We start from the raw sequence: 1,153,433 nt of genomic DNA, 5'->3' as shown, positions 1-1,153,433 counted from the left end.
ACATCCCGAGACCTTAATAATGAGGTCTTTTCACCCAGAACTGCCTCTTTTTGTTTTACAATTTGGGGGTTTTCACCCCTGAGTGCCCCGTTGCGACAAGCCGCCCACCCCCCATTTTCCTGTGCTATTTCCTCGACCCCCGCACCCATGCTCCTACTGCCCCCGTGGCCGATCCCTCCCCACCTAAGACTTCCCTAATCAAAACACATACATACACAGAACACACACACCAAAACACACTTACCCGTTCTCCTTGTCCTGCGCTTCTGGGTCCCATCTGACCCTGTCAGCTCCTGTGCGTACTTCTGTGCGGCAGGGGCATGACAGTTCAATTTAGAAAGACAGCTCCGTGCAGTCTTTCTAAATCAATTTATTTTGGAAGTGATCTTTAGAAAAAGATCTTTTCACCTAGGACCTGTTTTTCTCCTCTTGATGGTCTTAATCTTCCCCTTCCTTCTCCCAAACAAGCTTTTCTGCTCTCCACCAGGTCACCACCTACTTTCCTCTCCTCTAGCAACTTCCCAAAGAATGTCCTTCTGCCTTCAGCAAGCTCCTTCGCCTTACCTTCTGTCTCTGGAAACTTCCACAGACCTTTTGTCTCACAGGGGTCTTGTCCAACCCTTCTTTGGCATAAAGTAACTCAAGTGTATCTGTCTCTACAGCTTCCCCTGGGGAAGGCCTACAGTTTTGATGTGAGACTTGGGTTGCCTATCCTCTCCCCTCTCTCGTCTCTCAACACCCTTGGCATGGATTCCCTCACCCTAACCAGACGTACGTGTAGGGTGTGAGGTGACTGGTTGACTGTTTGAGTTTTCCACCCTAGTTCAGGTCCTACTCTTTCCCCCTTTAGTTAGTTTTATATAGGATTTCTTCAATCACAAAAGGGGTGGGAACGCGCAAGCACTAGTGGGGGCTACACCGTCTCTTTGGTTACATCCACAGGATCTTGCAAAAGAGGACCTCAGAACATTGAAGAAATCTTCATACAACGACCCAGCAGAAGAGTAAGTGCCACTTGTGCTGCTCTTCTCAAGCGCGGTACCCTAACCCCACGTTTCGCCCTCCCGTCCACACACCCATGTCCACAGCCAGATGCGTATCCCTGAGGTGTTTGAGCTATCAGACTCGGAAGCGGGGCCTGTGCCACTATACCGTAGGCATAAAACGCACCCAAGAGCTCTCCTGGAATTATCGGGGACATGCATGTCAGAGATTTTAGCCCTTGAAAGGGTTTATTATGGTGTTTTTTTCAGGTCCCGGACTACTGTCTGTACGGCCTGAGAGACCTATATCGAGCTGGAAATAGCCCTTCCCTAAGGCACCACATCCCCGAGAACTGGAGCATTCCCCAGGTACACAGGCCTGTGCGAGGGACTATTCTTGAGGGTATGTTGCGGGTATTGAGGTCTCAGGCACTGAAAGCACAGGGAGTGCTTTCACCCAGACAGCCTTTACACTGGATAAAGTAAGAGTTTCTGGAGGGTTACACTAGGAAAACCCAAGCATGATGGCCTTCATGGCATTTCTCGCTTATGGCTTGCATGGAATTAGCTTTTGATTTGAATCTAGTTATTGATGATCTGACTCTTAATGTAAGAAAGAGAAAGGTGCAACAAATATATGATGTTTATATGATGGTATTTAACCCCGCCAACTCCTGATCTATTACAGAAAATTGCCTCATTGCTGCTCTGGTCAGCAGTGGCCTGGTGGTGCTGTGCTGGATATTGTTGCTCCTTGTGCTATATAACATGAAGAAAAGGAGAAATCATCTAGGTGGTAAGGATCTTTCTATATTTTGAGATTGTTTGATATATTCTACCTGACTTTACTCCTGAATGTGGGTGGAAGGAAATACACATCCACCCCAACAATCATTGATAATTGATCCATTCATCCTTCCACCATCCACCCATTCACCCATCGGTCTGTCCATGCATTGGCCTGTCCTTCCATCCATCGATCCGTCCATCTGACCGTCTGCCCACCTCTGTACCCATCCGCCCATTCGTCCATCCATCCATCCATCCATCCATCCGACCGTCTACCCAACATCTGCCCATCCGCCCATTCGTTCATCAGTCCATCCAACCATCCACCCATCCATCCATCCTTCTACCCACCCGTCTGCCCATCCGCCCATGCATCCATCTGTTTGTTCGTCAACCCACCCACAAATCTGTCTACCCGCCTAGCCATCCATGTATCCTTCAGTCGCCCTATAATAGGGGGTAGGCAACCTCTCGAGCTCTTTTACGGTACATGGCTGGTAAGATAGCTCAGTGGGTTGAGCACTCTCTGCTGGAATCTGTGTGTTATCTGCAGGTCACAGATTCGAATCTCGGCAAGACTGACTCAGTCTTTCATCCTTCTGAAATCGATAAATGCGTGCCAACTTTGGTTGGGTGATATTGTATGGAAATATGTTCTATGTAAAACGCTTTGACAAAAGCGCTATATAAATAACACATGATTGTCATAACAACGCCCTAGAGGCCAGCTGTTTTGCACTACAGTACATAACAGCCCTAAACACTCTAGCCAATGGTGAGGGATTGAAGGGATTCTTGGACCAAAGCATCTGGAAAGCCGCCGGCAGCCTACCAATGGACTATCACCTCATCAACCTGTCGGTTAGTCTGCCACTATTTCTGCCTGTCACGCCCTGATGTACAACTAGACAGTTTAGCATTTCCCCCCGACAGAGTAAAACCGATAATTCATGAAGAAAATAAGGGAAATTAAATGTAAGCATACATGCCAACCCTCCCGATTTAGGCGGGAGACTCACGATTTTCGAGTGAAAAATACTGCTATTTTTCACGTTCTCCTGCCTAAAATAATTATTTCCATAATGCATTCATATGGCGAAATTGTTGTCTCCCGATTTCGTTGTAGAAATCTCCCCCTCAGCTGCTTCGGAATGTTGGCATGTATGTGTAAGCTTCATTCTATGTGTTACGCTCATGCCCATTTGTGAGATTTCCAAAATGACGAGGCTTGTGTGTTTTCTGTTTCCGTCTAGAGTTCCTGTTTTCTGCTTCTGTTTCCGGGGCATGTGTATTTTTCATTTGTTAGGTGCGAGCCAAACCATGTTTCCCTGCCAAGTGTGAGATGTTTGTAAGGGCATGGCGTGTAAGGGTCCCACTTGTGTTTCAGTGCACTTCCTTTTGAAAATTGAATAAATGAAAAATATCGCATACGAATTTCCAAACGTTTGTTGCATGCAAAATTTCCCTCTAAGGCAGTGGTCTTCAATCTTTTTTTGGCCTGGGACCACCCTGAGCAAAATGTGGGCAGGCTAGGCCCCCCCAAAAATGTCAATTAGACCGTAAGTCCAAATGGCTATGAAGAATCACGTGCCATCACTGCACCCTAGTTCCAGTAAAGTGCCTGGGCTCCCACACCTGTTTCCATCACAGTCTTTCGGCTCCCGCATCCCACTACTAACCCAATCCCTGGGCTCTCCCCAACCCACCACAGACCCTGGGCTCTCCACCCTTCTCCCACCAATGCCCCTGTGCTCTCCCCATTCTGCTCCCACCACTATGCCATGGCTCTCCCCACCCGCTATCAGTACAGTCCCAGGGCCAGTGGCGGCTGGTGAATTTCTTTAATGGAGGGGCATTCATATTTCTCCCAGTTATGGCATAGCAACCAAGCGTAGCGAGGGAGCCCGAGCCAATCAAGTGATGGGTTAAAATGTTTAATTTTGGAGCATTTTAGAGCATACTTAAAAAAAAATTGGGTACAAATACAAACAGTTAGCAATTGGCGCTGGGGTGCCTAGGGGGCAGGCATTGTATTTTTACCTGGACATCTTTATAGATGTCCAGTAAAAAGATATCATCCCTGTACCATGGGTCTCACAGCACCTATCACACACACACAATCAAAGTGATTATGGGCCTCATCACCACTTTGGCGGTAACCCTTAAATCCGGCGGTAGCGCTATTACCGCCGGATTTAAGGGTCCGCCAAATCAGGACTTCGGCGGATTTCGCCCCAGCTCTGAGCTGGGAGGAAATCCGCTGAAAATTCGCGCTATTACCGCCGGCGGGAAATCCACCGGCGGTAAGAGCGCGAATTTTCCCCATTGAGCCCAATGGGGAATGGGGCATTCCCGAATGAGCTCAATGGGGAATGGGGATTTACTTTACCACCAAACTCGTGATCCGGCGCTATTAGTGCCGGGAAGTTCGGCGGTAGGGCTAATACCGCCGGCGGTAATACCGCCGGCGTTACCGCCCAAGTCGTGATGAGGCCCTATGTGTGTGTGGGCAAGGTGCTGAGGGGCCCTTGGGTAAAGCATGGTATTTTCTACTGGACATCTATGATAGATTTCCAGTAAAAAAATACCATCCCTGTCCCCTGGGCTCCACAGCACCTCAGAAGGAGAGCTGATTTTGGCAGGTAGGTAGCCATCATCATACACTCCCTCATAACACAAGCATACACTCATCCATACACATAAATAAATACAAAATAAATGTAAAGAAAAAGTAAATGAACATAACCTTACCTTCTGCACCGGTCCTGAAGTTTTCTTCCAGCGCTCCAGTTCCTGCATCATGAACAGGAATCGAATCGGGAAGCAAAAGCTGGTTCCTGCACGAGTGTGCGTGCAGTAGCTCCCCCTCCCACATACAGACATGTAGTTCCCCAGCCAGCATTTACAATGAGCTATGCAAGGCTGCCGAAGCAAAGTGCCCTGAGCCTTGCATGGCTCATTGAGCGTGTGCAGCTGGGGAGCTGAACTGTCAAGGCGAAACAGTGTTTCCCTTGACAGTTCAGCCAGCCCAGGAGCGCTCCCTCATATGGAAAAAGCAGCTGAGGGAGCGCTCAGTGTTTCACTGGGCTGGTTCCTCGACTCCTCCATAGTGGGTGAGTGGGCCACTGGGTCAATGCCCCCTCGCCCATTATGCACTAGCCGCACCTGTGCTGGGCTCTCCCAGCCCCGCTTTTCTTTCTTTTGTAAACAAAACAATTGAGTTTGAATACATCTGATCTAAGGTGTAGTTGTTTGCAGATAATCTCGAAAACCGAGATTTCAAAATACTTTTCATGTAAAATTGTTTTTGGCTCTATGGAAAACCCAATACAAAAAATGCATTTTTAAACGCATCCTTTTCCTCATGAAAATGTCTATCAAGTGTGTGTGTTCAGGTGAAACAAAGCTGCTTTTTCCTCAAGTTTGATGACATTTTATGGACAAGTTCAAAGGTCACCATTGTGGTAAATCATCATGATTATGAGTTGCAGAATGCCGGTGCTAATCCCCATTCTTAGAGGCCATGGGACTCAATTGGGGACGTGGGGCATTTATCACAGTGGTAATTTGCAGTAAATAATCAATTTTACTTCCAAACCTGAAATTTGATGTTTAAGTTATGAATATGCATTTGGAAGGATTCTGATTGATTTCCAACTAGAAGTGCTCATTAGAAATGTATCTGCCAAGTGCAAGATACACTCCACCAAAATCTAGCACACTCTAACCAGGGATGGTAGGAAAAAAGCAGAGAGGAACCTTATCTCTGTCGCATCTGCTGACCCTGACCCTTATCTCCACTCCCTCGCTTCTGCTGACCTTCTGACCTGACTCTTGTCAAAGCCACCCTCTGGAACTGTTTGACAGTGCCTACTCTCCTGATTGTCCTCCACCCCTCCTGAACTGCCTGCTTCAGCATAAGACTTCTTGTTGGGCATCCTCCCGCTTCAGCATAAGACTTCTTGTTGGGCATCCTCCCGCTTCAGCATAAGACTTCTTGTTGGGCATCCTCCCGCTTCAGCATAAGACTTCTTGTTGGGCATCCTCCCGCTTCAGCATAAGACTTCTTGTTGGGCATCCTCCCGCTTCAGCATAAGACTTCTTGTTGGGCATCCTCCCGCTTCAGCATAAGACTTCTTGTTGGTCATCTACCTACCTTGTTCAGCTGCTAGGCTGCCCGGTGAGTCGTGTTGTGCCTGTGCAGTTCTCTCTTCTATCCCTTTACTCCCCTCTCTTCAATCCTCATGGCACTCTCCATTCCTCCCATCTACTCTAACTGCTATTCTATCACCTCTCCTCCCTCTCTCAGGAAGTCTGGAAAAATACATTTAAAAAAAGATCTCCTGTCTACTAAACCTGGTTTACCTATCACAGACACCTATGTCAGCACTACTTCCAGACAGATTGTCACTGATATCCTCTTTTCTGTCCCCTCTCCAGAACTATGGACCCCTCACCTGATCTTCACCCTCTCCCCTTTCTCTTCCTCATCCATTAATGTTAACACTAGATGGGAAGTGTACTTGGCTGGCTTCTCATCTGCAGGTCCATCATTAATGTATATCGCAATGGCACTATCATGGCTCAGGGTCCTCAACCCAATCTCCTCCTCTTTGACCGGTGCCTGCCGGCTCTCATCGACTTCCTTTCTACTCCTGCTATCCCTCCCTCCTCTCTCTCCCCTACACCACCTTCTCCTTCTCCAATGGGCATACCACCACCCTGTACCCCACCTTGGAAAACCTTCAAAGGGGTGACCAGCTTCACTTAACCATGCCTAATGCTTACACTGCTATCAAACATTCTTCCGATATCTGTCTACTCCTTGAACACTTTGATCTCAAAGTCCTCGCTCTCCCTAAGACGTGATTCAATGCCAGCTCAGTCACTGCTTTTGACTCCCTCCTCTCGGATGGCTACAAGATCATCTCTAAGCCTCATCCCAACCGTTCTGGTGGTTGAATAGTCTTGATCTTCCCTGAGTGGGTCCCTTCTACCCTCATACCAACCCAGCACTACTCCTCTTTTGAAAGCCTTGTGTCATGGTGATTTCCCGGGGGCCGGCAGAGCCGTCCGCGGACCTCTGGGGCTAGGGAGGCCCCAACTCCTCCCGCATCCCAAAAGGAGTATGAGGCACACACAAGAGCAAAGTAATTACTACTGTTTATTATAGCAACGGCAGGGATTGTTCTCGGCCCGTATGCAACTGGGAAGATGCTCTCGCTGTTAGAGGGGCTCGCACACCCTTTTTACCGTAGTATGACGCGCTACTCGCGTCACTTGGGAAAATCGTCACAAAACCTAACGCCACTTCGGGTTGGCTCCCCGAGTGGTAGGTTTAGTCTAGCTACCTACAGGAGGGAATATTAGTGGATGAGGATGGGTCAGGTGGTACACTTGGGCTGTCCCTAACACTTGCTACAACAAATTAGTTACAAGGGAACACTTGGTGATTGGCTAACTATAATGGCGTCAGTGAGGAGCCCCTCGTACTCTGATTGGTTCCCTCGCGAGCCCCCAAGCCTGGGACCTTCGCCGTTCCCAGCTCGCGATGTACCTGGTGCTGGCAACAATGTGCAGCTATGTGTTAGTGGTGGACAATGGACAGGTCTTGCTAGTGGCTGATGATCATGCCTTTCCCATCGGTGTAACCTTGGCACTGGGAGCGCGGCATGTGGGTTTCTGCGGTGCTGTAGAAGGCCTATGTGAAAAAAAACAACGATGTATGTCCGTGGGTGTGCCAGTCCGCTACGTCATAGCACTGAGTATGTTCTACGTGTAGGTTGATGTGTGAGTGACCAGTGTGCATGGTGGCACGTGTGTTCTTGTCGGTTGGCTATGTCGTCATGGCATCTCTAACGATGTTGATGTTTCGTGGTTGCTGTCTAATCGAGCTGGTCCATGAGGCAGGCGTCGGCTTGACCAGGACGTGCTAGTGGGCAGGCTCCTCGGGCGTGTGGGCCGTGGACACAGGGGACCTGGGCGTCCGGTGTGGGGATGAATTGGTCGAACTCCTCTCGCGGGGGGTGCTTGGCCCGTGATCCCCTAGGCCATGGTTTGGATGAGAATGGGGGGAGGGTGTTCTTCCATTTTCCCACTTCAATCCCCCCTCTAGTCGACTTGTCGACCACAAAATTATCCGCTCTCTTCTCTCCGTGTACTCTCCATACCTTTGTTATTCCAGCTAGATGTCCATACTGGTTCACATGGTCTTCAAATGACCAGTACATGCACACGCATCCACCACCGGGTTTGCAGTAGACCCACTTTCCAACATAATTCTTTGGGTTCCTTGGGTTCTCTACCTTCACTGGTGGCGGGTGTAGGTCTGCTTCTAATATTTGCTTGCGCAACCTCTCTCGTTCTTTTATTATTATATCTGTGTTTGTCGTCTTCGGCTGGCATCAGGGCGTGCATGTCGATCATTTCCAACATTTCATCAGTTGTGCGTGCTGTTCTTGCTTTCCATAATCTCAGCCCTAACAGGGCGGCCATCCCCAATTTTATGCACCCAGCTATTATTTTAAGACCATCTGACAGCCACGATGGCATCCATGACCATAGATAAGAAAACCAGCTGCCATCTCTCTTCACTCCCTTTGCTTCTTCTTCCATCTTGGCGTGCATCTTGGCAAGTTGTGATACTGCCTCAGAAAGCGTGCCATTGTCAGCGTCGTTGGCAGGGCTAAACGTGCAACATGAACTTCCAATTTTTGCACAAACTCCTCCTTCCATTGCTGTTAGGAGATCCAACGCGTATCTATTCTGGAGTGCAACCATTCGTACTGCCCTCAGTTCTTCTTTTATCGCGTTGAATCCATTAACGGTGGAGTTTATTGTCATCATCAATTCCCATCTTGTGATCTGGAGCCATTTCACATTTGCATACGCCTGCATTCCTGGATGTATTATGGAGGAAAAGAACATTGCCGCTCTACTGAACAGTCTTTGTTCTGGTGGGATGTCACTAAGAGCTGTTTCCGATCTTCCCCACAGGTAGTTCCCCGTCGGTGGTTCTCCTTGTCTTTTCACTTTTGACAATATTGTCGTGCCGATTTTTTCCTGCCCTCCTCCAATCGTCACTGATCTTTTCTTCCTTTTATTCCCTTTGTTCATCTTAGGGAAGTTCCCCAAGTTGACATGTTTCTGTGGCACTACTAGGGATGGTACGTTGATGTGTACCATAGTGCATATTCCGTTCCAAGATGGCGGTAAACTGTGGTATGCCTTTCCTCCGCAGGCCCAATAGTGGTCCATTATAACTGCTGTACCGGCACCCTCCTCATTTATCATTACTGTTCTTTTGCAGTTGCTGTTTCTTCCAACATCAACGTCTCCGTCGTGTTGATAACAAAGTGTAGGTGCAGTTAGTGGGAGTATTGTTATTGGATCCTCGTCCTTCTCCAGCCATGTTACCAGTGCTGCGCTCCTTATCCATCCGTTGTAACACTTATTGTTCTCTTCATCCATTTTTGCCACTGTTGCTCTTGTCAATATTACCATTTTGCTCCCCACAACCCCTTCTGTCCATCCTTCTTTGGTGTACACCATTCCATATATTACTATCAGCGGTCTTTCCCAGCACCCTAGTATTCCAGGAACTTCTCTTGCACGCCATTCACATGGTAGGTAGTTCAATGTTACTTCCTTTGTTTCCCCGTTATCTGGTCCATCCGTCACATATTGGAGCCCTTGTGTGTGTTGCCAGTAGTTATTGTACATGGGAAGTGTTTTGATGAAGTTATTTTCATATGGGTATGTGTCCCTTGTCTTCCACTGCAGTATTGCTAGTCTCCCTTGGAATCGTCCTCTTGTTTGGAACAGAGCCAGGTATATCAGGCACTCTACTGATGCTACAGGTACCTCAGTAGCCACAAATGTTCTGGATGCGCTCATGGCGTACGGGATCAATGAGCACACATAGCAATTGTTCGTAGTTGTCCCCTTACCAATTTTGGACATGTGTTGGTACCACATGCTGTTTGAGATGTGTGCGGATTCTGTAAGGTATGTGTCTACCCCGTTGTTATCAATAGATGTACTACGTTTAATCCTCTTCCTGTTTAGTCTTGGGTTACTTGTACCACCTGACACTGTACCTGTTGCAGCCGTGGTAGGGGGTACATTAGTAGGTGGTGCAGCCACGACATAGGAAGCATAGTGTGCCTGCCAGACAGTGGCAGCAAGTAGACCAGTGATAAACAACAGGCCTATAATTTTTATTATAAAATTTTACTAGCAAGTGCCGACAAGTGCCTGTTTGCCTGCACGACATGCTGCTGGACTGGATCATGAACTTTTCTTCCTTTTTCCTTTAAGGGCTTATCCCGCCCCCAGCTCCCAGAATCCTCTAAAAGGGCCGGGCTGCGCGCACAGCGCGCGCGCACTAGCAAGTGCCGACAAGTGCCTGTTTGCCTGCACGACATGCTGCCGGACTGGATCATGAACTTTTCTTCCTTTTTCCTTTAAGGGCTAATCCCGCCCCCAGCTCCCAGAATCCTCTAAAAGGGCTGGGCCGCGCGCACAGTGCGCGCGCACTAGCAAGTGCCGACAAATGCCTGTTTGCCTGCACGGACTGGATCATGAACTTTTCTTCCTTTTTCCTTTAAGGATGAGCACACGATGCACATGATGCAACTGGACCCAATCTGCTTTCGAACCATTTTCTGGACATTATATAAGCTTTTATAAGCTTTTAAATGCATATTTTTCTGTCTTCTTTACCCTTTTAGGCTAATCCCGCCCCCAGCTCCCAGAATCCTCTAAAAGGGCCGGGCCGCGCGCACAGCGCGCGCCAACAAGTGCCTGTTTGCCTGTTCGCCAGGCGCTGGGGGCTGGAGGTGGGATGCTGCAAATTGAGCAGTTGGATTCTTTTCAAGTAGGAGGTTGCGTTTTCAATCTCCGATATATTTACTACCTGTCTCTGTTCTGGGGATCTGTATTGTTTAACAAAAGAAAGGATTACGCATGCGAGAGGTATGAAAACATTACTTGAAAATATACCTTCTTTTCTCTTGAAATGAAATGGCCCCGCAAGCTTAGATTCCCATAAATGTGCTAGAGTTTTCTCGCACTGTTTAATGGATGTTCTGTGATAAATCTGCAGGGACATTGTTGGTCATTGTCTCTTTTACCAAAATGATGTTAAGCTGATAAACACTCGATTACTTGATTACCAGCAGCTGTTTAACCTTTTTTTCCTGTGTTTGCTGGTAACCGCCTATACTAGAATTAGCTGAATTAGCAAGTAAATTGGAAAACGTTTTTTTTGTGAATCATTACATCCCGGCTGCTATTGGATGCATGTGTTCAATAAATTATGTTTGCTCGATTTATAGACACATGTATAAACACATGAATAAAGTATTCTTTGCTAAATAACAGGGATTTCGCTTATTCATAGCCAGTGAAAGAGGGCTCTTAATTAATTAATAGATATTGGGCCTCATTACGACCCAGGCGGTAAGTTACCGCCTGGGCCGTGACTTTACCACCATGGCGTAAACTACGTTTACGCCATGGTGGTAGGCGGACTTACCGCCCCATTCCGAGGTCGGCGGGGCGGTAAGTCCCCAATCCCCATTTACCCTTCCCCATTCCCATTTTTGCCCCATAGGGCATAATGGGAGTGGGGAAGGCGTTAATTACGCCACCGTAAATTACGGTGGCGTAATTAACTCCATGGTCCCTTAGCGCCATGGATTTTAACACCTGCTAAAAGCAGGTGTTAAATCCGCCATGGCGCTAAGGGACCTCGAACTCAGGCGGTAAGGGTCGGCGCTGTTTACGCCGCCGTAAACCCCTTACCGCCTGAGTCGTAATGAGGCCCATTGTGCCTACTTATTGATTCAGGTGATTCATGTACACTCTATAATTATTTATTAGCTCCAAACACGTACATAATTTAAAACTATTCAAACAGCATATTTACATAAGAATAAAGAAGACATGAAGAAAAAGACTATATGCTCCAAAAAGGACTTAGCTTTAGGTCCAATAGTATTTAACACACAGAGAAGTACCTTTTTAAAGGCAATGGCGTTGCCCCTGCCACCTTCCCCCAACCCAAGCACAAATCTTCATGATTATGGTGAAGATAGCGAACCCCCACAAAGTACTGATGTGGGATTCGCAAAAATTGCAGACGAAATGGAGGGGGTAGTGTCTCCCCAATCACAGCTCCTCTTTGATGATGAAGTAGAGGGGGGTTGTCAGCCGAAAGACTCTTCTCAAGATCGGCGTCTAAGCTCGGAAAGTTTAGATACTCAAAGTAGTCCCATGGCAGACACCCCTCTTATATTCACTACGGGTAGAATAACACAACTAGCTATGATGGGCGAACAAACAGATATCCAACAAGATGAAAGATTGGGGAAGGGCCTTTCCAAAGATTGTAATTTTAACAACGCTAGTAGGGAAAGGACCTTTATAATAGTTGCACTTTGTGAACTAAAAGAGTGGCTTCAGAAAGAAATCTCCAAACAAACATCGTACTTGGAAAACATGAATGAGAGAATAAAACTGATGGAATCTCGAAGTGGTAATGTGGGCATATTGGAAGCCAATATAGCAGATCTGGGAAATGAAGTGATAATTACAAAAGGAGTTGAAAACTGCAAAGAAGTAAATAGACCTCTCAAACAGAATGATAGACCCACTTCCGAATTAGGATTAACTACACAATACATTGAAGAATTGGGTGAAATGGGGAAAAATAAAGAGGCAGAATACAGTGATCTAAAACTAGTGGTATCTAAAAATGCGAAAAAAAGGGAGAAAAAAAACCAGAGAGTGTTAAAAGCAGCTGAATTAAAATCTGGAAAGGCATCGTCATTGAAATTCCTACGGAATATAGGAAAGGGGTTAACTGGTGAACAAGTAATTGGTGATATTACTGAAGAGACAAATAAAGAAGTTGGTAAGGAAGGGGTCCCTTCCCAAAATGGCCCTCAATACGAAAATTCAGAAATAAGATTACACGATGCACTAAAAGGGAAAAAATTTGACAAAAATGAAGGAAGATATGGGCCTAAAAACCTTGAAATAACAGCCAAAGATTCGAACAAGGGAAATAAAATCGGGAAAAGCACGAATATGGCTAAAGAAGGAAAACATATAATCGACCTATCTAAATCTCCACTAAAAATTAAGGAAGTAGGAGCAGTGTATGACATCTACAAACCACCCATACCCGCGCCCGTGTTACACCAATATACTACTCCTCATAGTAACGGGGGTGATAGTATATGGGAAATAAGCGGTGACATGGAAAAAGAAGAAGAGTACAGATTCCCTAAAGGTAGACTAAGACAAACGTTTGAAAGTAGTAATGAAAAACAAAACAATGGAAATGTAGAAACTTCAAAAGAAGTGGAAAAAACAAGTGTAGAAGAAAGTGTCAGGAATATAGTAAGGGAGATACTGAAAGAAAAAAATTGGAGTGATCCGCCACACACTATAGGAACTACAAGTGAGGAACCTAGGAATAAGAGAACAGAAGGAGGTAGACAGCATGAAGGGTCAAGAGACAGGTTGGAAGAGACTGAATTATATCCTAACAATGACAACTATTGTAATGTAAATGAACAAATGAATGGTGGTGGTGAAGATAATTACGGAGTGAGAGCTTGGAAACTCCGTAAACCCAAATATCCTAATGCACCCGCCTTGGTTTTACAATATCTATTTGAGGAAGGAGGTCCAGTTTCACTCAATAGGAGGAAAATCATGGACCCTTTTGATGAAATACCTGAACTCAGATTAATTACATCTGAAGATATACAATTAGTTGATTTTATTCATGGCAGGAGATATGACTATGTTAGGCTGGTGATCCCTCCATTAGTTAGGAACATCATAATGAAGGAGTCAGATAGCCTCCACAAATATGGTTATGATGTTGGAATATGGGAAGTGGAAAAGGAAGTGAGGGAAGTTAAAAATGATTCTCGTTGGAACAGAGATAAATCTGAAAGACAGGAGGTCAATCATATAGACAAAAGTGAAAATCTGAAATTAAGGAGAATGGCAGAAGTTCTTGAAGACTCAATTGCGCAATTGAGAGCCCTAACCCAACCTCTTTAGGCCTGATAGCAGTATAAAAATGTTGAGCTGGAATTCCAGGGGAAATAAACATTTGACAGGTAACAGTGAATTGTGTGCGTCCCTTAAGTTGTCAGATCTTCTCTTCCTACAAGAAACTTGGCTTACTGAGAACCTTTTGTGGGATGGTTTTATAACCGTTTCAATCCCGGCTGAAAAGGGTCTTTTCGGTAGACCTAAACGTGGAGTAAGTATTTTGGTAAAGAAAGCACTTGGCTTGTTAAAATTAAAGGAAGAGTGTGACATATAGGGTGAAATTCTCGGTACATTATGGACTAGTACAGGGGGTACAAATAAAGAAATCCTCTTCCTGTTGAATGTTTACAGAACCAGGAATTCCAATCTCTCAGTAATTTTAGCCAAACTTGATATATATATACATGAATGGTTTGGCAAATATGGTGATGTAAATATAATACTTGCTGGTGACTTCAATGCAAGTTGTAACTTATATGATATGGAACTTTTGGATTGTTTTTTGACTGACCTCCAACATGTTGAAAAAGCTAAAAGGAAAAAAGTGGAAGGTGGTATGTGGCTGAGTTGGGCTTCAGGTTGGGGGCTGCAAAGGTTAGAAAATGATAAATCTACCTGGAATGCGAGGGGGTTGAGTTCAGAGATTGACTTTATCTTTCTTTCCGTGAACATCTTTGATAAAGTAAAAAACTTTCAGGTGAAAGAAATCAGTTTGAGTGACCATTCGATGTTAATGTTAGAATTGAAATGGCAACTGTATAATCCTAATTGGAGTGATAAAAATCTATGCAATCTAACGGCTACTCATAGAGGAACCCGTGTGCGTTGGTCTGAGAAAAAAATGAAGGATTTTAATATGTGTATGTTGACTGAATTTAACACATGTAAACTAGAGGCCAAGATGGAAAGATACTCAGTAAAGGGGTTTCCGGTATATCGGAAAACTGTTATAGATGCAAACTCCTCACCCATGTCTAATCCTAATAGAAAGCATAAACATGCATATTCTCTAGAAATTAGAATGAAAAAAAAATGAACTCCGAAGAGACATAAGAAAAATCACTAAGAGCTCTACCTTTTGTATGAATGATGTTGAAAAAATTAAGAAGCTAAAGCAGAGGTATACTAACTGGTTAAAACTAGAGCATATCCGTATTACCCAAATAGATGGAGAAGAGATGCTAGAAACTCTTCGGGCTAAAAATTCCAGGGCCTTTTGGGAACTCATAAATTATAAAGAAGAACTGAATTTGTAAAAGATGGAAAATCCTATATCTGAAAAGGTTTGGATTCAATATATTGAGCACATGTAGACAACAGAAAGTGCCGTAGAGTTCTTGCAACAAACTGAGAAATGGGATTTGGTTATCACCATAGATACTATTGAGGAAAAAATAAAGAATTCTAATCCCTTTAGAGCTCCTGGACCGAATAAGCTAACTAATAACATACTGCGTCACTCCCCACATATTTGGGCAAAGATTCTTTACATCCAATTCCAGGACATAATTAAGTCACAAACCATTCCTAAGTCCTGGAAGCTATCTTATATGGTGCCAATCTTTAAAAGGGGCAATAGGGTAGAACCTCAGAATCATCGGACACTTAGTATTATGGATGCTGATTCCAAAATATTTTGTGCTGTTATTCTTGAAAAACTTAATGATTGGATTCTTGAGAAGAACATACTTGACTACAGAATAATAGGATTCCGTAAAAATATGGGTACGGATTGTGGAGGACTCTTGATAAAATGTCTGCAAACACTCGCTTGGAAATCTATGGATGCACCTATTTATGTTGCATCCATGGATTTAAGCAAAGCCTTTGATTGTGCAAATAGAAATCTCCTGTGGCAAAGGCTTGATAGTTACGGAATTCCGAAGGGGTTATTAAGCATTATTATATCAGTGCATAATGAATCCAAAACACAGATTATGTTGGATTCTGAGGGCCTACTGTCTAGAGAGTGCTCTGTCGAGAAGGGCATTAGACAAGGATGTATTCTTGGACCCACTTTATATAATCTGTATATTGCAGGAGTAGGAATGGCATTGGATGCTTCAGGTTTGGTAGCACCTAAGATTGGGAAACTCAAAATTAGCTGGATGAGCTATGCAGATGATTTTCTGCTTATAGACTCGACTCCGGCTGGTCTTCAAAAACTGATCACAACTTTTGGTAATTACATGTTGGGAATGGAATTAAATATCAACTCATGTAAACCTGTGGTTATTAAGCTTACAAAACGATCTGTAAAAAGTGGCAAGACAAAGTTTGTATGGAACTGGGATAGCGAGAAACTTATGGTAAAAGACAACTTTCAATTCCTGGGTTATCCCGTCATAGCTAAGTATAGCAAAATGTTCTTGACTAATTATCTGAATTCAAAAACCAACAGTATGCTAATTCAAATGAAGAGAGTGGACAATAAGTTCGGGAAATTCTCCCTTGAACCATGCAGAGAATTCTACAGAAGTAAGCTACTGCCCTCCATTATGTATGGTACTGAATTTTGGCCAAACACGATGGAGTCAGTATATAAAGCGATAGAAAGCAAAATTTGGAGATCTATACTATTTTTTCTGCCTAAATGTATCCCTATAAAGGCTATCAGATATGAACTGGGCATACAATCACTTGTTAGCTTGATTCATTGGAAGAAACTTTGTCTCTTGAACAAATGCGAACATTCTAAAGATAGATCTCTTTACTATCTGCTCAGAGTGAATGATACCGATGGATTTATATCTCAGCTTAGATCAGAATGTGAAGTTATACTCCAAGAAATAGGTGCTTCTATGGAACTACTGGGGAAAAATCCTAATTTGGTAAAGAAAAGACTTAAGCTGTTTAATTGGGAAAATACTCGTTTGAAAATTAGTTGCTCAAGGCTTTATACCCAAATTTTATCAGCAGGTAAAGGAGTAAGTGAAATGGAGCAATATCTAAAGAAATTTCCAAATAAAAAAATCAAAGTTGGTTTTATTAGATTTCGTATGAATGTGCTGTTAACTAATGAGATAATAAGTGTAAGAGCTAGACAACTACCCATTGATGGATCTTGTAGATACTGCAAAGACAAGGGTGAAATTGAAACATTATGCCATCTTATGACCGAATGTCATGAACTAGCAGAAAAAAGGGAAATGTATTTTAAAGATTATGTGTACAATGTATAGTTATTAAGGGATCTCTTATGGAAAAAAATGTTACACAGAGATTCAATGTCTTTGATAATAAGAGTTTTAGCATTTATAAAACAAGTGTGTGAAATAGAAATATAAAATACTGTAAAATTATTATGTATTGTATAATAACTGATTGTTAATTCTGACAGGATTTATATGATTTTATAAATTATGAATTGCTTCTTTTAAAGAAAATGTTTTTTGTAAAAGTTTGTAAAAACTAAAACAAATAAAAAAAAATAATTTTTATTACAATAGCTAATATCACTGGCATTGTTCTCTTACCTTTGCTGTGGTCCTGCAGCCTTTTATTTTTGATGATATAGATGCCCGCCTGAACATTTCTAAAAATAAGCATTAATTTTGTTAGTTTTGTTTATTCAAGCCTTCCCTATCATGTAGTCGTTTAATGCCCAGGCGAAAAGCTGCTCCCACACTTTCCTTAGCGTCCTATCTCTTAGGGCTGGTAAGTGCTTGTGGAGGTGTGGGAAGGTTTGTTCTATTATCAGAATGAACGTGTTGTAATACACACATATTTTTCTTTTCTTTAAGTATCTTGGTCGTTTTATAGCGTACACAAATTGGTGTGACAATGCTTCTGGGATATTGTCATCCGTGGGCAGCATTTACCCCTGGGCAAAATGTATGTGTTAGTACCTTTATTCAACTTCTTCTATGTAAAACAGTACTGTGCGGTTCCTGCATGTGCACAACAAAAGAGAAAGAGAACATGCATGTGTCAACACAGTGTTGTGTAAAATTGCAGATATTTTGACATGTTCTTTATTTTGGCTGGGACGAGGCTTGTCTGGTCGGGGCTTGTTGGGGCTGTGGTTTTCTTACTTTGGGATCTTGTTACCATGGGGTGGGCTATGGGCAATTGTTCACTTGAGTCCTTGGGGAAGCTTTCAGTTTGGGAGGGGTCAGGGGCTGTGTTGCCGTTGGTTGCTGTTGCTGCTGCGTTGGCCCTGTCGTCGACGCAAGGGCGGGTCTGATCTTTGTAGGGCTTGATGTCGTGCAAATGCATCCACACGTTCTTGTCTCGGAGCTTCACGGCTCTAGCAGCCGTTTTTTCCACCAGGTGGGGCCCGGTGAAACAAGGGCTGTTCCACCGGCGGTTAAAGTTGCGCAGGAGGACGTGGTCCCCCTCACTTACTGTCCACTGTGCTGCTTGTTCCTGCTCTTCGTTTGGTCGCTCTTCTTGTTGGGTGTTCTTCGACCCGCCCCGCGTTCACTCGATCTGTTGAGAGATAAAGGCGACACTAGTAACCAAGGAAGAGACATATTCGTACATTACTTCACCAAATATAGTACGAGATGCATGACAATCTGTTATAGCCCTTGATGGTGGTGTCAGTGGGAGGTGCATTTGGCGTCTGGTCACCACCTCGTGGGGTGTGAGGTGGTGATCCGACCCTGGCCTGTTTCTTAACTCAAATAGTGCTAAGGGGAGGCAGTAGAGCCAGCATTTCTTAGTTGATTGCTGTATTTTTGCTATCTCTTCTTTTAGGAGGCCGTTGAGGCGTTCACAAACGCCATTCGCCTGTGGGTGGTACGCACCTGCAAACTTGTGCTTGACACCAAGGAGAGCAGTGATGTGTTGGAACATTTAATTGGCAAAGTGTGGGCCATTGTCAGACCGCAACACTTCGCACACCCACCACCTCGGGAACACCTCCCTCACCAGGAACTTTGCTGCTCTGAAGGCATCAGCATGGGAGCACAGACCGGCCTCGATCCACCTTGAAAATGGGCACGCTACCACAATCATGTATCTGTACCCTTGACATACATTGATCATGTCAACGTAGTCAATATGAAGGTGCAAGAAGGGTCCTTCCGACCGGGGTATAATACCTTTGATCACTTGCAGCGTGTGACCGGCCGTGAATTGTTGACAAGTGAGACAATTGCTAATGAAGTTTGCAACATGTGAATTTAGCTCGGGACAGAACCACCCCTCTTTTATTTGTGCTGCAGTCATCTCTTTCCCTGTGTGTGCGGGATGGTGTAGTTGGGCCAGGGCTGTTTTCAATAGTGCCAGGGGCATCACTATTTTGCCTGTATTGTTCTGTCGCCATAATGCATCTCTGGGGGACATCATGCATCCTCTTTTGACCCATAGCTCCTTCTCTGCCATGGTTGCTGCTGCCTGTAATTCCATTATTTGATTTTCAGGGATGCGGGTGTACCCATCCTTCATTATAATTTGTCTTGCCCCCACCCTCCCCTTATCTTTTTCTTTTTCTGTGGGGGTCCATATGTCACCGAAATATGCAGCATGTTTGGCATGTGTGTCTGCTGTTTCGTTACCTTTGGAAATGGGATCATCCCCATTTGTATGGGCCTGCCACTTCACCAAGGCTATTTCTTTGGGGTCTTCAATTGCTTCAATTAGTTCAGCAAGTAGTAGGGCATTTTGCACTGGGGTGTCGTCTGCTCTTCTGAATCCTCTTCGCTGCCACTTCATTAATCCAGAATGTACAGTTGATGTGACATATGCACTATCAGAATATATTGTTACTCTTTTTCCATTGCTTTCTTTCAGTGCTAAAATTAGGGCCACTAATTCTGCTGCTTGGGCAGAGTAGTGCTGTGGTAACCGGATGCATTTCAATGGGACATAGGACCAATCCTCTGTCAGTCTCACCACTGCTGCTCCTGTTCTGCGTACCCCATCACTCTGGTCAATTGTTGAGGACCCATCAATGTGCATTATTTCTCCCCCCTCTAGGGTGTTTTCCTCAAACTTTCTTGTGCTAGAGTAGGTGAAATGGCCTGTGTGCAGTCATGAGTGTAGTTGTCATCTTCTACTACCTCTGCTATAAACCTCGCTGGGTTCACGTTGCTGCACCTTACAATTGTTAACTCTGGCCTGGACAAAATTACTTTGTACCCTTATGCCCTTTGAGTTTTCAAAGTTGATTTTGGTTTGTTCAGTATTGCAAAAAGGCATGTTCCACGTACAGTGTTGTTGGGCAGCCCATTCTTATAGAGGATGATCTTTCTACCGCAAAAGCTGCGCTGGCCAAGTTCTGTTCGCACGGGAAGTGGCCTAACATTACAGGGTCCAGGTGTCCACTGTAGAATGCTACTGGTTTGTGTCCAATGCTAGTTTTTTGTGTCAGCACTGCCCTCATTACTGCTGAGCTACAATGTGAAAAGATGAGAAATTGTGCTTCATAATTTGGGGTGGCCAGTACTGGTGCTGTGGATATGGCATGGTTTAGTTCCTGAAATGCCTCTGTCATTTCTGTGGTCCACCTCTACTTCTTCTCCCCCCTCTGTGCTTCTCTGAAGGCCTCAAGCAGTGGTCCCATATATGAGCTGTAATCAAAAACCCAGTCCCTGCAGTAGTTGCATAGGCCCAAGAACTGCTGCAGTTCTCTCACTGTCTGTGGCTGTGGTGTGTTGGTTATGGCCGGTGCCCTTTGTGGTGCAATGTGCCTTCCATTTTGTGAAATGAGCTGACCTATGTAGAGCACCTGTTCTTGGCAATACTGCAACTTTCCCTTGTCTACCTTGTACCCTTTTTCTGCTAATACTGTGAGCATTTTGATGGAGTCTCTCCTGCACTTCTCTTCTGTGGTGCTACAGATGATGATGTCATCTACATATTGCAGCACCGTGCCTTCCATCTCAATGTTACCCAAATCCATTTGTATCACCCTGTTAAAGATGGATGGTGACTCGCAGTACCCTTGGGGCAGCCTGGTGTGTTTTCATTTTGTGTTGCGATTTGTGAAACTTGTCAAGTCTTGTGAGTCTGGGTGCAAAGGTATTAAAAAAAATGCGTTTTGAGGTCAATCACGGTAAATCATGACGCCTCTGCTGGTATTCCACATAGTATGGTGGCTGGATTAGCCGCTATAGGGTATTCTGCTTCTACAATGTGGTTGAGGGGTCTTAAAACCTGGATGAAACGCCAAGACCTTCCCTTAGCCTTGCGCACAGGGTACACAGCAGTGTTGCATGGAGACTCTGATGGTACTAGTATACCTCTCTCTATTAGTGCTGTTATTGTTTCATATATCCCCTCATCTGCCTGTTTTGATAGTGGGTATTGCTTCACTCTTGGCAGTATTGCTCCTTTTTTCAACTTTATTTTCACTCCTCCAATGCTTTTGAGGCAGCCCACGTCATATGGACTGGTGGTCCATAGAGATGCAGGTACTGCTGCCAGATCCTCCTCGTAAAATGGTACAGCTGTAGTGGTTGGTGCCTCTAGCGCCAGTGCCATCTTCTGTGCTACGTCTCTGTATGTCACTGTCACCCAAATGTGAACACTCATCTCAAACACCATCTCCCCCTCTTTCTTTCTTTCTTTTAATATTTGTATTGCGCCGGTAGCTCGCGAGCCTCGGTGCGCAGAAACAAGAGCACGAAGACAGAACAGACAAGAGGTAGGACAGATAGGATGGGACAAACACAAAAATTACTCTGACTGGGGGTTGAAAAGGTGGCGGTTTATTCGAAGATGTGGGTTTTTACCATTTTGCGAAAGCGGGTATAGTTGGGTTCCAGTCTTAGGTGATCCGGAAGGTTGTTCCAGAGACTAGCTGCAAGAGTCGGGAAGGCTCTGCCCAGGCCGCTTTTGAGTTTGTGTGGGGCCATTGCAATTTTGCCGAGTTGGGACGATCTCAGTGTTCTATTGGGGACGTATGATTTCATCCTCGTTTTTAGGTACGTTGGTGCCTTTCCGTGAATGCATCTATGAACAATGGATAAGGACTTAAAGTGCACCCTATCTTCAATTTTCAGCCAGGGAAGCTCGCTTCTGGAGTAGCTGATATGCTCAGTTCTAGATTTAAGCTTGACAATTCTTACAGCATTGTTCTGTACAACTTGGTAACTTTGTAGGCACTGCTTGGAGGCACCGAGGACTAGGGCGTTGCCATAGTCGAGCCGCGACAAGATGGTGGCTCTTGCTATGGTCGCGCAGTTGTCCTCTGATATAAAGGGTCTGATGGCTTTTATTAATCGGAGGTGGTAGGCACAGTTTTTCTTAATGTATTGTGCTTGGGCATCCGCCCCCAAGGATGCTTCCAGCAGCATACCGAGGGTTTTAACCTTGCCTAAGACCGGTATGGATGTATCTTTGATCTGAAAGGATGTGTAGGATGGGGATAGCTTAGCTCGAGCGCAGGATGAGCCAAAGATCATGAGCTCCGGTTTTTTTCCCATTAAGGCACATCCAATTGGAGTCCATCCATTGCTCCACATAGTTAAAAATAGCGTGGTGAGTTTCTCGCTGTCTTTCTGATAATTTCCACTTAGTTCAAATACAAGCTTCGTATCATCAGCGTAGTTAGTGAAATAGGTGTTGATATGGTCGAGAAGAAGGCATAGGTACCTCAAGTAGAGGTTAAACAGCAGGGGTGACATGCTAGCCCCTTGGGGGACTCCACAAAGGATTTCTTTTTCCAATAAGAACTTGTCCCCCAGTGCACCCTGGATATTCTGTTTTTTTTAAAAAGCACATTATCACGGCTATACGTCGAAGTTTTATAAAGTCTTCAAACCCCAACTCCTGCCACCTCTGGTACAGTTATTTAATTCATTCAGGAACACAGGCACTATAACTCCGTCGATGCAAGAATCCATCACAGTTTTGCTGCCCAAACCTGGCGGTGACCCGAAGAATCCTGCGTCCTACAGACCGATTGCTTTGCTCAATATAGATGCCAACATTTACTCCAAAATTTTAGCAACCCGCCTGTCCCGGATTTTGCCAGAGATAATCGACGTCGACCAGAGTGGCTTCATCACACACCGCTCTACCGCTGATAACATTCGTAGAGCTCTGAACTTGGTGGAGCTTGCCTCCCGAGACTCTCAGGAGCTGGTGCTTCTGGCCCTGGATGCAGTTAAGGCCTTTGACAAGGTGGACTGGAACTTCATGAGGCTTGCCCTCGAGGCCTTTGGCTTTGGTCCGGAGTTCTGCGCCATGACGTTGGCTAACTATACAGCGCCCAAGACCCTTCTCAGAGTCAATGGCATCCTCTCCCCCCCTATTGACCTAACCTGTGGAACCAGACAGGGCTGTCCGTTATCGCCACTGCTTTTCGCACTAATTATGGAACCATTCGCCCAACGGATCAGGCGAAACCCGGCGATTAAGGGCTTCCAATCGAATGCAACACACCACAAACTGGCCCTCTACGCAGATGACGTCCTACTAACCATCACGGAGCCTCGTACTTCCCTCCCTCAGGCCCTAGCTGAGATAGAGAGCTATGGAAAGGTCACAGGCTTTGCCATCAACTTCCGGAAGTCATCTGCCATGGGAGTGGGCCTGTCCCGAGAGATCCGGGAGGATCTGGCCCCACTATGTCCGATACAATGGACGACTAAGAGCATTAGTTATTTGGGTGTCCAGATCCCAGCGGACCCTGGGGAAGTCTATCGAGCAAACTTTCCCCCACTGTTCACGGACCTCGAGGCAGATTTAAAGCGGTGGGCGGTACAAGAGATTTCACTGATGGGCCGCATCACGGCCTGTAAAATGAACTTGCTACTAAGGCTCCTATATGCCTGCGCTTCGCTTCCAGCACCTATTCCGGCACCTGCTCTTCAGAAGCTACAAAAGGAAATGACACGGTTTATCTGGAAAGGGAGGAAGCCCAGAATCCCCAGGTCCACGATGCTGGGCAACGCTAAACTGGGTGGCCTCAGAGTTCCAGATTTACAAAAATATCAAATGGCGGCCCAACTCGCCTGCATCCGATCATGGCAGATACTTACCAACCGCCCGAGATGGGTGGACCTCGAACAGGCGCAACTACCGCTCCCGCTACGTTTTCTTCCGCACATCAATCCCTCCGAGCGCCGACTGTGGCAGAACCTCCTGAGGACCACCAAACACACTATTGCTGTCTGGGATAAAGCGCTGAAACAAAAGAAAACCCCAGTGGGACTCAGCCCTTTCTCCCCGGTGTTCCTGAACCCAGCCTTCTCCCCTGGCTGGTCCACCCGGAACTTTGGAGCCTGGATTGCGGGAGGCCTGGAGACCTTGGGGCAACTATTCGAAGGGGGACAACCCTGCACATTTGGGCGTTGTAAAGAACTCTTCCAGCTTCAGGAACAGGATAGATTTACGTACATTCAGCTGCGTCACTGGTGCTCCCATCCACAGACCCGCCAAGCCGCCACCTGCTCTCCCACGGCTATTGAACTGACCCTAAATGACCTCCCAACCAGGGGGAGAATTTCCACTCTCTACAAACGCCTCCAAAATGACTTCCTAACCTCTAAAACTCGATACATGGCCCAATGGGAGGCGGACCTAGGCCACCCAATCGAGGACCAGCTATGGGTTGACATTTGGTCGCGGGCACACACTTCTTCATCCTGCATTACGAACAGAGAGGGCGCATACAAGATCCTTCTTCGCTGGTATTATCCTCCCCTGAGGCTACACCATATGAACCCTACACTTAACCCGAACTGTTGGAGGCAATGCGGCCAAGTAGGGTCTTTCTTTCATATGTGGTGGTCCTGCCCGAGGGCCCAGACCTTTTGGAAACAATGCCTAGCAACAATCGCAGACATCACTCAGATACGACTTCCCCTGGAGCCCGAGCCCATCCTTCTGGGAGCCCCGGTCCCCGGGATCTACCCTAGATCGGGCCCTACGGCCAAACTACTGTCCCAATGTCTACTGGCAGGCAGAAATGTAATAGCCCGCACTTGGAAAACCACAGAAGGACCACTAATGCCTTTTTGGTGGATTAAACTTTGGGACATCTTAATCGCGGAGAAGGTGACGGCTGCTGGGGCAGGCCGCCTACATCGCTTCGAGAACATCTGGGGCCCGATCCTGGACTTTGATCAGAATTATCCAGCTCTGACATACAAGCCCCAATTAGCCAGGAGAACCTTACGGAACGATAATTCGCAGCTGGGCCAGGTAGAGGAACATTAAGATCATGGGGAGGGGAGGGAAGAGCAACCAACTGTATTGCTTCTGTACCATATGTCGTGATTGATTAAGCTTTGTATCATTTTATCCTGTTTGTTTAAAATAAATATTTTGAAAAAAAAAAAAGCACATTATCCCGCTGATGGCTTCGTCAGAGTAGTTGGTAGACTTTTTTAAAGCATTCTGGAGTAAGTTGTGGTCGAGGAGGTCGAATGCGGCACTGAGGTCAAGTAGGATGATAAGACCGGTCTTACCCTTGTCAATAATACTGAGCATTTTGGTCTGAAGATCTAACATGGCTGTCTCGGTACTGTGGGCAGGGCGGAAACCGGACTGTTGTGGATGGAGGGAGTTTGATTCCTCTACATGTGTCTGGAGTTGCATAGTGGCAATCTTATCCATGATTTTGAGGATGAAGTTGCAGTTTGTTATGGGTCTAAGGTTGTTCGGTTCCCGTTGGTCAAGATTGTTTTTTTTTTTACCAGGGGGGTTACTGTAACCTTTTTGATTGCATCGGGAACTTTCTGATCTCTAAAAGAGGCATTAATGATCTTTGTCAAGGTGGGGGCGAATATGTCTGTGTTGTCCAATTGATGCCAGTACCTTGATCATTTCACTGCTGTTGATCTCTGAACTTAAAAGTTTCAATACCTGGTGTTATGGTCTCAACTGGCAAGGTGACTGTCCTTTGTTTGTTGGTCAATGAGTTTAAGATAGTGTCCCTGGCTTTAGCAATTTTGTTGAAGAAGGCGATCTGAGTAATATCGCATTCTTCTTGTGAGGGTAGGAAAGGAGGGGTGATGGCTTTAGGTTTTTCTATAGATTTAAGAATATTGAACAGTTTGCTGGTGGAGTTAGCGGCTGTAGAAATCTGTTCATTATAAACGTTTTTCTTGGCCTCTGTTATCATGTGTTTATATTTTATTTCGCTTTCCTTCCAGAGGGCTTTATTGGCTGATGAGGGATCTTTTAGCCAAGCATTTTCTCTGTTTTGTTTGTCCCTTTTTTGTTCTGCTAGTTCTTTGGAGAACCATTGTTGTTTTTTTTGGATGGATCTAGATGACTTGGTTTGGAGGGGAGCTACTTGGTCCGTAAGTTTTTCGAGATGACTGAGTAAATTTGCTAGCATAGTTTCACAGGTAGCTTGGGTTTTATCCACCTCAGCCAGGCATTGTATGAGATGTTTCCTGTCGATGTTTTTGTAGTTACGATATGTCGAGAAGGTGGGGCGGTTGGGGGTTTTAGGTTTGGAAAGGGGCAGAGTGATGTAAAAGGATATGCTCTGATGGTCTGACCATATGCACGCTTCCGTCTTAAACTCTCGAGTTTCAAGATTGTTAGAGATGACCCAGTCAAGAAGATGGCCATTGTCCATTGTGGGCTCTTGGTTATTGATCTCAAAATCAATGTTGTTTAGGGATCTTTGTAGTTTACCAGCTTCTTTGTCTTTAGAATCGCCATACCAGTGATTGAAATCTCCTGTGACTAATGTGGCTATGTTGGGTCCTTTGAGCATGTTAAGTTGGTGAGTTATTTCGTCATTGAAGTCTGGAGTGGACGTGGGAGGCCTGTAGAGTACGATCAAGTTTAGGCTACTGTTAGCCGTGGGGGTATGTTTGAGGTGCAGTATTTCACAGCCTGTGCATGCTATGCTGTTGGGGAACATGTGGATGGAGTCTCTTGAAATTACTGCAACACCACCCCCCTGTCCTTCTTCTCTATTTGAGTAGAAGATGGAGTAGCCTTCCAGTACTGCGATGTCGCAGGTGGGGCCGATAGGGTCCTTAAGCCAAGTTTCAGTTCTGCAGAAGATGTCTATTTGTTCATCGACAATCCTGTCACGAACACATTGTGCATGTTTATTAAGAAAGCGTGTGTTTAGCAGGCACATTTTTAGGTCTAGCTTAGTTGAGGGGTGAGGCTCGGGGCTGTTCCGGGGGGAGCGATCAGTTTTTCCTTCTTAGCAGGCCTTTTGATGGCAAGTTGTTCCCTAGTGTCCTGACTGGTACGGTCAAGGACGGAGTCCACCGCTTTTTTAACCAATTTAATGCGCGCATACTTACACAGGTCTGATGTGAGCTAGTCAATGGGGAGCATCCCCATGATTGCCTGTGAAGATGTAACTACGGTTTATGAGAGGAAAAGGGCAGCGGTTTCTGCCCTGGACGCCGCGGACGGCGAGGACCGGCGCAGACCGGATTGCCCCTGAAAGCGCCTGACGTATCTGGAAGTAGGTCGGCAAGGGCACCTGGGAACTGTAGTTCCTAATAGTAATGCAGCAAAGTAAACAAAATATGAGTGCTTGCTCGTTGCGCAAATTTGAAAAGAAAAACTTTTCACCATTATCATCCCAGAAGAGCTCCTCATCAGATACCTGTGTTATTCGGCACACCTCTGCTAGTGCTATTACTGCTCTCTATGCTCTCCCCTCCCTGTCTTAGGCATGCACTGCAATGTAATCTGGTGTTGTTACAATGCTCTCAATGTTCATAGATATCCTTGTCCCTTCTTTCTCGCTTGCTGGTGTTTCGGGTCTGAAAAGGTAAGCCGCTGGCCTCCTCCAAAGTTTCCCTTCAATTCCTGGTAGCCATGCTATTGCCATGTCTGTCCCATATTGGAAGAGGTCTCCATCTACTGGTTCTGCTCTGGCTACTGTTTTGCCGCAATAAGCCTGTAGTATTTGACGTGCTGTGAGCATGTTGATGCCTGGTGTGGAGCATATTATTCCCTTTTCAGTAAAGTTGATGGTCATATTCAATCTACTCATGATGTCTCTACCTAGTATGTTTACTGGTGATTGTTTTGAGTATAGCAGTGGAAGAGACATATCGTGATCCCCTACAGATAAGGAGACGTCATCAGTGAAGGGAACCAACCCTCGAGCCTGTCGGGAAAGGAAGAAGGCGATGGATATGGCAGGGGAAATGTGCACAAAATACACAGTAAACAACCTTGAATCTAACAACGTGCATTCAATACCCAAGACTCGTGTATACCACTATATGAAAAAGGAATGTAGGGTAAGCACTTAGAACCTCCTTATGACTGAAAGGAAAGTCGGCAAACTCCTTACCCACTATGCTATTACAGATACTGACAGCGCTAAGCCCACGTAGAGGGCAAGCAGGGACAGAATCTGTGAGCTGACACTCTAGGCGGTACTGAATAAAGAATTTGGAAACAATACTCACAAGGACCGGAATGACCACATGAATGCCAGTACTCACGAAGACCGGAAAGACCAATTGGATGTCCGTATTCACGAGGACCGGAAAGACCACTCAAAAGTCAGTACTAACCCAGAACCCTGTAAATCAAACAAGAACCCAGAAGGCAGTAAAGGCAAAGAGTGAGGATAACTAAATACCTAAACCCAAGTCAAGAGGCAAGAAGGAATAGTACAGTGTGGAAAACAAAAGATAATCACACAGGAGCTAGTTACAACAGCTTCCCACACCTAATAATAAAATAGGAAATAAATGCAAAAGTGTAAAGGAAAACATGGCATGGATCCCAATAGAAGGTAAGGATCAGGAGCAGTGAAAACGATATCAAAAGGGAACCCTTCCCACCCATCCAAGGTGAAAAGGCAGGAAACTAAACCTGTAAAGGGAAGATTAATGCAACAAGTCTTCAGTAGCAAAGGACAATTTCTAGGAAACAGTGAACACAGGCAATTGGGCTACAGCAAAAGGAAAGCTCAGAGAAAGGCTGCCTGCAGATAGAGAAGGGGAGAAAGGGATTTCCAAAAGGCAGAAATCAATTAGGCATACAAATACGAATTCCAGGACAAGGAACAAGAAACACTATCTAGAAACTGGGCACAAAAACTAGGAACCAGGAACAAGGGACCAGTCACGACAGGAACGCTGCAACAATGACCAGCGCTGGACTGAAGCAAACTGAGGCTTTTAAAGCTGCTTAACGAGCACACCCCTCTGGGAAGCATAGTCATTTGATTAAAGTAGCAGTAGCATGCTGGCTGCCAAAAACCTGGAATGGATCCGGAAGGGAAGTAATTTGGGAAATAAGGTTTTAGCGCTCCCAATTCATCAGGACACTGTAGCATAAGGTTCGGAGGAAATGTCCAGTAGGGAATAAACCCCAAAACATGCCCCCAAGTGGCGGGAACGGGAGCGAAGGGAGCGAGCCGTGACAGAGCCCAAGAGAATCCTTGAGTGTTCATAGCTTCGCCTGACAGTTCAAACTTTCCCTCCCTTATGCATGGCCTAGTGGCCCCTGTGTCAACTAGGAAGGAGAATTTTTTGTCACCTATCGTCACCTGTATGCGTGGTTCCTCCGCAGGGTTAGGAGTTACTGATAGGATGGGACACATCAAAGACATCTGTGGGCTGTCCTAGTGTGGGTATAGTGACTGTCCATTTCCCGGGTAGGAGTTATGGCCCAAAATTGTTACCTTCCCCAGCTACGTCTGTTGTATAGGTGATTCAGATGTTGACACTTCCTTGCCCTGTATTTGTGTGAGCTGTTGCATTGTTTGTGCTTGATGTTGTTGTGTTGCTGTTCCCTGTTGCTGTGGTGAGTGTGGTGTCTGTTGTTGAGGGGTGTATGTTTGTGTCTGTAGTTGTTGTTGTAGTGTTGCCGGTTGTGTGTACACTTGTGTTTGTAGCTGGGGTTGTTGTTGGGTTGCTTGTTGCTGTGTTCCTTGCTGTTGGTAAACTTGCTGTCCCCCCATAGGCCCTTGCTGTCCTTGCTCCCCCCAAGCTGCCTGTGCTGGTCTCATTCTGCATGTGCGTGACATGTATCCCACCATCCCACATATCCAACATGTCGGTGGTTCCCGTGCTTGCCATTGAAGTCCCCCCATGTTGTCTTGATACCCCTGCTGTCCTTTTGATTGTAACCTCGGAACCCTCCCCTTGTTGTTGTGTGGGTGGGCCATATCCTCTCACTCTCATTTGTCCGCCCCTCCCTCTGTAGTTATTCCAGTACCCATTTCCCACTTGCATATAACCCCCTCCCGCGTGTGCTGTATACGGTGGGGGTGGAGGCATTTGTTGTGTTATTACCTGTGCTTGCTGCATTGGCAATACCTGTTGTTGTGTTGGGTCTTGTGTCACTGTGGCCTGTGTGGGTGTGGGTGCTGTTATTAGTGCTCCCTCCATGGCATATTTTGATAACTTCTTTTGGACCAATTTCGCTTCCTCTGTCTTTCTATCTTCCTCCTTCTGTTTCATCTTTTCCTGCCACATCCTGCAGTAGTGCACTATTGTCAGTTGTATTTCTAGTCATGCTTTTGCTTCCATCCCCACCAACTTCTTCAACTGTCTTTGTACTTGCTCTGGGAGCCCCTGTATTAGTATGTGATAGAAAATTGCTAGTGTTTTGTCCCACGGTTCCTGCGTTTCCAAGCGCCACTTCTCCTGAATCTCCTGGATGTAATCAACAGGATCTTCATTCTCACGCATCTTGCGTGAGGTTATTGCTACTATGTCTGATGTGTCGGGGTATTGGACCCTCAATGCCTGCCACAGCGCATGTCTGCAGTTGGCGAATGGTGCTCCTTCATGTGACGTGTTGTTTATTGTTACCCCTGGGAATCCCGCACTTTTCCAGATGTCATCAGCGGCATCCCCCAGTATGGAAATTAGGAGCCCCTTCACGTCACCCACCGCTAATGTTTGCCCGGCAGTTTGTTTCTCCATCTCATATATCCACTTCCCAGCCCCTCCACTTAGGGATGGAAGTCTGCATTTTATATTTTCCTTATCGGCATGTTTCCAGGGGATATATTGTGGTCTGGCTCCTCCCCTCTCTAATAGGGGCATTACATTGTATTCCCTCTCCTCCCCCTTAGTCTGCCTGTGTGTGGCTATGGGAGTATATTCATCATCTTCCTCCATATCTGGTAACTCTTCAATGCTGTCAATGTTACAGGAGTTTATCCTTTCACCTCCTACATCCTTCCTCCCCCTCTTGTTACCTTCTTGTCCTACCGTTGGTGTATTTGCTCGTTTTTCCTGCCTGCGTCCTGGGAGGTCTCTAAGTCTGCCAACATATGGGGTGTGCACGGGGGTTGGTGTCAGTGAGCGTGGTGTTGGTGCAGGCGTGGGTGTGGGCGTTAGGGGGCGTGGCGTTTTCCTGGTTGCTTCCCTTACCCTTGTTTCTCCTGTGTTTTGCTCTCCCCATCGCTCGCATGCTCATGCTGACTCGCAGTTAGTATGCGTTATGTATAGTTTGTCTAAACTCTCCCTATTGCCATCTCTTCCACTGGTGCTCGAATGTTCCTCTTCCTCACTGCATAATCCATCTGGAAATGTCAATCCCCACTCTGTGCGTTCCCCCCCACTGTCACTATCCTTAAATCTATTAACTCCACATCTGTGTACTCACCTCCTTTAACCGCAGCCCCCTGTGTTGGTGTTGATGCCACCTCCTTGTCCTGACGTGTGTACTTTTTTGCTCCATGTTCCACCCTCCTATCTCCTCTTTCCTCATGCTTCTCCTCCAGTAGTTCGCCACCTATTTCCGCTCGTTTCCTGTACAGTTCTTCCAATACCTCTGCACTCACTTTTGCTAATATCCTCTCCTCATCTTCCTTTCTTCCCCATATTCCCCCTTCCCTCTTTAGTATGCTTTCTATAACCTTCCCTTCTTCATACTTCCAGCCGCTTTCAGATATGATCTTCTTTTTCCACAGTCCCATTTCCCTATCATTCTCTTCCCTCTCTTCCTCCTTCCTTCTCATCTCTGTTTTCTGCGCGTGCCATTCTTTCTGCTATTGCCCTTATGCGCTCTTCTTCCTTCTTCCTTTCTTCCGCCTGTTCCTTCATTCTCGCCATCTCTTTTTTATGTGCCTTCTTTTCCTCCTGTCTCTTCCGTGTTTCCTTCTCGAACTGCCTAATCAGCGCGTTTCGTACGTTCTTCAATTCCGCCAACCTTTCCTCCAATATCTCTTCCTCTTCTTGTGAAAGTCGCCCTTTTCTCCTTTTACCTACCTCATGCCCTGTTTGTGTGCTATCCATCTCTTCCTTATTTACCTTTCTCACTACGTCCTCCTCTTCCTCTGTTAGTGTTACCCAGAGCTTCAGAAGCACCTGTGCTGCTACCCACTCATCTGGCCCTATGTTTGCAAAATTCCCCAGGGCCCACCTGTCACCCCCCTTCCCTGTCGATGTTGTGGTTGAATCTACCGTACCTGCCGCCCCCTCCTTTTTTGACAATCGTCTGGGGGTGCGTATGGTGGGGGGCTGTATGTGGGGTTGGAGTATCCTTCAGCAGCCGTTAGTTCTGTTCTGTTAGTAAGTTCCGTTACTGGATACAACCCCCCTTGCTCCTCTTTCACTACCTTGGCTATCAGCATGTCCTCTGCCCCTTCTTTTTTAACCTTTGCCTCTTCTACCGCAAATGATCCTTCTGCCTCCTCCTCACTTCCTTCAGCGCTGGACGAGTTCTTGGTTGTCTTACCCCCATCCCCTCCTTCTTTTCTTTTACCTGTTTTACCTCGCTTATCCCCTTCTCCTCCTTTACCCTCTGTACTGTGAACATACCTGGGTCTCCTGGTTTAGTTCCCAGGAACATCTTCCAAAGATCAAAAACTTCTAAGTGACTTGCTAGCTTCTTCCCTTTGTATGTATTGTGAAGATATGTTAGCAGATAGTGTTGAGTAAATGTATCGAAGCTGCCGTTGGGAGGCCACGGTACCCTTATTTTATTATCCGTTCCTTGTGTCCATTCAATATTGTACTTTATTATTTTCTCCTTGTGTGGTGACAATGTCGTGCAGATGTGCTGGAGTGGTGTAGTTAAACCGATTCCCATGTATCTCCACCCTGCTCCTGCCCCTGATCCATAGTACGTGGCCATGTTACAATTTTAATTTCTTCAACATCAACCTTTTACCTGGCCCCGTAAACTGGGGACTTTCGACTGTCGGCTGAAAGGGAAAGCAATTTTTATTTTACACTATTACTTAGTTTTGTTATTCCTTTCTTCCTGATGCTACAACTATGGCCTCCTTCGGCCGTGGCGCACAAAGCCCCCTGCGGCTGTGTGTCCTGTGCGGCGTGCCCCTGGGCTGCCTCACCTTCCTGTGCCGCCTGTACTTGGCACACCTTCAACTTAGTTCCTCCTCCTCCCTGCCCCTGCTGTCTGCTCATTCCGCTTCCTCTTTTTGTGCAACCCCCTTGTCGAGCGCGGCCGGCGCTCTCCGTGCGCGGCTGCCTCTCTCCCCTTGGCTCCTCCCCCTTCGAGCGGGGCTGGCGTTCTCCGTGCACGGCCGCCTTTTCCCCTTTTGCCCCTACCCTTTCGTACCCCCTGTCCCTGACCACCCCTGGATGGACGCGAGATGGTAGCAGTGTCCTATACAAGCCCTATGGGTGACGTCACCAACCTCTACAAGATACTGTAAGTACATACAATTTTTGAACCTTATGAACGCGTGCTATTTTTTACACTTTTAACCCCACAGCTGTCTTCCCACTTCGTCTGGAGTGTAGAAATCAACAATCGGACTGCGCACGCTGCGTCGCCTCGCGTGTGACACGCCCCCTCTCAAGAGGAGCTTATCCAGCCAATTATCTTCCACACTCGGTAAACAATCTAGCTACCCCCTGCGGGAAAATGTCATCTACTTATCGAGCTTCAACACTCAGTTAGTAGGGATCCTCATCTACAACGTCAACTCATAGGAAAGCCACACCCTCCTCTTATACAGGTGTCCGCGATCTTGAACCAATCCATACCCTCTAACAGTCATACGTGGGTGCTCGGGGCCCCACCCAACTCACTTTGTGACATTGTAGGGGACAGCCCTCATGCCTGTCCCGCTACACCTCACACCTCTATTGCCGCTGATCAGTCAAAATCAATTTCCACACACCGCTACAACTGCCCACCTCCCTCTTTACAATTCCTCCCCCCTCCCATACAACGTTACGTTGCTGGTTGGGTGTGCCATACTCACCAAGTCCTCGTGAGCCGGGGCCGCTCGACCGCGGGCACCCCTCCAAAGCGGCTCGCCACCTCCCCTCGTCTAGACCACGTCTGGACACTCGCCAACCACGGGCGGGATACTTCTCAAGTCGGCTCCCGATGGCCAATGTCTGGATTGCGCTGTCCGGTCTTCTCGCAGTTTCGCGATGGTCCTGTAGTCCTCAAAAGGGGGCAACGGCAGAGGGGGCCGCGCTGCCGGGTTGCCTCGTTGCAAGAGGCCTGGTAGTGATGCCCTTAGGTTAGGTAGACCTCAAACAGATCTCAGCATTGCCTCCAACTTGTCGGGGTGATTTCCCGGGGGCCGGCAGAGCCATCCGCAGACCTCCGGGGCTAAGGAGGCCCCAACTCCTCCCGCGTCCCAAAAGGAGTATGAGGCACACACAAGAGCAAAGTAATTACTGCTGTTTATTATAGCAACGGCAGGGATTGTTCTCAGCCCGTATGCATCCGGGGAGATGCTCTCACTGTTAGAGGGGCCCGCATGCCCTTTTTACCGTAGTATGATGCGCTACTCGCGTCACCTGGGAAAATCGTCACAATACCTAACACCACTTTGGGTTGGCTCCCCGAGTGGTAGGGTTAGTATAGCTACCTGTAGGAGGGAATATTAGTGGATGAAGACGGGTCAGGTGGTACACTTGAGCTGTCCCTAACACTTGTACAACAAATTAGTTACAAGGGGACACTTGGTGATTGGCTAACTATAATGGCGTCAGTGAGGAGCCCCTCGTACTCTGATTGGTTCCCTCGTGAGCCCCCAAGCCTGGGACCATCACCGTTCCCAGCTCGCGATGTACCTGGTGCTGGCAACAATGTGCAACTATGTGTTAGTGGTGGACAATGGACAGGTCTTGCTAGGGGCTGATGATCATGGCTTTCCCATCGGTGTAGGTGTCCAACTTGTCGCTTCGCTGTTGCAACCTGTGTCCCAGACGTGGGACCCGGCGACTTTCTGTCTCATGAGCTTGGCATTTTGTCATTTCGGCTTGGTCACGTGTGGAGAGACCGTAGCTGGAGCAGAATTATGAGCATTTGATTTGTATTTCGGCTCTGAGGGGCGCTTGGTGGTGCCAGGTGTAACCTTGGCACTGGGAGCGCGGCATCTGGGTTGCAACATCGCGGCCTTGGCTTTGGGTTCTCGCTAGGGCTCGTTCTGCGTTGTCAGCACTTTGCTTTTTCTTCTTGGGAGTATTTTCGTGTGAGAGGCTCCTGCTTGGGGACTCTTGCTTGCGGCCTACTTGGGCCTAGTTTCTGGGTGGCGGTACATAATCCATAATATAGGTGTCGTGGGATGACAGAGTGTCACAAGCAGCAGTATATATATATATGATGACATCTCTATAGGGATAGGGTAGCGAGAAAGCATCTGCAAGCGTATACACGCGCTCTTCAGGCATCTTGCGTTTCTGCGGTGCTGTAGAAGGCCTATGTGAAAAATAACAACAATGTATGTCCGTGGGTGTGCCAGTCCGCTACGTCATAGCACTGAGTATGTTCTTCGTGTAGGTTGATGTGTGAGTGATCAGTGTGCATGGTGGCACGTGTGTTCTTGTCGGTTGGCTATGTCGTCATGGCATCTCTAACGATGTTGATGTTTCGTGGTTGCTGTCTAATCGAGCTGGTCCATGAGGCAGGCGTCGGCTTGACCAGGACGTGCTAGTGGGCAGGCTCCTCGGGCGTGTGGGCAATGGACACAGGGGACCTGGGCATCCGGTGAGGGGATGAATTGTTCGAACTCCTCTCACGGGGGGTGCTTGGGCCGTGATCCCCTGGGCCATGGTTTGGATGAGAATGGGGGGAGGGTGTTCTCCCATTTTCCCACTTTACTTGTCTGCAAGCTTGGCATCTCTCCTACTTCCTCTCTGACCATTGCCACTTTCTACAGGTCCGTGGCCCTATCTCCCCTTTCCTATCAGAATAGGCCGATTTCTCCTACTCTCTGCTGACTTGCAGCTCTAAACTCATCCTCCTGGGTGACTTCAATATCCACATCGACTCTTCAGTCACAGCCTCCACCCTTTTCTGTGACCTCTGCACCTCTCTCTTATCGCTATTTTCCCCTCTGGTCCTACTCACTCAGTTGGTCACACTCTCGATGTCTTCATCCATCCTGATCTTCTGCTCTCTTACCCTCTCGCCACCCCACTTTCCTGGTCTGACCGCTCCGCCCACCTGGGACCTCTCGGCCCTCTGCAATAACCTCTGCCCGCTCTGCCAGCCTTGTTTGCGGACATCCGTCCAATGAAACAAGTGTCAGCTGCTCCATTTGCGTCCACCTTCATCTCCCCTCCCCCTCTGCACCCACTGACTCTGCTTTCAACAATCCCCATCTCACTATCTCTAACACTCTTGACATTCTTTCCCCTGTCATGAGGATCCACCTGAAACCTGTCATCAAGCATAACAATTGGTACGATTCTGATCTAGCAGCCCTGAAACGCAAGTGCAGAGCTGCAGAACGGAAGTGACAGACCTCAAGCTCATCCTCTGATAAACTGGCCTGCTACCTACTTCAAAGGCAATACCGTCTCTCCATTCACTCCAATTTGAGGGCTCACATTCAGGCACAAGTTTCTGGAGCTTTTAACAACACGGCTAAACTCTTCAAAATCTGCAAGGAACTGGCCAAACCATCTGCAGTCTCTACCTCGCCTCTTCCTTACCAGGCCCTCTTTACTGCACTGGCCACCCAATTCAATGCTAAAACTCAGGATATCCTGACTTCTTTCTTCCTCCCCTCGCCCCACTCCTCCTCCCATCCCCCTGCCACCGTTGGCCTCTCCTCCTCAGCCATTGACTCTCTCCTCCTTCTTTTCTATTACATCAGACAAGGTCACTAGAGTTGTCCGCTCTATGAAGTTCTCTTCCAAACAGGTCTCCCCCTGTTCTTCCAGAACTTTTAAGGAAAACATCTGTTCCCTTGCCCCAGCACTTGTGGATTTCTGCAACCACTCTCTTGCATCTCGGTATTTCCCCTCTTCTCTCGAGCACTCCCTTGTGTACACCCTCTTGAAAAAGCCTTCTGCCGACCCCTCATGTCCGACTATCTACCACCCCATCTCTATCACTCTCTTCCTTGGGAAACTCCTGGAGAAGTTGGTCTTCCACCAGCTGACACAGCATACTGAGCTCGTTGCTTGTTTGCACGAGCATCAATCTGGATTCTGAGTATCCAGAGGCATGGAAGCTGCTCTCCTGAACAGCTGTGAAGGATTGCTCTAACTCGGCCGATGTTCTCATTCTACTCTATCTCTCCTCTGCCTTTGACACGGTCAAACACTCCATCCTCATTAAGTGGCTCAATGACACCCTTGGCATCTCTGGCCGAGAACTGGACTGGTTGACCTCCTTCCTCACTGACCGTCCCTCCCAGGTGATCCTGCGTTGCTTCTCCTGCCCCACCTCTGTCTCCACTGGTGGCATTCCCCAGGGCTCTATCCTCTCACCGTGGCCCTTTAACATCTATCTCGCCCCACTCACTCATCTGATCTCCACCTTCTCCCCGCACTTCCAATTTTATGCAGATAACACGCAACTATTCTTCATACTCCCTACTGCCTCTCTTTCTACTCCCCTGTCATTCCAGATTGCCTTTCCGCTATCCAGTCTTGGTGCATCTCTAATGATCTCTGTCTCAATGCCAGCAAGACTAAGATTCGTCCTATAGAGACTCTGGTCCCCTCTTTCACCCTCTCACTGTGGCCACCCTCTATAGGCTCTCCCCCCTCTCCTTCCTCTGAAGCCAGAAACCTTGAAGTCATCTTCGAATCCTCTCTCTCTCTTTCATTCCTCACATCTTGGAACTTGCCAAGAAAGCCAGTTTTCAACTTCAACTCCTCAGAGGCATCCTCCCTTTCCTCACCTTTCCCCAGAAGTTCAATATCTGCAGAGCTCTGGTACTCTGCAGGCTGTACTATTGCAACAGCCTCTTTCTCAATCTACCTTCCTATACTCTCTGTCCCCTCCAACTAATCCAGAATAAGGCTGCAAGACGTATCCTTGGCCTCAAGCAGAGGGACCATATCTCTACAGCCCTAAAATCTCTCCCCTGGCTCCTGATTGCTACAAGGATAACATTTAAATCCCTCTGCATCATTCATAAGGCTGTCTGCTGCTGGGGACCATGCTATCTGCAACTCACTCTCACCAAATACCCTTCTTCCAGATGCCTCCGATCCTCTGGCTCCAACTCTCTGCTTGCTTGTCAAGTGCTTCTCCAAGCAGAGAATGGGCGGACGTTCTTTTTCCTCAGCTGGCTCCCTCCTCTGGAACTCCCTCCTCTGGAACAGCCTCCCTCTTTCTGTACGTCTGGAGCTGGATCTCTTCAAGTTCTGCAAGCATCTCAAAACTTTCTGTTTCTCCTCCTCCTTCCCTCTTTACCTACCGTGTTAACCCCACAGTCGCTGATATTGGCGGCCTGGGCCCTTAAGAGTCCCATTGGGTCTGGCCTTCTGTCCAATCGCCTACAGCATCCACCCTCCTCCTACACTTGTCTTTGGGCCCACACTGGCCTGTGGTGTTTCTCAGGTCTGCACTTATTGCATTGGCGGGTGGTAAATGCCAAGTGGTCCCTGCCTCACACTTACCTGTTGCCTTGTAACTGGCTTTCTGGCACTTCCCCCTCTCTCTCTCTGCACTTGCACACTCGGAATGGCACGAGGCCTAGTAGAACAGCTGTTGTCATTTTCTATTCCATTGCCTTGTATTGTGCCCTTGTTCCCTTCACTTTTGCCTTTGAAACACAATTCTTGCTGTATAAGCACCTTACAAATGCTCAATAAATAAATAAACGCGTCCATTTCCACCTGATGGTCAATGGGACGGTCGGACAGAAATATCTCTGCCAAGCAAAGAGCTCTGTGGCCGAAATCTCGTGGGGTGGCTGTGTCACCGGAGACCCCTGCTCTTTCCCTCTCCCACTCTTCCCCGACAACAAATAGTCGCATATTAACTTGCTTGATCCCTGGCATTGTCCCTGCATCTCCAAGGGATTTCCCACTGTCCTCCTTGTGCGTTTTCTACTTCAACACTGTACTGAAACTCACCCCTCCTTCCTCCTTTCAACTTTCCCACTTTCCCATGTTGTGGCCACCTTCCATTTTTCCCCAACTCCTCCTCCACCACCAGCTCTCTCTCCAAATCCAACTCCTCCTGCATCACCTCCCCCTGCACTCCCACCTTCTCCTACACCACCACCCCCAGCACCATCCGCTGACAATTCCTTGAGGACCTCCACCTGCTCTTGCATCACTTCCTCCTCCTAAACCGTCAACTCCTCCTGCACCACCAACTCAGGATATCCTGACTTCTCTCTCTTCCTCCCCTTCCCTCACCCCTCCTCCCATTCCCCTGCAACCCCTCCTCCCCCATCCACTCTCTACTCCTTCTTTTCTATCACATCAGACAAGGTCATTAGAGTTGTCTGCTCTATGAAGGCCTCTTTAAAACAGGTCTCCCCCTGTTCTTCCAGAACTATTTAGGACAACATCTGTTCCCTTGCCCCAGCACTCTCAAGCACTCCCTTGTGTACCCCCTTTTGAAAAAGCCTTATGCCGACCCCTTGTGTCTGGCTAAATACCACCCCATCTCTATCAGTCTCTTCCTTGGGAAACTCCTGGAGAAGTTGGTCTTCCCCCCAGCTGACCCAGTGTCATGACCCTCAGCCCTGATCCCCACTGGCACGCCCATTGACCAGGTAGAATCAGACTTCGGATCGCAAATAAGGCCTGGCATCCGCTTCACAGGCCCTCTTGGAGCCAGTCCTGGCGCCTTTGGCGCCAGGCTCATAAATAGGGAAAGACATCAGTTAAGGGAACTACTTTATTCGGGCTTTCAGCCAACATGGAGGCATCCACATAGCTTGATTCCTAGAACCAAGCTATGCGGTCTAGTGTTTTGGGTGTGGTGGCCTAGGGACTACCTGGACTACTTTGCAGAGGCTATTTAAACCACACCCGAACAAGACAACACGCTTCGCGTTACTTTGCTACTAGCAACGTGACGCTCACTGTGTCCAGCTTCACACGAGCCTGGCAAGATCCGGACCTGCAGAAAACAACAAAGAACATCGTTAGCAGCAGAATCTTACCTGCAATCTCCATCCTTCACTGTTCACAGCTCCGGGGCAGCTTCGTGTGGATGGTACGCCACCCGGATCGAAGGACCTGCAAAGGGAAGAAAGACATCATTAAAGAAGGTAGTAGAGACATTCCAACCACAAATTGCTTAGAGACTTACCTGGCTGGTGGTTGTTCGACCGGTATAGCTCCGGAACTCCATCCGCGCTGGGAGCACACCGCAACCTACGAAAAAGAGAAAACACAGGTCAGTGAAGACAAGACTTTGCCGCGCTGTGCAAAGTGCCTACCTACCGCATCACAGCGCTATTGTGCGCCATCCTTTACCGGCGAGAACCAGCCTACCCAGTTCGCCAAGTGAACGCCCCGCGCACCTAAGGGAGATAAAAAGAGACATTATCAAACAGAGAAAAGGCATGCAGAATAACAACTCCATAAACCGCAATAAGACCTACCTGAAAGACATTACTTGGGCCGCTGTCAGTGAAGTAACTGGACCGCACGCGCCCATGAAAGACAACGCGCCCCTGCCCAGAAAGCAGGACGGAGAGCCCACCAACTTCAATAACAAGGTGAGAAGAGAACCCGGAGGGGCTGAGATTACAGGGAGGTGGGAAGGCTTACCTTGGCTGTCCAGCTCTAAACATAGTCTTCATTTCCAGGCGGAATTCCACCGGGAACTGCACCAGAGAATCATTGAAAAGGGCACCAACGACCAACTGGCTGGGTGGCGTCCCCGTGGATACCGGGTGAGCGTAACAGAAGGTGAAGCCTCACATAAATAATCCACCTGGGCGCCATGGAAACATCGGAAATCGACCAATTGGCCCAATTGTTGGGGGACCTTCGTGCCGAGGTTCTTTCAGCCCGGAAAAGACACTAAAGCGCTCCGAAGAGACCTAATATTGACCAAGGATCGCTCCGAGGAAATCGGCAGACAGTTCTTGCAATCGCAGGCGGGTCAGACTCCTCTGCCTGGGGGAAATCCACCGATGCAAAATCCTATCTCACCATTTTATACCCCCACACCAGTACAGATCACGCTGCCTGGAACAGTTCCCCTGGCACCACCAGAAAGGTTTTTGTGCGACCCACTGAAGTATGCAGCATTCATAAATCAGTGTTGCCTTCATTTCCTTTGTCGCCCTGGGGCATTTCCAAATGACCAAGCTCGTTTAGCTTTTGTCCTATCATACTTGAGTGGAAGCGCAGCGGATTGGTCGGTGCCGTTGGTGACCCATAATGATCCATTGTTACAAGGCTATAGGGGGTTCCAGAGAGAAATGGAAAAACGGTTTGCTCGCCATACCCAAGAACAAGCAGTGGATAACAAACTCTTATCCCTCCGGCAGGGGAACCAGGACTTGTTAACATACATTGCTACTTTCAATAGACTGGTTGCTGAAGCCAGGTGGCCAGAAAACAAAAGAACCACGTTATTACATCGAGGCTTACAAGGCGAATTAAAGGACGTCTTGGCCCAGGTAGTCGATCCCCCCAGAGACTGTACCAAATTCATAAATCTGGTAGTGCTGCTGGACCATCGGTTGCAGGACCGAAAAGCAGACCGGTCCAAAGCAGACTCTCGAGTAGTTTTTGTTCGGTCTAGAGACACTGCACCGCAGGAGCCAGACAACGCCGTAGAACCTATGCAGATCGGAGGGATACGACCTCCACTAACAAAACAAGAGCGGGATAAAAGAAGACAACAGCAACTTTGTTTGTATTGTGGAAAACCAGGACATTTTCTGAAAGACTGCCTGGCTAAAACCCCCAAGGAGGACAGTCAGGGCCACAGAAAAGGATGAAGTTAAGGAATCGGAAAACTACTAAGCTCGGCAACCGTAGAGGTCAGTTTGTCGAGCGATAAGAAAGAGCCACTGACCTCACACTTTGCAATACCTGTGATCTTAATAAACCACCAACAATCGTCAAAGATGCATGCCGTAGAAGCGTACATCGACAGCGGAGCAGTTGGGAATTATATAGATCTAGAGTTAGCAGCAGAGATGGGGCTCCCTTTGTGTTCTAAGTCTATCAGGGACAAGGTGACTACCGTAGATGGGACAGAAATTGCCTCCGGACCAGTAACCCAGTGCACAGCTGCAGTAACCTTGCTGTGCCAGGACGGACATCGGGAGTGTATTTCGTTCGATCTCATTAAGGCACCTCATTTCTTGTTAATACTAGGGATGCCATGGTTGGTTGCTCACAATCCTTTGATAGACTGGCGGGCACAGAAATTAACCTTCTCCGGCAACTGCTCCTTGACCTGCTACTCTCCAGAACTGGAACCCGACTCCTGTATCTCCAAGACTCCCAATACTGTAGCATCTACACTAGGAGTAACTGATACCTTGCCAGATGAATATCATGACTTTCAGGATGTGTTCCAAAAAGACCAGGCTAACACATTGCCGCCGCATAGGCCTTATGATTGTCAAATTGACCTTATTCCTGGGGCACAAATCCCTTGCGGCAGGATCTACGCTCGCACCGAACCAGAAAACCTTCACCTGAAATCCTATTTGGACTAGTACCTTGCAAACGGATTTATCCACCCATCTAAGTCCCCGGCAGCCAGTCCTTTGTTCTTTGTAACGCAAAATGAAGGGGACCTGAGGACCTAAATTGATTACAGCGCAATAAACCAGATCACCATGAAGAACCGCTACCCCTTGCCCCTTATCCCGGAAATGCTAGACCATGTCAAAGATGCCCAGATTTATACCAAAATAGACCTTCGGGGAGCATACCACCTGGTCCGGGTCAGAAGCGGAGATGAGTGGAAAACCGCTTTCCGTACCAAATATGGCTTGTTTGAATATCAGGTCATGCCTTTTGGCTTGTGCAACGCTCCTGCAGCGTTTCAATATTTCATGAATGACGTCTTGAGAGAACTGATTGACGTTTGCGCCTTAGTGTACATAGATGACATCTTGGTGTACTCGGCCTCAAAACAAGACCATATCAGGCACGTTCGTTCAGTCCTCACCAAGCTCCGCCAACATCGTTTGTATGCAAAGCTGGAGAAATGTTTTTTTCACGTCACCGAAGTAGAATTTCTTGGTTTCATCCTCTCACCAAAAGGCATCAGAATGGACGTACATAAGGTTGACGCTATTCTAAAATGGCCATCACCAACATCTCTGAAAGGGATACAGAGCATGCTAGGCTTTGCGAACTTTTACTGCCGATTTATCCCATACTTCTCCCAGGTTGTGCACCCGATCACAGTACTGCTACGAAAAATCAATAAAAAGTTTGCTTGGACCGAGGAAGGAGAAAGAGCCTTTCAGGAACTGAAACGAAGATTCACCTCCGCTCCAATCCTGCAGCACCCTCGTCCAGACCTCCCTTATGTCGTAGAAACTGATGCTTCCAGTATGGCAATGGGAGCTGTCCTTTCACAGAGAGACCCAGAAACTGGCCAGCTGCATCCTGTGGCCTTCTGGTCAAAAAAGTTCTCATCCCCGGAAATTAATTACGCTATCACGGACAAAGAACTCCTGGCCATCAAGTCCGCTTTCAAGGTGTGGCGACACTATCTTCTGGGAGCTAGACACACCATTACAGTGATCACAGACCACCAGAACCTTCAATATCTCAAAACAGCCAAAGCCCAGTCCTCACGCCAGTTACAGTGGGCCCTCTTCTTCGCCGAATATGACTATGTGATTACATTTCGACCAGTGGTCAGAAATGGAAAGGCTGATGCCTTATCTCGAATGGGCATCGATGAAACAGTGTATACAACCCCAGACCCGGTATCCATCATACCAGAAGACAAACTCTTGGGTATCACAACAACCTTATCACAAGCAGAATTTTGAAATGAAATTCGACAGTCAATGAACCCAGATGCTTTCCTCGCATGGCAAACTCAAGGAGAACAATATTGCATCAAGGATCAGTTACCTTTTTCTAGGGACTGGCTATATGATCCAAGAAGGAGGTACAACAGCATATCATTTCAGATTATCATGACTCTCTAATCGAAGGACAACCTGGAATCGCTAAAACCTTAGCTAAGGTGAAAAAGAACTTTTGGTGGCCAACCTGGCGTAAGGACATTGTCCAGTATGTTCAGTCCTGCGGTGTCTGTGCACAAAATAAATCACAGAAACCATCGGGTCTCCTACAACCACTGGACATCCCACCCGCTCCATGGCACACTCTCTCCCTTGACTTCATCACTGATCTGCCACCTAGTCAAGGCTTTAACACCATTCTTGTAATCGTGGATTTGTTCACTAAACTGGCACATTTTATTCCTCTCAAGGGCCTCCCGGACGCATCCACCTTAGCAGAAGTATTTCTGGAAAACATTGTCAAGCTACATGGTTTCCCATCAGTTCCGGTCTCTGATCGAGGCAGCCAGTTTGTATCCAATTTTTGGAGAAAATGTTGCGCAATGGCACAGATTGACATCTGGCTATCTACCAGTCACCACCCCCAAACGGACGGCCAAACCGAGAGGACCAACCAGACGCTCGAGCAGTATTTACGGTGCATGCTGCATCATGAATTGAGAGATTGGAAGGACTTACTTTGGATAGCCGAGTACCCATATAACAATTCCGTACAGGACAAACACCTTTTTACACCCTGTATGGCAGACATCCACGTACCTCAGAACTCGACCTTCTTGCCAGCTTGGAAATGCCTGCAGTAAAGACTCTTCACACAACCATCACTCAGGCGTTCAAAAAGGTGAAGGAACATCTTATTCATGCTAAAGAAAAACAAAAGCACTTCGCCGATCAGCATCCGAAAAAAGGCCCCAGACTATCAAGTGGGAGACAAGGTTTGGTTAGCCGCCAAATATGTACCCATCAAAGGGACCCGAACCTTCCATCCTCGATATTTAGGACCCTATACCATCAAGGCAATTATCAACCCAGCAGCCGTCAAATTGGATTAACCACCTAACCTACAAATCCATGCGGTATTCCATGTATCCCTCTTAAAACCAATGCAACCTGGTACACGAGTCAAGACACCGCCTAAACCCATACTTATTGATGGAGAACCAGAATTTGAAGTCAAAGGCATCCTTGACTCTAAATATTCTAGAGCCAAGTTATATTATCTCGTTGACTGGAAGGGATTTGGACCCAAAGATAGATCCTGGGAGCCCAGTGAGAATATCCATGCACCACGTCTGATCAGGAAGTTTCATCAGAACTTTCCAACTAAACCTGGACCAGACAGGAGGCACACCTTGGGAGGGGCCTTGGGGGGGAGTGCTGTCACGACCCTCAGCCCTGATCCCCCTGGCACGCCCATTGGCCAGGTGGAATCAGACTTTGGATCGCAAATAAGGCCTGGAATCCGCTTCACAGGCCCTCTTGGGGCCAGTCCTGGCGCCTTTGGCGCCAGGCTCATAAATAGGGAAAGACATCAGTTAAGGGAACTACTTTATTCAAGCTTTCAGCCAACATGGAGGCATCCACATAGCTTGATTCCTAGAACCAAGCTATGCGGTATAGTGTTTTGGGTGTGGTGGCCTAGGGACTACTTTACCTGGACTTCTTTGCAGAGGCTATTTAAACCACGCCCGAACAAGACAACACGCTTCGCGTTACTTTGCTACTAGCAACGTGACGCTCACCGTGTCCAGCTTCTCACGAGCCTGGCAAGATCCGGACCTGCAGAAAACAACAAAGAACATCGTTAGCAGCAGAATCTTACCTGCAATCTCCATCCTTCACTGTTCACAGCTCCGGAGCAGCTTCGTGTGGATGGTTCGCCACCCGAATCGAAGGACCTGAGAAAGGAAGAAAGACATCATTAAAGAAGGTAGTAGAGACATTCCAACCACGAATTGCTTAGAGACTTACCTGGCTGGTGGTTGTTCGACCGGTATAGCTCCGGAACTCCATCCGCGCTGGGAGCACACCGCAACCTATGAAAAAGAGAAAACACAGGTCAGTGAAGACAAGACTTCGCCGCGCTGCGCAAAGCGCCTACTTACCGCATCACAGCGCTATTGTGCGCCATCATTTACCGGGGAGAACCAGCCTAACCAGTTCGCCAAGCGAACGCCCCGCGCACCTAAGGGAGATAAAAAGAGTCATTATCAAACAGAGAAAAGGCATGCAAGAATAACAACTCCATAAACCGCAATAAGACCTACCTGAAAGACATTACTTGGGCCGCTGTCAGTGAAGTAACTGGACCGCACGCGCCCACGAAAGACAACGCGCCCCTGCCCAGAAAGCAGGATGGAGAGCACACCAACTTCAATAACAAGGTGAGAAGAGAACCCAGAGGGGCTGAGATTACAGGGAGGTGGGAAGGCTTACCTTGGCTGTCCAGTTCTAAACATAGTCTTCATTTCCAGGCGGAATTCCAGCACCACTTCTTCCTACACCACAACCTCCTGCACCATCCACTGACAATTCCTCGAGGATCTCCACCTCCTCTTACATCACTTACTCCTCCTACACCATCAACTCCTCCTGTACCTCTCACTCTTCCTACATCACCTCCCCCTGCACCTCCGCTATTTCTCACAAAACCACCACCTCCAGCACCATCTGCTGACAATTCCTCGAGGACCTCCACCTGCTCTTGCACCACTTCCTCCTCCTACACTTTCAGCTCCTTCTATACCACCTCCATCTGCAACTCCACCTTCTCCTGCACCACCACAATCTTCAGCACCATGCACTGACAATTCCTTGAGGACTACCACCAGCTCTTGCACCACTTCCTCCTCCTACATGTCAACTCCTTCTGTACCTCTCACTCCTCCTGCAGCACCCCCACCTGCACCTTCACTTTCTCCTACATCACCACTGCCTCCAACACCACCTGCTGACATTTCCTCAATGATCACCATGTGCTCTTGCACCACTTCCTCCTCCAACACCATCAACTCCTCCTGCACAACCTCCACCTATTCCTACACCACCTTCAGCACCATCCTCAGACAATTCCTTGCGGACCACTACCTGCTCTTTGCACCGCTTCCTCCTACAACACTGTCAGCTCCTTCTATAACACCTCCATCTGCACCTCCACCTTCTCCTACACCACCACCATCTCCAGCACCATGCGCTGATGATTCCTCAAGGACCACCACCAGCTCTTGCACCACTTCCTCTTCCTACACTGTCAACTCCTTCTGTACCTCTCACTCCTCCTGCACCACCTCTGCTTGCACCTCCACTGTCTCCTACATCATCACCACCACCTCCAGTACCATGCGCTGACAATTCCTTGAGGACCACCACCAGCTCTTGCACCACTTCCTCCTCCTACCCTGTCAACTCATTCTGTACCTCTCAATCCTCCTGCACCACCTCCCCCTGGACCTTCACTGTCTCCGACCCCACCACTGCCTCCGGCACCACCTGATGAGAATTCCTCAATGACCACCACCTACTCTTGCACCACTTCCACCTCTGTCAACTCCTTCTGTACCTCTGACTCCTCCTACATCACCTCCCCCTGCACCTCCACCATCGCCTACACCACCACCACCTCCAGCACTATCCGCTGACAATTCCTCGAGGACCTCCACCTGCTCTTGCACCACTTCCTCCTCCTACACTGTCAGCTCCTTCTATACCACCTCCATCTGCACCTCCGCCTTCTCTTACACCACCACCATCTCCAGCACCATGCACTGACAATTCCTTGAGGACCATAACCAGCTCATGCACCACTTCCTCCTCCTCCTACGCTGTTAACTCCTTCTGTACCTCTCACTCCTCCCGCACCACCTCCACCTGCACCTTCACTGCCTCAAACACCACCTGCAGACAATTCCTCAATGACCACCACCTGCATGGTGCACTTGCACTGCTTCCCCCTCCAACACTGTCAGCTCCTTCTATACTACCTCCATCTGCACCTCCACCTTCTCCTGCACCACCACCATCTCCAGCACCATGCGCTGATGATTCCTCAAGGACCACCACCAGCTCTTGCACCACTTCCTCTTCCTACACCGTCAACTCCTTCTGTACCTCTCACTCCTCCTGCACCACCTGTCCTTGCACCTCCACTGTCTCCTACACCACCACAACCTCCAGCACCATGCGCTGCCAATTCCTCGAGGACCACCACCAGCTCTTGCACCACTTCCTCCTCCTACCCTGTCAACTCCTTCTGTACCTCTCACTCCTCCTGCACCACCTCCCCCTGGACCTTCACTGTCTCCGACCCCACCACCTGCTGCACCACTTCCTCCTCCAACACCGTCAAGTCCTTCTGTACCTCTGACTCCTCCTACATCACCTCCCCCTGCACCATCGCCTACACCACCACCACCTCCAGCACTATCCACTGACAATTCCTCGAGGACCTCCACCTGCTCTCGCACCACTTCCTCCTCCTACACTGCCAGCTCCTTCTATACCACCTCCATCTGCACCTCCGCCTTCTCCTACACCACCACCATCTCCAGCACCATGCACTGACAATTCCTCAAGGACCACCACCAGCTCTTGCACCACTTCCTCCTCCTACCCTGTTAACTCCTTCTGTACCTCTCACTCCTACTGCACCACCTCTACCTGCACCTTCACTGTCTCCTACACCACCACTGCCTCCAGCATCACCTGCTGACAATTCCTCAATGACCACCACCTGTTCTTGCACCACTTCCTCCTCCAACAGTGTCAACTCCTCCTGCACAACCTCCACCTTTTCCTACACCACCTCCAGCACCATCCGCAGACAATGCCTTGAGGACCACCAACTGCTCTTGCACCACTTCAACCTCCTGCACCGTCAACTTCTTCTGTACCTCTCACTCCTCTTGCACCATGAACTCCCCCTGAAGCACCAACTCCTGCTGCATAATGAAGTATTTTTCTCCTCCTCTCGTTTTACCGCTACTCTATGCTCCCACACAGAACTGCTCCTTGAACTGGCTTGTATTGGTTTTTTTTCCTCCCCAGGGCTTGGCTTAGGGCAAGGAGATCATCTGCCTGCTAGCGAACATGTTTCCCTCGCCTCTAACCTGTCTCTGTCCCTCAATTCCTCTGCCTTCACTCTAGCACTTCAACCATCATGGTCACATCCCGAGCACAGCTGCCGTACCAACTGCCTGCACTTAAAAAAGTACAAGGCTCGTTGTCTTTAATCTAAGTATGTCAACTTAAGTATTGTCTCCGGTGACTGTTCCATTTACTCCCCTCCACAAACTGGTCAGAATGTCCCTCAAATTCCCCCCATTGTAAGAAGCTCACCACTTCACATCGAATCTGATTTCTTATCTATTTGACGTTCTTTTGTGATCAAAAGAGCATTGTTCTGCCTGAATTTAAATAAAAAAATAAACCAGTGGTCATTTTCCCTGCCTCCTTTCCCCTGCAGACCAAGCCTTTAAAAGGCTGCCATCTTGGATTTCTCTGGCTCATGCATGCGTACATTCATCTTGTACAGCAAGACCCACGTTTCTTTGTAGTCTGTGATTCATGTTGTACCAGGGTGGCACACTTGCTCTGAAGATATTGGGCCGGACTCGTATTACCATTCCGCCTCCGTGATTCCCAGAATTACCGGGGCATTATAACCCCGGTGACCCGGGAATTCCGGAGGCGGAATGGTGTAAATCCCCATTCCCATTGAGTCCAATAGGACTCAATGGGAATGGGGATCATGTAGACACCGGCCCCATCTCGTGACGGTGCCGGTGTTTCCTCGTCCGCCTGCAGGCGGGCGATGTTAAACCTGCCAGGTCAGACATGGCGGGATTGACGCCTCCGCTTGCAGGAGTCGTGATCACCCGGTATTGAAACAAAGGTGGCGGCGGCTTTACTGCCACCATTGTTTCCATACCGGGTGAGTTGTAATGAGGCCCATTGTGCCCAGGCAAGATGCAGTGGAATGTCCACATGGCCCAAGTACCACAGGTTCCACTGTAGTCTGAATCTTTAAATGACCAACAGCGATGACATAAACCATGAACATAAACCATGAGGCAGCCATCTAACCCAGGGCCTCAGTGTTACAGGGGAAAGCAGTGGACACTCTCCACACAGCCCCCTGGGCCACATCACATAGCAGGTGGGGGCTGGGAGAGCAGGTGGGATTATAGGGTAATGTAACAAGGGGGGTCATGGGAGTCCCTCTGCCAGACATTAGTCCTGGTTACGAGAGACTTACCCAGAGTCTTTAGCTCACTATCTTTCACAGAGAAGAAATATCCCAAACATATCAGTCTTTGTCCTGCCCTGGGGCAGTCCAGCACCGAAATGCTAGGCAATTCTCCTCTGAACAAGAGTACCAACAGAAACCCCAGACACGTGTTTCGGTCTGGTTGGACCTCATCAGTAGGGTGGATCTGTGCCTCTCTAAGAATAGTGAGCAAGGGGTCCACGTCTGGATTACCCTAGTAACTTAGGGTGAGACCCAAAGTTACTTAAATATGCAATGTAACAAGGGGGGGTCATGGGAGTCCCTCTGCCAGGCATTAGTCCTGGTTACGAGAGACTTACCCAGAGTCTTTAGCTCACTATCTTTCACAGAGAAGAAATATCCCAAACATATCAGTCTTTGTCCTGCCCTGGAGCAGTCCAGCACTGAAATGCTAGGCAATTCTCCTCTGAACAAGAGTACCAACAGAAACCCCAGACACGTGTTTCGGTCTGGTTGGACCTCATCAGCAGGGTGGATCTGTGCCTGTCTAAGAAAAGTGAGCAAGGGGTCCACGTCTGGATTCCCCTAGTAACTTAGGGTGAGACCCAAAGTTACTTAAATATGCAATGTAACAAGAGGGGTCATGGGAGTCCCTCTGCCAGACATTAGTCCTGGTTACGAGAGACTTATCCAGAGTCTTTAGCTCACTATCTTTCACAGAGAAGAAATATCCCAAACATATCAGTCTTTGTCCTGCCCTGGACCAGACCAGCACCGAAATGCTAGGCAATTCTCCCCTGAACAAGAGTACCAACAGAAACCCCAGACACATGTTTGGGTCTGGTTGGACCTCATCAGTAGGGTGGATCTGTGCCTCTCTAAGAAAAGTGAGCAAGGGGTCCACGTCTGGATTCCCCTAGTAATTTAGGGTGAGACCCAAAGTTACTTAAATATGCAATGTAACGAGGGGGGGTCATGGGAGTCCCTCTGCCAGACATTAGTCCTGGTTACGAGAGACTTACCCAGAGTCTTTAGCTCACTAGCTTTCACAGAGAAGAAATATCCCAAACATATCAGTCTTTGTCCTGCCCTGGGACAGTCCAGCAACGAAATGCTAGGCAATTCTCCTCTGAACAAGAGTACCAACAGAAACCCCAGACACGTGTTTCGGTCTGGTTGGACCTCATCAGTAGGGTGGATCTGTGCCTCTCTAAGAATAGTGAGCAAGGGGTCCACGCCTGGATTCCCCTAGTAACTTAGGGTGAGACCCAAAGTTACTTAAATATGCAATGTAACAAGGGGGGTCATGGGAGTCACTCTGCCAGACATTAGTCCTGGTTACAAGAGACTTACCCAGAGTCTTTAGCTCACTATCTTTCACAGAGAAGAAATATCCCAAACATATCAGTCTTTGTCCTGTCCTGGGGCAGTCCAGCAACGAAATGCTTGGCAATTCTCCTCTGAACAAGAGTACCAACAGAAACCCCAGACACGTGTTTCGGTCTGGTTGGACCTCATCAGTAGTGTGGATCTGTGCCTCTCTAAGAATAGTGAGCAAGGGGTCCACATCTGGATTCCCCTAGTAACTTAGGGTGAGACCCAAAGTTACTTAAATATGCAATGTAACAAGGGGGGTCATTGGAGTCCCTCTGCCAGACATTAGTCCTGGTTACGAGAGACTTACCCAGAGTCTTTAGCTCACTATCTTTCACAGAGAAGAAATATCCCAAACATATCAGTCTTTGTCCTGCCCTTGGGCAGTCCATCACCGAAATGCTAGGCAATTCTCCTCTGAACAAGAGTACCAACAGAAACCCCAGACACGTGTTTCGGTCTGGTTGGACCTCATCAGTAGGGTGGATCTGTGCCTCTCTAAGAATAGTGAGCAAGGGGTCCACGTCTGGATTCCCCTAGTAACTTGGGTGAGACCCAAAGTTACATAAATATGCAATGTAGCAAGGGGGGCCATGGGAGTCCCTCTGCCAGACATTAGTCCTGGTTTTGAGAGACTTATCCAGAGTCTTTAGCTCACTATCTTTCACAGAGAAGAAATATCCCAAACATATCAGTCTTTGTCCTGCCCTGGGGCAGTCCAGCACCGAAATGCTAGGCAATTCTCCTCTGAACAAGAGTACCAACAGAAACCCCAGACACGTTTCGATCTGGTTGGACCTCATCAGTAGGGTGGATCTGTGCCTCTCTAAGAATAGTGAGCAAGGGGTCCACGTCTGGATTCCCCTAGTAACTTAGGATGAGACCCAAAGTTACTTAAATATGCAATGTAACAAGGGGGGTCATGGGAGTCCCTCTGCCAGACATTAGTCCTGGTTACGAGAGACTTACCCAGAGTCTTTAGCTCACTATCTTTCACAGAGAAGAAATATCCCAAACATATCAGTCTTTGTCCTGCCCTGGGGCAGTCCAGCACCGAAATGCTAGGCAATTCTCCTCTGAACAAGAGCACCAACAGAAACCCCAGACACGTGTTTCGGTCTGGTTGGACCTCATCAGTAGGGTGGATCTCTGCCTCTCTAAGAATAGTGAGCAAGGGGTCCACGTCTGGATTCCCCTAGTAACTTAGGGTGAGACCCAAAGTTACTTAAATATGCAATGTAACAAGGGGGGTCATGGGAGTCCCTCTGCCAGACATTAGTCCTGGTTACGAGAGACTTACCCAGAGTCTTTAGCTCACTATCTTTCACAGAGAAGAAATATCCCAAACATATCAGTCTTTGTCCTGCCCTGGGGCAGTCCAGCACCGAAATGCTAAGCAATTCTCCTCTGAACAAGAGTACCAACTGAAACCCCAGACACGTGTTTCGGTCTGGTTGGACCTCATCGGTAGGGTGGATCTGTGCCTCTCTAAGAATAGTGAGCAAGGGGTCCATGTCTGGTGTCATGATCTCTGCTTCCAAAAGGTCAGGGTTTTCCCAACTCCCTTGGAAGCAGATCCATAACCCAGGTTCCGAGTGCCAACCAGTCCCAATTGGGACCTTTTGGACCCAATCCTGGCGCCAGTGGCACCAGGCTCATAAATATGCCCAGTCCCAGCGCTGGAAGCGCCGGGCTCATAATGCTTGGGTGGACTTACCTGCAGCAGACCATGCTGCTTACTTGCCTGCCAGTTGAGCCTCTGATCCTCTTCTGTTTGGAACTACTTTTCCTGTTGGGTGGGGCAGGAGCCACTCCCTAGATTCAGAACACTGGAACTCTTCTGGAAAGCAGGAACTCTTTTCTTACCTAGGCGTGGCTGTGGAAGGAGACACCTAAGCACTACAGGAGGCTATTTAAACCACACCCGATGGATGAATCTTGCTTTGCGTTATTCTGCATCCTCTGCAGCAGAAGGCTCATCGTGTCTTCTGCATCTGATCCTGGGCCTAAGGAAAAAGGCTTACCATCCTGAATCCAGTCTTCAGCAACACCTATAAAGACAAGAAAGAACAGGTTAGCATTACGGTCTTCAGTGACAGCTCTTCACTTACCTGGTCCATCGGCTGTCACCAACGCCTCGCGCTGCATTCCGGCATCTGAAAGACAAAGGCTTACCTACTCTTCGTGCGCTCCGGAGGTCTTCACACTGCATTCCGGCATCTGAAAGACAAAAGCTTACCAACTCTTCGCACGCTCCGGAGGCCTTCGGCGCTGCATCCCGCATCTGAAAGACAAAACAAGGTGCGTTTAAAGACATTGGGGAACTTTAATACTCACGTGCCATTACTCCTTTCCACATCTGACCCAGTGGGTATTCTGGCACCCTGCAGCCGCTCCGAACTTGTACCTGCAAAATAAAAAGACAGTTAGAGCGCATCGTGAAGCAGGCAACAAGCGCTTACTTACATGCTTCCAGGCGCTTCTATTCATCACACGGGATCCATCTTCAACTCACTTCAGCCCGTCATCCGCCATCGCCGAAACCCTGCAAAACAAGAAACATCATTACTAAAGACTTTAAAGACATTAGAATTACTCGAAACTTACCGTTCGTGCAGTAAACGACGGACAGCAGTCCTCTGAAGTCAAGAGGCCTGCTCCCCTTATCCAGTGAAGAAACTGGTTACAGCACCCTGCCCCGAGGCAGATGGAGAGCACGGCGTTCACTTACCTAAGGTGAGAGCGTTAACCTTTGGGGTTCTACAGGAGAAGAGAAAGGGAAGAAGAGAGAGACATTCAATAACCCAATTCCTTAATCCCATATTTTCTATCTGCAGACATCTTACCCTTTGAGTCAGACATACAGTGCACAGAGGTCCAGCCCAAAGAGCCAGCCGTATGTTGCACATCACCTTTGAAGATACGGTATACGCCCAGTCTAGACCGGCGCCTCTACGGGTATCAGGTGAGCGTTACATCTGGATTCCCCTAGTAACTTAGGGTGAGACCCAAAGTTACTTAAATATGCAATGTAACAAGGGGGGTCATGGGAGTCCCTCTGCCAGACATTAGTCCTGGTTACGAGAGACTTACCCAGAGTCTTTAGCTCACTATCTTTCACAGAGAAGAAATATCCCAAACATATCAGTCTTTGTCGTGCCCTGGGGCAGTCCAGCACCGAAATGCTAGGCAATTCTCCTCTGAACAAGAGTACCAACAGAAACCCCAGACACGTGTTTCGGTCTGGTTGGACCTCATCAGTAGGGTGGATCTGTGCCTCTCTAAGAATAGTGAGCAAGGGGTCCACGTCTGGATTCCCCTAGTAACTTAGGGTGAGACCCAAAGTTACTTAAATATGCATTGTAACAAGGGGGGTCATGGGAGTCCCTCTGCCAGACATTAGTCCTGGTTACGAGAGACTTACCCAGAATCTTTAGCTCAGTATCTTTCACAGAGAAGAAATATCCCAAACATATCAGTCTTTGTCCTGCCCTGGGGCATTCCAGCACCGAAATGCTAGGCAATTCTCCTCTGAACAAGAGTACCAACAGAAACCCCAGACACGTGTTTCGGTCTGGTTGGACCTCATAAGTAGGGTGGATCTGTGCCTCTCTAAGAATAGTGAGCAAGGGGTCCACGTCTGGATTCCCCTAGTAATTTAGGGTGAGACCCAAAGTTACTTGAATATGCAATGTAACAAGGGGGGTCATGGGAGTCCCTCTGCCAGACATTAGTCCTGGTTACAAGAGACTTACCCAGAGTCTTTAGCTCACTATCTTTCACAGAGAAGAAATATCCCAAACATATCAGTCTTTGTCCTGTCCTGGGGCAGTCCAGCAATGAAATGCTAGGCAATTCTCCTCTGAACAAGAGTACCAACAGAAACCCCAGACAAGTGTTTCGGTCTGGTTGGACCTCATCAGTAGGGTGGATCTGTGCCTCTCTAACAATAGTGAGCAAGGGGTCCACATCTGGATTCCCCTAGTAACTTATGGTGAGACCCAAAGTTACTTAAATATGCAATGTAACAAGGGGGGCATGGGAGTCCCTCTGCCAGACATTAGTCCTGGTTATGAGAGACTTACCCAGAGTCTTTAGCCCACTATCTTTCACAGAGAAGAAATATCCCAAACATATCAGTCTTTGTCCTGCCCTTGGGCAGTCCATCACCGAAATGCTAGGCAATTCTCCTCTGAACAAGAGTACCAACAGAATCCACAGACACATGTTTCGGTCTGGTTGGACCTCATCAGTAGGGTGGATCTGTGCCTCTCTAAGAATAGTGATCAAGGGGTCCACGTCTGGATTCCCCTAGTAACTTAGGGTGAGACCCAAAGTTACTTAAATATGCAATGTAACAAGGGGGGTCATGGGAGTCCCTCTGCCAGACATTAGTCCTGGTTACGAGAGACTTACCCAGAGTCTTTAGCTCACTATCTTTCACAGAGAAGAAATATCCCAAACATATCAGTCTTTGTCCTGCCCTGGGGCAGTCCAGCACCGAAATGCTAAGCAATTCTCCTCTGAACAAGAGTACCAACTGAAACCCCAGACACGTGTTTCGGTCTGGTTGGACCTCATCGGTAGGGTGGATCTGTGCCTCTCTAAGAATAGTGAGCAAGGGGTCCATGTCTGGTGTCATGATCTCTGCTTCCAAAAGGTCAGGGTTTTCCCAACTCCCTTGGAAGCAGATCCATAACCCAGGTTCCGAGTGCCAACCAGTCCCAATTGGGACCTTTTGGACCCAATCCTGGCGCCAGTGGCACCAGGCTCATAAATATGCCCAGTCCCAGCGCTGGAAGCGCCGGGCTCATAATGCTTGGGTGGACTTACCTGCAGCAGACCATGCTGCTTACTTGCCTGCCAGTTGAGCCTCTGATCCTCTTCTGTTTGGAACTACTTTTCCTGTTGGGTGGGGCAGGAGCCACTCCCTAGATTCAGAACACTGGAACTCTTCTGGAAAGCAGGAACTCTTTTCTTACCTAGGCGTGGCTGTGGAAGGAGACACCTAAGCACTACAGGAGGCTATTTAAACCACACCCGATGGATGAATCTTGCTTTGCGTTATTCTGCATCCTCTGCAGCAGAACGCTCATCGTGTCTTCTGCATCTGATCCTGGGCCTAAGGAAAAAGGCTTACCATCCTGAATCCAGTCTTCAGCAACACCTATAAAGACAAGAAAGAACAGGTTAGCATTACGGTCTTCAGTGACAGCTCTTCACTTACCTGGTCCATCGGCTGTCACCAACGCCTCGCGCTGCATTCCGGCATCTGAAAGACAAAGGCTTACCTACTCTTCGTGCGCTCCGGAGGTCTTCACACTGCATTCCGGCATCTGAAAGACAAAAGCTTACCAACTCTTCGCACGCTCCGGAGGCCTTCGGCGCTGCATCCCGCATCTGAAAGACAAAACAAGGTGCGTTTAAAGACATTGGGGAACTTTAATACTCACGTGCCATTACTCCTTTCCACATCTGACCCAGTGGGTATTCTGGCACCCTGCAGCCGCTCCGAACTTGTACCTGCAAAATAAAAAGACAGTTAGAGCGCATCGTGAAGCAGGCAACAAGCGCTTACTTACATGCTTCCAGGCGCTTCTATTCATCACACGGGATCCATCTTCAACTCACTTCAGCCCGTCATCCGCCATCGCCGGAACCCTGCAAAACAAGAAACATCATTACTAAAGACTTTAAAGACATTAGAATTACTCGAAACTTACCGTTCGTGCAGTAAACGACGGACAGCAGTCCTCTGAAGTCAAGAGGCCTGCTCCCCTTATCCAGTGAAGAAACTGGTTACAGCACCCTGCCCCGAGGCAGATGGAGAGCACGGCGTTCACTTACCTAAGGTGAGAGCGTTAACCTTTGGGGTTCTACAGGAGAAGAGAAAGGGAAGAAGAGAGAGACATTCAATAACCCAGTTCCTTAATCCCATATTTTCTATCTGCAGACATCTTACCCTTTGAGTCAGACATACAGTGCACAGAGGTCCAGCCCAAAGAGCCAGCCGTATGTTGCACATCACCTTTGAAGATACGGTATACGCCCAGTCTAGACCGGCGCCTCTACGGGTATCAGGTGAGCGTTACATCTGGATTCCCCTAGTAACTTAGGGTGAGACCCAAAGTTACTTAAATATGCAATGTAACAAGGGGGGTCATGGGAGTCCCTCTGCCAGACATTAGTCCTGGTTACGAGAGACTTACCCAGAGTCTTTAGCTCACTATCTTTCACAGAGAAGAAATATCCCAAACATATCAGTCTTTGTCGTGCCCTGGGGCAGTCCAGCACCGAAATGCTAGGCAATTCTCCTCTGAACAAGAGTACCAACAGAAACCCCAGACACGTGTTTCGGTCTGGTTGGACCTCATCAGTAGGGTGGATCTGTGCCTCTCTAACAATAGTGAGCAAGGGGTCCACATCTGGATTCCCCTAGTAACTTAGGGTGAGACCCAAAGTTACTTAAATATGCAATGTAACAAGGGGGGCATGGGAGTCCCTCTGCCAGACATTAGTCCTGGTTACAAGAGACTTACCCAGAGTCTTTAGCCCACTATCTTTCACAGAGAAGAAATATCCCAAACATATCAGTCTTTGTCCTGCCCTTGGGCAGTCCATCACCGAAATGCTAGGCAATTCTCCTCTGAACAAGAGTACCAACAGAATCCACAGACACATGTTTCGGTCTGGTTGGACCTCATCAGTAGGGTGGATCTGTGCCTCTCTAAGAATAGTGATCAAGGGGTCCACGTCTGGATTCCCCTAGTAACTTAGGGTGAGACCCAAAGTTACTTAAATATGCAATGTAACAAGGGGGGTCATGGGAGTCCCTCTGCCAGACATTAGTCCTGGTTACGAGAGACTTACCCAGAGTCTTTAGCTCACTATCTTTCACAGAGAAGAAATATCCCAAACATATCAGTCTTTGTCCTGCCCTGGGGCAGTCCAGCACCGAAATGCTAGGCAATTCTCCTCTGAACAAGAGCACCAACAGAAACCCCAGACACGTGTTTCGGTCTGGTTGGACCTCATCAGTAGGGTGGATCTGTGCCTCTCTAAGAATAGTGAGCAAGGGGTCCACGTCTGGATTCCCCTAGTAACTTAGGGTGAGACCCAAAGTTACTTAAATATGCAATGTAACAAGGGGGGTCATGGGAGTCCCTCTGCCAGACATTAGTCCTGGTTACGAGAGACTTACCCAGAGTCTTTAGCTCACTATCTTTCACAGAGAAGAAATATCCCAAACATATCAGTCTTTGTCCTGCGATGGGGCAGTCCAGCACCGAAATGCTAGGCAATTCTCCTCTGAACAAGAGTACCAACAGAAACCCCAGACACGTTTCGGTCTGGTTGGACCTCATCAGTAGGGTGGATCTGTGCCTCTCTAAGAATAGTGAGCAAGGGGTCCATGTCTGGATTCCCCTAGTAACTTAGGATGAGACCCAAAGTTACTTAAATATGCAATGTAACAAGGGGGGTCATGGGAGTCCCTCTGCCAGACATTAGTCCTGGTTACGAGAGACTTACCCAGAGTCTTTAGCTCACTATCTTTCACAGAGAAGAAATATCCCAAACATATCAGTCTTTGTCCTGCCCTGGGGCAGTCCAGCACCGAAATGCTAGGCAATTCTCCTCTGAACAAGAGTACCAACAGAAACCCCAGACACGTTTCGATCTGGTTGGACCTCATCAGTAGGGTGGATCTGTGCCTCTCTAAGAATAGTGAGCAAGGGGTCCACGTCTGGATTCCCCTAGTAACTTAGGATGAGACCCAAAGTTACTTAAATATGCAATGTAACAAGGGGGGTCATGGGAGTCCCTCTCCCAGACATTAGTCCTGGTTACAAGAGACTTACCCAGAGTCTTTAGCTCACTATCTTTCACAGAGAAGAAATATCCCAAACATATCAGTCTTTGTCCTGTCCTGGGGCAGTCCAGCAACGAAATGCTAGGCAATTCTCCTCTGAACAAGAGTACCAACAGAAACCCCAGACACGTGTTTCGGTCTGGTTGGACCTCATCAGTAGGGTGGATCTGTGCCTCTCTAAGAATAGTGAGCAAGGGGTCCATGTCTGGATTCCCCTAGTAACTTAGGATGAGACCCAAAGTTACTTAAATATGCAATGTAACAAGGGGGGTCATGGGAGTCCCTCTGCCAGACATTAGTCCTGGTTACAAGAGACTTACCCAGAGTCTTTAGCTCACTATCTTTCACAGAGAAGAAATATTCCAAACATATCAGTCTTTGTCCTGCCCTGGGGCAGTCCAGCACCGAAATGTTAGGCAATTCTCCTCTGAACAAGAGTACCAACAGAAACCCCAGACACGTGTTTCGGTCTGGTTGGACCTCATAAGTAGGGTGGATCTGTGCCTCTCTAAGAATAGTGAGCAAGGGGTCCACGTCTGGATTCCCCTAGTAATTTAGGGTGAGACCCAAAGTTACTTAAATATGCAATGTAACAAGGGGGGTCATGGGAGTCCCTCTGCCAGACATTAGTCCTGGTTACAAGAGACTTACCCAGAGTCTTTAGCTCACTATCTTTCACAGAGAAGAAATATCCCAAACATATCAGTCTTTGTCCTGTCCTGGGGCAGTCCAGCAATGAAATGCTAGGCAATTCTCCTCTGAACAAGAGTACCAACAGAAACCCCAGACAAGTGTTTCGGTCTGGTTGGACCTCATCAGTAGGGTGGATCTGTGCCTCTCTAACAATAGTGAGCAAGGGGTCCACATCTGGATTCCCCTAGTAACTTAGGGTGAGACCCAAAGTTACTTAAATATGCAATGTAACAAGGGGGGCATGGGAGTCCCTCTGCCAGACATTAGTCCTGGTTACAAGAGACTTACCCAGAGTCTTTAGCCCACTATCTTTCACAGAGAAGAAATATCCCAAACATATCAGTCTTTGTCCTGCCCTTGGGCAGTCCATCACCGAAATGCTAGGCAATTCTCCTCTGAACAAGAGTACCAACAGAATCCACAGACACATGTTTCGGTCTGGTTGGACCTCATCAGTAGGGTGGATCTGTGCCTCTCTAAGAATAGTGATCAAGGGGTCCACGTCTGGATTCCCCTAGTAACTTAGGGTGAGACCCAAAGTTACTTAAATATGCAATGTAACAAGGGGGGTCATGGGAGTCCCTCTGCCAGACATTAGTCCTGGTTACGAGAGACTTACCCAGAGTCTTTAGCTCACTATCTTTCACAGAGAAGAAATATCCCAAACATATCAGTCTTTGTCCTGCCCTGGGGCAGTCCAGCACCGAAATGCTAGGCAATTCTCCTCTGAACAAGAGCACCAACAGAAACCCCAGACACGTGTTTCGGTCTGGTTGGACCTCATCAGTAGGGTGGATCTGTGCCTCTCTAAGAATAGTGAGCAAGGGGTCCACGTCTGGATTCCCCTAGTAACTTAGGGTGAGACCCAAAGTTACTTAAATATGCAATGTAACAAGGGGGGTCATGGGAGTCCCTCTGCCAGACATTAGTCCTGGTTACGAGAGACTTACCCAGAGTCTTTAGCTCACTATCTTTCACAGAGAAGAAATATCCCAAACATATCAGTCTTTGTCCTGCGATGGGGCAGTCCAGCACCGAAATGCTAGGCAATTCTCCTCTGAACAAGAGTACCAACAGAAACCCCAGACACGTTTCGGTCTGGTTGGACCTCATCAGTAGGGTGGATCTGTGCCTCTCTAAGAATAGTGAGCAAGGGGTCCATGTCTGGATTCCCCTAGTAACTTAGGATGAGACCCAAAGTTACTTAAATATGCAATGTAACAAGGGGGGTCATGGGAGTCCCTCTGCCAGACATTAGTCCTGGTTACGAGAGACTTACCCAGAGTCTTTAGCTCACTATCTTTCACAGAGAAGAAATATCCCAAACATATCAGTCTTTGTCCTGCCCTGGGGCAGTCCAGCACCGAAATGCTAGGCAATTCTCCTCTGAACAAGAGTACCAACAGAAACCCCAGACACGTTTCGATCTGGTTGGACCTCATCAGTAGGGTGGATCTGTGCCTCTCTAAGAATAGTGAGCAAGGGGTCCACGTCTGGATTCCCCTAGTAACTTAGGATGAGACCCAAAGTTACTTAAATATGCAATGTAACAAGGGGGGTCATGGGAGTCCCTCTCCCAGACATTAGTCCTGGTTACAAGAGACTTACCCAGAGTCTTTAGCTCACTATCTTTCACAGAGAAGAAATATCCCAAACATATCAGTCTTTGTCCTGTCCTGGGGCAGTCCAGCAACGAAATGCTAGGCAATTCTCCTCTGAACAAGAGTACCAACAGAAACCCCAGACACGTGTTTCGGTCTGGTTGGACCTCATCAGTAGGGTGGATCTGTGCCTCTCTAAGAATAGTGAGCAAGGGGTCCATGTCTGGATTCCCCTAGTAACTTAGGATGAGACCCAAAGTTACTTAAATATGCAATGTAACAAGGGGGGTCATGGGAGTCCCTCTGCCAGACATTAGTCCTGGTTACAAGAGACTTACCCAGAGTCTTTAGCTCACTATCTTTCACAGAGAAGAAATATTCCAAACATATCAGTCTTTGTCCTGCCCTGGGGCAGTCCAGCACCGAAATGTTAGGCAATTCTCCTCTGAACAAGAGTACCAACAGAAACCCCAGACACGTTTCGGTCTGGTTGGACCTCATCAGTAGGGTGGATCTGTGCCTCTCTGAGAATAGTGAGCAAGGGGTCCACGTCTGGATTCCCCTAGTAACTTAGGATGAGACCCAAAGTTACTTAAATATGCAATGTAACAAGGGGGGTCATGGGAGTCCCTCTGCCAGACATTAGTCCTGGTTGCGAGAGACTTACCCAGAGTCTTTAGCTCACTATCTTTCACAGAGAAGAAATATCCCAAACATATCAGTCTTTGTCCTGCCCTGGGGCAGTCCAGCACCGAAATGCTAGGCAATTCTCCTCTGAACAAGAGTACCAACAGAAACCCCAGACACGTTTCGATCTGGTTGGACCTCATCAGTAGGGTGGATCTGTGCCTCTCTAACAATAGCGAGCAAGGGGTCCACGTCTGGATTCCCCTAGTAACTTAGGATGAGACCCAAAGTTACTTAAATATGCAATGTAACAAGGGGGGTCATGGGAGTCCCTCTGCCAGACATTAGTCCTGGTTACAAGAGACTTACCCAGAGTCTTTAGCTCACTATCTTTCACAGAGAAGAAATATCCCAAACATATCAGTCTTTGTCCTGTCCTGGGGCAGTCCAGCAACGAAATGCTAGGCAATTCTCCTCTGAACAAGAGTACCAACAGAAACCCCAGACACGTTTCGGTCTGGTTGGACCTCATCAGTAGGGTGGATCTGTGCCTCTCTAAGAATAGTGAGCAAGGGGTCCACGTCTGGATTCCCCTAGTAACTTAGGATGAGACCCAAAGTTACTTAAATATGCAACGTAACAAGGGGGGTCATGGGAGTCCCTCTGCCAGACATTAGTCCTGGTTACAAGAGACTTACCCAGAGTCTTTAGCTCACTATCTTTCACAGAGAAGAAATATCCCAAACATATCAGTCTTTGTCCTGTCCTGGGGCAGTCCAGCAACGAAATGCTAGGCAATTCTCCTCTGAACAAGAGTACCAACAGAAACCCCAGACACGTTTTTCGGTCTGGTTGGACCTCATCAGTAGGGTGGATCTGTGCCTCTCTAAGAATAGTGAGCAAGGGGTCCATGTCTGGATTCCCCTAGTAACTTAGGATGAGACCCAAAGTTACTTAAATATGCAATGTAACAAGGGGGGTCATGGGAGTCCCTCTGCCAGACATTAGTCCTGGTTACAAGAGACTTACCCAGAGTCTTTAGCTCACTATCTTTCACAGAGAAGAAATATCCCAAACATATCAGTCTTTGTCCTGCCCTGGGGCAGTCCAGCACCGAAATGCTAGGTAATTCTCCTCTGAACAAGAGTACCAACAGAAACCCCAGACACGTGTTTCGGTCTGGTTGGACCTCATCAGTAGGGTGAATCTGTGCCTCTCTAAGAATAGTGAGCAAGGGGTCCACGTCTGGATTCCCCTAGTAACTTAGGGTGAGACCCAAAGTTACTTAAATATGCAATGTAACAAGGGGGGGTCATGGGAGTCCCTCTGCCAGACATTAGTCCTGGTTACGAGAGACTTACCCAGAGTCTTTAGCTCACTATCTTTCACAGAGAAGAAATATCCCAAACATATCAGTCTTTGTCCTGCCCTGGGGCAGTCCAGCACCGAAATGCTAGGCAATTCTCCTCTGAACAAGAGTACCAACAGAAACCCCAGACACGTTTCGGTCTGGTTGGACCTCATCAGTAGGGTGGATCTGTGCCTCTCTAAGAATAGTGAGCAAGGGGTCCACGTCTGGATTCCCCTAGTAACTTAGGATGAGACCCAAAGTTACTTAAATATGCAATGTAACAAGGGGGGTCATGGGAGTCCCTCTGCCAGACATTATTCCTGGTTACAAGAGACTTACCCAGAGTCTTTAGCTCACTATCTTTCACAGAGAAGAAATATCCCAAACATTTCAGTCTTTGTCCTGTCCTGGGGCAGTCCAGCAACGAAATGCTAGGCAATTCTCCTCTGAACAAGAGTACCAACAGAAACCCCAGACACGTGTTTCGGTCTGGTTGGACCTCATCAGTAGGGTGGATCTGTGCCTCTCTAAGAATAGTGAGCAAGGGGTCCATGTCTGGATTCCCCTAGTAATTTAGGATGAGACCCAAAGTTACTTAAATATGCAATGTAACAAGGGGGGTCATGGGAGTCCCTCTGCCAGACATTAGTCCTGGTTACGAGAGACTTACCCAGAGTCTTTAGCTCACTATCTTTCACAGAGAAGAAATATCCCAAACATATCAGTCTTTGTCCTGCCCTGGGGCAGTCCAGCACCGAAATGCTAGGCAATTCTCCTCTGAACAAGAGTACCAACAGAAACCCCAGACACGTTTCGGTCTGGTTGGACCTCATCAGTAGGGTGGATCTGTGCCTCTCTAAGAATAGTGAGCAAGGGGTCCACGTCTGGATTCCCCTAGTAACTCAGGATGAGACCCAAAGTTACTTAAATATGCAATGTGACAAGGGGGGTCATGGGAGTCCCTCTGCCAGACATTAGTCCTGGTTACAAGAGACTTACCCAGAGTCTTTAGCTCACTATCTTTCACAGAGAAGAAATATCCCAAACATATCAGTCTTTGTCCTGTCCTGGGGCAGTCCAGCAACGAAATGCTAGGCAATTCTCCTTTGAACAAGAGTACCAACAGAAACCCCAGACACGTGTTTCGGTCTGGTTGGACCTCATCAGTAGGGTGGATCTGTGCCTCTCTAAGAATAGTGAGCAAGGGGTCCACGTCTGGATTCCCCTAGTAACTTAGGGTGAGACCCAAAGTTACTTAAATATGCAATGTAACAAGGCGGGTCATGGGAGTCCCTCTGCCAGACATTAATCCTGGTTACGAGAGACTTACTGAGTCTTTAGCTCACTATCTTTCACAGAGAAGAAATATCCCAAACATATCTGTCTTTGTCCTGCCCTGGGGCAGTCCAGCACCGAAATGCTAGGCAATTCTCCTCTGAACAAGAGTACCAACAGAAACCCCAGACACGTGTTTCGGTCTGGTTGGTCCTCATCAGTAGGGTGGATCTGTGCCTCTCTAAGAATAGTGAGCAAGGGGTCCATGTCTGGATTCCCCTAGTAATTTAGGATGAGACCCAAAGTTACTTAAATATGCAATGTAACAAGGGGGGTCATGGGAGTCCCTCTGCCAGACATTAGTCCTGGTTACGAGAGACTTACCCAGAGTCTTTAGCTCACTATCTTTCACAGAGAAGAAATATCCCAAACATATCAGTCTTTGTCCTGCCCTGGGGCAGTCCAGCACCGAAATGCTAGGCAATTCTCCTCTGAACAAGAGTACCAACAGAAACCCCAGACACGTTTCGGTCTGGTTGGACCTCATCAGTAGGGTGGATCTGTGCCTCTCTAAGAGTAGTGATCAAGGGGTCCACGTCTGGATTCCCCTAGTAACTTAGGATGAGACCCAAAGTTACTTAAATATGCAATGTAACAAGGGGGGGTCATGGGAGTCCCTCTGCCAGACATTAGTCCTGGTTACAAGAGACTTACCCAGAGTCTTTAGCTCACTATCTTTCACAGAGAAGAAATATCCCAAACATATCAGTCTTTGTCCTGTCCTGGGGCAGTCCAGCAAAGAAATGCTAGGCAATTCTCCTCTGAACAAGAGTACCAACAGAAACCCCAGACACGTGTTTCGGTCTGGTTGGACCTCATCAGTAGGGTGGATCTGTGCCTCTCTAAGAATAGTGAGCAAGGGGTCCACGTCTGGATTCCCCTAGTAACTTAGGGTGAGACCCAAAGTTACTTAAATATGCAATGTAACAAGGGGGGTCATGGGAGTCCCTCTGCCAGACATTAGTCCTGGTTACGAGAGACTTACCCAGAGTCTTTAGCTCGCTATCTTGCACAGAGGAGAAATATCCCAAACATATCAGTCTTTGTCCTGCCCTGGGGCAGTCCAGCACCGAAATGCTAGGCAATTCTCCTCTGAACAAGAGTACCAACAGAAACCCCAGACATATGTTTCGGTCTGGTTGGACCGCATCAGTAGGGTGGATCTGTGCCTCTCTAAGAATAGTGAGCAAGGGGTCCACGTCTGGATTCCCCTAGTAACTTAGGGTGAGACCCAAAGTTACTTAAATATGCAATGTAACAAGGCGGGTCATGGGAGTCCCTCTGCCAGACATTAATCCTGGTTACGAGAGACTTACTGAGTCTTTATCTCACTATCTTTCACAGAGAAGAAATATCCCAACCATATCAGTCTTTGTCCTGCCCTGGGGCAGTCCAGCACCGAAATGCTAGGCAATTCTCCTCTGAACAAGAGTACCAACAGAAACCCCAGACACGTGTTTCGGTCTGGTTGGACCTCATCAGTAGGGTGGATCTGTGCCTCTCTAAGAATAGTGAGCAAGGGGTCCACGTCTGGATTCCCCTAGTAACTTAGGGTGAGACCCAAAGTTACTTAAATATACAATGTAACAAGGGGGGTCATGGGAGTCCCTCTGCCAGACATTAGTCCTGGTTACGAGAGACTTACCCAGAGTCTTTAGCTCACTATCTTTCACAGAGAAGAAATATCCCAAACATATCAGTCTTTGTCCTGCCCTGGGCCAGTCCAGCACCGAAATGCTAGGCAATTCTCCTCTGAACAAGAGTACCAACAGAAACCCCAGACACGTGTTTCGGTCTGGTTGGACCTCATCAGTAGGGTGGATTTGTGCCTCTCTAAGAATAGTGAGCAAGGGGTCCACGTCTGGATTCCCCTAGTAACTTAGGGTGAGACCCAAAGTTACTTAAATATGCAATGTAACAAGGGGGGTCATGGGAGTCCCTCTGCCAGACATTAGTCCTGGTTACGAGAGACTTACCCAGAGTCTTTAGCTCACTATCTTTCACAGAGAAGAAATATCCCAAACATATCAGTCTTTGTCCTGCCCTGGGGCTGTCCAGCACCGAAATGCTAGGCAATTCTCCTCTGAACAAGAGTACCAACAGAAACCCCAGACACGTGTTTCGGTCTGGTTGGACCTCATCAGTAGGGTGGATCTGTGCATCTCTAAGAATAGTGAGCAAGGGGTCCATGTCTGGATTCCCCTAGTAACTTATGGTGAGACCCAAAGTTACTTAAATATGCAATGTAACAAGGGGGGTCATGGGAGTCCCTCTGCCAGACATTAGTCCTGGTTATGAGAGACTTACCCAGAGTCTTTAGCTCACTATCTTTCACAGAGAAGAAAGGTTATAGGGTAAGCCTCTAGCATTAGTTTTAGTACAAAGTTATCTTCATTTTTTGTTCATCTGTGCTACAAAGTATTTACTGGCAGGGCTTTGCTGCAGTTGAATTGCCCTAAAGCAGAGATGGCAACATGTGGCTTTCCAAATGTTTGGACTACGACTCCTATGATCTCTCATCATTGACTTTTATGCGAGGGCTGATGGAAGTTCAAGTCCAAAACATCTAGAGAGCCTGACCCCTCCTGAACCATGCATGTTGAACAGTTCCTGATTAATCTGGAGGGTGGACCTTTTGGTTCCAGGTTTAAAGAACGGTAAAAGTTTTGGAAAAGCCATTAGAGTTTGGCTTTGATAAGCCAAGCGCAGCCTCAAATGCCGCAATATTGCCTCATCTTCCTGGTGTCACCATAGCCTCACGCATACACTTACAGGTGCTGCCATCATATGTGCCCAGTGCAGTCTCAAATGCCCTAATAAGGCACTGTAAGCCTTGTATAGTCACATATGTATGTATGTATGTATAGTCCCATGCTCTGCCAAGAGAAACAGTTTGGAGCCTCTTTCACTTTGCCCCCTTCTTTAGAGTATTTCTTTTTGGAGTTCTCGTTTACCTGTTGCTTTCATTCCTTTGTATACACAGGCGGGTCAGGCCGAATTTGATGACTAAAAGCAATACACGCTTGTATTTAGAAACTACATCGCGATTGTTCCGTGAAATCGCCCCTTTACACGTTTCATTGGAGCTTTTTGCTTTTGCAGGAAGAGAAAAGAAAGACGATGGAGATGAAATGCAAGCAATTGATCACTCACGGATGGTATGTCTTGATATGATTACCCGGAAATGGCGTGGTGGTGGGCGATGGGGGGCACCTGACGACCGGTTTGAATTGCTTTGAGAAATATGCATGCAGATGTTTTATTTCAGTGCCAAGGGGCAATTCACTGCACTCTGCATGTGCTTTCCAAATGATCATATTGGGACGTTCACTCACTTTCTCGCTCAGTCTAACACTTTTGAACTCTCTCACGCTTTAATGACTCTCACACTCCCTCCTTACCTGCCACTGTTTCTCCCTCCATCCTTCCTATTCACTAGGTCACTCACTGAATCGCTCACTCACACTTGCTCTCACACTCATATTCTCATATTCTTGTCTAAGAAGTGGGGCCTGAAGCTAATGTAGTGGGGCCCACCGCTGTGACATTAACATCTGTAAATGCCCACACACTGCTGCTGAGTCGCAATTTACCGATAATGGGTGGGCGTTGCCCGCTCAGGCCCTACCCTCTCTATGCCTCTATGAGGACTTCTTGCAAAAGTTCCCTTCCATCGAGGACAGAGCTCCTTGTGGCCTATTGAATGAGTTTCACATGTGGAACAGGAGCCACATTCATGGATGAACTGCATTACCATATAGCTTACTTCCTGATTCATCACTAATGCCGCTCGCCAGCATGCCCGTGGCTCTATGAACAGCTTCCAGGTGATTCAATGGGCCCAAAATGCCCTTTAACAAGTACACAACACGGTGCCCTAAGAGCAGCCGGCTTCCTAGGACCTTTAGGCACTGGCACAATATCATCTTGCGTCATGACCTAGACCTCCTTTATATAGAACATGATACAGATATCTGTGCGGTTTAGGTCTATTTGGTCAAAAAATATTTGACCGTTTCACATTTGGCCAAATGTATTTTGGTCGTTTTTTGTCAAAAAAGCAGGGGGAGACCCCACACAACCCCCCCACCCTATTCCCTTACCCCACACCTATATATATTTAATGAAATATGACTGAATTTCAACCAAGCAAACAATCAAGCAAATTCGGTCAAAAGTAAAAGGTCAAATGTTTTTTGAAGAAGTGGCCTAGTACCATCTGTGCAAGCTCTACCCCCCACCCGTGACGCGCATACTTTATCAGGAACCCACACAGCCCTGGATGCAGCTCCGTGGTGGTCTCAGTCTCTGCAGCCTCACAGGGAAAGGAATAGGAATGCAGCATGGTAGTGGAGGGAACGCAGCAGAGCGATGTTGTGGGAGGAGCACCAAGGGCAGCTGGAACGAATGATGGAGCGTAGCCTCACTGGCCTTCCAGGAGAGAACATACATAGAAGCAGGAGAGGGAAAGCAGAGTGGAGCAGTGAGGTTTGGTATCGGGCAGCTGTACTGGGTGAGTGGACTAGCCTTAGAGGTACTGGGGCTAGATTGGCGTTTCAAATTCCCTGGGACTTGTAAAGGTGTCGAAGGAGGAGAGTTGCACACAGGTGTCATGGTTGTTGCTGTAGACTTTTATTATAAACAAAATAAAGCGAAAACCTATTTATCTCTATCTCTAAAAGGGGGTTGCCTGCCTCAACTAAAATACTAAGGGTCATGTCAGAATGTCCGTAAAGTAACAGTCCACCGTCCTGTGTCAAAACCTACTTATATCCCTTACACTTACAACTAAACTAAAGATAAATTCGTCCTTGTAGGTCAAGAAGAATGACCCCTTCTGGACTGGGGATCGAGGTTCACCTCCTGGTCACGAAAAGAGTTCTCTATGAAAACAAAACAAAAGTTCCAATGACTTCCTTGGGTTGGTTCTTCCAACAATAGACAAGAAAGTCTCTAAGATTAGCTTTCCAGTTCACAGTCCCAGGGAGAATGACTCCCTTCCCTGGTTTGCCACACACTGGGTTTCTGTTAAATTATAAGGAATACACTCACATACGTTGCTTAATCTTGAAGGGTTTATTCATGAAGTGGGTTTGAGTTCATCCAGGAGAAACGGCCCCCAGCACTGGACCACAATGTCCTCCTCTCTCCTTCTACCTTCAACCCCTTTTCCTGGAATCTGGAAGCCCTGCTGAAGGATAGCAGCGAGGGTTCCCTTGTAACTAGGATACATAATACAGGCATGATGCTATACAATACATGAGGAATGAAGTCCAGATTTGACACCAAACACCTGCTAACAGTTTCACACTTCACTTGGTCAGGGGGATGTCTCCCTCCTTCTCGTTCACAGTGTCAGGGGGATATCTCCCTCCCCCTAAACTTCATTAGATTTCTCAGCGCCAGGGGGAATGCCTCCCTTCCCCTGGTCTTTCTCAAGCATTCTGATGGGGGTCCCAGACCCAGATTTGATTCTCTCTAGGCTTTGGCAGACTTGGTTCACTATCCTGCTAGGTACGCCGAAGAAGATTTTCCTGGATGCTCTTCTTTATTGGGTGGGGACCCAAGACCTGTGTTTCATCTCAGAATTTTGGCAGACCTAGTTCACTACCCTGCCAGGTACCGCCACTAAGAAGATGGCTTAAGAGGCAGCTCAATATTTGGTGCAGGTCCCAGACCTGTCTCTCTTTAATCTTCCACCCTCCAGGGGCCCCACCAATTGTCCCGGCCAACCAGAGCTCTGCAGAGTGCATACCGACATCCTCTAGTAGTTTTTTGGTCTTCTCCGCCTTCTCGTTCGAGCCTCTCTCAGTTTCTCCAGGGGCTGTGATGACTCTGCAGGCAGCATTACCCTTTTCCCGGGATGTGCATCTCCAGCTGACAGCACACACCAGCTCCCTCAGTGAGCTAATTACCCATGGATTCTCCTCCTTCGATGGTCTCTCCATGGCAGACCCCTCAGGGACACCTCTACCTGTGGGTAAGTGTCCCTGCCCCGCTCTCCTAGCTTCTCTGATCCATCCGGCTTCAAATCTGCCGGGTCTGACTCTTTGAAAAGTCCTTCTTATGCTCCATTTGCTTGCAGATTGACCAATAGGAATCCAGGAAACACTAGACTGCCCAATAGTGTTTTTAGGAGTGCTCTTCATGCCTTTGCACTTCGTCCTTGTCCACAAACCTTTTTTTAGTGTTCGCCATAGGGTACACCTGACTCTTCATAGTCTCATTATTTCTACTATGGATTTCCCTTGGGTCGTCTATGTTCCTCATCGTCCCGGTACTGTTGATACTATGCACATGACACATGACACATGTACATGGGATGACAGGGTAAAGGAGGGTTAAGCGAGGGGAACTGGCTGTTATACAATGTTCTTCCCGGATAGTTGTCCCTACTCCACATCCCCATGAGATCCACCCACGGAGTACCAACCACAGGGGGACTATCGGGTAGCAGCCTCACCTCCCTGGCCTCATGAGAAGGGGCTCCTCCTATGGAAGAAGGGACGATTTACACTGTCTGTCATATAATCCCATGGCTTACGGAACTGCTTAGACCCTCAAACTCCTGCTTCATTTCAGGGAAACACAGGGAAGAGGCATTGGAAAAGGCCAGCCAAACCAAAATTGGCAACATAAGCAGAGAAGAGTTTCAAACAACCTGCAAGAAGTATTATTTTCAAATCGTCTGAGATGGTGGAAGGCTGTCATAGTGTCTTTATGTCTAGTGTGGCGAGAACTCTTGTGCTTTGTATGGGGTATAGACAAACCAGAAGGCACAAAACAACCTGTGCTTGTTGGGTCCCTTAGAAAGATATGCTAATTTTCCCATTGCCTTTTAGAGTAAATCAGTGAAGGTATGTTCTCCAATATTCATACTGCTCATCACTAAATAATGCTATTTCAAGCCTTAAATATCAACCCAGCCACGTTTTTCAATTGGAAAGCTGAAATAATAGAAGAGGCCTCCATATTTTTCGGAATATCTGTGAACAATATTTAATTGTTGGTGTATATCACCTTAGACTTTTACAGCACTCGCATGGCATGTTCTTAATAAAATAACAACGAAGACAGGTTTGCAGAGAAAATGAACACATGACAATCTAATTGATACTTTGAGTGCTCAAATGATTGTGAATCTTTTCTATTTCACAGACTGTAGAGAACACAATTTATTCGAATACTCGCAACTTCAATGCAGTAGAAGACACATATCGCAACAAGCCAGGTGCGTCGTTGACGGAAGACCAAATCATCTACACCACAGTCATTAGCAAGGGTGTCAAAAGGCCACAACAGTCTGAAGAGACCACGTACGCATGTGTCAAACCCAGTGTCCAAGAGTCAAGTGGTGTATCCGACATCTATGCGCAAATCAGAAAACCCTAAAGTAAATCAATAGAATTGATTTAACATTGACTATAATATTGCTTCGTACTCCACAATATTTCATGTTGTTCTCCTTTAAAAGACTATAAGACATTATACATTTGTGAGCTGCATATTCTTTCATGGATGTTTCCTGATTAAACACATGTTCGATCCCCTCACCTATATTGCCCGTGATAGTTCGGTTGTGGGCCATCACCATCAAAAGGTTTAAAAAAAATCTGTTTTGGAAAATCGTGTCCGACCATCTTGTCTTTTGAATATTATGTTTGATGTTTTTCCTCTAAAAGATTATTTTCAAGACCTGGACATTTACAGTGGGTGCCACCAACCTACATACATTCACTCAGATTACTTATGTGGCAACATAATGGAAGTAACAGAAATGCCTTACTCATGGCTGTGCCTCTGGTTTAGCAATTTAAAACTATAGAACATGCAGATCTTGTGCCCAGTGTTTTTCTGAATTGTATTCAAATGATGGGGAGTATCTGCTTTATTTGTTTCCGCACCACAATGTATACTCAAAGGAATATATTCTAATTAACAAAACCGTAAACCACACATTTGGTAATGCTTTTGGATAAATCATCAGGCAAATGTTATAACTGATCATGGATACTTCCTTTTGCCAACTTGGGAAGAATTGTTGGCAGGCACATCGTCAACATATACTAGAGGCATACATTTGATATCTAGTTTATGAGTCCATATATATATATATATATTGGTGCTGCAAGTAACCTATGTACATCTGAGGTTCAATCATCAGACCTTAAAAAAAAATAAGGTGATGATTATCTGATAGACTGTGACCAACATAAGCACATGTATTTAATATTTATATTAGAAAAATATATAAGAATAGAAAAAGTGGGTGAAACGGAAGGAATGGATGCACAGTTAGTGCGGATGGAATGATTGGTGCGGATGGAACGATTGATGCAGATGGAATGACTGGAGCAGATGGATGACTGGAGCAGATGGAACGACTGGAGCGGATGGAACTGCTGGTGTGGATGGAACGGTTGGGGTGGATGGAAGAGCGAGTGGAGTTAATAGAACGGATGGAGTGGATGGACCGGATGGAGTGGATGGACCGGATGGAGTGGATGGACGGAAGGGGTGTATGAACGGATGGAGTGGATGAACGGATGGAGTGGATGGAACAGATAGGATGGAATGGTTGGAGTAGGATGGAATGGGTGGAACGGATGAAGTGGAAAGAACGGATGGAGTTGTCAGGAATCAGGGGTGGAAGTTATGGAATCGCTGGAGGCACTAAGAAGTGGTGCTCACGCTCTAATCCTCATCCAACATGGCGGAGTCTTCTATAAAAGCTGACTCCGCCCCCTGAGTCAGTGCGTTGTATCTGTCTTTTCGGCACGCAAACGCTCAGTTTCTCTATGTGTTTTTCCTTCTTGGGATTTTCATAGCCGCCTTTGATTGCCTTCATAGTACTATTTGGACTACCTTTTTCTCTCTCCGTGGGTTTGTTTTTTCCCTTTTTGATCACTTGCATCGGCCGCTCGGCCGCTCCTTTGTCTGCCTACAGTTCAATCTGCTCGCGGCTTGTAGTCTGCCTCACACATGCTACGGCGCCTAGCCGTCTCTGCTTTCCGCATACCACCCTTCTGTCAGTAAGTGGCCTTTCCCTTCCCTTTCTGCTAGGCATTTCTGCTCTTCCTTTCATTCCGCCTGCAGCCCTCGTCTGTGCGCGGTATCGTTTCTTCGCTTCTTCTGCCTGCCGCACTTCTCAGTTATGTTTGGTTCCGCCGGCAGTCGGAACGTGTCATTTCCTTCTTGGCTCTGGTCTATCTTCTGCACCGCGGTATCCTGCATTCCTTCTCTCCCACTGGGTACAGCTTTCCATTTAGTTCTTTGGTTCCTTTACCTTCTTGATCTTTTCTCTTGCGGTACTTTCTTTTCTTACATCTTTTGCTTGGATTCCTCTTTACTATCTTGTTTTGCTCTTACTATTACTAGATTACTGGAGTACCAGACCACCCTTCTGCCGCAGCAATCATCTTCATTGCCAGCTTCCGACTTTTCAGTGATCAAGGTTAATTCTGCACGCTGCCTTGGTTCCAATGGACTGACCACCTCGTCTCCTACAATCAATACCCACAGGGTTTTTTCTGCCTTTGGCTTTTTCCCTGGCCTCCAGGGCAGGTTTCCACAGCTGTCAGGGTGGCCTCCGGAGGAGAAAGACCTTATCTGCATGAGAAGAAGGTCCAGATCCTCAAGGACAAGACATCCAGCAAGAAAAAGAAGAAGCTTCCAAAGACCAAGATTCCTCTCAAAGAGCAAACCTCAGAAGAATCAGGTGAGGAGCAAGGGGAGATGGAACCGGAGTCTAACAGAATACAACGCCCAACTTTTCCCATGGCGTCCTTGGAGCAGTACCAAGAGTTGGTTGCAGCCATGCAGAACCTCACTGCAGAAGTTCAATCTTTGAGGACCGAAAACATCGCCCTTCGACTGCAAGTCGTACTGCACCGAGATGATCATGGGGATCTACCTACTATGCCGCTCTCCTTTGGCAAGTATGATGGCCATCCAGGGGGGCTTAAGGATTTTTTGGACTCCTGCAAGGTATACTTCACCTTCAGACCCCATGCCTATGGAACAGACCGATCCAGAGTAGGATTCATCATTGCCAATCTCATCGGAAATGCCCTGTCATGGGCTACACCGTTGGTCTCAAACGAAGACCCTTCCTTGAATAACTTTGACCAATTTGTAGCAGCATTTAAGGACAGGTTTGACCGACCTGAAGTACTGTACTCTTCCTTGGAAGCTATCCTGGATGTTCACCAGGGAAACACGGACGTCCAGACATACATTTCCCAATTCCTGAAGCTTGCCGCCAAGGCGGACTGGCCGGACTCAGCACAGCAGACGATATTCAGACGAGGGCTTCAAGATGAAATAAAGGACGAGCTGGCTCGAGTTGCTCGTCCATCTTCCTTTCGAGACTTGATGACCCTAGTCCTCCAGATAGAATTCCAGTTGCACGAACGTCGTCAGGATAGAAGACGGTTTCGTGGAAACCCGCATGTTACTGGTTTACCCACCCAGACTCTGGCTCAGAGAACGCCCCCCCTTAACAGATGAACCCATGCAGATTGGGGCTACTCGTGGTCCTCTTACTCCGGAAGAAAAAAGACGCCGTAAGAAAGCAGGTCTATGCATGTACTGCGGGTCTTTGAAACATCTTTTACTGATTTGTCCTGAGGTTCCACCCAGACGCAAGGAAAACTACAACCCCCGAACTGCAGCAAGGGAAGTGTCGGGGAATTTACCAAACACCCTTGCTACAACGCAGGAACAATAGAGGACACAGAATCTAATAGTTTGATGGTTTTCAAGGTCTTCCTATGGTTATCAGATTCCAATCCTATTGAAGTATTGGCTATGTTGGACTGCGGAGCTGCTGGGAACTTCATGGACCTCAATTGGGCCAAAGAAAATCTGGTTCCCACAAGAACCAAGTCAAGGCCCATTCCAGTAGAAGGAGTGGATGGGACACCTTTATCCTCGGGACCCATAGTAAGAGAGACAATTCCTCTGCGAATGGCACTGGGCCATCATCACGAGATTCTGGTGTTTGACCAGATCAGAGCAGCTCATTTTCCTTTGGTATTAGGTATTCCGTGGTTAAGAAAGCATAACCCGCATATAGATTGGACTGCTAACAGGGTAAGCTTTAACTCACTGTTCTGTAAAACAAATTGCATGGACCCCATTGCGATTAAGGAAGCAGCCAAAGAAGAGTCAAGGGTCATCGGCCCTTTAATTGTGTCATCAGTTCCAACTCAGTATCAGGAATATTCCGAGGTGTTCCTGGATACCATACCTAAACAGCTACCTCCACACAGAGCGGAAGACTGTTGCATCGACTTGTTACCAGACTCCACAGTACCCTTTGGTCGAATTACCCTGTCTCTTCCTGAAAGAGGTGCCCTCAGTAATTACTTACATTCCTGTTACGGAAAATAAGAAAGCAGATGAGTTATCAAGGAGTCTTGGGGAAGGATCGGAGTTCTGTCAAGGACAAGACTTGATGTTTCCTGGACTTAAGATTCTGGCATCGACTACCTCCTTTCTTGAGGAGTTGATACCTCAGTATCGAACCTGCACTGAGTTCCTTTCGACAATTGTCCAAGGAGACGATGGATTGTTCTATCATGAGAAGGCATTATTCATCCCTACGAAAGAACTCCAAAGCAAGATTCTTTCCTGGTGCCATGACACACCCTTGACTGGCCATCCAGGCATTGGAAAGATGTGTGAACTACTAAGGAGGAGCTTCTGGTGGCCAACGCTCAGAGATGATGTACACCAGTATGTGTCGACTTGTGTGGTTTGTGCCTCCAACAAATCTCAGACAGGCAAACCGTTCGAATTATTGCAACAACCTTCTCTTCCAGAACATCCCTGGGAACACATATCCATGGATTTTATCGTGGAACTTCCCCAGTCCTATGGTATGACAGTAATCATGGTGACGGTTGATTCTTACAGCAAACTGGCACATTTCACAGCCTTCAAACAAGTTCCATCAGCTTCAGATACGGCAGTTGCCTTTCTTAGAGACATTGTCCGTTTGCATGGATTACCCAGGACTATTGTGTCGGATCGAGGATCCCAATTCACCTCCAGACTCTGGGCTACCCTCTGCCGCACTAAGAAGCGGTGTTCACGCTCTAGTCCTCATCCAACATGGCGGAGTCTTCTATAAAGGCTGACTCCGCCCCCTGAGTCAGTGCGTTGTATCTGTGTTTTCGGCACACAAACGCTCAGTTTCTCTATGTGTTTTTCCTTCTTGGGCTTTTCATAGCTGCCTTTTATTGCCTTCATAGTTCTATTTGGACTACCTTTTTCTCTCTCCGTGGGTTTGTTTTTTTCCTTTTGATCACTTGCATCGGCCGCTCGGCCGCTCCTTCGTCCACCTACTGCTCACTCTGCTCGCGGCTTGTAGTCTGCCTCTCACCTGCTTCAGCGCCTAGCCGTCTCTGCTTTCCGCGTACCACCCTTCTGTCGGTAAGTGGCCTTTCCCTTCTCTTTCTGCTAGGCATTTCTGCTCTTCCTTTCATTCCGCCTGCAGCCCTCGTCTGTGCGCGGTATCGTTTCTTCGCTTCTTCTGCCTGCCGCACTTCCCAGTTGTGTTTGGCTCCACCGGCAGTCGGAACGTGTAATTTCCTTCTTGGGTCTGGTCTATCTTCTGCACCGTGGTATCCTGCATTCCTTCTCTCCCACTGGGTACAGCTTTCCATTTAGTTCTTTGGTTCCTTTACCTTCTAGATCTTTTCTCTTGCGGTACTTTCTTTTCTTACATCTTTTGCTTGGATTCCTCTTTACTATCTTGTTTTGCTCTTGCTATTACTGGATTACTGGAGTACCAGACCACCCTTCTGCCGCAGCAATCATCTTCATTGCCAGATTCCAACTTTTCAGTGATCAAGGTTAATTCTGCACGCTGCCTTGGTTCCAACGGACTGACCACCTCGTCTCCTACAATGAATACCCACAGGGTTTTTTCTGCCTTTGGCTTTTTCCCTGGATGTGAGGCTGGTCCCCCTGGAGGCCTCCAGGGCAGGTTTCCACCGCTGTCAGGGTGGCCTCCGGAGGGGAGAGACCTTATCTGCACGAGAAGAAGGTCCGGATCCCCAAGGACAAGACATCCAGCAAGAAAAGAAGAAGCTTCCAAAGACCAAGATTCCTCTCAAAGAGCAAACCTCAGAAGAATCAGGTGAGGAGCAAGGGGAGGTGGAATCCGAGTCTGACAGGAGTGGATTTAGCAGATGGAGTGGAAAGAACAATTAGATTGGATGGAACGGAAAGAATGGAAGGAAAAGAATGAGTGGATAGAACTGAAGGAGTGGATGGCACGGAAGGAATGGATAGAACGGCTGGCACGGATGGAACTGTCGGTGCGGATGGAACGGTTGATACGTATGGAATGGTTGCTGCGGATGGAAGGGTTGGTGCGGATGGAACGGTTGATGCGGATGGAACGGTTGCTGTGGATGGAACGGTTGCTACGGATGGAACGGTTTATGCGAATGGAACGATTGGTGCGGATGGAACGACTGTCGCTAAATATGCATGTCGCTATATACGTTCCCACTGTCCTGCCACGTGCCCGGTCTCAGGCAATGGTACTGATATCCCAACTTATCACACCACTATGCTTACTCTCTTCTATACACCATCATTCAACTAGAACAAAGCTACACCCTGATAATTCGGCTTAGCTGTTCTCATACGAACGCGACCGCACGAACACCTCATCACCCTAATAAAACACAGCTAGCTGAGCACATTCCGGCTAGCTTAGGCGTTCCTCAGGCCTAACGCACCCAGAACCCAGTCTAGGTGTCCACCCACCAGTCTGGACACGTCCAACTGATTTCATCAGCACTACACCTATCGCTATAAAGCAGCTATCATCCAACAAACTCACCAACTGCACACATATCCGGTGCACCCACGCACCATACGACACACTTTCTCTCTACTGACATGAACTACGGTTCCTGAGGGCGTTCAACCTACCAGCGCTGTGAAGTCATACCAATGATACATAAGGTGCTATATAAATGCCAAGTAACATAACATAACATAACAGATGCAGGAACTAACCTTCATAATAATCGCCCCAACCAGACGTATAATGCCGATACAGTACACTCTTAGATCTACTATAGGCTTCAATATAGATCTACTGTTGGTTGAGCTGTCATTGGGTGTCTGCAAATGGCTGATCACTGTATGTGTCGCAGTTCAGTTGTATGTAATTGAGATAACGATTGGTTTGGCAGTCTGTGACAGACCCCATGATTCCTGTTTCAATCTGTGGCTCCAGCCTCCCAGTTCGTGCCGGGTTAGGTGTGGTTCACAAACATTTATAAATAATTTAGGTGTGCAGAACTTGAAGATTGTCGACCAGTGGGAGCTAATCAGGCAGGCCTTGTCTCAACTCCCAAAGCCACCTTGTTGTAGCTCCCATTCTAAGGTCGGAGACAATGGCAGAATCTCATGCAAGCGCAATAGTTGTGTTATGGTTTGATGCAATATTTGATGTTGGATGCTGGAGTTTGACTCTCTGACTTTGAGAGGATCTCCAGCATCTGACTCAATGAGCTCAACCTTTTACTTGCTTTCCCATCATGCTCTTGTTGCTTATGTCTGTTTCCTCTGTGTATCTGTGGTGTCCCGTTGAGCACAATAATTCGATACTCGTTCTCTCACTCGCTGTCTGCTATTCGTGAACTTCAAGGACTCCACATGCTAAGAACAAAATCTGTCCATCAGCAACGGACACCTTTAATTTTTTGTACCTGTGTTTGGGGTCTAATCTCTATGTTCCATCTTGTATACCTCAATGTTGATAAGTATTTATTGTATTGCTGCTTTTCAAAAGAAATAAAACCGCACTTTCTTTGTTGTTGTTTATTAAGTGATTATAATGAACAAATACAGAATATAGTATTCAGCAACTAACAACAATCATAGAAATTGCCAGTCAAATAATTAAAGATGAATATGTACATTGAGTTAACAATTAGAATGGAACAAAGTATTGTATCAAGGTTAAAATAAGTGCAAGAAAGAAAACATCTAATTGATGAAGTCATTCAAATGTATTTGCAAAGCTGTAACATCAGAATTAATAGAAGCAATAGATGAGATTTTTTTTTTTATTTGTACTCGGTTTATTGAAACCTTTACAAAAAATATTTAACAGATAAAAAGCATTTAAAACATATTTTCAAAAAATATTTACATAGAACTACACAAAATAAACAGAAAAAAAAACACAACATCAGAAATGTATCAACAGTTATCAAAATTAATCGGAGTTAAAATTATCTTAGAGACATCATCAAGAAAATACTTCATTGTCAGTCAATACAACAAAACTTAATATCACCTAGCTGAAAGAAACCAAATTATCGATAACACCTGAGGCAAACAGAAGAAAGAAGACAAAATGGGTAAACAGCTTAGTGTACATTCCCCATAGGTATCTCAATCAGGGTAGCTTAAGTCACTTAAGAAAACCTGTGAGAGCCAAGCCCTCTTGTGTATTTTGGATATTTAGACAACGATGCCAGCATATGTCCATGAAGTAGCATGAATAATGTTCCTTCAAAGTACTCAAACAAGAGTTCCTCAGGTCTTTTAGCTGTACACAATACAAGACAAGGTGTTTAACCGATTCAATTTAAGTATAACAGAACCGACATCTACCTGCCTCCAAGGGAATTTGGTTTGTTTTAATTAAGATATCCTTAGTTGGAATAATATTCCATCGTAACCTTAAAAGCAACCCCCGATGATGTCGATTTGGAAAAAGAGTAACAATTTTGGAGAGGGTGCCTCGTTTCTTATGCTCATGCGCTAAATGATTCATCGAAGTATATGAATGATAAGTTTCCAATATAGAAATCCAAGCATTGTCCAACAACCTTTTTTTAGTTAACATCAGGTTGCTAATTAAGGTTTCTAAATTTGAATCTATATTTTGCAGAATATTATCACAGTAGCTAGGGAATTTCAATAGGAATCCAGAAGAGTTTATATTATTCCCAACCAGTTCGTATATGGTTTTTGGAGTCGGGACCTTAATTTTTGCGTATAAGGAGAGCATCGTCTACTGTACGGGAGCCCATAAAGAGATGTAACCCAACTCATAGCGAATAGCAGTGAGAGGGACCATGTTAGGGAGTCCGAGGATACGTCTCCAAATTCGACCTTCTATTTGGTTCAACTTAGGTAGCACCACATTGAAACACAATCCAAGACCATAAACCAGTTGGGGAACAATCTTTCCTTTTGAAAAACATAAGAGCCAGTTTTATTGAAAATCTGCCATATTTACGGTTGATTTTCAATATTTGATGTTCCGACAGTTTAGCTTTATGAGACAGGATCTCCAGCTGAGTTATCGCTCCCAAATGTGCACCAACATGGTAACCCAAGTAAGTGACATGCCAGGAAATGCCCACCCTGCTCCCCTTCAGCTTCCAAGTAGGGAGTACGTTCTTCTGTGGTGTCTTCGTAAATGCCAAAACCTTCGTTTTACTTGGGTTCATAACCAAGCTGTTACCTTTGGTGTATTGCGAAAAGGTATCCAAGAGACATTGCAAACCCACCCTGGTGGAATCAAACAGCAGGAAGTCGTCCGCATAGGCCAACCATACAATTTTACTATGGCCTCATCTTGGTGCCAAAAACCCCTCCTTAATCAAACACTCTGCCACATCAGCCAAGTATTGATTAAAGATCCAAGGTGCTAGAATGCAACCTTGGCGCACCCCACAATGCATTTGGATTGTAGCTGACAAGTCACCTTTCGGACTAAGCCAAACCCGTAAGCCGGAATTCTTACAAACACCCTCAACTAGTCTCAGTAGTCCCCTTGGTAGGCCCCAAAGAGCTAATGTTCCCCACAGTTTGCCGCGGTTCACACAATCAAATGTTGCTGATAGGTCGACCAAGGCCATAAAAGTACAGCCCTTCTCCCTACTCCATGCTGCATCCTGGACACATTTTACAGCAATACCATTGATATTAGTGGAGTGCCCCTTGCGGAAACCGGTCTGGAACCTACTAAGTGGATGGCAGCGCTTTTCCCATTCCTCCAAGTGCGATAGCAATAGCAATAGATGAGATTTATAAACTTAAAAGGACTACAGGAAATCAAAATATAATCAAAAGTGGAATCCATTGATCGAATATCTTAATGCCTCCTCAGCTGACTCTTTTTAATTTGTTACTTCAGTTTTAGTTTTGTTTGTTTTTCCCTCTCCTCTTGTGTCTTGTATTGTCCTGTCTGTTTATTCCTCTTTTGTGTTCCTGTAGCCCTTTTAAGTTTATAAAACCACACTTTTAATTCAAAAACACCTGCCAATTTTTCATCTAGTTTGTTGGTGTGCCCTCCTGAAAACCCTTTTTAATATCTACAGTATGCTGGAGCTCACATTTCTCTAGTGATTTGTCTCCTTCCGACAGAGGAACTGCTGAAGAACTCATAACATTTCCAATATATTGTATGTATAACCAGAAGCTATGCTAGTGTACAGGAGGGCGCAGAGTCCTCTTACAGGCCCATAGATCAGAGCACACCGTTTAGTACCTGTAAAACAAGATAGCTGCACCCTGAGGAGGTTGGGGTGCAGGATTCACATACTCCAACATATTTCAATAAGGACAACTCAAAGGATCAGCACAGAGACGGTTAAGTTCATAGAGGTTAATTTCATGCTACTGCTGACACAGAGCAGCCCCTATGCCGTGGTTGAGCTCCCAGACTCAACACCCCCCAGCATCACACAGAGCTAATTTATATAGCCAAATGTGAGGGAACAATCTGCCCCCACCGTTCCTGCACAGTCTTAGACAACTTCATCGTTAGCATTAGCTCACTGGGGAATTAATTTTAATTGAACTAAACCTTCAAAATAAAATATGCTCTAGCATGCATTCCTGACTCTTCTTCGGTGCTCTGTTCAATTATAATTGGTGCAGTTGGATTCTTCAGATAAGGTTTTCGACCAGGCCCAATTTAATGGGATTGTTATTTAAAACAAACGTGTGTGTCATCTCCTTTTATGTAAGCCCTACTTCCTGTAATAGTGTGCCTCTAATCTAACTGTATGCCTTGGACAATTCACAGCCATTGTGAGACTCGAGAGGTTTGGTTAAGCTTTGAGGTAACCCATTAGCCCATTGTCTCTTCGTATATCACACCTTGTCTGCAACTCCCACCCCAACAAAGTACAGTCTCTCCTTGATCACCTTCTCCTGCCCATGCATATTATTTTCACTTTGTCCTTCCCTCTTTTCCACACTCTTTCCTTTTCCGTATCTTCCGTTGTAGATGTCATGAGTTTGGCGTTAGTGGACCGTCTGCGTCCTGTCGCCTTTTCCTTTCCATTGTGCTGTTTTCACAGTCGGTCTCCCAGGTTCTTTTGATGCTTAGACCAGAAGTCTATTGTTTTTTCCTTTTCACAAGAAGTTCACTTTTTTCCAGAGTGTTTCTCTTTCAAAAGGGTTAATTGTTCAATGGGTCCAGAAGAGGGGACGGTTCAGCATGGGGATGCAGGGTTGGGGGAGTCTTTTTTGCAGACGCAATTCAGCGTCGCGTTTCACTGGGTTTCTCTACGACCTCCCTCTCTCCTCACGTGGTTCAACGTTAATTTCCCAAGGAATACAGGTCCCTTGACGTATACCTGTAATATAAAACGGAATGAGTTTCTTTTGTAAAATAAACAGGTCCCTACTATTTAATACATTTCCTACCAACCCATTTCCTTAAAACCTCTTTTCGCATTGGCTCTTATACCTTATTCCCTAGAAATTGAGACATTCCCTCTTATTTGACACCCCTGCCTCCTAGACAAGCTACAAAACATTTTCTTTTAAACATTTCCCTTTTGTGGGTCATTTTCACACCATAACTAAAATTCTTAGCTCTGTGTCAGCTGGCTTAGAAAATGATTTTTGTTTTCAATAACACAAAATACATCAAGTCCTTCATGGGACACATTTTCCCTTTCCGGGTGCCACATGCAACCCTAAGGAGACAAACCGATTAAAGAAAGATGTCTTCTTCTTTCCTGGTCTTCTAGGCACGTCCGAAGTAGATGACAGAAACTTCCTTGGGGATCCCCGTTGTCTGTAAAAAATCAAAATAAAGGCAAAAGTCATTCGGGCATTTGCAAGGGGTCAGGTTTTCTTCCCGACTTTAACCCCCTTCCTCCTTTTCTACTAGCAAAAAATACTCTCTGGGTCATTCTCCCCTATTTATTGGTGCACATAAACAACTATTTTCCAACCACCCCACGGGGATACTTAATTTCGGCTTGGTTCTTTGCTCAGCTTAGCTGCATTCTTCCAGGTTAGCAGTAAATTCTTGCTGCTTAGCTGCACATACTTCTTCAGTTTAGCAGTAAATTCTTGCTGGTTAGCTGCACATACCTCCTCGGCTCAGCTGCCATTCTTCCTATTCTTTTATTGCCATTAGTTGGACCATGGTCTATGCTTGTGCTTTGTGTTCATCCAAGGGAGATAAAACAGAGGCGTTTCGCTGCACACCGTCCCTGTCTAACTTGATCTAGCCTACCCCTGTCTTCTAAGACTATGGCACCAATTCTTACTACGTGCCTCCACCTTTATTGTTCCGATTAATGTTTGCCTATTCTAATGTTTGCATCCCTCTATCATAACAATCTTTTTGGCATTATGTACATGAAAATGATTACTCACCTTCAATTTTACTTCTATCTTCTGTGGTTGTCTGAAATGGCCATGCTGTTATCTATTTCCTACTCTTTCCACACCTGTTGTAACTGTCTTAGGAAAAACAGCTAACTTTTGAAGACGTTGGCCCTCATTACGACCCTGGCGGAAAGGGGTTTACGCCGGCGTAAAGCATGGCGTACCTTTCCGCCTGACTACGAGTTCCCGTAGCGCCATGGTGCTTTTTTCGCCTGCTTTTTCCAGGCGGAAAAATCCATGGCGCTACGGGACTTGTTGTTAATTACGCCACCGTAATTTACGGTGGCGTAATTAACGCCTTCCCCACTCCCATTATACCCTATGGGGCAAAAATGGGAATGGGGAAGGGTAAATGGGGATTGGGGACTTACCACCCCGCCAAGGTCGGAATGGGGCGGTAAGTCCGCCAACCACCATGGCGGAGTTGGCAGCTTAGCGCCATGGACCATGGTGCAAATTGCACCATGGTTCTCCGCCAGGGTCGTAATGAGGGCCATTGTGTCTCTTTCTCCCTTTTTCCTGTTACTCACCTGGATCCTCTTACCTTTAGTGTTGATCGATTGTGTGTTCACAGCCTTTTGGCGTGAACTAGTACTTACCGTTTTCTCTTTTCTCCCTAATTTAAGGCCATGCAGACAATTTCTTGTGCTTCCACGCAAGAAGTTCATAGCTTGTCTGTAAAATAAATCAAAATGGTTACTGACATTCACAAGTTGTTTTGCTTACTTCACCATTTTTACTTAAAAGGGCTTGTCCGGGTTTCCTTCATTTAATTGACCCAATTTTATCAGCCATACTCCTTTTCTTGGTCTTCATGGTCTCTTGATGTTTTTTATTGCCCAACGCTCCTTTTTTCTGTTGGTCAGGAAACCTCATAAGTGCTATTTGTTTTCCACTTTCTTTTTTTTCGCTTTATGCTTTTGAGTGTATCCCTTCTATCAATTTGCCCAATTGTTCCTATTTCTCAATTTTCCTTTTATTCATTTCTTATTCAAGATAACCACTAAATTTCAGTATTTCCTTATTTATTTATTTGTTTATTATTTCTGTGATCAATCCTTTTGCGCTTCGTCGCCTCTTCTCTGACCCTACCTTCTTCCTTTTCCCTTTATTTCTCTGTTCATCTTTCCTTTGAACTTCCTCATCCCTTCTTTCACGTACCTTTTGCTTTTCGTCTAACCTCTGCTGTTTCTGTCTATCTCGTTCATAGGCTGTTCTCTGGTTTGCGATCGAGCTGCTTTTCTTGCTCTTCGCGATAAAGCTGTTCTCGCCTTAGCCTAACTTTCCTTCTTATCCTTCCGTCCCTTAACTACTTCTCTTTCTTCTTCCTCTGTGCCTCATCTAACTTCTCTTTAGGCCTCCCATCATCACTTCCTTTCCCATCAAGTTTCAATGAGATTTGTCCTTTCATCCATTCGTCCTTTGTAAATGCTATCTCATCAGTTCTGTCTTCACTTTCTTTCCTCTTCTTTCCTTCTCTTCCCTTATTGAGAGATGCACTTGTCTGTGTCTGATCCCCTCCTTCATTAACGCATCATTGCGTCTCCCCTTGACCATTGGCTAGGGATGTGAGATTCTTGTCCTTATCCTCCCCTTGATTTTTGTTACTACTGTATGTGGGCGACTCATAAGCGGGGTTGCTATACCCTGTGGCTGCTTTTAGCTTTCTGTAATGGGTAGAGTCCCTCTGGCTTACTTCCCTCGGTTCCTGTTTCATGCGGGGCAGGCGTTGCTGCAGGTGTCTCACCCCCCTCAGTGCATGTATATATATATTTTTTCCCAACCAAGCTGCGGGAGGTTCTTCCTCCTTTCCTTGTTCTTATATTTTTACAATTTGAGAACAGCATAGCATTTTCTAACTTTTGCTTGTATATGCGGCAAGCAAGTAAGTTGCCATGCGTTGTAAGATGGCTTTAGATAGAAGACTCAATTTGTGGCCGCGGCATAACCATCTTGTGGGCGGTACCTTTAACCCACTCCTCCAATTGGAGTAATGTTTTCCGGGCTTAACTCTGTTTCTAACGATATATTTATGCGAGTCCAACACTCCCATTACTATGAGCGAGCACCAAATACTGCAAGCTCCAATCCAGTCTCTTCCCGTCAAATTATTTATACCACCAATTTACTCAAAGAACATCAATCTGTGTGCGATTCCCTCTCAACTATAGAATCGCATAGAACCCTTACTTGATTTCAACCAACAAGGAGACAAAATTCCTTACATGTGACATACAACAGGACATGTATAACAGACACTTGACAGACTAGACGAACACCAGCTGGACACACGTATACCTGCCTTCTAATCAATACCCCGACATGGGGTGTAAACGAACCCCTTTGATGCCGTCTTTAATCGTCACCGTAGCCTATCGTCCCCTATTATGTGGGCTCTGGGTTCACGTTTCTTCTGACTGCTCTATTAAAGCACAGGAACAAGGCAAATCCTCTTACGTTTTTCGCTCGGGTGCCCCCCCTTCGGTAACCTTATGTTTTCTCTCGGGTGCCTCTACGGAATCCTTACGTTTTTCTCTCGGGTGCCCCCCCAGAATCCTTACATTTTTGTCTCAGGTGCCCCCCCGGTAACCTTACGTTTTCTCTCGTGTGCCCCCCCCAGAATCCTTATGTTTTTCTCTTGTGTACCCCCCCGGAATCCTTACGTTTTTCTCTCGGTTGCCCCTCCGGAATCCTTACGTTTTTCTCTCGGGTGCCCCCCCTGGAATCCTTACGTTTTTCTCTCGGGTGCCCCCCCGGAAACCTTAATTGAACCACTACTGTCCTTCATGATTCTTATTTCATTCTGCTTGTTCTTTATTTATTTGTCATATTTCCCTATTTTATGGCTGCCTTTATTTTCCTGGAGGCCATCTGTTTCTACCTCGTGTCTGCAAATGTTCATAATTTGCAGCCTGCGCCTGAATTTCTAAATTCCTTCATCTCTTTTTTTTCGTTATTTCTTCACCATGTTATACAGCTGGCTATATTCATCACGCTGCACACATACTAAAATCTTTTACTTCTCACTCACCCAATCTCATTTGCCTTCTGCCGCTTTCATGCCTTCAAAATTGCTTGTGTTTAATTAAGGCATGCCCTAAATAATCATGTTTTCCTTGGTAACCTCAACACTGTCAACATGCTTTCACGCTTTTTCATTCAAGCCTTTCTTCATTCATCTAATTCCTACGAGACCAGAATCTCAACCGCTCGTCTCAAACCAAAAGTTTTTCCCTATTTAATAAAAATGTTCTTCACTCCGGCTGACAAGGCCTCAAAATTGTAAACTACCACCCCTGGTATAACTCCATGCAAACTGTCCTACCACTCACAGTGGATCTCCTAGAAAAAGCCTTTAGGAGCATCCCAAAAACCCCCTTCACTACATGTGTGCTATCCCCAAAATTCCCCAAAAGCAGGTCACAGATGATCCAGTAACCTCCTTCAATTTCAGGGGGGCATTCTAAGTCAAAAATGATAGAACGCATGAATGGCAATGGACCATTCAGCTACAGGGCAGTGCCTGCTCCTGCCTGCACGTTGATTTAAAACCCCATGTAAAATCACTTGCTTCTCATCTCATGGAGTTTATCACTACCTCTTTTAATTCTAACACTACTTCTTTAGCTGTAAAATAACCCTTGCTCATGCCATGCCAGGTTACATGCTACACTCTGTTTGTTGCACTTTATCGTTAGAGTGCCATTGCAGGGATGTCATTTGGGCGTCGCCAGGGGTCGCAGCTGCAGCCCCTGAGGTATCCCTTGTTGCCCCGCGGTCTCCTTTGCTACCCTAAAAAAAAAAGTTTAAAACTTTTCCTACAGTGATATCATCAGAGGTCAAGGGTCATGAGATGTCACTTCCGCTACCTCTATCATTTTGGCAGAGTGCCGTCCCTGCGTCATTACTTCCCTTTCACTATCACATTTGCTAATGCCTCCGGCCCTTTCCTTTCCCCGCCATACTTAAAAAAAAACCCTGCTCATTAATTTCTCGTGTCCTTATCATTGTTAAATTGTATTACTTCACTGCCATCCTTGCAGGCATCTCACAAAAATCCTCACAGGCTCTAAAAGTGCAGAGTGCTGCAGTATGCAACTCTCAGTATTCTTTGAAAGAATACACATGACTTTGCGCCAGATGAGCTGCTCACTGGCTATCCATGGAGGGAAGGCTACTTTTTGAAATCACAAATGTAAGTCTTACACAGCGCTGGTATATTTAACTGATGCTGCTGTTAGAGTCGGTTCAGCCCTGTGGCGGCTGGTGACTTTGGAAGTTGATGAGCCGTACACATCTTGGTGGGAATTTGGGAGCGAGCTAAGCCACCTTACACCAACCAGTGTGCCGGTGGCTTCTCCCTCTGCAAGGCATTTTGGAAAAACGGCTTCCAAGATGTGCGATTTACTGTCCAAGCCCACAGAAACATGACATCACAAATCCTGGCCTAATTATGAGTCTAAACAGCCTGGAATCCACTGAAATGTCGGCAACGTTTTTTTTTCCCAGCTCACGAACATCTGGACTGGACTAATGCGAAGGCATTAACAAATAATGCATACAAATACAATTTTCTAAAATGAAGCACCTATCAACACCCCCAAAGGCAGTTCACAAAAAATGGGAACACTGTGCCTCTGCCATACAGCGCACATACACAATAGACTTAACTAAAAGTCCACATATCAGGAATACAAAGCAATATCTGAGCTAAGGTGTCTGCAAACAAGGGTATGAAAGCCACGTGTCCAAACAGCACACCATTGAGTGACATGTATGAGGCTGGGGACATTCACAGATCTGCAAAGACACAGATTCTGCCCTTTGAAGGATCTCTGCTAGCCCAGAAAGGGGTTGAGAGCGAGGAGACAGCTAAGTTAGACTATGACCTCCATCCTCTAGCCCCTTCAGAGCCACACATGCTATAGAAAGCAACATTCATGCACTGACTGCCATATTCCATTTGCCTAAGTTGCTGGCAGTCCTGCATGTATGTGCCACTGGGACTGTTGGCGCAATGACCAAGCCAATATCTTCTGTGATGCTCAGCCAGGGCCATGTTGTCTACCTGCACCAGGCTGCTTGCCACCCCACAATATAAAGAAATAGAAATGGAGCTAAGACCTGTTTCATTGTCATCACTGGTTCCCCATTGGGTGCGCAGGATGGACATACACAGCCTTGAATTCCCCCTCCCCATGCAAGGATTAAAATCCCAATTTAACAAGCCAATTAGGCGCGCTCACCCTGCAAACTCAGTGTTAAAATTCACCACTACTTCTAGCATTCTGTTTCCATATAGCACTTAACAATACATAAACACATACACATGCGTCGCTGCAGGGCCTACCAAGGTGAGAAGCTTTTCCGACATGCAATGCGAGAGGCAAGCATTTCTTAAATCCTGCGCTACCCCCCAGTGCTCTTGCTCATGGACTCCTTGTTACCCACTGCTGTCCCCATTAACCAAAGGGGCTAATGCCACAGGGCTAAGCTCCCCCGTCTTGTCCCCAAATCATGGAATGCTTTTTCTAGTGAACTTGGCACAGAACCATCCCTCCTCATTTCTCGCAAAATTCTCAACCCTGCTTTGGTTATCTGCCTCTATCAGTTCCCCCAGCAGTGTCTGTACTTATCCCCCTTTTGCTAAATTAACCACTACGCTGTGTTTTACTTAATATACTCTATCCAGTGTGAGCTTAACATGCAGCTCATTCATAGTAACTACAATATATATCTATTTGTCCTATAACCACAGGCAATGCTTCATCACGCAGCCCCTAGTGTATGCCTTTTTACTGTAATCTGCAAGCCCCTTCCTTGTAATAGCACCACAATGCCTACGGGCTTCTGCATGCTCCATGCTACTAGGAAGCGCTCATTCCTTGCCAGACGACAGTAGACCCCAGAGACGTTTTTATTGGAGGGCTCATGGGGTGGCTGCCCAGGGCCCCCCACAATGCTGCCTGGTCAAAAGCAAGATTCCAGTTTACATTAGGCTTGAATAGCACATGCCAGGAAAATTTGATTGCATGCTGCGGAGGCTCCAAATCCATGGCCTGTCTGTTTTGACAAGTACATTCTGCCTTGATCAATTAAAACATGCAATGCCTTTCGTTTTCATTGTGGAATACATAGTTTGGGTAACGCGGCCTTTGTAGTGTTACTTTCCCCCCTGTGGGAATGTTGCTGATCGTGTGCAATAGCCAAAGTTAAAATCCATATTCATCCACGGAGGTTCAGAAGTTGTCTCAGTGTGTTAAGCACTTATTGCAGGGATATGTGTTCATGTGAAAGATCAGAAGGGCACATCCCAGCAGGACTGGCTGAACCGTCTTTAAATCTGAAGTTCACAAACATACCTGCACATTTACTTGTGGTTGCAGCACAAGCGGCGCGATTAACAGCACTGTTCCTGCACCAGATAGGGGTTGAAATTAGTTTACTCAGATGGGCATTCTTAAAACCTGAGCAATCCCTTAAAAGATGTGCATAGAATATCCGTCCAAGCGGCAAACAAGCATGCAATTTCGAGACTGTGCTTGTATCCTGGCTATGCTTGCAGACGGCACAGTGATCCTGATCAAATCATATAGGATCCCTTGCATTACTGTGCTGTCTTCTGCAAGGTTTTACCTACTTGCATGCTGGAACTCCCCTTGATAATGGAGAAACTGACGCTAAAATCATTCCCATGTTGTGTAGCCCCCGTCTGTAATATTTTGGGTTTTAAAATTGTCAGGTTTGGAAAGACGGGTTGCGCATTCTTGCAAGTCAGTTTTATAACATTAGATTGTTTTAGTTCATGTTAAGAGCTGAAAGGGAAAGTGCTCAACTGCTTGGAATTGCAATATTGGCACAAATCCCAGCTTCACCTCTTAAACGCTGTGTGATCCTGGGCATCTCATTTAATCTTTTATTGCCTAACATTTCTTAATTGCCAGTCTCTAAACCTTTCAAAATCATCAGCCCTTCAGGGTGATTTTCTTCTCAGGGTATGTTGTTCATTGTGATAGTGAGCATTGACATATTGTATACTACAGGCACTTGTCCCCTCGATCTCTAATGGCAACGCAATTCGAAAACTATGTCCCACTCCTACTCTCAGTCTGCCTGGATAAAGACACCTTCTTGGCAGCTTCTAATCTGCTTATTCTGGGTTGCATGTATCTTTTCACATACAGTCCTAGATTAATACTGCAGGCTGCATACTTTTCCCAGACGCTATTTGATAAAAGTATCTTGTTTCTATACTAGAATAGAAGTTACCCCTTCGTATATTGCTAATGTGGGCCTTCAAATGTTTACTTGTTTATCATTCTGCTTGAAGCAGGAATGGAGAGGGTAAGGGGATTTAGAGGGCGTAAACATGCTTGTCTTAAATACTACAGGACCGCATAAGTATGCCATCACAGAAAATAAGGCTTCTAGGCAATACTGAGTGTTCCCACACAGATGCCTCTCATAAGCCGGATGAGACGCGCACAGGCTATCAGAAAACGAATGCATTTCTTTGCCAAAACTCATTGGCAGCACGCAAAGATGTCTTTTTGCCCATGCCTGTTCATACTTATCAGAATGCATCACTCTTGTTGGCCCTTCAGACCCTTCTTGTCAGTCCCATATATATATCTGCCTTTAACATTCACAACTGGGCTGTTCTACCATGGAACTCACTCATTTTGTATGTAAAGCACCTTATTTTCAACAAAAAAAAATACATGCAATCTATAAGACGCATTCACTCGAGAATTTTCTGGATCACTGAAATAGCCTAACAATTACATCGGCTGTTAGCCTGTCTCTTTTTCCATACAGCTTTGCAAGGCAGGGTCATTTGCCGGGCAGTGTTTATCTCAAAACTGTCTTTGCACATTCCTTTCTTGACAAATCACTGCTCACTTTCGTGGGCCATAAAGCAAGCATGTTTCATTTGTCTTGTACTGGCTGCTTCTGATGCTAAAAATAAAACCCCACGATCTTTTAACTCACTACCTGCAACTTCATACACACATTTTAACAAAACCAGCTTATAATATATATTTTATTCTTTTGAATTTAGGCGCACATGCGCCCTCAATTACATCTCACTAAGCTCTGTCTTTACTTAAAAAATCTTTCAATCATTTCTTATATTTTACACACTTTCAAGCTCACAGTTCCTGGTTCTAGCCGGACCTCCCCTGCACCTCATAGTTAAAACATTGCCACATGTTGCATTCCTTTTCGCTCAGCGCGCTTAACGCACGAGAACATTACTTCTATATAAATCACTATAACTCAGCCATTTTAATGCGAAAATCTATTGTTCTTAGTACGATTTATCAGTTATCTTGCCTGCTATGAGGAAATTACAAATTTAACTCCATAGTTGCAGGTTCGAATTTTTTGTGTTGGTTAAAATGCACCAGCTTTATGCACTTTTCACAGGCTGTTAAACTCTTTTTGGGGTAAAATCACCACATATTTGTGTGCCTTAAACCATAATATCTGTCCGCCTATCATAATGTAATTTTTCGCAATTTCAAAACCTTGGCTTGACGCCAATTTTTAATTTAGCTTAAAATATCATTTTTTGTACTAGTTCAATGTTTTTACAGCGCACACAGACAGTATGCCATAAAATAAATCACATGAACAGCCTCAACATATAACACTTAGACACACAACATAACATAACGTGACAAAGTTCAGACACGATCTGGTCGGCTGCATGTGAGCCCCTCATGAAAATTTTACTCTTGTTATTGATTTTTAAATGCAGTTAATGTTTTTGGTTTGTTCCCAAATCTTGACTGCCATTATTCTTTTTCCCCGTGTCCCTGTCTCTATCGGTTAGGGCAGTTTTCACTCACCTTTGTTCTCCCGACCCTCTCGATCACTGCCTTCTTCAGGTTTTCATCTGGTTAGCTGCCCGTAGGAATGGAAATGGAGATGTTCATAAACACGGGCTCCTTCAGGTCCCGACTGCAGTCTCAATTACACTACCATTGTCTATGGGGAGCTTCACAGTCTACTCAGCCCGAAATGGCAAAGGACTCGTAATTTTGCCGAAGACCTAGAGTTACTTTGTGTCAATGGTCATTAGGTGTCTTATTTTAATCAATAGTTGATGGTCAACAACCATCCTCCTCGCTACCAAATGTACAGGAGGGCGCAGAGTCCTCTGATGGGCCCATAGATCAGAGCACACCCCCTGTAAAACAAGATAGCTGCACCTTGAGGAGGTTGGGGTGCAGGATTCACATACTCCAACACAATTCAATAAGGACAACTCAAAGGATCAGCACAGAGACTGTTAAGTTCAAAGAGGTTTATTTCATGCCACTGCTGACACAGAGCAGCCCCTGTGCCGTGGTTGAGCTCCCAGCCTCAACCCCCCCCAGCATCACACAGAGCTCATTTATATAGCCAAATGGGAGGGAGCAATCTGCCCCCACCGTTCCTGCACAGTCTTAGACAACTTCATCATTAGCATTAGCTCACTGGGCAATTCATTTTAATTGAACTAAACCTTCAAAATAAAATACGCTCTAGCATGCATTCCTGACTCTTCTTCGGTGCTCTGTTCAATTATAATTGGTGAAGCTGGATTCTTCAGATAAGGTTTTCGGCCAGGCCCAATTTAATGTCTGGTTACTGCCTATTCGTCAACATTCTGACAGCTTACTACCCTTGAATGTTTCAACTTTAAAATGATCTCATCCTACACTCTCTGCTCATTTTAGCCACATTTTCAGTACATGCATTTTCATTAAAGGCATTTAGCCAAGGCGTTTTTCTGTCTATGTACAGAAAATGTTATTGTCCATTCTGTGCCTTGCCACCTTACTACATCATGATAATGACATTTTTCTACCTTATAAATACAATGCTTTTTTGAAAACTTGTATATACTAACATTATGAATACCAATTTCGCATAATTACAACACCATATTAATCCATACGAATTTCTCTGCTTAGGTTTAAGTTGGCGGGGGTGCCTTCCATTTCATTCAGCTGTTGATTCAATATATCTTTATTTGGGTCCTCCAGTACACTAGTCAGGCAATGGAAACCCTGCGAAATCCATAATTTCTACAAAATATCCTCCCTTAGTAGAATTTTTTTTATAGTCAAAAACTTTATTTCAGATTAAATCGATACAAGTTCATTGCATGAAAACAATAACAAACAGTGTAAAATATAATAGACAGGCTAACATAACATTTCTAATATTGTAGATTAATAGCACCCAAATAAACAAATAAACTTTATCAGAAGTTTTATATATTTCCTAGGTCCCACAAAAACATGCGATAAAAACGTTCTCAAAACATGCACAGATCTGTGTTGCACAAAGCCCGTATCTTTAAAAAACAGCTTAATGAAACGACGCCTAAGCTTCTCATAAATGGGACAGAACATAATCACATATACTGCTGTCTCTAAGTCTGTTTTGCACAATAACATCTCATCTCACTAAAATCCTTCCTTTTCCACTTTCCAGTTATAGTTAAAAGCTGAAACTTGCCAAAGTGAAAACATGCAAGAAACGATATCTCGGGTCTAGTCAAGGAATTTGGCAGGTAGTCCATGGGACCTTCTACAGGAGCAATCGATAAACAAAATCAAACTGAGAATTCACTCAATGCAGTCGCTTCTCTCAAATCCTCCTTATATCTTATATTGCAAGCACCTGCGTGGCAGCCACCATTATCGATTACTGATTTTGGAATTTAATCCCAATTCAAGAACAAAGCATCAATGTTTCTAGCTTGAACAGCTTATGAGATACTCTCATCAACTTAACAGATTTTAAGCAACTTAATACAATATTTGCAATTGTACGGTGATCTTAATGACTGATGCAATTAAAGAACCTGCAGAATGAAAGAGGTAAAACTGCGACTTTCAAAATTCATCAGCTTGAAACTGACAGCCAGAGAATAAAAAAAGTAGATTTGGTCATGTTAAGTTTATGCCATCTGGTTATTTTCAGGAAAAGTGTAGGTACTGCAGACAGAAATCTAATTTGCCTGATCAGTGTGAACATCACTGCAGATGCACAATGCCCTTTTAGTTCACATGAATAAATGTGCTTAAGGCGGGAGGGGACCTCTAGGCAATATCCTGCAGAAGTATGCATGTACCACACTACCATTATGACCCTTGCCTACCATGGAATTTCAAAGGCCTGGTATATAACCTTCTGCACAATTCAAGACAGGAAGCGTGGAGTTGTTCTATAACTGGTGGATCCCCAATGAGGAAGGGAGTTAGTGAGGGAGATGATATAAATAGGTGGTACTGTGTGGCAGGGCTGGTCATCGTGGAACAGACCTAGCTGCACCGGGCTAGACACATTTCAGGAGAGAAATAGTTTGAGGTGGGTCCTGAAACTAAGATGTTTGGGTCCAGTCTGAAGAGGCTTGGGGGGCCTGTGAAATTGTTTGGGCCAAATGCATACGTTTCTCCCGCCCCAGTAGCCTAAAAGTGGGTAACAAATAAGAGTGAGGCCTTGTGGATCTAAGGTGCCTATTTTGCTAGAACCAGCACATCTTCTCAGAGAGATAAATTGGGTAGAATCATGAAGGCATTTATGGACCAGACTTACCAGTGTGGTGGTAATTTGGTGGTTATTCTACTGAATTACTGACAAACTCGAGTACCGTTACCATCACTTAGTCTTGTGGGGTAACCATGGGATTAAAAGTGGTGGTAATTGCCTACTTTTGGAGTTCCATAGGACTGCATGGGGATTTTTGGCAGATTTACTGCCAATGGAAATACCATGCAGTTAATCCGACGATTTTTTCAAGCAACAAACTGGAGGTGAATCCACCACTTTTCCTAAACAAATCAGAGGATTTACAGCGCGGTAATACCGCCAGTGGTAAGCCCGCCAAAAATTATAATTTGGCGGTGTGGGAAAATCAGTGGTAATTCATTACCCCCAAAGGAAGTGGATGGTAACGGAATTACCCCCACTTTTTTCCTGCACGGTGAAACTTGCAATGAGGCCCAAAGAGTTTTGAAGATCATCCCTTTCTTTAAGGAAGCCGGCATTGCGAGTCCCGGGAATTCGGAATATGGCTTATTATGGTGAGGGCCTCTAGAAGCCGTTGACGAACTGAGTAACGAGCACAATATTGAAAGAGGTGGCTGGAAAAGTTGAGATGAGAGAGTTACCGTAATTAACACTTGACTTCTCAGGCAACACCGCTTAGTATAACCTTAAATTTGAGTGTGGCTAAAGAAACTTGCTTTTGCTAATGTTACTGATGTGGAGAAATGAGCGACAAAGCAGGAAAGAAAAATGGATACACTTCTGTAATTGAATGTCATTTATAAATGCCTTTTGAGTGTCTGCATGTTACAGAAATACATAATCTTGACCTGCACCCAAGAAAGTCACATGACCAACCTTGACAGAACTGACTGAAAAAAGAAAGAAAATACAAGATGTGCCCATTGCATATGAAATGTACATATGGTGGTGTGGCGTGATCATACTCCTCATCCAATCATCAAGGTCTCTAGAAAATCACATGTAAGATAATGAAATAAGATTTGTTTTGGCAGTTGAGGGCCTCCTCCTTCATATATCCCACGTGCTTTGAACCCTTTCATTTGGGCAGTTTTTCAGCGCACTGAAATGATGCTCCCATTTTGAAATAACTCTTGTTTTTCAATCTAAAAAAATAATCAGAAATTAACAATAAGGAAATACAGAAAAACATCTTTAGTATTCGTCTTTTCAGTTTTAGCACCCTCAGCCTAAGAGGATTCCTGCCTCACACACCACTAGACCCTTTCCATGTAGTTCCTAGCAAGCCTTAACATATTCCCAGAAACCTGGTGCACAGTTTTGCTCAAAGAGGAGAGAATGTTGAAAGCCCACCCCTAGTTTTGGTGGCTTTCCTCTCTATAGAATCTGGCTCTTATACAAAGCGTTTCACGGGCGCTGCGTACCTGACCTTCTTGGTGATTGTTGTGAAGATGAAGTCAGTCTGTCTTCAAGCATCGAAAAGGTGGACTTGTAGCGCTGGGTACCAATCCAACACCTTACTGATAGAACCAGGCAGGTACTGGACCAGCTCCCAACATCACAGGATGGCACTTCAATGATTTACGTGGCACCAGAACAGTGCAAGCACTGGGCGGGAAGATCACGTTGAATGTCAAGTAGTTGTAGCAGAAACTCAGAGTGCTGGGATCCAACCGTTGTTAAGGCAAAGAGATGTTCCAGGATTCAAGGTACCAAACGGAGGAACGAGGCAGGGGCAATGAAAAGAAAAAAAAAAGCCAGACAGGGCAATGCCAGTGCTAGCAGAGGAAGGAAGGACCAGGGAAGTAGGTATCCCAGGCGAATAAAGAAGAGAACAGATAGGGCTGGCAGATAAAATCAGGAAAGGAAGGACCAGGCAAGGACAGCAGCTGCAAGGAGGAGGGTGAAAAGGTACTAGCTGGGAACTAGGTATCAGGTACCGGAAACTAGTACCAAGCATACACAATTAGGGGCTAGATTGCATTGAGACGCGGTGCATTGGTAACCAAGGATCCCAGATATACCTCTGGGATGGAAACGAGGCCTGGAGCGCAAGCGTACGCTGCCTCAGGACACTGATGTTCGCGCATGCACAGACCATTAAATATAGCAACGCCCAGGGCGCCGGAGGCCGGGAGACAAGGAGCCAGAGAGAAAAGCCACCGGGAATATACGCTCCATGTCGGCATCTGCCGGACCCGGTGGTGCCAACTGCATGCTCCGGTTAGTGGTGTGACACTATGACCCCTTACAGGAAAACCTGGAGCCCCCGGTTTCCAAGGATGCTGGAGAACTCACAAACCAAACGAGGGGCACGAACGTAACTGTGGGGCTCCCAGGTGCGGTCGCACGCAGGGTAGCCTTTATCAGTGCACTTGAAGTTGGAGTAACCCCCCACTGGATCTGTGAATCACAGATCTCCTGCTCCTCGAATTCTGGAACGCCATGCAATGTGACAGGAGAATGATGGGAGCAAGAACGCCCAGGCACATCTGGTACATAGGGCCTCAGGAGGGAAACATGGAATACAGGATGAATGTGCCAAGCAGGAGGCAACTGCAGGTGAACGGCCACAGGGGATACATGTTTAGTGATCCTAAAGGCCCCAAAGAAACGGGGAGCCAGCTTGGTAGGAAGGTTGCTTACAGGTACGTTCTTTGAAGACAGCCAAGCTAGATCCCCAAGCTGAAACGAGTTCAGGAGAGCGTTTCTTGTCAGCCTGGGATTTCATGCACTCACGTGCCTCTGCAATGGTACCAGCCGCCAGTTCATGTTGATTCTCGGGTCTCAGACACCAAGGGCCTCATTACAAGTATGGTGTTAAGTGGTTAAATTGGTGGTAAAACTGTTGCCGCCAACTTTAGTACAATGCCAAATCATGAGGTTGGGCCTGGAGTGGAGGATTTACCTTCCGCATCATACTGGAGGTAAACCCTTCCACTCACTGCTGAAAAATCGGCAGAATTGCCGCAGCAGAAGTTCTGCAGCAGTAATTCTGCCAAAAAAGCCCCATTTAGTCCAATGGACCCAGAAAACATGGGGACATACACCGCCACTTGTAATCCTGTGGTAATTCCACCAGACCTAGTGGCGGTAATGGTAATTTAGTTGGGCAGTATTCCGGCATATTTACCACTGGGATACGACCCAATTCATAATGAGGCCTCAGGTGATCCACAGATGTAACAGCACTGGTTAGCACCAGCCGAAAGGGGATCAATTTAAGATGTAGTCCAGAGTAACACTAAAAGGGACTGTGACCAGTGACTGTATGCACCAAATTGTTGTATGCTACATCAGCAGTATCCAGATGGTCCAATCAATTGTCCTGAGAAGAATTGGCACAGCAGCGTAGTTACTGTTCTAGCGTTTGGTTGGTCCGCTCCGTTTGCCCTTTGGTTTGGGGGAGATAGCCAGAGCTCAGTGCTCGCTGGATACTGAGGTGTTTACACAACTGACTCCAGAAAGAAGGGATGTACTGAGAGCCGCGATCAGACAGTATCTTTTCCGGTAAACCATGGAGATGGTATACTTCATGCAAAAAACTGCGTGCCCCTGGATGGTTGTAGGTATCTTGGGGAACGGAATAAAGTGTGCCATCCTGGTGAAACAGTACACAACCACCATTATAAGGTGTGTCGATTGGAAGGTGGTAATTCCACTATGAAGCTGTGGCGATGGTGTGCCAGGGGTAAGGTGGAACTTCGGTAGGTTGAAGGAGCCTCATGGTCTTTTGCGCAAGGTCTTGGTTTGTGCCCAGGCAGGAGAGGAAGCCACCCTGGCCACCAAAACTGACGTGCAACCAGTTCCTGGGTGGTCTTCACTTCCCAATGTCATCCGTTGTTTGACTTGTGAAAGCCATGCAAAATCGCATTCCTGAGAGAGATAGTCGGAACGTACAAACGACCCCGAAAGAATAGGAGCCCATCACATTCACTTATGTTGGGGAGGTGCAAAAAACTCGGTCTAGCTGGATCCGATAAAATATCCTGAGGTAGAATGCACAAATGTTGCTACAGGGTAAGCAAAAAAGAATTCGGAGGGATTAGGGGAGCACTCGTGTCTTTTCTTGTGGTATCATGTTCCAAGGACCGAGACAAGGCATCGGCTTTCAAATTCAAATTCTGAGCACAAGGGATATAGGTCACAACAAAATCAAAATGTGAAAAAAATAATGCCCAATGAGCCTGTCGGTCAGTCCTGCATTGTAAGGAATAAAGGTACTGAAGATTTCTGTGATCATTTCACAACTCCACATGAAATCTACCTCCCAATAGGTGATGCCGCCATTCCTCGAAGGCAGCTTTTATGGCCAGGAGTTCCTTTCAATCACTGTGCAATTTTGTTCCGTTCCAGCCAGCTTGCGGGAATAGTAGGCAATGGGATGTTCAGTCCTTGTTTTCGGGTCTTGTTGCAGAAAAACCACCCCAATGGCGAAGTCAGATGCATCTGCCTACACAGTAAATGGTACCATTCTTTGGAATATCGAACTATAGGGGCAGACATAAAGGCATCCTTTAATTCTCTGAAAGCTCAGTTTGCAAGTGTATCCAATAGAAAGGGTATTTTGTTGCTGGTCAAATGAGACAAGTCCAATGCCAAACGAGAAAAATTAGGTATAAAGCACCTGTAAAAATGCGCAAATCTTAAAAATTGTTGGAGGGACTTCTGATCGTGTGGCTGTTTCCAAACTTGAATAGCTTGTACCGTAGCCGGATCCATGTGTACACCATAGCTGATGCCCGTGTATCCAAGAAATTCCATCTTTTCCTGAGGGCAAAAGCATTATCTGCTTTTGGCAAACAGATGGTTCTCTGACAGCCTGTGCAGTACTTCCTTAACGTGTCGGATGCGTTCCGCCAACGTGGCAGAAAAAACAAGAATGCCATTGAAATACACCCAAACCATTAGACTGATCAGATTGGAGAAGATGTTATCCATAAAGAGTTGGAAGATGGCTCGGGCATTAAACGGGCGAACGGCATGACCCAATATTCGTAATGCCCAGATTGTGTCTTGAAAGCCATCTTCCATTCATCTCCTTCTTTGATCTGTACTAGATGGTAGGCCCCTCAGAGATCTGGCTTTGTGTAAATCGTGCAGCATGAAGAGATTCCACTATATCGCGAATCAAGGGTAAAGGGTATCTGTCTTTGCGAGTTGTATCATTCAACAGATAATAATCTATACATGGACAAAGTGTCTCTTTCTTCTTTTGTACGAAAAACAATGGAAAGCCTTGGAAGGTACGATGTATCCCTTGCTGAGGCATTCTTTGAAATATTGTTGAAGGGCCTCTTTTTCAATTGATGATAAGGAATAGACTTTCCTGTGGGGTATTACAGCATCAGGTAACAGGTTAATGGAACAGTCAAAATGTCTGTGCAGCGGCAGAGGAATATCCACAGGTTCTGCGAATACATGCACAAAGTCCATGTAGTCAGGTTGTACCGACTATACGAAGCAGAGACGATAAGGCATCTCACCACTGGGAGATGAAAGGGCAGTATAGGAATCCCAAGGACCCCCAGAGGAACAGCAGTCTTGAATACATTGAGTGGAAGCAACCACCATATTCCGGGTTTCCCAGTTAATGTGTGGTGTGTGGTGTAACAACCTAGGTAAGCCCAGTACAATGGGATACAAGGGTGATTTGATGACATCAAAGCAAATGCTCTCTTGGTGTTCGTTAATCCGTAACTGCAGACCCCCATTTTGATGACGAATGAGACCAGAAGACAGCAGTGTTCCCTATATGACTTCCAGTACAGTTGCAATGTCCTTATGGTTCGAGGGATACCAGCACTAGCCACATAAGATGCATCAATATAGTTGCCAGAGGCTCACAGGCAAGAAGGGCCAGGGCGTTTTCACACCTGTTTTGCCAGACAATCTGGATCTTCAAAACCATTAGGGCTACAGGTTGCATTGGTTGAATAGTGTGGTCAATATTCTCAAGGACTGGAACAAAAGACGGGCCTGTCGTCGCCTTCCCATCAAACGACAGGCCTGCTAGTTTTCCGACTTCTTTGGAGGACGTAGAGGACAAGTTGCCAAATAATGACCAGCATCTCCACAGTATAAGCAGAGCCGAAGATTATGCCTTTGCTTCCTTTCTGTTTCTGACAATGGACCCCTTATGGCTCCCAGGTGCATAGGTTCCGGAAAACAATTCCTTAGGTCCAGGCAACACCACAGGTGCCACACTCGACCTAGGAAACATTTGTACCGACCTGCACCTTTCTGCTATTCTTTCTGTTAGCATGTGGTCGATGTGAAGCACTTGATCCAAAAGGACCTGTAAGGTATCTGGTTTTGGCATATGGAGTAATCCATCCATAAATTTGTCATGAAGACCGCGACGGAACAGTGTTTTCTGTGTGACTTTTGGCTGTTGTGAGCATGATGCTAACAGTCAAAATCGACTTATGTAAGATATGATGTCACTGGAACCTTGGCGTATGTCAATCAATTGGTTCTGAGCTGCTGAGGCCAGATTAGGGGACTTGAAAACGTCTAGGAACACCTTCTCAAAACACGTAACATCATCAAGGATAGGACTGTTGGATGAAACCTTAGGGGCAGCTGAGGCGAGTGCAATGCCTGTTAAACTACCCAGGATGTAGCCGATCTTGGCCTTATCTTGAGTGATGAGTTGTCGGGTGAAAAAGGAAATGTATCTTACAATGATTACCGACTTCAGCCAACCGTCTCGGATGACCATCAAACTTTAAAGGTTAAGTATGAGCCATAACGTGTTCCACGTGAGGTGCAGCTCCAGCTCCTTCGACCACCATCTGCAGTTATGTGAGATTTTCCTGTTGTAAGGTAGTCATCTCTAAGCAAAGAACCTGTATTTCATCCCTGAATTCCTGGACTTCATCAATTTCGGGACTGGAAGGTAGGCGTCTCAATATGTTATAGAAAGTATCTTGGGGGTGCTGCGTACCTGACCTTCTTGGTAATTGTTGTGAAGATGAAGCCAGTCTGTCTTCAAGTGTTGAAAAGGTGAACTTGTATTGCAGGGTACCAACACAAAACCTTCCTAATAGAAACGGGCAGATTCTCGACCAGCTCCCAACACCACGGGATGGCAATTCCCTGATTTACGTGGCACCAGAACAGTGCAAGCACTGGGCTGGACTGCATTTTCAATGTGGTGCGTTGGTACCCAATGATCCCAGATATACCTCCGGGAAGGAAACGAGGCCTGGAGCGCAAGTAGATGCTGCCGCAGGGCCAGGAGCACTGCGCATGTGCATGGTGTTCAACACGGACATCCGTGCAGACCATGAAATATGGCAGCGCCCAGGGAGCCGGAGGCCGGGAGACAAGGAGCCCGAGAGAAACACCACCGTGAATATACCCTCCACGTCGGCGTCCGCCAGGCCCAGCGGCGCTTACTGCATGCACCTGTAAGTGGCGTGACAGTGACCGTTTAAGTCCCAGTGGAGTAAGTAGAAGGGCTTTGCCCTCAGTAGATTATTTGCCATGGTACAACATACCCAGGTTCACAATCACACCCTGGCACTGTGGAAGGCTGAAAAGTCTATCCACTGCTGATCCAAAGACACTGCCCATGTCCTTAAAGATTTTGCACAAAACTTCACTTTGCAAAACGACTACTTGCCTGCCTTAATTTTTTTACAAGATGAGATGAACTAGCCCTGTGCTTGTATATACACCATCACCAGCATACCAAAGTATGACCTCAAATGTAGTCATGCTAGACTCGTTGTAAGAGCACAACTGTAGGCTAGGTCTGTCCATACTACAAAAACCTATCAGGTCTAAACCTTCTGCTCATGTATATTCACCAGAATCTTCAATTTACCCTTGTGTAAATAGTTATTATCAGCCATTTTCTATCATTGAGGTTCAACCTGAAGCAAGCATTGGAGTTAATCTTCCATATTCAGTTAACGAGACAGGAATACGGTTTACTCCCCTTTAGCCCGCTCATTCCTATTAGATACCCCTACCCATAAAACACAGCCCTAATACAGAACCATAAAGTCTGATGTGTGAGAAAAAACCCTATGCTGGGTGTGCGCAAAACCTCTCTGCGGTTAATATACAACAAGAGTACAGATGCAGTGAGCTGCAGTGGTGAGGAAAGGTAGGTGTCTTCTCACTGGCACCTAGGTCAAATTGCAATAACTGGAGGGGTGTCCTCACGGGCCGCGCTCAATTCCCAAAACAATGTATAGTAAACCAGTTTGTTGTTAATGCACTTAAAAATGCTGGGTTTATTAAACAGGTAAGTGTAACTACTACAATTGGATCAGTTTGAACAAAGCTCCTTTTGTACCCGTCAAAATGGTAATTAGTACATATGATGTATGTTTAAATTTCTGTCACATGCGCAGTTTCCAATAGACTCTCAATAGTCCTGACCAAATAACATGATGTAGCATAACATTGTAAAACAGCAATTAGCATTAGCTCTAATGCTAGGAAAATCTGACAGCTTGACCTGTCATTTTTTCCTACCTGTCAGAAAATCCTACCGACAGCAAGCATTGGGCAACCCACCCAGGGGTAGGAAAAAGTGACGGGGTAGGAAAATCTGACAGCATGTTCTGTCAATTTTTACTTCCCATCATAAAATCCTACCAATAGCACATTTTGACTGTGTAGAAGGAAAGTGGGGGTACATTTCAATGGGTAGGCACATTTGACCGGCTGTGCAGGGGTAGGAAAATGTGACAGGGTAGGAAAATATGACTGGATGTAATGTCATTTTTTTCCACCCGTCAGAAAATCCTACCGATAACACATTTTGACATCACATAGGTTAGAAATCCTTGTAGCTGGTTGGTGCGGCCCTATACGTAGACGGCCTGGTCCACTGGGGATGCCAGGCCATTGGTCCCAGCTTCACCTGTTCCTCTTCTTCCACATTGGATTCTTCTTCATACGCCATCAAGCGCAAAGCTCATAATTGGTAATTACTATAAGAATTCACTAGATCTCCTATTTGTGGCCTAATGTGCACCCGGTACTGCAGACATGAGAGCAGAGGCTACCTTTGAGGTCACGATAACTCCAAACCTGTGCTTGATCCCAGACCGTCAGCGCTGTTCCAGTTCTTCCCACCCTGAGCTTAAATTTGTTACTTTCTTTGCAGCACAACTCACAGGGACAGGGATCCTTGTGATGGATTAGCACATAAGGCCGTTGGTCTGGGGTTGACCGGTACACTGGGGTCTTGGGATAGGGCATCTGGGTACTATAACTTAGGGTTTGGACTGGTGAAGGTCGGAGGCTTGTACCCTCTTTCAGGTGGGATAACGTCTCACAGGGAGCTCTCAGCCCCCATTTGGAATTTCAGGGTGCATTTGTTCTGGCATGCAAGTGCTAATAATATGAAACACTGAGAGGTTTATGAATCTCCCCAGGTTTGGTCTTTCTCACTGCTGCCTAAGCTACTGTCACGCTCACCTGATTCCCACAGAGGCGCAGGTCTGGCTTTGAGTGCTGATGCTTCTTCAGTGGTGAAGCGCAGGACTCTGAAGATGGACTGGAAGGGCCCCTCTACTCTGGTCTTTTCTGGCTCGCAGGAATATTCCCCTGTGCGTGAAAAGGGAGTATTACCTACTGACGGAATAATGCTCAAGCCTCCCACTCCCTTCCAGCCCTCCACGATACCCTTCCACGATTCCCCGTGAAGTCTCACCTTAGGGTCTGGAAGGATGAGTTCTCCATCCTGCTTCTGATGCAGGGGCGCGTTGAAACCCAGTTACTTCACTGGATTGAGGTTTGATGGGAATTCAAAATAAGCTTGACTATTCAGGTGAGGCGCTGTAAGAGTTCTGTTGCAAGTTCAAAAGTTCAAGCTTAATAATAATGTTCATTGTCTTATTGCAGCAAGCGCTAATGCTTATGTCTTTTTCCCCTTAGGGGCCGGGATTCGGAATGCCGGAGGTATGTCGCCGACCTGAAGTGAAACGTGCAGTTCCAGTAAATGACAGGTAAGTTCTGGATGAGCGTTCAGGTAATGTCTTTGCATTCGCTCATTCAATGTCCTTGTCTTTTTTCCCCATAGGGGCCGGGGTCCGGAATGCCAGGAAGCGGCAGGACCCGAAATGAAATGGGAATGACTCAACAGGTAAGTCTTAGAAGGAAACTGAGCCTTTCCTATTCCCTTCCTTCTCTCACCTTGTTTTCTTGTCTTTTTCTCTCTAGGCTCTGAGAAGTGGGTGCGGATCCGGATGATCGCTGCTGAAGATGGAGGCGCCCAGGAAAGGTGAGTGAAATGCAGCGCTGCAGCGATCGAAGCGAAATGCTTTTAAAATGATGTCTTCCCTTTCAGGATCGTCGGTGTGATGTCTCCGTGATGCAGCTTTAGCTGGTAAGGTCTTCTTTCTCACCAATTCTCTCTTATCTCCCTTTGCAGGCGACCCAGGATGCTGACAGGCGTGGCTGAAGTCCAGATGCAGGAGCTGACACGGTGAGCGTCCAGCTGCGAGGAGCAGAACAACGCGAAGCGTGAGTTGCTGATCGGGCGTGGTTTAAATAGCTTTGGAAGAAGTTCCAGGTATGTATCCTTCCACCGATCAGGTATGTATCCTTCCCCGACCACACCCAGGTGGAAAGTAGTCCCACAGGTAAAGTAGTTCCATTCAGGCCTCAAGAGGGCCTGGATGTAGCAGCATGGTCTGCATCAGGTAAGTGCACATTAAAACACTTGAACACATGTCTAGCTTTATGAGCCTGGCGCCTAAGGCGCCAGGACAGGGCTCCAACATGAGCCTGGCGCCTAAGGCGCCAGGAGTGTGTCCAAAGGGCCCCAGCTTGGGCCCGCTGGCACTTCCCTGGGGGGAATGATGCCTGCCTCTGGGGTTGCTGGGTCGGACCTGGCTCCTTGGAGGTAGGCATCATGACAGCTACACCCAAATGCAATGAAAAGTTGTCTTGTAGCCCTGAAGGCTTTTGTACGGTCGAAGTAATACTTTAAGGCCCTCTTGATGTCTAAAGAATGTAATGCTGATTATTCACAGTATGTAAATCTATGAAAGATCCAATGCTGGAGAAAATCTAAAAAGGCACAGGTGAGACAATTTGATAGGGTAGTAAAATATGACAGCAAAGGTCATCATTTTTTCCTACCCATCAGAGACCACTATTTACAGGAAAATGGGGGGACAAGTGAGGAGGGGAAAGGACAACTGCGACAAGTGACAGCTTTGCCTGTGGGATTAAGCTTGCAGTCAACAGGTAAGTATGTGCTCTGAAATGGGCGAGTGCTAAATAAAGAAAAGGGGAAAGAGGGGCAGGGGTGGCAAGGGAGGGAGGGGAGTTTCGAGTTAGAGATGTAAGCAAGGGACGGGGTTGGTCAGCGGTTTTGTCTCTGTGCAGCATTATGCTTGCAGACTTCTATGGATTAGCTGCTGTGAATAAGTCATGGGAGAGGAGAAACAGGCTGCCGTTAACACTATCACTGTGCACGGACTACAGAGCGAAGATGCCGGCGACTGGAACCTCATACTGGGGTTCTGACAGCGACCTCCCCGCTCTGATGCCCGTGCTCACAGCTATGCGCTGTCAGGAAACTGGATGAGGAGGTAAAGAATGTCTTCACCGGCACAGCTAGGACGCTAGTGCAGGGCAGTATCCGGTCACTGGGATGTCATGTAGACGGAGCACCTGTAATTAACTCTTGCTATATAATGCACGATGCAGGTGTTTGTCTCCATCACACCCCTTGTGTTGAGTGCTTTTGACTGGGTATAGTGTTGGGGGTTTGGGGAGGGCTTGTCGGGTGTGATTTTTCAGGTTCAGGCGACGGTGAGGGAGAGGGGTACCTGAAGCAGGGTACGGGTTACATATTTCCTAAAGCTTTTTGTGGAGGGCCAGTTGTGGTTTCTCTGCACCTCTGCTGAAACACTGCCTGGGGACTGGATGGGACCCCAGCGCCAAGTGCTGCTAACTATGAAACAGCTGGGTAGAAGTGCTGCTTTCCTCCCATGCATGCGTCATACCCTTGATGTAAAGTCCTGCCCCGTCTACCCCACTGAAAGAATGGCACTAATGCTGAAACCAACGTTACAACTGACAGCACGCTACACATCCCATCTCGCAAAATCAAAGTTATCTGGACAATTTTAAAGACATCCACTATGGAAGACCTCACTGCCATCCTTGCATCCCTCAAGGCCACATTGTACGCATCTGCCTCCCTCCTCAAGAGAGGGTCCCAAGAATGCCCCTCCTCACCCCCAGAAACATGACAGGACGACGCGCCAGGAACGCTTGCAGCCACCCATCTTATTATGGACGAAATCCAAGTGCACCATTTGCTGACACGTACATGGAAAAATATCCCCTAAATCAACCATACAGACCCAATCCAGTGCACATTCTTACAGGTATAGGGAGACAACGGAGAGCGAGGATGGAAATACCCTAATAGACAGTCTCGATTAAGCACCAAGAAGCCATGATATTGATGTCATTAGTGACACCACGACATAGCAGCATTAGTCATGAAGCACACTCACACTCCTGCACTGCATCACAAAAACATACATTTGCATACACGAAGAACAAGCATACAGAGCTCTATAGCTAGAGGACGGATACATATACATACTGTCAAAGCTTTTATTATTTTTCTCTTTAGACAAATGCAGGAACGCAGAAACGCAAAGCAAGAAGAGATCCTGAGCAAGCTTGCAGATGCTTAAAGCAATTAACCCTATGGGACTACAGGAGTATATATGGAGCCTGGTAGAACCATGTGTGACTAACCTATAGGTTACCTAGCATAACACGGGCATGTAGAAATCATATTATAAGTCTACGTAAAATTACAGCAGGCCTCAAGTTACAGAGCAAGAGACGAGAAGAGCTGATTCAGACTGCACGGAGCGCAAAGCAGGCTCACAGCCAAGGTCAGAGATACACGACTGCATTCCAAACTTTAGCCAACAAGGGACCAGCTACAGAGAATCGGAATAAATCCTCACAAATGCAAGCACAAGAGCTTGGCTTTGTTTCCAAGCACGTCGTGCAGCCGAGCCAGACAATGGACTCTCACCCGTGGTGGGAAAGCAGACCCGATCCCAGAAAACCCAGACAAGGAAAGCAACGTAGGAGCGCATTCTCACAGGCAAAGGTGGTACACCATAAGTTACAATACAGACACATAATCGTTCACATTACCTTGAAGAGGTGCACAGAGAACTGATCGAGTCCCAGGCGTGGGGAGATCAGCTCTAACCAATCACAGAATAGAAAATCAGGGGTGGATGGCAAGGGGCAAGAACCAATGGTAAACCCATTACTCTGCAGCAATTTAAAAGATAGTTTCTTGGGGACGGGACAGGCCAACCACCTGACATGCAAGGACCAGTAGAATTACCTCAATAGGGTGCACCCATAGATATTACCACTCTCAATACCCAATCATTTGTGGTGATAGGTTTTTCAGGGAAGGGTCCAGGGATGACGTAAGATCGCTACAAACTGTAACGCACACCGTGGAATACTGAAAAGTACTGGAGACACTTGATTGTTTTGTATGATCCCTGTTGCTTTTTGTAATAAACTGCAGGTTGAACCTGCTGTTGGCTGAGTCCTCCATTTATTCTGGGGAAGGGAGTTGGGCCCTTGAGAGTCAGGCGGACCCGCAGACAACCTCTGGCATACCTGGGAAAACTACCCCAACACTCTGTACTCAAGACCCTTTCCGGCTGAAGCACTCCTCCCTTACCTGACAATAATTAACAGCTCCCAGCAGGACACAACTGTTCCTCAGGCAAGTGGTCTTTATAGAATCATAGTTGGATAGCTCAACCCTGATTAGGTTTATAGCTCTTTGGTGACTTGTAGCCAATTACGAGAGCCGTTCCATTTGGCTACGAGTGGAATAGGGGCCCAAGAGTGTTAGGCTATTTGCCTACAAATGCACCATGCACCCCAGTCAAAATTGTTGAGTGTAATACCAAGCATTCAAAATATATTTACTGTATACCGGTGTCCAGTCAAAGGATCGAAAACAAAAGGATCGAATACAATAGTTTCGAGTCAAAAGGACCGAAAAAAGGGTTGAATGCCTTTTTGAAAATGTTTTTTTTTTTTGGTTTTCGTATAGCAAAGAAAAGTGTTTTTTACACCAAAAACGGGGATTTGGGGTGGGGACCCCCCCAAAAAATAAAAAAAATAAAGATTTCACCTTTTATTTTTCGGTCCTTTTGACTCGAAACTATTGTATTCGATCCTTTTGTTTTAGATCCTTTCACCTACAACCTACAATCGGCGCATTTCTTTCCATTTTGTTTTACGCATGGGTAGTAATGTCCCTTAGTGCCATACTGAACAGAGATGTCCCCTTAACAAGGTCCGGCAAAGTCAGGCACTTGAAGTTGATCATGCCTACCTGCAGCTGGTTACTACTCCACAGGAGTATAAAAGGAGTGATCAGCGAAAGCAAGTTGTACGAGTAGAAGGGCGAGTCGGAGTCACAGACAAGCCGGAGCAGCCAAGAAGGTGGAGAATGGGACGCTGAGACGCTTACCGACTGCAGAGTGAGGCTGTAAGAGGAAATGTGGCGAGGGAACCGTGTCTCCAAGGAGCCAGAGTCCAGAGAAGGGAGCCCAAAGGCGCTGTGGTCCCTTTTGTGAGCATAAAAAGTTGCTTGTTCCCCCGGGCAGAGAGGTAACAGCTCAGGAGTATCTGAGGGGCAGGAGGTGAGACACTGACCTCAGCCGTAAGAAGCAGAAGCTAACCGAAGCAACAGCATGACCAGTGAGATTCAATCCGAAGAATCAACCCGGTATGCAAGTGAAAGTTGCTGAATTTCATTGTGTCAATGCCAACGCGTGCAGGCAGCATGTTAATAGAAAGTTCTGAGTGAAAGCAAAGAGAAGCAATGAGATGCAGACAATAAGATAGTAAAACCTTGTATAAAAGTTGTTGCGCTGAAGAAAAAGCATTCTCAAATTGAAAAGTATCCATATTACTCGTTGAGATGAATGAAAGGAATTGAGAATGGCTATTAGGTCATTGAGAATTGAGAATCACATCTTAGGCTGCGTGCTCTCCCTCGTATCTTATGTCCCAACTTTCCCCACGCACCGCCTCCCCTTCTTAGCTCCCGCCCTGATCATGTGTGTAGTGTCCTTGACGTTTTGTTTTTCTCCCCGATTGTTGGCTCATATTGCATTGCCTGCATTCCTGCTGTGTTTATTCCTTTACTTCTAGGTACCTTTTGTGATTGACTTTGTGTATTGTGTTTCGGGTTTTGTCTCCCCAAGGTTTTTGGCCCACATTGCATTGCCTGCATTCCTGCTGTGTTCATTACTTTACTTCTAGGTTCCTTTGGTTGACGACTTGGTTCGCCCCCCTCTGATTGGTTTTTTGTGCTCTGTTGCTGTGGTCCATGTTTTGCACCTGATTTTCTGGCCGTTGTTTGCTGTCCACTGTTTACCCCTCCTTCTGTGTCCCTCCCTTCTTTTTGTCCTCAGCCCCTACCTGACTGTCTCACCTATCTTCTCAAACTGTTTTTCTATCAACTATCCCATCTCTCTCAGTAAGTCTGGCAATAAGAAGTTCAAAGGGACATCCAGGTCTCCAACCCAGGCCTCCCTATCGCTGATACCCACACAAGTGCTTCCTCCAGACAGACCCTTAGAGGCATCCTCTTGGTTGTTCCCTCTGCAGGCCTATGGACCCCCCCATATGGTCTTGGTTCTGTCTCTTTTTTCCTCTTCTCCCATTAATGGTGGGACCCGGTGGGAGGCCCTCCTGGCCCCCTTCCACTCCTCCAAGACCATCATAAATGTCTACATTAATGGCACCATCTAGGTCCATGGCTCTCAGGACAACCTCTTCCTTTTTGATAGATGCTTCCTGCACCTTATAAACTTCCTTTCCTCTTCTGCTATCCCTTCTCTGGCTCCTCTGCCGCCTCTTTCCTCTGCCACCTCTACTGCTCCCTCTGCTTCTTCTCTCACCACCCTGTTGCCACCTTTAACCGCTACCCCTCTGGCACCCTGTTCCTCCGGCTACCTTGCCGTCTCCACCTTCCTACTCTGCCCTCCTTCGGGCACCTCCAATACTTCCAAAGGACGTACCTCTGACCTGTACACCTCCATGGAAGTCATTCAAAGGGGGCAACCTCTCCAAATTGCTACTATTAACTCTTGCTCTGCTGTCAAACACTCCTCTGCCGTCTCCTGGAAGAACTTGATCTGGATGTTCTCGGTCTCACCGAGACGTGGTTCACGGCCAGCTCTGTCACAAGCTTTGACACTCTCCTTCCTGATGGCTACAAGATCCTTTCGGAAACCAGAACCAACCGACCCAGTCATGGTGTAGCCTTGATCTTCCTGTGTATCCCTGCTTCTTTCATCCCTTTGCAGCACTACTCCGCCTTTGAATGCCTGGTCTGTACCTCAATCTCTCCTGGCCTCTCCCTCACTGTGGCCACTATCTACAGGTCAACTGGCCAGGTCACCCTCTTTGTCTCCGAGTGGCCTGACCTCTCCTCCTCCCTCCTTCCTCCTTTCCTCTACCTCTCAATCTCTCCTCCTCAGAGACCCTAGCATCCACCTGGATACAACCTGCCCATCTCTCCCTCTCACCACTCCTCTCTCCTGGAGTGATCACCTTCTCCTTTCCTCCCACCTCTCTCTCTACCCCTCAGGCCAAGCCGAACCCTGCACTGCCACTTACCTTCTCGGTCATCTGCCAACAAGCGTGTGTCAGCTGAGGCTTTCGCCGCTACTTTCTCACTTTCTTCTGCAACTTTGGCTGACTCACATCCTGACACAGCCCTTTCTAACCTTCCTCCCTCTATCACTAACACTATTTATATCCTTGCCCCCGTCATGAGGACCCGCTTGAAGCCCAAATCCAAGTGCAACTCTTGGTACGACTCTGACGCCGTCACCCATAAAAGCAAGTGCATGGAGGCGGAGAGGAAGTGGATGGCATCAGGCGCATCCTCTGACAAACTGGCCTGTTGCCTGCTCCAAAGGCAATACAGACTCTCTGTCCTCGCCAAGAAGAGAGCTCACATCCAAGCCTGCGTCTCAGCGGCATCTAACATCTCGGCCGAACTCTTCAAAATCTGCAAGGAGCTGGCCAATCCTGCTGCAGTCTCTACCTCCCCTGTTCCCTCCCAGGCCCTATGCATGGTCTCGGCTTCTCACTTCATCACTAAAACTCAGGCCATCCTGTCCTCTCTCTCTTCTTCTACCTCCTCCTCCACTCCTGGCCCGTATGTGGCTGTCTCTCCTCCTCCTTTCTCCAACCTTTCCAATTTTCACCCCTGACGATGTTTCTAGACAAGTCCCATCTAAGAAAGTCTCGCCAAAGCAGGCTCTACCCTGCTCATCCAGAACCATCAAAGACCACATTGGCACCCTCGCTGTAGCCTTTGGCCATTTCTGCAAACACTCCTTTGCCACTGGAACTTTTGCCTCCCCCTTAAGCACCACCTTGTGCACCCCCTTCTAAAGAAGCCCTCTGCCAATCCTTCCTCCCCGGCTAACTATCAGCTGATCTGGATCACTCCTTTTCTGGGTGAACTCTTGAAAAAGCTGCCCATCTCTCAGCTTAATCATCACACTGAATCTGTTGGCTGTCTCCACGACCACCAGTCTGACTTTAGAGCTGCCAGAATCACGGAAGCTGCTCTCCTAAACACCCGTGAAGACCTCCTCTCTAACCTTCCTTCTGTCCTCATTCTCCTCAATCTTTCTTCTGCCTTTGAAATGGTCAACCATGCCATCCTGCATTGCCTCCGTGATAACCTGGGTATCACTGATCAGGCCCTGGTAAGGCTTACCTACTTTCTCACTGACCAACCCTCTCAGGTCCAACTAGGATCCTTCCTCTCTTCTATCTGTGTCTCACTACTTGTGGTATTCCCGAGCTGGCTAACCTTTCTTCCTGGCTGTTTACTCCCTGGCACCGCTTGCCGACCGCATCGCTACCTTCTGGTCCAACTTTCAGTGTTATGAGGACAAACATTGATCTGTTGAGAGCGGTTTTAGAAGCTCACCATTTGCTCTCAAGAGTTATGACTTTTGAAAGTCTTCAGGTGGGGCGTGAACCATTTGGGGTACGGTCCTTTGCGTGAGGTTGCAGGGTGTCAGGGGGTGAGAGGAATTAGTGATTCTTTAATCCAGGAGTCAAAGGATTCGATGGTTAAAAGTCTACCACAGGTCGGCGTAGTTGGGGGACAGAGTAGCAGGGTTTCGGCTAGGTCGGGGAGTACCCTGACTTTGTTCCAGCATTTGTGATCAAAGGTGAGGGTAGGGGGAGCCGTGGTAGGATGGGCTGGTGTGTGGATAGAGAAAGGGATGGCAGAGTGGTCGGTCCAGATAAGTGGTTTGGGACTGGATGTAGAGACGAGGTCCTAACTGCTGAAGATCGCATCAAGGGTGTGACCACCTGAGTGAGTTGGACATGTGCCATGACGGGAGAGGTTGAGTGCCTCAAGACTGTCGACCAGGGGTTGGGTTATAGGGTTGTTCGGCACGTCAAACCATATATTGAAGTCTCCCAGTAGTGTGAATGTTGGGTGATTTACCTGAATGGTAGCTATTGAGTCACAGAGATTGTTGGCAAAATGTCTGTCATATCCAGGGGGTCTGTATACGAAGCTGTGAGTGAGTGTTGATGCTAGCAAGAGTTTTACTAGAAGGGATTCACAGTTAGCATTGCATGTCTGGGTTTCAGTGAGAGGGATGGAGAAATGCAGTTTGTAGAGAATTGCCACTCCGCCACCTCTGGAAGGACTGTTGTGGGAGATAAGCGAGTAGTCATGGGGGAAGGCCTTGTGCGCGACTGCGGCAAAATCCTCAGAGAGCCATGTTTCAGTGATAAAGGTGAGGTCAGGGCTGTCAGAGGATAGGAGGTCAAAGATGCTGTGTCTGTTTTTCGCTACGAGCGGGCATTGAAAAGGAGGCATGCGATTTCATGAGGTGAAGTGATTTTCTTGATGCTCGTGGCATGGAGTGTTCGGTCTACATAGGTGCCCTTTGCAATGTTGGGAGTAGTCAGATTAGTCTGGCAAGTTGAGACTGACAGAGGGGTGGTAGTGGGTGGTTGGGATGTAGGTACTCTTTGGGGGAGGGGTGAGTGGGTCAGGTCGATGGGGTGCGGGAAGCATAAGCGGGCAGTGGTAGGTATGTTAGAGGGGTTGGGGGGCAGGGGAATAGAGAGTGGTGCATGTGAGGTGTGTGGGGTCATGCAAGTTGTTTGGGGTTTGAGTCTGGCAGGTGCTAGGGGTTTAGGAGTACTGGGTGAGAGGTCGAGTTCAAGAGGGTGAAGATGGGGCGAGGGAAGGGCCTGATGGCAGGGGAGGGGAAGGATGGGAGGTTGGACCGATGAAGAAGTGGTGAGGTATGGCGAGTCGAGGGAGAGGGCTAATCACCTTTTCTGCATTTTTTGGGTCTGACTGCCAGGGGGGTGTGAGAGAGGGTAGGCGGGTCAGAGGGGAAGGAGGATGAGGTGATGGTTATAGAAAGGACATGACGTGTGTTGTGATGTGCTTGGTTAGTCTGATGTGGTTTGTCATGTGATTTATACGTGCTACTTTGAGAGACGGGAAAGGGTTTGAAGGGGGAGGTTGGTGGGTGGAGGTCGAGAGGAAGCTGAGGGTGGGGGAGACGGTGGTGTGGGCGATTGAGTGAGAGGGTTTCGCAGGTGAAGAGGTGGGGGTTCAGAGTTGTGTGGAGTTTGTGGGGTGCGGTTTGTAAAGGAGGTCCCAGACATGGCCTGCACCCCTTCCCCTAATTTGAGGTACCAGGAACGCGCTCGCCATGGTATGTGACGTATGAAGAGCAAATGAACCTACCGAGAGCTGCAGTGGGACTCTCAGTATACATCAGAAGATCCATACCGGCTGAAGCACCCATAACCAGACAACCCTGGGCTGCACGGTACCCTATCAGACAGCCATAACAGCCGCTGATACGAAATGAGGAGTACCTACACACGGTCCACGAACAGACCCCAAAAGCCTTAACGGAAGGCCAGTGGAAATGACACAAGGGCCTGAACAGATTCGAGAATGAACAAGAGCAGCTATCGAAGATAACACGCCAGTGCGAGTAACTACGGAGATTGAATGGAATAGGCACAGAGAGGAGACAATGTTACAACGCCAGGAAACAGTGTTACAAGACCAGATGGAAGCAGCCGTCCTGTTAAATGTGTGTAAATAGGCTTGAAACGCAAGATGCTAAGAAATCGATATTGCTTGCAATGCTTAGTAGAAGATAGAGCGGCTAGCGAAACCGTATATCTACCTCAATAAGGCACATTATACAAGTGCGACTCCATTTTGTAAAAGCAGAAAAGGTACCCAGGCGGCCAGAGGCCTTCCAGGCCAAGTTTCGAAACCCAGCCAAAGGCAAGAGAAGGAGCGGAATCGAAACTCAACAAAGAGCGGCTCATGCCTAGGAAATCGAGGTCAACCGGAGAAGGGGAGGAGAGCGTCAGCTCACAAGACTCCAACTTCTGTCATGATTCCTGCCCCTCATGTCCCCAGCCCACCAAGATGTCAGGCTGGCGCCAGGCCACGATCACCTACATGGCCCTCAAGGGCCTCTCCATCCCTCCAAAGACCTACTTGGATTCAGACTTGGCGCTTGTGGCAACAGACTCACTCACTCCCATAGGATAACATTGGGGATTGGACTTGTAGTGCATTGATGGGGACAAGATGGATGCCCCCACATATTTCGGTTCCCAGAACTGCATGTGCAGTCTAGTCTTTTGGGTGTGGTTCGGCCCAGAGACACCTGGGATACCCACAGACTATTTAAGCCACGCCCAGGCTGAGAAACATGCTTTGTGTTTTCTGCACCTGCAGCGTGACACTCCTCGTGTTCGGATCGGTCTCCAGTAGGCCTGCATCTTTCTTCTGTGCTCAGCTCCTGCAAGAACAAGAACACTGTTAGGAACAGCCTTACCTTGCAGCGCTTCTGGCCATCATTCATCGCTCCTTCTGTTCTGCGGGCATCTTCGGCGGTGTCATTCCCATCCCGGCATGCCGCTTCCTAAGGAAAAGGGAAAAGAACAGAAAAAAGGCATTAGTAAGCATTCAGCAAATCTTTGCTTATTTTTAAAGACCGTACGAGCCTCAAACGCTTACCTGAATCCCAGCCGCTCTGGGGGAACTCTGTCTCCGGAACTTCTCATCCATCTGCAAGAGGGAAAAGATACTCCAGGTTAGCGTGGAAACATCTAGAGGCGCCGCATACCGCGCTTACTCACCGCATTTCTTCTTCATAACCGGCATCCACGCTGAAAACGTCGCGGCACCTAAAAGACACAGAAAAAGAACTCAGTTCAATACAAATACGAAAGGGTCGCCATCCCCGGACGCCGCCCATCATCTAAGGAAGGAAAGGAACGAAGTTAGAGAACTGTTAAAAAAACTCATTATACTTACCTGTCGGACTCTTGCCAGTGAAGTAACTAGGCAGCAACGAGCCCGCATCAATCAACGTGCCCCTGTGCTGAAAGCAGGACGGAGAGCACACTTTCCAAGAAAACAAGGTGAGCTGTGGATCAAAGGGAAGGGTTGGACCCCGGGGAAGAAGGGGTTCAAGCACACAGAGACAATAGGGAGTTAAACTCTACCAATCCTGTGTTTCAGGCCCAGTCTCCAGTCGAGTAGAATCCAGGGAAGGGTTTGAGGCCGTAAATGGTCAGAACAGGCTGAGTGACGTCCCCGTGGATACCAGGTGAGCGTTACAACTTCAGAGCATACCAGCCTGCCTCACGAATGTCAAGATAAGGGGGGCCCATGCAGGTGGCTAGGCCGACACAGAATTAAATGCACTAAAAGCTGGAAACTGAAGCAGATTCATGGTGAACTAACATGTGACCAGCCAGGCGCGAAGAAGTACCATCGCCTGATGTCATCCAGGACCCGAGCATGCCATAACTTTTCCCGATAAGAGACTACAGTTTCGAGGCCATCCCTAGCCAACTAATTGACACGTCACCCTAAAACACTGCTTGATGGAAGGAAGGCAGGGTGAAACCTGGGACATCAGGCTCAGTGGTGTCTATTCTGCATGCTGCTAATTAAAGTGGAGATTTATGTTTAGGGGTGTAACTTGCCCAATCACAATGGACCAGGTAATCTAGGGTCCTATAGACACTGTAGCCAATGAGACGTCGTACTTGTAGTGACGCCAATCACGTGTGATATAGAGGGATGGGCGTAGATGCCCACTCGATAAGAGTTATCCAATCCACATGCTCCATTATCATATACAGATATAACACCTATATTTAAGTTACCTTTCCTAACCAATTATATTGCATGATGATTTTTTTATAGAAATTAGACGTCAACGATGACGATTTGTGCCTATAAAAATTGTTGTTCAACTGAAGTTCGTGGAAGTCAGAGCGAGACCGGTGATCGCACTGCAGCTGATTCCCATTTGTTTCCCTGTTTGATGTATGTATCATTAAACGGACTTCCCTTTGCCAAACTACTTAGTCCTCGTTATTGAGTCATTTCGGAGTAAGTGAATCCTGCACCCCCTGTCCTCACATGGTGCAGCTATCTTGTTTTACAAGTTCTAGAGGGTGAGTGCTGACCAATGGGCCCGTCAGCAAATTCCTCTCCTCCTGAACAGGTTGTCTTTGTGAGACCTCTGTCAAGGCGACACTGCATTTGAGGAAGAGGAATAGGTGGTGAGGAGGATTGGGGCTGATGTGGGGGGCGTGGATGGAGTGCGTGTTGGTGGAGGGTTGACCCTGATGGTGTGATGTGAAGCACTAGATATGAGTGTGGGTGCTAGTGCAGGTGTCAAGAGGGCTTTGGCAGGGGCCGGGTGTGCTGGGGTGGGTGGGGTTGCTCTGGGGGTGAGTTCCTGAGTGAGCGCACAGATGCTGTGTTATTTGCATAGAACACGTGGTGTTTGGAGAGCCAGAGAGCTCCTCTGGCTTGTGAGGTGGAAATTGCATGGGGTGTAAGGGAGGGGAGAAGGGGATTGTTCTCTGTAGATGCCTGGGGGAAGAAGGCCGGCGAGTGGGCTGGTTGGGCTGAAGTGTGTGGGATGAGGTGCGCAGTGTTTGGCGTACCAGAGTGCTCCTCTGATTTCAGAGTTGGTTGTGGGCTGGTGATTAGGGGGTCAGAGGGGGGGACAGAGTATCGGCGATCGAGTACAATGGTCTGAGTGGCAAGTCGATGTGGGATGAAGGGGGGGTTCCTAAAAGCTTGTGCTAGTACGGGGCGCAGGTGCTGGGGGTGGTGCATTATGGCGGGTGGGTGTGGTGCAGAAGGGGCAGGGTTGGGGGGTGCAGCGGCGGTCTTTGTTGTCTAGACACCTAGGTTTCTCCATCAGGGAGGGGAGGTCGGACATGATTGTGGGATGGAGCACATCAGCAGCTGAGTGATGTGTGGGTCAGAGAGTAGATGCACGTCCAGAGGGCTAGGACTGAAGGAGTCGAGTCTGGGTCGAGGCACCTATTAATAAGATGGCAGGAAGTGTACTGAGCTATAGTGCAATAGCAGCACTTAGGTTTGGGACATCTGGATAGAGGGAGAAAGGGCCTAACATGAGGGAACAACAGTATATGCAATAGCAGCACTTAGGTTTGGAATGCCTGGCTAGAAGAAGAAAGGGCCTAACACGGGGGAACAACAGTAAATGCAATAGTGGTAGTAACGGTAACTCAAGAGGCAGGCAGCAATCTGAAACACTAGGAGCTGTTTGGCTGTGGGCTGAATCTAAGTGTGATAGGACACAACAGGTGGGGTTAAATTGAATTTCGATGGGTTTGGACATTTTACTGGGGAGCAGCAGGTGCTGGTCTCCTACCTTGTCGGTCGCTGCTGGTGGACGGCTGCAGGCACCACAGGCTAACACGGGCCAACATGGTCTGGAGCTGCTTCTTCAGGGGCTGCTGTCCTTTCAGTTGTGGTCCTGCCACCAATGCGAGCAGTCTTACCCAAACTGCTAGACCACACAGCATGCCTATGATTGCTTGTGTTCCCATAAAGGATGCTCTGTGACACTTCTGGTAAGTTGCTCTTATGTTCCATCAAGTTGTATCAAGTAGTTGCATAGGAACGTGGCAGAAACCCACTGGCTCCCACCACCCAGGCCTACCTCTCTCCAACTGCCTGGGCTGGAGCCTCACTCACACCCAAACATTCTAATCCCTCTCACAGCATTCTTATTGACCACAGACGTTCCATACCTTCTTGCAAGCACTATATAACACACCTCCCCTCTTTTGTACACACGCACACCAGAGAACACACTCGGACCATATACATTCTTCCAGACTCTACATAACACACCTCTCCTTTTTCAACACACTCACCAGGGCACATCTCGGATGGTAACTCACTCATACAAACATTCCGGTGAGACAAAGCACACCACAAGCAGGGTCGGACTGGGACAAGAAATAGGCAGGACACCCCGCCCAAAGAGTGCACCAAATCCCGGAATCGCAGACTTAGGGATGTTGAAGAGGGGCTGGTAGTCCCATAGAGGATTCTGATTGATGGCTGTTTGTACCACCCACTGGGAGACAGGCAGCCATTGAGGCAGTGCCTACCGATCTAGGGTTGCAACTCCTTAGTTATTGTGACAAATCAAAGGTATTCGTCCCTTCTCTCCAGGTTGGACCCACCCCCTTTGAGGCTAGGGAGGTGAGTCCACTCCGCAAGACTCTCCCTAGGGGTCATTGGCAAGTTGAACCAAACTGGGAGTGACTTCCTCTTAGGGAACAATTACTCTCATATCCACGAGGAACTCTCTAGACCACCCACCTTATATGCATATATGTGACTGCCTTCCATAAAGAATATCTCTTTAAGAAGAGATCTGTATATAATTGGGATGAGTGGATCACAAGAGGAGAGAGATTATGGTGCACAGGGGAACCCCCTAGCATAATCACGCCTTGGAGAGGCAGACTAGGAGGAAACCGTGGAACCTGCGACTGTTTGACAAACTGAAGAACGCCAGCTCAAGACACCGGAGGCCCGGCGAAGTAGACAACGGGGAAGCCGTTGTGAAGATGGGGAGAGAAAACCTGTCCGATGTGGTGGTGTGACCAGGACCATCCTGCGGTGTGCCAGACACCCGCCTAACAATGCCGAAACCCCTATAACAGGGAGTGCCGACACCTCCCACTGGCCAGCATCCCTCGACTACAGTAGCCGACAGAGACGCAAGGAAAAGAATGTTGGAGAAACCCGAGACCGAAAACACGAGGCAGGTTACCCCAGCAAGTGCCGAGCCACGCAATGTCACCCGGGACAAACAATGGTACAGGGGAAAAGAGGAGAAGCGGGAGGCCGCCGGGGCAACCTATTGTAAGGAGTGGAACGAGTGAAAGGCCTGAGGGCTACATTTGAATAGTAAACCTGAATAAGTCAATATATGAGGAACAAATGAAGAGCTTGACAAACAAGGGTGAGTGGGAAATGAAGGAAAGGTGGAAACAAATACCCTAGAAAGAGGGGAATAGCAACTCAGTGTTGAAGGGGGGGGAAGACCCTCCATATCCAAGGGTCAAAGGAATTGTGATTTGAAACTGCCAAGTGAATTAAATAACAAGAGAAAGAAACCAATAGAGAAACCCAGGAGGGGGGATTCCTAAGACAAATAAAACCTTAAGAAAGGTTGGATCTCAGGGTGTGAGAAACCTGAAAGTAAAGTAAAGAATGTGAGACAGTATGTTCAGGAGAATCATTATAAGCATAACACTAAAGAGAGTAAAAGACCAATGAACAGCTTGTATTAGCTACAAGAACTCATGAAGGAAACTCCAAGAGAGTGTCAAAGAAAATCAGCATAAGCAACATATTTCAGAAACAGAGAGATTTTGTTTATTGACGATATAAGGAGCTAAAATAAAAACCCTGAGAGAAAGCCACTGCTAAGAAGGCAAAAAGGGAAACGACCAGGAGATAAGAGACATTCTTTTGGCCGACTTTAGTTGTTTGTGCTAGTGGAAGGGTCAGATAGAGTTGCGTTTAGGACTGAGGACATTTACTTGACACTTTGTGACGACAGACAAGCACCTTCAGTTACTTTAGTAAGGCAGGGAACCCCCTCTAGCATTAGGGGGAGATAGGCCTTTTCTTTATAATTTCATCAAGAGAAAGGCAACCTGTCCAGAGTATGTCTGACTCCTTCTTCCGACTCGCCACATTATCCTGAATGCGTGTAGGTGTTCCGGCAGCAGGGACCAATCCAGTTATATAGGTGTCTGGAGTGACTCTCATCGGCTCAAGGAGGTCCCCCTTGGAGAGATGGGGAAACACAGCAGGCTCCAAACACATTTGCACAGAGATACTGTTCACCCAGCAAGCCCACGCAGCGCTACCCATCCACAAATAGGTTAGGAGAGGGTGGCAATGACACGTAAAACCTCTTCTTGTCTGAAATGCAGAGCTCTCCTCATAACTGCCAAACCAAAGTATCAAACCTTACGAAACCAGACATAAAAAACTAGCCTTACTGTACGGGTAATTGGAAACGCTTGACCTTACAAGCTTGGGTGCCAACTTATGATTTTCGCTACGGATGCAGAAATTCCGACACTGAGCAAAGAGAGGGAGCCCTGCCCATGTCCAGGTTGAAAAAAACCATGTTAAAGCATGTTTTGCAGCAAGAAATGGGAAAAAAGCCACAGGATTAACTGGCGATTCTAGACCTATAACATTTCTGCAACAGTCGATTTTCCTCCGGAGTTGTCTTTCCTTGGCATTCTGCTTTTGGATCTCCACCTTGCCCCTACTTCTTCTGCACCTGCCAGACAGCTTTGCCTGTCCACCCCTCTCCTTCCCCCTCCACCCTGCAATTGAGGCTCAAGTGGTCCAATCATGTGGAGTCCTTTCTACTTTGAAGTGATCAGCACATGCTAATTTTACAAGACGGATGCTAACACTTCACCTAGTCTCAGCCTAGCAGGACAGGACCCAGAAGCCATCTCACTCCAAGTGATTTAAAGGCCTGCGGCTTAAAAGCACACAGGACTCAATCCTTTTTTGTCCGTTTTTGGTCACCCTCATAAAATACATGCAGTATACCCACTGGGCAAATGACACTCCTGCCCTAGTGGATCTGGGATTACGGGGTCAATGTCTCCCATGTACTCCGTGGCTGTGTGGTACCTAAGCTTACAAGTGCACAACACACTGTTTGCTCATATAATATAGAAGGAGCTCAGCCTGCCTGCACAGTAAGGATCTACAGGCGGTAGATGGGGTCGAGGGCAGAGAGTTACAAATAAAGTGACATATGCATACTTAACCACGGTCTGCTGGGAACATTGAATTAAACAACACTCAAATGTAATGAGGAAACCTGTTAAGGGATGAGCAGTTTCTGATGTTATTGATCCTGAGTTGGCTTTCTACAGCACTCTTTAGCTTTGATGCTGTATTCCTTCATTGTTTACACACACAAAATGTGCTTCTTGTCACCTCCTTTCCTCCTTCACTGTTCCCATTCCTCTGATTATCCAGGGTATATATCTCAGCATGTGGTGCCTCCCTTTCAAGTCTTTGTTTTCCTTATTAGACAGGCCTTCATCCCGAGCCTGGTCAATGGCCTGAAGTATGATGGTGTATTAATAGCCGAGATACTCCTGACTTAAGATAACCACATAATAAGGTATGGTTCAATAACTAGGCCGATGATACACAAGTACTCTTAAGGCTTGATTTTCTAGAAAGTGATCCCCCATCCCGATTGAGGAATTGTCTTACAGCAGTGTGGGACTGGATGGCCAATAAATGGTTGAAGTTGAACATTGCAAAGACCGCGATTATGGTAACAGGTGCCGCTGAATCGCAGGCAGCCTGTGCCACTGACGTTTAGCCAGATTCTTTTGGCCCATGTCCAGCCCCTGTCAATTCTATCAAAAGTCTTGGTGTTAAAGTTCATTCCTCAGGCTCCAAGGAGCTGCAGATTGCATCCGTATGCAATTCTGGGTTTTTAAAGCTTTACATTTTGAGAAAGACTCTGACATTTTTACCCTCCGAGCCTCGAGCAAAGGTTGCTGCAGCTTCAATTCTTGGGTCTATTGATTACTGAATGTTGGCCAGCCAGCTTTCTTAGTTCAAAGAGCTCCTTCAGAATGCTGCAGCACAGCTGGCTCGGTATCAGGGAATAATGTCCCCATACATAATGTCGCCAGGATAAGCCATTGGCGACATTATATATGGTAACATTATTTATGGGCACAGGTTGCGGGGATGTCCACTGCTCCCCTTGTTTAAAAAGAAAAAAAGAAATTGCGGGTTGCAGGAGTGTCCCCGCATGTGCAATGTAATAATGTCTCTGCAAAAAACAGCGACTTTTTTGTCAGGAAGCATTTTTGCAGGGACATTACTACATGGAACCGCTGGCTCTTGGAGTTGTTGGAATGTCCCTCTCCCAAGATCTTCATCAATTGCATTGGCTTCCTGTGCATAGTGGCATCGAGTTTAAGACTCTCTGCATTTCTCATCAGGCCGTCTATCAGTTCGGCGCTGAGTATCTGCAGATTAGACTCATTCCATACACTCCCTCAAGGCAGCTCCGTTCGGAGTCTCAAAAACTTCTGATGGTCCCTTGCTTCTAAAGATCCGGGTCAGTGGTTGTGCTTTCTCCACAAATCATTTAAGAAGCATTCATGATCATTTAGCATTTTGGAAAGCTCTTGAGACTTAACTTTTGTAGTTTCTTGCTATTAGGATTTCTGGAGTGGACCCTCCTACAGGCTGTTTCTTAGCACCTAGATGCCTTCTGAGTGTAGTACTGGGCTTTATAAATGCTATTAGATACATTACATTACTGTCACTTCATCAACATGCTCTCATTCAACTATTCCATCATTCATAAAGACTGTTATAATGACAGCCACTCCATGCCCACACCTGTTGCACAATGATAAAACCCGCACCCCATCCAACTGCCTCCAAACGCAGTCATGAAGGTTTACTTCATCAATCTGAGTGTGGGGGCTTTTGTGAACGCCAGACCCCGGACCGGTTACCTAAAACCAGAATTGAAGGTCCGAGATGTGACCCATCTCAGTGTGGTGAGTGCAGTGGGCCTTTTCTGCAATTTATGTGAGCGCCAAGCGGCCGCTCACCCTTTGGGGCACCTAGCCTCCCACTGAGTGTGGTTGTGTGTCAAGTGATAATCCATGAGCCTTTGTTTTTTTTGTTTTATTAATTTTTCATTTTTTTCTTCAAATCCTAACATTCCATACTTCACAACGGTTTGTGTTCACAAGTTCATCAGCTGTAATTCCATATTAACCATTTCTCAGCCCATCGCCCACAGATGCTTAAAACTACCACTATCACTTGGCCACATCCAGCCTTCCACTCTATCGAACTCTCACCAAATACCCGTCTCCTTCCCTCTTTCCTCCTTCCATGCCGAGCCATTGGTATGCTCCTCTTCGATTCATGGCTCCCCAACCTTTCGTCCCTACTTGGCCAATTCCTGGCTGCATTACGGGGGCTTTCAAATCCTGGGATGAGGTTAATTTGTTTAATATATGACCCCTATCTAGTTCCACCCCTTCCTCCTCTTCCAGATTAATATTCTTCCGCAAGATTTCCTTTCCACCAACCCCATTGTTGTTTGTCCTTTATCCATTGCTGTACCTGCAGGCTTTTTGAGCATTTCCAGGATATGGCTACCTGTCTTTCAGCCAATATCAGCATAAATTGCACTGTCCTTTTCTGAGTTTTGTTTCTCTTCCCTCCCGCGAGCATTACCCACAAGCAGATAGCCGGTGTGCAAGTAGAATTACTCCATAGTAACTCATTAATTCCGGCCATTACCCCATCCCAGTATATGATTATAGTCGAACATTAACACAACGTATACCAAAACTCTGCCTGGCCCTCACCACAACGCAGACATTCATGAGATAGAGAATGATTAACTGTGTGTAGTTCTGCTGGAGTCATGCATACCCTGTGCAGATTACAGAAGTGAGTTACCTGAAACCTCCCCTTGACTGTTTGCTGACCTGGTTTGGACGTCCTCATTGGAGGGTGGAGCATTTGTAATAATAAATAAATGTTACATTTATTTTAAAGCAGCAAAGATTCACTTGACTAATATCATATCATACAGTCAGCTGCTTGGCAGCCAGTTACCACCTAGAGACAGGCATTAAAGTTTAACGGGGCAACATCACTTGTTCAGCGTCCTTTGAATGCCACATGTCCCTTCGGGCTGTACAGGGACGAGGGTCCTTTCGGAAAGCTAGCAGCCTGTCAGCGGTACACCCCCTTTTGGTGCGGCCGTTTCGCTGCGGCCGGGTTCGGCGTGGCCAGTTCGGCGCACCCATTTTGGCACGGGAGCCTTTCTGGCGCTGCCAATTTGGCACGAGGGACGTTTGGACGTGGCTGACATTGCAACCACGTCTAAATTCTCTCACTCCAAATTCCAAAGTATAATTCTTTACAAATGCAGCACGTTGGCAGGAAATGTTATCGTGTTGCATTTGAAAAGAGTTGTGGCTTTGGGTTGATGTAAACAGCGACGCCAAAAGAGGGTGTACCATTTCTGCTTATATTTCTCTCATATATTTTTTTTTATCAGACTGTTGCATCATGATGGTTAAATATGTAATTTTGCTGCCCCATGCACAAGGGCACTTAGGTCTTGTGGTTAAGTTCCAAGCCTCACAATCTTGCAGGCCATGGTTTGTGGCTGAGCTAAAGCTTTTTATTTTATTGTAGTTTTAAAATATCCCATTATTTTTGTTTTGCAGAGAAAATAAAGAAAGGTTTAGCTCAGCCATGAACCATGGCCTACAAGATTGTGAGGCTTGGAACTTAACCACAAGACCAAACTGCCCTTGTTCCTGCGGCAGCAAAATTACATATTTAAATGTCATGATGGAACAGTCTGATAAAAAAATAAATAAGAGAAAATGGGTGCACCGAAAAAAATAAATAAGAAAAAATGGGCGCACCGAACTGGCCACCGCGCCAAAGTGGTCGAAGCTCTCCCTAGCTACCACTTCTCTGCTCCACCTCTTCTCCCACCCCTCCCAACTACCACCTTTCTCCTCCACCCCCTGCCCACTACCACCTCTCTCCTGCCACCATACCACCTCTCTCCTCCCACCATCTGCCCACTTTCACCTCTAATCCCCCTGCCAGCTACCACCTCTCTCCTCCACCCCCTGCAAGATGCCACCTCTCTCCTCCACCCCCTGCCCACTACCACCTCTCTCCTCCCACCACCTGCCCACTACCACCTCTAACCCCCTGCCCACTACCACCTCTCTCCTCCCACCATCTGCCCACTACCATCACTCTCCTCCCACCACCTGCTCACTACCACCTCTAACCCTCTGCCCACTACCACTTCTCTCCTCCCACCACCTGCCCACTACCACCTCTAACCCTCTGCCCACTACCACCTCTCTCCTCCCACCACCTGCCCACTACCACCTCTAACCCTCTGCCCACTACCACCTCTCTCCTCCCATCACCTGCACACTACCACCTCTAACCCTCTGCCCACTACCACCTCTCTCCTCCCACCACCTGCCCACTACCACCTCTAACCCTCTACCCACTACCACCTCTCTCCTCCCACCACCTGCCCACTACCACCTCTAACCCCCTGCCAGCTATCACCTCTTTCCTCCACCCCGTGCAAGATGACACCTCTAACAGCTCCCTTTGTCCCACTGTCACTCAATCTCTGCCACTGTCCATGTCACGTTTGAGCAAACATAGAACATCTTTGCTGCATAAATATCGAGCACTTCTTTAAGGTCCCATGATGAATGCATCTTTTGTTGTAAATGAAAATACTGTGTGTGGCGCGTTCTATTTCTTGTGTCCCTTTCTATTGCCACACACCCCTGCAATGGCTCTCTCAAGAAGCATGACCCAATATTGTTGTGAACATATTGAAGTGGATTATTTGATGACTTCACCTATGTGGACTTCAGGCAGTGGACGAGTCGCTCTTTCTATATGCAGATGGCTGACTCCAATTACTCGAGACGGGGTGTGATCACATCTAAAGCCCTCCTCGCGTGTCTTTACCCGCCTGAGCCCCCTCCCTCTATCCCGTGTCAGCTCTCTCTAAACTAAAGATCCCAGTCCTCTCCCACCAGCGTGCACATTAGCCAGTGCAGCAGGAGGCAGACCAAGGCAATGTGTGCTGTGAACGTGCAACCTTGAAAACATTCAGTGTGGGGGAGGAGGGTTACAATGGCACCGCATTTAGTGAATATTGCAATTCTGGGAGTTTATAGAATAAAAACGCATAGGCCTTCATTACGACCCAGGCGGTAAGTTACCGCCTGGGTCGTACCCTTACCACCATGGCGTAAACTATTTTTACGCCATGGTGGTTGGCGGATTTACCGCCCCATTCCAAGGTGAGTGGGGCGGTAAATCCCCATTTCCCATTTTACCCTTCCCCATTCCCATTTTTGCCCCATAGGGCATAATGGGAATGGGGAAAGGCGCTAATTACGGCACCGTAAATTACGGTGCCGTAATTAGCACCAAGGTCCCTTTGCGGCATGGGTTTTAACGCCTGCAAAAAGCAGGCGTTAAAATCACCATCCTGCAAAGGGACCTTGGAATCAGGCGTTAAGGGTCGGCGCCGTTTACGGCGCCGTAAACCCCTTAACGCCTGGGTCCTAATGAGGGCCATATAGTGTCCGCTGGGTGCTTGTTCTTTCCGTCCGTCCGCTAGGTTCGTGCTCTTTCCGTCCCTTTTGAAGTCACTCGTGAAACAACTTCTCTTTGTTCTTTTATTTCAGTCAGCCTAGCTCACATAAAGTTAAATGAACTGCACCTCTGGGTCCCCAAAAAGACAGGCACACCACATTCATGGTGTCAAAAAATCCTATCTGTTAAGTAATGACTGAGCATGCGTGCGCATGCTCAGTCAGCAGGATAGGATTTTCTGACACATAGCAAAAAGTGACGTTACACCGGTAAGCTACCGGCTTCGTGACTACAGGACAAGCAAACCACGAGTTGTGCTTGTGGTGCCTTTCTGGCTGCTAGGTCTGACCGGCGGGCAGAGCGGCACCCGCGAACACAACTCGTCGGATGCACCTGCACCATTCATGAATGGTGCCGGTGCATCCGACCTCCCCATTCCCATTGAGCCCTATGGGGCTCAATGGGAATGGGGAGTAATGAATACCGGCACTTGGCAATGTTGGAATGCCCCTGTACGTCCCCATTGCCGGGTGCCGGTAATTTCCCGAGTTTGGCGACAATGAGGCCTAGTGTGTGTCTTTGAGGCATTAAGATGTAAGCAATGTGAGTGCATCCAATTCTGAACTGCAAGAACACAGTTTGAAATAGTAGCGTGAAGAGCATCAGAGATGGAGGAAAACAAAATAAAGAGCTGAGCGTCGTCGGTATAGAAATGTGAAGAAATCCCAAAGGAAGAAATAATGGCAGACAGAGGAGATGTGTACAATGAAAAGAGAAGAGGACCGAGCCATGTGCAAGTGGGAATAAAGGGGACTTTCAGTCACCCCAAGTGGACGAGAAGAGGGGAGTGGTCAACCGTATCAAAGGCGGCTAAAAGATCAAGTCAAATGAGAATAGAACAGTTCTTCACATTAGATACTTCCGACTGTTAAGAAATGGCAGTAATGTGGCAGGTAAAGATACAAGTAGTGGAGTCGAAGTGGAGCCGGCTTGGTATTCATCAATAGCAATGCTCTTATGCATGCACTATAACAGATATTTAGTGGAACAGAAGAATCACAAGGTTAATGAGTGATCGGAGGAATTTCCAAGATATATACCCAAACATTAACCATGTGTACTGGTGTTTCTAAGGGCTAGCACGTAACACACACAATAAACTCACCAGATGCCTTCGGGCATGATCATGTAAGCTGATGGCCACCAATGACATCACCAAGAAAGCCAGAAGCACCCAGCGTAAAATAATCCACGATTCTGTTATTCTAAACCTGAATATGGGGAAGGAAAAAAGTTTTACTATCACTTTTGATATACATACGATTGCACAGTGCATATCACCAGAACGTTTGCTATTTGGGTGAGGCTAAGGGAACGTTTCATAAAGAAGTTACTATAGTAAGGCTGACCTACTCTTGAATAACTCCTGGAGGGTGCCATTGGATTCACAAAATAAGTTATGATGAGTAACTCTGACTTACTCCGACTTAAATCTGGAGAGGGCTGGAAAGTTTCTGCGAGTAATTCTGACTTGCTCCTGACTTGCCCATTATATGTGAGGAGCAAGTCAGAGTCACTCATGGTTACCTCTTTGTGAATCAGCTCCTAAATATTTAGAAGGCCATATATTTTATGTTTAAGTCATAAGGCTACAATGTTTAATATTTTTGGAGAACATCTCCCCAAGAGGGACAATGGAAGTCAATAGGTAGCCTTCTGGCATAGTTCTTCTGATTCGATGTGTCAAGTCAGAGAAAAGTATTGCATAGAAAGTGAAGGGAGGGTCTCACAGAAAATGTCATGAGGAAATTGTGGTCCGCCAGTCAGCTAGTTTGAAGGAGACATGAAGGGGGGAGTAACGTAAAATTAATGCGTCAAGCAATTAATTTTTACGCACACGTTTTGCATTGTTCCGCATTTTAGTGCATTCATATGATGGAGAGCGGGCACAGAATGGAATATCAGTTTCCACCATCCCTATCATCTTCAACATACAAATGTGACGGCATTCACACCAGTATTCTATTTTCATGCTGGCGTAAGCCTAAATGCTTTCGATGTGTATGGAATCCGCCAGCTTTTTACACCAGCAAAAGGCAGGCAGATTCCAGAGGAATCCATTGTAAGCACAGTCTACTATGCCTAAATGGCAGGCTGCGTTTACTCAATTTGCACTGCTAAGTGGAAAAGGGAAGCGTAAAGGCAATTCTGCCAGCATTTGACATGCTCCTTTTGGAATCCGCAGTGCAAATTACGAAAACTACCCCTGATCCACTCTCAACGGCAAGCACCCTATGTCTGATTGTAGCAACTACAGAAATAAATCATTAAATAGCTAGAGATACATTATCTGGAAGATATTTGAGTGTCTCTGTTGGGAATCTGATGGAAAGTCAAGCCTTGAGTTACAAATCCTGTAGCCATCGCTACCGCCGTGGGGTGCATGTAGAAGCCCGAATCTAGCAAGGACATAACAAGACTAGAATGTTGGGGTACAGCAGGGAAGATACTGGAACATCTGACTGCCTGGTGCCCCCCAAGAGTGGGCAAAATATTGGGCCGAATTTACCAAGATATCCTAGTCTGTATTTGTGTTGACGCCCAGATAGTCACAGCTTGGCACCATTTAAAAGTATCTCCATGTAATATGTCTATAGTAAACTCAGATAATCCCATGATTGCAGTGTTGTGAAGCAGTTGTCGTCATCTCCAGAGTCGCCCCAGTGTGAGTCTTAGCACAGAAGCAAAATTGGGACAGTACACATTTGAGACAGCCTGGGTGCATCACTTCTGTAAGGCTCTATTCGATGGGACAAACTACTTGGCCGCTTTTCAAAGAATCTCACGTATGGTGTGAATTACGGCAAGTGTAAATTACTCCTGACTCCAAATTCATTATACAACATATGCAGGATTTCTCAAAGAAATGTTGTGTAACTTACTACTGTCAGCACTTCCATGTAAGGTGTTCAACTGTTCATGTGTAAGACCCACTAACATCGACTGATATACAATAAACAACCCGCTCCGAAGAAATATACTCATTAGGCAGGTGAGAATATATATTTAACAAAATAAATGTATTAACCATTTTCCTCTCACTCTAAAATACTTTTTAACCCTCTGTCCTCTTTTACCCCACACATCCCATATATGTCCATACATTTTCCTTCACTTTCCTACCTCATAACCAAACTTACACCTGGAATGTTTTCATGTAATTTAAGAGTGTTCACAAAATCTTTTTGAAAAAGTTAAGCTTTCTTGAATGTAAGTTAAGTTACACTTTTGTGGGCGGGTACCAGTTGAACATTAACAACTCACTGACAAGGCCATGGGAACACTCCCTTTAGGTCGTCGCCAATTAAACCTGCATTGAAAACCCTGTTGTGAATTATTCAAATTCTTTTATAAATTTGTAGAAACGTACTCATGAGCAAATTACATTTCTTTTCAAGTAGTAAACTAACTTTACTCCTGGAAAAGATTTGTGGGTAAGTCATTTTGTGGATTTGTAGTAACTTATTCATGAGTAAGATGCTACCTTTTCTAGTAGTAAGCTAGACGAAAGAGCATCACATTTTCTTTAAATTTCAGTCAACGAGCAGTCAAGTGTAGCCTGCCAGGGGATGCAATGATGTGGCAAACGGCATGCACTAAGTCACAAGTGAGGAATGATGATACAACACACTTGTATTATGGAGATATACTACATTAATGTATCAAGTGATTGCAGTCTCTCATGTGTTATATGCATATCATTTCACAGAATTTCTTCTCCAGACCAAAACAGCACATGAAATTAAATGATTGTGTTACGACTAGTGATTGCACACAAGGAGCAAATGGGAGTAATGCAAAAGGGACATGCATGGATTTACAGTTTGTGTTGTGATGTTGTTACTGCTTAGTCTGTCCTCTGGCTTCACAATGTGGCTCAGAGAGTCCTAAAAAGTCGTCAATTGATCAGGCCCAGCTGAAACCAAAAATAAGAGGATAAAGCAAGGCTCATTCACATTCCCCGCCACCACAACCAGAGTCAGCTCAGTGTAGGGCCAATCAGAAACGGCCAATCAACGCTGCAAAGCAGCCCCATCGCAGAATGTAAATGTGTTACAAAACAATGAAACATTCAAAAACAGATACTTTTCAATTTTCCCCGATCCACAACCATGCATTAGAAAGGAAAATGCTGTATGTAATAGAAACTGCTTAATTGCATTACCCAAAGCATCACATGCCTTTTTTGTAGGAGAGGTGGCTATTCATACTACCGTGCACAGTTCGTTGACAGCTCTAAATTCTGTTGCTGAATTTATTTTCAGTATCTTACATTTTAATTACGTAAGCATTAGTCGCATGCAATCCTGCATATTTATCAGAATGGAAAGAAAATAGTATTACCAGCTAGACAGACACAAGATGGCCAAGCAGGTGGTGTTTGTTGCTGGTGAACTACTTGTTGAATTGACGTAGCTTCTTACATACGGGATTGGGAACACCTGCTTTGTAGGTTCTGGAGCAGTTAGAATTGTTGCTGGTGATGTTGAGATTAATGGAGTTGTAAGAACACATGAATATCTTTCGATCCCTGAAACCAAACAATTTCAAGATTAGGGCATATTTCATAAAATCTGGGAAACTTAATGTAACATAAATTACGCCTAATCTAGAGACCAACAAAGGGTGGATACAAATCAACTGGCCCAGTCTTAAGAAGGATAAAATCGAGATCCTATTGTCAGTAAAATTCAAGATTATCTAGTCACAAACCCTTGATTGGCCACCCTGGACAAACACCAAGGCCAAAGACCACATCATTTTGGACCACATTTCATGCACAAAGTGAGTGGTAATGTTGAAACATTTCACTGGTGCAAATGAAAATAGCACTAGGGCAAAAACTGCTTGAGTGTAAAAAAAAACATAATTTCAGTGCATGTTTGCTCCCGGGTAATGTTTGCCCTAGACCTAGATAAGTGTGAAGTGAAAAAATGAACTACCTGAAAATGGACCTCATTACAAGTTTGATAATAATGTTGATGTATTTCTGGGAAATTCCGTTCAAAATTGTTGTGACTGAATTTCCACCATAATATGTGTTGTGGTAAGGCGGGGTAAACCCCAGTGGGATGTTTTCAGATTTTCCTGTGTGGGGTAAGTCTGTCATGACAAATCTGCCATGTTTTGGCCTTAAAGTGAAGGCTTTACCTCCAGTATTTTCTTGGAGGTAAATCCTTCACCTCAAGGTCAAAACACGGCATCTGGCAGTGCAGTAAAAGTGGCTATAATTGCTCACCGATAAAAATAAAAAAGACGTCAACAGAATTTCCTTCGCTTTTTAACCCCAACGCAGAAATGTAATGAGTCCCTATGTATTGTATTGTATTGTTTATTTATTTATAGAGCACACCAGGCCGTTAGGCAATTGTGCGCTTGTGAAGTCTTTAGGTTACAGTTCCATAAATATCTTACATTTCTTATGTTACAGTTACATGAATATCTTACATTTACAGTCAAAGTATCGGTTACACGTGAAGGTTATATTAGTATTTACAAAAACAACTTGAGGCAGTACTAAGCAGGAGTATACAGAGTGTAGAGGTGTATATGTGCATCACAGGTGAGGTTCCTGATACTAAAAAGACATATATGAGGTTTACATTTACAGTTGTCGGTCACAGAAGGGATTCAAAGAGGTGTCAAGAGAGGAGAGTTAGCGTAGGTGTGTTGATTTCAACACAGGTGTCTCGGTAGGTGGAAACCGGTCAGTCACAGGTAATACGTCAGCAGTCGTTGGTGTGTAGTCAGAGTTTAACATTGGATTTGAAGGAGTGGAAGGAAGGTGTAGCTCTTAGGGAATCCGGGATTGAGTTCCATAGATGAGCTGCCAGTACAGGGAAGCTTGAGCCTCCAGTTCTTTTCAGATTGAAGGTAGGGATTCTAATACTTTTGGCTTGAGCCTTTCAGATGGGTTCTTCAGATGTAGGCTTGGTGAATTTCTCTGCGAGGTATGCAGGTGCTTTGTTATTGAGACAGTTATGTGTAATGTTCAGCGTTTTTAGTTTGATTCTCTCATTGATGGCCAACCAATTGGCGGCTCTTCTTTGGTCAGATATGTGTTGTCCTTTGGGAATGCCTAATGCTGTTCTAAGTGCGTTGTTTTGCAGGGTTAGGAGTTTATTGGTGTTGTGTTTACTAGTGCCTAGAGAAAGTGCGTTAAAGTAGTCTAGTTTCGATAGGATAAGGGCTTGTGCAATAGCGATGTAACTGTCAGTGGACATAAATGGTTTACATACATGAATTAGTTTGCAGGTGTAACTTGTTGCTGACGTTGTGGCATTTACTTGCTTGTCGAGAGCTGAGTCTAAATAGAATCCTAAGGTTTTTACTTCTTTGGCTACATTGATTTTAATACCATCAATAGTGATGGATTTGTACATGTGGGATAGTTTGTTTAGATTGCTGGTGGATCCAATGATTAAGAGCTCGGTTTTATCGTTGTTAAGACATAGACCGTGTGTCGCCATCCAGGTTTGAATGATTTGATAGATTTTGCTTATGAGGTTAGTGTCTTTGGCATAGTCTTCTTGGATTGGGATCAGGATCTGGGTGTCGTCAGCATAATTAGTATATGAGACACCCAGTTTGTCCAAGATATCGAAGAGTGGCTTTGTAAAAATATTATACAAAGTAGGGGAGACACATGACCCCTGAGGTACGCCACAGGTGATGGGAACTGGGTCAGCAGCAGAAGTGGGTGAGAAGACTCTTATAGTTCTGTTCTCCAGGAAAGAGTTTATCCACGTAGTGGCCTTGGTGGAGAAGTTGGCAGCCGATCTGAGATGGTTACATAGTACTTTATGATCTACCAAATCAAAGGAGGCTGACAGGTCTAGAAGTAGAAGAATGGAGGTGTCAACTCTTTACGCTCATCTAGTTGGTTTTTTGAGATCAAGGAGTGCCGTCTCGGTTCCGTGTCTTGGTCTGAGTCCAGATTGTCTGGTGCCCAGTAGTATATTAATCTCCAAGTAGGATTGAATCTGTAGATAGGCACCTTTATCTAAGATTTTAAGTAGGAACGGAACTGTTGTTATGGGCCTGTAGTTCATTGGAACATTAGGATCTAGGTTACCTTTTTTTAAGACAGGTAATATCCAGGCATCTTCAAGGTTGGTAGGCACAGAGCATGATTTAAAGGATGAGTTGGTAAAGGAGGTGACGAAAGGAGCTAGTTCTTGTGCAGCTTCTTTGATAATAGGTGCTGGGCAGGGGTCGCCAAGACAACGAGAGAGTTTAAGAGATGTGATGATATTCTTGGCTTCTACAATGGAGATGGATCTAAAGTTGAATTGGTTGTGTGATTTAGTTTGGTTGACGGCAAGTTCCTGTAGGATGGCTTCTTGAGTGGAGAGTGCAATGTTATGGAGAGAGGTTCTTTTGGCTGATATTTTTTCTTGTAGCATGGTGGTTTTATTGCATAGGACATTTTTAATGTCAGTGCACCAAGCTTTATCTTTGGTACACAAGTCTCCAGGTGTGATATTCTAATTCTCTGAGAATAGAAAAGATCTCCCTAGTGTTAGAGTTTGCTTTTTTGATTCTGTCATTAAAAGTTTCTTTTTTTGCCTGTATGATTTCTTTCTTGGATCTATTAATGAGGGCGATGAGGAGATTTTTATTATGAGGAGAAGGATTTTTTTTCCAGCAGGCTTCTGCTTGTCTATTTTCTTTATGCAGGGCTTTTAGGCTTTGAGTGAACCAGGTGTTGAGATGGGCAAGAGGTTTAGATTTGCTTAGTTTCAACGGCACAATGGCATCTATAGATGAGTTGATGGTGTTGTTTTACAGGTCAACCAGATCATTAGGGTTAGTGATCAGATTAGAATGATTGGTGATGGGCTGAATCAGAGGGAGGAGATTTGTGACTGTTATGTTTTTTTTACAGTGGGTGAGGGCTGGTGGTGCCGGTAGTTGGGTTGTCTTGGATTGAGGTGAGTCTGAGATGGTAACGATTCAATGGCCGTTATGAGGGAGGTGCAGTTGATATCTGACACCCAATCCAAGGTGCAGCCTTTGGAGTGAGTGGGGCCGTTGTTCCTTATGGGGAGGCCTGCTTCCAAAATTGTGTTGGCTTGGATAGAGGCATTGGTGTCTTTAGGGTCATTGAGGCCTAAGTTGAAATCGCCAAGTAAGATGATTTGTGTCCCCGGTTTGGCATTAGTGTTCAGAAGGGTGATTATGTCTTCTTCAAAGGTACCTAGTGGGCCCTGAGGTCTATAGATAAGGTGCACAGTAATGGTATGTGAAGTGGATATTCCTAGTTTTAGCAAGAGTAGTCCTGGTGAAGGCATAGTCATATGATCCATTTCTTTGATAGTGAGATTGACTCTGCAGATGAAAGCTATGCCGCCTCCTTTGGAGGTTTCTCTGTCTTTTCTAAAGATGGTGAAGTTCGTGGGTATGGCTAGCATTGGGGCTGGGCCAGCCGCTTTATGCAGCCATGTTTCAGTCACTGCTAGGAAGTCGAGTTGGTTGCAAGTGATGATGTCGGCAATTTCAGATGCATGGGCTATCAAGGATCTAATGTTGATGAGGCCTCCTTTAAGGTTATGTGTTCCTTTCATGGTATCACCAGTGTGGTCATTGTTGATCAGGGTTTCGAAGGATTTAGTACAGGGTTTCTGAATATGGATAGGTTACGTTTTTGAAGTGTTACAATGGGCATGTGTAGGCTCCTTCATGGGGAGGCAGTGTGAATGGTGGGCTTGTGGTGGCTTAGGCAGTCTAGATCCTAGTGTATAATGTCTTAGTATGGTAGGGCAGACCTGTCTCTGGTAGATCTGGGTAATGGGATCTAAAGACGGTTTGGTTGACGGCTGGGTATGCCTCTTGTTAGTCAGTTCCCTTGCTGCCGGGAGTCTATGGTGGGGGGCTGCCATCGTAGATAGGGCAGTAAGTGTGGTAAGGATGCAGGATAGGGAGCAGGTGGATAGATTGGACATAGGAGATGTCATATCGTATTGTTAGTGGGGGTGTTTGCCTATTATTGGCAATAGGTGTTTGCCTATTATCGGCAGGTTTGGGGCGTAGGACTAGGCTAGTTCTGGATGGCAGTGGTAGTCTTAGGGCCAGTCTAGTACAGAATAGCAGCAGTCAACATGGGGCCAGGCTAGTACAGAATAGCAACAGTAGGCATGAGGCCAGGCTAGTACAGAATAGCAGCAGTCAACATAGGGCCAGCCTAGTACAGAATAGCAGCAGTCAACATGGGGCCAGGCTAGTACAGAATGGCAACAGTAGGCATGGGGCTAGCCTAGTACAGAATAGCAGCAGTCAACATAGGGCCAGGCTAGTACAGAATAGCAGCAGTCAACATAGGGCCAGGCTAGTACAGAATAGCAACAGTAGGCATGGGGACAGGCTAGTACAGAATAGCAGCGGTCAACAAAGGGCCGGGGTAGTACAGAATAGCATCAGTAGGCATAAGGCCAAGCTAGTACAGAATAGCAGCAGTCAACATAGGGCCAGGCTAGTACGGAATAGCAATAGTAGGCATGGGGCCAGGCTAGTACAGAATAGCAGCAGTCAACATGGGGCCAGGCTAGTACAGAATAGCAACAGTAGGCATGGGGCCGGGCTAGTACATAATAGCAGCAGTCAACATAGGGCCAGGCTAGTACAGAATAGCATCATTAGCCATAGGGCCAAGCTAGTACAGAATAGCAGCAGTCAACATAGGGCCAGGCTAGTACAGAATAGCAACAGTGGGTCTGTGTTTAGTTGAATAACTCTGGAGTTTTGCTGAGTGGCCAGACCAATGGAGGGCAGTGCAGTCGGAGCATAAGCAAATGGAGCAATTTGCAAACCATGTAGATATGGGGAGGAGATAATTAGCAAGGCCTGTAGAGAATTATTTGGTACTTGGGAATTTTTGCTCTAAGGTTCAAGCTCGGAAGGATAGCTTAGAGGCAATTTGCTCGCCTTGGAAGCAAGACGACAGAAAGCAGCACAGGTTTGATCCCGCTCTTAGAAACCCCTGGGTATTAAGCGTGTTATAAATAACCTATCATATCATATCAATGCACTTCCTGCGAGGACACATTTCTATGATATGGCCCAATGGCTTTGTGAACTCAGGTTTTCCTAGATCACGAAAGTCTGTCACCATCAACTGAGGCTAGCCTGAACACTCTGTTTTATTTACAGGTATTAAAAACGGACTCAATTGTGAAACTGTCCTCTTGGGACCACATTTGTGAACCTACAAAGTGAACATCAAAGCCAGACCATGGGACCAACGCAATGCCTTGAACACAAGAACCAGCATTGGCTGCCATTGAGACTTCTCCAATGCAGAGCCAATTAGGGTCAATCACCTGTTTTATACCACTCTTGATCCCTGTTATGGGGACCCGGGGGCATCACTCTATCTAAGGTGTCTGCAGGCTGTAGCTCTGCAGATGTTTCAGACCATAACTCCCATGATCCCTCACCATTGACTATGCTGGCTTGGACTGTGGGAGTTGTGGTCCAAAACATCTGGCAAGCCGAAGGTTTGAGACCCCTAGGTACTGTGGAAAGTAAGAAGAAAGACTCGGACCAGAGGACATTTTCTTAAAGGGTTGTATTTAATTTAAAAGAAAATGCCTTTCTAACCATATTGCTAAGAGTGGAGCTCCCTTCCTAACAAAGTATACTAAAAGTGTTTTTCAAAAGTCCAAATAACAAAAATGATCCGCTGTCCAAACCTAACCTCTAAACTGGCCATACCACATAGAAAACACAAAAGAAATCTAGGCAGTCTATCCTTTCTTCATGGTTCTTCATCCTGATCTCCCTCAGGGTCTCCAGAAATTCGTCCTGATTTGAGATCCAAGGTTTATTGGTAGAAAACCGTTCTCCCTCGTTTCACCACTCCTTGCCTATCTTGGCCAAAGTACCAATAGTTTCCCAAGATCATAAAAGAAAGCCTCAAGTTCCTGAAAGGATTTAAATGTCCAAGCTGTTGTAGTTCGAGGGATGCCCCCTTAACCTCTCTCCGCCACTGACGTGTGTTTCTCCCCTCTAGTTTCACTTCAGGGTTTATCGCTGTGTTTCCTGTGACTTTGTTCATCCCTCGTCTTAATGGGTCTCTCTGGTTCTCTTGGGTTTCTCTTTACCAATGTCTTACTTATGTCCACAGGGTGTTGGTGACCCTCTTTACATATGCTTCTCTTGGTTTTCGGGAGCTTGTGCAAGTCATTTGCCCGAATATACTATTCGGTTTTCCTGGGTTCCCGTAACCCTTTTTGTCCCTCATTTCTCTCTATCTGGGCTTTCCGGTCCCTGATAGGGGTTCAGAGTAATCCTTTCTTCTCCCCCTTTCACTCTTTGGTATGTCTTCCCCCTCTGCTAAGGCCAACCATGTACCTTCTCTGCCATCAGGCTTGCTCCATTGAGGTTGCGTCTGCTTCGTAGCGGTGGCATGCTCCACTGCTTTCTGGCGTTCCTTCCTCGTGACGTGCAGGTTTGCTGTTCTGCTCGTCTATGTGCTTCTTGGATCCTCGTTTCATTTCGGATGAGCAGAGTACTCGTTCATCCCTCTGGCTTTGGGTTCGGTGTTGTTTCCCGGACCCTGGACCCACCACATCTTCCTCCACATAAGGCCGGCTCCTCATGGCCTCAGCCTCACTGACTCTGTATGGACCCCTTGCCTGGACCGCAGTATCTCTACCACTCCGGTCCCTCTCGGAGCCATAGCTAGCTCTGCTTTGCAGTGCGGCTCTGCCTCCTCATAACGTGCTGACTTTGGAGGCTTCCCTCTCTGTATTGCTTCTTCTTCTCCATTCAAGGGTGATAGTGCCTCTTTTCTCGCTCTGTGACAAGAAAGGAACGTGTTGCTCATGCTCAGCTGTCAATCCCATGAAGGAACCAGCATTGCCTTGAGCCAAACAACCAAATGTGTTTTCAAACTTGTTTCGAATCCCATAGTTAAATGTTAGATCAGTTTCTTGAGTTCTCATCTATACACACAATGGGGGTCATGACAGGGTTGCCAGTATCCTGCCAGTAATTCCAGCGGGATACCAGCAACCCTGCCTTACCGTCCCTGTTGCCCGATATCCTGGTATTATAGTGCTGCTAGGAGATCCGTGGCCCCCACCGGCAAACTTGAAGTGTGCCAGTCCGGTAAAAATGCCAGAGCCAGAATTACCAGCATTTGTACTGCCATTTTTACCGGACCGGCACACTTGCAATGAGGCCCAATGTCTTAGCTATAGCGAGTTCCTAATGGGAATGGGAGTCCTAGTCCCCTCGAGGGGAGCCATTCTCAGTGAGGTCCTGCTTTCCCAACCCCTAGTGAGGGTTTTGCTTAGCGGACTCAGTTACCTAGCTTCAAGGGGGTGGCTCGCCTAACAGAAGGAGGGACGAAACCTCCAGCTTCGTCACAGTGCACAGTTGTTGTGGCTTTCGCCCTGTCCCTTTAGCTCTCACTTCATGCCGTTTGTGGCACTGCAATGAATCCCACATATTTATGTATTTATTATATTTATTACATTTGTTACTCGCCCAGACCCAAAGGTATCACGGTGATGTTGCACACAGCTTATAAATATTTCTTATACATTGTTATATATCGATGAATAACAGTGATAGCGATTCAGATTAGAAGCTATTAATACAGACATTGTAGGATGCTAAGACATACATGTAGGTGATAAGAATATCCTTTAAAGTTGGAGTTAAGTCTGTCGAGTGTACTCTGGTGCCCAGGCGTCAGTATTTATTGAACAACCAGGTTTTCAGCGCTTTTTTAAACCTAATAATGTATCCTCTTATTTGATGCTGAGTGGTAGTGCATTCCAAAGAATTGGGGCTAGGACTCTGAAGCTGCTTCCTCCTGCTCTATTATTTTTGTATTTCGGTATTTCCAAGAGCGCCAGATTATTGGATCGGAGGGTTCTGTATGCGTTTTTTTCTTGATGATATTATTTAGGTAGCTGGAGCTTTGTTCGTAATGCATTTATGTACAACACATAATGTTTGGAAATGATTCTGGCTTCAATAGGCAGCCAGTGTTTTTCTCGCCTAATGTTGGAAATGTGTTCGGATTTCTTTATGCCTAGAGCCGCTATAAGGGCTTTGTTCTGCATAAGTTGCAACTTGCTGATATTTGTTTTGGAAGTTCCTAGTAAAAGGGCGTTACAGTAATCAAGTTTTGTTACAATCAATGCTCTAGCCACAGTGATGCAGTTTGTAGGGATGAAGAACTGGCGAATGAGTTTAGCTGCGTAAACTGTGGAGGAGGAGAGGGCTGATATATGTTTATTCATAGTGAGATTGGCGTCTATATATAATCCAAGAGCTTTGACTTGCTTGAGTACTGGGATCCAGGTCCCATCTATGTTGATATGTGAGTAGTCTGGGTGGAGGGTACTTATTCTGTTTTGTGAGCCTACGATGAGAACCTCAGTTTTCTCATCATTGAGAGAGAGAGACGGTTCAAAGCCATCCAGTTCTGAATGATGCATAGACTTTATTAATGGTCTGGGTGTCTTGGGTGTAGTCCCCATGATGGAGATGAGGATGTGGGTGCCATCTGCAAAATTTGTGTAGATGACACCCATGTCGTCTAGTGCTGAAAATAGGAGTTTAGTATAGGCATTGTAGAGAGTGGGGGAGAGGCAGGATCCCTGGGGGACTCCTATGGCGACCGGTATGGGATCAGCAGCATTGTTTCCAATGGAAACTCTGGATGTGCGTTCAGCTAGAAAGGATTTGATCCAGAGCGTGGCGTTGTTTGAGAAATTAAAGTATTTTTTTAGAGTTTCGCAAAGTTTGTCATGGTCTACAAGTTCGAATGCTGCAGATAAATCCAGCAGCAGTAATGTAGCCATTTTTCCTGAGTATCTAATAGTGTCTATTTGGCTTTTCAAATCCATGAGAGCCGTTTCTGTACTATGGTTGGGCCTAAACCCGGATTGTCTAGCCCCTAGTAGGTTATTTTGTTAGAGGTGGGTTTGTATTTGGTTATATGCTAGTTTGTCGATGATTTTAAGAAGGAAAGGGACGGTAGTTATGGGCGGGTTGTTGGTGGGGGCTAGTGGATCTAGAGTAGGTTTTTTTTAATAGTGGTGTGACCCAAGCTTCTTTGATGCTGGCTGGGAGGGAATTGGAGTCGAAGGAAGAATTCACGAAGTTGGTGATGATGGGGGTGAGGGTGGGGGCACAAAGTTTGACAAGATGTGCTGGGAAGTTGTCTCCTTTGCAGTTAGAAACTTTTAGTTTGGATATTGTATTTAGTACTACTTCTTGGGAAACTGGGGCGAAATTGAACATAGGAGTGTGGTCTCCTATGGGCTTAGTGATTGGGTTCGAGGTAATATGTTTATCCGCTAGTAGATTTCTTTATGAGATGATTTTATTTTGTAGAAGATTGATTTTGGTGGCAAGGGCATCTTGAATAGTGGTGCACCATTCTTTACTCGGTTGAACCGGATTAATGACTGGGATAGGGTTTTACTGATCCTGGTATTAAGTGCATCTGCTTTGTGTGCAATGATGGCAGCTTTGTAAATTTTATTTGCTGAGTTGAATGCTTCAGCTGCTTCTATATGTTTAAGGTTGAGTGCGGCTGTGATTTGGCGAGTGGGGTTATTATTGGCTAATAAACTCACTTGTTTGATATCCCATTTGTAATAAATACTGAGCAGCTGTGCCCAGGATCATGGTAATCAACATGCAAATTGGACTTCAAAAGTACAGAGCGCTTCAGGGATCTCCAGGTACATTTTGTTTTTGTTTCTCTTTCTTTTGAAAAGAGCTATTGGCTACTGTATGTTTTCTTCCTGGGTGCTAATGGTGATTTAGTCGTGGGGAGGCCGGGCTGACCCTCTCAGCAATTGCCCCAGCGACCTTGCTGAGCTCCTTCGCTTTGCTAGGACGGTATCTGGGTGGCGGATGATTACAGTCACGGTGAGACAGCCCACAGGGGTCACATCACCGCATTGAAATATATCACGCTACTTGCTCCCAAAATCTAAGTCATCTCTCCTCTTCTTATGTTTTGATACTCAGAGCTAATTTCAAAATGCATCCATCAATTATCCCTGTGTTGTTCATTCCCCATACACTCTTCCTCTTCTCCCAGGAACATTTCCTCTTCTCCTATGCACTCATTCTCTTCTCCCATGAACGCTTCCTCTTCTCGCATGAACATTTCCTCTTCTACTGTGCACTCAGCCTCTTTTCCCCTTGTACGCATTCTCTTCTACTATGAATATGCCCTCTTCTCCTATGCATCCATCCTCTTCTCCCATGAACATTTCATCTTCCCCTGTGCACTCAGACCCTTCACCCTTGCACTCTTTCTCTTCTCCCATGAATATTTCCTCTTCTCCTTTGCACTCATCCTCTTGTCCCATGCACTCATCCTCTTCTCCAATGAACATTTCCCCGTCTATGCACTCATCCTCTTCTACCATACACTCTTCCTCGCCTTCCATGAACATTTTCTCTTCCTCGATAACTACGCGAAAGTGTCAGGGATCCACTTCAGCAAAACCAAATCCTGTATATTCCCGTTGGCGGGGTTGAGCAGTAAAGCTGTTGATAAACTACCTGCGGTGGGACTCAATTGGGAGGTGGACACATTTAAGTACCTGGGGGTGAACATTAGAGATACACTGGAGCAAATGCACGAACACAACACAGCAATGGTGGTGCAGGGTTTGAGGAAGTCCATGAAGTTCTGGTTGAAGCTGCCACTATCACTGTTAAGTAATAACAACATGATTATTCTCCCAAGGTTCCTGTACTTCTTCAATAAAGTGCACTGCTATGTAGGGGCATCCTTTTTCTGCTCTTTGGAAGGGCTGCTCCGAGACTTCTTGTGGGTCACCAATCGCCACAGACTTCCATTAGCAATTTTGTATTTTCCATACGACAAGGGTGGGGTGAAACTGCCAGATCTTGAAAGGTACTACCTGGCATTGCAGCTCAGCCACGTAATTAAATGACTAGCAGACGAGTCTACCTCGGAAACAGACCTACTACAACACCTAGTGGCTCCCATCAAACTGAAAGAAATACTGTGGGTAAAACAGGAGAGCCCGAAACACACTCCACTAATGATAACACTGGGCAGGAAGGTCTGGAGGAGAGCGCACAACCTACTGAAACTGGCAAACCCCTACTCACCGGAGGTGCCGATGGGGGCTGACACATGCAAAGACAGCACAGACATGGCAGTAGTAAGAAAATGGGAAGAGATGGAGATATACCCTTGGGGTGATGTATACGAAGATGGGGTATTTTGGGAATTTGATTCATTGCAAGAAAGAGAGGTACTGCCGAGCAGGCAATTCCTCTGGTACCGCAGAGTCTGGGAAACAGCCAAAGAAGGATGGGAGGGCTGGACAGAGGATCCACAGGCGAGCCCATTACTGACCTTGATGTATAATTTGAATGACGGCTGGAGGCCGACTTCTAGGCTGCACTGTATGCTGATAGACATACCCAACACCAAGGGCACAGTGCTGAAAGAACAAGGTGCAAACATAACGGAGAAAGAATGGGAGAGAATACTGGGCTTCCCTAAGGCTGTATGAAGGAACCAACGCCTCAAATTAATACAATTAAATGTGCTGTATCGCACATACATGACCCCACACAGAATAGCTATGTTTAAAAAGGAAGCAAGTTCCCAATGCTCGTGGTGCTGGGGCGAGGATGCTGACATGCTACACATGTTCTGGGTGTGTGTATGTGTGCGAAGTTTCTGGGCACGCATAGAGCGAGCATGCAAGGAGGCTGGAATATGGAGGTATGAGTGGTCACTGAAAGAATGTCTGCTTGGTGCCTATCCCCGGATCAGGAAATACAAACATGTGGTTAGGTTCATGGACCTGGCATGCATACTAGCCAAATGAACCATCGCCATGTCCTGGAAAGCAGCTGCCGGGCCGCAATACGAAAAGTTGCGCAAGGAATTTGAAAGGTGGGCAGAGGCGGAGACCAAGGCGTGGGTGGAGGGAGCAAACAGGTCAGAAGCAGATGGTGCGGACAAATGTGTGGCATGGGAAGCGCTACCCTGGGACATGTTCCACCCGTTCGACGATAAGCCCCCATGAATGCACCAATTAGGACAAGGAAACACCCGAGATGTGCCCAATTAATCACTCCCCGACAACAAGTGACATTACCCAATTGGGATACGAATAACGGAAGCCACAGCCACGAACATCGAAGAGCTTGCCCCAACGGAGGTTATACGTAACACAAGCATGTGTAGGAAGTTGTTTGTTAATGGTTGTTTGTTGTTGTTGATGAAATGTAGGCATGTGATATGGAAACTGAAATGCATGATTGTAACTACGCAAATGCCAATAAAAACATTTAAAATTAAAATGAACATTTTCTCTTCTCCTATGCACTTATCCTCTTATCCTCTTCTTACATGCACCATTCCTCTACTCCATGTGCTCTTCCTGTTCTCCCATGAATATGTCCCCTTCTCCTATCGACTCATCCTCCTCTCCCTTTAATTCTTCCTCTTTTTTCATGTGGACCCTTCGTCTTCTCCCATACACTCTTCCTCATCTCCCATGAACATTTCCTCTTCTACTATGCACTCATACTCTTCTCCCATGCACTCGTCCTCTTCTCCCATGAATATTTAATCTTCTCCTATGCTATCATCCTCTTCTTCCATGAACTCTTCCTTTTCTCGAATGTACCCTTCCTCTTCTTCATTCACTCTTCCTCTTCTCGAATGCACCCTTCCTCTTCTCGCATGCACCCTTCCTCTTCTTCTATGAACATTTCCTCTTCTACTAAGCACTCATTCTCTTCTCCCATGAACAGTCCCTCTTCTACTATGCCCACATCCTCTTCTTCCATGCAATCTTCTTTTCTCCCATGAACATTTCCTCTTCTACTAAGCACTACTCCTCTTTTCCCATGCACTATTCCTTTTCTACTATGCCCCATCCTCTTCTTCCATCCACTCTCCCTCTTCTCCCATGAACATTTCCTCTTCTACTAAGCACTCATCCTCTTCTTCTATGCATTCTTCCTCGTCTCCTATGAACATTTCCTCTTCTACTAGGCACTCATTCTCTTCTCCCATGCACTCTACCTCTTTTCCCATGAAGATTTTGTTTTCTACTATTCACTCCTCCTGTTCCCCCATGCACTCTTCCTCTTCTCCCATGAGAATGTCCTCTTCTTCTATGCACTCATCCTCTTCTCCCATGCACTCTTTCTCCTCTCCCCTGAAAATGTTCTCTTCTCCTATGCACTCATCACCTTATCACATGCACTCATCCTCTTCTCCCAGCCCCATGCACTCTTTCTCTTCTCTCATGAACATTTTCTCTTCTCCTATGCAATCATCCTCTTATCCTATGCACTCATCCTCTTCTCACATGCACTTATCCCCTTCTCACATACACTCATCCTCTTTTCACATGAACTCATCCTCTTCTCACATGAACTCATCCTATTCTCACATGAACTCATCCTCTTCTCCATGAGCTCTTTCACTCTACTTCCTCGGGCCCTAAACCTTGCAACTCATAATCATGTCAATTTCTTTGTCCTCCATTCATATAGGGTTCTGCCCCAAACCTAGGCCCAAGTGTCCATACATCACCTTTTCTGTTCTCATGAAATAACCATTTGTTATGTTAGCCATGCACACACAGCAGCCATCATAGCCTCTGAGAGGCTATAGTGTACAGGGGGTGCCAACCCCTCACCCCTGAACTGATATATAGATATAATGGTAGTTAGGTCAAATAGTTCACTCTCCTTTTCATCATTGTAGAAAACAGGATTAGATTGCCTTTATTAAAAGTAAAGTGTACATTAGACACTGCACACACTTGGTTTGAGGAGGCACAGGAAATGAAGGGTGTGTTTATATTACACACACTCCATAGGTGCTATAGGGATATATTATGAATAATGTGTCTACAAAATGAATATGCTTAAACAAATGTAGAATAAAGCTCCCTCAAGAAAAGCACAGTGTCAGATAAATATGTATTTTAAAATGGATACTCAGATGCAAATGGGTTCCAGGCCTATAAAAGCCAGGTGATGGGAACTATAAACCATGCCAAGGGTTTTGAGATAAGCAAGAAGAACTGACGCACAGATTTCGGCAGCATCTTGTAACAAGATAGGAGGCTTGTTAGGTTAAAAATGGAATTGGCATATACATCAGACAAGAATGAGATAAGGTTAGGCAATTAATAGAAACTTCTGACACATTTATCTATGATCTTGAGTTCTTGAGGAGAACTTGTACAAAATGTGTCATCTAAATTAGTTTCAAAGCTCATCTGTAATATTTGCACCATAAATGAGGACATATCCCAAAGGTGTTGTGCACCAGAAAACCTGGCATAACCTCAGGAACTTGATAAGGTGCAGACATTGACTCATGAAGAATGTCCCTGGCAGGAGTTGAGCACTTTCATAATTGTGTCCAGCCAAGTCTAAAATAGGCATATTCATTTTGTGCATCAGAGAAAAGAAGTGGATGCCATTTATGCTAATGTGGAATGATTGTGCATGTGTGATAAGTTATCCAATGGTAATGAAGGGATGTTTGCCCTTTAATTAAAATGGCCTATCAAAACCTACAATTTTACAAGGTGCTAATTTGCATACAAGTGTTGCGTAATCTTGGAAAATCTATAAAGATGTGTTGGATGCAGACATGTAGGGAGAGAGTGTGTTCTTTTTTCTTGATAAATAAAGACACGTTTTGACTCCCAGGTGTCTGTTTTTTCCTGTCTCTGCCTAATGCACGGGGAGCATGAGAATCCATGGATGTCTGATGAGGCGTGGGGTGTGTGGGGGCAAGGACCCCTTGTACAATAGTACTGCCACTTTTACCAACCACCTCATTACAGCAATGGTGACACATGTATATAACTCTCCGACGGTATTCAATGGGCCAACAGTCAGCAGTAAATAGCTTCTGAATACAAGGCAGATTTTCACTCTAAAAATCCACCAATTTTTACCTCGACCATAGTTGCGGAAGTACAAAATTGCAAAATGGTGTCAAATGGTTTTTTAATGTTCTTTAATCTGTCCAGAAGCGAAGCACATGTGCTTCCCTACAATATAGAGTAAACCCTTTTTTCATGGGTGTATTGGAAAGGGGTAAAAAAGTGTTAATGTGTGATGCCCACCACTCATTGTTTTTTTAAGTGCATCAAAGTGCCAGGATAGACTAATTTCACTTAAAAGATATACTGCATTGATATGAACCACTAGTGTGCAATATCCATTTCTACTATAAACATGGGGGTAGGCATAAATAAACAAATATAACAAGTGGCACCTCTGAAACCCACTGGTGTACTCCAGCAGTACCCCTACCTCCAAGTTAACTATACCTCCAAATTATAGCATTACCAGTAGTAGATACTGTAATTCAGCAGATTTTTTGATATACCACTAATGGAGGCAATTAATGTCAGCAGCATTTCTGCCAATAATCCACTGAGACTTGATTGGCCCCCAGAGATTATTTGAATCAATGAGATGTGAACAGCCTCTTGTCATTGTTTTTGAAAACAGAGGTAATTACACCACTAAATAAAGATATCAACCATTGTTAACCCATAACTGTAACTAAATTGTTGCCTTCTGTGGTAATCTTTTCTAGTTCTATGAATAGGGATCTGAGGGCACGCCCTGACAGCTGCCCCCGTGTTCCCATGAAAAGACCCTTTGCACCCTAGCATTGGATATAAATGGCATAGGCCTCCACATCACCTATTTCCACAGTTGACGACAATAGAGTTCCTCCACTTTTGAAACTACTCCCCCAACCAATGGCTCTCTTTTCAACCATTTCATACATAAAGGAACAGGTCAAAGCAAGTTATTATCCCAGGATTTCCATCTATTGTTGTATTTGCCGCTCTTTCTGCTGCATTGCACATTTTATTAGGAGTCTCAAGTGCCAATGTAAAAAGGTACGCACCCCACCTGGTTCCAGGTGAACAGACTGATTGATTCTGGTCATAAAACACTTTATTTATTTATTTATTTATTGCATTTGTTGATAGCGCCCAGACCCAGAGGTATCTCGCCCCCTGATTGGAAACAAAGAATATGACATCAGTACCGTATTCACATGCCGCTATCATACTGTACCATTTAGAAGCAGCTGGTAAACGCAGCTCTGCTTGGAAGAAGACAGAACCACAGCTTTGACCGTGTAGCTGGATCGCGTGCTCTCGCGATTCGATGCTTCGCAGTAATACTCATGGGTCTCCTGGAGGACTTCGCAGTTAAAGGGCATTGTTCCGGATGATGAGGCCACAATAGTAGTAGTCTCGTTCTTCTTGTACCACACATACTGAGCATGGAACCCCTGGGCAGATTTGCACTGGGCAGTCACCGGCTTTCCTGAACATGTTTCTTCGGGCTCATTGAGAAATGTGATAACTGGGGACGATACAGGCTCTGCAACGTAAACATAAGAATTGGGATCTCGTCAATGAGGGTGTAGTTTCTTCGGAAGAGCAAAACAAGGGTTAATCATTGTAGAAACTTTTCTCCTGTGGTGGCTCCTTAAGATCTGAACAGAACATACTATTCAAATTATGTCAAAGAAAACTTGGGAAGAGAGGCCCCAGAGCGGTGCATATAAAACCATAATTGTATGAACAAGTGGATCCTTAGAAATATGTGCATGTTTTTCACAGGAAGCTTGATATTTGCTCTAACCCAGAGGCCTGCAACCTATGGTCCTCCAGATGTTTTGAACTGCAGCTTCCATCAGCCCTAGTCAGTACAGTCAATGTTGAGGGATCATGGGAGATGATGTCGCCGCAGACCGCTGCTCTAACCATAACAACAGGAAGCTTATTGGAATGGCTGAACCAGGTTCCCTACGAGCCTGGCAGCTGCATGTAATGCCCAATGGGGTTTATCCAACTGGTGGTTTGGTGATCGGACGTCTGGGAAGCGGAAATAATGAAATATCAGGGCTCTGATTATCCAGGAATTGAGGATTGTAGGACAAATGTGGAAGAGTGTCCTTTGGTGATTGTCAATACCTATGAGTGGGATTTTGTGTGAATGAGGTGTTGAGTGAGAAAGCGAGTGAGTGATTTGGTGAGTGAAGATGTTGCATGCTTGTTCGCCATTTAAAAAAAAACACCTAATGCCCAGAACGGAGGTAAAATTAGGTGCAACAGGTAGCTCGCGAGCTGTGGGACGCCAGTGAGTACGATGCCAGCTGCCTTAGACCGTGCTGCACTTTCTGCCTGCCCAATAGTGCCAGAACCCGTTATAGGTGAACAAAAAAATGCACTCAAACAAATTCAGCAACGACAAAAACAAGCAGCTGAAAATATCGACCTAAAAAAATGTCAGTCACAGTTTGTGAGGATAATGGTTGACTGTCAATTGGGGAGTATGCGTATCAGTTCAGCCATTGCAAGAGAGTTGGTGTCGGAACGTGGTAGGCTGGAATCCTCCGCGAAAGAAACGGGTGTCTAAATTCACGCCCACTCCTTATAGGGGTTAGAGCTAAATGTGTATGGCGTAGTTAGGTACTATTAATTTAGATAGATGTTTTTAATTTTAAATTACAAAACACGCTATTGCTATTGGTGTACTCTCCATGTCTGTTGACTACATTTTTGTAGTGACTATTTTTGTGGCTTGTATCACATAGAACTACCTTTATTAGGCTAACACCTCTTTTTGTTTGTATGTTTTTGTCATGATGTAAGACCACTCTTCCATCAATTGTGGGAAGAGAGATCTATGTTGTCCTGAAAACTTGGAAACTAAAATAGTTTGTACCCCAATAAATTGATCAGCATTTGAAGATTTTTACAAACACAAAACAAAATGCCTTTCATTATCACTGCACTTACATATTATATAAGGGCGGTGAACATACCATTGTTGTGCAACTTTGGCTTTAAAATAAGAAACCGTATATTTTTAAAATGGTCTCAGAGTCTTACCTTCTTTCACGTAAAGTTTCATTGACAACATGATATCCGCATAAGGTCTGTCGATGCCACACCAGTACGTTCCGGAATCTTCAAGTGAAAGTTGTTCTAAAGTGATGAAGAAAGCACCTTTCCTGTTATCTCTGATTGTGAGTCTTCCCACGTAGTCACCCTTTACAAAACCATTTGTATTGGCTAAAACATCACAATTTAATCCATATTCACCAGCGCACCAGTATTTCTTAGTGTAGGCAAATCGTGCTTTATCATAAGAACATGTTATTGTTAGTGCTTTTGTTTCTGGTCCTAGCATGACTGTTTTAACTCGGTCACTCCAGAGATGCAGGTCCATTGTCCCTTTGAGAAAGAAAAATACAAAAAAGTGTCATCCTTTTGTTACTTTAGGACTTTTTCATTGTTTTAATTTCACAAAATCAGATAAATCATATGAACCATTTAAAAATACTAGTACTACTAATAATAATTATTATTATTAAAACAGGAATAATGAAGGGAATAATAAGGATATTAACAATCATGATAATAACAATCATACAAATTGTCATTTTTACAACAAAATAAAAAATGCATTACTTCTAGTAATAATAATAATAATAATAATATATATATAATAATTATAATAATTCCAGTAACAGTAAACATTCATGTATAACACTACTTCTGTTACTACAACTTATAATACAGCTTTAAAGTGCTGTGTGCTGATTCTGAACCAACTGAGAGGGATGGATGGGAGAGTAGGATAAAAGATTTTAGACTTCGAGCACCAGTGAGTCCTGATGCCCATACCCAGGACAATGTGCTCGCGCAGGTAGACCCAATGCCAAAGAAGTGGGCTACTGGGGGTTGTGTTACATATGAAGATTCCTGGAGGCAGCGGGTGGGTTCTTCAGAGGTTCCTTTATTCACCTACAAGTCACATGAGGGTTGGAAGAGCAAAGGTGTATGTAAGGGTGAGAGGGGTGGGATTAATTCCTGAGTAAAAAAAAAAATACTTCCTTCCTCGTGTATGGCAAGGATTGGAACATTCATTTCAACAACACATGTAGTTCTGGGGCCGTATACATTGTGCAATGCTCATGCATGAAGATATACATGGGTAAAACGACCAGGCAGGTGACAACACCTATGGTGGAACACAGGTCTAAAATCAAAACTAAGACCATTACAGCCCCATTACTTTTGTTGAAATGGGGCACAACCAGGCATTTGTCCTGGTGGGTTATTGAAAAAGTTCAATCGGGGGAACCCGTGTGAGAGATGTTTTGTTATCTGACAAGGAACAACATTGGATTTATACTCTGAAAGGTTTCCTGCACGGGCTCAAAGATGTGGATGAATGGCACTCTTTAGGCTGTATTTAGTTAGGCAATGCACCTATAGGCTATTTGTGTTCCCTCTGGATAAGTCGCTATGTCCTCTGTTGACTTGTTTTGATATGCTTTACTAACTTAATTAATGTCTCTTTATTTCCATAAGCTATGCCATCAGCTTATTGGTAATGCACATCTTATGCAGAGCTTGGTGTATTAACTCTTCTTTAATTCCTCTGTTATTTGGATTTTTCTAGTGATGGTATTTTTTTTTTAAAATCAAACTTTATTCACATTTTGGATAAAACAACACAGGTCAGCAATAAAGCATTCACCTTGAACCACAACAATTGAAACACACCCCTCCCTCCTTCCCTCTCCCAATGTATTGACGTTCAGTTGTCTTCACAAGATTGAAACAAAAGGTGGCACCTCCGATTTAACTAGGGTCTCACGGGTACGCTTGTACGCGAACCGGGAGGGACCCCCTATCCCTCCAAAGTCTACATTGTTCCCCTTCTTAGTGAGAGTGTGGTCCCCCCTTCAGTCTCCCCCCAGTCTCCTCCTTTCCCTTTACCCCACATCCTCTTCTTTTCCCCCATTGGTCTCACTGCTCGTATTTCTCAAAGAAAGGGAGCCACAGGCCCTCGATATCTGACCTAGACTTGTCTAGGAGGTGGGTGAGATACTCCATGTCATATATAGCCCGAATCTTGAAAACCCATTCCATTTCCTTCGGCATCCTTGGGTTCCTCCACAGTTGGGCTAGGCAGCATCTCACTGCAACCATCATGATCTGAAACATGTGCCCTTGTTCCCAATGCGGCTCCCCCCTGAATCCACCCCAAAGAGAAGGAGCCATGGCGAGGGCTCCCTCTGAATCCTGTCAACCCGTTTTATCCAGGACATGACCTCCCTCCAGTATGCCTGTTCCACTGAACAACCCCACCACACGTGAATATAATCCCCCTTTTCTTGGTGGCATTTCCAGCAGTGCGTGTCATATGCTTCACTCATTCGACAATCATTGTTGGGGGGTAATGCCATCTATGTAGTAGCTTCAGAGCCTGAGGCCTATACTGAATCGAGGCTGTGGAGCGCTGGGCCTTCCTGCACATCTGAACCCACAGAGTGTCATCAATCTCCCTACCCAGATCTCGTCCCCATTTGACTCTCACTGGGAGTGGGGGATTGCCAGGAGGATTCTTCTATACTGTCCCGCTATCTGCCCTCTGGATCCCCCTCTGATTGATCAGGAGCAGCTCAAAGCTCATCAGTTCCCTCCTTAGTTTTCCCCCATCGGCCCTCAGACAGTACCCCCTTCAGTTGCAAGAAAAGGAAGGGCGACAGCTTACATAGTCCAAAAGCTTCCTCCAGTCTGTTCAAAGAAATATAGGTGCCACATTTCTCCCGCCCTTCTTAACCCAGCTTCATACCATGTCTGGAATGCCAATGGCTCTGCGATCCCATCCCTGAGTGGGGGGGGGCAGATGCAACTGAAAGGAGACGGCCAAGTAGTAAGCCACCTGTTATCCTCTCCCTCCATATGGACCATAGGACCTCCAAGATTGGGTGGTGTAGCACTCTCCTTGGAATACGAACTCTAGGGACACACAGCCATTCATCCAGTGTAACCAGGGCTAATACAACATTATCCATTGCCACCCATTGTTTCCCTGAGAGTGGGTCGAAGTGATCTACTAGGACTCAAAGCTGGCTGCTTTATAATATGTCACTAGGTCAGGGAATCTCATTCCTCCCTCCTCCTTTGGCAAAATCAATGTTTTATAGGCAACCCTGTGTTTAGCTCCCACCCATAGAAACCGCACCATCGACACCTTAACTTCAGAGAGAAACGAATCAGGTATTATTACAGGCAACATCTGAAATAAGAACAAACATTTGCGGAGAACAACCATCTTTAAGCAGTTTAGGCGCGCCATCCAAGACATCCCTAAGCCCGCCCACCTCTCCATGTCACGTTTTATAGCAGACCAGACACTTGCCTCTACCCCTAGATAGGGTATTGTTGAGCGGGCTCACTTCCTTAGCCTCACAAGGTGGGAGGCCTGGGGTGGGAGGCTCCCTCTGGGGAAAAAGGACGAATTCCTGTGATTCGTCTCAGTATGTATTCCTCTTTCTATAATCCACTTATACACGTTATGGAGTACTCTCTGCTCCAGAGCCAGTACTTCCTCCAGGTTCAGATATACCTTTACCCACAATTATATTTTGTTATTGTTATTTAGCTGACTTGCAGCTTTTATCAAAGACAAAAATGCTTTCAGAGAAATAAAACTATACAAAACAAAATCAATCTTAGATACATATACAATAAAAATGTAACATAGTTAATAAAATGTTCAAATCTAAAAAATGAGCATAGAGTGTTTCTTAAAAGAAAATTTGATTTAAAACAACTGCTATTCCAAACTTAACCTAGGTTAGTAGCCCAAAGAAAACCCACCAACGATATTATATCAGAAGTTACATGACCACTGAAATATCTATTCCACCACTCTGTTTCATCCGAGATAGCATCGTTAGCACATAATCTGTTAAGATACTTAAATCGGACATTAATAAATGTCTTGATGTTTCTATCGGAGCGCCCACGCAAAACTTGCATTTGGCGTCTCCTCTTTTAATCATTGTGTATCTCAGCAGAATCTCCCTGTATGCAAGAGATTCCACCAAAATCTGCAAAATTCATTCCTTGCTGACGTTGCTGGGTAAACTAATAAAAAAGGTGCCACAAGACCAGGTTTCTTGTGATCTGTAATTAAATTGGCGAGAGATGGCAAGGAGTGTAGTTGGTCGATCGTTTGAGCCCAGTACCAAAGTGTCAACCAATGTTTGGTGTGTTGGGGTCACGCGATGAACCCATCAGCAGAAGAAAATCCTTGCATTCTTTCTGGAACCTAAACGGGCCAATTCTGGATTGACAAGACAGTGATACCCTAACATCTTCATAAAGTGTGGAAACATCTGCAGTAAGGATCTTCTGATGCAGATTGAGGAATTTCCATATTCTCATCGATCTAAGTGACTGGAATCCTAATTCATATCTTAGTAAGAACCCTGCAAGAGAATTGGAGGTATGAAACTGTTTCCTCCAAAGGGAAGCCTCCAACTTATTAAGAACGTTCAGCAATGCTATGTCCTGTATTTCAATTCCATACATTATTTTTGGCACTATTTTCCAAGATTGAACTTGAGTGACGGGAGCACAGAAAACCTTCCGTACATCCCATCAATTCTTTTTCAATTGAGAGCCGAGGTCCAAGGTCTTATTTACGAGAGTTTCGACAAGCAGTTGCTTTGAGAGTTCTGATTCCAACTGGAGCCCCAAATAAATCAAGGAATCCTCTACTTCCAGTTTATGCCCTTCCATCCACCATTGATGGACGCATGGCTTTCTTTTTTTTGAAAATGTCAGGTCCTTGGTCTTAGTGCAATTGATTGATAAATCACTGTCCTTGGTATAATTAACAAAAGCATCAATCAATTTCTGCAGACCACGGTGGGAGAGATCGAACAAAAGAAAATCATCTGCGAAAGACAGCCAGTTCATCCGTTGATTATTTAGACTGGGAGATGCGAAAGCGGCCTTCTCTAGAGCGTTGCCCACGTCAGAAGTGTATAAATTGAAAAGACATGGCACCAACATGGACCCTTGCCTGACATCAAAGGTGGTGTTAATTGAAAAAACACCCCCCCTCGGTTAAGACTGACCCTAATTTTCTAATTTTCATGAAGAGCAATAATCAATCTCAGAAGACCCATAGTGATGTTCCAACTTGCCAACTTCTTCCATAAGAGATTCCTGTTGACGAACTGAGATCAAATCTGACAACATATGAAGCCATGGTGGAGCCTTTCAAAGCCAGACCTTTGACATATTTCAGTAGTCGACCATTAAGGTTTGCACTGTGCTTTTTATGGAATTTGGTCTGCCATTTTTATTAATGGACCTATTCAACAGACCCAGCTTCAAGGTGATTAAGTAGCAAGGAGGCAAAGATTTTGCTATCTGCATCCAGCACTGATATAGGGTGATAATTACTGGGGTTATTTCGACCTCCTTGCTTGTAAATTGGAATTAAGGAGGCTGTTTGCCAACTTAGAGGCAATCTTTGGTCTTTTATAATCTGTCTGAAATAAAGGATCAGAATAGTGGCCCGCATAGCTGGATCATTCTTGAAGAGCAAATTGAAGAGTTTGTTGGGCCCGGGAGCTCTAGAATTACTGCTGGCTTTTATGATTTCAGATATTTCGTCAAATTCAACAGGAATTTTCCACTTGTCCACACTCGACCCCTGGGGGACGAGGTGGTGGGAATTAATAGTCTTATTAGACCCGGGTTTAGATTGATAATAGGAGACCCAGTGCTGTTCGCCGATGGGGTTTAGCTGTAAATCTCTCTGGGTACGACCCAAGTGATTTATTAGCCGCCAAAACGAGGCAGAAGATGTTTCACACAAAGCATTCATCATGCATTCAGCATCTTCTGGTAGAGGATACGTTTGTGTTGCCTACACCAATGTGGAAAAAGTTCTCTTTCCTTTTTAATTGCCCGTAGCTGGTGATGTAAATCAGCATGATGATTACTCTTAATTTCCCTTATATTTTTCCTCATCTCCCACTTACGTGTGGACAGACCCTGGTCAAAGAGATGGAGATGTTTACCAGAGCGAAGCTTACTTCTCTCCTGTACGTTCCACAAAAGGAGGACAAATACGAATCAAAGTGGTATACATTGAAGGTAAGGATTTTCCAGTCCAATGTACTGATCACCAGTTGATTCTCTTTTTAGAGAAATGTTGCTCTTGCTTTTTGCTTCCAACGTGACCGTGCTTTGTGGTTTACTGGACGTAGCATTGTGAGCCAAGCCCATGACCTTAGGATCTGCGCCCTGGCAATTGGTTTGTTTGAGGGAAGTATATTAATCTTTAGTGTCAGGCTGGACCTCCTCCTCCCCTGACTCCTCCTCACCTGTCTCTTCAGGAATCTCCTCCACGCTGACTCTACTCTTCTTCTTCGTCTTGATCTTTGCCCCTTTACCAGGTTTCTTCTCTTTTTTTTGTCATAGGTAGGGCCGCGCTCCCTCGGCAGCCTCCATGGTCTGAATATACTACAGATCCGGAGGTGACCCGGGGAGCACGCCCTAAAATGGGCAAAAAGCCGATTGGCAAAAAACCCTGGTTGGAATCCGGTCCGTAATCAAGGATGATAGCAATAACTAACAAGAAGTCTGGCTGCTTGTAGAGGATCTGGTCTGTCGATCCCATGGATACAGAACTCCGATGATGTAGTGGGAAACAGGTAACTGATTCCACTCGTTCCTCCTCCAGATTGAGATAGACAGGTGGGTAGTGAGACCGTAGAGAAAGTGCGGTCGCACAGTTTTCCGGGAAGAACACCTAACAGACGGAACGTATAAGAGGCGTTCTGAACAGGATACAAAAGCTGCACAGAAAAAGAAACAGAGATGACAGAACCAGACAGGTAAATAGTGATAAGAGAAATTAACAACCCGCAAGAGTGGATACCTATCGCTGAGGCTAAGAGAAGTCGCCGAGAGAGACACACACACACACGGAATACGCCAAGTGGTTGAAAGTACACGTTGTGACTGCAAGCACAGTTAGATAGATCCCGGTCACCTTACCTGCAAGCTTAGAGACACCACGAGTGGCAGTATAAAGAAAGGTCTTGAAAGGCTTGAGCAAAGGGAAAAGAGAAGTAAGGCTAGTTGCTATGAGAGACTGGCAGCGCATGTAACAAGGAATGATACAACGCGCAGTGCGCTGGTCTGATTTGCCAGTTATAGGTTCAGTCGGCCATCTTGAAATAAGCTAGACGGTTGAGGTTGGGGAACCGGAAGCCATGATAGTAGTACTTCCAATGGTGAACCAATTTCCAGGGCTGGTGCATGACAGTATGCCCCCTTCGATACTTGCACCCTCCTTGTTTCCCTGGATACAGTCTATGGAAACGCTGTACAAGTCTGGGGGCATGCACGTGGGATCTTGGTTCCCATGTTCTTTCAGCAATAGGATAGCCCTTCCAATGAATCAGATATTGTAGGGTTCCTTTCCTGTAACGGGAATCCACGATTCTGTCCACCTCATATTCCTTTGGTTCCTCAAGAGGAGTGATTACAGTTCTTCTCCGAGGTCTCTTGTATGGGTCTTCTTGATGTGTCTTGAGTAGAGAGGAATGAAAGACTGGGTGTATCCGTCGCAAGGCGTGGGGCAGTTTTAATCTGAATGCTACTGGATTGATCTGTGACAGAATTTGGCATGGACCTATATATTTTGCTGCAAATTTCCCCATATGAGTCCACCGGGGTAGGTATCTTGTGGAGAGCCAGACCAAATCACCCGGCTTCCAGAGGGGAACGGCACAGCATTTGGCATCTGCATAGGTCTTATATGTCTTGCGACTGTCTTCCAGTGCTTGTAAGGCTTCCTCGTGAGTACGTTGGAGATCGGTGAGCATCCTTTCTAAAGCGGGAGTGGTAGTCTGACCTCAAAAGTTGGAAGCTCCTGGTAAGTGGTGAGGGTGGTATCCATATGTGCACTTGAAAGGACTCATCTTGATAGCCATGTGGTAGGTATTGTTATAGGCAAACTCAGCCATCGGCAGCAGGGCTGCCCAATCATCTTGCTCCTTGTTGCAAAAACAGCGAAGGTACTGTTCCAAATTGGCATTTAGCCTTTCTGTCTGTCCGTTAGATTGAGGGTGGTACCCCGAAGACAGGGCTTTTTGGATGCCCAATTGGTTACATAAAGAGTCCCAAAACTTTGAGGTGAATTGCGTTACCCTGTCAGAAATGATAGACCGTGGTAAGCCATGTAATCTGAAAACTTCACGGAGGAAGACTGTAGCGGTCTCTGAGGCAGAGGGAACTCCTGATAGGGATACACAATGAGCCAACTTAGTGAATGAATCAATTGTCACTAAGATCACAGTTCTCTCCTTAGAGACTGGGAGTTCTACTATGAAGTCTAATGAGAGGTCTTCCCAGGGGCGTGTAGGTACTTTAGCTTGATGCAGAAGTCCGAGTGGTCTGTGACGAGGGGTCTTGTTGATGGCACAGGTGGGACACGTGGACACGTATGAAGTTATGTCTCTTCGCATCGAGGGCCACCAAAAACTCCTGGAAACCAGTTCGAACGTTGCCTTTTCTCCCTTATGTCCTGCTAGGGGAAGATCGTGACAATAACTAATGACTTGTCTTCGAAGAGTAGGTGTGGGTAGAAACAAGGCCGAGTGATAAAACCACAATCCCTCAAGTTCCTGTAACTGGCAGGACCTCTTCTCCTCCTGAGAGCAATGGACCCTTTGAAGGGAAAGGTTAGCAATCAGGTGGAAGTGGTGCCTCGGTAGGATCTTCTCCGTCTTAATCTCTGATAGATCTTCCTCTGCCCAGCTCCGGGATAAGGCGTCTGCTACACTGTTTTGAGATCCTGGTATGTGAGTGATCTGGAAGTCGAAGTTGGAAAAATAGTAGGCCCAACGAGCATGCCTTGAGTTTCTGCACTCCATCTGTTGGAGGACCTTCAGATTCTGATGGTCAGTGCGGATGATGAACTGATGTGAGGCTCCCTGTAGAAGATGTCTCCATTCTTGACAAACACTTTGTATAGCTAATAGTTCTCTCTCAAGTACTGAGTAGTTTCTTTCACTTCCAGTCAAGGTACGAGAGTAATAAGCGATAGGGTGTTCTAACCCATCACTTCCTTCTTGTAGCAAAATCGCTCCCAAGGCGCCCCCTGAGGCATCTGTTTCCAGAACAAAGGGTTTGTTCTGATCCGGCTGGACCAGAACAGGAGCAGTGGTGAAGAATCCGTTTAAGGCCTTGAATGCCTCCTGAGTGGCAGATCCCCAATGGAAAGCTACACCCTTCTTAAGGAGTGTGGTGATGGGTAATACGAGGTCAGAGAATCGAGGTATGAACCGGCGATAAAAGTTCGCCAAACCTAGGAAACGTTGAATCGCCTGAATCTTGTTTGGGTCCATGCGAATCCCCTTGGCTGACAAAATGTACCCCAGGTAGGGTACCTCAGAGGCCTCGAACTGGCACTTCTCCGGTTTGGCAAATAGATTGTTCTCTAACAATCTACGGAGAACCTTGCTCACATGGACACGATGTTCTTCCAAGGAAGGGGAGAAGACCAGTATATCATCGAGATATACAATTACCGATATGTATAACATATCAGCGAAGATCCTGTCCACAAATCGCTGGAACACAGCTGGGGCATTCACCAGTCCGAACGGCATAACGCAATATTCGAACAAACCCAGCGGTGTCCTAAATGCAGTTTTCCATTCGTCCCCGTTCTTGATCCTTAACAAATGATAAGCACCACGGAGATCGAGTTTGGTAAATACCTTGGAGTCTCTGACTGCTTCGAGAATGTCTCTGATAAGTGACATTGGATATCTGTCTCGGATGGTTATGCTGTTCAAACCCCTGTAATCTATACAAGGGCGTAGTTCTTTAGAGTTCTTCTTCGAAATGAAAAACAAGGATGCTCCTCCTGATGATCTTGATGGTCTTATAAGTCCATTTTCCAAGTTAGCTGCTAGGTACTCCTTCAATGCCTCCTTTTCGGTCAAGGATAACGGATACATACGTCCGAATGGAAGAGAAGTCTCTTCCTTGAGGTCTATGCTGTAGTCCTCGTTGCGGTGAGGTGGGAGGAGTCTAGGGTTCATCTCTTCAAATACTCGTGCAAATGGCTGGTACTGCCTAGGTATGGAGGATAAAGAGAGGTTACATTGAGCTCTGGCCAGACTGGATCGAACCTCTCTCAGGGGTTCCATTGAGTTCTTGCAGTGTTCTTAACAAAATTCAGAGTCGAAATTAATCTTGTTCCTTGTCCAGTCAATTCTGGGATTATGTCTTCTTAGCCATGAAATTCCCAATATTAATGGAGAATGGGCTGCTCTGATAACATCAAAGCGGAGGGTCTCGACATGATGCTCCATCTTTACCGTTATGGGAATGGTTTCCATAGTAATGGGTCCGGATGAGAGCAGACGACCGTCCACACCCTCTACAGGTATGGGTCTGTCCTTCTCCCTAAGTGGGATTTGGTTCTCCTGGGCCCAGGTCACATCGATGAAGTTCCCTGCTGCTCCGCAGTCCAGCATGGCCAATACCGAGAGGTTCTGCTTCGGTTTACAGGAAAAGGATACCCGAAACACCATCAAACGGTTATCCTCTACTCCTTCAAGAGTGGGTCTGGTAAGGTTGCAAGGGTTTGGGCGGTCTTCCCCATGGTCTCCCTTGCAAACACCTGGGGTCTGGCATTTCCCTGTCTCTAAGAGGGTATGTCAGGACACTCCTTGAGGGTATGTTTAGCGGACCCACAGTACATACAGAGATTTAAATCCTGTCTTTGTCTTCTTTCGGTCTTGGTAAGAGGTCCCCTGGTAGATCCTATCTGCATGAGTTCTTGTAAAGTGGGACGTTCCCTTCTTCCTGCAGGAGGGCTATACTGAAATGACGATCCCCTTCCTCTTCTACTTTCCGCTCGCCTTTCCTGTAGACGGTAATCAATCTGTAGTACTAGGGTAACTAGTTCTTGGAAGCTGTTAGGGCGAATCACTCTGGCCAGTTCATCCTTAAGATCTTCGTTTAACCCTCGTCGGAAGATGGCTTGTTGTGCAATATCTGGCCATTCTGTTGAAACAGCCAGAGCCTGGAACTGCGCAATATAACCTTGCAGGTCCTGATTCCCTTGTTTGACCTTGAGGAAGGCGTCCTACTTCAAATACTGTATGTCGGAACGCTCAAATCGGTTCTTAAATCCCTGTACAAACAGGGCTAAATCATTCACCAAGGGGTCTTGGTTGGTAACCAGAGGGGTTGCCCATGCCAGTGCACTTCCGGTCAAGTTGCCTATGAGAAATCCAACTCGAGCCCTTCCGGACTCAAATGCTCGAGGACTAAAGGAGAAGTAAACTGAGCAGGCATCGAGGAATTCCTTAATAAACTTAGGGTTTCCGTCATATTTACCATATGTAAAGGGCATTGGTGGTAGATCATCCCTACCAGTATCCCTGGTTGCGGCTTGCTGTTGAAGAAGAAGGTTCTCTGCGTGAAGAGACTGCATGTCTGCTCTAAGGCTCTGTATGGCGTTACACATCTCTTGGATCTGTTCCGGAGACGCCATTTCCCTCCTTTGGCGTTTTATACTGTCAGGCTGGACCTCCTCCTCCCTTGACTCCTCCTCACCTGTCTCTTCAGGAATCTCCTCCACGCTGACTGTACTCTTTTTCTTCGTTCGTTGATCCTTGACCCTTTACCAGATTTCTTCTCTTTTTTTTGTCGTAGGTAAGGCCGCGCTCCGTCGGCAGCCTCCGTCGTCTGAATATACTACAGACCTGGAGGTGACCCGAGGAGCACGCCCTAAAACGGGGAAAAAGCCGATTGGCAAAAAACCCCAGTTGGAATCCGGTCCGTAATCAAGGATGATAGCAATAACTAACAAGAAGTCTTGCTGCTTGTAGAGGATCTGGTCTGCCGATCCCACGGATACAGAACTCCGATGATGTAGGGGGAAACAGGTAACTGATTCCACTCGTTCCTCCTCCAGATTGAGAAAGACAGGTGGGTAGTGAGACCGTAGAGAAAGTGCGGTCGCACAGTTTTCCGGGAAGAACACCAAGAGGTGCTCGTTCCGAACAGGATACAAAAGCTGCACAGAAAAAGAAACGGAGATGACAGAACCAGACAGGTAAATAGTGATAAGAGAAATAAACAACCCGCAAGAGTGGATACCTATCGCTGAGGCTAAGAGAAGTCGCTGAGAGAGACACACACACGGAATACGCGTAGTGGTTGAAAGTACGCGTTGTGACTGCAAGCACAGCTAGATAGATCCCGGTCACCTTACCTGCAAGCTTAGAGACACCGCGAGTGGCAGTATAAAGAAAGGTCAGGAAAGCCTTGAACAAAGGGAAATATGGAAAAGAGAAGTAAGGCTAGTCGCTATGAGAGACTGGCAGCACACGTAACAAGGAATGATACAACGCGCAGTGCGCTGGTCTGATTTGCCAGTTATAGGTTCCGTCGGCCATCTTGAAATAAGCTAGACCGCTGAAGTTGTGGAACCGGAAGCCATGTTAGTAGTACTTCCAATGGTGAACCAATTTCCAGGGCTGGTGCATGACATTTAGTTGGAGCTCCTTGTTTTAACCCGACCTCGGATTTGTCGGGACAGGAGTCAAAATTACCCGGGCATTGGCGGATCGTGAAGATGTTGCACTTTCCCCCATATTAGGTCCACTTCATGGGCCTGTGCATTTGTGTCCCTTTGTAGATTTTCAAAAAGGGAAAGTAGAGCACTCAAAACGCGATTTAACTCAGTTATCATAGAGTCAGAGACCCCTACTGCAGGGGGATCTAAAGTTTGTATGACGTGTGACAACCTCCTTTGCTGTGCAGGCGCAACCGTGGACTCATAGGAGGTAATGGAAGAGTCTGAATCGGAATTGAAGTCAGTGACTGGAGCTTGTGAAAAGATTTTATTTTATTTTTATTTATTGGTCATTTATATAGTGCCTATACACTTAACAAGCGTTTCAAAGCGCTCCAATGCAGGGAGGATGAGTAATTAAAAAGAAAAACAAGAACATTGAAAATTCACATTCTTAATAGGCATTGGAGCATTCCGAATGGGCAAGTGCTATGCCTTTAGTGGTACAACATAAGACATAAGGAATACAAACTGTTAAAACATATTACATAAATGATTGTACTTGCCTGACGGTCGTTTCAATAATGCAAGAGCTATACATGAAGGAGGGGGAGAGGGGAAGGGGTGGTAGGGCAAGTCAAACAAAGCAAACTAAGTGCCAGAGACACATAGTGGGAGAGGAGGGGGGGGTGGCAGTGAGAGGCACACTAAACACATCAAAACGAAAAAAAGTGGCTGCAGATGTAAAGTCACCTAAATAAGATTTTAAAGCAATGGCACAATGTAAAGAAGCAGGTCCCAGGCTCATTAAGCTTACTTCTGATAGTTTTAATACCAGTTCTTTAGTTACAGTTACAAATAGGACATAAGAAGCTAAGTACATAACAACACCGGCTCCCATCACCCAGGCAGGCCAGATCTAACTGCCTCCACAGAGAACCTTCACCATAAACATTCCTACATTCCCACAACAATATTACACATGGCATCAACAGCTACAGACAGGCACTACACAACTCACCTCCCTCCTTTACCAATACACACATACACATCACAGACAGGTACTACACTTCCCATTTGGGTAAACAACACCAAGGCAAACCATCACATCCTCAGCAGATTCCCTACCATCATGACAACAAAAATCTAACCTACACACTTCTGAATACCCCTCACAAAATAAACAAAACTCCCTCTGTCTGTTCCTGCCACAAACAAACTCTGGGCTCTCACCCCAGAACCCAACCTGCCCAGATCCAAGGCACTCTAACCTACACCCGTACACCACCCCAAAACTACAGAACCACCTTCTGCCCGCCCCCGTCACCGACAGGCCTCCAGGCTGCCACCCTGGAGCACTACCGACCTCGAAGAGGACAAATAGGTCATCACTTTGGCAAAGCAAGCCTAAAATGGAAATACAAGTCCACCACTCCCTTACAACTATTGCACAATGACTTGGCTAATTGGGCACACACACTACCAGACCGAGGTGTACAGATCCCCCAAACAGTTCAAGAACGCTGGCCAGTCATTCTCAAATCCACCAGAAATGTCTGGTTGACCACATACAATTCACCGATGACAACCACTCTGAAGTCCATGCGTCGGACCCTGCACCAACATGCTAAAGACAGGATCCTGATACACGAAAACAACACAAAAAACATAACTCATCACTCTAGAACTCCATGCCACACAGGTTCCATGGCGGGCATTCCCAGCCATTCACTCCCAAAATAATTAGTGACGAGCGAATATCTATTACACAAAACGGAGGCACTACCTCCCAAAATACACCCTACAGCCCGTGGAGATTCCAACTCCCCTTACTAATAAATTGGAGACGCTACCTCATTTAACACACCTTGTGGCTATTAGACCTCACATATACTCCATGAAAACTCTAAAGGCAATACCACCCTAAACACTTAACACCACCGCTGGAGGCACTACCTCATTCAACTCACACACTGGAGGCGCTACCTCCCAACAACCATGCGTCTTTGGCACGTCATTCCAGCATGATACTCCCACATACCCAAAGCCAGAAAACTTAGCACCAAATCCGGAGGGGCTACCTCCCTAATAACCATTGTGAACCTCACATATATACTGTACACATTCTGGGCGTTACCCGTCTTACCAGAACTCTGACTCTTATCATACTCCATGCTAACCTTAAACTCTACCATTAACCCAGTCAGCCGAAACCATACGCATGGTAACATCTTAAATGCATACATATAACTTTTGATGTCAACAGAAACAAAACATCAAAGCAAGTAGAAAACTTGCTAAAACTTCCTAAAAGGCCACAGCCTATTAGAGGCACTACTGTCAACTTGCAGTTACCATACCTAGAAGTCCCTGTTGCTTTCTAGCAACCCAAATTGCTGCAAATCCTCAAAAAGGTTAATACTACGCCACACATGCACATTCAACCCCCTGTGTCCTCATAGCAAGCATAACCACTGCAGCTAAAAGTCCATGTTACCATTTAGGCAACGTAATACTATCTACCACAATCTCATCCTACCAGTCCATAACCAGTTGTATGCTCTACACTGCAATTCCTCAAATTAGTTAGGTTTAACTCAACCGTATCCAAACCACCTTCACGCACTCACTCAGACACATCACTTAAATGTCCATGGCCCATTATAGGTGCTGCGTTGCAATTCCTCAAAAATCGTTGCCTCTACCTTACCTCTTAATACATTTCCCATACTCTCATACCTAACTTACTCACTGCAGCAACGTCTACCCTCAAGATACTAATGTATCCCCACATTATACCCTATGCCGACTATTTTTAAATCAACTTGTGGGGACATCACATGATCGCGGGAGCGTGTTCTCGCGAGATCTCGCGAGACGGGATCTCGTGAGCCCACGCTCCGCGGGAAAACGTTCACGCTTCAGAGTTGGCGCTCGGCCAGCTGAAGCGGTCACAGAGGAGCGCTACTCCTGATGATTACATGATAAGAAGCAGTGAGTGACAGAACTCACACCACAGCTTCTAGGGCATAACACCACAGCCACTGGAGGCTTCATGGGGGCCCTAGAAGTTTACAGCGTGCCACCGGTGAGCACAACCTTTCCACAGTGAATCAACTGGGAAAGCACAGGACTTGATCGAGGTGAACTGTGAGTAAGCGCCCGGCGCCACCAGGCCACCTTAGAGCCTTTCTCCCTGTTGTCAGTCAATAAAGACTGTTAGAAACCCTACAGCGTCCTGTCATCTATTTAGGCCACAACATAACTGGCGACGAGGATACCAGAAGTCCCAAGGACCCACCATGCAAGGCGCCACACCACCCCCTGCGTTTCTCCCCTTGCCAGGGACACCGGCAATTCCTTGGATGCAATGGGTACCACTTTTTTCCACCTACTTGGAAGCAGTGGGCGGCACGCGATATGCCCCCATCAGGAAGAGGGCGATGCTGTTAAATGCGTTAGGGGTTGAAGGTCAGCGCATCTTTGCCAGCCTTAAAGAACTACCTGCAGCCGACGAAGACGTCGAAGACGACGATGTTTACAAAGAAGCGACTCGTCGCATCATGAAGAGATTCACCAATAAGGAGAACATTGTACTGCACAGGCTGAGATTCTGCACTCGCAAACAGGAAGGGAGCGAACCCGTGGATGACTACATCACCAGGTTGAGGGAACTCGCTTCTCTTTGCGCCTTTGGAGAAAATGCAGAACAGATTATCTGCGACATGCTCGTTGTCCACACCAACTCTAGGAAAGTACAGGACAAACTCATCCAAGAAAAGGAGGTCACCCTCGATAAAGCCATCCAGATTGCCAGGGCGGAGGAGGAAACCTCCAGCAGCCGCAAGGAGGCGGGAAGTCACCTGCCTGTGCCCGAAATGGCGGCGCTACAATGGAGAGGTCGCAGAGACAAGCATTCCCACGACGGCCCCAAAGACAAAAGTCCCAGGAAAAAGGAGGCACCAAAATGTTACAGATGCGCCAGCCCCTAGCACATGGTGAACGACCGCGACTGCCCCGCCAGGAATAAGGAGTGCTCCAAGTGCGGACGCATTGGCCACGTCGCTCCGGCATGCATGTGGCGGGAGAAAACTGTTTCCCGTGTTGACGGTGACTGCACCGCAACTGATGATGATGAACTACAGGACAGACCCATGGTTGTCATGGCCAATGCCCCCCATGCCAGAAGAGAAAAGCCCCACTGCACCATTAAAGTGGACGGAATCGAAACACGCGTCATGGCTGATTCGGGATCCGACCTCATTATTCTGCCCATCAACACGTACAAGGAGATGATGGGACAAGAAAAAGTAGAGATTAGATCAACCAGGCAAAAACCGACTGTGTTTGGAGGGGCAACGGTCGACCTGTTGGGCTACATCAAGGCCCGGATCGATTTTAAAGGGAGGTCTACCACCACCAAAGTGTATTTTTCACCCAAAGGTCCAGCCGTGCTGGGGTGGGATGACCAACACAAACTCAGCATGAAACTAGATCCCAGCACTCCGGAACAGGTGCTCATGATCTCGTCAGGAGCAGCGCAAAACTACAAGGAGATCTTTCCAAACCTGTTTTCCGAGAAACCGGGAAAAGTGAAAAACTTCGTCCACAAAATTCGGCTGAAACTCAACGCCACCCCAGTCAAGCACAAAGTAAGGGCAGTACCTGCCACCGCAAGACCAGCTTTGTACGCCCACCTGAGGAAGATGGTCGAAGAAGGAACCATTGAAACCGTAGAATCCTCAGAGTGGCTGAGTCCGGTAGTACTAGTAAAGAAAAAGTCCAGCAACGACCTCAGGATCTGCATCGACCTGAGAAGCCTGAACTTGGAGGTGATCACGGATAGCTTCCCACTCCCCAGCATCAATGAGATTGTCCTCATGATGAAGGAGGCGGCCATTTTCTCGAAGCTGGACATGCGTGATGCCTATCACCAGATTCCTCTACACAAGTCCTCCCGCCCCCTGACGGCATTCATCACTCCTTTTGGCACCTTCCAATACACCCGCATGCCTTTCGGGCTATCGTCCGCAGCATCCGCATTCCAGAGGATGATGAACTCCCTGCTTAAAGGCCTCACCAATGTCTCATTCTTCCAAGATGACATTCTGGTATACGCCAAAGACAACGAGACCCATGACAAGGCACTCAAGTCAGTCCTGAGCAGACTTCAGGAGGAAGGCATTCACCTACGCCATGAAAAGTGTGTCTTCGGGGTGAATAAGGTAGAATATCTTGGGTACTGCATCTCGAGTGATGGGGTAAGCCCCAAGAAGAACCTCATGGAGGCCATTACAGAAGCACCGGCGCCAATGTCCAAAGAGGAACTACGCTCATTCTTGGGCCTAGCCGAGTACTATGCCAAATTCGTCCCCAGGTTCTCTGAGACCACGTCTCCCATGAGGGAGCTCCTGAAGAAGGGGGCAGCGTACTCTTGGGGCCCAGAACAGGATGAGGCTTTCGGCGAAATCAAGAAAAGGATTCTACACGCGCCGTGTCTTAAACCATGCAACCCTGAATGGGACACCTACATCACCACTGACGCCAGCGCATACGGCCTAGGGGCCACCTTGACCCAGAAGAAGGGCGACACTGAGAACATTGTGGCATTTGCATCCAAGGCATTGTCCTCATCCGAGAAGAATTACTCTACTGTAGAGAAAGAGATGTTGGCATGCGCCTGGGCCGTCGACTATTTCAGATCATACGTTTGGGGGACACGATTCAAGTTGATCACCGATCACAAACTCCTAATTCACATGTTGAGCCCGGGCGGCACCAAGACGGCCACCCCCAGACTGGCCAGGATCGCCGCAAAGCTCCAAGAGTATACCTATGAGATACAACACATTGCGGGCTGGAAAAACGCACAAGCCGACTGCATGTCCAGGCTCCTTAACCAAAGCGCCCCCGGCACCACATTCCTGCAAGACGAATGTGTCGTTGTGTCCATCGGCGACTTGAGGAACGTCGAGTACATGGAAATGAGCGAGAGCCACTGGCAGGAAGAGTTCGAGCAGGACTACGCCCTAAGGCACGTAAGCACCTGGGTTCGAAATGGATGGCGTAACGAGAGAGCGATCCCCGAAGGCCTTCGTCCCTTCTGGAAGGTGAACGAGGAAATCACCGCCATGAACGGTCTCATTCTCAGAGGTGATCAGATCATCCCACCCAGCGGAATCCGCAAAGTCATACTGTGCAGAGCACACTCGGGCCATTTAGGGTGCAACATGTCCAGACGAAGGATACGCGACGCATACTGGTGGCCAGGCATGGACCAGGACGTACGGCAGATGGTCGATAGGTGCCACGAATGCTCAAACAGCGACAAGCGCCTAGCCGTGAGGCAAGCCCCCATGCTGCCCACCAAAGTCCCCAAAGGGGTGTGGCGAAAACTGGGGCTGGATTTCAAGGGGCCGCTGGACAACATGCCCCTAGATCACAGGTACGGGATAGTCATGGTCAACTATTTTTCCAAATGGGTGAAAGCTGACTTCACCCCAGACATCACCACAGGAACAGTCATTGAAACACTCACCGCCATATTCCAGTGGGAGGGCCTGCCCGAAGAACTCGTCACGGACAACGGAGTCCAGCTAGTCTCCAGAGAAATGGAAAAATTTCTCAAGCTCAACAACATCAAACAGCGAAAAGCAAGTCTATATCACCCACAGGCAAATGGCCTAGTCGAGCGGGCAAACCGCTTCATCAAGGGGGCGCTACAACTGGCTCACGCCTCGGGCCTAGACCCATACAAGACAGTCAAAGAAGCCGTAGTGGCCCACCATCTCACCCCCAACGCCGTCACAGGTGTTTCACCTTTCCATCTGCTGAGGGGGAGAAGGGCAGCATCCTCACTGGTACCACCATGGATCCAGCAAGTGAGGGCCGACGAAGACGTTGACATGGATGACGTAACGTGCCGCATGCAGCGCAACAAAGAAGCAATGAAAGCACAGGGGGATTTGCGCCGAGCCGCTCGACACACACAAGTCAACAAAGGGGATCTGGTGAAGATACGACTTCCCCACAAGGACACCTCCACTGGTTCCAGATACAGCAGTCCACAGAAGTCATGGAGAGAGGGACAAACCACATCTGCACCAGCGATGGCAGGAGATGGAATCTAGAAAGGGTAGCCATGTACCGCAGGAAAGAAGACACTGTACACTCGCAAGGAGACACTGGAGGAGATCAAGTCTGCCAAGAGTCATACGAGAACCATCACCTCCCAAGTGGAGACACCATGGAGCCGCACCATCACAATGACTTCGCAAGCTCCATCCCCCAACAACACCCAGGGAATCACAGCAAAGAGCTGGACAAAGAGAACCTGAATCACCAGTACCCTCCCAAGGACATTTCATTGATCCCGCTCCATACCCCGATCCTGGCAGGCCCCAGAGAGAGAGAAGGAAACCCAGGAAATATGCGGACTTCATCATGGAGTGATCACCCATCCTTTTTCCCAGCAAAGGAGGTGTGTGGGGACATCACATGATCGCGGGAGCGTGTTCTCGCGAGATCTCGCGAGACGGGATCTCGCGAGCCCACGCTCCGCGGGAAAACGTTCCCGCTTCAGAGTTGGCGCTCGGCCAGCTGAAGCAGTCACAGAGGAGCGCTGCTCCTGATGATTACATGATAAGAAGCAGTGAGTGACAGAACTCACACCACAGCTTCTAGGGCATAACACCACAGTCACTGGAGGCTTCATGGGGGCCCTAGAGGTTTACAGCGTGCCACCAGTGAGCACAACCTTTCCACAGTGAATCAACTGGGAAAGCACAGGACTTGATCGCAGTGAACTGTGAGTAAGCGCCCCGCACCACCAGGCCACCTGAGAGCCTTTCTCCCTGTTGTCAGTCAATAAAGACTGTTAGAAACCCTACAGCGTCCTGTCATCTATTTAGGCCACAACACAACTATCATACAAAAAGGATATATTCCTCCAATATCACTTATCCATGTTTCACTTCTTCTCGAGCGTAATATCGTAGCCACGTTAGCGTTAAGCGTTAGCCACATTGCAGAATCCTCTACCACGGCTCGCACATTCCGCATTCCACGGCCCTCTTCCTATGATCGGGCCCGCACGCTGAGCTCTCTGGCAAATATTCATAGCTCCACTGCTATTTAAATTGGTACTGCGTTGCCTCCCTGCGCAGCACTCAACTAGCACGACGAAAGCTTCACTTGCTTTCATGCACCCCAACGTGACAACTTCCAGACACAAATCCCAGGGTGAGCCATATCGCTAACACCGGACATGGCTCTGAACGCACATCTGACGTTGGCCGCTGCAGAGCGCCTCGCGATATGGGGCGGAGTGGCAACTTCCTCCTCCGCACTATTCTGATTACGATGCCTTCCGGATACCACCACGTGACGCCGTCACGTTGCACCTGAACAGGACAGGTCCCTTGCACGGACACTGCAATGCTTCCCACCTCATTGGAAGCCGCAGCGTAACATCCAGCAAAGCACCAAGAGTTCTTACGACGCCGCCACTATGCCGCACCTAGCCCTTCCACACAGGCATCGCCAACTCCCCCCCCCCCATGTCTCGTGTGACGTAATCAGTCACAACACCACGGCAGAGCAGCACTGAGCTCCGCTGACCAACGGTCATCCTTAACATGTCGTCTTCCTTTCTCCCCATGGTCCATCTCCACTCCACAACGTGTATCTCATATCTTCTCCTCTCATTTGTGGGAATTAGGGTTTTCTTCCCCTCTCTGGCCCGTCCTCTCTCTTATTCAGCCCCTGGGATTCAGCTCTTCTTCCAGTTTATGTAGCTGGTCCCACTTGCTACACGGTCCCTTTTCCTGTTCCTTCCCCTGCACCCTGGGTGATGGGACTTACTAGCTTTGAGGGCAGTGTCGTCCTTCATCGCAGCTTGTCATTGTCCTTCCTGCACCCCCCGCAGCAGGTTCCGTTAAGGTTTCTTTCCTCCTTGGTAGACATGGGTTCACTCTTGAAGACCGACTCGTCGCCAATGTAAAGAAGGAGGTCCCAGGCTCATTAAGCTTACTTCTGATAGGTTTAATACCAGTTCTTTAGTTACAGTTACAAATAGGACATAAGAAGGTAAGTACATAACAACACTGGCTGCCATCAACCGGACAGCCCAGATCTAACTGCCTCCACAGAGAACCTTCACCATAAACATTCCAACATTCTCACAATAACATTCCACATGACATCACCAGCTACACCACATACAGACAGGCACTACACAACACACACTAAGCACATCAAACTGAAAAGTGGAAGCAGATTTAAAGTCGCCTAAGTGGCTGCAGATTTAAATTCGACTAAATAAGATTTTAAAGCAAAGGCATAGCAAGCACAACAAAACGAATGAGAACCTCATCACCCGGCTCCAGAGGCTGTGGGCGAAGCCCCCTCCAAAGGTTCTCCTGTTCAATCCTTATTCGCCGGTCCGCCTTGACCTGTTGATTGTCAATCACCCCCGATTCTTTCTCTCCGAGCTCAGGTAACAGCCCCCGAGGACACCGCTTGAAGAACGCCTCTGCCGGGGCCACTACAGTGGATGCATGCGGCGTGGTACGATACACCCTCAAAAACTGGTAGAGGGCTCTTTGGAGGGACAGTCCTTGGCCCTGGGTGATCCGAAATGTCTTATTTAAGGTTCTCATCATCCGTTCGGTTTCACCATTTGCCCTTGGGCAGAGAGGCGTGATCTTCCTGTGCACTACCCCATAGCTCTCCATCAGTTCTGAGAACCGTTCACTCTGGAACAGCACCCCATTGTCTGAGCACACCGTATGTGGGAAGCCATGGGCCGCAAACACCTTTTCCACGGCCACCACGACATGCTCAAACGCCACTGACTCTACAAACTCCACCTCGGGGTACCTCGAGTATTCGTCAACCAGCACAAGGAAGTGGGTGCCCATCGTGGTGGAGCCAAAGTCTGCATGAACAACTTCCCACGGATGCGTCCCGCGAGGCATCGCCTCTATGACAGGTTCACGCTGCAGGGGTGAGGCCGCCTGACACCAAACACAGGCTGCCATGAAATCGTCCACCTTCCGCTCCAGTTCTGGGAACCACACTTTCAGCCTTAAGCGTGCTTTGGTCTTGGCAGCGCCCTGATGACCACGGTGTGCAAGTGCAAACACGTCCCCCACCTTCGACTGGGGCACCACAATTCGGTCTCCCCGGAGTAGAAGGCCAGATGGTGAGAACGCTAGCTCCTCCCGGACCTTCCATAACTGCTCCAGTCCAGTTCTGGCCTCCTGGGTGCACCCCGCTAGGGCCTCCAGCACCGTCTTCCAGGATCCCTGCTGCATGGATTGCCTTAGTATCCTGAAACACTCGTCATCTGCTGCAGCTGTCTCAAGTTCCTTTAAGGGCATGGCATTCGGGGTGGCTGCCGCCACCACCACTCGGACATGCTCTTCGGCCTCCTCCGCACAGGTGTCATAGTCCTCCGCCCCATGCGCCACCGGGTGTCTAGAGAGATAGTCTGCCGCATTGTTCGCCCCCGGCAGATACACCAGGGTGACTCCATATTCCAAGAGGGCGAGCATCCATCTCTCAATTCGTGCTGGCGGCTTGGAGGATGACCCCGCCAGGATGGGAATCAATGGTTTGTGGTCCGTCACCACCGTCACCGAGCGTCCGAGAACTTAGAGCCGGAAGTGCCTGCAGCCCCAGAATACGGCCAGCGCCTCGCACTCAATCTGCGAGTATCGTTGCTCTGCCTCCGATAGCGCCTTGATGGCGTAGGCCACCGGGCGGACACCCCCATCATGGTCGATCTGTGTCAGCACGGTGCCCAAACCAAATGGACTGGCGTCAACAATGATCTCCGATGGTAACACAGGATCAAAGAAGGCCATGGTGTCCTCTGCTGCCAGGGCGCCCCTGATGTCGTCAAAGGCCGCTTGTTCAAGCGGGCCCCAGTTCCAGATGGTGTCTTTTCTTGTCAGCGCCCTGAGCGGTTCCGACCTGGAGGCAAGATTCTGGATGAATCGTCCACAGTAAGTAACCATGCCCAGAAAACTCTGCACATCCGATACGGATTCTGGAGGCTGCGCCTTTCTGATGTCCTGGACCTTCTTAGGATCAGGTGACACCCCACCCTCCTTAAACACGAAGCCAAAGAATTCTATTGATGGTCGCAGAAATTCACATTTCTCCTTGTGGAGGGTGAGGCCCAGGGACTGCAGTCTCTCAAATGTCTTTGCCAGGCGTCTCAGGTGGTCTACCTCCGTTCTGGCAAACACCAGGATGTCATCGCTGATATTCAGGACGCCCTCCAGTTCTCCTAGGGCGCCCCTGATGATGTTTTGAAACACCTCTGCCGCCGAGGACACCCCGACACTCAGTCTCTTGTAATGGTACAGACCTCGGTGGGTGGTAAAGGTAGTAATATTCCTCGACTCAGGGTGGAGGACGACCTGGTGATAACCCGCTCGGAGGTCCAGCTTCGAGAAGAAGCGAGCGCATTGTACCTCAGCAATGATGTCGTCTATCGTCATGGTGAGGTGTCTTTCTCTTTTGATTGCTTTGTTCGGCAACCTCATGTCTACACAGATCCGGACAGCATCAGGCTGTTTGGGTTTTCGTGCCACCACAATTGGGGATACCCAGGGAGTCGGACCTTCCACCTTCTCTATGATGTCGAGATCGACCAAGTTGTCCAGCTCCTTGTCGACATGTTCATGAAGGTTAAAAGGTACCCTGCGATGTTTCAGGGAGATGGGCTGCACGGATTTGTCAATGTGCAACCTCACTGGGTCACCAGCCATCTGTCCAATCCCTTTGAATAGTGCGGCATATTTCTCCAGCAAATCATTGATCTAGATAGACGGAGTACGCAAAGCTGACAATGCCAAGGGCCTCCGCCGCTGCACAGCTCAGCAAGGTATTGTTGCTCACTGGTGTCACATAGAACCGTGCAGTGATTTGGGATCCATCATGCTCCACCTTCGCCACGAAGACGCCGCCTAATGGGATAGGGTCTATGCGACCAAAAGTGAAGATGTGAGCCTTGGGTGCGACCAATTTGGGAGGCCGGTTCATGGCGTCATAGTGTCCACAGGCCATCACATTGACAGACGCCCCCGTGTCTACCAGGACCGGGACTGGAGAATGGTTTGCCTCCACCACACATCTTGGCTGTCTCCTGGTCTTTCCTTTCAGGACCTCCACACTTGAGACAAAGAAAATGTTCTCTTCCTCTTGTTCATCAGCCTCCTCTGCCTGGACCTTCTCTTCGCCCTGGTCCACTTGATCGACGTTGGGCGGTCGACCCTGGCGAATGAAGATGGGCCGGGCGGGGCCTCGCGGCACCAGCACAGGCATCGCCGCCTTGCACACTCTTGAGAAATGGTCTGGTAGCCCACACCGTCCACAAATCTTTCCGGCCACAGGGCATTCCGTTGGGTGGGGCAGGTCATAGCCACACTTCTGGAAAGACTCTCCTGCCCTCCCAGCTTTGTCTCGGGGGCCACCGCCAGGTCTTCTGGTTCCCCTGCCACCGCGCCACATCGCACACACCTCCTCGGTTTTGATGGAGTGCGACCCAGCTTCCATTCTCGCTGCCCTCGCCTCGGACACCTCATGGCACCTCCCCAGTTCAAGGATGCGTGGGAGTGTGATTCCGGGCTCCCTTAGCACTTGTTGCCTGAGCTTATCTGAAGAACATGCCTGTATGAGCATGGTCCTGATCATATCTTCTGCATCACCCCATGCGCAAGCTAACGACAAGCGCCTCAGGCGTCCATAGAAAGTGTCCAGAGTCTCGTCCTCTTTCTGTTTGGCGGACAGCATCACGAAGCGATCATAGTCCGCGTTGGCTAGAGGCAGAAAGTGAGCTTGAAGGGCAGCCTTCGCCTGACCGTAGGACCCATCCCCCGGCAGAATCGATTCAAAAATTTCCTGAACTGAGGGCCCTGACGAATATAACATGGTTGACAGTCTGGAGTCATCATCAGCCACTTGAGCGGCTCGAAAGTACATGTCCAGGCGGTCGACCGACCTCATCCATCTGGGCCCCAAGCTGGAAGATGGGCCCGAAAAAACAAACTCCAGGATTGGCTGCAGGGTCGCGTGTGCACGAGGCTGGGCCATAGCTGGAGGAATCTGTTGGACAACGGGTACCACCGTCAGCTGCACAGGAGGTAGCGGACCTGGAGGACCTGCCTGCCCCACTAGAGGCTGCTGCACCTGCTGTAGTGCTGCTGCTGCTGCTGCTGCTTCTGCTGCTGGTGCACCGTCTTGATCCTCAGTGTCACTCATGAGCTCGAGCGCACAGGCACCCCCAGGGTGGAAGATGGGGGCCGCAACTCAGATCCAAACCACCTCCAGGGAGGAAAACAGTCACTGCAACACACCTCTCTGATGATGAAGAGGATGAAAAACAGTAGGGCCACCAGCAGTCACACTGAAAAAGTCACTGTAACACACCTCTGTGATGATGAAGAGGATGAAGACGGTTTCAGCCTGATGAAGAAATAGTAAAGTCACTTCAGCACACCTCTGTGATGATGAAGAGGATGGAGAAGGCTCCAGCCCTCGACTGTTCCAAAAATTGAGACAGGAAAGAATAATGGGCTATGCAGGCCCAGCCATGTTAGCCCTCCTCCTTGCTTGCACTCGACGTATGAGACCCAAGAAAATGAAAAAAATCACAAATTGGGCACATGTGTATGCAGGTATAGCTGCCTGCTGACAGAAGTTCCAAAAATTAGGTCTGGATTCACTTCAGAGCTCAAACCGGAGCTTTGTGAAGTTCCACCACCTGATAAACAAAATGGCCGCCAGCTGCTTGGGTGACGCACTACCCGCGGCTTGAAACGAAGTCTTAATCCGACCTCGTTTCGGTGAAAAAAATGTATATCAATAACCACCGCCGGGCCCAGGCATCGTATCCCACCTTCGTCGCCACTGTTGGGGGTTACTGGCGCCCCCCCAGCGCTGCCTGCAAGCCCCGGATCCCCAAGGACTCAGCCTCACACGTCCTTGCGGTTCGGGCTTCCCGGTCGCTCTGCACGGCCAGGAAACACCCCGTTTATTTTTGCTACATGCGGCGGCGTGCAACATCACGCCGCCGCGTGCGCACCCCGTCATCGGGCAGCGCCACACCCTCTGTTTTTGATTTGCATGCAGAGTCTTTTAGAAGACTGAAAGAAGTAAAAACATATTGCAAAGACCTGCACCCCAAAATGCTGCAGAAAGAAACCCTAAAGCTATGGCAACCACTATGATGTCATTTAGTTAGATCAACTCTTGGAGTTCAACAGTAGCGGTTCCTCTCCCAAAGTCCATGCCAGAGATCGTCATTTGAAACGCTGCCTGTGGATGGGAAATCTCGGCGAACCAGTGGCTCAAGGCGGTCAGGAAAGCTGTTCCACTAACCATAGATGTGGGAAGCGATTGCCCACAGTACAGGCAGCGCACACAGCCCAGTCCGTGGAAAAGGAAACAGGGACAGCAAGTGCCAGTTTCATTATAAAGTATTGATGGTTTTGCTTGTATTGTTCCTAGTGGTACTGACAGGTGTCCGGTTAAAGTTTCGAATCCTTTTGGTAGAATGCCAAAAGGATCGAATCAATAGGCCCGAAAACAAAAGAGTTGACATTTATTTTTACAAGTATATATTTTTTTTGGGCTTTCGTATACTTAAAAAAGGTTGCTTTTAATAAGAAAAATGGGGGGTTGGTCGGGGTACCCCCCCCAAAAAAAACAAAAAAAAAATAATAATTCAACCCTTTTTTTCAGTCCTATTGACTCGATACTTTTGGCATTCAAACAAAAGGATTCGAAACTATGACCTATAACCGTACTGACACACTACATTAATTGAAGACGGTCCTGAGGAAGATGGTCGTAACTGGTGAGAGCCATGGAAACCGCTCAACGTTTTAGTCTAAAAATAGCTGTAATACAGCCTGATTGGTCTCATAGAGCGGGGGCCTGTAGATCATACTACGTCTTCATAGTAATAGTGCTTTCCACTATGTTTACACTATGTTTCTGGTCTTTGATGTTGCGTGCTTAGATTGGCTGATGTTCTGTTCCCCTCCAATAGAATTCTAGTAGGTCCGCTTCTTGTTCTGTTTCTTAATAGACAGACGGCCCGCCTCCTATTCCTAGGCTCAGGGGATGGTGTAATAAGGGACAGGACAGCTGGAGGTATGCTGTCTTTTCTTTGGTCTGGTCTCTACACCCGACTGTAGTGTCTGAGTGCAGCTAGAAATAGATGAGTAGCTGTGTCTGTGTGCTAACTGTGTGTAGGGAGCTCTGTCCTTTGGGTGATACAAAAGATTGTAATTAACGTAACCTGTGACTGAGTGTTTGCCTATTAGTCCACCCTGCGTTTGCTTATGAGCTACCACACCCTTAATTTTGTTCATTGAGGGATGAACCTCAAGCAGCTGGAACCCTTGTCAAATTCCTCTGCTCCGCATGCTCTACCCCTGCAGTCTCCAGCATTTGCTCCTTGTTCTGTGCCCCTGCAGTCACCAGCCTCTGCTCCTTCTGCTGTGCTCCAGAAGTCTTCAGCCTCCACACCTTGTGCTGTGCCAATGCAATCTCCAACCTCTGCTCCTTGTGGTGTGTCCCTGCAGTCTCCAGACTCTGCTCGCTGTGCTGTGCCCCCTGCAGTCTCCAGCCTTCACTCCTTGTGCTGTGTGCCGCTGCAGCCACCAGCCTCTGTCCCTTGTGTTGTCCCCCTGCAGTCCCAATCCTCAGCTCCCTGTGCTGTACCCCTACCATCTCAAAACCCTGCTCCTTGTGCTGTGCTCCTGCAGTCTCCAGCCCCTATGCCTTTTGCTGTGCCCCTGCAGTCTCTCGCCTCTGCTCCTTGTGATGTGCCCCTGCAGTCTCCAACCTCTGCTCCCATGCCGTGCCCCCACAGTCTCCAGCCTTTACACGTTGTCTCTGCACCTTCAGTTCTCAGTCTCTGGACCTTATGGTGTGCCCTTTGCAGTCTCCAATCTGCTCCCCGTGCTGTGCCCCTGCAGTCTCCAGCCTCCACTCTTTGTGATGTGTCTCTGCAGTCTCCAACCTCTGCTCCTTGTGGAGTGCCCTTGTTGTCTCCAGCCTCTGCTCCTTGCGGTGTGCCCTTGTAGTCACCAGTCTCTGCTCCTTGTGGTGTGCCCTTGTTGTCTCCAGCTTCTGCTCCTTGTTGAGTGCCCTTGTAGTCTCTAGCCTCTGCCCGCTGTGCTGTGCCCCTGCAGTCTCCAGCCTCTGCCCCTTGTGGTGTGCCCTTGTAGTCTCTAGCCTCTGCTGACTTTGCTGTGTCCCTGCAGTCTCCTGCCTCTGCTCCTAGTGGTGTGCCCTTGTAGTTTCCAGTCTCTGCTCCTTGTGGTGTGCACTTGTAGTCTCTAGCCTCTGCTCACCATGCTGTCCCCCTGCAGTCACCAGCCTCTACTCCTTGTGGTATGCCCTTGTAGTCTCTAGCCTCTGCTCACCATGCTGTGCCCCTGCAGTCTCCAGCCTCTAAGCCTTTTGCTGTGCCCCTGGAGTCTCCAGCCTCTGCTCGCCATGCTGTGCCCTTGTAGTCTCCAGCCTCTGCTCCTTATGCTGTGCCCCTGCAGTCTCCAACCTCTGCTCCCTGTGCTGTGCCCCTGCAGTATCCAGCTTCTACACTTTGCGCTGTGCCCCTGCAGTCTCCTGCCTCTACTCCTTATGGTCTCCAACCTCTGCTCCCCGTGTTGTGCCCCTGCAGTCTCCAGCCTCTACTCTTTGTGCTGTGTCTCTGCAGTCTCCAGCCTCTTCTCCTGGTGGTGTGCCCTTGTAGTTTCCAGCCTCTGCTCATTGTGGTGTGCCCTTGTAGTCTCCAGTCTCTGCTCCTTATGGTGTGCCCTTGTAGTCTCTAGCATCTGCTCGCTGTGCTGTGCCCCTGCAGTCTCCTGCCTCTGCCCCTTGTGGTGTGCCCTTGTAGTCTCCAGCCTCTGCTCTTTGTGGTGTGCTCTTGTAGTCTCTAGCCTTTGCTCACAGTGCTGTGCCCCTGCAGTCTCCAGCTACTGCCCCTTGTGGTGTGCCCTTGTAGTCTCCAGCCTCTGCTTCTTGTGATATGCCCCTGCAATCTCCAGCCTCTGCTCCCCTGGCTGTGCCCCTGCAGTCTCCAGCCTCTGCGCCCCATGCTGTGTTCCTGTATTATACAGTTCCTGTTTCTTTTGCTTTGTTTTTGTTGTCTGCACCCATGCTCCCTCTTCTGCTCTTTTTTCTTCCTTTCAAGCTCTATATAGTCTCAAGATTTATCCTGTATATTTTGCCTCTTTCCTTTTATTCTGTTTGCCCTTTTCCCCCCTAGTTCTGACCCTTTGCTGGTGACTACTATTTGGTCTACAGCTTGTTTACTTCCACTCCAGTCCTACAGCTTGCTTCAGTTGCCTAGTTCCCAGTCCCTTGCTACAGTTACCTAGTTCCCAGTCCCTTGCTACAGTTGCCTAGATCAAGTACCTTGTTGCATAGATATGTTCCTGTTCTGTATCCTAGTTATGGGAGGAGATGGGAGGAGTGTTGAGAAAGAAATCATTGTCTTGTCCAGAGTTCGGGGCTTCCAATTCGTCCAAGGACGTCAAGTCAATGCCCATTGAAGGCACCAAATGTTGTGCATGGTTCGTGTCGTGAAAGGGCCCAAAAATTATTTTATGAACCCCGAGGTAGAGGGGTCATAGGAATCAAGCGAGTTCTTTTTCACGTGTTTTGAAAAAACAAGTTTATCACATCAGTAGCCTTCAGCTCAGTTGCTTTGAGATTAACTTTCTTTTTTCCGCTAGTCCCACCCTCTAAATGGTTGTTAATAGTAGCCATGATGGTGTCAGCACCACGAGAAGGAACTTCTTGAACGGGAGAGGGAGGGAGGGAGGTGAAGATTTATTGCAAATTGCAGCGCAGCCGAGGCATCCAACTCCTCTGAATGTGGAGTTGATAAGGTTTTCACACCACTCCTAAGATCCATTGAATTCGGTTTGCAAAAATAGACAGGATCTCTCTTAGAGAAAGAAAGGAGGAAGGGAGACAAAAGGAGGGGCTCAAATGCACCAGGCCCACAGACGCCCAACTTGAAGCGCGGTGGTAAAAAGCAGCGAGTTTTCCACTTTTTGGGTATTCACAAGAAAACAGTCCTCAACCTCTGTTCCACTCCCTTCCCCTGGCTCCTACGCCTGTATGCGAGGTGCAGTCTGCACTCACCACGGTAGGACCTGGTTAGCTTTCACTGCCTTCGATCACCTTCACTCGGTTAGAACGTTAGAGGAAAGGATCTAACGACGTGACACACCACACTGCTAGGCAGTCTCTTGTCTCACAGACTCGGGTTAGCAACTCCTACCCACAATTTGTTTGGGGTTGCCTTAAAGTTGCAGGAGAAAGCTAGAGCTCTTAGCACTGTAATAAACTTTTAAACTATCTCTCCTTGTTGTGCTCTGGTGCTGAAGCCCAGTAGTTTCCAAACCTTTGTATGCTAAGCCCTCCTTGAGGAAAATAAATGTTGGTCTGGAATCACAAAATGTTAGAACCGCTTATATTTTTTAATTAAAGACAGCCACCTAGCCCTCCCCCTAAAACCAGGACCTTGCACCCCCACTGAACACCCCCTGGGCCTTCTTCAGAGGGACAGCCCCACTCTTTGAAAACCACTTCTCTAGGACTAGGCTTAGTTTGGGATGCAATGTTGCTCCAGTTTTTCTACGTACACTTCAAATTCTCTCAGGCCTCGTGTTTACTCTACTGGAAAATCTACTTCCGGCCGCCTAGGGCTTCCATTTCCTGTTCAGTGTCCCCGTTGCTATGTACAATGGGGGCCAGGGTGTTTGCTGTGTTTTAGCAGTGGTAGCGTCTACTATTTGCTTCCCTCCCTGAAGATGGAAAACTGAGCTGAACCCCCCTTGCTACCTGTGCAATGGTGTATCACAGTTCCAATGTTGCATGGGTGATTTGACTACTTGGCCCATTCTCCATCCCTGTGTGGGTTCATGTGTGCTGATGTATGTTTCGGTTTATTTTATTTTTTGTACTATTTAGGTTTGTGTAAATCTGTATTTTTAGTCAACAGTGGACTTGAGCCGGAGTAGAGGGACGCCAGAACTTGAAGTACTTTGCAATCTCTGGGCCTCATTACAAGTCCGGCGGTAACCGTGCCAGTAAAACCGGCAGATTGCCGCCGGGCTCGCAAATTTTTCCGGCCCCTGACTTGCCAGTAACACTGGGGCATTACAGCTCCAGCGTTCTGGGAAGTCCGGCGCTGGGAATTGTTAATCCCCATTGCCATTTGATGGGAATGGGGACCCCGGTAGCACTGGCACCATTAATAACGGTGCCGGTGCTTCTGTGAAACTCTGCGGGTGGGTGCCGTTCCGCCCGCCAGGTCTGATCCTGGCCGGCGGGAAGGCCTCCGCCCGCTGAGTCGTTCTATGCCATTCCGGAAACACCGGTGCCGGTAGGCTTACCGGCACTGGTGTTTCCGGACCGGCATAGTTAGAATGAGGCCGTCTGAATCAGACTTGCATCTGTACACGCCTGTGCCGTGGTCCATTGACGTACTATAGGACCAGACGCCAACTATAGGACCAGACGCCAACGTCATTGAGCTAATCTGGCTTCAAACCCCTCCCCCCTCGAAATGTGAGCTGATGGGAGGGGCTGAAGCCGGATCCGCTCAATTGTGTTGCACAAAATAGTTTTTTGTTAGTCGGAGATGGGTAAGAAGCCTTTTCTGAAACCCGCGGCTTTAAAGTGTTACTTTGGTCGTGCAGATAAACGTCTGTACAAACGCAGAAAAACTTTGAGGCTACGAGTTTCAAGAAAGGCTTCCCTCGACCTCTCGCCTAACAAAAATCAAATGGACGCATCGGCCCCCTCCCCACGGATGTGGTCGAACATATGTTCTTTCACATCTGAGGGGGAGGGGCTGAAGTGCCCACTTGCTTTTTGTTAGGCAGAGACGTAAGGAAAGCCTTTCCTGAAACCAGCAGTGCATATTAGCTCATTGTGTATGCATGCATGTGTACAAGGAGTGTGTGCATGTAATGTATGTGTGAATGAGTGTATGATGTATGGGCGATGGGTGAGCATGCAAATAAATGAGTGAGTGTATGGTGAATGGGATGTTTAAGTGAATGAACGTGTAATTGCTGAGCTGCTACCACCTGATACTTAACTTGTGCCAGACAGCCCTTGGGGATGAACAGAGGGGGTGGAGTCTCCAAGTTTGACACGCCCAGTTTAGAAAGTGACCCCTCCCATCACCAGTTAGCCCACCCCCCACCCCCCAAAAGTAGGTTTCGTTGCACCCCTGAATGGGACGTTTCCCATGTAGCGCCATTTTACAACGGCCGGCTGCTTGTTACTCAGCAATGAAGGCCCGAATGAAGGCAGTCACTCCCTGGGCACCATTTGTACGGCAAGCTATATGCCACGTTAAGGGCGACATCTGTACACTCTGGGCAAGCCAATAAGGTGGCCAACAGTCCCGTGTTTTGCGTGACTGTCCCGTTTAAATGGCTTTATACCACATCAAGCAGAGAGCCTGCCCGGGATGCTAAGAGTCCTGCATTGTCCATCTGTTGCAGTATTAGCTGTCAAATGCCTTCCCAGCTTAGCAGGAAACACTCTGGACACGAAAGTGAAGCGGCTGTCTCTACGTGACACAAAAACAAGGCTGGGGGGGTTAAGGGGCCAGCACAGGGGTTCCTGGGGAAGGACTATTGTCCCTTAAGAGGTGCAAATGGTGGGCGATAAATGGGAGGAGAGCACCACTCTGCGTGTTACGACCGAAGCAGGTTCCCTCAAACTGCTCTGCAGTTTTTTCACTGCAAACAGTTTTAAACCCAAATAAGAATTAACACATTTTCAAACTCAGTTTTGAAAACCTTTGGAGGCTGCTACTGTTCTCTTGCATTCAGGATGGGAAAAATAAAGCGGCACCCGTCGTTTTACTAGACATGTTTCTGGAGCACTATATATAGTCAGGTTAGTTTCTTATGAGATTTATTTTTACTTTTCAAGGCATTCCTAAAATATTATTATTTCCTCTCCATCCCAAACCCGAACTTATAAAAACTATAGCTCTGAAGCTATGTGGTCAAGTACTTAAATCACCGACTGGTACTATTCCTGGTTTCACCTCATAAGCAACGTGTGTGATCCTGGGCAAATCATGTAATCCTACATTGCCTGATCTGCCAACATTGGGAGTCCCTCTAACTGATTTATGTATGGGTTTTTATATTGAAACGTCCACTTGTGTACAGGCGCATTATAAATGCCATTTCATATCAGATCACTCTCGTGGTTTACTAAACTTTAGAGTTGCTACATGTTATCAATAGTGAGAATTCACATATTTCGGATCACAAAGTTATGTGTCTCTTGGCTTATACATGGACACATCTATTAATGTCACAACCAATGAAGCTCTAGAGCAGGGTTGTCCAACTCCAGGCCTCGAGCGCCGAATCCGGATTTCCCTCATTAATATTCAAGAGATGAATTTGCATACAATGATTCTAAATATATGCCCATTTCTTCTCATGAATATTAATAAGGGATATCCAGAAAACCTGTCAGGTCTCCGACACTCGAGGTTTGGAGTTGGACAACCCTGTTCTAGAGTATCAAACACTGACAATCCTGGTAATGCTATTTTCCACAATCTCACTTCAGATGACATCTTTACATGTCATCTGGTGAGATAGCAGAAAGAGCTAAGCACTCGCCCCTGATATCTGTCTGCAGTCTGCTTTGGCAGGTTTGAATCCTGGCAGGGTCAACTCAGTCTTTCATCCTTCCGAGGTCGATAAAATGAGTACCACTATGTGGGATAATAATGTCTCCTGTTATTTGAGCGCTCTAAGACCTATGGGTGTGTAGTGCTATATAAGAAATACATTATTATTTTTATATTGATCAAAATTAGTGGGTCTGCATGTCTTCGTTGGATTGTCTTTTGTCGGAAATCGCAAGATAGGCCTTGAGGAGAAATCTAACCGGTCAGACCTTTTTCTGCATAACAGTTGTGCTTTTGCAAACTCAAGTTACCGTAAACGTAGATGGGGCGTAGGAAAGAGAGGGCGAAAGATGTTGTCTTGAGCTACGCACAGCACAAACTGCTTCTGATGCACAACCACAGCTAAAGATTCCTGTGAAACCATTTTGTAAATTTGCCCACCCTACAAGCCACATGCACCTGGGCCGTGTCATTTACAGGAGGCACATGCAGACCTGTGGTTCACCTGCCCTCACTTGACCCCACTCCACTTCTCTCACTTTGCAGTTACAGTGGAACTGCTCCGGTGTGCGGATGCCAGGCCGGCACCCACTGTTGAACCACCAAGCCCATCTCTTTCTGGCCACTCTGCTTTTTCAACAGACAGAAGGCTGCCACAATAATCAATCTTTGCTCCAACAATGACACACGACAGACAAGCACAATTCTCTTTGGACAATAAGGATTGAATACGGCACAACAGTTTATACAAATATAAGGTGGTAGAGACAACATTGTTCATGCATGCTTTCATCATAAGGGATACATCAAAATAAATTCCCACAGTTTTAACCTTTGTTGCCATTGGAATGACAGAACCAGCAATGGTAATAATATTAGCAAACTTGCTAAAGTCAGCAGAGAGATTTGCGAGTCTTTGTTGGGTGCCAGCGTCAAGCAGCTCCGTTTTCGAGTCATTCAACGATAGTCCATTAAAGTCCATCCAAGTTTGGACGGTATTAAAAATCTTGCTAATATTGTCTGAATCCTGTTTATAGCCCTCCATGAAATGCATTAGAATCTGGGTGTTGTGGGCATAGTTCATGTATAATTAAAAAAGGTTGTATTCCTTTGCTCAGCACTTTTCACTTCTTCCCCTCCCCCCTGCACTTTCCCCCTTCCTTCTCCACTGCACTTGCACGTTCTCAATGTCACTGGGCCTAGTAAGATCCTTGTTTTTGTTCTCCCTTTTCCCCCTCCCTTGCCTCGTCACGCTCTGAAACACTTGTGTACGAGCGCGATATAAATAAAATATCAATCAATGTAACCAACAAGCTCATCAAGAATATAGGGTTTTGTGAATACATAAAAAAAGGCAATAGCCCTGCAGGACACAACAGACCAAATTCACAGGGGTGGTGGCTGCTCTAGATTTGCTCAAATTGTTGCAGTGCCTTCAGACAGAAAATAGAGAACCCAAGACGTGGCCTCGGTGGTAAAAGTTGCAGAAGAGTGCGAATCTATCTACCAATATGTTACAGTCTACCAGATTGAATGCAGCAGAAAGGACCAAAAGCATAAGCAGAGCAACCCCATCCTTATCCATAAGCTGGATTATGTTACACGTAAGGGTGGTCTCCGTCCCATGCGTGGCCGTAAAGCCTGGCTGCTTAAGACCAAGTACATTGTATTCCTCCAAGTAAGACTGTATTTGTAGGTATGCTACTCGATCGATAATCTTTAGTCGGAAAGATACATTAGTTATCAGTCAGTAATTAGTAGCCACACTTGGGTGCGGGGAGGGCTTCTTTAGCAAAGGCGTTATCCACGCCCGCTTGATGGCAGAAGGTAAAGTAGCTGAGTTAATGGACATGTTGATAAACTTGGTGATCACAGAAATCAGAGAGGATACACACTCCTTCACAATGACAGCTGGGCTGGGGTATCTTTGCTCACTGTGGGTTTAAGGGAATGGATAATAGCTGTGACCGCCTGTTCCGTAACATTAGAGAATTTAAATGGTGGAAGGGCAGGCAGAATATTATTCCGGCGACTGGGCAGTGGCGAGATAGTTGCTTGTTTTTGAGCAATAGTTTGCTTCAGAGTTTGAACCTTATTCCTTATGGCATCCTGTATAGCAGTACACCACGCGTCATCCGTACTGATACCGTCTTGTGGTTTCACATCAGGGGACTCAAGTTCTCATGAACTTTAAACAGTTCTTCAGAATCAGATTAAGCTGCACTGATGCGTGAATCAAAATGTTACTTTTTGGCATTGAGTAAGGCTCCCTTACATCTTTTTGCTACAGAGAGATGAACTTCCTTGCCTTCAGGGGAAAGAGCTCCAAGCCAGTTTTTGTGACATTTATTTTTCACAGATCTTAATTTTTGCAAAGCAGGCGTAAACCAGGATTCTTTTTTTGATTGTGACACAGATCTTACAATCTCTTAAAGGAGCCATTTCATTTAAGGCTGAGGTCAGTGAGTGCTGATAATAGTCAACAATGTCTTGAGCAGAAGTGAAAGACGCGAGCACCTCTGACGGTGTATGCAGCAACGCAGAAGGATACTCTTTTGTAGCTTTGCGCAAATGACGCTTTCTGACAGTGAGATTAACAGGAGGCACACGCGGCTTGAGGTTAAGGGCAGGCAAACGGAGCTTAACAAAATAATACTCGGACTACGGGCAGGGTGAAATCGTGAGATTATTAATCGTAATTTCATAAGTACAGATCCAATATATGACCATCCCTATGCGTGGAGGCCAAGACATGCCGCTGAAAGCCAAGATCAATAAGAGCTTGACTAAGTGAGATCTGTACCATCTTTAAACCAATAATTAAAATCACTCAGCAATAAAATATTGGGCGATGGTTTAATCATTGGAAGGAGACTAGAGATAAAATGAGTCTTAAAATGCACCATGTCGTTTGGGGCTCTATGCAGTATAGAAAAGCTGTATGCAGCACAGTGGTATTTGTATTTGTATTTATTTTATTTGTATACCGCAAACCACGCCCGGAGGCTACCGGGCACATATCTTAAAAACAATGGTTACATAAGTGACATACAGTGATTATATATCAATCATTAGATATAGCATAGAAATAGGAGGCATAGGTAACTAGTACAACGATACATGGGTTGTCAAATAGTACATCCATAAATGGGTTGTCGCATCACGTTTTCAAAGTGTAGCTTGGGCATTGGAGGTGACTAGCCAACATTTGGCTCTGTGTTTGAATAGGTTGAGGGAGGGGAGGTTTCTGATAGTCAGGGGGACAGCGTTCCACAATTTAGCTGCCAGGACTGGGAAGCTGGATCCACAGCTGTTTGGAGCTTGTATCTAGGTATCAGTAGGCTCTGGTTCAGGGTAGATCTAAGTGAGCGAACTGGGGTGTACAGCGTGAATCGTGAGGAGAAATAAGTGGAGGCCAGGTTATTCATGCATTTGTAGGTTAGGGCAAGCGATTTTAGTGAGATCCTTTGGGTGACTGACAACCAATGAAGGTTCTTCCTGGTATCCGAAATGTGTGCCGATCTGGGGATGTTGAGGGCTGCCCTGATGGCGTTATTTTGTATGATCTGGAGCTTGTCTAGGTTACCCTGATTAGTGCCCTGGTACAATGCATTGCAGTAGTCCAGCTTGGACATGACCAGGGTCCTAGCAAGGGTAGTACAGTTGTGAGTGGAAAGAAAAGGGCGACATGCTGTGATCAGCTTGCAGGTATAGGCGGCGGCGGCCGCAACTGCATTTGTTTGTCTGTGAAGGGAGAGGGTGGAATCGAGGTAGATTCCAAGCGTTTTGGTATCTTTGGAGACTTTTATTAGATTTCCATCGATGTTAAAGGAGCTGAACATAGGGTTCAACTTGTTTAGTCTTTGCTGTGTACCTAGGATGAGGAGCTCTGTCTTGTCGTCATTGAGACAGAGCTCATGTCGGGCCATCCATGTTTGAATGACATGGTAAACGTCATTTAAGGCTTTCGAATCTGCTGTGTAATCACCCGAGATGGGGATGAGTATCTGGGTGTCATCTGCATAATTCGTGTAGGTGACACCCAGATAGTCAAGCACATCAAATAAGGGTTTAGTAAATACATTGTAAAGGGTAGGGGATACACACGATCCTAGGGGGACCCCGTAAGAGACTGGTGCAGGGTCAGCGGAGGAGGTGGGCGAGAATACCCTCATCTGTCTGTTATCCAGGAAGGATTGAATCCAGTTTGTGGCCATGTCGGAGAAATGAGCTGCCGTTTTCAGGTGGTGACAGAGGATTTGGTGATTAACCAGATCAAAGGCAGCAGATAAGTCTAATAGTAGTAACAGGGCTAGTTTACCTTTGTCTTTGCGATCCTCAATGTGGGTTTTGAGATCGAGGAGGGCTGTCTCAGTACCGTGCTTAGGTCTGAAGCCGGATTGTCTCGTGCCTAATAGGTTGTTTGATTCCAGATAGTTCTGTATCTGAAGATAGGCTGCTCTATCTAGGATTTTTAGCAGAAATGGGACCGTTGTGATGGGCCTGTAGTTGGTTGGAACCTCCGGGTCTAAGGTGTTTTTTTTTAGGAGAGGGATAACCCATGCATCCTTCAGGTTATTGGGGACCACTCCCGATTGAAAGGAGGCGTTGATAAAAATGGTGATAAAAGGAGCGAGGTCATGAGCCGAGTCCTTAATGATCGGGGCTGGACAAGCGTCCCCTTGGCAGTTCGATGGTTTTAAGTTACAGATGATTTTTTAAACCTCCAGAACGGTGAGCGGTGTGAAGCTGAACGGCACCGGGGAGTCGGGGGTAGTTATTTTAGGTGGCCTGGTATTGCTAAATATAGGGGTGTGGAGGGTATTTTGTTTGGCGTTGATTTTGGATTGCAAGGTGGATATTTTGTTAAGAAGGGCATTTTGTATGTTGCACCAGGTGCTGTACTTGGTGCACGTGTCCGGGGCAGGTGAGGGAGATTCTAACTCTTTGAGGATTTTGAATTATTCTCTAGTGTTTGATTCTGCCTTGGATATGCGTGAATTGTATGTCTCCTTTTTGGCTTGAAGTATGGCCTCCTTATAATTAAGAGAGGTGATCAGAAGAGAGGCTTTATTGGCTGCGCTGGGGTGACTTTTCCAAAGGGCTTCGGCCTTGCGCTTTTCTTTGCGCAGAGCGTTGAGCTGCGGGGTGAACCAAGAGTTCAGGTGAGACTGTTGTTTGGCTCTGCAGATCTTTAGTGGAGCTATGCTCTCAATGGCATTGGTCATTAGGCTGTTAAAAGCGTCTACTAAGACAGTGGGGTCCTTGTCCTTGTGCTGTGAAGCAAGAGTGTTCAAGCAAGGGAGGATAAGAGGAAGCAGTTTCTCCCTGGTGATATCTTTTTTATTTCTGGTAGGTATAGCGGGGGCTATGGTAGGTGTGGACTGGGGGTTGGTGGCTGGCAGGAGGAAGGTAATAACATGATGGTCGGACCAGGCATCGTTAGAGATGACATTGGTGTTACAGTTAAGGTCAGCTAGCCAGTCGAGCGTTCTACCTTTGTTGTGTGTAGGATCACAAATGCGCTGCTGGAAGCCTAGGTTGGATAGGGTGGTGTCTACTTCAGCAGCCATGTGGTCCTTGGGATCTGAGAGGCCTAGGTTGAGGTCGCCTAGTAGCAGTATCTGAGAGTTGGACTTGGTGTTAGTGGACAGGGTGGAGGCAACATCATCAATGAATGAGCCCAGTGGGCCTGGCGGTCTGTATATAAGGTGGAGTGTTGCTGTGTTGGTAGGAGAGAGCGATAGTTTCACTGAAAGAGATTCTGCAGAACTAAGTTGTGTGTGGGGAGCAGCTCTCATAACGATTTTGTCGCTATGTATAAAAGCGACTCCTCCTCCTTTCGACAAGTTGGATTGGCGGTCGTTTCTAATAATGGTATAACCCTTGGGTAGGGATAAAGTGAGGAGAGGGCCAGAGGCATCATGTAACCAGGTTTCGGTGATAGCTAGGAAGTCAAGGTTCTGGACAGTGATGAGGTCTGCGATGTCAAGGGCATGAGCCGTGAGGGATCTTGCATTGATAAGGGCTCCCTTTAGTGCTGAGATGGGTGAGGTGGAGAGTGGAGGACTAGGCGTTGCAGTTGAGTTGGGCAGTGGAAGGGCAGAGTGGTTGCGCAGAGTACAAGGTGGTCTGGGCAGTCTAGTTCTAAGTCTGCTATTCCTTTGTTGTAGAGTACATGGAATGTTTGGAGTAGGTTTAGTAGCAAAGTGCTTGAGCCAAAGGGCTGGGTCATTGAGGTAGTGGTTCGAAGGAGGGTTGGGATGGTGGAGCATGGTTGAAGGGAGAATGGGTTGGCTGTTATGGAAGGTCTTAGTGGTGCTTGCACGGTAACTGGCAGCAGTGAAGGCTAACAGTCCTAAAAAGACTGTGGTCAATGCTGGCAAAGGTTCTTAGCTGCATGTCGCAGCTTGTATTTCTCAAGGGACTGAGGATGTAATTATACGGGCTCAAGACAAAGGGTATAAGGAGTTGAGGTGGCGCGATTAGGCAACCAACAGCAGTGCAAATCAGGTCAATAGGCACAGTACAGGGACATCTAGATTCGAAATGGCACAATAAGGCAGCCAATATCAGTGCAAATCGGGACAATAGGCACAGTACAAGGGCAACTAGGTTTGAAATGGCACAATTAGGCAGCCAATAACAGTGCAAATCGGGACACTAGGCACAATACAAGGCATCTAGATTCGAAATGGCACAAATTAGGCAACTAGCAGCACTGCAGAACTGTTCACTGGGCACAATACAAGGCATCTAGATTCGAAATGGCGCAAATTAGGCAACTAGCAGCAGTGCAGAACAGTTCACTAGGCACAGTACAAGGCATCTAGATTCGAAATGGCGCAAATTAGACAACTAGCAGCAGTGCAAAACAGTTCACTAGGCACAATACAAGGCATCTAGATTCGAAATGGCATTGGACAGGATTACAGAATATACTGGTAACTCATGGGGGATGTAATGAGAAGCCTGAAGGAGAAGGGCAGGTAAGAGATGCACAGCGTGCAGCAGTAGGTATAGAACATGTGGTCCATAATAGTTATAGCTGCGAGTGAGTGGCAAGGACGTCCAGCGAGGGTGAGTCAGGTGGCGAGATACAAGGTATCCGAGTGACACGGCACATTAGGGGCATGGACAGCACACGTGTGTACAGCTGTGCGGGATGGTGGCGTTAATTAGGCAGGAGCGAATGAGATGCGATATGAGTTAGGTGGTTCTAGTCAGCAAATGGGGATATGCTTGTGGAAACACCAGCTTACCTGAAGCAGAGCGGGCAGAGTTCCTGGCCCCTGGCTCCTGACAGGCTCAAGACAGGTGTAGCCTTTGTGCTACAGCCTTCGTGTGAGGCCGGCTCTCGCCTGCCGGCTCTCATTGGCAATAAGACTGGGGCTGGGGCCAATCAGTGGCCGGGATGGTGCAGCAAGGAAAATCAGGAAGCTGCTGGTCCAACGTAGTTAGGGACGGCCATCTTAGATGGGGGTTCGCCTCGTGGGGATGAGTGGCGGTTGGCTGGCTGTTGCCTGGAAGGATGCAGCATGTGGGCTGTTGGGGTGATGCAGCATCAGGCAATGCGGTGCGCGTTAGAAGCGCGGCTGATCCGCAAATAAAACGACGAAAAATGCAATTACCCAGAAGCGGCAAAGAGCGGCGTGCATAGGTGCCATCAGGCTTACCTAGCTGCTGGTGGGTGCATGGGCTCTTTGCAGCACTGCTCCTGCAGTACTATCGTGTGAGCTCCTGCTCCAACACGGGTGATCAAGACGTTCAACCAGCAATAGTTCCGAGCCCTCAGGGGCCACAATGGTGACTTCATGAATACTGAGACTTTTTGGAAAAATGATGCCGACTTCAGCTTCCTTGCCAGAGAGTCTACCTTTGGAAATTGCCAACTAAGCATCTGATGTAGAGTGTGCAAGGTCTCGTCCAGAGGTACCAGAAAGCCAGGTTTCATTGTTGATAATTATGCGTATGTTGTTTCCAGAAATATAAGGAGCCATTACGCAAGAATGTTTAACCAATGACCACGTGCTTATAAGGAAACAATTTAGATCGCCATTTTGTACTATGTTCGGCGACGTTGACAAAGGAACATCGGCCAGAACTACTCTACTGCTATTAGATGTAAATCCACAGCCTGTGTCTGGTTCCTCAAAAACGGCAATACTACAAGAAGATTAGAAATCGAGCATAGGAGCCTCCAGATTATCAGTTGCTACTAAAACATCTGACATCAAAATATTGTCATTGTCACAGGTAGGGAGATACACGAGTTAAAACCTAGAGACTCATCTTCCTGCACTCTATAAAAGTTGGGAGCTGTAGGCTCTTCCGCAGGAGCACCTTTAAAGGCTGTGCTAGCAAGTGGTCTACTCAAAGCGTCAACTAAGGGAACACAGTGACATTCAATAAGCATATGGGCGCGATTAGTATCGCCAATTCCTAACTGCGCGGAATTCATTACCAGACCGAGCGACTCAGCCGAATCAGCCGAGTCTGTGACCCTAGCTTGAGTAGAGTCCAGATGCACAATGCGAGGCTCCAAAAGCAACTTCAAATATTGTTGCGCAATAGCGCCACAGCGCTGCCTCCAGAGAGCAGCCAGATGTGCAAGATCACTCTGAAGACCCATAATGACTACGAGCCGGTAGCCTAACACGTACCGGCAGATAGCAAAAGCCAATACAGCAGCACAAACATCTTAAAGGAAGCGAGCAGACGATTGCAACACGACCATGGTCCTGCCATCTATTACCGCTCTTATTAATTGCAGTGGTAACAACAACCTACATAGATAGGAGAAAAGGACAGCAAAATAGAGTGAGGTATTGGGAATGGAGATAGTGACTCTTTTTAGACAGGTTGCATACATGTGGCTGAAATATGGAGCAGCGGTTCATTTCTGGACATTGCATTCTTGGCAACCTCGGCTCTAATCTGGACTCCAGCAATAGACCACAATTCATGTGACCCTAGTCACATTTCTTTCCCTCTCTCTGTACCTCAAATTAAAAATATGTTTAATGCAAGGTAAAAACCCATTGTACAACGTGTCATCTAGTACTCGTCCAATTACACAACCTCACTTCCGGACACATAAAAATATTGTCTTTTGTAATTGGTTTTCTAGCACACACCATAGAGATGCAGACATATATCTAAGGTAATAAAACACGTTCTGCTGAAATCGGTGTCATGCGCAGGACACGCGTTTGTATTCCCGCTGGGCTGACTCAGCCTTTCATCCTTATGAATCAAAATATGAGGCAATAACAGCACCTGTCAGAAAGCTGGCCCACGCACTATGTGCCCACCTCTGACATGGGGCCCGTCTGAGGCAATAACAGCACCTGTCAGAAAGCTGGCCCACGCACTATGGGCCCACCTCTGACATGGGGCCCGTCTGAGGCAATAACAGCACCTGTCAGAAAGCTGGCCCACGCACTATGGGCCCACCTCTGACATGGGGCCCGTCTGAGGCAATAACAGCACCTGTCAGAAAGCTGGCCCACGCACTATGGGCCCACCTCTGACATGGGGCCCGTCTGAGGCAATAACAGCACCTGTCAGAAAGCTGGCCCACGCACTATGGGCCCACCTCTGACATGGGGCCCGTCTGAGGCAATAACAGCACCTGTCAGAAAGCTGGCCCACGCACTATGGGCCCACCTCTGACATGGGGCCCGTCTGAGGCAATAACAGCACCTGTCAGAAAGCTGGCCCACGCACTATGGGCCCACCTCTGACATGGGGCCCGTCTGAGGCAATAACAGCACCTGTCAGAAAGCTGGCCCACGCACTATGGGCCCACCTCTGACATGGGGCCCGTCTGAGGCAATAACAGCACCTGTCAGAAAGCTGGCCCACGCACTATGGGCCCACCTCTGACATGGGGCCCGTCTGAGGCAATAACAGCACCTGTCAGAAAGCTGGCCCACGCACTATGGGCCCACCTCTGACATGGGGCCCGTCTGAGGCAATAACAGCACCTGTCAGAAAGCTGGCCCACGCACTATGGGCCCACCTCTGACATGGGGCCCGTCTGAGGCAATAACAGCACCTGTCAGAAAGCTGGCCCACGCACTATGTGCCCACCTCTGACATGGGGCCCGTCTGAGGCAATAACAGCACCTGTCAGAAAGCTGGCCCACGCACTATGTGCCCACCTCTGACATGGGGCCCGTCTGTATGCCACAAGTTTGCAGTGCCGCAGAGTCGACTCAGCCTTTCATCCTTCCGATGTCGGGCACATTTGGAAACAATCACAGCAATTGGTGCACTGCTTACTAATGTGAGGACGTCGGAATGTTTGCACTGTAAACACCTGATATTATTTCGATTATTTAGAAAACTTCAAAGTCTCTTCTTTCTCTTTTTTTTATAAGGATTGTGAGTGTTAGTATGGAATTTAATTTTGTATGTTATTATATGTATTTTTAATGCTGTTGTAAAACATTCTTTCTTACTTTTTTTTGTGAAGCTGCGTAAGCACCAAATACAAAAATAAAAAAATAAAAATAAAAAAAGTTGCTTCAGTTAAAACATGTTGTTTTACTTTAATCCTTTTGCTTTCAAAGCATAAACATGAATACAAAAAGGTCTAGTAGCCCGAGCTGTAAATAGTGATAAAGCGATTCAATCATTCCTTTTTACCATCAAATGAATGGGGCAGAATTCTTTTAGCTAAATTAAATTAAGTAATGTGAGAGCCACTGATGATGGAAATATTCATGACATTGATGTATATTGTAGCTGATCCAAGCTTTTTAAAAAATGTATGTCCTTTGTTAAGTCAAATGAATGCAAGTGTGTGCATCTCATACAAGAAGCTTTGCACTGTCAACCCGGGAAAACAAAATAAGGCACATCATTATATACGTTTCATACCTGATGATCAAATCAACAAATCACATATCTAAGAGATGATATCCCCTGCTAAGATATCATCATCAGAATAAGATGCTGATATTCCAGATATCCATATTCCAGATATCCACAGTAGATATGCATGCAATCAATTTCCACTGAGGTTATTTGCATATGTTTTGGTTATCCTGAGAGCCCGGCCAGATTTCTGTGAGCCCGGCAAGATTTAGGTGAGGCCGGCCAGAGTTCGGTGAGCACCCAAAGGATTCTTCTGATTTTTTCGGAAGACATTTCTTAAGGCAAGTGGGTGAAGATTTTGCAATCTTTATCTTACCTGCAGGGAGGGTGGTGAGGAGTATCAGCAGGCCGATCATGATGAGGTTCGGCAACGCTGGCTTTGCGACCGGACCAGGAAATGACCTACTTTAAGGTATGTGGCTGTCACATGCTCATAGTTTCCTCTTGGTGTGAGAAACCACAACTTGAAAGTTACCGTCTCGCGATGCAGTAGTAGAGCCCCCACTTTTCTATTAGTCTGCGGGGGCCAACATCCCCTTTTCTCATTTACTCCAGGTCATTTACGGGCCTCACACTGTGGAATTCACTCATAGGGCCTCATTACGACCCAGGCGGTAAGGGGTTTACGGCGGCGTAAACAGCGCCGACCCTTACCGCCTGATTCCGAGGTCCCTTAGCGCCATGGAGGATTTAACACCTGCTTTTAGCAGGTGTTAAAATCCATGGCGCTAAGGGACCTTGTTGTTAATTACGCCACCGTAATTTACGGTGGCGTAATTAACGCCTTCCCCACTCCCATTATGCCCTATGGGGCAAAAATGGGAATGGGGAAGGGTAAATGGGTTAATGGGGACTTACCGCCCCGCCAACCTCGGAATGGGGCGGTAGTCCGCCAACCACCATGGCGTAAACATAGTTTACGCCATGGTGGTAAAGGTACGACCCAGGCGGTAACTTACCGCCTGGGTCGTAATGAGGCCCATAGTCACCAAGTGGATGATTGGAGCCAATCATACATTAGTGTCTGTATGCAAGGGGGTTGCCCAGCGCATTCTTGTACTGCCACAAAGCCCCCAAGAATGGTGTTGGTCAATTTTGAGAATAAGGTGACCTGTGCCTTTCTAAAAGTAACTCAAATTAAATGGATGTATCCTCTGCACTGCTTTGATTTGTGGTACTGTCTGAGTATGTGCCCCATATGTTCTTAATGCTTAACGATTTTGGGGCCAATTCACTTAGAAGTTATATTGATTTCCTCTGAGCTATCCTTGACTTAAAGCTGTAGTGGGCTCTTTGATTCTCACAAAGGAGTGACTATGAGTAACTCTGAGTTACTCCTGACTTACTAACGACTCATCCATACTACAACAGGACTAAGGCATAGTTACTAATAGCAACCTCTTTTTGAATCAGCCCTTATAAATGTAGTGTGATGAATCGTGCAAAGTCCACACAAAGACCCTACCCAAAGTCTCCCCCCAGATGGCCCGGGCGGGAAAGGTAGATGCTTCCTGATCCTGACCCTGCGGGTGGTATTAGCCGGGAGGATCACCTGGGAGGAGACGGGCACCAGGAGAGCAGGAGGTCTCCATTGGGTGAGACGCAGTATTTATCTTCCTCAGAGAAGGGAATGTCAGTGATTCTGGAATATGTAATTGCTTGCTGTCAGAGAGAGCTGTTCACATCCCAAGTTAAATGTCTCAATGTAGGTGAAGGAGAAAAGCCCTTTTGAGATCACAAACATTAATCGGAGTGAAAGGCTCCCTAACTCCCAGAGGAATAATAAATCTGAATCTATAAATATTACCAATTTAAACTCTGAAAATAATTCCTTGGTAAAACCAGTTCCTTTATGTGATTCTTACAATACTCCTTTCAGGAAAATACATATGGAGAAAAATGAACTAGATATTGATGTTTTCATCAGAAAAGTTGATCTTTACAGTATGGACTCCAAGTCCCACAATTCTCAAAGTACTGGGACGAAGAAGAGGGCTGCAGAGGAAACACACTGCGAAGTGCAGCATATTAAGGTAAATGACCCACACCTGAGGAAGACTGGGAGGCATAAAAGGCCCCTTAGTATCAGGCCATAGAGAAGGAAAGTAGCAGCAGGAGGTGGAGTGGTTGTGGAATCTCCATGTGGCAGCAGAAGCAGAAGTTTGACCTAGGACCACCGTTGTGAGCCAAACAGATGTAGGTCCTGAGCGGGTCTCTTCTTGTTAAGACCTTGATTGCAGAGGTTGCGCAGCGGGAAGCAGTGGGACTGACAGCTTTCCCCTTGAGAATCGCAGCTGCAGCAGTTGCACAGCTGAAAGTGCACAATTTGAAAGCTTTACCTGTTGTCAGTCGAGCTACGGTCCCGGGCGTGCACCGGACGGCTGTGGGAGCCAAGAGAGCTCATGTTTCGGCTTGCGCGGGATGCAAGGAGCCAAGAAGCAGAGGTTGCATGCCGCATAGGAATGAAGAAGCACAGGACCTGGAGGCAGAAAGGTGAACGGACGCGCACAACAGACCCAGTGAGTTCACTAAGTGATTGAGACCTCAGAGCGCTCTGTAAACGCCTGCTTGCCAGTTCTGGGTGCCTTAAGCAGAGAGACACTATAAACAGAGTGAAATGGAACGAAAAGTGTATGTTTGAATACCGAACAGAAAGAAAGCAGGCTACTCATTCTTTATTAAACCCAGCTGACTCTAAAAGAAGGAAGTGGCAGATTGTTTAGTTTACTATCAGACCAGCTGGGTGTGGGTAGAGGTGTGGGACAGATTAAAAGCCAGCAGAATAAGAGGGCAAACAACTATTACCCAAGCCAGAAGAGAAGTGTACCAAAGCTAATTGAAGAGAACAACCATTGCCAAAGCCAAGAGAGGGCACCTAAGACTCCCAATGTTTGTAAATTATATTGCGCATATACAACAAAGCAAATAAGAGGAACAAACTGGCTTAAACATACATTGTACATTGCAAAAGCCAAAGAGTTGTAAGAGTGGGAGAGAACCATTGTCATCAGTTGGTTGGTGCAGAAGTTGGGAAACAAGAGTGGCAGGAAGGCTGTCCTTCTGATTGGAAGTACTCAGAAGGAGTGGAGCATAACCTGCATTTCATGGGGCAATCACCAGTGTCATAAACAGCAGTGGTGTTTTTCTTGTTTTCGCAGAAGAATACTAAGTTGATGTTGTGAAGCAAGAGACATTTGTTGAAGAAGCTAACTTTTACAACAGAAGTACTTGCAGTTAGTAGTTTTATTCTGTCCTGGCAGAAGAGCACAACAGGGCCCGAGAACTTTGTAGTAGTAGGCCTGGCAGGTGAGTGGGCCAGGAGGAAGTCGCTGAAGTAATGCGGTGTTGTTAAATGTTTTTAAGAAGACGTGACAAAACCACAAAGATGTATTGTTAAACTGTTAAATCATCCTGACAAATTAATATTACGGAAGCAAGTGTGGTGTGAACCGCTGCAGAATTGTCTACAATTGTCAAAACAAGTGTTTGTGAACTGTTCAAGAATTATCCTGACAAAAAGCAGTTGTTTGTTGATCCTGGTATTCTTGAGTTAGGAGAAGAAGTTTCCTGGAACTCTTTAGTCACAATTGGAAAGAGGAAAAACCTTGTGGAATACTTTTGAACTGTGGGTAGGATTCACGTTTAAAAAAACAGAACTGTGTTGGAACTTTTGTTGTCAAGTGGAACCAAAAGAACTGAGTTGGAACTTTATTACAAGACAGGATTTCTTCATCATTTTGGAACTGTTGACTGAATCCTGCTTAAACCTAGCGAAGAGGAATTCACCCAGAATGAAAGGAGAGACAGTTATCTGATAGTGAATCTAACTGTCACATTCATTATATTGGATCTGACATATCTAACCTTATTGAGTTGTTGTATGTGTGTTTGTGAGGGACAGATTCCTTTCATTAGAGTGGTTCCTTTAGTTTATTTTATGCAGCGAAATACTCATCAGGCTAGGGATAGTGAGACGTTCATCCAACCTTTTTAGTTAATCAAATGGCATCTTATGAAAAATATTCATAAAGTTATCCGTCTCACATTTCTGACCGCTAACAGTAGGCATGCAAGAATGATGTGGTTCCAACACAGATCTTCATCTTTCAGAAGTCGATACATTGAAATCAATTTAATTGGGTAACATTTACAGTTATTATTTCAGCACTTGGAAAGAGGAAGCATCTGACACGGAGCACAATACAATTCAATTATGACGAGTGCTGTAAGATTGCTGTAAGAAAAAAGACGCAATTGTGGTAAAAAGTTAACTTGTATAACTGTGTAAGCAGCATGGATTCCCCACCTCTGCTGGTTCCAAAGTGCAGCAACTCCCTAATTGTAGCCACAGGAACATTGCAAATCTGGCATGTCTGACAAATCACTTTTCGGGTCCGCACTCATCAATTAATAACTGATTGGTTTAGATCACTTATTCTAAAGGCAATGTCGTCAGAAAGATGAAAAGCTGAGTTATTCTACCAGGATTCAAAGCTGAGTCCTGCAGGTTGTGCACTAGCATCAGCAATGAAGCCCTAACTCACTGAGTCTGTGGCTCAGTGGCCTAATGCATCCACTACAGGGCCTGTGTTTGACCCGGCAGGTCCACTCAGCCCTTCATCCACCCGAGATCGATAAAATGAGTACCATTAAGTTGGGTAACAATAAACATCTGTTATTAGCGCCAAGATGCCCCTTCAGGGGTGAACGTGCGCTTCACAAATACGCCTGCTATGTTATGTTACGTTATGAGCTACCGTAGTGGCCTACCTTGCCTACCCCGGATCAGAGTCTCTAGCTGTAGAGACAAGGTTCTTGAATAATGTAGGTGGTCTGACAACTCTCAGTCGAGCGACCAAGCATCTAAACCACGCCTATTCAATCGAGCACCAATGTTTAACCAAGCTTCATGTCATGGTAGTAAAAGTCAAGGACGGGGAAGTAGAAGACGCATGGCTGTGGACTGAGTCACAGTCATGTACATGGAGCAAGAAGCAGACGTTCTCCAATTGCACACTGATACAATGGAACAGTAGCCCTCCGAGGATCTGTGCACCTCCACCCCCTCTATGAGCCTTTAGGAAAGGTTGGAAGAGCCTGCTGTATGAGGGCCTCTTCTCGCTGTGCCGGGGACCTTGCGAAACGTGATATGCGCCTGCCTTCTTTAAGGGTGCAGAAGTAGGATGCTTACACAGTGGTGAAATTTTGGTTGGTAAATACTTTTATTTATAAAAAAGTAAAGAAAATCCCTACTTGTCCATATGACTAAGAGGGTTTAACCTATGTCAGACTCCTGCGTACCCTCCCAATCCTCCTCACCTGATTTTTCTGAAGTTAGGTCCTTGATAACAGTTCATGAAGGTTTGCGTCCTTTCTTCTTGTCGGGAGACGACTTTTCCTTAGGCTTGTGGTCCCTCCGTTCGTGCAAATAGGGTCTGGCTCCCCCAGAGGCCACCTTGACAGAGATGGGAATCTGCCCTCGGGGGACCCCGGGGAGCCAGCCCCAGTTACAGGGAAAAAGCCAAGTGGCAGAAAAAAACCCTAATGACCAAGAGTTCTGGTAGGATCTTAAAGTTCCGGGGTGCTGAGCAGAATATTGAGTACGGTGGACTGGATTCTGCAGCCCGAAGAGTCAAGCTGCTGATCACAAGGATCGGTAGTCAGAAATTCCGAAAATAGGAAGGATTTCCACGGAAAGAGGTAAACAGAAAAGAAAAGAGGATAACAGATAACTGAAAGAGGAAAAGGTAAATAAGGTAAATAAGACCCAACGAGAGTTGATCCAAGAGTGAAAAGCACGGATAGCCACTAAAAGAAAGGTGGCGATATGTGACTAGAAGGAGTAGCGCAGATGCCAGAACCGAAAGGAGGAGTATAGATATGAACGGCAAGTAGAAGCCACAATGAGAGGAGTGGTAGAAATGAACCACGAAGGGCAGCGGAAGAAACCCGATTAAAATAAGGAAGCGGGTAAGCCGGAACACTGGCAAGCACGCCGAAGGAAAGGAAACGTAGGAAAAGACAAAAGGCGATAGAAATGCTAACGTTAGTTAGAAGGTTAGGACAGATAAACAAAACACAGAAACTACAAAGGATTAGTCAGGGCGAAACTGACATGTTTCAAAAGTGGGCAAAAAACTCGAGGAGAGTAGCATAGAGCGTTGACCAAGAACACAGATACAATGCAATGAACGGGGGGTCGGAGTCTGGTTAAATACTAGACGCCGCCATATTGGATGAGGACTAAAGCGGTGGAGTGGCATAAGCTAAAGTCTCCAGCGCTCCCACAGCTTCCAACCACATCCTGACAGTATACCTCCGTCTCCTCGGAATCCCCACCAGCTTTCCGGGATGTAATTGGTGGAATCTTCTTAGCAATCGGGGGACATGAATGTGGGAGCTCGGTTCCCAGGATCTCTCTTCTACTGAGTATCCCTTCCAATTGTGTGGGAGCGAGGGGCCAATGGGCCCCTCTCTGCCATCACTTCTCAGTACAAAACTCGGACCAAGTGCCTCCGGTGGTGGGTACGCCCCTCGCCCCTATGCAATGTTAACTTTGGGTTAAATTCGCGTAGATGGGACCACTGAGCAGGACACGGGGGCATCCATTTTTTGTACACCTTTCGATTCCATCTTGGTGACCAGGCCTCACTGTGATAGTACAAAATGCCTTTCTCCCTTTTCCCGCTGCAGCAGCTCGGAGCACATGGCCCCCACCCTCGTTCCCACTCTGACTGGAAAACTCTGCAGCTCCATTCTCATGCTGAAGCCGGAGATGCTTGCAACAAATAATAAATGTAACACATCTCTTTTCCTCTGAGATCACTGTCCTGCATATGAACCAACATGAGCCAAGCACATAGCTCGTCCATCTCCACAAAAATGTCCTTGCCTTCTTACCCTCGCCAGTTGAAACTTATTGCCATTCTTACCCTGTGTCCCTGCAAGATATTCCTTTAATGTGCCAGACCTCTGACCATGCTATGAAGCCCACCCAACAGACCCCCAACTAACATTAGACCCCTGCTGCAGTATATCGTGCCCAATACTAACAAATGCCACATACCTGAGATTCTTGTGAGACTAACCCCACAGTTCAATGAGAGTATTATAGTAGTCAAGACCCGTAAACCTGTGACCTGTATAACCCAAATGTTATTACATGGACGCGGTAGCGTCCATGTAGTTACGGTTAAATTGGTGTTTCCATAGGAAGAGCACTTTTTGGGTGGTTTATAACTTCGCTCCCTCTGGACGAATCCTCACCAAACTTTGCAAAAAAAGTATATGGCCCACTCTGAATAAAGTTTGGAGAGGTTTGGTCCAGGGGGGCAAAGTTATAGGGGGGTCCCAAAACTTTTGTTTTTTCCTATAGACATAAGGGAAAAAACTTTGCGCACGGCTACAGCCTGAACCGCTGGACGGATTTACACCAAATTTGCGGCAGGAGCGGCGGCTTGGTCCAGAAAGCGTGCTTTTGTAAATTTGGTGTAAATCCAGTAGTTTTTTTAAAAATGACCAAAATGTAAGGCAAAAAAATTTGTGATATCTATGTTCGCTTCGCGGACGGACTTCCCTGTTCGCTCTGCGGACAGCACCCCAATTGGCCCATGGGCTTGCGTCATTTCCACGGACATGCGACATGTTCGCTGATTGGGCGGCATGGGGCGTGATGCGCGTCAGATTTTCTGTCGTGCCTGCCATCTTGTATTCGCCGTCGACCGCGTACAGCACAGTGAAACTTGGATTAAAAATTGTATTTAGTGGAGTGTGTTGGTGTGTAGGAGTGTTTGGGGAGGGTGGAGAAGTATGAGATAGGTTCAATGTTTTTTTTTATGTGCTATACGCTTTTGTTGTGTTCGATTTGTCCGCGGAGAACACGGCTGTTCTGACATTTTGTAAATAAACTAAATGGTGGGGTGTTCAGAGGACGGAGTATGTGTCCTTTTTGTTCGCAAGGAAGGTAAAATTGAGCTAAAAACACTCGCGGTGTATTTAAATGTTCGTAAATACACAAACTGGGGGTGTCCTGAGGACACTGTCCATATTGTAATCTGTCAAGTTGAATGTGTTCTAAGAACACTCGTGGTGACCCGAAATGGTTGCAATTACACAAAATGGGGGTGTTCTGAGAACGTTGTTTGTATTGTTCGTTGTCAGGTTGAAAGTGTTCTACGAAGCCTCCTTTTGTCTGCTGATAGTACAATTTCCTATGGGCCTCACCCGACTTTTTGTCCACTAAAGAAACGATAAATCAGGCTGGTGTGCGCCGACGTTATGTGATAATCCTATGACTGGCGCTATTGACCTGGCTGACTTGCTTTTGCGACACTAAATCATATCTCCCGCCCCTAAGCCTGACATTATGAAAGCATTCATATTCCCCGTCTCTTTCTGTGAAGTTACAGGGTGCGTCATCAAACGCGCCCAGTCGTCTCCAGTCCTACGCGACTTTACACAGAACCCGGAAGACAACGCACATTATGTCACAACACAGCGCGTCACAATTCGGAATATGAAACTGTGATTTAAAAGCAAACAGCAAGATTGTAAATTTTGTAAAGTACATTTATTTGACATCAAATGTTTAGAGAATATTCAGCGATTTGCATTTGTCTTTGTTGTCGATCCGCAAAAGTTCATGTTGAGCCACGCAATGTTCCTTTGCGGTACAGAGGGTGTTAGATCAGCTTAGAACACAGTGAGCCACAATTCAGAATATGAAACTGTGGTTTAAAAGTAAACAGCAGGATTGTACATTTGGTAAAGTACATTTATTTCACATAAAATGTTTAGTGAATATTCAGCAATTTGCAATTGTCTTTGCTGTTGATCAGCAAACGTTTATTTTGAGCCACGCGCTGTTCCTTTGCGGTAGATAGGCTGTTGGTTTATGATAAAAGCAGTAAATGGTTGCACTGATAATCGGAAGGTTGCTCCAACAACGAGGCGTTAGACCACCATAATGGTTGGTATGTTGCTTCTAGCCGCTAGTACTGTGTAAGGGCATATTGGTCCTTGGCGATTGTCCCATAAAATGGTGAGGGTCATGAAGTTGCTTACATGGAGCTGCACCTGGCAGTTGAAAAATCCATCCGCTGGAGTCTGAAAATCGTGACATTGGCAAAAGGGGGCAACAAACCTGTTTTAAAAAACATAAATTAGTCTCACCAGCCGATCTTTATTAAAAATATTCATTTTATTTATTAGGGCATGAAACTATTTGCTAGCGAAGATAGTGCAATGGAGTATGTTAATAATAAAATAACAATATTTTCGCATTTATATAGCGCTAAGAACCGTCAGGTATCTCAGCGCTGCTTATTATTACCCACAGTGTGTGGTGCTCATTTATCGACCACGGAAGGATGAAAGGCTGAGTTTGGCCGTGTTGGATTCGAACCTGCGTTAGCAAGCTGTGCACGGATGTCAAAGCGAGCGCTCTACTCGCTGTGCCACTTGACCGGCTACAGTGAAGTGGCATAGCAAGTAGAGCACTTGACCGGCTACAGACCGGTTAAATTATTTCTATTAACCCACCCTGTGTCGTCTGCCTTTTTCAGAGCCCTCTAAACGACAGGGGATCAATTCGGCGGTGATAGTGCGCGGTAGAAAACAATATGCCACATTGAACGAACAAGTACAACTTGACCGGGCTTTAATGCCATGCTATTTTTATTATATTCCGGTATAAAATAATCTAAAGGGTTACTTACATTATAATTGCATTTTCCATTGTCCAAGTGTAGTGCAGTCCCAAAATACGACTCTGCGTGTGCCAACAATCTTTCTCAAAGTGATATAATATACAAAAATGGTTTTGTTTCAGAAATTTCATCTTTCTCGTGTCTTACGTTTTTGCTACACTTCTTCAAAAGAAGTCTTTCAGCACAATCTCTGTCTGTCAAGGTAAAAAAAAATAGAACCTTATACTGGGAGTCGTGGGCCTCTCCGGGCCGTGAGAAAAAAATGGAAGCAGCTGACCTTCACTGTGAACGAGCATAAATGCTTACTTTGCAACATTCTGTGTAAAGCCATCTGTGAGAACTTGCTGTTTACACTACATCTTTGTATATTGTTTGCGTGCTAATAAAAAAAGTTTGTTTAAGGGACGTTATGGTTAAGTTGCGCTACTAAAAACCTATGAAATTCAGTGAAAAAACTTTGTTAAAGGGACGCTATGGTTAAGTTGCACTACGAAACACCTATGAAATTCAGTAAAAAACGTTAATGGAACGTTATGCTTCAAAGTAAAACCAAAAAACCCCTGAAATTCGGCAGTTATGGTAAGATAAGCAACCATAACTCGCGCCACCGTGCACTGCTAACACTAACACCCAGGACATCAAAGATGACATCACAAATGTCATTAATGACATCACTGATGACATCACATGTCTGGCTCTCCCTTTTTTTCCTTTACTGACATATCTAGGCCACATAGTTTTCTTCAGTAACAGTCAGGAAGTAAAAATTGAAAAGGTACTATATTTGTAGACTTAGGGTCAAGTCACATCATATGAAACATATACATAGCGGAAGACACAGGCTTGAAAGAGAGCAATTCTTTCTGTGCATGAAGATAATCATTAGGGTTATCAGCACTTTCTCACAGTTTTATTTTTATTACTCTACCTTCCCTGTGTATGCTCATATTTGTACACATTGTACTCACTCTCCTTTCCTTTGGGTGCAGTCACATCATGTGATACACATACATATGGTAAGTAGCAGCTTTGAAACAGAGCAATAGTTTCTCTGCATAAAGACAATCAGTTAGGTTATGAACTCTTTCTGCTACTACTTCTGCTTTTTTGTTGACTTCACTGTCCCTGTATATACTCATATTTGTATGTGTTGTTGTCTCTTTGGGCCTCATTACAACTCAGGCGGTAAGGGGTTTACGGCAGCGTTAACAGCGCCGACCCTTACCGCCTGAGTACGAGGTCCCCTAGCGCCATGGTGCTTTTAACACCTGCTTTTAGCAGGTGTTAAAATCCATGGCGCTAAGGGACCATGGAGTTAATTACGCCACCGTAATTTACGGTGGCGTAATTAACGCCTTCCCCACTCTCATTATGCCCTATGGGGCAAAAATGGGAATGGGGAAGGGTAAATGGGGATTGGGGACTTACCGCCCCGCCTAGGTCGGAATGGGGCGGTAAGTCCGCCAACCACCATGGCGTAAACGTAGTTTACGCCATGGTGGTAAAGTCACGGCCCAGGCGGTAACTTACCGCCTGGGTCGTAATGAGGCCCTTTGTGTTTTGTCTGTAATAATTATGTATTAAGTGGGTTTTATTATCTACTTATTACATGTTTCACAGTACGCAAAACTCTAATAAGAAAGCAGTTATCATTTCACTATTCAACATGATAAGATTATGAATATTGCACATTCATCATGTATGCTGCACACACTGCCTATGTTTCTGCATGAGTAGCTTAGTATACTGTATAGAACTTCATAACAGAATGCTATTTATATCAATGCATTGCTTAATGCACTAATTAGCTCATGAGATTTATCCCAATGAAACTTGACAGTTTTTGGTCAGCATTATAAGAATCCCTTGTACAGAGTTTTCATGAAAAGTAAATGCACATGTGATGTCATCAGTGATGTCGTCAATGACATTTGTGATGTCATCTTTGATGTCCTGGGTGTTAGTGTTAACAGAGCACGGTGGCGCGAGTTATGGTTGCTTATCTTACCATAACTGCCGAATTTCAGGGGTTTTTCGGTTTTACTTTGAACCATAATGTCCCTTTAACAACGTTTTTTTACTGAATTTCATAGGTTTTTCGTAGTGCAACTTAACCATAATGTCCCTTTAACAAAGTTCTTTCACTGAATACATGATATAGATACCTGTGTGATTTGTACAATGACATGATAAACTACTGAGGGTATTTTGATCAACCATTATTTAGTGCACGCATTCTTTAGAATGTATTTTCTTAGCTTAGATAGTGACCACTGTGCTTCACAGCAACCTGACCTTCACCCATCCAGAGCACAGATGTCTGACGTCAATCCTCCCGCCAACCAAGCAACCAACCCGGAGGAAGAGATGATGCCCACACCTAAGACACCACCCTGGCTGACCAATCCGGGTCCAGCGTAGCATCATATGTTAGATATGCCAATGTGCTTATATACATTTGTTGTAACCTTGATGTGGTCAGAGCGTTCTCAGAGATATAGATAAACTTTTCCTTGAACTCTCGCAGCCTGCTCTTTTGTGCCTTATTCCCTGTCCAGGGAGTGTCAGTTTTATTCATTTTTACACGTGTAAGTCAGGGAGGGCACAAACTTTTGGTGACCCCCTGCGACGTGATCGGAGAGGTGCCTCGAGGCCGGCGCCGTGAGGCGAGATCCGGGACACCCCCCAGCAAAACCATCGCCTCCGCGGCCGACCAGCCTGTGCGCACTACGAAGAAGGGTCAAGGGTTCCCGGTTGACGAATACCCGACTGAAAAGCTGCTCGCCGAGGCGGGCCAAGGCTTGGTTGGGGTGCGAGCCTGACTGGGGTCGGACTGCGAGCGGTGACCCTCAAGTCATCTGACTGAACACGTGAGTGCCGGTTGCGAAGGTTACTAAGGAAAGTTAAGGGGGAAATAGGGGGGACAGGTGGTAATGGGTTATAGGGAAGAGTAGGGCCTGTGTGAGTGATAATGAGGCTTTTCTGATCTATCCTTTGTATGGCCATTAGGTTTTTGTGAGAAGTGAAGAGTGAAGAGAAAAAGAGAAGTGGTATCCTAGCCCGAACGGGGTAGAATGCGGCGATACAGAGAAAATAGTAGGCGTCTCGTATATTGAGTAGACTCGGAGTAGTTATTTAGAACATTCTTTTTCTGGGTATGAAAGAATTCTTGGAAAAGAGTGAGAGGGTGTAAGAGGTGGGGAGTGAATGAGAAGAGTAGGCGAAACGGGGAAGGGGTGGTAAAAAGAACAGACGGGAAGGAAAAGCGTGCAGGTAGTGCATGTGCATGATATGTGTTATATGTCTTTTGTGCTCTGTCCATTTTTGTCAAGGATATCCAAATACTGTGATTGATTTGTGGGTAAAGTGGCAAAATATGCAAAAATGAACTGTTGAATTTGAACATGCAACATTTATAAGGGTAACATTGAAAAATGATTTATATATATATTGATACATATATGTGCATACAAACTACAAGTAATTGAGAAGATTTGTGGTAAATTGTCCAGCTAGAAGGAAAGAAAGGCAAGTGGAGAAGTGATTAAAGGGAAAGAGAGACTGAAGGGCAAGTACAGACAAAGGGAAAGAAGGAAACAAATATATATATATCGTCATGGGGCGAATAACACCACTAGCCCATATTTGTCAGCACCTTCCGTTATACAGTGAGAAGATACAAAAATACCACGATCAGTGGTTGACAGAGATAAAAGGAGACAGTGTGATGCCAATTTAGTCAGAAGGTGGGTCATTTGATAAAAGGGTGTTAGATTTAGTGTCCACACACTTGTTGGCAAGGTATAAGGGGAAACATCTGCAGAATAGAAGAGAAGTACTAGACCTGTGGCGAATGTTTGAAGAAGTTACGATAGAACGAAAATATATCCTTTAATGTCAAAGCCAGCAGTAGGATACAGCGAGCCCCTGTACATACCAGCATGTCCCACCCCACACCCTCAAACGGAGCAGTCGCCACGGCACCACCGCCCTATGATAAAGGAAGTTTGTATGGTCTGACAAGTGTACCCCCCGTGAATTTGGCACACTTAACTGGAGAATTAGACCGCCAGCTAGCGCATGCCCAGATGGAAATAACGTGGCTAAGGGCATTGTGCGATAGAGGCCAAATGCTGCCAGGGGGAGGAGAGATGCCACCATTATCCATGGCAGATCTAACGCCAACATTAAGCACAGCAGGGGAAGTGGCGCAAGCAATCTCAGAGCCAGCGCGATCAATATCATCACAAGGAACAAGCATACCACAAGGGCGAGAGAAAGAGTGGCAGTCAGGGGAGTTCCTGTTTCATCTAAATGACAAACCTGTGAGGATTATACGCCCACCCACCGCAGAAAGTGAGAAAGGAGAAGGATGTGAAGAAAACAATGAGCAAGAATCAGAAGCAAGAATCAGAAATAGAAGAGGTATGGAGTAACTTAAACGAATATGAAGAGGCAGCTGCCGAGGCCGGGTCCCCACTGCCAAACTGCCGTTACCCAGATACACCATCGCCACCACTATGGCAGGGTAGATTAAGACAGCAAGGGGGAAATATGATGGTAAGTAAAATAAAGAAAGGTGCGGTAAATAAGATAGGAAAGAAACACAAGTTACAAATGCCATTGATACATAAAGGAGCAGGTAGGCCACACTATATTCCATGGGCTCAAATGGATAAAAACAACTTGCTGAAGGTCCTCCCCCTACTATCGGGAGGGGCTGGGAAATGGATACACGCCTTTGAGAAAAACACGGCAGGAGTGGCATTGACAATAGGGGATGTGAAAAGTTTATTAGTGTCAGCAATTGGTGACCAAGCAGACGCAGTGCGGGAAAAGGCCGGATTCCCTGGGGTAACGATGAGTTGTGACCGCCACGATGGGTCGGCGTTCAACAACATTCGAGCACAAGTATGGGATGCATTGCGGCGCACTTTTCCAGATATTCCAGATTTACATTTAGTGTTGCAGTGTACAATGGAGGAGAACGAGGATCCTACGCAATTCATACTGCGGATGCAGGATTTATGGAGAAGCAAAACTGGTACGGCGTGGAACCAGTCCACCACCTTGTTCTATTTTATCATCAAAAAGGGGCTCCCGAAGGAGTTACAGAAGGCCTTGGACAAAATAGTTGGGATAGAAGCCAAGGGTTGGCCTGAAATACAGAACATAACTGTGCACCACTGCAGGAGGATCAAAGAGAGAGAAAAAGAGATAGCACAAAAAAGGCTGGCAGACGAGGCGAAGCTGGTACAGAACAAATTAGTGAAGGTCGCCGCCATCAACGCCAGCGTAGCCACAGATAGAGAAAACGAGGGGGATGAAGGAGCGGGAAACAGACCAGTAACAATAGCGGCACTGCGGGCAACAGGAGGACAAGGACCGTGGAACGGAGAAGAGCAATACGGCTGACAACAGTGGCAAGAAAGACCAGCAAGAGGAAGAGGTGGGTACCGTGGCCAGAGAGGGGGGTTTGGAGGTATGGGGAATAGAGGATTTGGTGGTCAAGGCATGAGAGGCGGACCACAAGGGTCATGCTGGAATTGTGGGAGATGGGGACACTATTCCAGAGATTGTAGAATGCGCCCTTCAGGGTATTTCCAGGGGCAACAGCCCATGGAGAACGAACAAGGCTGGGGGTGCCCACACCCATGTAGCCCCTATGGAATACCAATGGGAGGAGGGAGACAGTAGGACCAGTATTATAACGAACCTCAGATGCAGCAAGGACAGCAACCACTGCCACAACCTATGGCAAGACAAAATGCGGTAGGAAACTCAAACAATAATTGTTTTGCAACAGCCGCAAACGGTGCGCCCGGACCATACCATGGCGTGACCGTGGTTGGAGACAATGTCGTTTCAGTGCCAGGGCAAGAAAGACATTCAGATTAGGACAGCCCACAGGCAACACTTGCGTGTCCAGTCCTATCCACCACCCTACGTGCAGAAGAGGAACCACTAGTGGGGGCAGAGATAGGAAATAAGCAGTTTATCTTTATGGTAGACTCAGGAGCAGAGAAGTCATGTCTTATGGAAGGGCGGTTTCCGCTTTCATGCAGGAATTTGGAGACGCAGGGGTTCTCTGCGACTATTTTGAAAGTTCCTTACACTAAAGATCTTGATATAACGGTGGGGGGAAAAACCATGCGCGCACCCTTACTGTACCACGAAGACGCGCCAATCAATTTGCTGGGGAGAGATTTGTTAAGTAAATTAAATATGACCATTTCGTTTACAGAACAAGGAATAGTATGTTCAACCCCAGGATTGTGCCCAGTACGAGCCATGTTGATGATCAGCACAGTGATGAATGAAGTTGTGGGGCGAGGAATACCCATTGATATAAGCATGTTTATTTATGGCATCAAGGTATTAGCACGAGTGGTGCCAGAGATAACGAGAAAAGAATGGAGAACACCATCAGATTTCATATTCCTCCCAATTGCAAACATAGATGTCGTGCCAGGCACGATAATGTCCATAGACATCGAGGCAGTTCAGGTATCCAGCAAACGTATTGTGGTCATAGGACTGGACGCGCATGGGTGCGAGTGGAGAACTGTGTTATGCATAGACCCAAACATAATGCTACGAGACATAACAGACGAGGAAATATTCACTGATAGTGAAGATGACAGAGAAATAATAATGGAAAAAAGTATACCATGTGATATTATGATTCAGTACAGAGAGGTACACAACCCACTCATGGCTAGCGTTAATGCCCTACTGACTATATTTGAGGAAGACATTGCAAAGGTAGCACCTGAAATTTGGACCACAGGGCCCCACGATGTAGGGTTACTGTATGAGGTGACACCAATAAAAATGAAACTCAAGCCAGGTGCAATACCGCCGAGGGTAAAACAATATCCCATATCGAGAGAAACAGAGGAGGGAATTAGGCAAACCATAAATGCACTCCTAAAACAAGGCATCATAGTGCCATCAAACTCCCCATGTAATACGGCAATTTTCCCGATCAAAAAAGCAAAAGGAGGGGCGTGGAGTATGATCCAGGATCTGCACCCACTCAATGACGTCATTCAAAAAGAGTTCCCATTAGTGCCTAACCCGGCATCAATATTATGCAGCGTACCGAAAGAATCAACATGTTTTACTGTAATTGATTTGAAAAATGCTTTCTTCTCCATACCACTCGACCCAGGATCCAAATACCTGACAGCGTTCACATTAGGGAACAACAGGTATGAACATCGCAGACTCCCACAAGGGTATTGCAAAAGCCCCAGCATTTATAACAGGGTGCTACGTGAAGACATTGGAAACATAGATGTAGAGAGCACCATCATTCAATACGTAGACAATTTACTCGTCTGCAGCCATACAGAAGAAAAGTGCAGAGAAGACTCGATAGCACTACTGAATGTCCTAGCTACCAAGGGGTACAAGGTGGACAAAGGAGAATTGCAATACTGCCTCGCCGAGGTTGTATACCTCGGACAGCTAATATCAAAAGATGGGAAGCAAATACTCCCAGACGGAGCAGCTGCTATACGCAACATAATAATCCCCAAAACTGTGAAAGACATGCAAAAGTTTCTTGGCATTTGTAACTATTGCCGAGCCTGGATCCTTGATTACGCGGCATACACACGTCCCTTACTACAAGCGTTAAAAGAAGCACAGAAAAATAGAGCCGCAATAAAATGGACGCATGAAATGATGGCACAGTATTTTAAATTAAAAGACCTCATTGCTGATGCCCCAGTCCTCGCGAACCCAGATTATGAGAGGGAATTTTTCTTGTTTTCACACTGTAGTGGAACACTGATGACGGCAGTGCTGACACAAAAAACATCTTTAGGTCACAAACCATTGGCTTATTACACTGGGACACTAGACAGTGTAATGCAAGGCCAGTTCGCGTGCGAACAGGCTCTCGCAGCTGCGGCCTTCGCGATTGAAAAGAGCGCCATCATTGTCATGGGATGTTCAGTAACGCTATATGCGGAGCATTCCCTATTCGCTATTCTTGAGCGATCAAAATCAACACTAACGACACAGAGAGCAACAGCATATGAAATAATAATTTCGAGCCCCAACGTACACGTTGTAAGGTGCAAAACAGTAAACCCAGCAACATTCATCACAGAGCCATGTACGACAGAGGACATACAGGAACACGATTGCGCCACATATGAGGGGGAAGGTGATGACATCCCAAAAGCAAGTGAAAATGCCCTGAAGGAGGGAGAAATATATTTCATAGATGGGTCAGCATCAATAAACCCCAAAACAAGGGAAAAACACGTAGGGATGGCGGTAGTGCGCATGGAGGAAGATGACTATGAGACGATTGTGCAAAAGCGCCTCCCATCCCATTACTCTGCACAGGCAGCCGAACTAACTGCGCTGATCGAAGCACTGCAAACAACTAAGGGATGTGCAGTGACAATATACTCAGACTCAGCATATGCAACTACCACAATCCACTCAGGGTTGTCACGGTGGCGTAGACGGGGATTCAGGAGGGCAGACGGTTCTCCAATGCAGCATGCAACATTGTTGAATGAGTTAATAGATGCATTAGCAGTACCATCGGTAGTGGCAATGGTGAAATGCCAAGCCCATACCAACAACATAGATGCAATCTCATTGGGAAATCGGCAGCCGACGCAGCGGCGAACGAGGCCTCGTATTTCAATGTAACACCAACACTCAAATGCATTGTAAAAGCAACCAGTACAGACCCACTAGAAGAAGCCTACAGTATTACACCAATAGCGCAGATAATAGAGTTACAAAGAAGAACACCACAGGATGAGTTCCTTGGTTTCTTCACAGGACTCACAAAGTTCTTGTTTAACCAAACAAGTTTGATTCAAGCAAAATGCTCTGTAACAATCTTTATGTAAAAGTTCTTGCATCTTTGCTGATTACCTGGTGTGCTTTCCTGCCAGGAATCTTTATACAATGTTTCACTGCCTGGTATATTCGCCAGCCAGGACTTCTCTTTAGGATTCTCAGATCACCTGGTGTGTTGTCCCACCAGGAATCTTTGTACAATCTCAACTGCCTAGTATACTCACCTGCTAGATCTTCCTTTGTATTTCACAGTTCTTAGTTTCAACTTCAGCTGTCTGGGGTATTCACCTGTCATAGCTCTTATGCATTTCCCAGTTTATATACCACAATAGCATATACCATGTGCTGCTGGTTCTACCTCTTTGTGGTAATATCTTGCTCAAATGTGCTTGCTCAAACTTCTCCCCCACGTTGGCATCTCATGATTCTATATTTCATTGGGAATTGCCTTTAAACTTTGTCTTGTCTGTATTCAAATATGCTTCTCATTGAATATTTCCTTTGTACTTTGCCTTGGCTGCATTAAACAACCTTTGCCTCTGTACTTTGCATTGATTGCATTCAAACAAACTTTGTCTTTGTATATTTTCTGTTTTAACATTCTTCCTATTGAGTCTTGAATTTGTACATTGCCTTGACTGCATTCAAACAAACTTTTCCTTTGTTAATTTTTGTGAATTTGAAATCTGTTACCTTTAAATCACTTGCTGGTGCGGTTGTCGGAGTGCCCCAGGGTACCAGATGCTTTGGGCAGACTCACTGGTCTCCTCCAGCGTTCCGGACATGCTCACGCCCCTTTGTTATGGCTTCTTCCTATGTTTGCCAGGTGGGAGTGTGCCAATGCGTCATATGCCAGCTCTCCTTCTCAGCCCAGGCTGAAGTCTGCTGCCTCGCAGAGTGACCGAACCTCCAGGAGCTTCTGCACTGCTCCTGGTGTCACCACTGTCCTTCCTGCTCACATGCAGCAATACTCTTCTTTCCCAATGGCCTCCTCTGTTCTGTCGGGTCCGTTGGTGTGCTTCGATTCAGGAGCCCCGGCGTGGATGGAAACGTCTGCTTCTGCATCTCCTGCTGCACCTAATTTAAAAGCTCTCCTTGAAGAAAGAAAGTGCTAAGCAGCAATTAAGGGGTCTGCAGCTTCTGATGGACCTCTAGGTGCGGGTGTTCTGGAGAATCATAGGCAGTTGGGAGGTGACTGTGACACTGTGCTCTCATGCGAGCTTCAAACATGGAAGCATCACACAGCTTTCCTTTTAAAGCCAACAGGCAGCTGCCACTTTTCAGCTCTCCTCCACAGACAGGGACACTGTAAAATCCATGTTAAACCATTTTTTCTAAATACAAATATTTGTCAGTGGTCAAGGGCCAATTTAAGGAATTTCAGGGAATTTTAAGATGTGAATCAGCAACCACACGAATACAAGTATTTTTTTATAAAAAGTAATCGATGTAGCATTGAATGTGCAGTGTTTTTGAATAAGGTCATAAAACAGGAGGGGAAGCAATGGGAGAAAGCAAACAAGCATACATGGGGGAGTAAGACCCTTTTCCTGTTGTCTGCCAAGCCCCCACTCCAGCCACCTCTTCAACCCCAAACTTCCTCTCATCCCTGTTCACACTAAGGCACCACTGGTATAGGGGAAACAATTGTTTTTCAGTTTAAACCTAGGAGGCACATTTTCTTCCGGGGGTGTTTTTCTGGGGTTTATCAGATTTCACTGAAAACAGGAAAGCCTAACTATTATGTAACATCCCAGCTAAAGCCAAATATTTTACAATTATAGATTTAAAGAAGGCCTTCTTTTCAATTCCCCTTCATTAAGACTCACAGGATTTTACTTCCTTTTCATATAGAAATCAGCAAATAAAACAGACTGCCTCAGGGATACTGTGAGTAACCATCAAATTCTGATAGGATCCTTCAGTTGGACTTGGCAATGTACAACACGAGAGCATGATAATTCAGTACGCGGATGACATCTTAGTGTGCAGTAAGACAGGGAAAGATACAGGGAAGAATCAATTCAACTAATGACAATGTTAGCAGAGAAAGGATGCAAAGTAGACAAAGAAAAGCTACAATATTGTCAGGAAGAGGTCTTGTACATAGGATACTTTACCTCTCAAGAGGAGAGGAAAGTAACACCTGAAAAAGTATATGCAATCATGAAAACTCCAAAACCTGCGACAGTAAGGGAAACAAAGCAGTTGCTATGCGTATGTCGTTATTGTAGGACCTGGGTTTTTGGCTACACTACACATATTCAACCACTTTTGAAAGGACTCAAGCTAGCACAGATAAGAAAATGTAAGATATCATGAGCAAATGAGATGACTGAAGGATTAGAATGATTAAAAGGGGCGAGTTGCTCAGTCCCAGTGTTAGGAATACCAGACTATAATGAAGAGTTTTATTTATTCTCACATTCAAATGGTGAAGTGATAACAGCAGTACTTACACAGAAGACGACATTAGGACTTGGACACCAACCATTGGCCTATTATAGTGGGATTTTAGATCCAGTAATGAAAAGACATTATCCTTGCGAACAAGAGCTAGCGGCTGTGGCTTTCACAATTGAGAAAGTCACCAGTATTACAATGGGATGCTCAATAACATTATTTGTCGAACACTCCCTATTTGCCATTCTGGAGAAACCTAAAAGTACATTGACTACACAAAGAGCATCTGGATACAAAGTGATTATTTTGAATCCAGCAGTCAAAACAGTTAGATGTAAAATAGTGAATCCAGCAACATTTATAGCTGAACCAGAAGGAAAGGATGACTATGTACATGACTGCACAGCATATTCTGAATTGTATGATGATATTCCCCATGTTTGAGACAATGCTCTTGGAGGAGGGACGTTCTCTTCATTGATGGTTCTTCAGAATTGGACCAAATGACTGGTGAAAGGCTTACTGGGACGGCAGTAGTGATATTTAAAAGGAATTGTGAATTTGAAATAGTGACAAGTGTGAGATTGCCTTCACATTGTTCAGTGCAGGCTGCAGAATTAGTGGCGCGCATCGCTGCGCTTCAGAGATTTGAAGATGAGGAAGCATTGCTGCATTCAGACTCCGCCTACGTGATGACAACCATACATGGAGGGTTGTCACATTGGAAAAGGAGGGTTTTCCTCAGTGCAGACGGCACTCTAGTGCAACATGAGTCTCTATTGGGCAAGCTCCTTAAAGTACTAACGCTCCCATTCACTATCCCCGTAGTGAAATGTGCAGCCCATTCTAAAGGGGCGGACCTAATTTCTTGTGGAATCAAAGCCGCAGATGTAGAGGCAAAAAGAGCAGCATATTTTCCAAACATTTCTGATCTTGAATTAGAGGATGTTAAGCAAGGATCAGAGTGATGTATGCTGATGCAGGAAGGATTGACTGTGTTATCAATTGTACAATTAATTGATCTGCAAGGTTGAGCTTCATAGGAAGAACAGGATCTATGGAAGAGATAGAGGCATTCTTCATCCCCCACTGAGGCTTTATGGAGACAGGATAGTATGGGAAAGCCAGTTATGCATCTAGCATTATTGAATGTGGTGCTGGAGCAGCTTCACTACCCTGCGCACACCGCCAGAGAGAGTCTTGCTGCAACAATCGTAGAAGACTGGTACACACCACATTTATTAGAACATGTGGCACAGTTTATTGTAAACTACATTGTGTGCCAGAAATTTACAGCAGGACACACCTTGCAAACAGTGAGAGGAGCAATCCCTAGGCCGAGTGGTCTATTGCAGCATCTACATATAGATTATGTGGATATGCTACAAGTATGTATTGGATACTGGTACATGCTGGTAGTAGTATGTCCCTTTTCCAGATGGATTGAAGCAGGTCCATGCACACACCCCAATGCCACATGCACTGCTATGTTTCTCATGCATTAGGTGTTTTCTAGCTGGGGTGTGTGTGAAGTCCTGCAGTCTGATAATGGCCTGCATTTTGTAAATAATTTGAACAGATAGTTATTTTATTACGTATAAAACATACATTTTCCTCTGCCTATCATCCGCAGGTGAATGGTGTCTGTGAGAGATTAAACGTGCTTCTCAAAGAGAAAATAACCAAAATTAAACGACTCTGAAGAAGGGATGGCTACATTGCCTACCTTTTGCTCTATTTGCCCACAGAAACCATTCTGTGACAGTGACACAGTGAAGCAAGAGAAGAGGCTACGCACATCATGACCAGATTGACTAGCAAGGGCAAGGATAAATAATCAATGGAGTAATCACGCTCTGGAACAAATTGACATGTCCTAAGTCTAATAGGGAATGAATGGACTTGCTGCAGTTCCAGAACTTTCTCAGTTGAAATAAAAGTAAATTGAACATTGAAAAACATGTTACAGAATTTGCACGACACATTCTATGTTGCCTGATACATTACATGCAATTTTGCATGCTGTTTTTGTTTACATGCTTCGAATATATCCAGCTCTAGTGCGACGAAATGTACATGTTGTATTTTTGGGAAATCCTAAAAACAGTCCTATCATTCACACAGTTATTATAGCTATAACAATCCAGTTCCTGTTATAAAAAGTACACATTTGAAAAATCACTAAATGTGAACACAGTAAAAAAAAATGAATTTTCCATTTGTAAGAGGATTCAATTCAGCACTACAGCCAAGTTAACGCCTAGTCTAGAATACTGAATGAAAACCCTTATTGATATATCTTTAGGTCCAGTTCATGCGTTCTGGATGACTACCCTTGTATAACACCCCTCTCTTGGAATCCCCCTGACCCCACTGAGCCAAGAAGTAGTTCTGTTTTGCAAGTTTAAAAGGTTTATTTGATAAATTAAAATATATATATCACACTTTATAATAAATTAATAATTGAATAGCACACTTAATCTAATATGATAAAGATGAACAACAGAGCATTTGGCACTAACACACTTCTTATATTCACTAATGAGTTGACATCAAATGGATAAGTAGCACACTGGTAAATAGGTACAGAAGTATAATGTGGTAGAAAATGCTTTAAGTAAGCTCAGGTGGATGCAATATTCAATGAATGCAGTACAGAAAATACTCAATATGATCTCAACCAAACAATGTAATCACTTTTCTCTGGCAATCCCCTCCTCCCCTTGATGCAAGGCAAGGAAATGGAAGGCACACAATTCTCAGAAATGCAATCAACTGTAATTCAGTTCAATCCCAGCAAGCTTACAGAAAACAGATAGGAGTTTTGAAAACACAGGCAATGCTTGGATATGTGCTGGCAATGAATGAGAAATATGCTAAATTTGCTTTTAATTCCCTTATAGAGGTTCAGGGTGAGTGGTATCTAGTTAATATTAGTCCAGGCTCACACTAGCAATGATGCAGGGATAGTTAGCAGGTTAAACGAATTTCTGGCCAATGGAAAGCAAACAGCAGCAGTTTTTACATGTGACGAAATTGCAAATCGCGGTAAAATTCGCGGATGCGCCGAGCGCTATTACAAAGGAACCGCAAGGACTATCTCTACCGTTTTGGGGTCCTAGAAAAGCCTGGGATCTCAGCTTCCAAATGAAAGTTATTGCAAGTCTCTAGCCCAAACGGTTGCGGAGATATGAGTAATTTAGTAAAGGTCGTTTTTGGTTTTGTAAATTTTAAACGCACACTTTTTCAAAATGACAAGTGACAAATTTTTGCAGCTAGAATGACAGGTGACAGCTAGGAGGCAGTTCTACTTAGGTTAAATAGATTGAATTAGATGAATTTAAACTAAGAGATGTGTTCTGAGTTTTGCTAAGTACTCACAAGAGATTTTGAACAGGAAAGCGACTTGGTCACGGACTTCAGTCTGGTCAGGTCTTTCCGGGTTCTGCTCACAGCGCCTGGCCTCTGGAACTGCTCACAGGGGTCTGGTCTCTGCTAGGCACCGGTTCTTTGGGTCTCTCTGCTCTGGATAGATTGAAGTCTCTAGTTTGGCTTTCTGGAGTTTGATGGAGGTAAGTATGGATTTTTCCGGCAGAGCTTTCAGCGGCAGATGAAAAATGAATCTCTCTATGTGTCCTGACTCTCTGCTTTTATCTGTTTCTTGAGAGTGGGTGTGTGTGTTACATCACTAGACTCGCCCCTCTCAATCGTCATTGGTCCAGCTTTCATCCCTTACTTGATTGGGGGAATGAAATGAAGTGTCATCATGATGAGGTCTGTTTATGATACAGAGAACCCACCCCTGTCAACTTTACACACAATCTATATCTGACCTAAAAACATATTTGCACAGGTACACATTTGTTTAAAATTACATATACATGGTGTGGCTGAATTTAGCCATGTCTATGTCCAAATCTGCTCATTCTCGGAGCTTGCATTCAAAGAGTGTACATAATTGACTTTTTAACTGCTTTTCCAATTTCCGACATGGACCCAACTTTACATACATGTGTGCAGGGGGTAGGGACATTAACTGATGAAGTTTCAGATTTTTAACATGCACACATTTAGAGTAATATCCACTTTTCCGCTAAAACCCCCCTGAACATACCACCGGTTCCTACCACGTCTTAAACTGTGGGCAGAAAAATCACAAGAATTATGGTATCATTTATAAAATTTTCACATGTCCGCTCTATGAATTATCCCCCTTTTTATAAAACCATATCCTTGCTGCAGGGGTGTGTCTTTTCAGGTCACATGGTACAGAAACCAGTCTTTCCAGTTTCTGCCAAGCCAGCTTGCTTCTCACAGGCAGTGCTCCTCCCAGCTTCTCCAGGAGGAAGCCACTTTTTACGACGTCTGTAATAAAAAACCTTTGCCTGAGTGGAGAGGGCTTTGTTCACTCTCTGGCAGAGCACAGGAAATTCAATTATCAGATAGATGGCATATCCTTAGCCTGGGCAGCAAAAGGAAGGTTGGCCTGGGAACACAGTGGTGACTCAAGTTTCACTCCTGATGGGTAGTTGCTAGGCAAAATCAAGTTCCTTAAGCCAGACCTTCAGCTAACTTTTTGTTGCTTTTAAAATAACTTGTAATTTTACACATGCAGCTAGAATGCTGATTCTAAGCGCAAAACTATGACATTTCAACAGTTACAAAGGCATGTGACACCAAACATAGGTCACTCATTTAATTTAACATTTTCGATTTTGGTGGTTTTAAATCCAGTTGTAGTTAGGCTTAAGCTGCTGACTCCATAGCATTTTTGTTATAAGCATTGTTTTTGGGCTCTTCATTTCCCAGATTTTGTAGGCACACAAAACTCCATTCTGCCAAATGTCTGCTGGTGTTCAGTGAATATTTTGCACATGTTGCAAGGTTTGAAATAGGCATTTTGCTTGCCTTCAGAAAAACACACAGAGTGGTTTTAAAACGCCGGCTTTTGGATAGTGGTGAGTACTGGTACTGCACTCATTTTTGGGATTTAAGAAATGAATTCCCCACACTTCTAGGTTGCATTTGGCAATCAGCATTGCCATTCCCAATGGTTTCAGACTACTGTGCGGGTAGTCCAATGGTGGTTTTAAAGCGCTTTGAAGCTAACCGGCGCTACTGTTTTTCCTTTGGCAACCCATTTCCCTCATGGCAACCCGGCCTTTCATTCTCGCACTGGTGGGTGGCAAGTGAGGCAACCATTTTGGTGGGCGCACAAACTGCGCAGCTTTCCTGGATTTCGGCGCACATGTGGGTTTTCCGCCATCTTGAATTTTCTAAGCCCACAGCACCAAATGTTGTAGCAGGGTAGCTTAAACGTGGGTCAGGACACCCAACAAGTCCCCCCCACGCGACTGCACTTTGAATTTGAGTCGATGGGGAGTCGCGTGCACAAGGGTTTTGACCCATACACCGGTCTGTCCGCATAATCTTCTTCCTCTTCTGTAGATGACACAGTTCAGCGTTTTCTTCTCCATCCGGTACTGATCGATCGGTTCTCCTCGCCGGTCCTGATGGGAAGATTGGGCGGTACCCCGGGCCCGTTGCGTCTCTGCTCCCGGTCTCCGGATCGTCCTTCTTGGTCATCCTTCATGGTTTCATCTCTCCTAGGATGATAAAGCAAAAGCGGCAATATCTACTCATAGGCGATTTTTCCCACCACTGTTGAGATAGTGGGGCAGCATATGCATTTTATCATAACGAAACATTACATTCTTATTTTAATAAAAACAGTATGACTAAGAGACAGTTTCATACAATCACAGTATGTTAGAGACTAGATGTGGTATGTTTTATGATTGGAACTGAATTAGTCTGATACAGTACCCGCTAGGATTCCAGAGGATTCCTCCAGTTGTTGCAGAGTGTGCCTGGGATGGCAACATTTCAACTGGTTTATGTGGACCCACTTGTCTTCCCCCTCTGCCAAAGGACCTTTGGGGATGTGGATTTTGTAGGCCACAGGGGAGATCTTATCGACGATCTCAAAGGGTCCCTTCCATGTAGGCAAAAATTTTCGCTGCTTGGCCTGGTTCCTTTGGAAGTTGTATAGATAGACCCGGTCTCCCACCTGATATTCCTTCCTGGAAGTTTTCAGGTCATAATGGGTCTTCATGCTATCAGCCGATCTTTCTAGATTCCGCTGAGCATAAGCAAAAGCATGTTGGAGGTGTTTCCTTAAATTCTCTACATACTCATGAGTAGTGGAGGCATTTATCAGTGTCTGCTCTTGGGTCCTGTAGAGCAAATGCTGCGGAAGCACCATCTTGCGCCCAGTCATCAACTCAAATGGTGACATTTTGGTTGCAGATGAAGGGGTAGATCTGATGGCCATTAGGACCAGAGGTAATCGGATATCCCAACTTGGCCCAGAATCTGCCACAAACTTCTTTAATATGCTCACAATTGTCCGGTTATATCTCTCTACTGCCCCAGAAGAAGCTGGTCTATAAGCAATATGCAGCTTTCTCTTGACCCCCAGTATCTCCCACATCTTTGTCATTACTTCACTGGTGAAGTGGCTACCTCTGTCTGACTCAATCCTTTGAGGTAGACCAAAACGGGAAAAGATGTGGTTAATCATCAAGGCAGCTGCAGTTTCTGCCTTGCAATTTGGGGCTGGGAGACATTCCACCCACTTGGTAAACAAGCATGTCACAGTCAACATGTACTTATTCCCCCTAGCCGAGCGAATCACAGGGCCTACAAAGTCGATTTGTAAATCTGACCATGGGAGTGTCATTCCCCTCTTTTGTAAAGGCGCCCGGTGTGTGAGGGATGTCGGCTGAAATTGTGCACACACAAGACAACCCTTCAAATATTGGTTGAGGTCCTGGCCCATGTGTGGCCAGTATGCAACCTCTCTTAAGATTTCCAATGTTGTGTGAAACCCCCTATGACCGGCGGTGGCCGCATCATGGGCGTGACTTAACATCAGGCTTCGGAATGAGGTAGGAACCACCCACTGATCGTGGCCAGCTTTGGATTTCCTTACCAGCAAACCGTCTTGGATCCGGAACATTTTTGGACATTTCATCAACACTCTTAGGTCCTCTTTCCCAATGTAATCGGTATCCGTCAGGGGAAAGTTCTCAGGGTCCTCAAGGTGCTGGTAAAATTTACCAATTATTGGATCCCCCTTCTGAGCGGTAATCAAATCAGCATCAGGGGTCTCCTTACTCCATTGTGCAATTGAGAGGTCGTTGTGAGCATTTGTCTGGGACCTAGTGATGGCAGTGACCTGGATTTCCCCCAACAGGGACTCAATCTCAATTAGATCCCCTTGGATGGCCCCGGTTTTGGCCAGCTGATCAGCTAAGTCATTTCCAGTTTTGTCTGGTCCCTCTACTTTGGAATGACCCTTGATCTTCTTCCAATAGATGGTCATCCCATTCGAGGTGACCAGATCATCAATGTTTTGGATCAACTTCCCATGTTTCAAGGGTTTGTTGTTAGCACATACCATGCCTCTGGTCTTCCAATTAACCAGGTGCTCCACGAACCCGTTCCGTACATAATCCGAATCTGTGATTATGACCAGTTCGTGGAGTTGATGCTGGACAGCAGTGAGGATGGCCTGATGCACAGCCATCAATTCTGCCACCTGACTACTTCGGGGACCAATTTTGTATCCAGCGGAGGGTTCTGGGGACTCATTCACCCATGCATTCCCTACGCCGGCCACCAGTTCTTTCTCCCCGTTGTTGTCGACATGGTAAGAGCATCCATCCACATACACAGTGGGCATTCCCTCACACTTGTCTTCTTCAAAGACTTTGTGGGGGGAATTAAGGTATGCCTCCATGTTGTCCTTTATTTTTAGACTTTCGTCGTCGAGACAGTTTTCTCTGGCACAATCATGCAAGTCAGCCAGACCTTGCGCGAGGGGACTCTTCTTGTTTTGGCCATATCTGACCTCCACAGGAAAGCCTTGCATTGACAGAATCCAGGAAGTAATTCGGGAATTACTCACATTTCCGGCCCGGATTCTGTCACTTTGGAGATATTGCAGAGGCTGGTGTGGAGTCTCCACTATGATGTGTTCCCCCTGGATAAACGGGCGGTAATTCTTCAATGCCCACACCGTTGCCAGGAGTGCCTTCTCGCAATCGTTGAATTTTTCCTCCACAGAGGATAAAGTTTTGCTCGCATAGGAGATTACTTTATTGACCTTGTCATGCTTTTGGTATAATACGGCCGTCAAGCACGTATTAGAGAACCCTGTCTCCAGGAAGAACTCCTTGTTTCTGACCGGGTAAGCTAGGCAAGGCGCTTGTGAGAGGCTTCTCTTGAGTTGTTTTACCGCCTCGGCTTGTTCTGGACCCCATTCCCACTTGACCCCCCCCTTCAGGAGATGAATCAGGGGTCTGGTGATCTCTGCGTAGCCCTCAATGAACTTTCTGCTGTAATTAGTCAGTCCAAGGAGGCTCCTTAGTTCCCGCAGAGTTGTGGGGTCTTTCAGTTTCTGAAGTGCTTCCACTTTCTTTTCCTGGGGACAGAGACCCTGAGGAGTAATCTCATGCCCCAAGAAATTAACACGGGTTCTACACCACTGTGCTTTCTGAAAGGAAAGTTTTGCTCCGGCGGCCCTCAACTGTGTCAGAACATACGGATCTCCGCTATGTGTTCCTCCACAGATGAACTTTTGATGAGGACATCATCTACATAAGCCAGGTTACCCCTTGCACCCAGGTCGGGCATGGCCTTATGTAGGAAAATATTGAACTCATTGCCGGAGTTGAGGTATCCGAAGGGAGTCCGGGTCCATGTGTACTGCTGGCCCCCAAAGGTAAAAGCCAGCTTGTATTGGTCCTCCCTACTGACAGGCACGGTCCAGTATCCATTGGTCAGGTCTATTGCAGTGAATACCTGTGACCCCTGAATCTGGGCCAGCCCTTGGTCAATGTAGGGAAGAGGCCATCGGGAAGTGTGGACCCGTTTGTTGAGCTCCCTGAGGTCAGCGCAGAGTCTCCACTGGCCGTTTGGCTTCAATATTCCCAGCACCGGATTATTGAAGGTGCTGTGGACTGGACGGATTATTCCCCGGGACTCAAGGTTCTTAATTATTTCAGTAAGGGACTCCATTGATGCGAGAGGCAAGCGATATTGCTTCACAAACACTGGAGTCATGCCAGGGTCCGTGGGGATTGTTGTGGTGTGGATGTCGGTGCGACCACAGTCATATGAGTCTACCGCAAAGAGATCTTGGAAATCCAAGAAAACTTGTTTCAACTTTTGCTTTTGTTCCAGAGTCACACAGGCATCAGCTAGGTTGACTCTCTCTTCCACCATCTGCCTGAAGCCTGGAAAGACTTCTGGTTTGGCTATTTCAGCGGCCTCCTCCAGCTGGGTGGAGAAGTCCCTGGTCAGAGTGCTGATTTGGACTGGAGGCTTCAGGTGGGAAAGGCAGCCCTCATGGACCTGGAAAATCACCTCATCCCTCCTGAAGTCACAAGTCACATCTTCCTTACCATAGGGGCAGGAAGTGTACACCAGGAAGTTCCCCCCATGCCGGGTAAAGATCCTGTCTGGTGTTGTATGGTCCTCACTGTCACTGTCAAAACAGTCCTTGGGGATTGGTCCTAACAGTTCATTACCTAAATCAATGGAAAAATGTCGGTCATCAACCGCCATTCCAACAATGGTGCCTGCGGCTAGAGTAATACTCTTTAAGTCGCTGTTATCCACCTCTATTGGAATGGTGTCATGTTCTATGTTGACTAATGGAGTTGGGTTTACCCCCAACCCTTGCTGTTGGAGAGAAGCATTTAGATGTATGTAAGCATCAGGGTTTTTCAACTCTTGTCCCCTTTTAACTTTCACTTCCAGGGAGAATTGTCGGGTCCTTTCTGGGATGGTGACTTCCTCTTTAACCTGAATTTCAACTGCATAAGGTAGCAATTGAGCTGACCTAAATGCTTTTTCTGGATCATCAAAGCCCATGGGATTATCCGCTAATCGGGACCAAGCTTTGAAGTTTATTAGGTCCAAACTAATGGCAAAGCGATTGAGAATGTCACTGCCTAAGTAAAAGGCGGCAGTGACGTCTCGCACGACCCAACAATTATGGACTATGCTCTTGTTGCCAATGGAGATTTTGAGCATACACCTGCTTGGCAGGAGATGTTTGGAGTCAGGTGCTTCCAGGTCCATTTCCCATTTGTCTATCCGTTTGAAGGTGGGAATGGCTGGATCTTTTGGGAGTTGGCGGAACATGGCTTCGCTGATGAAGCTCTTACCGTTGTTCACACACACTCGAGCGAGAACAGAGTCCTTCCCATCATTTAACTGAACAGGGATGAACAACTGCTCTCCTATTTGCTGAATATCAGCCAGACTTTGAGCTGATTTCACATCTTTCTGGACTATAGGAGTGGGAGTTTCAGATTGTGGATTAGTATAGAATTTCAGAGTGTTTCCTTCCAGCGTGGAATACCACTTTAGACTGGAAGGAAGGTTGATTTTCAGAAATAGAGAGGACCCCCCATCACCAGTCTGTTGTCCTACTGCTATTACTGTCACGTCTGGAATTTGGTTGTTCTGGAAGTGAAATTCTACTTGGTCAGATTTTTGTTCAACCATGTGGCAGGTGCCGTTTAAACTAACATGGTTGACACTCTGTTTTAATTTTATTGGTCGGCTAGTCTGGGTCCAGAGGACCTTGTTTACGCAATCTATTAGGGGTGACAACCTTCTCAGGAGGTCATTCCCTAGTAAACAAGGGGTGCCCTCTGGGGTCACAACTATGACCGGGTGTTTCAACTTATGTCGCCCGATCTTAATGTCCAAGTCTGCAGTCCCCTCAACGGGAATTTCCTTCCCGTCAAAGTTCTGCAGTTGTCCCGGAAGAGAGGTGAGAGGAATTTGGTAATTCTCTCCCCTTCCTGCATTCAGTTCGTCAAAGGCCCTTCTGGACAGAAGGGTAGCTTGAGATCCAGTGTCCACCAGTGCCGAGATTGTACCCTGCCCCTGTACTTGTACCGGTGCATAATATCTTCCCTCCTTCTCCTCAAGGGGGCACAGATAATGTACATTTTTGGACAACTGGTGGGCTAACTTTCTGGTTTTGGACATCGCTAGCGAAGAGATTTGGGCAGAATTCTGTGGAGAGTCTTGGGAATCTGAAAGAAAAAGTTGGCAACTGGAGATCAGAGCCATTGTGGGTTCCCCTGGTTCCGGTTCTGGGCTGCCCCCCCCTTTTTGGAGGCAGTCCCCAGGATGGGTTTGAACCAGGGGATTTTCTTGCGGTTGGTTCTGGGATGAGATGGTGGGCGGCGGTAGCTCAGTCTCCACATCTCCCCAGTCAGGATTTGCATCCCTAGGGACCCATTTTTCTTTGGGAGGAGTTCCCCCCTCTCTGAAGGAGAAGATCCTTTTCCCAGGATCCCCTGAGGATCCCTCTCCCTCAAATTGGAAGATCTGTACCTCCTCCTCAAACTGAGTCTGTTTGGGTCTTTTGTTCCTCCTACCCCCCCTCTGCTCCTTAGGAGGCAGACTTTCAGGGGCAAGAGATTTTGTTTCCGGTTCCTGGGTTTCCAGGGGCTGTTTACAAGTGAGGAAGGAAGCTTCCTCCAAGGCTTTACACCCCCCTTCCCCTTGTGCCTCCCCCCTGGGAACCGGTGAGTTATCGGGGTGCTGCCCCCGTCATTGTTCTGGAGCACCAGGCCCAGAGTTGGGTGCGTTCTGCGCCGGCATGCTGATCTGAGGGTTCTGCTGCGCCCTCAGTAGATGACCCATATCCCGCGCCATGTTTTGAACCTGGCGCTCTAACTGGGAAACCCGCTCAGGCTGATACGGGGCCCTGTTTTCTCCCCTGGGCTGATCCCGGGAAGGGTAGCTGTCCCTCCTCTGGTAGTACCCCTGGTTGGGAAGATTTTGGTACCCCTCCACCCTTGGCCTCCCCTCTCCCGGATTCAGTGGTCTGGGCTCAGGGAATTGAGGAAAGAAGGATGGATGATTTTGGGGTTGGAAGTCGGGTGGATATCTGGGGAAAAAGTTCTGCCCAGGGTTTGGTAAATTTCTGCCCTCCTGTGGGAAGTTTGGAGGGAAGTTCCCTGGGTTAGGTGCTTGGCTGGATCCCCCCCCTTGGGCTGGAGGAGTCCACACATAACCCAGGATGGGTCTGTTACCTTTGTAGCGAGGACTTACATAGTCAGGAGAGCGAGGGACCCCATTTGTGGGGCTGCCTCCCTGGCTCCCTGTCTGCGACTGGCCCGAGGACCTTCTGGGCCTAGCATTATTAGGTGCAGGTAGGTTTTTAGGCCCCCCCATCTCCAAATCCAAAACGGGGGTGACCTTTACCTCTGCCACCTTGGAAGCAGCAGGGGTGCTGTTGGCTTTGGGGTTTTTCTGGGCATTGCTTTTATTTTCTATGGGCTTCTGCACCTCATAGATGCGGGTAGCCTGTTCAATGACCCAGTCTAAAGATCTTTTCTCATGAAAATCTCTCACGAGCTGGGTCATTATATACTTGGGCAAGGCATGGAAAAATGTATTGACAAACTCTCTACTATCTGTGCGCACCCTTCTGGTGGTTTGCGCAAAAGCACGCTTTAACTCCTGCACAAATTCTCGTGGGGCCTGATCCTCCCCACATTGCAAATTGTAGGCTGCCTTGCGAGCCTCTTGAGGATTTCTGTGAACAGAAAAATGTTTCAGGATGGCCGCCTTATAGGTGGACCATCTTAAATGATTTTGGTCCTCCAGCCCCGCAAAGAAACTGGAGTATTCCGGGGAGAATGTCCACTTTACATATTGAATACAGCTTTGGCTGTCCTTCAAATGGAAAGTCTCCATCATTTGTTCAAACAACTCTAAGTGCTCCCAAACAGAATACTTAGCGTTCTTATGGTAAGGCGTGATGACGCTCCTGATCGCCTTAATCTGCTTTAAGGGGTCCTTGAGCAAGGCCCTTTTTGCCTTATTGGCCTTTTTAGTTCGGGTAACCCTTGTCCATTCTTCCTCGGACTCAGAGGCACTGCTCCCAGAGGTTCCCGTCTGTTCTTCCAGGTTTTCCCGGATTCTGCGAGCCTGGGAATGGCTGGCAGAATGTGGGGACCTGGTCTCCTGTGTCCTGCGCAGTTCAGAGGAGTCTTCAGATTCCTCTTTGCTGCCAGGATTTGCTGGGTACCCCCTCCACTGACCTAACTGGGCAGAGGTTTTCAGGATGCCCTTAATGGGCCTACTCTCCCGGGGTTCCCCATTGAACTGTACTGTACTTGGGTGCCCATACCCGGATGCCCACCCCTCCATTCCTGAGTGGTACTGGCCTATGAGCCCCATACTCTTAGCTGGATAGTAATCTGCCATCCCTGTGGCCCTGTGCTCATGTGCGCCAGGGGACATGGGGGTGGCAGAGTCCAGGGACTGAGAGGTATGAGGGCCTCTGGTACTAGGGCTCCTGAGGTTATGCTCCGGAGTTTCCCTTTCCCAGCGAACCTCATCTCTATCCGCCCCTGCTCCCTGTTGCAATGCAAGAGCCTGCATTTGTGCCTTCAGTTCCTCAGTTAAGGCCTTACTGGACTCTATCAGTCTCTCCTGCATCGCTACCTGTTGTTGGAGCCTATCATTGTGTTCACAGAGGGCCTCGTTTTCCCTCTGTGCTTCCTGGTTGGTCCTGGAGAACTGGGCCAGTCTTTGCTGCAGGAGGGTTACCTCCTGAGCTGTGTCCCTATTGGCCTGCTCCTTTCTTGCTAGAGCATCCTCCACCCTCCTGGTGTGCTCTAGCAAGTTCTGGTGTTCTTTTTGGAGGTCACCCAGCCCCTGGTGGGCCAGGTGATTTTCTTCCATTTTTCTTTTTAAATGGCAGACTTCCTGGCCTATGGCGTCTCTTTCCTGACTAAGAGCCTGCATTTGTGCCGCCAGGTCGTCCCTTTGCCTTTGGAAGGCACCAGCTTTCTGGCGCTCCTGATCAAACTCTGCCTGGGTATCCAGGTCTTTCAGGATCAGTTTATTGCTCTCCTCTTTCACTCTATCTAGATGACTTTGCAGGGTGGCTACCTGCTCCGTGCATGCCCTGTTAAAGTCTAATTGTTGCTCCAGCTTTTTCTGGCTCTGCAGTAAGGAGTCCAAACTGTCTTGGTGCTCCTTCTGCAGGGCCAGAAATCTGGTATCCTGTTCTGACTTTTCCTTTTGCAGCACATCCATATCCTCCTTTATTTTAGTGATGTACCGTCTGCTGTCATTTTCTGACTCCTGGCTCCTCTGCAGCCTCTGCTCAGAAGAGTCCAGATCAGATTGGGCCTTCTGTAATGCCATCTGTTGCCTATTTGCCAGATTTTGGCTTTCCGCACATCTATCCTGCATGTCTCCAACGTATAGGTACAGGTATGCTGCTATCCTGGCAATCTTATTGTGTTCCTCTTTGGCTTTAGGAGCCATATATAGTTCACTCAGGGCCACATGTAAGGGACCCTGATCTCTATATATATCTGACCCTGTTTCAGTGACCTGTTGTGTGATGGCCTGCAACCACACATCCTGGCCCTGTTCGGTCCATTCACCTCTCACAAATAGCTTATGCAAGAGGTGCTCTCTGGCTATTTTCATGTCTACTAAGGTCGTCATTCTAGAGATTGGTCTCTGTCCTGACTTACAGAAGTTTGTATTTTATTTTTGCAGAACAGAACTTTTCTTGGAGTGTCCCTTTTGAGGAATGCTTCACAGCGTAATGCAGCGTGGTGATCCGACTGGATGTATGTATCCCGTCAGTTAGCACACTGTATTAATCTGCACAAATGGTAAATCTAACCCAACGTCTCGGCTCGAGCCCCCACTTTGTAAGAGGATTCAATTCAGCACTACAGCCAAGTTAACGCCTAGTCTAGAATACTGAATGAAAACCCTTATTGATATATCTTTAGGTCCAGTTCATGCGTTCTGGATGACTACCCTTGTATAACACCCCTCTCTTGGAATCCCCCTGACCCCACTGAGCCAAGAAGTAGTTCTGTTTTGCAAGTTTAAAAGGTTTATTTGATAAATTAAAATATATATATCACACTTTATAATAAATTAATAATTGAATAGCACACTTAATCTAATATGATAAAGATGAACAACAGAGCATTTGGCACTAACACACTTCTTATATTCACTAATGAGTTGACATCAAATGGATAAGTAGCACACTGGTAAATAGGTACAGAAGTATAATGTGGTAGAAAATGCTTTAAGTAAGCTCAGGTGGATGCAATATTCAATGAATGCAGTACAGAAAATACTCAATATGATCTCAACCAAACAATGTAATCACTTTTCTCTGGCAATCCCCTCCTCCCCTTGATGCAAGGCAAGGAAATGGAAGGCACACAATTCTCAGAAATGCAATCAACTGTAATTCAGTTCAATCCCAGCAAGCTTACAGAAAACAGATAGGAGTTTTGAAAACACAGGCAATGCTTGGATATGTGCTGGCAATGAATGAGAAATATGCTAAATTTGCTTTTAATTCCCTTATAGAGGTTCAGGGTGAGTGGTATCTAGTTAATATTAGTCCAGGCTCACACTAGCAATGATGCAGGGATAGTTAGCAGGTTAAACGAATTTCTGGCCAATGGAAAGCAAACAGCAGCAGTTTTTACATGTGACGAAATTGCAAATCGCGGTAAAATTCGCGGATGCGCCGAGCGCTATTACAAAGGAACCGCAAGGACTATCTCTACCGTTTTGGGGTCCTAGAAAAGCCTGGGATCTCAGCTTCCAAATGAAAGTTATTGCAAGTCTCTAGCCCAAACGGTTGCGGAGATATGAGTAATTTAGTAAAGGTCGTTTTTGGTTTTGTAAATTTTAAACGCACACTTTTTCAAAATGACAAGTGACAAATTTTTGCAGCTAGAATGACAGGTGACAGCTAGGAGGCAGTTCTACTTAGGTTAAATAGATTGAATTAGATGAATTTAAACTAAGAGATGTGTTCTGAGTTTTGCTAAGTACTCACAAGAGATTTTGAACAGGAAAGCGACTTGGTCACGGACTTCAGTCTGGTCAGGTCTTTCCGGGTTCTGCTCACAGCGCCTGGCCTCTGGAACTGCTCACAGGGGTCTGGTCTCTGCTAGGCACCGGTTCTTTGGGTCTCTCTGCTCTGGATAGATTGAAGTCTCTAGTTTGGCTTTCTGGAGTTTGATGGAGGTAAGTATGGATTTTTCCGGCAGAGCTTTCAGCGGCAGATGAAAAATGAATCTCTCTATGTGTCCTGACTCTCTGCTTTTATCTGTTTCTTGAGAGTGGGTGTGTGTGTTACATCACTAGACTCGCCCCTCTCAATCGTCATTGGTCCAGCTTTCATCCCTTACTTGATTGGGGGAATGAAATGAAGTGTCATCATGATGAGGTCTGTTTATGATACAGAGAACCCACCCCTGTCAACTTTACACACAATCTATATCTGACCTAAAAACATATTTGCACAGGTACACATTTGTTTAAAATTACATATACATGGTGTGGCTGAATTTAGCCATGTCTATGTCCAAATCTGCTCATTCTCGGAGCTTGCATTCAAAGAGTGTACATAATTGACTTTTTAACTGCTTTTCCAATTTCCGACATGGACCCAACTTTACATACATGTGTGCAGGGGGTAGGGACATTAACTGATGAAGTTTCAGATTTTTAACATGCACACATTTAGAGTAATATCCACTTTTCCGCTAAAACCCCCCTGAACATACCACCGGTTCCTACCACGTCTTAAACTGTGGGCAGAAAAATCACAAGAATTATGGTATCATTTATAAAATTTTCACATGTCCGCTCTATGAATTATCCCCCTTTTTATAAAACCATATCCTTGCTGCAGGGGTGTGTCTTTTCAGGTCACATGGTACAGAAACCAGTCTTTCCAGTTTCTGCCAAGCCAGCTTGCTTCTCACAGGCAGTGCTCCTCCCAGCTTCTCCAGGAGGAAGCCACTTTTTACGACGTCTGTAATAAAAAACCTTTGCCTGAGTGGAGAGGGCTTTGTTCACTCTCTGGCAGAGCACAGGAAATTCAATTATCAGATAGATGGCATATCCTTAGCCTGGGCAGCAAAAGGAAGGTTGGCCTGGGAACACAGTGGTGACTCAAGTTTCACTCCTGATGGGTAGTTGCTAGGCAAAATCAAGTTCCTTAAGCCAGACCTTCAGCTAACTTTTTGTTGCTTTTAAAATAACTTGTAATTTTACACATGCAGCTAGAATGCTGATTCTAAGCGCAAAACTATGACATTTCAACAGTTACAAAGGCATGTGACACCAAACATAGGTCACTCATTTAATTTAACATTTTCGATTTTGGTGGTTTTAAATCCAGTTGTAGTTAGGCTTAAGCTGCTGACTCCATAGCATTTTTGTTATAAGCATTGTTTTTGGGCTCTTCATTTCCCAGATTTTGTAGGCACACAAAACTCCATTCTGCCAAATGTCTGCTGGTGTTCAGTGAATATTTTGCACATGTTGCAAGGTTTGAAATAGGCATTTTGCTTGCCTTCAGAAAAACACACAGAGTGGTTTTAAAACGCCGGCTTTTGGATAGTGGTGAGTACTGGTACTGCACTCATTTTTGGGATTTAAGAAATGAATTCCCCACACTTCTAGGTTGCATTTGGCAATCAGCATTGCCATTCCCAATGGTTTCAGACTACTGTGCGGGTAGTCCAATGGTGGTTTTAAAGCGCTTTGAAGCTAACCGGCGCTACTGTTTTTCCTTTGGCAACCCATTTCCCTCATGGCAACCCGGCCTTTCATTCTCGCACTGGTGGGTGGCAAGTGAGGCAACCATTTTGGTGGGCGCACAAACTGCGCAGCTTTCCTGGATTTCGGCGCACATGTGGGTTTTCCGCCATCTTGAATTTTCTAAGCCCACAGCACCAAATGTTGTAGCAGGGTAGCTTAAACGTGGGTCAGGACACCCAACACATTATATAAAACACACACTAGCAAGGAGACCAGCTACTCCAAAACAGATAATGTGGTATTTGAATGCTATGGCAATACTTCTTACAACTGCATTTTGCCTTATGTGTTATCTTTATTTTCTTGTGCTCTTTACATTTCGTGAGATATTGTTTTATAATTCAAGTTAAATAACTGAGAATGAGACATCTGGTTTGATCCCTGATAAAGGTACAAGTGAAATTATTCTTGATATTTCTGAACAAATTGCTCGATCTAAAATGGATGTTGGGGAAGATAATGAAGGTAGGAATTCATATCTTGACAATTTGGCTAATTTAATGTTAAAGTTAAAGGATATTTGTACCACGTGCTATAACCACCGGAAGGTCCCCTGGCGCTGCTCTGGTGGCTCTGTAAAGGGAAAGGAGGTGGACTGAGTTAGTTGGATTGAGTGGGAAAAGTGCAAGAGAGCAGTGAAGTGATGTTGGCAGCTTCAGTTCGGTTAGCACCGTTCACTGAGCTTGGGTGTGCTTTTTGGTTGGCAGCCGTCAAGTTCTGTTGTGCGAAGGGTTTTGTTGTTGTAGTGGTAAAGTTTGTGTGGTTTGCTGTGCTTTAGGGTTGTGGTTATGTTTGGTTTAGAGTTTGAGATGTGTATGCAGAAGGGAGAGATTGTTAGTGGGTTGGTTATTGGTCTCGCTATCTAGATATGTTGCATGCTAATTTCAATTTCTTTTTAGATGTGGCGAGTGAATATCTCCACATTTCTAACTGGGTGCAGCATTGGGTAATATTCACAATCTTGTCCAGATGTGATGCAAGCCAACGTTCCATCTAAATGCAACACTGGGTGACATTCACAATCCTGTCTAGTTGTGACGCAGGTTGATATTCACGATGATATCTAAATGTGGGGCTGGCTAACATTCACAATCCTGTCTAGAGGCGACTCGAGCCAACACTCACAATCTAGTCTAGATGTAACGTTGGCCAACATTCACAATTCATATTTAGATATGGCCCTGGCTAACATTCACAGTCCCGTCTAGGCGTGACGCAAGCTAACACTCACAATTCTATCAAGTGAGAAAAAACTATATATACAAAGAACCTAAGTAACCAGATGAGTAGGTAATGTATATACCCAGAAATGCAAGGTAGATGAGTCTTATAGAAGCTTGCTTCAGTAGAAAATATAACACAGGTAATGCAGCCATATTGAAAAGATGGATGTCAGCTTCTATTAAAAGTAAGCGAAAGCTCGAAGGAGAGAGACCAGGGCTGCAGAGCTGACAGAGGCTGGAAATACAAATTTGTGCATGAACAAATAATAGCTGTTGGCTAGAGATCAAGGACGCCACAGCGAGACGCTACTGAAGAGTACCAGGGGAGTCAACTTGGATAAGCAATGTACGTAGGACATATATCTCTTAGATTAAGTAAATGAACAAACATTTGCGAATGCCGAGTATTGACGATTAAAGATGCAGAAAAGCAAATGTGAGATAGAACAACCAAGTCTCTGGAGGCCTCTGCATAATTGAATCAAATAGCCCTAAATAAAAGGCAAAATGGACCAAACCATGGCCTCTTCACATGTGGTGTAATACCAGAAAACAAGGCCTATTGATGGGCTTCAGGCGAATATAACGATCTACCCTACCTCTCCTTAAACTTCCAGAGAAGAGAACATCCAGCAAGGTCAAGTACAAAGGAGAAGCCTTGGCTAAAAGCTTGGCTGATGAGAGATGGTCAATTTATTGGGCAAGAGGGTAGTAGTCTGAGGTTGTTCTCTGCACATGGGTTTTGATTTGCTTACCTGCTGCTAACAAGCCGAGTGTCTAGGGTTGGGAGAGAATGCCAACCATTCTAAGGGCCATTGCAATCGTGAGCATAATTTGTTGCAGAAGCCAATCCACTGCTGTAATGCTGCTGTAATCTGCATCATACGTAAGTAGAGGGAGGTTCAAGGCATGCCTGCCAGAGAAGTGGCAGCCAATACTGTTACTAACACCTAAAGAAGCTATAATTATATAAGTTCCCTAACCAATCTCTCTGTCCGATAGGTTTTATTATTTGCCACGTCATATGACGTCATAGCTGACACATCGAGGCATAAAGCCTTTGTACCCCGAGAAATGTAACCGAGAGTGAGTGGACTACAATCTGTTGCTCGTCAGATCTCCCTACTTTATTGATATGATAATAAAGTAGTACTTTGCTATGTTCTTTGAGTCTCTCCTATTATTTGGGTCCAAGATTATTTGTTATGGTAATTCCATTCTGCACATAAACACGCCAAAAAAGTGCTACTGCACAATCTCATCAGACATCTTGTGCATTCACATGTTCAAATAGTGGCAGGGTTGGCACTGCCTCCCATTAATCTGTGATTCAGAAACATACTATCCGTGAGCGGACAAGGGTGCAGTGTTGGGCGACTTAACGGATGCCAGGAGCAGGAGCTCTATAACATTGTATCCCATTCTGCTTGGGGCCATGCCCGCTAGCTCCCAAAACAGCCTGCACTGCCCTGGAGCGGCAAAGCCTGTGAGCGGACAAGGATGCGGTGCTGGGCGCTGCAGGTGTTTGGCGCAGAAGTTGTGTCAGCAGAGGAGCTGTGCTAGAATGGGCACATAGCGATTATGTAAAACCAGTTTCTTCTGCTTCCTGTGTGAGTATTTCTGCAGAACTGTCATGTTCAACCAGCTATCATCATGCATAGTTTTTGCACACTTGTCAGGGGCAGTGGGAGCTCACTGGAACCTTTGGGTCTTTGGGTTTAAGTGAAGATCCTAACCACAGTTAACATTATTGACAGAAGGGCTGACTGTAGACATCAGTTGTGAGGAGGGTAGCGTGTGCAAGGGTCGACCAAGGCAGGCCTACGTGGGATTTGGACTATGGGTGCCCCTCAAGCGTCAAGCGTTCCTGGCCCTGATGCCTGGTATTGGACTTTGAACAAGCTGCTCTCTCCCAAGGGAACTCTTCGGAGCAAACCGGAGTGCAGAGACTGTTGAATCTGGAACTTGTGTGTTATAATCCCACGCTCGCGTGCACGTGCCTACTCCTGGCAAAAAGCACAGAGGGTCTGACCGGATCTGGTTTGGATAATTGGGGTGGCTTTCTTTTAACAGTGTTAACAGTTTAAAGCACTCCAGGGCCCTCTCTGCTGATTGGTTTATTGGTCTTGGCTGGCAAAGGGGAGCTGGTTCAAGTGATGATGGAATGTTATTTTTAACATTTTAAGTATTTTAGTCATTGATGATTTTATTAACTGGTATCATCTGATGTTAATTGATTGTTTTAGTTCACATCTTCAGCTTTTAAGTAGAGTTATTCTGTTTTAATTGCATTTGACTTATGTATTTTATGGTTATTTAACTATTTATTATCTCCTGCTTGGAGCATATTGTATGATAAGTTGCACTTTATTATCGCACTGGCCTATTGCTAGAATGTGTCAAAAACGAAGGGCCCTGAAATCGCCTCCAAATGGCAAGGCCTGCAAAAGTGTGGCCGTGTTTAATATATATATTTTATTTATTTTTATTTTTTATTAATTTGTATAGTGCGAAATAAGAGTCCTGAGCCATGAAACCGCTTAAACACAACAAAACGAACAAAAAGCAATTAGTCAAGTTCATACCAAGAAAGGAAACTTACCCATGATCAGCTTATCAGCTTAAGATCAGATGACATGTTAGAGAAATGGTTACAACTTGCCAAAAGGGTTTGGAAGATCACTAAGGCCACAACCAATTATTATACAATCCCTGTTGGCTTGCGTACCGTAATAACCGTATAGACGAGGCTAACACAATGCTAAGTGAGATTGCGAGCTTGCTCTATGACATTGAGCCCCAGGGGTCCTACGCCACAGCCACCCATCTGGGGGGGAAAGGGTGGGGGGAAGTTGGGAGGGCAACCAGCCTCTATTTGCATGGTGGTAGACAATGATGAGGAAATATCTACTGTCCAAGCCTCTGGTGTAGCTCTGGCTGCCATCTCTAGGAAGGCATTTGTCCCTGTTAAGGTGTCTAAAGACGACATGCGGAATCTGGCACTTGAAAGTGTGAGTAGATCAAAGGTCCCTCTTCATGCATTGGCCGATGTTGGGAAAATACTCCTGTGTTATGAAGTCCACAATTCCCCTATGCAGCAGAGAGGGAAGATTTATAGTATCCCTGTGGAAGAAAATACTTCCACACTGGATATTAATGGCAGAGTGGTGGTGGAGGGGGGCCTGCTTCTAGTACTGTATTGAAGGACTCCGATGATGTGATCTATCCCCTAGAGGTTACAATTCAGAATAGGTTTTTACCCCTGTACGGACACGAACGTGCTACGAAGCAAGCTGCCAATTGCGTTAACCCACCCGGTTAGCGTAATTGGTTACTTTAGCTCAAGGCAGGGGTGTCTTGTGGAGTAGCCTATTATCACCCACTGTGAGGGCTGCAAACACTCTAACTTTAATAAATGAACTACAAAAAAGATAATGAGGCTTGAAATTGAGACCATTTTGGGTACTCTTGAGGGTTCTATGGTGCTAACTAACATCACAATGTAAGAGCGATGGGGGCTTGAGCACAACTTTACTTGCTAAAGGGAATTGCAGTAGGAACGATGCGCTTGATAAGGTTGTGGAAGTCATTAATGTGCATGAAGCAGGAAACTTACTACAGTGACCCCTGGGATCTAGTAGCCCATCTTGGGGGTACTCAGAGAGACTTCACATGGGCAGAATCCCTAAGAGCTATTTTTACCTGGTAAACGTCCCATAACTGGAGAACCCCAATATGAAACAAGAGTTAGTCTCATCAATAAAGTGACACATTGTCTGCGAGCAAGAAGGGGTTGTTATTCCATCATACATAGTGACGTAGCCCTGTGCACACATATGGCAGGCCGACTCAAAGGGATGTTTCCAGAGGTCAGATGGTGGAGGAACAGCTAATAGATGGCATATTACTCACAGAACAGAGGCCTCTTTCACATTTGGGGCTGGAAATTGCAATACAATTTCCGGATAATTAAATCATAGAAGGAGTGAGAGAAGGGTCTACCGTTCTTTTGCCGCAGGACTTTTCATCGCTGTTTTTTTATCGAAAAAAAAACATTGTTTATTTTTTTTGGGGGGGTTAAAAATTAAATAAATATTTGTGGGTGAAAGGGAATAATTAAAAAAAGGGGGGGATTTGGAGGGTAACCCCCCCTTAAATTTTTTTAATAAAACACGGCGCTGAAATGTCCCGCGACGAAAAATCCTGCGGCAAAATAACGTAGAACCGAGAGAAGATGGTACTTGTCATGCTGCCCGGCCTCTACGAGCACCTGTGGCGCACCCGCAGCCCCTTGCGAAAGGTATAATCCATTGGTCAATACGACACACCTTGATCAATTGCTCGAGTAATCCTGCCATAATCAATCGTATTTCGGTTGCGGCCCTACATCGCACGCCCCTCTGAATTTGGACAATGTAGGGCGTTGATTACATTCTGGTGAATCTGGATGACGAGTCTTGCATTCCAGTCCCGGAGTTACGATTGGGACTAGCAGGGAGCCATTAGTGGACTCTATTGCTACAGGAGTCCCCGAAGTTAGTCTCCTGTCGGGCTGGGGTGCATATCGCTTCATGGAACATAGCAGGGGTAGTAAATAATTAACCGAAAGCGGTTGGTTGGATTTTATTCATAACTTTGGGGTGATCAGCCTACAAGAGACCTGAAAGCCCCTCGTCTCCAGGGATTTTCTGCGTTTGTCATCCCAGTCACGCAAGGTGCAGGTGGCAGACCAAGTGGTGGGGTCTTAACATGGTTTAAGTCTGCCCTTTTTTCATCTGTAAGAATCCGTGAGAATGGGTCCAAAGACTTCTTGGAGCTTCATGCAAAGCTCTATGGTGGAGGAAAATCCCTTTTTTTTATAAATTTGTCTAATCAGCAGTCTGGGAGCGGGAGCTGGACTTTTTCTCTTTCTTAAAGAAAGGATCGCTGATCGGAGGGTAAATTGCAGAGGTCCCATAAGAATAGTGTTTATGGGAGACCTCAATCTGCAGTCCGACCCTCTAGAGTTTATGGCAGGGATTATTGATGAGAAGGACTCAGTATGAGGTATTCACAAATGTAATGCTTGTAAACCCAAAAGACAAAACAGGAATGCAGAAGAGCTGGCCAGTTTGATTATGATGTCTAATTTGTGGGCCTGCAATGGCAGGTACTGAGGGTATACTCCTGCAGGGATAACATTTGATAGTGGTGGTGCCCGCAGGAGTAGGATTAACTATATTTTAGTCATCCTCAAAGCCTGGCATTAATTAGGGACTTCTCTACATTCCCGAGAATAGAGTGTGACCATCATACATTAATTTTGGTGGTTGACGTCGCTTTCCTTTGAGCCATCTATTACAATGCTTTGCTTGGGGGAGCAAGCAAGAAATGTATACGAAAGCTCTAGATTTTCCAAAATGACGCAGTCGAATCATAAAAGGTGTCTCAAGACGGGAACACATAACCACAGCCAGTTGGGAACTTCACTGGCTCCCTGTTGATTCCAGGATTACTTTTAAGATCCTGACCTTGACACATAAAAGTCTACATGGACATGCTCCAATCTACTTGAAAAACTGCCTCACTCCCCAACCACAGGGGAGATCAACTCGATCTAATACTATCCATCCTCTTATCTGCCCTAGGATCAAAAGAAGCCGGGCCACAGGTCACTCCTTTCCGGTTTTAGCTACTCTTGCCTGGAACAACCTCTCTGCCGAAATGCACTCAGAGAAGAGCCTCCAAATCTTCTGTAAACGGCTCAAGGCGCTTCTTTTTGAATAGCGGCACATTCCAGCTACATTGACAAACCTTTGCCCAGTTCTCTCATTACTGTATAGCCCCTCCTCTATACATGTTTTTTTAGTATTGTTAGTGGCTTGTCTTTTGTTACTTGTGCTGATGATGATCCCATGAAGCTAGGAAGACATATTGTTTGCTCCAGAAAAGTGAAAGTGGCTTGGGTGAATCAGGTTTAGAACTCCCTAATAGCAGCTATTGACCTTGGAGACTCTCAGAAATGTTGGGCTATAATGGAAGCCGGCCGCCCGACCGATTGCAACCCTTTTCAGGGCTGCATACTGGAGTCAACCTGGGTTGATCACTTTATACAACTATACCATGAAACTAGGACCTTCGAGAACCGAGGGCCAGAGGGAATGGGGTGTAATCAGGAGGGCAGAGCAAGTAAATCCACTCCATTGATACGGACTAGTGAGGAAGGTAATATTGCCCTCAAGAGTAAAGAATTGGGCAAAACACCGGGATCGGACCAAGTCCCTGTTAATTTTTATGCCCAGGAGCCTGATGTTTGGATTTCCTACTTGATGAAATTATTCAACGCAGCTCTTAACCAAGATGTAGTACCGGCTTTTCGGACTCAGGTGGAAATAGGGCCTGTGTTTAAAAAAGGCTCTAGGGACCGGCCTAGTAATTTTAGGGCCATTTCTCTATTAGACGCGGGTGGAAAAGTCTTTGCCAGAGCAAACCTAAAACACTTTGAAATTTGAACAGAGGAAAAGGGGGGTTTGAACCACCTCCTGGCAGGTTTCTGCAGTGGAATATGCACTATTGGCCAAAGCCTGCAAGTTTGTCTACTATGTGACAAATATGTTGTGCTGAGACAGATTCATAACCATGCTCTTTCCATTGATTGACACAGTGGCAAGGTCCCGGCAAACTCTTCTTGGCCTTCCACTACTAACGGCCATCCAGAGCCTCTACTCGGGCAATGAAGCAGTTGTGAGATGGGGCATGGATGGCAGCACCACTTCGACAATAGGAATCGAGGTGGGAGTGCGCCAGGGGTGTGTCCTGGCACCCAAATTGTTGTGTGTCTTTATGAATGGGGTAACTGAGAAGCTTCAGAGTCTACAAACGGATGCCTCGCATTGGCATAGTCCTGATGCTAATGTTTGCTGCCAATGCCATGCTTTCTCTCACGCCAGTAGGATTAAAAAAAGAACTAAAAGCGTTTACTGAATTCTACGAAGAGAATGAGCTAGTTATTAACGCCACACTAACAAAAGCCCTGCTATTCAGAGGTAGTAGGCAGAAGGGAAGGGCAGTCCCGGAACCTTGAGCTCAGTACTGGGCCCATAGAGCAAGTCGAGGAATTCGATTACTATGGACTAAGGGTCAAGGCTAACTGTAAGTGGGACGGGCAATTGGCCAAATCGGGCCTTACACTGGTCTAGCGAGGTTCACAAGTGAACATGGGAACGGGGCAGTTCAGGGTTCTCTCAAGTCCTACAACCCACAGGCAGGACAAGGAGCATCGTTTGGTGGTGCGCTGCAGGGGAACACAGGGTTCTCGAATTGATCAATTATTGAAAATAAATATCTGAAAAATATTCTTGGCTGACCATTTAGTATCCCAAATCTCTCTGTGTTTTCAGACACTGGCATGTTACGCACTGAGTCCCTTTTGTAAGGCGCGGGCAGTTTATTATTGAGTGAGGATCTGGGTTTGGTGGTGTTTGATCGTCTGATAATTGATTGCAGCAAACTCTGAAAAAAAACTGCTCGCATGCGATCAATTATCAGAGGATCAAACCGCAAACGAAATGCGCTCAATTGTTCGTTTTTAATCGATCGAATGGTACTTGCCGAATTCGGTCAAATGTACCATTCGAAAAATAAAAAGGAACAGTTATGCCAATAGCAGGATCTGGACATCAGAACAGCTGGGCAAGTACAGAGAAGACTTGATAGATCTCATGCTACACGTAGGGGTAGGTCGCTAGACTGGTTTACCCATATAAAACGTGAACTTAATAACATCGGGCTGGGCGAGCTATGGACTAACAGCATGACCCATAATTGTGAAATAGTCAGTAGAGAAGCCGTTCCGGTCAAGTTGGAGCCGGGAATGCTAAATTAGGTTGGCCGATTCACCGTGTTGACCTGTTACTGGGGCATGAAGCAAGTATTTGGCTTTGAGGCCTACCTTCATCATGCAAATCCAAAATATGCAAGAGGTCTGTACCCAAAACTACGCCTGGACATTTGGCTGGTAGCAAGTCTTTGTAATAAATGGAACTTAAATGTTTCAGCTGCTTGCCCCTTTTGCCTGGATTTAATTGAGAGTGATGGCCATTTTGTTTGGACATTGTTGTATGTCATCCCTCCTGGGAGCATGGTAGCTCTCAGGATCTGTGTCACACCAAGCTAATAAAAAAGACTAGCCACTTCCGGCTAGTCAGTCGATCGTACTGCTGACTCCTGCGCTTGTTCTGTGAACCATGCTGGTACTGCGCAGCATGCCGAGGGCCTAGCCACGTGGTCCGGCATTTGGACGGTGTCCCTGCTGGGCAATGCCGTCCTCCTGTTGCTGTTCTGCCATGTGATTATGGCCTGGGTGCCCCCAGAGCCGAAGGGGGTTCGAGCTGGGTGCCCCCAGCTGTGATGGTCCTCTCCGGTGATCCCTGCTGTCTGGGAGCTGCATGTCTGCAGCTCGATGAGTCCTGTTGGGTGATCCTGACATCAGCTGTGGCTCGCTCCGGTGATCCGGGAGTGGGTCACCACAATGGCGACGAGGGCTGGTCGGCCCTGCATCTTGGTGTGTGCGAGCTGCGGGAAGCCCGTGTTTTTTTTTTTTTTTTTTTTTTTTGGATGTCTGCAGTGTCGGCCGCTAAGGAGGAAGAGATCCGCAGGTGGCCCAGGTCCCTGTATTTCCTGACACAGGCTGCCTGGCACCCGCATGGTGGTGGCGGCATCGGCTGCGATTGAGAAGGTGCAGATGGAAAGGGGGCGTGGTCGCAGGGTTCCATGTCATTTCATTGCGGGATGAAACAACGATGGGTTTCTCCGTGGATATTTCAACGAGAAAACTCATTGTTTAATAAAAAAACATATTTTTGCGACCCCCCCAAACCCCATCCCCTTTAATTATTTAACTATTCCCTAACACCCACGCCCTATCTATATATTTTTTAACCCCCCTACAAAATTCTATGAGTTTTCTGGTTGAAATAACAACAAAGGAAAACCCAGCGTCCTTTCATCCCACAATGAAAGGACGTTGTACCAGTCGCAGTGCCATGGGCCCAGCATCACAGAAAGAAGAGCATGCTCCGAGGAGCGGACAATGGTGCCAGGGGGCTCCCGAACAGCAGAGGAAGCCCCAATCATTCCCGGCATCGGCCGCCATGAAGGAAAGGCCCAGCGGGAGCACTAAAGTGGACTCTCCCGGAGGGAGGGGCTGCCGGTGGGCCATAGGCACCCGCTGAGTGAGGATAAAGGACCCCTATACGAGGCAGGAAAAAAAAGAAAATGTGTAAACTATGCGGCGGCATGGACCGGCCACGACAGGAGGGGGTGTGGCCTCCCAACGCCCGGGCCAGCGGCAGTGATACCTCAAAGCATTTCACCCACAGCAACAAATGGTGGGCGAACGCGCCAATGAAAGTGGCATGGCGGGCGCCGCCCCTTAGTGGGGGTTGCCCAGCCAACCTCCTCACCACGATTCCAATACATCAGGGGGCGGGAAGGGGGGAGGAACACGGTGGCCCGCCCCCGGAAGTGGACGAGAGCGCGCGAAACTCAGGGGGCGGGGCAGGGAACCGAGGGAGAAGCCGGCCCCATAAAGGCACGGGCTTCTGAAAACACTAGCACATTCTCCCTCGGTTTCCTGCCTCACCTGATAGTGGTTTTGTTTGGCTCGTCGTCCTGTTCCCTGGGCTCCGTCGGCGGCACGGTTCGTTACAGGCGGGGTCAAGGAGTTGGAGACGTGTCGTTTTCGGGATTTCCGGTCGCAGCGGGTTTCGGTTCCAACCGGGAAAACTAAAGTATGTAGAACAGTTGCGTGGCTCGATGGTTAGGGGGCCGAGGTGAGCGTTTTGGCGGTCGCCAAACAGCGTGGGGGTGTAGCATGGGCATGGGGGGGGGGTTGTCGGAGGAAAAGAGGCCGGTTAGGGGAGTAGCAGTAGACAGGTGGGTTTCGTGTGATTGTCCGGGGGGGATGTTTGGGGGAAGGGACGGGAGCTCGAATACGACGCGCGGTCAACCAAGGCGCGTAGCGGAAAGGGGTGAAAGGGGTATCTCCATGGGGGTGTGGGCGGCATGCATGATGGGCAAGATGGCGCCGAAACAAACAAAGCTGCGAGGGGGAATTCATAGAACAGGGAAAGCGAGCGCACGTTGCTTTGCTTCGAGTGGTTCCTACGCACGATTGGGTGAGGCAGAAAATAAATATTATTATTAGTGACACGAAAGGGGTATTGGAAACGGAGGGAGAATTCGATTTTGGGTAAGCATCATGTGCTTGCCGGCTAAGACATAACGGGTTCCGTAACAAGGTGTTTTGGGGGTAACGGTGAACGGTCACCACATGTTTTGGGACGGGCAAAGGGAGTTTTTTCTAAGTTGAGGGAATGCTCGGAGTTATGGATGTCACGCCGGCCTGCTTGTATGCCATATGGGTGGGAGGTTCTCGGTACATCGGTGCAGTGGGGATTGGCCGGGGACAGGTGGAGATGGACTCTGGGGCTCTGGGTTAAGGCGGGGTCGGCTAGTTGGGGTCCTGGGGGCCCTGGGGCACCGGGCGAGCTGCTGCAGTCAGGAAGGTGACCGGGTGGGACGACTGGGGCCTGGACACGCGTCCAGGGGAGGTGGGAGCGGCGTCGGAAATGGCTGGATGTCCGAGTGGTGGCAGGGGAGGGAGGGCTATAACACACAGCGTGCAGCGCGCCCAACCCGCGAGGGTACAAGGCGTTCGGGGTCATGACTGCGTAGGATGCGGGTCTAGGGTTTGGTTCGGTTTACATTGGGTGGCCATCGCACAGAGTGGATTCGATCAGGGTCGCCATGTCTGGCCGATGGATGCTTGATATTCTCGGGGGAAGGCCGCCGCGCCACATAGCAATGAAGTTTTTATTATTTACGGGCAATGTGGTGTGTGGCTGTGCGTGAGCATGCCTGTTTGATTCACGGTATTCTGCAGGAGATGGCCGCTGCGCCACATAGCAAGGAGGCATTCTTTTATGGGAGGCAGTGTTGTTCGAACGGGTAACTTTTATGTTAGTCCACCTTGCCACAATTGTTATGAAGGGTGCACACTATGGTTGTTTTGTTTGATGGCCGCCGGGCAAAAATGTATTTGCCCAATATGGCGCGAAAACGCACAAATCCAGGTTTGGCAAACAGTTCTTAAGGCCGTCGAGTGGTAGATACAGTATGTTTAATGGCCACAGCGCCATGTGCGAGGTGGAAACATGGGCGGGGGGTGCAACGCCGCGTGACGGTGTCAGCGTAGGGGGCCCGCAGTGAATGGGGATGTGGTGTAATGACGGGTGCGTTGTTCCGGTTTTGGAATTAGACCGGTGCGGCATGAGGAATGGCGGCTGAGGGCAGCACGCCATGAGAATATAAGCGGTCATAGGCACACACCTTAGTTGCATGTTAATATAAATAAGATCACAGAGGCACACCTGCCAGTTATAGTGATTTCAAAATATGACATAATAAAGGACAGTGATAGTGTGCGGCGAGGCCGATAGAGCACGGGTGATACAGGCTCTGGCTCACGGTAGTTGAGGGGGGGGGTTCCGTTGTATAAAGCCGGCCACATGTAAAATGGCCATCATGACTGTCGGGTGACTGGCGCAGATATCTATGGGGGGAAAGGTTGGTTTAGTAATGCAATTTAGATGCCGAACGCGCGTGACAGGGCCACCATGTTGATGCCGGGTGTATGGCGCAGTTAGCTATGGGCGGGAATGGGGTTTTAGAAATGCAATGTAAAGCGTTGGCCGTGTGTTCATGTTAGTTGAGGGGGGGGGGGTCGTTTATTATAAAGCCAGCAAAGGGTAAGATGGCCACCATGGGTTTGCCGGGCGAATGCCGCAGTTAGCTACGGGAGGGAAAGGTTGGTCGTTGCTAGTTTGAAGCTGGTCATCCATGTCTTTGGCCGTGAATCAAGCTATTAGGATCCCTTCTTGAGCTGATTGAACAATGGAATGTATTGTCTGCCCTGATTGCTTGGCTTAAATTTAGCACATGTTTTAGTTTCCTATTCTGTTTGGTCTGAATAAAGCAATGGGGTCAGGATATCTCTGGGACAATGCGCTTGTCTTGCTTCCAAGACAACGCTGTGCGACACATGTTCGAATACCTGTCCTGGGCTTAGAGACTGCTCTCTGGTATTTGAGCGTGTCATAAATGATTATTGAAGCAGTCTGGAGGATAATTTATCCACTGTAATGCAGTTGGGGCACTAAACCTATCTTTCAGCTTATTTGAACAACACATGGACACAAATTGACACCCATGGAGTTAAAGTGAGTTCCCCAGAACCATGCGCATTTGTTAGCTGGAGCTGTCTCTCTGCCCCCATATAAGCCCCCATATCAGCGGTCAAGCCGCTCCTGCGTCCCGCATTTATTGCTACCTCACATTGGTATGTTAAGTTGCCTCATTAAAGCAGACACGTTTAAACGTGGATGTATTCTCAAATGTAAAGATTTCGGATGAAGGCAACCTGATTGTACCCAAACCTTCAGAAAACGGCACCTTGGAAAAATCGGCTGGCAGCATTGGCCAATAAAATGTAAAAACATGGCATGAGAGGCGGACCACAAGGGTCATGCTGGAATTGTGGGAGATGGGGACACTATTCCAGAGATTGTAGAATGCACTCTTCAGGGTATTTCGAGGGGCAACAGCCCATGGAGAACGAACAAGGCTGGGGGTGCCCACACCCATGTAGCCCCTATGGAATACCAATGGGAGGAGGGAGACAGTAGGACCAGTACTATAACGAACCTCAGATGCAGCAAGGACAGCAACCACTGCCACAACCTATGGCAAGACAAAATGCGGTAGGAAACTCAAACAATAATTGTTTTGCAACAGCCGCAAACGGTGCGCCCGGACCATACCATGGCGTGACCGTGGTTGGAGACAATGTCGTTTCAGTGCCAGGGCAAGAAAGACATTCAGATTAGGACAGCCCACAGGCAACACTTGCGTGTCCAATCCTATCCACCACCCTACGTGCAGAAGAGGAACCACTAGTGGGGGCAGAGATAGGAAATAAGCAGTTTATCTTTATGGTAGACTCAGGAGCAGAGAAGTCATGTCTTATGGAAGGGCGGTTTCCGCTCTCATGCAGGAATTTGGAGATGCAGGGGTTCTCTGCGACTATTTTGAAAGTTCCTTACACTAAAGATCTTGATATAACGGTGGGGGGAAAAACCATGCGCGCACCCTTACTGTACCACGAAGACGCGCCAATCAATTTGCTGGGGAGAGATTTGTTAAGTAAATTAAATATGACCATTTCGTTTACAGAACAAGGAATAGTATGTTCAACCCCAGGATTGTGCCCAGTACGAGCCATGTTGATGATCAGCACAGTGATGAATGAAGTTGTGGTGCGAGGAATACCCATTGATATAAGCATGTTTATTTATGGCATCAAGGTATTAGCACGAGTGGTGCCAGAGATAACGAGAAAAGAATGGAGAACACCATCAGATTTCATATTCCTCCCAATTGCAAACATAGATGTCGTGCCAGGCACGATAATGTCCATAGACATCGAGGCAGTTCAGGTATCCAGCAAACGTATTGTGGTCATAGGACTGGACGCGCATGGGTGCGAGTGGAGAACTGTGTTATGCATAGACCCAAACATAATGCTACGAGACATAACAGACGAGGAAATATTCACTGATAGTGAAGATGACAGAGAAATAATAATGGAAATAAGTATACCATGTGATATTATGATTCAGTACAGAGAGGTACACAGCCCACTCATGGCTAGCGTTAATGCCCTACTGACTATATTTGAGGAAGACATTGCAAAGGTAGCACCTGAAATTTGGACCACAGGGCCCCACGATGTAGGGTTACTGTATGAGGTGACACCAATAAAAATAAAACTCAAGCCAGGTGCAATACCGCCGAGGGTAAAACAATATCCCATATCGAGAGAAGCAGAGGAGGGAATTAGGCAAACCATAAATGCACTCCTAAAACAAGGCATCATAGTGCCATCAAACTCCCCATGTAATACGGCAATTTTCCCGATCAAAAAAGCAAAAGGAGGGGCGTGGAGGATGATCCAAGATCTGCACCCACTCAATCACGTCATTCAAAAAGAGTTCCCATTAGTGCCTAACCCGGCATCAATATTATGCAGCGTACCGAAAGAATCAACATGTTTACTGTAATAGATTTGAAAAATGCTTTCTTCTCCATACCACTCGACCCAGGATCCAAATACCTGACAGCGTTCACATTAGGGAACAACAGGCATGAACATCGCAGACTCCCACAAGGGTATTGCAAAAGCCCCAGCATTTATAACAGAGTGCTACGTGAAGACATTGGAAACATAGATGTAGAGAGCACCATCATTCAATACGTAGACAATTTACTCGTCTGCAGCCATACAGAAGAAAAGTGCAGAGAAGACTCGATAGCACTACTGAATGTCCTAGCTACCAAGGGGTACAAGGTGGACAAAGGAGAATTGCAATACTGCCTCGCCGAGGTTGTATACCTCGGACAGCTAATATCAAAAGATGGGAAGCAAATACTCCCAGACGGAGCAGCTGCTATACGCAACATAATAATCCCCAAAACTGTGAAAGACATGCAAAAGTTTCTTGGCATTTGTAACTATTGCCGAGCCTGGATCCTTGATTACGCGGCATACACACGTCCCTTACTACAAGCGTTAAAAGAAGCACAGAAAAATAGAGCCGCAATAAAATGGACGCATGAAATGATGGCACAGTATTTTAAATTAAAAGACCTCATTGCTGATGCCCCAGTCCTCGCGAACCCAGATTATGAGAGGGAATTTTTCTTGTTTTCACACTGTAGTGGAACACTGATGACGGCAGTACTGACACAAAAAACATCTTTAGGTCACAAACCATTGGCTTATTACACTGGGACACTAGACAGTGTAATGCAAGGCCAGTTCGCGTGCGAACAGGCTCTCGCAGCTGCGGCCTTCGCGATTGAAAAGAGCGCCATCATTGTCATGGGATGTTCAGTAACGCTATATGCGGAGCATTCCCTATTCGCTATTCTTGAGCGATCAAAATCAACACTAACGACACAGAGAGCAACAGCATATGAAATAATCATTTCGAGCCCCAACGTACACGTTGTAAGGTGCAAAACAGTAAACCCAGCAACATTCATCACAGAGCCATGTACGACAGAGGACATACAGGAACACGATTGCGCCACATATGAGGGGGAAGGTGATGACATGCCAAAAGCAAGTGAAAATGCCCTGAAGGAGGGAGAAATATATTTCATAGATGGGTCAGCATCAATAAACCCCAAAACAAGGGAAAAACACGTAGGGATGGCGGTAGTGCGCATGGAGGAAGATGACTATGAGACGATTGTGCAAAAGCGCCTCCCATCCCATTACTCTGCACAGGCAGCCGAACTAACTGCGCTGATCGAAGCACTGCAAACAGCTAAGGGATGTGCAGTGACAATATACTCAGACTCAGCATATGCAACTACCACAATCCACTCAGGGTTGTCACGGTGGCGTAGACGGGGATTCAGGAGGGCAGACGGTTCGCCAATGCAGCATGCAACATTGTTGAATGAGTTAATAGATGCATTAGCAGTACCATCGGTAGTGGCAATGGTGAAATGCCAAGCCCATACCAACAACACAGATGCAATCTCATTGGGAAATCGGCAGCCGACGCAGCGGCGAAGGAGGCCTCGTATTTCAATGTAACACCAACACTCAAATGCATTGTAAAAGCAACCAGTACAGACCCACTAGAAGAAGCCTACAGTATTACACCAATAGCGCAGATAATAGAGTTACAAAGAAGAACACCACAGGATGAGTTCCTTGGTTTCTTCACAGGACTCACAAAGTTCTTGTTTAACCAAACAAGTTTGATTCAAGCAAAATGCTCTGTAACAATCTTTCTGTAAAAGTTCTTGCATCTTTGCTGATTACCTGGTGTGCTTTCCTGCCAGGAATCTTTATACAATGTTTCACTGCCTGGTATATTCGCCAGCCAGGACTTCTCTTTAGGATTCTCAGATCACCTGGTGTGTTGTCCCACCAGGAATCTTTGTACAATCTCAACTGTCTAGTATACTCACCTGCTAGATCTTCCTTTGTATTTCACAGTTCTTAGTTTCAACTTCAGCTGTCTGGGGTATTCACCTGTCATAGCTCTTATGCATTTCCCAGTTTATATACCACAATAGCATATACCATGTGCTGCTGGTTCTACCTCTTTGTGGTAATATCTTGCTCAAATGTACTTGCTCAAACTTCTCCCCCACGTTGGCATCTCATGATTCTATATTTCATTGGGAATTGCCTTTAAACTTTGTCTTGTCTGTATTCAAATATGCTTCTCATTGAATATTTCCTTTGTACTTTGCCTTGGCTGCATTAAACAACCTTTGCCTCTGTACTTTGCATTGATTGCATTCAAACAAACATTGTCTTTGTATATTTTCTGTTTTAACATTCTTGCTATTGAGTGTTGAATTTGTACATTGCCTTGACTGCATTCAAACAAACTTTTCCTTTGTAAATTTTGTGAATTTGAAATCTGTTACCTTTAAATCACTTGCTGGTGCGGTTGTCGGAGTGCCCCAGGGTACCAGATGCTTTGGGCAGACTCACTGGTCTCCTCCAGCATTCCCGACATGCTCACGCCCCTTTGTTATGGCTTCTTCCTATGTTTGCCAGGTGGGAGTGTGCCAATGCGTCATATGCCAGCTCTCCTTCTCAGCCCAGGCTGAAGTCTGCTGCCTCGCAGAGTGACCGAACCTCCAGGAGCTTCTGCACTGCTCCTGGTGTCACCACTGTCCTTCCTGCTCACATGCAGCAATACTCTTCTTTCCCAATGGCCTCCTCTGTTCTGTCGGGTCCGTTGGTGTGCTTCGATTCAGGAGCCCCGGCGTGGATGGAAACGTCTGCTTCTGCATCTCCTGCTGCACCTAATTTAAAAGCTCTCCTTGAAGAAAGAAAGTGCTAAGCAGCAATTAAGGGGTCTGCAGCTTCTGATGGGCCTCTAGGTGCGGGTGTTCTGGAGAATCATAGGCAGTTGGGAGGTGACTGTGACACTGTGCTCTCATGCGAGCTTCATACATGGAAGCATCGTACAGCTTTCCTTTTAAAGCCAACAGGCAGCTGCCACTTTTCAGCTCTCCTCCACAGACAGGGACACTGTAAAATCCATGTTAAACCATTTTTTCTAAATACAAATATTTGTCAGTGGTCAAGGGCCAATTTAAGGAATTTCAGGGAATTTTAAGATGTGAATCAGCAACCACACGAATACAAGTATTCTTTTATAAAAAGTAATCGATGTAGCATTGAATGTGCAGTGTTTTTGAATAAGGTCATGAAACAGGAGGGGAAGCAATGGGAGAAAGCAAACAAGCATACATGGGGGAGTAAGACCCTTTTCCTGTTGTCTGCCAAGCCCCCACTCCAGCCACCTCTTCAACCCCAAATTTCCTCTCATCCCTGTTCACACTAAGGCACCACTGGTATAGGGGAAACAATTGTTTTTCAGTTTAAACCTAGGAGGCACATTTTCTTCCGGGGGTGTTTTTCTAGGGTTTATCAGATTTCACTGAAAACAGGAAAGCCTAACTATTATGTAACATCCCAGCTAAAGCCAAATATTTTACAATTATAGATTTAAAGAAGGCCTTCTTTTCAATTCCCCTTCATTAAGACTCACAGGATTTTACTTCCTTTTCATATAGAAATCAGCAAATAAAACAGACTGCCTCAGGGTTACTGTGAGTAACCATCAAATTCTGATAGGGTCCTTCAGTTGGACTTGGCAATGTACAACGCGAGAGCATGATAATTCAGTACGTGGATGACATCTTAGTGTGCAGTAAGACAGGGAAAGATACAGGGAAGAATCAATTCAACTAATGACAATGTTAGCAGAGAAAGGATGCAAAGTAGACAAAGAAAAGCTACAATATTGTCAGGAAGAGGTCTTGTGCATAGGATACTTTACCTCTCAAGAGGAGAGGAAAGTAACACCTGGAAAAGTATATGCAATCATGAAAACTCCAAAACCTGCGACAGTAAGGGAAATTAAGCAGTTGCTATGCGTATGTCGTTATTGTAGGACCTGGGTTTTTGGCTACACTACACATATTCGACCACTTTTGAAAGGACTCAAGCTAGCACAGATAAGAAAATGTAAGATATCATGAGCAAATGAGATGACTGAAGGATTAGAATGATTAAAAAAGGAGAGTTGCTCAGTCCCAGTGTTAGGAATACCAGACTATAATGAAGAGTTTTATTTATTCTCACATTCAAATGGTGAAGTGATAACAGCAGTACTTACACAGAAGACGACATTAGGACTTGGACACAAACCATTGGCCTATTATAGTGGGATTTTAGATCCAGTAATGAAAAGACATTATCCTTGCGAACAAGAGCTAGCGGCTGTGGCTTTCACAATTGAGAAAGTCACCAGTATTACAATGGGATGCTCAATAACATTATTTGTCGAACACTCCCTATTTGCCATTCTGGAGAAACCTAAAAGTACATTGACTACACAAAGAGCATCTGGATACAAAGTGATTATTTTGAATCCAGCAGTCAAAACAGTTAGATGTAAAATAGTGAATCCAGCAACATTTATAGCTGAACCAGAAGGAAAGGATGACTATGTACATGACTGCACAGCATATTCTGAATTGTATGATGATATTCCCCATGTTTGAGACAATGCTCTTGGAGGAGGGACGTTCTCTTCATTGATGGTTCTTCAGAAATGGACCAAATGACTGGTGAAAGGCTTACTGGGTCGGCAGTAGTGATATTTAAAAGGAATTGTGAATTTGAAATAGTGACAAGTGTGAGATTGCCTTCACATTGTTCAGTGCAGGCTGCAGAATTAGTGGCGCGCATCGCTGCGCTTCAGAGATTTGAAGATGAGGAAGCATTGCTGCATTCAGACTCCGCCTACGTGATGACAACCATACATGGAGGGTTGTCACATTGGAAAAGGAGGGTTTTCCTCAGTGCAGACGGCACTCTAGTGCAACATGAGTCTCTATTGGGCAAGCTCATTAAAGTACTAACGCTCCCATTCACTATCCCCATAGTGAAATGTGCAGCCCATTCTAAAGGGGCGGACCTAATTTCTTGTGGAATCAAAGCCGCAGATGTAGAGGCAAAAAGAGCAGCATATTTTCCAAACATTTCTGATCTTGAATTAGAGGATGTTAAGCAAGGATCAGAGTGATGTATGCTGATGCAGGAAGGATTGACTGTGTTATCAATTGTACAATTAATTGATCTGCAAGGTTGAGCTTCATAGGAAGAACAGGATCTATGGAAGAGATAGAGGCATTCTTCATCCCCCACTGAGGCTTTATGGTGACAGGATAGTACGGGAAAGCCAGTTATGCATCTAGCATTATTGAATGTGGTGCTGGAGCAGCTTCACTACCCTGCGCACACCGCCAGAGAGAGTCTTGCTGCAACAATCGTAGAAGACTGGTACACACCACATTTATTAGAACATGTGGCACAGTTTATTGTAAACTACATTGTGTGCCAGAAATTTACAGCAGGACACACCTTGCAAACAGTGAGAGGAGCAATCCCTAGGCCCAGTGGTCTATTGCAGCATCTACATATAGATTATGTGGATATGCTACAAGTATGTATTGGATACTGCTACATGCTGGTAGTAGTATGTCCCTTTTCCAGATGGATTGAAGCAGGTCCATGCACACACCCCAATGCCACATGCACTGCTATGTTTCTCGTGCATTAGGTGTTTTCTAGCTGGGGTGTGTGTGAAGTCCTGCAGTCTGATATTGGCCTGCATTTTGTAAATAATTTGAACAGATAGTTCTTTTATTACGTATAAAACATACATTTTCCTCTGCCTATCATCCGCAGGTGAATGGTGTCTGTGAGAGATTAAACGTGCTTCTCAAAGAGAAAATAACCAAAATTAAACGACTCTGAAGAAGGGATGGCTACATTGCCTACCTTTTGCTCTATTTGCCCACAGAAACCATTCTGTGACAGTGACACAGTGAAGCAAGAGAAGAGGCTACGCACATCATGACCAGATTGACTAGCAAGGGTAAGGATAAATAATCAATGGAGTAATCACGCTCTGGAACAAATTGACATGTCCTAAGTCTAATAGGGAATGAATGGACTTGCTGCAGTTCCAGAACTTTCTCAGTTGAAATAAAAGTAAATTGAACATTGAAAAACATGTTACAGAATTTGCACGACACATTCTATGTTGCCTGATACATTACATGCAATTTTGCATGCTGTTTTTGTTTACATGCTTCGAATATATCCAGCTCTAGTGCGACGAAATGTACATGTTGTATTTTTGGGAAATCCTAAAAAAAGTCCTATCATTCACACAGTTATTATAGCTATAACAATCCAGTTCCTGTTATAAAAAGTACACATTTGAAAAATCACTAAATGTGAACACAGTAAAAAAAAATAATTTTCCATTATATAAAACACACACTAACAAGGAGACCAGCTACTCCAAAACAGATAATGTGGTATTTGAATGCTATGGCAATACTTCTTACAACTGCATTTTGCCTTATGTGTTATCTTTATTTTCTTGTGCTCTTTACATTTCGTGAGATATTGTTTTATAATTCAAGTTAAATAACTGAGAATGAGACATCTGGTTTGATCCCTGATAAAGGTACAAGTGAAATTATTCTTGATATTTCTGAACAAATTGCTCGATCTAAAATGAATGTTGGGGAAGATAATGAAGGTAGGAATTCATATCTTGACAATTTGGCTAATTTAATGTTAAAGTTAAAGGATATTTGTTCCACGCGCTATAACCACCGGAAGGTCCCCTGGCGCTGCTCTGGTGGCTCTGTAAAGGGAAAGGAGGTGGACGGAGTTAGTTGGATTGAGTGGGAAAAGTGCAAGAGAGCAGTGAAGTGATGTTGGCAGCTTCAGTTCGGTTAGCACCGTTCACTGAGCTTGGGTGTGCTTTTTGGTTGGCAGCCGTCAAGTTCTGTTGTGCGAAGGGTTTTGTTGTTGTAGTGGTAAAGTTTGTGTGGTTTGATGTGCTTTAGGGTTGTGGTTGTGTTTGGTTTAGAGTTTGAGATGTGTATGCATAAGGGAGAGATTGTTAGTGGGTTGGTTATTGGTCTCGCTATCTAGATATGTTGCATGCTAATTTCAATTTCTTTTTAGATGTGGCGAGTGAATATCTCCACATTTCTAACTGGGTGCAGCATTGGGTAACATTCACAATCCTGTCTAGAGGCGACTCGAGCCAACACTCACAATCTAGTCTAGATGTAACGTTGGCCAACATTCACAATTCATATTTAGATATGGCCCTGGCTAACATTCACAGTCCCGTCTAGGCGTGACGCAAGCTAACACTCACAATTCTATCAAGTGAGAAAAAACTATATATACAAAGAACCTAAGTAACCAGATGAGTAGGTAATGTATATACCCAGAAATGCAAGGTAGATGAGTCTTATAGAAGCTTGCTTCAGTAGAAAATATAACACAGGTAATGCAGCCATATTGAAAAGATGGATGTCAGCTTCGATTAAAAGTAAGCGAAAGCTCGAAGGAGAGAGACCAGGGCTGCAGAGCTGACAGAGGCTGGAAATACAAATTTGTGCATGAACAAATAATAGCTGTTGGCTAGAGATCAAGGACGCCACAGCGAGACGCTACTGAAGAGTACCAGGGGAGTCAACTTGGATAAGCAATGTACGTAGGACATATATCTCTTAGATTAAGTAAATGAACAAACATTTGCGAATGCCGAGTATTGACGATTAAAGATGCAGAAAAGCATATGTGAGATAGAACAACCAAGTCTCTGGAGGCCTCTGCATAATTGAATCAAATAGCCCTAAATAAAAGGCAAAATGGACCAAACCATGGCCTCTTCACATGTGGTGTAATACCAGAAAACAAGGCCTATTGATGGGCTTCAGGCGAATATAACGATCTACCCTACCTCTCCTTAAAGTTCCAGAGAAGAGAACATCCAGCAAGGTCAAGTACAAAGGAGAAGCCTTGGCTAAAAGCTTGGCTGATGAGAGATGGTCAATTTATTGGGCAAGAGGGTAGTAGTCTGAGGTTGTTCTCTGCACATGGGTTTTGATTTGCTTACCTACTGCTAACAAGCCGAGTGTCTAGGGTTGGGAGAGAATGCCAACCATTCTAAGGGCCATTGCAATCGTGAGCATAATTTGTTGCAGAAGCCAATCCACTGCTGTAATGCTGCTGTAATCTGCATCATACGTAAGTAGAGGGACGTTCAAGGCATGCCTGCCAGAGAAGTGGCAGCCAATACTGTTACTAACACCTAAAGAAGCTATAATTATATAAGTTCCCTAACCAATCTCTCTGTCCGATAGGTTTTATTATTTGCCACATCATATGACGTCATAGCTGACACATCGAGGCATAAAGCCTTTGTGCCCCGAGAAATGTAACCGAGAGTGAGTGGACTACAATCTGTTGCTCGTCAGATCTCCCTACTTTATTGATATGATAATAAAGTAGTACTTTGCTATGTTCTTTGAGTCTCTCCTATTATTTGGGTCCAAGATTATTTGTTATGGTAATTCCATTCTGCGCATAAACACGCCAAAAAAGTGCTACTGCACAATCTCATCAGACATCTTGTGCATTCACATGTTCAAATACTGGCAGGGTTGGCACTGCCTCCCATTAATCTGTGATTCAGAAACATATTATCCGTGAGCGGACAAGGGTGCAGTGTTGGGCGACTTAACGGATTCCAGGAGCAGGAGCTCTATAACATTGTATCCCATTCTGCTTGGGGCCATGCCCGCTAGCTCCCAAAACAGCCTGCACTGCCCTGGAGCGGCAAAGCCTGTGAGCGGACAAGGATGCGGTGCTGGGCGCTGCAGGTGTTTGGCGCAGAAGTTGTGTCAGCAGAGGAGCTGTGCTAGAATGGGCACATAGCGATTATGTAAAACCAGTTTCTTCTGCTTCCTGTGTGAGTATTTCTGCAGAACTGTCATGTTCAACCAGCTATCATCATGCATAGTTTTTGCACACTTGTCAGGGGCAGTGGGAGCTCACTGGAACCTTTGGGTCTTTGGGTTTAAGTGAAGATCCTAACCACAGTTAACATTATTGACAGAAGGGCTGACTGTAGACATCAGTTGTGAGGAGGGTAGCGTGTGCAAGGGTCGACCAAGGCAGGCCTACGTGGGATTTGGACTATGGGTGCCCCTCAAGCGTCAAGCGTTCCTGGCCCTGATGCCTGGTATTGGACTTTGAACAAGCTGCTCTCTCCCAAGGGAACTCTTCGGAGCAAACCGGAGTGCAGAGACTGTTGAATCTGGAACTTGTGTGTTATAATCCCACGCTCCCGTGCACGTGCCTACTCCTGGCAAAAAGCACAGAGGGTCTGACCGGATCTGGTTTGGATAATTGGGGTGGCTTTCTTTTAACAGTGTTAACAGTTTAAAGCACTCCAGGGCCCTCTCTGCTGATTGGTTTATTGGTCTTGGCTGGCAAAGGGGAGCTGGTTCAAGTGATGATGGAATGTTATTTTTAACATTTTAAGTATTTTAGTCATTGATGATTTTATTAACTGGTATCATCTGATGTTAATTGATTGTTTTAGTTCACATCTTCAGCTTTTAAGTAGAGTTATTCTGTTTTAATTGCATTTGACTTATGTATTTTATGGTTATTTAACTATTTATTATCTCCTGCTTGGAGCATATTGTATGATAAGTTGCACTTTATTATCGCACTGGCCTATTGCTAGAATGTGTCAAAAACGAAGGGCCCTGAAATCGCCTCCAAATGGCAAGGCCTGCAAAAGTGTGGCCGTGTTTAATATATATATTTTATTTATTTTTATTTTTTATTAATTTGTATAGTGCGAAATAAGAGTCCTGAGCCATGAAACCGCTTAAACACAACAAAACGAACAAAAAGCAATTAGTCAAGTTCATACCAAGAAAGGAAACTTACCCATGATCAGCTTATCAGCTTAAGATCAGATGACATGTTAGAGAAATGGTTACAACTTGCCAAAAGGGTTTGGAAGATCACTAAGGCCACAACCAATTATTATACAATCCCTGTTGGCTTGCGTACCGTAATAACCGTATAGACGAGGCTAACACAATGCTAAGTGAGATTGCGAGCTTGCTCTATGACATTGAGCCCCAGGGGTCCTACGCCACAGCCACCCATCTGGGGGGGAAAGGGTGGGGGGAAGTTGGGAGGGCAACCAGCCTCTATTTGCATGGTGGTAGACAATGATGAGGAAATATCTACTGTCCAAGCCTCTGGTGTAGCTCTGGCTGCCATCTCTAGGAAGGCATTTGTCCCTGTTAAGGTGTCTAAAGACGACATGCGGAATCTGGCACTTGAAAGTGTGAGTAGATCAAAGGTCCCTCTTCATGCATTGGCCGATGTTGGGAAAATACTCCTGTGTTATGAAGTCCACAATTCCCCTATGCAGCAGAGAGGGAAGATTTATAGTATCCCTGTGGAAGAAAATACTTCCACACTGGATATTAATGGCAGAGTGGTGGTGGAGGGGGGCCTGCTTCTAGTACTGTATTGAAGGACTCCGATGATGTGATCTATCCCCTAGAGGTTACAATTCAGAATAGGTTTTTACCCCTGTACGGACACGAACGTGCTACGAAGCAAGCTGCCAATTGCGTTAACCCACCCGGTTAGCGTAATTGGTTACTTTAGCTCAAGGCAGGGGTGTCTTGTGGAGTAGCCTATTATCACCCACTGTGAGGGCTGCAAACACTCTAACTTTAATAAATGAACTACAAAAAAGATAATGAGGCTTGAAATTGAGACCATTTTGGGTACTCTTGAGGGTTCTATGGTGCTAACTAACATCACAATGTAAGAGCGATGGGGGCTTGAGCACAACTTTACTTGCTAAAGGGAATTGCAGTAGGAACGATGCGCTTGATAAGGTTGTGGAAGTCATTAATGTGCATGAAGCAGGAAACTTACTACAGTGACCCCTGGGATCTAGTAGCCCATCTTGGGGGTACTCAGAGAGACTTCACATGGGCAGAATCCCTAAGAGCTATTTTTACCTGGTAAACGTCCCATAACTGGAGAACCCCAATATGAAACAAGAGTTAGTCTCATCAATAAAGTGACACATTGTCTGCGAGCAAGAAGGGGTTGTTATTCCATCATACATAGTGACGTAGCCCTGTGCACACATATGGCAGGCCGACTCAAAGGGATGTTTCCAGAGGTCAGATGGTGGAGGAACAGCTAATAGATGGCATATTACTCACAGAACAGAGGCCTCTTTCACATTTGGGGCTGGAAATTGCAATACAATTTCCGGATAATTAAATCATAGAAGGAGTGAGAGAAGGGTCTACCGTTCTTTTGCCGCAGGACTTTTCATCGCTGTTTTTTTATCGAAAAAAAAACATTGTTTATTTTTTTTGGGGGGGTTAAAAATTAAATAAATATTTGTGGGTGAAAGGGAATAATTAAAAAAAAGGGGGGGATTTGGAGGGTAACCCCCCCTTAAATTTTTTTAATAAAACACGGCGCTGAAATGTCCCGCGACGAAAAATCCTGCGGCAAAATAACGTAGAACCGAGAGAAGATGGTACTTGTCATGCTGCCCGGCCTCTACGAGCACCTGTGGCGCACCCGCAGCCCCTTGCGAAAGGTATAATCCATTGGTCAATACGACACACCTTGATCAATTGCTCGAGTAATCCTGCCATAATCAATCGTATTTCGGTTGCGGCCCTACATCGCACGCCCCTCTGAATTTGGACAATGTAGGGCGTTGATTACATTCTGGTGAATCTGGATGACGAGTCTTGCATTCCAGTCCCGGAGTTACGATTGGGACTAGCAGGGAGCCATTAGTGGACTCTATTGCTACAGGAGTCCCCGAAGTTAGTCTCCTGTCGGGCTGGGGTGCATATCGCTTCATGGAACATAGCAGGGGTAGTAAATAATTAACCGAAAGCGGTTGGTTGGATTTTATTCATAACTTTGGGGTGATCAGCCTACAAGAGACCTGAAAGCCCCTCGTCTCCAGGGATTTTCTGCGTTTGTCATCCCAGTCACGCAAGGTGCAGGTGGCAGACCAAGTGGTGGGGTCTTAACATGGTTTAAGTCTGCCCTTTTTTCATCTGTAAGAATCCGTGAGAATGGGTCCAAAGACTTCTTGGAGCTTCATGCAAAGCTCTATGGTGGAGGAAAATCCCTTTTTTTTATAAATTTGTCTAATCAGCAGTCTGGGAGCGGGAGCTGGACTTTTTCTCTTTCTTAAAGAAAGGATCGCTGATCGGAGGGTAAATTGCAGAGGTCCCATAAGAATAGTGTTTATGGGAGACCTCAATCTGCAGTCCGACCCTCTAGAGTTTATGGCAGGGATTATTGATGAGAAGGACTCAGTATGAGGTATTCACAAATGTAATGCTTGTAAACCCAAAAGACAAAACAGGAATGCAGAAGAGCTGGCCAGTTTGATTATGATGTCTAATTTGTGGGCCTGCAATGGCAGGTACTGAGGGTATACTCCTGCAGGGATAACATTTGATAGTGGTGGTGCCCGCAGGAGTAGGATTAACTATATTTTAGTCATCCTCAAAGCCTGGCATTAATTAGGGACTTCTCTACATTCCCGAGAATAGAGTGTGACCATCATACATTAATTTTGGTGGTTGACGTCGCTTTCCTTTGAGCCATCTATTACAATGCTTTGCTTGGGGGAGCAAGCAAGAACTGTATACGAAAGCTCTAGATTTTCCAAAATGACGCAGTCGAATCATAAAAGGTGTCTCAAGACGGGAACACATAACCACAGCCAGTTGGGAACTTCACTGGCTCCCTGTTGATTCCAGGATTACTTTTAAGATCCTGACCTTGACACATAAAAGTCTACATGGACATGCTCCAATCTACTTGAAAAACTGCCTCACTCCCCAACCACAGGGGAGATCAACTCGATCTAATACTATCCATCCTCTTATCTGCCCTAGGATCAAAAGAAGCCGGGCCACAGGTCACTCCTTTCCGGTTTTAGCTACTCTTGCCTGGAACAACCTCTCTGCCGAAATGCACTCAGAGAAGAGCCTCCAAATCTTCTGTAAACGGCTCAAGGCGCTTCTTTTTGAATAGCGGCACATTCCAGCTACATTGACAAACCTTTGCCCAGTTCTCTCATTACTGTATAGCCCCTCCTCTATACATGTTTTTTTAGTATTGTTAGTGGCTTGTCTTTTGTTACTTGTGCTGATGATGATCCCATGAAGCTAGGAAGACATATTGTTTGCTCCAGAAAAGTGAAAGTGGCTTGGGTGAATCAGGTTTAGAACTCCCTAATAGCAGCTATTGACCTTGGAGACTCTCAGAAATGTTGGGCTATAATGGAAGCCGGCCGCCCGACCGATTGCAACCCTTTTCAGGGCTGCATACTGGAGTCAACCTGGGTTGATCACTTTATACAACTATACCATGAAACTAGGACCTTCGAGAACCGAGGGCCAGAGGGAATGGGGTGTAATCAGGAGGGCAGAGCAAGTAAATCCACTCCATTGATACGGACTAGTGAGGAAGGTAATATTGCCCTCAAGAGTAAAGAATTGGGCAAAACACCGGGATCGGACCAAGTCCCTGTTAATTTTTATGCCCAGGAGCCTGATGTTTGGATTTCCTACTTGATGAAATTATTCAACGCAGCTCTTAACCAAGATGTAGTACCGGCTTTTCGGACTCAGGTGGAAATAGGGCCTGTGTTTAAAAAAGGCTCTAGGGACCGGCCTAGTAATTTTAGGGCCATTTCTCTATTAGACGCGGGTGGAAAAGTCTTTGCCAGAGCAAACCTAAAACACTTTGAAATTTGAACAGAGGAAAAGGGGGGTTTGAACCACCTCCTGGCAGGTTTCTGCAGTGGAATATGCACTATTGGCCAAAGCCTGCAAGTTTGTCTACTATGTGACAAATATGTTGTGCTGAGACAGATTCATAACCATGCTCTTTCCATTGATTGACACAGTGGCAAGGTCCCGGCAAACTCTTCTTGGCCTTCCACTACTAACGGCCATCCAGAGCCTCTACTCGGGCAATGAAGCAGTTGTGAGATGGGGCATGGATGGCAGCACCACTTCGACAATAGGAATCGAGGTGGGAGTGCGCCAGGGGTGTGTCCTGGCACCCAAATTGTTGTGTGTCTTTATGAATGGGGTAACTGAGAAGCTTCAGAGTCTACAAACGGATGCCTCGCATTGGCATAGTCCTGATGCTAATGTTTGCTGCCAATGCCATGCTTTCTCTCACGCCAGTAGGATTAAAAAAAGAACTAAAAGCGTTTACTGAATTCTACGAAGAGAATGAGCTAGTTATTAACGCCACACTAACAAAAGCCCTGCTATTCAGAGGTAGTAGGCAGAAGGGAAGGGCAGTCCCGGAACCTTGAGCTCAGTACTGGGCCCATAGAGCAAGTCGAGGAATTCGATTACTATGGACTAAGGGTCAAGGCTAACTGTAAGTGGGACGGGCAATTGGCCAAATCGGGCCTTACACTGGTCTAGCGAGGTTCACAAGTGAACATGGGAACGGGGCAGTTCAGGGTTCTCTCAAGTCCTACAACCCACAGGCAGGACAAGGAGCATCGTTTGGTGGTGCGCTGCAGGGGAACACAGGGTTCTCGAATTGATCAATTATTGAAAATAAATATCTGAAAAATATTCTTGGCTGACCATTTAGTATCCCAAATCTCTCTGTGTTTTCAGACACTGGCATGTTACGCACTGAGTCCCTTTTGTAAGGCGCGGGCAGTTTATTATTGAGTGAGGATCTGGGTTTGGTGGTGTTTGATCGTCTGATAATTGATTGCAGCAAACTCTGAAAAAAAACTGCTCGCATGCGATCAATTATCAGAGGATCAAACCGCAAACGAAATGCGCTCAATTGTTCGTTTTTAATCGATCGAATGGTACTTGCCGAATTCGGTCAAATGTACCATTCGAAAAATAAAAAGGAACAGTTATGCCAATAGCAGGATCTGGACATCAGAACAGCTGGGCAAGTACAGAGAAGACTTGATAGATCTCATGCTACACGTAGGGGTAGGTCGCTAGACTGGTTTACCCATATAAAACGTGAACTTAATAACATCGGGCTGGGCGAGCTATGGACTAACAGCATGACCCATAATTGTGAAATAGTCAGTAGAGAAGCCGTTCCGGTCAAGTTGGAGCCGGGAATGCTAAATTAGGTTGGCCGATTCACCGTGTTGACCTGTTACTGGGGCATGAAGCAAGTATTTGGCTTTGAGGCCTACCTTCATCATGCAAATCCAAAATATGCAAGAGGTCTGTACCCAAAACTACGCCTGGACATTTGGCTGGTAGCAAGTCTTTGTAATAAATGGAACTTAAATGTTTCAGCTGCTTGCCCCTTTTGCCTGGATTTAATTGAGAGTGATGGCCATTTTGTTTGGACATTGTTGTATGTCATCCCTCCTGGGAGCATGGTAGCTCTCAGGATCTGTGTCACACCAAGCTAATAAAAAAGACTAGCCACTTCCGGCTAGTCAGTCGATCGTACTGCTGACTCCTGCGCTTGTTCTGTGAACCATGCTGGTACTGCGCAGCATGCCGAGGGCCTAGCCACGTGGTCCGGCATTTGGACGGTGTCCCTGCTGGGCAATGCCGTCCTCCTGTTGCTGTTCTGCCATGTGATTATGGCCTGGGTGCCCCCAGAGCCGAAGGGGGTTCGAGCTGGGTGCCCCCAGCTGTGATGGTCCTCTCCGGTGATCCCTGCTGTCTGGGAGCTGCATGTCTGCAGCTCGATGAGTCCTGTTGGGTGATCCTGACATCAGCTGTGGCTCGCTCCGGTGATCCGGGAGTGGGTCACCACAATGGCGACGAGGGCTGGTCGGCCCTGCATCTTGGTGTGTGCGAGCTGCGGGAAGCCCGTGTTTTTTTTTTTTTTTTTTTTTTTTGATGTCTGCAGTGTCGGCCGCTAAGGAGGAAGAGATCCGCAGGTGGCCCAGGTCCCTGTATTTCCTGACACAGGCTGCCTGGCACCCGCATGGTGGTGGCGGCATCGGCTGCGATTGAGAAGGTGCAGATGGAAAGGGGGCGTGGTCGCAGGGTTCCATGTCATTTCATTGCGGGATGAAACAACGATGGGTTTCTCCGTGGATATTTCAACGAGAAAACTCATTGTTTAATAAAAAAACATATTTTTGCGACCCCCCCCAAACCCTATCCCCTTTAATTATTTAACTATTCCCTAACACCCACGCCCTATCTATATATTTTTTAACCCCCCTACAAAATTCTATGAGTTTTCTGGTTGAAATAACAACAAAGGAAAACCCAGCGTCCTTTCATCCCACAATGAAAGGACGTTGTACCAGTCGCAGTGCCATGGGCCCAGCATCACAGAAAGAAGAGCATGCTCCGAGGAGCGGACAATGGTGCCAGGGGGCTCCCGAACAGCAGAGGAAGCCCCAATCATTCCCGGCATCGGCCGCCATGAAGGAAAGGCCCAGCGGGAGCAGTAAAGTGGACTCTCCCGGAGGGAGGGGCTGCCGGTGGGCCATAGGCACCCGCTGAGTGAGGATAAAGGACCCCTATACGAGGCAGGAAAAAAAAGAAAATGTGTAAACTATGCGGCGGCATGGACCGGCCACGACAGGAGGGGGTGTGGCCTCCCAACGCCCGGGCCAGCGGCAGTGATACCTCAAAGCATTTCACCCACAGCAACAAATGGTGGGCGAACGCGCCAATGAAAGTGGCATGGCGGGCGCCGCCCCTTAGTGGGGGTTGCCCAGCCAACCTCCTCACCACGATTCCAATACATCAGGGGGCGGGAAGGGGGGAGGAACACGGTGGCCCGCCCCCGGAAGTGGACGAGAGCGCGCGAAACTCAGGGGGCGGGGCAGGGAACCGAGGGAGAAGCCGGCCCCATAAAGGCACGGGCTTCTGAAAACACTAGCACATTCTCCCTCGGTTTCCTGCCTCACCTGATAGTGGTTTTGTTTGGCTCGTCGTCCTGTTCCCTGGGCTCCGTCGGCGGCACGGTTCGTTACAGGCGGGGTCAAGGAGTTGGAGACGTGTCGTTTTCGGGATTTCCGGTCGCAGCGGGTTTCGGTTCCAACCGGGAAAACTAAAGTATGTAGAACAGTTGCGTGGCTCGATGGTTAGGGGGCCGAGGTGAGCGTTTTGGCGGTCGCCAAACAGCGTGGGGGTGTAGCATGGGCATGGGGGGGGGGGGTTGTCGGAGGAAAAGAGGCCGGTTAGGGGAGTAGCAGTAGACAGGTGGGTTTCGTGTGATTGTCCGGGGGGGATGTTTGGGGGAAGGGACGGGAGCTCGAATACGACGCGCGGTCAACCAAGGCGCGTAGCGGAAAGGGGTGAAAGGGGTATCTCCATGGGGGTGTGGGCGGCATGCATGATGGGCAAGATGGCGCCGAAACAAACAAAGCTGCGAGGGGGAATTCATAGAACAGGGAAAGCGAGCGCACGTTGCTTTGCTTCGAGTGGTTCCTACGCACGATTGGGTGAGGCAGAAAATAAATATTATTATTAGTGACACGAAAGGGGTATTGGAAACGGAGGGAGAATTCGATTTTGGGTAAGCATCATGTGCTTGCCGGCTAAGACATAACGGGTTCCGTAACAAGGTGTTTTGGGGGTAACGGTGAACGGTCACCACATGTTTTGGGACGGGCAAAGGGAGTTTTTTCTAAGTTGAGGGAATGCTCGGAGTTATGGATGTCACGCCGGCCTGCTTGTATGCCATATGGGTGGGAGGTTCTCGGTACATCGGTGCAGTGGGGATTGGCCGGGGACAGGTGGAGATGGACTCTGGGGCTCTGGGTTAAGGCGGGGTCGGCTAGTTGGGGTCCTGGGGGCCCTGGGGCACCGGGCGAGCTGCTGCAGTCAGGAAGGTGACCGGGTGGGACGACTGGGGCCTGGACACGCGTCCAGGGGAGGTGGGAGCGGCGTCGGAAATGGCTGGATGTCCGAGTGGTGGCAGGGGAGGGAGGGCTATAACACACAGCGTGCAGCGCGCCCAACCCGCGAGGGTACAAGGCGTTCGGGGTCATGACTGCGTAGGATGCGGGTCTAGGGTTTGGTTCGGTTTACATTGGGTGGCCATCGCACAGAGTGGATTCGATCAGGGTCGCCATGTCTGGCCGATGGATGCTTGATATTCTCGGGGGAAGGCCGCCGCGCCACATAGCAATGAAGTTTTTATTATTTACGGGCAATGTGGTGTGTGGCTGTGCGTGAGCATGCCTGTTTGATTCACGGTATTCTGCAGGAGATGGCCGCTGCGCCACATAGCAAGGAGGCATTCTTTTATGGGAGGCAGTGTTGTTCGAACGGGTAACTTTTATGTTAGTCCACCTTGCCACAATTGTTATGAAGGGTGCACACTATGGTTGTTTTGTTTGATGGCCGCCGGGCAAAAATGTATTTGCCCAATATGGCGCGAAAACGCACAAATCCAGGTTTGGCAAACAGTTCTTAAGGCCGTCGAGTGGTAGATACAGTATGTTTAATGGCCACAGCGCCATGTGCGAGGTGGAAACATGGGCGGGGGGTGCAACGCCGCGTGACGGTGTCAGCGTAGGGGGCCCGCAGTGAATGGGGATGTGGTGTAATGACGGGTGCGTTGTTCCGGTTTTGGAATTAGACCGGTGCGGCATGAGGAATGGCGGCTGAGGGCAGCACGCCATGAGAATATAAGCGGTCATAGGCACACACCTTAGTTGCATGTTAATATAAATAAGATCACAGAGGCACACCTGCCAGTTATAGTGATTTCAAAATATGACATAATAAAGGACAGTGATAGTGTGCGGCGAGGCCGATAGAGCACGGGTGATACAGGCTCTGGCTCACGGTAGTTGAGGGGGGGGGTTCCGTTGTATAAAGCCGGCCACATGTAAAATGGCCATCATGACTGTCGGGTGACTGGCGCAGATATCTATGGGGGGAAAGGTTGGTTTAGTAATGCAATTTAGATGCCGAACGCGCGTGACAGGGCCACCATGTTGATGCCGGGTGTATGGCGCAGTTAGCTATGGGCGGGAATGGGGTTTTAGAAATGCAATGTAAAGCGTTGGCCGTGTGTTCATGTTAGTTGAGGGGGGGGGGGTCGTTTATTATAAAGCCAGCAAAGGGTAAGATGGCCACCATGGGTTTGCCGGGCGAATGCCGCAGTTAGCTACGGGAGGGAAAGGTTGGTCGTTGCTAGTTTGAAGCTGGTCATCCATGTCTTTGGCCGTGAATCAAGCTATTAGGATCCCTTCTTGAGCTGATTGAACAATGGAATGTATTGTCTGCCCTGATTGCTTGGCTTAAATTTAGCACATGTTTTAGTTTCCTATTCTGTTTGGTCTGAATAAAGCAATGGGGTCAGGATATCTCTGGGACAATGCGCTTGTCTTGCTTCCAAGACAACGCTGTGCGACACATGTTCGAATACCTGTCCTGGGCTTAGAGACTGCTCTCTGGTATTTGAGCGTGTCATAAATGATTATTGAAGCAGTCTGGAGGATAATTTATCCACTGTAATGCAGTTGGGGCACTAAACCTATCTTTCAGCTTATTTGAACAACACATGGACACAAATTGACACCCATGGAGTTAAAGTGAGTTCCCCAGAACCATGCGCATTTGTTAGCTGGAGCTGTCTCTCTGCCCCCATATAAGCCCCCATATCAGCGGTCAAGCCGCTCCTGCGTCCCGCATTTATTGCTACCTCACATTGGTATGTTAAGTTGCCTCATTAAAGCAGACACGTTTAAACGTGGATGTATTCTCAAATGTAAAGATTTCGGATGAAGGCAACCTGATTGTACCCAAACCTTCAGAAAACGGCACCTTGGAAAAATCGGCTGGCAGCATTGGCCAATAAAATGTAAAAACAATGGCAGTGTACATCGGGAGAAATCAGTGTGCCAAGTCGCATGCTGGCGTTCAATATGTGTTGAAGTTACCAAGGGTGATAAGCGTTTGTGCGTAATCTGGGCAGTCCATATTGTTCTTAAAAGGTCAACATATCAGCTTTTTAGGGCCATCTGAGAGAGCTTTGTGATTGTGCATTCGGAATAGACAGGCTGTGTCAGATTTGTGTGTTGATCGCCTGGTCGCACGGTGGGGCGCTGATGGATTTCTGCTTCATCACCTTAAGACTGACATCTGGTCCTAAACCCTCAGGTTTCTCATATAATTAATACAGGCTTCTTATCAACTGGGACTTCTTATAATAATATTCCCCTGGCCACAAGGGTCTAGGAAAAACGAGTTGATTTTCGGGGGAGCAAACGAGTTTTTAGCTTTGCAGGTGTTATTAAGGGGCAAATCATGATTACGGCTGGAAATGGAAGCAATGCCCAGCTGTATCTATGTAATTACCTATGTTACATTCTAAAAATGTGCTCAACCTTTCGGCATCAAGGCGTTGTTACATTAGATATTACACATAGAAATCAGGTGGAGATATTCGGGTGGGCCATCTCTTCAGTCCATGCAAAAGAAACATTTTGAACACGTTCCTGAAGGGCCAGCACGATTGTTGGGGGCAAGGATGGTGGCAAAGAGTTCCAATGCTTCACGTGATTTTGTCAAACAGGCAGGCAATGCAACAAAATATTAATTTTACTTTTGTTCAGGGGCTTAAATTGAGGGCGACAGGGAGGCGCAGGCGGATAGTTACAGGGGCTGCCGGACAGGACAGGGACGGTGCTTGCTTTATTTTGCGTGGTTCTACGGATTAGTGAGTTAGTGGCTAAAGCAAAGAATGACCAGAGCTTCAGAGCCCTACTACGGGGAGATGTAAGGCATAAGGGAGGGGGGATATCGGTCACCATCAGGATATCAAAAACAGACCAGCAGGCCAAGGGATGCGAGCTAGTGTTGGCCAGACTGGGACAGGAACCGTTTTGCCCAGTCGAAAATATGACAGCATACTTTGCGATCAGGGGGGGTGAGCAGGGGTATTTGTTCCGACACGAGGGCGGAACCCCACTCACCCAGTTCGAATTCAGGCAAGTCTTGGAGGGGCCCCTGGCAAATTCTGGCGTGAATCCGGTGCAATATTCGACCCACTCGTTCCGCATGGGCGCAGCAACAACGGCAAGCAGGGAAGGCCTGGGGGAAGACACGGTCAAAAAGATAGGGAGATGGGTATCCGACAAATACGAATTATATGTACGGTAACCAGGCCAACGCGGTCGGGGGGGGCTTCGTATGGTGCCGTGGGCACCAACTAGGCCACATATCTAATATGACCACTCATGTCTCCACAGAAACCAACAGGGTATGGGTCGTGGGCCACTCCTTCGTGGCCAGGGCAGCTTCCAGAGCACGGACGGCGTTTCGGGACAGTAACCTGGGCCTCCGGAATACACAGATCAGTTGGATCACCAAGGGAGGTTTAAAAAGCACGCTCTTATGGGAGACATTGGAATAGGCAGCTCAGCAACACCCTTCGCCCGACATTATCTTGATACATATGGGGGGCAATGATCTTGTGACTAAAGGAAGGAAGGACTTGACAGAGCTATTGAGAACTTTACTAACCAGAATAGGGAGGACCTTCAGGGAGTGCGAGGTGACATGGTCTGAGATAATTCCAAGGCAGGAATGGAGGCGTGCGCTAAGCCACGGGGCCATGGAGGAGGAAAACTAACAGTGGTATGGGGGGTTTTCTAAAGAGTAGGGGGATGGTATGGATTCGGCACCCCCTTATTACCTTAAAGGTACCTGGTTATTTCGAGAAGGACAAAACGCACCTGTCCGAGGTGGCCACAGCAATAATGTCCTTAGAATGGAGGACGGCACTAAAAAACGCGGGATGCACGTGATGGGGTACAGATCGAGAGGGTGTGGGTGGAGGGGGAGGGGGTAAGGGGGAGGCAATTCCTCCTCTTGCTACCCTCCCCACCCGTCCCCTACCCCGCTCCCTCCCCCCTCCCCCCCTTGAACCCCCCATCGCCCAAACATCCTCACGAATGAACAGAGGTGGAGGTGGCGGGGCAGGCTAAAGCAGAACGAATACTAAACTAAAGAGGGGAGTGCCCTGAGCAGGCTGGGGGGAACTCTCTGCCGCCGGCAGCCAGCAGAGAGTCTTGGAGGTGTCACAGGTCAATCCCTTTTACGAAGCACTGGCAGACCCATAGGGGAATGACCAGCCAACAGATTAGATTTACGGCGCCCCAACAGTAATAGGCTCGGGGGAGGCCCTGGGAAAAAGGGGAGGGATGTAGGGGATTTGGGAGCCAATTCCAAGCCCAAAATTGCGGAGGGGGGGGAGGTAACGAATAACAATCTCACAAACAAGGCCATCAAGGGAAGTCGGTTGGGGGGGGGACAAGAGGAAACTACGGGGGGGGTCAGGTAACGGTGACAAAAATAACAGCAAGGGGAAGTCTTCACGGAGGGAGGGGGGCGGGAGGGGGAGGGAGGTGGGGGATCCAAGAAAGGGCGGCAAGGCGAATAAAGGGAACAGGGGGGACGAAGCCAGTCCCAAGGAAAGGCAGGGGGGGCAAGGACCAAAAGCTGGGGAGACAGGAGACGGAGTACGGAAGAACAGGGCTGGGAGTCTGCATCTGGGGGGGAAAGGGAGCCAGGACATGGAGGGGCAGAAATGTCAGGGAGGGGGGGCTTGGCTGGACTCAAAAACTGTGGACCTGGGGAGTGGAGGAGCAAGCTTGGGAAAGGAAGGAAGAAGAAGGGATAGGGTACCCGGAAGAGACAGTACGCTGGCATGGGGGCACTGGGTCAGACTTCACAGGGAGGCCTTGGGGGAGAGGGAACTGGGAAGTTCTTAGGGGCTTGGCAAGACGGAAGGGAGACATGGGGGGCAGCATAGCATAGATAGGATTGGGCTTCCAGTACAAGCGGCAATTGGGGGACGAAGGGGGGGACAGAGTAGAGTAGAAAGGACTCAAAATAGACGGGCATCGCAAAGCGATGACCATCTGGGCAGGCAGAAAGGTGTGGGCCGGCACTGGAGGGCGGTGTCGGCCTTAACAACGGATGTGGGATATGTGTAACGTTGGGGCACTTGTGGTGGTGCCGGTATAGGAACCTGAACACTAGCGAGGAACCGCGTGGCTGCCTGTTTTATCTAGACCCAGACCCAGGACACGGTGTAAGTGTCAGGGTAGGAGGGGCGGGGGGCAGGGCATTCCCAACAAAGACCTAGAGCAAAAGGAGGGGCATATGGAAAACACCGTCATGGGAAATCTACAAACGGCCGGGGGTAGAGAGAGGTTATTAGCAAGGGCCGGGCTCAACCTGAGGCGTCCACCGGACGAGGACGGTAGGGGAGAGGGGGGGGAGGGCAAGGGATACCTAGGTAGCCGCACACAGAGTAGTATACCTGTGTTGGTGAATTACGGATCGCCTGTAAGATAACTCCAAGACTTTATGCAAATAAAGCTGCTGAGGCATTTTAATCTTCCAACTTTACAAGTTGTCTGAGTCGTTTTTTCAACATGTGATGTATGACATATGCCGGGTTGCATGAGGGGAGGAAAGGGGGGGGAGGAGGGGCAAGTACATGGAGGAGGGGGGAGGACAAGGCACTGGGATGCCCACGCTAAGGGCTGTGGCGGTGCATGAAAATAAAATTAACTAGTGTCTCAGCTGTAACAAGATGGGGGGGGCCCACAGACAACCCGGGCCTGCCAGGGTGAAAAAAAAGCAAAATCAAAGGAAACAAAGGGCTGCGGCGGGGCACAGACGAGAACCAGATGTCCCGGCTGCAACAAGCGGGGTGGGGCCCACAAACGACCTGGGCCTACCAGGGTGAAAAGATCAACAAAGAAAATAAAAGATAAAATGAATGAAGGGAGGTGCCCTACAGTCACCCAGGCCGGTAGTGAGGAAGACAAAGGAAAGGCTGCGGCCTGTTTGTGAGGAGGCGGCATGGCCATCAAACACCCGGTGCTACAGTGCATCAATAAGCACGGGAATGGCTGCGACATCAGGCCACGGTCCCCAAAGGGAGCCCTAGTTCCCAGGCCACACAGCAGAGCTGCAGGTACCCACCCCCATCACATCAAAAACGGTGGGGCACCAAGAACATTAACCCCGCAGCACTTCCTCCACCTTCCACCATGGGTAGGTGCTGCTCTCGTCAAGTGGCAGCACAAGGATAAGCCCCCAAGGCTCCATAAGGGTAATCCGTGCCTGCGGCAGTGCAGCAGATCAACGCAGGCTGGCCGCGGAGTAAGGCAGTGGCCACTCAAAGGAGCTATGGTCCCCAGGCTGCCCAGTGTGTCATCTGGGGGTGGGGAGGCATCCAAAAGAACAGATGAGCAGGCAAGCCGGGGGTACCCCAAAGAGGGAAGCCAGAGTATCCTGTGGTCTCAACGGCAACAAGGGGGAGGGCCATGTGACCAGCGCTCCCCAGATCCTGACTGGGGTGTCCCATCAGCCTAGAATGCCCAGCAGTGCGTGGATGCCCTAAAGGCCAATCAATTCACCCCTCGCAGTTTCCCGGTTTCCCCAGGAGGAGCCAGGAAGGGTGCAGCTCCATAAGTGCATGTGTGCCCTCAGTGACACTGGACTCCCTGAGCCAAACCAGGTGCACGCCAGCAGTAGACACAGTTGTGAGACATCAAGTGACCATCAGGAGAGTTACAACTCTTGCAAGTGCTTGTGCGCCTGAGGCTCGTAGTGGTGTCCTGCATCATCCCGGTGGGGAGGGGTGAGTGATGTAAGTGGCCCGTCGTCTAACGCCAACACCCTGCCATCGTGCTGCCATAGTTTTCCTGCTGCAATCCAGAGACTCGATTGAGGTGGCACCCTGGGATACCCAAATGCGGCGTTGCCCACCCTGAACTCTGAGCTGGCCCATCATCGTAACGCCAGCAGCCTGCCATGATCTCTGCCCCCACCAGCCAATGACTAGGCCGATGTGGCCCCTCGTGCGCCCAGGTGCAGCTTAACCGGCCCTTCAACACTGAACTGTCCTGAAGACACTGCAGTGGAGGTCTGACTGGTATCTTGTGGACCCTACGATCGTACACATCAAAGTTGGCAGCCCACAGACCTAAACTGGCCCAGCCAAAATATTGCGTGAAGCTGTGTTCCTACGTTTGTGGGTTTTGTAGTAAGGGGTGCCAGATGCGAACGACGGTGCTGTGTCAGTGGGGCAAGGTCCACTCACCCAGGTTGATAAAGGGTGTGTTTGCATGTCGTGTCACCAGTAACTCACCAACCCGGACTGTCAACCTGCGGGTAACCTGGGCCGCTAAGTGTGTGAAGACTAGTGGTATCTATAGTCTTAGTATTATTGTGTGCATTGTGCTGTGATTTTGTATTTGTTTTGTCGTTATGAAAAAGGAGGAGTGTTGTATGTCACCCCTCCTGGGGAGCATGGTAGCTCCCAGGATCTGTGTCATGGCCATATGGTGGTAACCATGTGACCAAGCTAATAAAAAGGACTAGCCACTTCCGGCTAGTCAGTCGATCCTACTGCTGACTCCTGCGCTTGTTCTGTGCACCATGCTGGTGCTGCGCAGCATTCCGAGGGCCTAGCCACGTGGCCTGGCATTTGGACAGTGCCCCTGCTGGGCAACACCGTCCTCCTCTTGCTATTCTGCCATGTGATTATGGCACATGTCCACCAGCCTCGTCTTCAGTGCCCCCAGAGCCGAGGCGGGTGCGAGCTGGGTGACCCCAGCTGTGATGATCCTCTCTGGTGATCCGGAGCATTAGTAATGCTGTCTGGGAGCTGCATGTCTGCGGCTCGATGAGTCCCGTCGGGTGATCCCGACATCAGCTGTGGCCCGCTCCGGTGATCTGGGAGCGGGTCACCACAGACATGTCCCCATTAGTAATTTATTTATGTATTGCACCCATCATTTAGATCTGAGAAGAAGGGCCCATCTCAGAGAGAGACATGCCAGAACTACGATAGAGGCACGCTTGCTATTTCTTGGACCGCCACATACTTTACGTGGACGTGGCGAAGAACACAGAGCGTGTTAGACACGTGACTAGTTGTGATCTATTATTGATGTTACTGCACGCTTGCTTAATGGAGGAAATTGCTCACTGACGCGAAGAGCCATACAGGAACCGTGATATTAATATGTGTACTATTTCCAAACATCTCTGAACATATGAAATGCGGAAGACAGATCACTTGCTACAAAAAAAACAAACACATGGTGGCAGCAGCTGTCTAGTACAGAGTCACAGAATACTCAAACGACAAACACAGAAGCTCACTTTACAGAGACTTTGCAGATAGGAGTTAAACCCGCCCAGTCTTCCAAGCCATCTCCTCGGGGCTGCCACGCCTACGACCTGGATGATGCGGACAGCTGGCGATTCAAGAGAATAGTTCTGTATCATAGTAGCTGAGCTTAAAGAACACAATACGTACACTGCAGGATTAATATTCTCATTTTAGAATGTTTTCATTGCAATGAGCTGTACACAATGTTCACAACTTGTGCATGTATACGCAGGATAAGTGTGTCCAAAACTACATGCACGTGTAGTGAGGTTGCTTCATTAAAAACAAAAGGAACAGCCTGTCGGTGGAATGCACGGCACGGCTGTTTAAGGAAGTGGCTAACGTGACTTCCCCTTCTAAGGTACTGCATATCTGCCCAACCCCCTGCTGCTCTGCTGTGATAAAGCGTGAGGCACTAGGACCCTGGGGATGCCCGGACAACACTTTCTAATGTGACCACAGTAGCAGTTACTAATAGTTTCCTTCAAGCTTTGCCATGAAGCCGGTAAACCACACACACACTAGCACTGGGCACTTAGCTCTCTGTTGAGTTTGGATACTTAGTGGTCTGCGCGGCAGCCCGTACATGACATGTGCGTTTCCAGTTTGGACTCTCCAGCTTGCCCACTTGGCCGACATGGAGCAAGAAGAAATTCTGCGGCGCTATCTGGAAGGGATGCAACTTCGTAGTCCAAAACAGAAAGCTGAGCAACAAGTCAATGACTTTTTGGTAAGTCAAGATTACTTTTTTGGTAGCAGTGGCCATACCGCCCACTCGACATGCTCTGACATTTGGAAGACCCCAACCGTAGTTACCGCTATACTTCACTTTTGAGATTTCATTAATTAGTGACAGTTGCATACCACAAGATTCCATATTAACAGTAAAATGATTAGGTTACTGGTCACTTGGTCTAAAAAAAGGTCGACAGGACAAATGGTTGATGCAATTTGGTCGAAAGACAAATGGTCGAATTTTGTTTTGTTTGTATTTTCACATTTTTTGTATTTGTTATTTTGGGGGGTCCCCCCAACCTCCTTTTTTTGCTTAAAAACCCTTTTTTTTCCTAAACGAAAACCTGAAAAATATATATAAAAATAAAAATAAAAATTCGACCATTTGTCTTTCGACCAAATTGCGTCAACCATTTGTCTGTCGACCAATTTTCTGTCGACCAAATGACCGGACAGCAAATGATTATTATTATTATTATTATTATTATTATTATTATTATGGTATTTATTGAGTGCAGACCTGGCTTCGGGAAGCAACGGAGTGCTTTACAATCATAGGGGGAAGGGCACAGTGAGGAAAGTAGAGAAAAAAGAGCAGGGAGATAACAAGGTAGGGCCTGGGTGGTCAATTGGCAACAAGGGATTTACAAACAACCGGGGGGTGGCGGGGGTGTAAGTGTGTCGAAGAAAGAAGCTGACTCAAAAGGTAGCATGGTGGTGGGTATACACCTTTATTTCCAGTACCAAAAAAATCCTATCTATCCCTATATCTGTGAGGGGTTTACCTGCCTCAAAAACGAATACTAAGGGGTCTGTCAGAATGTCTGTCAAAATAAACTCCACCGTCCTGTGTCACAACCTACTTCTATCCTTCACACTATAACTAACAGAAAGTCCCTTCTTCAGGAGAATGGCACCCTTCTCCTTTTGTCTGGATGGTGTCCAAAAGAATGTTCTCTTGTAATAAGAATGCAAGGGGGGAAGGCCTCCCCTGCCCTGGACTGCGGGTTTCACACAACCCTTATCCAAGGTTCACCTGCAGGTGAATGGCTCCCTTCTTCTGGTGTATCTCTGCACAGTTTCCAATAAAGCCAAGGGGAAGGCCTCCCTTGCCCTGGCTTGCGGGTTTCACACAACCCTTATCCAAGGTTCATCTGCAGGAGAATGGCTTCCTTCTTCTGGTGTATCTCTGAACAGTTTCCAATAAATCCAGGGGGAATGACTCCCTTCACCTGGCGTCTTTAATACAGCTCCTAGTTCAGGACCAGGAGAATAACTTCCATCTCCTGGTATTGCTTGGCACGGTTCACAACAAGGCCAGGGGGAATGACGCCCTTCCACTACTGTCTTTACAACATCTCCTTGCTTACTCAGTTACTTCTCAGTATTTGCTCTTGGGTCCCACATGTCCTTGCTTACTCAGTTACTTCTCAGTATTTGCTCTTGGGTCCCAGGCCCTTCTTTGGTGGTCAGCGGTGATCTTTTCCCACTGTGACGAGGAATATTTCCTCCAATGCTCTCAATATCTGTGCAGACCCTCGCTGGTTATATTCAGTAGCGGGCTCCCCACTACGGATGAGAAAGGGAGCTTTGTGAACCAGCATCTCTTCTATCCCTGTGTCCCATCCAGGTCTCCCATACCTTTCAGTATCTTGTGTGGGATCGTGGTATGTCACAGGAGCTTCTTGGGACCACAGGTCTTCTCCACGGCTCTGGTGGTTCACTGCCGTTGCTCCATGGGCTGTGTGGTACTTCTCTCATCTGTTCTGCGGCCCACTCTCCAACTTGGTCTTCTGCCTGGGTTCATTCCTGCAGAACCCATGGAGGACACCCACGCCACTTCAACAGCGTCCTCTTCCCTCCGGTCCTTTGACAGCGCTTGGACTGCTCGTGCTGGATCAACTCGGTATCTGGTATTTCCATCGAAATAGTTTACAACAAAATGAATTCCATCGAACATTTTGCAACTAAATTTTTACCATCGAATGTATGTTTGTGTTGGTTTAAGGGTTCCTTTTGTTTGGGGTGGGATTGTAATGGTAAAAAACAGGGAGTTTGGGGGTGACCCCCACAAAAAAAGAAAATTACAAGAAATGCATTTGATGGTAACATTTTCAATGGAAAACTTTTGATGAAAAGACCATAAACTGTTCGCCTCCACACCTGCTGCCAGACAGGCGGGGTTTGACGCGGCCAAGATTGACACGGCTGGCTTCACCCATTCGATAGTCCTTTGTTCCTTTTAATATATGTATAAAGTTCCTCCAATGTGGATTGTAAAAGTCCATTCTCTCTGTTAACAAGTGACTCTTTATGCCTCCTCTGGGCCACCTTATACCAGTACAAGCACAGCCATTGACCTTCATGTCCCCTGAGTTCTTCATCCTAGTACTTTTGGCTTCAGGATTATCTCCGTTATGGTATGAGTACATGGGTTGACTTTCAATAAAGTGCTTGAGCACAGTAGGAAGGACTAGAGAATGTTGGAGAGGGACAACATTGTCCTTGTCCCCAGAGGGGGAATCCCTCCTCATGAGGTGCTCCCGCATAGAAACCACTGCTAGGGGGACTATTGGGTTCCATGTAATAATGTCCCCTCAAAAATATCGGCATGCAAAAATATCGCCGAAAAATGGCCGTTTTTTGTGGGGGACATTATTGCATGGAACATGCGGGGGACACCCCCGCAACCCCAAACACTTTTATTTTTCTTCTTTTTTTTTTTTTTGCTGCCCCTATCCCAATATATATGGTCACCCATATAATATCGCCACAACCTTTTCCCAGCAATATTATATACGGCGACCATATATATGGGGATAATATTACCTGATACCGACTATTGGATAGCAGCCCAACCTCCCTAGCCTCATGGGAAAGGGCTCTCCCTTGGTAGGAGTGACGACACCTAGTGAATCGTCACAGGAGACAGTGAGGAGCAGATCACTGAGTGTCAGGTAGGGTAGGGAGTGCAGGGTGTGTGGACCTAGTTGTTAAGGAGGAGCCATTCCTTGAAGAAGAAGGTTCCTGAACTGTAAAAGCGATGGGACAGGTCTGATGTTGATGGGAAGGAGCTTCCAAAGTCTTAGAGCATAGACAGAGAAGGCCTGTCTTCTGGTTCTTTCCTTCCTGCACCATCATAATTCCAGTCTACGTTTCCTTACATCTGGTGGATCCCAGGCCTCCGGAGATGCTGAGCATCTCAGTGAGGTAGCTTGGGAACTTCAGGAGGACAGCAGTGTAGATGATGAACCAGGATTGGAAGATGATACAGGCTTGCAGTGGGAGCCATTGCAGTTCGATGAGGGTCGGGTGATGTGCTAGAATTTGCAGAGTCCTTAATGTGTCTTGCTGCAGAGAGCAGGACACATTTCAGAGGTGCCAGATTAGTCGCCGGAAGGCCTTCCAAACATTATTTTCTACCATTTGCTCTTAATGTATATGTAACCATCGTGCTTGCAACTGCTGCTTGACTTTACCCAAAAAGTGAAACTAACAAACCTATCAGAACTGACATACCGATGATATGCGCCTGTCGTTGTGTGACCTCCTTCCCTGCGTATTTTCCCCATCCAGACCCTGCTCTCTTTAATGCAGAAAGCAATATGAGCAAATAGACAATGTGTGTATTTTTACATTTGGTATACTTAATTGGAAAAAACAAGTCCAAGCAGAGCAGTTTGCCTTTGTGTAGTGCCAATGATGTGGCTGTAGCTGTCATGGGTGTGAGGAGGGGTGCGTTAGACTGGACCTGAGTAACTAAGTAGACCCTTTGAGCTGGAGAAATAATATGGGCAATGTCTAGGGTGACTGGGATGTGTCTCCTCATACTTTCAAATGCTCTTTTTGGTCCTACCCATCCTTTGGCATCGAATGCCGAGAGGGCAGGATAGTAAGCTGCCATAAGCTCAATTAGCACCCCCTGCTTGCAGCTCAGTGCTACTTAGTGGAAATGTTCACACACACACACACACACACACACACACACTCACACACACACACACACACGCACGCACCACCCCACCCCCCCACCCCCCATTATAATTCACTGATGCTTCTTTTAGGTGTTTGTGGGATGTTTTTCGGGTGGGTGTCAGTGGATGCTGGGGAATTTTTCAAGTGAAAAGGTATACCCGCTCTCCCTGATCTGTCTGTAGAGAGTGAAATGGGAGAAACCAAACCACTTAAGGGTATTCGGAAGCCGTTCCCAACTCATCACAAGCACGTTCTCTAAAGGTAGTGTGAACACCCACAAACACAGCTATTTATGGTATTAATAGCGCGTTTCCCCTTACTAAAAGGGGCATATGTGGTGGTGTACCACTTCATCAACAGGAAAATGTGCCTTAACAAATATGGCCTCCATGAAAAAAATGCAGCATGTGGAAGAAGTGGGGTGGCATTTCGACAAATCCAGATTTGTCGTAGGTTGTCGCTGTATTCTAATGGCCGTGGTGTTGAGGCAAGTCCGGTGTAAGGAGACGAAGATGTAAGTGTCCAGCTAGGCCGAATTCTAATGTGTGTGGATGGATAGCTGTGCCAGCGGCAGATGTCGATCGAAGTGTCCTTAAGCTCAGATGGAGCTTATCTTTGATCTCATTGTGTGATCAGATCGTCAGGTGAGCGTGGCAGTCAAATAAGTGGTGGCAGAGGTGTTGGGCACAGGGAGGGTTGAGGAGGTTGAGAGGCAGCTTGGGGCAGGGGTTGCTGCATTAGGATGAGGTCCGGGACCAGCAGTGGACTGTCACTGCCTATGCTTGCCCAGCACTGGAGGACGCTGATTGGATGGCTGCCCTGCACCAGTTGCTAATAAGGAGTTAAAATAGTGCACCTTAAAGTCGAATTTTCAGAATCATTTGAGTAGAAAGCACATCACTTTACAACAGGTTCTGAAAGGGAACACATAAGTAACTCCAATAGATGCCAAGTCATCAATAGTACATAGTGGCCTTTTGCAACATATTTTAAAAATGGCTGTGCCCAAAGAAAAATCATAAGACCTGTCTCAGTAAGACAAGCCAGAATACTCACTTAAACACATATTTATGCTATCTGGGCCCTAAGTAGAAAAGCAGATCATGGGTCCTGACAAAAAAATACCGCACCTTTAAACTGCCAACCCAGTGGCCGAGAAATTGTATGCCAGCATTGCCTTGTTAAATGTTTTCATGCAGCCAGTGTCCAATACAAGACACAATTAGCCAAGGGTTAACTGTGTCCAATTGTGCTGGGTTCTAAGGTGTATCGCCTACCAGCAGCGAGGCGAGTGATAAGCGGTACCCCTTGCACCACATGAAACTAAGTAGAGAAAGAAGAAACACCACTCACACTTCGTGCTTGGTAAATGCAGCACTACAGTGTGTTTGACAAAAGATTATTACATTTTAGTATAGTTTGAGTTTAAAGTCCCATAGTCTTAAATGGCCTTGTTAAGTCCAGTTTATTTTCTTATGCAAAAGACCATCCAACACGTGTTTTGACACAAAGTCTTTTTCAAGGCTGTATATTGACATATAGATAGACAATTTAAACAAAAATAGCAATATCCACATTAGATTTATATTGCATACTAACGTGAGCAAAGGTATATACAATAACCGCACAATACATAATATATGTCACAGCATATGCAAGTGTATATAAGCAATATATACATACCCCACAGAGGCAAAATTCCTGGATAGAGGAAGGGGAAATTGTAAATATATACACAGTATTACTATTGGTACATTTTGGTGCCAATGGGGGTTTGTTTAAATAGTCTCCCTGACATAAGGGTTGAGACTTGCCTAGTAGAATTAGTGGTGCCATGCATCTATATCATTTATCATTGTTGTGCATCTTCTATATATAGGATTCGTTATTGCTGTGCATCTTCAAGAAGGGGCCATATTAAGTAGCCTTTATCGTGGACCATTCTCCCAAAGTGAATTGTGCGGTAACCATTGCATTGTGACGTCCTTTCAGTAACCGTTAAAATGCACCCTGCTGGTGTCATCATGCTGCATGGGTGCCATACTTATTGTGAGCAGGTAGAGTGGACTAAATTACCTTCAATAGCTCCGAACCCTGTTCCAATTGCACGTGCACAAAGAGTTAAAAACGTGCAACCCCACACCCAAAGTACAGAAGTAAATTTACAAGGCACACCCCCAGCCTGCGCTGCCAATCCCCGGTGCCAAATGTGGTTTGACATCAAGATGTGTTAATGCTTGAAAAGTAGATCTCGCACTGTGTGAGACGCTGATCCTTGCGAGCATCTCCCAGTCTCCTTTCCCATCATGCATTGCCCGGGTGCGTACTGGACGGAGCAGTGCACGTGACAGCACGCCATTTGAGCTACTTTATCAAAGAAAGAAGAGAAGTTTCATTCTTGCCTTCTACCAATTCCAGGAATTGGGCATGCATGACACGCCACCACATATCTGCACTGAACGGAAGTACAAACAAACCACACTTTGCTGAACGGTTACGCTCGCATTGGTGATCAAAGAAGTCATGTGATTTTTTGGTGCTACATGTACGCTTCCACAGCATCAAAATGCAGCCATTTCCCAACAACTGTTGGTCAAACTCTAAGATGTGTCCTTCGCTCACCGCTTCGTAGCTTGGCCGAGCGCAAGGCTTAGTTTACAAGAAGTGTTGTGGTATGCAGAGAAACAATCAAAAAAACAGTAGAAAAATATGAATGGGACACAGCATGTAATGTCTGGATAAAATGAATTATTAAAACAATACTCCGCAAATTTGTTTACTGCAAACTACTGGGTAATAAAAGAACACAAGGAAACATGTAAATGTTAATAGGGAGTTAAGAGTTAGGGCCTAATAAGAACATTTTATTTAGTGGCACATTGAAGTATGTGGTGTTCAATAAAATGTCTGGCCTCATTAAAGTATGGCGATCACCACTGCATTGCCACCACATTACTGATTTGCTGTACTGCAAATATCGGCAAAATTGGCAGAATTACCACAGAATCCCACAAAAAGATACACTCCATGAATTGTATTGTATTGTACTTGTCATTTATATAGCGCCTATTACCATTGCTATAGTCTCAAAGCACTGGTAGTGGGAACGCCCTTGGAAGACCGAAGCCCAGAGTGTTGGAGATCATGGAGTAGGATTAGAATGCACATGTGCATTTGGCCAAATAAGGCTCAGCAGGGCTGACCAGGCTTCGGTAAAGAGCAGCCCATTCTGTCAGGCATGTGGATGGGTGTTGAGAGGAGTCGGGCGATGCGTGAGCGCTAGAGACTCGCTATGTGTTCAGCGTGCCCGAATTTGTCATAAATCTTTGCTGCATTCTGATGTCAGAAGGGTTGAGGCGTAGTCTGGTGTAAGTAGGCATAAAGTTATGTGACCCGCGCGACCACATTTTGTCATAGTACTTGCTGTATTCTGATGTGTGCAGGTAGCCATGTGTCCCACCAGTGTCCACCGGATTGGTGAGCTATACGTACCCAGGAGATTTGCTGGTGATTTGTTGTTTGTGTGCACAATCAGGTATTGGCTTCTGCTGTCAATTCTTACGGCTGCAATGAAACAGCAACGGTGGCAATCTATGCCCCAACTATTCGCAACTAGAGAAGCACGGGTAGTCTAGGCGGATAGCGAGGCAAGATGGGGATTAACAGTGCCATACCGCCACTTGTAATCCTACTGTAATTCTGCTGGCCCACGTGGTGGTAACGGTCATTCTGTTTGGCATTAATCCAGCAGATTTACCACAGGAATACCACCAACTTTTTAATGAGGCTCTAAGTTTCTATGGAGGACATTGGAGCTGCCAGTTAAGCTGTACACTAAAGCAGACCCTTTCAAATGTGTATTACAGGTTAGTGCTGATGAACATATTTGATTATTTCCCCACATGGGACATTTCACTGCAGATCTTGTAGCCTTTTTATGGGGGACAAGCAACCCATTCACCCTTTCATTCGTCCTATATCCCTCACCACTAAACTCCCCTTTTATGTACTCTGTAACCTTGCCGCTACAACGTCCTTTTATCGAGGGATGTTTTTTCATGGGGTTTTTTTCCGCAAATTCTTTTTTGAAAAAAAAACATCGAATTTATTAGGGAGGTTAGTAAATGATATACATGGGGTGTGGGTGTTTGGGAATAAATACAAATGAAAGAAAATGGGTGGGTTGGGTGAAGCCCCCCAAAAAATAATTTGGAAAAAATTTGATGGGTTTTTCCCATAAAAAAATTGCAGTAAAAAACCCCACGAAAAAACATCCCGCGATGAAAGGTCATGGAACCACCCTGCCACCCCCATAAAAATGAAATGTCCTGCAGCCAAATGAGGGGCATAAGCTACAGAGAAATGGGGGGATACTGAACAACGGAATCTTGGAAGTTATCACAATTCATCACCCCATGACAGGCAGGTGTTATGGGTGTTTATTCCCATAAATTATAACATACATGTTCCGTCACTCTGTGTCGTAAACATTTATTGAGTAGAAAATCCTTTCTCTACCTCATGTAAGGACTAAGCATTTTACTTAACTCCATGTTTACAGTCTTTAAAAATATGTATTCAATTAAATTCAAAATTCAGCTATGTACTGAAAAACAGCCATTACACAAAAAGCTGTCGTGTGTTTCGCCCCTGGCTGGTGCTTTTTCAAGGTTGCGGTTGGCTGTAGCAGGCTGCATATATGCCAATATTTAAATTGCGGCACAGTCTCATGTCTTTTCTCATGTATGGTTGTTTGTGATGGCCAGATTTCGGGGAGATGGTTTCAACAATATCATAGTGCATAATGTCATCTTCTTATTTATATAAATGCAGGAAGCTTGTCTCACCATCAGTCCTTTGATGCGGTTGTCGACTTTTTCTACCAACCTATTTTTTTTGCCACAAAAAGCAAGGAATATGCATGAGACAAAAAGGGATGGGGAGAGGGTGGCCGTGGTTAGGGGTTTTGGGGGGTGGATGGATTACACACGCATTCTGCTACAAACAAATCTGTAAAGATGTGGGAGGAGACCTCTGCCCCAAACCACTCAACTGCTCCCCGCTTGTCCCTATTCCTTATTGCTTCACATGGACACACACATGGAAGCTCTCGCATATTCACTGGTGACATCCTGAAAAAGATAACTTGATTTACTCTTCAAATGTACTTACATTTTAAATCTAGGTGTTTGAGAGTGCCCAGGTGCTCTGCATGGCTGCAAATACCTCTAACTCACGCATTTACATGTTGCATTCATCGAATGCAGTGATTATGTGCCTGGAGGCAGAGGGCAAACATGCCTTGGAAAGTGGGGTGCAGTAAGATGGGTTTGGAAGTTCCAACCCTTCTAAATGAAAATGTATTTGCACCTGGGGAAGGGTGCTCGGCCAATCAGGTGGCTGTAAATCTGGGCAAGAATTGCCAGTGTACCGTCCGCATTTTACCAGCCACCCGAGGCCCATCCCAAGGTGCTACCATCTTGATTTCATTGATGGCCACTGTGGTCCCTCCTATTTGCCTCCACCCCACCTCCAAGACATCCAGAACCCCAACCCAACCCCCCTCCCTCAGCACCCACTTAACCTGTTGGACCGGAGTTGTCAGCTGTGGACGTGGCATTCCATCTGCATCCTCAGCACATGCCATGAAAGTAGAAAACAGACTAATTCCCTGTTCTATTTACTATGTGGTGGACATATTTTTTTTTTATAGAAGATTGGGTTTGTATAATAAACGCAGAATCCTTCTCCACTATCAAAAAATGAACATACTTGCATCCTGGATGGTGCTCTGACATGTACAAAGATACCACATCCTTGTTGTGGGGCGTACGAGGCAAGTACCCACCAATCCCCCATCACCCGATCCCCAGCCCGGTACGCCCCGATGCGGGGGTGATTGCTAGTTGTGGATCGCTGCTGAAACCAAAAGGTCTCAGGGGAAGGGCAGCAACCCATTGTAGATTGTAAAAGCATAAACATATATTGGACCAGAGACATCATTTTTGGGTCACCAGGGGTCACAGCTGCGACCCCCGAGGAGCCCCTTGCTACCCCCGAGGTCTCCCTTGCTACCCCTAAATAAACAATTTAAATACACATATATATAAATATATATATATATATATATATATATATATATATATATATATATATATATATATATATATATTCTTTTTGCTTTTTAAATGTACGCTCCTGGAATCTGGCCAGTGTATGTGGCTCTTTGTTTCTGGAGTGGCTGACTTTCTTGTTCAGGCCTCTTAACAAAAAACTGGGGGTACCACAGGTATAACACTTTGAGCAGTGACCCTAAAGAAGAAGGAATAGGAATAACAAATACACTGGGCCTCATTCCGAGTACGGCGATGACCAATGGCGCTATTAACGCCTTGGTTGACGCCGTACCCGGACCGGCAGCGCCTTGGTGGATGGCGGAATTACCGCCCCATTCCAAGGTTGGCGGGGCGGTAATTCCCCATTCACCAAGGCTCTTCCCCATTCCCAAATGAGCCCCCATAGGGCTCAATGGGAATGGGGAAGATGCAAATAACGGTGACCGTTCATTACGGTCACCGTTATTGGCTTGGAGGCCCCTTTGCGCCCTCGACTTTAACACCTGCTCAAAGCAGGCGTTAAGGGCGAGGGCACAAAGGGAACTCGGAGTATGGCGGTAAGGGATTACCGCCACCGGTCTCGTTACCGGTGGCCGCTATCCCTTACCGCCATACTCGGAATGAGGCCCACTGTCTTTCTGGAATGCTATACAATAATTGCTAGACTCATTAAAGGTTTATTTCAGGCACATTTCAGCGAGTGAGTCACTGATTTTTTCTGTTCTTAAGCACCTCAACTCAGCCTTTCATCCTTCTGATGTCGATAAATGAGTACCAACACAGGTTGGATGATATTGTATGTATATTTGTTCTATATAAAGTGCTTATGCGTAAGTGTTATATAATAACACATCATTATCATTTAGCCTTTGGACGTCTACTTGGATTCACAGTAATTTGGAAATATGGGTCAATACACACTGATATTAACGATACATATGGTGATCTAATCATGTATGAAATGTATATCAGATTATAGTGATATCGTAACCATATTTGTCGTAGTGTACTTGGGAACAATGCTATGTGATGCCACTTCCTGTTTTGTCAAGGGGTGAAAGGTCGTGTTCCCTCACTTCCCATGATGTCACTTCAGGGTGGGGTCATCACTTCCTCTGAAGTCATCAGAAGTCAAGTGTTGTGTTTCCACTATCCATGTCATTTTGGTGAAATGCCGTCCCTGTATTGGACTGTCCTTTACCCCTTCACTGTAATGCGAACGTTATATATCACTGTTGAAGCCAAGTCAGTCCACAAGCTCTGCAAAAATATTACCAGAAATTGGAGGACCAATCGATATGAGTAGTAAAATAATTTCTCCTGTTATCTCTCGGAGTGCTGTATGGAGTGCGTTAGGATGCCCGTCAATGTCAAATGGAGTATCTTTGCTGGGGAAAGGGCACATGGTCTTGCCGCAGTCATTTGTCCAGTCGTGGCCATTTCTTGCAAACTGTGTATGCAGTCACTCCCCACAATAGTAGACCACTTACCAAGATAGTAGATGTGGTGCGTGTGTGTGTGTGTGTGTGTGTGTACTATTAAAACAAATACAATTGGTCTTCGTAACATCTTCGGACTCATTTTTGTCAGTCATGAAAATAATTGGGATAGAATAGCACCCAAGAAAATTGTACAGCTAAAAAGAATACTTTCAAATCGACAAAAAGGCATGGCTCATTGCAGCGGATTCGGGAAAAACTATTTCATAACTAAGTTGTCATGTTTCTGAAAATGTGACAAATGTCAGAGGTTGTGTCATGTTACTGTAATCGTAAAACTCCCCCTTCTATGGAAGAGTTCCTCAAATTTCAGATGAGTCAGGTTCCCATAATGAAATGCAGTCACAATCATGCATTGGCTCTTTTGAGGAGCAAAATACTTGGATTAGTTACCATAGTAGACAGTTCTCTGTGTCAGAATAATTCACTCACAAACTAAGCCTTACTGGAAGGGGTTTTTGTTATGCATGGGAACGCAGTGTGTAGTCTTATCCGTGCTGGCGCCAAATCATTTCACACTAAAATATCACAGCAACAGAATATTATGCCTGTCTCCATCTTGAATTTATAGAATAAGTTCCCAAATCCACTTAGAAGGAATATTATTTGCAAATATAATCAAACCTGTCGATATGTGTTCCACACCAAAAAATGTAGTGTTTCATCAGGACTTGCAATTAATGTTTAACTACTCTGTCTCCACCAGCGGGTTCCCTTTCCTGTTCCACAAAAGGAAGTAGATGGATTTCAGAAATGTTCTTTTAAAAATAAAACGAAAAAGAGAGACATAATCTAGTTACTTTTTTATTTTACTGTTAAGAAATATTTTGGTGCCAGGGTACCTAATACTACAAAATACATCACCACAAGGCAGTGACCGGGGCATGGGCTAACATACCCAGAGATGAACATGTTATCCTGCCTATCAGCATTTATAGGTATTGTTAGGTGTTAGAAATCTGAGGCAGACAACTTTGTGAAGGTTTTTCAAAAGGTGCCATTTTATTAACTCAAAAGGTTTGATAAATGCCCCACTATCCCTACCCTGAGGAGGACTTCCCGCCTAAAATAAACTAAAGGAAACACTCTAACAAAATGTCTCTGTCCCTCACACTTGAGTTACTTGAGTAACTCAACTTGAGTTGAGTTACTGTACACAGTAACTCAACAAGGTAAAGTATGGCGGTTCAAAGGCAACAGAAATATAACAGTTAAGTTCACAATAAGATAACATTCTCTCCTTGTAATCTGGGTGAATTTCGCTTCCACAGATTCAAACAGGATTCTGTTCCAGCACCAAAAGAAATAAGGAAATCCTGTTTTGTGACAAAAGTTCCAACACAGTTCTTGGTGACTCCAACTTGACAACACAAAGTTCCAATACTTCGGAATTGTTCAACAAAAGTTCTTTCTCTTCCACTTTAGGAATCAAGAACAATCTTCTTCATATAAACTAAGAATATTTCCTCAGTTCCTCAGTATTAACATAAATTGTCTTTGTCGGGATCCTTCTGCAACAACATATTAGTTATGATGATATAGAACACTTCTGCAGCAGTTTTACTCAGTTCTTGCTTCAGGATAATTTATGAACACCACTTAACAGCAATTCATCAACTTCCACCTGGTTTACTTCCATGCCAGGCCTACTACTTCAATTGTACCTGGTTTACTCCCATACCAGATCTGCTACTTCAAAGTTCGCTGTTCGGGTATACTCCCCTGCCCGAACAGTATTGTACAAACAACGAGTGCCTCTGTGGTTAAAAATCAGCTTACAACAACTTTGTAGTGCTTCTTATTTTTCTACATCAAGCTTTAAGCAATTCTTCAGGGAAGGAAAGATTCACATTGGTGCTCTTTAGTACACTTTTGCGATTTCCAAAACCTCTGTAGATTATGCTCCTCTCCTTCTGAACAGCCTTTACCAGAGGGCAGCCTTCTTGCCACTTTTGTTTCAACACCTCTTTATTAACCAAACACTGACAATGATATGGCTTTATTCTGCTTCTTCCTTGGCTATGGCAATGTGGGTTTGTACCAGCTTTTGTTAAGGGCTTCTTAAAACATAGACAATAAACAGTACAACCTTTAGGACTTTCCTTTGTCCTCTTCTGACTTTGGCAATATCAGTTGGTTTCAAAATTGCCTTGCCTTTACTTTCTGTTAGCTTGGATAATGGTTGTTTGCATTACGGTCTAGAAGGGTTGCTCCACCTTGTTGATGGGTTTTAAATAAACTTGCATTCTTAAAGTCACAGGGCCTCATTACGACCCAGGCGGTAAGGGGTTTACGGCAGCGTTAACAGCGCCGACCCTTACCGCCTGATTACGAGGTCCCCTAGCGCCATGGTGCTTTTAACACCTGCTTTTAGCAGGTGTTAAAATCCATGGCGCTAAGGGACCATGGAGTTAATAACGCCACCGTAATTTACGGTGGCGTAATTAACGCCTTCCCCACTCCCATTATGCCCTATGGGGCAAAAATGGGAATGGGGAAGGGTAAATGGGGATTGGGGACTTACCGCCCCGCCAAGGTTGGAATTGGGCGGTAAGTCCGCCAACCACCATGGCGTAAACGTAGTTTACGCCATGGTGGTAAAGTCACGGCCCAGGCGGTAACTTACCGCCTGGGTCGTAATGAGGCCCACAGTCATTTGGTGTCATATAATAATGTTTTCTCTGTTTTCTGCCAATTCGGTATTCAAAATTGCCTTCTGTCTTAGGTTTATACATACGTGATTGCTTTCCAATATGAAAACACATGCATTGAGCATGCGAGCGGGCACGGAATGCTCTGGTGTTAAAATCACTAGTTGAACTCACTGGGTGAGGCTTGCACATCTGTTTACCTCCTGCTCACAGGTCCTTTGCTTCAGCGGCTCCTCGTGATCCGGCAGTCTGCTGGTTTCAGTCTGCCGCTGCCCGTGCCACTTGCAAACAGAGCATTTTTTTTCCAGAGGTTCTCCGGCGCTCACCTGACAGGGGAGATAGCCATGGGAAAGGAAAGCTCTCCAAACGTTCGCTGCCCGTTGCTCAGCTTCTGCAAATCAGGTCTCCGCGGCAAGCTTCCATCTCTCACGCTTCCCACTGCATGAACTTTGAAATTAAGGCTTCTGTAGGCAAAGACCTTCTCAGGACTACTGATCGCTGCTCAACAGTGGTCCCGGCGTCTTCTTTCTCCTCCTCGAGTATCTGCTTCAGCTGCAACCTGTAGAGTTCAAAACTCCTCCACCTACGACTTCTGTTCTGCTCCTTCTTTTCACTAATGGCCTGCACCTCCGGGGGCCTTTGAAGCCTCTGAGCCTCCCTCAGGTATCTGACATTCCCATTAACAAGCTGCACTTTGCAGTTTTGTTCCTCTTCAGCCCTCTTCTTCGTCCCAGTGCTTCAGAAATTATACGACTTGTAGTCCCTAATGGAAAAATGTGTTTTTATAGCTTGATTTTTGATCTCAAGCTCATTTCTGCTCCCAATAATTTTCTCTGCAGGAATATCATTAGGATCAACCACAAGACTTGATTTTATAGAGAAATAAAGGTTTTTAGAGTTAAGATGTTGTTATCCACAGACTCCTTTTCACTGTACCTTTGGAAGTTAGCTGAGCTTCTAGCTTCATAAGTCTCCATGGTTTTAGGCGGTTTTTCATTTCTCCCACTGCCTAAGGGTTTATGAATGTTTTCACCCAGTTTAAGATATTCAACTCCGGGAGCAGAAAGATTGTTCTAACAAGCCATTACATACTTTGGTATTGAGACAAACACTGCGTCTCACCCAACAAAGCCCTCGCTTTCCCCTGTGCACTTTCTCGTCCCGGGTGATCCACAGAGCATCACCCACAAGGTCGGGATCAGGAAGCGACTGCCTTTGCCTGACCGCCTCGGAGGAGACTTTAGGTAGGGTCTTTGTGAGGACTCTGCAGTATTCATCACAGTATGCCACCTGTTCTATGATTCAATGATTTGCGTATTAAAAGCGATCAAATGCGTCAGTGTAATGACTGTGGGGGTATGATCCAGAGTGTTGCTCTAGTCTTGATATTTTTGGGAATTGCCTGGCAAATCCAAATTAGCTGTTAATCTTCTACTTTAATAGTAAACATAAATGATCAGCAAGCAAATGAAGTTTATGCAACGCAGACCAACAAGAAATGAACATGCTCTGGTCAAATGCAGTGATGTGTTTGCAATGGGGCAGGCCTACCTCCGAGAAGCAGAGGCGTGCTTTACAGATTACATGTATTGCAGTAGGAACATCTGGCCCATGGGACCATCTGGGGCCCGATTATACGTTTGGTGGTAATTCAGCAGTAAATACACCCTGCTCCTCTGGCCTTGGTACGGGATTACAAGTGGGGTACTGCAGCTGAAATCCCCATTTTTGGGGTCCATAGGATGTATATATATAGTGAGCAGCAGTTCCGCAGAGTAAATCAGATGATTTTCGGTTTTAAAGCTGGAGGCGAATCCTCTACTTCAAGGTCAAACTCAGAATTCAGCACTCTGGTAAAAAAGACGGCGCGTGTTCTGCTACTGCACAAAGAAAAGTGGTGTTAACAGGAATTACTGGCACTTTTCTACCGCCCTGCTGAACTAGTAATGAGACGCATGGTGTGTGGGGTCCAGTAGAGGCCATATTACAGACACATGAAGGAGCGGAAAAAGCTGCCAGGCCCTTCGTGTACACTCAAGCGGCAGATGCTTTACTGGATGGCATGACCGCATGTGGGCTAGGGACTGAGTCCAGAGCTGTTATTACAATACATCTGAACCTTCTGTTTAGAAGAAGGAAATGTGTAACCAAAAACAGAAATGCTCATGTGAAGCATGGGGGTTTCTATGTTTAGCAGATCAGTGCTGTTCATAGACCGTTTGCTGCAATTCCTTAAAGGTGAGCAGTGGCAGTATGTACTTTGATCCGCGTCACGCCCGCCCTGCCTTTCATCTGGGCTGATGAGCCCAACTGAACAGCAAAAGCAGGTGGGTGTTTTAGCAACTTGTGCGTGGGGAGGTTTTTCACAAGTTGGCATACATTTTTGTGACTCTGCTTCATGAATATTTTATCAAGCGCCTAGACTCGGCTTCCAGGTCAGCAACATGATAACTGGACTGTGTCTGCTTGAACCATACTAAAGCCCTGAAGTTTAGAGTTTTCCCAAAATATTGAAATCAAAAGAAGCATTTTGTTTGGTTCAGCAACGTTCATAAAAAGCCGGTTCTATGGGAAGCTGCCGTTTATTTTTTTTGTCGCCGAAATCCCTGTTGGTTTATTTTCGCCAGCGCCTTGTGGTGGCCAGCCTTCTCTAACACATACAGAGCTCTCAAGTTTCCGGCATGCACGCGAAGCCCATCCATTGCGGTGTTTGCTCGGAATTCTGGGACTTGTAGTTTCCCTAAATTTCAAATTGGAAAGAGAAAGCGACATGTCCCAGAATGCAAAGGGGAGAAAACAGGACTAGATTTCCTTCTCACGTGTGGCCACGTGAAATGGGAGAGCACGGCGTATACCCGCCCTTTTACACTCCTGTACTGGGATAAATGGGGATACCGTCCCAAGAGATTTTACCACTGGCAACAACAAAGTGGCACACAGGCCAAGTAAGCGAAGCGCCAACCGTCGAGCCGATTTGCGTAAGCAAAGGAAGTCTGCTGTGAAGCTTATCTGCCCTCACACAGGTCCGTACATAGTAACTCGGCTGCCACCCAGCCCAACACAGGCCGCTCTGTGTTTTCTGTCTGAGTAACAGGATGTGGGCATATGTTGTGCTCTTTAAAAATTAATGTTAACCCAATAGACAACTTGGCACCATGTAGTCCAGATGACAACCACATTTCAGATCTCTTGCGCCCATTGCCCCAACATGGGGAGAAAATAATGGCCTTGCCCACACAAATACAATTTTTCTGCAAAGTGAATGGAAACAATTAATTTGCCTGGGTATGTTTTGCAAGAAGGTTTGCAGAGGAGATGGGGAGGTCATTCTTTGATCAGAAAGCCTGCTTTATTGATTGACTGAACTATTAAAATAAGCACTGGCAAAACCACCACGTTCCTTTGATGTAGTTATTGCTTCAGCATTTCAAGGCTGTGCTGCCTGGGCATAGGATGACAGTAGCTGGATAATAGTGTTGGGACCTGGGCATACTATGGCAGTGCATTACAACTGCCTGTCTAATGCCTACACAAGAGCTAAAACTGTTGACATTGGCAAAGCTTGTTTTTAACAGAAATTCAGTGCAAGAATACACAAATTGCTCATAAATCAAGTGGCTGAAGGCACCGTTGGATAAGACATTTTTATTGCACCAGAATCTAGTTTACAGTTAAATGAAGCTATTCCCTTTTAAAACACTGCTTCAAAGTAACACAAACACCTCCAACCCCTTAACAGCACAGAGAGATGAGGATTGGGCAGGAAGTGGGTGAGAATACCCAGAGGGCTAGCATGGCCAGGGACTTGTGGGTGGTAATAAGCCAAAAAATAATGGCAGGCGTGTGTCTCCCCTTACTTTCCATCAGTATCCTATGTTCACTTCCCATGCCAAATCAAACACACTCCTTACTCCCAAGGGTAGAAAGTACAGGAATCTGAAAACGTTGTCTTTAATAAATTAACTTCCTCTATAACAACTCATTCTAACAGTCCTTCTCTTAATGAGTTCAGGGAAATTAAATCTATCCGTAAAAAAGAACTCAAATGTCAGAAGAACTAATTTTGTTAAAGGGGACTACACATCCCAGAATCCCAGAGGTACTGGGACGAGGAAGAGGGCTGAATAGGCATTCAGACGTAGTAGCCAGACAATGAAGCCTAGTGGCCATGGCAGTAGTCAGGCAAATGAGCTTAATATCCCACACATGAAAATGGTTAATGAACCTGGGAGGCATAAAAGGCCCCCTCAGGAATGGAGGAGTAGAATGAGCTGGAATGAGAGCTGAAAGGCAAGATGTATTAGTAGAAGTCAGGAAGAAGCACAAGGCTGGCAAATCACGAAGAAGTGGGAGCACAGAAGGGACTCCAGAACGTGGAGACAGCAGAATTCACCTGCAACTTCTGGGAGAGTCATGTTCTCCCAAAATCTGAAGTACAGATCAAACCTAGACCTTAGATTAGCTACTACGCCTACATTCTCATCTTGCGAACTACTGACAGCCAAAATACCAATTGGCAATTCCCATACCATAACCGTCCAACTAGTATACAGACCTCCAGGGCCATTTGGCACCTTCAAGGAAGATCTGATGCTACTACTGACAGATAACACTAAAACATCCTCTCAAATGTTAGTACTAGGTGATTTCAATCTAGGACTGAACGACCCGAATGATCCCCAAGCACTAGCAGTTGCCAACACTCTTACAGAACAAGGCTTAAACCTAAAAGTCACCTAACCCACTCATGGCAAAGGCAGGGCCCTTGATTGGGTAGCCGATCATAACTATGACACCAAAATTACTGCCATCACTCCCCAATCGTGGACAGATCATTAACTAGTGTTGTATACCCTTTCAGTAGACACTCTAAAAACTAAACAGAACCTGATAGCACCTCCATGTCCTACAACGAACAAACAAAACATCACGGTGGATGCTATCTTGCCACATGTGATCCCAACGCTGAATTCCTTAGAGGAAATCACCGACCCCAACAAGTTAGTAGAAATCTATAATTCCTCTATGACTAAAGCACTGGACATCATTGCCCCCCTTAAATTACGTAAAGGCAAACCAAAAGCTCACTTGAACTCTTGGTTCACTCCAGAATTAAAAACCTTACTTGCTGAAAAAAGAAAACTGGAAACACTATGGAAATACCTCCCTTCCGTAGAGAACAAAACCAATCTAATCAATTTATCTGTAAAATACAAGGAAGAAATACTTGGTACTAAATGTGAGTCGTACAACAATAGAATAAACCAAGCTAGTTCTAGTACTAAAGAGCTCTCCGTGATCCTCAGAGAAATGGAGATGCCCATTACCCCCACAGATCCGTGCGTAAAGGACAAACTCTGGTGTAAGAACATTCAGAATGCTCTCACCAATAAAATAGCCACACTGCACACTAAAATTGCTGAAAAACGTCTAATCCTTCAAAACTCAGGCAACTTCCACCACAACATAAAGCCTCCTACTAAAAAAAAACAATGGTTTAAATTCTCCAAAGTCTCTATCCTGGAGGTACAAAAAATCATTGCTTACCTTAAACCGTCAAGGTGCCACGGTGATAGCTGCCCGGCGCAAATAATCAAAGATGCCGCTAGAGACCTGGCACCTTTCATATCCAAATGCATCAATGCATCATTCACCAAAGGTATACTATCTAGTAACCTAAATGAATCGTGGGTTCTACCCCTCCTTAAAAATAAATCCTTGACCCCTACCATCACTAGAAACTACAGGCTAATTACCACAGTCCCATTCTTACTGAAGATACTGGACAGGGTAGCTTACCTACAGATCCAGGAATATTTAGAAACTAGCCACCTCCTAGGGGCTGCCCAATCTGGGTTTAGACCTCAACACGGGACCGAAATGGCGTGATCGATTTAAAAGCACAAATTGACGAACTCAGGGACAATGGGAAAATTGCCCTGTTACTACTGTTGGGCCTATCAGCGGCGTTCGATCTGGTTGACCGATCCCTTGCTTCAGCAGCCCATTTCTCCCAGAACGCCATTACTTGGATACAATCTCTTCTAAATAATAGGACAATGAGAGTCTTTTCTCCATCAGCAGCAGCTGACCCTATTCCCATTACACGTGGAGTCCCCCAAGGCTCTTATGTATCACCCACTATGTCCAACATTTTCACAAAGCCTTTATTCAATTATCTGGACCATCTGGGTGTCACCTACACTAACTATGCGGACGGCACCCAGATCCTCCTCCCTCTAACAGATATTTATGACACTGATGTATTACTAGTGAACAAAATGTATCTAATCATTCAGGCATGGATGGCCTCTCCCGGCCTTTGCCTGAATGACGATAAAATGGAGCTGTTGATCATAGGATCTACAGCTAACCTGAACAAACTGAATACAGACTACGCCTCCTTCAACATTGATGGGAACAAGATCCCAGTTGTTGAAGCAGTAAAAACATTAGGTTTTTATCTTGACACCACACTGAATTTACATAAACAAGTGAATGCCACAGCCTCGGCTACTGCCTATGCGGGGAATTTGATCAGGGCCTGCAAACCTTTGCTTTCTAAGGAGAGCTGCATTACCCTCGCCAGAGTGTTAATATTGTCCAAGTTGGATTATTGAAACAGACTTTACTTAGGCGCAAGTAAATATGTTCACAATAAATTACAAACTCTGCAAAACAATGCTCTCAGAACTGCTCTGAGCATCTCAAGGAGAGCGCACATATCTGAAACAAGAAGACAGCATAAATGGTTATTGATCAAGGATAAGATCCAACTCAAAACTATGTCCCTCACGCATAAATCCCTGAACCATGCGGCCCCTCTATACTTAACGGAAAAATTCAACTTCAGATCATCAACATGGGTAACCAGGTCATCTAACACCTTCGGCTTAATAGTCCCCAGATACAACCTACAAAAGTCAGGGGGGATATGTTTCCCAGTTATGGCTGCACAGCTATGGAACTCGCTCCCTCTTTCCTTAAAAACAACCAAGTCATTCTTGAACTTCAGAACTAAATCAATCAAATGGCTAACCGAGAAGTACTAACATCCAAAATAGAACTTCATTTCCATCGAGGTCTCCTACTGTGTAGTATTTATCCCTGAACCTCCAATTTTGAACCTATGACTGTACACTGCTTGTAACTAATTAGCCTTATTACTGTCTGATTGTATAGCTTTGCAATTCTGTACTCCATGACCTTGCATATCTGTAACACTTGTAACTGTCAAATGTGCCCAGATACCTCTGGGTTAAGGTGCACAGGAAAAGCGCACATCGTGTAGCGCAAACAAGAAAAGTGGGCGTAACACAGGGCGTAAAACACGGAATGGGGAACAACGCGTGAAAATGTGGGCGTTACGGGGGAAGTACGGGAGGTAAATGCTTGCAACATCCACACGCACGCTAACAACGCGTATTCATGGAAACTTAACAGGGGAAACCCGTGCGCCAAAAAAGATGCACTAATCCGGAAACACGTACGCCAGCAGGAAGCAGGCGTAAGCAGCCCCGCGCAGCATAAAAGTGCGCGCAAACAACAAACAAGCTCATACGCTACGATGAATACACCGTTCCTCGCAGCAGTGGTCGTGGGACACTGCAGAAGGAGGAGTTTAGCCAGGCCGTGCATTTCTTTACCCAGGACCAGCCTTTTTGGGATGCCTGATGACCAGGTGTATGGGAGGTACAGGTTTCCACCACTAATAATCCTAGAACTGGTCAGGGAGTGGGAGGATGACCTCAAATCACCCACCCTGTGCTCCGAAGCACTGAGCCCCTTGGAAAAGGTGCTCAACATATTGCACTTCTTGGCTACTGGGTCATTTCAGCGGACAAGTGCCATAGTTGGCGGTGTCTCACAGGCCACGCAGTCACGCTGCCTACACCAGGTGTTGGCGATCATGACTGCACGCCCCTCAGTCCGCAGGCACGTATACATGCCCAGGGCACATGCAGAAAGGCAGACTGTTGTCCAGGACATTTACGGGGTGGCACACTTCCCCTAAGTGCTAGGTGCCATTGATTGCACCCATGTGGCTGTATGTCCTCCCAGGCCCACTGAGCACATCTATCGAAACCACAAGCACTGGCATTCCATCAACGTGCAGGTTGTATGTGATGCCAAGGGAATCATCACCTCAGTATATGCCAACTATCCGGGGTCCAGCCATGACAGTTTCATATTCCGAATGTCACCCCTAAACGGGGACCTGGAAGCTTGGCAGCATGGCGACACATGGCTAATTGGTGAGTATAAATGTCTCTGCACATGCATGCATGTCAGACACTGAGAAATGGGAAATGGGAAAACCCCACTAATGACAACCATTATCACCTCGCCAGGGGACAGTGCCTACCCTCTGAGCACCTACATGATGACGCCAATACGGAACCCCACCACACCACCCGAGGTAAGATACAACACAGCCCATACTGCAACCCGGAGCATAGTGGAGCGCACATTCGGAGTGCTGAAGTCACGCTTTCGCTCCCTTGACCGCTCTGGTGGGCAGCTGCTATATGCGCCCCCAGTAGTGTGCAGGATCATAGTAGCAGCATGTGTCCTGCAGAACGTTGCAACTCAGCGGGGCGTGCCAGTGGACATGGTGGTGCCCCACATCCCCAACCAAATGCACACCCGCTGCGCATGGAAGGTGAAAGGGCACGTGGTGAGGCAGCCCGTACCCAGCTTGTGGCAAATTTCATCACCTAAAATCCCACCCCTGCGGAGTGCACACAGGCCTGGCACATACCAGCTGACAAATTATGATGATGACAAAAGGGACAGTCAACTGTCACAACCATACCACCCTGAGATTGTTTACCTGGAAGTGCTATATTGTGTGCATCCCTAGCTACTTAAACACACCCAATGCTGTGTCAGTAAAAGGCACACTTTCATGCAGCATGAAGGACTACCCCCTTGCAAAACACTACAAATAGTGGTATGTCACCCAAGCCCTCCCTAACCCCATCTCAGCTACCCAACACACCCTGACATGTAAAAGCAACCAAATGAATGCACATCACATGACACAAGTGTCACAAAGTGCACCGTGCCAAATGGAAACAGGCCACAGACAATTGCCTCTCACCAATGAAAAAAACAGCACACATTAACAAATACTTACCAGCAAGACAAAACATCACTACAGGATCCAACAGTGGCAACATATGACAGTAACACATTAAAGTAGTGCAAGTGTACTGAGTAAGGCAGCACATTAACCCCTTCCAACTGCAGAGTGTTGCTGGTAGGCAAATGTGGCAGTGTACTGCATACAGCATGAACTGCATCTGCAAAAGAGATGGGCTTGTTAAGACATGAAGAAGCTACATGTATATATGCAAAAATTCCTGTATGTAAAACCATATGCAAATCCACCATGCAGTGAAGAAATGAACAACAATCCCCACTCTGGATGTATACACAGTTTGGACTACAGACTGCCCACACAATTTATGGGAGCCCAATGCCTCTGTGTAAGTTGCTGTCACTTGGTCACACCCTTTGCAAGCCCATGGAAAGGGCAAGCAGGAGGGGTGTATGTGTCAGGAACCGAAGTTTCTAACCCAAAGACAGGACAAGCCTGCATGTGCCCAGCTGGAATACACAGTGGATGCCTACGGAGCCACACAAAGCAACACACTGTAATATTAATTCACAATCTGAAAGAAAATGGTTATGAACAAAAAAGTAAATTCAAATCAAATATAGAAAAAGAAAAAGTAAATGTAAAGTAAAAGAAATAAATAAAATAATAAAGTAAAAATCAGAAGCATAACCAAATAAAAATAAATGTATGAAAATCAAAATAACAAATCAAGAATTAAAATAAAATGAAAATAATAAATAGAAAAAAGAAGAAGAAATAAAGATAACAAATGAATTAAATGCTAATTTCATTTAGCAAATCGGAATGAAATGTGAAAAAACCACAAAAAACAAAAATTAAAAAAAAATCAAAAATTGCCATGTGTTGACCGGGGGGGGGAGGCCACCCAGGAGGCACGAGGTACAGGGTGCACCCCAACACCCACATGCGTGGATGTTGAGAAAAAAAAATACCCTCCATGGGCTCAAAGCCTGCACGGCTACCCGACAGTGGGAGAACTGCCGTCGCTGCCATCACCCTCTAGTGGTACATCAGAAGGTGGGTGTGATATGGGAGGCAGACCACGCAAAGCCCTGGCATGCTCCTCCATGGCAGCAAGCATGCGGGTCTGAAAGGTTTGGTTCTGCAGGATGATGGTACGGAGATCCCCATGCAGCACCTCACGGGTAGCATGCATTTCTGCCTGCAAGGCCTCGCGTGATGCCCGGATCTCCTCACAGGTTGCCTGGAGCTCAGCTGAGAGTGTGCGTGTTAGCTGCTCCAGCTTCTGTTCTGACCTTGTCTACGGGACACCTCAAGTGCACCCAGAGTATCTCTGAGGGAAGTGTGTTGTAACCTCAGGGCATCCCTGTGGGGCTGTGACTCTGCAGATATGGCTGTGCGCAGAGTCTCCAGTCCAGCCCGTCGGTCCCTGTTGGACGCCAACATGTCCTCCCTGTGTGAGTGGCAAATGGACTCTGTTGCCTGCTGCTGGAGCTCCACCTGCCTTTCAGGGGGGAGAATGGAAGTGGCCACCCTATCCACGGCCTGAGCCATAATCTCACACGATGCCCCCTGTTGTGCTGCTGTAGTGTACATGGAGTTCTCCCACACAGTATTACCTGGTGGCGCACGGCCACCGCATTGGCGGGCACCACACTGTTTGGGGCAAAGAGATGGGCACCTTGCTGTACTGGCACTGCCTGAGGCTGCAGCACTGCATTCCTCCTTTGATCTGCTGGCCCAGGAACAGGAGCAAATATTGTAGAGTGTGACCCTGCATCCGTAACTGCCACAGGCGGACTTTCCAACACTTAATGCCCCATAGAGGGGTCTACCCCCAGTGCAGATGGGTTGGACAGAACAGCATCCCTGCCAGAAACACTCACCTGCGATGGGACATATGTCTCAATGTCAGATTCAGCACCTAATTCATAGAGGTCTCTGGAGGTGTACCCAGAGACACCCGTGGACAGTATGGTCTGTAGGAGTAATGGGTTTTCAACCACCACCACCCACGTCCTCCACTGGTGCCTGGTTGTGGCTGTGAGTACTCCTGCCTCTGCGCCATCTCCTCCTCCTCAACAGCATCAAGTGCCTCATCACCTGCAAAAACATAAAAGAACACTAATGAAAACAGGCATGAGCACCATAGCCCACACACATAGGCATGACGAGGCAGACATTGTAAGCGATATTCAATTAACACTACAGCTAAGTCAATGCCTAGTCTGGAATGCTGAGGAAAACCCTTATTGATGTATTTTTATATCCAGTTCAGTACTCTGGATGACAACCCTTGTATAACACCCCCCTCTTAGAATCCCCCTGACCCCACTGAGCCAAGAAGTAGGTTTGTTTTGCAAATTAAAAGGTTTATTTGAAAATGTAAACAATATATATATATATCACACTTTATAATAAATTAATATCTGATAGTACACTTAGACATATGATGTTGATCAACAATGGGTAACTGGCACTAGCACACTTCTTTACAATCAACGAGGAGTTAGTATAGGACGGATAAAGTAGCAAAAATACTTTTATGGTTTCAAAGGAAAAGCAACGAGGAATAAAATGCAGTACAGAAATACTTGATATGATTTTAGCAAAAGATAAGATAATCACTTTTTCTCTGGCAATTCACCCCCCTCCCCTATGCAATGTAAGAAATGGAAGGAGATGGAAAGAGGAGAACACAGTTCTCAGGAATGCAATCACATACAATACGAAATTCAGTTCCCCCCAGCAAGCTTAGAGGAAACAGGTAGGAGTTTGAAACGCAGGCCCAAAATGCTTTTTAAATGTGATGGCAATGGATGGGAAAATGTGCCAACTGATTTTAATTCCCTCTAGAGATTCAGGGTGAGTGGGAGATGCGTGTTGGTATTAGTTCAGGCTCACTTAAGCAATGCTCTATGAGTTATTACCAAGTTGCAAACGGATTTTAACAAAAGAAAGAATGGAGCTGCTATTTTGACAAGTGGAGAAATTGAGCCAAAATCGCAAATTGCGGTAAATTTCGTGAGTGCGTAAATCTTGATTGCGGAAAAAGTATGAGGATTAGTAAGTCGGTTCTAGGCTTGTTCGAAAGCTTAGATTCTAAGCTTTCAGAGGAATCTCGTTCCTAGCCCAAACGGTTCCAGAGATACGGATGATTAAATAAAGGTAGATTTTCGGATTTAAAGTGAAACTCAAAATGACAGGTGACAGCTTGCAGCTTCAGAATTGACAGGTGACAGTTGTGCAGCTTTACAAATGACAGATGACACGATTTCGAGGAGGCTGTTTTACTTAGGTTAAACATAGTTTGGATTAGATTATTTTAACTAAGAGATTGGTTCTGCACAGTTCTGCTAGGTACTCACAATATGAATTTGAACTAGGCCTCGTCACGGATCTGGTCAACACGTCCGGCTGCGGTTCTATCTGCTCGGCGGGTCAATCAGGCACCGGTTCTGCTCATAGCGATTTGGGTCTGCTCTGCTCTGCTGGTCTAGCCTGTCTGGATTCAGCGGCCTCTGGTTCTGGATACTGCTATGCTTTCCGGTCCGGATCAAGTGGATTCTGGATGTAACACTGCTTTCTGGGTACTGGCCAGAATTCTTGGCAAAAGAATTCAGACAGCTCGCCCGGCTGTGGAATAGTTTGCAAATGATTTTGAGGCCTGCTACAAATACTTTTGCTTGCAGTGGGCCTTCTTGGTTCAAGGTTCTGTAGTCTCTGTTTAGCTTGGAAGTCTAAGTGTTGGATCTCTGGATGTGAAGTCGTCGGTCAGCATGCTCCGCAGCAAATGGAATTGAATGTCTGTCCCAGCAGTCTCTTTTTATGTGTTTTGGAAAGTGGGTGTGTGCGTTGGTCATAACTAAACCTGCCCCTCTCACTTATCATTGGCCAATTCCTCCTCTCTCCCTTGATTGGGGGAAGGAAATGTGAGTCAGAGTGATGCTGTAGCTTTTATGGTCAGAGGAACCTCCCCTTGTCAGATTGCACACAAATCTATTTCTGACCCAAATACATATTTATCTATGCACCATTTTTCTTATATTATAGGTCCAGTTAACATATTTTCTGTAGCACCAAACCATCCGATCCCTGTCTTTGTACGATGTTGTGTCCACTGATGACAGAATTCTCCCCTTTTCATCCAGATAACGACCTCTAAACCTTTCCAGATTTTACACAAATGTGCACCAGGGATATGGGTTACAGATGATAAAGTGTCAGATTTTTAACATGCATACATTTGGAGTGAGACCTTATTTTCCGCTAGCAACCCCCCAGAATATACCACAGGGTCCTAACGCCTCTTAGAATGTTCACAGAAACATCCGAAAAATAATGATATTACTTATATAATTCTGACAAGTCGGCACTATAAGTTATCTATCTTTTTAAAATTATGCCCTGGTCAAAAAGGGGTGTGACTTCCCACATCACATGGTGGAATGACTGGTTTATCCACTTCCCCCAAGCCAGCTTGTTCACAGAGGCACAGCTGCCCCCCAGTTTCTCCCAAGAGGAAGCTATTTTAAGACGCCCCCAATATAACATTTGCCTGAGTCCAGGACAGGCCTTTGTTCAACTCCCTGTAGTCCCCAGCTGCTCCACCCCTAATCTAATCAGAGAGGTGTTAACTCCTTTTGGCCAGGGGCAGAGTGGCTGAGCATCCAGTTTCAACTCCTGTCGGGGGTAGTTGTCAGGCAGAATTCAGTTTCATTAAGCCAGGTTTCAGCTAAATGTCACTTTTTGTTCCCAGTTTTCTACATTCAAATCAAACTGACAATTTTTACCTATACATTAAATAATTACTTCCTTCAAGTCATTTCAGAATATAGTTTTACATTGTATCCACCTCTTAGCAAGTCTTTCCTTGGTCTGGTTTTGTTTCATTTGTTCAGTTTTACACAAAAGTCTGGTGGTTTTAAAACGCCGGCTTTCTGATAGTGGTGAGTACTGGTAATGCAACCATTTTTGGGATTAAGAAAATGAATTCCCCACAGTTCTGGGTTGCTTTTGGCAATCAGCTTTGCCATTCCCAATAGTTTCAGGCTACTGTGTGTGTAGCCCAATGGTGGTTAGGCAGTGCCCTCCTGTGCTCACAACATAGGCAAAAATGGGTGGCAGCCTATTCTTCATGTTTTCCCTGTGCACTCTCTGGGGAGTTCTGGCCATCATGATGTTTTCCATGCCAGTACTGCACAGTTTTATTGTAGGGCTTGGATGCATGGGTAAAAACATCCCACAACATTGAGTACATAAATGACACATGTCACACATGACAATAACTCTGGCATGCATGCACTGGCAATGATTTGGAAGGGGAGGCAAAAAGCAGACACTGAGGACTCCAAGATGGAAAAGCAACACAGGTGCTGCATGCTGGATAGCACCAGCATCACACATTAGCCTGTGAGTGGCATGGACAATCCACATACATGACACATGCCAGCACACAGATGGCACGTAGCATAGCCATGGCAGATTTGACAAGGACACCCAGATGGTAGCAAATCTGTACTGTCACCCATCCATGTGAGATGGACATCATGAAATAGAACATGCAAAATAGTGTGACAAAACACGCATGTGCCACTTGCTGCAACAAAGCCAGTGTTCACTAATGCAGTGTTGGCAGGCACATGGTTACATCAATGGTTGGTCACTTCAACATGACAGAAGACAATTGTCATGTTGAACATTCAAAGAGGGCCCGAAGTGATTGTGTGCAGGCCATGTGTAGGTGTACATTACTCAATCAGCCTGATTGATGAAATCATAACCATAATAAGGAAACATATGTGGGCCATTGTGGGGTGTAATCTATGTCTGAAGTATGTTACATTTGGGGCAGAAGGCCACACAAATATGTGGTAAACATGCTAAGGATTTCATCAATCAGGCAGAATGAACAGGAAAACAGTATGAACAATGTTGCGGCAAGATGGCAGTTGAAGGGCAAGTCCAGTAATCAGGTGCAAATTGCCAACTGCAATCAGAAGCAATACTTGAAAACCCAAACCCAAGGCCGGGGTATGGTTTGGAGGCACCACATGGGTGACCCATAGTAGTCATGACTACACAGCCTCACCTGGCACTCAATCAGAACACATCACCCAAGCAACATACACATGGTTTGCACACATGCATGGCCACTCACCGGACATTGCCTCAAGATCTGGTAGGTCTCCCTTGGATCTGATCCTCTGTGATGAAGCCTCTAGTGATAGACTCATGTTCTGTGAGTACGTCCTCCTCTGGTGGAGTCCCACTGCCAGTCACCAGAGTAGAGGCATGATTGGAAGCCAGCTTGTTCTTTGCTCTGCGTTTGAGGTCATTCCACCCCTTAGAGCAATCATCAGCTGCGCGCCTGACAAATCCAAGGGCACTAATCTGGTCCGTGATGCACTGCCGGAGGACCCTCCGTTAAGCAGTCGTACTCTTGCACCCTGCAGTCACCAGCATTTTGTGGCCATGGGCCGACACGTAGCCCACAAGTGCGTCTAGTTCCACATCATTGAAACTACGCTTCCTTGACATGCCGGAGGGGGGAGCTGTGTCTGGGGTCCCAGCCTGTACCGCAAGAGCACCCTTCTTCCTCTTGGGAGGTGGTGCGGACCCTGAGTGGCTTACGCCGCTCTGGTTGGTAGGGGCTGAAGCGCAGGTGGACTGGGCACTGGAAGTAGCCAAAGGCACGATGACCAAAGGTCTCACTGCAGGCATTGGCTGCTGGGTGATGTTGGCAGGACCAACCTCAGTGTGATGGACTTGAACAAACACTGTCCCGGCTGGGAGACTCGGAGCTGGGGTAGATTGAGCAGCCGCCTCACCCTGGCTACTTGGGGCAGCAGATGACATTGCAGATCCACGGGGCCTGGTGTCAGAAACTTTCACTGACGCACGTGGCTTTGACTTGGTGACATGGAGGTCAGCCTGGGAGTCATCCTGTGCCGGTTCGGTTGACAATATGGGCCGGGTTAACAAGGCCTGAGGTGGGATGGTGTCAGCTGCAACTCCCTGACCCATTGGGGGGGCATAGGTGTCCCTGATTGGTCCTCCACACACTGGCCTCTTGGGCCACCCTGCACATCCTGGCCACGTCCCCTACTGCGCCCATCTCTTGGAGGTTGGCCACCTTTGCCTCCCTTACCACTTGGTCGCCTCCCAACCATGGCACTGATGTTCTTGTGCGAATGGGAGGTGCAGTAAACAATTGTCCTGGGCAATTGGGGTGAAAGGGGAAGGGTACTAGATGGAATACATACCCTAGTGCTCTAGCAAGGCTGTCTGTGACCCCTGGGGGAAGATGACGGTCATGCAACGCTCAGGCACCCCGAAAACAAAATTTAACGTGCACGCGACCCCTGGTAGCCCACGTGTGTGGAATAAAGAACCCACACTATGCTGTGGCACCCAGAAACACAAAAAGAAGCGTACGCGTGGTACACGCTGGCTACAATGACCTCTGAATGGGTACGCAACACACGGGTGCAACCACAGTTGAAAAATATGTGCGTGACTCACCGTCTGCCAGGAAAAAGAACGTGAAAAAGACGCACGTGTGCACGTTGGCAACACCCCTGCCAAAAGAAGAATTGAACGCTGTCTGAGTATACAAGGAGTACGAACTGGAACCGTTGTGAAGTAATCGCGTGTGAACCGACAAGAAGTACAAGAATCACCCACTCGCTCTCCACAGAAAGCACGTACAAAAAAATGGCGTCCTACGCGTACCTTTTAACCCAGCCCACACATGCGACGTCACTTACGTAAGGGCCTTTCCTCCAATTACACACAGTGACACCTGGACGTGCAGTTTTTGCACATGTACAATCAACATGCACCCGTGTGGAGGGAAACACCCGCACGAGTTACGTCACAGACGCGCCTACGCGCTAAGGGCCTTTCCTGAAATTACACACTGACGTGCAGTTTTTTCACGTGCCAAATCACTCCATATCAAGCTGGCCACGCGACAACACATGGCAGACCACGCTCCTGCCCAAAAGGCCATTTTCCTGCCTCCCAGAATCCCGAGCACGCTCCCACTTGGCATCTGCTGCTGCCTGCCTGCCTGTGGCCACGTGCGCTGCTGTTTGGTGCCTGCACGTCAGCCATCTGCAGAGGTCCAGTTGCTGTGACCACCCCTGCTGGAACAGAAGACTCCTGACTGGCATTCCATCGCTCCCCAGCCCAGCCCCAGGACCCAGTTGCCCACCCACACCTGCCTCGGGGGTTGCCATCTCCAACACAACACCGTCTGGCACCAGTGGTAACCCCCCAGCAGAGAGGCAGAGGGCTGTCAGCTTCAGTGCCGATGAAGTTGGCATCCTGGCGGAGCAAGTCCTGGGGCATTATGATGCCCTCTTTGGAAGTTCACGCGCCGACAATGAAGGATGGAAGAGGATCTGGAAGGACATCGTAGCTGCCATCAACGCGACATGCAACACGTCCGGAAGCGCTGGGAGGACTTCAGGTCCAGGACCCTCAGCAAGGCCCGGCGCCTCTTGAAGCAAAGCATGCAGAGGGGTGCCGGGTCCGCCTTACCAACATCCAGATGAGGGTCCTGGAACGCATACACCAAGTGCTCCACTTCCAGATCCTTCAGAGGCAGACCCGTCCGGAGTCGAGCGGTAAGTGTCCATGCGTACTGATTGGACGCTGTGCATGTTGAGGTGTGGCAGGAGTGTGCAGGTTGCACATATGTCTTGGAAGGGCCATGTAGGGATGTGAACGTACAGGGACATGTGCCTGCCGTATGCGAGTCCAGTCATGTGTGAGGTACATCAATGGTGTATGTGTTCAAATGCATGGTGCCCAAATGCATGTGTCGGTGCACACATGTGTATAATTATTTGTATGTACTGTGGCATGGTTATGGTGTGACACATGGATGCTGGTTCCACCTTCATGTATTTGTACAATGTACATGTGCGTGTGTGTGTATTTGACATGTGTGCCACCGTGATACACCATGGATGCATGTGACACCGACATGTAGGAGGTGGATTGGCAGATGTGACATGGATGCCGATGATTTAACTGCGACAGGTGGTGGAGATGTACAGATGCATCTATGTCTGGTGGCGTGTGTGCATGTGTTTGGCACTCCCCGTGTTGCATTTGACGTCAGGCTAACCTTCAGATGCTCATGCTGTTGTATGTGTATGGATGGGGCTGCCTGCTGCAACATTCCTGTTAATTTGCGCATGTGTGTGGGTTCAAATGATAGGTGTGTTGGGGATTGTGCTGACATGTGTGAAGTTTGACACTGCCTCTCATGTTCAACTGTCATGTGTGTATCAGGCCATTGTACAGTGCCCTGATGGCTGTGTTCTGTCTCTCCCTGTCTGCAACGTCAACTGATGAAGAGGGCGGAGACAGTGCTGTGGAGCACAGCGGCAGGGATCCCACCACTAGCCGGAGATGCAAGACCCAGCTCCCCTCCCAGGTTGTCATCTCGCCAGGGAGTGAGGGGTCTGGTGCTGAGTCTGCGGCTGCAGCTGCCAAGGGTAGGTCCAAGAGGCAGAGGTCAGAGGTGGACTCCTCGGCAGCACAAGGGGCGGCTGAGACCTCACAGGGGCCTATGGAGGAAGATAGCGCCGAGTCATCCAGGTTGGTGGAGGGTTTGGTTGAGGAGGAGGCCATGGAAGGGCCACACACGGGGTATGGAGGGGGGATTTCGCTGGTGCTAGTGGTGCAGTCCAGGGGCAGGGACAGGAGGCAGCACAGGTTGCCGCGGAGGTGCCTGTGTGTCATCCTGTCCCTGATCCTGTGACTGCATCATCCCGCACCCGCAGGGATGCCTTCGTCCAGACCCGTTTTCAGGGAGGGGATCCGCTAACAACAACTGGCCTTCCTCTGCCTGCGGACGTGGCAATCCAGGACTGTGTTGAGCCTGTCCTGGCTGGGGTGGCGTTGCGTCAACTTGGCATCTGGGATAACGTGCAGGGCTCTCGTGAGGACGCTGCATGTTATTTCAGATGCCTCGTTGACCACGTCGACTGGCTAGGAAGGATCACCGGTGCTGGGTTCCTCCGTGTGCTGGGCCTTATGCCGATCCCCTCCTCAACTGAACCCCCTATGCGCCAGTTGTCCTCCATGCCATCTTCCGGCCCAAGTATCACCTGGGCACCCTGTGGAGCTGCCTCTGACCCAGCGGCCAGGCTGGTGGAGGACACATCCCTGCTACAGGCGGGAGTCGGGGGTCCAGCAGGGGTGGCCACCCCAACAACTGGACCCCAGCAGGAGGACGTGCAGGCATCAACAGGCAGGGCACATGCAAGGCAGCAGCAGGCTCAAGGTGGGAGCGATGATGGCTCGGGGCCATCAACATCAGAGGGGCAGGCATCGGCCGGAGAGCAGGAGGACCCTGGATTGGGAGTGTCTTCCGTGTGGCAGCAGTTGGGCCAGCAAATAGATGCAGTGCGGCGGAGGGTGGAAGAGGCACGGCTCACTATGGTCAGGGCAGAGAACTCCATGCCCAGGGCGCCGAGGCGGGCTGAGTGCCTCTAGGAAATTTGCAGGGAGTTGGAGGCGGACATGGCATTATCCCTGCGAGACCTCGGGAACAGGCCCGCCTCCAGGACGTTGAACAGAAGTTCAATGATGCCCTGGCCCGGGAAATCAACAAGTGAGCCATAGGACTTGCGCGCCGCCATTGTATATAGTTAATTAGTGTTAGGTTTCCTTTCTATTTTTCTTTCATTTGGGGCGCATGCACTGTGCCCCACCTTTTTGTATATAGTTATTTATTAGGCAGGGTTTTTTTGTAGGTTTCCTTTGGATTGTTGGGCTAATGGACCCTGGATTTTTACATTGTATATAGTTCAGGAATGGATTTGACTTCATTGATTTTTCTTTTCCCATGGAGCAATGGTTTTCTATTTTTTTTACCTTTGGATTTGGTTTGATGGACAAACACTTTGGAGCCATTTTCATTTGGATTTATTTGGATTCAGCATTCATATAATTTTCATTCATTTTGGACATCCAGCCTTTTGTTTATTATTTTTTTTCTTGTGTGATTTTGATTTCATACTTCATTTGTGTGGTATTCTCTCATTGGTTTCTTGCATGTCACGATGTGGGTTTTCTCATTCACTTGCCCCCATTGTGTGTGTCTGACAGACATGTATTGATGTGCATACTTGTCATTTGGGATCTATCATGACATGGGGATTTCAATGTGGAGTGGATGGAATACTTGGTTGGGTGTTTGGACTAGGGTGGCGTGGGGTGGGATTTGGGTGGCCATAAGGGCCATGAGTGTGAAACTCCACGTATTCCCCCCAAATACACGTACACCGATCGCACAGGGCCTATCGCGTGTGAAACTCCCCACGTACCCCCAGAATACATGTACACCACTTGCATGGGCCTATCGCATTTGAAATTCCCCGCCTACCCCCCAAATACACGTATCCCGCTCGCACAGGGCCTATCACGTGTGACACTCCCCACGTACCTCCCAAATACACATACCCCGCTCACACAAGTCCTATTGCGTGTGAAACTCCCTCGTACCCCCCAAATAAACGTATCCCGCTCGCACAGGGCCTATCACGTGTGAAACTTCCCGTGCACCCCCCAATTACACCTACCCTGCTCCCACAAGTCCTATCGCGTGTGAAACTTCCCACGCACCCCCAAATACACGTGCCCTGCTCCCACAAGGCCTATCGCGTGTGAAACTTCCAGCACACCCCCCCAAATACACGTACACCACTCGCACAAGGCTTATCGTGTGTGAAACTTCCCGTGCACCCCCCAAATACACGTACCCTGCTCCCACAAGTCCTATCGCGTGTGAAACTTCCCACGCACCCCCCAAATACACGTGCCCTGCTCCCACAAAGCCTATCGCGTGTGAAACTTCCAGCGCACCCCCCCAAATACACGTACACCGCTCGCACAAGACCTATCGCATGTGAAACTTCCCACGCACCCCCAAATACACGTACCCCACTCGCACAAGGCCTATCGCATGTGACACTCCCCGCCTACACCCGAAATACATGCAGGCACCCCATCCACCCTGGCCATGCCCCACAGGCAGCCCACTCACCCTCCCCATGCCCCACAGGCAGGCCATCCACCCTGGGCATGCCCCACAGGCAGCCCACACCACAGGGGGTGCTTTTTGTACGCAATTTAACTGGTTTGAGCGAGGTACACATATTCCGAGGGGTGCACCAGTACATTTTCACGCTTTTGGCTGCCGTGAGCGGGGTACGTGTAGTATTTTCATGCCATTACAGTGTACTGGCCCTGTAAGCTGGTGCAGGTTTAGCACGGCTCTTTGCGCTGCATTGGGGATTTCAATGCCTTTTCCTTGCTCAAGGGGCGTTCTTGGCGGCGTAACTGGCGCTGCGGGATGTTCTCTGCGCCAGCGCTCAAAATGGCTTGGAAATTCCATGAATACGTGGTGCGCCAGAATGCTGTTTAGCGCACACGGCTGGCGCACCCTGGCGCACGCTCCCTCTCTGCGCTGCTCTCGTGCGCTGCCTCTGCGCTGAAATCTATGAATTACCCTCTCAAAGACTACAATTCTCTCTTCATCTTTAAACCTTGAAATCTATATTAAAGAGAGGTTGCGTGTGCCTAATTGTGTTTTCAACTAAGAGACTGAATCCTACATTGTATTCAGAAGTGACATTCTTTCCATTTCTCTGGAGTAAAGAGATTACGCTTTTGAAGAAAATAACAAGCATTACCCAAGCCAAGAGGCAACCCCTTTTTATAGTGAAACCAACTTTTCCAAGAGTTAAAGAGGAATCCATCTGCATAGTGAAGTTCTTAACCCTCAAGTAGCCTAAAATACAAGTATGCCAGTATTACCTGAAGCTGAGAGAGTGGCACCAAGGCGTTTCGGTATTTACTTGGGGCTGATAACTGACAGAAAGGTGTGAGTAAAGCAGGGGGAGGGGAAATAATTGCCTGTGAAGAATATTCTGAAGTAGACACAACCAGTGGTGCCAAAGACTGCAGAAGCCAGAAAGAAGTGATTCTTGTGGGTATATCTAGGTTTTTATTATGGCAGACAAATAGGCGAGGCAAAGAGGCGGCCCTTTAAGAAAGTAATTGAAAGGAAGATTGCCTTGCCTACCTGAAGAGGTTGAAGAGTCTTGTCAAAACCTGCCTAACAATTCAAAGTACTGAGCTGTGATAGTATCACTTAACCTGTGGTGGTATAAAAAGTTGTCAGCAGATGTAACATTGAAGTGGTATGAACCAGTAACATACTGTGGGACAAAGGTGACTGTTCTCGTAGTCCCCACAGTAGAAGAGTGCTTGTTGAAGTGGAAGCAGAAGTACAAAGAAAACACCCTGATAAATATACCAATGTAAATAACGAAGCCCCACCTACTGATTAAGAAGTGTGTGTTGTTGACACTGGGGGATATTACATTTTCTTTTGAACTGTGGCAAATTATCTGGAAGAAGAAACAATGTATCATAACCAGGATTACCATTGGTGCTGCTTCTTTTCTGTAAATTGGAAGTGGAACTTTCATCCAGGAGCAAAGATCTGTTACCAGTGGATTTTTGTTCGATTAACCTTTTTTATTGACTTGGAACTATCAAGGGCTGGTTCAAAACCTGTCTTTTCTTTTGCTGAACATTTTTTAGTTGACTTTGGACCCTGAGGAAGGGACCTTGCCCAGGACAGGAGAAGGCCATTCAGACATACTGCCTCATCACGAGTTTGGCTGTAACCCTCAAAATGCGGCGATAACGCTATTACTGCCACATTTAAGGATCCGCCAAATGACGGGTTTAGCAGGATTTACCCCAAGCTCAGAGCTGGGGGTAAATCTGCTGCAAATTTGCTGATTTCCGGTGCTATTACTGCACGCTAATACCGCCAATGGTAGTAGCACTGAAAATTGCCCATTGGGCCCAATGGGGAATTCCCAAATGGGCCCAATAGGGTACGGGGAATTACTGTTCCACCAAACCCGTGGTCTGGCGCTAATAGCGCCGGGGGTTTGGAAGTAATGCGAATAGCACCAGTGGTATCCAAGCAGTATTACCACCTGGATACCACCCAACTCGTGTTGAGGCCCATTGTGTTAATATTGTTTATTATATTGTGTTGCTATGTATTTTCTTGGATATATTTGTTGTTTAATGCGAGGGTCAGTTATCCCATGTTAGAGAATGTTCCCTTAGCTGTTAGACTAGGCAGGGAATTCCTCTGTAGTGTAGGGCAAGCATGTATTTTCTTTATATAATTTGTTTAATAAAATGGCATATTTTGAGACATCCAAAAGCAGTTGTCCGCCTCACATTACTGACCCGTCACACAGTGTAGCAACAATTGAGCAAGGAAGACAAAAAGGTTTATGTTTATAGTATTTGAAAGATGACATGTACATCATAAGGGTGGTGTATTGGGGATCCGATTTAAATGGAGGCGGTGCATATAAAAGATTACCTAAGGCCGATTACGAGCCAGGCGTTATTAACAGTGCTAATTTCCTATGCATATGCAATTACAGTTAGGCATGCCTACCTGACTTTGAGATGTGGCTAGTCCCCATTCGGAAATCACATTAAGGAATGACCTCACAATTAATTCTACTGCAGTTAATAACTCAATTTTTGAGAGGTTCGAGGTAATCGGCCTCATTATAACCCTGGCACTCCCGTGATGAAGGGGGCCGGTACGGGACCGGCCCCCTTCATTACGGGAGCGCCGATTACGAGGTTGCCTTTGCGGGACCGGATCAGACGTCTGGTAAAACCAGACGTCTTTTCCGGGTCACGCGAGGAAAAGAGGGAGGTAATAACGGGCCACTTGTAATGTGCCTGTTATTACCTCCCTCCCCATTGAGCCCTATGGGGGCTCAAATGGAAATGGGGAATGGTTCCTGCAAGGAGGAATTACCGGGTCCTCCTATGTCGAAATTACCCTGTTTTGGCTAATGCACGTGTGATGGCTAAATAAATCACACATCACACCGTCATAGGTCTGACTGGAATTTTTCCCGGAGTATTTTTTCACCCCATCTGCATCTGAAGACATGGACTCTCAGATCTTGTGCCCTTGTCCACCTGACTACGAACGCATAGGATCTCTCACGTATACTTGTTGTCTCTGTCCTGATGAAGCCCGACCCAATTGCTGCTACCCAAGATAGCCCTGAGGCCGAAACACAGTTGTGTTGACCCATTACTTCATACATCCATCTTGTTATTTGCACATACTTGTACACTTCACACTGCAATTACTTTATCATTCTGCTGTGTCACTCTCTGTAATGATAAATATGAAATGTAATTGCCTAATTGTAAACTGAATGATTTATGTTTGGTTTTCTCTATTTGTATACTACGTCTGCATGTTTTCTGTACTTTTGAGTATCCCATGCTGACTTCGATTAGTTGCAGTTAATCCTGGCTACTTATGTATGTTTGAAACTGAATTAAAGTAGCTGTCAGATTTTTTCACTTCATTGTGTACACTGACTGTTAGGATTTAGTGTCGATTTGCTTGTGGGGTTGACATGTCCTTGCTGAATTGTGTTTTATATAAGTTTACGAATGTGATTCCTGAAGAACAGAAGCAAAGCAATGCCATTAGCAAAGGAACACAAAATAATTCCACATGATCCAAAACATAATTCCAATAAATGTGGTCATCCTGATCTTGCTTAATAAGGACTGGAATCAGTTAGTGTATTATTTTAATGAGGCAAGGATGGTGCCAGGGAGCCGGACAAAGTCAATAGAAAGAAAACAACAGCACTTTGTGTATTGGCCAAGATTTTGAACGTCACTGGCACATTTTTCTTAAGTTTGTTGATCTTGCCAATTGAAAGAAGTGAACTTTACCTTTACCCTCAACCGTTTTCTTTTTATTATTGATGGTAAAGTTATTATGATGCTAATTTGTTCTTATATTCTTATCTGTAACAAAGTTGTCAGTGGTGCGTGTCATCCTTGATTGACTATTATATTGCCTATTTTCTGCTTGGGGAAGTGATTTATTCAAAAATAAGCTGACTAACCATTAGGAGCCGAGGAATTTTATTTTGGGATATTGGCAGTCTAAATAATACAGTGCTTGATGAGGAATGGCACAATTCTATTTGCCTCTCATGTTATATGTTTCCAAAAACCTGGCTGCTTGAAGCAACATCTAAATAAGGAGGCATCAATTTCAACATTCCGGCTCCTGAAGGAAATCGAGAGCATCCAGTGGTGAACTGACATTTTGGGCGCAATGTAGCTTAGATGCTTTGGTCACTGAAGTGGAGTCTGGTTTCGTGCACTTAATGATCTTATTAATTTCTACTCCAAACTGTTATAGTGTTTTCTTGTTTAACATTTACATAAGTTCTGTGGTGGGCGCAAAAGGTAAATTGTCCTTTGATGATTTGGATTTTCTCAGTACGACACTGGAGGATCAATATTCTCCACTGAATAACAATATCAGGTACTGTTGGGTGATTTAAATACACATTTAGAACCCTTAGCCATTAAACATTTGCTACTTCACCCCAACACTATCAAAATGTGTATCAAATGACCTTGACTATGTTTGGGTGAGGTGCACAGACATGTAAAGATTTTCTACCACGCAATTCACCAGCACAACCAACTTTTCAAAGGGGACATCATTCTAGTCACTTGGATTCAAATCTGTTAGATATAGTTAATTGGAATTTTATCATTGATATGGCGGTGAGATCGCATTGGAGAGCAAAGTTGACCCTGTAATTTTGGATCTAAAAACTCTTAATACTCAAACCTGTATTTCTGGAGATAGACAAATGAGGAGGGTTGACGTTAAGATAGATAAGAGACGAAGGATAAAATGGGCTGATATAATTCGTAAAGGGTAGCATTTTGGTTATCTATGATGCACTTCATCTCTGGAGAGAATATTTGCTGAGAAGACTGCTTATGTATTTGTAAGGAATTGATATATAAATCACTGGTAGATATTAACTCTCCCTACTTCACAAGACCCACAAGTAATAACATTAAATATAAGGCCAGTTCCTCCTGCTTCAATGGAGAATAATGAACGATCAATGCATTGGAAAGAAGAGGAATTGGCAATGAGAGCACTAGATTAAGATTGTAATACAACAATTGTCAAGAAAAGGAAAAAACAGGTTGAAAGTCACAGCTGGGACAGTCTCCAAAGAGTATTTTGTTAAGAAAGACCAAAAGAAATGTTTGGAGATTTGCGGCAACAGGTTTGGATAGCTCCAGAGCGGAGGTTGATGTCTCTATCCCTCCAGGGAACAGGTTTCAGTAATTTGGAATTCACTAGAGTGCAGAACAAGAGTGCTCATCCGAGGATGTATCAGACTCAATACCGATGCGCCAACATTTGCACCATGTAATGGTTATTGCGATTGACGTAGCAAATGCTCTGGTGGTAATGAGATATAGGATGCCACCATTTCTGGAAAACACCCAAAAGACCTTGTTAGGGAAGTCTCCTGGTGAGTGTCAATCCTCTCCAACACTATTAACACATTTCTATTATACTTAGCACATGGAGAGGTGCAGAAATTGTGCCCATTGACATAAAAGAAGATACATCATTAGCAGAAAATTACCATACAATCTAACATATTGATGTATTCGGGCAAACTTTGGGAGAAAATCTCTTGGGCCAATTGGGGAACTGGTTGGATTCTAAAAGTACCCTATATCCATGGTTTTAAGAGAACTGTAGGGACAGCTGATTAGGTCTTTTGGCTTAATTTGTGAATGCAAAAGATTCTTAAACAAAAGAAGGAGCTGCCATATATAGTCTTTATTGACCTGAAAGCGGCATTTGATAGCATCACCAGAAAACACTTGTGGATAGACCTGCTGGCTATTAAACTTCCACTCCCTCTATCAGCAGCGATTCTAAATCTCCACTACGAATTATGCAGGAATCCGACGGAGTCAGGGAGTAGGGGTGCTGATGCATTTCCTGAGGTGTGAGTGCTCCAGGGCTGTGCTCTATCCCCTCTCTTCCCTCATTATTCTAGTTACACATTAATGAGCTGGCACTTAGGCCGGCATACTTGGTAGTTGGGAAGAAAACTGGCATCCTGCTTTTAGTAGTTGTTGCTGCCATCCTATTAAAATCCACAGTGGGGATTATATAGATAAAAAGTAGAGCTATTTAAGATATTCTGTAACTGTGGCAAAGTGACCATATTGACTTTACCACAATGTTCTGGTTATAGTAACCCCATGTCCACATCAGCAGCTGTATGCAGTAAGTACATATCACTGGGCATTGACCAATCCAGTTAGAATGAGCAAACCAAAAAATACTACATGTACCATAATTCCCATTGTGAACAAAACCAAAACCTGGACTGGATCATGGGAATGGAATTTTGAGGAGACAGGTCACACCGAAGACCCAGCCAGGTCACATAGGCTAGGAAGAAGGCTGGCAAACACACCCCTGCGCCAGATAGCCCAATCTATGCTAACAAACCCACACGAAAGGGACATCTTACATAACCCCTTGTTCCCAAAAGAGGAAAATCCAGATTGGTCTAGCAAAACATGCGCACAGATTTGGACTCAGGAAGATAATGCGGAACGCTGGGGTAACCCACAGAAGTGTTTTACATCCCCCAAAGGTGCAAGTCTTTGGGAAACACACTGCACCCTTATTTGATATTGAGAGTGGCAGCAGGAAGCCCATACCTCCCTATAGAGGTAATGGACAGGCAGGGCCCCACTTCCTTCTCATACTTCTAGGAACACTGGGCAGGATAGAACTCATGTCACGCTCACAATTACCAGCACACAGGCGACAGAATGGAAATGATACAAGCACTGCACCAAAGGAGAAACCTTTTATCCAAACTCACACCCTACAGGAGCGATGCTTAATACATAACTCAAACTGTTTGACACAGGAGGACACCAAAACGAAAATCCAGAGAAGTAAAACTCCCCAGCTTGAGACACGGGGAAAAAAACAGCAGCTCCTTCCAAGCCAGAAACAAGCACACACTGAAGTAGGATCTGTGAAGGCATCATGAAGCAAGACACAGACAACAGATTCAAAGTTCAAATAAAAGCTTCTTATTAACGCGGGATGGTGTATGGCCTAAGTTTCCCCTATTCTGAGGTGGGATTTCCCTTCCTAAATAAACTAAGTATATTCTGAGTCAGTAAATTCAACTTAAAAGTCTGTGTCCATCCAAAGCCTAACCTTGCACATGCCCTCACAACTAAAACTAAACAATATGTATAAAGGCTTCCGGAACTCAGGGTTCATTATGGAATGGAAACGGGGAGTACTGTGTCTCACCTTTGGGCATCCTCCTCCCGATCCCCAAGGACCCTCCACCCAGGTGATCGCCTCCACATCTCCAGGATCCAAGCGCCATGCCCTTTCCCTGGCCACCTGAGAAGAGGATCCAAGAGGAGTAGATGTGAATATGCCCTTAGGTTTCCGACAGATATAAGATGCCGCCTCCCCCTATTTAAAAACTACCCACATGAACTCAGGACTACAAAGTATCCGTGCCATGAGCATGCCTAAAGTGGGCCTGTGGCCCTCTGTCCAATCAGCGGGAAGCAAGTCAGTCCAAGCAACATGTAAGGGCCAGCTCCCATGACAAGAGTGCAAGGGGTTTTGTGGAACAGTGAAGGTGAGTTGTGGTGTTAAGGACGAAGAAGACTGCTTGAGCAGAGAGGAGAAGAAGCCTCCTGGGCTGGCTATAAGACCTACAGTGGAAGACCAGGTAGTAAAATGGACAGGAAAGAGCAAGGCAGCTCGCCTGTCTGGAAAACCTGGATTGGAAGACCCAGAGAGGAGAGGAAGACTGCTGGGCTGGTTTTAAAACTTGGAGTGGGAGTGGGAGAACGGATTGAAAGACCTAGAGAGATAGTGAAGACGAAAGCTGTGACCAAAGGGAAGGCAGAGCAGGAAACGGGCAGAGGCCCTGACAAGATAAAGAAGCGGCAGAGGCCCTGAAGAGTGAGCATGGCACTATTTCTCTAGCTGTGGGCTATTCAGCCGGGCACCATATCCCTGGGAGAGCAGGCAGTGCACTATATCCCTATGTCCGGACTAGTGAGCAGGACACTCTATCTCTAGGTGAAGACTAGTGAGCAGGTCACTATAGCCCTGGGTGCAAATTAGTGAGCAGGGCACTATATGCCTAGGTGCAGACTGGTGAGCAAGACACTATATCCCTGAGAGAGTGAGCTGAGCACTGTATCCCAAGGTGTGGATTAGTGAACAGGGTACTATATCCCTAGGTGTTGACTAGTGAGCAGGGCACTGTATCCCAAGGTGTGTATTAGTGAGCAGGGCACTATATCCCTAGGTGCAGACTATTGAGCAGGGCACTGTATCCCTTGGTGCAGATTAGTGAGTAGGGCATGATATTCCTGTAAGAGTGAGAAGGGCATTATATGCCTATGCATGGACTAGTGAGCAGGGCACTATATCCCTAGGTGTTGACTAGTGAGCAGGGCACTATATCCCACTATATCCCTATGTGTTGACTAGTGAGCAGGGGACTATATCCCTAGGTGTTGACTAGTGAGCAGGGCATTATATCTCTGAGTGTGGAAGGGTTATCTGGGCACTATACCCCTGGGAGAGTGAGCAGGGCACTATTTCCCTGGGGAAAAGACAGAGAAAGAGATGAGAAGGCTGAGGTAAAGAAAAGAAAAGTACCCCTGTGGACTAACCCAGTGAAGATGAACCGGCGTCACCCTTGTGAAGTATTATGTTATGTTTATTAGGTTTACATAGCGCTTTACGCCAAAGCGCTTTACAATATAGTGTCAGGGACAGTAAATACAAACAACAATCCTGACCCCTTAAATAAAAAGTATAAACTTGAATATCCTCTTTGTATCATTTATAACAACTTCTGACACTTCAAAAACACTAGCAACGGTATGCCATTAGACAAAATGATACATTAGATTGGATTGGCTTTGGAAGGCCAGTTACTAACTCAGTTTGATAGCTTTGTGTATACACGAATGAAACTTCACAGAAACGTCTTGTGCTCACATCAAATTATAAAGAGTGAACTCCTGCTGGAGAGGAGGATAGTGGCCACTTTATCATTTAAGAAACGTATTGGGATAAGCAGTTCTCCCTACACTGGAGGTCTAAATGGTGCCGGCTAGAAGAGCAATATTAGATGGGGCTAAACCTTCGAGGGACATGCATCTTAACAGGAAGGTGGAGAACCGTTTTCTACATGATCATTATCTGTGCCTTGTGGCTCCCCATAACCTTCCTCTTAATTTTCAGGTGGGTCTGGGTAGATCAGATTAATGATGTCTATTTAGACCAGATATTCACTGGATCAGGCGGCGTAGCACATGAACACTGGACGATAATAGAGCAACTTCAAGGAGAGTTGTTTGGTCCCATGGTTGCCTAGGTTCCAATAAGTTAGACGATTCCTTTCTCTATTGGACTTAAAGGGTTTAATTAATTAATTGTCTCTTACATCAAAACAGACAGTAGCGCTAGTAATGGTTGAGTATTAGGGTGGGATGAGAGACAATATGAACCAATGGCAAGGCATCCTCGCATGGAACATTATCTTGAATATAAGTCTTCCTTTGATACTGAGGCATATTTAGATTCTGTAAAGCCTGCATTTTCCAAATTCTGTATTAATGTCCTATGCCCGGCCGATTTGATATTAAATTGATATTTTATTTGTATCGCGCTCGTACACAAGTGTTTCAGAGCTCGACGAGGCAAGGGAGGGGAACAAGGGAGAAACAAAAACAACGATTTTATTAGGCCCAGTGACATTGAAAACGCAAAAGTACAGGGGAGAGGCAAAGGGAAGAAGTGCGTGGGAGGGGGAAGAAGTGGAAAGCGCTGAGCAAAGGAATACAAATAAATAAACATAGAAAGAAATAATAAATAAGTAAATAAATCATTAAAAAAGCAACATACAGAACAGTGGTAGTGCAGCCAGCAAGTGGCAAGTGCTAGGTTTAGGGCAACAGACAGGGTGTGCCTGTTAAGTGCAGAAAGAAAGGGGGTGGGGAGACTGTAGGGTTACAGATACAGACCCCAGTGCAAGGGATTTCCAGGAGGCAGTGTGAGTGGGTGGCAGGGTGAGCAGGTACCTGGGTCCGAAAGTCAGGGGGTGTCCAGGTCCACTATGCCGAGACAGAACAGATCAGCAGGGGAGAGGAGGAGCAAAGGCAGAAGCAAAGAGGAAGGTCTTGAGGTGCTTCCGAAACGGAACCGGAGATGGTCCTCATCAGATTTCAGGGTGGCAGGGAGGCTGTTCCAGAGGGAGGACCCAGCCGAAGACAGAGATCTACCCCAAGCTCGTTTCTTAGAAATACGACTGATCGTGAGGGAGTTAGATGTGGAGGAGCGAAGAGCTTGGGAGGGAATGGATTTACGGCGTGAAAGCTGAAGGTAGTTTGGACGAAGGCCTCAGAAAGCCTTGTGGGCAATGCAAAGTGTCTTGAATTTTATCCTTGCAGCCACTGGGAGCCAATGGAGAGATTCCAAGGCTGGAGAGATACGATCCGTGGGCTTGAGGCCAAGGACAAGTCTTGCAGTCCTGTTCTGGATAAGTTGCAAAGGGCGCAGAGTAGACGCAGGTAGATTAGAAATCCTATTGGCTAAAGGGGAGTTCAGAAAAGTGCTTGTGTTGCATCGCCAAAAAAAAGAGGATGTTGTTCATTTGTTGCTGTTCTCTGTCTTATACCAAGAACTCAGGAATCAATGTATACACAGATTTAGAATGTGGGCTATTAGGACATTGTTGATGCTCGCAGCTTTTGTAAATCAGCTGTAAACAAAGCTATCAATGTTGCTGATTCTAACTTCCTGTCTCGGGAGTATAGCTCAGCGGCAACGTGCTCGCATTGGAAGCAAGACGACACGGAGCACCACAGCTTCGATCTCCGGGTCCGCACTTAGAAGCCTCTGGGTATTAAGCGCGTTATAAATAACCTATCATATCATTCTTGAAGCATCCATGGACTCGAAGGACATGCCGTCTGATACTAGCGCCTTCTTGTGTGATGATTGAAATCTGAAGAAATTATCTTGTTAGGTTCACTGTCATCTTCAACATTGCTGATGTTTTAGAATCTTAATTTAATTTACAAGACTAGGATGTAAATGTATATTTTATTGTTCGGGGTAAGGTGAGGTAGAACGCGTTTTATTATCGGATATATTGTGTATTTTTCATCCGTTGATTTTTTGGGTCATCGACTAGAAATAAACTTATAATGATGAAGTAAGATAAGTGTCCAAATACGGAGCAGGCCTCTGCTTCTTTTCTGCTCCAGGAACCATAGAGTTAATAGCAGTAACTCCCCTGCCTTGGAGCCTACCAGACCTACACCATGTAAAGGACCTAGCGCTGCTCTGACATGCACTGGGAACTTCACCCTTCAGGCTTTAACCAATATGCCTGTCCTCCTCAGCCCCGTGGCTCACACTCATGCTTCCAATATCTACACCTCCTCTTTCGGGTCCTTGGAATAATCCACATCCCTGCGTTCCAGTGCCACAGTGGCTCTTCCCTTCTGGTACTTCCACGGAATGCACCCTCTGTAGTGCGTTCAACTGAGCAGGCAGCGTTGCTCCATGCAGGCCACCAATTTCCACTCATACGGGCATTGCCACATCTCACGCCCAGCAGTCTACCAGTCCAGATCCCCACCATCAGCAACACCTTGCAGAGTCCTTGCCCCTGCACCTCCTAGCGGTGGCATATCACATACCATGCCTGGATGAATGCATCTCATGAGAAGATGCTCACCGTGCCACCATCAGCACTCTAACCCTTCGCGGTTTGGAAACCCAAGGCATAGGCACTTGGACATGGCTGAACCAGGAGCTCAACATGGACCCTCTTTCACCCTTAAAAGTGTAATAGTAGAATTCAGTGTCACATCTCTCAGAAGGGCTGGGCAAGGCAGCTCTACTCTTTTGGCTCTTCCACAGTAACCTCAAAAATGACCTGCGAAACGAGCCACACAGCAAAAATTAGTACGGCTTTCTGCCGAACTGCTAACACTGACCTCTGCGAATATAAATACTCTCCTCAAAATGATTACTGCTTGGTCCCTAAACTGAGCAAAATGTTCAGCGATCATTTGCAATTCACTCAACATTTTCAACAGCTGTCTTCTTTGATGCTTACCCTTCACTCCTTTCTCTTGCTATCAACTCTCTAATCCCAGGTTAATTTAGCTTTGTCAACTTAATCACCTGTAAGACACTCTTTTCTTGTAAGTTATCAAGTGTATTGATGCTGTCAGGTGATTTAATTTGACACTGTATAATGACAGCAAATACACACAAACACAGAATAATAATTTAGCAACTGAATATTATACACAATATGAGCTTTGAAAAAAACGACATTGTTGTACTCTGGGTGGAAATTAGTGAATTTGTAAACTTAGACAAATCATGGTGGCAGGTAGGCAAGGATCAAACATTTCGATAGTCACCAAAAAAAGTTTGAAAAACAGAGATTTGCATGAAACCTTTCCAGTCTAAGATAGGGATATCTTGACTCTGAATTTAATAAAGTTAATTCCTGGAGGCTAGTAAGATTTTGCATAAAGGAAAAGCAAAAGAGTTGAGAGATTCACTCAAGAACTTTTCAGTGGCCATGTTTCTTCAATATTCTAAATTAGATTGCAGACGTCAAAGCAGAGCACTTCAAGTTCAGACACAACCTGACAACAAGGATATACATAGGTCTCAAGTCCTGGTTGCATATGATGCAATCTTAGACGTGCATGGCATGCGACTCCATCGGAGCGCTGGGAATACTGGTTGCTATACGACTAAACCTTTGGAGTGCCCGCCTCTCCCCCTGGGGTCCAGAGGGCGGGGACAAGAAAATAATGTTGCCTGGAGCTCCCTTAGACTTAGTGGTTGTGGGGCTGTGTGGAGGGGGCTTAACAGAGCACTTACTGATTACAAAATGAGTATATATATACCCACTTCTTTAGGGAAAGTGTGCATGTGTGTGAACCTTGAAGGTATTCAAGGGTTGAAATGTTTTAGCAATTCTGTGGATTTCATTTTGAAAGGGGGGTGGAGGGAGGGAAAGTTAAGTGAAATGAACATAAGTGTGCCGCAAACTCAGGATCTCTCCATCCCAAAGGAATCTGCAGCGGGGTAACTGCAATCAGCATGCAATAGAATTATATATTGGATACAATAAATCAATATAACTTTTTCAGAAAAATGTTAAAAAATACTTGTAAACTGTTATTTATCACCATCATTTGTATTCCTGTGGAGAATGTTATATGGATTCTGATTTAAATTATTTGAAGTTGCTGTTTTAAGCATTCTACATCTCTACTGCATTAACCTCTATTTCATTCCATCTCTTAGTTTTATTTTCCATTTGTCAAATAAAATGAATCAGTGCCAGAGATATGAATAGTGTACATTGCTACCCAAAAGAAAAGTCCATGGAAGATGAGTAATTTGCACCACTCGCTCCCATATGATCTGTCAGGAAGATGAATCGCACTTTGTAATTAATCACCTGCTCACGCTGAACAGTTAATAAGAGAAAGGGAACAAGGCAGATTCTTAAATCAATCAGAAATAGCTATCTGGTTAGTGATAGCTAGTTAATGGGAAGTGATTGGTGGAAAGCACTTGCATCGATCAACAATCCATTTGAACAGATAACAAGAAAATTAGAGGATTGCCTCAACAAGGAATTAAGCTGTAGGACGTAGGACCTTTGATTGGACAAAGGTAGTACAACAATTTGAGTACATGCAGTGATGAATCTGGTAATGTAATCACTCCTTTCCTAGGCAAAGTCTCTCCCCATGTGGCCAGGGAACGGCAGAAGCTACATGATCCTGAACCTGGGGGTGGCTGCCTGAGGGTGGACCATATAGATGAGACAACCCTCATGGGAGGGAAGGAGACTCACTGGCAGGAACAAGGTATTGCTCTATCCACCAACTCTTTGATTTCCCAAACCTATATGGCATATTGTGACATAGATCCAGTCCATTCACTTTTCACTGCCAGTAGGGGCCCTTCCTATACATTTTGCAAAACAACTGAGATGGGGAAGAGCACAGGAGTAGTGCAGAGCACTAAAGCTGCAGAACTAGAGACGTGCTCTAGTGGTTGGATCGGATAGGTGACCGAGACAAATAAACCGCCAGCACTGTGAGGAAGATGGAGTTCCACTATAACCACACGTGTCGGGAAATGAGGAAGAAGCCAGCTGCAAAAGCGGCCGGGGGAGCTCCTACTGGCACCATCATGAGTGAGTACCAGAGAGCAGACGCAATGCCAGCAGAAGGGGGGTGCCTTGCCGGAGAAACCGGAGACCGCGGAGAATGCTGAAGCAGTCATAAGTCAGTGGGGAGAATAGAGGGGCAATTGGGACACAAGGGTTCTTCACAGTGTATACCGCACACCAAGGGAAGACAGAGATATTCACAGGACGTACCCAAGCAAGGGAGCTGGGATGCAAAGTGCATGGGGTCGAAGACCCTTTGGCTGAATGAGGCAAACTGTTACATGTGTAGAAATCCCTGGCAGGAGAGTATACCAGTCAACCTGTTGCGAGTCTAGGACCTGCACCCAATTATAAAGTGAACATTGTGAAAGTCCTGGCAGCAGAGTACACCAGGCAATGTGATTGTGACTGTGGGTCTCATACCCTATTAGAAAGTGAACATTGGGAAAGTCCTGGCAGTAGAGTATACCAGGCAATATGATTGCGACTCAGGGGCCCACACCCAATTGCAAATAAACTATAAGCATCAAGGAGAGGAAAGACAGTCTCTTGAAGGGGTGAAATTCAGGGCAAGGGAGCCATATGCCCTGGACTGGGAAATTGAAGAAATTGTGAGAATCAAGGAGAAATAGAAAACTCCTTGAGTGTGAAATCCAGGGGATGGGAGCCATACCCCCTGAGATGGAAAGTTGCAAATAGTGGAAAAAGCAAAATGAAGAAAATAAGCAATTCCTATTTGGAGAGTCCCCCAGGTGAATTGATTGAGAGTCTGGAACCAGCAACAAAATATATAACAGATGGTGAAAGTAAATACATTCTTGAACTTGTGAAAACCAGGGGAAAAGAGAATCATAACCCCTGGGCTGGAAAATAGCATTCTTTTATTTTATTTGCATATGGCAAAATCAGAATTCAACCTTTTGCAAAATAAATCAACACTTTTCAAGGTAATAGATAAGAAAAAGAAATAAAAACATAACCAATTACACAACAATTAATCTACAGATGATTAGAGTTAAGTAAATGTTAATAAAACAATTATCCAATAAAAAAAGAAATTACATAATAATGAACAAATTTAAGAAGACTTAAAACATTCTTTCCTTACTTTGAATTTAATGAATTATGGTCTACTTCCATATGCTACCTCTAATTAATTACACAAGTCCTGATCCAGGTTTAAACTCCTTATAAAACCAACAATGACTACCAAGGTGTGGTGACCCCTTAACAATCAGACTCATAAACTCTCAAGATGAATCTCACCCAATTTACAAATAAGCTTCCCAAAAACCATGAGTCAACGGGCAGCCAAGGACTTGAAACTCCGGAATAGATGCTTCATCCTTTCTCTTCCACATCTGGATCTTGGCAAAATCTGCAGAACACATTTTCCTCCATAATAATGCCTCTGCGGGCCCGTGTTTGCCTTGTAGGGCAGCTATCTAATCTGAATCTAAGAAAATCACTGCTTACGTTCTTAGATGGGTGAATGCTCAGATTGGGTGCTTCGACCCCCTTTTGCTTGTGATCTGTGATGAGATGCCTTAGCTATCGTAAGCGTGGAAATCATCCACAGTGTTCACCCAATCTGACCTAAAAAGATATTTTTTAAGAAGACATGGATTAACAAAGAGTTCACTCCTGTTTAGACCCAATTCCTGAAGCAAGTTTTTACAGTATGTTTCAAGTTCCTTGGCACAGTTCTTCCCTGTGTGTTGCATATATTTTTGTAGGTTTTCATAAAGAGTGTCTTTGAGGGATCTATTCATGACCGGTACAGTGATATAATTCTCCAGTCTGCACGTACTCTGAGTGACTTCAAACCCAGATCATATCTTATGAACGATATGGTTATACAATTCGGCAAATTAAAGACTTTCCTCCAGATAATAATAATAATTTCACATTTATATAGTGCTACGAACCCTCAAGTATCTGAGCGCTGCTTATTATTACCCACGGTGTGTGGTGCTCTTTCATCGACCTCGCAAGGATGAAAGGCTGAGTTTGGCCCTGCCGGGATTCGAACCTGTGTTAGCAGGCTCTAGCACGGATGTCAAAGCGAGCGCTCTACTCGCTGTGCTGAGAATCCAGGAGGGAAGAAGTTCCACCCCATATAACAATTTGGGAACAATCTTCCGTTTATAGAACTTAAGCAGTAGCTGGGCAGAGAATTTCACATATTTTGATCCCATCTTTAACAACTGGCTAGCGAGCATTAATGACTTATTATTTAGGAAGTCCATTAAATAAGATTTACTAGGGGAATCCAGAATGGGAATCCCAGATAGATCATGTTATGCGAACACAGCAACTTTGTTTTATTATTTATTTATTTATTCAGATTTGTAGAGCACACGTCAGCCCGGGGCCATCGTGGCGCTTGTTACAGACAGATCTTAGTTGCATATACATGAGAAATACATAATTTACAGGAGCAAGTATGACATTTGTACACATTTACAGTGCAGTATATTTACATAGGTAAGCGAGTGTCACATATTATTATGCAAGGAAAGAGGTCTTCAGTTTCCTACGAAAAATCGGGAGTGAATTCTCCGCACTAATGTCTGCAGGTAGAGCGTTCCAGGACTTGCGTGGGATATGGAGTAAGTTGGTGTATTGTGTCCTGGTGGAACGTGAGGAGGAGGGTTTGGAGATGGTCTCCGATAGGTAGGATGTGGCAGAAAGAGAGAGGTATTTGTGTGTGAGGGTGAGGATTTTGAGTGTGATCTGCTCTTTGACCGGGAGCCATTGGGCTGAGTGTCTGGCCTGGGAGATATGCTCTCTTCTTGGGATGCTAAAGGCGGCCCGGAGAGCATTGTTCTGTGTGACTTGTAGTCTGTTTAGGTTTATTGCCGATGTGCCTGCTAGGAGGGCATTGCAATAGTCCAGTTTGGCTCCAATGGTTGCTCTGGCTATTGAAAGGCAGTTAGGTTTTGAGAGCTATAGCTTGATGGCGTTTATAGGTTTGGTGGTGTGCGCAGATGAGGAAGTGATTGCGCTGACTTGTCTGGTCATTGATAGTGAGGAGTCTAGGTATACTCCCAGTGTTTTGACAGCTGTGGATACCGGGATGATGGAATTGTCAATGGAGAAGTTGGTGTACAGTTTGTCTAGTTTGTCTAGGGTGCTCTGTTGACCTAGTATCATGATTTCAGTCTTGTCTCCATTAAGGCAGAGGCCATTAACTGCCATCCAGGCCTGGATGATGGAGTAGATCATGTGGAGTGCCTTCGTGGTATGACCCTGAGAGAGGTAGAAGTACTTGTGTGTCATCGTGTAGTTCGTGTACGTGATACCATTTGAGTCAAGTTTGTCAAAGAGAGGCTTAGTGAACAAGTTGTAAAGTGTGGGTGCAGTGCAGGATCCTTGAGGGACCCCGCAATGGATTGTAGTGGGTGTGGCGTTAGCAGTGTCCGAGAAGACTTTCATGGCTCTTCCCTTGAGGAAGGAGGTGACCCAGAGAGCTGATTCTTTAGAGAAATTGGCTGAGTGTGTGAGGTGTGCGGTGAGGGTCTTGAGATCAACCAGATTGAATGTGGCTGAGAGATCTAGGAGGAGCAGTAGGGCTGGCTTGCCCTTATCCATGATTTGGGTGATCTGACTCTTCAGATCCACCAGGGCTGTTTCGGTGCCGTGTCCTTTCCAGAAGCCTGATTGCCTGGTTCCAAGGATGGAGTGGGTTTCCAGAAAGTGTTGGATTTGGCAGTGTGCGGCTTTGTCCAATAATTTCAAGAGGAATGGCACTGTAGTTATCGGTCTGTAATTGTTGGGTTGTAGGGGGTCAAGGGTAGGTTTTTTTAGGAGGGGGCGAACTCAGGCCTCTTTGAGGCTAGCTGGGATAATGCCTGATTTAAAGGATGCATTGATGAAGGCCGTAAAGAGCGGCGCAAAGCAGTCTGCGCAGTCTTTGATGCGCTTTGGCGGGCATATATCTCCTTTACAGGGGTAGGGTTTGAGATTTTTTAGTAAGTTGATAACTTCTGGTTCAGTGACGTCCCTGAAGGAGAAGTCAGGTATTGTGGGCTTAGACGAGGCGGGTGTGGAGTTGGTAGGCTTGGTTCCTGTCTGTTGAGGTAATGCTTTGCAATGGTCTTTGATTTTCTTTTGGAGAAGGTCAATTTTGTGTATCATGGCAGCTTGGATGCTAGCACACCACGCTTCATCTTTGATTATTTCATCAGGTGTATTGGGGGAAGGGGGGAGATGAGCTTGTTAAAAATGGCGAAGATTTCTTTAGAGTGCGATTTGGCATTAGAGATTCATGTGAAGGCGTTGGCTTTGGCAGCGGTGATGGCTGTTTTGTACTTATGGGAAATTAAGTTGAATTTGTTTTTGGCACTGCTGCAGGGGTTGGTTTGCCAGTTTTTTAGTGCTGCTCTTTTGCAGGAGCGCATTGAGTGCACTTCTTCAGTGAACCAAGAGTTGGTGTGTAATGATTTCTTTTCTTTTTCCATTCAAGTGGTGCTATTTCATTAATAGCTTTAGTGATGACATCTTTGTAGATGCCTGCTAGAATATTGGGGTCATTAGCGAATGGGGGTGCTAGTTCGGGAGTGTTGAGGTATGGGCGCAGGTTATCCTCTTTAAGCTTTTTAGAGCTTCTGACTTGTGCTGCGATAGCAGGGGTCAGCGTTTTGGAGTTTTTGGTGATAGGAACAGAGAATTCGATACAGTTGTGGTCGGTCCAAGGCAGTGAGGTGTTAGAGGTGATAGTAGAGAGGCAATTATGGTCCGCGATCCAATCTAGAATGCGGCCTTTGGAGTGAGTTGGACTTACTACTTTCTGGGTGAAGCCTAAGTCACTACCTTCCTTGGTGAGGGTGACTGCAGGTTTGTCCTTAGTATCGTTGAATCCGAGATTGAGGTCTCCTAGTAGAAGGGTTTTGGTGGAGCTTTTGATATTATTGCTGAGGATGTGAATGATGTTATCCTGGGGGTCTGGGATATTGCCTGGGGGCGGTATAGTAGGTGAATGTTGATGGTGCTGTTGGGTGACAGTGTGAGTTTGGCCGATAAGAGGTCAGAGTTGCTGGTCGAGGGGTGACTGACAGGTCAGAGCTGGAGGTTCTCCTTGTAGATGAGGGCTACTCCGCCTCCTATTCGATCTGGTCTGTCTTGTCTGAGTATGGTGAAGCCAGGTGATAGTGCAAGTGCAACGGCGGGGCCTGATGCTTCAAGTAGCCATGTTTCTGTGATGGCTAATAGGTCAATTTTGTTGTTGGTTATGAGGTCATTAATATCTGATGCATGAGCTGGGAGGGAGCAGACATTGAGGAGGGCACATTTGATGTGATGTGTGTGCAGTTTCTTTGAGGTGGTGTGGGTGGTGGAAGTGTCTGATATGTTATGTGTGGTGACATTGTGGGGTATGGTTTGGTTAGTGGGTGGTTGTTTGTAGGTATGTGGAAGTTCAGTGCGAGGGATGTGCTTGGAAGTGGTGCGGGAGCTCAATCTATAGTTTCTGTGTTCTATGGGAGGGGTTTGTGTGCTGAATTATGCAGTCAGTGTGCGAGCTCTAAGCCTTTGTAGTCTATACATTATTGTGATGCAGGGTGCAGGGGGTGCATCTGTAAGAGGTGAGTGTGTTTGTGAGGTATCCGGGGAAGTGGGTTGAGTGGGATTGGGGAAGGGGCTTTGTGGAGTGGGTGCGAGGGGGCAGAGTGTGGTGTAAAGTTGGAGAGTAGCGAGTGTAGCAAGGAGAGTGAGCAGTGTAGTGGTGGCAGCGGCGAGCTTGCAGGAACCTATGGGCATGACTGTATGCTGGGAGGGCTGGGGGTAGTGATATTCATAAACCATGTGTGTCTCCAATGCTTCAAGGAGACTGAAAAAGGCATCACCCTAATTTTTGTGGGATTCTCCGTTAGGAGGTTAGTTTCTGCGTACCTGGAGAAGTTATCAATCAGCCTTTGCAGACCTCAGGGAGTAAGATCAAATAAAAAAAATCATCTGCATTTGCCATTACTAGGATTTTGGTATCCCCAAACTTTGGAGGTGCAAAGGCTTCCTTAATTCGATAATCTTTCAGGTCTGAAACATACAGGTTAAAAAGACAGGGTGCCAAAATGCAACCCTGTCTTAAAGCGACTTTTGTGTAGATCTTGCTTGACTGGGCTCTCTCTTTGTTAAGGCGCACCTGGATATTTGAGTTGCAGTGTAGCCCCACCATGATCTTAAGGAGACCATCCAGTATTCCACAGGCATGTGGCTTGGTCCAAAGGGGGGAGTGACTTACCAGATGGAAAGCATTAGAAAGATTGATCGATGCCACATATATGTGCTCACCAGTTTTGGACCAAATGGACTCCTGTAGACATCTAACCAAGTAACTATTCAGGCCAGTGCCCTGATTTTTCCGAAAGCCTGTCTGGAATCTTTTAGCATACCTTCCTTCGTGGCCCATGAGCGCAGATGTTTCAGGAAGAAGGGTCCTTCTCCCTCCGGAATCACATGTAAGACGGCATCTGCGAGTGGTGGATCATTTCACTGAGCGAAGGCTAGATCGGGAAGGATAGTAGGTTCTTCTTCCCTTTTTGCCTCACTGATACGTGTCTCATTGGCCTCTCCAAAGCCTAAGCTACCTCTCTCATTTTCCTCTGGTTCACTTTCTTCCTTAAAACAGGGAAATAGAACCTTCTCAAGAATTCCCTGTGTAATTCTGTCCCCACAGTGTATTTCAAATGGAGTTTTGCCATGGTTCTTTAGGAGAACCTTTAAGTCTCACCGAAGGTCTGGCTCTACGGCACCTGCTAGGACCGCTAAACAAAACTTCCAGGCTATGCCGGACTTTGGGGCAAATCTTGTATAGCAACCCACAGGGGTTATTAGGACTAAGTCTGTGTGAGTCATCCCTCTTTTCCCAGGGGGGATAGTGGCTTCTCTGCTGCTACAAATATTAAAGCCTATGGTTTTGTTTGTGATGGTAGAGGGGTTGGAGGCTATGTGACTATGTTTCTGGAATTTTAGGGTCCCCCAATTTGTCTCAATTGAGTCGTATCCCACTTCTGCCCATATATAGGGAAGGCATGGTATCACAAGTGTGACACTGACACAATGGATGCAATTTGCAAAACCTTTATTGAAAATGTTCATGTCGGAGACACTCTTATTTTACCCTATAACTAAGATGGGAGTAGTCTCGACCATGAAACGATAACTAAAACTGTCCTAGTGGAGTCCGTCAAATCAAAATTACCTATGCTAACAGAAACCTAATGCCTGTCCTATCTCTTATACAAAAAGTGTAAAAAGGAGAAATGTATGCAAAGGAAAAATCAGTGTTCAAAAGAATAAAGATAGTTGAACTAGCTTTCCTCCTCCATGTTAAACCTCATGGAGTAAGGCTGTCCTTTTAGGCAGGATGACACACGCTGGCTCAGTTTCTAACACTCGAAGCAATTCCAAAACCATGGATTGAGGACCACCTGGCTTTCCATGTTAAAGTCTTTTTCTTGACTTCCAAAATGTTATTCCAACATAAAGTTCACAAAGGTCCCAGTCTGCCAGGTTCAGACCTGACAGCACACAGTTCATGTAGGTCCCCCACTGTTGGGCACAGACCTCTCATGTCACAGTTCAACACAAACTTGCCGCGGGGCACCCTTCCCCAAGCTTATTGTACTTCGGGTCTCCCTCATTCAGCCTCAGACCCCTTTCGGATGTCGAAGACTTTTGAATGTGCGTGGCTCTCTTTACAGCCCACCCCAGGACCACTTCGACTCAAATTTCACCTTTACCTTGCTTAATTCACTTTTGCTGTTGCTTCGCTCTTTACCATCATACAATATTTCTTTCATTGAGACTTTCGAATGGGCTACTTCCTTTCAGCGGACCACTCTGTCACTAAGTATCGCTGATCTTACAGCTGCCTTTTACTTCAAAGTTCATTCACAGGTCTGCCTTTCCTCACGTCTCATCCACATGCGTGCAGTCTTCACTTGTGATATAATGTTGCTACTTCATTCGCTTTAACACACACCGGTCTCTCAAGTCGCTCACCAACTGACCAGCTGTGTCTGGTTCTTCCTTGTTTTGCTATTTCCAATTCACGAGTCTAGGTTACTACCACATGCTTGGCCTATCCTCCCAAACTCTGTCGTTCAGTCGGAAGGGTCGCTGGCATCCTTAAAACACAATGGAAACTTCACTTGTGGGATCTGGCCTTCTCCACTTGTCTTTCGCGGTCTGCCGGAGACAACAACCTCCAATAGGGAACCCTTGGGGTTTTCAGCCCATTGCTCTCGTTCCTTGGTATGTTGCTCTGCTTCAGTAGGTGTACCTTTCTCCCGAAGTTCTGCTTGTACTCGTGTTCTGCCTTGCTCAGAGTGTGTCTTTAGGTGCTGCCTTTTATTCCTATACCTCGCCGAGCATTTGAAAGATATGTACTTAGACAACCGTTCAGAACGTACCCTTATGTTGAAACAGTGGAAGAATGCTACCAAGAAGGATGTCCCTTGCCGAATAGTCGGAATACAGCCATGAATTAAATGGTGCGCAACAATGATGTATGTTAAACCAAGTCTAATGGCAGCAAAAGGATGTCCTAAAGGAAATATATGCACCTATGATGAGATTATATGAAAATACTTAAGGATGACGATGTAACTGAAATACTTAGAGAAACGTGATACAGCACTTACAAACACAAAGAAGAATAAAGTGGCTCACTGGTCAATAGCTGTAAATATGCTGAAACACAAGGTAGAAAGAATACATAGAAGCTTGCTTATGAGAGGTATACATTCAATGTTTAGGACGACCATTAGAAGAAGATGTATGACAGCTGATGTCAATCAACCCAACTACCTCAAAATACGAGCCTGGGATCTTAAAGTGAAAAAATGATGAAGAAGTTGTTTTCCTTGCAAAATAAAGGAGTACATTGGCTTAGAACCAAGGATGCTATTTTGAGAGATGCAGGAAAAGCACAAAGGTAGTTTATGAGCAGACTATTTGCAAGGACATATTTCCCAAAGATCAGGAGAAACAGGAACATTTACTGATGCCAAATATTGGTCAATTAAAAGGACATGACATTAATATGGGATAGAGTGAGCAAGTCTCTAAAGGCCAAAAGGAACAACTGCACCCTGCTTAATTGAATCAAATGGTGTTAAATGCACAGTTCAGATGAACAATGATATGGTCTTGTAACATGTGTCGAAGAGTTTGCAAACAAGGGCTGTTCATTAAATCTGAAGCTAAGATAATGATGTGCCTACACTCCCTCGAATGTCCCAAGACAGTGCAGACTGGCAAGGTCAGTCTTCAAACAGAAGACATTGGCATGCGGCCTACCGATGAGATAGGGTAGAACTAATTGGGAAAACAAGGGGAAAGCTGATCTATCTCCAAGCACCTGGGTTTCGTTTCTATGTATGTGCTGCTAGCAAGCAGAATGTCCAAGGTTGGATTTGGGTTGCCAACCAATTAGAATAGCCTGTCATGCACTTTTACATACAATGTTACAAAGTGTTATTCCACTGCCATATTCTCTGCTATGATGAGTGCCTTACACCACGTGTGTAGAAGTAGCTCAGGGTGTGTCTCACCTACAAGAGACCACCAATGAGTGGCTAACACTCGTATTTTCTACAGGTAGACACGATCCCCTAATCCAATCCCACCCCTCGTTAGGTTTTGCGGTGTGCCACGTAGGATGTCGTCATAGATGACGCATCTAGAATTATATAAACTGAGTATAATCGAAAAGACATTGTGATCCTGCATGACTAGATTTGTTGAGTGTTTATTCGCCCTCCATTACTTCTTTGAGATTAAAGCAGCATTTTACCATCCCCGTTGAGTCTGTCCGGTTATTTGTTCTGAGGTATTTTATTGGAAATTGCATCTAGCACACAGATGCTTCAAGGTGCTGGAGCACAGAACGGTAATTTCTTGGGTCCATTCTCGTTCCCTTTTTATGTAGTGGTACCACAACCGAGGTACACCAAGTCTTAGTGAATCTTCCTATCCTGTAACGTCAGATATATCATTCTGTGGAAAAGGAACCCAAGGGAAGAATCGTACCCCTTGAACTATTGTGTTTGTAAACTATAAAGTATCGGAAAAACTCAGTGGAAGAGAAACACCTGCCGAGAATTGCGAGTGCAAACTTAAAGGAACCTCAGAAACTCAAGGGAACAGGGACTCCCCCCCTGAGGATTGTGCAACCTTATGGAATTTTGATTATTTGTTTATTTTTCCACCTTTTTTTCAAATGTGTGTTGGAACATTGGAAAAAGCTACAGCTGGCCAGTTGAAAGACTATGGGCCTTATTGGGAGTTGGGTGATAAGTGGTAAAATTGTCAGTAACTGAGTTACTGCCAATTTTACCGTTACCCAAATTATGAGTTTTGGCTTTGAGTGGAGGATTTACCTCCAGCAAAGCCCGGGAGGTAAATCTTCCCTCTCAACGCCAAAAAATCAGCAGAATTGGCAGAATTACTGTGCCAGTAATTCTGTCGCAGTCATTTCCATAATAAAAGCATAATTGCAGCCAAAGGACCCAAATTAAATGGGGAATTACACCGCCACCACCACTTGTAACCAGCAGGCGGAAATTTCACCTGACCAAGTGGCTTTAACGGTAATTTGTTTTTGGCAGATTTATCACGGAATTACCGCCTAACTCGTAATAAGGCTCTATATCTATTTGCACCTTATTTTGAGTTGAGCATCTAAGGGTCAGGTTAGGGTTTTGGACACAGGACAGACAACTAGTTATTTTTGGACATTCTGACACAAACATCTTTTAGTTTTGTTCAGGCAGGGAAACCCCTCGCAGCGATAGGGTGAGATAGGTCTTTCTCCAAACCTCCCTTTGTCGTTAATAATAGTCTATAACAACCACCAGAATGTGTCTGAGACGTACTCCTGATTTATTAGAATGCTCTTTCATACAATGCATGTTCATTCTTCAGATGTCTGGCATGTTTGAAGAACTACTTATGAACTTCTCTTGTCTTCTTGTATTGATTTCATAGACGATAACACAATCTACAGAATTTAGGGCCTCATCACGTCTTTGGTGGTAACCCTTAAATCCGGCGGTAGCGCTTTTACCGCCGGATTTAAGGGTCCGCCAAAGCAGGACTTTGGCGGATTTCTCCCCAGCTCTGAGCTTGGGGGGAAATCCGCCGAAAATTCGTGCTATTACCGCCGGCGGGATATCCGCCGGCGGTATCATCGCAAAATTTCCCCATTGAGCCCAATGGGGAATGGGGCATTCCCGAATTGGCTCAATGGGGAATGGGGATTGACATTACTGCCGAACTCGTGATCCGGCACTATTAGCGCCGGGGAGTTCGGGGGTTGGGTTAATACCGCCCGCGCTAATAGCGTTACCGTTACCGCCCAAGTCGTGTTGAGGCCCTTAGTCTTCACAAAGCCTGGGGCCAAACAACCTATTTATATCCTTCATGGTAGAGTTAGAAAGATAAACCTTTCCTTGCCTCTTACTAATCTTCTCAAAGGAGAGGTTATAGGTATATCTAACCATTCTAATCTCATTGAAGGTATCCTATACCTGTTATGCTAGTTCCTCCATAAATGAACTATATGTATGGGTGTTCTTTATCATGCCATCGCTATAATGTGACATCATATATGACCTCATATATGTGATGCATTAGTCTAACTGAATGTTAATAAAGCAAGAAAGAAACATAAAGGTAATCCAACGGTCAAAACTACGAAAAATGTTCTCTACTAAACGTTTGATAGTTTGGTCATGTTAATTTGCTTTTTTCCTCAATATTTCAATACAAATTCAGTTAGCAAAGTACTAATGAAATCACATTTACACAAAACAGTGAATCAGTTGTCATCATTGGTAAAAGGAAATACAGAAAATGTACCCCTAATTCTGGAGAACTTTTCCCCTAAAGGTTTGGAAGACATTTTACAAATGTATATTTGCCGCCTTCTGGTGTGCCATTCGTTAGTCTTAATCACGGAGCCGCTCTCTATTTAGCTGCTTTAAAGCACATCTGCCTTGAGTGCTTAGATCCCAGAATAATATTGCCTCATTCAGCCGCGACCTATCACTGACCAGTAAAGAGAGTAGCCCTTTCCGCAAAATCAACTCCGCTCTGATTGGGAGCCTCCCTGCAACGGAGCCAGTGGCCTGTCAGTTTTTATCTAACCAACATTTTAGGGTGCTCCTTGCTAAACCACTCCCAAGACGTTACTATTCTTTGGCATGTCGAAAGAATATGTTCTCAAGAATCCCTCCCAAGGTGGCAGTGCCACCAAATGGGGCACCATCCAAGTATATCTTAGCCAGTTTAGTGGGATTATAGTACAGTGTATACATTCAAAAGACACCGTTGTTGCATTGATCTCGAACCAATAGATATCAAATGACTCCTAGGAAGGAGATGTGCCCCAATTTACTCATCATCAGCATAACCACACTTCTTGAAATGCAGAACTCTGCACAAGTCTCCAGCTTTGATCTTCTGAATTGTTAAGCCTTTGACTGACTGCCTTCCCAGGCACTCAGACTGCCAGAATTTGAATAATTCCCAATAGCAATTAAGTTCCCAACTTAAATTATTAAAAGTATCTGTTATGTTTGGGTCTCAAGGCTAAAGTTTAAACTCTGTTTTTTAGTAGGTGTTTTTGCAAGTACACAAGTCATAAAGCAACCAGATAATATATAAATGGTTGCAGAACCACTTTGATCAAAAGAAGCATAGAGTCATTTGGTTTGAATCTTAAATTGCATGGAAAGGACCACTTCCATTCCAACTTGTGCAAAAGGACCCCTCCTTCCAATTTCAATCCTTTCCACCACCAAGTGGAAAAGTAAAGAGGAAAACACAGGCAAAATCGCCCTAATTGTCCCTTTCCACTACGTGTTTGGAAGAGTATAAAGGCCCCGGATGTGGAAGGAATCTACAATGTATTCATATGGAATCCCTCTGCTTTTACAGGTGTAAAAGTCAGGCTCATTTAATAGTATTTCATTGTTTTTCCACCATCATTTGGAGGCAGACATGGAAGAGCAGGACGACATGTTAAGTCTACTCTGCCCTCCAACTCGACTTGCTAAATGATGTCAAATCCTGTGGGGCATAAAAAGTGGTGATGTGAACACTTTACCACCACATTTGACACTTTGCCGGACTTGGAAAATGACCCACTATGACTGTAGTTTATTTTCCCCATCCTAAATGGAAGCCTATAAGTTTGCACGGGCCTATAACCTGGGCCCGGTCCATTATCAGCTAGAAAATCCCCCCAAATGTGTGCTTAATGCTTAATTAAATGTGTCAAAACAACCCATAACGTCACTCTGGTAAAAGCATCACCATCATCATGCTTAATGTAGCTGTCGAGGATTTGACCCATAACAGGCAGGAAGAAGATTACGACAACCATTCCCGACTGCAGCCAAACATTCTAAAATGTGTGGCTACCACATATGAGGTTTGACAGCAAAGAGATGGGCATATTCACATGCCCGCCCAGGCTGAAAGATGTTAAGCTATGTGAAAAAGACTTTTCAAATGTGTATGAAATTCAAGAGAGGGATGTGTGAAAGTTTGTGGTACCCTGTGTAGGGTCCTCTCACTCCAAGGTGTGGTATTTATGTGTTGTCGGGTACAGTTGTTGTTTGGAGGGGGTGGTAGAAAGGGGAATCACAGAAATGCTTTAACTGTTGTGAAGGCATCACGAGGCAAGACACAGGCAACAGATTCAAAGTGCAAATAAACTTACTTTATTTAACTTAAATGTCAGGATGGAGGCCTAACTTGCCCCAAGCTGAGGTGGGATTTCCCTTCTAAAGAAACGAAAAGTCTGTCTGTGTCCAAAACCTATACTTGCCCTCACAACCAAAGCTAAACAATGCGTATGGATGTCAGCAATAAAGGCATAGGCCCTCATTACGACACTGGCGGTAGCCGTGCTGGCAAATACAGCACAGCTGCCGCCGTAGTTGTGTTTTTTTCAGTGCCTGGCAATGGGGAATCACCAGGGCATTACAGCCACGGTGGTCCCTGAAGCCAAGCGCCAGAAAAAGTAACTCCCCATTCCCATTTGAGTCCTATAGGACTCAATGGGGATGACGGTAGCACCGGCACCATTAATAGCGGTGCCGGTGCTACTGTGAAAGTCTGAGAGTGGGTGCCTTCCGCCCACCAGGTCAGACCTAGCGGGTAGGAGGGCATCCAGCCCGCAAACTTGTACTCTGCCGGTCTAGTAACAACGGTGCCAGTAAGCCTACCAGCACCGTTGTTACCAGACCGGCAGGGTTGTAATGAGGCCCATAGTGTTCCTGAGCTTCTTCCAGCTCCTAGCTTACTCGTCAGCACCCCTTTCAAGTTCCAACAGTTCCACAAAACTCTCAGGGTTCCCTTCCCCAAGTTTAAGACAGTGTAACGCTCACCTGATTCACACGGAGGCGCTGATCCCGGCTGGGCTGCTATCGTTTCTTCAATTGAGAAGCGTAGAGCTCGGAAGACTCTCAGGACTGGGCTTCCTCTTATCGAATGTCTGACTTGCAGGGTAAGTTTTCTGCAGGTGGAAGAAAAAGGGTTAATCACCGTTTGATGGGATTCCTTCTCCCACCAATCGCCAATTTCTCCCACAGCCTAGCTTTCTACTTGTCTCGGCGAGCTCTCACCATAGGCGTATAAATGCTGAGCTCTCCATCCTGCGTCTGGTGCAGGGGTGCGTGGATTCCAGTTACGTCACTGGATGAGTTCAGTGTTGAGGCTCAAGTCTTTTGCGGCCTTAGTTGTGGCACTGGTGCTGGGATGCCGAAGAGCGATGCCGCCGTTACTGCACGAGCGGATGCCTGTAAGTATACTGTAGTCTTTAGGCTTTAAAGGATGGGCACCTCAATAATGTCCCTTTTCCTTTGTTTCAGGCCTCGGGATGCTGTGGGCGTAGTTTTCCGTTGCCGCTGCACGTGCCGATGCACGTAAGTATAATGTTCGTTGGCCGCTTTTAATGGCACCTCTAATAATGTCCTTTTTCTAGTTTTCAGGTGCCGGGATGCTGCGGGCTTTATATCCGTTGCCACTGCACGTGCCGATGCACGTAAGTATAATGATCATTGGCCACTTTTAATGACACCTCTAATAATGTCCTTTTTCTAGTTTTCAGGTGCCGGGATGCTGCGGTTGATGCGGCCGCTTCTGCGCGTGCAAAAACTGGTAAGTTAAGATGAATGCGACTGCCTTCACCCGAACCCCTTTTTAATTATGTCCTTTGCCTTTCAGGTGCAGAGAAGCTGCCGAAGAGAAGGCCGCGGTTAGCTCCGTTGCAATCACGGATGGATCAGGTAAGCGGGCGCGGCTGCGAGCGAGTTGCACTTTTCTAACCTTATGTTTATTCTTTGCAGGTTTTGCCGGTGACTGGATTCCGGGATCTGGTAAGTATTGTTCTGTGTCTTTCTTCATCCACAGGTTGCTGCGCGGAAGCTGAAGATGACTCTGGACCTGGAATGCAGGAGCCGACTCAGTGAGCGTCCTGCTGCTGCTGCAGAATAACGCGAAGCACGTGTTTTCCATCGGGCGTGGTTTAAATAGCAGAGAAGTGCTTCCAGTGTGTGTTCTTCCACCGGTTTCACCCAGGTAAGAAAAGAGTTCCTGAATGGAGGGAATAGTTCCTCCCAGCCCTGATGGCTGGGGACTTCAACCAGACTGGATTGTTCTGGGTAAATATGCAGCATGGTCTGCCTCAGGTAAATCACCCAAGCATTATTACACTGTTTATCAATATGAGCCCGACGCCTATGGCGCTGGGACTGAAACCCTTCATGAGCCTGGCGCCAAAGGCGCCAGGACACAGTCCAAAGGGCCCCTGTAGGGGTCTGCTGGGTCCGGAGTAGTGGAAGACGGGTCTGCTTCCGAGGGCGCTGGGCCAGTCCTGGCCCCTCGGGAGTAGCGCCCATGACAGACAGTTCCACAAAGTCTTGGAGTTCCCTTCCCCAAGTTCAAGACAGAAAGTTCACAGTTCAAACACAACAGTTCTCCAAGGACTGGGGTCCTCCACAACCCTCTTACCAAGGATGATTTCTCTGGTTCAGCAATGCGCGTTTGCTACAGCACAAGTCTTTCCACATTTTCATTGATTTGCTCCTTCACTTGCTTTTCTTTCAGGGCACTTGGTCTAGGCGTAGGTGACAGACCACACAGCCCACCCATTACAGGTCATGCATCGATAACCCCTTCTTGGCTGTTGTTCCTTAATATTGCTCCCATGCAGGGTTTCCCTCAATATAGGCACAGTTAACAGACCACACGGTCCACCCACCACAGGTCGCGCAACCGATACCCCTTTTCATCAAGTTTTGCAACAATTGTCCACTGATTTCCGTTAACAGTGAAAAGTACTTATTGTATCAGAATTATCCTCTTCCAACACGTTATCGTGGTAAGCTTGATCAACATTCACTTGGTTATGCTGTGGAACTTTTCTGGCCCTTGCCAAATACAGGTTTTCATTCAACCTCCAGCTCCTTGACCACTTGGCTTGTGTCAATACTTGTTTCTCTTCTAACACTCTTCTGAGATTTTACTTGCTTTGCCAACGTCAACACTTGTATTTCGATCAACTTTCTACATGCTATTCGCCACTGCACCACGTTGCTTTTGTTTCATTACAAACATTCTCATAGTTTGCTTTATCTCTTTGCGGCATTCAGAAGTGCTCATTTCAATTAAACTTTCGTGTTGCTTTAATTCTGAATGGTATTCAGTAATGCTTTCAGTTCATTCGGTATTCACAAGGTTATCTGTTTCACCTTTGAAACTATCTTTACTTCTTTTCAAGACTATAAGTACTTGCATCAGTATTCAAAAGTACTTAACTTGCTTTTCACAATGCTCGACATCCAAGAACGGCTTATTGCCTGTTTTTGGAGCGCCACAGTCTTAGTGTTTCCCATCTCCACTCACTGGCTTAAGACGGAAGCTCCCGTTGGCTTTGTTCCCTTCTCTGCGGTGCCTTTCCCGCTTCCACAGCCTCCGCTCCTCTCTCGCACAGGTCGGGAGGAGAGTACTGCTCGCTGTCCCTCTGGTCATTGATGACCAGAGTTCTTCGGTGGCTCACAGCTCCTACTTGTGCCTGACACTGAGGGTACAAAGGACTTCCCGAGCATCTCTGAGCCTGCCTCGGCCCCGGTGTCTCTGGTCCTCACCGGCACGGCTTCCTGCACTTGCGTGTCCCGCTCCTGTCTCTCTGGATTGCCAGCTTCCAGCTCCAGCCAGCTCCACAATGCAGCCTGCTGTGCGACCTCTTCCACCTGAAAAGCCTGCATTTCTATATTCATTGGGTTTAAGTGGCCAGAGGTGATGGTTGTCACTTAGTCCAATTGCCAAGTCATAATTAAAAGGATATGCCTGATTTTTACAATACTCTGCAGGCCTCTTCCTCATCTCAGTACTAGAGTGGTTAAATGACCTACAAGTGTTCATCACTCTGAGTTGCCTCTTCCTCGTCCCAGTACTATAGTGTGTTGAATGATAGAAACATTTGGGAAAGGTGTTACAATGGCCCATAAAGGCCAAGGAGGGTTAAGATGGTCTTCAATAGCAAAAGGGGATACCATGTCTCCTTATTAACACTCCTCTCGTTTATCGCCCTACTGTGGGTCTGGATTTATAATATTTCATGATGTTACCCTGGCTAGAGTAGAAGGGGTAACAACACCCCATAAGTGCACCTGGGATTTCAGGTTCATTATGGAATCGGGAGGGGGAATACTACATCTCGCCCAAGGATGTCCTCTCCCCAAGGACCCTCCACCCAGGTGATCCTCCCTCACTTCTCGACCCCCAGGTGCAGGATCCAAAAGCGATGGCCTTTCCCCGGTCATCTGAGAAAAGAACCCATGGGGAGTAGCCGTGAGGACGGCCTCAGGTTTCTCACACTGTCCACTCATTTACTTCTTTGATGTTCCCAGAAAGGAGGCAGGACTCTTCTCTCAATGCAGTGCCCACTGGAACATGCCTAAACTGTGTCATTAAGTGAGCGAGGGCCTGAATGCAAATGTGAAATGTTGCTTATTCCAATCGTTACACGCGTTCAATGTTTCTTGACAATGCCAAGAAACAGTGAGCGCCTTTAACTAGATGTCATATGCGTTTATAGAGTTCTTCGGGCTTGCTAATGATTTTGCCCTTTTGCCCGGCAGTGTCAGACTACAGAGCTGGTCTCTCGCTGCCTTAGGGCTGGCTCACTGTAAGTGGGGATCATTACTGGCATTAATGCACAAATCTATGTAGGGGCAGCCAGCATGGGAATGTTGCAGCACAGATAGCGTGGCAATGTTTTTATATTGGAATATATTGGGGTGAAAGGCATCTTGAGAAATACTCCTGTGCACTGTTGGTCACGAGTTACCCCACAAAACCGATTGCAAACCGTCCGGCTTTTCACTCAAATGTTCATAGATAGCGTGCTATTTAATGCACCATGTTAACCCATTATTGAAAACATTTTCGAGGTGTGGGAGAAACCCCAAAATCCCTTTGGTTCAGGCTCTTTCGGTGCGCTTGTCGCTCTTGCATATTTGTGGCAAATTTTACACCCCTTCAATTATCCCGGGAGGATAGCTCAGGGGCAACGTGCTATCCTTGGAAGCAAGACGACACGAAGCGACACAGGTTAGATCCCCGGTCCGTGCTTACAAACCTCTGGGTATTAAGCACGTTATAAATACGCAACTAAAAACAAATAATTCCTGTAACAGCGCCTCGATGCCCGTGGGCTGTGTGAGCGCTTCAAAAATGTAAATAAATAAATACATTTAAAAATTCACCAGCCGCCACTTGTAGCGATCGTCTTCTTGCACTGCTGGACAAAGTTTAAGTTAACTATTGGATTCTTAGAGGAATCTGTTTACTGTCTAACTAAATAAAAAGGGTTTTGAGAAATCAACTGCATGTCTTTTAAATCTTTAATTCATTAAGAGTGTTCCAATCATAAATACATGTCTTAAACTTATGCAAGTTATTGCCTTGAGTACATTTAGATAATTAAAATGAAAAAAACATATAAATATAGAAACCAAGAATACATTCCTTTTCTTAAGCCCCTCATGCGTACATGTACTTCTTGGACAGGGTTGGTATCACATTTTTGCATTTTTTGAAAGTTTAGAAATAATCGCCTACTTTGTTTTTCCACTGGGCTGAGGTGTCACGTCTGGAAATGCAAACCCTGTTTCCAGTGAGCACAAAATGAGTCACCGCCTGTCATGTTCTGTAGTCTGTTCCCACCAACCTTTATGTCCTGGCCGTTTTCACACCTCAACAATAATGTTTCCTTTCCCCCACCCGCAAATGTGTTCAAATACCACTCTCTAGCAAAGCCTCTGTTTGCTGATTGGTTGACTGCGTTCCCCTCTCGACTCAAGTGGTAGAAGCGACCTCTGTTACTTTGTCTCTAGAATAATAAGCTGCCAAGTGGCCTCTTCTCATGCACACCAGAGAGACATGGCCTTTTAGCGTACAGCCATTCTCATGCTTAGACTTACAGGCCACTGAAGATAGTGAGATGAAACTACAAGCCCCAGAATGCAAAGTGGTGTTGGCTAAAAGACAGTGGTACATAAGACATGGGGCCGCAGAGTTATTAGTCTCCTGATTTGATCGACTTTTTAGGGTTCTCTGCAGAGGCGTTGCTACGGGAGGCTAAGGGGGCTATAGCCCCTGATGCTTTGGTTGTAGACCCTGATAGAATCTCAGGAGCTACAACCAAAAGGCTAGCTAGCCCCCAGTCCCGACAGTTCCTACATTAGCGTAGCCCCGAGTCGTTTCCAGACCTAGCGACACCCCTGTTTCTCTGTGTGGATTCCAGTAAACTGGTCAAGTCTCTTTGCTCAAAGTCAAGAGGACGTATCAAGCAGTAAACAGCTGGAAAAACTGGCCCTCGATGGACGTATGTCAACATGAGTGCAATGGAGACGTTGCCGGGCATTTATACATTACGACAGGATAGTACACTAATACGTTTGCAACATCAAGACCAAAAAGAAAAAAATCTTGTTGTCCCGAGAGGATAGCTCAACGGCAAAGTGCTCACCTTGGAAGCAAGACAACACGAAGCAACACAGGTTCGAATCCTGGGTCCGCGCTTAGAAACCTCTCTTTTAAGCGCATTATAAATACGCAACGAAGACAAAAAAACAATTACGCAACTAAAAACAAAAACTGTGCTGTGTGTGAGCTTTAAAAAGGCAACAAAAAAAGGTTGGAAAAAGTCTATCACAGTTAGGCCCTGGAGAGGCGTGCATCGTGGGCACCACCCTAGCCTCAACTGTGTGAAAGACATCTAGCCTTAAACCTCTAGAATATTTCTGAGCATTGCCAAATGTATTACAAGTTCAAAAGTGTGATACAGGAATCTGTTGAGACCATGGAAGGGAGTTTTAGAAGGAGGACGTTTGTTGGTATCTTTTGCTTCAATTATACTAACAAACTAACAAACTAACAAACTAACACATTATACAAACACAGATCATCTACACCCGTAGGCTCGATCTACTGTGTGACCCTTATTATTATTATTATTATTATTTTTATTATTTTTGTATTTCTTGTTTTACAGCCAATTAAGGCTTTTACAAGAAGTGGAAGAAGTTAGAAGAGTCTGAAGTTTGCAGGACTTATTCCATATGTCTAAAAACGTAGGAGGACGGTTGGTCTGAAAAGTTGGTCCGAAAGGAATAATGTTTTCCAAAACTGATATGTATGTTAATTTTGTACAGTTTATTTGTTCTTTTGGTTCCATTACACACCTATGACATGTCAGAAAGTATCTGCAATATTGACTGTTCAATTATGTCATTTTATAATATGCACTTTCATTATTTATTTATTTTTTTGTGCATTTTTAAAGCGCTCACACATCGAGGCGCTGTTACAGGAATTGTTTGCTTTAGTTGTGTAGTTAAAGCGCTCACACATTGAGGCGCTGTTACAGGAATTGTTTGTTTTAGTTGCGTAGTTGTTTGTCTTCGTTGCGTATTTATAACACGCTTAAATACCCAGAGGTTTGTAAGCGCGGTCCCGGGGATCGAACCTGTGTTGCTTCGTGTTGTCTTGCTTCCAAGGCGAGCATGACATTATGGCTGGTAATGAGAATATATGATACAGGTGTAAAACCTCCACTTCTTGTGAAGAGGAATGCTTTTTTCCATGTAGTTTATATGGATCTAGTTATATGTTTTTGGTTCTTCTTTGCTGTTAGAGTTTAGAGTCAGATGGCTGCTGAGCCTAGTGCACACATCCTTTCACCTGGATCCCATGGAGAGGTCTTGGGGTCCTCTTATCGGAAGAGCAGCCGGTAGGATATTTCCACTTGCCCGAGGAAGTCCTAGAAAAGAGAGCAGAATGGTGACAGTATGGTTGTTTATAGACAATGAGCTCTTCACTTAAGTCCATGGTTTGACGATGTAAAGTGATTTTAATACCGATACCTTTGAGCCTTTGCACTTTAAAGAGAATGAGTGTCCACGTACTTTGTAACCTACACTAGTGTTCTACGTCTGGGACTATGAGTTTATGAGTCAGGTTTGTTGATATACATATATACATTTATATAGTACATATACACACACACACACACACACACACGCACACACACACACACACACACGTGTGTACATGGACACACACGATATCTCTGCTGCTAGGTCTCTCCAGGTCCTCCATAACTTTAAACATGTTCTCATGTTTTAAAACTTTGACTTTTTTTAAATTTAATTTTATAACGGTTACACAAAATGAACTTTGAACAAAATGCACAAAAACTAAAAGAAAAACATCTTATACAACAATTAAAATCACGTTAAAACAGAAGATAAACACAATCAAAATATTAAACAACATATATTAAAAAGTTAAGAATCAACATCATTTTTTCTCATGTAATGGAAGACAGGGCTGACAAACCCATTGTCCCAGGCCTAGGCCACAACAATATATGACATATATGTAATGTAATGATTATATTTAGAGTCACCGTCATAACCTTGAAGTTACGGTTAAGTTTCTCTCAAGCCAAGAGGAACACGCTTTGGGCGGATTATAACTCTGGCTTTATTTGACGAATTCAAACTTTCTAAAAAAATATAAAACCGACTGAATTCTTTTGAAACGTTTGATGCAGTTTCGACACTGGGAGATGTGGGGGCAAGGTTATAGGGAGGTCCCAAAGTGTTTTAAACATTGATCGACTTACATAAGAATATAACTCCTGTTGATCCTACACTTGAACCGCTGGATGGATTTTGCCAAATTTGCACGAAGAGTAGTAGTCTGGTCAAAAAGTGCACTTTTGCAAATTGTGTGTTGATCCATGCAACATTCTTTTTTTTTTAAATATCTAAAGAGTCGGAAAAAAAGACTGATTTCTTGGTTCAGTTTGTTGACGTACTTCCTGTTAGTCTAATGTATAAGGGGCTGATTGACCAATTAAAAAAGTGGGGAAGAATTTCGAAAAAAGCCACCATGTTGGATTCTCAAACTATGGGCAAGTGTGAGGATCCAATGTTACGGAGCCTCAGGGCAGCTGAAGCAAACGCCAGGTCATGCTGAAATATGTTATGAAGGATCAGAGCGGACCAGCAAAGGTATTGATTGTGTACGAACATGAGATGGCCAAAGAAAATGTGATGGGTCATTTTAAGATAATTGTGGCCCGGCCAGGGCTCCGTGAGTACAGATAACGCTGCTGGTAGGTCTAACTCTTCCATAACATGAACAAATGTAAAGGTTCCAAAACATGGCACGACTGACTTTTTTAGTTGGACCTATAAGCCATACCTATTGCACTGTAGTCCAGGTAGGAGAAAGATGACATGTGAGGAAGGCCCAACAGCTTGTGGGTGTTGTTTGGTTATTTACACACCCGTTGACTGCCAAGGCCATTGTAATTTCAATGGCCATTCCCACCCACTACCTGCCCCTCCCCGCGCAAAATACACCCTCCTGGGATCTCTTTGAATTTCTCTCTCTCTATCAAGCAGTAAAATCAAGCTTTAGTCAGCCATTGTTTTTTTCTAAGCTTTTTGGTTGAGATGCAATGGCTTAATTGCAGCTGTAAACGACTTATAGTGTAATAGAAAATGTCTTAACTAAGCGTGCCATCAGCCACTTGATTTATGTGTCTACCATGCACTGAAATGTGTTAAAAACAAGTATTAAATAAGCATCTGCCAGACACTGAAATCATCTACCAAGGTAATTACTCCATTTTCCACCTGTCACAATCTTAATGCCAAGTAGTACCATTATATCAGTGCCTAAAATATGAGTATTCCATACTTGCACAAAAGCCCAAACTGTTGGCTTTGCCTGTCCATGTTTCAAGTTACAGAGGGCCCGAACAGTGCTCCACGAGGTCAGACATTTCTTTTGGTAGGTCCCAGTGTCCCATAAAAGGAAAAAAATGTCAAAGTTCCAAAACATGACAGGACATCGAATATATCAATGTTGGCCCAAAGACTGGAAACACACCTTCTGTCAATGCCCACCACCTTTGAATTCATACAGACTTACACACCACACTTCAGCCACCTAAAAGTATTTATACAGGTACTATGCCATTTCATTGACAGATTTATTTTGATATATTTTTTAATGAATATTTTTCAATTAAAAAAACGAATTGAATTGGATTTTTTTAATTTTTGCGAGGCTTCCCTCCCATACCCGCCATTACCACCCCTTCCCTTATATGCACCCCCCTCTATTTTTCGATGAGTTTTTCGTTGAAACATTTTGTAAAAACAATTCCCAAAAAAGGCTGTCAATGAAAGGACGTTGTACCATTTATACAATGGAACATTTGAAACTATTGCGCCGAGACTAAGGGCCTCATTACACGGTAGGCAGTAAGGGTTTACCGGTACCGGTATTTTACCGGTACCGGTAAACCCTTACCGCCTTACTAAGAGGTCCCTTTGCGGGTTGGAGAATTTAACGCCTGCTTTTGCAGGCGTTAAAAACCAACCCGCAAAGGGACCAAGGAGCTAATTACGGTACCGCAATTTGGGTTCCGTAATTAGCACCTTCCCCATTCCCATTATGCCCTATGGGGCAAAAATGGGAATGGGGAAGGGGGAATTACCGCCCCCACCAACCTTGGAATAGGGCGGTAATTCCCCTTTCCACCAAGGCGGTGCCAGTATTTTACCGGCATGGACCAAGGTGCTAATAGCACCTTGGTCCACCGCCGTCTCTGTAATGAGGCCCTAAGAAGAGGAAATGACATGGTGGCCCGGTTTGCACAACTTCCACTCTGAGAGATAACATTGAAGGAGATGCTTCATCTGATTTGCTGCAAGGAATGTCCAAAGCACGGTTACATTACCATTCACTTGGTTCCTTTGATCATTTTTCTGGCAGGTGGATTTGCTTTCTCTCCCACTACCCGTGAGTTTCTGGAAAGGCAGACTAAATCAAATAACATAACAGACGTATTTGTAAAGCGCATGTTCACCCCCGAAAGGGCATCTTGGTGCTAATAATAACAGATGTTTATTGTTACCCAATTTAACGGTACTCATTTTATCGACCTCGGAAGGATGAAGGGCTGAGTGGACTGGCTGGGATTCGAACCTGTGACCATGAGGTCAAACACAGGTCTCTGTACTGGATGCATTAGTGCACTGAGCCACAGAAAAAGCAAGACGTTACAAGGCAATTACTTCTCACCATCCCAAAAAGTAAAATGAAATGTCATAACATAACATGATTTCATTGATTAAACCAAACTTTATTAAGAAGCCTTTTTAATTGCATTAGTTTTAGGAATGTGCAGGTCACCTTATTCTCAAAGCTGACATGTGCATTTCATGTATGCACTGCCAGGCCATTAATTAGATGAAACCAGCTGTGTTCTTATCGTACTCGACAGTCAAAATATACTACATCGAGCAGCGACAAACATAAGCGTATCCAGGGAGTGGCCTGGGGTTGCACGCGTTACCCCTGGAATCTGATTGGCCACCCCAGGTGCCACCCCAGTATAATCACATGTTATCACTACGCCCAATGATCCTCGTACTTCTTGCCACCCCTGCACACGTCACGACCCTGGTGACAAGGGCTCAAGAATGGGAGACATGGCGTTGAACCATTTGCGGTATATGTCAGTGAGGGACTTGATAACCAAATCAAAAAAATCACACATCCTCTAAAAATGGGAAGGACTGCCCAATCTCCAGACATCCTCCAGCACTTAAAACTCAAATCGCTAAGGAAGGACTGCCCTCTGTTTTGTTGAATTTACACTGCATCCCAGATACGTGATGATGATCTGGATACATTCCTTCGGCGTGAACATTTTCCCTATCCTCCAGCACTTTCAAAATTGGGGAGTCGGAAAAATGGAACAGAGTCCGATTTATTGTACTGCCTGCAACAACTCACACCTGGAAAAGAAAATATCTTCAAACTTCTAGTCCAGGTTGCTACTCTTGATTGAGAGGTTTTGGGAGGATAGCTCAGCGGCAACGTGCTCGCCTTGGAAACAAGATGTCACAGAGCAGTACAGGTTTGATCCCTGGTTCCCCGCTTAGAAACCTCTGAGTATTAGGCGCGTTATAAATAACCGATCATATCATAAGTCATTGTCCACATTTTGTCACCATGGTTTGAAACAAAACATTCCCATGGTATGCGACTAATGTTTTTGTGCCCTACATCAAATTACAGCTTTACTCTGTATTAAGATTAGACATACTCTGGTGGGTGTATAGGCCTGAGAGCTTAAAGCGTAACATACTTAGCAAAAGGGGAAAATTATGTTTGAAGACGTGCTACGCTAATAAGTCAGGTCCCAAAAAACTAGTAAGAGTTTCTCCCTATTGTTGAGACTGAATTGTTCACCTTCTTGGCAAACTAGTGGTTTACGCCAACAATACTAAAGCGCTTTGTATAAATCATCAAGACATCTTGAGACTGGCTCCTTGCTCACAATAACAAGCAGATACTTGCATCCTACTTCACTTAAGTGATGCTGTGCAGCAAGGGCGTTATAAAACCTTAACGCACGTGGTAGTCACAACCATTGTAGTTGTAGCCATCACACTGGCACACTGAACATCGATGATCTAGGGGTTATATTTGGAGTTGGGAGGAACTTCTGCTTCTTTGCTGTCTTAAGATGCAAGAGCTTTGGGTCCTGATTGCTGTATCGCCGTGCCAATGTTCCATGCCAACCTCTGCAACACTGTGTCCTTTTTTGGAGGTAGAGGCAAACAGACTGCTTGAGACAGCAGGAATACCCATTGATATGCCGGCTCGGCATTCTGTCCGGTGACTGACAGGCTAACTCAGCAGTTAGTGGAAGTATCACAAAGCCATTGGAGAGATTTGTAGTTTTGATGTGGAACTGTGCCAGCAACCAAGAGCATCAATGGGACAAGAAACCATTTCTTCACACAGAAAGTTAGAGCAACTGACCGGCAACCTCCTACACAAGAAGTGCTCACTCAGCATAGCAAAAGAACTGCCTAACAGACAGGTCACTGTTGGGCACAAATGGTGAACGCACAACCGCAGCTCCCAAACAGAGTGAATGGGGGTTGAAGAAGGATAGTAATGGGAGGGAAATATGCGGGACAACCCTGCCAGAGGCTGCACAATCTTGTAGGAAAGTCATGCGATGTGGCGGCAAGGAAGTCCATACGGGACACTTTGTACTGACTAAAATAATTAAGGGGGAGACAGTTTCCTAGTTTAAACGTGTACAAAATGCATTTACAGTAGAATGGAGAAGTAGGAGAAAGCTACATGGAATAAACAGCTATAAAATTGAAAACAATAACAGTCTTTGTTATATTAGTACCCGGCGAGGGCGCAGTCAGAATGAAAGAGCCATTCTGATTGGCCCTCGCCGAGTCGTTACCAGGCCGGGAATCCCTCCATTGGGATTCCACGGCCTTTGTCCCCGGCGGGGGGCGTGGCAGCCCCTCAGCCAATGAGGAGGCTCGAAGCAGGGCCATCCCCGCTCCGAGCCTCCCCAAGGCTGAGAGGCTACCTTCGCCCCCTGCCGGGGACAGAGGTAAGGCTTTTTTTTCCTGCCCTCCCCACCCCACTTACCTTCTATGCCTTGGTCCCTGGCGGGGGACGATGAAAGCCTCCAGCCGTGTGAAGACTCGGAGCGGGGGCCATCCCCACTCCGAGCCTCCACACGGCTGGAGACTTCCATCATCCCCCGCCGGGGACCCAGGTACGTTTTTTTTTTCTTTTTCTTTTTCCCTTTCCGCTCCCTTCCGCCCTCTCAACCCCACTTAACTTCTTTTTTTTCGGGAGCGGACGTGCTGGAAACGCTTCTGTTTCCAGTGTGTCCACTCCCGATGGCCGCTATGGAAAGGGAAAACGGACTCTGTTTTCCCTTTCCATGGCGGCCATTTTCTTTGATGTCTTTTTTTTCCCCCGAAAATAAAGCTTTTAGTGCCCCGGTCACACAGTTTTTGCGGGCCGGGGTACTAATAGCTATATGCCCCTCGCGGCGGGGGCATTACCGACTCTGGTAATGCCCAGGGCCTTCGTTAAGGCCCTTGCTTCGCTCGGGGCCTATAACTATGGGCCCCCGGGCATTACCTGAGTCGGTAATGCCCCCGTCGCTTGGGCCATATTGCTTAATTATAAAATGGACGCATTTATTTTTCTGTTATATACCTTTAGGCCTTTGAACACTCACCAGGCATCGTAAACACTAGAAAACACACAATTCTCCAGAATGTGTGGAAGTGTGATAGACATTGGAGAATATATTTTAAAATGGCCGCCAGGTTTTCAAAAGGGAAAATCTGAGATAGTCCTATAGCTGAAAATCGCTAACATGTAATTTTCTAAACGTGTGCCAAAGTTGCTCCTTCCGTCGTAAAAGGCACAATTATTTCACCTAGTGACAGGACTAGCACGTTGTATTAGGTATATGTTGAAGGCCGACGTAAGCAGCAGCTAAATATTTACAAACAGGAGCTAATTTTAGATATGACATGCCTCACCAGGTCAATCTGGCTGAGCAGATAGTCCCAAATATAATAGCTCAGTTTCTAAAGAGAGGTTTGTTGAGCACCGTAAAGGTCAAAGGTGCTGTAGGTCGATATATGTGGAGAAAAGATAAGTCAAACCTTTTCAAGATCCAAGAAGCAAAAAACAACCTACCCATAATTATTTGTATTGTTAAAGGCCATCTATGATATGATATGAATAACGCGCTTAATACCCAGATGTTTCTAAGCACAGACCTGGGGATCGAACCTGTGTTGGTCTGCTTCTAAGGTGAGCACGTTGCCCCTGAGCTATCATCCCGAGACTGTAAAAATGTACAATGTAGTAAACTACGAAGCTGCGGTAGATTTCCAAAAAAAAAGGGAAAAACGTGTTCTTCAAGAATGGACTCCCAAGAGGCATTGCTCACTATTTAATTGTCCAGTTTTTAATTCCCTGATATTAGGGTGCATCTAAATCAATGGGATTAGAGAGAACTTCCAACCAAAGCCAATCCTCTGAAAGATTGTCTTGCACACACACATATTTCTCTTTCTAGGTCATCCACTTTTGTTTCGACTTCTCTTTGGCAGGTTACTGACAATGGACCTCATTACCAGTTTGGTGGTAAAATGCTGCCAAATCCACGGATTTAACCCCAAACTCAGTTACTGCTACCACCAACCACCCAGTCCAGTGGAATTACCACGGGATTGCATGTGGTGACATGAAGGTATAAAGCCCCATTTTTGGAGTCCATAAGACTCCATGAGGATTTTCAATGGATGTACCGTGCGTGGTAATACTGCATGGTAAATACTCCGAATGTTTGGGGTTAACGTGGAAGATTTACAAAGGCAGAAAAGTGGCAGGGACAGAATTACCGCCACTTCACTGTCTTTTTCACCGGACTGCTGTACTCGTAATGAGGACCAATACATTGTGCAACATTTTATAGCGCCACTGCAGGATGCTTCAGGGTGTTTAAAATCAGCAATATTTAATACAAGTATAATACACACATGAATAGCTGAAAGGTTTCGTTTGTAAACTGTTTGCTAATTAAATAAAAAAATACATACATGAACGAAGAGCTCTGCCAGTTCTACAAATACAAAGCAGTGTGAGGCATCCAATGGGCTTGGGCACTGCTGAAAAGAAAGGAGTACATGTAACTCAGCCATAAAAGAAAGCAATCTGAGAGCCCTCTGAGAGTCATGGGCCCTGTGCTTCCAAATCAGGCCTTCCATACATGTTTACCACATGTGCTATAGAGGAGACTTTGCTACATGTTTGCACGGACACACTGCAGGTAGCTTCCTACCACAGGAAGGTTTCTGTTCCTCAGCTCGCGTGATCCGCTTCGGCCCTCGACTCCCTTGCCACAGTTTTGGCACGCATTTTCGTGAAGCCCATTTAGAGGCCTCATAGCAGGTTCTAGTTTCTCTACTTGTGTGGGACTTTGGCTCTCACCGCTGCGGAGGGGAGCGGACATGGCTGGTAACAGGCCGCCAGCCCGAGTCTAGGTAGGCCCGAGCAAAGGGAAGGCCTCAGTGAGAACTGTGGGCCGTTGCTGGCCATGTCCATCCCCGCTGCGCGGGTGCAAGCCATTCGCACCTGGCGTTTATCCGGGGTGGGAATGGTTTCCTTTTTTTTGCCTCAGGAGATTGCTTTTACATTTCTATGGCAGCCGGGAGGAGCGCCAGGACAGAGGATTCCCTTGCTGGCCTATACAGTTTCTAAGAACTCCTTATGCATTCTGCATGTTATGTGCATGTTGCAGGCTGCTCTATGTAAGAACTTCATGCCCAACATTCTACATTGCTCTTTAGCCAGTCACATTGTGCTCTGCAGAGTGGATTTTCAAAAACATAGATGTGATGGCCAATAGGAGAGGCTGGAACATTTCTGCCGCTCTAGTTGTCTGAAAACACTTCTGTCAATCTAATTGGTCGAAACACCTTGGCTGGTCTGATTAGTGGAAGACATAAGTTCTTCCACCAATCCCCTGTCAGAGCCATGGGCGTAATTATAAGGGGGGGCAGGGGTGTTTGTCCCCCCGAACTTTCATGGCACACCATTTTATCCCCATTCATTTGGCTGGGGCACCTTTTCATCAGATGTCACGTCCCCCCCAACATTTTCAGCAAAGTTACTCCGCTGGAGCGCGGAATCAGCCACAATGCTTTTCACGCAGCAATTGGTAAGTGTTGCATTCTGGGATACAGGAAGAAGTGCTCACCGCTACTGAGCGCCATAACACATACATAGCCAACAATATCCATTTCATTCCAGAGACACTAATTCAGTCCTGGTTTTAACTTTACCTTCTGGGACTTGCAGGCTCAGGTTTATAATGGAGAAATCTAGCACTACAAGTACCAGAAGGCAAAGTTAAAGCCATGTGTGTACTTGGGTCTCCTGAATGGAATGAGTAATGTTGGCATGTGTGCAATACAATTCTGCATGTCTTCAGCTGGATCCAGTAAGCGACCAAAAAGAACTATAAGGTTTGTAAATTAACAGAAACATAAAGTAAGTTGCCCCGCTACTACTGGTTGGGAAAGTGGGCTCTTTTTTTCTAATGCACACACGTGCATCTCTCTCTCTCTCTCTCTCTCTCTCTCTCTCTCTCTCTCTCTCTCTCTCTCCCCCTCCCTCTCCCCCTCCCTCTCTCTCTCTCTCTCTCTCTCTCTCTCTCTCTGTCTCTCTCTCTCGTTCAGACCACAAGCTATTTTAGTCCAGAGTTATGATGCTTTCCTCGCCTCTGTTCACGTTCATTGGTTGACCTTCCGTTCCACATCCTGTGCCTTCAGCATAATCACCAGAACCACACATATGAAACCAAAAGAAGAAAAATCTTTTTTGCAAAATAAAGTTTCTTATTTTTTTGACCGAGGTCTTTAATTCTGGCGAGTGATTAAGTTCTGCATTACGAGTTTGATGGTATTTGTAGTGGTAATAAAGCTAAACCAAATTACGATTACTACTTGCGGTACTAGTGGCAAAGCCACCTAATTTTGAAAATCCATATTGCCCATTTGAATTCATTGGTGAATGGCAGCATTGGCAGTGGTGGTAAAACCGCCTGCACTCTTAGCACCATTTCATAAGGCAGTAATACCGCTATGCACAATGTTCCCTGGATCATGGGAGGAAATGTAAAGTAAGTCAGGAACACCCCGCAGAGATAGGGAAAGATAGGCCTTATTCTTATTTCTTTAAAAAAGACAAAAGTTAAAATGTCCTCAAAGACTCTCCATAAGTGATTGCAATCATTGTCGCCATCTCAGTTCATGTTCATGGTAACACATGTCACCATACAAAGGAACATTAGCACAATGTACATAAACCTAAAGATGGAAAATGTAAAAAAAATGTATATTCATGAAAAGAAAAGTCATATTGACCATTCTTCTGGACATTTAAGCATTTTTTTGTGAGTTGGCTCACCTCAAAACTGGTGCTTTCGTGGGCTCCTCCATGCCACTTGTGTGGGTACCGGGAAGTGGGCTGGGACTGTCTGGTCCCAATCCACACTACTGGTGCCAGGATGTCTGGTGTCCACGAGAGCATGAGAGCTGCAGAGGTCCCTGATTGGACCACTGCTAGCATGCATGAGTGGGGCAGATCTCCTCACTGGCCAGCTGGGGTGCGAGGTGTGGGCACTCACTGGACTTTGGGATTTTTAAGCACAAAGTATCCCTTGTGGTCTTTGCCTTGACTTGGTTGGCTGTTGCCTCCTATAGTCGTCCAAAAGTTGGGGACAGCTTTGCTCTCCGTAGCAGACCTGCCTCTGACTCAAGGAACCAAATTCCTCATGCTCCAGTGTCCTCTTTTAAATTTTCCTTCCCCTTGAAGTTTGTCCCTTGTGAGCTTTATGCATTGACCGGTCTTGTCGCCCCTCCCCACAGCCACCACTGAGGCTCTCTGGTAGGCAATTGGTCCACATTTTATTCTCACACTAGCATGTTTCTGATTTTCAAGATTCACCCTGTGTAATAGATGCTGAAGCCAGATCAGTTTATGCTCGCAATGCTGGTAGGTCAATGGCAGGAAGAAAGATATCACTGTCTGATATTGTGCTTCTGGTGAGCCATTGGAGCCTACGTCATTTTTTTCTCTTTTGCTCTTCTGTCTAGAGGCTCAGGGAAATCCGGCTTAGAAAAGCTCCTTGGAGGGGGGCGGGGGGGTCGGTATGAGCAAGTGAAAGAGGCTATGGAGTTTATGAAGTGAAATGCAGTAAATCCTCTTTGTGTAGCTCCAAAGTACCTCAACGTGATATTGAAGCTGCGGGACCCACTCTGTGGGTAATTGAGAACGGGATGAGCTTGTGATGTGAAGACCTTCTCGTCCCCTGTTATACCACTGGAATCCAGAAGACATGCTTGCTAAATGTTCTATGTATGAATCATCATTATGTATTCATTATGTGATGCAGTGTTGGTCCCATAGAGGCATCAGGCCCTGAAGGTCATAAACATGGATGAACGCACAAGTACTGCATTTGTACCGGAGGCTATAGTGCTCCCAGTTGCCTTATTAATTTTTCTTAAGGATGCTTGTTGGATGTAGAAGCTGGTATTTTAACAGGGTCGTTCAGAAAGTCTCTTTCATTGGAACTAATCCACTAATTGAAGCAGTTTGTTTCCATAATCATGAGTATTTCCTCTTTAAGTTCTTTGGTTGGTTCTCGTCAAAGAATGACAGATCTCCTGGGCATTCATTTGACATAGTACTTCTTTGTTGTGATGTTCTGTGTCTAGTACAATGATCTTGCCACCTTTTTCGGACTGGTTTAATCATCCTTGAGTGATCATTGCTAAAATGATGGCATTCTGCTCTTTAATCCTTACTCAGATTCTTTCGCCCAAACCATTTTTTGGGATTCAATTTTCCTAACCCTTTGCCAGAATTAGTACTGAGAAGACCTTATTACAGGGGATATGTTACCTAGGCTGAGAGATAACTCAAAATAGGCCTCAAACTTGGTGGATCAGTAGGTTGCTCATAGCTAGTAGTTACAAAAATACTTCTCTTCAATCTTCTTTAGAATTTCAAACATTTCCAATTGGAGTTGGAATTCGCAAATCAGTGTAGTAATTAGATTAAAAAAAAGTCCTTCCCTAAAAGGATTATTTTAGCATTTGCTAGAATATATTACAACAAATTAAAGGTGGGTGGTTCAATCTCTTCCCCGCCCTGCAATTGACCTCAACCTCGCCACCATCTCTCTGTACTGCTTCGGCTCTATCCTATTTATCTGCAAAACAATCTCCTGGGAAGAAATTGGTATTTTCTATATTTTCACTTGAATCCCTCCTGGAATTAGTGCAGAGGTTGTATATTGTACAAGTCGAAAAGTTTACAATTGTGTTAAGGGGCAAAGGAGTAGAGTGGGAGATGGAGTAGAATGGAGAAATAAATGGTCATGGTAGTTGAGTATGAGGGTTTAGAAACCGTTTATAGGTGAATGTAGGTCCGAAGGTGGCAGATTTGTGTGATGTTATGGAGGGTGAGTCTGGAAGCTGTATCAATGGAAATTATGTAATGGTGAAGTTTTAAATTGATACAACGGGACTCACAGATTCCAGGCCTTATGGGATGATTATAGGAAGAGAAATGGGGGGAGGTAGAAACTGTAAAGCAATGTGAACATGGGGGTATTATGTGATGAAACCAATGGTGTCATCATTTCTTTCCTGTCGGTGAGCCCTCCCCATGTGGCCAGGGGACAGCAGCCGTTACTTGATCCTGACCCTGGGGGCAGCTATATGACAGAGGATCACATGGGGGTAGACATCCTTCAAGGGAGTGTCATGGCATCATCGGATGAGACATGGTATACCCCTTTTGCTTTTGAGAATACCCCTTCCATTCCTCAAGCCTTAGTGGCATGCTGCCATATTGTCATACCTACCCTCAACCACCTAGGAAGGGTACTGAAGGTTACTGAAAACACTTTCTCATACTCTGTACACAAGTCATCAAAACCTGACTTGCCTTTCAAAACTACAGAAAATACTTTTCCAGACTTTTCATACAAGTCACCAAGAATTCCTTTTTCCTAAATACGAAAATACTGGGATGAAGGAGATGAGCAGAGTAATGAATATTAATGGAGGCCAAGAGCACAAGCTGCACTCTAGTTGTTGCAGGAGAAGGCAAGCTGCCAGGAGATTTAAACTGGTGGACCAGCTGACAGAGAGATGCTGGCTGGAGAATTCTAGTCCTCTTGGTGTCGACCGAGGGACTGCAGGGCTGGTGCGAGATCTGTGGCACCAACTAGCTCACCAAAGGAACTGAGGGGAGATGACTACAGGGGACAGTATGCTGTGAGGACCTCAAGGGTAGATAAGAAGTTACAGAGCATTTGCAGGTAACGAAAGGCAGCCTTCACATTGCCTCTGTCCAGAGAGAGATGTCGAATGGAAGAGCACAAGCCGCGAGAGGCACAGAAGCTGTGAAGCAGAGGTGACGAGAGGGATTGGAATTCCGAAGAGCTGCAGGCTTGCTGCTAGATAATCTATACCTGCCCTCAAGAGCCGGTGAGTCCACCCAAGGGAATCAGGGACACCGGAGCATATTGCCCTCCAGAAAGCCAATAACATTGAATTAAGCATATGAGAAAAAGCAAGCAAGTGAATATTACTTAAAGAGACAGAATGAAGGAAATATAAGAGACTGTCAAGTTTGTAAGTGTATGCACTATACTATAAGAAAAGCCCTGGCAGGATAGTATAGCAGGCAGAGTCAAGACAGAACAGAATAAACATAAGAGACTATCAACTTTGTAAGTTTATCCCTTATACCTATGAGAAAATCCCTGACAGGATAGTATACCAGTCAAGACAAAACAGAATAAACATAAGATAATATCAAGTTTGTAAATGCACGCAGTGCACATATGAGAAAAGGCCTAGCAGAAGAGTATACCAGGCAGATTCAAGTCACAAGAATATACATATGAGAAAAGCCCTTGAAGGATAAAATACCAGGCAGACTAAGCTGCAAGAGTACAGATATAAGGAAAGCCCTGGCAGGAGAGTAACCTGGCAGATTCAAGTTACAAGAGAACAGCCCTAGCAGGAGAGTATACCAGGCAGATTCAAGTCACAAGAGAAGAAACCCTGGCAGGAAAGTATACCAGGCAAATTCAAGTCACAAGAGAAAAGCCCTGGCAGGAGAGTATACCAGGCAGATGCAAGCTGCAAAAGTATTCATATAAGGAAGTCGTGGTAAGGAAGCATACCAGGCTAGGTCAAGTTGAACAGTGTGTAAAATACATGACCTAAGAAAGTCCTGCTAAGGAAGTATACCAGGCTAGGTCAAGTTGAGCATTGTGTACAATACATCACCCAAGGAAGTCCTGGTAAGGATACAGCAGGACTGACAAAAGGCAGAGTTAAAACATATCAAAGAGGAGAGTAAACCTGACAGGAGAGTATACCAGGTATCCTACCAAGATACAGACTAACAGCTGAGTTTTTTTGTATACCAATTGTGTTGTTGATCTAGAGAAATCTAAGGAACTGATATTCTTGAAAGTTTAATACAGAGTGAAGAGAAATCCTGTGGAAGGGAACCACCCTCTAGAACAAGGAACTCTATCCTTCTGGAACCTTTTGTGTTGCAGCTATGCATTTTCCTTTTTGAACATTTGTAACTACTCCAGGCCAAAGACACGTTTGCTTTTCCCCTTAAGAGTAGATTTTTAGAATGTGAGGGCCAGAATATTTCTTTGGACACATGATGTTTTTGCTCTGGACATTTTATCATTGGGCGGACCCTAAGGTTCGCTTTAGGTAGGGGAACACCTCTTAGAGTAGGGACAGAGAGGCATTTTCCAACCCCCTGTTCATTTATAATAAAGGTTTATCGGTAAAACCATAATATTGTGTGTCTGTGTCTCATTCATGGTTCCTCACAGTAGGGTTAAGCATGAGATAGCAAATAGCCATTCAATGTTGGATTATGTGACAAATCTGAAGATCTTGTCCCTTTTCCCTGGGGTAGACTTTTTCCATGAGGCCAGGGCAGTGCATCCACAGAAAAGTCCTCCTGGAGGTGGTGCATTGAGCGAGGTTCACATGGGGAACGACTATGTTCAGAGAACACAGTATGCCCCCGCGTTAGTACCCCTAAACCCCTCTCTAATGTTCAGTCCACCCCTCCCTTCTTTTAATGAGACCAATATCTGTTATAATCAGGTTAGTCAAATTAATATACTTGACAATGTTCAAACCTTAGAAAATGCAAAGTATGTTACATCTGGCTCTATGGCATGTACTTTGAAGAAGGGATTGATCAGGAATCCAAGGATCACTATGGAGAAACAGACTGAGTATTCTAGATTATCAATGACTGAGAAGAAGATGATCAGGAGTCCAAGGATCACTATCGGGAAACAGAATGAGCGCTCTAGTTTCTCAACGAACGTAATTGGCCCAAAGCAACTCCCTTTCCCAACGCAGGAGTTTAAACATCAGACAGCTGAGATGCAACACAGAAAGGCGATCCTCCAAGGAGGAAACTGGCTGTTAGGCGGAAACCTGTGCAGTTCCCTCTGGGACCACTGCAAAAGATTTAGGACTACAGGTGTTTGGCAGTAAACCCACTTGGTAGCAGTCTGTACCACACAGATTCACTTGGTAGCTGTGGCTGAGCAGTCAGACTTCCATCAAGAAGAGTTAAGCAGTATGTGGAGTATACAATATAGGGCAATTCTTCACAGTAAGACAAGCAAACACGTACAAGGCTTCAGTGTAAAGATATAAAGGTATTTATTTATAACGGAACATCTATAGAAAACCCTCTGGCACTATCACGGCAAACAATTTAGTTACAATTACTCTACAAAGCAAAAGATATATCCCCCTAACAATAACTCGACAAGTCTAGGTTTTACCAGCATCACTTATTTGCAGACAGAGGTGTATGCTGCCACCTAGATGGCACTCTAGTATTCGTTAGGACAGGAGAGAAAAATAAGTAGGTTACGAAATCAACACAATTCGATACTTCACGGGAAAAATGTAAGGCAAGAAGACAAGAACCACAATAGATCATAAAGTTCAGAGGCCAGGCCCACTCGGAGAGAGGCAAGGCGATGTGTCCCAAAAAAAAAGTCTCTTTGTGGAAATGCGTTCGAGTCTGTGTAGCAAATTGTTATTGGAAGATTGAACCAGTTCAGAACAACACGCTAGAGAAAGCTTGGAGGCGACCCTATGGAGAGGCGAGGATTAAGACACCTCACTCTATCCGGCAACAAGGGAAGCCAGGCGGACACAGTACCTTGATTGTGGAGGGCCGCTCCGGCGGGGGCAGTTGTTCCTGGTGGTGGATGCACGCCGGGTCTTTGCCAAGAGTAGAGATGATCTCGTCGTCGCAGAAAAGTGAAGTCCGGTGCACCACCAGGGAAGAGACCAGCCGTGGAGTGCTCCGTCACAAGGCACCACCTTTTGGTCGCGGTACAGGGGTAGTGGCTATCCGGTTGCCGAGGTGCTCTGCATGCGCAATTCGACCACTGCGTCCTGAGGCGAAGAAAAAGCAAAGGGGACTGGTTGTTCCCACCAGTCAGGGGAAGAGACTCTCCGGCAGGGAGATCTCCTCTGTCGTTGGGAAGTGGTGAGTCAGTTCAGCAGGGATCCACCGGAGGTGTCGTCGTTGCAGGTCGGCCCAGCTTTATCCTCGTCAGATTCTTAGGTCCTGTGGCGACTTCTGAAGATCCAGTCCCAAAAGCCCTGCTTTTATGCAGAAAACTCCCAGTCATCCAGCCTAGCTGTCAATCAACACACGCTAAGTTCTGAGCGGGGAGGCTCACCACTTGGGCCAATCACACCAGAGTGCGACTGGAGTTGGCAAGGCAACTCGGTCCAGGGTACCTAAACCCCCTCCCACACCCCTGTGGTAACCCAGACCGAATGGCACCACTTTGGAGGGTCTCTGTACAGAGGCCCGCCAAAAGTGGAACAAAGGGCTCAACCTTTGGTTTAGGAATCACAGAGACGAACGCAGACGCCATTTTAAAAAGCCGAGTTCTGGCAGAAAATACCATCCGATAGACTTATTTAAGATAAGTAGACCGGAGGTATGTTAGAGACTAAGGAGAAAAAGTATCAATCTCCAACAATGGGAAGAATCCCATAGATTTATATTCGGGGTCGAACATAACAAGTAGTTTCCACTGCCACCAGCCAAAACTCGACGAGGGGGGACGGGACAGTGCCCCCTCGAATAACAGATCCAGGAGTAATCGAATTACCCCTACTAGTACGTCCACAATAGGATGGTTTGTACTAGTTCGGTTAGTAAATTTAGGTCTAGTAAAGCCAATGGTGACTTTACATGCCCGGGGAGACAGTAGTCAGTCCCCGGGTATGGAGTCTATGGCGGGGGTCCGCTAGGACGCCCCAGTGTTACGGCACGTAGGGTGCGGTGTAACACACATAGAAAAACATATGAGACCCTATGGAGTAAAAGACCCCATAGCCCATAGAACACATTGACAGTCAAAGGAATTACACACATTCATGTCCAAGAGTGGGAGAAAAAGAGTCACACTCTTGGCAGGATGGAAAAAACAAACTCCAGAAATCCAGCAAAGCTGCTCGGGGACTCACTAGGTTAGGAAATTCAGCCTAAACAGAGAATTCTCCCTAACACTGGCAAATCATGCTGTGGCGAAAAGGATGAGAGCCAACTGGGGGGAAGCAGAGAGTCGAGTGTGAGGGGCCAGAAATGTGAGGCGGACAACTTCGTGAAAGTTTTTCAAAAGATGCCATTTTATTAGATTTGAAAGGTTGGATACACGCCTCACTATCCCTGTCCTAGTGAGGATTTACCTGGCTAAAATAACTAAAGGAAACACTCTAATGAAAAGGTTTCTGTCCCTCACGCTTATACTCACAACAAATCAACAAGGAAATATATGGCAGTTTAAGAAAATCAAAATGAACATTATAATCCACACCACAATAGCTTCTTCTTCTGATAACCTGTGAGAACTCCCCTTCCCCAGATGCATGCAGGTTTTTTATTAACTGTTCAAAGAGGAGGAGGACATCCTCTATCATAACAAAAAGGTTCACTTCGTTTCTCTTTTAATCCAACTTGACAACACAAAGTTTCAACCTGGATTCCAAAAGATGATTTACAAATGTTCACCAAAGCTTTTCTCTTTCCACCTGTAGCCCAGGTCTTGAGACAGCTTTTTGTCATCGGCAATGTATGGTTTAATAAAAATCTTGAAAGTGTTCCTTGTCATCAAAAAAATAATATTTCAGAACTTCATTTGTTTCAAACAAATGTCTATGTCAGGATATGTTGGCACCACTTTATAGTTTCAGTATTACTTCACCAAAACACTTCAGTTATTCTTCATCTACTTTCAAAACAATCGCCTTTGTCAGGATATTTTGACACCACTTTAGTTTTAATACTACTTCACCAAAACACTTAGCTGCTGCTTCAACTGCTTTCAAAACAGTTATTTGTCAGGATATCTTGGCAGCACTTTAGATTTAGTACTACTTCACTAACACTCTTCAGTGATCCTTCTGCTACTTCTTCATGCGCTTTACCCCACCAGAGTACTTCATGAACCTCGACCTGGTTTATTCCCATGGCCGTCTTACTATTCCTACAACTTTGTGCTCTGGTGTACTTTTACCAGAACAGAACCAATGGTAACAAAACTCTTGGTCTGGTATACACTCCTGCCAGCCAAGACAAACGACTGCAGTTCTCTTTGTGGGTATACTCTCCGGCGCAAACAGCACCAATTAGCATAAAGTTCTATAACCTGGTTGGTTTACTCCCTTGCTAAGCCAAATTTCTAGCTCGAAGTACTTCTGTGGTATGGGTCAACTTCAAATGTTTTAACAACATATTGTACTTCACACAATTAGATTTGAGAATGGTTGCAAGTAAAACAAGAAGCACACTGGTGCTTCTGTATTACACATAAGGGTCTGCCACACGTAAGGTAGGCAATGCTTCCTTCCTCCTGAACCTCTTGTATAAGAAGGGAAGCCCTCCTGCCAATCTTGTTCCACCTTTGTATTATTAACCAAATGTTGATAACAATTCTTTCTCTCCATCGCACTTCTTTGGCTTTGGCAACATTCTCCACACCTGGGCAATAGTCTTCACAGACACTATTAGGTCAGTTATTTACCCTTGAATTAGGCAACCCTGATTGTTTATCAATTGTCTGCATGTGAGCCCCTTTTGGCTTTTGCAATAATGGTCCAGGTTCACTTCTGGAGATATTGCCCCTTTGTGTGATTGGCTTTTAGTATACCCCACTATGCAACAGTCACCTCCTTCAGATGGAATCTTTGCAGTATATTGAGGCCAACTGCTTTGTTTGGTATGTAGTGATTATATTGGGAAAAAAACAAATAAAATAATGCCAAAAAATTAACTAAAATTAAATATATGGGGTGGGGGTAAGGGCTTATAAGGTGTGGGGGTGGTTTGGGGGGTGGGGCTAAAGGGGTGTAAACTGGGGCAGGGGGCCACCAATAAAAAAGAAGTGATATTTATTTTCTGTATCATTTAATTCACTATTTTTTGATTTGTTGTAATCACATGTTACCCTTTGGTTTCTATCAGCTTGGTATGCATCACAATCACTAACGTGTTTTATATCAGTTTGGCTTTCAAAGGAAAATCTGGATGCAAGCAACGGGTATTCACGGAGCACTCTGGGGTCACAATAGAATAGTGTTCACGTCTGTTTGCCTTGTGCTTCCAGCTTGTCTGCTTCTATTCTCCTCTGCGGTCCGGCAACCTCTCCTGCATGGCTTCCCACGTCCCACATTGGCTGCTTTCAGGGCCTTAGCGTCTTACCCAGTGCTCCGGTGCTCGCCTGCCACTGCTGACCGCTTCACAGTGGGGAATGTTACATAAAGGCACGCTTTCCGCTTCGCGACCTCTGCATTTAAAATCTCTAGCCCATACAACCCTATCAGGACCGGCATCAACTTCTCTCGCCACTCTGGTCCCTGCCTCTTGACTCTTCCTTGATGTCTTCCTCTGCTGCTTCTTGGAGGCTTCAAAACTCCTGCAAACGGTATCAGGTAATAATATCGCCACATATATGGTCGCCGTAAATAATATCGCCCGGAAAATGTCGTGGCGATATTATTTGGGTGCCCATATATATGGCGACAGGGGCAAAAAAAAAAGAAAAATGTCCCCCGCATGTTCCATGCAATAATGTCGCCACAAAAAACGACCTTTTTTCGGCGATATTTTTGTATGGCGATATTTTTGTGGCGACATTATTACATGGAACCCTCCAAACACTACTACCACTGCCCTCCTGCTGTTTCTTCGGCTGCCTCACCTTCTATCTTGGTCTAATGGCCTGCACCTGAAGGCCTTTTATGCCTCTGAGCTACCCTCAGGTGTGATTCATCAACACTAATGGGCTGCACCGCACAACCTCGTGCCTCTGCAGCCCTCTTCTTCATCCCAGTACTCTGGGAATTCTGGGACTCGAAGTCCACAACACAAAAGTTAGTTTCCTCAACAATACTTTCCTCTTCAAGTTCTTCTCCCTCTTTAAGCATATTCCTCAAGGGAGCATTAATATTATTAAAGGGTATTTTTGGTTTTGAAGAGAATTTAGCTTTTTCCAGATTTAAGTTGGTAACTTTTAAGAACACCTCTGCATACTTTTAATGGGACTCATAGGGTTTCCTAGTCGTTGGAGTGTTATACATTTTGTAAGAGTTTTTCTCACTCTTACTACATGCCCGGTTATGATTGTCTTCACTCACACGCTGACAATTAGCATTAAGGAATAACCGTTCTCTTTGATAACATTTCAATATGTGTGCTGGAGTTAATGATATCCCCTTTAGTTAGACAAGTACTACGTCTCATCCTAAGAAGTCCTCCTGTTTCCCTGGGGTCCTTCTCCTCCCAGGTGATCCACCCAGCCCAAGGGTGGGGATGAGGAAGCGTCTGCCTTTTCCTGGCCACCTGAGAAGAGACTTTAGGTAGGGTTTTAGTGAGGACTCCATAGGATTCATCAAAGGAAGAACAGGGGAACGCGAGCGAGGTCCCAGAAGCTAGGACTTCTGATGTTATTGCTGTCTGGAACCTCTGGGCATCCCTAGCACTGGCGAAGAGCCCAAAAGGGAGGATACACCACAGGGAAGAAGCAGACGTCAGGAAAGCACCTGCTGACTGCAACAAAGCCTCAAATGTTACAGTGGCCTCCAGAGAAGCTGCAGCCACTCGGGAAACACTGGTACCTTCCAGTGGGAAGCAAACAGGTACGATTGTTACCCGAGTAGTGCGGGAGGTCTGGGGGAGCAAAGGGTTGAAGGTGGAGGATGCAGAAAGGGGATCTGGGACCATGGGAACAAGAAACAAAAGCCAATCTGAACATTGAGAGTCTGGGGCACGTGACCATATGAAGAACTGAACCATAATCCAAACCGAATATTCTGAGTCTGGGACCTGCACCCAAAGAGAGATAGTCTATATATTGGATCTGTTACTTGGCAGGAGAGTAAAGAAAGCAACTGTGAATGTTACAAGTCTGGAACTCGCACTCATAGAAAGGAAGAGATCATCCTTGCACAGTTGATTTATGAAATTAGTGTTAGGGACAGAAGTAGGCTTTTTTAAAATGTGTTTTTATTGGCATTTTCATTTATAGAAATTAACAACCCCACCCCCAAGGGGCATAAATGGGGAGGGAAATGTAGTGATACCCAACCGTCGTACAAATGTATCCCACACATCCCCTAACAAAGATATAATTTTGCTTCTATACATATTAGCGGGCCGATCATGTTTATGACACCATAGTACTTCTTGTAGGGGCCTACCTACCACTGCTATGTCCATCCGCATCCAGATTTTCTCTTGGTTCCCCACAAACCATTCCCGGATGATCCACAGCTAAGCTGCTTGAAAGTAAGTTCTAAAATTCTGATCCCTCATCCCTACTTTGCTTATGGGCGCCGTTAATACGCGCCACACCACCCTCGCTCTCTTTCCTTTTGTCACAACCCAGAGGTTGTTTTCTGGTTGTATGCAGTATTTCCTTTTGCTCAAGTAATCCTGGGCTTTTATGGAGATGCGCCCAAGACTTCCCTCCCAAGAGCTCAGCCTTCAGGGATAAATAAACCTGACAGGTTGGGGGCTTGAGCGAAAAGGCCGGAGCAGAATCGTCAGAGCTAGAGGGACAAAGAACAAAACAAAGTAAACAGTTGTTCAGAAAAATGCAGCCAAGTAGTGTTGGATAACAAACAGCCAACACCACCCCCAATCCCCACTCTTACCTGCACCGTAGAAATAATATACCAGTAACCTACTAGTATCGAATTGTAGGGAGGGAGGAGTGGAAGTTTGCCAGTATCTTAGGATCACCAGGCCGAAGACCGCAGAGCGTCCCAAGTAGGTTCAAGGCAATCCAAAGTATAAACAGCAGAGCGTCCCAAATAAAGGTTCAAAGCAATCCAAAAGGTAAACAGCAAAGCGTCCCAAATAAAGGTTCAAAGCAATCCAAAAGGTAAACAGCAAAGCGTCCCAAAATATAGTTCGAAGCAACAGAAGTAAAAGGAAAATTGAAATGGAAGTGAGCGTTCACTTCACGCTAATTTCCTTACGGAGATGTTCGAGGTATCGGGTCACCAAAGTTTAAGGATTTAGAATTAGGAGGTCGAGAATGAGTAAGCCGGGTTCAGAATATCCAAGGGGAACAATCGAGGGAGGCTGGCGTCGGGAAGCAGGTACGGACAAGGTGAAGGCAATAAGTTAATTCAGGCGCTGGTTAGTCAAGGATTCAAGAAACGGGTCCGGGAGCTCGCAACTAACAACAGTTTAGGAGCACTCGATCTCCGGGTAGATGGGAGTTATATATCGTTCCCAACAAATGAAATCATCGCAACGTCACGCGTACTTCACGCGGCTATGATAGCAGGCGTTGTGGGAGTTGTAGTCTCAGGGACTTTTACTTGCCGAATAGCGCTCGGATAATCGCCAAGGCAATTTCCAACCTGGCCGGGTCGTGACAGTACCCCCCCACAAAGAACGCTTTCTCCTGAGACTACGCAAGCGGTGTGACCAAAAGGCACGTAGTAAACGGGGAGCGTTTAGATTAGAGGCCGGTTCCCAGGACCTGTCCTCTGGACCATACCCTTTCCAGTCGATCAGGTAGGAGCGAATCCCACGACATAGGCGAGTGTCCAAGATTGCACGCACCTCATACTCGTCTTCACCATGGACGTTTACTGGGGTGGGGGCAGTAGGTAATCTCGTGCCAGGTACAAAAGGGCGAAGCAAGGAAACATGGAATACCGGGTGTACCCGCCAATGAGATGGAATCCCTAGGCAAACGGTGACAGGGTTAAGACACCGTAGAATCCTATAAGGACCTAGGTAACATGGCAATAGTTTCCTTTTTCCTTTAATGGCCAGATGTTTTGTAGAGAGCCATACACGTTCCCCACAAGAATACGAAGGGGCGGGTGTGCGCCGTTTGTCAGCTTGCATTTTGGTACGACGTTGTGCCGTTTGCAGATGGGACAACACCGATTTACGGATGGCAAGCAAGGAGTCTTTTACAGCATTAGCGGCGGGAAACTGCTTTAAGGAGGGCAAGACAGGTGGGAGAGTCCTTGGGTGCAGACCATATAAAGCATAAAACGGAGAGCAACCAATTGAGGAATGCATAGAATTGTTATAGGCAAATTCTGCAGCACCTAGTAGCGAGAACCAGTTGGACTGATGCTGCAGACACAGACAGCGAAGAAACTGTTCCATAGTACCATTGGTACGTTCAGTCTGACCATCCGTTTGAGGATGGTAGGCCGAAGACAAGCGGGCATCGATACCCAAAGATGAAGTAAGGGAGCGCCAGAAGCGTGAGGTGAATTGAGACCCCCGATCAGAAATTAGAACCGTAGGAAGCCCAAAAAATCGTACCACATGGTCAAAAAACAGAGTCGCTAACATAGAGGCAGTAGGTATACCCGAGCACGGTATAAATCGTGCCATTTTGGTAAAGACATCGACAACCACAAGAATGGTGGACATACCCCCGATACAAGGGAGCTCCACCACGAAATCAAGGGTAACCGTATGCCATGGATATGGGGGTAACGGCATACTCATTAGAAGACCGACGGGCTTGCCCGGTTGCCTCTTGCACTGTGTACATACTGCACACTTGGAGACATATTGTTCGGTGTCGTTCTTCATACCAGGCCACCAGCACCATCGGTGGAGAAGATCATAAGTTTTAGCCCAACCAGGGTGAGCTGCCAACGGGAGATCATGGGACCATTCAAGAGCTTTTCGTCGAATACGGTTATCAGGTAAGTATAGCAAACCATTAACATATGGAAGACCGGTGATGAGTTCAGCGCCCAGCTCCTTAAGAATAGGAGCATGATCCTTAGCCCACGTCCTTAATCCATCTAAGATGGACGGAGAAACCGAACAAATACACACCACAGTCCCTGAGGATAATACAGGGGTTGACTGTTTCGTAGTTACCATATCTGTACCGATACGCGACAATGCATCCGCCTTTCCATGTAGTGGACCGGGGCGATATGTCACTGTGAAATTAAACATGGTAAAAAATAAATGCCACCGTATTTGCCTAGCATTGGTGCATTTTATATGGGATAATGCCTGGAGATTCCGATGATCCGTATATACAGTAATGGGATGTTTAGCACCTAAGAGATGATGTCTCCACTCATTAAACGCTACCTTAATCGCCAGTAGTTCTCTTTCCATGATCGTATAATTACGTTCGGCTGGCGTAAGTTTCCGAGAATGGAAAGCCACAGGATGTAGTCGGTGGGTGGCTGGACAAATTTGCGACAGGATAGCCCCCACAGCAATTGCAGAGGCATCGGCTTCCACGATAAATGGAAGGGTCGGATCAGGGTGCTGCAGGACTGGAGCTGTGGTAAAGGCTTCCTTCAATTTCTGAAATGCAGAGTACGCCTGTTCATCCCAAATGAAATGGACGTTCGGGCTGGTCAACCGAGTTAGTGGCGCAACTATTTCAGAAAAGGAGGCGATGAAACGTCTGTAAAAGTTGGAAAAGCCCAAGAATGATTGAAGGGCTTTTACTGAAGTCGGGACAGGCCAATCCAGTACTGCCCGGACCTTGGAGGTGCACATAAGCACTCCCTTTTGTGATATTTGAAAACCCAAAAACTCCACAGACGATGCATGAAACACACACTTCTCCAGTTTTGCAAAGAGGGAGTGTTCTCTCAGACGGAGGAGAACAGAGCGTACATGGTGTATGTGTTGGGACAAGGTATCTGAATATATCAGGATGTCGTCCAAATATATTACGACGTAACAGTCCAACAGGTCCCTGAAAATGTCGTTGACAAAGTGTTGGAACGTCGCTGGGGCGTTGCAAAGCCCGAAGGGCATTACACAGTATTCGTAAAGCCCGAATTTAGTTTTGAATGCTGTTTTCCATTCATCCCCCTCACGCATCCTCACCAAATTGTATGCTCCCCGTAAGTCCAACTTGGTGAAGATGGTAGAGGAGGTCATTTTATCAAGAAGCTCCGTAATGAGCGGTAGAGGATATTGGTTCTTGATTGTGACGTTATTAAGGGAACGATAATCGACACATGGACGTAAATCTCCTTCTTTTTTTTGTACGAAGAATATCGGGGAGGCCGCTGGTGAACGGGATGGACGTATGTGTCCCAAGCGTAATGCTTTGTCTATGTAATGTCGCAAGTGTTCTTCTTCCTTTCGAGCAAGGGAGTAGATACGACCATGTGGGATGACCGCCCCAGGTATAAGGTCAATGGGGCAGTCATAGTCTCGGTGTGGAGGCAGTTTTTCTGATAAGCCTTTGTCGAAGATATCCGAGTACTCTCGGTATTCCTCTGGAAGTACAGGGACTGGGATAGAGGATAAAGCACTGATGGAAGGTACACTTGCCACCAGGGCCAGGCAAGGGGAGAAGACTGCTGCCTCTTGAGTCCCTAGACATTTCTGACTGCAAAAAGAGGAAGAGAACAGCACGGTTTGTTTAACCCAATTGATTACAGGGTTATGGGTTTGCAACCAGGATAGACCCAGAATCATACCAAACTGGGGGGCCGTAATGAGGTCAAAGGTGATGTATTCCGAATGACCCTGTAATGTGGACATTTGTAGTGCAGTGGTTTGTTCCGTGACTTGTCCGGATACCAAACGGGAACCGTCAACAGCATGTATGTCTTCAGGTCGTATTTTGGAAATTATAGGTAGCCCATAATGTTTAGCCAGGTTGGAATCCATATAATTCCCGCTAGCCCCTGAGTCTATCATTACCGGGTTGGAAAAAGAATTGACACCAGGGGCCTTGAAGCACATAGTGAGATATACATGTGGAGACGGAAAACATGCATCCGAGCCCGGGTACGTTTGACTCATCCTAAAGGCCCGGTTTATGGACGAGTCCTGGCGTTTCCCGCCGGTTTAGTTGGTCTTTTAGGACATAGCCGTATATAATGTCCTGACTGGCCACAATAGAAACATAGGTTATTCAGTGCCCGTTTCTCTCGTTCAGCCTTAGACAATGGACCCCTGATGGCCCCAATTTGCATGGGTTCAACCTCGCCTTGAGGAATCGTAGTAGTGCTATCTGACCGGGAAGAGGTACGAATATCAGGGTACCGACGTTCGCCCCGTCTTTGCCGAATCCGAGCATCAACTTGGAGAACCAGGTCGAGTAACTCAGGAAAACCAGGTGGAAGGGCGGGCACCACTGACAAGGCGTCCTTTAGGTCCTCCGACAAACCTTTGTAGAAAACAGCCGCTTTCTTTTGTTCTGGCCAAGTGGTTTCAGCCGCCAACTGATTGAAACGGGCCAGGTAGGTCAACAGATCCGTCTTGCCTTGATTTATAGCTAAAAATTCTAAATCCGTGGTTTGTGCTTTGTATCGCATATCAAAAACGCTGTTCATGGATTGAATTAGCCGATCAAAGTCATAAAGAGCCGGATCATTAGCTTCCAACAAAGGATTAGCCCATGCTGCGGCAGTGCCGCCTAAATGGGAGAGAACGAAGGCCGCCTTAGTGGTAGCATCTGGAAACGCCAAAGGACGACAAAGAAAGTGAAGGCGACATTGATTCACGAAAGTCCGATACGCCTTGGGATCCCCCAAAAAGCGTTCGGGTGGGGCCAAAGGAAATGGCCCAGGAAGAACCACCGGAGCTGGAGTTGGGGGAAATACAGGAGGAGGTGCCGCTGCAGCGCCATCCCCGAATTCCTCATCATGGGGTAATGGCTGCACAGCTCTGTAATACATCCATGCGTTGATGTAAGGTCGCATGGGCAGATGCCATATCGGTACGCAAGGCGGAAAAAGCCTGCATGAGAGCTGCCATCGGGTCAGATGCGGCTTCCATAACCAATAGGCGTTATGTTTGGCTCCTAAATCTGTCACAACCCAGAGGTTGTTTTCTGGTTGTATGCAGTATTTCCTTTTGCTCAAGTAATCCTGGGCTTTTATGGAGATGCGCCCAAGACTTCCCTCCCAAGAGCTCAGCCTTCAGGGATAAATAAACCTGACAGGTTGGGGGCTTGAGCGAAAAGGCCGGAGCAGAATCGTCAGAGCTAGAGGGACAAAGAACAAAACAAAGAAAACAGTTGTTCAGAAAAATGCAGCCAAGTAGTGTTGGATAACAAACAGCCAACACCACCCCCAATCCCCACTCTTACCTGCACCGTAGAAATAATATACCAGTAACCTACTAGTATCGAATTGTAGGGAGGGAGGAGTGGAAGTTTGCCAGTATCTTAGGATCACCAGGGCGAAGACCGCAGAGCGTCCCAAGTAGGTTCAAGGCAATCCAAAGTATAAACAGCAGAGCGTCCCAAATAAAGGTTCAAAGCAATCCAAAAGGTAAACAGCAAAGCGTCCCAAATAAAGGTTCAAAGCAATCCAAAAGGTAAACAGCAAAGCGTCCCAAAATATAGTTCGAAGCAACAGAAGTAAAAGGAAAATTGAAATGCAAGTGAGCGTTCACTTCACGCTAATTTCCTTACGGAGATGTTCGAGGTATCGGGTCACCAAAGTTTAAGGATTTAGAATTAGGAGGTCGAGAATGAGTAAGCCGGGTTCAGAATATCCAAGGGGAACAATCGAGGGAGGCTGGCGTCGGGAAGCAGGTACGGACAAGGCGAAGGCAATAAGTTAATTCAGGCGCTGGTTAGTCAAGGATTCAAGAAACGGGTCCGGGAGCTCGCAACTAACAACAGTTTAGGAGCACTCGATCTCCGGGTAGATGGGAGTTATATATCGTTCCCAACAAATGAAATCATCGCAACGTCACGCGTACTTCACGCGGCTATGATAGCAGGCGTTGTGGGAGTTGTAGTCTCAGGGACTTTTACTTGCCGAATAGCGCTCGGATAATCGCTAAGGCAATTTCCAACCTGGCCGGGTCGTGACACCTTTCCATATAAAGATCCCCTGCATTTTATTGAGAGTCTTAAAGAATTTCAGAGGGACCTATAGTGGTAAAGCCTGAAACTAATACAATACCCTTGGAAGGACCACCATTTTAATTACATTGATCCTACCCATCCAAGGGATGGCCAGAGAGTTACGAATCTTCAACAACTTTTCGATTGAATCTAATAAAGGGAGATAATTTGCTTGATACATGGATTCCAAGGAATTAGTTATCTGTACTCCCAAATATTGTAGACCCCTATTGGCCCTCACAAACTGGCCAGTATCCATGTCTTGTTTCGTTGGTGCCATTCCCCCTTATAACATCATCATTTCCGATTTATGGATGTTAATTTTCAGGCCCGTCACTTCACCAAATTTTGCAATTCTTTTGGTATAGCAGGTAATGAACTAGCTAAATCTGTCACTGTCAAGAGTCACCCCCAAACAATATACCTCTAACATATTTCTCTTCCCAGATCCTGGATACAAATGATCCCAGATGAATCGCATACAGCACCTGGGATAACAGGCATCTCTGTTTAGTTCCCCTAGATACCCTGATTCCCTGTGAAAGATACCCATTAATTGCGAGCCGTAATATTGGCGACTGATCATTTGCCTTGACCATTCGCAAAAATCTTGGTCCAAACCCCATAGCTTCCATGGTGCGAAACAAAAAAGACCACTCGACCCGATCAAATGCTTGATCAGCATCTAATGTTATTACTCTGCAGAAAGGCTGGATTTATTCTCGATCAGATGACTCACCCTTCATACATTATCAAACATCTGCCTTCCCGTAATAAAACCAGACTGATCCGGATGGACAAGCCTCGGTATCATTTTTCCCAGTCTAGATGCTAATATTTTAATATATATTTTTGCATCAATATTAATGAAAGCTATCGGTCGGTATGACCCGCTTTGAGTCCTGTCTTTGCCTGGTTTAGGGAATAGCACTACCTTTGCCTCTTCCATATTCTGTGTAATACAACCCTCTTCAATGAAAGAGTTAAAGAGAGAGATAATTACCGGAAATAATACGTCTTTATAGGTTTTGTAAAACAGTGCCGGAAAACCATCCAGTCCTGGACCTCATTAACTGGTAACATCAATATAGCTGCCCTTACTTCCTCAGGAGTGATCTCCCATTCCAATTCTTACCTTTCACCAACCTCAATTTTATTCAATTGGCACCGCTTCAAATAATTCACCTGAGCTTCTCCATCCGGGAAATCAGTATTTTATAGTGCGGAATAATATTCGGTGAATACCTGTATGTTAGAATTCGCAGTACACTTGACCCCGTAGTGTAGTGAAAGAATTATTCCAAACAATGTAACCCTCTGTCTTAGCAACAGAACAAACCAGAGGGATCTATTCCTTGGAAGATATGAACGCGATGCAACACCAGGCTGTTAGGAAAAATAACAATAATCCACAATTAAACACTACCAAGGAAACATAGTTTGTGAAGAAAAGTAAAATAGCGTGTAATCTGACCTGAATCCAGTGGGAATTAAATGAAGAATGGCTATAAATGTTGAAACTGGTAACTACTGGAATACCTGCCTTATAAACAAGAAAAGTGGCAGGAAAAAGACCCTGGAGGGTACAGCGCATGGATGGCAAGTACAGGTGCTTGGTGGGATGCAGATGAGAGCGATAGTGGGAACCTGCCAAATTACCCACAAAGTAAACAATGAATGAAGACTGGGTTTGCTCTCACACTGCGCACACAAAATCAAACTAGAAGCATAATTTGCTGATTATATTGAGTGATTTTAATCAACAACGTTGCAGCCTGACACGTGTTTCGAGCTTCATGCTCTTCTACTGAGGCTGTTTAGACAAAGTGTAGGTGAAAATAAATATTGCACAATTTCAAAAACAATAGTAAAAATCGAACACAAGCACCCAGAGCCAAAACACATGGAGCAGGTAGGGTGTACCAACCACAAGTAAAATAAAATGAGAAGCCGAAACAAACACAATGCCATAGTAATTGAATAGAAAGTTAACAGATAGTACATTTGAATTAAACATGAGGTAAAAAACATATTACCAATGGAGTGCGGCATTGTTTTTCAAAGGATATCAGGTTGTTGAAGAGAAATAAGAAAATAAATAAAGAACATTAATTGAGGAAAAAGGGGTTGCAATGGTGATCAGCCAAAAAGTACATGGGTAAAGCCCAAATTATATGGGGGTACCTTAATCTTGGTCAATCTGCGAATCTCGTGCTAATGGAAATAATTACGCAATGAATTAAATTGAATTAAAGATGAGTCAAAGGATAACGAAATTTAAAAGTCAAATAAAATGGGCTTACCAGGTATTGAACCTTAAATAGATTTAATTAGTATTACGTGGGCTCCCTATAAAGCAAGAAGAATATATGAAAAGGTATTTTATTTTGAAGAAAAGTGAAACTAATTTTAAAAAACGCCAAATTGGCAGACATAACGAGCAAAAGTAACACATAATTAAATTTGAAAAAATATATGATGGCAACGTACCAATAACTTGCAGTTGCACGGAGAACGTTTTTGGTCAATCAGAGCAATTCTGAAATGTAGCCAAAGTCCAAGTGGTAAACAAACCATAAAGAGAAAAAGAGCAAGGGAGAAGCATCAATTAGCAAATTGAATGTTGCCTCCGGTGGTCGTCTAGACTAACACGAAATTGATTAGGGTCCCCGTGTAGGTTAGGGTTCATCTACACACTAACTAAGCGATGACTTACCAGCGCGTCTGCTGCTAAATGAAATGAATGGAGCCGCTTGTGTGAGGTTCTGTGTCCATACTTGAATGGAACAGAGAGGGGCGGCAACAGCAAAAAAGGCTGAATGCCAACACAACCAGTACGGTAGAGGGGCCGCCATATTGAACTAGTGTTGTGCTCTGCAATTGTGCAGAAAAGAAGCAGTGCGGAATGAAGTATATGAGAGAGTGGCAATAGTCATTAATAATCTTTAGAAGTATAATCAACCAGCCAATGGGGGAACCCATTTGGATAGATGAGTTATTGGAAGCAATGTGTGCGTGTGGGAATTGTAAATTATGGGCTGAATGTAACAAGGCCCATGAGATGCACATATTGAAGTAGCAACTGGGACATACGGAACAGGGGACAGTTCATGTTATAAACCACAAAATTGGAAAAAAAAAATCAAAATAAAATATTGAATACAAGTGACGAGTTCCAGAGCCAACATGCAAGAGGGGGAGCCAATTAGCGAATCATACATTGCATCAAGATCGATTACGTAACCGTTGAAAGTTGAAAAATCGTATGCTCACACATGTATTGATTGACAGATCACCATTGTTACAAGTATATAATGTTTCGAACCCTTAATTAATGACATGTGACAAATCATATACAGTAGGGTTCTAAGGCATATGGGGTCACAGAAATACCTGGTATTAATACTCCGGCAATTAGAAGCCCGCCTAATTTGCCAATACAGTACTGTTGATTTTGGTCAAAACACAGACCATGAACTATCTGTGTTTCTGTGACCCCATATGCCTTAGAACCCTACTGTATGTGATTTGTCCCGTGGCATTAATTAAGGGTTCGAAACATTATATACTTGTAACAATGGTGATCTGTCAATCAATACATGTGTGAGCATACGATTTTTCAACTTTCACTTTTGATCCGGTTATGTAATCGGTCTTGATACAATGTATGATTCGCTAATTGGCTCCCCCTCTTGCATGTTGGCTCTGGAATTTTTTTTTTTTTTCCAATTTTGTGGTTTATAACATGAACGGTCCCCTGTTCCGTATGTCCCAGTTGCTACTTCAATATGTGCATCTCATGGGCCTTGTTATATTCAGCCCATAATTTACAATTCCCACACGCACACGCTGCTTCCAATAACCCATCTATCCAAATGGGTTCCCCCATTGGCTGGTTGATTATACTTCTAAAGATTATTAATGACTATTGCCACTCTCTCATATACTTCATTCCGCACTGTTTTTTTTCTGCACAATTGCAGAGCACAACACTCGTTCAATATGGCGGCCCCTCTACCGTACTGGTTGTGTTGGCATTCGGCCTTTTTTGCTGTTGCCGCCCATCTCTGTTCCATTCAAGTATGGACACAGAGCCTCACGCAAGCAGCTCCATTCATTTCATTTAGCAGCAGACGCGCTGGTAAGTCATTGCTTAGTTAGTTTGTAGATGAACCCTAACCTGCACGGGGACCCTAATCAACTTCATGTTAGTCTAGACGACCGCCGGAGGCAACATTCAATTTGCTAATTGATGCTTCTCCCTTGCTCTTTTTTCTCTTTATGGGTTGTTTAACATTTGGACTTTGGCTACATTTCAGCATTGCTCGGATTGACCAAAAACGTTCTCCGTGCAACTGCAAGTTATTGGTACGTTGCCATTATATATTTTTTCTAATTTAATTATGTGTTACTTTTGCTCGTTATGTCTGCCAATTTGGTGTTTTTTAAAATTATTTTCACTTTTCTTCAAAATAAAATACCTTTTCATATATTCTTCTTGCTTTATAGGGAGCCCACGTAATACTAATTAAATCTATTTAAGGTTCAATACCTGGTAAGCCCATTTTATTTGACTTTTAAATTTCGTTATCCTTTGACTCATCTTTAATTCAATTTAATTAATTGTGTAATTATTTCCATTAGCACAAGATTTGCAGATTGACCAAGATTAAGGTACCCCCATATAATTAGGGCTTTACCCATGTACTTTTTGGCTGATCACCATTGCAACCCCTTTTTCCTCAATGAATGTTCTTTATTTATTTTCTGATTTCTCTTCAACAACCTGATATCCTTTGACAAACAATGCCGCACTCCATTGGTAATATGTTTTTTACCTCATGTTTAATTCAAATGTACTATCTGTTAACTTTCTATTCAATTACTATGGCATTGTGGTTGTTTCGGCTTCTCATTTTATTTTACTTGTGGTTGGTACACCCTACCTGTTCCATGTGTTTTGGCTCTGGGTGCTTGTGTTCGATTTTTACTATGGTTCTTGAAATTGTGCAATATTTATTTTCACCTACACTTTGTCTAAACAGCCTCAGTGGAAGAGCATGAAGCTCGAAAAACATGTCAGGCTGCAACGTTGTTGATTAAAATCACTCAATAGAATCAGCAAATTATGCTTCTAATTTGATTTTGTGTGCGCAGTGTGAGAGCAAACCCAGTATACCTGCAATATAGTATATAGATTCAGAAATCTAGAGTAGGAAATAGCAATAAAAATGAGATAAGTGAGCTAAGTCCTAACTAACCAAGGCTTACCATGTGTAGATAGGAGACGAGGTGAAAAGTAATTCAATTCAGCAGAAGGTGTCCTTGATGTTAAGCAGCGTGGAAATGCCGAACAAGTATGCAATATTCCCAGAGCCCTACCCAACTGCACAAGGACATTATCTAACGGAAAGCAGAGTCTCAAGTCCAGTTCCCTATGCCCAACGGCACAAGGATGCCTAACGGCTTTCCAGTGCTGCGGCAGTCTCTAGTTCAGGTGCAGGATATTTAGGGGATATTGCAAGACTCAATAATATTGCATGACGTCCATAGAGATGCAGAGGAGCAACTTGAGGGTAACCAGATACAAAATTGTGATCCAAGGCAGTCTGAAGAAATCCAAGTCGATAATGGGCTGACGATACCAATGATGCGGACAGGAGACAAACCGGTCCGTGTAGCGTTCCGGGTCGATAACAGGAGAGCAGTATACCAAAGAAGTGTAGTACAGACAAGGGTCGAGACGATGGAGCAAGGTAAGCAAAAGAATCCAATGGTCAATAACAAGGATCTCCAATAACACAAGAGGCAAGGCTTGAACCAAACGTACTTCAATCAGAAGCACCGAAGTGTGGGGAGGAGGAGCATAAATACTACCAGTCATGTGATAGACGTGACATGAAACAGTGAATAAAACTCAACGTGTCTTACGATACAGATGCCACAATTTCCATGGCAACCTTCCATATTTGTTGTTCCGCTTTAAACCTCTGCCTTTTTTATGAATAACTGCAATTTGTGTGTTGCTTTTGGTGCCTGGAAAGGATTGTACAGATCTTGTAATACGAGAAAAGAGTGTCAATGTTGAGGAAGGGGTGTTATTGTGATTGACAGAGGCACCTGAGTTGATATTCATTCTTACTGTCCCACGGGGGTTACCAGGAATCCTGATACCATAGTATGTCCTCCGAAGAGGAGCTAATCATGCCCTGTCCAGTGTTAATAAGAAGGATGGACTTTGCTTCCTCCTTCATCCTCACCTGCAGTGCCAACATACGGTCAGCTTTATTGGCCTTAATCTAATAATGTTGTCTTAAAAATAGCAAAGATTTCTCAGCATGCCTAGTCTGCAATAAATCAAATTGTCCCTTGAGGAACCTAAATTCTTTCCTTTATGTTACTCCCCTGTTAGTTTCCATTTTGCTTATAACCCCTTTCAGTCAAGATTCTAGATCATTTTGTATTGAAGCCAGTTGTTCTTCTCTTAGGGCTTTCTTTGCAATTAACTCACCCCTTATGGTTGCTTTAAACGCATCCCACACCACCCTTTCCTGTATTCCCGGGGTCCTATTAATTTCAAAATATTCCCAATTTGACTCCGTACCTCATTGCACATGACCGGGTCCCTCAGTAGATGATCCGGAAATTTCTATCGCCACAACCAGGACACTTCTATTTCCTGACATACATCTATTGTTATGGGTGCATGGTCTGATATGCTGATGGAGCTTATGTCCATTTTCTGTACTTGGCCCAGCAAGGTGGTGGACACCCAGATGGAATCTATTCGAGAAAATGAGCGATAAACATAAAACGTGTACCCTCTCATTACCCTATGAGTTTCTTTCGAGGAATCAACTAATGCCAGTTGAGCCATGCGTGACTTCAATGATTGCGTAGGGCCCCTCTGAGAAGATTGTCCAGATGCACTCCTTATTAAAATCTCCTGTTGATATTATTTGTCTCTCTGCACATTTTTCAAGTTTAGTCAAAACCCCTCGCAAGGACCTATCTTGCCCCGCATTTGCTGCATATACAGTGGCTATGGTATGCCACTCTCTCCCCCATTGAATACAGACAAAGACGTATCTACCCTCCTTGTCCACCTCTCTCGCATCGATATGTAATCCAATCAGTCCTTTGATATCTATGAAGATGCCCCCCATCTTTCCCCTGTTTTTGGATTGTAATATGTGTGGGTATCCAGTAATCCTTAATGTGTGACTATCACTCCTGTGTATATGGGTCTCCTGCAAGGTCACTATATCTGGTTTGCCGTATTTCAAAAACATCTCTACTTTGCTTCTTTTAACCGGGGAGTTTAAGCCCCTAATATTTAGCGTCAGTAATTTAAACATCTTTCTACCCCCCATAACCACTGGAATGTGTTGATTCATTCAAAGGCAGCTGTCCCCCCTCAGTCTCCCTCCCTGGTCCCCTCGGCCATCTCCCTCCGTCTCATACCCCTTAACTCTCGAGCCGGACTCAACCCATTCCCCCCCCTACCATGCCTCGGGTCATGGAGGTTGAGTTCTACTACACACCCAGAGATAAATTGTGCGGGTCTACTAGGACCCATACCCCCTTCCCAATTCCAAGTGTCAGGATCACTTCCCACCTACCCCATTGCTGTCTCTTCAATTATCCTCCTCCCTGCAGTTGTGACTCAATTTAAGCCCAGGCTAATACAGGTCCCACTTCCTTCCTCCAAGGTCGGATCGTAATATACCTTTATGCCCTTAGGACTGGGCGGGTTTGTCTTTATGTGTGCAAGGGCCTCTCGGGGCCCTTCCCTCCGACAGTGTCTCTCGAGCTTTTCTTCATTCCCATTGTTTAGTCTTTGCAGTCACTCGTGTTGGGTCAGAGTCTTGCTGAACACTTCCTTCTTTCTCAATCTTCAATATCCTAAGACCTTATTCACAGGAAGTGGTGCAGTGTTGGTGCCCTTCCCAGAAAAACAACAATCCAAATGGAAATGTCCATCTATATCTTACTTGAGCCTGAAGCAAGACTTTAACCACAGGACCCATTGATCTTTGTTTCAATAATGTAGATTGCGCCAAATATTGATATAACTGTATTTCCAGACCATTCACTTTGATGAGACTTGCTTTTCTAGCCGCTAGTAAAACCATCTCCTTTTGTCCAAATCTTTGTATGGCCGTTACCACATCCCAGGTCTAGCCTCTGGTTCCATTCGCTTAGGGCCAACTTTGTGAATATGATCCAGGGGAATTTCTCCTCCCATGTCTAACCCAAGGAGGTCCGCAAAAACCTGTTGCATAGTATCTCATAAGTCTCGATTTTCGATTCCTTCAGGAAGACCTTTAACCTGAATGTTCGTCCTTCTAGAGTGATTTTCATTTTTTGTATTGTTTGGCTGATAAATCAACCTTTCAATACATTTAAACATTTATAGTGTTTTATACATATGCATGTGTATGACATAAAAAAATGTTTCCATTCAAAAGAGAAATCCAGAATGCATTATTAAAATTATATCAATTAACAGGAAAAAGCTATTTTTCATTCAGAAATTCATGTGGGATTAAAAATTAATAATACATTACGTACAAAAAAGAAAAATCTTGTCATAAAAAATCATGAAACAAAGAAAAAAGAAAAGGAAAAAAAGAGAAGCAGGAGTAGAACAGACAATAATTATTCATTTACTATAATCAACTTTGTAGTGTTTACAAAACTTAAAAAGCCGTTCATAATAAAGTATTTTTAACAGATATCTACGTAAGCTCATCACTTGCCAAATTTAAGTCTGCCATGAAGTTCGCAGTTGCATATCTCAACGATTTGTGCCTCATGTGCAATATCATTTGGAAGCCTTCTTGCATGTCCAAATTCACAAAAGTTTCAAGACATTTCCGGAAGAGTTTGCTCCTATGATCTAGTAATTCCGGACATTCAACTACAATGTGGTTCAGGGTCTCATTTTTTTTTTTTACAATATCGACATAAGACATTTTCCACTTTTGATGGATACCATTTTACCAGTATCTCTAGAGTGATTTTCAAGGTCCTCCATCTGGATCTGTCAGTTGTGGGTATCTATTGTAAGGTGATCAGTTAAGGCCTCGTTCTTACACATGTCATCAGCCAATTCTTGGATCGCATTTTCGGTTGTATCCACCCTCTCACCCAGATCTTTGATGTCCCCTTTCACCTCCTGCAGGGATTGAGCTAATTCGGATCTGATCAGACTTAAGTGTGCCTGCAGTGTCTCGGTTATACGATCGCTGAATTCTTTGAAACACTGTTGAAGCATTTCCTTAGTGGCCGCCTGCACTGATGTCGCAATTGTGGACCCTCCTTGAGGCTTCTGCTTTAGGGAAGTCTGTTCTTCAGCCACGTTGTATCCCTTTCCTTGCACCATGACTTCTGGCTCCTTCACACAATGAGCTGGCACCAATTGCACTTTCTTGTTGTTTCTTTGTGAGTTTGGGAGTGGGGGCCCCCTCTTAGGGATCTTTACGCCTATTCCGAGACATTTGTGTATCAAGGCAAAACGTAGCCTTCTACTCCAAAGCTTCCCAAGGCCCCTTGCTGGGTGTGTGCAGGATTATAATAATCTGCGAGTTCCAAAATATTCCGTAGAGTGGAAGACTCCCCCCTCTGTCTCTCAGGCAAGACTCACCAATGCCCCGCCTGCTGGACGTCAATCACTCTTGATCGAGGAAGAAGTCCACTTGCTGCTAATATGGAATCTCTCTTCCCTGTCCCCCTCTCAGTGTTGATGATCAGTATGGCCTCCTTTGCAGTTGCCTTTAATGTCTATTGGCCATGCCTTCTTCCACAGTCTGGTCCCCCTCCAGTGAGGACAGGGTCAGCGCCACTTTCAGCTGATTTACTACCCCCACTGCACAGGACCACTTAGCTTTCTCCTTAGCCTTGAGTGCGGGGGGGACCGCTCTGACCTCCCGGGGGCTCCTGCCCTCTTCTGGCACCAAAATCAGGATTGCCACGCCCGAGTAGGCACATTGATCGTCGCTTGAATGCTTTGCAATAGGAGGAATCCACCGCCATCCAAGGTTCCTCTGTCGCCCAATAAGTCTACTGGCCCATTATGTTAATCCTTCAACACCACGAGAGGGTCAGCTTTGCCAATTCTTCAATTTTATAAGCGGTGCCGGGTAGGAGCCCTATCCTCATGGCGTTTGTGTCCCGGCAGCCATCTTGGAATCCAGAAGTAGGCTTTTTGAGACACAATAGGGACAGACTTTATAATTTGAATATTCTGACAATTTCTATAGTTTTCGTAGAGGCATGGAAACACCTCTTAGTTTTAGGGATAGAAAAGCATTTTTCTAACCCTTTTTCATATAATAAATGTTTCTGCCCAAAAAACATGCAACCATTGTGTCCGGGCCTTACTTCTGCACCCTCACAATTGCTGTGAGACAGTTAGAGACGCGAGAGGGGGTTTAAGGAACCAAAAGAAGAAATGAGTTTACCAAAGAAAGGAGTTATATAGGTTGAAGCATAGTGGGGCTATGATAGAACCCTGGGGACTCCCATCCAGCAGGTGGAATTTGGGGTATCTGAGTTCCAGGAGAAAGCGTATGATTGCTTCGAGAGACTTGAGCCTGCTCAGGCAAGTGCAGTGTGCTGGAAAATAAGGTGAGAAAGGGTTTGGAGGAGTCAGCAACAGTGCCGAAAAAGGATGATGGAGGAGAGTTTGGAGTTCTGAGTAGTGTTTAGATAGTTAGGCATGTGGGTCGGTGAGTTTAGTGGAGTAATCATAGGGAAAGCCGGTTTGGAGAGGTTCACAGAGATGGTCAGTTTTAATGTAGTTGTAGGTGACACGTTTAAAGATTACTTGCTCAAGAACTTGCTGTAGTGCTGGAGGAGGGAGACTGGTGTATAGTTGACAGGGTTGCTATGATCGTCAAGGAGCATTTTTCTTACGATTGTTAGTTCCATTGCAAGTTTGGAAGAGCCTGGGAATATGGCTCATATAAGAGAGGGTTTGAAATGACTGGAGGTGCAGGATCAGAAAAGAGGGGTAACCAGTCTTTTTAGAGAAATATTTGTACCACTTTTTTGTAACAAATGTTTCCTGCGAAAATGCAGGGGGGTGTTGGAATGAGGCAATATGGTGTAAGTGGAGTGGTGGGTGGCAGATGGGGTTGGGTGGTTTGAATGAGGGCTTCCGGAGGCTCTCCCCCCCTGCATTTTCGTAGCAAATAAAATCAATAAAACATGGTGGTAAGAATATACAGAAGTGAACATTCGGTGGTCAAAACACAAAGAACCGAAAAGTGGTGCCAATGCTTTTATTGTTTCAGGGAGTAAAAGGGTCAATTGGAGGCCAAGATGGATTGGTACACATGAGAATAGGAGCCAGCTCAGCGGGTGAAGGAGCCAAAGGATGAAGGGATGGGGGAGAGGGGTGACCAAAGTTGTAGGAGTTAGTGTCACAAATCTCAGAATACCTGGAAGAAAGTCAGGAGCAAAGCGCAGCGGCTTTGCGTTGTCAGTGTGAAGGAGGCAAGCCTTGCTCTATCGTGGAGAGAAATCCCCATCTCCGTGCCAGAAATGACTGCAAGATGGGGGATATGGCAACCAAAATTATCAGTGAAGAAGACAGTCGTCTTACAGAGAGATTGGGCGGTCCAGAGCCCAAGATTGAGGGTAGTAGGCAGAGGGTGGGGAGGTAGGAGAGGGAGGGAGAGAGAGTTACTGACGAGCGGTAGATTAAGCTGCATCCTGAGGAAAAGAATGGGGCATTAGGTGTAAGGTGCGAAGTGCAGGGATGTGGAGGAGGGCAAAGGAGATGAGCATGGAGTAGAAAGACGCCCATTAAGGGATTCCATGAGAAGGGTGCGGAGAAGGTGATGAGCAAGAGAATGAGACTGTGAAAGCATATGGTAAGAGGAGAGATTGCCACCAAACCGTGCGTATGCTGGGTCAATATTCACCTGACTGCAGTTGCACAGGGCCAGGAATGGATAGGAGTAAGTCAAATAGTCAGAGGTTACTTGCCCTGGAGCACTGGAGATAGTGGCAGTCATCCTGAGTAAGGGATAGGAGCGAAGGCCAGGAGTAATAGACTAACCTTGCCAAGCTGCCCTTTGCCTTGCCAGGACGAACGCAGTGGGGATAGAAAATATGGGGCAAAATCAAGCCTTAAGGAAGTACCTACATGCGAAACAAACGTTGCCTCATTCTGAGACCTGTGCTTCTCAATGACTCTTTCTTCAATTGAAAATATGCATCACACTATCACAAATCCTAAAGAATCACTGATTTATCTACAGGTCAACATGGAAAAGAATGCTGGTCGATGTGCAATGTATACATTGTGGATTTGAATGTAAGCGTGAGCATTATCATAAACAAAAAAAAGTGCTTGACACTTGTTCAATTGATAGACTGTTATGATTTTGTGGTCATTTGGTCAGAGGCAAGCTGTTATCAACCCAAGCCCCAGGGAACGCAACACTTAGTGGTCTGTATGATGGGGCCGCCGCTATTCAAGTGGGGGAGACATCATGGGGTCACAGGGCTTGGAGAGAAGCTTTGAGCATTGGCTGCTACCTATGGTCCAAACCCTGCAACTCAGAATAGCCCACGATTGGCAAACTTGTTTGATGCAGCAGCAGGAAGAGGCCCATCCCAGCATAACCTCCACTTTTCAAGCATCTGGACAGGTCAGGACACTGGGGCTTTACTCACCTGACACATTAAAGAAGTAACATATCCTTGCAAATAAGTTGGGGTGTCCATCTTGTATGAAAACCAGAACACAGAGTTAAAAGCCAACTTTTCAGCTGATTGCGACCATGTGGATTAACAGAGTGCTGCAAGGAACACCAACCCCTTCCAGGGTGCCTCGGGACACCTCCTGGCAATTACCCTACCAGAATCGCAACAATATCGGGTTATTAACATTAAAAGGCATTGTTGCAGCTGATTGCAACAATGTGGGTAACACAATTTTGCATGGAACACCAGCCCATTTCAGGGGTTCTCAGGTCTTCTCACTATTGCACTACCCAAGCTGCACAAGTACCAATGCGTTGGCACGGTCACACTGGATGAATGCCCAAATGCCCATCAAGGTCTAGGGTGACTGCGTCCCGTACAAAAACGCTCAACTTCTATATTCATGTGCCTATAATTAAACTGTTTGAATTTTTTCCTGAAAAACACTCACCAAATACAACAGATTGCTTTTCAACCGTCGCTATTCATACACGCATAGCAATCCATGCAATACTCAAACAGTCCTAATAAACAGTGGGACCAAATCAAGAACTAAGCAAAGTCATACACTCAAAAAACAGACAACAACAAAGACAACCTACAATAAACCTGCTTGTGCAGTCTCACTCCAAAATTACAGCTAGTTCATAGAGGGAAGCCTCATAAATATTGTAGGGGGCGCACAAATGCGGGGTACTGCTAACACTATTTCGTTTGATCCAAAGGTAATCTGCTATGGGGGCATTTCATCAGACGGGGCAAACATTGCCTGTGTCATGGCATTCCAAACCGCCACATCCACCCTCACTTCTTTCATCCCTCTGTATACAGCTCCATACAGACCGAGGTCTCAGGAATTGGCCATCTCTTCAAGCCACACCACCATGCATCCACACTGGCTCTCTCCTTCGCCTTCCAGGCCACTGCAACTCTTCATTTGGCCAGCACGCAAACCAAGTCTTTTATCCTGGTGAGGTGTGTAGTGTGAAAACCCTGAAGGCATTTTCACTCCTACTCCCCTTGGATCGTCTTCTCAGGTGGCCAGGAAAAGGCCATCGCTTGTGGATTGTGACACTAGGGCTGGAGAAGCGAGGGAGGATCACCTGGGTGGAGGGTCCTTGGGGATTGGGGAGAGGATAGCCGCATGCAAGACATGGTATCCCCTTTCCCTTGGGATAATGAATCCTACCCTCCTCCTACATTGATATGTTGTTGCCAATCCTTTTTGCTTATTTCCCCTCAGTTACACCACTCTAGTATTGAGACCAGGAAGAGGCGACTAGGAGTTGTACACACTAAAATGCAGGTACACCAATCTGGTATTGAGACGAGGAAGCCTGGAAACTATTGCAAGGGTCGGCATGTCCAGAGAACACCAGTAATTGTGGTCAGGCAATTGGACTTGAGGGCTTGCACTTGTAATCTGTTAATAGCTCACAGGTGCATAAAAGGTGGAGCCGCCAGCAAGTAAGGGAAATCAGCAGGAGAGGCATCGGGCTGAGAGAGACGAGCCTGAGAGGGGGATAATGCCTGCACAGAAGGGGGCTGCTGAGGAGGGTCCTGCCTGGAGGACAGGACACCTGCTATTGCCAAGGAGGGACTGTGACGCCAGTAATATTCTCTGCTGGACAACCATGCCAGCAGCCTGCCAGGTTTAGCGCCCTCCGCATGCAGCTTCCATGTGTACTCTGCAAAATCAAATTTGCCTAACCGGTCCAAGGCCACAAGACACTGCTGCCTCAGTTCAGTCAGATCACTGATCTCTGCTCCAATTTCTGCCTCCCTGCATTCCGACAATTCGATTTCTGCCTCAAATTTCATGAAGAAAGTGTAAGGAAGGCATGGAATCAACAGTGACCACAGTTTAAGGGTGTTTATTGAACTTCAACAATGGTGTGATAAATGCCTATATAATCCTAAATCTACAGATGGGAGCAAGCTACGACCATCAAACAATAATGATGCAGTCCTAGTGGAGTGGAGTCAATATAAAAGGGCCTATCCTAAAAAAAAAAACTATTGCCAATCATTACCTCTAAATACAAATAGTGTGGGGTAGTGTTTATGAAAAAGAAAGAAGTGTTCACAAAAGTGATATGTCAGGATGTTCAGGACATTGGCCTCCCTTCCCCATGTTTACAGCACTGGACAAGGTGGTTCACTCGAGCATAGCACACTCCCTGGCTTCTTCGGCACAAGGACACAGTTCCATAACCAGCATCAGGGCAAGTCTCTTTCTTTATCAAAGTCTCATGATTCAGCAGGCCTGATCTATCAAAGCAAAAACAAAATTCCTTTCCTCTTGCAAATACTTAATTCAGGTGATTCACTCGTCATTCTAGATCCCTCTCAAACAGGCTCAGATCCCTTTCATAGCACAATCGTTACTTTGGATCCCCTGTCTTCCAGGCTCAGATCTCCTTCTCCAAGGTTCAGAGAATATTCTTTCTTGAGTGACTCACAGTTCACCTTGGATCCCTTTCATCCAGGCTCAGATCCTTCCTTTTATACAATTAGTCTCCCTCAGCCGGGCTCTGAACAATTTCGGTTTGTATTAACTATCGAAGACTTTGGAATGTGCACAAGGTTTAGCTTGACCCGTTGCAGGACCACTTCAATTTCACAATTCCTTTTACATTTGCCACCTCTCTGCTGAATACCAAACAGAGACCTTCAAATGAGCACCCACGTGGTGCTGGACCACTCTGTATACAGTATCTATCTTGGCTTCAAAAGTTCAGTCTCTCCTTTAATGTTCAATTATACCCGCGTCGCTTGTTGGATATACTTCACACACATTGTTCTCTTCAGATTTCTTCATACAATGTTGCTGCTCGCAACCTTGGTTCTAACACGGACCGGTCAGTCTCCCCGACTCACCGGCTGTCCTGTCTTTACTGGTCCTGCTTTGTTGTAGGAGCCAAGGACAGAACCACAGCGGCAAACGCTCCTCCCCGCCTTGGCTATCGGCATGGGAGAGCCTCGGGTATCTCCGACACACAATGCAGGTTTCTTCAGTGTTAGGATAGTTTTTCTGCAGTCCAACTAAGGGCTTAGTAAAACCATTCAACTGAGGCAGTACAAGACTCCAATCTTAGTATAGGGCTGTACCACCTGAGTACATGGTAGCGCAGACAGAGCAGCCAGGCGTATTTTAGGAGGGAGAGAGGGCTGTAGAATCAGTACAAGTGAAATTGTAATACTAATGGTCCAAAGAAACACTGAAACACTATGTATGTAAAAATAAAGGATTTATTTAAATACAAGTAGGCCCAGATAAATCATGGGGCAAGTAAGCACTAACACATTATATGAAATTGCAATATAAAAAACACAACACTATACTTGAAGGTACACAGACCCAAGTATAAACATTTGAAATAACTAACAGTAGTTCTAGGTAAGTCAAAATCTTTTCATACACATTCAGTATAGCTCACACCTATTCTTGGGGAATAAAAACCAAGGGTTACTTTCACAATTACATTCAGTAATGCAAGAGCAGTAGACCCTACCAGTTGTGAACTGATTCTTAGTACAAATCACTTAATCAGTCAACTGGACATTATACTTTTGGTGAATAGTGGTGCAGTAAAAATCTATAACTACATTTGTGATAACACACAGTTATACTAGGTGAGTAAAACCTATGGATGTAATAAACAATTACAGGTGCTTTTGAGATCAGTGAACCACAGATAGAGATAAGCAGTAACTCTTGTAACTTATTTTTGGATGGCACACAGCTAACACAAGGTAAGTAAAACCCATTTATATCTCACAAGCAGTTCAGGTTAGGTCTTTCCCAGCTATAAGGATAGCTGAAGTAAGGCTTATCACGGACAGTTATAAACCAGTTAGAAACCACAGACTCTAGGTTAGATAGCACAGGGAAAGTTAAACCCAATGTTACACCTTACTGAATGACTCAAGGTTATTCGAGGTAGGCAACACCCTAATACAGACTTATTCTGGACAGGCTAGCAGCAAGTCAGGGGAAGCAAGACCCAGTAGGGGGGCACTCATACAATTATCCTCAAAGGACTAATCTGGTGATACCAACGGTTGGGGAACACTCATACAATTACACTGCAGGAATAATCTGGTGAAACCAACACTTTACTTTTGTTTGGGAAGAGGCACAACCTAATCACAGTAAAGTAATATACCTTCACATCTACTTTCTATTAGACTGGCAAAACAGTTGCTAAGGAAGAAAAGATGTTAACCATACTTTTAAGAACAGTGCATCACACATCCAAGATAAGTAAGAACTTCTGTAACTGTTCACTCTTAGAATTACAGTTACCAACCAACTATTTACAAGTAAGTAACGTTTAAACACTTATTTTCTTTTCTAGGCAAAAGTCCCAATCCCTTGAAAGTCTTTCCCTTATTCTTGGAGCATGAATATTCTCAATGGCAGAAGGGGGGTCACTAGGACTGGTGACCAACAGGCAGTGTCAGGACAGGTTCTTTAGTAGCAAAAGTCAGAGTTCTTTAGGAAAACTGGGCAAACAGGTAAGTACTTTACTTTAGAGTTAGAAGAGGGTCCAGGGGCTTCGCAGAAGACACCATAGCAGGAATCTAGCAGTGAAACTGGGTGCACTGGATGAGCGGCCTCCCCATCACAGGAAATACCCCACAGCTTCACAGAAATCCTAACAGGCTTAAGGTAAGAACATACCCAAGCTAACACAGTACCTCAGCATTCAAGAAGATTTTACAGCAGGAGGACTTCAGGGTCTGTAGCCAAATACCCGGTCAATGGATTCCTTTTTCGTGGTGACGGAAAACAGGACCTCAGAAGGTACTTTGCAGCAGGGATCAAACAAGGAGGCTCTAATCAAGGTTTCCCTCGTGGCTGAATGCGCTTCTGCGGATTTGGAACCTTTTCAAGGAGCACAGAAGAAGACAGAAAATCCCGGTTGAATTCTCGTTGTTCCAAAAGATCCAGCACTCTGCTTAGGGGACTTTTCAGACTCGATTTGTGTCTCTTAAGATCCACCAGGATGCCCACAAAGTTTCAGCAAGATTCAGAATTCGGAAGACTGTGCACCGTACAGTGGTTCAAGGTCTCAGGGTATTGGGGTATTGCAGTAACACAAGGTTGCAGCAACGTGTGAGATAGCTCAAAATGCAGGTCGTCTTGAGTCTAGTGGGTTTCATTAGACTCTGGGTCAGGGTCATCATTTTGGGAGTCCCCCGTTTGATTGGAAGTAAGGGCCACAGCAGGCTCTGCTTACATAGCAGGCTCGTCGGTTGCTGGAAATCGTTTCAGCCGCTTTTCCTTCATCATCCTCTTCAGTTTTGGTTCCAGTTGTCGACTTTTCTTCAGCTTCAAGGTTCGCAGTATTTATCAGGAACTACAGCACAACCCCTTCATTGTGAGGTTAAAACGGTTCTGTGGTTGACCCAGGTCAGGAAGATTTACCAGTTCTGTGAAAATCTTACCTAACATTCAGCTTTAATTCCAGGTCTTATGTTTCTTATTCTCAATGGCTCCTGAAAGTAACGCTTCTTCTCTGAAAAGGTCAAGGGCACTTACCTCCTTGCAACCCTCCCTGGTCTTGCAGTCTTTCACCTCGTATTGAACTGCCATTTTGGAACTGCTGCTTCCTCGTGTGCTTTGTCTTGCTCAGAGTGTGCTTTCGTGCTCTGCCTTTTATCCGTGTGGGGAATTGTAATGGAAGTCAGGTGTGTGTTCGTTTTCTCTCACAGTGAGCTGTCCGTGAGAAAGTGTTTGTGTCGGAAAGCGGTGGGGGGGTTGAGTGTCTATGTATCCTACCTGGTAGGATGGGGAAAAGGTGTTACAGGGAAGGGGATAGCGTGTCTCACAATCAGGTGTCCCACTCCCCGAAGACCCCCCATCCAGGTGATCCTCCCACACTGGTCCACCCCCAGGAACTGGATCGAAAAGTGATGGCTGTGTCCTGGCCACCTGGATGACAGATCCCTGGCGACCAGTGGGTTAGACACGACCCTAGGTTTCTCACAGAAGTAAGTAGCTCCCTCCGGAGCCCACCCGTCTTACCTATCACTTCCCCACACACTACGATTTTGAAAGCTTCACATAGGGTTCCTGTACCATCCATGCTACCAGTGTTAGTATCAAAGCAATTCTTTATCGCATCTCCCAGATATTCTCGCCAGGTGGGAATCAGGGGTCTATCTGATCTACCCAGCCAAGTGACCATCAGTGGCACAGGGTCGGAGAGGACCCTAGCCTAATAATAGCATCAACTAACTCCCCCCGCGCTTCCCATCCAGTGAAGATATAGTAAATACGGGTATACACCTTGTGGGGTGCTGAGAAGTGCGAATAGGAACGGTCTGTCTCATGGGTCACCCTCCATATATCCGTCAACTCAACGTTCCCCAGGAATCCCTTCGAGGCCTTTGCTGGGGAGCAGGCCTCCGAAAGTGTGTTATCTGACCTGTCCACCAACGGGTCTAGGGTGCAATTAAAATCAGCTCCCCATACCACTTCTATATAGGGACAACCTCGGGTATAGTGAATCAGAAAAGGTGGCAGCAGAGTTGTTGGGGGCGTACACGTTTATGATACATACTTCCCTGTCCTCCAGGAGCACAAGAACCAGCCCCATCTTGCCTTCATCATCGACTTCAAGGAGCCTAAAGGTGACAGTCGGAGCAATCCACACAAGGACGCCTCTTGCAAATGCGGATAAGGGGGAGCCATACAGCTGTCCTCCCCACTTCCTGGCCAGCATGGCCTGGCTATCCTTCATAAAATAAGTCTCCTGCCACAGGGCTATCCCAACTCCCTTCCTGTGCAGTTATGCAAGCACTCTGACTCGTTTAAAATAGTAATTCAGGCCGCGGTTCCATGTAGTGACCCCCACACTGCTAATCATGCACCATCATACTGGGGTCTCGCTCATTCCCATGGACACCCCACCCAATCCACGCCTCTCTCATCACCCAATAACAGCACCCGCACCAGTACCACCCTCTGCATCCAATCAGCCACAAGGTATCGAGCCAACAGCAAGCGGGACCCCACTCACACAAGCAGAAAAAAGCATCAAACAAAGAAACGAACCCCACCACCCTGCCAACCATATAATACAGACCCAATAGCTAGAAGCATATTCAGGCCGAACTGCTTCACACGCACTCCCTCCCTACCTCCCGGATGACGAACACCACCTTAAAACTAGTATAGAAAAAGGCAGCATCCATAGTAGTGTGTCGGCTGCAAATGGGGAGGGCAGCTGACCCCTTCCAGAAACGAGAACAAAAGAAAAAGAAAGACAAAATAGAAAATGTGGGTTATCAGGCAGAGGTGCCAACCACCGGGCTCCCGCCACTTGCATCAAGATGCCCTGCTATCAAACAGCTTGTATCACACCACTTTTACAAATACTATAATCAAGATACATTTTTTCTGTCTTGCCGGTTGCTGTGCGATTCCCATCAAGTCCATCCATGAGTGTGCCGCTGTGGCGTCCTCAAAGAAGTGCGACTGTCGATTGTGCAGCACTTTTAGCTGGGCCGGGTAAATTAACATGTATTGCAGGTTGGCCCAACGCAGTCCCTCCTTGATGGGACCAAACACTGCTCTCCTCCTCTTCACCAGTTGTGTGTAATCTGGATGAATAGTTAGCTTTGAGGATGTACGCTCTATTAACTCACCTTCGCTGGAAAAGGTCAATATACGCTGTCTATCTTTGTAATTCAGGATCTTAGCAATAAGCGGTCTTGGGAGGGCACCGGGTGGAGGCCTTTTAGCTAAGGATCTGTGGGCGCGTTCTACTGTGAATCCCTATTATAATGCGCCCGGGCCCACCTCCTGTAATAGCAAGTTCTCCACGTAGTAAATGGGGTCCTGACCTTCCTCCACTTCGGCAGGCCTAGGATCCGTATGTTGTTCCTCCTCGCCCTGCCTTCCACATCTTCAGCGTGTCGTTCCAGCTCCTGCACCTTCTCCGTCAGCGTGGCGATTTCCAATTGAGTAGTGACAATATTGGTTCTATTCTCCTGTGCCTGCGCATCTGTGTTATTTAGCTGGTCTGCGAGGGAACGCACATCTTATCGCAGAAGGCCAACATCAACGGTAACCATCTCAATCTTGTGCTCCAGGGACGCCTGCAACGTTGCAATTGCTGCCAATATCCGGTCGTCCCCCTGCTGGCTCAAAGGTATGGAGACGGGCTCTGCACCTTTCTGCAGCATTGACTGTGCTGTGCCGGCACCTTCCTTCTGGGTGAAGGCCTCCATGACTGTTTGCCTGGCCTTACCCTGGTTATGCTTGTCTGGCATTTGCAGGCCGGGACAGACCCGGTGCTAGAGAATGTCCAGTTTGACAATTACCTCACACCCGTATCCCCACCTGTTATCTCTACTCGGGCAGTGTTTTCAGCCCACCCGTCAACAATGTACCCCAAGGAGCAGTTTACCCTGCGGAATGGGCACGGAGGTCCTATCTGCCCCCCTCGACAATGTCACCTCTGCTTCGGAGCAAGCAGCAATCCATACCCCACTCCAGCATCTGCCCCTCAAGAGGGCCTCTGGCCACCAGCCCGGCAGACAAAATGTACTCAATGCCTAAAGAGCAACAGGGGCAACGCCTCCACACTCCCACGGATGATCTTCTGGACCACAGCGGTGCTGCTGGACAACCGTAGGATCACTCAGGGCAGCACAGCTGCCAGGTAGTCAGGTCTGCTCACTACACCTCTGCTGCACCAGGACAGCCCCACCAATCAGCATTGTGCCAGGTGAGGGCAACAGAGTACTCACAATAGCTGTCCCATGTGAAGCCGCTCAGCTTGCTGCACCTGCAGGCAAATCCCCTCTGCGAGTTGATAAACCTTCTCAACTGAGAGCGTATTTACTGCGTTCTCCTGGTGTCTCCACAAAGCACTGCAGCTCCCCGATGTGCTCGGGTCGCTCTCCCTGCTCAGTAGCCACCAGGCATGCGCCGGTCACTCCGAGCTGCCCTGATGTGCAAAGTGACATACTGGGATGGAAGTAAACCAGGAATAAGAAGTGAGACTCGTATAGCAGAGAGGATGATAAGAAGTAAAGTGATACCCTGGCAAAGAAGTAAACCAGGAGTGAGAAGTGAATAGATATCCTGGCAAGGGAGTAAACCAGGATGCCCTTTCACCTCTTACTCCTGTAAGAGGAGAAGTGGCATCCTGGCAGGAGAGTAAACCAGCAGTGAGACGGGAAGTGATGTCCTGGCAAGGAAGTAAACCAGGAGTGGGAAGGCAAATAAACTTGAAGATGTGGAAACAAAAGGGAAGGCTCATACCCCATTTTTAAGGATTGAAGAGAAAGTCACAAATACCCCGCTAGAAAAGTACACCAGAGGTAGAGAGAGAAGAGAGTGTTAGAAATTAAACAAGAGAACTGTGTGCTTAGGAGAAAGGCAAAGGAGGACTCATACCCCTGGAGTAAAGTTGAATTGTGATAAAGAATAATAAGTGAAGGAACTGGAAGAGAAGATTCATTCCCATGGTGCTAAGTGGAATGATGGTAAAGTGTTGAATATAGAAAGTGAACTCTGTAGAGGAAAGGGAGTATTTTCCCTGAAACTGTGGAAATGTAGGAAAAGAAGAACTTCAAGGGAGAATGCGTTCCCCCTTGAATTGTGAAGTGAAACATTGTAAAGAAACCGCTGCTTGAAGGAAATTTAAAGGAAGACTCATGCCCTTGTGAATACTGTTAAAACGAGAGAAAGAGAGACTTTGAACTGCCAGAAGGTCTCTAGGTGAAGGGAAGCCCCTTTGCTGGCCGAACCCTGTATTTATTTTATGTTCTGCACCTACGAGTATGTAGCTTACCAGAGCCTCCCTGTACACATTATATTGTGTTTAGAGTGTAAGGTCAGATAAGGATTGTTAGACGCAGGACGGAGGACGCTCTTTTGTTTAGCATCCTCACACAGACGGTCTGTAGTTTTGTTGAGGGAGGGAAACCCTCCTTACGGTTAGTGATAGATAGGATTTTCCCCAACATTTCTTATTATTTTCTGGAAATAAAAGTCTATAGCAACCAACAAACATGTCACTGTGTCCGAGTCTTAAGCTTGACCCCTTACACTACGCATACCTGCTAAACCACCCATGCATGCTATTCACACTCCTCCCAACAGGCATCAAACTTCCGAATGCTGCAACTCTCATATTACATTCCCAACCAATAAACACTTGCATTATGGGCATAAGAGGCCTACCTCCAGTCACAGCTACCTCAAGTGCTTTTGATACACACCAACTTAAAATAGACAAACACGCAGTCCTTGGTACCTCCGAACTACACACATCAACACAACAGCAATGCTATGTTGCGTTTTCCCACTTTCCACGCTAAACAAACCCAGCCCCCTTATCTTTCAGATCCTCTGGGGCGCCAAGCGATCATGCAAACGGCAGCGAAGTGTGGTATCCGGCACTGTACTATAACGTAACATGCACCCAGATCATCTCATTGAATGGAACTATTGTTTTACAGACCAGAATTGCCTTACGCACTCAAGGACTGCCCTAGTGTAGATGCATGTGCATATATCATACTGGGAATGAGTTCCTTAGCCGAAAGCAGTAGTCTGCAACCTGGGGCGCTACAGATGTTCTGGACTATGGGCCTCATTACGAGGTGGGCGGTAAGGGATTACCGGCACCGGTAAGGGCACCGGTGCCAGTAATCCCTTACTGCCCTACTACGAGTTCCCTTTGCGTGTCCTCCCTTAACGCCTAGTTTCTCCAGGCGTTAAGGACGGGACCCGCAAAGGGACTCTGGAGCTAATAACGGTACCACAATTTGCGGTACCGTTATTAGCGCCTTCCCCATTCCCATTGAGCCCTATGGGGGCTCAAATGGGAATGGGGAAGGGCCCTGGTGAATGGGGAATTACCGGTCCCGCCAACCTTGGAATGGACTGGTGATTGCTCCATTCACCAGGGCGGAGTCGGTAGGGTTTTGGAGGCAGCCATGGAGCTAATAGCTCCATGGCTGCCTCCAACCTCGTAATGAGGTCCTATGACTCACACTGTCCCACACCAGTGGCCATGATGGCTAAAACGTCTGGAGAGCCAAAGGTTGTGCATCGCTGGCCTAAAGTCATCAGCAGTAAAGACAGGGATTAAAAAACATGATCTAGTCTAGTGAACAGCGCCTCTTTGAATTAAACAATTTAGAACATCTACGGTTCGCATTAAAGTGAGCAAATATCCGTTATTAAGTGGTCTGCCCATTTATTTTAATCATTTATTCAGAAAGATGATGTGCAGAACAAACTTTTCTTTTTAAAAGAGTGTCTTCCAGTCAGTGCTTTAAGTGGGGTAAGAAATTGAAGGGGGTGGCTCATTTGGGGGCGTGGCTTGCCCGATGGGCGTGGCCCAAACATTGAAGGCGTGGCCTAAAGAAGAGCATGTAAAAATGAATAGGGGTGGTCTCGTCTACATAACTAAGCGCATACTGCAACACTGCTGGTGCAACCAAAACGTGTGTTCCTGGGCAAATCATTAAATTGCACTGTTGAGGGTGAGGCTTTTTTAAAAAGAGAGAAAGTTGACTGCTTATAATATAAAATACAAGCAGTCCTTGGAGGGGGTCTACCAATAGCTTTTTTACTCAGGGGGCTCAACGTAAAAAAGTTTGTATACCACTGCCCTTGCCCAGTGCGGCCATGGCATGGTTGCATAGCCCAGCACCTGCACGTTTCCCTATCAAGCAGGCATGATTGTTTTAATGTAATCTGGTTTGGTGGATGCTTGCTTCATTGTGCATTGCACAAGCAATACAGCTGATGCTAAATGGGTCTTTTAGGACCGGTGCAAACGTTCATTAACCATACACAGATGGTGATGGATTACAGGAATGGGCGGTCTGAGGCGACCCACTGAGCTATCAAATCCCTCACCAGACAGACGGACGTTCATGGGCATTGGGCGGCCCCCTGCTTAGGACCGATTTAGGGTCACCTCAAGACCTAATCTTCAATTAATATGGAAAGCGCTCTGTGGACAATGAGCACTGCTCAGAACAAGGAGATACATTGAATGACCACTTGTAGAAGATTATTCCAGCCTCTTGGAAGGGAGCACAAATTAGTACAATAGCAGATAAGTAGGATGGCTCTGAGAGTTCTCGAGAGAGAGCGCGATCTATGCTTAATTTGAGGTTTCCACCTTTAAGTAACAATAGGGTTTTCTTAGCCTTTTATTCTCAAGTGATTAATTAAATTGGTTTTCGAGTTGGGTAATAGTAACATGGACACGTATTATAAAACAGTGTGACCCACGCTAAAGCCAAACTATGCCCTTTGTTATGCAATCCGTGCTTTTGGGTATCAGAGGAGTGACGACCAGTCGCATGTTCCTATTATGGAACACACATGACCAAAAAGCTCCAGTCCAGGCTTAGGATGTACACCTCTTGGTAGATCGTCTTCATTGTGGACCCTTCTCGGGTGGCGGGGACAAGCACCCTTAATTTAAAACCCTCTGGGGACTTAGAAACATAGCCGGAGTGTGCTGTTTGTCTTCGCAGGAATATGGGGTTAATGGGTCAAACATTAACACCCTTTTGTCTCCACTCCTGTTCTGCATATTACTCTCAGCCCTAAACTGTAAAAGGCACAACAGGGACCGGAGACAAGAAAGAGGGTGCTAATGGTGGGAACGCTGTGCGTTTCCTGAGCTGTGACTAACACAAGTGCCGACCAGCCACAGCTTTGCGCAAACTAGTTTGAGCGAAGCTGTGACTGCCCTGCACTTCTATCAGTCACAGCTGCATGACTTGATGACGGCGGGCTCATCTTCCGTCATGGCTGCGGTTGTGACGGGACAATGAGCTGCCGTCAAGTGGTGGGGACCGGAGGGCCCCAGCAGGGCCCTGGCTCAGCCTCACTTTTTGGAGACTGACGGGGCCCGGCCCCGGCAGGCCCTGGATCACTTTGAAACACGACATGACAGCAGCTTTCCTTCTTCTTGCTTTGCACAATGTGCCATATAGGACTCCCCCAACCCCCCTTCCCCTTGTAACCACTTCCCTTCTCCCTCTCTAACTGATCCATGCAGCCGTGCAGCGTCTAGTTGCTTGATGGCTACATATATACATTAAGAGGCCGATTCATGGAATAATTAGCGCGGCGCAAGTGGGCAAAAACGTGCGAATCGCAGTGGAATAGCGAAAATCGCAGTGCAAGTGCGAAAATCGCACGAAAAGCAGCGCACGTCGATTCATGGAAGGCCGTGCGCGAGAAAACCAGCGGATGTGCGATAAAAAAGTGCGCGGCGCATGTTGGCACACGTTGGCGCACAGGCCATCTAACAGCGTGCGCCAGGTCACAGCGAAAATCGCACAGGCCACAGCGAAATTCGCACATAGCGCAGCGCACGCAATAAAAGTAGGCGGAACACGGGCGTAACACTCGGAATGGGGAACAACTTGCCAAAACGTGGGCGTCACGGGGGAAGTACAGGGCACAAGTGCGCGGAACGCCCACACGCTCGCCTACAACACGTATTCATGGAATAGAATAGGGGAAAAAAGCGCACGCTCAAACCAGCGCACAGGCACAAACACGACCGCCACAAGAAAGGAGGCGGTAGCGTCTCTGCGGCTGTAAGAAATGTGCGCCAAAAGGTGCTCCAACAAATAGCACCTATATACTGCCATGATGAATGTCCCATACTGTGGCCCTCCAGGAAAAATGACGTGCAAAGGGGTACCCACAAACACGGACACCCGCTGACAAAAAATACGTGTGCATGTATACCGGGGTGCGCGGGAAGTGTCACACGCGATTTGCAGGGTACGTGCATCACAGGGGTTCGCGTGAAGTTATTCACGCGATCGGGCCTGGGGGAGCGGGCTACGTGTATTACAGGGGTTCGCGTGAAGTTCCTCACGCGATCGGGCCTGGGGGAGCGGGCTACGTGTATTACAGGGGTTCGCGTGAAGTTCCTCACGCGATCGGGCCTGGGGGAGCGGGCTACGTGTATTACAGGGGTTCGCGTGAAGTTCCTCACGCGATCGGGCCTGGGGGAGCGGGCTACGTGTATTTCAGGGGTTCGCGTGAAGTTCCACACGCGATCGGGCCTGGGGGAGCGGGCTACGTGTATTACAGGGGTTCGCGTGAAGTTCCTCACGCGATCGGGCCTGGGGGAGCGTGCTACGTGTATTTCAGGGGTTCGCGTGAAGTTTCACACGCGAATAGCCTGGGCGCGTGAATTTGAGGGGTGCGCGGGAAGTTCCACACGCGATCGGGCCTGGGGGAGCGGGCTACGTGTATTACAGGGGTTCGCGTGAAGTTCCTCACGCGATCGGGCCTGGGGGAGCGTGCTACGTGTATTTCAGGGGTTCGCGTGAAGTTTCACACGCGAATAGCCTGGGCGCGTGTATTTCAGGGGTGCGCGGGAAGTTCCACACGCGAATAGCCTGGGCGCGTGTATTTCAGGGGTTCGCGGGAAGTTCCACACGCGAATAGCCTGGGCGCGTGAATTTGAGGGGTGCGCGGGAAGTTCCACACGCGAATAGCCTGTCCCCCACCACCCCCACCCCCCAGCACTGTGGGGCACCTGCCAGTAGGCCCCCACCCATGTCCAACTCATGTCTCCCACCACCCCCACCCCCCAGCCACCAGGGTCACCCTCCACCAGGGCCCCACTCATGTCTCCCACCACCCCCACCCCCCAGCACTGTGGGGCACCTGCCAGCAGGCCCCCACCCATGTCCAACTCATGTCTCCCACCACCCCCACCCCCCAGCACTGTGGGGCACCTGCCAGCAGGCCCCCACCCATGTCCAACTCATGTCTCCCACCACCCCCACCCCCCAGCACTGTGGGGCACCTGCCAGTAGTCCCCCACCCATGTCCAACTCATGTCCCCCACCACCCCCACCCCCCAGCACTGTGGGGCACCTGCCAGTAGGCCCCCACCCATGTCCAACTCATGTCCCCCACCACCCCCACCCCCCAGCACTGTGGGGCACCTGCCAGTAGGCCCCCACCCATGTCCAACCCATGTCTCCCACCACCCCCACCACCCAGCACTGTGGGGCACCTGCCAGCAGGCCCCCACCCATGTCCAACTCATGTCACCCACCACCCCCACACCCCAGCAGTGCAGGGTCACCCTCCAGCAGGCCCCCACTCATGTCTACCACCACCCCCATCCCCCAGCAGTGCAGGGTCACCCTCCACCAGGGCCCCACTCATGTCTCCCACCACCCCCACACCCCAGCAGTGCAGGGTCACGCTCCACCAGGCCCCCACTCATGTCTACCACCACCCCCACCCCCCAGCCACCAGGGTCACCCTCCACCAGGCCCCCACTCATGTCCCCTATCACCCCCAGCCACCAGGGTCACCCTCCACCAGGCCCCCACTCATGTCTCCCATCACCCCCATGTCCAACTCATGTCACCCATCACCCCCACACCGCAGCAGTGCAGGGTCACCCTCCACCAGGCCCCCACTCATGTCTCCCACCACCCCCACCCCCCAGCCACCAGGGGCACCCTCCACCAGGCCCCCACTCATGTCACCCACCACCCCCACCCCCCAGCCACCAGGGGCAGCCTCCACCAGGCCCCCACTCATGTCTCCCACCACCCCCACCCCCCAGCAGTGCAGGCTCAACCTCCACCAGGCCCCCACTCATGTCCCCCTGCACCCCCACCCCCCTGCCACCATGTGCAGCCCCCACCAGGTCCTCACAATCCCCAATTATGTGCGTAATGGTCAGCCTCCACAGCCAAAAAGCCCTACCAAGTAACCCATTCACCCACATGGAAATGGAAATCACATGTTACACCCCCAATGTACATGAAGCAAATGAACCCATGTCCGTCACACACATATTTTCAAATTGAATGGGAAAACACACAACATGACATGCATGAAACCAATGAGATGAAACCACACAGTGAACAATGGAAAAAAAAATGTATTGAAAAAAATACAAATGCCAAAGAAAGAAAACTAACTACAATGTAAATGTGAAAAAATAAGCTGCATGTCCGCATAATAACACAAAACTAGAAAATCAAATCAAAAAAATTATGTCCAAAGTGAAATGTAAAAACTCTCCATGCAACAAAGAACTATGTACAAAAATAACAAGGGTCCATCATCACAACTGAACTAAGGAAACCTCCTAAAAAACCTACCTAAATATCAACTATATACAAAAAGTGGAGCAGTGTCCGTCGACTCCAAATAATAATAAGAACGAAAGGAAACCTAAAACTAAAGAACTATATACAAAGGCGGCGGGCAAGTCCAGCGGCTCACTCTGTGGTGTTCCGGGCCAGGGCATCATCGAACTCCTGTTTGATGTCCCGGAGGCGGTCCAGTTCCATGGCCCCGAGGGTCCGCAGGGACGACGCCGTGTCCTCCTCCAACCCCCTGCGGATTGCCTCGAGGCACTCGGCCCGCCTCAGGGCCCTCCGCATGGAGTTCTCCGCCCTGACCATTGTGAGCCGCGCCTCTTCCGCCCGCCGCCGCTCCGCACCTATGGCGTGGCCCAACCGCTGCCACACGGAAGACACTCTCTGTCCTGGGTCCTCCTGCCCTCCGGCCGATGCCTGCCCCTCCGATGTCGAAGGCCCCGAGCCTTCATGGCTCCCACCATCTTGCTGCTGCTGCTGCTCTGCCTCTGCCCGTGCACTGCCTCCTGCTGCCTGCACATCCTCCGCCGGCTGGGGTGCACCTGTTGATGTGGCCACCCCTGCTGGACGTCCGACTCCCGACTGTGGCAGGGATGCCTCCTCCACCAGCCTGGCCGCACTGTCAGAGGCAGCTCCACAGGGCACCCAGGTGACTGATGGGTGGGAAGATGGCACAGAGGACGACTGGCGCGTAGGGGGTCCAGTTGAGGAGGGGGTCGGAGCAAGCCCCATCAGACAGCGGAATCCGGCCTGGGTGACCTGTCCCAGCAGGCTGACGTGGTCAACGAGCCATTCGAGATGACGTGCAGTCTCTCCATGAAAAGACTGCAGGTCACCTCGCATGGCCCGTTGACGCAACGCCACACCAGCCAGGACAGGCTCAACCCGGACCTGGATGGCCACGTCCGCAGGCAGAGGAAGGCCAGTTGACGTCAGCTCATCCCCTGCCTGAAAACGGGTCTGGACGTAGGCATCCCTGCTGGTGCAAGATGATGCAGGGACAGGATCGGGGACAGGATTGCACACAGGCACCTCCGCGGCCGCCTGTGCTGCCTCCTGTCCCTGGTCCTGCACTGCACCACTAGCACCAGTGGGATCCCCACCTCCAGACCCTGTCTCTGGTGCTTGCGCGGCCCCCTCCTCCACCAAACCCCCCACCAACCTGGATGACTCCGTGCCATCTTCCCCTGTTGGGCCCTGTGGGGTCCCAGCTGCCCCTTCTGCTGCCGAGGAGTCCAACTGCAACCTCCGCCTCTTGGACCTCCCCCCGGCAGCTGCGGCCTGGGACGCGGCACCGGACTCCTCACTCCCCGACGAGATGACAACACGGGAGGGGAGCCGGGCCTTGCGTCTCCGGCTGGCGGTCGGATCCCCGCCGCTGTGCTCCACAGCACCTTCTCCGCCCTCTTCATCAGTTGACGCTGCAGACAGGGAGAAACAAAACACAGGCATCAGGGCACTGTACAATGGACACATACACGCACGACAGTTGCACATGAGTGGCATTGGCAAACCTCAGACATGTCATCACAATCCCCAACACACATGTCATTGCAACTGGCACACATGAGCCATACCACAGCCATATCGCAACTGCCACCACCATCCCTACACATACAACAGCATCAGCAGCCAAAGGGGAGCCATACATCACATGCAACACAGGAAGTGCACCACACATGTACACACACCACCACACTTGCATGCATGTCTACACCTCTGCCAAGTGTCGCACTGTTCAGACGGGCATCCATGTCACATCTGCCAATCAGGCTTCCACATACCGCTGTCACATGCATCCATGTAGCATCACTGTTGCACCTTTGACAAATACACACACATGCACATGTACACAGTGCTCATACATGCAGCCGAAAACAACATACATGCCTGACATCACGGACATGTCTACTTACATACACATTCATCCAAACATGTGTGCACGCACAACTGCATTTGCCATGCAAGCCCACACACACAAGCACCATCCATGTCTCACACATTACAGCCCTCGCATGTGTCAGCCCCACGGCCCTGTACACCCCCACCCATACTCCACCCCATACAAACAGATGTGCAACCGGCACAATGGGGAATGATCACCACACGCCCTGCTCACAACCAGGATGCATGTACACTCACCGCTCGACTCCAGACGGCTCTGCTTCTCTAGGACCTGGACGTGGAGCGCTGGGGATATGCGTTCCAGGACCCCCATCTGTTCTTCCGACAAGTGGCCCCGGCGCCCCTTGGCATCCGCTGCCTTCAAGAGGCGCCGGGCCTTGTTCAGGGTCCTGGACCTGAAGTCCTCCCAGCGCTTCCTGACATGTTGTAAGTCCCGGACTGCCACCCCCTCCGCGTTGATGGCAGTCACGATGTCAGTCCAGATCCGAGTCCGTCCTTCCTTGTCGGCGCGGGAACTTCCAAAGAGGGCATCATACTGCCCCAGGACTTGCTCCACCAGGACACCAACTTCGGTGGCACTGAAGCTGGTGCCCCTCTGCCTCTCTGGCCGGGGGTTGTCAGTGGTCACAGATGGTGTTAGCCCCGACATGACAACCCCAGAGGCAGGAGTGGGTGGGCAACTGGGTCCTGGGGCTGGGCTGTGGAGCGATGGAATTCCAGTCGGGAGTCTTCTGTTCCAGCAGGGGTGGTCACAGCAACAGCACCCCTGGCTGATGTGCAGGCAGCAAATGGCAGTGCACGTGGGCAGCAGGCAGTCAGGCAGCAGCAGATAGCAGGTGGGAGCGTGCTCGGGGCTCTGGGGGGCAGTAATTCGGCCTTCTGGGCAGGAGCGTGGTCTCCCGTGTGCTCACGCGTGGCCAGCTTGGTACGGAGTGAATTGGCACGTGAAAATCCTGCACGTCAGCGTGAAAACCGAGGAAAGGCCCTTAGCGCGTAAGCGCGTCAGCACGCATACGCGATTCCATTGGACCAAAGGCCCTCAGCGCGTAGGCGCGTCTGTGACGTGACCCGCACGGGTGTTTCCCACACAGCACGTGATGACAGAGCACACGTGGAAAGACTGCACGTCAGAGTCTCATCGCGTGTAATTGGACAAAAGTGCGTGTACACGCGATTGGCCTATGTACGTGTATATGACGTGTGCGCGGACACTTACACACGCAAGTACGTCAGCGCACCTGTATCCCGGTGTACGGCCATTTCCACCAATCACACGCAATGAGACTCTGACGTGCAGTCTTTCCACGTGTGCTGTCATCACGTGCTGTGTGGGAAACACCCGTGCGGGTCACGTCACAGACGCGCCTACGCGCTGAGGGCCTTTGGTCCAATGGAATCGCGTATGCGTGCTGACGCGCTTACGCGCTAAGGGCCTTTCCTCGGTTTTCACGCTGACGTGCAGGATTTTCACGTGCCAATTCACTCCGTACCAAGCTGGCCACGCGTGAGCACACGGGAGACCACGCTCCTGCCCAGAAGGCCGAATTACTGCCCCCCAGAGCCCCGAGCACGCTCCCACCTGCTATCTGCTGCTGCCTGACTGCCTGCTGCCCACGTGCACTGCCATTTGCTGCCTGCACATCAGCCAGGGGTGCTGTTGCTGTGACCACCCCTGCTGGAACAGAAGACTCCCGACTGGAATTCCATCGCTCCACAGCCCAGCCCCAGGACCCAGTTGCCCACCCACTCCTGCCTCTGGGGTTGTCATGTCGGGGCTAACACCATCTGCGACCACTGACAACCCCCGGCCAGAGAGGCAGAGGGGCACCAGCTTCAGTGCCACCGAAGTTGGTGTCCTGGTGGAGCAAGTCCTGGGGCAGTATGATGCCCTCTTTGGAAGTTCCCGCGCCGACAAGGAAGGACGGACTCGGATCTGGACTGACATCGTGACTGCCATCAACGCGGAGGGGGTGGCAGTCCGGGACTTACAACATGTCAGGAAGCGCTGGGAGGACTTCAGGTCCAGGACCCTGAACAAGGCCCGGCGCCTCTTGAAGGCAGCGGATGCCAAGGGGCGCCGGGGCCACTTGTCGGAAGAACAGATGGGGGTCCTGGAACGCATATCCCCAGCGCTCCACGTCCAGGTCCTAGAGAAGCAGAGCCGTCTGGAGTCGAGCGGTGAGTGTACATGCATCCTGGTTGTGAGCAGGGCGTGTGGTGATCATTCCCCATTGTGCCGGTTGCACATCTGTTTGTATGGGGTGGAGTATGGGTGGGGGTGTACAGGGCCGTGGGGCTGACACATGCGAGGGCTGTAATGTGTGAGACATGGATGGTGCTTGTGTGTGTGGGCTTGCATGGCAAATGCAGTTGTGCGTGCACACATGTTTGGATGAATGTGTATGTAAGTAGACATGTCCGTGATGTCAGGCATGTATGTTGTTTTCGGCTGCATGTATGAGCACTGTGTACATGTGCATGTGTGTGTATTTGTCAAAGGTGCAACAGTGATGCTACATGGATGCATGTGACAGCGGTATGTGGAAGCCTGATTGGCAGATGTGACATGGATGCCCGTCTGAACAGTGCGACACTTGGCAGAGGTGTAGACATGCATGCAAGTGTGGTGGTGTGTGTACATGTGTGGTGCACTTCCTGTGTTGCATGTGATGTATGGCTCCCCTTTGGCTGCTGATGCTGTTGTATGTGTAGGGATGGTGGTGGCAGTTGCGATATGGCTGTGGTATGGCTCATGTGTGCCAGTTGCAATGACATGTGTGTTGGGGATTGTGATGACATGTCTGAGGTTTGCCAATGCCACTCATGTGCAACTGTCATGCGTGTATGTGTCCATTGTACAGTGCCCTGATGCCTGTGTTTTGTTTCTCCCTGTCTGCAGCGTCAACTGATGAAGAGGGCGGAGAAGGTGCTGTGGAGCACAGCGGCGGGGATCCGACCGCCAGCCGGAGACGCAAGGCCCGGCTCCCCTCCCGTGTTGTCATCTCGTCGGGGAGTGAGGAGTCCGGTGCCGCGTCCCAGGCCGCAGCTGCTGGGGGGAGGTCCAAGAGGCGGAGGTTGCAGTTGGACTCCTCGGCAGCAGAAGGGGCAGCTGGGACCCCACAGGGCCCAACAGGGGAAGATGGCACGGAGTCATCCAGGTTGGTGGGGGGTCTGGTGGAGGAGGAGGCCGTGCAAGCACCAGAGACGGGGTCTGGAGGTGGGGATCCCACTGGTGCTAGTGGTGCAGTCCAGGACCAGGGACAGGAGGCAGCACAGGCGGCCGCGGAGGTGCCTGTGTGCAATCCTGTCCCCGATCCTGTCCCTGCATCATCTTGCACCAGCAGGGATGCCTACGTCCAGACCCGTTTTCAGGCAGGGGATGAGCTGACGTCAACTGGCCTTCCTCTGCCTGCGGACGTGGCTATCCAGGTCCGGGTTGAGCCTGTCCTGGCTGGTGTGGCGTTGCGTCAACGGGCCATGCGAGGTGACCTGCAGTCTTTTCATGGAGAGACTGCACGTCATCTCGAATGGCTCGTTGACCACGTCAGCCTGCTGGGACAGGTCACCCAGACCGGATTCCTCCGTCTGATGGGGCTTGTTCCGACCCCCTCCTCAACTGGACCCCCTACGCGCCAGTCGTCCTCTGTGCCATCTTCCCACCCATCAGTCACCTGGGTGCCCTGTGGAGCTGCCTCTGACAGTGCGGCCAGGCTGGTGGAGGAGGCATCCCTGCCACAGTCGGGAGTCGGACGTCCAGCAGGGGTGGCCACATCAACAGGTGCACCCCAGCCGGCGGAGGATGTGCAGGCAGCAGGAGGCAGTGCACGGGCAGAGGCAGAGCAGCAGCAGCAGCAAGATGGTGGGAGCCATGAAGGCTCGGGGCCTTCGACATCGGAGGGGCAGGCATCGGCCGGAGGGCAGGAGGACCCAGGACAGAGAGTGTCTTCCGTGTGGCAGCGGTTGGGCCACGCCATAGGTGCGGAGCGGCGGCGGGCGGAAGAGGCGCGGCTCACAATGGTCAGGGCGGAGAACTCCATGCGGAGGGCCCTGAGGCGGGCCGAGTGCCTCGAGGCTATCCGCAGGGGGTTGGAGGAGGACACGGCGTCGTCCCTGCGGACCCTCGGGGCCATGGAACTGGACCGCCTCCGGGACATCGAACAGGAGTTCGATGATGCCCTGGCCCGGAACACCACAGAGTGAGCCGCTGGACTTGCCCGCCGCCTTTGTATATAGTTCTTTAGTTTTAGGTTTCCTTTGTTTTTTCTTATGATTTGGAGTCGACGGACACTGCTCCACTTTTTGAATATAGTTCTTTTATTTAGGTAGGTTTTTTAGGAGGTTTCCTTAGTTCTGTTGTGATGATGGACCCTTGTTATTTTTGTACATAGTTCTTTGTTGCACGGAGAGTTTTGACATTTGACTTTGGACAAAATTTTTTGGATTAGATTTTCTAGTTTTGTGTTTTTATGCGGACATGCAGCTTCTTTTTTCACATTTACATTGTAGTTAGTTTTCTTTCTTTAGCATTCGTATTTTTTTCTAATACATTTTTTTTTACATTGTTCACTGTGTGGTTTCATCTCATTGGTTTCATGCATGTCATGTTGTGTGTTTTCCCATTCAATTGGAAAATATGTGTGTGACGGACATGGGTTCATTTGCTTCATGAACATTGGGGGTGTAACATGTGATTTCCATTTCCATGTGGGTGAATGGGTTACTTGGTAGGGCTTTTTGGCTGTGGAGGCTGACCATTACGCACATTGTGAGGACCTGGTGGGGGCTGCACATGGTGGCAGGGGGGTGGGGGTGGTGGGAGACATGAGTGGGGGCCTGGTGGAGGGTGCCCCTGGTGGCTGGGGGGTGGGGGTGGTGGGTGACATGAGTGGGGGCCTGGTGGAGGGTGACCCTGGTGGCTGGGGGGTGGGGGTGGTGGGTGACATGAGTGGGGGCCTGGTGGAGGCTGCCCCTGCACTGCTGGGGGGTGGGGGTGGTGGGAGACATGAGTGGGGGCCTGGTGGAGGGTGACCCTGGTGGCTGGGGGGTGGGGGTGGTGGGTGACATGAGTGGGGGCCTGGTGGAGGGTGACCCTGGTGGCTGGGGGGTGGGGGTGGTGGGAGACATGAGTGGGGGCCTGGTGGAGGCTGCCCCTGCACTGCTGGGGGGTGGGGGTGGTGGGAGACATGAGTGGGGGCCTGGTGGAGGCTGCCCCTGCACTGCTGGGGGGTGGGGGTGGTGGGAGACATGAGTGGGGGCCTGGTGGAGGGTGACCCTGGTGGCTGGGGGGTGGGGGTGGTGGGAGACATGAGTGGGGGCCTGGTGGAGGGTGACCCTGGTGGCTGGGGGGTGGGGGTGGTGGGTGACATGAGTGGGGGCCTGGTGGAGGGTGACCCTGGTGGCTGGGGGGTGGGGGTGGTGGGTGACATGAGTGGGGGCCTGGTGGAGGCTTCCCCTGCACTGCTGGGGGGTGGGGGTGGTGGGAGACATGAGTGGGGGCCTGGTGGAGGCTGCCCCTGCACTGCTGGGGGGTGGGGGTGGTGGGAGACATGAGTGGGGGCCTGGTGGAGGGTGACCCTGGTGGCTGGGGGGTGGGGGTGGTGGGAGACATGAGTGGGGGCCTGGTGGAGGGTGACCCTGGTGGCTGGGGGGTGGGGGTGGTGGGAGACATGAGTGGGGGCCTGGTGGAGGGTGACCCTGGTGGCTGGGGGGTGGGGGTGGTGGGTGACCTGAGCGGGGGCCTGGTGGAGGGTGACCCTGGTGGCTGGGGGGTGGGGGTGGTGGGAGACATGAGTGGGGGCCTGGTGGAGGGTGCCCCTGGTGGCGGGGGGGTGGGGGTGATAGGGGACATGAGTGGGGGCCTGGTGGAGGGTGCCCCTGCACTGCTGGGGGGTGGGGGTGGTGGGAGACATGAGTGGGGGCCTGGTGGAGGGTGCCCCTGGTGGCGGGGGGGTGGGGGTGATAGGGGACATGAGTGGGGGCCTGGTGGAGGCTGCCCCTGCACTGCTGGGGGGTGGGGGTGGTGGTTGACATGAGTGGGGGCCTGGTGGAGGGTGACCCTGGTGGCTGGGGGGTGGGGGTGGTGGGAGACATGAGTGGGGGCCTGGTGGAGGGTGACCCTGGTGGCTGGGGGGTGGGGGTGGTGGGAGACATGAGTGGGGGCCTGGTGGAGGGTGACCCTGGTGGCTGGGGGGTGGGGGTGGTGGGAGACATGAGTGGGGGCCTGGTGGAGGGTGACCCTGGTGGCTGGGGGGTGGGGGTGGTGGGAGACATGAGTGGGGGCCTGGTGGAGGGTGACCCTGGTGGCTGGGGGGTGGGGGTGGTGGGTGACATGAGAGGGGGCCTGGTGGAGGGTGACCCTGGTGGCTGGGGGGTGGGGGTGGTGGGAGACATGAGTGGGGGCCTGGTGGAGGGTGCCCCTGGTGGCGGGGGGGTGGGGGTGATAGGGGACATGAGTGGGGGCCTGGTGGAGGCTGCCCCTGCACTGCTGGGGGGTGGGGGTGGTGGGAGACATGAGTGGGGGCCTGGTGGAGGGTGCCCCTGGTGGCGGGGGGGTGGGGGTGATAGGGGACATGAGTGGGGGCCTGGTGGAGGCTGCCCCTGCACTGCTGGGGGGTGGGGGTGGTGGTTGACATGAGTGGGGGCCTGGTGGAGGGTGACCCTGGTGGCTGGGGGGTGGGGGTGGTGGGAGACATGAGTGGGGGCCTGGTGGAGGGTGACCCTGGTGGCTGGGGGGTGGGGGTGGTGGGAGACATGAGTGGGGGCCTGGTGGAGGCTGCCCCTGCACTGCTGGGGGGTGGGGGTGGTGGGAGACATGAGTGGGGGCCTGGTGGAGGGTGACCCTGGTGGCTGGGGGGTGGGGGTGGTGGGTGACATGAGTGGGGGCCTGGTGGAGGGTGACCCTGGTGGCTGGGGGGTGGGGGTGGTGGGTGACATGAGTGGGGGCCTGGTGGAGGCTGCCCCTGCACTGCTGGGGGGTGGGGGTGGTGGGAGACATGAGTGGGGGCCTGGTGGAGGGTGACCCTGGTGGCTGGGGGGTGGGGGTGGTGGGTGACATGAGTGGGGGCCTGGTGGAGGGTGACCCTGGTGGCTGGGGGGTGGGGGTGGTGGGAGACATGAGTGGGGGCCTGGTGGAGGCTGCCCCTGCACTGCTGGGGGGTGGGGGTGGTGGGAGACATGAGTGGGGGCCTGGTGGAGGGTGACCCTGGTGGCTGGGGGGTGGGGGTGGTGGGTGACATGAGTGGGGGCCTGGTGGAGGCTGCCCCTGCACTGCTGGGGGGTGGGGGTGGTGGGAGACATGAGTGGGGGCCTGGTGGAGGCTGCCCCTGCACTGCTGGGGGGTGGGGGTGGTGGGAGACATGAGTGGGGGCCTGGTGGAGGGTGACCCTGGTGGCTGGGGGGTGGGGGTGGTGGGTGACATGAGTGGGGGCCTGGTGGAGGGTGACCCTGGTGGCTGGGGGGTGGGGGTGCAGGGGGACATGAGCAGGTGTGCAGGGTAGTCCCCTGTTTTGTGGGCTGCCTGCAGGGGCTGTGGAGGGTGTACAGGGAACACCTGTGAGGACCCACCCAGCCTAATTGCGTGTGATAATTCCCGCACACCCCTGTAATACACGTACCTGGCCAAATCGCATGTGAGAATTCCCGCGCACCCCTGTAATACACGTACCCAGCCGAATCGCGTGTAGAACTTCCCGTGTACCCCTGTAATACACGTACCCAGCCAAATCGCGTGTGATCATTCCCACATACCCCTGTAATACACGTACCCTGGCCAATCGCGTGTAGAACTTCCCACGCACCCCTGTAATACACGTACCAAGCCAAATCGCGTGTGATAATTCCCACGCACCCCTGTAATACACGTACCTGGCCAAATCGCATGTGAGAATTCCCGCGCACCCCTGTAATACACGTACCCAGCCGAATCGCGTGTAGAACTTCCCGTGTACCCCTGTAATACACGTACCCAGCCAAATCGCGTGTGATAATTCCCACATACCCCTGTAATACACGTACCCTGGCCAATCGCGTGTACAACTTCCCACGCACCCCTGTAATACACGTACCAAGCCAAATCGCGTGTGATAATTCCCACGCACCCCTGTAATACACGTACCTGGCCAAATCGCATGTGAGAATTCCCGCGCACCCCTGTAATACACGTACCCAGCCGAATCGCGTGTAGAACTTCCCGTGTACCCCTGTAATACACCTACCCAGCCAAATCGCGTGTGATAATTCCCGCGCACCCCTGGAATACACGTACCCAGCCAAATCGCGTGTGATAATTCCCGCGCACCCCTGGAATACACGTACCCAGCCAAATCGCGTGTGATAATTCCCGCGCACCCCTGTAATATACGTACCCAGCCAAATCGCGTGTGATAATTCCTGCGTACCCCTGTGATACACGTGCCCTGGCTAATCGCGTGTAAAACTTCACGCGTACCCCTGATATGCACGTTACCCGCTTTGCGTTCCTTGTTTGGCAGCCCTGTGGACTGGTCCAGGGTTAGCGCTGCCCTTTGCGATGATTTAGCGATTTTGATGGCTTTTCCTTGCGCGAGGGCGTTCTTGGGGGCGTTACTGGCGCTGCTGCAGGGTCGCTGCGATACTCTGCGCCACGGCTGGTTTGGGAGCCTGAAATCCATGAATACGCTGTGCGCGGAAATCGGTTTTAGCGCACGTGCCTGGCGCAGTCAATCGCACGCGGACACTCTGCGCCAGCCGCTTGCGACACTTTTCTGCGAAATTCTATGAATTACCCTGTAAGTCTTTACTAAACACAAACTTCAGGAAGTGGCTGCACGAAGAGCTGAACTGCGAGGAGTGAGGCCGGCCTAAAAATATGCGGCACGGCACCCGGATGTGGGTGACCACAGCCATCTTCCGTCCGCACCCCCTCCCTCTTCCTCTTTCACCGGGAGCAGAAGAGTGCTTGGTTTTCCATTAGTAGTGCCACAGACTCGTTTATCCTAAGCCAGGGTTCTGCAGCATTTGGCTCCCCACATGTTTGGGACTACAACTCCCATCACCCCTAGTCAATGCTGAAGCAACAAGTGAGTCGAGGTTCCAGACACCTTACGTAAGCCATTTCAGACCTGGTCACAGCCCATGCTTTTCTAGTGCTCATCTGGGCCTCACACCCCACCTTGTCTGTGCCCAATCCCTTCCTTGCTGTTGACATAGCCTTACCTGAGAAGGGCCATGCGAAAGCAGGTCCCGCAGCATGCCTAAATCTAGCAGCGCGCGCATTAAGTATGCAAACTTTATTACTATATGAAAATCCATATTTAATGATGAGAATAATCGTTGAACGTGGTTGAACGTGTTGTTAGAACATTTAGCATGAAACATGAGATCATACAGTATGATAACATGCATGTATTATGGGCACGCGTATCAAGAAAGTAACCATGCACTAGAGTAGGAGATCTTAATTTTGCATGTAAACAGAGAGCCTTCATTAACACATGTAAAAATAATGGCAAGAAAGTGGCCATAATGATTTGGAACATGGAAACACCAAAGTAAAGGGATCCAACCAAAGCATGAGGAAAAGACTATGGTCTAAAGACATTTCCAATGAAGCAGGGCGTCCCCATCTATTTTGTGCTGACCCCATTGACTTGGTGGGACCGCGTCAAATTCATTTAATTTCATTTATCTTTATTTCGACGAATCGCCATAAAAGCATAATTAAACATAGCAGTGATATCAACAGTTCAACCTCATAGTGCATGGCACTCAAACATAAACATGCAACTATACAATTGCTGAACATGGCACAAATAAATAGGCATAAAATCATCAGATTAAAATAGTAATAAAATCGCAGTAAAGGTTCCTAAAGGAGCCCTACTAGGCGGCAGAGAATGAATAAACCGAATTTCATGAGGTTTCTCCAGCTAATCTCATCCTTCTTGGCCAAGCAGGCGTGATATAGTGGGAAACAGCAACAGTACCGTCCCTGGTAGATAGTGATTTGCAAAGCAACAGGGCAGAGGGCAAGGTACAACAACCCTGACCCTCAGCCATGGTTTCAAATGTCTGTCACGAATATCGGCCTTTGCAGGGCACAGAAATAAAAAATGTTGCATTGTTTCGGTACTTTGGTTGCACGCTATACACAGATCAGAATGATCTGTAGTCCTGTCCTTCGCTAGAGTAGCTCAAGGAATAATGGCCATTCTTAATTAGTTAAAAGAGACCTCCGACTAAATGAATATGTACATGGTCAAGGCACAGCTACTATAAAGGGCACGTTTTGATAGCTAAGTAATATAAAAATTGACTGCTATTTGCACCGTGTTCTTTTCTTTAACCAGCGTTTTGGGATTTTAATAATACCCACAGGATTATCCCACAATTCAGCTTCTTCAATTTCATACAGGATAGATTTCAAAATTGCAGAAGTACTTAAAGCAGTCATCATCCTTCCTCTTAAAAAAAAGCCGGACATCCTCTGGGCCTCCTCAGTGGGGTAGCTACAGAGTTCAAAAGCATTGCATTAAAGTATGCAAACATGAATTGACGCGAATGAACATTGTCAAGGTTTTCAAAATTAGCAAAATTGAATCTGTACTGAAACCAGGATGCTGTTCAAGACTGCATGTATCATCCACAAAGCAGTCACGTGTAGCGCACCAGCGTGCCTGTGGCTAAGCTCGAGATATCTGGTGTTACAAACTCCTCACGTAGCAAATCGACCAACCGGCTTGAATCCCAGCTCGTCCGCAAAGAGAGGCCCTGCAAACAATCCGTCTCTTGGCATGCACCCACCCTCTGGAACAATTCTCCATTTTCGCAAATCTCTTAAAACATGGCTTGTTCAGCAACACCTATCTAAGGGCTAATTCCAATGGACGCACATACCGATGCAGGGACCTCACAGTACTGCGCTACTGTTAAAAGATGCCAACCCAAATGCCGGCTACCCGCACTCTGTACAGCGCTCTGCTGCTCTGGAGCTAGGTCCGGGCTTTAAACAATAAAATGAAAAAAGTATGTGAGAATTAATTATTCAATAAACAAAGAGAGTCCTAGTGCGACATACGGACCGCATATGTCCAGTCATTGAGTTGCTGCAGCGGCAGGTAAAAAGCGCCACCAACTTGCAACTCTGTCATGTCCACAAACGATGCTTCTTAATCGGGCAGGCCAATGGAGCTCTCACAAATCCCTACTGAACTATACAGAGTACAAACAGAAAGTCCACTTCTAAAACGGTTCCCAGTGAATTCCTCCTTTAATGATGCAGCAGCCTTAAGATGCCCATACCAACATGGCTGCCACCATTTTAGCAGTCGGACAACTGACCATCATGATATTTCACTGGCCTGACACATCTGCAATCAACAAGCAGTTACAAACCAGCTGGGTTATCCAGCTGATAGAAAAGTCGGGCAAGAGTGCTAGAAGCCATCTTTGCCGCCGACAATACCTGCCGTCAGTTTGGCCGAATTAATCTTGTTCACTGTCCTTTCCTTACAGGAGGCTACTCCTTTTAGTATATGCCCAAGACGTCAGACAAAGTTGGGGCTGATATTTAGAAGAAGCAGAGAAGACACCAGGATGGGTGGTGGCAGTCCAACATCTAATGTTTGTGCTTTTTTAATTCCAGCTCCTGGTACCACAGTCTTCCATTTCCTTCTCCTTTGGAGGTGGAATGACTGCCATGGAATTCTTTCAGTGTTTGGTATGGCCAATGGATTACACTACTGTAGGGTCTTGTCCTCCTAATGTTTTACAGAGAATCCCCTTCTGAGCCTAAAGTATTAGGCATTAAATACAGGTTCCAAAATGATCAGTCTAATAAATATTGCATATTTACATAGAAAAACAAGTTTGACGATTGTTTTTCCCCGTCCAATCACCTCGTTACACTCCCCCTTTCCTGGATGTACCTGACCCATTCTGTTACACAGTTCAGTTACTTGATGTCTAGCATTGGGCTTTATATAGGTTGTATACTAATTGACCTTTTCAACAATTGACCTCGGGAGAATTGACCAAATTTAGAAGGTCAATTAGGTCATATATGCAGGGGGGAACCCCCCGCAAGCCCCCACCCAATTCAAAATCCCCTTCAACCCCCCACCCAATCCCCTTATATTATTTATAATCCAAAACCAACCCAATACATATATAAAATAACTAAAATAACATAAAGGTCAATTGTGCAGAAGGTCAATTAGGACCACTATAATTAGGTCAATTGTGCAAAAGGTCAATTGTAAAAAGTCAATTTGGGTAATACCTTTATACATACATCAGTGTTTACTCATCACAACATTCAGTTTCAAGCCCTGAAGCGGCTGCACAAAGAGCAGTGAGACCGGCCTAAATATATGACGTGCGGCGCCCGGATGTGTGGGACCACAGATATCTTCTATTTTCCACCCCCTCTTCCTCTTTACTGAGCTCTAGAGGCTAGCTGGGGTTTTCATTGGCAGAGCTGCAGACTCACGGGTTGTAAGGCTGGGGGCCGTGTATCCCTTTATTTATTGTATTGATTTCCTTTGAATGTTTGTCCAGCCCTTTCCAGTGGGTGGGAGACCATCTGAATACATGCAAACTAGGTGGATTCAATGGTTGAAAGGTTGGAATTAGAAAGAGAAGACATTATGATGTCTTCATATGTCAGAAACACAAGGTGAAGTAGGGGACCTTGCAAGGAATCCTGGCAAGGACACCGACATCATTGAAATATATCAAGATCTGATGTAAAAAGAAAAGAAAGACTTAAAGTAAGCTTTTAACTAGGGCATGAATTATATTCATTGAAATATGGTACTTAAGGGAACTATGCCTTAGAAAGGAGAAAAGGGAAAGCATTGGAGAGGAAGCCGGAGCAAGCAATCCATAGGGACATGAAGCCTTCGAGTACTGAGCATGCATCAGATTCGGAGTATGCGAGTACGGATTAATGAATGGAGCGTGCATGGAGTATGGAAGCATGCAATACAGCGTGGGGACATGCATCACAGTAAAGCAACCTACATTTGAGTATGAGAATAAGGATTCAAGTTTGGGAACATGCATTGATTATGGGAACATGCAAAACAGCGTGGGAGCATGAACCTCTGTAAAGCAACTTACCTTTGAGTAGGAGAGTAAGGATTCAAGTATGGGAACATGCAATACAGCGGAGGGACAAGCATCTCTGTAAAGCAACTTGCATTTGAGTAGGAGAGTAAGGATTAAAGTATGGGAAAATGCATGGAGTAGGAAAACATGCAATACAGCATGGGTACATGAATCACAGTAAAGCAAACTAGATTTGAGTATGAGAATAAGGGTTAAAAAACTGGAACTTGCATTTAGTCCGTAAAAATGCAATTCAGTGTAGAGACATGCATCTGTGTAAAGCAACTTACATTTGAGTATGAAAGGAAGGATTAAAGTATGGGTCATGCATGGAGTATGGAAGCATGCAATACAGCATGGGGACATGCCTCACAGTAAAGAAGCCTACAATTGAGTAGGAGAGTAAGGATTAAAGTATGGAGACATGCATCTCTGTAAAGCAACCTACATGTGAGTATGAGACAAATAATGAAAGTTTGGGAGCATGCAACGGTTATCGAGACATGCAATACAGCATGCGGACATGCATCACTGTAAAGCAACCTACATTTGAGTATGAGAATAAGGATTAAAACACTGGAACTTTCAATTCAGCATAGGGTCATGCATCTGTGTAAAGCAACCTATATGTGAGTATGAAAGAAAGGATTCAAGTTTGGAAGCATGCAACGATTATGAAAACATGCAATACAGCATGGGTGCATCACTGTAAAGCAACCCATTTTTGAGTATGAGGGGAAGGATTCAAGTATGGGAACATGCATTGATTATGGGAACATGCATTACAGCATGGGGATTTGCATCACTGTAAAGCAACCTGCATTTGAGTAGGAGAGTGAGGATTAAAGTATGGCAACATGCAATACAGCGTAGGGACATGTATCTCTGTAAAGCAGCCTACATTTTAATAGGAGAGTAAGGATTCAAGTTTGGGAACATGCATTGATTATGGGGACACGCATTACAGCATGGGACATGCATCACTTTAAAGCAATCTCCAAGTCTCCCTCCGAAAATACCTTCCTTCTCGAGCTCTTCACTCCTCCGCCTCCAACTCCCTCAGGGTCAGTCGATTGTCAAAGAAACGTGCTGGGGGTAGATCTCTGTCTTCGGCTGGGGCCTCTCTCTGGAACAGCCCCTTTTACCTAGCACTTGCCACTTGTTGGCTGCACTACCATTTGTTGTTGTTTTTCATACATATGCTCGGCACTTTCCACTCCCCCTCCTCCACCTCCCCCTTCCTTCTCCCCTGCACTTGCGCATTCTCAGTGTCACTGGGCCTAGTAAGATCATTGTTTTTGTTCTCCCTTGTTTCCCTCCCTTGCCTCGTAGCACTCTGAAACACTTGTGTATGAGGGTGATACAAATAAACTATCACTATCACTATTTGTGTAGGTGAGTTAGGATTGAAGTATGGAAACATGCAAGGCAGCATCGGAACAAGCAATTCAGTCTGGGCACATGAACTACTGTATGGAAACCAACATTTAAGTTAGAAAATAAGCATTCTGATAGAGCAACGTGCACTGCATAAGGGAATAAGTATTTGTTATAGCAAGCTGCTATACCGCACTAAAGTAGGGGAAGGTGGTGTTACTTCGAGGACACATGCCTTGCCATTACCTCCGCTCTTCCATTATTTGTTTCGAACACCATCAATGCTATGGCGAGTTTAAAACATGCAAGAACAAAGATCACACCTAGCATGTAATATGGGACTGGAATGGGCCACATTCAGTATAGCTCACACCTATTCTTGGGGAATAAAAACCAAGGGTTACTTTCACAATTACATTCAGTAATGCAAGAGCAGGATACCCTACCAGTTGTGAACTGATTCTTAGTACAAATCACTTAATCAGTCAACTGGACATTATACTTTTGGTGAATAGTGGTGCAGTAAAAATCTATAACTACATTTGTGATAACACACAGTTATACTAGGTGAGTAAAACCTATGGATGTAATAAACAATTACAGGTGCTTTTGAGATCAGTGAACCACAGATAGAGATAAGCAGTAACTCTTGTAACTTATTTTTGGATGGCACACAGCTAACACAAGGTAAGTAAAACCCATTTATATCTCACAAGCAGTTCAGGTTAGGTCTTTCCCAGCTATAAGGATAGCTGAAGTAAGACTTATCACGGACAGTTATAAACCAGTAAGAAACCATAGACTCTAGGTTAGATAGCACAGGGAAAGTTAAACCCAATGTTACACCTTACTGAATGACTCAAGGTTATTCGAGGTAGGCAACACCCTAATACAGACTTATTCTGGACAGGCTAGCAGCAAGTCTGGGGAAGCAAGACCCAGTAGGGGGGCACTCATACAATTATCCTCAAAGGACTAATCTGGTGATACCAACGGTTGGGGAACACTCATACAATTACACTGCAGGAATAATCTGGTGAAACCAACACTTTACTTTTGGGAAGAGGCACAACCTAATCACAGTAAAGTAATATACCTTCACATCTACTTTCTATTAGACTGGCAAAACAGTTGCTAAGGAAGAAAAGATGTTAACCATACTTTTAAGAACAGTGCATCACACATCCAAGATAAGTAAGAACTTCTGTAACTGTTCACTCTTAGAATTACAGTTACCAACCAACTATTTACAAGTAAGTAACTTTTAAACACTTATTTTCTTTTCTAGGCAAAAGTCCCAATCCCTTGAAAGTCTTTCCCTTATTCTTGGAGCATGAATATTCTCAATGGCAGAAGGGGGGTAACTAGGACTGGTGACCAACAGGCAGTGTCAGGACAGGTTCTTTAGTAGCAAAAGTCAGAGTTCTTTAGGAAAACTGGGCAAACAGGTAAGTACTTTACTTTAGAGTTAGAAGAGGGTCCAGGGGCTTCGCAGAAGACACCCTAGTAGGATTCTAGCAGTGGAACTGGGTGCACTGGATGAGCGGCCTCCCCATCACAAGAAATACCCCACAGCTTCACAGAAATCCTAACAGGCTTAAGGTAAGAACATACCCAAGCTAACACAGTACCTCAGCATTCAAGAAGATTTTACAGCAGGAGGACTTCAGGGTCTGTAGCCAAATACCCGGTCAATGGATTCCTTTTTCGTGGTGATGGAAAACAGGACCTCAGAAGGTACTTTGCAGCAGGGATCAAACAAGGAGGCTCTAATCAAGGTTTCCCTCGTGGCTGAATGCGGTTCTGCGGATTTGGAACCTTTTCAAGGAGCACAGAAGAAGACAGAAAATCCCGGTTGAATTCTCGTTGTTACAAAAGATCCAGCACTCTGCTTAGGGGACTTTTCAGACTCGATTTGTGTCTCTTAAGATCCACCAGGATGCCCACAAAGTTTCAGCAAGATTCAGAATTCGGAAGACTGTGCACCGTACAATGGTTCAAGGTCTCAGGGTATTGGGGTATTGCAGTAACACAAGGTTGCAGCAACGTGTGGGATAGCTCAAAATGCAGGTCTTCTTGAGTCTAGTGGGTTTCATTAGACTCTGGGTCAGGGTCATCATTTTGGGAGTCCCCCGTTTGATTGGAAGTAAGGGCCACAGCAGGCTCCGGTTACATAGCAGGCTCGTCGGTTGCTGGAAATCGTTTCAGCCGCTTTTCCTTCATCATCCTCTTCAGTTTTGGTTCCAGTTGTCGACTTTTCTTCAGCTTCAAGGTTCGCAGTATTTATCAGGAACTACAGCACAACCCCTTCATTGTGAGGTTAAAACGGTTCTGTGGTTGACCCAGGTCTGGAAGATTTACCAGTTCTGTGAAAATCTTACCTAACATTCAGCTTTAATTCCAGGTCTTATGTTTCTTATTCTCAATGGCTCCTGAAAGTAACGCTTCTTCTCTGAAAAGGTCAAGGGCACTTACCTCCTTGCAACCCTCCCTGGTCTTGCAGTCTTTCACCTCGTATTGAACTGCCATTTTGGGACTGCTGCTTCCTCGTGTGCTTTGTCTTGCTCAGAGTGTGCTTTTGTGCTCTGCCTTTTATCCGTGTGGGGAATTGTAATGGAAGTCAGGTGTGTGTTCGTTTTCTCTCACAGTGAGCTGTCCGTGAGAAAGTGTTTGTGTCGGAAAGCGGTGGGGGGGTTGAGTGTCTATGTATCCTACCTGGTAGGATGGGGAAAAAGTGTTACAGGGAAGGGGATAGCGTGTCTCACAATCAGGTGTCCCACTCCCCGAAGATCCCCCATCCAGGTGATCCTCCCACACTGGTCCACCCCCAGGAACTGGATCGAAAAGTGATGGCTGTGTCCTGGCCACCTGGATGATTGATCCCTGGCGACCAGTGGGTTAGACACGACCCTAGGTTTCTCACAGAAGTAAGTAGCTCCCTCCGGAGCCCACCCGTCTTACCTATCACTTCCCCACACACTACAATTTTGAAAGCTTCAATAGGTTTCCTGTACCATCCATGCTACCAGTGTTAGTATCAAAGCAATTCTTTATCGCATCTCCCAGATATTCTCGCCAGGTGGGAATCAGGGGTCTATCTGATCTACCCAGCCAAGTGACCATCAGTGGCACAGGGTCGGAGAGGACCCTAGCCTAATAATAGAATCAACTAACTCCCCCCGTGCTTCCCATCCAGTGAAGATATAGTAAATACGGGTATACACCTTGTGGGGTGCTGAGAAGTGCGAATAGGAACGGTCTGTCTCATGGGTCACCCTCCATATATCCGTCAACTCAACGTTACCCAGGAATCCCTTTGAGGCCTTTGCTGGGGAGCAGGCCTCCGAAAGTGTGTTATCTGACCTGTCCACCAACGGGTCTAGGGTGCAATTAAAATCAGCTCCCCATACCACTTCTATATAGGGACAACCTCGGGTATAGTGAATCAGAAAAGGTGGCAGCAGAGTTGTTGGGGGCGTACACGTTTATGATACATACTTCCCTGCCCTCCAGGAGCACAAGAACCAGCCCCATCTTGCCTTCATCATCGACTTCAAGGAGCCTAAAGGTGACAGTCGGAGCAATCCACACAAGGACGCCTCTTGCAAATGCGGATAAGGGGGAGCCATACAGCTGTCCTCCCCACTTCCTGGCCAGCATGGCCTGGCTATCCTTCATAAAATAAGTCTCCTGCCACAGGGCTATCCCAACTCCCTTCCTGTGCAGTTATGCAAGCACTCTGACTCGTTTAAAATAGTAATTCAGGCCGCGGACGTTCCATGTAGTGACCCCCACACTGCTAATCATGCACCATCATACTGGGGTCTCGCTCATTCCCATGGACACCCCACCCAATCCACGCCTCTCTCATCACCCAATAACAGCACCCGCACCAGTACCACCCTCTGCATCCAATCAGCCACAAGGTATCGAGCCAATAGCAAGCGGGACCCCCCTCACACAAGCAGAAAAAAGCATCAAACAAAGAAACAAACCCCACCACCCTGCCAACCATATAATACAGACCCAATAGCTAGAAGCATATTCAGGCCGAACTGCTTCACACGCACTCCCTCCCTACCTCCCGGATGACGAACACCACCTTAAAACTAGTATAGAAAAAGGCAGCATCCATAGTAGAGTGTGGGCTGCAAATGGGGAGGGCAGCTGACCCCTTCCAGAAACGAGAACAAAAGAAAAAGAAAGACAAAATAGAAAAAGTGGGTTATCAGGCAGAGGTGCCAAACACCGGGCTCCCGCCACTTGCATCAAAATGCCCTGCTATCAAACAGCTTGTATCACACCACTTTTACAAATACTAAAATCAAGATACATTTTTTCTGTCTTGCCGGTTGCTGTGCGGTTCCCATCAAGTCCATCCATGAGTGTGCCGCTGTGGCGACCTCAAAGAAGTGCGACTGTCAATTGTGCAGCACTTTTAGCTGGGCCGGGTAAATTAACATGTATTGCAGGTTGGCCCAACGCAGCCCCTCCTTGATGGGACCAAACACTGCTCTCCTCCTCTTCACCAGTTGTGTGTAATCTGGATGAATAGTTAGCTTTGAGGATGTACGCTCTATTAACTCACCTTCGCTGGAAAAGGTCAATATACGCTTTCTATCTTTGTAATTCAGGATCTTAGCAATAAGCGGTCTTGGGAGGGCACCGGGTGGAGGCCTTTTAGCTAAGGATCTGTGGGCGCGTTCTACTGTGAATCCCTGTTATAATGCGCCCGGGCCCACCTCCTGTAATAGCAAGTTCTCCACGTAGTAAATGGGGTCCTGACCTTCCTCCCCTTAGGCAGGCCTAGGATCCGTATGTTGTTCCTCCTCGCCCTGCCTTCCACATCTTCAGCGTGTCGTTCCAGCTCCTGCACCTTCTCCGTCAGCGTGGCGATTTCCAATTGAGTAGTGACAATATTGGTTCTATTCTCCTGTGCCTGCGCATCTGTGTTATTAAGCTGGTCTGCGAGGGAACGCACATCTTATCGCAGAAGGCCAACATCAACGGTAACCACCTCAATCTTGTGCTCCAGGGACGCCTGCAACGTTGCAATTGCTGCCAATATCCGGTCTTCCCCCTGCTGGCTCAAAGGTATGGAGACGGGCTCTGCACCTTTCTGCAGCATTGACTGTGCTGTGCCGGCACCTTTCTTTCTGGGTGAAGGCCTCCATGACTGTTTGCCTGGTCTTACCCTGGTTATGCTTGTCTGGCATTTGCAGGCCGGGACAGACCCAGTGCTAGAGAATGTCCAGTTTGACAATTATCTCACACCGGTATCCCCACCTGTTATCTCTACTCGGGCAGTGTTTTCAGCCCACCGGTCAACAATGTACCCCAAGGAGCAGTTTACTCTGCGGAATGGGCACGGAGGTCCTATCTGCCCCCCTCAACAATGTCACCTCTGCTTCGGAGCAAGCAGCAATCCATACCCCACTCCAGCATCTGCCCCTCAAGAGGGCCTCTGGCCACCGGCCCGGCAGACAAAATGTACTCAATGCCTAAAGAGCAACAGGGGCAACGCCTCCACACTCCCACGGATGATCTTCTGGACCACAGCGGTGCTGCTGGCCAACCGCAGGATCACTCAGGGCAGCACAGCTGCCAGGTAGTCAGGTCTGCTCACTACACCTCTGCTGCACCAGGACAGCCCCACCAATCAGCATTGTGCCAGGTGAGGGCAACAGAGTACTCACAATAGCTGTCCCATGTGAAGCCGCTCAGCTTGCTGCACCTGCAGGCAAATCCCCTCTGCGAGTTGATAAACCTTCTCAACTAAGAGCGTATTTACTGGGTTCTCCTGGTGTCTCCACAAAGCACTGCAGCTCCCCGATGTGCTCGGGTCGCTCTCCCTGATCAGTAGCCACCAGGCATGTGCCGTTCACTCCGAGCTGCCCTGATGTGCAAAGTGATATACTGGGATGGAAGTAAACCAGGAATAAGAAGTGAGACTCGTATAGCAGAGAGGATGATAAGAAGTAAAGTGATACCCTGGCAAAGAAGTAAACCAGGAGTGAGAAGTGAATAGATATCCTGACAAGGGAGTAAACCAGGATGCCCTTTCACCTCTTACTCCTGTAAGAGGAGAAGTGGCATCCTGGCAGGAGAGTAAACCAGCAGTGAGACGGGAAGTGATGTCCTGGCAAGGAAGTAAACCAGGAGTGAGAAGGCAAATAAACTTGAAGATGTGGAAACAAAAGGGAAGGCTCATACCCCATTTTTAAGGATTGAAGAGAAAGTCACAAATACCCCGCTAGAAAAGTACACCAGAGGTAGAGAGAGAAGAGAGTGTTAGAAATTAAACAAGAGAACTGTGTGCTTAGGAGAAAGGCAAAGGAGGACTCATACCCCTGGAGTAAAGTTGAATTGTGATAAAGAATAATAAGGGAAGGAACTGGAAGAGAAGATTCATTCCCATGGTGCTAAGTGGAATGATGGTAAAGTGTTGAATATAGAAAGTGAACTCTGTAGAGGAAAGGGAGTATTTTCCCTGAAACTGTGGAAATGTAGGAAAAGAAGAACTTCAAGGGAGAATGCGTTCCCCCTTGAATTGTGAAGTGAAACATTGTAAAGAAACCGCTGCTTGAAGGAAATTTAAAGGAAGACTCATGCCCTTGTGAATACTGTTAAAACGAGAGAAAGAGAGACTTTGAACTGCCAGAAGGTCTCTAGGTGAAGGGAAGCCCCTTTGCTGGCCGAACCCTGTATTTATTTTATGTTCTGCACCTACGAGTATGTAGCTTACCAGAGCCTCCCTGTACACATTATATTGTGTTTAGAGTGTAAGGTCAGATAAGGATTGTTAGACGCAGGACGGAGGACGCTCTTTTGTTTAGCATCCTCACACAGACGGTCTGTAGTTTTGTTGAGGGAGGGAAACCCTCCTTACGGTTAGTGATAGATAGGATTATCCCCAACATTTCTTATTATTTTCTGGAAATAAAAGTCTATAGCAACCAACAAACATGTCACTGTGTCCGAGTCTTAAGCTTGACCCCTTACACTACGCATACCTGCTAAACCACCCATGCATGCTATTCACACTCCTCCCAACAGGCATCAAACTTCCGAATGCTGCAACTCTCATATTACATTCCCAACCAATAAACACTTGCATCATGGGCATAAGAGGCCTACCTCCAGTCACAGCTACCTCAAGTGCTTTTGATACACACCAACTTAAAATAGACAAACACGCAGTCCTTGGTACCTCCGAACTACACACATCAACACAACAGCAATGCTATGTTGCGTTTTCCCACTTTCCACGCTAAACAAACCCAGCCCCCTTATCTTTCAGATCCTCTGGGGCGCCAAGCGATCATGCAAACGGCAGCGAAGTGTGGTATCCGGCACTGTACTATAACATAACATGCACCCAGATCATCTCATTCAATGGAACTATTGTTTTACAGACCAGAATTGCCTTACGCACTCAAGGACTGCACTAGTGTAGATGCATGTGCATATATCATACTGGGAATGAGTTCCTTAGCCGAAAGCAGTAGTCTGCAACCTGAGGCGCTACAGATGTTCTGGACTATGGGCCTCATTACGAGGTGGGCGGTAAGGGATTACCGGCACCGGTAAGGGCACCGGTGCCGGTAATCCCTTACTGCCCTACTACGAGTTCCCTTTGCGTGTCCTCCCTTAACGCCTAGTTTCTCCAGGCGTTAAGGACGGGACCCGCAAAGGGACTCTGGAGCTAATAACGGTACCACAATTTGCGGTACCGTTATTAGCGCCTTCCCCATTCCCATTGAGCCCTATGGGGGCTCAAATGGGAATGGGGAAGGGCCCTGGTGAATGGGGAATTACCGGTCCCGCCAACCTTGGAATGGACCGGTGATTGCTCCATTCACCAGGGCGGAGTCGGTAGGGTTTTGGAGGCAGCCATGGAGCTAATAGCTCCATGGCTGCCTCCAACCTCGTAATGAGGTCCTATGACTCACACTGTCCCACACCAGTGGCCATGATGGCTAAAACGTCTGGAGAGCCAAAGGTTGTGCATCGCAGGCCTAAAGTCATCAGCAGTAAAGACAGGCATTAAAAAACATGATCTAGTCTAGTGAGCAGCGCCTCTTTGCATTAAACAATTTAGAACATCTACGGTTCGCATTAAAGTGAGCAAATATCCGTTATTAAGTGGTCTGCCCATTTATTTTAATCATTTATTCAGAAAGATGATGTGCAGAACAAACTTTTCTTTTTAAAAGAGTGTCTTCCAGTCAGTGCTTTAAGTGGGGTAAGAAATTGAGGGGGGGGGTGGCTCATTTGGGGGCGTGGCTTGCCCGATGGGCGTGGCCCAAACATTGAAAGCTTGGCCTAAAGAAGAGCATGTAAAAATGAATAGGGGTGGTCTCGTCTACATAACTAAGCGCCTACTGCAACACTGCTGGTGCAACCAAAACGTGTGTTCCTGGGCAAATCATTAAATTGCACTGTTGAGGGTGAGGCTTTTTTAAAAAGAGAGAAAGTTGACTGCTTATAATATAAAATACAAGCAGTCCTTGGAGGGGGTCTACCAATAGCTTTTTTACTCAGGGGGCTCAACGTAAAAAAGTTTGTATACCACTGCCCTTGCCCAGTGCGGCCATGGCATGGTTGCATAGCCCAGCACCTGCACGTTTCCCTATCAAGCAGGCATGATTGTTTTAATGTAATCTGGTTTGGTGGATGCTTGCTTCATTGTGCATTGCACAAGCAATACAGCTGATGCTAAATGGGTCTTTTAGGACCGGTGCAAACGTTCATTAACCATACGCAGATGGTGATGGATTACAGGAATGGGCGGTCTGAGGCGACCCACTGAGCTATCAAATCCCTCACCAGACAGACGGACGTTCATGGGCATTGGGCGGCCCCCTGCTTAGGACCGATTTAGGGTCACCTCAAGACCTAATCTTCAATTAATATGGAAAGCGCTCTGTGGACAATGAGCACTGCTCAGAACAAGGAGATACATTGAATGACCACTTGTAGAAGATTATTCCAGCCTCTTGGAAGGGAGCACAAATTAGTACAATAGCAGATAAGTAGGATGGCTCTGAGAGTTCTCGAGAGAGAGCGCGATCTATGCTTAATTTGAGGTTTCCACCTTTAAGTAACAATAGGGTTTTCTTAGCCTTTTATTCTCAAGTGATTAATTAAATTGGTTTTCGAGTTGGGTAATAGTAACATGGACACGTATTATAAAACAGTGTGACCCACGCTAAAGCCAAACTATGCCCTTTGTTATGCAATCCGTGCTTTTGGGTATCAGAGGAGTGACGACCAGTCGCATGTTCCTATTATGGAACACACATGACCAAAAAGCTCCAGTCCAGGCTTAGGATGTACACCTCTTGGTAGATCGTCTTCATTGTGGACCCTTCTCGGGTGGCGGGGACAAGCACCCTTAATTTAAAACCCTCTGGGGACTTAGAAACATAGCCGGAGTGTGCTGTTTGTCTTCGCAGGAATATGGGGTTAATGGGTCAAACATTAACACCCTTTTGTCTCCACTCCTGTTCTGCATATTACTCTCAGCCCTAAACTGTAAAAGGCACAACAGGGACCGGAGACAAGAAAGAGGGTGCTAATGGAGGGAACGCTGTGCGTTTCCTGAGCTGTGACTAACACAAGTGCCGACCAGCCACAGCTTTGCGCAAACTAGTTTGAGCGAAGCTGTGACTGCCCTGCACTTCTATCAGTCACAGCTGCCTGACTTGATGACGGCGGGCTCATCTTCCGTCATGGCTGCGGTTGTGACGGGACAATGAGCTGCCGTCAAGTGGTGGGGACCGGAGGGCCCCAGCAGGGCCCTGGCTCAGCCTCACATTTTGGAGACTGACGGGGCCCAGCCCCGGCAGGCCCTGGATCACTTTGAAACACAACATGACAGCAGCTTTCCTTCTTCTTGCTTTGCACAATGTGCCATATAGGACTCCCCCAACCCCCCTTCCCCTTGTAACCACTTCCCTTCTCCCTCTCTAACTGATCCATGCAGCCGTACAGCGTCTAGTTGCTTGATGGCGACATATATACATTAAGTCTTTACTAAACACAAACTTCAGGAAGTGGCTGCACGAAGAGCTGAACTGCGAGGAGTGAGGCCGGCCTAAAAATATGCGGCATGGCACCCGGATGTGGGTGACCACAGCCATCTTCCGTCCGCACCCCCTCCCTCTTCCTCTTTCACCAGGAGCAGAAGAGTGCTTGGTTTTCCATTAGTAGTGCCACAGACTCGTTTATCCTAAGCCAGGGTTCTGCAGCATTTGGCTCCCCACATGTTTGGGACTACAACTCCCATCACCCCTAGTCAATGCTGAAGCAACAAGTGAGTCGAGGTTCCAGACACCTTACGTAAGCCATTTCAGACCTGGTCACAGCCCATGCTTTTCTAGTGCTCATCTGGGCCTCACACCCCACCCCAAGCGACATGCACCAAAAGTAGTTGCTGTGCCCAATCCCCTTCCTTGCTGTTGACATAGCCGTACCTAAGAAGGGCCATGCGAAAGCAGGTCTCGCAGCATGCCTAAATCTACCAGCGCGCGCATTAAGTATGCAAACTTTATTACTATATGAAAATCCATATTTAATGATGAGAATAATCGTTGAACGTGGTTGAAAGTGTTGTTAGAACATTTCGCATGAAACATGAGATCATACAGTATGATAACATGCATGTATTATGGGCACGCGTATCAAGAAAACAACCATGCACTAGAGTAGGAGATCTTAATTTTGCATGTAAACAAGTAGTCCCTGGAAGATGCACCAACATATGAGAGCCTTCATTAACACATGTAAAAATAATGGCAAGAAAGTGGCCATAATGATTTGGAACATGGAAACACCAAAGTAAAGGGATCCAACCAAGGCATGAGGAAAAGACTATGGTCTAAAGACATTTCCAATGAAGCAGGGCGTCCCCATCTATTTTGTGCTGACCCCATTGACTTGGTGGGACCGCGTCAAATTCATTTAATTTCATTTATCTTTATTTCGACGAATCGCTATAAAAGCATAATTAAACATAGCAGTGATATCACCAGTTCAACCTCATAGTGCATGGCACTCAAACATAAACATGCAACAATACAATTGCTGAACATGGCACAAATAAATAGGCATAAAATCATCAGATTAAATAGTAATAAAATCGCAGTAAAGGTTCCTAAAGGAGCCCTACTAGGCGGCAGAGAATGAATAAACCGAATTTCATGAGGTTTCTCCAGCTGATCTCATCCTTCTTGGCCAAGCAGGCGTGATATAGTGGGAAACAGCAACAGTACCGTCCCTGTTAGATAGTGATTTGCAAAGCAACAGGGCAGAGGGCAAGGTACAACAACCCTGACCCTCAGCCATGGTTTCAAATGTCTGTCACGAATATCGGCCTTTGCAGGGCACAGAAATAAAAAATGTTGGATTGTTTCGGTACTTTGGTTGCACGCTATACACAGATCAGAATGATCTGTAGTCCTGTCCTTCGCTAGAGTAGCTCAAGGAATAATGGCCATTCTTAATTAGTTAAAAGAGACCTCCGACTAAATGAATATGTACATGGTCAAGGCACAGCTCCTATAAAGGGCACGTTTTGATAGCTAAGTAATATAAAAATTGATTGCTATTTGCACAGTGTTCTTTTCTTTAACCAGCGTTTTGGAATTTTAATAATACCCACAGGATTATCCCACAATTCAGCTTCTTCAATTTCATACAGGATAGATTTCAAAATTGCAGAAGTACTTAAAGCAGTCATCATCCTTCCTCTTAAAAAAAAGCCGGACATCCTCTGGGCCTCCTCAGTGGGGTAGCTACAGAGTTCAAAAGCATTGCATTAAAGTATGCAAACATGAATTGACGCGAAGGAACATTGTCAAGGTTTTCAAAATTAGCAAAATTGAATCTGTACTGAAACCAGGATGCTGTTCAAGACTGCATGTATCATCCACAAAGCAGTCACGAGGAGCGCACCAGCGGGCCTGTGGCTAAGCTCGAGATATCTGGTGTTACAAACTCCTCACGTAGCAAATCGACCAACCGGCTTGAATCCCAACTCGTCCGCAAAGAGAGGACCTGCAAACAATCCGTCTCTTGTCATGCACCCACCCTCCCTCACAATTCTCCATTTTCGCAAATCTCTTAAAACATGGCTTGTTCAGCAACACCTATCTAAGGGCTAATTCCAATGGACGCACATACCGATGCAGGGACCTCACAGTACTGCGCTACTGTTAAAAGATGCCATCCCAAATGCCGGCTACCCGCACTCTGTACAGCGCTCTGCTGCTCTGGAGCTAGGCTTTAAACAATAAAATGAAAAAAGTATGTGAGAATTAATTATTCAATAAACAAAGAGAGTCCTAGTGCGACATACGGACCGCATATGTCCAGTCATTGAGTTGCTGCAGCGGCAGGTAAAAAGCGCCACCAACTTGCAACTCTGTCATGTCCACAAACGATGCTTCTTAATCGGGCAGGCCAATGGAGCTCTCACAAATCCCTACTGAACTATACAGAGTACAAACAGAAAGTCCACTTCTAAAACGGTTCCCAGTGAATTCCTCCTTTAATGATGCAGCAGCCTTAAGATGCCCATACCAACATGGCTGCCACCATTTTAGCAGTCGGACAACTGACCATCATGATATTTCACTGGCCTGACACATCTGCAATCAACAAGCAGTTACAAACCAGCTGGGTTATCCAGCTGATAGAAAAGTCGGGCAAGAGTGCTAGAAGCCATCTTTGCCGCCGACAATACCTGCCGTCAGTTTGGCCGAATTAATCTTGTTCACTGTCCTTTCCTTACAGGAGGCTACTCCTTTTAGTATATGCCCAAGACGTCAGACAAAGTTGGGGCTGATATTTAGAAGAAGCAGAGAAGACACCAGGATGGGTGGTGGCAGTCCACCATCTAATGTTTGTGCTTTTTTAATTCCAGCTCCTGGTACCACAGTCTTCCATTTCCTTCTCCTTTGGAGGTGGAATGACTGCCATGGAATTCTTTCAGTGTTTGGTATGGCCAATGGATTACACTACTGTAGGGTCTTGTCCTCCTAATGTTTTACAGAGAATCCCCTTCTGAGCCTAAAGTATTAGGCATTAAATACAGGTTCCAAAATGATCAGTCTAATAAATATTGCATATTTACATAGAAAAACAAGTTTGACGATTGTTTTTCCCCGTCCAATCACCTCGTTACACTCCCCCTTTCCTGGATGTACCTGACCCATTCTGTTACACAGTTCAGTTACTTGATGTCTAGCATTGGGCTTTATATAGGTTGTATACTAATTGACCTTTTCAACAATTGACCTCGGGAGAATTGACCAAATTTAGAAGGTCAATTAGGTCATATATGCAGGGGGGAACCCCCCGCAAGCCCCCACCCAATTCAAAATCCCCTTCAACCCCCCACCCAATCCCCTTATATTATTTATAATCCAAAACCAACCCAATACATATATAAAATAACTAAAATAACATAAAGGTCAATTGTGCAGAAGGTCAATTAGGACCACTATAATTAGGTCAATTGTGCAAAAGGTCAATTGTAAAAAGTCAATTTGGGTAATACCTTTATACATACATCAGTGTTTACTCATCACAACATTCAGTTTCAAGCCCTGAAGCGGCTGCACAAAGAGCAGTGAGACCGGCCTAAATATATGACGTGCGGCGCCCGGATGTGTGGGACCACAGATATCTTCTATTTTCCACCCCCTCTTCCTCTTTACTGAGCTCTAGAGGCTAGCTGGGGTTTTCATTGGCAGAGCTGCAGACTCACGGGTTGTAAGGCTGGGGGCCGTGTATCCCTTTATTTATTGTATTGATTTCCTTTGAATGTTTGTCCAGCCCTTTCCAGTGGGTGGGAGACCATCTGAATACATGCAAACTAGGTGGATTCAATGGTTGAAAGGTTGGAATTAGAAAGAGAAGACATTATGATGTCTTCATATGTCAGAAACACAAGGTGAAGTAGGGGACCTTGCAAGGAATCCTGGCAAGGACACCGACATCATTGAAATATATCAAGATCTGATGTAAAAAGAAAAGAAAGACTTAAAGTAAGCTTTTAACTAGGGCATGAATTATATTCATTGAAATATGGTACTTAAGGGAACTATGCCTTAGAAAGGAGAAAAGGGAAAGCATTGGAGAGGAAGCCGGAGCAAGCAATCCATAGGGACATGAAGCCTTCGAGTACTGAGCATGCATCAGATTCGGAGTATGCGAGTACGGATTAATGAATGGAGCGTGCATGGAGTATGGAAGCATGCAATACAGCGTGGGGACATGCATCACAGTAAAGCAACCTACATTTGAGTATGAGAATAAGGATTCAAGTTTGGGAACATGCATTGATTATGGGAACATGCAAAACAGCGTGGGAGCATGAACCTCTGTAAAGCAACTTACCTTTGAGTAGGAGAGTAAGGATTCAAGTATGGGAACATGCAATACAGCGGAGGGACAAGCATCTCTGTAAAGCAACTTGCATTTGAGTAGGAGAGTAAGGATTAAAGTATGGGAAAATGCATGGAGTAGGAAAACATGCAATACAGCATGGGTACATGAATCACAGTAAAGCAAACTAGATTTGAGTATGAGAATAAGGGTTAAAAAACTGGAACTTGCATTTAGTCCGTAAAAATGCAATTCAGTGTAGAGACATGCATCTGTGTAAAGCAACTTACATTTGAGTATGAAAGGAAGGATTAAAGTATGGGTCATGCATGGAGTATGGAAGCATGCAATACAGCATGGGGACATGCCTCACAGTAAAGAAGCCTACAATTGAGTAGGAGAGTAAGGATTAAAGTATGGAGACATGCATCTCTGTAAAGCAACCTACATGTGAGTATGAGACAAATAATGAAAGTTTGGGAGCATGCAACGGTTATCGAGACATGCAATACAGCATGCGGACATGCATCACTGTAAAGCAACCTACATTTGAGTATGAGAATAAGGATTAAAACACTGGAACTTTCAATTCAGCATAGGGTCATGCATCTGTGTAAAGCAACCTATATGTGAGTATGAAAGAAAGGATTCAAGTTTGGAAGCATGCAACGATTATGAAAACATGCAATACAGCATGGGTGCATCACTGTAAAGCAACCCATTTTTGAGTATGAGGGGAAGGATTCAAGTATGGGAACATGCATTGATTATGGGAACATGCATTACAGCATGGGGATTTGCATCACTGTAAAGCAACCTGCATTTGAGTAGGAGAGTGAGGATTAAAGTATGGCAACATGCAATACAGCGTAGGGACATGTATCTCTGTAAAGCAGCCTAAATTTTAATAGGAGAGTAAGGATTCAAGTTTGGGAACATGCATTGATTATGGGGACAAGCATTACAGCATGGGACATGCATCACTTTAAAGCAATCTCCAAGTCTCCCTCCGAAAATACCTTCCTTCTCGAGCTCTTCACTCCTCCGCCTCCAACTCCCTCAGGGTCAGTCGATTGTCAAAGAAACGTGCTGGGGGTAGATCTCTGTCTTCGGCTGGGGCCTCTCTCTGGAACAGCCCCTTTTACCTAGCACTTGCCACTTGTTGGCTGCACTACCATTTGTTGTTGTTTTTCATACATATGCTCGGCACTTTCCACTCCCCCTCCTCCACCTCCCCCTTCCTTCTCCCCTGCACTTGCGCATTCTCAGTGTCACTGGGCCTAGTAAGATCATTGTTTTTGTTCTCCCTTGTTTCCCTCCCTTGCCTCGTAGCACTCTGAAACACTTGTGTATGAGGGTGATACAAATAAACTATCACTATCACTATTTGTGTAGGTGAGTTAGGATTGAAGTATGGAAACATGCAAGGCAGCATCGGAACAAGCAATTCAGTCTGGGCACATGAACTACTGTATGGAAACCAACATTTAAGTTAGAAAATAAGCATTCTGATAGAGCAACGTGCACTGCATAAGGGAATAAGTATTTGTTATAGCAAGCTGCTATACCGCACTAAAGTAGGGGAAGGTGGTGTTAGTTCGAGGACACATGCCTTGCCATTACCTCCGCTCTTCCATTATTTGTTTCGAACACCATCAATGCTATGGCGAGTTTAAAACATGCAAGAACAAAGATCACACCTAGCATGTAATATGGGACTGGAATGGGCCACATTCAGTATAGCTCACACCTATTCTTGGGGAATAAAAACCAAGGGTTACTTTCACAATTACATTCAGTAATGCAAGAGCAGGATACCCTACCAGTTGTGAACTGATTCTTAGTACAAATCACTTAATCAGTCAACTGGACATTATACTTTTGGTGAATAGTGGTGCAGTAAAAATCTATAACTACATTTGTGATAACACACAGTTATACTAGGCAAAAGTCAGAGTTCTTTAGGAAAACTGGGCAAACAGGTAAGTACTTTACTTTAGAGTTAGAAGAGGGTCCAGGGGCTTCGCAGAAGACACCCTAGTAGGATTCTAGCAGTGGAACTGGGTGCACTGGATGAGCGGCCTCCCCATCACAAGAAATACCCCACAGCTTCACAGAAATCCTAACAGGCTTAAGGTAAGAACATACCCAAGCTAACACAGTACCTCAGCATTCAAGAAGATTTTACAGCAGGAGGACTTCAGGGTCTGTAGCCAAATACCCGGTCAATGGATTCCTTTTTCGTGGTGACGGAAAACAGGACCTCAGAAGGTACTTTGCAGCAGGGATCAAACAAGAAGGCTCTAATCAAGGTTTCCCTCGTGGCTGAATGCGGTTCTGCGGATTTGGAACCTTTTCAAGGAGCACAGAAGAAGACAGAAAATCCCGGTTGAATTCTCGTTGTTACAAAAGATCCAGCACTCTGCTTAGGGGACTTTTCAGACTCGATTTGTGTCTCTTAAGATCCACCAGGATGCCCACAAAGTTTCAGCAAGATTCAGAATTCGGAAGACTGTGCACCGTACAATGGTTCAAGGTCTCAGGGTATTGGGGTATTGCAGTAACACAAGGTTGCAGCAACGTGTGGGATAGCTCAAAATGCAGGTCTTCTTGAGTCTAGTGGGTTTCATTAGACTCTGGGTCAGGGTCATCATTTTGGGAGTCCCCCGTTTGATTGGAAGTAAGGGCCACAGCAGGCTCCGGTTACATAGCAGGCTCGTCGGTTGCTGGAAATCGTTTCAGCCGCTTTTCCTTCATCATCCTCTTCAGTTTTGGTTCCAGTTGTCGACTTTTCTTCAGCTTCAAGGTTCGCAGTATTTATCAGGAACTACAGCACAACCCCTTCATTGTGAGGTTAAAACGGTTCTGTGGTTGACCCAGGTCTGGAAGATTTACCAGTTCTGTGAAAATCTTACCTAACATTCAGCTTTAATTCCAGGTCTTATGTTTCTTATTCTCAATGGCTCCTGAAAGTAACGCTTCTTCTCTGAAAAGGTCAAGGGCACTTACCTCCTTGCAACCCTCCCTGGTCTTGCAGTCTTTCACCTCGTATTGAACTGCCATTTTGGGACTGCTGCTTCCTCGTGTGCTTTGTCTTGCTCAGAGTGTGCTTTTGTGCTCTGCCTTTTATCCGTGTGGGGAATTGTAATGGAAGTCAGGTGTGTGTTCGTTTTCTCTCACAGTGAGCTGTCCGTGAGAAAGTGTTTGTGTCGGAAAGCGGTGGGGGGGTTGAGTGTCTATGTATCCTACCTGGTAGGATGGGGAAAAAGTGTTACAGGGAAGGGGATAGCGTGTCTCACAATCAGGTGTCCCACTCCCCGAAGATCCCCCATCCAGGTGATCCTCCCACACTGGTCCACCCCCAGGAACTGGATCGAAAAGTGATGGCTGTGTCCTGGCCACCTGGATGATTGATCCCTGGCGACCAGTGGGTTAGACACGACCCTAGGTTTCTCACAGAAGTAAGTAGCTCCCTCCGGAGCCCACCCGTCTTACCTATCACTTCCCCACACACTACAATTTTGAAAGCTTCAATAGGTTTCCTGTACCATCCATGCTACCAGTGTTAGTATCAAAGCAATTCTTTATCGCATCTCCCAGATATTCTCGCCAGGTGGGAATCAGGGGTCTATCTGATCTACCCAGCCAAGTGACCATCAGTGGCACAGGGTCGGAGAGGACCCTAGCCTAATAATAGAATCAACTAACTCCCCCCGCGCTTCCCATCCAGTGAAGATATAGTAAATACGGGTATACACCTTGTGGGGTGCTGAGAAGTGCGAATAGGAACGGTCTGTCTCATGGGTCACCCTCCATATATCCGTCAACTCAACGTTACCCAGGAATCCCTTTGAGGCCTTTGCTGGGGAGCAGGCCTCCGAAAGTGTGTTATCTGACCTGTCCACCAACGGGTCTAGGGTGCAATTAAAATCAGCTCCCCATACCACTTCTATATAGGGACAACCTCGGGTATAGTGAATCAGAAAAGGTGGCAGCAGAGTTGTTGGGGGCGTACACGTTTATGATACATACTTCCCTGCCCTCCAGGAGCACAAGAACCAGCCCCATCTTGCCTTCATCATCGACTTCAAGGAGCCTAAAGGTGACAGTCGGAGCAATCCACACAAGGACGCCTCTTGCAAATGCGGATAAGGGGGAGCCATACAGCTGTCCTCCCCACTTCCTGGCCAGCATGGCCTGGCTATCCTTCATAAAATAAGTCTCCTGCCACAGGGCTATCCCAACTCCCTTCCTGTGCAGTTATGCAAGCACTCTGACTCGTTTAAAATAGTAATTCAGGCCGCGGACGTTCCATGTAGTGACCCCCACACTGCTAATCATGCACCATCATACTGGGGTCTCGCTCATTCCCATGGACACCCCACCCAATCCACGCCTCTCTCATCACCCAATAACAGCACCCGCACCAGTACCACCCTCTGCATCCAATCAGCCACAAGGTATCGAGCCAATAGCAAGCGGGACCCCCCTCACACAAGCAGAAAAAAGCATCAAACAAAGAAACAAACCCCACCACCCTGCCAACCATATAATACAGACCCAATAGCTAGAAGCATATTCAGGCCGAACTGCTTCACACGCACTCCCTCCCTACCTCCCGGATGACGAACACCACCTTAAAACTAGTATAGAAAAAGGCAGCATCCATAGTAGAGTGTGGGCTGCAAATGGGGAGGGCAGCTGACCCCTTCCAGAAACGAGAACAAAAGAAAAAGAAAGACAAAATAGAAAAAGTGGGTTATCAGGCAGAGGTGCCAAACACCGGGCTCCCGCCACTTGCATCAAGATGCCCTGCTATCAAACAGCTTGTATCACACCACTTTTACAAATACTAAAATCAAGATACATTTTTTCTGTCTTGCCGGTTGCTGTGCGGTTCCCATCAAGTCCATCCATGAGTGTGCCGCTGTGGCGACCTCAAAGAAGTGCGACTGTCAATTGTGCAGCACTTTTAGCTGGGCCGGGTAAATTAACATGTATTGCAGGTTGGCCCAACGCAGCCCCTCCTTGATGGGACCAAACACTGCTCTCCTCCTCTTCACCAGTTGTGTGTAATCTGGATGAATAGTTAGCTTTGAGGATGTACGCTCTATTAACTCACCTTCGCTGGAAAAGGTCAATATACGCTTTCTATCTTTGTAATTCAGGATCTTAGCAATAAGCGGTCTTGGGAGGGCACCGGGTGGAGGCCTTTTAGCTAAGGATCTGTGGGCGCGTTCTACTGTGAATCCTTGTTATAATGCGCCCGGGCCCACCTCCTGTAATAGCAAGTTCTCCACGTAGTAAATGGGGTCCTGACCTTCCTCCCCTTAGGCAGGCCTAGGATCCGTATGTTGTTCCTCCTCGCCCTGCCTTCCACATCTTCAGCGTGTCGTTCCAGCTCCTGCACCTTCTCCGTCAGCGTGGCGATTTCCAATTGAGTAGTGACAATATTGGTTCTATTCTCCTGTGCCTGCGCATCTGTGTTATTAAGCTGGTCTGCGAGGGAACGCACATCTTATCGCAGAAGGCCAACATCAACGGTATCCACCTCAATCTTGTGCTCCAGGGACGCCTGCAACGTTGCAATTGCTGCCAATATCCGGTCTTCCCCCTGCTGGCTCAAAGGTATGGAGACGGGCTCTGCACCTTTCTGCAGCATTGACTGTGCTGTGCCGGCACCTTTCTTTCTGGGTGAAGGCCTCCATGACTGTTTGCCTGGTCTTACCCTGGTTATGCTTGTCTGGCATTTGCAGGCCGGGACAGACCCAGTGCTAGAGAATGTCCAGTTTGACAATTATCTCACACCGGTATCCCCACCTGTTATCTCTACTCGGGCAGTGTTTTCAGCCCACCGGTCAACAATGTACCCCAAGGAGCAGTTTACTCTGCGGAATGGGCACGGAGGTCCTATCTGCCCCCCTCAACAATGTCACCTCTGCTTCGGAGCAAGCAGCAATCCATACCCCACTCCAGCATCTGCCCCTCAAGAGGGCCTCTGGCCACCGGCCCGGCAGACAAAATGTACTCAATGCCTAAAGAGCAACAGGGGCAACGCCTCCACACTCCCACGGATGATCTTCTGGACCACAGCGGTGCTGCTGGCCAACCGCAGGATCACTCAGGGCAGCACAGCTGCCAGGTAGTCAGGTCTGCTCACTACACCTCTGCTGCACCAGGACAGCCCCACCAATCAGCATTGTGCCAGGTGAGGGCAACAGAGTACTCACAATAGCTGTCCCATGTGAAGCCGCTCAGCTTGCTGCACCTGCAGGCAAATCCCCTCTGCGAGTTGATAAACCTTCTCAACTAAGAGCGTATTTACTGGGTTCTCCTGGTGTCTCCACAAAGCACTGCAGCTCCCCGATGTGCTCGGGTCGCTCTCCCTGCTCAGTAGCCACCAGGCATGTGCCGTTCACTCCGAGCTGCCCTGATGTGCAAAGTGATATACTGGGATGGAAGTAAACCAGGAATAAGAAGTGAGACTCGTATAGCAGAGAGGATGATAAGAAGTAAAGTGATACCCTGGCAAAGAAGTAAACCAGGAGTGAGAAGTGAATAGATATCCTGACAAGGGAGTAAACCAGGATGCCCTTTCACCTCTTACTCCTGTAAGAGGAGAAGTGGCATCCTGGCAGGAGAGTAAACCAGCAGTGAGACGGGAAGTGATGTCCTGGCAAGGAAGTAAACCAGGAGTGAGAAGGCAAATAAACTTGAAGATGTGGAAACAAAAGGGAAGGCTCATACCCCATTTTTAAGGATTGAAGAGAAAGTCACAAATACCCCGCTAGAAAAGTACACCAGAGGTAGAGAGAGAAGAGAGTGTTAGAAATTAAACAAGAGAACTGTGTGCTTAGGAGAAAGGCAAAGGAGGACTCATACCCCTGGAGTAAAGTTGAATTGTGATAAAGAATAATAAGGGAAGGAACTGGAAGAGAAGATTCATTCCCATGGTGCTAAGTGGAATGATGGTAAAGTGTTGAATATAGAAAGTGAACTCTGTAGAGGAAAGGGAGTATTTTCCCTGAAACTGTGGAAATGTAGGAAAAGAAGAACTTCAAGGGAGAATGCGTTCCCCCTTGAATTGTGAAGTGAAACATTGTAAAGAAACCGCTGCTTGAAGGAAATTTAAAGGAAGACTCATGCCCTTGTGAATACTGTTAAAACGAGAGAAAGAGAGACTTTGAACTGCCAGAAGGTCTCTAGGTGAAGGGAAGCCCCTTTGCTGGCAGAACCGTGTATTTATTTTATGTTCTGCACCTACGAGTATGTAGCTTACCAGAGCCTCCCTGTACACATTATATTGTGTTTAGAGTGTAAGGTCAGATAAGGATTGTTAGACGCAGGACGGAGGACGCTCTTTTGTTTAGCATCCTCACACAGACGGTCTGTAGTTTTGTTGAGGGAGGGAAACCCTCCTTACGGTTAGTGATAGATAGGATTATCCCCAACATTTCTTATTATTTTCTGGAAATAAAAGTCTATAGCAACCAACAAACATGTCACTGTGTCCGAGTCTTAAGCTTGACCCCTTACACTACGCATACCTGCTAAACCACCCATGCATGCTATTCACACTCCTCCCAACAGGCATCAAACTTCCGAATGCTGCAACTCTCATATTACATTCCCAACCAATAAACACTTGCATCATGGGCATAAGAGGCCTACCTCCAGTCACAGCTACCTCAAGTGCTTTTGATACACACCAACTTAAAATAGACAAACACGCAGTCCTTGGTACCTCCGAACTACACACATCAACACAACAGCAATGCTATGTTGCGTTTTCCCACTTTCCACGCTAAACAAACCCAGCCCCCTTATCTTTCAGATCCTCTGGGGCGCCAAGCGATCATGCAAACGGCAGCGAAGTGTGGTATCCGGCACTGTACTATAACATAACATGCACCCAGATCATCTCATTCAATGGAACTATTGTTTTACAGACCAGAATTGCCTTACGCACTCAAGGACTGCACTAGTGTAGATGCATGTGCATATATCATACTGGGAATGAGTTCCTTAGCCGAAAGCAGTAGTCTGCAACCTGAGGCGCTACAGATGTTCTGGACTATGGGCCTCATTACGAGGTGGGCGGTAAGGGATTACCGGCACCGGTAAGGGCACCGGTGCCGGTAATCCCTTACTGCCCTACTACGAGTTCCCTTTGCGTGTCCTCCCTTAACGCCTAGTTTCTCCAGGCGTTAAGGACGGGACCCGCAAAGGGACTCTGGAGCTAATAACGGTACCACTATTTGCGGTACCGTTATTAGCGCCTTCCCCATTCCCATTGAGCCCTATGGGGGCTCAAATGGGAATGGAGAAGGGCCCTGGTGAATGGGGAATTACCGGTCCCGCCAACCTTGGAATGGACCGGTGATTGCTCCATTCACCAGGGCGGAGTCGGTAGGGTTTTGGAGGCAGCCATGGAGCTAATAGCTCCATGGCTGCCTCCAACCTCGTAATGAGGTCCTATGACTCACACTGTCCCACACCAGTGGCCATGATGGCTAAAACGTCTGGAGAGCCAAAGGTTGTGCATCGCAGGCCTAAAGTCATCAGCAGTAAAGACAGGCATTAAAAAACATGATCTAGTCTAGTGAGCAGCGCCTCTTTGCATTAAACAATTTAGAACATCTACGGTTCGCATTAAAGTGAGCAAATATCCGTTATTAAGTGGTCTGCCCATTTATTTTAATCATTTATTCAGAAAGATGATGTGCAGAACAAACTTTTCTTTTTAAAAGAGTGTCTTCCAGTCAGTGCTTTAAGTGGGGTAAGAAATTGAGGGGGGGTGGCTCATTTGGGGGCGTGGCTTGCCCGATGGGCGTGGCCCAAACATTGAAAGCGTGGCCTAAAGAAGAGCATGTAAAAATGAATAGGGGTGGTCTCGTCTACATAACTAAGCGCCTACTGCAACACTGCTGGTGCAACCAAAACGTGTGTTCCTGGGCAAATCATTAAATTGCACTGTTGAGGGTGAGGCTTTTTTAAAAAGAGAGAAAGTTGACTGCTTATAATATAAAATACAAGCAGTCCTTGGAGGGGGTCTACCAATAGCTTTTTTACTCAGGGGGCTCAACGTAAAAAAGTTTGTATACCACTGCCCTTGCCCAGTACGGCCATGGCATGGTTGCAAAGCCCAGCACCTGCACGTTTCCCTATCAAGCAGGCATGATTGTTTTAATGTAATCTGGTTTGGTGGATGCTTGCTTCATTGTGCATTGCACAAGCAATACAGCTGATGCTAAATGGGTCTTTTAGGACCGGTGCAAACGTTCATTAACCATACGCAGATGGTGATGGATTACAGGAATGGGCGGTCTGAGGCGACCCACTGAGCTATCAAATCCCTCACCAGACAGACGGACGTTCATGGGCATTGGGCGGCCCCCTGCTTAGGACCGATTTAGGGTCACCTCAAGACCTAATCTTCAATTAATATGGAAAGCGCTCTGTGGACAATGAGCACTGCTCAGAACAAGGAGATACATTGAATGACCACTTGTAGAAGATTATTCCAGCCTCTTGGAAGGGAGCACAAATTAGTACAATAGCAGGTAAGTAAGATGGCTCCGAGAGTTCTCGAGAGAGCGCGATCTATGCTTAATTTGAGGTTTCCACCTTTAAGTAACAATAGGGTTTTCTTAGCCTTTTATTCTCAAGTGATTAATGAAATTGGTTTTCGAGTTGGGTAATAGTAACATGGACACGTATTATAAAACAGTGTGACCCACGCTAAAGTCAAACTATGCCCTTTGTTATGCAATCCGTGCTTTTGGTTATCAGAGGAGTGACGACAAGTCGCATGTTCCTATTATGGAACACACATGACCAAAAAGCTCCAGTCCAGGCTTAGGATGTACACCTCTTGGTAGATCGTCTTCATTGTGGACCCTTCTCGGGTGGCGGGGACAAGCACCCTTAATTTAAAACCCTCTGGGGACTTAGAAACATAGCCGGAGTGTGCTGTTTGTCTTCGCAGGAATATGGGGTTAATGGGTCAAACATTAACACCCTTTTGTCTCCACTCCTGTTCTGCATATTACTCTCAGCCCTAAACTGTAAAAGGCACAACAGGGACCGGAGACAAGAAAGAGGGTGCTAATGGTGGGAACGCTGTGCGTTTCCTGAGCTGTGACTAACACAAGTGCCGACCAGCCACCGCTTTGCGCAAACTAGTTTGAGCGAAGCTGTGACTGCCCTGCACTTCTATCAGTCACAGCTGCCTGACTTGATGACGGCGGGCTCATCTTCCGTCATGGCTGCGGTTGTGACGGGACAATGAGCTGCTGTCAAGTGGTGGGGACCGGAGGGCCCCAGCAGGGCCCTGGCTCAGCCTCACTTTTTGGAGACTGACGGGGCCCAGCCCCGGCAGGCCCTGGATCACTTTGAAACACATGACAGCAGCTTTCCTTCTTCTTGCTTTGCACAATGTGCCATATAGGACTCCCCCAACCCCCCTTCCCCTTGTAACCACTTCCCTTCTCCCTCTCTAACTGATCCATGCAGCCGTACAGCGTCTAGTTGCTTGATGGCTACATATATACATTAAGTCTTTACTAAACACAAACTTCAGGAAGTGGCTGCACGAAGAGCTGAACTGCGAGGAGTGAGGCCGGCCTAAAAATATGCGGCACGGCACCCGGATGTGGGTGACCACAGCCATCTTCCGTCCGCACCCCCTCCCTCTTCCTCTTTCACCGGGAGCAGAAGAGTGGTTGGTTTTCCATTAGTAGTGCCACAGACTCGTTTATCCTAAGCCAGGGTTCTGCAGCATTTGGCTCCCCACATGTTTGGGACTACAACTCCCATCACCCCTAGTCAATGCTGAAGCAACAAGTGAGTCGAGGTTCCAGACACCTTACGTAAGCCATTTCAGACCTGGTCACAGCCCATGCTTTTCTAGTGCTCATCTGGGCCTCACACCCCACCCCCAAGCGACATGCACCAAAAGTAGTTGTCTGTGCCCAATCCCTTCCTTGCTGTTGACATAGCCTTACCTGAGAAGGGCCATGCGAAAGCAGGTCCCGCAGCATGCCTAAATCTACCAGCGCGCGAATTAAGTATGCAAACTTTATTACTATATGAAAATCCATATTTAATGATGAGAATAATCGTTGAACGTGGTTGAAAGTGTTGTTAGAACATTTCGCATGAAACCAGAGATCATACAGTATGATAACATGCATGTATTATGGGCACACGTATCAAGAAAATAACCATGCACTAGAGTAGGAGATCTTAATTTTGCATGTAAACAAGTAGTCCCTGGAAGATGCACCAACATATGAGAGCCTTCATTAACACATGTAAAAATAATGGCAAGAAAGTGGCCATAATGATTTGGAACATGGAAACACCAAAGTAAAGGGATCCAACCAAAGCATGGGGAAAAGACTATGGTCTAAAGACATTTCCAATGAAGCAGGGCGTCCCCATCTATTTTGTGCTGACCCCATTGACTTGGTGGGACCGCGTCAAATTCATTTAATTTCATTTATATTTATTTCGATGAATCGCCATAAAAGCATAATTAAACATAGCAGCGATATCAACAGTTCAACCTCATAGTGCATGGCACTCAAACATAAACATGCAACAATACAATTGCTGAACATGGCACAAATAAATAGGCATAAAATCATCAGATTAAAATAGTAATAAAATCGCAGTAAAGGTTCCTAAAGGAGCCCTACTAGGCGGCAGAGAATGAATAAACCGAATTTCATGAGGTTTCTCCAGCTGATCTCATCCTTCTCGGCCAAGCAGGCGTGATATAGTGGGAAACAGCAACAGTACCGTCCCTGGTAGATAGTGATTTGCAAAGCAAGAGGGCAGAGGGCAAGGTACAACAACCCTGACCCTCAGCCATGGTTTCAAATGTCTGTCACGAATATCGGCCTTTGCAGGGCACAGAAATAAAAAATGTTGGATTGTTTCGGTACTTTGGTTGCACGCTATACACAGATCAGAATGATCTGTAGTCCTGTCCTTCGCTAAAGTAGCTCAAGGAATAATGGCCATTCTCAGGGGAGTTGCTAGGTCTGGAAAAGACCCGGGGCTAAGCTGATGTCAGAACTGTCGGGACTCGGGGCTAGCTAGTCTTTTGGCTGTAGCTCCTGAGATTCTATCCGGGGCTACAACCAAAAGATCAGGGGCTATAGCCCCCTTAGCCCCCCCCTAGCAACGCCCCTGGCCATTCTCAATTAGTTAAAAGAGACCTCCGACTAAATGAATATGTACATGGTCAAGGCACAGCTCCTATAAAGGGCACGTTTTGATAGCTAAGTAATTTAAAAATTGATTGCTATTTGCAGTGTTCTTTTCTTTAACCAGCGTGATGGAATTTTAATAATACCCACAGGATTCTCCCACAATTCAGCTTCTCCAATTTCACACAGGGTAGATTTCAAAATTGCAGAAGTACTTAAAGCAGTCATCATCCTTCCTCTTAAAAAAAAAAGCCGGACATCCTCTGGGCCTCCTCATTGGGGTAGCTACAGAGTTCAAAAGCATTGTATTAAAGTATGCAAACATGAATTGACGTGAAGGAACATTGTCAAGGTTTTCAAAATTAGCAAAATTGAATCTGTACTGAAACCAGGATGCTGTTCAAGACTGCATGTATCATCCACAAAGCAGTCACGAGTAGCGCACCAGCGTACCTGCGGTGTTAGGCAGAAACCTGTGCAGTTCTCTTAGGGACCACTGCAAAAGATTTAAGACTACAGGTGTTAGCAGTAAACCCACTTGGTAGCAGTCTGTACCACCCAGATTTACCTGGTAGCTGTGGCTGAGCAGTCAGAGTTCCCTCAAGAAGAGTTAGGCAGTATGCAAAGTATACTTAATAGGCACTCAGATACAATAATACAAGCAAACACTGATCAGAGCTTTGGTATGAAAGTATATAATTATTTATTTATAAACACACAGTTGAAACACTCCAGCACTCTTATTGTAAAATATTCTAAACACAGTTACTATTATGATATATACACCCCTTTTTCCCTTATTAGAAAATCCAAGTAAGACACCACTTATTTTCATACAGAGGTGAGCGCTTAACTAGATTGCACTATACTAAGGTTGTGAAAAAGGGAGGGAAAAAGACAGAATATGCAGGATTACACCACTCTACGATTCAGGAACACTATTAGCAAGGCAGAGAGCAAAAAGTAACTGGTGATCCAAAGTCCAAAGGCTGAGCCCACTCTTAGAGAGAGCAGAGCACAAATGCGCCCAAGATCACACAGTTACACTAGGCTTAGAAAGTCTTGCAGAGGGTTCAGAGAAGAGTTTAGAGAGGCTTAGAAAAGTTTAGCCAGGGTGTCCCAGGCTAACCCAGGTTCGAAAGCCGGGGGCTAAATCTACCCCGTACAGTCGGTTGCAAGGGAAGCAAGGCGGTACATGGTACCTTAAGTGGGAAGGATCCTCCAGCGGTGGCAGTTGTTCCTGGTAGTGGTTGCAAGTTGCGGCGTCGTTCAGGGGAAGAGAAGATCTCGACGTGGAGGAAAGATGCAGGTCGTTGCACTAGCAGGGCAGAAACCAGCCGCGGAGTTTTCCGGTAAAAGGTGGTACCTTTATCTCGCGGTCATGGTAAAACGTGGTATCCCGGTTGCCGGGGTGCTTAGCACGGGCAAGGTGGCCATGAGATACGTCGGGAAAGCGAAAAGACGGTGAAACTGGTTATCCCCACCAGTCAAAGGAAGAAGACTCTCTGGCGGGAGATCTCCTCTGTCGTTGGGAAAAGTGGTGAGACGGTCCAGCAGGGCTCCACCGGTCGTGGTGTTGTGGCAGGTCGGCTCAGCTTCTCCCTCGTCGGATTCTTAGGTCCTGTGGCGACTTCTGAAGTTCCAGTCCCCAAAGCCCTGCTTTTATGCAGCAAACCCCCATTCACTCAGCCTAGCTGTCACTCAAACATGCTAAGTCTGAATGACAAAAGTAGACCCATAAAAGTATGGCCTAAACTTCTTCAGTGCCCACACAATAGCAAAGCATTCTCTTTCTATTGTTGCCCACCTTGTCTCAGGATCCTTCAGCTTACGGCTGATGAGGCAAATGGGGTGCTTCCTACCCTTCTCATCCAGTTGGCTGAGGACTGCACCTATACCTACATTGGAAGCATCAGTTCTTACAATGAAAGTTTGGTGGTAGTCAGGAGCTCTCAATACTGGAGCTTAGCAAAGAGCTTTCTTCAGTTTTTCAAAGGCCTGATTGCACTCCTCATTCCATTTGACCTTCTTAGGGAATTTTGGAGAGGAGATTACATTCAGTGGAGAAGCTATGGTCCCATAGTTCTCAATGAAATTCCTGTAGTACCCAGTGAGGCCTAGGAAGGCTCTCACTTCGGTTTGAGTAGTAGGTGTTGTCCAATTTTGCACAGCTTCAATCTTGCTGAGCAAAGGCCTTATTTCTCCACCTCCTACCTCCTGTCCAAGGTAGACCACCTTACTTTGACCTATCTGGCATTTACTTGCTTTGATAGTCAAATTGGCCTGGCCAAGAGCCTGCAAAACATGTCCTAGGTGGTTCACATGATCCTCCCAGGAGTGGCTGAAGACTGCAATGTCATCCAAGTATGCCATGCAGAAGTCCTCCATCCCAGCTAGAACTTGGTTTACCATTCTTTGGAATGTAGCAGGTGAATTTTCTAATCCAAAAGGCATGACCTTAAACTGGTACAAGCCAACTGGGGTGGAAAATGCAGTTTTCTCCTTGGCATGGTCTGTCAAGGCTATTTGCCAATAGCCTGACGTAAGGTCAAATGTGCTGAGGTACTTGGCTGCACCAAGTTTATCCACCAACTCATCTGTCTTTGGTAAAGGGTGGGCATCAGTCTTGGTGACTGCATTAAGAGCTCTATAGTTCACACAGAATCTCAAGTCTTTGGACCCTGCCTTTGGTACTAACACAACTGGGCTAGACCATGGACTAGTAGAGGGTTCTATTACCCCGAAATCAAGCATCTTGTTGACCTCCCCCTTGATATGGCTTCTCACATTTTCTGACATTCGGTATCCTCTGCTTTTGACTGGCAGACAGTCACCAGTGAGTATCTTGTTCTGTCCCCAAGGGGTCAAGCCTGGTGAGAGTAAGAACAGGGAGGCAAACTGATTTAACATAGATTTGCACTCCTCTTGTTGCTCAGGTGTCAGATCTGAAGAGAGATTGACTCCTTCAATTTTTTCATCCAAGGGTACACCTCTGAGGAGATCAGGGAGAGACTCACTCTCTTCGTCCTCTGCTGCTGAAGCTAGAAGCAAGGCTCCTACTTCAGGTCTGGAGATGTACGCCTTCAGTCGGTTGGTGTGGAAGACTCTAGGAGCTTCCCTGGGTCTGCCCAGATCCACCAGATAGTTGACCTCTCCAAGTTTTCCCACAACTTTGAAGGGCCCCATCCATTTGTCCTGCAAGGCCCTCTGCCTTGTGGGGATCATAACGAGAACTAGCTGGTCTTGAGTGAACTCAACCATGTTAGCCTTTTGACCATGCCAATGCTTGACCAAAGCTTGTCCAGCTTTCAGGTTATCACTAGCTTCTGCCATCATGTGTGACATTCTCCTCCGGAGACCTATCACATAGTCAGTCACTCTGACTGGCTTGAGGGGGGGAGCGCCTTCCAACCCCTCCTTAATCAGGGCCAATGGACCTCTGACCGGATGGCCATAGAGAAGTTCAAAGGGAGAATAACCTACTCCCTCCTGAGGGACTTCTCTATAAGCAAAGATAAGGCATGGCAGTAGAAGGTTCCACTTTCTTTTCAGGGGTTCCTCTAAAGCACCTATCATGCTCTTCATGGTTCTGTTAAATCTTTCTACCAGTCCATTGGTTTGGGGGTGGTAGGCGGTTGAGAACTTGTAAGTAACTCCACAGGTTTTCCACATGGCTTTCATGTAGTGGGACATAAAGTTTGATCCCCTGTCAGAGATTACTTCCTTAGGAAACCCAACCCTGATAAAAATACCAAGGAGGGCCTTAGCCACAGCCGGAGCTGTAACACTTCTCATAGGTATTGCCTCAGGATATCTAGTAGCATGGTCTACTACAACAAGGATAAGCCTGTTGCCTGAGGATGTAGGGGGATCAAGGGGACCAACAATGTCAATCCCTACCTTCTCAAATGGGACTCCCACCACTGGGAGAGGCACTAACTGTTACCAGAAGTTTGGCAGGTATGGCAGCTCTTCCAAAACGTATCTACTTCGGCCCCCATTTTTGGCCAGTAGAAGTAGAGTGAGAGCCTTTCCTTGGTCTTCTTGAAACTCAAGTGACCAGCCAAAGGAATCTGGTGGGCTAAGTGCAAGAACCGTTGTCTGTTTTCTTGAGGTACTACAAGGCGTTTGTAGTCTCCAGGTTCAGACTCAGTTGGTTCACTGTAGAAGAGGCCATCTTCCCAGTGCAACCTATACTTCCCAGGCTCCTGCCCATCAGCCTGAGCAGCTGCCTGTTGGCGGAGACCCTCCAGAGTTGGACATTCTCTTTGTCCCTTACGGAAAGCTGCCCTGCTGGGCCCACCTTCTGCCAGTAAAGACTGCAGCTCAGGATGGTCCTCAGGGTCTAGATCTCCAATAAGTTCTTGGCCTCTCACTAGCTCTTCTTCAGAGTCTAGTTCAACCATACAGGGTTGTACCTCCCTCTCAGCCTCAGCTGGAGGGGGAGTTAAAGGTGTAACTGTTGGAAGCACTGGAGTGCTTGCTGCTGACTTTTTCCTAGGAGTCTTGGGTTGCCCCTTTGCTCCTGATCGGGTAGTTACTGCAGTGAGTTGCTCCAGTGGCAAAGGAGTGATCCTTGTCATCATCTCCTGAGATAACCCTCTCAGGGTTTTCTCCCTTGCAGTAACCTCTTGCTAGGTGGTCTGGGGGTATGTGACACAACTCCAAGAGCTTTCAGGTCATTATCCAGCAGAACCCTACCTGGCACTTCACATTGTACACTGACAGGTATTTTTACAGCCATGTCATTACACTGGATGAGAACTGGTAACTGGGGACACATCTGCACAGGCCCTCCAGCTAACTTGGTGAGGCATTTGGGTGCCTTAGCAACATCCTCTGCCTTGAAAAAAGATTCATCCACCACAGTTATGCTGGCCCCAGTGTCTCTAATGGCAGGAGTCTCCTGACCATTTACCTGGACACTGTCCTTATAATACTCTTTAGTATTATCTGGGAAAGAATTATACACATCTAAATTCTGTTGTTCCCACAACCCCAGAGAGACTAAAGAAACACTGGCTGAGACTCCAATGGGTTCATCAGCCAGCAGTAGAAAGTTTCCACTTGCCATTGGGACTTCCTCTTCTGGAGCGAAGGCTAAGGAGGCAAGTTGGATCCCTGAAGGTTTACCCTTGCATCTGGGATCTCCTTTCACATGGTCAGTAGAGCCACAAACAAAGCATTTACCAAATGCCTTCTGGAATGGAGGCTTGTTCTGACCTCCCTCTGTTTTAGCACCAGAGGAGACACTATTCTGCTGTGGTTTCCCTGGTGGCTTACCCTTCTGGTTTTGTTTGGGGCCCTCTTTGGAATTTGCAGTATTAGAATTCTCTTTGGAGTCCTTTTTAGGCTGTTTCCCCTCATCCCTTTTCTGAGTTACCCCAGAATCCTTGTGAGTGGCCCTGTTGGCAACCCACAAGTCAGCAGCCTTAGCTAGTTTTTGGGAATCTAATTCCTTTAAATCAGCCAAGTGCTGTCTGAGCTCAGGAGAACAGGCATCATACATTGACTCCAACATAACAAGATTCTTCATACCTTCATAAGTGTTCACTTTGTAACCCTTAATCCATCCCTCTAAGTTTTTCAACCCCTCACTCACCCAGGTAGCCCAAGGGGTACCATCATGCTTTTTGAGGGTTCTAAACCTCTTAAGATACTGGGAAGGGGTCTTCCCAAACCTAGCTATCAAAGCTAGTTTCACACATTCATACTCTTTCCTATCCTCCTCCCCCAACTCCATTACCACATCAGTTGCAACAGGGGGAAGCCTAGAGAACAACCAGGTGAGTAAGACATTTCCTGTGATGTTCTGGAGCCCATGATTATATTCAAACAGAGACAACCAATCCAACACATCCAACTTAGGCTCATACATACCAACCAATTCTTTAGGCATCCGGGGTCTTTTAGGACTGGAACTTCTAGAGGAGCCAGAGAGAGAAGCATTTTCAACAGACAATTTCTTCATTTCTAGCTCATGTTTGAGCTCCATTTCCCTTAGCCTTAGTTCTTGATTCATTTCCTGATGTCTCTGTTCAGCCAGAGTATTCAGTTTCTTGAACTCTAGTTCAAGTTTCATTTTCTCTAATTCGAGATATTGAGGACTTAGTGTGGGACTTGGTAAAGGCCCAGTAGGTACAGCATTTAGGGCAGACAGAGGCCTAGGGGGGACAGTCACAGCAGCCTCACCCTCCTCTTCTGACTATTCCTCAAGATTATCAACATTTGGATCAATATCAATTTCTATACTGTTATCTACATTTTCTGGCATGGTAGGTTCCTCAGACCCATCATCCAGACTTTGGTTAGCTAACAACCTTTCTATTTACTCAATGTTCTTGCCTTTAGTCAGGAGGTTATTATGCTTACACAATACTCTTAAACAATCAGCAGTTTTTGTAGCAAGGGACTCTTGACTATAAGTTTCCATAGTTGACATGTTAGAAAGATTACTTTTTCAGTGCTAAGCTTTGTGGTTAGTTGTACTAAGGTATCCCCAAGCACTCTAAAGTGTATACTCAATACAAATCCCACCACTGTACACCAGTGTTAGGCAGAAACTGCTACCAAGTGGGTTTACTGCTAACACCTGTAGTCTTAAATCTTTTGCAGTGGTCCCTAAGGGAACTGCACAGGTTTCTGCCTAACATGCGGCTAAGCTCGAGATATCTGGTGTTACAAACCCCTCACGTAGCAAATCGACCAACCGGCTTGAATCCCAACTCGTCCGCAAAGAGGGGACCTGCAAACAATCCGTCTCTTGTCATGCACCCACCCTCCCTCACAATTCTCCATTTTCGCAAATCTCTTAAAACATGGCTTGTTCAGCAACACCTATCTAAGGGCTAATTCCAATGGACGCACATACCGATGCAGAGACCTCACAGTACTGCGCTACTGTTAAAAGATGCCATCCCAAATGCCGGCTACCCGCACTCTGTACAGCACTCTGCTGCTCTGAAGCTAGGTCCGGGCTTTAAACAATAAAATAAAAAAGTATGTGAGAATTAATTATTCAATAAACAAAGAGAGTCCTAGTGTGACATACGGACCCCATATGTCCAGTCATTGAGTTGCTGCAGCGGCAGGTAAAAAGCGCCACCAACTTGCAACTCTGTCATGTCCACAAACGATGCTTCTTAATCGGGCAGGCCAATGGGCTCTCACAAATCCCTACTGAACTATACAGAGTACAAACAGAAAGTCCACTTCTAAAACGGTTCCCAGTGAATTCCTCCGTTAATGATGCAGCAGCCTTAAGATGCCCATACCAACATGGCTGCCACCATTTTAGCAGTCGGACAACTGACCATCATGATATTTCACTGGCCTGACACATCTGCGATGAACAAGCAGTTACAAACCAGCTGGGTTATCCAGCTGATAGAAAAGTCGGGCAAGAGTGCTAGAAGCCATCTTTGCCGCCGAGTCAGATAATGCGGATTAACAGTCCCACGCAGGCCCAATACCTGCCATCAGTTTGGCCGAATTAATCTTGTTCACTGTCCTTTCCTCACAGGAGGCTACTCCTTTTAGTATATGCCCAAGACGTCAGACAAAGTTGGGGCTGATATTTAGAAGAAGCAGAGAAGACACCGGGATGGGTGGTGGCAGTCCAACATCTAATGTTTGTGCTTTTTTAATTCCAGCTCCTGGTGCCACAGTCTTCCATTTCCTTCTCCTTTGGAGGTGGAATGACTGGCATGGAATTCTTTCAGTGTTTGGTATGGCCTATGGATTACACTACTGTAGGGTCTTGTCCTCCTAATGTTCTACAGAGAATCCCCTTCTGAGCCTAAAGTATTAGGCATTAAATACAGGTTCCAAAATGATCAGTCTAATAAATATTGCATATTTACATAGAAAATCAAGTTTGAGGATTGTTTTTCCCCGTCCAATCACCTCGTTACACTCCCCCTTTCCTGGATGTACCTGACCCATTCTGTTACACAGTTCAGTTAATTGATGTCTAGCATTGGGCTTTATACAGGTTGTATACTAATTGACCTTTTCACAATTGACCTCAGGAGAATTGACCTAATTTAGAAGGTCAATTAGGGGCTACCAGTCATTTGGTCAACAACCAAATGGTCGAATGACCATTTGGTCGACACCAAATGGTCGAAATCCAAATGGTCGAATTTATTTATTTATTTTTTTACATTTTTTTGGGGGGTTTCCCCCCAACCCCTCTTTTTATATATTATTTTTTTTTTAACCAAACAAAACAAAAAATATATATAAATAAATACAAAAAAAATTCGACCATTTTTTTTTCGACCATTTGGTTTCGACCAAATGGTCATTCGATCTTTTTTTTTCGACCAAATGAGCGGACACCCAATTAGGTCATATGTGCAGGGGGAAACCCCCCGCAAGCTCCCACCCAATCCAAAATCCCCTTCAACCCCCCACCCAATCCCCTTATGTTATTTATAATCCAAAACCAACCCAATACATATATAAAATAACTAAAATAACATAAAGGTCAATTGTGCAGAAGGTCAATTAGGACCACTATAATTAGGTCAATTGTGCAAAAGGTCAATTGTAAAAAGTCAATTTGGGTACTACCTTTATACATACATCAGTGTTTACTAATCACTACATTCAGTTTCAAGCCCTGGAGCGGCTGCACAAAGAGCAGTGAGACCGGCCTAAATATATGACGTGCAGCGCCCGGATGTGTGGGACCACAGATATCTTCTATTTTCCACCCCCTCTTCCTCTTTACTGAGCTCTAGAGGCTAGCTGGGGTTTTCATTGGCAGAGCTGCAGACTCACGGGTTGTAAGGCTGGGGGCCGTGTATCCCTTTATTTATTGTATTGATTTCCTTTGAATGTTTGTCCAGCCCTTTCCAGTGGGTGGGAGACCATCTGAATACATGCAAACTAGGTGGATTCAATGGTTGAAAGGTTGGAATTAGAAAGAGAAGACATTATGATGTCTTCATATGTCAGAAACAGAAGGTGAAGTAGGGGACCTTGCAAGGAATCCTGACAAGGATACCGTCATCATTGAAATATATCAAGATCTGATGTAAAAACAAAAGAAAGACTTAAAATAAGCTTTTAAATAGTGCATGAATTATATTAATTGAAATATGGTACTTAAGGGAACTATGCCTTAGAAAGGAGAAAAGGGAAAGCATTGGAGAGGAAGCTGGAGCAAGCAATCCATAGGGACATGAAGCCTTAGAGTACTGAGCATGCATCAGATTCTGAGTATGCGAGTACGGATTAATGAATGGGAGCGTGCATGGAGTATAGAAGCATGCAATACAGCGTGGGGACATGCATCACAGTAAAGCAACCTACATTTGAGTATGAGAATAAGGATTCAAGTTTGGGAACATGCATTGATTATGGGAACATGCAAAACAGCGTGGGAGCATGAACCTCTGTAAAGAAACTTACCTTTGAGTAGGAGAGTAAGGATTGAAGTATGGGAACATGCAATACAGCGGAGGGACATGCATCACAGTAAAGAAACCTACAATTGAGTAGGAGAGTAAGGATTAAAGTATGGAGACATGCATCTCTGTAAAGCAACCTACATGTGAGTATGAGACAAATAATGAAAGTTTGGGAGCATGCAACGGTTATCGAAACATGCAATAGAGCATGGGGACATGCATCACTGTAAAGCAACCTACATTTGAGTATGAGAATAAGGATTAAAACACTGGAACTTGCATTGAGTCCGTAAACATGCAATTCAGCATAGGGTCATGCATCTGTGTAAAGCAACCTATATGTGAGTATGAAAGAAAGGATTCAAGTTTGGAAGCATGCAACGATTATGAAAACATGCAATACAGCATGGGTGCATCACTGTAAAGCAACCCATTTTTGAGTATGAGGGGAAGGATTCAAGTTTGGGAACATGCATAGATTATGGGGACACGCATTACAGCATGGGGACATGCATCACTGTAAAGCAATCTCCAAGTCTCCCTCCGAAAATACCTTCCCTCTCGAGCTCTTCGCTCATCCGCCTCCAACTCCCTCAGGGTCATTCTATTGTCAAAGAAACGTGCTGGGGGTAGATCTCTTTCTTCGGCTGGGGCCTCTCTCTGGAACAGCCCCTTTTACCTAGCACTTGCCACTTGCTGGCTGCACTACCATTTGTTGTTGTTTTTCATACATATGCTCGGCACTTTCCACTCCCCCTCCTGCACCTCCCCCTTCCTTCTCCCCTGCACTTGCGCATTCTCAGTGTCACTGGGCCTAGTAAGATCATTGTTTTTGTTCTCCCTTGTTTCCCTCCCTTGCCTCATAGCACTCTGAAACACTTGTGTATGAGGGTGATACAAATAAACTATCACTATCACTATTTGTGTAGGTGAGTTAGGATTGAAGTATGGAAACATGCAAGGCAGCATAGGAACAAGCAATTGAGTCTGGGCACATGAACTACTGCTTGGAAACCAACATTTAAGTTAGAAAATAAGCATTCCAATACAGCAACGTGCACTGCATAAGGGAATAAGTATTTGTTATAGCAAGCTGCTATACCGCACTAAAGTAGGGGAAGGTGGTGTTACTTCGAGGACACGTACCTTGCCATTACCTCCGCTCTTACATTATTTGTTTCGAACACCATCAATGCTATGGCGAGTTTAAAACATGCAAGAACAAAGATCACACCTAGCATGTAATATGGGACTGGAATGGGCCACACGCGTCAGAGCACCAGCTAGCAGCTATTCCTGGAAGATGGCTGCAGAGTGGATGATCATAGTGATGCGGCCATTAAATGAAAAGCAGCGCGCTTTATACTCAGCTCTCTCTGCACAGAAACAACAGATTTCAAGGATGCAACAACCCAATGAGGGTGACATGCATATGCGGTTCCAGGGGTGTGAACTGCACACACATTTCTCCCTCATTGGGTTCCGTATTCAAGGAGGGTGATCCCAATGAGGGTGAAATGCATATGCAGGTTCCAGAGGTGTGAACTGCATATGCATTTCACCCTCATTGGGTTCCAGAGGCGTGAAGTGCACATGCATTTCACCCTCATTGGGTTCCAGAGGTGTGAAGAGCATATGCATTTCACCCTCATTGGGACCGTACCCAAGGAGGATGATCCCAATAAGGGTGAAATGCATATTTCTTTTTTGTTTTGTTATATTGGTTAAACAGTTATACAGTTAAACCTTTAAAACTTTAACACTTCCATTATGCCACATCACTTTGTTTTTCGTTCTTTCCGGCCTTTTAAATGGGAGTTTTCTGTAGTCCCATTCACTTCCCACTCTCTGCCTCTCCTTCCATTTCCAAGCCAGTTTTAGAGCATCAATTGTTCGCCCCACCTTTTCAACTGTCAATAATCTCTCCCAATATTCTTCCTCCCTCTCTGGAGAGATGTCGGCCGTGTAACTCCCCATTTCCGTCAGGCGGTTTGCTGCCAGGGCCGGGCAGTTTAGCATGACATGTCTAATGGTCTCCAGGGAATCTTTGTTTTCGCAGAACCTGCAATGCGTATTAGCCTTTTCCATTAACTTCCTCCTTCATTTTACTTCTCTAGAGGCCCAGATATTCAATCTGCATCTTAACAGCACGTCTCTGTAGTGATTTGATGGAAACTTCTTCAAATAAGGAGGGAGGGTATTCAATGTATATGTGTTTCCAGAGGTGAGATGTGCACATGTATTTCACCCTCATTGGGTCCCGTACCTATTTAGGATGATTCCCAGTTCTGCATCCAATGAGAATGACTCCCAAGGAGGGTGAAATGCATATGCGGTTCCAGAGGTGTGAAGGGCATATGCATTTCACCCTCATTGGGCTCCGTACCCAAGGAGGATGATCCCAATGAGGGTGAAATGCATATGCAGGTTCCAGAGGTGTGAACTGCATATGCATTTCACCCTCATTGGGTTCCAGAGGCGTGAAGTGCACATGCATGTTACCCTCATTCGATTCCATACCCAATGAGAATGACTCCCAAGGAGGGTGAAATGCATATGCGGTTCCAGAGGTGTGAAGGGCATATGCATTTCACCCTCATTGGGCTCCGTACCCAAGGAGGATGATCCCAATGAGGGTAAAATGCATATGCAGGTTCCAGAGGTGTGAACTGCATATGCATTTCACCCTCATTGGGGTCCAGAGGTGTGAAGTCCATAGGCATTTAACCCTCATTGGGTTCCAGAGGTTTGACGTGCATATGCATTTCACCCTCATTGTGTTCCAGAGGTGTGAATTGCATATGCATTCCAGAGGTGTGAAGTGCATACGCATTTCACCGTCATTGGGTTCCAGAGGTGTGAAGTGCATATGCATTTCACCCTCATTGGTTTCCAGAGGTGTGAAGTGCATACGCATTTCACCCTCATTGGGTTCCAGAGGTGTGAAGTGCATACGCATTTCACCCTCATTGGTTTCCAGAGGTGTGAAGTGCATATGCATTTCACCCTCATTGGTTTCCAGAGGTGTGAAGTGCATATGCATTTCACCCTCTTTGGGCTCTGTACCCAATGAGGATGATGTGAAATGCCTAGTGTATCTTCGGGAGCTGTAGGCTTGAACAACATCTTTGTGACTGTGGGACCCAGCAGCCTTGGGATAAGTATTACTTTACTTCAGTGGCACAAGCAGCTTTTTGTGTCAGGGGTGGGGGACCCTGGGAGGCACCTCCAGTGGGACCCAGCAGCCCTGGGATGAGTGTTACTTTACTTCAGTGGCAGAAGCAGCTTTTTGTGTCAGGGGTGGGGGACCCTGGGAGGCACCTCCAGTGGGACCCAGCAGCCCTGGGATGAGCATTACTTTACTTCGGCGGCAGAAGCGGCTTTTGCCCCAGGCCCCGGGCCGCATGAAATGCGGGACGATGGAGGGTCTGGGAATTTAGGCGCGGGGTGGGGGGAAACGGCGCAAAAGCGTAGGGAGGGGCGTCCGAATGGCGCCACAAGAAACAAAAGCCCAGGAAAGGGCAGGAAGCAGCACCTGGTAAGGTGCAAAATATAACAGCAAGGGGCCAGGGGGGTAACCCGGCCGCCCCCCCAAGAAGGAACAAAAGGCCAGGGGTGTATAAGTAAGCCAGGAAAATCAGAGGAGGCACAAACCAGGTAAGAGCTCACCTCTCTCGGGTAGGCTCTTAGTGCCTGGATAAGGGGAAGGAAAAACGTTTGCTCTTGCGGGCTCACGCATTTCCACCTCCTCTTAATTTAATCTAAACGCAGTGGCTACGAGTTCGCCCAGCCGTGGGAGCGACCCAGAAGTACCAGCTGCGAGCGAACAGACAAGCGAGACGGGCGAGAAAGATCGGGATTAGAAGACCAGGAGAAACAGAGGACGCACAGTGCGAAAGAGCAGGAAGGCGTGGCTGACAGAATTCAGACGAGAAGGATGGCGGAAGGAACAGCAAAAAGGGCTCAAGAATTCTCAAAATGGGCGAGAAAGGCAGAGAAAGAATATGGGGCACAACGGGTGCTGGAGATAATGCAGAAGGAAGAAAGGGCGAAGGCAATGTCACCCTTGCTGTTCATAGTGCCGAGCAGCAGCGAAGGAGAAGACAAGGTACCGCAAGGACAGAAGAGGGGGAGAGTGGAGTCGAAGAGATCGGAGGAACAGACGGAGGCACCTACCAAGAGGAAGAAAAAAGATAAAAACAATTGTACTGTGAATAATAATGTGGGGAATAAAATCATAAAAATGTTTAAAAATGATGTCACGGTTTCGGGTAAGTCGCCCAGAACCAATGGCAAGAAGAGCAGACGTGAGAAGGGATCCAGGGAGGAGCGGCAGGGGAGTTCTTCAACTGAAGTAAGCAGTGATGACGAAGAAAGGGATAATTTAAGGGCTTGGGTAAAATGGAGAGGAGTGGTGAGCAGGGAGAAACAGAGAGGGGCAGGGGGGGCAAGGGCAGAACCCAGGGAAACCCCGGTCCCAGCGCCACAAGGGGCACCAGTAGTCCCGGCGCAACAAGGGGCACCAATAGTCCCGGCACCACAAGGTGCACTGTTAGGCGGAAACCTGTGCAGTTCCCTCTGGGACCACTGCAAAAGATTTAGGACTACAGGTGTTTGGCAGTAAACCCACTTGGTAGCAGTCTGTACCACACAGATTCACTTGGTAGCTGTGGCTGAGCAGTCAGACTTCCCTCAAGAAGAGTTAGGCAGTATGTGGAGTATACAAAATAGGGCAATCTACACAGTAGAACAAGCAAACACGGAACAAGGCTTCGGTGTAAAGATATAAAGGTATTTATTTATAATGACACATCTATAGAAAACACTCTGGCATTAATACGGCAAACAACTTCAATCACAATTACTATGAGAAAAAGATCAATCCCTCTAATAATAGTTCGACAAGTCTAGGTTCAACGGCATCACTTATTTGCAGACAGAGGTGTATGCTTTAACCTAGATGGCACTCTAGTATTCGTTAGGATGGGAGAGAAAAAGGCGAGTTAAGAAATCAACTCGATACCAATACGTGTAATGAACAAAGATGCAAGCCAAGAAGACAAGAACCACTGTAGATTCCAAAGTTCAGAGGCCAGGCCCACTCAGAGAGAGGCAAGGCGATATGTCCCAAAAAGTATCTTAGTGGAAATGGGGTGGGTCCCCTGACACTGTTTCCGCTGGTGCACCCTTTGGCAATTCTCCCTAACGCTCGCCCCCCCCAAACTAAGGGACAGGAGGATTTAATCCACTGCTGGGTGAATCTCATACCTCTAGTCGATGACATACATCCTAGAGAGACCATCAGCATTTTGGTGGTGACACCCTGACCTGTGCTCAATGGTGAAATCAAACCCTTGCAGGCAGATCGACCATCTCAATAGTTTTGGGTTTTCCCCTTTCATTTGCATTAACCATCTCAAGGGTTGGCGGTCAGTCTGAATGACAAAAGTAGAACCATACAAGTACGGCCTAAACCTCTTCAGAGCCCACACGATAGCAAAGCACTCTCTTTCGATTGTTGCCCACCTTGTTTCAGGATCCTTCAGCTTGCGGCTGATGAAGCAGACGTGGTGCTCCCTACCTTTCCCATCCAGTTGACTGAGTACGGCACCTATCCCTACATTGGAAGCATCTGTCTGCACAATGAAGTGTTGGCGGTAATCAGGAGCTCTGAGTACTGGGGCTTGGCAAAGAGCCTTTTTCAGGTTTTCAAAAGCCTGATTGCACTCCTCGTTCCATGTAACCTTTTTAGGAAATTTGGGCGAGGAGATGACATTCAGTGGAGAAGCTATGGTCCCATAGTTCTTTATGAAATTCCTGTAATACCCAGTGAGTCCTAGGAAGGCTCTCACTTGGGTTTGAGTAGTAGGTGTTGTCCAATTTTGCACAGCTTCAATCTTACTGAGCAAAGGCCTTATTTCACCACCTCCTACCTCATGTCTCATGTCCAAGATAGACTACCTTACTCTGTCCAATTTGGCATTTACTCGCCTTTATGGTCAGATTGGCTCGTCCAAGAGCCTGCAAAACATCTCTCAGGTTACATGTTCTTCCCAGGAATTGCTGAACACTGCGATGTCATCCAAGTATGCCATGCAGAAGTCCTCCATCCCATTCAGAAACTGGTTTACCATCCGTTGAAACGTAGCAGGTGCATTCTTCAATCCGAAAGGCATTACCTTAAACTGGTATAAGCCAACGGGGGTAGAAAATGCAGTTCTCTCCTTGGCATGGCCTGCCAGGGCTATTTGCCAATAGCCTGACGTCAAGTCAAATGTGCTGAGGAACTTGGCGGCGCCAAGTTTATCCACCAACTCATCTGTTCTTGGCAAAGGGTGGGCATCAGTCTTGGTGACTACATTAAGAGCTCTATAATCCATGCAGAATCTAAGCTCTTTAGATCCGGCCTTTGGTACTAACACGACTGGGCTAGACCATGGACTAGTAGAGGGCTCTATTACCCCGAGATCGAGCATCTTGCTGACCTCACCTTTGATGTGGGTCCGTATGTTCTCTGACATTCAGTATCCTCTGCTTTTGACTGGCAGACAGTCACCAGTGAGTATGTCATGCTGGCCCCAAGGGGTCAAGCCTGGTGAGAACGAGAACAGAGAGGCAAACTGATTCAACATAGATTTGCACTCTTCTTGTTGCTCGGGTGTCAGATTTGAAGAGAGATTTACTCCTTCAACTTTTTCGTCCAAAGGTAAGCCTCTGAGGAGATCCGGAAGAGCTTCAGTCTCTTCTTCTTCCTCGGATGATGCTAGAAGCAAGGCTCCTACATCAGGTCTTGAGACATACGCTTTGAGTCGGTTGGTGTGGAAGACGGTCGGAGCCTCCTTGGGATTGCCCAAGTCCACCAGATAGTTGACCTCTCCGAGTTTACCCACAACTCTGAAGGGTCCCATCCATTTGTCTTGCAAGGCCCTCTGCCTGGTTGGGATCATAACGAGAACGAGCTGGTCTTGAGCGAACTCAACCATGTTAGCCTTTTGATCCTGCCAGTGCTTGACCAATGCTTGTCCAGCTTTTAAGTTATCGCTTGCTTCCGTCATCATGTGCAACATTCTCCTCCGCAGACCTATCACGTAGTCAGTCACTCTGACTGGCTTGGGGGAAGGAGCACTCTCCAACCCCTCCTTAATCAGGGCCAATGGACCTCTGACGGGATGACCATAGAGAAGCTCGAAGGGAGAGTAACCTACTTCCTCCTGAGGGACTTCTCTATAAGCAAAGAGAAGGCATGGCAGTAGAAGCTCCCACTTACGCTTAAGGGGTTCCTCTAAAGCACCTATCATGCTCTTCATGATTCGGTTGAACCGTTCTACCAACCCATTGGTTTGTGGGTGGTAAGCTGTTGAGAACTTGTAAGTAACTCCGCAGGTTTTCCACATGGCTTTCATGTAGTGGGACATAAAGTTTGACCCCCGTCAGAGATTACTTCCTTAGGAAACCCGACCCTAGTAAAAATACCAAGGAGGGCCTTAGCCACAGCCGGAGCCGTATCAGTCCTCATAGGAATTGCCTCAGGATACCTAGTAGCATGGTCTACTACAACAAGTATAAACCTATTGCCTGAGGAGGTTGGAGGATTAAGGGGACCAACAATGTCAATCCCTACTCTCTCAAATGGGACTCCCACAACTGGGAGAGGCACTAAAGGTGCCACATTCTTGGAGCCAACCTTACCAGAGGTCTGGCAGGTGTTGCAGCTCCTGCAGTGTTTTTCTACTTTGGCCCCCATCTTTGGCCAATAGAAGTAGAGCGCGAGCCTTTCCTTAGTCTTCTTGAAACTCAAGTGACCAGCCAAAGGAATCTCGTGGGCTAACTGCAAGAACTGTGGTCTGTTCTCTTGGGGTACAACAAGTCGTTTGTAGTAGAAGAGCCCATCTTCCCAGTGCAACCCGTATTTCCCAGGCTCTTGCCCTTCAGCCTGAGCTTCTGCCTGGTGGCGAAGACCTTCCAGAGTTGGACATTCTCTCTGTCCCTTACTGAAGTCTGCCCTGCTGGGTCCACCTTCTGCCAGTAAAGACTGCAGCTCAGGATGGTCAACAGGATCCAGATCTCCAATGAGTTCTTGGCCTTCCATTAGCTCTTCCTCAGAGTCTAACTCTACCACACAGGGTTGTACCTCCCTCTCAGCCTCAGCTGGAGGTGGAGTTACGGGTGCAACATTGGACAACGGCGGGGAAGTCCTCGTTGGCTGCACTGAAGTGCTGGCTGCTGGTTTCGGGGTAGAAATTTTAGGTTTCCCTTTCGTTTCTGATTTCTTCGAGACAGCTGCCAACAATTCTAGTGGAGCAGGAGTGATTTCTTTCTTCATCATCTCCTGGAGAGTACCGCGCATGGTCCTCTCTCTTGCGGGTCTGGTTAGCTCCTGTAACCGTTTACTAGGAGGTCTGGGAGTATGCGATACAACTCAGAGAGTTTTCAAATCGTTACCCAACAGTACGCGGCCTGGTACCTCACTCTGTATGCTGACAGGTATCTTCACAGTCATGTCGTTACACTGGATGAGAACTGGTAATTGGGGAAGCATCTGCACAGGCCCTCCGGCTAACTTGGTTAGGCGTTTGGGTGCCTTAGCAACATCCTCAGCCTGAAAAAACGATTTATCCACCACAGTTATGCTGGCCCCAGTGTCCCTAATGGCAGGAGTCTCCTCACCATTCACCTTGACACTGTCTTTAGAATACTCTTTAGTATTATCGGGGATAGAATTATAGACATCTAAATTATGTTGTTCCCACAACCCCAGAGATACTAAAGAAACGCTGGCTGAGACTCCAATGGGTTCGTCAGCTAGCAGTAGAAAGTTTCCACTTGCCATTAGGACTTCCTCCTCTGGAGCGAAGGCTAAGGAGACAAGCTGGACCCCTGAGGTCTACCCTTACATCTGGGATCTCCTTTCACATGGTCAGTCGAGCCACAAACAAAGCATTTACTGAATGCTTTCTGGAATGGTGGCTTGTTCTGGCTTCCTTCTGGTTTGGCACCAGAAGACACTCTATTCTGCTGCGTTTTTCCCGGTGGCTTACCCTTCTGGTTTTGTTTGGGGCCCTCTTTGGAATTTGAGTTATTCAAATTCTCTTTTGAGTCTTTTTTAGGCTGTTTTCCCTCATCCTTTTTCTGAGTTGCCCCAGAATCCTTATGAGTAGCCCTCTTGGCAACCCAGAAGTCAGCAGCCTTAGCTAGCTTCCGGGAATCCAATTCCTTCGAATCAGCCAAGTGCTGTCTGAGCTCAGGAGAACAGGCATCATAAATCGACTCCAACATAAAAAGATTCTTCATACCCTCATAAGTGTTCACTTTGTAACCCTTAATCCATCCCTCTAAGTTTTTCAACTCTTCACTCACCTAGGTATCCCAAGGGGTACCATCATGCTTTTTGAGGGTTCTAAACCTCTTAAGATACTGGGAAGGGGTCTTCCCGAATCTAGCTATCAAAGCTAGTTTCACACTTTCGTAATCCATCTTATCCGCCTCCCCCAACTCCATTACCACATCAGTCGCAACAGGAGGGAGCCTAGAGAACAACCAGGGAAGTAAATCATTCCCGGTGATGTCCTGGAGCCCATGATTGTACTCAAACAGTTTTAACCAATCCAACACATCCAATCTCGGTTCATACATACCCACTAATTCTTTCGGCATCCGGGGTCTTTTGGGACTGGAGCTTCTAGAAGAACCAGAGGAGAGAGAAGCATTTTCCACAGACAACTTTTTCATCTCTAACTCGTGATTAAGTTCTATTTCCTTGAGTCTTAACTCAGCTTGCTTCTGCTCAGCCTGGGCATTCATCCGTCTGAACTCGAGCTCTTGGTTTCGTTCAGATTGAGTCAAGAACCGTTTGTATTCTAATTCGAGCTTCATTTTTTCAAGTTCAAAATAAGCAGGGTTACATGTGGGACCTGGTATGGGCCCCGTAGGTACAGCTGGTAAGGCAGGTAGAGGAGCAGGGGAGACAGGTTCGTTAGCCTCTCCTTCCTCTTCAGCCTCTTCATCACTATCATTAGAATTATGATTTAGATCAACACCATTACTGTCATCTACATTTGCTGGAGAAATTGGTTCCTCTGAACCCGTACCCAGACTTTGGTTCGCCAGCAATCTCTCTATTAGTTCTAACTTCTTGCCCCTTACAGGAAGATTCTCTTGCCTACAGAGAGCTCGTAAACTCTCAGTATTTTCACCTGACAAGGATTCTTGACTGTAAGCTTCCATAGTAGACATGTTTTTGAAAGTTGCTTTTTAGTGCTAAGCTTTGTGGTTAGTTATCCTAAAGTGTCGAAAAGCACTCTAAACTGTATACTCGATACAAATCCCACCGCTGTACACCAGTGTTAGGCGGAAACCTGTGCAGTTCCCTCTGGGACCACTGCAAAAGATTTAGGACTACAGGTGTTTGGCAGTAAACCCACTTGGTAGCAGTCTGTACCACACAGATTCACGTGGTAGCTGTGGCTGAGCAGTCAGACTTCCCTCAAGAAGAGTTAGGCAGTATGTGGAGTACACAAAATAGGGCAATCTACACAGTAGAACAAGCAAACACGGAACAAGGCTTCGGTGTAAAGATATAAAGGTATTTATTTATAACGACACATCTATAGAAAACACTCTGGCATTAATATGGCAAACAACTTCAATCGCAATTACTATGAGAAAAAGATCAATCCCTCTAATAATAGTTCGACAAGTCTAGGTTCAACGGCATCACTTATTTGCAGACAGAGCTGTATGCTTTAACCTAGATGGCACTCTAGTATTCGTTAGGATGGGAGAGAAAAAGGCGGGTTAAGAAATCAACTCGATACCAATATGTGTAATGAACAAAGATGCAAGACAAGAAGACAAGAACCACTGTAGATTGCAAAGTTCAGAGGCCAGGCCCACTCGGAGAGAGGCAAGGCGATATGTCCCAAAAAGTATCTTAGTGGAAATGCGTTCGAGTCTTTGTAGCAAATTGTTATCGGCAGATTGGACCAGTTCAGAACAACACGTTTAGAGAAAGCTTGGAGGCGACCCTATGGAGAGGCGAGGATTAAGACACCTCAGTCTATCCGGCCACAAGGGAAGCCAGGCGGACACAGTACCTTGATTGTGGAGAGACAGCTCCGGCGGGGGCAGTTGTTCCTGGTGGTGGATGCACGTCCGGTCTTTGCTAAGAGAAGAGGTGATCTCGTCGTCGAAGGAAAGTTGAAGATCTTTGCACCACCAGGGAAGAGACCAGCCGCGGAGTGCTCCGTCACAAGGCACCACCTTTTGGTCGCGGTACAGGGGTAGTAGCGATCCGGTTGCCGAGGTGCTCTGCACGGGCAATTCGACCACTGCGTCCTGAGGCAAAGAAAAAGCAAAGGGGACTGGTTGTTCCCACCAGTCAGGGGAAGAGACTCTCCGGCAGGGAAATCTCCTCTGTCGTCGGAAAGTGGTGAGTCGGTTCAGCAGGGCTCTACCGGAGGTGTCGTCGTTGCAGGCTGGCTCAGCTTTACCCTCGTCGGATTCTTAGGTCCTGTGGCGACTTCTGAAGATCCAGTCCCAAAAGCCCTTCTTTTATGCAGAAAACCCCCATTCATTAAGCCTAGCTGTCACTCAAACACGCTAAGTGGTGAGCGGGGAGGCTCACCACTTGGGCCAATCACACCAGAGTGCGACCGGAGTTGGCAAGGCAACTCGGTCCAGGGCGCCTAAACCCCCTCCCACAACCGTGTGGTAACCCAGACAGAATGGCACCACTTTGGAGGGCCTCTGTACAGAAGGCCGCCAAAAGTGGAACAAAGGGCTCAACCTTTGGTTTAGGAGTCACAGAGATGAACACAGACGCCATTTTAAAAAGCCGAGTTCTGGCAGAAAATACCATCCGATAGACTTATTTAAGATAAGTAAACCGGTGGTATGTTAGAGATTAACATGAAAAAGTATCAATCTCTAACAATGGGACGAATCCCATAGGGTTATATTCGGGGTCGAATATAACAAGTAGTTTCCACTGCCACCAGCCAAAACTCAACGAGGGGGGACGGGACAGTGCCCCCTCGAATAACAGACCCAGGAATAATCGAATTACCCCTACTAGTACGTCCACAATAGGATGGTTTGTACTAGTTCTGTTAGTAAATTTAGGTCTAGTAAAGCCAATGGTGACTTTACATGCCCGGGGAGACAGTAGTCAGTGCCCGGGTATGGAGTCTATGATGGAGGTCCGCTAGGACGCCCCAGTGCTACGGCACGGAGGGTGCGGTGTAACACACATAGCAAAACATATGAGACCCTATGGAGTAAAAGACCCCATAGTCCATAGAACACATTGACATTCAAAGGAATTACACACATTCATGTCCAAGAGTTGGAGAAAAAGAGTCTCACTCTTGGCAGGATGGAAAAAACAAACTCCAGAAATCCAGCAAAGCTGCTGGGGGACTCACTAGGTTAGGAAATTCAGCCTAAACAGAGAATTCTCCCTAACATGCACCAGTAGGGCCAAACACAGGGGGAGCACCGCAAGGACACAACCCACAACCGGAAGTGCCAAAGGGTGCACCAGCGGAAACAGTGTCAGGGGACCCACCGCCGGGGGCAGCACCGACGGTGGCAGTGGCAGAAATTAGGGGGCCACACATGACGAACTATGGCAGGCCAACCATGGGTAAAGATGCACAGGGCAGGTCAATGAAGGCAATGGCTTGGTATATAAATGACAAAGTAAAGGAGAAAATATGGAGGAAGGAATTGATCGATATTTTCAGATTGTTAGATTGTCAAAAGAGGGGGGATGAATGTGGCTCTAGAGGACATTAAGGAGGACGAGAAAAGCTTACTAAAAAAGGGGCCAGTAGTAAGGAATTTTGACAACTGGATGGCGGCCTTCACCATAATGTCTACAATTATATTACAAAAATTTCCCGAAGACGGGGTAGCATTAGTGGCGTATCAGCAGAGGGTGCTGAAGGTACACGCGGCGTTTGGGGGTGACGCATGGCTGGAGTATGATCAAGAGTTCAGAAAGGAGATGGACTTCTTTCTGGATATGGGATGGGATGAGGACATTTTTTATCTCTACATATTTAATGTGCTGAAGCAGAAATGGGATTCCAAGGAGCGAAGCGCAGGGGGGCAGCAGAGAAGGCAATACTGGCAGAATGATTACAAAGCGGATTATAGATACAATAACAGAAGGTACGAATCCAGCTATGACAGAAATAGAGACCAGAGTTTTCGGAGCAAAAATTCTGGGTTACAGAGAGGGTGGCAGAGCAGCCTGCCCCCAACAACGCAGGGCGGGGGGCAGCGGGAGCACGGGAACAGCACGAGCAGAACCAGGACAATGTCGGAATTTTGAAAAGGGGGTACCCTGTAGCTGGGGATGGAAGTGCAAGTTCAGCCACAAGTGCGAGAGATGTAAGGGTGACCACAGCAGCTCCAAGTGCACAAGGGCCGCAGCTCCAAGCGGCAGAAGCGATGAGACGTGGAAATAAGAACTGGGGCGGGAAGGGGGCCACGCCAGTAAAAATTGAGAGGATGGAAGGGTGGCTCCAGAAATACCCAGACCAAGAAACGGCAGATCAGATCAGACAAGGCTTTAGAGAAGGTTTTAACATCCCATTTACTGGGCAGGGAGTGCAAGACATTCCTAGAAACCTGAAGTTGGCAACCGAGAACAGAGATATAGGGCCTCATTACACGGAAGGCGGTAATGGTTAACGGCCACCGTTAATGGTAACGGTGACCGTTAATCATTACCGCCTTACTACGAGGTCCCTTAGCGGGTTGGTGCTTTAACGCCTACTTTTTGCAGGCGTTAAAAACCAACCCGCTAAGGGACCTCGGAGCTAATTACGGCACCGCAAAATTAGCCTTCCCCATTCCCATAGAGCTCCAACCTTGGAATGGGGCGGTAAATCCCCTTTCCGCCAAGGCGGTGCCGGTATTTTACCGGCATGAGCCATGGCGCTAGTAGCGCCATGGCTCACAGCCTTCCGTGTAATGAGGCCTATAGTGTCCAGTAAGATCCGGAAAGAGGTAGAACTGGGGAGGGTGGAGGCAGGGTCGGACTGGGACAAGAAATAGGCCCGGTCACCCAAAAAAAGTGGCCCACCCCTCGCCTCATGACCCTCGACCTCTGATGACATCACCAGAAGTGATGTCATTTGACCCCACCCCAAAGTGACATCCCGGGAAGCCGAAACACAACCTTTCACCCCATGACAAAACAGGAAGTGGCATCAAATAGCATTGTTCCTAAGTGCACTAAATTACTGTGAATCCAAGCAGACGTCCAAGGCCGAATGATAATATATAGCACTTACACTTAAGCTCTTTTTATAAAACAAATATGCACACTATATCACCCAACCTGTGTTGGTACTCATTTATCGACCTAAGAAGGATGAAAGGCTTTTAGAAAAAAAAAAATAATAATTTGAAAACATATATATTTTTCGATTTTTTTTTTCTTCCAAACCGGCCCAGACGTGGGCAGAAACCAGCCCCTACTCCACAGGGACAATTTCGGCCGAGGGCCCAATCCGACCCTGGGTGGAGGGCCCCTTTACAGCCTTACCATTCGAAGAATTTATATGCTCTCCACGGGGGCTGGTGCCGAAAAAAGACGGAGGGGAATACAGGCTGATACACCACCTATCCTACCCCCGGGGTCCTCGGTGAATGACGGCATCGCCCGGAGCGACGCAACAGTATCATATTCAGACTTCGAGGAGGCAGTAGAACTGGTCAGGAAAGCAGGAAAAGGGGCATGGATGGCGAAAGCAGACATTAAATCAGCATTCCGGCTGTTGCCAGTCAACAGCAGATCGCAAAGGTGGTTGTGTATGCATTGGGAGGGGGAATACTTCATCGACAAATGTCTCCCTATTGTGTGCACCATCTCATGTGCATATTTTGAGAGGGTAAGTTAATTTTTGCAGTGGGCGGTCACAGAAGAGATGAGGGAGGCCATGATGGTACATTACCTGGATGAGGTTTTATTCGTAGGGCCCAAAGGTTCAAAGCTATGCAAGGCAACCTTGGATAAATTTGTGGAAATAACAAGCGAGTGGGGTTTTCCACTGGCGGAGGAGAAAACGATGGGCCCAACGCAGATTATCTAATTCCTAGGAATAGAAATTGACTCAAGCAAAGGAATGTGCCGGATCCCGGATGACAAGGTGACAGATCTGCTGAAGACAATAAAGGAACTACAAGGAAGAAACAAAGTGACAGTGAGAGAATTGCAAGCGCTGGCAGGAAAGCTGAACTTCGCAGGAAGAGTCATACCACAGGGGAGGGTGTTCCAGAGAAGTATTGAGCTGAAAACGAGAGGGGCTACAATGGGGCACCACAGAGTCAGGCTAGGAGGAGGAATCAAGAGAGATCTGGAAGTGTGGGCAGAATTTCTGAAATACTTCAATGGGTCTGTGATATGGCGCTCACCGGTAAATGAGGAAGGTAAAAGGGTGTTGTTCACCGATGCAGCAGGTGGCCTTGGTTTTGGCACAAAACTGGGGAAACAATGGTGTGCAGGCAAGTGGCCAAAAACATGGCAGGTGGCGGAATGGACAAAAAACATGAGCTCTTCCCAATATGGGTCGCGTTATGCGCATGGGGGGAAGAGCTGGGAAACAAGGAGTTGGCAGTATGGTCAGATAACATGGCGGTGGTGCACGTGTTAAATAAAGGAAGTGCGTCATGCATAATAGTGTTGGAATTAATGAGGGCAATCACACTGGAAAGCCTAAAAATGAATACATGCATAAGGGCGAGACATATCGCTGGGGAAGCAAATGTGGTGGCTGATGCAATCTCTCGCTTTCAGTGGGAGAAATTCAGAGAGTTGAGACCGGACGCCGACAAGGAAAGAACGCCCACGCTGCGGAAGGCATGGGTCCTGTTGGAGGCACTGGAAAGGAAAGCACAGTTGGCCACAAGGTCGACTCAAAAGAAGTGGGAGAAGAACGGAGAAAGGAAAGGGTCATTGACAAACTGACCAGGAACGCCCTAACATACAAAACGGGTAAGCAGTATGAAAAGCAGGTAAAAGATGTGTTGGTGGAAACAGGTGTAAAAGAGGTGGGAAAAATGTCAACAGAAAAAAATGTGTGAATTTCTCAAAGGGGCATTTGCCAAAGGGAAAAAGAAAAGCTGGGCAGCAGCGCACCTAGCGGCAGTGGCATATACCACAAAAGTGGCGGGCATAGGACCCAACCGACAGCACTAGAATAAAATACGCTATGAGAGGATGGGCGAAATTAGAGGGGAAGAAACCAGATAACAGAAGGCCGGTAAATTTTGGGAAGTTGATAATTCTGTTAAAAGTACTAAGAGATACATACAGCAGCATGTACGAAACCGCGCTGTTCAGGGCAGCATTTGCGCTGGCATACTATGGGGCTTTCAGGGTAGGGGAACTGGTGGCCAGTAATACAGTGGCAGGAGACGGCCTGTCAAGGAAAGACATTAGTATGGGAAACAAGGGGATGTCTATAATGCTAAAGAAATCTAAAACAGACCAAACGAGAAATCTAAAACAGACCAAACGGGGAAGGGGAGAGCAATAGACCTCAATTGCATCAGAGAGAAGGACCACTGTCCCAGATGCATCACCCAAGAATTCCTAGATCTCCGACCAGAGGTCGACGGGCAGCTATTAATACATAGGGACGGCAGCGCACTCAGCAGGTACCAGTTTCAGGCGGTATTGAAACAGGCGGTGGCAAAACCAGGATGGGATCCAGCCGAATTTGGAACACACTCTTTCAGGATAGGAGCAGCAACCTCTGCATGGGTGGGGGGCCTGGGAGCAAAGGGTGTGAAAAGAATTGGGGGATGGAAGCCGCAATGTTTCAAAAAAAAATAAGGGAGGAACTGATATAAACACTTATCTTCCCCGTTTCTATAGAGGCTGGACCCTACAAATTGGCATGGATAGTGGGGCACTCTTTCGTGACACAGGCAGGCAGGTGGCTGGAAGAAGTGAAGCAAGGACTACATTTCTAAAACACAATTACATCCTGGTGGGGCCTCCCAGGGATGCACTGGGAGGACATCCACGACCGGCTGTCGGACCTGATAGGTTTCAGGGACCCCCCCGAGTACCTGGTTATGCATCTCAGAGGGAACGACCTGGTGAGCACAAATAGGGGTAAATTACAGAGGAACATTTGCGAGTCGCTGCATAGCATACCCCGCAGTTGGTGGAAAACCGAGATTTTCATGTCAGAAATAATACCAAGAAGGGTCTGGTATGGGGCACAGAAGAGGCACACAATCGAAATAGCCAGAAAGAAACTAAATAAATCAGTAGAAAAGTACTGCAAGAGCACAAGGCTGCACTTCATAAAACATGGTCTACACCGGAACAATCCGGACATGTTTCACCAGGATGGGGTACACCTATCAAGGAAGGGGATGGGTTTTTTTTCCGTCAACATTTTTAGGGCACTCCAAGAACGGGGTTGTAGGTAGGGTGCTTTTGGGGCGGACCTGAACGGGCGTGAAGAACACCCGCTCAGGTGTGGTGGCATGTGCCCAGGAACGAAGGCCCAAGGATAACAAGGACTCAGGAGGAGTCAACTTCGGGACTGGACACAGGGTGCCCAAAAGCATATGGCAGTGTATTGTTTTTTGTTGTGTTGTATTTTCTATAAGAAAATAAAATGCCTACGGCCTACAACATTTCTATAAACGTAATTGGTCTGTGATTTATTATTTAGGTAGGGATCTGGTAAGAGGAGCAAAGCGAGCCCACACTACTCAGCCTATGCCCCAGGCCCCGGGCCGCATGAAATGCGGGACGATGGAGGGTCTGGGAGTTTAGGCGCGGGGTGGGGGGAAACGGCGTGAAAGCGTAGGGAGGGGCGTCCGAATGGCGCCACAAGAAACAAAAGCCCAGGAAAGGGCAGGAAGCAGCACCTGGGAAGGTGCAAAATATAACAGCAAGGAGCCAGGGGGGTATCCCGGCCGCCCCCAAGAAGGAACAAAAGGCCGGGGTGTATAAGTAAGCCAGGAAAAAGAGAGGAGGCACAAACCAGGTAAGAGCTCACCTCTCTCAGGTAGGCTCTTAGTGCCTGGATAAGGGGAAGGAAAAACGTTTGCCACCCAACCCACCCTACAAGAATAACGGAAGAAGAAGGGAGCAGGCTGTTAGGGAGAATTCTCTGTTTAGGCTGAATTTCCTAACCTAGTGAGTCCCCCAGCAGCTTTGCTGGATTTCTGGAGTTTGTTTTTTTTCCATCCTGCCAAGAGTGGGACTCTTTTTCTCCCACTCTTGGACATGAATGTGTGTAATTCCTTTGAATGTCAATGTGTTCTATGGGCTATGGTGTCTTTTACTCCATAGGGTCTCATATGTTTTTCTATGTGTGTTACACCGCACCCTACGTGCCGTAACACTGGGGCGTCCTAGCGGACCTCCATCATAGACTCCATACCCGGGGACTGACTACTGGCTCCCCGGGCATGTAAAGTCACCATTGGCTTTACTAGGCCTAAATTTACTAACAGAACTAGTACAAACCATCCTATTGTGGACGCACTAGTAGGGGTAATTCGATTACTCCTGGGTCTGTTATTCGAGGGGGCACTGTCCCGTCCCCCCTCGTCGAGTTTTGGCTGGTGGCAGTGGAAACTACTTGTTATATTCGACCCCGAATATAACCCTATGGGATTCTTCCCATTGTTAGAGATTGATACTGTTTCTCGTTAATCTCTAACGTACCACCGGTCTACTTATCTTAAATAAGTCTATCGGAGGGTATTTTCTGCCAGAACTCGGTTTTTAAAATGGCGTCTGTGTTCATCTCTGTGACTCCTAAAACCAAAGGTCGAGCCCTTTGTTCCACTTTTAGCGGGCTCAGTACAGAGACCCTCCAAAGTGGTGCCATTCTGTCTGGGTTACCACAGGGGTGTGGGAGGGGGTTTAGGCACCATGGACCGAGTTGCCTTGCCAACTCCGGTCGCACTCTGGTGTGATTGGCCCAAGTGGTGAGCCTCCCCGCTCACCACTTAGCAGGGCTTTTGGGACTGGATCTTCAGAAGTCGCCACAGGACCTAAGAATCCGACGAGGGTAAAGCTGAGCCGACCTGCAACGACGACACCTCCGGTGGAGCCCTGCTGAACCGACTCACCACTTCCCGACGACAGAGGAGATCTCCCTGCCGGAGAGTCTCTTCCCCTGACTGGTGGGAACAACCAGTCCCTTTTGCTTTTTCTTCGCCTCAGGACGCAGTGGGCGAATTGCCCGTGCAGAGCACCTCGGCAACCGGATAGCCACTACCCCTGTACCGCAACCAAAAGGTGGTGCCTTGTGACGGAGCACTCTGCGGCTGGTCTCTTCTCTGGTGGTGCAACGATCTTCAACTTTCCTTCGACGACGAGATCCTCTCTTCTCTTGGCAAAGACCGGACGTGCATCCACCACCAGGAACAACTGCCCCTGCCGGAGCTGTCTCTCCACAATCAAGGTACTGTGTCCGCCTGGCTTCCCTTGTTGCCGGATAGACTGAGGTGTCTTAATCCTCGCCTCTCCATAGGGTCGCCTCCAAGCTTTCTCTAGCGTGTTGTTCTGAACTGGTCCAATCTGCCGATAACAATTTGCTTCAAAGACTCGAATGCATTTCCACTAAGATACTTTTGGGACATATCGCCTCGCCTCTCTCCGAGTGGGCCTGGCCTCTGAACTTTATAATCTATCGTGGTTCTTGTCTTCTTGCCTTGCATTTGTCCGTTCAGTATTGGGACCGTGTTGATTTCGTAACCTGCTTATTTTCTCTCCCGTCCTAACAAATAATAGTGTGCCATCTAGGTTGAGGCATACACCTCTGTCTGCAAATAAGTGATGCTGGTAGAACCTAGACTTGTCGAACCATTGTTAGGGGGATTGATCTGTTTTTCTTCGTAGAGTAATTGTAATTGAAGTGTTTGCCGTGATAGTGCCAAAGTGTTTTCTATAGATGTGCCGTTATAAATAAATACCTTTATATCTTTACACTGAAGCCTTGTTCCGTGTTTGCTTGTCTTACTGTGAAGAATTGCCCTGTTTTGTATACTCCACATACTGCTTAACTCTTCTTGAGGGAAGTCTGACTGCTCAGCCACAGCTACCAAGTGAATCTGTGTGGTACAGACTGCTACCAAGTGGGTTTACTGCCAAACACCTGTAGTCCTAAATCTTTTGCAGTGGTCCCAGAGGGAACTGCACAGGTTTCCGCATAACACAGGCAGGAGCCGGAACGCCGAGTACTCTTTCGGTACACGGTCCAAAAAAGAAGGAGCAGGCAGAAGTGGGAACGCCGAGTACTCTTTCGGTACACGGTCCAAAGCATGTCGTAGGCGGCATGTGCCCAGGAACGAAGGCCCAGGGATAACAAGGACTCAGGAGGAGCCTTGGGCAACTTCGGGACTGGACACAAGGTGCCCAAAAGCATATGGCAGTGAATTGATTTTTGTTGTGTTGTATTTTCTGTAAGAAAATAAAATGCCTACGGCCTACAACTTTTCCATAAACATAATTAGTCTGTGATTTATTATTTAGGTAGGGATCTGGTAAGAGGAGCAAAGCCTACTCAGCCTATTGTGTCAGGGGTGGGGGGCCCTGGGAGGCACCTCAAGCGGGACCCAGCAGCCCTGGGATGAGCATTACTTTACTTCGGCGGCAGAAGCGGCTTTTTGCATCAGGGATGGGGGGCCCTGGGAGGCACCTCCAGTATGAATTATTGGAGCTTAGTATTGGCTGTCGATTTCTTAATTTCGAGGTGCGTTTCCCCTAAATAAGGCCATGCAACCGAAGAAAGAAAGGGAGTGAAAAGCAATATGCAGAGGTTCGGCGGGGTGTGCATGGGGTGGAGGCTTATGGGGGGATCCCCAAGAAACATTTTAAAATACAGGCCTGAAATGTGCTTGTTATACCGCAATTGTTGAGAAATTGTGGTTAAAAAACAATACAATTTACACTGCAATCAGTCACAAAAGGTAACACGTGAATAAATGCAATTGACGGATGGGAGGTCACGAACAGTAGAGAGGATCACATTTCACTGAAACATGGTCTTCTGCCTTGAGAGAGATGCACATGTTTTATTCCTACATCAAGGGTCTCCATTGAGTATTGCTGTTTTGAGTCTCTGTACGAGGTGCCCTTATTTTAATGTTGCATTGTGGATTATGCAGCCACAACCACCTTTCAGCATTGCGATCGCTGTGTTCTGTATCAGGTACCCTTATTTTAATGTTGCATTCCGGATTATGCAGCCACGACCACCTTTCAGCATTGCGATCGCTGTGTTCTGTATGAGGTGCCCTTATTTTAATGTTGCATTGCGGATTATGCAGCCAAGGCCACCTTTCAGCATTGCAATCGCTATGTTCTGTATTTGGTGCCCTTATTTTAATGTTGCATTGCAGATTATGCAGCCACGACCACCTTTCAGCATTGCGATTGCTTTGTTCTGTATGAGGTGCCCTTATTTTAATGTTGCATTGCGGATTATGCAGCCAAGGCCACCTTTCAGCATTGCAATCGCTATGTTCTGTATGAGGTGCCCTTATTTTAATGTTGCATTCTGGATTATGCAGCCACGACCACCTTTCAGCATTGCGATCACTGTGTTCTGTATGAGGTGCCCTTATTTTAATGTTGCATTGTAGATTATGCAGCCACAACCACCTTTCAGCATTGCGATTGCTTTGTTCTGTATGAGGTTCCCTCATTTTAATGTTGCCTTGTGGATTATGCAGCCACGACCACCTTTCAGCATTGCGATCTCTGTGTTCTGTATGAGGTGCCCTTATTTTAATGTTGCATTGCAGATTAGGCAGCCAAGGCCACCTTTCAGCATTGCAATCTCTATGTTCTGTATGAGGTGCCCTTATTTTAATGTTGCATTCTGGATTATGCAGCCACGACCACCTTTCAGCATTGTGATCGCTGTGTTCTGTATGAGGTACCCTTATTTTAATGTTGCATTGTGGATTATGCAGCCACGGCCACCTTTCAGCATTGCTTGCGATTGCAGTGTTCTGTATGAGGTGCCCTTACTTTAATGTTGCATTGTGGATAATGCTGCCACGGCCACTTTTCAGCATTGCGATCGCTGTGTTCTGTATGAAGTGCCCTTATTTTAATATTGCATTGCAGATTATGCAACCACGGCCACCTTTCAGCAATGCGATCTATGTGTTCTGTATGAGGTGCCCTTATTTTAATGTTGCATTGCGGGTTATGCAGCCACGACCAACTTTCAGCATTGCAACCGCTGTGTTCTGTATGAAGTGGCCTTATTTTAAGGTTGCATTGCGGATTATGCAGCCACGACCACCTTTCAGCATTGTGATTGTTGTGTTCTGTATGAGGTGCCCTTATATTAATGTTCCATTGTGGATTATGCAGCAGCCACAGCCACCTTTCAGCATTGCGAACGCTGTGCTTTGTATGAGGTGCCCGTATATTAATGTTGCATTGTGGACTATGCAGCCACTGCCACCTTTCAGCATTGTGATCGCTGTGTTCTGTTTGAGGTGCCCTTATTTAAATGTTGCATTCTGGATTATGCAGCCACGACCACCTTTCAGCAGTGCCATCGCTGTGTTCTGTATGAGGTGCCCTTATTCTAATGTTGCATTGCAGATTATGCAGCCACAACCATGTTTCAGCATTGCGATTTTTTGTTCTGTATGAGGTTGCCTTATTTTAATGTTGCCTTGTGGATTATGCAGCCACGACCACCTTTCAGCATTGCGATCGCTGTGTTCTGTATGAGGTACCCTTATTTTAATGTTGCATTGTGGATTATGCAGCCACGGCCACCTTTCAGCATTGCTTGCGATTGCAGTGTTCTGTATGAGGTGCCCTTACTTTAATGTTGCATTGTGGATAATGCTGCCACGGCCACCTTTCAGCATTGTGATCACTGTGTTCTGTATGAAGTGCCCTTATTTTAATATTGCATTGCAGATTATGCAACCACGGCCAACTTTCAGCAATGTGATCTATGCGTTCTGTATGAGGTGCCCTTATTTTAATGTTGCATTGCGGGTTATGCAGCCATGATCAACTTTCAGCATTGTGATCGCTGTGTTCTGTATGAGGTACCCTTATTTTAATGTTGCATTATGGATTATGCAGCCACGGCCACCTTTCAGCATTGCTTGCGATTGCAGTGTTCTGTATGAGGTGCCCTTACTTTAATGTTGCATTGTGGATAATGCTGCCACGGCCACTTTTCAGCATTGCGATCGCTGTGTTCTGTATGAAGTGCCCTTATTTTAATATTGCATTGCAGATTATGCAACCACGGCCACCTTTCAGCAATGCGATCTATGTGTTCTGTATGAGGTGCCCTTATTTTAATGTTGCATTGCGGGTTATGCAGCCACGACCAACTTTCAGCATTGCAACCGCTGTGTTCTGTATGAAGTGGCCTTATTTTAAGGTTGCATTGCGGATTATGCAGCCACGACCACCTTTCAGCATTGTGATTGTTGTGTTCTGTTTGAGGTGCCCTTATATTAATGTTCCATTGTGGATTATGCAGCAGCCACAGCCACCTTTCAGCATTGCGAACGCTGTGCTTTGTATGAGGTGCCCGTATATTAATGTTGCATTGTGGACTATGCAGCCACTGCCACCTTTCAGCATTGTGATCGCTGTGTTCTGTTTGAGGTGCCCTTATTTAAATGTTGCATTCTGGATTATGCAGCCACGACCACCTTTCAGCAGTGCCATCGCTGTGTTCTGTATGAGGTGCCCTTATTCTAATGTTGCATTGCAGATGAGGCAGCCACAACCATGTTTCAGCATTGCGATTGTTTTGTTCTGTATGAGGTTGCCTTATTTTAATGTTGCCTTGTGGATTATGCAGCCACGACCACCTTTCAGCATTGCGATCGCTGTGTTCTGTATGAGGTACCCTTATTTTAATGTTGCATTGTGGATTATGCAGCCACGGCCACCTTTCAGCATTGCTTGCGATTGCAGTGTTCTGTATGAGGTGCCCTTACTTTAATGTTGCATTGTGGATAATGCTGCCACGGCCACTTTTCAGCATTGTGATCACTGTGTTCTGTATGAAGTGCCCTTATTTTAATGTTGCATTGCGGGTTATGCAGCCATGACCAACTTTCAGCATTGCAACCGCTGTGTTCTGTATGAAGTGGCCCTATTTTAAGGTTGCATTGCAGATTATGCAGCCACGTCCACCTTTCAACATTGCGATCGCTGTGTTCTGTATGAGGTGCCCTTATATTAATGTTCCATTGTGGATTATGCAGCAGCCACAGCCACCTTTCAGCATTGCGAACGCTGTGCTCTGTATGAGGTGCCCTTATATTAATGTTGCATTGAGGATTATGCACCCATGGCCACCTTTCAGAATTGCGATCGCTGTGTTCTGTATAAGGTGCCCTTATTTTAATGTTGCATTGTGGATAATGCAGCCACTGCCACCTTTCAGCATTGCGATCGCTTTGTTCTGTATGAGGTGACCTTATTTTAATGTTGCATTGAGGATTATGCAGCCATGGCCACCTTTCAGAATTGCGATCGCTGTGTTCTGTATAAGGTGCCCTTATTTTAATGTTGTATTGTGGATAATGCAGCCACGGCCACTTTTCAGCATTGGGATTGATGTGTTCTATATGAAGTGCCCTTATTTTAATGTTGCATTGCGGATTATGCAACCACAGCCACCTTTCAGCATTGTGATCTATGTGTTCTGTATGAGATGCCCTTATTTTAATGTTGCATTGTGTATTATGCAGCCACAGCCACCTTTCAGCATTGCGATCATTGTGTTCTGTATGAGGTGTCCTTATTTTAATGTTGCATTGTGTATTATGCAGCCACAGCCACCTTTCAGGATTGCGATCGATGTGTTCTGTATGAGGTGCCCGTATTTTAATGATGCATTGTGGATTATGCAGCGACCTTTCAGCATTGCAACTGCTGTGTTCTGCATGAGGTGGCATTATTTTAAGGTTGCATTGCGGATTATGCAGCCACGACCACCTTTCAGCATTGCGATCACTGTGTTCTGTATGAGGTGCCCTTATATTAATGTTGCATTGTGTATTATGCAGCCACAGCCACCTTTCAGGATTGCGATCGATGTGTTCTGTATGAGGTGCCCGTATTTTAATGATGCATTGTGGATTATGCAGCCACCTTTCAGCATAGCAATCGCTGTGTTCTGCATAAGGTGCCCTTATTTTAATGTTGTCGCACTGAGGATTATGCAGCCACAGGCACCTTTCAGCATTGCGATCGCTGTGTTCTGTATGAGGTGCCCTTATTTTTTTTTTTAAACTTGAATTTTATTGATTTTGACATTGGAAATAAACATTCAGGTGGATATATATTATGTATTAACAGTTACATCAAGGAATTGTTCTGGTCCACCTTAACAATGCTTAACACCTTTAACGTGTGTCGTGCCAATGGATGTAAAATTAATAACCCCTGTCCCCTTCCCCCTCCCCCCTCCGAGCTCTTGAGTCCTCCATGTCCGTGGCATTAGTGTGGTGAGCAATAGTGGACTGTGTGACGTTCTTCTTTGGTCATACTTAGGTCGTGGAACTCCAATGTGGCCTGTGACAGGCATGGGTAGGTGGCAGTGGGTCTTTCGGTGGCGTGGGTTGTGTTCTAATGGTTTGCTACGTCGGCTCGTCCGTGGTCGGTGATGTGATGAATTGCTCGACAAAATCGCACCAGGCTTCCTCTTGCTCTGCGGTCTTTTCGTGCAGTATTGCTGTTATTTTCTCCATTGTGTAAATGTTTGTGGCAATCTGTATCCAGTCTTCTTTATCCGAAAGGCGTGGGCATTTCCATTTTATAACCAGGCATGCCCTTGCCACGAGCAGCAGAGGAGATACTAGTCCTTTTACCCTAATCAGCTCGTCTTCTTCTTCCAGGCCAAAAAGAATCAGGAGGGGGGATGGTTCCCTCTCTATGCCATCCAGCTGTTTAATGCATCCCAGGATGTCTTCCCAGTAGATGCGAACTTTGGGGCAATTCCACCACATATGCCAGTAGTCGGCATCAATGCCACATTGTCGCCAGCATCTCGGGTTGGAAGGTTGGAACATTTTGGATAGCCTGTGTGGGTCGTACTGCCACCTGTGAAGCAATTTTATGGCGTGTAGTTTATACTGCGCTGCGATCGATATTTTGGATGGCGTCTCGCAAATTTTGTTCCAAGCCTGTTGGTCAAATTCTCTGCGAAAATCTCTCTCCCATCTTGCTTTGAGCCGGAGACTCGGAGCATCGTCTTTGGTGATCAGGGCTCTGTACATGCGCGCTATTAGGCCTTTGGAGGTGCTGGACGTGTCCAGAATTGTCTCAAAGGGCATTAGTTCTCTTTGTGTGGTGGCCTGCCATTCTCTTCTGGATAATACCCCTTTCAACCGCAAGTACAGAAAGATCGGTATCGGGTGAATTTGGAGGGCTTCTTCTAGTTCCGCAATGGAGATGAATTTTCCATTTCTCCACAGCTGACCGACTCTCTAAAGATCGGCGTCGAACCATGTTTGGTATCTGGCGTGTTCCGGAATCTCCTCTCTGATCCCGGGGGACCAGAAATGGCTCAGAAGTGAAGGTCACGTGGTGACCCCCACCATCGCTTTCCCCTTTTTCCATATGTTCCACATTGTGCCCAATATCAGATGATCACGCAGTCTTCTCGCGAGTTTCGGTCTGGGGACCCATAACCATTCTGCTAGGGTTACGTTGACTAGAATGTTGTTATCCAGATGGACCCATTGGAGGTCCTTTCTGTCTCTTAGGTGTGGGATCAATATTCTGAGTTTTGTGGCTTGGTAATAGCATTCTATGTCCGGGAGGCCTACTCCGCCTAGTTCCTTTGGTAGTATTAGGACGTCGTATGGAATCCTGGGTTTCCTTCCATTCCATAGGAAGTCTAGTATGGCCTTCTTGACTTGTCTGAAGAAGTTTTCTGGGATCGTGATGGGCAGGATCTGAAAAGGGTACAAGAACCGTGGGAGGGTCACCATTTTGATTGCGTTTAGGCGTCCCATCCAGGAGATTGTCAGTGGTTTCCATTTCCTAAGATCAGCTTTGAGGGCTTCAAGCAGTGGAGGGAAGTTTGCTTCGTAAAGGGTGTCGAGGCGGCGCGTTAAATTGATCCCTAAGTATCTCAGTGTTGGACCTCCGATGGTCAGCTCAAGGTGTTCGAGTTCTTTTTGTTGTTCAGGGGATAAGTCATGGAGTGGAAAGAGGATTGATTTGGTTTTGTTAAATTTAAAACCCGAGAGTGTGCTGTATTCCTCTATCAAGCGGATTGCTCGTGGAATTGAGGATGTTGGGTTTGATACATGGAGCAGGATATCGTCCGCATATAAGGCTAGTTTGTATTCCCTGCCATTTACCTGAATCCCCTCCACTGCGGGGTCTGCTCTGAGCATTAGGGCAAGAGGCTCCAAGGACAGCGCGAAGAGTATTGCCAAAAGAGGGCAACCTTGTCTCGTACCCCTACTGAGAGGAAACCAGCGGGAGAATTGGGAGTTCACTGTCACCGATGCTCTCGGAGATGTGTAGACAGCCTTGATCCCTCGGCGGAGTGTAGGGCCTAAGCCTATCTTCTTCAACGTGGCCTCCAGGAAATGCCATTCGACTCTGTCGAACGCCTTCTCGGCATCGATTGAAAATAGTGCAGGTGTGTTCAACGATTTTTGGGCCTCGTGAATTAAGTGGAAAGTCTTTCGGTGGAGTCTGCGCCCTGTCTGCCTACGATAAAGCCCACTTGGTCGTTATGGATTATTGAGGGCATGTGCGACTCCAGCCTTGCAGTGAGGACTCTCGTGTAGATTTTAGCATCAATATTTAGAAGGGATATTGGGCGGTAGGAGGCGCAGTGCTTTGGGTCCTTACCCTCCTTGGGAATAACTGTTATTAATGCTTCTGAGAAGGATTCCGGCACTACACCGGATTGAAGGATGCTGTTAAAGAGGTCAACCATGAATGGCAGGAGAACATGTTTGAAAGTATTGTAGAACCCTGCTGTATAGCTGTCGTGCCCAGGAGCTTTCCCAGTCAGAAGACTTTTGATTGCTTCTTCAATTTCCTCTCCTGTGAAGGGCGCTTCCAAGATTTGTACTGTATCGGGTGGGATGGCAGGTAGTGATATTTTTTCCATGTAATCTGTTATTGCTTCTGGGTGCGGGGCAGCCTGTAAAGTGTATACTTTTTCGTAGAAGTCGGCAAAGACTTCAGGGATGCTGTGGGGATATGAGCCTCTGGGGTTTCCTTCGTTTTGGATTGTAGGTACCCATTGCTCTTGGCGTTGACCGCAAAGTCTCACGGCTAGTAAGGCGCCTGCTTTGTCCCCGTGTTCATAATGCTTTTGCTTCAGGTATTGGAGCTTGCGAGCGATGCTACCCGCCTCCAACTGTTGTAGTTCTTCCCTTTTAGCATTGGCCTGTTTAATATTCTGCGGTCTATCTTGTTCTGCTGATTGAGCCATGAGGTCGAGTTGGGTGATTTTGTTTCGGAGCCTGTTCTCAATCAGTTGGCGTTCTCTTTTCTTTGCTGCTCCCTCTTTGATGAGTAGCCCTCTCCAGGTCGCCTTGCCTGCTTCCCATACTGTGTTCATGGAGACTTCACCCGTGTTGTTGTGTTCAAAGTATTGGGTAATGTCCTGCTCAAGCTGTTCACGGAAGACTGGATCCTTGAAGATAGTCTTGTTGCAGCGCCATTTGGAACTCCTTTGGGGGAGGGCCATCTGATCAATGGTGACCATGACCATATCGTGGTCTGACCATGTGACGGGAGTGATGGTGGATTCAGACATCGCCACTGTGAGGTGTGAGGTCAGGTATATATAGTCTATCCTGGAGAACGTCGCATGTGGCATTGAAAAGAATGTAAAGCCAGTTCGTCTTGGGGTTCATATGTCTCCATGCGTCAGTAGGGTTGTAGGCATCCATCATGTCTGTGGCCGGTGGGCATCCAATGCTCTATGGCGGGGTCGTGGAAAAGTGGCCTGATTGCCTATCTTGATTCGGGTTCATCCATGTGTTTAGATCGCCTCCCAGTATTACTTCACCCTCTGCTTCACTCATGACTTTCGGGATTATTTGTTGTAAGAATCTTGATTGTCCTGTATTGGGTGCATACACTGACGCGAGGGTGATGACTGTGCCTTGTATCTTGCCCACTAACACTAGCGCTCTACCACTTACGTCCCTCCAGGACTTTAGGAGTTCAAAACGGATCATCTTGTTAACTAGGATGCCGACTCCTGCTTTCTTCAATGGGCCGGAGCCCCAGTATTCCGAGCCCAGCTTGGCGTAGAGGACCTTCCTCTCTTCCCCTTTGCTGTACTGAGTTTCTTGTAGAAAGAGTACGTCCAGGTTTGCCCTCTTGAACTCTCTGGACACCAGTGACCATTTGGTGGGGGAGTTAAGACCCTTAACATTCAGCGTGCCAATTTTGAGTGTGCCACGCCTGTCACTTGATTCGTTATGACTGTGGATCATTGTTATGTTCATAGTAATTGATCGTGACGTCACGCTGCCCAATGCGAGAAATTGCCGTGGTGGAGGTAATGTAGTAGGTGCTCTTGATTGACGGAGGTTTTACAGTTTTGTATGCTCGTTCCCCCACCTCCCCTTCCGGGTATTAAACAACATACCCATCATCCCCAATGTCAACTGTTCGCCCCTCATTTTACTCATGGGGGTCTCTGTCCCAGTTGGATGGCGTCCGATTAGGACCAGGTGCGTGCAACTGGTCTACTGTCGGACCACGAGTGAGGGTCATAACCGCACAACCCCAACCGCGGCTATCATCTACATAACATTATGAGCCCCCCCTTTACGTTTCGTATGCAATTAGCTCTTATCAACACAGTAACAAACAATGGTAACTACTACTGAGATCTCGTTCGTGCATTAATACTTGCTGTTTTAGAGTTCATCTCGACCAGCTGATTGTCTGTGCTTTTCTGGTGACGGTTCTGTCATGAACCCAAGCAGGCTGAGTCACTGTATTGAGCTTGAAAGTGCAAGTAGTCACCTGGGCTTGGTATTAAGGCGTACGTCGCTGTGAAGAGGGACCTGCGTATAGCCTGCGTATAGCCTGTCACTTGTTACTGTCTGGAGTATCATTGGGTCGTCTATACTTTCTAGATCCCTTAACTTTTTTCCTTTTCAGGCCTTGGGGCCCTCCTCTCGTTCTATTTTGTAGTGATTCTTCCTGCATTCCGTCACTAGGATCCGGTCCGAGCAGGTCCGCGATACATTCATGGATATCTTCTTCAGAGCGGAGGATTACCTTCCTACTTCCATGTTCAAACGTGAGGGAGAAGGGGTATCCCCACCTGTATATGGTCCCTTGCTCTTTCGGCCATTTCGTTAGGGGGCTGCAGAGACGGCGCAGGGCCAGGGTAAGAGAGGATAGGTCTTGAAAGATAGTGATCCGGGCTCCCCCGAGGGTGAGGGCATCACAGGACCTGGCCTTCACGAGTATTCTGGCCCTATCTTGGTATTTGTGAAATCTGACAAAGACGGATCTCGGACCACCTGGGGGACCACCGGCTCTCTGTATTCTCTCTAATGTTGGCTCATCAATGTTCTCGTCCGCGGCTAGGATTCTGATGATGTCATTCACAGTTTGTTTTAGGTCCTCCTCTGTTTCCCCTTCATGTTCCGGAATACCAAAAAACCGCAGGTTATTTCTTCTTTCTCTATTTTCTAAATCATCAATCTTCAAACGCATTTCATCCTCCCTCCTCCCTATGCGGCGCATTCTGAGGTCCAGTTGTGTTTCTAATGTGCCTATAGAAGCTTGGTTGTTTCCAACGCCTTCTAATCTCTCTTCAATTTTGTCCACTCTCTGCGTCATCTTATCAATTTTGCCGCCAAGGTTGGCACCCATGTTCCGGATTTCACTTAAGAGAGTGGCAATGACTCCCTTTATGGCTGCCGCACCTGGCTCAGACGTTTCCATTGACATGGTGGTGTTTGTTTCTGGTTCCAGGTGTGGTGGGTTGTAGGCGAACCTGGCTAGCTTGCTTTGGGTGTTCATATGATGCCCGTATATGAGGCGGCACATGCCCCGGGAGTGGGGCCTTACCCTCTGTACTGACGTGATGTGGGGATTCCAAGGTACGTGGTGGCGCTCCATTCCAGGAGTTCAAAATGGTGCAGGCTTACTGGTAGGAGGAGGCACACGCCCTGGGACCAGGGGCCGTTCCCTCCACTTGCGTCTGTTTCCATTTCCGGAACCGCTGTGATGTTAGGGGGGTCCAGTGTATGGTCTGCTCTTATCGATGGACTCAAGAGGAGTTGTGGTGAATAGATCCCGCGGCAGGAGGCCCAAGCTTGGCGAGGTTCAGAGGGTTACCTGTATGAGTGTCACATCTGAGTGTATTGCTGATCCGTCTGCGTTGCTCTTAGCGGGGGCAATTGAGTATATGGTGCGCAGAGAATTATGGGGGCCTAACCCTCAGCGTTATCCTCCGTTTAGAGGCTTATTTCTCTCGCTATATGACGTAGCTCCTAGGAGTATGTCCATGAAGCGTTCTCCCAGAGATGAGCGGTGGGCCTCAGCTCGTAGACTATGGCAGATGGTGGGGGATAGGACTCAGCGTCGGGTGTTTTGGCTTGAGGAACCCATATGCGGAGGGTAAAAAGATTCCAGATGCACTGAATGTGCTGTGGGTTGTGGTGTGGCCAGGGGTTGGCTTCGTGGTCTATGTCAAGCCTGTGGTGGGGTGCTTGGGTCACAGGTGGCAGTTCATATGGGCCTCCGGGCCTCTCAAGGTAGGGAGAGCTGGGGGAGGTCCCCGTGAAGGCGCCCCTCCTAGCAGGGCTAGGCGGCGAGTGCCGCTGTCTGTGTCGGCAGTCCCTTCCTCATTCCAGGTCCACCGTTTTCCACCAAATTTTCGATCCTTTGGTGGAGGAAGGGTTCACACTTCAGGGGGTGTCACGATTATGCACGGGGGTCAAAAGTGGGGGCTCAGCTCACTTTTGGGGCCCGTGTGGAGAGAGCTCGCACGAAGATGCTGCCCATCCGTGCGCCGCGTGGTGGCCACTGGTGCCCTTATTTTAATGTTGCATTGTGGATTATGCAGCACAGCTACCTTTCAGCATTGCGATCGCTGTGTTCTGCATGAGGTGGCATTATTTTAAGGTTGCATTGCGGATTATGCAGCCACAACCACCTTTCAGCATTGCGATCGCTGTATTCTGTATGAGGTGCCCTTATATTAATGTTGCATTGTGGATTATGCAGCCATAGCCACCTTTCAGCATTGCGATCACTTTATTCTGTATGAGGTGCCCTTATATTAATGTTGCATTGTGGATTATGCAGCCACAGCCACCTTTCAGCATTGCGATCACTTTATTCTGTATGAGGTGCCCTTATATTAATGTTGCATTGTGGATTATGCAGCCACAGCCACCTTTCATGATTACGATCGATGTGTTCTGTATGAGGTGCCCGTATTTTAATGATGCATTGTGGATTATGCAGCCACAGGCACCTTTCAGCATTGCGATCGCTGTGTTCTGTGTGAGGTGCCCTTACTTTAATGTTGCATTTTGGATTATGCAGCACAGCTACCTTTCAGCATTGCGATCGCTGTTTTCTGTATGAGGTGCCTTTATATTAATGTTGCCTTGTGGATTATGCAGCCACAGCCACCTTTCAGCATTGCAATACGGTGTTCTATATGAGGTGCCCTTATAGTAATGTTGCATTCTGGATTATGCAGCCACAGCCACCTTTCAGGATTGCGATCGATGTGTTCTGTATGAGGTGCCTGTATTTTAATGATGCATTGTGGATTATGCAGCCACAGGCACCTTTCAGCATTGCGATCGCTGTGTTCTGCATGAGGTGCCCTTACTTTAATGTTGCATTTTGGATTATGCAGCACAGCTACCTTTCAGCATTGCGATCGCTGTTTTCTGTATGAGGTGCCTTTATATTAATGTTGCATTGTGGATTATGCAGCCACAGCCACCTTTCAGCATTGCAATACTGTGTTCTATATGAGGTGCCCTTATAGTAATGTTGCATTCTGGATTATGCAGCCACAGCCACCTTTCAGGATTGCGATTGATGTGTTCTGTATGAGGTGCCCGTATTTTAATGATGCATTGTGGATTATGCAGCCACGGCGACCTTTCAGCATTGCGATTGCTGTGTTCTGCATAAGGTGCCCTTATTTTAATGTTGCATTGTGGATTATGCAGCACAGCTACCTTTCAGTATTGCGATCGCTCTGATCTGTATGAGGTGCCCTTATTTTAATGTTGCACTGTGGGTTATGCAGCCACGACCGGCATTCAGCATTACGATCGCTGTGTTCTGTATGAGGTACCCTTATTTTAATGTTGCATTGTGGATTTTGCAACCATGGCCACCTTTCAGAATTGCTTGCGATTGCAGTGTTCTGTATGAGGTGCCCTTACTTTAATGTTGCATTGTGGATAATGCTGCCACGGGCATTTTTCAGCATTGCGATCGCTGTGTTCTGTATGAGGTGCCCTTATTTTAATGGTGCATTGCGGATTATGTAGCCACAATCACCTTTCAGCATTGAAACCACTGTGTTCTGTATGAGGTGGCCTTATTTTAAGGTTGCATTGTGGGTTATGCAGCCACAACCACCTTTCAGCATTGCGATCACTGTGTTCTGTATGAGGTGCCCTTATATTAATGTTGCATTGTGGATTATGCAGCCACAGCCACCTTTCAGGATTGCGATCGATGTCTTCTGTATGAAGGGCCCGTATATTAACGTTGCAGTGTGCATTATGCAGCCACTGCCACCTTTCAGCATTGCGATCGCTGTGTTCTGTATGAGGTGCCCTTATTTTAATGTTGCATTGAGGATTATGCAACCACGGCCACATTTCAGCATTGCTATTGCTGTGTTCTGTATAAGGTGCCCTTATTTTAATGTTGCATTGTGGATAATGCAGCCACGGCCACTTTTCAGCATTGCAATCGCTGTGTTCTGTATGAAGTGCCCTTATTTTAATGTTGCATTGCGGAATATGCAACCACAGCCACCTTTCAGCATTGTGATCTATGTGTTCTGTATGAGGTGCCCTTATTTTAATGTTAAATTGCGGATTATGCAGCCACAACCACCTTTCAGCATTGCGATCGCTATGTTCTATATGAGGTGCCCTTATTTTAATGTTGTACTGTGGATTATGCAGCCATGACCACCTTTCAGCATTGCAATGAATTTCTTCTGTATGAGGTGCCCTTATTTTAATGTTGCACTGTGGATTATGCAGCCACGACCGCCTTTCAGCATTGCGATCGCTATGTTCTGTATGAAGTGTCCTTATTTTAATGTTGCACTGTGGATTATGCAGCCATGACCGCCTTTCAGCATTGCGATCGCTATGTTCTGTATGAGGTGCCCTTATTTTAATGTTGTACTATGGATTATGCAGCCACGACCACCTTTCAGCATTGCGATGAATGTCTTCTGTATGAGGTGCCCGTATTAAAATGTTGCATTGTGGATTATGAAGCAACGACCACCTTTCAGCATTGCGATCAATGTGTTTTGTATGAGGTGCCCATATTTTAATGTTGCATTGCAGATTATGCAGCCACAACCACCTTTCCGCATTGTGATCTATGTGTTTTGTATGAGGTGCACTCATTTTAATGTTACATTGCGGATTATGCATCCACGACCACCTTTCAGCATTGTGATCGCTGTGATCTGTATGAGGTGCCCTTATTTTAATGGTGCATTGCGAATTATGCAGCCACGACCACCTTTCAGCATTGCAACCACTGTGTTCTGCATGAGGTGGCATTATTTCAAGGTTGCATTGCGGATTATGCAGCCACGACCACCTTTCAGCATTGCGATCGCTGTGTTCTGTATGAGGTGCCCTTATATTCATGTTGCATTGTGGATTATGCAGCCACAGCCACCTTTCAGGATTGCGATCGATGTGTTCTGTATGAGGTGCCCGTATTTTAATGATGCATTGTGGATTATGCAGCTACGGCCACCTTTCAGCATTGCGATCGCTGTGTTCTGCATAAGGTGCCCTTATTTTAATGTTGTCGCATTGAGGATTATGCAGCCACAGGCACGTTTCAGCATTGCGATACTGTGTTCTGTATGAGGTGCCCTTATATAAATGTTGAATTGTGGATTATACAGCACAGCTACCTTTCAGCATTGCGATCGCTGTGATCTGTATGAGGTGCCCTTATATTAATGTTGCATTGTGGATTATGCAGCCACAGCCACCTTTCAGGTTTGCGATCGATGAGTTCTGTATGAGGTGCCCGTATTTTAATGATGCATTGTGGATTATGCAGCCACGGCGACCTTTCAGCATTGCGATCACTGTGTTCTGCATAAGGTGCCGTTATGTTAATGTTGTCGCATTGAGGATTATGCAGCCACCTTTCAGCATTGCGATCGTTGTGTTCTGTATGAGGTGCCCTTATTTTAATGTTGCATTGTGGATTATGCAGCACAGCTACCGGTCAGCATTGCGATCGCTGTGATCTGTATGAGGTGCCTTTATTTTAATGTTGTACTGTGGATTATGCAGCCACGCCACCTTTCAGCATTGCGATGTATGTCTTCTGTATGAGGTGCCTGTATTATAATGTTGCATTGTGGATTATGCAGCCACGACCACCTTTCAGCATTGCGATCAATGTGTTCTGTATGAGGTGCCCATATTTTAATGTTGCATTGCAGATTATGCAGCCACAACCACTTTTCCGCATTGTGATTGCTTTGTTCTGTAAGAGGTTCCATTATTTTAATGTACCCTTGTGGATTATGCAGCCATGACCACCTTTCAGCATTGTGATCACTGCATTCTATATGAGGTGCCCTTATTTTAATGTTGCATTGTGGATTATGCAGCCACGGCCACCTTTCAGAATTGCTTGCGATTGCAGTGTTCTGTATGAGGTGCACTTACTTTAATGTTGCACTGTGGATTATGCAGCCAGGACCGCCTTTCAGCATTGCGATCGCTATGTTCTGTATGAGGTGCCCTTATTTTAATGTTGTACTGTGGATTATGCAGCCACGCCACCTTTCAGCATTGCGATGTATGTCTTCTGTATGAGGTGCCTGTATTATAATGTTGCATTGTGGATTATGCAGCCACGACCACCTTTCAGCATTGCGATCAAGGTGTTCTGTATGAGGTGCCCATATTTTAATGTTGCATTGCAGATTATGCAGCCACAACCACTTTTCCGCATTGCGATTGCTTTGTTCTGTAAGAGATTCCATTATTTTAATGTACCCTTGTGGATTATGCAGCCATGACCACCTTTCAGCATTGCGATCACTGCATTCTATATGAGGTGCCCTTATTTTAATGTTGCATTGTGGATTATGCAGCCACGGCCACCTTTCAGAATTGTTTGCGATCGCAGTGTTCTGTATGAGGTGCCCTTACTTTAATGTTGCATTTTGGATAATGCTGCCACAGCCATTTTTCAGCATTGCGATCGCTGTGTTCTGTATGAGGTGCCATTATTTTAATGGTGCATTGCGGATTATGCAGCCACAATCACTTTTCAGCATTGAAACTGCTGTGTTCTGAATGAGGTGGCCTTATTTTAAGGTTGCATTGTGGATTATGCAGCCACAGCGACCTTTCAGCATTGCGATCACTGTGTTCTGCATAAGGTGCCGTTATGTTAATGTTGTCACATTGAGGATTATGCAGCCACCTTTCAGCATTGCGATCGTTGTGTTCTGTATGAGGTGCCCTTATTTTAATGTTGCATTGTGGATTATGCAGCACAGCTACCTTTCAGCATTGCGATCACTTTATTCTGTATGAGGTGCCCTTATATTAATGTTGCACTGTGGATTATGCAGCCAGGACCGCCTTTCAGCATTGCAATCGCTATGTTCTATATGAGGTGCCCTTATTTTAATGTTGTACTGTGGATTATGCAGCCACACCACCTTTCAGCATTGCGATGTATTTCTTCTGTATGAGGTGCCTGTATTATAATGTTGCATTGTGGATTATGCAGCCATGACCACCTTTCAGCATTGCGATCAATGTGTTCTGTATGAGGTGCCCATATTTTAATGTTGCATTGCAGATTATGCAGCCACAACCACCTTTCCGCATTGCGATTGCTTTGTTCTGTAAGAGGTTCGATTATTTTAATGTTGCCTTGTGGATTATGCAGCCACGGCCACCTTTCAGAATTGCTTGTGATTGCAGTGTTCTGTATGAGGTGCCCTTACTTTGATGTTGCATTGTGAATAATGCTGCCATGGCCATTTTTCAGCATTGCGATCGCTGTGTTCTGTATGAGGTGCCCTTATTTTAATGGTGCATTGCGGATTATGCAGCCATGATCACCTTTCAGCATTGAAACCACTGTGTTCTGTATGAGGTGGCCTTATTTTAAGGTTGCATTGTGGATTATGCAGCCATGACCACCTTTCAGCATTGCGATCGCTGTGTTCTGTATGAGGTGCCCTTATATTAATGTTGCATTGTGGATTATGCAGCCACAGCCACCTTTCAGGATTGCGATCGATGTCTTCTGTATGAGGGGCCCGTATGTTAGGCGGAAACCTGTGCAGTTCCCTCTGGGACCACTGTAAAAGATTTAGGACTACAGGTGTTTGGCAGTAAACCCACTTGGTAGCAGTCTGCACCACACAGATTCACTTGCTAGCTGTGGCTGAGCAGTCAGACTTCCCTCAAGAAGAGTTAGGCAGTATGTGGAGAATACAAAATAGGGCAATTCTTCACAGTAAGACAAGCAAACACGCAACAAGGCTTCAGTGTAAAGATATAAAGGTATTTATTTATAACGACACATCTATAGAAAACACTTTGGCACTATCACGGCAAACACTTCAATTACAATTACTCTGCGAAGAGAACAGATCAATCCCCCTAACAATAGTTCGACAAGTCTAGGTTCTACCAGCATCACTTATTTGCAGACAGAGGTGTATGCCTCAACCTAGATGGCACTCTAGTATTTCTAGGACGGGAGAGAAAAATAAGCAGGTTACGAAATCAACACGGTCCCAATACTGAACGGACAAATGCAAGGCAAGAAGACAAGAACCACGATATATTATAAAGTTCAGAGGCCAGGCCCACTTGGAGAGAGGCGAGGCGATATGTCCCAAAAGTATCTTAGTCGAAATGCGTTCGAGTCTTTGAAGCAAATTGTTATCGGCAGATTGGACCAGTTCAGAACAACACGCTAGAGAAAGCTTGGAGGCGACCCTATGGAGAGGCGAGGATTAAAACACCTCACTCTATCCGGCAACAAGGGAAGCCAGGCGGACACAGTACCTTGATTGTGGAGAGACAGCTCCGGCGGGGGCAGTTGTTCCTGGTGGTGGATGCACGTCCGGTCTTTGCCAAGAGAAGAGAGGATCTCGTCGTCGAAGGAAAGTTGAAGATCGTTGCACCACCAGGAAGAGACCAGCTGCGGAGTGCTCCGTCACAAGGCACCACCTTTTGGTCGCGGTACAGGGGTAGTGGCTATCCGGTTGCCGAGGTGCTCTGCACGGGCAATTCGACCACTGCGTCCTGAGGCAAAGAAAAAGCAAAAGGGACTGGTTGTTCCCACCAGTCAGGGGAAGAGACTCTCCGGCAGGGAGATCTCCTCTGTCGTCGGGAAGTGGTGAGTCGGTTCAGCAGGGCTCCACCAGAGGTGTCGTCGTTGCAGGTCGGCTCAGCTTTACCCTCGTCGGATTCTTAGGTCCTGTGGCGACTTCTGAAGATCCAGTCCCAAAAGCCCTGCTTTTATGCAGAAAACCCCCATTCATTCAGCCTAGCTGTCAATCAACACATGCTAAGTGGTGAGTGGGGAGGCTCACCACTTGGGCCAATCACACCAGAGTGCGACCGGAGTTGGCAAGGCAACTCGGTCCAGGGTGCCTAAACCCGCTCCCACACCCCTGTGGTAACCCAGACAGAATGGCACCACTTTGGAGGGCCTCTGTACAGAAGCCCGCCAAAAGTGGAACAAAGGGCTCGACCTTTGGTTTAGGAGTCACAGAGACGAACACAGACGCCATTTTAAAAACCGAGTTCTGGCAGAAAATACCATCCGATAGACTTATTTAAGATAAGTAGACCGGTGGTATGTTAGAGATTAACGAGAAACAGTATTAATCTCTAACAATGGGAAGAATCCCATAGGGTTATATTCGGGGTCGAATATAACAAGTAGTTTCCACTGCCACCAGCCAAAACTCGCCGAGGGGGGAAGGGACAGTGCCCCCTCGAAGAACAGACCCAGGAGTAATCGAATAACCCCTACTAGTACGTCCACAATAGGATGGTTTGTACTAGTTCTGTTAGTAAATTTAGGTCTAGTAAAGCCAATGGTGACTTTACATGCCCGGGGGGACAGTAGTCAGTCCCCGGGTATGGAGTCTATGATGGAGGTCCGCTAGGACGCCCCAGTGTTACGGCACGTAGGGTGCGGTGTAACACACATAGAAACACATATGAGACCCTATGGAGTAAAAGACCCCATAGCCCATAGAACACATTGACATTCAAAGGAATTACACACATTCATGTCCAAGAGTGGGAGAAAAAGAGTCTCACTCTTGGCAGGATGGAAAAAAACAAACTCCAGAAATCCAGCAAAGCTGCTGGGGGACTCACTAGGTTAGGAAATATAGCCTAAACAGAGAATTCTCCCTAACACTCGCCCCCCCCAGACTAAGGGACAGGAGGATTTAATCCACTCCTGGATGAATCTCATACCTCTTGTCGATGACATACATCCTAGAGAGACCATCAGCATTTTGGTGGTGACCCCCTGACCTGTGCTCAATGGTGAAATCAAACCCTTGCAGGCAGATCGACCATCTCAATAGTTTTGGGTTTTCCCCTTTCATTTGCATTAACCATCTCAAGGGTTGGTGGTCAGTCTGAATGACAAAAGTAGAACCATACAAGTATGGCCTAAACTTCTTCAGAGCCCACACGATAGCAAAGCACTCTCTTTCGATTGTTGCTCACCTTGTTTCAGGTTCCTTCAGCTTGCGGCTGATGAAGCAAACGGGGTGCTCCCTACCTTTCCCATCCAGTTGACTGAGTATGGCACCTATTCCTACATTTGAAGCATCTGTCTGCACAATGAAGTGTTGGCAGTAATCAGGAGCTCGGAGTACTGGGGCTTGGCAAAGAGCCTTTTTCAGGTTTTCAAAAGCCTGATTGCACTCCTCGTTCCATCTAACCTTTTTAGGGAATTTGGGCGAGGAGATGACATTCAGTGGAGAAGCTATGGTCCCATAGTTCTCTATGAAATTCCTGTAGTACCCAGTGAGGCCTAGCAAGGCTCTCACTTGGGTTTGAGTAGTAGGTGTTGTCCAATTTTGCACAGCTTCAATCTTACTGAGCAAAGGCCTTATTTCTCCACCTCCTACCTCATGTCCAAGATAGACTACCTTACTCTGTCCAATTTGGCATTTACTCGCCTTTATGGTCAGATTGGCTCATCCAAGAGCCTGCAAAACATCTCTCAGGTGGGTTACATGTTCTTCCCAGGAATTGCTGAACACTGCAATGTCATCCAAGTATGCCATGCAGAAGTCCTCCATCCCATTCAGAACCTGGTTTACCATCCGTTGAAACGTAGCAGGTGCATTCTTCAATCCGAAAGGCATTACCTTAAACTGGTATAAGCCAACGGGGGTAGAAAATGCAGTTTTCTCCTTGGCATGGTCTGTCAGGGCTATTTGCCAATAGCCTGACGTCAAGTCAAATGTGCTGAGGAACTTGGCGGTGCCAAGTTTATCCACCAACTCATCTGTTCTTGGCAAAGGGTGGGCATCAGTCTTGGTGACTGCATTAAGAGCTCTATAATCCACGCAGAATCTAAGCTCTTTAGATCCGGCCTTTGGTGTTAGGGAGAATTCTCTGTTTAGGCTGAATTTCCTAACCTAGTGAGTCCCCCGGCAGCTTTGCTGGATTTCTGGAGTTTGTTTTTTCCATCCTGCCAAGAGTGAGACTCTTTTCTCCCACTCTTGGACATGTATGTGTGTGTAATTCCTTTGAAATGTCAATGTGTTCGATGGGCTATGGGATCTTTTACTCCATAGGGTCTCATATGTTTTTCTATGTGTGTTACACCGCAACCTACGTGCCGTAACACTGGGGCGTCCTAGCGGACCCCCACCATAGACTCCATACCCGGGGACTGACTACTGTCTCCTCGGGCATGTAAAGTCACCATTGGCTTTACTAGACCTAAATTTACTAACAGGACTAGTACAAACCATCTTATTGTGGACGTACTAGTAGGGGTAATTCGATTACTCCTAGACCTGTTACTCGAGGGGGCACTGTCCCGTCCCCCCTCGTCGAGTTTTGGCTGGTGGCAGTGGAAACTACTTGTTATGTTCGACCCCGAGAATATCCCTATGGGAATCGTCCCATTGTTGGAGATTACTCCTTTTTCTCGTTAATCTCTAACGTACCACCGAACTACTTATCGTAAATAAGTTTATCGGATGGTATCTTCTGCCAGAACTCAGTTTGTAAAATGGCGTCTGTGTTCGTCTCTGTGACTCCTAAACCAAAGGTTGAGCCCTTTGTTCCACTTTTGGCGGGCCTCTGTACAGAGACCCTCCAAGGTGGTGCCATTCTGTCTGGGTTACCTCAGGGGTGTGGGAGGGGGTTTAGGCACCCTGGACCGAGTTGCCTTGCCAACTCAGGTCGCACTCTGGAGTGATTGGCCCAAGTGGTGAGCGTTCCCGCTCACCACTTAGCATGTGTTGATTGACAGCTAGGCTGAATGAATAGGGGTTTTCTGCATAAAAGCAGGGCTTTTGGGACTGGATCTTCAGAAGTCGCCACAGGACCTAAGAATCCAACGAGGGTAACGCTGAGCCGACCTGCACGACGACACCTCCGGTGGAGCCCTGCGGAACCGACTCACCACTTCCCGACGACAGAGGAGATCTCCCTGCCGGAGAGTCTCTTCCCCTGACTGGTGGGAACAACCAGTCCCCTTTGCTTTTTATTCGCCTCAGGACGCGGTGGTCGAATTGCCCGTGCAGAAGCACCTCGGCAACCGGATAGCCACTACCCCTGAACCGCGACCAAAAGGTGGTGCCTTGTGACGGAGCACTCCGCGGCTGGTCTCTTCCCTGGTGGTGCACCAGACTTCATTTTCTTCGACGACGAGATCATCTCTACTCTTGGCAAAGACCCGACGTGCATCTACCACCAGGAACAACTGCCCCCGCCGGAGCTGCCCTCCACAACAAGGTACCGTGTCCGCCTGGCTTCCCTTTCGATCGGTTCGAGTGAGGTGTCTTAGACCTCTCCGTTCCGTTGGGTCGCCTCCAAGCTTTTATCATTCGTTGTTCTGAACTTGTTCAATCCACCGATAACAATTTGCAATACAGACTTGAATGCATCTCCACTAAAGACTTTTTGGGACATCGCGCCTTGCCTCTCTCCGAGTGGGCCTGGCCTCTGAACTTTACGATCTATTGTGATTCTTGCCTTCCTGCCTTGCATTTTATCCGATAGGAGCGAACTCTGTTGATTTCGTAACCTGCCTATCTTTTTCTCTCCCTTCCTAACTAATATTCGAGTGTCATCTAGGTTGAGGTATCCACCTCTGTCTGAAAATAAGTGGTACCAGTAGAACCTAGAGTTGTCGATATTGCTAGGGGGATTGATCATCTACTCCGTAGAGTAATTGTGTTTGATTTGTTTGACGTGATTTGCCGTAGTGTTTTTCATAGACATTTTGTTATAGATAAATACCTTAATATCTTTACACTAAGCCTCGTTGCGTGTTTGCTTGCCTTGCTGTGAAGAATTGCCCTATTTTGTATACTCCACATACTGCTCAACTTTTCTTGAGAGAAGTCTGACTGCTCAGCCACAGCTACCACGTGAATCTGTGTGGTGCAGGCTGCTACCAAGTGGGTTCACCGCCAACGCCTGTAGTCCTAAATCTTTTGCAGTGGTCCCAGAGGGAACTGCACAGGTTTTCGCCTAACACTTAACACAACTGGGCTAGACCATGGACTAGTAGAGGGCTCTATTACCCCAAGATCGAGCATCTTGCTGACCTCACCTTTGATGTGGGTTCGTACGTTTTCTGACATTCTGTATCCTCTGCTTTTGACCGGCAGACAGTCACCAGTGAGTATGTCGTGCTGGCCCCAAGGGGTCAAGCCTGGTAAAAGCGAGAACAGAGAGGCAAACTGATTCAACATAGATTTGCACTCTTCTTGTTGCTCGGGTGTCAGATTGGAGGAGAGATTTACTCCTTCAATTTTTTCATCTAAAGGTAAGCCTCTGAGGAGATCCGGAAGAGCTTCAATCTCTTCTTCTACCTCGGATGATGCTAGAAGCAACGATCCTACATCGGGTCTTGAGACATACGCTTTGAGTCGGTTGGTATGAAAGACTGTCGGAGCCTCCTTGGGAATGCCCAAGTCCACCAGATAGTTGACCTCTCCGAGTTTACCCACAACTCTGAAGGGTCCCATCCACTTGTCTTGCAAGGCCCTCTGCCTTGTTGGGATCATAACGAGAACGAGCTGGTCTTGAGCGAACTCAACCATGTTAGCCTTTTGATCGTGCCAGTGCTTGACCAATGCTTGTCCAGCTTTCAAGTTATTGCTTGCTTCCGTCATCATGTGCGACATTCTCCTCCGGAGACCTATCACATAGTCAGTCACTCTGACTGGCTTGGGGGAAGGAGCACTCTCCAACCCCTCCTTAATCAGGGCCAATGGACCTCTGACGGGATGACCATAGAGAAGCTCGAAGGGAGAGTAACCTACTCCCTCCTGAGGGACTTCTCTATAAGCAAAGAGAAGACATGGCAGTAGAAGGTCCCACTTACGCTTAAGGGGTTCTTCTAAAGCACCTATCATGCTCTTCATGGTTCGGTTGAACCGTTCTACCAACCCATTGGTTTGTGGGTGGTAAGCTGTTGAGAACCTGTAAGTAACTCCACAGGTTTTCCACATGGCTTTCATGTAGTGGGACATAACGTTTGACCCCCTGTCATAGATTACTTCCTTAGGAAACCCGACCCCAGTAAAAATGCCAAGGAGGGCCTTAGCCACAGCCGGAGCTGTAACAGTCCTCATAGGAATTGCCTCATGATACCTAGTAGCATGGTCTACTACAACAAGTATAAACCTGTTGCCTGAGGAGGTTGGAGGATCAAGGGGACCAACAATGTCAATCCCTACTCTCTCAAATGGGACTCCCACAACTGGGAGAGGCACTAAAGGTGCCACATTCTTGGAGCCAACCTTACCAGAGGTCTGGCAGGTGTGGCAGCTCCTGCAGTGTTTTTCCACTTTGGCCCCCATCTTCGGCCAATAGAAGTAGAGAGAGAGCCTTTCCTTAGTCTTCTTGAAACTCAAGTGACCAGCCAAAGGAATCTCGTGGGCTAACTGCATGAACTGTGGTCTGTTCTCTTGGGGTACTACAAGTCGTTTGTAGTCTCCAGGTGCAGACTCGGTCGGTTCACTGTAGAAGAGGCCATCTTCCCAGTGCAACCTGTATTTCCCAGGCTCTTGCCCTTCAGCCTGAGCTTCTGCCTGGTGGCGAAGACCTTCCAGAGTTGGACATTCTCTCTGTCCCTTACTGAAGTCTGCCCTGCTGGGTCCACCTTCTGCCAGTAAAGACTGCAGCTCAGGATGGTCAACAGGATCCAGATCTCCAATGAGTTCCTGGCCTTCCATTAGCTCTTCCTCAGAGTCTAATTCTACCACACAGGGTTGTACCTCCCTCTCAGCCTCGGCTGGAGGTGGAGTTAAGGGTGTAACTTTGGACAACCGTGAGGAAGTCCGTGTTGGCTGCACTGTAATGCCGGCTGCTGGTTTCGGGATAGAAGTCTTAGGTTTCCCTTTCGCTTCTGATTTCTTGGAGACAGCGGCCGACAATTCCAGTGGAGCAGGAGTGATTTCTTTCTTCATCATCTCCTGGAGAGTACCGCGCATGGTCCTCTCTCTTGCGGGTCTGGTTAGCTCCTGTAACCGTTTACTACGAGGTCTGGGAGTATGCGATACAACTCCAAGAGTTTTCAAATCGTTACCCAACAGTGCGCGTCCTGGTACCTCACTCTGTATGCTGACAGGTATCTTCACAGCCATGTCGTTACACTGGATGAGAACTGGTAATTGGGGAAGCATCTGCACAGGCCCTCCAGCTAACTTGGTGAGGCCTTTGGGTGCCTTAACAACATCCTCAGCCTGAAAAAATGATTTATCCACCACAGTTATGCTGGCCCCAGTGTCCCTAATGGCAGGAGTCTCCTGACCATTCACCTGGACACTGTCCTTATAATACTCTTTAGTATTATCGGGGATAGAATTATAGACATCTAAATTCTGTTGTTCCCACAACCCCAGAGATACTAAAGAAACGCTGGCTGAGACTCCAATGGGATCGTCAGCTAGCAGTAGAAAGTTTCCACTTGCCATTTGGACTTCCTCCTCTGGAGCGAAGGCTAAGGAGACAAGCTGGACCCCTGAAGGTTTACCCTTACATCTGGGATCTCCTTTCACGTGGTCAGTCGAGCCACAAACAAAGCATTTACCGAATGCTTTCTGGAATGGTGGCTTGATCTGACCTCCTTCCGGTTTGGCACCAGAAGACACACTATTCTGCTGTGGTTTTCCTGGTGGCTTACCCTTCTGGTTTTGTTTGGGGCCCTCTTTGGAATTTGAGTTATTAGAATTCTCTTTTGAGTCTTTTTTAGGCTGTTTTCCCTCATCCTTTTTCTGAGTTGCCCCAGAATCCTTATGAGTAGCCCTGTTGGCAACCCATAAGTCAGCAGCCTTAGCTAGCGTCCGGGAATCCAATTCCTTGAATCAGCCAAGTGCTGTCTGAGCTCAGGAGAACAGGCATCATAAATAGACTCCAACATAAAAAGATTCTTCATACCCTCATAAGTGTTCACTTTGTAACCCTTAATCCATCCCTCTAAGTTTTTCAACCCTTCACTCACCCAGGTAGCCCAAGTTCTAAACCTCTTAAGATACTGGGAAGGGGTCTTCCCGAATCTAGCTATCAAAGCTAGTTTCACACTTTCGTAATCCGTCTTATCCGCCTCCCCCAACTCCATTACCACATCAGTCGCAACAGGAGGGAGCCTAGAGAACAACCAGGGAAGTAAATCATTCCCGGTGATGTCCTGGAGCCCATGATTGTATTCAAACAGTTTTAACCAATCCAACACATCTAATCTCGGTTCATACATACCCACTAATTCCTTCGACATCCGGGGTCTTTTGGGACTGGAGCTCCTAGAGGAACCAGAGGAGAGAGAAGCATTTTCCATAGACAACTTTTTCATCTCTAATTCGTGATTAAGTTCTATTTCCCCGAGTCTTAACTCAGCTTGCTTCTGCTCAGCCTGGGCATTCATCCGTCTGAACTCGAGCTCTTGGTTTTGTTCAGATTGAGCCAAGAACCGTTTGTATTCTAATTCGAGCTTCATTTTTTCGAGTTCAAAATAAGCGGGGTTACATGTGGGACCTGGTATGGGCCCCGTAGGTACAGCTGGTAAGGCAGGTAGAGGAGCAGGGAGACAGTTTCGTTAGCCTCTCCTTCCTCTTCAGCCTCTTCATCACTATCATCAGAATTACAATTTAGATCAACACCATCTCTGTTATCTACATTTGCTGGAGAAATTGGTTCCTCTGAACCAGTACCCAGACTTTGGTTCGCCAGCAATCTCTCTATTAGTTCTAACTTCTTGCCTCTTACAGGAAGATTCTCTTGCCTACAGAGAGCTCGCAAACTCTCAGTATTTTCACCTGACAAGGACTCTTGACTGTAAGTTTCCATCGTAGACATGTTCTTGAAAGTTGCTTTTTAGCGCTAAGCTTTGTGGTTAGTTATCCTAAAGTGTCGAAAAGCACTCTAAACTGTATACTCGATACAAATCCCACCGCTGTATACCAGTGTTAGGCTGTAACCTGTGCAGTTCCCTCTGGGACCACTGCAAAAGGTTTAGGACTACAGGTGTTTGGCAGTAAACCCACTTGGTAGCAGTCTGCACCACACAGATTCACTTGCTAGCTGTGGCTGAGCAGTCAGACTTCCCTCAAGAAGAGTTAGGCAGTATGTGGAGTATACAACATAGGGCAATTCTTCACAGTAAGACAAGCAAACACGCAACAAGGCTTCAGTGTAAAGATATAAAGGTATTTATTTATAACGACACATCTATAGAAAACACTTTGGCACTATCACGGCAAACACTTCAATTACAATTACTCTACGAAGAGAACAGATCAATCCCCCTAACAATAGTTCGACAAGTCTAGGTTCTACCAGCATCACTTATTTGCAGACAGAGGTGTATGCCTCAACCTAGATGGCACTCTAGTATTTGTTAGGACGGGAGAGAAAAATAAGCAGGTTACGAAATCAACACGGTCCCAATAGTGAACGGACAAATGCAAGGCAAGAAGACAAGAACCACGATATATTATAAAGTTCAGAGGCCAGGCCCACTCGGAGAGAGAGGCGAGGCGATATGTCCCAAAAGTATCTTAGTCGAAATGCGTTCGAGTCTTTGAAGCAAATTGTTATCGGCAGATTGGACCAGTTCAGAACAACACGCTAGAGAAAGCTTGGAGGCGACCCTATGGAGAGGCGAGGATTAAGACACCTCACTCTATCCGGCAACAAGGGAAGCCAGGCGGACACAGTGCCTTGATTGCGGAGAGACAGCTCCGGCGGGGGCAGTTGTTCCTGGTGGTGGATGCACGTCCGGTCTTTGCCAAGAGAAGAGAGGATCTCGTCGTCGAAGGAAAGTTGAAGATCGTTGCACCACCAGGGAAGAGACCAGCTGCGGAGTGCTCCGTCACAAGGCACCACCTTTTGGTCGCAGTACAGGGGTAGTGGCTATCCGGTTGCCGAGGTGCTCTGCACGGGCAATTCGACCACTGCGTCCTGAGGCGAAGAAAAAGCAAAAGGGACTGGTTGTTCCCACCAGTCAGGGGAAGAGACTCTCCGGCAGGGAGATCTCCTCTGTCGTCGGGAAGTGGTGAGTCGGTTCAGCAGGGCTCCACCAGAGGTGTCGTCGTTGCAGGTCGGCTCAGCTTTACCCTCGTCGGATTCTTAGGTCCTGTGGCGACTTCTGAAGATCCAGTCCCAAAAGCCCTGCTTTTATGCAGAAAACCCCCATTCATTCAGCCTAGCTATCAATCAACACATGCTAAGTGGTGAGCGGGGAGGCTCACCACTTGGGCCAATCACACCAGAGTGCGACCGGAGTTGGCAAGGCAACTCGGTCCAGGGTGCCTAAACTCCCTCCCACACCCCTGTGGTAACCCAGACAGAATGGCACCACTTTGGAGGGCCTCTGTAAAGAAGCCCCCCAAAAGTGGAACAAAGGGCTCGACCTTTGGTTTAGGAGTCACAGAGATGAACACAGACGCCATTTTAAAAACCGAGTTCTGGCAGAAAATACCATCCGATAGACGTATTTAAGATAAGTAGACCGGTGGTATGTTAGAGATTAACGAGAAACAGTATCAATCTCTAACAATGGGAAGAATCCCATAGGGTTATATTCGGGGTCGAATATAACAAGTAGTTTCCACTGCCACCAGCCAAAACTCGCCGAGGGGGGACGGGACAGTGCCCCCTCGAAGAACAGACCCAGGAGTAATCGAATTACCCCTACTAGTACGTCCACAATAGGATGGTTTGTACTAGTTCTGTTAGTAAATTTAGGTCTAGTAAAGCCAATGGTGACTTTACATGCCAGGGGGGACAGTAGTCAGTCCCCGGGTATGGAGTCTATGATGGAGGTTCGCTAGGACGCCCCAGTGTTACGGCACGTAGGGTGCGGTGTAACACACATAGAAAAACATATGAGACCCTATGGAGTAAAAGACCCCATAGCCCATAGAACACATTGACATTCAAAGGAATTACAAACATTCATGTCCAAGAATGGGAGAAAAAGAGTCTCACTCTTGGCAGGATGGAAAAAAACAAACTCCAGAAATCCAGCAAAGCTGCTGGGGGACTCACTAGGTTAGGAAATTCAGCCTAAACAGAGAATTCTCCCTAACACTGTATATTAATGTTGCATTGTGCATTATGCAGCCACTGCCACCTTTCAGCATTGCGATCTCTGTGTTCTGTATGAGGTGCCCTTATTTTAATGTTGCATTGAGGATTATGCAGCCACGGCCATCTTTCAGCATTGCTATTGCTGTGTTCTGTATAATTTTAATGTTGCATTGTGGATAATGAAGCCACGGCCACTTTTCAGCATTGCAATTGCTTTGTTCTGTATGAAGTGCCCTTATTTTAATGTTGCATTGCGGAATATGCAACCACAGCCGCCTTTCAGCATTGTGATCTATGTGTTCTGTATGAGGTGCCCTTATTTTAATGTTGCATTGTGGATTATGCAGCACAGCTACCTTTCAGCATTGTGATCGCTGTGATCTGTATGAGGTGCCTTTATTTTAATGTTGCACTGTGGATTATTGAGCCACGACCGCCTTTCAGTATTGCGATCGCTATGTTCTGAATGTGGTGCCCTTATTTTAATTTCGCATTGTGGATTATGTAGCACAGCTATCTTTCAGCATTGCGATCGCTGTGATCTGTATGACGTGCTGTTATTTTAATGTTGTACTGTGGATTATGCAGCCACGACCGCCTTTCAGTATTGCGATCGCTATGTTCTGTATGAGGTGCCCTTATTTTAATGTTGTTCTGTAGATTATGCAGCCACGACCACCTTTCAGCATTGCGATGAATGTCTTCTGTATGAGGTGCCCGTATTATAATGTTGCATTGTGGATTATGCAGCCACAACCACCTTTAAGCATTGCGATCAATGTGTTCTGTATGAGGTGTCCATATTTTAATGTTGCATTGCAGATTATGCAGCCACAACCACCTTTCTGCATTGTGATCTATGTGTTCTGTATGAGGTGCCCTTATTTTAATGTTACATTGCGGATTATGCAGCCACTACACCTTTCAGCATTGCAATCGCTGTGTTCTGTATGAGGTGCCCTTATTTAAATTGTGCATTGTGGATTATGCAGCCACGACCACCTTTCAGCATTGCGATCGATGTGTTCTGTATGAGGTGCGCGTATTTTAATGATGCATTGTGGATTATGCAGCCACGACCACCTTTCAGCATTGTGATCGCTGTGTTCTGCATAAGGTGCCCTTTCTTTAATGTTGTCGCATTGAGGATTATGCAGCCACAGGCACCTTTCAGCATTACGATCGCTCTGATCTGTATGAGGTGCCCTTATTTTAATGTTGCTTTGTGGATTATGCAGCACAGCTACCATTCAGCATTGCGATCGCTGTGTTCTGTATGAGGTGCCCTCATATTAATGTTGCATTGTGGATTATGCAGCCACAGCCACCTTTCAGCATTGCGATCACGGTCTTCTGTATGTGGTGCCCTTATATTAATGTTGCATTGTGGATTATGCAGCCACAGCCACCTTTCAGGATTGCGATTGATGTGTTCTGTATGAGGTGCCCGTATTTTAATGATGCATTGTGGATTATGCAGCCAAGGCAACCTTTCAGCATTGCGATCGCTGTGTTCTGCATAAGGTGCCCTTATTTTAATGTTGTTGCACTGTGGATTATGCAGCCACGACTGCCTTTCAGCATTGCGATCGCTCTGATCTGTATGAGGTGCCCTTATTTTAATGTTGCATTGTGGATTATGCAGCACAGCTACCTTTCAGCATTGCGATCGCTGTGATCTGTATGAGGTGCCCTTATTTTTATGTTACACTGTGGATTATGCAGCCACGACTGCCTTTCAGCATTGCGATCGCTATGTTCTGTATGAGGTGCCCTTATTTTAATGTTGTACTGTGGATTATGCAGCCACGACCACCTTTCAGTATTGCGATGAATGTCTTCTGTATGAGGTGCCCATATTATAATGTTGCATTGTGGATTATGCAGCCACTACCACATTTCAGCATTGCGATCAATGTGTTCTGTATGAGGTGCCCATATTTTAATGTTGCATTGCAGATTATGCAGCCACAACCACCTTTCCGCATTGCGATTGCTTTGTTCTGTAAGAGGTTCCCTTATTTTAATGTTGCCTTGTGGATTATGCAGCCATGACCACCTTTCAGCATTGCGATCGCTGTGTTCTGTATGAGGTGCCCTTATTTTAATGTTGCATTGTGGATTATGCAGCCACGGCAAACTTTCAGCATTGCGAACGCTGTGTTCTGTATGAGGTACCCTTATTTTAATGTTGCATTGTGGATTATGCAGCCACGAATACCTTTCCGCATTGTGATCGATGTGTTCTGTATAAGGTGCCCTTATTTTTATGATGCATTGTGGATTATGCAGCCACGGCCACCTTTCAGCATTGCGAACTCAGTGTTCTGTATGAGGTGCCCGTATTTTAATGATGCATTGTGGATTATGCAGCCACGGCCACCTTTCAGCTTTGCGAATGCTGTGTTCTGCATAAGGTACCCTTATTTTAATGTTGTCGCATTTAGGATTATGCAGCCACAGGCACCTTTCAGCATTACGATCGCTGTGTTCTTTGTGAGGTGCCCTTACTTTAATTTTGCATTGTGGATTATGCAGCACAGTTACCTTTCAGCATTGCGATCGCTGTGTTCTGTATGAGGTGCCCTTATATTAATGTTGCATTGTGGATTATGCAGCCACAGCCACCTTTAAGCATTGCGATCGATGTGTTCTGTATGAGGTGCCCGTATTTTAATGATGCATTGTGGTTTATGCAGCCCCGGCCACCTTTCAGAATTGCGAACGCTGTGTTCTGCATAAGGTACACTTATTTTAATGTTGTCGCATTTAGGATTATACAGCCACAGGCACCTTTCAGAATTTGATCGCTGTGTTCTTTATGAGGTGCCCTTACTTTAATGTTGCATTGTGGATTATGCAGCACAGTTACCTTTCAGCATTGCGATCGCTGTGTTCTGTATGAGGTGCCCTTATATTAATGTTGCATTGTGGATTATGCAGCCACAGCCACCTTTCAGCATTGCGTTACTGTGTTCTGTATGAGGTGCCCTTATATTATTGTTGCATTCTGGATTATGCAGCCACAGCCACCTTTCAGGATTGCGATCGATGTGTTCTGTATGAGGTGCCCGTATTTTAATGATGTATTGTTGATTATGCAGCCACGGAGACCTTTCAGCATTGCGATTGCTGTGTTCTGCATAAGGTGCCCTTATTTTAATGTTGTTGCACTGTGGATTATGCAGCCACGACCGCCTTTCAGCATTGCGATCGCTCTGATCTGTATGAGGTGCCCTTATTTTAATGTTGCATTGTGGATTATGCAGCACAGCTACATTTCAGCATTGCGATCGCTGTGATCTGCATGAGGTGCCCTTATTTTTATGTTACACTGTGGATTATGCAGCCACGACTGCCTTTCAGCATTGCGATCGCTATGTTCTGTATGAGGTGCCCTTATTTTAATGTTGTACTGTGGATTATGCAGCCACGACCACCTTTCAGTATTGCGATGAATGTCTTCTGTATGAGGTGCCCGTATTATAATGTTGCATTGTGGATTATGCAGCCACTACCACCTTTCAGCATTGCGATCAATGTGTTCTGTATGAGGTGCCCATATTTTAATGTTGCATTGCAGATTATGCAGCCACAACCACCTTTCCGCATTGCGATTGCTTTGTTCTGTAAGAGCTTCCCTTATTTTAATGTTGCCTTGTGGATTATGCAGCCATGACCACCTTTCAGCATTGCGATCGCTGTGTTCTGTATGAGATGCCCTTATTTTAATGTTGCATTGTGGATTATGCAGCCACGGCAAACTTTCAGCATTGCGATCGCTGTGTTCTGTATGAGGTACCCTTATTTTAATGTTGCATTGTGGATTATGCAGCCACGAATACCTTTCCGCATTGTGATCGATGTGTTCTGTATAAGGTGCCCTTATTTTTATGATGCATTGTGGATTATGCAGCCACGGCCACCTTTCAGCATTGCGAACTCTGTGTTCTGTATGAGGTGCCCGTATTTTAATGATGCATTGTGGATTATGCAGCCACGGCCACCTTTCAGCTTTGCGAACGCTGTGTTCTGCATAAGGTACCCTTATTTTAATGTTGTCGCATTTAGGATTATGCAGCCACAGGCACCTTTCAGCATTACGATCGCTGTGTTCTTTATGAGGTGCCCTTACTTTAATGTTGCATTGTGGATTATGCAGCACAGTTACCTTTCAGCATTGCGATCGCTGTGTTCTGTATGAGGTGCCCTTATATTAATGTTGCATTGTGGATTATGCAGCCACAGCCACCTTTCAGCATTGCGATCGATGTGTTCTGTATGAGGTGCCCGTATTTTAATGATGCATTGTGGATTATGCAGCCCCGGCCACCTTTCAGAATTGCGAACGCTGTGTTCTGCATAAGGTACACTTATTTTAATGTTGTCGCATTTAGGATTATGCAGCCACAGGCACCTTTCAGAATTTGATCGCTGTGTTCTTTATGAGGTGCCCTTACTTTAATGTTGCATTGTGGATTATGCAGCACAGTTACCTTTCAGCATTGCGATCGGTGTGTTCTGTATGAGGTGCCCTTATATTAATGTTGCATTGTGGATTATGCAGCCACAGCCACCTTTCAGCATTGCGTTACTGTGTTCTGTATGAGGTGCCCTTATATTAATGTTGCATTCTGGATTATGCAGCCACAGCCACCTTTCAGGATTGCGATCGATGTGTTCTGTATGAGGTGCCCGTATTTTAATGATGCATTGTTGATTATGCAGCCACGGAGACCTTTCAGCATTGCGATCGCTGTGTTCTGCATAAGGTGCCCTTATTTTAATGTTGTCGCATTGAGGAATATGCAGCCACAGCCACCTTTCAGCATTGCGATCACTGTGTTCTGTATGAGGTGCCCTTATTTTAATGTTGCATTGTGGATTATGCAGTACAGCTACCTTTACGCATTGCGATCGCTGTGATCTGTATGAGGTGCCCTTATTTTAATGTTGCACTGAGGATTATGCAGCCACGACCGCCTTTCAGCATTGCGATCGCTATGTTCTGTATGAGGTGCCCTTATTTTAATGTTGTACTGTGGATTATGCAGCCACGACCACCTTTCAGCATTGCGATGAATGTCTTCTGTATGAGGTGCCCGTGTTATAATGTTGCATTGTGGATTATGCAGCCACGACCACCTTTCAGCATTGCGATCAATGTGTTCTGTATTAGGTGCCCATATTTTAATTTTGCATTGCAAATTATGCAGCCACAACCACCTTTCAGCATTGTGATTGCTTTGTTCTGTAAGAGGTTCCCTTATTTTAATGTTGCCTTGTGGATTATGCAGCCATGACCACCTTTCAGCATTGCGATCGCTGTGTTCTGTATGAGGTGTCCTTATTTTAATGTTGCATTGTGGATTATGCAGCCACGGCAAACTTTCAGCATTGCGATCACTGTGTTCTGTATGAGGTACCCTTATTTTGATGTTGCATTGTGGATTATGCAGCCACCTTTCAGAATTGCTTGCGATTGCAGTGTTCTGTATGAGATGCCCTTACTTTAATGTTGCATTTTGGATAATGCTGCCACGCCAATTTTTCAGCATTGCGATCGCTGTGTTGTGTATGAGGTGCCCTTATTTTAATGGTTCACTGCAGATTATGCAGCCACAATCACCTTTCAGCATTGAAACCGCTGTGTTCTGTATGAGGTGGCCTTATTTTAAGGTTGCATTGTGCATTATGCAGCCACAACCACCTTTCAGCATTGCAATCGCTGTGTTCTGTATGAGGTGCCCTTATATTAATGTTGCATTGTAGATTATGCAGCCACAGCCACCTGTCAGGATTGCGATCGATGTCTTCAGTATGAGGGGCCCATACATTAATGTTGCATTGTGCATTATGCAGCCACTGCCACCTTTCAGCATTGCAATCGCTGTGTTCTGTATGAGGTGCCCTTATATTAATGTTGCATTGTGGATTATGCAGCCACAGCCACCTTTCAGGATTGCGATCAATGTCTTCTGTATGAGGGGCCCGTATATTAATGTTGCATTGTTCATTATGCAGCCACTGCCACCTTTGAGCATTGCGATCGCTATGTTCTGTATGAGGTGCCCTTATTTTAATGTTGTACTGTGGATTATGCAGCCACGACCACCTTTCAGCATTGCAATGAATGTCTTCTGTATGAGGTGCCCGTAATATAATGTTGCCTTGTGGATTATGCAGCCATGACCACCTTTCAGCATTGCGATCGCTGTGTTCTGTATGAGGTGCCCTTATTTTAATGTTGCATTGTGGATTATGCAGCCACGGCAAACTTTCAGCATTGCGATCGCTGTGTTCTGTATGAGGTACCCTTATTTTGATGTTGCATTGTGGATTATGCAGCCACCTTTCAGAATTGCTTGCGATTGCAGTGTTCTGTATGAGGTGCCCTTATTTTAATGTTGCATTGTGGATAATGCTGCCACGCCCATTTTTCAGCATTGCGATGGCTGTGTTGTGTATGAGGTGCCCTTATTTTAATGGTGCATTGCAGATTATGCAGCCACAATCACCTTCCAGCATTGAAACCGCTGTGTTCTGTATGAGGTGTCCTTATTTTAAGGTTGCATTGTGCATTATGCAGCCACAACCACCTTTCAGCATTGCGATCGCTGTGTTCTGTATGAGGTGCCCTTATATTAATGTTGCATTGTGGATTTTGCAGCCACAGCCACCTTTCAGGATTGCGATCGATGTCTTCTGTATGAGGGGCCCGTATATTAATGTTGCATTGTGCATTATGCAGCCACTGCCACCTTTCAGCATTGCAATTGCTGTGTTCTGTATGAGGTGCCCTTATTTTAATGTTGCATTGAGGATTATGCAGCCACGGCCACCTTTCAGCATTGCTATTGCTGTGTTCTGTATAAGGTGCCCTTAATTTAATGTTGCATTGTGGATAATGCAGCCACAGCCACTTTTCAGCATTGCAATGACTGTGTTCTGTATGAAGTGCCCTTATTTTAAGGTTAAATTGTGGATTATGCAGCCACGACCCCCGTTCAGCATTGCGATCGCTGTGTTCTGTATGAGAACTACAACCCCGAGCAGTTTTGTAGTTCTTTGCACGCTCTTATTGACACGTCAGGCGCATCAGCGCTGGCACGTCTGAGACGGTTTGTGGCGGTTCGTGGGGTGAGTACCTGTACCTGCACTCTCCCCTGGGTCCAAACTGTTTGTCACATTAAATAGCTTCTCGTTGTGACCTCGTGTCTTCCATTGCCTTCAGTCGTAGACTAAGGATTGCGCAGAGCGCACGCGATCATTCTGTATAACGTGTTGCTCTTGCTCCCATACCTATGGCTCCAGACATGAATCATGGTCATAGCAAGCAGACATTGACAGTGGAATCCATTGATCAGCCTGCTCAAAGTCCACCTAACTCCTATCCCGAGACTGCTAAAATAGCATCTGCATCTGTAGGGACTGGAATGAAATACCTATTACTTAATACACGCTCCCTGGTTAAGCACTGTCATGAGGTAGCAGACCTCATTGTTCAGGAAAAAGTAGATATATGTGCACTTACCGAAACATGGTTGCATGACACCGCTCTCCACTCCTTATTACTGGCCACTCCAACAGGTTACTCCTTTTACCATTCTGATAGACAGGAAAAACGTGGTGGTGGTGTGGCAGTGATTTATAGAAGTACTATTAAAATACACAAATCTGGTAAACTAGTTTTTGACCAAGGTGAAACTCTCTTTCTTAAATTGAGCCTCTCTCCAACAGTCTCTCTTAACCTCTTAGTGCTCTATGGACCACCTATTGATACTCCTTCTTTTGAAGAACAATTGCTGGCTTACATTGGCAATTTCTGTAAACCTCACTCACCTATTATTATACTGGGAGACATTAACCTCTGGGCTGATAATCCCTTGGATGTTTTGTCCACCTCCCTAGCTGACTCCCTGTCCTCTTTATCCTTTACTCAGCACGTTAAAGCCCCCCCTCATACTGGTGGCAATATACTGGACTGGGTAATAACCAAAAATGTTCCTATCACTAACATTGATGTTAATCCATGTATTTGGTCAGATCACTTTTCCATAACTTTTCAGACTAACCATAATCTTATTTTGAGGAAAAATAATCACCCTATCTTACCTGTTATGTCAAGGAATGTATGCAAAATCACCCAAGATGCCTTTCGTACTACGGTCATACCTCTATTACCCTCCCTAGAGATGACCATGCCACTTGGAGACTTTGTAGCTAACATACGATCCGCACTTGATGCTACATTGGAAATATTAGCCCAAAAAAAAGGGAATAATGTTCCTTATATTCCATTCTCAGCTGAAATTACTGAGGCTCGTTCAAAAAAACGCCAACTGTAACGACAATGGCACAAACAACCATCGGAGTCCAGTCTTACCTCCTATAACCAGCTCTCCTACATTATAAATCACTTATTCGTTCCACAAAAGAATTGCATCTCAATTCCGGGATTTCTAAAGCCAAATCTAGCTCTAAAGAGCTTTTTGTTATCCTTCTGGAACTTAAAGGTTGTACTACCACTTCACTGCGATCAATGTCTTCTGTATGAGGGGCCCATATATTAATGTTGCATTGTGCATTATGCAGCCACTGCCACCTCTCAGCATTGCGATCGCTGTGTTCTGGATGAGGTGCCCTTATATTAATGTTGCATTGTGGATTATGCAGCCACAGCCACCTTTCAGCATTGTGATCACTGTGTTCTGTATGAGGTGCCCTTATATTAATGTTGCATTGTGGATTATGAAGCCACAACCACCTTTCAGGATTGCGATCGATGTGTTCTGTATGAGGTGCCCTTATATTAATGTTGCATTGTGGATTATGTAGCCACAGCCACCTTTCAGGATTGCGATCGATGTGTTCTGTATGAGATGCCTGTATTTTAATGATGCATTGTGGATTATGCAGCCATGGCCACCTTTCAGCATTGCGATCGCTATGTTCTGCATAAGGTGCCCTTATTTTAATGTTGCATTGTGGATTGTGTAGCCACAGCCACCTTTCAGGATTGCGATCGATGTGTTCTGCATGAGATGCCTGTATTTTAATGATGCATTGTGGATTATGCAGCCACAGCCACCTTTCCGCATTGTGATCTATGTATTCTGTATGAGGTGCCCTTATTTTAATGTTACATTGCGGATTATGCAGCCACGACCACCTTTCAGCATTGCAACTGCTGTGTTCTGCATGAGGTGGCATTATTTTAAGGTTGCATTGCGGATTATGCAGCCACGACCACCTTTCAGCATTGTGATCGCTGTGTTCTGGATGAGGTGCCCTTATATTAATGTTGCATTGTGGATTATGCAGCCACAGCCACCTTTCAGCATTGCGATCACTGTGTTCTGTATGAGGTGCCCATATTTTAATGTTGCATTGCAGATTATGCAGCCACAGCCACCTTTCCGCATTGTGATCTATGTATTCTGTATGAGGTGCCCTTATTTTAATGTTACATTGCGGATTATGCAGCCACGACCACCTTTCAGCATTGCGATCGCTGTGTTCTGTATGAGGTGCCCTTATTTTAAAGGTGCATTGCGGATTATGTAGCCATTACCACCTTTCAGCATTGCAACTGCTGTGTTCTGCATGAGGTGGCATTATTTTAAGGTTGCATTGCGGATTATGCAGCCACGACCACCTTTCAGCATTGCGATCGCTGTGTTCTGGATGAGGTGCCCTTATATTAATGTTGCATTGTGGATTATGCAGCCACAGCCACCTTTCAGCATTGTGATCACTGTGTTCTGTATGAGGTGCCCTTATATTAATGTTGCATTGTGGATTATGCAGCCACAGCCACCTTTCAGGATTGCGATCGATGTGTTCTGTATGAGGTACCCTTATATTAATGTTGCATTGTGGATTATGTAGCCACAGCCACCTTTCAGGAATGCGATCGATGTGTTCTGTATGAGATGCCTGTATTTTAATGATGCATTGTGGATTATGCAGCCATGGCCACCTTTCAGCATTGCGATCGCTATGTTCTGCATAAGGTGCCCTTATTTTAATGTTGCATTGTGGATTGTGTAGCCACAGCCACCTTTCAGGATTGCGATCGATGTGTTCTGTATGAGATGCCTGTATTTTAATGATGCATTGTGGATTTTGCAGCCACAGCCACCTTTCAGGATTGCGATCGATGTCTTCTGCATGAGGGTCCGTATATTAATGTTGCATTGTGCATTATGCAGCCACTGCCAGCTTTCAGCATTGTGATCGCTGTGTTCTGTATGAGGTGCCCTTATGTTAATGTTGCATTGAGGATTATGCAGCCATGGCCACCTTTCAGCATTGCTATTGCTGTGTTCTGTATAAGGTGCCCTTATTTTAATGTTGCATTGTGGATAATGCAGCCACAGCCACTTTTCAGCATTGCAATCGCTGTGTTCTGTATGAAGTGCCCTTATTTTAATGTTGCATTGCGGAATATGCAACCACAGCCACCTTTCAGCATTGTGATCTATGTGTTCTGTATGAGGTGCCCTTATTTTAAGGTTAAATTGCGGATTTTGCAGCCACGACCACCATTCAGCATTGCGATCACGGTGTTCTGTATGAGATAACCTTATTTTAATGTTGCATTGCGGAATATACAACCACAGCCACCTTTCAGCATTGTGATCTATGTGTTCTGTATGAGGTGCCCTTATTTTAATGTTGCACTGTGGATTATGCAGCCACGACCGCCTTTCAGCATTGCGTTCGCTATGTTCTGTATGAGGTGCCCTTATTTTAATGTTGTACTGTGGATTATGCAGACACGACCACCTTTCAGCATTGCAATGTGTTAGGCGGAAACCTGTGCAGTTCCCTCTGGGACCACTGCAAAAGATTTAGGACTACAGTTGTTTGGCAGTAAACCCACTTGGTAGCAGTCTGTACCACACAGATTCACTTGGTAGCTGTGGCTGGGCAGTCAGACTTCTCTCAAGAAGAGTTAGGCAGTATGTGGAGTATACAAAATAGGGCAATTCACACAGTAGAACAAGCAAAAACGGAACAGAGCTTCGGTGTAAAGATATATAGTTATTTATTTATAAAGACACATCTATGAAAAACACACTGGGCCTCATTACAACTCAGGCGTTAAGGGTTAACGCCGTCGTTAACCCTTAACGCCTGATTCCGATTTTAACGGCTGCTTCTAGCAGCCATTAAAATCCATGGCGCTAAACCGCCTTGGTGCTAATTACGCCACCGTAATTTACGGTGGCGTAATTAGCACCTTCCCCGCTCCCATTATGCCCTATGGGGCAAAAATGGGAATGGGGAAGGGTAAAATGGGAAATGGGGATTTACCGCCCCACTCACCTTGGAATGGGGCGGTAAATCTGCCATCCACCATGGTGTAAACGTAGTTTACACCATGGTGGTAAAGTTGCCGTACTTACCGCCTGGGTCGTAATGACCCCCACTGGCACTAATACGGCAAACAACTTCAATCATAATTACTATAAGTAAATCAATCCCCCTAACAATAGTATGACAAGTCTAGGTTTCACGGCACCACTTATTTGCAGACAGAGGTGAATGCTTTAACCTAGATGGCACTCTAGTGTTCGTTAGGACGGGAGAGAAAAGGCAGGGTATGAAATCAACTCGGTACCAACACTTTTACAAACAAATGCAAGGCAAGTAAGGCAGGGTCTACTGTAGATCGCAAAGTTCAGAGGCCAGGCCCACTAGGAGGGAGGCAAGGCGATATGTCCCAAAAAGTATCACAGTGGAAATGCACTTCGAGTCTTTGTCGCAAATTGTTATAGAAAGATTGGACCAGTTCAGAACAGAAAGTTAAGAAAGGTTGGAGGCGACCCAATGGAGAGGCGAGGATTAAGACACCTCACGCTAACCGTCAAAAAGAGAAGCCAGGCGGACACGATACCTTGTATGTGGAGAGACAGCTCCGGCGGGGGCAGTTGTTCCTGGCGGCGGATGCAAGTTGGGGCTTTGCCAAGAGAAGAGATGCTCTCGTCATCGAAGGAAAGTTGAAGATCGTTGCACCACCAGGGAAGAGACCAGCCGCGAAGTGCTCCATCACAAGGCACCACCTTTTGGTCGCGGTACGGGTTAGTGGCTATCCGGTTGCCGGGGTGCTCTGCACGGGCAATTCGACCACTACGCCCTGGAAGCGAAGAAAAAGCAAAGGGGACTGGTTGTTCCCACCAGTCAGGGGAAGAAGACTCTCCGGCGGGAGATCTCCTCTGTCGTTGGGAAGTGGTGATTCGGTTCAGCAGGGCTCCAGCGGAGGTGTCGTCGTTGCAGGTCGGCTCAGCTTTACCCTTGTCGGATTCTTAGGTCCTGTGGTGACTTCTGAAGATCCAGTCCCAAAAGCCCTGCTTTTATGCAGAAAACCCCCATTCATTCAGCCTAGCTGTCAATCAAAACACGCTAAGTGGTGAGTGGGGTGGCTCACCACTTGGGCCAATCACACCAGAGTGCGACTTGAGTTGGCAAGGCAACTCAGTCCAGGGTGCCTAAACCCCCTCCCACACCCCCTGTGGTACCCAGACAGAATGGCACCACTTTGGAGGACTTCTGTGTAGAAGCCTGCCAAAAGTGGAACAAAGGGCTCAACCTTTGGTTTAGGAGTCACAGAGACGAACACAGACGCCATTTTAAAAACCGAGTTCTGGCAGAAAATACCAACCGATAGATTTATTTAAGATAAATAAACCAGTAGTAGGTTAGAGATTAACGAGAGAAAGTATTAACCTCCAACAATGGGAAGAATCCCATAGGGTTATATTCGGGGTCGAATATAACAAGTAGTTTCCACTGCCACCAGCCAAAACTCGACGAGGGGGGACGGGACAGTGCCCCCTCGAATAACAGACCCAGGAGTAATCGAATTACCCCTACTAGTACGTCCACAATAGGATGGTTTGTACTAGTTCTGTTAGTAAATTTAGGTCTAGTAAAGCCAATGGTGACTTTACATGCCCTGGGAGACAGTAGTCAGTCCCAGGGTATGGAGTCTATGGTGGGGATCCTCTAGGACGCCCCAGTGTTACGGCACGGAGGGTGCGATGTAACACGCATAGAAAAACATATGAGACCCTATGGAGTAAAAGACCCCATAGCCCATAGAACACATTGACATTCAAAGGAATTACACACATTCATGTCCAAGAGTGCGAGAAAAAGAGTCTCACTCTTGGCAGGATGAAAAAAACAAACTCCAGAAATCCAGAAAAGCTGCTGGGGGAATCACTAGGTTAGGAAATTCAGCCTAAACAGAGAATTCTCCCTAACATAATGAATGTCTTCTGTATGAGGTGCCCGTATTATAATGTTGCATTGTGGATTATGCAGCCACGACCACCTTTCAGCATTGCGATCAATATCTTCTGTATGAGGTGCCCTTATTTTAAAGGTGCATTGCAGATTATGCAGCCACGACCACCATTCAGCATTGCAACAGCTGTGTTCTGCATGAGGTGGCATTTTATGTTAAGGTTGCTTTGCGGATTATGCAGCCACGACCACCTTTCAGCATTGCGATCACTGTGTTCTGGATGAGGTGCCCTTATATTAATGTTGCATTGTGGATTATGCAGCCACAGCCACCTTTCAGCATTGTGATCACTGTGTTCTGTATGAGGTGCCCTTATATTAATGTTGCATTGTGGATTATGCAGCCACAGCCACCTTTCAGGATTGTAATTGATGTGTTCTGTATGAGGTGCCCTTGTATTAAAGTTGCATTGTGGTTTATGTAGCCACAGCCACCTTTCAGGATTGCGATCGATGTGTTCTGTATGAGATGCCCGTATTTTAATGATGCATTGTGGATTATGCAGCCATGGCCACCTTTCAGCATTGCGATCGCTGTGTTCTGCATAAGGTGCCCTTATTTTAATGTTGTTGCATTGAGGATTATGCAGCCACAGGCACCTTTCAGCATTGCGATCACTGTGTTCTGTATGAGGAGCCCTTATTTTAATGTTGCATTGTGGATTATGCAGCACAGCTACCATTCAGCATTGCGATCGCTGTGTTCTGTATGAGGTGCCCTTATATTAATGTTGCATTGTGGATTATGCAGTCACAGCCACCTTTCAGCATTGCGATCACTGTGTTCTGTATGAGGTGCCCTTATATTAATGTTGCATTGTGGATTATGCAGCCACAGCCACCTTTCAGGATTGCGATCGATGTGTTCTGTATGAGGTGCCTGTATTTTAATGATGCATTGTGGATTATGCAGCCACGGCGACCTTTCAGCACTGCGATCGCTGTGTTCAGCATAACGTGCCCTTATTTTAATGTTGCATTGTGGATTATGCAGCACAGCTACCTTTCAGCATTGCGATCGCTATGTTCTGTATGAGGTGCCCTTATTTTAATGTTGTACTGTGGATTATGCAGCCACAACCACCTTTCAGCATTGCGATGAATGTCTTCTGTATGAGGTTCCCTTATTTTAATGTTACATTGTGGATTATGCAGCCATGACCGCCTTTCAGCATTGCGATCGCTGTTTTCTGTATGAGGTTCCCTTATTCTAATGGTGCATTGCGTATTATGCAGCCATGACCACCTTTCAGCATTGCAACTGCTGTGTTCTGCATGAGGTGGCATTATTTTAAGGTTGCATTGGGGATCATGCAGCCACGACCACCTTTCACCATTGCGAACGCTGTTTTCTGTATGAGGTGCCCTTATATTAATGTTGCATTGTGGATTATGTAGCCACAGCCACCTTTCAGGATTGCGATTGTTGTGTTCTGTATGAGGTGCCCGTATTTTAATGATGCATTGTGGATTATGCAGCCAATGCCACGTTTCAACATTGCGATCGCTGTGTTCTGCATAAGGTGCCCTTATTTTAATGTTGTCGCATTGAGGATAATGCAGCAACAGGCACCTTTCAGCATTGCGATCACTGTGTTCTATATGAGGTGCCCTTATTTTAGTGTTGCATTGTGGATTATGCAGCACAGCTACCTTTCAGCATTGCGATCGCTGTGTTCTGTATGAAGTGCTCTTATATTAATATTGCATTGTGGATTATGCAGCCACAGCCACCTTTCAGCATTGCGATCACTGTGTTCTGTATGAGGTGCCCTTACATTAATGTTGCATTGTGGATTATGTAGCCACAGCCACCTTTCAGGATTGCGATTGATGTATTCTGTATGAGGTGCCCGTATTTTAATGATGCATTGTGGATTATGCAGCTACGGCCACCTTTCAGCATTGAGATTGCTGTGTTCTGCATAAAGTGCCCTTATTTTAATGTTGTCGCATTGAGGATTATGCAGCCACAGGCACCTTTCAGCAGTGCGATCGCTGTGTTCTGTATGAGGTGCCCTTATTTTAATGTTGCATTGTGGATTATGCAGCACAGCTACCTTTCAGCATTGCGATCGCTGTGTTCTGTATGAAGTGCACTTATATTAATGTTGCATTGTGGATTATGCAGCCACAGCCACCTTTCAGCATTGCGATCACTGTGTTCTGTATGAGGTGCCCTTATATTAATGGTCCATTGTGGATTATGCAGCCACAGCCACTTTTCAGGATTGTGATCGATATGTTCTGTATGAGGTGCCCGTATTTTAATGTTGCATTCTGGATTATGCAGCACAGCTACCTTTCAGCATTGCGATCGCTGTGACCTGTATGAGGGCCCTTATTTTAATGTTATACTGTGGATTATGCAGCCACGACCACCTTTCAGCATTGCGATCGCTATGTTCTGTATGAGGTGCCCTTATTTTAATGTTGTACTGTGGATTATGCAGCCACGACCACCTTTCAGCATTGCGATTAATGTCTTCTGTATGAGGTGCCCGTATTATAATGTTGCATTGCGGATTATGCAGCCACGATCACCTTTCAGCTTTGAAACCGCTGTGTTCTGTATGAGGTGGCCTTATTTTAAGGTTGCATTGTGAATAATGCTGCCATGGCCATTTTTCAGAATTGCGATCGCTGTGTTCTGTATGAGGTGCCCTTATTTTAATGGTGCATTACGGATTATGCAGCCACAATCACCTTTCAGCATTGAAACTTCTGTGTTCTGTATGAGGTGGCCTTGTTTTAAGGTTGCATTGTGGATAATGCAGCCACGACAACCTTTCAGCATTGCGATCGCTGTGTTCTGTATGAGGTGCCCTTATATAAATGTTGCATTGTGGATTATGCAGCCACACCCACCTTTCAGGATTGCGATCGATGTCTTCTGTATGAGGGGCCCGTCTATTAATGTTGCATTGTGCATTATGCAGCCACTGCCACCTTTCAGCATTGCGATCGCTGTGTTCTGTATGAGGTGCCCTTATTTTATTGTTGCATTGAGGATTATGCAGCCATGGCCACATTTCAGCATTGCTATTGCTGTGTTCTGTATAAGTTGCCCTTATTTTAATGTTGCATTGTGGATAATGCAGCCATGGCCACTTTTCAGCATCGCAATCGCTGTGTTCTGTATGAAGTGCCCTTATTTTAATGTTGCATTGCGGAATATGCAACCACAGCCACCTTTCAGCATTGTGATCTACGTGTTCTGTATGAGGTGCCCTTATATTAATGTTGCATTGTGGATTATGCAGCCACAGCCACCTTTCAGCATTGCGATACTGTGTTCTGTATGAGGTGCCCTTTTATTAATGTTGCATTGTGGATTATGCAGCCACTGCCACCTTTCAGGATTGCGATCAATGTGTTCTGTATGAGGTGCCCGTATTTTAATGATGCATTGTGGATTATGCAGCCACGGCGACTTTTCAGCATTGTGATCGCTGAGTTCTGCATAAGGTGCCTTATTTTAATATTGTCGCATTGAGGATTATGCAGCCACGGCCACCTTTCAGCATTGCGATCGCTGTGTTCTGTATGAGGTGCCCTTATTTTAATGTTGCATTGTGGATTATGCAGCACAGCTACCTTTAAGCATTGCGATCGCTGTGATCTGTATGAGGTGCCCTTATTTTTATGTTGCACTGTAGATTATGCAGCCACGACCGCCTTTCAGCATTGCGATCGCTATGTTCTGTATGAGGTGCCCTTATAGCAATGTTGTACTGTGGATTATGCAGCCACGACCACCTTTCAGCATTGCGATGAATGTCTTCTGTATGAGGTGCCCATATTATAATGTTGCATTGTGGATTATACAGCCACGACCACCTTTCAGCATTGCGATCAATGTGTTCTGTATGAGGTGCCCATAGTTTAATGTTGCATTGCAGATTATGCAGCCACAACCACCTTTCCACATTGCGATTGGTTTGTTCTGTATGAGGTTCCCTTATTTTAATGTTGCCTGGTGGATTATGCAGCCATGACCACCTTTCAGCATTGCGATCGCTGTGTTCTGTATGAGGTGCCCTTATTTTAATGCTGCATTGTGTATTATGCAGCCACGGCAACTTTCAGCATTGCGATCGCTGTGTTCTGTATGAAGTACCCTTATTTTAATGTTGCATTGTGGATTATGCAGCCACGGCCACCTTTCAGAATTGCTTGGAATTGCAGTGTTATGTATGAGGTGCCCTTACTTGAATGTGGCATTGTGGATAATGCTGCCACGGCCATTTTTCAGAATTGCGATCGCTGTGTTCTGTATGAGGTGCCCTTATTTTAATGTTGCATTGTGGATTATGCAACCACAGCCACCTTTCAGCATTGTGATCTATGTGTTCTGTATGAGGTGCCCTTATTTTAATGTTGCATTGTGGATTATGCAGCACAGCTACCTTTACGCATTGCAATCGCTGTGATCTGTATGAGGTGCCTTTATTTTAATGTTGCACTTTGGATTATGCAGCCACGACCGCCTTTCAATATTGCGATCGCTATGTTCTGTATGAGGTGCGCTTATTTTAATGTTGTGCTGTGGATTATGCAGCCACAACCACCTTTCAGCATTGCGATGAATGTCTTCTGTATGAGGTGCCCAGATTTTAATGTTGCATTGCAAATTATGCAGCCACAACCACGTTTCCGCATTGCGATTGCTTTGTTCTGTATGAGGTTCCCTTATTTTAATGTTGACTGGTGGATTATGCAGCCATGACCACCTTTCAGCATTTTGATTGCTGTGTTCTGTATGAGGTGCCCTTATTTTAATGCTGCATTGTGTATTATTCAGCCACGGCAAACTTTCAGCATTGCGATCGCTGTGTTCTGTATGAAGTACCCTTATTTTAATGTTGCATTGTGGATTATGCAGCCACGGCCACCTTTCAGAATTGCTTGGAATTGCAGTGTTCTGTATGAGGTGTCCTTACTGTAATGTTGCATTGTGGATAATGCTGCCACGGCCATTTTTCAGAATTGTGATCGCTGTGTTCTGTATGAGGTGCCCTTATTTCAATGTTGCATTGTGGATTATGCAGCCACGGCCACCTTTCAGAATTGCTTGGAAATGCAGTGTTCTGTATGAAGTGCCCTTATTTTAATGTTGCATTGCGGAATTTGCAACCACAGCCACCTTTCAGCATTGTGATCTATGTGTTCTGTATGAGGTGCCCTTATTTTAATGTTAAATTGCGGATTATGCAGCCACGACCACCTTTCAGCATTGCGATCTATGTGTTCTGTATGAGGTGCCCTTATTTTAATGTTGCATTGTGGATTATGCAGCACAGCTACCTTTCAGCATTGCGATCGCTGTGATCTGTATGAGGTGCCCTTATTTTAATGTTGCACTGTGGATTATGCAGCCACAACCACCTTTCAGCATTGCAATCGCTGTGTTCTGTATGAGGTGCCCTTATATTAATGTTGCATTGTGGATTATGCAGCCACAGCCACCTTTCAGGATTGCGATCGATGTCTTCTGTGTGAGGGGCTCATATATTAATGTTGCATTGTGCATTATGCAGCCACTGCCACCTTTCAGCATTGCGATCGCTGTGTTCTGTATGAGGTGCCCTTATTTTAATGTTGTATTGAGGATTATGCAGCCACAGCCACATTTCAGCATTGCTATTGCTGTGTTCTGTATAAGGTGCCCTTATTTTAATGTTGCATTGTGGATAATAAAGCCACGGCCACTTTTCAGCATTGCAATCGCTGTGTTCTGTATGAAGTGCCCTTATTTTAATGTTGCATTGCGGAATATGCAACCACAGCCCCCTTTCAGCATTGTGATCTATGTGTTCTATATGAGGTGCCCTTATTTGAATGTTAAATTGCGGATTATGCAGCTACGACCACATTTCAGCATTGCGAACGCTGTGTTCTGTATGAGGTGCCTTCATTTTTAATGTTACATTGCGGATTATGCAGCCACGACCACCTTTCAGCATTGCGATCGCTTTGTTCTGTATGAGGTGCCCCTATTTTAATGGTGCATTGCAGATTATGCAGCCACTACCACCTTTCAGCATTGCAACCGCTGTGTTCTGCATGAGGTGGCATTATTTTAAGGTTGCATTGCGGATTATGCAGCCACGACCACCTTTCAGCATTGCGATCGCTGTGTTCTGGATGAGGTGCCCTTATATTCATGTTGCATTGTGGATTATGCAGCCACAGCCACCTTTCAGGATTGCGATCGATGTGTTCTGTATGAGGTGCCCGTATTTTAATGATGTATTGTGGATTATGCAGCTACGGCCACATTTCAGCATTGCGATCGCTGTGTTCTGCATAAGGTGCCCTTATTTTAATGTTGTCACATTGAGGATTAGGCAGCCACAGGCACCTTTCAGCATTGCAATCGCTGTGTTCTGTATGAGGTGCCCTTACTTTAATGTTGCATTGTGGATTATACAGCACAGCTACCTTCCAGCATTGCGATCGCTGTGTTCTGTATGAGGTGCCCTTATATGAATGTTGCATTTTGGATTATGCAGCCACAGCCACCTTTCAGCATTGCGATACTGTGTTCTGTATGAGGTGCCCTTATATTAATGTTACATTGTGGATTATAGAGCACAGCTACCTTTCAGCATTGCGATCGCTGTGATCTGTATGAGGTGCCCTTATATTATTGTTGCATTGTGGATTATGCAGCCACAGCCACCTCTCAGGTTTGCGATGGATGAGTTCTGTATGAGGTGCCCGTATTTTAATGGTGCATTGTGGATTATGCAGCCACGGCGACCTTTCAGCATTGCGATCGCTGTGTTCTGCATAAGGTGCCGTAATTTTAATGTTGTCGCATTGAGGATTATGCAGCCACCTTTCAGCATTGCGATCGTTGTGTTCTGTATGAGGTGCCCTTATTTTAATTTTGCACTGTTGATTATGCAGCCACGTTCGCCTTTCAGCATTGCGATCGCTATGTTCTGTATGAGGTGCCCTTATTTTAATGTTGTACTGTGGATTATGCAGCCACGCCACCTTTCAGCATTGCGATGTATGTCTTCTGTATGAGGTGCCTGTATTATAATGTTGCATTGTGGATTATGCAGCCACACCACCTTTCAGCATTGCGATCAATGTGTGCTGTATGAGGTGCCCATATTTTAATGTTGCATTGCAGATTATGCAGCCACAACCACCTTTCCGCATTGCGATTGCTTTGTTCTCTAAGAGGTTCCATTATTTTAATGTTACCTTGTGGATTATGCAGCCATGACCACCTTTCAGCATTGCGATCACTGTATTCTTTATGAGGTGACCTTATTTTAATGTTGCATTGTGGATTATGCAGCACAGCTACCTTTCAGCATTGTGATCGCTGTGATCTGTATGAGGTGTCCTTATTTTAATGTTGCACTGTGGATTATGCAGCCACGATCGCCTTTCAGCATTGCGATCGCTATGTTCTGTATGAGGTACCCTTATTTTAATGTTGTACTGTGGATTATGCAGCCACACCACCTTTCAGCATTGCGATGTATGTCTTCTGTATGAGGTGCCAGTATTATAATGTTGCATTGTGGATTATGCAGCCACGACCACATTTTTAGCATTGCGATCAATGTGTTCTGTATGAGGTGCCCATATTTTAATGTTGCATGACAGATTATGCAGCCACAACCACCTTTCTGCATTGCGATTGCTTTGTTCTGTAAGAGGTTCCATTATTTTAATGTTGCCTTGTGGATTATGCAGCCATGACCACCTTTCAGCATTGCGATCACTGTATTCTATATGAGGTGACCTTATTTTAATGTTGCATTGTGGATTATGCAGCCACGGCCACCTTTCAGAATTGCTTGTGATTGCAGTGTTCTGTATGAGGTGCCCTTATATTAATGTTGCATTGTGGATTATGCAGCCACAGCCACCTTTCAGCATTGCGATACTGTGTTCTTTATGAGGTGCCCTTATATTAATGTTGCATTCTGGATTATGCAGCCACAGCCACCTTTCAGGATTGTGATCGATATGTCCTGTATGAGGTGCCCGTATTTTAATGATGCATTGTGGATTATGCAGCCACTGCGACCTTTCAGCATTGCGATCTCTGTGTTCTGCATAAGGTGCCCTTATTTTAATGTTGTCGCATTGAGGATTATGCAGCCACAACCACCTTTCAGCATTGCGATGAATGTCTTCTGTATGAGGTTCCCTTATTTTAATGTTACATTGTGGATTATGCAGCCATGACCGCCTTTCAGCATTGCGATCGCTGTTTTCTGTATGAGGTTCCCTTATTCTAATGGTGCATTGCGTATTATGCAGCCATGACCACCTTTCAGCATTGCAACTGCTGTGTTCTGCATGAGGTGGCATTATTTTAAGGTTGCATTGGGGATCATGCAGCCACGACCACCTTTCACCATTGCGAACACTGTTTTCTGTATGAGGTGCCCTTATATTAATGTTGCATTGTGGATTATGCAGCCACGACCACCTTTCAGCATTACTTGCGATTGCAGTGTTCTGTATGAGGTGTCCTTATATTAATGTTGCATTGTGGATTATGCAGCCACAGCCACCTTTCAGCATTGTGATCATTGTGTTCTGTATGAGGTGCCCTTATATTAATGTTGCATTGTGGATTATGCAGCCACAGCCACCTTTCAGGATTGCGATCGATGTGTTCTGTATGAAGTGCCCGTATTTTAATGATGCATTGTGGATTATGCAGCCACGGCCACCTTTCAGCATTGCCAACGCTGTGTTCTGCATAAGGTGCCCTTATTTTAATGTTGTCGCATTTAGGATTATGCAGCCACAGGCACCTCTCAGCATTGCGATCGCTGTGTTCTGCATGAGGTGCCCTTACTTTAATGTTGCATTGTGGATTATGCAGCCACAGCCACCTTTCAGCATTGCGATACAGTGTTCTTTATGAGGTGCCCTTATATTAATGTTGCATTCTGGATTATGCAGCCACAGCCACCTTTCAGGATTGTGATCGATATGTCCTGTATAAGGTGCCCGTATTTTAATGATGCATTGTGGATTATGCAGCCACGGCGACCTTTCAGCATTGCGATCTCTGTGTTCTGCATAAGGTGCCCTTATTTTAATGTTGTCGCATTGAGGATTATGCAGCCACGGCCACCTTTCAGCATTGCGATCGCTGTGTTCTGTATGAGGTGCCCTTATTTTAATGTTGCATTGAGGATTATGCAGCACAGCTACCTTTCAGTATTGCGATCACTGTGATCTGTATGAGGTGCCCTTATTTTAATGTTGTACTGTGGATTATGCAGCCACGACCACCTTTCAGCATTGCGATGAATGTCTTCTGTATGAGGTGCCCGTATTATAATGTTGCATTGTGGATTATGCAGCCACGACCACCTTTCAGCATTGCTTGCGATTGCAGTGTTCTGTATGAGGTGCCCTTATATTAATGTTGCATTGTGGATTATGCAGCCGCAGCCACCTTTCAGGATTGCGATCGATGTGTTCTGTATGAGGTGCCCGTATTTTAATGATGCATTGTGGATAATGCAGCCACGGCCACCTTTCAGCATTGCCAACGCTGTGTTCTGCATAAGGTGCCCTTATTTTAATGTTGTCGCATTTAGGATTATGCAGCCACAGGCACCTCTCAGCATTACGATCGCTGTGTTCTGCATGAGGTGCCCTTACTTTAATGTTGCATTGTGGATTATGCAGCACAGTTACCTTTCAGCATTGCGATCGCTGTGTTGTGTATGAGGGGCCCTTATATTAATGTTGCATTGTGGATTATGCAGCCACAGCCAACTTTCAGCATTGCGATACTGTGTTCTTTATGAGGTGCCCTTATATTAATGTTGCATTCTGGATTATGCAGCCACAGCCACCTTTCAGGATTGTGATCGATATGTCCTGTATGAGGTGCCCGTATTTTAATGATGCATTGTGGATTATGCAGCCACGGCGACCTTTCAGCATTGCGATCTCTGTGTTCTGCATAAGGTGCAATTATTTTAATGTTGTCGCATTAAGGATTATGCAGCCACAGCCACCTTTCAGCATTGCGATCGCTGTGTTCTGTATGAGGTGCCCTTATTTTAATGTTGCATTGAGGATTATGCAGCACAGCTACCTTTCAGCATTGCGATCACTGTGATCTGTATGAGGTGCCCTTATTTTAATGTTGCACTGTGGATTATGCAGCCACGAATGCCTTTCAGCATTGCGATGGCTATGTTCTGTATGAGGTGCCCTTATTTTAATGTTGTACTGTGGATTATGCAGCCACGACCACCTTTCAGCATTGCGATGAATGTCTTCTGTATGAGGTGCCCGTATTATAATGTTGCATTGTGGATTATGCAGCCACGACCACCTTTCAGCATTGTGATTAATGTGTTCTGTATGAGGTGCCCAGATTTTAATGTTGCATTGCAAATTATGCAGCCACAACCACCTTTCTGCATTGCGATTGCTTTGTTCTGTATGAGGTTCCCTTATTTTAATGTTGCCTGGTGGATTATGCAGCCATGACCACCTTTCAGCATTGCGATCGCTGTGTTCTGTGTGAGGTGCCCTTATTTTAATGCTGCATTGTGTATTATGAAGCCAGGGCAACTTTCAGCATTGCGATCGCTGTGTTCTGTATGAAGTACCCTTATTTTAATGTTGCATTGTGGATTATGCAGCCACGGCCACCTTTCAGAATTGCTTGGAATTGCAGTGTTCTGTATGAGGTGCCCTTACTGTAATGTTGCATTGTGGATAATGCTGCCACGGCCATTTTTCAGAATTGCGATTGCTTTGTTCTGTATGAGGTGCCCTTATTTTAATGTTGCATTGTGGATTATGCAGCCACGGCCACCTTTCAGAATTGCTTGGAATTGCAGTGTTCTGTATGAAGTGCCCTTATTTTAATGTTGCATTGCGGAATTTGCAACCACAGCCACCTTTCAGCATTGTGATCTATGTGTTCTGTATGAGGTGCCCTTATTTTAATGTTGCATTGTGGATTATGCAGCACAGCTACCTTTACGCATTGCAATCGCTGTGATCTGTATGAGGTGCCCTTACTTTAATGTTGTACTGTGGATTATGCAGCTACGACCACCTTTCAGCATTGCGATGAATGTCTTCTGTATGAGGTGCCCGTATTGTAATTTTGCATTGTGGATTATGCAGCCACGACCACCTTTCAGCATTGCGATCAATGTTTTCTGTATGAGGTGCCCATATTTTAATGTTGCATTGCAGATTATGCAGCCACAACCACCTTTCCGCATTGCGATTGCTTTGTTCTGTAAGAGGTTCCCTTATTTTAATGTTGCCTTGTGGATTATGCAGCCATGACAACCTTTCAGCATTGCGATCGCTGTGTTCTGTATGAGGTGCCCTTATTTTAATGTTGCATTGTGGATTATGCAGCCACGGCAAAGTTTCAGCATTGCGATCGCTGTGTTCTGTATGAGGTACCCTTATTTTGATGTTGCATTGTGGATTATGCAGCCACCTTTCAGAACTGATTGCGATTGCAGTGTTCTGTATGAGGTGCCCTTACTTTAATGTTGCATTGTGGATAATGCTGCCACGGCCATTTTTCAGCATTGCGATCGCTGTGTTGTGTATGAGGTGCCCTTATTTTAATGGTGCATTGCAGATTATGCAGCCACGATCACCTTTCAGCATTGAAACCGCTGTATTCTGTATAAGGTGGCCTTATTTTAAGGTTGCATTGTGCATTATGCAGCCACGACCACCTTTCAGCATTGCGATCGCTGTGTTCTGTATGAGGGGCCCTTATATTAAAGTTGCATTGTGGATTTTGCAGCCACAGCCACCTTTCAGGATTGCGATCGATGTCTTCTGTATGAGGGTCCGTATATTAATGTTGCATTGTGCATTATGCAGCCACTGCCACCTTTCAGCATTGCGATCGCTGTGTTCTGTATGAGGTGCCCTTATTTTAATGTTGCATTGAGGATTATGCAGCCATGGCCACCTTTCAGCATTGCTATTGCTGTGTTCTGTATAAGGTGCCCTTATTTTAATGTTGCATTGTGGATAATGCAGCCACAGCCACTTTTCAGCATTGCAATCGCTGTGTTCTGTATGAAGTGCCCTTATTTTAATGTTGCATTGTGGAATATGCAACCACAGCCACCTTTCCGCATTGTGATCTATGTGTTCTGTATGAGGTGCCCTTATTTTAAGGTTAAATTGCGGATTTTGCAGCCACGACCACCGTTCAGCATTGCCATCACGGTGTTCTGTATGAGATAACCTTATTTTAATGTTGCATTGTGGATTACGCAGCACAGCTACCTTTCAGCATTGCGATCGCTGTGATCTGTATGCGCTGCCCTTATTATAATGCTGCATTGTGGATTATGCAGCACATCTACCTTTACGCATTGCAATCGCTGTGATCTGTATGAGGTGCCCTTATTTTAATGTTGCACTGTGGATTATTCAGCCACGACCGCCTTTCAGCATTGCGTTCGCTATGTTCTGTATGAGGTTCCCTTATTTTAATGTTGTACTGCGGATTATGCAGACACGACCACCTTTCAGCATTGCAATGTGTTAGGCGGAAACCTGTGCATTTCCCTCTGGGACCACTGCAAAAGATTTAGGACTACAGGTGTTTGGCAGTAAACCCACTTGGTAGCAGTCTGTACAACACAGATTCACTTGGTAGCTGTGGCTGAGCAGTCAGACTTCTCTCAAGAAGAGTTAGGCAGTATGTGGAGCATACAAAATAGGGCAATTCACACAGTAGAACAAGCAAAAACGGAACAGAGCTTCGGTGTAAAGATATATAGTTATTTATTTATAAAGAAACATCTATGAAAAACACACTGGGCCTCATTACAACTCAGGCATTAAGGGTTAACGCAGTCGTTAACCCTTAACGCCTGATTCCGATTCAATCCCCCTAACAATAGTTCGACAAGTCTAGGTTTCACGGCACCACTTATTTGCAGACAGAGGTGAATGCTTTAACCTAGATGGCACTCTAGTATTCGTTAGGACGGGAGAGAAAAGGCAGGGTACGAAATCAACTCGGTACCAACACTTTTACAAACAAATGCAAGGCAAATAAGGCAGGGTCTACTGTAGATCGCAAAGTTCAGAGGCCAGGCCCACTCGGAGGGAGGCAAGGCGATATGTCCCAAAAAGTATCACAGTGGAAATGCACTTCGAGTCTTTGTTGCAAATTGTTATAGAAAGATTGGACCAGTTCAGAACAGAAAGTTAAGAAAGGTTGGAGGCGACCCAATGGAGAGGGGAGGATTAAGACACCTCACGCTAACCTTCAAAAAGGAAGCCAGGCGGACACGATACCCTGTATGTGGAGAGACAGCTTCGGCGGGGGCAGTTGTTCCTGGCGGTGGATGCAAGTTGGGGCTTTGCCAAGAGAAGAGATGCTCTCGTCGTCGAAGGAAAGTTGAAGATCGTTGCACCACCAGGGAAGAGACCAGCCGCGAAGTGCTCTGTCACAAGGCACCACCTTTTGGTCGCGGTACGGGTTAGTGGCTATCCGGTTGCCGGGGTGCTCTGCACGGGCAATTCGACCACTACGCCCTGGAAGCGAAGAAAAAGCAAAGGGGACTGGTTGTTCCCACCAGTCAGGGGAAGAAGACTCTCCGGCGGGAGATCTCCTCTGTCGTTGGGAAGTGGTGAGTCGGTTCAGCAGGGCTCCAGCGGAGGTGTCCTCATTGCAGGTCGGCTCAGTTTTACCCTCGTCGGATTCTTAGGTCCTGTGGTGACTTCTGAAGATCCAGTCCCAAAAGCCCTGCTTTTATGCAGAAAACCCCCATTCATTCAGCCTAGCTGTCAATCAAAACACGCTAAGTGGTGAGCGGGGTGGCTCACCACTTGGGCCAATCACACCAGAGTGCGACTTGAGTTGGCAAGGCAACTCAGTCCAGGGTGCCTAAACCCCCTCCCACACCCCCTGTGGTACCCAGACAGAATGGCACCACTTTGGAGGACTTCTGTGTAGAAGCCTGCCAAAAGTGGAACAAAGGGCTCAACCTTTGGTTTAGGAGTCACAGAGACGAACACAGACGCCATTTTAAAAACCGAGTTCTGGCAGAAAATACCAACCGATAGATTTATTTAAGATAAATAAACCGGTAGTAGGTTAGAGATTAACGAGAGAAAGTATTAACCTCCAACAATGGGAAGAATCCCATAGGGTTATATTCGGGGTCGAATATAACAAGTAGTTTCCACTGCCACCAGCCAAAACTCGACGAGGGGGGACGGGACAGTGCCCCCTCGAATAACAGACCCAGGAGTAATCGAATTACCCCTACTAGTACGTCCACAATAGGATGGTTTGTACTAGTTCTGTTAGTAAATTTAGGTCTAGTAAAGCCAATGGTGACTTTACATGCCCTGGGAGACAGTAGTCAGTCCCAGGGTATGGAGTCTATGGTGGGGATCCTCTAGGATGCCCCAGTGTTACGGCACGTAGGGTGCGGTGTAACACACATAGAAAAACATATGAGACCCTATGGAGTAAAAGACCCCATAGCCCATAGAACACATTGAAATTCAAAGGAATTACACACATTCATGACCGAGAGTGCGAGAAAAAGAGTCTCACTCTTGGCAGGATGAAAAAAACAAACTCCAGAAATCCAGAAAAGCTGCTGGGGGAATCACTAGGTTAGGAAATTCAGCCTAAACAGAGAATTCTCCCTAACATAATGAATGTCTTCTGTATGAGGTGCCCGTATTATAATGTTGCATTGTGGATTATGCAGCCACGACCACCTTTCAGCATTGCGATCAATATCTTCTGTATGAGATGCCCATATTTTAATGTTGCATTGCAGATTATGTAGCCACAGCCACCTTTCCGCATTGTGATCTATGTGTTCTGTATGATGTGCCCTTATTTTAATGTTACATTGCGGATTATGCAGCCACATCCACCTTTCAGCATTGCGATCGCTGTGTTCTGTATGAGGTGCCCTTATTTTAAAGGTGCATTGCAGATTATGCAGCCACGACCACCTTTCAGCATTGCGATCGCTGTGTTCTGGATGAGGTGCCCTTATATTAATGTTGCATTGTGGATTATGCAGCCACAGCCACCTTTCAGCATTGCGATCGCTGTGTTCTGGATGAGGTGCCCTTATATTAATGTTGCATTGTGGATTATGCAGCCACAGCCACCTTTCATCATTGTGATCACTGCATTCTGTATGAGGTGCCCTTATATTAATGTTGCATTGTGGATTATGCAGCCACAGCCACCTTTCAGGATTGCAATTGATGTGTACTGTATGAGGTGCCCTTATATTAATGTTGCATTGTGGTTTATGTAGCCACAGCCACCTTTCAGGATTGCGATCGATGTGTTCTGTATGAGATGCCCGTATTTTAATGATGCATTGTGGATTATGCAGCCATGGCCACCTTTCAGCATTGCGATCGCTGTGTTCTGCATAAGGTGCCCTTATTTTAATGCTGTTGCATTGAGGATTATGCAGCCAGAGGCACCTTTCAGCATTGCGATCACTGTGTTCTGTATGAGGAGCCCTTATTTTAATGTTGCATTGTGGATTATGCAGCACAGCTACCATTCAGCATTGTGATCACTGTGTTCTGTATGAGGTGCCCTTATATTAATGTTGCATTGTGGATTATGCAGCCACAGCCACCTTTCAGCATTGCGATCACTGTGTTCTGTATGAGGTGCCCTTATATTAATGTTGCATTGTGGATTATGCAGCCACAGCCACCTTTCAGGATTGCGATCGATGTGTTCTGTATGAGGTGCCCGTATTTTAATGATGCATTGTGGATTATGCAGCCACGGCGACCTTTCAGCACTGCGATCGCTGTGTTCAGCATAAGGTGCCCTTATTTTAATGTTGTCGCACTGTGGATTTTGCAGCCACGACCGCCTTTGAGCATTGCGATCGCTCTGTTCTGTATGAGGTGCCCTTATTTTAATGTTGCATTGTGGATTATGCAGCACAGCTACCTTTCAGCATTGCGATCGCTATGTTCTGTATGAGGTGCCCTTATTTTAATGTTGTACTGTGGATTATGCAGCCACAACCACCTTTCAGCATTGCGATGAATGTCTTCTGTATGAGGTTCCCTTATTTTAATGTTACATTGCGGATTATGCAGCCATGACCTCCTTTCAGCATTGTGATCGCTGTTTTCTGTATGAGGTTCCCTTATTCTAATGGTGCATTGCGTATTATGCAGCCATGACCACCTTTCAGCATTGCAACTGCTGTGTTCTGCATGAGGTGACATTATTTTAAGGTTGCATTGGGGATCATGCAGCCACGACCACCTTTCAGCATTGCGAACGCTGTTTTCTGTATGAGGTGCCCTTATATTAATGTTGCATTGTGGATTATGTAGCCACAGCCACCTTTCAGGATTGCGATCGTTGTGTTCTGTATGAGGTGCCTGTATTTTAATGATGCATTGTGGATTATGCAGCCAATGCCACGTTTCAACATTGCGATCGCTGTGTTCTGCATAAGGTGCCCTTATTTTAATGTTGTCGCATTGAGGATAATGCAGCCACAGGCACCTTTCAGCATTGCGATCGCTGTGTTCTATATGAGGTGCCCTTATTTTAGTGTTGCATCGTGGATTATGCAGCACAGCTACCTTTCAGCATTGCGATCGCTGTGTTCTGTATGAAGTGCCCTTATATTAATATTGCATTGTGGATTATGCAGCCACAGCCACCTTTCAGCATTGCGATCGCTGTGTTCTGTATGAGGTGCCCTTACATTAATGTTGCATTGTGGATTATGTAGCCACAGCCACCTTTCAAGATTGCGATTGATGTATTCTGTATGAGGTGCCCGTATTTTAATGATGCATTGTGGATTATGCAGCTACGGCCACCTTTCAGCATTGAGATTGCTGTGTTCTGCATAAAGTGCCCTTATTTTAATGTTGTCGCATTGAGGATTATGCAGCCACAGGCACCTTTCACCATTGCGATCGCTGTGTTCTGTATGAGGTGCCCTTATTTTAATGTTGCATTGTGGATTATGCAGCACAGCTACCTTTCAGCATTGCGATCGCTGTGTTCTGTATGAAGTGCACTTATATTAATGTTGCATTGTGGATTATGCAGCCACAGCCACCTTTCAGCATTGCGATCACTGTATTCTGTATGAGGTGCCCTCATATTATTGTTGCATTGTGGATTATGCAGCCACAGCCACTTTTCAGGATTGTGATCGATATGTTCTGTATGAGGTGCCCGTATTTTAATGATGCATTGTGGATTATGCAGCCACGGTGCCTTTCAGAAATGCGATCTCTGTGTTCTGCATAAGGTACCCTTATTTTAATGTTGTCACATTGATGATTATGCAGCCACGGCCACCTTTCAGCAATGCGATCGCTGTGTTCTGTATGAGGTGCCCTTATTTTAATGTTGCATTGTGGATTATGCAGCACAGCTACCTTTCAGCATTGCGATCGCTGTGACCTGTATGAGGACCCTTATTTTAATGTTATACTGTGGATTATGCAGCCACGACCACCTGTCAGCATTGCGATCGCTATGTTCTGTATGAGGTGCCCTTATTTTAATGTTGTACTGTGGATTATACAGCCACGACCACCTTTCAGCATTGCGATTAATGTCTTCTGTATGAGGTGCCCGTATTATAATGTTGCATTGCGGATTATGCAGCCACGATCACCTTTCAGCATTGAAACCGCTGTGTTCTGTATGAGGTGGCCTTATTTTAAGGTTGCATTGTGGATTATGCAGCCACGACCACCTTTCAGCATTGCGATCGCTGTGTTCTGTATGAGGTACCCTTATTTTGATGTTGCATTGTGGATTATGCAGCCAGGGCCACCTTTCAGAATTGCTTTTGATTGCATTGTTCTGTATGAGGCGCCCTTACTGTAATGTTGCATTGTGAATAATGCTGCCATGGCCATTTTTCAGAATTGCGATCGCTGTGTTCTGTATGAGGTGCCCTTATTTTAATGGTGCATTGCTGATTATGCAGCCACGACAACCTTTCAGCATTGCGATCGCTGTGTTCTGTATGAGGTGCCCTTATTTTAAGGTTGCATTGTGGATTATGCAGCCACGACAACCTTTCAGCATTGCGATCGCTGTGTTCTGTATGAGGTGCCCTTATATAAATGTTGCATTGTGGATTATGCAGCCACAGCCACCTTTCAGCATGTCGATCGCTGTGTTCTGTATGAGGTGCCCTTATTTTAATGTTGCATTGAGGATTATGCAGCCATGGCCACATTTCAGCATTGCCATTGCTGCGTTCTGTATAAGGTGCCCTTATTTTAATGTTGCATTGTGGATAATGCAGCCATGGCCACTTTTCAGCATCGCAATCGCTGTGTTCTGTATGAAGTGCCCTTATTTCAATGTTGCATTGCGGAATATGCAACCACAGCCACCTTTCAGCATTGTGATCTACGTGTTCTGTATGAGGTGCCCTTATATTAATGTTGCATTGTGGATTATGCAGCCACAGCCACCTTTCACCATTGCGATACTGTGTTCTGTATGAGGTGCCCTTTTATTAATGTTGCATTGTGGATTATGCAGCACAGCTACCTTTAAGCATTGCGATCGCTGTGATCTGTATGAGGTGCCCTTATTTTTATGTTGCACTGTAGATTATGCAGCCACGACCGCCTTTCAGCATTGCGATCGCTATGTTCTGTATGAGGTGCCCTTATAGCAATGTTGTACTGTGGATTATGCAGCCACAACCACCTTTCAGCATTGCGATGAATGTCTTCTGTATGAGGTGCCCGTATTATAATGTTGCATTGTGTATTATGCAGCCACGACCACCTTTCAGCATTGCGATCAATGTGTTCTGTATGAGGTGCCCATATTTTAATGTTGCATTGCAGATTATGCAGCCACAACCACCTTTCCGCATTGCGATTGGTTTGTTCTATATGAGGTTCCCTTATTTTAATGTTGCCTGGTGGATTATGCAGCCATGACCACCTTTCAGCATTGCGATCGCTGTGTTCTGTATGAAGTAACCTCATTTTAATGTTGCATTGTGGATTATGCAGCCACGGCCACCTTTCAGAATTGCTTGGAATTGCAGTGTTCTGTATGAGGTGCCCTTACTTGAATGTTGCATTGTGGATAATGCTGCCATGGCCATTTTTTAGAATTGCGATCGCTGTGTTCTGTATGAGGTGCCCTTATTTTAATGTTGCATTGTGGATTATGCAGCCACGGCCACCTTTCAGAATTGCTTGGAATTGCAGTGTTCTGTATGAAGTTCCCTTATTTTAATGTTGCATTGCGGAATTTGCAACCACAGCCACCTTTCAGCATTGTGATCTATGTGTTCTGTATGAGGTGCCCTTATTTTAATGTTAAATTGCGGATTATGCAGCCGCGACCACCTTTCAGCATTGCGATCTATGTGTTCTGTATGAGGTGTCCTTATTTTAATGTTGCATTGTGGATTATGCAGCACAGCTACCTTTACACATTGCAATCGCTGTGATCTGTATGAGGAGCCCTTATTTTAATGTTGCACTTTGGATTATGCAGCCGCGACCGCCTTTCAATATTGCAACCGCTATGTTCTGTATGAGGTGCGCTTATTTTAATGTTGTGCTGTGGATTATGCAGCCACAACCACCTTTCAGCATTGCGATGAATGTCTTCTGTATGAGGTGCCCAGATTTTAATGTTGCATTGCAAATTATGCAGCCACAACCACCTTTCCGCATTGCGATTGCTTTGTTCTGTATGAGGTTCCCTTATTTTAATGTTGACTGGTGGATTATGCAGCCATGACCACCTTTCAGCATTGCGATCGATGTGTTCTGTATGAGGTGCCCTTATTTTAATGCTGCATTGTGTATTATGCAGCCATGGCAAACTTTCAGCATTGCGATCGCTGTGTTCTGTATGAAGTACCCTTATTTTAATGTTGCATTGTGGATTATGCAGCCACGGCCACCTTTAAGAATTGCTTGGAATTGCAGTGTTCTGTATGAGGTGTCCTTACTGTAATGTTGCATTGTGGATAATGCTGCCACAGCCATTTTTCAGAATTGCGATCGCTGTGTTCTGTATGAGGTGCCCTTATTTCAATGTTGCATTGTGGATTATGCAGCCACGGCCACCTTTCAGAATTGCTTGGAAATGCAGTGTTCTGTATGAAGTGCCCTTATTTTAATGTTGCATTGCGAATTTGCAACCACAGCAACCTTTCAGCATTGTGATCTATGTGTTCTGTATGAGGTGCCCTTATTTTAATGTTAAATTGCGGATTATGCAGCCACAACCACCTTTCAGCATTGCGATCTATGTGTTCTGTATGAGGTGCCCTTATTTTAATGTTGCATTGTGGATTATGCAGCACAGCTACCTTTCAGCATTGCGATCGCTGTGATCTGTATGAGGTGCCCTTATTTTAATGTTGCACTGTGGATTATGCAGCCACAACCACCTTTCAGCATTGCAATTGCTGTGTTCTGTATGAGTTGCCCTTATATTAATGTTGCATTGTCGATTATACAGCCACAGCCACCTTTCAGGATTGCGATCGATGTCTTCTGTATGAGGGGCCCGTATATTAATGTTGCATTGTGCATTATGCAGCCACTGGCACCTTTCAGCATTGCGATCGCTGTGTTCTGTATGAGGTGCCCTTATTTTAATGTTGTATTGAGGATTATGCAGCCACAGCCACATGTCAGCATTGCTATTGCTGTATTCTGTATAAGGTGCCCTTATTTTAATGTTGCATTGTGGATAATAAAGCCACGGCCACTTTTCAGCATTGCAATCGCTTTGTTCTGTATGAAGTGCCCTTATTTTAATGTTGCATTGCGGAATATGCAACCACAGCCCCCTTTCAGCATTGTGATCTATGTGTTCTGTATGAGGTGCCCTTATTTGAATGTTAAATTGCGGATTATGCAGCCACGACCACCTTTCAGCATTGTGAATGCTGTGTTCTGTATGAGGTGCCTTCATTTTTAATGTTACATTGCGGATTATGCAGCCACGACCACCTTTCAGCATTGCGATCGCTGTGTTCTGTATGAGGTGCCCTTATTTTAATGGTGCATTGCAGATTATGCAGCCACTACCACCTTTCAGCATTGCAACTGCTGTGTTCTGCATGAGGTGGCATTATTTTAAGGTTGCATTGCGGATTATGCAGCCACGACCACCTTTCAGCATTGAGATCGCTGTGTTCTGTATGAGGTGCCCTTATATTAATGTTGCATTGTGGATTATGCAGCCACAGCCACCTTTCAGGATTGCGATCGATGTGTTCTGTATGAGGTGCCTGTATTTTAATGATGTATTGTGAATTATGCAGCTACGGCCACCTTTCAGCATTGTGATCGCTGTGTTCTGCATAAGGTGCCCTTATTTTAATGTTGTCACATTGAGGATTATGCAGCTACAGGCACCTTTCAGCATTGCAATCGCTGTGTTCTGTATGAGGTGCCCTTACTTTAATGTTGCATTGTGGATTATGCAGCACAGCTACCTTTCAGCATTGCGATCGCTGTGTTCTGTATGAGGTGCCCTTATATGAATGTTGCATTTTGGATTATGCAGCCACAGCCACCTTTCAGCATTGCGATACTGTGTTCTGTATGAGGTGCCCTTATATTAATGTTACATTGTGGATTATAGAGCACAGCTACCTTTCAGCATTGCGATCGCTGTGATCTGTATGAGGTGCCCTTATATTATTGTTGCATTGTGGATTATGCAGCCACAGCCACCTCTCAGGTTTGCGATGGATGAGTTCTGTATGAGGTGCCCGTATTTTAATGATGCATTGTGGATTATGCAGCCACGGCGACCTTTCAGCATTGCGATCGCTGTATTCTGCATAAGGTGCCGTAATTTTAATGTTGTCGCATTGAGGATTATGCAGCCACCTTTCAGCATTGCGATCGTTGTGTTCTGTATGAGGTGCCCTTATTTTAATGTTGCACTGTTGATTATGCAGCCATGATCGCCTTTCAGCATTGCGATCGCTATGTTCTGTATGAGGTGCCCTTATTTTAATGTTGTACTGTGGATTATGCAGCCACGCCACCTTTCAGCATTGCGATGTATGTCTTCTGTATGAGGTGCCTGTATTATAATGTTGCATTGTGTATTATGCAGCCACGACCACCTTTCAGCATTGCGATCAATGTGTGCTGTAGGAGGTGCCCATATTTTAATGCTGCATTGCAGATTATGCAGCCACAACCACCTTTCCGCATTGCGATTGCTTTGTTCTGTAAGAGGTTCCATTATTTTAATGTTACCTTGTGGATTATGCAGCCATGACCACCTTTCAGCATTGCGATCACTGTATTCTATATGAGGTGACCTTATTTTAATGTTGCATTGTGGATTATGCAGCACAGCTACTTTTCAGCATTGTGATCGCTGTGATCTGTATGAGGTGCCCTTATTTTAATGTTGCACTGTGGATTATGCAGCCACGATCGCCTTTCAGCATTACGATCGCTATGTTCTGTATGAGGTACCCTTATTTTAATGTTGTACTGTGGATTATGCAGCCACACCACCTTTCAGCATTGCGATGTATGTCTTCTGTATGAGGAGCCTGTATTATAATGTTGCATTGTGGATTATGCAGCCACGACCACATTTCAGCATTGCGATCAATGTGTTCTGTATGAGGTGCCCATATTTTAATGTTGCATGGCAGATTATGCAGCCACAACCACCTTTCTGCATTGCGATTGCTTTGTTCTGTAAGAGGTTCCATTATTTTCATGTTGCCTTGTGGATTATGCAGCCATGACCACCTTTCAGCATTGCGATCACTGTATTCTATATGAGGTGACCTTATTTTAATGTTGCATTGTGGATTATGCAGCCACGGCCACCTTTCAGAATTGCTTGCGATTGCAGTGTTCTGTATGAGGTGCCCTTAAAATAATGTTGCATTGTGGATTATGCAGCCACAGCCACCTTTCAGCATTGCGATACTGTGTTCTTTATGAGGTGCCCTTATATTAATGTTTCATTCTGGATTATGCAGCCACAGCCACCTTTCAGGATTGTGATCGATATGTCCAGTATGAGGTGCCCATATTTTAATGATGCATTGTGGATTATGCAGCCACGGTGGACCTTTCAGCATTGCGATCTCTGTGTTCTGCATAAGGTGCCCTTATTTTAATGTTGTCGCATTGAGGATTATGCAGCCACGGCCACCTTTCAGCATTGCGATCGCTGTGTTCTGTATGAGGTGCCCTTATTTTAATGTTGCATTGAGGATAATGCAGCACAGCTACCTTTCAGCATTGCGATCACTGTGATCTGAATGAGGTGCCCTTATTTTAATGTTGCACTGTGGATTATGCAGCCACGACCGCCTTTCAGCATTGTGATGGCTATGTTCTGTATGAGGTGCCCTTATTTTAATGTTGTACTGTGGATTTTGCAGCCACGACCACCTTTCAGCATTGCGATGAATGTCTTCTGTATGAGGTGCCCGTATTATAATGTTGCATTGTGGATTATGCAGCCACGACCACCTTTCAGCATTGCTTGCAATTGTAGTGTTCTGTATGAGGTGCCCTTATATTAATGTTGCATTGTGGATTATGCAGCCACAGCCACCTTTCAGCATTGTGATCACTGTGTTCTGTATGAGGTGCCCTTATATTATTGTTGCATTGTGGATTATGCAGCCACAGCCACCTTTCAGGATTGCGATCGATGTGTTCTGTATGAAGTGCCCGTATTTTAATGATGCATTGTGGATTATGCAGCCACGGCCACCTTTCAGCATTGCCAACGCTGTGTTCTGCATAAGGTGCCCTTATTTTAATGTTGTCGCATTCAGGATTATGCAGCCACAGGCACCTCTCAGCATTGCGATCGCTGTGTTCTGCATGAGGTGCCCTTACTTTAATGTTGCATTGTGGATTATGCAGCACAGTTACCTTTCAGCATTGCGATCACTGTGTTGTGTATGAGGTGCCCTTATATTAATGTTGCATTGTGGATTATGCAGCCACAGCTACCTTTCAGCATTGCGATACAGTGTTCTTTATGAGGTGCCCTTATATTAATGTTGCATTCTGGATTATGCAGCCACAGCCACCTTTCAGGATTGTGATCGATATGTCCTGCATGAGGTGCCCGTATTTTAATGATGCATTGTGGATTATGCAGCCACGGCGACCTTTCAGCATTGCGATCTCTGTGTTCTGCATAAGGTGCCCTTATTTTAATGTTGTCGCATTGAGGATTATGCAGCCACGGCCACCTTTCAGCATTGCAATTGCTGTGTTCTGTATGAGGTGCCCTTATTTTAATGTTGCACTGTGGATTATGCAGCCACGACCGCCTTTCAGCATTGCGATGGCTATGTTCTGTATGAGGTGCCCTTATTTTAATGTTGTACTGTGGATTATGCAGCCACGACCACCTTTCAGCATTGCGATGAATGTCTTCTGTATGAGGTGCCCGTATTATAATGTTGCATTGTGGATTATGCAGCCACGACCACCTTTCAGCATTGCTTGCGATTGCAGTGTTCTGTATGAGGTGCCCTTATATTAATGTTGCATTGTGCATTATGCCGCCACAGCCACCTTTCAGCATTGTGATCATTGTGTTCTGTATGAGGTGCCCTTATATTAATGTTGCATTGTGGATTATGCAGCCACAGCCACCTTTCAGGATTGCGATCGATGTGTTCTGTATGAGGTGCCCGTATTTTAATGATGCATTGTGGATAATGCAGCCCTGGCCACCTTTCAGCATTGCCAACGCTGTGTTCTGCATAAGGTGCCCTTATTTTAATGTTGTCGCATTTAGGATTATGCAGCCACAGGCACCTCTCTGCATTGCGATCGCTGTGTTCTGCATGAGGTGCCCTTACTTTAATGTTGCATTGTGGATTATGCAGCACAGTTACCTTTCAGCATTGCGATCGCTGTGTTGTGTATGAGGTGCCCTTATATTAATGTTGCATTGTGGATTATGCAGCCAGAGCCACCTTTCAGCATTGCGATACTGTGTTCTTTATGAGGTGCCCTTATATTAATGTTGCATTCTGGATTATGCAGCCACAACCACCTTTCAGCATTGTGATCGATATGTCCTGTATGAGGTGCCCGTATTTTAATGATGCATTGTGGATTATGCAGCCACGGCGACCTTTCAGCATTGCGATCTCTGTGTTATGCATAAGGTGTACTTATTTTAATGTTGTCGCATTGAGGATTATGCAGCCATGGCCACCTTTCAGCATTGCGGTCGCTGTGTTCTGTATGAGGTGCCCTTATTTTAATGTTGCATTGAGAATTATGCAGCACAGCTACCTTTCAGCATTGCGATCACTGTGATCTGTATGAGGTACCCTTATTTTAATGTTGCACTGTGGATTATGCAGCCACGACCGCCTTTCAGCATTGCGATGGCTATGTTCTGTATGAGGTGCCCTTATTTTAATGTTGGACTGTGGATTATGCAGCCACGACCACCTTTCAGCATTGCGATGAATGTCTTCTGTATGAGGTGCCCGTATTATTATGTTGCATTGTGGATTATGCAGCCACGACCACCTTTCAGCATTGCGATTAATGTGTTCTGTATGAGGTGCCCAGATTTTAATGTTGCATTGCAAATTATGCAGCCACAACCACCTTTCCGCATTGCGATTGCTTTGTTCTGTATGAGGTTCCCTTATTTTAATGTTGCCTGGTGGATTATGCAGCCATGACCACCTTTCAGCATTGCGATCGTTGTGTTCTGTGTGAGGTGCCCTTATTTTAATGCTGCATTGTGTATTATGAAGCCACAGCAACTTTCAGCATTGCGATCGCTGTGTTCTGTATGAAGTACCCTTATTTTAATCTTGCATTGTGGATTATGCAGCCACGGCCACCTTTCAGAATTGCTTGGAATTGCAGTGTTCTGTATGAGGTGCCCTTACTGTAATGTTGCATTGTGGATAATGCTGCCACGGCCATTTTTCAGAATTGCGATCGCTGTGTTCTGTATGAGGTGCCCTTATTTTAATGTTGCATTGTGGATTATGCAGCCACGGCCACCTTTCAGAATTGCTTGGAATTGCAGTGTTCTGTATGAAGTGCCCTTATTTTAATGTTGCATTGCGGAATTTGCAACCACAGCCACCTTTCAGCATTGTGATCTATGTGTTCTGTATGAGGTGCCCTTATTTTAATGTTGCATTGTGGATTATGCAGCACAGCTACCTTTACGCATTGCAATCGCTGTGATCTGTACGAGGTGCCCTTACTTTAATGTTGTACTGTGGATTATGCAGCCACGACCACCTTTCAGCATTGAGATGAATGTCTTCTGTATGAGGTGCCCGTATTGTAATGTTGCATTGTGGATTATGCCGCCACGACCACCTTTCAGCATTGCGATCAATGTGTTCTGTATGAGGTGCCCATATTTTAATGTTGCATTGCAGATTATGCCGCCACGACCACCTTTCCGCATTGTGATCTATGTGTTCTGTATGATGTGCCCTTATTTTAATGTTACATTGCGGATTATGCAGCCACAACCACCTTTCAGCATTGCGATCGCTGTGTTCTGTATGAGGTGCCCTTATTTTAAAGGTGCATTGCAGATTATGCAGCCACGACCACCATTCAGCATTGCAACAGCTGTGTTGTGCATGAGGTGGCATTTTATGTTAAGGTTGCATTGCGGATTATGCAGCCACGACCACCTTTCAGCATTGCGATCGCTGTGTTCTGGATGAGGTGCCCTTATATTAATGTTGCATTGTGGATTATGCAGCCACAGCCACCTTTCAGCATTGTGATCACTGTGTTCTGTATGAGGTGCCCTTATATTAATGTTGCATTGTGGATTATGCAGCCACAGCCACCTTTCAGGATTGCAATTGATGTGTTCTGTATGAGGTGTCCTTATATTAAAGTTGCATTGTGGTTTATGTAGCCACAGCCACCTTTCAGGATTGCGATCGATGTGTTCTGTATGAGATGCCCGTATTTTAATGATGCATTGTGGATTATGCAGCCATGGCCACCTTTCAGCATTGCGATCGCTGTGTTCTGCATAAGGTGCCCTTATTTTAATGTTGTTGCATTGAGGATTATGCAGCCACAGGCACCTTTCAGCATTGCGATCACTGTGTTCTGTATGAGGAGCCCTTATTTTAATGTTGCATTGTGGGTTATGCAGCACAGCTACCATTCAGCATTGCGATCGCTGTGTTCTGTATGAGGTGCCCTTATATTAATGTTGCATTGTGGATTATGCAGCCACAGCCACCTTTCAGCATTGCGATCACTGTGTTCTGTATGAGGTGCCCTTATATTAATGTTGCATTGTGGATTATGCAGCCACAGCCACCTTTCAGGATTGCGATCGATGTGTTCTGTATGAGGTGCCCGTATTTTAATGATGCATTGTGGATTATGCAGCCACGGCGACCTTTCAGCACTGCGATCGCTGTGTTCAGCATAAGGTGCCCTTATTTTAATGTTGCTTTGTGGATTATGCAGCACAGCTACCTTTCAGCATTGCGATCGCTATGTTCTGTATGAGGTGCCCTTATTTTAATGTTGTACTGTGGATTATGCAGCCACAACCACCTTTCAGCATTGCGATGAATGTCTTCTGTATGAGGTTCCCTTATTTTAATGTTACATTGTGGATTATGCAGCCATGACCGCCTTTCAGCATTGCGATCGCTGTTTTCTGTATGAGGTTCCCTTATTCTAATGGTGCATTGCATATTATGCAGCCATGACCACCTTTCAGCATTGCAACTGCTGTGTTCTGCATGAGGTGGCATTATTTTAAGGTTGCATTGGGGATCATGCAGCCACGACCACCTTTCACCATTGCGAACGCTGTTTTCTGTATGAGGTGCCCTTATATTAATGTTGCATTGTGGATTATGTAGCCACAGCCACCTTTCAGGATTGCGATTGTTGTGTTCTGTATGAGGTGCCCGTATTTTAATGATGCATTGTGGATTATGCAGCCAATGCCACGTTTCAACATTGCGATCGCTGTGTTCTGCATAAGGTGCCCTTATTTTAATGTTGTCGCATTGAGGATAATGCAGCAACAGGCACCTTTCAGCATTGCGATCGCTGTGTTCTATATGAGGTGCCCACATTTTAGTGTTGCATTGTGGATTATGCAGCACAGCAACCTTTCAGCATTGCGATCGCTGTGTTCTGTATGAAGTGCCCTTATATTAATATTGCATTGTGGATTATGCAGCCACAGCCATCTTTCAGCATTGCGATCACTGTGTTCTGTATGAGGTGCCCTTACATTAATGTTGCATTGTGGATTATGTAGCCACAACCACCTTTCAGGATTGCGATTAATGTATTCTGTATGAGGTGCCCGTATTTTAATGATGCATTGTGGATTATGCAGCTACGGCCACCTTTCAGCATTGAGATTGCTGTGTTCTGTATGAGGTGCCCTTATATTAATGCTGCATTGTGGATTATGCAGCCACAGCCACTTTTCAGGATTGTGATCGATATGTTCTGTATGAGGTGCCCGTATTTTAATGTTGCATTGTGGATTATGCAGCACAGCTACCTTTCAGCATTGCGATCGCTGTGACCTGTATGAGGGCCCTTATTTTAATGTTATACTGTGGATTATGCAGCCACGACCACCTTTCAGCATTGCGATCGCTATGTTCTGTATGAGGTGCCCTTATTTTAATGTTGTACTGTGGATTATGCAGCCACGACCACCATTCAGCATTGCGATTAATGTCTTCTGTATGAGGTGCACGTATTATAATATTGCATTGCGGATTATGCAGCCACGATCACCTTTCAGCATTGAAACCGCTGTGTTCTGTATGAGGTGGCCTTATTTTAAGGTTGCATTGTGGATTATGCAGCCACGACCACCTTTCAGCATTGCGATCGCTGTGTTCTGTATGAGGTACCCTTATTTTAATGTTGCATTGTGTATTATGCAGCTACGGCCACCTTTCAGAATTGCTTTTGATTGCAGAGTTCTGTATGAGGTGCCCTTACTGTAATGTTGCATTGTGAATAATGCTGCCATGGCCATTTTTCAGAATTGCGATCGCTGTGTTCTGTATGAGGTGCCCTTATTTTAATGGTGCATTGCGGATTATGCAGCCACGATCACCTTTCAGCATTGAAACTGCTGTGTTCTGTATAAGGTGGCCTTGTTTTAAGGTTGCATTGTGGATTATGCAGCCACGACAACCTTTCAGCATTGCGATCGCTGTGTTCTGTATGAGGTGCCCTTATATAAATGTTGCATTGTGGATTATGCAGCCACAGCCACCTTTCAGGATTGCGATCGATGTCTTCTGTATGAGGGGCCCGTCTATTAATGTTGCATTGTGCATTATGCAGCCACTGCCACCTTTCAGCATTACGATCGCTGTGTTCTGTATGAGGTGCCCTTATTTTAATGTTGCATTGAGGATTATGCAGCCATGGCCACATTTCAGCATTGCTATTGCTGTGTTCTGTAAAAATTGCCCTTATTTTAATGTTGCATTGTGGATAATGCAGCCATGGCCACTTTTCAGCATCGCAATCGCTGTGTTCTGTATGAAGTGCCCTTATTTTAATGTTGCATTGCGGAATATGCAACCACAGCCACCTTTCAGCATTGTGATCTACGTGTTCTGTATGAGGTGCCCTTATATTAATGTTGCATTGTGGATTATGCAGCCACAGCCACCTTTCAGCATTGCGATACTGTGTTCTGTATGAGGTGCCCTTTTATTAATGTTGCATTGTGGATTATGCAGCCACTGCCACCTTTCAGGATTGCGATCGATGTGTTCTGTATGAGGTGCCCGTATTTTAATGATGCATTGTGGATTATGCAGCCACAGCGACTTTTCAGCATTGTGATCGCTGTGTTCTGCATAAGGTGCCTTATTTTAATATTGTCGCATTGAGGATTATGCAGCCACGGCCACCTTTCAGCATTGCGATCGCTGTGTTCTGTATGAGGTGCCCTTACTTTAATGTTGCATTGTGGATTATGCAGCACAGCTACCTTTAAGCATTGCGATCGCTGTGATCTGTATGAGGTGCCCTTATTTTAATGTTGCCTGGTGGATTATGCAGCCATGACCACCTTTCAGCATTGTGATCGCTGTGTTCTGTATGAGGTGCCCTTATTTTAATGCTGCATTGTGTATTATGCAGCCACGGCAACTTTCAGCATTGCGATCGCTGTGTTCTGTATGAAGTACCCTTATTTTAATGTTGCATTGTGATTATGCAGCCACGGCCACCTTTCAGAATTGCTTGGAATTGCAGTGTTATGTATGAGGTGCCCTTACTTGAATGTTGCATTGTGGATAATGCTGCCATGGCCATTTTTCAGAATTGTGATCGCTGTGTTCTGTATGAGGTGCCCTTATTTTAATGTTGCATTGTGGATTATGCAGCACAGCTACCTTTACGCATTGCAATCGCTGTGATCTGTATGAGGTGCCCTTATTTTAATGTTCCACTTTGGATTATGCAGCCACGACCGCCTTTCAATATTGCGATCGCTATGTTCTGTATGAGGTGCGCTTATTTTAATGTTGTGCTGTGGATTATGCAGCCACAACCACCTTTCAGCATTGCGATGAATGTCTTCTGTATGAGGTGCCCAGATTTTAATGTTGCATTGCAAATTATGCAGCCACAACCAGGTTTCCGCATTGCGATTGCTTTGTTCTGTATGAGGTTCCCTTATTTTAATGTTGACAGGTGGATTATGCAGCCATGACCACCTTTCAGCATTGCGATTGCTGTGTTCTGTATGAGGTGCCCTTATTTTAATGCTGCATTGTGTATTATGCAGCCACGGCAAATTTTCAGCATTGCGATCGCTGTGTTCTGTATGAAGTACCCTTATTTTAATGTTGCATTGTGGATTATGCAGCCACGGCCACCTTTCAGAATTGCTTGGAATTGCAGTGTTCTGTATGAGGTGCCCTTACTGTAATGTTGCATTGTGGATAATGCTGCCACGGCCATTTTTCAGAATTGCGATCGCTGTGTTCTGTATGAGGTGCCCTTATTTCAATGTTGCATTGTGGATTATGCAGCCACGGCCACCTTTCAGAATTGCTTGGAAATGCAGTGTTCTGTATGAAGTGCCCTTATTTTAATGTTGCATTGCGGAATTTGCAACCACAGCCACCTTTCAGCATTGTGATCTATGTGTTCTGTATGAGGTGCCCTTATTTTAATGTTAAATTGCGGATTATGCAGCCACGACCACATTTCAGCATTGCGATCTATGTGTTCTGTATGAGGTGCCCTTATTTTAATGTTGCATTGTGGATTATGCAGCACAGCTACCTTTCAGCATTGCGATCGCTGTGATCTGTATGAGGTGCCCTTATTTTAATGTTGCACTGTGGATTATGCAGCCACAACCACCTTTCAGCATTGCAATCGCTGTGTTCTGTATGAGGTGCCCTTATATTAATGTTGCATTGTGGATTATGCAGCCACAGCCACCTTTCAGGATTGCGATCGATGTCTTCTGTATGAGGGGCTCATATATTAATGTTGCATTGTGCATTATGCAGCCACTGCCACCTTTCAGCATTGCGATCGCTGTGTTCTGTATGAGGTGCCCTTATTTTAATGTTGTATTGCAGATTATGCAGCCACTACCACCTTTCAGCATTGCAACCGCTGTGTTCTGCATGAGGTGGCATTATTTTAAGGTTGCATTGCGGATTATGCAGCCACGACCACCTTTCAGCATTGCGATCACTGTGTTCTATATGAGGTGCCCTTATATTCATGTTGCATTGTGGATTATGCAGCCACAGCCACCTTTCAGGATTGCGATCGATGTGTTCTGTATGAGGTGCCCGTATTTTAATGATGTATTGTGGATTATGCAGCTACAGCCACCTTTCAGCATTGCGATCGCTGTGTTCTGCATAAGGTGCCCTTATTTTAATGTTGTCACATTGAGGATTAGGCAGCCACAGGCACCTTTCAGCATTGCAATCGCTGTGTTCTGTATGAGGTGCCCTTACTTTAATGTTGCATTGTGGATTATGCAGCACAGCTACCTTTCAGCATTGCGATCGCTGTGTTCTGTATGAGGTGCCCTTATATGAATGTTGCAGTGTGGATTATGCAGCACAGCTACCTTTCAGCATTGCGAAGGCTGTGATCTGTATGAGGTGCCCTTATATTATTGTTGCATTGTGGATTATGCAGCCACAGCCACCTCTCAGGTTTGCGATCGCTGTGTTCTGCATAAGGTGCCATAATTTTAATGTTGTCGCATTGAGGATTATGCAGCCACCTTTCAGCATTGCGATCGTTGTGTTTTGTATGAGGTGCCCTTATTTTAATTTTGCACTGTTGATTATGCAGCCACGATCGCCTTTCAGCATTGCGATCGCTATGTTCTGTATGAGGTGCCCTTATTTTAATGTTGTACTGTGGATTATGCAGCCACGCCACCTTTCAGCATTGCGATGTATGTCTTCTGTATGAGGTGCCTGTATTATAATGTTGCATTGTGGATTATGCAGCCACGACCACCTTTCAGCATTGCGATCAATGTATGCTGTATGAGGTGCCCATATTTTAATGTTGCATTGCAGATTATGCAGCCACAACCACCTTTCCGCATTGCGATTGCTTTGTTCTCTAAGAGGTTCCATTGTTTTAATGTTACCTTGTGGATTATGCAGCCATGACCACCTTTCAGCATTGCGATCACTGTATTCTATATGAGGTGACCTTATTTTAATGTTGCATTGTGGATTATGCAGCACAGCTACCTTTCAGCATTGTGATTGCTGTGATCTGTATGAGGTGCCCTTATTTTAATGTTGCACTGTGGATTATGCAGCCACGATCGCCTTTCAGCATTGCGATCGCTATGTTCTGTATGAGGTACCCTTATTTTAATGTTGTACTGTGGATTATGCAGCCACACCACCTTTCAGCATTGCGATGTGTGTCTTCTGTATGAGGTGCCAGTATTATAATGTTGCATTGTGGATTATGCAGCCACGACCACATTTCAGCATTGCGATCAATGTGTTCTGTATGAGGTGCCCATATTTTAATGTTGCATTGTGGATTATGCAGCCACGGCCACCTTTCAGAATTGCTTGTGATTGCAGTGTTCTGTATGAGGTGCCCTTATATTAATGTTGCATTGTGGATTATGCAGCCATAGCCACCTTTCAGCATTGCGATTGCTTTGTTCTGTAAGAGGTTCCATTATTTTAATGTTGCCTTGTGGATTATGCAGCCATGACCACCTTTCAGCATTGCGATCACTGTATTCTATATGAGGTGACCTTATTTTAATGTTGCATTGTGGATTATGCAGCCACGGCCACCTTTCAGAATTGCTTGTGATTGCAGTGTTCTGTATGAGGTGCCCTTATATTAATGTTGCATTGTGGATTATGCAGCCATAGCCACCTTTCAGCATTGCGATTGCTTTGTTCTGTAAGAGGTTCCATTATTTTAATGTTGCCTTGTGGATTATGCAGCCATGACCACCTTTCAGCATTGCGATCACTGTATTCTATATGAGGTGACCTTATTTTAATGTTGCATTGTGGATTATGCAGCCACGGCCACCTTTCAGAATTGCTTGTGATTGCAGTGTTCTGTATGAGGTGCCCTTATATTAATGTTGCATTGTGGATTATGCAGCCATAGCCACCTTTCAGCATTGCGATACTGTGTTCTTTATGAGGTGCCCTTATATTAATGTTGCATTCTAGATTATGCAGCCACAGCCACCTTTCAGGATTGTGATCGATATGTCCTGTATGAGGTGCCCGTATTTTAATGATGTATTGTGGATTATGCAGCCACGGCGACCTTTCAGCATTGCGATCTCTGTGTTCTGCATAAGGTGCCCTTATTTTAATGTTGTCGCATTGAGGATTATGCAGCCACGGCCACCTTTCAGCATTGCGATCGCTGTGTTCTGTATGAGGTGCCCTTATTTTAATGTTGCATTGAGGATTATGCAGCACAGCTACCTTTCAGCATTGTGATCACTGTGATCTGTATGAGGTGCCCTTATTTTAATGTTGTACTGTGGATTATGCAGCCACGACCACCTTTCAGCATTGCGATGAATGTCTTCTGTATGAGGTGCCCGTATTATAATGTTGCATTATGGATTATGCAGCCACGACCACCTTTCAGCATTGCTTGCGATTGCAGTGTTCTGTATGAGGTGCCCTTATATTAATGTTGCATTGTGGATTATGCAGCCACAGCCACCTTTCAGCATTGTGATCATTGTGTTCTGTATGAGGTGCCCTTATATTAATGTTGCATTGTGGATTATGCAGCCACAGCCACCTTTCAGGATTGCGATCGATGTGTTCTGATGAAGTGCCCGTATTTTAATGATGCATTGTGGATTATGCAGCCACGGCCACCTTTCAGCATTGCCAACGCTGTGTTCTGCATAAGGTGCCCTTATTTTAATGTTGTCACATTTAGGATTATGCAGCCACAGGCACCTCTCAGCATTGCGATCGCTGTGTTCTGCATGAGGTGCCCTTACTTTAATGTTGCATTGTGGATTATGCAGCCACAGCCACCTTTCAGCATTGCGATACAGTGATCTTTATGAGGTGCCCTTATATTAATGTTGCATTCTGGATTATGCAGCCACAGCCACCTTTCAGGATTGTGATCGATATGTCCTGTATAGGGTGCCCGTATTTTAATGATGCATTGTGGATTATGATTATGCAGCCACGGCGACCTTTCAGCATTGCGATCTCTGTGTTCTGCATAAGGTGCCCTTATTTTAATGTTGTCGCATTGAGGATTATGCAGCCACGGCCACCTTTCAGCATTGCGATCGCTGTGTTCTGTATGAGGTGCCCTTATTTTAATGTTGCATTAAGGATTATGCAGCACAGCTACCTTTCAGTATTGCGATCACTGTGATCTGTATGAGGTGCCCTTATTTTAATGTTGCACTGTGGATTATGCTGCCACGACCGCCTTTCAGCATTGCGATGGCTATGTTCTGTATGAGGTGCCCTTATTTTAATGTTGTACTGTGGATTATGCAGCCACGACCACCTTTCAGCATTGCGATGAATGTCTTCTGTATGAGGTGCCCGTATTATAATGTTGCATTGTGGATTATGCAGCCATGACCACCTTTCAGCATTGCGATTAATGTGTTCTGTATGAGGTGCCCAGATTTTAATGTTGCATTGCAAATTATGCAGCCACAACCACCTTTCCGCATTGCGATTGCTTTGTTCTGTATGAGGTTCCCTTATTTTAATGTTGCATTGTGGATTATGCAGCCATGACCACCTTTCAGCATTGCGATTAATGTGTTCTGTATGAGGTGCCCAGATTTTAATGTTGCATTGCAAATTATGCAGCACAGCTACCTTTCAGCATTGTGATCACTGTGATCTGTATGAGGTGCCCTTATTTTAATGTTGTACTGTGGATTATGCAGCCACGACCACCTTTCAGCATTGCGATGAATGTCTTCTGTATGAGGTGCCCGTATTATAATGTTGCATTGTGGATTATGCAGCCACGACCACCTTTCAGCATTGCTTGCGATTGCAGTGTTCTGTATGAGGTGCCCTTATATTAATGTTGCATTGTGGATTATGCAGCCACAGCCACCTTTCAGCATTGTGATCATTGTGTTCTGTATGAGGTGCCCTTATATTAATGTTGCATTGTGGATTATGCAGCCACAGCCACCTTTCAGGATTGCGATCGATGTGTTCTGATGAAGTGCCCGTATTTTAATGATGCATTGTGGATTATGCAGCCACGGCCACCTTTCAGCATTGCCAACGCTGTGTTCTGCATAAGGTGCCCTTATTTTAATGTTGTCACATTTAGGATTATGCAGCCACAGGCACCTCTCAGCATTGCGATCGCTGTGTTCTGCATGAGGTGCCCTTACTTTAATGTTGCATTGTGGATTATGCAGCCACAGCCACCTTTCAGCATTGCGATACAGTGATCTTTATGAGGTGCCCTTATATTAATGTTGCATTCTGGATTATGCAGCCACAGCCACCTTTCAGGATTGTGATCGATATGTCCTGTATAGGGTGCCCGTATTTTAATGATGCATTGTGGATTATGATTATGCAGCCACGGCGACCTTTCAGCATTGCGATCTCTGTGTTCTGCATAAGGTGCCCTTATTTTAATGTTGTCGCATTGAGGATTATGCAGCCACGGCCACCTTTCAGCATTGCGATCGCTGTGTTCTGTATGAGGTGCCCTTATTTTAATGTTGCATTAAGGATTATGCAGCACAGCTACCTTTCAGTATTGCGATCACTGTGATCTGTATGAGGTGCCCTTATTTTAATGTTGCACTGTGGATTATGCTGCCACGACCGCCTTTCAGCATTGCGATGGCTATGTTCTGTATGAGGTGCCCTTATTTTAATGTTGTACTGTGGATTATGCAGCCACGACCACCTTTCAGCATTGCGATGAATGTCTTCTGTATGAGGTGCCCGTATTATAATGTTGCATTGTGGATTATGCAGCCATGACCACCTTTCAGCATTGCGATTAATGTGTTCTGTATGAGGTGCCCAGATTTTAATGTTGCATTGCAAATTATGCAGCCACAACCACCTTTCCGCATTGCGATTGCTTTGTTCTGTATGAGGTTCCCTTATTTTAATGTTGCCTGGTGGATTATGCAGCCATGACCACCTTTCAGCATTGCGATCGCTGTGTTCTGTGTGAGGTGCCCTTATTTTAATGCTGCATTGTGTATTATGAAGCCACGGTAACTTTCAGCATTGCGATCGCTGTGTTCTGTATGAAGTACCCTTATTTTAATGTTGCATTGTGGATTATGCAGCCACGGCCACCTTTCAGAATTGCTTGGAATTGCAGTGTTCTGTATGAGGTGCCCTTACTGTAATGTTGCATTGTGGATAATGCTGCCACGGCCATTTTTTAGAATTGCGATTGCTGTGTTCTGTATGAGGTGCCCTTATTTTAATATTGCATTGTGGATTATGCAGCCAAGGCCACCTTTCAGAATTGCTTGGAATTGCAGTGTTCTGTATGAAGTGCCCTTATTTTAATGTTGCATTGCGGAATTTGCAACCACAGCCACCTTTCAGCATTGTGATCTATGTGTTCTGTATGAGGTGCCCTTATTTTAATATTGCATTGTGGATTATGCAGCCACGGCCACCTTTCAGAATTGCTTGGAATTGCAGTGTTCTGTATGAAGTGCCCTTATTTTAATGTTGCATTGCGGAATTTGCAACCACAGCCACCTTTCAGCATTGTGATCTATGTGTTCTGTATGAGGTGCCCTTATTTTAATGTTGCATTGTGGATTATGCAGCACAGCTACCTTTACGCATTGCAATCGAAGTGTTCTGTATGAGGTGCCCATATTTTATTGATGCATTGTTGATAATGCAGCCCTGGCCACCTTTCAGCATTGCCAACGCTGTGTTCTACATAAGGTGCCCTTATTTTAATGTTGTCGCATTTAGGATTATGCAGCCACAGGCACCTCTCAGCATTGCGATCGCTGTGTTCTGCATGAGGTGCCCTTACTTTAATGTTGCATTGTGGATTATGCAGCACAGTTACCTTTCAGCATTGCGATCGCTGTGTTGTGTATGAGGTGCCCTTATATTAATGTTGCATTGTGGATTATGCAGCCACAGCCACCTTTCAGCATTGCGATACTGTGTTCTTTATGAGGTGCCCTTATATTAATGTTGCATTCTGGATTATGCAGCCACAACCACCTTTCAGCATTGTGATCGATATGTCCTGTATGAGGTGCCCGTATTTTAATGATGCATTGTGGATTATGCAGCCACGGCGACCTTTCAGCATTGCGATCTCTGTGTTATGCATAAGGTGTACTTATTTTAATGTTGTCGCATTGAGGATTATGCAGCCATGGCCACCTTTCAGCATTGCGGTCGCTGTGTTCTGTATGAGGTGCCCTTATTTTAATGTTGCATTGAGGATTATGCAGCACAGCTACCTTTCAGCATTGCGATCACTGTGATCTGTATGAGGTACCCTTATTTTAATGTTGCACTGTGGATTATGCAGCCACGACCGCGTTTCAGCATTGCGATGGCTATGTTCTGTATGAGGTGCCCTTATTTTAAGGTTGGACTGTGGATTATGCAGCCACGACCACCTTTCAGCATTGCGATGAATGTCTTCTGTATGAGGTGCCCGTATTATAATGTTGCATTGTGGATTATGCAGCCACGACCACCTTTCAGCATTGCGATTAATGTGTTCTGTATGAGGTGCCCAGATTTTAATGTTGCATTGCAAATTATGCAGCCACAACCACCTTTCCGCATTGCGATTGCTTTGTTCTGTATGAGGTTCCCTTATTTTAATGTTGCCTGGTGGATTATGCAGCCATGACCACCTTTCAGCATTGCGATCGTTGTGTTCTGTGTGAGGTGCCCTTATTTTAATGCTGCATTGTGTATTATGAAGCCACAGCAACTTTCAGCATTGCGATCGATGTGTTCTGTATGAAGTACCCTTATTTTAATCTTGCATTGTGGATTATGCAGCCACGGCCACCTTTCAGAATTGCTTGGAATTGCAGTGTTCTGTATGAGGTGCCCTTACTGTAATGTTGCATTGTGGATAATGCTGCCACGGCCATTTTTCAGAATTGCGATCGCTGTGTTCTGTATGAGGTGCCCTTATTTTAATGTTGCATTGTGGATTATGCAGCCACGGCCACCTTTCAGAATTGCTTGGAATTGCAGTGTTCTGTATGAAGTGCCCTTATTTTAATGTTGCATTGCGGAATTTGCAACCACAGCCACCTTTCAGCATTGTGATCTATGTGTTCTGTATGAGGTGCCCTTATTTTAATGTTGCATTGTGGATTATGCAGCACAGCTACCTTTACGCATTGCAATCGCTGTGATCTGTATGAGGTGCCCTTACTTTAATGTTGTACTGTGGATTATGCAGCCACGACCACCTTTCAGCATTGAGATGAATGTCTTCTGTATGAGGTGCCCGTATTGTAATGTTGCATTGTGGATTATGCCGCCACGACCACCTTTCAGCATTGCGATCAATGTGTTCTGTATGAGGTGCCCATATTTTAATGTTGCATTGCAGATTATGCCGCCACGACCACCTTTCCGCATTGTGATCTATGTGTTCTGTATGATGTGCCCTTATTTTAATGTTACATTGCGGATTATGCAGCCACAACCACCTTTCAGCATTGCGATCGCTGTGTTCTGTATGAGGTGCCCTTATTTTAAAGGTGCATTGCAGATTATGCAGCCACGACCACCATTCAGCATTGCAACAGCTGTGTTGTGCATGAGGTGGCATTTTATGTTAAGGTTGCATTGCGGATTATGCAGCCACGACCACCTTTCAGCATTGCGATCGCTGTGTTCTGGATGAGGTGCCCTTATATTAATGTTGCATTGTGGATTATGCAGCCACAGCCACCTTTTAGCATTGTGATCACTGTGTTCTGTATGAGGTGCCCTTATATTAATGTTGCATTGTGGATTATGCAGCCACAGCCACCTTTCAGGATTGCAATTGATGTGTTCTGTATGAGGTGTCCTTATATTAAAGTTGCATTGTGGTTTATGTAGCCACAGCCACCTTTCAGGATTGCGATCGATGTGTTCTGTATGAGATGCCCGTATTTTAATGTTGCATTGTGGATTATGCCGCCACGACCACCTTTCAGCATTGCGATCAATGTGTTCTGTATGAGGTGCCCATATTTTAATGTTGCATTGCAGATTATGCCGCCACGACCACCTTTCCGCATTGTGATCTATGTGTTCTGTATGATGTGCCCTTATTTTAATGTTACATTGCGGATTATGCAGCCACAACCACCTTTCAGCATTGCGATCGCTGTGTTCTGTATGAGGTGCCCTTATTTTAAAGGTGCATTGCAGATTATGCAGCCACGACCACCATTCAGCATTGCAACAGCTGTGTTGTGCATGAGGTGGCATTTTATGTTAAGGTTGCATTGCGGATTATGCAGCCACGACCACCTTTCAGCATTGCGATCGCTGTGTTCTGGATGAGGTGCCCTTATATTAATGTTGCATTGTGGATTATGCAGCCACAGCCACCTTTCAGCATTGTGATCACTGTGTTCTGTATGAGGTGCCCTTATATTAATGTTGCATTGTGGATTATGCAGCCACAGCCACCTTTCAGGATTGCAATTGATGTGTTCTGTATGAGGTGTCCTTATATTAAAGTTGCATTGTGGTTTATGTAGCCACAGCCACCTTTCAGGATTGCGATCGATGTGTTCTGTATGAGATGCCCGTATTTTAATGATGCATTGTGGATTATGCAGCCATGGCCACCTTTCAGCATTGCGATCGCTGTGTTCTGCATAAGGTGCCCTTATTTTAATGTTGTTGCATTGAGGATTATGCAGCCACAGGCACCTTTCAGCATTGCGATCACTGTGTTCTGTATGAGGAGCCCTTATTTTAATGTTGCATTGTGGATTATGCAGCACAGCTACCATTCAGCATTGCGATCGCTGTGTTCTGTATGAGGTGCCCTTATATTAATGTTGCATTGTGGATTATGCAGCCACAGCCACCTTTCAGCATTGCGATCACTGTGTTCTGTATGAGGTGCCCTTATATTAATGTTGCATTGTGGATTATGCAGCCACAGCCACCTTTCAGGATTGCGATCGATGTGTTCTGTATGAGCGGCCCGTATTTTAATGATGCATTGTGGATTATGCAGCCACGGCGACCTTTCAGCACTGCGATCGCTGTGTTCAGCATAAGGTGCCCTTATTTTAATGTTGCATTGTGGATTATGCAGCCACAGCCACCTTTCAGGATTGCGATCGATGTGTTCTGTATGAGCGGCCCGTATTTTAATGATGCATTGTGGATTATGCAGCCACAGCCACCTTTCAGCATTGCGATCGCTATGTTCTGTATGAGGTGCCCTTATTTTAATGTTGTACTGTGGATTATGCAGCCACAACCACCTTTCAGCATTGCGATGAATGTCTTCTGTATGAGGTTCCCTTATTTTAATGTTACATTGTGGATTATGCAGCCATGACCGCCTTTCAGCATTGCGATCGCTGTTTTCTGTATGAGGTTCCCTTATTCTAATGGTGCATTGCATATTATGCAGCCATGACCACCTTTCAGCATTGCAACTGCTGTGTTCTGCATGAGGTGGCATTATTTTAAGGTTGCATTGGGGATCATGCAGCCACGACCACCTTTCACCATTGCGAACGCTGTTTTCTGTATGAGGTGCCCTTATATTAATGTTGCATTGTGGATTATGTAGCCACAGCCACCTTTCAGGATTGCGATTGTTGTGTTCTGTATGAGGTGCCCGTATTTTAATGATGCATTGTGGATTATGCAGCCAATGCCACGTTTCAACATTGCGATCGCTGTGTTCTGCATAAGGTGCCCTTATTTTAATGTTGTCGCATTGAGGATAATGCAGCAACAGGCACCTTTCAGCATTGCGATCGCTGTGTTCTATATGAGGTGCCCACATTTTAGTGTTGCATTGTGGATTATGCAGCACAGCTACCTTTCAGCATTGCGATCGCTGTGTTCTGTATGAAGTGCCCTTATATTAATATTGCATTGTGGATTATGCAGCCACAGCCATCTTTCAGCATTGCGATCACTGTGTTCTGTATGAGGTGCCCTTACATTAATGTTGCATTGTGGATTATGTAGCCACAACCACCTTTCAGGATTGCGATTAATGTATTCTGTATGAGGTGCCCGTATTTTAATGATGCATTGTGGATTATGCAGCTACGGCCACCTTTCAGCATTGAGATTGCTGTGTTCTGCATAAAGTGCCCTTATTTTAATGTTGTCGCATTGAGGATTATGCAGCCACAGGCACCTTTCAGCATTGCGATCACTGTGTTCTTTATGAAGTGCACTTATATTAATGTTGCATTGTGGATTATGCAGCCACAGCCACCTTTCAGCATTGCGATCACTGTGTTCTGTATGAGGTGCCCTTATATTAATGCTGCATTGTGGATTATGCAGCCACAGCCACTTTTCAGGATTGTGATCGATATGTTCTGTATGAGGTGCCCGTATTTTAATGTTGCATTGTGGATTATGCAGCACAGCTACCTTTCAGCATTGCGATCGCTGTGACCTGTATGAGGGCCCTTATTTTAATGTTATACTGTGGATTATGCAGCCACGACCACCTTTCAGCATTGCGATCGCTATGTTCTGTATGAGGTGCCCTTATTTTAATGTTGTACTGTGGATTATGCAGCCACGACCACCATTCAGCATTGCGATTAATGTCTTCTGTATGAGGTGCACGTATTATAATATTGCATTGCGGATTATGCAGCCACGATCACCTTTCAGCATTGAAACCGCTGTGTTCTGTATGAGGTGGCCTTATTTTAAGGTTGCATTGTGGATTATGCAGCCACGACCACCTTTCAGCATTGCGATCGCTGTGTTCTGTATGAGGTACCCTTATTTTAATGTTGCATTGTGTATTATGCAGCTACGGCCACCTTTCAGAATTGCTTTTGATTGCAGAGTTCTGTATGAGGTGCCCTTACTGTAATGTTGCATTGTGAATAATGCTGCCATGGCCATTTTTCAGAATTGCGATCGCTGTGTTCTGTATGAGGTGCCCTTATTTTAATGGTGCATTGCGGATTATGCAGCCACGATCACCTTTCAGCATTGAAACTGCTGTGTTCTGTATAAGGTGGCCTTGTTTTAAGGTTGCATTGTGGATTATGCAGCCACGACAACCTTTCAGCATTGCGATCGCTGTGTTCTGTATGAGGTGCCCTTATATAAATGTTGCATTGTGGATTATGCAGCCACAGCCACCTTTCAGGATTGCGATCGATGTCTTCTGTATGAGGGGCCCGTCTATTAATGTTGCATTGTGCATTATGCAGCCACTGCCACCTTTCAGCATTACGATCGCTGTGTTCTGTATGAGGTGCCCTTATTTTAATGTTGCATTGAGGATTATGCAGCCATGGCCACATTTCAGCATTGCTATTGCTGTGTTCTGTAAAAATTGCCCTTATTTTAATGTTGCATTGTGGATAATGCAGCCATGGCCACTTTTCAGCATCGCAATCGCTGTGTTCTGTATGAAGTGCCCTTATTTTAATGTTGCATTGCGGAATATGCAACCACAGCCACCTTTCAGCATTGTGATCTACGTGTTCTGTATGAGGTGCCCTTATATTAATGTTGCATTGTGGATTATGCAGCCACAGCCACCTTTCAGCATTGCGATACTGTGTTCTGTATGAGGTGCCCTTTTATTAATGTTGCATTGTGGATTATGCAGCCACTGCCACCTTTCAGGATTGCGATCGATGTGTTCTGTATGAGGTGCCCGTATTTTAATGATGCATTGTGGATTATGCAGCCACAGCGACTTTTCAGCATTGTGATCGCTGTGTTCTGCATAAGGTGCCTTATTTTAATATTGTCGCATTGAGGATTATGCAGCCACGGCCACCTTTCAGCATTGCGATCGCTGTGTTCTGTATGAGGTGCCCTTACTTTAATGTTGCATTGTGGATTATGCAGCACAGCTACCTTTAAGCATTGCGATCGCTGTGATCTGTATGAGGTGCCCTTATTTTAATGTTGCCTGGTGGATTATGCAGCCATGACCACCTTTCAGCATTGTGATCGCTGTGTTCTGTATGAGGTGCCCTTATTTTAATGCTGCATTGTGTATTATGCAGCCACGGCAACTTTCAGCATTGCGATCGCTGTGTTCTGTATGAAGTACCCTTATTTTAATGTTGCATTGTGATTATGCAGCCACGGCCACCTTTCAGAATTGCTTGGAATTGCAGTGTTATGTATGAGGTGCCCTTACTTGAATGTTGCATTGTGGATAATGCTGCCATGGCCATTTTTCAGAATTGTGATCGCTGTGTTCTGTATGAGGTGCCCTTATTTTAATGTTGCATTGTGGATTATGCAGCACAGCTACCTTTACGCATTGCAATCGCTGTGATCTGTATGAGGTGCCCTTATTTTAATGTTCCACTTTGGATTATGCAGCCACGACCGCCTTTCAATATTGCGATCGCTATGTTCTGTATGAGGTGCGCTTATTTTAATGTTGTGCTGTGGATTATGCAGCCACAACCACCTTTCAGCATTGCGATGAATGTCTTCTGTATGAGGTGCCCAGATTTTAATGTTGCATTGCAAATTATGCAGCCACAACCACGTTTCCGCATTGCGATTGCTTTGTTCTGTATGAGGTTCCCTTATTTTAATGTTGACAGGTGGATTATGCAGCCATGACCACCTTTCAGCATTGCGATTGCTGTGTTCTGTATGAGGTGCCCTTATTTTAATGCTGCATTGTGTATTATGCAGCCACGGCAAATTTTCAGCATTGCGATCGCTGTGTTCTGTATGAAGTACCCTTATTTTAATGTTGCATTGTGGATTATGCAGCCACGGCCACCTTTCAGAATTGCTTGGAATTGCAGTGTTCTGTATGAGGTGCCCTTACTGTAATGTTGCATTGTGGATAATGCTGCCACGGCCATTTTTCAGAATTGCGATCGCTGTGTTCTGTATGAGGTGCCCTTATTTCAATGTTGCATTGTGGATTATGCAGCCACGGCCACCTTTCAGAATTGCTTGGAAATGCAGTGTTCTGTATGAAGTGCCCTTATTTTAATGTTGCATTGCGGAATTTGCAACCACAGCCACCTTTCAGCATTGTGATCTATGTGTTCTGTATGAGGTGCCCTTATTTTAATGTTAAATTGCGGATTATGCAGCCACGACCACATTTCAGCATTGCGATCTATGTGTTCTGTATGAGGTGCCCTTATTTTAATGTTGCATTGTGGATTATGCAGCACAGCTACCTTTCAGCATTGCGATCGCTGTGATCTGTATGAGGTGCCCTTATTTTAATGTTGCACTGTGGATTATGCAGCCACAACCACCTTTCAGCATTGCAATCGCTGTGTTCTGTATGAGGTGCCCTTATATTAATGTTGCATTGTGGATTATGCAGCCACAGCCACCTTTCAGGATTGCGATCGATGTCTTCTGTATGAGGGGCTCATATATTAATGTTGCATTGTGCATTATGCAGCCACTGCCACCTTTCAGCATTGCGATCGCTGTGTTCTGTATGAGGTGCCCTTATTTTAATGTTGTATTGCAGATTATGCAGCCACTACCACCTTTCAGCATTGCAACCGCTGTGTTCTGCATGAGGTGGCATTATTTTAAGGTTGCATTGCGGATTATGCAGCCACGACCACCTTTCAGCATTGCGATCACTGTGTTCTATATGAGGTGCCCTTATATTCATGTTGCATTGTGGATTATGCAGCCACAGCCACCTTTCAGGATTGCGATCGATGTGTTCTGTATGAGGTGCCCGTATTTTAATGATGTATTGTGGATTATGCAGCTACAGCCACCTTTCAGCATTGCGATCGCTGTGTTCTGCATAAGGTGCCCTTATTTTAATGTTGTCACATTGAGGATTAGGCAGCCACAGGCACCTTTCAGCATTGCAATCGCTGTGTTCTGTATGAGGTGCCCTTACTTTAATGTTGCATTGTGGATTATGCAGCACAGCTACCTTTCAGCATTGCGATCGCTGTGTTCTGTATGAGGTGCCCTTATATGAATGTTGCAGTGTGGATTATGCAGCACAGCTACCTTTCAGCATTGCGAAGGCTGTGATCTGTATGAGGTGCCCTTATATTATTGTTGCATTGTGGATTATGCAGCCACAGCCACCTCTCAGGTTTGCGATCGCTGTGTTCTGCATAAGGTGCCATAATTTTAATGTTGTCGCATTGAGGATTATGCAGCCACCTTTCAGCATTGCGATCGTTGTGTTTTGTATGAGGTGCCCTTATTTTAATTTTGCACTGTTGATTATGCAGCCACGATCGCCTTTCAGCATTGCGATCGCTATGTTCTGTATGAGGTGCCCTTATTTTAATGTTGTACTGTGGATTATGCAGCCACGCCACCTTTCAGCATTGCGATGTATGTCTTCTGTATGAGGTGCCTGTATTATAATGTTGCATTGTGGATTATGCAGCCACGACCACCTTTCATCATTGCGATCAATGTGTGCTGTATGAGGTGCCCATATTTTAATGTTGCATTGCAGATTATGCAGCCACAACCACCTTTCCGCATTGCGATTGCTTTGTTCTCTAAGAGGTTCCATTGTTTTAATGTTACCTTGTGGATTATGCAGCCATGACCACCTTTCAGCATTGCGATCACTGTATTCTATATGAGGTGACCTTATTTTAATGTTGCATTGTGGATTATGCAGCACAGCTACCTTTCAGCATTGTGATTGCTGTGATCTGTATGAGGTGCCCTTATTTTAATGTTGCACTGTGGATTATGCAGCCACGATCGCCTTTCAGCATTGCGATCGCTATGTTCTGTATGAGGTACCCTTATTTTAATGTTGTACTGTGGATTATGCAGCCACACCACCTTTCAGCATTGCGATGTGTGTCTTCTGTATGAGGTGCCAGTATTATAATGTTGCATTGTGGATTATGCAGCCACGACCACATTTCAGCATTGCGATCAATGTGTTCTGTATGAGGTGCCCATATTTTAATGTTGCATGGCAGATTATGCAGCCACAACCACCTTTCTGCATTGCGATTGCTTTGTTCTGTAAGAGGTTCCATTATTTTAATGTTGCCTTGTGGATTATGCAGCCATGACCACCTTTCAGCATTGCGATCACTGTATTCTATATGAGGTGACCTTATTTTAATGTTGCATTGTGGATTATGCAGCCACGGCCACCTTTCAGAATTGCTTGTGATTGCAGTGTTCTGTATGAGGTGCCCTTATATTAATGTTGCATTGTGGATTATGCAGCCATAGCCACCTTTCAGCATTGCGATACTGTGTTCTTTATGAGGTGCCCTTATATTAATGTTGCATTCTAGATTATGCAGCCACAGCCACCTTTCAGGATTGTGATCGATATGTCCTGTATGAGGTGCCCGTATTTTAATGATGTATTGTGGATTATGCAGCCACGGCGACCTTTCAGCATTGCGATCTCTGTGTTCTGCATAAGGTGCCCTTATTTTAATGTTGTCGCATTGAGGATTATGCAGCCACGGCCACCTTTCAGCATTGCGATCGCTGTGTTCTGTATGAGGTGCCCTTATTTTAATGTTGCATTGAGGATTATGCAGCACAGCTACCTTTCAGCATTGTGATCACTGTGATCTGTATGAGGTGCCCTTATTTTAATGTTGTACTGTGGATTATGCAGCCACGACCACCTTTCAGCATTGCGATGAATGTCTTCTGTATGAGGTGCCCGTATTATAATGTTGCATTGTGGATTATGCAGCCACGACCACCTTTCAGCATTGCTTGCGATTGCAGTGTTCTGTATGAGGTGCCCTTATATTAATGTTGCATTGTGGATTATGCAGCCACAGCCACCTTTCAGCATTGTGATCATTGTGTTCTGTATGAGGTGCCCTTATATTAATGTTGCATTGTGGATTATGCAGCCACAGCCACCTTTCAGGATTGCGATCGATGTGTTCTGATGAAGTGCCCGTATTTTAATGATGCATTGTGGATTATGCAGCCACGGCCACCTTTCAGCATTGCCAACGCTGTGTTCTGCATAAGGTGCCCTTATTTTAATGTTGTCACATTTAGGATTATGCAGCCACAGGCACCTCTCAGCATTGCGATCGCTGTGTTCTGCATGAGGTGCCCTTACTTTAATGTTGCATTGTGGATTATGCAGCCACAGCCACCTTTCAGCATTGCGATACAGTGATCTTTATGAGGTGCCCTTATATTATTGTTGCATTCTGGATTATGCAGCCACAGCCACCTTTCAGGATTGTGATCGATATGTCCTGTATAGGGTGCCCGTATTTTAATGATGCATTGTGGATTATGATTATGCAGCCACGGCGACCTTTCAGCATTGCGATCTCTGTGTTCTGCATAAGGTGCCCTTATTTTAATGTTGTCGCATTGAGGATTATGCAGCCACGGCCACCTTTCAGCATTGCGATCGCTGTGTTCTGTATGAGGTGCCCTTATTTTAATGTTGCATTAAGGATTATGCAGCACAGCTACCTTTCAGTATTGCGATCACTGTGATCTGTATGAGGTGCCCTTATTTTAATGTTGCACTGTGGATTATGCTGCCACGACCGCCTTTCAGCATTGCGATGGCTATGTTCTGTATGAGGTGCCCTTATTTTAATGTTGTACTGTGGATTATGCAGCCACGACCACCTTTCAGCATTGCGATGAATGTCTTCTGTATGAGGTGCCCGTATTATAATGTTGCATTGTGGATTATGCAGCCATGACCACCTTTCAGCATTGCGATTAATGTGTTCTGTATGAGGTGCCCAGATTTTAATGTTGCATTGCAAATTATGCAGCCACAACCACCTTTCCGCATTGCGATTGCTTTGTTCTGTATGAGGTTCCCTTATTTTAATGTTGCTTTGTGGATTATGCAGCCATGACCACCTTTCAGCATTGCGATTAATGTGTTCTGTATGAGGTGCCCAGATTTTAATGTTGCATTGCAAATTATGCAGCACAGCTACCTTTCAGCATTGTGATCACTGTGATCTGTATGAGGTGCCCTTATTTTAATGTTGTACTGTGGATTATGCAGCCACGACCACCTTTCAGCATTGCGATGAATGTCTTCTGTATGAGGTGCCCGTATTATAATGTTGCATTGTGGATTATGCAGCCACGACCACCTTTCAGCATTGCTTGCGATTGCAGTGTTCTGTATGAGGTGCCCTTATATTAATGTTGCATTGTGGATTATGCAGCCACAGCCACCTTTCAGCATTGTGATCATTGTGTTCTGTATGAGGTGCCCTTATATTAATGTTGCATTGTGGATTATGCAGCCACAGCCACCTTTCAGGATTGCGATCGATGTGTTCTGATGAAGTGCCCGTATTTTAATGATGCATTGTGGATTATGCAGCCACGGCCACCTTTCAGCATTGCCAACGCTGTGTTCTGCATAAGGTGCCCTTATTTTAATGTTGTCACATTTAGGATTATGCAGCCACAGGCACCTCTCAGCATTGCGATCGCTGTGTTCTGCATGAGGTGCCCTTACTTTAATGTTGCATTGTGGATTATGCAGCCACAGCCACCTTTCAGCATTGCGATACAGTGATCTTTATGAGGTGCCCTTATATTAATGTTGCATTCTGGATTATGCAGCCACAGCCACCTTTCAGGATTGTGATCGATATGTCCTGTATAGGGTGCCCGTATTTTAATGATGCATTGTGGATTATGATTATGCAGCCACGGCGACCTTTCAGCATTGCGATCTCTGTGTTCTGCATAAGGTGCCCTTATTTTAATGTTGTCGCATTGAGGATTATGCAGCCACGGCCACCTTTCAGCATTGCGATCGCTGTGTTCTGTATGAGGTGCCCTTATTTTAATGTTGCATTAAGGATTATGCAGCACAGCTACCTTTCAGTATTGCGATCACTGTGATCTGTATGAGGTGCCCTTATTTTAATGTTGCACTGTGGATTATGCTGCCACGACCGCCTTTCAGCATTGCGATGGCTATGTTCTGTATGAGGTGCCCTTATTTTAATGTTGTACTGTGGATTATGCAGCCACGACCACCTTTCAGCATTGCGATGAATGTCTTCTGTATGAGGTGCCCGTATTATAATGTTGCATTGTGGATTATGCAGCCATGACCACCTTTCAGCATTGCGATTAATGTGTTCTGTATGAGGTGCCCAGATTTTAATGTTGCATTGCAAATTATGCAGCCACAACCACCTTTCCGCATTGCGATTGCTTTGTTCTGTATGAGGTTCCCTTATTTTAATGTTGCCTGGTGGATTATGCAGCCATGACCACCTTTCAGCATTGCGATCGCTGTGTTCTGTGTGAGGTGCCCTTATTTTAATGCTGCATTGTGTATTATGAAGCCACGGTAACTTTCAGCATTGCGATCGCTGTGTTCTGTATGAAGTACCCTTATTTTAATGTTGCATTGTGGATTATGCAGCCACGGCCACCTTTCAGAATTGCTTGGAATTGCAGTGTTCTGTATGAGGTGCCCTTACTGTAATGTTGCATTGTGGATAATGCTGCCACGGCCATTTTTTAGAATTGCGATTGCTGTGTTCTGTATGAGGTGCCCTTATTTTAATATTGCATTGTGGATTATGCAGCCAAGGCCACCTTTCAGAATTGCTTGGAATTGCAGTGTTCTGTATGAAGTGCCCTTATTTTAATGTTGCATTGCGGAATTTGCAACCACAGCCACCTTTCAGCATTGTGATCTATGTGTTCTGTATGAGGTGCCCTTATTTTAATATTGCATTGTGGATTATGCAGCCACGGCCACCTTTCAGAATTGCTTGGAATTGCAGTGTTCTGTATGAAGTGCCCTTATTTTAATGTTGCATTGCGGAATTTGCAACCACAGCCACCTTTCAGCATTGTGATCTATGTGTTCTGTATGAGGTGCCCTTATTTTAATGTTGCATTGTGGATTATGCAGCACAGCTACCTTTACGCATTGCAATCGAAGTGTTCTGTATGAGGTGCCCGTATTTTAATGATGCATTGTGGATAATGCAGCCCTGGCCACCTTTCAGCATTGCCAACGCTGTGTTCTGCATAAGGTGCCCTTATTTTAATGTTGTCGCATTTAGGATTATGCAGCCACAGGCACCTCTCAGCATTGCGATCGCTGTGTTCTGCATGAGGTGCCCTTACTTTAATGTTGTATTGTGGATTATGCAGCACAGTTACCTTTCAGCATTGCGATCGCTGTGTTGTGTATGAGGTGCCCTTATATTAATGTTGCATTGTGGATTATGCAGCCACAGCCACCTTTCAGCATTGCGATACTGTGTTCTTTATGAGGTGCCCTTATATTAATGTTGCATTCTGGATTATGCAGCCACAACCACCTTTCAGCATTGTGATCGATATGTCCTGTATGAGGTGCCCGTATTTTAATGATGCATTGTGGATTATGCAGCCACGGCGACCTTTCAGCATTGCGATCTCTGTGTTATGCATAAGGTGTACTTATTTTAATGTTGTCGCATTGAGGATTATGCAGCCATGGCCACCTTTCAGCATTGCGGTCGCTGTGTTCTGTATGAGGTGCCCTTATTTTAATGTTGCATTGAGGATTATGCAGCACAGCTACCTTTCAGCATTGCGATCACTGTGATCTGTATGAGGTACCCTTATTTTAATGTTGCACTGTGGATTATGCAGCCACGAACGCGTTTCAGCATTGCGATGGCTATGTTCTGTATGAGGTGCCCTTATTTTAAGGTTGGACTGTGGATTATGCAGCCACGACCACCTTTCAGCATTGCGATGAATGTCTTCTGTATGAGGTGCCCGTATTATAATGTTGCATTGTGGATTATGCAGCCACGACCACCTTTCAGCATTGCGATTAATGTGTTCTGTATGAGGTGCCCAGATTTTAATGTTGCATTGCAAATTATGCAGCCACAACCACCTTTCCGCATTGCGATTGCTTTGTTCTGTATGAGGTTCCCTTATTTTAATGTTGCCTGGTGGATTATGCAGCCATGACCACCTTTCAGCATTGCGATCGTTGTGTTCTGTGTGAGGTGCCCTTATTTTAATGCTGCATTGTGTATTATGAAGCCACAGCAACTTTCAGCATTGCGATCGATGTGTTCTGTATGAAGTACCCTTATTTTAATCTTGCATTGTGGATTATGCAGCCACGGCCACCTTTCAGAATTGCTTGGAATTGCAGTGTTCTGTATGAGGTGCCCTTACTGTAATGTTGCATTGTGGATAATGCTGCCACGGCCATTTTTCAGAATTGCGATCGCTGTGTTCTGTATGAGGTGCCCTTATTTTAATGTTGCATTGTGGATTATGCAGCCACGGCCACCTTTCAGAATTGCTTGGAATTGCAGTGTTCTGTATGAAGTGCCCTTATTTTAATGTTGCATTGCGGAATTTGCAACCACAGCCACCTTTCAGCATTGTGATCTATGTGTTCTGTATGAGGTGCCCTTATTTTAATGTTGCATTGTGGATTATGCAGCACAGCTACCTTTACGCATTGCAATCGCTGTGATCTGTATGAGGTGCCCTTACTTTAATGTTGTACTGTGGATTATGCAGCCACGACCACCTTTCAGCATTGAGATGAATGTCTTCTGTATGAGGTGCCCGTATTGTAATGTTGCATTGTGGATTATGCCGCCACGACCACCTTTCAGCATTGCGATCAATGTGTTCTGTATGAGGTGCCCATATTTTAATGTTGCATTGCAGATTATGCCGCCACGACCACCTTTCCGCATTGTGATCTATGTGTTCTGTATGATGTGCCCTTATTTTAATGTTACATTGCGGATTATGCAGCCACAACCACCTTTCAGCATTGCGATCGCTGTGTTCTGTATGAGGTGCCCTTATTTTAAAGGTGCATTGCAGATTATGCAGCCACGACCACCATTCAGCATTGCAACAGCTGTGTTATGCATGAGGTGGCATTTTATGTTAAGGTTGCATTGCGGATTATGCAGCCACGACCACCTTTCAGCATTGCGATCGCTGTGTTCTGGATGAGGTGCCCTTATATTAATGTTGCATTGTGGATTATGCAGCCACAGCCACCTTTCAGCATTGTGATCACTGTGTTCTGTATGAGGTGCCCTTATATTAATGTTGCATTGTGGATTATGCAGCCACAGCCACCTTTCAGGATTGCAATTGATGTGTTCTGTATGAGGTGTCCTTATATTAAAGTTGCATTGTGGTTTATGTAGCCACAGCCACCTTTCAGGATTGCGATCGATGTGTTCTGTATGAGATGCCCGTATTTTAATGTTGCATTGTGGATTATGCCGCCACAACCACCTTTCAGCATTGCGATCAATGTGTTCTGTATGAGGTGCCCATATTTTAATGTTGCATTGCAGATTATGCCGCCACGACCACCTTTCCGCATTGTGATCTATGTGTTCTGTATGATGTGCCCTTATTTTAATGTTACATTGCGGATTATGCAGCCACAACCACCTTTCAGCATTGCGATCGCTGTGTTCTGTATGAGGTGCCCTTATTTTAAAGGTGCATTGCAGATTATGCAGCCACGACCACCATTCAGCATTGCAACAGCTGTGTTGTGCATGAGGTGGCATTTTATGTTAAGGTTGCATTGCGGATTATGCAGCCACGACCACCTTTCAGCATTGCGATCGCTGTGTTCTGGATGAGGTGCCCTTATATTAATGTTGCATTGTGGATTATGCAGCCACAGCCACCTTTCAGCATTGTGATCACTGTGTTCTGTATGAGGTGCCCTTATATTAATGTTGCATTGTGGATTATGCAGCCACAGCCACCTTTCAGGATTGCAATTGATGTGTTCTGTATGAGGTGTCCTTATATTAAAGTTGCATTGTGGTTTATGTAGCCACAGCCACCTTTCAGGATTGCGATCGATGTGTTCTGTATGAGATGCCCGTATTTTAATGATGCATTGTGGATTATGCAGCCATGGCCACCTTTCAGCATTGCGATCGCTGTGTTCTGCATAAGGTGCCCTTATTTTAATGTTGTTGCATTGAGGATTATGCAGCCACAGGCACCTTTCAGCATTGCGATCACTTTGTTCTGTATGAGGAGCCCTTATTTTAATGTTGCATTGTGGATTATGCAGCACAGCTACCATTCAGCATTGCGATCGCTGTGTTCTGTATGAGGTGCCCTTATATTAATGTTGCATTGTGGATTATGCAGCCACAGCCACCTTTCAGCATTGCGATCACTGTGTTCTGTATGAGGTGCCCTTATATTAATGTTGCATTGTGGATTATGCAGCCACAGCCACCTTTCAGGATTGCGATCGATGTGTTCTGTATGAGGGGCCCGTATTTTAATGATGCATTGTGGATTATGCAGCCACGGCGACCTTTCAGCACTGCGATCGCTGTGTTCAGCATAAGGTGCCCTTATTTTAATGTTGCTTTGTGGATTATGCAGCACAGCTACCTTTCAGCATTGCGATCGCTATGTTCTGTATGAGGTGCCCTTATTTTAATGTTGTACTGTGGATTATGCAGCCACAACCACCTTTCAGCATTGCGATGAATGTCTTCTGTATGAGGTTCCCTTATTTTAATGTTACATTGTGGATTATGCAGCCATGACCGCCTTTCAGCATTGCGATCGCTGTTTTCTGTATGAGGTTCCCTTATTCTAATGGTGCATTGCATATTATGCAGCCATGACCACCTTTCAGCATTGCAACTGCTGTGTTCTGCATGAGGTGGCATTATTTTAAGGTTGCATTGGGGATCATGCAGCCACGACCACCTTTCACCATTGCGAACGCTGTTTTCTGTATGAGGTGCCCTTATATTAATGTTGCATTGTGGATTATGTAGCCACAGCCACCTTTCAGGATTGCGATTGTTGTGTTCTGTATGAGGTGCCCGTATTTTAATGATGCATTGTGGATTATGCAGCCAATGCCACGTTTCAACATTGCGATCGCTGTGTTCTGCATAAGGTGCCCTTATTTTAATGTTGTCGCATTGAGGATAATGCAGCAACAGGCACCTTTCAGCATTGCGATCGCTGTGTTCTATATGAGGTGCCCACATTTTAGTGTTGCATTGTGGATTATGCAGCACAGCTACCTTTCAGCATTGCGATCGCTGTGTTCTGTATGAAGTGCCCTTATATTAATATTGCATTGTGGATTATGCAGCCACAGCCATCTTTCAGCATTGCGATCACTGTGTTCTGTATGAGGTGCCCTTACATTAATGTTGCATTGTGGATTATGTAGCCACAACCACCTTTCAGGATTGCGATTAATGTATTCTGTATGAGGTGCCCGTATTTTAATGATGCATTGTGGATTATGCAGCTACGGCCACCTTTCAGCATTGAGATTGCTGTGTTCTGCATAAAGTGCCCTTATTTTAATGTTGTCGCATTGAGGATTATGCAGCCACAGGCACCTTTCAGCATTGCGATCACTGTGTTCTTTATGAAGTGCACTTATATTAATGTTGCATTGTGGATTATGCAGCCACAGCCACCTTTCAGCATTGCGATCACTGTGTTCTGTATGAGGTGCCCTTATATTAATGCTGCATTGTGGATTATGCAGCCACAGCCACTTTTCAGGATTGTGATCGATATGTTCTGTATGAGGTGCCCGTATTTTAATGTTGCATTGTGGATTATGCAGCACAGCTACCTTTCAGCATTGCGATCGCTGTGACCTGTATGAGGGCCCTTATTTTAATGTTATACTGTGGATTATGCAGCCACGACCACCTTTCAGCATTGTGATCGCTATGTTCTGTATGAGGTGCCCTTATTTTAATGTTGTACTGTGGATTATGCAGCCACGACCACCTTTCAGCATTGCGATTAATGTCTTCTGTATGAGGTGCACGTATTATAATATTGCATTGCGGATTATGCAGCCACGATCACCTTTCAGCATTGAAACCGCTGTGTTCTGTATGAGGTGGCCTTATTTTAAGGTTGCATTGTGGATTATGCAGCCACGACCACCTTTCAGCATTGCGATCGCTGTGTTCTGTATGAGGTACCCTTATTTTAATGTTGCATTGTGTATTATGCAGCTACGGCCACCTTTCAGAATTGCTTTTGATTGCAGAGTTCTGTATGAGGTGCCCTTACTGTAATGTTGCATTGTGAATAATGCTGCCATGGCCATTTTTCAGAATTGCGATCGCTGTGTTCTGTATGAGGTGCCCTTATTTTAATGGTGCATTGCGGATTATGCAGCCACGATCACCTTTCAGCATTGAAACTGCTGTGTTCTGTATAAGGTGGCCTTGTTTTAAGGTTGCATTGTGGATTATGCAGCCACGACAACCTTTCAGCATTGCGATCGCTGTGTTCTGTATGAGGTGCCCTTATATAAATGTTGCATTGTGGATTATGCAGCCACAGCCACCTTTCAGGATTGCGATCGATGTCTTCTGTATGAGGGGCCCGTCTATTAATGTTGCATTGTGCATTATGCAGCCACTGCCACCTTTCAGCATTACGATCGCTGTGTTCTGTATGAGGTGCCCTTATTTTAATGTTGCATTGAGGATTATGCAGCCATGGCCACATTTCAGCATTGCTATTGCTGTGTTCTGTAAAAATTGCCCTTATTTTAATGTTGCATTGTGGATAATGCAGCCATGGCCACTTTTCAGCATCGCAATCGCTGTGTTCTGTATGAAGTGCCCTTATTTTAATGTTGCATTGCGGAATATGCAACCACAGCCACCTTTCAGCATTGTGATCTACGTTTTCTGTATGAGGTGCCCTTATATTAATGTTGCATTGTGGATTATGCAGCCACAGCCACCTTTCAGCATTGCGATACTGTGTTCTGTATGAGGTGCCCTTTTATTAATGTTGCATTGTGGATTATGCAGCCACTGCCACCTTTCAGGATTGCGATCGATGTGTTCTGTATGAGGTGCCCGTATTTTAATGATGCATTGTGGATTATGCAGCCACAGCGACTTTTCAGCATTGTGATCGCTGTGTTCTGCATAAGGTGCCTTATTTTAATATTGTCGCATTGAGGATTATGCAGCCACGGCCACCTTTCAGCATTGCGATCGCTGTGTTCTGTATGAGGTGCCCTTACTTTAATGTTGCATTGTGGATTATGCAGCACAGCTACCTTTAAGCATTGCGATCGCTGTGATCTGTATGAGGTGCCCTTATTTTAATGTTGCCTGGTGGATTATGCAGCCATGACCACCTTTCAGCATTGTGATCGCTGTGTTCTGTATGAGGTGCCCTTATTTTAATGCTGCATTGTGTATTATGCAGCCACGGCAACTTTCAGCATTGCGATCGCTGTGTTCTGTATGAAGTACCCTTATTTTAATGTTGCATTGTGATTATGCAGCCACGGCCACCTTTCAGAATTGCTTGGAATTGCAGTGTTATGTATGAGGTGCCCTTACTTGAATGTTGCATTGTGGATAATGCTGCCATGGCCATTTTTCAGAATTGCGATCGCTGTGTTCTGTATGAGGTGCCCTTATTTTAATGTTGCATTGTGGATTATGCAGCACAGCTACCTTTACGCATTGCAATCGCTGTGATCTGTATGAGGTGCCCTTATTTTAATGTTCCACTTTGGATTATGCAGCCACGACCGCCTTTCAATATTGCGATCGCTATGTTCTGTATGAGGTGCGCTTATTTTAATGTTGTGCTGTGGATTATGCAGCCACAACCACCTTTCAGCATTGCGATGAATGTCTTCTGTATGAGGTGCCCAGATTTTAATGTTGCATTGCAAATTATGCAGCCACAACCACGTTTCCGCATTGTGATTGCTTTGTTCTGTATGAGGTTCCCTTATTTTAATGTTGACAGGTGGATTATGCAGCCATGACCACCTTTCAGCATTGCGATTGCTGTGTTCTGTATGAGGTGCCCTTATTTTAATGCTGCATTGTGTATTATGCAGCCACGGCAAATTTTCAGCATTGCGATCGCTGTGTTCTGTATGAAGTACCCTTATTTTAATGTTGCATTGTGGATTATGCAGCCACGGCCACCTTTCAGAATTGCTTGGAATTGCAGTGTTCTGTATGAGGTGCCCTTACTGTAATGTTGCATTGTGGATAATGCTGCCACGGCCATTTTTCAGAATTGCGATCGCTGTGTTCTGTATGAGGTGCCCTTATTTCAATGTTGCATTGTGGATTATGCAGCCACGGCCACCTTTCAGAATTGCTTGGAAATGCAGTGTTCTGTATGAAGTGCCCTTATTTTAATGTTGCATTGCGGAATTTGCAACCACAGCCACCTTTCAGCATTGTGATCTATGTGTTCTGTATGAGGTGCCCTTATTTTAATGTTAAATTGCGGATTATGCAGCCACGACCACATTTCAGCATTGCGATCTATGTGTTCTGTATGAGGTGCCCTTATTTTAATGTTGCATTGTGGATTATGCAGCACAGCTACCTTTCAGCATTGCGATCGCTGTGATCTGTATGAGGTGCCCTTATTTTAATGTTGCACTGTGGATTATGCAGCCACAACCACCTTTCAGCATTGCAATCGCTGTGTTCTGTATGAGGTGCCCTTATATTAATGTTGCATTGTGGATTATGCAGCCACAGCCACCTTTCAGGATTGCGATCGATGTCTTCTGTCTGAGGGGCTCATATATTAATGTTGCATTGTGCATTATGCAGCCACTGCCACCTTTCAGCATTGCGATCGCTGTGTTCTGTATGAGGTGCCCTTATTTTAATGTTGTATTGCAGATTATGCAGCCACTACCACCTTTCAGCATTGCAACCGCTGTGTTCTGCATGAGGTGGCATTATTTTAAGGTTGCATTGCGGATTATGCAGCCACGACCACCTTTCAGCATTGAGATCACTGTGTTCTATATGAGGTGCCCTTATATTCATGTTGCATTGTGGATTATGCAGCCACAGCCACCTTTCAGGATTGCGATCAATGTGTTCTGTATGAGGTGCCCGTATTTTAATGATGTATTGTGGATTATGCAGCTACAGCCACTTTTCAGCATTGCGATCGCTGTGTTCTGCATAAGGTGCCCTTATTTTAATGTTGTCACATTGAGGATTAGGCAGCCACAGGCACCTTTCAGCATTGCAATCGCTGTGTTCTGTATGAGGTGCCCTTACTTTAATGTTGCATTGTGGATTATGCAGCACAGCTACCTTTCAGCATTGCGATCGCTGTGTTCTGTATGAGGTGCCCTTATATTATTGTTGCAATGTGGATTAGGCAGCCACAGCCACCTCTCAGGTTTGCGATCGCTGTGTTCTGCATAAGGTGCCATAATTTTAATGTTGTCGCATTGAGGATTATGCAGCCACCTTTCAGCATTGCGATCGTTGTGTTTTGTATGAGGTGCCCTTATTTTAATTTTGCACTGTTGATTATGCAGCCACGATCGCCTTTCAGCATTGCGATCGCTATGTTCTGTATGAGGTGCCCTTATTTTAATGTTGTACTGTGGATTATGCAGCCACGCCACCTTTCAGCATTGCGATGTATGTCTTCTGTATGAGGTGCCTGTATTATAATGTTGCATTGTGGATTATGCAGCCACGACCACCTTTCAGCATTGCGATCAATGTGTGCTGTATGAGGTGCCCATATTTTAATGTTGCATTGCAGATTATGCAGCCACAACCACCTTTCCGCATTGCGATTGCTTTGTTCTCTAAGAGGTTCCATTGTTTTAATGTTACCTTGTGGATTATGCAGCCATGACCTCCTTTCAGCATTGCGATCACTGTATTCTATATGAGGTGACCTTATTTTAATGTTGCATTGTGGATTATGCAGCACAGCTACCTTTCAGCATTGTGATTGCTGTGATCTGTATGAGGTGCCCTTATTTTAATGTTGCACTGTGGATTATGCAGCCACGATCGCCTTTCAGCATTGCGATCGCTATGTTCTGTATGAGGTACCCTTATTTTAATGTTGTACTGTGGATTATGCAGCCACACCACCTTTCAGCATTGCGATGTGTGTCTTCTGTATGAGGTGCCAGTATTATAATGTTGCATTGTGGATTATGCAGCCACGACCACATTTCAGCATTGCGATCAATGTGTTCTGTATGAGGTGCCCATATTTTAATGTTGCATGGCAGATTATGCAGCCACAACCACCTTTCTGCATTGCGATTGCTTTGTTCTGTAAGAGGTTCCATTATTTTAATGTTGCCTTGTGGATTATGCAGCCATGACCACCTTTCAGCATTGCGATCACTGTATTCTATATGAGGTGACCTTATTTTAATGTTGCATTGTGGATTATGCAGCCACGGCCACCTTTCAGAATTGCTTGTGATTGCAGTGTTCTGTATGAGGTGCCCTTATATTAATGTTGCATTGTGGATTATGCAGCCATAGCCACCTTTCAGCATTGCGATACTGTGTTCTTTATGAGGTGCCCTTATATTAATGTTGCATTCTAGATTATGCAGCCACAGCCACCTTTCAGGATTGTGATCGATATGTCCTGTATGAGGTGCCCGTATTTTAATGATGTATTGTGGATTATGCAGCCACGGCGACCTTTCAGCATTGCGATCTCTGTGTTCTGCATAAGGTGCCCTTATTTTAATGTTGTCGCATTGAGGATTATGCAGCCACGGCCACCTTTCAGCATTGCGATCGCTGTGTTCTGTATGAGGTGCCCTTATTTTAATGTTGCATTGAGGATTATGCAGCACAGCTACCTTTCAGCATTGTGATCACTGTGATCTGTATGAGGTGCCCTTATTTTAATGTTGTACTGTGGATTATGCAGCCACGACCACCTTTCAGCATTGCGATGAATGTCTTCTGTATGAGGTGCCCGTATTATAATGTTGCATTGTGGATTATGCAGCCACGACCACCTTTCAGCATTGCTTGCGATTGCAGTGTTCTGTATGAGGTGCCCTTATATTAATGTTGCATTGTGGATTATGCAGCCACAGCCACCTTTCAGCATTGTGATCATTGTGTTCTGTATGAGGTGCCCTTATATTAATGTTGCATTGTGGATTATGCAGCCACAGCCACCTTTCAGGATTGCGATCGATGTGTTCTGATGAAGTGCCCGTATTTTAATGATGCATTGTGGATTATGCAGCCACGGCCACCTTTCAGCATTGCCAACGCTGTGTTCTGCATAAGGTGCCCTTATTTTAATGTTGTCACATTTAGGATTATGCAGCAACAGGCACCTCTCAGCATTGCGATCGCTGTGTTCTGCATGAGGTGCCCTTACTTTAATGTTGCATTGTGGATTATGCAGCCAGAGCCACCTTTCAGCATTGCGATACAGTGATCTTTATGAGGTGCCCTTATATTAATGTTGCATTCTGGATTATGCAGCCACAGCCACCTTTCAGGATTGTGATCGATATGTCCTGTATAAGGTGCCCGTATTTTAATGATGCATTGTGGATTATGCAGCCACGGCGACCTTTCAGCATTGCGATCTCTGTGTTCTGCATAAGGTGCCCTTATTTTAATGTTGTCGCATTGAGGATTATGCAGCCACGGCCACCTTTCAGCATTGCGATCGCTGTGTTCTGTATGAGGTGCCCTTATTTTAATGTTGCATTAAGGATTATGCAGCACAGCTACCTTTCAGTATTGCGATCACTGTGATCTGTATGAGGTGCCCTTATTTTAATGTTGCACTGTGGATTATGCTGCCACGACCGCCTTTCAGCATTGCGATGGCTATGTTCTGTATGAGGTGCCCTTATTTTAATGTTGTACTGTGGATTATGCAGCCACGACCACCTTTCAGCATTGCGATGAATGTCTTCTGTATGAGGTGCCCGTATTATAATGTTGCATTGTGGATTATGCAGCCACGACCACCTTTCAGCATTGCGATTAATGTGTTCTGTATGAGGTGCCCAGATTTTAATGTTGCATTGCAAATTATGCAGCCACAACCACCTTTCCGCATTGCGATTGCTTTGTTCTGTATGAGGTTCCCTTATTTTAATGTTGCCTGGTGGATTATGCAGCCATGACCACCTTTCAGCATTGCGATCGCTGTGTTCTGTGTGAGGTGCCCTTATTTTAATGCTGCATTGTGTATTATGAAGCCACGGTAACTTTCAGCATTGCGATCGCTGTGTTCTGTATGAAGTACCCTTATTTTAATGTTGCATTGTGGATTATGCAGCCACGGCCACCTTTCAGAATTGCTTGGAATTGCAGTGTTCTGTATGAGGTGACCTTACTGTAATGTTGCATTGTGGATAATGCTGCCACGGCCATTTTTTAGAATTGCGATTGCTGTGTTCTGTATGAGGTGCCCTTATTTTAATATTGCATTGTGGATTATGCAGCCACGGCCACCTTTCAGAATTGCTTGGAATTGCAGTGTTCTGTATGAAGTGCCCTTATTTTAATGTTGCATTGCGGAATTTGCAACCACAGCCACCTTTCAGCATTGTGATCTATGTGTTCTGTATGAGGTGCCCTTATTTTAATATTGCATTGTGGATTATGCAGCCACGGCCACCTTTCAGAATTGCTTGGAATTGCAGTGTTCTGTATGAAGTGCCCTTATTTTAATGTTGCATTGCGGAATTTGCAACCACAGCCACCTTTCAGCATTGTGATCTATGTGTTCTGTATGAGGTGCCCTTATTTTAATGTTGCATTGTGGATTATGCAGCACAGCTACCTTTACGCATTGCAATCGCTGTGATCTGTATGAGGTGCCCTTACTTTAATGTTGTACTGTGGATTATGCAGCCACGACCACCTTTCAGCATTGCGATGAATGTCTTCTGTATGAGGTGCCCGTATTGTAATGTTGCATTGTGGATTATGCAGCCACGACCACCTTTCAGCATTGCGATCAATGTTTTCTGTATGAGGTGCCCATATTTTAATGTTGCATTGCAGATTATGCAGCCACAACCACCTTTCCGATTTGCGATTGTTTTGTTCTGTAAGAGGTTCCCTTATTTTAATGTTCCCTTGTGGATTATGCAGCCATGACAACCTTTCAGCATTGCGATCGCTGTGTTCTGTATGAGGTGCCCTTATTTTAATGTTGCATTGTGGATTATGCAGCCACGGCAAAGTTTCAGCATTGCGATCGCTGTGTTCTGTATGAGGTACCCTTATTTTGATGTTGCATTGTGGATTATGCAGCCACCTTTCAGAACTGATTGCGATTGCAGTGTTCTGTATGAGGTGCCCTTACTTTAATGTTGCATTGTGAATAATGCTGCCACGGCCATTTTTCAGCATTGCGATCGCTGTGTTGTGTATGAGGTGCCCTTATTTTAATGGTGCATTGCAGATTATGCAGCCACGATCACCTTTCAGCATTGAAACCGCTGTATTCTGTATAAAGTGGCCTTATTTTAAGGTTGCATTGTGCATTATGCAGCCACGACCACCTTTCAGCATTGCGATCACTGTGTTCTGTATGAGGGGCCCTTATATTAAAGTTGCATTGTGGATTTTGCAGCCACAGCCACCTTTCAGGATTGTGATCGATGTCTTCTGTATGAGGGTCCGTATATTAATGTTGCATTGTGCATTATGCAGCCACTGCCACCTTTCAGCATTGCGATCGCTGTGTTCTGTATGAGGTGCCCTTATTTTAATGTTGCATCGAGGATTATGCAGCCATGGCCACCTTTCAGCATTGCTATTGCTGTGTTCTGTATAAGGTGCCCTTATTTTAATGTTGCATTGTGGATAATGCAGCCACAGCCACATTTCAGCATTGCAATTGCTGTGTTCTGTAAGAAGTTGTTAAGAAAGGAAGAAGGCATACTATGGCAAAAGGGAAAATGCACACAGTTGCACTGTGAACAACTCTGAATCTAACAACGCATATATAATACCCAAGTCTTGTGTATATATGTAAAACCCAGGAACGTCAATAAGGTAAAACAGGATTACCAATATAGGAAAAGGGATGTGGGGTAAACACTTAGGACCTCCTTATGACTGAAAGGAAAAGTCGGCAAACTCTTTACCCACTATGCTCTTACAGATACTGACAGCGCTAAACCCACGTAGCGGGCAAGCAAGGACAGATTCTGTGAACTGACAATCTGTAGAATACTGAATAAGGAAATTATAAACAGTACTCACGAGGACCGGAAAGACCACTTGAATGTCAGTAATTTCACGAACCCTGTAGATCAAACAGGGACCCAGAAGGCTGTAAAAGCAAAGGGTTAAAGATAACGAAATACATAAACCCTAGTGAAAGGCAAGTCTGAATTGTGATAATAAATTGTGAGGAAAACTAAAAGGGGAACACTCTGGAACTTGTAACAACAAACCCACACCTAATAATCAATGGAAAATGAATGCAGAAGTGTAATGGAAAACATGGAGTGGAATCTCAATAAAGTAGGATCAGGAGCAGGGAAAATGATATCACAAAAGGAAACCTTTCCCACCCAATCCAAGGAGAAAAGGCAGTCACTAATTCTACGAAAGTAAATATTAATACATCATGCTTTTCAGTAACCAGGACAGCATAAAGGGACAGAAAACACCGGCAGACTGGGCTGCATCAAATAGTGTAGTACAGAGAAAGGCTGTCTGCAGACAGAGGAAGACAGAAAGGGAAAAGCATAAATCAATTAGCACATAATCCAAAATCCAGGGCAGAGGAACAAGATACAGGAGCTAAGGAACTGGGCACCAAAAGCTAGGGACTGGAACTAGGTACAAGGCACAGAAACCAGGAACAAGGAACAAGGAACAGGGGACTAGTCACAACAGGAACACTGCTACAATGACCAGCGCCGGACTGAAGCAAACTGAGGCTTTTAAAGCTGCTAAACGAGCACACCCCTCAGGCGTGCCGCCTGCTGCACCTGCAGCCACAGGTGTTGCCTATTCTCCACCCAGACTTGTGCTGCAAGGGAGGAGACGAAGCAGTGAGCCAGGCATTCTGGGAAACAGGAGGTGAAGCAGTGAGCCAAGGCATTCTGGGAAACATAGTCATTTGATTTAAGTAACATGCTGGCTGCCAGAGAGGAGATGAAGCAGTGAGCCAGGCATTCTGGGAAGCAGGAGGTGAAGCAGTGAGCCAAGGCATTCCGGGAAACATAGTCATTTGATTTAAGTAACATGCTGGCTGCCAAAAACCTGGAATGGATCCGGAAGGGAAGTAACTTGGATTATAAGGGTTTAACGTTCCCAATTCATCAGAACACTGTAGCATAGGGTTCGAAGGGAATGTCCAGTAGGGAATAAACCCCAAAACATGCCCCCAAGTGGCGGGAACGGGAGCGAAGGGAGCGAGCCGTGACACTACACCCCCTCCCACGGCCGACTCCAGGCGGCCGTAACTCGCACAAAACGTCCTCTTTCCACGACAGGAGCGCTTCGTCTTCAGAAGTGGCACTGACTTAGACGATGAACCACGGGCAGAAGCAGAAGGACTGGAGTGAATAGAATCAGGCCGCAGTCTAGAAGAGCCATAGGCAGGTTTTCGGTGAGGAAGAGACTCATGGATCGAAGAAAGGCATGAAGGACTTGCAGGACCTGAAGCAGATTTGGAAGGTCCAGGAAGCTCAGTCTCTGGAAGCGAACACTTATACCACATTGAGGAGGGAGGCAGGCTGGTGCGACATGCTTTGGACAATGATTGATGCTCTGGTAGCCCCCCTGCTGTGAGCGGACACACAGGAGGTGAGAAATCAGCAGGTTTCAGGAAACGTTCATGTTCAGACAAAGAAGGTGGCGGCCGGGGTAGAGGTTCGGATCTTTTCCCATCATCCATTTGAGTAAAGGCCTGTGGTTGAGGGTGACCAAGGTTCGACTGCATCTGTCCCACGCCTTGGGGACCTGGAAGTCCAATGGGTTGTACGAGGTTGGCACTCCTGATGTCAGTCATGTAGCCACCTTGTTGCTCATGGTACACAACCGCAGGAACGTTTGGCATACCGATAGGAGTGATAGACGCAGTACGTGGCACATCAGGCACATTCGCAGCAGGAGTAATAGCGGGCACATTTAGAACTGCAGTAGTAATGTCCTTCCTTTGGCTGCTAGCACCCGAATGGTGCAGCAGTTGGGGGGCCGTGCCCGTCCCTTCCTTCAGGCTCATGTGTGATCCGGCAACAAAAGGGCTGTCAAACGGCTGATCCAAACCGGTCCCCAAATGTGAACCATCCAGCCCGTTATCCTGGTTGGCTACTTGTTCGATGTCTGGGCCATGGCGGGTGGTATCCGTCTCCCAAGTGTAACACTCCAGGCAAGACCAACGGCCTTGTATGTAAGACCCTCCCGAGTCGTGATCCAGATTGATGTTTCTGGCAGAGGATTCAGACTCAGATGTAGCATATGCGGGAGGTGCTGATTCTACAGTCAAGCAGTTGGGAGTATTAACTTGTGTAAGAGGCAGGCCTTCTGGTGATCCTCCTGAAGCATAAGAAGGGCAGATTGGACGTTCATCCGTAAATGGTTGTGATTTAGGAGGTAGCTCTGAAGTAGATGAATCTGCAACATGATCAAACAGAGCAGACAGGTTCACCTCCGATATTGGCAGCGAGGCTGAGCAGGATACAGGTCTTTCATGAACTGAAGCCAAACTAGCAGTAGGCTCTGGGACCGGAGACAGGCACTCAGGATGTGCTACCGGAGGCTTCATGGCTGAAGGATAAACTGCTGGATGAGTCACTGTATCTGAAAACAGGCATGCCAGAGGAAATTCAGAGGCTGAGGGCATGCAAGCTGGAGCCGTCTCATTAGCTGAAGACAAACTTGTCAAGGTCTTTGGCTCTGACCACGTACATGGTGAAGGCTCTTGAGTGACTGGCAGATATAGTAATTGTTCATTGATTGAAGATACGTTTGACAATGATGACTGCAGAGCCGTGGACTGGGTAGTCGAAGAGTCAATAGTTGTAGAAGGACAGACTGAAGTCCCAGAAGTCGACAGACATATTTGTGGCTCAGGAATGGAAAGCACCTTTAGGGCGGTTGACTCCATGACACCATTAACCAAAGACTGAGCTGGACCCATGCCGTACCTTTCCTTAGTGGATGACACAGAGTCATTTCCAAAGTCTCTGTTAATCAGGATTTCGTCAAGTGCCCATTCCTTTGTCTTAACTTCTGAAGGTGGCTGATTATCAATCAACAGTTCAGGAATCGCTTGCCTGATCCTTGTTTTAGTATACTGTGGAATGAGTCCATCAAAACAAGAATTATGTACTGTCTTTGATTGTTCATTGTGACAAGAATTGGCAGAAGGAGGAGGGAACACAGAGGTAGCATCGTTTTCCACATCAGCTTGAGTGTTTACTTCAGTCTCAGCAGCTGGATCAAGGGCTGAACCTAAGCCTACAGTAATGACTGATTCTGTGTACGCAACCATTGTGGATTGTGTTTGGGATACAGAAGCATGTATGTGTTCAAACTCTGAATTATGAATGACTGCTATAGAGGAATTCTTAGGCAAAGGAGTGACTTGTAAATCTTCTACTAACAGCAATTCCTGACCAACGGTAGAACAATTGTCAGAATCTGTGCTCTGAATAAGTGCTGTGCAAGAAAGAGGACTTTCACTCCCAATAGGTTCTTCATATTGACAAGTATCATGACCTACTAAAACCTCCTCACTCAGAGATTGAACAGTATTCACTTCATCAACGGATAAAGTTTGAGGTGTAGTCAGAAAAATACGTAAAGTTTTATTCTCCTCTAGTAAACTGATGTATTCTCGTCTTAATTCCTCAAATTCAACTCTTAACATGCCCAGGCTTAACTGTACATCCCTATCAGTAGTCACAAGGGAAGGCATGGTGGCATCGGGGCTGGAACCTGCCCTAGTCATCTGGACGTGTACTGATTGTACATCGTTATTTACTGCTTGCAGGTCTTGTGATCTATACTCTCGCTTACCGACTAGGTCTGTGTTACCCTTAAGTAAACTACTGACATCAGACCTCTTGACATTAGGGACTACAGTAAGTACTTGTGCAGAGGAGTAAGCAGTTGGCTGAGGGCTGAAAACAGAAGTTATGTAATGAACCCCTTCATTCTTTATGTTTGAATCATGAAACTGTTCAATCTGAGGTAAAGCACAACCGGAATCATGGGGTTCAACAACGGATGTACTCATATTTAGTAAATCTAACAGTGTTTTATTTTCCGCTGCTAAGGCTTGTGCGGACATATCTGGATCAAAATCAAAAACAGAATTAGGATCAGGCAATGTATGATGGGCCAGGCGATGGGTAAAATATCTTGCACGTAAATACCCATTCGTGTCAAGGAGTTCATTTAAGTCTGGATCAGTGTTTTGATTATCACAGGCAAACGTAGTCAAAACTTTCTGTACACATTTTTTAGTAGCCTTGCTACCCTTCTTTCTTGATCTGGCCGTATACAAACGGGAAGAAGGGCTGGTCATTCTGTTAAGAAAGGAAGAAGGCATACTATGGCAAAAGGGAAAATGCACACAGTTGCACTGTGAACAACTCTGAATCTAACAACGTGTATATAATACCCAAGTCTTGTGTATATATGTAAAACCCAGGAACGTCAATAAGGTAAAACAGGATTACCAATATAGGAAAAGGGATGTGGGGTAAACACTTAGGACCTCCTTATGACTGAAAGGAAAAGTCGGCAAACTCTTTACCCACTATGCTCTTACAGATACTGACAGCGCTAAACCCACGTAGCGGGCAAGCAAGGACAGATTCTGTGAACTGACAATCTGTAGAATACTGAATAAGGAAATTATAAACAGTACTCACGAGGACCGGAAAGACCACTTGAATGTCAGTAATTTCACGAACCCTGTAGATCAAACAGGGACCCAGAAGGCTGTAAAAGCAAAGGGTTAAAGATAACGAAATACATAAACCCTAGTGAAAGGCAAGTCTGAATTGTGATAATAAATCGTGAGGAAAACTAAAAGGGGAACACTCTGGAACTTGTAACAACAAACCCACACCTAATAATCAATGGAAAATGAATGCAGAAGTGTAATGGAAAACATGGAGTGGAATCTCAATAAAGTAGGATCAGGAGCAGGGAAAATGATATCACAAAAGGAAACCTTTCCCACCCAATCCAAGGAGAAAAGGCAGTCACTAATTCTACGAAAGTAAATATTAATACATCATGCTTTTCAGTAACCAGGACAGCATAAAGGGACAGAAAACACCGGCAGACTGGGCTGCATCAAATAGTGAAGTACAGAGAAAGGCTGTCTGCAGACAGAGGAAGACAGAAAGGGAAAAGCATAAATCAATTTGCACATAATCCGAAATCCAGGGCAGAGGAACAAGATACAGGAGCTAAGGAACTGGGCACCAAAAGCTAGGGACTGGAACTAGGTACAAGGCACAGAAACCAGGAACAAGGAACAAGGAACAGGGGACTAGTCACAACAGGAACACTGCTACAATGACCAGCGCCGGACTGAAGCAAACTGAGGCTTTTAAAGCTGCTAAACGAGCACACCCCTCAGGCGTGCCGCCTGCTGCACCTGCAGCCACAGGTGTTGCCTATTCTCCACCCAGCCTTGTGCTGCAAGGGAGGAGACGAAGCAGTGAGCCAGGCATTCTGGGAAACAGGAGGTGAAGCAGTGAGCCAAGGCATTCTGGGAAACATAGTCATTTGATTTAAGTAACATGCTGGCTGCCAGAGAGGAGATGAAGCAGTGAGCCAGGCATTCTGGGAAGCAGGAGGTGAAGCAGTGAGCCAAGGCATTCCGGGAAACATAGTCATTTGATTTAAGTAACATGCTGGCTGCCAAAAACCTGGAATGGATCCGGAAGGGAAGTAACTTGGATTATAAGGGTTTAACGTTCCCAATTCATCAGAACACTGTAGCATAGGGTTCGAAGGGAATGTCCAGTAGGGAATAAACCCCAAAACATGCCCCCAAGTGGCGGGAACGGGAGCGAAGGGAGCGAGCCGTGACACTACACCCCCTCCCACGGCCGACTCCAGGCGGCCGTAACTCGCACAAAACGTCCTCTTTCCACGACAGGAGCGCTTCGTCTTCAGAAGTGGCACTGACGGAGACGATGAACCATGGGCAGAAGCAGAAGGACTGGAGTGAATAGAATCAGGCCGCAGTCTAGAAGAGCCATAGGCAGGTTTTCGGTGAGGAAGAGACTCATGGATCGAAGAAAGGCATGAAGGACTTGCAGGACCTGAAGCAGATTTGGAAGGTCCAGGAAGCTCAGTCTCTGGAAGCGAACACTTATACCACATTGAGGAGGGAGGCAGGCTGGTGCGACATGCTTTGGACAATGATTGATGCTCTGGTAGCCCCCCTGCTGTGAGCGGACACACAGGAGGTGAGAAATCAGCAGGTTTCAGGAAACGTTCATGTTCAGACAAAGAAGGTGGCGGCCGGGGTAGAGGTTCGGATCTTTTCCCATCATCCATTTGAGTAAAGGCCTGTGGTTGAGGGTGACCAAGGTTCGACTGCATCTGTCCCACGCCTTGGGGACCTGGAAGTCCAATGGGTTGTACGAGGTTGGCACTCCTGATGTCAGTCATGTAGCCACCTTGTTGCTCATGGTACACAACCGCAGGAACGTTTGGCATACCGATAGGAGTGATAGACGCAGTACGTGGCACATCAGGCACATTCGCAGCAGGAGTAATAGCGGGCACATTTAGAACTGCAGTAGTAATGTCCTCCTTTGGCTGCTAGCACCCGAATGGTGCAGCAGTTGGGGGGCCGTGCCCGTCCCTTCCTTCAGGCTCATGTGTGATCCGGCAACAAAAGGGCTGTCAAACGGCTGATCCAAACCGGTCCCCAAATGTGAACCGTCCAGCCCCTTATCCTGGTTGGCTACTTGTTCGATGTCTGGGCCATGGCGGATGGTATCCGTCTCCCAAGTGTAACACTCCAGGCAAGACCAACGGCCTTGTATGTAAGACCCTCCCGAGTCGTGATCCAGATTGATGTTTCTGGCAGAGGATTCAGACTCAGATGTAGCATATGCGGGAGGTGCTGATTCTACAGTCAAGCAGTTGGGAGTATTAACTTGTGTAAGAGGCAGGCCTTCTGGTGATCCTCCTGAAGCATAAGAAGGGCAGATTGGACGTTCATCCGTAAATGGTTGTGATTTAGGAGGTAGCTCTGAAGTAGATGAATCTGCAACATGATCAAACAGAGCAGACAGGTTCACCTCCGATATTGGCAGCGAGGCTGAGCAGGATACAGGTCTTTCATGAACTGAAGCCAAACTAGCAGTAGGCTCTGGGACCGGAGACAGGCACTCAGGATGTGCTACCGGAGGCTTCATGGCTGAAGGATAAACTGCTGGATGAGTCACTGTATCTGAAAACAGGCATGCCAGAGGAAATTCAGAGGCTGAGGGCATGCAAGCTGGAGCCGTCTCATTAGCTGAAGACAAACTTGTCAAGGTCTTTGGCTCTGACCACGTACATGGTGAAGGCTCTTGAGTGACTGGCAGATATAGTAATTGTTCATTGATTGAAGATACGTTTGACAATGATGACTGCAGAGCCGTGGACTGGGTAGTCGAAGAGTCAATAGTTGTAGAAGGACAGACTGAAGTCCCAGAAGTCGACAGACATATTTGTGGCTCAGGAATGGAAAGCACCTTTAGGGCGGTTGACTCCATGACACCATTAACCAAAGACTGAGCTGGACCCATGCCGTACCTTTCCTTAGTGGATGACACAGAGTCATTTCCAAAGTCTCTGTTAATCAGGATTTCGTCAAGTGCCCATTCCTTTGTCTTAACTTCTGAAGGTGGCTGATTATCAATCAACAGTTCAGGAATCGCTTGCCTGATCCTTGTTTTAGTATACTGTGGAATGAGTCCATCAAAACAAGAATTATGTACTGTCTTTGATTGTTCATTGTGACAAGAATTGGCAGAAGGAGGAGGGAACACAGAGGTAGCATCGTTTTCCACATCAGCTTGAGTGTTTACTTCAGTCTCAGCAGCTGGATCAAGGGCTGAACCTAAGCCTACAGTAATGACTGATTCTGTGTACGCAACCATTGTGGATTGTGTTTGGGATACAGAAGCATGTATGTGTTCAAACTCTGAATTATGAATGACTGCTATAGTGGAATTCTTAGGCAAAGGAGTGACTTGTAAATCTTCTACTAACAGCAATTCCTGACCAACGGTAGAACAATTGTCAGAATCTGTGCTCTGAATAAGTGCTGTGCAAGAAAGAGGACTTTCACTCCCAATAGGTTCTTCATATTGACAAGTATCATGACCTACTAAAACCTCCTCACTCAGAGATTGAACAGTATTCACTTCATCAACGGATAAAGTTTGAGGTGTAGTCAGAAAAATACGTAAAGTTTTATTCTCCTCTAGTAAACTGATGTATTCTCGTCTTAATTCCTCAAATTCAACTCTTAACATGCCCAGGCTTAACTGTACATCCCTATCAGTAGTCACAAGGGAAGGCATGGTGGCATCGGGGCTGGAACCTGCCCTAGTCATCTGGACGTGTACTGATTGTACATCGTTATTTACTGCTTGCAGGTCTTGTGATCTATACTCTCGCTTACCGACTAGGTCTGTGTTACCCTTAAGTAAACTACTGACATCAGACCTCTTGACATTAGGGACTACAGTAAGTACTTGTGCAGAGGAGTAAGCAGTTGGCTGAGGGCTGAAAACAGAAGTTATGTAATGAACCCCTTCATTCTTTATGTTTGAATCATGAAACTGTTCAATCTGAGGTAAAGCACAACCGGAATCATGGGGTTCAACAACGGATGTACTCATATTTAGTAAATCTAACAGTGTTTTATTTTCCGCTGCTAAGGCTTGTGCGGACATATCTGGATCAAAATCAAAAACAGAATTAGGATCAGGCAATGTATGATGGGCCAGGCGATGGGTAAAATATCTTGCACGTAAATACCCATTCGTGTCAAGGAGTTCATTTAAGTCTGGATCAGTGTTTTGATTATCACAGGCAAACGTAGTCAAAACTTTCTGTACACATTTTTTAGTAGCCTTGCTACCCTTCTTTCTTGATCTGGCCGTATACAAACGGGAAGAAGGGCTGGTCATTCTGTTAAGAAAGGAAGAAGGCATACTATGGCAAAAGGGAAAATGCACACAGTTGCACTGTGAACAACTCTGAATCTAACAACGTGTATATAATACCCAAGTCTTGTGTATATATGTAAAACCCAGGAACGTCAATAAGGTAAAACAGGATTACCAATATAGGAAAAGGGATGTGGGGTAAACACTTAGGACCTCCTTATGACTGAAAGGAAAAGTCGGCAAACTCTTTACCCACTATGCTCTTACAGATACTGACAGCGCTAAACCCACGTAGCGGGCAAGCAAGGACAGATTCTGTGAACTGACAATCTGTAGAATACTGAATAAGGAAATTATAAACAGTACTCACGAGGACCGGAAAGACCACTTGAATGTCAGTAATTTCACGAACCCTGTAGATCAAACAGGGACCCAGAAGGCTGTAAAAGCAAAGGGTTAAAGATAACGAAATACATAAACCCTAGTGAAAGGCAAGTCTGAATTGTGATAATAAATCGTGAGGAAAACTAAAAGGGGAACACTCTGGAACTTGTAACAACAAACCCACACCTAATAATCAATGGAAAATGAATGCAGAAGTGTAATGGAAAACATGGAGTGGAATCTCAATAAAGTAGGATCAGGAGCAGGGAAAATGATATCACAAAAGGAAACCTTTCCCACCCAATCCAAGGAGAAAAGGCAGTCACTAATTCTACGAAAGTAAATATTAATACATCATGCTTTTCAGTAACCAGGACAGCATAAAGGGACAGAAAACACCGGCAGACTGGGCTGCATCAAATAGTAAAGTACAGAGAAAGGCTGTCTGCAGACAGAGGAAGACAGAAAGGGAAAAGCATAAATCAATTTGCACATAATCCGAAATCCAGGGCAGAGGAACAAGATACAGGAGCTAAGGAACTGGGCACCAAAAGCTAGGGACTGGAACTAGGTACAAGGCACAGAAACCAGGAACAAGGAACAAGGAACAGGGGACTAGTCACAACAGGAACACTGCTACAATGACCAGCGCCGGACTGAAGCAAACTGAGGCTTTTAAAGCTGCTAAACGAGCACACCCCTCAGGCGTGCCGCCTGCTGCACCTGCAGCCACAGGTGTTGCCTATTCTCCACCCAGCCTTGTGCTGCAAGGGAGGAGACGAAGCAGTGAGCCAGGCATTCTGGGAAACAGGAGGTGAAGCAGTGAGCCAAGGCATTCTGGGAAACATAGTCATTTGATTTAAGTAACATGCTGGCTGCCAGAGAGGAGATGAAGCAGTGAGCCAGGCATTCTGGGAAGCAGGAGGTGAAGCAGTGAGGCAAGGCATTCCGGGAAACATAGTCATTTGATTTAAGTAACATGCTGGCTGCCAAAAACCTGGAATGGATCCGGAAGGGAAGTAACTTGGATTATAAGGGTTTAACGTTCCCAATTCATCAGAACACTGTAGCATAGGGTTCGAAGGGAATGTCCAGTAGGGAATAAACCCCAAAACATGCCCCCAAGTGGCGGGAACGGGAGCGAAGGGAGCGAGCCGTGACAGAAGTGCCCTTATATTAATGTTGCATTGTGGTTTATGTAGCCACAGCCACCTTTCAGGATTGCGATCGATGTGTTCTGCATGAGATGCCCGTATTTTAATGATGCATTGTGGATTATGCAGCCATGGCCACCTTTCAGCATTGCGATCGCTGTGTTCTGCATAAGGTGCCCTTATTTTAATGTTGTTGCATTGAGGATTATGCAGCCAGAGGCACCTTTCAGCATTGCGATCACTGTGTTCTGTATGAGGAGCCCTTATTTTAATGTTGCATTGTGGATTATGCAGCAGAGCTACCATTCAGCATTGTGATCGCTGTGTTCTGTATGAGGTGCCCTTATATTAATGTTGCATTGTGGATTATGCAGCCACAGCCACCTTTCAGCATTGCGATCACTGTGTTCTGTATGAGGTGCCCTTATTTTAATGTTGCATTGTGTATTATGCAGCCACAGCCACCTTTCAGCATTGCGATCGCTGTGTTCTGCATAAGGTGCCCTTATTTTAATGTTGTCGCATTGAGGATTATGCTGCCACAGGCATCTTTCAGCATTGCGATCGCTGTGTTCTGTATGAGGTGCCCTTACTTTAATGTTGCATTGTGGATTATGCAGCACAGTTACCTTTCAGCATTGTGATCGCTGTGTTCTGTATGAGGTGCCCTTATATTAATGTTGCATTGTGGATTATGCAGCCACAGCCACCTTTCAGCATTGCGATACTGTGTTCTGTATGAGGTGCCCTTATTTTAATGTTGCATTGTGGATAATGCGACCACAGCCAACTTTCAGCATTGCAATCGCTGTGTGCTGTATGAGGTGCCCTTATTTTAATGTTGCACTGTGGATTATGCAGCCACGACTGCCTTTCAGCATTGCAATCAATGTGTTCTGTATGAGGTGCCCATATTTTAATGTTGCATTGCAGATTATGCAGCCACAACCACCTTTCCGCATTGTGATATACGCGTTTGTATGAGGTGCCCTTATTTTAAGGTTGCTTTGCGGATTATGCAGCCACAACCACCTTTCCGCATTGTGATATATGCGTTCTGTATGAGGTGCCCTTATTTTAAGGTTGCTTTGCGGATTATGCAGCCACGACCACCTTTCAGTATTGCAATCGCTATGTTCTGTATGAGGTGCCCTTATATTAATGATGAATTGTGGATTATGCAGCCACAGCCACCTTTCAGCATTGTGATCATTGTGTTCTGTATGAGGTGCCCTTATATTAATGATGCATTGTGGATTATGCAGCCACGGCCACCTTTCAGCATTGCGATCGCTGTGTTCTGCATAAGGTGCCCTTATTTTAACGTTGTCGCATTGAGGATTATGCAGCTACAGGCACCTTTCAGCATTGCGATCGCTGTGTTCTGTATGAGGTACCCTTACTTTAATGTTGCATTGTGGATTATGCAGCAAAGTTACCTTTCAGCATTGTGATCGCTGTGTTCTGTATTAGGTGCCCTTATATTAATGTTTCATTGTGGATTATGCAGCCACAGCCACCTTTCAGCATTGCGATACTGTGTTCTGTATGAGGTGCCCTTATATTAATGTTGCGTTGTGGATTATGCAGCCACAGCCACCTTTCAGGATTGCGATCAATGTATTCTGTATGAGGTGCCCGTATTTTAATGATGCATTGTGGATATGCAGCCATGGCGACCTTTCAGCATTGCGATCGCTGTGTTCTGTATGAGGTGCCCTTATTTTAATGTTGCATTGTGGATTATGCAGCACAGCTACCTTTCAGCATTGTGATCGCTGTGATCTGTATGAGGTGCGCTTATTTTAATGTTGTACTGTGGATTATGCAGCCACGACCACCTTTCAACATTGTGATGAATGTCTTCTGTATGCGGTGCCCGTATTATAATGTTGCATTGTGGATTATGCTGCCACGACCACCTTTCAGCATTGTGATCTATGTGTTCTGTATGACGTGCCCTTATTTTAACGTTAAGTTGCGGATTATGCAGCCACGAAACCTTTCAGCAGTGCGATCACTGTGTTCTGTATGAGGTGCCCTTATTTTAATGTTGCATTGTGGATTATGCAGCACAGCTACCTTTCAGTTTTGCGAACGCTGTGATCTGTATGAGGTGCCCTTATTTTAATGTTGCACTGTGGATTATGCAGCCACAACCACCTTTCCGCATTGTGATCTATGCGTTCTGTATGAGGTGCCCTTATTTTAATGTTACATTGCGGATTATGCAGCCACGACCACCTTTCAGAATTGCAACCGCGGTGCTCTGCATGAGGTGGCATTATTTTAAGATTGCCTTGCGGATTATGCAGCCACGACCACCTTTCAGCATTGCAATCGCTGTGTTCTGTATGAGGTGCCCTTATATTAATGTTGCATTGTGGATTATGCAGCCACAGCCACCTTTCAGCATTGTGATCATTGTGTTCTGTATGAGGTGCCCTTATATTAATGTTGCATTGTGGATTATGCAGCCACAGCTACCTTTCAGGATTGCGATCAATGTGTTCTGTATGAGGTGCCTGTATTTTAATGATGCATTGTTGATTATTTAGCCATGGTGACCTTTCAGCATTGCGATCGCTGTGTTCTGCATAAGGTGCCGTAATTTTAATGTTGTAGCATTGAGAATTATGCAGCCACGGCCACCTTTCAGCATTGCGATCAATGTATTCTGTATGAGGTGCCTGTATTTTAATGATGCATTGTTGATTATTTAGCCATGGTGACCTTTCAGCATTGCGATCGCTGTGTTCTGCATAAGGTGCCGTAATTTTAATGTTGTAGCATTGAGAATTATGCAGCCACGGCCACCTTTCAGCATTGCGATCGCTGTGATCTGTATGAGGTGCGCTTATTTTAATGTTGCACTGTGGATTATGCATCCACGACCGCCTTTCAGCATTGCGATCGCTATGTTCTGTATGAGGTGCCCTTATTTTAATGTTGTACTTTGGATTATGCAGCCACGACCACCTTTCAGCATTGCGATGAATGTCTTCTGTATGAGGTGCCTGTATTATAATGTTGCATTGTGGGTTATACAGCCACGACCACCTTTTAGCATTGCGATCAATGAGTTCTGTATGAGGTGCCCCTATTTTAATGTTGCATTGCAGATTATGCAGCCACAGGCACCTTTCAGCATTGCGATCGCTGTGTTCTGTATGAGGTGCCCTTACTTTAATGTTGCATTGTGGATTATGCAGCACCGTTACCTTTCAGCATTGTGATCGCTGTGTTCTGTATGAGGTGCCCTTATATTAATGTTGCGTTGTGGATTATGCAGCCACAGCCACCTTTCAGGATTGCGATCAATGTATTCTGTATGAGGTGCCTCTATTTTAATGATGCATTGTTGATTATGCAGCCATGGCGACCTTTCAGCATTGCGATCGCTATGTTCTGCATAAGGTGCCGTTATTTTAATGTTGTCGCATTGAGGATTATGCAGCCACGTCCACCTTTCAGCATTGCGATCGCTGTGTTCTGTATGAGGTGCCCTTATTTTAATGTTGCATTGTGGATTATGCAGCACAGCTACGTTTCCGCATTGTGATTGCTTTGTTCTGTAAGAGGTTCCCTTATTTTAATGTTGCCTTGTGGATTATGCAGCCATGACCACCTTTCAGCATTGCGATCGCTCTGTTCTGTATGAGGTGCCCTTATTTTAATATTGCATTGTGGATTATGCAGCCACTGCCACCTTTCAGAATTGCTTGCGATTGCAGTGTTCTGTATGAGGTGCCCTTACTTTAATGTTACATTGTGGATAATGCTGCCACGGCCATTTTTCAGCATTGCGATCGCTGTGTTCTGTATGAGGTGGCCTTATTTTAAGGTTGCATTGTGGATTATGCAGCCACAACCACCTTTCAGCATTGCGATCGCTGTGTTCTGTATGAGGTGTCCTTATATTAATGTTGCATTTTGGATTATGCAGCCACAGCCACCTTTCAGGATTGCGATCGATGTCTTCTGTATGAGGGGCCCATATATTAATGTTTCATTGTGCATTATGCAGCCACGGCCACCTTTCAGCATTGTGATCGCTGTGTTCTGTATGAGGTGCCCTTATTTTACTGTTGCATTGAGGATTATGCATCCATGGCCACATTTCAGCATTGCTATTGCTGTGTTCTTTATAAAGTGCCCTTATTTTAATGTTGCATTGTGGATAATGCAGCCACGGCCACTTTTCAGCATTGCAATCGCTGTGTTCTTTATGAAGTGCTCTTATTTTAATGTTGCATTGCGGAATATGCAACCACAGCCACCTTTCAGCATTGTGATCTATGTGTTCTGTATGATGTGCCCTTATTTTAATGATAAATTGTGGATTATGCAGCCATGACCACCTTTCAGCATGGCGATCGCTGTGTTTGGTATGAGGTGCCCTTATATTAATGTTGCATTTTGGTTTATGCAGCCACAGCCACATTTCAGCATTGTGATCATTGTGTTCTATATGAGGTGCCCTTATATTAATGTTGCATTGTGGATTATGCAGCCACAGCCACCTTTCAGGATTGCGATCGATGTGTTCTGTATGAGGTGCCCGTATTTTAATGATGCATTGTGGATTATGCAGCCACGGCCACCTTTCAGCATTTCGATCTATGTGTTCTGTATGAGATGACCTTATTTTTATGTTAAATTGCGGATTATGCAGCCACAGCCACCTTTCAGCATTGCGATCGCTGTGTTCTGTATGAGGTGCCCTTATTTTAATGTTGCATTGTGGATTATGCAGCACAGCTACCTTTAAGCATTGCGATCGCTGTGATCTATATGACGTGCCCTTATTTTTATGTTGCACTGTAGATTATGCAGCCACGACCGCCTTTCAGCATTGCGATCGCTATGTTCTGTATGAGGTGCCCTTATTGCAATGTTGTACTGTGGATTATGCAGCCACGACCACCTTTCAGCATTGTGATGAATGTCTTCTGTATGAGGTGCCCGTATTATAATGTTGCATTGTGGATTATGCAGCCACGACCACCTTTCAGCATTGCGATCAATGTGTTCTGTATGAGGTGCCCATATTTTAATGTTGGATTGCAGATTATGCAGCTACAACCACCTTTCAGCATTGCGATTGCTTTGTTCTGTAAGAGGTTCCCTTATTTTAATGTTGCCTTGTGGATTATGCAGCCATGACCACCTTTCAGCATTGCGATCGCTCTGTTCTGTATGAGTTTGCCTTATTTTAATATTGCATTGTGGATTATGCAGCCACGGCAAACTTTCAGCATTGTGATCGCTGTGTTCCGTATGAGATACCTGTCACAACTCGCTCCCTTTGCTCCCATTCCCGCCACTTGGGGGCATGTTTTGGGGTTTATTCCCTACTGGACATTTCCTCCGAACCTAATGCTACAGTGCTGTGATGAATTGGGAGCGCTAAAACCTTATTTTCCAAGTTAATTCCCTTCCGGATCCATTCCAGGTTTTTGGCAGCCAGCATGCTACTTTAATCAAATGACTATGCTTCCCAGAATGCCTGGCTCACTGCTTCACCTCCTCCCTTGCAGGACAAGGTTGGGTGGAGGATAGGCAACACCTGTGGCTGCAGGTGCAGCAGGCGGCACACCTGAGGGGTGTGCTCTTTAAGCAGCTTTAAAAGCCTCAGTTTGCTTCAGTCCAGCGCTGGTCATCGCTGCAGTGTTCCTGTTGTGACTAGTCCTTTGTTCTTTGTTCCTAGCTTTTGTGCCTAGTTCCTAGTTCCTGTTTCTTGTTCCTCCGCCCTGGATTTCGGATTCATATGCTTAATTGATTTCTGCTTTCTGGATTTCCCTTTCTGTCTTCCTCTGTCTGCAGGCAGCCTTTCTCTGTGCTTTACCCTTTGATGCAGCCCAATTTGCCTGTGTTTTCTGTTTCTTTGATGCTGTCCTTTGCTACTGAAAAACTTGATGCATTAGTCTTTCCTTTTTTAGATTTAGCTTCCCGCCTTTTCTCCTTGGATGGGTGGGAAAGGTTTCCTTTTGTGATATCATTTTCCCTGCTCCTGATCCTTACTTTCTATTGGGATCCATTACATGTTTTCCATTTCACTTCTGCATTTCTTTCCCATTTGATTATTTAGGTATGGGGTGCTGTTGTAACTAGTCCCTGTGTGAATGCCTTTTGTTTTCCTCACTATTTCTTTAATCACAATTCCTACTTGCTCCTTGACTTAGGTCTTAGGTATTTAGTTATCCTCCACCCATTGCTGTTATAGCCTTCTGGGTCCCTGTTTGATCAACTGGGTTCGTGGGTTTACTGACATTCAAGTGGTTTTTCCGGTTCTCGTGAGTACTGTTTCTAAGTTCCTTATTCCGTATCATCCAGAGTGTCAGCACACAGATCCTGTCCTTGCTTGCCCTCTACGTGGGCTTAGCGCTGTCAGTATCTGTAATAGCATAGTGGGTAAGGAGTTTGCCGACTTTCCTTTCAGTCATAAGGAGGTTCTAAGTGCTTACCCCACATCCCTTTTCATATATTGGTATTTTCGTTTCACTCTATCTGCACTCCTGGGTTTTAGTATATATGAGTCGTGGTTCTTGTGTGCACGTTGTTTGATTCAAGGTTATTCACTGTGCGATTTTGTGCACATTTCCCTTGCCATATTCGCTGCCTTTGTACTCACCTGATTAATCCTAATAGAATGACCAGCCCTAAATTCCCATTGAATATGGCATGTTTAAGAAAGAAAGGCAGCAAGGCCTCTAACAAGTTTGTACAGAAAGCTTCCCCTACATTTACCTGTGACAATCAAATCACTAGTCCTGACTTAAATGAACTCCTTGTCACGAATGGGCATTTACGTGCAGAGTATTTTTCCCACAGGATGGCACATCTTACATTGCCTGATCCTAGTTCTGTCTTTTATTCTGATCCAGATTCTATGTCAGCACAAGCCTTAGCAGCAGAAAACAACACACTGTTAGACTTATTATACAAGAGTACCTCTGTTGTTGAACCCCATGATTCCAGTTGTGCTTCACCTCAGATTGAACAGTTTCATGGTACAAACATAAAGAATGGAGGGGTTCCTTGCATAACTTCTGTTTTCTACCCTCAGTCTAAAGCATACTCCTTTGCACAAGTACATACTGTAGTCCCTAATGCCAAGAGGTCTAATGTCAATAGTTTGCTTAAGGGAAACACAGACCAAGTTGGTAAGAGAAAGTATAAATCTCAGAACCTGCAAGCAGTAGATGACAATGTACAATCGGTGCACATCCAGATTGCTAGTGCAGGATCCAGCCCTGATGCCACTATGCCTCCCCCTGTGCCTACTGATAGTGATGTACAGTTAATGCAGGGCATGCTAAGAGCTAAGCTTGAGGAGTTAAGACAAGAATTCATTTCTTTACAAGAAGAGAATAAGACCTTGCACTCTTTACTGAATACACCTCAGACTTTATCCGTTGATGTTGATGAAGTGAACACTGTTCAGCCCCTGAGTGCAGAGACTTTGGTAAACCATGATATTAGTCAATATGTTAGATCTATTGGGAGTGAAAGTCTTTCTTCTAGCACAGTGCTTAATTTGGGCACAGTTTCTGACAATTGTTCTGCTGTTTGTCAGGGATTGCAGTTAGCTGAAGATTTACAAGCCACTCCTTTACCTAAAATTTCCTGTGTAGCAGTTTGTCATAATTCTGAACTTGAACACATGCATGCTTCTGATTTCCAAATACAATCCACAATGTTGACATACACAGAATCAGTCACTACTGTAGGCTTAGGTTCTGCCCTTGATCTTGCTGCTGAGACTGAAGTAGACGTTCAAGTTGATGTGGAAAACGATGCTACCTCTGTGTTCGCTCTTCCTTCTGCCAATTTTGGTCACAACGAACAGTCAGAGAGAGTACAGATTTCAGATTTTGATGGACTCATTCCACAGTATACTGAACCAAAAACCTGGCAGACGATTCCTGAACTGTTGATTGTTAATCTGCCACTTTCAGAAGCTAAGACAGAGAATGGACAATTGACGAAATCCTGATTAACAGAGACTTTACTATGGTGATTCCTCTGGTTGATATTGACTTCTACAAAGGAAGAGACTCTGTGCCATCCACTAAGGAGAGGGACTGCAGGGGTACAGCTCAGTCTTTGGTTACTGGTGCCAAGGAGTCAACTGCCCTAAGGGTGTTTTCCATTCCTGAGCCACAAATGTGTCTGTCGACTTCTGGGACTTCAGTCTGTCCTCCTACAACCATTGACTCATCTATTATCCAGTCCACCGCTCTGCAGTCATCTTTGACACACGTGTCTTCAATCAATGAACAACTGCCATGTCTGCCATTCACTCAAGAGCCTTCACCATTTACGTGGTCAGTGCCAAAGACCTTGACAAGTTTGTCTTCAGCTAACGAGATGGCTCCAGCTTGCATGCCTTCAGCCTCAGAATTTCCTCTGGCATGCCTGTCTTCGGCTACAGTGACTCATCCAGCAGATTATCCTTCAGCCATGGAGCCTCCGGTAGTACATTCTAAGTGCATGTCTTCGGTCCCAGAGCCTACTGCTAGTTTGGCTTCAGTTCATGAGAGACCTGTATCCTGCTCAGCCTCGCGGCCAATATCGGAGGTGTACCTGTCTACACTGTCAGATCTTGCTGCATATTTTTCTGCTCCAGAGATTCCTCCTGAATCCCAACCATTTATTACCGATGAAGGTCCAGCCTGCCCTTTGTATGCTTCAGGGGGATCACCAGATTGCCTGCCTTTTTCACAAGACAATTCTCCCAACTGCTTGACTGTAGCATCAGAGCCTCCCGAAGATGCAACATCTGAGTCTGAAACTTCTGCCAGCTCTCACTTCAGAAACATCAAGCTGGATCATGACTCGGGAGAGCCTTACATGCGAGGCCATTGGACTTGCCTGGAGTACTACGAGAGGGAGACGGATACCATCCGCCATGGCCCAGTCACCGAACAAGTAGCCGACCAGGATAGCGGGCTGGGTGGTTCGCATCTTGGGTCCGGTTCGGATCAGCCGCTTGACAGCTTTTTTGTTGCCGGATCACGCATGAGCCCGAGGGAAGGGACGGGCACGGCCCCCCAGCAGCAGCACCAGTTGGGTGCTAGTAGCCAAAGGAAGGGAATGACTGCTGCAGTTCAAGATGTGCCTGTTATTGCTCCTGCTACGAGTGTGCCTGATGTACTAAGTACTGCGTCTATCACTCCTATCAGTATGCCAAACGTCCCTGCGGTTGTATCCCACGTGCAACAAGGTGGCTACACGACTGTCACCGGGAGTGCCAGCCTCGAACAACCCATAGGACTTCCAGGCCTCCAAGGCATGGAACATATGCAGTCAAACCTTAGTCACTTTCAACCACAAGCCTTTTCCCAGATGGATGACAGAAAAGGATCCGAACCTCTACCTCGGCCGCCACCTTCTTTTTCTGAACATAAACATTTCCTGAAACCTGCAGTTTCCTCACCTCCTGCGTGTCCACTCTCGGCAGAAAGGCTAACAGGGCTTCTACCATTGTCTAAGGCATGTTGCACCAGCCTGCCTCCCTCCTCAAAGACTTATAAGTGTCCACTCCCAGTGACTGAGCTTCCTGGACCTTCCAACTCTGCTTCAGGTCCTGCAAGTCCTTCATGCCTTTCTTCGAACCATGAGTCTCTTCCTCACCAGAAGCCTGCCTGTGACTCTTCTAGACTGCAGCCTGATTCTATTCATTCCAGTCCATCTGCTTTTGCCCACAGGCCACCGTTTCCATCAGTGCCACCTCCAAAGAATAAGCGCTCCTATCATAGAAGGAAGATGTTTTGTGCGGGTGACGGTCGCCTGGAGACGGCCGTGGAAGGGGGTATACTGTCACGACTCGCTCCCTTCGCTCCCGTTCCTGCCACTTGGGGGCATGTTTTGGGGTTTATTCCCTACTGGACATTTCCTCCTAACCTAATGCTACAGTGCTGTGATGAATTGGGAGCGCTAAAACCTTATTTTCCTAGTTACTTCCCTTCCGGATCCATTGCAGGTTTTTGGCAGCCATCATGCTACTTTAATCAAATGACTATGCTTCCCAGAATGCCTGGCTCACTGCTTCACCTCCTCCCTTGCAGGACAAGGTTGGGTGGAGGATAGGCAATGTTAGGGAGAATTCTCTGTTTAGGCTGAATTTCCCTCCCTAGTGAGTCCCCCAGCAGCTTTGCTGGATTTCTGGGGTTTAATTTTTTCTCCTGCCAAGAGTGAGACTCTTTTACCCTCACTCTTAGACATGTTGAACTGTGTTATCTTGGACAAACCTTGTGTTGAATGGGCTATGGGGTCTTTTACTCCATAGGGCCTCATGTATTTTTGTGATGTGGGTTACACAGCACCCTCTGTGCCGTGACCCAGGGGTGTCCTAGGGACTCCCCAACATAGACTCCATACCCTGGGACTGACTACTGTCTCCCAGGGCATGTAAAGTCACCAAAGACTTTGCTAGTCTTGAATCCTGAACAGAACCAGTACAAACCATCATATTGTGGACGTACTGGCTGGGGCAATTCGATTGCCCCAGGGTCTGTTAGTCGAGGGGGCACGTCTCCGTCCCCCCTGATCGAGTTTTGGCTGGTGGCAGTGGAAACTACGTTTTATATTCGACCGCGAATATTTTCCTATGGGATTTCCCATTGTTTTAGGCTAACACATTTAATTATTTATTTACGGTAGCCTTAAACATACCGCCGGTTTATATATTTATTTTTATAACTCCGGTTGGGACTTTTTGCCAAAACTTGATTCTAAAATGGCGTTGGTGTTCGCCTCTGTAACTCTGACCCAAAGTGGAGCCCTTTGTTCCACTTTTGGCGGGCTTCTCCACAGAAGCCCTCCAAAGTGGTGCCACTCTGTCTGGGGTACTTAGGAGGGGTGGAGGGGGGTTTAGGCACCCTGGACTGAGTTACCTTGGTAACTCAAGTCGCACTCCGTCCTGATTGGCCCAAGTGGTGAGCCGGCCGGCTCACCACTTAGCATGTTTGAGTGACAGCTAGGCTGGGTGAATGGGGGTTTGCTGCATAAAAGCAGGGCTTTGGGGACTGGAACTTCAGAAGTCGCCACAGGACCAAGAATCCGACGAGGGAAGAGCTGAGCCGACCTGCTTCGACGACACCACCCGGTGGAGCCCTGCTGAACCGTCTCACCACTTTTCCCGACGACCGAGGAGAACTCTTAACGGAGTGGCTCCTTCCCTTGACTGGTGGGGACAACCAGTTTTCGCCTGCTTTTCGCTTCTCGAGGTATCTCGTGGCCGCCTTGCCAGTGCCAAGCACCCCGGCAACCGGAACCCCACCACTTTTACCCCAACCACGAAAGCCGGTACAACCCTTTAACCGGAGGACTCCGCGGCTGGTTTCTTCCCGGGCAGTGCAACGACCTTCTTCTTCTGCTCTTCAGCGAGAACTTCTTCTCCCCTGACCGACGTCGAGCCTTGCTGCCACTGCCTGGAACAACTGCCACCGCTGGAGGATCCTTTCCACTTAAGGTACCGTGTTCCGCCTGGCTTCCCTTGCCACCGACTGTACGGGGTAGATTTAGCCCCCGGCTTTCGAACCTGGGAGTGCCTGGGACACCCTGGCTAAACTTTCTAAGCCACTCTACCCACTTTCTAACTCTTTGCAAGACTTTGAATCCCGAATAACAGTGTGATCTTGGGCACATTTTCGCTCCGGCTACTCTAAGAGTGGGCCCTGCCTAGTGACTTGTGCTCACCTGTGACTTTGTGCTTCTTTGAGCCTATTGCAAGTGTTCTGGATCTTAGAGTGGTGTGTTTAACCCATTTCTGTTTCTTTTTACCCCTTTCCTTAACCTAATAGAGTGTCATCTAACGTTAAGCGCTCACCTCTGTTTTAATTATGTGGTGTTAACTTAGAGTTGTCTAGATAGGAGTAGGGGTTGAAACTGCTTTCATTATAACTGTGTTTGAAGTGTTTTTACTATATGTTGCTAGAGTGTTTTTAACTTATGTGTATTTTAAATAAATAACTATATACTTTTGAAACCAAGCTCTGGTCAGTGTTTGCTTGTGCTATTGTGTCTGAGTACATATTGTGTATACTTTGCATACTGCCTAACTCTTCTTGAGAGAGGTCTGACTGCTCAGCCACAGCTACCAGGTAAATCTGGGTGGTGCGGACTGCTACCAAAGGGGTTTACTGCTCTACCTGTAGTCTTAAATCTTTTGCAGTGTTCCCCAAGGGAACTGCACAGGTTTCTGCCTAACACTGGTGTACAGCGGTGGGATTTGTATTGAGTATACATTTTATTGTGCTTTAGATACCTTAGTGCAACTAACCACAAAGCTTAGCACTGAAAAAGTAAAACCTCTAACATGTCAGTTATAGAAAGCTATAGTCAAGAGTCCCTTGCAGCCAAAACTGCTGATTGTTTAAGAGTGCTCTGTAAACATAAGGATCTCCTGACTAAGGGCAAGAAAATGGAGCTGATTGAAAGATTGTTAGCTAACCAAAGTCTGGGTGATGGTTCAGAGGAACCTACCACTCCAGCAACTGTAGATGACAGTGTTGAAATTAACATGGAGCAAAATGTTGATGATTCTGAGGAAGAGTCAGAAGAGGAGGGTGAGGCTGTTGTAACTGTCCCCCCTAGGCCTCTGCCTGCTCTACCTGCTGTGCCTACTGGACCTTTACCAGGTCCCACATTTAGTCCTCAGTACTTTGAACTGGAGAAAATGAAGCTAGAATTGGAGTATAAGAAACTTAATGCTCAAACTGACAAAGAACTAAGGCTAAGGGAAATGGAGCTCAAGTATGACTTAGAAATGAAGAAATTATCTGTTGAGAATGTTTCTCTCTCTGGCTCCTCTAGAAGTTCCAGTCCTAAAAGACCCCGGATGCCTAAAGAATTGGTTGGTATGTATGAGCCTAAGTTGGATGTGTTGGATTGGTTGTCTCTGTTTGAATATAATCATGGGCTCCAGAACATCACAGGAAATGACTTACTCACCTGGTTGTTCTCTAGGCTTCCCCCTGTTGCAACTGATGTGGTAATGGAGATGGGGGAGGAGGATAGGAAGGACTATGAATGTGTGAAACTAGCTTTGATAGCTAGGTTTGGGAAGACCCCTTCCCAGTATCTTAAGAGGTTTAGGAACCTCAAAAAGCATGATGGTACCCCTTGGGCTACCTGGGTGAGTGAATGTTTGAAAAACTTAGAGGGATGGATTAAGGGTTACAAGGTGAACACTTATGAAGGTATGAAGAATTTGTTTATGTTGGAGACTATTTATGATGCCTGCTCTCCTGAGCTCAGACAACACTTGGCTGATTCCAGGGAATTGGATTCCCGGAAACTAGCTAAGGCTGCTGACTTGTGGGTTGCCAACAGGGCCACTCACAAGGATTCTGGGGTAACTCAGAAGAAGGATGGGGAAAAACAGTCTAAAAAGGACTCCAAAGAGAATTCTAATACTACAAATTCCAAAGAGGGCCCCAAACAAAACTATAAGGGTAAGCCACAAGGGAAACCAAATCAGGCTAGTGTACCTTCTGGTCCCAGACCAGAAGGAGGTCAGAACAAGCCTCCATTCCAGCGAGCCTTTGGCTCATGCTTTGTTTGTAAGGCTACTGACCATGTGAAAGGAGATCCCAGATGTAAGGGTAAACCTTCAGGGGTCCAGCTTGCCTCCTTAGCCTTCGCTCCAGAAGAGGAAGTACAAATGGCAAGTGGAAACTTTCTATTACTGGCTGATGAACCCACTGGAGTCTCAGCTAGTGTTTCTTTAGTCTCTCTGGGGTTGTGGGAGCAACAGAATTTAGATGTCTATAACTCTATCCCAGATAATACTAAAGAGTATTATAAGGACAGTGTCCAGGTGAATGGTCAGGAGACTCCTGCCATTAGGGACACTGGAGCCAGCATAACTGTGGTGGATGAATCATTTTTCAAGGCAGAGGATGTTGCTAAGGCACCCAAATGCCTCACCAAGTTAGCTGGTGGGCCTGTGCAGATGTGTCCCCAGTTACCAGTTCTCATCCAATGTAATGATATGGCTGTAAAAATACCTGTCAGTGTACAATGTGAAGTGCCAGGTAGGGTTCTGTTGGGTAATGACCTCAAAGCTCTTGGAGTTGTATCTCATACCCCCAGACCGCCTAGCAAAAGGTTCCAGGAACTCACCAAACCTGCAAGGGAGAAAACCCTAAGAGGGGTATCTCAGGAGATGATGACAGAAATCACTCCTCTACCACTGGAGCAACTTACTGCAGTAACTACCAGATCAGGAGCAAAGGGGCAACCCAAGACTCCTAGGAAAAAGCCAGCAGCAAGCACTCCAGTGCTTCCAACAAGGACTTCCCCTAGGTTGTCCAAAGTTACACCTGTAACTCCACCTCCAGCTGAGGCTGAGAGGGAGGTACAACCCTGTGTGGTTGAGCTAGACTCTGAGGAAGAGCTAGAAGGAGGCCCCAACCTTATTGGAGATTTGGACCCTGAGGACCATCCTGAGCTGCAGTCTTTACTGGCAGAAGGTGGGCCTAGCAGGGCAGCTTTTCGTAAGGGGCAAAGAGAATGTCCAACTCTAGAAGGTCTCCGCCACCAGGCAGCTTCTCAAGCTGATGGGCAAGAGCCTGGGAAGTATAGGTTGCACTGGGAAGATGGCCTCTTCTACAGTGAACCCACTGAGTCTGAACCTGGAGACTACAAACGCCTTGTAGTCCCACAAGAGAACAGACAACAGTTCTTACAACTAGCCCATGAGATACCTTTGGCTGGTCACTTGAGTTTCAAGAAGACCAAGGAAAGGCTCTCACTCTACTTTTATTGGCCAAAGATGGGGGCTGAAGTAGATAGATATTGTAAGAGCTGCCATACCTGCCAGACTTCTGGTAAGGTTGGTTCCAAGAATGTGGCACCTTTAGTGCCTCTCCCAGTTGTGGGAGTCCCATTTGAGAGGGTAGGGATTGACATTGTTGGTCCCCTTGATCCCCCAACCTCCTCAGGCAACAGGTTTATCCTTGTTGTAGTAGACCATGCTACTAGGTACCCTGAGGCAATTCCTATGAGGACTGTTACAGCTCCGGCTGTGGCTAAGGCCCTCCTTGGTATTTTTACCAGGGTTGGGTTTCCTAAGGAGGTAATCTCTGACAGGGGGTCAAACTTTATGTCCCACTACATGAAAGCCATGTGGAAAACCTGTGGAGTTACCTACAAGTTCTCAACCGCATACCACCCTCAGACAAACGGGTTGGTTGAAAGGTTTAACAGAACCATGAAGAGCATGATAGGTGCTTTAGAAGAACCCCTTAAGAAAAAGTGGGACCTTCTACTGCCATGCCTTCTCTTTGCTTATAGAGAAGTCCCTCAGGAGGGAGTAGGTTATTCTCCCTTTGAGCTTCTCTATGGCCATCCAGTCAGAGGTCCATTGGCCCTGATTAAGGAGGGATTGGAAGGTGCTCCTCCCCTCAAGCCAGTCAGAGTGACTGACTATGTGATAGGTCTCCGGAGGAGAATGTCACACATGATGGCAGAAGCAAGTGACAACTTGAAAGCTGGTCAAGCCCTGGTCAAACATTGGCACGACCAGAAGGCTAACATGGTCGAGTTTACTCAAGACCAGCTAGTTCTAGTTATGCTCCCAACAAGGCAGAGGGCCTTGCAAGACAAATGGATGGGACCCTTCAAGGTTGTGGGAAAACTTGGAGAGGTCAACTATCTGGTGGATCTGGGCAGACCCAGGGAAGCTCCTAGAGTCTTCCACACCAACCGACTAAAAGCATACATCTCCAGACCTGATGTAGGAGCCTTGCTTCTAGCTTCAGCTGCAGAGGAAGAAGAGAGTGAATCTCTCCCTGATCTTCTCAGAGGTGTGCCTTTAGATGAGAAAGTTGAAGGAGTCAACCTCTCTTCAGACCTGACACCTGAGCAACAAGAGGAGTGCAAATCTATGTTAAATCAGTTTGCCTCCCTGTTCTCACTGTCACCAGGCTTGACCCCTTGGGGCCAGCATGAGATACTCACTGGTGACTGTCTGCCAGTCAAAAGCAGAGGATACAGAATGTCAGAACATATCAGAGCCCACATCAAAGGAGAGGTCAAGAAGATGCTTGATCTCGGGGTAATAGAGCCCTCTACTAGTCCATGGTCTAGCCCAGTTGTGTTAGTACCAAAGGCAGGATCCAAAGATTTGAGATTCTGTGTGGACTATAGAGCTCTAAATGCAGTCACCAAGACTGATGCCCACCCTTTGCCCAGGACAGATGAGTTGGTGGATAAACTTGGTGCAGCCAAGTACCTCAGCACATTTGACCTGACGTCAGGCTATTGGCAAATAGCCCTGACAGACCATGCCAAGGAGAAAACTGCATTTTCAACCCCAGTTGGCTTGTACCAGTTTAAGGTCATGCCTTTTGGACTAAAAAATGCACCTGCCACATTCCAAAGGATGGTGAACCAAGTTCTGGCTGGGATGGAAGATTTCTGCATGGCATACTTGGATGACATTGCAGTCTTCAGCCACTCCTGGGAAGAACATGTGAACCACCTAGGACATGTGTTGCAGGCTCTGGAACAGGCCCATTTGACAATCAAAGCCAGTAAGTGCCAGATTGGTCAAAGTAAAGTGGTCTACCTTGGACATGAGGTAGGAGGTGGAGAAATAAGGCCTTTGCCCAGCAAGATTGAAGCTGTGCAAAATTGGACAACACCAACTACTCAAACCCAAGTGAGAGCTTTTCTAGGCCTCACTGGATATTACAGGAATTTCATTGAGAACTATGGGACCATAGCTTCTCCACTGAATGTAATCTCCTCTCCCAAATTCCCTAAAAAGGTAAAATGGAATGAGGAGTGCAATCAGGCCTTTGAAAAACTGAAGAGAGCTCTTTGCCAAGCTCCAGTATTGAGAGCTCCTGACTATCACCAGCCTTTCATTGTACAAACTGATGCTTCCAATGTAGGTATAGGTGCAGTTCTAAGCCAACTGGATGAGAAGGGTAGGGAGCACCCCATTTGCTTCATCAGTAGGAAACTGAAGGATCCTGAGACAAGGTGGGCAACTATCGAAAGAGAATGCTTTGCTATTGTGTGGGCACTGAAGAAGTTTAGGCCATACTTGTATGGTTCTACTTTTGTTATTCAGACTGACCACCAACCCTTGAGATGGTTAATGCAAATGAAAGGGGAAAATCCAAAACTATTGAGATGGTCAATCTGCCTGCAAGGGTTTGATTTCACCATTGAGCACAGGTCAGGGTGTCACCATCAAAATGCTGATGGACTCTCTAGGATGTATATCATCGACTAGAGGTATGAGGTTCATCCAGGAGTGGATTAAATCCTCCTGTCCCTTAGTCTGGGGGGGGCGAGTGTTAGGGAGAATTCTCTGTTTAGGCTGAATTTCCCTCCCTAGTGAGTCCCCCAGCAGCTTTGCTGGATTTCTGGGGTTTAATTTTTTCTCCTGCCAAGAGTGAGACTCTTTTACCCTCACTCTTAGACATGTTGAACTGTGTTATCTTGGACAAACCTTGTGTTGAATGGGCTATGGGGTCTTTTACTCCATAGGGCCTCATGTATTTTTGTGATGTGGGTTACACAGCACCCTCTGTGCCGTGACCCAGGGGTGTCCTAGGGACTCCCCAACATAGACTCCATACCCTGGGACTGACTACTGTCTCCCAGGGCATGTAAAGTCACCAAAGACTTTGCTAGTCTTGAATCCTGAACAGAACCAGTACAAACCATCATATTGTGGACGTACTGGCTGGGGCAATTCGATTGCCCCAGGGTCTGTTAGTCGAGGGGGCACGTCTCCGTCCCCCCTGATCGAGTTTTGGCTGGTGGCAGTGGAAACTACGTTTTATATTCGACCGCGAATATTTTCCTATGGGATTTCCCATTGTTTTAGGCTAACACATTTAATTATTTATTTACGGTAGCCTTAAACATACCGCCGGTTTATATATTTATTTTTATAACTCCGGTTGGGACTTTTTGCCAAAACTTGATTCTAAAATGGCGTTGGTGTTCGCCTCTGTAACTCTGACCCAAAGTGGAGCCCTTTGTTCCACTTTTGGCGGGCTTCTCCACAGAAGCCCTCCAAAGTGGTGCCACTCTGTCTGGGGTACTTAGGAGGGGTGGAGGGGGGTTTAGGCACCCTGGACTGAGTTACCTTGGTAACTCAAGTCGCACTCCGTCCTGATTGGCCCAAGTGGTGAGCCGGCCGGCTCACCACTTAGCATGTTTGAGTGACAGCTAGGCTGGGTGAATGGGGGTTTGCTGCATAAAAGCAGGGCTTTGGGGACTGGAACTTCAGAAGTCGCCACAGGACCAAGAATCCGACGAGGGAAGAGCTGAGCCGACCTGCTTCGACGACACCACCCGGTGGAGCCCTGCTGAACCGTCTCACCACTTTTCCCGACGACCGAGGAGAACTCTTAACGGAGTGGCTCCTTCCCTTGACTGGTGGGGACAACCAGTTTTCGCCTGCTTTTCGCTTCTCGAGGTATCTCGTGGCCGCCTTGCCAGTGCCAAGCACCCCGGCAACCGGAACCCCACCACTTTTACCCCAACCACGAAAGCCGGTACAACCCTTTAACCGGAGGACTCCGCGGCTGGTTTCTTCCCGGGCAGTGCAACGACCTTCTTCTTCTGCTCTTCAGCGAGAACTTCTTCTCCCCTGACCGACGTCGAGCCTTGCTGCCACTGCCTGGAACAACTGCCACCGCTGGAGGATCCTTTCCACTTAAGGTACCGTGTTCCGCCTGGCTTCCCTTGCCACCGACTGTACGGGGTAGATTTAGCCCCCGGCTTTCGAACCTGGGAGTGCCTGGGACACCCTGGCTAAACTTTCTAAGCCACTCTACCCACTTTCTAACTCTTTGCAAGACTTTGAATCCCGAATAACAGTGTGATCTTGGGCACATTTTCGCTCCGGCTACTCTAAGAGTGGGCCCTGCCTAGTGACTTGTGCTCACCTGTGACTTTGTGCTTCTTTGAGCCTATTGCAAGTGTTCTGGATCTTAGAGTGGTGTGTTTAACCCATTTCTGTTTCTTTTTACCCCTTTCCTTAACCTAATAGAGTGTCATCTAACGTTAAGCGCTCACCTCTGTTTTAATTATGTGGTGTTAACTTAGAGTTGTCTAGATAGGAGTAGGGGTTGAAACTGCTTTCATTATAACTGTGTTTGAAGTGTTTTTACTATATGTTGCTAGAGTGTTTTTAACTTATGTGTATTTTAAATAAATAACTATATACTTTTGAAACCAAGCTCTGGTCAGTGTTTGCTTGTGCTATTGTGTCTGAGTACATATTGTGTATACTTTGCATACTGCCTAACTCTTCTTGAGAGAGGTCTGACTGCTCAGCCACAGCTACCAGGTAAATCTGGGTGGTGCGGACTGCTACCAAAGGGGTTTACTGCTCTACCTGTAGTCTTAAATCTTTTGCAGTGTTCCCCAAGGGAACTGCACAGGTTTCTGCCTAACAGGCAACACCTGTGGCTGCAGGTGCAGCAGGCGGCACACCTGAGGGGTGTGCTCGTTAAGCAGCTTTAAAAGCCTCAGTTTGCTTCAGTCCAGCGCTGGTCATCGTTGCAGTGTTCCTGTTGTGACTAGTCCCTTGTTCTTTGTTCCTAGCTTTTGTGCCTAGTTCCTAGTTCCTGTTTCTTGTTCCTCCTCCCTGGATTTCGGATTCATATGCTTAATTGATTTCTGCTTTCTGGATTTCCCTTTCTGTCTTCCTCTGTCTGCAGGCAGCCTTTCTCTGTGCTTTACCCTTTGATGCAGCCCAATTTGCCTGTGTTTTCTGTTTCTTTGATGCTGTCCTTTGCTACTGAAAAACTTGATGCATTAGTCTTTCCTTTTTTAGATTTAGCTTCCTGCCTTTTCTCCTTGGATGGGTGGGAAAGGTTTCCTTTTGTGATATCATTTTCCCTGCTCCTGATCCTTAGTTTCTATTGGGATCCATTCCATGTTTTCCATTTCACTTCTGCATTTCTTTCCCATTTGATTATTTAGGTATGGGGTGCTGTTGTAACTAGTCCCTGTGTGAATGCCTTTTGTTTTCCTCACTATTTCTTTAATCACAATTCCTACTTGCTCCTTGACTTAGGTCTTAGGTATTTAGTTATCCCCCACCCATTGCTGTTATAGTAATCTGGGTCCCTGTTTGATCAACTGGGTTCATGGTCAAGTGGTCTTTCCGGTTCTCGTGAGTACTGTTTCTAAGTTCCTTATTCCGTATCATCCAGAGTGTCAGCAAACAGATCCTGTCCTTGCTTGCCCTCTACGTGGGCTTAGCGCTGTCAGTATCTGTAATAGCATACTGGGTAAGGAGTTTGCCGACTTTCCTTTCAGTCATAAGGAGGTTCTAAGTGCTTACCCCAAATCCCTTTTCATATATTGGTATTTTTGTTTCACTCTATCTGCACTCCTGGGTTTTAGTATATATGAGTCGTGGTTCTTGTGTGCACAGTGTTTGATTCAAGGTTATTCACTGTGCGATTTTGTGCACATTTCCCTTGCCATATTCGCTGCCTTTGTACTCACCTGATTAATCCTGATAGTACCCTTAATTTAAAGTTGCATTGTGGATTATGCAGCCACGGCCACCTTTCAGAATTGCTTGCGATTGCAGTGTTCTGTATGAGGTGCCCTTACTTTAATGTTGCATTGTGGATAATGCTGCCACGGCCATTTTTCAGCATTGCGATCGCTGTGTTCTGTATGAGGTGCCCTTATTTTAATGTTGCACTGTGGATTATGCAGCCACGACTGCCTTTCAGCATTGTGACATACGCGTTTGTATGAGGTGCCCTTATTTTAAGGTTGCTTTGCGGATTATGCAGCCACAACCACCTTTCCGCATTGTGATATATGCGTTCTGTATGAGGTGCCCTTATTTTAAGGTTGCTTTGCGGATTATGCAGCCACGACCACCTTTCAGCATTGCAATCGCTATGTTCTGTATGAGGTGCCCTTATATTAATGTTGCATTGTGGATTATGCAGCCACAGCCACCTTTCAGCATTGTGATCATTGTGTTCTGTATGACGTGCCCTTATATTAATGATGCATTGTGGATTATGCAGCCACGGCCACCTTTCAGCATTGCGATCGCTGTGTTCTGCATAAGGTGCCCTTATTTTAACGTTGTCGCATTGAGGATTATGCAGCCACAGGCACCTTTCAGCATTGCGATCGCTGTGTTCTGTATGAGGTGCCCTTACTTTAATGTTGCATTGTGGATTATGCAGCACAGTTACCTTTCAGCATTGTGATCGCTGTGTTCTGTATTAGGTGCCCTTATATTAATGTTTCATTGTGGATTATGCAGCCACAGCCACCTTTCAGCATTGCGATACTGTGTTCTGTATGAGGTGCCCTTATATTAATGTTGCGTTGTGGATTATGCAGCCACAGCCACCTTTCAGCATTGCGATCAATGTATTCTGTATGAGGTGCCCGTATTTTAATGATGCATTGTGGATTATGCAACCATGGCGACCTTTCTGCATTGCGATCGATGTGTTCTGCATAAGGTGCCGTTATTTTAATGTTGTCGCATTGAGGATTATGCAGCCACGGCCACCTTTCAGCATTGCGATCGCTGTGTTCTGTATGAGGTGCCCTTATATTAATGTTGCATTGTGGATTATGCAGCACAGCTACCTTTCAGCATTGCGATCGCTGTGATCTGTATGAGGTGCGCTTATTTTAATGTTGTACTGTGGATTATGCAGCCACGACCACCTTTCCGCATTGTGATTGCTTTGTTCTGTAAGAGGTTCCCTTATTTTAATGTTGCATTGCAGATTATGCAGCCACAACCACCTTTCCGCATTGTGATTGCTTTGTTCTGTAAGAGGTTCCCTTATTTTAATGTTGCCTTGTGGATTATGCAGCCATGACCACCTGTCAGCATTGCGATCGCTCTGTTCTGTATGAGGTGCCCTTATTTTAATATTGCATTGTGGATTATGCAGCCACGGCCACCTTTCAGGATTGCGATCGATGTCTTCTGTATGAGGGGCCCGTATATTAATGTTGCATTGTGCATTATGCAGCCACTGCCACCTTTCAGCATTTTGAGCGCTGTGTTCTATATGAGGTGCCCTTATTTTAATGTTGCATTGAGGATTATGCAGCCACGGCCACATTTCAGCATTGCTATTGCTGTGTTCTGTATAAGGTGCCCTTATTTTAATGTTGCATTGTGGATAATGCAGCCACGGCCACTTTTCAGCATTGCAACCGCTGTGTTCTTTATGAAGTGCCCTTATTTTAATGTTGCACTGCGGAATATGCGACCACAGCCACCTTTCAGCATTGTGATCTATGTGTTCTGTATGAGGTGACCTTATTTTTATGTTAAATTGCGGATTATGCAGCCACGACCACCTTTCAGCATTGCGATCGCTGTGTGCTGTATGAGGTGCCCTTATTTTAATGTTGCATTGTGTATTATGCAGCACAACTACCTTTCAGCATTGCGATCGCTGTGATCTGTATGAGGTGCCCTTATTTTAATGTTGCACTGTGGATTATGCAGCCACGACTGCCTTTCAGCATTGCGATCAATGTGTTCTGTATGAGGTGCCCATATTTTAATGTTGCATTGCAGATTATGCAGCCACAACCACCTTTCCGCATTGTGATATATGCGTTCTGTATGAGGTGCCCTTATTTTAAGGTTGCTTTGCAGATTATGCAGCCACGACCACCTTTCAGCATTGCAATCGCTATGTTCTGTATGAGGTGCACTTATATTAATGTTGCATTGTGGATTATGCAGACACAGCCACCTTTCAGCATTGTGATCATTGTGTTCTGTATGAGGTGCCCTTATATTAATGATGCATTGTGGATTATGCAGCCACGGCCACCTTTCAGCATTGCGATCGCTGTGTTCTGCATAAGGTGCCCTTATTTTAACGTTGTCGCATTGAGGATTATGCAGCCACAGGCACTTTTCAGCATTGCGATCGCTGTGTTCTGCATAAGGTGCCGTTATTTTAATGTTGTCGCATTGAGGATTATGCAGCCACGGCCACCTTTCAGCATTGCGATCGCTGTGTTCTGTATGAGGTGCCCTTATTTTAATGTTGCATTGTGGATTATGCAGCACAGCTACCTTTCAGCATTGCGATCGCTGTGATCTGTATGAGGTGCGCTTATTTTAATGTTGTACTGTGGATTATGCAGCCACGGCCACCTTTCAGCATTGTGATGAATGTCTTCTGTATGAGGTGCCCGTATTATAATGTTGCATTGTGTATTATGCAGCCACGACCACCTTTCAGCATTGCGATCAATGTGTTCTGTATGAGGTGCCCTTATTTTAATATTGCATTGTGGATTATGCAGCCATGGCCACCTTTCAGGATTGCGATCGATGTCTTCTGTATGAGGGGCCCGTATATTAATGTTGCATTGTGCATTATGCAGCCACTGCCACCTTTCACCATTTTGAGCGCTGTGTTCTATATGAGGTGCCCTTATTTTAATGTTGCATTGAGGATTATGCAGCCACGGCCACATTTCAGCATTGCTATTGCTGTGTTCTGTATAAGGTGCCCTTATTTTAATGTTGCATTGTGGATAATGCAGCCACGGCCACTTTTCAGCATTGCAACCGCTGTGTTCTTTATGAAGTGCCCTTATTTTAATGTTGCATTGCGGAATATATGACCACAGCCACCTTTCAGCATTGTGATCTATGTGTTCTGTATGACGTGCTCTTATTTTAATGTTAAATTGCGGATTATGCAGCCACGAAACCTTTCAGCATTGCGATCGCTGTGATCTGTATGAGGTGCCCTTATTTTAATGTTGCGCTGTGGATTATGCAGCCACAACCACCTTTCCGCATTGTGATCTATGCGTTCTGTATGAGGTGCCCTTATTTTAATGTTACATTGCGGATTATGCAGCCACGACCACCTTTCAGCATTGCAACCGCGGTGCTCTGCATGAAGTGGCATTATTTTAAGATTGCATTGCGGATTATGCAGCCACGACCACCTTTCAGCATTGCAATCGCTGTGTTCTGTATGAGGTGCCATTATATTAATGTTGCATTGTGGATTATGCAGCCACAGCCACCTTTCAGCATTGTGATCATTGTGTTCTGTATGAGGTGCCCTTATATTAATGTTGCATTGTGGATTATGCAGCCACAGCTACCTTTCAGGATTGCGATCAATGTGTTCTGTATGAGGTGCCCATATTTTAATGGTGCATTGTGGATTATGCAGCCACGGCCACCTTTCAGCATTGCGATTGCTGTGTTCTGCATAAGGTGCCCTTATTTTAATGTTGTCGCATTGAGGATTATGCAGCCACAGGCACCTTTCAGCATTGCGATCGCTGTGTTCTGTATGAGATGCCCTTACTTTAATGTTGCATTGTGGATTATGCAGCACAGTTACCTTTCAGCATTGTGATCGCTGTGTTCTGTATGAGGTGCCCTTATATTAATGTTGCATTGTGGATTATGCAGCCACAGCCACCTTTCAGCATTGCGATACTGTGTTCTGTATGAGGTGCCCTTATTTTAATGTTGCATTGTGGATTATGCAGCCACGACCACCTTTCAGCATTGCGATCGCTGTGTGCTGTATGAGGTGCCCTTATTTTAATGATGCATTGCGGAATATGAGACCACAGCCACCTTTCAGCATTGTGATCTATGTGTTCTGTATGAGGTGACATTATTTTTATGTTAAATTGCGGATTATGCAGCCACGACCACCTTTCAGCATTGCGATCGCTGTGTGCTGTATGAGGTGCCCTTATTTTAATGTTGTACTGTGGATTATGCAGCCACGACTGCCTTTCAGCATTGCGATCAATGTGTTCTGTATGAGGTGCCCATATTTTAATGTTGCATTGCAGATTATGCAGCCACAACCACCTTTCCGCATTGTGATATACGCGTTTGTATGAGGTGCCCTTATTTTAAGCTTGCTTTGCGGATTATGCAGCCACAACCACCTTTCCGCATTGTGATATATGCGTTCTGTATGAGGTGCCCTTATTTTAAGGTTGCTTTGCGGATTATGCAGCCACGACCACCTTTCAGCATTGCAATCGCTACGTTCTGTATGAGGTGCCCTTATATTAATGTTGCATTGTGGATTATGCAGCCACAGCCACCTTTCAGCATTGTGATCATTGTGTTCTGTATGAGGTGCCCTTATATTAATGATGCATTGTGGATTATGCAGCCACGGCCACCTTTCAGCATTGCGATCGCTGTGTTCTGCATAAGGTGCCCTTATTTTAACGTTGTCGCATTGAGGATTATGCAGCCACAGGCACCTTTCAGCATTGCGATCGCTGTGTTCTGTATGAGGTGCCCTTACTTTAATGTTGCATTGTGGATTATGCAGCACAGTTACCTTTCAGCATTGTGATCGCTGTGTTCTGTATTAGGTGCCCTTATATTAATGTTTCATTGTGGATTATGCAGCCACAGCCACCTTTCAGCATTGCGATACTGTGTTCTGTATGAGGTGCCCTTATATTAATGTTGCGTTGTGGATTATGCAGCCACAGCCACCTTTCAGGATTGCGATCAATGTATTCTGTATGAGGTGCCCGTATTTTAATGATGCATTGTGGATTATGCAACCATGGCGACCTTTCAGCATTGCGATCGCTGTGTTCTGCATAAGGTTCCGTTATTTTAATGTTGTCGCATTGAGGATTATGCAGCCACGGCCACCTTTCAGCATTGCGATCGCTGTGTTCTGTATGAGGTGCCCTTATATTAATGTTGCATTGTGGATTATGCAGCACAGCTACCTTTCAGCATTGCGATCGCTGTGATCTGTATGAGGTGCGCTTATTTTAATGTTGTACTGTGGATTATGCAGCCACGACCACCTTTCCGCATTGTGATTGCTTTGTTCTGTAAGAGGTTCCCTTATTTTAATGTTGCATTGCAGATTATGCAGCCACAACCACCTTTCCGCATTGTGATTGCTTTGTTCTGTAAGAGGTTCTCTTATTTTAATGTTGCCTTGTGGATTATGCAGCCATGACCACCTGTCAGCATTGCGATCGCTCTGTTCTGTATGAGGTGCCCTTATTTTAATATTGCATTGTGGATTATGCAGCCACGGCCACCTTTCAGGATTGCGATCGATGTCTTCTGTATGAGGGGCCCGTATATTAATGTTGCATTGTGCATTATGCAGCCACTGCCACCTTTCAGCATTTTGAGCGCTGTGTTCTATATGAGGTGCCCTTATTTTAATGTTGCATTGAGGATTATGCAGCCACGGCCACATTTCAGCATTGCTATTGCTGTGTTCTGTATAAGGTGCCCTTATTTTAATGTTGCATTGTGGATAATGCAGCCACGGCCACTTTTCAGCATTGCAACCGCTGTGTTCTTTATGAAGTGCCCTTATTTTAATGTTGCACTGCGGAATATGCGACCACAGCCACCTTTCAGCATTGTGATCTATGTGTTCTGTATGAGGTGACCTTATTTTTATGTTAAATTGCGGATTATGCAGCCACGACCACCTTTCAGCATTGCGATCGCTGTGTGCTGTATGAGGTGCCCTTATTTTAATGTTGCATTGTGTATTATGCAGCACAACTACCTTTCAGCATTGCGATCGCTGTGATCTGTATGAGGTGCCCTTATTTTAATGTTGCACTGTGGATTATGCAGCCACGACTGCCTTTCAGCATTGCGATCAATGTGTTCTGTATGAGGTGCCCATATTTTAATGTTGCATTGCAGATTATGCAGCCACAACCACCTTTCCGCATTGTGATATATGCGTTCTGTATGAGGTGCCCTTATTTTAAGGTTGCTTTGCGGATTATGCAGCCACGACCACCTTTCAGCATTGCAATTCCTATGTTCTGTATGAGGTGCACTTATATTAATGTTGCATTGTGGATTATGCAGACACAGCCACCTTTCAGCATTGTGATCATTGTGTTCTGTATGAGGTGCCCTTATATTAATGATGCATTGTGGATTATGCAGCCACGGCCACCCTTCAGCATTGCGATCGCTGTGTTCTGCATAAGGTGCCCTTATTTTAACGTTGTCGCATTGAGGATTATGCAGCCACAGGCACTTTTCAGCATTGCGATCGCTGTGTTCTGCATAAGGTGCCGTTATTTTAATGTTGTCGCATTGAGGATTATGCAGCCACGGCCACCTTTCAGCATTGCGATCGCTGTGTTCTGTATGAGGTGCCCTTATTTTAATGTTGCATTGTGGATTATGCAGCACAGCTACCTTTCAGCATTGCGATCGCTGTGATCTGTATGAGGTGCGCTTATTTTAATGTTGTACTGTGGATTATGCAGCCACGGCCACCTTTCAGCATTGTGATGAATGTCTTCTGTATGAGGTGCCCGTATTATAATGTTGCATTGTGGATTATGCAGCCACGACCACCTTTCAGCATTGCGATCAATGTGTTCTGTATGAGGTGCCCTTATTTTAATATTGCATTGTGGATTATGCAGCCATGGCCACCTTTCAGGATTGCGATCGATGTCTTCTGTATGAGGGGCCCGTATATTAATGTTGCATTGTGCATTATGCAGCCACTGCCACCTTTCAGCATTTTGAGCGCTGTGTTCTATATGAGGTGCCCTTATTTTAATGTTGCATTGAGGATTATGCAGCCACGGCCACATTTCAGCATTGCTATTGCGGTGTTCTGTATAAGGTGCCCTTATTTTAATGTTGCATTGTGGATAATGCAGCCACGGCCACTTTTCAGCATTGCAACCGCTGTGTTCTTTATGAAGTGCCCTTATTTTAATGTTGCATTGCGGAATATATGACCACAGCCACCTTTCAGCATTGTGATCTATGTGTTCTGTATGACGTGCTCTTATTTTAATGTTAAATTGCGGATTATGCAGCCACGAAACCTTTCAGCATTGCGATCGCTGTGATCTGTATGAGGTGCCCTTATTTTAATGTTGCGCTGTGGATTATGCAGCCACAACCACCTTTCCGCATTGTGATCTATGCGTTCTGTATGAGGTGCCCTTATTTTAATGTTACATTGCGGATTATGCAGCCACGACCACCTTTCAGCATTGCAACCGCGGTGCTCTGCATGAAGTGGCATTATTTTAAGATTGCATTGCGGATTATGCAGCCACGACCACCTTTCAGCATTGCAATCGCTGTGTTCTGTATGAGGTGCCATTATATTAATGTTGCATTGTGGATTATGCAGCCACAGCCACCTTTCAGCATTGTGATCATTGTGTTCTGTATGAGGTGCCCTTATATTAATGTTGCATTGTGGATTATGCAGCCACAGCTACCTTTCAGGATTGCAATCAATGTGTTCTGTATGAGGTGCCCGTATTTTAATGGTGCATTGTGGATTATGCAGCCACAGCCACCTTTCAGCATTGCGATTGCTGTGTTCTGCATAAGGTGCCCTTATTTTAATGTTGTCGCATTGAGGATTATGCAGCCACAGGCACCTTTCAGCATTGCGATCGCTGTGTTCTGTATGAGGTGCCCTTACTTTAATGTTGCATTGTGGATTATGCAGCACAGTTACCTTTCAGCATTGTGATCGCTGTGTTCTGTATGAGGTGCCCTTATATTAATGTTGCATTGTGGATTTTGCAGCCACAGCCACCTTTCAGCATTGCGATACTGTGTTCTGTATGAGGTGCCCTTATTTTAATGTTGCATTGTTGATTATGCAGCCACGACCACCTTTCAGCATTGCGATCGCTGTGTGCTGTATGAGGTGCCCTTATTTTAATGATGCATTGCGGAATATGCGACCACAGCCACCTTTCAGCATTGTGATCTATGTGTTCTGTATGAGGTGACATTATTTTTATGTTAAATTGCGGATTATGCAGCCACGACCACCTTTCAGCATTGCGATCGCTGTGTGCTGTATGAGGTGCCCTTATTTTAATGTTGTACTGTGGATTATGCAGCCACGACTGCCTTTCAGCATTGCGATCAATGTGTTCTGTATGAGGTGCCCATATTTTAATGTTGCATTGCAGATTATGCAGCCACAACCACCTTTCCGCATTGTGATATACGCGTTTGTATGAGGTGCCCTTATTTTAAGCTTGCTTTGCGGATTATGCAGCCACAACCACCTTTCCGCATTGTGATATATGCGTTCTGTATGAGGTGCCCTTATTTTAAGGTTGCTTTGCGGATTATGCAGCCACGACCACCTTTCAGCATTGCAATCACTACGTTCTGTATGAGGTGCCCTTATATTAATGTTGCATTGTGGATTATGCAGCCACAGCCACCTTTCAGCATTGTGATCATTGTGTTCTGTATGAGGTGCCCTTATATTAATGATGCATTGTGGATTATGCAGCCACAGCCACCTTTCAGCATTGCGATCGCTGTGTTCTGCATAAGGTGCCCTTATTTTAACGTTGTCCCATTGAGGATTATGCAGCCACAGGCACCTTTCAGCATTGCGATCGCTGTGTTCTGTATGAGGTGCCCTTGCTTTAATGTTGCATTGTGGATTATGCAGCACAGTTACCTTTCAGCATTGTGATCGCTGTGTTCTGTATTAGGTGCCCTTACATTAATGTTTCATTGTGGATTATGCAGCCACAGCCACCTTTCAGCATTGCGATACTGTGTTCTGTATGAGGTGCCCTTATATTAATGTTGCGTTGTGGATTATGCAGCCACAGCCACCTTTCAGGATTGCGATCAATGTATTCTGTATGAGGTGCCCGTATTTTAATGATGCATTGTGGATTATGCAGCCATGGCAACCTTTCAGCATTGCGATCGCTGTGGTCTGCATAAGGTGCCGTTATTTTAATGTTGGCGCATTGAGGATTATGCAGCCACGGCCACCTTTCAGCATTGCGATCGCTGTGTTCTGTATGAGGTGCCCTTATTTTAATGTTGCATTGTGGATTATGCAGCACAGCTACCTTTCAGCATTGTGATCGCTGTGATCTGTATGAGGTGCGCTTATTTTAATGTTGTACTGTGGATTATGCAGCCACGACCACCTTTCAGCATTGCAACCACGGTGCTCTGCATGAGGTGGCATTATTTTAAGATTGCCTTGCGGATTATGCAGCCACGACCACCTTTCAGCATTGCAATCGCTGTGTTCTGTATGAGGTGCCCTTATATTAATGTTGCATTGCGGATTATGCAGCCACAGCTACCTTTCAGGATTGCGATCAATGTGTTCTGTATGAGGTGCCCGTATTTTAATGGTGCATTGTGGATTATGCAGCCACGGCCACCTTTCAGCATTGTGATCGCTGTGTTCTGCATAAGGTGCCCTTATTTTATTGTTGCATTGAGGATTATGCAGCCACAGGCACCTTTCAGCATTGCGATCGCTGTGTTCTGTATGAGGTGCCCTTACTTTAATGTTGCATTGTGGATTATGCAGCACAGTTACCTTTCAGCATTGCGATTGCTGTGTTCTGTATGAGGTGCCCTTATATTAATGTTGCGTTGTGGATTATGCAGCCACAGCCACCTTTCAGGATTGCGATCAATGTATTCTGTATGAGGTGCCTGTATTTTAATGATGCATTGTTGATTATTTAGCCATGGCGACCTTTCAGCATTGCGACCGCTGTGTTCTGCATAAGGTGCCGTAATTTTAATGTTGTCGCATTGAGAATTATGCAGCCACGGCCACCTTTCAGCATTGCGATCGCTGTGATCTGTATGAGGTGCGCTTATTTTAATGTTGCACTGTGGATTATGCATCCACGACTGCCTTTCAGCATTGCGATCGCTATGTTCTGTATGAGGTGCCCTTATTTTAATGTTGTACTTTGGATTATGCAGCCACGACCACCTTTCAGCATTGCGATGAATGTCTTCTGTATGAGGTGCCTGTATTATAATGTTGCATTGTGGATTATGCAGCCACGACCACCTTTCAGCATTGCGATCAATGAGTTCTGTATGAGGTGCCCCTATTTTAATGTTGCATTGCAGATTATGCAGCCACAGGCACCTTTCAGCATTGTGATCGCTGTGTTCTGTATGAGGTGCCCTTATATTAATGTTGCATTGTGGATTATGCAGCCACAGCCACCTTTCAGCATTGCGATCAATGTATTCTGTATGAGGTGCCTCTATTTTAATGATGCATTGTTGATTATGCAGCCATGGCAACCTTTCAGCATTGCGATCGCTATGTTCTGCATAAGGTGCCGTTATTTTAATGTTGTCGCATTGAGGATTATGCAGCCACGCCCACCTTTCAGCATTGCGATCGCTGTGTTCTATATGAGGTGCCCTTATTTTAATGTTGCATTGTGGATTATGCAGCACAGCTACAGTTCCGCATTGTGATTATTTGTTCTGTAAGAGGTTCCCTTATTTTAATGTTGCCTTGTGGATTATGCAGCCATGACCACCTTTCAGCATTGCGATCGCTCTGTTCTGTATGAGGTGCCCTTATTTTAATATTGCATTGTGGATTATGCAGCCACGGCAAACTGTCAGCATTGCAATCGCTGTGTTCTGTATGAGGTACCCTTATTTTAATGTTGCATTGTGGATTATGCAGCCACTGCCACCTTTCAGAATTGCTTGCGATTGCAGTGTTCTGTATGAGGTGCCCTTACTTTAATGTTACATTGTGGATAATGCTGCCACAGCCATTTTTCAGCATTGCGATCACTGTGTTCTGTATGAGGGGCCCATATATTAATGTTGCATTGTGCATTATGCAGCCACTGCCACCTTTCAGCATTGTGATCGCTGTGTTCTGTATGAGGTGCCCTTATTTTAATGTTGCATTGAGGATTATGCAGCCATGGCCACATTTCAGCATTGCTATTGCTGTGTTCTTTATAAAGTGCCCTTATTTTAATGTTGCATTGTGGATAATGCAGCCACGGCCACTTTTCAGCATTGCAATCGCTGTGTTCTTTATGAAGTGCTCTTATTTTAATGTTGCATTGCGGAATATGCAACCACAGCCACCTTTCAGCATTGTGATCTATGTGTTCTGTATGATGTGCCCTTATTTTAATGTTAAATTGCGGATTATGCAGCCACAACCACCTTTCAGCATTGCGATCGCTGTGTTTGGTATGAGGTGCCCTTATATTAATGTTGCATTGTGGATTATGCAGCCACAGCCACCATTCAGCATTGCGATGGCTGTGTGCTGTATGAGGTGCCCTTATTTTAATGTTGCATTGTGGATTATGCAGCACAGCTACCTTTCAGCATTGCGATCGCTGTGATCTGTATGAGGTGCCCTTATTTTAATGTTGCACTGTGGATTATGCAGCCAGGACTGCCTTTCAGCATTGCGATCAATGTGTTCTGTATGAGGTGCCCATATTTTAATGTTGCATTGCAGATTATGCAGCCACAACCACCTTTCCGCATTGTGATATACGCGTTTGTATGAGGTGCACTTATTTTAAGGTTGCTTTGCGGATTATGCAGCCACAACCACCTTTCTGCATTGTGATATATGCGTTCTGTATGAGGTGCCCTAATTTTAAGGTTGCTTTGCGGATTATGCAGCCACGACCACCTTTCAGCATTGCAATCGCTATGTTCTGTATGAGGTGCCCTTATATTAATGTTGCATTGTGGATTATGCAGCCACAGCCACCTTTCAGCATTGGGATCATTGTGTTCTGTATGAGGTGCCCTTATATTAATGATGCATTGTGGATTATGCAGCCACGGCCACCTTTCAGCATTGCGATCGCTGTGTTCTGCATAAGGTGCCCTTATTTTAACGTTGTCGCATTGAGGATTATGCAGCCACAGGCACCTTTCAGCATTGCGATCGCTGTGTTCTGTATGAGGTGCCCTTACTTTAATGTTGCATTGTGGATTATGCAGCACAGTTACCTTTCAGCATTGTGATCGCTGTGTTCTGTATTAGGTGCCCTTATATTAATGTTTCATTGTGGATTATGCAGCCACAGCCAAATTTCAGCATTGCGATACTGTGTTCTGTATGAGGTGCCCTTATATTTATGTTGCGTTGTGGATTACGCAGCCACAGCCACCTTTCAGGATTGCGATCAATGTATTCTGTATGAGGTGCCCGTATTTTAATGATGCATTGTGGATTATGCAGCCATGGCGACCTTTCAGCATTGCGATCGCTGTGTTCTGTATGAGGTGCCCTTATTTTAATGTTGCATTGTGGATTATGCAGCACAGCTACCTTTCAGCATTGCGATCGATGTGTTCTGTATGCGGTGCCCATATTTTAATGTTGCATTGCAGATTATGCAGCCACAACCACCTTTCCGCATTGTGATTGCTTTGTTCTGTAAGATGTTCCCTTATTTTAATGTTGCCTTGTGGATTATGCAGCCATGAACACCTTTCAGCATTGCGATCGCTCTGTTCTGTATGAGGTGCCCTTATTTTAATATTGCATTGTGGATTATGCAGCCACGGCCACCTTTCAGGATTGCGATCGATGTCTTCTGTATGAGGGGCCCGTATATTAATGTTGCATTGTGCATTATGCAGCCACTGCCACCTTTCAGCATTTTGAGCGCTGTGTTCTATATGAGGTGCCCTTATTTTAATGTTGCATTGAGGATTATGCAGCCACGGCCACATTTCAGCATTGCTATTGCTGTGTTCTGTATAAGGTGCCCTTATTTTAATGTTGCATTGTGGATAATGAAGCCACGGCCACTTTTCAGCATTGCAAACGCTGTGTTCTTTATGAAGTGCCCTTATTTTAATGTTGCATTGCGGAATATATGACCACAGCCACCTTTCAGCATTGTGATCTATGTGTTCTGTACGACGTGCCCTTATTTTAATGTTAAATTGCGGATTATGCAGCCACGAAACCTTTCAGCAGTGCGATCACTGTGTTCTGTATGAGGTGCCCTTTTTTTAATGTTGCATAGTGGATTATGCAGCACAGCTACCTTTCAGCATTGGGATCGTTGTGATCTGTATGAGGTGACCTTATTTTAATGTTGCGCTGTGGATTAGGCAGCCACAACCACCTTTCCGCATTGTGATCTATGCGTTCTGTATGAGGTGCCCTTATTTTAATGTTACATTGCGGATTATGCAGCCACGACCACCTTTCAGCATTGCAACCGCGGTGCTCTGCATGAAGTGGCATTATTTTAAGATTGCATTGCGGATTATGCAGCCACGACCACCTTTCTGCATTGCAATCGCTGTGTTCTGTATGAGGTGCCCTTATATTAATGTTGCATTGTGGATTATGCAGCCACAGCCACCTTTCAGCATTGTGATCATTGAGTTCTGTATGAGGTGCCCTTATATTAATGTTGCATTGTGGATTATGCAGCCACAGCTACCTTTCAGGATTGCGATCAATGTGTTCTGTATGAGGTGCCCGTATTTTAATGGTGCATTGTGGATTATGCAGCCACGGCCACCTTTCAGCATTGCGATCGCTGTGTTCTGCATAAGGTGCCCTTATTTTAAGGTTGTCGCATTGAGGATTATGCAGCCACAGCCACCTTTCAGCATTGCGATACTGTGTTCTCTATGAGGTGCCCTTATTTTAATGTTGCATTGCGGATAATGCAGCCACGGCCACTTTTCAGCATTGCAATCGCTGTGTTCTGTATGAAGTGCCCTTATTTTAATGTTGCATTGCGGAATATGCAGCACAGCCACCTTTCAGCATTGTGATCTATGTGTTCTGTATGAGGTGACTTTATTTTTATGTTAAATTGCGGATTGTGCAGCCACGACCACCTTTCAGCATTGCGATGGCTGTGTGCTGTATGAGGTGCCCTTATTTTAATGTTGCATTGTGGATTATGCAGCACAGCTACCTTTCAGCATTGCGATCGCTGTGATCTGTATGAGGTGCCCTTATTTTAATGTTGCACTGTGGATTATGCAGCCACGACTGCCTTTCAGCATTGCGATCAATGTGTTCTCTATGAGGTGCCCATATTTTAATGTTGCATTGCAGATTATGCAGCCACAACCACCTTTCCGCATTGTGATATACGCGTTTGTATGAGGTGCCCTTATTTTAAGGTTGCTTTGCGGATTATGCAGCCACAACCACCTTTCCGCATTGTGATATATGCGTTCTGTATGAGGTGCCCTTATTTTAAGGTTGCTTTGCGGATTATGCAGCCACGACCACCTTTCAGCATTGCAATCGCTATGTTCTGTATGAGGTGCCCTTATATTAATGTTGCATTGTGGATTATGCAGCCACAGCCACCTTTCAGCATTGTGATCATTGTGTTCTGTATGAGGTGCCCTTATATTAATGATGCATTGTGGATTATGCAGCCACAGCCACCTTTCAGCATTGCGATCGCTGTGTTCTGCATAAGGTGCCCTTATTTTAACGTTGTCGCATTGAGGATTATGCAGCCACAGGCACCTTTCAGCATTGCGATCACTGTGTTCTGTATGAGGTGCCCTTACTTTAATGTTGCATTGTGGATTATGCAGCACAGTTACCTTTCAGCATTGTGATCGCTGTGTTCTGTATTAGGTGCCCTTATATTAATGTTTCATTGTGGATTATGCAGCCACAGCCACCTTTCAGCATTGCGATACTGTGTTCTGTATGAGGTGCCCTTATATTAATGTTGCGTTGTGGATTATGCAGCCACAGCCACCTTTCAGGATTGCGATCAATGTATTCTGCATGAGGTGCCCGTATTTTAATGATGCATTGTGGATTATGCAGCCATGGCGACCTTTCAGCATTGCGATCGCTTTGTTCTGCATAAGGTGCCTTTATTTTAATATTGTTGCATTGAGGATTATGCAGGCACGGCCACCTTTCAGCATTGCGATCGCTGTGTTCTGTATGAGGTGCCCTTATTTTAATGTTGCATTGTGGATTATGCAGCACAGCTACCTTTCAGCATTGTGATCGCTGTGATCTGTATGAAGTGCGCCTATTTTAATGTTGTACTGTGGATTATGCAGCCACGACCACCTTTCAACATTGTGATGAATGTCTTCTGTATGAGGTGCCCGTATTATAATGTTGCATTGTGGATTATGCTGCCACGACCATCTTTCAGCTTTGTGATCTATGTGTTCTGTATGATGTGCCCTTATTTTAATGTTAAATTGCGGATTATGCAGCCACAAAACCTTTCAGCCGTGCGATCACTGTGTTCTGTATGAGGTGCCCTTATTTTAATGTTGCATTGTGGATTATGCAGCACAGCTACCTTTCAGCATTGCGAACGCTGTGATCTGTATGAGGTGCCCTTATTTTAATGTTGCACTGTGGATTATGCAGCCACAACCACCTTTCCGCATTGTGATCTATGCGTTCTGTATGAGGTGCCCTTATTTTAATGTTACATTGCGGATTATGCAGCCACGACCACCTTTCAGCATTGCAACCGCAGTGCTCTGCATGAGGTGGCATTATTTTAAGATTGCCTTGCGGATTATGCAGCCACGACCACCTTTCAGCATTGCAATCGCTGTGTTCTCTATGAGGTGCCCTTATATTAATGTTGCATTGTGGATTATGCAGCCACAGCCACCTTTCAGCATTGTGATCATTGTGTTCTGTATGAGGTGCCCTTATATTAATGTTGCATTGTGGATTATGCAGCCACAGCTACCTTTCAGGATTGCGATCAATGTGCTCTGTATGAGGTGCCCGTATTTTAATGGTGCATTGTGGATTATGCAGCCACGGCCACCTTTCAGCATTATGATCGCTGTGTTCTGCAAAAGGTGCCCTTATTTTAATGTTGTTGCATTGAGGATTATGCAGCCACAGGCACCTTTCAGCATTGCGATCGCTGTGTTCTGTATGAGGTGCCCTTATATTAATGTTGCGTTGTGGATTATGCAGCCACAGCCACCTTTCAGGATTGCGATCAATGTATTCTGTATGAGGTGCCTGTATTTTAATGATGCATTGTTGATTATTTAGCCATGGCGACCTTTCAGCATTGCGATCGCTGTGTTCTGCATAAGGTGCCGTAATTTTAATGTTGTTGCATTGAGGATTATGCAGCCACACCCACCTTTCAGCATTGCGATCGCTATGTTCTGTATGAGGTGCCCTTATTTTAATGTTGTACTTTGGATTATGCAGCCACGACCACCTTTCAGCATTGCGATGAATGTCTTCTGTATGAGGTGCCTGTATTATAATGTTGCATTGTGGATTATGCAGCCACGACCACCTTTCAGCATTGCGATCAATGAGTTCTGTATGAGGTGCCCCTATTTTAATGTTGCATTACAGATTATGCAGCCACAGGCACCTTTCAGCATTGCGATCGCTGTGTTCTGTATGAGGTGCCCTTACTTTAATGTTGCATTGTGGATTATGGAGCACAGTTACCTTTCAGCATTGTGATCGCTGTGTTCTGTATGAGGTGCTCTTATATTAATGTTGCATTGTGGATTATCCAGCCACAGCCACCTTTCAGCATTGCGATACTGTGTTCTGTATGAGGTGCCCTTATATTAATGTTGCGTTGTGGATTATGCAGCCATGGCGACCTTTCAGCATTGCGATCGCTATGTTCTGCATAAGGTGCCGTTATTTTAATGTTGTTGCATTGAGGATTATGCAGCCACACCCACCTTTCAGCATTGCGATCGCTGTGTTCTGTATGAGGTGCCCTTATTTTAATGTTGCATTGTGGATTATGCAGCACAGCTACCTTTCCGCATTGTGATTGCTTTGTTCTGTAAGAGGTTCCCTTATTTTAATGTTGCCTTGTGGATTATGCAGCCACGGCAAACTTTCAGGATTGCGATCGCTGTGTTCTGTATGAGGTGCCCTTATTTTAATATTGCATTGTGGATTATGCAGCCACGGCAAACTTTCAGCATTGCGATCGCTGTGTTCTGTATGAGGTACCCTTATTTTAATGTTGCATTGTGGATTATGCAGCCACTGCCACCTTTCAGAATTGCTTGCGATTGCAGTGTTCTGTATGAGGTGCCCTTACTTTAATGTTACATTGTGGATAATGCTGCCACGGCCATTTTTCAGCATTGCGATCGCTGTGTTCTGTATGAGGTGGCCTTATTTTAAGGTTGCATTGTGGATTATGCAGCCACAACCACCTTTTAGCATTGTGATCGCTGTGTTCTGTATGAGGTGTCCTTATATTAATGTTGCATTGTGGATTATGCAGCCACAGCCACCTTTCAGGATTGCGATCAATGTCTTCTGTATAAGTGGCCCATATATTAATGTTGCATTGTGCATTATGCAGGCACTGCCACCTTTCAGCATTGTGATCGCTGTGTTCTGTATGAGGTGCCGTTATTTTAATGTTGTCGCATTGAGGATTATGCAGCCACGGCCACCTTTCAGCATTGCGATCGCTGTGTTCTGTATGAGGTGCCCTTATTTTAATGTTGCATTGTGGATTATGCAGCACAGCTACCTTTCAGCATTGTGATCGCTGTGATCTGTATGAGGTGCGCTTATTTTAATGTTGTACTGTGGATTATGCAGCTACGACCACCTTTCAACATTGTGATGAATGTCTTCTGTATGAGGTGCCCGTATTATAATGTTGCATTGTGGATTATGCTGCCACGACCACCTTTCAGCATTGTGATCTATGTGTTCTGTATGACGTGCCCTTACTTTAATGTTAAATTGCGGATTATGCAGCCATGAAACCTTTCAGCAGTGCAATCACTGTGTTCTGTATGAGGTGCCCTTATTTTAATGTTGCATTGTGGATTATGCAGCACAGCTACCTTTCAGCATTGCGAACGCTGTGATCTGTATGAGGTGCCCTTATTTTAATGTTGCACTGTGGATTATGCAGCCACAACCACCTTTCTGCCTTGTGATCTATGCGTTCTGTATGAGGTGCCCTTATTTTAATGTTACATTGCGGATTATGCAGCCACGACCACCTTTCAGCATTGCAACCGCGGTGCTCTGCATGAGGTGGCATTATTTTAAGATTGCCTTGCGGATTATGCAGCCACGACCACCTTTCAGCACTGCAATCGCTGTGTTTTGTATGAGGTGCCCTTATATTAATGTTGCATTGTGGATTATGCAGCCACAGCCACCTTTCAGCATTGTGATCATTGTGTTCTGTATGAGGTGCCCTTATATTAATGTTGCATTGTGGATAATGCAGCCACAGCTACCTTTCAGGATTGCGATCAATGTGTTCTGTATGAGGTGCCCGTATTTTAATGGTGCATTTTGGATTATGCAGCCACGACCACCTTTCAGCATTGCGATCGCTGTGTTCTGCATAAGGTGCCCTTATTTTAATGTTGTCGCATTGAGGATTATGCAGCACAGTTACCTTTCAGCATTGCGATCGCTGTGTTCTGTATGAGGTGCCCTTATATTAATGTTGCGTTGTGGATTATGCAGCCACAGCCACCTTTCAGGATTGCGATCAATGTATTCTGTATGAGGTGCCTGTATTTTAATGATGCATTGTTGATTATTTAGCCATGGCGACCTTTCAGCATTGCGATCGCTGTGTTCTGCATAAGGTGCCGTAATTTTAATGTTGTCGCATGTACAATTATGCAGCCACGGCCACCTTTCAGCATTGCGATCGCTGTGATCTGTATGAGGTGCGCTTATTTTAATGTTGCACTGTGGATTATGCATCCACGACCGCCTTTCAGCATTGCGATCGCTATGTTCTGTATGAGGTGCCCTTATTTTAATGTTGTACTTTGGATTATGCAGCCACGACCACCTTTCAGCATTGCGATGAATGTCTTCTGTATGAGGTGCCTGTATTATAATGTTGCATTCTGGATTATGCAGCCACGACCACCTTTCAGCATTGCGATCAATGAGTTCTGTATGAGGTGCCCCTATTTTAATGTTGCATTGCAGATTATGCAGCCACTGGCACCTTTCAGTATTGCGATCGCTGTGTTCTGTATGAGGTGCCCTTACTTTAATGTTGCATTGTGGATTATGCAGCACAGTTACCTTTCAGCATTGTGATCGCTGTGTTCTGTATGAGGTGCCCTTATATTAATGTTGCATTGTGGATTATGCAGCCACAGCCACCTTTCAGGATTGCAATCAATGTATTCTGTATGAGGTGCCTCTATTTTAATGATGCATTGTTGATTATGCAGCCATGGCGACCTTTCAGCATTGCGATCGCTATGTTCTGCATAAGGTGCCGTTATTTTAATGTTGTCGCATTGAGGATTATGCAGCCACGCCCACCTTCCAGCATTGCGATCGCTGTGTTCTGTATGAGGTGCCCTTATTTTAATGTTGCATTGTGGATTATGCAGCACAGCTACCTTTCCGCATTGTGATTGCTTTGTTCTGTAAGAGGTTCCCTTATTTTAATGTTGCCTTGTGGATTATGCAGCCATGACCACCTTTCAGCATTGCGATCGCTCTGTTCTGTATGAGGTGCCCTTATTTTAATATTGCATTGTGGATTATGCAGCCACGGCAAACTTTCAGCATTGCGATCGCTGTGTTCTGTATGAGGTACCCTTATTTTAATGTTGCATTGTGGATTATGCAGCCACTGCCACCTTTCAGAATTGCTTGCGATTGCAGTGTTCTGTATGAGGTGCCCTTACTTTAATGTTACATTGTGGATAATGCTGCCACGGCCATTTTTCAGCATTGCGATCGCTGTGTTCTGTATGAGGTGGCCTTATTTTAAGGTTGCATTGTGGATTATGCAGCCACAACCACCTTTCAGCATTGCGATCGCTGTGTTCTGTATGAGGTGTCCTTATATTAATGTTGCATTGTGGATTATGCAGCCACAGCCACCTTTCAGGATTGCGATCAATGTCTTCTGTATGAATGGCCCATATATTAATGTTGCATTGTGCATTATGCAGACACTGCCACCTTTCAGCATTGTGATCGCTGTGTTCTGTATGAGGTGCCCTTATTTAAATGTTGCATTGTGGATAATGCAGCCACGGCCACTTTTCAGCATTGCAATCGCTGTGTTCTTTATGAAGTGCTCTTATTTTAATGTTGCATTGCGGAATATGCAACCACAGCCACCTTTCAGCATTGTGATCTATGTGTTCTGTATGATGTGCCCTTATTTTAATGTTAAATTGTGAATTATGCAGCCACGACCACCTTTCAGCATTGCGATCGCTGTGTTTGGTATGAGGTGCCCTTATATTAATGTTGCATTTTGGATTATGCAGCCACAGCCACATTTCAGCATTGTGATCATTGTGTTCTATATGAGGTGCCCTTATATTAATGTTGCATTGTGGATTATGCAGCCACAGCCACCTTTCAGGATTGCGATCGATGTGTTCTGTATGAGGTGCCCGTATTTTAATGATGCATTGTGGATTATGCAGCCACGGCCACCTTTCAGCATTGCGATCGCTGTGTTCTGTATGAGGTGCCCTTATATTAATGTTGCATTGTGGATTATGCAGCCACAGCCACCTTTCAGGATTGCGATCAATGTATACTGTATGAGGTGCCCGTATTTTAATGATGCATTGTGGATTATTCAGCACAGCTACCTTTCAGCATTGCGATCGCTGTGATCTGTATGAGGTGCGCTTATTTTAATGTTGCACTGTGGATTATGCAGCCACGACCGCCTTTCAGCATTGCGATCGCTATGTTCTGTATGAGGTGCCCTTATTTTAATGTTGTACTGTGGATTATGCAGCCACGACCACCTTTCAGCATTGCGATGAATGGCTTCTGTATTATAATGTTGCATTGTGGATTATGCAGCCACAACCACCTTTCAGCATTGCGCTCAATGTGTTCTGTATGAGGTGCCCATATTTTAATGTTGCATTGCAGATTATGCAGCCACAATCACCGTTCCGCGATTTGTTGGGGAGAATTCTCTGTTTAGGCTGAATTTCCTAACCTAGTGAGTCCCCCAGCAGCTTTGCTGGATTTCTGGAGTTTGTTTTTTTCCATCCTGCCAAGAGTGAGACTCTTTTTCTCCCACTCTTGGACATGAATGTCGTTAATTCCTTTGAATGTCAATGTGTTCTATGGGCTATGGGGTCTTTTACTCCATAGGGTCTCATATGTTTTACTATGTGTGTTACACTGCACCTTCCGTGCCGTAACACTGGGGCTTCCTAGAGGATCCCCACCATAGACTCCATACCCTGGGAATGACTACTGTCTCCCAGGGCATGTAAAGTCACCATTGGCTTTACTAGACCTAAATTTACTAAAAGAACTAGTACAAACCATCCTATTGTGGACGTACTAGTAGGGTTAATTCGATTACTCCGGGGTCTGTTATTCGAGGGGGCACTGTCCCGTGCCCCCTCGTCGAGTTTTGGCTGGTGGCAGTGGAAACTACTTGTTATATTCGCCCCCGAATATAACTCTATGGGATTCTTCCCATTGTTGGAGGTTAATACTCTTTCTCGTTAATCTCTAACATACCACCGGTTTATTTATCTTAAATAAATCTATCGGTTGGTATTTTCTGCCAGAACTCGGTTTTTTAAATGGCGTCTGTGTTCGTCTCTGTGACTCCTAAACCAAAGGTTGAGCCCTTGGTTCCACTTTTGGCGGGCTTCTATACAGAGGCCCTCCAAAGTGGTGCCATTCTGTCTGGGTACCACAGGGGGTGTGGGAGGGGGTTTAGGCACCCTGGACCGAGTTGCCTTGCCAACTCCGGTCGCACTCTGGAGTGATTGGCCCAAGTGGTGAGCCACCCCGCTCACCACTTAGCGTGTTTTGATTGACAGCTAGGCTGAATGAATGGGGGTTCTTTGCATAAAAGCAGGGCTTTTGGGACTGGATCTTCAGAAGTCGCCACAGGACCTAAGAATCCGACGAGGGTAAAGCTGAGCCGACCTGCAACGACGACACCTCCCGTGGAGCCCTGCGGAACCAACTCACCACTTCCCGACGACAGAGGAGATCTCCCTGCCGGAGAGTCTCTTCCCCTGACTGGTGGGAACAACCAGTCCCCTTTGCTTTTTCTTCGCTTCAGGACACAGTGGTTGAATTGCCCGTGCAGAGTACCTCGGCAACCGGATAGCCACTACCCCTGTACCGCGACCAAAAGGTGGTGCCTTGTGACGGAGCACTCCGCGGCTGGTCTCTTCCCTGGTGGTGCACCGAACTTCACTTTTCTTCGACGACGAGATCATCTCTACTCTTGGCAAAGACCCGACGTGCATCCACCACCATGAACAACTGCCCCCGCTGGAGCTGTCTCTCCACAAACAAGGTACCGTGTCCGCCTGGCTTCCCTTTCTGCCGGATAGAGTGAGGTGTCTTAATCCTCGCCTTTCCATTGGGTCGCCTCCAAGCTTTCTTTAACGTATTGTTCTGAACTGGTCCAATCTTCCATAACAATTTGCGATAAAGACTCGAAGCGCATTTCCACTGAGACACTTTTTGGAAGATATCGCCTTGCCTCTCTCCGAGTGGGCCTGGCCTCTGAACTTTGTGATCTGCAGTGGACCCTGCCTTACTTGCCTTGCATTTTTCCGTAAAGTATTGGTACCGAGTTGATTTCATAACCTGCCTTATTTTTCTCTCCCGTCCTAACAAATACTAGAGTGCCATCTAGGTTAAAGCATACACCTCTGTCTGCAAATAAGTGATGCCGGTGAACCTAGACTTGTCGAACTATTGTTAGGGGGATTGATCTTTTTTTTCGTATAGTAATTGTGATTGAAGTTGTTTGCCGTATTAGTGCCAGAGTGTTTTCTATAGATGTGTTGTTATAAATAAATACCTTTATATCTTTACACCGAAGCCTTGTTCCGTGTTTGCTCGTTCTACTGTGTAAATTGCCCTATTGTGTATACTCCACATACTGCCTAACTCTTCTTGAGGGAAGTCTGACTGCTCAGCCACAGGCACCTTTCAGCATTGCGATCGCTGTGTTCTGTATGAGGTGCCCTTACTTTAATGATGCATTGTGGATTATGCAGCAGAGTTACCTTTCAGCATTGCGATCGCTTTGTTCTGTATGAGGTGCCCTTATATTAATGTTGCATTGTGGATTATGCAGCCACAGTCACCTTTCAGCATTGCGATCGCTATGTTCTGTATGAGGTGCCCTTATTTTAATGTTGTACTGTGGATTATGCAGCCACGACCACCTTTCAGCATTGCGATCAATGTGTTCTGTATGAGGTGCCCACATTTTAATGTTGCATTGCAGATTATGCAGCCACAACAACCTTTCCGCATTGTGATCTATGTATTCTGTATGAGGTGCCTTTATTTTAATGTTACATTGTGGATTATGCAGCCACGACCACCTTTCAGCATTGCGATCGCTGTGTTCTGTATGAGGTGCTCTTATTTTAATGGTGCATTGCCGATTATGCAGCCACGACCACCTTTCAGCATTGCAACTGCTGTGTTCTGCATGAGGTGGCATTATTTTAAGGTTGCATTGCGGATTATGCAGCCACGACCACCTTTCAGCATTGCGATTGCTGTGTTCTGTATGAGGTGCCCATATATTAATGTTGCATTGTGAATTATGCAGCCACAGCCACCTTTCAGCATTGTGATCATTGTGTTCTGTATGAGGTGCCCTTATATTAATGTTGCATTGTGGATTATGCAGCCACATCCACCTTTCAGGATTGCGATTGATGTGTTCTGTATGAGGTGCCCATATTTTAATGATGCATTGTGGATTATGCATCCACGGCCACCTTTCAGCATTGCAATCGCTGTGTTCTTCATAAGGTGCCCTTATTGTAATGTTGTCGCATTGAGGATTATGCAGCCACAGGCACCTTTCAGCATTGCGATCGCTTTGTTCTGTATGAGGTGCCATTATATTAATGTTGCATTGTGGATTATGCAGCCACAGTCACCTTTCAGCATTGCGATCGCTATGTTCTGTATGAGGTGCCCTTATTTTAATGTTGTACTGTGGATTATGCAGCCACGACCACCTTTCAGCATTGCGAATAATGCGTTCTGTATGAGGTGCCCACATTTTAATGTTGCATTGCAGATTATGCAGCCACAACAACCTTTCCGCATTGTGATCTATGTGTTCTGTATGAGGTGCCCTTATTTTAATGTTACATTGCGGATTATGCAGCCACGACCACCTTTCAGCATTGCGATCGCTGTGTTCTGTATGAGGTGCCCTTATTTTAATGGTGCATTGCGGATTATGCAGCCACAACCACCTTTCAGCATTGCAACCGCTGTGTTCTGCATGAGGTGGCATTATTTTAAGGTTGCATTGCGGATTATGCAGCCACGACCACCTTTCAGCATTGCGATTGCTGTGTTCTGTATGAGGTGCCCATATATTAATGTTGCATTGTAAATTATGCAGCCACAGCCACCTTTCAGCATTGTGATCATTGTGTTCTGTATGAGGTGCCCTTATATTAATGTTGCATTGTGGATTATGCAGCCACATCCACCTTTCAGGATTGCGATTGATGTGTTCTGTATGAGGTGCCCGTATTTTAATGATGCATTGTGGATTATGCATCCACGGCCACCTTTCAGCATTGCAATCGCTGTGTTCTTCATAAGGTGCCCTTATTGTAATGTTGTCGCATTGAGGATTATGCAGCCACAGGCACCTTTCAGCATTGCGATCGCTGTGTTCTGTAGGAGGTGCCCTTACTTTAATGATGCATTGTGGATTATGCAGCACAGTTACCTTTCAGCATTGCGATCGCTGTGTTCTGTATGAGGTGCCCTTATATTAATGTTGCATTGTGGATTATGCAGCCACAGCCACCTTTCAGCATTGCGATCGCTGTGTTCTGTATGAGGTGCCCTTATATTAATGTTGCATTGTGAATTATGCAGCCACAGCCACCTTTCAGGATTGCGATCGATGTGTTCTGTATGCAGTGCACGTATTTTAATGATGCATTGTGGATTATGCAGCCACGGTGACCTTTCAGCATTGCGATCGCTGTGTTCTGTATGGGGTGCCCTTATTTTAATGTTGCATTGTGGATTATGCAGCACAGCTACCTTTCAGCACTGTGATCGCTGTGATCTGTATGAGGTGCCCTTATTTTAATGTTGCACTGTGGATTATGCAGCCACAACCTCCTTTCAGCATTGCGATTGCTTTGTTCTGTAATAGGTTCCCTTATTTTAATGTTGCCTTGTGGATTATGCAGCCATGACCACCTTTCAGCATTGCGATTGCTGTTTTCTGTATGAGGTGCCCTTATTTTAATGTTGCATTGTGGATTATGCAGCCACGGCAAACTTTCAGCATTGCGATCGCTGTGTTCTGTATGAGGTACCCTTATTTTGATGTTGCATTGTGGATTATGCAGCCACGGGCCACCTTTCAGAATTGCTTGCGATTGCAGTGTTCTGTATGAGGTGCCCTTACTTTAATTCTGCATTGTGGATAATGCTGCCACGGCCATTTTTCAGGATTGTGATCGATGTTTTCTGTATGAGGCGCCCGTATATTAATGATGCATTGTGCATTATGCAGCCACTGCCACCTTTCAGCATTGTGATCGCTGTGTTCTGTAAGAGGTGCCCTTATTTTAATGTTGCATTAAGGATTATGCAGCCACGGCCACCTTTCAGCATTGCTATTGCTGTGTTCTGTATAAGGTGCCCTTATTTTAATGTTGCACTCTGGATTATGGAGCCATGACCGCCTTTCAGCATTGCGATCTCTATGTTCTGTATGAGGTGCCCTTATTTTAATGTTGTACTGTGGATTATGCAGCCACAACCACCTTTCAGCATTGCGATGAATGTCTTCTGGATGAGGTGCCTGTATTATAATGTTGCATTGTGGATTATGCAGCACAGCTACCTTTCAGCATTGTGTTTGCTGTGATCTGTATGAGGTGCCCTAATTTTAATGTTGCACTCTGGATTATGGAGCCACGACCGCCTTTCAGCATTGCGATCGCTATGTTCTGTATGAGGTGCCCTTATTTTAATGTTGCATTGTGGATTATGCAGCACAGCTACCTTTCAGCATTGCGATCGCTGTGATCTGTATGAGGTGCCGTTATTTTAATGTTGCACTGTGGATTATGCAGCCATGACCGCCTTTCAGCATTGCGATCTCTATGTTCTGTATGAGGTGCCCTTATTTTAATGTTGTACTGTGGATTATGCAGCCACAACCACCTTTCAGCATTGCGATGAATGTCTTCTGGATGAGGTGCCTGTATTATAATGTTGCATTGTGGATTATGCAGCCACGACCACCTTTCAGCATTGCGATCAATGTTTTCTGTATGAGGTGCCCATATTTTAATGTTGCATTGCAGATTATGCAGCCACAACCACCTTTCTGCATTGTGATCTATGTGTTCTGTATGAGGTGCCCTTATTTTAATGTTACATTGCGGATTATGCAGCTACGACCACCTTTCAGCATTGCGATCGCTGTGTTCTGTATGAGGTGCCCTTATTTTAATGGTGCATTGCGGATTATGCAGCCACGACCACCATTCAGCATTGCAACCGCAGTGTTCTGCATGAGGTGGCATTATTTTAAGGATGTATTGCGGATTATGCAGACACGACCACCTTTCAGCATTGCGATCGCTGTGTTCTGTATGAGGTGCCCTTATATTAATGTTGCATTGTGGATTATGCAGCCACAGCCACCTTTCAGCATTGTGATCATTGTGTTCTGTATGAGGTGCCCTTATATTAATGTTGCATTGTGGATTATGTAGCCATAGCCACCTTTCAGGATTGCGATCGCTGTGTTCTGCATAAGGTGCCCTTATTTTAATGTTGTTGCATGGAGGATTATGCAGCCACAGGCACCTTTCAGCATTGCGATCGCTGTGTTCTGTATGAGGTGCCCTTATTTTAATGTTGCATTGTGGATTATGCAGCACAGCTACCATTCAGCATTGCGATCGCTGTATTCTGCATAAGGTGCCCTTATTTTAAGGTTGTCGCACTGTGGATTATGCAGCCACGACTGCCTTTCAGCATTGTGATCGCTCTGTTCTGTATGAGATTCCCTTATTTTAATGTTGCATTGTGGATTATGCAGCACAGCTACCTTTCAGGATTGCGATCGCTGTGATCTGTATGAGATGCCCTTATTTTAATGTTTCACTGTGGATTATGCAGCCACGACTGCCTTTCAGCATTGCGATCGCTATGTTCTGTATGAGGTGCCCTTATTTTAATGTTGTACTGTGGATTATGCAGCCACAACCACCTTTCAGCATTGCGATGAATATCTTCTGTATGAGGTGCCGGTATTATAATGTTGCATGGTGGATTATGCAGCCATGACCACCTTTCAGCATTGCGATCAATGTGTTCTGTATGAGGTGCCCTTATATTAATGTTGCATTGTGGATTATGTAGCCACAGCCACCTTTCAGAATTGTGATCGCTGTGTTCTGCATAAGGTGCCCTTCTTTTAATGTTGTCGCATTGAGGATTATGCAGCCACAGGCCCCTTTCAGCATTGCGATCGCTGTGTTCTGTATGAGGTGCCCTTATTTTAATGTTGCATTGTGGATTATGCAGCACAGCTACCTTTCAGCATTGCGATCGCTGTGTTCTGTATGAAGTGCCCTATTATTAATGTTGCATTGTGGATTATGCAGCCACAGCCACCTTTCAGGATTGCGATCAATGTCTTCTGTATGAGGTTCCCATATATTAATGTTGCATTGTGCATTATGCAGCCACTGCCACCTTTCAGCATTGTGATCGCTGTGTTCTGTATGAGGTGCCATTATTTTAATGTTGCATTAAGGGTTATGCAGCCACGGCTACCTTTCAGCATTGCGATCTCTATGTTCTGTATGAGGTGCCCTTATTTTAATGTTGTACTGTGGATTATGCAGCCACGACCACCTTTCAGCATTGCGATGAATGTGCTCTGTATGAGGTGCCCGTATTATAATGTTGCATTGTGGATTATGCAGCCACGACCACCTTTCAGCATTGCGATCAATGTTTCCTGTATGAGGTGCCCATATTTTAATGTTGCATTGCAGATTATGCAGCCACAACCACCTTTCTGCATTGTGATCTATGTGTTCTGTATGAGGTGCCCTTATTTTAATGTTACATTGCGGATTATGCAGCCACGACCACCTTTCAGCATTGCGATCGCTGTGTTCTGTATGAGATGGCCTTATTTTAATGGTGCATTGCGGATTATGCAGCCATGACCACCATTCAGCATTGCAACTGCTGTGTTCTGCATGAGGTGGCATTATTTTAAGGTTGCATTGCGGATTATGCAGACACGACCACCTTTCAGCATTGCGATCGCTGTGTTCTGTATGAGGTGCCCTTATATTAATGTTGCATTGTGGATTATGCAGCCACAGCCACCTTTCAGCATTGTGATAATTGTGTTCTGTATGAGGTGCCCATATTTTAATGATGCATTGTGGATTATGCAGCCACAGCCACCTTTCAGCATTGCGATCGCTGTGTTCTGCATAAGGTTCCCTTATTTTAATGTTGTCGCATGGAGGATTATGCAGCCACAGGCCCCTTTCAGCATTGCGATCGCTGTGTTCTGTATGAGGTGCCCTTATTTTAATGTTGCATTGTGGATTATGCAGCACAGCTACCATTCAGCATTGCGATCGCTGTATTCTGCATAAGGTGCCCTTATTTTAAAGTTGCACTGTGGATTATGCAGCCACGACCCCCTTTCAGCATTGCGATCGCTATGTTCTGTATGAGGTGCCCTTATTTTAATGTTGTACTGTGGATTATGCAGCCACAACCACCTTTCAGCATTGCGATGAATGTCTTCTGTATGAGGTGCCCGTATTATAATGTTGCATGGTGGATTATGCAGCCATGACGACCTTTCAGCATTGCGATCAATGTGTTCTGTATGAGGTGCCCATATTTTAATGTTGCATTGCAGATTATGCAGCCACAACCACCTTTCCGCATTGTGATCTATGTGTTCTGTATGAGGTGCCCGTATTATAATGTTGCATTGTGGGTTATGCAGCCACGGCTACCTTTCAGCATTGCGATCTCTATGTTCTGTATGAGGTGCCCTTATTTTAATGTTGTACTGTGGATTATGCAGCCACGACCACCTTTCAGCATTGCGATGAATGTGCTCTGTATGAGGTGCCCGTATTATAATGTTGCATTGTGGATTATGCAGCCACGACCACCTTTCAGCATTGCGATCAATGTTTTCTGTATGAGGTGCCCATATTTTAATGTTGCATTGCAGATTATGCAGCCACAACCACCTTTCTGCATTGTGATCTATGTGTTCTGTATGAGGTGCCCTTATTTTAATGTTACATTGCGGATTATGCAGCCACGACCACCTTTCAGCATTGCGATCGCTGTGTTCTGTATGAGATGGCCTTATTTTAATGGTGCATTGCGGATTATGCAGCCATGACCACCATTCAGCATTGCAACTGCTGTGTTCTGCATGAGGTGGCATTATTTTAAGGTTGCATTGCGGATTATGCAGACACGACCACCTTTCAGCATTGCGATCGCTGTGTTCTGTATGAGGTGCCCTTATATTAATGTTGCATTGTGGATTATGCAGCCACAGCCACCTTTCAGCATTGTGATAATTGTGTTCTGTATGAGGTGCCCATATTTTAATGATGCATTGTGGATTATGCAGCCACAGCCACCTTTCAGCATTGCGATCGCTGTGTTCTGCATAAGGTTCCCTTATTTTAATGTTGTCGCATGGAGGATTATGCAGCCACAGGCCCCTTTCAGCATTGCGATCGCTGTGTTCTGTATGAGGTGCCCTTATTTTAATGTTGCATTGTGGATTATGCAGCACAGCTACCATTCAGCATTGCGATCGCTGTATTCTGCATAAGGTGCCCTTATTTTAAAGTTGCACTGTGGATTATGCAGCCACGACCCCCTTTCAGCATTGCGATCGCTATGTTCTGTATGAGGTGCCCTTATTTTAATGTTGTACTGTGGATTATGCAGCCACAACCACCTTTCAGCATTGCGATGAATGTCTTCTGTATGAGGTGCCCGTATTATAATGTTGCATGGTGGATTATGCAGCCATGACGACCTTTCAGCATTGCGATCAATGTGTTCTGTATGAGGTGCCCATATTTTATTGTTGCATTGCAGATTATGCAGCCACAACCACCTTTCCGCATTGTGATCTATGTGTTCTGTATGAGGTGCCCTTATTTTAATGTTACATGCGAATTATGCAGCCACGACCACCTTTCAGCATTGCGATCGCTTTGTTCTGTATGAGGTGCCCTTATATAAATGTTGCATTGTGAATTATGTAGCCACAGCCACCTTTCAGGATTGCGATCGATGTGTTTTGTATGAGGTGCCCGTATTTTAATGATGCATTGTGGATTATGCAGCCACAGCCACCTTTCAGAATTGCGATTGCTGTGTTCTGCATAAGGTGCCCTTATTTTAATGTTGTCGCATTGAGGATTATGCAGCCACAGGCACCTTTCAGCATTGCGATCACTGTGTTCTGTATGAGGTGCCCTTATTTTAATGTTGCATTGTGGATTATGCAGCACAGCTACCTTTCAGCATTGCGATCGCGGTGTTCTGTATGAAGTGCCCTTATATTAATGTTGCATTGTGGATTATGTAGCCACAGCCACCTTTCAGGATTGCGATCAATGTCTTCTGTATGAGGTTCCCATATATTAATGTTGTATTGTGCATTATGCAGCCACTGCCACCTTTCAGCATTGCGATCGCTGTGTTCTGTATGAGGTGCCATTATTTTAATGTTGCATTAAGGATTATGCAGCCACGGCCACCTTCCAGCATTGCTATTGCTGTGTTCTGTATAAGGTGCCCTTATTTTAATGTTGCATTGTGGATAATGCAGCCACAGCCACTTTTCAGCATTGCAATTGCTGTGTTCTATATGAAGTGCCCTTATTTTAATGTGGCATTGCAGAATATGCAACCACAGTCACCTTTCAGCATTGTGATCTATGTGATCTGTATGAGGTGCCCTTATTTTAATGTTGCATTGTGGATTATGCAGCACAGTTACCTTTCAGCATTGTGATCGCTGTGATCTGTATGAGGTGCACTTATTTTAATGTTGCACTGTGGATTATGGAGCCATGACCGCCTTTCAGCATTGCGGTCGCTATGTTCTGTATGAGGTGCCCTTATTTTAATGTTGCATTGTGGATTATGCAGCACAGTTACCTTTCAGCATTGCGATCGCTGTGATCTGTATGAGGTGCTGTTATTTTAATGTTGCACTGTGGATTATGCAGCCATGACCGCCTTTCAGCATTGCAATCGCTGTGTTCTGTATGAGGTGCCCTTATTGTAATGTTGCATTGTGGATTATGCAGCACAGCTACCTTTTAGTATTGCGATCGCTGTGATCTGTATGAGGTGCCCTTATTTTAATGTTGCACTGTGGATTATGGATCCACGACCGCCTTTCAGCATTGTGATCGCTATGTTCTGTATGAGGTGCCCTTATTTTAATGTTGCATTGTGGATTATGCAGCACAGTTACCTTTCAGCATTGCGATCGCTGTGATCTGTATGAGGTGCCCTTATTTTAATGTTGTACTGTGGATTATGCAGCCACTACCACCTTTCAGCATTGCGATGAATGTCTTCTGTATGAGGTGCCCGTATTATAATGTTGCATTGTGGATTATGCAGCCACAACCACCTTTCAGTATTGCGATCAATGTCTTCTGTATGAGGTGCCCATATTTTAATGTTGCATTGCAGATTATGCAGCCACAACCACCTTTCTGCATTGTGATCTATGTGTTCTGTATGAGGTGCCCTTATTTTAATGTTACATTGGGGATTATGCAGCCACGACCACCTTTCAGCATTGCGATCGCTGTGTTCTGTATGAGGTGCCCTTATATTAATGTTGCATTGTGGATTATGCAGCCACATCCGCCTTTCAGGATTGCAATCGATGTGTTCTGTATGAGGTGCCCGTATTTTAATGATGCATTGTGGATTATGCATCCACGGCCACCTTTCAGCATTGCAATCGCTGTGTTCTGCATAAGGTGCCCTTATTGTAATGTTGTTGCATTGAGGATTATGCAGCCACAGGCACCTTTCAGCATTGCGATCGCTGTGTACTGTATGAGGTGCCCTTACTTTAATGATGCATTGTGGATTATGCAGCACAGTTACCTTTCAGCATTGCAATCGCTGTGTTCTGTATGAGGTGCCCTTATATTAATGTTGCATTGTGGATTATGCAGCCACAGCCACCTGTCAGCATTGTGATCGCTGTGATCTGTATGAGGTGCCCTTATATTAATGTTGCATTGTGAATTATGCAGCCACAGCTACCTTTCAGGATTGCGATCGATGTGTTCTGTATGCAGTGCCCGTATTTTAATGATGCATTGTGGATTATGCAGCAACGGCGACCTTTCAGCATTGCAATCGCTGTGTTCTGCATAAGGTGCCGTTATTTTACTGTTGTCGCATTGAGGATTATGCAGCCACAGCCACCTTTCAGCATTGCGATTGCTTTGTTCTGTAAGAGGTTCCCTTATTTTAATGTTGCCTTGTGGATTATGCAGCTATGACCACCTTTCAGCATTGTGATTGCTGTTTTCTGTATGAGGTGCCCTTATTTTAATGTTGCATTGTGGATTATGCAGCCACGGCAAACTTTCAGCATTGCGATCGCTGTGTTCTGTATGAGGTACCCTTATTTTGATGTTGCACCGTGGATTATGCAGCCACGGGCCACCTTTCAGAATTGCTTGCGATTGCAGTGTTCTGTATGAGGTGCCCTTACTTTAATGCTGCATTGTGGATAATGCTGCCACGGCCATTTTTCAGGATTGTGATCGATGTTTTCTGTATGAGGCGCCCGTATATTAATGTTGCATTGTGCATTATGCAGCCACTGCCACCTTTCAGCATTGTGATCGCTGTGTTCTGTAAGAGGTGCCCTTATTTTAATGTTGCATTAAGGATTATGCAGCCACGGCCACCTTTCAGCATTGCTATTGCTGTGTTCTGTATGAAGTGCCCTTATTTTAATGTTGCATTGCGGAATATGCAACCACAGCTACCTTTCAGCATTGTGATCTATGTGTTCTGTATGAGGTGCCCTTATTTTAATGTTAAATTGCGGATTATGCAGCCAAGACCACTGTTCAGCATTGCGATCACTGTGTTCTGTATTAGGTGCCCTTATTTTAATGTTGCATTGTGGATTATGCAGCACAGCTACCTTTCAGCATTGCGATCTCTATGTTCTGTATGAGGTGCCCTAATTTTAATGTTGTACTGTGGATTATGCAGCCACGACCACCTTTCAGCATTGCGATCGCTGTGTTCTGTATGAGGTGCCCTTATTTTAATGGTGCATTGCGGATTATGCAGCCACGACCACCATTCAGCATTACAACCGCTGTGTTCTGCATGAGGTGGCATTATTTTAAGGTTGCATTGCGGATTATGCAGACACGACCACCTTTCAGCATTGCGATCGCTGTGTTCTGTATGAGGTGCCCTTATATTAATGTGGCATTGTGGATTATGCAGCCACAGCCACCTTTCAGCATTGTGATAATTGTGTTCTGTATGAGGTGCCCTTATATTAATGTTGCATTGTGGATTATGTAGCCATAGCCACCTTTCAGGATTGCGATCGCTGTGTACTGTATGAGGTGCCCTTATTTTAATGATGCATTGTGGATTATGCAGCACAGCTACCATTCAGCATTGCGATTGCTGTCTTCTGCATAAGGTGCCCTTATGTTAAGGTTGTCGCACTGTGGGTTATGCAGCCACGACTGCCTTTCAGCATTGTGATCGCTCTGTTCTGTATGAGGTTCCCTTATTTTAATGTTGCATTGTGGATTATGCAGCACAGCTACCTTTCAGGATTGCGATCGCTGTGATCTGTATGAGGTGCCCTTATTTTAATGTTGCACTGTGGATTATGCAGCCACGACCGCCTTTCAGCATTGCGATCGCTATGTTCTGTATGAGGTGCCCTTATTTTAATGTTGTACTGTGGATTATGCAGCCACAACCACCTTTCCACATTGTGATGTATGTGTTCTGTATGAGGTGCCCTTATTTTAATGTTACATGCGGATTATGCAGCCACGACCACCTTTCAGAATTGCGATCCCTTTGTTCTGTATGAGGTGCCCTTATTTTAATGGGGCATTGCGTATTATGCAGCCACAACCACCTTTCAGCATTGCAACCGCTGTGTTCTGCATGAGGTGGCATTATTTTAAGAATGCATTGCTTATTATGCAGCCACGACCATCTTTCAGCATTGCGAACGCTGTGTTCTGTATGAGGTGCCCTTATATTAATGTTGCATTGTGGATTATGTAGCCACAGCCACCTTTCAGGATTGCGATCGATGTGTTTTGTATGAGGTGCCCGTATTTTAATGATGCATTGTGGATTATGCAGCCACGGCCACCTTTCAGAATTGCGATCGCTGTGTTCTGCATAAGGTGCCCTTGTTTTAATGTTGTCGCATTGAGGATTATGCAGCCACAGGCACCTTTCAGCATTGCGATCGCTGTGTTCTGTATGAGGTGCCCTTATTTTAATGTTGCATTGTGCATTATGCAGCCACTGCCACCTTTCAGGATTGCGATCAATGCCTTCTGTATGGGGTTCCCATATATTAATGTTGCATTGTGCATTATGCAGCCACTGCCACCTTTCAGCATTGCGATCGCTGTGTTCTGTATGAGGTGCCATTATTTTAATGTTGCATTAAGGATTATGCAGCCACGGCCACCTTTCAGCATTGCTATTGCTGTGTTCTGTATAAGGTGCCCTTATTTTAATGTTGCATTGTGGATAATGCAGCCACAGCCACTTTTCAGCATTGCAATTGCTGTGTTCTGTATGAAGTGCCCTTATTTTAATGTTGCATTGCGGAATATGCAACCACAGCCACCTTTCAGCATTGTGATCTATGTGTTCTGTATGAGGTGCCCTTATTTTAATGTTAAATTGCGGATTATGCAGCCAAGACTACCGTTCAGCATTGCGATCGCTGTGTTCTGTATGAGGTGCCCTTATTTTAATGTTGCATTGTGGATTGTGCAGCACAGCTACCTTTTAGTATTACGATAGCTGTGATCTGTATGAGGTGCCCTTATTTTAATGTTGCACTGTGGATTATGGAGCCACGACCGCCTTTCGGCATTGCGATCGCTATGTTCTGTATGAGGTGCCCTTATTTTAATGTTGCATTGTGGATTATGCAGCACAGTTACCTTTCAGCATTGCGATCGCTGTGATCTGTATGAGGTGCCGTTATTTTAATATTGCACTGTGGATTATGCAGCCACGACCGCCTTTCAGCATTGCGATCGCTATGTTCTGTATGGGGTGCCCTTACTTTAATGTTGTCGCATGGAGGATTATGCAGCCACAGGCACCTTTCAGCATTGCGATCGCTGTGTTCTGTATGAGGTGCCCTTACTTTAATGTTGCATTGTGGATTATGCAGCACAGTTACCTTTCAGCATTGCGATCGCTGTGATCTGTATGAGGTGCCCTTATTTTAATGTTGTACTGTGGATTATGCAGCCACTACCACCTTTCAGCATTGCGATGAATGTCTTCTGTATGAGGTGCCCGTATTGTAATGTTGCATTGTGGATTATGCAGCCAAGACCATCTTTCAGCATTGCGATCAATGTCTTCTGTATGAGGTGCCTATATTTTAATGTTGCATTGCAGATTATGCAGCCACAACCACCTTTCTGCATTGTGATCTATGTGTTCTGTATGAGGTGCCCTTATTTTAATGTTACATTGGGGATTATGCAGCCACGACCACCTTTCAGCATTGCGATCGCTGTGTTGTGTATGAGGTGCTCTTAATTTAATAGTGCATTGCGGATTATGCAGCCACGGCCACCATTCAGCATTGCAACCGCTGTGTTCTGCATGAGGTGGCATTATTTTAAGGTTGCATTGCGGATTATGCAGCCACGACCACCTTTCAGCATTGCGATCACTGTGTTCTGTATGAGGTGCCCTTATATTAATGTTGAATTGTGGATTATGCAGCCACAGCCACCTTTCAGCATTGTGATCATTGTGTTCTGTATGAGGTGCCCTTATATTAATCTTGCATTGTGGATTATGTAGCCACAGCCACCTTTCAGGATTGTGATCAATGTGTTCTGTATGAGGTGCCCGTATTTTAATGATGCATTGTGGATTATGCAGCCACGGCCACCTTTCAGCATTGCGATCGCTGTGTTCTGCATAAGGTGCCCTTACTTTAATGTTGTCGCATGGAGGATTATGCAGCCACAGGCACCTTTCAGCATTGCGATCGCTGTGTTCTGTATGAGGTGCCCTTATTTTAATGTTGCATTGTGGATTATGCAGCCACAGCCACCTTTCAGCATTGCGATCACAGTGTTCTGTATGAGGTGCCCTTATATTAATGTTGCATTTTGGATTATGCAGCCACAGCCACCTTTCGGGATTGCGATCAATGTGTTCTGTATGAGGTTCCTGTATTTTAATGATGCATTGTTGATTATGCAGCCACAGCGACATTTCAGCATTGTGACGCTGTGTTCTGCATAAGGTGCCCTTATTTTAATGTTGTCGCACTGTGGAATATGCAGCCCTGACCACCTTTCAGCATTGCGATCGCTGTGTTCTGTATGAGGTGCCCTTATTTTAATGTTGCATTGTGGATTATGCAGCCACGGCCACCTTTCAGCATTGCGATTGCTGTGTTCTGTATGAGGTGCCCTTATATTAATGTTGCATTGTGCATTATGCAGCCACGGCCACCTTTCAGCATTGTGATCACTGTGTTCTTTATGAGGTGCCCTTATTTTAATGTTGCATTGTGAATTATGCAGCCATGGGCACGTCATACAGAACACATCGATCGCAATCGCGATTGCTGTGTTCTGTGTGAGGTGCCCTTATTTTAATGTTGCATTGCGGATTATGCAGCCACAAACACTTTTCAGCATTGCGATCACTGTGTTCTGTATCAGGTGCCCTTATTTCAATGTTGCATTGTGGATTATGCAGCCACGGCCACCTATCAGAATTGCAATCGCTGTGTTCTGTATGACATGCCCTTATTTTAATGGTGCTTTGCAGATTATGCAGCCACAACCACCTTTCAGCATTGCGATGGCTTCGCTCTGTATGAGGTTCTATTATTTTATCGTTGCCTTGTGGATTATGCAGCCACGGCCACCTTTCAGCACTGCGATCGCTGTGTTTTATATGAGGTGCCCTTATTTTAATGTTGCTTTGAGGATTATGCAGCCACGGCCACCGTTCAGCATTGAGATCGCTGTGTTCTGTATGAGGTGCCCTTATTTTAATGTTGCATTGTGGATTATGCAGCCACAGCCACCTTTCAGCATTGCGATTGCTGTGTTCTGTGTGAGGTGCCCTTATTTTAATGTTGCATTGTGGATTATGCAGCCACGGCCACCTTTCAGCATTGTGATCGCTGTGTTCTGTGTGAGGCACCTTTATTTTAATGTTGCATTGCGGTTATGCAGCCACGACCACCTTCCAGCATTGCAATCGCTATTTTCTGTGTGAGGCGCCCTTATTTTTATGTTGCATTGCGTATTATGCAGCCACGACCACCTTCCAGCATTGCGATCACTGTGTTCTGCATGAGGTGCCCTTATTTTAATGTTGCATTGTGGATTATGCATCCACGGCCACCTTTCAGCATTGCGATCGCTGTGTTATGTATGAGGTGCCCTTATTTTAATGTTCTATTGCGGATTATGCAGCCACGACCACCTTCCAGCTTTGCGATCGCTGTGTTCTATGTGATGTGCCCTTATTTTAATGTTGCATTTAGGATTATTCAGCCACGACCACTTTTCAGCATTGCGATCGCTGTGTTGTGTGAGGGGCCCTTATTTTAATGTTGCATTGAGGATTATGCAGCCACGACCGCCTTTCAGCATTGCGATCACTATGTTCTGTATGAAGTGCCCTTATTTAATGTTGCACTGTGGATTATGCAGCCACAACCACCTTTCAGCATTGCAATCAATGTCTTCTGTATGAGGTGCCCGTATTATAATTTTGCAATGTGGATTATGCAGCCACGACCACCTTTCAGCATTGCGATCAATGTGTTCTGTATGAGGTGCCCTTATTATCATGTTGCATTGTGGAATATGCAGCCCTGACCACGTTCCAGCATTGCGATCGCTGTGTTGTGTATGAGGTGCCTTTATTTTAATGTTGCATTGTGTATTATGCAGCCCTGACCACCTTCCAGCATTGTGATCGCTTTGTTCTGTATGAGGTGCCCTTATATTAATGTTGCATTGTGGATTATGCAGCCACAGCCACATTTCAGCATTGCGATCGCTGTGATCTGTATGAGGTGCCCTTATTTTAATGTTGCACTGTGGATTATGCAGCCACGGCAAACTTTCAGCATTGCGATCGCTGTGTTCTGTATGAGGTACCCTTATTTTAATGTTGCATTGTGGATTATGCATCCACGGCCACCTTTCAGCATTGCTTGCAATTGCAGTGTTCTGTATGAGGTGCCCTTACTTTAATGTTGCATTGTGGATAATACTGCCACAGCCACTTTTCAGCATTGTGATCGCTTTGTTCTGTATGAGGTGCCCTTATTTTAATGGTACACTGTGGATTATGCAGCCAAGACCACCTATCAGCACTGTGATCACTGTGTTCTGTATGAGGTGCCCGTATTATAATTTTGCAATGTGGATTATACAGCCACGACCACCTTTCAGCATTGCGATCAATGTGTTCTGTATGAGGTGCCCTTATTATCATGTTGCATTGTGGATTATGCAGCCACAGCCAGCATTCAGCATTGCGATCGATGTGTTCTTCATGAGGTGCCCTTATTTTAATGTTACATGCGGATTATGCAGCCACGACCACCTTTCAGCATTGCAATCCCTTTGTTCTGTATGAGGTGCCCTTATTTTAATGGGGCTTTGCGTATTATGTGGCCACGGCCACCTTTCAGCATTGCGATTGCTGTCTTCTGAATGAGTTGCCTTTATTTTAATGCTGCATTGCGGATTATGCAGCCAAGACCACCGTTCAGCATTGCGATCGCTGCGTTCTGTATGAGGTGCCCTTATTTTAATGTTGCATTGTGGAATATGCAGCCCTGACCACCTTCCAGCATTGCGATTGCTTTGTTGTGTATGAGGTGCCTTTATTTTAATGTTGCATTGTGTATTATGCAGCCCTGACCACCTTCCAGCATCGCGATCGCTGTGTTCTGTATGAGGTGCCCTTATTTTAATGTTGCATTGTGGATTATGCAACCAAGGCCACCTTTCAGCATTGCGATCGCTGTGTTCTGTATGAGGTGCCCTTTAATTAATGTTGCATTGTGGATTATGCAGCCACAGCCACCTTTCAGCATTGTGATCGCTGTGTTCTGTATGAGGTGCCCTTATTTTAATGTTGCATTGTGGATTAAGCAGCCATGGGCACCACATACAGAACACATCGATTGCAATCACGATCGCTGTGTTCTGTGTGAGGTGCCCTTATTTTAATGTTGCATTGCGGATTATGCAGCCACGACCACTTTTCAGCATTGCGATCGCTGAGTTCTGTATGAAGTGCCCTTATTTTAATATTGCATTGTTGATTATGCAGCCACGGCCACCTTTCAGGATTGCGATCGCTCTGCTATGTATGAGGTGCCCTTATTTTAATGTTGCTTTGCGGATTATGCAGCCACAACCAACTTTCAGCATTGCGATCGCTATGTTCTGTATGAGGTTCCATTATTTTAATGTTGTCTTGTGGATTATGCAGCCACGTCCATCTTTCAGCATTGCGATTGCTGTGTTTTATATAAGGTGCCCTAATTTTAATGTTGCAGTGTGGGTTATGCAGCCACGACCACCTTTCAGCTTTGCAATCGCTGTGTTCTGTGTGAGGTGCCCTTATTTTAATGTTGCATTGTGGATTATGCAGCCATGGCAAACTTCCAGCATTGCGATCGCTGTGATCTGTATGAGGCACTCCTATTTTAATGTTGCATTGTGGATCATGCAGCCACAGCCACCTTTCAGCATTGCGATCACTGTGTTCTGTATGAGATGCCCTTATTTTAATGTTGCATTGTGGATTATGCAGCCACGCCCACCTTTCAGCATTGCTTGCGATTGCTGTGTTCTGTATGAGGTGGCCTTATTTTAAGTTTGCATTGCGGATTATACAGCCACGACCACCTTTCAGCATTTCAACCGCTGTGTTCTGTATGAGGTGTCCTTATATTAATGTTGCATTGCAGATTATGCAGCCACCACCACCTTTCCGCATTGCGATCGCTTCGTTCTGTATGAGTTTTCATTATATTAATGTTGCTTTGCGGATTATGCAGCCACGGAAAACTTTCAGCATTGCGATCGCTGTGATCTGTATGAGGTACCCTTATTTTAATGTTGCATTGTGGATCATGCAGCCACGGCCACCTTTCAGCATTGCGATCGCTGTGTTCTGTATGAGATGCCCTTATTTTAATGTTGCATTGTGGATCATGCAGCCACGACCACCTTTCAGCATTGCAACTGCTGTGCTCTGTATGAGGTGCCCTTATTTTAAGGTTGCATTGTGGATTATGCAGCCACCACCACCTTTCAGCATTGCGATCGATGTGTTGTGTCTGAGTTGCCCTTATTTTAATGTTGCATTGCGGATTATGCAGCCATGACCACCTTTCAGGATTGCGATCGCTGTGTTCTGTGTTAGGTGCCCTTATTTTAATGTTGCATTGCTGATTACGCAGCCACCGCCACCTTTCACCATTGTGATCTATTTGTTCTGTATGAGGTGTTCTTATATTAATGTTGCACAGCGTATTATACAGCCACGGCCACCTTTCAGCATTGTGATGGCTGTGTTCTGTATGAGGTGCCCTTATTTTAATGTTACATTTAGGATTATGCAGCCACGGCCACCGTTCAGCATTGCGATCGCTGTGTTCTGTATGAGGTGCCCATATTTTAATGTTGCATTGTGAATTATGCAGCCACGGCCACCTTTCAGCATTGCGATCGCTGTGTTCTGTATGAGGTGCCCTTATTTTAATGTTGCATTGTGGATTATGCAGCCACGGCCACTTTTCAGCATTGCGATCGATGTGTTCTGTATGAGGTGCCCTTATTTTAACGTTGCATTGCGGATTATGCAGCCATGGCCACCTTTCAGCATTGTGATCGCTGTGTTCTGTATGAAGTGCCTTTATTTTAATGTTGCATTGTAGAATATGCAGCCCTGACCACCTTCTAGCATTGCGATCACTGTGTTCTGTATGAGGTGCCTGTATTTTAATGTTGCATTGTGTATTATGCAGCCCTGACCACCTTCCAGCATTGCGATCGCTGTGTTCTGTATGAGGTGCCCTTATTTTAATGTTGCATTGTGGATTATGCAGCCAAGGCCACCTTTCAGCTTTGCGATCGCTGTGTTCTGTATGAGGTGCCCTTATATTAATTTTGCATTGTGCATTAAGCAGCCACGGCCACCTTTCAGCATTGTGATCACTGTGTTCTGTATGAAGTGCCTTTATTTTAATGTTGCATTGTAGAATATGCAGCCCTGACCACCTTCTAGCATTGCGATCACTGTGTTCTGTATGAGGTGCCTTTATTTTAATGTTGCATTGTGTATTATGCAGCCCTGACCACCTTCCAGCATTGCGATCGCTGTGTTCTGTATGAGGTGCCCTTATTTTAATGTTGCATTGCGGATTATGCAGCCATGGGCACGACATACAGAACACATAGGTCGCAATCGCGATCGCTGTGTTCTGTGTGAGGTGCCCTTATTTTAATGTTGCATTGCGGATTATGCAGCATCGACCACCTTTCAGCTTTGCGATCGCTGTGTTCTGTGTGAGGTGCCCTTATTTTAATGTTGCATTGCGGATTATGCAGCCACCACCACCTTTCAGCATTGCGATCGATGTGTTGTGTCTGAGGTACCCTTACTTTAATGTTGCATTGCGGATTATGCAGCCATGACCACCTTAAAGGATTGCGATCACTTTGTTCTGTGTGAGGTGCCCTTATTTTAATGTTGCATTGCGGATTATGCAGCCACGGCCTCCGTTTAGCATTGCAACTGCTGTGTTCTGTATGAGGTATCCTTATATTAATGTTGCATTGCTGATTACGCAGCCACCGCCATCTTTCAGCAATGTGATCGATGTGTTCTGTATGAGGTGCTCTTATCTCAATGTTGCATTGCGGATTATGCAGCCACGGCCACCTTTCAACATTGTGATGGCTGTGTTCTGTATGAGATGCCCTTATTTTAATGTTGCATTGAGGATTATGCAGCCACGGCCACTGTTCAGCATTGCGATCGCTGTGTTCTGTATGAGGTGCCCTTATTTTAATGTTGCATTGTGGATTATGCAGCCACGGCCAGCTTTCAGCATTGCGATCGCTGTGTTCTGTATGAGGTGCCCTTATTTTAAGGTTGCATTGTGGATTATGCAGCCACGGCCACCTTTCAGCATTTTGATCGCTGTATTTTAATGTTGCATTGCATATTATGCAGCCACGGCCACCTTTCAGCATTGCGATCAATGTCTTCTGTGTTAGTTGCCTTTATTTTAATGTCGCATTGAGGATTATGCAGCCATGGCCACCTTTCAGCATTGCGATCGCTGTGTTCTGTATGAGGTGCCCTTATTTTAATGTTGCATTGTGGATTATGCAGCACAGCCTCCTTTCAGCATTGCGATCGTTGTGATCTGTATGAGGTGCCCTTATTTTAATGTTGCGCTGTGGATTATGCAGCCACGACTGCCTTTCAGCAGTGCGATTGCTATGTTCCTGAAAGAGGTGCCCTTATTTTAATATTGCACTATGGATTATGCAGCCACGACCAACTTTCAGCATTGGGATCAATGTCTTCTGTATGAGGTGCCCGTATTATAATTTTGCATTGTGGATTATGCAGCCACGACCACCTTTCAGCATTGCGATCAATGTGTTCTGTATGAGGTGCCCTTATTTTAATGTTGCATTGTGGATCATGCAGCCACAGCAAACTTTCAGCATCGCGATCGCTGTGTTCTGTATTAGATGCCCTTATTTTAATGTTGCATTGTGGATTATGCAGCCACAACCACCTTTCAGCATTGCTTGACATTGCTGTGTTCTGTATGAGGTGGCCTTATTTTAAGGTTGCATTGCGGATTATACAGCCACGACCACCTTTCAGCATTTCAACCGCTGTGTTCTGTATGAGGTGTCCTTATATTAATGTTGCATTGCGGATTATGCAGCCACCACCACCTTTCCGCATTGCGATCGCTTCGTTCTGTATGAGGTACCCTTATTTTAATGTTGCATTGTGGATCATGCAGCCACGGCCACCTTTCAGCTTTGCGATCGCTGTGTTCTGTATGAGGTGCCCATATTTTAATGTTGCATTGCGGATTATGCAGCCACAGCAAACTTTCAGCATTGCGATCCCTGTGATCTGTATGAGGAGCCCTTATTTTAATGTTGCATTGAGGATTATGCAGCCACGGCCACCTTTCAGCATTGCGATCGCTGTGTTCTGTATGAGGTGCCCTTATATTAATGTTGCATTGTGCATTATGCAGCTACGGCCACCTTTCAGCATTGTGATCGCTGTGTTCTTTATGAGGTGCCCTTATTTTAATGTTGCATTGTGGATTATGCAGCCACGACCACCTTTCAGCATTGCGATCAATGTGTTCTGTATGAGGTGCCCTTATTATAATGTTGCATTGTGGATTATGCAGCCACGGCCACCATTCAGCATTGCGATCGATGTGTTCTGTATGAGGTGCCCTTATTTTAATGTTGCATTGTGGATTATGCAGCACCGCCTCCTTTCAGCATTGCGATCGTTGCGATCTGTATGAGGTGCCCTTATTTTAATGTTGCGCTGTGGATTATGCAGCCACGACTGCCTTTCAGCATTGCGATTGCTATGTTCCTGAAAGAGGTGCCCTTATTTTAATATTGCACTATGGATTATGCAGCCACGACCAACTTTCAGCATTGGGATCAATGTCTTCTGTATGAGGTGCCCGTATTATAATTTTGCATTGTGGATTATGCAGCCACGACCACCTTTCAGCATTGCGATCAATGTGTTCTGTATGAGGTGCCCTTATTTTAATGTTGCATTGTGGATCTTGCAGCCACAGCAACCTTTCAGCATTGCGATCGCTGTGTTCTGTATTAGATGCCCTTATTTTAATGTTGCATTGTGGATTATGCAGCCACAACCACCTTTCAGCATTGCTTGAGATTGCTGTGTTCTGTATGAGGTGGCCTTATTTTAAGGTTGCATTGCGGATTATACAGCCACGACCACCTTTCAGCATTTCAACCGCTGTGTTCTGTATGAGGTGTCCTTATATTAATGTTGCATTGCGGATTATGCAGCCACCACCACCTTTCCGCATTGCGATCGCTTCGTTCTGTATGAGGTACCCTTATTTTAATGTTGCATTGTGGATCATGCAGCCACGGCCACCTTTCAGCACTGCGATCGCTGTGTTTTATGAGTGCCCTTATTTTAATGTTGCATTGTGGATTATGCAGCCACGACCACCTTTCAGCTTTGCGATCGCTGTGTTCTGTATGAGGTGCCCTTATTTTAATGTTGCATTGCGGATTATGCAGCCACAGCAAACTTTCAGCATTGCGATCCCTGTGATCTGTATGAGGTACCCTTATTTTAATGTTGCATTGTGGATCATGCAGCCATGGCCACCTTTCAGCATTGCGATCGCTGTGTTCTGTATGAGGAGCCCTTATTTTAATGTTGCATTGAGGATTATGCAGCCACGGCCACCTTTCAGCATTGCGCTCGCTGTGTTCTGTATGAGGTGCCCTTATATTAATGTTGCATTGTGCATTATGCAGCCACGGCCCCTTTCAGCATTGTGATCGCTGTGTTCTTTATGAGGTGCCCTTATTTAATGTTGCATTGTGGATTATGCAGCCACGACCACCTTTCACCATTGCGATCAATGTGTTCTGTATGAGGTGCCCTTATTATAATGTTGCATTGTGGATTATGCGGCCACGGCCAGCATTCAGCATTGCGATCGATGTGTTCTGTATGAGGTGCCCTTATTTTAATGTTGCATTGCAGATTATGCTGCCACGGCCACCTTTCAGCATTGCGATCGCTGTGTTCTGTATGAGGTGCCCTTATTTTAATGTTGCATTGTGGATTATGCAGCCCTGACCACCTTCCAGCATTGCGATCGCTGTGTTCTGTATGAGGTGCCCTTATTTTAATGTTGCATTGTGGATTATGCAGCCACGGCCATCTTTCAGCATTGCGATTGCTGTGTTCTGTACGAGGTGCCCTTATATTAATGTTGCATTGTGCATTATGCAGCCACGGCTTCCTTTCAGCATTGTGATCGCTGTGTTCTTTATGAGGTGCCCTTATTTTAATGTTGCATTGTGGATTATGCAGCCATGGGCACGTCATACAGAACACATCGATCGCAATCGCGATTGCTGTGTTCTGTGTGAGGTGCCCTTATTTTAATGTTGCATTGCGGATTATGCAGCCACGAACACTTTTCAGCATTGCGATCACTGTGTTCTGTATGAGGTGCCCTTATTTCAATGTTGCATTGTGGATTATGCAGCCACGGCCACCTTTCAGAATTGCAATCGCTGTGTTCTGTATGAGGTGCCCTTATTTTAATGTTGCTTTGCAGATTATGCAGCCACATCCACCTTTCAGCATTGCGATCGCTTCGCTCTGTATGAGGTTCTATTATTTTAATGTTGCCTTGTGGATTATGCAGCCACGGCCACCTTTCAGCACTGCGATCGCAGTGTTTTATATGAGGTGCCCTTATTTTAATGTTGTAGTGTGGATTATGCAGCCATGACCACCTTTCAGCTTTGCGATCGTTGTGTTCTGTATGAGGTGCCATTATTTTAATGTTGCATTGCGTATTATGCAGCCACGGCCACCTTTCAGCATTGCGATCGCTGTGTTCTGTATGAGGTAACCTTATTTTAATGTTGCATTGAGGATAATGCAGCCACGGCCACCGTTCAGCATTGAGATCGCTGTGTTCTGTATGAGGTGCCCTTATTTTAATGTTGCATTGTGGATTATGCAACCACGCCCATCTTTCAGCATTGTGATCGCTGTGTTATGTATGAGGTGCCCTTATATTAATGTTGCATTGTGGATTATGCAGCCTGGCCATCTTTCAGCATTGCGATTGATGTCTTCTGTATGAGGTGCCCTTAATTTAATGTTGCATTGTGGATTATGCAGCCACAACCACCTTTCAGCTTTGTGATCGCTGTGTTCTATGTGATGTGCCCTTATTTTAATGTTGCATTTAGGATTATTCAGCCACAACCACTTTTCAGCATTGCGATCACTGGGTTCTGTATGAGGTGCCCTTTAATTAATGTTGCATTGTGGATTATGCAGCCACAGCCACCTTTCAGCATTGTGATCGCTGTGTTCTGTATGAGGTGCCCTTATTTTAATGTTGCATTGTGGATTAAGCAGCCATGGGCACCACATACAGAACACATCGATCGCAATCACGATCGCTGTGTTCTGTGTGAGGTGCCCTTATTTTAATGTTGCATTGCGGATTATGCAGCCACGACCACTTTTCTGCATTGCGATCGCTGAGTTCTGTATGAAGTGCCCTTATTTTAATATTGCATTGTTGATTATGCAGCCACGGCTACCTTTCAGGATTGCGATCGCTCTGCTATGTATGAGGTGCCCTTATTTTAATGTTGCTTTGCGGATTATGCAGCCACAACCAACTTTCAGCATTGCGATCGCTATGTTCTGTATGAGGTTCCATTATTTTAATGTTGTCTTGTGGATTATGCAGCCACGTCCATCTTTCAGCATTGCGATTGCTGTGTTTTATATAAGGTGCCCTAATTTTAATGTTGCAGTGTGGGTTATGCAGCCACGACCACCTTTCAGCTTTGCAATCGCTGTGTTCTGTGTGAGGTGCCCTTATTTTAATGTTGCATTGTGGATCATGCAGCCATGGCAAACTTCCAGCCTTGCGATCGCTGTGATCTGTATGAGGCACTCCTATTTTAATGTTGCATTGTGGATCATGCAGCCACAGCCACCTTTCAGCATTGCGATCACTGTGTTCTGTATGAGATGCCCTTATTTTAATGTTGCATTGTGGATTATGCAGCCACGCCCACCTTTCAGCATTGCTTGCGATTGCTGTGTTCTGTATGAGGTGGCCTTATTTTAAGGTTGCATTGCGGATTATACAGCCACGACCACCTTTCAGCATTTCAACCGCTGTGTTCTGTATGAGGTGTCCTTATATTAATGTTGCATTGCAGATTATGCAGCCACCACCACCTTTCCGCATTGCGATCGCTTCGTTCTGTATGAGTTTTCATTATATTAATGTTGCTTTGCGGATTATGCAGCCACGGAAAACTTTCAGCATTGCGATCGCTGTGATCTGTATGAGGTACCCTTATTTTAATGTTGCATTGTGGATCATGCAGCCACGTTCACCTTTCAGCATTGCGATTGCTGTGTTCTGTATGAGATGCCCTTATTTTAATGTTGCATTGTGGATCATGCAGCCACGACCACCTTTCAGCATTGCAACTGCTGTGTTCTGTATGAGGTGCCCTTATTTTAAGGTTGCATTGTGGATTATGCAGCCACCACCACCTTTCAGCATTGCGATCGATGTGTTGTGTCTGAGTTGCCCTTATTTTAATGTTGCATTGCGGATTATGCAGCCATGACCACCTTTCAGGATTGCGATCGCTGTGTTCTGTGTGAGGTGCCCTTATTTTAATGTTGCATTGCTGATTATGCAGCCACCGCCACCTTTCACCATTGTGATCTATTTGTTCTGTATGAGGTGCTCTTATATTAATGTTGCATTGCGTATTATACAGCCACGGCCACCTTTCAGCATTGTGATGGCTGTGTTCTGTATGAGGTGCCCTTATTTTAATGTTACATTTAGGATTATGCAGCCACGGCCACCGTTCAGCATTGCGATCGCTGTGTTCTGTATGAGGTGCCCTTATTTTAATGTTGCATTGTGGATTATGCAGCCCTGACCACCTTCCAGCATTGCGATCGCTGTGTTCTGTATGAGGTGCCCTTATTTTAATGTTGCATTGTGGATTATGCAGCCACGGCCATCTTTCAGCATTGCGATTGCTGTGTTCTGTACGAGGTGCCCTTATATTAATGTTGCATTGTGCATTATGCAGCCACAGCTTCCTTTCAGCATTGTGATCGCTGTGTTCTTTATGAGGTGCCCTTATTTTAATGTTGCATTGTGGATTATGCAGCCATGGGCACGTCATACAGAACACATCGATCGCAATCGCGATTGCTGTGTTCTGTGTGAGGTGCCCTTATTTTAATGTTGCATTGCGGATTATGCAGCCACGAACACTTTTCAGCATTGCGATCACTGTGTTCTGTATGAGGTGCCCTTATTTCAATGTTGCATTGTGGATTATGCAGCCACGGCCACCTTTCAGAATTGCAATCGCTGTGTTCTGTATGAGGTGCCCTTATTTTAATGTTGCTTTGCAGATTATGCAGCCACATCCACCTTTCAGCATTGCGATCGCTTCGCTCTGTATGAGGTTCTATTATTTTAATGTTGCCTTGTGGATTATGCAGCCACGGCCACCTTTCAGCACTGCGATCGCTGTGTTTTATATGAGGTGCCCTTATTTTAATGTTGTAGTGTGGATTATGCAGCCATGACCACCTTTCAGCTTTGCGATCGTTGTGTTCTGTATGAGGTGCCATTATTTTAATGTTGCATTGCGTATTATGCAGCCACGGCCACCTTTCAGCATTGCGATCGCTGTGTTCTGTATGAGGTAACCTTATTTTAATGTTGCATTGAGGATAATGCAGCCACGGCCACCGTTCAGCATTGAGATCGCTGTGTTCTGTATGAGGTGCCCTTATTTTAATGTTGCATTGTGGATTATGCAGCCACGCCCATCTTTCAGCATTGTGATCGCTGTGTTATGTATGAGGTGCCCTTATATTAATGTTGCATTGTGGATTATGCAGCCTGGCCATCTTTCAGCATTGCGATTGATGTCTTCTGTATGAGGTGCCCTTAATTTAATGTTGCATTGTGGATTATGCAGCCACAACCACCTTTCAGCTTTGTGATCGCTGTGTTCTATGTGATGTGCCCTTATTTTAATGTTGCATTTAGGATTATTCAGCCACAACCACTTTTCAGCATTGCGATCGCTGGGTTCTGTATGAGGTGCCCTTTAATTAATGTTGCATTGTGGATTATGCAGCCACAGCCACCTTTCAGCATTGTGATCGCTGTGTTCTGCATGAGGTGCCCTTATTTTAATGTTGCATTGTGGATTAAGCAGCCATGGGCACCACATACAGAACACATCGATCGCAATCACGATCGCTGTGTTCTGTGTGAGGTGCCCTTATTTTAATGTTGCATTGCGGATTATGCAGCCACGACCACTTTTCAGCATTGCGATCGCTGAGTTCTGTATGAAGTGCCCTTATTTTAATATTGCATTGTTGATTATGCAGCCACGGCTACCTTTCAGGATTGCGATCGCTCTGCTATGTATGAGGTGCCCTTATTTTAATGTTGCTTTGCGGATTATGCAGCCACAACCAACTTTCAGCATTGCGATCGCTATGTTCTGTATGAGGTTCCATTATTTTAATGTTGTCTTGTGGATTATGCAGCCACGTCCATCTTTCAGCATTGCGATTGCTGTGTTTTATATAAGGTGCCCTAATTTTAATGTTGCAGTGTGGGTTATGCAGCCACGACCACCTTTCAGCTTTGCAATCGCTGTGTTCTGTGTGAGGTGCCCTTATTTTAATGTTGCATTGTGGATTATGCAGCCATGGCAAACTTCCAGCCTTGCGATCGCTGTGATCTGTATGAGGCACTCCTATTTTAATGTTGCATTGTGGATCATGCAGCCACAGCCACCTTTCAGCATTGCGATCACTGTGTTCTGTATGAGATGCCCTTATTTTAATGTTGCATTGTGGATTATGCAGCCACGCCCACCTTTCAGCATTGCTTGCGATTGCTGTGTTCTGTATGAGGTGGCCTTATTTTAAGGTTGCATTGCGGATTATACAGCCACAACCACCTTTCAGCATTTCAACCGCTGTGTCCTGTATGAGGTGTCCTTATATTAATGTTGCATTGCAGATTATGCAGCCACCACCACCTTTCCGCATTGCGATCGCTTCGTTCTGTATGAGTTTTCATTATATTAATGTTGCTTTGCGGATTATGCAGCCACGGAAAACTTTCAGCATTGCGATCGCTGTGATCTGTATGAGGTACCCTTATTTTAATGTTGCATTGTGGATCATGCAGCCACGGCCACCTTTCAGCATTGCGATCGCTGTGTTCTGTATGAGATGCCCTTATTTTAATGTTGCATTGTGGATCATGCAGCCACGACCACCTTTCAGCATTGCAACTGCTGTGTTCTGTATGAGGTGCCCTTATTTTAAGGTTGCATTGTGGATTATGCAGCCACCACCACCTTTCAGCATTGCGATCGATGTGTTGTGTCTGAGTTGCCCTTATTTTAATGTTGCATTGCGGATTATGCAGCCATGACCACCTTTCAGGATTGCGATCACTGTGTTCTGTGTGAGGTGCCCTTATTTTAATGTTGCATTGCTGATTACGCAGCCACCGCCACCTTTCACCATTGTGATCTATTTGTTCTGTATGAGGTGCTCTTATATTAATGTTGCATTGCGTATTATACAGCCACGGCCACCTTTCAGCATTGTGATGGCTGTGTTCTGTATGAGGTGCCCTTATTTTAATGTTACATTTAGGATTATGCAGCCACGGCCACCGTTCAGCATTGCGATCGCTGTGTTCTGTATGAGGTGCCCATATTTTAATGTTGCATTGTGAATTATGCAGCCACGGCCACCTTTCAGCATTGCGATCGCTGTGTTCTGTATGAGGTGCCCATATTTTAATGTTGCATTGTGAATTATGCAGCCACGGCCACCTTTCAGCATTGCGATCGCTGTGTTCTGTATGAGGTGCCCTTATTTTAATGTTGCATTGTGGATTATGCAGCCACGGCCACTTTTCAGCATTGCGATCGATGTGTTCTGTATGAGGTGCCCTTATTTTAATGTTGCATTGCGGATTATGCAGCCACGGCCACCTTTCAGCATTGTGATCGCTGTGTTCTGAATGAAGTGCCTTTATTTTAATGTTGCATTGTAGAATATGCAGCCCTGACCACCTTCTAGCATTGCGATCACTGTGTTCTGTATGAGGTGCCTGTATTTTAATGTTGCATTGTGTATTATGCAGCCCTGACCACCTTCCAGCATTGCGATCGCTGTGTTCTGTATGAGGTGCCCTTATTTTAATGTTGCATTGTGGATTATGCAGCCAAGGCCACCTTTCAGCTTTGCGATCGCTGTGTTCTGTATGAGGTGCCCTTATATTAATTTTGCATTGTGCATTAAGCAGCCACGGCCACCTTTCAGCATTGTGATCACTGTGTTCTGTATGAAGTGCCTTTATTTTAATGTTGCATTGTAGAATATGCAGCCCTGACCACCTTCTAGCATTGCGATCACTGTGTTCTGTATGAGGTGCCTTTATTTGAATGTTGCATTTTGTATTATGCAGCCCTGACCACCTTCCAGCATTGCGATCGCTGTGTTCTGTATGCGGTGCCCTTATTTTAATGTTGCATTGCGGATTATGCAGCCATGGGCACGACATACAGAACACATAGGTCGCAATCGCGATCGCTGTGTTCTGTGTGAGGTGCCCTTATTTTAATGTTGCATTGCGGATTATGCAGCATCGACCACCTTTCAGCTTTGCGATCGCTGTGTTCTGTGTGAGGTGCCCTTATTTTAATGTTGCATTGCGGATTATGCAGCCACCACCACCTTTCAGCATTGCGATCGATGTGTTGTGTCTGAGGTACCCTTATTTTAATGTTGCATTGCGGATTATGCAGCCATGACCACCTTAAAGGATTGTGATCACTTTGTTCTGTGTGAGGTGCCCTTATTTTAATGTTGCATTGCGGATTATGCAGCCACGGCCTCCGTTTAACATTGCAACCGCTGTGTTCTGTATGAGGTATCCTTATATTAATGTTGCATTGCTGATTACGCAGCCACCGCCATCTTTCAGCAATGTGATCGATGTGTTCTGTATGAGGTGCTCTTATCTCAATGTTGCATTGCGGATTATGCAGCCACGGCCACCTTTCAGCATTGTGATGGCTGTGTTCTGTATGAGATGCCCTTATTTTAATGTTGCATTGAGGATTATGCAGCCACGGCCACTGTTCAGCATTGCGATCGCTGTGTTCTGTATGAGGTGCCCTTATTTTAATGTTGCATTGTGGATTATGCAGCCACGGCCAGCTTTCAGCATTGCGATCGCTGTGTTCTGTATGAGGTGCCCTTATTTTAAGGTTGCATTGTGGATTATGCAGCCACGGCCACCTTTCAGCATTTTGATCGCTGTATTTTAATGTTGCATTGCATATTATGCAGCCACGGCCACCTTTCAGCATTGCGATCAATGTCTTCTGTGTTAGTTGCCTTTATTTTAATGTCGCATTGAGGATTATGCAGCCATGGCCACCTTTCAGCATTGCGATCGCTGTGTTCTGTATGAGGTGCCCTTATTTTAATGTTGCATTGTGGATTATGCAGCACAGCCTCCTTTCAGCATTGCGATCGTTGTGATCTGTATAAGGTGCCCTTATTTTAATGTTGCGCTGTGGATTATGCAGCCACGACTGCCTTTCAGCAGTGCGATTGCTATGTTCCTGAAAGAGGTGCCCTTATTTTAATATTGCACTATGGATTATGCAGCCACGACCAACTTTCAGCATTGGGATCAATGTCTTCTGTATGAGGTGCCCGTATTATAATTTTGAATTGTGGATTATGCAGCCACGACCACCTTTCAGCATTGCGATCAATGTGTTCTGTATGAGGTGCTCTTATTTTAATGTTGCATTGTGGATCATGCAGCCACAGCAACCTTTCAGCATTGCAATCGCTGTGTTCTGTATTAGATGCCCTTATTTTAATGTTGCATTGTGGATTATGCAGCCACAACCACCTTTCAGCATTGCTTGAGATTGCTGTGTTCTGTATGAGGTGGCCTTATTTTAAGGTTGCATTGCGGATTATACAGCCACGACCACCTTTCAGCATTTCAACCGCTGTGTTCTGTATGAGGTGTCCTTATATTAATGTTGCATTGCGGATTATGCAGCCACCACCACCTTTCCGCATTGCGATCGCTTCGTTCTGTATGAGGTACCCTTATTTTAATGTTGCATTGTGGATCATGCAGCCACGGCCACCTTTCAGCTTTGCGATCGCTGTGTTCTGTATGAGGTGCCCATATTTTAATGTTGCATTGCGGATTATGCAGCCACAGCAAACTTTCAGCATTGCGATCCCTGTGATCTGTATGAGGAGCCCTTATTTTAATGTTGCATTGAGGATTATGCAGCCACGGCCAACTTTCAGCATTGCGATCGCTGTGTTCTGTATGAGGTGCCCTTATTTTAATGTTGCATTGTGGATTATGCAGCCACGACCACCTTTCAGCATTGCGATCAATGTGTTCTGTATGAGGTGCCCTTATTATAATGTTGCATTGTGGATTATGCAGCCACGGCCACCATTCAGCATTGCGATCGATGTGTTCTGTATGAGGTGCCCTTATTTGAATGTTGCATTGTGGATTATGCAGCACCGCCTCCTTTCAGCATTGCGATCGTTGTGATCTGTATGAGGTGCCCTTATTTTAATGTTGCGCTGTGGATTATGCAGCCACGACTGCCTTTCAGCATTGCGATTGCTATGTTCCTGAAAGAGGAGCCCTTATTTTAATATTGCACTATGGATTATGCAGCCACGACCAACTTTCAGCATTGGGATCAATGTCTTCTGTATGAGGTGCCCGTATTATAATTTTGCATTGTGGATTATGCAGCCACGACCACCTTTCAGCATTGCGATCAATGTGTTCTGTATGAGGTGCCCTTATTTTAATGTTGCATTGTGGATCATGCAGCCACAGCAACCTTTCAGCATTGCGATCGCTGTGTTCTGTATTAGATGCCCTTATTTTAATGTTGCATTGTGGATTATGCAGCCACAACCACCTTTCAGCATTGCTTGAGATTGCTGTGTTCTGTATGAGGTGGCCTTATTTTAAGGTTGCATTGCGGATTATACAGCCACGACCACCTTTCAGCATTTCAACCGCTGTGTTCTGTATGAGGTGTCCTTATATTAATGTTGCATTGCGGATTATGCAGCCACCACCACCTTTCCGCATTGCGATCGCTTCGTTCTGTATGAGGTACCCTTATTTTAATGTTGCATTGTGGATCATGCAGCCACGGCCACCTTTCAGCACTGCAATCGCTGTGTTTTATGAGTGCCCTTATTTTAATGTTGCATTGTGGATTATGCAGCCACGACCACCTTTCAGGTTTGCGATCGCTGTGTTCTGTATGAGGTGCCCTTATTTTAATGTTGCATTGCGGATTATGCAGCCACAGCAAACTTTCAGCATTGCGATCCCTGTGATCTGTATGAGGTACCCTTATTTTAATGTTGCATTGTGGATCATGCAGCCATGGCCACCTTTCAGCATTGCGATCGCTGTGTTCTGTATGAGGAGCCCTTATTTTAATGTTGCATTGAGGATTATGCAGCCACGGCCACCTTTCAGCATTGCGCTCGTTGTGTTCTGTATGAGGTGCCCTTATATTAATGTTGCATTGTGCATTATGCAGCCACGGCCACCTTTCAGCATTGTGATCGCTGTGTTCTTTATGAGGTGCCCTTATTTAATGTTGCATTGTGGATTATGCAGCCACGACCACCTTTCAGCATTGCGATCAATGTGTTCTGTATGAGGTGCCCTTATTATAATGTTGCATTGTGGATTATGCGGCCACGGCCAGCATTCAGCATTGCGATCGATGTGTTCTGTATGAGGTGCCCTTATTTTAATGTTGCATTGCAGATTATGCTGCCACGGCCACCTTTCAGCATTGCGATCGCTGTGTTCTGTATGAGGTGCCCTTATTATAATGTTGCATTGTGGATTATGCAGCCCTGACCACCTTCCAGCATTGCGATCGCTGTGTTCTGTATGAGGTGCCCTTATTTTAATGTTGCATTGTGGATTATGCAGCCACGGCCATCTTTCAGCATTGCGATTGCTGTGTTCTGTACGAGGTGCCCTTATATTAAAGTTGCATTGTGCATTATGCAGCCACGGCTTCCTTTCAGCATTGTGATCGCTGTGTTCTTTATGAGGTGCCCTTATTTTAATGTTGCATTGTGGATTATGCAGCCATGGGCACGTCATACAGAACACATCGATCGCAATAGCGATTGCTGTGTTCTGTGTGAGGTGCCCTTATTTTAATGTTGCATTGCGGATTATGCAGCCACGAACACTTTTCAGCATTGCGATCACTGTGTTCTGTATGAGGTGCCCTTATTTCAATGTTGCATTGTGGATTATGCAGCCACGGCCACCTTTCAGAATTGCAATCGCTGTGTTCTGTATGAGGTGCCCTTATTTTAATGTTGCTTTGCAGATTATGCAGCCACATCCACCTTTCAGCATTGCGATCGCTTCGCTCTGTATGAGGTTCTATTATTTTAATGTTGCCTTGTGGATTATGCAGCCACGGCCACCTTTCAGCACTGCGATTGCTGTGTTTTATATGAGGTGCCCTTATTTTAATGTTGTAGTGTGGATTATGCAGCCATGACCACCTTTCAGCTTTGCGATCGTTGTGTTCTGTATGAGGTGCCATTATTTTAATGTTGCATTGCGTATTATGCAGCCACGGCCACCTTTCAGCATTGCGATCGCTGTGTTCTGTATGAGGTAACCTTATTTTAATGTTGCATTGAGGATAATGCAGCCACGGCCACCGTTCAGCATTGAGATCGCTGTGTTCTGTATGAGGTGCCCTTATTTTAATGTTGCATTGTGGATTATGCAGCCACGCCCATCTTTCAGCATTGTGATCGCTGTGTTATGTATGAGGTGCCCTTATATTAATGTTGCATTGTGGATTATGCAGCCTGGCCATCTTTCAGCATTGCGATTGATGTCTTCTGTATGAGGTGCCCTTAATTTAATGTTGCATTGTGGATTATGCAGCCACAACCACCTTTCAGCTTTGTGATCGCTGTGTTCTATGTGATGTGCCCTTATTTTAATGTTGCATTTAGGATTATTCAGCCACGACCACTTTTCAGCATTGCGATCACTGGGTTCTGTATGAGGTGCCCTTATTTTAATGTTGCAATGCAGATTATGCAGCCACGGCCACCTTTCAGCATTGCGATTGCTGTCTTCTGAATGAGTTGCCTTTATTTTAATGTTGCATTGCGGATTATGCAGCCAAGACCACCTTTCAGCATTGCGATCGCTGCGTTCTGTATGAGGTGCCCTTATTTTAATGTTGCATTGTGGAATATGCAGCCCTGACCACGTTCCAGCATTGCGATCGCTGTGTTGTGTATGAGGTGCCTTTATTTGAATGTTGCATTGTGTATTATGCAGCCCTGACCACCTTCCAGCATTGTGATCGCTTTGTTCTGTATGAGGTGCCCTTATATTAATGTTGCATTGTGGATTATGCAACCAAGGCCACCTTTCAGCATTGCTATCGCTGTGTTCTGTATGAGGTGCCCTTTAATTAATGTTGCATTGCAGATTATGCAGCCACGGCCACCGTTTAGCATTGCACCACTGTGTTCTGTATGAGGTATCCTTATATTAATGTTGCATTGCTGATTAAGAAGCCACCGCCACCTTTCAGCATTGTGATCGATGTGTTCTGTATGAGGTGCTCTTATATTAAAGTTGCATTGCGGATTATGCAGCCACGGCCACCTTTCAGCATTGTGATGGCTGTGTTCTGTATGAGGTGCCCTTATTTTAAGGTTACATTTAGGATTATGCAGCCACGGCCACTGTTCAGCATTGTGATCGCTGTGTTCTGTATGAGGTGCCCTTATTTTAATGTTGCATTGTGGATTATGCAGCCACGTCCACCTTTCAGCATTGCGATCGCTGTGATCTGTATGAGGTGCCCTTATTTTAATGTTGCATTGTGGATTATGCAGCCACGGCCACCGTTCACCATTGTGATCGCTGTATTTTAATGTTGCATTGCATATTATGCAGCCACGACCACCTTCCAGCATTGCGATTTGTGATCGATGTGTTCTGTGTGAGGTGCCTTTATTTTAATGTTGCATTGTGTATTATGTAGCCACGACCACCTTCCAGCATTGTGTCAGGATTAGTCAGGCGAGTACAAAGGCAGCGAATATGGCAAGGGAAATGTACACTAAATCACACAGTGAATAGCCTTGAATTAAACTACGTGCACACAGGAACCAAGACTCATGTATGCTAAAACCTAGGAGTGCAAATAGAGTGTGACAACAAAACCAATATATGAAAAGGGATGTGGGGTAAGCACCTGACCGCGAGGAAAGTCGGCAAGCGCCTTACCCCCAATTGCTGTTACAGGTACTGACAGCGCTAAACCCACGTGGAGGGCAAGCAATGACAGGATCTGTGAACTAACACTCTTGATGGTATTAAATAAGGGAACTAAAGAACAGTACTCACGAGGACGAGATAAACCTCTTGAATGTCAGCTAGCCCACGAATCCTGTTGATGAAACTGGGACCCAGAAAGGCTATAACAGCAATGGGAGGAAAACTAAATACCTAAGTTGGAATAGTGATTACAAATTAGTGAGGAAAACATAAGCATTCACACAGGAGCTAGCTACAACAGCACACCACACCTAATAATCAAATGGGAAATAAATGCAGAAGTGTAATGGAAAACATGGAATGGATCCCAATGGAAAGTAAGGATCAGGAGCAGGGAAAAAACGAAATAACCAATGCAAACTTCTCCCTACCCCTCCAAGGAAAAGACAGGAAGCTAATCTAAGAGGAAGGCTAAGGCATACGGGTTTACAGCAGCAAAGGACAGAGTCAAAGAAATATAGAACACAGACAAACTGGGCTGCATCTAAAAGGGGAAAGCACTGAGAAATGCTGCCTGCAAACAGAGGAAGACAAAAAGGGAATCAAGGGAGCAGAAATCAATTAGCGCATGAATCCGAGATTCAGGGCGGAGGAACAAGAAAACAGGAACTAGGAACTAGGTACAAAGGCAAGGAACAAGGGACTAGTCACAACAGGAACACTGCAAACGATGACCAGCGCTGGACTGAAGTAAGACTGAGGCTTTTAAAGCTGCTTAACGAGCACACGCCTCAGGTGTGCTGATTGCTGCACCTGCAGCCACAGCTGTTACCTATCCTCCACCCAACCTTGTCCTGCAAGGGTGGAGGTGGAGCAGTGGGCCAGGCATTCTGGGAAGCATAGTCATTTGGTTAAAGAAGCATGCTGGCTGCCAAAAACCTGGAATGGATCCGGAAGGGAAGTAGCTTGGAAAATAGGGATTTATCGCTCCCAATTCATCATAGCACTGTAGCATAAGGTTCGGAGGAAAGGTCCAGTAGGGAATAAACCCCAAATCATGCCCCCAAGTGGTGGGAACGGGAGCGAAGGGAGCGAGTCGTGACAGTATACCCCCTCCTACGGCCGTCTTCGGGTGCCCGCCACCCGCATGAGACATCTTCTTTCCATGATGGGAGTGCTTTTTCTTTGGAGGTGGCACTGATGGAAATGGTGGCCTGTGGGCAAAAGCAGATGGACTTCCATGACAGGAGTGCTTTGTTTTTGGAGGTGGTACTGATGGAAACGGTGGCTTCTGGTGAGGAAGAGACTCATGGTTCGAAGAAAGGCATGAAGGACTTGCAGGACCTGAAGCAGAGTTGGAATGTCCAGGAAGCTCAGTCACTGGGAGTGGACCCTTATAAGTCTTTGAGGAGGGAGGCAGGCTGGTGCAACATGCCTTAGACAATGGTAGAAGCCCTGTTAGCCTTTCTGCCAAGAGTGGACATGCGGGAGGTGAGGAAATTGCTGGCTTCAGGAAAGGTTTATGTTCAGCCATTAGAGAAGGTGGCGGCTGAGGTAGAGGTTCAGATTTTCTTCTGTCATCCATCTGGGAAAAGGCTTGTGGTTGAAAGTGACTAAGGTTTGACTGCACATGTTCTACGCCTTGGAGACCTGAAAGTCCAATGGGTTGTACAAGGCTGGTACTCCTGGTGACAGTCGTGTAACCACCTTGTTGCACGTGGGATACAACAGCAGGGACGTTTGGCATACTGATAGGAGTGATAGACGCAGTACTTGGTAGTTCAGGCACACTCGCAGAAGGAGCAATAACAGACACATTTTGAACTGCAGCAGTCATTCCCTTCCTTTGGCTACTAGCACCCAACTGGTGCTTCTTGGCGGAATTCTGTTGCACAAGTCCTGTAGGTAATACGCCGGTCTGCACCACCCCCTGTGCACACCCAGGTGAGTGGTTCTGACTCACCACTTGGTCCAGCTTGATGACTCTGAAGCGGGAGCTGGCAAAAGTCTCAAACTCTGATGCTGCATTTTTAGGAGACTCTGATGCTAAAGTGAAGCAGTTGGGAGAATCGTCTTGTGGAAAAGGCAGGCATTCTGGTGCTCCTCCTGAAGCAAAAGAAAGGCAAGCTAGACGTTCATCGACAGTAAATGGTTGGGATTCAGGAGGAATCGCTGGAGCAGAAGAAAATACAGCAGGATCTGATGGTGTAGACAGGTATACCTCTGATATTGGCAGCGAGGCTAAGCAGGATACAGGCATCTCATGAACTGAAGGCAAATACTCAGTATACTCCGGGACTGAAGACATGCATTTTGGATGGACTACCGGAGGCTCTAAAGCTGAAGGATGATCTGCAGGATGAGTCACTGTAGCTGAAGACAGGCAGGCCAGGGGAAACCTTGAGGCTGAAGGCATGCAAGCTGAAGCAATCTCGATTGCTGGATACAAACATGTCCAGGTCTTTGGGACTGGCTCTTGAGTAAATGGCAGACATGGCAGTGGTTCATTGGTTGAAGACACGTGTGCCAAAGATGACTGCAGGGCTGTGGATTGGATCATAGAAGAGTCAATGGTTGTAGGAGGACAGACAGAAGTCTCAGAAGTTGACAGACACATTGGTGGCTCAGGAATGGAGGGCACCTTTAGGGCAGTAGACTCCTTGGCACCAGTAACCAAAGACTGAGCTGTACCCTTGCAGTCCCTTTCTTTAGTGGGTGACACAGAGTCTCTTTCTTTGTAGAAGTCAAAATCAACCAGTGGAATCACCATAGTAAAGTCTCTGTTAATCAGGATTTTGTCAATTGTCCATTCCTCTGTTTTAGCTTCTGAAAGAGGCAGATTAACAATCAACAGTTCAGGAATCGCCTGCCGGTTTTTTGGTTCTGTATACTGTGGAATGAGTCCATCAGAACATGAAATCTGTACTGTCTCTGACTGTTTGTCTTGATCAGAATTGTCAGAAGGAAGAGTGAACCCAGAGGTAACATCGTTTTCCACATCAGCTTTAACATCTACTTCAGTCTCAGCAGCTGTATCAAGAGCAGGTCCTAAGCCTACTGTAGTGATTTCGTCAATTGTCCATTCCTCTGTTTTAGCTTCTGAAAGAGGCAGATTAACAATCAACAGTTCAGGAATCGCCTGCCGGTTTTTTGGTTCTGTATACTGTGGAATGAGTCCAGCAGAACATGAAATCTGTACTGTCTCTGACTGTCTGTCTTGATCAGAATTGTCAGAAGGAAGAGTGAACCCAGAGGTAACATCGTTTTCCACATCAGCTTTAACATCTACTTCAGTCTCAGCAGCTGTATCAAGAGCAGGTCCTAAGCCTACTGTAGTGACTGAATCTGTGTATGCCACCATTGTGGATTGTGTTTGGAAATCAGAAGCTTGTATGTGTGCTAGCTCAGAATTATGACAAACTGCTACACAGGAAATTTTAGGTAAAGGAGTGGCTTGTAAATCTTCAGCTAACTGCAATCCCTGACAAACAGCAGAACAATTGTCAGAAACTGTGCCCAGATTAAGAGCTGTGCTAGAAGAAAGACTTTCACTCCCAATAGATCTAACATATTGACTAATATCATGGTTTACCAAAGTCTCTGCACTCAGGGGCTGAACAGTGTTCACTTCCTCAACATCAACAGATAAAGTCTGAGGTGTATTCAGTAAAGAGTGCAAGGTTTTATTCTCCTCTTGTAAAGAAAGGAATTCTTGTCTTAACTCCTCAAGCTTAGCTCTTAGCATGCCCTGCATTAACTGTACATCACTATCAGTAGGCACAGGGGGAGGCATAGTGGCATCAGGGCTGGATCCTGCACTAGCAATCTGGATGTGCACCGATTGTACACTGTCCTCTGCTGCTTGCAGGTTCTGTGATTTATAGTTTCTCTTACCAACTTGGTCTGTGTTTCCCTTAAGCAAACTATTGACATTAGACCTCTTGGCATTAGGGACTACATTATGTACCTGTGCAAAGGAGTATGCTTTAGACTGAGGGTAGAAAACAGAAGTTATGCAAGGAACCCCTCCATTCTTTATGTTTGTACCATGAAACTGTTCTATCTGAGGTGAAGCACAACTGGAATCATGGGGTTCAACAACAGAGGTACTCTTGTATAATAAGTCTAACAGTGTGTTGTTTTCTGCGGCTAAGGCTTGCGCTGACATAGAATCGGGATCAAAACAAAAGATAGAACTAGGATCAGGCAATGTAGGATGTGCCATCCTATGGGAAAAATACTTTGCACGTAAATGCCCATTCGTGACAAGGAGTTCATTTAAGTCAGGACTAGTGATTTGATTGTCACAGGTAAATGTAGGGGAAGCTTTCTGTACAAACTTGTTAGAGGCCTTGCTGCCTTTCTTTCTTAAACTTGCCATATTCAATGGGAATTTTGGGCTGGTCATTCTGTCAGGATTAGTCAGGCGAGTACAAAGGCAGCGAATATGGCAAGGGAAATGTACACTAAATCACACAGTGAATAGCCTTGAATTAAACTACGTGCACACAGGAACCAAGACTCATGTATGCTAAAACCCAGGAGTGCAAATAGAGTGTGACAACAAAACCAATATATGAAAAGGGATGTGGGGTAAGCACCTGACCACGAGGAAAGTCGGCAAGCGCCTTACCCCCAATTGCTGTTACAGGTACTGACAGCGCTAAACCCACGTGGAGGGCAAGCAATGACAGGATCTGTGAACTAACACTCTTGATGGTATTAAATAAGGGAACTAAAGAACAGTACTCACGAGGACGAGATAAACCTCTTGAATGTCAGCTAGCCCACGAATCCTGTTGATGAAACTGGGACCCAGAAAGGCTATAACAGCAATGGGAGGAAAACTAAATACCTAAGTTGGAATAGTGATTACAAATTAGTGAGGAAAACATAAGCATTCACACAGGAGCTAGCTACAGCAGCACACCACACCTAATAATCAAATGGGAAATAAATGCAGAAGTGCAATGGAAAACATGGAATGGATCCCAATGGAAAGTAAGGATCAGGAGCAGGGAAAAAACGAAATAACCAATGCAAACTTCTCCCTACCCCTCCAAGGAAAAGACAGGAAGCTAATCTAAGAGGAAGGCTAAGGCATTCGGGTTTAAAGCAGCAAAGGACAGAGCCATAGAAATATAGAACCCAGACAAACTGGGCTGCATCTAAAAGGGGAAAGCACTTAGAAATGCGGCCTGCAAACAGAGGAAGACAAAAAGGGAATCAAGGGAGCAGAAATCAATTAGCGCATGAATCCGAGATTCAGGGCGGAGGAACAAGAAAACAGGAACTAGGAACTAGGTACAAAGGCAAGGAACAAGGGACTAGTCACAACAGGAACACTGCAAACGATGACCAGCGCTGGACTGAAGTAAGACTGAGGCTTTTAAAGCTGCTTAACGAGCACACGCCTCAGGTGTGCTGATTGCTGCACCTGCAGCCACAGCTGTTACCTATCCTCCACCCAACCTTGTCCTGCAAGGGTGGAGGTGGAGCAGTGGGCCAGGCATTCTGGGAAGCATAGTCATTTGGTTAAAGAAGCATGCTGGCTGCCAAAAACCTGGAATGGATCCGGAAGGGAAGTAGCTTGGAAAATAGGGATTTATCGCTCCCAATTCATCATAGCACTGTAGCATAAGGTTCGGAGGAAAGGTCCAGTAGGGAATAAACCCCAAATCATGCCCCCAAGTGGTGGGAACTGGAGCGAAGGGAGCGAGTCGTGACACATTGCGATCGCTGTGTTCTGTATGAGGTGCCCTTATTTTAATGGTGCATTGTGGATTATTCAGCCACGGCCACCTTTCAGCATTGCGATTGTTGTCTTCTGTGTTAGGTGCCTTTATTTTAATGTTGCATTGTGGATTATGCAGCCACGACCACCTTTCAGCATTACGATCGATGTGTTCTGTATGAGGTAACCTTATTTTAATGTTGCATTGAGGATAATGCAGCCACGGCCACCGTTCAGCATTGAGATCGCTGTGTTCTGTATGAGGTGCCCTTATTTTAATGTTGCATTGTGGATTATGCAGCCACGCCCATCTTTCAGCATTGTGATCGCTGTGTTATGTATGAGATGCCCTTATATTAATGTTGCATTGTGGATTATGCAGCCACGGCCATCTTTCAGCATTGCGATTGATGTCTTCTGTATGAGGTGCCCTTAATTTAATGTTGCATTGTGGATTATGCAGCCACAACCACCTTTCAGCTTTGTGATCGCTGTGTTCTATGTGATGTGCCCTTATTTTAATGTTGCATTTAGGATTATTCAGCCACGACCACTTTTCAGCATTGCGATCGCTGTGTTCTGTATGAGGTGCCCTTATTTTAATGTTGCAATGCGGATTATGCAGCCACGGCCACCTTTCAGCATTGCGATTGCTGTCTTCTGAATGAGTTGCCTTTATTTTAATGTTGCATTGCGGATTATGCAGCCAAGACCACCTTTCAGCATTGCGATCGCTGCGTTCTGTATGAGGTGCCCTTATTTTAATGTTGCATTGTGGAATATGCAGCCCTGACCACGCTCCAGCATTGCGATCGCTGTGTTGTGTATGAGGTGCCTTTATTTTAATGTTGCATTGTGTATTATGCAGCCCTGACCACATTCCAGCATTGTGATCGCTTTGTTCTGTATGAGGTGCCCTTATATTAATGTTGCATTGTGGATTATGCAACCAAGGCCACCTTTCAGCATTGCTATCGCTGTGTTCTGTATGAGGTGCCCTTTAATTAATGTTGCATTGCAGATTATGCAGCCACGGCCACCGTTTAGCATTGCAACCACTGTGTTCTGTATGAGGTATCCTTATATTAATGTTGCATTGCTGATTACGAAGCCACCGCCACCTTTCAGCATTGTGATCGATGTGTTCTGTATGAGGTGCTCTTATATTAAAGTTGCATTGCGGATTATGCAGCCACGGCCACCTTTCAGCATTGTGATGGCTGTGTTCTGTATGAGGTGCCCTTATTTTAATGTTACATTTAGGATTATGCAGCCACGGCCACTGTTCAGCATTGTGATCGCTGTGTTCTGTATGAGGTGCCCTTATTTTAATATTGCATTGTGGATTATGCAGCCACGGCCACCTTTCAGCATTGCGATCGCTGTGATCTGTATGAGGTGCCCTTATTTTAATGTTGCATTGTGGATTATGCAGCCACGGCCACCGTTCACCATTGTGATCGCTGTATTTTAATGTTGCATTGCATATTATGCAGCCACGACCACCTTCCAGCATTGCGATTTGTGATCGATGTGTTCTGTGTGAGGTGCCTTTATTTTAATGTTGCATTGTGTATTATGCAGCCACGATCACCTTCCAGCATTGCGATCGCTGTGTTCTGTATGAGGTGCCCTTATTTTAATGGTGCATTGTGGATTATTCAGCGACGGCCACCTTTCAGCATTGCGATTGTTGTCTTCTGTGTTAGGTGCCTTTATTTTAATATTGCATTGTGGATTATGCAGCCACGACCACCTTTCAGCATTACGATCGATGTGTTCTGTATGAGGTGCCCTTATTTTAATGTCGCATTGTGGATTATGCAGCCACGGCCACCTTTCAGCATTGCAATGGATGTCTTCTGTGTTAGTTGCCTTCTTTTTAATGTCGCATTGAGGATTATGCAGCCACGACCACCTTTCAGCATTGCAACTGCTGTGTTCTGTATGAGGTGCCCTTATTTTAAGGTTGCATTGCGGATTATGCAGCCACCACCACCTTTCAGCATTGCAACTGATGTGTTCTGTATGAGGTGTCCTTTTACTAATGTTGCATTGTGAATTATGCAGCCACCACCACCTTTCAGCATTGCGATCGATGTGTTGTGTCTGAGGTGCCCTTATTTTAATGTTGCATTGCGGATTATGCAGCCATGACCACCTTTCAGGATTGCGATTGCTGTGTTCTGTGTGAGGTGCCCTTATTTTAATGTTGCATTGCGGATTATGCAGCCACGGCCACCGTTTAGCATTGCAACCGCTGTGTTCTGTATGAGGTATCCTTATATTAATGTTGCATTGCTGATTACGAAGCCACCGCCACCTTTCAGCATTGTGATCGATGTGTTCTGTATGAGGTGCTCTTATATTAAAGTTGCATTGCGGATTATGCAGCCACTGCCACCTTTCAGCATTGTGATGGCTGTGTTCTGTATGAGGTGCCCTTATTTTAATGTTGCATTGTGGATTATGCAGCCACGGCCACTTTTCAGCATTGCGATCGCTGTGTTCTGTATGAGGTGCCCTTATTTTAATGTTGCATTGTGGATTATGCAGCCACTGCCACTTTTCAGCATTGCGATCGCTGTGGTCTGTATGTGCTGCCCTTATATTAATGTTGCATTGTGTATTATGCATCCACAGCCACCTTTCAGCATTGCGATCACTGTGTTCTGTATGTGGTGCCCTTATATTAATGTTGCATTGTGTATTATGCAGCCGCAGCCACCTTTCAGAATTGCGATCGCTGTGTTTGTGTGAGGTGCCCTTATTTTAATGTTCCTTTACAGATTATGCAGCCACAACCTCCTTTCAGCATTGCGATTGCTTCTTTCTTTATGAGGTTCCATTATTTTAATGTTGCCTTGTGGATTATGCAGCCACGGCCACCTTTCAGCACTGCGATCAGTGTGTTGTATATGAGGTGCCCTTATTTTAATGTTGAACTCTGGATTGTGCAGCCATGACCACCTTTCAGCATTGCAATCGCTGTGTTCTGTATGAGGTGCCCTGATTTTAATGTTGCATTGCAGATTATGTAGCCACAACCACCTTTCAGCATTGCGATCACTGTGTTCTGTATGTGGTGCCCTTATATTAATGTTGCATTGTGTATTATGCAGCCACAGCCACCTTTCAGCATTGTGATCGCTGTGTTCTGCATAAGGTGCCCTTATTTTAATGTTGTCGCATTGAGGATTATGCAGCCACGGCCACCTTTTAGCATTGCGATGGCTGTGTTCTGTATGAGGTGCCCTTATTTTAATGTTGCATTGTGTTGATTATGCAGCACAGCTACCTTTCAGCATTACGATCGCTGTGTTCTGTATCAGGTGCCCTTATATTAATGTTGCATTGTGGATTATGCAGCCACAGCCACCTTTCAGCATTGCAATCACTGTGTTCTGTATGAGGTGCCCTTATATTAATGTTGTATTGTGGATTATGCAGCCACGGCCACCTTTCAGCATTGCTTGCAATTGCAGTGTGCTGTATGAGGTCCCCTTACTTTAATGTTGCTTTGTGGATAATGCTGCCACGGCCACTTTTCAGCATTGTGATCGCTGTGTTCTGTATGAGGTGCCCTTATTTTAATGGTGCATTGTGGATTATGCAGCCACGGCCACCTTTCAGCATTGCGATCGCTGTGTTCTGTTTGAGGTGCCCTTATTTTAATGTTGCATTGTGGATTATGCAGCCAAAGCCACCTTTCAGGATTGCGATCAATATCTTCTGTATGAGGGGCCTGTATATTAATGTTGCATTGTGTATTATGCAGCCACTGCACCCTTTCAGCATTGCGATCGCTGTGTTCTGTATGAGGTGCCCTTATTATAATGTTACATTGTGATTATGCAGCCACGACCACCTTTCAGCATTGCGATCGATGTGTTCTGTATGAGGTACCCTTATTTTAATGGTGCATTGTGGATTATGCAGCCACGACCACCTTTCAGCATTGCAACCGCTGTGTTCTGCATGTGGTGGCCTTATTTTAAGGTTGCATTGCGGATTATGCAGCCACGACCACCTTTCAGCATTGTGATCACTGTGTTCTGTATGAGGTGCCCTTATATCAATGTTGCATCGTGGATTTTGCAGCCACAGCCACATTTCAGCATTGCGATCGCTGTGATCTGTATGAGGTGCCCTTATTTTAATGTTGCACTGTGGATTATGCAGCCACAACCATGTTTCAGCATTGCGATCACTGTGTTCTGTATGAGGTGCCCTTATTTTAATGTTGCATTGTGGATTATGCAGCCACGGCAAACTTTCAGCATTGCGATCGCTGTGTTCTGTATGACGTACCCTTATTTTAATGTTGCATTGTGGATTATGCAGCCACAGCCACCTTTCAGCATTGCTTGCAATTGCAGTGTTCTGTATGAGGTGCCCTTACTTTAATGTTGCATTGTGGATAATGCTGCCACGGCCACTTTTCAGCATTGTGATCGCTGTGTTCTGTATGAGGTGCCCTTATTTTAATGGTGCATTGTGGATTATGCAGCCACGACCACCTTTCAGCATTGCGATTGCTGTGTTCTGTATGAGGTGCGCTTATTTTAATGTTGCATTGTGGATTATGCAGCCACTGCACCATTTCAGCATTGCGATCGCTGTGTTCTGTATGAGGTGCCCTTATTATAATGTTACATTGCGATTATGCAACCACAACCACCTTTCAGCATTGCGATCGATGTGTTCTGTATGAGGTACCCTTATTTTAATGGTGCATTGTGGATTATGCAGCCACGACCACCTTTCAGCATTGCAACCGCTGTGTTCTGCATGTGGTGGCCTTATTTTAAGGTTGCATTGCGGATTATGCAGCCACAACCACCTTTCAGCATTGTGATCACTGTGTTCTGTATGAGGTTCCCTTATATTAATGTTGCATTGTGGATTATGCAGCCACAGCCACATTTCAGCATTGCAATCGCTGTGATCTGTATGAGGTGCCCTTATTTTAATGTTGCACTGTGGATTATGCAGCCACGGCAAACTTTCAGCATTGTGATCGCTGTGTTCTGTATGAGGTGCCCTTATTTTAATGGTGCACTGTGGATTATGCAGCCACGACCACATTTCAGCATTGCGATCGCTGTGTTCTGTATGAGGTGCCCTTATATTAATGTTGCATTGTGGATTATGCAGCCACAGCCACCTTTCAGGATTGCGATCAATGTCTTCTGTATGAGGGGCCCGTATATTAATGTTGCATTGTGGATTATGCAGCCACTGCACCCTTTCAGCATTGCGATCGCTGTGTTCTGTATGAGGTGCGCTTATTTTAATGTTACATTGCGGATTATGCAGCCACGACCACCTATCAGCATTGCGATCGCTGTGTTCTGTATGAGGTACCCTCATTTTAATGCTGCATTGCGGATTATGCAGCCAAGACCACCTTTCAGCATTGCGATCGCTGCGTTCTGTATGAGGTGCCCTTATTTTAATGTTGCATTGTGGAATATGCAGCCCTGACCACCTTCCAGCATTGCGATTGCTGTGTTGTGTATGAGGTGCCTTTATTTTAATGTTGCATTGTGTATTATGCAGCCCTGACCACCTTCCAGCATCGCGATCGCTGTGTTCTGTATGAGGTGCCCTTATTTTAATGTTGCATTGTGGATTATGCAACCAAGGCCACCTTTCAGCATTGCGATCGCTGTGTTCTGTATGAGGTGCCCTTTAATTAATGTTGCATTGTGGATTATGCAGCCACAGCCACCTTTCAGCATTGTGATCGCTGTGTTCAGTATGAGGTGCCCTTATTTTAATGTTGCATTGTGGATTATGCAGCCATGGGTACCACATACAGAACACATCGATCGCAATCACGATCGCTGTGTTCTCTATGAAGTGCCCTTATTTTAATATTGCATTGCTGATTATGCAGCCACGGCCACCTTTCAGGATTGCGATCGCTCTGCTCTGTATGAGGAGCCCTTATTTTAATGTTGCTTTGCGGATTATGCAGCCACAACCAACTTTCAGCATTGCGATCGCTATGTTCTGTATGAGGTTCCATTATTTTAATGTTGTCTTGTGGATTATGCAGCCACGTCCATCTTTCAGCATTGCGATTGTTGTGTTTTATATGAGGTGCCCTAATTTTAATGTTGCAGTGTGGGTTATGCAGCCACGACCACCTTTCAGCTTTGCAATCGCTGTGTTCTGTGTGAGGTGCCCTTATTTTAATGTTGCATTGTGGATTATGCAGCCATGGCAAACATCCAGCATTGCGAACGCTGTGATCTGTATGAGGCACCCTTATTTTAATGTTGCATTGTGGATCATGCAGCCACAGCCACCTTTCAGCATTGCGATCACTGTGTACTGTTTGAGATGCCCTTATTTTAATGTTGCATTGTGGATTATGCAGCCACGCCCACCTTTCAGCATTGCTTGCGATTGCTGTGTTCTGTATGAGGTGGCCTTATTTTAAGGTTGCATTGCGGATTATACAGCCTCGACCACCTTTCAGCATTTCAACCGCTGTGTTCTGTATGAGGTGTCCTTATATTAATGTTGCATTGCGGATTATGCAGCCACCACCACCTTTCCGCATTGCGATCGCTTCGTTCTGTATGAGGTTTCATTATATTAATGTTGCTTTGCAGATTATGCAGCCACGGCCACCTTTCAGCATTGCGATTGCTGTGTTCTGTATGAGATGCCCTTATTTTATTGTTGCATTGTGGATCATGCAGCCACGACCACCTTTCAGCATTGCAACTGCTGTGTTCTGTATGAGGTGCCCTTATTTTAAGGTTGCATTGCGGATTATGCAGCCATGACCACCTTTCAGGATTTCGATCGCTGTGTTCTGTGTGAGGTGCCCTTATTTTAATGTTGCATTGCGGATTATGCAGCCATGACCACCTTTCAGGATTGCGATCGCTGTGTTCTGTGTGAGGTGCCCTTATTTTAATGTTGCATTGCTGATTACGCAGCCACTGCCACCTTTCACCATTGTGATCTATGTGTTCTGTATGAGGTGCTCTTATATTAATGTTGCATTGCGGATTATGCAGCCACGGCCACCTTTCAGCATTGTGATGGCTGTGTTCTGTATGAGGTGCCCTTATTTTAATGTTACATTTAGTATTATGCAGCCACGGCCACCCTTCAGCATTGCGATCGCTGTGTTCTGTATGAGGTGCCCTTATTTTAATGTTGCATTGTGAATTATGCAGCCACGGCCACCTTTCAGCATTGCGATCGATGTGTTCTGTATGAGGTGCCCTTATTTTAATGTTGCATTGCGGATTATGCAGCCACGGCCACCTTTCAGCATTGTGATCGCTGTGTTCTGTATGAAGTGCCTTTATTTTAATGTTGCATTGTAGAATATGCAGCCACGGCCACCTTTCAGCTTTGCGATCGCTGTGTTCTGTATGAGGTGCCCTTATATTAATTTTGCATTGTGCATTATGCAGCCACGGCCACCTTTCAGCATTGTGATCGCTGTGTTCTTCATGAGGTGCCCTTATTTTAATGTTTCATTGTGGATTATGCAGCCATGGGCACGACATACAGAACACATCGGTCGCAATCGCGATCGCTGTGTTCTGTGTGAGGTGCCCTTATTTTAATGTTGCATTGCGTATTATGCAGCATGGACCACCTTTCAGCTTTGCGATCGCTGTGTTCTGTGTGAGGTGCCCTTATTTTAATGTTGCATTGCGGATTATGCAGCCACCACCACCTTTCAGCATTGCGATCGATGTGTTGTGTCTGAGGTACCCTTATTTTAATGTTGCATTGCGGATTATGCAGCCATGACCACCTTAAAGGATTGTGATCGCTGTGTTCTGTGTGAGGTGCCCTTATTTTAATGTTGCATTGCTGATTATGCAGCTACGGCCTCCGTTTAGCATTGCAACCGCTGTGTTCTGTATGAGGTATCCTTATATTAATGTTGCATTGCTGATTACGCAGCCACCGCCATCTTTCAGCATTGTGATCGATGTGTTCTGTATGAGGTGCTCTTATCTCAATGTTGCATTGCGGATTATGCAGCCACGGCCACCTTTCAGCATTGTGATGGCTGTGTTCTGTATGAGATGCCCTTATTTTAATGTTGCATTGAGGATTATGCAGCCACGGCCACTGTTCAGCATTGCGATCGCTGTGTTCTGTATGAGGTGCCCTTATTTTAATGTTGCATTGTGGATTATGCAGCCACGGCCAGCATTCAGCATTGCGATCGCTGTGTTCTGTATGAGGTGCCCTTATTTTAAGGTTGCATTGTGGATTATGCAGCCGCGGCCACCTTTCAGCATTTTGATCGCTGTATTTTAATGTTGCATTGCATATTATGTAGCCACGACCACCTTCCAGCATCGCGATTTGTGATCGATGTCTTCTGTGTGAGGTGCCTTTATTTTAATGTTGCATTGTGTATTATACAGCCATGACCACCTTCCAGCATTGCGATCGCTGTGTTCTGTATGATGTGCCCTTATTTTAAAGGTGCATTGTGGAGTATGCAGCCACGACCACCTTTCAGCATTGCGATCAATGTCTTCTGTGTTAGGTGCCTTTATTTTAATGTCGCATTGAGGATTATGCAGCCATGGCCACCTTTCAGCATTGCGATCGTTGTGATCTGTATGAGGTGCCCTTATTTTAATGTTGCGCTGTGGATTATGCAGCCACGACTGCCTTTCAGCATTGCGATTGCTATGTTCCTGAAAGAGGTGCCCTTATTTTAATATTGCACTATGGATTATGCAGCCACGACCAACTTTCAGCATTGGGATCAATGTCTTCTGTATGAGGAGCCCGTATTATAATTTTGCATTGTGGATTATGCAGCCACGACCACCTTTCAGCATTGCGATCAATGTGTTCTGTATGAGGTGCCCTTATTTTAATGTTGCATTGTGGATCATCCAGCCACAGCAACCTTTCAGCATTGCGATCGCTGTGCTCTGTATTAGATGCCCCTATTTTAATGTTGCATTGTGGATTATGCAGCCACAACCACCTTTCAGCATTGCTTGAGATTGCTGTGTTCTGTATGAGGTGGCCTTATTTTAAGGTTGCATTGCGGATTATACAGCCACCACCACCTTTCAGCATTTCAACCGCTGTGTTCTGTATGAGGTGTCCTTATATTATTATAGCATTGCGGATTATGCAGCCACCACCACGTTTCCGCATTGCGATCGCTTCGTTCTGTATGAGGTACCCTTATTTTAATGTTGCATTGTGGATCATGCAGCCACGGCCACCTTTCAGCACTGCGATCGCTGTGTTTTATATGAGTGCCCTTATTTTAATGTTGCATTGCGGATTATGCAGCCACGGCAAACTTTCAGCATTGCGATCCCTGTGATCTGTATGAGGTACCCTTATTTTAATGTTGCATTGTGGATCATGCAGCCATGGCCACCTTTCAGCATTGCGATCGCTGTGTTCTGTATGAGGAGCCCTTATTTTAATGTTGCATTGAGGATTATGCAGCCACGGCCACCTTTCAGCATTGCGATCGCTGTGTTCTGTATGAGGTGCCCTTATATTAATGTTGCATTGTGCATTATGCAGCCACGGCCACCTTTCAGCATTGTGATCGCTGTGTTCTTTATGAGGTGCCCTTATTTTAATGTTGCATTGTGGATTATGCAGCCACGACCACCTTCCAGCATTGCGATCAATGTGTTCTGTATGAGGTGCCCTTATTATAATGTTGCATTGTGGATTATGCAGCCACGGCCACCATTCAGCATTGCAATCGCTGTGTTCTGTATGAGGTGCCCTTCTTTAATGTTGCATTGTGGATTATGCAGCCACGGCCACCTTTCAGCATTGCGATTGCTGTGTTCTCTATGAGGTGCCCTTATATTAATGTTGCATTGTGCATTATGCAGCCACGGCCACCTTTCAGCATTGTGAACGCTGTGTTCTTTATGAGGTGCCCTTATTTTAATGTTGCATTGTGGATTATGCAGCCATGGGCACGTCATACAGAACACATCGATCGCAATCGCGATTGCTGTGTTCTGTGTGAGGTGCCCTTATTTTAATGTTGCATTGCGGATTATGCAGCCACGAACACTTTTCAGCATTGCGATCACTGTGTTCTGTATGAGGTGCCCTTATTTCAATGTTGCATTGAGGATTATGCAGCCACGACCACCTTTCAGAATTGCAATCGCTGTGTTCTGTATGAGGTGCCCTTATTTTAATGTTGCTTTGCAGATTATGCAGCCACAACCACCCTTCAGCATTGCGATCGCTTCGCTCTGTATGAGGTTCTATTATTTTAATGTTGCCTTGTGGATTATGCAGCCACGGCCACCTTTCAGCACTGCGATCACTGTGTTTTATATGAGGTGCCCTTATTTTAATGTTGTAGTGTGGATTGTGCAGCTATGACCACCTTTCAGCTTTGCGATCGTTGTGTTCTGTATGAGGTGCCCTTATTTTAATGTTGCATTGCGTATTATGCAGCCACGGCCACCTTTCAGCATTGCGATCGCTGTGTTCTGTATGAGGTAACCTTATTTTAATGTTGCATTGAGGATAATGCAGCCACGGCCACCGTTCAGCATTGAGATCGCTGTGTTCTGTATGAGGTGCCCTTATTTTAATGTTGCATTGTGGATTATGCAGCCATGGCCACCTTTCAGCATTGCGATCGCTGTGTTCTGTGTGAGGTGCCCTTATTTTAATGTTGCATTGTGTATTATGCAGCCACGGCCACCTTTCAGCATTGTGATCGCTGTGTTCTGTGTGAGGCGCCCTTATTTTAATGTTGCATTGAGGATTATGCAGCCACGACCACCTTCCAGCATTGCGATCGCTATTTTCTGTGTGAGGTGCCCTTATTTTAGAGTTGCATTGCGTATTATGCAGCCACGACCACCTTCCAGCATTGCGATCACTGTGTTCTGTATGAGGTGCCCTTATTTTAATGTTGCATTGTAGATTATGCATCCACGGCCACCTTTCAGCATTGCGATCGCTGTGTTATGTATGAGGTGCCCATATACTAATGTTGCATTGTGGATTATGCAGCCACGCCCACCTTTCAGCATTGCGATCGCTGTGTTATGTATGAGTTGCCCTTATATTAATGTTGCATTGTGGATTATGCAGCCACGGCCATCTTTCAGCATTGCGATTGATGTCTTCTGTATGAGGTGCCCGTAATTTAATGTTGCATTGTGGATTATGCAGCCACAACCACCTTTCAGCATTGCGATCGCTGTGTTCTGTATGAAGTGCCCTTATTTTAATGTTGCATTGCGGATTATGCAGCCACGAACACTTTTCAGCATTGCGATCACTGTGTTCTGTATGAGGTGCCCTTATTTCAATGTTGCATTGTGGATTATGCAGCCACGACCACCTTTCAGAATTGCAATCGCTGTGTTCTGAATGAGGTGCCCTTATTTTAATGTTGCTTTGCAGATTATGCAGCCACAACCACCTTTCAGCATTGCGATCGCTTCGCTCTGTATGAGGTTCTATTATTTTAATGTTGCCTTGTGGATAATTCAGCCACGGCCACATTTCAGCACTGCGATCACTGTGTTTTATATGAGGTGCCCTTATTTTAATGTTGTAGTGTGGATTATGCAGCCATGACCACCTTTCAGCTTTGCGATCGTTGTGTTCTGTATGAGGTGCCCTTATTTTAATGTTGCATTGCGTATTATGCAGCCACGGCCACCTTTCAGCATTGCGATCGCTGTGTTCTGTATGAGGTAACCTTATTTTAATGTTGCATTGAGGATAATGCAGCCACGGCCACCGTTCAGCATTGAGATCGCTGTGTTCTGTATGAGGTGCCCTTATTTTAATGTTGCATTGTGGATTATGCAGCCATGGCCACCTTTCAGTATTGCGATCGCTGTGTTCTGTGTGAGGTGCCCTTATTTTAATGTTGCATTCTGTATTATGCAGCCATGGCCACCTTTCAGCATTGTGATCGCTGCGTTCTGTGTGAGGCGCCCTTATTTTAATGTTGCATTGCAGATTATGCAGCCACGACCACCTTCCAGCATTGCTATCGCTATTTTCTGTGTGAGGCGCCCTTATTTTAGAGTTGCATTGCGTATTATGCAGCCACGACCACCTTCCAGCATTGCGATCACTGTGTTCTGTATGAGGTGCCCTTATTTTAATGTTGCATTGTGGATTATGCATCCACGGCCACCTTTCAGCATTGCGATCGCTGTGTTATGTATGAGGTGCCCATATATTAATGTTGCATTGTGGATTATGCAGCCACGCCCACCTTTCAGCATTGCGATCGCTGTGTTATGTTTGAGTTGCCCTTATATTAATGTTGCATTGTGGATTATGCAGCCACGGCCATCTTTCAGCATTGCGATTGATGTCTTCTGTATGAGGTGCCCGTAATTTAATGTTGCATTGTGGATTATGCAGCCACAACCACCTTTCAGCATTGCGATCGCTGTGTTCTGTATAAGGTGCCCTTATTTTAATGTTGCATTGTGGATTATGCATCCACGTCCACCTTTCAGCATTGCGATCACTGTGTTATGTATGAGGTGCCCATATATTAATGTTGCATTGTGGATTATGCAGCCACGCCCATCTTTCTGCATTGTGATCGCTGTGTTATGTATGAGGTGCCCTTATATTAATGTTGCATTGTGGATTATGCAGCCACCTTTCAGCATTGCGATTGCTGTGTTCTGTATGAGATGCCCTTATATTAATGTTGCATTGTGGATTATGCAGCCACGGCCACCTTTCAGCATTGTGATCGCTGTGTTCTGTATGTGGTGCCCATGGCTGCATAATCTACAATGCAACATTAAAATAAGGGCACCTCATACAGAACACAGCGATCGCAATGCTGGAAGGTGGTCAGGGCTGCATAATACACAATGCAACATTAAAATAAAGGCACCTCATACAGGACACAGCAATCGCAATGCTGAAAGGTGGCTGCATAATCCACAATGCAACATTAATATAAGGGCACCTCATACAGAACACATCGATCGCAATGCTGAAAGGTGGCTGTGGCTGCATAGTCCACAATGCAACATTAATTTAAGGGCACCTCATACAGAACACAGCTATCGCAATGCTGAAAGGTGGTCGTGGCTGCATAATCCACAATGCACCATTAAAATAAGGGCACCTCATACAGAACACAGCGATCACAATGCTGAAAAGTGGCTGTGGCGGCATTATCCACAATGAAACATTAAAGTAAGGGCACCTCATACAGAACACTGCAATTGCAAGCAATGCTGAAATGTGGCTGTGGCTGCATAATCCACAATGCAACATTAAAATAAGGGTACCTCATACAGAACACAGCGATCACAATGCTGAAAGTTTGCCCTGACCACCTTCCAGCATTGCGATCGCTGTGTTCTGTATGAGGTGCCCTTATTTTAATGTTGCATTGTGGATTATGCAACCAAGGCCACCTTTCAGCATTGCGATCGATGTGTTCGGTATGAGGTGCCCTTAATTTAATGTTGCATTGTGGATTATGCAGCCACAACCACCTTTCAGCTTTGTGATCGCTGTGTTCTATGTGATGTGCCCTTATTTTAATGTTGCATTTAGGATTATTCAGCCACGACCACTTTTCAGCATTGCGATCGCTGTGTTCTGTATGAGGTCCCCTTATTTTAATGTTGCAATGCGGATTATGCAGCCACGGCCACATTTCAGCATTGCGATTGCTGTCTTCTGAATGAGTTGCCTTTATTTTAATGTTGCATTGCGGATTATGCAGCCAAGACCACCTTTCAGCATTGCGATCGCTGCGTTCTGTATGAGGTGCCCTTATTTTAATGTTGCATTGTGGAATATGCAGCCCTGACCACGTTCCAGCATTGCGATCGCTGTGTTGTGTATGAGGTGCCTTTATTTTAATGTTGCATTGTGTATTATGCAGCCCTGACCACCTTCCAGCATTGTGATCGCTTTGTTCTGTATGAGGTGCCCTTATATTAATGTTGCATTGTGGATTATGCAACCAAGGCCACCTTTCAGCATTGCTATCGCTGTGTTCTGTATGAGGTGCCCTTTAATTAATGTTGCATTGCAGATTATGCAGCCATGGCCACAGTTTAGCATTGCAACCACTGTGTTCTGTATGAGGTATCCTTATATTAATGTTGCATTGCTGATTACGAAGCCACCGCCACCTTTCAGCATTGTGATCGATGTGTTCTGTATAAGGTGCTCTTATATTAAAGTTGCATTGCGGATTATGCAGCCACGGCCACCTTTCAGCATTGCGATTTGTTATCGATGTGCTCTGTGTGAGGTGCCTTTATTTTAATGTTGCATTGTGTATTATGCAGCCACGACCACCTTCCAGCATTGCGATCGCTGTGTTCTGTATGAGGTGCCCTTATTTTAATGGTGCATTGTGGATTATTCAGCCACGGCCACCTTTCAGCATTGCGATTGTTGTCTTCTGTGTGAGGTGCCTTTATTTTAATGTTGCATTGTGGATTATGCAGCCACGACCACCTTTCAGCATTACGATCGCTGTGTTCTGTATGAGGTGCCCTTATTTTAATGTTGCATTGTGGATTATGCAGCCACGGCCACCTTTCAGCATTGTGATGGATGTGTTCTGTATGAGGTGCCCTTATTTTAATGTTACATTTAGGATTATGCAGCCACGGCCACTGTTCAGCATTGTGATCGCTGTGTTCTGTATGAGGGTCCCTTATTTTAATGTTGCATTGTGGATTATGCAGCCACGGCCACCTTTCAGCATTGCGATCGCTGTGATCTGTATGAGGTGCCCTTATTTTAATGTTGCATTGTGGATTATGCAGCCACGGCCACCGTTCATCATTGTGATCGCTGTATTTTAATGTTGCATTGCATATTATGCAGCCACGACCACCTTCCAGCATTGCGATTTGTTATCGATGTGCTCTGTGTGAGGTGCCTTTATTTTAATGTTGCATTGTGTATTATGCAGCCACAACCACCTTCCACCATTGCGATCGCTGTGTTCTGTATGAGGTGCCCTTATTTTAATGGTGCATTGTGGATTATTCCGCCACGGCCACCTTTCAGCATTGCGATTGTTGTCTTCTGTGTTAGGTGCCTTTATTTTAATGTTGCATTGTGGATTATGCAGCCACGACCACCTTTCAGCATTACGATCGCTGTGTTCTGTGTGAGGTGCCCTTATTTTAATGTTGCATTGTGGATTATGCAGCCACGGCCACCTTTCAGCATTGCAATGGATGTCTTCTGTGTTAGTTGCCTTCATTTTAATGTCGCATTGAGGATTATGCAGCCACGACCACCTTTCAGCATTGCAACTGCTGTGTTCTGTATGAGGTGCCCTTATTTTAAGGTTGCATTGCGGATTATGCAGCCACCACCACCTTTCAGCATTGCAACTGCTGTGTTCTGTATGAGGTGCCCTTATTTTAATGTTGCATTGCGGATTATGCAGCCATGACCACCTTTCAGGATTTCGATCGCTGTGTTCTGTGTGAGGTGCCCTTATTTTAATGTTGCATTGCGGATTATGCAGCCATGACCACCTTTCAGGATTGCGATCGCTGTTTTCTGTGTGAGGTGCCCTTATTTTACTGTTGCATTGCTGATTACGCAGCCACCGCCACCTTTCACCATTGTGATCTATGTGTTCTGTATGAGATGCTCTTATATTAATGTTGCATTGCAGATTATGCAGCCACGGCCACCTTTCAGCAATGTGATGGCTGTGTTCTGTATGAGGTGCCCTTATTTTAATGTTACATTTAGGATTATGCAGCCACGGCCACCGTTCAGCATTGCGATCGCTGTGTTCTGTATGCGGTGCCCTTATTTTAATGTTGCATTGTGGATTATGCAGCCACGGCCACTTTTCAGCATTGCGATCGATGTGTTCTGTATGAGGTGCCCTTATTTTAATGTTGCATTGCGGATTATGTAGCCACGGCCACCTTTCAGCATTGTGATCGCTGTGTTCTGAATGAAGTGCCTTTATTTTAATGTTGCATTGTGGAATATGCAGCCCTGACCACCTTCTAGCATTGCGATCACTGTGTTCTGTATGAGGTGCCTTTATTTTAATGTTGCATTGTGTATTATGCAGCCCTGACCACCTTCCAGCATTGTGATCGCTGTGTTCTGTATGAGGTGCCCTTATTTTAATGTTGCACTGTGGATTATGCAGCCACGCCCACCTTTCAGCTTTGCGATCGCTGTGTTCTGTATGAGGTGCCCTTATATTAATTTTGCATTGTGCATTATGCAGCCACGGCCACCTTTCAGCATTGTGATCGCTGTGTTCTTTATGAGGTGCCCTTATTTTAATGTTGCATTGTGGATTATGCAGCCATGGTCACGACATACAGAACACATCGGTCGCAATCGCGATCGCTGTGTTCTGTGTGAGGTGCCCTTATTTTAATGTTGCATTGCGGATTATGCAGCATCAACCACCTTTCAGCTTTGCGATCGATGTGTTCTGTATGAGGTGCCCGTATTTTAATGATGCATTGTGGATTATGCAGCCACAGCCACCTTTCAGCATTGTGAATGCTGTGTTCTGCATAAGGTGCCCTTATTTTAATGTTGTCGCATTGAGGATTATGCAGCCACGGCCACCTTTCAGCATTGCGATGGCTGTGTTCTGTATGAGGTGCCCTTATTTTAATGTTACATTGTGTTGATTATGCAGCACAGCTACCTTTCAGCATTACGATCGCTGTGTTCTGTATCAGGTGCCCTTATATTAATGTTGCATTGTGGATTATGCAGCCACAGCCACCTTTCAGCATTGCAATCACTGTGTTCTGTATGAGGTGCCCTTATATTAATGTTGCATTGTGGATTATGCAGCCATGGCCACCTTTCAGCATTGCGTTCGCTGTGTTCTGCATAAGGTGCCCTTATTTTAATGTTGTCGCATTGAGAATTATGCAGCCACCGCCACCTTTCAGCATTGCGATCGCTGTGTTCTGTATGAGGTTCCCTTATTTTAATGTTGCCCTGTGAATTATGCAGCCACAACCATGTTTCAGCATTGCGATCGCTGTGTTGTGTATGAGGTGCCCTTATTTTAATGTTGCATTGTGGATTATGCAGCCACGGCAAACTTTCAGCATTGCGATCGCTGTGTTCTGTATGAGGTACCTTTATTTTAATGTTGCATTGTGGATTATGCAGCCACGGCCACCTTTCAGCATTGCTTGCAATTGCAGTGTTCTGTATGAGGTCCCCTTACTTTAATGTTGCATTGTGGATAATGCTGCCACGGCCACTTTTCAGCATTGTGATCGCTGTGTTCTGTATGAGGTGCCCTTATTTTAATGGTGCATTGTGGATTATGCAGCCACGACCACCTTTCAGCATTGCGATCGCTGTGTTCTGTTTCAGGTGCCCTTATTTTAACGTTGCATTGTGGATTATGCAGCCAAAGCCACCTTTCAGGATTGCGATCAATATCTTCTGTATGAGGGGCCTGTATATTAATGTTGCATTGTGTATTATGCAGCCACTGCACCCTTTCAGCATTGCGATCGCTGTGTTCTGTATGAGGTGCCCTTATTATAATGTTACATTGCGATTATGCAGCCACGACCACCTTTCAGCATTGCGATCGATGTGTTCTGTATGAGGTACCCTCATTTTAATGGTGCATTGCGGATTATGCAGCCACGACCACCTTTCAGCATTGCAACCGCTGTGTTCTGCATGTGGTGGCCTTATTTTAAGGTTGCATTGCGGATTATGCAGCCACAACCACCTTTCAGCATTGCGATCGCTGTGATCTGTATGAGGTGCCCTTATTTTAAGGTTGCATTGCGGATTATACAGCCACCACCACCTTTCAGCATTTCAACCGCTGTGTTCTGTATGAGGTGTCCTTATATTATTATAGCATTGCGGATTATGCAGCCACCACCACGTTTCCGCATTGCGATCGCTTCGTTCTGTATGAGGTACCCTTATTTTAATGTTGCATTGTAGATCATGCAGCCACGGCCACCTTTCAGCACTGCGATCGCTGTGTTTTATATGAGTGCCCTTATTTTAATGTTGCATTGCGGATTATGCAGCCACGGCAAACTTTCAGCATTGCGATCCCTGTGATCTGTATGAGGTACCCTTATTTTAATGTTGCATTGTGGATCATGCAGCCATGGCCACCTTTCAGCATTGCGATCGCTGTGTTCTGTATGAGGAGCCCTTATTTTAATGTTGCATTGAGGATTATGCAGCCACGGCCACCTTTCAGCATTGCGATCGCTGTGTTCTGTATGAGGTGTCCTTATATTAATGTTGCATTATGCAGCCACGGCCACCTTTCAGCATTGTGATCGCTGTGTTCTTTATGAGGTGCCCTTATTTTAATGTTGCATTGTGGATTATGCAGCCACGACCACCTTCCAGCATTGCGATCAATGTGTTCTGTATGAGGTGCCCTTCTTTAATGTTGCATTGTGGATTATGCAGCCACGGCCACCTTTCAGCATTGCGATTGCTGTGTTCTCTATGAGGTGCCCTTATATTAATGTTGCATTGTGCATTATGCAGCCACGGCCACCTTTCAGCATTGTGAACGCTGTGTTCTTTATGAGGTGCCCTTATTTTAATGTTGCATTGTGGATTATGCAGCCATGGGCACGTCATACAGAACACATCGATCGCAATCGCGATTGCTGTGTTCTGTGTGAGGTGCCCTTATTTTAATGTTGCATTGCGGATTATGCAGCCACGAACACTTTTCAGCATTGCGATCACTGTGTTCTGTATGAGGTGCCCTTATTTCAATGTTGCATTGAGGATTATGCAGCCACGACCACCTTTCAGAATTGCAATCGCTGTGTTCTGTATGAGGTGCCCTTATTTTAATGTTGCTTTGCAGATTATGCAGCCACAACCACCCTTCAGCATTGCGATCGCTTCGCTCTGTATGAGGTTCTATTATTTTAATGTTGCCTTGTGGATTATGCAGCCACGGCCACCTTTCAGCACTGCGATCACTGTGTTTTATATGAGGTGCCCTTATTTTAATGTTGTAGTGTGGATTGTGCAGCTATGACCACCTTTCAGCTTTGCGATCGTTGTGTTCTGTATGAGGTGCCCTTATTTTAATGTTGCATTGCGTATTATGCAGCCACGGCCACCTTTCAGCATTGCGATCGCTGTGTTCTGTATGAGGTAACCTTATTTTAATGTTGCATTGAGGATAATGCAGCCACGGCCACCGTTCAGCATTGAGATCGCTGTGTTCTGTATGAGGTGCCCTTATTTTAATGTTGCATTGTGGATTATGCAGCCATGGCCACCTTTCAGCATTGGGATCGCTGTGTTCTGTGTGAGGTGCCCTTATTTTAATGTTGCATTGTGTATTATGCAGCCACGGCCACCTTTCAGCATTGTGATCGCTGTGTTCTGTGTGAGGCGCCCTTATTTTAATGTTGCATTGAGGATTATGCAGCCACGACCACCTTCCAGCATTGCGATCGCTATTTTCTGTGTGAGGTGCCCTTATTTTAGAGTTGCATTGCGTATTATGCAGCCACGACCACCTTCCAGCATTGCGATCACTGTGTTCTGTATGAGGTGCCCTTATTTTAATGTTGCATTGTGGATTATGCATCCACGGCCACCTTTCAGCATTGCGATCGCTGTGTTATGTATGAGGTGCCCATATACTAATGTTGCATTGTGGATTATGCAGCCACGCCCACCTTTCAGCATTGCGATCGCTGTGTTATGTATGAGTTGCCCTTATATTAATGTTGCATTGTGGATTATGCAGCCACGGCCATCTTTCAGCATTGCGATTGATGTCTTCTGTATGAGGTGCCCGTAATTTAATGTTGCATTGTGGATTATGCAGCCACAACCACCTTTCAGCATTGCGATCGCTGTGTTCTGTATGAAGTGCCCTTATTTTAATGTTGCATTGCGGATTATGCAGCCACGAACACTTTTCAGCATTGCGATCACTGTGTTCTGTATGAGGTGCCCTTATTTCAATGTTGCATTGTGGATTATGCAGCCACGACCACCTTTCAGAATTGCAATCGCTGTGTTCTGAATGAGGTGCCCTTATTTTAATGTTGCTTTGCAGATTATGCAGCCACAACCACCTTTCAGCATTGCGATCGCTTCGCTCTGTATGAGGTTCTATTATTTTAATGTTGCCTTGTGGATAATTCAGCCACGGCCACATTTCAGCACTGCGATCACTGTGTTTTATATGAGGTGCCCTTATTTTAATGTTGTAGTGTGGATTATGCAGCCATGACCACCTTTCAGCTTTGCGATCGTTGTGTTCTGTATGAGGTGCCCTTATTTTAATGTTGCATTGCGTATTATGCAGCCACGGCCACCTTTCAGCATTGCGATCGCTGTGTTCTGTATGAGGTAACCTTATTTTAATGTTGCATTGAGGATAATGCAGCCACGGCCACCGTTCAGCATTGAGATCGCTGTGTTCTGTATGAGGTGCCCTTATTTTAATGTTGCATTGTGGATTATGCAGCCATGGCCACCTTTCAGTATTGCGATCGCTGTGTTCTGTGTGAGGTGCCCTTATTTTAATGTTGCATTCTGTATTATGCAGCCACGGCCACCTTTCAGCATTGTGATCGCTGCGTTCTGTGTGAGGCGCCCTTATTTTAATGTTGCATTGCAGATTATGCAGCCACGACCACCTTCCAGCATTGCTATCGCTATTTTCTGTGTGAGGCGCCCTTATTTTAGAGTTGCATTGCGTATTATGCAGCCACGACCACCTTCCAGCATTGCGATCACTGTGTTCTGTATGAGGTGCCCTTATTTTAATGTTGCATTGTGGATTATGCATCCACGGCCACCTTTCAGCATTGCGATCGCTGTGTTATGTATGAGGTGCCCATATATTAATGTTGCATTGTGGATTATGCAGCCACGCCCACCTTTCAGCATTGCGATCGCTGTGTTATGTTTGAGTTGCCCTTATATTAATGTTGCATTGTGGATTATGCAGCCACGGCCATCTTTCAGCATTGCGATTGATGTCTTCTGTATGAGGTGCCCGTAATTTAATGTTGCATTGTGGATTATGCAGCCACAACCACCTTTCAGCATTGCGATCGCTGTGTTCTGTATAAGGTGCCCTTATTTTAATGTTGCATTGTGGATTATGCATCCACGTCCACCTTTCAGCATTGCGATCACTGTGTTATGTATGAGGTGCCCATATATTAATGTTGCATTGTGGATTATGCAGCCACGCCCATCTTTCTGCATTGTGATCGCTGTGTTATGTATGAGGTGCCCTTATATTAATGTTGCATTGTGGATTATGCAGCCACCTTTCAGCATTGCGATTGCTGTGTTCTGTATGAGATGCCCTTATATTAATGTTGCATTGTGGATTATGCAGCCACGGCCACCTTTCAGCATTGTGATCGCTGTGTTCTGTATGTGGTGCCCATGGCTGCATAATCTACAATGCAACATTAAAATAAGGGCACCTCATACAGAACACAGCGATCGCAATGCTGGAAGGTGGTCAGGGCTGCATAATACACAATGCAACATTAAAATAAAGGCACCTCATACAGGACACAGCAATCGCAATGCTGAAAGGTGGCTGCATAATCCACAATGCAACATTAATATAAGGGCACCTCATACAGAACACATCGATCGCAATGCTGAAAGGTGGCTGTGGCTGCATAGTCCACAATGCAACATTAATTTAAGGGCACCTCATACAGAACACAGCTATCGCAATGCTGAAACGTGGTCGTGGCTGCATAATCCACAATGCACCATTAAAATAAGGGCACCTCATACAGAACACAGCGATCACAATGCTGAAAAGTGGCTGTGGCGGCATTATCCACAATGAAACATTAAAGTAAGGGCACCTCATACAGAACACTGCAATTGCAAGCAATGCTGAAATGTGGCTGTGGCTGCATAATCCACAATGCAACATTAAAATAAGGGTACCTCATACAGAACACAGCGATCACAATGCTGAAAGTTTGCCCTGACCACCTTCCAGCATTGCGATCGCTGTGTTCTGTATGAGGTGCCCTTATTTTAATGTTGCATTGTGGATTATGCAACCAAGGCCACCTTTCAGCATTGCGATCGATGTGTTCGGTATGAGGTGCCCTTAATTTAATGTTGCATTGTGGATTATGCAGCCACAACCACCTTTCAGCTTTGTGATCGCTGTGTTCTATGTGATGTGCCCTTATTTTAATGTTGCATTTAGGATTATTCAGCCACGACCACTTTTCAGCATTGCGATCGCTGTGTTCTGTATGAGGTCCCCTTATTTTAATGTTGCAATGCGGATTATGCAGCCACGGCCACATTTCAGCATTGCGATTACTGTCTTCTGAATGAGTTGCCTTTATTTTAATGTTGCATTGCGGATTATGCAGCCAAGACCACCTTTCAGCATTGCGATCGCTGCGTTCTGTATGAGGTGCCCTTATTTTAATGTTGCATTGTGGAATATGCAGCCCTGACCACGTTCCAGCATTGCGATCGCTGTGTTGTGTATGAGGTGCCTTTATTTTAATGTTGCATTGTGTATTATGCAGCCCTGACCACCTTCCAGCATTGTGATCGCTTTGTTCTGTATGAGGTGCCCTTATATTAATGTTGCATTGTGGATTATGCAACCAAGGCCACCTTTCAGCATTGCTATCGCTGTGTTCTGTATGAGGTGCCCTTTAATTAATGTTGCATTGCAGATTATGCAGCCATGGCCACAGTTTAGCATTGCAACCACTGTGTTCTGTATGAGGTATCCTTATATTAATGGTGCATTGCTGATTACGAAGCCACCGCCACCTTTCAGCATTGTGATCGATGTGTTCTGTATAAGGTGCTCTTATATTAAAGTTGCATTGCGGATTATGCAGCCACGGCCACCTTTCAGCATTGCGATTTGTTATCGATGTGCTCTGTGTGAGGTGCCTTTATTTTAATGTTGCATTGTGTATTATGCAGCCACGACCACCTTCCAGCATTGCGATCGCTGTGTTCTGTATGAGGTGCCCTTATTTTAATGGTGCATTGTGGATTATTCAGCCACGGCCACCTTTCAGCATTGCGATTGTTGTCTTCTGTGTGAGGTGCCTTTATTTTAATGTTGCATTGTGGATTATGCAGCCACGACCACCTTTCAGCATTACGATCGCTGTGTTCTGTATGAGGTGCCCTTATTTTAATGTTGCATTGTGGATTATGCAGCCACGGCCACCTTTCAGCATTGTGATGGATGTGTTCTGTATGAGGTGCCCTTATTTTAATGTTACATTTAGGATTATGCAGCCACGGCCACTGTTCAGCATTGTGATCGCTGTGTTCTGTATGAGGGTCCCTTATTTTAATGTTGCATTGTGGATTATGCAGCCACGGCCACCTTTCAGCATTGCGATCGCTGTGATCTGTATGAGGTGCCCTTATTTTAATGTTGCATTGTGGATTATGCAGCCACGGCCACCGTTCACCATTGTGATCGCTGTATTTTAATGTTGCATTGCATATTATGCAGCCACGACCACCTTCCAGCATTGCGATTTGTTATCGATGTGCTCTGTGTGAGGTGCCTTTATTTTAATGTTGCATTGTGTATTATGCAGCCACAACCACCTTCCACCATTGCGATCGCTGTGTTCTGTATGAGGTGCCCTTATTTTAATGGTGCATTGTGGATTATTCCGCCACGGCCACCTTTCAGCATTGCGATTGTTGTCTTCTGTGTTAGGTGCCTTTATTTTAATGTTGCATTGTGGATTATGCAGCCACGACCACCTTTCAGCATTACGATCGCTGTGTTCTGTGTGAGGTGCCCTTATTTTAATGTTGCATTGTGGATTATGCAGCCACGGCCACCTTTCAGCATTGCAATGGATGTCTTCTGTGTTAGTTGCCTTTATTTTAATGTTGCATTGAGGATTATGCAGCCACGACCACCTTTCAGCATTGCAACTGCTGTGTTCTGTATGAGGTGCCCTTATTTTAAGGTTGCATTGCGGATTATGCAGCCACCACCACCTTTCAGCATTGCAACTGCTGTGTTCTGTATGAGGTGCCCTTATTTTAATGTTGCATTGCGGATTATGCAGCCATGACCACCTTTCAGGATTTCGATCGCTGTGTTCTGTGTGAGGTGCCCTTATTTTAATGTTGCATTGCGGATTATGCAGCCATGACCACCTTTCAGGATTGCGATCGCTGTTTTCTGTGTGAGGTGCCCTTATTTTACTGTTGCATTGCTGATTACGCAGCCACCGCCACCTTTCACCATTGTGATCTATGTGTTCTGTATGAGATGCTCTTATATTAATGTTGCATTGCGGATTATGCAGCCACGGCCACCTTTCAGCAATGTGATGGCTGTGTTCTGTATGAGGTGCCCTTATTTTAATGTTACATTTAGGATTATGCAGCCACGGCCACCGTTCAGCATTGCGATCGCTGTGTTCTGTATGCGGTGCCCTTATTTTAATGTTGCATTGTGGATTATGCAGCCACGGCCACTTTTCAGCATTGCGATCGATGTGTTCTGTATGAGGTGCCCTTATTTTAATGTTGCATTGCGGATTATGTAGCCACGGCCACCTTTCAGCATTGTGATCGCTGTGTTCTGAATGAAGTGCCTTTATTTTAATGTTGCATTGTGGAATATGCAGCCCTGACCACCTTCTAGCATTGCGATCACTGTGTTCTGTATGAGGTGCCTTTATTTTAATGTTGCATTGTGTATTATGCAGCCCTGACCACCTTCCAGCATTGTGATCGCTGTGTTCTGTATGAGGTGCCCTTATTTTAATGTTGCACTGTGGATTATGCAGCCACGCCCACCTTTCAGCTTTGCGATCGCTGTGTTCTGTATGAGGTGCCCTTATATTAATTTTGCATTGTGCATTATGCAGCCACGGCCACCTTTCAGCATTGTGATCGCTGTGTTCTTTATGAGGTGCCCTTATTTTAATGTTGCATTGTGGATTATGCAGCCATGGTCACGACATACAGAACACATCGGTCGCAATCGCGATCGCTGTGTTCTGTGTGAGGTGCCCTTATTTTAATGTTGCATTGCGGATTATGCAGCATCAACCACCTTTCAGCTTTGCGATCGATGTGTTCTGTATGAGGTGCCCGTATTTTAATGATGCATTGTGGATTATGCAGCCACGGCCACCTTTCAGCATTGTGATTGCTGTGTTCTGCATAAGGTGCCCTTATTTTAATGTTGTCGCATTGAGGATTATGCAGCCACGGCCACCTTTCAGCATTGCGATGGCTGTGTTCTGTATGAGGTGCCCTTATTTTAATGTTACATTGTGTTGATTATGCAGCACAGCTACCTTTCAGCATTACGATCGCTGTGTTCTGTATCAGGTGCCCTTATATTAATGTTGCATTGTGGATTATGCAGCCACAGCCACCTTTCAGCATTGCAATCACTGTGTTCTGTATGAGGTGCCCTTATATTAATGTTGCATTGTGTATTATGCAGCCATGGCCACCTTTCAGCATTGCGTTCGCTGTGTTCTGCATAAGGTGCCCTTATTTTAATGTTGTCGCATTGAGAATTATGCAGCCACCGCCACCTTTCAGCATTGCGATCGCTGTGTTCTGTATGAGGTTCCCTTATTTTAATGTTGCCCTGTGAATTATGCAGCCACAACCATGTTTCAGCATTGCGATCGCTGTGTTGTGTATGAGGTGCCCTTATTTTAATGTTGCATTGTGGATTATGCAGCCACGGCAAACTTTCAGCATTGCAATCGCTGTGTTCTGTATGAGGTACCTTTATTTTAATGTTGCATTGTGGATTATGCAGCCACGGCCACCTTTCAGCATTGCTTGCAATTGCAGTGTTCTGTATGAGGTCCCCTTACTTTAATGTTGCATTGTGGATAATGCTGCCACGGCCACTTTTCAGCATTGTGATCGCTGTGTTCTGTATGAGGTGCCCTTATTTTAATGGTGCATTGTGGATTATGCAGCCACGACCACCTTTCAGCATTGCGATCGCTGTGTTCTGTTTGAGGTGCCCTTATTTTAACGTTGCATTGTGGATTATGCAGCCAAAGCCACCTTTCAGGATTGCGATCAATATCTTCTGTATGAGGGGCCTGTATATTAATGTTGCATTGTGTATTATGCAGCCACTGCACCCTTTCAGCATTGCGATCGCTGTGTTCTGTATGAGGTGCCCTTATTATAATGTTACATTGCGATTATGCAGCCACGACCACCTTTCAGCATTGCGATCGATGTGTTCTGTATGAGGTACCCTCATTTTAATGGTGCATTGCGGATTATGCAGCCACGACCACCTTTCAGCATTGCAACCGCTGTGTTCTGCATGTGGTGGCCTTATTTTAAGGTTGCATTGCGGATTATGCAGCCACAACCACCTTTCAGCATTGCGATCGCTGTGATCTGTATGAGGTGCCCTTATTTTAATGTTGCACTGTGGATTATGCAGCCACGACTGCCTTTCAGCATTGCGATCGCTATGTTCTGTATGAGGAGCCCTTATTTTAATGTTGCACTGTGGATTATTCAGCCACGACCACCTTTCGGCATTGCGATCAATGTCTTCTGTATGAGGTGCCCGTATTATAATTTTGCAATGTGGATTGTACAGCCACGACCACCTTTCAGCATTGCGATCAATGTGTTCTGTATGAGGTGCCCTTATTTTAATGTTGCATTGCGGATTATGCAGCCAAGACCACCTTTCAGCATTGCGATCGCTGCGTTCTGTATGAGGTGCCCTTATTTTAATGTTGCATTGTAGAATATGCAGCCCTGACTACCTTCCAGCGTTGCGATTGCTGTGTTGTGTATGAGGTGCCTTTATTTTAATGTTGCATTGTGTATTATGCAGCCCTGACCACCTTCCAGCATTGCGATCGCTGTGTTCTGTATGAGGTGCCCTTATTTTAATGTTGCATTGTGGATTATGCAACCAAGGCCACCTTTCAGCATAGCGATCGCTGTGTTCTGTATGAGGAGCACTTTAATTAATGTTGCATTGTGGATTATGCAGCCACAGCCACCTTTCAGCATTGTGATCGCTGTGTTCTTTATGAGGTGCCCTTATTTTATTGTTGCATTGTGGATTATGCAGCCAAGGGCACCACATACAGAACACATCGATCGCAATCAGGATCGCTGTGTTCTGTGTGAGGTGCCCTTATTTTAATGTTGCATTGCGGATTATGCAGCCACGACCACTTTTCAGCATTGCGATCGCTGAGTTCTGTATCAAGTGCCCTTATTTTAATATTGCATTGTTGATTATGCAGCCACGGCCACTTTTCAGGATTGCGATCGCTGTCCTCTGTATGAGGTGCCCTTATTTTAATGTTGCTTTGCGGATTATGCAGCCACAACCAACTTTCAACATTGCGATCGCTATGTTCTGTATGAGGTTCCATTATTTTAATGTTGTCTTGTGGATTATGCAGCCACGTCCATCTTTCAGCATTGCGATTGCTGCGTTCTGTGTGAGGTGGCCTTATTTTAAGGTTGCATTGCGGATTATACAGCCACAACCACCTTTCAGCATTCCAACCGCTGTGTTCTGTATGAGATGTCCTTATAATAATGATGCATTGCGGATTATGCAGCCACCACCACCTTTCCGCATTGCGATCGCTTCGTTCTATATGAGGTTTCATTATATTAATATTGCTTTGCGGATTATGCAGCCACGGCAAACTTTCAGCATTGCGATCGCTGTGATCTGTATGAGGTACACTTATTTTAATGTTGCATTGTGGATCATGCAGCCACGGCCACCTTTCAGCATTGCGATCGCTGTGTTCTGTATGAGATGCCCTTATTTTAATGTTGCATTGTGGATCATGCAGCCACGACCACCTTTCAGCATTGCAACTGCTGTGTTCTGTATGAGGTGCCCTTATTTTAAGGTTGCATTGCGGTTTATGCAGCCACCACCACCTTTCAGCATTGCAACTGCTGTGTTCTGTATGAGAATTGCGATGTGTTGTGTCTGAGGTGCCCTTATTTTAAGGTTGCATTGCGGATTATGCAGCCATGACCACCTTTCAGGATTTCGATCGCTGTGTTCTGTGTGAGGTGCCCTTATTTTAATGGTGCATTGCGGATTATGCAGCCATGACCACCTTTCAGGATTGCGATTGCTGTTTTCTGTGTGAGGTGCCCTTATTTTAATGTTGCATTGCTGATTACGCAGCCACCGCCACCTTTAACCATTGTGGTCTATGTGTTCTGTATGAGATGCTCTTATATTAATGTTGCATTGCGGATTATGCAGCCACGGCCACCTTTCAGCATTGTGATGGCTGTGTTCTGTATGAGGTGCCCTTATTTTAATGTTACATTTAGGATTATGCAGCCACGGCCACCGTTCAGCATTGCGATCGCTGTGTTCTGTATGAGGTGCACTTATTTTAATTTTGCATTGTGGATTATGCAGCCACGGCCACTTTTCAGCATTGCGATCGATGTGTTCTGTATGAGGTGCCCTTATTTTAATGTTGCATTGCGGATTATGCAGCCACGGCCACCTTTCAGCATTGTGATCGCTGTGTTCTGTATGAAGTGCCTTTATTTTAATGTTGCATTGTGGAATATGCAGCCCTGACCACCTTCTAGCATTGCGATCACTGTGTTCTGTATGAGGTGCCTTTATTTTAATGTTGCATTGTGTATTATGCAGCCCTGACCACCTTCCAGCATTGCGATCGCTGTGTTCTGTATGAGGTGCCCTTATTTTAATGTTGCATTGTGGATTATGCAGCCACGCCCACCTTTCAGCTTTGCGATCGCTGTGTTCTGTATGAGGTGCCCTTATATTAATTTTGCATTGTGCATTATGCAGCCACGGCCACCTTTCAGCATTGTGATCGCTGTGTTCTTTATGAGGTGCCCTTATTTTAATGTTGCTTTGCAGGTTATGCAGCCACAACCACCCTTCAGCATTGCGATCGCTTCGCTCTGTATGAGGTTCTATTATTTTAATGTTGCCTTGTGGATTATGCAGCCACGGCCACCTTTCAGCACTGCGATCACTGTGTTTTATATGAGGTGCCCTTATTTTAATGTTGTAGTGTGGATTATGCAGCCATGACCACCTTTCAGCTTTGCGATCGTTGTGTTCTGTATGAGGTGCCCTTATTTTAATGTTGCATTGCGTATTATGCAGCCACGGCCACCTTTCAGCATTGCGATCGCTGTGTTCTGTATGAGGTAACCTTATTTTAATGTTGCATTGAGGATAATGCAGCCACGGCCACCGTTCAGCATTGAGATCGATGTGTTCTGTATGAGGTGCCCTTATTTTAATGTTGCATTGTGGATTATGCAGCCATGGCCACCTTTCCGCATTGCGATCGCTGTGTTCTGTGTGAGGTGCCCTTATTTTAATGTTGCATTGTGTATTATGCAGCCACGGCCACCTTTCAGCATTGTGATCGCTGTGTTCTGTGTGAGGCGCCCTTATTTTAATGTTGCATTGCAGATTATGCAGCCACGACCACCTTCCAGCATTGCGATCGCTATTTTCTGTGTGAGGTGCCCTTATTTTAGAGTTGCATTGCGTATTATGCAGCCACGACCACCTTCCAGCATTGCGATCACTGTGTTCTGTATGAGGTGCCCTTATTTTAATGTTGCATTGTGGATTATGCATCCACGGCCACCTTTCAGCATTGCGATCGCTGTGTTATGTATGAGGTGCCCATATATTAATGTTGCATTGTGGATTATGCAGCCACGCCCACCTTTCAGCATTGCGATCGCTGTGTTATGTATGAGTTGCCCTTATATTAATGTTGCATTGTGGATTATGCAGCCACGGCCATCTTTCAGCATTGCGATTGATGTCTTCTGTATGAGGTGCCCGTAATTTAATGTTGCATTGTGGATTATGCAGCCACAACCACCTTTCAGCATTGCGATCGCTGTGTTCTGTATGAAGTGCCCTTATTTTAATGTTGCATTGCGGATTATGCAGCCACGAACACTTTTCAGCATTGCGATCACTGTGTTCTGTATGAGGTGCCCTTATTTCAATGTTGCATTGTGGATTATGCAGCCACGACCACCTTTCAGAATTGCAATCGCTGTGTTCTGAATGAGGTGCCCTTATTTTAATGTTGTAGTGTGGATTATGCAGCCATGACCACCTTTCAGCTTTGCGATCGTTGTGTTCTGTGTGAGGTGCCCTTATTTTAATGTTGCATTGCGTATTATGCAGCCACGGCCACCTTTCAGCATTGCGATCGCTGTGTTCTGTATGAGGTAACCTTATTTTAATGTTGCATTGAGGATAATGCAGCCACGGCCACCGTTCAGCATTGAGATCGCTGTGTTCTGTATGAGGTGCCCTTATTTTAATGTTGCATTGTGGATTATGCAGCCATGGCCACCTTTCAGTATTGCGATCGCTGTGTTCTGTGTGAGGTGCCCTTATTTTAATGTTGCTTTGTGTATTATGCAGCCACGGCCACCTTTCATCATTGTGATCGCTGCGTTCTGTGTGAGGCGCCCTTATTTTAATGTTGCATTGCAGATTATGCAGCCACGACCACCTTCCAGCATTGCGATCGCTATTTTCTGTGTGAGGCGCCCTTATTTTAGAGTTGCATTGCGTATTATGCAGCCACGACCACCTTCCAGCATTGCGATCACTGTGTTCTGTATGAGGTGCCCTTATTTTAATGTTACATTGTGGATTATGCATCCACGTCCATCTTTCAGCATTGCGATCGCTGTGTTATGTATGAGGTGCCCATATAATAATGTTGCATTGTGGATTATGCAGCCACGCCCATCTTTCTGCATTGTGATCGCTGTGTTATGTATGAGGTGCCCTTATATTAATGTTGCATTGTGGATTATGCAGCCACAGCCATCTTTCAGCATTGCGATTGATGTCTTCTGTATGAGGTGCCCTTAATTTAATGTTGCATTGTGGATTATGCAGCCACAACCACCTTTCAGATTTGTGATCGCTGTGTTCTATGTGATGTGCCCTTATTTTAGTGTTGCATTTAGGATTATTCAGCCACGACCACTTTTCAGCATTGCGATCGCTGTGTTCTGTATGAGGTGCCCTTATTTTAATGTTGCAATGCGGATTATGCAGGCACGGCCACATTTCAGCATTGCGATTGCTGTCTTCTGAATGAGTTGCCTTTATTTTAATGTTGCATTGCGGATTATGCAGCCAAGACCACCTTTCAGCATTGCGATCGCTGCGTTCTGTATGAGGTGCCCTTATTTTAATGTTGCATTGTGGAATATGAGCCCTGACCACGTTCTAGCATTGCGATCGCTGTGTTGTGTATGAGGTGCCTTTATTTTAATGTTGCATTGTGTATTATGCAGCCCTGACCACCTTCCAGCATTGTGATCGCTTTGTTCTGTATGAGGTGCCCTTATATTAATGTTGCATTGTGGATTATGCAACCAAGGCCACCTTTCAGCATTGCTATCGCTGTGTTCTGTATGAGGTGCCCTTTAATTAATGTTGCATTGCAGATTATGCAGCCATGGCCACAGTTTAGCATTGCAACCACTGTGTTCTCTATGAGGTATCCTTATATTAATGTTGCATTGCTGATTACGAAGCCACCGCCACCTTTCAGCATTGTGATCGATGTGTTCTGTATAAGGTGCCCTTATTTTAATGTTGCATTGTGGATTATGCATCCACGGCCACCTTTCAGCATTGCGATCGCTGTGTTATGTATGAGGTGCCCATATATTAATGTTGCATTGTGGATTATGCAGCCACGCCCACCTACCAGCATTGCGATCGCTGTGTTATGTATGAGTTGCCCTTATATTAATGTTGCATTGTGGATTATGCAGCCACGGCCATCTTTCAGCATTGCGATTGATGTCTTCTGTATGAGGTGCCCGTAATTTAATGTTGCATTGTGGATTATGCAGCCACAACCACCTTTCAGCATTGCGATCGCTGTGTTCTGTATGAAGTGCCCTTATTTTAATGTTGCATTGCGGATTATGCAGCCACGAACACTTTTCAGCATTGCGATCACTGTGTTCTGTATGAGGTGCCCTTATTTCAATGTTGCATTGTGGATTATGCAGCCACGACCACCTTTCAGAATTGCAATCGCTGTGTTCTGAATGAGGTGCCCTTATTTTAATGTTGCTTTGCAGATTATGCTGCCACAACCACCTTTCAGCATTGCGATCGCTTCGCTCTGTATGAGGTTCTATTATTTTAATGTTGCCTTGTGGATTATGCAGCCACGGCCACCTTTCAGCACTGCGATCACTGTGTTTTATATGAGGTGCCCTTATTTTAATGTTGTAGTGTGGATTATGCAGCCATGACCACCTTTCAGCTTTGCGATCGTTGTGTTCTGTATGAGGTGCCCTTATTTTAATGTTGCATTGCGTATTATGCAGCCACGGCCACCTTTCAGCATTGCGATCGCTGTGTTCTGTATGAGGTAACCTTATTTTAATGTTGCATTGAGGATAATGCAGCCACGGCCACCGTTCAGCATTGAGATCGCTGTGTTCTGTATGAGGTGCCCTTATTTTAATGTTGCATTGTGGATTATGCAGCCATGGCCACCTTTCAGTATTGCGATCGCTGTGTTCTGTGTGAGGTGCCCTTATTTTAATGTTGCATTGTGTATTATGCAGCCACGGCCACCTTTCAGCATTGTGATCGCTGCGTTCTGTGTGAGGCGCCCTTATTTTAATGTTGCATTGTGGATTATGCATCCACGTCCATCTTTCAGCATTGCGATCGCTGTGTTATGTATGAGGTGCCCATATATTAATGTTGCATTGTGGATTATGCAGCCACGCCCATCTTTCTGCATTGTGATCGCTGTGTTATGTATGAGGTGCCCTTATATTAATGTTGCATTGTCGATTATGCAGCCACAGCCATCTTTCAGCATTGCGATTGATGTCTTCTGTATGAGGTGCCCTTAATTTAATGTTGCATTGTGGATTATGCAGCCACAACCACCTTTCAGCTTTGTGATCGCTGTGTTCTATGTGATGTGCCCTTATTTTAATGTTGCATTTAGGATTATTCAGCCACGACCACTTTTCAGCATTGCGATCGCTGTGTTCTGTATGAGGTGCCCTTATTTTAATGTTGCAATGCGGATTATGCAGGCACGGCCACATTTCAGCATTGCGATTGCTGTCTTCTGAATGAGTTGCCTTTATTTTAATGTTGCATTGCGGATTATGCAGCCAAGACCACCTTTCAGCATTGCGATCGCTGCGTTCTGTATGAGGTGCCCTTATTTTAATGTTGCATTGTGGAATATGAGCCCTGACCACGTTCTAGCATTGCGATCGCTGTGTTGTGTATGAGGTGCCTTTATTTTAATGTTGCATTGTGTATTATGCAGCCCTGACCACCTTCCAGCATTGTGATCGCGTTGTTCTGTATGAGGTGCCCTTATATTAATGTTGCATTGTGGATTATGCAACCAAGGCCACCTTTCAGCATTGCTATCGCTGTGTTCTGTATGAGGTGCCCTTTAATTAATGTTGCATTGCAGATTATGCAGCCATGGCCACAGTTTAGCATTGCAACCACTGTGTTCTCTATGAGGTATCCTTATATTAATGTTGCATTGCTGATTACGAAGCCACCACCACCTTTCAGCATTGTGATCGATGTGTTCTGTATAAGGTGCTCTTATATTAAAGTTGCATTGCGGATTATGCAGCCACGGCCACCTTTCAGCATTGTGATGGATGTGTTCTGTATGAGGTGCCCTTATTTTAATGTTACATTTAGGATTATGCAGCCACGGCCACTGTTCAGCATTGTGATCGCTGTGTTCTGTATGAGGTGCCCTTATTTTAATGTTGCATTGTGGATTATGCAGCCACGGCCACCTTTCAGCATTGCGATCGCTGTGATCTGTATGAGGTGCCCTTATTTTAATGTTGCATTGTGGATTATGCAGCCACGGCCACCGTTCACCATTGTGATCGCTGTATTTTAATGTTGCATTGCATATTATGCAGCCACGACCACCTTCCAGCATTGCGATTTGTTATCGATGTGCTCTGTGTGAGGTGCCTTTATTTTAATGTTGCATTGTGTATTATGCAGCCACGACCACCTTCCAGCATTGCGATCGCTGTGTTCTGTATGAGGTGCCCTTATTTTAATGGTGCATTGTGGATTATTCAGCCACGGCCACCTTTCAGCATTGCGATTGTTGTCTTCTGTGTTAGGTGCCTTTATTTTAATGTTGAATTGTGGATTATGCAGCCACGACCACCTTTCAGCATTACGATCGCTGTGTTCTCTATGAGGTGCCCTTATTTTAATGCTGCATTGTGGATTATGCAGCCACGGCCACCTTTCAGTATTGCAATGGATGTCTTCTGTGTTAGTTGCCTTTATTTTAATGTCGCATTGAGGATTATGCAGCCACGACCACCTTTCAGCATTGCAACTGCTGTGTTCTGTATGAGGTGCCCTTATTTTAAGGTTGCATTGCGGATTATGCAGCCACCACCACCTTTCAGCATTGCAACTGCTGTGTTCTGTATGAGAATTGCGATGTGTTGTGTCTGAGGTGCCCTTATTTTAATGTTGCATTTTGTATTATGCAGCCCTGACCACCTTCCAGCATTGTGATCGCTTTGTTCTGTATGAGGTGCCCTTATATTAATGTTGCATTGTGGATTATGCAACCAAGGCCACCTTTCAGCATTGCTATCGCTGTGTTCTGTATGAGGTGCCCTTTAATTAATGTTGCATTGCAGATTATGCAGCCATGGCCACAGTTTAGCATTGCAACCACTGTGTTCTCTATGAGGTATCCTTATATTAATGTTGCATTGCTGATTACGAAGCCACCGCCACCTTTCAGCATTGTGATCGATGTGTTCTGTATAAGGTGCCCTTATTTTAATGTTGCATTGTGGATTATGCATCCACGGCCACCTTTCAGCATTGCGATCGCTGTGTTATGTATGAGGTGCCCATATATTAATGTTGCATTGTGGATTATGCAGCCACGCCCACCTTTCAGCATTGCGATCGCTGTGTTATGTATGAGTTGCCCTTATATTAATGTTGCATTGTGGATTATGCAGCCACGGCCATCTTTCAGCATTGCGATTGATGTCTTCTGTATGAGGTGCCCGTAATTTAATGTTGCATTGTGGATTATGCAGCCACAACCACCTTTCAGCATTGCGATCGCTGTGTTCTGTATGAAGTGCCCTTATTTTAATGTTGCATTGCGGATTATGCAGCCACGAACACTTTTCAGCATTGCGATCACTGTGTTCTGTATGAGGTGCCCTTATTTCAATGTTGCATTGTGGATTATGCTGCCACGACCACCTTTCAGAATTGCAATCGCTGTGTTCTGAATGAGGTGCCCTTATTTTAATGTTGCTTTGCAGATTATGCAGCCACAACCACCTTTCAGCATTGCGATCGCTTCGCTCTGTATGAGGTTCTATTATTTTAATGTTGCCTTGTGGATTATGCAGCCACGGCCACCTTTCAGCACTGCGATCACTGTGTTTTATATGAGGTGCCCTTATTTTAATGTTGTAGTGTGGATTATGCAGCCATGACCACCTTTCAGCTTTGCGATCGTTGTGTTCTGTATGAGGTGCCCTTATTTTAATGTTGCATTGCGTATTATGCAGCCACGGCCACCTTTCAGCATTGCGATCGCTGTGTTCTGTATGAGGTAACCTTATTTTAATGTTGCATTGAGGATAATGCAGCCACGGCCACCGTTCAGCATTGAGATCGCTGTGTTCTGTATGAGGTGCCCTTATTTTAATGTTGCATTGTGGATTATGCAGCCATGGCCACCTTTCAGTATTGCGATCGCTGTGTTCTGTGTGAGGTGCCCTTATTTTAATGTTGCATTGTGTATTATGCAGCCACGGCCACCTTTCAGCATTGTGATCGCTGCGTTCTGTGTGAGGCGCCCTTATTTTAATGTTGCATTGCAGATTATGCAGCCACGACCACCTTCCAGCATTGCGATCGCTATTTTCTGTGTGAGGCGCCCTTATTTTAGAGTTGCATTGCGTATTATGCAGCCACGACCACCTTCCAGCATTGCGATCACTATGTTCTGTATGAGGTGCCCTTATTTTAATGTTGCATTGTGGATTATGCATCCACGTCCATCTTTCAGCATTGCGATCGCTGTGTTATGTATGAGGTGCCCATATATTAATGTTGCATTGTGGATTATGCAGCCACGCCCATCTTTCTGCATTGTGATCGCTGTGTTATGTATGAGGTGCCCTTATATTAATGTTGCATTGTGGATTATGCAGCCACAGCCATCTTTCAGCATTGCGATTGATGTCTTCTGTATGAGGTGCCCTTAATTTAATGTTGCATTGTGGATTATGCAGCCACAACCACCTTTCAGCTTTGTGATCGCTGTGTTCTATGTGATGTGCCCTTATTTTAATGTTGCATTGTGGATTATGCAGCCACGGCCACTTTTCAGCATTGCGATCGATGTGTTCTGTATGAGGTGCCCTTATTTTAATGTTGCATTGCGGATTATGCAGCCACGGCCACCTTTCAGCATTGTGATCGCTGTGTTCTGAATAAAGTGCCTTTATTTTAATGTTGCATTGTGGAATATGCAGCCCTGACCACCTTCTAGCATTGCGATCACTGTGTTCTGTATGAGGTGCCCTTATTTTAATGTTGCATTGTGTATTATGCAGCCCTGACCACCTTCCAGCATTGTGATCGCTGTGTTCTGTATGAGGTGCCCTTATTTTAATGTTGCATTGTGGATTATGCAGCCCTGACCACCTTCTAGCATTGCGATCACTGTGTTCTGAATGAAGTGCCTTTATTTTAATGTTGCATTGTGTATTATGCAGCCCTGACCACCTTCCAGCATTGTGATCGCTTTGTTCTGTATGAGGTGCCCTTATATTAATGTTGCATTGTGGATTATGCAACCAAGGCCACCTTTCAGCATTGCTATCGCTGTGTTCTGTATGAGGTGCCCTTTAATTAATGTTGCATTGCAGATTATGCAGCCATGGCCACAGTTTAGCATTGCAACCACTGTGTTCTCTATGAGGTATCCTTATATTAATGTTGCATTGCTGATTACGAAGCCACCGCCACCTTTCAGCATTGTGATCGATGTGTTCTGTATAAGGTGCCCTTATTTTAATGTTGCATTGTGGATTATGCATCCACGGCCACCTTTCAGCATTGCGATCGCTGTGTTATGTATGAGGTGCCCATATATTAATGTTGCATTGTGGATTATGCAGCCACGCCCACCTTTCAGCATTGCGATCGCTGTGTTATGTATGAGTTGCCCTTATATTAATGTTGCATTGTGGATTATGCAGCCACGGCCATCTTTCAGCATTGCGATTGATGTCTTCTGTATGAGGTGCCCGTAATTTAATGTTGCATTGTGGATTATGCAGCCACAACCACCTTTCAGCATTGCGATCGCTGTGTTCTGTATGAAGTGCCCTTATTTTAATGTTGCATTGCGGATTATGCAGCCACGAACACTTTTCAGCATTGCGATCACTGTGTTCTGTATGAGGTGCCCTTATTTCAATGTTGCATTGTGGATTATGCTGCCACGACCACCTTTCAGAATTGCAATCGCTGTGTTCTGAATGAGGTGCCCTTATTTTAATGTTGCTTTGCAGATTATGCAGCCACAACCACCTTTCAGCATTGCGATCGCTTCGCTCTGTATGAGGTTCTATTATTTTAATGTTGCCTTGTGGATTATGCAGCCACGGCCACCTTTCAGCACTGCGATCACTGTGTTTTATATGAGGTGCCCTTATTTTAATGTTGTAGTGTGGATTATGCAGCCATGACCACCTTTCAGCTTTGCGATCGTTGTGTTCTGTATGAGGTGCCCTTATTTTAATGTTGCATTGCGTATTATGCAGCCACGGCCACCTTTCAGCATTGCGATCGCTGTGTTCTGTATGAGGTAACCTTATTTTAATGTTGCATTGAGGATAATGCAGCCACGGCCACCGTTCAGCATTGAGATCGCTGTGTTCTGTATGAGGTGCCCTTATTTTAATGTTGCATTGTGGATTATGCAGCCATGGCCACCTTTCAGTATTGCGATCGCTGTGTTCTGTGTGAGGTGCCCTTATTTTAATGTTGCATTGTGTATTATGCAGCCACGGCCACCTTTCAGCATTGTGATCGCTGCGTTCTGTGTGAGGCGCCCTTATTTTAATGTTGCATTGCAGATTATGCAGCCACGACCACCTTCCAGCATTGCGATCGCTATTTTCTGTGTGAGGCGCCCTTATTTTAGAGTTGCATTGCGTATTATGCAGCCACGACCACCTTCCAGCATTGCGATCACTATGTTCTGTATGAGGTGCCCTTATTTTAATGTTGCATTGTGGATTATGCATCCACGTCCATCTTTCAGCATTGCGATCGCTGTGTTATGTATGAGGTGCCCATATATTAATGTTGCATTGTGGATTATGCAGCCACGCCCATCTTTCTGCATTGTGATCGCTGTGTTATGTATGAGGTGCCCTTATATTAATGTTGCATTGTGGATTATGCAGCCACAGCCATCTTTCAGCATTGCGATTGATGTCTTCTGTATGAGGTGCCCTTAATTTAATGTTGCATTGTGGATTATGCAGCCACAACCACCTTTCAGCTTTGTGATCGCTGTGTTCTATGTGATGTGCCCTTATTTTAATGTTGCATTTAGGATTATTCAGCCACGACCACTTTTCAGCATTGCGATCGCTGTGTTCTGTATGAGGTGCCCTTATTTTAATGTTGCAATGCGGATTATGCAGGCACGGCCACATTTCAGCATTGCGATTGCTGTCTTCTGAATGAGTTGCCTTTATTTTAATGTTGCATTGCGGATTATGCAGCCAAGACCACCTTTCAGCATTGCGATCGCTGCGTTCTGTATGAGGTGCCCTTATTTTAATGTTGCATTGTGGAATATGAGCCCTGACCACGTTCTAGCATTGCGATCGCTGTGTTGTGTATGAGGTGCCTTTATTTTAATGTTGCATTGTGTATTATGCAGCCCTGACCACCTTCCAGCATTGTGATCGCTTTGTTCTGTATGAGGTGCCCTCATATTAATGTTGCATTGTGGATTATGCAACCAAGGCCACCTTTCAGCATTGCTATCGCTGTGTTCTGTATGAGGTGCCCTTTAATTAATGTTGCATTGCAGATTATGCAGCCATGGCCACAGTTTAGCATTGCAACCACTGTGTTCTCTATGAGGTATCCTTATATTAATGTTGCATTGCTGATTACGAAGCCACCGCCACCTTTCAGCATTGTGATCGATGTGTTCTGTATAAGGTGCTCTTATATTAAAGTTGCATTGCGGATTATGCAGCCACGGCCACCTTTCAGCATTGTGATGGATGTGTTCTGTATGAGGTGCCCTTATTTTAATGTTACATTTAGGATTATGCAGCCACGGCCACTGTTCAGCATTGTGATCGCTGTGTTCTGTATGAGGTGCCCTTATTTTAATGTTGCATTGTGGATTATGCAGCCACGGCCACCTTTCAGCATTGCGATCGCTGTGATCTGTATGAGGTGCCCTTATTTTAATGTTGCATTGTGGATTATGCAGCCACGGCCACCGTTCACCATTGTGATCGCTGTATTTTAATGTTGCATTGCATATTATGCAGCCACGACCACCTTCCAGCATTGCGATTTGTTATCGATGTGCTCTGTGTGAGGTGCCTTTATTTTAATGTTGCATTGTGTATTATGCAGCCACGACCACCTTCCAGCATTGCGATCGCTGTGTTCTGTATGAGGTGCCCTTATTTTAATGGTGCATTGTGGATTATTCAGCCACGGCCACCTTTCAGCATTGCGATTGTTGTCTTCTGTGTTAGGTGCCTTTATTTTAATGTTGAATTGTGGATTATGCAGCCACGACCACCTTTCAGCATTACGATCGCTGTGTTCTCTATGAGGTGCCCTTATTTTAATGCTGCATTGTGGATTATGCAGCCACGGCCACCTTTCAGTATTGCAATGGATGTCTTCTGTGTTAGTTGCCTTTATTTTAATGTCGCATTGAGGATTATGCAGCCACGACCACCTTTCAGCATTGCAACTGCTGTGTTCTGTATGAGGTGCCCTTATTTTAAGGTTGCATTGCGGATTATGCAGCCACCACCACCTTTCAGCATTGCAACTGCTGTGTTCTGTATGAGAATTGCGATGTGTTGTGTCTGAGGTGCCCTTATTTTAATGTTGCATTGCGGATTATGCAGCCATGACCACCTTTCAGGATTTCGATCGCTGTGTTCTGTGTGAGGTGCCCTTATTTTAATGTTGCATTGTGTATTATGCAGCCATGACCACCTTTCAGGATTGCGATCGCTGTTTTCTGTGTGAGGTGCCCTTATTTTAATGTTGCTTTGCTGATTACGCAGCCACCGCCACCTTTCACCATTGTGATCTATGTGTTCTGTATGAGGTGCTCTTATATTAATGTTGCATTGCGGATTATGCAGCCACGGCCACCTTTCAGCAATGTGATGGCTGTGTTCTGTATGAGGTGCCCTTATTTTAATGTTACATTTAGGATTATGCAGCCACGGCCACCGTTCAGCATTGCGATCGCTGTGTTCTGTATGCGGTGCCCTTATTTTAATGTTGCATTGTGGATTATGCAGCCACGGCCACTTTTCAGCATTGCGATCGATGTGTTCTGTATGAGGTGCCCTTATTTTAATGTTGCATTGCGGATTATGCAGCCACGGCCACCTTTCAGCATTGTGATCGCTGTGTTCTGAATAAAGTGCCTTTATTTTAATGTTGCATTGTGGAATATGCAGCCCTGACCACCTTCTAGCATTGCGATCACTGTGTTCTGTATGAGGTGCCCTTATTTTAATGTTGCATTGTGTATTATGCAGCCCTGACCACCTTCCAGCATTGTGATCGCTGTGTTCTGTATGAGGTGCCCTTATTTTAATGTTGCATTGTGGATTATGCAGCCCTGACCACCTTCTAGCATTGCGATCACTGTGTTCTGAATGAAGTGCCTTTATTTTAATGTTGCATTGTGTATTATGCAGCCCTGACCACCTTCCAGCATTGTGATCGCTGTGTTCTGTATGAGGTGCCCTTATTTTAATGTTGCATTGTGGATTATGCAGCCACGCCCACCTTTCAGCTTTGCGATCGCTGTGTTCTGTATGAGGTGCCCTTATATTAATTTTGCATTGTGCATTATGCAGCCATGGCCACCTTTCAGCATTGTGATCGCTGTGTTCTTTATGAGGTGCCCTTATTTTAATGTTGCATTGTAGATTATGCAGCCATGGTCACGACATACAGAACACATCGGTCGCAATCGCGATCGCTGTGTTCTGTGTGAGGTGCCCTTATTTTAATGTTGCATTGCGGATTATGCAGCATCGACCACCTTTCAGCTTTGCGATCGATGTGTTCTGTATGAGGTGCCCGTATTTTAATGATGCATTGTGGATTATGCAGCCACAGCATTGTGATTGCTGTGTTCTGCATAAGGTGCCCTTATTTTAATGTTACATTGTGTTGATTATGCAGCACAGCTACCTTTCAGCATTACGATCGCTGTGTTCTGTATCAGGTGCCCTTATATTAATGTTGCATTGTGGATTATGCAGCCACAGCCACCTTTCAGCATTGCAATCACTGTGTTCTGTATGAGGTGCCCTTATATTAATGTTGCATTGTGGATTATGCAGCCATGGCCACCTTTCAGCATTGCGTTCTCTGTGTTCTGCATAAGGTGCCCTTATTTTAATGTTGTCACATTGAGAATTATGCAGCCACCGCCACCTTTCAGCATTGCGATCGCTGTGTTCTGTATGAGGTTCCCTTATTTTAAAGTTGCTCTGTGAATTATGCAGCCACAACCACGTTTCATCATTGCGATCGCTGTTTTGTGTATGAGGTGCCCTTATTTTAATGTTGCATTGTGGATTATGCAGCCACGGCAAACTTTCAGCATTGCGATCGCTGTGTTCTGTATGAGGTACCCTTATTTTAATGTTGCATTGTGGATTATGCAGCCACGGCCACCTTTCAGCATTGCTTGCAATTGCAGTGTTCTGTATGAGGTCCCCTTACTTTAATGTTGCATTGTGGATAATGCTGCCACGGCCACTTTTCAGCATTGTGATCGCTGTGTTCTGTATGAGGTGCCCTTATTTTAATGGTGCATTGTGGATTATGCAGCCACGACCACCTTTCAGCATTGCGATCGCTGTGTTCTGTTTGAGGTGCCCTTGTTTTAACGTTGCATTGTGGATTATGCAGCCAAAGCCACCTATCAGGATTGCGATCAATATCTTCTGTATGAGGGGCCTGTATATTAATGTTGCATTGTGTATTATGCAGCCACTGCACCCTTTCAGCATTGCGATCGCTGTGTTCTGTATGAGGTGCCCTTATTATAATGTTACATTGCGATTATGCAGCCACGACCACCTTTCAGCATTGCGATCGATGTGTTCTGTATGAGGTACCCTCATTTTAATGGTGCATTGCGGATTATGCAGCCACGACCACCTTTCAGCATTGCAACCGCTGTGTTCTGCATGTGGTGGCCTTATTTTAAGGTTGCATTGCGGATTATGCAGCCACAACCACCTTTCAGCATTGCGATCGCTGTGATCTGTATGAGGTGCCCTTATTTTAATGTTGCACTGTGGATTATGCAGCCACGACTGCCTTTCAGCATTGCGATCGCTATGTTCTGTATGAGGAGCCCTTATTTTAATGTTGCACTGTGGATTATTCAGCCACGACCACCTTTCGGCATTGCGATCAATGTCTTCTGTATGAGGTGCCCGTATTATAATTTTGCAATGTGGATTGTACAGCCACTACCACCTTTCAACATTGCGATCAATGTGTTCTGTATGAGGTGCCCTTATTTTAATGTTGCAATGTGGATTATGCAGCCACGGCCACCTTTCAGCATTGCGATTGCTGTCTTCTGAATGAGTTGCCTTTATTTTAATGTTGCATTGCGGATTATGCAGCCAAGACCACCTTTCAGCATTGCGATCGCTGCGTTCTGTATGAGGTGCCCTTATTTTAATGTTGCATTGTAGAATATGCAGCCCTGACTACCTTCCAGCGTTGCGATTGCTGTGTTGTGTATGAGGTGCCTTTATTTTAATGTTGCATTGTGTATTATGCAGCCCTGACCACCTTCCAGCATTGCGATCGCTGTGTTCTGTATGAGGTGCCCTTATTTTAATGTTGCATTGTGGATTATGCAACCAAGGCCACCTTTCAGCATAGCGATCGCTGTGTTCTGTATGAGGAGCCCTTTAATTAATGTTGCATTGTGGATTATGCAGCCACAGCCACCTTTCAGCATTGTGATCGCTGTGTTCTTTATGAGGTGCCCTTATTTTATTGTTGCATTGTGGATTATGCAGCCATGGATACCACATACAGAACACATCGATCGCAATCAGGATCGCTGTGTTCTGTGTGAGATGCCCTTGTTTTAATGTTGCATTGCGGATTATGCAGCCACGACCACTTTTCAGCATTGCGATCGCTGAGTTCTGTATGAAGTGCCCTTATTTTAATATTGCATTGTTGATTATGCAGCCACGGCCACTTTTCAGGATTGCGATCGCTGTCCTCTGTATGAGGTGCCCTTATTTTAATGTTGCTTTGCGGATTATGCAGCCACAACCAACTTTCAACATTGCGATCGCTATGTTCTGTATGAGGTTCCATTACTTTAATGTTGTCTTGTGGATTATGCAGCCATGTCCATCTTTCAGCATTGCGATTGCTGCGTTCTGTATGAGGTGGCCTTATTTTAAGGTTGCATTGCGGATTATACAGCCACAACCACCTTTCAGCATTCCAACCACTGTGTTCTGTATGAGATGTCCTTATAATAATGATGCATTGCGGATTATGCAGCCACCACCACCTTTCCGCATTGCGATCGCTTCGTTCTATATGAGGTTTCATTATATTAATATTGCTTTGCGGATTATGCAGCCACGGCAAACTTTCAGCATTGCGATCGCTGTGATCTGTATGAGGTACCCTTATTTTAATGTTGCATTGTGGATCATGCAGCCACGGCCACCTTTCAGCATTGCGATCGCTGTGTTCTGTATGAGATGCCCTTATTTTAATGTTGCATTGTGGATCATGCAGCCACGACCACCTTTCAGCATTGCAACTGCTGTGTTCTGTATGAGGTGCCCTTATTTTAAGGTTGCATTGCGGTTTATGCAGCCACCACCACCTTTCAGCATTGCAACTGCTGTGTTCTGTTTGAGAATTGCGATGTGTTGTGTCTGAGGTGCCCTTATTTTAAGGTTGCATTGCGGATTATGCAGCCATGACCACCTTTCAGGATTTCGATCGCTGTGTTCTGTGTGAGGTGCCCTTATTTTAATGGTGCATTGCGGATTATGCAGCCATGACCACCTTTCAGGATTGCGATCGCTGTTTTCTGTGTGAGGTGCCCTTATTTTAATGTTGCATTGCTGATTACGCAGCCACTGCCACCTTTCACCATTGTGGTCTATGTGTTCTGTATGAGATGCTCTTATATTAATGTTGCATTGTGGATTATGCAGCCACGGCCACCTTTCAGCATTGTGATGGCTGTGTTCTGTATGAGGTGCCCTTATTTTAATGTTACATTTAGGATTATGCAGCCACGGCCACCGTTCAGCATTGCGATCGCTGTGTTCTGTATGCGGTGTCCTTATTTTAATGTTGCATTGTGGATTATGCAGCCACGGCCACCTTTCAGCATTGCGATCGCTGTGTTCTGTATGAGGTGCACTTATTTTAATTTTGCATTGTGGATTATGCAGCCACGGCCACTTTTCAGCATTGCGATCGATGTGTTCTGTATGAGGTGCCCTTATTTTAATGTTGCATTGCGGATTATGCAGCCACGGCCACCTTTCAGCATTGTGATCGCTGTGTTCTGTATGAAGTGCCTTTATTTTAATGTTGCATTGTGGAATATGCAGCCCTGACCACCTTCTAGCATTGCGATCACTGTGTTCTGTATGAGGTGCCTTTATTTTAATGTTGCATTGTGTATTATGCAGCCCTGACCACCTTCCAGCATTGCGATTGCTGTGTTCTGTATGAGGTGCCCTTATTTTAATGTTGCATTGTGGATTATGCAGCCACGCCCACCTTTCAGCTTTGCGATCGCTGTGTTCTGTATGAGGTGCCCTTATATTAATTTTGCATTCTGCATTATGCAGCCACGGCCACCTTTCAGCATTGTGATCACTGTGTTCTTTATGAGGTGCCCTTATTTTAATGTTGCATTGTGGATTATGCAGCCATGGGCACGACATACAGAACACATCGGTCGCAATCGCGATCGCTGTGTTCTGTGTGAGGTGCCCTTATTTTAATGTTGCATTGCGGATTATGCAGCATCGACCACCTTTCAGGATTGCGATCACTGTGTTCTGTGTGAGGTGCCCTTATTTTAATGTTGCATTGCGGATTATGCAGCCACGGCCTCCGTTTAGCATTGCAACCGCTGTGTTCTGTATGAGGTATCCTTATATTAATGTTGCATTGCTGATTACGCAGCCACCGCCATCTTTCAGCATTGTGATCAATGTGTTCTGTATGAGGTGCTCTTATATAAATGTTGCATTGCGGATTATGCAGCCACGGCCACCTTTCAGCATTGTGATGGCTGTGTTCTGTATGAGGTGCCCTTATTTTAATGTTGCATTGAAGATTATGCAGCCACGGCCACTGTTCAGCATTGCGATCGCTGTGTTCTGTATGAGGTGCCCCTATTTTAATGTTGCATTGTGGATTATGCAGCCACTGCACCCTTTCAGCATTGCGATCGCAGTGTTCTGTATGAGGTGCCCTTATTTTAATGTTACATTGCGGATTATGCAGCCATGACCACCTATCAGCATTGCCATCGCTGTGTTCTGTATGAGGTACCCTCATTTTAATGGTGCATTGCGGATTATGCAGCCACGACCACCTTTCAGCATTGCAACCGCTGTGTTCTGCATGTGGTGGCCTTATTTTAAGGTTGCATTGCGGATTATGCAGCCACAACCACCTTTCAGCATTGTGATCACTGTGTTCTGTATGAGGTGCCCTTATATTAATGTTGCATTGTGGATTATGCAGCCACAGCCACATTTCAGCATTGCGATCGCTGTGATCTGTATGAGGTGCCCTTATTTTAATGTTGCACTGTGGATTATGCAGCCACGACTGCCTTTCAGCATTGCGATCGCTATGTTCTGTATGAGGAGCCCTTATTTTAATGTTGCACTGTGGATTATGCAGCCACGACCACCTTTCAGCATTGCGATCAATGTCTTCTGTATGAGGTGCCCGTATTATAATTTTGCAATGTGGATTGTACAGCCACGACCACCTTTCAGCATTGCGATCGATGTGTTCTGTATGAGGTGCCCTTATTTTAATGTTGCAATGTGGATTATGCAGCCACGGCCACCTTTCAGCATTGCGATTGCTGTCTTCTGAATGAGTTGCCTTTATTTTAATGTTGCATTGCGGATTATGCAGCCCTGACCACCTTCCAGCATTGTGATCGCTGTGTTCTGTATGAGGTGCCCTTATTTTAATGTTGCATTGTGGATTATGCAGCCACAGCCACATTTCAGCATTGTGATCGCTGTGTTCTGTATGAGGTGCCCTTATTTTAATGTTGCATTGTGGATTATGCAGCCATGGGCACCACATACAGAACACATCGAACGCAATCACGATCGCTGTGTTCTGTGTGAGGTGCCCTTATTTTAATGTTGCATTGCGGATTATGCAGCCACGACCACTTTTCAGCATTGCGATCGCTGAGTTCTGTATGAAGTGCCCCTATTTTAATATTGCATTGTTGATTATGCCGCCACGGCCACCTTTCAGGATTGCGATTGCTGTGCTCTGTATGAGGTGCCCTTATTTTAATGTTGCTTAGCGGATTATGCAGCCACAACCAACTTTCAGCATTGCGATCGCTGTGTTCTGTTCTGTATGAGGTGCCCTTATTTTAATGTTGCATTGTGGGTTATGCAGCCACGACCACCTTTCAGCATTGCGATCACTGTGTTCTGTATGAGGTGCCCTTATTTTAATGTTGCAATGCGGATTATGCAGCCACGGCCACCTTTCAGCATGGCGATTGCTGTCTTCTGAATGAGTTGCCTTTATTTTAATGTTGCATTGTGGATTATGCAGCCATGGGCACCACATACAGAACACATCGAACGCAATCACGATCGCTGTGTTCTGTGTGAGGTGCCCTTATTTTAATATTGCATTGTTGATTATGCCGCCACGGCCACCTTTCAGGATTGCGATCGCTGTGCTCTGTATGAGGTGCCCTTATTTTAATGTTTCTTAGCGGATTATGCAGCCACAACCAACTTTCAGCATTGCGATCGCTGCGTTCTGTATGAGGTGCCCTTATTTTGATGTTGCATTGTGGAATATGCAGCCCTGACCACGTTCCAGCATTGCGATCGCTGTGTTGTGTATGAGTTGCCTTTATTTTAATGTTGCATTGTGTATTATGCAGCCCTGACCACCTTCCAGCATTGTGATCACTTTGTTCTGTATGAGGTGCCCTTATTTTAATGTTGCATTGTGGATTATGCAACCAAGGCCACCTTTCAGCATTGCTATCGCTGTGTTCTGTATGAGGTGCCCTTTAATTAAAGTTGCATTGCAGATTATGCAGCCACGGCCCCCGTTTAGCATTGCAACCACTGTGTTCTGTATGAGGTATCCTTATATTAATGTTGCTTTGCTGATTACGAAGCCACCGCCACCTTTCAGCATTGTGATCGATGTGTTCTGTATGAAGTGCTCTTATATTAAAGTTGCATTGCGGATTATGCAGCCACGGCCACCTTTCAGCATTGTGATGGCTGTGTTCTGTATGAGGTGCCCTTATTTTAATGATACATTTAGGATGATGCAGCCACGGCCACCGTTCAGCATTGTGATCGCTGTGTTCTGTATGAGGTGCCCTTGTTTTAATGTTGCATTGTGGATTATGCAGCCACGGCCACCTTTCAGCATTGCGATCGCTGTGATCTGTATGAGGTGCCCTTATTTTAATGTTGCATTGTGGATTATGCAGCCACGGCCACCTTTCACCATTGTGATCGCTGTATTTTAATGTTGCATTGCATTTTATGCAGCCACGACCACCTTCCAGCATTGCGATTTGTGATCGATGTCTTCTGTGTGAGGTGCCTTTATTTTAATGTTGCATTGTGTATTATGCAGCCACGACCACCTTCCAGCATTGCGATCGCTGTGTTCTGTATGGGGTGCCCTTATTTTAATGGTGCATTGTGGATTATTCAGCCACGGCCACGTTTCAGCATTGCGATTGTTGTCTTCTGTGTTAGGTGCCTTTATTTTAATGTTGCATTGTGGATTATGCAGCCACGACCACCTTTCAGCATTACGATCGCTGTGTTCTGTATGAGGTGCCCTTATTTTAATGTTGCATTGTGGATTATGCAGCCACAGCCACCTTTCAGCATTGCAATGGATGTCTTCTGTATGAGGTGCCTTTATTTTAATGTCGCATTGAGGATTATGCAGCCACGACCACCTTTCAGCATTGCAACTGCTGTGTTCTGTATGAGGTGCCCTTATTTTAAGGTTGCATTGTGGATTATGCAGCCACCACCACCTTTCAGCATTGCAACTGATGTGTTCTGTATGAGGTGTCCTTTTACTAATGTTTCATTGTGGATTATGCAGCCACCACCACCTTTCAGCATTGCCATCGATGTGTTGTGTCTGAGGTGCCCTTATTTTAATGTTGCATTGCGGATTATGCAGCCATGACCACCTTTCAGGATTGCGATTGCTGTGTTCTGTGTGAGGTGCCCTTATTTTAATGTTGCATTGCGGATTATGCAGCCACGGCCACCGTTTAGCATTGCAACTGCTGTGTTCTGTATGAGGTATCCTTATATTAATGTTGCATTGCTGATTACGAAGCCACCGCCACCTTTCAGCATTGTGGTCGATGTGTTCTGTATGAGGTGCTCTTATATTAAAGTTGCATTGCGGATTATGCAGCCACGGCCACCTTTCAGCATTGTGATGGCTGTGTTCTGTATGAGGTGCCCTTATTTTAATGTTGCATTGTGGATTATGCAGCCACGGCCACTTTTCAGCATTGCGATCGCTGTGTTCTGTATGAGGTGCCCTTATTTTAATGTTCCTTTACAGATTATGCAGCCACAACCACCTTTCAGCATTGTGATTGCTTCGTTCTTTATGAGGTTCCATTATTTTAATGTTGCCTTGTGGATTATGCAGCCACGGCCACCTTTCAGCACTGCGATCAGTGTGTTGTATATGAGGTGCCCTTATTTTAATGTTGCATTGTGTATTATGCAGCCCTGACCACCTTCCAGCATTGCGATCGCTTTGTTCTGTATGAGGTGCCCTTATTTTAATGTTGCATTGTGGATTATGCAACCAAGGCCACCTTTCAGCATTGCTATCGCTGTGTTCTGTATGAGGTGCCCTTTAATTAAAGTTGCATTGCAGATTATGCAGCCACGGCCCCCGTTTAGCATTGCAACCACTGTGTTCTGTATGAGGTATCCTTATATTAATGTTGCATTGCTGATTACGAAGCCACCGCCACCTTTCAGCATTGTGATCGATGTGTTCTGTATGAAGTGCTCTTATATTAAAGTTGCATTGCGGATTATGCAGCCACGGCCACCTTTCAGCATTGTGATGGCTGTGTTCTGTATGAGGTGCCCTTATTTTAATGATACATTTAGGATGATGCAGCCACGGCCACCGTTCAGCATTGTGATCGCTGTGTTCTGTATGAGGTGCCCTTGTTTTAATGTTGCATTGTGGATTATGCAGCCACGGCCACCTTTCAGCATTGCGATTGCAGTGATCTGTATGAGGTGCCCTTATTTTAATGTTGCATTGTGGATTATGCAGCCACGGCCACCTTTCACCATTGTGATCGCTGTATTTTAATGTTGCATTGCATTTTATGCAGCCACGACCACCTTCCAGCATTGCGATTTGTGATCGATGTCTTCTGTGTGAGGTGCCTTTATTTTAATGTTGCATTGTGTATTATGCAGCCACGACCACCTTCCAGCATTGCGATCGCTGTGTTCTGTATGAGGTGCCCTTATTTTAATGGTGCATTGTGGAATATGCAGCCACGACCACCTTTCAGCATTGCAACTGCTGTGTTCTGTATGAGGTGCCCTTATTTTAAGGTTGCATTGTGGATTATGCAGCCACCACCACCTTTCAGCATTGCAACTGATGTGTTCTGTATGAGGTGTCCTTTTACTAATGTTTCATTGTGGATTATGCAGCCACCACCACCTTTCAGCATTGCGATTGCTGTGTTCTGTGTGAGGTGCCCTTATTTTAATGTTGCATTGCGGATTATGCAGCCATGACCACCTTTCAGGATTGCGATTGCTGTGTTCTGTGTGAGGTGCCCTTATTTTAATGTTGCATTGCGGATTATGCAGCCACGGCCACCGTTTAGCATTGCAACTGCTGTGTTCTGTATGAGGTATCCTTATATTAATGTTGCATTGCTGATTACGAAGCCACCGCCACCTTTCAGCATTGTGGTCGATGTGTTCTGTATGAGGTGCTCTTATATTAAAGTTGCATTGCAGATTATGCAGCCACGGCCACCTTTCAGCATTGTGATGGCTGTGTTCTGTATGAGGTGCCCTTATTTTAATGTTGCATTGTGGATTATGCAGCCACGGCCACTTTTCAGCATTGCGATCGCTGTGTTCTGTATGAGGTGCCCTTATTTTAATGTTCCTTTACAGATTATGCAGCCACAACCACCTTTCAGCATTGTGATTGCTTCGTTCTTTATGAGGTTCCATTATTTTAATGTTGCCTTGTGGATTATGCAGCCACGGCCACCTTTCAGCACTGCGATCAGTGTGTTGTATATGAGGTGCCCTTATTTTAATGTTGCATTGTGTATTATGCAGCCCTGACCACCTTCCAGCATTGCGATCGCTTTGTTCTGTATGAGGTGCCCTTATTTTAATGTTGCATTGTGGATTATGCAACCAAGGCCACCTTTCAGCATTGCTATCGCTGTGTTCTGTATGAGGTGCCCTTTAATTAATGTTGCATTGTGGATTATGCAGCCACAGCCACATTTCAGCATTGTGATCGCTGTGCTCTGTATGAGGTGCCCTTATTTTAATGTTGCATTGTGGATTATGCAGCCATGGGCACCACATACAGAACACATCGAACGCAATCACGATCGCTGTGTTCTGTGTGAGGTGCCCTTATTTTAATGTTGCATTGCGGATTATGCAGCCACGACCACTTTTCAGCATTGCGATCGCTGAGTTCTGTATGAAGTGCCCCTATTTTAATATTGCATTGTTGATTATGCCGCCACGGCCACCTTTCAGGATTGCGATCGCTGTGCTCTGTATGAGGTGCCCTTATTTTAATGTTGCTTAGCGGATTATGCAGCCACAACCAACTTTCAGCATTGCGATCGCTGTGTTCTGTTCTGTATGAGGTGCCCTTATTTTAATGTTGCATTGTGGGTTATGCAGCCACGACCACCTTTCAGCATTGCGATCACTGTGTTCTGTATGAGGTGCCCTTATTTTAATATTGCAATGCGGATTATGCAGCCACGGCCACCTTTCAGCATGGCGATTGCTGTCTTCTGAATGAGTTGCCTTTATTTTAATGTTGCATTGTGGATTATGCAGCCATGGGCACCACATACAGAACACATCGAACGCAATCACGATCGCTGTGTTCTGTGTGAGGTGCCCTTATTTTAATGTTGCATTGCGGATTATGCAGCCACGACCACTTTTCAGCATTGCGATCGCTGAGTTCTGTATGAAGTGCCCCTATTTTAATATTGCATTGTTGATTATGCCGCCACGGCCACCTTTCAGGATTGCGATCGCTGTGCTCTGTATGAGGTGCCCTTATTTTAATGTTTCTTAGCGGATTATGCAGCCACAACCAACTTTCAGCATTGCGATCGCTGCGTTCTGTATGAGGTGCCCTTATTTTGATGTTGCATTGTGGAATATGCAGCCCTGACCACGTTCCAGCATTGCGATCGCTGTATTGTGTATGAGGTGCCTTTATTTTAATGTTGCATTGTGTATTATGCAGCCCTGACCACCTTCCAGCATTGTGATCACTTTGTTCTGTATGAGGTGCCCTTATTTTAATGTTGCATTGTGGATTATGCAACCAAGGCCACCTTTCAGCATTGCTATCGCTGTGTTCTGTATGAGGTGCCCTTTAATTAAAGTTGCATTGCAGATTATGCAGCCACGGCCCCCGTTTAGCATTGCAACCACTGTGTTCTGTATGAGGTATCCTTATATTAATGTTGCATTGCTGATTACGAAGCCACCGCCACCTTTCAGCATTGTGATCGATGTGTTCTGTATGAAGTGCCCTTATTTTAATGTTGCATTGTGGATTATGCAGCCACGGCCACTTTTCAGCATTGCGATCGCTGTGTTCTGTATGAGGTGCCCTTATTTTAATGTTCCTTTACAGATTATGCAGCCACAACCACCTTTCAGCATTGTGATTGCTTCGTTCTTTATGAGGTTCCATTATTTTAATGTTGCCTTGTGGATTATGCAGCCACAGCCACCTTTCAGCACTGCGATCAGTGTGTTGTATATGAGGTACCCTTATTTTAATGTTGAACTCTGGATTATGCAGCCATAACCACCTTTCAGCCTTGCAATCGCTGTGTTCTGTATGAGGTGCCCTGATTTTAATGTTGCATTGCAGATTATGTAGCCACAACCAACTTTCAGCATTGCGATCACTGTGTTCTGTATGTGGTGCCCTTATATTAATGTTGCATTGTGTATTATGCAGCCACAGCCACCTTTCAGGATTGCGATCGATGTGTTCTTTGTGAGGTGCCCGTATTTTAATGATGCATTGTGGATTATGCAGCCACGGCCACCTTTCAGCATTGTGATCGCTGTGTTCTGCATAAGGTGCCCGTATTTTAATGTTGCATTGTGTTGATTATGCAGCACAGCTACCTTTCAGCATTACGATCGCTGTGTTCTGTATCAGGTGCCCTTATATTAATGTTGCATTGTGGATTATGCAGCCACAGCCACATTTCAGCATTGCAATCACTGTGTTCTGTATGAGGTGCCCTTATATTAATGTTGCATTGTGGATTATGCAGCCACGGCCACCTTTCAGCATTGCGTTTGCTGTGTTCTGCATAAGGTGCCCTTATTTTAATGTTGTCGCATTGAGGATTATGCAGCCACCGCCACCTTTCAGCATTGCAATCGCTGTGTTCTGTATGAGGTGCCCTTATTTTAATGTTGCATTGTGGATTATGCGACCAAGGCCACCTTTCAGCATTGCGATCGCTGTGTTCTGTATGAGGTGCCCTTTAATTAATGTTGCATTGTGGATTATGCAGCCACAGCCACATTTCAGCATTGTGATCGCTGTGCTCTGTATGAGGTGCCCTTATTTTAATGTTGCATTGTGGATTATGCAGCCATGGGCACCACATACAGAACACATCGAACGCAATCACGATCGCTGTGTTCTGTGTGAGGTGCCCTTATTTTAATGTTGCATTGCGGATTATGCAGCCACGACCACTTTTCAGCATTGCGATCGCTGAGTTCTGTATGAAGTGCCCCTATTTTAATATTGCATTGTTGATTATGCCGCCACGGCCACCTTTCAGGATTGCGATCGCTGTGCTCTGTATGAGGTGCCCTTATTTTAATGTTGCTTAGCGGATTATGCAGCCACAACCAACTTTCAGCATTGCGATCGCTGTGTTCTGTTCTGTATGAGGTGCCCTTATTTTAATGTTGCATTGTGGGTTATGCAGCCACGACCACCTTTCAGCATTGCGATCACTGTGTTCTGTATGAGGTGCCCTTATTTTAATATTGCAATGCGGATTATGCAGCCACGGCCACCTTTCAGCATGGCGATTGCTGTCTTCTGAATGAGTTGCCTTTATTTTAATGTTGCATTGTGGATTATGCAGCCATGGGCACCACATACAGAACACATCGAACGCAATCACGATCGCTGTGTTCTGTGTGAGGTGCCCTTATTTTAATGTTGCATTGCGGATTATGCAGCCACGACCACTTTTCAGCATTGCGATCGCTGAGTTCTGTATGAAGTGCCCCAATTTTAATATTGCATTGTGTATTATGCAGCCCTGACCACCTTCCAGCATTGTGATCACTTTGTTCTGTATGAGGTGCCCTTATTTTAATGTTGCATTGTGGATTATGCAACCAAGGCCACCTTTCAGCATTGCTATCGCTGTGTTCTGTATGAGGTGCCCTTTAATTAAAGTTGCATTGCAGATTATGCAGCCACGGCCCCCGTTTAGCATTGCAACCACTGTGTTCTGTATGAGGTATCCTTATATTAATGTTGCATTGCTGATTACGAAGCCACCGCCACCTTTCAGCATTGTGATCGATGTGTTCTGTATGAAGTGCTCTTATATTAAAGTTGCATTGCGGATTATGCAGCCACGGCCACCTTTCAGCATTGTGATGGCTGTGTTCTGTATGAGGTGCCCTTATTTTAATGATACATTTAGGATGATGCAGCCACGGCCACCGTTCAGCATTGTGATCGCTGTGTTCTGTATGAGGTGCCCTTGTTTTAATGTTGCATTGTGGATTATGCAGCCACGGCCACCTTTCAGCATTGCGATCGCTGTGATCTGTATGAGGTGCCCTTATTTTAATGTTGCATTGTGGATTATGCAGCCACGGCCACCTTTCACCATTGTGATCGCTGTATTTTAATGTTGCATTGCATTTTATGCAGCCACGACCACCTTCCAGCATTGCGATTTGTGATCGATGTCTTCTGTGTGAGGTGCCTTTATTTTAATGTTGCATTGTGTATTATGCAGCCACGACCACCTTCCAGCATTGCGATCGCTGTGTTCTGTATGGGGTGCCCTTATTTTAATGGTGCATTGTGGATTATTCAGCCACGGCCACGTTTCAGCATTGCGATTGTTGTCTTCTGTGTTAGGTGCCTTTATTTTAATGTTGCATTGTGGATTATGCAGCCACGACCACCTTTCAGCATTACGATCGCTGTGTTCTGTATGAGGTGCCCTTATTTTAATGTTGCATTGTGGATTATGCAGCCACAGCCACCTTTCAGCATTGCAATGGATGTCTTCTGTATGAGGTGCCTTTATTTTAATGTCGCATTGAGGATTATGCAGCCACAACCACCTTTCAGCATTGCAACTGCTGTGTTCTGTATGAGGTGCCCTTATTTTAAGGTTGCATTGTGGATTATGCAGCCACCACCACCTTTCAGCATTGCAACTGATGTGTTCTGTATGAGGTGTCCTTTTACTAATGTTTCATTGTGGATTATGCAGCCACCACCACCTTTCAGCATTGCGATCGATGTGTTGTGTCTGAGGTGCCCTTATTTTAATGTTGCATTGCGGATTATGCAGCCATGACCACCTTTCAGGATTGCGATTGCTGTGTTCTGTGTGAGGTGCCCTTATTTTAATGTTGCATTGCGGATTATGCAGCCACGGCCACCGTTTAGCATTGCAACCGCTGTGTTCTGTATGAGGTATCCTTATATTAATGTTGCATTGCTGATTACAAAGCCACCGCCACCTTTCAGCATTGTGATCGATGTGTTCTGTATGAGGTGCTCTTATATTAAAGTTGCATTGCGGATTATGCAGCCACGGCCACCTTTCAGCATTGTGATGGCTGTGTTCTGTATGAGGTGCCCTTATTTTAATGTTGCATTGTGGATTATGCAGCCACGGCCACTTTTCAGCATTGCGATCGCTGTGTTCTGTATGAGGTGCCCTTATTTTAATGTTCCTTTACAGATTATGCAGCCACAACCACCTTTCAGCATTGTGATTGCTTCGTTCTTTATGAGGTTCCATTATTTTAATGTTGCCTTGTGGATTATGCAGCCACGGCCACCTTTCAGCACTGCGATCAGTGTGTTATATATGAGGTGCCCTTATTTTAATGTTGAACTCTGGATTATGCAGCCATAACCACCTTTCAGCATTGCAATTGCTGTGTTCTGTATGAGGTGCCCTGATTTTAATGTTGCATTGCAGATTATGTAGCCACAACCAACTTTCAGCATTGCGATCACTGTGTTCTGTATGTGGTGCCCTTATATTAATGTTGCATTGTGTATTATGCAGCCACAGCCACCTTTCAGGATTGCGATCGATGTGTTCTGTGTGAGGTGCCCGTATTTTAATGATGCATTGTGGATTATGCAGCCACGGCCACCTTTCAGCATTGTGATCGCTGTGTTCTGCATAAGGTGCCCTTATTTTAATGTTGTCGCATTGAGGATTATGCAGCCACGGCCACCTTTCAGCATTGCGATGGCTGTGTTCTGTATGAGGTGCCATTATTTTAATGTTGCATTGTGTTGATTATGCAGCACAGCTACCTTTCAGCATTACGATCGCTGTGTTCTGTATCAGGTGCCCTTATATTAATGTTGCATTGTGGATTATGCAGCCACAGCCACCTTTCAGCATTGCAATCACTGTGTTCTGTATGAGGTGCCCTTATATTAATGTTGCATTGTGGATTATGCAGCCACGGCCACCTTTCAGCATTGCGTTCGCTGTGTTCTGCATAAGGTGCCCTTATTTTAATGTTGTCGCATTGAGGATTATGCAGCCACCGCCACCTTTCAGCATTGCGATCGCTGTGTTCTGTATGAGGTTCCCTTATTTTAATGTTGCCCTGTGAATTATGCAGCCACAACCACGTTTCAGCATTGCGATCGCTGTGTTCTGTATGAGGTGCCCTTATTTTAATGTTGTATTGTGGATTATGCAGCCACGGCAAACTTTCAGCATTGCGATCGCTGTGTTCTGTATGAGGTACCCTTATTTTAATGTTGCATTGTGGATTATGCAGCCACGGCCACCTTTCAGCATTGCTTGCAATTGCAGTGTTCTGTATAAGGTCCCCTTACTTTAATGTTGCATTGTGGATAATGCTGCCACGGCCACTTTTCAGCATTGTGATCGCTGTGTTCTGTATGAGGTGCCCTTATTTTAATGGTGCATTGTGGATTATGCAGCCACAACCACCTTTCAGCATTGCGATGGCTGTGTTCTGTATGAGGTGCCCTTATTTTAATGTTGCATTGTGGATTATGCAGCCAAAGCCACCTTTCAGGATTGCGATCAATATCTTCTGTATGAGGGGCCTGTATATTAATGTTGCATTGTGTATTATGCAGCCACTGCACCCTTTCAGCATTGTGATCGCTGTGTTCTGTATGAGGTGCCCTTATTATAATGTTACATTGCGATTATGCAGCCACGACCACCTTTCAGCATTGCGATCGATGTGTTCTGTATGAGGTACCCTTATTTTAATGGTGCATTGTGGATTATGCAGCCACGACCCCCTTTCAGCATTGCAACCGCTGTGTTCTGCATGTGGTGGCCTTATTTTAAGGTTGCATTGCGGATTATGCAGCCATTACCACCTTTCAGCATTGTGATCACTGTGTTCTGTATGAGGTGCCCTTATATTAATGTTGCATTGTGGATTATGCAGCCACAGCCACATTTCAGCATTGCGATCGCTGTGATCTGTATGAGGTGCCCTTATTTTAATGTTGCACTGTGGATTATGCAGCCGCAACCACGTTTCAGCATTGCGATCGCTGTGTTCTGTATGAGGTGCCCTTATTTTAATGTTGCATTGTGGATTATGCAGCCACGGCAAACTTTCAGCATTGTGATAGCTGTGTTCTGTATGACGTACCCTTATTTTAATGTTGCATTGTGGATTATGCAGCCACGGCCACCTTTCAGCATTGCTTGCAATTGCAGTGTTCTGTATGAGGTGCCCTTACTTTAATGTTGCATTGTGGATAATGCTGCCACGGCCACTTTTCAGCATTGTGATCGCTGTGTTCTGTATGAGGTGCCCTTATTTTAATGGTGCATTGTGGATTATGCAGCCTCAACCACCTTTCAGCATTGTGATCGCTGTGTTCTGTATGAGGTGCCCTTATTTTAATGTTGCATTGTGGATTATGCAGCCACAGCCACCTTTCAGGATTGCGATCAATATCTTCTGTATGAGGGGCCCGTATATTAATGTTGCATTGTGGATTATGCAGCCACTGCACCCTTTCAGCATTGCGATCACTGTGTTCTGTATGAGGTGCCCTTATTATAATGTTACATTGCGATTATGCAGCCACGACCACCTTTCAGCATTGCGATCGATGTGTTCTGTATGAGATACCCTTATTTTAATGGTGCATTGTGGATTATGCAGCCACGACCACCTTTCAGCATTGCAACCGCTGTGTTCTGCATGTGGTGGCCTTATTTTAAGGTTGCATTGCGGATTATGCAGCCACGACCACCTTTCAGCATTGTGATCACTGTGTTCTGTATGAGGTGCCCTTATATTAATGTTGCATTGTGGATTATGCAGCCACAGCCACATTTCAGCATTGCGATCGCTGTGATCTGTATGAGGTGCCCTTATTTTAATGTTGCACTGTGGATTATGCAGCCACGGCAAACTTTCAGCATTGCGATCACTGTGTTCTGTATGAGGTACCCTTATTTTAATGTTGCATTGTGGATTATGCATCCACGGCCACCTTTCAGCATTGCTTGCAATTGCAGTGTTCTGTATGAGGTGCCCTTACTTTAATGTTGCATTGTGGATAATACTGACACGGCCACTTTTCAGCATTGTGATCGCTGTGTTCTGTATGAGGTGCCCTTATTTTTTTGGTACACTGTGGATTATGCAGCCACGACCACATTTCAGCATTGCGATCGCTGTGTTCTGTATGTGGTGCCCTTATATTAATGTTGCATTGTGGATTATGCAGCCACAGCCACCTTTCAGGATTGCGATCAATGTCTTCTGTATGAGGGGCCCGTATATTAATGTTGCATTGTGGATTATGCAGCCACTGCACCCTTTCAGCATTGCGATCGCTGTGTTCTGTATGAGGTGCCCTTATTTTAATGTTACATTGAGGATTATGCAGCCACGACCACCTATCAGCATTGCGATTGCTGTGTTCTGTATGAGGTACCCTCATTTTAATGGTGCATTGCGAATTATGCAGCCACGACCACCTTTCAGCATTGCAACCGCTGTGTTCTGCATGTGATGGCCTTATTTTAAGGTTGCATTGCGGATTATGCAGCCACAACCACCTTTCAGCATTGTGATCACTGTGTTCTGTATGAGGTGCCCTTATATAAATGGTGCATTGCGGATTATGCAGCCACGACCACCTTTCAGCATTGCAACCGCTGTGTTCTGCATGTGGTGGCCTTATTTTAAGGTTGCATTGCGGATTATGCAGCCACAACCACCTTTCAGCATTGCGATCGCTGTGATCTGTATGAGGTGCCCTTATTTTAATGTTGCACTGTGGATTATGCAGCCACGACTGCCTTTCAGCATTGCGATCGCTATGTTCTGTATGAGGTGCCCTTATTTTAAGGTTGCATTGTGGATTATGCAGCCACCACCACCTTTCAGCATTGCAACTGATGTGTTCTGTATGAGGTGTCCTTTTACTAATGTTTCATTGTGGATTATGCAGCCACCACCACCTTTCAGCATTGCGATCGATGTGTTGTGTCTGAGGTGCCCTTATTTTAATGTTGCATTGCGGATTATGCAGCCATGACCACCTTTCAGGATTGCGATTGCTGTGTTCTGTGTGAGGTGCCCTTATTTTAATGTTGCATTGCGGATTATGCAGCCACGGCCACCGTTTAGCATTGCAACTGCTGTGTTCTGTATGAGGTATCCTTATATTAATGTTGCATTGCTGATTACGAAGCCACCGCCACCTTTCAGCATTGTGATCGATGTGTTCTGTATGAGGTGCTCTTATATTAAAGTTGCATTGCTGATTATGCAGCCACGGCCACCTTTCAGCATTGTGATGGCTGTGTTCTGTATGAGGTGCCCTTATTTTAATGGTGCATTGTGGATTATGCAGCCATGGCCACTTTTCAGCATTGCGATCGCTGTGTTCTGTATGAGGTGCCCTTATTTTAATGTTCCTTTACAGATTATGCAGCCACGACCACATTTCAGCATTGCGATCGCTGTGTTCTGTATGTGGTGCCCTTATATTAATGTTGCATTGTGGATTATGCAGCCACAGCCACCTTTCAGGATTGCGATCAATGTCTTCTGTATGAGGGGCCCGTATATTAATGTTGCATTGTGGATTATGCAGCCACTGCACCCTTTCAGCATTGCGATCGCTGTGTTCTGTATGAGGTGCCCTTATTTTAATGTTACATTGCGGATTATGCAGCCACGACCACCTATCAGCATTGCGATTGCTGTGTTCTGTATGAGGTACCCTCATTTTAATGGTGCATTGCGAATTATGCAGCCACGACCACCTTTCAGCATTGCAACCGCTGTGTTCTGCATGTGGTGGCCTTATTTTAAGGTTGCATTGCGGATTATGCAGCCACAACCACCTTTCAGCATTGTGATCACTGTGTTCTGTATGAGGTGCCCTTATATAAATGGTGCATTGCGGATTATGCAGCCACGACCACCTTTCAGCATTGCAACCGCTGTGTTCTGCATTTGGTGGCCTTATTTTAAGGTTGCATTGCGGATTATGCAGCCACAACCACCTTTCAGCATTGCGATCGCTGTGATCTGTATGAGGTGCCCTTATTTTAATGTTGCACTGTGGATTATGCAGCCACGACTGCCTTTCAGCATTGCGATCGCTATGTTCTGTATGAGGTGCCCTTATTTTAAGGTTGCATTGTGGATTATGCAGCCACCACCACCTTTCAGCATTGCAACTGATGTGTTCTGTATGAGGTGTCCTTTTACTAATGTTTCATTGTGGATTATGCAGCCACCACCACCTTTCAGCATTGCGATCGATGTGTTGTGTCTGAGGTGCCCTTATTTTAATGTTGCATTGCGGATTATGCAGCCATGACCACCTTTCAGGATTGCGATTGCTGTGTTCTGTGTGAGGTGCCCTTATTTTAATGTTGCATTGCGGATTATGCAGCCACGGCCACCGTTTAGCATTGCAACTGCTGTGTTCTGTATGAGGTATCCTTATATTAATGTTGCATTGCTGATTACGAAGCCACCGCCACCTTTCAGCATTGTGATCGATGTGTTCTGTATGAGGTGCTCTTATATTAAAGTTGCATTGCTGATTATGCAGCCACGGCCACCTTTCAGCATTGTGATGGCTGTGTTCTGTATGAGGTGCCCTTATTTTAATGGTGCATTGTGGATTATGCAGCCACGGCCACTTTTCAGCATTGCGATCGCTGTGTTCTGTATGAGGTGCCCTTATTTTAATGTTCCTTTACAGATTATGCAGCCACAACCACCTTTCAGCATTGTGATTGCTTCGTTCTTTATGAGGTTCCATTATTTTAATGTTGCCTTGTGGATTATGCAGCCACGGCCACCTTTCAGAACTGCGATCAGTGTGTTGTATATGAGGTGCCCTTATTTTAATGTTGCATTGTGTATTATGCAGCCCTGACCACCTTCCAGCATTGCGATCGCTTTGTTCTGTATGAGGTGCCCTTATTTTAATGTTGCATTGTGGATTATGCAACCAAGGCCACCTTTCAGCATTGCTATCGCTGTGTTCTGTATGAGGTGCCCTTTAATTAAAGTTGCATTGCAGATTATGCAGCCACGGCCCCCGTTTAGCATTGCAACCACTCTGTTCTGTATGAGGTATCCTTATATTAATGTTGCATTGCTGATTACGAAGCCACTGCCACCTTTCAGCATTGTGATCGATGTGTTCTGTATGAAGTGCTCTTATATTAAAGTTGCATTGCGGATTATGCAGCCACGGCCACCTTTCAGCATTGTGATGGCTGTGTTCTGTATGAGGTGCCCTTATTTTAATGATACATTTAGGATGATGCAGCCACGGCCACCGTTCAGCATTGTGATCGCTGTGTTCTGTATGAGGTGCCCTTGTTTTAATGTTGCATTGTGGATTATGCAGCCACGGCCACCTTTCAGCATTGCGATTGCTGTGATCTGTATGAGGTGCCCTTATTTTAATGTTGCATTGTGGATTATGCAGCCACGGCCACCTTTCACCATTGTGATCGCTGTATTTTAATGTTGCATTGCATTTTATGCAGCCACGACCACCTTCCAGCATTGCGATTTGTGATCGATGTCTTCTGTGTGAGGTGCCTTTATTTTAATGTTGCATTGTGTATTATGCAGCCACGACCACCTTCCAGCATTGCGATCGCTGTGTTCTGTATGAGGTGCCCTTATTTTAATGGTGCATTGTGGATTATGCAGCCACGACCACCTTTCAGCATTGCAACTGCTGTGTTCTGTATGAGGTGCCCTTATTTTAAGGTTGCATTGTGGATTATGCAGCCACCACCACCTTTCAGCATTGCAACTGATGTGTTCTGTATGAGGTGTCCTTTTACTAATGTTTCATTGTGGATTATGCAGCCACCACCACCTTTCAGCATTGCGATTGCTGTGTTCTGTGTGAGGTGCCCTTATTTTAATGTTGCATTGCGGATTATGCAGCCATGACCACCTTTCAGGATTGCGATTGCTGTGTTCTGTGTGAGGTGCCCTTATTTTAATGTTGCATTGCGGATTATGCAGCCACGGCCACCGTTTAGCATTGCAACTGCTGTGTTCTGTATGAGGTATCCTTATATTAATGTTGCATTGCTGATTACGAAGCCACCGCCACCTTTCAGCATTGTGGTCGATGTGTTCTGTATGAGGTGCTCTTATATTAAAGTTGCATTGCAGATCATGCAGCCACGGCCACCTTTCAGCATTGTGATGGCTGTGTTCTGTATGAGGTGCCCTTATTTTAATGTTGCATTGTGGATTATGCAGCCACGGCCACTTTTCAGCATTGCGATCGCTGTGTTCTGTATGAGGTGCCCTTATTTTAATGTTCCTTTACAGATTATGCAGCCACAACCACCTTTCAGCATTGTGATTGCTTCGTTCTTTATGAGGTTCCATTATTTTAATGTTGCCTTGTGGATTATGCAGCCACGGCCACCTTTCAGCACTGCGATCAGTGTGTTGTATATGAGGTGCCCTTATTTTAATGTTGCATTGTGTATTATGCAGCCCTGACCACCTTCCAGCATTGCGATCGCTTTGTTCTGTATGAGGTGCCCTTATTTTAATGTTGCATTGTGGATTATGCAACCAAGGCCACCTTTCAGCATTGCTATCGCTGTGTTCTGTATGAGGTGCCCTTTAATTAAAGTTGCATTGCAGATTATGCAGCCACGGCCCCCGTTTAGCATTGCAACCACTGTGTTCTGTATGAGGTATCCTTATATTAATGTTGCATTGCTGATTACGAAGCCACCGCCACCTTTCAGCATTGTGATCGATGTGTTCTGTATGAAGTGCTCTTATATTAAAGTTGCATTGCGGATTATGCAGCCACGGCCACCTTTCAGCATTGTGATGGCTGTGTTCTGTATGAGGTGCCCTTATTTTAATGATACATTTAGGATGATGCAGCCACGGCCACCGTTCAGCATTGTGATCGCTGTGTTCTGTATGAGGTGCCCTTGTTTTAATGTTGCATTGTGGATTATGCAGCCACGGCCACCTTTCAGCATTGCGATTGCAGTGATCTGTATGAGGTGCCCTTATTTTAATGTTGCATTGTGGATTATGCAGCCACGGCCACCTTTCACCATTGTGATCGCTGTATTTTAATGTTGCATTGCATTTTATGCAGCCACGACCACCTTCCAGCATTGCGATTTGTGATCGATGTCTTCTGTGTGAGGTGCCTTTATTTTAATGTTGCATTGTGTATTATGCAGCCACGACCACCTTCCAGCATTGCGATCGCTGTGTTCTGTATGAGGTGCCCTTATTTTAATGGTGCATTGTGGATTATTCAGCCACGGCCACCTTTCAGCATTGCGATTGTTGTCTTCTGTGTTAGGTGCCTTTATTTTAATGTTGCATTGTGGATTATGCAGCCACGACCACCTTTCAGCATTACGATCGCTGTGTTCTGTATGAGGTGCCCTTATTTTAATGTTGCATTGTGGATTATGCAGCCACAGCCACCTTTCAGCATTGCAATGGATGTCTTCTGTATGAGGTGCCTTTATTTTAATGTCGCATTGAGGATTATGCAGCCACGACCACCTTTCAGCATTGCAACTGCTGTGTTCTGTATGAGGTGCCCTTATTTTAAGGTTGCATTGTGGATTATGCAGCCACCACCACCTTTCAGCATTGCAACTGATGTGTTCTGTATGAGGTGTCCTTTTACTAATGTTTCATTGTGGATTATGCAGCCACCACCACCTTTCAGCATTGCGATCGATGTGTTGTGTCTGAGGTGCCCTTATTTTAATGTTGCATTGCGGATTATGCAGCCATGACCACCTTTCAGGATTGCGATTGCTGTGTTCTGTGTGAGGTGCCCTTATTTTAATGATGCATTGCGGATTATGCAGCCACGGCCACCGTTTAGCATTGCAACCGCTGTGTTCTGTATGAGGTATCCTTATATTAATGTTGCATTGCTGATTACGAAGCCACCGCCACCTTTCAGCATTGTGATCGATGTGTTCTGTATGAGGTGCTCTTATATTAAAGTTGCATTGCGGATTATGCAGCCACTGCCACCTTTCAGCATTGTGATGGCTGTGTTCTGTATGAGGTGCCCTTATTTTAATGTTGCATTGTGGATTATGCAGCCACGGCCACTTTTCAGCATTGCGATCGCTGTGTTCTGTATGAGGTGCCCTTATTTTAATGTTCCTTTACAGATTATGCAGCCACAACCACCTTTCAGCATTGTGATTGCTTCGTTCTTTATGAGGTTCCATTATTTTAATGTTGCCTTGTGGATTATGCAGCCACGGCCACCTTTCAGCACTGCGATCAGTGTGTTGTATATGAGGTGCCCTTATTTTAATGTTGAACTCTGGATTATGCAGCCATAACCACCTTTCAGCCTTGCAATCGCTGTGTTCTGTATGAGGTGCCCTGATTTTAATGTTGCATTGCAGATTATGTAGCCACAACCAACTTTCAGCATTGCGATCACTGTGTTCTGTATGTGGTGCCCTTATATTAATGTTGCATTGTGTATTATGCAGCCACAGCCACCTTTCAGGATTGCGATCGATGTGTTCTTTGTGAGGTGCCCGTATTTTAATGATGCATTGTGGATTATGCAGCCACGGCCACCTTTCAGCATTGTGATCGCTGTGTTCTGCATAAGGTGCCCGTATTTTAATGTTGCATTGTGTTGATTATGCAGCACAGCTACCTTTCAGCATTACGATCGCTGTGTTCTGTATCAGGTGCCCTTATATTAATGTTGCATTGTGGATTATGCAGCCACAGCCACATTTCAGCATTGCAATCACTGTGTTCTGTATGAGGTGCCCTTATATTAATGTTGCATTGTGGATTATGCAGCCACGGCCACCTTTCAGCATTGCGTTTGCTGTGTTCTGCATAAGGTGCCCTTATTTTAATGTTGTCGCATTGAGGATTATGCAGCCACCGCCACCTTTCAGCATTGCAATCGCTGTGTTCTGTATGAGGTGCCCTTATTTTAATGTTGCATTGTGGATTATGCGACCAAGGCCACCTTTCAGCATTGCGATCGCTGTGTTCTGTATGAGGTGCCCTTTAATTAATGTTGCATTGTGGATTATGCAGCCACAGCCACATTTCAGCATTGTGATCGCTGTGCTCTGTATGAGGTGCCCTTATTTTAATGTTGCATTGTGGATTATGCAGCCATGGGCACCACATACAGAACACATCGAACGCAATCACGATCGCTGTGTTCTGTGTGAGGTGCCCTTATTTTAATGTTGCATTGCGGATTATGCAGCCACGACCACTTTTCAGCATTGCGATCGCTGAGTTCTGTATGAAGTGCCCCTATTTTAATATTGCATTGTTGATTATGCCGCCACGGCCACCTTTCAGGATTGCGATCGCTGTGCTCTGTATGAGGTGCCCTTATTTTAATGTTGCTTAGCGGATTATGCAGCCACAACCAACTTTCAGCATTGCGATCGCTGTGTTCTGTTCTGTATGAGGTGCCCTTATTTTAATGTTGCATTGTGGGTTATGCAGCCACGACCACCTTTCAGCATTGCGATCACTGTGTTCTGTATGAGGTGCCCTTATTTTAATATTGCAATGCGGATTATGCAGCCACGGCCACCTTTCAGCATGGCGATTGCTGTCTTCTGAATGAGTTGCCTTTATTTTAATGTTGCATTGTGGATTATGCAGCCATGGGCACCACATACAGAACACATCGAACGCAATCACGATCGCTGTGTTCTGTGTGAGGTGCCCTTATTTTAATGTTGCATTGCGGATTATGCAGCCACGACCACTTTTCAGCATTGCGATCGCTGAGTTCTGTATGAAGTGCCCCTATTTTAATATTGCATTGTTGATTATGCCGCCACGGCCACCTTTCAGGATTGCGATCGCTGTGCTCTGTATGAGGTGCCCTTATTTTAATGTTTCTTAGCGGATTATGCAGCCACAACCAACTTTCAGCATTGCGATCGCTGCGTTCTGTATGAGGTGCCCTTATTTTGATGTTGCATTGTGGAATATGCAGCCCTGACCACGTTCCAGCATTGCGATCGCTGTATTGTGTATGAGGTGCCTTTATTTTAATGTTGCATTGTGTATTATGCAGCCCTGACCACCTTCCAGCATTGTGATCACTTTGTTCTGTATGAGGTGCCCTTATTTTAATGTTGCATTGTGGATTATGCAACCAAGGCCACCTTTCAGCATTGCTATCGCTGTGTTCTGTATGAGGTGCCCTTTAATTAAAGTTGCATTGCAGATTATGCAGCCACGGCCCCCGTTTAGCATTGCAACCACTGTGTTCTGTATGAGGTATCCTTATATTAATGTTGCATTGCTGATTACGAAGCCACCGCCACCTTTCAGCATTGTGATCGATGTGTTCTGTATGAAGTGCCCTTATTTTAATGTTGCATTGTGGATTATGCAGCCACGGCCACTTTTCAGCATTGCGATCGCTGTGTTCTGTATGAGGTGCCCTTATTTTAATGTTCCTTTACAGATTATGCAGCCACAACCACCTTTCAGCATTGTGATTGCTTCGTTCTTTATGAGGTTCCATTATTTTAATGTTGCCTTGTGGATTATGCAGCCACGGCCACCTTTCAGCACTGCGATCAGTGTGTTGTACATGAGGTACCCTTATTTTAATGTTGAACTCTGGATTATGCAGCCATAACCACCTTTCAGCCTTGCAATCGCTGTGTTCTGTATGAGGTGCCCTGATTTTAATGTTGCATTGCAGATTATGTAGCCACAACCAACTTTCAGCATTGCGATCACTGTGTTCTGTATGTGGTGCCCTTATATTAATGTTGCATTGTGTATTATGCAGCCACAGCCACCTTTCAGGATTGCGATCGATGTGTTCTTTGTGAGGTGCCCGTATTTTAATGATGCATTGTGGATTATGCAGCCACGGCCACCTTTCAGCATTGTGATCGCTGTGTTCTGCATAAGGTGCCCGTATTTTAATGTTGCATTGTGTTGATTATGCAGCACAGCTACCTTTCAGCATTACGATCGCTGTGTTCTGTATCAGGTGCCCTTATATTAATGTTGCATTGTGGATTATGCAGCCACAGCCACATTTCAGCATTGCAATCACTGTGTTCTGTATGAGGTGCCCTTATATTAATGTTGCATTGTGGATTATGCAGCCACGGCCACCTTTCAGCATTGCGTTTGCTGTGTTCTGCATAAGGTGCCCTTATTTTAATGTTGTCGCATTGAGGATTATGCAGCCACCGCCACCTTTCAGCATTGCAATCGCTGTGTTCTGTATGAGGTGCCCTTATTTTAATGTTGCATTGTGGATTATGCGACCAAGGCCACCTTTCAGCATTGCGATCGCTGTGTTCTGTATGAGGTGCCCTTTAATTAATGTTGCATTGTGGATTATGCAGCCACAGCCACATTTCAGCATTGTGATCGCTGTGCTCTGTATGAGGTGCCCTTATTTTAATGTTGCATTGTGGATTATGCAGCCATGGGCACCACATACAGAACACATCGAACGCAATCACGATCGCTGTGTTCTGTGTGAGGTGCCCTTATTTTAATGTTGCATTGCGGATTATGCAGCCACGACCACTTTTCAGCATTGCGATCGCTGAGTTCTGTATGAAGTGCCCCTATTTTAATATTGCATTGTTGATTATGCCGCCACGGCCACCTTTCAGGATTGCGATCGCTGTGCTCTGTATGAGGTGCCCTTATTTTAATGTTGCTTAGCGGATTATGCAGCCACAACCAACTTTCAGCATTGCGATCGCTGTGTTCTGTTCTGTATGAGGTGCCCTTATTTTAATGTTGCATTGTGGGTTATGCAGCCACGACCACCTTTCAGCATTGCGATCACTGTGTTCTGTATGAGGTGCCCTTATTTTAATATTGCAATGCGGATTATGCAGCCACGGCCACCTTTCAGCATGGCGATTGCTGTCTTCTGAATGAGTTGCCTTTATTTTAATGTTGCATTGTGGATTATGCAGCCATGGGCACCACATACAGAACACATCGAACGCAATCACGATCGCTGTGTTCTGTGTGAGGTGCCCTTATTTTAATGTTGCATTGCGGATTATGCAGCCACGACCACTTTTCAGCATTGCGATCGCTGAGTTCTGTATGAAGTGCCCCAATTTTAATATTGCATTGTTGATTATGCCGCCACGGCCACCTTTCAGGATTGCGATCGCTGTGCTCTGTATGAGGTGCCCTTATTTTAATGTTTCTTAGCGGATTATGCAGCCACAACCAACTTTCAGCATTGCGATCGCTGCGTTCTGTATGAGGTGCCCTTATTTTGATGTTGCATTGTGGAATATGCAGCCCTGACCACGTTCCAGCATTGCGATCGCTGTATTGTGTATGAGGTGCCTTTATTTTAATGTTGCATTGTGTATTATGCAGCCCTGACCACCTTCCAGCATTGTGATCACTTTGTTCTGTATGAGGTGCCCTTATTTTAATGTTGCATTGTGGATTATGCAACCAAGGCCACCTTTCAGCATTGCTATCGCTGTGTTCTGTATGAGGTGCCCTTTAATTAAAGTTGCATTGCAGATTATGCAGCCACGGCCCCCGTTTAGCATTGCAACCACTGTGTTCTGTATGAGGTATCCTTATATTAATGTTGCATTGCTGATTACGAAGCCACCGCCACCTTTCAGCATTGTGATCGATGTGTTCTGTATGAAGTGCTCTTATATTAAAGTTGCATTGCGGATTATGCAGCCACGGCCACCTTTCAGCATTGTGATGGCTGTGTTCTGTATGAGGTGCCCTTATTTTAATGATACATTTAGGATGATGCAGCCACGGCCACCGTTCAGCATTGTGATCGCTGTGTTCTGTATGAGGTGCCCTTGTTTTAATGTTGCATTGTGGATTATGCAGCCACGGCCACCTTTCAGCATTGCGATCGCTGTGATCTGTATGAGGTGCCCTTATTTTAATGTTGCATTGTGGATTATGCAGCCACGGCCACCTTTCACCATTGTGATCGCTGTATTTTAATGTTGCATTGCATTTTATGCAGCCACGACCACCTTCCAGCATTGCGATTTGTGATCGATGTCTTCTGTGTGAGGTGCCTTTATTTTAATGTTGCATTGTGTATTATGCAGCCACGACCACCTTCCAGCATTGCGATCGCTGTGTTCTGTATGGGGTGCCCTTATTTTAATGGTGCATTGTGGATTATTCAGCCACGGCCACGTTTCAGCATTGCGATTGTTGTCTTCTGTGTTAGGTGCCTTTATTTTAATGTTGCATTGTGGATTATGCAGCCACGACCACCTTTCAGCATTACGATCGCTGTGTTCTGTATGAGGTGCCCTTATTTTAATGTTGCATTGTGGATTATGCAGCCACAGCCACCTTTCAGCATTGCAATGGATGTCTTCTGTATGAGGTGCCTTTATTTTAATGTCGCATTGAGGATTATGCAGCCACAACCACCTTTCAGCATTGCAACTGCTGTGTTCTGTATGAGGTGCCCTTATTTTAAGGTTGCATTGTGGATTATGCAGCCACCACCACCTTTCAGCATTGCAACTGATGTGTTCTGTATGAGGTGTCCTTTTACTAATGTTTCATTGTGGATTATGCAGCCACCACCACCTTTCAGCATTGCGATCGATGTGTTGTGTCTGAGGTGCCCTTATTTTAATGTTGCATTGCGGATTATGCAGCCATGACCACCTTTCAGGATTGCGATTGCTGTGTTCTGTGTGAGGTGCCCTTATTTTAATGTTGCATTGCGGATTATGCAGCCACGGCCACCGTTTAGCATTGCAACCGCTGTGTTCTGTATGAGGTATCCTTATATTAATGTTGCATTGCTGATTACAAAGCCACCGCCACCTTTCAGCATTGTGATCGATGTGTTCTGTATGAGGTGCTCTTATATTAAAGTTGCATTGCGGATTATGCAGCCACGGCCACCTTTCAGCATTGTGATGGCTGTGTTCTGTATGAGGTGCCCTTATTTTAATGTTGCATTGTGGATTATGCAGCCACGGCCACTTTTCAGCATTGCGATCGCTGTGTTCTGTATGAGGTGCCCTTATTTTAATGTTCCTTTACAGATTATGCAGCCACAACCACCTTTCAGCATTGTGATTGCTTCGTTCTTTATGAGGTTCCATTATTTTAATGTTGCCTTGTGGATTATGCAGCCACGGCCACCTTTCAGCACTGCGATCAGTGTGTTATATATGAGGTGCCCTTATTTTAATGTTGAACTCTGGATTATGCAGCCATAACCACCTTTCAGCATTGCAATTGCTGTGTTCTGTATGAGGTGCCCTGATTTTAATGTTGCATTGCAGATTATGTAGCCACAACCAACTTTCAGCATTGCGATCACTGTGTTCTGTATGTGGTGCCCTTATATTAATGTTGCATTGTGTATTATGCAGCCACAGCCACCTTTCAGGATTGCGATCGATGTGTTCTGTGTGAGGTGCCCGTATTTTAATGATGCATTGTGGATTATGCAGCCACGGCCACCTTTCAGCATTGTGATCGCTGTGTTCTGCATAAGGTGCCCTTATTTTAATGTTGTCGCATTGAGGATTATGCAGCCACGGCCACCTTTCAGCATTGCGATGGCTGTGTTCTGTATGAGGTGCCCTTATTTTAATGTTGCATTGTGTTGATTATGCAGCACAGCTACCTTTCAGCATTACGATCGCTGTGTTCTGTATCAGGTGCCCTTATATTAATGTTGCATTGTGGATTATGCAGCCACAGCCACCTTTCAGCATTGCAATCACTGTGTTCTGTATGAGGTGCCCTTATATTAATGTTGCATTGTGGATTATGCAGCCACGGCCACCTTTCAGCATTGCGTTCGCTGTGTTCTGCATAAGGTGCCCTTATTTTAATGTTGTCGCATTGAGGATTATGCAGCCACCGCCACCTTTCAGCATTGCGATCGCTGTGTTCTGTATGAGGTTCCCTTATTTTAATGTTGCCCTGTGAATTATGCAGCCACAACCACGTTTCAGCATTGCGATCGCTGTGTTCTGTATGAGGTGCCCTTATTTTAATGTTGTATTGTGGATTATGCAGCCACGGCAAACTTTCAGCATTGCGATCGCTGTGTTCTGTATGAGGTACCCTTATTTTAATGTTGCATTGTGGATTATGCAGCCACGGCCACCTTTCAGCATTGCTTGCAATTGCAGTGTTCTGTATAAGGTCCCCTTACTTTAATGTTGCATTGTGGATAATGCTGCCACGGCCACTTTTCAGCATTGTGATCGCTGTGTTCTGTATGAGGTGCCCTTATTTTAATGGTGCATTGTGGATTATGCAGCCACAACCACCTTTCAGCATTGCGATGGCTGTGTTCTGTATGAGGTGCCCTTATTTTAATGTTGCATTGTGGATTATGCAGCCAAAGCCACCTTTCAGGATTGCGATCAATATCTTCTGTATGAGGGGCCTGTATATTAATGTTGCATTGTGTATTATGCAGCCACTGCACCCTTTCAGCATTGTGATCGCTGTGTTCTGTATGAGGTGCCCTTATTATAATGTTACATTGCGATTATGCAGCCACGACCACCTTTCAGCATTGCGATCGATGTGTTCTGTATGAGGTACCCTTATTTTAATGGTGCATTGTGGATTATGCAGCCACGACCCCCTTTCAGCATTGCAACCGCTGTGTTCTGCATGTGGTGGCCTTATTTTAAGGTTGCATTGCGGATTATGCAGCCATTACCACCTTTCAGCATTGTGATCACTGTGTTCTGTATGAGGTGCCCTTATATTAATGTTGCATTGTGGATTATGCAGCCACAGCCACATTTCAGCATTGCGATCGCTGTGATCTGTATGAGGTGCCCTTATTTTAATGTTGCACTGTGGATTATGCAGCCGCAACCACGTTTCAGCATTGCGATCGCTGTGTTCTGTATGAGGTGCCCTTATTTTAATGTTGCATTGTGGATTATGCAGCCACGGCAAACTTTCAGCATTGTGATAGCTGTGTTCTGTATGACGTACCCTTATTTTAATGTTGCATTGTGGATTATGCAGCCACGGCCACCTTTCAGCATTGCTTGCAATTGCAGTGTTCTGTATGAGGTGCCCTTACTTTAATGTTGCATTGTGGATAATGCTGCCACGGCCACTTTTCAGCATTGTGATCGCTGTGTTCTGTATGAGGTGCCCTTATTTTAATGGTGCATTGTGGATTATGCAGCCTCAACCACCTTTCAGCATTGTGATCGCTGTGTTCTGTATGAGGTGCCCTTATTTTAATGTTGCATTGTGGATTATGCAGCCACAGCCACCTTTCAGGATTGCGATCAATATCTTCTGTATGAGGGGCCCGTATATTAATGTTGCATTGTGGATTATGCAGCCACTGCACCCTTTCAGCATTGCGATCACTGTGTTCTGTATGAGGTGCCCTTATTATAATGTTACATTGCGATTATGCAGCCACGACCACCTTTCAGCATTGCGATCGATGTGTTCTGTATGAGATACCCTTATTTTAATGGTGCATTGTGGATTATGCAGCCACGACCACCTTTCAGCATTGCAACCGCTGTGTTCTGCATGTGGTGGCCTTATTTTAAGGTTGCATTGCGGATTATGCAGCCACGACCACCTTTCAGCATTGTGATCACTGTGTTCTGTATGAGGTGCCCTTATATTAATGTTGCATTGTGGATTATGCAGCCACAGCCACATTTCAGCATTGCGATCGCTGTGATCTGTATGAGGTGCCCTTATTTTAATGTTGCACTGTGGATTATGCAGCCACGGCAAACTTTCAGCATTGCGATCACTGTGTTCTGTATGAGGTACCCTTATTTTAATGTTGCATTGTGGATTATGCATCCACGGCCACCTTTCAGCATTGCTTGCAATTGCAGTGTTCTGTATGAGGTGCCCTTACTTTAATGTTGCATTGTGGATAATACTGACACGGCCACTTTTCAGCATTGTGATCGCTGTGTTCTGTATGAGGTGCCCTTATTTTTTTGGTACACTGTGGATTATGCAGCCACGACCACATTTCAGCATTGCGATCGCTGTGTTCTGTATGTGGTGCCCTTATATTAATGTTGCATTGTGGATTATGCAGCCACAGCCACCTTTCAGGATTGCGATCAATGTCTTCTGTATGAGGGGCCCGTATATTAATGTTGCATTGTGGATTATGCAGCCACTGCACCCTTTCAGCATTGCCATCGCTGTGTTCTGTATGAGGTGCCCTTATTTTAATGTTACATTGAGGATTATGCAGCCACGACCACCTATCAGCATTGCGATTGCTGTGTTCTGTATGAGGTACCCTCATTTTAATGGTGCATTGCGAATTATGCAGCCACGACCACCTTTCAGCATTGCAACCGCTGTGTTCTGCATGTGATGGCCTTATTTTAAGGTTGCATTGCGGATTATGCAGCCACAACCACCTTTCAGCATTGTGATCACTGTGTTCTGTATGAGGTGCCCTTATATAAATGGTGCATTGCGGATTATGCAGCCACGACCACCTTTCAGCATTGCAACCGCTGTGTTCTGCATGTGGTGGCCTTATTTTAAGGTTGCATTGCGGATTATGCAGCCACAACCACCTTTCAGCATTGCGATCGCTGTGATCTGTATGAGGTGCCCTTATTTTAATGTTGCACTGTGGATTATGCAGCCACGACTGCCTTTCAGCATTGCGATCGCTATGTTCTGTATGAGGTGCCCTTATTTTAAGGTTGCATTGTGGATTATGCAGCCACCACCACCTTTCAGCATTGCAACTGATGTGTTCTGTATGAGGTGTCCTTTTACTAATGTTTCATTGTGGATTATGCAGCCACCACCACCTTTCAGCATTGCGATCGATGTGTTGTGTCTGAGGTGCCCTTATTTTAATGTTGCATTGCGGATTATGCAGCCATGACCACCTTTCAGGATTGCGATTGCTGTGTTCTGTGTGAGGTGCCCTTATTTTAATGTTGCATTGCGGATTATGCAGCCACGGCCACCGTTTAGCATTGCAACTGCTGTGTTCTGTATGAGGTATCCTTATATTAATGTTGCATTGCTGATTACGAAGCCACCGCCACCTTTCAGCATTGTGATCGATGTGTTCTGTATGAGGTGCTCTTATATTAAAGTTGCATTGCTGATTATGCAGCCACGGCCACCTTTCAGCATTGTGATGGCTGTGTTCTGTATGAGGTGCCCTTATTTTAATGGTGCATTGTGGATTATGCAGCCATGGCCACTTTTCAGCATTGCGATCGCTGTGTTCTGTATGAGGTGCCCTTATTTTAATGTTCCTTTACAGATTATGCAGCCACGACCACATTTCAGCATTGCGATCGCTGTGTTCTGTATGTGGTGCCCTTATATTAATGTTGCATTGTGGATTATGCAGCCACAGCCACCTTTCAGGATTGCGATCAATGTCTTCTGTATGAGGGGCCCGTATATTAATGTTGCATTGTGGATTATGCAGCCACTGCACCCTTTCAGCATTGCGATCGCTGTGTTCTGTATGAGGTGCCCTTATTTTAATGTTACATTGCGGATTATGCAGCCACGACCACCTATCAGCCTTGCGATTGCTGTGTTCTGTATGAGGTACCCTCATTTTAATGGTGCATTGCGAATTATGCAGCCACGACCACCTTTCAGCATTGCAACCGCTGTGTTCTGCATGTGGTGGCCTTATTTTAAGGTTGCATTGCGGATTATGCAGCCACAACCACCTTTCAGCATTGTGATCACTGTGTTCTGTATGAGGTGCCCTTATATAAATGGTGCATTGCGGATTATGCAGCCACGACCACCTTTCAGCATTGCAACCGCTGTGTTCTGCATTTGGTGGCCTTATTTTAAGGTTGCATTGCGGATTATGCAGCCACAACCACCTTTCAGCATTGCGATCGCTGTGATCTGTATGAGGTGCCCTTATTTTAATGTTGCACTGTGGATTATGCAGCCACGACTGCCTTTCAGCATTGCGATCGCTATGTTCTGTATGAGGTGCCCTTATTTTAAGGTTGCATTGTGGATTATGCAGCCACCACCACCTTTCAGCATTGCAACTGATGTGTTCTGTATGAGGTGTCCTTTTACTAATGTTTCATTGTGGATTATGCAGCCACCACCACCTTTCAGCATTGCGATCGATGTGTTGTGTCTGAGGTGCCCTTATTTTAATGTTGCATTGCGGATTATGCAGCCATGACCACCTTTCAGGATTGCGATTGCTGTGTTCTGTGTGAGGTGCCCTTATTTTAATGTTGCATTGCGGATTATGCAGCCACGGCCACCGTTTAGCATTGCAACTGCTGTGTTCTGTATGAGGTATCCTTATATTAATGTTGCATTGCTGATTACGAAGCCACCGCCACCTTTCAGCATTGTGATCGATGTGTTCTGTATGAGGTGCTCTTATATTAAAGTTGCATTGCTGATTATGCAGCCACGGCCACCTTTCAGCATTGTGATGGCTGTGTTCTGTATGAGGTGCCCTTATTTTAATGGTGCATTGTGGATTATGCAGCCACGGCCACTTTTCAGCATTGCGATCGCTGTGTTCTGTATGAGGTGCCCTTATTTTAATGTTCCTTTACAGATTATGCAGCCACAACCACCTTTCAGCATTGTGATTGCTTCGTTCTTTATGAGGTTCCATTATTTTAATGTTGCCTTGTGGATTATGCAGCCACGGCCACCTTTCAGAACTGCGATCAGTGTGTTGTATATGAGGTGCCCTTATTTTAATGTTGCATTGTGTATTATGCAGCCCTGACCACCTTCCAGCATTGCGATCGCTTTGTTCTGTATGAGGTGCCCTTATTTTAATGTTGCATTGTGGATTATGCAACCAAGGCCACCTTTCAGCATTGCTATCGCTGTGTTCTGTATGAGGTGCCCTTTAATTAAAGTTGCATTGCAGATTATGCAGCCACGGCCCCCGTTTAGCATTGCAACCACTCTGTTCTGTATGAGGTATCCTTATATTAATGTTGCATTGCTGATTACGAAGCCACTGCCACCTTTCAGCATTGTGATCGATGTGTTCTGTATGAAGTGCTCTTATATTAAAGTTGCATTGCGGATTATGCAGCCACGGCCACCTTTCAGCATTGTGATGGCTGTGTTCTGTATGAGGTGCCCTTATTTTAATGATACATTTAGGATGATGCAGCCACGGCCACCGTTCAGCATTGTGATCGCTGTGTTCTGTATGAGGTGCCCTTGTTTTAATGTTGCATTGTGGATTATGCAGCCACGGCCACCTTTCAGCATTGCGATTGCTGTGATCTGTATGAGGTGCCCTTATTTTAATGTTGCATTGTGGATTATGCAGCCACGGCCACCTTTCACCATTGTGATCGCTGTATTTTAATGTTGCATTGCATTTTATGCAGCCACGACCACCTTCCAGCATTGCGATTTGTGATCGATGTCTTCTGTGTGAGGTGCCTTTATTTTAATGTTGCATTGTGTATTATGCAGCCACGACCACCTTCCAGCATTGCGATCGCTGTGTTCTGTATGAGGTGCCCTTATTTTAATGGTGCATTGTGGATTATTCAGCCACGGCCACCTTTCAGCATTGCGATTGTTGTCTTCTGTGTTAGGTGCCTTTATTTTAATGTTGCATTGTGGATTATGCAGCCACGACCACCTTTCAGCATTACGATTGCTGTGTTCTGTATGAGGTGCCCTTATTTTAATGTTGCATTGTGGATTATGCAGCCACAGCCACCTTTCAGCATTGCAATGGATGTCTTCTGTATGAGGTGCCTTTATTTTAATGTCGCATTGAGGATTATGCAGCCACGACCACCTTTCAGCATTGCAACTGCTGTGTTCTGTATGAGGTGCCCTTATTTTAAGGTTGCATTGTGGATTATGCAGCCACCACCACCTTTCAGCATTGCAACTGATGTGTTCTGTATGAGGTGTCCTTTTACTAATGTTTCATTGTGGATTATGCAGCCACCACCACCTTTCAGCATTGCGATCGATGTGTTGTGTCTGAGGTGCCCTTATTTTAATGTTGCATTGCGGATTATGCAGCCATGACCACCTTTCAGGATTGCGATTGCTGTGTTCTGTGTGAGGTGCCCTTATTTTAATGTTGCATTGCGGATTATGAAGCCACGGCCACCGTTTAGCATTGCAACCGCTGTGTTCTGTATGAGGTATCCTTATATTAATGTTGCATTGCTGATTACGAAGCCACCGCCACCTTTCAGCATTGTGATCGATGTGTTCTGTATGAGGTGCTCTTATATTAAAGTTGCATTGCGGATTATGCAGCCACGGCCACCTTTCAGCATTGTGATGGCTGTGTTCTGTATGAGGTGCCCTTATTTTAATGTTGCATTGTGGATTATGCAGCCACGGCCACTTTTCAGCATTGTGATCGCTGTGTTCTGTATGAGGTGCCCTTATTTTAATGTTCCTTTACAGATTATGCAGCCACAACCACCTTTCAGCATTGTGATTGCTTCGTTCTTTATGAGGTTCCATTATTTTAATGTTGCCTTGTGGATTATGCAGCCACGGCCACCTTTCAGCACTGCGATCAGTGTGTTGTATATGAGGTGCCCTTATTTTAATGTTGAACTCTGGATTATGCAGCCATAACCACCTTTCAGCATTGCAATCGCTGTGTTCTGTATGAGGTGCCCTGATTTTAATGTTGCATTGCAGATTATGTAGCCACAACCAACTTTCAGCATTGCGATCACTGTGTTCTGTATGTGGTGCCCTTATATTAATGTTGCATTGTGTATTATGCAGCCACAGCCACCTTTCAGGATTGCGATCGATGTGTTCTGTGTGAGGTGCCCGTATTTTAATGATGCATTGTGGATTATGCAGCCACGGCCACCTTTCAGCATTGTGATCGCTGTGTTCTGCATAAGGTGCCCTTATTTTAATGTTGCATTGTGTTGATTATGCAGCACAGCTACCTTTCAGCATTACGATCGCTGTGTTCTGTATCAGGTGCCCTTATATTAATGTTGCATTGTGGATTATGCAGCCACAGCCACATTTCAGCATTGCAATCACTGTGTTCTGTATGAGGTGCCCTTATATTAATGTTGCATTGTGGATTATGCAGCCACGGCCACCTTTCAGCATTGCGTTCGCTGTGTTCTGCATAAGGTGCCCTTATTTTAATGTTGTCGCATTGAGGATTATGCAGCCACCGCCACCTTTCAGCATTGCGATCGCTGTGTTCTGTATGAGGTGCCCTTATTTTAATGTTGCATTGTGGATTATGCGACCAAGGCCACCTTTCAGCATTGCGAACGCTGTGTTCTGTATGAGGTGCCCTTTAATTAATGTTGCATTGTGGATTATGCAGCCACAGCCACATTTCAGCATTGTGATCGCTGTGTTCTGTATGAGGTGCCCTTATTTTAATGTTGCATTGTGGATTATGCAGCCATGGGCACCACATACAGAACACATCGAACGCAATCACGATCGCTGTGTTCTGTGTGAGGTACCCTTATTTTAATGTTGCATTGCGGATTATGCAGCCACGACCACTTTTCAGCATTGCGATCGCTGAGTTCTGTATGAAGTGCCCCTATTTTAATATTGCATTGTTGATTATGCCGCCACGGCCACCTTTCAGGATTGCGATCGCTGTGCTCTGTATGAGGTGCCCTTATTTTAATGTTGCTTAGCGGATTATGCAGCCACAACCAACTTTCAGCATTGCGATCGCTGTGTTCTGTTCTGTATGAGGTGCCCTTATTTTAATGTTGCATTGTGGGTTATGCAGCCACGACCACCTTTCAGCATTGCGATCACTGTGTTCTGTATGAGGTGCCCTTATTTTAATGTTGCAATGCGGATTATGCAGCCACGGCCACCTTTCAGCATGGCGATTGCTGTCTTCTGAATGAGTTGCCTTTATTTTAATGTTGCATTGTGGATTATGCAGCCATGGGCACCACATACAGAACACATCGAACGCAATCACGATCGCTGTGTTCTGTGTGAGGTGCCCTTATTTTAATGTTGCATTGCGGATTATGCAGCCACGACCACTTTTCAGCATTGCGATCGCTGAGTTCTGTATGAAGTGCCCCTATTTTAATATTGCATTGTTGATTATGCCGCCACGGCCACCTTTCAGGATTGCGATCGCTGTGCTCTGTATGAGGTGCCCTTATTTTAATGTTTCTTAGCGGATTATGCAGCCACAACCAACTTTCAGCATTGCGATCGCTGCGTTCTGTATGAGGTGCCCTTATTTTGATGTTGCATTGTGGAATATGCAGCCCTGACCACGTTCCAGCATTGCGATCGCTGTGTTGTGTATGAGGTGCCTTTATTTTAATGTTGCATTGTGTATTATGCAGCCCTGACCACCTTCCAGCATTGTGATCACTTTGTTCTGTATGAGGTGCCCTTATTTTAATGTTGCATTGTGGATTATGCAACCAAGGCCACCTTTCAGCATTGCTATCGCTGTGTTCTGTATGAGGTGCCCTTTAATTAAAGTTGCATTGCAGATTATGCAGCCACGGCCCCCGTTTAGCATTGCAACCACTGTGTTCTGTATGAGGTATCCTTATATTAATGTTGCATTGCTGATTACGAAGCCACCGCCACCTTTCAGCATTGTGATCGATGTGTTCTGTATGAAGTGCTCTTATATTAAAGTTGCATTGCAGATTATGCAGCCACGGCCACCTTTCAGCATTGTGATGGCTGTGTTCTGTATGAGGTGCCCTTATTTTAATGATACATTTAGGATGATGCAGCCACGGCCACCGTTCAGCATTGTGATCGCTGTGTTCTGTATGAGGTGCCCTTGTTTTAATGTTGCATTGTGGATTATGCAGCCACGGCCACCTTTCAGCATTGCGATCGCTGTGATCTGCATGAGGTGCCCTTATTTTAATGTTGCATTGTGGATTATGCAGCCACGGCCACCTTTCACCATTGTGATCGCTGTATTTTAATGTTGCATTGCATTTTATGCAGCCACGACCACCTTCCAGCATTGCGATTTGTGATCGATGTCTTCTGTGTGAGGTGCCTTTATTTTAATGTTGCATTGTGTATTATGCAGCCACGACCACCTTCCAGCATTGCGATCGCTGTGTTCTGTATGGGGTGCCCTTATTTTAATGGTGCATTGTGGATTATTCAGCCACGTTTCAGCATTGCGATTGTTGTCTTCTGTGTTAGGTGCCTTTATTTTAATGTTGCATTGTGGATTATGCAGCCACGACCACCTTTCAGCATTACGATCGCTGTGTTCTGTATGAGGTGCCCTTATTTTAATGTTGCATTGTGGATTATGCAGCCACAGCCACCTTTCAGCATTGCAATGGATGTCTTCTGTATGAGGTGCCTTTATTTTAATGTCGCATTGAGGATTATGCAGCCACGACCACCTTTCAGCATTGCAACTGCTGTGTTCTGTATGAGGTGCCCTTATTTTAAGGTTGCATTGTGGATTATGCAGCCACCACCACCTTTCAGCATTGCAACTGACGTGTTCTGTATGAGGTGTCCTTTTACTAATGTTTCATTGTGGATTATGCAGCCACCACCACCTTTCAGCATTGCGATCGATGTGTTGTGTCTGAGGTGCCCTTATTTTAATGTTGCATTGCGGATTATGCAGCCATGACCACCTTTCAGGATTGCGATTGCTGTGTTCTGTGTGAGGTGCCCTTATTTTAATGTTGCATTGCGGATTATGCAGCCACGGCCACCGTTTAGCATTGCAACTGCTGTGTTCTGTATGAGGTATCCTTATATTAATGTTGCATTGCTGATTACGAAGCCACCGCCACCTTTCAGCATTGTGATCGATGTGTTCTGTATGAGGTGCTCTTATATTAAAGTTGCATTGCGGATTATGCAGCCACGGCCACCTTTCAGCATTGTGATGGCTGTGTTCTGTATGAGGTGCCCTTATTTTAATGTTGCATTGTGGATTATGCAGCCACGGCCACTTTTCAGCATTGCGATCGCTGTGTTCTGTATGAGGTGCCCTTATTTTAATGTTCCTTTACATATTATGCAGCCACAACCACCTTTCAGCATTGTGATTGCTTCGTTCTTTATGAGGTTCCATTATTTTAATGTTGCCTTGTGGATTATGCAGCCACGGCCACCTTTCAGCACTGCGATCAGTGTGTTGTATATGAGGTGCCCTTATTTTAATGTTGCATTGTGTATTATGCAGCCCTGACCACCTTCCAGCATTGTGATCGCTTTGTTCTGTATGAGGTGCCCTTATTTTAATGTTGCATTGTGGATTATGCAACCAAGGCCACCTTTCAGCATTGCTATCGCTGTGTTCTGTATGAGGTGCCCTTTAATTAAAGTTGCATTGCAGATTATGCAGCCACGGCCCCCGTTTAGCATTGCAACCACTGTGTTCTGTATGAGGTATCCTTATATTAATGTTGCATTGCTGATTACGAAGCCACCGCCACCTTTCAGCATTGTGATCGATGTGTTCTGTATGAAGTGCTCTTATATTAAAGTTGCATTGCGGATTATGCAGCCACGGCCACCTTTCAGCATTGTGATGGCTGTGTTCTGTATGAGGTGCCCTTATTTTAATGATACATTTAGGATGATGCAGCCACGGCCACCGTTCAGCATTGTGATCGCTGTGTTCTGTATGAGGTGCCCTTGTTTTAATGTTGCATTGTGGATTATGCAGCCACGGCCACCTTTCAGCATTGCGATTGCTGTGATCTGTATGAGGTGCCCTTATTTTAATGTTGCATTGTGGATTATGCAGCCACGACCACCTTCCAGCATTGCGATTTGTGATCGATGTCTTCTGTGTGAGGTGCCTTTATTTTAATGTTGCATTGTGTATTATGCAGCCACGACCACCTTCCAGCATTGCGATCGCTGTGTTCTGTATGAGGTGCCCTTATTTTAATGGTGCATTGTGGATTATTCAGCCACGGCCACCTTTCAGCATTGCGATTGTTGTCTTCTGTGTTAGGTGCCTTTATTTTAATGTTGCATTGTGGATTATGCAGCCACGACCACCTTTCAGCATTACGATCGCTGTGTTCTGTATGAGGTGCCCTTATTTTAATGTTGCATTGTGGATTATGCAGCCACAGCCACCTTTCAGCATTGCAATGGATGTCTTCTGTATGAGGTGCCTTTATTTTAATGTCGCATTGAGGATTATGCAGCCACGACCACCTTTCAGCATTGCAACTGCTGTGTTCTGTATGAGGTGCCCTTATTTTAAGGTTGCATTGTGGATTATGCAGCCACCACCACCTTTCAGCATTGCAACTGATGTGTTCTGTATGAGGTGTCCTTTTACTAATGTTTCATTGTGGATTATGCAGCCACCACCACCTTTCAGCATTGCGATCGATGTGTTGTGTCTGAGGTGCCCTTATTTTAATGTTGCATTGCGGATTATGCAGCCATGACCACCTTTCAGGATTGCGATTGCTGTGTTCTGTGTGAGGTATCCTTATATTAATGTTGCATTGCTGATTACGAAGCCACCGCCACCTTTCAGCATTGTGATCGATGTGTTCTGTATGAGGTGCTCTTATATTAAAGTTGCATTGCGGATTATGCAGCCACGGCCACCTTTCAGCATTGTGATGGCTGTGTTCTGTATGAGGTGCCCTTATTTTAATGTTGCATTGTGGATTATGCAGCCACGGCCACTTTTCAGCATTGCGATCGCTGTGTTCTGTATGAGGTGCCCTTATTTTAATGTTCCTTTACAGATTATGCAGCCACAACCACCTTTCAGCATTGTGATTGCTTCGTTCTTTATGAGGTTCCATTATTTTAATGTTGCCTTGTGGATTATTCAGCCACGGCCACCTTTCAGCACTGCGATCAGTGTGTTATATATGAGGTGCCCTTATTTTAATGTTGAACTCTGGATTATGCAGCCATAACCACCTTTCAGCATTGCAATCGCTGTGTTCTGTATGAGGTGCCCTGATTTTAATGTTGCATTGCAGATTATGTAGCCACAACCAACTTTCAGCATTTCTATCACTGTGTTCTGTATGTGGTGCCCTTATATTAATGTTGCATTGTGTATTATGCAGCCACAGCCACCTTTCAGGATTGCGATCGATGTGTTCTGTGTGAGGTGCCCGTATTTTAATGATGCATTGTGGATTATGCAGCCACGGCCACCTTTCAGCATTGTGATCGCTGTGTTCTGCATAAGGTGCCCTTATTTTAATGTTGTCGCATTGAGGATTATGCAGCCACGGCCACCTTTCAGCATTGCGATGGCTGTGTTCTGTATGAGGTGCCCTTATTTTAATGTTGCATTGTGTTGATTATGCAGCACAGCTACCTTTCAGCATTACGATCGCTGTGTTCTGTATCAGGTGCCCTTATATTAATGTTGCATTGTGGATTATGCAGCCACAGCCACCTTTCAGCATTGCAATCACTGTGTTCTGTATGAGGTGCCCTTATATTAATGTTGCATTGTGGATTATGCAGCCACGGCCACCTTTCAGCATTGCGTTCGCTGTGTTCTGCATAAGGTGCCCTTATTTTAATGTTGTCGCATTGAGGATTATGCAGCCACCGCCACCTTTCAGCATTGCGATTGCTGTGTTCTGTATGAGGTGCCCTTATTTTAATGGTGCATTGTGGATTATGCAGCCACGACCCCCTTTCAGCATTGCAACCGCTGTGTTCTGCATGTGGTGGCCTTATTTTAAGGTTGCATTGCGGATTATGCAGCCATGACCACCTTTCAGCATTGTGATCACTGTGTTCTGTATGAGGTGCCCTTATATTAATGTTGCATTGTGGATTATGCAGCCACAGCCACATTTCAGCATTGCGATCGCTGTGATCTGTATGAGGTGCCCTTATTTTAATGTTGCACTGTGGATTATGCAGCCGCAACCATGTTTCAGCATTGCGATCGCTGTGTTCTGTATGAGGTGCCCTTATTTTAATGTTGCATTGTGGATTATGCAGCCACGGCAAACTTTCAGCATTGCGATAGCTGTGTTCTGTATGACGTACCCTTATTTTAATGTTGCATTGTGGATTATGCAGCCACGGCCACCTTTCAGCATTGCTTGCAATTGCAGTGTTCTGTATGAGGTGCCCTTACTTTAATGTTGCATTGTGGATAATGCTGCCACGGCCACTTTTCAGCATTGTGATCGCTGTGTTCTGTATGAGGTGCCCTTATTTTAATGGTGCATTGTGGATTATGCAGCCACAACCACCTTTCAGCATTGCGATCGCTGTGTTCTGTATGAGGTGCCCTTATTTTAATGTTGCATTGTGGATTATGCAGCCACAGCCACCTTTCAGGATTGCGATCAATATCTTCTGTATGAGGGGCCCGCATATTAATGTTGCATTGTGGATTATGCAGCCACTGCACCCTTTCAGCATTGCGATCACTCTGTTCTGTATGAGGTGCCCTTATTATAATGTTACATTGCGATTATGCAGCCACGACCACCTTTCAGCATTGCGATCGATGTGTTCTGTATGAGATACCCTTATTTTAATGGTGCATTGTGGATTATGCAGCCACGACCACCTTTCAGCATTGCAACCGCTGTGTTCTGCATGTGGTGGCCTTATTTTAAGGTTGCATTGCGGATTATGCAGCCACGACCACCTTTCAGCATTGTGATCACTGTGTTCTGTATGAGGTGCCCCTATATTAATGTTGCATTGTGGATTATGCAGCCACAGCCACATTTCAGCATTGCGATCGCTGTGATCTGTATGAGGTGCCCTTATTTTAATGTTGCACTGTGGATTATGCAGCCACGGCAAACTTTCAGCATTGCGATCACTGTGTTCTGTATGAGGTACCCTTATTTTAATGTTGCATTGTGGATTATGCATCCACGGCCACCTTTCAGCATTGCTTGCAATTGCAGTGTTCTGTATGAGATGCCCTTACTTTAATGTTGCATTGTGGATAATACTGACACAGCCACTTTTCAGCATTGTGATCGCTGTGTTCTGTATGAGGTGCCCTTATTTTAATGGTACACTGTGGATTAAGCAGCCACGACCACATTTCAGCATTGCGATCGCTGTGTTCTGTATGTGGTGCCCTTATATTAATGTTGCATTGTGGATTATGCAGCCACAGCCACCTTTCAGGATTGCGATCAATGTCTTCTGTATGAGGGGCCCGTATATTAATGTTGCATTGTGGATTATGCAGCCACTGCACCCTTTCAGCATTGCGATCGCTGTGTTCTGTATGAGGTGCCCTTATTTTAATGTTACATTGCGGATTATGCAGCCACGACCACCTATCAGCATTGCGATTGCTGTGTTCTGTATGAGGTACCCTCATTTTAATGGTGCATTGCGAATTATGCAGCCACGACCACCTTTCAGCATTGCAACCGCTGTGTTCTGCATGTGGTGGCCTTATTTTAAGGTTGCATTGCGGATTATGCAGCCACAACCACCTTTCAGCATTGTGATCACTGTGTTCTGTATGAGGTGCCCTTATATAAATGGTGCATTGCGGATTATGCAGCCACGACCACCTTTCAGCATTGCAACCGCTGTGTTCTGCATGTGGTGGCCTTATTTTAAGGTTGCATTGCGGATTATGCAGCCACAACCACCTTTCAGCATTGCGATCGCTGTGATCTGTATGAGGTGCCCTTATTTTAATGTTGCACTGTGGATTATGCAGCCACGACTGCCTTTCAGCATTGCGATCGCTATGTTCTGTATGAGGAGCCCTTATTTTAATGTTGCACTGTGGATTATGCAGCCACGACCACCTTTCAGCATTGCGATCAATGTCTTCTGTATGAGGTGCCCGTATTATAATTTTGCAATGTGGATTGTACAGCCACGACCACCTTTCAGCATTGCGATCAATGTGTTCTGTATGAGGTGCCCTTATTATCATGTTGCATTGTGGATTATGCAGCCACGGCCAGCATTCAGCATTGCGATCGATGTGTTCTGTATGAGGTGCCCTTATTTTAATGTTGCAATGTGGATTATGCAGCCACGGCCACCTTTCAGCATTGCGATTGCTGTCTTCTGAATGAGTTGCCTTTATTTTAATGTTGCATTGCGGATTATGCAGCCAAGACCACCTTTCAGCATTGCGATCGCTGCGTTCTGTATGAGGTGCCCTTATTTTAATGTTGCATTGTGGAATATGCAGCCCTGACCACCTTCCAGCATTGCGATTGCTGTGTTGTGTATGAGGTGCCTTTATTTTAATGTTGCATTGTGTATTATGCAGCCCTGACCACCTTCCAGCATTGCGATCGCTGTGTTCTGTATGAGGTGCCCTTATTTTAATGTTGCATTGTGGATTATGCAACCAAGGCCACCTTTCAGCATTGCGATCGCTGTGTTCTGTATGAGGTGCCCTTTAATTAATGTTTCATTGTGGATTATGCAGCCACAGCCACCTTTCAGCATTGTGATCGCTGTGTTTTGTATGAGGTGCCCTTATTTTATTGTTGCATTGTGGATTATGCAGCCATGGGCACCACATACAGAACACATCGATCGCAATCAGGATCGCTGTGTTCTGTGTGAGGTGCCCTTATTTTAATGTTGCATTGCGGATTATGCAGCCACGACCACTTTTCAGCATTGCGATCGCTGAGTTCTGTATGAAGTGCCCTTACTTTAATATTGCATTGTTGATTATGCAGCCACGGCCACTTTTCAGGATTGCGATCGCTGTGCTCTGTATGCGGTGCCCTTATTTTAATGTTGCTTTGCGGATTATGCAGCCACAACCAACTTTCAGCATTGCGATTGCTATGTTCTGTATGAGGTGCCCTTATTTTAATGTTGCATTGTGGATTATGCAGCCACGGCAAACTTTCAGCATTGCGATAGCTGTGTTCTGTATGACGTACCCTTATTTTAATGTTGCATTGTGGATTATGCAGCCACGGCCACCTTTCAGCATTGCTTGCAATTGCAGTGTTCTGTATGAGGTGCCCTTACTTTAATGTTGCATTGTGGATAATGCTGCCACGGCCACTTTTCAGCATTGTGATCGCTGTGTTCTGTATGAGGTGCCCTTATTTTAATGGTGCATTGTGGATTATGCAGCCACAACCACCTTTCAGCATTGCGATCGCTGTGTTCTGTATGAGGTGCCCTTATTTTAATGTTGCATTGTGGATTATGCAGCCACAGCCACCTTTCAGGATTGCGATCAATATCTTCTGTATGAGGGGCCCGTATATTAATGTTGCATTGTGGATTATGCAGCCACTGCACCCTTTCAGCATTGCGATCACTGTGTTCTGTATGAGGTGCCCTTATTATAATGTTACATTGCGATTATGCAGCCACGACCACCTTTCAGCATTGCGATCGATGTGTTCTGTATGAGATACCCTTATTTTAATGGTGCATTGTGGATTATGCAGCCACGACCACCTTTCAGCATTGCAACCGCTGTGTTCTGCATGTGGTGGCCTTATTTTAAGGTTGCATTGCGGATTATGCAGCCACGACCACCTTTCAGCATTGTGATCACTGTGTTCTGTATGAGGTGCCCTTATATTAATGTTGCATTGTGGATTATGCAGCCACAGCCACATTTCAGCATTGCGATCGCTGTGATCTGTATGAGGTGCCCTTATTTTAATGTTGCACTGTGGATTATGCAGCCACGGCAAACTTTCAGCATTGCGATCACTGTGTTCTGTATGAGGTACCCTTATTTTAATGTTGCATTGTGGATTATGCATCCACGGCCACCTTTCAGCATTGCTTGCAATTGCAGTGTTCTGTATGAGGTGCCCTTACTTTAATGTTGCATTGTGGATAATACTGACACGGCCACTTTTCAGCATTGTGATCGCTGTGTTCTGTATGAGGTGCCCTTATTTTAATGGTACACTGTGGATTATGCAGCCACGACCACATTTCAGCATTGCGATCGCTGTGTTCTGTATGTGGTGCCCTTATATTAATGTTGCATTGTGGATTATGCAGCCACAGCCACCTTTCAGGATTGCGATCAATGTCTTCTGTATGAGGGGCCCGTATATTAATGTTGCATTGTGGATTATGCAGCCACTGCACCCTTTCAGCATTGCGATCGCTGTGTTCTGTATGAGGTGCCCTTATTTTAATGTTACATTGCGGATTATGCAGCCACGACCACCTATCAGCATTGCGATTGCTGTGTTCTGTATGAGGTACCCTCATTTTAATGGTGCATTGCGAATTATGCAGCCACGACCACCTTTCAGCATTGCAACCGCTGTGTTCTGCATGTGGTGGCCTTATTTTAAGGTTGCATTGCGGATTATGCAGCCACAACCACCTTTCAGCATTGTGATCACTGTGTTCTGTATGAGGTGCCCTTATATAAATGGTGCATTGCGGATTATGCAGCCACGACCACCTTTCAGCATTGCAACCGCTGTGTTCTGCATGTGGTGGCCTTATTTTAAGGTTGCATTGCGGATTATGCAGCCACAACCACCTTTCAGCATTGCGATCGCTGTGATCTGTATGAGGTGCCCTTATTTTAATGTTGCACTGTGGATTATGCAGCCACGACTGCCTTTCAGCATTGCGATCGCTATGTTCTGTATGAGGAGCCCTTATTTTAATGTTGCACTGTGGATTATGCAGCCACGACCACCTTTCAGCATTGCGATCAATGTCTTCTGTATGAGGTGCCCGTATTATAATTTTGCAATGTGGATTGTACAGCCACGACCACCTTTCAGCATTGCGATCAATGTCTTCTGTATGAGGTGCCCTTATTATCATGTTGCATTGTGGATTATGCAGCCACGGCCAGCATTCAGCATTGCGATCGATGTGTTCTGTATGAGGTGCCCTTATTTTAATGTTGCAATGTGGATTATGCAGCCATGGCCACCTTTCAGCATTGCGATTGCTGTCTTCTGAATGAGTTGCCTTTATTTTAATGTTGCATTGCGGATTATGCAGCCAAGACCACCTTTCAGCATTGCGATCGCTGCGTTCTGTATGAGGTGCCCTTATTTTAATGTTGCATTGTGGAATATGCAGCCCTGACCACCTTCCAGCATTGCGATTGCTGTGTTCTGTATGAGGTGCCCTTATTTTAATGTTGCATTGTGGATTATGCAACCAAGGCCACCTTTCAGCATTGCGATCGCTGTGTTCTGTATGAGGTGCCCTTTAATTAATGTTTCATTGTGGATTATGCAGCCACAGCCACCTTTCAGCATTGTGATCGCTGTGTTTTGTATGAGGTGCCCTTATTTTATTGTTGCATTGTGGATTATGCAGCCATGGGCACCACATACAGAACACATCGATCGCAATCAGGATCGCTGTGTTCTGTGTGAGGTGCCCTTATTTTAATGTTGCATTGCGGATTATGCAGCCACGACCACTTTTCAGCATTGCGATCGCTGAGTTCTGTATGAAGTGCCCTTACTTTAATATTGCATTGTTGATTATGCAGCCACGGCCACTTTTCAGGATTGCGATCGCTGTGCTCTGTATGCGGTGCCCTTATTTTAATGTTGCTTTGCGGATTATGCAGCCACAACCAACTTTCAGCATTGCGATTGCTATGTTCTGTATGAGGTTCCATTATTTTAATGTTGTCTTGTGGATTATGCAGCCACGTCCATCTTTCAGCATTGCGATTGCTGTGTTCTGTATGAGGTGCCCTTATTTTAATGTTGCTTTGCGGATTATGCAGCCACCACCACCTTTCCACATTGCGATCGCTTCGTTCTGTATGAGATTTCATTATATTAATATTGCTTTGCGGATTATGCAGCCACGGCAAACTTTCAGCATTGCGATCGCTGTGTTCTGTATGAGATGCCCTTATTTTAATGTTGCATTGTGGATCATGCAGCCACGACCACCTTTCAGCATTGCAACTGCTGTGTTCTGTATGAGGTGCCCTTATTTTAAGGTTGCATTGCGGATTATGCAGCCACCACCAACTTTCAGCATTGCAACTGCTGTGTTCTGTATGAGAATTGCGATCGATGTGTTGTGTCTGAGGTGCCCTTATTTTAATGTTGCATTGCGGATTATGCAGCCATGACCACCTTTCAGGATTTCGATCGCTGTGTTCTGTGTGAGGTGCCCTTATTTTAATGTTGCATTGCAGATTATGCAGCCATGACCACCTTTCAGGATTGCGATCGCTGTTTTCTGTGTGAGGTGCCCTTATTTTAATGTTGCATTGCTGATTACGCAGCCACCGCCACCGCCACCTTTCACCATTGTGATCTATGTGTTCTGTATGAGGTGCTCTTATATTAATGTTGCATTGCGGATTATGCAGCCACGGCCACCTTTCAGCATTGTGATGGCTGTGTTCTGTATGAGGTGCCCTTATTTTAATGTTACATTTAGGATTATGCAGCCACGGCCACCGTTCAGCATTGCGATCGCTGTGTTCTGTATGCGGTGCCCTTATTTTAATGTTGCATTGTGGATTATGCAGCCACGGCCACCTTTCAGCATTGCGATCGCTGTGTTCTGTATGAGGTGCCCTTATTTTAATGTTGCATTGTGGATTATGCAGCCACGGCCACTTTTCAGCATTGCGATCGATGTGTTCTGTATGAGGTGCCCTTATTTTAATGTTGCATTGCGGATTATGCAGCCACGGCCACCTTTCAGCATTGTGATCGCTGTGTTCTGTATGAAGTGCCTTTATTTTAATGTTGCATTGTGGAATATGCAGCCCTGACCACCTTCTAGCATTGCGATCACTGTGTTCTGTATGAGGTGCCTTTATTTTAATGTTGCATTGTGTATTATGCAGCCCTGACCACCTTCCAGCATTGCGATCGCTGTGTTCTGTATGAGGTGCCCTTATTTTAATGTTGCATTGGGGATTATGCAGCCACGCCCACCTTTCAGCTTTGCGATCGCTGTGTTCTGTATGAGGTGCCCTTATATTAATTTTGCATTGTGCATTATGCAGCCACGGGCAACTTTCAGCATTGTGATCGCTGTGTTCTTCATGAGGTGCCCTTATTTTAATGTTGCATTGTGGATTATGCAGCCATGGGCACGACATACAGAACACATCGGTCGCAATCGCGATCGCTGTGTTCTGTGTGAGGTGCCCTTATTTTAATGTTGCATTGCGGATTATGCAGCATCGACCACCTTTCAGTTTTGCGATCGCTGTGTTCTGTGTGAGGTGCCCTTATTTTAATGTTGCATTGCGGATTATGAATCCATGACCACCTTTCAGGATTGCGATCGCTGTGTTCTGTGTGAGGTGCCCTTATTTTAATGTTGCATTGCGGATTATGCAGCCACGGCCTCCGTTTAGCATTGCAACCGCTGTGTTCTGTATGAGGTATACTTATATTTATGTTGCATTGCTGATTACGCAGCCACCGCCATCTTTCAGCATTGTGATCAATGTGTTCTGTATGAGGTGCTCTTATATAAATGTTGCATTGCGGATTATGCAGCCACGGCCACCTTTCAGCATTGTGATGGCTGTGTTCTGTATGAGGTGCCCTTATTTTAATGTTGCATTGAAGATTATGCAGCCACGGCCACTGTTCAGCATTGCGATCGCTGTGTTCTGTATGAGGTGCCCTTATTTAAATGTTGCATTGTGGATTATGCAGCCACGGCAACCTTTCAGCATTGCGATCGCTGTGTTCTGTATGAGGTGCCCTTATTTTAAGGTTGCATTGTGGATTATGCAGCCATGGGCACGACATACAGAACACATCGGTCGCAATTGCGATCGCTGTGTTCTGTGTGAGGTGCCCTTATTTTAATGTTGCATTGTGGATTATGCAGCCACTGCACCCTTTCAGCATTGCGATCGCAGTGTTCTGTATGAGGTGCCCTTATTTTAATGTTACATTGCGGATTATGCAGCCACGACCACCTATCAGCATTGCCATCGCTGTGTTCTGTATGAGGTACCCTCATTTTAATGGTGCATTGCGGAATATGCAGCCACGACCACCTTTCAGCATTGCAACCGCTGTGTTCTGCATGTGGTGGCCTTATTTTAAGGTTGCATTGCGGATTATGCAGCCACAACCACCTTTCAGCATTGTGATCACTGTGTTCTGTATGAGGTGCCCTTATATTAATGTGCATTATGGATTATGCAGCCACAGCACCCTTTCAGCATTGCGATCGCTGTGATCTGTATGAGGTGCCCTTATTTTAATGTTGCACTGTGGATTATGCAGCCACGACTGCCTTTCAGCATTGCGATCGCTATGTTCTGTATGAGGAGCCCTTATTTTAATATTGCATTGTTGATTATGCAGCCACGGCCACTTTTCAGGATTGCGATCGCTGTGCTCTGTATGCAGTGCCCTTATTTTAATGTTGCTTTGCGGATTATGCAGCCACAACCAACTTTCAGCATTGCGATTGCTATGTTCTGTATGAGGTTCCATTATTTTAATGTTGTCTTGTGGATTATGCAGCCACGTCCATCTTTCAGCATTGCGATTGCTGTGTTCTGTATGAGGTGCCCTTATTTTAATGTTGCAATGTGGATTATGCAGCCACGGCCACCTTTCAGCATTGCGATTGCTGTCTTCTGAATGAGTTGCCTTTATTTTAATGTTGCATTGCGGATTATGCAGCCAAGACCACCTTTCAGCATTGCGATCGCTGCATTCTGTATGAGGTGCCCTTATTTTAATGTTGCATTGTGGAATATGCAGCCCTGACCACCTTCCAGCATTGCGATTGCTGTGTTGTGTATGAGGTACCTTTATTTTAATGTTGCATTGTGTATTATGCAGCCCTGACCACCTTCCAGCATTGCGATCGCTGTGTTCTGTATGAGGTGCCCTTATTTTAATGTTGCATTGTGGATTATGCAACCAAGGCCACCTTTCAGCATTGCGATCGCTGTGTTCTGTATGAGGTGCCCTTTAATTAATGTTTCATTGTGGATTATGCAGCCACAGCCACCTTTCAGCATTGTGATCGCTGTGTTTTGTATGAGGTGCCCTTATTTTATTGTTGCATTGTGGATTATGCAGCCATGGGCACCACATACAGAACACATCGATCGCAATCAGGATCGCTGTGTTCTGTGTGAGGTGCCCTTATTTTAATGTTGCATTGCGGATTATGCAGCCACGACCACTTTTCAGCATTGCGATCGCTGAGTTCTGTATGAAGTGCCCTTACTTTAATATTGCATTGTTGATTATGCAGCCACGGCCACTTTTCAGGATTGCGATCGCTGTGCTCTGTATGCGGTGCCCTTATTTTAATGTTGCTTTGCGGATTATGCAGCCACAACCAACTTTCAGCATTGCGATTGCTATGTTCTGTATGAGGTACCATTATTTTAATGTTGTCTTGTGGATTATGCAGCCACGTCCATCTTTCAGCATTGCGATTGCTGTGTTCTGTATGAGGTGCCCTTATTTTAATGTTGCTTTGCGGATTATGCAGCCACCACCACCTTTCCACATTGCGATCGCTTCGTTCTGTATGAGATTTCATTATGTTAATATTGCTTTGCGGATTATGCAGCCACGGCAAACTTTCAGCATTGCGATCGCTGTGATCTATATGAGGTACCCTTATTTTAATGTTGCATTGTGGATCATGCAGCCACGGCCACCTTTCAGCATTGCGATCGCTGTGTTCTGTATGAGATGCCCTTATTTTAATGTTGCATTGTGGATCATGCAGCCACGACCACCTTTCAGCATTGCAACTGCTGTGTTCTGTATGAGGTGCCCTTATTTTAAGGTTGCATTGCGGATTATGCAGCCACCACCAACTTTCAGCATTGCAACTGCTGTGTTCTGTATGAGAATTGCGATCGATGTGTTGTGTCTGAGGTGCCCTTATTTTAATGTTGCATTGCGGATTATGCAGCCATGACCACCTTTCAGGATTTCGATCGCTGTGTTCTGTGTGAGGTGCCCTTATTTTAATGTTGCATTGCAGATTATGCAGCCATGACCACCTTTCAGGATTGCGATCGCTGTTTTCTGTGTGAGGTGCCCTTATTTTAATGTTGCATTGCTGATTACGCAGCCACCGCCACCGCCACCTTTCACCATTGTGATCTATGTGTTCTGTATGAGGTGCTCTTATATTAATGTTGCATTGCGGATTATGCAGCCACGGCCACCTTTCAGCATTGTGATGGCTGTGTTCTGTATGAGGTGCCCTTATTTTAATGTTACATTTAGGATTATGCAGCCACGGCCACCGTTCAGCATTGCGATCGCTGTGTTCTGTATGCGGTGCCCTTATTTTAATGTTGCATTGTGGATTATGCAGCCACGGCCACCTTTCAGCATTGCGATCGCTGTGTTCTGTATGAGGTGCCCTTATTTTAATGTTGCATTGTGGATTATGCAGCCACGGCCACTTTTCAGCATTGCGATCGATGTGTTCTGTATGAGGTGCCCTTATTTTAATGTTGCATTGCGGATTATGCAGCCACGGCCACCTTTCAGCATTGTGATCGCTGTGTTCTGTATGAAGTGCCTTTATTTTAATGTTGCATTGTGGAATATGCAGCCCTGACCACCTTCTAGCATTGCGATCACTGTGTTCTGTATGAGGTGCCTTTATTTTAATGTTGCATTGTGTATTATGCAGCCCTGACCACCTTCCAGCATTGCGATCGCTGTGTTCTGTATGAGGTGCCCTTATTTTAATGTTGCATTGTGGATTATGCAGCCACGCCCACCTTTCAGCTTTGCGATCGCTGTGTTCTGTATGAGGTGCCCTTATATTAATTTTGCATTGTGCATTATGCAGCCACGGCCAACTTTCAGCATTGTGATCGCTGTGTTCTTCATGAGGTGCCCTTATTTTAATGTTGCATTGTGGATTATGCAGCCATGGGCACGACATACAGAACACATCGGTCGCAATCGCGATCGCTGTGTTCTGTGTGAGGTGCCCTTATTTTAATGTTGCATTGCGGATTATGCAGCATCGACCACCTTTCAGTTTTGCGATCGCTGTGTTCTGTGTGAGGTGCCCTTATTTTAATGTTGCATTGCGGATTATGCATCCATGACCACCTTTCAGGATTGCGATCGCTGTGTTCTGTGTGAGGTGCCCTTATTTTAATGTTGCATTGCGGATTATGCAGCCACGGCCTCCGTTTAGCATTGCAACCGCTGTGTTCTGTATGAGGTATACTTATATTTATGTTGCATTGCTGATTACGCAGCCACCGCCATCTTTCAGCATTGTGATCAATGTGTTCTGTATGAGGTGCTCTTATATAAATGTTGCATTGCGGATTATGCAGCCACGGCCACCTTTCAGCATTGTGATGGCTGTGTTCTGTATGAGGTGCCCTTATTTTAATGTTGCATTGAAGATTATGCAGCCACGGCCACTGTTCAGCATTGCGATCGCTGTGTTCTGTATGAGGTGCCCTTATTTTAATGTTGCATTGTGGATTATGCAGCCACGGCAACCTTTCAGCATTGCGATCGCTGTGTTCTGTATGAGGTGCCCTTATTTTAAGGTTGCATTGTGGATTATGCAGCCATGGGCACGACATACAGAACACATCGGTCGCAATTGCGATCGCTGTGTTCTGTGTGAGGTGCCCTTATTTTAATGTTGCATTGTGGATTATGCAGCCACTGCACCCTTTCAGCATTGCGATCGCAGTGTTCTGTATGAGGTGCCCTTATTTTAATGTTACATTGCGGATTATGCAGCCACGACCACCTATCAGCATTGCCATCGCTGTGTTCTGTATGAGGTACCCTCATTTTAATGGTGCATTGCGGATTATGCAGCCACGACCACCTTTCAGCATTGCAACCGCTGTGTTCTGCATGTGGTGGCCTTATTTTAAGGTTGCATTGCGGATTATGCAGCCACAACCACCTTTCAGCATTGTGATCACTGTGTTCTGTATGAGGTGCCCTTATATTAATGTGCATTGTGGATTATGCAGCCACAGCACCCTTTCAGCATTGCGATCGCTGTGATCTGTATGAGGTGCCCTTATTTTAATGTTGCACTGTGGATTATGCAGCCACGACTGCTTTTCAGCATTGCGATCGCTATGTGCTGTATGAGGAGCCCTTATTTTAATGTTGCATTGTGGATTATGCAACCAAGGCCACCTTTCAGCATTGCTATCGCTGTGTTCTGTATGAAGTGCCCTTTAATTAAAGTTGCATTGCAGATTATGCAGCCACGGCCCCCGTTTAGCATTGCAACCACTGTGTTCTGTATGAGGTATCCTTATATTAATGTTGCATTGCTGATTACGAAGCCACCGCCACCTTTCAGCATTGTGATCGATGTGTTCTGTATGAAGTGCTCTTATATTAAAGTTGCATTGCGGATTATGCAGCCACGGCCACCTTTCAGCATTGTGATGGCTGTGTTCTGTATGAGGTGCCCTTATTTTAATGATACATTTAGGATGATGCAGCCACGGCCACCGTTCAGCATTGTGATTGCTGTGTTCTGTATGAGGTGCCCTTGTTTTAATGTTGCATTGTGGATTATGCAGCCACGGCCATCTTTCAGCATTGCGATCGCTGTGATCTGTATGAGGTGCCCTTATTTTAATGTGGCATTGTGGATTATGCAGCCACGGCCACCTTTCACCATTGTGATTGCTGTATTTTAATGTTGCATTGCATATTATGCAGCCACGACCACCTTCCAGCATTGCGATTTGTGATCGATGTCTTCTGTGTGAGGTGCCTTTATTTTAATGTTGCATTGTGTATTATGCAGCCACGACCACCTTCCAGCATTGCGATCGCTGTGTTCTGTATGAGGTGCCCTTATTTTAATGGTGCATTGTGGATTATTCAGCCATGGCCACCTTTCAGCATTGCGATTGTTGTCTTCTGTGTTAGGTGCCTTTATTTTAATGTTGCATTGTGGATTATGCAGCCACGACCACCTTTCAGCATTACGATCGCTGTGTTCTGTATGAGGTGCCCTTATTTTAATGTTGCATTGTGGATTATGCAGCCACGGCCACCTTTCAGCATTGCAATGGATGTCTTCTATGTTAGTTGCCTTTATTTTAATGTCGCTTTGAGGATTATGCAGCCACGACCACCTTTCAGCATTGCAACTGCTATGTTCTGTATGAGGTGCCCTTATTTTAAGGTTGCATTGTGGATTATGCAGCCACCACCACCTTTCAGCATTGCAACTGATGTGTTCTGTATGAGGTGTCCTTTTACTAATGTTGCATTGTGGATTATGCAGCCACCACCACCTTTCAGCATTGCGATCGATGTGTTGTGTCTGAGGTGCCCTTATTTTAATGTTGCATTGTGGACTATGCAGCCACGGCCACCTTTCAGCATTGCGTTCGCTGGTTCTGCATAAGGTGCCCTTATTTTAATGTTGTCGCATTGAGGATTATGCAGCCACCGCCACCTTTCAGCATTGCGATCGCTGTGATCTGTATGAGGTGCCCTTATTTTAATGTTGCACTGTGGATTATGCAGCCGCAACCACGTTTCAGCATTGCGATCGCTGTGTTCTGTATGAGGTGCCCTTATTTTAATGTTGCATTGTGGATTATGCAGCCACGGCAAACTTTCAGCATTGCGATAGCTGTGTTCTGTATGACGTACCCTTATTTTAATGTTGCATTGTGGATTATGCAGCCACGGCCACCTTTCAGCATTGCTTGCAATTGCAGTGTTCTGTATGAGGTGCCCTTACTTTAATGTTGCATTGTGGATAATGCTGCCACGGCCACTTTTCAGCATTGTGATCGCTGTGTTCTGTATGAGGTGCCCTTATTTTAATGGTGCATTGTGGATTATGCAGCCACAACCACCTTTCAGCATTGCGATCGCTGTGTTCTGTATGAGGTGCCCTTATTTTAATGTTGCATTGTGGATTATGCAGCCACAGCCACCTTTCAGGATTGCGATCAATATCTTCTGTATGAGGGGCCCGTATATTAATGTTGCATTCTGGATTATGCAGCCACTGCACCCTTTCAGCATTGCGATCACTGTGTTCTGTATGAGGTGCCCTTATTATAATGTTACATTGCGATTATGCAGCCACGACCACCTTTCAGCATTGCGATCGATGTGTTCTGTATGAGATACCCTTATTTTAATGGTGCATTGTGGATTATGCAGCCACGACCACCTTTCAGCATTGCAACCGCTGTGTTCTGCATGTGGTGGCCTTATTTTAAGGTTGCATTGCGGATTATGCAGCCACGACCACCTTTCAGCATTGTGCTCACTGTGTTCTGTATGAGGTGCCCTTATATTAATGTTGCATTGTGGATTATGCAGCCACAGCCACATTTCAGCATTGCGATCGCTGTGATCTGTATGAGGTGCCCTTATTTTAATGTTGCACTGTGGATTATGCAGCCACGGCAAACTTTCAGCATTGCGATCACTGTGTTCTGTATGAGGTACCCTTATTTTAATGTTGCATTGTGGATTATGCATCCACGGCCACCTTTCAGCATTGCTTGCAATTGCAGTGTTCTGTATGAGGTGCCCTTATTTTAATGTTGCATTGTGGATTATGCAGCCACGACCACCTATCAGCATTGCGATTGCTGTGTTCTGTATGAGGTGCCCTTATTTTAATGTTACATTGTGTATTATGCAGCCACGACCACCTATCAGCATTGCGATTGCTGTGTTCTGTATGAGGTACCCTCATTTTAATGGTGCATTGCGGATTATGGAGCCACGACCACCTTTCAGCATTGCAACCGCTGTGTTCTGCATGTGGTGGCCTTATTTTAAGGTTGCATTGCGGATTATGCATCCACAACCACCTTTCAGCATTGTGATCACTGTGTTCTGTATGAGGTGCCCTTATATTAATGGTGCATTGCGGATTATGCAGCCACGACCACCTTTCAGCATTGCAACCGCTGTGTTCTGCATGTCGTGGCCTTATTTTAAGGTTGCATTGCGGATTATGCAGCCACAACCACCTTTCAGCATTGCGATCGCTGTGATCTGTATGAGGTGCCCTTATTTTAATGTTGCACTGTGGATTATGCAGCCACGACTGCCTTTCAGCATTGCGATCGCTATGTTCTGTATGAGGAGCCCTTATTTTAATGTTGCACTGTGGATTATGCAGCCACGACCACCTTTCAGCATTGCGATCAATGTCTTCTGTATGAGGTGCCCGTATTATAATTTTGCAATGTGGATTGTACAGCCACGACCACCTTTCAGCATTGCGATCAATGTGTTCTGTATGAGGTGCCCTTATTATCATGTTGCATTGTGGATTATGCAGCCACGGCCAGCATTCAGCATTGCGATCGATGTGTTCTGTATGAGGAGCCCTTATTTTAATGTTGCACTGTGGATTATGCAGCCACGACCACCTTTCAGCATTGCGATCAATGTCTTCTGTATGAGGTGCCCGTATTATAATTTTGCAATGTGGATTGTACAGCCACGACCACCTTTCAGCATTGCGATCAATGTGTTCTGTATGAGGTGCCCTTATTATCATGTTGCATTGTGGATTATGCAGCCACGGCCAGCATTCAGCATTGCGATCGATGTGTTCTGTATGAGGTGCCCTTATTTTAATGTTGCATTGTGGAATATGCAGCCCTGACCACCTTCCAGCATTGCGGTTGCTGTGTTCTGTATGAGGTGCCCTTATTTTAATGTTGCATTGTGGATTATGCAACCAAGGCCACCTTTCAGTATTGCGATCGCTGTGTTCTGTATGAGGTGCCCTTTAATTAATGTTTCATTGTGGATTATGCAGCCACAGCCACCTTTCAGCATTGTGATCGCTGTGTTTTGTATGAGGTGCCCTTATTTTAATGTTGCATTGCGGATTATGCAGCCACGACCACTTTTCAGCATTGCGATCGCTGAGTTCTGTATGAAGTGCCCTTATTTTAATATTGCATTGTTGATTATGCAGCCACGGCCACTTTTCAGGATTGCGATCGCTGTGCTCTGTATGAGGTGCCCTTATTTTAATGTTGCTTTGCGGATTATGCAGCCACAACCAACTTTCAGCATTGCGATTGCTATGTTCTGTATGAGGTTCCATTATTTTAATGTTGTCTTGTGGATTATGCAGCCACGTCCATCTTTCAGCATTGCGATTGCTGTGTTCTGTATGAGGTGGCCTTATTTTAAGGTTGCATTGCGGATTATACAGCCACGACCACCTTTCAGCATTTCAACCGCTGTGTTCTGTATGAGATGTACTTATAAAAATGTTGCATTGCGGATTATGCAGCCACCACCACCTTTCCACATTGCGATCGCTTCGTTCTGTATGAGATTTCATTATATTAATATTGCTTTGCGGATTATGCAGCCACGGCAAACTTTCAGCATTGCGATCGCTGTGATCTATATGAGATGCCCTTATTTTAATGTTGCATTGTGGATCATATAGCCACGACCACCTTCCAGCATTGCAACTGCTGTGTTTCTGTATGAGGTGCCCTTATTTTAAGGTTGCATTGCGGATTATGCAGCCACCACCACCTTTCAGCATTGCAACTGCTGTGTTCTGTATGAGAATTGCGATCGATGTGTTGTGTCTGAGGTGCCCTTATTTTAATGTTGCATTGCGGATTATGCAGCCATGACCACCTTTCAGGATTTCGATCGCTCTGTTCTGTCTGAGGTGCCCTTATTTTAATGTTGCATTGCAGATTATGCAGCCATGACCACCTTTCACCATTGTGATCTATGTGTTCTGTATGAGGTGCTCTTATTTTAATGTTGCATTGTGGATTATGCAGCTACTGCACCCTTTCAGCATTGCGATCGCAGTGTTCTGTATGAGGTGCCCTTATTTTAATGTTACATTGCGGATTATGCAGCCTCGACCACCTATCAGCATTGCGATCGCTGTGTTCTGTATGAGGTGCCCTTATTTTAATGTTGCATTGTGGATTATGCAGCCACGGCCACTTTTCAGCATTGCGATCGAAAGTGTTCTGTATGAGGTGCCCTTATTTTAATGTTGCATTGCGGATTATGCAGCCACGGCCACCTTTCAGCATTGTGATCGCTGTGTTCTGTATGAAGTGCCTTTATTTTAATGTTGCATTGTGGAATATGAAGCCCTGACCACCTTCTAGCATTGCGATCACTGTGTTCTGTATGAGGTGCCTTTATATTAATTTTGCATTGTGCATTATGCAGCCACGGCCACCTTTCAGCATTGTGATCGCTGTGTTCTTCATGAGGTGCCCTTATTTTAATGTTGCATTGTGGATTATGCAGCCATGGGCACGACATACAGAACACATCGGTCGCAATCGCGATCGCTGTGTTCTGTGTGAGGTGTCCTTATTTTAATGTTGCATTGCGGATTATGCAGCATCGACACCTTCCAGCATTGCGATCGCTGTGTTCTGTATGAGGTGCCCTTATTTTAATGTTGCATTGTGGATTATGCAGCCACGCCCACCTTTCAGCTTTGCGATAGCTGTGTTCTGTATGAGGTGCCCTTATATTAATTTTGCATTGTGCATTATGCAGCCACGGCCACCTTTCAGCATTGTGATCGCTGTGTTCTTTATGAGGTGCCCTTATTTTAATGTTGCATTGTGGATTATGCAGCCATGGGCACGACATACAGAACACATCGGTCGCAATCGCGATCGCTGTGTTCTGTGTGAGGTGCCCTTATTTTAATGTTGCATTGCGGATTATGCAGCATCGACCACCTTTCAGCTTTGCAATCGCTGTGTTCTGTGTGAGGTGCCCTTATTTTAATGTTGCATTGCGGATTATGCAGCCATCACCACCTTTCAGGATTGCGATCGCTGTGTTCTGTATGAGGTGCTCTTATATAAATGTTGCATTGCGGATTATGCAGCCACGGCCACCTTTCAGCATTGTGATGGCTGTGTTCTGTATGAGGTGCCCTTATTTTATTGTTGCATTGAAGATTATGCAGCCACTGTTCAGCATTGCGATCGCTGCGTTCTGTATGAGGTGCCCTTATTTTAATGTTGCATTGTGGATTATGCAGCCACGGCAACCTTTCAGCATTGCGATCGCTGTTTTCTGTATGAGGTGCCCTTTTTTTAAGGTTGCATTGTGGATTATGCAGCCATGGGCACGACATACAGAACACATCGGTCGCAATCGCGAGCAATGTGTTCTGTGTGAGGTGCCCTTATTTTAATGTTGCATTGTGGATTATGCAGCCACTGCACCCTTTCAGCATTGCGATCGCAGTGTTCTGTATGAGGTGCCCTTATTTTAATGTTACATTGCGGATTATGCAGCCTCGACCACCTATCAGCATTGCGATCGCTGTGTTCTGTATGAGGTACCCTCATTTTAATGGTGCATTGCAGATTATGCAGCCACGACCACCTTTCAGCATTGCAACCGCTGTGTTCTGCATATGGTGGGCTTATTTTAAGGTTGCATTGCGGATTATGCAGCCACAGCCACCTTTCAGCATTGTGATCACTGTGTTCTGTATGAGGTGCCCTTATATTAATGTTGCATTGTGGATTATGCAGCCACAGCCACATTTCAGCATTGCGATCGCTGTGATCTGTATGAGGTGCCCTTATTTTAATGTTGCACTGTGGATTATGCAGCCACGACTGCCTTTCAGCATTGCGATTGCTATGTTCTGTATGAGGAGCCCTTGTTTTAATGTTGCACTGTGGATTATGCAGCCACGACCACCTTTCAGCATTGCGATCAATGTCTTCTGTATGAGGTGCCCGTATTATAATTTTGCAATGTGGATTGTACAGCCACGACCACTTTTCAGCATTGCGATCAATGTGTTCTGTATGAGGTGCCCTTATTATCATGTTGCATTGTGGATTATGCAGCCACGGCCAGCATTCAGCATTGCGATCGATGTGTTCTGTATGAGGTGCCCTTATTTTAATGTTGCAAAGTGGATTATGCAGCCACGGCCACCTTTCAGCATTGCGATTGCTGTCTTCTGAATGAGTTGCCTTTATTTTAATGTTGCATTGCGGATTATGCAGCCAAGACCACCTTTCAGCATTGCGATCGCTGCTTTCTGTATGAGGTGCCCTTATTTTAATGTTGCATTGTGGAATATGCTGTCCTGACCACCTTCCAGCATTGCGATTGCTGTGTTGTGTATGAGGTGCCTTTATTTTAATGTTGCATTGTGTATTATGCAGCCTTGACCACCTTCCAGCATTGCGATCGCTGTGTTCTGTATGAGGTGCCCTTATTTTAATGTTGCATTGTGGATTATGCGACCAAGGCCACCTTTCAGCATTGCGATTGCTGTGTTCTGTATGAGGTGTCCTTATTTTAATGTTGCATTGTGGATTATGCAGCCACGGCCACCTTTCAGCATTGCAATGGATGTCTTCTATGTTAGTTGCCTTTATTTTAATGTCGCATTGAGGATTATGCAGCCACGACCACCTTTCAGCATTGCAACTGCTGTGTTCTGTATGAGGTGCCCTTATTTTAAGGTTGCATTGTGGATTATGCAGCCACCACCACCTTTCAGCATTGCAACTGATGTGTTCTGTATGAGGTGTCCTTTTACTAATGTTGCATTGTGGATTATGCAGCCACCACCACCTTTCAGCATTGCGATCGATGTGTTGTGTCTGAGGTGCCCTTATTTTAATGTTGCATTGCGTATTATGCAGCCATGACCACCTTTCAGGATTGCGATTGCTGTGTTCTGTGTGAGGTGCCCTTATTTTAATGTTGGATTGCGGATTATGCAGCCACGGCCACCGTTTAGCATTGCAACCGCTGTGTTCTGTATGAGGTATCCTTATATTAATGTTGCATTGCTGATTACGAAGCCACCGCCACCTTTCAGCATTGTGATCGATGTGTTCTGTATGAGGTGCTCTTATATTAAAGTTGCATTGCGGATTATGCAGCCACGGCCACCTTTCAGCATTGTGATGGCTGTGTTCTGTATGAGGTGCCCTTATTTTAATGTTGCATTGTGGATTATGCACCCACGGCCACTATTCAGCATTGCGATCGCTGTGTTCTGTATGAGGTGCCCTTATTTTAATGTTGCATTGTGGATTATGCAGCCACGGCCACTTTTCAGCATTGCGATCGCTGTGGTCTGTATGTGCTGCCCTTATATTAATGTTGCATTGTGTATTATGCAGCCACAGCCACCTTTCAGCATTGCGATCACTGTGTTCTGTATGTGGTGCCCTTATATTAATGTTGCATTGTGTATTTTGCAGCCACAGACACCTTTCAGAATTGCGATCGCTGTGTTTGTATGAGGTGCCCTTATTTTAATGTTCCTTTACAGATTATGCAGCCACAACCACCTTTCAGCATTGTGATTGCTTCGTTCTTTATGAGGTTCCATTATTTTAATGTTGCCTTGTGGATTATGCAGCCACGGCCACCTTTCAGCACTGCGATCAGTGTGTTGTATATGAGGTTCCCTTATTTTAATGTTGAACTCTGGATTATGCAGCCATGACCACCTTTCAGCATTGCAATCGCTGTGTTCTGTATGAGGTGCCCTGATTTTAATGTTGCTTCGCAGATTATGTAGCCACAACCAACTTTCAGCATTGCGATCACTGTGTTCTGTATGTGGTGCCCTTATATTAATGTTGCATTGTGTATTATGCAGCCACAGCCACCTTTCAGGATTGCGATCGATGTGTTCTGTATGAGGTGCCCGTATTTTAATGATGCATTGTGGATTATGCAGCCACGGCCACCTTTCAGCATTGTGATCGCTGTGTTCTGCATAAGGTGCCCTTATTTTAATGTTGTCGCATTGAGGATTATGCAGCCACGGCCACCTTTCAGCATTGCGATGGCTGTGTTCTGTATGAGGTGCCCTTATTTTAATGTTGCATTGTGTTGATTATGCAGCACAGCTACCTTTCAGCATTACGATCGCTGTGTTCTGTATCAGGTGCCCTTATATTAATGTTGCATTGTGGATTATGCAGCCACAGCCACCTTTCAGCATTGCAATCACTGTGTTCTGTATGAGGTGCCCTTATATTAATGTTGCATTGTGGACTATGCAGCCACGGCCACCTTTCAGCATTGCGTTCGGTGTGTTCTGCATAAGGTGCCCTTATTTTAATGTTGTCGCATTGAGGATTATGCAGCCACCGCCACCTTTCAGCATTGCGATCGCTGTGATCTGTATGAGGTGCCCTTATTTTAATGTTGCACTGTGGATTATGCAGCCGCAACCACGTTTCAGCATTGCGATCGCTGTGTTCTGTATGAGGTGCCCTTATTTTAATGTTGCATTGTGGATTATGCAGCCACGGCAAACTTTCAGCATTGCGATAGCTGTGCTCTGTATGACGTACCCTTATTTTAATGTTGCATTGTGGATTATGCAGCCACGGCCACCTTTCAGCATTGCTTGCAATTGCAGTGTTCTGTATGAGGTGCCCTTACTTTAATGTTGCATTGTGGATAATGCTGCCACGGCCACTTTTCAGCATTGTGATCGCTGTGTTCTGTATGAGGTGCCCTTATTTTAATGGTGCATTGTGGATTATGCAGCCACAATCACCTTTCAGCATTGCGATCGCTGTGTTCTGTATGAGGTGCCCTTATTTTAATGTTGCATTGTGGATTATGCAGCCACAGCCACCTTTCAGGATTGCGATCAATATCTTCTGTATGAGGGGCCCGTATATTAATGTTGCATTCTGGATTATGCAGCCACTGCACCCTTTCAGCATTGCGATCACTGTGTTCTGTATGAGGTGCCCTAATTATAATGTTACATTGCGATTATGCAGCCACGACCACCTTTCAGCATTGCGATCGATGTGTTCTGTATGAGATACCCTTATTTTAATGGTGCATTGTGGATTATGCAGCCACGACCACCTTTCAGCATTGCAACCGCTGTGTTCTGCATGTGGTGGCCTTATTTTAAGGTTGCATTGCGGATTATGCAGCCACGACCACCTTTCAGCATTGTGATCACTGTGTTCTGTATGAGGTGCCCTTATATTAATGTTGCATTGTGGATTATGCAGCCACAGCCACATTTCAGCATTGCGATCGCTGTGATCTGTATGAGGTGCCCTTATTTTAATGTTGCACTGTGGATTATGCAGCCACGGCAAACTTTCAGCATTGCGATCACTGTGTTCTGTATGAGGTACCCTTATTTTAATGTTGCATTGTGGATTATGCATCCACAGCCACCTTTCAGCATTGCTTGCAATTGCAGTGTTCTGTATGAGGTGCCCTTATTTTAATGTTGCATTGTGGATTATGCAGCCACGACCACCTATCAGCATTGCGATTGCTGTGTTCTGTATGAGGTACCCTCATTTTAATGGTGCATTGCGGATTATGGAGCCACAACCACCTTTCAGCATTGCAACCGCTGTGTTCTGCATGTGGTGGCCTTATTTTAAGGTTGCATTGCGGATTATGCAGCCACAACCACCTTTCAGCATTGCCTTCGCTGTGTTCTGTATGAGGTGCCCTTATTTTAATGTTACATTGCGTATTATGCAGCCACGACCACCTATCAGCATTGCGATTGCTGTGTTCTGTATGAGGTACCCTCATTTTAATGGTGCATTGCGGATTATGGAGCCACGACCACCTTTCAGCATTGCAACTGCTGTGTTCTGCATGTGGTGGCCTTATTTTAAGGTTGCATTGCGGATTATGCAGCCACAACCACCTTTCAGCATTGTGATCACTGTGTTCTGTATGAGGTGCCCTTATATTAATGGTGCATTGCGGATTATGCAGCCACGACCACCTTTCAGCATTGCAACCGCTGTGTTCTGCATGTGGTGGCCTTATTTTAAGGTTGCATTGCGGATTATGCAGCCACAACCACTTTTCAGCATTGCGATCGCTGTGATCTGTATGAGGTGCCCTTATTTTAATGTTGCACTGTGGATTATGCAGCCACGACTGCCTTTCAGCATTGCGATCGCTATGTCCTGTATGAGGAGCCCTTATTTTAATGTTGCACTGTGGATTATGCAGCCACGACCACCTTTCAGCATTGCGATCAATGTCTTCTGTATGAGGTGCCCGTATTATAATTTTGCAATGTGGATTGTACAGCCACGACCACCTTTCAGCATTGCGATCAATGTGTTCTGTATGAGGTGCCCTTATTATCATGTTGCATTGTGGATTATGCAGCCACGGCCAGCATTCAGCATTGCGATCGATGTGTTCTGTATGAGGTGCCCTTATTTTAATGTTGCAATGTGGATTATGCAGCCACGGCCACCTTTCAGCATTGCGATTGCTGTCTTCTGAATGAGTTGCCTTTATTTTAATGTTGCATTGCGGATTATGCAGCCAAGACCACCTTTCAGCATTGCGATCGCTGCGTTCTGTATGAGGTGCCCTTATTTTAATGTTGCATTGTGGAATATGCAGCCCTGACCACCTTCCAGCATTGCGGTTGCTGTGTTCTGTATGAGGTGCCCTTATTTTAATGTTGCATTGTGGATTATGCAACCAAGGCCACCTTTCAGTATTGCGATCGCTGTGTTCTGTATGAGGTGCCCTTTAATTAATGTTTCATTGTGGATTATGCAGCCACAGCCACCTTTCAGCATTGTGATCGCTGTGTTTTGTATGAGGTGCCCTTATTTTAATGTTGCATTGCGGATTATGCAGCCACGACCACTTTTCAGCATTGCGATCGCTGAGTTCTGTATGAAGTGCCCTTATTTTAATATTGCATTGTTGATTATGCAGCCACGGCCACTTTTCAGGATTGCGATCGCTGTGCTCTGTATGAGGTGCCCTTATTTTAATGTTGCTTTGCGGATTATGCAGCCACAACCAACTTTCAGCATTGCGATTGCTATGTTCTGTATGAGGTTGCATTATTTTAATGTTGTCTTGTGGATTATGCAGCCACGTCCATCTTTCAGCATTGCGATTGCTGTGTTCTGTATGAGGTGGCCTTATTTTAAGGTTGCATTGCGGATTATACAGCCACAACCACCTTTCAGCATTTCAACCGCTGTGTTCTGTGTGAGATGTACTTATAAAAATGTTGCATTGCGGATTATGCAGCCACCACCACCTTTCCACATTGCGATCGCTTCGTTCTGTATGAGATTTCATTATATTAATATTGCTTTGCGGATTATGCAGCCACGGCAAACTTTCAGCATTGCGATCGCTGTGATCTATATGAGATGCCCTTATTTTAATGTTGCATTGTGGATCATGCAGCCACGACCACCTTTCAGCATTGCAACTGCTGTGTTTCTGTATGAGGTGCCCTTATTTTAAGGTTGCATTGCGGATTATGCAGCCACCACCACCTTTCAGCATTGCAACTGCTGTGTTCTGTATGAGAATTGCGATCGATGTGTTGTGTCTGAGGTGCCCTTATTTTAATGTTGCATTGCGGATTATGCAGCCATGACCACCTTTCAGGATTTCGATCGCTCTGTTCTGTGTGAGGTGCCCTTATTTTAATGTTGCATTGCAGATTATGCAGCCATGACCACCTTTCACCATTGTGATCTATGTGTTCTGTATGAGGTGCTCTTATTTTAATGTTGCATTGTGGATTATGCAGCCACTGCACCCTTTCAGCATTGCGATCGCAGTGTTCTGTATGAGGTGCCCTTATTTTAATGTTACATTGCGGATTATGCAGCCTCGACCACCTATCAGCATTGCGATCGCTGTGTTCTGTATGAGGTGCCCTTATTTTAATGTTGCATTGTGGATTATGCAGCCACGGCCACTTTTCAGCATTGCGATCGATGTGTTCTGTATGAGGTGCCCTTATTTTAATGTTGCATTGCGGATTATGCAGCCACGGCCACCTTTCAGCATTGTGATCGCTGTGTTCTCTATGAAGTGCCTTTATTTTAATGTTGCATTGTGGAATATGCAGCCCTGACCACCTTCTAGCATTGCGATCACTGTGTTCTGTATGAGGTGCCTTTATATTAATTTTGCATTGTGCATTATGCAGCCACGGCCACCCTTCAGCATTGTGATCGCTGTGTTCTTTATGAGGTGCCCTTATTTTAATGTTGCATTGTGGATTATGCAGCCATGGGCACGACATACAGAACACATCGGTCGCAATCGCGATCGCTGTGTTCTGTGTGAGGTGTCCTTATTTTAATGTTGCATTGCGGATTATGCAGCATCGACACCTTCCAGCATTGCGATCGCTGTGTTCTGTATGAGGTGCCCTTATTTTAATGTTGCATTGTGGATTATGCAGCCACGCCCACCTTTCAGCTTTGCGATCGCTGTGTTCTGTATGAGGTGCCCTTATATTAATTTTGCATTGTGCATTATGCAGCCACGGCCACCTTTCAGCATTGTGATCGCTGTGTTCTTTATGAGGTGCCCTTATTTTAATGTTGCATTGTGGATTATGCAGCCATGGGCACGACATACAGAACACATCGGTCGCAATCGCGATCGCTGTGTTCTGTGTGAGGTGCCCTTATTTTAATGTTGCATTGCGGATTATGCAGCATCGACCACCTTTCAGCTTTGCAATCGCTGTGTTCTGTGTGAGGTGCCCTTATTTTAATGTTGCATTGCGGATTATGCAGCCATCACCACCTTTCAGGATTGCGATCGCTGTGTTCTGTATGAGGTGCTCTTATATAAATGTTGCATTGCGGATTATGCAGCCACGGCCACCTTTCAGCATTGTGATGGCTGTGTTCTGTATGAGGTGCCCTTATTTTATTGTTGCATTGAAGATTATGCAGCCACTGTTCAGCATTGCGATCGCTGCGTTCTGTATGAGGTGCCCTTATTTTAATGTTGCATTGTGGATTATGCAGCCACGGCAACCTTTCAGCATTGCGATCGCTGTTTTCTGTATGAGGTGCCCTTTTTTTAAGGTTGCATTGTGGATTATGCAGCCATGGGCACGACATACAGAACACATCGGTCGCAATCGCGAGCAATGTGTTCTGTGTGAGGTGCCCTTATTTTAATGTTGCATTGTGGATTATGCAGCCACTGCACCCTTTCAGCATTGCGATCGCAGTGTTCTGTATGAGGTGCCCTTATTTTAATGTTACATTGCGGATTATGCAGCCTCGACCACCTATCAGCATTGCGATCGCTGTGTTCTGTATGAGGTACCCTCATTTTAATGGTGCATTGCAGATTATGCAGCCACGACCACCTTTCAGCATTGCAACCGCTGTGTTCTGCATATGGTGGGCTTATTTTAAGGTTGCATTGCGGATTATGCAGCCACAGCCACCTTTCAGCATTGTGATCACTGTGTTCTGTATGAGGTGCCCTTATATTAATGTTGCATTGTGGATTGCGCAGCCACAGCCACATTTCAGCATTGCGATCGCTGTGATCTGGATGAGGTGCCCTTATTTTAATGTTGCACTGTGGATTATGCAGCCACGACTGCCTTTCAGCATTGCGATTGCTATGTTCTGTATGAGGAGCCCTTGTTTTAATGTTGCACTGTGGATTATGCAGCCACGACCACCTTTCAGCATTGCGATCAATGTCTTCTGTATGAGGTGCCCGTATTATAATTTTGCAATGTGGATTGTACAGCCACGACCACTTTTCAGCATTGCGATCAATGTGTTCTGTATGAGGTGCCCTTATTATCATGTTGCATTGTGGATTATGCAGCCACGGCCAGCATTCAGCATTGTGATCGATGTCTTCTGTATGAGGTGCCCTTATTTTAATGTTGCAAAGTGGATTATGCAGCCACGGCCACCTTTCAGCATTGCGATCGCTGCGTTCTGTATGAGGTGCCCTTATTTTAATGTTGCATTGTGGAATATGCTGCCCTGACCACCTTCCAGCATTGCGATTGCTGTGTTGTGTATGAGGTGCCTTTATTTTAATGTTGCATTGTGTATTATGCAGCCTTGACCACCTTCCAGCATTGCGATCGCTGTGTTCTGTATGAGGTGCCCTTATTTTAATGTTGCATTGTGGATTATGCGACCAAGGCCACCTTTCAGCATTGCGATTGCTGTGTTCTGTATGAGGTGTCCTTATTTTAATGTTGCATTGTGGATTATGCAGCCATGGGCACCACATACAGAACACATCGAACGCAATCACGATCGCTGTGTTCTGTGTGAGGTGCCCTTATTTTAATGTTGCATTGCGGATTATGCAGCCACGACCACTTTTCAGCATTGCGATTGCTGAGTTCTGTATGAAGTGCCCCTATTTTAATATTTCATTGTTGATTATGCAGCCACGGCCACCTTTCAGGATTGCGATCGCTGTGCTCTGTATGAGGTGCCCTTATTTTAATGTTGCTTAGCGGATTATGCAGCCACAACCAACTTTCAGCATTGCGATCGCTGTGTTCTGTATGAGGTTCCATTATTTTAATGTTGTCTTGTGGATTATGCAGCCACGTCCATCTTTCAGCATTGCGATTGCTGTGTTTTATATGAGGTGCCCTTATTTTAATGTTGCATTGTGGGTTATACAGCCACGACCACCTTTCAGCATTGTGATCCCTGTGTTCTGTATGAGATGCCCTTATTTTAATGTTGCATTGTGGATTATGCAGCCACGCCCACCTTTCAGCATTGCTTGCGATTGCTGTGTTCTGTATGAGGTGGCCTTATTTTAAGGTTGCATTGCGTATTATACAGCCACGACCACCTTTCAGCATTTCAACCGCTGTGTTCTGTATGAGATGTCCTTATATTAATGTTGCATTGCGGATTATGCAGCCACCACCACCTTTCCGCATTGCGATCGCTTCGTTCTGTATGAGGTTTCATTATATTAATATTGCTTTGCGGATTATGCAGCCACGGCAAACTTTCAGCATTGCGATCGCTGTGATCTGTATGAGGTACCCTTATTTTAATGTTGCATTGTGGATCATGCAGCCACGGCCACCTTTCAGCATTGCGATCGCTGTGTTCTGTATGAGATGCCCTTATTTTAATGTTGCATTGTGGATCATGCAGCCACGACCACCTTTCAGCATTGCAACTGCTGTGTTCTGCATGAGGTGCCCTTATTTTAAGGTTGCATTGCGGATTATGCAGCCACCACCACCTTTCAGCATTGCAACTGCTGTGTTCTGTATGAGGTGTCCTTATACTAATGTTGCATTGTGGATTATGCAGCCACCACCACCTTTCAGCATTGCGAACGATGTGTTGTGTCTGAGGTGCCCTTATTTTAATGTTGCATTGCGGATTATGCAGCCATGACCACCTTTCAGGATTTCGATCGCTGTGTTCTGTATGAAGTGCCTTTATTTTAATGTTGCATTGTGGAATATGCAGCCCTGACCACCTTCTAGCATTGCGATCACTGTGTTCTGTATGAGGTGCCTTTATATTAATTTTGCATTGTGCATTATGCAGCCACGGCCACCCTTCAGCATTGTGATCGCTGTGTTCTTTATGAGGTGCCCTTATTTTAATGTTGCATTGTGGATTATGCAGCCATGGGCACGACATACAGAACACATCAGTCGCAATCGCGATCGCTGTGTTCTGTGTGAGGTGTCCTTATTTTAATGTTGCATTGCGGATTATGCAGCATCGACACCTTCCAGCATTGCGATCGCTGTGTTCTGTATGAGGTGCCCTTATTTTAATGTTGCATTGTGGATTATGCAGCCACGCCCACCTTTCAGCTTTGCGATCGCTGTGTTCTGTATGAGGTGCCCTTATATTAATTTTGCATTGTGCATTATGCAGCCACGGCCACCTTTCAGCATTGTGATCGCTGTGTTCTTTATGAGGTGCCCTTATTTTAATGTTGCATTGTGGATTATGCAGCCATGGGCACGACATACAGAACACATCGGTCGCAATCGCGATCGCTGTGTTCTGTGTGAGGTGCCCTTATTTTAATGTTGCATTGCGGATTATGCAGCATCGACCACCTTTCAGCTTTGCAATCGCTGTCTTCTGTGTGAGGTGCCCTTATTTTAATGTTGCATTGCGGATTATGCAGCCATCACCACCTTTCAGGATTGCGATCGCTGTGTTCTGTATGAGGTGCTCTTATATAAATGTTGCATTGCGGATTATGCAGCCACGGCCACCTTTCAGCATTGTGATGGCTGTGTTCTGTATGAGGTGCCCTTATTTTATTGTTGCATTGAAGATTATGCAGCCACTGTTCAGCATTGCGATCGCTGCGTTCTGTATGAGGTGCCCTTATTTTAATGTTGCATTGTGGATTATGCAGCCATGGCAACCTTTCAGCATTGCGATCGCTGTTTTCTGTATGAGGTGCCCTTTTTTTAAGGTTGCATTGTGGATTATGCAGCCATGGGCACGACATACAGAACACATCGGTCGCAATCGCGAGCAATGTGTTCTGTGTGAGGTGCCCTTATTTTAATGTTGCATTGTGGATTATGCAGCCACTGCACCCTTTCAGCATTGCGATCGCAGTGTTCTGTATGAGGTGCCCTTATTTTAATGTTACATTGCGGATTATGCAGCCTCGACCACCTATCAGCATTGCGATCGCTGTGTTCTGTATGAGGTACCCTCATTTTAATGGTGCATTGCAGATTATGCAGCCACGACCACCTTTCAGCATTGTGCCGCTGTGTTCTGCATATGGTGGGCTTATTTTAAGGTTGCATTGCGGATTATGCAGCTACAGCCACCTTTCAGCATTGTGATCACTGTGTTCTGTATGAGGTGCCCTTATATTAATGTTGCATTGTGGATTATGCAGCCACAGCCACATTTCAGCATTGCGATCGCTGTGATCTGTATGAGGTGCCCTTATTTTAATGTTGCACTGTGGATTATGCAGCCACGACTGCCTTTCAGCATTGCGATTGCTATGTTCTGTATGAGGAGCCCTTGTTTTAATGTTGCACTGTGGATTATGCAGCCACGACCACCTTTCAGCATTGCGATCAATGTCTTCTGTATGAGGTGCCCGTATTATAATTTTGCAATGTGGATTGTTACAGCCACGACCACTTTTCAGCATTGCGATCAATGTGTTCTGTATGAGGTGCCCTTATTATCATGTTGCATTGTGGATTATGCAGCCACGGCCAGCATTCAGCATTACGATCGATGTGTTCTGTATGAGGTGCCCTTATTTTAATGTTGCAAAGTGGATTATGCAGCCACGGCCACCTTTCAGCATTGCGATTGCTGTCTTCTGAATGAGTTGCCTTTATTTTAATGTTGCATTGCGGATTATGCAGCCAAGACCACCTTTCAGCATTGCGATCGCTGCATTCTGTATGAGGTGCCCTTATTTTAATGTTGCATTGTGGAATATGCTGCCCTGACCACCTTCCAGCATTGCGATTGCTGTGTTGTGTATGAGGTGCCTTTATTTTAATGTTGCATTGTGTATTATGCAGCCTTGACCACCTTCCAGCATTGCGATCGCTGTGTTCTGTATGAGGTGCCCTTATTTTAATGTTGCATTGTGGATTATGCGACCAAGGCCACCTTTCAGCATTGCGATTGCTGTGTTCTGTATGAGGTGTCCTTATTTTAATGTTGCATTGTGGATTATGCAGCCATGGGCACCACATACAGAACACATCGAACGCAATCACGATCGCTGTGTTCTGTGTGAGGTGCCCTTATTTTAATGTTGCATTGCGGATTATGCAGCCACGACCACTTTTCAGCATTGCGATTGCTGAGTTCTGTATGAAGTGCCCCTATTTTAATATTTCATTGTTGATTATGCAGCCACGGCCACCTTTCAGGATTGCGATCGCTGTGCTCTGTATGAGGTGCCCTTATTTTAATGTTGCTTAGCGGATTATGCAGCCACAACCAACTTTCAGCATTGCGATCGCTGTGTTCTGTATGAGGTTCCATTATTTTAATGTTGTCTTGTGGATTATGCAGCCACGTCCATCTTTCAGCATTGCGATTGCTGTGTTTTATATGAGGTGCCCTTATTTTAATGTTGCATTGTGGGTTATACAGCCACGACCACCTTTCAGCATTGTGATCCCTGTGTTCTGTATGAGATGCCCTTATTTTAATGTTGCATTGTGGATTATGCAGCCACGCCCACCTTTCAGCATTGCTTGCGATTGCTGTGTTCTGCATGAGGTGGCCTTATTTTAAGGTTGCATTGCGTATTATACAGCCACGACCACCTTTCAGCATTTCAACCGCTGTGTTCTGTATGAGATGTCCTTATATTAATGTTGCATTGCGGATTATGCAGCCACCACCACCTTTCCGCATTGCGATCGCTTCGTTCTGTATGAGGTTTCATTATATTAATATTGCTTTGCGGATTATGCAGCCACGGCAAACTTTCAGCATTGCGATCGCTGTGATCTGTATGAGGTACCCTTATTTTAATGTTGCATTGTGGATCATGCAGCCACGGCCACCTTTCAGCATTGCGATCGCTGTGTTCTGTATGAGATGCCCTTATTTTAATGTTGCATTGTGGATCATGCAGCCACGACCACCTTTCAGCATTGCAACTGCTGTGTTCTGCATGAGGTGCCCTTATTTTAAGGTTGCATTGCGGATTATGCAGCCACCACCACCTTTCAGCATTGCAACTGCTGTGTTCTGTATGAGGTGTCCTTATACTAATGTTGCATTGTGGATTATGCAGCCACCACCACCTTTCAGCATTGCGATCGATGTGTTCTGTGTGAGGTGCCCTTATTTTAATGTTGCATTGCGGATTATGCAGCCATGACCACCTTTCAGGATTTCGATCGCTGTGTTCTGTGTGAGGTGCCCTTATTTTAATGTTGCATTGCTGATTACGCAGCCACCGCCACCTTTCACTATTGTGATCTATGTGTTCTGTATGAGGTGCTGTTATATTAATGTTGCATTGCGGATTATGCAGCCACGGCCACCTTTCAGCATTGTGATGGCGGTGTTCTGTATGAGGTGCCCTTATTTTAATATTACATTTAGGATTATGCAGCCACGGCCACCGTTCAGCGTTGCGATCGCTGTGTTCTGTATGAGGTGCCCTTATTTTAATGTTGCATTGTGGATTATGCAGCCACGACTGCCTTTCAGCATTGCGATTGCTATATTCCTGAAAGAGGTGCCCTTATTTTAATGTTGCACAATGGATTATACAGCCACGACCAACTTTCAGCATTGGGATCAATGTCTTCTGTATGAGGTGCCCGTATTATAATTTTGCATTGTGTATTATGCAGCCACAACCACCTTTCAGCATTGCGATCAATGTGTTCTGTATGAGGTGCCCTTATTTTAATGTTGCATTGTGGATCATGCAGCCACAGCAACCTTTCAGCATTGCGATCGCTGTGTTCTGTATTAGATGCCCTTATTTTAATGTTGCATTGTGGATTATGCAGCCACAACCACCTTTCAGCATTGCTTGAGATTGCTGTGTTCTGTATGAGGTGGCCTTATTTTAAGGTTGCATTGCGGATTATATAGCCACGACCACCTTTCAGCATTTCAACCGCTGTGTTCTGTAAGAGGTGTCCTTATATTAATGTTGCATTGCGGATTATGCAGCCACCACCACCTTTCCGCATTGCGATCGCTTTGTTCTGTATGAGGTTTTATTATATTAATGTTGCTTTGCGGATTATCCAGCCATGGCAAACTTTCAGCATTGCGATCGCTGTGATCTGTATGAGGTACCCTTATTTTAATGTTGCATTGTGGATCATGCAGCCACGGCCACCTTTCAGCACTGCGATCGCTGTGTTTTATATGAGTGCCCTTATTTTAATGTTGCATTGTGGATTATGCAGCCACGACCACCTTTCAGCTTTGCGATCGCTGTGTTCTGTATGAGGTGCCCTTATTTTAATGTTGCATTGCGGATTATGCAGCCACGGCAAACTTTCAGCATTGCGATCCCTGTGATCTGTATGAGGTACCCTTATTTTAATGTTGCATTGCAGATTATGCAGCCACCACCACCTTTCAGCATTGCGATCGATGTGTTGTGTCTGAGGTACCCTTATTTTAATGTTGCATTGCGGATTATGCAGCCATGACCACCTTTCAGGAATGCGATCGCTGTGTTCTGTGTGAGGTGCCCTTATTTTAATGTTGCATTGCGGATTATGCAGCCACGGCCTCCGTTTAGCATTGCAACCGCTGTGTTCTATATGAGGTATCCTTATACTAATGTTGCATTGCTGATTACGCAGCCGCCGCCATCTTTCAGCATTGTGATCAATGTGTTCTGTATGAGGTGCTCTTATATAAATGTTGCTTTGCGGATTATGCAGCCACAGCCACCTTTCAGCTTTGTGATGGCTGTGTTCTGTATGAGGTGCCCTTATTTTAATGTTGCATTGAGGATTATGAAGCCACGGCCACTGTTCAGCATTGTGATCACTGTGTTCTGTATGAGGTGCCCTTCTTTTAATGTTGCATTGTGGATTATGCAGCCACGGCCACCTTTCAGCATTGCGACCGCTTTGTTCTGTATGAGGTGCCCTTATTTTAAGGTTGCGTTGTGGATTATGCAGCCACGGCCACCTTTCAGCATTTTGATCGCTGTATTTTAATGTTGCATTGCATATTATTTAGCCACGACCACCTTCCAGCATCGCGATTTGTGATCGATGTCTTCTGTGTGAGGTGCCTTTATTTTAATGTTGCATTGTGTATTATGCAGCCACGACCACCTTCCAGCATTTCGATCGCTGTGTTCTGTATTAGGTGCCCTTATTTTAATGGTGCATTGTGGATTATGCAGCACCGCCTCCTTTCAGCATTGCGATCGTTGTGATCTGTATGAGGTGCCCTTATTTTAATGTTGCGCTGTGGATTATGCAGCCACGACTGCCTTTCAGCATTGCGATTGCTATGTTCCTGAAAGAGGTGCCCTTATTTTAATGTTGCACAATGGATTATGCAGCCACGACCAACTTTCAGCACTGGGATCAATGTCTTCTGTATGAGGTGCCCGTATTATAATTTTGCATTGTGTATTATGCAGCCACAACCACCTTTCAGCATTGCGATCAATGTGTTCTGTATGAGGTGCCCTTATTTTAATGTTGCATTGTGGATCATGCAGCCACAGCAACCTTTCAGCATTGCGATCGCTGTGTTCTGTATTAGATGCCCTTATTTTAATGTTGCATTGTGGATTATGCAGCCACAACCACCTTTCAGAATTGCTTGAGATTGCTGTGTTCTGTATGAGGTGGCCTTATTTTAAGGTTGCATTGCGGATTATATAGCCACAACCACCTTTCAGCATTTCAACCGCTGTGTTCTGTATGAGGTGTCCTTATATTAATGTTGCATTGCGGATTATGCAGCCACCACCACCTTTCTGCATTGCGATCGCTTCGTTCTGTATGAGGTTTCATTATATTAATGTTGCTTTGCGGATTATCCAGCCATGGCAAACTTTCAGCATTGCGATCGCTGTGATCTGTATGAGGTGCCCTTATTTTAATGTTGCTTTGTGAATTATGCAGCCACGGCCACCTTTCAGCATTGCGATCTCTGTGTTCTGTATGAGGTGCCCTTATTTTAATGTTGCATTGTGGATTATGCAGCCACGGCCACCTTTCAGCATTGTGATCGCTGTATTTTAATGTTTCATTGCATATTATGCAGCCACGACCACCTTCCAGCATTGCGATTTGTGATCGATGTCTTTGGTGTGAGGTGCCTTTATTTTAATTTTGCATTGTGTATTATGCAGCCACGACCACCTTCCAGCATTGCGATCGCTGTGTTCTGTATGGGGTGCCCTTATTTTAATGGTGCATTGTGGATTATGCAGCCACGGCCACATTTCAGCATTGCGATCAATGTCTTCTGTGTTAGTTGCCTTTATTTTAATGTCGCATTGAGGATTATGCAGCCACGGCCACCTTTCAGCATTGCGATCAATGTCTTCTGTGTTAGTTGCCTTTATTTTAATGTCGCATTGAGGATTATGCAGCCACGGCCACCTTTCAGCATTGCGATCGCTGTGTTCTGTATGAGGTGCCCTTATTTTAATGTTGCGCTGTGGATTATGAAGCCACGACCGCCTTTCAGCATTGCGATTGCTATGTTCCTGAAAGAGGGGCCCTTGTTTTAATGTTGCACTATGTATTATGCAGCCACGACCAACTTTCAGCATTGCGATCAATGTCTTCTGTATGAGGTTCTCGTATTATAATTTTGCGTTGTCGATTATGCAGCCACGACCACCTTTCAGCATTGCGATCAATGTGTTCTGTATGAGGTGCCCTTATTATAATGTTGCATTGTGGATTATGCAGCCACGGCCACCTTTCAGCATTGTGATCGATGTCTTCTGTGTGAGGTGCCCTTATTTTAATGTTGCATTGTGGATTATGCAGCCACGGCCACCGTTCAGCATTGCGATCGCTGTGTTCTGAATGAGGTGCCCTTATTTTAATGTTGCATTGTGGATTATACAGCCATGGCCACCTTTCAGCATTGCGATCGCTGTGTTCTGTATGAGGTGCCCTTATTTTAATGTTGCATTGTGCATTATGCAGCCACGGCCACCTTTCAGCATTGTGATCACTGTATTTTAATGCTGCATTGCATATTATGCAGCCACAACCACCTTCCAGCATTGCGATTTGTGATCGATGTCTTCGGTGTGAGGTGCCTTTATTTTAATGTTGCATTGTGTATTATGCAGCCACGACCACCTTCCAGCATTGCGATCGCTGTCTTCTGTGTGAGGTGCCCTTATTTTAATGTTGCATTGTGAATTATGCAGCCACGGCCACCTTTCAGCATTGCGATCAATGTCTTCTGTGTTAGTTGCCTTTATTTTAATGTCGCATTGAGGATTATGCAGCCACGGCCACCTTTCAGCATTGCGATCGCTGTGTTCTGTATGAGGCGCCCTTATTTTAATGTTGCATTGTGGATTATGCATCCACGGCCACCTTTCAGCATTGCTTGCAATTGCAGTGTTCTGTATGAGGTGCCCTTATTTTAATGTTGCATTGTGGATTATGCAGCCACGACCACCTATCAGCATTGCGATTGCTGTGTTCTGTATGAGGTGCCCTTATTTTAATGTTACATTGTGTATTATGCAGCCACGACCACCTATCAGCATTGCGATTGCTGTGTTCTGTATGAGGTACCCTCATTTTAATGGTGCATTGCGGATTATGGAGCCACGACCACCTTTCAGCATTGCAACCGCTGTGTTCTGCATGTGGTGGCCTTATTTTAAGGTTGCATTGCGGATTATGCATCCACAACCACCTTTCAGCATTGTGATCACTGTGTTCTGTATGAGGTGCCCTTATATTAATGGTGCATTGCGGATTATGCAGCCACGACCACCTTTCAGCATTGCAACCGCTGTGTTCTGCATGTGGTGGCCTTATTTTAAGGTTGCATTGCGGATTATGCAGCCACAACCACCTTTCAGCATTGCGATCGCTGTGATCTGTATGAGGTGCCCTTATTTTAATGTTGCACTGTGGATTATGCAGCCACGACTGCCTTTCAGCATTGCGATCGCTATGTTCTGTATGAGGAGCCCTTATTTTAATGTTGCACTGTGGATTATGCAGCCACGACCACCTTTCAGCATTGCGATCAATGTCTTCTGTATGAGGTGCCCGTATTATAATTTTGCAATGTGGATTGTACAGCCACGACCACCTTTCAGCATTGCGATCAATGTGTTCTGTATGAGGTGCCCTTATTATCATGTTGCATTGTGGATTATGCAGCCACGGCCAGCATTCAGCATTGCGATCGATGTGTTCTGTATGAGGTGCCCTTATTTTAATGTTGCAATGTGGATTATGCAGCCACGGCCACCTTTCAGCATTGCGATTGCTGTCTTCTGAATGAGTTGCCTTTATTTTAATGTTGCATTGCGGATTATGCAGCCAAGACCACCTTTCAGCATTGCGATCGCTGCGTTCTGTATGAGGTGCCCTTATTTTAATGTTGCATTGTGGAATATGCAGCCCTGACCACCTTCCAGCATTGCGGTTGCTGTGTTCTGTATGAGGTGCCCTTATTTTAATGTTGCATTGTGGATTATGCAACCAAGGCCACCTTTCAGTATTGCGATCGCTGTGTTCTGTATGAGGTGCCCTTTAATTAATGTTTCATTGTGGATTATGCAGCCACAGCCACCTTTCAGCATTGTGATCGCTGTGTTTTGTATGAGGTGCCCTTATTTTAATGTTGCATTGCGGATTATGCAGCCACGACCACTTTTCAGCATTGCGATCGCTGAGTTCTGTATGAAGTGCCCTTATTTTAATATTGCATTGTTGATTATGCAGCCACGGCCACTTTTCAGGATTGCGATCGCTGTGCTCTGTATGAGGTGCCGTTATTTTAATGTTGCTTTGCGGATTATGCAGCCACAACCAACTTTCAGCATTGCGATTGCTATGTTCTGTATGAGGTTCCATTATTTTAATGTTGTCTTGTGGATTATGCAGCCACGTCCATCTTTCAGCATTGCGATTGCTGTGTTCTGTATGAGGTGGCCTTATTTTAAGGTTGCATTGCGGATTATACAGCCACGACCACCTTTCAGCATTTCAACCGCTGTGTTCTGTATGAGATGTACTTATAAAAATGTTGCATTGCGGATTATGCAGCCACCACCACCTTTCCACATTGCGATCGCTTCGTTCTGTATGAGATTTCATTATATTAATATTGCTTTGCGGATTATGCAGCCACGGCAAACTTTCAGCATTGCGATCGCTGTGATCTATATGAGATGCCCTTATTTTAATGTTGCATTGTGGATCATATAGCCACGACCACCTTTCAGCATTGCAACTGCTGTGTTTCTGTATGAGGTGCCCTTATTTTAAGGTTGCATTGCGGATTATGCAGCCACCACCACCTTTCAGCATTGCAACTGCTGTGTTCTGTATGAGAATTGCGATCGATGTGTTGTGTCTGAGGTGCCCTTATTTTAATGTTGCATTGCGGATTATGCAGCCATGACCACCTTTCAGGATTTCGATCGCTCTGTTCTGTCTGAGGTGCCCTTATTTTAATGTTGCATTGCAGATTATGCAGCCATGACCACCTTTCACCATTGTGATCTATGTGTTCTGTATGAGGTGCTCTTATTTTAATGTTGCATTGTGGATTATGCAGCTACTGCACCCTTTCAGCATTGCGATCGCAGTGTTCTGTATGAGGTGCCCTTATTTTAATGTTACATTGCGGATTATGCAGCCTCGACCACCTATCAGCATTGCGATCGCTGTGTTCTGTATGAGGTGCCCTTATTTTAATGTTGCATTGTGGATTATGCAGCCACGGCCACTTTTCAGCATTGCGATCGATGTGTTCTGTATGAGGTGCCCTTATTTTAATGTTGCATTGCGGATTATGCAGCCACGGCCACCTTTCAGCATTGTGATCGCTGTGTTCTGTATGAAGTGCCTTTATTTTAATGTTGCATTGTGGAATATGCAGCCCTGACCACCTTCTAGCATTGCGATCACTGTGTTCTGTATGAGGTGCCTTTATATTAATTTTGCATTGTGCATTATGCAGCCACGGCCACCTTTCAGCATTGTGATCGCTGTGTTCTTCATGAGGTGCCCTTATTTTAATGTTGCATTGTGGATTATGCAGCCATGGGCACGACATACAGAACACATCGGTCGCAATCGCGATCGCTGTGTTCTGTGTGAGGTGTCCTTATTTTAATGTTGCATTGCGGATTATGCAGCATCGACACCTTCCAGCATTGCGATCGCTGTGTTCTGTATGAGGTGCCCTTATTTTAATATTGCATTGTGGATTATGCAGCCACGCCCACCTTTCAGCTTTGCGATCGCTGTGTTCTGTATGAGGTGCCCTTATATTAATTTTGCATTGTGCATTATGCAGCCACGGCCACCTTTCAGCATTGTGATCGCTGTGTTCTTTATGAGGTGCCCTTATTTTAATGTTGCATTGTGGATTATGCAGCCATGGGCACGACATACAGAACACATCGGTCGCAATCGCGATCGCTGTGTTCTGTGTGAGGTGCCCTTATTTTAATGTTGCATTGCGGATTATGCAGCATCGACCACCTTTCAGCTTTGCAATCGCTGTGTTCTGTGTGAGGTGCCCTTATTTTAATGTTGCATTGCGGATTATGCAGCCATCACCACCTTTCAGGATTGCGATCGCTGTGTTCTGTATGAGGTGCTCTTATATAAATGTTGCATTGCGGATTATGCAGCCACGGCCACCTTTCAGCATTGTGATGGCTGTGTTCTGTATGAGGTGCCCTTATTTTATTGTTGCATTGAAGATTATGCAGCCACTGTTCAGCATTGCGATCGCTGCGTTCTGTATGAGGTGCCCTTATTTTAATGTTGCATTGTGGATTATGCAGCCACGGCAACCTTTCAGCATTGCGATCGCTGTTTTCTGTATGAGGTGCCCTTTTTTTAAGGTTGCATTGTGGATTATGCAGCCATGGGCACGACATACAGAACACATCGGTCGCAATCGCGAGCAATGTGTTCTGTGTGAGGTGCCCTTATTTTAATGTTGCATTGTGGATTATGCAGCCACTGCACCCTTTCAGCATTGCGATCGCAGTGTTCTGTATGAGGTGCCCTTATTTTAATGTTACATTGCGGATTATGCAGCCTCGACCACCTATCAGCATTGCGATCGCTGTGTTCTGTATGAGGTACCCTCATTTTAATGGTGCATTGCAGATTATGCAGCCACGACCACCTTTCAGCATTGCAACCGCTGTGTTCTGCATATGGTGGGCTTATTTTAAGGTTGCATTGCGGATTATGCAGCCACAGCCACCTTTCAGCATTGTGATCACTGTGTTCTGTATGAGGTGCCCTTATATTAATGTTGCATTGTGGATTATGCAGCCACAGCCACATTTCAGCATTGCGATCGCTGTGATCTGTATGAGGTGCCCTTATTTTAATGTTGCACTGTGGATTATGCAGCCACGACTGCCTTTCAGCATTGCGATTGCTATGTTCTGTATGAGGAGCCCTTGTTTTAATGTTGCACTGTGGATTATGCAGCCACGACCACCTTTCAGCATTGCGATCAATGTCTTCTGTATGAGGTGCCCGTATTATAATTTTGCAATGTGGATTGTACAGCCACGACCACTTTTCAGCATTGCGATCAATGTGTTCTGTATGAGGTGCCCTTATTATCATGTTGCATTGTGGATTATGCAGCCACGGCCAGCATTCAGCATTGCGATCGATGTGTTCTGTATGAGGTGCCCTTATTTTAATGTTGCAAAGTGGATTATGCAGCCACGGCCACCTTTCAGCATTGCGATTGCTGTCTTCTGAATGAGTTGCCTTTATTTTAATGTTGCATTGCGGATTATGCAGCCAAGACCACCTTTCAGCATTGCGATCGCTGCGTTCTGTATGAGGTGCCCTTATTTTAATGTTGCATTGTGGAATATGCTGTCCTGACCACCTTCCAGCATTGCGATTGCTGTGTTGTGTATGAGGTGCCTTTATTTTAATGTTGCATTGTGTATTATGCAGCCTTGACCACCTTTCAGCATTGCGATCGCTGTGTTCTGTATGAGGTGCCCTTATTTTAATGTTGCATTGTGGATTATGCGACCAAGGCCACCTTTCAGCATTGCGATTGCTGTGTTCTGTATGAGGTGTCCTTATTTTAATGTTGCATTGTGGATTATGCAGCCACGGCCACCTTTCAGCATTGCAATGGATGTCTTCTATGTTAGTTGCCTTTATTTTAATGTCGCATTGAGGATTATGCAGCCACGACCACCTTTCAGCATTGCAACTGCTGTGTTCTGTATGAGGTGCCCTTATTTTAAGGTTGCATTGTGGATTATGCAGCCACCACCACCTTTCAGCATTGCAACTGATGTGTTCTGTATGAGGTGTCCTTTTACTAATGTTGCATTGTGGATTATGCAGCCACCACCACCTTTCAGCATTGCGATCGATGTGTTGTGTCTGAGGTGCCCTTATTTTAATGTTGCATTGCGTATTATGCAGCCATGACCACCTTTCAGGATTGCGATTGCTGTGTTCTGTGTGAGGTGCCCTTATTTTAATGTTGGATTGCGGATTATGCAGCCACGGCCACCGTTTAGCATTGCAACCGCTGTGTTCTGTATGAGGTATCCTTATATTAATGTTGCATTGCTGATTACGAAGCCACCGCCACCTTTCAGCATTGTGATCGATGTGTTCTGTATGAGGTGCTCTTATATTAAAGTTGCATTGCGGATTATGCAGCCACGGCCACCTTTCAGCATTGTGATGGCTGTGTTCTGTATGAGGTGCCCTTATTTTAATGTTGCATTGTGGATTATGCACCCACGGCCACTATTCAGCATTGCGATCGCTGTGTTCTGTATGAGGTGCCCTTATTTTAATGTTGCATTGTGGATTATGCAGCCACGGCCACTTTTCAGCATTGCGATCGCTGTGGTCTGTATGTGCTGCCCTTATATTAATGTTGCATTGTGTATTATGCAGCCACAGCCACCTTTCAGCATTGCGATCACTGTGTTCTGTATGTGGTGCCCTTATATTAATGTTGCATTGTGTATTTTGCAGCCACAGACACCTTTCAGAATTGCGATCGCTGTGTTTGTATGAGGTGCCCTTATTTTAATGTTCCTTTACAGATTATGCAGCCACAACCACCTTTCAGCATTGTGATTGCTTCGTTCTTTATGAGGTTCCATTATTTTAATGTTGCCTTGTGGATTATGCAGCCACGGCCACCTTTCAGCACTGCGATCAGTGTGTTGTATATGAGGTTCCCTTATTTTAATGTTGAACTCTGGATTATGCAGCCATGACCACCTTTCAGCATTGCAATCGCTGTGTTCTGTATGAGGTGCCCTGATTTTAATGTTGCTTCGCAGATTATGTAGCCACAACCAACTTTCAGCATTGCGATCACTGTGTTCTGTATGTGGTGCCCTTATATTAATGTTGCATTGTGTATTATGCAGCCATAGCCACCTTTCAGGATTGCGATCGATGTGTTCTGTATGAGGTGCCCGTATTTTAATGATGCATTGTGGATTATGCAGCCACGGCCACCTTTCAGCATTGTGATCGCTGTGTTCTGCATAAGGTGCCCTTATTTTAATGTTGTCGCATTGAGGATTATGCAGCCACGGCCACCTTTCAGCATTGCGATGGCTGTGTTCTGTATGAGGTGCCCTTATTTTAATGTTGCATTGTGTTGATTATGCAGCACAGCTACCTTTCAGCATTACGATCGCTGTGTTCTGTATCAGGTGCCCTTATATTAATGTTGCATTGTGGATTATGCAGCCACAGCCACCTTTCAGCATTGCAATCACTGTGTTCTGTATGAGGTGCCCTTATATTAATGTTGCATTGTGGACTATGCAGCCACGGCCACCTTTCAGCATTGCGTTCGCTGTGTTCTGCATAAGGTGCCCTTATTTTAATGTTGTCGCATTGAGGATTATGCAGCCACCGCCACCTTTCAGCATTGCGATCGCTGTGATCTGTATGAGGTGCCCTTATTTTAATGTTGCACTGTGGATTATGCAGCAGCAACCACGTTTCAGCATTGCGATCGCTGTGTTCTGTATGAGGTGCCCTTATTTTAATGTTGCATTGTGGATTATGCAGCCACGGCAAACTTTCAGCATTGCGATAGCTGTGTTCTGTATGACGTACCCTTATTTTAATGTTGCATTGTGGATTATGCAGCCACGGCCACCTTTCAGCATTGCTTGCAATTGCAGTGTTCTGTATGAGGTGCCCTTACTTTAATGTTGCATTGTGGATAATGCTGCCACGGCCACTTTTCAGCATTGTGATCGCTGTGTTCTGTATGAGGTGCCCTTATTTTAATGTTGCATTGTGGATTATGCAGCCACAGCCACCTTTCAGGATTGCGATCAATATCTTCTGTATGAGGGGCCCGTATATTAATGTTGCATTCTGGATTATGCAGCCACTGCACCCTTTCAGCATTGCGATCACTGTGTTCTGTATGAGGTGCCCTAATTATAATGTTACATTGCGATTATGCAGCCACGACCACCTTTCAGCATTGCGATCGATGTGTTCTGTATGAGATACCCTTATTTTAATGGTGCATTGTGGATTATGCAGCCACGACCACCTTTCAGCATTGCAACCGCTGTGTTCTGCATGTGGTGGCCTTATTTTAAGGTTGCATTGCGGATTATGCAGCCACGACCACCTTTCAGCATTGTGATCACTGTGTTCTGTATGAGGTGCCCTTATATTAATGTTGCATTGCGTATTATGCAGCCACGACCACCTATCAGCATTGCGATTGCTGTGTTCTGTATGAGGTACCCTCATTTTAATGGTGCATTGCGGATTATGGAGCCACGACCACCTTTCAGCATTGCAACCGCTGTGTTCTGCATGTGGTGGCCTTATTTTAAGGTTGCATTGCGGATTATGCAGCCACAACCACCTTTCAGCATTGTGATCACTGTGTTCTGTATGAGGTGCCCTTATATTAATGGTGCATTGCGGATTATGCAGCCACGACCACCTTTCAGCATTGCAACCGCTGTGTTCTGCATGTGGTGGCCTTATTTTAAGGTTGCATTGCGGATTATGCAGCCACAACCACCTTTCAGCATTGCGATCGCTGTGATCTGTATGAGGTGCCCTTATTTTAATGTTGCACTGTGGATTATGCAGCCACGACTGCCTTTCAGCATTGCGATCGCTATGTTCTGTATGAGGAGCCCTTATTTTAATGTTGCACTGTGGATTATGCAGCCACGACCACCTTTCAGCATTGCGATCAATGTCTTCTGTATGAGGTGCCCGTATTATAATTTTGCAATGTGGATTGTACAGCCACGACCACCTTTCAGCATTGCGATCAATGTGTTCTGTATGAGGTGCCCTTATTATCATGTTGCATTGTGGATTATGCAGCCACGGCCAGCATTCAGCATTGCGATCGATGTGTTCTGTATGAGGTGCCCTTATTTTAATGTTGCAATGTGGATTATGCAGCCACGGCCACCTTTCAGCATTGCGATTGCTGTCTTCTGAATGAGTTGCCTTTATTTTAATGTTGCATTGCGGATTATGCAGCCAAGACCACCTTTCAGCATTGCGATCGCTGCGTTCTGTATGAGGTGCCCTTATTTTAATGTTGCATTGTGGAATATGCAGCCCTGACCACCTTCCAGCATTGCGGTTGCTGTGTTCTGTATGAGGTGCCCTTATTTTAATGTTGCATTGTGGATTATGCAACCAAGGCCACCTTTCAGTATTGCGATCGCTGTGTTCTGTATGAGGTGCCCTTTAATTAATGTTTCATTGTGGATTATGCAGCCACAGCCACCTTTCAGCATTGTGATCGCTGTGTTTTGTATGAGGTGCCCTTATTTTAATGTTGCATTGCGGATTATGCAGCCACGACCACTTTTCAGCATTGCGATCGCTGAGTTCTGTATGAAGTGCCCTTATTTTAATATTGCATTGTTGATTATGCAGCCACGGCCACTTTTCAGGATTGCGATCGCTGTGCTCTGTATGAGGTGCCCTTATTTTAATGTTGCTTTGCGGATTATGCAGCCACAACCAACTTTCAGCATTGCGATTGCTATGTTCTGTATGAGGTTCCATTATTTTAATGTTGTCTTGTGGATTATGCAGCCACGTCCATCTTTCAGCATTGCGATTGCTGTGTTCTGTATGAGGTGGCCTTATTTTAAGGTTGCATTGCGGATTATACAGCCACAACCACCTTTCAGCATTTCAACCGCTGTGTTCTGTGTGAGATGTACTTATAAAAATGTTGCATTGCGGATTATGCAGCCACCACCACCTTTCCACATTGCGATCGCTTCGTTCTGTATGAGATTTCATTATATTAATATTGCTTTGCGGATTATGCAGCCACGGCAAACTTTCAGCATTGCGATCGCTGTGATCTATATGAGATGCCCTTATTTTAATGTTGCATTGTGGATCATGCAGCCACGACCACCTTTCAGCATTGCAACTGCTGTGTTTCTGTATGAGGTGCCCTTATTTTAAGGTTGCATTGCGGATTATGCAGCCACCACCACCTTTCAGCATTGCAACTGCTGTGTTCTGTATGAGAATTGCGATCGATGTGTTGTGTCTGAGGTGCCCTTATTTTAATGTTGCATTGCGGATTATGCAGCCATGACCACCTTTCAGGATTTCGATCGCTCTGTTCTGTGTGAGGTGCCCTTATTTTAATGTTGCATTGCAGATTATGCAGCCATGACCACCTTTCACCATTGTGATCTATGTGTTCTGTATGAGGTGCTCTTATTTTAATGTTGCATTGTGGATTATGCAGCCACTGCACCCTTTCAGCATTGCGATCGCAGTGTTCTGTATGAGGTGCCCTTATTTTAATGTTACATTGCGGATTATGCAGCCTCGACCACCTATCAGCATTGCGATCGCTGTGTTCTGTATGAGGTGCCCTTATTTTAATGTTGGATTGTGGATTATGCAGCCACGGCCACTTTTCAGCATTGCGATCGATGTGTTCTGTATGAGGTGCCCTTATTTTAATGTTGCATTGCGGATTATGCAGCCACGGCCACCTTTCAGCATTGTGATCGCTGTGTTCTCTATGAAGTGCCTTTATTTTAATGTTGCATTGTGGAATATGCAGCCCTGACCACCTTCTAGCATTGCGATCACTGTGTTCTGTATGAGGTGCCTTTATATTAATTTTGCATTGTGCATTATGCAGCCACGGCCACCCTTCAGCATTGTGATCGCTGTGTTCTTTATGAGGTGCCCTTATTTTAATGTTGCATTGTGGATTATGCAGCCATGGGCACGACATACAGAACACATCGGTCGCAATCGCGATCGCTGTGTTCTGTGTGAGGTGTCCTTATTTTAATGTTGCATTGCGGATTATGCAGCATCGACACCTTCCAGCATTGCGATCGCTGTGTTCTGTATGAGGTGCCCTTATTTTAATGTTGCATTGTGGATTATGCAGCCACGCCCACCTTTCAGCTTTGCGATCGCTGTGTTCTGTATGAGGTGCCCTTATATTAATTTTGCATTGTGCATTATGCAGCCACGGCCACCTTTCAGCATTGTGATCGCTGTGTTCTTTATGAGGTGCCCTTATTTTAATGTTGCATTGTGGATTATGCAGCCATGGGCACGACATACAGAACACATCGGTCGCAATCGCGATCGCTGTGTTCTGTGTGAGGTGCCCTTATTTTAATGTTGCATTGCGGATTATGCAGCATCGACCACCTTTCAGCTTTGCAATCGCTGTGTTCTGTGTGAGGTGCCCTTATTTTAATGTTGCATTGCGGATTATGCAGCCATCACCACCTTTCAGGATTGCGATCGCTGTGTTCTGTATGAGGTGCTCTTATATAAATGTTGCATTGCGGATTATGCAGCCACGGCCACCTTTCAGCATTGTGATGGCTGTGTTCTGTATGAGGTGCCCTTATTTTATTGTTGCATTGAAGATTATGCAGCCACTGTTCAGCATTGCGATCGCTGCGTTCTGTATGAGGTGCCCTTATTTTAATGTTGCATTGTGGATTATGCAGCCACGGCAACCTTTCAGCATTGCGATCGCTGTTTTCTGTATGAGGTGCCCTTTTTTTAAGGTTGCATTGTGGATTATGCAGCCATGGGCACGACATACAGAACACATCGGTCGCAATCGCGAGCAATGTGTTCTGTGTGAGGTGCCCTTATTTTAATGTTGCATTGTGGATTATGCAGCCACTGCACCCTTTCAGCATTGCGATCGCAGTGTTCTGTATGAGGTGCCCTTATTTTAATGTTACATTGCGGATTATGCAGCCTCGACCACCTATCAGCATTGCGATCGCTGTGTTCTGTATGAGGTACCCTCATTTTAATGGTGCATTGCAGATTATGCAGCCACGACCACCTTTCAGCATTGCAACCGCTGTGTTCTGCATATGGTGGGCTTATTTTAAGGTTGCATTGCGGATTATGCAGCCACAGCCACCTTTCAGCATTGTGATCACTGTGTTCTGTATGAGGTGCCCTTATATTAATGTTGCATTGTGGATTATGCAGCCACAGCCACATTTCAGCATTGCGATCGCTGTGATCTGTATGAGGTGCCCTTATTTTAATGTTGCACTGTGGATTATGCAGCCACGACTGCCTTTCAGCATTGCGATTGCTATGTTCTGTATGAGGAGCCCTTGTTTTAATGTTGCACTGTGGATTATGCAGCCACGACCACCTTTCAGCATTGCGATCAATGTCTTCTGTATGAGGTGCCCGTATTATAATTTTGCAATGTGGATTGTACAGCCACGACCACTTTTCAGCATTGCGATCAATGTGTTCTGTATGAGGTGCCCTTATTATCATGTTGCATTGTGGATTATGCAGCCACGGCCAGCATTCAGCATTGTGATCGATGTGTTCTGTATGAGGTGCCCTTATTTTAATGTTGCAAAGTGGATTATGCAGCCACGGCCACCTTTCAGCATTGCGATCGCTGCGTTCTGTATGAGGTGCCCTTATTTTAATGTTGCATTGTGGAATATGCTGCCCTGACCACCTTCCAGCATTGCGATTGCTGTGTTGTGTATGAGGTGCCTTTATTTTAATGTTGCATTGTGTATTATGCAGCCTTGACCACCTTCCAGCATTGCGATCGCTGTGTTCTGTATGAGGTGCCCTTATTTTAATGTTGCATTGTGGATTATGCGACCAAGGCCACCTTTCAGCATTGCGATTGCTGTGTTCTGTATGAGGTGTCCTTATTTTAATGTTGCATTGTGGATTATGCAGCCATGGGCACCACATACAGAACACATCGAACGCAATCACGATCGCTGTGTTCTGTGTGAGGTGCCCTTATTTTAATGTTGCATTGCGGATTATGCAGCCACGACCACTTTTCAGCATTGCGATTGCTGAGTTCTGTATGAAGTGCCCCTATTTTAATATTTCATTGTTGATTATGCAGCCACGGCCACCTTTCAGGATTGCGATCGCTGTGCTCTGTATGAGGTGCCCTTATTTTAATGTTGCTTAGCGGATTATGCAGCCACAACCAACTTTCAGCATTGCGATCGCTGTGTTCTGTATGAGGTTCCATTATTTTAATGTTGTCTTGTGGATTATGCAGCCACGTCCATCTTTCAGCATTGCGATTGCTGTGTTTTATATGAGGTGCCCTTATTTTAATGTTGCATTGTGGGTTATACAGCCACGACCACCTTTCAGCATTGTGATCCCTGTGTTCTGTATGAGATGCCCTTATTTTAATGTTGCATTGTGGATTATGCAGCCACGCCCACCTTTCAGCATTGCTTGCGATTGCTGTGTTCTGTATGAGGTGGCCTTATTTTAAGGTTGCATTGCGTATTATACAGCCACGACCACCTTTCAGCATTTCAACCGCTGTGTTCTGTATGAGATGTCCTTATATTAATGTTGCATTGCGGATTATGCAGCCACCACCACCTTTCCGCATTGCGATCGCTTCGTTCTGTATGAGGTTTCATTATATTAATATTGCTTTGCGGATTATGCAGCCACGGCAAACTTTCAGCATTGCGATCGCTGTGATCTGTATGAGGTACCCTTATTTTAATGTTGCATTGTGGATCATGCAGCCACGGCCACCTTTCAGCATTGCGATCGCTGTGTTCTGTATGAGATACCCTTATTTTAATGTTGCATTGTGGATCATGCAGCCACGACCACCTTTCAGCATTGCAACTGCTGTGTTCTGCATGAGGTGCCCTTATTTTAAGGTTGCATTGCGGATTATGCAGCCACGACCACCTTTCAGCATTGCAACTGCTGTGTTCTGCATGAGGTGCCCTTATTTTAAGGTTGCATTGCGGATTATGCAGCCACCACCACCTTTCAGCATTGCAACTGCTGTGTTCTGTATGAGGTGTCCTTATACTAATGTTGCATTGTGGATTATGCAGCCACCACCACCTTTCAGCATTGCGATCGATGTGTTGTGTCTGAGGTGCCCTTATTTTAATGTTGCATTGCGGATTATGCAGCCATGACCACCTTTCAGGATTTCGATCGCTGTGTTCTGTATGAAGTGCCCTTATTTTAATGTTGCATTGTGGAATATGCAGCCCTGACCACCTTCTAGCATTGCGATCACTGTGTTCTGTATGAGGTGCCTTTATATTAATTTTGCATTGTGCATTATGCAGCCACGGCCACCCTTCAGCATTGTGATCGCTGTGTTCTTTATGAGGTGCCCTTATTTTAATGTTGCATTGTGGATTATGCAGCCATGGGCACGACATACAGAACACATCGGTCGCAATCGCGATCGCTGTGTTCTGTGTGAGGTGTCCTTATTTTAATGTTGCATTGCGGATTATGCAGCATCGACACCTTCCAGCATTGCGATCGCTGTGTTCTGTATGAGGTGCCCTTATTTTAATGTTGCATTGTGGATTATGCAGCCACGCCCACCTTTCAGCTTTGCGATCGCTGTGTTCTGTATGAGGTGCCCTTATATTAATTTTGCATTGTGCATTATGCAGCCACGGCCACCTTTCAGCATTGTGATCGCTGTGTTTTTTATGAGGTGCCCTTATTTTAATGTTGCATTGTGGATTATGCAGCCATGGGCACGACATACAGAACACATCGGTCGCAATCGCGATCGCTGTGTTCTGTGTGAGGTGCCCTTATTTTAATGTTGCATTGCGGATTATGCAGCATCGACCACCTTTCAGCTTTGCAATCGCTGTGTTCTGTGTGAGGTGCCCTTATTTTAATGTTGCATTGCGGATTATGCAGCCATCACCACTGTTCAGCATTGCGATCGCTGCGTTCTGTATGAGGTGCCCTTATTTTAATGTTGCATTGTGGATTATGCAGCCATGGCAACCTTTCAGCATTGCGATCGCTGTTTTCTGTATGAGGTGCCCTTTTTTTAAGGTTGCATTGTGGATTATGCAGCCATGGGCACGACATACAGAACACATCGGTCGCAATCGCGAGCAATGTGTTCTGTGTGAGGTGCCCTTATTTTAATGTTGCATTGTGGATTATGCAGCCACTGCACCCTTTCAGCATTGCGATCGCAGTGTTCTGTATGAGGTGCCCTTATTTTAATGTTACATTGCGGATTATGCAGCCTCGACCACCTATCAGCATTGCGATCGCTGTGTTCTGTATGAGGTACCCTCATTTTAATGGTGCATTGCAGATTATGCAGCCACGACCACCTTTCAGCATTGCAACCGCTGTGTTCTGCATATGGTGGGCTTATTTTAAGGTTGCATTGCGGATTATGCAGCCACAGCCACCTTTCAGCATTGTGATCACTGTGTTCTGTATGAGGTGCCCTTATATTAATGTTGCATTGTGGATTATGCAGCCACAGCCACATTTCAGCATTGCGATCGCTGTGATCTGTATGAGGTGCCCTTATTTTAATGTTGCACTGTGGATTATGCAGCCACGACTGCCTTTCAGCATTGCGATTGCTATGTTCTGTATGAGGAGCCCTTGTTTTAATGTTGCACTGTGGATTATGCAGCCACGACCACCTTTCAGCATTGCGATCAATGTCTTCTGTATGAGGTGCCCGTATTATAATTTTGCAAAGTGGATTGTTACAGCCACGACCACTTTTCAGCATTGCGATCAATGTGTTCTGTATGAGGTGCCCTTATTATCATGTTGCATTGTGGATTATGCAGCCACGGCCAGCATTCAGCATTGCGATCGATGTGTTCTGTATGAGGTGCCCTTATTTTAATGTTGCAAAGTGGATTATGCAGCCACGGCCACCTTTCAGCATTGCGATTGCTGTCTTCTGAATGAGTTGCCTTTATTTTAATGTTGCATTGCGGATTATGCAGCCAAGACCACCTTTCAGCATTGCGATCACTGCGTTCTGTATGAGGTGCCCTTATTTTAATGTTGCATTGTGGAATATGCTGCCCTGACCACCTTCCAGCATTGCGATTGCTGTGTTGTGTATGAGGTGCCTTTATTTTAATGTTGCATTGTGTATTATGCAGCCTTGACCACCTTCCAGCATTGCGATCGCTGTGTTCTGTATGAGGTGCCCTTATTTTAATGTTGCATTGTGGATTATGCGACCAAGGCCACCTTTCAGCATTGCGATTGCTGTGTTCTGTATGAGGTGTCCTTATTTTAATGTTGCATTGTGGATTATGCAGCCATGGGCACCACATACAGAACACATCGAACGCAATCACGATCGCTGTGTTCTGTGTGAGGTGCCCTTATTTTAATGTTGCATTGCGGATTATGCAGCCACGACCACTTTTCAGCATTGCGATCGCTGAGTTCTGTATGAAGTGCCCCTATTTTAATATTTCATTGTTGATTATGCAGCCACGGCCACCTTTCAGGATTGCGATCGCTGTGCTCTGTATGAGGTGCCCTTATTTTAATGTTGCTTAGCGGATTATGCAGCCACAACCAACTTTCAGCATTGCGATCGCTGTGTTCTGTATGAGGTTCCATTATTTTAATGTTGTCTTGTGGATTATGCAGCCACGTCCATCTTTCAGCATTGCGATTGCTGTGTTTTATATGAGGTGCCCTTATTTTAATGTTGCATTGTGGGTTATACAGCCACGACCACCTTTCAGCATTGTGATCCCTGTGTTCTGTATGAGATGCCCTTATTTTAATGTTGCATTGTGGATTATGCAGCCACGCCCACCTTTCAGCATTGCTTGCGATTGCTGTGTTCTGTATGAGGTGGCCTTATTTTAAGGTTGCATTGCGTATTATACAGCCACGACCACCTTTCAGCATTTCAACCGCTGTGTTCTGTATGAGATGTCCTTATATTAATGTTGCATTGCGGATTATGCAGCCACCACCACCTTTCCGCATTGCGATCGCTTCGTTCTGTATGAGGTTTCATTATATTAATATTGCTTTGCGGATTATGCAGCCACGGCAAACTTTCAGCATTGCGATTGCTGTGATCTGTATGAGGTACCCTTATTTTAATGTTGCATTGTGGATCATGCAGCCACGGCCACCTTTCAGCATTGCGATCGCTGTGTTCTGTATGAGATGCCCTTATTTTAATGTTGCATTGTGGATCATGCAGCCACGACCACCTTTCAGCATTGCAACTGCTGTGTTCTGCATGAGGTGCCCTTATTTTAAGGTTGCATTGCGGATTATGCAGCCACCACCACCTTTCAGCATTGCAACTGCTGTGTTCTGTATGAGGTGTCCTTATACTAATGTTGCATTGTGGATTATGCAGCCACCACCACCTTTCAGCATTGCGATCGATGTGTTCTGTGTGAGGTGCCCTTATTTTAATGTTGCATTGCGGATTATGCAGCCATGACCACCTTTCAGGATTTCGATCGCTGTGTTCTGTGTGAGGTGCCCTTATTTTAATGTTGCATTGCTGATTACGCAGCCACCGCCACCTTTCACTATTGTGATCTATGTGTTCTGTATGAGGTGCTGTTATATTAATGTTGCATTGCGGATTATGCAGCCACGGCCACCTTTCAGCATTGTGATGGCGGTGTTCTGTATGAGGTGCCCTTATTTTAATATTACATTTAGGATTATGCAGCCACGGCCACCGTTCAGCGTTGCGATCGCTGTGTTATGTATGAGGTGCCCTTATTTTAATGTTGCATTGTGGATTATGCAGCCACGACTGCCTTTCAGCATTGCGATTGCTATGTTCCTGAAAGAGGTGCCCTTATTTTAATGTTGCACAATGGATTATGCAGCCACGACCAACTTTCAGCATTGGGATCAATGTCTTCTGTATGAGGTGCCCGTATTATAATTTTGCATTGTGTATTATGCAGCCACAACCACCTTTCAGCATTGCGATCAATGTGTTCTGTATGAGGTGCCCTTATTTTAATGTTGCATTGTGGATCATGCAGCCACAGCAACCTTTCAGCATTGCGATCGCTGTGTTCTGTATTAGATGCCCTTATTTTAATGTTGCATTGTGGATTATGCAGCCACAACCACCTTTCAGCATTGCTTGAGATTGCTGTGTTCTGTATGAGGTGGCCTTATTTTAAGGTTGCATTGCGGATTATATAGCCACCACCACCTTTCAGCATTTCAACCGCTTTGTTCTGTATGAGGTTTCATTATATTAATGTTGCTTTGCGGATTATCCAGCCATGGCAAACTTTCAGCATTGCGATCGCTGTGATCTGTATGAGGTACCCTTATTTTAATGTTGCATTGTGGATCATGCAGCCACGGCCACCTTTCAGCACTGCGATCGCTGTGTTTTATATGAGTGCCCTTATTTTAATGTTGCATTGTGGATTATGCAGCCACGACCACCTTTCAGCTTTGCGATCGCTGTGTTCTGTATGAGGTGCCCTTATTTTAATGTTGCATTGCGGATTATGCAGCCACGGCAAACTTTCAGCATTGCGATCCCTGTGATCTGTATGAGGTACCCTTATTTTAATGTTGCATTGCAGATTATGCAGCCACGACCACCTTTCAGCATTGCGATCGATGTGTTGTGTCTGAGGTACCCTTATTTTAATGTTGCATTGCGGATTATGCAGCCATGACCACCTTTCAGGAATGCGATCGCTGTGTTCTGTGTGAGGTGCCCTTATTTTAATGTTGCATTGCGGATTATGCAGCCACGGCCTCCGTTTAGCATTGCAACCGCTGTGTTCTATATGAGGTATCCTTATACTAATGTTGCATTGCTGATTACGCAGCCGCCGCCATCTTTCAGCATTGTGATCAATGTGTTCTGTATGAGGTGCTCTTATATAAATGTTGCTTTGCGGATTATGCAGCCACAGCCACCTTTCAGCTTTGTGATGGCTGTGTTCTGTATGAGGTGCCCTTATTTTAATGTTGCATTGAGGATTATGAAGCCACGGCCACTGTTCAGCATTGTGATCACTGTGTTCTGTATGAGGTGCCCTTCTTTTAATGTTGCATTGTGGATTATGCAGCCACGGCCACCTTTCAGCATTGCGACCGCTGTGTTCTGTATGAGGTGCCCTTATTTTAAGGTTGCGTTGTGGATTATGCAGCCACGGCCACCTTTCAGCATTTTGATAGCTGTATTTTAATGTTGCATTGCATATTATTTAGCCACGACCACCTTCCAGCATCGCGATTTGTGATCGATGTCTTCTGTGTGAGGTGCCTTTATTTTAATGTTGCATTGTGTATTATGCAGCCACGACCACCTTCCAGCATTTCGATCGCTGTGTTCTGTATGAGGTGCCCTTATTTTAATGGTGCATTGTGGATTATGCAGCTACGGCCACCTTTCAGCATTGCGATCAATGTTTTATGTGTTAGTTGACTTTATTTTAATGTCGCATTGAGGATTATGCAGCCATGGCCACCTTTCAGCATTGCGATCGCTGTGTTCTGTATGAGGTGCCCTTATTTTAATGTTGCTTTGTGGATTATGCAGCACCGCCTCCTTTCAGCATTGCGATCGTTGTGATCTGTATGAGGTGCCCTTATTTTAATGTTGCGCTGTGGATTATGCAGCCACGACTGCCTTTCAGCATTGCGATTGCTATGTTCCTGAAAGAGGTGCCCTTATTTTAATGTTGCACAATGGATAATGCAGCCACGACCAACTTTCAGCACTGGGATCAATGTCTTCTGTATGAGGTGCCCGTATTATAATTTTGCATTGTGTATTATGCAGCCACAACCACCTTTCAGCATTGCGATCAATGTGTTCTGTATGAGGTGCCCTTATTTTAATGTTGCATTGTGGATCATGCAGCCACAGCAACCTTTCAGCATTGCGATCGCTGTGTTCTGTATTAGATGCCCTTATTTTAATGTTGCATTGTGGATTATGCAGCCACAACCACCTTTCAGAATTGCTTGAGATTGCTGTGTTCTGTATGAGGTGGCCTTATTTTAAGGTTGCATTGCGGATTATATAGCCACAACCACCTTTCAGCATTTCAACCGCTGTGTTCTGTATGAGGTGTCCTTATATTAATGTTGCATTGCGGATTATGCAGCCACCACCACCTTTCCGCATTGCGATCGCTTCGTTCTGTATGAGGTTTCATTATATTAATGTTGCTTTGCGGATTATCCAGCCATGGCAAACTTTCAGCATTGCGATCGCTGTGATCTGTATGAGGTGCCCTTATTTTAATGTTGCTTTGTGAATTATGCAGCCACGGCCACCTTTCAGCATTGCGATCTCTGTGTTCTGTATGAGGTGCCCTTATTTTAATGTTGCATTGTGGATTATGCAGCCACGGCCACCTTTCAGCATTGTGATCGCTGTATTTTAATGTTTCATTGCATATTATGCAGCCACGACCACCTTCCAGCATTGCGATTTGTGATCGATGTCTTTGGTGTGAGGTGCCTTTATTTTAATTTTGCATTGTGTATTATGCAGCCACGACCACCTTCCAGCATTGCGATCGCTGTGTTCTGTATGGGGTGCCCTTATTTTAATGGTGCATTGTGGATTATGCAGCCACGGCCACATTTCAGCATTGCGATCAATGTCTTCTGTGTTAGTTGCCTTTATTTTAATGTCGCATTGAGGATTATGCAGCCACGGCCACCTTTCAGCATTGCGATCAATGTCTTCTGTGTTAGTTGCCTTTATTTTAATGTCGCATTGAGGATTATGCAGCCACGGCCACCTTTCAGCATTGCGATCGCTGTGTTCTGTATGAGGTGCCCTTATTTTAATGTTGCGCTGTGGATTATGAAGCCACGACCGCCTTTCAGCATTGCGATTGCTATGTTCCTGAAAGAGGGGCCCTTGTTTTAATGTTGCACTATGTATTATGCAGCCACGACCAACTTTCAGCATTGCGATCAATGTCTTCTGTATGAGGTTCTCGTATTATAATTTTGCGTTGTCGATTATGCAGCCACGACCACCTTTCAGCATTGCGATCAATGTGTTCTGTATGAGGTGCCCTTATTATAATGTTGCATTGTGGATTATGCAGCCACGGCCACCTTTCAGCATTGTGATCGATGTCTTCTGTGTGAGGTGCCCTTATTTTAATGTTGCATTGTGGATTATGCAGCCACGGCCACCGTTCAGCATTGCGATCGCTGTGTTCTGAATGAGGTGCCCTTATTTTAATGTTGCATTGTGGATTATGCAGCCATGGCCACCTTTCAGCATTGCGATCGCTGTGTTCTGTATGAGGTGCCCTTATTTTAATGTTGCATTGTGCATTATGCAGCCACGGCCACCTTTCAGCATTGTGATCGCTGTATTTTAATGCTGCATTGCATATTATGCAGCCACAACCACCTTCCAGCATTGCGATTTGTGATCGATGTCTTCGGTGTGAGGTGCCTTTATTTTAATGTTGCATTGTGTATTATGCAGCCACGACCACCTTCCAGCATTGCGATCGCTGTCTTCTGTGTGAGGTGCCCTTATTTTAATGTTGCATTGTGAATTATGCAGCCACGGCCACCTTTCAGCATTGCGATCAATGTCTTCTGTGTTAGTTGCCTTTATTTTAATGTCGCATTGAGGATTATGCAGCCACGGCCACCTTTCAGCATTGCGATCGCTGTGTTCTGTATGAGGCGCCCTTATTTTAATGTTGCATTGTGGATTATGCAGCACAGCCTCCTTTCAGCATTGTGATCACTATGATCTGTATGAGGTGCCCTTATTTTAATGTTGCGCTGTGGATTATGCAGCCACGACCGCCTTTCAGCATTGCGATTGCTATGTTCCTGAAAGAGGGGCCCTTATTTTAATGTTGCACTATGGATTATGCAGCGACGACCAACTTTCAACATTGCGATCAATGTCTTCTGTATGAGGTGCCCGTATTATAATTTTGCATTGTGGATTATGCAGCCTCGACCACCTTTCAGCATTGCGATCAATGTGTTCTGTATGAGGTGCCCTTATTTTAATGTTGCATTGTGGATCATGCAGCCACAGCAACCTTTCAGCATTGCGATCGCTGTGTTCTGTATTAGATGCCCTTATTTTAATGTTGCATTGTGGATTATGCAGCCATAACCACCTTTCAGCATTGCTTTTGAGATTGCTGTGTTCTGTATGAGGTGTCCTTATATTAATGTTGCATTGCGGATTATGCAGCCACCACCACCTTTCCGCATTGCGATCGCTTCGTTCTGTATGAGGTTTCATTATATTAATGTTGCTTTGCAGATTATCCAGCCACGGCAAACTTTCAGCATTGCGATCGCTGTGATCTGTATGAGGTACCCTTATTTTAATGTTGCATTGTGGATCATGCAGCCACGGCCACCTTTCAGCACTGCGATCGCTGTGTTTTATATGAGTGCCCTTATTTTAATGTTGCATTGTGGATTATGCAGCCACGACCACCTTTCAGCTTTGCGATCGCTGTGTTCTGTATGAGGTGCCCTTATTTTAATGTTGCATTGCGGATTATGCAGCCACGGCAAACTTTCAGCATTGCGATCCCTGTGATCTGTATGAGGTACCCTTATTTTAATGTTGCATTGTGGATCATGCAGCCATGGCCACCTTTCAGCATTGCGATCGCTGTGTTCTGTATGAGATGCCATTATTTTAATGTTGCATTGAGGATTATGCAGCCACGGCCACCGTTCAGCATTGCGATCGCTGTGTTCTGTATGAGGTGCCCTTATTTTAAAGTTGCTTTGTGAATTATGCAGCCACGGCCACCTTTCAGCATTGCGATCTCTGTGTTCTGTATGAAGTGCCCTTATTTTAATGTTGCATTGTGGATTATGCAGCCACGGCCACCTTTCAGCATTGTGATCGCTGTATTTTAATGTTTCATTGCATATTATGCAGCCACGACCACCTTCCAGCATTGCGATTTGTGATCGATGTCTTCGGTGTGAGGTGCCTTTATTTTAATGTTGCATTGTGTATTATGCAGCCACGACCACCTTCCAGCATTGCGATCGCTGTGTTCTGTATGAGGTGCCCTTATTTTAACGTTGCATTGTGGATTTTGCAGCCATGACCACCTTCCAGCATTGCGATCGCTATTTTCTTTGTGAGGCGCACTTATTTTAATGTTGCATTGCGTATTATGCAGCCACGACCACCTTCCAGCATTGCGATCACTGTGTTCTGTGTGAGGTGCCCTTATTTTAATGTTGCATTGTGTATTATGCAGCCACGGCCACCTTTCAGCATTGCAATCAATGTCTTCTGTGTTAGTTGCATTTATTTTAATGTCGCATTGAGGATTTTGCAGCCACGGCCACCTTTCAGCATTGCGATCGCTGTGTTCTGTATGAGGCGCCCTTATTTTAATGTTGCATTGTGGATTATGCAGCACAGCCTCCTTTCAGCATTGCGATCGCTGTGATCTGTATGAGGTGCCCTTATTTTAATGTTGCGCTGTGGATTATGCAGCCACGACCGCCTTTCAGCATTGCGATTGCTATGTTCCAGAAAGAGGGGCCCTTATTTTAATGTTGCACTATGTATTATGTCGCCACGACCAACTTTCAGCATTGCGATCAATGTCTTCTGTATGAGGTTCCCGTATTATAATTTTGCATTGTGGATTATGCAGCCACGACCACCTTTCAGCATTGCGATCAATGTGTTCTGTATGAGGTGCCCTTATTATAATGTTGCATTGTGGATTATGCAGCCACGGCCACCTTTCAGCATTGTGATCGATGTCTTCTGTGTGAGGTGCCCTTATTTTAATGTTGCATTGTGGATTATGCAGCCACGGCCACCGTTCAGCATTGCGATCGCTGTGTTCTGAATGAGGTGCCCTTATTTTAATGTTGCATTGTGGATTATGCAGCCACGGCCACCTTTCAGCATTGTGATCGCTGTATTTTAATGTTGCATTGCATATTATGCAGCCACGACCACCTTCCAGCATTGCGATTTGTGATCGATGTCTTCGGTGTGAGGTGCCTTTATTTTAATGTTGAATTGTGTATTATGCAGCCACGACCACCTTCCAGCATTGCGATCGCTGTGTTCTGTATGAGGTGCCCTTATTTTAATGGTGCATTGTGGATTATGCAGCCACGGCCACCTTTCAGCATTGCGATCGCTGTGTTCTGTATGAGGTGCCCTTATTTTAAGGTTGCATTGTGGATTATGCAGCCACGACCACCTTCCAGCATTTTTATCGCTGTATTTTAATGTTGCATTGCATATTATGTAGCCACGACCACCTTACAGCATCGCGATTTGTGATCGAAGTCTTCTGTGTGAGGTGCCTTTATTTTAATGTTGCATTGTGTATTATGCAGCCACGACCACCTTCCAGCATTGTGATCGCTGTGTTCTGTATGAGGTGCCCTTATTTTAATGGTGCATTGTGGATTATGCAGCCACGGCCACCTTTCAGCATTGTGATCGATGTCTTCTGTGTGAGGTGCCCTTATTTTAATGTTGCATTGTGAATTATGCAGCCACGGCCACCTTTCAGCATTGCGATCAATGTCTTCTGTGTTAGTTGCCTTTATTTTAATGTCGTATTGAGGATTATGCAGCCACGGCCACCTTTCAGCATTCCGATCGCTGTGTTCTGTATGAGGTGCCCTTATTTTAATGTTGCATTGTGGATTATGCAGCACAGCCTCCTTTCAGCATTGCGATCGTTGTGATCTGTATGAGGTGCCCTTATTTTAATGTTGCGCTGTGGATTATGCAGCCACGACTGCCTTTCAGCATTGCGATTGCTATGTTCCTGAAAGAGGTGCCCTTATTTTAATGTTGCACTATGGATTATGCAGCCACGACCAACTTTCAGCATTGGGATCAATGTCTTCTGTATGAGGTACCCGTATTATAATTTTGCATTGTGGAATATGCAGCCACCACCACCTTTCAGCATTGCGATCAATGTGTTCTATATGAGGTGCCCTTATTTTAATGTTGCATTGTGGATCATGCAGCCACAGCAACCTTTCAGCATTGCGATCGCTGTGTTCTGTATTAGATGCCCTTATTTTAATGTTGCATTGTGGATTATGCAGCCACGACCACCTTTCAGCTTTGCGATCGCTGTGTTCTGCATGAGGTGCCCTTATTTTAATGTTGCATTGCGGATTATGCAGCCACGGCAAACTTTCAGCATTGCGATCCCTGTGATCTGTATGAGGTACCCTTATTTTAATGTTGCATTGTGGATCATGCAGCCATGGCCACCTTTCAGCATTGCGATCGCTGTGTTCTGTATGAGATGCCATTATTTTAATGTTGCATTGAGGATTATGCAGCCACGGCCACCGTTCAGCATTGCGATCGCTGTGTTCTGTATGAGGTGCCCTTATTTTAATGTTGCTTTGTGAATTATGGAGCCACGGCCACCTTTCAGCATTGCGATCTCTGTGTTCTGTATGAAGTGCCCTTATTTTAATGTTGCATTGTGGATTATGCAGCCACGGCCACCTTTCAGCATTGTGATCGCTGTATTTTAATGTTTCATTGCATATTATGCAGCCACGACCACCTTCCAGCATTGCGATTTGTGATCGATGTCTTCGGTGTGAGGTGCCTTTATTTTAATGTTGCATTGTGTATTATGCAGCCACGACCACCTTCCAGCATTGCGATCGCTGTGTTCTGTATGCGGTGCCCTTATTTTAATGGTGCATTGTGGATTATGCAGCCACGGCCACATTTCAGCATTGTGATCAATGTCTTCTGTGTGAGGTGCCCTTATTTTAATGTTGCATTGTGTATTATGCAGCCACGGCCACCTTTCAGCATTGCAATCAATGTCTTCTGTGTTAGTTGCATTTATTTTAATGTCGCATTGAGGATTATGCAGCCACGGCCACCTTTCAGCATTGCGATCGCTGTGTTCTGTATGAGGCGCCCTTATTTTAATGTTGCATTGTGGATTATGCAGCACAGCCTCCTTTCAGCATTGCGATCAATGTGTTCTGTATGAGGTGCCCTTATTATAATGTTGCATTGTGGATTATGCAGCCACGGCCACCTTTCAGCATTGTGATCGATGTCTTCTGTGTGAGGTGCCCTTATTTTAATGTTGCATTGTGGATTATGCAGCCACGGCCACCTTTCAGCATTGTGATCGCTGTATTTTAATGTTGCATTGCATATTATGCAGCCACGACCACCTTCCAGCATTGCGATTTGTGATCGATGTCTTCGGTGTGAGGTGCCTTTATTTTAATGTTGAATTGTGTATTATGCAGCCACAACCACCTTCCAGCATTGCGATCGCTGTGTTCTGTATGAGGTGCCCTTATTTTAATGGTGCATTGTGGATTATGCAGCCACGGCCACCTTTCAGCATTGCGATCGCTGTGTTCTGTATGAGGTGCCCTTATTTTAAGGTTGCATTGTGGATTATGCAGCCACGGCCACCTTCCAGCATTTTTATCGCTGTATTTTAATGTTGCATTGCATATTATGTAGCCACGACCACCTTACAGCATCGCGATTTGTGATCGAAGTCTTCTGTGTGAGGTGCCTTTATTTTAATGTTGCATTGTGTATTATGCAGCCACGACCACCTTCCAGCATTGTGATCGCTGTGTTCTGTATGAGGTGCCCTTATTTTAATGGTGCATTGTGGATTATGCAGCCACGGCCACCTTTCAGCATTGTGATCGATGTCTTCTGTGTGAGGTGCCCTTATTTTAATGTTGCATTGTGAATTATGCAGCCACGGCCACCTTTCAGCATTGCGATCAATGTCTTCTGTGTTAGTTGCCTTTATTTTAATGTCGCCTTGAGGATTATGCAGCCACGGCCACCTTTCAGCATTCCGATCGCTGTGTTCTGTATGAGGTGCCCTTATTTTAATGTTGCATTGTGGATTATGCAGCACAGCCTCCTTTCAGCATTGCGATCGTTGTGATCTGTATGAGGTGCCCTTATTTTAATGTTGCGCTGTGGATTATGCAGCCACGACTGCCTTTCAGCATTGCGATTGCTATGTTCCTGAAAGAGGTGCCCTTATTTTAATGTTGCACTATGGATTATGCAGCCACGACCAACTTTCAGCATTGGGATCAATGTCTTCTGTATGAGGTACCCGTATTATAATTTTGCATTGTGGAATATGCAGCCACGACCACCTTTCAGCATTGCGATCAATGTGTTCTGTATGAGGTGCCCTTATTTTAATGTTGCATTGTGGATCATGCAGCCACAGCAACCTTTCAGCATTGCGATCGCTGTGTTCTGTATTAGATGCCCTTATTTTAATGTTGCATTGTGGATTATGCAGCCACAACCACCTTTCAGCATTGCTTGATATTGCTGTGTTCTGTATGAGATGGCCTTATTTGAAGGTTGCATTGCGGATTATACAGCCACGACCACCTTTCAGCATTTCAACCGCTGTGTTCTGTATGAGGTGTCCTTATATTAATGTTGCATTGCGGATTATGCAGCCACCACCACCTTTCCGCATTGCGATCGCTTCGTTCTGTATGAGGTTTCATTATATTAATGTTGCTTTGCGGATTATCCTGCCACGGCAAACTTTCAGCATTGCGTTCGCTGTGATCTGTATGAGGTACCCTTATTTTAATGTTGCATTGTGGATCATGCAGCCACGCCCACCTTTCAGCACTGCGATCGCTGTGTTCTGTATGAGGTGCCCTTATTTTAATGTTGCATTGTGGATCATGCAGCCACGGCCACCTTTCAGCATTGCGATCGCTGTGATCTGTATGAGGTACCCTTATTTTAATGTTGCATTGTGGATTATGCAGCCACGACCACCTTTCAGCATTGCGATTGCTATGTTCCAGAAAGAGGGGCCCTTATTTTAATGTTGCACTATGTATTATGCAGCCACGACCAACTTTCAGCATTGCTATCAATGTCTTCTGTATGAGGTTCCCGTATTATAATTTTGCATTGTGGATTATGCAGCCACGACCACCTTTCAGCATTGCGATCAATGTGTTCTGTATGAGGTGCCCTTATTATAATGTTGCATTGTGGATTATGCAGCCACGGCCACCTTTCAGCATTGTGATCGATGTCTTCTGTGTGAGGTGCCCTTATTTTAATGTTGCATTGTGGATTATGCAGCCACGGCCACCGTTCAGCATTGCGATCGCTGTGTCTAGAATGAGGTGCCCTTATTTTAATGTTGCATTGTGGACTATGCAGCCACGGCCACCTTTCAGCATTGTGATCGCTGTATTTTAATGTTGCATTGCATATTATGCAGCCACGACCACCTTCCAGCATTGCGATTTGTGATCGATGTCTTCGGTGTGAGGTGCCTTTATTTTAATGTTGAATTGTGTATTATGCAGCCACGACCACCTTCCAGCATTGCGATCGCTGTGTTCTGTATGAGGTGCCCTTATTTTAATGGTGCATTGTGGATTATGTAGCCACGGCCACCTTTCAGCATTGCGATCGCTGTGTTCTGTATGAGGTGCCCTTATTTTAAGGTTGCATTGTGGATTATGCAGCCACGGCCACCTTTCAGCATTTTTATCGCTGTATTTTAATGTTGCATTGCATATTATGTAGCCACGACCACCTTCCAGCATCGCGATTTGTGATCGAAGTCTTCTGTGTGAGGTGCCTTTATTTTAATGTTGCATTGTGTATTATGCAGCCACGACCACCTTCCAGCATTGTGATCGCTGTGTTCTGTATGAGGTGCCCTTATTTTAATGGTTCATTGTGGATTATGCAGCCACGGCCACCTTTCAGCATTGTGATCGATGTCTTCTGTGTGAGGTGCCCCTATTTTAATGTTGCATTGTGAATTATGCAGCCACAGCCACCTTTCAGCATTGCGATCAATGTCTTCTGTGTTAGTTGCCTTTATTTTAATGTCGCATTGAGGATTATGCAGCCACGGCCACCTTTCAGCATTGCGATCGCTGTGTTCTGTATGAGGTGCCCTTATTTTAATGTTGCATTGTGGATTATGCAGCACAGCCTCCTTTCAGCATTGCGATCGTTGTGATCTGTATGAGGTGCCCTTATTTTAATGTTGCGCTGTGGATTATGCAGCCACGACTGCCTTTCAGCATTGCGATTGCTATGTTCCTGAAAGAGGTGCCCTTTTTTTAATGTTGCACTATGGATTATGCAGCCACGACCAACTTTCAGCATTGGGATCAATGTCTTCTGTATGAGGTGCCCGTATTATAATTTTGCATTGTGGAATATGCAGCCACGACCACCTTTCAGCATTGCGATCAATGTGTCCTGTATGAGGTGCCCTTATTTTAATGTTGCATTGTGGATCATGCAGCCACAGCAATCTTTCAGCATTGCGATCGCTGTGTTCTGTATTAGATGCCCTTATTTTAATGTTGCATTGTGGATTATGCAGCCACAACCACCTTTCAGCATTGCTTGATATTGCTGTGTTCTGTATGAGATGGCCTTATTTGAAGGTTGCATTGCGGATTATACAGACACGACCACCTTTCAGCATTTCAACCGCTGTGTTCTGTATGAGGTGTCCTTATATTAATGTTGCATTGCGGATTATGCAGCCACCACCACCTTTCCGCATTGCGATCGCTTCGTTCTGTATGAGGTTTCATTATATTAATGTTGCTTTGCGGATTATCCAGACACGGCAAACTTTCAGCATTGCGATCGCTGTGATCTGTATGAGGTACCCTTCTTTTAATGTTGCATTGTGGATCATGCAGCCACGCCCACCTTTCAGCACTGCGATCGCTGTGTTCTGTATGAGGTGCCCTTATTTTAATGTTGCATTGTGGATCATGCAGCCGCGGCCACCTTTCAGCATTGCGATCGCTGTGATCTGTATGAGGTACCCTTATTTTAATGTTGCATTGTGGATTATGCAGCCACGACCACCTTTCAGCTTTGCGATAGCTGTGTTCTGTATGAGGTGCCCTTATTTTAATGTTGCATTGTGGAGTATGCAGCCACGGCCACCTTTCAGCATTGCGATCAATGTCTTCTGTGTTAGTTGCCTTTATTTTAATGTCGCATTGAAGATTATGCAGCCACGGCCACCTTTCAGCATTGTGATCACTGTGTTCTGTATGAGGTGCCCTTATTTTAATGTTGCATTGTGGATTATGCAGCACAGCCTCCTTTCAGCATTGCGATCGTTGTGATCTGTATGAGGTGCCCTTATTTTAATGTTGCACTGTGGATTATGCAGCCACGACTGCCTTTCAGCATTGCGATTGCTATGTTCCTGAAAGAGGTGCCCTTATTTTAATGTTGCACTATGGATTATGCAGCCATGACCAACTTTCAGCATTGGGATCAATGTCTTCTGTATGAGGTGCCCGTATTATAATTTTGCATTGTGGATTATGCAGCCACGACCACCTTTCAGCATTGCGATCAATGTGTTCTGTATGAGGTGCCCTTATTTTAATGTTGCATTGTGGATCATGCAGCCACAGCAACCTTTCAGCATTGCGATCGCTGTGTTCTGTATTAGATGCCCTTATTTTAATGTTGCATTGTGGATTATGCAGCCACAACCACCTTTCAGCATTGCTTGAGATTGCTGTGTTCTGTATGAGGTGGCCTTATTTGAAGGTTGCATTGCGGATTATACAGCCACGACCACCTTTCAGCATTTCAATCGCTGTGTTCTGTATGCAGTGTCCTTATATTAATGTTGCATTGCTAATTATGCAGCCACCACCACCTTTCCGCATTGCGATCGCTTCGTTCTGTATGAGGTACCCTTATTTTAATGTTGCATTGTGGATCATGCAGCCACGGCCACCTTTCAGCACTGCGATCGCTGTGTTCTGTATGAGGTGCCCTTATTTTAATGTTGCATTGTGGATCATGCAGCCACGGCCACCTTTCAGCATTGCGATGGCTGTGATCTGTATGAGGTACCCTTATTTTAATGTTGCATTGCGGATTATGCAGCCACGACCACCTTTCAGCTTTGCGATAGCTGTGTTCTGTATGAGGTGCCCTTATTTTAATGTTGCATTGCGGATTATGCAGCCACAGCAAACTTTCAGCATTGTGATCCCTGTGATCTGTATGAGGTACCCTTATTTTAATGTTGCATTGTGGATCATGCAGCCATGGCCACCTTTCAGCATTGCGATCGCTGTGTTCTGTATGAGGTAGCCTTATTTTAATGTTGCACTGAGGATTATGCAGCCACGGCCACCGTTCAGCATTGCGATCGCTGTGTTCTGTATGAGGTGCCCTTATTTTAATGTTGCATTGTGAATTATGCAGCCACGGCCACCTTTCAGCATTGCGATCTCTGTGTTCTGTATGAGGTGCCCTTATTTTAATGTTGCATTGTGGATTATGCAGCCACGGCCACCTTTCAGCATTGTGATCGCTGTATTGTAATGTTTCATTGCATATTATGCAGCCACGACCACCTTCCAGCATTGCGATTTGTGATCGATGTCTTCGGTGTGAGGTGCCTTTATTTTAATGTTACATTGTGTATTATGCAGCCACGACCACCTTCCAGCATTGCGATCGCTGTGTTCTGTATGCGGTGCCCTTATTTTAATATTGCATTGTGGATTATGCAGCCACGGCAACATTTCAGCATTGTGATCAATGTCTTCTGTGTGAGGTGCCGTTATTTTAATGTTGCATTGTGGATTATGCAGCCACGGCCACCTTTCAGCATTGCGATCAATGTCTTCTGTGTTAGTTGCCTTTATTTTAATGTCGCATTGAGGATTATGCAGCCACGGCCACCTTTCAGCATTGCGATCGCTGTGATCTGTATGAGGTGCCCTTATTTTAATGTTGCGCTGTGGATTATGCAGCCACGACCGCCTTTCAGCATTGTGATTGCTATGTTCCTGAAACAGGGGCCCTTATTTTAATGTTGCACTATGTATTATGCAGCCACGACCAACTTTCAGCATTGCGATCAATGTCTTCTGTATGAGGTTCGCGTATTATAATTTTGCATTGTGGATTATGCAGCCACGACCACCTTTCAGCATTGCGATCAATGTGTTCTGTATGAGGTGCCCTTATTTTAATGTTGCATTGTGGATTATGCAGCCACGGCCACTTTCAGCATTGCGATTGCTGTGTTCTGTATGATGTGCCCTTATTTTAATGTTGCATTGTGGATTATGCAGCCACGGCCACCTTTCAGCATTGTGATCGCTGTGTTCTTTATGAGGTGCCCTTATTTTAATGTTGCATTGTGGATTATGCAGCCATGGGCACGTCATACAGAACAAATCGATTGCAATCGCGATCGCTGTGTTCTGTGTGAGGTGCCCTTATTTTAATGTTGCATTGCAGATTATGCAGCCACAAACACTTTTCAGCATAGCGATCACTGTGTTCTTTATGAGGTGCCCTTATTTTAATGTTGCATTGTGGATTATGCAGCCATGGGCACGTCATACAGAACAAATCGATTGCAATCGCGATCGCTGTGTTCTGTGTGAGGTGCCCTTATTTTAATGTTGCTTTGCAGATTATGCAGCCACAACCACCTTTCAGCATTGCGATTGCTTCGCTCTGTATGAGGTTCTATTATTTTAATGTTGCCTTGTGGATTATGCAGCCACGGCCACCTTTCAGCACTGCGATCGCTGTTTTATATGAGGTGCCCTTATTTTAATGTTGGAGTGTGGATTATGCAGCCATGACCACCTTTCAGCTTTGCGATCGTTGTGTTCTGTATGAGGTGCCCTTATTTTAATGTTGCATTGTGGATTATGTAGCCACGCCCACCTTTCAGCATTGCGATCAATGTCTTCTGTGTTAGTTGCCTTTATTTTAATGTCGCTTTGAGGATTATGAAGCCACGGCCACCTTTCAGCATTGCGATCGCTGTGTTCTGTATGAGGTAACCTTATTTTAATGTTGCATTGAGGATTATGCAGCCACGGTCACCATTCAGCATTGAGATCGCTATTTTCTGTGTGAGGTGCCCTTATTTTAATGTTGCATTGCCTATTATGCAGCCACGACCACCTTCCAGCATTGCGATCACTGTGTTCTGTATGAGGTGCCCTTATTTTAATGTTGCATTGTGGATTATGCAGCCACGGCCACCTTTCAGCATTGCGATCACTGTGTTCTGTATGAGATGCCCTTATTTTAATGTTGCATTGTGGATTATGCAGCCACGGCCATTTTTCAGCATTGCGATTGTTGTCTTCTGTGTTAGGTGCCTTTATTTTAATGTTGCATTGTGGATTATGCAGCCACGACCACCTTTCAGCATTACGATCGCTGTGTTCTGTATGAGGTGCCCTTATTTTAATGTTGCATTGTGGATTATGCAGCCACGGCCACCTTTCAGCATTGCAATGGATGTCTTCTGTGTTAGTTGCCTTTATTTTAATGTCGCATTGAGGATTATGCAGCCACCACCACCTTTCAGCATTGTGATCGATGTGTTGTGTCTGAGGTGCCTTTATTTTAATGTTGGATTGCGGATTATGCAGCCATGACCACCTTTCAGGATTGCGATTGCTGTGTTCTGTGTGTGTTGCCCTTATTTTAATGTTGCATTGCGGATTATGCAGCCACTGTTTAGCATTGCAACCGCTGTGTTCTGTATGAGGTATCCTTTTATTAATTTTGCATTGCTGATTAGGAAGCCACCGCCACCTTTCAGCATTGTGATCGATGTATTCTGTATGAGGTGCCCTTATTTTAATGTTGCATTGTGGAATATGCAGCCCTGACCGCCTTCCAGCATTGCGATCGCTGTGTTCTGTATGAGGTGCCTTTATTTTAATGTTGCATTGTGTATTATGCAGCCCTGACCACCTTCCAGCATTGCGATCGCTGTGTTCTGTATGAGGTGCCCTTATTTAAATGATGCATTGTGGATTATGCAGCCACGGCCACCTTTCAGCTTTGCGATCGCTGTGTTCTGTATGAGGTGCCCTTATATTAATGTTGCATTGTGCATTATGCAGCCACGGCCACCTTTCAGCATTGTGATCGCTGTGTTCTTTATGAGGTGCCCTTATTTTAATGTTGCATTGTGGATTATGCAGCCATGGGCACGACATACAGAACACATTGATCGCAATCGCGATCTGTGTGAGGTGCCCTTATTTTAATGTTGCATTGCAGATTATGCAGCATCGACCACCTTTCAGATCGCTGTGTTCTGTGTGAGGTGCCCTTATTTTAATGTTGCATTGCGGGTTATGCAGCCACGAACACTTTTCAGCATTGCGATTGTTATTGAGAATTCTCTGTTTAGGCTGAATTTCCTAACCTAGTGAGTCCCCCAGCAGCTTTGCTGGATTTCGGGAGTTTGTTTTTTTCCATCCTGCCAAGAGTGAGACTCTTTTCCTCCCACTCTTGGACATGTATGTGTGTAATTCCTTTGAATGTCAAAGTGTTCTATGGGCTATGGGGTCTTTTACTCCATAGGGTCTCATATGTTTTTCTATGTGTGTTACACCGCACCCTACGTGCCGTAGCACTGGGGCGTCCTAGCGGACCTCCACCATAGACTCCATACCCGGGGACTGACTACTGTCTCCCCGAGCATGTAAAGTCACCATTGGCTTTACTAGACCTAAATTTACTAACAGAACTAGTACAAACCATCTTATTGTGGACGTACTAGTAGGGGTAATTCGATTACTCCTGGATCTGTTACTCGAGGGGGCACTGTCCCGTCCCCCCTTGTCGAGTTTTGGCTGGTGGCAGTGGAAACTACTTGTTATGTTCGACCCCGAACCTAACCCTATGGGATTCGTCCCATTGTAGGAGATTGATACCTTTCCTCATTAATCTCTAACGTACCAACGGTCTACTTATCGTAAATAAGTTTATCGGATGGTATTTTCTGCCAGAACTCGGTTTTTAAAAATGGCGTCTGTGTTCGTCTCTGTGACTCCTAAACCAAAGGTTGTGCCCTTTGTTCCACTTTTGGCGGGCTCTGTACAGAGACCCTCCAAAGTGGTGCCATTCTGTCTGGGTTACCACAGGTGGGTGGGAGGGGGTTTAGGCACCCTGGACCGAGTTGCCTTGCCAACTCCGGTCGCACTCTGGAGTGATTGGCCCAAGTGGTGAGCCTTCCCGCTCACCACTTAGCATGTGTTGATTGACAGCTAGGCTGAATGAATGGGGGTTTTCTGCATAAAAGCAGGGCTTTTGGGACTGGATCTTCAGAAGTCGCCATAGGACCTAAGAATCCGATGAGGGTAACGCTGAGCCGACCTGCACGATGACACCTCCGGTGGAGCCCTGCGGAACCGACTCACCACTTCCCGACGACAGAGGAGATCTCCCTGCCGGAGAGTCTCTTCCCCTGACTGGTGGGAACAACCAGTCCCCTTTGCTTTTTATTCGCCTCAGGACGCAGTGGTCGAATTGCCCGTGCAACGCCCCCCGGCAACCGGATAGCCACTACCCCTGTACCGCGACCAAAAGGTGGTGCCTTGTGACGGAGCACTCTGCGGCTGGTCTCTTCCCTGGTGGTGCACCGGACTTCACTTTTCTTCGACAACGAGAACCTCTCTACTCTTGGCTAAGACCCAATGTGCATCCACCACCAGGAACAACTGCCCCCGCCGGAGCTGCCCTCCACAACAAGGTACCGTGTCCGCCTGGCTTCCCTTTCGATCGGTTCGAGGGAGGTGTCTTAATCCTCTCCTTTCCGTTGGGTCGCCTCCAAGCTTTTCTCATTTATTGTTCTGAACTGGTTCAATCTGCCGATAACAATTTGCTACAAAGACTTGAATGCATCTCCACTAGAGACTTTTTGGGACATATCGCCTTGCCTCTCTCCGAGTGGGCCTGGCCTCTGAACTTTATGATCTATTGTGGTCCTTGCCTTCTTACCGTACATTTTGCCCGTGAAGTATTGAACTGTGTTGATTTCGTAACCTGCCTATCTTTTTATCTCCCGTCCTAACCAATATTAGAGTGCCATCTAGGTTGAGGTATACACCTCTGTCTGTAAATAAGTGGTGCCGGTAGAACCTAGACTTGTTGAAATATTGCTAGGGGGATTGATCGTTTCTTCTTCGTAGAGTAATTGTGTTTGATTTGTTTTCCGTGAAAGTGCCATAGTGTTTTTCTTAGATGTTTCGTTATAAATAAATACCTTAATATCTTGACACTAAGCCTCGTTGCGTGTTTGCTTGTCTTGCTGGGAAGAATTGCCCTATTTTGTATAATCCACATACTGCTCAACTCTTCTTGAGGGAAGTCTGACTGCTCAGCCACAGCTACCAAGTGAATCTGTGTGGTACAGACTGCTACCAAGTGGGTTCACCGCCAAACACCTGTAGTCCTAAATCTTTTGCAGTGGTCCCAGAGGGAACTGCACAGGTTTCCGCCTAACACTGGTGTACAGCGGTGGGATTTGTATCGAGCATACAGTTTAGAGTGCTTTTCAACACTGTAGGATAACTAACCACAAAACTTTGCACAAAAAGCATTTTTCAAAAAACATGTCTACGATGGAAACTTACAGTCAAGTGTCCTTGTCAGGTGAAAATACTGAGAGTTTGCGAGCTCTCTGTAGGCAAGAGAATCTTTCTGTAAGAGGCAAGAAGTTAGAACTAATCGAGAGATTGCTGGCGAACCAAAGTCTGGGTACTGGTTCAGAGGAACCAAGCTCTCCAGCAAATGTAGATAACAGTAATGGTGTTGATCTAAATCATAATTCTGATGATAGCGATGAAGAGGCTGACGAGGACGGCGAGGCTAACGAAAATGTCTCCCCTGCTCCTCTACCCGCCTTATCAGCTGTGCCTACGGGGCCCATACCAGGTCCCACGAGTAACCCTGCTTATTTTGAACTTGAAAAAATGAAGCTCGAATTAGAATACAAACGGTTCTTGGCTCAATCTGAACGAAACCAAGAGCTCGAGTTCAGACGGATGAATGCCCAGGCTGAGTAGAAGCAAGCTGAGTTAAGACTCAGGGAAATAGAACTTAATCACGAGTTAGAGATGAAAAAGTTGTCTATGGAAAATGCTTCTCTCTCCTCTGGTTCCTCTAGGAGCTCCAGTCCCAAAAGACCCCGGATGCCGAAGGAATTAGTGGGTATGTATGAACCGAGATTGGATGTGTTGGATTGGCTGAAACTGTTTGAATACAATCATGGGCTCCAGGACATCACCGGGAATGCTTTACTTCCCTGGTTGTTCTCTAGGCTCCCTCCTGTTGCGACTGATGTGGTAATGGAGTTGGGGGAGGCGGATAAGACGGAGTACGAAAGTGTGAAACTAGCTTTAATAGCTAGATTCGGGAAGACCCCTTCCCAGTATCTTAAGAGGTTTAGAACCCTCAAAGAGCATGATGGTACCCCTTGGGCTACCTGGGTGAGTGAAGGGTTGAAGAACTTAGAGGGATGGATTAAGGGTTACAAAGTGAACACTTATGAGGGTATGAGGAATCTTTTTATGTTGGAGTCTATTTATGATGCCTGTTCTCCTGAGCTCAGACAGCACTTGGCTGATTCGAAGGAATTGGATTCCCGGGAGCTAGCTAAGGCTGCTGACTTATGGGTTGCCAACCGGGCTTCTCATAAGGATTCTGGGGCAACTCAGAAAAAGGATGAGGGAAAACAGCCTAAAAAAGACTCAAAAGAGAATTCTAATAACTCACATTCCAAAGAGGGCCCCAAACAAAACCAGAAGGGTAAGCCACAAGGAAAACCACAGCAGAATAGTGTGCCTTCTGATGCCAAACCGGAAGGAGGTCAGAACAAGCCACCATTCCAGAAAGCATTCGGTAAATGCTTTGTTTGTGGCTCGACTGATCACGTGAAAGGAGATCCCAGATGTAAGGGTAAACCTTCAGGGGTCCAGCTTGTCTCCTTAGCCTTCGCTCTAGAGGAGGAAGTCCAAATGGCAAGTGGAAACTTTCTACTGCTAGCTGCCGAACCCATTGGAGTCTCAGCCAGTGTTTCTTTAGTATCTCTGGGGTTGTGGGAACAACAGAATTTTGATATCTATAATTCTATCCCCGATAATACTAAACAGTATTATAAGGACAGTGTCCAGGTGAATGGTCAGGAGACTCCTGCCATTAGGGACACTGGGGCCAGCATAACTGTGGTGGATAAATCGTTTTTTCAGGCTGAGGATGTTGCTAAGGCACCCAAACGCCTCACCAAGTTAGCTGGAGGGCCTTTGCAGATGCTTCCCCAATTACCAGTTCTCATCCAGTGTAACGACATGACTGTGAAGATACCTGTCAGCATACAGAGTGAGGTACCAGGACGCGTACTGTTGGGTAACGATTTAAAAACTCTCGGAGTTGTATCGCATACTCCCAGACCTCCTAGTAAACGGTTACAGGAGCTAACCAGACCTGCAAGAGAGAGGACCATGCGCGGTACTCTCCAGGAGATGATGAAGAAATCACTCCTGCTCCACTGGAATTGTCGGCCGCTGTCTCCAAGAAATCAGAAGCGAAAGGGAAACCTAAGGCTTCTATCCCGAAACCAGCAGCCAGCATTCCAGTGCAGCCCACACGGACTTCCCCGCGGTTGTCCAAAGTTACACCCGTGTTAGGAAAGATTTCGTTATTTTAGGGAACTTTCCTTCCATGTGGCAACCCCTAAACTTTTTGCTATTGTTTTCAACCTGTTTTCTTGACTTTGCCAGAGAAGTGCAGCCTTCTGCCGTACTCCTCTGGGCTTTCGCTCCTTTCTTACGGGGAAACTGACATGCCCTTAAGACAGTCAGTACCGGGGAACGCTGTTTCCCGTAGTTTCTTTTATTGTGTCGCCATTTTAGTGCAACACGACACAAGAGGGCACTGTAAGCTAAGTTACAGCTCTCTTGGGTCTCTAGCCTTCTACAGACCCTAGACACTCTTGTAGGATGGTTTTTGGATCGGTGCAAGTCATTCAGGGACTGGGCTGGTGGCAGCGATCATTTGGTTTATTTTGAGCTCCTTTTGCCGTTCTGAGCACCTTTTTGCCGCGAACACAAAAGGGTGGCCCGGCTACCCAAAATGGCCGGACCACGAGGCTCCTTTGTCTCGTCCACTGTCCGTCTTGCTCCCTTTACCTTCCCCCGGGTCAGGCGACCCGGGGCCTTCCTTATTTGGGCATGTAGTTTCCCGCGAAACACGGTTGCTTTCGCGGGCTTCTACATGTCGTTTGAGTGCCCCCAGGATGTGGGCTGGGCTGTCTGGTCCCAATACACATCCTGGGTGCCAGAGAGTCTAGGGTGGTGTGAATGCCTGGGACCACTGTGGTCCGTGATTGGTCCACGTATGGTATGTGTGTTGATGAGCGGATCTCCCATTGGCTCCCCTCCGTTTTGGCGCGAAGGGAACCGTGGATAAGAGGGAGCTGGAAACACCACTACCATGTCGATCTCCTGAGTTCTTACGAACCCAGGGATACAGGAGCCAAGTATCCTGCGAACACGAGGCTGGACCGAGGAATCGCTGGTGACCCCCTGAAGAACTTCTGCTCCTCATTGCTGTCGTCCGGTGAAGCCCTTTCCACCTAAGATCGAACAAGAAGGCCTGTACTGGCGCTTCGACCTATTGGAATAGCAGGACCAGCTATTCCCGGCACCTTCATCAACTCCTGCCGTAAGCCTTCGGAAGTGTCTCTGGGCCATCCAGTTGACTGACCAGCTTACTAAGGAGTCCTGCTCTGTAATCGCCGACAGGTTGGGTGGTATTCTGAGTCCGGGGCACGCTCACCCGCTTCGTTTGCTTAGCAACCCTAAGCTAGAGGTGAACGGTGCTCGTTTGGCTTGAATACACCCGGCCGTTCCGTTGCCCTGCCGTGGCGACAAAACTGTGCAGGATTCTTCGATCGGGACGTCTTTTTACTCTGCACGACTACGAGACGTTCCCTGCTCTTCAGAACCTGCCAGAAGCTGCATCTATCGAGGAGAAGCTCGGGCCTGCTTGCTTCGGGGACCGGTGAGTAGATTAGCTAGGATCTGGTCGCCCTCCTGCAGTGCCCCTTGCTTTTCCCCGCTGTAAATACAGCTCCCCTTGTCCGTACTCGCGCCCTACTTCTGCCTCACAGTGGAGGCTGCGCTAGAGTCGCGGACCGTGTTCTCCTTCATTAGGGCACCCTACAGAGCTGTCCAACGTCCTCCGAAGAGCTTCACCTTCTGCCCATTGGCACCGGCGGGTGCAGGTACTTTTGAGCGCTAGGCTCCACTCTTCGTAGGGATTGGACTACAATCTAGTTAGGGGCCTCAGAAGGCGGACATATCACACGCATTGGTTCGCACTGCCTGTTTTTCTTCCCCTGCAGGTGGATAACATATTTCGTGCTGCTAATGCTGTGAAACTGTGTATTCTGTATATATATTGGGTGGATAGTGTATGTGTTGGTTTAATATCGTTGTATATTGCTGCTTTTACTGTGGTTATTAGTTTCAAGGCCTTATAATAAATGTGTATCTATTTTTGATATAAACAACTGTTTGGAGTAGTTTGTAAGCGCTCTTGCTTTGTGTGCTCGCTTTCAGTCACCCTCACCCCTCTTGAGACCTAGTCTTGACCGCCGCGATCGCTACCTTGATTGGTCTGGCTTGTCCAGAGGTTACCCTGTTCCAAGTAATTAGGTTGGCCTTCTGAACTTCTGCGCCACCAGGACAGAGTTCAGAAATCCGTCTTAACAAATTGGTGTACAGCGGTGGGATACGACTGAAGGTATCCAGTGTTGCGCACGAGCTAAGGCGTTTTCAGGTTATTCCAACCAGGACACGCAGTAAAGTATTGAATATAACGTTAAAAAGGCCATAGTCCTATCAACAGTATGGAAACGAATACTTTATTAACCTTAAATGCTTCGAAATCTGAAACATTGAAGAAGATGTGTGCGGAGAGAGGGGTTTCCTCTCAAGGCACTAAATTGGAAATGATCCAGAGAATCGTGGCGTGGCAAGAAGCGCAGCTTGACGCTATAACTTCCGAGGACAGTGCAGAAGGTGGTGGGGCTGCTCTCACTGGCAGAACCGACGGTTCTGCCGCTGCACTGATCCATCACGACCACGAGGACAGGGACGATGTAATGTCTAACGTTTCCTCTGCCAGTGTTGATGGGGAGGCTATGCTTGAATTCAAGAAGCAAGAGCTGCGGTTTAGGCAGCAGGAGCTTGAATTCAGCATAGCCAAACTGAAAATCGACCAGGCAGAAAAACAAAAAGACAGGGATCACCAGTTGGAACTGGCCAAGCTTCAGTTCGCAAATGGGTCCAAGGGTCCTGGACATGGTTCTGGGGCTTCCTCTCATCCACGGTTTCCAAAAGATCTGCTCAGTGTGTATGAGGAACGAAATGACATTATGGACTGGTTAAATGCGTTTGAGTATGCATGCGAGGTTCAAGAGGTTGATAATGCGGATAAGATTGCATGGTTACTCAGCAGACTGCCCCATTCTGGTTGTAATGCCATTATGGAAATGTCGAAGGCTGAGCGCGCTGATTTTGCAATGTTGAAGCAGACTCTCATTTTAAAGTTTGGGAAGACTCCGACCCAATACTTGAAAAGGTTTAGAGAGTATAAGAAAAAGGAAGGTGGTACTTGGGTGTCGTATGTAGCTGAGTCCCTGAAAAACTTAACTGGCTGGGTTGAAGGTTATAAGGTTTCTACCTTCGAAGGCATGATCAATCTGGTCATGCTGGAACACATTTTTGCTTCTTCTTCCCCGGAGCTTAAGCAGCATTTGGCCGATTCGAAGGAGATAGATCCTAAGAAGCTGGCCATTGCAGCAGACTTATGGGTGTCACATCGAGTGTCCCATAAGGACAAAACTCATCCTGGTAAGCAGGAGGAAGGGAAAAAGTCCAAAGATATGGAGGGTGGGGAATCTGCTAAATCTTCTTCCCATAAGGGCCACAAAAAGAAAAATAAGGGTAAGCCATACGAGAACTCACAGGGTAGTGGAGGTTCGCCTCCGAAACAGAACTCTGGTTATAATAAGCCTCCCTACGTAAACAGACCCAATGGGGCTTGTTTTTCTTGTGGAGCAACTGACCATGTGAAGGGGGATCCCCGTTGTAAGGTTAGACCTTTGGGGGTCCACTCCGCTAATCTGGCCTTCTCCTCCTACGAGGAAGAAGAGATTACAGGAGCATCCTTCTCCTCAGACTCGTTTCCCAGCGGGATTGAGGCTGAGGTAGTTTTAGTGTCCCTGGGTTCCTGGGAGCCTAAAGTCGCAGAGGCGTATGCTAGGATTCCGGATAATACCAAGCACTACTTTAAAGACAGTGTGCTGATCAATGGAGTGGATACTCCAGCTCTTAGGGATAGTGGGTGCAGTCGAACTGTAGTGGATTCTACCTTGGTAGACTCAGAGGAAGTTGCCAGAGCTCCTCTGATGCCCACTAAGTTGGCTGACGGCCCCCTCCGTATGTTTCCCGTGATCCCTGTTAATCTAACTTTAAATGGTACAGCAGTTAGGATTCCAGTGAGCATTCAGAGAAACGTCCCGGGAAAGGTCTTGTTGGGCAATGATCTCAGAGCTCTAGGGCTCGTAGGAGACACTGCCGAAAGACCCTACACACGGTCTCAAGCACGGGCAGCATTGGCCAAGTCCAATACGCCGCCCCAGCCGAAGGGGAAACCCAAGGCGAAAGGAGTCAACAAGTCCCGACGGGGGAAAGAGAATATTCCCCCGAGCTCGCCTACCACTGCGGTGGAGGGAGTTGGTCAATCGCCCGAGCCTGACGAGGAGGTGGCGATGCCAGAAGTGTTCGACCCCAACGACCATCCTGAACTAAAAGACTTGTTAGTTGAAGGAGGTCCTGATAGGGACGACTTCAGTAAGGGCCAACGTGAGTGCCCATCTCTGGAAGGCCTAAGGAGACAGGCCTGCTCCCAGCTTGAGGGTGAACCTCCTGGGAAGCATCGGATTTATTGGGAAGGTGGACTCCTGTACAGTGAGCCCACAGAGTCTACAGAAGGAGACCATAGGAGGTTGGTGGTTCCCCTTGCTGTTAGACCCTTCCTCCTGCAGTTGGCGCATGAAGTTCCCCTTGCTGGTCACCTTGGAATGAAGAGGACCAAGCAAAGGTTATCTATGCACTTCTACTGGCCCAAGATGGGGGTGCAAGTAGAAAGTCACTGCAGGAGTTGTGCCTCCTGCCAGTTGTCTGGTAAGGTTGGCGCGACAATCCAAGCTCTGTTGGTACCGCTCCCAGTTGTGGGGGTACCATTTGAAAGGGTAGGGATCGACATCGTTGGTCCCCTTGACCCGCAAACATCCTCAGGCAATAGGTTTATCCTGGTGCTGGTCGACCATGCAACCAGGTATCCTGAGGCCATCCCATTAAAGACTGTAACTGCCAAGTCAGTTGCAAAAGCTTTACTCGGCATATTTACTAGGGTTGGCTTCCCGAAAGAAGTTGTGTCAGATCGTGGCAGCAACTTTATGTCGAAGTATATGCAGGCTATGTGGAAAGAATGTGGGGTCACCTACAAGTTCTCTTCTGCATATCACCCCCAGACCAATGGTCTGGTGGAACGTTTCAACAGAACGTTAAAGAGCATGATTGGGGCTCTGGAGGAGCCCCAGAGAAGAAAATGGGATCTTCTTTTACCATGCTTGCTGTTTGCCTACAGAGAGGTACCACAGGAGGGTGTTGGCTTCAGCCCCTTCGAACTTCTGTTCGGTCATCCCGTACGGGGACCCTTAGCCATCGTCAAAGAGGGATGGGAGATGCCCACTCCCCCTGTTACTACCAATGTAGTTGACTATGTGCTAGGGCTCAGAAAACGGATGGTACTCCTGATGGGCTTGGCTAGTGAAAAGTTGAAGGCAGGACAAGCGCTGGTGAAACATTGGTACGACCAGAAAGCTTCCTTAATTCACTTTACCCCTGGTCAGCAAGTCCTGATCATGAACCCTATAAGGCCTCGCGCTTTACAGGACAAATGGTCAGGCCCTTACACAGTGGTGGAGCCCCTGGGTGAGGTGAACTATTTAGTGGACCTTGGAAGGCCTGGACAGGCTCCAAAAGTGTTCCACGTAAATAGGCTGAAGGCTTTCGTCCCAAGAGTCGAAATCGCAGCACTGCTACTGGCGTCAGACGTTGAGGAAGAGGAGTCAGAACCTCTTCCCGACCTGTTCCAAAGCGGTCCTTCAGATAGCTCCGTTGAGGGTGTCCGAGTGGCCCCTCACCTGACTTCTGATCAGCAGGCTGAGGTGAAAAGTTTGCTTAGGCAGTTTTCCCCCCTGTTTTCACAGTCGCCTGGTTTGACACCTTGGTGCAAACATAACATTGACACAGGAGACAGTGTACCTACCAAAAGTAGGGGATACAGGATGTCGGATAAAGTACGGTCTTATATTAAGACCGAGGTCAACAAGATGTTAGACCTTGGGGTGATTGAACCCTCTAGTAGTCCTTGGTCCAGTCCTGTGGTATTGGTTCCAAAGGCAGGCACCTCTGAATTGAGGTTCTGCGTGGATTACAGGGCTCTGAATGCTGTCACCAAGACAGACGCTCACCCCTTGCCTCGAACTGACGAGCTGGTGGATACCTTGGGTGCCTCCAAGTACCTCAGCACGTTTGACCTGACTGCGGGCTATTGGCAAATAGCTTTAGCAGAACATGCCAAGGAGAAGACAGCATTTTCAACTCCCGACGGGCTTTACCAATTCCGGGTAATGCCGTTCGGATTGAAGAATGCACCTGCCACTTTCCAGAGGCTTGTGAATCATGTGTTGAATGGGTTGGACGAATTCTGTCTTGCATATCTGGACGATATAGCAGTTTTCAGTGCCACCTGGGAAGACCATGTGAAACACCTCGGGATTGTGCTCCAGGCTCTTCAGAAAGCCCACTTGACCATCAAGGCGAGTAAATGCCAGATTGGACAAGGCTCAGTGGTTTACCTTGGGCATGAAGTAGGTGGAGGAAGGATACAGCCTCTCCCCAGTGTTAGGGAGAATTCTCTGTTTAGGCTGAATTTCCCTACCTAGTGAGTCCCCCAGCAGCTTTGCTGGATTTCTGGGGTTTAATTTTTTCTCCTGCCAAGAGTGAGACTCTTTTACCCTCACTCCTGGACATGTTGAACTGTGTTATCTTGGACAAACCTTGTGTTGAATGGGCTATGGGGTCTTTTACTCCATAGGGCCTCATGTATTTTTGTGATGTGGGTTACACAGCACCCTCTGTGCCGTGACCCAGGGGTGTCCTAGGGACTCCCCAACATAGACTCCATACCCTGGGACTGACTACTGTCTCCCAGGGCATGTAAAGTCACCAAAGACTTTGCTAGTCTTGAATCCTGAACAGAACCAGTACAAACCATCATATTGTGGACGTACTGGCTGGGGCAATTCGATTGCCCCAGGGTCTGTTAGTCGAGGGGGCACGTCTCCGTCCCCCCTGATCGAGTTTTGGCTGGTGGCAGTGGAAACTACTTTTTATATTCGACCGCGAATATTTCCCTATGGGATTTCCCATTGTTTTAGGCTAACACATTTAATTATTTATTTACGGTAGCCTTAAACATACCGCCGGTTTATATATTTATTTTTATAACTCCGGTTGGGACTTTTTGCCAAAACTTGATTCAAAAATGGCGTTGGTGTTCGCCTCTGTAACTCTGACCCAAAGTGGAGCCCTTTGTTCCACTTTTGGCGGGCTTCTCCACAGAAGCCCTCCAAAGTGGTGCCACTCTGTCTGGGGTACTTAGGAGGGGTGGAGGGGGATTTAGGCACCCTGGACTGAGTTACCTTGGTAACTCAAGTCGCACTCCGTCCCGATTGGCCCAAGTGGTGAGCCGCCCGGCTCACCACTTAGCATGTTGGAGTGACAGCTAGGCTGGGTGAATGGGGGTTTGCTGCATAAAAGCAGGGCTTTGGGGACTGGGACTTCAGAAGTCGCCACAGGACCAAGAATCCGACGAGGGAAGGGCTGAGCCGACCTGCTTCGACGACACCACCCGGTGGAGCCCTGCTGAACCGTCTCACCACTTTTCCCGACGACCGAGGAGAACTCTTAACGGAGTGGCTCCTTCCCTTGACTGGTGGGGACAACCAGTTTTCGCCTTCTTTTCGCTTCTCGAGGTATCTCGTGGCCGCCTTGCCAGTGCCAAGCACCCCGGCAACCGGAACCCCACCACGTTTACCCCAACCACGAAAGTCGGTACAACCCTTTAACCGGAGGACTCCGCGGCTGGTTTCTTCCCGGGCAGTGCAACGACCCTCTTCTTCTGCTCTTCAGCGAGAACTTCTTCTCCCCTGACCGACGTCGAGCCCTGCTGCCACTGCCTGGAACAACTGCCACCGCTGGAGGATCCTTTCCGCTTAAGGTACCGTGTTCCGCCTGGCTTCCCTTGCTACCGACTGTACGGGGTAGATTTAGCCCCCGGCTTTCGAACCTGGGAGTGCCTGGGACACCCTGGCTAAACTTTCTAAGCCACTCTAACCTCTTTCTAACTCTTTGCAAGACTTTGAATCCCTAATAACAGTGTGATCTTGGGCACATTTTCGCTCCGGCTACTCTAAGAGTGGGCCCTGCCTAGTGACTTTTGCTCACCTGTGACTTTGTGCTTCTTTGAGCCTATTGCAAGTGTTCTGGACCTTAGAGTGGTGTGTTTAACCCATTCCTGCTTTTTCTCTCCCTTTCTTGGAAACTACTAGAGTGTCATCTAACGTTAAGCACTCACCTCTGTTTTAATCAAGTGGGGTTAACCTAGAGTTGTCTAGATAGGAGAAAGGATTGAATCTACTTTCGTTATAACTGTGTTTGAAGTGTTTACTATATTTTGCTAGAGTGTTTTTTTAACTTATGTGTATTTTAAATAAATAACTATATACTTTTGAAACCAAGCTCTGGTCAGTGTTTGCTTGTGCTATTGTGTGTTGGTACATATTGTGTATACTTTGCATACTGCCTAACTCTTCTTGAGAGAAGTCTGACTGCTCAGCCACAGCTACCAGGTAAATCTGGGTGGTACAGACTGCTACCAAAGGGGTTTACTGCTCTACCTGTAGTCTTAAATCTTTTGCAGTGTTCCCCAAGGGAACTGCACAGGTTTCTGCCTAACACTGGTGTACAGCGGTGGGATTTGTATTGAGTATACATTTTATTGTGCTTTAGATACCTTAGTGCAACTAACCACAAAGCTTAGCACTTAAAAAGTAAAACCTCTAACATGTCAGTTATAGAAAGCTATAGTCAAGAGTCCCTTGCAGCCAAAACTGCTGATTGTTTAAGAGTGCTCTGTAAACATAAGGATCTCCTGACTAAGGGCAAGAAAATGGAGCTGATTGAAAGATTGTTAGCTAACCAAAGTCTGGGTGATGGTTCAGAGGAACCTACCACTCCAGCAACTGTAGATGACAGTGTTGAAATTAACATGGAGCAAAATGTTGATGATTCTGAGGAAGAGTCAGAAGAGGAGGGTGAGGCTGTTGTAACTGTCCCCCCTAGGCCTCTGCCTGCTCTACCTGCTGTGCCTACTGGACCTTTACCAGGTCCCACATTTAGTCCTCAGTACTTTGAACTGGAGAAAATGAAGCTAGAATTGGAGTATAAGAAACTTAATGCTCAAACTGACAAAGAACTAAGGCTAAGGGAAATGGAGCTCAAGTATGACTTAGAAATGAAGAAATTATCTGTTGAGAATGTTTCTCTCTCTGGCTCCTCTAGAAGTTCCAGTCCTAAAAGACCCCGGATGCCTAAAGAATTGGTTGGTATGTATGAGCCTAAGTTGGATGTGTTGGATTGGTTGTCTCTGTTTGAATATAATCATGGGCTCCAGAACATCACAGGAAATGACTTACTCACCTGGTTGTTCTCTAGGCTTCCCCCTGTTGCAACTGATGTGGTAATGGAGATGGGGGAGGAGGATAGGAAGGACTATGAATGTGTGAAACTAGCTTTGATAGCTAGGTTTGGGAAAACCCCTTCCCAGTATCTTAAGAGGTTTAGGAGCCTCAAAAAGCATGATGGTACCCCTTGGGCTACCTGGGTGAGTGAATGTTTGAAAAACTTAGAGGGATGGATTAAGGGTTACAAGGTGAACACTTATGAGGGGATGAGAAATCTCTTTATGTTGGAGTCAATTTATGATGCCTGCTCTCCTGAGCTCAGACAGCACTTGGCTGATTCACAGGAATTAGATCCTAGGAGACTAGCTAAGGCTGCTGACTTGTGGGTTGCCAACAGGGCCACTCACAAGGATTCTGGGGTAACTCAGAGGAAGGATGGGGAGAAACAGCCTAAAAAGGACTCCAAAGAGAATTCTAATACCTCCCATACCCAAGAGGGCCACAAACAACCAAATAACCAGGGTAAGCCCCAGGGTAAACCGAATCAGGCTAGTGTACCTTCTGGCCACAAGCCAGAAGGAGGTCAGAACAAGCCACCCTTCCAGAGAGCATTTGGACAATGCTATGTCTGTCAGGGTACTGACCATATCAAAGGAGATCCCAAGTGCAAGGGTAAACCTGCAGGGATCAGCACAGTCTCCTTAGCCTTCACTCCTGAGGATGAAGTACAGATGGCTAGTGCCCACTTTGAACTCTTTGCTGAAGAACCCTTGGGTCTTCAAGCAACTGTAAACTTAGAGCCTATGGGTCTGGTTAGTCCCCAGAATAGGGTTGTGTATAACTCCCTACCTGTTAACTCTAAGGTGTATTATGTGGACAGTGTTCTTGTCAATGGCCAGGATACTCCTGCCAGGAGAGACACTGGGGCCAGCAGAACAGTAGTGGATGAAAGCTTCTTTCAACCTGAGGATGTGGCCAAAGCACCCAAAGGTCCCACCAAAATGTCTGGAGGCCCTGTCCAAATGGTTCCTATTCTACCAGCCCTCATTCAGTGTAACAACATGACAGTGAGGATCCCTGTCAGTGTTCAGACTGAGGTACCTGGGAAGGTCCTGTTGGGGAATGACCTAAGAACTCTAGGAGTAGTGTCACATACCCCCAGGCCTCCCAGTATGGAGAAGCAGAACTTAACCAAATTGGCTAGAAAGGCTACCTTGAAGGACCCTTCTAAGCCTGTGGGACCCTCTACTGAGAACCCCACTACAAGCCTTGGGTTTAGTAAGTTGACCTCTGACCCAGGCACCTTTCAGGATAGTATGCTAGGAACATGGGAGCCCCAACCAAGCTCCATCATTGTTCCCCTAGTCTCAGAGTCTCTGACTCCCCCTGCTTCTGAGGAAGAGGTGGATAGACCAACTAGGCCCCTATCTGGACCTGAGAGAACTGGTAATTCTCAGTGCTGGTGGAAAACCAGAAAAGAAAAGTCTAAGGCCAAAAACCTTCAGACTGTTGGACCTTCTACTGAAGACCCCAACTCAAATCCTAATATTAGGGGGGAAACTCCTAAAATAGGTAAGGGTAGATCTAAGAGGAAGGGGAAGCAGGTACATTGCCTAACCCCAACCCCTCCAACCAAGAGGCCTAAGACCCAACCTGCTCCCACAAGAGAGGTGGTGAGGAACCTTGGAGGCCCCTCTAGATCTAAGGGAATCCTTTATAAGGACCCCTTGAAAAAGCCTAACATAGGTTCAGAAGTTGTACCAACTTCTGAGGGACTGGTCAACCAGATCCCCTATAACAAAAAGACTGATGTTCCTCAAAGGGTCTGTAGGTCCGTTAGCTTACAAAAGAAAACCTTTGAGTTCTCCGTTGAACATAGGTCAAGGTGCCACCATCAAAATGCTGATGGACTCTCTAGGATGTATATCATCGACTAGAGGTATGAGGTTCATCCAGGAGTGGATTAAATCCTCCTGTCCCTTAGTCTGGGGGGGGCGAGTGTTAGGGAGAATTCTCTGTTTAGGCTGAATTTCCCTACCTAGTGAGTCCCCCAGCAGCTTTGCTGGATTTCTGGGGTTTAATTTTTTCTCCTGCCAAGAGTGAGACTCTTTTACCCTCACTCCTGGACATGTTGAACTGTGTTATCTTGGACAAACCTTGTGTTGAATGGGCTATGGGGTCTTTTACTCCATAGGGCCTCATGTATTTTTGTGATGTGGGTTACACAGCACCCTCTGTGCCGTGACCCAGGGGTGTCCTAGGGACTCCCCAACATAGACTCCATACCCTGGGACTGACTACTGTCTCCCAGGGCATGTAAAGTCACCAAAGACTTTGCTAGTCTTGAATCCTGAACAGAACCAGTACAAACCATCATATTGTGGACGTACTGGCTGGGGCAATTCGATTGCCCCAGGGTCTGTTAGTCGAGGGGGCACGTCTCCGTCCCCCCTGATCGAGTTTTGGCTGGTGGCAGTGGAAACTACTTTTTATATTCGACCGCGAATATTTCCCTATGGGATTTCCCATTGTTTTAGGCTAACACATTTAATTATTTATTTACGGTAGCCTTAAACATACCGCCGGTTTATATATTTATTTTTACAACTCCGGTTGGGACTTTTTGCCAAAACTTGATTCAAAAATGGCGTTGGTGTTCGCCTCTGTAACTCTGACCCAAAGTGGAGCCCTTTGTTCCACTTTTGGCGGGCTTCTCCACAGAAGCCCTCCAAAGTGGTGCCACTCTGTCTGGGGTACTTAGGAGGGGTGGAGGGGGATTTAGGCACCCTGGACTGAGTTACCTTGGTAACTCAAGTCGCACTCCGTCCCGATTGGCCCAAGTGGTGAGCCGCCCGGCTCACCACTTAGCATGTTGGAGTGACAGCTAGGCTGGGTGAATGGGGGTTTGCTGCATAAAAGCAGGGCTTTGGGGACTGGGACTTCAGAAGTCGCCACAGGACCAAGAATCCGACGAGGGAAGGGCTGAGCCGACCTGCTTCGACGACACCACCCGGTGGAGCCCTGCTGAACCGTCTCACCACTTTTCCCGACGACCGAGGAGAACTCTTAACGGAGTGGCTCCTTCCCTTGACTGGTGGGGACAACCAGTTTTCGCCTTCTTTTCGCTTCTCGAGGTATCTCGTGGCCGCCTTGCCAGTGCCAAGCACCCCGGCAACCGGAACCCCACCACGTTTACCCCAACCACGAAAGTCGGTACAACCCTTTAACCGGAGGACTCCGCGGCTGGTTTCTTCCCGGGCAGTGCAACGACCCTCTTCTTCTGCTCTTCAGCGAGAACTTCTTCTCCCCTGACCGACGTCGAGCCCTGCTGCCACTGCCTGGAACAACTGCCACCGCTGGAGGATCCTTTCCGCTTAAGGTACCGTGTTCCGCCTGGCTTCCCTTGCTACCGACTGTACGGGGTAGATTTAGCCCCCGGCTTTCGAACCTGGGAGTGCCTGGGACACCCTGGCTAAACTTTCTAAGCCACTCTAACCTCTTTCTAACTCTTTGCAAGACTTTGAATCCCTAATAACAGTGTGATCTTGGGCACATTTTCGCTCCGGCTACTCTAAGAGTGGGCCCTGCCTAGTGACTTTTGCTCACCTGTGACTTTGTGCTTCTTTGAGCCTATTGCAAGTGTTCTGGACCTTAGAGTGGTGTGTTTAACCCATTCCTGCTTTTTCTCTCCCTTTCTTGGAAACTACTAGAGTGTCATCTAACGTTAAGCACTCACCTCTGTTTTAATCAAGTGGGGTTAACCTAGAGTTGTCTAGATAGGAGAAAGGATTGAATCTACTTTCGTTATAACTGTGTTTGAAGTGTTTACTATATTTTGCTAGAGTGTTTTTTTAACTTATGTGTATTTTAAATAAATAACTATATACTTTTGAAACCAAGCTCTGGTCAGTGTTTGCTTGTGCTATTGTGTGTTGGTACATATTGTGTATACTTTGCATACTGCCTAACTCTTCTTGAGAGAAGTCTGACTGCTCAGCCACAGCTACCAGGTAAATCTGGGTGGTACAGACTGCTACCAAAGGGGTTTACTGCTCTACCTGTAGTCTTAAATCTTTTGCAGTGTTCCCCAAGGGAACTGCACAGGTTTCTGCCTAACACCCAGTAAAGTACAAGCAGTACAAGACTGGCCTACCCCCACTACACAAACCCAAGTGAGAGCCTTCTTAGGACTCACGGGTTATTACCGCAATTTTATGGCAGACTATGGCACCATAGCTGCTCCTCTGACTGCCCTCACAACTCCGAAGAAACCCAAGAAGGTAACTTGGACTGACGAGTGTGAGAAGGCCTTCAATGGCTTGAAAGACTCCTTGTGCCAGGCCCCTGTGCTCAGGGCCCCTGATTATCAAAGACCTTTTATCGTGCAGACGGATGCCTCTGACACTGGGATAGGAGCTGTACTATCACAAGTAGATGAGAAGGGTAAGGAACACCCTATCGGTTTTATTAGTCGCCAGCTTAAGGACAGAGAGCTCAGATGGTCCACGGTAGAGAAAGAATGTTTCTCTGTTGTGTGGGCCCTAAGGAAGCTGCGGCCCTACCTCTATGGGACCCACTTCACTGTGCAGACTGACCATAAGCCGTTAAAGTGGCTAATGAACATGAAGGGGGAGAATCCAAAGTTGCTTAGGTGGTCCATAAGTCTACAAGGCTTCGACTTCACTATTGAGCATAGGCCAGGTGTCCAACATAGCAATGCTGATGGGTTGTCCAGAATGTTTTACCGACCTGAACAAGAGACTCATCCAGGGGTGGATTAGTTCCCCCTGTCCATAGTCTGGGAGGGGCGAGTGTTAGGAAAGATTTCGTTATTTTAGGGAACTTTCCTTCCATGTGGCAACCCCTAAACTTTTTGCTATTGTTTTCAACCTGTTTTCTTGACTTTGCCAGAGAAGTGCAGCCTTCTGCCGTACTCCTCTGGGCTTTCGCTCCTTTCTTACGGGGAAACTGACATGCCCTTAAGACAGTCAGTACCGGGGAACGCTGTTTCCCGTAGTTTCTTTTATTGTGTCGCCATTTTAGTGCAACACGACACAAGAGGGCACTGTAAGCTAAGTTACAGCTCTCTTGGGTCTCTAGCCTTCTACAGACCCTAGACACTCTTGTAGGATGGTTTTTGGATCGGTGCAAGTCATTCAGGGACTGGGCTGGTGGCAGCGATCATTTGGTTTATTTTGAGCTCCTTTTGCCGTTCTGAGCACCTTTTTGCCGCGAACACAAAAGGGTGGCCCGGCTACCCAAAATGGCCGGACCACGAGGCTCCTTTGTCTCGTCCACTGTCCGTCTTGCTCCCTTTACCTTCCCCCGGGTCAGGCGACCCGGGGCCTTCCTTATTTGGGCATGTAGTTTCCCGCGAAACACGGTTGCTTTCGCGGGCTTCTACATGTCGTTTGAGTGCCCCCAGGATGTGGGCTGGGCTGTCTGGTCCCAATACACATCCTGGGTGCCAGAGAGTCTAGGGTGGTGTGAATGCCTGGGACCACTGTGGTCCGTGATTGGTCCACGTATGGTATGTGTGTTGATGAGCGGATCTCCCATTGGCTCCCCTCCGTTTTGGCGCGAAGGGAACCGTGGATAAGAGGGAGCTGGAAACACCACTACCATGTCGATCTCCTGAGTTCTTACGAACCCAGGGATACAGGAGCCAAGTATCCTGCGAACACGAGGCTGGACCGAGGAATCGCTGGTGACCCCCTGAAGAACTTCTGCTCCTCATTGCTGTCGTCCGGTGAAGCCCTTTCCACCTAAGATCGAACAAGAAGGCCTGTACTGGCGCTTCGACCTATTGGAATAGCAGGACCAGCTATTCCCGGCACCTTCATCAACTCCTGCCGTAAGCCTTCGGAAGTGTCTCTGGGCCATCCAGTTGACTGACCAGCTTACTAAGGAGTCCTGCTCTGTAATCGCCGACAGGTTGGGTGGTATTCTGAGTCCGGGGCACGCTCACCCGCTTCGTTTGCTTAGCAACCCTAAGCTAGAGGTGAACGGTGCTCGTTTGGCTTGAATACACCCGGCCGTTCCGTTGCCCTGCCGTGGCGACAAAACTGTGCAGGATTCTTCGATCGGGACGTCTTTTTACTCTGCACGACTACGAGACGTTCCCTGCTCTTCAGAACCTGCCAGAAGCTGCATCTATCGAGGAGAAGCTCGGGCCTGCTTGCTTCGGGGACCGGTGAGTAGATTAGCTAGGATCTGGTCGCCCTCCTGCAGTGCCCCTTGCTTTTCCCCGCTGTAAATACAGCTCCCCTTGTCCGTACTCGCGCCCTACTTCTGCCTCACAGTGGAGGCTGCGCTAGAGTCGCGGACCGTGTTCTCCTTCATTAGGGCACCCTACAGAGCTGTCCAACGTCCTCCGAAGAGCTTCACCTTCTGCCCATTGGCACCGGCGGGTGCAGGTACTTTTGAGCGCTAGGCTCCACTCTTCGTAGGGATTGGACTACAATCTAGTTAGGGGCCTCAGAAGGCGGACATATCACACGCATTGGTTCGCACTGCCTGTTTTTCTTCCCCTGCAGGTGGATAACATATTTCGTGCTGCTAATGCTGTGAAACTGTGTATTCTGTATATATATTGGGTGGATAGTGTATGTGTTGGTTTAATATCGTTGTATATTGCTGCTTTTACTGTGGTTATTAGTTTCAAGGCCTTATAATAAATGTGTATCTATTTTTGATATAAACAACTGTTTGGAGTAGTTTGTAAGCGCTCTTGCTTTGTGTGCTCACTGCGGGCTTTCAGTCACCCTCACCCCTCTTGAGACCTAGTCTTGACCGCCGCGATCGCTACCTTGATTGGTCTGGCTTGTCCAGAGGTTACCCTGTTCCAAGTAATTAGGTTGGCCTTCTGAACTTCTGCGCCACCAGGACAGAGTTCAGAAATCCGTCTTAACAACCCGTAACTCCACCTCCAGCCGAGGCTGAGAGGGAGGTACAACCCTGTGTGGTAGAATTAGACTCTGAGGAAGAGCTAATGGAGGGCCAGGAACTCATTGGAGATCTGGATCCTGTTGACCATCCTGAGCTGCAGTCTTTACTGGCAGAAGGTGGACCCAGCAGGGCAGACTTCAGTAAGGGACAGAGAGAATGTCCAACTCTGGAAGGTCTTCGCCAACAGGCAGAAGCTCAGGCTGAAGGGCAAGAGCCTGGGAAATGCAGGTTGCACTGGGAAGATGGCCTCTTCTACAGTGAACCGACCGAGTCTGCACCTGGAGACTACAAACGACTGGTAGTACCCCAAGAGAACAGACCACAGTTCTTGCAGTTAGCCCACGAGATTCCTTTGGCTGGTCACTTGAGTTTCAAGAAGACTAAGGAAAGGCTCTCTCTCTACTTCTATTGGCCGAAGATGGGGGCCGAAGTAGAAAAACACTGCAGGAGCTGCCACACCTGCCAGATCTCTGGTAAGGTTGGCTCCAAGAATTTGGCACCTTTAGCGCCTCTCCCAGTTGTGGGAGTCCCATTTGAGAGAGTAGGGATTGACATTGTTGGTCCCCTTGATCCTCCAACCTCCTCAGGCAACAGGTTTATACTTGTTGTAGTAGACCATGCTACTAGGTATCCTGAGGCAATTCCTATGAGGACTGTTACAGCTCCGGCTGTGGCTAAGGCCCTCCTTGGTATTTTTACTAGGGTCGGGTTTCCTAAGGAAGTAATCTCTGACAGGGGGTCAAACTTTATGTCCAACTACATGAAATCCATGTGGAAAACCTGTGGAGTTACTTACAAGTTCTCAACAGCTTACCACCCACAAACCAATGGGTTGGTAGAACGGTTCAACCGAACCATGAAGAGCATGATAGGTGCTTTAGAGGAACCCCTTAAGCGTAAGTGGGACCTTCTACTGCCATGCCTTCTCTTTGCTTATAGAGAAGTCCCTCAGGAGGGCGTAGATTACTCGCCCTTCGAACTACTCTATGGGCATCCCGTCAGAGGCCCATTGGCCCTGATTAAGGAGGGGTTGGAGAGTGCTCCTTCCCCCAAGCCAGTCAGAGTGACTGACTACGTGATCGGTCTCCGGAGGAGAATGTCACACATGATGACGGAAGCAAGCGATAACTTGAAAGCTGGACAAGCATTGGTCAAGCACTGGCACGATCAAAAGGCTAACATGGTTGAGTTCGCTCAAGACCAGCTCGTTCTCGTTATGATCCCAACAAGGCAGAGGGCCTTGCAAGATAAGTGGATGGGACCCTTCCGAGTCGTGGGTAAACTCGGAGGGGTTAACTATCTGGTGGACTTGGGCAATCCCAAGGAGGCTCCGACAGTCTTTCACACCAACCGACTTAAAGCGTATGTCTCGCGACCTGATGTAGGAGCGTTGCTTCTAGCGTCATCCGAGGAAGAAGAAGAGAGTGAAGCTCTTCCGGATCTCCTCAGAGGCTTACCTTTAGATGAAAAAATTGAAGGAGTAAATCTCTCCTCCAATCTGACACCCGAGCAACAAGAAGAGTGCAAATCTATGTTGAATCAGTTTGCCTCTCTGTTCTCACTTTCACCAGGCTTGACCCCTTGGGGCCAGCACGACATACTCACTGGTGACTGTCTGCCAGTCAAAAGCAGAGGATACCGCATGTCAGAAAACGTACGAACCCACATCAAAGGTGAGGTCAGCAAGATGCTTGATCTCGGGGTAATAGAGCCCTCTACTAGTCCATGGTCTAGCCCCGTTGTGTTAGTACCAAAGGCCGGATTCCTCAGCACGTTTGACTTGACGTCTGGCTATTGGCAAATAGCCCTGACAGACCATGCCAAGGAGAAAACTGCATTTTCTACCCCCGTTGGCTTATACCAGTTTAAGGTAATGCCTTTCCGATTGAAGAATGCACCTGCTACGTTTCAACGGATGGTAAACCAGGTTCTGAATGGGATGGAGGACTTCTGCATGGCATACTTGGATGACATTGCAGTATTCAGCAATTCCTGGGAAGAACATGTAACCCACCTGAGAGATGTTTTGCAGGCTCTTGGACGAGCCAATCTGACCATAAAGGCGAGCAAATGCCAAATTGGACAGAGTAAGGTAGTCTATCTTGGGCATGAGGTAGGCGGTGGAGAAATAAGGCCTTTGCTCAGTAAAATTGAAGCTGTGCAAAATTGGACAACACCGACTACTCAAACCCAGGTGAGAGCCTTCCTAGGCCTCACTGGGTATTAGAGGAATTTCATAGAGAACTATGGGACCATAGCTTCTCCACTGAATGTCATCTCCTCGCCCAAATTTCCTAAGAAGGTTAGATGGAACGAGGAGTGCAATCAGGCTTTTGAAAACCTGAAAAAGGCTCTTTGCCAAGCCCCAGTACTCAGAGCTCCTGATTACCGCCAACACTTCATTGTGCAGACAGATGCTTCAAATGTAGGAATAGGTGCCGTACTCAGTCAACTGGATGGGAAAGGTAGGGAGCACCCCGTTTGCTTCATCAGCCGCAAGCTGAAGGATCCTGAAACAAGGTGGGCAACAATCGAAAGAGAGTGCTTTGCTATCGTGTGGGCTCTGAAGAAGTTTAGGCCGTACTTGTATGGTTCTACTTTTGTCATTCAGACTGACCACCAACCCTTGAGATGGTTAATGCAAATGAAAGGGGAAAACCCAAAACTATTGAGATGGTCGATCTGCCTGCAAGGGTTTGATTTCACCATTGAGCACAGGTCAGGATGTCACCATCAAAATGCTGATGGTCTCTCTAGGATGTATGTCATCGACTAGAGGTATGAGATTCATCCAGGAGTGGATTAAATCCTCCTGTCCCTTAGTCTGGGGGGGGCGAGTGTTAGGGAGAATTCTCTGTTTAGGCTGAATTTCCTAACCTAGTGAGTCCCCCAGCAGCTTTGCTGGATTTCGGGAGTTTGTTTTTTTCCATCCTGCCAAGAGTGAGACTCTTTTCCTCCCACTCTTGGACATGTATGTGTGTAATTCCTTTGAATGTCAATGTGTTATATGGGCTATGGGGACTTTTTACTCCATAGGGTCTCATATGTTTTTCTATGTGTGTTACACCGCACCCTATGTGCCGTAGCACTGGGGCGTCCTAGCGGACCTCCACCATAGACTCCATACCCGGGGACTGACTACTGTCTCCCCGGGCATGTAAAGTCACCATTGGCTTTACTAGACCTAAATTTACTAACAGAACTAGTACAAACCATCTTATTGTGGACGTACTAGTAGGGGTAATTCGATTACTCCTGGATCTGTTACTCGAGGGGGCACTGTCCCGTCCCCCCTCGTCGAGTTTTGGCTGGTGGCAGTGGAAACTACTTGTTATGTTCGACCCCGAACCTAACCCTATGGGATTCGTCCCATTGTTGGAGATTGATACTTTTCCTCGTTAATCTCTAACGTACCACCGGTCTACTTATCGTAAATAAGTTTATCAGATGGTATTTTCTGCCAGAACTCGGTTTTTAAAAATGGCGTCTGTGTTCGTCTCTGTGACTCCTAAACCAAAGGTTGAGCCCTTTGTTCCACTTTTGGCGGGCTCTGTACAGAGACCCTCCAAAGTGGTGCCATTCTGTCTGGGTTACCACAGGGGTGTGGGAGGGGGTTTAGGCACCCTGGACCGAGTTGCCTTGCCAACTCCGGTCGCACTCTGGAGTGATTGGCCCAAGTGGTGAGCCTTCCCGCTCACCACTTAGCATGTGTTGATTGACAGCTAGGCTGAATGAATGGGGGTTTTCTGCATAAAAGCAGGGCTTTTGGGACTGGATCTTCAGAAGTCGCCACAGGACCTAAGAATCCGACGAGGGTAACGCTGAGCCGACCTGCACGACGACACCTCCGGTGGAGCCCTGCAGAACCGACTCACCACTTCCCGACGACAGAGGAGATCTCCCTGCCGGAGAGTCTCTTCCCCTGACTGGTGGGAACAACCAGTCCCCTTTGCTTTTTATTCGCCTCAGAACGCAGTGGTCGAATTGCCAGTGCAACGCACCCCGGCAACCGGATAGCCACTACCCCTGTACCGTGACCAAAAGGTGGTGCCTTGTGACGGAGCACTCCGCGGCTGGTCTCTTCCCTGGTGGTGCACCGGACTTCACTTTTCTTCGACGACGAGAACCTCTCTACTCTTGGCAAAGACCCGAAGTGAATCCACCACCAGGAACAACTGCCCCGCCGGAGCTGCCCTCCACAACAAGGTACCGTGTCCGCCTGGCTTCCCTTTCGATCGGTTCGAATGAGGTGTCTTAATCCTCTCCTTTCCGTTGGGTCGCCTCCAAGCTTTTCTCATTTATTGTTCTGAACTGGTTCATCTGCCGATAACAATTTGCTACAAAGACTTGAATGCATCTCCACTAGAGACTTTTTGGGACATATCGCCTTGCCTCTCTCTGAGTGGGCCTGGCCTCTGAACTTTATGATCTATTGTGGTCCTTGCCTTCTTACTGTACATTTTGCCCGTGAAGTATTGAACTGTGTTGATTTCGTAACCTGGCTATCTTTTTCTCTCCCGTCCTAACCAATATTAGAGTGCCATCTAGGTTGAGGTATACACCTCTGTCTGTAAATAAGTGGTGCTGGTAGAACCTAGACTTGTCGAAATATTGCTATTGGGACTGATCGTTTCTTCTTCGTAGAGTAATTGTGTTTGATTGTTTGCCGTGAAAGTGCCATAGTGTTTTTCTTAGATGTTTCGTTATAAATAAATACCTTAATATCTTTACACTAAGCCTCGTTGCGTGTTTGCTTGTCTTGCTGGGAAGAATTGCCCTATTTTGTATACTCCACATACTGCTCAACTCTTCTTGAGGGAAGTCTGACTGCTCATCCACAGCTACCAAGTGAATCTGTGTGGTACAGACTGCTACCAAGTGGGTTCACCGCCAAACACCTGTAGTCCTAAACCTTTTGCAGTGGTCCCAGAGGGAACTGCAAAGGTTTCCGCCTAACAGCGATCACTGTGTTCTGTATGAGGTGCCCTTATTTTAATGTTGCATTGTGGATTATGCAGACATAGCCACCTTTCAGAATTGAATCGCTGTGTTCTGTATGAGGTGCCCTTATTTTAATGTTGCATTGTGGATCATGCAGCCACTGCAACCTTTCAGCATTGCGATCGCTGTGTTCTGTATTAGATGCCCTTATTTTAATGTTGCATTGTGGATTATGCAGCCACAACCACCTTTCAGCATTGCTTGAGATTGCTGTGTTCTGTATGAGGTGGCCTTATTTGAAGGTTGCATTGCGGATTATACAGCCACGACCACCTTTCAGCATTTCAACCGCTGTGTTCTGTATGAGGTGTCCTTATATTAATGTTGCATTGCTAATTATGCAGCCACCACCACCTTTCCGCATTGCGATCGCTTCGTTCTGTATAAGGTTTCATTATATTAATGTTGCTTTGCGGATTATCCAGCCACGGCAAACTTTCAGCATTGCGATCGCTGTGATCTGTATGAGGTACCCTTATTTTAATATTGCATTGTGGATCATGCAGCCACGGCCACCTTTCAGCACTGCGATCGCTGTGTTCTGCATGAGGTGCCCTTATTTTAATGTTGCATTGTGGATTATGCAGCCACGACCACCTTTCAGCTTTGCGATAGCTGTGTTCTGTATGAGGTGCCCTTATTTTAATGTTGCATTGCGGATTATGCAGCCATGGCAAACTTTCAGCATTGTGGTCCCTGTGATCTGTATGAGGTACCCTTATTTTAATGTTGCATGGTGGATCATGCAGCCATGGCCACCTTTCAGCATTGCGATCGCTGTGTTCTGTATGAGGTAGCCTTATTTTAATGTTGCATTGAGGATTATGCAGCCACGGCCACCGTTCAGCATTGCGATCTCTGTGTTCTGTATGAGGTGCCCTTATTTTAATGTTGCATTGTGGATTATGCAGCCACAGCCACCTTTCAGCATTGTGATCGCTGTATTATAATGTTTCATTGCATATTATGCAGCCACGTCCACCTTCCAGCATTGCGATTTGTGATCGATGTCTTCGGTGTGAGGTGCCTTTATTTTAATGTTACATTGTGTATTATGCAGCCACGACCACCTTCCAGCATTGCGATTGCTGTGTTCTGTATGCGGTGCCCTTATTTTAATATTGCATTGTGGATTATGCAGCCACGGCCACATTTCAGCATTGTGATCAATGTCTTCTGTGTGAGGTGCCGTTATTTTAATGTTGCATTGTGGATTATGCAGCCACGGCCACCTTTCAGCATTGCGATCAATGTCTTCTGTGTTAGTTGCCTTTATTTTAATGTTGCATTGAGGATTATGCAGCCAAGGCCACCTTTCAGCATTGCGATCGCTGTGTTCTGTATGAGGCGCCCTTATTTTAATGTTGCATTGTGGATTATGCAGCACAGCCTCCTTTCAGCATTGCGATCGCTGTGATCTGTATGAGGTGCCCTTATTTTAATGTTGCGCTGTGGATTATGCAGCCACGACCAACTTTCAGCATTGCAATCAATGTCTTCTGTATGAGGTTCGCGTATTATAATTTTGCATTGTGGATTATGCAGCCACGACCACCTTTCAGCATTGCGATCAATGTGTTCTGTATGAGGTGCCCTTATTTTAATGTTGCATTGTGGATTATGCAGCCACAGCCACCTTCAGCATTGCGATCGCTGTGTTCTGTATGAGGTGCCCTTATATTAATGTTGCATTGTGCATTATGCAGCCACGGCCACCTTTCAGCATTGTGATCGCTGTGTTCTTTATGAGGTGCCCTTATTTTAATGTTGCATTGTGGATTATGCAGCCATGGGCACGTCATACAGAACAAATCGATCGCAATCGCGATCGCTGTGTTCTGTGTGAGGTGCCCTTATTTTAATGTTGCATTGCGGATTATGCAGCCACAAACACTTTTCAGCATTGCGATCACTGTGTTCTGTATGAGGTGCCCTTATTTCAATGTTGCATTGTGGATTATGCAGCCACGGCCACCTTTCAGAATTGCAATCGCTGTGTTCTGTATGAGGTGCCCTTATTTTAATGTTGCTTTGCAGATTATGCAGCCACAACCACCTTTCAGCATTGCGATCGCTTCGCTCTGTATGAGGTTCTATTATTTTAATGTTGCCTTGTGGATTATGCAGCCACGGCCACCTTTCAGCACTGCGATCGCTGTGTTTTATATGAGGTGCCCTTATTTTAATGTTGCATTGCCTATTATGCAGCCACGACCACCTTCCAGCATTGCGATCACTGTGTTCTGTATGAGGTGCCCTTATGTTAATGTTGCATTGTGGATTATGCAGCCACGGCCACCTTTCAGCATCGCGATCGCTGTGTTATGTATGAGGTGCCCATATATTAATGTTGCATTGTGGATTATGCAGCCATGGCCATTTTTCAGCATTGCGACTGTTGTCTTCTGTGTTAGGTGCCTTTATTTTAATGTTGCAAATGTGGATTATGCAGCCACGACCACCTTTCAGCATTACGATCGCTGTGTTCTGTATGAGGTGCCCTTATTTTAATGTTGCATTGTGGATTATGCAGCCACGGCCACCTTTCAGCATTGCAATGGATGTCTTCTGTGTTAGTTACCTTTATTTTAATGTCGCGTTGAGGATTATGCAGCCACGGCCACCTTTCAGCATTGCAACTGCTGTGTTCTGCATGAGGTGCCCTTATTTTAAGGTTGCATTGCGGATTATGCAGCCACCACCACCTTTCAGCATTGCGATCGATGTGTTGTGTCTGATGTGTCTTTATTTTAATGTTGCATTGCGGATTATGCAGCCATGACCACCTTTCAGGATTGCGATTGCTGTGTTCTGTGTGTGTTGCCCTTATTTTAATGTTGCATTGCGGATTATGCAGCCACCGTTTAGCATTGCAACCTCTGTGTTCTGTATGAGGTATCCTTTTATTAATTTTGCATTGCTGATTAGGAAGCCACCGCCACCTTTCAGCATTGTGATCGATGTGTTCTGTATGAGGTGCCCTTATTTTAATGTTGCATTGTGGAATATGCAGCCCTGACCGCCTTCCAGCATTGTGATCGCTGTGTTCTGTATGAGGTGCCTTTATTTTAATGTTGCATTGTGTATTATGCAGCCCTGACCACCTTCCAGCATTGCGATCGCTGTGTTCTGTATGAGGTGCCCTTATTTAAATGATGCATTGTGGATTATGCAGCCACGGCCACCTTTCAGCTTTGCGATCGCTGTGTTCTGTATGAGGTGCCCTTATATTAATGTTGCATTGTGCATTATGCAGCCACGGCCACCTTTCAGCATTGTGATCGCTGTGTTCTTTATGAGGTGCCCTTATTTTAATGTTGCATTGTGGATTATGCAGCCACGAACACTTTTCAGCATTGCGATTGTTAGTGAGAATTCTCTGTTTAGGCTGAATTTCCTAACCTAGTTAGTCCCCCAGCAGCTTTGCTGGATTTCGGGAGTTTGTTTTTTTCCATCCTGCCAAGAGTGAGACTCTTTTCCTCCCACTCTTGGACATGTATGTGTGTAATTCCTTTGAATGTCAATGTGTTCTATGGGCTATGGGCTCTTTTTACTCCATAGGGTCTCATATGTTTTTCTATGTGTGTTACACCGCACCCTATGTGCCGTAGCACTGTGGCGTCCTAGCGGACCTCCACCATAGACTCCATACCCGGGGACTGACTACTGTCTCCCCGGGCATGTAAAGTCACCATTGGCTTTACTAGACCTAAATTTACTAACAGAACTAGTACAAACCATCTTATTGTGGACGTACTAGTAGGGGTAATTCGATTACTCCTGGATCTGTTACTCGAGGGGGCACTGTCCCGTCCCCCCTCGTCGAGTTTTGGCTGGTGGCAGTGGAAACTACTTGTTATGTTCAACCCCAAACCTAACCCTATGGGATTCGTCCCATTGTTGGAGATTGATACTTTTCCTCGTTAATCTCTAACGTACCACCGGTCTACTTATCGTAAATAAGTTTATCAGATGGTATTTTCTGCCAGAACTCGGTTTTTAAAAATGGCGTCTGTGTTCGTCTCTGTGACTCCTAAACCAAAGGTTGAGCCCTTTGTTCCACTTTTGGCGGGCTCTGTACAGAGACCCTCCAAAGTGGTGCCATTCTGTCTGGGTTACCACAGGGGTGTGGGAGGGGGTTTAGGCACCCTGGACCGAGTTGCCTTGCCAACTCCGGTCGCACTCTGGAGTGATTGGCCCAAGTGGTGAGCCTTCCCGCTCACCACTTAGCATGTGTTGATTGACAGCTAGGCTGAATGAATGGGGGTTTTCTGCATAAAAGCAGGGCTTTTGGGACTGGATCTTCAGAAGTCGCCACAGGACCTAAGAATCCGACGAGGGTAACGCTGAGCCGACCTGCACGACGACACCTCCGGTGGAGCCCTGCAGAACCGACTCACCACTTCCCGACGACAGAGGAGATCTCCCTGCCGGAGAGTCTCTTCCCCTGACTGGTGGGAACAACCAGTCCCCTTTGCTTTTTATTCGCCTCAGAACGCAGTGGTCAAATTGCCAGTGCAACGCACCCCGGCAACCGGATAGCCACTACCCCTGTACCGTGACCAAAAGGTGGTGCCTTGTGACGGAGCACTCCGCGGCTGGTCTCTTCCCTGGTGGTGCACCGGACTTCACTTTTCTTCGACGACGAGAACCTCTCTACTCTTGGCAAAGACCCGACGTGAATCCACCACCAGGAACAACTGCCCCGCCGGAGCTGCCCTCCACAACAAGGTACCGTGTCCGCCTGGCTTCCCTTTCGATCGGTTCGAGTGAGGTGTCTTAATCCTCTCCTTTCCGTTGGGTCGCCTCCAAGCTTTTCTCATTTATTGTTCTGAACTGGTTCATCTGCCGATAACAATTTGCTACAAAGACTTGAATGCATCTCCACTAGAGACTTTTTGGGACATATCGCCTTGCCTCTCTCCGAGTGGGCCTGGCCTCTGAACTTTATGATCTATTGTGGTCCTTGCCTTCTTACCGTACATTTTGCCCGTGAAGTATTGAACTGTGTTGATTTCGTAACCTGGCTATCTTTTTCTCTCCCGTCCTAACCAATATTAGAGTGCCATCTAGGTTGAGGTATACACCTCTGTCTGTAAATAAGTGGTGCCGGTAGAACCTAGACTTGTCGAAATATTGCTATTGGGACTGATCGTTTCTTCTTCGTAGAGTAATTGTGTTTGATTTGTTTGCCGTGAAAGTGCCATAGTGTTTTTCTTAGATGTTTCGTTATAAATAAATACCTTAATATCTTTACACTAAGCCTCGTTGTGTGTTTGCTTGTCTTGCTGGGAAGAATTGCCCTATTTTGTATACTCCACATACTGCTCAACTCTTCTTGAGGGAAGTCTGACTGCTCATCCACAGCTACCAAGTGAATCTGTGTGGTACAGACTGCTACCAAGTGGGTTCACCGCCAAACACCTGTAGTCCTAAACCTTTTGCAGTGGTCCCAGAGGGAACTGCAAAGGTTTCCGCCTAACAGCGGTCACTGTGTTCTGTATGAGGTGCCCTTATTTTAATGTTGCATTGTGGATTATGCAGACATAGCCACCTTTCAGAATTGAATCGCTGTGTTCTGTATGAGGTGCCCTTATTTTAATGTTGCTTTTCGGATTATGCAGCCACAACCACCTTTCAGCACTGCGATCGCTGTGTTTTATATGAGGTGCCCTTATTTTAATGGTGCATTGTGGATTATGCAGCCACAACCACCTTTCAGCATTGCTTGAGATTGCTGTGTTCTGTATGAGGTGGCCTTATTTGAAGGTTGCATTGCGGATTATACAGCCACGACCACCTTTCAGCATTTCAACCGATGTGTTCTGTATGAGGTGTCCTTATATTAATGTTGCATTGCTAATTATGCAGCCACCACCACCTTTCCGCATTGCGATCGCTTCGTTCTGTATAAGGTTTCATTATATTAATGTTGCTTTGCAGATTATCCAGCCACGGCAAACTTTCAGCATTGCGATCGCTGTGATCTGTATGAGGTACCCTTATTTTAATGTTGCATTGTGGATCATGCAGCCACGGCCACCTTTCAGCACTGCGATCGCTGTGTTCTGTATGAGGTGCCCTTATTTTAATGTTGCATTGTGGATTATGCAGATACGACCACCTTTCAGCTTTGCGATAGCTGTGTTCTGTATGAGGTGCCCTTATTTTAATGTTGCATTGTGGATTATGCAGCCACGACCACCTTTCAGCTTTGCGATCCCTGTGATCTGTATGAGGTACCCTTATTTTAATGTTGCATTGTGGATCATGCAGCCATGGCCACCTTTCAGCATTGCGATCGATTGCTGTGTTCTGTATGAGGTAGCCTTATTTTAATCTTGCATTGAGGATTATGCAGCCACGGCCACCGTTCAGCATTGCGATCTCTGTGTTCTGTATGAGGTGCCCTTATTTTAATGTTGCATTGTGGATTATGCAGCCATAGCCACCTTTCAGCATTGCGATTTGTGATCGATGTCTTCTGTGTGAGGTGCCTTTATTTTAATGTTGCATTGTGTATTATGCAGCCACGACCACCTTCCAGCATTGCGATCGCTGTGTTCTGTATGAGGTGCCTTTATTTTAATGGTGCATTGTGGATTATGCAGCCACGGCCACCTTTCAGCATTGCGATTGATGTCTTCTGTGTTAGGTGCCTTTATTTTAATGTTGCATTGTGTATTATGCAGCCACGACCACCTTTCAGCAGTACGATCGCTGTGTTCTGTATGAGGTGCCCTTATTTTAATGTTGCATTGTGGATTATGCAGCCACAGCCACCTTTCAGCATTGCAATGGATGTCTTCTGTGTTAGTTGCCTTTACTTTAATGTCGCATTGAGGATTATGCAGCCACGGCCACCTTTCAGCATTGCGATTGCTGTGATCTGTATGAGGTGCCCTTATTTTAATGTTGCACTATGGATTATGCAGCCACGACCAACTTTCAGCATTGCGTCAATGTCTTCTGTATGAGGTGCCCGTATTATAATTTTGCATTGTGGATTATGCAGCCTCGACCACCTTTCAGCATTGCGATCAATGTGTTCTGTATGAGGTGCCCTTATTTTAATGTTGCATTGTGGAATATGCAGCCCTGACCACCTTCCAGCATTGCGATCGCGGTGTTCTGTATGAGGTGCCCTTATTTTAACGTTGCATTGTGGATTATGCAACCACGGCCACCTTTCAGCATTGTGATCGCTGTGTTCTGTGTGAGGCGCCCTTATTTTAATGTTGCATTGCAGATTATGCAGCCACGACCACCTTCCAGCATTGCGATCGCTATTTTCTTTGTGAGGCGCCCTTATTTTAATGTTGCATTGCGTATTATGCAGCCACGACCACCTTCCAGCATTGCGATCACTGTGTTCTGTATGAGGTGCCCTTATTTTAATGTTGCATTGTGTATTATGCAGCCACGGCCACCTTTCAGCATTGCGATCGCTGTGTTATGTATGAGGTGCCCATATATTAATGTTGCATTGTGGATTATGCAGCCACGGCCATTTTTCAGCATTGTGATCACTGTGTTATGTATGAGGTGCCCTTATATTAATGTTGCATTGTGGATTATGCAGCCACGGCCATCTTTCAGCATTGCGATCGCTGTGTTCTGTGTGAGGTGCCTTTATTTTAATGTTCTATTGCGGATTATGCAGCCACGACCACCTTCCAGCTTTGCGATCGCTGTGTTCTATGTGATGTGCCCTTATTTTAATGTTGCATTCAGGATTATTCAGCCACGACCACTTTTCAGCATTGCGATCGCTGTGTTCTGTGTGAGGGGCCCTTATTTTAATGTTGCATTGCGTATTATGCAGCCACGACCGCCTTTCAGCATTGCGATCGGTATGTTCTGTATGAGGTGCCCTTATTTTAATGTTGCACTGTGAATTATGCAGCCACGACCACCTTTCAGCATTGCGATCAATGTCTTCTGTATGAGGTGCCCGTATTATAATTTTGCAATGTGGATTATGCAGCCACGACCACCTTTCAGCATTGCGATCAATGTGTTCTGTATGAGGTGCCCTAATTTTAATGTTGCAATGCGGATTATGCAGCCACGGCCACCTTTCAGCATTGCGATTGCTGTCTTCTGAATGAGTTGCCTTTATTTTAATCTTGCATTGCGGATTATGCAGCCAAGACCACCTTTCAGCATTGCGATCACTGCGTTCTGTCTGAGGTGCCCTTATTTTAATGTTGCATTGTGGAATATGCAGCCCTGACCACCTTCCAGCATTGCGATCGCTGTGTTGTGTATGAGGTGCCTTTATTTTAATGTTGCATTGTGTATTATGCAGCCCTGACCACCTTCCAGCATTGTGATCGCTTTGTTCTGTATGAGGTGCCATTATTTTAATGTTGCATTGTGGATTATGCAACCAAGGCCACCTTTCAGCATTGCTATTGCTGTGTTCTCTATGAGGTGCCCTTTAATTAATGTTGCATTGCGGATTATGCAGCCACGGCCACCCTTTAGCATTGCAACCACTGTGTTCTGTATGAGGTATCCTTATAGTAATGTTGCATTGCTGATTATGAAGCCACCGCCACCTTTCAGCATTGTGATCGATGTGTTCTGTATGAGGTGCTCTTATATTAAAGTTGCATTGCGGATTATGCAGCCACGGCCACCGTTCAGCATTGTGATCGCTGTGTTCTGTATGAGGTGCCCTTATTTTAATGTTGCATTGTGGATTATGCAGCCACGGCCACCTTTCAGCATTGCGATCACTGTGATCTGTATGAGGTGCCCTTATTTTAATGTTGCATTGTGGATTATGCAGCCACGGCCACCTTTCACCATTGTGATCGCTGTATTTTAATGTTGCATTGCATATTATGCAGCCACGAACACCTTCCAGCATTGCGATTTGTGATCGATGTCTTCTGTGTGAGGTGCCTTTATTTTAATGTTGCATTGTGTATTATGCAGCCACGACCACCTTCCAGCATTGCGATCGCTGTGTTCTGTATGAGGTGCCCTTATTTTAATGGTGCATTGTGGATTATTCAGCCACGGCCACCTTTCAGCATTGCGATTGTTGTCTTCTGTGTTAGGTGCCTTTATTTTAATGTTGCATTGTGGATTATGCAGCCACAACCACCTTTCAGCATTACGATCGCTGTGTTCTGTATGAGGGGGCCTTATTTTAATGTTGCATTGTGGATTATGCAGCCACGGCCACCTTTCAGCATTGCAATGGATGTCTTCTGTGTTAGTTGCCTTTATTTTAATGTCGCATTGAGGATTATGCAGCCACGGCCACCTTTCAGCATTGCGATTGCTGTGTTCTGTATGAGGGGGCCTTATTTTAATGTTGCATTGTGGATTATGCAGCCACGGCCACCTTTCAGCATTGCAATGGATGTCTTCTGTGTTAGTTGCCTTTATTTTAATGTCGCATTGAGGATTATGCAGCCACGGCCACCTTTCAGCATTGCGATTGCTGTGATCTGTATGAGGTGCCCTTATTTTAATGTTGCACTATGGATTATGCAGCCACGACCAACTTTCAGCATTGCGTCAATGTCTTCTGTATGAGGTGCCCGTATTATAATTTTGCATTGTGGATTATGCAGCCTCGACCACCTTTCAGCATTGCGATCAATGTGTTCTGTATGAGGTGCCCTTATTTTAATGTTGCATTGTGGAATATGCAGCCTTGACCACCTTCCAGCATTGCGATCGCGGTGTTCTGTATGAGGTGCCTTTATTTTAATGTTACATTGTGTATTATGCAGCCCTGACCACCTTCCAGCATTGCGATCGCTGTGTTCTGTATGAGGTGCCCTTATTTTAACGTTGCATTGTGGATTATGCAGCCATGACCACCTTCCAGCATTGCGATCGCTATTTTCTTTGTGAGGCGCCCTTATTTTAATGTTGCATTGCTTATTATGCAGCCACGACCACCTTCCAGCATTGCGATCACTGTGTTCTGTATGAGGTGCCCTTATTTTAATGTTGCAATGTGGATTATGCAGCCACCGCCACCTTTCAGCATTGCGATCGCTGTGTTATGTATGAGGTGCCCATATATTAATGTTGCATTGTGGATATTGCAGCCACGGCCATCTTTCAGCATTGTGATCGCTGTGTTATGTATGAGGTGCCCTTATATTAATGTTGCATTGTGGATTATGGAGCCACGGCCATCTTTCAGCATTGCGATTGATGTCTTCTGTATGAGGTGCCCTTAATTTAATGTTGCATTGTGGATTATGCAGCCACAACCACCTTTCAGCATTGCGATCGCTGTGTTCTGTGTGAGGGGCCCTTGTTTTAATGTTCTATTGCGGATTATGCAGCCACGACCACCTTCCAGCTTTGCGATCGCTGTGTTCTATGTAATGTGCCTTTATTTTAATGTTGCATTCAGGATTATTCAGCCACGACCACTTTTCAGCATTGCGATCGCTGTGTTCTGTGTGAGGGGCCCTTATTTTAATGTTGCATTGCGGATTATGCAGCCACGACCACCTTTCAGCATTGCGATCGCTATGTTCTGTATGAGGTGCCCTTATTTTAATGTTGCACTGTGGATTATGCAGCCACGACCACCTTTCAGCATTGCGATCAATGTCTTCTGTATGAGGTGCCCGTATTATAATTTTGCAATGTGGATTATGCAGCCACGACCACCTTTCAGCATTGCGATCAATGTGTTCTGTATGAGGTGCCCTTATTTTAATGTTGCATTGTGGATTATGCAGCCACGACCACCTTCCAGTATTGCGATCGCTGTGTTTTGTATGAGGTGCCCTTATTTTAACGTTGCATTGTGGATTATGCAGCCACGGCCACCTTTCAGCATTGCGATCGCTGTGTTCTGTGTGAGGCGCCCTTATTTTAATGTTGCATTGCGGATTATGCCGCCACGACCACCTTCCAGCATTGCGATCGCTGTGTTCTGTATGAGGTGCCCTTATTTTAATGTTGCATTGTGGATTATGCAGCCACGACCACCTTCCAGCATTGCGATCGCTGTGTTCTGTATGAGGTGCCCTTATTTTAATGTTGCATTGTGGATTATGCAGCCACGACCACCTTTCAGCATTGCGATCGCTGTGTTATGTATGAGGTGCCCTTATATTAATGTTGCATTGTGGATTATGCAGCCACGGCCATCTTTCAGCATTGCGATTGATGTCTTCTGTATGAGGTGCCCTTAATTTAATGTTGCATTGTGGATTATGCAGCCACGGCCACCTTTCAGCATTGTGATCGCTGTGTTCTGTATGAGGCGCCCTTATTTTAATGTTGCATTGTGGATTGTGCAGCACAGCCTCCTTTCAGCATTGCGATCACTGTGATCTGTATGAGGTGCCTGTTGCGCTGTGGATTATACAGCCACGACCGCCTTTCAGCATTGCGATTGCTATGTTCCTGAAAGAGGGGCCCTTATTTTAATGTTGCACTATGGATTATGCAGCCACGACCAACTTTCAGCATTGCGATCAATGTCTTCTGTATGAGGTGCCCGTATTATAATTTTGCATTGTGGATTATGCAGCCACGACCACCTTTCAGCATTGCGATCAATGTGTTCTGTATGAGGTGCCCTTATTATAATGTTGCATTGTGGATTATGCAGCCACGGCCACCATTCAGCATTGCGATCGATGTGTTCTGTATGAGGTGCCCTTATTTTAATGTTGCATTGCAGATTATGCTGCCACGGCCACCTTTCAACATTGCGATCGCTGTGTTCTGTATGAGGTGCCCTTATTTTAATGTTGCATTGTGTATTATGCAACCCTGACCACCTTCCAGCATTGCGATCACTGTGTTCTGTATGAGGTGCCCTTATTTTAATGTTGCATTGTGGATTATGCAGCCAAGGCCACCTTTCAGCATTGCGATTGCTGTGTTCTGTATAAGGTGCCCTTATATTAATGTTGCATTTTGCGTTATGCAGCCACGGCCACCTTTCAGCATTGTGATCGCTGTGTTCTTTATGAGGTGCCCTTATTTTAATGTTGCATTGTGGATTATGCAGCCATGGGCTCGTCACACAGAACACATCGATCGCAATCGTGATCGATGTGTTCTGTGTGAGGTGCCCTTATTTTAATGTTGCATTGCGGATTATGCAGCCACGAACACTTTTCAGCATTGTGATCACTGAGTTCTGTATGAGGTGCCCTTATTTCAATGTTGCATTGTGGATTATGCAGCCACGGCCACCTTTCAGAATTGCAATCGCTGTGTTCTGTATGAGGTGCCCTTATTTTAATGTTGCTTTGCAGATTATGCAGCCACAACCACCTTTCAGCATTGCGATCGCGTCGCTCTGTATAAGGTTCTATTATTTTAATGTTGCCTTGTGGATTATGCAGCCACGGCCACCTTTCAGCACTGCGATCGCTGTGTTTTATATGAGGTGCCCTTATTTTAATGTTGTAGTGTGGATTATGCAGCCATGACCACCTTTCAGCTTTGCGATCGTTGTGTTCTGTATGAGGTGCCCTTATTTTAATGTTGCATTGCGTATTATGCAGCCACGGCCACCTTTCAGCATTGCGATCGCTGTGTTCTGTATGAGGTAACCTTATTTTAATGTTGCATTGAGGATTATGCAGCCACGGCCACCATTCAGCATTGAGATCGCTATTTACTGTGTGAGGCGCCCTTATTTTAATGTTGTATTGCCTATTATGCAGCCACGACCACCTTCCAGCATTGCGATCACTGTGTTCTGTATGAGGTGCCCTTATTTTAATGTTGCATTGTGGATTATGCAGCCACGGCCACCTTTCAGCATTGCGATCACTGTGTTCTGTATGAGGTGCCCTTATTTTAATGTTGCATTGTGGATTATGCAGCCATGGCCATTGTTCAGCATTGCGATTGTTGTCTTCTGTGTTAGGTGCCTTTATTTTAATGTTGCATTGTGGATTATGCAGCCATGACCACCTTTCAGCATTACGATCCCTGTGTTCTGTATGAGGTGCCCTTATTTTAATGTTGCATTGTGGATTATGCAGCCACGGCCACCTTTCAGCATTGCAATGGATGTCTTCTGTGTTAGTTGCCTTTATTTTAATGTCGCATTGAGGATTATGCAGCCACGACCACCTTTCAGCATTGCAACTGCTGTGTTCTGTATGAGGTGCCCTTATTTTAAGGTTGCATTGCGGATTATGCAGCCACCACCACCTTTCAGCATTTCGATCGATGTGTTGTGTCTGAGGTGCCTTTATTTTAATGTTGCATTGCGGATTATGCAGCCATGACCACCTTTCAGGATTGCGATTGCTGTGTTCTGTGTGTGTTGCCCTTATTTTAATGTTGCATTGCGGATTACGCAGCCACCGTTTAGCATTGCAACCGCTGTGTTCTGTATGAGGTATCCTTTTATTAATTTTGCATTGCTGATTAGGAAGCCACCGCCACCTTTCAGCATTGTGATCGATGTATTCTGTATGAGGTGCCCTTATTTTAATGTTGCATTGTGGAATATGCAGCCCTGACCGCCTTCCAGCATTGCGATCGCTGTGTTCTGTATGAGGTGCCTTTATTTTAATGTTGCATTGTGTATTATGCAGCCCTGACCACCTTCCAGCATTGCGATCGCTGTGTTCTGTATGAGGTGCCCTTATTTAAATGATGCATTGTGGATTATGCAGCCACGGCCACCTTTCAGCTTTGCGATCGCTGTGTTCTGTATGAGGTGCCCTTATATTAATGTTGCATTGTGCATTATGCAGCCACGGCCACCTTTCAGCATTGTGATCGCTGTGTTCTTTATGAGGTGCCCTTATTTTAATGTTGCATTGTGGATTATGCAGCCATGGGCACGACATACAGAACACATTGATCGCAATCGCGATCTGTGTGAGGTGCCCTTATTTTAATGTTGCATTGCAGATTATGCAGCATCGACCACCTTTCAGATCGCTGTGTTCTGTGTGAGGTGCCCTTATTTTAATGTTGCATTGCGGGTTATGCAGCCACGAACACTTTTCAGCATTGCGATTGTTAGGGAGAATTCTCTGTTTAGGCTGAATTTCCTAACCTAGTGAGTCCCCCAGCAGCTTTGCTGGATTTCGGGAGTTTGTTTTTTTCCATCCTGCCAAGAGTGAGACTCTTTTCCTCCCACTCTTGGACATGTATGTGTGTAATTCCTTTGAATGTCAATGTGTTCTATGGGCTATGGGGTCTTTTACTCCATAGGGTCTCATATGTTTTTCTATGTGTGTTACATCGCACCCTACGTGCCGTAGCACTGGGGCATCCTAGCGGACCTCCACCATAGACTCCATACCCGGGGACTGACTACTGTCTCCCCGAGCATGTAAAGTCACCATTGGCTTTACTAGACCTAAATTTACTAACAGAACTAGTACAAACCATCTTATTGTGGACGTACTAGTAGGGGTAATTCGATTACTCCTGGATCTGTTACTCGAGGGGGCACTGTCCCGTCCCCCCTTGTCGAGTTTTGGCTGGTGGCAGTGGAAACTACTTGTTATGTTCGACCCCGAACCTAACCCTATGGGATTCGTCCCATTGTAGGAGATTGATACCTTTCCTCGTTAATCTCTAACGTACCAACGGTCTACTTATCGTAAATAAGTTTATCGGATGGTATTTTCTGCCAGAACTCGGTTTTTAAAAATGGCGTCTGTGTTCGTCTCTGTGACTCCTAAACCAAAGGTTGTGCCCTTTGTTCCACTTTTGGCGGGCTCTGTACAGAGACCCTCCAAAGTGGTGCCATTCTGTCTGGGTTACCACAGAGGTGTGGGAGGGGGTTTAGGCACCCTGGACCGAGTTGCCTTGCCAACTCCGGTCGCACTCTGGAGTGATTGGCCCAAGTGGTGAGCCTTCCCGCTCACCACTTAGCATGTGTTGATTGACAGCTAGGCTGAATGAATGGGGGTTTTCTGCATAAAAGCAGGGCTTTTGGGACTGGATCTTCAGAAGTCGCCATAGGACCTAAGAATCCGATGAGGGTAACGCTGAGCCGACCTGCACGATGACACCTCCGGTGGAGCCCTGCGGAACCGACTCACCACTTCCCGACGACAGAGGAGATCTCCCTGCCGGAGAGTCTCTTCCCCTGACTGGTGGGAACAACCAGTCCCCTTTGCTTTTTATTCGCCTCAGGACGCAGTGGTCGAATTGCCCGTGCAACGCACCCCGGCAACCGGATAGCCACTACCCCTGTACCGCGACCAAAAGGTGGTGCCTTGTGACGGAGCACTCTGCGGCTGGTCTCTTCCCTGGTGGTGCACCGGACTTCACTTTTCTTCGACAACGAGAACCTCTCTACTCTTGGCTAAGACCTGACGTGCATCCACCACCAGGAACAACTGCCCCCGCCGGAGCTGCCCTCCACAACAAGGTACCGTGTCCGCCTGGCTTCCCTTTCGATCGGTTCGAGGGAGGTGTCTTAATCCTCTCCTTTCCGTTGGGTCACCTCCAAGCTTTTCTCATTTATTGTTCTGAACTGGTTCAATCTGCCGATAACAATTTGCTACAAAGACTTGAATGCATCTCCACTAGAGACTTTTTGGGACATATCGCCTTGCCTCTCTCCGAGTGGGCCTGGCCTCTGAACTTTATGATCTATTGTGGTCCTTGCCTTCTTACCGTACATTTTGCCCGTGAAGTATTGAACTGTGTTGATTTCGTAACCTGCCTATCTTTTTATCTCCCGTCCTAACCAATATTAGAGTGCCATCTAGGTTGAGGTATACACCTCTGTCTGTAAATAAGTGGTGCCGGTAGAACCTAGACTTGTTGAAATATTGCTAGGGGGATTGATCGTTTCTTCTTCGTAGAGTAATTGTGTTTGATTTGTTTGCCGTGAAAGTGCCATAGTGTTTTTCTTAGATGTTTTGTTATAAATAAATACCTTAATATCTTTACACTAAGCCTCGTTGCGTGTTTGCTTGTCTTGCTGGGAAGAATTGCCCTATTTTGTATACTCCACATACTGCTCAACTCTTCTTGAGGGAAGTCTGACTGCTCAGCCACAGCTACCAAGTGAATCTGTGTGGTACAGACTGCTACCAAGTGGGTTCACCGCCAAACACCTGTAGTCCTAAATCTTTTGCAGTGGTCCCAGAGGGAACTGCACAGGTTTCCGCCTAACACTGGTGTACAGCGGTGGGATTTGTATCGAGCATACAGTTTAGAGTGCTTTTCGACACTGTAGGATAACTAACCACAAAACTTTGCACAAAAAGCATTTTTCAAAAAACATGTCTACAATGGAAACTTACAGTCAAGAGTCCTTGTCAGGTGAAAATACTGAGAGTTTGCGAGCTCTCTGTAGGCAAGAGAATCTTTCTGTAAGAGGCAAGAAGTTAGAACTAATCGAGAGATTGCTGGCGAACCAAAGTCTGGGTACTGGTTCAGAGGAACCAAGCTCTCCAGCAAATGTAGATAACAGTAATGGTGTTGATCTAAATCATAATTCTGATGATAGCGATGAAGAGGCTGACGAGGACGGCGAGGCTAACGAAAATGTCTCCCCTGCTCCTCTACCCGCCTTACCAGCTGTGCCTACGGGGCCCATACCAGGTCCCACGAGTAACCCTGCTTATTTTGAACTTGAAAAAATGAAGCTCGAATTAGAATACAAACGGTTCTTGGCTCAATCTGAACGAAACCAAGAGCTCGAGTTCAGATGGATGAATGCCCAGGCTGAGTAGAAGCAAGCTGAGTTAAGACTCAGGGAAATAGAACTTAATCACGAGTTAGAGATGAAAAAGTTGTCTATGGAAAATGCTTCTCTCTCCTCTGGTTCCTCTAGGAGCTCCAGTCCCAAAAGACCCCGGATGCCGAAGGAATTAGTGGGTATGTATGAACCGAGATTGGATGTGTTGGATTGGCTGAAACTGTTTGAATACAATCATGGGCTCCAGGACATCACCGGGAATGCTTTACTTCCCTGGTTGTTCTCTAGGCTCCCTCCTGTTGCGACTGATGTGGTAATGGAGTTGGGGGAGGCGGATAAGACGGAGTACGAAAGTGTGAAACTAGCTTTAATAGCTAGATTCGGGAAGACCCCTTCCCAGTATCTTAAGAGGTTTAGAACCCTCAAAGAGCATGATGGTACCCCTTGGGCTACCTGGGTGAGTGAAGGGTTGAAGAACTTAGAGGGATGGATTAAGGGTTACAAAGTGAACACTTATGAGGGTATGAGGAATCTTTTTATGTTGGAGTCTATTTATGATGCCTGTTCTACTGAGCTCAGACAGCACTTGGCTGATTCGAAGGAATTGGATTCCCGGGAGCTAGCTAAGGCTGCTGACTTATGGGTTGCCAACCGGGCTTCTCATAAGGATTCTGGGGCAACTCAGAAAAAGGATGAGGGAAAACAGCCTAAAAAAGACTCAAAAGAGAATTCTAATAACTCACATTCCAAAGAGGGCCCCAAACAAAACCAGAAGGGTAAGCCACAAGGAAAACCACAGCAGAATAGTGTGCCTTCTGATGCCAAACCGGAAGGAGGTCAGAACAAGCCACCATTCCAGAAAGCATTCGGTAAATGCTTTGTTTGTGGCTCGACTGATCACGTGAAAGGAGATCCCAGATGTAAGGGTAAACCTTCAGGGGTCCAGCTTGTCTCCTTAGCCTTCGCTCCAGAGGAGGAAGTCCAAATGGCAAGTGGAAACTTTCTACTGCTAGCTGACGAACCCATTGGAGTCTCAGCCAGCGTTTCTTTAGTATCTCTGGGGTTGTGGGAACAACAGAATTTTGATATCTATAATTCTATCCCCGATAATACTAAACAGTATTATAAGGACAGTGTCCAGGTGAATGGTCAGGAGACTCCTGCCATTAGGGACACTGGGGCCAGCATAACTGTGGTGGATAAATCGTTTTTTCAGGCTGAGGATGTTGCTAAGGCACCCAAACGCCTCACCAAGTTAGCTGGAGGGCCTTTGCAGATGCTTCCCCAATTACCAGTTCTCATCCAGTGTAACGACATGACTGTGAAGATACCTGTCAGCATACAGAGTGAGGTACCAGGACGCGTACTGTTGGGTAACGATTTAAAAACTCTCGGAGTTGTATCGCATACTCCCAGACCTCCTAGTAAACGGTTACAGGAGCTAACCAGACCTGCAAGAGAGAGGACCATGCGCGGTACTCTCCAGGAGATGATGAAGAAATCACTCCTGCTCCACTGGAATTGTCGGCCGCTGTCTCCACGAAATCAGAAGCGAAAGGGAAACCTAAGGCTTCTATCCCGAAACCAGCAGCCAGCATTCCAGTGCAGCCCACACGGACTTCCCCGCGGTTGTCCAAAGTTACACCCGTAACTCCACCTCCAGCCGAGGCTGAGAGGGAGGTACAACCCTGTGTGGTAGAATTAGACTCTGAGGAAGAGCAAATGGAGGGCCAGGAACTCATTGGAGATCTGGATCCTGTTGAGCATCCTGAGCTTCAGTCTTTACTGGCAGAAGGTGGACCCAGCAGGGCAGACTTCAGTAAGGGACAGAGAGAATGTCCAACTCTGGAAGGTCTTCGCCAACAGGCAGAAGCTCAGGCTGAAGGGCAAGAGCCTGGGAAATGCAGGTTGCACTGGGAAGATGGCCTCTTCTACAGTGAACCGACCGAGTCTGCACCTGGAGACTACAAACGACTGGTAGTACCCCAAGAGAACAGACCACAGTTCTTGCAGTTAGCCCACGAGATTCCTTTGGCTGGTCACTTGAGTTTCAAGAAGACTAAGGAAAGGCTCTCTCTCTACTTCTATTGGCCGAAGATGGGGGCCGAAGTAGAAAAACACTGCAGGAGCTGCCACACCTGCCAGATCTCTGGTAAGGTTGGCTCCAAGAATTTGGCACCTTTAGCGCCTCTCCCAGTTGTGGGAGTCCCATTTGAGAGAGTAGGGATTGACATTGTTGGTCCCCTTGATCCTCCAACCTCCTCAGGCAACAGGTTTATACTTGTTGTAGTAGACCATGCTACTAGGTATCCTGAGGCAATTCCTATGAGGACTGTTACAGCTCCGGCTGTGGCTAAGGCCCTCCTTGGTATTTTTACTAGGGTCGGGTTTCCTAAGGAAGTAATCTCTGACAGGGGGTCAAACTTTATGTCCAACTACATGAAATCCATGTGGAAAACCTGTGGAGTTACTTACAAGTTCTCAACAGCTTACCACCCACAAACCAATGGGTTGGTAGAACGGTTCAACCGAACCATGAAGAGCATGATAGGTGCTTTAGAGGAACCCCTTAAGCGTAAGTGGGACCTTCTACTGCCATGCCTTCTCTTTGCTTATAGAGAAGTCCCTCAGGAGGGCGTAGATTACTCGCCCTTCGAACTACTCTATGGGCATCCCGTCAGAGGCCCATTGGCCCTGATTAAGGAGGGGTTGGAGAGTGCTCCTTCCCCCAAGCCAGTCAGAGTGACTGACTACGTGATCGGTCTCCGGAGGAGAATGTCACACATGATGACGGAAGCAAGCGATAACTTGAAAGCTGGACAAGCATTGGTCAAGCACTGGCACGATCAAAAGGCTAACATGGTTGAGTTCGCTCAAGACCAGCTCGTTCTCGTTATGATCCCAACAAGGCAGAGGGCCTTGCAAGATAAGTGGATGGGACCCTTCCGAGTCGTGGGTAAACTCGGAGAGGTTAACTATCTGGTGGACTTGGGCAATCCCAAGGAGGCTCCGATAGTCTTTCACACCAACCGACTTAAAGCGTATGTCTCGCGACCTGATGTAGGAGAGTTGCTTCTAGCGTCATCCGAGGAAGAAGAAGAGAGTGAAGCTCTTCCGGATCTCCTCAGAGGCTTACCTTTAGATGAAAAAATTGAAGGAGTAAATCTCTCCTCCAATCTGACACCCGAGCAACAAGAAGAGTGCAAATCTATGTTGAATCAGTTTGCCTCTCTGTTCTCACTTTCACCAGGCTTGACCCCTTGGGGCCAGCACGACATACTCACTGGTGACTGTCTGCCAGTCAAAAGCAGAGGATACCGCATGTCAGAAAACGTACGAACCCACATCAAAGGTGAGGTCAGCAAGATGCTTGATCTCGGGGTAATAGAGCCCTCTACTAGTCCATAGTCTAGCCCCGTTGTGTTAGTACCAAAGGCCGGATTCCTCAGCACGTTTGACTTGACGTCTGGCTATTGGCAAATAGCCCTGACAGACCATGCCAAGGAGAAAACTGCATTTTCTACCCCCGTTGGCTTATACCAGTTTAAGGTAATGCCTTTCGGATTGAAGAATGCACCTGCTACGTTTCAACGGATGGTAAACCAGGTTCTGAATGGGATGGAGGACTTCTGCATGGCATACTTGGATGACATTGCAGTATTCAGCAATTCCTGGGAAGAACATGTAACCCACCTGAGAGATGTTTTGCAGGCTCTTGGACGAGCCAATCTGACCATAAAGGCGAGCAAATGCCAAATTGGACAGAGTAAGGTAGTCTATCTTGGGCATGAGGTAGGCGGTGGAGAAATAAGGCCTTTGCTCAGTAAAATTGAAGCTGTGCAAAATTGGACAACACCGACTACTCAAACCCAGGTGAGAGCCTTCCTAGGCCTCACTGGGTATTAGAGGAATTTCATAGAGAACTATGGGACCATAGCTTCTCCACTGAATGTCATCTCCTCGCCCAAATTTCCTAAGAAGGTTAGATGGAACGAGGAGTGCAATCAGGCTTTTGAAAACCTGAAAAAGGCTCTTTGCCAAGCCCCAGTACTCAGAGCTCCTGATTACCGCCAACACTTCATTGTGCAGACAGATGCTTCAAATGTAGGAATAGGTGCCGTACTCAGTCAACTGGATGGGAAAGGTAGGGAGCACACCGTTTGCTTCATCAGCCGCAAGCTGAAGGATCTTGAAACAAGGTGGGCAACAATCGAAAGAGAGTGCTTTGCTATCGTGTGGGCTCTGAAGAAGTTTAGGCCGTACTTGTATGGTTCTACTTTTGTCATTCAGACTGACCACCAACCCTTGAGATGGTTAATGCAAATGAAAGGGGAAAACCCAAAACTATTGAGATGGTCGATCTGCCTGCAAGGGTTTGATTTCACCATTGAGCACAGGTCAGGATGTCACCATCAAAATGCTGATGGTCTCTCAAGGAAGTATGTCATCGACTAGAGGTATGAGATTCATCCAGGAGTGGATTAAATCCTCCTGTCCCTTAGTCTGGGGGGGGCGAGTGTTAGGGAGAATTCTCTGTTTAGGCTGAATTTCCTAACCTAGTGAGTCCCCCAGCAGCTTTGCTGGATTTCGGGAGTTTGTTTTTTTCCATCCTGCCAAGAGTGAGACTCTTTTCCTCCCACTCTTGGACATGTATGTGTGTAATTCCTTTGAATGTCAATGTGTTCTATGGGCTATGGGGTCTTTTTACTCCATAGGGTCTCATATGTTTTTCTATGTGTGTTACACCGCACCCTATGTGCCGTAGCACTGGGGCGTCCTAGCGGACCTCCACCATAGACTCCATACCCGGGGACTGACTACTGTCTCCCCGGGCATGTAAAGTCACCATTGGCTTTACTAGACCTAAATTTACTAACAGAACTAGTACAAACCATCTTATTGTGGACGTACTAGTAGGGGTAATTCGATTACTCCTGGATCTGTTACTCGAGGGGGCACTGTCCCGTCCCCCCTCGTCGAGTTTTGGCTGGTGGCAGTGGAAACTACTTGTTATGTTCGACCCCGAACCTAACCCTATGGGATTCGTCCCATTGTTGGAGATTGATACTTTTCCTCGTTAATCTCTAACGTACCACCGGTCTACTTATCGTAAATAAGTTTATCAGATGGTATTTTCTGCCAGAACTCGGTTTTTAAAAATGGCGTCTGTGTTCGTCTCTCTGACTCCTAAACCAAAGGTTGAGCCCTTTGTTCCACTTTTGGCGGGCTCTGTACAGAGACCCTCCAAAGTGGTGCCATTCTGTCTGGGTTACCACAGGGGTGTGGGAGGGGGTTTAGGCACCCTGGACCGAGTTGCCTTGCCAACTCCGGTCGCACTCTGGAGTGATTGGCCCAAGTGGTGAGCCTTCCCGCTCACCACTCAGCATGTGTTGATTGACAGCTAGGCTGAATGAATGGGGGTTTTCTGCATAAAAGCAGGGCTTTTGGGACTGGATCTTCAGAAGTCGCCACAGGACCTAAGAATCCGACGAGGGTAACGCTGAGCCGACCTGCACGACGACACCTCCGGTGGAGCCCTGCAGAACCGACTCACCACTTCCCGACGACAGAGGAGATCTCCCTGCCGGAGAGTCTCTTCCCCTGACTGGTGGGAACAACCAGTCCCCTTTGCTTTTTATTTGCCTCAGAACGCAGTGGTCGAATTGCCAGTGCAACCCACCCCGGCAACCGGATAGCCACTACCCCTGTACCGTGACCAAAAGGTGGTGCCTTGTGACGGAGCACTCCGCGGCTGATCTCTTCCCTGGTGGTGCACCGGACTTCACTTTTCTTCGACGACGAGAACCTCTCTACTCTTGGCAAAGACCCGACGTGAATCCACCACCAGGAACAACTGCCCCACCGGAGCTGCCCTCCACAACAAGGTACCGTGTCCGCCTGGCTTCCCTTTCGATCGGTTCGAGTGAGGTGTCTTAATCCTCTCCTTTCCGTTGGGTCGCCTCCAAGCTTTTCTCATTTATTGTTCTGAACTGGTTCATCTGCCGATAACAATTTGCTACAAAGACTTGAATGCATCTCCACTAGAGACTTTTTGGGACATATCGCCTTGCCTCTCTCCGAGTGGGCCTGGCCTCTGAACTTTATGATCTATTGTGGTCCTTGCCTTCTTACCGTACATTTTGCCCGTGAAGTATTGAACTGTGTTGATTTCGTAACCTGGCTATCTTTTTCTCTCCCGTCCTAACCAATATTAGAGTGCCATCTAGGTTGAGGTATACACCTCTGTCTGTAAATAAGTGGTGCCGGTAGAACCTAGACTTGTCGAAATATTGCTATTGGGACTGATCGTTTCTTTTTCGTAGAGTAATTGTGTTTGATTTGTTTGCCGTGAAAGTGCCATAGTGTTTTTCTTAGATGTTTCGTTATAAATAAATACCTTAATATCTTTACACTAAGCCTCGTTGCGTGTTTGCTTGTCTTGCTGGGAAGAATTGCCCTATTTTGTATACTCCACATACTGCTCAACTCTTCTTGAGGGAAGTCTGACTGCTCATCCACAGCTACCAAGTGAATCTGTGTGGTACAGACTGCTACCAAGTGGGTTCACCGCCAAACACCTGTAGTCCTAAACCTTTTGCAGTGGTCCCAGAGGGAACTGCAAAGGTTTCCGCCTAACAGCGATCACTGTGTTCTGTATGAGGTGCCCTTATTTTAATGTTGCATTGTGGATTATGCAGACATAGCCACCTTTCAGAATTGAATCGCTGTGTTCTGTATGAGGTGCCCTTATTTTAATGTTGCTTTTCGGATTATGCAGCCACAACCACCTTTCAGCACTGCGATCGCTGTGTTTTATATGAGGTGCCCTTATTTTAATGGTGCATTGTGGATTATGCAGCCACAACCACCTTTCAGCATTGCTTGAGATTGCTGTGTTCTGTATGAGGTGGCCTTATTTGAAGGTTGCATTGCGGATTATACAGCCACGACCACCTTTCAGCATTTCAACCGCTGTGTTCTGTATGAGGTGTCCTTATATTAATGTTGCATTGCTAATTATGCAGCCACCACCACCTTTCCGCATTGCGATCGCTTCGTTCTGTATAAGGTTTCATTATATTAATGTTGCTTTGCGGATTATCCAGCCACAGCAACCTTTCAGCATTGCGATCGCTGTGATCTGTATGAGGTACCCTTATTTTAATGTTGCATTGTGGATCATGCAGCCACGGCCACCTTTCAGCACTGCGATCGCTGTGTTCTGTATGAGGTGCCCTTATTTTAATGTTGCATTGTGGATTATGCAGCCACGACCACCTTTCAGCTTTGCGATAGCTGTGTTCTGTATGAGGTGCCCTTATTTTAATGTTGCATTGCGGATTATGCAGCCACGGCAAACTTTCAGCATTGTGATCCCTGTGATCTGTATGAGGTACCCTTATTTTAATGTTGCATTGTGGATCATGCAGCCATGGCCACCTTTCAGCATTGCGATTGCTGTGTTCTGTATGAGGTAGCCTTATTTTAATGTTGCATTGAGGATTATGCAGCCACGGCCACCGTTCAGCATTGCGATCTCTGTGTTCTGTATGAGGTGCCCTTATTTTAATGTTACATTGTGGATTATGCAGCCATAGCCACCTTTCAGCATTGTGATCGCTGTATTTTAATGTTGCATTGCATATTATGCAGCCACGACCACCTTCCAGCATTGCGATTTGTGATCGATGTCTTCTGTGTGAGGTGCCTTTATTTTAATGTTGCATTGTGTATTATGCAGCCACGACCACCTTCCAGCATTGCGATCGCTGTGTTCTGTATGAGGTGCCTTTATTTTAATGGTGCATTGTGGATTATGCAGCCACGGCCACCTTTCAGCATTGTGATTGATGTCTTCTGTGTTAGGTGCCTTTATTTTAATGTTGCATTGTGTATTATGCAGCCACGACCACCTTTCAGCAGTACGATCGCTGTGTTCTGTATGAGGTGCCCTTATTTTAATGTTGCATTGTGGATTATGCAGCCACAGCCACCTTTCAGCATTGCAATGGATGTCTTCTGTGTTAGTTGCCTTTACTTTAATGTTGCATTGAGGATTATGCAGCCACGGCCACCTTTCAGCATTGCGATTGCTGTGATCTGTATGAGGTGCCCTTATTTTAATGTTGCACTATGGATTATGCAGCCACGACCAACTTTCAGCATTGCGTCAATGTCTTCTGTATGAGGTGCCCGTATTATAATTTTGCATTGTGGATTATGCAGCCTCGACCACCTTTCAGCATTGCGATCAATGTGTTCTGTATGAGGTGCCCTTATTTTAATGTTGCATTGTGGAATATGCAGCCCTGACCACCTTCCAGCATTGCGATCGCGGTGTTCTGTATGAGGTGCCCTTATTTTAACGTTGCATTGTGGATTATGCAACCACGGCCACCTTTCAGCATTGTGATCGCTGTGTTCTGTGTGAGGCGCCCTTATTTTAATGTTGCATTGCAGATTATGCAGCCACGACCACCTTCCAGCATTGCGATCGCTATTTTCTTTGTGAGGCGCCCTTATTTTAATGTTGCATTGCGTATTATGCAGCCACGACCACCTTCCAGCATTGCGATCACTGTGTTCTGTATAAGGTGCCCTTATTTTAATGTTGCATTGTGGATTATGCAGCCACGGCCACCTTTCAGCATTGCGATCGCTGTGTTATGTATGAGGTGCCCATATATTAATGTTGCATTGTGGATTATGCAGCCACGGCCATTTTTCAGCATTGTGATCACTGTGTTATGTATGAGGTGCCCTTATATTAATGTTGCATTGTGGATTATGCAGCCACGGCCATCTTTCAGCATTGCGATCGCTGTGTTCTGTGTGAGGTGCCCTTATTTTAATGTTCTATTGCGGATTATGCAGCCACGACCACCTTCCAGCTTTGCGATCGCTGTGTTCTATGTGATGTACCCTTATTTTAATGTTGCATTCAGGATTATTCAGCCACGACCACTTTTCAGCATTGCGATCGCTGTGTTCTGTGTGAGGGGCCCTTATTTTAATGTTGCATTGCGTATTATGCAGCCACGGCCGCCTTTCAGCATTGCGATCGGTATGTTCTGTATGAGGTGCCCTTATTTTAATGTTGCACTGTGAATTATGCAGCCACGACCACCTTTCAGCATTGCGATCAATGTCTTCTGTATGAGGTGCCCGTATTATAATTTTGCAATGTGGATTATGCAGCCACGACCACCTTTCAGCATTGCGATCAATGTGTTCTGTATGAGGTGCCCTAATTTTAATGTTGCAATGCGGATTATGCAGCCACGGCCACCTTTCAGCATTGCGATTGCTGTCTTCTGAATGAGTTGCCTTTATTTTAATCTTGCATTGCGGATTATGCAGCCAAGACCACCTTTCAGCATTGCGATCACTGCGTTCTGTCTGAGGTGCCCTTATTTTAATGTTGCATTGTGGAATATGCAGCCCTGACCACCTTCCAGCATTGCGATCGCTGTGTTGTGTATGAGGTGCCTTTATTTTAATGTTGCATTGTGTATTATGCAGCCCTGACCACCTTCCAGCATTGTGATCGCTTTGTTCTGTATGAGGTGCCATTATTTTAATGTTGCATTGTGGATTATGCAACCAAGGCCACCTTTCAGCATTGCTATCACTGTGTTCTCTATGAGGTGCCCTTTAATTAATGTTGCATTGCGGATTATGCAGCCACGGCCACCCTTTAGCATTGCAACCACTGTGTTCTGTATGAGGTATCCTTATAGTAATGTTGCATTGCTGATTATGAAGCCACCGCCACCTTTCAGCATTGTGATCGATGTGTTCTGTATGATGTGCTCTTATATTAAAGTTGCATTGCGGATTATGCAGCCACGGCCACCTTTCAGCATTGTGATGGCTGTGTTCTGTATGAGGTGCCCTTATTTTAATGTTACATTTAGGATTATGCAGCCACGGCCACCGTTCAGCATTGTGATCGCTGTGTTCTGTATGAGGTGCCCTTATTTTAATGTTGCATGGTGGATTATGCAGCCACGGCCACCTTTCAGCATTGCGATCACTGTGATCTGTATGAGGTGCCCTTATTTTAATGTTGCATTGTGGATTATGCAGCCACGGCCACCTTTCACCATTGTGATCGCTGTATTTTAATGTTGCATTGCATATTATGCAGCCACGAACACCTTCCAGCATTGCGATTTGTGATCGATGTCTTCTGTGTGAGGTGCCTTTATTTTAATGTTGCATTGTGTATTATGCAGCCACGACCACCTTCCAGCATTGCGATCGCTGTGTTCTGTATGAGGTGCCCTTATTTTAATGGTGCATTGTGGATTATTCAGCCACGGCCACCTTTCAGCATTGCGATTGTTGTCTTCTGTGTTAGGTGCCTTTATTTTAATGTTGCATTGTGGATTATGCAGCCACAACCACCTTTCAGCATTACGATCGCTGTGTTCTGTATGAGGTGCCCTTATTTTAATGTTGCATTGTGGATTATGCAGCCACGGCCACCTTTCAGCATTGCAATTGATGTCTTCTGTGTTAGTTGTCTTTATTTTAATGTCGCATTGAGGATTATGCAGCCACGGCCACCTTTCAGCATTGCGATTGCTGTGATCTGTATGAGGTGCCCTTATTTTAATGTTGCACTATGGATTATGCAGCCACGACCAACTTTCAGCATTGCGTCAATGTCTTCTGTATGAGGTGCCCGTATTATAATTTTGCATTGTGGATTATGCAGCCTCGACCACCTTTCAGCATTGCGATCAATGTGTTCTGTATGAGGTGCCCTTATTTTAATGTTTCATTGTGGAATATGCAGCCCTGACCACCTTCCAGCATTGCGATCGCGGTGTTCTGTATGAGGTGCCTTTATTTTAATGTTACATTGTGTATTATGCAGCCCTGACCACCTTCCAGCATTGCGATCGCTGTGTTCTGTATGAGGTGCCCTTATTTTAACGTTGCATTGTGGATTTTGCAGCCATGACCACCTTCCAGCATTGCGATCGCTATTTTCTTTGTGAGGCGCACTTATTTTAATGTTGCATTGCGTATTATGCAGCCACGACCACCTTCCAGCATTGCGATCACTGTGTTCTGTATGAGGTGCCCTTATTTTAATGTTGCAATGTGGATTATGCAGCCACGGCCACCTTTCAGCATTGCAATCGCTGTGTTATGTATGAGGTGCCCATATATTAATGTTGCATTGTGGATATTGCAGCCACGGCCATCTTTCAGCATTGTGATCGCTGTGTTATGTATGAGGTGCCCTTATATTAATGTTGCATTGTGGATTATGGAGCCACGGCCATCTTTCAGCATTGCGATTGATGTCTTCTGTATGAGGTGCCCTTAATTTAATGTTGCATTGTGGATTATGCAGCCACAACCACCTTTCAGCATTGCGATCGCTGTGTTCTATGTAATGTGCCCTTATTTTAATGTTGCATTCAGGATTATTCAGCCACGACCACTTTTCAGCATTGCGATCGCTGTGTTCTGTGTGAGGGGCCCTTATTTTAATGTTGCATTGCGGATTATGCAGCCACGACCACCTTTCAGCATTGCGATCGCTATGTTCTGTATGAGGTGCCCGTATTATAATTTTACAATGTGGATTATGCAGCCACGACCACCTTTCAGCATTGCGATCAATGTGTTCTGTATGAGGTGCCCTTATTTTAATGTTGCATTGTGGATTATGCAGCCACGACCACCTTCCAGTATTGCGATCGCTGTGTTTTGTATGAGGTGCCCTTATTTTAACGTTGCATTGTGGATTATGCAGCCACGGCCACCTTTCAGCATTGTGATCGCTGTGTTCTGTGTGAGGCGCCCTTATTTTAATGTTGCATTGCGGATTATGCCGCCACGACCACCTTCCAGCATTGCGATCGCTGTGTTCTGTATGAGGTGCCCTTATTTTAATGTTGCATTGTGGATTATGCAGCCACGGCCACCTTTCAGCATTGCGATCGCTGTGTTATGTATGAGGTGCCCATATATTAATGTTGCATTGTGGATTATGCAGCCACGGCCATTTTTCAGCATTGCGATCACTGTGTTATGTATGAGGTGCCCTTAATTTAATGTTGCATTGTGGATTATGCAGCCACAACCACCTTCCAGCTTTGCGATCGCTGTGTTCTATGTGATGTGCCCTTATTTTAATGTTGCATTCAGGATTATTCAGGAACAACCACTTTTCAGCATTGCGATCGCTGTGTTCTGTGTGAGGGGCCCTTATTTTAATGTTGCATTGCGGATTATGCAGCCACAACCGCCTTTCAGCATTGCGAACGCTATGTTCTGTATGAGGTGCCCTTATTTTAATGTTGCACTTTGGATTATGCAGCCACGACCACCTTTCAGCAATGCGATCAATGTCTTCTGTATGAGGTGCCCGTATTATAATTTTGCAATGTGGATTATGCAGCCACGACCACCTTTCAGCATTGCGATCAATGTGTTCTGTATGAGGTGCCCTTATTATCATTTTGCATTGTGGATTATGCAGCCACGGCCACCTTTCAGCATTGTGATGGCTGTGTTCTGTATGAGGTGCCCTTATTTTGATGTTACTTTTAGGATTATGCAGCCACGGCCACCGTTCAGCATTGTGATCGCTGTGTTCTGTATGAGGTGCCCTTATTTTAATGTTGCATTGTGGATTATGCAGCCACGGTCACCTTTCAGCATTGCAATCGCTGTGATCTGTATGAGGTGCCCTTATTTTAATGTTGCATTGTGGATTATGCAGCCACGGCCACCTTTCACCATTGTGATCGCTGTATTTTAATGTTGCATTGCATATTATGCAGCCACGACCACCTTCCAGCATTGCGATTTGTGATCGATGTCTTCTGTGTGAGGTGCCTTTATTTTAATGTTGCATTGTGTACTATGCAGCCACGACCACCTTCCAGAATTGCGATCGCTGTGTTCTGTATGAGGTGCCCTTATTTTAATTGTGCATTGTGGATTATTCAGCCACGGCCACCTTTCAGCATTGCGATTGTTGTCTTCTGTGTTAGGTGCCTTTATTTTAATGTTGCATTGTGGATTATGCAGCCACGACCACCTTTCAGCATTACGATCGCTGTGTTCTGTATGAGGTGCCCTTATTTTAATGTTGCATTGTGGATTATGCAGCCACGGCCATCTTTCAGCATTGCAATGGATGTCTTCTGTGTTAGTTGCCTTTATTTTAATGTCGCATTGAGGATTATGCAGCCACGGCCACCTTTCAGCATTGCGATTGCTGTGATCTGTATGAGGTGCCCTTATTTTAATGTTGCACTATGGATTATGCAGCCACGACCAACTTTCAGCATTGCGTCAATGTCTTCTGTATGAGGTGCCCGTATTATAATTTTGCATTGTGGATTATGCAGCCTCGACCACCTTTCAGCATTGCGATCAATGTGTTCTGTATGAGGTGCCCTTATTTTAATGTTGCATTGTGGAATATGCAGCCCTGACCACCTTCCAGCATTGCGATCGCGGTGTTCTGTATGAGGTGCCTTTATTTATAGTTACATTGTGTATTATGCAGCCCTGACCACCTTCCAGCATTGCGATCGCTGTGTTCTGTATGAGGTGCCCTTATTTTAACGTTGCATTGTGGATTTTGCAGCCATGACCACCTTCCAGCATTGCGATCGCTATTTTCTTTGTGAGGCGCACTTATTTTAATGTTGCATTGCGTATTATGCAGCCACGACCACCTTCCAGCATTGCGATCACTGTGTTCTGTATGAGGTGCCCTTATTTTAATGTTGCAATGTGGATTATGCAGCCACGGCCACCTTTCAGCATTGCAATCGCTGTGTTATGTATGAGGTGCCCATATATTAATGTTGCATTGTGGATATTGCAGCCACGGCCATCTTTCAGCATTGTGATCGCTGTGTTATGTATGAGGTGCCCTTATATTAATGTTGCATTGTGGATTATGGAGCCACGGCCATCTTTCAGCATTGCAATTGATGTCTTCTGTATGAGGTGCCCTTAATTTAATGTTGCATTGTGGATTATGCAGCCACAACCACCTTTCAGCATTGCGATCGCTGTGTTCTATGTAATGTGCCCTTATTTTAATGTTGCATTCAGGATTATTCAGCCACGACCACTTTTCAGCATTGCGATCGCTGTGTTCTGTGTGAGGGGCCCTTATTTTAATGTTGCATTGCGGATTATGCAGCCACGACCACCTTTCAGCATTGCGATCGCTATGTTCTGTATGAGGTGCCCGTATTATAATTTTACAATGTGGATTATGCAGCCACGACCACCTTTCAGCATTGCGATCAATGTGTTCTGTATGAGGTGCCCTTATTTTAATGTTGCATTGTGGATTATGCAGCCACGACCACCTTCCAGTATTGCGATCGCTGTGTTTTGTATGAGGTGCCCTTATTTTAACGTTGCATTGTGGATTATGCAGCCACGGCCACCTTTCAGCATTGTGATCGCTGTGTTCTGTGTGAGGCGCCCTTATTTTAATGTTGCATTGCGGATTATGCCGCCACGACCACCTTCCAGCATTGCGATCGCTGTGTTCTGTATGAGGTGCCCTTATTTTAATGTTGCATTGTGGATTATGCAGCCACGGCCACCTTTCAGCATTGCGATCGCTGTGTTATGTATGAGGTGCCCATATATTAATGTTGCATTGTGGATTATGCAGCCACGGCCATTTTTCAGCATTGCGATCACTGTGTTATGTATGAGGTGCCCTTAATTTAATGTTGCATTGTGGATTATGCAGCCACAACCACCTTCCAGCTTTGCGATCGCTGTGTTCTATGTGATGTGCCCTTATTTTAATGTTGCATTCAGGATTATTCAGGAACAACCACTTTTCAGCATTGCGATCGCTGTGTTCTGTGTGAGGGGCCCTTATTTTAATGTTGCATTGCGGATTATGCAGCCACAACCGCCTTTCAGCATTGCGAACGCTATGTTCTGTATGAGGTGCCCTTATTTTAATGTTGCACTTTGGATTATGCAGCCACGACCACCTTTCAGCAATGCGATCAATGTCTTCTGTATGAGGTGCCCGTATTATAATTTTGCAATGTGGATTATGCAGCCACGACCACCTTTCAGCATTGCGATCAATGTGTTCTGTATGAGGTGCCCTTATTATCATTTTGCATTGTGGATTATGCAGCCACGGCCACCTTTCAGCATTGTGATGGCTGTGTTCTGTATGAGGTGCCCTTATTTTGATGTTACTTTTAGGATTATGCAGCCACGGCCACCGTTCAGCATTGTGATCGCTGTGTTCTGTATGAGGTGCCCTTATTTTAATGTTGCATTGTGGATTATGCAGCCACGGTCACCTTTCAGCATTGGAATCGCTGTGATCTGTATGAGGTGCCCTTATTTTAATGTTGCATTGTGGATTATGCAGCCACGGCCACCTTTCACCATTGTGATCGCTGTATTTTAATGTTGCATTGCATATTATGCAGCCACGACCACCTTCCAGCATTGCGATTTGTGATCGATGTCTTCTGTGTGAGGTGCCTTTATTTTAATGTTGCATTGTGTACTATGCAGCCACGACCACCTTCCAGAATTGCGATCGCTGTGTTCTGTATGAGGTGCCCTTATTTTAATTGTGCATTGTGGATTATTCAGCCACGGCCACCTTTCAGCATTGCGATTGTTGTCTTCTGTGTTAGGTGCCTTTATTTTAATGTTGCATTGTGGATTATGCAGCCACGACCACCTTTCAGCATTACGATCGCTGTGTTCTGTATGAGGTGCCCTTATTTTAATGTTGCATTGTGGATTATGCAGCCACGCCATCTTTCAGCATTGCAATGGATGTCTTCTGTGTTAGTTGCCTTTATTTTAATGTCGCATTGAGGATTATGCAGCCACGGCCACCTTTCAGCATTGCGATTGCTGTGATCTGTATGAGGTGCCCTTATTTTAATGTTGCACTATGGATTATGCAGCCACGACCAACTTTCAGCATTGCGGCAATGTCTTCTGTATGAGGTGCCCGTATTATAATTTTGCATTGTGGATTATGCAGCCTCGACCACCTTTCAGCATTGCGATCAATGTGTTCTGTATGAGGTGCCCTAATTTTAATGTTGCAATGCTGATTATGCAGCCACGGCCACCTTTCAGCATTGCGATTGCTTTCTTCTGAATGAGTTGCCTTTATTTTAATGTTGCATTGCGGATTATGCAGCCAAGACCACCTTTCAGCACTGCGATTGCTGCGTTCTGTCTGAGGTGCCCTTATTTTAATGTTGCATTGTGAAATATGCAGCCCTGACCACCTTCCAACATTGCGATCGCTGTGTTGTGTATGAGGTGCCTTTATTTTAATGTTGCATTGTGTATTATGCAGCCCTGACCACCTTCCAGGATTGTGATCGCTTTGTTCTGTATGAGGTGCCACTATTTTAATGTTGCATTGTGGATTATGCAACCAAGGCCACCTTTCAGCATTGCTATCGCTGTGTTCTGTATGAGGTGCCCTTTAATTAATGTTGCATTGCGGATTATACAGCCACGGCCACCGTTTAGCATTGCAACCAATGTGTTCTGTATGAGGTATCCTTATAGTTATGTTGCATTGCTGATTATGAAGCCACCGCCACCATTCAGCATTGTGATCGATGTGTTCTGTATGAGGTGCTCTTATATTAAAGTTGCATTGTGGATTATGCAGCCACGGCCACCTTTCAGCATTGTGATGGCTGTGTTCTGTATGAGGTGCCCTTATTTTGATGTTACTTTTAGGATTATGCAGCCACGGCCACCGTTCAGCATTGTGATCGCTGTGTTCTGTATGAGGTGCCCTTATTTTAATGTTGCATTGTGGATTATGCAGCCACGGTCACCTTTCAGCATTGCAATCGCTGTGATCTGTATGAGGTGCCCTTATTTTAATGTTGCATTGTGGATTATGCAGCCACGGCCACCTTTCACCATTGTGATCGCTGTATTTTAATGTTGCATTGCATATTATGCAGCCACGACCACCTTCCAGCATTGCGATTTGTGATCGATGTCTTCTGTGTGAGGTGCCTTTATTTTAATGTTGCATTGTGTACTATGCAGCCACGACCACCTTCCAGAATTGCGATCGCTGTGTTCTGTATGAGGTGCCCTTATTTTAATGGTGCATTGTGGATTATTCAGCCACGGCCACCTTTCAGCATTGCGATTGTTGTCTTCTGTGTTAGGTGCCTTTATTTTAATGTTGCATTGTGGATTATGCAGCCACGACCACCTTTCAGCATTGTGATCGCTGTGTTCTGTATGAGGTGCCCTTATTTTAATGTTGCATTGTGGATTATGCAGCCACGGCCATCTTTCAGCATTGCAATGGATGTCTTCTGTGTTAGTTGCCTTTATTTTAATGTTGCATTGAGGATTATGCAGCCACGACCACCTTCCAGCATTGCGATCGCTGTATTCTGTATGAGGTGCCTTTATTTTAATGGTGCATTGTGGATTATGCAGCCACGGCCACCTTTCAGCATTGCGATTGATGTCTTCTGTGTTAGGTGCCTTTATTTTAATGTTGCATTATGTATTATGCAGCCACGACAACCTTTCAGCATTACGTTCGCTGTGTTCTGTATGAGGTGCCCTTATTTTAATGTTGCATTGTGGGTTATGCAGCCACAGCCACCTTTCAGCATTGCAATGGATGTCTTCTGTGTAAGTTGCCTTTATTTTAATGTCGCATTGAGGATTATGCAGCCACGGCCACCTTTCAGCATTGCGATTGCTGTGATCTGTATGAGGTGCCCTTATTTTAATGTTGCACTATGGATTATGCAGCCACGACCAACTTTCAGCATTGCGGCAATGTCTTCTGTATGAGGTGCCCGTATTATAATTTTGCATTGTGGATTATGCAGCCTCGACCACCTTTCAGCATTGCGATCAATGTGTTCTGTATGAGGTGCCTTTATTTTAATGTTGCATTGTGGAATATGCAGCCCTGACCACCTTCCAGCATTGCGATCACGGTGTTCTGTATGAGGTGCCTTTATTTTAATGTTACATTGTGTATTATGCAGCCCTGACCACCTTCCAGCATTGTGATCGCTGTGTTCTGTATGAGGTGCCCTTATTTTAACGTTGCATTGTGGATTATGCAGCCATGACCACCTTCCAGCATTGCGATCGCTATTTTTTTTTGTGAGGCGCCCTTATTTTAATGTTGCATTGCGTATTATGCAGCCACGACCACCTTCCAGCATTGCGATCACTGTGTTCTGTATGAGGTGCCCTTATTTTAATGTTGCATTGTGGATTATGCAGCCACGGCCACCTTTCAGCATTGTGATCGCTGTGTTCTGTGTGAGGCGGCCTTATTTTAATGTTGCATTGCGGATTATGCCGCCACGACCACCTTCCAGCATTGCGATCGCTGTGTTCTGTATGAGGTGCCCTTATTTTAATGTTGCATTGTGGATTATGCAGCCACGGCCACCTTTCAGCATTGCGATCGCTGTGTTATGTATGAGGTGCCCATATATTAATGTTGCATTGTGGATTATGCAGCCACGGCCATTTTTCAGCATTGTGATCACTGTGTTATGTATGAGGTGCCCTTATATTAATGTTGCATTTTGGATTATGCTGCCACGGCCATCTTTCAGCATTGCGATTGATGTCTTCTGTATGAGGTGCCCTTAATTTAATGTTGCATTGTGGATTATACAGCCACAACCACCTTTCAGCATTGCGATCGCTGTGTTCTGTGTGAGGTGCCCTTATTTTAATGTTCTATTGCGGATTATGCAGCCACGACCACCTTCCAGCTTTGCGATCGCTGTGTTCTATGTGATGTGCCCTTATTTTAATGTTGCATTCAGGCTTATTCAGCCACAACCACTTTTCAGCATTGCGATCGCTGTGTTCTGTGTGAGGGGCCCTTATTTTAATGTTGCATTGCGGATTATGCAGCCACGACCGCCTTTCAGCATTGCGAACGCTATGTTCTGTATGAGGTGCCCTTATTTTAATGTTGCACTTTGGATTATGCAGCCACAACCACCTTTCAGCATTGCAATCAATGTCTTCTGTATGAGGTGCCCGTATTATAATTTTGCAATGTGGATTATGCAGCCACGACCACCTTTCAGCATTGCGATCAATGTGTTCTGTATGAGGTGCCCTTATTATCATTTTGCATTGTGGATTATGCAGCCACGGCCACCATTCAGCATTGCGATCAATGTTTTCTGTATAAGGTGCCCTAATTTTAATGTTGCAATGCGGATTATGCAGCCACGGCCCCCTTTCAGCATTGCGATTGCTGTCTTCTGAATGAATTGCCTTTATTTTAATGTTGCATTGCGGATTATGCAGCCAAGACCACCTTTCAGCATTGCGATCGCTGCGTTCTGTCTGAGGTGCCCTTATTTTAATGTTGCATTGTGGAATATGCAGCCCTGACCACCTTCCAGCATTGCGATCGCTGTGTTGTGTATGAGGTGCCTTTATTTTAATGTTGCATTGTGTATTATGCAGCCCTGACCACCTTCCAGCATTGTGATCGCTTTGTTCTGTATGAGGTGCCATTATTTTAATGTTGCATTGTGGATTATGCAACCAAGGCCACCTTTCAGCATTGCTATCGCTGTGTTCTGTATGAGGTGCCCTTTAATTAATGTTGCATCCCAGATTATACAGCCACGGCCACCGTTTAGCATTGCAACCAATGTGTTCTGTATGAGGTATCCTTATAGTAATGTTGCATTGCTGATTATGAAGCCACCGCCACCATTCAGCATTGTGATCGATGTGTTCTGTATGAGGTGGTCTTATATTAAAGTTGCATTGCGGATTATGCAGCCACGGCCACCTTTCAGCATTGTGATGGCTGTGTTCTGTATGAGGTGCCCTTATTTTGATGTTACATTTAGGATTATGCAGCCACGGCCACCGTTCAGCATTGTGATCGCTGTGTTCTGTATGAGGTGCCCTTATTTTAATGTTGCATTGTGGATTATGCAGCCACGGCCACCTTTCAGCATTGCGATCGCTGTGATCTGTATGAGGTGCCCTTATTTTAATGTTGCATTGTGGATTATGCAGCCACGGCCACCTTTCACCATTGTGATCGCTGTATTTTAATGTTGCATTGCATATTATGCAGCCACGACCACCTTCCAGCATTGCGATTTGTGATCGATGTCTTCTGTTTGAGGTGCCTTTATTTTAATGTTGCATTGTGTATTATGCAGCCACGACCACCTTCCAGAATTGCGATCGCTGTGTTCTGTATGAGGTGCCCTTATTTTAATGGTGCATTGTGGACTATTCAGCCACGCCCACCTTTCAGCATTGAGATTGTTGTCTTCTGTGTTAGGTGCCTTTATTTTAATGTTGCATTGTGGATTATGCAGCCACGACCACCTTTCAGCATTACGATCGCTGTGTTCTGTATGAGGTGCCCTTATTTTAATGTTGCATTGTGGATTATGCAGCCACGGCCACCTTTCAGCATTGCAATGGATGTCTTCTGTGTTAGTTGCCTTTATTTTTATGTCGCATTGAGGATTATGCAGCCACGACCACCTTCCAGCATTGCGATCGCTGTGTTCTGTATGAGGTGCCTTTATTTTATTGGTGCATTGTGGATTATGCAGCCACGGCCACCTTTCAGCATTGCAATGGATGTCTTCTGTGTTAGTTGCCTTTATTTTAATGTCGCATTGAGGATTATGCAGCCACGGCCACCTTTCAGCATTGCGATTGCTGTGATCTGTATGAGGTGCCCTTATTTTAATGTTGCACTATGGATTATGCAGCCACGACCAACTTTCAGCATTGCGGCAATGTCTTCTGTATGAGGTGCCCGTATTATAATTTTGCATTGTGGATTATGCAGCCTCGACCACCTTTCAGCATTGCGATCAATGTGTTCTGTATGAGGTGCCCTTATTTTAATGTTGCATTGTGGAATATGCAGCCCTGACCACCTTCCAGCATTGCGATCGCGGCGTTCTGTATGAGGTGCCTTTATTTTAATGTTACATTGTGTATTATGCAGCCCTGACCACCTTCCAGCATTGTGATCGCTGTGTTCTGTATGAGGTGCCCTTATTTTAACGTTGCATTGTGGATTATGCAGCCATGACCACCTTCCAGCATTGTGATCGCTATTTTTTTTGTGAGGCGCCCTTATTTTAATGTTGCATTGCGTATTATGCAGCCACGACCACCTTCCAGCATTGCGATCACTGTGTTCTGTATGAGGTGCCCTTATTTTAATGTTGCATTGTGGATTATGCAGCCACGGCCACCTTTCGGCATTGCGATAGCTGTGTTATGTATGAGGTGCCCATATATTAATGTTGCATTGTGGATTATGCAGCCACGGCCATCTTTCAGCATTGTGATCGCTGTGTTATGTATGAGGTGCCCTTATATTAATGTTGCATTGTGGATTATGCAGCCACAGCCATCTTTCAGCATTGCGATTGATGTCTTCTGTATGAGGTGCCCTTAATTTAATGTTGCATTGTGGATTATGCAGCCACAACCACCTTTCAGCATTGCGATCGCTGTGTTCTGTGTGAGGGGCCCTTATTTTAATGTTCTATTGCGGATTATGCAGCCACGACCACCTTCCAGCTTTGCGATCGCTGTGTTCTATGTGATGTGCCCTTATTTTAATGTTGCATTCAGGATTATTCAGCCACGACCACTTTTCAGCATTGCGATCGCTGTGTTCTTTGTGAGGGGCCCTTATTTTAATGTTGCATTGCGGATTATGCAGCCACGACCGCCTTTCAGCATTGCGATCACTATGTTCTGTATGAGGTGCCCTTATTTTAATGTTGCACTGTGGATTATGCAGCCACGACCACCTTTCAGCATTGCGATCAATGTCTTCTGTATGAGGTGCCCGTATTATAATTTTGCAATGTGGATTATGCAGCCACGACCACCTTTCAGCATTGCGATCAATGTGTTCTGTATGAGGTGCCCTTATTATCATGTTGCATTGTGGATTATGCAGCCACGGCCACCATTCAGCATTGCGATCAATGTGTTCTGTATGAGGTGCCCTTATTTTAATGTTGCAATGCGGATTATGCAGCCACGGCCACCTTTCAGCATTGCGATTGCTGTCTTCTGAATGAGTTGCCTCTATTTTAATGTTGCATTGCGGATTATGCAGCCAAGACCACCTTTCAGCATTGCGATCGCTGCGTTCTGTCTGAGGTGCCCTTATTTTAATGTTGCATTGTGTATTATGCAGCCCTGACCAGCTTCCAGCATTGTGATCGCTTTGTTCTGTATGAGGTGCCATTATTTTAATGTTGCATTGTGGATTATGCAACCAAGGCCACCTTTCAGCATTGCTATCGCTGTGTTTTTTATGAGGTGCCCTTTAATTAATGTTGCATTGCTGATTATGAAGCCACTGCCACCTTTCAGCATTGTGATCGATGTGTTCTGTATGAGGTGCTCTTATATTAAAGTTGCATTGCGGATTATGCAGCCACGGCCACCTTTCACCATTGTGATCGCTGTATTTTAATGTTGCATTGCATATTATGCAGCCACGACCACCTTCCAGCATTGCGATTTGTGATCGATGTCTTCTGTATGAGGTGCTCTTATATTAAAGTTGCATTGCGGATTATGCAGCCACGGCCACCTTTCACCATTGTGATCGCTGTATTTTAATGTTGCATTGCATATTATGCAGCCACGACCACCTTCCAGCATTGCGATTTGTGATCGATGTCTTATGTGTGAGGTGCCTTTATTTTAATGTTGCATTGTGTATTATGCAGCCACGACCACCTTCCAGCATTGCGATCGCTGTGTTCTGTATGAGGTGCCCTTATTTTAATGGTGCATGATTATTCAGCCACGGCCACCTTTCAGCATTGCAATGGATGTCTTCTGTGTTAGTTGCCTTTATTTTAATGTCGCATTGAGGATTATGCAGCCACGACCACCTTTCAGCATTGCAACTGCTGTGTTCTGTATGAGGTGCCCTTATTTTAAGGTTGCATTGCGGATTATGCAGCCACCACCACTTTTCAGCATTGCAACTGATGTGTTCTGTATAAGGTGTCCTTATACTAATGTTGCATTGTGGATTATGCAGCCACCACCACCTTTCAGCATTGCGATCGATGTGTTGTGTCTGAGGTGCCCTTATTTTAATGTTGCATTGCGGATTATGCAGCCATGACCACCTTTCAGGATTGCGATTGCTGTGTTCTGTGCGATGTGCCCTTATTTTAATGTTGCATTGCGGATTATGCAGCCACGGCCACTGTTTAGCATTGCAACCGCTGTGTTCTGTATGAGGTATCCTTATATTAATGTTGCATTGCTGATTACGAAGCCACCGCCACCTTTCAGCATTGTGATCGATGTGTTCTGTATGAGGTGCCCTTATTTTAATGTTGCATTGTGGGTTATGCAGCCACGGCCACCTTTCAGCATTGCGATCGCTGTGTTCTGTATGAGGTGCCCTTATTTTAATGTTGCATTGTGGATTATGCAGCCACAGCCCCCTTTCAGCATTGTGATCGCTGTATTTTAATGTTGCATTGCATATTATGCAGCCACGACCACCTTCCAGCATTGCGATTTGTGATCGATGTCTTCTGTGTGAGGTGCCTTTATTTTAATGTTGCATTGTATATTATGCAGCCAAGACCACCTTCCAGCATTGCGATCGCTGTGTTCTGTATGAGGTGTCCTTATTTTAATGGTGCATTGTGGATTATGCAGCCACGGCCACCTTTCAGCATTGCGATTGATGTCTTCTGTGTTAGGTGCCTTTATTTTAATGTGGCATTGTGTATTATGCAGCCACGACCACCTTTCAGCATTGTGATCGATGTGTTTTTTATGAGGTGCCCTTATTTTAATGTTGCATTGTGGATTATGCAGCCATGGGCACGACATACAGAACACATCGATCGCAATCGCGATCACTGTGTTCTGTGTGAGGTGCCCTTATTTTAATGTTGCATTGCGGATTATGCAGCATCGACCACCTTTCAGCTTTGTGATCACTGTGTTCTGTGTGAGGTGCCCTTATTTTAATGTTGCATTGCGGATTATGCAGCCACAAACACTTTTAAGCATTGCGATCACTGTGTTCTGTATGAGGTGCCCTTATTTTAATGTTGCTTTTCGGATTATGCAGCCACAACCACCTTTCAGCACTGCGATCGCTGTGTTTTATATGAGGTGCCCTTATTTTGATGGTGCATTGTGGATTATGCAGCCATGACCACCTTTCAGCTTTGCGATCGTTGTGCTCTGTATGAGGTGCACTTATTTTAATTTTTCATTGCGTATTATGCAGCCACGGCCACCTATCAGCATTGCGATTGCTGTGTTCTGTATGAGGTGTCCTTATATTAATGTTGCATTGCGGATTATGCAGCAACGGCCACCTTTCCGCATTGTGATGGCTGTGTTCTGTATGAGGTTCCCTTATTTTAATTTTGCATTGTGGATTATGCAGCCATGGCCACCTTTCAGCATTGCGATCGCTGTGTTCTGTATGAGGTGCCCTTATTTTAATGTTGCATTGTGGATTATGCAGCCACAGCCACCTTTCAGCATTGTGATTGCTGTATTTTAATGTTGCATTGCATATTATGCAGCCACGACCACCTTCCAGCATTGCGATCGCTGTGTTCTGTATGAGGTGCCCTTATTTTAATGGTGCATTGTGGATTATGCAGCCACGGCCACCTTTCAGCATTGCGATTGATGTCCTCTGTGTTAGGTGCCTTTATTTTAATGTTGCATTGTGTATTATGCAGCCACGACCACCTTTCAGCATTACGATCACTGTGTTCTGTATGAGGTGCCCTTATTTTAATGTTGCATTGTGGATTATGCAGCCACAGCCACCTTTCAGCATTGCAATGGATGTCTTCTGTGTTAGTTGCCTTTATTTTAATATCGCATTGAGGATTATGCAGCCACAGCCACCTTTCAGCATTGCGATTGGTGTGATCTGTATGAGGTGCCTTTATTTTAATGTTGCACTATGGACTATGCAGCCACAACCAACTTTCAGCATTGCGATCACTGTCTTCTGTATGAGGTGCCCATATTATAATTTTGCATTGTGGATTATGCAGCCTCGACCACCTTTCAGCATTGCGATCGATGTGTTTTATATGAGGTGCCCTTATTTTAATGGTGCATTGTGGATTATGCAGCCATTACCACCGTTCAGCTTTGCGATCGTTGTGTTCTGTATGAGGTGCCCTTATTTTAATTTTTCTTTGCGTATTATGCAGCCACGGCCACCTTTCAGCATTGCGATCGCTGTGTTCTGTATGAGGTGTCCTTATATTAATGTTGCATTGCGGATTATGCAGCCACGGCCACCTTTCAGCATTGTGATGGCTGTGTTCTGTATGAGGTGCCCTTATTTTAATGTTGCATTGTGGATTATGCAGCCATGGCCACCTTTCAGCATTGCGATCGCTGTGTTCTGTATGAGGTGCCCTTATTTTAATGGTGCATTGTGGATTATGCAGCCACGGCCACCTTTCAGCATTGTGATGGCTGTGTTCTGTATGAGGTGCCCTTATTTTAATGTTGCATTGTGGATTATGTAGCCACGGCCACCTTTCAGCATTGCGATCGCTGTGTTCTGCATGAGTGTTAGGAAAGATTTCGTAATTGTAGGTCATTTTCCTTCCATGTGGCAACCCCTAAACTTTTTGCTGTTGTTTTTCACCTTGTTCTTGACTTTGCCAGAGAAGTGCAGCCTTCTGCCGCACTCCTCTGGGCTTTCGCTCCTTTCTTATGGGGAAACTGACATGCCCTTAAGACAGTCAGTACCGGGGAACGCTGTTTCCCGTAGTTTCTTTTATCATGTTGCGGCTTTCGTGCAACATGACACAAGAGGCCACTGTAAGCTAAGTTACAGCTCTCTTGGGTCTCTAGCCTTCTACAGGCCCTAGATACTCGTTTAGGATTGTATCTGATCGGTGCAAGTGATTCAGGGACGGGAATGGTGGCGGCGATCGTTTCTTGTGTTTTGAGCTCCTTTTGGCGTTCTAAGCTTGTTTCTCGCGCTTAACCCAAAATGGTGGCCTGGCTCCCAAAATGGCCAGACCACGAGGCTCCTTTGTCCTGTCCGCTGACCGTCTTGCTCCCTTCACCTTCCCCAGGTCGAGCCGACCCGGGGCCTTCCTTATTTGGGCATGTACTTTCCCGCGAAACACGGATGCTTTCGCGGGCTTCTACATGTCTTGTGTGTGCCTCCAGGATGTGGGCTGGGATGTCTGGTCCCAATACACATCCTGGGTGCCAGAGAGTCTAGGGTGGTGTGAATGCCTGGGACCACTGTGGTCCGTGATTGGTCCACGAATGTGTGTCCCCTCCGTTTTGGCGCGAAGGGAACTGTGGATAAGAGGGGGCTGGAAACACCACTACCATGTCGATCTCCTGAGTTCTCACGAACGAAGGAATACAGGAGCCAAGTATCCTGCAACCAAGAGGCTGGACCGAGGAATCGCTGGTGACCCGCTGAAGGACTTCTCCTCTGCACTTCTGTTGTCTTGTGAAACCCTTTTCACCTTTGATCGAACCAGAAGGCCTGTACTGGTACTTCGACCCTTGGAATAGCGGGAACAGCTATTCTCGGCATCTTCACCATCTCCTGCCAGTAAGCCTTCGGAAGCGTCTCTGGGCCATCCAGTTGACTGACCAGCTTACACGGGAGTCTTGCTCTGTAACCGCCGCCAGGTTGTGTAGTATTTCGAGTCCTTGTCACTCTCACACGCTTCGTACACGTGGCGTTCCCAGGTCTGAAGTGAGTAGTGTACATTTGGCTCAGATACACACGGCCGCTCCGTTGCCCTGCTGTGGTAACAAACTGTGCGGGTTTCTTCGATTGGGACGTCTTTTTACTCAATACGACGACGAGGCGTTCCCTGCTCTTCTGAACCTGCCAGCTGCTGAAACTGACGCGGAGAAGCCTGGGTCTGCTTGCATCGGGGACCGGTGAGTAGCATAGCTAGGATCTGGTCGCCCTCCTGCAGGAGCCCATTGCTTTTCCCCGCTGTGTAAAACAGCACCCTTTTCCATACTCGCGCTCTGCTTCTGCCCACTGTGGAGGCTGCGCTTGAGTCGCGGAACTTGTTCTTCTTCTTTTGTGCACTAAACTGAACTGCCTGATTTCCCTCAAAGAGCTTCCCCTTTTGCCCGTTGGCACCAGCGCGAGCAGGTACTTTTGAGCACAAGGCTCCACTCTTCGCAGGGCTCAGACTTCCATCTAGTTAGGTGCCTCTGAAGGCGAACTGGGTCTAAGCATTATTGTGCACTGCCTGTTTTCCCTCCCTTTTAGGTGGACTACACATTTCGTGCATCTAACGCTTGAGACTGTCGTATTTGTATATATATTGTGTTGATATGGTATGTGTTGGTTTACTATCGTTATATTGTGATTTTCTCGCTACGGTCATTGTTTTAAAGGCCTTGAAATAAATGTGTATATATTTTTAATATAACAACTGTTTGGAGTAGTTTGTAAGTGATCTTGCTTTGTGTGCTCATTGCGGGCTTTCAGTCACCCTCACCCCTCTTGAGAACTAGTCTTGACCGCCGCGATCGCTACCTTGATTGGTCTGGCTCGTCCAGAGGTTACCCTGTTCCAAGTAATTAGGTTGGCCTTCTGAACTTCTGCACCACCAGGACAGAGTTCAGAAATCCGTCTTAACAATGAGGTGCCCTTATTTTAATTTTGCATTGAGGATTTTGCAGCCACGACCACCTTTTAGCATTGCAACTGCTGTGTTCTGTATGAGGTGCCCTTATTTTAAGGTGGCATTGCGGATTATGCAGCCACCACCACCTTTCAGCATTGCAACTGATGTGTTCTGTATGAGGTGTCCTTATACTAATGTTGCATTGTGGATTATGCAGCCACCACCACCTTTCAGCATTGCGATAGATGTGTTCTGTATGAGGTGCCCTTATTTTAATGTTGCATTGTGTATTATGCAGCCACGACCACCTTCCAGCATTGCGATCGCTGTGTTCTGTATGAGGTGCCCTTATTTTAATGTTGCATTGCGTATTATGCAGCCACGACCACCTTCCAGCATTGCGATCACTGTGTTCTGTATGAGGTGCCCTTATTTTAATGTTGCATTGTGGATTATGCAGCCACGGCCACCTTTCAGCATTGCGATCGCTGTGTTATGTACGAGGTGCCCTTATATTAATGTTGCATTGTGGATTATGCAGCCACGGCCACCTTTCAGCATTGTGATCGATGTGTTCTGTATGAGGTGCTCTTATATTAAAGTTGCATTGCAGATTATGCAGCCACGGCCACCTTTCAGCATTGTGATGGCTGTGTTCTGTATGGGGTGCCCTTATTTTAATGTTACATTTAGGATTATGCAGCCACGGCCACCGTTCAGCATTGTGATCGCTGTGTTCTGTATGAGGTGCCCTTATTTTAACGTTGCAATGTGGTTTATGCAGCCACGGCCACCTTTCAGCATTGTGATCGCTGTGTTCTGTGTGAGGCACCCTTATTTTAATGTTGCATTGCGGATTATGCAGCCACGACCACCTTCCAGCATTGCGATCGCTATTTTCTTTGTGAGGCGACCTTATTTTAATGTTGCAATGCGTATTATGTAGCCACGACCACCTTCAAGCATTGCGATCAATGTGTTCTGTATGAGGTGCCCTTATTATCATGTTGCATTGTGGATTATGCAGCCACGGCCACCATTCAGCATTGCGATCAATGTGTCTGTATGAGGTGCCCTTATTTTAATGTTGCAATGCGGATTATGCAGCCACGGCCACCTTTCAGCATTGCGATTGCTGTCTTCTGAATGAGTTGCCTTTATTTTAATGTTGCATTGCGGATTATGCAGCCAAGACCACCTTTCAGCATTGCGATCGCTGCGTTCTGTCTGAGGTGCCCTTATTTTAATGTTGCATTGTGGAATATGCAGCCCTGACCACCTTCCAGCATTGCGATCGCTGTGTTGTGTATGAGGTGCCTTTATTTTAATGTTGCATTGTGTATTATGCAGCGCTGACCACCTTCCAGCATTGTGATCGCTTTGTTCTGTTTGAGGTGCCATTATTTTAATGTTGCATTGTGGATTATGCAACCAAGGCCACCTTTCAGAATTGCTATAGCTGTGTTCTGTATGAGGTGCCCTTTAATTAATGTTGCATTGCGGATTATGCAGCCACGGCCACCGTTTAGCATTGCAACCACTGTGTTCTGTATGAGGTATCCTTATAGTAATGTTGCATTGCTGATTATGAAGCCACCGCCACCTTTCAGCATTGTGATCGATGTGTTCTGTATGAGGTGCTCTTATATTAAAGTTGCGTTGCAGATTATGCAGCCACGGCCAACTTTCAGCATTGTGATGGCTGTGTTCTGTATGGGGTGCCCTTATTTTAATGTTACATTTAGGATTATGCAGCCACGGCCACCGTTCAGCATTGTGATCGCTGTGTTCTGTATGAGGTGCCCTTATTTTAACGTTGCAATGTGGATTATGCAGCCACGGCCACCTTTCAGCATTGTGATCGCTGTGTTCTGTGTGAGGCACCCTTATTTTAATGTTGCATTGCGGATTATGCAGCCACGACCACCTTCCAGCATTGCGATCTCTATTTTCTTTGTGAGGCGCCCTTATTTTAATGTTGCATTGCGTATTATGTAGCCACGACCACCTTCCAGCATTGCGATCACTGTGTTCTGTATGAGGTGCCCTTATTTTAATGTTGCATTGTGGATTATGCAGCCACGGCCACCTTTCAGCATTGCGATCGCTGTGTTATGTATGAGGTGCCCATATATTAATGTTGCATTGTGGATTATGCAGCCACGGCCACCTTTCAGCATTGTGATCGCTGTGTTCTGTGTGAGGCACCCTTATTTTAATGTTGCATTGCGGATTATGCAGCCACGACCACCTTCCAGCATTGCGATCGCTATTTTCTTTGTGAGGCGCCCTTATTTTAATGTTGCATTGTGTATTATGTAGCCACGACCACCTTCCAGCATTGCGATCACTGTGTTCTGTATGAGGTGCCCTTATTTTAATGTTGCATTGTGGATTATGCAGAAACGGCCACCTTTCAGCATTGCGATCGCTGTGTTATGTATGAGGTGCCCATATATTAATGTTGCATTGTGGATTATGCAGCCACTGCCATTTTTCAGCATTGTGATCACTGTGTTATGTATGAGGTGCCCTTATGTTAATGTTGCATTGTGGATTATGCAGCCACGGCCATCTTTCAGCATTGCGATTGATGTCTTCTGTATGAGGTGCCCTTAATTTAATGTTGCGTTGTGGATTATGCAGCCACAACCACCTTTCAGCATTGCGATCGCTGTGTTCTGTGTGAGGTGCCCTTATTTTAATGTTCTATTGCGGATTATGCAGCCACGACCACCTTCCAGCTTTGCGATCGCTGTGTTCTATGTGATGTGCCCTTATTTTAATGTTGCATTCAGGATTATTCAGCCACGACCACTTTTCAGCATTTCGATCGCTGTGTTCTGTGTGAGGGGCCCTTATTTTAATGTTACATTGCGGATTATGCAGCCACGACCGCCTTTCAGCATTGCGATCGCTATGTTCTGTATGAGGTGCCTTTATTTTAATGTTGCACTGTGGATTATGCAGCCACGACCACCTTTCAGCATTGCGATCAATGTCTTCTGTATGAGGTGCCCGTATTATAATTTTGCAATGTGGATTATGCAGCCACGACCACCTTTCAGCATTGTGATCAATGTGTTCTGTATGAGGTGCCCTTATTATCATGTTGCATTGTGGATTATGCAGCCACGGCCACCATTCAGCATTGCGATCAATGTGTTCTGTATGAGGTGCCCTAATTTTAATGTTGCAATGCGGATTATGCAGCCACGGCCACCTTTCAGCATTGCGATTGCTGTCTTCTGAATGAGTTGCCTTTATTTTAATGTTGCATTACGGATTATGCAGCCAAGACCACCTTTCAGCATTGCAATCGCTGCGTTCTGTCTGAGGTGCCCTTATTTTAATGTTGCATTGTGGAAGTTGCAGCCCTGACCACCTTCCAGCATTGTGATCGCTGTGTTGTGTATGAGGTGCCTTTATTTTAATGTTGCATTGTGTATTATGCAGCCTGACCACCTTCCAGCATTGTGATAGCTTTGTTCTGTATGAGGTACCATTATTTTAATGTTGCATTGTGGATTATGCAACCAAGGCCACCTTTCAGCATTGCTATCGATGTGTTCTGTATGAGGTGCCCTTTAATTAATGTTGCATTGCGTATTATGCAGCCACGGCCACCGTTTAGCATTGCAACCACTGTGTTCTGTATGAGGTATCCTTATAGTAATGTTGCATTGCTGATTATGAAGCCACCGCCACCTTTCAGCATTGTGATCGATGTGTTCTGTATCAGGTGCTCTTATATTAAAGTTGCATTGCGTATTATGCAGCCACGGCCATCTTTCAGCATTGTGATGGCTGTGTTCTGTATGAGGTGCCCTTATTTTAATGTTACATTTAGGATTATGCAGCCACGGCCACCGTTCAGCATTGTGATCGCTGTGTTCTGTATGAGGTGCCCTTATTTTAATGTTGCATTGTGGATTATGCAGCCACGGCCACCTTTCAGCATTGTGATCGCTGTGATCTGTATGAGGTGCCCTTATTTTAATGTTGCATTGTGTATAATGCAGCCCTGACCACCTTCCAGCATTGTGATCGCTTTGTTCTGTATGTGGTGCATTATTTTAATGTTGCATTGTGGATTATGCAACCAAGGCCACCTTTCAGCATTGCTATCGCTGTGTTCTGTATGAGGTGCCCTTTAATTAATGTTCCATTGCGGATTATGCAGCCACGGCCACCGTTTAGCATTGCAACCACTGTGTTCTGTATGAGGTATCCTTATAGTAATGTTGCATTGCTGATTATGAAGCCACCGCCACCTTTCAGCATTGTGATGGCTGTGTTCTGTATGAGGTGCCCTTATTTTAATGTTAGATTTAGGATTATGCAGCCACGGCCACCGTTCAGCATTGTGATCGCTGTGTTCTGTATGAGGTGCCCTTATTTTAATGGTGCATTGTGGATTATGCAGCCACGGCCACCTTTCAGCATTGCGATCGCTGTGATCTGTATGAGGTGCCCTTATTTTAATGTTGCATTGTGGATTATGCAGCCACGGCCACCTTTCACCATTGTGATCGCTGTATTTTAATGTTGCATTGCATATTATGCAGCCACGACCACCTTCCAGCATTGCGATTTGTGATCGATGTCTTCTGTGTGAGGTGCCTTTATTTTAATGTTGCATTGTGTATTATGCAGCCACGACCACCTTCCAGCATTGCGATCGCTGTGTTCTGTATGAGGTGCCCTTATTTTAATGGTGCATTGTGGATTATTCAGCCACGGCCACCTTTCAGCATTGCGATTGATGTCTTCTGTGTTCGGTGCCTTTATTTTAATGTTGCATTGTGTATTATGCAGCCACGACCACCTTTCAGCATTACGATCGCTGTGTTCTGTATGAGGTGCCCTTATTTTAATGTTGCATTGTGGATTATGCAGCCACAGCCACCTTTCAGCATTGCAATGGATGTCTTCTGTGTTAGTTGCCTTTATTTTAATGTCCCATTGAGGATTATGCAGCCACGGCCACCTTTCAGCATTGCGATTGCTGTGATCTGTATGAGGTGCCCTTATTTTAATGTTGCACTATGGATTATGCAGCCACGACCAACTTTCAGCATTGCGTCAATGTCTTCTGTATGAGGTGCCCGTATTATAATTTCGCATTGTGGATTATGCAGCCTCGACCACCTTTCAGCATTGCGATCAATGTGTTCTGTATGAGGTGCCCTTATTTTAATGTTGCATTGTGGAATATGCAGCCCTGACCACCTTCCAGCATTGCGATCGCGGTGTTCTGTATGAGGTGCCTTTATTTTAATGTTACATTGTGTATTATGCAGCCCTGACCACCTTCCAGCATTGCGATCACTGTGTTCTGTATGAGGTGCCCTTATTTTAATGTTGCATTGCGTATTATGCAGCCACAACCACCTTCCAGCATTGCGATCACTGTGTTCTGTATGAGGTGCCCTTATTTTAATGTTGCATTGTGGATTATGCAGCCACGGCCACCTTTCAGCATTGCGATCGCTGTGTTATGTATGAGGTGCCCATATATTAATGTTGCATTGTGGATTATGCAGCCACGGCCATCTTTCAGCATTGTGATCGCTGTGTTATGTATGAGGTGCCCTTATATTAATGTTGCATTGTGGATTATGCAGCCACGGCCATCTTTCAGCATTGCGATTGATGTCTTCTGTATGAGGTGCCCTTAATTTAATGTTGCATTGTGGATTATGCAGCCACAACCACCTTTCAGCATTGCGATCGCTGTGTTCTGTGTGAGGGGCCCTTATTTTAATGTTCTATTGCGGATTATGCAGCCACGACCACCTTCCAGCTTTGCGATTGCTTTGTTCTGAATGAGGTTTCCTTATTTTAATGTTGCCCTGTGGATTATGCAGCCACAACCATGTTTCAGCATTGCGATCACTCTGTTCTGTATGAGGTGCCCTTATTTTAATGTTGCATTGTGGATTATGCAGCCACGGCAAACTTTCAGCATTGTGATCGCTGTGTTCTGTATGAGGTACCCTTATTTTAATGTCGCATTGTGGATTATGCAGCCACAGCCACATTTCAGCATTGCTTGCAATTGCAGTGTTCTGTATGAGGTGCCCTTACTTTAATGTTTCATTGTGGATAATGCCGCCACAGCCACTTTTCAGCATTGTGATCGCTGTGTTCTGTATGAGGTGCCCTTATTTTAATGGTGCATTGTGGATTATGCAGCCACGACCACCTTTCAGCATTGCGATAGCTGTGTTCTGTATGAGGTGCCCTTAAATTAATGTTGCATTGTGGACTATGCAGCCACAGCCACCTTTCAGGATTGCGATCAATGTCTTCTGTATGAGGGACCAGTCTATTAATGTTGCATTGTGGATTATGCAGCGACGGCCACCGTTCAGCATTGTGATCGCTGTGTTCTGTATGAGGTGCCCTTATTTTAATGTTGCATTGTGGATTATGCAGCCACGGTCACCTTTCAGCATTGCAATCGCTGTGATCTGTATGAGGTGCCCTTATTTTAATGTTGCATTGTGGATTATGCAGCCACGGCCACCTTTCACCATTGTGATCGCTGTATTTTAATGTTGCATTGCATATTATGCAGCCACGACCACCTTCCAGCATTGCGATTTGTGATCGATGTCTTCTGTGTGAGGTGCCTTTATTTTAATGTTGCATTGTGTACTATGCAGCCACGACCACCTTCCAGAATTGCGATCGCTGTGTTCTGTATGAGGTGCCCTTATTTTAATGGTGCATTGTGGATTATTCAGCCACGGCCACCTTTCAGCATTGCGATTGTTGTCTTCTGTGTTAGGTGCCTTTATTTTAATGTTGCATTGTGGATTATGCAGCCACGACCACCTTTCAGCATTACGATCGCTGTGTTCTGTATGAGGTGCCCTTATTTTAATCTTGCATTGTGGATTATGCAGCCACGGCCATCTTTCAGCATTGCAATGGATGTCTTCTGTGTTAGTTGCCTTTATTTTAATGTTGCATTGAGGATTATGCAGCCACGACCACCTTCCAGCATTGCGATCGCTGTATTCTGTATGAGGTGCCTTTATTTTAATGGTGCATTGTGGATTATGCAGCCACGGCCACCTTTCAGCATTGCGATTGATGTCTTCTGTGTTAGGTGCCTTTATTTTAATGTTGCATTGTGTATTATGCAGCCACGACAACCTTTCAGCATTACGTTCGCTGTGATCTGTATGAGGTGCCCTTATTTTAATGTTGCATTGTGGGTTATGCAGCCACAGCCACCTTTCAGCATTGCAATGGATGTCTTCTGTGTTAGTTGCCTTTATTTTAATGTTGCATTGAGGATTATGCAGCCACGGCCACCTTTCAGCATTGCGATTGCTGTGATCTGTATGAGGTGCCCTTATTTTAATGTTGCACTATGGATTATGCAGCCACGACCAACTTTCAGCATTGCGGCAATGTCTTCTGTATGAGGTGCCCGTATTATAATTTTGCATTGTGGATTATGCAGCCTCGACCACCTTTCAGCATTGCGATCAATGTGTTCTGTATGAGGTGCCTTTATTGTAATGTTGCATTGTGGAATATGCAGCCCTGACCACCTTCCAGCATTGCGATCGCGGTGTTCTGTATGAGGTGCCTTTATTTTAATGTTACATTGTGTATTATGCAGCCCTGACCACCTTCCAGCATTGTGATCGCTGTGTTCTGTAGGAGGTGCCCTTATTTTAACGTTGCATTGTGGATTATGCAGCCATGACCACCTTCCAGCATTGCGATCGCTATTTTTTTTGTGAGGCACCCTTATTTTAATGTTGCATTGCGTATTATGCAGCCACGACCACCTTCCAGCATTGCGATCACTGTGTTCTGTATGAGGTGCCCTTATTTTAATGTTGCATTGTGGATTATGCAGCCACGGCCACCTTTCAGCATTGTGATCGCTGTGTTCTGTGTGAGGCGGCCTTATTTTAATGTTGCATTGCGGATTATGCCGCCACGACCACCTTCCAGCATTGCGATCGCTGTGTTCTGTATGAGGTGCCCTTATTTTAATGTTGCATTGTGGATTATGCAGCCACGGCCACCTTTCAGCATTGCAATCGCTTTGTTATGTATGAGGTGCCCATATATTAATGTTGCATTGTGGATTATGCAGCCACGGCCATTTTTCAGCATTGTGATCACTGTGTTATGTATGAGGTGCCCTTATATTAATGTTGCATTGTGGATTATGCAGCCACGGCCATCTTTCAGCATTGCGATTGATGTCTTCTGTATGAGGTGCCCTTAATTTAATGTTGCATTGTGGATTATGCAGCCACAACCACCTTTCAGCATTGCAATCGCTGTGTTCTGTGTGAGGTGCCCTTATTTTAATGTTCTATTGCGGATTATGCAGCCACGACCACCTTCCAGCTTTGCGATCGCTGTGTTCTATGTGATGTGCCCTTATTTTAATGTTGCATTCAGGCTTATTCAGCCACAACCACTTTTCAGCATTGCGATCGCTGTGTTCTGTGTGAGGGGCCCTTATTTTAATGTTGCATTGCGGATTATGCAGCCACGACCGCCTTTCAGCATTGCGAACGCTATGTTCTGTATGAGGTGCCCTTATTTTAATGTTGCACTTTGGATTATGCAGCCACAACCACCTTTCAGCATTGCGATCAATGTCTTCTGTATGAGGTGCCCGTATTATAATTTTGCAATGTGGATTATGCAGCCACGACCACCTTTCAGCATTGCGATCAATGTGTTCTGTATGAGGTGCCCTTATTATCATTTTGCATTGTAGATTATGCAGCCACGGCCACCATTCAGCATTGCGATCAATGTGTTCTGTATGAGGTGCCCTAATTTTAATGTTGCAATGCGGATTATGCAGCCACGGCCACCTTTCAGCATTGCGATTGCTGTCTTCTGAATGAGTTGCCTTTATTTTAATGTTGCATTGCGGATTATGCAGCCAAGACCACCTTTCAGCATTGCGATCGCTGCGTTCTGTCTGAGGTGCCCTTATTTTAATGTTGCATTGTGGAATATGCAGCCCTGACCACCTTCCAGCATTGCGATCGCTGTGTTGTGTATGAGGTGCCTTTATTTTAATGTTGCATTGTGTATTATGCAGCCCTGACCACCTACAGCATTGTGATCACTTTGTTCTGTATGAGGTGCCATTATTTTAATGTTGCATTGTGGATTATGCAACCAAGGCCACCTTTCAGCATTGCTATCGCTGTGTTCTGTATGAGGTGCCCTTTAATTAATGTTGCATTGCGGATTATACAGCCACGGCCACCGTTTAGCATTGCAACCAATGTGTTCTGTATGAGGTATCCTTATAGTAATGTTGCATTGCTGATTATGAAGCCACCGCCACCATTCAGCATTGTGATCGATGTGTTCTGTATGAGGTGCTCTTATATTAAAGTTGCATTGCGGATTATGCAGCCACGGCCACCTTTCAGCATTGTGATGGCTGTGTTCTGTATGAGGTGCCCTTATTTTGATGTTACATTTAGGATTATGCAGCCACGGCCACCGTTCAGCATTGTGATCGCTGTGTTCTGTATGAGGTGCCCTTATTTTAATGTTGCATTGTGGATTATGCAGCCACGGCCACCATTCAGCATTGCGATCGCTGTGATCTGTATGAGGTGCCCTTATTTTAATGTTGCATTGTGGATTATGCAGCCACGGCCACCTTTCACCATTGTGATCGCTGTATTTTAATGTTGCATTGCATATTATGCAGCCACGACCACCTTCCAGCATTGCGATTTGTGATCGATGTCTTCTGTGTGAGGTGCCTTTATTTTAATGTTGCATTGTGTATTATGCAGCCACGACCACCTTCCAGAATTGCGATCGCTGTGTTCTGTAGGAGGTGCCCTTATTTTAATGGTGCATTGTGGATTATTCAGCCACGGCCACCTTTCAGCATTGCAATTGTTGTCTTCTGTGTTAGGTGCCTTTATTTTAATGTTGCATTGTGGATTATGCAGCCACGACCACCTTTCAGCATTACGATCGCTGTGTTCTGTATGAGGTGCCCTTATTTTAATGTTGCATTGTGGATTATGCAGCCACGGCCACCTTTCAGCATTGCAATGGATGTCTTCTGTGTTAGTTGCCTTTATTTTAATGTCGCATTGAGGATTATGCAGCCACGACCACCTTCCAGCATTGCGATCGCTGTATTCTGTATGAGGTGCCTTTATTTTAATGGTGCATTGTGGATTATGCAGCCACGGCCACCTTTCAGCATTGCAATGGATGTCTTCTGTGTTAGTTGCCTTTATTTTAATGTCGCATTGAGGATTATGCAGCCACGGCCACCTTTCAGCATTGCGATTGCTGGGATCTGTATGAGGTGCCCTTATTTTAATGTTGCACTATGGATTATGCAGCCACGACCAACTTTCAGCATTGCGGCAATGTCTTCTGTATGAGGTGCCCGTATTATAATTTTGCATTGTGGATTATGCAGCCTCGACCACCTTTCAGCATTGCGATCAATGTGTTCTGTATGAGGTGCCCTTATTTTAATGTTGCATTGTGGAATATGCAGCCCTGACCACCTTCCAGCATTGCGATCGCGGCGTTCTGTATGAGGTGCCTTTATTTTAATGTTACATTGTGTATTATGCAGCCCTGACCACCTTCCAGCATTGTGATTGCTGTGTTCTGTATGAGGTGCCCTTATTTTAACGTTGCATTGTGGATTATGCAGCCATGACCACCTTCCAGCATTGCGATCGCTATTTTTTTTGTGAGGCGCCCTTATTTTAATGTTGCATTGCGTATTATGCAGCCACGACCACCTTCCAGCATTGCGATCACTGTGTTCTGTATGAGGTGCCCTTATTTTAATGTTGCATTGTGGATTATGCAGCCACGGCCACCTTTCGGCATTGTGATAGCTGTGTTATGTATGAGGTGCCCATATATTAATGTTGCATTGTGGATTATGCAGCCACGGCCATCTTTCAGCATTGTGATCGCTGTGTGATGTATGAGGTGCCCTTATATTAATGTTGCATTGTGGATTATGCAGCCACAGCCATCTTTCAGCTTTGCGATTGATGTCTTCTGTATGAGGTGCCCTTAATTTAATGTTGCATTGTGGATTATGCAGCCACAACCACCTTTCAGCATTGCGATCGCTGTGTTCTGTGTGAGGGGCCCTTATTTTAATGTTCTATTGCGGATTATGCAGCCACGACCACCTTCCAGCTTTGCGATCGCTGTTTTCTATGTGATGTGCCCTTATTTTAATGTTGCATTCAGGATTATTCAGCCACGACCACTTTTCAGCATTGCGATCGCTGTGTTCTTTGTGAGGGGCCCTTATTTTAATGTTGCATTGCGGATTATGCAGCCACGACCGCCTTTCAGCATTGCGATCACTATGTTCTGTATGAGGTGCCCTTATTTTAATGTTGCACTGTGGATTATGCAGCCACGACCACCTTTCAGCATTGCGATCAATGTCTTCTGTATGAGGTGCCCGTATTATAATTTTGCAATGTGGATTATGCAGCCACGACCACCTTTCAGCATTGCGATCAATGTGTTCTGTATGAGGTGCCCTTATTATCATGTTGCATTGTGGATTATGCAGCCACGGCCACCATTCAGCATTGCGATCAATGTGTTCTGTATGAGGTGCCCTTATTTTAATGTTGCAATGCGGATTATGCAGCCACGGCCACCTTTCAGCATTGCGATTGCTGTCTTCTGAATGAGTTGCCTTTATTTTAATGTTGCATTGCGGATTATGCAGCCAAGACCACCTTTCAGCATTGCGATCGCTGCGTTCTGTCTGAGGTGCCCTTATTTTAATGTTGCATTGTGGAATATGCAGCCCTGACCACCTTCCAGCATTGCGATTGCTGTGTTGTGTATGAGGTGCCTTTATTTTAATGTTGCATTGTGTATTATGCAGCCCTGACCAGCTTCCAGCATTGTGATCGCTTTGTTCTGTATGAGGTGCCATTATTTTAATGTTGCATTGTGGATTATGCAACCAAGGCCACCTTTCAGCATCGCTATCGCTGTGTTCTGTATGAGGTGCCCTTTAATTAATGTTGCATTGCTGATTATGAAGCCACCGCCACCTTTCAGCATTGTGATCGATGTGTTCTGTATGAGGTGCTCTTATATTAAAGTTGCATTGCGGATTATGCAGCCACGGCCACCTTTCAGCATTGTGATGGCTGTGTTCTGTATGAGGTGCCCTTATTTTAATGTTACATTTAGGATTATGCAGCCACGGCCACCTTTCACCATTGTGATCGCTGTATTTTAATGTTGCATTGCATATTATGCAGCCACGACCACCTTCCAGCATTGCGATTTGTGATCGATGTCTTCTGTGTGAGGTGCCTTTATTTTAATGTTGCATTGTGTATTATGCAGCCACGACCACCTTCCAGCATTGCGATCGCTGTGTTCTGTATGAGGTGCCCTTATTTTAATGGTGCATTGTGGATTATTCAGCCACGGCCACCTTTCAGCATTGCAATGGATGTCTTCTGTGTTAGTTGCCTTTATTTTAATGTCGCATTGAGGATTATGCAGCCACGACCACCTTTCAGCATTGCAACTGCTGTGTTCTGTATGAGGTGCCCTTATTTTAAGGTTGCATTGCGGATTATGCAGCCACCACCACTTTTCAGCATTGCAACTGATGTGTTCTGTATAAGGTGTCCTTATACTAATGTTGCATTGTGGATTATGCAGCCACCACCACCTTTCAGCATTGCGATCGATGTGTTGTGTCTGAGGTGCCCTTATTTTAATGTTGCATTGCGGATTATGCAGCCATGACCACCTTTCAGGATTGCGATTGCTGTGTTCTGTGCGATGTGCCCTTATTTTAATGTTGCATTGCGGATTATGCAGCCACGGCCACCGTTTAGCATTGCAACCGCTGTGTTCTGTATGAGGTATCCTTATATTAATGTTGCATTGCTGATTACGAAGCCACCGCCACCTTTCAGCATTGTGATCGATGTGTTCTGTATGAGGTGCCCTTATTTTAATGTTGCATTGTGGGTTATGCAGCCACGGCCACCTTTCAGCATTGCGATCGCTGTGTTCTGTATGAGGTGCCCTTATTTTAATGTTGCATTGTGGATTATGCAGCCACAGCCCCCTTTCAGCATTGTGATCGCTGTATTTTAATGTTGCATTGCATATTATGCAGCCACGACCACCTTCCAGCATTGCGATTTATGATCGATGTCGTCTGTGTGAGGTGCCTTTATTTTAATGTTGCATTATGTATTATGCAGCCAAGACCACCTTCCAGCATTGCGATCGCTGTGTTCTGTATGAGGTGTCCTTATTTTAATGGTGCATTGTGGATTATGCAGCCACGGCCACCTTTCAGCATTGCGATTGATGTCTTCTGTGTTAGGTGCCTTTATTTTAATGTGGCATTGTGTATTATGCAGCCACGACCACTTTTCAGCATTGTGATCGCTGTGTTTTTTATGAGGTGTCCTTATTTTAATGTTGCATTGTGGATTATGCAGCCATGGGCACGACATACAGAACACATCGATCGTAATCGCGATCGCTGTGTTCTGTGTGAGGTGCCCTTATTTTAATGTTGCATTGCGGATTATGCAGCATCGACCACCTTTCAGCTTTGTGATCGCTGTGTTCTGTGTGAGGTGCCCTTATTTTAATGTTGCATTGCGGATTATGCAGCCACAAACACTTTTCAGCATTGCGATCACTGTGTTCTGTATGAGGTGCCCTTATTTTAATGTTGCATTGTGGATTATGCAGCCATAGCCACCTTTCAGAATTGCAATCGCTGTGTTCTGTATGAGGTGCCCTTATTTTAATGTTGTTTTTCGGATTATGCAGCCACAACCACCTTTCAGCACTGCGATCGCTGTGTTTTATATGAGGTGCCCTTATTTTAATGGTGCATTGTGGATTATGCAGCCATGACCACCTTTCAGCTTTGCGATCGTTGTGCTCTGTATGAGGTGCACTTATTTTAATTCTTCATTGCGTATTATGCAGCCACGGCCACCTATCAGCATTGCGATTGCTGTGTTCTGTATGAGGTGTCCTTATATTAATGTTGCATTGCGGATTATGCAGCAACGGCCACCTTTCCGCATTGTGATGGCTGTGTTCTGTATGAGGTTCCCTTATTTTAATGTTGCATTGTGGATTATGCAGCCATGGCCACCTTTCAGCATTGCGATCGCTGTGTTCTGTATGAGGTGCCCTTATTTTAATGTTGCATTGTGGATTATGCAGCCACAGCCACCTTTCAGCATTGTGATTGCTGTATTTTAATGTTGCATTGCAAATTATGCAGCCACGACCACCTTCCAGCATTGCGATCGCTGTGTTCTGTATGAGGTGCCCTTATTTTAATGGTGCATTGTGGATTATGCAGCCACGGCCACCTTTCAGCATTGCGATTGATGTCCTCTGTGTTAGGTGCCTTTATTTTAATGTTGCATTGTGTATTATGCAGCCACGACCACCTTTCAGCATTACGATCACTGTGTTCTGTATGAGGTGCCCTTATTTTAATGTTGCATTGTGGATTATGCAGCCACAGCCACCTTTCAGCATTGCAATGGATGTCTTCTGTGTTAGTTGCCTTTATTTTAATGTCGCATTGAGGATTATGCAGCCAAGGCCACCTTTCAGCATTGCGATTTCTGTGATCTGTATGAGGTGCCTTTATTTTAATGTTGCACTATGGACTATGCAGCCACAACCAACTTTCAGCATTGCGATCACTGTTTTCTGTATGAGGTGCCCATATTATAATTTTGCATTGTGGATTATGCAGCCTCGACCACCTTTCAGCATTGCGATCGATGTGTTTTATATGAGGTGCCCTTATTTTAATGGTGCATTGTGGATTATGCAGCCATGACCACCGTTCAGCTTTGCGATCGTTGTGTTCTGTATGAGGTGCCCTTATTTTAATTTTTCATTGCGTATTATGCAGCCACGGCCACCTTTCAGCATTGCGATCGCTGTGTTCTGTATGAGGTGTCCTTATATTAATGTTGCATTGCGGATTATGCAGCCACGGCCACCTTTCAGCATTGTGATGGCTGTGTTCTGTATGAGGTGCCCTTATTTTAATGTTGCATTGTGGATTATGCAGCCATGGCCACCTTTCAGCATTGCGATCGCTGTGTTCTGTATGAGGTGCCCTTATTTTAATGGTGCATTGTGGATTATGCAGCCACGGCCACCTTTCAGCATTGTGATGGCTGTGTTCTGTATGAGGTGCCCTTATTTTAATGTTGCATTGTGGATTATGTAGCCACGGCCACCTTTCAGCATTGCGATCGCTGTGTTCTGCATGAGTGTTAGGAAAGATTTCGTAATTGTAGGTCATTTTCCTTCCATGTGGCAACCCCTAAACTTTTTGCTGTTGTTTTTCACCTTGTTCTTGACTTTGCCAGAGAAGTGCAGCCTTCTGCCGCACTCCTCTGGGCTTTCGCTCCTTTCTTATGGGGAAACTGACATGCCCTTAAGACAGTCAGTACCGGGGAACGCTGTTTCCCGTAGTTTCTTTTATCATGTTGCGGCTTTCGTGCAACATGACACAAGAGGGCACTGTAAGCTAAGTTACAGCTCTCTTGGGTCTCTAGCCTTCTACAGGCCCTAGATACTCGTTTAGGATTGTATCTGATCGGTGCAAGTGATTCAGGGACGGGAATGGTGGCGGCGATCGTTTCTTGTGTTTTGAGCTCCTTTTGGCGTTCTAAGCGTGTTTCTCGCGCTTAACCCAAAATGGTGGCCTGGCTCCCAAAATGGCCAGACCACGAGGCTCCTTTGTCCTGTCCGCTGACCGTCTTGCTCCCTTCACCTTCCCCAGGTCGAGCCGACCCGGGGCCTTCCTTATTTGGGCATGTACTTTCCCGCGAAACACGGATGCTTTCGCGGGCTTCTACATGTCTTGTGTGTGCCTCCAGGATGTGGGCTGGGATGTCTGGTCCCAATACACATCCTGGGTGCCAGAGAGTCTAGGGTGGTGTGAATGCCTGGGACCACCGTGGTCCGTGATTGGTCCACGAATGGTGTGAGTGTTGATGAGCGGATCTCCCATTGGGTCCCCTCCGTTTTGGCGCGAAGGGAACTGTGGATAAAAGGGGGCTGGAAACACCACTACCATGTCGATCTCCTGAGTTCTCACGAACAAAGGAATACAGGAGCCAAGTATCCTGCAACCAAGAGGCTGGACCGAGGAATCGCTGGTGACCCGCTGAAGGACTTCTCCTCTGCACTTCTGTTGTCTTGTGAAACCCTTTTCACCTTTGATCGAACCAGAAGGCCTGTACTGGTACTTCGACCCTTGGAATAGCGGGAACAGCTATTCTCGGCATCTTCACCATCTCCTGCCAGTAAGCCTTCGGAAGCGTCTCTGGGCCATCCAGTTGACTGACCAGCTTACACGGGAGTCTTGCTCTGTAACCGCCGCCAGGTTGTGTAGTATTTCGAGTCCTTGTCACTCTCACACGCTTCGTACACTTGGCGTTCCCAGGTCTGAAGTGAGTAGTGTACATTTGGCTCAGATACACACGGCCGCTCCGTTGCCCTGCTGTGGTAACAAACTGTGCGGGTTTCTTCGATTGGGACGTCTTTTTACTCAACACGACGACGAGGCGTTCCCTGCTCTTCTGAACCTGCCAGCTGCTGAAACTGACGCGGAGAAGCCTGGGTCTGCTTGCATCGGGGACCGGTGAGTAGCATAGCTAGGATCTGGTCGCCCTCCTGCAGGAGCCCATTGCTTTTCCCCGCTGTGTAAAACAGCACCCTTTTCCATACTCGCGCTCTGCTTCTGCCCACTGTGGAGGCTGCGCTTGAGTCGCGGAACTTGTTCTTCTTCTTTTGTGCACTAAACTGAACTGCCTGATTTCCCTCGAAGAGCTTCCCCTTTTGCCCGTTGGCACCAGCGCGAGCAGGTACTTTTGAGCACAAGGCTCCACTCTTCGCAGGGCTCGGACTTCCATCTAGTTAGGTGCCTCTGAAGGCGAACTGGGTCTAAGCATTATTGTGCACTGCCTGTTTTCCCTCCCTTTGAGGTGGACTACACATTTCGTGCATCTAACGCTTGAGACTGTCGTATTTGTATATATATTGTGTTGATATGGTATGTGTTGGTTTACTATCGTTATATTGTGATTTTCTCGCTACGGTCATTGTTTTAAAGGCCTTGAAATAAATGTGTATATATTTTTAATATAACAACTGTTTGGAGTAGTTTGTAAGTGATCTTGCTTCGTGTGCTCATTGCGGGCTTTCAGTCACCCTCACCCCTCTTGAGACCTAGTCTTGACCGCCGCGATCGCTACCTTGATTGGTCTGGCTCGTCCAGAGGTTACCCTGTTCCAAGTAATTAGGTTGGCCTTCTGAACTTCTGCGCCACCAGGACAGAGTTCAGAAATCCGTCTTAACAATGAGGTGCCCTTATTTTAATTTTGCATTGAGGATTATGCAGCCACGACCACCTTTTAGCATTGCAACTGCTGTGTTCTGTATGAGGTGCCCTTATTTTAAGGTGGCATTGCGGATTATGCAGCCACCACCACCTTTCAGCATTGCAACTGATGTGTTCTGTATGAGGTGTCCTTATACTAATGTTGCATTGTGGATTATGCAGCCACCACCACCTTTCAGCATTGCGATAGATGTGTTCTGTATGAGGTGCCCTTATTTTAATGTTGCATTGTGTATTATGCAGCCACGACCACCTTCCAGCATTGCGATCACTGTGTTCTGTATGAGGTGCCCTTATTTTAATGTTGCATTGCGTATTATGCAGCCACGACCACCTTCCAGCATTGCGATCACTGTGTTCTGTATGAGGTGCCCTTATTTTAATGTTGCATTGTGGATTATGCAGCCACGGCCACCTTTCAGCATTGCGATCGCTGTGTTATGTATGAGGTGCCCTTATATTAATGTTGCATTGTGGATTATGCAGCCACGGCCATCTTTCAGCATTGCGATTGATGTCTTCTGTATGAGGTGCCCTTAATTTAATGTTGCATTTTGGATTATGCAGCCACAACCACCTTTCAGCATTGCGATCGCTATTTTCTTTGTGAGGCGCCCTTATTTTAATGTTGCATTGCGTATTATGTAGACACGACCACCTTCCAGCTTTGCGATCGCTGTGTTCTATGTGATGTGCCCTTATTTTAATGTTGCATTCAGGATTATTCAGCCACGACCACTTTTCAGCATTGCGATCTCTGTGTTATGTATGAGGTGCCCATATATTAATGTTGCATTGTGGATTATGCAGCCACGGCCATTTTTCAGCATTGTGATCACTGTGTTATGTATGAGGTGCCCTTATGTTAATGTTGCATTGTGGATTATGCAGCCACGACCACCTTTCAGCATTGCGATCAATGTCTTCTGTATGAGGTGCCCGTATTATAATTTTGCAATGTGGATTATGCAGCCACGACTACCTTTCAGCATTGCGATCAATCTGTTCTGTATGAGGTGCCCTTATTATCATGTTGCATTGTGGATTATGCAGCCACGGCCACCATTCAGCATTGCGATCAATGTGTCTGTATGAGGTGCCCTTATTTTAATGTTGCAATGCGGATTATGCAGCCACGGCCACCTTTCAGCATTGCGATTGCTGTCTTCTGAATGAGTTGCCTTTATTTTAATGTTGCATTGCGGATTATGCAGCCAAGACCACCTTTCAGCATTGCGATCGCTGCGTTCTGTTTGAGGTGCCCTTATTTTAATGTTGCATTGTGGAATATGCAGCCCTGACCACCTTCCAGCATTGCGATCGCTGTGTTGTGTATGAGGTGCCTTTATTTTAATGTTGCATTGTGTATTATGCAGCCCTGACCACCTTCCAGCATTGTGATCGCTTTGTTCTGTTTGAGGTGGCATTATTTTAATGTTGCATTGTGGATTATGCAACCAAGGCCACCTTTCAGAATTGCTATAGCTGTGTTCTGTATGAGGTGCCCTTTAATTAATGTTGCATTGCGGATTATGCAGCCACGGCCACCGTTTAGCATTGCAACCACTGTGTTCTGTATGAGGTATCCTTATAGTAATGTTGCATTGCTGATTATGAAGCCACCGCCACCTTTCAGCATTGTGATCGATGTGTTCTGTATGAGGTGCTCTTATATTAAAGTTGCGTTGCAGATTATGCAGCCACGGCCACATTTCAGCATTGTGATGGCTGTGTTCTGTATGGGGTGCCCTTATTTTAATGTTACATTTAGGATTATGCAGCCACGGCCACCGTTCAGCATTGTGATCGCTGTGTTCTGTATGAGGTGCCCTTATTTTAACGTTGCAATGTGGATTATGCAGCCACGGCCACCTTTCAGCATTGTGATCGCTGTGTTCTGTGTGAGGCACCCTTATTTTCATGTTGCATTGCGGATTATGCAGCCACGACCACCTTCCAGCATTGCAATCGCTATTTTCTTTGTGAGGCGCCCTTATTTTAATGTTGCATTGCGTATTATGTAGCCACGACCACCTTCCAGCATTGCGATCACTGTGTTCTGTATGAGGTGCCCTTATTTTAATGTTGCATTGTGGATTATGCAGCCACGGCCACCTTTCAGCATTGCGATCGCTGTGTTATGTATGAGGTGCCCATATATTAATGTTGCATTGTGGATTATGCAGCCACGGCCACCTTTCAGCATTGTGATCGCTGTGTTCTGTGTGAGGCACCCTTATTTTAATGTTGCATTGCGGATTATGCAGCCACGACCACCTTCCAGCATTGTGATCGCTATTTTCTTTGTGAGGCGCCCTTATTTTAATGTTGCATTGCGTATTATGTAGCCACGACCACCTTCCAGCATTGCGATCACTGTGTTCTGTATGAGGTGCCCTTATTTTAATGTTGCATTGTGGATTATGCAGCCACGGCCACCTTTCAGCATTGCGATCGCTGTGTTATGTATGAGGTGCCCATATATTAATGTTGCATTGTGGATTATGCAGCCACTGCCATTTTTCAGCATTGTGATCACTGTGTTATGTATGAGGTGCCCTTATGTTAATGTTGCATTGTGGATTATGCAGCCACGGCCATCTTTCAGCATTGCGATTGATGTGTTCTGTGTGAGGTGCCCTTATTTTAATGTTCTATTGCGGATTATGCAGCCACGACCACCTTCCAGCTTTGCGATCGCTGTGTTCTATGTGATGTGCCCTTATTTTAATGTTGCATTCAGGATTATTCAGCCACGACCACTTTTCAGCATTTCGATCGCTGTGTTCTGTGTGAGGGGCCCTTATTTTAATGTTACATTGCGGATTATGCAGCCACGACCGCCTTTCAGCATTGCGATCGCTATGTTCTGTATGAGGTGCCTTTATTTTAATGTTGCACTGTGGATTATGCAGCCACGACCACCTTTCAGCATTGCGATCAATGTCTTCTGTATGAGGTGCCCGTATTATAATTTTGCAATGTGGATTATGCAGCCACGACCACCTTTCAGCATTGTGATCAATGTGTTCTGTATGAGGTGCCCTTATTATCATGTTGCATTGTGGATTATGCAGCCACGGCCACCATTCAGCATTGCGATCAATGTGTTCTGTATGAGGTGCCCTAATTGTAATGTTGCAATGCGGATTATGCAGCCACGGCCACCTTTCAGCTTTGCGATTGCTGTCTTCTGAATGAGTTGCCTTTATTTTAATGTTGCATTGCGGATTATGCAGCCAAGACCACCTTTCAGCATTGCAATCGCTGCGTTCTGTCTGAGGTGCCCTTATTTTAATGTTGCATTGTGGAAGTTGCAGCCCTGACCACCTTCCAGCATTGTGATCGCTGTGTTGTGTATGAGGTGCCTTTATTTTAATGTTGCATTGTGTATTATGCAGCCTGACCACCTTCCAGCATTGTGATAGCTTTGTTCTGTATGAGGTACCATTATTTTAATGTTGCATTGTGGATTATGCAACCAAGGCCACCTTTCAGCATTGCTATCGATGTGTTCTGTATGAGGTGCCCTTTAATTAATGTTGCATTGCGTATTATGCAGCCACGGCCACCGTTTAGCATTGCAACCACTGTGTTCTGTATGAGGTATCCTTATAGTAATGTTGCATTGCTGATTATGAAGCCACCGCCACCTTTCAGCATTGTGATCGATGTGTTCTGTATCAGGTGCTCTTATATTAAAGTTGCATTGCGGATTATGCAGCCACGGCCATCTTTCAGCATTGTGATGGCTGTGTTCTGTATGAGGTGCCCTTATTTTAATGTTACATTTAGGATTATGCAGCCACGGCCACCGTTCAGCATTGTGATCGCTGTGTTCTGTATGAGGTGCCCTTATTTTAATGTTGCATTGTGGATTATGCAGCCACGGCCACCTTTCAGCATTGTGATCGCTGTGATCTGTATGAGGTGCCCTTATTTTAATGTTGCATTGTGGATTATGCAGCCACGGCCACCTTTCACCATTGTGATCGCTGTATTTTAATGTTGCATTGCATATTATGCAGCCACGACCACCTTCCAGCATTGCGATTGATGTCTTCTGTGTTAGGTGCCTTTATTTTAATGTTGCATTGTGTATTATGCAGCCACGACCACCTTTCAGCATTACGATCGCTGTGTTCTGTATGACGTGCCCTTATTTTAATGTTGCATTGTGGATTATGCAGCCACAGCCACCTTTCAGCATTGCAATGGATGTCTTCTGTGTTAGTTGCCTTTATTTTAATGTCGCATTGAGGATTATGCAGCCACGGCCTCCTTTCAGCATTGCGATTGCTGTGATCTGTATGAGGTGCCCTTATTTTAATGTTGCATTTTGGATTATGCAGCCACAACCACCTTTCAGCATTGCGATCGCTATTTTCTTTGTGAGGCGCCCTTATTTTAATGTTGCATTGCGTATTATGTAGCCACGACCACCTTCCAGCTTTGCGATCGCTGTGTTCTATGTGATGTGCCCTTATTTTAATGTTGCATTCAGGATTATTCAGCCACGACCACTTTTCAGCATTGCGATCTCTGTGTTATGTATGAGGTGCCCATATATTAATGTTGCATTGTGGATTATGCAGCCACGGCCATCTTTCAGCATTGCGATTGATGTCTTCTGTATGAGGTGCCCTTAATTTAATGTTGCATTTTGGATTATGTAGCCACAACCACCTTTCAGCATTGCGATCGCTATTTTCTTTGTGAGGCGCCCTTATTTTAATGTTGCATTGCGTATTATGTAGCCACGACCACCTTCCAGCTTTGCGATCGCTGTGTTCTATGTGATGTGCCCTTATTTTAATGTTGCATTCAGGATTATTCAGCCACGACCACTTTTCAGCATTGCGATCTCTGTGTTTTTTATGAGGTGTCCTTATTTTAATGTTGCATTGTGGATTATGCAGCCATGGGCACGACATACAGAACACATCGATCGTAATCGCGATCGCTGTGTTCTGTGTGAGGTGCCCTTATTTTAATGTTGCATTGCGGATTATGCAGCATCGACCACCTTTCAGCTTTGTGATCGCTGTGTTCTGTGTGAGGTGCCCTTATTTTAATGTTGCATTGCGGATTATGCAGCCACAAACACTTTTCAGCATTGCGATCACTGTGTTCTGTATGAGGTGCCCTTATTTTAATGTTGCATTGTGGATTATGCAGCCATAGCCACCTTTCAGAATTGCAATCGCTGTGTTCTGTATGAGGTGCCCTTATTTTAATGTTGTTTTTCGGATTATGCAGCCACAACCACCTTTCAGCACTGCGATCGCTGTGTTTTATATGAGGTGCCCTTATTTTAATGGTGCATTGTGGAATATGCAGCCATGACCACCTTTCAGCTTTGCGATCGTTGTGCTCTGTATGAGGTGCACTTATTTTAATTCTTCATTGCGTATTATGCAGCCACGGCCACCTATCAGCATTGCGATTGCTGTGTTCTGTATGAGGTGTCCTTATATTAATGTTGCATTGCGGATTATGCAGCAACGGCCACCTTTCCGCATTGTGATGGCTGTGTTCTGTATGAGGTTCCCTTATTTTAATGTTGCATTGTGGATTATGCAGCCATGGCCACCTTTCAGCATTGCGATCGCTGTGTTCTGTATGAGGTGCCCTTATTTTAATGTTGCATTGTGGATTATGCAGCCACAGCCACCTTTCAGCATTGTGATTGCTGTATTTTAATGTTGCATTGCAAATTATGCAGCCACGACCACCTTCCAGCATTGCGATCGCTGTGTTCTGTATGAGGTGCCCTTATTTTAATGGTGCATTGTGGATTATGCAGCCACGGCCACCTTTCAGCATTGCGATTGATGTCCTCTGTGTTAGGTGCCTTTATTTTAATGTTGCTTTGTGTATTATGCAGCCACGACCACCTTTCAGCATTACGATCACTGTGTTCTGTATGAGGTGCCCTTATTTTAATGTTGCATTGTGGATTATGCAGCCACAGCCACCTTTCAGCATTGCAATGGATGTCTTCTGTGTTAGTTGCCTTTATTTTAATGTCGCATTGAGGATTATGCAGCCAAGGCCACCTTTCAGCATTGCGATTTCTGTGATCTGTATGAGGTGCCTTTATTTTAATGTTGCACTATGGACTATGCAGCCACAACCAACTTTCAGCATTGCGATCACTGTTTTCTGTATGAGGTGCCCATATTATAATTTTGCATTGTGGATTATGCAGCCTCGACCACCTTTCAGCATTGCGATCGATGTGTTTTATATGAGGTGCCCTTATTTTAATGGTGCATTGTGGATTATGCAGCCATGACCACCGTTCAGCTTTGCGATCGTTGTGTTCTGTATGAGGTGCCCTTATTTTAATTTTTCATTGCGTATTATGCAGCCACGGCCACCTTTCAGCATTGCGATCGCTGTGTTCTGTATGAGGTGTCCTTATATTAATGTTGCATTGCGGATTATGCAGCCACGGCCACCTTTCAGCATTGTGATGGCTGTGTTCTGTATGAGGTGCCCTTATTTTAATGTTGCATTGTGGATTATGCAGCCATGGCCACCTTTCAGCATTGCGATCGCTGTGTTCTGTATGAGGTGCCCTTATTTTAATGGTGCATTGTGGATTATGCAGCCACGGCCACCTTTCAGCATTGTGATGGCTGTGTTCTGTATGAGGTGCCCTTATTTTAATGTTGCATTGTGGATTATGTAGCCACGGCCACCTTTCAGCATTGCGATCGCTGTGTTCTGCATGAGTGTTAGGAAAGATTTCGTAATTGTAGGTCATTTTCCTTCCATGTGGCAACCCCTAAACTTTTTGCTGTTGTTTTTCACCTTGTTCTTGACTTTGCCAGAGAAGTGCAGCCTTCTGCCGCACTCCTCTGGGCTTTCGCTCCTTTCTTATGGGGAAACTGACATGCCCTTAAGACAGTCAGTACCGGGGAACGCTGTTTCCCGTAGTTTCTTTTATCATGTTGCGGCTTTCGTGCAACATGACACAAGAGGGCACTGTAAGCTAAGTTACAGCTCTCTTGGGTCTCTAGCCTTCTACAGGCCCTAGATACTCGTTTAGGATTGTATCTGATCGGTGCAAGTGATTCAGGGACGGGAATGGTGGCGGCGATCGTTTCTTGTGTTTTGAGCTCCTTTTGGCGTTCTAAGCGTGTTTCTCGCGCTTAACCCAAAATGGTGGCCTGGCTCCCAAAATGGCCAGACCACGAGGCTCCTTTGTCCTGTCCGCTGACCGTCTTGCTCCCTTCACCTTCCCCAGGTCGAGCCGACCCGGGGCCTTCCTTATTTGGGCATGTACTTTCCCGCGAAACACGGATGCTTTCGCGGGCTTCTACATGTCTTGTGTGTGCCTCCAGGATGTGGGCTGGGATGTCTGGTCCCAATACACATCCTGGGTGCCAGAGAGTCTAGGGTGGTGTGAATGCCTGGGACCACCGTGGTCCGTGATTGGTCCACGAATGGTGTGAGTGTTGATGAGCGGATCTCCCATTGGGTCCCCTCCGTTTTGGCGCGAAGGGAACTGTGGATAAGAGGGGGCTGGAAACACCACTACCATGTCGATCTCCTGAGTTCTCACGAACAAAGGAATACAGGAGCCAAGTATCCTGCAACAAAGAGGCTGGACCGAGGAATCGCTGGTGACCCGCTGAAGGACTTCTCCTCTGCACTTCTGTTGTCTTGTGAAACCCTTTTCACCTTTGATCGAACCAGAAGGCCTGTACTGGTACTTCGACCCTTGGAATAGCGGGAACAGCTATTCTCGGCATCTTCACCATCTCCTGCCAGTAAGCCTTCGGAAGCGTCTCTGGGCCATCCAGTTGACTGACCAGCTTACACGGGAGTCTTGCTCTGTAACCGCCGCCAGGTTGTGTAGTATTTCGAGTCCTTGTCACTCTCACACGCTTCGTACACTTGGCGTTCCCAGGTCTGAAGTGAGTAGTGTACATTTGGCTCAGATACACACGGCCGCTCCGTTGCCCTGCTGTGGTAACAAACTGTGCGGGTTTCTTCGATTGGGACGTCTTTTTACTCAACACGACGACGAGGCGTTCCCTGCTCTTCTGAACCTGCCAGCTGCTGAAACTGACGCGGAGAAGCCTGGGTCTGCTTGCATCGGGGACCGGTGAGTAGCATAGCTAGGATCTGGTCGCCCTCCTGCAGGAGCCCATTGCTTTTCCCCGCTGTGTAAAACAGCACCCTTTTCCATACTCGCGCTCTGCTTCTGCCCACTGTGGAGGCTGCGCTTGAGTCGCGGAACTTGTTCTTCTTCTTTTGTGCACTAAACTGAACTGCCTGATTTCCCTCGAAGAGCTTCCCCTTTTGCCCGTTGGCACCAGCGCGAGCAGGTACTTTTGAGCACAAGGCTCCACTCTTCGCAGGGCTCGGACTTCCATCTAGTTAGGTGCCTCTGAAGGCGAACTGGGTCTAAGCATTATTGTGCACTGCCTGTTTTCCCTCCCTTTGAGGTGGACTACACATTTCGTGCATCTAACGCTTGAGACTGTCGTATTTGTATATATATTGTGTTGATATGGTATGTGTTGGTTTACTATCGTTATATTGTGATTTTCTCGCTACGGTCATTGTTTTAAAGGCCTTGAAATAAATGTGTATATATTTTTAATATAACAACTGTTTGGAGTAGTGTGTAAGTGATCTTGCTTCGTGTGCTCATTGCGGGCTTTCAGTCACCCTCACCCCTCTTGAGACCTAGTCTTGACCGCCGCGATCGCTACCTTGATTGGTCTGGCTCGTCCAGAGGTTACCCTGTTCCAAGTAATTAGGTTGGCCTTCTGAACTTCTGCGCCACCAGGACAGAGTTCAGAAATCCGTCTTAACAATGAGGTGCCCTTATTTTAATTTTGCATTGAGGATTATGCAGCCACGACCACCTTTTAGCATTGCAACTGCTGTGTTCTGTATGAGGTGCCCTTATTTTAAGGTGGCATTGCGGATTATGCAGCCACCACCACCTTTCAGCATTGCAACTGATGTGTTCTGTATGAGGTGTCCTTATACTAATGTTGCATTGTGGATTATGCAGCCACCACCACCTTTCAGCATTGCGATAGATGTGTTCTGTATGAGGTGCCCTTATTTTAATGTTGCATTGTGTATTATGCAGCCACGACCACCTTCCAGCATTGCGATCACTGTGTTCTGTATGAGGTGCCCTTATTTTAATGTTGCATTGCGTATTATGCAGCCACGACCACCTTCCAGCATTGCGATCGCTGTGTTATGTATGAGGTGCCCTTATATTAATGTTGCATTGTGGATTATGCAGCCACGGCCATCTTTCAGCATTGCGATTGATGTCTTCTGTATGAGGTGCCCTTAATTTAATGTTGCATTTTGGATTATGCAGCCACAACCACCTTTCAGCATTGCGATCGCTATTTTCTTTGTGAGGCGCCCTTATTTTAATGTTGCATTGCGTATTATGTAGACACGACCACCTTCCAGCTTTGCGATCGCTGTGTTCTATGTGATGTGCCCTTATTTTAATGTTGCATTCAGGATTATTCAGCCACGACCACTTTTCAGCATTGCGATCTCTGTGTTATGTATGAGGTGCCCATATATTAATGTTGCATTGTGGATTATGCAGCCACGGCCATTTTTCAGCATTGTGATCACTGTGTTATGTATGAGGTGCCCTTATGTTAATGTTGCATTGTGGATTATGCAGCCACGACCACCTTTCAGCATTGCGATCAATGTCTTCTGTATGAGGTGCCCGTATTATAATTTTGCAATGTGGATTATGCAGCCACGACTACCTTTCAGCATTGCGATCAATGTGTTCTGTATGAGGTGCCCTTATTATCATGTTGCATTGTGGATTATGCAGCCACGGCCACCATTCAGCATTGCGATCAATGTGTCTGTATGAGGTGCCCTTATTTTAATGTTGCAATGCGGATTATGCAGCCACGGCCACCTTTCAGCATTGCGATTGCTGTCTTCTGAATGAGTTGCCTTTATTTTAATGTTGCATTGCGGATTATGCAGCCAAGACCACCTTTCAGCATTGCGATCGCTGCGTTCTGTTTGAGGTGCCCTTATTTTAATGTTGCATTGTGGAATATGCAGCCCTGACCACCTTCCAGCATTGCGATCGCTGTGTTGTGTATGAGGTGCCTTTATTTTAATGTTGCATTGTGTATTATGCAGCCCTGACCACCTTCCAGCATTGTGATCGCTTTGTTCTGTTTGAGGTGGCATTATTTTAATGTTGCATTGTGGATTATGCAACCAAGGCCACCTTTCAGAATTGCTATAGCTGTGTTCTGTATGAGGTGCCCTTTAATTAATGTTGCATTGCGGATTATGCAGCCACGGCCACCGTTTAGCATTGCAACCACTGTGTTCTGTATGAGGTATCCTTATAGTAATGTTGCATTGCTGATTATGAAGCCACCGCCACCTTTCAGCATTGTGATCGATGTGATCTGTATGAGGTGCTCTTATATTAAAGTTGCGTTGCAGATTATGCAGCCACGGCCACCTTTCAGCATTGTGATGGCTGTGTTCTGTATGGGGTGCCCTTATTTTAATGTTACATTTAGGATTATGCAGCCACGGCCACCGTTCAGCATTGTGATCGCTGTGTTCTGTATGAGGTGCCCTTATTTTAACGTTGCAATGTGGATTATGCAGCCACGGCCACCTTTCAGCATTGTGATCGCTGTGTTCTGTGTGAGGCACCCTTATTTTCATGTTGCATTGCGGATTATGCAGCCACGACCACCTTCCAGCATTGCGATCGCTATTTTCTTTGTGAGGCGCCCTTATTTTAATGTTGCATTGCGTATTATGTAGCCACGACCACCTTCCAGCATTGCGATCACTGTGTTCTGTATGAGGTGCCCTTATTTTAATGTTGCATTGTGGATTATGCAGCCACGGCCACCTTTCAGCATTGCGATCGCTGTGTTATGTATGAGGTGCCCATATATTAATGTTGCATTGTGGATTATGCAGCCACGGCCACCTTTCAGCATTGTGATCGCTGTGTTCTGTGTGAGGCACCCTTATTTTAATGTTGCATTGCGGATTATGCAGCCACGACCACCTTCCAGCATTGTGATCGCTATTTTCTTTGTGAGGTGCCCATATATTAATGTTGCATTGTGGATTATGCAGCCACTGCCATTTTTCAGCATTGTGATCACTGTGTTATGTATGAGGTGCCCTTATGTTAATGTTGCATTGTGGATTATGCAGCCACGGCCATCTTTCAGCATTGCGATTGATGTGTTCTGTGTGAGGTGCCCTTATTTTAATGTTCTATTGCGGATTATGCAGCCACGACCACCTTCCAGCTTTGCGATCGCTGTGTTCTATGTGATGTGCCCTTATTTTAATGTTGCATTCAGGATTATTCAGCCACGACCACTTTTCAGCATTTCGATCACTGTGTTCTGTGTGAGGGGCCCTTATTTTAATGTTACATTGCGGATTATGCAGCCATGACCGCCTTTCAGCATTGCGATCGCTATGTTCTGTATGAGGTGCCTTTATTTTAATGTTGCACTGTGGATTATGCAGCCACGACCACCTTTCAGCATTGCGATCAATGTCTTCTGCATGAGGTGCCCGTATTATAATTTTGCAATGTGGATTATGCAGCCACGACCACCTTTCAGCATTGTGATCAATGTGTTCAGTATGAGGTGCCCTTATTATCATGTTGCATTGTGGATTATGCAGCCACGGCCACCATTCAGCATTGCGATCAATGTGTTCTGTATGAGGTGCCCTAATTGTAATGTTGCAATGCGGATTATGCAGCCACGGCCACCTTTCAGCTTTGCGATTGCTGTCTTCTGAATGAGTTGCCTTTATTTTAATGTTGCATTGCGGATTATGCAGCCAAGACCACCTTTCAGCATTGCAATCGCTGCGTTCTGTCTGAGGTGCCCTTATTTTAATGTTGCATTGTGGAAGTTGCAGCCCTGACCACCTTCCAGCATTGTGATCGCTGTGTTGTGTATGAGGTGCCATTATTTTAATGTTGCATTGTGTATTATGCAGCCTGACCACCTTCCAGCATTGTGATAGCTTTGTTCTGTATGAGGTACCATTATTTTAATGTTGCATTGTGGATTATGCAACCAAGGCCACCTTTCAGCATTGCTATCGATGTGTTCTGTATGAGGTGCCCTTTAATTAATGTTGCATTGCGTATTATGCAGCCACGGCCACCGTTTAGCATTGCAACCACTGTGTTCTGTATGAGGTATCCTTATAGTAATGTTGCATTGCTGATTATGAAGCCACCGCCACCTTTCAGCATTGTGATCGATGTGTTCTGTATCAGGTGCTCTTATATTAAAGTTGCATTGCGGATTATGCAGCCACGGCCATCTTTCAGCATTGTGATGGCTGTGTTCTGTATGAGGTGCCCTTATTTTAATGTTACATTTAGGATTATGCAGCCACGGCCACCGTTCAGCATTGTGATCGCTGTGTTCTGTATGAGGTGCCCTTATTTTAATGTTGCATTGTGAATTATGCAGCCACGGCCACCTTTCAGCATTGTGATCGCTGTGATCTGTATGAGGTGCCCTTATTTTAATGTTGCATTGTGGATTATGCAGCCACGGCCACCTTTCACCATTGTGATCGCTGTATTTTAATGTTGCATTGCATATTATGCAGCCACGACCACCTTCCAGCATTGCGATTGATGTCTTCTGTGTTAGGTGCCTTTATTTTAATGTTGCATTGTGTATTATGCAGCCACGACCACCTTTCAGCATTACGATCGCTGTGTTCTGTATGACGTGCCCTTATTTTAATGTTGCATTGTGGATTATGCAGCCACAGCCACCTTTCAGCATTGCAATGGATGTCTTCTGTGTTAGTTGCCTTTATTTTAATGTCGCATTGAGGATTATGCAGCCACGGCCTCCTTTCAGCATTGCGATTGCTGTGATCTGTATGAGGTGCCCTTATTTTAATGTTGCATTTTGGATTATGCAGCCACAACCACCTTTCAGCATTGCGATCGCTATTTTCTTTGTGAGGCGCCCTTATTTTAATGTTGCATTGCGTATTATGTAGCCACGACCACCTTCCAGCTTTGCGATCGCTGTGTTCTATGTGATGTGCCCTTATTTTAATGTTGCATTCAGGATTATTCAGCCACGACCACTTTTCAGCATTGCGATCTCTGTGTTATGTATGAGGTGCCCATATATTAATGTTGCATTGTGGATTATGCAGCCACGGCCATCTTTCAGCATTGCGATTGATGTCTTCTGTATGAGGTGCCCTTAATTTAATGTTGCGTTGTGGATTATGCAGCCACAACCACCTTCCAGCTTTGCGATCGCTGTGTTCTATGTGATGTGCCCTTATTTTAATGTTGCATTCAGGATTATTCAGCCACGACCACTTTTCAGCATTTCGATCGCTGTGTTCTGTGTGAGGGGCCCTTATTTTAATGTTACATTGCGGATTATGCAGCCACGACCGCCTTTCAGCATTGCGATCGCTATGTTCTGTATGAGGTGCCTTTATTTTAATGTTGCACTGTGGATTATGCAGCCACGACCACCTTTCAGCATTGCGATCAATGTCTTCTGTATGAGGTGCCCGTATTATAATTTTGCAATGTGGATTATGCAGCCACGGCCACCATTCAGCATTGCGATCAATGTGTTCTGTATGAGGTGCCCTAATTTTAATGTTGCAATGCGGATTATGCAGCCACGGCCACCTTTCAGCTTTGCGATTGCTGTCTTCTGAATGAGTTGCCTTTATTTTAATGTTGCATTGCGGATTATGCAGCCAAGACCACCTTTCAGCATTGCAACCGCTGCGTTCTGTCTGAGGTGCCCTTATTTTGATGTTGCATTGTGGAAGTTGCAGCCCTGACCACCTTCCAGCATTGTGATCGCTGTGTTGTGTATGAGGTGCCTTTATTTTAATGTTGCATTGTGTATTATGCAGCCTGACCACCTTCCAGCATTGTGATAGCTTTGTTCTGTATGAGGTACCATTATTTTAATGTTGCATTGTGGATTATGCAACCAAGGCCACCTTTCAGCATTGCTATCGATGTGTTCTGTATGAGGTGCCCTTTAATTAATGTTGCATTGCGTATTATGCAGCCACGGCCACCGTTTAGCATTGCAACTACTGTGTTCTGTATGAGGTATCCTTATAGTAATGTTGCATTGCTGATTATGAAGCCACCGCCACCTTTCAGCATTGTGATCGATGTGTTCTGTATCAGGTGCTCTTATATTAAAGTTGCATTGCGGATTATGCAGCCACGGCCATCTTTCAGCATTGTGATGGCTGTGTTCTGTATGAGGTGCCCTTATTTTAATGTTACATTTAGGATTATGCAGCCACGGCCACCGTTCAGCATTGTGATCGCTGTGTTCTGTATGAGGTAGCCTTATTTTAATGTTGCATTGTGGATTATGCAGCCACGGCCACCTTTCAGCATTGTGATCGCTGTGATCTGTATGAGGTGCCCTTATTTTAATGTTGCATTGTGGATTATGCAGCCACGGCCACCTTTCACCATTGTGATCGCTGTATTTTTATGTTGCATTGCATATTATGCAGCCACGACCACCTTCCAGCATTGCGATTGATGTCTTCTGTGTTAGGTGCCTTTATTTTAATGTTGCATTGTGTATTATGCAGCCACGACCACCTTTCAGCATTACGATCGCTGTGTTCTGTATGACGTGCCCTTATTTTAATCTTGCATTGTGGATTATGCAGCCACAGCCACCTTTCAGCATTGCAATGGATGTCTTCTGTGTTAGTTGCCTTTATTTTAATGTCGCATTGAGGATTATGCAGCCACGGCCTCCTTTCAGCATTGCGATTGCTGTGATCTGTATGAGGTGCCCTTATTTTAATGTTGCACTATGGATTATGCAGCCACGACCAACTTTCAGCATTGCGTCAATGTCTTCTGTATGAGGTGCCCGTATTATAATGTTGCATTGTGGTTTATGCAGCCATGACCACCTTTCAGCATTGTGATCAAAGTGTTCTGTATGAGGTGCCCTTATTTTAATGTTGCATTGCAGATTATGCTGCCACGGCCACCATTCAACATTGTGTTTGATGTGTTCTGTATGAGGTGCCCTTATTTTAATGTTGCATTGTGTATTATGCAGCCCTGACCACCTTCCAGCATTGTGATCGCTTTGTTCTGTATGTGGTGCATTATTTTAATGTTGCATTGTGGATTATGCAACCAAGGCCACCTTTCAGCATTGCTATCGCTGTGTTCTGTATGAGGTGCCCTTTAATTAATGTTCCATTGCGGATTATGCAGCCATGGCCACCGTTTAGCATTGCAACCACTGTGTTCTGTATGAGGTATCCTTATAGTAATGTTGCATTGCTGATTATGAAGCCACCGCCACCTTTCAGCATTGTGATGGCTGTGTTCTGTATGAGGTGCCCTTATTTTAATGTTACATTTGGGATTATGCAGCCACGGCCACCGTTCAGCATTGTGATTGCTGTGTTCTGTATGAGGTGCCCTTATTTTAATGGTGCATTGTGGATTATGCAGCCACGGCCACCTTTCAGCATTGCGATCGCTGTGATCTGTATGAGGTGCCCTTATTTTAATGTTGCATTGTGGATTATGCAGCCACGGCCACCTTTCACCATTGTGATTGCTGTATTTTAATGTTGCATTGCATATTATGCAGCCACGACCACCTTCCAGCATTGCGATTTGTGATCGATGTCTTCTGTATGAGGTGCCCTTATTTTAATGTTGCATTGTGGATTATGCAGCCACAGCCACCTTTTAGCATTGCAATGGATGTCTTCTGTGTTAGTTGCCTTTATTTTAATGTCCCATTGAGGATTATGCAGCCACGGCCACCTTTCAGCATTGCGATTGCTGTGATCTGTATGAGGTGCCCTTATTTTAATGTTGCACTATGGATTATGCAGCCACGACCAACTTTCAGCATTGCGTCAATGTCTTCTGTATGAGGTGCCCGTTTTATAATTTTGCATTGTGGATTATGCAGCCTCGACCACCTTTCAGCATTGCGATCAATGTGTTCTGTATGAGGTGCCCTTATTTTAATGTTGCATTGTGGAATATGCAGCCCTGACCACCTTCCAGCATTGCGATCGCGGTGTTCTGTATGAGGTGCCTTTATTTTAATGTTACATTGTGTATTATGCAGCCCTGACCACCTTCCAGCATTGCGATCACTGTGTTCTGTATGAGGTGCCCTTATTTTAATGTTGCATTGCGTATTATGCAGCCACAACCACCTTCCAGCATTGCGATCACTGTGTTCTGTATGAGGTGCCCTTATTTTAATGTTGCATTGTGGATTATGCAGCCACGGCCACCTTTCAGCATTGCGATCGCTGTGTTATGTATGAGGTGCCCATATATTAATGTTGCATTGTGGATTATGCAGCCACGGCCATCTTTCAGCATTGTGATCGCTGTGTTATGTATGAGGTGCCCTTATATTAATGTTGCATTGTGGATTATGCAGCCACGGCCATCTTTCAGCATTGCGATTGATGTCTTCTGTATGAGGTGCCCTTAATTTAATGTTGCATTGTGGATTATGCAGCCACAACCACCTTTCAGCATTGCGATCGCTGTGTTCTGTGTGAGGGGCCCTTATTTTAATGTTCTATTGCGGATTATGCAGCCACGACCACCTTCCAGCTTTGCGATTGCTTTGTTCTGAATGAGGTTCCCTTATTTTAATGTTGCCCTGTGGATTATGCAGCCACAACCATGTTTCAGCATTGCGATCACTGTGTTCTGTATGAGGTGCCCTTATTTTAATGTTGCATTGTGGATTATGCAGCCACGGCAAACTTTCAGCATTGTGATCGCTGTGTTCTGTATGAGGTACCCTTATTTTAATGTTGCATTGTGGATTATGCAGCCACAGCCACATTTCAGCATTGCTTGCAATTGCAGTGTTCTGTATGAGGTGCCCTTACTTTAATGTTGCATTGTGGATAATGCCGCCACAGCCACTTTTCAGCATTGTGATCGCTGTGTTCTGTATGAGGTGCCCTTATTTTAATGGTGCATTGTGGATTATGCAGCCACGACCACCTTTCAGCATTGCGATAGCTGTGTTCTGTATGAGGTGCCCTTAAATTAATGTTGCATTGTGGACTATGCAGCCACAGCCACCTTTCAGGATTGCGATCAATGTCTTCTGTATGAGGGACCAGTCTATTAATGTTGCATTGTGGATTATGCAGCCACTGCACCCTTTCAGCATTGCGATCGCTGTGTTCTGTATGAGGTGCCCTTATTTTAACATTACATTGCGGATTATGCAGCCACGACCACCTTTCAGCATTGTGATCGCTGTGTTCTGCATGTGGTGGCCTTATTTTAAGGTTGCATTGCGGATTATGCAGCCACGACCACATTTCAGCATTGTGATCACTGTGTTCTGTATGAGGTGCTCTTATATTAATGTTGCATTGTGGATTATGCAGCCACAGCCACCTTTCAGCATTGCGATCACTGTGTTCTGTGTGAGGTGCCATTATATTAATGTTGCATTGTGGATTATGCAGCACAGCCACATTTCAGCATTGCGATCACTGTGATCTGTATGAGGTGCCCTTATTTTGATGTTGCACTGTGGATTATGCAGCCACGACCGCCTTTCAGCATTGCGATCGCTATGTTCTGTATGAGATGCCCTTATTTTAATGTTGCACTGTGGATTATGCAGCCACGACCACCTTTCAGCATTGCGATCAATGTCTTCTGTATGAGATGCCCTTATTTTAATGTTGCACTGTGGATTATGCAGCCACGACCACCTTTCAGCATTGCGATCAATGTCTTCTGTATGAGGTGCCCGTATTATAATGTTGCATTGTGGATTATGCAGCCACGGCCACCTTTCAGCATTGCGCTTGCTGTCTTCTAAATGAGTTGCCTTTATTTTAATGTTGCATTGCGGATTATGCAGCCAAGACCACCTTTCCGCATTGCGATTGCTGTGTTCTGTATGAGGTGCCCTTATTTTAATGTTCCATTGTGGAATATGCAGCCCTGACCACCTTCCAGCATTACGATCACTGTGTTGTGTATGAGGTGCCTTTATTTTAATGTTGCATTGTGTATTATGCAGCCCTGACCACCTTCCAGCATTGCGATCGCAGTGTTCTGTATGAGGTGCCCTTATTTTAATGTTGCATTGTAGATTATGCAGCCATGGGCACCACATACAGAACACAGCGATCACAATGCTGAAAGGTGGCCGTGGCTGCATAATCCACAATGCAACATTAATATAAGGGCATCTCATACAGAACACAGCAATCGCAATGCTGAAAGGTGGCTGCATAATCCACAATGCAACATTAATATAAAGGCACCTCATACAGAACACATCGATCGCAATGCTGAAAGGTGGCCTTGGTTGCATAATCCACAATGCAACATTAAAATAAGGGCACCTCATACAGAACACAGCGATCGCAATGCTGGAAGGTGGTCAGGGCAAACTTTCAGCATTGTGATCGCTGTGTTCTGTATGAGGTACCCTTATTTTAATGTTGCATTGTGGATTATGCAGCCACAGCCACATTTCAGCATTGCTTGCAATTGCAGTGTTCTGTATGAGGTGCCCTTACTTTAATGTTTCATTGTGGATAATGCCGCCACAGCCACTTTTCAGCATTGTGATCGCTGTGTTCTGTATGAGGTGCCCTTATTTTAATGGTGCATTGTGGATTATGCAGCCACGACCACCTTTCAGCATTGCGATAGCTGTGTTCTGTATGAGGTGCCCTTAAATTAATGTTGCATTGTGGACTATGCAGCCACAGCCACCTTTCAGCATTGCGATCGATGTGTTCTGTATGAGGTGCCCTTATATTAATGTTGCATTGTGGATTATGCAGCCACCTTTCAGCATTGCGATTGCTGTGTCCTGTATGAGGTGCCTTTATTTTAATGTTGCATTGTGTATTATGCAGCCCTGACCACCTTCCAGCATTGCGATCGCTGTGTTCTGTATGAGGTGCCCTTATTTTAATGTTGCATTGTAGATTATGCAGCCATGGGCACCACATACAGAACACAGCGATCACAATGCTGAAAGGTGGCCATGGCTGCATAATCCACAATGCAACATTAATATAAGGGCATCTCATACAGAACACAGCAATCGCAATGCTGAAAGGTGGCTGCATAATCCACAATGCAACATTAATATAAGGGCACCTCATACAGAACACATCGATCGCAATGCTGAAAGGTGGCCTTGGTTGCATAATCCACAATGCAACATTAAAATAAGGGCACCTCATACAGAACACAGCGATCGCAATGCTGGAAGGTGGTCAGGGCAAACTTTCAATATTGTGATCGCTGTGTTCTGTATGAGGTACCCTTATTTTAATGTTGCATTGTGGATTATGCAGCCACAGCCACATTTCAGCATTGCTTGCAATTGCAGTGTTCTGTATGAGGTGCCCTTACTTTAATGTTGCATTGTGGATAATGCCGCCACAGCCACTTTTCAGCATTGTGATCGCTGTGTTATGTATGAGGTGCCCTTATTTTAATGTTGCATTGTAGATTATACAGCCATGGGCACCACATACAGAACACATCGATCGCAATCGCGATCACTGTGTTCTGTGTGAGGTGCCCTTATTTTTATGTTGCATTGCGGATTATGCAGCCACCTTTCAGCATTGTGATCGCTGTGTTCTGTATGAGGTGCCCTTATTTTAATGTTGCATTGTAGATTATGCAGCCATGGGCACCACATACAGAACACATCGATCGCAATCGCCATCGCTGTGTTCTGTGTGAGGTGCCCTTATTTTTATGTTGCATTGCGGATTATGCAGCCACGACCACCTTTCAGCTTTGCGATCGCTGAGTTCTGTGTGAGGTGGCCTTATTTTAATGTTGCATTGCGGATTATGCAGCCACAACCACTTTTCAGCATTGCAATCGCTGAGTTCTGTATGAAGTGCCCTTATTTTAATATTGCATTGTTGATTATACAGCCACGGCCACCTTTCAGAATTGCGATTGCTGTGTTCTGTATGAGGTGCCCTTATTTTAATGTTGCTTTGCGGATTATGCAGCCACGACCCCTTTTCAGCATTGCGATCGCTGTGTTCTGTATGAGGTACCCTTAATTTAATGTTGTATTGTGGATTATGCAGCCAGGGCCACCTTACAGCATTGCGATTGATGTCTTCTGAATGAAGTGCCCTTATTTTAATGTTGCATTTAGGATTATGCAGCCACGACCACTTTTCAGCATTGCGATCGCTGTGTTCTGTGTAAGGTGCCCTTATTTTAATGTTGTATTGCAGATTATGCAGCCACGACCACCTTCCAGCTTTGCGATCGCTGTGTTCTATGTGAAGTGCCCTTATTTTAATGTTGCATTTAGGATTATGCAGCCACGACCACTTTTCAGCATTGCGATCGTTGTGTTCTGTGTGAGTGGCCCTTATATTAATGTTGCATTGCGGATTATGCAGCCACCTTTCAGCATTGCGATCGCTGTGTTCTGTCTGAGGTGCCCTTATTTTAATGTTGCATTGCGTATTATGCAGCCACGACCACCTTTCAGCTTTGCGATCGCTGTGTTCTGTGTGAGGTGCCCTTATTTTAATGTTGCATTGCGGATTATGCAGCCACGCCCACCTTTCAGCATTGCGATCACTGTGTTCTGTGTGAGGTGTGATAGGAAAGATTCCGTAATTGTGGGTAATTTTTCCTTCCATGTGGCAACCCCTAAACTTTTTGCTGTTGTTTTCACCATGATCTAGACTTTGCCAGAGAAGTGCAGCCTTCTGCCGCACTCCTCTGGGCTTTCGCTCCATTCTTAGGGGGAAACTGACATGCCCTTAAGACAGTCAGTACCGGGAAACGCTGTTTTCCGTAGTTTCTTTTATCATGTTGCGGCTTTCGTGCAACATGACACAAGAGGGCACTGTAAGCTAAGTTACTGCTCTTTTGGGTCTCTAGCCTTCTACAGGCCCTAGATACTCTTTTTGGATTGTAACTGATCGGTGCAAGTGATTCACGGACGGGAATGGTGGCATCGATCGTTCTTTTGTTTTGAGCTCATTTCGGCGTTTTAATCGTGTTTCTCGCGCTTAGCCCAAAATGGTGGACTGGCTCCCAAAATGGCCAGACCACGAGGCTCCTTTGTCCTGTCCGCTGACCGTCTTCTTCCCTTCACCTTCCCCAGGTCGAGCCGTCCCAGGGCCTTCCTTATTTGGGCATGTACTTTCCCGCAAAACACAGATGCTTTCGCGGGCTTCTACAGGGCTTGTGTGTGCCTCCAGGATGTGGGCTGGGATGTCTGGTCCCAATACACATCCTGGGTGCCAGAGAGTCTAGGGTGGTGTGAATGCCTGGGACCACCGTGGTCCGTGATAGGTCCACGTATGGTGTGAGTGTTGATGAACGGATCTCCCATTGGGTCCCCTCCGTTTTGGCACGAAGGGAACCATGGATAAGAGGGGGCTGGAAACGCCGCTACCAGGTCGATCTCCTGAGTTCTCACGAACAAAGGAATACAGGAGCCAAGTATCCTGCAACCAAGAGGCTGAACCGAGGAATCGCTGGTGACCCTCTGAAGGGCTGCTCCTCTGCACTGCTGTCGCCTTGTGAAACCCTTTTTACCTCTGATCGAACCAGAAGGCCTGTACTGGTACTTCGACCCTTGGAATAGCGGGAACAGCTATTCTCGGCATCTTCACCATCTCCTGCACGTAAGCCTTCGGAGGTGTCTCTGGGCCATCCAGCAGACTGACCAGCCTACACAGGAGTCTTGCTCTGTAACCGCCGCCAGGTTGTGTTGTATTTCTAGTCCTTGTCACTCTCACACGATTCGTACACTTGGCGTTCCCAGGTCTGAAGTGAGTAGTGTACATTTGGCTGAGATACACACGGCCGCTCCGTTGCCCTGCTGTGGTAACAAACTGTGCGGGTTCACTTCGTTTGGGACATCTTTAACTCAACTCTGCTGCTGCAGAATCTACACGACGACGAGACGTCCCCTGCTCTCCTGAACCTGCCAGCGACTGAAACTGATGCGGAGAAGCCTGGGTCTGCTTGCATCGGGGACCGGTGAGTAGCATAGCTAGGAACTGGTCGCCCTCCTGCAGGAGCCCATAGCTTTTCCCCGCTGTGTCAAAGCAGAACACCTTTCCGTACTCGCGCTCTGCTTCTGCCCACAGTGGAGGCTGCGCTTGAGTCGCGGAATTCTGTTCTTCTTCGTTTGTGCACTAAACTGAACTGCCTGATTCCCTCGAAGAGACTCCCCTTTTTGCCCGGTGGCACCAGCGTGTGCAGGTACTTTTGAGCACAAGGCTCCACTCTTCGTAGGTCTCGGACTTCCTTTTAGTTAGGTGCCTCGGAAGGCGGACTGGGTCTAAGCATTATTTTGCACTGCCTGTTTTCCTTCCCTTTTAGGTGGACTACACATTTCGTGCATCTAACGCTTGAGACTTGCTGGTATTTGTATATATATTGTGTTGGTATGGTATGTGTTGGTTTACTAGAGTTGTATTGTGATTTCTCGCTACGGTCATTGTTTTAAAGGCCTTGGAATAAATGTGTATATATTTTTAATATAACACCTGTTTGGAGTAGTTTGTAAGTGTCCTTGCTTTGTGTGCTCATTGCGATCTTTCAGTCACCCTCACCCCTCTTGAGACCTAGTCTTGACCGCCGCGATCGCTACCCTGATTGGTCTGGCTTGTCCAGAGGTTACCCTGTTCCAAGTAATTAGGTTGGCCTTCTGAACTTCTGCGCCGCCAGGACAGAGTTCAGAAATCCGTCTTAACAAGGTGCCCTTATTTTAATGTTGCAATACGGATTATGCAGCCACGACCACCTTTCAGCATTCCAACCGCTGTGTTCTGTATGAAGTGTCCTTATATTAATGTTGCATTGCGGATTATGCAGCCACCGCCACCTTTCAGCATTGCGATCGCTGTGTTCTGTATGAGGTGCCCTTATTTTAATGTTGCATTGTGGATTATGCAGCAGAGCCACCTTTCAGCATTTGCGATCACTATGTTCTATATGAGGTGCCCTTATTTTATTGTTGCATTGTGGATTATGCAGCCACGACCGCCTTTCAGCATTCCGATCGCTATGTACTGTACTAGGTGTCCTTATTTTAATCTTGCACTGTGGAGTATGCAGCCAAGACCACCTTTCAGCATTGCGATGAATGTCTTTTGTATGAGGTCCCCGTATTATAATGTTGCATTGTGGTTTATGCAGCCACGATCACCTTTCAGCATTGCGATCAAAGTGTTCTGTATGAGGTGCCCATAGTTTAATGTTGCATTGCAGATTATGCATCCCCAACCACCTTCCTGCATTGCGATTGCTTTGTTCTGAATGAGGTTCCCTTATTTTAATGTTGCCCTGTGGATTATGCAGCCACAACCACGTTTCAGCATTGCGATCGCTGTGTTCTGTATGAGGTGCCCTTATTTTAATGTTGCATTGTGGATTATGCAGCCACGGCAAACTTTCAGCATTGCGATCGCTGTGTTCTGTATGAGGTACCCTTATTTTAATGTTGCATTGTGGATTATGCAGCCACGGCCACATTTCAGCATTGCTTGCAATTGCAGTGTTCTGTATGAGGTGCCCTTACTTTAATGTTGCATTGTGGATAAAGCAGCAACAGCCACTTTTCAGCATTGTGATCGCTGTGTTCTGTATGAGGTGCTCTTATTTTAATGGTGCATTGTGGATTATGCAGACATGACCACCTTTCAGCATTGCGATCGCTGTGTTCTGTATGAGGTGCCCTTATATTAATGTTTCATTGTGGATTATGCAGCAACAGCCACCTTTCAGGATTGCGATCAATGTCTTCTGTATGAGGGACCCGTATATTAATGTTGCATTGTGGATTATGCAGCCACTGCACCCTTTCAGCATTGTGATCGCTGTGTTCTGTATTAGGTGCCCTTATTTTAATGTTACATTGCGGATTATGCAGCCACGACCACCTTTCAGCATTGCGATCGCTGTGTTCTGTATGAGGTACCCTTATTTTAATGGTGCATTGCAGATTATGCAGCCACGACTACCTTTCAGCTTTGCAACCGCTGTGTTCTGCATGTGGTGGCCTTATTTTAAGGTTGCATTGCGAATTATGCAGCCACAACCACCTTTCAGCATTGTGATCACTGTGTTCTGTATGAGGTGCTCTTATATTAATGTTGCATTGTGGATTATGCAGCCACAGCCACATTTCAGCATTGCCATCAGTGTGATCTGTATGAGGTGCCCTTATTTTAATGTTGCACTGTGGATTATGCAGCCACGACCGCCTTTCAGCATTGCGATCACTATGTTCTGTGTGAGGTGCCCTTATTTTAATGTTGCACTGTGGATTATGCAGCCACGACCACCTTTCAGCATTGCGATCAAGGTCTTCTGTATGAGGTGCCCGTATTATAATTTTGCATTGTGGATTATGCAGCCATGACCACCTTTCAGCATTGCGATCAATGTATTCTGTATGAGGTGCTGTTATTATAATGTTGCTTTGTGGATTATGCAGCCACGGCCACCATTCAACATTGCGCTTGCTGTCTTCTGAATGAGTTGCCTTTATTTTAATGTTGCATTGCGGATTATGCAGCCAAGACCACCTTTCAGCATTGCGATCGCTGTGTTCTGTATGAGGTGCCCTTATTTTAATGTTGCATTGTGGAATATGCAGCCCTGACCACCATCCAGCATTGCGATCGCTGTGTTGTGTATGAGGTATCTTTATTTTAATGTTGCATTGTGTATTATGCAGCCTGACCACCTTCCAGCATTGCGATCGCTGTGTTCTGTATGAGGTGCCCTTATTTTAATGTTGCATTGTGGATTATGCAACCAAGGCCACCTTTCAGCATTGCGATCGATGTGTTCTGCATGAGGTGCCCTTATATTAATGTTGCATTGTGGATTATGCAGCCACCTTTCAGCATTGCGATTGCTGAGTTCTGTATGAAGTGCCCTTATTTTAATATTGCATTGTTGATTATGGAGCCACGGCCACCTTTCAGAATTGCGATCGCTGTGTTCTGTATGAGGTGCCCTTATTTTAATGTTTCTTTGCGGATTATGCTGCCACGACCACTTTTCAGCATTGCGATCGCTGTGTTCTGTATGAGGTACCCTTATATTAATGTTGTATTGTGGATTATGCAGCCACGGCCACCTTTCAGCATTGTCATTGCTGTGTTCTGTATGAGGTGCCCTTATTTTAATGTTGCCTTGTGGATAATGCAGCCACGGCCATCTTTCAGCACTGCGATTGCTGTGTTTTATATGAGGTGCCCTTATTTTAATGGTGCATTGAGGATTATGCAGCCACGGCCACCGTTCACCATTGTGATCGCTGTATTCTGTATGAGGTGCCCTTATTTTAATGTTGCATTGTGGATTATGCAGCCACGGCCACCTTTCAGCATTGCGATCGCTGTGTTCTGTATGAGGTGCCCTTATTTTAATGTTGCTTTGCGGATTATGCAGCCACAACCACCTTTCAGCATTGCGATCGCTTCGTTCTGTATGAGTTTCCATTATTTTAATGTTGCATTGTGAATTATGCAGCCATGACCACCTTTCAGCTTTGCGATCATTGTGTTCTGTATGAGGTGCCCTTATTTTAATGGTGCATTGAGGATTATGCAGCCACGGCCACCGTTCACCATTGTGATCGCTGTATTCTGTATGAGGTGCCCTTATTTTAATGTTGCATTGTGGATTATGCAGCCACGGCCACCTTTCAGCATTGCGATCGCTGTGTTCTGTGTGAGGTGCCCTTATTTTATTGTTGCATTGTGGATTATGCAGCCAACGGCCACCTTTCAGCATTGCGATCGCTGTGTTCTGTGTGAGGTGCCCTTATTTTATTGTTGCAATGTGGATTATGCAGCCAAGGTCACCTTTCAGCATTGCGATCGCTGTGTTCTGTGTGAGGCGCCCTTATTTTAATGTTGCATTGCGTATTATGCAGCCACGACCACTTTCCAGCATTGCGATTGTTGTGTTCTGTATGAGGTGCCCTTATTTTAATGTTGCATTGTGGATTATGCAGCCACGGCCACCTTTCAGCATTGCGATCGCTGTGTTATGTATGAGGTGCCCTTATATTAATGTTGCATTGTGGATTATGCAGCCAAGGCCATCTTTCAGCATTGCGATCACTGTGTTATGTATGAGGTGCCCTTATATGAATGTTGCATTGTGGATTATGCAGCCACGGCCATCTTTCAGCATTGCGATTGATGTCTTCTGTGTGAGGTGCCTTTATTTTAATGTTGCATTGTGGATTATGCAGCCACGACCACCTTTCAGCATTGCGATCGATGTCTTCTGTGTGAGGTGCCTTTATTTTAATGTTGCATTGTGGATTATGCAGCCACGACCACCTTTCAGCATTGCGATCGCTGTGTTCTCTGTGAGGTGCCCTTATTTTAATGTTGCATTGTGGATTATGCAGCCACGACCACCTTTCAGCATTGCGATCGATGTCTTCTGTGTGAGGTGCCTTTATTTTAATGTTGCATTGTGGATTATGCAGCCACGACCACCTTTCAGCATTGCGATCCCTGTGTTCTGTGAGGTGCCCTTATTTTAATGTTGTATTGCGGATTATGCAGCCACGACCACCTTGCAGCTTTGCGATCGCTGTGTTCTCTGTGAGGTGCCCTTATTTTAATGTTGCATTGAGGATCATGCAGCCACGACCACTTTTCAGCATTGCGATCGCTGTGTTCTGTGTGAGGGGCCCTTATTTTAATATTGCATTGCGGATTATGCACCCACGTCCACCTTTCAGCATTGAGATTGCTGTGTTCTGTCTGAGGTGCCCTTATTTTAATGTTGCATTGCGTATTATACAGCCACGACCACCTTTCAGCTTTGCGATCGCTGTGTTCTTTGTGATGTGCCCTTATTTTAATGTTGCATTGAGGATTATGCAGCCATGTCCACCTTTCAGCATTGCGATCGCTGTGTTCTGTGTGAGGTGCCCTTATTTCAATGTTACATTATGCGGATTATGCAGCCACGTCCACCTTTCAGCATTGCGATCACTGTGTTCTGTCTGAGGTGCCCTTATTTTAATGTTGCATTGCGGATTATGCAGCCACAACCACCTTTCAGCTTTGCGATTGCTGTGTTCTGTGTGAGGTGCCCTTATTTTAATGTTGCAATACGGATTATGCAGCCACGACCACCTTTCAGCATTCCAACCGCTGTGTTCTGTATGAAGTGTCCTAATATTAATGTTGCATTGCGAATTATGCAACCACCGCCACCTATCAGCATTGCAATCGATGTGCTCTGTATGAGGTGCTCTTATATTAATGTTGCATTGTGGATTATGCAGCCACGGCCACCTTTCAGCATTGCGATCGCTGTGTTCTTTATGAGGTGCCCTTATTTTAATGTTGCATTGAGGATTATGCAGCCATGGCCACCGTTCAGCATTGCGATCGCTGTGTTCTGTATGAGGTGCCCTTATTTTAATGTTGCATTGTGGATTATGCAGCTACGGCCACCTTTCAGCATTACGATCCCTGTGTTCTGTTTGAGATGCCCTTATTTTAATGTTGCATTGTGGATTATGCAGCCACGACCACCTTTCAGCATTGCGATCGCTGTGTTCTGTGTGAGGCGCCCTTATTTTAATGTTGCATTGCGGATTATGCAGCCACGACCACCTTCCAGCATTGCGATCGCTATTTTCTGTGTGAGGCGCCCTTATTTTAATGTTGCATTGCGTATTATGCAGCCACGACCACCTTCCAGCATTGCGATCGCTGTGTTCTGTATGAGGCGCCCTTATTTTAAAGTTGCATTGCGGATTATGCAGCCACGGTCACCTTTCAGCATTGCGATCGCTGTGTTATGTATGAGGTGCCCTTATATTAATGTTGCATTGTGGATTATGCAGCCACGGCCATCTTTGAGCATTTGCGATCACTGTGTTATGTATGAGGTGCCCTTATTTTAATGTTGCATTGAGGATTATGCAGCCACGACCACTTTTCAGCATTGCGATTGCTGTGTTCTGTGTGAGGGGCTCTTATTTTAATATTGCATTGCGGATTATGCAGCCACTTCCACCTTTCAGCATTGAGATCGCTGTGTTCTGTCTGAGGTGCCCTTATTTTAATGTTGCATTGCGTATAATACAGCCACGACCACCTTTCAGCTTTGCGATCGCTCTGTTCTTTGTGAGGTGCCCTTATTTTAATGTTGCAGTGAGGATTATGCAGCCACGTCCACCTTTCAGCATTGCGATTGCTGTGTTCTGTGTGAGGTGCCCTTAATTTCATGTTGCATTATGTGGATTATGCAGCCACATCCACCTTTCAGCATTGCGATCACTGTGTTCTGTCTGAGGTGCCCTTATTTTAATGTTGCATTGCGGATTATGCAGCCACAACCACCTTTCAGCTTTGCAATCACTGTGTTATGTGTGAGGTGCCCTTCTTTTAATGTTGCAATACGGATTATGCAACCACGACCACCTTTCAGCATTCCAACCGCTGTGTTCTGTATGAAGTGTCCTTATATTAATGTTGCATTGCGGATTATGCAGCCACGGACACCTTTCAGCATTGCGATCGCTGTGTTCTGTATGAGGTGCCCTTATTTTAATGTTGCATTGCGGATTATGCAGCCACGGCCACCGTTCAGCATTGCTATCACTGTGTTCTGTATGAGGTGCCCTTATTTTAATGTTGCATTGTGGATTATGCAGCCACAGCAACCTTTCAGCATTACGATCGCTGTGTTCTGTATGAGATGCCCTTATTTTAATGTTGCATTGTGGATTATGCAGCAACGACCACCTTTCAGCATTGCGATCGCTGTGTTCTGTTTGAGGCGCCCTTATTTTAATGTTGCATTGAGGATTATGCAGCCACGGCCACCTTTCAGCATTGCGATCGCTGTGTTCTGTGTGAGGCGCCCTTATTTTAATGTTGCATTGCGGATTATGCAGCCACGACCACCTTCCATCATTTCGATCAATGTGTTCTGTGTGAGGCGCCCTTATTTTAATATTGCATTGAGGATTATGCAGCCACGGCCACCTTTCAGCATTGCGATAGCTGTGTTCTGTGTGAGGCGCCCTTATTTTAATGTTTCATTGCAGATTATGCAGCCACGGCCACCTTTCAGCATTGCGATCGCTGTGTTCTGTATGAGGTGCCCTTATTTTAATGTTGCATTGCGGATTATGCAGCCACGACCACCTTTCAGCATTGCGATCCCTGTGTTCTGTGTGAGGTGCCCTTATTTTAATGTTGTATTGTGGATTATGCAGCCACGACCACCTTGCAGCTTTGCGATCGCTGTGTTCTGTGTGAGGTGCCCTTATTTTAATGTTGCATTGAGGATTATGCAGCCACGACCACTTTTCAGCATTGCGATTGCTCTGTTCTGTGTGAGTGGCCCTTATTTTAATATTGCATTGCGGATTATGCAGCCATGTCCACCTTTCAGCATTGAGATCGCTGTGTTCTGTCTGAGGTGCCCTTATTTTAATGTTGCATTGCGTATTATACAGCCACGACCACCTTTCAGCTTTGCGATCGCTGTGTTCTTTGTGAGGTGCCCTTATTTTAATGTTGCATTGAGGATTATGCAGCCACGTCCACCTTTCAGCATTGCGATTGCTGTTTTCTGTGTGAGGTGCCCTTATTTTAATGTTGCATTATGCGGATTATGCAGCCACATCCACCTTTCAGCATTGCGATCACTGTGTTCTGTCTGAGGTGCCCTTATTTTAATGTTGCATTGCGAATTATGCAGCCACGACCACCTTTCAGCTTTGCGCTCGCTGTGTTGTGTGAGGTGCCCTTCTTTTAATGTTGCAATACGGATTATGCAACCACGACCACCTTTCAGCATTCCAACCGCTGTGTTCTGTATGAAGTGTCCTTATATTAATGTTGCATTGCGGATTATGCAGCCACGGCCACCTTTCAGCATTGCGATCGCTGTGTTCTGTATGAGGTGCCCTTATTTTAATGTTGCATTGCGGATTATGCAGCCACGACCACCGTTCAGCATTGCTATCGCTGTGTTCTGTATGAGGTGCCCTTATTTTAATGTTGCATTGTGGATTATGTAGCCACAGCCACCTTTCAGCATTACGATCGCTGTGTTCTGTATGAGATGCCCTTATTTTAATGTTGCATTGAGGATTATGCAGCCACGGTCACCTTCCAGCATTGCGATCGCTGTGTTCTGTGTGAGGCGCCCTTATTTTAATGTTGCATTGCGGATTATGCAGCCACAACCACCTTCCATCATTGCGATCAATGTGTTCTGTGTGAGACGCCCTTATTTTAATGTTGCATTGAGGATTATGCAGCCACGGCCACCTTTCAGCATTGCGATAGCTGTGTTCTGTGTGAGGCGCCCTTATTTTAATGTTGCATTGCGGATTATGCAACCACGGCCACCTTTCAGCATTGCGATCGATGTCTTCTGTGTGAGGTACCCTTATATTAATGTTTCATTGTGGATTATGCAGCCACGGCCACATTTCAGCAGTGAGATCGATGTCTTCTGTGTGAGGTGCTTTTAGTTTAATGTTGCATTGTGGATTATGCAGCCACGACCACCTTTCAGCATTGCGATCGCTGTGTTCTGTGTGAGATGCCCTTTTTTTAATGTCGCATTGTGGATTATGCAGCCACGACCACCTTTCAGCTTTGCGATCGCTGTGTTCTGTGTGAAGTGCCCTTATTTTAATGTTGCATTGCGGATTATGCAGCCACGATCACTTTTCAGCATTGCTATCGCTGTGTTCTGTGTGAGGTGCCCTTATTTTAATGTTGCATTGCGGATTATGCAGCCACGTCCAACTTTCAGCATTGCGATCGCTGTGTTCTGTCTGAGGTGCCCTTATTTTAATGTTACATTGCGGATTATGCAGCCATGACCACCTTTCAGCTTTGCGATCGCTGTGTTCTGTGTGAGGTGCCCTTATTTTAATGTTGCATTGCGGATTATGCAGCCCCGACCAACTTTCAGCATTGCGATCGCTGTGTTTTGTGTGAGGTGCCCTTATTTTAATGTTGCATTGCGGATTATACAGCCACGGCCACCTTTCAGCATTGCGATCGCTGTGTTCTGTATGAAGTGAACGTATTTTGTTATTGTCACCGTTCCGGTGCTCTGTTCAGTGCAGGGTGCACTTGCCTCAGTCCTACCGCAGTATTGCAGTGAAGTTATTGAAGACCTTCTGCAAGGGCCCCTTTTATAATTGCAGTGTTGCTGTTTTGTCTGATGTGTGCATGGTGAGGTCGCAATTCAATAAAACAATGCTGTTGTCCCCTCCTAAGGGATGTGCACTTGTTTAGTTCTGCAATGAGCGCCATTTTTCAGGATAGCAGTGGTAGCATCCTGTCCCCTGTTAAGAGCACTTGCTTGCGTCTTGCATTGTGGGTCATCTTCTAGAGCGGCAGCGACTTTGCCCTGGCTGGCATGAGGTGCACTCCTCAAAGCCCGCCAGCGAGGGTCACTCTTCAGTGTAACACTATTGGTATACAGCAGGAGAACATGTTTCAGTCCTGTGATTCGAGTCGCTCTTCAATGATGCAATTGTGGTGTCCTATGCTGTGTGACATGCACTTGTCACAGTTTTGAGGGACGTAGTTCATTAGTGCAGTGCTGTGTCCTACTTAAAACACACTTGTTTCAGTCCTGCTCCAAACCTCACCTTGTGAACAGTGGTGCCAGAGGGCATCTGAAATCACTCTAAATCTCGATTTTGAGTGAAAATACCCAGACCATGCCCATTGTGCACATATGTAACCCACACTTATTGTGTGCCCAGGTGTATACTAACACATTTTTTTTTAGAATGCTGTGTGCACAACTGTAGAGCCTAGAGTATTTGGTCATGCTGTAAGACATAAGTGTTTGCTTGCTTGTGCTGACGATGCATTAGCTTGCAAATGGACCAGGGAAGATGCACAGCCTTGTTATTGCAAGGTTTCCCCCCTGGACCACCAGAGTCTAAAGGGGGTAGCTCTAGCCACGTGCCCAGGGCCCATTATGTCCTTGGAGGATAGCTCAGCGGCAACGTGCTCGGCTTGGAAGCAAGACGGCACGAAGCAACACAGGTTCGATCCTCTGGTCCGCGCTTAGAAACCTCTGGGTATTAAGCGCGTTATAAATAGCCAATCATATCATATCATTATATGTCTAACCGTGGAAGAGCGAGCCAAGGCAGACCCTAACATTCCCTCCGTAGGGTGCAGGGCTTGTGTTACATACATAGGGATCATTGGATACACCTTTTGTGAGATGCTCCATTGATTGTTCTCTGTACTATGCAAATCTAATCAAACGAGCTAAGATTCAGTGATAGACATCATCACACAATTAAGAGGGTGTGACAGTGACATGGAGTGGGAGCAATAATCCCAGATCCTCACAATAACAACAAGAAACGACAGGAAGCTTCAAATTCATGATACTAAGTCTGCAATCAATAAGAAAACTATAATATGACTAATGTTTTTTTAAAAAAAAGTATTTTATCAACTAGTGTAAAACAAAGGGAATCATGGATTTCTTGGTTGTATCCCTACTTACTCTCCCTTTGATTGATAACTTCTTACTTTCATGTTCTGCTTTCTTTAAACGTACACATTATTAAACTTGACAATGTGACATAATTTAGCCCTGGGGAAGCTCATAACAGTGTTATAGAGTCACACCAATATGGGAAACACGTGTTGGCCGATTTGTTTGAAGATTAGTTTTGGAGTTAGCGATGTAACCAAGGGACAATGGCAAGGATGACAATATATATACAAACGTTGTAAAACCAAAATACAAAATAAATCATGGCATAAGAAGTAAAATCTTGTATAGCAAATACATGGGTATATGGGTAAAACAAAGTGTATTAATACTTTTTCCAATCTTGGTATCAAGCCCAATCGAGTTGAGTGTTTTACACAAATTTCCCCACAGTGATAGAAGAAAACATTATCTAGAGCAACTCACCTCGTAAAAGACCTGCTTGTGTCCAGAAAGGAAGTCAAAGAAAACCACCCTACCTCCCGCAGCCGGTGTTGGAAAAAGGTCTGCTACGGACAGGTGGCCCGCCGAGTGGAAATATGTGCCGCAAGCTTAGCCAAGGGCTGACAGATTACTTTTGCATCTGGTCCTGGTTCTATGTACTTATGTTCTGGTGCTTGAGGTCCAAAAATAAATAAAGAAAATTGCTTGGTTTTTAAGCACTCCTTCCTATTGTTTACAGCAGGTGCCAGCGCCAGCGTCCCCTTGGACTACTACTCCCTACACCTGCAATCTCTGGTAGGTGTCTTGCTAGATGGTATTGAAACAGAAATCCATGTATGGTGTCAAGGGAGATTTGGTGAATACATCCCCGGTACGACCTGCTTTGACCCACCAGGTGTGCATGTACTCCCCCCAAATGGGAGAAAAGTATCGTCAACCGCGATGATATGTTGTTCTTCTGTAACATGTTTGTATGTATGTGTGGATGTACCTTATGGTTGCAGCTTCTTCTATGCTTCACATCATGTCCATGTCCTGTTACTATACAGCGAGCGGTGGGCTCATTTGTTGAGTGTCACAGAACGCAGGAAAGAGCCCAGCGCTTGCACATTTGTGCTGTGAGCTCTTACCTGGAATTATGATACCTCTCCATGCACAACAGAGATAAATTGGTGGAAGTCTGCAAGCTTGCTGAGGTTAATTTTTAAAATGCTTTTCTGAATAATACTGACGTGAATAAGGTTGATCTATACCATCTCTTCAGACATCCCCATCTCCAACCATCTCATTACTCCTCTCACCTGGACCTCCTGTGTCCCCGGCTAATCCCCCGCCCGCACTGTTAGCCTCCTTCTCCATCATTCGACCTATGAAGCGAGTGTCAGTTGCTGCTTTTGCCGCCACCTTCACTCCCCATCCTACTCCTATCACTGACTCTCGCTCTGACACAGACCTTACCAACCTTCAACTCTCCATCTCCACATCTGGACATCCTTGGCCCTGTCATGAAGATCCGCTTGAAACCTTCCTCCAAGTGCAATTCCTGGTATGACTCTGACCTGGCCGCTCTGAAACGCAAGTGCAGAGCGGCTGAGCAGAAGTGGCAGGCATCAAGCACATCCTCTAACAAACTGGCCTACCGCCTGCTCTAAAGGCAATAGAGACTCTCCATCTGCTCGAAGAAGAGGGCATATATCCAAGTCTGCATCTTCGTGACCACTAACAACACGGCTGAACTTTTCATAATCTGCAAGGAACTCGCCAACCCTACTGCAGTCTCCACTTCTCCTCTTTCTTCCCTGGCACTCTGCACTTATCTTGTCCCTCACTTCATCTCTGAAACTCAGGACATTTTGCCCTCTCTCCTCTATTCCTCACTGTTCTCCCTCACTCGCTCTCAGGCCTCCCTTGGCTCCTCTCAGCTCTCCCATCCTACTCTCCTCTTTTTCTCCCATAACACCTGATGAGGTTTCTAGGCAAATCTTCTCTATCAAGGTCTTATCCAAACAGGCGCTCCCGGCTCCTCCAAAACTATGAAGAACAACATTGACTCCCTTGCTCCAGCCTTGGCCGATTCCTGCAATCACTGCTTTGCCACTAGATCCTTCCACTCACTCCTTAAGCACTCCCTTGTGCACCCTCTCCTCAAAAAGCCTTCTGCCGACCCTTCCTGTCTGGCAAACTACCGCCCTATCTCCATTGCCCCCTTCCTGGGCAAACTCTTGGAGAAGCTGGCCACCTCTGAACTCATCCACCACACTGAATCTGTTGGTTGTCTCCACGACCACCAGTCTGGCTTCATAGCTGCCAGAGGCACGGAAACTGCTCCCCTGAACACCTATGGAGACCTGCTTTCTAATGTTGATTCCAACTCTACTTCCATTCTCATCCTTCTTGACATTTCCTCTGCCTTTGATACGGTCAATAATGCCACTCTGATAAATCGGCTCTGTGATACCCTTGGCATCACAGACCTGCCTCCGGACTGGTTGACCTCCTTCCTCTCTGACCGACCTTCCCAGATGCAACTGGGCCCTTTTTTTCCACATCTCACTCTCCACCTGCGGAGTCCCTCAGGGCTTGATCCTCTCGCCTTGACTGTTCAACATCTACCTGGCTCCTCTAGCCCACTTTATCTCCACCTTCTCTCCCAACTTCCAGTGTTACCTGGATGACACACAGCCATGGGCGTAATTATAGGGGGATACGGGGGGTTTTGTCCCACCCAACTTTTGTCAGCAGGGCCGGGGGGGCTGCATTGTGACCGCCAGCCTGAGTTCACCACACGCTGATGTTAGGGAGAATCCTCTGTTTAGGCTTCATTTCCTAACCTAGTGAGTCCCCCAGCAGCTTTGCTGGATTTTTGGGGTTTATTTTTTTCTCCTGCCAAGAGTGAGACTCTTTTACCCTCACTCTTGGGCATGATTTGAGTGTGTTTCTTTGAATCTAGATGTGTTTAATGGGCTATGGGGTCTTTTACTCCTAGGGCTTCATGTGTTTTTGTGATGTGTGTTACACAGCACCCTCAGTGCAGTGACACAGGGGTGTCATAGTGACCCCCCAGTATAGACTCCATACCCTGGGACTGACTACTGTCTCCCAGGGCATGTAAAGTCACCATTGACTTTATTAGTCTTAAATTCTGAACAGAACCAGTACAAACCATCATATTGTGGACGTACTGGCTGGGGCAATTCAATTGCCCCGGGGTCTGTTAGTCGAGGGGGCACGTCTCCGTCCCCCCTGATCGAGTTTTGGCTGGTGGCAGTGCATACTACTTTTTATATTCAACCGCGAATATTTTCCTATGGGATTTCCCATTGTTTTAGGCTACTATCTTTATTTAATTATTTACGGTAGCCTCGAACATACCGCCGGTTTATTTAATTAATATTAATTCTCCGGTCGGTATTTTTTGCCAAAACTTGATTCTAAAATGGCGTTTGTGTTCTCTTCTGTGACTCCAACCCAAGTCAAGCCCTTTGTTCCACTTTTTGGCGGGCTTCTCCACAGAAGCCCTCCAAAGTGGTGCCACTCTGTCTGGGGTACTGAGAAGGGGTGGAGGGGAATTTAGGCACCCTGGACTGAGTTGCCTAGGCAACTCAAGTCGCACTCCGTCCTGATTGGCCCAAGTGGTGAGCCGGCCGGCTCACTACTTAGCATTTTTGAGTGACAGCTAGGCTGAGTGAATGGGGGTTTTCTGCATAAAACAGGGCTTTGGGGACTAGAACTTCAGAAGTCGCCACAGGATCTAAGAATCCGACGAGGGAGAAGCTGAGCCGACCTGCCACGACACCACCACCGGTGGAGCCCTGCTGGACTGCCTCACCACTTTTCCCAACGACAGAGGAGATCTCCCGCCGGAGAGTCTTCTTCCTTTGACTGGTGGGGATAACCAGTTTCACCGTCTTTTCGCTTTCCCGACGTACCTCATGGCCGCCTTACCCGTGCCAAGCACCCCGGCAACCGGGATACCACGTTTTACCACGACCGCGAAACAAAGGTACCACCTTTAACCGGAAAACTCCACGGCTGGTTTCTTCCCTGGTAGTGCAACGACCTTCATCTTTCCTCCAAGTCGAGATCTTCTCTTCCCCTGGACGACGACGCAACTTGCAACCACTACCAGGAACAACTGCGACTGCTGAAGGATCCTTCCCACTTAAGGTACCGTGTCCCGCCTGGCTTCCCTTGCTACCGACTGTACGGGGTAGATTTAGCCCCCGGCTTTCGAACCTGGGTTAGCCTGGGACACCCTGGCTAAACTTTTCTAAGCCTCTCTAAACTCTTTTCGAACCCTCTGCAAGACTTTCTAAGCCTAGTGTAACTGTGTGATCTTGGGCGCATTTGTGCTCTGCTCTCTCTAAGAGTGGGCCCAGCCTTTGGACTTTGGCTCACCAGTGACTTTTTGCTCTCTGCCTTGCTAACAGTGTTCCTGAATCATAGAGTGGTGTACCTTTTCATATTCTGTCTTTTTCCCTCCCTCTCTCACAAACTTATTAGAGTGCAATCTAGTTAAGCGCTCACCTCTGTATGAAAATAAGTGGTGTTTTACTGTGATTCATCTGATAGGGAAAAAGGAGTGTATATAGTACAATAGTGACCGTATTTAGAATATTTTTCAATAAGAGTGCTGGAGTTTTCAACTGTGTGTTTTTAAATAAATAATTATATACTTTGATACCAAAGTTCTGGTCAGTGTTTGTTTGTATTATTGTATCTGAGTGCCTATGAGTATACTTTGCATACTGCCTAACTCTTCTTGAGGGAAGTCTGACTGCTCAGCCACAGCTACCAGGTAAATCTGGGTGGTACAGACTGCTACCAAGTGGGTTTACTGCCAACACCTGTAGTCTTAAATCTTTTGCAGTGGTCCCTAAGGGAACTGCACAGGTTTCTGCCTAACAGCTGACAAAGATGCAGAAAACGAAACCAGCCTGAGTTTCATTTTCTGCTTCTGTGTGTGCTCTGTGGCAGGCCGGGTCAGTTTGTAGGCTTTCTTTCCGCAATCCGGATAGCAACATGACTATATGATATTTCATTGGCTGTTTGTCAGCCAATTAAATTTTTTATAGCGGGTGTGGGTGATGACGTGCACGCTGCTGCTGCGCACTTACATGTGCATGGGTGGCAACCACCTTCTGCAGTTTTCCAACCTAGGCGAGCTGTGAAGGCACCCTGGTTCCTGACGAGGCACGTGCGCACTGTGCACAGTTTCCCACTACGGTGACGGTCGGTGACTTCTGCCCAAGCTTGCAAGAAATTGCGGCCTTGTTGCTGGCACCCGAAGAAGATTCGTCGAGTCGATTGAAAGCACAGGAGGTAAGACTCGAGTTTATTAATTTCTCACCCATCGCAGCGTGTTTTTCTCTGCCTCCTGTCCCATATTTCTAAGGTGCCGAGCGATGCTGATATATGTTCCTTTACACTGTGCCCAGTCCTATTTGTGTTTTTTGCATTCTTGTACCTGTCCTGTGTGATAATTGCACTATAATCCCAGGACTATGAGTACCAGATGGCAAACAAAAAGGAAAATGTGGACAGAATGTGACATTGGCCAACTTGCGTTGTCTGCAGTGTTTACATGGCAGAGTGCCCAGAGCAGTTAAAATTTTGGCCTGAACAAGAACAACATTGTTTTGATTTGTGATAAGGGCTCCATAGCGCCTAGAGATCTAACCCACTGTATAAATATGCCCCCTGTCAGGTGTGAGCCTGCCGATCTGCACTGCGTTTCTCATCCTGCTACTCTTAGGCTTGCTTATCCATAATGACTGCAGCAAGTGACAGAATGCAAATAAATGAGGCAGGGTAGAATGTTCTATTTGCATGGGACACTGCGAGAACTTGAGGTGTCGGCACAGCCTGCGTGCTTCATTGTGTTATCAATATAAGTGACTTACTTTGTCATTATTTGCAACAGGCATGCGCTATGTTTTGCATTATGTGAATAAAAGGCGGCGTTTTTCAAGCATGCCCAAAAATCAAGCCAAAAGTATTTGGGTGACCTTTTATTTCACAAATGTACTAATCAGGTGCAATGAGCTGTGGTGAGGACTTCGTTTTAAAATGCATTTGGCACGTGACAGTTTACAATCCGAACTTTGCTGATGAAATAGTTACTGGTGATGAACTTGGCCAAGCCACCCATTTCCCAAGAATTGTTGGTTGCAGGATGGGGGTGGAAACCCCCACGGACCTGCAGGTTTGCGCAATTCTAAGACATGTTGGGCCTTACTATCATCACATGAGTGATGATGCTGCACAACCACGACACAACATCAGTGTAAAAAGTGCAGCGCTTCTTCTGTCACTGCTGCGTAGCTGGCAACAGTGACTTGCCTGCTTGGTTTTCCTGGCCGCCCCCGCACCTACATCTAGATTTAGTCTGATGCTCCAGCAGACCCCACAGCCAACATTCGCATATGCCTGGCATAGGGGGGGAAACGAGTTTCTAGGAACTAGGCCGCTGGAAGAGCAAAGTTTACTTTTGCTGACTATGACCCCCATCAAAATTCAGAAACCCATCTGCGGAGCTCAGCAGGGGCTTTTCTTAGCCAAGCCGTGTAGCTCTAGGCCTTCTGTAAAGATAGCTGAATGCCTAACTCTTGAGTACAGTGCAGAGTTACACAGTCTGCTTCAGATGTAACTTCTTGTTTTGTATGACTTAAAAACCTTTAAGATGTATGCCCTATTTCTCTCTGTGCAATATGTGGCACTACCAGTGTGTTCCCAGTTTGTGACTGGCTGTTTTTAAGGCATTGTGTAATGGGTGCTCACGTTTTCCAAAATGCATTTGTGTGTCTCATCAATGTATGGCCTAATTTTGGCCTTCATATCACTTTGCTCTTTGGCTGAAGGTATTTTTGGTGGTTTTCAGGCTGTTTTCTAACTAAAATACCACCCGCAGATTTTTAAGAAATACTGGTCGCAATATTTTTGGTATGCAATGCCATCAGAGTACTGTGCGCAGATTTTTATTTCCACATGGGCAAACACTGCATGGGCCATACAGCATACAGTTTGTAATCGGGAAATCGGTAAAACAGACTGATTTCAAATAGTGCCTGTTTTATAGTTACAGACAGGCTCATTACGAGTGCCACTGAAGGGAGTATTTTGCTCCCAACCTTCTATACGTTGACAGCAAGTAGTGTGAAATTCAAAGAAACACCTTGGAAAAAATTAGTTTCAAAAAGAAAACATTACACAGGCCCATCATGTGACTGCCACATCCAATCCAATGATCAATCCCATCGTAAGAGTCCGATCCTGCAGAGACTTTTACACTTCCTCTGAGGCTCAGGGCTCAGATATATACTCTTCCTCTTCTCTCTCTGCAACATCAATACGTTTAGAATCGAGCCTCTTGAAAGTTGAGTCTCATCACCAGCCTGGAAACCGTATCATGCTCTGAAGGCCAATACCAAGAACATTTACTTCCGAGGCCATCATTAATGGCTTAATTCATCTTTTATAAAGCACTTAAAACCTCTAAGCACTGTAAGATAAGGGGCCAACATGTGACACGCCAGGGCAAAGCAAACTTAGTCTTAGACATGTGTATATTTAAAGAAAGTTAGATGGAAGTGGACTGTGTGTGTTGTTCTTTGTTTCAGGAGGGTGCAGTTTTGTCAAATGTAGAGCCTATCTTGGCATGATTCTGGTTTTGTGCAGGCTGCCTATTGTGCTCTCTTGTGGTGTGTGTGGCTCGCTTTCTCTCAGTCCCTCGTGCCCGCTCTGGCGAGGTATGGCAGGCCTGGCTCACAGAGCAGTCTTGCCCGCAGTATCTCCTTAGGGTTAAATAAGAGCCTGGCCTGGCCAACCCTGCTGCCGGTCATGCATATAAAGCTGAACGCATTTGCAAAGGGTGGGGTACTAATAATGCACTTGCGCAATCTCAATGTCACTTGGTCTAGAAAGATCATTGTCTCTGTCTTCCCTCTGTTTCCCCTCCCTTTGACTCATAGCGCCTTGAAACACTTGTGTATAGGTGCGTTATAAATGCCATATCATATCTCTTGGCTATTCTATGTATAGTGTGCACTTCAGCTCCCTGAAATTATATTAAACATGAAATAATATTTTATTTCACAATTGGTTATCTTATGCACAGAAATCCTCCATGGTCTTATTATTAAAAATTGCAAAATGTGTTCCTGTTTATAAAACAAAAAACACATTGCATTGTAGTTTGGCCACAGTATAGTTCAGCCTGGTTGATATGAACAAAGGAGTTCCATTTTTAAAAAAAACAGAGACATCAACAGACAAGTCTCACACCCCTACCCCTGATTCTTTGTGCTGACAGCCTTTCAAGTGGGGCAATTTATAGATTTCCCTGGGAAGGTTAACTCTAATTTTCTTGCTTAAGTATTCTAGTGGCTGCTTTGGGACATGGACTAAATGCATCCGCTCAGCATCAAAGGTCTTTTAATTGTCTAAACAAGCCAGCCACTGCCTAGCGCGCACAGCAGATGGCAACTCAATGTCACTTGGCACCTTGATAAGGAAAGTAGAGATCATTGTCTGTCACTGTGCAGACAGTAGTCCATGGCAAATCAGTGCAATGATATCTGTGCAGCAATGATTTGTGCGCTGCACAAGTCACCACCACATCGGTTAGTGGCGCCTATGTGGTGCTCCCTTGTGTAACAGCACATATACCTGTTTTTGTCTGATGTGCCCAATGTCCATACAAAAGCACACTGGAATGTTTTGTGCATATGATTCTGATGAGCATGCCACACTGTGCCCACACTTAAACACATAAAGCAAAGAGGTTGCCTCAAATTGTAAATCCACTAGGCCAAACGCCCTTTCTACACTGCAGGACCAGGATTTTCACTAGCTGCAGGCCAGCACTAATAAGAGATGCTAATGCCAGCTCTGTTAGATAAAGCATGGTCCTGCTCTTTTTTGCCGAATAATCCCTGAGGCCTGTGCAGGGGCATTGCTAGGGGGGGCTAAGGGGGCTATAGCCCCTGATCTTTTGGTTGTAGCCCCGGATAGAATCTCAGGAGCTACAGCCAAAAGACTAGCTAGCCCCCAGTCCCAACAGTTCTAACATCAGCTTAGCCCCGGGTCTTTTCCAGACCTAGCAACTCCCCTGGGCCTGTGTAATAGTGAGGAGGTAGCGGCTGAGGAACTGTGGAACGTTTGCCATGCAATAGAAGCCAGTTTTGTGTAAAACACTTCATCAGCTTATTACCGGTCAGGCTAAAGTTTGAAAAAACAATCCTTTCTGTGTAGCCTTTCTGTGCATTGTTTATTGAAATGAAATCAGAATAAGCGACCTAATGCGCTGTTCTTGCAGGCATCCATTTTATATGATGTCTTTATGCTTGTTTGAGTCAGTGCCATGTTGGCAATAATCAAACACCAGCTCCCTTCAGCCTGCTTGTAGGCCCTCTTTAGGTAGAGGGGGAGCAGGCTTTTTTACTGTCGTCAATGCAGTGAATTCTAAAGACCAAGTGTGGTGTTATAAGTTTCAGAAGACTGGCGTATCTTTAGAATTTAATTTTAAAGATACCCATCAGTCTTATGAAAGTTATAACCGAGAGCGTCGGCAATTGACTCTTGTCGTGTAGTACTTTAGTCTTATCCCGTAGTGCCAACGTCTGCCCACTCCATCCCACCCCTTTTTTTCAGTTGTCATGATGTCCCCCCAACATTTTCAACAAACTTACTCCACTGCACAGAGCTCTCCTTCAAGGTTCCCTCCTCTGCCTCATCCTCTTCCTCTCTCATTCTTGACTGCCTATCTGCTATTCCGGCCCAGTGCTCTTCTAACAATGCCTTAATGCCAGTAAGACAGAGATCCTTCTCATTGGGACCTCTGCTCCCTCTTTCCCTCCCACACCCTGGCCACCCTCCATGGGCCCACTTCCCTCACCCTCCTGTAAGGCAAAAAAAACTTGGTGTCATCTTTGACTCCTCTTTCTCCTTTTCTCCTTACTTCAAGGACCTTGCCAAGAAGGCCCACTTTCAGCTGCACCTCCTCAGAGGCATTCTCCCTTTCCTCACCTTCACCCAGAAACTCAAAGTCTCCAGAGCTCTGGTCCACTCCAAGCTGGACTACTGCAACAACCTCTTCCTTAATCTGCCTAAAACCTCCTTCTTCCCCTTCAACTAATCCTGAATAGGACTGCAAGACTTATCCTTGGCCTCAAATCCATGGACCGAATCTCTCCAGCCCTAAAATCTCTCCACTGGCTCCCGGTTCCTGCAAGGATCAAGTCCAAGACCCTCTGCATTGTTCACAAGGTTTTCTGGGGCCTGGGACCCCTCTACATGCAACTCTCTCTCCCCAAATAAATCCCTGCTCGAGCCCTTCAGTTGTCTAGCTCTAACTCTGCTTATCAGATGCTTTTCCAAGCAGAAAGTGGATGGTAGATCTCTCTCTTCTACATGTGCCTCCCTCTGGAATGGCCTCCCTGCCCCTCTCAGACTTGAGCCAGATCTCCTTAAATTCCGGAAGCTTCTCAAAACCTTCCTTTTGGCTTCTTCCTTCCCCCTCAACCCTTCCCCTGCTAATGTCCCTGTCTGCTTCCTGACTGGCTGCCTGGTTCCCTCTGAGTCTTCAGGGCACAAGGACCCCATTCCAGTCTGCACCTGCTCTTGGTATTCTCGGACCCCTCACCCCACCTCAACCTGCACTTGCCTTTCTGGGCCCCTCCCCTGCACTTGCCTGACTGTGTCTGCACCCTTGTAGCCCTTCCAGCCTCTTACCGCTCACTTAGCTTGTGGACCTTCCTTTCCCTGCACTCTCTGCTTTCCCCTGGCTCTGTCCACCTGGCCTCCCCTAGCTCTCGCTTTGTCTCACAGACCCTTCCGCCCTGACCTGCACTTCCCCCTTCCCCTGCACTTCTCTAACTGCACTTGCATGTTCCGAATGTCACAAGGCCTAGTAGGATGGTTTTTGTTTTGTCCTCCCTGTTCCGCCACCCTCTTGTCTTGTTGCGCCTTGAAACATATTTATGTATAGGTGCATTATAAATACCCAATAAATAAATTTTAAAAAACTCCCATCAGCCCTAGCCAGCATAGTCAATGGTGATGAACCATGGGAGTGGTAGTCCAAGCATATGGAGAGCTTCTGGGTAGCAGGGAAATAGCTTAAGGGATATTTTTTTAATAATGCAACGGTTGGAAAGAGCGTAGACGGGGCCAAGTGGGTGAGGGTTGGGGGGGGGGCATCCCCCATAAATGGAAAGAGTGTTAGAAAAAACAAGGCAGCCATAGAATGGAACATTCGGTCAGTCTTGCAACACTACAATCACATAGAAACATGTACATAAGTATGTGGGAACCCGGATCTTGCAAGGGTTGCACGCCATTTGATGAACGTATGTAACATGTGGTTGATCGCTGCCATGCAAAAGTGGTAATAGCAGAGATCACCAGTAGGAGCTGCCATCGCGGCCTTGCTTTTCACAGATTGCACTTTCCTTTGTGGCTTTTTCCCTGTGTCTGGAAAACCAGTCCCAGTCTATGAAAATGAACCCATTCCCTTCGCATCCTGGCAGGGTATCCCAGTGAACCTTTGTAACGGAGAGATCGAGAAATCCGCACGGAACCAGATTGGACCAACAGCCTTATATACCAGTGTTTCGCTTGGATTTTCCCCACTTCAGGACTTCATCTGAATTTGGAGCAAGTGCAATGCCAACGAAAACTCTTGCGCCTTGGAGCATACATTTATGTTTACCAGAGCACTCTATGGGTGTGGCTCTTTGATTGGTCGCATAGCAAGATCCAATCTAGGTTTTCCTTCTATCCACACTGAACATGTATAAAATGGTACATAGATATTGAATGTGAAAGGTCATTTTTTTACAAGATTAAAGATTTCAGTATTCGGTTTGTCGCCGATCATTGAATAATAAGCGAGGCCTATATTATTATAATGTATCTTTGTTCCATTTAATAGATTCATAATGGTTTGTTTTCTCACACCTGTTTTTTTGTTGTTGCTTCTTTCCTTTGATTGTTATCGGTTTCGCTTTGTACACCACACTTGACACTCGTAAGCCCTGGTTGTTCTGTGGTTATGTGTTGTGAGGGGGCTACCCACAGGCCTCTACAGAGAACATCTCAAGTGGGTTCCTACCCACCCTAAGGGTCTGTCACAAGACATCAACACCTCACTTTGTGTCTATTCCTTTATCTCAGAAGCTGAAAAGACAATCTGCAAAACTCAAGACGGACAGAGTCTTCCCCACGAAGGTGGCAGAGCAGCCGGAGAATTTCAAAAAGAACCGCTATAAAGACATTTTACCATGTAAGTCTTGTTTGTAAACCAATAAGGCACCCCTTGCTCTGACTTCTTTGGGCCCCTTGCAGTCATAGGTTCAGATCTCAGTATTGCTTACCCAGCCCTTCTTCATTCAGAGGCCGATAAATTGTCTACTGTTAAATCGAGTATTAAGAACAATTATTATCAAAGTGCTTGGAGGCATGAGTAATCCTGCAGGAAGTGCTATATGAAAACCCTGATCTTATCAAAGTGCACCTTGGAGGTTAGCATTGTGTTTTGGTGCAACATATGAAAGGCCATCCGCTATGTGTAGCTTTATAAAGTGGCATCTATGAAACCACCAGGAGGGAAGAGCTGATCTTCACAGGCATGTAACATTCAAGTCAGATAGGTACCAAGGGAGATAGGAATGGGGTAAGTTCAACAATGATACAAACAGGAACACACAAAAACAAAACAATGACAGGACCACAAAAGTGTAGGGACAAGAACCCCCAATCACAGAGCAGCACCACAGAGAATAGAGAAAGTCAGTCACCAGCGACAGGTCCCAGAACATTAGGTACACCGCGACCAGAATCGGCAACATGGCCGAAGACAGGCAAGCGGACGGCACCTGCAAGTGAAGGACTTGGGCCGATCACCGAAGAGCCCCAGTTACAGAGCAGCAGAGCCTCACAGAGAATGGAGAAAGTCAGTCACCAGCGACAGGTCCCAGAACATTAGGTACACCGCGACCAGAATCGGCAACATGGCCGAAGACAGGCAAGCGGACGACACCTGCAAGTGAAGGACTTGGGCCGATCACCGAAGATCCCCAGTTACAGAGCAGCAGAGCCTCACAGAGAATGGAGAAAGTCAGTCACCAGCGACAGGTCCCAGAACATTAGGTACACCGCGACCAGAATCGGCAACATGGCCGAAGACAGGCAAGCGGACGACACCTGCAAGTGAAGGACTTGGGCCGATCACCGAAGATCCCCAGTCACAGAGCAGCAGAGCCTCACAGAGAATGGAGAAAGTCAGTCACCAGCGACAGGTCCCAGAAAATTAGGTAAACCGTGACCAGAATAGGCAACATGGTCGAAGACAGCTAAGCGGACGACACCTGCAAGTGAAGGACGTGGGCAGATCACTCAAGATCCCCAGTGTAAGTGCAGTAGACCGGGGACCACCCAAAAGAGGCAAGGCAAGGAAGGAGCGAAGTAAGAAGTCAGATCCAAGAGTCATCATTTCCCCCAATGGCTGGAGCCTTAAGTCCTTTTCGGAAGCAACTATTACTTTTTTTTGTCCTTGGTGTGAGATTGGAGCGATGTCCACAAGTAGTTCCAGTTTACTCAAGGGTGCTGCCGCCCAAATCCTTTCCTGTTAGATTAGAAGACAACAAGGGCCCTGGATGAGGTGGATCTTAAGAGCTTGGTCGGGCACTACTCGGTCCCATTACATTGATGGTATCAATGCCCCAGGTGCTATTAGGCCCTTTGCATAACGCTGGGGGGTATCAAGGAGATCCTGGCCTCACCCAGGATGCACAGCGTTCTAGGCGCTAGCAATGTGGTCAATGTCCTAGGACCAAGGATGAATCTTGACACCTTATTTCAAATGACCTGCAGGTGGTAGAGTACAGAGTTGTGGAGGCAGAGGTAAACAGTGCTTAAAGGTTGAAAACCTTTAAAAAAAACTTAGATTAAGTCGCTCTTTAATGAGACAAACCTTCCAGACAGATGTTTTAATCACTCAACTGGTACTTTATTTGACTTTTCAAATGACAGAATAATTGATCACACCTGTGCAGCGGTATGGAAAGCAGGGCTTTACCCTACATGTGTTTTGTGGATGAAAAATGAAGATAGTTACCATTGCTCTTTTATATCCACAATAGAGCAAAGTTCCCCCAGGTGGAAGTAAGTCGTAGGCAGTGTCAAAGGAGTACCACAATCACAGATCAGGTTATGAGGTTCTGGCCGTGAGGATTCCAGTTAAACCAAAACAAAGATCAGATCTAACGGTCTCAACACCAAACAAGGATCAGATCTAACAGTCTCAACACCAAACAAAGATCATATCCAACCGTCTCAACGCTGAGTTGGTTCTTGAAGTGTCTAGTGAATCGTTTGGTGAAGAAGAATATCTGATGTAGGCATGATGTTCCTAACTGGGATGCAGGCGCAGTGCTCCGTCACAGCGATGGTGTAGAATTTACTTCAACTGAGTGCAGGTGATTATAAGTGGTGGAGACAGGGTGAAAGGCCCTTGGCCAAACGTACCAGCTGCTTCCTTTCAGGTAATTATAGTGTGCTGAGTATATTTGAGGAGTAGCACTCAGTCGACGGTACTAGGCCTCACGAATAAGTCATATGGTAGTCACCTGAGATCTATGAAGTGCTTCTAGCAATCATGCCAGAAGATATCGTCATACCAAATGTAGCTTTTCCTCTGAAAAGGGCACAATCTAGCATAATGGTAGTTATGCTGCCTCAACTCCTGGTACGTCCTCCCAGCCTCAGGCTCAGCACCTCGAGAGAAGGATCGAGGGCTTCTACAGATGCTTCTCCACTTTTGTTGGCAGATCTTCACGTTCTCCCGATGAGGGGACACCAAAGATTCCGGGGGCTTTCAGGCACTTTGTTTCAAATGGACAAATCTGTCTGCACTTCCAGGGAACCTTCAGGGGGATCACATTACTCCTGAAGACCAGTTATGGTGCAGAAGGAGCACCTCTAGAGGATCTTCTGAGCCCGGAAAGCATGGCTGTTACATTCATAAAAGATTTGAACCACGTGGCCCCCAATTTAGACTTTTCTGGGGGAATTCCTGTTCTTATTTGTGTAGCTTTCTAGTCAAATTGATATTCAATCAGATTCTTCCTGAGACAGACTATGTCTATCTCGGTATGCAGTGATATTATTGAATAGAAAACAACAAATGGATTTTTGAACAAACCCAAACCATCTATAAAAAAAGAAACACATTTTTGAAAAATATACATATGTGGTTGGGAATGCGAATAGTAGTTTCTGGGGTGTGGAAAAGTATTAAAAACAAAAAAAGGGGATTTGGGGGGTTAGGAGGGACCCCCCAAAAACAAAGATTTAAAAAAAATGTTTTTAGATGTTTTTTGTTCGTTCAAAATTCATTCTTTGTTTCCTCATTCGATATAATCACGTGTAACCGTCTATCTCTAGTGACAGGCGCCTAAACTAAACTTATGAAAAATTGCCTCCATTAACATAAACAAGAAATACTCCCAACTTCCTGCTGAGGAAACTGCTAGTTGCAATGAACTGCAGAAATTATAGTAGAACTAATGTCTTCCTTGTCCAGTGGCAACACAATCTTGGTTCCCCCGTGTGCCAAAACAACTGCTCAAAGTGTACCTGCTGGGTTGGTTCCAAGAATCCAGTTGTTTGATGTGAGATACCTGCCTGCCAATGGGAAGGTCCACTCACCCCAAAAACGGGACAAGTGCACAGTGAAATAAAGGAACAGCTGGACTGATGGTGATACTTGCAAGGCTGAGCCAAGTTTGCAGAGAAAAGTTCCAGCTACGCTTTCTACACAAAGAAAGCCTTGATTGGTCAAACCTTATTTCTTAAAAAATACCCCAAATCACCAAAACAAGTTATAGAAATATTTTTTAGATAAAACTGAATTGGAGTTTGCCCTTGTATCATGATGCAAACCTTTATACAGATTGTGTGTGCAAACACAAAGCTATAGTCAGGTAAACACAGGTGCACACAGTAGTCGATGGCTAAGCCTGCTCGACAAAACAGTGTATCACTGACTTCATTTAGGACACACATTTCTACCGTTTAGCCCATGTCATGGCCTGTTAAGTCACGGGACTTTTTGTATCAGAGGTGCAAGGGGGGAAGCTGTATGCTTAGTCTTTAGAACAAAAGACATGGGATTCTGGATATGTGTATGCTGGAGCACAGACAATGGCCTGCGAAAATGAAAACCTTTGTGTTTCAAATGATTGATCCCCAAGAAATATACTATCGCCTGCATCCTTGTGGTGGGCTTGCGTCATGTATATTTGTTAAAGCCCATAGCTTTGCTTTCTTTGAATGACATCTATTTTAATGAAACTTAGTTGTTTAAATGCTGTTTTTGCAGGGGGGATCTTTGCGTCTATGGATGCAGGCTCGTACCATGTTGCTAATTTACTAAGCCCGACTTAGAGCAAATAGATGTTGCCCCATTTCTCCTGAGGGGCATATATGAGGAAGGGAAAGTGGTTTGGTTTGCCCGGCTGTGCTATATTTGTTGCATGGGGTTGGTTTACCGTCACTTACATTGGGTGACCAACTTGCTAAGTGAACCCCTTTCTTCTGCTCCAGTTAGACTATTCCTTAGCACGTGGCGCTGAGATGTTTCCTCTAAAGAGCGCAGTCTGGCCAGTAGTAGTGTTCAGAGGTATATTTGCCATCATCAGCTGACTCTTTGTACTGAATATAAGACTGGGGTTACTTAGAGCCAATCAGTACTAAGCATGACCTGCACCTACATAGATTGTCATGTTTGCCTTTCTCCTGCCGTTCCCCCTCCTCTCTTGCCCTCACCTTTTTCACTCACAACTCACATGCCATGGTCTAGTGCGACCCCCTGAGTGGGGTCACAGGTCACTCCCCCACAGACGAGGACTCGGCGCCCTTAGAACGCTAGGGTGGTGATTACTTGCTGGGTGCACTCTTATTGAGAAGCGCGCCTTCCTTGGTTCTCCTGATCGACAGGATAAGCATCTGCACTCTTCTCCACCCCTCATCTCTTGCCCCTATTTTGTCAGTTCGCTTTGGCTCCATCTGTCTGGTCTCCCTTCACCCGTCTCGCCCGTCCCGCGTTTAACACTGTCTTGCAGATATCATCTTCACCTCCGCGTCCTAGTTTAGATCATTCTTTCTTCCTCTCATTTCTTGGTCGTTCCCGCTGCTATACGCTCCCTCTCTTTGCCTTCCTCACTCACTTCCTCTTTCTTTCACTTTCGCTTCTTCATAGGGTTTCTTAGCCTCTTCCGTACATGACCCCCCACCCCGCCCGCTCTGGCTCTCTTTCTCTTTCACTCTCTCCCTTACAAACTCTCTTTTGTCTCCCACCCGCTTCCTCTTTCTCTCCCTATATGCACAGCCCCCCCATCATTCCCTTTGCTCGGTCTCTTTCATTCCCACATTCTCTCTCTTAGACATCTTTCTTCTTCTCTCCTCTTTACTGTCTTGCAAGTTCCTTTTATCCCTTACAATCGCTCTTATCCTCTAATCCTTCCTGGCTTTTCTCAATTCCACTTGTTCCTTCTCTGACATAGCGTTCTCTGTCTTTGCCTTACTAACTCTCCCATTCCCTCTATCCATACACTCTTCCTCATCCTATTTTCTTCTGCCCCCAGCGCGCTCACTCTATCTCACAATTTGTTTCCCATCCTATCTCTTCGTCACATTTAAATGGATTAATCGACATGTATACAGAATCCTGAGTTTTTCACATGTTGCATATCCTTGCAAATATCGAAAGGAACTGTCATTTAACTGCGTTCTCTCGCTTTTTCCCTTTCACAGACGACCACAGCCGGGTGGAACTCTCTCTGATAACCTCAGATAAGGACTCAGATTTCATCAATGGAAATTTTATCAAGGTAATCCATGCTCCCGGGTGAAAGTTGATATTCCAGTCTATCTATTAACAGAATGTTAAATCGAATCACCCAAATCCATCAAACAAGACATCTCATCAAACAGTACAGTCAAAACAAATAAATAAGCCAAGTTCATTAGATAGCAAAAAACATCACATGTAATTAAGAGGAAAAGTGCATGGTAACGGTAATTGACATTGGAAAGCATTGCTCTTGAATGTGACGAGGTTTCTTCAGAGAGTATGTCTACCTTTCATTATTACACCAGTCGTGTGTCCTATCAAACCATTTAGGGTTGCGGGGAACAGCTGGCGGTTAGTTAGATACGATCCTTCTACAGGGCTTAAAGGGAGATCAGGTGGTGGAAACGACGTGGGCTATAAAGTGTGGTCATCAACCGGAATACTGGGCTAGGTTGGTTGGGGGAGATTGTAACGTCGAACACCCACATTTTCCATGGGGAGACCCACCGAGGACAGGAATATACGCTTTGCAGAGGGGAGTCAGTTGCCGACATGCAACTAGGACATGCATCGTTCCCAACTCGTCATGTGAATAAGGATGAACCTATTCCTTAAACTTAAAACAAGTCTACACATTAAACGCAACGTAGTCCATCATGTGACCCTAGGGAATAGAGACACATTTTGATGTTATTTATAAAATCCATCTATAAACCAAAATCTGCTATGTGCTCGTCTTGCAGCAAAGACATATTATGGTTTTTAAGTGAGGTTCTTGTGTATCATGTGGCTGCGCGACCCAAGATCATGAAAGCGCCTGCAGCTTTTAGTGGGAAATGAGGTGGCACACACAATAAGAACGAAACAGTGTTCCTTCCCATTTGGCAGTCTCGGTTCTATTCTTCTTACCAGTCACTGCCACTTCCCCAGTTAGCTTTCCATCAGAGCAAAGCCCACACCGTTTCCTGGTTTCTTTCCGCAGTGTCAATTGCCACTGTTTTCTTTCCTCCCTGTTCCTCTGCATCTTTTTCACTGATAGATGTCAACTTAAAGGCTTCCTTCCTAATAGCTCTGCACTCTTTCAGTTCCTTCCGCACAGTATCTCTACTTTTACTTTCTTTCCTAGCAGTCCCCACCTGATTCCATTTCCACCTGCCAGTCTATACTCCCGCTCTTCTCGTTCTTCCATTATATCTTCCTGTTCATTCCAGGAAATCTTCCTCTCTTTACTACTGACTGATTCTTCTCTGCCTAGTGATCAATCTATGACCGGTGTCTCTTCCTTCCTGCCACCACCCTTCTTTCCCTACCAATCAATCCCTCCCACCTTAGTGATCAATCTAAGCCTTGCGCCCCTTCATTCCCACCATCACCGTTCTTTCACTATCAACCCATCCCTCCCAACATAGCGTTCAATCTACTCCTCATGTCCCTTCCTTCCCGCCATCCCCTTTCTTTCCTTACACAACAATCCCTCCTAGTTTAGAGATCAATCTACTCCTGGTGTCCCTTGCTTCAGGCCATCGCCTTTCTTTCCCTAACAAACAATCCCTCCCAGCCTAGTGCTCAATCTCCCCCTTGTGTCCCTTCCTTCCCTCCATCACCATTCTTTACTTTCACACTAATCCCTCACAGCCTAGTGCTCAATCTACCCCTTGTGTCCCTTCCTTCCCTCCATCACCATTCTTTCCTTTCACACTAATCCCTCACAGCCTAGTGATCAATCTACTCCTCGTGTCCCTTCCTTCGCGCCATCACCTTTATTTCCCTACCAACCAATCCCTCCCAGCCTAGTGCTCAATCTAATCCTTGTGTCCCTTCCTTTCCTCCATCACAATTCTTTCCTTTCACAACAATATCTCCCAGCCTAGTGCTCAATCTACCCCTTGTGTCCCTTCCTTCCCCCCATCACCATTCTTTCCTTTCACACTAATCCCTCAAAGCCTAGTGATCAATCTACTCCTCGTGTCCCATTGTACCCACCATCCCCATTCTTTCCTTTCACAACAATATCTCCCAGCCTAGTGTTCAATCTACTCCTGGTGTCCCTGCCTTCCCCCATCATCATTCTTTCCTTTCGTAACAATTCCTCCCAGTCTAGTGACCAATCTAAGCATGTGGTCACTTCTTTCCCTCCATCACCATTCTTTCCTTTTACACTAATCCCTCCCAGCCTAGTGCTCAATCTACTCTCATGTCCCTTCCTTCCCTCCATCACCATTATTTCCTTTCACACTAATCCCTCCCAGCCTAGTGCTCAATCTACTCCTTGTGTCCCTTCCTTCCCTCCAGCACCATTCTTTCCTTTCACAAAAATCCCTCACAGTCTAGTGACCAATCTAATCCTTGTGTCCCTTCCTTTCCTCCATCACAATTCTTTCCTTTCACAACAATATCTCCCAGCCTAGTGCTCAATCTACCCCTTGTGTCCCTTCCTTCCCTCCATCACCATTCTTTCCTTTCACACTAATCCCTCAAAGCCTAGTGATCAATCTACTCCTCGTGTCCCATTGTACCCACCATCCCCATTCTTTCCTTTCACAACAATATCTCCCAGCCTAGTGTTCAATCTACTCCTGGTGTCCCTGCCTTCCCCCATCATCATTCTTTCCTTTCGTAACAATTCCTCCCAGTCTAGTGACCAATCTAAGCATGTGGTCACTTCTTTCCATCCATCACCATTCTTTCCTTTTACACTAATCCCTCCCAGCCTAGTGTTCAATCTACTCTCATGTCCCTTCCTTCCCTCCATCACCATTATTTCCTTTCACACTAATCCCTCCCAGCCTAGTGCTCAATCTACTCCTTGTGTCCCTTCCTTCCCTCCAGCACCATTCTTTCCTTTCACAAAAATCCCTCACAGTCTAGTGACCAATCTAATCCTTGTGTCCCTTCCTTTCCTCCATCACAATTCTTTCCTTTCACAACAATATCTCCCAGCCTAGTGCTCAATCTACCCCTTGTGTCCCTTCCTTCCCTCCATCACCATTCTTTCCTTTCACACTAATCCCTCAAAGCCTAGTGATCAATCTACTCCTCGTGTCCCATTGTACCCACCATCCCCATTCTTTCCTTTCACAACAATATCTCCCAGCCTAGTGTTCAATCTACTCCTGGTGTCCCTGCCTTCCCCCATCATCATTCTTTCCTTTCGTAACAATTCCTCCCAGTCTAGTGACCAATCTAAGCATGTGGTCACTTCTTTCCATCCATCACCATTCTTTCCTTTTACACTAATCCCTCCCAGCCTAGTGTTCAATCTACTCTCATGTCCCTTCCTTCCCTCCATCACCATTATTTCCTTTCACACTAATCCCTCCCAGCCTAGTGCTCAATCTACTCCTTGTGTCCCTTCCTTCCCTCCAGCACCATTCTTTCCTTTCACAAAAATCCCTCACAATCTAGTGACCAATCTAATCCTGTGGTGCCTTCCTTCCCGGAATTGCCCTTCTTTCCTTTCAGACTAATCCCTCCCAACCGAGCGTTCATTCTACTCCTTGTGTCCCATTCTTCCCGCTATTACCCTTCTTTTTCTACACACCAATCCCTTCCAGACTAGGCATCAATCTACTCCAGGTCCATTCATTTGCGCTATCACCCTTCTTTCACTACCAACCAATCCCTCCTGGCCTAGCGATCAATCTACTCCTCAGGTCCCTTCTATCAAAGCCAACTTATCCCTCCCAGCCTAGGGTCAATCTACTCCACGTGCCCTTTCCGTCGCGCCATCTCCCATCTTTAGCGTTCTCCCTGAGGTTCCAAACCTCTTCACTTCCTCTTTGTCAGTCTCGCCCTCCTGCACTCCTCCACTTCCTTTTCCGGTATTAGGTGAATAGACCTTTTTCCTTAAACCTAATAAAAAAAAAATATTTTAGAAAGACCACTCAGAGCGGTCTTTCTAAATCGAACTGTAACAACTGTGAAGCTAACGAGTGCGCACAGGGGCTGACTGGAACGCCAGGACCCGGGAAGCAGCCACGACAGTGAACGGGTAAGTGTGTGTGTTACTTGTGTGTTGTGTGCGTATTTGTTTATTTTAGGGGAGTATAGGGATGCTGAGGGAGTGGGTTCGTGGAGTGAAATCCTCCAATTTTGAACGACTCCTGTCAGGGAGGGTGGTGAAGGGTGCGGGTGGGGTGGGGGTGAAGGTGGGGGCAGGCCAATGTGGGTTTTTGCTTTTTGTAGGCTGCCCAAAATCGTCTGTAAAAGTGAAATTATTACATAGAACCCCTTTTTTCTCTCTCCCTTGTATTCTAGCAGGCTCACTCTGCTTCCCCACCTCTTTGGTAGTCTTTATATGTTTCTTCCTCCCCACCCTCTCACCTTTGAGCTTAAAAATAACCTTCAGTTTGAGAGAGTCACCTAGCCTGCTTGCATTGCCCAAACTTCTATACAGGTGAGGTTGGCAGACAAAGTCATCAAGGAAACTTGATGTTATATTGTTCCCAAAGATATGCAAATGCTTGCATAAGAATACATTAAACATACCAATCTTTACAGAAACATGTCTCTGGAGGATAGCTCAGGGGCAAAGTGCTCGCCTTAGAACCAGAACAACACAGAGCACCACAGGTTCAATCCCTGGGTCTGAATAACCGATCATATCATATACGAAAGAAACGTCTATTCAAATTCAGATTATGCTTTCTGGTTTCATTCCATCCAATATCTTTAGTTTGTCCTAGAAAGAGTGCAAATAAGACAGGTGCATTCATCAGTCGATTTGCTACACATTTCAATTAGAATTCAGATCCAATAGCAGAGTTGTGTGGTTAAAAAATGTAACAAACTATGGCTTTCAATTAGAATGTCATGTTTCCCTGGTGGCCTTTTAAACTCTCCTTATGTTCAATAGGTCTTGTGTTGTCCACAGTCATTGGAAGTGAAAGAGTTCTGCAGTTTTTCCAGCTGTGTTCATTTGTGCTTTTTATTTCAGGGCGTCTATGAACCACGGGCATATATTGCTACTCAAGGTCCACTGCCGGACACGGTTCTTGATTTCTGGAGGATGATTTGGCAATATCATATTTTGGTAAGATGACATTTTCTCTGCCTCGTGCTACGTTGACCAAGGAACTTCAGAAATATGATATGTTCTGAACATCTTTGATTTGATACAAAATTACACTTTGCCTTGGGTCAAATTACTAATACATGTATTTTTGATGTGAAGCGGAATAGAGATATACAAGACAAAGGGCAGAGAGCATTATACATTGGGTCAAACATTGGTGAATATATTATGCCATGATCAACTGGAGCTTCCTCAGCGGCTGGATTATGGTTTCACACATTCATTCACAGACATTGAACTGTTTGTCACACACAGGTTCTGTTTTGTTTTCTTGTTAAGGGAATTCAACACCTCTTGTTTTCTAGTGGTCTTTCACTGAGCTATTGATCATCAACAAAAAAAATCTGCAAAATGTAAATACAAATTCATGAAGTTAAAAATTGATCTATAGTGTGATGCTATAAATTAAACTTGATCAGATAATTATTTATGCTAGATTGTGGAACTCCTGGCAATCAAAACCTATACTTATCAAGTGCTGCTCCATACTTATTTGAGTAAAAAGAGCATCTGGCCCATTTCTGAATCAGAGGACACTTCGGTGAGAACACAGCACACATCGCACACCCTTGCCGTGTCAATGTGCAACACTGCAACGGTGGAAAGAAAAGAACTATGGCCATGTTATTTAATGAAGACTGAAAAGACTAAAATGAGCAGTTATGACCACCCAGGTGAGAGGAGGATTGAGAATATTATATTAGACAGGCGACAGCGCCTTAGAGCAGTGTGGTGTAACTCTTCCATGTCTATGATCAGAACAGAAAGTAGAATTACCAGTCTCCTGAAATGAGATACATTGTTTTATGACTTCAAAGTGAAGCAGGAAGGAGTGTTGCTATTTAAGCAAATTGAAGGTTCCAGGTAACTGAAGCTTAAGTATACTTAAAAACGGCTCTTCAATTGAAGGCGTTTTAGTAATATGTAATAAAACGAATTTACTTTTGAATTTCAATTAATTAGAAGCACTTTAAAAAGGGGCAAGATTGCGCCTGAAATATCTTGGGGGCAAAGGACAAACTATATTAAAAATATGAAAACATCTGCAGAAGTTGTATCAAGATCATTAAATGTATAATTTGGAAAAGCTTTAACATTAACATGAACAATGGAAGTGATGTTGTGTTAAACCCGTCATTGGAATTCTGATTCACACCACTGTAGCTCAGTTAACCGAAGCCTGTAAGCTCCAAGGGCATCAAAGTTTAGAAAGTGGGGCCTCCAGACACCAAGTTTCATTTTTGCGCATTGGTGACTCACTTTTACAGCATCTCTTTATAGCGCCGTCACCTGACCTCTTTACGTCTCCTTCCTCCAGGTCATAGTGATGGCGTGCATGGAGTTTGAAATGGGAAAGGTATGTATATTGCGGACCAGATGTATTTGACTGATAAGATACTTTTAATTACATTTATTTTTTAAAGTATTCACTCCTGTACTGCATATCCAGCTGGATGTTGCTCTGCAGCCTGAGGAAGTCAACTCTGTCCATGTCGCAGTCACAGTAAACGCCTGCTTTATACTTCGCATTTCCCATTGTGCCAGAATGGGAACTATGCTGCAAGCGTGAATTTCATTATCTGCCTGCTCAATATAGATACAGGCATATTGTAAAACTGACTCAGCATGCACACAGAGCCTTCAGTGCTTCACGGTAGTCTAGTATCTATGGGGCCCGCGGATACAGGGTCACCAAAGCCCCCCTGTGAAAAGAGAAGACATCTCCTTTGCAAACCAAGATGCTTTAAAAGGCTTATCTGTGATCAGGAGTTCACATCCTCTTCAGGCCTAGATCAGTAATGGGGTGGCATGAATTCTAAGGAGCTGAACATGTTGGACCTGCTGCAGGTGGCTGTGGGGTCGGCTTGTCTCTTCTGCTGATACTTTGTTTTAGTAAAACCACAGGAACAGCATATACAGGAGAATGGTCCTAGACGGGCCGAATGTGTGTCAATTTCCCTGTTTAGTAGGTATTGTGAAATTAGTCATTGCAAAAGTGGCAATATTTAGTTTTCTGGGAGAAGTGAGAGCTGGCAATGTATAATAAGAGCAGTTTTGAAACTGGCATCGTCGCTAAGCCAATGCTGGCTTTGTTTGGGAAGGCAGAACACTTCCAGTCTTCGCTTTTCTGGGCATTGTGCAAGCAGTCTTCAGGGAAGGATAAAAACGAGCACCATCTGGTTTCAGGAGAGTACTCATTCCTTCCGGTATGTGGTTGCCCAATCTTTTAAGTTTTGATATTACAATCCTAGCATACTTCACAAAAGCACCAGGTATTTTGCTAAAATTCAAGCATAAGCTTTGCCATTTAATTTTCAGCCTAATTGCCTATTAGTTGTACGCCTTGTTCTCCACGTTCCTGATTCTCAAATATTTATAGTGGAGAAAATCAGAAAATGCCACGGGGTATCTCAAATTTGCACCTGCTCTGTTATACCCGATTCACACATCCTAAGGCCGCTACATGAGCTCTCTGCAGCTCTGCTGCGTTCTTTGGTCACCATGGGACCCAAGCAACCCGCTGAGCATACCAAGGCACATTACACCTGTCCGGAGTAAGCCGCGTGAAGATGGTCACCAGCACTGCTACTAATATCCTGCCTCCAGTATCCAGAGCGCAACAAGATGCTGATTGGCCAGGGGTTACTGAAATGATGACTGCCCACCAAAGCCAGATGGCGGAGCCCGCCACAACCGAAGGCCAGGACTCAAGGCCGCTACGCGAATTCTCTGCAGCTCCGCTGCATTCCTTGGCCACCATGGCACCCAAGCTGCCTGTAGAGTGTACCAGGGCTCATTACCCACTGTCTGGGGTAAGCCGCGTGAAGATGGCCGCTGGCACTGCTACTAAAATCCGGCCCACAGTATACGGAGCGCAATGAGATGCCGATTGGCCGGGGATTACTGAAATTATGACTGCCCACCGAAGCCAGAATGCGGAGCCAGTCACGACTCAAGGCCAGGACTGAAGGCCGCCACACAAGCTCTCTGCAGCTCTCTGTTGCTTACCGCCGTGGAAGCCAACATCTCCGCAGCCAGCCATTACCAAGTTGCAGCACATGGAAGGTAGGCCTACTGTATAAACGCATAAATGTGGCTCTGGCGCCTCCGGATGCAACGATACGTAAAACTAAATTGCCAGATCATTAGAGCCCTTCCCCACCCCGCCCCTTTCCTGCCCCCAGCAATGTCCTTGCCTGCACACCTGCGCTACCTGCCTGCCCACACAGACACACGGCACAAACTGTGAGGCATATCCAAATAGCCCCAGAACCCCGAGATCAAACCAGCCCATCGTCAACCCCAAGCTTCTGATACCTAACCTGTTCTTGGCCCAAGCGCGACTCGCACGTAGTTGCAGGAATTCACCAGACAACAAAGACACCCAGACCCGCTCCAATGGAAGAACCCTAGCGCCATCCACCCACAACACTGACCAGGCGTCATCTGTACGGCCCTTGTGTTCTAAAGTTCATGCCACAAGCTGCACTAAGACACCATCCAGGCCCACCAAATACAAGAAAAATAACAAGCAAGGACGTGTTGCCCTTCAGCCTGCGTCAAGTGGTCACAGCCACAAACCAAGCACAACCAATCTGGCTACTTTCCACCAGCTCCCTAGACCCACACCAATGCCACCAGGCCTACAGTGAGGTTCCCCAAATGACGCAAGCCGATGCAGCCAGTAGCAGTCACCCTACACAACAGTCGGGGTCGTCCACTAGCATGGACCTGCAAACTACCACATCCCCACTTACCATTTCAGCAAGGAACAGTTGACTAGGCACAAGGCTCACCAGTTCTAACCTTCACAGCCTGCCTATATGTACCCTGATGAGAAATGTCCACCCAGGCATGATATCACGTCTGAGACACAATCCCATCACCCTTAGCCTCATAGGCTCCCGTAGACCAGCGATCCTCAAGTATCCTCACTCTCAGTCCACCAGGGTCACCAATAGCAAACCCACTCAAGGTCAGCTGAACCTAGCTACCAACTGTAGCCAGGGACCCACCTATTACATCTGCAATCCCAAGAGGTCTACCACACAGAAAGTAACCCAGCCTGCAGGCTAGAAAGACCGCGTCTCATGCTTCACCACGATTACTAACTCCATGCATATGAACCCGCAACCAACCATCCTAAAAGGAGTCCTCGTTAATGTAAGGTCACTCTCCGTACACGCCCTAGACATACATGATCTGATCACCACCCAAGACGTAGACTTGCTAGCCATAACGGAAACTTGGTTCCATCTAGCCTCAGGACCAGCACTATCGCCAGCACTCCCCGATGGCTACACCATACACAGAAATGACAGAGGTGGAGACGTCGCTCCTGTCTACAGAGACTCTCTTAACACGAGACCTACCAACAATGCAATGCAATGGAAGGAAACTGTGAGCTCCTCACAGTCAAACCCACTACCTCCCCGGCAGACTACGTGACCATCCACATCATCTATCGTCCGCCTGGCCAATCGGCCTCCTTTGAGGAAGACCTCACTCATACAGAGGGAAATAACCTCAAACCCACCTCAAGGTCGATAGTACTCGCAAACCTAAATCTAGGCCTTAACGACCTGCCAAATATAGCCGCCACAGCTGTCGCTACTGCACTCTCCGACCTCGGCTTTAAGCATCTAGTTTTAGCCCCAACACACAACAAGGTTAGAAACCTGGATTGGGTAGTGGATCTGAACCGTCAGATCGTGATCACATTCAACCCACCCTGCCCATGGTCAGATCACCACATTGTGACATTCACCTTCACGGCGTTGAAACAGCAGCCGGTATCCTCGCGAGCCATGCCTCCTACCCTTTCATGCAGTACCAAAAAAATCTGCAAAGAGTCCATCTCGCCTCAACTGTCACCACTTCTACCTGAGAACCTTAAGTCCGCAGAACCCAATACCATAGCAGATATTTACCTAAACACTCTGACCAAGGCTATAAACCCAGTGGCCCCACTAATGCCTAGGAGAGCCAAATCAGCTGGTCATATCAACCCATAGTTTACCCCTGACGTACAGTCCCTGCGCCTGAAAAAAAGACAAGCAGACTCTACTTGGACAAAAGACCCGACAGATCAGTAAAAAGCTTCCTTCAACTCGATTGCCAAAGAATGTAAAGTGTCCATTATTACAGCCAATGCGACAGCCTATAACACAAGAATAACTAATGCCAGCTCGAACTCCCAAGTCATTTTCAGAATCCAAAGAGAATTAGAAACACACCCCACCCACCCACAATTGTCACCAAAGAGGTGACTTGGTGCTCAAATATCCAAAATGCTATGTGAGCTAAAATCATCTCCTACAACAGAAAATAGAAAGGAAACTAGCCCGTATCTCCACTCCCACCCCCTCTCCGCTCCACGAGCCCCCAACTCACCCCGTCCTTCCACTTCAGAGAAGTGCTGGAAGCAAAAACAACTAATTTGCTTAAACAACTCAACCCCTCCAGGTGCAAGGGGGGAACTGGCCCTACTAACAAAGTCAATGACTGCTCGGAAGCCCTAGTCCCTTTCATCAGTAGATTCATCAATGCCTCTTTCTCTGCAAGCCAAGTCCCAGCCAGCCTAAAAGAATTGTGGGTTCTCCCCTTATTAAAAGAAACCTTGCTTGACCCAGCAGTTCCTAATAACTGCTGCCCAATCACAACGGTTCCGTTCTTGCTAAAGATCTTGGACAGAGCAGCTTACGAGCAAATACAAACCTTCCTTGAATCTAACAACATCCTCGGGAAGCACCAATCAGGCTTCCGGCCAGGACACAGGTCTTAATCAGCATCTCTAGACCTGATAAACGAGCTTGACTCCTTCAGAGATGAAGGCAAGCCAGCCCTACTACTCCTCCTGGGCCTCCTGGATCTCTCCACCACTTTTCACTTGGTGGACCATAAAAGACTTTGTCATCATCTTATGGCCTCTGCCAATTTCTCCAGTGAAACTACGACTTGGGTAGCCTCCTCCTTTGAAGGAAGAGCCAGTCTTCTCAGATGCTGCCAGCGCCCCGCCCATCCCCATTCCATGTGGGGTTTCACAAGGTTCCTGTGTCTCCCCATCCCTACAAACATTTTTCAGCAAACCCCTTTTCGACCTCCGGGACTCCATCGGCATAGCCTACACCATCTATGCAGATGACACCCAAATCCTCCTCTCACTGTCAGGCATTTATGACACAGATTCCCATACTATCAACAAGATAAACTCAACAATCCAAGCCTGGATGGCTACGAACTACTTATGCCTTAATGACAAGACAGAGATCCTATTGGTGGGGTCACCAACCATGCTAAAAAAAACTTGACACCCAATTCTCACCTTCACCATAGATGGCATTCACATCCCCATCTCGGCATCTGTAAAAACGCAGGGTGTATACCTAGATGCCTCCCTCACCAGACAAGTGAACGTGATTGCTTCTTCAGCCGCATACACAGCCATACTCATCAACGCAGCCACACAATTCCTTACGCCGTCCAGCTGCCTCACTATCACCAGAGCAATCATAGGAGCGAGACTAGACTACTGCAACGTCCTCTTTGCAGGGACTTCAAAACATAACATCAACAAAATTCAGGTAATCCAAAACAATGCCCTACGTGCAGCATTCAACATCCCGAAAAAAAGAGCACATCTCAGCAGCAAGAAAGGAAGAGCACTGGCTCCGAATCAAAAAAGAATCACCTTTAAAACACTTTCCATCACGCACAAATATCTTGTGAATGCGGCCCCGAAATACCTGTCTCAAAAGATTGTGAGAATCAATTCCACAGACCCGTAAAGGCATCCACGCCCACCGCCTTGTTCCACCAACATTAACAAAAGTCAGAGGAGGAGGCTCCAGCTTGCCCGCAGCGGCAGCGCACCACTGGAATGCTCTCCCACCTGCCCTAAGGGCTGAGGAATCCTACTGGCCCCTCTGTAATGCCTTAAAAACTTGGCAGTTTGCGTAAACGACACTGTTATATGGTTGAGTATATCTTCCGAAAGGACTGCACTTGTGGGAGTGTATACTGCTTCGCACCCCATGCACATGTTTACAAGTGTAACTGGTTTCATTAACAGCACCCTGATGCCTCTGGGTTCAGGCGCTTTGCAAAAAATAAAATAAATAAAAATTCCCTTCAGCAAATCAATGAGAATCACATCCAGATTTGCTATACTTTTAGGAGATGCCCTCAAAATGGTCTCCTCATTACTGGTGTCAGGCCCAAGATGGAGCTGTGTAGATCAAAGGTTGCTTAGGGTGATGGACACGAAGTGAAGCACAGAATAGACCACTGAATTCTTTACTCACAACACTGCTTTTAGCCATGCACTCACTTCTGTCCCACGTGTCAAGTTTCGCCATAGCTGCCTTTGCTTTATTTATTTATTTATTCATTTTTTCTGCCTTTGTTAGGCGCTTATACAGCAAGTAAATTGTGTTTCAAAGTGCCCACAGGGCAACAGGGAGGGAACATGGGATTGGAAACCTATTTAAAAACACTGAGGATAAAGACGGACATACTAGGCCTTGTGAGCTTTCAGAACGTGCAAGTGCAAACTCATCCTCTCATTTCCTTTCCTCAGAAAAAATGCGAGCGCTACTGGCCTGATCAGGGTAAAAAGCCAGTTCAATGTGGACCGTTCACCATCCTTTGGGTGAGTATGACCTGCCTGTGCAAACATTTCATTACCAATCCTATACATGGATCTGCAAGCTGCGGCTCTCCAGACATTCTGGACTACGACTGCCATGATCCCCCCATCATTGACTATGGTGGCTACAGAGGATGGGAGTTTTAGTTCAAAGCATCAGGAGAGCCACATATTGCAGTCCCATGTTCCAAGACGTACTTGACTGCTAAACATAAGTGCACTGTTTCAGAAGATATGTTATACTTGGCTCATTCTTTTTTTAGGTAGCTGAGAGTAGCAAACCAGACTATGTGATCCGAACTCTGAATGCCAAGTTGGACAATGTAAGTAATTAAAATATACTTACCATCTAGCTTTGAGAAATGTGCACTTGCCACGTGTAAAGGCATCCAGCTGCTTCCCTCCTGGTCCAAGCCTTCTGCTTTACACTAGATTTCTTACCGCAGATAGGTGCATGCTGTATTCTGCTACTATTGTTTCTTACTGATAGCGAAGGGGACTGAAATGCAAGGTTTAACCTATAGTGAATGCATATAATGTACTCAGCCAGTGTCTCTTCTGTGTTATGTTAGCCATTTCAAGAGGAACTGCTGGAGAGTAATGTTATGGGTGTGAGTTGGAGTTTCCCATCCAAACGATGTTATGGCAATAACCACTACCTTCTCATACATGTGCTCAGATGGAGGGGGGGTTCTCGAGTGATGACATTATGTATGGTATACAGAGGTGTGTGGTCATCGCCCAAGAAACCAGACTGCAGCAGTGTACGATACCAGGCTCCAGGAAGCATTATCCCTGCACTGTAGCAGCACATCCATACTAGGGGTTCTCCATAGCAGAATGAGGTGGATGGATGAAGACAGTAAGGTTTTCTTTTGCCATTCCATAGTGTAGCACAACCAATAATGTGAGAATGACGAATACATTGTTAATATGTAAGCACTGTTTGCGGGATATCTGGTCATTGCATCGAATGAAATAGCATCGAATGCCACAGCATCGAGAAAAAAAAAGCATTGAATGCATTTTATTTTCATGAAAAGGGTTTAGTTTAATTAGAATGGGTTTTAAAGGTTTAAAAAGGGGGGTTAGGGGTGACCCCCCTCCATTAATAAAAAACATGAAAAAAGGCATTCAATGCTTTTTTTCTCTGGTATGGCATTCGATGCTATTGCATTCGATGCAATGGGCCTCATTACGACCCTGGCGCTAATGGGTTAACGGCGCTGTAAAAGGCTGCAGCGCCGTTACCCCATTAGCGCCTAATTACGAGGTCCCTTTGCGGGACCCGACCTTAATGGCTGGTCTAGACCAGCCGTTAAAGTAGGGACCCACAAAGGGACCTTCACGGTAAGTATGGTACCTCAATTTGCAGTACCGTACTTAGCGCCTTCACCATTCCCATTATGCCCTATGGGGCAAAAATGGGAATGGGGAAGGGCCATGGGGAAATGGGGAAATACTGCCCCGCCAACCTTGGAATGGGGCGGTATTTCCCCATTTCACCATGGCGGACACGTTACGATACCGGCACCAACCATGGTGCTAATAGCGCCATGGTTTAGCGCCGTTATCGTAATGAGGGCCAATGACTATAAACTGTTTCCGGTATGATTAATGAGTAGAACACTGAATGAATGTAAAGAACTGACCAGTTAGGTCTGACTCTCACAATCTGTGGCAACGGGCTCACCTGGTTCCTTGGTAGAGGTGCGCAAAGTGCCCTTTCGACGCGATCTCCTCTTATCCCTGGCTGTCTTGCAACCTTCAAAAAGAAATTGCCCATCTCTGTTAGGGGCCACAATGCCCACCAGAAGGATAACAGGATAGGCAGAATGCACCTCCACAGGGACAGGCTAGTGGGGGAAAAGCCATGCTATGGCAGAAAACCCCCCAAAGGTCGAGGTGTTGCTGTCCACTCCGATCTGAAGACGATGCTGGATTAGTAGGCAAAGTAGGAAGCTCGCTGTAGGAATGATACTTCCAAATGTATCCAGATTGTATCAATGATTATTATCGGATAGCACATAGGACAGATGGAAATGCAGCCCAGGATAGAAAGAACAATTCAAACATGCTGCGGGATGAAAAACAGAAGGCAGTGCAGACCGCGATGTGCGGTGGGCACTGGGCATGCAAACACGGTAGAGTAGCAGGAGTAAACAGCTCAAGGCAGACGAGCGTGAAGGAAAAGAAGCGAACAGGAACACAGGACTACAGGATGCGGAGAGAGGCTACTGATGCAGAACACCGGTAGGAACTGGTGAGCGGAGTAAAGAGGGACTCACTAAAGGAGAAAGGCAGAATGGTAGATACAGCGTCTCACCCCAAGGAGTAGAGGTAGGGTTGCAATGCACTACGTTGTAATTCCGAGCCGAATAAAACAAATGCTGAGGGAAGCCATGTTGAAAAAAGACTAGAACGTTACCTACGTTCTAGTCTAACGTTGCAGCACACTGCAAAGGCCACGTTTCCAACGGTGCCATATCTTCCAAGGTTGCCAAGCTGTGACACTGATACACATGGTTTATGGCGGCAACATTAAAAACATGTAAATGCTGAAGGTGAGGGATGAGAGGATGAGCCCATTTAAAGAGTCAATCTTTCACAAAGGGATTTAGAGCGGCTGAGAGGATGGTAATGGCAGTGCCTAGCGGCGTGCTCGATCTCCTGTGCTCATCTGTGAAGACCTACACGAATAGGAGTGGAAGCTGGCATACATATTGGCACTGTTATGTAGACTTTACCACGCAAATGTGGTGCCGTGTAATAAATGCTACAAGGCACCTCCGGAACAGAAGTGCAGAAGCAGGCTAATACCCATCCCGTGTGGAAGTGCCTTTGTGCTGCGCAGTGCACGCCCCTCATACTGGCTCCGGGCCCTCCCCACAACGGGCCGGAGTGCTGGTAAGCTGCAGCACCGCCAACACAACACTAGCAACGAAGGGGATAGCAGCAAAGGCATCAATGGGCACGGAAAAAAAGGGGAGGGTCCACCATCGATGCAACACGCGGCATACAGACCAACGCTGGCCCTCCCAAGCAGGGGAGTACACTCCATTAGCAAGCCAGCCCCATCCTGAAGACACAGAGCAGGCATCTGAGACAGCATCAAAAGGAGGACACTTGTGGGAGACACGTTCTGCACAGAGAACCCCACATCTATCAGGTGGGTGCAAACAAGGGGAAAGCTACCGGCAACAAGGTGTGGCCATCCAGGCCACCCCACATAAGATGGCTGCCACCCCAGCCAGATTGGCACCACCATTCAGCCCCAATCCTACACCACATGCACAGGGACATCTGGGCATGCCCATGGCCCCCTTTTACACTTACCTGGAACCATCATCTGTAGGACCTCGATGGGCACTATGGATCCAGAAGTTTGAAATTGCTATGGAATCTAAAGACATAACCACGCCAAAGTAAATGCGTTGCCTGTTGCTGAATGTTGGAGATGACACGCTACACATTTTCAACTCATTCCCACGGGCGCCGGATATGATGACGAGTATAAATCAATGAAAGACGCCCTCACGCATCATTCATGCCCCGACTCAACCCACATTATGAAATCTTCAATTTTTTAACGACAGTCCAGAACATGGCGTAGATGCTCGACGCCTGACACACCCAGTGGCTGCAACTAGCACTCTTGTTTGAGTTTGATGATGCAGACAAGGAAATCAGATACAAAATCATAAATGGGATGCACCCAGAGAAATTGAGGAGAATCATACTGAGTGAAAAAAGTAATCCTCTATCCCGCATTCTAGAATACGGCCGCCAGAGGGAACATTTGCATGCATGTGCCACTCACATGACCACAACCTTACAAAGACTACATCTGCAGCCAGCTCCAATGGTTGCAGCCGTCACAGATCGACCACCACCACGAGGAGATGGCAATGGGCCCACCCATACATCTGGATGGCAATCCAGAGTACATGGCTCCAACGACAGTGGATGGTGTGGTGGGCAACAACACGGTAAGCAGAACTAACTGCCCAGCACAGGGCACTATGTGCAGTGCCTATGTCCACTTTGACCACTACGCAAAGGTCTGCTGATCCTCAGCAACCCCAGAGGTCAACGCCCTGTGACGGGGAAAACGATGCTCAGGAACAGGAAGCAAACAAAAGCATAGCAGGTCGAGGCTAAGAATAACTCCTCATCGATGGAGTCAGAAGAACGAAGACAGCAGGACAATGGCAGAAATTGCAGCACACCTGGCCAAGAAGAAAAGAATGAAAATTCACCTCATAATGGCACTGGTGCGAGGAGACCAGACAACTAAGAAAAAGAAAAAAAGAAGCAGATGCGACATTGAAGTGGGGGAACAGAAGGTGACAATGACGATCGACACAGGAGCTTCGGTAAACGTGATACCACTTGCTACTCTACGGACAATGGATCCCCAACCAACACTTAAGGCCACTAACACACAGCTGTATGCATATGGCAGCGGGAAACCCCTCCCAGTGGTGGGGTGATTTCGAACAACACTCAGTAGGTTTGGGGGAACAACGATCCAGTCAAAGATATACGTCATAGACAAAGGCATTGTATACCTACTCAGTTGGGACTCAGCAGACGACCTAGGCTGATCTGGTTTATCTGAAACATCTCAGACACCAACAAAATCTGGGACCTCCTGGCAAAACACCTGAAGTTATTCGAAGGGATTGGGTTCCTAAAGGCAAGGTGATCAAGCTGCATATTGACCCGACCATACAGCTACAAGCAGTAGGGCACTGGAGAACACCTTTCCATGTGTGGGACCAAGTAGCCAAAGAACAGCATGACCTGGAGAAAGCTGGCGTAACAGAGGAGGTGACGGGGCCAACACATGGGTCTCCCCAATGGTAGTCTCTAAGAAACCGAAGCAGCCATGGAAAATCAGGTTATGCATAGACATGCATCTTCCCAAAGCGGCCATCATCCGGGAGAGACACATCACTCCCCTGATGAAAACATTGCAGACCTCACTGGGTCCAAAGTATTCTCCAAAATAGACATAAGGGCGGGCTATCACCAGCTCAAGCTACACAAGGACTTCAGATATATAACCACATTCTCGACACACCTAGGGCTGAGGAGATACAAGTGAGTGAACTTTGGAATCTCGTTCGCAGCAGTGGTATTACAACAAACAAACACACCGTCCTGCAAGACCTCTCCGTAGTTCTCAATGTAAATGATGACATCCTGGTACACACCAAGGACAAGGAGCAGCATGTGACTAGGCTGACACATTCCTCGACAGGTTGGAGAAATCAGATTAGAAAAAACACAGGGACAAATGAGAGTTCTTCAAAGAGGAGCTAACATTTTTCAGATACGTATTCAACGGCAAGGGTGTGTCCGCAGGCCCACTCAAAGTAGCTGACATCAAGGGAGCCGCGCCACCCACGACACCCACAGAAATCTGCAGTTTCTTGGAGATGGCTAAGTACTGCAGGAGGTTTATCAACAACCTGGTCATGCTGCCTGAACCACTGCAGGCACTAACCAAATCAGACACAACATCTGAGTGTGACAAATCATGCCAAGAAGCATTCGACAAGATCAAAGACTCACTCTCAGACAGTTCTACAGTGGCCTACTATGACACCAAGTTTCACATAGAACTGTATGTAGATGGGAGCCCGGTAGGTCTATGGGCAGTACTTGTCCAAATCACCCCGACAGCAGACACACGACCAGTGGCCTATGCATCCAAGGCCCTCACTCCCACATAACAGTGGTAGTCACCGAAAAGGAAGCCATTGCCATCCTGTGGGCATGCAGGCATTTTCATCTATACCTGTATGGATGGAAATTCAAGACATTCACGGACCACAAACCACTAATTCCCATGTTTACAGGCTCAGCACCACACCCCCCAGCACGAGTTGGAAATTGGTTGCTTCAACTGTAGCAGTACGAGTTCGACCTCATGTACAAACCGGGAGCAGACAACCCCTCAGATTTTGTATCCATACACCAGCGAGCCACTACTGCGACTGAACTCTTGGAATCTGCAGAAACTGAAGAAAACATATGCCTGATAATGGAGGCAACCAAACCGAAAGCGGTGAGCACGGCAGAACGGGAAGAAGTCTCAAACAGCGACCCATGTTGTACCCTGACAAAGAACGCCATCCTAGAAGGGGTGTGGAACTCTTATCTTCAGATCAACCATGACCACACATCGGAGGTGAAAGACTTCCTGTCAGGGATTTTCACCATCCGGCACGAGTTGTCCATCACAGACGAGGGACGTGCATCCTGATACAACTCAAGATGCAGGAAAGAACGATAGCGTTGGCACACGAAGGCCATCAATGCATAGTGAGGATCAAAGCCAGGATCAGAGATTAAGTGTGGTTCTCTCAAATCGACACCAAAGTCAAGGCAGTCATGGTGTCATGCCTCCTGTGTTTGACAACTGGAGAACCGCCTTTGTCCGAACCAATCCAATCCGCACCAAGAAGCATGTCATGTTGGGAATTGGCTGAGTGTCGATTTCTGCACAGTACAAGAAGGGGCCTACCTCCTGGTCACGGCCGACGAACATTATCGATACCCGGAGATAGAAGTAGTCCATTCCACAGCAGCAGAGGCAGTAATTCCAGCCCTAGAAAAAATATTTGCAACCTATGGACTACCCCAGCATCTGAAAAGTGACAACAGGCCACTATTCCAGGGGGCCGATTTTGAAAAGTATATGGACAAACTCCAAATCACACATCACCTCATCGCACCGCATTGGCTCCAGGCGAATGGTGATGCAGAATGTTTTATGAGAAGGATTAACAATGTACTCCAGATCGCAAAGGCCCAAGCAGCCCCAAGGGAATTCAAACTATACAGATTCCTCGGAAATTACCAGCTGACACCTCACGTGTCAACCAACATGCCCCCACCTGACATCACTTTCAGAACTATGATAGGTCCTCCATGCCTCACCATCGCCCCAACAAGGCTAATCTGTAGACAAACAGAGGATGCATGACAAGAGAGTCAGAGCCAACAAGCCTATGAGCAGCAAACAGTGAGCCATGAAGTCAGACACCAAAGTCGGGGATCCGATTTTAGTCCTCCAGAACCCATCAAGGACCAAGCTGGTGAGCCTATTTGAGACTGAGCCCTGGACAGTGACCGGACGGAAGGGTACCATGATCACAGGCAGCCGAAAAGGAAAGTCAGTCATCAGGAATGCATCCTGGTTCAAGAAAGGTCCTCGGACACTATGGCGAGAGGAGCGAGATCGAGCAAACAGCAAGGAAACAGTGGAGGGAGAGTTGACGGTGATGGGCCCAAACCAAGAAAGAGAATGGCACCAGTCCACCAGCCCAATCAATGTGGAGCAACTGGACCAAGAGGGGGGGTGGCACTAGTCCCCCGAACCAGGCATTGATGACAATTTGGTGCAACAACAAGGGATGACACAGACAGTCAGCCCTCCCCCAGATCCAGTGGGCCGGCAGCACGGCCGGTACCACATGAGGGTGGCGCCGAGGCCTCCAGACAAGCTAAGTGACTATGTGTGCTAAAAAGGACTTTTGTTTGGTACACTGTGAAAAGTTGGTGTGTATGTTTGTATTTGTTCAATTAATGGGAAAGAAGAGAAATGTTATGTAGACATAACATTCAGCATCGTGTAAGAAATGCTGCAAGACAGGTCTGGCAAAAGAAGTGCAGAAGCGCGCCAATACCCAAGCCGTGTGGATGTGCCTTTGCGCAGGGCACTGCGTGCCCCTCACACTGGCTGCCAACCCTCCTCACAACCGGCCGGAGTGCCAGTTAGCTGCAGCACCCCCAACACAACAGGCAGCTACACAGCACTCTGGTCACAGGTGGCTTTTCCTTGGCCACAATCTTTCCGTACAGCACTTTAAGAGTTGAGGGGTGGCTTTCCAGTTTGCATCATAGACACCAAAGCAAGATTAGCGAAGGAGCAATTGCCATCCCTCGATCATCCTAAAGGTAGATGTTGCCGGACTCATCCAAACTCCTTCACCCACACAGGTATCCATCCTCTTTCCAACAGCCCACCAATATTTGGACAGACTAAGGGATGGCGCAAAGATGTGCCCAAAAGATCAGTCATGAGTATGAGATCATGGCTGCTGTCCTGCACCAGTCGTCTTTATTTTACTCATTCTGAGCCGGAAGTGAGATAACTGTATTTTCATGATAAGATGGATTTAGAGTCTTCGATTTTTATGAAAACCTATTATATAATAAATGTAAGCTTAAGACCAGTACATACACCTTTAAGCTAAATATTAAGCAACAGAAGACTGAAACACGGTATATTGCAAATATTGTGGAAGCGAGGTTGTCTAGACAGTATTGAGTTCACCCTTTAAATGCCCATACAATATATTTATGTCATAATGAATGTCACCCCATTTTGCACTTAGGACGAACCTATTGGTAATGAATTGAGGGCAGATCTATGTACTCTAGGGGCGTGGCACTGTGTCCCCTTGGGGTAGAGGTGTTAAGCAATCAAAGGGTTAACGAAAGACCAACATTACATTGTCATTAAATTACCCTGCAGGAAAATCGAATCATTTACCAGTTCCACTATAGGAATTGGCCTGATCACGATGTGCCAGCTTCTATTGACCCCATCCTGGACATGATCAGTGAAATTCGCCTTTATCAACCTGACGACAATATACCGATATGCGTTCATTGCAGGTAAGCATGTACCAAAAAGAACCTGTTCCACGCTAAAATGTGTTCAGCGCGTGCAGCTTTATAAAAGTCATATTGAATCATCACCTTTGCATGACGATAGCCTGCTCAGTATCATACGATATCATTAATAAAACCCCTTAGTGCATCAATAATCTCCATATTTCTATTTTATGTTAAGTATTAGTATTGCTGTGGTCTGCATCCTTTGCCTCTCCAGATGTATTTGACTACAACGTCCATCAACCCTATCCTGCCTAGTCAATAGTGAGGGACCATGGGAGTTGTTGTCCAAAATATGTGTTGAGCTGCAAGTTGCAGACCCTAGTTATAGCAGGTCTCCTTAGTCACTGAAAGAAGAGCGCAGAAGAGGAGAGTTGATGAATATCTGATTAAAGTCGAATAACAAAGAGTTTGTAATGTGTGTATGTGTATTTTTGTAATTTCTTTAAACAAAAAAGTGAATACATCACTTGTTATTGATTTCAGTGCTGGATGTGGGAGAACTGGAGTGATTTGTGCAATTGATTATACTTGGAAGCTACTGAAAGATGGGGTAAGATACATTACAATGTTGAGGTCAACATTCTTGTTGTAACGTGGCTGATAGGGCCTGCAAGCTTTACATGTATTGTGTCAGGTTATTAAGAAACCATTTTCCTGGAGGTGTACAGTTTAGGCTCGATTGCACTCTTGGGAGAATTGCTACAAACTGGATCATGGCTGCATCCTGTTGTTTGAGACCCAGGCTTTATTTCATAGGAACCATCCTGGTCAAGACACTAAGGGCAGATAAGGGAAGTTATATAACAGAGGGCAGATTTTCCCTGAAGGCGGATCATTGCTCTGAAATGTGTCGGAGCTTATTGTCTGCCGTAGTATCTTCATCATGCGATGATATCACAAACTGATCCACTTCATAAAAATTAGGGGGAACTGGAAGAATATTGAGGGATAGCTGCATAGAGAAATGAGAATACATGTCCTGGATTGATTAGCAGGAGGGAGGAAGGATGCAGCCCCACAGAGAATTTTCCCTCGTTACGTACGCACCAAGTTTAATGCCACCATGGGCAACAGTGAAATGTACAGCAAATGTATACTTTGTCTTTACATACAAAACAGTCATTTATTTTAAGTTATTATCCATTCAATTATTTTATTTCTAGGTGATTGCATTCTTATTATAAGGGTATGGCCCTCCTTACGAGTTTGGAGGCAGCCATGCCCTTAACAAGGGCATGGCTGCCTCCAAACTCGGGTGCGGGTTCCCTGAATGGGGAATTACCGGGCCATTCCGACGTATGAGGGCCCAGTAGTTCCCCATTCAGGGAAGCCATCGCCATTCAAGCCCCAATAGGGCTCAATGGGAATGGGGAGGGTGCTAACCTCCCCATTCACCCTGGTTAGCACCCTGGTCTCCTCTCGGGACCCGTAAGGATGCCTTGTTTTACCAGGCGTCCTTACGGGTCCCGCGAAGAGACCTCGTAATAGGGCGGTACGGGGTTAACGGTTCCGGCACCTTTTCCGGCGCCGTTAACCCCTTACCGCTCACCTCATAATGAGGCCCTATGTCTTTGTATATCTTACCAAGCACATAATGACTGTTTCCTATAGTTATCTACAAAATGGGCAGCATGTCAATATACTCTTCAGTTTCCATTGCCTTTGTACCGAATGTGTCATAAAGCATTACATAACTTCATAAAAGATATTTGAAACATAGCTAGTGTAATCGTGTTATTTATTATTTGTTATTATTAATCGTAATTAACATGTTTAAGAACATATGTCAGATACCGAATGGAAAACATGTGTCGCAGGAGTACTTCTTTCAATCCATTTCAATTTCTTTGCATTCTGATACTTGTATTATTGCCACTTTATTTTATTAACTGAAGACTAAAAGTACCAGAAAGCAAAGAACAAAAAAGATGCAGATGGGCTACCCAGGCCAGACACGAGGGAAAACATGGATCCTGTGACTGGGTCTACATAGAGGACAGTCATATTTCAGATTCATATAACAAATTAACGAAAAAAGAAGTGAGAACACATGGTGCGATCCCTCCAGACTGTGCTCAATAACTAAATAGGTGTGTGTGCTTGTGTTCAATTTCTTATCCAGATCATTCCAGAGAACTTTGATATTTACAGCTTGATACTCGAAATGCGAAGCCAGAGGCCCTCACTTGTACAAACCAAGGTACGTCCTGGACTGTAATAATGGCTACAATCATGATTGCGTTTGTACTGTACAGATATTGTGAGAGCAGTTCGGTCATTGCTCTAGGAATATTTTTGTTTGGATTTCTAGATGTCTGTTAATTTGGGTCTTTTATGATACATGTGCCTTTCCTGATGGTTATAATGTATAGAAGCCTGACTGCAATCGCTCTGGGAATTTCCGTGTGACTTGGCTGGACAACCCACTATGTATCGCCCACTATGTACAATGTGTTTACCAAACCATTGTTTGATGACTTAGACCATCTGGGTGTCACCTACACTAACTATGCAGATGACACCCAGATCCTCATACCCCTGACAGGCGACTAAGAGAAGGATCTAGCCATGATTAACTATATCTATCTCATCATTCAGACCTGGATGGACACACATGGCCTGTGTCTTAATGATGAGAAGACTCAGCTGCTACTCTTAGCCACTCCCTCCATCCCTCCAATCAGAAGAAATCGAGTAATCAATACGTCTCTTTCAATATTGATGGCAATGACATCAAGGTGGCCAAAGAGGTCAAAACCCTGGGATTCTATTTAGACACCTCCCTGAACCTGCGTAAACAAGTTAGTGCCACTGTGTCTGCGACAGCCTACACCTGCAAGCGAATCCACGCCTGCAAACCCTTTCTTTCCACAGAAAGCTGCATTACATTGGCTAGTGCTCTAATTCTGTCAAAAATTGACTATTGTAATGCACTGTACCTATATGCCAGTAAATACATCACAAATAAACTCAAGATTCTCCAGAACAACGCGCTTCGATCAGCCCTAGGCATCTCCAAAAGAATGTGTTCAGACGAGACAACAACTGGCTTTCTGTCAAGGACAGAATAAATCTCAAAACAGCCTCCCTGACCTATAAATGTCTCAACAACTCAGCCCCTCAATACCTTGCCGAAAAATTCACTAAAAATAACTCCTCACGACCCACAAGGACTACCAACTCCAGCCGCCTAAGAGTTCCCATGTTCAAACTAAAAAAAAAGCTGGCGGCAGTAGCTTTCCTGTCATGGCCGCTCAACTCTGGAACGCCCTACCTGCTCCCTTAAGAGCAGACCAATCCTTATTCAAATTTAGGAAATGCACCAAACTCTGGTTCACTTCCAAAGACCTCCCCCCTTGTTAGCATCCTCTACTAGGACTTTGCCAGCATCACCTTTGCCACTGCTGTACATATGTATACTATCCCTGTACGGTATCTTCACTGTATATCCCATTATGCCCTTTCTGTATTATACTGTATTGTACTATAGTCTGTAACCTTTTTGTATTGGAACTAAGAAACTACACATTCTTGTAGTGCCCAGATATCTTTGGGTGAGGAGCACTTTATAAATAAATAAACAAACAAACAAAACCTGTTTTTCTAGTGCAGCTGGTTTCAAACAAACACATCCTGCTACAAGTAAAAGCATGTTGTAGTCGGATGTATGTTTTAGCTTTTCAAAATGGGGTTTGTATTTTGGAAGAATACCAATAGCCAATGTTTCATTTTATGTACAAGCAAAATAAAAGTATGCAATGGGGGAGTCTGTGTCTCAAAGAGCCCGATTCATGAAACTGTTTAGTCCACTTGTTTGCACTGTCACAAGCATGATCGGTTATTTGTAACACACTCAATACCTGCAGGTTTCTAAGCACGGACCGGGGACCGAACCTGTGTTGCTCTGCGTCATTTTGCTACCAAGGCAAGCGCGTTGCCTCTGAGCTATCCTCCTGAGACGGAAAAACACCTGGCACATTTACGAAAGCTAATTTGCCCTTAAAAAATGGTTTTGTATGGGCAGACCTACTTGTGTGAATCAGCCCATCCGCTGAATGCGGGCAGGGTCGGGCCATGCAGTGGCCATTGACAGTTCAAAGTGCATCCTGATTCACAACAGGATGTGATTTTAGATGTGGCTCTCTGCCATGCAATAACTTTACCCTGTCACATGACGTGCTTGTGGGAAGGCGCAATGCTGTCAGGGGTATTTTAAATGCCCAGCAGCACTGAAATGCATAAGATGGTAATACTCATGGGAGGGATGAGCACTTCTATAATGTATTTACATTCCCCATCCGTGGTACAAGGAAGGTGTAAAAACTGCAATTTCAGTGACATTCCCTTTAGAGCTAAGTTTCTGAAATTGTGATCATTGATCCACATGGATAGGGGAATTACCCTATATTGTATCCCCACAAGGGGTATCTCCCTTCCTCTGTTACTCACCGGTAAGGGGGGGCATGTAAAACAGGAGCCTAGAAATGCGAACTGGCCTCCACCCGAGCCTCCTCTCTATGAGGGAATATAGATCTTCTAAATGATATGACCCCTTGCTGTGTGATAAGCAGACAAGTGGACCGATCACCCAAAGGAGCGGGGAGAATGCACCGCCACCGACCCTGCTGCAAGGAAAAAACAACAGGTAAGTGTTCTGAGAAAGTGACCCTTATCCCCTTAGAGCCCTACTAACTGATGGAATACCTGAGCTTTCTCCCCCGTTGAAATGAGAAAAAGGATCAACACAGGAATCAACCTAAAGAGTGTAAATAAAGATATAACAGAAATCAGGAGATGGGTACAAGTTCTTACCAGTTGATTAGGACAGCAATGTTTGAGTAAAGTCAGCACACAACGGCAAGGATAAAATAAAAAAAGGGTAGGTTAGTAGGGTAATTATACCCGAGCGGCACGAGGGTGGCACTGGTTTCAGGGTGGTACACAGCAGCAGAGCGTCCTTATGTGCACTTGCCAAAACAAGCTTTACTCCAATTGTCAGTCCATGAAAGCAGAAAGGAAAGTCTTACCACTGCTGGTAGAGGGATGGTAGATGTTGTAATGGTAGCAGCATATAGAAACAATAGAAATCCAGGGAAATTGCAGGTAGTCTGTGAATACAGGCAAGGTCTGGTACACTAGCAGGCAACAAACAATGGCAGAATGTTTCGCAAAGGAGTCAGAGTAAGCAAATAGGGTTCTGGTACACGTGCAGGCAATGACAATGGCAGAACGTTATTTGTAAGGAGTCTGTGTAAGCAATCAGGGGTCTGGTACACGAACGGGCAAAGACAATGGCAGAATGTTATTTGTGGAGTCTGTGTACTTCAGCAAAGGTCTGATACACGGGCGAGCAGGAAATGATCCAGGGAAATCGAAAGAAGGAGTCCAATTAGCCAGACCGGGTCAATACCACAAGAAACAAGGAAAATGGCACTTGAAGGAGGAACTTCGAGTAGCCGGCTGTAACTGTAAACAGAAGCAGTGTCTTGGCTGCTGCTGCGGAATACATCAATAAGGGAGGCGGAGCTATGCCAAAGCGAGGCTCAATCACCAAACTACAACACAGAGCTAGGTTTTCCGGGAAATGGAGTTTATGTTGTTAACTTCCAAGGCAGCTGCCACCGTGTGTAGAAGGGAGTGGTATTACGCCTCACCCCCTTGTGGAGTGTTGTAACTTTCCTGACTTTCCTGATAGCCGCACTTAGGGAACTCCCAACTGCCCTAGAGAACCGAGCGGCTATGGATGCAGGGGGCAGGAGTCTAGACACAGAACGAGGTGAGCGCCGGGACGTAACATCCTCCTTTTTGGCCTCGTTTCTAAATATGTTTTTTTAATGTTGTGTATTACTCTCTATGAATATCACTTTTCTAATAGACGTTTCCTTTGTTTATTCATGTATTTACTGTCTAAATATTTTTGTATAGAAGCCTTGATAGTTGATTTTAAACAAGAAGACTACTGATTGGGAAGTCTGACAGAAATTTGTATTATGACATTTAAATATTCTTTTTAATGCCTGGGATTTACTTTACATACATATTAATCCTGCATCAGAACGCAAACTATATAATTTTTTTAAAAGTTATATGGAGTTCCATGTAAATCAAATAATTAAAGAATAATTACTCCTGGGTTCGTAAAATAGCTACAGATCAAGTATAAATTCTCCCCTTTAGGTCTCACAGCTGCTCCTACTGTGATAAAGGGCCTGCCAAACTACAAAATAGGCTGAAAAGGAAACACTACATGAGATCTCACTGATACCCTATTAAAAGAAACTTGTACCCAACCCATAAAGATCGTAAAGTCAAGAAGGAAGTATGACATCAAGGAATCCTCCTGGATTTTGAGTGTAGGGATTTATTTTAGACCTCATCAATCTCTCAAAACTTGTAGGGAATTATTTTATACCTTCTCAAATGTCCTCTGGTTTAAGAAATACAAAATGTGGGCCTAAAGTTATATGGAATATTTTAGATCTCTTGTATTATCCCATGGTTGTATAGAAATTGTTTTAGGCTTTATGGATTTTTTTCGATGGCTGTAGGGAAAACTTTCAGACTTCCTGGATACCTCCAAGGTTGCAGTGACTCTTTTCATGTCTCTTAGATTTCTCTACAGATGTAAGGAATTATTTCAATCATCCTGGATTAACATCATTTTGTAGGGAATGTTTATAGACCATAAGGATTTCTATTTAATTGTAAGGAATTTCTTTAGGCAAGTTAGATTTCTCCATGTTTGAAGGGAATATTTTTAAGCCACAAACAGATTTCTCTAAGATTGTAGGGAATTCTTTTAGACCTGGTCACTCTATCTAGGAATTATTTTAGTCATCCTTTATTTCCCTAAGGTTGCAAGGAATTGTTTTAGAGCAGCAGGATTTTTCAAAAATTGTAAGAAATGATTTTAAGCCCCAGAGAGTTTAGGGCATTATTTTCCACTTCTGAAACTCTGTACATTTGTAGGGAATTATTTTAGGTTCCAGGATTTCACTAGGTTGTAAGTAATTATTTTTGATCGTTGTTTGCTTTTATGTTTTTGTTTGTTTTAGGCATTTTAAAGAGGTGTTTTCTGGAATAAGGAAATTCAATGATGTGTTGGTATCGTCACATTTCTGAAGCCAGGAACACATTTTTCCCTTTAAAATGTGTGCCTACTCGGGTGTTAAAAGGGAGTCAGTATAACATCAGGGATGTGGCATTGGGCAAGTCTAGTTTAGTGGTCCATACTTGAACTATTCTTCTCACAGGGATTACAAATGTCCTCAGATTTATTTGGACGTTCAATAAAAGATTGCAGTACATTCAAAATAAGAGAATGGGATCTGAGAGCTGGTTAGCAGGGATAACACACATGAGAGCTTCACCTATGTGTTCTGGCTGTTCTGACATTTTGTAAGATCCATAAATCCGCCTGGCTGGTGTGACAAATTAAGAGAATGTGTCCCTTGCCCCCAAGGAGTAGCCCAGGGAGGTGAGCCCACTCTGCAGCACCCTACCTTACCGGAAGAGACTCCTCCTTTGGCGAAAATGACTCCAGTTCCAGTGAGGAACTTCCTGATGACCACCAAGTGATGGCATATATGTACTTATACAATATACCAAAATGTTATCAAACTCATGAAGTTAACGTGTAGATATATTAGGAATGACATGAAATGGAAAATATCCCTTTAAATTTAAGTCTCCAATGGACTGCAACGAGGAGGCTGACAAGGGATGGGAGACCAACAAGTGAGAGGAGGAGGCTGAGCGAGAACTAGAACCTGAGAGATGCAGGGAGAGCTCCCTGTCCGTAACAGAGTGGAAGGAGGTGAGGCTCTGGGAGAACACAGAGCTGACGTGCTGAACCAGAAATTCTGAGTGACCGGCATGTGAGAACAGAAGAAAGCCAAGCAAGGTGGAGGAAAAAGAGCGGTGGTGGTATTAGCCCGAAATCAGAGTGGTGGGCAGTATGCCCGTACAACAACACTGAGACCATCCAGAAGAGTAAGCAGTTCCCAGTCCGAGTTACGATCCCTGTGATGTTCCAAAGATAAGAACAGGACATCCAGCAAGGAGATGCAGTGGAAAGCATGCCGCGGAGCAGCAACAAGAAGGAAATAGAATCCAAGGACCTGCAGGTACCACAGACCATGCCTCAAAACTCCAAAGGTAAAACAGGGAATGGGAATACGGGCAAGTCAAGCAGGACTCATCATAAGTTATGCATGGCCGACAAAACAATAGACTACCGGCCACTCCTCTTGGCATTTAAGAAACCAAACAGAAAATCAAAAAACTATGCAAGACCCGAAAATCATACATATGACCAAGAATTAGTTGCAAAGCGCAGATGGATGCGCAAATTAAAGAGGCAAGCAAAAAAAACAACTTCACCCAACTCAATAGCGGACGCCATCAAAGCAGAAAAACACAGAAACCACAGAAATAAAATGTATCAGACTGACTCTGAAGAGATGTTGAAAACCCTCTGCGGGAGAAAAACAAGTACCTTTTGGACTTTAGTAAAAACTGCTATAAGATCAACAAATGAGGCACTACAGAATAGCGTCGGAGAAGTGAAGTGGATTAATCATTTTGAACAACTGTACCAAGCAAGAAACAACTGCACCAACTAATGTCGGAGGAGGATCCTGAGCCATGGACCATTCCACATAATCCAAAGTGAATATTGGTCAAAATAAAAAAAACTAAATCATTCTAGAGCCCCAGGTCCAGATGGGGTGACCAATTTCGATCTGAAAAAACATGCGGACGCATGGTCGATATTCATCAGCAAAGTATTTGAAAAATGCCAGAGAACTAAATCAATCTCAGTGTCATGGAAATGCACAAACATTGTCCCAATATTTAAGAAGGGAGCAAGGGACAACCCAAAACACTACCGTCCAATTGCACTACTTGACACAATAGGAAAGATCTTTGCCTCATTTGTATTGGATCAGTTTCATACCTGGACCAACAACAGCAAAATCAATGATCCCCTGCAGACTGGATTTGTTAAGGTTAAAGGAACAACAGCAAACATCCTTCTGCTGAGCGTACTTAAGAACAAAGTGCTGGAAGGCAAACCAAGAGTATTTATGGGGTTTATAGACCTCGTACAGGCATTTGACCAGGTTAAACGGTCCAAACTGTGGAATAAACTTGCCTCGTGGAAATGCCCATCGCAACTATTGGCGCAAATCAGAGCATTGTACTCCAAAACCACAATTCAAGTACGCCTCAGCAAAGCAGGTCAATTAACGAAACCTATTGAAATGGCCCGAGGGGTGAAACAAGGCTGCCCCTTGGCCCCGGTGTTATACAACGCTTACATCGCAGATTATAAAATCAGTGAACTCGAAGTCTCAGCTTTTCCTCCAACCTTCGGCAGTGAACCACTACCGCGATAAATTTACGCAGATGACATTATCATCATTGATCAAACACAAATAGGTCTTCAAAGAAAATTGAACAACTTGGCCTCGTTTGTCAAAGAAAACGATCGGGAAATAAACAACTCCAAAACTAAGATAATGTCTTTTGACCTCGTAAAAAAGAAAAATGTAAATTGAAAGTGATTCATTGAGGGGAAGAAATTAGACACTGTCACGAGTTTCAATACTTAGGTGTGACCCTCAGCTCAAGCAGAAGGGATTTATCAATGCAAGAGGCACTCCAGGAAACACTGAAATCCCTGATCGTACAGACTAAAGCAGTAAACAAGAAATACGGAACATTTTCCCTCATTCCGGTCCTGAACTTTTATAAGGCCAAGATCAATTGACCCTGCAATCCCTCAAATAGTTGGCCTAATTAAAAAAGAACTTCAGGAAAACAGCACTAAGATCATGTCAAGATGGGTCACATATTTTAAAGAGAGACTTGAACAAATCAGCTGCACAGAGGAAGATCTTTTGAAAAATCTGTTCCAAATAAAAAAAAAGCTACTCATTCACGACTGGATATTAACACAAGATCGGGTTAACAGAAACAAATTGACAAAGAATATTCCCCTAATACTAAATAAAATCAACCAACCTCCAAACTACATTCAAAAATTTCCTAACAAACTTTAAGGGAAAATCTCATAAGAATAAGATTAAACCTACTAATGACTAAAGAAGTGAAAGCCATAAGGAGCAAACAAAGTAAAAAATCCTGCCGCTTCTGTCAAAATAAGGAGTCCATTGAAAATCTAAGACACCTATTACTAAAATGTCAAGCCCTTGAACAGCAGCGAAAGACTCATTTTGGACATATTCTTTTCGATCTCCACTCCTATGATGAAAATGAACGGTGGTCACGTCTGCTAAGTGGCGAAAGGACTACGTGGGTGATCGCTGTCACCAAATCTTTTAAGAACTTGAAATTAGAGACCATAGGGATGGATTGAAAGCTAAGATGAAAGACTGCACAACGGGTCGGGGGGAAGGAGTCTTTTGAACTGACCAGTGGAACTTATACTCGGAAAATGAAATGGAACTTTCTGGGTTTTAGATTAACAGAGTATATGTTTTAGCAACTTGTGTATTGCATCTACTAATCATCTTTCCTTCCACTTTCATTTAACCCCCCCCATCCCCTCCCTGGGATCCTGATTTTCTTTTTAAACTTTGATCAAACTACAGAAATGAAATTTTTTTCGATTCTTGTAAAAATTGATTTTCAATTAAAACAGGTAACAATAAAAAATAAATAAATTATGCAAAACTCATCCCAGTACTAATGGGAAAACTATTGAAAATAATTCAGGGAAATAGAACTGTTTGAATGAGATAAGAAGAAATATGAAGAGCACAGCGTTGGAAATAAATAAAATTGGAAGCATTTCACTTTGGGGTAAAGGGAAGGCCCGCCCATCTCTCGAATAAAGAGGGCACAGAAAAGGGAGGCATTTGGTGAGAACAAACCTGTTAAGCCAGGAAGCCCAAACTCATGCATGAAACTGTGCCTTGAGACCATTCTCAAGGCGCAGTTTCATGTATGAGTTTGGGCGTCCTGGCATTGTAATTGGAACTTGAGCTACCATAAAAGAGAGGAGAATAGTGTAACAGAGATTCAGGAACCCTACAACAGGGAGATAATTAGCCTAAATAGACTTAAGCTGACAAGGAGGAATAAAGACCAGGGAAGTATCTGTCCCCTAATAGTACTGCAAAACTTGATACATTGGAAGAGAAGTGAACCCATTTGTTTGTGTACATTCATCCTGACTGACAAGCTCCTTGGTTAGTAAGATAGGCAGGGATCACCATATAGTAATTTACTTTAAATAAACTTCAGAGTAATAACATACCTTTACCACATCAGTGTACTTCTTCTGATCCTCTACAATGAAAAAGGACCCAAACTGCTAAATTACACACTCACAAAATGGCAGTTACAGTGAATGGCTCAAAATTGGTATTGAAGGATCTCAGGCGCAATGTTGTAAGTGGCATTATGTATAGTCATTATGTATACAAAGCACAAATATTATGGATAGTTAGTTTGGCTTTATATCATTGCATTGCTAGATCTGGTTTCATTTTCATAAATTATTGTTCTAATTATGCACGTGTGTGATCTGCAGGAACAATACGAACTTATCCACAAGGCTGTTATCCAGCTCTTTAAAATGCATCTCGACCACCTGAATGCAACTTCAGGCTCTGCGGACGTTCAGGTAAGAGTTTGCTTTCATTACCAATACACAAAACATCAATTTTACTATGATTAGGGGGCAATGCTCGGATATCTAAACACGGCTGACAGTTAACCATATGAAACACGCATGGTTTTAATAGCATTGCAGTTATTACAAGATTTGCAAAAGTAGGACATACTCATGAAAAGGTTAGATCATCTCCAAGCTGAATTGTACTTTTTGTCGACATTGCTCCTGTACCAAAGAAAACCTTTAGGCAGTAATTGTTCATTTTAAAAACAGTGCTCCCACGAATTATTGAATGAAAAACATACTAAGCATATTTCTGTTAGTAAAGCAAGAACGTCTGTTGTGTTGGTGATGGGAACTTTTCATCTTCATCGTCTGTGTGCAAGATTCTTCATGAGGCCCTTGATGTCCCAAATATTAACAAATATCTTTAGATACTCACCTTCCAGTCTTTATTGACACATTAAACATTTTAAGAGGGATTTGACGCAAATTTAGGGTTTATTCACCTTGGCCTTGCTCAGGGGTGTTGCTAGGTCTGGAAAAGACCCGGGGCTACGCTGATGTCAGAACTGTTGGGACTGGGGGCTAGCTAGCCTTTTGGCTGTAGCTCCTGAGATTCTATCCGGGCTACAACCAAAAGATCAGGGGCTATAGCCCCCTTAGCCCCACCCTAGCAATGCCTCTGGCCTTGCTCTTTAGATGAAATGAGTCCTATTACTTATTTAATCCACATATCAAGGAGATACCGAGCAATTCGAAGTAATGAGTGCTCCTGGTGTGAAAGGGTCAGGAATAGTTCCTATTCCAGCAAACCGGCATATCATTAATTGGAAACATTAATGTATGCCTGGTTAGTCTGAACTGTGAAAGATCTCTATGAACACAAATCCTGCTGTTTCATTTATTCACAAAACCTATTTAGCCAAAACTGATATGGAACAGAGTAGACCTGCTGCTCTTGTGCACTGGGTTAAAGAAAGAAAATGGGGTAACTTACATAAAATTAGATAACAGAACATCGGTGAATTATTACTGTTTAGGTATGTTGTGATGGAGAAAAATTACAATGAAAACCCTGTTCTAGCCCTACTGCTGATGCACGGCACCAGGTGAGCCATGTTGGAATCATTGCATAGAGAACAGTAATGATGACTCATGGGAGTGCTTACCAGGCCCTTGAGAGCCTGGTAGGACACAACAAAATGGCGGAGAGTAAGTGGCCAGGAACTAAAGGGTACGATGTTTCCTTGCTTCTCAGGGAAAGCCATAGCTGTTCCCTTACTGTATGTAACCCGAATTACCGCTCCAGGACGGCAACATATTCTTTTTTTTAAAAAAACTTCTATGCCAACTGGGGATTCGATGCAGAGCCCTGCCAATAACAAGCCAGTACAACGTGTCACTGCTATCTTGCATGTCCGAATTGGTTTTCTTTATTTCATTAGACTGCCAAAAAGCCTAGCTTGGCAGTGATCTGCAGATGAATTGATGTAGGTGCAGCAGTGTTTGCTGGTAATGGGAGGGGTGTGTGCGGCTATAGACATGGGCGTGTACCTTAAGAGGTGCAAATAGTGGTTGATTGGAAGGGGGGGCTTGCATAGAGCGGCATGCTGTGGGGACAATGACAAATGAATGGTGGTAATTTAAATGCATTTTCATGCACTGTGATTTCTTCAGTCTTGCTAGTACTATTGTAAAACGCAGTGTTGCAGGGTGCAGTGGAGGAAAGGCAGGACCGGGTATGGGGTTTGATTTGGGGGGGCGACGGTGAGTATGGGAGAGGTGCAGAGTCCGCAGAAAAGGGCCTGGTCAATGGGAACATAGTGCCACTACTTTTTGTTTTTACACTTCGACCACTGGCTGTGGTGAAGGTTCTTAAGGGGATCGCCTCACACTACCTGGCAGCATGTTCTGCGAGTAGTGATGGGTACTTACATCCTTACTTAGAGGGATGCAGTAGCTCAACTATATCCATGACAAACCTTGCAAAAGGTACGCCATGTATTGGCTGAGGTTGTACACTGGGGCTTTTCTGTCTCCACTGCCCGAACAATTTTGCAATCAGTGTATACTTTACAGTGGTATTTGGCATTGGCATACATGCCATGCTAATAAAAAGCTTAGTACTCCCTCCAGTACTTTTTCATATTCTAAGAAGGGCACCAGGGAGGGTATCATAGGTTAATTACAAAACAGCCTCCCTCAAGGATTGAAGGATCAACAGCTGTCTCCATTTCTCACAGGTTTTCTTGGTACCCGGTTCCACACTTTGAGGTCGATCCTATATGATGAACCGAGGATGATGCTTTTGCTTGCCTTTCTCCAAAGGCAAGCTCTGGAAAATTAACTTGCCAGGGTTTCATCCGGCCCTAGGTTTAGCAAAGGCTTTTGCTGGTGCACCCGGGCCCAGGATACTATTGATGGAAGCATAAAGGCTCTTTGTACCGAAAAGGGCTGGTCACCAGCAGGATTGCAGGCAGTCCCCCTCAACGGTGGTCAGTTCCTGTGATGTCCTAATGGGATAATCCGGGTAGGAGTGTGGCAGGTGAAGACGTCTCAGTAGAGTCAGATGTCATGTGGCCCCCATAAATTCAAGGTGTGAACCCTTCTTTGCTGGTTAGGAGAGAACTAGGAGGTCGAGGCCTTGAAGCTGACTATGAACCCCCAATTTTGACGAAAATGGTAGTCTTAGATTGATTAATGTTAGTCTTAGCTTAATTAATGTTAGTCTTAGATTGATTAATGTTAGTCTTAGATTGATTCATGTTAGTCTTAGGTTGATTAATGTTTGTCTTATATTGATTCACGTTAGTCTTACATTGATTATTGTTAGTCTTAGATGTATTAATGTTAGTCTTAGATTGATTCATGTTAGTCTTGAATTGATTAATGTTAGTCTTAGATTGATTTGTGTTAGTCTTAGATTGATTAATGTTAGTCTTAGATTGATTCGTGTTAGTCTTGAATTGATTAATGTTAGTCTTAGATGGATTCGTGTTAGTCTCAGATTGATTAATGTTAGTCTCAGATTGATTCATGTTAGTTTTAGATTGATTAATGTTAGTCTCAGATTGATTCATGTTAGTCTTAGATTGATAGTCTCAGATTGATTCATGTTAGTCTTAGATTGATTCATGTTAGTTTTAGAATGATTTGTGTTAGTCTTAGATTGATTCATGTTTATAGATAATAGATACTGGACTCCTCTTGCCTTCCCTGGAGTTTTAGATATAATTCTTCTATAACCACCTCAACATTAATGCATTGAATATATTGACAATTTCTGAATATTTATGTGCATTGTGAGAGTAGCAAGAACGTTTATCGCTAAAGGGAATCAGTGCATATGGACCAAATAAAATACCAAAACGGGCCTAAAGATGACAAAGTAAAGTCTAAGCAAAAGGCTTAGCTTCCGAAGAGCCCTTTGTCCTGAAGGGCAGTTTTTTCAAGTGCATCCATTTTAGAAAAGAGCTCTGTGCATGATGCCACTTGCGCTTTCAAGTCTTCCTTTACAAGCCTGGCCCTGCAAGGCCAGGACTAGAGAAAAACAGCCCTGATGGCTTATCCAAAGAACATCATTGGCTAGCCCACCAATCAAGGATCAGGGGCAGCCACCATAGGGAAGCTGGTTCACTATGCTGGCACAATTGCAGCTAGTTAATCATAGACCCACCACCCAGTGTGAGCCAGATGCCGAGTGCAACTACACTGTGCATGTTGCTATACTTCAAACAGGGACGTAATTCAATTCTTTTGTTTTGATAGGTGGATATGAACCATTCAAGCACGCCAACTCCACTGGCATTCACAACTGATGCTTCTGCAATGAGGTAAGGTAACATGAACCCTCCCCAACTCTGCCCACCACACCTAGACAACTATATCTCCCTTTATCCCCCACTTTGCGAGGTGAGATCCCAAGCCCTGCTCAACCTGCCCATTCTCTGTCCACCCTGCGCAGGCTCCTGCCTCCACATCATCACCCTTCTTGGTCCATTCCACAGGAACATCCTGGATGCTGGTATTTGGAGCCTAATTGCCTGTATAGAATATATTGTCAGTCTGTGACGTTCCTAGTCCATGTCTGCATTGTTGTATGCCCAGACCTGCCTACATTTGAAAAACAAAACCCCAGAGATTAATGTCATTCGACGCCACGCACATATCCATGCAAGCCTACACCCACCTGTCCCACCCACATGTTTACAAAAGAAATCTAAACACTACCCTATTGTGTGGATGGGGCCATTGACATGAGTCAGGATGCCAGAAATGGCTGGGATTTGCGGCCAACATGTTTCACTTCCCACATCTCCATGTGATTGGCCTGTACGCCAATACTTCATGTTTTAGTATACTATTCGAAAACAAATGACACATTAAATAAAAAGACTTGCTAGACATTTTGTAGATCCAAGCACTACTTTTACATTTTCTGGCTCTGGAGAACTTCTGTAAGATCAGTTTTCCAGATACCAAAATCAATATAGGCAATTTAACAATTCTTTCGATGTTAATCCCTTTCCAATTCCCAGCACACTTTGTTTAACCATTGCACACGTCACTGAAATGTTAGTCTTAACAACACTAGAGCATTGGTATTTCAAACACAATGTGTAATGATCAATGAAGCACTACAGCGTTACCTATAGGAACGGACTGTGGCCTGCACTGTCAGCTGAAATCTCACTCTAAAGCCTTGCCCAAGGACAATCAAGCAGATGGCTGTTCATTAGCCTGACTGTTTTATTTTGATTTTGTGATAATCAAGTAGGTTGCAGCTGATGATGACACGGGTGGCGGAGGAGAGGGTCACAAAATGACACTTTAAAAAAAAAAATAAAACATATATGGCCTCATCACGAGTTCTGCGGTGTAGTAAATTTCTGGCTCTGATTCCATTACCGCCACATTTTCTGGGCTGTAATGGAATTGTCGCCAGTTTTACCTCGTCGCCTTGGAGGTGAAGTAGATTCACCTCCACAAATTGTCAGATTTAACTCAGCAGAATTACCACTCTGGGTAAATCTTTAAAAATCCCCATGGAGTTCTAGTGATACAAGACATTGGCATTAACTCTGCTTTAATGCCTCTCTTAATCCTGCAATAAATGCAAAAAAATGAGTGGTGGTAAATGTTTTTATTTATTTATTTTTATTTACAATGTATTAATTTTACAACTGTAGAAATTAACACCCAACAAAGTCTAATACAGTGTTAATATAGTTCCAAGAATCTACCCCAAATTCTCTCGAATATTGCACTTTTCTTAAGCAACTTGAATATTATTCCCTCCATATCAGCAAGTTTGTACATTTCTTCTAATCAATCCCCCTCCTTCGGAGCTAACTTTGATTTCCACACACTGAAATGCAGTTTTTTGCATTTAGCGAACCCCTGGTGGTAAATATGAAACGGGATGGCGAGTAATTCCAAAAGCATTACCGCCAAACTCGTGATGAAGCTCATAGGAGGCCTTTCACTGTTGAACAGTGACCACTAAATGAATCAATAATCTATGTATTACTAATGGGTGTTGTATCTTAATTCTACAGTTTGACACCAAAAGAAAGGGTGATCTATGAAAACATTAACCCTGCGGCACAAGAAAGATTTTCATCGACTATGTCATCTGTTGCTTCTGGTGCCACCATGTTGACAACAAACTATGTACCAGATACTGGCCCTAACAAGAACATCACCTCTTGCGAACATTTAAAGCTAAAGGGAGACAGATGGTCAAGCGTCAAAAGTCCTCGGAGGGACACAGATGTGTTGCGTGGTGAAAGTCTCCAAAGACATCAAGGTATGGATTTGGACAACGGGGGCTATATAGAGTGGCAGCCAAAACCACAAAGTGTTGCTGGTAGAAGCTTGGATGTCAAGGTACCATTAGCACGGGCCAAATCAAGTCCCTTCGAACCAACCAGTAGTAAAATGGCCCCAAACGTCCATCAAGAGCCTCCCAATTCCTCTGTCAGTTTCCAGTTGCTAGATCTAAGTACCCCAAAAGGATTAATTGTTAAAGAGCAGACTTCAACCAAACCGGTTTCTTCTTGTATTTCAAGTGTTGGACTGCTTTCCTGTTATCAGAACGCCGACCCAAGTCCCCAACACCGTCGATTGACAGAAGACCCATATTTCTCACCAAGTTCCTCATCGGACCTGGGGTCTCCGAGGTTTGCAAATTTTTGTGTGGAAGTAACATTTTCTGAAAGTGCAAGGGTAGGCCCACCGGAGAAGCTTGTAGAACTAACCTCTTGTCTAGCATTACCGGTCCAACCAGCAGAAGCACCACTGGAGGCCTTCCACCAGGTTGATCATACACAGCACTCTGACATCACTGAGAGCTACTCAAAAAGTAAGTTATTTTTATATTTATTGATACATTCTGTGCTGTCATTTATAAAAAAATAATAGATGGACTTGGATTGGTCAGGTCTGATGTACACAAACAATACATATATATATTCAATGAAGAAACTTTGTTAAAGGGATGTTATGGTAAAGTTGCATGTTATGGGTACAAGTAAAACCAAAACAAACCAGAAATTTGCCAGTTTTGGTAAGCTAAGCAATCATAACACGTGCCAATGAGAACTTTAAAAATTGAAAAGGTGCTATATGTATATATATATACATTAACTTTCTTATATCTTCTTAAAATACTTTCCATAGAATTTGATTTGACCTCACAGTGCACATACATGAGGCAATAAGCAGGCCTCAAACATAATTTGTGCACATGATAATCAACTATAATGTAATTGGCATTTTTTTGTTGCTGTTGTTTCTTTCTTCCTTACTTTAGTTTCACTGTATGTCACTCTAATTTGTATGCATTCTGGGTTTTTATATGTATTTTGTGTACTAACACAAGTATGTGGTGAGTTTGAAATTATTAGCTATTTATTCCATGTTTAAGATTACGCAAAACTTCGATAAGGTAGCATTTATTCATGTACTATAGGAAATTACAAGATTAAAAATATTGTACTTTTTTGGTACATGCTGCCGCCATTGCCTATGTGCATGTATGATTAGGTTCCTGTATTAACAACAACACTCGAACATAATGTTTTCTTTAGATGAGAACATTTTTTTAATACATTAAGCAGTTTATGATAGATCTTCTGATCACCCTTGACATCTTGTTACCAACATTACAAACACTACCCCTTGTAGGGACTGCTCATTAAAATTATTTCAATATTTGATGTCATCAGTGATGTCATCAATGACATTTCTGATGTCATCTTTCATGCACTGGGTGTTTGTCTTAGCAGTGCACGGTGGTGACGCGAGTTATGGTTGCATAGCTTACCGTAACTGGTGAATTTCTGGGGGGTTTCGGTTTTACTTGTACCCATAACGTTCCTTGAACAACGTTGTTTCATTGAATTTCATGGGTTTTTATTAGTGCAAGTTAACCATAACGTCCCTTTAACAAAGTTTTTCACTGAACTTTGTGGGTTTTTATTAGTGCAACCTAATTTACTACAACTTATTGATATCATACTTACCTCAATATAGCAACGTTTTCTCCAATTTAGAAAGTGTCCCCATTCCCCAACTTGTAGCATCATTTTGAACACTTCTATACACTTTTTGCTACTTTTTCCGCTGTTTTTGCGTTCTCCGATGTTCATGAGAGTCTGACGTCATTGCAGACTTTTCGGAAAGTGTCACGTGACCATGCGCATGTACACAGCATGATGATGTGTCCGCGAACGTGTCCGCACTTTGCAAATGGGTCCGTGCTTCGCGAACAGTTCGTAACTGCATTTTTCAGCTCATCTAGGAACTTTGAAGCTCAAAATTTACCCTTGCACAGCTCCTACACTTATTCTTACTCATTATCCATTAACAATCTAGCACACAGCATATACTTGGAAAAATATTAGGAAAACTGCTGTTTATCTTATAAATGGCATCAGCTATTGCATCTCTCCTAGCCAATACCACCAGCTGGAGGACCTACACAATGAAAGAAGCACAATACTTCAAAAGACAATCAAGAAGACCGGGAAGATGAAGTAGAAGAAGTACCTACCTCTAACACCCAGAGCAAATCATGGGTGTGGCAGTTCTTTACCACTGTTGGGAATGTAGGAAAGGCTAAAGCTACCAAAGTGAAATGCACTGAGTGCACCATTGTACTCAGTTGCGGACAACCTGGGCAGTACTCCTACGGTCCAACCTGCATGCACCGTCACACCAAATCCAGCCACTGCAATGCTCTCAGAAAGTCTGTTCCTTTCTTAGGAAGTAGAAGGCTGTCTTCCTCTACCTCATCTTCCTCAACCAATGCTGTACCACACAGCCTACCTCTGTGCGACACGAAATCCCACCAGCTACCTATTCAGCAAAAAAAGAGGCTGTTGAACCATATCTTTCTAAAACAACAGTACTCTGTATCTACTGCAACACACCACGCTGCAGGGTGGAGCAATTTTAAAGTGCTTTTGAAGCTGTAATTAAGGAGCATGAGAAACACTGCCCTCTACCTTAGATTTAATACACATGCAACCTCTTCCCCTGTCCACCTGCCCCTCCATATGTGTGGTTGGTGTCCCTGCCCTTATTTCCCTCCCCACCTTACTGTCTAGCCTCTCCTACAAAAAAGAAATAAATACAAAATAAAAAAAACATTAAAAGGTTCCTTTAGGAACCACCTTTCATAGGTAAAAATAGAACTAAACAAATAATCTTACAGACTCCATCTACTTTACATTTTTCAGTAAAGTAGTTAAATTCAATAAGATTCTCCAATATTCCCATTAGCATTTTCTACTATGCTAATGGGACTAATGGACAATTGTATACTAGATAAAAAGGAAAAAGCACAGAAACAATTTTCTGTCTGGAATTCTCTCTAGTATACAATAAACAACATAATCCATTGCAGTTTATAGCTATCCGCAGTCACCGCATTCCCCTGTCTAGCCCATACCTTTTCAGAAAACCCTGATTGCACATGCACACCATCACACAAAACAGCCCTTCTACTCTTTATACTGTTATCTTTGTAACACTCCCTCACAACCTGCTTTAAGCCATTCACACATATATCCACCAATCACTTAAAAAACTCTACATATAGCCTATCAACATATTAAACTTCCACCCACCAATTGCCACTGAACAATATTTTGCAAATCGTTTGCATCTACATTTCCCATACTTATACCAGAAAATGGTACATAGTGCTCCTATAAATGCACCTATTTATTTATCTATTTATTTATTTTAATTCTTGCTACGCGCCACGTGCCCATGTGCCTCAGGGCGCACAAGAAACAAAGACAAGACACACAACGAAGACCTATGCATTGTGCAGTGACAGAAGTGCATACAAGTGCTCATGGGAGCCCAGGAGGGCAGTGCCAAGGGATGCAAAGGTGGGAAGCCACATGCTAACTGCTGGGGCAGTGGAGTCCCATGGGTGGGGTCAATCTTAACTGCATCATCCCTTTAACAATGTTTTTTCTGTCAATTGAATGCATTTTCATAAATGAAAATGTTTAATAATGTTAAATCGTTGCATATAAGTTATTAATAATTCCTGTTTTAACATATATAAAACAACTATAAACCTCCTTTAACAAACATATTTTTTGCAGCGCATACTTATGTGAGTAGTTATCAGCAGCGAGTACCCCAATAGTCAAATCAGAGTAGACATTTGTCTTGCTGAACAGCAGAAGAGTTTTATCACTATTTTTTGTACTTACGTTGCAAACATTTCTAAAAAAGTAAAACACAGGACAGATTTCCAAACGCATGCCCCAATAAGTAAATCTGAGTAGGCATTCATCCTTGCCGTGGGCCAGGCCTATTGTCCATGTGCCAAACCTACGTCACTATTTTGTGTGCCACTGCCCACTGCAGAAAAGGTCTATCACTATTTTTGTACTTGCATTTTCACACTTTCAAAAAAATAAAAAACAGCACAGATTTGCAAAAGCATCCTTTCATGTCCTTGCTGACGCTCCTCACACATGTTTGCTGCAATCCCGTCCAGCACTACGGACTGCAGCCACAAGCATATTTCTTTTCCCATTTCATCTTAGAGCTTCAGCCATGCCGCCTGCTCCAATAAGTAACTCAGAGTAGGCATTGCACTTGCCGAGGGCCAGGCCCATTGTCCATGAACCAAAATTATATTGCTATTTTTTGTGCTTGCATTTGGACACTTTGGAAAAATAAAACACAAAACAGATTTGCAAAACCATGCTTTCAGATCCTTGCTGATGCTCCTCGCGGGGGTTTGTTGTCATTCAGTAGAGCACTATTTTTCTTCCCATTCAAACCTAGGGTTCGGCCATGCTACATGCCCCAATAATCAAATCAGAGTACACAATTATCAAGTAATTGCAGGGCAGTAGAATGGTTGATCGGTGCACTTCACCAAGTACTTTAAATGGATTACTCTGCCGCTAGTGATGAGGGTCTTTTGTGAAGGTCCCTGTCCTTCTTCAAGTGTTAGGTTTTCAAATAGGAGAGTGAGCCCTGTTCACCTCAACACTGGGTTATTCAATATGTAACTGTTGTCATAATGAAGCAGTCTTCAAAACCATTCTTGATGCTATATTTATATTAGAACTCAGATGACATGTAATTCAACTCTCTCAAGTCTTTCTCAAGGCATGTGGATTGTTGCCCAGTCATTGCTGCCAGGTTGTGGAAATGAGTCCAGCATCCAATCCCAATGTCTTGTCCAACTATGGTCGCAAATAAGGGTGGGTAATGATTTCAAGGGGTGGCCTGGTGACCATGTGGGCACCTGGTTCAGTGTGCTTGGTAATTATCTGCTGATTAGCATTGTCTTGAAGTGTATGCGATCTGATGATGCAATCCTGTGCAGCACTTCGGGCTGTAGCCACGGACAGAATTTTAGCCACAGGCAGAATTTATTTTCCCTTTAAAACCTATCCCAATTTTGAAAAACATCACGAAATAGCCAGTTCCTGGTGGCCATGCCCATTTTAACCCCATTGCCAGTCCTTCATGGTCATGGCCAGTAGCCAGACTATCCGTGTCATGGCTCAGACAATCTGGCCACTGCCCATGGCCAGTGCCCATGGCCACAGGCCAGGACTCAGACAATCTGGCCACTGCCCATGGCTACCGGCTATACCTCAGTCACCAAAGGTATAGCCCTATTTGTTCAGGTCCTTCCCAATGCTCCTTGCACATCTGTCATGCTTTATTTTTTGAAAAGCAACAACATATAACTTATGTCCCAGTTGACAAAATCCATTCAGACTTTAAAGAAGAATTCAAGGTTGGGCCTATACTCTTCCTAAAATCATTTGTGCACATTCATCAAAAGGTAACAACGTTATAAGCCATCTAAAAATGCTTAAACCCACACCCTAATTCTGCCCCCTTTTCATAAAATCCCACCAAATCTCCAGATGACAGAATACTGAAATTACATAATTGTTCAATAAGTGATGGACGAAAAGGTTGTTGAATATAAATTCACATATGACTTTGTAATGTTGGCTTATTGATCAGTTCAGTCAAGATACTTTGATAGTATCACATTGTTTCAAACTCTGTGGGGGGTCATTACGACCTTGGCAGTAAGGGGTTAACAGCACTGGTAAAGGTGCCTGTGCCGTTAACCCCTTACCGCTGCATTACGAGGTCCTTTTAGCGGGTCCCGCTAAGGGCGGCTCGTTTTACCAGGCGCCCTTAGTGGGAGATGCTAAAGGACCAGCATGCTAATAACGGGCCTGTTAATAACGGGCCTGTTATTAGCATGGTCCCCATTCCCATTGAGCCAGTTGGGGGCTCGAATGGGAATGGGGATGTACCGGGGCTGTGTTCCCTGAATGGGGAAATACCGGGTCCTCCAAGGTTGAAATGGCCTCGTAATTCTCCATTCAGGGGACCCGGACCTGGTATGCAGTATGGGGGTAGCCATGGCGCTAATAGCACCATGGCTACCTCCAACCTCGTAATGACCCCCAATGTGTTTGGGGTAAACCCTTCTTCAGGAGTATCAACTTGCATTATCTCTATGCAGAAAGAATATTAATAGTATGTTGGTCAAGGACGGGTAAATGTATTAAGACAACCCAATCTTCAAAAATAACAAATGCGCCCTAATATCCATTTTAGATATACGTTTCAATCAAATAGTGTAAAAATGGATACTTTGTCACTTATATAGAAAGGTAGTTGTAAACTTTAGGCTGTAAGAAAACAAAATCCAATATATATTTTAAATCAATATTTTAGTGATTATACGTTTATTCTTGGTCTTCTTTTCATGTAAACTCATTCAAAATAGAAGAAAACTTTCAATAGGTTAATTTCTGTTCACCCAAAAAATCTTCATGAATGTACCTTTTCAACAATCGAAAATGAAATAAATTATAAAAACAAACATATTGATATATAGTACACAATTATTCTCTACGAAACATGTTTTATATTTACCTTAAAAGATACTGAGGTGTCACAAAGGTAAACTGGTCTTTTTATGCCAGCTTTGGGCTCTATGTCAGAAAATGTGTTTGTTGGATACCTATGCATAACGAAAATGTTCCAATGAAGAGTGCCTAATCACGAATAAATGTGTCCTATAAATTAAGGTTAAATATATGAATTAATAACCTTTTCATGTGGTGTGATGAATCTTGCGATGTCATCACTGCCTCCCTGGAGAAAGTCTCTCCTCATGTGGCCAGGGAAAGGCAGAAGGTACCAGATCATGACCCTGGGGTGGCTATCTGAGGGAAGACCTCATAAGGGGAGAAGTGGACTCCCTAGGTGTGACATTGTATCCCCCTTTCCTCTTAGAGCCTGACAGCACCCCCATAGCTCCCCAATCCGCCATGGCATAATTTAATGTTAGACAAGAACATCCAGTCATGACTAATAGCAAAGTTCTTTCATATCCTTATTGAAAATGTCCGGCAATACTGAAACGAGAAGGATGACTAGAACAATGAAGATTGCTGAGGTTGAGAAGCAAGAGACGTTGTCTAGTTGTTGGGAGAATTTGATAGGTGTTCGGACATTCAAAACACAAAGCCTCTGGAAAGAAGGAGTCTCACTTAATCCGATGGAAGCAAGCTGCAGTGTGGAACAAGGAAACTCCTGGAGGCGTATCAGAAGAAGCTCTGAAGCAGGAGGTTTGCCATGTGAATGCCATAAGCAGTCAAAGCTGCCGAGTGAAGTCAGAGGCATCGCAGAAACCGGACAGCCGACGAGACACCTGACAGACAAGGGAGAAAGTCACTGAGAGAACCAAAGACCGAGAAGGATCCCAAATCTGCGGAGTGAAGCCGGTGAGCCCATAGAGGGAAGTTGGGAAGCTGGGATGCTTTGTGTATCGCATACCATTAGAAAAGAATTACATGAACTTGGTGAGCTGAACCGGGGACCTGGTAGGCGGATACATTTGTTCAGAGAAAGTAACGCAGACAAGAACGAGTCGAGGACCCAATGTATAAAAGAAGCAGATATCAAATCTTGAAATTGTTTAACATTGAGAAAGAAGGAAAGTTTGTTCCTTAATAGAAAACTCTGGCAGGAGAATATACCAGGAATAAGGATTGCGAGGCTGGGACCTGCACCCAAATACATTTAAGCCAGTCAAGAAAACCCTGGCAGGAGAGTATACCAGGCAGAAGAATTGTGAGTCTGGGACCTGCACCCAATTGTGTTGATCTTAATAATTGAAAGCATAATAAGAGAGTGTGCCAGACTGACAGTGGAGGGTCTGGGACTCACTCTCATGCTTGTGAAACCTTCTGGAGTGTGTGGTATTCAGGGAAATGCAGCGAATCCCCCTGGAACTGGGACAAATTGTGGCCTGGGAATCACCCCTCCTTGTGCTGTCAGCAGGCTAAAAGAAGTGGAGTTGCTTCTTGACCCTGTGAAAACCTGGAAAGCTCAAGCGAGGAGTCATACCCCTGGAGATTTGTGAACTGTAGAAATCTGGGATAGGTCAAGGGATGGTCCAAACCTCTTGAGAGGTGTGAAGTATAGGAAACCTGAAGAAACTCAGGGGAAGGGTAGCCTCCCCCGCCCCCGAGACTTGTGCAACTTTGTTTTGTTTTCCGCACCTTTCTTTGGAACTTTATGTCGGAACTGTCCAAAAAAGCTGCGAGTGGCCATCTCGAGAGATGTTTCCCTTTTCACTTTATATTGAGGTTAGCCTTGGTGTAAAGCGCTCTATAAATAAACAAATCAATCAATCAATCATGTAAGGGTCAGGTTATAATTTGGACACAGGATGGAGAACGTTACTTTGGACATTCTGACATGGACAACATTTTGTTTTGTTGAGGCAGGGAAACCCCTCTTAGAGTTAGGGCGAGATAGGATTGTCTCCAACCCCTTTCTACTTTGGTTAATAAAAGACTTTGCCAACCACCATGGCACTCCCTTGTCTGTGTCTTACTCCTGATTCCTTACAGTGGCCATATCGAAATGCTACTCCAGTAGGACTTTAGAGGCAAGCTTCTTTTGTCCTACAGTGGTACAGATACAAAGTGAAACAAATGTGGCCTTTCCCAAAACTGGGAAACATTCAAGTAAAACCAGGAGTATTTTAGGTCACCATTTTGGTCATTTTCAAGGGAACGACGGCCGAAAACAATTCAGACTTATTTTATAAACCGTGAATTCACACATATAGACACATGTAAGATATTGTTAAAGATGAAAAAATATATGGAGATACTGTAGTAATGTTTTTATATTAAAATAATGCAGGCAAAATAGATAATTTAGATGCAAGAATGTAAAAGGTGTGTTCATATGGTATGAATGCTGCAGAAAAGGTCATGAGAATACCAGACTAAGTGATAGTACTAATGTGGTTAAATATTGGACCACAATATATTCAATTTCCATCATAAAGGTATTTTCCCACGTACCATACAAAATTAGGAAAACAAAGTTGTTGAGTATCTTTCCTAGATTGGATGAGGCATGTATCACAAAGTAAAAACTAATATGCATTAAAGAACATTTCAACATTACACAAAAAAGAGAAAACATTAAGTTACATTAACTAATGAAATCAAACCGTAAAGTATATACATTAACCATCTAATCCCTTTGTTTTAGAAGCATAAGGTATAATTAATATATATTAGTAGAATACCATTTACTTAAATTAATAATTTGGGAAACTGGAACATATATGTATGACAAAACAAATTACGCTTCATTCAAAATAGAAGAAAACTTTCAATGGTTTTATTTCTGTTCACCAAAAAAATCTTCATGAATATACATTTTCAACTATCAAAAAAGAGGTAAATTATAACACAAATTGATTGGCATATAGTACACGATTATTCTTGCCTGGAAGGATCCCATAATAGATTGGGATTTTGGTAAAATATTTTAACTAAATGTAACAAATCAAAGAAAACCTTCAATATCAAATTCTTTAATTATGCCTTTAGGTTACAGAGATGTCAATGTATCTGTCCACTGTAGCTCTCTTTGTTGTTGTCAAACTTACCAAGTCGGTGTAAGGAGTGGTGTTCTATGAGACGTCTGAGTAGTAAACAAAACCAACCTCAATCTCTCACACTGCGGTATCCCAAGTACAACAGGGAGTTTCCTAAGTGTCAGAAGGTGGTAGGAGGAAGAAACAGAGCCGACAACGCAAGCCCTCAGGCTGTTAGTAAGAGGAAGAGATATTTGTATGGTCAGGACAAGGTAATGCCTAAGAGTCACGATGGAAAGCAATAATCACCCACCTAGAGCTAGAAGGATGTAGCAGAAGAACCAAGTTGGTGACTGGATTTGCGTCCCCAATAGATCACGAATGCCTGCAGGAACAGCACAAGGCATGACAAAAATGCTCTGGGACATATCCTGACGACACGAGGACAAAACTAAGAATGAAAAGGAGGATCTCAAATGGTTCTGTACAAAAGAGTCACCTTGGGCAGCAGGGAGGACCGGGTCCAGGGTCTAGAGCAGGTAGAATCCCCAGGGATTCCACAAGAAACCAATGCTAAACACAAATCCAAGGCATAGACAAATGCGGGCAAAAGGTCAAAAAATGTAGCAGACAATAAACCAAGTTCCTATCACAAGTCAAAAGGCAGGTCAATAAGCAGGCAGAGTTGGCACACGGGCAGACAAAGACAATTATGCAACAGGTAAGGGGGAGAAATGTGGGTACAGGACGAACAAGGAAGTCAGGAAAGGCAATTACAGAGAGAACAACAAACAAAGCGAGTGCAGGCACAAAGCACAAATGCGACTTACTCTATTCTACTGAGGAGAGCTGTTTTCCGTGTTCTGCATCTTCTTATGCTGCATATGGTGTCTGCCGTATGCCAGGTGCATCACGGCATGCCGGTGGAGTGTGGCATCAGCTGTTCAGTTCGGTGGCACACGCCGAAGCAAGGCATGCCAGGACATGTAGTCCCTCCTAGCCCTAAGTCTCCACAGAACGAAGCAACGCTGCCTTGAGTCGGAGAACCCTACAGTTGTAACCTTTGCATGATATTTTCAACTCTTTTTTAAACCTGTACATAGTCTAGAATAATATATCTCACCTGAACCACTGAATGTCTATATTCTGTAAAGTATAAAACACAGGTGATTTTGCATTGTTTGTACAGATGTTTGATGTATGCTATGTCCATCTTTGTTTGGCTTTTCTCCCTGTTGGAGCACAAACAAAATGCCACAAGTGCATTGAATGCCATAAATAGCATTACTCAAATCGCATGTTGCATAATGTCTAAATTTGATCATAGCACCTGTGTACGGACGGTGGATACTGCTCCTCTTATCAAATTGTCAGTGCTTAAGTGGGCTGGGGCCAGCCGAGGCCTGGGCCCTTGCAGTATCCAAAAAGTGGGGCTGAGAAGGGGGCCATAATGGGGCCCCCGGTCCCACCACGCCATGGCGGGACACATTATCCCACCACAGCCACAATGGGAGATGGGCCTGACATTTTCAAGTCAGGCAAGTTGTGACCAACACAAGTGCCAGCCAGCCAAAACGTTGCTCAATTTCAGCAACGCTGTGGCTCGCTGTCTGGCACTTCTGTCAACCACTGTAACTTCACAGAGCCCCCAGATTCGCTGAGGGTCAAAGACGCCTCGGGCTCGGTGATCGAGTCTGCTCTGTAGCGCACAGATCACTGAGCCCGAGGTGTCGCTGTCCATTGGCAAAGTCTTACAAAAGATGGCTTGAATGGTGTACTTTTCAAGCCATCTTTTATATAGACAGAAATATACATATTTCTATGTTTATAAAAGATGGCTTGAAAAGTACACCATTCAAGCCATCTTTTATAAAGCTCTGTCGACAAAGATGCCTCGGGCTTTGTCCGTTGGCTAAGCTTTATAAAAGATGGCTTGAGTAGTGTACCTTTCAAGCCATCTTTTATAAACATAGAAATATGGTACATATTTCTATGTTTATAATAGATGGCTTGAAAAGTACACAAACCATAGTAAAGTACGCACACAAATATATAAATGTAAGCATTTATATAATTGTGTACGTACCTTACTATAGATTGTGTACTTTTGAAGCCATCTTGAAGCACACAAACCATAGTAAGGTATATAAACAAGTGCGTACCTTACTATGGTTTGTGTACTTTCAAGTCATCTTTTATAAACAGAGAAATATGTAATATATTTTTATGTTTATAATAGATGGCTTGAAAAGTACACAAACCATAGTAAGGTACTCATACGAATCTATAAATGCTTACATACATTTATAAACTTGTTTGCATACCTTAATATGGTTTGTGTACTTTTCAGGCCATGCCCTCAAATGAGGATCCCCCCCCCTCAATTTCATACCCACTTAAAGCACTAACAATGCTGACAGTTGAGGCTGCGAAAAGGACCCCATCTCAATGGCCGATCACTGTGTTCTCATGTTTTCATGTTTACTTCAAAACTATGCCCTCAGCAGTACCTTCCCCAAGGAATGTTTGTTGCCGTTAGCAAACACAGTTGGTTCTTTAAATAATTAATACTCAAATCCATAAATCATGCTTAAACAGCTGGCAATTTTTTCAGAATATAGTTTTCAAATTAGGACTAGTAATAGTAATAGTATAGAATATGTGGTAACATATATTAATGTTGGGAATTTCTTTTGCAAAACACTTTGGCCCTTATTCACAGAGCGTTTTCCAGTGGGGTTGTGCCAATATAAAACTCTTTTGTGAATTAGGCCCTTAGTATCTCTGGAGATCATTCTGGAGGGCTTGTTTATCGTAAGCCCTCTCCTGAAATTTGAAGGCCATCATCTGTACTTGCCAGGCTAGTTCAGAAAGTTCAGACGCAATCCGTGGAACTCTTAATTACGGACTAAAAGGTAAACCTGCAGTAGCGGGTTTAGGATGGAAACTTCCAGCATGTAGCAAATGGTTTCTGTCAGTAGGTTTAATAAAACGCGTCATAGTCAATTTGTGATCCACTATGTTTATCTGAACATCCCAAAAATGTAGTTATATATGACTATGGTCAGTAGTAAACCCAATTCTTTCTTTAGTGTTATTGATGTATGTAAAGACTTTTTGCATTATGAAACTAAATTAGGGTGCAGTCCATAGCACCCCTATGAGCGGCTCTTGAAAATAGGTGAAAAAAACCAAGACACTAAAAAACTATATTCGTTTTGTCAATATAATATATTGAACAATCATGCCACATTGATTGTAATACATTGTTAGCCTGTTTCACCCTCCCCCCCCCTTGCAATTGATGAGAATAGTAAGGTGTTTCTCTGACTGTTCCTGGTAGCCATTTCCACTTACCTTCTGGACTACAATCTAGATGGCGCCTTTAAGGAAACCGCTTGGAAAGCAGCCTTAGGGGCTGGTTGATGCTCAGTGAGTAGGTGTACATTTATTTTAATCTGTTTTTGACCTGTTTCATGTGCTCCTGTGGAGGGGTTTGTGTGCTTTTTTCAAATGCTTTTTGACTAGTTTGTGCTAGTCTGGTGTGTTCCTCTTGTGTTTCTGTGCCTTCTCAATCTGTTTTTCTAAGCTCGTCTGCATCTAGAGTGTGCAGTCCCTGGGGTGTAGTGCTTTGTTTGTTTCGGGCTTGCTGTCCCCACCCTCCCACCTTGCAATTGGTTGGAATAGTCATGTGTGTCTCTGCCGTTGTTCCTTCCTGTCAGCCACTTGCACTTGCCTTCTGGACTGCAATCTAGAATGATCCTTTAAGGAAACCACCTGGAAAGCAGACTTAGGTGTTGGTTGATGGTCAGTGAGTAGCTGTACATTGATTGTAATCCATTTTAGGCTCGTTTCATGTGTTCCTGTGGAGGGGTTTGTGTGCTTTTTTCAATCGTTTTTTGACTCGTTTGTGATATTCTGGTTGGTTTCTCATGCGTTTCTGTGGCTTCTAACCCATTATGCTGAGCTGGCCTGTATTTAGATTGTGCAGTGCCTGGGTTGTAGTCCTTTGTTTGTTTCTGTCCTTCTTCCTGTCCACACCATCCCCCCTTGCAATTGGTTGGAATAGTCAGGCGTGTCTCTGCCTTTGTTCCTGCGAGCCATTTCCACTTGCCTTCTGGACTGCAATCTAGAATGATCCTTTAAGAAAGCCACTTGAAAAGCAGCCTTAGGGGCTGGTTGATTCACAGTGAGTAGGTGTACATTAATTGTAATCTGTTTTTGGTCTATTTCATGTGCTCCTATTCTGGTGGGTTTTTCTTGTGTTTCTTTGGCTTCACACCCTGTTTTTCCGAGCTGGCCTCAATCTAGAGTGTGCAGTCCCTGAGGTGTAGTCCTTTGTTTGTTTCTGGCTTTCCTCCTGTCACTACCCCTCCCCATCCCCTTGCAATTGGTTGGAATAGTCAGTGAGTAGTGTGCTGTCCCTGGGGTGTAGACCTTTGTTTACTTCTGGCTTTCACCCGGTCCCCATCCTCCCCATTACAATTGGTTGGAATAGTCAGGTGTGTATGTGGCTTTGATCCTAGCAGCCATTTCCACTTGCCTTCTGGACTGCAATCTGAAGGATCCTTTAAGGTAACCACTTGGAAAGCAGCCTTAGGGGCTGGTTGATGCTCAGTAAGTAGTTGTACATTGATTGTGATCCATTTTTAGTCTGTTTCATTTCCACTTGCCTTCTGGCCTTTTTTCCATTTCTCTGTTGCACCTGTGTGACCTCTTCCCTGCCCCTTGTCCGTGATTGGGTGTCACCCTCCAGGATGCAGGCTCTTAACCACACCCCCTAGGGCAGCCCACTGTCATAAACTGTTAATCCCTCCTGAAACTCCTCCTCACCTGGATTCTCTATGGAACTTTCATGTGTCTCGGAATCCTTCTTTCTCCATAGCCTTTTCTGCTCCTTAGTATTCTTTTCTTTCTTTTGGTGTAAGTAGGGGCGAGCTCCCTCCGTGGCCAGCTTGACCGAGTAAAATCCAGGTCCAGGAGACCTCTGAGGAGCAAGCCCCCAAAATATGGGAAAAAGCCTTCTAGGCACAAAAACCCCTGAATGTAGATGTAACAGGATCTGGTCTGAATTCCTTGATATGGCAAGTATCTGTCCAGATGGGTTTGCTTGATGTACCAATGAGCAGGATAAATCCTTAGAGTCAACTTGGCACTGGAAGAGTTAAAGAAGTCTTCTGAGTGTGAGTACAAAGTGCGAGAAATGGTAAGGAAGTCACTGGACAAATGCGGTTCTCAAAAATAGGCTGCTACCACGGAACCAAAAGGATGGGTTCTAACAGCAGCAGGTAGGAGTAGAGCACAAAAAGTAAACAGACCTAGACAGAAGAAGAGAGTACACTACTGAGCAGAAGAGGAACGGCAACAGCAAGCTGTAGCACAATGTAAGGAGAGTTTCTAGGGACGATAGGCAAGAAGAGACCGGAGGCTACGAATAAAGAAGAAAAGAAAAAAGGGCAACAGAAGCAGACAATCAGAAACAGACTAAAGAAAAGACGGGCTGAACAAAAGTAGACAACGTGGCTGACAAGGCTAGGAAAACGGAACCGCGAGCATTAACAGTAAGAGTGAAAGGATTCAAAGGGTAGAGACAGAGAGCAAGGAGAAAAACAGATGTGGACATTAAGGTCAGCTTACAGAGGAAAAGCCAGAAACATGAACAAAAAATAAGAGAAGTAACGTGAAAGATTACCTGTAGAGGATGACACCCGAAAGTGTAGAAATTTAGAGAAAGACGAATATACAGGAAGAAACTCAGAAGGCAAGAAGGAACGCTAGTACACTGAACAAAACAGGGACCGGCAGCGTGAACCAGAGAGACGGATACAACGCGAGGAGGAAGAGGATTCCTCCCAGCATATAGTATTGGCGGCTGTCTTACAGGAGGACTAGACCGTCAAAACGGAACCAGAGTAAGCCATTTTATGTGCATTTCCAACTCTGCCAGCACTTCCAAGGGCGGTGTATGACACCCACTGCCTGTGCAGTCCCTTCGGCGAAGGACCCCAAGTCAAAGGGCAGCACCCAAAGAAGCAGCTGCAGACTGTGTTCGCCTGAGAAGCCAGTAGCCAGCCGTCAACCAGCAGCGACTGACAAGATAAGTGTTATCTGGGTGGGGAGTACAGCTAACACTGTATTCCAAAAGCCCTGCCTCTCTTATTACCTACACAACATAATCATACCAAAATCAGCCAACTAGTAAAGAATGCCCCTTCACTGCTGTGTAACCAACACTCAGTGGTGTTATTCAGTGTTGTGTCGAGTGTCCACACCTGCCACATCGGGACTAGACGGCCATCAACCAGCGTCAACGGATAAGGTAGGCACAACTTTCAGGTAGTAATAGCCATGTTATGCTGAACTCACCCTAAACAACCAAAACGTGCAATAATTGCATCAATCACACACGCCCGTGATATCTTCTGGGAAGACCAGTGAGAATCCAAGTTCACTTAAATGCCCTTCATATTTTGAAGCCTGAGCCTTTCCCCTACTGTCTAGGAATCTCAAATTCAGCTGTGTTTATATCTGCCATTTTGTGAAAACTAGGCCTATCTCCCACTATCTAGGAATCTAAGACATAGATGTTTTTTTATCTGCCATTTGTGAAACCCAAGCCTTTCTCCCACTATCTTGGAATATCAAATGTAGCTGTGTTTATATCAGCCATTTTGTGAAACCTAGGCCTTTCGCCCGGTGTCTAGGAATCACAAACTTAGCTGTGTTTATAGCTGCCATTCTGTGAAAACTAGGCCTTTCTCCCACTATCTAGGAATCTAAGACGTAGATGTGTTTTTATCTGCCATTTGTGAAACCCAGGCCTTTCTCAAACTATCTTGGAATATCAAATGTAGCTGTGTTTATTTCGGCCATTTTATGAAACCCAGGCCTTTCGCTCGGTGTCTAGGAATCACAAACTTAGATGTGTTTATAGCTGCCATTCTGTGAAAACTAGGCATTTCCACAACTATCTAGGAATCTCAAACGTAGGTGTGTTTATATCTGCTATTCTGCGAAACCCAGGCCTTTCTCCCACTAGCTGGGTATCTCAAACGTAGGTGTGTTTATGTCTACTGCTCTGTGAAAACCAGTCCTTTCTGCCACTATCTAGGAATGTAAGACGTAGGTGTGTTTATATCTGCCACTCTGTGAAAACTTGTCCTTTCTCCCAATATCTAGGAATCTCAAACGTAGGTGTGTTTATATCTGCCATTCTGTGAAAACTAGCCTTTCTCCCACTGTCTAGGAATTTCAAAATTAGCTGCGGTTATATCTGCCACTCTGCGAAACCCAGGCCTTTCTACCACTATCTAGTCATCTCAAATTCAGCTGTGTTTATACCTGCCATTTTGTGAAACCAAGGCTTTGCTCCCTCTGTCGAGGAGTCTTAAATTTAGGTGTGCTTATATTTGCCACTCTGTGAAGCATAGGCCCTTCTCCCACATTCCAGGAATCTCAAATTTAGGAGTGTTCATATCTGCCATCTTGGGAAACCCAGGCCTTCACCAACATCCGGCTACCCACTGAAAGCAACTAACCATAGATTGATCACTACCCAATAACTAAGAACTAAGGTCAGGTCGTTCACCTCCCACAACCATCTGATATCCCAACTGCCTACCATATCTCCAACTCTTAATATCCCAACACCACTGCACTTAGACCCTCCACCCAAAGGAAGGAGGGATACAAAACCCAAGTCCACTATTTAGGCAGCCACTACCTGCACCCTGGAACAACCCAAGCGGAGAATCCCCCAAATATCTAAAAAATCACTCATATGCAGACACCCCAGCCAATCTACAACAGCAGCCCACTGTATCATAACTACCCCAAAACTAACCCCAGATTATAACTATGTACAAAAGAAGCGAGGCCACATAGTGCACTGCGCAATCACAAGACAAACGGTCAATACTCAACACCATCCAAACCACAAGAGATCCTACGGGTGTTAGGAATTCTCGTTCCTCCTGGTCTCTCTGGCAGCATTGGCGCAAAAGACCTCACTATGGCTCTCACACCTTCCCAAGATGGTGACGACTGGGTCCTCACATTATTATACCAAAACCATCTCTCTAGTTGTTCCACCAGAGGGCAGTGTGAGCAGGCTGCTCAAGCACCAGTTTCTCCATTGCGCTTATAGGCCGGTGTAGCATAGAGACCAGTGTGTTGCTCCGACTGTCTTTTCAAAGTGTTACGCTATTTTTCCCTTTGCTGGGTAAGCTACACACTTCTTATGTCCGTGCCTTCCTTGGCTCTTCTGGGCATAATTCCTCCGGGCTCCGCTGGGTTTTCTTTCGCCTACCCGTCTGCCGCCATTCCTCCCACCTTATACGGCAGTAGCTCTCTTCCTGCTATCAGGCAGCCCCTGTTCCATCCCACTGCTCGCCCATTTTCCTTTCCTTTCACTCGCCTGGTTTCCCGCGGCACAGCAGTTTTCCTTCTTCTGCTTTACTGCTGTTTCTCCCCGCTGCTCGGCTTTTCCTGCAGGCGCCTTTTCACTGTGCTTACAGCCTTAATCTTGTGCTCCTTGTCTGCCACACTATCCTGCAGATTAGCTCGGAGCCCCAAACGCTGTGTGTGTTGTTTCCACGACCAGATTCATTATACTTCCATTGGAATCCCTCCCCTTACTGCTGTTTATTCAGTACCCTACCACTTCTGTAGCCCCTCTTTTCTTCTAACCATCTTGGTACTTCCCGATTCCCTATTCAAGAAATACACTTCATTGGAATTTACTGTGCTCCTCGATTACTACTGGGACATCTTCAGAAGCCAGCTGCTGAAAGAAAGGAATACCTACACAGGGTTTTTCCCCTTTGGGGTTTTTTCCCCGGGAGTTTGGACTTGGCCCCAGGAGCACCTCCTAAGCTCCCTTTCATTACCGGGGCATAGGAGAGGCTTCCTGGGCCTTGTTCCACTTACACCAGGCACCAGATCGGGACCTTTCAGGAAGAACAGGCAAGTTCTTTTGAAATAGATTGTGCTTAAAACTTCATTACTGTGTAACGTAGACAAGGTCTAACAACAGATGGGCTACAACCCCTGCAATCCAAACCAAAAAGGGAAAAAAAAGAATACAAGCCCTGCAACCAACTAGGGTGTGTCAAGATGCCTCAACACAGAACAGGACGCTTTGAAAGAAACACGTATCAAGGGACAATCCCAATACAGCCACTCTATCTTCCAGTAGAAACTGCCACGAATATAGAACACACCCCTACAAACACCACGACCAACAGAACCAAACTCATGAGAAGAGAAAAATCCCTGTATCTAACACCGTACCTCGCAACTGCCTACACACTGCAACACCCCAATGCCACTGGCAGTTCTAGGCAGACAGAAAACCCATTAGAACCTTGCAGAAAAAGAAGAGAAGATCTGAGAAAAAAAAGGAACTAAATCAACGCCTTCACTCCCTAAATTACAAAAATACAAGGGCAGCGTCAACAACTACATCAAAACATTGAAGAGGAAGAAGTAGAATATTTATCAAGCACAGCTATTAATCTAACAGAACAATTCAACAACGAAGCAGAGCCCACGGAGCTCCAATCAATGTGTGTAAGCAAAACAGAAGCAACCTACCAGAACTACTGCAAAACAAAACAGACAAAAAATAAAAACAAACATAACACCATCAAAAAGATCCATTGAAGCCTAATCAACGCAAGATCAATGTCCAACCATGCCACAGAGATTTTTGACCTCCTGTGTCACGGGGGTCTTGAGATCCTATTCATAACCGAAGCTTGGCTAGACGAAAACTACAAAATCACACTCCACAACTGCCTCCATGACAACTTCAAGTCCTCACAGGCAAACAGAAAAAACAAAAGAGGAGGAGGACTGGCAGTAGTTTACCCGGAACACCGGAAAGTTAAAACGGATGAACCACTAAGCATCGAAAATTGTGAGTGCCTAATTGTTTACCTAATAGCAAACCCCAAAACAAACCTCAAATTTGTTCTAGTTTACAGACCACTGACATATGATGCGACCTTCGTAGATGCCTTCAAATAAGCCATTACCAACCTTGCCATCGAGCAGGAACAACTGATAATCCTGGGAGACTTCAACATCTGGTTTGAAGAAGAAACCGCTAACTCACAAAAATCCCATGAAAAAAAATTGAAGACAATGAAGCTACATCAGCTAGGCAAAGAAGCAACTCTCATGGTGGCTCATGCACTGGATGCAATCTTGACCAACAAAAACCTCATCACCACGGCACCACCAATACAGATCCTCTGGAGCGACCACCTCATCATCCCTTTCGTAATCACCCTACCCAGCACAACAGCCAAAGAACCAGACAAACTGACCACCATCATGAGAAGAAACTGGAGGACCATCAAAGCTAGCAACCTAATAGAACAAATGGAAATCAACAAACCACCGACAACGGCCCTGGGCGAAGCTGACCTCGACAAAAAAACAGAACTACTGCACAAGTAGATTGCCGAAACAATCGACAACATCTCCAAGGAAAAACCTTTCACACCATCACACAAAAGAGCAACAGCAAAATGGTTTAACCCGCTTCTTAGCAACATGAAAAGACAAAACAAGATGCTTGAACTAGAGTAGAGAAATAAATACGACCAAGCAAAAAAATTACAATTCCAACAACAAATCCGCTTGTGCAAAAAGGAAATCCACAAGGCCAAAAAGACATTCTACGACAACAGAATCTCCAACACTGCCAACACTCAAAAATGACTGTTTAACATCATAAACGAAATGAGAACCCCCCCCTGGCTGCAACAACACACCCATGCTCTCACTGAAACTATGCAACAACCTCACAGATCACTTCAAGAACAAAATCAGTACCATCATCCAAATCATACAAAGCAGACCAAGCTACCAAAACACTCAACTGACCTTGCCAGCCGGGGATCGTCAGAAAAAACTACAAAATGTTCCCCAAATAACTGCAGAGACATTTGTCAAGCTGGTGAGAAACAGCAAAAAAGCCGGCTCCCCCATGGATCCCTGCCCCTCAGACATACACAAATCAATCCTCAAGCAAGAAGAACCCGTGGAACACTACAGAAACCTTTTCACCCAATCACTATTAACAGGGAAAGTACTGTGATCATTCGAATCGGCATACATCAAGCCACTCCTCAAAGACACAGCAGGCAGCGTGGAAGACCTCTGCAACTACAGACCCATCTCAAACATCCCCTATCCACCAAAACTGCTCGAAACCTTCATATAAATAACAATACAAGATTACATAGAAGAACACCTTTTGCTGGACCAGGCACAAGTAGGCTTCAGAACGAGAGGAACAGAAACAGCACTGCTCTCAATCTGTGTGCTGACCTGAAGGCTATTGCAGACTCAGACACAAGCGCATCTCTAATATTCTGGATCCATCAGCAGCATTTGACACATACAGCCATGACATCAGGAAATTGGAAGAAATAGGAATCACTGACCTAGACTTACGCTGGATTAAATCCTTCCAAACAGATAGAACAGAAACTGTCTGAATCAAACCCTTCAAATCCACACCAAAGGAATCCACCTGTGGAGTATCACAAGGATCCTCCCATTCTCTGCTGCTCTTCAACATATATTTCGCTCCACTAATCAAGCTCATTAAAAGATACGGCCTCACATGCAACAACTACGCTGATGACACACAGATGATCTGCAAAGTACAAAACACATGCAAAGAAAACACAAACCTTCAAGAATGCCTACAAGACCTCTGTGGCTGGATGAACACAAACAACCTCAAACTCAACCCTGGCAAAACAGAAATAATGGTTATATCCAAAAACAACCACTAAATCCCATGGTCAACAGAACTAGGAACAGCACTGACACCATCAACAACAGTAAAGAACCTCAGAGTCCTGATGGAGAACAAACTAACCCTTGAGCCATAAGTAAATGCTATAATCAAGAAAGGCTTCTTCCTCCTGCACACAGTAAAAATGTTCCTACCGTTCCTCTCCTTCACCCACAAAACACTCACCATCATCGCACTCATCATGACACCTGCTCAAACTATCACAAAGAGAACACATTAGCCCAGCACCGAAAATGCTACACTGGCTACCAATAAAACAGCGAATAAGGGTCAAAACAATGTGCATAACGCACAGAGTAATCCACAGCCGAGGAGCAGAGTTCCTACAGAAGAAAATAACCATCTACCACCCAGCAAGACCACTCAGATGAAGCTAATTCCCTACCAAGAAACATACGCAGTACAAGGGATCATCTGGAATTCAGAAAATGAGTAACAACTTGGCTCTTCAACCCAGAATCAGAAGGGAATGAGTAGTAATCATACTTTCTGGTATAAACAGGAAGCCCAGGGAAGGACCTACAATCCATTCCCTAACAATCCCCAACTTGTGGGCATAGGGAGGACATTTTGGACCTCTCATGCACAGAGAAATACCACAGTAGGCAAGGCCCCCCACTAGAAGTCAAGGGAGAGACTCATAACCTTCCTAACCTAACCATCTCTAACCCTACGACAGGGGGGAACACAACACCCTGACCCATGTCCACATACCACTAGACTTCAAAAGAAGATAATTACCACATCGCAACGTGCCTGCCGACTAGAATGCCAAACAATATCAAAACACACAGGATGGTCATAGATGCCGGCCACAGAACCCAAAGCAAAGAGGTAAGAAATAAAATCCTGCTAACCCAATACTAAAACCTAATTTTTCCACAAACTCTTCTCCTAAAGAAACTCAGACAACCACATCCCTGCACAGCAAAGTGCATGTACTTCACCACACCGCTACAACATCCAAACAACACATAACCATGCACAACAGCACATGAGCATCGCTCAAACTCGGAAATCGCACCTACGCTCAGCGAACAGTGCAAACCGAACTGAAGCTGCCAACAGAACATAATATCTCACCTTCCTATTACCACTCCCACAGCTTCCCTGTTTCACACCGTCCGTTCCCAGATCTGCCAGAGCACCAGGGGCCACTCCGGTGGTGATAGTGCACAGTTCAAGTAACCTTTAACATTAACATTCCGAGGGCCATGACAAGGGAAGGGACATTACGATCTGGTAATGGGCCGAGGAAGGAGGCACTATCGCTATTGAAACATTTCATCAGTACATGTAGCGATTTCTTGTAACACAAGGAGAGACAACAAAGAAACATTGGAAATTGTGTCAGTAGATTAATACCGTAGCCTTATAGAGTGAAGGACACTTCATTATTGAGGGTAATGATCCATCCAGGGCCATTAGATGGGGGATGCATTATTATCCCAAGCAATAATTGCCTCTCCCCAGGTCTATGAGTAGGTATGTAAAATGGCCTTGTATAGTCTCTTCTGCCTTGCTGTCAGTTGCTCTGCAAGAAAGGAGAGAGGAGATGTTAGTGCGATTGCGGGAGAGGCCGATGTGAAACCTGTGGTGTTGATGGGTGCAAGTCAAAAATACCCAGGTCCTGTGCGCCGTATGATTCTATTGGTTTGACAGAGACCCTTGGGGATATGTAATCTGCTGGGAAGAGGGCCAGGAAATGAGTTTAAGGACTCTCTGGCCTGATTACTCCACGCTAACATTTCCCTGAGCTCAAATTCAATGCAAAGGTGAGTGACACTGATTAATCCTATTGGAATTCCTAAATCAGTTTCACTTATTTGGATTTAAATTATAGGTTTGGTCTTGCTAAGGTAAATATAACAGAGAATACATGTGTGATTTTTGGAAGTATTAGAGTGTTGTTATCAGACTTATTTAATACAATGAATTAACACAGAAGAAGAATAGGTTTCCTTCAAAGGAACTGTGGGAATAAACCCTGCAGTGATCTATTTTCATTTGATTTACTTTTTTTTTTTTTTACAATATCTTTATTGGCATTTAATATATATAGGTACAAACTTCATGCAGTTAAATGCGGTAGAGATTAGGCATAATTCTTGGTATTCTGTTCATGTTGTCTCACTAATGTTCCGGTAGAGGCAGAGGTAGAGCACGGAAGGTGCTGGAGTCCGCGCCTTGATTTTGCAGCCCCCACATCCTCCCCACCCCTGTCCTTCCGCTTAGACCCGAATCTCAAGTAACAGAAACAAATCCCGTAACAACTCCCCCCCTTAAACTAAGGTCTGCTCCCTCAAGGTTCTGTTTGTCCGGCACTCCTGAATTTGTGCAGCATGTTTGGTGTCTAGGCCTTTCAGACCCGTGCTTGTACAAGGTCGAGTGTTTAATTCCATGGAGTATCATAGTTCTGTTCAACTGGGCCCATGGCCTGCCCCCTATGTATATTTGTCAATCAGCTCGCTGAATATATGTGCTCTTGATTCTCGTAAGGGGTTCTGGGGATGTGAGCGCGCGAGAGCTGCGCATTCCAACTTGCATGTTTTCGATAGGAGTGATTTTCACTGTTGATCAATTATATTATCTTGAATAATAGACTTGACTCCCTTTTATGTCAACTATGAAAATGTGACTGCATCTTTTAGGCAACGTCTTTAGTTACAAAAGGCCATAAACCTTTTAAAGGTCTCTTAGCTACTTACAAAACTTGGGCCGCAGCAGACACTTCTTAGGCCCCGCCCAAAATAGTGTTTGCAACTCATTAGAGTCCAACTTAGTTTTGTATCCCAATTAATGACTGGATAAAGGTACCCTTCCGATGTGGGTGAGTATAATAGTACTAAAGGGGGAAGTTTCATAGTAGCTAAATAATGTTCATGTGGTATCAAAGGATCTATGTGATGACTGCGACCCCCATGATTGCGATGTCCGAAAATGCGACTTTAAAAAAAATGTTTTTTGTTATACCCCCTTTACAGCACATACATTTGCAGGGGAGACCCCCGCAGCACCCCCATATTACTATTATATCATTCCCTTCCACATATATATATGTGGTGTAAGGGGGGATCTAAAATAAAAGTCAGAAATTCGGCAGTCGCAATTATGAGGGTGACATTTGGGCCCATTACCGTATCAGATAGGCCGGTAGCGGCGGTCTGTTGGGGTTGTGCGTGTGTAGTAGGATGTGGTAAGAGATCTTAGACGGGATTCTGTAGTCAAGGGATGAAGATAAACCAAGGTACGGATAGTGTGGGATAAGTAATAATCGTTGAGTCTATAAGCATATTGTGGTAACAGAAACATAGGTTTTGGAATAATGGGGAAGTAAAGAACATGACATTAATACAGGCCCAAGCGTATCCAGGGTATTTCACTAGGTCTATGGGTACATAACTTATGGAACGTTCTGACGGCGGTGCTATAAAGCTATGATAATCCATGTCTTGTTGCTAAACATGGCGGCTAGTGACATTTTAGAGGAAATTCCCTGGGCAGTTGTGGGGAATTGCCTACCACTTTCTCTCCTTTTTAAGATGAATGCGCCTGGGCAGATACATGAAATTGACTGTTGCCTTCTTGAAAGTCACCAACAACTGACCAGGCCCGCCAGGAGCTGATACCGGGGAGGAGGCGTGAGGGCGCTGGCAAGACAGGTAAGTGGGCCTGGCAGAGAGGGTTGCTTTTCATAAGGGCAGCAGGAAGTGCTTTCCTGCGAGGCGTCTTAAGAACATTGAAGAATCTATGGGATATACAAGAATTTCGAGGCTCAATCAGCTTGTATATATAGCCTGTGCATTGTCCAATGGGTGGGCTACCTTACGTTCCATGAGTTTAATAGCTGTTGTGATGCTGCCCCTTTAAGGGCTGCACGCACGCGGCAGAATGACGTTGCACTCCGCCGCGTGCAGTATAAATAAAGTGGGCGTTCCCTGGCCGCGCAGATCGACTGGGGAGCCCGAACTGTGAAGACGTGTCCTGTTGCAGTCTTGTAGCGGGAGGGGGGCTCACGGGCATCGGTGCACACCCTGAGTGCATCACAACAGTGGCGATGAGGCGCGGATGCATCCCGGGCCGGGCTGTAAAAATCAAACAGGGAATTTTGTTATTTTGGAACATTAGCACCATTCGATCATGCCGCAGGACAGGAAGCAATCCATGTGGTCGGTGGCCATTTTGTGACCGGGCCTAGGAAGGCCACGGCAGTGATTTTCTTCACTTCTGAAGGACATCCAAGGCCAATTTTTGGAACGCTTGGCAGCAGAGAGCTGCCTTGACAACATGCTGTGGTTTTTGGACAGAATTTTTGTCATTTTGTCTGTTTTTTACTGTGTGAATGGTGGTCCCTGGAGAGGCCTGCTAAGCCAGTAGGAGATCTCTAGGCCCCACCTGGCTCAATTTTTTGAACTCCTACCCACAAGGTGGGGAAAGACATTGGGTAACATCCAACCCTGGCAAGACATTGACACTTCACAAAGTCAAGCTGGTGGACTGACCATTTGCCCGCCTGCAAGGAAGGGGAGCCTGCTGTCCTGCACTGTTGTGCCTACAAGGAGAAGGAGCCTGAGTTGCAGCCTTTGGTGTCCCACACAAAGGTGCCTGTGTGCTCTGGGCGATGGACGGCGGTGGACCAGCAGCACAACCAGATCAAGGTCCGCCTCAAGTCCCGGCGCAACCTCAAGTGCAGCCGACTGTGGCAGCTGTCCAACCTCCTGTACCGCTTCCAGTAGCACCAGTTCAGCCTCCACCTGTTCAGCCTCCAGTACAGCTCCCCGTGATGGCAGCTCTGCAGTTACCAGGTGCAAGAAATCCAGGTGCGTTACCACCACCACTAATGCCTGAGTTTGACATCTCAGGGGCGCCTTCGAGCCTAGGGCCACGCTGGAGGATGTGGATAGACAGACTGGAGATGTATTTCCGTGCCACATTGGAGGCTAATGATGACAGCAAGTTAGCCACTTTGCTGTATTGTGCAGGTCCAGCTGTGCACAAGGTATTCCTGTCACTTCAGCTACGTGATGCCACCTATGCTGCAGCCAAAGATGCTCTCCATGATTATTTCTTACTCCTTGCCAACGTGGACTGTGAAAGAGTTCTCATGGGGGCAGCACGCCAGAAGAACAATGAGACACTTGACACATTGTCTGGAGCCTGCCCTGCAGAAAGCATAGTACCCCAGAGGTGCAGGAGCACCCACCACTGCTGGAGCAGTTGGTCAGCAGTCCTGCTGAATTCACCCCGACAGACGTAGTCACCCTGCCTCACTTCTTACCATCCGTTTGATCCTTCAGCCGAATCTCGGAGTGCACTTGATTGTATACTACAATTGTTGTTTAGTAAGGATAAAATCCTTCCAGGCTACGACTTGAGCCCCAAAGCCTTTTTCCAGCTATTATTTCGGCCAACATTGGAACCAACGAGGGGCTCCCAATCCAAAATGTCCGCCGGCACCTTCTCGACGTCCACCTGACAGCAGCGCGTGATTTCATTGGCCATTCCCTGCCTATCTAGGCACTGCCACCTAAGGATCCATACCTGTCTGGAGCCTGTCCGGAGCATTCCATAGCCCGAGCCATGTACTCTGCACTTCTTTGCCGGTATGACTCTTCTGACACTGCAATTTGCCCGCATCCTATAAGAACCTTTTCCACCCTTCGTCATATACTCATGTAGTGACTTACCTCGGTCTAACAAGACTTACATTTGCACTTAGGCCACAACGCTGTAAAGCGCATCTACAAGCAAGGTCGCCCTGCCTTGTATGCCTCCTTCTGCGCTCACATACATAGCACGCTGACATCTGCCTAAGCCTATTGCTTAGTCCGTGTTGAGACCTGCGGTCACGGTTCACCCAGCACATTTGTACTGCCACTAATGTGATTGACATGTATATTCATTGCAACTGACGCTAGCTTAATTACAAGCTCTCTCATTGAAATGTGTCCTACCGACATGGTGTCTAGTATAGACCCACAATTAGTCCGGAGTACACATCCTCTAGGCCCGCCATGGCTGTTTGTAACACATAGTGTACTCCCAGCTATAGCAATCATTGTGTTATGCCTGCCATAATCTCTATTCTAATGCCGCCATGGCTCTAACTTTGACCTTGCTAGCTGTTGTAACATACTATTGCCAATCTCCATTCCATACCTGTTTTGCTCATTGCTGATCATTTTGATTTTGCTAATCTCCATATCACCTTATCATTGCCTTGACATCAGCCTACTTCACGCTATGCCTTAACAAATGTTGTTGACCGATTCATGCCAGTCATTCTCTTGCTGAAATGCCAATCTGTGTCATTTAGCTGGAACTGAGTTACCTATGTGCTATACCCTCTTTGATATTGGAATTGGAAGGATGCTACACCTTGTAATACTGCTTTGCACTACGGCTGTTGCCATGTATGTGGACCTTAGAAGCCAAGAACACATTGCCCAGTTGCTAGTACCTTTCCTAGACCCTAGCTTGCCAGCTCCTACAAATACTGTGCCCACAAACCCATCCACACATGGCAGAGCCCTAGAGACAGCATCCTACGCCTCTCTACCATGTGCCACATCTAATAGAAATGACAGACTCTGTGCCAGATTAACTAAGTTATACGAACCTTTGAGAAGATCACTACCGGCCATTAACTTTAAAGCCAACCGTAAGCCTAGCCTGAGACCCAGCCACTTAAAGATGGCTCCTCCACCGGCCATCTCAAATCTGAATACCCTCCAGCTTAATAACTATAAACTTAAGTCCTGTAATAATAAACCTGAAAAACCCATCCCAGTCAACAAAGCATCTGATACTCCCTCCCTCAAAGGTGCGCTTCTCAATGCAAGATCGCTGGTCGCCCATGCTACCGATATTGCCGACCTAATCTCTGAAGATAACTTGGACTTCCTCGCAAGTACGGACACATGGCTCCATGATGCAGCAGGACCCACACTCAGGGGCGTTGCTAGGGGGGGCTAAGGGGGCTATAGCCCCTGATCTTTTGGATGTAGCCCCTGATAGAATCTCAGGAGCTACAGCCAAAAGACTAGCTAGCCCCCAGTCCCAACAGTTCCAACATCAGCATAGCCCCGGGTCTTTTCCAGACCTAGCAACTCCCCTGCCCACACTTATGCTAGCTATCCCTGATGGCTACACTATAGTTAGACAAGACCGAGACAACGCCCGAGGTGGCGGTATTGCCATTATTGCTAAAACTGCTCTGGGACTAAGACTAGCACCCACCCATCTGTCTCAATCATGTGAAGTTCTTACTGCCAAATTTCAGATAAATGACTCACAATCACTTACGATTCACCTAATATATAGACCACCTGGCCCTCTTGGTTCCTTTGAGGAAGATCTGTATAACATAATCTCGAACAACCTTAAACCTACCTCGCAATGAATCCTATTAGGAGACTTTAATTTAGGTTTCAACGACCAAACAGATAAAAACGCAACAGATATAGTCAACACAATTAACGCACTAGGCCTCTCCCAAAAAGTCAACAAACCTACCCACCTAAAAGGGAGGATACTGGACTGGATAGTGGACTTTAACTGCTCAGTTACTATCTCTTCCATCCTGCCGTTATCGTGGACAGACCACTTTCTGGTGTCATTCCACCTATCTACTATAAGACCCACTCCAATGGCTCAGCCATTAGCGCCACCATGTTTAACATGAAGCAAGAAAGTATCACTGTAGAGAAAGTTATGCCTACCATCTTGCCCACACTCAATGCACTGCCAGAAAATCTTGATCCAAGTATCCTAGTTCAGGAATTTAACAATATTATGCTCACCACACTGGACAAAATAGCTCCTGTTAAACTCAGACCTAGTAAACCAATAGCCCACTTAAACAAATGGTTCACACCTCAAGTTAAAGACCTCCGCATCTTAAAGAATAAAAGTGAAACCAATTGGAGACTATGCCCCTCTAGTGAGAATAAAGCTAAATTAACCTCACTTTCCTCATATTATAAGAAGGAAATCTGCCTGGCTAAATGTAATTCCTACGATGAGCGCATTGCCAACTCTAATTCTAGCATGGAAGAACTCTTTTCCATACTCAAGGAACCAGAGTCCCCAATTGCTATACCTGATGTCTGCACCAAGGACAAATCCTGGTGCACAGACATCCAACATGCCCTAGCCAATAAAATTAACACGCTTCAAATTAAAATTCAACAAAATAAAGAAGTACTGAACTTACAGCACTGGCCCAATACCCTTTTACCTAATGTTTCACCACCGGCACACATTACTACCTTCCATTTTTCTAAAATGTCCACCTTGGAGGTAGAAAACATCATCCTGTCATTGAAGCCTTCAAACTGCAAAGGTGATATCTGCCCAGCACAACTAATAAAAGATGCTGCCAGAGAACTCTCCCCATTCATTACGATACTGATTAATGCCTCATTTGCCACAGGTACCATCCCAGCTAACCTTAAACAATCATGGGTGCTCCCCCTCCTCAAGAAACAGGCATTAGATCCTCTTATTCCCACTAATTACCGGCCCATTACCACGGTCCCATTTCTACTCAAAATATTGTACAAAGCTGCTTATATCCAAATTCAAAAACACCTTGAACTGCACAAACTCCTAGTTAACAGACAATCTGGTTTCCGGCCATTACACGGAACAGAGACAGCCTTAATCGACCTAAAGTCCCAAATAGATGAGCAGAGAGACAAAGGGAGGACAGTACTCTTGCTCCTACTTGCTCTTTCTGCCGCATTTGATCTGGTCAATCACAAGGTCCTATGCCGACACCTTGATTCTGCGGCCCATTTCTCCACTGGAGCCATCAAATGGATTGAATCCTTCCTGAGTGAGAGAACCATGAGAGTCTTCTCCCCTTCGGCAGCCTCTGACCCAACACCTATCCTATGCGGTGTTCCCCAAGGTTCCTGCGTCTCGCCAACGCTTTATAATATCTTCACTAAGCCACTGTTTGACGATCTGGACCATCTGGGTGTCATCTATACTAATTACGGAGATGACTCTCAGATTCTCCTCCCGCTTTCTGGGGATCACATTACAGACACGGGATTAGTAAACAAAGTTTACCTTATCATCCAAGCATGGATGGCTACTCATGGCCTGTGCTTGAACGATGATAAGACTGAGCTAATAATTCTGGGCTCACAGGCCAACATTAAAAAACTAGGCCAAGAATTTTCCTCTTTTAATATTGACGGGAACACCATCAAAGTCTCTAAGGAGGTAAAAACCCTTGCATTCTACTTGGACTGGACATTGTCCTTTGATAAACAGATCAAATCCCTTACCTCCTCTACAGCTTACACCTGCAAGCTACTCGGAGCTGGTAAGCCTTTCCTCTCCGACAACAGTTGCTTGATCCTGGTCAGAGCCCTAATACTCTCCAGAATTGACTACTGTAATGCCCTGTACAGTGGTGCTAATAAATCTACCATCCAAAAGCTCCAAACACTACAGAATAATGCCCTTACAGCAGCCCTAGGCATAAATAAAAAAAACTCACATCTCCTCTGTGAGACGCCAGCACAAATGGTTATCTACATTTAATAAAATACAACTGAAAACCCTCTCCTTGACCCACAAAGCCCACAATAGCGCAGCCCCCAGCTACCTTACAAATAAACTCCAGAGAAAAACCTCTCTCAGACCTACCAGAACTGGGAATACTAATGCTCTGACCATACCTAAATGCAAGCTCACCACTATTGGTGGCAACAGTTTTACTGTAAAGGCTGCTAAATTCTGGAACTCACTGCCTCAAGATCTGAGAGCTGACCAACCCTACCTACATTTCAGAAAAAATGTAATAAAATACATTATCGCCACTGACCCTTTGTCCCCCTGTACCTGTTGTGGAACTGCCTATCTCTGAAGAGACCTCTTACCTGCAGTAATAGTGTATTACGGCGCCACTTTTGAAGACCATGTGCAATCCAGTCTTCCTGTACGCAGTCTACTTGTGAGCGTAAGTGATATACGTAGGGCCTTACTTATGTAATATATATTTTTGTACAGTGCTTATTGTTTATTCCTGTAACTATATAGGCCATATTTTTATTCCTTGCCATTATTTTGTACATTGTGTATATCTTGTAAGCATGTAAATATTGTATCTTGTGCTCATGTCGCAACCTTGTAAGCTTTGCATTTCCATAATGTTGCGCCTTTTTACTTACGAGTCTGGTGCGCATAACAAATGAATAAACAAACAAACAAACAAACAAATGTTCTACGGTAGGCTGAGAAGGCTTGCAGTGCCATGTGCATGGGTGGATCCTGACGCAATGATCAGAAATCAGCTCATCCAGGGCTGCACGTCTGGCAAACGGAGAAGGCAAGTCCTGAGGGAGCTGGGCATCACCTTGCCACGCATTCTGGAACTTGGTAGGTGCCAGGAGGTATCCGACCTGCGGGCATCCCGCATGGAGGCAGGTGTGTGGCCCAGCAGGACTGAAGAGGTCTGTGCAATCGGACATGGCAGAGGGGCCAGACGTGGGGGAGTGAACCAACGAGAGAGGGTCAGCACCCACCAACTCGTGCCTTAAATGTGGATATTACATTCCCTATCCAGCGGAATGCCCAGTGATTGGAAAGACCTGTGGCAGGTGTGGGGGACCCGATCACTATGCAAGGATGTGCAGGGCCACTGCTCCTGTCTCCATAGGCCCGGTGCGGGCTGGTTTCATTCGGCAACAGCACTCCTCGAGCGTTGGTCAACTTGATCAGGCGGAGGACAATACAGCACTCGATGAGGAAGAGGAGGAGGAAGAAGAAAATGTGTTCTTCATATCCAGCATTGGTGTATCGAAGGCGAAGACAAGGAGGCAGCCTCAATGTTTGGTGATGGTGAACGAGTCCTCAGTCCCGATACTGGTAGACACTGGGGTTTCAGTCAACGTGATGGCTCGCGAACACTATGACGTCATGGCATGCCCACCCACCCTGACCAAGCCAAAGGCTTGCATCATTACCTTCGGAGGAGCAGACCCAATACAGCTGGATGGTGCGTTCATTGCTGATGTGGAGCATGGTGGCTCAGCCATAAGGGCCCGATTCTATGTGACGCCCGTCAGCAGCAACACACTACTAAGCTGTGCGGCGGCACAGGCACTGGGCATAGTGACATTTGCATACTCTGTGTACGTGGATGACATTCAGACCCTCCTGGAGAAACACACGGCTCTGTTTGAAGGAATTGGACAAATGGTTGGGGATCCATTTAAACTGCATATAGACGACTCGGTGCAGCTCATTGCTTTGAAGCATAGACGGGTCCCTTTCCACTTAAGAGATCTGGTGGACAAAGAGCTCGACAATTTGGTTAAACTGGACATCATAGAAAAGGTGGAAGGCCCTATGCAGTGGGTGTCCCCTATTGTTGTGGCTCGGAAACCAAAACAACCAGACTCAGTTCGCATCTGCGTGGACATGCGCCTGCCCAACAAGGCCATAAAGAGGGAGCGACACCTCACCCCCACGATTGATGATATCATCACTGAACTGCAGGGTGTCCGGTTCTGTTCAAAGCTGGACCTAAGGGCCGGGTACCATCAAGTGGTTTTACACCCCGAATCAAGGTACATCACAACATTTACCACACACAAGTGCCTCTATAGGTACAAGAGGCTGAGTTTCGGGGTGTTCTCTGCAGCGGAGGTATTTCAGAATATCATTTGTGGGGCACTGGCGGACTTGGAGGGTGTTTTGAACATTAGTGATGATATTCTGGTGTTCGCCAAATCCAAGGCTGATAACATGGTGAAACTTGCCAAGACGTATGAACGACTGTGATCTCTGGGCCTGACACTACACCAAGAGAAGTGTGAATTTCTCCGCACAACCATCGAATTCTTTGGTTTTGTGTTCCGGGCTGGTGGGGTGTCACCCGACCCGCGCATGGTGAAGGACATTGTGGAGGCCAGGGCCCCTGAGAATGTCACGGAGGTGAGGAGCTTCTTGGGAATGGTCACCTATTGTGGCCGGTTCATCCGCAATCTGGCAGCAAGATCTGAGCCGCTCAGGGCCCTCACAAAGAAGGATATGGCCTGGCAATGGGGCCCTCTCAAGCAGGCGGCTTTCGAGGATATCAAGGGTGCTCTCACGGCTGAAGATGTCATGGCCTTCTTTAACCCAATGCTTCAAACGATAATCGTGGTGGACGTGAGCCCGTTTGGCCTTGGTGCTGTGCTGACACAAATAGGTGCCAACCAGGAGGTTCGTCCCATTGCCTATGCCAGCAAAGTGCTCTCGGAGACGGAGCAAAGATATTCCCAGATCGAACGGAAGGCCCTTGCCGTCCTGTGGGGTTACTGCCATTTTCGATTGTACATTTTGGGACGACCTGTGACAGTGGTCACGGACCACAAAGCTCTGCTGCCCATCGTGACAGGGTCATCGTCCAAGCCACCAGCCAGAATCGAAAGGTGGCTGCTGGCTCTTTTAGAGTATGGCGTGTCACTAGTCTATCGCCCTGGGAGCAACAACGCGGCGGACTATCTATCGAGACACGCACGAGAGGGCACTGGTGGTGTGCCGTCCACGTGCGCAGAGGAGGCGGACGAGTATGTACAGCTCGTGGTGGAGGTCGTGACTCCCAACTCGATGCCTATACAGGTCCTGGAAAAAGCATCAGGCAAAGATGACTGTTTCAGAATACTCAAGTCTGCCATTCAACAGGACTTGTGGCACTTGGTAATTGACTCGCTGGTGGCCAGGACGCAGGAGGCCAAGTCCACACTGGAACAGCTGTGGAGAGTGAGAGGGGAGTTGACATTTTCTGAGAACGGACTCCTGCTGAGGGGTGACCACATCGTCATTCCTCAGAGTCAGACACAACAAATGATAGTGCTGGCACGCCAAGGACACCAAGGTGCGGCCAAAACAAAGGCCTGTCTACGCCAGAAGGTCTGGTTTCCCGACCTGGAGAGGAGGGTGGAGGAGTTTGTGGCATCATGTGTGTGGTGTCAGGTGTCATCCCCGGCCCAGCGAGAGCCAGAGATCGAAACCATGCCAAGGGGAACTAAACCGTGGGAGGTTGTCCATGCGGATTTTGGCTCCACGTCGAGAGGCACCCACTTCCTGGTGGTGGTCGATGTGTGGTCCCGCTACCCAGAGGTGGAGTTCATCAAGTCAGTGGCATTCGACAAGGTGGTGGTGGCCATTGAAAAGTTCTTCGCAACCCATGGACTTCCCACGGTGCTCTGCTGTGATAATGGACCACCTTTTCAAGGGGACAGTTTTGCAGGCCTGATGGAGGAATACGGCGTACATCATCGTAAGGTAACACCGCTGTGGCCCAGTGCCAATGGGCAGGCTGAAAGAATGATGCGGACGCTCAATAAAGTGTTTCGCATTGCCCAAGGGGAAGGGAAGTGCCTGGAAGGGGCACTGTACAGGTTCCTCAGAGGATATCGCAACACTCCCCATACCTCCACAGGGGTGGCCCCAGCAGAGGCCATGTTCCGGCGTTGCCCCAGGGACTTACTGCCAGAGCTGGGTGAGCTAGAGCCTGCGACGATCAACAACAAAGAGGTGGAGCGGGAGCGCCGTGAACGGACAACAACTGAGAACATTCGGAGAGGACTGAAGCCGCAGAGGTTGGTGCCCGGAGATGAGGTACTGGTACGCAACCGGCATCCCGAAGGGAAACTGTCGCTGACTTATGAGCCAGCAACGTTGGACGTGGTGGCAGTAAAGGGGTCGATGGTGACCGCCTCTGACGGAAACACCTCTGTGACACGCAACGCAATTTTCTTTAAGCGCTTGGGAGAGCCACGGACTAAGGCACGGACTGATCCTGCACCCAGTGGGCCGGCCATGGAGGTCCCTGATGAAGGGGGCGGTTCGCCTGAACTCCTCGGATCACTAGCGCGGGAGCAGGCTTGAGAAGGAATTCTGAGCAGAGATAGTGGCAGGAGATACCCCGAGAGGACTGGGCGAGGGAAACCTGCCCGTCTCACGGACTTTGTGTTGGAGTAATATTGTGAGTGGGAGTTCTGAATGTCCCGGGGACCCAGGTGGTTGATATTAAAGGGGCTCCGGGGATTGTGTGCAGTGATTGTAGTTATTAGAACAGTTAAGCATCCTTTGTTCATTGTTCGTTTTGATATGAAAAAGGAGGAGTGTGATGCTGCCCCTTTAAGGGCTGCACGCACGCGGCGGAGTGATGTTGCACTCCGCCGCATGCAGTATAAATAAAGTGGGCGTTCCTGGCCGCGCAGAGCGACCGCGGAGCCCGAACTGTGAAGACGTGTCCTGTTGCAGTCTCGTAGCGGGAGGGGGGCTCACGGGCATCGGTGCACACCCTGAGTGCATCACAATAGCTGTTATTGCACTCTGCTCTGTCACTGCAATGTCTGTTCTATTAGATCGCAAAGGCATCTGTGAACGGCTGTACTGTGTGTTAATGTCCCGCCATCCTCAGGAAATTACTTTCGGGCTGGGAGGATAGTTCAGGGGCACCACTTTTGTCTCATTAGCAAGTCAACGCAGAGTAACTAAGGTTCGAATCCCAGGCCCGCGCATAGAGACTGGTCTCTGGTTAATGGCCTTAGTAAAGTGAAGGCATTACAGGTTGGACGGGCGTTAAAGCAAGTAACACAACACCCCTGAGGGCCTTATAGCCATATGGACCCATACACAAGCAAAGAACAGCCAGGGGAAGCTTAAAAAAAGAGAAGCTGGTGGGCACCCAAGGGAAGGGAGTGTCGGCTGTTGATAGAAAGAACAGACTAGGAGGGTCGTATGGAGAGAACAGTGAAGATGCTAAGGAGTGGTAGAGGAAGAGACAGGTTGATGGGGACAACAGTATGAATAGAGGATGGTGGCCAAATGGAAAGCACGGAGCGCAGGCACCTCCCAGCGGGTTCCCCGCATCCTGATTGGCTGCTACCCAGTCTGAGGGTATTAATAAATAGGTGTATCTAATGAATATCAATCGCTCATTTTAAGCTCTTATTCGCATTTAGCTGCCTGGCAAGGCTAGTAGGCTGTAGACCGCAGATATGATGGCTTCTGCCGACCATGGGGGAGTCAATTGCTCGATCCGCGCTATATGTTTCGGCTCTATTAATCCGTGAAATGTGTTTCTTTAACAGGCTTGCCTCACTTCAGTGAAGAAATTCCTCCCCCTTTACCTAAACGGACACCAGAATCCTTTATAGTGGACGATGAACCCGGTAAGACCAAAACAGTGCAGACAGCACTGTGATAGGCTCGAATGTGTTAATGTCAAGGCAATACCTTGCTACCTTACTCTTCATTTATTTTCTATTGAAACCTAAAGTATGTGTGCCCTGGGTTCAATGAGTGGCATGTGTATGGTTCAAGGTCACCTGCAGCCTTTGGCTCTCTGAATGTTTTAGGCTACAACTCCCATCAGCCCTGGCCAGTTTAGTCAATGGAGAGGGACCTTGGGAATCACAGGAAAGCATATAGAGAGCGTGAGATTGCAGATCCCTGGTAGTGATTGTTATGCATTGAGACCGGAGGGGGGGGGGGGTTGACAGCCAGTGAAGTTGCATGGAATGGGGGCTGTACCTACTGGTACAATTCTGCAACACACCCCTGATTTGTTTTAAAAAGTCAAATGTAAAGGTATGTTATCTGTGTGTGTGTGTCTGCCCTAACTCTGCTGCATCTTAGATGCAAAAGGATTAGGAAGGAGGGCTCTCTCTTGCCAGCCCCTTTCCATTTCTCCCGACGGCCATGTTGTAGTGGGCGGGGGGGGGTGGGGGGTTTCATTTCTGAAAGCACGTCCAAGTGGAAGCATGTATCCATATATGAAGAAACCCATGTGGGCAGATAACTGCTGGCCACAGGTGCTGGTAGCACTACTGTCTCGGGAAGATAGCTCGGGGCAACGTGCTCACCTTGGAAGCAAGACGGCACAGAGCACACAGGTTCGATCCCCGGGTCTGCGCTTAGAAACCTCCTGGGTATTAAGCATGTTATAAATAACCTATAATATCATATCACTAATTCCCATGGCTGCATGCTGCAGCAGGTGCTTCCGTCGCTACAGCCCACATTGACGCCCCTTTCGAGTAAATTAACTTTGGGCTGCAGGCCATTACCATGCACCAGTGTCTAGAGTTGTGTTGCTATGGTGCTAGCCAATCATGTTGCTCGGAAAGTAGTCTGTATTCCCTTGAATGAGCTTGTTTTCCGAGATGGCTGAGCAGTGCCTCCTCTTGTTCTCCTTGTGCCCCTTTTTAAAAAAAATGAAATGAAAGAAAACTTTTTCTCTAGTTTCACTTTGCACACTACGTCAGAGTCATGCTAGTCATTTTGTCTTTTACATAATGAATATAGAAGAGGGGCTTGCATGCGCCGGGTGCAGCATGGGAAGCAAAATCATTAGATCAGGTATGGGGAAATCCAGGTCTACAAATCCCAAAATGCAAAGAGAAATACTGGACTGCAGTAATAGTCCATAAATAGAATAGGGAATATATGTAAATAATGTGGTTTTATGGCTTTTAATTATTACAATGATTTAACGACTGCGGCTCTATATAGGTTTGGATTCATTCTAGTGCTTGGAGCTGACATTTGGCTATGCAGTCTAAACGGCCTCTGTTAGCTCTGCATTGCTGTATGCTCCAATCAGAAATTAACACAATGCAACGCATTTTTCTAGTACCTTCAGCGGAGCCAGTTTCACCTATTTGCCTAGCACCGGCCTCAGTGAGGTTAAAAATTGGCACTTCGATGGAATGGAGTGGCGCATCACCCCTTACCAGCTCGACGAAGTTTAAGTCAAGAAGCAAGGTAAATGTGGACGTTCTTGAGGACTCATTGAAATGTAAATGTGTCTATGTTTTGGCAAAGTTCGGATTCTAATAGAAATAAAGGAAATCAATACATTGATGGGTCATCTGAACATGTTTGCGCGGGCGCCTTACCCTAAGTTGGTTCGCCCCTCATCATCTCCCCCCTCTGCTCTTAATTATTGTGTTGTAATGTATTTCCAGCCCTCCCTCCCTGCCCTGTGGGCACTTTGAAACAGTATATTCTTATTGTATAAGTGCCTAACAAGCAAACGATAAATAAATAAATAAATGTGTTAAAAATGGGAGGTTACTGAGGGCCGCCTGCAATGAAAAAACACCTTCCCACCTTAAAAGGACAGGGGGGTGACAGCAGGTCGAGGGGTACGTGAAAGAAAATCCAGATCCCACTGTACGGTGGAATCAAACAGTCTGATTGGCTGAAATAGATTGGCTATTACGACACCCCCATAAACCCCAAATCCAAGCCAACCAGGGTGGCCTAAAATGTCCACGAGTCGCGAATTTCCAGCTACGAACAGTGAATAAAGGACACCACCTGATGGATGCCCTAATTTACCAACAAATCTATTTTTATTGTTTACAGAGTGTGAAAGTCAGAAGTTCGACAATGGGTAAGGCTGCCTCTATAATCAACTGCAATGGGTATACTGGTAATAATATATGAAGATTTAAGATGTATTCTCGTCCTCTGTTAGGCACCTTGCAGGACCAGAGAACACCCCTGGCGGTCACACGAGCTTCTGGTAAGCACTTATAGTACTAATCAGCACGCAGCAATCCAAAGCTGCGTGCCGATACATGCTAAACTGCTAAACTGTACATATTGCACATGCCTCACTTATGTCATTACTGGTTGCTTCTACTTCCACTGTCAGTATATTCTGTACATCACTGTAGTTAAAGTATCACTGCCTTATATCCTGTATATAACTGTATATAACTGCTGTTAAAGTATCACTGCTAATTACCATGTACTGTGCATTGTAACCGGTACTAAGCGCCCTTTTACTCTCGGGTCCGGAGCGCTATAGAAATAAAATAAACAAACAAACAAAGCTCCTTTTTAAAGGAGATGGACATATTATAAATCCATCATGCCATTCACATGCAAAATGGGGCTGATTCACAAACAAGTTACTCTGACTTGCCCTTGGCTTAACCCTGGAGAGAGCAATTTGAGTCACACAGAAACGATTCCTGCAAACATGTTGCCTGGCAAAAAAAGTCGACAAAAAATGGCACACCCCCTCAACCCCCGCTCTCCTTAACCTGATATATATGGTTATCATATATAATGTCGCCACTACCTTTTCCTGGCGACATTATTTCTAGCGCCCATATGTATGGGGACAATATAACCTGATACCACAGAAATGAGTAGGTGTAACTCTGACTGCTGAGTCACTTACTCCTACTTTACTCCTGGTTTTAATATTACAGCAGCTTCTTTGGAATTCGGACCCGTCGGAGGTCAAATTTAGCACGCACTACGTATCGTTTATACAGCTACATGTGGCAAGGTGTCCTGCTTCTATCACTGAAGAGAGTAGAGGGTTCTGTATTCATCGCCCTTAAAGCAAGCGGATCAAATCTGTGATACCATTATGCAGCCTGCGGGGACCACCCGTTGGGAGAGGGTCGGGGGCACCCGGTTTACACTAGATGCGCAGGTATGCATGTGATCCCGCTGATCATGTGGGAAGAGGAATGTCCACTTGTAATTGAATAATGCCTCCAGGCACCTCCCCCCCACCCCCACACACACCCCAGGACAGACATTTGAAGATGACAGGCCTCAAGGCATCCATTCCCTGTATTATGCCCCTGTAATAAGGTACACCAGCACTCTTTCAGTGTAGGAGCATTGAGCACAGCCCCCCTGTAATCATGACGATGAACAGTGGCATCTTGTGCCTTCCCCTGGCCCTATCAACAGCACCCACTTTTAGACGGCACTGGAATGTAAGCAGGAGTGGAAGAGCACACATTTTGGCTGAGAGGAGTAGCAGTATAAGATCAGAAGTCTCCTGGTGCCCATGCTTTGTGGCCTGTATGTAGAACCCAATATTACTCACCCTTTCCATTGCCCCAGTCTGGATCCTAGACCACTCCCAATCATGTATCATGTTTCTCGAGTGGAGGGAGTGTCTTTTAGAGCAGTTGAGTCAACCCCATGTGTCACAAGATGTGACCTTTGGTGCCAGGCGTTTCCATTGGGATCCTAGTCCGTTTCACAGGCCACAGTTACGGAACCTATACATGCATGTGGGGTGGCATTACACGTTAATCTCCTCTCATACATTGGAAAATAGGCTGCCATTATGTCTTAACTTTAATAAGATGTACACCCATTGACCCCACTCATGGCTGTAGAGCAGCAGTGTGTACCCTGTGTCCCTCTAGATGTGTTGTCCTGCAACTCTCATTCCTCCGCCCCGCAGGCAGAGTCAGGGTGAGGGCTCCTGGGAGTCATAGCCCACGTTGCAGAGCCCGCATCAATACCTTCCTGGGGGCAATTTGCACGATTTCATTCATGAGTCTGCTTTCTTTCAATTAATTTGATGTGCAAAGAGCCACCCACAGAAAGGTGCACATGTCAAATGGGAACACGGTATAGTGAATGTCAGCCCACATAATGGATGCCTTATTTTATTTTGGCAAAAGCAACATTTCATATACCATTTCACCAAGCAGCTGTTTCCCGGGAAATGTCACCAGGTGGTAAGTGCTCCTTTTTTGGTGATTAACCCATTATGATTGCAATGATTGCAAGTCGTTTAAACTGATGTGTCAGCAGACGGCCTTAACTGCTGTTAGATGGTTGCTGTTTTTCCCACAACATTCTGCATCAAAGCTCATCATAACTTCGTTATTTTAGTGGGCCATTGTAAACAAAGGGTCGAAAGGAGGCCTTAACCACAGTCAAGAGGCCTGCTATTCCTCTGAATCATTGCTCAAAGGTTCCAAGCTCCTTCTCCAACCATGTCATATTACACTGGCATGGCAGAGAGAGGGCTGTAGCAGGTGTTATCGCCCCATACTCCCGGCTTTGCCTTATAGCCAACTTGGGTCTGGGCCAATAGCACCTGTTCCCGCCGTCTTGGGATCATTACAAACTGTCTCCCAAAAGTAACCCTGTATGGCGTGTGAAATGCCATCGTTTTGTAAATAGTGTCTAATTAGGAGCTGGCATTATGTGAGAAATGCACTAAATGGTTTACATAGATAGAGAGCACGACATCGGAGTCAAAGACACATATTTACACTGTGCCGTCATGTCTATGTACACATGTGGAAAATATCCCACGTGGCTTGACTCGTGAGTAGGAGGTATTTTAAAAGGGAGTGGTATTTAAAATGTCACCTTTTGTCCATACTAAAAAGGAGGCCTAAAGAATCATTTAGACATGCGGCCGATGATTAACACACCAATGACACATGGCCATGGAACTTCCGGTAAATGTAATACTTTGGATGCAGGGCAACCCATGGTAGCAGTGTCTGGTGCAAGCTATGACAGCAGCGTCCATAGAAACAGCGCCAGCACCCCATGGTCAGCGATTGCCGATTCATACAGGGAGTGTAAACAGTGGCCTCGCCAGGAATCAAATTTAGGAGTGGCACAGAGGGCACAGAGGGAGCCAAAGACAAAAGTAGGGGCGGCCACAGACAAAAGTGGGGGGCCGCCTATGAAAGGTAATGTGTGACGTCTCCAGCGCCAAGATGCCTTTGGTGACCATGCGCTTAAGAAGCATCAGTAGCATAAAATAACATAACAAGCACTCCTGCAGAGAGGCTTTTGTGCACGCCAACTACCCACACCCCACTGCATCTCCCCTCCCATCAGAATGCAGGAACGAAAACCATTCAGTGACTAATGGCTAATTATTAACAGTTTTGTGGCTACATTCTGATGGGAGGGGCTGCAAGCTGCTCTGCACACTATGGGGGTCGCTGTGCAGAAGCCGTCCAGGAACACCTGAGAAGTGGCTCGTGCTCATGTTCACACTGATGGAGCATGCATACCAAGATCACTGCTAACTTTGAGACAAAAGGAGACTATTTGCTGTGTGATATGCAGACATCTGCCTTCGTAACACCACGTAGGGTGGCCAACTTTTTTATATCCTTTTGCAGGACACTTGCCCACAAGGAGGTGATAATGTCACAGCGTCATTCACGGTTGGTCCGCCGCTTTTATAATTTAAATGTGTTAATGGCTCTTAACACCTGGCTTAATTGAAATGCAAAAGGTTTGTCCTTGGGAGGTGATGGTACGTTTTTTAACTGCAAACATCAACATCACGACCCTAGGAACAAAACATTAGCATTAGAAAGAAGACATGTGTCAGAGCGTAAGCAGCGTAAGGGCCACGAAGAGAAAGAAAGCAGCAGGCGGCAGCAACTTGCTGTGTAGAATGCCACTTCAGTTTGCAGAGGGGCTGGGCTGGCAGGTTGTCCTCACTTGCTGTCTCCCAATAGTCCCACTCCAGGGAACAAAGGACAACCTGCGTCCCGCACAGCCATTCCTCAAACTGTGGGACAGTGGGCCTCATTCCGAGATTGGAGGTAACCATGGCGCTATTAGCGCCATGGCTGCCTCCAATATCGGGTCCGGCTCCGGTCTGGTTGAATGAGGACCGGTAAGTCCCCATTCAACCAACCATTCCCCATTCCCATTTGAGCCCCCATAGGGCTCAATGGGAACGGGGAAGGTGCTAATAACGGGCCCGCGAATAGCAGGCCCGTTATTAGCGCCCTGGTACCTTAGCGGGACCCGTAAAGGATGTGTGGTCAGACCACACGTTCTTTGCAGCTCCCGCTAAGGGACCTCGGAATTGGGCAGTAAGCATTTACTGGCACCGGTCTCCTTATCGGTGCCCGGTCTCCCTTACTGCGCAACTCAGAATGACCCCCAGTGTCTCCAATTACAGGACAATCCCGTGAAATACGGGACAGTTGGCCACCCTAACACCACAAACAGAGAACACGGTCACTACTCGCCTTAGGTAGGGGGGCACAAGGAGGGGCACATGATTTCAGAGTGTGGGCATGGACCCCCACATGCCCATCCTCCCCCCCCCGGCGGCACGACTGAGTGTAAACAGAGCATCTACAAACTCAATGCATTATTTAAATGCTGGTAAATCAATGACTTGAAAGAAAACCAGGAAGTCATTTCAGGGAAGGTGCAGGATGAATGTGACATTAACCAGGTGACTTAGATTGAATGCACTAGTGCCCATGATGCTCTATACCGGGCGTCTGCCACCTGTGGCTCTCCACATGTTGAGGACTGCAATTCCAATTATACCTTGCCGTTGACTATGCTGGATCGGGCTGATGGGAGTTGTAGTTCGAAACATCTTCGAGCAGACCCCTTTGAGAAGTGACCCTTTTTACCTCTGGTGCCATAACCCATTTACCCTATGGTGTCTTGCAGCTGGGTATACCTAGCTTTGCATCACAGATGGAATTAACTGTCTCGCAGTTGTCTTTCTGACCTTCTTGCCTTGAGCGTGGACACCAGTACTGACAAGCAGGGTACAGACAGACAGGTTCCAACATATGTATGCATGGGATTTATAAAAAGTGCAAACCTGCTGGGAAGGAACGCAGCGCTACATACATAGGGGACGCCCCAGAAGGTTGTAATTAGAGTGTGGGGAAGCAGCACAGGAGCTACGTTGGGTAGGGGGGTCAGCTTCAGAGGGGGGAAGTAGGTTCCTGGAGAGTGATCTGTGATTCGCAAGATGCTGCCACATGCTACGGATTAGTAAACAGGGAGTTTGTCATTCATGCATGAATACCACGGTCTAGGGGGCACGGAATGCAAGTGTGCGCGCCACACGCTGAGGGTGTAACTACTGCTTCCCTTGCTAGCATTTCCTGGCAGAAGGTATGTCGGGCAGCCACATGGAGTTCAGTCCATATCTGGGCAAAGGATATCCTTCGCATGGTCACCCCCTCCTCTTCCGGGTAGATCCAGAAAAAGAGGCCTGCAGATAAAAGAGGACAGGCAACGCTTTCAGACAAGCAACAATGAAGACAGCGACGCGTAAAGGGTAGAGGATTACAACTAAGCCAAACACTAAAGCTCTCCCTGGAGGTGTGTGGGGGCACACTCCTAGGAAGGATTTCTCTTTACTGCACCTTTCCTTCCATTTTTATGGACCCCCAAACGTGTTGCTTTTATTTTTGATCCTGACCTGTACTTTTTACAGTGCATTGAAGCCTTAAGCTTCACTGCACTGTCTTTTGCTCATCTGTCACGGGGAAACTGACATGTCAGTGCTGGGAAACATTGTTTCCCTCAGTCTTGCGACTTTGTTACTACTTTTAGTAACTTGTTATCACTAGTGGTAACTTTTTTTTATCATTGTACAATGCATTTTACAATGCAGTACAATGGGGCACACTTTTCGTTTTGCCCTAGACTAACACTCAAAGGATGTTTGGTTACTCTAAGTGTGCTAAATGGACAAGCTGGTGGCAGCAGTGAATTTTTACCATTTGTTTGGTGTTTTTTTCGTTTTTAGCCTTACCGTGTTTACCACATTTGGCTACTAACTGTGGCTAGTGTCCACACATGGGTTTACACTTTGGCTATCTTGTTCTTTAGTCTTCTTCCTGGCTTGTGAGGCCAGGAAAGTCATTATAAGGGCTTCCAGTGGCCGGGAAAGCAGAGGCTTTTGGCGGGCTACTGGAGGACTGTGTGTTTTTGATGGCAGGATGTGGGCTGGGACTGTCTGGTCCCAATCCACAAAATTGTTTCAGTGTGTCTGAGCGGTATGCATGAATGTTCCCGCCAGTGGTCCTGATTGGGACGCGTGTGTGTGGCTAGTCCTGCTATTGGCTAGTGGAAGTTCTGGCTCTTACCTGGCTTTTAGGATACGTAAAGGACCCCTGTACCCATTCATCAGAGATCCTGGAGTAACCTGAAGGAGCCAAGACTTCTGTACAGCCGTGAGACCCGTGAAGAGACCGGAGTCCCGACTGAAGGAGGCCTGGCAACCAACTTCTGCTGCTGTCCTGGTGGAGCCCTGCCTTGCTTGTGATCTTCAGCAGTCCTGTGAGGGAGCTGCGAGGCTTGGAGTGGAGGGAACATCCATTCCTGACATCTGCTCGGTACCCTGTAAAGAAGAACCTTTGTAAGTGTCCTGGGATAACCTGTGGCAGACTAGCTCAGAGTTTGGGCTACCGTGCTGCCGACGTCGCCGTTCTGAGTTGTGCCCTAGAACCTGAGGCTCCTAGCTTATCCTACGAAACTTACCTCAGAAAAATGTCTGAGTCCTAGCTTCAAGGGGACCCAAGATAGTAGGGAAAGTCTGACCTCGACAAGTGAGGCCATTTGTGTTGCTGTGCTGCAGTGACCACCATCCGAAACAGCCTACTTGACCCAAGTCCAGTCCAGAGTTTTTCTACATTTTTCATCCAACGAAAGTCCTTGCACCAGCGAAAGACACCAACCGGTGATCAGCTCAAACCTGCAACCCCTGTGAATCGAGGACTGCGACTGACGGCGGGAAAAGCAACCTCTGACCCTATTCCAATTACCTGCCAAGACTGGGCGGGAATCTGAGTATGGATGGTAAGTTACAATTGTTCTTACTTGCCCCTAAACTCCCTTTAAAAGTTTTCCCAACTTTTACAAAATGTTTAATATACTTTGGTTTTACCATAACTTGCTGGGGAAAGCATTGCAAAAGTTGGGGACACCTCTATTAGTTAAAATATATTGTCCTCTAACCCTTGGAACTGTTCGCTGGACCCCAGAGACCCTACATTCATTTTCTCCAGCTTCACAAACTTTTTTGGAACTTTTCTGACCTTTTGGGCATAAGGCCCCAGACAATTTAGGGAAGGACTTTTGAGGTTAGGGTTAACTCTCTGTGGACCATTGGTCCATAAACTAATCTGTACTCACAGGGGTCTGATTTGTATTATGCCCTCAACCAGTGACTGTATATATGTAATCTATTATTAGTGATGGGTGATATTTCTACCTATTCGTAGTCATTGCTCATAGTGATATTTGGCCATAAAATAAATAACTGTATTTTTGTACATACCGTCTAAGTGTAATCTGTGATTCCCATTGTTTGTACTCATTGAGGACCTTTTACAAGCTCACCACCTCTTGAGGCTTAGTCTAGACCTCTCGTCACTGCTAACTTGAACTGGTTTGGCTACAGCTCCCCAGAGTTGTCCCTGCCACAATGTAGGTTGGCCTTCAATACATCTGTCCACCAGGCCAGAGTAGAGAAAATCAGTCCTAACGGGCACAAAGAAGGGTCCTAGTGTTTCCCAGGGTAGCAGTGAGAACTCTGGTTTCTCCTCTTGCCATTCATGTTAAAGTTGGAGCATCAAGGACAGTGGCCTTGGTCGGACCCGCAAGCAGAAACAAGGAAACAATGTTCAAGAGACAGCATCCTTTCTGGGTCAAGCAGGATTGCCTGCTGGGTAACCCAACAGCCAACCTCTGGACAAAAGGTACTGTCATAAAGAATGAATGTGAATACTAGAGCATGAAAACCCTTGACAGGATATGCCCCAAATGCCAGCAACTATTTATTCAGAGAGCATTCAAAGCACTGAAGGGGAGGGAGAAAACAGCATAAGGAACCAAGGAAGATTCAGCAGCATATGGAATTTGGGCAAAGAGACGAAATTCAGGAGACTGGTGTGAAAAAAAACAAAGCAAAGAGGGTGGTGAACTGCATAAGACTATGAACTGGCGGATGGTCGGACAATAGAAGAGAAGGATAAATCAGGAATAATGCAGAGTGCCGCAGCAGGATACGGCTAGAGTAATCAGAAAGTTATGGGGCGCACCAGAGGCAAGCAGCAACAGCAGGGACACCACTGACTGGTGGCAGAGAACTAACGGCACACAGATGCATCAGAGGCACAGAGGACTGGTCAGGGGCACTGCAGATCTGAGACTGAGTGTAGCAACAGGGCACTGGGGTCAGTAGCAGGTGCATTAGAGACAAGCAGCAACAGCAGGGGCACTCCAGACTGATGGTAGGTAACAAGTGACACGCAGATGAATCAGAGGCAAGGAGAACTGGTCAGGGGCACTGCAGATCTGAGACTGAGTGCAGCAATAGGGCACTGATGATCAGTAGAAGGTGCAATAGAGACATTCAGAGGCAGCAGGAGACAAGCAGCAACAGCAGCAGCTTCACAGACTGGTGGCAGAGAACTAACAACACACAGATGCATCAGAGGCACGGTGGACTGGTCAGGGGCACTGTAGATTTGAGACTGAGTGCAGCAATAGGGCACTGGTGATCAGTAGCAGTAACATTAGAGACATTCTGAGGCACCAGGAGACAAGCAGCAACAGGAGCCGCACTCTAGACTGGTGGCAGAGAACTAGCGACACACAGATGCATCAGAGGCACGGAGGACTGGTCAGGGGAACTGCAGATTTGAGATTGAGTGCAGAAAAAGGGCACTGGGGATCAGTAGAGATGCATTAGAGACATTCAGAGGCACCCGGAGACAAGCAGCAACAGCAGGGGCACTTCAGACTGGTGGCAGAGAACTAGTGACACACAGATGCATCAGAGTCACGGAGAACTGGTCAGTGACACTGAAAATTTGAGACTGAGTACAGCAATAGGGTATTGGTGATTGATCAGTAGCAGGGACATTAGAGATATTTAGAGGCACCAGGAGACAAGCAGCAACAGCAGCAGCACTCCAGACTGGTGGCAGAGAACTAGCGGCATGCAGACGCATCAGAGGCACGGAGGACTAGTATGGGGCACTGCAGATTGGAGACAGAGTGTAGCAATAGGGCACTGGTGATCAGTAGCAGGTGCATTAGAGACATTTAGAGGCAACAGAGCAAGAAGCAACATCAGGGGAACTCCAGGCTGATGGCAGAGAACTAGCGGCATGCAGACGCATCAGAGGCACAGAGGACTGGTCAGGGGCACTAAAGATCTGAGACTGAGTGTAGCAACAGGGCACTGGTGATCAGTAGAAGGTGCATTAGAGACATTTAAAGGCACCAGGAGACAAGCAACAACAGCAGGGGCACTCCAGACTCGTGGCAGAGAACTAACAACACACAGATACATCAGAGGCCCGGAGGACTGGTCAGGGGAACTGCAGATTTGAGAATGAGTTGAACAATAGGGTACTGGTGATTGATCAGTAGCAGGGGCATTAGAGACATTTACAGGCAGCAGAGCAAGCAGCAACATCAGCAGCACTCCAGACTGGTGGCAGAGAACTAGCGACACGCAGGCGCATCAGAGGCACAGAGGACTGGGAAGTGGCACTGCAGAATTAGGGCACTGGTGATCAGTAACAGGTGCATTAGAGACATTCAGAGGCAACAGAACAAGCAGCAACAGCAGGGGCACTCCACACTGGTGCCAGAGAACTAGCGACACGCAGGCGCATCAGAGGCACAGAGGACTGGGTAGGGGCACTGCAGAATTAGGGCACTGGTGATCAGTAACAGGTGCATTAGAGACATTCAGAGGCAACAGAACAAGCAGCAACAGCAGGGGCACTCCACACTGGTGCCAGAGAACTAGAGACACAGAGAAGTATTAGATGCACTAAAGACCGGTCAGGAGCACTGCAGAGTAGACACTCAGAGAACTACCAAGGGTACTAGAATCTTGGGGCAGGTGTTTTATAGAGATAGAAAGGCTCCAGGCACACAGGCAGATGGGCAGAAGAAGACCGGTGCCTGGAAGTAGGAGTCTGAAACAGGCCTACTAAAGACTGGGAACAGGGCCATTGTAGACCGGGAGGAGCAATGCAATACCCACTGCACAGACAGAGCATCAGGAAGCCCACTCCTCCCATAGCGATCTCCCATTATGCTCTGCCCACCTTTCTATGTTGGGAAATCAAATGGGAACATGATACTGCGACCTCTGAGGATGGTAGCACCTCATTTTATTAAATGCGGAAAATGAGTGCCATGGGGCACAACTGTCCGGTGACTTACACATTGGGGTAAAGAAGGGTGACAGGGCCAAAGTAGGGGGCAATGAGTGACAAAGGGCAGAACTGGTGTCCAAGGAAGGTGGCATGGGATGAATCTGAGGGCAATGCATGAAGTGGGGCACATCTGGGGAAATGGGACACAGCTGGGATACACAGAAGGGGGGAATGCAGTGAACACGTGGGAAGTGAGCCGCATGGCACAATGGGGCACAACTGAGTGGGGGGTGATATGAGGACCAATGGGAAACACTGGGACAATGGGGCATTCATAAGGCAAAAGAGAGTGGTACGAGGCGAAGCTGGGGACAGTCCAAGTGACATAGAGCCAATCAGGGGCAGGGGGTCCTGACAAATTAAGCAATGTCATAGTTCGGATGCTCGGATTCTGAACTGATTGTAACATGTATGGGCTTTTAAAAACGTTTGTCCCCCTAAAAAACATTCTGATTAATTTGGGAAAATTAAAATCTTTGCGGGCACCATCTAAAGGCCCTCTAAATGCCTCCAGGCTCACTCCAAACAGCGGGAAATAGGGGACGAATTTCTGCCCCGATTTCGGCCCCCAAACTTAAATTAAAATACAATAGCCACCCCTGCCCGCAGGTCACATTCCCCCGCCGCCGCTGCCCCAATAAAGCCCATCAGCTGGCAAACTGAAGGGGCAGCCTTTCTGGGTGCACCCACAGAGCTGAAGCCCAGACCGGTGGGGGCGAGAGGGCAGGTTTCCTTGCACTGGGCTCCACATGGCAGAGACTCGGCATATATCGGAGCCGTCTCCAGCCTCAGCCAGCGGCGGCAGCAGGGCCTTGCGGGTGATAGAAAGTGCCCTATTTACTCTGCCATCAGACCGCCTGAGTGGCACTGGCGAATCGTCTTTTCACTCGTGCCTTTCCTTCCAGTTCTTTCATTGACCGCAGCACACATGGCACAAATGTAGGGACTGGCCTTTCCTCTCAATAGTATCCGTTCCTGTAAACTGTTAGCACTGAGTGATTGATCTTCAAATATTGTGTACATTATGCATAACAAGACGGTGCACATCTTGGTCAAACGGGACTACAAGCAAGTGTGGTTATCACCAAGGCTCTTCTGGGGGGCTGGGGTAAGTCTTAAGGACGTTATCATGGTTTCCAATAGCAGGTGTGAAAATGCATTTATTTGTATTATAAAAATGTGTGTTTTGTATCCATGTATGCAGGGTCCATACCTCATGATCCGATTTGGGCAGAACCTACGTGAAAGTGGATCAAAGCTGGCATATATTGTTGAGACCGGCCTGCTGGTTTCAAAAAGCTAACATCAACGCGTGTTGAAAAATGCTCCGGTGCACCGCATGTGACCGTGCATCAAAGGGAGCTCCACGTGCTGCCCTGCCGCACTAAGCACACATTCTCTGCCCTCATTGCACACGTTTCCTGAAATGAGCTTCAAGCCATTAAGGAAAGAACGGCCCAAAACCTTGCTGGATTAGTCCATGCACGATCGCTTGGTCAAATTCATGGAACGTGTAATTACCCCGGGCCCCGCCCCCCAATTCCACTTTCCAAAGTCACCAGCTGCCACTGCTCTAGGCTGTACTGGTATGGTCGAGTGGGACAGGGACGCCCAATACGGTGGCTGGTTAGGTCTTGCTGCCTTCTTTGACCACACATTCGGAAAAAATAATTCCCTCATAAAAAATAAATCAGTAATTGTTCACAGGTTGCGCTCTCCCGCTCCCCATGATTCCCCCAAAGCTGGATACGCGTGTGCTGACAAAATACGTGTGGTGTGTGAATTAAAATATGATGTATTCAACAAAGGGTTTCGCTTGTGTTCCAAAAGTTGATTGAACTCTTGGCCTAAATTCTAATCGGCGCCCAATCTCTAAACAATAGGTTATTCTCCATGCATCCACGAGATGGCAGCATTGTCAAAAAGTACAACCTGGAAACCTAGGGTATACATCTATGCCCATATTGCAATGTATCATGTATGTTGCGCTGTACATCGAGTGTGTAAGGGAGCCATATTCCAGCAGAATTACCAGATTGATTGATTCTCCCATGAGGGGTGCTGCCATCTTCCAATTGTAAATATTCTCTGCCGAGAAGTGCTAGGGATTTTCAATTGAAAGTGCTACATTTCTGACTAGAAGGGCTAGTACTCGTAAATGAAAGTGTTGCACTTCTGCTGAGAAGTTGCATTACTCTCCCAATTAAAGTATTGCAGCACTGCTGGGAGGACCTCATACTCTCCAGCTGAAAGTAATACACCTCTCCTTAGACACCAAATTCGTTCCTAACGGGCAGGTTTGGTACAACTGAAAGTATTGCACCTCTACTTTTGCTGCTTGTCTTGAGTGTGAACCCCAGACTCGCTGAGTGCCAGGTTTACTCTCCTGCCGGGGCTTTTTCAATCTGTGCAATATTTGCATGCAAATGCCAGGTCTGCTCCCTCTACTTGCATATGCTCGTTCTTGTATCCAATTAATTATACTTCCTATACTTTGGGTCATCAGCACTTCTCCAGTTAAGCTAAATGTCCCACATCCCCTGTAAGGGCTTCGGTTTGCTGCTAACGGTACATGGCTTTCAGCCTAAAGCACCCCGGTATCCCATTCTCCTTCTCTGGGCTTGCCGGTTGTCTATGGCAGCATCAGCATCCCTCGTTTCTCTACGGTTTCTTTACGGTCCGTCTGCTGTCTTGGAGAGCATCTCTTCAGCCTCTCTGTATTCGTCTCACATTCACTTTCATTCGGTGGTTCTGGCTGCTCATCCTGGCAACGTGGTGAACCCTTCTCGGCCTGACGTCTCTGGATGCCGTCTTCTTCCATGTCCTTGCTTCGGACTGCCGCACTTCCTCTCATGTCCCAGCCAGCATTGGGAGGCTCGGATCGCCCCCATGTTGCTCAGGTGTTCTGCTTGTGAATGTCCCAGGACCTGCAGGGCCGGTGGTAGGAATTTTGCCACCCTAGACAAACTGTCAGATTGGTTAAACTCCTGCCCCCCCACTCCAGATCCTAATCGTTCTCAACCAACCATCCTCATTTTGTTACTGATTGCCATAAACCTCTTTCAACTACATCATATACTTGTGCATGGGGCTTAGTTCAGTGAAACAGTGTCGCAACGTCCTATTCCATCCAATGCGTTGAGCTGTAGAAAGACCAGATTTGTGGCAGCTATTTACCAATTTTATAAATAAGTTTTAAAAGTTACCGTACCACATTTCCTGGGAAGGCTATTGAAATCCCCCCCTAGTTTCATCCTGAAGGCTGATGGGGAAAAGACGTTTGGGAACAGGATTTGATAATCAATCACAGAGCCTCCTAGAAATGCAACTAAAACATAGGAAAGTAAGCCATAAAATAGATAGTGGGTTGAACGCTCACTGCTGTGATCTGTGTGTAATCTACAGGTACAGGTTGGAATCCCAGCATGGTCAATTCAGCCTTTCATCCTTCCGAGGACAATAAATTAGTACCAGCTTTGGTTGGGTGATAATTGTATCTAAATATGTTTCATGTAGGTTCCAGGTTTCTGCACTCACAATTTAGGCACTTGGGTGGACTGAGCGACAGAAAGCAACTGTGATTTTCTCAAGATCACACAATTTTGGTAAAGTGGGTCATCCTGTTTTCTGATCCAGTTTTCCTGTTGCTAAATTACATGCATGCCCTTCAACAGTTTGACACAAATACCCCATAGATCCATCCAAATAGGAGGCGTTGTCTTTCGAAGACCCACCTTACAGAAAATCTCGCCCAACAAACATAGCAAAACATTTGGTTGGCTTTTCTGGGAAACAACTGAGGCTCATAAGTGAATCTGGCAATATACAATGTAGAATGTTATAGAAACATGTTATGCAAAACATACCCAGTTCGCTTTTAGAGGAGAAATGACTACAGGAGCAAATGTATATCTTCAAAAGTTAATGCCGTAAAGATAGGTTGCTCAAAACATTAGACACACGTCTGTGTATCTCTACCAAGTGGCATGTCAAAAACGAGGAAGGACACATGCTGAGAATTAATATTTTAGAAGTAGACAAACTTAATGAAACAAAACCCCACTTCCACATTTCAAAAAAGATGAACTGTTCATTTTTTTTTATTTTTAAAGAGCTGAGTCATGTAAAATTTTGCTCCCAGGCTAAAGGGCTGAAGACAGCTGTTGGCACTTACCGGCCGGGCTTCACTCTCATTGAATTGCCCTCCTCCCACCAACCACCACCTTCCACCCACAGCCTTAAGAGGGGCTGATGTCTAGGCCAACATGCATAAAAAGAAATTAACAAACCAATGTGGGGCAGCTCAAAACAGCAGCTGCAGGTGCCCTGCCAGATTTGGCGCCACACCACCAAAACAAACGAAACAAGCACTGGCAATGCCAACGGTGTGGGCATTTTTGTAGACATACGAAAGGCATTTGCCAGGCGCTACCGTAGTGGTATTAACTGGCCCTTGATGGCAGCAGGTGCAAATGGTGCGAGTACCTGGTCATATAACTGCAGTGCCTGGCAAATGCTTAATACCTATAGACAAGTCAAAACTGTTGGCTTTGCCAATGCTTGTTTTTAAGAGGACTTCAGTGAAGGACAGCATAGTGCTTATAAATCGAGTGGCTGTAGGCAGGCCTGATAAGACATCTATATTATATCAATAGCACATGTGGAGCTCAAATTAAGTGGGTAACTCTCAGAAGACTGATTTGTAAAAACATTGGCAGGCACAACAAATGCAAAGGTTTATGGTAAGGTGTGAGTAATGTGAAATCAAAGACATCTCAGGAGAGGATGCATTTTGTGCAGCAAGTGGGTTAGAATGGTCATTGGGATTAGGATGGCTTGGGTAGTCAATGGGTGGGTCACTAATTAAACACCACCGACAACCTTTGTGTGCCTCCTCATATGCCATTGCTCCCCACTCAGATGCAATAATTCGGTGTTGCTTTCCAAAACCAAAAATCGCTTTCCAAAACAAAAAAAAATCAATGCTCTCATCACACGGCCTGTGTGAAGTCCAGGACTGCAGGACAAGTGCCCTTTCTGCTCGCCACCTCCATCAGCATTGTGGCAGGCCTGGGCCACACTGCATTTTTTTCGTAAATAAATTGTAACCAAATCTACAGTTACCAGGACGTATCAGTTGACGGAAAGGCCGGGACTCGAAAAGAAGGACAAACGGTCATGGACAGGCTCCTTGCATGGTGGGGCACAGGGGAGTTGTAGGCGTGGGTATCTTCTCAGCATCCCCCCTGCACAGGATCTTGTTGGTTGCTGTGGACGTGGTAACCCTAAGGTTTTCCTTATTGCTAAGCCATCTCTCTACTTCCTTGTAGCCGGGCAGCAGTCGGAGGGGAGGTTGGAAGCTCAAATCGGCACACGTGTCCCACGCACGCATATGGGGCAACTCCACCAGCCCAGCACGACCAGTGCGGAGGAGACTAGATTTACTGGGCATTTTATTATTAGATTAATAGGTGAGAGGGCAATGGGTCAAGGAGGGGGGCAAGAAAACAGTGGGAAGGGGACAGGAGGACAAGAACAGGAAACAGGAGAAAGAGTAAAGGGGGTATTGGAAACATTAGGGGGTGAGACAGGGACCCACACACACGTCCAGGATAGAGCGATGTAAATATGTGGATAGGGGATAGGGGCAGGTGAGTTGTGGCAGAAGGAAGGGGCCAGACAGAGGAGTGGACTAAAGGACACAGGGATAAAGACTGGAGAAAGAAGGGCATATAGACTAAGGAAAGGGAGATGGTACCCCAACCACAGTGTTGTGGACACGAAGATGGGGCCAGGGAGCATGGCAGAAGGATGGAGAGTGTTAGGCAGAGACAGAGCAAGGCCGCAAAGGCATGTGGACAGAAAGACGAAATAGGGGAATGCAGTGAGTACTAAGGGCACGGGAGGGTGTGAGTAAAGAAGGAAATGCACAGGCTGCAGAGAACGGGAGAGGAGTGGGACAGTGACAGAAGAGCGGAGCTGACTGGAACGAAAGCACTGGAGCAGGGCATAGAGGTGGCAGCCAGACAGTGACTGGAAAGTCGGTATGCTGCATGCAAGAATAGGGTCGGCCGGCGGCGGCGAGGACCGTGCAGTATGCAACTGAGAGAGGAGAGCAGGGGTTGAGTGTCCTGGCAGGACAAGGGGTAGAGTCATATCCAGCTACACACTTTTATCAGGGCACAAAGATTATGTAGTCTATCTTAATGATGTGAGCAACTCATACAGCGAAAGCGATATAATAATAACAAATTATCAATAAAATGATTCCATTATTTTTCATAATATTGCTCTAAGCCTCAGTGGCAGACTCAAGGCTGCCCCCCACCCCTGAGGGGCTGTTACTGTTAAATCCTGCAGCCTGAGCATTGGCAGCCAGCCAGCCAGGCATAGGTGTCGCATTTAATTAAGACAGAGAGAGGGTCGAGGAGCACCACATGCATGATGCACCATGGTGTTGGTCAGCAGTAGTCCGCATGGCACCTCGGTCCTCACCTGCGTCGGACTGTTACTCTGTGACTCTTTCAGCATAGCACAGCCAAGGCCCGGCCCGAGCCGGTCTCGCAGGCACAGCAGGAGCTGCCGCCACCAGGATGGATCAGGTGGCCTAGTACGAGCAGTGGCCTGGTCAACCGCACAGCAAAAGGCTGCTGCAGGCCCGCAGCAAGTGCAGGGTGCTTAGGCAGCCACCACATCTGATGGTCCAGACCAATTCAAGTTAACAGGCTCAGGGGGCTCGGCCAGGCTGCACAGTGCACTGGAGCATTCACTGACTCACACCATTGAGTCGATGATCAGTCGAGGGGGCACACGCGGTGCTTCGTGTCGTGCTAAGGCCCAGATGCAAGCGCTGCCATGCCCATGTCACTCGTGACCCTGACCCGATCCCAAGTCCCAACCTTCACGACGCCACCTTGTCTGCTGCAGTCAGTCTGCAGACAGTGTAACAACAGGGCAGGGCCGGTGCTATCACTACAGTCAAGGCAGTAATTAGTGTGCAGATGTTAACAGAGCATTTTGATGCTCTACATTTCCAACAAATAGGCAAGCGCTCAACCTTGCATATTGATAACACCGACCCTGAGGGCCTGTTAGTAAAGTTCAATGACTACACCGCAGCATTGGTTTGGTTTGCCACTCTTGGCAATCTTCATTATTCCACTCCTCCTCCTCGTCTCAGTGTTGTAAAGAGGGAGGCGGGGGATAAGTGCATAGGACTCATTGTTTGTTGTTCTAATATTTTTAAAGGGAGAGGAGTGTTTATGAGTTTCAGCATTTGCTGTCCTGGGTTTACCAATGGGAGAGGAATGTCCATAGGTCCCTGTACTTGGTGTTTTAGTATTATACAAAGGGGGACGGGATGGACATAAGTCCCAATGCTTGTTAACATCCCCCTTTGACTAAAAGGTGGAGTTGGTGTCTTACTTCCAATGATATTAACTCCTCTCTCCCTCTTTCTCGTCTGAGTGGTAAAGGGGAGACATTCACAGAATGTTGTATTACCTATAAGAAGTGAAACATTGTTCAAGGATGTGGCCTATAGTCGATTATTCTCTAAATGGATCTGTGACTCAACAATATTGAAAGAGGATGTACTTATGAGCACATACATGTTTTCTTGGCATCGACAAACCAGGAACATTCTTCTTTTTTGGTCCTCATGATCATAAAATCTTTAGTAATCAGTGCAACTTATTATAACTCATAATTACTGCTGCAACGTTGAGGGTTGAGCAGGTTGGTTACACCAAGAATCTTTGCAAGTTAAGCACAATTCTTACAAACTAATACTAGGATGCCTCCAAGGTGGGTCCTATACTAATACTAGGAAGTTAAAGGAGATTCGGTTGAGCAAAAAAGCTGAACGCTTCAGAATGATTTGTACAAAGCCGCATGCAGCTTGGAACCACTACAGAGGTTGCGGTCAGAAATGTTCAGTGTGCGCCACGTTGCATAAAGTCAATTGTGTTCTTGCATGCAATAAAGGCGGGGGGGCGGGGTAGTCCATGTTTATGTGTCTGGAGAAGCTGCTGCCAACCATAGGACGAGATGTTCTTTCAACATTTGAGCTCGAGCTGGTCTTTTTTTAGTCTTTCTGCCAGGAGATGTTTAAAAATTCAGATATTCATATCATAGGGTGACCGGATGTCTCCATGCCCATTGGGGCGCCACTTTTCCAGGTCTGCTCTCTCCTTAATTTGGAGTTAATGGCAGTGAATGCAGCTCCCAGAAGGCATGTGTTTCTTAAATAAAAGTCTATGGGCCTCATTACACGGTAGGCGGTAAGGGATTACCGGTACCAGTAAGGTCACCGGTGCCGGTAATCCCTTAGCGCCCTACTACGAGGTCCCTCAGCGGGTCCTGTCCTTAACGCCTGGTCTGACCAGGTGTTAAGGACGGGGCCCGCTAAATGACTTCAGATCTAATAACGGTACCGCAAATTGTGGTACCGTTATTAGCTCCTTCCCCATTCCCATTGAGCCCTATTGGGGCTCGAATGGGAATAGGGAATGGTATTTGGAATGGGGACTTACCGGGTCCTCCAGGGTCGGAATGACCCGGTAAGTCCCCATACCGCCTACCCGGACCCGGTGTGCGGTAAGAGAGTAGCCATGCCGCTAATAGCGGCATGGTTACCTCCTACCGTGTAATGAGGCCCTATGTCTAAAATGAGGCTGTCCCAGTGACATGGAGTCATGTGGTTCCTCTAATCGAGAGCCCTCTGCTGGGGACCACTTTGTGCCTGACTCTTTCCTACAGGAAAAGGTTTTCAGTGTCAAGTGAACATAGATACCTTGTATTCGGTTCCACTTGACAGCTCTGTTGTTTCATGCCTGCACTTACCTTTCATTGTTAGAGAAGCTCAGAGGATCCTCGCCTTCGCCTCCTCCACTTCCCGAAAGGACAGAGGAATCCTTCTTGCTTGCGGAGGAGGAGGAAATCCCTGCTAAAACCCGCCTGCAGTCACTGGAGGAGGAACTACCCGAAAGAACCCCAGAGTCCTTCATGATTCCAGAGGAAGACAGTGAGTGAAAATGTCCTTTATCTTTGCTTATACATTAACAATCCTGCATCAGCTAGGACAGGGGTGTGCTACCTTTCGCTTCCCAGATGTTTTGGACTACAACTCCCATCAAACCTAGCCTGCATAGTCAATGGTGAAGTGGTATGAGAGTCTAGTCCAAAACATCTGGAGAGTCAAAGCTTGCAGAGCCTTGAGCTAGGACAATGCGGTCCTGCTATGAAATGCCATTGGAGAATGGTGCCAGCCTTACTTTCCTGCTACCAATGCACTAATTCAGACACATCACACCTGGCTTGGCTAGTCTTCATCACTTGATATTTGTTTGCCACTTACCCCATTCCTTTTTGCAATTAATTCCTCATTTCTATGCCCTGCTCCTTATGCCTCTTCTCTGTGGCTCTCCTTTGTCTACCCATTAGTCCTATATTAAACAGTCTCTTCTGCAGCAGGATTTCTTTCCTGCTTCCTTGGTGTTGTGTTCAGGGGTTCCAACAGTCCTGCTCATTCATCTCGCCGGCTCTTCTCACATGAGACTTCTAGTCTCTCACATCCGGCTCACCATCAGAGACTGTCTTCTGTCATCCTGGCTTTCATTGGTCCTTTCACTAGTTCTTTCTCGGTGCCCCCCAAACAATGGGCCATTTGCCCACATGCAATGCATTCTCTATCTACTCTTCCCTCGGGTGTCATCCTCCACGCCCATATGCCTCCGGGCCTGTTTGGTTCGCGCGGTACAAATTAATGAAAGTAAAGTAAACATATGAATGGAAGAAAGGGAAAAGAGAGAACCAAGTGCAAGAGAAAACAGTGAGCATGGAAAATAGAACAATCCACCCTCCGCAGCCTCTCCCCCGCCAACCCCCGATTCTTGGGCGTACAGGGCTGGGAACGGCCCACCAGACCAACCCTAAATGGAACATGCATGGTTTATCTAGGGTTGTCTGGTGGCCTCAGTCAGTCCATTGCTGACCCTGTGCCCCTATAAACAATGGGGTGACAGCTATTCGCACCCTATGGCTCCCGTTATAAGGCTCTGAACATCACTCGTGTTAACCAATTCGTAGCCACGAGCAGATGAGACATTGTTGGCCGGACAAGACATTTGTACATAGATAATGAGAACTTTTGGTAGCAAAGCAGGATCCACGTATAAAAGGAGTGTTTCGGGGGGGGGGGGGGGGTGGGGTGGATTATCCCTGGTAATAACATTTCAAAGCTCTAAAAACACCTTTATATGAACCTACTGTAAGAGAGAGATAAGCTTTAATTAGACAAGGAGAACATAAGCTGAATAGCCATTTAAAGGTTAAAACATGAATGTGTGAAAAAAGTAGAAAAATACAGTTCAGTGAATTAAGCTAATCAAATAAGATTTTTTTTAAAGTTTAAAAATATGCTACAGAAACCAGCACTAAATCAGACTTGGTTCTTGGGAGTCAACCCTTACAAAGTAGGATGCTGGATAACTAGGACTAGTATGGTGCATAACTAGAACTAGGATGCTGGATAACTAGGACTAGTATGGTGCATAACTAGAACTAGGATGCTGGATAACTAGGACTAGTATGGTGCATACCTAGAACTCGGATGATGGCTAACTGGGACTAGTATGGTGCATAACTAGAACTAGGATGCTGGATAACTAGGACTAGTATGGTGCATACCTAGAACTCGGATGATGGCTAACTGGGACTAGTATGGTGCATAACTAGAACTAGGATGCTGGATAACTAGGACTAGTATGGTGTATAACTAGAACTAGGATGATGATAACTAGAACCAGTATGGTGCATAACTAGAACTAGGATGATGGCTAACTAGGACTAGTATGGTGCATAACTAGAACTAGGATGCTGGATAACTTGGACTAGTATGGTGCATAACTAGAACTAGGATGCTGGATAACTAGGAATAGTATGGTGCATAACTAGAACTAGAATGATGGATAACTAGGACTAGAATGGTGCATAACTAGAACTAGGATGCTGGATAACTAGGAATAGTATGGCGCATAACTAGAACTAGAATGATGGATAACTAGGACTAGAATGGTGCATAACTAGAACTAGGATGCTGGATAACTAGGACTAGTATGGTGCATAACTAGAACTAGGATGCTGGATAACTAGGACTAGTATGATGCATAACTAGAACTAGGATGCTGGATAACTAGGACTAGTATGGTGTATAACTAGAACTAGGATGATGGATAACTAGAACCAGTATGGTGCATAACTAGAACTAGGATGATGGCTAACTAGGACTAGTATGGTGCATAACTAGAACTAGGATGCTGGATAACTTGGACTAGTATGGTGCATAACTAGAACTAGGATGCTGGATAACTAGGAATAGTATGGTGCATAACTAGAACTAGAATGATGGATAACTAGGACTAGAATGGTGCATAACTAGAACTAGGATGCTGGATAACTAGGAATACTATGGCGCATAACTAGAACTAGAATGATGGATAACTAGGACTAGAATGGTGCATAACTAGAACTAGGATGCTGGATAACTAGGACTAGTATGGTGCATAACTAGAACTAGGATGCTGGATAACTAGGACTAGTATGATGCATAACTAGAACTAGGATGCTGGATAACTAGGAATAGTATGGTGCATAACTAGAACTAGAATGATGGATAACTAGGACTAGAATGGTGCATAACTAGAACTAGGATGCTGGATAACTAGGACTAGTATGGTGCATAACTAGAACTAGGATGCTGGATAACTAGGACTAGTATGATGCATAACTAGAACTAGGATGATGGCTAACTAGGACAAGACTGTGTTTGGAGTCAACATCATTGTAGCCACACTTTCAGTGAATATCAGTTTGAAGTAGATCATGTTGAAGTCTTGTGTAAGGACTGGCAGCAGTGGCACGGTCACCACTGGAGCCATGGTAGAGTGTTTGGTGGGGAACGAAACGGGTGACTCAGAAGCTGGCTTTCAATACAAAGCATATGCTTTCTGCTTCGGATAACCTGGATTATGAACATATAGACGGATAAACACATCGTATCCAGTATGGCAACTTTAATGTATTTATAGGTCTCCCTAGGATGTGTGGAGTCTGCCTTATTGAATGGATGTGTTGGTAATCCCTCAGTTTCCAGAGAGGGCGTAATCGGCACTTGGTCACTTTGGCGCTGCCAGATCACTGGTCATGGACGTTTCTGAATGACTTTACCCTTGTAGCAAAGTCAATCAAAGGCTTAAACAGAACTAAAAGAGAACAAATAGAACATACAAACAAGCCAAATGAGTCAATGATAAATAAGAAAAAACACAAGTTGTACAAAAAGTAAAAAAACAAATGAAGCCAAAGTAGACTGATAGAAAGCACTTTGAACAACTAAGATTCTGAAGGAAAAAGAAAAGAAAAGAAAAAAACTGAGCAACAGGAATTTAACAATGACTACTCAGGATGAATAGAGAAAAAACGAGGGACAAGAAAAACGTAGGTTCCAGGTCGAACTACACTGGATGAAAATGAGCAGTGGTAAAGATGGTGAGATTGGGGGAGGGGAGAGAGAGCGAGTGCAAGACTGTCAATACAACGGCCTGGCAAATGCATCCTAGCAGCATGGGCGTACAAGAGTACCATCAGTACCAAAATGGCCCCTGTGCCCTTGACACAAACAACCTAGAAAGAAGACACCCGCACAGGGCTCAGAATACTTCCCATCAGCATGCACCAACCCAACAGCAAGGCTATCTTGCACTTTCCCTGCCTCGCCCCTGACCTAACCCATCTCTCCCAGATCCACCAGAGCACCTGGAGACCCCTAACCTAACCCATCTCCCTCAGATCCACCAGAGCACCTGGAGACCGTGTGAATACAACAGCAGGGCTATCTTGCACTTTCCCTGCCTTGCCACTGACCTAACCCATCTCCCTCAGATCCACCAGAGCACCTGGAGACCGTTTGAGCACTTTCCCTGCCTCGCCACTGACCTAACCCATCTCTCCCAGATCCACCAGAGCACCTGGAGACCGCGTGAACACAACAGCAAGGCTATCTTGCACTTTCCCTGCCTCGCCCCTAACCTACCCCATCTCCCTCATATCCACGAGAGCACCTGGAGACCGTTTGAGCACTTTCCCTGCCTCGCCACTGACCTACCCCATCTCCCTCAGATCCATCAGGTGCCTCGCCCCTAACCTAACCCATCTCCCTCAGATCCACCAGAGCACCTGGAGACCGTGTGAGCACTTTCCCTGCATCGCCCCTAACTTAACCCATCTCCCTCAGATCCACCAGGTGCCTCGCCCCTAACCTACCCCATCTCCCTCAGATCCACCAGAGCACCTGGAGACCGTGTGAGCACTTTCCCTGCATCGCCCCTAACTTAACCCATCTCCCTCAGATCCACCAGGTGCCTCGCCCCTAACCTGCCCCATCTCCCTCAGATCCACCAGAGCACCTGGAGACCGTGTGAGCACTTCCCCTGCATCGCCCCTAACTTAACCCATCTCCCTCAGATCCACCAGGTGCCTCGCCCCTAACCTACCCCATCTCCCTCAGATCCACCAGAGCACCTGGAGACCGTGTGAGCACTTTCCCTGCATCGCCCCTAACTTAACCCATCTCCCTCAGATCCACCAGGTGCCTCGCCCCTAACCTAACCCATCTCTCTCAGATCCACTGGAGCACCTGAAGACCGTGTAATTGGCATCGTTGCATGGTGTAAATCCAAGCAACCTACAAGTAAATGCTTGTAAGGCTGGAATTACTGAAACGTGAAGCAGACCAGCACAAGTGCCCTGTTTCTTGCTGAACAAAGATACTTGCTTCTAAAAAATATTCTTCTTCATTAGTAGACATGCCTGCCCATTCAGGAGAGGGCCATGCTGCGGCGGCAAGGCCAGCTGTGCCTGGCAGCGGTGACGCCAGGGTGACGAAAGAATCAAACGACCCCGCACAACACCTCACGAGGTGCAAGGTAAGTGGAATAGTTGGTCTAATAGCACTCATGATGATATAGAAGATAGCAGACCAAGCATCAGCAAAACCCCAGGAGATAGACTTGAAGATCAGAAAGGCTTTACATGTCGTCATGAAAGAGCAATGGCCATGCAATGTAGTGTAGTGGGTGGCAGGCTATTCCACCATTAAACTGCTTTGATCCAACATCTTTTGGCAGACAACAGCTGGGCTTTCCTATAGGCCAGGGGTTATAGGCAATGGGTCTGCACCCTTAGGCTTGCTGGGTGTTTTGCACTACAACCCCCATCAAACCTAGCTCATATAGTCCATGGTGAGGGATCTTGGAGTACTAATGCAAAATATACAGAGCCACTGGTTGCAGGCCCCTGTTGTATGTAGACATGTCCCCAACATCCGTATAATATTAAAATTACAACTTTTGTGTGTTTAGGTTTTTAAAAACCATTCCAGTACAATTAATTACATGACACTTCTACTTTTTAACCTTTTCTATACACAAAAAACGAAAAATAAATTCAATCACCCGCTCCGACCATTCACTCGAAAAAAAACAACCTAGGCCAAAGGCAACATTTTTGGCTTTGCCAGTGCTTGTTATTTTTTAGAAGATCAATATGTCTAACTCAGGGGTAGTAGATGGTCAAGTCTTGTAGGGTTTATTCTCAGAAAGACACACAGCATTTCGAACTGAACTGAGTGTTCTGAACAGAGACAGTTCAGTAAATCCTAGTCCTACTGATGTCATGTTTATGTCCATTTAAGAGCTGTGGCTTAACCAAGCAGGGACCTGAACCACAACCCAAGTCTTGAATAGAGAGCGGCGTTCTGGGATTCTGTATTACTTATACATCAAGCAGCTGTCAGACACCCTGCGTTTAGAACATCCTAGACAACAGGAAGCATCTTCACAGCTATAATGAACCTATTACCTTTCAGAAAACTACTTTTGCATGCAGGAATTGCTGTTCTACGTCACCTTATGTGACAATGATTTAGTAAACACAGAGAATGGGCAAGGAGAAAAGTACCAAGTCCGTTAACTATACCATACGTTTTTCTTATAGGTCCTTAAGCCCGCCTATGTGAGCCAAACCTAAAAATGTGTCTGATTAAAATAGGTACTTTATCATGAAATGCAAGGAGCAAAAAGCCACAGAGACCTGCTTATCAGATGGTTTGGAACAGGGGCCAGTGGAGAGGCTATAATGCAAAGGGCCAACACGGGCTGTTATAAATAACACTTCTTAAGGTAAACAGAACAGCTCTTATATTACTATATTAAGAGTATATTTAAAAAAACATTTATACCATTAATACCATTGTATGACGTCCAGGATTAAAAGTTTGGCATTTTGCAATTTGATTACTCCAAGTAGGCCTCGAGTGTTAAATCCGCGGATTAGGGAAAATGATCAATTTCCGACATTGAAAGAATGTATATAAAGTTAGGCCATAGACTACGCCTTGCTCCTTACCAAAAATGTGAAGATTCAAGGAGTCTCGGGAGGATAGCTCAGGGGCAACGTGCTCGCCTTGGAAGCAAGATGATCCAGTGCAACACGGATTCGATTCCCCTGGTCCACGCTTAGAAACCTCTGGGTACTAAGTGCGTTATAAATACCTATCATATCACAAGCACTGTCACGATCCCGTCCATGTAATTTCGGTATGGCCTCACAACAGGCCAGGCCTGTGGCATTGCTCCTCTCCAATGATTTGCCTTTCCAGTCTAAGAAGCTGGCAAACAAAGGCTCTTTCAAGATAAACCACGATTTCCGATTACCCGCTAGGATCTTCCGATCCACTCTTCACAAGCAACCATGACTGCATGCAGTAAGCATGAATGTATTTCATGCGTTTATGTCATTTGAATTACACTGTGGTTTTACCAAAGGGCTCTGAGTAGGTTTACAAACACGGTATGGATAGTACTAACATTTGGAGAAAGATACCCTCAGAAATATGAACTTCATTTGTTGGGGAGAAGTTCCTTAAATGCAAGGTTAAGGAGAGGACTTAAAACAGGATCTAAAATGATTTAGGAGTAAACACCCAATGGAGAGGATTCCAATTGAAAAGGGGGCGCTGGTGAGTGTGGATGGACCCAAAATGTGTCTGAAATGGCGGGACATAGGAGTGTGGATGCATAGTGATACCGCCGGATGGGAGACGGGGAGAAGGACTCACCTTGGAAACACCCAAATAGCGTCTGAGATGGGGGGACATAGCAGCAGTGTAGATGCATAGTGATGCCACCGGATGGGAGACGGGGAGAAAAACCCACCTTGGAGGCACCCAAATAGCACCTGAGATGGGGGGACATAGCAGCAGTGTAGATGCATAGTGATACCGCTGCATGAGAGAGGGGGAGAAGGATCCACCTTTGGAGGCACCCAAATAGCATCTGAGATGGGGGGGACATAGCAGCAGTGTGGATGCATAGTGATGCCACCAGATGGGAGACGGGGAGAAGGACACACCTTGGAGGAACCCAAATAGCATCTGAGATGGGGGGACAGAGCAGCAGTGTGGATGCATAGTGATACCGCTGCATGAGAGAGGGGGAGAAGGATCCACCTTTGGAGGCACCCAAATAGCATCTGAGATGGGGGGACATAGCAGCAGTGTGGATGCATAGTGATGCCACCAGATGGGAGACGGGGAGAAGGACACACCTTGGAGGAACCCAAATAGCATCTGAGATGGGGGGACATAGCAGCAGTGTGGATGCATAGTGATACCACCAGATGGGAGACGGGGAGAAGGGGAGAAGGACACACCTTGGAGGAACCCAAATAGCATCTGAGATGGGGGGGACATAGCAGCAGTGTAGATGCAGAGTGATGCCACCGGATGGGAGACGGGGGAAGGACCCACCTTTGGAGGCATTTAATTTCATGTTCCACTTGTTTTCCTTTATTTTGCAGAGCTTCAAAATATTACGGTGTATGAAAAAAGGTAAGTCTTGAAAATCTATCATCCAAGTACATTCTATAATATTTAAGAAAGTAAACTGCTAATATTCGGTTTCTGCCCAGGACCTTCTGTCGGTTTGCCTTTCAGTCTATGCTGCCAAGGAACAGATCGAGTTAAAAGCAGCAAACAGAAACCCCAAATGTGGACTGTCATGCCCGCCTTTCGGGGCTGGTAAAACTGTCATAAAGGCATTGGTCCAGTTTTAGTTGATAGTCATTGCAGAAGGATGCACGTGCACCTATGGAAGTGCAAACAAAGGCACGCCCACCCACACATACACACACCCCAACAGATCAACAGATTCCAGCATACACACACAGGCGTCCAGAGACACGCGCAACCATGCATGTACACACACACACACTACATGCAAGCGGACACACACAGTCCCACAAGCATACTCCAGCACACACACCCACACAATGCACAGCACTGCCTAATGAAAGGCTTCATATGCTAGAATAACTCACTAGAATATGCGAGTGAATGGTGATGGAGTGAGAGTGCGCGTGTTTCTGCACAAGTAGGCGAATGAACAAGACGACAGGTGGACTGGTAACGATAGGAACTCAAACCATAACTATAAACTAAACAAGAAAGGAGAGAAAAAAAGGAGAGTGCCAAACTATGCAATACCAGATGGGTAATCTCAGAGTGTGATCTTGCAACAGGCTTGTTGCATATACGAGTTTTTGCTCCCAAAAAAGTATGTACCCTAATTCACATTCTGCCCTGTGCATATGAATCCATCTCACTGGATTATGCACTGGTGATAAACAGGTTGTGAATAGCAAAGCACCTATTGCAGACTGGGTTTGGTACTCATTTAATTTTTCACTATATTCTCCATAGCATTAACGCGTTTATATTCAAGAACGGTTCTAGGTTAAAGGTTCGAAAACAAAAGGCTCGAATGCCTTTTTTTCGACACCGAAAGGATCGAAAAAAAGGGTCGATTTTTTAAATTTTTTTTATGGGGGGGGGTTCTCCCCAACCCCCGTTTTCTCGTTTAAAAAAACTTTTTTTCACATACCAAACAAAAAAAATATAAATAAATAAATCAAAGAACGACCCTTTTATTTTCGATCCTTTTGGTTTCGATCAAAAGGGCATTCGACCCTTTTGATTCGAAACTATGACCGGACACCTTCAAGAACCATATATACACATTCAGTCAGACAGAGGTTCCTAGTGATTCCATCGACAGCCAAACCATCGACAACCATACCATAGACACCAAAAGCATCGAAAAAAAACATTGAATGCATTTTTAAATTTTTTATGGGGGAATTTTTTATGGGGGGGTTCCCCCTCAACTCCCCTTTTTTAACCTTAAAAACCCATTTTTAGTAAACTAAACCCTTTGCCATTTAAAAAAATACATTCAATGGGTTTTTTTCGATGCATTTTTTTCAATGGTATGGTCTGTCGATGCTTTGGACTCGATGGAATGACCGGATACCGTGCCTACTCTAATGCCCAAACATTTTGAATACCACAATAACGAGGCTGAGTTTTTTTGGGTCTAATTTTTCGACCTTTTGCAACTTTTTTTGCTAATAAATAGATAGGGGGTGTAGGGTAAGAGACTAGATTAGGATAGCGGGAATGTTCGAGGGGTATGTGGGGGGTCTCCCGAAGCATTTTCTTTTTAAAAAGCGTGCATTAAAGTCAATACATTTGAATTAGAATAACTCTGCCTTTTCAGCCTCTGTGTGATATGCGCTGTGCTATTAATATGGACGCTTGCAGCGCCTGTAAAGCTAACCTGCTGTACAAGTTCAGGACACTATAAACCAGGGGTCTGAAACCTTTGGCTCTAGAAATGTTTTGGACTACAACTCCCATCAGCCCGACCCAGCATCATCAATGGTGACGGATGGTGGTATTTGTCCAAAAAAACATGTCCAAAAACATATTATGAAGAGCCACAGGTTGCAGACCCCTGATGTAAACTAATTAAGTCGCCATTGTGTGATTGATAATAAAAAATGCTTTCTGGGCTCCGCCTGTGTAGCACCTAGACTGTGCAATATTGAGCACCAATGGCTCAATGCTCTTGCTTGTGTCTGAACTGCCGGAGTGTCAAGTCCCATAAATGCTTGATCAATTTCTCTCCACTCTCGAAACACAGGTTGTCAGCATTTTACAGCCCAATTCATGGTCGTAGAGAGTAAAAACAGTGTAGCTATATTCTAAGTTATAGACACGTAGACACTGCACGTGTCTACGTGTCTATAACTTAGAATATAGCTACACTGTTTTTACTCTCTACGACCATGAATTGGTGTGATGCTAACATACCTTTGTGTGGCAAAACCTAGAGTTATGACTTACCATCTCTGTGTAAATGACTGTCTCTCTTTCTTGTATTCTTTAAAAACCATGTATTCTTTAAAAACCATCCCAATCAATGATGTCCTCATGAAACATATCAGGTCTTTTTATCGAAGTACTCAAAACCACATCCAACAAGTATCTCTTGTGAGGAACGTGAGGGCATCCTCACATCTACTATCTCTGGATCTTCGTCTCAGGTGGCCAGGGAAAGGCCATAACTCTTGGCTCCCGACCCTCGAGGTGGATATGCGAGGAAGGATCACCTGGTGGAGGGACCTTGCGGAGTAGGGAGAGGGTGTGTGAGAAATCTGAAGGCGTCTCACCCACCCACTAATACCCAGAGATCTGTCATCCTGGTGGCCAGGACACAGCCATCGCTTTTGAATCCAGTTCCTGGGGGTGGACCAGTGCAGGAGGATCACCTGGGTGAGGGGTTTGGCATTGGTGCACCAGATGGTGAGATGCCATATCACCTTCCCTGTAACATCTTTACCCTATCCTACCAGGTAGGATACTTAGGAACGCATCCCCGACCCCCACTTTCACAACACAAACACTTTCTCAAGGACAGATCACTATGAGAGAAAACGGACTAACACCCAAGCCGTATACCTGACATGTCCCAATACAATGGTCAGGCAGTCTTAGGCCTGACTTCCGCACACCTGACTTCCATTACACTTCCCCACACGGATACAAGGTGGAGCATGAGAGCACACTCTGAGCGAGGTAAAGCACACATGGAAACAGCAGTCCCAAGATGCCAGTTTAGCACGAGGAGAAAGACGGCGAAACAGAAGGGGATTGCGAGGAGGGAAGTGCCCTTCATCTTATGGACAAGGAACCATTACTATCACAAAACCTCAAGAATAGAAAGCTAAGACCAGGAAACCAAGCTGAAGAATTCTGCCTTGTGTGTTGTAGATAGTAGGGGCCCTCCCGCATCAATAATCAAGGTGGGGAGAATCGCCTGCTACCATGGTACTGTCCTTGGCCCCACAGCAAAGCAGCGCCAGTTGGGAAGGTCGATACCAAGGTTGCAAATGGCAACATTGTATGATGAGTGCTGAAGCGAACAGTGTATGAAACGCATGTGATAACCTACACAAGTAAAATTGAACAATAGATGAGTGATTGAACTTTGAAACCAAGATACAATACCTTTGAAAGAGTGGTCCAGCACAGCGTGCATGCCTATTTGAAGGTCTCTGCAAGGTATCCAACTGAGAGGTGGTAAAAGCAAAAGCATGGAAAAAGATTGTGAATCAAAGTGGTCCTGCAACGGGTCAAGCAAAATCCTGTGCACAATTGAAAGTCTTCAATGTTGATGCAGTAAATAAAGTTGTTGACGAAGTAGATAAAGGTGGTCCGAGCACCAACCAGGGAGATCAATTGAAAGCTTTGGGTTAAAGCAAGTTTGTGTTAAAGAGAATTAAGATTGTTCTGAGCCCGACAGAGGGAGGCTGATTGAACATTGTGTTGAAACGGATATGTGCCTGGCTGAGGAGGATCTGGGGTGAATCGTGAATCACCCGAGAAATTGGATATATAAAAATCCTATCAGCATTGTGTTAAGGTGGATCTGAGCGCGGCTGGGGGGATCCGAGGTATATTGTGAATCGCTGAGAAATTGAGTATGTGTGAAATCTTAAGAAGAAAGGAACTTATTATTTGTTTGTCGCATCAGGCCCTCTGAAAGAAGAAACTTTGAAATACAAAGAGACTTGTGCACAGAAGGCCCTGATGCTACAGTTTGAACTGCACCCTTGTGTTGAAGAAGCCAGAGACTGTGCCAAGCTTGAGTGTGCCGCCTTTTCCCATGCTAAAAGTGTGGGGAAGGGAGGCCCAGGGGCTGAATATCCTGACATGTCATTTCTTGGACACTTCTTTCTTTTACATAACATTGTTTCCCACACTATTTGTATTTAGAGGTAAGGATTGGCAATAGGTTTATTAGTGTAGGCCCTTTTGTTTTGACAAGACACCACTAGGACTGCAGTATTATTATTTGATGGTCGTAGCTTGTTCCCATCTTTAGATTTAGTATTAGATAGGCGTTTTGCCAAACCTTTTTGAAGTTCAATAAACACCCTTGAACTGTGGTCACTTGTGTCTGTCTTACTGTTAATACCATTCCATTCTCACAGGTGAGACATGGTATCTGTAGTTCCCTTCCCATGATGAATCCTACCCCCCCGCCCCCGCCTTTGTAGGTTATTCTCAGTCTTTACCTCTTTCTTATAAACAAACTGTCCCACAGCCATTTCCCTTTAAGAATGGGATGAGGAGGAGGCAACTAGGAGTATTGCACACTTCCATTCATTCACACAACTTTGGTCCTGAGACTAGAAAGAGGACTGGGGAGGCGCACCATTGTAATACTAATGGCATGTCCCACTACAGTCAGGCAACTGAGTTAAAGGACTTGCACCTGCAACCAGTTAATGGGCCCCGGGTGCATAAAATGAGAGACCGCCTGGAAAACAGAGAAAGAGAACTCCACATGGAGAGAAGGACGCGGCTGGCAGACATGGAGCAGGCTGGAGAGGGGCTGGCGGGAAGGATGCTGTGTGCAGCAGAAGGTGTGGAGTTCCTCAGCTCCACAGCTTAGGCTGTGGAGCTGAGGAATCTCCACAGCCAGAGCTGTGGGACACTGAAGTCTCCAGATTGCTGCAGGCCGCTGCAGCAAGGCTCGAAGATAGGGAACGCTGCTCGCTGGAGCTCCCGAAAACGAAAATCACAAGTGGAGCAAAAGGAAGTTGGAAAGGAGAAAGAAGACGCCCAGAGGAGTGGTGGCATAGAAAAAAGTGTAAGGAATGGAAAACTCATACCGGGTGCTCCAGTGGCTGGAAGCAGGTATATGTAAATGCTGAATGAACTGAAAATTGTGATAATTGGTTTTGGACACCAAATGGAGGGTTTTTGAATGTCGAACAAGCTGAAAAGTGTTATCAGTAGTTTTTCAGAGTGCAATAAGTATTATTGAATCCCGAACTAAAGGAAAGATATGAAAAGCATCTGGAAATGTAGCACGAGTGAAAAGCAAGTGATGAGCATTTGAGAAAAGCAAGTGATGAGCACTTATGAACAAAGTGAAAAGCAAGTGATGAGCACTTAAGAATAATGTGAAAGCAAAGTGGCGTAAAAGGATGAACACCACAGAGTGAGTTGTGTGAAATGCAAGTTGTGGCAACGCCAAGAGACTATCAAGGAGAATCAGAATTGAATGTTGACTAATGACAGGTTCAGAGAAAGAAAACCTGTGCTGGCAAGAACACCGGAAGAATATATAAGCATAACAAAGAGCCAAGAGTTATTGGTTGTGTGACCTGTAATGGGTGGATGGTGTGGTCCAACAACTGCGCCTAGACTGAGTGACCCCAGCTTGGAAAGAATCAAGGAAAGCCAAGATAAAGAAGCTGTATTGGATAACAAGTAGAAGTAAAGGAGGAAAAGAGCAGACTGTGTGTACTACTGAAAAGCCTGGATGATTACGAAGTTGAACTGGAACTGTTTTGGAAAGCCAAGAGATTTGGACTAGTTGTAGTTCTGAAGCTGAAAGAACTGAACTCTTGGGGAAGGGAACCCCAAGGCCTTTCAGAACTGTTTTGAACTTGGGTAAAGGGAAGCTGGAAAGTAAGCCAGGTGCTGGAAGAAGCTCAGAACTTTATTTGGATCACTGTTTCTTTTGTTGCTAACATCCCTACACATTGTATATCTTTAGTTGTGAGGGCAAGTATAGGTTTTGGACATAGACAGACTTTTGAATTGAACTTAATGACACAGACTATCCTTAGTTTCTTTAGGTAGGGAAATCCCAACCTAGCATAGGGCAAGTTAGGCCGTCCCCCATCCTGATATTTAAGAAAAAGAAACCATTTTATTTAGAAAAGGGAATTTGTTGTCTGCGTCTTACTTCCTGATGCCATCACACTCTCCACAGAAACATTATGGAACTTACATCCTGTTAGAATTATTTTACTTGGTTCTTTTCACTGTAATTCTGTGAGTTTCTTGCCAGACGACTCATGGTGAGTGATAATTTTTAACCTAGGTTTATCTTATGATTTTCCAGGCCATGTCTGAGATACTTGGAAAGGTCTGCTTTTTTAGTTTTTATTTTCATTCCCCTTAATCCTATGCCAAACGGGACACTGCTGTTCCTTCCTGGTGAGTGATCCTTTTTAACAGAGTTTATCATTCAATTTTCCAGGCCAAGCCCGAGACACTTGGAAAGGTCTGCTTTTTCAGTGTTTATTTTCCTTCCCCTTAATCCTATGTTAAACTGGATACTGCTGTTCCTTTAACTTTCCCTAGATTAAGCTTCCCAGAGAAGCAAGAGCACGTTTAACGAAACAAAATATATATGGGCTACTTAGAGCCCCAATTTCCAGAAGTGACATTTACTTGAGCAAGTCTAAAAATAGCAACTAGCATTGGTAATAGCAACTAACAGAGCATCATACATACTTTCCCCATTATTAATCCAGTGCTACAGCTTAAGAGTTCCTGATCTTCACGCAGTGGCATTGTGTTTAAAATGATTGTGTCTATTAACAATTAATTACATTTGCCTGATTAAGTGCCATTGGAGGAGACGGACACGTGGCTATAAAACCTTTCTTAGGTTTTAATAAAAGGCAACACCTAAAGACACACTCTGAGCAAGGCGGAACACATGCACTAGCAGAACTTCCGGGACGAGGGAACACCTACTGGAGCAGAGCAACAGACCAAGGGACGAGAGCAATGGGCCGAAAAGCCCAAGGCTTCCCTACTGGAGGTCGTTGCCTCCAACAGACCGCAAAAGATGCGTGAAGAAAGCCCAATCCCATAAGTGAAGACTGCATTGTGTTCCAAGGACGCCAGCTTCCCTCCAGGGTGAACAGCAGAGTTGGGGCGGCGAGGCCAAGCCAGTGACACTAACCTCGACTCATGAATTGAAAATAGCAAAGCAAGAAAGAATCTCACTCAGCCGTTGAGTTGGCAAGCGACCTGAAAGGCCGGTGTGTCTTAAAGCGAATGAAGCAGCAACATTGTATCAAGAGTGAAGGCTACATGCTTGTGGGTGTGACGTGATGAAAGGCAGACCTGTGAATGAACTTTAAAGTAAAAAGCAGCTGTGAGATCAGCGATACTAAGTAACAGAGTGGTCCGGCAAAAGAAAGTAGCCTATTCGAAAGTCTCCATGAAAGAAAATTTAAAATGATTGTTAAAGTTGACATATCAACCTTTCAATAAATATACAAAGAATACAAAGAATAAAAAGAAAGAAAGAAAAGGAAAAAAGAAAAGAGAAACATATATCTATAAAAACAGTTCAGTCAATACCTATGAAATATATCTATAAAACAGTTCAGTGAATACCTTAAAATTGAATTGATCCACATATAAATTACATACAGCTATAAAGAGTTACATACAATCCCTAAAACCACATACTATTGTAATAAATGCACGGTATCAGGGGCAACAAAGGATGGTCGAATATAAGGGGATCAGTTTACACAACATATATAAGATAACCTCTCTATTTATCTATTCCATTGCTTCTAAGCAAATTCAATTAGGATATCATTAGTTCAGATTGCATGAAGTTCAATAATATATTATTACAGTTCCAATGACAATAAGAATTTCATAGTCGCAACTCTAACAGAAAGGCGCTCGCCATTAAAGTCGGTACCATAACATTTCACAAGTTAGATTCCGATAGTCCTGAACCAGGGGTTGCAAGAACACTTTTCTCTTAGATAGCAAGCTAGAACAAATTGTAAGTAAATGCTGGAAAGTTCCTGGCTCTGATGGATTGTTGCAGAATCGGCCGAACCTGGCCACCTCAACATTTTGCCTCCGGTTTGCTAAAACATCCCTTGTTGATGTTCAGCCGAAAATAGAGAAATAGGTTTCTAAATAGAGGACACAGGAACTTAACAAGATAAGGTTCTAGCTCGTAAAGACACTTCATCCTAAAGTTCCCATTCTTAAAATGTTTGTAGGTCATACATTGTTGGCGAGTTGTAATCCAGTCATAAAGCCATAATTTGTGCTTAGCACACTCCGGGTCGATTGTTACAAGCGTGGCTGAGATGTGTGCAGCCTCCATTACTGCCACCAGTTGCTTTTTCTAGGTTACCATAAAATAATCTTTGGAAGTGTTCAAATGAGAAGCTAAATTGAACAGCAAGGAGTCAGGATGGGCAGCTAACAAACATTTTCTATATAAACTGCACAGTTTCCAAATATAACAAATACTAAGTGAGGGCAGACCCAGTTAATTCCTTACAATACTCATCAGTTGACAAACCGGCACAATAGCCAAGTTTCCGAGCATCTGATACAATCGCTGGCAAGTGTCGGCCAATATCTGATATAAAAAAATTGAACAGGGCTGCAGCCAAAATGCAGCCCTGTTTTAGACCTCTGTATGTATACACAGGTTCTGATAGTCTTCCATCTAGGGACAGACGAATTTGGACTGATGTTTTTCGAATGTAACTGGTGAACCAAAGATAGAATGTGGAGGAGGCATGCCGCCTCTGCCAGCTTGCTCCATAACAATTCTCCCGGCACTGAATCAAGAGCCGTTTTGAAGTCTACAAATGCCGAATGCGTGATCAGGCCATGTCTGAATTATCTGAATTATCTCGGCTTGATTGAAAGATATCTGTGCATATAATTTACAATAGTATTGCACTCAGGTTTCTTTTTGTACAGCATTAATTTGAGTCTGTGTCTGAGTATCATGATTTGCGCAATTTCATATTCCCCAAATTAAAGCACTGTTTTTGGAGGCTACGGCACTTAGCATTACCTTAGCATCTCGCTGTACAATAATGTGATTATAAGATTTTAGCCCATTGTTATGTTGCATCTTCAGCTGACATATTCTCATCAATCTAATCCCTGGGGATAACCCAGATTGAGTTCTTTTAGTTTTAGGTAGTTGAGTTTTTCTCCAGTGCAGCTCAGCATCATAGACATGTTTATGTCAATAAATTGGTTTAGGTTGAAAAGGGATCTGCATTTTAAATATATACAAAGCTGCTACATATAGGCCAGCAGATTTAATCAATTCTGCATCCATTGATTCATGTTGGCTTCCGATACATTTATCAAGATGCATTAGTTGCATCGGGGACCATCTAAATATGTTCCTTCTTCTAGTCAAATTAAGTATAGGCTTATAATACTCTGCAGAAGCTAAGGGATAAGACCATATCCGGGTTAATGGAAGGAGTTCATGATCATTATGATCTTGGGCAATAATCTGAAGACTTTTAATACTTGTGAACATGTCTCTGTGTACAAAGATATAATCTATGATTGCTGTTTGTGAACCCCCTTCCATGTGTTATGAGGAGGATATCTCCTTGGGCTGCTCCATTAAGCATTGCAAATTGTCTTTTATTCATCAGCTTGAACCATAATTGCGCTAAGCTCGTAAAATTGTTAGACTTGACAGATAGGCAATAGAGATTGATATTGCCTGCCAATAAAGTATAGCTTACCATCGGGTCATTAGTAATTAGATCTAATGTGTTTTCTAAATCTCGAAGAAAGGTCTTAGCTGAGATGCCAGCTTGATTCCAGTAAAGGATCACAATATCCAACACCTGGGTTGAAGTTCAGATTTTAACCAATTGTGTGAACATATTAGGAGTAGCCAAAGGTTCCAATCGAAGCCTCATACCAGCTCTCACTGCTACCAGTAGCCCCGCCATTGGTCTTCCTCTGGCTGAACTCTTACCAGGTTCAAGGACAACGTCGTAGCCTTCCCATATCGGAGGTTCTTTTAACCACATTTCTTGTAACACTACAATGTCATAATCAATTAAAGGATTATTAGCAGAGGACAGAAGGTGTTTGAACCCTCTGGTATTCCAGCAAGCTAACTTACAGGTTCTCTGCTGTGTAATCATGAGTTGTTAATTTGGATTTTGAGCTTGTATCAGGGGGCGACCTCTTGGCTTGTGTATAGTCTAGACTTGTCTTGATGGCTCAAAAGCGCCTTTGATGCAGGTGATCCTTAAATTGGAGTTATCATTGACATCATTGTTTGGCTGTTTGTTTATTATTTATACAGCGTGCCACACCCTGGGGTATTTGGGCACTTTACAAGACATCTTAAGATACATAAGTACATACAAGTGGATATTGATACATAGTAGAACGTCAAAGGTAGTAGGAGCGTGGAAGCATAACAGATAAGTACAATAGTGACACAACTCGGGTACAAGGATACATTTGTCAGTGAGAAGGCGGGATGCATCTGAGAAGTTGTCAGCAGGCGTTGTCATAGGAGCCGGTGGAGGGGGCAGGTAGAGTCTAGTTTACTGACTCAGGCAGTGGAGCGGTAGTGTGAACCTGAAACTGTGCAGGTTTGGGTCAGTACGTAAGTTGAGTGGGAGGGAATTCCATGCCAAGGCTGCTTGTACCGGGAAGCTGGTACCTCATTGCATAACTGGCGCGCTTAACCATGTCCACTTTATGTATCCAACTTTTGACATGACAGATCCTGTGTGAGAATAAAACCCATTCTGTAGAATTGTAACCTTGCTTACCATATAGTATTTAGGACTAACCAAGATGGGATCCAAAGCCTAACCACTATGAGATCATTATCATGTATAAATTCCACTTGGGCTACGTCATTGGAACAAAGATCTTCTAAACTTTGAATGTTGCTAAAGATGTTTAATATGCTAGTTCTATTCAGATCGTACACTGGATATTCTCCTCTGCTGCAACGAAGGATAAGTTGATGAAAATCCATAGCCAACAGGGAGGACTTATTTTGAGTCGATGGTGATCCATGATTAGGATGATTTTTATGAATAGCATGAACATCTAACTGTCTATGAACTGAAGAGCAGAGCAATTGCACTTGAGGCTCTTTAGTGGGCTTTAAAAAAGCATGGTCTATTATAATATTGCTATGTAAAGTAGTCGGATTCTCCTCCCACGATTCATGGGTTATATTTTTTCTGTCACTAGAGGTTTTTGGCAAGGCAGTATATATTGCAACCGATTTGGTGATCTCATTTCTCCACTGTTTCAGTGTGAGGAACTTATATTTTGGAGGGGTGGTTGCTTCAGGGAAACATTGAGACCTGCAACCAGTAAGTTAGAACCAGGTTGGCCAGAGATGAAAGGAATGGCCTTAGTAATCAGAGCCGCTCTCCCCAAATGCTCTGCTTCTAATACCAGATCGTCAAGCGTTCCATAAGGTATAGCATTACGAGTTACTGGGGCAAGATATGAAGGTCTAATGTCGTTTTCAGAATCACTTTTAGCTTGCGCTAGGTTCACATATTTGTTTACTATCGTATTCATTGCAATTTTGCTTTGCTTCCCTGGCATAGATCATGATTGAATAAATTTTTGATTTTTTTTTATGAGTTAGCCGATTTATGAGGGTTTTTTTACAGTGAAAAAATTGTAAAGGAAGGTTTGGGAGGCAATAGTGGGGACGGGACATTATCATGATCATTAGGTAATGTGTCAGATACAAAAATGATGGAGTCATGAATCGTGGTGGGAAAAGTGAGAATGTCCCTGTTAAGTTTTGAATGCCCATTTACTGCCAAACATCCTATATCAGAACTACTTGAGGTCCGCCTCTCCGGCATCGTTGGGACTAGGAAGCTTTGCTGATTATTTAGGCAATTGTCCAGAATACTTGTTAATAAGTATGTCTGTTTATTCATTTTCGTGTCTAATGTTTTGTGTAATTTAACTAAGGACAGGAGTGCTGTATTCATGGTGCTCAGCGTTAGCTCCACAAAAGGGGCAGAATTCAATTTAGCATGAATAGGTCTGCGTGGTGTAGGATTGGTGAAGGAGATGGAAAGTGCTGAGAGAGTTAGCAAACATGATAGGAGATTGAGATAAACTGGTGGGGAGAGGGTGAGATGAATGCTCTGGAGAGGTCAGTTGATCAGTCAACTCTGCCGGGCAGTTCAAATGATTGAATGCAAAATCAATTCTTTGAAAGGGTGTAGGGCATGCCATCTGAGCAGAAGTCCAGCCAGCTTGTGGCTGTGGGCATGGCCTATTTCTGACCGGCTTATCTCGTTCTGAGGGATAACATCAATATGTACTTGGGCAAGTGTTGTGACCGTGTGCTGCGGGGTATCCTTGTCATAATTTGGCTCGCCAGGTTGAATTGTGAGCCCCAGTCAACTGATTTCCGCTTTGTTCCATATTATCATTAAGGCTTGTGGAGGGTAATGTAAATCCTACATCTACAAGTGAGCCTGGAATTTCTGACAAGTCTATGAGCGGAGCCTCTGAAATAACAGTAGAAGTGACGATATGAGGTTCCGACACAGGGACAGACTCTCGGACAGCTGTCGGGAATGTGACCTTAGAAGAACGGTCCAGGTTACAGAAACCTCGAATGTCAGCTATTAAGGACTGTGAGCCAAGCTGTGGAGCAGTTTCACTTAGCTTGCTTCTTGAAGTCAGAGTCTGTTGAGGTTTGGCATTTACACGCTTTAATAACTTGCTGACTTCATTTGGAGATGGCATGTTTGTTTGCAGCGTGTAGCAATTTGACATGTTAACAGGCAGTTAGAAGGTAAGGGCAGGATCTATTCGCACTACAGATGGAGGACTTATCAGATGGCTGTTTGAATAACAGAAGGAGCTGGAAGGGCATGCAGATGGAAACAGAAAGCACTCACCAACCAGCAGACCTCCTGCCTATCTGCACTAGCGAAAGCACTCACGCAAAAGCACGCGCGACCGCCGATTTATAGGCAGGTGTAGAAAAAGGGGTATAGCTTATTGCTCGGCAGTAAAGTAACAATACAAAATGTAGCAAGATCTTCCAAATGCAGACAGAATAGGCTCATAAGCAGCAAAAGTCCAGGTGCGTACCTGCACTTGCAAAAGCACTCCCACAAAGTTATAAAATAAACAGACAGCAAAAGCAAATTAAGTGAAAGTAACGGTGAACCTTGAGTCGAAGTGGTCCTGCGATGGTCTGGTAAAATCGCCATGCACATTTGAAAGTCTTAGAAAGGGGTCTGAGCCCGATTGAGTGGGATGACTTTGCCATCCTGGAAGTTATGGTTTACGTGGAAACACAGGCTTTGAACACCCGGCACATTTTCACTTTCAACACACCTCAGCGGTCTAGCCTTCCTCCAATGTGGCCGCCCAGCACTTCCGTAAGTATGGAAGTCTCCAACTTGTCCATACGTTGCAACGCTGCTACTTCCACTTTGGGTAAGATGCTGGTCTGATTTCACTGTGCTCTTTTCTCTCTCCTCTCCTGCTTATCTGCTGCCGATCTTTCTCTCTCCTTGATTGCTTTTGCCATCCATGGATCCCCTTTCTCTGTTCTTGTGCTTTGGCTGCCGTGCTACCCTCCTTTGCAATTCCGGCATTCTTCCTTCAGTTACACCTAAATGGATCGGCTACTGCCATCCTACAGGCCTTTTGAATCTTCAGGGTTTTTTTGGTGCCTTTGGCTTTTTCCCCACTTTTGGCTGTTTTTTTGGGAGGGAGGAGCCACTCTTCCCACCCGTATCCACCTGGATGGGCCGAGTGGCTTCCTCCCGGAACAAACCGTTCCTCTTCAAGAAGAGACGCTCAGCCAGAAGAAGAACTGCGGACCAAGCACCTTCCCCTGCCTCATCTACGGATTCCACAGGTGAGAGCAAAGGGTTTGTTTGTGAGAGCTTGCAATGCCAGTTTAATATGGCAACAGCTGAACAGTTCCAAGAACTCTTGGCAGCTGTCCAAGGACTGTCTTTGGAAGTCCAGAGATTAAAGCAAGAGAACACCGTTCTTAGGCAATTAGTCACTGCAATGGATACACACCAAACAGATTTACCCCCGTTGGTGCTTGCTTTTGGAAATGGATCGCCTAAGAAAATAAAGGAATTTATCAAGGCCTGCGTGGTATACTTTACCTTCCGACCTACAGCATACCAATCAGAACGATCATGGGTTGGGTTTATTATTTCCATGGAAATTCCCTAGCATGGGCTACTCCATTGGTGACCACCAGCAATCTAATTTTATATGATTACAATGCCTTCATTGCCCTACTTAGGCAGACTTTTGAGCATCCTGAAATCGTGTTCGCAGCCGGAGAGAACCTTTTGGATGTGAGACAGGAATCTTCGGACTTAATGTCATACATCACTGCTTTCAAACAAATTGCTGCAGAGGCCGGCTGGCCTGAAGCTGCTCAACTCACCATATTCAGAAGAGGATTACAAGATGAACTGAAGGATGAGTTAGCTCAGACTTCTCGTCTAGGCTCTCTTGAAGAATTGTTTACTCTAGTTCTTCAGATAGACTTCCATCTCTCTGAATGACAGATAGAAAGAAGACGTAATCGTGGATCGCCCTTGTCACCGCCTTCTGCTATGCCTTCATTGACTCCCTTGGAGGGTGCCTCCACCGATGAACCTATGCAGATAGGTACCGCCAGAGGTACCTTAACAGTAACCAAAAGAAAACAGAGAGCGGACAAGGGATTATGCCTGTATTGTGCCTCCGGGGGTCATTTGCTTCGAGATTGCCCATCGGTTCCCCTTGGAGATCGGAAAAATGAAAGATCCCAGTCCTAGGAGGGAAACCCAGCCGGGGATTGAAGGATAGTCCCATAGATTCCAGGCAAACTACACCCAGAGAATTAGACTCTCGCTTGATGGTGGTCAAGACAAGGATTTTCTTGGAAGACGGACGCAGGATGGATGTCATGGCCCTACTGGACTGCGGAGCTGCTGGAAATGTTCTGGACATAGAGTGGGCAGATAAGGAAAGAATACCTAGATGTCTCAAGGTGGAAGATCAACTGGTCGAAGGAGTTGATGGCTCGCCCCTGTGCTCCCGTCCTATTACTCATGCTTCTGCGCCCTTACAAGTCTCAATTTTCAACCATCAAGAAATCCTTACATTTGACATCATTAGAGCTGCCCATTTTCCTGTCATATTAGGAATCCCATGGTTGGTTTGCCCATTCCATTGATTGACTGGCCAAAGAACACAGTTCTTTTTTCGTCTACTTACTGTTGTTCCCATTGCCTTGGACCAAAGAAGGAGGAACCTGCTGGGTATTCCTCAGTTTAGACAGCTGTTGTTAATTGTATCCCAGCACATTTTCTGGATTATAGTGATGTTCTTGAGGATAAGACTCCAAAGGATTTTCCACCTGTGAAAAACCCAAAGATGTCTTACTTATTAGTTACCAGGGATCTGTCATCCAGATGGCCAGGACAAGGCCATCGCTATGGGATCCAGTTCCGGGGGGTGAACTGGTGCGAGAGGATCCCCTTGATACAGGGGGTCCTCTGGAAGTGGAAGTGGGACACTGACGGGTGATAAATGGTATCCCTCTTCTTATAACACCTGTTCCTCATCCTAACCCGTAGGATATTCAAACACTCTATCCTCCCTCCCCCCTTTCCAACACAAGCACTTTCGCGCACGAAAGACGACGGACAAACAACAGAGCTGTTTAGTTGACATGTCACACCACAAGGGTAAGGCAAAGTCAGGCAATTGACCAGAATCATACACACCTGATGGCCCTTTCCATTCCCCACAGGGATAAAAGGTGGAGCACGAGAGCACAATATGAGCAAGGCAGACCGCACGACGAGAAAGCTAACTCAGCAAGGCAGTTCAAGAGGAGACGAAAGATGGCGCAAACCGAGAGGGTGACAAGGAGAGAAGCATTCATGCCCTTTCCAGGCCTGTGATACCTCAGCAGAAGGAATCTTAAGACTGCAAACAATAGCCAGCGTATGTTGCAGAAGATGTCAAAGGTACACAGGGTCTTCCTCTTCTGATAAACCCAGCAGGGGAGAGATGCTTGTCTACGTGGTTCCAACCTTGACTCCAGAGAGAAGAAAAGCCAAGCGGTTAATCACAGCCGGTGAGTCGCGGGGAGAGCCGATAAGAAACCGAACTGTGTTGAAAGAAAAGAAAGAAATGGCTAATTGAACTGTGAAAGAGTACGAAGAACTGTGATAGCACAGAGGGGAAAACCTGTAACAGAGGTAGTCAGGCACCACGTGGGTGCTCACTCAGGAAACTCTGGGCAATCACCCGATTGTTGAAAGTACCATTACGAGAAGGCCTTGGGAAACGCGAGAAAGGGGTCAAAGGTGTCATACAGGGGTCTAGTAAAATCAGTGGTCAGTCATAATCTCGAATTTACAAATCTCGAAGAAAAAAAATGTCAAAAAAAAGGCCGAAAAAAAAAATGTCGAATTTTTTTTTTTTCTATATTTTTTTTTGGGCTCTAGTATATATAAATAAAATAGGTAAAAACAAAAAAAAAAAGGGGGTTTGGGGGGAACCCCCCCATTTCGAGAAAAAAAACGTCATAAAAAATAATTCGACTTTTTTTTCGCCCTTTTTTTTCGAGATTTGTAAATTCGAGATTATGAGTATAAACCAGTAAAATCCTCTCTACAGTCGAAAGTCTTTGACTGGTAGATGATTGTGAAGATAAGGGAAGTGAATCCAGTATCGTAAGAACTGTATATTGACAAAGTTGCCAAGAGTGAACCTGATGGAGGGATGCCAATGAAAAGGGGGCGAAGCTTAAAAGTCCTGATAAAGAGTGTGTTGACAAGAGTCAACCGGCAGAGGGATGTCCACAGTGAACTGTTTAAGAAGACATTAAGAAGACATTAAGATTTTTGAACCACAGATGAGATTGTGTTGAAATGGCCATAGTGAACCCGACGGAGGGAATGCAAGCATTCAAGAAGGGTCTGAGCCCAGAAGAGGGGGATGCAGGGGTGAGAAGCCATCACCCCACCGACAAGTGAATGCATCAGAGAAATCCTTTGAATACAAGTCATGGTCACCCCAATGGTGGGAGGTTGATATTCGAGACGGTCTGAGCCCAGAAGAGGGTGACCCATGGGTGACGAATCATCACCCCAAGTGCAATCCAAAAGGAACTTTTGTTTATTAGTGTATGTAAATCCATCAGACCCTCGGAAGCAAGAAACGTAACTACCGAAGGTCCTGATATTGCAAAGAACTTCTTGGTGGATCTGTGCCCGGAAGAGGGGGATCCAAGGGTGAAAAGGCAACACCCAACATACAATCAGAAAGGAACTTTTGTTTATTATTTTGAAACCCATCAAGTCCTCGGAGGCAAGAGACTTTTTGTAGAAAAGAGACTTAACCACTGAAGGCTCTGATAGCTGAGAGCAGAACTGTTGGTTCGTGCTGGGAAAGCTTGAGCGTGTGCTGTGCTCAGGAGTCCCGTCTTGTCATGCTAAAAACATGGGGATGGCACACCCCGACTACTGCATCCTGACTTATTATTTGTGAACACTTCTTTCTTTCTTCTGAAACGTATCCCACGCTCTTTGTTTGTATTTAGCATAAGGATTGGAAATGGGTTTATCTTATCTACCTTTGATTTGACATGACGCCACTAGGACTGCCCTATTATTAGTTGATGGTTGTAGCTTGCTCCCATCTTAAATTTAGGTTTAGATTAGGTGTTTTTCCAACCTGCATACACAGTTTATGAAACACCCTTGAACTATGATCAGTTGTGTCTGTCTTTACTGTTGCCACCATGAGTTCCTTACACACCTCACAGACCAGAAGACTGTGCCGTAGATTTGTTGCCCAATGCATTAGTACCTTTTGGACGCATGTATTCCTTGACACTCCCTGAAAAGAAGGCCTTAAAGGAATATTTAGACAACAATCTTCAAAATGGACTTATCCAGCAATCTAAGTCCCCAGCTGGAGCCGCTCTTTTTTTCATCCCTAAGAAAGACACAAATTAACTCAGGCCGTGTATTGATTATCGAGGTCTGAATAGAGCTACCATCCGGGATCGCTACCCATGCCATTGATCAAGGACATATTGGAAGCAGTACAGGGAGCAGTTATTTATACCAAGCTGGACTTAAGAGGGGCCCGTCATCTTCTGAGAATATGCCCTGGAGATTTATGGAAGACAGCCTTTCGTACTCCCTACAGACATTTTGAATACAAAGTAATGCCGTTCGGATTAGTTATTGCTCCCGCCACCTTCCAACGTTTTATGGACAGACTGTTTGCCAATTTATTGTTCTTGTCCGTAATTGTATATTTGGATGACATGTTGGTCTTCTCCTCTAGAGAACAACATCATATTCACCTTACAGAGGTCCTTGGTCGACTATGCACCCATACTTTACTGGCCAAGCCAGAGAAATGTCTCTTTGAAGCATCTTCAGTGCCTTACCTCAGTGTTTTGTTATCCAACTAAGGCATTTCAATGGGCCAACAGAAGATGTCATCCATGTGGCCAGTCCCCAATTCATTCAAGGAGTTCCAGAAGGTTATGGGTCTGCCTAACTTTTATCGAAAAAATTAATCAAGAACTTTTCTAACGTTGTTCTTCTGATAACTGCATTATTAAAGAAGAACATTACCTTTAACTGGATTGACAAGGTGGTTCAAGCTTTTCAGAGTTTGAAATTCATGTTTTGCTCTGCACGTATACTCAAACAATCCTATCAAACAGAACCTTATTGTGGAAACCGATGCCTCAGCAGGGGTGATACAAGGAAGTGCATACCCTTTTAAGATCCGGGCAGATCATCGCAATCTTCGTGTTCTCCAACAAATGGATTGTTACAATTCACGACAAGCCAGGTGGGCTTACGTCTTTGCCCAATTCTATTTTAATATCACTTACATCCCCAGAACTGACAATTTACTTGCAGACAGTTTATCAAGGTGTCCTTCTGCATGCTTAGACACTTCTCTTTCCAGGGAACGGATGCTTTTGGAAGACAGATTCATTGGAGACATATCTTCCTTCTTACAGGAGGTTAAGGAAGCAACTCCTGGTAATATACCCTTCTTTTCTTCTCAAGACCGATTCAAGTTGCCTGGAAGGATGGGATGCTCTTTCAGAGGAAGTGCCTCTTTGTTCCCACACTTTCTCTACAACTCCTTTAATGGAGACATGATTCCAGGATTGCTGGACACAAGGGTATAGCCGCAACTACTGAATAGCTTACGAGATCTTTCTGGTGGCCTACGATCAACAAAGATGTCAAGATTTATGTTCGATCATGCCCTGTTTGTGCACAAGGGAAATATTCCACAGCAAAACCAATTGGACTACTGGAACAGTGCGATCTCCCGAAAGAATCTTGGAGTCACGTCTCTACTGACTTTGTGGTAGATCTACCTCCCTCTCAAGCATGCACAGCTATTATGGTAACGGTGGACTGCTTCAGCAAGGTTTCCCACTTTACTCCCCTAAAAGGAGCCCCTACGCCACAGAGATGGCTCATGTGTTTTTTCAAGGACATCAGCATGGTCTTCCACAAGCCATTATATCGGATCGAGAGTCCCAATACACATCATTATTCTGGAAGACACTTTGTCGGCTTCTTGGTATTAATCAGGCCTTATCCCCGGCTTTCATCCCCAATCCAACGGGCAAACCAAGCGATTAAACCACACAATGGAAAAATACCTAAGATGCTTTTCCAATACTGAACAGGACAATTGGGTTGAATTATTACCAACAGCTGAATTTGCTTACAATAATACCTACCATACCGCCATAAAGATGAGCCCCTTTTACTGTCTCTACCGCAGACATCCCAGATCTTTTCCTGAAACACCTTTTGCAGTCACTGCTTTACCTACCATAGACTCTGCTCTGGACAAGTTATCTTCAGCCCATAAGTAGGCGTATAACAATCTGGACAAAAACAAGAACAGATATAAGAGACAGCAGACGTTGGGGGGCATGGCTTAACAGCCATGGGATAAGTCGCATCTCCTGGAAGCTCCTTCTGATCCTGCAAAATCCTGATGCGCGCGTGTGACCAGGACAACGTTCGCGATATGTAAAAAGACCTAATGCTGCATGAATATGTGAAGCATGCTGCAATGGCATTATCGAATGGTACAGATATGAGGAACTGACGTTATGAGGGAATGCAAAGCAATTCGGTCCTGCAGTGATCTAAACAAAATGGCAAAAATGTAAAGACCTACGTAACACCGAAACGGGGAGTCATGGCCAAACAATACTGTAATAGGAGCCCAGAATGACGAATGGAGCAAAGCGGTGCACGTGGACCACATTAATCGGGAGCCACAGCGGAGCTACTAACCCCGGCCCACACACGGATGCAAAGGTGGAGGCACAAGATCGTGGCCAACGGACAAAAGAACGCAACCAGACACTCACCAGGCCATGAGTAGACAGGCCACCTTTAGTTCGGAGGGGGAAGCCGTAACGTAGCTGAAGCAGAGCACATGGCGTCCAAAACAAACAGGCTCAAAGAGAAGAAGCCGCTAATGGACATATTTGTGAAATCGCCCCAAGCAGGAGAGATGGCAAAACCTACAGAGCGAAGTAAACCAGAGGAAATCATTTCTATGAGAGATGACCGACAGACCCTGGACGCAATTGCGGACTTGAAAGTGACGTGGGAAACCAAGCTGGGATCTGCCATCACAGACTTAACGACATCCCTACAAGGTAAAATAGATGCAGTCAGTGTGAATGTCAACCTCTTGAGGCAAGACGCGAGAGGCTTAGCCAAACGCACGGGCATATTGGAGGCTGAAATGAAAATGAACACCAGCAGCAGCATCACCAGCGCCAAGGAAATCGCGACGCTCCAACAGCAAGTGCGTAACCTGGAAAACAGGGCGGAAGAAGCAGAAGGGCAGAGCGCGCTGCAACAATGTCCGCATTGTCGGTCTGCCGGAAAGAACAGAAAGCCTGGACCCGACGAATTACATTGAGAACCTACTGCTGCAAGAGATCGGAGCGGACTTGCTCGCAGAGGGGTTCACGGTTGAAAGTGCACACAGAGCCCAGACGAGGAAACCACCACCTGGAGCTCCCCCTAGACTGATCATTGCTAATATTCGAAACTATAAAGATAGAGAGAAAATCTTTGAATATTTCCGCAAAGGAGGCACATCAGTTGAGCGTCAGCAACCATAACAGCATATCCGGACTACACCTTCCAAGTACATAGACAACGACTAGGCTACGTGGTGATCAAGAGACGGTTACGTGAATCCAGCCAGAAATACATGCTGATGTACCCAGCAACATTGAAAGTCCTACACAAGGACAAGACGTTTTTCCATGAGTCTTCAGAGGATGCAACGAATTGGATGGACACGCAGAACTGCCCAGTGACAGCGGATGATCAGACGGCAGGCGGTGATGATAAGTGAACTTACGTTTCGTTTAAAGAAATGAGAGGGGGCGGATGGCGTAAACTAGACGAGCTTCTGTAATATGGACTTGCACTAAGCAAGGGCGGAAGATACAGCACATGACTAAGATCCGAACTTTTGGACTATATTATCAAGGGTAATGTGGGTCACCTAGGATGTGATAGCGATGCAGTGCTTAGAACACACGAGCGGATAATATATTGTGGCATTAATGCAGGAGATAGGAAAGAGATGCGTCCTCACCCCCAGTAGGCAGTTTAGTTAGGATATTAGTAGTATAGTATCCCCCTGCTGGGTTCTAAGTATCGGCGAAGGCCACAGAAAAGGACTAGATGCAGGGTAGCCTTTGATCCAGGCATGGAGCTGGGCAACTGTTTGTGGGGGGTGGGAGGGATGGGAGTTGGGGTCGTTGGGGTAGGTACAATGGGGGAGGAGAGGGGAGTAGTGGGAAGGGAAGAGCCAGCGATCGCAAGCCAGTTCACAAAAAGAAGAGAGCAGGAGTGGCGGTGGGGGGAATGGGGTATGGCTGACATGGGGGACCTGAAGATAGTGACCTGGAACGTAAGAGGGTTAAACAGTTACATCAAACGAAATAAGGTCATAATGTACTTGAGGAGACAGAGAATAGACATTGCATTGTTACAAGAAACCCACCTGACCAAAGATAAGCTAGAGGTGATGAAGAGGAAATGGAAAGGGACCATAATAGGCGCAACGTATTCCATGTATGCTAGAGGGGTCATCACCTGGATAGCACCACATGTTCCGGTCAAACTGGTACAACAGGAGGTGGAGACAGATGGTAGAATAGTGTTACTGAAGGGGCTGGTGTGGAACAAGAATTATCAACATATATGCACCAAATAATGACCCTACGACATATTTCAGAAACCTATATGCCAAGATCAGCCCATATATAGTTGGAGCAGTTATAATGGGGGGGGATTTCAACTGTACACTAGACCCCAGGCTTGACAGATCGGATAAGAAAGAAGCAAGCCCAACCCGGTGGCAAAGGCCCTGGGGGCGCTTGTGAATGATTTTCATATGGTTGAGGTGTGGAGGAGACCTCACCCACAACGCAGGGAGTACTCGCATTACTCAGCTCCACACAAACTACATACTAGGTTGGATTACATAGTTGTAGCCAGTACATTAATCGAAGATGTGAGGAGTGCAGAGTACAAAGCAGCAGTCCTCTCGGACCACGCGCCACTGTTTGTAATGTGGCAGGTCTCTCCTCCCAGGTTGAGAATCCTGACATGTAAGCTCAGAGCCGAAGTGCTGAAGGACACAATATTCAGAGAAGACCTGAGGAAGGTTATAAAGGAATACTCTGAACATAATACAGGGAGTGTGGGGTCAGCCGGTACGCTGTGGGAAGCATTCAAGGTGGTGGTGAGAGGGGAAGCAATCTCAAAGTTGAAAGGATTACAGGGGGGTATAGTGCGGGAACTACAAGATGCGGAAAAGGAGATAGAAACTAAAATGCAAGAAGGGGCGGATTCCCCGGGAGAGGCTGAGGCCATACGCCAACTACAAGAGAAATGAAGAGCCCACTGTGAAAGGTTAAGTAACTTAAACTATAGGCAATATATAGAAAGGCAGCATGCACAAGGCGATAAACCGGGCAGGCTACTAGCCTTGTTGTGTAAGATGGAGGCCCCAAGACAGGCAATCAGGGAAATACAGAGGGAGAATAGGTTGATGGAGGATACTCAAGAAAGAGTTGATGAATGTTTCCATAGATATTATCAAGAATTATACGCAAACAGGATTGAGGAAGAGGACACTGACATACTGGATACACTAGCGGAGATAACCCTACCCAAGCTCGAAGAAACAGAGAGAAATTAGAGGCCCCACTCACAGTGGAAGAGCTGGAGCACGTGATCCAAACACTACCGATTAATAAGGCCCCGGGGACGGATGGTCTCCCAAGCGAGTTCTATGAAACATACAAGGCTGACTTACTCCCACCAATATTAGCCATGTTGAACGAGGTGTTTGACAAGGGTAGGCTGCCAGAGACCCTCAGGGAAGCAATAATTATCCCGTTCCTCAAACCAGATAAACTGAGCACGGACTGCGGATCTTACAGACCACTGTCGATGCTCACCCAGGATAGCAAGATACTCACCGCAGTGATGGCAAATAGGCTGAAGCCAATAATAAATAAACTTATACACCATGACAAGACGGGGTATGTCCCACGGAGGTGTATTTCCGAAATCTTAGGAGGCTTCACCACGTCATAGACCAGACAGAAAGGAGCCCCCAAGAAGTAGCGATAATCTCGCTAGACGCAGTAAAAGCCTTCAAGTAAGTCAAATGGCCGTGGATGATGGCGGTTCTGAAGGAATATTGGATAGGCCTGTGTACCTGAAATGGGCTCAATTGCTGTACAGCGAACCAGTGGCACGAGACCGAACAGGACCAATCATTTCGGAACGATGGACTCTGAGTAGGGGCACCAGGCAGGAGTTGTCAGATGCGGGCTCACCCTCCCAATTCTCCTCACCTGATTCTTCGGAGGATGTTGCAGTGGGAATCTTGACCTGGGTCTTGCGACTTAATTGCTACTTCCTCGCCTCTTTCTCCTTAGGCTTGTGGTCCTTCCGGTCGTATAAATAGGGTCTGGCTCCCCCGGAGGCCACCTTGGCAGAGATAAGACCCTGCCCTCGGGGGATCCCAGGGAGCCAGCCCTGAAATCAGGGAAAAAGCCGAAAAGCAGAAAAAACCCTGGATAAGCGGTGAAGACTTGTAGTCCAGGAAGGATGATTGAAAGAGGAAACTGGATCAGGAACTGCCGAAGGCAAGTCTCTTTACTGCGTACTCAGTGCAGGAGTTATGATCTCGAACCAGGAAATGAAGGTAAGTAAGCAGAACTCCAACGGGAAGGGCTGGCTGATTGTAATAGCAATAAAAAGGAAATAACTAAAGAATGTAAAGAGAGATAGAGGATGGAACGAAGGACAGTCTAGATAGGAACAGGAATCCGCCTTGTTAAGAAGTAACAGGCGAAGGAATGGATAGTAAAGTGTGACAGAAACCGGGAAAGGCGTAAAACGCCAGGAGGAAAGCAGTGATTCGGGAAAAATCACGTAAGATACCCTGAAAAAAGATACAAAAGAAAGGGTAGTCACGGGCTATAGACAGCCGAAAGTAGGAAGGAAGGTGCAGAGTGATGCAAAAGGAATTGCAATACTCCGTTCAAGCTATTGACAGCGGCGGTAAAATGCAGAGAGAAACCGAAAGTAAAGGGAGAATGCGAGAATGCATAAACGGAAAGTAAACAAAAGTAGGCTGTAGTAGCGAAGGAAGGAAAGATGCAGGGGAACAGTGATGAAAGTTACAAAGGAAGGCTGTTATACAAAGCTATCAGAAGGCAGGCACGGGAGTTCACAGACCGAAGTACAAAGGTAATAAACTCAGATACAATGCACCGAGTAATGGGCGGAGTCTACCTTTATACGTGACTCTGCCATCTTGAGTGAGGACTAGAGCGAGTCCTAATGCTTCCACCGTCTCCACAGCGTCCATCCACATTTCCTGACAGGAGTGCCCATGGTCCCCAATGCTCTTTATCTTAGCACTGGAACCTTTGGCGATATATGTGAGAAAACAATATAGCGTAGTGGGAATCAACAAGAAAGGGGGACAGCATTTGATATCACTGTACGCAGATGACATGTTGCTGTATTTGAAATATCCTGAAGAAAACCTGCAATATATTCTAGAGGTAATGGAACGGTATGCTATACTCTCCGGCATAACAATCAATCCTAAAAAGTCCACAATATTCCCCATAGTCAGATATGTAGAAATACCACAGCACGAACTACCAGTGCTACAGATAAGATGGACAACGGACACTTTGAGATACTTGGGGTGGATATATATCACAAAGTAGGGGATGAACACAAGCATAACACGGAAAATGTGGTGGGTAATATTGAACGAAGTATAGGGTTCTGGGCCCGGTTACCTCTAACCATGATGGGCAGAGCAGCACTGCTGAAGATGATAGTATTACCCAGGCTACTGCATTACTTTGCGAATGTCCCGTAGAGGATACCTAAACGGTTCTTCACTAGGATACAGAGCATATGCAGGGGGTTCATCTGTCACAACTCCAGGAACAGGATAGCATTATGGAAATTTCAGAACCCGTATGACCAACGAGGGATTAGACTGCCCAATTTTGAGGTGTACTACCTGGCTGGCCAGCTTCAATAAGTAGCAAGATGGTTATCCGAGGACTCCACACCTGAGTCTAGATTGCTGAGGGCGGAGAGTACACCTTATTTTTTTAACAAATGGATGTGGTTGGCAGAACCTCCAATGGGAAGGGGGTCGGCATTACTGGATCTGGGGAGGAAGATCTGGCGTAGCGCATGCCAGGTGATGGGAAGTCCTCTTCCGTACTCCCACAGGTGCCTTTGGTGGCACTGAGGGGGTGGATGAGCAATTGAGAACTATTAGAGAACACTGGGAGCCAGTAGGTGTAACAGTGTAACAACTATAGGAGATGTGTGGCAAGAAGGGGAGAGAATAGAATTTGATACACTGAGAGAAGATACAGGCTTACACAGTGGACAATATATTACACACGCTAGGCGGGTGATAATGATAAAGAAAACTTGGTCACAGGGTCACAGTTGGAGCTGACCCAGCAACCAGATCCTACCATAGAAACGCTTCAGGCGGTATCTGACGAGGGCCATGAGGTCTCCCGGATCTACGAAATAATGATGTCCAAAGTTGGAAAGGAGATGGTTCAGATAAGGAGGGACTGGAAGGAAGATGGTGGGGAAGCAATAGGAGACAGGCTGTGGGTAAGAATGCAAAGATACCATAAGAAAGTGTCAAGAAATGTGAGACTACAACATATTCAGTTATATATTACCCATAGAGCATACATGACCCCTAAGAAGATTGCTAAGTTCACGAATTCCAATACACAGAATGCCCGAAATGTGGAGAGGTAGTAAAGGGATCAAACTGGAAGTGGACTCTCTGTGGGTGTTCATGGTGGGGGGATTCCCAAGACCGCGTAAACTCAAACATGTGAGCAAACTCAAAGACCTGGCGTATATTCTAGCGAAATGTAGGATAGCAATGAGCTGGAAAGCAAGCAAGAGACCGAATGCAGAGGTCTGGTGGCGGCACCTCCTGAAATGAGCAGTTGCAGAAACAGTGCTATGGAGGGAAGCAGTGGTTAGAGGGGGTGAGGAGGAAGTTTGGGAATTGTTTTATGCACTGTGTTTTGGATGCAATGTGTATTATTTGCTATGGTAACTAATAAAATATGTTTAAAAAAATTAAAAATAAGAGACAAGCAGACGTTCATAGGAGAACAGTTCCCAGATGGGATGTGGGATCACAAGTCTGGTTATCTACCAAATACCTTCCACGATGGGTAAGAGCATCCAACCCTTGTTAACTCGGTCCTTATGAGGTCTTAGCAAAGATCAACCCAGTTGCCTTCAAGTTGAGACTACCTAAATCTCTTTGTTGGATTCACCCTGTGTTGCATTCTTCTCTGTTACAAACCTTTGCCCCAGATGAACACTCCATGAAAAGAAACCACACTCTACTCAGGATCCATCTCCAGAGGAATACAAGGTATCAAGGATTTGTGATTCCCGGTATCGGAAAGGACGCCTTCAATATTTGGTACAATGGAAGGGACTGCCCTCCTCGGAAAACTCCTGGGAACCCCTTTGCAATTTCACATGACCTCAACTTCTCTGACATTTTCACAAATGCCACTCCGGGAAGCTGGCACAGTGACATATAAGAGGGGGCATACAGTCATAACCTTACCATCCTGGAAGTTATGGCATATGTGGAAACACAGGCTTTGAACACCCAGCACATTTTCACTTTTAACGCACCTCAGCAGTCTAGCCTTCCTCCAACATGGCTGCCCAGCGTGACCGTAAATACAGCAGTCTCCAACTTGTCTGTGCATTGCAACCCTGCTACTTTCGCTTTGGGTAAGGTGCTAGTCTGATTTCACTGTGTTCTTTTCTTTCTCCTAGTCCTCCCTGCTTCCCTGCCTTCTGCTTCTGTCGATCTTTCTATCTGCTTCATTGCTTTTGCCATCCCGGGATCCTCTTTTTCTGTTCTTGTGCTTTGACTGCCGTGCTACCCTCCTTTGCAATTACGGCATTCTTCCGTCAGTTACACCGGAATGGACCGGCCGCTGCCATCCTACAAGCTTTTTGAATCTTGAGAGGTGTTTTGGTGCCATCAGCTTTTTCCCCACTTTTGGCTGTTTCCGGGAGGGAGGAGCCGCTCTTCCCAACCGTATCCACCTGGACGGGCAGAGTGGCTTCCTCCTGGAACAGAACGTTCCTCTTCGAGAAGAGACACTCAGCCAAAAGAAGATCCGCGAACCAAGAACCTTCCCCTGCCTCATATACGTATTCCTCAGGTGAGAGCGAAGGGATTGTTTGTGAGAGGGAGACCCGAAGTACAATAAAGTAGGGGAAGGGAGCCCTCTTGCAGTTTGTGTTGAACTGCGACGTGAGACATCTGAGCCCAGCAGAGGAGGACCCTTATGAACTGTGTGCTATGAGGTCTGAGCCCTGCAGATGGAGATCTTCATGAACTGTGTGCTGTAACGGCTGAGCCCGGCAGAGGAGGACCTTTATGAACTGTGTGCTGTAAGGTCTGAGCCCGGCAGAGGGGTACTTTTGTGAACTGTGTGTTTTAAGGTCTGAGCCCGGCAGAGGGGGACCTTTGTGAACTTTATGTTAGAAATACAATTTTGGAAAGTCAAGAAAAATATTTTACCGTGGCAGGCCAGGCAGGCCTCAATCCGAGGCTTTGGAGCTGCTTAGAGTGTTAGAAACTGAGCCAGAATGTGTCATCCTGCCTACAGGGACAGCCTTACTCTGTGAGGTGTAACTTAAGAAGGAGAGCTGGTTCAACTACCTTTATTATTTTGAACACTGATTTTCTTTTGCATACATTTCTCCTTTTGACACTTTTTGTACAAGAGATAGGGCAGGCATTAGGTTTTGTTAGCATAGGCCATCTTGATTTGGCTGACACCACTAGGACTGTGGTTTTGTTTATCGTTTGATGGTCAAGATTACTCCCATCTTTGTTATAGGGCAAATTAGGAGTTTCTTCGACCCCAGCATTTTCAATAAAGGTTTTACAAATTGTATCCATTGTGTCAGTGTCATACTTGTGATGCCAAGCCTTCCCTACAGTGTGCAGGACAATATTTAACCAATGGGCGTTTTAACCATTGGTTTGCAAACACTTTAATTTCATTTACTGTTTTATTATTGTTATTGAACGAGAGCCTCTTGCAAAGGAACGTCCTGGAGGGGCATAGCGCTGCTGGACCTCAGAACCAGCAGCAGCAAGAGAGAATCGAAGGAGCAGAGATGAACGGTGGAAGGCCGGCAAAGAGAGCAGTGGAGCAACCTCTGCAGGGACGTGGTCGAGAACACCGTCATGCTTGGTGGCGTGACCACGGGTTTCAGTGGTGGTCTGTGAGCCCATGAACAAACGCTGATACTGAACGCATCGTGAGGCACGAGTCCTCCGCTCCGCCTGTGTGCGTTGTGAGAAACCGGAAGGTGTCTAACTCACTAGTCCCACGGGATCTGTCATACAGGTGGTCAGGACATGGCCATTGCTATTGGATCCAGTTCCTGGGGGTGGACCAGTGGGGTGGGATCACCTGGATGAGGGGACTTCGGGGAGTGGAAGTGGGACACCGAAGTTTGAGACGCAGTATCCCCTTCCTTATGACACCTTTTCCCCATCCTACCCAGTAGGATACTTAGACACTGTACCCCCCCGTTTTTAACCCACTTTCTCACAGCATGAAAGACAACGGACTAATACCCAAGCTGTTTACCTGACATGTCCCAACACAAGGGTCAGGCAGAGTCAGGCAAATACTAACAACTACGATACAAAGGGATAAAAGACAGAAAACAAGAGCACACTCCGAGCATGGCCAAATGCACGAGGAAGCAGCCCTTCCAGGACAGCAGTTCAAACAGAAAAGAAAGGTGGTGAGACCCGAAAGGATGTCAAGGAGAGAGTTGCCCTTGCCATTTTCAGCCCAGACCCACAAAACCTCTGATGAAAGAAACATAAGACCAGGAATCACAGCTGGCCCATGGTGTGATGAATGTCAGCGGCACATGGCCCCCTCCTGCACTGATAGCCAGGTTGGGGAGACGAGGTTGCCATGTGGTACCGTCCTTGACTCCTGTGGCAAAGGAACTGCCAACGAGTTCAGCACAGCCGGTGAGCCGGTAAAAGCTGATAGTAAACCGGACTTGTTGTTGTTTCAAGTTTGCAGTGGCAACAGTAAGAAGATAATTAGACAAGAGGTATTTTGTGAACACATTGGTCCACAGAAAGAGTGACCTGGACGCCCAGTCAAAGGTCTCAGTCTGGTACCCCTCTGATGAACGAAGAGACTGTATTGAACATAGGGAAGAACGAAAACTACAAATACCAAGAGGCCATAGGGAAGGCCGATATAGAGGGTTAGGGTGGTCATACGAGGGTCGAGACAAATCCTTTGTACAATCTAAAGTCCTTAAGCCATTACTGAAGTTTTGACATTTTGATACAGGTGTTTGCACACGGCTAAGGGAAACGCAATGCGAAATGTGAAGGTGTGAAACCCGCACTTGCCGTAAGCAAACAGAGGGACCCAGCGAGACGACAGCACCCTTCGGAAGTCTCTGTTTGGATTGGCCAGTGCTCTGGAAGGTCTGACCTCACTTAACCGAATGGGTTGTTTAAAAAGACATTAGGATTTTTGAGGATTACAACTGTGCGAAGCCTGACTAGGGGCTATAGAGAGAGCCTGACTTGGGGCTGAGAACCAGGTTTAACAGGGAAGAACCTAAGGGGTCTGGAAGGACTTTTTTCTGAAACTGTTATTTTGGCAAATATGAACCCGACTGAGGGATGCACACAAATTAGAGTGAGCATGAATACCCCAGTGAACATTGTGATGGCAAGTATGAACCCGACTGAGAGATATCCACAGTGAGTGGTTGGTCTGAACCTGACTGAAGGAGGCTACCAAATGAGAGAAGGATCGGAGTCCGGCTGAGGGAGATCCAAGAGTGAAGGCTAATCACCCGACGTAAAAGATAACAGAAGGAACTTGTGTTTTGTTGTTTTGGCATATCAGGCCCTCTGAAGATAGAGACTTTGCATGAGAAAGAGACTTGGGCACAGAAGGCCGTAATACGGAGAAAAGGAATTGTAAGCTCATGCCGGAGAAGCCCAGGAGTGTGCTGTGCTTGAGAGTCCTGTCTTGTCCCGTGCTAAAAACGTGGGGAAGGGAGACCGCGGCCATAACATCCCGACTTATCATTTTGTGAACACTTCGTTCTTTTCTTGTGAACATTATCCTGCACTATTTTGTAACATAGCTGTGAGGTTTGGCAATAGGTTTCTTAGTATAGGCCCTTTTATTTGACTAGACTCCACTTGGACAGTATTATTGTTATTTGACGGTTGTAACTTGTGCCCATCTTAGATTTAGGTTAAGATTAGGCGTTTACCTCACCCACTTTACAGTTTAATGAACACCCTTGAACTGTGATCACTTGTGTCTGTCTTACTTTGATGCCATGCCTTTCTTACAGCGTGGAGACTGCTGAGCAGGCAGGTAGAAATACAGAACTTAAAACCCACATGAAGGTAGTGCATGGTGAACTTCTATGTGCTACTACTATCTTTCATATCTCAGGGCCTCCTGTGAGGTCAATATCGCCTTCGTAGAAAGCCTTGCGGCGGTCCACTGCTACATAGTATATCTCCTTCTACAAATACGAAACTGCAGTAATGTTCATGATTATAAAAAGAGATGTATTACAATGATCTTATGTTAAAAGAAAATGCATATAAATTCAACACTTCATTCTGACTGATTTTTCTCCTTCACTCACACCTCATTTGACGCCAAAATATGAAAAACTGTACACAAGAAACAGTACAAAAATGGTTTAAAAATTCTAAAGTACAAACTAGGCTAGAATAGGGCTCTTTAACATTCAATTCTTGTTGTAGTCAGCATTCTGCATTTTTGTTTGTAGATCTCTATGGATCTTGATACTTATGAGCGCGCTATGATCATTTACATAAATATATGGATGCCTTGCCTTTGAAACAGCTAAATAATTTGCCACTTTGTTAGCTAGTCTACAGAGAGGCATCAGCTTCACCTCACTGATGATCCCCAACAAGGGTGAAACACGTGTATGGGGTTGCTGGTGGTACTCTCGTTCAGATTGGATTTGTCATTGTATTTCGGTGCTGTAATGCTCCTGGGCAGGACAAAGACTGATATGCAAATGGATATTTCCCATCTGTGAAAGGCACAGTGAGTAAAAGCAGTGGCTGCGAACTCTCAAGTGGTTAATAACCACTGAACAGGTTATCATGTCTGTTCTTGCGAGAGAGGGGCGCCCGCTACCTTTGTAAAACTAGTCTACAGACTGGTTTGCCAAACTGACCATATTATGCTACAGTGCTCCATGCCTCTCTAATATACAGTGCCTGAAAAACAGACACTTGGTGACCACAGAGCAAAACCAGGGGAAGACACCCTGATGAAACGCCAAACCCCGGGAACCAGCTGCAAGTAGTCAGGAATTAAACTCAAACACAAGTGAGACCTGTTTTTGGTTAAAGATTTTTCATAAATGCAAGGAGTTAGGAAAATACCTCTCTGATCCTGTTCTAAGAGGAGTTTCCCTACCTTAACCAAAAACTAAGGATCTCTCCGTGTCAAAATGTTCAAAACAAAACTGTCCCGTGTCCAAAGTCCTATTCTGGCACTCATACTCTAACACTAAATTCTACAGTGAAAAAGGGAATGTCTTTGGCCTAGAATGGTTTCTAGAAAAAAGTGTTAAAAAGGAATTAATAACTCCAACATAAAAGTTGGTGGTTCCCTTCCCCTGGATTCCTCTTTACTTTCTGGTGTTTTCACAAGTAGCAGTACCCTATGCCTTTCTTGTCCAGCAACCACACTGACACAAAAAACTGTATGGTTTTCTACTTTTGTCTTATCAGGGCACCTGGTATACTCTGCTGCCAGGTGTTGCTCCTTCTCTCCTGGTTTACACAATCCTTTTTCTTGTAATTGCCTGGTATACTTTCCTGCCAGGGCTTCTTGTAATCACACACTTGTAACTGCCTGGTATTCTTTCCTGCCAGGGCTTTTTGTAATCACACACTTGTAACTGCTTGTACACTCTCCGGCTAGGGCTTCTTATATGTTTTCTTGGTTTGATAATGTATCCATTTGATATATTATCTTGTCTGTGTTTCCCATAGACCTGCACAGTATACACTGAGAAACTTGAAAGGTTTTCACTTGCAGTTTGTTTCTCTTTTCAACAGTAGCACACCTCTGCTCTCTGCTTCTGCTCTTTAATTTTTCCGGCGACAGGTGTATGTGGCCAACAACTAGAGTGCTCCTTGTGCTTGTGGCCTCCTTCGCAGTGCTTTATCTGGTTCTTCTTCCTCGTCCAGTATTTTGGCAGTTATAGGATTGGAAGTCCCTTTTTCACAATTTGCACGAATAACCTGGATAAGTATTCTTAATGGTTTTTAAGGGCAAGACAGTCCAGGATGATTTTTATGTGAAATCTGAGAATGTGTTTTCATAAGTTTCACAAGGCAGATCAGAGTTTGAAAGTTGACCTATGGGTCTTGGGAAAAGGTTTTGAATATTCTTCGTAGGTCAAGGAGGAGATGTATGACAATATGCCATAATAGTATTAGGGACGGGAGGTTCATCCTCAGAAAGAAAAGGAGGATACCATGTCTCATCCGATGATGCCATGACACCCCCCCGGAGGTTTCCTCCCCCATGTGATCCTCCCTCATATAGCCGCCCAAGGGTAAGGATCAGGTAGCGGCTTCCGTCCCATGGCCACATGGGAGGAGGTCACTACCGGGAAAGGAATGATGACACCATCGGATTCATCACACAGCCGATGCTGAAGAAGGTAGCAGAGCGGTCATGGGAAGGGGGCGGCAACTGGAAACAAGTGAAGTAACTGTGAATGTGGGTTACAGGAACCTGAGAAACCCGAAGTGTAAACATTGGCGAGAGCCACAAGTGTTGTCTAGTATAAGGAATCAGGACGGCTTGGAGGCATCTGTAAAAGACACTGGGAAAGTAATTCATGGAATAGAATATGAAGGATTCAACCTGTCACAGAAGAAAGTTCATGGAAAAACAATACAAGGAATTGGGGAACGGGTGAAAGGAGGATCCTGATAGGTAAAGATGTTAAGACTTTAAATGTATACCATGAATGAATTGAGGAGCGTGCAAGGAGGATTAAGAATCTTTCTTTATTGACTTTAAATAAAAACACCTTTTTTCATTGGAACTAAGAACACTACCCCGAGAAGAGCCCACTGAGTTCGGCCAAGGGAAGTCTTAACCAGAAGCACACTGCTCTGGTCTTAAGGTTCTTTTTTCTATAGTTGTAGGGCCAGATCGACTTAGGTTTTGGACAGAGGACATATTTGAATATTTGGACGACTGACAGGCACCAGTAGTTTAGTTTCTTAGGCAAGGGATATCCCCTTAGCGATCGGATAGATAGGCCTTTTCTTAATTGATTTAATAAAGAACCATTTGATATTGTCCTCAGTGCATCCGACTTCTTTTCCTCGGTCACCACAAAATATAATGAACTGAGGACAAAGCATAAAATGAGTTACATGTGTTTAATCCATGCAGTTGAATTACCCGTTTCGACGTAATACTGTAAGGCAAGTCCCATGTTCAATAATACGAATCAATCCAAAGAGCCAAAAATTATTGCATGAGATATGAGAAAAACAAAAGCTTTTTTACAACACAGCCTAGGCCAGGGAAATATCAAAAAAACATTCAACATGATGACAGAAAATGGCTGGTTTTATAGAAACTAACACAGGAAAAATAACAACAAATGTTGCAAGTTATTCACACTTTCCAAGCCTCTGATTGAGCACTGTTATTTGCACTACAGGTAAATCTATACAGTACCTAGCCCTATTGGCGTATTCTATCCTTGTGACTGAAGCAAAACATCAGTTTATTAATTAATTAGCATTGAGATCATTCCTGTTCCCATGATGCTGACTCGATGTAGCTCTTTTTATTTTGTATTGTCTGGACTTGGGTACTTGATTGGCTGTTCCAGGAGGAGTATTTGTGGAGTGAGTGACTTGACAGATTTCAACCAATCCCTGCGTGAGATGAGACAGTGTGACAACAAAATTATGACATTTGCATCCTCATCCTAAAAGACCTCATCGGTTGGCACTGTCTTAACATTACTTGCTTTCTCTTCTTTCCTAAAGATTCTATTTGCCCTGCCCCTGACCTTATGAGCTGGCAGCTTAGATACTTGCAAACTTCATTCTCTTGCAATGATATGAATATATGTATGTAGCTTGCCAATATTATAAACACACTCTTCACTTATATTGTCTATGTGCTGTGGGGGTCGTTCATATATTTCCATGAAAGTCATTGGTACCTGATCAATTCTAATCTATGTTTGATGTTGTTTTGTATGGTTCCTACCTTAGCAATTGGAGCTCTTTCAGAGGGATTTTTCCTACAGTGGCAGGGCTGCTCTTTGATCAGTCTGTCTTGTCAGGCATACTCTTCACTGCTCATTGTTTGGTCCCTACCAGCTTTGACCTTCATTATGATGATGTGTGTTGACCAATCTGTGTACAGTGGTTGTCCCTTAACTCTGGGGTCTGGTATTTCTCTGCTGCTTTTCCATGACCACACTACCACAATTCAGGCTTGGGAATGTGTTTGCCCCCTTGCCTAAACCAATCACTACGCACATTCAGTTCCAGCTGTGGAAAGTTGCAGCTTGGTATGTGTGCACCTCTTTGCAAGTCCCTGGCTGATATTCTCTGTTGAGGGGCTAAGGGCCTTCATGCTTCTGAGATGACTAATTGGGTCTCAAGGCCTACGTGTGTTATTTATTTGATTAGTGTAAAGGTTCATTGCCATTTGCTATTGTTATGAGTACCCCCTTACTGTTTCCCTGACTACTGTTAAGTGCTACTACATGCATTAAGGATGTGTGGTTATATTCAAGTGTAAGATCTGTGTTCTATGGCTTATTTGCCTATCAGAGATATGACTTACTGAAGCATGGCTAATAGTTCATTGTTGAGCCTACACAGGGAAGTCTATATGTGTGGGGCTGCTTTTTTTTTGCTGTGTGCCTTTTCACAGGGACGTTGGCAACTTGTATTTGCCTGCTTGTGGGGGCGTTGGATGTACTCCCCAACAATACCTATTGATAAGAAAACCTAAAAATAAGTATTGGTCACGTCTTCCTCAAAATAACAAAATCCCATAAACATCTATTCAAAGGTAAAAAAAATAAAAAAATAAAAAGAGAGTAGAATGCCCATGAGAGGAGGATATTTGACCCAATTATTGTCTACCAAGAGTACTATGCACTATGACGAATCCAGGGAATTTGTCCCCTCTCCATAAGGGTGAGCATTCCTTTTGGGACTAGGGAGGTTAGCCTACCACACTACATACCCCCCTGGCAAGCGTGATCCCCCTGAGGATGATCACCCACCCACCCCCACCTTTGGGGACAAGGAATCCCTATATGGTACTATGCACTTTTTACTCATCCTCCCTTACCTGAGAAGTCCCATTTATTTGTTGGTTTTATGGGAATCAAAGAGGAGAATTGTACTTGGACTATCTAATCTCATGACAGGCGGGAGTGTATAAGACTTGTGAGAGCACTCAGAGAGAGAGGGAGAAAGGAAGGAGTTCCCAGGTATGAAGTAGCAGAGTCCAGATACTGCCCCATGCAGATGCTGTGTAGAGTGGAGAAGCTCCAGAGCCCAAGGAACGCTACCTTTCCCCTATGTGGCTCCTAGACCGAGAGACTGGGCCACATGTGAAGAGGGGAAACAACCAGGCCAACAGTCATCAACCTGCGACCGTAACCAAAGACGCTGAGGACCTGTCAAGCGCTGAAGGGATGAAACGAAGCTCAGCAGAAGTCATGGAGAGCCAAGCAGAAAGCTGAGCCATGGTTCCTCATCCAGACCAGAGAACACCTGCCCAGAGGAACACTGCTGCACCAAGCCCGAGTGACGAAGAAAGACCAACATCAGGCTTAGGAAGAAAGAACCGTGAGCCGGGCTGACAGAACGAGAGAGGCTTCCACGCCAGGGAGAAAGAGAAAGTCCCGCAAGCCGGGGTGGAAACACTAGAAATCCAAGAGAGGGTGAGAGAAGCTTTCACATAGGAGGAGATAAGAAATAGTATACCCCAAGTGGGGTTGAGACTTACAATAGTCTCCGGTGGCGTACCGGAGAGAAAACCCCTAAAAGGGGGATAGAATATACTTCTGAATTGGGAACTATACAACCAAGCACGTGGCTTGTGAGAAACCTGAGTAAAGTGAGTAAAGAGAATATTTTTCTTTCTTATGGTACTTGGCATTGTATAAACTGTAAAGAAATGTTTCCGTAGGTCAGAAATCAGTCAAGATCTTATAGGTATCAGGTTATGGTAAGGAATCACGCTGACCTGTAGTCCGTTGTCAGTCCACTGATGATTAGGAAGGGAATCCCCAACTCTGCCAGACCCTTGAATGGAAACAACAAGGGTTGTGCAGAGTTGGGGAAAACCCTCAGATGGGAAAAACCCAGGGAGAAAGGTCTGTTGGAATGAGGGCTGTAGTCTGACAGTAGAGGCTGTAGAAAATGAGAGGACTGCAAATGACTTGTTAAGCAGAGGAGTTGCAGTCTACGTGTTGCAGTAATTAGGAAATTGCACAGACTATACCCTACGCTAGGAGCGCTAAGTAAAGAGCAAGGCAGTATTCAAACTTGGCATAGACAGGAAAAGGAGGTGCAAGGAGTGCGCAGGGCAGAAGGCAGAAAGAAAACAGTAGATAGACAGAAACCAAGAATGCGAGGAGCACGTTTAACTGAGATGCACAAGGTCCAGATGAGGGAACGCGAGGAGCGCAAGCAACAGTCTTGAAATTGACAGGGTGCCGGGAATGCAAGGGGGTCCAAGGGAAGGTAACAGAAGTCCGAAGGGCTATAAGGAGATTATCAAGCAGAGTAATGCCGGCAACACCGTTCCGTCCTGAACGCGGCAGAGGAGACGAAGGAAGCATTGGTTGCGTAATGCCTTCACAGTGGCCAGGAGAAAACAGACAGCTCAGCATGAGGAAGCCGGGCATGGATCCGCAGCTCAGAGAAAACAGCGACCAGGAGCGAGGAGCACACAGGATGCCAGGAAACAGAGAAAATAGGGAAAGAGCTTACTGCAGCAGCGATACTGGATACAATGGGGCGCTAAAAGAAAGTAGCGATGCAAGGTCTTGCAAAGGTCAGCGTCTGATATAGCAAGTGATTAGAGTGTCCAGTGTTGCCAACCCCTCAGTGAGGAAAGTAGCTATTGCCTGCCCTAAAAGTCGCCTGAAGTAACTAAATGACATCATTGTCTAATTTGCATAATTGCCTACTCTTGCCCCCTATGATTTTCGCTTTTACTGTGGCCCCTCCCCTTTTAACTATTTCATTTCGGTCCATCCCCTTAACCACACCCCTGTGTCTTCTTCTCTGCCTCCAAGCTACCCGCTGCACTGTCGACTTAACACCTTGGCGGAAGAACATTTGCTGCTGAAACACATGCACACATTGTTATCACAAACAGTTAACACCTCCCTCTTCGGTTCAGGGTGTGTTTTTGCATTACTCCCATTAGAAAACTGGCGAATGAGAACACTTTTTTCTATTGGTTTGGAAACTTGCATAAATGACGCAAGTCTCCAAACCAATAGAAAAAAGTAGCTAGATTTCTCACTAGCTGCTTTTTTAACAGAAAGTCGCTAGGGGGCTGTACTTTCTCGCTAAATATAGGGAGAAAGTCGCCAAGTTGGTAACACTGAGGGTGTCATGGGGCTCATGGATCGGCTAGGCCAGAAGACTAGCCTGCTGTGGGAGGTCTTGATGTTAATCCCAATGCAGCAGCCATCTTGGGGGAAGAAATGGGAAGAGCAAATAGGTCTCCTCTTCCTCCTATCCCAGAGATTCCAGGAAGTTTGATACTTGACAATAGAACTGAGACAAAGTCCTTTTGCAGACAGGCTCTGGGAGAGGTATGTTTTTCCTTTTTGTTAGTGGTAGGAACAGACATAGAGTAGATGAGGGTTGTGACAGAGGACTGATTTTTATTGTAAAGATATCCGGACGGACGAGCACCTTTATTATTTTCTTTTGTAGACTAGGGCAAAGACCTCTCTAGACTTAGGGAAAGGTAGGCTTTCATTCCTTTGATAATAAAGAGCTTTACGAAAATGACCTTGTTTCCGCCTCCACTATTACTTGCCACAGCACTTAATCACTTGTTAAATTGATGCAGGGTAGTTCTTTTTTAGGGCAGAAATCCTTTTTAGAAGGAAATGTGTAATCAATTCATACAACACTCTTCCAAATGATTCCTGGCCCAATGGCTTGTCGAAATTGTTACTTACAAAAGTGATCCTAGCTGTATTAACTCCCGTGTATGTAGTAGAATCTGAATATTTCAGTGAGAACACCAATGATCAGAACAAAATCCTATATGGAGAACATTAAGTATATCAGTGACAAAAGCATATACCCTGTATGGGTATGATGAATCATAAACAGACACAACTATACCTGGCACTGGTGCTCAATCAAGTATGAGACAGCAAGACGAGACGGCTAATCAGGTGCAGCAGTTCAAGAGGAGGACAAAGACGGCAGGAATCGAGAGGGTGGTGAGGAGAGAAGTGACCTAGCCCTTTCCGTTCCAGGCCCGTGGAACCTTAGTGGAAGAGAGCCTAAGACCGCAAACAATAGCACACGTGTCTTGCAGCAGATGTCAACGGTACACAGGGCAAGCCTACGCCGATAAGCTAGTTATCCGAGCTGGCCAATGCAATACTGAGTTTTTTTTTCGCCTTGAGTTATATCATTGCCCAGTCCTGATGACACAAGAAAGAAATGCAATGTTTGGATACTAAAGTGGTGGAATTTCCTGAAGTACAGATAACGCTCACATTTTTATAACATTCCTTTCGTGTTGGCAAGGGGCATGTATGTAATGAAGGGTTAAGTGCAGCCCCGCCCTAATTCAAGATGTCAAGAGAATTGGTTGTTCACTTTTTTTTAAGTTGTCCTTTTTTTACTGGAAGCAATTGCATTTTCACTGTTTTATTTAGTGGTTATGGAATTCTTGTATCCAACAGTTGGCTTCATGAAGCCTATTAAAAGACGGTCTGAAAACAAAAAAGCAGGAGCCAGGAAATCTGCTACGACCGTGGTACCGGCCTTGACTACAGAGAAGCTGAAAGCGAAGTGGTTCATCACAGCCAGTGAGTCGAGGGGAGAGCCGGGCTTTGTTGAATGAGATGCGCAAAGTGGCAAGTTTGAACCAAGTCCAATGAACTGTGTGGGAAAGTGTTAAGGGGAGACCAGCTGTGTAGGGAAACCGGCACCACGTGGGTGCTATCTCGAGAGACTCAGGTCGATCCACACCTGAGTGAAACTACAAGTACCATGTGGTCATACAGGAGGTCTAGTAAAATCCTTGTACAATCGACTTTGATCTATGCCTGGTATACTCTCCTGCCAGGGCTTCTTGTAATCACACACTTGTAACTGCCTGGTATTCTTTCCTGCCAGGGCTTTTTGTAATCACACACTTGTAACTGCTTGTACACTCTCCGGCTAGGGCTTCTTATACGTTTTCTTGGTTTGATAATGTATCCATTTGATATATTATCTTGTCTGTGTTTCCCATAGACCTGCACAGTATACACTGAGAAACTTGAAAGGTTTTCACTTGCAGTTTGTTTCTCTTTTCAACAATAGGTTCTCTTGCTATTTCTCTCAACTTCTTTATTCACAATTATTTGCCTTCGGCGTGGCCGCTGATATGCCCGGTGTCCCCGCTGTCCCTGGATGGACTCATTGTTTCTTGTTGGCGTTCTTGGTTTCTCTCGCAGTCAGTCAATGACGGTCTTTTGGTGCTTTCTTTCTCATGGCGGCTTTCGCTCAGCTTTTCTGTCTCTCGCGGCTTCTGCTGTACTTGTCTGCTTTGTTCCAGGCTCCAATAATCTAGATGCTTCCTGTCAACACCTGCAAACACCCAGTAAAATATTGCCGCTCCTGGCATTGCCGCAGTGTGTCCTCTTCCCATGGCAGCTTCATTCGTCTTAGCTTTCAAATCGGCCGGCTTGACCGCACTGGTTCCAGCCCTTTAGTCTTTTGGTCTGCACCTAGAGGAGGATCTCTCTCCCGCCAGTAGCACACCTCTGCTCTCTGCTTCTGCTCTTTAATTTTCCCGGCGACAGGTGTATGTGGCCAACAACTAGAGTGCTCCTTGTGCTTGTGGCCTCCTTCGCAGTGCTTTATCTGGTTCTTCTTCCTCGTCCAGTATTTTGGCAGTTATAGGATTGGAAGTCCCTTTTTCACAATTTGCACGAATAACCTGGATAAGTATTCTTAATGGTTTTTAAGGGCAGGTCAGTCCAGGATGATTTTTATGTGAAATCTGAGAATGTGTTTTCATAAGTTTCACAAGGCAGATCAGAGTTTGAAAGTTGACCTATGGGTCTTGGGAAAAGGTTTTGAATATTCTTCGTAGGTCAAGGTGGAGATGTATGACAATATGCCATAATGGTATTAGGGACGGGAGGTTCATCCTCAGAAAGAAAAGGAGGATACCATGTCTCATCCGATGATGCCATGACACCTCCCCGGAGGTTTCCTCCCCCATGTGATCCTCCCTCATATAGCCGCCCAAGGGTAAGGATCAGGTAGCGGCTTCCGTCCCATGGCCACATGGGAGGAGGTCACTACCGGGAAAGGAATGATGACACCATCGGATTCATCACACAGCCGATGCTGAAGAAGGTAGCAGAGCGGTCATGGGAAGGGGGCGGCAACTGGAAACAAGTGAAGTAACTGTGAATGTGGGTTACAGGAACCTGAGAAACCCGAAGTGTAAACATTGGCGAGAGCCACAAGTGTTGTCTAGTATAAGGAATCAGGACGGCTTGGAGGCATCTGTAAAAGACACTGGGAAAGTAATTCATGGAATAGAATATGAAGGATTCAACCTGTCACAGAAGAAAGTTCATGGAAAAACAATACAAGGAATTAGGGAACGGGTGAAAGGAGGATCCTGATAGGTAAAGATGTTAAGACTTTAAATGTATACCATGAATGAATTGAGGAGCGTGCAAGGAGGATTAAGAATCTTTCTTTATTGACTTTAAATAAAAACACCTTTTTTCATTGGAACTAAGAACACTACCCCGAGAAGAGCCCACTGAGTTCGGCCAAGGGAAGTCTTAACCAGAAGCACACTGCTCTGGTCTTAAGGTTCTTTTTTCTATAGTTGTAGGGCCAGATCGACTTAGGTTTTGGACAGAGGACATATTTGAATATTTGGACGACTGACAGGCACCAGTAGTTTAGTTTCTTAGGCAAGGGATATCCCCTTAGCGATCGGATAGATAGGCCATTTCTTAATTGATTTAATAAAGAACCATTTGATATTGTCCTCAGTGCATCTGACTTCTTTTCCTCGGTCACCACAAAATATAATGAACTGAGGACAAGACATAAAATGAGTTACATGTGTTTAATCCATGCAGTTGAATTACCCGTTTCGACGGAATACTGTAAGGCAAGTCCCATGTTCAATAATACGAATCAATCCAAAGAGCCAAAAATTATTGCATGAGATATGAGAAAAACAAAAGCTTTTTTACAACACAGCCTAGGCCAGGGAAATATCAAAAAAACATTCAACATGATGACAGAAAATGGCTGGTTTTATAGAAACTAACACAGGAAAAATAACAACAAATGTTGCAAGTTATTCACACTTTCCAAGCCTCTGATTGAGCACTGTTATTTGCACTACAGGTAAATCTATACAGTACCTAGCCCTATTGGCGTATTCTATCCTTGTGACTGAAGCAAAACATCAGTTTATTAATTAATTAGCATTGAGATCATTCCTGTTCCCATGATGCTGACTCGATGTAGCTCTTTTTATTTTGTATTGTCTGGACTTGGGTACTTGATTGGCTGTTCCAGGAGGAGTATTTGTGGAGTGGGTGACTTGACAGATTTCAACCAATCCCTGCGTGAGATGAGACAGTGTGACAACAAAATTATGACATTTGCATCCTCATCCTAAAAGACCTCATCGGTTGGCACTGTCTTAACATTACTTGCTTTCTCTTCTTTCCTAAAGATTCTATTTGCCCTGCCCCTGACCTTATGAGCTGGCAGCTTAGATACTTGCAAACTTCATTCTCTTGCAATGATATGAATATATGTATGTAGCTTGCCAATATTATAAACACACTCTTCACTTATATTGTCTATGTGCTGTGGGGGTCGTTCATATATTTCCATGAAAGTCATTGGTACCTGATCAATTCTAATCTATGTTTGATGTTGTTTTGTATGGTTCCTACCTTAGCAATTGGAGCTCTTTCAGAGGGATTTTTCCTACAGTGGCAGGGCTGCTCTTTGATCAGTCTGTCTTGTCAGGCATACTCTTCACTGCTCATTGTTTGGTCCCTACCAGCTTTGACCTTCATTATGATGATGTGTGTTGACCAATCTGTGTACAGTGGTTGTCCCTTAACTCTGGGGTCTGGTATTTCTCTGCTGCTTTTCCATGTCCACACTACCACAATTCAGGCTTGGGAATGTGTTTGCCCCCTTGCCTAAACCAATCACTACGCACATTCAGTTCCTGCTGTGGAAAGTTGCAGCTTGGTATGTGTGCACCTCTTTGCAAGTCCCTGGCTGATATTCTCTGTTGAGGGGCTAAGGGCCTTCATGCTTCTGAGATGACTAATTGGGTCTGAAGGCCTACGTGTGTTATTTATTTGATTAGTGTAAAGGTTCATTGCCATTTGCTATTGTTATGAGTACCCCCTTACTGTTTCCCTGACTACTGTTAAGTGCTACTACATGCATTAAGGATGTGTGGTTATATTCAAGTGTAAGATCTGTGTTCTATGGCTTATTTGCCTGTCAGAGATATGACTTACTGAAGCATGGCTAATAGTTCATTGTTGAGCCTACACAGGGAAGTCTATATGTGTGGGGCTGCTTTTTTTTTGCTGTGTGCCTTTTCACAGGGACGTTGGCAGCTTGTATTTCCCTGCTTGTGGGGGCGTTGGATGTACTCCCCAACAATACCTATTGATAAGAAAACCTAAAAATAAGTATTGGTCACGTCTTCCTCAAAATAACAAAATCCCATAAACATCTATTCAAAGGTAAAAAAAATAAAAAAATAAAAAGAGAGTAGAATGCCCATGAGAGGAGGATATTTGACCCAATTATTGTCTACCAAGAGTACTATGCACTATGACGAATCCAGGGAATTTGTCCCCTCTCCATAAGGGTGAGCATTCCCTTTGGGACTAGGGAGGTTAGCCTACCACACTACATACCCCCCTGGCAAGCGTGATCCCCCTGAGGATGATCACCCACCCACCCCCACCTTTGGGGACAAGGAATCCCTATATGGTACTATGCACTTTTTACTCATCCTCCCTTACCTGAGAAGTCCCATTTATTTGTTGGTTTTATGGGAATCAAAGAGGACAATTGTACTTGGACTATCTAATCTCGTGACAGGCGGGAGTGTATAACACTTGTGAGAGCACTCAGAGAGAGAGGGAGAAAGGAAGGAGTTCCCAGGTATGAAGTAGCAGAGTCCAGATACTGCCCCATGCAGATGCTGTGTAGAGTGGAGAAGCTCCAGAGCCCAAGGAACGCTACCTTTCCCCTATGTGGCTCCTAGACCGAGAGACTGGGCCACATGTGAAGAGGGGAAACAACCAGGCCAACAGTCATCAACCTGCGACCGTAACCAAAGACGCTGAGGACCTGTCAAGCGCTGAAGGGATGAAACGAAGCTCAGCAGAAGTCATGGAGAGCCAAGCAGAAAGCTGAGCCATGGTTCCTCATCCAGACCAGAGAACACCTGCCCAGAGGAACACTGCTGCACCAAGCCCGAGTGACGAAGAAAGACCAACATCAGGCTTAGGAAGAAAGAACCGTGAGCCGGGCTGACAGAGCGAGAGAGGCTTCCACGCCAGGGAGAAAGAGAAAGTCCCGCAAGCCGGGGTGGAAACACTAGAAATCCAAGAGAGGGTGAGAGAAGCTTTCACATAGGAGGAGATAAGATATAGTATACCCCAAGTGGGGTTGAGACTTACAATAGTCTCCGGTGGCGTACCGGAGAGAAAACCCCTAAAAGGGGGATAGAATATACTTCTGAATTGGGAACTATACAACCAAGCACGTGGCTTGTGAGAAACCTGAGTAAAGTGAGTAAAGAGAATATTTTTCTTTCTTATGGTACTTGGCATTGTATAAACTGTAAAGAAATGTTTCTGTAGGTCAGAAATCAGTCAAGATCTTATAGGTATCAGGTTATGGTAAGGAATCACGCTGACCTGTAGTCCGTTGTCAGTCCACTGATGATTAGGAAGGGAATCCCCAACTCTGCCAGACCCTTGAATGGAAACAACAAGGGTTGTGCAGAGTCGGGGAAACCCTCAGATGGGAAAAACCCAGGGAGAAAGGTCTGTTGGAATGAGGGCTGTAGTCTGACAGTAGAGGCTGTAGAAAATGAGAGGACTGCAAATGACTTGTTAAGCAGAGGAGTTGCAGTCTACGTGTTGCAGTAATTAGGAAATTGCACAGACTATACCATACGCTAGGAGCGCTTAGTAAAGAGCAAGGCAGTATTCAAACTTGGCATAGACAGGAAAAGGAGGTGCAAGGAGTGCGCAGGGCAGAAGGCAGAGAGAAAACAGTAGATAGACAGAAACCAAGAATGCGAGGAGCACGTTTAACTGAGATGCACAAGGTCCAGATGAGGGAACGCGAGGAGCGCAAGCAACAGTCTTGAAATTGACAGGGTGCCGGGAATGCAAGGGGGTCCAAGGGAAGGTAACAGAAGTCTGAAGGGCTATAAGGAGATTATCAAGCAGAGTAATGCCGGCAACACCGTTCCGTCCTGAACGCGGCAGAGGAGACGAAGGAAGCATTGGTTGCGTAATGCCTTCACAGTGGCCAGGAGAAAACAGACAGCTCAGCATGAGGAAGCCGGGCATGGATCCGCAGCTCAGAGAAAACAGCGACCAGGAGCGAGGAGCACACAGGATGCCAGGAAACAGAGAAAATAGGGAAAGAGCTTACTGCAGCAGCGATACTGGATACAATGGGGCGCTAAAAGAAAGTAGCTATGCAAGGACTTGCAAAGGTCAGCGTCTGATATAGCAAGTGATAAGAGTGTCCAGTGTTGCCAACCCCTCAGTGAGGAAAGTAGCTATTGCCTGCCCTAAAAGTCGCCTGAAGTAACTAAATGACATCATTGTCTAATTTGCATAATTGCCTACTCTTGCCCCCTACGATTTTCGCTTTTACTGTGGCCCCTCCCCTTTTAACTATTTCATTTCGGTCCATCCCCTTAACCACACCCCTGTGTCTTCTTCTCTGCCTCCAAGCTACCCGCTGCACTGTCGACTGAACACCTTGGCGGAAGAACACTTGCTGCTGAAACACATGCACACATTGTTATCACAAACAGTTAACACCTCCCTCTTAGGTTCAGGGTGTGTTTTTGCATTACTCCCATTAGAAAACTGGCGAATGAGAACACTTTTTTCTATTGGTTTGGAAACTTGCATAAATGACGCAAATAGGTCTCCTCTTCCTCCTATCCCAGAGATTCCAGGAAGTTTGCTACTTGACAATAGAACTGAGACAAAGTCCTTTTGCAGACAGGCTCTGGGAGAGGTATGTTTTTCCTTTTTGTTAGTGGTAGAAACAGACCTAGAGTAGATGAGGGTTGTGACAGAGGACTGATTTTTATTGTAAAGATATCCGGACGGACGAGCACCTTTAATATTTTCTTTTGTAGACTAGGGCAAAGACCTCTCTAGACTTAGGGAAAGGTAGGCTTTCATTCCTTTGATAATAAAGAGCTTTACGAAAATGACCTGTTTCCGCCTCCAGTATTACTTGCCACAGCACTTAATCACTTGTTAAATTGATGCAGGGTAGTTCTTTTTTAGGGCAGAAATCCTTTTTAGAAGGAAATGTGTAATCAATTCATACAACACTCTTCCAAATGATTCCTGGCCCAATGGCTTGTCGAAATTGTTACTTACAAAAGTGATCCTAGCTGTATTAACTCCCGTGTATGTAGTAGAATCTGAATATTTCAGTGAGAACATCAATGATCAGAACAAAATCCTATATGGAGAACATTAAGTATATCAGTGACAAAAGCATATACCTGTATGGGTATGATGAATCATAAACAGACACAACTATACCTGGCACTGGTGCTCAATCAAGTATGAGACAGCAAGACGAGACTGCTAATCAGGCGCAGCAGTTCAAGAGGAGGACAAAGACTGCAGGAATCGAGAGGGTGGTGAGGAGAGAAGTGACCTAGCCCTTTCCGTTCCAGGCCCGTGGAACCTTAGTGGAAGAGAGCCTAAGACCGCAAACAATAGCACAAGTGTCTTGCAGCAGATGTCTACGGTACACAGGGCAAGCCTACGCCGATAAGCTAGTTATCCGAGCTGGCCAATGCAATACTGAGGTTTTTTTTCGCCTTGAGTTATATCATTGCCCAGTCCTGATGACACAAGAAAGAAATGCGATGTTTGGATACTAAAGTGGTGGAATTTCCTGAAGTACAGATAACGCTCACACTTTTATAACATTCCTTTCGTGTTGGCAAGGGGCATGTATGTAATAAAGGGTTAAGTGCAGCCCCGCCCTAATTCAAGATGTCAAGAGAATTGGTTGTTCACTTTTTTTTTAAGTTGTCCTTTTTTTACTGGAAGCAATTGCATTTTCACTGTTTTATTTAGTGGTTATGGAATTCTTGTATCCAACAATTGGCTTCATGAAGCCTATTAAAAGACGGTCTGAAAACAAAAAAGCAGGAGCCAGGAAATCTGCTACGACCGTGGTACCGGCCTTGACTACAGAGAAGCTGAAAGCGAAGTGGTTCATCACAGCCAGTGAGTCGAGGGGAGAGCCGGGCTGTGTTGAATGAGATGCGGAAAGTGGCAAGTTTGAACCAAGTCCAATGAACTGTGTGGGAAAGTGTTAAGTGAAGACCAGCTGTGTAGGGAAACCGGCACCAGGTGGGTGCTATCTCGAGAGACTCAGGTCGATCCACACCTGAGTGAAACTACAAGTACCATGTGGTCATACAGGAGGTCTAGTAAAATCCTTGTACAATCGACTTTGATCTATGAACTTTGTGAAAGAAAGGGAAGTAAATCCCGCATTGAGAGAAAGTAAGGGACGTGAATCCTGCAACTCTTGAAAGTAAAGTGAATGTGAAATTGACAAGAGTGAATCCGGCCGAGGGATGTTCACTGAAACTGCATAAAAAGTCATTAAGATTTGTGAACGAAGGAAAAGCCACAGTGAACCCACAGAAGGGAGGCTGAAAATAAAGAAGGGTCAGAGCCCAGAAGAGGGGGACCCAAAGGTGAAAATTCCTCACCCAAAGTGAAACCAGAAAACAAACTTTCATTTGGTTAAAGGAACTTTTGTTTTGTTATTGGAATACGTCAGCTCCTCGAAGGCCAGAGACTTTAAGGTGAAACGAGACTTGGCCATTGGCGGCCCTGATAACTGAAAGCTCCAGAGTTGAAAGCTGAACTGCCATCTCATGCTGGAGGAGCCCAAGACTGTACTGTGCTCCAAGATCCCACCTTACCCCATGGTCAAAACTTGGGGAAGGGAGACCCAGGCTACCGCATCCTGGCATATTTTATGAGAACACTTCTTTCTTTTCTTGAGAACTATCCCAAATGCTTTTTTGTATTAGTTGTAAGGTTTGGCAATGGGTTTCTTAGTATAGACCCTTTTATTTTGACACAACGCCACTAGAACTGCCTTATTTTCATTTGATGGTCGACAGTTACTCCCATCTTAGATTTAGGTTTAGATTAGGTGTTTTTCCAAACTGCATATAGTTTAATAAATACCCATGAACTGTGATCACTTGTGTCTGTCTTTACTGTTGGCACCATGAGTTCCTCACACCTGTATCATTTCCAATACTCTGGGAGAGTGTATTAAATAAACCTGGAGCAAATTGAGAGAATCTTTGAATGTGAAGTGTTGCCATGCCGGACTGAACGCATTGCAAAGGATCAAAATTATATTAGATAGAATGTTAAATGAGTTGTTTTTTACGAACCATCTAACCATGGTCTGGTAGGATAGCCAAGGCACAATGTGCTTATCTAGGAAACAAGAGAAGGCTGAGAAGCCGGGTTTGATACCCTGTCCTGCGCTTTGCGGCTGGAGTCCCACATGAAGCGAGATTTAAGAAACCAGTTGTATTTATTTCTTTATTTTAAGAATGAGCTGTATCAATTAATGCATTATTTGTCTTGTGCTAATGTTCTGCCCTCTGAACTATTTGTTGTTTTAGGAATATGTAGTGCACCGTCGATGGTCAACCCAAGTGTATCTTCTCAATCCACCCAATCAATTTCTTTCCTAAATTTTGGTAAGTTCTTGGTGTAATTATTGCATGTTTTTTTTTTTAATTTCCTTGATCAAAATGTTAATTGATGATGCTAGTAAAATACTGTGAGCCTGAATGGGAGCTATTTAACAGTAGGTGACTGAAACAACTGGTATCGTTGGTGGTGTTCAAGGACTGGACATGGAACTTTAGGGGTCCCTTTAAATTCCCTTTCTGCTAAGCATCCAACAGCCCAACTCCAAATGCAGGAAACAATGATTTATATTACAATGATGATACTAATACAACTGATAGTTGAATTGCATTACTGGTGACTCTAGATCTCAGGGGAAAAGACAGTCAAATATGTACAACTCACTGTGTATGAGTGGCCATGTGGATCTACCCGCAGGAATGCACTGGGGGGTACACGGGGTCAGCAACGAATTGCGCCTGCAATATTGTTCTAGACTGCAACAGCCAGATATGTTGGCAAGCTTCTGGGCAAACCAGAGCCATGAAGGAAATATCCCAGCACAATTCCTGCTAACAAAAACACTAGGTTTCTTGTATCAAGGGAAAGGACTTCAAGGTATTGTTTCAAGATTACTCCCCACTTATCACTGCAGATCACGCAGAGCCATTTCTACGATTATGACACATAATGAGGAAAGGGGGGCAATCATAAAGTTTAACTTCAATCCATTTTCTCTTGCACACTTTAACTGAAGGTGGGAAAAGAGTGATAAACATGTTGCATTCATTATTCGTTTGTTAGTAGGATAAAAAGCCATACAAAATGATCTTACAATTATTTTTCAAAAGCATGTTTAAAATGTCATAACAAGCCAGATACTGGGCCTCATTCAGAGAATCGCAGTCAGGAAATAAGGGTGCCGGCAGCAACGTACCGGCACCCTTTTCAGACCGCCATACTACAACGATGCCGGGATGGTCCACGGATCCACCGGCAGGCCTGACCTGCCGGGTTTACCAGGCCCCTACCGGCATGGTTATCATGGAAGCACTGGCACCGTTAGCATGGGGATTAACCCTTACCGCTGCCGCTTGTTATATACAAGTGGCACCGGGATATCAGGCGGCAGTAAGGACGTTACAGGGTTGCCGGTAACCCGCCATCCTTTCACACAGAACACTGTAGCAATTATATGACTACATTAAAAAACACCTTTTGAATGGAGTACGAATTAGTCACTTGTCTATTACAAAATGCAAATGTGCATGAGCTATGCCAATTTGGCAACAAACTTAAATACAATTTGCAGTTCAAAACTCCAAAAGATGTCAACTGAGTGGAGGTACTGCATAAACTCTAAGGGCCTGATTCACAGAAGCAGGGGAGTTGCTAGGTCTGGAAAAGACCCGGGGCTACGCTAATGTCGGAATTATTGGGACTGGGGGCTAGCTAGTCTTTTGGCTGTAGCTCCTGAGATTCTATCCGGGGCTACATCCAAAAGATAAGGGGCTATAGCCCCTTTAGCCCCCCCTAGCAACGCCCCTGCACAGAAGCACTTTATAATGGCTCAATCCCATTGAAAAAACGTTCTGAGAATCAGGCCCTAAATGTGGGTGGATATTAGCGTAAATATAACTGTGGCATTTATCCGACATATTACCGAATCATACTTGAAAACAATAACAGTGCTCACTCAACTCCGAATATGCACTGTTTCATCGTTTTTACTCCACGAGCGCATGGTTCAATCCTGCAATATATCTAATCAAGTTAATGCACAGGTTTGTGAAGCCCCGGAGCAGAAGCTTTAGACCTTCATTTGCAGATCAGCAACTTTGGTGTTTGAGCAGAGGACAAATCAATCTTCCTCCAATATAATTCTTACACACAAACGTGACCTGTATTAGGGTTACTCTGCTCAACCCATATGGATTAAGGAGCTGGCCCTAGGTAACAACAAACTAAGGGTTGGCCTAACATATAAAGAAAAGGTTTTCTCCTTGATGCTTTTATGGGAAGATGCAATTGTGGTTTGTCGACCCATATTAAATCCCTTAAACCAAATATAATTTGCTAACTTACAAAATAGAAATAGAAATAGTGTTATGGTTTATAGATTTACTTTTGAGAGCCCAGGAATATTAGAAATGCACAGTACTTTTCTGCTAGAGTTCTGAAGAATACTTTTGAAAACTGGACTGATCGCAATTTTAAATTGGAAGAGCATAAGAAGAGCCGAACAGGTCTCTTCCAAGTAAGATCACCTCCTGGGACTTACCTATTAAAACTTGCTTCCATTTTATGTTTGGCTCTTTCCTGACCCTTGCACTGGGAAAGCAATGAAACAGGGCTATGTTTTATCAAACAGCATCTGCATTGAAATACTTGAAAAGAAAACTAGCCAGGCAAGGAGACAGTCGAGACAAGATGCCTTTTTCACTGAAAGTAGCTTGGGGATGACACCATTCCTCCTCTATGCTTGCCTTCCACTGGTTGCTGTGGCAACCATGCAGCACCTCCTTCCAGGATATAATTGGGAGCAGAAGCAAGGCTGCATCAGTGAGTGGGTCAAGCACACAATCCGTTGTAAGGAGAGAGCAAGGACACCGTGTTCTTCTTCCACTAAAAGCAGCGTTTAAGGAGCACGGTACCCCTGCACTCCGCCTGCAAGAGAGTCCCTGTCCTGCCCATTTCACTCATCCTGTTATCAATTGCAGCCAACATGGCGAATCGGGTGGGGCATTGGGTATTTGATTTGTAATTACGTAATAGCATGTGGATCCTGGAGAAACGAGTCCTAAATCTTTTTTTTTGTGTCCTCTTTATTTATAGATTTTACAATTTCTCACAAAAAGAACAACAAAAAAAAAACATATAAGATACAATTTAACACCAGGAATGCAAACCAACTGGCAGTAACAATTAATCCCACCATCCCAAGTAACATGCCCAAATTAGTGATAAAAAGAGGATCTCACATTAAAAAACATAGCTGAAGTCATAACTAAACAAATCGTCACCAAACATAAATACAACCAGACACAGAAAACAAAAGATCACGCCACATACACATACACGCACAGACATCCATAACCCCTTGAACGATTTACCCAGGCCACTATGGCTAGACTAAATATTGCACAACACAAAGAAGAGGAAAGAGAGAACAAAAAGACCCTCATCAGCCATACATTCTGTTAAAACATGTGGGACCTGCTTTTCTCCCTTTCCCAGCAAAACTGAGAACAACTTCAAGCAGGCTAAACTAGATGCTAAGTCTTATAAGAAAATCTAGTCATGTCTTCTGAGCAGCACTTTTTCTTAAACCGCAACAGTGTAAACAGAAAAATAAAAAAAAATCAAATGTGTTATTTTTCTTATTTCTTCTTGTTATCACTCCTCTAGGATTTGGGAAGCGTTTTTCGAAACCTAAAGGACCAAGGAATCCGCCGCAATCTTGGGACATTTGACCTCACATTTCTGGGTAGATGCAACCTTGGCCTGCTCTATCGAGGGTGACAATGGCTTCAACTTCTGGATTTCCAATCTTATCGCGTGGTCATGTGAGGAGGTAGACGCGTATCCAGAGGTTACTTGAGCAACGCTTATAATTTGTGTTAAGATGAAGATACATAAGGCAGCATGGCCCAGTTCAAATGATAGTATAGTCCCACTGACTGCACCAGGCAAATAATGTAGGAGAAGGCAATGGTGTAGGGCTGCTGTGGTTCTTCCGAAGTGAATGGCTCCCATGGATTCAGATTATGGAACTGGTTGTATCTCCGATGGCATGGAATGTTACCAGGCCGCAGTGTCCCTCCACCCCCGAGAAGGCTCAGTCGACCTTGCATGCTTTCCATGATGTCATTGAGGGAATGAGCCAATGGGATTGAGGCACAAGAACACTGATAGAAAGATACAAGGAACACATTCTCATTTGCCCACGCGTGCATACATTGTTGATGCTGACGGACACAGCAACATGCGCCGGCTAATGGAAATATGCAATGCAATGATGCTTATGTTGAGGTACATCGCTTTTGTGAAACTTGTGACGGGGTAAATGGCATATGGCAAAATGTTTCCTGGGCTAATGGTTCATGCAAATGTTTTAGGGTGAATGGCTCTTGCAGGTAATGTGTCAGGGTCAATTAACATCTCCTTGTCAAAATGTGCATAAGAAAAATTCTGATGACATTATTTTTCTGCCAGACACCTGTTTGACAAAGTCCTGGTGATCCACTCATATGTACAGAATATGTGACAATCAAAAAAGTGACCTCCGGTCGGATCCACTGAAAATGTCCCTCCGCTGTGTCCTCAACTTCATGGAAAAACTGATGGTGGACAAAGAAAAGGTTTTGTGCATCCGAGATCATGGGACAAAACCAGTTAGTTGTGCAACCCTATCATTGCCCATTGCACCCGTTCCAAGTGGATCCAAGCCAGGAATGAAACCTATAGCCAGTCCTGGCTTCCAATGGCGTCAATTGTAGTACCATCCTCATTTTGGAGAAAAGGAAACTACACATCCCAGAATACAAGGTGTTGTTGGCTAGGGTATTCAGCAAAGCACTTCAAGTAAAAATGCACTGTTTTTCTTAGCAGTGGTATAAGTTGGCATGTTACAAAACTTCAAAATAAACAAGCTAATTAAATGTGCTGTGTTAAATCTGTACAACATAGAATATAATGTGTGACTTAATAAAACAAATATTTCATTATAATGGACATATAGGTTGTTTACCATATCTATCACTCCATCTAAAGATAGATAAATATCTAAATAGGTAGAGCCACAAACAAAGACAGATTCATGCATTTCCTCGATTAATTGATTTCGATGTGCATCTGAAGATCCTCCAGGACATACTTATTGGTGTAATGCTAAGGCAATAGGACCTTTTCATACAATTTGCTCCGTGGTTGCACGTGTTTGACCTTCGAGCAGATGCGGTTGAGGACATATTTCCATAGTTTGTCGAATCAGCAAACATTCTGTGAGCTTGGCGTTTTTGGTGTTTCATTTACTCGAGTTGCCTTTCATTAGTCCGCCCCACTTCGAATAAACAAATTGGATGATTTGAGTTTTCTAGCACTTCATTTGCCCATTTTCAGTCCTTATTAGCGAATTAGCTCATGGAAGTAGATACACCCCGAAACAAATGTGCAATTTTCACACGTGCAAAATGTGCTTGAGTAACAAAAGGCAAAATGCTGAAGGACTGTGCTCCACACATGCGCAATTAACGCAGCTCATGCACAGTTGCTCACGATGCACTAAACAGAGCAATACAGTCGGCCGAGTTTAATATTTATTTATTGAACAGTTGTATGGTGCCTATACAGCAACAAGTGTTTACAGGTGCCACAAGACAAGAAGAGTGGGGGTACAGGGGATGAAAAACAACAGTAACTGTCCTACTAGGCCTTGTGGCACTCGGACCATGGAAGTGCAGCATAAAGAAGTGCAGGGGGAGGAGGCAGATCGGGCGAAGGTGTGGAATAGGGAGAGTATGAGAGAGAGAAGTGCTGCAGGGAGGGGGCCCAAGGGCCTGGGCAAGTGCTCAACGGTGCCCAGGAGGACAAGTGCCAGGGGGACCAAGGGGAGTGGTCAATAGTGCGAGGACCGGGGTGGACCAGCCTTGGAAGACTAGTCAGGGAAGGGTTCCAGAAGTGCTGGTAGGATGGGGTGCGTGGAAGGCTGGTCAAAAGAGGGCCTGACCCCGGTAAGACTCATAAAGGACACAGGCCACCAGTCGCATTCATCAATCAGCATTCATCAAGGAATCCATGCATGTACTTTGTGTAGAAATTCAGTTTATTGCTTGTGGGTTAGATTTTGTGAGTTTTTGAATTTCTCTTGTGTCTGATATCTTTTGTCTCAATAAAATATCATACGCTAAAGAGTTGTCCATTAAACTGGACAGTAACAAGAGCTAATTTAAATATATTTGAATACAAATGTTTTTGCCAAACTGTAGTTAATAAAGACATCTTTCATTTTGTTAAGGCTGTAACACCTCATTTTGAATCCTACCCTCACATCAACTTTTTAAATTTGGGTAAATGGGCACGATTCCACTTGTTAGTAGTATATACTTCCTTGACTGTCTATATAAAGTTACCTCCCTCATCTATAGGCTATGCTATAATCGTGAGTTTATAACACAGATGTACGCAATCGGCTGGTCCTCGTATGGTTTTCTTACATCTCGATGCTGTATCTTCAACTTTAATAATCTGCCCTCATGTTGAAAAAATATATCAATGTTTTATTCCATGTCAACCCATCCCATTTGATGAACAACACTGGCCCAAATAGGTTGCATGGATCACAAGCTCTAGGAACTGCATGCCCATGTTGCAAGCAAGCTGAGTGCTGTCTGCCTCTGGCTTCCCCTGACCCCAAATGCTTCCTACGCATCACTCTCACCTGCATATTAAATAAACTGATGTTACGCAAATGCCACAGGGTTTCTCTTCTTCTTGCTTCGGAAGCGCATCCTCCACCATCTTAGAGGCATCGCTAGAAACAGATAGAAAAGGCAAAACTATAATAAAAGGTATTACCCCCTACCAGATATTTTTAAATCACATGAGCCTCGCCAGCCCCTCTCCCCCCACAAAAAAAAAACAATCAGCAAGCCAGAGTTGCCGGAGCTGCAATGGCATGTGCCATAATCAGCTGGGAACCGTGCCACTGTCTTTTGGTAATTGTCCCCTCGCTTCATAACCTCAAGCTAGCAGGCCAATGGCCCATCGGTCATTATTGCCAAGATATGAGCTGGTAAGTGCTGTTACAGTTCTTCTTTTCATTTTTTATCGACTACTGTGTTCAGGGTGTTGCCTTGGAACTCACTAGTAAAAAAAAATGACAAAAGTAGTCAAAAAGATGCCAGGTAAGTAGTAACACAGGGCCGCAGACGCAGCTGGGACCGCAATATGCAAACAGAATGCGGAACAGAACTGCATGAAAAGGCGCTGTCAAAGAAATGCCCCTAAATGAAAAGCTTTTATAACTGTCGAAACTAATTAACATCAGTCATTTTGCAATATAAAAAGTCTCCCCACAAGTAGCTAATTAGCGATTGCATATCAAACCCCTATAGAAGGGCATACATTATTTTTTATGATTGGGTCTTGCAGACCTTACCACACCACCCCTGGTTCTCCCTTGTGATGCCATAATCCAACCCCCAATTCCCACATCATAGCGCCAATTCATTGAAACATTTGAGATGACCAGCGGAACTTTATACATCTGTACCGGTCATCTCATCTTCGTTCTCATGAGAAAGCCTTCTACCATGACGTTGTTAGAGCATTGAACCAAGAACAAGTTATTGTGTAAATGTAACACCTTAAGAACTCTTTGACCTTCTCCCCAGGCAGAAATATTTTCAGGGGCAATTTGAAACCGCCATGGGCTTTCTAAAACTGCCCGTGGATCAGGCTTCATAAAATTGTATACCCAATTATAAAATAATTGTGCATTCATTGCCTTTCGCGGGACTCATGAGCTCTGGTTTATGACCTCGAAAGTAACAAACCTTGTTTGCTTCCTACCGTGCGATCCTGGGATCGTGGAATTTGCAATGTCCTATCAACTGCTGCGGCTTCTAGAAAATTAATGAAATGAGCACACGTTTCTGGAATAGCATGCTTAGAGGTCTATTTGCCGTGCCTCAGCCTAATGCTAAATTTTATATACTTACCTGTGACCCATCTTAATTTTCTATGTTTCTTTAACGTGAGACAATGCTATTTTGGGCATTCTCCAGCCCAGTTCAAATTACTGTGTGGCTACCAAGGAAGCATCCTCCCCGTTCAGAGCACTACTCCCGCAGCTGGTAAGTTTGCACCTTTTAACCGCGCTGAGCTTGCATATTTACAACTGTACAAATTCAATACCAAATTCAATACCTTAAAATTAGATTTTCTATCTATATTTCCATATGTTTTATTATTTTCACTTTAAAAACATAATCAAATTGACACTTGCAAAATCAAGGTGACAACAAAGATTTTGTGATTTATACTTTCACAGTTGCAATTTGTAAATCAAAAGAGTAACTGGGCATTATCCACAACCACACTAAGCCAGACCTCTGCCAAAATGCAAGAATGCAGCATTTATTTAAATCAATTCTTCCTATACTCATTAAATGAACAAGTTACTTTGTTACCTGGTAACGTTCTTTCGATGGGATGTTCCGACGACTTATTCCACATCTATGACAGGTAATCACCACAGCTGTGCTGCTTTGGAACATTTTCGGCGTCTGCGTCCTGCGTCGATGACATCAATACGCTGTCGAGCCGACGTCACCGGATGTTATAAGTTGTACGCACAATGCCCGTAGCCTCAGTTGTAGTTTTTTCCCCAGAATGTGTGGCACCAATCTTCTGCCAGAATGACTACAGAAAGCTTTGCGGAAACGAAAGCTGCAATCGCATAAGAAATTCTGTAGAGGGGCAGGTAGGGAGGGAGCAATGTGGAAAACGTCATCGGAACATCCCATCTTACCCACCAGGTAAGAAAGTAACTTGTTCTTCGAAGGGATTGGTTCCTCCGACGTATTCCACATCTATGACAGACTCCCAAAGCAGTACCAACGTAAGGAGGAGGGAAAAGAATTTAGAATTTTAGAATGCCCAATTAAATTGCAGAATGGAGGACCGCCTTGCCAAAGGCCAAATCTTGCCCATGCATAGAATCCAGGGAGTAGTGTTTTACAAAAGTATGGACAGAGGTCCCTGTGGCTGCTTCACAAATGTTACGAATGAGAACACCCCTCTGCAGGGCAGTAGAGGCAGCTAAAACCCCTAGTAGAATGGGCCCGTAAGCCTACCGTAGGGTCCTTACCCGCCAAGCGGTAACATTCAGAAATTGTCAAGATAATCCATCTAGAGAAAGTCTGTTTAGTAACAGCTTGTCCCAAACGCCTTCCAGCATATCCTACAAAGAGCTGATCCTCCATTCTGACCCAGGACATGTGTGAGATGTAGAAACTTAAAGCTCACCTAGGATCCAACTATGGAGCCTCTCCTCTTCCTTACCAGGATGCGGAGGAGGATAGAACGCCGTAAGAATGACCTTCTGGCTTAAATGAAATTCCGACACAACTTTCAGAAGAAAAGAAGGGCGAACCCTAAGGACAACCCTGTCCTTATGGAACACTGTGAAGGGTGGCTTAACGGAAAGTGCCTGCAACTCACTCACTCTGCAAGCGGAAGTAACCGCAACTAAAAATACAGTTTTCAAGGTCAACAGTCTCAAAGGGCAAGAATGTAAAGGCTCAAACGGAGCACCCATTAGGAATTTTAGAACCAGGTTCAAATCCCAACCGGGCACCTGGAAAGGAGACGGTGGGAACACATGAGTGAGCCCTTTCAGAAACTGAGAAATCAAAGCAATTTTAAAATAAGAACACTCCTCAGACGAGCGCTTAAATATGGATAGCGCCGCCAGGTAATCTTTAATGGTACCCACTTGCAGGCCCTTGTGGGCTAATGAAAGCAAAAAAGACAGAACTACAGGAATGGCACACGAAAAAAGATCCACATTCTTAACCATGCACCAGTCGCAGAACTTTCTCCAACGGCAACGGTACAGGGCCTTCGTTGCAGGCCTTCTGGCCGAAAGCAACACCTCCATCACGTCTTCAGCAGGGAGGTCCCAATCCTTATACCTCAACCTTTCAGAAGCCAAGCATGAAGGTTGAGGGACTTGACCTCTGGATGGAGAACCAGACCCCCCTCGCGTGAGAGCAGATTGTCTCGGTAAGGAAGACGGCGTGGAGGGCAGATGGACATGTCGAGAAGGTCTGGGTACCACGTTCTCCTGGCCCATGCCGGAGCAATGAGGATCACTCAGGAACCGAACCTCCGTAACCTCCGCAGCACTTGCTGAATGGCGGGGACTGGAGGAAACGCGTAGAGAAGTGAGAAGGACCACTCCACTTCATGACTGAGCTGAAGCGGCTGCAGCAGTGCCTGAGGGCAAAGAGGCAACTACCCGAGCGGCTTTGGCACCTTGAGTACCTTGTTTTCCACCTTGTTTTCTGGTACTCCTACGTTGGCCCCTTTGACTGGCTGCTCCCCTCGATCTACCAAAAGATGAGTAGTATCGAAAGGAATCTCCCCTCCATTGCTGTCCCCTAGGACGAAAAGGCAGAGGTTGGCGGACTGCAGCGCTCAACGACTTCCCTGCAGCCTTAGAGGTCTGCAACCTCTCAAGGCTCTCGACAGCCTTGCAGCCAAAAAGATGTACACCGTCAAAGGGCACGTTGAGAAGCCTGGCTTGTACGTCAGGAGCAAAACCCGACTTCCACAACCACGCAAATCTGCGCATCACAGTGCTCGCCGCCATGGACCAGCTGACACAGTCTGCCATGTCCAGACCCGACTGAACAGATTCACACATGGCATCCTTGCCATCCTGAACGAGGGCAAGAAAAGCATCCCGTTGCTCCCCTTCTGGAATATGTTCAGCCGCCAACGACAACCAAATTCCACAGAGTGTGAGTAAAACGTGCTAAGGCACACACGGAGTTGGCTGCCTGTAAAGCCATACCCGCTGAAGAAAACACTTTTTTTGCCCAGCCATCAAAACGCTTGACGTGCCTATCAGGAGAAATGGTAGGGTACGACGCCTGCTCTGCTGGGGCCATAGCTTCCTGCACCACCAAACTCTCCGGAGTGGGGTGCATAGTCAAGTAGCAGGGGTCGCTACTGGCTGGCCGGTATTTTTTAGGCAATGACTTGCTCACTGCCGGGAGACTCTCCGGAGCAGTCCAATCCGCCGCCACCCTTGTCTGTACAGCCATATGGAATGGCAACACTGGGTCAGTGGGTGGATATCTGTCAGGTCATCCCACAGAAAATCCACTGGGGGCGCAGACCACCCCAAGTACTCCGTCACCCTCGACATGAGGCGCCTGTACGAAGATTCAACATGCGCACCAGGCCTGCCAAACTCGACCTCCGGGGAGGTATCAAGACCATTGGCGTCGTGCAAAGACTGACGCAGGTCTTCAAACTGGCTATGACCCGACAAGAGTTTGTCAGGAACCTCATCAGGAACCAAACCTTCATCAGACCGTTCATCCACCTCAGAAATAAAATCCAGAGGCTGGAATGGGGGCACAGAAAAAGGTACAAAAACATTTTTCGACTTGGCCAGGGCCTTCCTCAGGGATTCCACCGGTCTCCGGGGTAACTCCAATAAAGCCGCCTCAAAAGGCGTCGAGGGCATCGACAGAATTGGCGTCAATGTCGCACGTGTCGCCAATGGCTTCGAAACAGGCCTTGAGGGCGGTGCCCCGAGCGTGTCCTTCGACGGCCTCGGCGCCGATGGCATCGAAGACTTCCTCGGAGGTGGAGCCTCGAGAGAGTCCCTCGACGGACATGGTGCCAATGGCGTTAACGTCTTCTTCGAAGACCTCACAGGCTCCGACGGTCTTGAGGGCGTCGAGGACCGGGACCTGGAGCGGGCATGGCTAGAGCGATCCACCTTGTCCGATCGGGACCTCGAAGGGTCCCGATGATCGCGTCGACCACCCGAGCCGAAGGCGTGCGAGCGGCGGCCCTAGCACGTTCCCTGCTGGCTTCTTTCGAAGGCACGGATGGAATGGAGCCCTGCGAATGGAAAATCGGCAACATCTCCGTACAAAATGCATCCCATTCCGCAGGAGAAGAGTGCTTGTTGGGACAAGCAACCCGCCGACGGGCGGAGTCCTCGGACGAGGACAGGGAAGGCGACCGGTGACGGCGCTTCCGCGAGTGCCTCGAAGAGGCAGAGGAATGGCGAGAACCACTCCGGGACCGAGACCCCCTGGACTTACGCCGATGACCCGGAGAGTCACCTCTCGAATCGTCGGTCGACAGCCAAGCGGATTTCGACTTTCGGGGCTTGGAAACCTTACCGACAGAAAGCTTCTTCTTCTGTTCCCACAAGGCCTTCGATGTTAACGACTGGCAATCGTCACAGTCATCCGTGGCGTGGTCCTCACCGAGGCACCAGAGGCAGGCGTTGTGCGGGTCCGTAAGTGACATCTTGGAACCGCAATCCAGACACTTCTTGAATCCCGACCGCGGGCTGGAAGAAGACAAAGACATGATATCTTCTCAACAAACACGTTCGAAACAACCGATAGAATAACTCAGAAGAACCAAGGCGCGCCGAGATCTCCAAAGCGAACACGTTCACGGAAAAAACATAACTGAGGCTACGGGTGACGTGCACCCTACTTATAACACCCGGTGACGTCGGCTCGAAGGAGGCCCTCGACGACAGCGTATCGACGTCATCGACGCAGGATGCAGACGCCGAAAATTTTCCAAAGCAGCACAGCTGTGGTGATTGTGATGCTGGAAATGCATCGGAGGGACAGTGCCTCTGTATCCTTGTCCTTTACTGCTTTTTATCGTGTGTTCTGTTGTGTTTTCCACACAGGAGTTCATGTGGGACTCCTGGCGGTACCACTCTACTGAAAATGAATATGGTTCAAATAACCTGTTTTAGTGAATTTCTTCCAGTTAGGAGGGTGTTTGAATCATGCTTTTTCTGCGTTGAGAGGCTCCCACGCTTTTGTAAATTGTGACACCGGATCCCATTGTAGTTCCTCATTTCCCGGGTTAGACATTTTTGTAGAGCTGCAAACAAATAGAATATATTACTCTAAAATCAAAATGGATGACAACTCACTGCAATTTTTGATTCATTATTTGATTGTATTATGAATGTGGTTCTACACAGTGGCCTATGCTGGCTGTTAGACGCTCTTATGGCCATTAAAATACTGGATCCAGTACGCTTAACGGCCGATAAAGCCCACTCAAGAGGGCCACAAAGCAGTTAGCAGCCAACCACCAGCTCAGTGTGCAGAAAAAAAGCGAAAGATGATGGACGGTGGAAAAGAATTTGTTAAAAGCGCTGGCGTTTTTAACAAAAATAATTTACACAAAACAGCAAAAGAGGCCCACCATGGGAAAGGAGAAGGGAGCACTGTTAGAATAAGATGGAGACACCATTTCATTGTTGTTGTGATGTGCTTTGTTGTGATGTTGCGTGATTTGGAGAGAAGGGAAGAAGTGTTGTATTGTACTTGACATGAATGCAGGTGCCTGGTGATGTAAGAGAGAGTTTTGGGGTGTCAGATAGAATGTTATGCTGTGCATGAGGGAATGCTTGGCATAAAGGTTCTATACTGTGTCAGTTGGAGAGCTCCTGCCTGGGTGGTTGGAGCCAGTGGTTATCTCTGTTGACATCTTAATGTAACCTCTGAAGCAGATTAAAGTAACTTGCTGGAACCTACCTGATGTGCCCAAGGATCCTGCTTTATTTCAATATTCATTGTGGAAAATGAAGAGGAGATGGGCAAGACCCTGGCAGAGAATGCAGATCTTGAACACGGCCAAAATCTAAAGGAGAAGAGAGGAGGGGGAGTGAATCGAGAGAGGGGCCTCGATGGTTGGCTGAGCTATAGAGAAGAGTTATAGAGAAGGCTATAGAGAAGATATCTAGACAAGGATAGGAATACAGACAATACAAGTAGTTAATGCCCATGCTCCGAGACTTCGGATTGGCTTCCAAACACCTCCCAGGTGCTAATTACGCTTGTACACTACTCAAAGTTTCTAAATTCTATTTCCATACCTACTTTAGCACAGTAGACCCAACCAAACATTCAACTCTTTCTTAATCCTCACATTACCAAAATCCCTCTCTGAAGTCTGTGCTGACTTTGCCCCAAATTGTTGTGCTTGTAGGTATAGACCTCAAAATATTACCACAATTTGTATTAATAAGAAACTCCCCGCCTGTCGTTGGTTAGGTCCTTTTTCCATGATCATCCAGTGTATCATAGCTCCCCTCTCATGCTTCTTTTTTTAGTAATTTAAGAATATATTCTGAAAAAAGAGCATACAATGGCATGGTCGATTGCATAGCCAAGTGCCAACATATCTGTTTAGAGCATAACAAGTAGTCTACCTGCAAGTATTCCATGTTTAATTCATAAGAGCAAACTTTGTGGTATTTAATTCTATAAGGAGTAACAACTAGAAAACGTGGAAGTGCAGGCATGGTAGTGGAGGGGATGAGTGGGTGAATCTTGGAGGGGTGACTTTTTTACACGATTTTACCATGCTTGTCACTTTAGCAAACCTCTTGAAACAAAACAGACATGTTCAAGGTAATAAATACAACTATTTTGGTTACTCCATCATTTCTAAAATCAAAGAATTATGCAGAGCTCCGTAGAGGTGTAGTCTGTGCAGCTTGTTTGGAGTTGGTGTTGCCGTGGGTCTCTCTTTCCTGGCTGTTGTCTTGTGAACAAGGAAAAAAGGAAGAAGGAAGTTTAAAAATCCTTCTGACCTGCAGAGCTGCCTAGAGATGCAGTCTGTGCAGTGCATACAGACGTGCCTTTGTGTTGGTGCCACTCCCTTGTTACATCTACCGCTGGCAAGTAAGAACATTGGCTGATCTATTACCACAAGTGCCTTCTCGAGGTGAGGCCTTAATTCAGCGCATACACTTATGTATGATTTGAGGAGTGGTAAATGCAACATGCCCCCCTGCCCAATTACAGTACCGATGGAAATGTTGGCTGCAATTAACCTTCTGCTTCCCTCTCCCAAGGGACTGACATTAACTTTTCACGACAGAATAGGGAAGCTGGGATAATCCTGTAACTGCGCCACCCAGTGCTGACATATTGACAGGTACACCCACCGGACTGATGTTCAAAACGTCCAAAATGCCCTTGGCGAAAACGCCTACTGAAAAACCTCTCACCAACATTACCTTGTTCTTTCCCTCTAAAGGAGTGGTGGCCATTAAAACTGCAAATGGGGCAACTTCCACTTTGCCAGCTCTACCTGTTTTGCAGGAGTCGACCAAGAAAGACGACCACTGACTGTCAATATGGATACCAATGCTCAAAGTGAACCTTTTTGGGATTCCCACCCGGATTTAGGGCAGCAATTTGATCCGTATTTTGATTCCTCATTATTCTCTATAGGCTCGTCCCCACCTTTGGTACCCTTTAAGAAAATGTTCCATTAACCAGCAACAACCGCAATATGAGACGGGCTCTCTTGGAGCCCAGGCATTAGTGGAGATAAACCAGGTTCTTTGTATTTTAGTCTCTCTCTATGGGGGTCTGAAGGTTGAAGCAAAAGCTAATTCGGGGCTCCTTGAATCTTTACTATTTAAATTTGCCAAGATCAAGCTTCACTGTCTGCGAAAGAATTTTTGTTTAACCAAACCCTTTGCAAGCAGGAAGAGTTAGTGCGCTTACAACCTGTGAAGACCTATCTAACGAAGGATGTAGAGGGGTGTACAGAGGTCTTGCCGGGGCCTCAGGGCTCATTTGGACTCCACCTGACTGTGTGTCCAAATGAGCCCTGATACAGTCGGCTCATAAAGACATTACGAGTGGCAATGCACTGTTGTTGGAGATTAATTTGGTGCATGATGGCATCGTAGTTCCCTTGAAGGTTTTGGCACCTGAACTGATTACATTTGTACCAGCAACCTGTTTGCGCCCCTCTGGACCCTTTTCCAACTATGAAGTGATCCATGTGGAGGAGTCCCCACCAAGACACGGGCTGGGCCGGTGGGGTGAGACCGGGTTTAAATTCCATTCCAGCATTAACAGGTCTTCCCGTTCCCTCTACATCTCAGGTTGGCAGATAAATCGTCCATTTGAAGAAAAAACAAAATCGTCCTACCTTGAAGATGACTAACTCGGCTACTCATTGATTTTTTGGAACCCTGTTTTTGCAGCCATCTGTTAAAGCTGCTTTGTCCAATTCTACTGTTGGGCGGCAACTGTTGCCTCAGTTGACATGGATATATTTGATTTAACCTCAACTCGGGCTCCCCCGCCCCTATAATCATGGAGGGGGGTACGCCACCAGTGCTGGCTGCAGTTCCCTTGGCAATGCTACCAATGGCACAGTCTTTTAATAAGCCGTTATCTGCCACTGTAATGTCAGCAGCTTTGCCCACGGTTGTGGGTAATACGCTGCAGAACTACACCGAGCCAAAGTGGGGTCTCGCTGTAGGCCTGCACCAACGCCTGCTGAACACCTGGCCTGTGACAAGCTCTTGTTCCAAAACCACTTTAGACGCAGTGGGAAATGTATGTAATCGTGTTGCCAATATTAGCTCCACAAATTGCCAAACATCCCTAGCAATCAGTAACAATGGTGGTGTATCCCTGGAGCGTCGCCCAATGGGACCTACAGCCCTGCTGACTACTAATAAACAGGCTAAGAGCCATGGCCTGAAGGTTAAAGAGCCTGCATTTTTATACAGGATTCTACTCAAAAGTCTTTTTTTTATCAGAAAACAGTCTTCTTGTTCTTAATCGTGCAAACATCCTTCGCTTAATTCCAGAATTTCCCAGTTTGGCTGGTATTTCCTCGTATGACCTTCAGAGTGTCTATCACGCTCTAAACTTGTTTTTGACATCATCTTGAAAGAACGTGAATTTCTACAGACAATAGGTTTTGATACTTCCCTCTATGTTGAGACAAAAATAACTGACACTGTTGCCAAAGGGAGGGAGGGTGAAACCATTTTTGGGGACTAAAATACATGCTTTAAAGTTAAAGATGAAGGTCGCTGAAGAGACAAGTACTTGGTCCTGGTTATTAAGTGTGATGCACCGAGACTAGGGATTATCCTTCGTTTGCCGTAATTGTTAGGGATTGTCCACTGTCTATGTTGCCCAGGAACACACGTGGCCACATCCACTTATTTACTAACCCAATAATAGGTTTCAAATTTATATTGCAAATGATTGTTTGTCTACAGGAACCCTGGCTGCAATATCCCCCAACCTTTGATGGTTACACAGTGATTTTCCAGCCAGCCAAACGAGGTGGCAGGGGTCACCTGTATGGTGGCCTTTTAACTCTTGTTCAAGCTGGGAAGGAAATCACTGTAATAACCTATAAAGACAACTTTTCTGGTATTTTAACAACCAATGCTCAAATTTCAGGAAAAGCAAAGTTTAACATTTGAATTGTCAATATGTATTGGCATGAGGGTATGTGTGATCTGGATACAGTCTTAGAGTATCTATATGTCAGGATATGGTAGCCTGGGTCTTCCTTCCCCACGTTTTGAGCACATGTTAAGGTGGGATCTTGGGGCACGGCACACACTAGAGCTTTCCCAGCACGAGTTGACAGTTCTGTTTCAGCATATCAGGAGCCTCGATGGCCAAGTCTCTTTTACTAAAAAGTCTCTTGCCTTCGAGGGTCAGAAAAATAACAAACAAAATGCAACGGGGTGTGGTGTCCTAGGGGATTGGATATATACAGAGGGGATGATAGATTTGTGTAGGAGAGATTCAATAGGTGAAAGGGGGGTTAGATGTGGTACAGTCCTCAAAGATCTCAGGGATGTCACCCTCCTCTCCTTCTTCCCCGGTATGATACCGCATCTCACCAGGGTTATTCCCCCAAGCATAACCTCGGGTTCCCTTACCCAGGTGATCCTCCCTCGCTTGTCCACCTCCGAGTTGGGATCTCAAAACGTCAGCCTGTGCCACGGCCACCTGAATAAGGGATTATCTAGGTCTTACTGGGAGAATACCCTCAGGTTTCTCACATATCCTTCTCCTATGCTTGTTGGACAGTGGGGTTTCATGTGGGAATTTCTCCATGGAACACCTTGTATGTTGGTCCAAGTCTCCCAGCATATTACCGTGATTGTTATCGTTGGGACTTTTAACCCTTTTCTGGTAGATCAAAGTTTGCATGGGAGATGACCTAAAGAGTTCTCTCGCTGTAACCCTTACCTGGACTCCTCGGGAGCGTAATGCCTTCTCAGCCTGTGGACCTGTTACTTGGGCACTTTCAGGATTCCTTTTCTGTGTAAACAACAATAACAATAATCGAACTGCTATAACATCTAATTTCTAGGAATTTAGTGTATAACTGTGTACTTTTGGTAATCCCTCCCTTCTCACCTGTGTTTATGTTTTGTGGAGCTCTCCATCCTCCTATCCTTCAGGGGTGCGTTGGAATGAAGAAACTTTAAACTTTGGAAGGCTAATGTGTTCAATAGCCTCCTGCTTTTATAATATCTTTGCTTTTCCAGAGTTTGTCTTTGGGTAAGCATCTGGAGAAAATATTATAGTCTTTAAATATGGAATAGTCCCTACGTTGGAGAAATCTCTCTTTCTAATATTTTCCTTTTTTCTAGCAGGTTCTCGGAATTCGGAAAGGTTAATGGCTGCGGAATGACTGCAGCGTTACTCAGGATGAAGAAACATTTAACAAACATAAGTTCGTCTATACAGAGTAACTGCAGCCTTCAGGGAAGAGCACGGTAACAATTGTGCAGTGAAAACTTGAGAAACTTCAGGTACATAAACTTGTTTAAACTTCTTCTTTCTTTATTTCTATTAAGTTTGTTTGTTAATGAAATACCTAGTTTGTCTGCAGGTCTTCGGAAAGCTGAGGAAAAATACCTTTGGAAGATGCAGAGGCTGCTGAGGAAACATCTGAATGAAGATACTGCGACTGCGAACGAAAACTGCTGCTTGAAGATGCTGCGGCTGTGAGAGAACTTCTGACAGAAGATGCTGCGGCTACGAACAAACACAGCTGATTAAAGAACTGCTTCGGAGATAACTTCGGTTCGATAAGACTTTCAATAACTATGGAATTTGGTTGATTTTTCTGTAAAAACAAATGTCTCTGTTTTCTCCTTTGACAGGATCTGTGAGGAGAGACGTGAAGCGAGCGCTCGAGTGTATGCAGTGCTTAAGTAGCTCCCTCTGTAATATGTATAGAGTGTGCTGTAAGTTATCAATGGATCTGGCGGTGGCCATGTTTAGTGTATGAGACCACTGTAAGCACTATGAGAGGCTATGGGAGCATATGCTATGAATGGTACAAATGCCATGTTTGCCAGGTTTTGTACCCACTTTTGACCTGCTGACTGATGTGATGTCCCTTGCTTCTCTTGTATGCCTGAATGGGAATTTTGCTCACTGACTGGGATCATGACACTTGCTTCTCTTTCTCTCTTGATCTTCCTTTCCCTTTCTTGAGTCTCCTCTATCTCTTCATTCATAGCTTCCGGGCAGGTCTCTGTAGCATGGCCCTTCTCGTCACAAAATAGGCATGTTTCTAACTGCGAGGTTTCAGATATATCTAAAGATATAGTAGATGATGATTCTCCCTTACTCTTATTCAGGGGGCTAAAACAAATTTCCAGGGTGTTATGATTCTCTAGATTTTGTCCCTTCTGATTAATATAGGGTTTTCCTCACATCTCCCCTTAATGGTTCGCGCTCTGTTTTGCCCTCTAAATGGAAAGGATAGGGTCCTGGGTTTTTGTTTTCTGAAAAGGGGGTCTCTAAACCTCTTCCTGATGCTGCATAAAAGGATATGTCCTCCAAGGCCTGATATATTAGGTTCTTTTTAATTTGCCAATATTTTCCTCTAACTCGAGATGCCTAGGTGTTTTGTTTTCTAGATTTGTATCCTTCTCAGTCCTTGAAGTTTGAAACCTAATGTAGTTTTTACATATGTTCTCCCCCCCACACCTCCCCAGAATGAATTTGCAAGGAATCTCGTGTTGTTGGGTGATAGATTTTTCACACCCTGCATCTTCCACTTCCAGGTTTGGATCCCCAAAACAGTTCCTATTGATATCAAGGCCTTTCGGAGGTTGAGTCTCCTGATTCTGAGGGCCTGATAGGTTTGCAAAAGAATAACAAACAAATTGTTCCTTTCGGATTGCACTTGAGGTGATTGTTGGTCACCTCCGGGTCCCCCTCTTATGGGAGCTAATCCCTCTCAAATATTAGCCTCCCTCCGCCAGGTTCACTATGGCTTTCTTGTCATTATAGTGGGTTTCACTCCTCTTACTTCTTAATGTCTTTTCCAACAGTTCATAGTGGACATCCATCTGCCGGGTTCACTTTTGTCAACACACTGTTTCTTAGGACTTTAGACTTTGCCCCCTCTCCGTCAGCATCCCTCTACGGGGTTCACACTTGCCAACTTCACATCACATTTGCTTTCAATGTTTGCAGGATTCTCTTCCCTTGCTTTCTCACGCTGCGGGATTCACTTCCCTTACATTCTCTACAGTTCTTAGGTCACAGGCTTTTGACTGTACTGGGATGTTGCTTGACCTCCTGTAGGACCACTTTGACCTATCTTGGCGGCTATCGTTCGGCCTTCTGGTATCTGTAGTTTCACTCAGATGGGTACTGACCAGAGTTTCTCCGAGCAGCACCCACATGGTGCCAGTCCCCTTCTGCAGCTGGTCTTTCGCCAGAATTGTATAGGTCTTTGAACTTCTCTCACTTTGCCACTTTCATTCACCACAGCCCGGTTCTTATCGGCTCTCCATTCAACTCACCGGCTGTGACGAACCGCTTGGCTTTCCTCGTGACTCGGGTCAAGGCCAGTACCACATAAGCAGGAGTCTCCCACGCTCCGGCTTAACAGCGCTGATATGCCCCATCTACTGTTGACATCTGCTGCAACACACATTTGTTCTATTGTCCTCAGTAATGCCTTGCTCGTACTGTGCTCTTGGGCCACCTTTTATCCCTGTGGGGAAGGAAAGGGCCGTCAGGTGTGTGTGATTCAGGTTAATTGCCTGAATTTGCCTGACCCTTGTGTTGGGACATGTCAGGTAAACTGCTTTAGGGTTAGTCTAGTGTTTTCTATGGTGTGAATAAGTGTTTAGGTCAGGACAGGGAAGGGTTGGTGTGTCAGAGTATCCTACGGGGTAGGATGGGGAAAAGCCCTTGTATCAGGAGGGTTGACGATCTTAGAAGGGGAAGGTTGATACACATGACTGGGATTATTATTGTTAAAGGAACTGGGGGGTTGTGGGAACAGTATTTTTTAGTCCAAGTAGACTGGGTGCTCAGAACAGAATGACTAGAGGGACATGGAGAAGAATGATTGGGAGTATTCGGATAGAGAACCGGAAAGCAGGGATTCTGAGAGAGATGCTTTCTAAATGCAATGGGGTGTGGGATCCTAGGGCCACAGAGAGGTTAAATGGACTTGAGGGGAGCGGCTAAACATCACAGGCATTCCCATGTGTTTAGTGAGCAGTGTCCATGAAAAAACGTGAAGTGAGACGGGTCCGATCTGTCACCTGCGAGGAAGGACTACATGATAAAGGGAATACGTCAGACGTGTAGGGATTGGCTCCATCAGAGTCGTACCCAAAGGAGTAGGGTGGACGCAGAAGTCATGTTTTCAACTATACAAAATAGAAATTCTCAGGTTTTTGGGAGATTGATTAATAGCACTGAATTCTCTCAATTGTGTAAACAACTCAACACAGTTGCTGAGAGCGACCGGGTGTCCCATTTAAAATATTTGTATTTGCGACCCCTGGTTGCTCATATCCCCTTTTCTCCTGATTGGGGACGCAATGATAATCTGAATTTGTCACTCTTTGATTGTGATAATGTTCTAGGAGTAATTAAGAAGATTATCTCTTCCCATGCTCCCGGTCCAAAACAACTTTTTAACTTCTTGTTTAAGCATGATCCGGAGGCTTGGGCCACAACTTTGTCTGTTTTGTTTAAAAGTGTGGCTAGCTCGCTTACAGCAATGGTGGAGGGAAAGCTCTCGAAATTCCAGAAAACCTGGCGCCTTTTTCTGGACTTTGTCTCTGATAATGAACATATGTTCTTCCAACCACAACTCCTGAAGCACTTCATGAATTCCTAAATCGACTATAGATTTGTTAGCCCCGCATTTTGATAGAAGATGTGCATCATTGGAAGTCATGACTATGAACTCTTGATATCTAATATTGCTTAATGAATTCATGTTTCTGACCAGTTAAAGGGGAGATAACTGACCCAATGAATTTAACTTTGTAAACCTTTTTTTTTTTCTTTTTTCTTTTTTCCCCCTTCTTCTCTCTCATTACCCCCGATTAATCAACTGAAGACATATATTGTACCATATAATTTGTACTGAACACTGTTATTTAAAACCAAATATGTGAAAAACTGAGGAATTGTTGGGGGTACGGGGTTTTGATTTGAACAAAATAAAATTAATTGTTGGTATAATTGTTTGTAATGCCTTTCATGTTGAAAATCAATAAAAATATCTAAACAAAAAAAAAAAGTGTGGCTAGCTCTGGTCTCTTCCTGGCCTCGTGGGCCATGGTATTTATCATGCCTATACAAAAAGGGAGCTTGATCGAATACCCTAAATTATAGACCATTTGCTATTCTGGATGCAGACATCAAGGTTTTTGCTTCAATCTTGCTGTCTCATCTCGAATTGTGGGCTTCCGGAGCGCGAAGACTCGTAAAGTGGTAAATTGGGTTCATGAAGAATATGGGAACACCTCTTAATGGTCTCATTGTGAAGAACATTCAAGATCTGGCTTGGGGAGGAATGTATGACTCAGTGTTTATAGCATCTATTGACCTTTCCGCAGCTTTTGCCTCATGGCTCAAAGTATACTGTGGTCCAAACTTAACACATGGGACATTCCAGCTGGTCTTTACAGGTTGATAGTAGCTCTGTACATGGACTCCAAAATTTAAGTTCATCTGAAACATACTGGATCTCTATCTCGTCCTATTTTGACCTGTAGTGGAGTCAGACAGGGATATGTGGTGGCACCCTGCCTGTTTAACGTATATATGGCAGATCTAGGCAATTACTTAAAAACAGCAGTTTTTGTCTCCCCAAACCTCCATCACATGAGACCATTTTGGCTGGCTTATGCTGACAATATTCTCATCTTCAATTGTACATGTGTGGGCCTCCAACAACTAATTAATGCATTTCCTGTTTTTGTGGATAAACATTATTTGCAAATGAATCCTCCCAAAACAAAAATCATTCAATGTTCGAAGGGCAGGAAAATGAGTTTGTTCCACTGGCATATTGGGTTAGAGCCATTTGGTAAAGTGGACTTGTTGATTTATCTGGAGTTTCTGCTTTTCTCTAAACCTTGTCCAGTTAAGCTTCAATAGTGGTTAAAGAGGCGTGCTCTGGCCCTCGCTAATCAACTGCTGAGGGTTGACTCCTGATATGGTAGATTCACCTTGTGGCCATGCATAAAGTAATTTGAAGGAAAGATTGTTCTTAAGATACTATATGGAATGGACGTTTATCCCTTATCGGTCTTGGAGAATCTGCCAACACTTGAAGCTCTGATTTGGCAAAGGACATTTCATCTTCCCAATTCCATCCCTGTTCATGCGATAAGATTTGAGTTGGGCATTGTCTCATTGAGGGCCAGGTGGGATGCTGGAAATGCATTGGAGGGACAGGGCCTCCATGTCCTTGTCCTGTACTCCCTTATCGTGTGTTCTGTGTTGCTTTCTGTAAAGGAGTTCAGTTGGGACACCCTCGAAGTGCAGCTCTTTCTCTTGTTGGTCATGATTAACAGAGACCCCTGGGATACCCTTATGGCACCGATGGGTGGGGGTAAAACACTGTACCCCTAGTATATGTTTTTGGGCACCTGTGTGTTGCTCACAGAGCAGGGTATGGGCTGGTGGCAGCTTCATGCTGATATGATAGGAGCTCTGAGTATCCTCCATTTTGGGATACCCAGGCCCTGCCATAAGAATCAGTGGATTCCTGATAGAAGGCAAGATGGCCCCTGTGGCCTCTTGGTGTCTATTGTCTGTTACCTTGTTTTACCAAAGTCCTGGGAAGCCCTGACTCTGTCACTTCCCCTGACTGGCTGTTGGGTTGGAGAACCTTCCCAGTGACTGTATGTTGTGGGTACACCCTTGAGTGTGTGACCACTATGCATTCTATGTTATGGGAGTCTGGTTTCTGTGTGTGTGACACAATAAATGTGAAAGTTCTGCCTGAAAATGACATGAATACAGTGTGGTGTGCTGAAAGGCTGGGTGCTTGCCACAATCCACATTCCTTTTATGGGTGTCTGGGCGGAAGTGAATGGCCTCAATGCCTGTGAGCCAGAATGGCTGCCAGCATGCATGAATGCCCTTCTGTATGATTGGCTGACTGGGGCTGGCTCAGCCAGAGTGAATGAGGGACAGATGTGTATATTTGGGAACCTCTCACTTAGTTTGTTCAGAAGTTGAAGTCGAAACTTGAAGCTCATCCTTGAAGCCCAGCCGGAAAAAAGAAGATTTCTGCTGCATTTCCTTCGAAGTAATCTGAAAGCTGTCGAGTCTGTCGAGGACTGATCTGAGAGAGGAGCTGGCTAGGAGACCTCTCCCTGAGCTACCAGGGATCATTGTGCAAAAACTGATGTTCTTCATCGATGCACCCTGAAAGCTGACGTTCTGGAGAAGGGGTTCCCTGAGAATCCTGAAGAGAGTGCCTGGACATCGAGGCCATCGAAGTCCATTGCTGTCGAACAGGGTTTGGAAGATTTCCGTAACCGCTGGAAGCCAAGTCGAATCGTGTTGCCCAGAAGCGGGGATACCTTGATGCCGTGCTGCTTGATGTCCGGAGCCATGAAAGCTCCACCTTTGCCTAAGAACATTTGACAGAGGGCTCCCTTGCTGTTGCCGTCAACCTCTTTGTCACCGGAGAAAGTCGAGGTCACCGGCTACCAAGGAAAGTCCGCTGGTGGGTTTCCCGCCACCAGAAGCTGACAAAGTCGTCTCGAGGACACTGACGGAGTGAAGATCCAAGGTCCTGCCCGTGGTTGAGTCCCGATCGCTGAAGCTATCCCGAAGTATGTGCTGCAGCACCGACAGGCCAGAGGACCACTGAATGGGATTCCCGACACCCGCCGCTGGACCTGCATCCATCACTGTGTCTTATTTGCGGCACCAAACACTTTGCATCCAGGTTTACTGCATGCCTCATCTTCCCAGTACTTCCACGATTAATCGTCGAAGAGCACTGCGAAGGTCGAAGCTGCAGCATCACTGCAAGTGTTCCATTTTTCCTCAATGTTCCCGATGCCCAAGGGCTGCTGTTTGAAAGGGAGTACCCCCCCCGAAGGGTCCTGTCGATTAACTGTTGAAGAAACTCTTCCACCTCAGGTACATTGGAGTGGTTGAACCTTTTAACCAAGAAGCAAGGCTTATTGAACTTTCATGGACTGGGCTTGTTAACTCTATTACAGGTTGCCCAGGTGGGGGGATCCTCACACAGAATAGGGTATCTATAGCCAAAAGTAGGCATTCTGCCATTCTTTAACCTTAACCTGCCTTCCTTCCTTCCTTATTGTCTATGTTGATACACCTTACTGAATGATTTGTATGCCCTATTATAACTGGCAGCAATTGATGCATTTGAAAGGAATCTAAAGTCTAAGTGTTGCACTACATAGCATTGTATAGATTTGCCATTATAGAATTACCAGAGTATAAAGTGTGTTATTGAATTGTGTATATATCGCTGAACCTTATTTTTATATAGAGAGAACTGCGTTAGCACATAACATAGTGTGTGGACATTCCTTTGTGGGGGATTGGGGACTCACTGTACTTAGGAACCAGCCTGCATCACTCCGAGAGCTTAAGCCTTGGTTTCTCATCCATAGCTACCAAATAGAGAACCTTGGCTGGGGTGCTCTGTGCCTCTGCTTTGCCATATCAAGGGCAGAAGTACAGATACCCCCTCCAGTCTTTACACCAGGGCCCACTGGAAAATCTTGTTGCTTGTTAGAAAGATTGTATGACCTTCGGAAAGGTTCATTGTTTGAGGATCTGAAGTTGATTCAGGGTAGTTCTTGGTTGGGTGATGTTCTTACATTTTTCTGTGATCTTCTGATGGAGAGTAGCAGTACATGCACAGACTTAGTAGATAAGTCAACAAAAGTTAAGAGGTCTCTCTTTAGTTATGATTGGATTAGAACCGTTGAGGAAATGCATTCGTAGCCATCACTTGTCAGCCATCTCCAGCTAGATCACAAGAAACAAGGAACACCGGCCCCTTTTTTGGCTATCTACCCAGCCAAGTTTATATGGCATACATTCCTTTGTTTTCAATGGAACTTGATTAGGATAAAACAGTCTTTTGTAAGGTTTGGTAGTGTGAAGATTGATCAGGCAGGATGTCGATTTTGCGATGTGGAATGTCAATGTGAAACCCTTAAACATCTGATGCTATTCTGTCCTGCTGCGCAAGGCTTAAGGTGGAACCAACTAAAATAAATGTGCAGGGCTGGGTGATGAAGAGAAGATTTGTTCTAATTGTATGGCTGGTCATACCACCTCTACAGTCATTGCAGTCATTAAAATTGGAAGTACTGTCTGAGAATTCCTGTAACATCTATAGGACAGCTTTGATCCGTGCCCGAAAGGGAAGGCTTCCAAGTTGAGTTATCTGTTTTAGGTATAATATTTTGTGTTTTTTTCCTTCTGTGGTCTCTTTTCTCTTATCATATTGCAGTACTGATGTGGATTTTTTGTATTGATGTTGTGCTTCTGTTAAAGTATTAGGTTTTCTTAGCCAAATACCAATAACAAATAAAAAAATATAAAATCAGGTGTTTATGACTGCTTGGCTCCTCCTTTTGTATATAATAGAGACCTTTTCATAGGTATAATGTAGAGCTCGGATGATATGGATGAAAAACCCTTATGTCTACCCAAAACCCGACTTCTACCCATGTACTGGATCATTCAGTTGGATAAACATTATTTGGCAGAAAAAGGCATGAGGACCTGCAAGGTTCCGGTGCCTTTGAGAGCATGGTCAAGATCACCAATGGCGGCCACCATGAAAAACATAGCAACCTTCATTGCACAACAGTTTCCTGCTGATTGTGCCTCCTTTTTCCTGACATAGGAAATGCGGGGCCCACCTTGAAGGAATTAAGGCACTATGCAAGGATCAGATCACTGATTCTCATGGATCGCCTTTCGGATGCTGTGCAGTGTGGGAATCAAGCACAGTAAATCTTGAAGAATGGTATGGACAAGGATTAAAAGGCCCAGATTGTCTTTCTTATGCTTTTCCTCCACGTCAGCCTCATTTAGAAAGAGGCCATATGGAGCAATGGGTGGCCTAAACACAATGTAATGTCTGTGATTCGTTATCCGCTGCGACCACTATAGAAGAAAGCTGTGTTTCATTTTTGCTGAATACATCATAAGCAATTAATATCTTACACACAATGGTAGTTAATATTGTTGGAAAGCAAAAGGAGCATTATGTCACTCAGGTGTTAAAAGACATGCCGGGTTTATTTGTAAAAAAACGTATCTGAGGGTTTCAGAGTTCTTAAACAGAATCGGGAGTTGTGGTTCAACAAGGCAGTCTTGTTGAAAGCATACATCTTTAATAAAAACATTCCCACAATGATCAACAATCTTTTAAATAAAAAATTATAACATTAATATTCTGTGCTGCCTCGGTAAATGGTAGAAAAAAGCATGTCGCTTTAAGGAGTACTGGAGTATGTGACGAATTGAGAGTATTCATATCTTCTCGCCAGAGGAGAAGCACCCCCTTAGAGGCTGGCGAGGTGAGCCCGCTCTGCAAGACCCTCCGTAGGGATCTGGGCAGGTGGAACCTCACTGGGAGTGACTCCCCCTTATGGAACATGAACTCTCATTCCTACAAAGAACTCCATATGTACGCCACCTTATCTGCATATATGGGACGGTTATATGTTTTTTCATCGCCAGTCATTTCAACGCCTGACATTTAAACGTGGAAAGAATTACAACAATGGTCATCATAAAGGACCTTGCCCTTTCCGACCCAGACCCGCAAAGCCTCCATGGACGGAATCGTAAGACCGCGAACAATAGCCAGCGTGTGTTGCAGCAGATATCAACGTAACATGGAGCACGCTTACACAGATAATCCGATCAGGCCAAGATGCTTGCTACCGTGGTACCGGCCCTGACTCCAGAGACAAGAAAAGTGAAGTGGTTCATCACAGCCAGTGAGTCGTGGGGAGAGCCAATAAGAAACTGAACTGTGTTGAAAGAAAGTCGCAAATGGCAAATAAGGAAAGTTCAAAGAACTGTTAACATTAAGGGAAAACCAGCTGAACTACTGATACCAGAAGGCCCTAGGAGAGCCGGAAGGAAAAGGTCAAAATGGTCATATAGGGGTCCAGAAAAAACCCCTGTATAGTTGAAAGTCTTTAACGGAGGGATGCCGTTAGAATGGGCCTGAAGTCCCAATGAACAGTGTGTTGACAAGAGTGAACCCGACAGAGGGATGTACACCGTGAACTGTTTAAAGAGACATTAAGAATAGTGAATGCAAAAGGTGAAATTGTTTTGGACACCAAGCCATAATGAACCCGACGGAGGGAGGAAAACATTCGAGAAATGTCTGAGCCCGGAAGAGGGTGATCCAGGGGTGAAAATCCAGCACCCCATTGACAAGTGAATCCAACAGAGAAATCTTTTGAATGAAAGCCAAAGTGAACCTGACGAAGGCAGGCTGATATTCGAGAAGGGTCTGAGCCCGGAAGAGGGGGACGCATGGGTGAAGAATCATCACCCAAGTACAATCAGAAAGGAACTTACAGTGAAGGCGAGAGGAAGATGAATTGAGGGAGATGAGGAGAAGAGAAGGTGAAATGAACTAGAGTAGGGGAATAAAAGACTATGAAATATTTATACCATAGGAGCATAGTGCCAATTGATGCACAAGAGCAATTGGAAGAGGACAGAGGGTCACAACAGCCACGTAGGGAGCTGCGATCAGCATGGACTGGTGTGCAGGATACAGAAGACATAGAGCAGAGGCCTGGGAAGCAATATAGACAAATGAGGGACAGAGGAAGGTATGTAACCCAAGCAAATATAGAAGAAGCCCTATTAAAAGTAACTGGAGGTAGATCAGGGGACGTCATAA

The 1,153,433-nt window shown here is 45.8% G+C and overlaps 1 protein-coding gene across 2 annotated transcripts; it reads left to right on the top strand.

Annotated features, from left to right (window-relative positions):
• The first annotated feature begins 277,578 nt into the window (after nucleotides 1–277,578).
• Nucleotides 277,579–1,129,291, top strand: PTPN22 (protein tyrosine phosphatase non-receptor type 22). Of its 2 annotated transcripts, none has more exons than XM_069633365.1 (22): nucleotides 277,579–277,822; nucleotides 964,723–964,831; nucleotides 970,363–970,439; nucleotides 975,339–975,434; nucleotides 976,795–976,833; nucleotides 983,056–983,127; nucleotides 983,388–983,447; nucleotides 991,676–991,818; nucleotides 992,305–992,371; nucleotides 993,944–994,021; nucleotides 1,003,385–1,003,477; nucleotides 1,007,240–1,007,304; nucleotides 1,009,030–1,009,835; nucleotides 1,045,845–1,045,925; nucleotides 1,047,389–1,047,519; nucleotides 1,048,126–1,048,153; nucleotides 1,048,238–1,048,285; nucleotides 1,067,374–1,067,541; nucleotides 1,072,377–1,072,501; nucleotides 1,075,434–1,075,464; nucleotides 1,124,621–1,124,698; nucleotides 1,128,039–1,128,243. In XM_069633365.1, the coding sequence occupies exons 1-22, from the start codon at nucleotides 277,679–277,681 to the stop codon at nucleotides 1,128,101–1,128,103; spliced, it is 2,604 nt and encodes an 867-aa protein (XP_069489466.1). In that variant the 5' UTR covers nucleotides 277,579–277,678; the 3' UTR covers nucleotides 1,128,104–1,128,243. The 2 variants fall into 2 exon arrangements, with proteins under 2 accessions (XP_069489466.1, XP_069489467.1); XM_069633366.1 differs by having other exon boundaries at nucleotides 277,648–277,822; nucleotides 1,072,380–1,072,501; nucleotides 1,128,039–1,129,291.
• Nucleotides 1,129,292–1,153,433: the final 24,142 nt, after the last annotated feature.

The sequence above is a fragment of the Ambystoma mexicanum genome, chromosome 13 (genome assembly GCF_040938575.1).
Source record: "Ambystoma mexicanum isolate Mex_15411 chromosome 13, UKY_AmexF1_1, whole genome shotgun sequence".
NCBI classification, from domain to species: Eukaryota; Metazoa; Chordata; class Amphibia; order Caudata; family Ambystomatidae; genus Ambystoma; species Ambystoma mexicanum.
The sequence above is the reverse complement of the archived record's forward strand: the minus strand, read 5'-3'. Positions and strand labels throughout refer to the sequence as shown.

Coding starts and splice junctions, on each gene's coding strand:
- PTPN22 (XM_069633365.1), top strand. CDS start 277,679: ATGACATGTGCGTTTCCAGTTTGGACTCTCCAGCTTGCCCACTTGGCC. Junction 976,834..983,055: donor TGGAGTTTGAAATGGGAAAG/GTATGTATATTG, acceptor TCCTTTCCTCAG/AAAAAATGCGAGCGCTACTG. Junction 1,124,699..1,128,038: donor AATTTCTTTCCTAAATTTTG/GTAAGTTCTTGG, acceptor TCACTCCTCTAG/GATTTGGGAAGCGTTTTTCG.